General features: G+C 40.0%; 3 protein-coding genes across 3 annotated transcripts; 1 reads left to right on the plus strand and 2 right to left on the minus strand.

Annotated features, from left to right (window-relative positions):
- Window positions 1-146,773: 146,773 nt before the first annotated feature.
- cdh13 (cadherin 13, H-cadherin (heart)) lies at window positions 146,774-725,271 on the minus strand. The gene is made up of 13 exons (XM_052028448.1): window positions 725,198-725,271; window positions 682,923-683,131; window positions 647,944-648,060; window positions 594,298-594,447; window positions 540,441-540,585; window positions 407,763-407,941; window positions 261,338-261,478; window positions 229,603-229,785; window positions 224,158-224,411; window positions 182,004-182,146; window positions 156,801-157,034; window positions 154,189-154,404; window positions 146,774-146,886 (listed from the first exon to the last, which is right to left on the minus strand). Exons 2-13 carry the CDS (start codon window positions 683,028-683,030, stop codon window positions 146,879-146,881), a joined length of 1,878 nt encoding a protein of 625 aa, XP_051884408.1. The 5' UTR covers window positions 683,031-683,131; window positions 725,198-725,271; the 3' UTR covers window positions 146,774-146,878.
- A 278,123-nt stretch (window positions 725,272-1,003,394) lies between these two features.
- On the plus strand, window positions 1,003,395-1,031,215 carry mphosph6 (M-phase phosphoprotein 6). Its single transcript, XM_052028354.1, has 5 exons — window positions 1,003,395-1,003,905; window positions 1,011,383-1,011,495; window positions 1,020,018-1,020,108; window positions 1,021,982-1,022,079; window positions 1,030,228-1,031,215. The coding sequence occupies exons 1-5, from the start codon at window positions 1,003,855-1,003,857 to the stop codon at window positions 1,030,361-1,030,363; spliced, it is 489 nt and encodes a 162-aa protein (XP_051884314.1). The 5' UTR covers window positions 1,003,395-1,003,854; the 3' UTR covers window positions 1,030,364-1,031,215.
- Window positions 1,031,216-1,120,987: 89,772 nt separating this feature from the next.
- Window positions 1,120,988-1,147,963, minus strand: LOC127577462 (estradiol 17-beta-dehydrogenase 2-like). Its single transcript, XM_052028685.1, has 5 exons — window positions 1,147,708-1,147,963; window positions 1,133,205-1,133,415; window positions 1,124,397-1,124,419; window positions 1,124,157-1,124,342; window positions 1,120,988-1,121,130 (listed from the first exon to the last, which is right to left on the minus strand). The coding sequence occupies exons 1-5, from the start codon at window positions 1,147,961-1,147,963 to the stop codon at window positions 1,120,988-1,120,990; spliced, it is 819 nt and encodes a 272-aa protein (XP_051884645.1).
- Window positions 1,147,964-1,153,433: the final 5,470 nt, after the last annotated feature.

Here is a 1,153,433-nt window from a genome sequence, read left to right on the forward strand (position 1 = left end):
TACCCCAGTCCATATCTGGATGGGATTGGATTTTCACCATTATGTCCTTGGACAAATAGACACATATTTTATTTTGGAAGAAATGACCTGCTGAGAAAATACTTCCAATCTTATTTTACCGTCATTATAAGGTTGAAAGTGATTTACAGAAGGACTAAGGAATACCATATTTGAGACAGTGTTATTTATAAGCAGGCTCACACTCGCACACCAGCTGAGTTGATAGATGTCTTCATGATTTTTTGGATATTTGCTGGAGCTGGTGCTGAGATGGATGACTGGATTTTGAATAAAAAAATGAAACTGCTGGGAATTTTCAGCAAGTCCCAAGTGTCCATGGAGAGAAAAAATAAATTCATGTTTCGGATGAAGACACTTTGATAAAATAGAAGCTGGTCATGATTTTGTTAATCTATGTAACTAGTTAACTGTTTGAATTTAATTACACAGTAATAGCTATCAAAGTTGCCCATCTACCTGGCATCATGAATACAACCAAAATTCCTATTGTTAAAAGTGTGTGAATTGTAATGGTCAACCTTACAGAATAATGGCTTACAGAATGATGTGTACATTTACTGTGTACTTGTTCCTGCTGCAAAATAGAGAAAGGTGGAAAATTTAAAACACCTAAAACCTATTCACAAAATCTGATCATCAAACCTTTCTCTGGTTAGATTTGTATTCAGGCTCCAAGCCTGAGAGATAAACTTAAGAAACCATCAGCCACTAATACATGAACATTTTCTAATCTTTTATTGGCTTAGCTCTTCATTATGTGTTGGTCAGTGGGTTTGTTTTCCTGAGCCAACAATTTCTATCACTTAGAACGTCATGAGCAGCAGTGATTTAAGAACAGCATCATCCCCAAGTTTCTCTTAAATCTGCAAAACACTCAGATTTGAAATATATATCCACATTCTTTTGTCACTACTCAGTCTAAATTTTGGAGTTCTCTACCAACACTACTGCAGGCGTACCTTCGGTTCAAGACTGCAACAATTTTAAATAGGTAGCTTACCACCATCCTATCAAGGGCAATGAGGGGGTGGTAATAAATACTGGTCTGCTATTGATACCTTCAACCAAGAAAGAATAAGTTTCAATAAATAATTATGATAACTAACTGTGTTACAGACACACACACACACACACACACGCACACACACACACACACACACGTATTTTATATATTTTATTTATATATATATTTAGAATCCATTTTCATACAAACCAATCTGGAAAACTACCCAATTCCCAAGTAGTTGGCAACTCAAAAGCAATTCAGAATATAAGTATCTTGACATTGCATAATCAAATTTATTAAAACTTCAGCAGTTTTGGTGCTTGTGCTAGCATACAGTGCTGGTAGATCCAATATTTGTATGTAGCTTTTTGCTCTCATTACCAACCATTTGATACTAGATGTTGATTGCCCATAACCACAGATTTTCTATAATATTTAGAACTAAATACAATCTAGAATTTCATGCCATTCTCTGCAAGGGATCCAACACTTGCGCAAACAAAACAAGAAACTGTGCATCTACTAATCAGATTGGGAGCAATCAGGTGCTCTGGTTTTCTCTCACATCTTAAGAACCTGTGGTTTAGTAGGTTAATTGGCCGCTGTAAAATTGTCCCTAATGTATAGTTGAGTGGTAGAATCTGTGGTGGAGTTGATGGGAACGTGGGTGAAATCATTAGTTGTAGAATTAAGTCAGTGCCTGACATTCAGCACAGATTCAGTAAGCCTGTTTCCATGCTGTACGACTCTATATCTCTCCACTAAAACAAACTTTACTTGGTCTAGGGCCAATTCTAGGACTATAACCCATGACTGTGCCACACAAGTTTGCTTGTTTCACAGTTAATAATTAGATAGTTTAATCAGGCACACTACAGAATCCCTGTGACCTGTGAATCGTAAACTGCTTGTTGCACTTCCTGCCTTATTTATATACTCCACCCTCACAGAAACATCAGTATCTGGACTTCAAATAAATGTTGCACCTGAATAAAAAAAATTGCAATCTTTGAATTGTACCGTACAGTTCGACATACAACATATCAGAAAATATGTGAACTGCATAGCTCAATTTCCTCTCCATTCCACATGGTAAATACTGCATGTGGCCTGTAACTAATAGATTTATTTGTAAGTAACATAATTAAAAGCAAAATACTTATTAGTTTGATAGCTCTAAAGATAAAAACAGTTTAAATCCTGTTTACACGTCTTACAATTTTGCAGATTCTGATAATCTGCAAGATTATTGAAGGAAATAATGTTTTGTAGACTCTGCAATCTGGTGGTTGTACATCGCTGCTGTGATGTTTCCATCATGAGGTTAGATACCAATTCCTGAAACTTCATCAGGTCGATTACAAAATCAGCAAAGCTGAAGACTAAGGAATGGGTATAAATCCAAAGAAGCAGTAATAACACTGAGGGAAGGTAGATCTTTTCAGCTATGTTAATCAAATTTGATAGACTTCTAATTGTACAGGTAGACTCAATAAAAATTTAACACAAAGTCACCTATAAACTCTATAAATTTACCAGCTCACTACTCTACTGCCAAGACAGCTGCTTCAACACATGTTATGGAGTGTACCCTCTATAATGGACAATTAAACATTAGATTCTCTTTTGGAATAAGGTAAATTAGGAATGATAAAGAGAAGGAAATACATTCTTAAGGACTACAACCTCAAATTCACACAATTTGTAAATTGTGCTCCCAAAAATTATTGTTTTCCTGGCATGTATACCTGTAGTCTGCTCCATCACAGTTAAATGAAGTCAAGGGATGTGGCTAGAACCTCTGTCCCAAGTTGCTGTTCCTGGTGTCTTCACAGTGCAGCAGTGACAGGTTCCAGAAATGTCCTGCAGTATGTTGCAATACAGATGATGGACTCCTTCCACTATCCATAATCTTCACCATACAAATGGGAATGATCTCCACAGCCCCCACGAGACAGATGTGCCCAGACCATTGGAATCTCAAACCAAGAATGTGGACACACATGTGCCCATTTTGTAATGCACCATTGCTGTTTTGTGCACAATAATGATTGTTTCTGCTGGAAATTCCAACCATCAGGAAATTAGACTGAGCCAGGGTGTAATTCACAATGTTGATGCCATCAACATACATGATGCTCGCCTCATCTTGTTGGTAGACAATGGAATAATATGATATAACCTACAACCTTCATTTATAACTCTTGGTTGAACAAGCAGCAAACCACTCATAAAGTTGCTTAGGAGATGGGCCTGACAGGGACACCAATGCATTGCTGTATGCATGAACCTGCCTAGGTTTTCAAGGATGTATCTACTTGTTAAGTCATTGCTGGATCTCACAGTGCTTAAATGCAGACTTTCAAAAAATCTGTGGCACCCTCTGCCCAAGCCTGTGCCTCACAGTGCTGAGGAGTCACCAGTGGCAAAGGTGCAGGAGCTGCGACCTCTACAGACAGTTGCCATAGGGAACCATGCAGGTTGTACTTTAATGTAGCAATCAACATGACAACCATTCCAACAAATCTTTAAAAATAATGTTATCATAATTTCATGTCTGTTAAGCACGTGTTATATGCAGCACCATTTAGTACACCAAAATAGGTGAAACCTAATTTCTAGGTATAGATACTTGGCTTGGTTTCCCTCCTAAGGGCAGTTATTTCTCTCCCTCTGCAGGGAACAGCACCCTTCCTCTCGTTACTCTCAGATCTCCATTTTGAGAGTTTTTGACTTTTTTCTCTTCCTCCAAGGCATAAACTATTACATGGAAGATAGATACCAGGGTTAGTTGTCCACAGTTGATCTTAAAGAAACATTAACCCAGTGTAAGAACAGTACAACATGAGAGGAAAATACACAAAGTAAACATCAGACATTATTAGATTTTCCCATTCACTAATGGCATTATTTTCATAGCACTATCCCTCTCTGCCCTCTCCTAAGAATGATACCATTCATCTATCCATTGTCTAATGTCCTTATCTAAGGGATTTTTAAAATTTTAGTGTCACCAAACCCCCATCATTCCCTACCCCTTCTTTCCAACACAGTTCCCTTTCTGTGCTCAGGTTGTAAAACATTTTGTTCTTTTAGTAGGAGAGGAAGTCACTTCATAAATCCTCAATGTAATCCTCAAAAACCCACAAAAGTCCTTTTGCCAAATAAAGTAAGTTAAGGAAGTAGTTTTGAGTACAGATGCTTCTAACTGAAGTTTAAATTTATATGACCTGACTGCATAAATGGCCTCTATTAGTATACGTAAAGCTGAAAATGACATACTAGAAAAGCCATTACTTCAATGCATACTTGATATCAACTAAAGTTAATTTACTTGATGGCCTGCCATGCTCAAGCCTTTTACTGTCAAAACACTCCCCAAGTCTGACAGCTAATTGCTGTTCAATAAAATGTTTGCCTTTTACAGTGAAGGACTAGAAAAGCGATATACACTATCAGAACTATTTTCACTGATTTAAAGAGGTTACTGGAGTGCTAACACATGCTTGAAGTATAATTCCCCTAGCCAATACTTTAACTATTCTGTCAATACCAGAGACATTTGGTGTACTGAGTACGCGATAACTGGAAGTGAGATTCATTTGTAGCTGTGACTGAATAACTGATGAAACAAGCACAATTATGACTTGCATTTGTGTTGCGTCCTTAATGTGTTAAGGTGTTTCAAGTTGTTTCACAGGAAAGTTAACAAAAAGAATTTGATACTTGGCCACAAAAGCAAGTATTGGTTGAGGGAGGACTTATAAATGTCTGGAAGTCATGGCTGCTGTAGCCATTCCCATGAACATTCCATGAGCTTTTCGTGATTTTTATTAATGACTTGGATGTGGGGGTAGAAGGGTGGGCTGGCGGGTTCGCAGACGACACAAAGGTTGGTGGTGTTGTGGGTAGTGTGGAGGATCGTCGAGGATTGCAGAGGATCATTGATAGGATGCAGAGCTGGGCTGAGAAGTGGCAGAAGGAGTTCAATCCGGAGAAGTGTGAGGTGGTACACTTTGGAAGGACAAAATCCAGGGCAGAGTACAAAGTTAATGACAGGATTCTGGGTAGTGTGGAGGAGCTGAGGGATCTGGGGGTTCATATCCACAGATCCCTGGAAGTTGCCTCACAGGTGGATAGGGTAGTTAAGAAAGTTTATGGGATGTTAGCATTCATAAATCATGGGATCGAGTTTAAGAGCCGCGAGGTAATGATGCAGCTTTACAAAACTCGGGTTAGACCACACTTAGAGTACGGTTTCCAGTTCTGGTCACCTCATTATAGGAAGGATGTGCAGGTGTTGGAAAGGGTGCAGAAGAGATTTACCAGCTTGCTGCCTGGTTTAGAGAGTATGCATTATGAGGAGAGACTAAGGGAGCTAGGGCTTTACTCTTTGCAGAGAAGGAGGATGAGAGGAGACATGATACAGGTGTATAAAATATTAAGAGGAATAGATAGAGTAGACAGCCAGCGCCTTTTTCCCAGGGCACCAATGCTTAATACAAGAGGGCATAGCTTTGAAGTAATGTGTGGGAAGTTCTAGGGAGATATCAGAGGAAGGTTTTTTACCCAGAGAACGGTTGGGGCATGGAATGTGCTACTTGGGGTGGTGGTGGAGGTAGGTACATTGGTCAAATTCAAGAGATTGCTAGATAAGCATATGGAGGAATTTAAAATAGAGGGATATGTGGGAGGTAGGGGTTCGATAGTCTTAGGTGAGGTTTAAAGGTCAGCACAACATGGTGGGCCGAAGGGCCTGTATTGTGCTGTACTACCATAGAGCATTGGTGCCCTGGGAAAGAGGCGCTGGCTGTCCACTCTATCTCTCCTCATAATCCATAATCTCCAATCCAGGCAGCATCCTGGTAAATCTCCTCTGCACACTTTCCAACGCTTCATATCTTTCCTCCAATGAGGCGACCAGAACTGGACACAGAACTCCAAGTGTGGTCTAACCAGAGTTTTGTAAAGCTGCATCATTACCTCGCGGCTCTTAAACTCGATCCTACGACTTATGAAAGCTAACCTCCCATAAGCTTTCTTAACTACCCTATCCACCTGTGAGGCAACTTTCAGTGATCTGTGGATATGAACCCCCAGATCCCTCTGTTCCTCCACACTGCCCAGAATCCTACCATTTAACCCTGTACTCCGCCTTGGAGTTTGTCCTTCCAAAATGTACCACCTCACACTTCTCCGGATTGAACTCCATTTGCTACTTCTCACCCCAGCTCTGCATCCTATCAATATCCCTCTGTAAGCTTTGACAGCCCTCCACACTATCCACAACACCACCGACCTTTGTGTCATCTGCAAACTTGCTAACCCACCCTTCTACCCCCTCATCCAAGTCATTAATAAATATCACGAAAAGTAGAGGTCCCAAAACCGATCCTTGTGGGACACCACTAGTAACCATAGAACCATAGAACCATAGAACCATACAGCACAAAACAGGCCCTTCGGCCCACCGTGTCGTGCCGTCCATCAGACCACCCTCACACTACCTAACCCCTTTCTCCCGCATATCCCTCTATCTCACGTTCCTCCATATGCCTATCCAACAAGCTCTTCAACCTGTTCAATGTATCTGCCTCCACCACCACCCCAGGCAGTGCATTCCATGCACCAACCACTCTCTGGGTGAAAAACCTCCCTCTGACATCTCCCCTGAACCTCCCACCCATAACCTTAAAGCCATGACCTCTCTTCTTGAGCATTGGTGCCCTGGGAAGGAGGCGCTGACTGTCTACTCTATCTATTCCTCTCAATATTTTATATACCTCTATCATATCTCCTCTCATCCTCCTCCTTTCCATTGAATAAAGCCCTCGCACCTTAAGCCTCTCCTCATATTCAATACCCTCCAATCCAGGCAGCATCCTGGTAAATCTCCTCTGCACCCTCTCCAATGCCTCCACATCTTTCCTATAATGAGGCGACCAGAACTGAACACAGTACTCTAAATGTGGCCTAAATAGAGTTTTGTAAAGCTGCATCATAACCTCGCGGCTCTTAAACTCAATCCCGCGACTTATGAAAGCCAACATCCCATTGGCCTCCTTAACTGCTCTTTCCACCTGTGAGGCAACTTTCAACGAACTGTGAATATGAACCCCCAGATCACTCTGCTCCTCCACACTGCCAAGTACCTTGCCGTTTACCCTGTACTCTGCCCTGGAGTTTGTCCTTCCAAAGTGTACCACCTGATTGAACTCCATCTGCCACTTGTCAGCCCAGCTCTGCATCCTATCAATATCCCTCTGTAAGCTCCGACAGCCCTCCACACTATCCACAACACCGCCTATCTTCGTGTCGTCCGCAAACTTAATAACCAAGCCCTCCACCCCCTCAATCTAAGTCATCTATACATATCAAAAAAAGTAGAGGTCCCAGAACCGATCCCTGCGGGACACCACTAGTCACTGCCTTCCAATCCGAGGGCACTCCTTCCACCACAACCCTCTGCTTTCTACATGCAAGCCAATTCCTAATCCACACAGCCAAGCTTCTTTGGATCCCTCGGCCTCTGACCTTCTGAAGAAGCCTACCATGAGGAACCTTATCAAATGCCTTACTAAAATCCATGTAAACCACATCCACCGCACTGCCCTCATCAATCTTCCTGGTCACCTCCTCAAAGAACTCTATCAGGCTTGTGAGGCAAGATCTTCCCTTCACAAAGCCATGCTGCCTGTCCCTAATCAGTCCATGATTCTCTAGGTGTTCATAAATCCTATCCCTTAGAATCCTTTCGAACAGCTTACCCACCACAGATGTGAGACTCACCAGTCTATAATTCCCTGGCCTATCCCTATTACCTTTTTTGAACAAGGGGACCACATTCGCAATCCTCCAATCCTCCGGCACCACCCCCGTAGACAACGAGGACTCAAAGATCCTTACCAGCGGTTCAGCAATCTCCTCCCTAGCCTCTCGAAGCAGCCTGGGGAAAATCCCGTCAGGCCCCGGAGATTTATCTGTCTTAATATTATTTAACAACTTCAACACATCCTCTCTCTTGATATCAACAACCTCGAGAACATTACCCCTACCAGCACTCCCTTCCGCATCATCAAGACCCCTCTCCCTGGTGAATACCGAAGAGAAGTACTCATTCAGAACTTCTCCCACTTCCGCCGCCTCCAGGCAAATTCTCCCACCTTTGTCCTTAATCGGACCTACCTTCACCCGAGCCATCCTCCTACCCTTCACGTACTTGAAAAAGGCCTTGGGATTTTCCTTAACCCTACTAGCCAAAGCCTTTTCATGTCCCCTTCTAGGCTCTCCTGAGCCCTTTCTTAAGTTCCTTCCTCTCTACCCTATATTCCTCACGGGCCCTGTCTGAACCTTGCTGCTTATACCTCACGTATGTTACCTTCTTCTCCCTAACAAGTCGTTCCACCTATCTTGTCACCCACCGTTCCTTCACCCTGCCATTCCTTCTCTGCCTCACCGGGACATATTTATCCCTAACATCCTGCATAAGATCCCTGAATATCGACCACATCCCCATGGTGCATTTTCCTTCAAAAAGGACATCCCAATTTACACTCCCAAGTTCTCTCCTTATAGCCTCGTAGTTAGCCCTTCCCCAATTGAAAAACCTCTTGTCCTCTCTGCACCTGTCCCTGTCCATGACAATTTTAAAGGTTATGGAGAAATGGTCACTGTCCCCCAAATGCTCACCCACCAATAGATCCTTTCACCTGTCCCGGTTCATTTCCTAAAACTAGATCTAGCATGGCATTCCCTCTGGTCGGCCCGTCAACATACTGCGTCAGGAATCCCTCCTGGACACATTTAACAAATCCTGTCCCATCTAAACCTTTGGCACTAAGCAGGTTCCAGTCTATATTTGGGAAGTTGAAGTCTCCCATTATAACAACCCTGTTATTTTTGCTTCTCTCCAAACACTGCCTGCCAATCTGCTCCTCTATATCTCTACTGCTACCGGGGGGCCTATAGATACTCCTAGTAGAGTAACTGCTCCTTTCTTGTTCCTTAACTCCACCCATTCGGACTCTAGAGATGATCCTTCTACAACATCTATCCTTTCTGCAGGTGTAACAGTGTCCCTGACCAGTATCGCCACCCCTCCTCCTCTTCTCCCCCCTTCCCTATCCCTCTTAAAACATCGAAAACCAGGAATATTCAATATCCACTCCTCTCCTGACGTCAGCCACGTCTCAGTAATAGCCACGATATCATAGTCCCCCATACTTATCCAAGCCCTCAGTTCATCCCCCTTATTCCTGACACTTCTTGCATTTAAGTAAACACACTTCAGTCCATCTACCTTACGACTTTTATAGCCTGTATTCTGCTTCTCCTTCCCCAAAGCCTCTCTGCCTGTTTGATCTAACTTTTCCCCATCCCCTTCTTCCTCTGACCTACTCCTCCGGTTCCCTTCCCCCTCACAAACTAGTTTAAACCCTCCTGTACCACCTTAGCAAATCTCGCCACAAGGATATTGGCTCCCTTCTGGTTCGGGTGTAACCCGTCCTCTCTGTACAGGTCCCACCTTCCCGAGAAGAGATCCCAATGATCCAGAAATCTAAAACCCTCCCTCCTGCACCAACTTCTCAGCCACACATTTATCTGCCACCTCCTTCTATTCCTACCTTCACTATCACGTGGCACTGGCAGCAATCCCGAGATTGCTACCCTTGAGGTCCTGTTCCTCAATTTTCTGCCTAGCTCCCTGAACTCACTCTTCAGGACCTCATCCCCCTTCCTACCTATGTCATTGGTGCCAATATGGACCACAACTTCTGGCTGCTCTCCCTCCCACTCAAGAATTCTGTGGACCCGATCAGTGACATCCCGGACCCTGGCACCTGGGAGGCAACATACCATCCGGGATTCATGCTCACTGCCACAGAACCTCCTGTCTGTTTCCCTGACTATCGAGTCCCCTATCACTACCGCATGTCTCTTTCCCACCCTTCCCTTCTGAGCAGCAGTACCAGTCCCAGTGCCAGAGACCTGGTAACTGCAGCTAGGCCCCTGCAGGTCATCCCCCTCAACAGCTTCCAAGGCAGAAAACTTGTTACTGAGGGGAACAGCCTCCGGGGCTCTCTGTCCTGTCTGCCTGCCTGACTTCTTCTTCCTCTTCCCTCCCCTGACCGTCACCATTCTATCTGCCTCCTCAACCTCAGATGTACCTACCCTAAGGGGGGTGACTGTCACCTGATGCACCGTGTCTACATAACTCTCTCCCTCCCTTATGCTGCGCAGTGTTTGTAGCTGCGACTCCAGCTCATCAACTCTGAGCCGAAGTTCGTCCAGCCTCAAGCACTTACTGCACATGTGGCCATCTTGGACCGCAGCAAGGTCCACGAGTTCCCACATCAAACAGCTGCAGCACACCACCATGTCCTCCATCTGACTACCTTTCTTTTTTCCCTAGTTAGTCCCACCTACAAATCTATAATGACCAAAAGCTAAACCTTGCCTTTACCTACTTACCAGCTACTTACCCTCCTTGCCCCTTCACGCCGAAGCCCCTTGAGTCAAAGCCCAGAACACTCTGCTGCCACTCACTACGCTGCCCACTCTATAGGCTGTTTGCTTTTTAAGCTGCCCGCGCCGCGCCGCGCCTGCGCAGTCCAGCCCCCACTCGACTACTTAAAAAACTTATTAAAAAATCTAAACCTTACACTAAAAACCCTAACAAAAACTAACCCTTACACCCAAAAACCCTAATAAAAGTGATAAACAGAGAAAACACTTCGCTGCTCCGAAGTCCTCCGAACCGAAGCCCGAGTCCTCCGAAGTTTTTTTTCTCTCCTTTTAAGCTGCCCGCACCACGCCTGCGCAGTCCAGCCCCCACTCGACTACTTAAAAAACTTACAAAAAAATCTAAACCTTACACTAAAAACCCTAACAAAAACTAACCCTTACACCCAAAAACCCTAATAAAAGTGATAAACAGAGAAAACACTTAGCTGCTCCGAAGTCCTCCGAACCGAAGCCCGAGTCACAGCCCTCCAGTCTGAATGCACTCTCTCCACCACAACCTGCTGCTTTCTACAGGCAAGCCAATTCTGAATCCACACAGCCAAGCCTCCCTGGATCCCTTGCCCTCTGACCTTCTGAAGAAGCCTACCATGTGGAAACTTGTCAAACACCTTACTAAAATCCATGTAGACCACACCTACTGCACTACCCTCATCAATCTGTAAGGTCATCTCCTCAAAGAACCCTATCAGGCTTGTGAGACAAGATCTTCCCTTCACAAAGCCATGCTGGCTGTCCCTAATCAGTCCATGATTCTCCAAGTGCTCATAGATCTTATCTCTTAGAATCCTTTCCAACAGCTTTCCCACCACAGATGTAAGGCTCACTAGTCTGTAATTCCCTGGACTATCCCTGCCACCTTTTTTGAAGAGTACTGTGTCCAATTCTGGTCACCTCATTATAGGAAGGATGTGGAGGCATTGGAAAGGGTGCAGAGGAGATTTACCAGAATGCTGTCTGGATTAGAAAGTATGGATTATGGGGAGAAACTAAAGGAGCTAGGGCTTTACTCATTGGAGAGGAGGAGGATGAGGGGAGACACGATAGAGGTATACAAAATATTAAGAGGAATAGATAGAGTAGACAGCCAGCACCTCTTTCCCAGGGCATCAATACTCAATACAAGAGGGCATGGCTTTAAGTTAATGGGTGGAAAGTTCAAGGGAGATGTCAGAGGGAGGTTTTTCACCCAGAGAGTGGTTGGTGCATGGAATGCACTGCCTGGGGTGGTGGTGGAGGCAGATACGTTGGGCAAATTCAAGAGATTGTTGGATAAGCATATAGAGGAACTTAAAATAGATGGATATGTGGGAGGAAGGGGTTAGATAGTCTTAGGTGTGGTTTGAAGGTCGGCACAATATGGTGGGCCGAAGGGCCTGTATTGTGTTGTATTGTTCTATGGTTCTAATAGTAAAAAGCTAATATCTAAAAAAAATTATCTGTGTTGGGGATCAGTACACAAATTATATCGGCATATCTTCCCTGAAACTATATTTTTGGATGCAAGGTGAATTATATTGCATGTTTACTGACTTGAGGTGTGGGCTGTGAACTTCAGGCATGATCTTATTGGGATCATTGTGATAGGTGCCAATGTGTTGTTGGGAGGCGACAGCATCAATTTAATATTGTTACTGAGTGACTGAAGAGACAGATAGAAGAATTACATTTGTACAATTAATTTTTGGAGCAGGTGATTCCTTCACACAGAATGTTTGAGGCTGAGATAATTGTATCTTACAGTGAAGATTGGATACATTTCTGTAGCAGAAGATGATACCAGTTTTGAGGAAACTGGAGTGTAACAACATTAGTTTTGTCTGTTGCAGGCAAGGAGTCAGCATAGGCAGCACTCCCTCTGTCTCTATACTACCCCTCCCCACCTGCCTCCATCTGCCCATCATCCTCCCCTCCCCCATCTGGTTCAACCTATTTCCTACTAGTCTCTGTCTCACCTGTCTCTCTCACTTCTATATACTGGGTATCCCCCCTCTACCCTCTCAGTCCTGATGCAGGGTCTCGACCTGAACCATTAACCATCCCTTTGCCTCCACAGATGCTGCTTTTTCCGCTGAGTTCTTCCAGCAGTTTATTTTTTGTCCCAGCTCTTAGCATCTGCAGTTTGTTGTGTCTGCAACCCACTAGTATTCTTCTATCACACGTTATCTAATAAAATATAAATTATAGTGCAGGAAAAAAATAGATTTTGTCATTGTGTTACCCAAGTATTATGAACTCTGCGACTTATTTGTAGTTATTTAATTAGGTGCTTCTCTGTTAAAACACTGACTTTCTCAGAAAATTCTAATCTTTTTTACTGTCTAATCTTGCAAAGCCTTCGGTGAAAACCTTGAACCATAAACTACTAAATATACATTTAGGAGCTAACTACCCATAGTTTATTACAATTTATAAACTCCTTCACAAATTATTTCTTAATAGTCTCTCGTTGACAATTAATCAGTCACACATTGCAATGCTGTCTACAAACCACATTAACTGTCTGCCCCTTTGTATCATCAGTATAATTGTTTCTTTCACACCATGTCATAATATTGGCCCCACAGCTACATCCAGTTACTGTAAAATCGATTGTAAATGTTTGGAATTTAAATGGAACTAAATTAGATTTAAATGTACAAAAAATGCAGTTGTGAATCTTACCATTAAAGAAATACTTTAATTAAGCTACAGTTTATCTCAATATTTGTGCAGGATATGATATTTGAAGATCTGAATCATAACACAGCACTATTAAGGTTAAAAGAAATATCAAAGCAAGATCAACTATTCTGATGTGGGTCATCGAAGTGTCAAACAAACATTTGATAACAGGATCTGTTAAGTCAGGTTGAGATTGACAGTTGACAAGAATCATCTAGTGTGGTGTTTAATTGACAATTAAGCAAAATGTTGAAAATCTACAACAGAATAATGAATAAAATAGGGCTGCTATCAGGTCAATTTCGCACCAAGGACTGTAAAAATGTCCTTATTAGAATGTTTAGTGACCTTATTAAAATTCCACATCAATAGACGGATTTTGTGCTTGTGTCATCCCACAGCTCAATGTGCAATTAAATCACTCAAGGCATGTTAAAAGATCAGTATTTTAAAGAAGTACGTTTAAAATTTCATGGTATGACTGGGGAAAATAGCATGAAAGGCCATATCAATTGGAGGAAGCCTGTGGTTTGAGAGTGTGAATAGCAGTAAGAGGGAAATTTACGTTCCCTCCTGTTGGTACTTTCTCTATATGCGGGGGAGGGGGACGGAGGGGCAGATTGGGTCTCATTGCAATAGTAGTCATCTGTATCCAACAAATATCCCTCGAGGGCCCAAGAGACCAATAAGAGAAAATTAAAAGTGCCCTAGAATAAAGTAAAAGAAATAAAGTGCCTACCCTCTTCCAGAGTGCAGGAATCCTGTACAAGTGAATGGTGTCACCATTCCAACATCAGCTTTCTCTGGCATAAAACTGAGGGGTAGATGTGAAGTTCATTTGGAGCCTCTCTTAAGTGAACCACTGCTCCACCACTCGTCTCAATGACCAGTCCAGTGGCGGTTGCAGATAGTCAGACACACCATCTCTTGCCTCTGGCACATCTCCAATTTCTGTGTTTGATTGCGCTGCACAGAAGTCCGAAAGATACCAAAGCGCCAGTAACTATTAGTTAGTGGTTCTCTTTGAAACCATTATCGGTCAACATAATTCAGCCCATTTTCTAACAAATGAAAGGTAACAGTCACCAAAGGTAGTTAGGCACCTTGTGACACAAATGACAAGTACTTGTACCTTCCTCACTGGTCCTGCAGTAGCCATTCACTCCTGCAGTACATTTACTCAGGTCTATGAATGAGTTGGGGCACACCAATGAACCCCCATTCCCAAGTCTTTTGGAGTCATTGATATGTGGGTGATTTACATGCAACTTAATTTATGTGTCATTGTGATGCATTTTAAATGTCAGTCCTCAGACAATTTTTTTTCCCAAAGTATTTGTTTCCCTTCCAACCCAAAATTTCCAAGGATGCTGCTGTGTGTTATTTTTTTCATTCATTTAATGTGGCTATTATTAGACCAAATTTATTGCCCATCCTTAATTTATTATGAATTGAATGACCTGTTGAAAAGTTTCAGAAAGCAGTTAAGAGTCAACTACATTGCAATGTGTTCAGAATTACATTTGGTCCAGATTGGATAAGGAAGACAGATTTCCTTCACTGTATAAGCAGAGTGTCAAAGGATAAATAGCAGGAAGTTACAATAAATCTATAAAGCATGGGTTTAGTCCCAGTACTCTACTCAATCCTGCACAATAGCTTTAGGAATGATAAGGAGAAGATGTAAGAGATTTACTGTAAAAGTTTTAGGATAAGAGATTCCATTTCCAGGCTTAGGCTGGAGAAGTTTCTAAGGACAGGGACATCCAACATGAGATTAATAGAGTTGTTTAATGTCATGATAGAATAAATTAAAAGAAGTAGTTTCCAATATTTGAAGAATCATCAATTAAAAGCCAAAATTTAAGATGCTTGGCCAATGGAGCAGAGATGACAAGAGGAGTAATTTTTTTAGTGAACAACTGGTTAGGATTTGAAATACATTGGTGGTGACTGCATTCAGCTATAGTTTTCAAAAGGGCTTCAAAAAAATAACATGCCAGCAAATAAAGGATTGATGTGGACTCAATGGGCCAAATGGCCTCTTTATCTTGCTGTACGCTTCAATGATCCCATTGTTCAGTAGCTTTCACAATTGAGCTTTGACGTTCCTGAGTCCTGATAGAATGCTCACTTCTGTCAAACCACCTGCACTGGGATTGCACCCCAGAATAAATGGGCATGAAATATCACTTTTTCCAGTGCTCGGTTCATTCTTGCTGCTGAGCTAGAAAGCTGTGATATTAATCTCCATTATGCATTTAAGAATAATTAAGCACCAGTGAGAACATTGTAGTGTTGGATGCATTCCTTTGGGTTAATGTGTTAAATTTATTGTCCACCAATCAGTTCAGATGGCTGTAAAACATCCCATGGCACTAGCTGGCGCAGCAAGTTTTTTTGATGTTCTGGTTAACAGTCCTCCCTAATAAATCCCAAGGAAAGGTAAACTCTCTGAATGATATTTGATGAAAGGCCATCATGTGAAACATTGACTCAGTTTCTCTCTTCACTGATGCTGCCTGACATGCTGAGTATTTGCAGCATTTTCTGTTTTTATTGCAGATTTCCACTATTTGCAGGTTTTTCTTTGCTTTTAAAAATAAATTCCATTTGTTCTTGTGCTGTTTGTGAGATCTTTCTTTATGTATGAATTGGTGATCATGTTCATCGACATGACTGGAATTCATCATCAATCTTTTGGTTGAAAACACTTCAGGGCATCCTAGAATGTGAGACATGCAAGTTCATTCTTTCGCTTTGATAAGTCATTGAGAGGCAAAATTTAGCATATATTTTTTGTCTACATCAATCAATTAATTCTGTATGTCCTTCACACAGCTAGAGAAAAATATCAAACAAAACTCACCAGAGGAAAATTCTGAATGAGCAAGGAATTATCAACATTGCAGCCTATGGGAAAGACATCTTGGACTAATCACCTGACTCTGTCTGTTATTTAAATCACTACATTTTGCCAAAAACATCATGCTCCTCTACATGCTTTGAATGCCTTTATGACAACAACTTTTACCCACAGAGGTAATATTGGTAACTGAGTTGTTACTGCGCCATTTTAATTCTCCACAGCTTTAGGATCCTGCTGTGGTTTATTCACACAGCTGAAGTCTCATCTGTGCCAGGTAAAGGGTTTAAGTCATGACTAATTCCCACGGACGATATATCAGTCACTGTAGATAATGTTTTGAAGGGCAACGGTAGCTTCTTTCTGTAGTTAGTTTCTGCATTGTGTCGGTTTCCCCACAGTCAAGTCCTTGAACCAGGAAATCCAACTGCAGCACAGATCTCATGCAGTACTATTCAAGAGGTGATATATAGATCTAAAACAACAAAGCTGCAGAGAGTTGTGGACACAGCTCAGCACATCATGAAAACTAGTCCCAGTCATGGTGAGATTATGTAAACCTTAGCTACAGAATACAAGAAGCCACGTAATAATAAGGAGCTGCGTTTCATATTCAGCCACTAATGACAGCATCTGTGCAGGCTGATGTGAGCCAGGTGTTGCTGGAAGCACGCACAACTCCAGAACAAATCAAAACACAAGAATTAGCAGCGGGAGGAGATTATAGGGTGGATCTAGTGGGAGTAATGAGCTTGATGATGGATAACAAGCAGCAACCATCATGAGGTTGCAACAAAAACATGGAAAGGGCTGGAGACAGTAGACAGTGGGGATAAGGTGGATTTGATTTAGAAGGTCCAGGGAAGAGATGATGTAGATCACATGCCTTGAAGAAATCCATACTGTTTTACCACACAGTTAAATCAATACACAGTCTTTTCAGCCTAGCTGATCCATATTGTTTATTCTCAATTCAAGCTGTAATCCTAATCCAAAATGCCCTTCTGTTCCCATATCCCATTATTTTCCCTTTGCTTTGATAGGCTGTCTAACATCTATTAAAAGTTGACATGGTCATTATCTCAATCACTAAGTGTGATAGTGCACTCTGTAACCCTACAATCTGCAAAAGAGAGTTTCTCATGCTATCTTAGCTCTTCAGTCTTCCCTCTGCAATCCTCTCTGGGCCTCCAAAACATTGAAAAAAAGGTAGGCTGCTTAGTCACATTTTATGCTAATCTATTTGATCTGTGTCAGTCCAGACCTTAGAGAACCACAATATGCTTTGGCAGCCCCAAGATGTAGGAGTGAACTTGGTGGAAATTGTTGGGCACAGGAATGGGGTGGGGAAGCAGGTAGCTAATTGGTTAGTGGGGATCAAAGTGTTAAATGGAATCCAGAGAGATTAATTTTTCTGATAGCCATTAGTGATCACTGACTTCAACATGTAGATCGCGGATGAGGACAGAATCTCTGGAACTGTGGTTTGTCTGTATCAATAGTTATTAATTTGATTTATGTAAGGCAGCTGAAAAAAGTAAGAAGTAGTGGAAGAGAAAAAAAAGTTTATAATATAACCTGAAATAGTGGGATGAAAAATGGGTCATAAATTGAAAGCATTGTTCTCAATCAATACAAGATGCAAGCAAATACAAAAATTGCAAAGGCAAAATATTACCAATGCTGGAACAAAGAAAAGAGAAAATGCAGGTCAGGCAGTGTCTGAGGGGAGAGAAGCAAAATTAGCATTTTCCAGACAATGCCCTTTCATTAGACAGTCAGAGATTTAATATTTGGCCTGACTCACTAGAGAATAAAAATTCTAACAATAATGCACTCAATTAATACATTTACATGTTGTCATCTCTCCTCAGTAAAAATCTGTCTGAACAGCCATAACGGATACAGGAATAGGTTAAAGAGGCTGATAAAAAATTTTGAACTCATATTAAGTTGCAATAATGTCATTCACCTTTTGTGGTGTTCCTTGGATAGATCTTGGAAGCCTTTCACCCACCTAGTTCCTTATTCACATCATAATAATGTTTCCATCAGGCTGCCAGGAAACCATTTCATTGGCATAAATTCATTTCTATGGCAACAAATATTTGAAAGGAAGTAAAATTGAAAATGAATGGCTGCGTTACAATAGAATCCAACAATGCATTTTGATTCTATTTAAATATGTTTTAAATGATTAGATAGTAAAACTCAGTGCATAAAGACAGTATGAAAGAATAGTCTGTCCATATCAATGTTGATTCAGTGACTTACTTCAGGCAACTACTAAAGGAATCAAGAGAAAACATAGTGTGATACATACTGAACACTTAAGAAGCAAAAAAGCTTGGAAACCCACAACTCTCCTTCAGACTGCAGTGTTTGAAAGAATTGTTTTGCCTCCCAATGCAAATTTAAAGCATTAGTAACTTGATTCAAAATGGGACCTGATAAACTATGTGGAGCATTTTACTTTCAAATAGGTCAATATTAGAAAGTTATTTCTAATACTACAACTAACCAGAATTTAATGTCCATCCCCAATTTCCCTTGAGAAGGTGTGGGCAGCTGCCCTCTTGAACCATGGTGGTCTTTCTGGTACTGGCACTCTCCCAGTGCTGTTGGGGATGGAGTTCCAAGACTTACACCCAATGATGAATGAATTACAATGTATTTCCAATAAAGGATGATTTGGGAAATTGGAAGGAAAAATGCAGGTACTGGTGTTCCCATTTGTGTGCTGCCCTTGTTTTTTTGTTCTTGGTGATAGGGTTTGTGGGTTTGGGAAAAGTGGTCAAAATAGCCTGGATGAGCAACTACAGGCACAGTGCACAGATGGTAGAGGGATTCAACGATTAGGGTAGTTGATGTGGGCTACTTTGTCCTCGATGCCAAGCTTCTTGACAGTTCTTGGTGCTACACTCATCCAGGCAAGTGGAGAGTTTTTCATCAACCTCCTGACATGCCTCGTGGTAGTGGAAAGACATTGGTGTATCAGGAGGTGAGTTTATTTGCTGCAGGATACCCAGCCCCTGACCTGCTCTTGCAGTGGTATCCTGAGGCTGGGACAATTGGCCTGAAACAATCACCACCATCTTCCTCTGTGTGAGGTGTGATTCCATCCACTGGATTGCTTCCCCTTGATGCCCATTGATGTTATTTTTACCAGTGCTCCTAGATGTCACACTTGATCAAAAGCTGCCTTGGTGTTAGAGGAAGTTACTCTAACCTCATCTTTGATCATAAGGACAACAACAAAAAAGGAACTTGCCTGATGCAGTTGACTGCATTGACCAACTGTATACTCATGGCAGTAGAATGAGTCTGAAAACTGACAGTAACTTCAATGTGCAGACCTGGAACAATGAGATCAAATTCAGAATTGAGGATAGGAGGAATAAAAGAAAGTGCATTCCGATCATTGAGTTGGTCTGTTAAAGCAGGACCAATGCAAGATGAAAACTCACACCCAATCTGCCTACTGGTAACTAAATTTAACTTCCATATGGATAAATCACATGAACCCTTTGTTCTTATGTAGAACAGATGGAGATGTTCTCCAGAGAAAACAAAATTGTTGAAATTAAGCAGGAGGGAGAAAGTGTTCCTGCTCAAAAGCATAAGAAAGTAACCTAACTAATAGCGATAGTCTCTGTCATTTACATGCAAGTCCTGGTGCCATAACAAGTCAAAAGACAGTTCCACTCCATGATTTGATAGATTACAGAATAACTTTAATCCAGCAGCTGAACCAGAAACAAAACAATATCGTGATCACACCGTTGTGCTGAAGAATCTGCGTCAACACTAATTTTGGTGCCTCCTTATTGAGTACCGTAGGACAAATTGTGTGCCATTCAACAGACAAGTAAATTCAATCCAAGTTATTAAAAGCACAAGATTTAACATTTGAGCATGTGCATAAAAACTTCACTCCAATGGAAATGACTTCGAAAACTGCTGAAGAATTTGGCCGATAAATAACTTCAGGGTTAATGCAGCCTATGGCAAACTGAAGTGGCAAAGGCACATTCTTCAATACTAAGACAGTCACATAAACACGTGTGCTGCAAAATACAAGACTGATGGGAAAAGGAGTTACTGAGGTGATAAAGATCACCCATCATATCTGTTAGTTTCGAGCAGCAAAATGCTTCAGCTGCAAAATGAAAGAGCACATAACCTCACAGAGTCTACACCCAAGATTGCAAGCCAGAATAATGTCACTAAGCAGTTTCTTTAATGACAATGCTGTTAACAGAAAGCCACAAAAGAGGCTTGCTCGTTATTGAAGCTGGTGACAGTATGAAGAGCAAAGCTTAAACAGTATCTATGCAATGTTTTGCAATAATGCACGATTTAAAAATTAATGTAAAAGTTAATGATCAGTATGTTGATTTGAATATGAATGCGAGCAGTTGCTGAATGTTTGACTGTGAGTAGATATGTGTATGTTAAGAGGTTCAGCAAAACATCATTTACTATGATTACACCAAAACTGAAGACATATTCTAGTAAGACTCTAAAAACCTCAGTCAGATGAAATGTGTAGCTTCTTGTAATGGTCAACAGTGAAGTTACCAATTGTAGCAGGTGAATACATGAAAGGATGAACATTATTCAGAAAAAGTTAGTTGAAAAAATTTAAAGTGGTTTGGAAGAAAGTCAAAGTCAAAGTCAAGTTTATTGTCATATGCACAGGTGCAATGAAAAACTTACTTGCAGCAGCAGCACAGGCACATTGCACCATATAAGCAGCATTCACAAGAAAAACATAAATTGAACACAATTTTTACAAGAAAACACAATTAGAACAAAACAAAGGTCCATTTTAGTGCAAAGTGGTCATAGTGTTGCAGAACTGTAGTGATTAGGGTTGTGCCGGTTGGTTCAAGAACCAAATGATTGAAGGGAAGTAGCAGTTCTTGAACCTGGTGGTGTGGGCTTCAGGCTTCTGTACCTCCTGCCCAATGGTAGCTGAGAGAAGATGGCAATGACCCGGATGATCGGATCTTTGACGATGGCTATCGCCTTCTTGAGGCAGCACTTCCTGTATGTATTTAGTGTAAGCACTTCATAGCCACATCCAGGTAAGCTTCTAGAACAAACTGCAGAAACTTACAAAGATTTGTATCCTGTATTAATGTGCACAAGGCCCACATACTGATTAAGATGAACACCAAGCCATTTAATAAAACCTAGACTAGTACCTTACATGCAGAAGGCTTAAATAGATGAGATTAAGGCTGAAGAAAGTCAAGAAGTGAGTCCAGAAATGCCTGTTACATCAACAACACATTTGAGTCTCAAGGAACAGCACCAGCAACATGAGCTCAGTTACAAAGATCAAAGAGAATTTGAAATCCAGTGAATTAAGTAAACTGGCTCTTTTAAAATCCCATGACGTGGCCATTGACGGCAACGCCAAAATCTATCTAAAACCGCCCTTGAGAATCTGGTGGTGTGCTGCCTTCTTGAATTGCTGCCGTTCTTCTGGTGAAGATACATCCACAAAGGGATTCCTGGATTTATAGCTGAAGATAAATGCTAACCCCCCACCCCACCCCACCCAACTGCAATTTTGTGATTTGCAGGGGAACCTGCATTTGGTGTTCCCATGCAGCTACTGCCATTGTCCTTCTTGGTGGTAGATGTCAGAGGTTTGAGTGGTCTATGCGAGTAACTGCAGCACATTTTGTAGATGGCTCACACTATGCACTGGCATTGGAACAAACGCATGCTAAGAGTGATTGATTGGGTGCCAGTCAAGTGGCTGCTTTGCCTTGGATGGTGTTGAGCTTCTTGACAATTGTTGGAACTGTACACATGCAGGCAAATGGAGAGTATTCCATAGTGCTCCAATGCTGCCTTCAGGAGATGGAGGGGATTTGCAATGTCAGGAGTTGATCATCTGTGACAAATTGCCAGTCTCTGATCTGCTCTTGTAGCCATGGTACTTTGGTAGTTGGTCCAGTTTGAGTTTCTGATTGCCAGTAATGCACTGCTCAGAACCCGATGATGTCAAGCGTAGGTAGTTAAGGCAGTTGTTGAAATTGTTAAGCTAAACTTCCTTTTAGAAGAGAAAGCAATGTAATATTCACTCACAAGTGTGATGTTAACGTATGACATATTTGATCATGTGCAGTCTGAGAAAACATCAACTAATGAGGCACACTTTCCAGAGATCCCTATGTTCCCTACATATTACTCTGAATGTAATTGCACTTGACTCTAGGGAACTCACAGGGCTGAGCTTGTGGTGTGAAAGAAAACTCTTTCTACCACCTACATCTATTTTAACTCAGAACATAACCAGCTTAGGAGGGCGGAGAGTAATATCACAGGGTTTGAAAATGAAAAGATTGTTTTGTTAGCTGAGAAAAATGTAACAGGAAGTTAAGGGAATTTGTTTTCACTCTACAGGATCTTAAACATTGACTACAAGCGACATTGAGGAAGAATATTCCATTTCCACAATAAATGAATTTCAAAAGGAAGAATATAAGAAGTAAGAAATGAACCATAAAAATTAGAACAGAAAGCACCAATTAAAGATCAAAGAGCAAGCACAGACATCATGTGATAAACAGCTTTCATATATACTTTAAAGGCCCAGTTACAATGAAACTCCAGGCTGCTTATGCTTCATAGGCCATGCCGAGAACTGCACATCCCCAATACCACAGGAACTCTTCCTCAACAGGCGCTACACATTGGGCAGAGGCAAGGAAGAAAATGACATTAATGACCACCAAGATGATTAAAACAAAATGCAGACCTCATCTGTCAACCAAAGATGAAGATAATGATCAGTGAAATGCTAATGTCCATTCCATGAGGCGATTGAGAAGCTCTCCATCCTCAACACCTACCCCAGTATTACTTCCACTCAAAGTATTTACTCAACGGAGGTACTCAAACATTTATCCAGAAGTGGATAACTGAAGATACTAGAGGAGCTGATGGTGGATGGATTCACTGTCCCCAAATTGGAATCACATTCCTTTGGATGAAAAAAAATGTTTTCAAAGATCAGGGAGAGAAATGAATGAACATTACTGTGTTCTCCCCAATATGTGGCAGATAGTAGGGTTTTCAATCAGCCTGCCAGCTTCACAGACAGCAACATCAGGGAAGATTTCTCATTCCAGAGTTCAAAGTTATGTTGTAGTTTATATTCTGTAACTTCTCTTCTCCTACCTCTCAGCAACATCCTTCGAGGTTTGCAGGATCTGTTGGGAGCCATTAGTTCTCCTCCTGAAGATCAGTGATCACACAGAACCTGAGCTCAGTACAAATGATGCAGCCAGGATTGATTGACAGACTGCTGCCAGCACTCAGGATAGTAACACATGACTTTTTTCCCCCACTGACAGTGAGTTGCTGCTTGCACCACCTATACCTATTTAATGAGGCTCCATAGCACACAGATTTCTGAGTCAGGGGAATGTGTTTCCCATGGGAACATTGAATCTTCATCCACACTGACTTTGTCCAGTTACCAGGACGATATGGATGCACATTGTGGTGACCCCATTCATATCATTAACATACAATAATATGAATGCACAGAGACAAATTATGATCCTGTAGGGTTAGCAAAATATGCCATGCATAACCAAAATTGAAAATTCAGTGGGTGAACGAGATTTTTTTTTAAATGCATAATCAGATCATGTTCAAAACAAAGGCATGGCTGCAATTTTGTTTCTTACAAGACAAACGAGATTAATGTTTTTTCTCTCTATCGGTCACAGTCTTTAGAATTATATTTTCAATCAAATTAGGTAGTATATCCACACAGGAAAGCTTTGTAGTTCGCATTTCTCTCAAGATTCATTACTTTATCAAGCAAAAATGACCCAATGAAAGGATACATTACTATGTTACATGTAATTCATTTGAAAGGATCTTAAAAGCATTTATCTTAGTTAGCAGTAAAGTGTGATTGTGTATTTTGGTGGTCAACTGATCTTGTAGTATTCCCAAATTCACTCATTTTGTTTGATATATATAGAAACTTTCAGAAATGACATCTCCAAAGTTGTTACTTTCAAAGCTGTTAGGCTTATCGGTGCTGACTAACCGAACAGCTGACAGCTTTCTTTCCTTGTTTTATAGTCTGAAAATGGTGACATTATTATGCTGCCAAAGCTTCTAGTCCAGATCTTCAACAATCAGTGTGAAATGAACAATTCCAGGGTTTCTATTAAGATGGCCCTTTCAGCTTTTATTCCTGTGTCCAATGCAGTTGAATGTCCAAATGTTGCATGGATCTAAATGGCACAAAAAAACGTCTATTTAATGTCCTCAATAAAACTGCACACGAACCATGTTATAATGTTGCTTTGAGATAATATTGAAAGACCTGGTAATTCTGAACATTGAACTACGAACTGAATGGGGTTTTAAAAGTGTGAGTATTTTTGTATCCTTTCATTTTGAATAACCAACATTATGCTTCCTGGTGTGAATGCTAAAAACTCTGAATGATGCTTTTCATTTCTTTTACTGCTGAAACCTTAACCTTGAAAACATATTGTATTATATCTGATATTACTATACAAGTGCTAAATGCATTTGTCTGAATTTCCTTTGCCTATTATTTTAATGAGAGGTGAGAGCCCATTTTGTTAAACATATTCAACAAAGAACTTGAAAAGGAATGCATTTACATAATAAAATCAGAGAGTGCAATTTCAAAGCATTTGCCTTTTACAAGCATAGGCCAAATATAACTAAAACATTTCCATAATACTCTTGCAATGATATACAAAATTAAGTGTGAATTTTAACCTGGCCATTTTACTGCGGGCATTATATTAGGTGGAATGTGCTGCAATTATGGGTCCTTTTGGCATCTTTTGCAATAAACAACAAAATAAAAGGGTTCACATATGATGAGTAGGTTGTGGAGGTGAAAACTCCCCCACCCTACATTCAACATCTTTCTTCAGCTACTATTGAGCCCCTCCTCTGAGCAAATTGTCACTTGCCAATTTTTTTTCTTGTTAATCTATCAAAAACAATAATTTTTAAATGACATTTATTGCTGCAGAGCAACATATACCTGCTCTCAAGACGAGAAAAAGTCCAGTGGAGTCTGTGTAAATGATAGGATCCATAGGAAACAAATTTTAGTATCTTAAATTATCTTTTAAAACTGCCAGTTGAGGTAAACTATGCTGAGAATAGAAAATGTGCAAAAATGTAAAGTTCATAGGCTTCTCAGTGTATCGGTGTCTTTAATGAACCCTGGAGAGGATTGGATCCTCACTTTGATTGTCGTCATAGAAAAATTAGCCCTCTGTACTCTAATCCAACATCTTTATATTTCACGAACTGACATTCTTCAATGTAAAATGTACAAAAATAGGAGGACCTAGTCCTTTATCTGCTCAAGAATGTTCTGCCTTTCAATGAGATTATGGCTGATCTGTATCTCCTTAATAGCAGTGAGAATTTAGTTACATGAACCCTAGGGACAGAGATTGCGTTAATCAGTATAGTGCAGGCAAGTGCAGGTGCTGCATTCAAAATGATTCCATGGTCTGCCTGTTTAATGTCCCTTGTGTTTAACTGTACAGGATTTAGGTCTGAGAATTACATTTGCTAAGTATTTGATCAAGAGTTCCATTTTCTAGCAAGCCATTGGAGAGAAAGAAAAAGCGAATGTGTGGTCATTTCAGTTGTCTGGGACATGAATCGTTGCTGTAATTGAGCAGATGCTCTTTTTTTTACTGATGTTGTGTTATCAGGGTTGAATTGTGGAGATTGAGGAACGTTTCACTGTTACTATTTTGTCAACAAAAATTGACTTTCCAAATTTACTTTTGCCATTTCTGGGGCTTTATTAAGATAGCTGGTGTTAATTAATTTTGAAGTATGACATATCTCAAAAGGCCTGTGTATTCTGTGCCAAGCCAGCCTGCACATGGCTCGTATCACAAAGTATCCATTTGGCATGTTATAAGTCAGGTGGGCTAGAAAATAAAGTAACAACTGCAGCTCAATTTAATTTAACAAATTTGGAGTGTGTCACCTCCAGAAATTAATACAATTAATTTTCTTTTTTTTTTAATTGAGGCCTTCATTTATCATATATGTAATATGTAGTCAGAATACAATTATATTTGAAATTGACACATTGCTCTGACTGGTTTAACTCATGAAACTTCAGGCACCTCTTGTCAACAGCTGCTATAGTTGTTAAACAACTTAATTGCCTAAAATTCCTGGAATCAAACTCTTGGGCTTGTTTTTATTGTACTAAAATGGACTTTTTTTGTTCTAATTTGTTTTTTTTGTAAAAATCATGTATAATTTATGTTTAACATGTTTTCCTTCTGAATGCCGCTTATATGATGCTATGTGCCTGTGGTGTTGCTGCAAGTAAGTTTTTCAGTGCACCTGTGCAAACATGTACTTGTGCATATTACAATAAACTCAACTTTGACTTTGTCACTCCACCCTTACACACAGAGGCACAGTTTTTCCTAAAGTTCAGGAGAAGAAGTTATTACCATTATCTTTGGTTGTGGTATGTATTCTAAAATAAATTACTTATGCAGAGCAATAAACATATAGTATTCCAGTTCCCTTCTCTCTCTACACCACAAGAAAAAGTAATTGTAAGATATTAGCTCAGATATCTTCATGGAACGATCATAGTGATAATGGCACGGAAGGAGGCTATTTTGCCAAGCAGGTCCATTCCATTGTGAGAATTTCATTACTGTTTACCTGTTGGATTAAACTGGTGTTCAGTGGAATAACCTTTGACAAACAAATAATTCTACCTTTAGACTTGCAGTTACATAAGATTTTTGGCTCATCTATAATCTTTAAACATTCCTTAGCCAGGAAATTGTCTTTTGCATTTCTCAACCTATGGAAATAACCTGGCTCTTACCTGTTGTGGTTTTTTATCCTGCAGCTCTTAGGTCTCAAAGGTGGAGTTGGGCCACCACCTAAATTTGCCAACCTGCTCCTTGACTACCCACACTCACTGAGCTGAACAAGCCAATTGACGAGGACAGGTTAAGCTAACTGGGTCTAAACTCTCTTGAACTTAGAAAAATGGGACATGATCTAATTCTCATTGCAACATATACAGTTCTTGAGGGGTTTTGCAGGGTAGATGCAGAGAGGATATTTTCCTGGTCAGAATGTCTAGAACAAGGGGTTGCTATCTCAAAATAAGGAGTCAGCCTTGCAGCAAGGCTATTCCCCTGAGAGTGGGGAATCTTGGAATTCTCTATGAAAGAGAGCTGTGGAGAACCAGTTGCTGGGTACATTAAAGACATAGAATTTGGAATATTAAGGGAATTAGTGGACTTGGGATTGGCGCAGGAAAGTGTCACTGAGGTAAAGGGTCAGGTATGATCTGATTGAATGGTGGTGCTGGTGTGAGGTGCCAAATGACCTCATCTGCTCCTACTTTCATGTCTTATGTTCCTATCCTTTCTCCCACCAGGCACTCACTGAAGCAGAATGGGCTCCATTCTATGAGTAAACTTCAGGTAGCATATTTTAAGGTCTCGTCCTTAAAGTTCCTGACAGTCTCCGAGAGTTTGCCTGTAGTAAAACCATTTTAAAAGTTTTTCACTGCCTCTAGTAGAGACTTTAACAAACTGCAAAATTGATGTTATATTATTAAATAGAAACAATTTTAAGATTAACATATACGATTTAAACACACCAATAGACTAACAAATTAAGAAGTATTATTAAGATAAAATAAAGTAAAACATTTCCTGCACTTACCTTTTTTGCAGGTTTGGGAACTGAAGTGAATTCCTACACTAGCTCCCATACCTTAAAACTGAGGCTTGGAAGTGAAGTGCTTCTGGACCCACTCCTCTGTCCATCACCCGTTGGTCTTAATTGCAAGTTCAACAACAGAATGGGTTGTCAGATTCGCTGGCATCTGGCCCTCAGGAAGTTTTGGGTTCTGCAATTGATTGTGAGCTTGCAGAAGTCCAAGATTTCCTGATGTGCTAATGGCTGATATCAGGAGGTATCCCTTGGAATCATTGGCTATTGACCAGCATGATTTGGCCCAATATAACCAGAGTCAGCAGTTCTTACAACCCAACTAAGTGTTAACTTTGTATTACTGTGATCTAAGTAGGGGTGGAGGAGTGCTACTATAATATTGAATTTCTTTCCATGCATAACATTTTGCCAAATGGACTTATAACAACTTCATTGTTAGAACCTGTGTCGGGAGAAATGAGTGCACCTTGAAGAAAAAGACAACAGGGACAACACAGACAGTGTACAGAATGCTGGACGATTAACTGTAGTATGTTTCCCCCCACATCATCGCCAGTTTGGCTGCTGGTTACCCAATTGAATTTCCTTTCATAATTCATATATAGTAGTGTTTCTTTACAGATCTCCAAAATCAATCGTTGAGTGGGATATTTGACCAGTTGTCTAGTGCATTGGAGATGAAATATCCAATCTGGAGACAAAAAACTGATAGGCTACAGGAAAAATCAATGACCCCATGCTGAATTGTGAACAAGTAGATTATTTACATGCATGAGCTGCAATGAAAGTGGATGACAGGCAGATGAGAATTGGTGAAATCAGTATCTATTGCACCCAATCTGAAGAAGTAATTTAACAGTGCATAGAGCCATTTCACCACTTACCCACAGGAGACACAACTGAGAGAATTTTCTTTGTCAAGAAAATAGGTGTGTTGAGGACCAATTTACAGTTGGAGCCTTTCATTTCCTACTGCCTCTGATGTGTGCTGGCTGCCATGTAGCCACTAACTTCCAAATGTCCAGAGCAGATGGCAAAAAAAAGTCATCTGAATATGCTAATCAATCAGTTGACTGTGTCTGGAGCCTGATGGTTGCTTATTGTTCCTTTGTGTGAAGTATGACTCTAACCATTGGAGTGATTTCCCCTAAATTTTTTTTTACGAGGGCTCCTTGATGCCATATTCAGTTAAAAGGCTTCATGTCAAAGGGCAGCGATTCAGCCACTCTCACCTCACCTTTGGAATTCAGTTCTTTGGTCCATGTTTGAACAAGGCTATGAAGAGTTCTGAAACTGAGTGGTCTTAACAAACCCTACACTGACCATGGGTGAGCAGATTACTGGTGGGTAAGTGCCATCTAGTAGCATTGTTCAAAACATCTTCAATCAGTTTGTTTTCCATAACTCTTTCATTCAGGTTGGAGAAAATGGTAGAAAGCCAGTCAGCACCAGCCGGAAGGAGAACTTCGAAGATCTCCTCAGCTATAACTCGGTCCTTGACACGAGTCTTCATGACTCCTTCCCACAGCATACTGTTGGCCTGGCCAAGCACACTGACATGTCATCGATAAGACCCATGTTAACTGAAAAATAACAAGCCCTTAGGAACAGACAATACCTTGGTTGAAGTTCTAAAGCTTGGCAGAGAGGAACTTCAGCATCAAATTAACAAACTCTTCTCCCACAATCAGGAAGAGGGGACCCTAGAGATGCTGTAATTGTGACCATTTTCAAGAAAGGAGCAAAATTTGACTACAGTAACCACAGAGAAGACTCCCACTGTCTGACATAGGTAAAGTCATTGCCAGGGTCTTTCTCAGTTGCCTCCTCCCAGTGCCAAAGAGCAGCTCCCCAAATCATATTTAAAGGTACAACAGACATGATCTCCACTGCACAATAACTCCAGGAGAAATGCAGAGAGCAGTTTCAACTAATACACATTTCCTGACAAAGGATTTCATCCTGAAAAGTTAACTCTGTTTCTCTCTCCACAGATGCTGCCTGACCTGATTATCATTACCAGCATTTTCTGTTTTTATGCAAACTTTACAAAAGCCTTTGACTCCATCAAACAAGAAAGACTGCAGAGTATTCTTCTCAAATTGGGCTGGCCTTAGAAATTCACCTCCAGCTTACATCCACTAGATGATGCATAAAAGCCATGATCTTAAAGTGAAGTGTCCACAACAGAACCATTTTTCAATGTAGACTGGTGGCAAGCAATACGTCATTGCTCCGAACCTTTCCTCAGTATTTCTCACCACAATACCATACACCACCTGCATCGTAGTGGAGTTAACGTACAGAACAAACACAAAACTGTGCAACCCATACCTCCTTTACTCCAGAGCCAAGACCACTGTGACTTCAGTCATCAGGCTGCAGTACACAGATGACTCTTGAGTCTGAGCACATTCAGAGTCCAAGTTCCAAGACACAATCAATTTGTTCACTGAAGCGTACAAGAAAATAGTCCTTACATTTAATACCTGCAAAACCAAGGTCCTCTACAAACTGCCCTACTAAACATGTGAGGAAAAGAGGGTGTTTGAAGATCAAGACCTAAAACCTGGCATAAACTTCATGATCTACTGGGCAGTAATGATCCCCACCCTTCTCTGAGCCTCTGAGGCATGGGTTACCTGTGGCAGAAAACTCAAAGCACTGGAGAGGTACCAAAGATGCCACTGCATATTCCTCCAAATCCACTGGCAGGACAAGCAAACCAACGTGGACGTCCTCTCCCAGGCCAAGATTCCCAACATCGAGGATCTAATTACACCCAATCAGTTCCTTTAGGCAGGCCATATCACTTGCATGTCCAACCCCAGAAACCTGAAGCAGAAACTCTACTCTGAACCACATCATGATAAAAAAAACAACAGGAAATGATTCAAGAATCTTCTCAAAATCTCCTTGAAGATGTGTAGTATTCTACTCAATTTGTGGGAATCCCTGGTCCATGTCTGCTCAAAGTAGAGAAGGAACACTCGGGAGAACACTAAGAACCCTGAGTGCCTTTAAACGACAACACAAAGAAACCCAGCATAAGCAGCAGAAAGAGACACTACTTTCTAAGCTGCCCACCTACCCACCCTGCCAAGTACCTCCTGTCCCAACTCTGGCAAGTCTGTAGATCCCACAGTGGCCTCCTCAGCCATATTAGGACCCACAGAACCGTAGCGTAAGCAAGTCATCCTTGTCAATGAGGGACTAAAAGGTCTAATCAGTTAACTGGGATATCAACATAACGACCATGTAAAACTCCATTACCCATGCACAAATCAGTTCCAACTGAAACATTAACTCATCTAGAATTCAAGTGCATTTGCATTATGAACAATGTACTCAAATGTGCATTGGCCTGTGATAAGTCCAATTTCCCAAAGAGTGATGGGATGCAAGTTCTTACTAAACGAGGTTATTCAAAAATCTAAAACTTTACAGACATAACCAACTGGCCAGGAACAGCTTATGCAGACACAATAAATGATCCTGAGCACAATTTATTGGATAGTGTGCATGGTTCTTCCAGGAAAGAACTTAAGGCACCTAAGCACAGTCTCCATCCCCACTGAAATGTCGGCTTCCTGACTGTAGAAGTTCACAGGGAAACAATTGAAGAACCTTAAACTTTACTTGTGTCAGGGTGAGGTGGCAGGACTTAAACCAGTAGGTGTTCTCTTTGTTATCAGTAGTAATAAATCTGAGTAGGTTTAGTCTCTTTCTCAAAGGCTTTAGATGATATGATGAACTTGCATAAAACTGCCCATGAAATCATAAGCCACAGACAAAGGCCATTCAACCCATCATACCTGTGCCAACTCTATCAAAATACTATCCAAATCGACCCATTCAGACACCATTTCTACATAGGCTACACGATTTTCCTTTGCCAATTTATTTCCAATAGTTATTTGATAGTTTTCAAGTATATGGTTTGAGCCCATTTTTAGAATGTTTATTTTGTATCTTCACACACTCAGGTTTCAACTTCAAGTGGGAGAAGAAGTGTGTCCTATATCATTTTAAATCCATGGTTATTTGACAGGATCATATTTTGTCAATGTTCTTCACTGGCTGTCAAATATTTTGAGAAATCCTACGATTGAGGCCGATACAATACAGGAAATAATTCTTTGACATGACCTTTATATAGGTTGCAAACAACATATCACACAAAGATATCTTTAAATACAATACAGAATGTAACCAAAGCATTAAGTTTCTAATACACTGGATGCTTCCAAGTCATTATATAAGACATCTAGAGGATACAAGAATACAACAAAAGGGGCGCAGGGGGAGGCCACTTGGTTTCTCATCTGCCCTACCATTCAATGTGATCATGGTTGATTTGCCTCAGATCTCAACTCCTATTCTGCACCAATTCCCCAGAAGCATCAATTCCCCAATCTTTCAGAGATATATCTACCACCCTTTTAAATACCTCCAGTGGTCTTGCCTCCACAGCCCAGTGATGTAGAGAATTCCAGAGTAAAATACATTAAACCAAATAATGGGTCTGAAATTCTTTTAGATTATGCCTAAGGGGCTAGTCTGTGCTGTGGATCTGGAAGTTTCCCTTCACTTTAAGCTTTCCAAAGGACATAGCCTTCTGTTCCAATTACTGCTGCACAGTTATTCACAGTGTATGTTGGTGTTCTCGGTTGTGAACATAAATAAATTTAATTAACTGTTTTACTCTTGATGATTCTGCTTTACTGCAAGATAATTCCTCCATCTGACAAATAAGATGAAGTGGAAACTCTCTAAATTCCAAAAAGCAATTTGCTGCAATCAAGAATAATTTTCAGGTCTATATAATTTCTGATCATATGAGATATGGTTCACTTATGTCAACTGTTGGCCAGTCATATGATTGAGAAAACGAGCCAAGAAACTGAACTGCACTACTTTTGACACACTGAAGCATGGTGATGTTCAGCCTAAATGCCTGATCAGATGTCAATTAAAGAAAATCATTAAACTGATCAAAATCAAGTCTGAAACAACATTAGGGTGGTTAATACACAAGAATAAGTGCTTCAGCAGGACCTGTGGGATTCTGGATGGGACTTTACCAATGTCAGACATCTCCTGACATTTTGCCATGCCACATTCAGAGAAAGTATTCACCCCTTAAATACATATGTTTCTGTCAGCCAAACAACTGCAGCACTCACTTTAACTGCCAAAGAAGAGAGGCTTTATGGAAGAGGGAGAGAGCTCCCACAATCACTCAAGGGCACATGCAATAATTTACTTGCCAGGAGGAAGGTCTGAAAATCAGGAGATTCATGAGGCTTATAATGTGTAAGGCCTGGCATGAGGTGGCCACGGTAGTCTCCTCCAGGAGTGAGAACCCATGCACAAGGAAACAATGCTGAAAGAAATTTCACAATTGAACAAGATATATCCAGATGATCTGCACACTGCACATTATATCATCAAGGTGGAGATCTTCAAGTTGTATTTTTACACTCCTGATGCATGATGGACTGAAAAAAGGGAGGTTTTTAGTTGATGGAAGTGGCTTTTATTACTTCCAGTAATATGCATAAAGTTGAAGATGGCCATCTTATAAAATTGAACATGGCCATCTTATAGGACAAAATATCACACAAAATCGTGGGCCGAAGGACCTGCACTGTGCTGTAATGTTCTATGCTTTGTAGTGTACTTCCTGTAAGAAATAAATGGGTAGGGAAAAAATGGGTGATAATGGATCAGAATACTGGGGCACTGAAAGCCAACTTTGGTACTGGTACGAAAGGTTGGAAACAGGTCAATGGGCCCATGTATGGTTTTCCAATCCATCAAAGGAAAACAAAAGGAACATCAGATGGAATATACAAGAGGGTAAATACCACCTAGTTGCTACTTTGGAATGAAACTTGAGATACACTGTAGACAATATTCTGTTTTTGTCACTACAAATTTCCATATAGATTCAGAACAGGTGTTGGGAAACTAATCCTAACGTTCCCCAGATGGCAGATGAAGTGAATGCATTGAGGTTGTACCAACTGCAACAGTTTATCTCATGTTCAGCCTTACCTGCTGAAATATAAAGTCAGACATTAAAGCCTTGAATTACAATTTGCTTTTCTGGAGAACTCTGGAAATTTATCGGGGTAGATTTCTCTATCCCTGCTCCTGGATGTTGTGAACCGAGAAAAGTGGGTGGAGGATGATTGCATTTCTATAAGTGAATTATCGAACATCATCCATTTCTCCTCTTCCGTCTTTAGAGCCTATAAATAGAGGACAATGCTCATTAGCTGTCCATAATGATAACTCCTGAGGGGAGCAAAACTAAATAGGGCATCTCTGAGCAGCTTTGGCTGCACCCTGTTTTAGGACAAGAACAAAATGAAGCAAACAGCATGGTGGAAGTAAATAGCAGTCACAGGTAACTAGATTAAAAATGGCAAGTATAAATTCATCTTAAGTGGTTGTGAAGAACAGACAAAAGAGAATGGACAGCCTTTTCAACACCCAGATTGATATCATCTTCTATTGAACACATTGTAAACAAGCTATTGGGTCCCTCTCATCCCATTGCACTATTGACCAGTCAATATACATGCTAGTGGGTGCACTGGAAGTGAAAAGCCAAACATGGAAATTCCATCATAATATTTAACTTCTCTAGAAACTCTATGAAAACCTTATCCCAAACTTCCTCCTTGAAGGACAATAATTGCTAAATTGTTTCCTGCAATATTTGTTCTTAATCTTTTCCAACCTGAATTCATATCAGCAATGCTTCTTAGCCTCTTCTCCATTATTGTCAGGCAGTCCAGCGATTCCGATAATCTGTCACTTGTTTTCTCTGTTATAAATTATTGTATTTTTTTTAAACAAATGTCTTATCTACGTTAACTTTCAGATTGCCAAACTAAGCTGCGAGGTCCAGGGTTGCCAATTTGATGCATTTCACTTTATCCATCTGCAAAACAAGCATTTTATCTGTCGATCACTCCCCACCTTGTCTCAGCAAACAATATAACATTTTTCACTTTCCTAAAGCCTTAGAAAGCATCCAAAGCCTCTTCCTTTTCAATTATTGAAAAAGTATTGCGAGATTTTCAGCAAATAGTTACCTCCGAGTAGACAATTTGCCCTTAGCTTCACCTCCTTTTATTTGGCTGCATTTTGGGTGCACGACAGATAATTTCAAGGAGAGGCACAGAAACTGACAAAGCACTTGAGCTTTTTATACTCTTAAGCAATTTTTAAAAATTATAACAGTTTGACCTTACCACTGAGGCAAGGCTGACACCATCATATTTGCCCATCTTTTGAAGTGTTTCTAAATTTATGCACAGAGAGATATCCAAGAGACCCGCAAAAGCTAAACAAAAGAGAAAAGCACCATACAAGCTCAGTCACTTGAGCTTCCTATTATGAAGATCAGGTTGTTAGTTGCAATTAAAAACGGCTGGTTTGTACTTCTGACTTACACTGTGTAAAGAAATTAAAAATGATTCACTAATGTTTGCTACTATGATGAACACAAGATTCCTGCTGCAGTGCACATCTTTGGATTAATTTACTAACTCTCACTTGGCGTAGATTTGAAGTCTTAAATAATTGATAGGGCCCAGGCACATCTTATTTTGATGACTAACCAATGCAGAGTGCAAATAACTTACAAATGTTATTAACATTCTTTATGGAGGCGTGTTTTTATTTTTCCTAGTTTAGAAATCCCCATAGCAGAAACCAGTTCAGATTAAGAAACAGGATCCATGTCACACAGAGATTAGTTGATCGTTGTGGGCAGTTTCCTTCGACAGTAGCAGTGTACTATTGCTTCACCAACCATCCTAAAACCTAGGTCCTGATTAAAGACTGACAGAAATCTCACTTTATGTGCCACAACTTACATTTTGTAATCTGCTTACTTTGTGTTTTTTAGTAACATAGAAAAACTACAGCACAATTCAGGCCCTTCAGCCCACAAAGCTGTGCTGAACATGTCCCTACCCTAGAAGTTACTAGGCTTACCCATAGCCCTCTATTTTTCTCAGCTCCACGTACCTATCCAACAGTCTCTTAAAAGACCCTATAGTATCCGCCTCCACCACCGTTACCAGCAGCCCATTCCACGCACTCACGACCCTCTGAGTAAAAAACTTACCCCTGACATCTCCACTATACCGACTTCCCAGCACCTTAAACCTATGTCCTCTTGTGGCCACCATTTCAGCCCTGGGGAAAAGCCTCTGACTATCTACCCAATCAATACCTCTCATCATCTTATACACCTCTATCAGGTCCCCCCTCATCCTCCGTCGCTCCAAGGAGAGAAGGCCAAGTTCCCTCAACCTGTTTTCATAAGGCATGCTCCACATTCCAGGCAGCATCCTTGTAAATCTCCTTTACATCCTTTCTATGGCTTCCACATCCTTCCTGTAGTGAGGCAACCAGAACTGAGCACAGTACTCCAAGTGGGGTCTGACCAGGGACCTATATAGCTGCAACAATACCTCTCAGCTCCTAAATTCAATTCCCCGATTGAAGAAGGACAATACACCATATGCCTTCTTAACCACAGAGTCAACCTGCACAGCCGCCTTGAGCGTCCTATGGACTTGGACCCCAAGATCCCTCTGATCCTCCACACTGCCAAGAGTCCTACCATTAATACTATATTCGGCCATCATATTTGACCTACCAAAATGAACCACTTCACACTTATCTGGGTTGAACTGCATCTGCCACTTCTCAGTCCAACTTTGCATCCTATCTATGTCTCTCTCTAACCTCTGACAGCCCTCCAAACTATCCACAACACCCCCAACCTTTGTGTCATCCGCAAACTTACTAACCCATCCCTCCAATTCCTCATCCAAAAATCACAAAGATCAAGGGTCCCAGTACAGATCCCTGAGGTACACCACTGGTCACCGACCTCCACGCAGAATACGACCCTTCAACAACCACTCTTTGCCTTCTGTGGACCAGCCAGTTCTGGATCCACACTGCAATGTCCCCTTGGATCCCATGCCTCCTTACTTTCTCAATAAGCCTTGCATGGGGTACCTTATCAAACGCCTTGCTGAAATCCATATACACTACATCTACTGCTCTCCCTTCATCAATGTGTTTAGTCACATCCTCAAAAAATTCAATCAGGCTCGTAAGGCAGGACCTGCTCTTGACAAAGCCATGCTGACTATTCCTAATCATATTATACCTTTCCAAATGTTCATAAATCCTGCCTCTCAGGATCTTATCCATTAGATTACCAACCACTGAGGTAAGACTCACCCGGTCTATAACTCCCTGGGCTACCCCTGCTCCCCTTCTTGAATAGGGGAACAACATCCGCCACCCTCCAATCTTCCGGAACCTCTCCCGTCTCCATCGACGATGCAAAGGTCATCGTCAGAGTCTCCGCAATCTCTTCCCTCACCTCCCACAGCAGCCTGGGGTACATCTCATCTGGTCCCGGCCACTTATCCAACTTGATGCTTTCCAAAAGTTTCAGCACCTCCTCTTTCCTAATATCTACATGCTCAAGTTTTTCAGCTCTCTGCAAGTCCCCATGACAATCCCCCAGATCTTTTTCCATAGTGAATACTTATGTAAAGTATTCATTAAGTACCTCCACTATTTCTTCCAGATCCATACACACTTTCCCACTGCTGCACTTGATAGGCCCTATTCTTTCGCATCTTATCCTCTTGTTCTTCACATACTTGTAGAATGCCTTGGGGTTTTCCTTAATCCTGCCCACCAAGGCCTTCTCATGCCCCCTTCTGGCTTTCCTAATCTCCTTCTTAAACTCCTTCCTATTAGCCTTATACTCTTCCAGATCTCTAACATCACCTAGCTCTCTGTACTTCTGTAAGCTTTTCTTTTCCTTTTGACTAGATTTATTATAGCCTTTGTACACCACGGTTCCTATATCCTCTCATGACTCCCCTGTCTCAATGGAACATGCCTAGGCAGAACTCCACACAAATATCCCCTGAATATTTGCCACATTTCTTCCGTACTTTTCCCTGAGAACATCTGTTCCCAATTTAATCTGCCAATTTCCTGCCTGAGAGCCTCATAATTCCATTTACTCCAAGTAAATGCCTTTCTGTCTGTTCGTATCTCTCTCCAGTGCTAACGTAAAGGAGATAGAATTATGATCACTATCACCAAAATATTCACCCACTGAGAGATCTGACACCTGACCAGGTTCATTTCCCAATACCAAATCAAGCACAGCCTCCCCTCTTGTAGGCCTATCTACATATTGTGTCAAGAATCCTTCCTGAACACACTTAACAAATTCCACCCCATCTAAACCCCTCACAGTCTGGAGATGCTAATCGATGTTTGGGAAATTAAAATCCCCCATCACAACAACTCTGTTATTCTCACACCTTTCTAGGATCTGCTTCCCTATGTGCTCCTCAATATCCCCGTTACTATTAGGCGGCCTATAAAAAACACCCATTAAAGTTATTGTCCCCTTCCTGTTCCTAACCTCCACCCACAGAAACTCCGTAGACAGTCCCTCCACAGCGTCCACCTTTTCCGCAGCCGTGACAATATCTCTGATCAACGGTGCCACTCCCCCACCTCTTTTGCCTCCCTCCCTGTCCTTTCTGAAACATCTAAAACCCGGCACTTGAAGCAACCATTCCAGTCCCTGAGCCATCCAAGTCTCCGTAATGGCCACCACATCATAGCTCCAAGTATCGATCCAAGTGCTAAGCTCATCCGCCTTGTTCACAATACTCCTTGCATTAAAATAGACACATTTCAAACCTGTCTGAGCACGTCCCTTCTCTATCACCTGCCTATCTTACTTACTACTAGCTTTCTCTATTTGAGAGCCAAACACATCTTCCCCAGTCTCTCCAGTTCGGATCCCACCCCCCAACAATTCTAGTTTAAATTCTCCCCAGTAACCTTAGCAAACCTCCCCGCCAGGATATTGGTCCCCCTGAGATTCAAGTGCAACCCGTTCTCTTTGAACAGGTCATACCTGCCCCAAAAGAGGCCCCAATGATCCAGAAATCTGAATCCCTGCTTCTTACTCCAATCCCTCAGCCACGCATTTAACCTCCTCCTCATTCTGTTCCTATACCCACTGTCACTTAGCACAGGCAGCAATCCGGAAATTACTACCTTTGAGGTCCTGCTTCTCAACTTCCTTCCTAATTCTCTATAGTCTCTTTTCAGGACCTCATTCCTTTCCTTACTTATGTCATTGGTACCAATATGTACCTTGACCTCTGGCTGTTCTCCCTCCCCCTTCAGGATATCCTGGACCCTGGCCCCTGGGAGGCAAACTACCTTCCAAGTTTCTTTCCTGCATCCACAGAATCGCTTGTCTGCCCACCTAACTATAGAGTCCCCTATCACTAGTGCCCTCCTCTCTCCTTCCCTACCCTTCTGAGCCACAGGACCGGACTCTGTGCCAGAGACACTGCCACTGTTGTTTCCCCCAGGTAGGCTGTCTCCCCCAACAGTACTCAAGCAGGAGTACTTATTGTCAAGGGGTGCAGCCACAGGGGTACTCTCTGGTACCTGACTCTTCCCCTTCCCCCTCCTGACTGTGACCCACTTGCCTGACTCCCGTGGTCCTGGTGTGACCACCTGCCTATAACTCCTTTCTATCACCTTTAATCACTCCTTTAATTATAAGAAACTTAAGAAATAGGAGCAGGAGTAGGCCATTTGGCCCATCGAGCCTGCTCATCCATTAAATAAGATCATGGCCGTGGACTCAGCTTTACCTACCTGCCTTTTCCCCATAACCCTTAATTCCCCTACCATGCAAAAATCTATCTAACTCTGTCTTAAATATATTTAATGAGGTAGCCTCTACTGCTTCCCTGGGCAGAGAATTCCACAGATTCACTCTCTGGGAAAAGCAGTTTCTCCTCATCTCCATCCTAAATCTATTTCCCCAAATCTTGAGGTTATCTCCCCTAGTTTTAGTCTCACCTACCAGTGGAAACAACCTTCCTTCCTCTACCTTATCTATCCCTTTAATAATTTTATACATTTCTATAAGATCCCTTCTCATTCTTCTGAATTCCAGCGTGTATAGTCCCAGGCGATTCAATCTCTCCTCATTGGCTAACCCCCTCATCTCCGGAATTAACCTGGTGAACCTCCTCTGCACCGCCTCCAGAGCCAGTATATCTTTCCTCTGGTAAGGAGACCAGAACTGCACACAGTACTCCAGGTGCAGCCTCACCAGTAGCCTGTACAGTTGCAGCATAACCTCCCTGCTCTTAAATTCAATCCCTCCAGTGATGAAGGCCAACATTCCATTTGCTTTCTGCAAACCAACCTTTTGCAATTCATGCACAAGTACTCCCAAGTCCCTCTGCACAACAGCATGCTGCAATCTTTCACTATTTTAATAATAATCTGATAATCATATGTCAACTTTCATGATTTGACATTGCTTCAAAATGGAAGTTTTCATTTGGTAACTCCCATCTGCTCATGTGTGTATCCTAATCAGGTAGCAGTTGTAGAAACAAGTGATAATAAACCTGATTCTGATGCACCTCCTATGGTTGAGGGAAAGTGCCAAGGGTCAGGGAGGGATGAGTGGACCAGGGAGGCATGGAGAGAAGGCAGAAAGGGGTGGGGAGAGAAAGATGTGACTAGATGCGACTCCCTCATCACCAACCAGGGACCGAAGCAACCCTTCCAGGTGAGGCAGAAGTTCACGCGCACGTCCTCCAACAGCATCTACTCCATCCGGTGCTCCTGATGTGGTCTCCTCTACATCGACGAGACCAAGCACAGACTAGGCAACTGGATTGCAGAGCACCTGCGCTGTGTCCGCAATGGTCATCCAGAGCTCCTGGTTGCTTGCCATTTCAACTCCCCTTCCCATTCCAATACTAACCTGACCGAACTTGGCCTTCTCCACAGCCAGGGTGAGGTCAAACGCAAATCAGAAGAACAACACCTCATATTCTGCCTCAGTAATCTACAACCCAATGCTATGAAATTAAATTTTCCAGTTTCAGGTAACCCTTAGCCCCTATGTTCTCCCCTCTTTCTCCTTCCAATCCACCCCTGGTCTTACCATTTTTATTCTCTTCAGTCCATCAAAATTTTGGACAGACAAATGGAATTTCTAGCATTGTAATAAGAATCTAATGCTTTTAAAACAGTTATACTGAATAATTAATGCATTATGATTTCCAGTTTCTGCACCGTTAACAAATTATCTTATTATATCTCTATTAACATATTATATTATCACATTCACCATTGTATCATTATTTACAATTCCCTTTGGGTCCAGACCAGAAAGTTATGCTTTTTCAATCTTTAAGAAACAAATAAATACCCTTTTGAATCCACATTCATCTTGCAGTTGTTTAGTCCAGATAAACAACTGTCGTACCTGGTTCTGTATTTCCAGAGTTGATTTCAAATTCAGGATGTCTCCTGATTTTGAAGCAGGAAGTGTGAAGCTATTCTTCCACCAATTCAAAATTTGGTTTCTTATCCACTCTTTCTAATGGTGGATATGGTGGAGTTTATTTAAATCTATTTGCATGGCTTAAGCTTCAGAACATAACACAGCATGAATTTTTGGAATGTCAAATAAAATCATGAATCCAAAATTTTGACTTAACTGAGTAGGCTCTTTCAAGTTGATTTAAGTATCACTGTAATATACATTTATTCACATCAACAGTTCCATGAGATCTTCTGAGACCTACATTTTTCCCAAATAGTTTTAAATTATGTTTTTTTACTAAATCATGTTATCTTCACTGAAATCCCTAAAGAAAAAGTCTTTCAGGAGTTGACTGATGGAGATATCTTTGATGAGGATCTCTTGCTAATTGGCCAGCTATGTTCAGTTTTGTAATAATGATGTCATGAATAATTTCAAGGAATTTTTATTCTTTGTCTCTTTGTATAGGTTGTAGCCTGTGGAAAAGGAATATGCGGTATGACATTGCAAAAATAAACAACTCACTGTGAACATAATAATCATTTCGCTGTTTGTGGTAATGATCCCTTGGAATTGATGGCCACTTGTAGTTTATGGTTAGATGGTAGTTGATTGTGCATTGGTGCAAGTGATTTTAACTGTATGTGTGGATGAACAGTTTGATTAATTTGACTTCGGCTTCACAATCAGGATAGGAATTGGTGATCCATATCGCCATCTCAATAGTGATGAAGAAACCCTATAATTAAAAGCAGAAATGGGCATATAACTACTTCATCTCCTGGGAGTAACTGCTACCCATTAGGCTGTCAGGCAATCTGTCAGAGCTATTTATTCTCACCAGAATGAAAACTGGCAGAATCACAAATGCCACCCACCTTCACTTGCTAAACTGCTGGAGATAGGATGATCCGGTAAACCTACAATGCGGAGATCAGAATTATCCCTCTCTTCCCTTGGGTATTTTGTAACTTGCAAACTGAGCCAATGTGAGAAAAAAAATAGTTGCAAGACACTGGTGCCATGGAAACAAGAAAATTAACACCCACTTGAATGCAGCTCCATGCAGACATGTAGTGAAGTGAAAAGCCTCTAGAAGCACAGTTAATTCTGTTTTGAAAACATTCTTCCAATAATCTTGCCTGTGAAAGAAGAGGAATATTCATACAACATTTTAAATAAGTATCTTTTTCTTTAATATTTGTACTAAAGATGGTGGGGTTGAACAGGGAAATGGAAGCAGTGTAAAATGAGCTGCCAGCTTGCTGTAACTCATTTTTTATTAATCTCCAAGATCAATTTTATTCCTAGTGACTGTTAACATGCTTCATCCTCACCACAAACATCTTAAATCCAATGCTTGCTACAGTGACATGGTACCAACAGACTCAACTTGTACAGTTGATTATGACCTTGGCTCTGCTCATAAAATACGTGCCAGTACCCTCATTGCATTATTTTTAACAAGGGTTGCTTGCTTTGGGCAAAATAAAGAGGTTGCCTCTATAAGATAGAGATGAAGTAACATTTATTTGCTGTCAGATGGTCATGAGTCTTTGGAAGTCTCTTCCTCAAAGGGTGGTGGCAACATAATCTTTGAAGATTTTTAAGGCAGAATTAGATAAATTCTTGATAAACAAGGGGTGAAAGATTACTGGGAATAGATGGGGGAATATAGAGTTGAGATTACAATCAGATCTGCCTCGAACTTTCCAAATGGCAAAGCAGTCTTGAGAGCCTGAGTGATCTGTTCCAGTCTGTAATTAATGTGCTCATGTGGCTAACATTAAAAAGAATAATGTTATAAATGTCTGCAGGTAGCTCAACAAACTTTTGTCTTGGTTGCTTATAGATTTCAGCTTGGATTATGCATTGCCTTTTACATTGAGAGAAGACTGAATACAATAGACCAATGCTAAGTGTGTGTTATAATTGTCTTATTATAAGAAATTAATGAATTTCATTGTTTTTAGTAATAGGACCCAAGAATCTGCAGCTGCACACCAAGTGATTACACTGGAATACCAAGGTGCAGTGGTTATGGGTGCTAAATCTAAGGAATTTGTGGAGACAATAAGAGGGCATCCCACTTACAAATGCCTTCTCTGACACCAACTCAACTAACATAGCTAGAGTATCTGTCACCTACTTGCTAATCCGAGTCCCAGTTTTGAAATTCTACAGTGGCACTCTCCTCATCCAAGTTCCTCCTCCCAAGTGGAATAATTTGGATTCACGTGGAAACCAGCATATTTTAACTCGCTCTGTGGCAGCTCCAGCAATTATCTGGCTATGAACTCTCCCAATGCTGGAATGTCTTTCCTTCAGCACTGCATCACTGGACTTTAAGGTAGAGAGCTTGTATTTCAGCAATATTAGTGGATTTTGCTAATGACAGTTGATTGCAAGGACCATTGCTCTCCGTTGTTGGAATATTGACAGACCAGATTTTTTTAGCATAATGATTGTTTATAGAATAATAATCTGATTTATTGTGAAATAATATTGCAACATACATGTATAATTCAAGAAATCTATCGACCCCTGGTCCACAATTGGACCCTCTTGTTAGAGAACATTTCAGAATTCCACTGCCCATTATATGAAAAAATATTTTCTTCTTTCACCAAAAAAGGTGTGCTCTAAATTCAAAGTTGTTTCAAACTGTTCTGGATTTCCCCATCAGAGGAAATACTTCCTCTGTATCTATCCAATCAAATCATGTTATCATTTGTAAACTTTAACTAGAACACTCCTTAAACTTCCAAACATAAAGTGAGTTTTTTAAAATCTACATTTATAGTACAATTCTTTAAACCCTGGTACAAGTCTGCTGAATCCTTGTTATGTCATCAACAAATCATATAATTTACTACATTTATGAAATACTTAAAGTTAAATTGTTGTAGTTAATCTAAGTTTAATTCAATGAATGTGTCAATTTTCCTGCTTTCTTTAATACTTAATGGCTTCTCTGACATTTAGCTCATTGGGATGCCTTTGGGTAGTAAGGTGTCACTACATATACATCTGTAATTTATAAAGAGGGCAGTTTCAAACATACTTCAATGACAAAAATATGGTGAATAGTATTACACACTATTGCAAAAGATTGTCCATTAATAGATCTATTTACTGCAGAAATGCTATTCCTCATTAACCTTAACCTTCTATTGCTTTTAATATCATAATCAATGTCCCTGTCGAGCTAAAACAAATGATTGGACCTTTATAATTAATGAAGGGTTACTTGGAATCTTTTCTTTACATTAGGATATTTCTGGCTGATGATATCAAGGTCAAAGGAACTGAGACTTATGCCATTTATCTAATTTCACTAATGTTACAGCAACAGCTTTATCAAACCACATTACTACAAATGCCATTTTTAAACCCTATCTGGAAACGTCTTCCCTGCTAAACAAAGTGCAACTAAACTTGGAAGCAAAGTAGATCAACACTTGATGCATCCTCCTCTGACCTGGACAATTTTTTATGAATGATGAACGTAGAGCATGGCCCATTAAATAAATCACCAAATGCAAAGCTGAAAGCAGAAAAGAAAGGTTCACATCAATTCTGATCTGGTCATTATAATAAATATATATTCAGATTGTTAACCTGTCCCTTCTAATGTATGGGTGCTCACATACTTATTTTTAATAATTTATCTTTAATTTATTTTTAACAGCTTCATACAATACATAATAATAACAACACACAAGTTATATACTTCTGGTCTAATTTCTATAAAGCATTAATGTGGAGCTGTGCTGAAAAGATAAATGTCACTCTTCATTGATCCATATAACTAACATACTCCCTTATAGAACACAGAAAATGCAAGAAGAAATGTTCAACAGTTCAGGCAACATCTGTGGCAAAAGAAACAGACTTAATGATTCAGGCCATTGACCATCTTCTGTAATGTCATTTCTCTTTTTCTCTCCACTGATGTTTCCTGACCTGCCCAGCAGTTTTCCAGGATTTTCAATTTTATTTCAGATTTCCACCATCTGCAATGTTTGCTATTTTATAATTACTATTTTATAATCTTAACTATCAAAATTAAGCATGGTAATACAATTTTACAAAATTATAATAAGTGATCTGGAAATATTTTTACAAGAATATTAATTGTACATTTATATTCCTGTCAACTCTTGTACAATTGCTCTTTTAGGTTACATTGCTTTTCATTGGAAGCTGGGAGTAAACTAAGAATTAAAGTGACAGGTGAAGTTTGGCTCATGCTTACATCTTGAATAGATGGGTCGCTCAGTTCACTGTCGAGGGGATCATTTTGTTTATGTTTGTTTTAGACCAACTTTTTGCAGGTGCTTACTATGAGGCTGGATGCAATATTCCTCCTCACCTGTCAATCACAGCCCAAAAGGAGCCCACTTTCCTTCAGCTTGCAGCTCTAGCCTGGACACGCCACTGAAAATTGTGGGCCAGCCCTCACTGTCCTGTCCAAAAGGATAAAAGAAAAGGAAGGCTTATCATGACCAATAGAATGGGAGATCCATTAATAGTATCCCAGAAATGTGTTTTCTAGAATGCATAACATGATCTTATTGAACGGCAGAGCAGACTCGAGTAGTGAATAGGTTCCTCCTGCTCCTAACTTGTATGTTCTGTTACACTTACTATCCAGTTTATCATACTCGAGAAAAATTTACTATGCAAACTTATTCAAGCACGCTTGATGGAGTGATTTATCAATGTGACTGACTTTCTTCTCTGACTTTCACTTCCTCAAATGCTACAGTAGACCATGGAAGACTAAATTAAAGCCATGTTGAAAGGATTGAACAACCCAAACTGAATGCAAATGTAGGGAAGTTTAACTTCTTGGTCACTGATTCTTGTAATTACTATAATTTCTCTTTTCCAAGCAGTAATTTTCAACATCATTGCCTAGACAGTGATGTGATCAGCTGTCTGTTATAGCAGCCACCTAATTTTCATTTCTAAAGCAACTTGAAAATCAACTTCTCCATCTCCTGTTGGTTGTTTCTCCTGCCTTTACCTTGCATTAATGGGTTAGAAAAGCACAAGAGCATAGGGACAGGAACATGCCTGATTTGTCACCCAAATCCACACCCATTTTACATTAATCCTACATTAAACCCATTTTTTTAATTCTCCCCGCATTCTCAACTTCCCCCAGATTCTACCATTCACCTACCCACTAGCAGCAATTTACAGTGGCCCGTTAACCTACCAGCCCACACCTCTTTGGAGTGTGAGATAAAAACTATAGCACCCAGGGGAAACTCACGTGGTCATAGAGAGAACATGCAAACTCCACACAAACAGCTGAGGTCAGGATTGAACCCAGGTCTCTGGCGATGTGAAGCAGCATGTCGACTAGCTGACCCACTGTGGAGACTGTACTTACCTCTTCCACATACCTTTTGAAATGGAAAATCCAAAATTGCAGTAGCTGAAAAATGGAAAAAAAAACCAGAAAATCTGGAAACAGGTCAGGCATCATCTGTGGAAAGAGAAAAAGTTAACATTTCAGGTCAATGGCCCTTCCTTCCAAGTAGATCAGGCCAAGCCAGCTCTTTATAAATTAATGCAAGAAGCTGGCTACCCAACTCAAGAACAATGGGATCTGACTATATGTATTAAGTTCAGGTCGGGTTGCTTATCAAAAAAAACCTTGTCCTCGGCAAATTCAGATTAGCCATGATCAGGTTGAGTTTCAATCGTATACCCAAGTAAACCTTTACCATTCACCACAAACTGTAAACATTAAACAAAGTATTCATTTTTGTAATTGGCCACTCTTCTATCTTTGTCACATCCACCATCCCACCCTATCTTCATTTGAACATCTATGCCCTTATGTTTTTGTTTAATAAAAATCTAACACTTTCAAATTAAAGGTTATCAATTGACCATTTGTGGAATAGACCACTAAAATTTCAATCACTTTTTGCACATAAGTATGTTTCCAATGAATACTCTTGGCTCCAACTTTGAGATTATTCCATCTATTCTGTGACTCTCTAAGAGTGGAAGTAGTTTCTTTCTTCTCCTGATCTCCTTCATGATGTCAACACTTAATGTTCTACATTCAAGAACATTTGTGAATATTTCCTCTTAATTTAACTCGTCGGTGTTCATTTTGTTAAATATACTCTGGATTTATTCTCATGACATCCAAAAGTGCAGTGGTGAGAATTGTTCATAGTTCTTCATATGTGATCCAAACACAACTTTGCTCAGCCTCAAAATTAAGTTAGTAGGTTTCCCATCATATTAAAGCCAGTTCTAGGGCCAGATCCAATTTAAACACCATATCCAATGTGTCTGCTTAGTTCAGATAACCAGTCCTTTAACGTAGACCCTCTGCTGCATATTCAACCACAGTTGTAATGTTAGTCTCGAACAAGTTAGAGATTTTCGCAGAGCACAATTTGATCTGTTCCACTAGCAAATAAACTAGAGGCCTGCCACAAGTAAGTATTGAATTATTTTATATCAAGTCACATAAAGTTGTGGTATAGAAAAAGGCCAGTCATGCCTTGGTTTAATTTTCCAAAATGTTCTAGATTTGAAGAAGGCTCCATGAAATTGGAAAATTGACAATATAATTAATTTATTGAAAAAGAGGGAGAGACAGAGAGCATGAAACTATAGGCCAGTTAGTTTAACTTCTGTCAGGTTATTATTATAGCAAGGCACTGAGAGAAGAAGAAAGGTAATCAGGCAAAGTCAACATTGCTTTTTGAAATCATGTTTGACCAATTTATTGGAAGTCTTTGAAAAAGTATTCCGTGGGGAAAATGTGAAATTGCCCATTTTGGCAAGAAAAATTTAAAAAAAGAATTTTATTTAAATGGTGAGATAGTGCAGAGCTCAAAGAAGCAGAGAGACCTGGGATATTAGCAAACAATTCGAAAAAGGCTCGTACAGTGAGTAATGAGGAAGGCAGACAGAATGTTACTGTTTGTTACAAGGAGAAATACAAAAGTAGGAAAAAGTTATTTGGGGGCATTGGTGAGACCACATCTGGAGTATCATGCATTGTATTGGTCTCCTTGTTGAATGAAGGATGTAAATGCATTGGAAGTGGTTCAAAGAAGGTTTACTTAACTGATATCTGGAATGAGCAGGTTGTCTTATGAGGAAAGGCCACACAAGTTAGGCTCATATCTGCTGGAGTTTCGGAGAATGAGAGGTGACCAGATCTTGACAGGGTAGATATAAGGAAAATGCTGCTTCTTTAGGGAGAATCTAGAACTGGGAATCACTGTTTAAAAATAAGAGATTGCCCATTTAAAACAGGGGTGAAGTGATTTTTATTTTCTCTTGAAGTGTCTTTGGAACCCTCTTCCTCAAAGGACAGTGAAAACGATCTTTGGAAATTTTTTTATGGCAGATGTAGATAGATTCTGATGAGCAAGGGGATAAGTGCTTCCCTAGGGTGGGTTGGATTGTGAATCTCAGATTACAATCGGATCAGCCGTGGTCTTACTGAATGGCATAGCAGGCCCAAGGGCTGCTATTATTTCAGTGATAGGCATGAAAGTGCATGAAAGTTATTCAGCAAGTTCATTTCCAAATATTTACTTAATGCCCTTGTGAAAATTACTGTTGAATGTGTATTACCTATACTCTTTAGGCTGTATGTTCCAAATCATAACAACCCATCACATATAAAATTCCCCTTGTCTGCCCTAGTTCATTTCTCAATTGTCTGAAATATTCATCCTTTTGTTAACAATATTTTTGTCAACAATATTTTTGTCATTGGCCACAGTTCTCCTAATTTACTTAATCAAAACCCTTCAAAATTTTGAACACCACTATCAAACTATGCCTTACTTAAACCTTCACATGGAGAATAACTCCAATTTAACTTGTCTGTTCCCATAACTCATGCACGGTGGTGTAGTGGTTAGCGTGACACTATTACAGCACCAACGACCCAGATTCAACTCTGGCCACTGCCTGTAAGGAGCTTGTACGTTCTCCCCACGTTTGCGTGGGTTTCCTCTGGATGCTCCAGTTTCCTCCCACATTCTAAAGACGTACAGGTTAGGAAGTTGTGGGCATGCTATGTTGGCACCAGAAGTGTGGTGACACTTGCGGGCTGCCCCCAGAACACTCTACACAAAAGATGCATTTCACTGTGTGTTTTGATGTACATGTGACTAATAAAGATATCTTATCTCTACTCTGTGCCTTCTCTCATGTGTCAACCTTTTGGACTGTGGTCCCTAAATAAATTAGACGTATAGCTTGGGGCACTCATGAAATACCTACTAGGTTGCTATCACCATGGGCAGCCACCGTCTGGATTTGTTGCTCCATCCCAAACCCAGGTCCCACCCTCCCACTGCTGCAACATCCAGCCAGCAAGTGCCTCAGCCCAAACTCGAAGCCGCAATCTGGAAGGCTACATTGGGAGGCCTACTTGGAGCTCTTCACCAACAGAACAAGCAACCAGAAGGCATCTCTCTACTCAACATTCATTGATTGTCAAATGGCTCCAACATCTCTGAATGAACTGAATATCAGAAAAGCAAAAGGTCACCCAACCACAGTAGCATAGCAGTTAGCGTAATGCTATTAAAGCACCAGTGACCCAGGTTCAATTCTGGCCACTGTCTGCAAGGAGTTTGTACGTTCTCCCCATGTCTGCGTGGGTTTCCTCAGGTGCTCCGGTTTCCTCCCACATGCCAAAGGTTAGGAGCTGTGGCCATGCTATGTTGGCGCCAGAGGCGTGGTGACACTTGTGGGCTGCCCCCAGCACACTCTACGCAAAAGATGCATTTCACTGTGTGTTTCAATGTACGTGTGACTAATAAAGAAATCTTATCTTACCTTAACTACTCCCCTTCTCTTTTTATCTTGCCACGTATGAATAAGCCAAGTATTAGCTAAACTTTCCTTTTTTTATGCTCTGAGAAATTAGATTATTTGTAGTCATGGCACGGAAACATTAAATATGCATTCAGAGTGGAATTGAATCCTTTTCAATAACAGTGAACTACAATAGTAAATAATTGTTTTTCTCTTTTGGGTCAGGTTTGGCTTCAACACTCTTAGTTGGATCAGTAGTATTGAAACAATCACAATTCTTTTTCCTTAAATCAAATAAGCAGTATAGATACATTTCAAGTGTGAAAGCAAGGGACTTTGGACACAGCGCTAATGCTGTCCCTGCCCACAGATTGGCTAATTTTGCTCGGGGAGTGCTTTGAGTATATTCTGGAACCATCCTGAGGATAGCTGGCGAGTGCCAGTAATGAAGTGCTCACTGTCCATCATTTGCAAGCTAATTTTACAGCATGCTCCAAGAAACTTGGAGTGGAATTTGAACAGTTTCTTGATACAGCAGCTTGAGGAAAATCCATAACAAAACACAATTATATGATAAAATATGAAACATATCAGAATAATGGACTCTTCAATACATTGTGCATGTCAAAACACCCTCACTAAACAATTTCATTTCATAGCACTGTCTTTATTTCTTGTTATTTGCAAGCTTCCCTGGGGTGATTTACAGCAAGTCAGATGATACACTGTCTTATAATGACAGGAGCATTGTACCATATAACACATAATGTATTAATCCGCTGCTAAGGTTCAGCTGTGTTCAGCTACCCATGCAGTCTAACTGCTGTTAAGTAACTATAACTAGAGGTCAATGAGACATTTTGATAAAGTAAGAGGACAAAGAGAGCAAATGAGAAAGATAAATAGCTAATAGCAACTATTAGCTTTGGGTACAAGAAAGGAGAAAAAGAATTGAAATCTTATAAAGTAATTCAAATAACTTTAAAAAATTCACACCAGATAAAAATGAAAGCAAATGTAGCATTCACCATTGCTTGATTAAATGGTTCACACAATGGTAAAGATAATGAACTAACTGAAGAGGTTTCAGCTTCCTAATTTTCCAGAGCATTCACATCATTTAACAAATGTAGGTGTTTTAAATTACCCCATAGCAGAAATGGTTATTATACAATTACACATTTATTTCTTGAATAATACTATTTCAAACAATTAAAGTTCTTTACAATCTGCATCTCAAATTGATTTGATGTTTTAAAAGGCAACAAGCAAATAAATGCTCATTTGTTATTCATAAAGAAAACTACGGATTTAGTGATTAATGATGGATTTCCCCCCTAGGGCTACCAAAGCTCCCCGTGATAAACTTAGGATCCGAGGCTAGACATTAAAACACCCTTTACTGAACAGAACATGAATGTGCTCTAAGCTCTTGTGTTTCTAATCAAATAAAAGAGCAATGAGAAATCATGTTCCATGATTGTCATGAATAAAACCAATAGATGTTGTACTGTATTTCTTATAGTGGTGAGCTAGGTCAATTTAACTCACAGCTAGTTCTACTTGTTCAAGTTTATTGTCATAGGTATGCATACACAGGATATAAATGTCATGAAAATTAGCTTTTTGCAGCAGTAGTACAGTATATTACAAACATAAGTTAACATAAACTCAAATTAACATAAAATATACACAACTTACACAACAAAAGAAGCATACCAACACTGGTGCAAGCTGAGAGAAAGAAAAAATATAGTCCGAGGTAGTGTTATGGTTTCTCAGGTTGGTTCAAGAACCCGATAGCAGAGGGGAAGAAGCTGTTGTTGAACCTTGAGGTGTGGGTCTTTGGGGTCCTGTACCTCCTGCTTGATGGCAGCAAGGAGAAGAGGGCATGACATGCATGGTGGGGGTCCTTAATAATGGATGTCGCCTTCCTGAGACATCACCTCCTGTCAATGTCCTTGACGGTGGTGAGAGCTGTACCCACGATGGAACCAGCTGAGACCATCACTCCCTGCAGTCTCTTGCGTTCTCATGCATTGGGGTTTCCATACCAGGCCGTGAATGCTTTCCACTGTACCTCTGTAGAAGTTTGTCAGAATCTTCAATGACATGCCAAATGTCCTTAAAATTCTAAGAAAGAAGAGATGCTGGTGCACCTTCTTCGTGGTTGCATCTTTGTGCTGGGCTTAGGATAGGTCCTCCAAGATGTTGACACCCAAGAACTTGAAACTGCTCACTCTTTCCACCACAGACCCTTCAATGAGTTCTGGTGAATGTTCGTCTGACTTCCCCTTCCTGAAGTCCACAAATCAGTTCCTTGGTCATGCTGATGCTGAGTGCAAGTTTGTTCTTACAACACCACTCAACCAGCTGACCCACCTCACTCCTGTATGGAACCTCATCACCATCCGTGATTCTGCCAACAACGGTGGTGTCATCTGCAAATTTGTAGATGGAATTGGAGCTACATGCAATAAGCTGAGTGCTAACTTGCTGTGGTTAAATATTCTTTCACTACTTCTGGATCTGAAAAGCTTGGTTCATTCAAGGAGCTGCAGATCTCATTACTTTGAGCAGGACTTGATTACTTACATATATGTCAGAGATATTTATCCCTCAAGTATTCCATCTCAATTAAAATTTACAGCAAAGATTAGTGATAATGAAAGCAACAATGAGCTCATTTTCTACAGACATGCTAATAGTGGAGAGCTTCATCTTCTGGCTGTGTGCCACAAGATTATGGATACAAAAGTCCATGCTTACAAAATTCCCCTTGCGCCATCTCTGACAATTTATTCTGAACATTACATGAATTTGCAGGACTGTCATTTTATTTGAAGGTGGAGCTCGTACAACATTCTGGTTACATACGAGACAATTAAACTTTTTGTGGGGGGAGAGGTGGTCTGGATGCATCAGTCATTTTGTGGCCTCTCATTTCTGGCTATACATACAGAATGAAAAACTAGATGTCTATGAGAATCTAACAATTCATGATAGGTTTTGGATAGTCTTGAGTGAATTATGAGTAGGCAGGGGTTACAATAGGTCTAACTTACACTTATTGCCAACCAACTCAGGGACTGAGGTACATTGGCCTTGAAATTCCTTTCTCCAACACTCTGAAGTTAAAAATTAGCTTCAATTGGGGTAGAACCATTTTGACCCCATTTCTGGGAGTCTCAGCACCATCATAAAATTTGACTCTTGACTTTTTCCCATGATTTTTGTTTACTCTGGCTCCCTTTACTCTGCAATTAAACTCCTGCAAATGATATCCCCTCTGGTGTAATGCCTAAAATGTGTGTCCTCCATTATTTTCAAGCTCATTGGTCTGATAAACAACTGTTCTTACTTAGTCACAAAATAACTATCTTTTATTATCCCCGATTCTACTGAAACAGTAGATGGCTGACCCTCAAGACATATTCCTTGCCTTTATGGAGATTTATGATCTTCCGCAACCTCAAATGCAGTCTCGTTCATATGCTTAAACTGCTTTATCTGATTAAGTCAAGGTCAAGGTCACAGTCACTTTCAGTTTACTAGCTTCAGGACATTCCAAGCTGATGCCCCGATCTCTGTGACATCTCATGGTTTACTGCTCCCTGCTGCATTAGGGAATTCACCCAAACTCCCTAGTCAGGGTGAAGAGGTTTCATCAACTTTCCCTGGTCCACAGGAGCAGGAAGACTGGGCATGGCAATTTCCCATTACAGACTTCCCAGAGGTGCAGGCATTTGGAGACCTCTCTGGAAGGAGCGGCTGGTTGTACCAATAAGATGCCTGTCATCTCCTTGCATAAAAGCATGCCTTCCCTGTGCAATCTCCTTCACCAGACAGTGCAAGTTCCTCTGACCCCTTATAAGCATTCTCACCTCATCTCCTATCACTGTAGCATCCATTCATTATCTACATCTCCTTTTAGCAGAAAAAGCTACTGCTTCCATTGTAGTAAGTGCTTTTAAGGTCACACCAGTGAGAACTTGCACAAGCTTAATAGATTACATGAGGCTGATACTAACACAGTGTGGCTCCACATAGGGAACCTGCCAACACCCTTACTATAGAAGATCATGGTTTTTAAGGGTGGGGGTGGTGGGGGTCACAAACAGCACTAGAATGGCATATAACCTTGTGTTAGAACTATTTAAAAATAATAATGCAATTTCTGGCTATATTGGGCAGAACAGATGTTTTTAAACTGTGCCTGGTTGTATTATACTTGATGCCAGTGCTAATGAGCTGAAAAGATTTTATCCTCCAGCCTTGATAACCATAACATGAAAAGTAAACAAACAACAGTAAAAGGCAGAACAAGTGTTTTAAATATGAAAAATGTCTTCCAGGCAGCGAGGTAGGCAACATCCAATCATTGCAATCTCCAATGAGATATGAGCAAAGATACTAACTGTGAAACAAGAGATTCAGATTATGTTGTTTGCGAGAAAGAGATAAACACAAATGAGAAAAACTCATTCTAGTTCATCCACCACAAAAGGTCTGCATGGCACCTCATCAATCCAACATATGCATTTAACACAAGTAATTTAGTGGTCTTCATTTCCATTTTAATGGAAGCCCATTACACTGTGAATAAGAATTTCCTAATCCTAGGGCAAAATTTCCCTCTTGGACTGAATGGAGAAAGAGTTGGAGAATAATGTTAATTGAATAGGAAACGTTGGTGTTACATTTTTCTGTGCGCGTCTGGGCAATACGCACTGTGAGCCCCTCTCCATTACTTATACTGTTACTTTCTTCCAGTTTCAACAGCGGCAGGTCAGCAGGTGAACTTGGAAGCTCTCCACTTTTGGAATATATATGAAAGGCATATAAAAAAAGAGCTGAATTGCATTTTCTGTGAATGAATCTGATGAAGAATTACTGTAACGCTGAGCCATGGTATAGTGGTAGTGGATCTACTCCCATTTCATTCATGGAGATAGCAGCTTGCAAATTGGTTACATTTTCTTCTACAATGGCAAGGCAAAGCAGGGAACCGACTCATTGCACTTAGTAGTGCATCACGGTAGGCCATTGTCTGTCAGCACCTTGTTCTTGTGTCATCCTGGTTCATTTAGTAGCATTCTGATCTCTGTCAGATACTTGTCAGTTCATGCCCCATGCACATGCACACAGTTACTCCAATGTCATGTTATGAGATTCTTGCTGTTGCAGCATCTGTCCTTGAACTGGTACTGTTAAATCAAGGCCTTGTTTACCTGCTCAGTCCAACTAGATCTGTCATTAAAAATAAAATGGTACTAATGGAGGATGACTTCTGGCCAATGTATCCCACTTAAACAATACTGTGGGAAGCCCAAAATTACCTATAAGCTTTTGATTATTCCCATGTTTGTCAATATAACAACAAAACAATAATTCTAAAATAATGTACTGTATGTTGTGCTTTTTATTAGAGTTAAAATAAGTGCTACGTAATTGATAAACAGCCTTTTGTATATTATTTTCTTCACATCAGGAAACCTAGTGCAGCTGAAACAGGTAAGTTAGCGAGATCATTTTTCAAATAAATGAGATGGTAGAAGCAGACAAGAAATAAATTGAGTGAATTGGAGGCTAAAACTGAGCCTGGAGGGTATGACGTGGTGGCCATAAGTGAGACAAGATAGTATGACTGGGACTTAAATATTCCACATTATAAGATCTTTAGAACAGATAAGGGAAATAGAAGAGGGACAGAGGTTGCATTATTAATTAAATTACCGCATTATTAAGAGAAGATTCAGATAAGGGAAAACAATTATCAGATATGATTAGAATTAGGAGTGAGGGAGGTCAATGAGAATGGTCTCTGGGCCATCTGATAGCAGCCAAGTGCCAGAATCTATTAATTCAAAGATTAAAGGATTTTGGAGAAAAAGACACAGATCTTTTAATCGGTAAGTTTTCTTTTCATGTGAAGAGCACTGCACTCAAATCAGTAAATATATTCAAGATAACTTTCCAAAGCAATGTGTTTCAGAATGAATAAGTTCATGAGCCAAACATAACAATCAAAAAGCAAGGAAAAAAGTATCTTACAATGATGATAATCAGATCAAAGTACTTGTCAAGTTTAAAAAGAACCTGAACACAGTTATTTGGGATTTCAGTCAGGCTAACTTTAACAGCAAAGTAACCAAACTATCAGATACAAACTAGTCAAAAAATGCTACTGGTTAAAACTGTGGAGAACGGTGGGAGATGTGGGATATTGACTCAGGATTAATATGTGCTTCTAAAGGGAAAGGATATATCTAATAAATTAAGCAGCACTGTTTGAGATTATATATAACTATAGGAAAAGTAATATAAAAGTGCAGTGTTGATTCAGGGATCTGGAAGAGATATAAAGAACAACAAAGGAAGACATGAAAGATGGGAAAGGTGGCATAAAGGGACTAAGGAAAGAAACTTACAAGGGATATTGAGATTAGAATTATAAGTATTTATAATTATATTAGATGAAAAAAGATCAGTTAAGGATGACATAAGCCCTTTAAAAACAAAGGCAGGTAATATTGCAAATGAAAAGAATGAAATGGCAGACTTGTTGAATAACTACCTTGTCAGTCTTCAGACCAGAGAAAGAAGAAGATATGCCTGACATTTTAAGGAAATTAATAAAGAATTAAGGGCTGAAACACACTAGGGTTAAGTGTGAGGAAGACGAACACAAAAACCAAATACGATAGATCCAAGAAATTGAAATAACATTCAAAGATGAAGGATAAACATAAAGGACCATCCTTTTCTGATGACAGGTTAACATTTCTCTCTCCGTAGATGCTGCCTGACATGCCGAGTATGTCCAAGATATCCTGGCTCTTTTTTCAGAAAGGAAATAGCTGGTCTAAAGACAACAAATTCCCAAGGCCTGTTGGTTTCCTCGCTAGGTTTCAAAGGAAGCAGCTGAAGAAATTCTAACCATAGTTTCCCAAGGGTTGTCTATCCATGGCCTCCTCCACTGCCAGATCACGGCCAAACAAAAAGTAGAGGAACAACACCTCATATTCCATCTGGGCAGTCTCCAACCTGGCAGCATCTCAAACTTCCAGTAACCGTTCCCCCTCTGTCCCTCTTCCCTCATCTTTCTCTCTCTCCTCCTGATCCAACTGGCCCACATCACCCTACGTCTTTCATCTCTCCCACCCTCTTCCTATCACCCACACACTCCTCCCACTGGTTCCCCATCCCCATCTCCCTCCCTTTATTTCATGCCCCACTATCCTCTCCTATCACATCCCATGATCTTCAGCTCTTTGTCACTTCCACCCATCACCTCCTGGCTTCTGACACCATTCCTGCCCTCATTGGGCTATCATCCTCCTCACCTGGATCCACCTATCACCTGTCAGCTCTTGCTCTATTCCTTCCCTCCACCTCATTATACTGGCTGGCTCCCCTTTTTCTTTTCACTCCAGATGAAATGTCTTGACTTAAAATGTCGACTGTCCATTTCCTTCCATAGATGCTGCCTGACCGCTGAGTTCCTCCAACACTTTTTGTGTTGATCTACCAAGGGTTCTTTGATTTCATAATTATCCCTTTAGATTGGCAAATTCTAAATTCTGTTTCATTCTGTTGGAAAGGCATGGCAGAGAAATAAAGAAATTATAGACAACCATCATGGGGAATTTTCTAGGATTTGTAATTTAGAGTAGATCAATTTAGCACCTGAAGAACTTTGAGCTGATTAGAAAGAACCAGCATGGAGTCGTAAATAGCAGGACCTGCCTAATGAACTCAAATGATCTCTTAAGTAAGTAGCTAAAGTTTTGTTTAGAATTTGGTTCATAGATGTATGTTATATAGTCTTGCAGAAGGCATTCAATAACATTCCACATAGAGATCATTAGCTAAAATTAAACTGAATTAAAGGCCCAATTGTTGGTGCAGCTGGAAATTGGTTAGTAATTAACAATGGACAGTAAGGGTAATTGATACATAGTCAAACTGGAAGTAAGTGACAAGTGCTGCACTGCAAGTGTATGTGCTGGGATTTCAAGAGTTCACTAAATTAATAAGTTACTTCAAAACATAATATAAATCTCAGTTTGTTAATGACTTGATGTTTGGGTGTGTAGTAAATCGTGAGATTAAGGTTAGCGTAAGGCTTCACAGCGCCAGTGACCCAGGTTCAATTCCAGCCACTGTCTGTAAGGAGTTTGTACATTCTCCCCGTGTCTGCATGGGTTTCCTCCGGGTGCTCCGGTTTCCTCCCACATTCCGAAAGACATACGGGTTAGGAAGTTGTAGGCATGCTACGTTGGCACCAGAAACGTGGCGACACTTTGGACTGCCCCCAGAACACCCTACACAAAAAGATGTATTTCACTGTGTGCTTTGGTGTACATGTGACTAATAAACATATCTTATCTTATCATTACAGAAAGAGACTGATATTTGATTAAATAGTTAAAACTGAGACAAATGGATTTCAATGCAGGGAACTGAGCTCAACTGATCTGGGCCAAAATTGGTAGATCTGTGTATATTTTAGGTGGTGAAAATTAAAAAAAACAGTGAAGTCTCAAAGATATTTAGAAGTCAGTGTACATGTTTGTTAAAATTAGTACAAATGCAAAATACCACAACTGCTGGAAATCCAAATATAAACAAAAGACATTGAAAATATCCAATAAGTTCATAAAGATTTGTGGAAAAAGAAGGTTGATATGAATAGATTGTAATGAATTGAGAAAGTATAAGTATTTGCAACTCTGGACTATGGGAAGCAAGAAGATGAAAACACAGACGTTACTTCTCCTGCATTAAGGGTGCACAGTGACCTGGCTAGTAGAGCTAGGTTCAATCCTGATGTCTGGTGTTATCCATGCGGAACTTGCATATTCTGCCTTTGACTGCTTGGATTTCTTCCAGGTACTCTGGTTTCCTCCCACATCCTAAAGATGTGCAGGTTGGTAGGTTAATTGGCCATTGTAAATTGTCTCCATTATGTAGTGGAATGGTAGAATCTGGAGGAGGGTTGATGGGAATTCAAGGAGTAACATAAATGAGTGCTTGATGGTTGGTGCACACTCAATGGTCCAAAGGGCCTGTTTCTGTGCCCAATGACGCCATGATTCTATGACTAGAATGCCATGAGAAGAGAGAGCATAGCTGTTGGGATGATGAAAGACCTGGGAAAGATTGGTCCCTTTGGAATCCTGAAAATGTAGGATAATTACAGATAAGTTTGACATTGGCATGTCACTAGAGGTTACAGGTAACCCAATGAATTTGTGCTGGAAATAGGGACAAAGAGCATTCTCTCTTAGATCTGGGATGGAGAGGAAGGGGGATGTGAAGATGTATGGGAGGTGGGCCAGAGTCTTCCATCACTCCAACAACTTCTTGCTTTCTAGGGGAACTTCACCTGCAGCTGTAGAACAAGGAATCTACCTTTTCATCTCATTTCATTGAAATCCATCAGGCAAAGTCCTGTCCATTCACTATTGGTGTCCATTAGTCTATTACAGGTGGAGATAAATTCTGACATCAATGAATGACAAAACAGGATTAGGTGATGATGGGGCAACTCCTGTAGCTAGGCTTCTATCTTCCTATTTTATATTAGCATCAATTCTCTATTTATGTAATGTTCCAAGTCAGGGGATATAAACTATGGACATAATTCAAAGCTTGCAATAATGTCTGATTTTGCAGGATCCTTAGTACAAGCATCTCTCTGTTGGGGAGTACTTATTCATTTGATGCTTCCCCTTTCCGTTTGGCAGGGATGAGAACATGAATGGATGGAGGCTTTATGAGCAGGAACAAGCCTCCAGCAGCTATCTTCTTCCTCCTCCTGCTTTTCAGGCTTTGTATCATCAACCTGCTTTTGTTCTGGCACGGGCTGTTGTCTTGTGTCTGTAAGCTCGAGCAGCATACAGGACACATTGATGAAATCACATCTGTGTCTGAACCGTGGAGCACATCTAGCGAAGGAATACCTCTAATGGAGGAAACAAGTTCTCATCTCGAGGAGTTTAAAGATGAGAGGAAACAGAGGGAAGCCTTTGTCCTGCTGGATCTGCCCTCTGGGCACTGCTGCCCAGTGAAATGTCCAGGTTTTCGCCTTCCCATTAGGTAGAAAGGTCATGTGTGCTTCCTGGAAACATTGCATCAATCTTATGGAAATTCCTTCCATGATCCACAACAAACTATGCATTGAATGAATGGAAACCTTTCCTGTTGAGGAAAATACGATATTCCTATTGGGACCCCATATGAATGAAGACAATACCTCCTTTTGTGTAAAGTCAACAATGCCGACAAAACCCATTGCCTGAGATGCCACCATTCCCTCTCTGAAATAAAGTCAATGAAACAACTTCATCATGGATACCATGCCATGGTGATGACTCTGATGCTGTGGCATGCTGGGGATTGTGAACTTTAGATTGTGAATATTTTAGGGAAGGAGAATCTTCACATCACATCTGATTCATAAACATTGAGTAAAATGAACGCAACTGTCACATTTTACTTGAAGTTATTATAGCATAACAAGTTTCAGTCAGAGTGATGGGAATATTTTGGTCATTAACTGTCAGCATCCTCTATGAACCTAACTAATGTTAATGTTACTGTGATAGCAAAGGTCCTAAAATAAGAAACAGTATGTCATGTTTTTGTCAGTTAAGTCTGTTTTATTACATTAATGAAGTGGAACCTTCCCTACAAGTACAAAAAATAAAAATATATTAGGAGTCAGGTAGAGTTAAAAAAATACAAATTTTGCTTCCTCTGCAAATGGAAACAATAATCACTGCAATATTCAGCACCCTCACTCTGGGGAAGGCTAAATTCCTGCAGAAAGCAACTTCAACTTTCAGGGGCAAATTTGGATAAAGTTTATTGAGAGCTTAAAGGAAGGTACTTGCTCTACAGTCCACCTTAACTTGCCCCTTGACTTGAATGAGAAGGTGGCATGGGTAGACAATTCATTCACAGACCTCCTAATCTGAATTTATAGATTGTATTATTGTAGGTATTAAATTGATGAATGTTCTCCCTGGAATTCGGGGATGAGGTAAATAAGCTTTTTCATGTTTTTCTGTGGAATTAAATCTACATTCTTCATTCAGAGAAGAAGAAAGCAATCTAATAATTCGAAGTTAAAGGATGTAGACCTAAAATATTAACCTACCTTTTCTCTTCAAATGCAATGATGATACACTGATTATTGTTGGCACTTCTTATTTTTGAGGAGGAAGCTTTGCTGTGAATTTTTTGGAGCTAATCCATATTTTAATCCTACTTTTGTACACTAGTTTTTATTTGACTCATCCAATTCTAGGCACATTTGTGCCTCGAGGTGTGCTGCTGATAAAACAGGCATTGATTGATCAGATAGGTAAGAAACACTCTCTCTTTGTCACCTGGGGCACATTTGTCCGCCTGAAATCCGATACGCGCTGACCTTGCATCACAAAAGACTTTTAACAAGATATTTCTGCTCACTGGTCAAAGGGCATTAACAGACAAATGCATCAGAGCTGCATAAGTAACATTCAATACACCACATATTGTGTGGAATGAACTGAGGTTTAAACTAATCTAACTAATCTTTTTTTGATTGATTTAATGTCACGGCAACCTTAATCTATAATACCCCAAGAAAATCTTCTGTATAACTTAAACCATTTAGTTTAAATGAACTTGTTTAAATATTCCAATGACTCTGACAAACTTCAGAACAAATAAAAAAAATTCATACTTCATTCTTAATATATACAACATAATTATATTGTAGCACAGATGACATTTCCATTAAGTGTGTAAACATTGCTACCATTTTATATGTTTGGTTTTCTTTTGATTTATAACTACTAAACAACATGTTCTTTGTGACATTTGTTCTGAGCCTCATTTCCTTGAGACCATCAATTCAACAGTATTGCGAGATTCATTACAACTCTTTTACTGACACAGCAACCTCAGGCTAGATCACATTGATATTTCAGTTGTTATTTCTTTACAAAGGCACTTTATTATTATTTTTTGGGATGTAATGCCGTTGCACATCAGAGATTTCTAATAAGGAATGGCAAAGCGGTGGGAGTTACCTAAGTACACACAGAAAGAGAAGCAGAAAGCCTTGTCTGCTGAAATTTCTGAAGCATAAATCATTTGCAGGGCTTGAAGGATCAGCCATCAAAATGCAGGGGTCAAGTGAAAGACATGAAATTTTTTAGGTAAAATTGGCTTAATATTGTACTGTCACTTACCTGAAATGCCAAATAATTGGATTGTGTCAGGAAAAAAAAAATCACATTTCAGAATGAAATACCAATCTTTATGGTAATTAGCTCAGATACAGTTTAAGCCTTTTCCGATGAGGGACAGCCATATCAATCTTTTATCTATTTGCCTGCAATGGAATTAATCATTTTGGATGAAACTAGGATGGATGTGGCTGGGTGATCACATGTGATTGGAGTTGTACATTTTCCCTAGCTTCCAATGTAGCTGAATTCATTCTGTTTCATTTGCTCCATATGGACCACAGATGAAGCTTGCAACATCAGAATACAATTTACAGTTAAATACAAACAAAAGAACCAGCACTGAGTGTTTCATGCATGTGACCAATCTCCCCCCCCCCACCAAATGTCATTTCTTCATTTCATTTATTTAATAAACACTTAGAGATTCTTCAGAATTAAATATTCTGAATTACTTACTCAGAATAATGTATCTTCCATTACATCTACCTCGACTAAACAGTAATGTGCTTGCTCCAGGAATTTCCGAACTGGTTAGCATTGCACAAAACATCTTAGAACTGTTGTTTAATTGTAGACATTTTTGGGAAGGAAAATCTTCACATCGTGTCTAACTCATAAATATTTTTAAGTACATGACATTTTCCTTGAAAGAACTATAACAATTTTCAGCTGGAATGATGGTCATTAATAACAAGTATCTCATGCAAACCTCACTAACATTAATGTTACTGTGATAGCAAAGATCCTAATAAGAAACATGTCATGCCTATGTCAGTTAGATAATATATTCTTATATTCTAATTGTCTTGTAAATACTGCTTTCTTATTTCCCATGCATTTTTATTTTCTTTTGAAACATGGTGTAGTTATGTACCAAGGGTTTAGCCTTGTTTCAAAGGTATTTTAGAAAAGTTATCCTCCTTACTCTTTGATCCAGATGACCAGTCAACTATTTATCATCCTTTGCCCTATGGTAAAGAGATGCTGCTCCATTTTTAGTTGAACTAATTCAGTTAGTATTCAAATTCTTCAGCTGCTTCGATATTTGCCACATTCTGACCATGAAGAATTCTAAGCATGAAGAAATGCCTTCCAAGCTAAATTTAGCCTGCAGCCTCTTGACTTTCTCATTGTCTTTCAACTTTTCCATTCTGGTTTACTTCACTGAATACCCCAATTTTATCTAACTTAGATCTATATTTGTTGTAGTTTAGAAGAATGAGGGGTGATCTTATTGAAACAAAGAAGATCCTAAGGGGGCATGATAGGGGAAATATTGAAGCATTTCTACGAGTGGGGGGAGAATCTCGAAAAAGGGAAAATAGTTACAAGATAAGGGGTACTCATTTAAAACTGAAGTGCATAGAAATTTCTTCTCATGGGTAGTCAATCTCTGGAATTCACTAAGATGGATGATTATGGAGGCTAGACCTTTGGGGGTATTTAAAGGGGATGTAGATACATTTTTGAAAGATCAGGGAGTTGAGGACCATGAGGAACTGGCACAGAATAGAATCCACACAGAATGAGCAGATCAGCCATGATCATATTGAACGGTAGGGTAGGCCCGAGGGTGCCGTGATCTACTATTCTTACTTTCTTGTGAATTTTCAAAACCTGGATCAAAGGGGCATTAAATCAATTTTCTTCTTTATAGGGATATTTCCAGTTACTGCTGATAATCTGGGTCCCTAACGTGTTTGGAATGATCATTCATGGATCATCTTCTACTTAGCTTCCACTCCAGTTCCGAGAAGTGGAAAAGCATCACAGCTGATCAAGAACACGACTACATACTGTTTAAACCTGATGAGGGATTCTGGCACTGCAAATCAGTTTAAGCAGCGAGTTCCAGACCTCTAGCACCCTTGGTATGAAAAAGATTTTCCTCATGAATCCTCTAAAATTTCTACTAACTACTTTAAGTCAACACCACCTGTTTCTTTGACTCCTCTGCCAAGGAAAATAGATCCTTCCTGTTTACATTGTTTGGCCCTTCAAAGTTTTATTCAACTCCATTAAGATAAGATAAGCTACCTTTAGTAGTCACATGTACATCGAAATACACAGTGAAATGCATCTTTTGCGTAAAGTATTCTGGGGGCAGCCCACAAGTGTCGCCACACTTCCGGTGCCAACATAGCATGCCCGCAACTTCCTAACCCATACGCCTTTGGAATGTGGGAGGAAACCGGAGCACCCAGGGGAAACCCACACAGACACAGGGAGAAAGTATAAACTCCTTACAGACAGTAACCGGAATTGAGCCCGGGTTTCTGGCGCTGTAATAGCATTATGCTATCCGCAGTATCCTCTTTCCCAAGAAAACCATCCCGGTTTATTCAATCTTTCCCCATAGCTACAATTATCCAGTCCTGGCAACATCTTTATAAATCTCCTCTCCACCATCATCAATGTAATCACATCTTTCCCATAAGACGATGACCAGAAATGCATGCAGTACTTAAGCTGTGCCTTAAGTAGTGTTGTATGCAGTTTGACTACAACTTACTGGCTTTTACATTCTGCCTATCAGCTAATAAAAGCATCCCTATGCTTTTATAACCACCTATTGACCCATTCCTGATAACAATATGCAGATATATAATCTGTTCCTCTATACCACTCAATAAACTATTGAATATTCTCTTCCATTTAGAAGCACTCTCATTGACCATTGTTAATCAAAGGAGGCCATAGAATCATGAGAAATTTATGGCACTAAAGACAGTCTTTGACCCATTGTGTCCAGTTGAAAATGAGGCCCATCTGATCTCTAGCTCTGTTGTCATTGCAGATCATAGCTCCTCAAGTGTACATCCAAATCCTGTTCAAAAACAGTGAGGATATCCTCCTCTACCATGCTTTCAGGCAGTGAGTTCCAGATCCCTACTACCCACAGGGTGAAAACCTTTTTGGCTCATCTTCTCTCTAATCACTCTACATATTACAAAAAAATTCTATGCTCAGTGATTTTTAATCCATCTGCAGAGGGGAATGGGTCCTTCTTATTTACTATACCTAATACTTACCTAATTTTATACAACTCAGCTCTCTTCCCTCAGTGTCCACTGTTCCAAAGAAAATGACCTCAACTTATCCAATCTTTCCTCATTGCTACAATTTTCCAGTCCTTGGTGGCATTCTTGTGCATCTCCCTTGCACCCTGTCCCGTGTAATCACATCATTTCTGTAACATGCTGACCAGAACAGGTTGTTTCCTGATGGTTCCAGTTAAAACATAACCTCCCTTTTCTTACACTCTGTGCCTCAGCTATTTAAGGAGATAATCCTGTATGCTTTTCTAAAGCAAGGAAGTTGGAGATAATTGGGGACCAGCTCCACTGCACAGATGGAACACATGCTGATGCACCCCAGCAAAATAACCCCATGGACACTGACATATAATCTCACCCACACTCTTCCTTGGCCCTACTCCCTGATCTCTACCTTAAGTCCTTCCTCCCCCATGTCCCCACCTCTTCAGATTCCCTGGCTCTCATTGATCTGTCCTGCTCCCTTTAAGGATCTATGGGTAAATACTCCAAGGCCCCTATGTTCTTCCACACCTCTCATCATTCTTCAAGTCATTATATATTCCCTTCCTTGTTGCACCTCCTCAAATGCATTACTTCATTTTTCTCTGGATCATATTCATTCACTATTTTTCAAGCCAACTGACCAATCTTTATTATTTCACAGTCTTAACCCTCCTCCTCATTGTTAACCATATGACCAATTTTTATGCCAAGTTAAAACTTTTCACCATTCACCTTACATGTAGTTAACGTCGATTATGAAAAGCAAGGAAGCAAGTATTGAGTCTTGAGAAGTCCCCTGGTAACAGTCTTCCAGTTACAAGAACACACAACAATCACTATCTTTTGCTTTATGCCACTGGGCCAATTTTGGATCCAGTTTGTCACTCTCCCTTGAATCCCACAAGCTTTTAACTTTTTGACCAGCCTGCAATTCTGCATTTTGACAAAAGTTTTATTAAAATCTATGTAACCACATAAAATCTATTTCTATCTACGAACTTTCTTGTTCTCTCCTTTGAAAATTCAATCCTTCCCTTAAGAAACCCTTACTAACTATTCTTGATTAATCTGTGCCTTTCAAAATGAAGGATTATACAACTCCTTGGAATGGATTCCAAGAATTTCCCCACCAATGAAGTTGGCACAGCACAGTGGTGTAGCTGGCAGACCTGCTGCCTCACAGTTCCAGTGACCCAGGTTCAATCCTGACCTCTGTTGCGGTCCATTTGGAATTTGCATGTTCTTCCTAAGACCATGTGTGTTTCCCCAGGGTGATTCCACATCCCAGAGATGTAGGGGTTGGTAGGATAATTGGCTGCTGTTAATTGCTCCTAGTGTGTGGATGATTGACAGAATCTGGAGGAAGCATTGATGAAAATGTGCTCCCTGCTCTTATAGTCTATGCCCTGGCTAATGCAGGCACACATCCTGTAAGCCTTCATCACCACCTTATTGATCTGTATTGCCATCTTCACAATTGTACTCTTACCGAAGTCCCTCTGTTCCTTAATACTTCTTAGGAACCCAACATTCATTGTGTACGTCCTAGCCTCATTTGTACTCACAAAATGCATTACCTCGCACTTATCAGGATTAAATTCCATCTGCCAATGCTCTGCCCATCTTACTTACTGATCAATACTATCCTGTAGCTTATGACTGTCCCTCTTTACCTTTTAGATTGACTCTATCTAAGTTAATATCAGGGTAATTGAAATCTGCCACTTTTACAACTCTGGTGTTTTGACACTTGTCAGAAATATACTTACAAATTTGTTTTTCACTCTTCCTTGGACTGTTTGAAGCTCTGCAGTACACTCTTAGCAGAAAGTATGTCCCATATAATTCAACCCATATAATATTGTTAATTGACTACAGCTCTGCTTTCAATACTATAATTCCAAGCAAGCTCACCTTCAAACTCCTAAACAAGGGACTCAACATTCCCTTTGCAAGTGGATCCTTGACTTCTTGACTAACAGACCGCAATCGGTGATGATAGGCAGCAACACCTCCACCATGATTATCCTCAACACTGTTGCGCCACAAGGCTGCGTCCTCAGCCCCCAACTCTACTCCCTACACACTCTACATTGCATAGCCAGATTCTGCTCTAACTCCGTCTACAAGTTTGCAGATGACACCACCATAGTGAGCCAAATCTCAAATAATGATGAGTCAGAGTACAGGAAGCACAGCTGGAAAGATCATTGGAGTACCTCGTCCCTCCATCCTGGACATCTACAACACACGATGCACCTGCAGAAGCATAGATGACCCTTCTCATCCCTCCCACGGCCTATTTGTCCCCCTGCCGTCTGGCAAGCGGTACTGAAGCACCCAGGCCAGAACTACTAGACTGTACAACAGTTTCCTCCCCCAGGCTGTCAGGCTCCTGAATACCCTGGAGGCAGTCTCAGACAAATGCCACGTCAAAAGCCCTGGCTTGCACAACGGCGCATAAGAACTTTGGCTGCTGCTGAACATGTTTATGTACTTAGTGCAATATACTGAGTTCTGTATTTTCTTTGTCCAATTCGGTTTTGCGCTAACCTTGCACTAATTTTGTATCCTGTGTATACCTTTTTTTGCACTATTTGTGCTTGCACAATTTTTCTGTCTGTGTTTATTGTATGCTCTCTGTTCTATATATGTCCTCTGTTGTGAAAGTCTGGAGGAAACAACGTTTCATTTCTCCATGAGTTTTACAGCATATGGGTGAATGACAATGAAGTGTAACTTGAACATGAGATAGAGAGCCTAGTGACATGGTGTCATGACAACAACCTTTCCATCATGTCAGCAAAGCAAAAGAGCTGGTCATTGACTTCAGGAAGTGGGGGGGGGGGGGGGGGTGTGGGGGGCAGTGCACATGTTCCAGTTTCCATCGACGATGCTGAGGTCATGAGGGTTGAGAGCTTCAAGTTCCTAGGAGTGAACATCACCAATAGCCTATCCTGGTCCAACCACGTAGATGTCACGGCCAAGAAAGCTCACCAGTACCTCTACTTCCTCAGGGAGCTAAGGGAATTTGTCGCCATTAACCTTCACCAATTTTTATCGATGCACCATAGAAAGCATCCTATCTGGATGTATCACGACTTGGTAGGGCAATTGCTCTGTCTGTGGACACAAGAAACTGCAGAGAGTTGCGGACACAGAAACCAGCCTCCCTTCCATGGATTCTGTCTATGCTTCTCACTGCCAAGGTAAAGCAGCCAGCATAATCATAGACCCCACTCACTGTGGATATTATCTCTTCTCCCCTCTCCCATCAGGCAGAAGATACAAAAACATGAAAGCATGTACCACCAGGCTCAAGGACAGCTTCTATCCCAATGTTATAAGACTATTGAGCGATCCCCTAGTACAATAAAATGGACTTTTGACCTCATAATCTACCTCATTATGGCTTTGCCCCCTTATTGTTTGCCTGCACTGTAGTTTCTCTGTAACTGTAACACTTTATTCTGCATTCTGTTGTTGTTTTCCCTTGTACTACCTCAATGCACTGTTGTAATGAAATGATCTGTATGGATGGCATGCAAAACGAAGTTTTTTGCTGTACCTCGGTACATGTGAGAACAATAAACCAATTTACCATACTCATTTGCTGAACTTATATATATCACCCTTCTCACAGTCATGATAGTAGCCTTCACCTTTGTTACTAATTCCTCCATCCCTTTCTCGCTCCATCTGCACCTCAGCTGAAAATGCAATCAGGAGTTTTAAGCTGACATTCCTGCAACTCTCTAAACCATTCTGCTGTAACAATTATTGTCTGTGGTGGCTTCTCTCCTTTGTTCTCCACTATTTCAGCCATGGCTGAATATATCGGCATTCTCATCTTTGAATCAGAAGTTTTGCTTTAAATTCTCTTTCAGAATCACAAGCACAAAAACGTCTAAGCTGTTTCACCCAGTGCAGCACTGAGGGAATGCTGCACTCCTGGAATGATCTCTTTCTGATAAGATGACAATCCTGGGCCCCTATCTGCTCGCTCATCTGGACACTAATGATCCTATAGCATCCTTTTGAAGAAGACCAAGGGGAGTTATCCCTGGAGTCCTGCCTCATATTTATTCCTATGCCATTAAAAAAAGAGCTTATATGAGCAATATCACCTTCCTGATTATCAGAAGTTGCTGTCCTTTAAGGGCTTTGAAATGCATTTGTGATCTAGTTTACAAATGTCTTGCATTGCAAGTTTTTCACTTTAGCCTTAACTACTTTCTGAAACGTATTTCAAAGACATTCTCAAGATTTCTCAAAATATATACCATCCATCACTACATTCTTATCCATTATTGCATCCAATGGCCTGGGAATTCAGTTGAATAGCACTACTTTCTTTCAGTATTTTTGAATTAAAAATCAATTTTTTTTCATAAATGAAGCACAACTGTGAGCATTTCCGGGTCATTTTAAGTCACTCGGAATAGTCGACTGCTTATTTCTGTCCTTGGAACCCTGACATAGTTTCCACATCACTGAAAAGTGATGTTGTCATTACCCTTACAATGTGAGTTGCAACTGAAGTATGATGCCAAGGACAATGAGAGTTTTGTTTATTGACTCACTGATGACCAAAGCCGTCATTGTCCTTTGCATCCACACTATTCAGGCACACCCTCTCAGGTGCACTTGAATTTCTGGGTAAGTGCAGAAACATAGACATGCAAGCATGGTCACCAATGACATTAGAGGTGTCTCTGATTTCCCACATGGTGATGAAGGAGCATTCCGTGGATATGTACTCTCCTGCCATGAATTAATTTTAATTTAACCTAAGTTAAACTCTATTATTACACCAGGGCAACAAACAACCTGCTGGAGGAACTCAGTGGGTCGAGCACTCCCTAATTACACTCGGCCTTATTTCATTCTCAACGAACCTCCCACAATCTTTATGGGGAGTGGAGGAAACCGAAAGAGGAGATCATTTCTAAAGTTGTGAGATACGGTCTTAAGGTGACCTGCAGAAATGCTGATGACCCAATGTTTACTGTACCATAATTCATCTAATTTGCGTACCATTGAGATCAGAGTGGCTCACCTTCCACGTAGCATGGGATTTGTGTGCATTGGGGGGTGGGGGGGGGGTGGACGGAAGAGACGGGGAGAAATCTATCAAGACTGCCTTGAAAGCTCATTACTCAGATTAAATTTTCAGCTGGAGACTGGGTGCGAGTACAAATCTTCCTGAAAGATTAAATTCAATCTTCATAGTAGCTTCAAGTGCATCATCAGTAATTTAAGGATTATGTTTTTTTAAAATAGCTTCTACAAGAGGACCAGGCCGAGACACTGAAGGCAGGAGCTGACAGCATGAAGGAATCTGAAACTAAGAGCCCATAATGATCTGCATGGGTGGATAACAGCAGAGGAGGGAAAGTTGATTCCCATATTTAGGATTCTAAAAGAAGTTAATACAGAGACAATTGATGTATTAGTGATGACCTTCCAATGTTCACTAGATTCAGGGACTGTCCCAATAAATGCAAAACAGCAACACCTTTACTTATGAAAAGAGGGAGAGGGGAAGTAGGGAACTGTAGACCATTTGGCCTAGTGTATTGCTGTCAGTAAGATGCTTACATTTATTATCAATGATGAGGTACCAGGGCGCATTGAAAGTCATAATATGATTAGGCAGTCAAGGTAGATTTACGAAAGGAAAATAGTGTTTGACAAACTTAATGAATTTGCTGAGGATGTAATTAGCAGATTAAAATGAGGAAACCAGTGGATGAAGTATATCTGGATCTTCAACGAACATTTGGTAATGTTTAACACAAAAAAAGTTTTTACAGAAAAGAGCGCACAGGGTTGGGAATACCTCTTTCAAAGGACAAGGGCCTAAAATTGGATTTCATGTCACTTCATGTGATCCAAAATCAATTTCTGCTATACTTCATAATTTGCTGCTCACTGTAGTGTTGGATTCTTCACTGAGGGTCTGTATTCAAGGAAGAGCATCTCCATTTTTTTTGTTTCAGTGAGGATAAGGTTGCATTACAGCACTAGGATTTATCAGCAGTGCTGACATTCTAGGAGTGCTGGCAGTCTCAGGCCCATTAGTGCCATTGAATGAGTCAGATTTCTTATCAATAATTTCCTGTCATTCAATGTCCAGCTGCTCATGGATCATGAGGAGAATTTATGACAGTGAACCCCATGTTTCATGACAGCTCTCTCGACTCCTTTATCCCGAGGAAGTCTGTATCGCCTGACATCTTCCCTAGAGTCCATCCACTGAAAAAGGGCAACCTCTATTTCAGTGGCTTTTCACATCTATTTGGATTTCAATCACAGCAGTTAAGTGGAGATAAAATGACCAGACAAATGCCAGGATAGTAATGGAGAGTACCAGTGGTCTCCTGAAGAGGAGGTTTCATTCTTTGTTTCACTCTAGTGACAAAGCAGATTGGGTATATGAGTGTGCTGCATGTGGCACAATCTGATTATCTGCTAACAAATGCCACTGACTGAGGAAGAACAGCAAGAGATCAGAAACTTGATGGGCAAGAAGGGGAAAAAAATCTAACAAGAGCAAGAGGAGCAGGAGGGCAGTGAAGGCTACTGGAACATTTCCTGCTCAACATCCAACAGCTACATCTCCCAGATGAGTAGGTAAGGGATCCATTTTCTGCAATAGGCAACATGGGGTACTTTTATGAAAAGATGATCCTCTGAACCACCCTACATAATCAGAGTCTGCATCTTTACCTTCTTTGTTACCACCATCGCCAGACACAATAAACAGCTGAAAAAGACCAGATGACATAATATTCCCTCACATTCCGCTTTGCACATACATCTGCACTGATTATAATAAATCAATAAACAAATTCCTGATTCAATTACTTAAATGGCTTACTATAACAGTTCTTATACTACCTGATGAATAGCAATTTGCCTGGAGCACCCTAGTGCTCCACGTACAATACACGTTCCTTGGACAAGCTCCATTCTATAAGTGTAAACAATGACTGAGAACTTGCATTCTGATATTCAACATCGATCAACAACATTCAACATTTCAGGCAATGCAGCTGAGCATTTTGCACAAATCCACATATACAGACTCATGTAAGTTCTGCATGACTCTCAGATCGAAAGTCAGCATTACTGCCTCTCTCAGAAGTCTCGTTCAGGATCCTTGCAGGCCACCTCCAGTGAGATGCGTCACACGTGACCTTTTGCTGCCACCACCACCCCACACTCACACTTACGTTATTTCCTTTTTTATTTCATTGCACCAACTCATCTGAAGGGAAATGAAAGGTCTATGGAAGGATGCGAGATGAGGTGAAAAAAATTATTAAAGTACAACAGCTGCAGGCAGACAATAATATGAATTTTGAGGACATGCAGCTATGAGAAGGGATAACATAGGAGTATGCATTTTTTATTTCTGGAAGAATTTAGCTACCTCCAGACATCAGTTAAGTACAGAAGTCCCCTGTTCCGTCTACATGCATGACCCCAAGCTTCCAGTTGTCCATCAGTTCTCAATCGTCCTTCCTCTCTCTGTCTTCCAATGTTGTTAAAATGAAGTCCAACGTAAATTCAAGAGGCAGAACCTCATCTTCCACTTTGGTACATTATAGTCCACAAAGCCACCTTTTGCATTTCACATCTTCATTGTTCAGCTTCTGCTTTATTCTGGTAATTTCAGAACATTATTCATTATTTACATTTTCCTCAGACCTAGAGTTTGTTGTTCACCAATCCCTGTAACACTCTGTCACCTTGTTCCATCACCCTTTCGCCATTCAATTTCTCCACCATCCACCTCATCACAAATATTCCTTTGTGTTCTGTCAGCTCCTTCCCATTTTATGCACGTTAAACTTTGATTTCACTCTAACTTTACCTGTTTCTGGTGAAAGGTCATTGACCTGAGTAATTCTGACATTTTCTGTTTTACTTAATATTCCTGGCATCAGCCATTTTGTTTTGGATCAATGAATGATTAATGATCTACACTACTCTTACAAACTACCTTTCAGACATTTAGAGCCAGGATATACTTAGTTTTCAGAGGTTTCTGTATCTAGAACATAGAACAGTACAGCACAAAACAGGTCCTTCAGCACACAATGTTATGCTGACTGAGCTATTCCCTCCTGCCTACAGAATGCCCATATCCCTCTATTTTCCTCTCATTCATGTGCCCATCCAAGCTCCTCTTAAAAGCCCCCAATGAATTTGCCTCCACCATCCTATCAGGCAACGCATTCCAGGCATTCACCACTCTCTCAGTAAAAAACGTACCCCTCACGTCTGTTCTGAACCTACCCTCTCTCACCTTAAATGCATGCCCTCTGGTATTGGATTGCTCAATAATGGGAAAAAGATACTTCTTGTCCACCCTGTCTATGACCCTCAGCCTCCGCCGCTGCAGAGAAAAGAGTCCAAGCTTGTCCAGCCTCTCCTGATAGCACATGCCCTGTAATCCAAGCAGCATCCTAGTAAACACCCTCTGCACCTTCTCTAAAGCCTCGACATCCTTCCCATAGTGAGGTGACTAGAATTGCACCAATACTCTAAATGCGGCCTAACCAGAGTTCTATACTCCTATACTCAATACCCCGATTAATAAATGCAAGCATTCCATAAGCCTTCTTAACCACCCTGTGTAATTTATTTCAATGAGTCACGGACGCACCCTAAGGTCTCTCTGGTCTTCAACACTGTTAAGGTAGTCCTACCAAGTCGCAACACCTCACATTTATCTGGGTTAAGCTCCATCTGCCATTTCACTGCCCACATCTGCAGCTGATCTACATCACGCTGTATCTGTGGAGAGACAGATCCAAGATCAAGTTGAATAGTGCCAACTGGAGTCAACTTGCATGGTACTTCCACTTCTCAAGGCACAGGTACATGCTAGGCATTCAGCTTAATGCTCAGAACATTTCCCAGTTGGCACTGGAGATCACATTTGACTGCCCAGGCAGCAGCAGGGTTACAATCACCAGGCTCAGGTCTTGTTCACAACCAAACTATAATGAGGAGAGTCATTTCAGCCCCAGAAGCTTTTGGTCCCACAAAAATAGCCACTCATTTCTTCAGGTGCTAGGTTAAATCTGAAAGAAGCACCAAAGTGTGGGAAAGAAAGATTTTGCCAGCTCAGTACTTTGGGCAAAACACCCAGCTTTTAGCATGGCATCATATTGTTATGCCTAGAGTGTTGAGCTATGACTACAGTGATTTTTGTGTTCAAGGCATTGATGCTAATTACATGTTCTGTTCCTGGCTATGTGACCAAATTTTTGACATTATAGCTCTTTGGCACTGAGAGGGCTGGTTTCATCCTCCTGTGCTTTTAATTGTTTTCAATTGTATCAAACCAATAGGCAAAAGCAGAGCTTCTCTGGTGCCTTTTCACCAATACTCAATAGTTTATCAAAATTCTTCACGTCAGGTCTTCTGCATTTCTTCGATACAGCTCAGAGTCAGTTATCAAACTAAACCTTAGTACCAAAGGTTTAGACGGGGCAGAGTTCGTTAAGTGTGTCCAGGACGGATTCCTGTCACAGTATGTTGACAGGCCAACTAGAGGGAACGCCATATTAGATCTAGTATTAGATAATGAACTGGGTCAGGTGACAGATCTCTCAGTGGGTGAGCATTTGGGGGACAGTGACCACTGCTCCCTAATCTTTAGCATTGTCATGGACAGGGATAGGAGCAAAGAGGACAGGAAGATATTTAATTGGGGAAGGGAAAATTATGAGGCTATAAGGCTAGAATTTGTGAGTGTAAATTGGGATGACATTTTTAAAGGGAAATGTACTATGAAGATGTGGTTATTGTTCAGGGATCTCTTGCAGGATGTTAGGGATAAATTTGTCCCGGTGAGACAGAGAAAGAATGGCAGGATGAAGGAGCCATGGGTGGACAAGAGAGGTGGAACATCTAGTTAGGAGGAAGAAGGCAGCATACATAAGACTTAGGCAGCAGGGATCAGATAGGGCTCTTGAGGATTATAAGGTAGCAAGGAAGGAACTTAAAAATGGGCTCAGGAGAGCAAGAAGGAGATATGAAAAGGCCTTGGCGAGTAGGATTAAGGAAAACCCTAAGGCATTTTTCACTTATGTGAAGAGCAGAGGATGACAGGAGTAAATGTAGGACCGATTAGGGATAGAGGTGTGAAGATGTGCTTGGAAGCTGTAGAAGTGGATGAGGTCCTCAATGAATACTTCTCTTCAGTATTCACCAAGAAGAGGGGTCTTGATGACGCTGAGGACAGCATTGGTGAGTTTACTGTTCTAGAGCATGTTGATATCAAGAGAGAGGATGTGTTGGAGCTGTTAGAAAATATTAGGACAGATAAGTCCCCGGTGCCTGACAGAATATTCCCCAGGCTGCTCCACGAGACAAGGGAGGAAATTGCTGAACCATTGGCTAGGATCTTTGAGTCCTCATTGTCCACAGGAATGGTACCGGAGGATTGGAGGTGTGCCAAATGTTGTCCCCTCATTAAAAAAGGTAGTAGGGATAGTCCAGGGAATTATAGACCAGTGAGCCTTACGTCTGTGGTCAGCAAGCTGTTGGAAAGGATTCTTAGAGATAGGATCTATGGGCATTTAGAGAATCATAGTCTGATCAGGGATAACTAGCATGGCTTTGTGAAGGGCAGATCATGTCTCACAAGCCTGATAGTGTTCTTTGAGGAGGTGACCAGACAGATTGATGAGGGTAGTGCGGTAGATGTGGTCTACATGGATTTTAGTAAGGCATTTGACAAGGTTCCTCATGGTTGGCTTCTTCAGAAGGTCAGAGGGCATGGGATCCAGGGAAGCTTGGCCATGTGGATTCAGAAATGGCTGCCTGTAGAAAGCAGAGGGTGTGGTGGAGGGAGTGCATTCAGATTGGAGGGCTGTGACTAGCAGTGTCCCACAAGGGTCGGTTCTGGCACCTCTGTTTCTCTTGATTTTTATTAATGACTTGGATGAGGGAGTAGAGGGTGGGCTGGCTGGCAAGTTTGCAGACGACACAAAGATTGGTGGTGTTGTGGATAGTGTGGAGGACTGTCGAAGATTGCAGAGGGACATTGATAGGATGCAGAGCTGGGCTGAGAAGTGGCAGATGGAGTTCAATCCAGAGAAGTGTGAGGTGGTACACTTTGGAAGGACAAACTCCAAGGCAGAGTACTAAGTTAATGGCAGGATTCTGGGTAGTATGGAGGAGCAGAAGGATCTGGGGGTTCATATCCACAGATCACTGAAAGTTGCCTCACAGGTGGATAGGGTAGTTAAGAAAGCTTATGGGATGTTAGCTTTCATAAGTTGTGGGATCGAGTTTAAGAGCTGCGAGGTAGTGATGCAGCTCTACAAAACTCTGGTTAGACCACACTTAGAGTACTGTGTCCAGTTCTGGATGCCTCATTAAAGGAAGGATGTGGAAGCGTTGGAAAGGGTGCAGAGGTGACTTACCAGGATGCTGCCTGGTTTAGAGAATATGCATTATATTATGAGGAGAGACTAAGGGAGCTAGGGCTTTACTCTTTGGAGAGGAGGAGGATGAGAGGAGCTATGATAGAGGTGTACAAAATATTAGGAGGAATAGATCGAGTGGACAGCCAGCACCTCTTTCCCAGAGCACCAATGCTCAATACAAGAGGGCATAGCTTTGAAGTAATGGGTGGGAAGTTCAAGGGAGATATCAGAGAAGGTTTTTTACCCAGAGAGTGGTTGGGGCATGGAATGCGCTGCCTGGGGCGGTGGTGGAGGCAGGTACATTGGTCAAATTCAAGAGATTGCTAGATAAGTATATGGAGGAATTTAGAATAGAGCGATATGTGGGAGGAAGGGGTTAGATAGTCTTAGGCGAGGTTTAAAGGTCAGCACAACATTGTAGGCCGAAGGACCTGTATTGTGCTGTACTTTTCTCTCTAAAGGGAAGACTGTTTGTAACTGATGGAAACTGGATCCCCTACAGAAGAATAAAGGATGAGCATTTTCTGGTCTGTCTTTCGGAAGCTCAGATAACACAGTATTTTCCAACGCAGTGGCCATGTCTTATTGTATTGTGCGGTGATTCATACATTTGTAAAGGTATGTTTCCTAATTTTGAGTGCAAAATGAAATGTGATCATAAACTGCTTTTTGTTTGCATCTAATTTAATTTCAACATTAAACCAGGAAGAACATGCCCTAAGTATCCAATGTGACCACAGACACTGGCAATTTTATTAAAAAAAAACACTTATCAGTGAAGATAATAAAAGGAGAATGGTACTCAACACATTTCCTTAAATTATTCCTGGCATGTAGTTTACCAAAAATATGCTTATCACAAATAACTTATCACAATATGGAATTTGCTCAAATAAGTTGGAGGTCTAATTTAGCAGCAGCACAAGACACCTGCAAGTACAAGGTGCCATTTCCAGTTGAATACTCTGGAAATGCTGAGACTACTATTCCCACTTCGTACTGAATATCAAAAAAAATCGCTACATTTATGAATCATAAGAGCAAGTTTCCCGAGTTGATTGATTTGCTCTAAACCAAATTGGCACAGGGTAGCAATTTAAAGCAAAACAGCTCCTTAATCACTGTGGTTTCTGGGCATTTTAGCACATACATAAATCAATTTGGAGGTCTGCAAATATTGGGGTCAGTATTTACTCACTTAATCAAAAGTTTGATGACTTCCACTCAGATTTATCCACTGGAGTGTGACAACTAAAGCCTGTTCTTCGTGAAAATGGGATGGACCTGATCTTGTACACAGATGTGACTCTCTTCCACCAATCCTCAGAGCCTGCTTCAGAGTTTCAAGACATCAAACTTAATGCTCTAGGGAGCTGGTGACATGATTATTTTTGCTTTTTGGAACTCATCTAGATAGGCCTTCCATTTCCTTAGATGGCCGAGGTATCCATCTGTCAAAAATTTCTATTTCACTAGCTAAAATCATATTACCCCTTTTACAAATCTAGGGCAGTGAGCTTTGCACTAATACAGAGTTGATTGGATGAGATATGACATTCTGCAGTACAAGATACAATTTCCTTTCCCCACATGAAATTTGGATTTGGTACTAGTGGGACTAGAGATGGCAGGACTATAACGAGATTTGGTTCCTTTAAACATTCCAATGAAATGTTGCAAGTGTAGCATCAAAAGTCTGCCAGATGTTTGAACAAGTGCTTTGTCCACCCTTGCCAAGTAACAGTGGTGGTGAGGAAAAACAGTTGAGAAACAGCTACATTTTGTGCACAACCTGGTACAACATCTATGAAGAACAAAATACAAGATGCTCCTTAAAACCTCTGATTATCTGTTTGACCCTCTTCTCTGACAGAATTGTTGCGGCATGGAAAGGTGGTCATTTGGCTGGCTACTCATAACGTGATACAGTGAGTACCGTTCCTCCACTCTTTCCCTCTAATCCTGAAAGTTATTTGCCCCGAAGTGCCAATATAATACCCTCCTTGAAAGTTACACAAAGTCAAGCTCTTCCAGGGTCCTACAGTGAACTGACAGCTGAAAATAGGGAACCTGGATGTGCACATCGATGCCAATAGTATGGCATTTCCATAACAGTCTTGTAAGTCTGTCATCTGTTGTCCACCAGCCTCTTATCAAAAGGCAGCTTTCATAGCAGCTGCAAGATCTTCACCTTTGCTTAGGGGTCCACCCTGAGTTTGGTATTGGGAAGCTGACTTATGGAGATATCCTTTATGATAAGTACTTACTCAGGCCTACTGTGGGGCTCTAACCAGAGGAACAGCTTTAGACATCAGTTTGTAACTATAAGAGCAATTGTTAGCAGTTTTCTATAATCAGGTGGTTTTTTTTTAAGTAAAGCTTTCTGGCTTAATGTGATTGGAAATTGAAAGCCGGACCTTACATTATAACCACGGCATCATACAAAATGATTCTGATTCACATTGCATCTTCATGAGCTGGTTCTTGATCGAAACTCTCTCCACCTTAGTTTTGTACAACTTGAAAACACCAACACAGTAGAGTTAGTAAGATGGACAATATCTATCTTGCCAATAATGATTTATTGGGGCAGGTTGGGAAGGAAGTTACAAGGGGAATGACCAAGGTCTGGTGGCAGGATTTAAATGAATGGCAGAACAGACAACAGGGGCTGAATGGTCTACTGATCTTATATTTCTATCTGATCGATGTTATGGGAAGTCTGCTGTTTTAAAATACAGTATAGTCTCAAAAGTATGAGTTTTATAATATCGAGCAAGAATATACACTGTCAGGAGTCAGAATTGTATCAACTATGGTGGCAAAGAAACAAAGAAATACTGGAAGTGCTCAGCAGTTTTGGCCGCATCTGTGAAAGAGAACTGGAATTGCCTTTTAGTTGTAAAATGATCTCAATGTCCTTTCAACAGAACTCAAATAACCACTAAAATTAAAGTCTACTTTTGTTGGCAAAGCTTGAACCAGCCAGAGTCGAGATTATTGGGCACCTTACTGTCTCCAGCATCTGGTCTTTCTTTTAATAAAGAGCTCCTTGTAAGTTTTCAACAGTCACGTTCGAAGATTACTTCTGTGCTACCCAAGGTCTGAGGCATGGCCATCTTCCATCTTGTCAACACCCTCTGACCGGGAAATAAATGATGCTTCCAGTTGTATCAGCAAGAAGTGGCAGTGGATGGCACTGTATTTCTTTTATAATTAGGAGTGTTTTAAAATCAACATTCGATACCATAGAGAATCCATACTTCAAATGTTCCAATAAACCTAAATAAGTTTACTTGCACTGGCATTTATGAATTTGAAACAACTTCTTTATATAAACTTCTACTTCCTTAATATAATGTTTCAATACAAATTTATTTTCTGCATAAAATCTGCAAGGTATTTTGGTTTACAACCAGTTCTTCCACATCGCTGGTCATTGAACATTGTGTCTTTGTTGAGCAGCAAGAGTTCTTGCTCCACACCAGAGTTGTGATGCATACTCCATTAGCTTCTCATCAGCTTCAGTCTTCCATACCTCTTCCATAGTTTACTTCAGATGACGTCTTTTCTTGTTATATACTGTATCTCATGTTTCTTGGTCTTCACCTCAGGATCAACACTATAGCAACTGTCCGATGACTGTAGCTTTCTGCCATCTTTCATGTAGATGTCATGGTCGAATTGTTGCCACATAACCTGATTTAAGAAATGACATCTTAACTGTTCTGTTGTAATAGGAAGTTTGCATTTCTTCTGTTTTTTTCCCTCCATCATCCTATTCCAGTTGAATTCTTAGGCTTCAACAATCTTGCAGCTGTTGTCAGTGTTACTCTCCTTTGATAATTCATTGGACCGTGGCTGACCAAGAAGTGAGCCCTGAAGTTGACATATTACTATAGTCTATCTCAATACTGTATTCCCACTCTCTGTCCATGCCTGTGGATGGTTTCTATGTCTAGAAATGTAATTAATTCCTTCTTAAATATGTTTAGGGACTTGGTCTCCACCACCTTTGTGGGAGAGAATTCAACTGGTTCACTACCACGAGTGGAGAAATTTCTTCTCAGCTTAGTCTTAAATCTTTTACCTCATGTCTAGACCCTCAGCCTCCCTTATGACAAGCCCATCGAGAACTGTCAGAATTTTGTGTACTTCGATCTGATCTCCTCTTATTCTTCTAAATGCCCGTGAATACAGGTACAATTGACCCAATTTCTCCTCATACACCAGTCACACTATCTCAGGGACCAGTCTGGTGAACCTGCGATGCACTCACCCAATGGAAAATACATTTTTTTTGGTAAAGAGATGAAAACTGCACACAATACTCCAGGTGCGGTCTCACTAAGACCCTGTATAATTTTAGCAAGATATCATTGGTCTCATACTCAAAACCTTTTTCAATGAAGGGCAACATACCATTTGTTGTACCAACTCGTTTGCTTTCAGTGACCAGTATACAAGGACACAGATTTCTTTGTAAGTCAACATTTCCCAATCTAGTAATATTTATAAAATACTGTGCCTCTCTGTTTCTCCCTGTTGTTGATAACTTCACATTTATCCACACTATCTTGCATCTGCCATGCACTGGTCACACAATCAACTTGTCTAAATTGTCTCAAAATCTTTGCATTCTCTTCACTATTCACAATCCCACTCAGTTTCATGTCAAAGAGACCAAGGTGTGCATTTGTGTGTGCTCACTTTGCCCTTCTCAAAAGCAGCTTGACTATTTGACAACTTGCCCTACCTTTTTCTACTGGACAGTGTATAGTGTGGTGATGTGATATGACTGAGTTCCTACATAGTCACAAGCTTTGAAAATTTATCTGAAGGAAATTATAGGCTGTTGGCTGCCAATCTGAGCCATCAGCTGGCTGAAGATGTGACTGAATTGAGGGAGTCTATTTCCATGAACTTAGAAAAATAATCAACAATGATTAGATGGCTTTTTGGTCTGAACCATGAAGAAGTCTGCTGCTACCTTTACCCAATGTCCACCAGCACCTCTTGTTCAAGCATATCTGCCTTCTGTTGATTTGTCTTCATGGATCTGCACACATCCAATTTTCCTGTGAGATCCTTGGAGGCAAGGCAACAGAAGGTGCCTATGCTTGAATTTCTACATTAATTCCTGGCCAGTATAGTGATTCATGAGCTCTCCACACACAGAAGTACTGAACTCATCTTGAATGTGGAAATACAGCGCAAGACTGTAGAGCAGCTCTTGCTACTTCTCTTGACCATCTACTCATAACAACTGCAAGCAATGCTTGTAGCTTTGCATCAAGTGAAGTGACCTGCTGCAATCTCTTTATCAAGGGCTTCACTACAGGCAGGTCCTTCAGTAAATTCACTAGTTTAAATTCTGCATATATGCAATTGGTCTTTCCTGCAGGAAGATAGTCACAACTCAGTGTATCTGGTCTGTACACCCTACTGGCTGGCTGGCAGACGATCTGTGTATCATATATCTACAAGTGTTTAATTCACTGGAGCTGCATGGAGAGTATGATGCAAGGGATCCTATACATAGATGTGATTCCAGAGTGGTACGTTACCACCCTGATGCTGGGTCAAGGATATCACTGAGCCACTGCAAAGCATTTTGGAAGAACCAGAGCTCATGATCCCTCTCAGTATTAACAACACAAGTAGAAAAAGGGAAAAGGAATTACCTATGGAAAGAGAGGTAGAGTTTCAGAATGAGGAATTGATGAAGGGTGTTCGATTTGAAACATTAACTGTTTCTCCTTCCCCAGATGTTGTCTGTTGTGCTGAAGGTTTCCAGCATTTTCTGTTTTTGCTTCAGGTTTCCAGCATCAGCATTTTGTTTGATTATCACTCAAACAATTGCTGTTCTTCTCTACTTCTGATAAAGTAAATGGACAGAATTTTGCTGTTCATGGTGCAAACCATCAACACTGATCTTGGACAGTTCTCTAGCCCTACAGGATTTGAGATACTTTGCCATATCTAAATCTGTTTCTCTCAACAGACGCTGTCTCAATTCTGCATTTTGCATTCAGAATGCAATCCTGTCAATATGGATCAGATGTCCTTCAGATCACCAAAGCCACATTTTGCAACCAGCTACTTCAGTTCACACAAGTAAATGCTCCATCTGCCTGACATCCCTGAAAAGCTTGAATCTGTCCACCATCTCACTGCATGGAGAGTCACTGTAATTCTCACAAGCTATGAAAACCTTTTCCAGAATCTCATTAATAGCCAAAACTATAGAGCTTTCAGCCTTGCTGACTAATCAGATGTAATAGTAACCATGTTTTTTTTGTTTTCTCTGTTATCCATTGCCAGTTTGGTAACGAGAAAAATTCTGCTCATTACTTGACTCAAGGTCCAGATGTACTTGTACATTTGACAATAAACTTGACTTTGACTCCAGCCTCCAACACAGGCCAATGTCTAATGGAAAGAAAGAAATTCTGGCTTCTCCAGTCAGTCAGCTGTGTGCAACTTCAGTGGGGTTATATCCATGTATTATCTGGCCACAAGGGTACTGGAACTCTCTTCTAGCAGGTGAATCCCAAACCTCTCTCTTTCATGCTTCACCATATATTATCTTTCTCCTACAGTGAACCATATAGCTTTTCCTAAAAGCAAATCCGCATTCCAAGTAAAACCACACTTCAAGTTGCTATAGCGTCCTCAAACCATTTTATCTCAGTGTTACATCATGATATTCCCAGAAACCATTCTTTCTTTAAATAATTTACTACTATTCACTTACTGTGGTTTCTTTGTGAGTTGTAACATAAAGCCATTTCTTTGCTACTCACAAACACACAATATGTCACTCTCCATCTTGACCACACCCTCTGACCTGGAAATGCTTGTTGTCTACACTGACGTGAGCACTGAGACTGATAATGAAGCACATAAATTATATGTAGTTATCTTTAACTAAACACTTTTTTTTTCCAGATTGTTTCCTCTACTCCTTAAAAAGACAATTTACTGAGTAGATTGGATTTGTTTATTCTGCCTCACATGCTCCACCCAACCTTCAGTTCATTGGCTGACATGGTGATGTAGTTAATACTCTGAAAATGAAACAAACTGTGTAAGAAATGATAACAGTTAACCCCAATCAAATAAAAAGCTGTCCTGATGTCATATTTCTGTTCTGATTGCCAAGCATTCTAAATTAGTGATGCTCACAATCTGAAGGCATTTAAAAACAATCTAAACTGATGCAGTCAAAGTGCTATGCTTCCTTTAAATCAGTGAAGTACAAGATAAATGCTACATTTAAAACTAACAGTTTGAAAAGGCACAATGTTTATATTAATTGGTTTCAACTGTAATTAGTTATTAGTGCAATAAAACAAAGCGTTACAAATAATTTCCAGTGAATCCTGCTGCTTGACCATTGCTCATCCATTAAGAGCTATATGAAAATTGCCTGCTCTGAAAATTATCATCACAGTCAAATAATGAGCATTGCAGGCCACACTTCTAAATTTGAATATATTAATCTCAAATCTGAGGTTAACCTTCGGCGGTTTCAAACCTTTTTAAGATCAGTGGGTTTTTTGGTGCTGTTTATTGACCAAAGATGAATGCACATCTTTGTCATGGATGTTGGACAGATTAAATTTTATAGTTGTCACATTCTATATGTCCCTTTTAGCACCATGGGTGATGACCTTTACAAGACTTTTTGCTTTTAATTATGCAAGCCATCTCATTTCAGTTCTTCCCTATCCAACTGTGGTGTACAATAAATGCAACAAACCCAAATTAAAAGCATTCAGTCCAAGTAGTTGTCTAAAAATGGTTTGATGACAGTATCTGTTTAGCATCAACATAATTAAGGATTCTAATTAGATGTACATCAAGCATATTTTGATGTGTAATATTTCATGCATGTATAAAGCGTTCAGAATTTAATACATTCCTTGGCACAACTAACTAAGCATCATCATCAATTTCTAGAGATACTTGACAAAGGTACATATATAGTTCTAATTTGATCAGGCTGGCCGTGGAATACATTCACACTTGAGCCTAAATGTACAAGGGATTGCGCAGGGATGCAGAGGATGGTGGCGTTACGTACATAGAACAGTACAGCAAGGGAACAGGCTCTTCGGCCCATGATGTTGTGCCAAACTAATTAAACCAGTAATTAAATGCCTAACTAAACTAACCCCTTCTGCCTACACAATGTCCTTATCCCTCCATTTTCTACACATTCATGTGCCTACCTAAGAGCCTCTAAAACACCTCTATTGTATTTGCCTCCAGCACCACCCCTGGCAGCACATTGCGGGCACTCACCACTCTCTGTGCAAAAAAAACTTGCCCCACACTTCTCCTTTGAACTCACCCCCCTCACCTTAAATACATGCCCTCTAGCATTAGACATTTCGACCCTGGGAAAAAGATGCCAGCTGTCTACTCTATCTATGCCTCTCATAAGCTTATAAACCTTATCAGGTCTCCTCTCAGCCTCCGCCATTCCAGAGGAAACAACCCAAGGTTGTCCCAACCTCTCCTTATAGCACATGCCCTCCAATCCAGGCAACATCCTGGTAAAACACTTCTCCAAAGCCTTCACATCCTTCCTGTAATAGGGCAACCAGAATCGAATGCAATGCTAGAGTTTTATAAAGCTGGCAACATAACTTCCCGACTCTTGAACTCAATGCCTCAACTAATAAGGTAAGCATGCCGTATGCCTTTTTACCACCCTATCAACCTCTGCAGCCACTTTCAGAGAGCTATGGACCTGGACCCCAAAGATCCCTCAAAAGAATGGGAACACCAAGGGTACCATGGTCTAACTTCTCTGCAATGCTCCAAAGGACCATCACGAGGAAAAACACCTCTGACTCACAACAGGAACAGCCCAGCTGAAAATTCTGAATAGCACAAAATGACCTAGAAATGGTTATTAACATGCTTTCACTTGTGGAAAAAATAATTTTTCAAATGCTAAAACTTTCTGCAATTGTATTTGCAGGCCTTCCTAGACTGACATGCCTGGTGTCCCTCAGTTGGTGTTGCACATCCAGGGGTAGGTTCTGTACCAAGTCAACTCTTGGTTAGACCACACTGGACATGCTGTGGGCATTTTGGGGCACTGGTCAGCATGTCTGACTTCTGAACCTTTGTACTGAAACGAAGAATCAGAGACAAGCTGGACGTCAGATGATCATGCTTGTGACCTCCCATTCTTCTGCTGGACTTACCAAAAGTCAAAGTTGAGTTTATTGTCATATGCACAAGTACATGTTCGCACAGGTGTCATGAAAAACTTACTTGCAGCAGCATCAAGGCACAGAGCATTATATAAGTAGTATTCACAAGAGAAACATAAATTAAACATAAACTAAACACAATTTTTCCAAGAAAGGACGCAATTAGAACAAAAAAGCAAAGTCCATTTTAGTGCAAAGTGAACAAAGTGGTCATAGTGTTGCTAAACTGTAGTGATTAGGATTGTGCCGGTTGGTTCAAGAACTGAATGGTAGCTGTTCTTGAACCTGGTGGTGTGGGGCTTCAGGCTTTTGTACCTCCTGCCCGATGGTAGCTGAGAGAAGATCGCATGGCCTGGATGGTGGGGAATTTTGATGGTGGATGTTACCACTGCATCCAGCAGTCTGCACTGTCACACTGAGCACAGTATCATAGACATCACTTTGCAGCTGACACATCAGTCCAGCCATTGATGGAGTGGGTAGTATGATATGACTCATGTGGACACAGCCCAGCACATCACAGAGACCAGCCTCCCCTCCATGGTCTCCATGTCTATAGTTCTCACTGCCTCAGTAGAGCAGCCAGCATTGTCAAAGACCTCACCCACTCCGGACATTCTCTCTTCTCCCCTCTCCCATGGGACAGAAGATACAAAAGCCTGAAAACATGTACCACCGGACTCAAGGACAGCTTCTATCCTGCTGCTATAAGGCTATTGAATGGTTCCCTAGTACAACAAGATGGATTCTTGACCTCACAACCTACTTCATTATGACCTTGCACCTTATTGTCTACCTGCACTGCATTTTCTCTGTAGCTGTTACACTTTATTCTGTGTTCAGTTATTGTTTTGCCTTGTACTACCTTGATGCACTGTGTAATGAATTGTATGAATGCTATGCAGGACAAATTTTTCACTGTACCTCGGTACACGTGACAATAATAAACCAATTCCAATTCCAATTTGAATCAGAGATAGAGATTGTGATATCTCTGACATTCTCTGGCATGACTTTGTCCTCCCAGATGAAAGAAGCAAGGTCCTGAATTGTCCACAATGTCTTACCACATCTGTTAGGGTTTTGTCTGCTCCAGAGGCCTTACTGTTTATCAACTGTTAGATGACTTTTTCAATCTCTTGCTGGACTGGAGTAACATTGAAGATACAGAGGAGAGTGTGTAGAGAGATCGAGCCAACAGACACTTCTGTCAGAACTCAGTTGAGGAAATCTTCAATGTGCTCCTCCTAATGAATGCTCTCTACCTCTTTGCCCTATCTTTTCTATTCTTGGTTCTCAGCAGCTTGAGACCTTGGGTTAACATTTTATTAATTTTTTTTGAAGCATTGAAGAATTCATGTATAACATTCTTATCAGCTGGTTGATGGGTCTTCTGTGCTCTTTCCATACACCATCTATTTTTTGAGGCTATGGTTTTATTTCAGTACCTTAGCTTCAAATGCCTGTGGAGGTATTTTTTAAACAGACTGAAAGAAGAAAATGTTGAAAAGAACAGTGATCTGAATTCTCATTTAAGGCCTGTAAAGTGATCATAAAATCTTTGGAGAATATGACAGTCAAAAATCGTAACAGTAAAAATAATATCTTTTCCTTGTTATGATAAGAGTGAGGGCAATTAAATCCTTAGGGGACACTATTTGAACTTTTAAGAAGTGGATACTTTACATCAATATCTAATGAAATAAAATATATTCAATTGCCATTCATTCAATGTACACCAAAGTTTAAATGTCAAAATGGTTACAGATGCAGTCCTAAATCTCAAATGAGATCAGGCAGGTCTTGACAGCATTTACCCAAGGACGCTCAAAATGATATGCTTCATGAAACCTTATATAATAGATTTCTGGAATCAAGTATCATTCCCAGGGACTGGATGGAACTTAATGCTTTGTCATTATGGTTGTGGGTATAGTTGCGTACTTGTTGTGTAACTGTGCCAGGAATCCAAAGGCCTGAATATAAAAGGCAGAGAACGAGTTCAAGAAAATAAAAACTCCCACATTAATAGGGAGAATTTGAATTCTGCTCAAATAAATATATCTGGAAAATAAAGGTAGTATTGGTAAAATCACAATGAAATATCATATTGTAGTTGCAACCCTAATTGATTTGTTAATGTAAATCTGTCATGCTTACCTGGTGTAGCCTACGTCTGAATCCTCATGTAGGAAAAGAAAAGGTCATTTGGCACCTTGAACCAGGGATACAATTTCAAATAAGTTCAAAATAATCTAAAAAAAGTTACAAAACCATGTCTAAGAACCTGTAAATTATTCTGAAATATTTTTATCTTTGTTTTCCCTGAAATTACCACTTTTTAACCTTAAGTTCATCCTATTAGGTTAAACAAAATTGTGATGAGAGAGTACCTGCCAATTAAACAACAGATTCACTATATTAAAAATATATGTACATATTTGCCTTTAATAAGACAAAATTAATACTTAGTTATATTTTTAAGATAAATTAGGTTTTACTTTTCCGTTAGTTTTTTTTCTTGAACACCACATTTTCAATTAACTTTAGACAACTTGCCATCTGCTTCAATAAATAGTCAGATTGAAGGACACTGATAGAAAGCTGTGCAATGTGCCAATGGTAATACAGAGAGCAGTCTTCTGTGAAAAAAGTGTGACAATTTTTTTGCAACTTCATATTAATGATGCACTTTACTGCACATTTGGCTCAGATTCATCATTGTCTAATAACATAGACTGTCTTGCTCTGAAAGTATCTCCTCACAGATAAAAGATTTGAATTTAAAAAGGCAATATCAGCATTATGAGGAATTTTAAGGGACTCTTAGACATGCCTCTGCAACTTGCTGAGATGTTGTCAGACGTGCTGGTGACTCTTGTAAGAAATGTGCTTAGAATTTACAACAACCTGTAATAGTTACCCAACACTATTAACAAAGATGCACACGAACTAAACTTCAACTATTTGTGAGAATGATAAAATAGCAAAGAAGAATTCAAAGAGTTTGACAACTTGTATATTTAAACTTGATAACATTACTGATCATCTTCCAATTTAAATAAATATTATCAACCCTGATTTTACTGATTCCTCTTCTGCAGTGCATTGAATTTAAAATTATCATCGGCATTTTTAAATTTCTTTCATGATATCTGTCAACATGTTTGCATTGACCCTGCTTTTAGTCAGTAGTGAGGGGCTTCTTGACCTCACACTCTCCCTGAGCTTCATCCAGAAGGATGTTGAAAGGTGAACTATTTTCACTGAGTTGGTGTGTTGAGGTCAATTCATGAAATACATTTCATGTTGGTGACATGTATTGGATAAAGGATATCCGCAGATTCTCTCAGAAAAAAGTTGCAACAGAATCACAAGCAGAACAGTAATTGTAACTTCTTCCCAAAGGGAAATGGAAAAGTATCTAAAAAAATAAATTAAAGTTGCCTTTGGCAAAAGGTGAGGAAGTGACTAAATGGAAAATTCTCAAGAAAGTTGGTACAGATATAATGAGGTCGTTGGTCAGCTGGAATACATTGTTTCTTCCAGAGTGGTGCCAGGCATTGGTTTCCACAAGTGGTGGCTCCCAGTGTATCGAGACCATCCCCAGGGCAGTACAGGGTCTTTCTGAATGCAAGTAACTGTCTGCACTGACAGAGCAGCTTTGGCAGCTGAAGAAGACAAGTCCCCAAGTTCACCACTTGTTCAAGCTGTCATTTAAAACTAACTGTTAATAAATATAAATGTTTTAAAAAAACTTAAAATTATTGAACAGTTTTCAATAAAGTTAAGTGATTCAACTGGGAGGATAGCAGCCTTGTCCCAGGACAGCCAGGAGAGTATTGGCTGCCCCAGGAAAAATGTTGGCCTACTCCAGGGAGAGTATGGGCCTACCCCAAAGAAAATGTTGGCCTGCCTCAAGAGTTCAGGAGGTGATAGTGGAACTTGCCCCAGGGGTCCATCAGGGACAGTGATGACCTGCTCCAGGAGTCCGTGAGGTAAGAGTGGAGCCTGTCTCAGGGTCCAGATGAGAGAGCACCTTGCAGAGGCAAGGCAATTATTGTTGGGCGTGAGGGGTGAGACAGCAAAGTTGATCTCCAAATTAGATAAACTACTGCCAGATGAACAGTTGACCATAAATGCAATTTGTTGAAATTGTTGTTAATCAAATGATGTCCTGTGTATATGGTGGTTCTATGATTCTCCTGCATCTTCATCCTCCTTGTTTCATAGGGATGCTAACTGAGAAATGTGATTCATGATTAACTGGCATACATTTGCCTGATGATTTTGTGCTTGCTTTTACAGAAATATTATTGTAAAACACAACTGGTTGGTAGTAATCAAATGAGATGAAAAATCAGTGACTAGTTTCTAGCTGTTTTAGATACAGAATTACAATGTCAGATATACCTGGTTCTCATCAATTCTTTTCATATCATGTTTTTACTTTTTACAGGGCTCAGCTACTTGGAGAGACAAATCTGCTATTAGAATCGCATATTGTTGTTGGACTGAATTTCTGCAGATGAAATACCTCAGCAGTATTACAATCATTTTCACTGTAAACTGACTTTTAGTTAAAGTGGCTAAAAACAAATAATTTGAATCTTTTATACAAATGCAAGTACATCCAGAAAAACACAGTGATCACAAGCAATGTTGGCCTATTATAACTCCAGGATCTGTAGAGTTTAAAACAGATAATGATGTTATAAATAAAAACAAGTAAAAAGCACAAACATGTCAGTTTTTACAATATTGGAAGAGAATAGCAATGACGGCACTCTGAGAAAGTTAGTATTGATTCAAGGATAGCAACTCACCAAAATTAATGTTAGCAATATAATAATGACGAAGAAAATAATGGCATCACAGAGTGATACATCTCCAGGACCAAATGGTTTCCATCTTAGTGTTTTAAAGGAAGTAGCTGAGTTATTACAGGTGGGCTAACTGTAAACATTATCCTGATTTGAGATCTTTAAATTGGTTAATTCTGCTCACTGAGAGAAGAAAAGCAGTTATTGAAACTTTGTTAGTATAACATCCATTATTGGGAAATTACCTTTGTGACTGTACACTGAACCTTCTTCAATTAATCAAAAAGAACCAACATGAACACATACAAGATAAGTCATACCTTATAAATATTATCTAAACTTTTGAAATGACGACAAAAAGTGACAGAAAAGGGGCTGCCTGTGGATATCATTTATGTGACAAGGAATGCCACACAAGGGTCAGCCAGCTTACATCAAAGCTGGTGAAGGGGATTTATTGACCAGCTGGGAAATTGGCTGAATGGCAGAAAAAAGTCAGAAAGTAGAACACACACTCAAATTTAAAGCTGATGAAAGGTGTCAACACACTGCTTAGAGCTAGGCCTCAGCTGAGAAGATGAGTGGGGAGAGTCCTCATCCAGGGAGTCAGGAAATGTCAGTCTGGGATTGTGGAGGAGAAGAGGGTTTGGGGACTGGAGGAGTATAGTTCTTTGGGACTTTCTTGGATGGGACCTGCTCTGTGATAAGTAATATTAAGCTACGTTTTTTTTCTGAGGAACCCAATAACAGGTGCATCACAGAACAATGTGACCTAATTTCCCAGCTCACGGTCTAGAAGAGCATTGCACAGGGAATCATGTCTAGATGTGTTGCACAGGGTATTGTGTCTAGATGTAAGCATGACTTAAAACACAACAAAATTTCAGAATAGTACAATTTGACCTAAAAATTGCCATAATCTGTTCCACACCAGAATTTAGCAATTGTAGTACATGTAGCAATGGAGAAAGTGGTACTATTTGTAATAGGTACATTAAATCTCATTAATTGAGAGAAGAAGATTGAAAAGCTGAAGCATCTTCCATTTGATTAAAAACATGAAGTTTTCAATTTTTAACCGAATATAATAATCTTGCTGTATCACTTTAAAACTCTTTTCATCATTTCACATTATGAAGATTGTCATTAAGTTTTTTTCTAATTTTGTGCAGCCTAATCAATCTTTATTGTTTATAAATGTTTGCTGATTGTTGTATTTAACACTATCTAACATTTTATGCCATTTTCCTTATGAAATCCATTAGGGTTAATCACTATATAATACACTGACTCTCTATTAGTTAAGTAATAATTATTGTAAATGAAAAGACAACAAATATAAACAGGGGTCTGATCTAAAGCTATTATAATCTGTAAAGTGGAAAGAAAGATTAATTCTTTAGGAGTAGTTCTTTTATCAGAACAATTGAGTTGAATATAACAATGATGAAAGGCAAAATGAATAGTTGTGCACACTTCAAGAACCAAGGGGATTAATTTGTAGCACACAACAGTTACTAGTTTATTGGGTATTCTGTCATCTCTGGTGGTATAATTCTCACCTCTTACTCATAAAAATTGCAGGTTCAAGGCCCATTAAGTTCATAATTTAAATTGACTTCTGTGCAACATGAAGTTATAGTCAGGCATGTTACCTTGGGGATCGGATCTAAAATTAGGGCCCACTTTGCCTGCATGGATAGATATAAAATATGCTATGAAAGCAATAAGAAATATGAGAAGGGAATTTGGACATAATATTATTCATTTAATCATTACCACTAAAAACAAATTAGATGGTTGTTCATTCCTTTCATGTTTAGAATTTGTTCTGCACACATCAGCTCTTTGTATATTATTGATAACATAGGGCCTCAGGAAATCCTCAGGATATAGAAACAGAGCATTTGGTCCCCCAGTCCTGTTCTGGCATTCAATATGATCATGGTTGACTTGTACCTCAGTTTTATTCATCTTGCCTTGATACACTTGTTCAATGAAGATCCATCAATCTTAGTCATTGTTAGGGATTGATAGACATAGTACATCTTTCAGGAATTATGTGAATAGCAGGCATTATACAAATGAGAACTAGTCATCAAAAGAAAGTCAGTTTAAATGTAAACTACAAGCTTTGAAATTAAAAGAACAGCTTTGTAAACAAACAGTACTGTCTACAGAGCACAGGCTACTGACCCACTGCAGGAGGCTGCTCAAGAGATGTGGTTTGCAAAGTAACATAACCATCAGATGTTATCATGTGCATCAGCCAAACATAAGACAATGAGGGTATGTTAGTTGGCCTACATCAAACCAGGCATAAGACATCTTCAGCTAAATTATTTTGCATCTTTGTGTTAGAAATCAAGGGTGGTTCCAGACCAGACTTGTTTTGTCAAACTTGGTCATAGGCATATTTGGTTTGTATATCAATAATTGGGATATTTGTGTACCCGGAAAGTCAGCCTTCACAACACTAATTTTGGGTGTCTGGGTTCTCTGTCCTCAGAAGCTTTTAGACCACCCTGTTTCCGTGCTGTTTAACTCTATGATCTCTATAAGAATCCATGTGAATTACTTTTTCCCAGCAAAGCTGTTTGAATATTCAGAGGTGCTTTGTCAGTTACAGTGTGCTCCCATTGTAAATATGTAATTCAATGGAACTATTTATCCAACTCAAAATATTGAAATCAAAGTTGACATTGTAACGATCGAAAATGTATTGAATCACCTGCTGTTATCTTTGCTTTTAAGAGTTCGGGGAGATTCTACTGGGAGGGTCTCCAAGAGAACGCCTGCTTATTATGTTGAATATTTTGCATCCGTCAGCTTCTGTCTCCAGTGACTCAGTCACAGTCACAACAGTCATCAATATTTTAAATGAACCTAAGTATATACTTAACAGCCCCATTCAACCCCTTGTGCTTGTTCTGCCTTTCAGTAAAATTATGGTTGAAATTTTATCTTGGTGTCATATTCTTGAACTACCCATAAACATCTTAATGTCCAAAAATCTATCAGTCACTGAAGAGAGAGCACCCCATCAGGGAGTTGAACCCTGGTCTCACAAGTAGGAGACTGAGATATTAATCAGTACACTAACAAGCAAGCTGTGAAGAATGGGTTTTGTCTTGGATTGACACAGCATTTGCAGCTTTTTAAATTTTTAAATTTTTAAAAAAATTTTATTTACAGCATGGTAACAGGCCCTTCCAGCCCAACGAGTCCGCGCCGCCCATTTTAAACCCCCAAGTTAACCTACCCGTGTGAAAACAGGTTCCACGCTTGCAGTAGCTTTTATGTGAAAAGTTAAGATTTCTTTATTAGTCACATGTACATCGAAACACACAGTGAAATGCATCTTTTTTGTGTGGAATATTCTGGGGGCAGCCCGCAAGCGTCACCACGCTTCCAGCACCAACATAGCATGCCCACAACTTCCTCACCCGTACGTCTTTGGAGTGTGGGAGGAAACCGGAGCACCCGGAGGAAACCCACGCAGACACGTGGAGAACATACAAACTCCTTCAGACAGTGGCCAGAATTGAACCCGGGTCAAGGAACTATAAAAATGTAAATTGGTTATTTTTAAATGAACAGGTAACAGGATTGGTTGAAAATCTTTAAAGGGGTGAAACAAAGGATCAGCTAACATTTGGACAGAAGAAGGTCATAAACAAAACTTTAACCAGTCTTTTTCATGTGTTTGGGAACTGGTTGGAAGAGGGTGTACTCTAGCATGGTGGTTTTGTGATATGATGAGTTTCTTGGTCTATTTATCTGGTGACAGGAATTCAAAGACCCACCACAGTGGCTGGGAATTTTGATTAAAATAACTAAAGAAATCTGGAACGAATAAGAAAACCTGCTATCAGTAATGGATGGAGTCCATGAAATCACAAGATTGTCATAAAAATCCATCTGGTTCAACAACATCCTTCAGTGCAGGGAATCTGCCATCCTTAGCTAATCTGGACATCTAGTATCACAGACTCACAGCTTTTAAATGTCCTCTGAAGTCTGAAGTGAACTGACATATCAACTAGGAATGCAGCAATTAGGGATTATTCAACTGACCAAACTACAGAACATAATAATATACAAAAGTAGGGATGATTGCACCTAACTTGTGACATGGAGAATTAGTTCAGATTTACTTATATTTAAAATATACTTCAGAGCCGTACACAACAGGATGGATACCAACATCTTAAGTCATGTCAGTGGCATCTCCAACTGTTCATTGCAGTTGTACCTAAATCTGCCTTGGGCATATAGCTATCAGGATACTATTACTTATTCTGTGTGTGGCTTCTTGAAATGCAAGCAATCATTTTGTTCATTTTCAACCTTTCTTAATCTAGTTATTAGGCCTGTTCTGCCATTTGGATTCTGAATATAATTAGCTCAGGTCTATTTGGAATTGACAATTACATGGTCATTGCTACATATTAATTCAAGTATGTTCACTTTATTCAGATGATCACTGAGGATTGCATATATTGCTCTTTGTTTGGCCTTTGGTGATCGTGACAGTGGAGTGATGTCTGGAGCAAGAATGCAGCCAGGGCAAGAGTGGGTCTCCCGAGGGACCAAAGGGTTAATCTATGTGTGGAGCCAGGGGACATAGGCAATGTCCCAAATAAATACTTCTTATCTGTATTCAGCAAGGGGAAGGACATGGGAGATAGTGAGTTCAGGGAGGTGCATATGGATAATCTGGAGCAGGTCAGTATTAAGAAGGAGAAGGTGTTAGAGGAAGTTTCATGGGATGCATAAAGGTTGATATATCCTTGGGGCCGGATAAGGTCTATCTCAAGTTGCTCAATGAAGCAACGAAGGACACAGTTGGTGCCTTGATAGGGATTTTTTGCATTTTAGTTAGCTACAGGTGAGGTGCTGGAAGACTGGAGGATAGCTAATGATGTTGCTTTATTTAAGAAGGACTGCAGGGATAAGCCAGGTAACTGCAGGCCGGTGAGCCTTATGTCAGTAGTAGGGAAACTACAGGAGAAAAGCTTAAGAGATAGGGTTTATATACATTTGGAAAGGCAGGGGCTGATCAGGGGTGGTCAGTTTGGCTTTGTGTGGAGGGAGTCCTGTGTCACTAAGTTGACTAAGTTCTTTGAGGAGGTAACTAAGAAGACTGATGAAGGCACGGAAGTAGACTTTGTGCATATAAACTTTAGTAAGGCACTTGACAAGGTTCTGTATCGCAGGCTGGTCCATGCTGAGCTGGCTAATTAGATCCAAAATTGGCTTGGTGATAAGAGGCGAAGGGTAATGGTGGCAGGATGCTCTTCTGAATGGAAGTCTGTTACCAGTGGTGTACTGCAGAGATTGGTGCTGAGACTCTTGTTGTTTGTGATGTATAACAACAACTTGGATGTGAATGTAGGAGGTATGATTAGTAAGATTGTGGATGGCACAGAGGTTGGTGGTGTTGTGGAAGATTGTCTAAGGAGAAAGGTAAAATGGGGTAGAGTGTTTGCAGATGGAATTTAATCCTGACAAGTGCAAGGTGATGCATTTTGGGAAGTCAAATTGGGGTAGAATATATACAATAGATGGCAGAGCACCAAGGAATACTGATGAACAGAGGACCTTGGGTTTCAAGTCCATAGTTCCCTGAAATTGGCAACACAGGTAGATGGGGTGGTGAAGATGGGATATGACATGCTTACTTTCATAGACTGGGACATAGCATATAAGAGTTGGGATGTTATGTTGCAAATTTACAAACCATTGGTTAGACCGCACTTTAAGTATTGTGTGCAGTTCCGGTCGCCTCACCATAGAAAGGATATAGTTGCGCTGGAGAGAGTGCAGAGCAGATTCATCAGGATGTTGCCTGGAGTGGAGGACTTTAGCTATGGGGAGAGATTTGAAAGGCTGGGTTGTTTTCCTTGGAGCAAAGGATGCTGAAGGGGAACCGGATAGAGGTATATATCATTATAAGAGGAATAGATAGGTAGACTGTCAGAACCGCTTTCTTATGGTAGGGGCATTAAAAGAAAGATGGCATTGGTTTAAGGACAGAGGATGGAGTTTTAAAGGGGATTTGCAGGGAAAGGTTTTTTTTTACCAGAGAGTGTCTGATATCTGGAACTTGTCAGATACAATCCCTATGTTTAAGAGACAGTTAGATGGTCATGTAAATAAGCATGGCATATGCAGACCTAGAACAGGTACCTGGGAATAGCGTAGATTGGCAAAAAGGTTGGCAAGGATGTAATGGGCCAAAGGGTCTGTTTCTGTGCTGTATGACTCTATGAGTCAGTAATTTCTTCCAGATGATTTCTCTTTTCATAACAAAGAATACACTATATTAATCACAAAATAATGTACTCCAGTCCCTATCCTAAAGAGAAGACAGGGCTAAACTATGAAGGGATATATGGGAAAATAATTTTCTGATTTTCTTTATTGAGTGGAGTATTCCTGATGCCTTTTTCTTCTAAACACATACTCACAGTACATACGCTGACACAATGGGGCACAAGAGGACAGTATTCTTTACAACATTTTAGTCATATTGTCATGAATATGAAGGAATATTTGTGGTTGATTGGTCATTATGTCACACTTATTGCCCATCTGAAGAAGCACTTGGCTTGTAAATATCCTATTAATGGCATTAGCACTACTCTGTAGTTTCTGAGGAAACTCAGCTATAATAGTAATGGGTCACTGCCCATGAATAATTTAAATCAGTTATTAGGGGTGGATTGCATCAGTGCTGGATAGTCTGCCATTTCCTGACATTTGAAATGCTTTACTTCATCAGTTTCCCTCTAGGTCCAATTCCAGCCAGGTTTTATTACTGCTGTGAAAGCAATTGAAGCAGCTCTCTATAAACCCTTCAGAGGTAAGGACTGAGCAGCTGTGGTGCTCTTTGCTCTGCAGAAACCTGCTTCCTCTGTGCTGCTACCTTCCTTGCAATTTCTTTCCTTAAACAGTTGAATGCCACCTCTTTATTGCTTTATTCAAATCTAATTGAACTGATGATTCTTTTGGCTTTAATCGGGAGAAATTACAATGTTGCTCCAAAAATGAAAGCACTGCTAAACATCACTATAAAATCCACTTATCACTCTGCAAAGTTGACCAGTAGGAAATAAAACTTCCTAGTTTAGTAGAGTTTCCAGTTTCCAATGGAAGTGTTGATATCACCAAGTGATGGTAAGTAAATTGGTAAATTAGTTTATTATGGTCACGTGTACCGAGGTACGGTGAAAAACTTTGTTTTACATGCCATCCATACAGATCATTTCATCACATCAGTGCATTGAAGTAGTACAAGGGAAAAGCAATAACAGAATGCAGAATAAAGTGCTACAGATACAGAGAAAGTGCAGGTAGACAATAAAGTGCAATGCCATGGTGAGGGAGATTGTGAGATCAAGAGTCCATCTTATCGTACAAGGGGACCATTCAATAATCTTATAACAGGGGGATAGAAGCTGTCCTTGAGCCCAGTGGTACGTGCTTTCAGGCTTTTGAATCTTCTGCCCGATGGGAGGGGGGAGAAGAGAGAATGTCTGGGGTGGGTCGGGATATCAAACATGAATGACTGATCCTTATGGACTCTGAGTCCAATAGTTATAGGTTCACTCCCTAAGAGGTCTAAGAATATATTCAAAGCTGATATGTCAATGCATTGCCAAAGGAATGCTTCTCTCTTGAAGGTACTGACTCTCAAATGAGACATCCAACCACAGTAGCATTTTTGCTCCCAGATGAATAGAATGGATTCCACAGCAATACTGGAAGAAATGACCAGACCAACATTAATATCTGATCCAACATCGGTAAGACATTATTGACCCTAGAAACATGGAGATCATGCCTGGTCCTCTGGATGTGTCCATTCAGCCCACACTTGTTCGAGCAGCCCTACTCTGATCCCATCTGGCCACTCAAACTGCGGGCTGCCATGCTGAAAACTGTGTCAGAAGATCCGAGGAAGGGCCTAACACTCCCAGCAAACTGCTTATTCCTGAGGGACCAGCAGATGCTGTTCCTGCATCCCTGGATCCCTGGACCCATCCAGCAGCAGCTTGGACACAGTGACATCCCAACGGTTGATCTGGGTCCCAGCCCATAACCTCCAAACACAACCCAATCTATGTCTAGTAACTCCCAAACTGGGCCTACAACCACAGGCCCAGAAACTGGGTTCCAGCTGGGCATAGGACCGGGGAATCATGGGAGAACATTCCCAGAGACCAGAAATGTCAGGCTGACCAACCTTCTGGGCCTAAGTCCAAATCCAGTTGCATATCCAGCTCTAGACCTAGTTATACTGTAATCGGCTGTCATCGTGGGTGGAATACTGATGGGTAAAGGTCTGTTGTTCTTGATCACTGATGAACTGTACTGGTGGCCACAGGTCAGGAGCACAGGTGTTGTTGCCAGTTGATCAGTGAGGAGACCACAAGTGAAGCAAGGAGGGGGCAGTGAGTGGACGAGTGGTTGGAGGGACGAGTGGAGGAGCAAGGGGGACGAGTGAAGGAGTGAAGGAGTGAGCAAGTGGGCAGCAGATAGAGGGGCATGGGGCAGCATAGAGGAGAGAGGGGGAGTGGAGGAGCAAGGGGGGAACTGAGGAGCGAGACAGGCGGGTGGAGGATCAAGGGGGACGAGTGGAGAAGTGGGAGTGTGCTGAGTAGAGGATCAAGGTAGGGGGTGAGTGAGGGAGTGAGGGTGGTGGCAAGTGAGAGAGTGAGGGAAGGGGGCTTGAAGAAGCAAGGGAAGGAGCGAGTAGAGGAGTGAGGGTGGGGGCACGAAGGGGGAAGCAAGTGGAGGAACGAGGGAGGGGGCAATGAGAAGATAAGCAAGGGGGCAGCATGGATAAGCAACGGGGTAGGGGATCAAGTGGAGGAGTGAGGAGGCAGACATTGGAGCAGCAGGAACTTTGGTTTTTGTGTCTTTAAACATGACCAAAAATAACAGTATCTGGTTATGTACAGCTGAGTGGTCGTTGGAAGTGGCTTACGTTGTAAATCTAGCCTTTCCCTCAGAACACCTCTAGCCAAGAAACTTATTCCATGTGAAAGCTTGTGGAAAAATGGCATTACATGGGGGTGCCACAGAAAATTCTTGCATTTCCACAGGGGATCTATTCCTTTTACACATCATATAGGTTACAACAGGACATTGATAGGATGCAGAGCTGGGCTGAGAAATGGCAGATGGAGTTCAACCCGGAGAAGTGTGAAGTGGTACAATTTGGAAGATCGAATTTGAGGCAGATTACAAGGTTAATGGCAGGATTCTTAGCAGTGTAGAGGAACAGAGGGATCTTGGGGTCCACGTCCATAGATCCCTCAAGGTCACCGCACAGGTTGATAGGGTTGTTAAAAAGGCGTATGGTGTGTTGGCCTTCATTAGTCAGGGTATTGAGTTCAAGAACCACGAAGTAATGTTGCAGTTCTATAAAACTCTGGTTAGACCACATTTGGAGTATTGTGTTCAGTTCTGGTCGCCTCATTATAGGAAGGATATGGAAGCTTTAGAGAGGGTGCAGAGGAGATTTACCAGGATGCTGCCTGGATTGGGGAGCATGTCTTATGAGGATAGGTTGAGTGAGCTAGGGCTTTCCTCTTTGGAGAGAAGGAGGATGAGAGGTAACTTGATAGAGGTGTACAAAATGATAAGAGGCATTGATCGAGTGGACAGTCAGAGACTTTTTCCCATGAAGAAAATAGCCAAACCGACGGGGCATAATGTTAAGGTGATTGGAGGAAGGGGGATGTCAGAGGTAATTTTTTTTTTACACAGAGAGTGGTGGGTACGTGGAACACACTGCCTGCAGAGGTTGTGGGGGCAGATGTTTTAGGGACATTTAAGAGACTCTTAGGTAGCCACATGAATGATAGAAAAATGGAGGACTATGTGGGAGGGAAAGGTTAGATAGATCTTAGAGTAGGATAAAATGCCGGCACAACATCGTGGGCCAAAGGGCCTGTACTGTGCTGTAATCTTCTATGTTCTATGTGCAATGTAGGAGTCCTTGAGATTTATGAATGTCAGATATTAAGTGTTTTTATGCATAAGCATAGCACATTATTTCCAAAGTTTCCCAAGGTGCATGAAGATAGAAGCACAATCTGCTGTCAAGGTATGAGCACTTAGAGGGATGGTTTTCAACATCGCTTCACGTACTGTGGTGGACTTGGGGCAGGTTTTTCTTTGAGTAGCAGGTTGGAGATGAGAATTTACACCACGTACTTTAGACAGGCAACGGAACATAAAAACAGCAAATGCAGGAAACACTTGGTTAACATTTTAGGTTTCCCTCCACAGACACTGCCTGACTTGCTGAGTGTTTCCAGCATTTTCTATTTTTATTTCAGATTTCCCAGCATCTGCACCTTTTCAATTTCCTGGCCATGAGATAGTGCAGCCTTAGAAAATGTTGGTACTTGGGCAATGATTAAAATGCTTCCACTTCTCTACACACCCCCCCCCCCCAACTAACCTCCTACTTACCCTCACGGAATTAGGAAGCGGTTTCTTAAACACCAGAGAACACTGTTTAAAATTTGCAGTCTTCTTTGGTGGTGAACTCCCTGAAAGTGGATCAGGCAAGGACAAATCCTTTAAAGTGTTTGAACATCCGTTAAGGAACAAATTGCAAGTGAGGCACATGTGTTTTATACAGCATGTACATGTGGTTAACACTTGTATTAGTGAGGTCTCATGTGCATTGCTTGCCAATTAACAACAGTGCTACACACCCAGTGGCCTTATTACGTAAGTATATCACATGCTTGGAGGCCTACTGTATAAATTCTGCTTCAAGCAGTGACATCATTAGCATTTAGCGACTGACTCCTCAAGTCAATTGCACTGTGCATAAAAAAATGTGCCAAGTTATTGACTTTCCAGCCATCAATTTTTCTCATTGCTTATCATTGGATTTGCCATTTGCAAATTACCTGCTGCATTTTTGTAAAGGTCTACTTAAATGCAAGTTACTTTTTCTTGTATAGGCCAAAGACCTGATTTATGACTTGTCACACTATGGGCAAATGAGTAATGTCTTTGTTTATTTCTCACCTAATTAAATTGCCACAACACCATGCTTGAAAATGTCCTTGCATTAACAAGTCTAAAAATATGGCTATGAATGATTTTTTTATAGTTGTTAGCAAATCTTTTGGAAATGTATTTTAAATAATAATGATAAAAAATATAGACAATGCAATACTGTTCTCCAGCAAAATTATGCTATTCAGAACAATATTAAATAGTATTAAAATGTGATTAATGTAATTTTTGTCAGTGTAACAAAAGAGATCAAATTTTCTTTTAAATAGATAGTTTCCCACTGCTTGAGGTAATGGCAATGACAATTACAATGACCATTAGCAGAGACCGTGAAAATGCAAGTCCCCTCCCTCCTCTACTCTGTTAATTGAATAATAATTTTACTTTAGACTGCTGATAATTGCCATCTGAACGGCATCATTAGTAGGATTGTATTACACAGGAATTACATGGTAGCATCTGATGAAAAGAAAGTGCAGTGACTTTGAGGGATGGCTTCATTAAAGTCAGGCCAGACTGAGGTCTCCCAATATCCAGCTGGCCTCCCTGCTAAATAGGGAAGCAGTGGTGTGAAAATGAGGAGGAAGAGTATGGAGTCACAGAGTCTGGAGGAGAAGGGAGAGAACTTGGAGGCAGATCACGTTTGCTGCATCTGAAGAAGCAGTCCTCAAAAATTACATTAATTTTACCTTGGTCAAATCTCCCTTCCACTGTCCTTGTAAATGATCAGAGCCTGCATGTCCCGCCAACTTACCAGTAACAATTCTTTACATGGACCAAGCAACTTAACGTGCTGGTAACTACTGCCATTAAGCCATTCCAACACATCCTATCACAACCATTCCCTTTGTTCTATACCTCCTTCCCCCACCTTCCCTCTTACTGAAAACTAACTTGCATTTCTCTTTTCCCAGGTCTGACAAAGGGTTTCAGACCTGAAATGTTGACTGCTTCTCTTTCTGCGGACATGCTGAATTTTTCTAGTATTTTCTGTTTTTGTTGCACAGCTTGCTTGGGATGTATTTCCAACCTAAAATGGCAGCTGGGTCTTGGGGCACCATCTTTAAAACTGAAGTGGAGTTACCACATGAAATAGGTAGGCATGGGTCACTCAGGGATATATCCATTTCAAAACGGTGCCAACTGCTTTATTGTCCTTTCGTACCCCATTAGTACCAATTGTTCCACACCAGGTTTACTCCAGTAAGTTTAACTTAAATAGGTGGCAAATTTCTAATGTATTTCATTGAGACAAACTCAGGAGATCTCAGAATGCAATAGGATAGAAGTTATTCTAGTACTTTGAGGTAGAATAGCTCCTTGGTAGTTATTATTAAAAACTAATAATGCTAATTACATGGCAAAGGTTGCATTGAGAAACAAAGGTGGAAACCTGGAGTGAATAGTTCTACCAAGATACCGGAAATCAGGAGGATCCAAGGACAGTAACTAATTAATAGTGGACAGGGACTGTAGTGTAGCTATTACAGCGTCAGCCACCCGGGTTCAATTCAGGCTGCTGTCTGTAAGAAATTTGTGTGTTCTCCCTGTGTCTGCGTGGGTTTCCTCCAGGTGTTCTGGTTTCCTCCCACATTCCAAAGCCATACGGGTTAGGAAGTTGTGGGCATGCTATGTTGACACCAGAAGCCTCAGAACACTCTACGCAAAAAAAGATGCATTTCACTGTGTGTTTTGATGTACATGTGACAAATAAAGATATCTTAGTAAAAATAAAGGTGATACCAAGTCTACAGATTGCAGAGGGAAGAAAGAGAAACATGGCGTAGAATTTTATGTTCATGGGCAAGTGCTAAATTAGTCCAAGGGTATTGGCTGCCAGTTGTACTCACCTCCTGGCATGCAGTTCCACTGAAGTCAACATTAAGGCGGTGCAGTGGTGCAATAGTTAGTGCTGCAGCTTCATAGTTCCAGAGATCCAGGTTCAATCCTGACCTCTGGAGCTGTTTGTGTGGAGATTGCATGTTTTTCCTGTGACTCCCTGTGAGCTGTTTGTGTGGAGATTGCATGTTCTCCCTGCTTTCCCCAGGCCTCCTGGTTACCTCCCATATGCCAAAGGCATGCTGGTTGAGAGGTTAATTGCCCACCATTAATAGCCCCTGGAGATGTGAAAGGAAAAACGTTTTAGTGAAGATGTCTGCTTGATGGTTGCCATGGACTCAATGGGCCAAAGGGCCTGTCTTTGCGCTGTCTGATTCTAGAACTGAACATCATGAAGGCAATACAATCAGTAATCAGTACTCTCATACCTGGTTAACCAGAGCAATCAAAGAGAAATTCCTATAACCAGGATGCTTTGTGGAGCAATTGGTGAAACAATACAACTCCCGAAAGGTGGAGATCAGTCATGGAGAGTCAAAGAGTTGTACAGCATGGACCGAGATGCCGATTTACACTCATCCCATTATCCTGCATTTGATCCGTATCCCTCTATTCCTTTCCTAGTCATGTACCTGTCCAAATGCTTTTTAAATGCTGTGATTGTACTAGCCCCTACCACCTCTCCTGGCAGCTTGTTCCATATATCCACCACCTTCTTTGTGAAAAACTTGCCCCTCAGCTATCCAGAAACACAAAATAGAACCACCTGCAGTCAATTTATGTTTCTTCACAATATTCTTTTTATCTTATGCTGTTATTTCACTAACAAGAATATTTGTTGTTACTCCCACTAAATAAAATTTGGCAGGAAAATCCAGGGGATTTTGTTAATAAAATATACTATTGACTTTAAGTAGCATTAAGCAATGCTTTGTTGAGATGTAACATTGCCACAATTGATTACTGAGAATTAAAAGGGAAGACCATGGTAATGGATCAAGATAACGGGATGACAGGAGTTGATGTAAATCAGGAAGCAAAAAACTAAATGATGCCAATCCTAAATATTTTCCCTTTTGTTATCTTTTATGTTATCTTTTGCTGCTGCATTTATTTTATTCATGTGGAACTCAAACAATGTAAACTACATCCGCTGCAAACCACCAAGGTAACATATTGGTTTTGTCATTACGTTTAATGGTGCGTACACTGTTTGAGAATTGGAAGGACAAGAGCATCTGACTACACTATTTACTACCAGTGCTCATGCAAGAAAACTAATGGACGTAAAAGTTCTTGAAGATAAGGTGGCTATGGAAACAAGTGAAAAATAGAAAACAAAACTTGAAGTTTTCTGCAGATTTGGTGCTGATGGGGGTGGGGTGGGGGGGTTCTTGGAATTTCCAAAACATAAATGATCATCAATTATCCCTTTGCCTTTAGTATAGATACAGAAGAAACAGCAGATTTCAGACCTCTGAGTCCTGAGTTCCAAACATAATCAACTTAGATATTGTATGGTGATACTTAGATAACTACGTCAAACAAGTGTGAGTTTCTCTCTATTGCAATATCATTCTACCGTTGTAATAAACCATATCTCAAGAGTGCCTTTACATTTTTTTGATAGCCTTGCATGCTTTATGGTATTTACTGTTTTTAATATCAGGAGAAAGTCATTGTTTCACATGCCTACTCTTAACATTGGGAATTACCTACTGAAGAAGCAGAGCTCTGCTCATGCATTCGAGGGTAAATCAGTCGAGCTCTTTTATCTCTGACCTCAATGTGACCCACTGTCAGAAGCATAACTTGAGTTTGCCGACTGCACACTGCATTCCAGAGATACTAGTCTGAAATATTGACTGTTCTAACCGGAGATTTACTGCTATAATTGAATTACATTGGCTTCCTCTCATCCTCATTAATGGACTGCTTGGGAGCCAAAAGTCCCTTTGATATGGCAATACATGACTGTAATGCTAAAGAAGAATAATTGCAATATAATTAAACCTGGCAAAAGCATGTAATTAGATATAAATCCCAAGTTCGTGTGTGCTTCCTTTCGTACTGGATCACATGGAACCAGGGATGAATCTTACCTGAGTCTTGAAGCAAGGTTCAGAAATCAGCTGGGAAGCTTCCAATTGGAATTGTCATCTTTCCCTGAAGTCGCTTTCGGCAATCTAAGCTACCAATTGAATAAGCAAAAGTGCAATTTTTAGGACAGGTCGGAAAGTTGTGTGTTCAAGGCATAGTATGGAAGACAATTTATAAAATTTGGCTTGATGTGTGAGTGAAATATTGAGGATGCACCATACTCTTGGAGCATCTTCTTTCAGATAAGATATTAAATTAAGGCTTTGCCTGTTTTCTTGTCACAATAGTTCAAACAGAAGAAGCTTTTGCCCTGGTTTTGTGGGTCTATTTATCCTTCAATTCAGATTCATTAGAAGCAGATTATCCGGAAGCAGATTTTCACGTTGCTATTGCTATAAAAATTGGTTGCTCAAATTTCCTGCATGACAACAGTCATTACACTAAAAAAAACACCATTACTTTAAAATACTTTGAAATGTCTCCAGGTCATGAGGGGAGTTCTATAAATGGATCTTTTCAAATATATATTCAGAAGTCCTCCAGCAACCATATGAAGATCAGATTTCTGGCCTTGGTATGCAAGTGCTTAGAAAGACCCATTTTACTTTTCTTGATTTTAGTATTTCCTGTTCATGTAACTGAGCAATACCATTGCACCAGATTTTTAAATGCCTTTGCTAATGGCATGAAGCCTTCTGTTGCTGATGTGATGTTATAATTACTTCCTGCATGTGTGATGTCATCCGACTCTGCAGATGATTACATCCATAGAGGAAATGCTATTTGTGGTGGGGAAGGGCACATCTAAACTATTCTTTCGAGACACAGCGCATTGCAAAAAAAAAACAATTTTACATTAGCTTGCGTGAAAATCTGCTAATAAACACTTTGGCACATCATTGAAATAATGGCTAAGTTATTTTATACCAATGGAATTAATTGCTGAAAGAAAATGTTACCCACCAATATTACATTTATTGGAAACATTATCTTCTTTTTGCGCTGGTGACCATAGTGCCTTTTGCTGAATTCAGGCCACTGTTGCAAATATAGATCTGTCATAGATATTTTTCATGGTTAAAGGTGTTTTTCTCTTCTGTAAGCATGGCTCTTACGTCCCCAACTTGATGCACGCTATTCAATATCCACTCATGACAGTGTTATCCAAGAGCTGTACAAATGTTGCCACCTTGCCAAACCAACTAGCTCCCTCAGAGGTTTCTTTTATTTTTTGATGGCCACATTTTATGAACACAGGTAATATTATGTTGATGATTGAATGAAAAAGCAGGTTCATTTTGCAGAAGTCTCATCATCGTGAGAATTTCTTTTTCATCTTTACAATTTTTGGCTTTAAGAAACTAAGCCCATGAATTTTGGTCTGTAACATTGGGTAGAACTTGTTCTCCTCTATCTGTTGAATGCTCTTCAATTCGCCTTATTTCAATGTCAACTTTCATTCAAACTAACTGAAATTATGCATGAGATCTTGCACAATATCATGCCTAGTTCATTATTTTCATTTTGTTACAGGAAGTGTTGCATGAGTCTATGAAAGGCTTTTATTCTAGTTCAGTCATGAGTATTCAGTAAAATAGACAGATTATCTTCTCTGCCCAAGAAAAGAATCGATCCATTTAACTTGGCTTTGACCTCTGTTGAGTTTGAGATGAATAGTCTTGTCACAGCAATGAATGTGAATGATCACTAGATTCCTGAAATATCTTTCATATTCTGATGTGTATTAGGTGGACACCACCATCTGGAACTCGTTCTACATTATCCACTGTTGCCATCTTGAAAATTGGACCTCTTGAGTTTATCTCAGCAGTTAAATTCTTAACATAATTCTTTCATCTTTTCCAAAACATGACTGCTGTGTCAGCATTAAAGGTGTTACAAAATTGTCTGATTTGCTTCCCTTTTGTGAAGGGTTTGGTGGAATGTGTGACTCTGCCCCTTCAACATCACCAATTTGCACATATGTTGTGCCCTTAAACCACTAAAAAGGGGAAATCTGCTTTACAGAGATTTATACATTTAACCCAGGCTGCTATGTCTGTGTGGAAATAAGACAGGCTTCAATGCTGGGAGAGCTCTCTTGGGCACCTGATGTGAAACCAAGGCTCCATCTGTCCCCTCAGGTCTCTGGAGACCCTAAGATTCTCTGTCTTATTTCCAAATCCTCCCACTCCCTTGGTTGTCGTTATGCATGCAACCTTCTGCTCTACCATCCTCTGAAATATTGGTGATCTTCTCCTTCTGGTCTACTAGCTCTGGTATTATCTCCCTAATGATCTCCATCTCTCTTGCTTCCTTTAAAATCTACCTCTTTGACAAAGCTTTTGATCATCTGCCCTAATATTTTTTTATATAGCTGAGATAACTCTCCCTGTTCTTCTAATGTAAGTGCTTTGACAGGGCCTTAGGTAAATGTTTCATACCTAAGATGGCACCTCCAACAATATAACACTCACACAGTACATATTTAAGTACTAGCCTAGATTGTCAACAGCCAGCTGACTCAAAGGCAGCATTTCTACTTGTAATTTAACTAATATGTAAAAGATCTCTTCAAAATTATTGTTTCTTTTCTAAAGTACAAGAGCTTCAAAATGTTATTGGTCAAAATGGGAAAATTGAAGCTATCTTTCAAAGCAATCCTATTGCCCTTTAAATTTTGATTAACTACTTACCTATTTCAGTAGAGGATTTTCAGAGAATGAGCACCAATGCCAAATTAAACCAGTAATTTAAGAAATCAGTCAATTGTGAATTTTATCATAGTCATTTTCCACTAAGTAGCCATTGATATGTGAGAAAATTAGGTAGTTATGGTAGAGACAAATGTGCATTAGAGAAGCAGGAATAAAGTTGAAAATTATCTTATAATTACAGTTGTACTTGCAGTCATGAACAAATTTTAATAGGGATAAATTACAAAATAAAAGCATTAAAAATGTTTTGGAGCCTGTCTGTGCTCAATATGCATAATAATGATAGAAGCAGAGTGTAACCTTCCTCTGAAATTTCAAAATAATTCCAAATTCAGAATATAAATCAGTTGAAAGAGGCTCAGGGATTTTGGAAGAAAACATCTTCCCAATAAATTGTAAAATAATGCATTGTTACATTAGGTGAAGTGACTAGTTAAAAAAACTCTCACACCTTATGTTGCCTGTGGGGTTTTTGCAGTTCCACCCATTCAGCTACAAGCAATTATTTATTGAGCACAAATGTAATATAAATATGAATAAAAGAATTACAATGTGCTGCTAAACGAATTACAATTTTGAACCATGCAGTCGGCAGAATAATGTGTCACAAAACACCAGATTAATAGCAAACTACAGATACGATGAAATGGACAGTGATTGAGAAAAATGGAGTATCACAAAGGGTAGTACTATTGCAGCTGATCTTAGGGCATGTGCTGCCAGCAGGAAGTCTAACCCACAGACAGAGCAGGCAGGCAAAATCTGTTGCACCTACTTTCTTTATTTTGTAACCAAGGGAGCAAAATTACAAGAAATGAAAACTGATTATGATCCATGATCATGCCCATGTGGTTATTAGAAATTTGCAATGTTGCTACACTTAGACATCACCAGACCAGCTGCTAAAGAAGTGATAACAACAACACAAGAATTGCAGAGGCTGAGAGGATTTAAATATGATAAAAACAGAAAATACTGGAAAAGTTCAGCAGGTCAGGCAGACCTATATGAAAGAGAAATATGGAGCTGGTTGTCATTTGACTGTTTTATGGTTTGTATGAGAAAAGTTATGTGGATTCTATTGGAACTAACTCTGGAGGCAGAAATAGGTAGTTGAACATGTTACGGACTCAGTGAAAGTCCCTTTAAGATAGAGAGTGTGTGTGTATGTGTGTGTGGGGCGTGCTTACGTCAATAGAAGATAAAGGACGTAATGATGTTGTTGAAGAAGTTAGAAGGAGAGAGAGAGAGAGAAGGGAGAGAGACACCAGCCTGCTAGTTTTCTCTATCGATGGATGAGAAACAATAACTGTGTCTGCCACTGAAATCCATGTATGGAAGTTGGAAGTAATCCGGTGGAGTTCACTTTGTTGCTGACCTGTAGAAGGAAACAGGTATTTGTGTGTGGACGACCACGATTCGGATGCTTTTCGGGGTGAGGAAGTCACTACCGAGTAAACACTGAAGTGTCGTTTGGGTTCCATCGTGGAACATTTGGACTTCGTAATTACTCTCTCTATGTTTCTCTACGTCTACGTCTTATCTTCAGACAACAGTGGTTGTTGAAGAAGCCTTTGCTCATGGTTCACCTTATGGCTTGCGGAACTGAACTTTAAGAACCATTCCTGAACTTGGAGTTTGAGACTTTGCCACACACACACAAAGAGTTTAGTTTTTGGGGTTAATGTTCAAGGTTTAACATTTTTTTTGAATTCTAACATACTAACATTTTTACTTTTATTTTACGTACTATTATAAGTAGTGATTAATAAAATAGTTGTTAACACTGAATCATGACTCAGTGTGTTTCTTTTGTTGCTGGTTTGTAACAAACATAAGTGAAATGCTAATAGCATCTTGATGCAGCTCTATCAGTGCACAGCAGTTTCAAGTTTTGGCTCTCCACTTTGAACCCAACTGTGTCTAAAAAGGGAAATTAAAGCATTGAACATTTCTCTCACAGTCTTCCTCCACGCACTTAAGAAAACTTGAAAGCAATTTAACAAGAATCCACTCAATGTGACAACTGAATGCCTCTTTTAACCTTATCCATTCAAACAGTGGTCCAATTATAAATGCTGATCTTAAATGCAGACCATGATCCTTAAACACAAGAAGCAATATATCCAACGTTACTGCTTCCTGATGCTGTCCTTTGGAAGATTCAAGGATTTCCCTTGATGAGCATGACCTTGATATGACTCTTTCATAAGGAGAAAACTGAGGATGTCTCTTGCTACATCTAGCATTACACAAGATGACCTTGACTGCATAGTGTTATACTGTTACTGCTCAGTATGATATTGTGTACACACCAACGAAATAATCCTGTCTAGTAACTAGACTACAGAAGCATAGTGCACAGAAAGGTTTCAGTTTGTTGTCAGTTTTAAATGCTGTCAAATGCTTAGGGCCATTTTCTTATGTTAAGGATGTGATAGCAAAGCCAGCTATTTTTCTGTTCTTTCCTGCATTAAAGGATGTTCCTTTGTTTCTAACACTGGTGGCCACTTGTTATCCAATCTAACACCTGAGATTTGGAAGTTCTTCCCTTTTCCTCTCTTTATGTTACTCTGCCTTTAAGGGCCATCTTAAAACTTGCCTCTTTGAACAATTTTTTAGACACCCTTCCTCATGATATCATTTTACGTTTGATTGAAGTCTGCAAAGTGCCAAGGGCCATATTCCTATGTTAAGGGTACTATATTAAAGCAAATTGTTGATCAATTTTCTACTCTTTCTTCATTAAAATGGTACTTTTCCAATACTTAACATGCCCTCTGGTTTTTGATTCCTCAAAGCGGAAAGGGATTCTCTTGCTAACATGTTCAATCCATTTACCATTTTAAACTGTGCAATTAGATTAACCCACAATATTTTATGCTGGAGGAACTACAGCTAATCATGGTTGACTTGTGGAGACACTTCTAAATCTATAACAATCCTAGGCATCCCTACAGACAACGCAGTTGTGCCCATGAGATATTTATTGAGTGGGAGATGAGTGATCCACTCACATGTGGCTAAAGCACCATGGCAAATTTTATTTATTGGATATATTATTGCACCAAAAAGCCCATAGTACTTCAACTGCAGACTGTAGTGTTGGGTGTAAAGCACAAAAGACAAGCTGCAACCATAGATAAAAACAAAAGTAGAAAATGCTGGAGAAACTCAGCAGGTCAGGCCACATCTGAGGGAAAAGAAACATGCAATGTTTCTGGGTGGTGATCCTTCATCAGAGCATAAATAGTGATAAGAAATAAAATATAATGAAATAATCTGAAAAAGCAAAGAAAAGGGAATTTAATTAAAACACTTAAACATCTTAAAATAAAATAAATGACTCAAATCTTGGTATTGGTATTGGTTTATTATTTTCACTTGTACCGAGGTACAGTGAAAAGCTTGTCTTACAAACCAATCATACAGTTCAATTCATTACACAGTGCAGTTATATTGAGTCAGTACAGAGTGCATTGAGGTAGTACAGGTAAAAACAATAACAGTACAGAGTAAAGTGTCACAGCTACAGAGAAAGTGCAGTGCAATAAGGTGTGAGGTCACAACAAGGTAGATCGTGAGGTCATAGTCCATCTCATTGTGTAAGGGAACTGTTCAATAGTCTTATCATAGTGGGGTAGAAGCTGTCCTTAGGTCTGGTGGTACATGCCCTCAGGCACCTTTATCTTCTACCCGATGGAAGAGGAGAGAATGACCTGGGTGGGTGGGTGGGGTCTTTGATTATGCTGGCTGCTACATCAAGACAACGAGAGGTAAAGACGGAGTCCAAGGAGGGGAGGCTGGTGTCCGTGATGCGCTGGGCTGTGTCCACAACTCTCTGCAGTTTCTTGTGGTCCTGGGCAGAGCAGTTGCCATACCAAGCCGTGATACATCCGGATAGGATGCTTTCTATGGTGCATCTGTAAAAGTTGCTGAGAGTCAAAGGGGACAGACCAAATTTCTTTAGCCTCCTGAGGAAGTAGAGGCGCTGGTGAGCTTTCTTGGCCATGGCTTCTACACGGGCTGTTGGTGATTTTCACTCCCAGGAACTTGAAGCTCTCAACCCTCTTGATCTCAGTACTATTGATGTAGACAGGTGCATGTACACCTCCTCCTTTCCTGAAGTCAATGACTAGCTCTTTTGTTTTGTTGACATTGAGGGCAAGGTCGTTGGCATGACACCATTCCACTAAGCTCTCTATCTCCTTCCTGTACTCCGACTAATCGCTGTTTGAGATATGGCCTACAACGGTGGTATCATCTGCAAACTAGTAGATGGAGTTAGAGCAGAATCTGGCCACACAGTCATCAGTGTATAGGGAGTAGAATAGAAGGCTAAGGACACAGCCTTGTGGGGCACCAGTGTTGAGAATAATCATGCCGGAGGTATTGCTGCCTGTCCTCACTGATTGCGGTCTGTTTGTTAGAAAGTCAAAGATCCAGTTTCAGAGGGAGGTGTTGAGTCCTAGTCTTACCTGCACTTAATTCCTTTTAAATGTATGAAGTCACAGTTGGTGGACCAGCCAACAATATAACACATGAAGACGAGGAGCCATATGCAAAGGGTATGCAGCCAGTTCCTCAGCACATCGGAGCCTCACTGCTGGACTCAAAGGTGTGTCCGCTGAAGGACTGACAGGTCAGATGAGCTGGCACCTGACCTGCAGTTTGTCTTGCTCTTTTGTGATTGGTAGAAGTCTGATGAAGTGCCTTCAACCTGAAACATCGACTTTATTTCACTTGCCACAGATGCCGCCTGATCTGCTTGAGTATTTCCAGCATTTTCTGGATTTGATTTAGATTTCCAGCATCTGCAGTTTTTTTAAAAATTTGCAGCCATAGATAAGAAGTCTATAACCACTAGTGTTGGGGTCCTCCAAATTCTGACCCTGGGGGAGGGAGTCCAGGCGCTAGTGACATGCTTTTGGAGGCTGTGGGGGTGGGGGGGGGAGTGGAGGAAGATGGTTGGTGTGAACTCTGATGAAATACAGTATTTGCAGGAAGGTGCAGGGATGTTTAATGGAAGTGAGAGCAGAGTCAATCCAAGAGAAGAAGGTAAGATTGAGCGTTGTATAGGTTTTCCCCAAGGTTGTCCTCATCTTCCTTGAGCTGCTTCCAAGGTCTGGGAAATCAAGCTAGCCACAGTTAAATCTACAATCTAAGTTCAGTTTGATGCTGCCAAGCACAATTAAAATGTTTAATGGCAATCTGCCTTTTGTGAGGGTACTGGTTGATCGCCTCTCACCCCACCTTAATTAATCCCAAAAGCAGGAAGGTTGGATCAGGTTTGAGATTTAAAATATCACACCTCACTCTGAGTTAAAATCCAGTGAAAGGGCAGAGAGAGTGAATGTGTGTGAGAGAAAGACATCCATTGAAATGACACTTGCCTACTCTAGTTCATCTCTGAATCAGAAACGCGAAAAGTAAAATGTTCATGGAAAACAAGTGAAGAGGACAGAGAATAGAAATAATCTTCTCTCTGCTTTTTAATCCTCCTTGCTCTTATGTACTGTTAGCCATGGCTTCTCACCTAATTTGTCTAAAAGCACACTGAATACATTGTGCAAATAACTGTATTTTCTCTAGCCCGAGAACATTTTGGCAAGTGTGTTGCATTTTTGGTAGTTATTAAAACCAGTTACAGGAGGATATTTCATCTTTTAGATTACAGAATCGTACTCAAGTTATCCTGTGCAAAATCTTAAACTATACCAAATAGTTGTTTCCCAGATGATCACATAGGCTTCAGAGGAAATTATAACGTGTGTACAAAATCACTTAAGAGTTAAGAATTTGATAAAAGTATGTTCCACTGATCCATCACTCTTCTGAGCAAAGTTGACTCCCATTTAAAGCAATGTCTCAATTTAATAGGTTCCGTCTTTGTTTTCAAATCAATTCATAGATGTGCAACCCCACCACCCACACACAGACACCTCTCTATAGCCTTTTCAGCTTTATACTTTCCTACTAATCTGGCTTTTGACCATTCAGGAATTGTTCACTCTACTATTTGTGGCCATGTCTTCATTTTTCAACGTCCTATGCTTTGGAGTTCCAAACTATCTGTTTCCCCGTCTCTCCCTCTCCTCAATACTTTTCTCTTGGGCTCAGACTTTCGTCTTCTTTCTCAATGGGCAGGATCAAGCTGAATAAACAGCCCACCATCTGTCATTTGTGGCTTAGGTCACTTCGGCCTTCTACAATGCTTGGCCAATCACAGAAGAGCAATACAAACTTAAGGTCACATGCTAGCTCATCTGGCCTGCCACTGGACACCCCACTGAGTCCGGCAGTGAAGCACTGATGTGCTGAGGAAAGCCCTTCACATATTGCTCCTCATCTTTATCTCAGGGTTGGCAGGTGCTCAAAGTGTGACTCCATTCATGCAGGTAAGATTTGAGATTATTTATTTTATTTTAAAATGTTATAGTGCTTTTAATTAAATTTCTTTTTCCTTTGCTTTTTAAAAATTCTTCAGTATTTTTTTCTTAACACTATTTAAACGTACCTGGACAATTTTTAAAGATCTCTGTCGATCAGGGACATTTAAAAATAGATCAAAAGACTTAGAATGAGGCAAGCTGTCAAAGACTGTCAGGATGTTATGAATATAATCTGCATCACAGAAACAGGCTATTTGATCCAACTAGTTCTGAGGACGAGGCCTCAGACAATCGCCTCATGCTTTTTCACTGCCTAGAGGTCTTTCTGCCTCTGGGGTGAGGAAGCTCAGCTTGTCTGTGGGATGGACTGGTTCCAGCATGATCCAGCCCCATACCTCCTTAATGTGTCTCAGTTTGACATCTTTTTATGATGTTCCTGAGAAGCATCTTGGCACGTTTGCTGAACTATTTGTGTTGAAGGAATACAAATCATTATTGTGCAAGACTTAAATATAAGTATCACCTTGCCTCAGAGTTCAAAAAAGGAAGAATTGTATTGTTATATTATTTTTCACAACTGCTGGATTTCTTACAACTGTCAGCTCCTTGTCGAGGCATTGGATCACATCTTAACTCATCCCAACTTCTCATCTCAGTCTTCAGAAATGAATGTAAAAGGCATTTGTTGAAATATCACCCAGACACTAAAGAATCATTCTCAAAGCAGGTTTCATTTTAGGGATATACCAATTACTTCCACTGTTACATGAACTTCAGTGATTGACATTTTTTTGTTGGTAAGCAGGCATGGAATGGATGAGACTTGTCAACTTTGGTGGCAATACACTTGGTTTAAGTAGGAGGTTTGTGGATTATGCTACATAATCACAATATAGTATGTGATTAAGATACCTCTGGGATTTGATTACATTATCTAGACTGACAGTTCAAAGTAACACCATGGATGTGTTGCCTTGTTAGAAACTGTTTTTCAGATGAGATGTTTAACTTTATGCTTTCTCACAGGGATATAAAAAAAACATATGGAAGTTTTGAGATACAGAAATGGATTGATGACCTGGCCAACAACTTTTCCTCAACAAGTATAACTAAAACAGTTTCAAAGGGTGAAAAAAAAAACTGCAGATGCTAGAAATGTGAAATAAAAGTAGAAAAACAGATGATCTGCTGAGTATAGCATTTTCTGTTTTTGTTTCATATTCCCAGCATCTGTATTTCTATTTGATTTTCATTAAAACATATTACCCGGCTATTCAATTCCTGGCTGTTTGCAGGATTTGCTGTTTCTTACTTTGGCCCAACTCATCCATGCTGACCAAAATGCCCAAAAGTCTCATTTGCCCGCATTTGGCCAGTATCCCTCTAAATCTTATCCAGGTACCTGTCTGTTGTGTTGGCCTGCTCCACAATATTACTTTAGTGGCTATATGGTGCTTCAGGATACCAGGAAAGGTGTTACTCCAATGCACATAGCTAGAACCACATCACATAACTGAATTGACAAATAATCACCTTTTATCATTGTAGTCATGCAAATTTTACAACACAGAAAGAGACTAGTTGATCTGACGTACATTCTTGTTGAAAAACAGTTACTGGGTATACTCCCACCTTCTAGCATTAGAATCCACAGACCTGCGGATCACAGATCTTCAAGTACACATCCAAGTACTGTTGAAATGTGATGAGGATTTCTGCCTTTGTCCCATTTTAGTCTGTGAGTTTGAGACCCATAAACACCCAGGTGCAAAACAAATATCTCGTCTCCAGTCTAATTCTTCTACCTATACTTTAAGTCTATGTCCCCAGGTTTTTGACCCCTTAATAAAGGGAAATAGTTTTTTTTATTTACTATTATCCAGGCTGCTATAATTTTATACACCTCAGTTAAATCTCCCCTCAGCCTCCTCTGTACCTAAGTAAACAACACCAACCTTTCCTCACAGCTAAAATTTTCCAGATCTGGTAGCACCGTCATAAATCTCCTCTGCACCTTCTCCAACACAATCACTGTTCCCCTGTAATATTGTGACATGGCTTAAAAGATTCAATATGCTACTTTGGGTCATGGTATGCATGATTGCATATCAGACTTCAGGGTTTAGGAAGGAGCTGGAACGATGCTATCGTTGTGCAGTGCTCTTGTTTGGAGCGATGCCAACTGAAATTGGGTCACATTTTCCTGGTTTAAAAGATCATTAGCTTTTCACAGGGAACCATGTTTTCACAGTATTGCATTCGCTGCAGCTATGCTATTTAGAGGGATACTCACATTTGACATGGACCTCTGCTCTCTGCTTTAGACAGCTTTGGAGGCTCCTTGGACACCGGAAACAACTGGTGGTCAGATGGGTTGAGGTTTATTCCTATTTCCTCACATTAACTCTTTGAGGAATGTGCTGATCTGGTACCTCAGCTGGAGCTACAGGACAGGATTTGGAAGAAGAATAGAGGAGAGGAAGAGCTTATCTTCTCAGGAAGCCACACTTCCATCCTCCCCTCTCTCAAGAACAATTCACCCACAAGCTAATGTTTCCCAAGTCAGTAGTTAAGAAGTTATAACCCTCTGTGAGTAGAGTTATATGCATGCCTGGACAGCCCTAGCCTTTGAGGCCAAGGTGACTGAAACCATAGTATCTAAGTTAATCCAGGCAACAAAAGGTGATTTATTCCATATTTCCCAGGTTATTGAGCAGTGCTGCAATAAAAAGGCTGTTGATGTTCTCCACTCAATGAAAAGGAAATTTGATTTCCTATCCTGGAGCAGAGAGGATTATGCTGAGCAGGCACAAGGAATTGGCAGCACTGCAAGGATCCTGAAGGTTCAGACAGTGATCGACATATCTGACTTGGCATTTGGATTCCCCTGTAGAACAAGGGCTGTTATTCCTCAATGGTAAAACTTGCGATTGACCATGAGATTAAATTTCTCATGGTCAAGGCCCTTTATCTGAGGAGTTTACAAGACCCTTTCATTTTTAGGTACTCAATGTTGCCTGCCACATTTCAGCTGCTGTTGCAGATAGAAGAATGGATTGTGATGGATAAGGATCATTTTCTCCCTCCTTGGCTACTGATTCTGTCCATGTTCCAGCCTGTGTAACAGTGCCTTAATAACAGGTGTCATAAGTTACCCAGAAGCCTATACTAGCATATCTGCATGGGTTTTTGTGTCATGTCTTTGTTAAATGGATGGGTGCCATGTGATGGTGCTCCAGGCTATTCCACATTTGAATGATGGCTCCCCACTTAAAATTATTGCTGACTGCTACCGCCATCTTCATTTTGAGAGTCATATACTCATGGCAATGTTTGCATGTTGTTCTGCCTGTAACTAAACCTGCATCCTGATGCCAGATATTGCACTCTTCCTGAAGTTTCATCCCTTCTTTTCACCTCTCACTCTGGTTATAATAGCCACAGCTGAGACAGAGACTCCTGTCAAGACAGTAAAATATGATGGAGGTTGCTTGCACAGAAGCAAAATCACCTACAATGTGCACCTTCTGTGGTAGGTTGCCATCTTAGAGACAAATTAAATGGACACACTTAAGTGAGGGAGTCAATGTTAAATGATAGGTGTTCAGGGAAGATACACAACATATTGACTTGATAAATTTGCTGAGATCTGAGAAACAGTGCCTCCAACAATTGACAATTTTACCCATTTGCATCCCCCCCTTTCCCACCACCCTCCAGTTCCCACTACCACTAAGAAATTATCCATTTGTTCTATGGATTTAGATTTCCCTCAAATAGAATCACACAAAGTTGTCTAACCTAAGCACCTCCAGAATCTTTCAGTGCCGATCAGATTACATTGCTACCATGTATGTTAGTCTCAGCTGCTGTGGCTACTCTAGTTTTTAACCAGTCATCTATGTTGACCAGCAGTACAAAGGGTTCACATGTTGAAACAATTTGTTTTATACACACAAAAGCAAGGAGAAAGTTCTTTGGTTGTAGAGAGTATTGCTCTGTTCAATGGCTTTCAGTCAATAGGTATCACAGATTCTCCAGTAGGTCATCGCAATGAATGTGTACTGAGCAATGATATGTACTGAACAGCGAATCTGCGGCTGCAAAGAAAGAATTGAGGTGACTTTTTGGCAAAATGTTAGAAAAGTACATTGTTAATGTGGATTGTTTGTGTAGTTGGTCACCTGGTATGGATTTTTGTGTTTGCAGATTGGTTACAAGAACACACCTGACTGCAGGGTTAACAACATAAAATGCTGGGAAAACTCAGCAGGTCAGGCAATATCACTGGAAGTAGAAGCATTAGAACTAAAGGGTGCCTGCCATGAAACATTAACAGTTTCTCCTTTCAAAAATGCTGCCTGGCCTGCTGAGATTTTCAAGCATTTTATTTCAGATTTCCAGAATCAGAAGCCTTGTTTTGATTTTCAGTATTGGGGACCCTTCTTGCCCTTGCAATGGCAACTTCCCTTCTCCCGACTGTTGGTAGATGATGCCATGGGTTTTCATCTGCCCATTCCTACTCCTGTTCCTCTTCCTCCTCCTTTCCCCACAGGCCAGCAGGCTCTGTGACACCTTTCTTTCCTCAGTAGATTTCCTGTGTGAGATCTCAGTGGCAGCAATGAATAGCAAATTGGGGAAAATGGCAAAGAACCACTTGGAATGGCCCTGTGGTGAGGAAGTTCATGGTGTTAACCATGATGGAGAAAGCAATTCTGGTACAAGAGCATGGTGTGAGTTCTTCTCATCAGACATCGGCTTGCAAAAACATTCTTCTTCAGGGAGGTCGATAAAGGAAATGAGATTTCTCTGATGGGCAAAAGTGTATCTCTTGTGGCAAGGTCAATGACACACTTGTATGGCCGATCACCATATTGGTTCCTCCAGTTAGAGAAAGCACCCATTGATGTTGCTAATGAAGCCCTCATTGCATGAATATTTCAGGAGTTAAATACAGCAAATTCACTCACAGTTGGTTTCAGCAGAGTCAATGTGAGTTCAGTAGCCTAACCTGATTTCTGCAGGTGGCCATTCAAATATCCCCATGTCAGTGGTCTACTTTTAAGTCATAGCAGAGTGGCAAAGTGGCCCAATATGCCCTCAATTGAAATGTGAGTGGACCTTGAAAGTGGTACGTTGCACCCACTAGCTAAATTTATGACGTGAAAGCTAGAAAAGGAAATAGTGCAAGTGATAATGGTATTAACTGCACTGGAATTGTTTTCTGTAGAAGGGTAATTAGTGTATGGCTGTGCCCAAGCCAATATTTTGATGGTGTTATGCCTTGAATTCAAACGTTTAACATCTTGAATTAGCTATTTACTAATGAAAACTAGTTCTACTAGTTTCAAACTATATTCTTCCATCAGTTCCATGGTGTTATGGAGAATGCCCTTTAAGGATTGAACTTTGACCCTAATTGATGCAGAATGTATTGGTTAGTTCACGGTACTGACCACTAATCATTATGACCTCCACTCCATATTAACAGTTTAAAAAGGTATCATTGTACATTCAGAACATGCTTAGGCATTTTCATGCAAATCAAGGTCAACTTCTGTGTCCAAACTATACTGGGATGAGTAGGCATGGGTTAACTGTGCAGTAAAGACTAGTGCCCCATTTTAGATTAATCTAATTTTTAGGCAAAGTCCTTATACGTCATAGAAGGAAGAAAGGATGTCCCTTTCAGTGAATATTTAAAGCTGCTTGAAGCTATTAACAATTATTTCCTTTGAGCCTTTATCATTGAGCATAATCCTACTTAGTTTTGAGTGGAATAGTTGTGGCTTTTGCAATATCTGACTATTTGAACAGTTTCATTACCATAATCCAAATGAAACAAAAGTACTGCACTATATATTCTGTAGTTGCTATATTCTATTTTAAGCATGATCTGTCACATTTTAATAATTCAATTTATGTTGATATTTCATTAATCTGTGTTTGAAGTTAGCTTTGAAGGATGGTGGCCAAGAAATTAGATTGTGTGGCATTGGTTACTGTAGCACCACATGACAGAAAATGCAATTCAATGGAGAGAAGTATGTTAATAATCATACTGGGTCATTTCATGTCTCTCCAAAAATTCATCAAAGTACTTCATGGCTGAATCACACATTTGCATTAGGCGTGCAATGGATGACCTAGTTCTCTGTGCCACATTCTTTTTGGAAATTTGTCCATCTTGTCTCAGAGGTGACCAAAACTGGGTAATCTCAGGTCAATTGGGTCTTTACAGTGTAGCGCTGACTAGGAACGTACTAAGGCAAGTCCCAAATATATACAGTATTTTGTCCTTCCAAGCCAACCACATCCCCACCAACTCAAAGCTATCAACCCCTCCAAGACAGCCCCAGTACCCTATCAGTTCAGGGCACAAACACTCAATGCCCCGAGGTGCCTAAGCTTCCACATCCCCCAGTAGAGACCTGATCACTCACCCCAGGCACTGATCCAGATCAGCCCACTCACCTATCCAGGCCCAATCCTGGTCACTGACTGCAGCCTCACCCACAATCACCACTCACATTACCCACTCCCTTATCCCCCAACTCCTTCTGGCCCAATCATGAATGCTTACCTCTTTGCTTGATTGATACCCCGACCTGAACCAGTCCTCCATAGCCCAAATGTGTCTCTGACTACTGGCTCTCTTTCCTCACTGACATCCCAATCAGCTCCAGAGCAAAAAACACAGAGCTGGAGGAACTCAACAAGTCAGTCAGCATCTGTGGAGGGAAATGGACAGTCGATGTTTCGGGTCTGTCTGACCCACAGAGTTCCTCCATCTCTTGTTTTATTGCTCCAGATAATAGCATCTGCAGTCTCTTGTGTCTCCACAATCTGCTCCAGGCCCGGTGTCAGTCCTAGACACCAAAACTGGAATACTGGTTCAGTAGTACCTGAGTCTTTGGGCCTTGGGCAGACCACAAACAAAATAATAATTGTCTTAGCACACAACCACTACAATTTTCAAGGCAAGTGTGTTGTATGTTCCAAGGCCGTCATTCGGTGCCTCTGAGATTAGTTATCCTCCGAGTGCTATATGAACACAGGATCAGAAGAGCATGATGTGTGAAAATATGCTTCCCTTTTTGAAAGACGCACAATGCAAAAATACTGTAAGGTGAAAAGTGCTAAAGGATTCTATGACAATAATCAACAACATAACTATTATTTATCTTCATGACATTTGATCTATATCTTTCGAACTCGGTAAACAGACAACAAACATTGGATCATTCACAATCAATGTATTTTTTTCCATAACCTGAAGGCACTTAACTGAAGACACATATAACTCTTGGCCTCTTGTAAGTAGATGTACTTGTACAATGGCAATGGAGTATCAATTTAAATTAATAAGTTATCAGTAGACTGGGTAGCAAGCTTTACTTCAGTCTTCTACTATCATGGGCTCTATTGACCCTACTTAATATTAATCCAAAATGACTTTACTCTGAGATGAATGAAATACAAACAATATCCTATGAACTATTAATTTTCTAGGCTGAAAACATAAAGGTCATTGGCCCACAAATGGCTGCAAAAATAAAATCTCCCTATCTTTAGACATCTGGAAGTGGTGAGAAAAGCTGGAATAGTTGTACTCTGTCTGTGTGAGATATGCAGTTGGAAAGAAGCACTATCTGATCTATTGATTCGATTTTTAACCTCTAAAATGATGGCTAGTTTAAGAGGTGAAGCCAAAAAAAGATTCCTGACAGGATGACAGATGTGGGACATAATAGTAATGCAGTCTAGTAGAAGACTATTTGACTCAGAAGAGCAATGAGGAAATGCATCCTGGCCAGCTACAAAGGTTGATGGGCTGGAAAATAGGAGCAGATGGACTAATATTATGGTTGGAATTTTCTAGGAGAATTGAACAAAACAACTTTCTAATTAAGTTAATTGAAGAATGAATGAACTTACCAGTTTGATACGTCTGTAGAGATGAGCAAATCCATGGGGTAGAGAGCAATTTTTTTTCTTGTAGGAATGATGCACTTTAAATAGAAGGAACTAATCAGCCAGAAGGTGTGAAGGTTGCACAGCTTTAAGTGGAGCTATTAATTTACTGCAGTCTTCTTAATTTGACTGGACTGAAGTGATAATAAAGAAGCCAGTCACATAACAACCTGGGGGCCTTGAGGAAACCCATGCAGTCACGGCACAGAAGCTCAGGGTAGAACCTGGGTTGCTGGAGCTGTGAGGCAGCAGGTCTACCTAGCTATGCTACTGTGCTGCCCCTAATATCCTCCATATTTAAATAGTCTGCTGACACTTATAGTACAAACATTTGGGCTCAGCTGAGCAACAGTTAGCACATTCACTGGAGCAATGGAGAATATGGGGATGGGAGAAGCAAATGAATTATTTGTATATTATTTAACATAGGTTTTTCTCAGAATTAGTACCATTGAGTATATTTTCTGACAGATGCTGTCTCTGTATTTTTAGTGAATCTGATCTATTTCTTTAACCTGGGGATAATGCTTATACTGGAAGAATTTAGTATGCACATATTAACTGCATTTATGTGAACAACACAGGTTAAATTTATCACATGCAGCATCTGAAATAATTCTGGGAAAACTGATGCTGACATTAACTGGAGGATAGATCTATTCAGATTTGTCTTTTAGTGAGTGAGGAAAGTCAGTTTTACACTTCAGCTTAATGAAGCTGTGACAAGGAAGATTAGCATTTGTAGAACAGGTGACCATATTTCTCAAAGCACTCAGTGCAACCGGCATTAAAGGATTGGTGAACAACATGCAGCACCGTACATCCACCGCAATCCTGGGATGGCTGAACTTAACATGCAATTATTTTTGAATAGGACAGTGTAAGGAGTTAGAGGAAAACAGAACTCCAACACAGTTTGTGAAATTCTACATCCAGATAAATAAAGCACTTAATCCTTTCACAAAGATGATGTTAAGCAAGCCAATTGCTGCACGTGTGGACAAAGCATTTAAAGGCAGCACCTATCTTTCATAAAATGCCAATATTCACAGGATACACATGTGCAAAGAAGTACACTAGTTAATTTGAAAAGGATGCTGTTATAAAAACTCAAATCATGTCAGTTGGCAGTATTTCAAGAACGGCTGCTGCAAGACAACAAATTTCACGACATATGTCAGTGATAATAAACCTGATTCTGAACTAAATGTGAAAATGTAGAAGATACTTGGAATCCACTTTTTTGCCCTTGTGGTGTGCATCTTTAAGAAGTTAAATCCATCGGTCACTGCTTGGCAAACATTATGCCTGGTAGTCCAAACTCCCATGCAGCACCAAGAGTACCACTCAAATTATATCGGTGCTCTTTCAATCTTTTTGGCCTTCTTGTGGCCATGTCAAGGCCTTGCTTCTGGTTGAAGTTATGGAACAATTATTTTAGAAACACTTGGAGGTTTGTACTTCATGGCAGCTCCCAATTCATCCAGAGGTGTAAAATATTGTTTCAAGACCCCAGTGTTTGGTAATAATTGTAGCACCAGCTTCACCATAATTATCATAAGTGTCAACAATCAGTCCAAAGAAATTAAATTGTGTCACATTTATTGTTTTTAAGATGCTACACACTCAATGATGGATCTAAAACTTGTTTTGGTTTCCTGAAATATCTCTGTATTTCCAAATGAATGGCTCCTAGGTTAAGGAAATCGGACTTCTGCACAAAGACACCTTACTCAGATAAGCTCCACTCCTTACATCTAAACTTTCTTGAAAATCTTGAACAGTTTGGGCTGCTGCTTCACATCAATAGTGGCTAGTCACCATGGCAACCATAGCAACCGAAAGCAATGCACCAAGCACCATACTGAGCAGATTAGCATGAAATGAGCAGGGACATGCACTGAAAAATTAAACTTCAAACTAATGAACGTCACATTCTTTCATCAGTGATAAATCTTCCATGTAAGGTTCATTTTAAGCCATTGCACCAATTGTCCACTTCAGGGTAATAATGGGGCAGATAAACTATTGATGGTAGAAGCACTAGGTTTTACTCTGTTCACTACAAGTGGATCTGAACAGAGTAGTGTCAAGCTTTCAACTTTCAAGCCTCGATCTATGCCAGCTCACAGACCCTGAATCACATGTCTGATCCTTGTTGTCTTTATTCTTATGTTCTCTTGTTTGGAGTCAGGTCCCAATTCAATCTGATCAGAACTCTGCTCACAATAAAGAGGGATGTGAGAGGGATGGGGTCATGTCTGTGCTCCTGCAGAAGAGATAGTGCCTGTGTGCCATCTCACTGTTCTTTTACAAGGCTGATCTGCTTAAATGTGGCAACTGTCTACTCATGCAGGGAAGCTTTCTGCTGATGTGCAGCTTCACTCTGTTCATGAAGATAAGTTGCTAATGGCAGCACCCTTTGGTCTAGGACAACAGCACTAGTCCATCTATTGAGAACACCAGGCTGGTCACCAACATCTCACTGCTCAATGAACACATCAAGCTACTCCTTGGTGCCATGTCCTTCCTGGAGGCCTTCAAGCTACTCTCATTTGGTGGAGACCAAACTCCAGCAGGTTGAGACTGCACAGATACAGAAAGATTTCATGTTCCTCCACCGCAGCTGTGACTTGAACCAATAGATACCACGTGATGGGACTACAACTGAGATTCAGCAAAGAATCACACAGCACCTTCAGAGTGAAGTCATCGTCTTCTGGCTTCAGTGACAACATAGCTGTGGATTGCTCCATGCTCCTTGCCAACTTTTGCATACAGCCAGGTAGGCCAGACAACTCATCAACTATCTCACTGTGTATTGGCTTCAATCTTGTCATGAAAGTATTCTTAGTCCTCTCCTGAGACCTTTGGGGAGTGTGGATGCATGGACCTATCCTCTGGTAAATTCCTTCATCAGATTCCCCATGCCTGGTGTCAGAATCGTTCCTAGTTTATCTCTCTGTAACATGCTTTCCTCCAATCTATTCTCCTACAGTTCAAATGAAAGGGGAGGTAATAATCACATTACAATAATAACCAAGTACTTGGCTGATTTTGGATAGTATCTACTCGTAAGGTGGTTTGAGGCTGTGTATCCCCTTTGTCCATGAGGAGAATCATGATTTCCTGAAACCTAAAGAGGTACTGCACTCACAATGCCTCCTCTCAGCTCCTCACCTCTTCCATCACTCTGTGTGTGTGTGTGTGTGTGTGTGTGTGTGTGTGTCTGTGTGTGTCTGTGTGTGTGTGTTTAAGTGAGCAGTCTTTTCAAAGCTGCAGCTCATCGTCACATACCTTTTGAGGACGTGGAATTTCTTACAGCATTTTTTCATGCTCTGGGTTCTCTACATGTCTTCATTTTTTTGGTTTCATCAGCAAATTGATGAAAATACACTCAATAGGAGTAAAGAATTCATTGATTTTCCTGTTTAAAAGATCTTTGACATTGTTGATGCATTTGGTCTTAGTGGTAGAATATTCTTTTTACTCATTTTCAGGACTGGAAGGAATCTACCACTAAAAATGTTGCACCCAGAGTAATTAAATCAGTATATCTTAATTGCAATGCAAAAAAACAGTAAATGATGCTGTAAATCTGAAACAAAAACAGAAAATGCTTATCAGAACTGCTGAAAGGTAAACAGACTAAAATGTTAACTCTCCTCCTTTCTACACATGTGTTCCCTGGCCTGCTGAGTATTTGGAATTGGTTTATTATTGTCACAGGCACTGAAATACAGTGAAAAGAATTTGCATGCCATCCAGACAGATAATTCCATATATAAATACATCAAGGTAGTAAAAAGGAAAACAGAATGCTGAATGTAGTGTTACAGTTACAGACAAAGTGCAGTGCAGGTAGACCAATATAGTGCAAGGGCCACAGTAAGTTAGATTGGGAGATCAAGAGTTCAGCGTATGAGATATCTGTTCAGGAATCTGGTAACAGCAGGATAGAAGCTGTCCTTGAGCCTGGTGTAATTGCTCTCAATCTTTTGAATCTTCTGCCTGACAGGAGAGGAGAAAGTAGAGAATGACCAAGACGGGAAGGGTCCTTGATTATGTTGACTGCTTTCCTGAGGCAGTGGGAAGTGTATACAGAGTCAATGAGTCAACGAAAGGGAGCCTGGTCTGCGTGATGCACTGGGCTGTGTTCACAACTCTCTGCAATTTCTTGGAGTCTTGGGCAGAGCAGTGCCATACCAAGTTATGATGCATCTGGATAGGGTGCTTTCTATGGTGCGTCTGTAAAAATTGGTGAGAGTCATCAGGAAAATGTTGAATTTCCTTAGTCTTCTGAGAAATTGATTGACACCAGAACATCATGTCAGATTAATGACATTGTTAATGGAGAGTGTCACTCCTACCTGTATTGTAAAGCTCTGTATTAAAATATACTTCTATAAAAACTGGAAATACTTGAAATCACCAAGAATTTGTCCTGGATCAACGGCGTGGACACGACAGCCAAGAAACCACATCAATGTCTCTCCTTTCTTTTTATAGAACTTTTATACAGCATATCCACGCTGCTGATTTAGGACAAATTCTTGGTCATTAATCTGACATGATGTTCTGGTGTCAATCAATCTCAGCATATCTTGAAGCTATTGACACAAATGGGCCATGTTGGTGTGGCTTTAATTAAGTTAACAGAGCAGTTAGTAATTGCTCAATGCTACAATCACATTAATGAGAAAAATCTTTGTGCTGCTGTCACCAAGTTGAGAGTGGACATTAAGTAGAATTGGAAATTATGATATAAATGTGAAAGGTAGATACTTTGGAATGTCATTAAAATTAAAAAGGCTATACAGGTGATGTAAATGTGATCCAGTGAATGGTTTCAAATAGCAGGGAGCATAATTTAAACTAAAATAAAGGAAACTAAGCATTAGGAGTAAAAACAGGTCTTAGATTTGTAGAATAAGTTATTAGTGGTAGGCAACGAAGTAAAAAAAGTGTAAATGGGTTCAAATATCAATTAAATACATTTTAGAAGTAAGTTGATAACTGTAGGACAAGGGAATAATATTGATACAGTTAAATGAGGAAGAAAGGAAGGAGGTTCAAGTGGACTGTAAATCCAGCATGGTCTGGTTGGGCAGCAAAGCCTGTTTCTGTGCTATGAGTTCCGAGAAGAATTTTTAGATGAAGAAAGGATTGAAGAATATGGTGAAAAGACAAAGGAGGCTGAACCTAATCAAAAAGAGACTGGCCTGGAGAGGGCAATTCCCTCTTTTTGTTTCAAAATATTCATGCGTTTTTTTGATGGCCCATTGTACAATACACAATTGCTGGTAGAAGACTTGTTTGTTCAGATACAAATCAGGAGCTCAGTTGCATGTTTATGGTATCCTTTGTGTAAATCACCTTTAGATGTGGCATTATATCAGCACTGCAGGCAGTTGTACTTTTCCAGTACTGTGGAATTAAAATGGTTGTGATAGGACGTGAACAAGGCAGAAGCATATGTTAATATAAACTTAAGCAGCATGACTACTGACCTCTTGCTCTGCTAAATGGAATGTTGATTCTGTAAAGTGATGCACATGATTGCTGCTCATGCCAACACTTTTCCTGATTATGATTATAGAATTTGAATTAGTTTTGGAAATGCAAAGGTTGCTATAGAGATGTTTAATATTTGAAAAGCGATCATTACTGAAGTAGGTAACTAGTGAATCACAGAGACCATTAAGGTGTTATATTGACATTTCAAAGCTTCAAGGTATGTGGGGAATTGTCTGCTCACTTAGTTTAGGACAGTGAACATGTTTTAACGAAGTGCCTTCTCCAAAGCATGAGGAATATCTAATAAACAATTCTTTTCTTTTGTTCTGAGCTTATGAAAGTGATAGAAACAAGAAGTTGTATTTTTATACCAACTTATCACTAGTAAAAATCCCAAGTACAGCATATATTTTGATACAGCCTCATTTTTAAGCTGGTAAATACAACACACATTTTATGCAAAGTTAGGTCTCACAAAGAGTAGTGATTGATTATTGTAGTTTTGGTTAAAAACAGAGTTTTGCCCTTGGTTCTCCTTCAACTAAAGTTGAGAAACCTTTAACATTCATCTAACCAAGTGGTCGAGACTTCAGCTAAACATTGCACAGGAGAATGTTACCACTTAACTCCAGAAGCAAATCCTTCAATACTGCATTTACATATCTTAAATGCTGCAGTAATATTTCAAATTGGAGTAATTACCATGGTCCTGATAATTATTTGGAGTTGTTAAAGTAGATGTTGGCTTTCATTTGGATGGAGTGATTTCCGGATTGCAAATGTGGAAGTAAACATAACAAACAGGAAGTAGTCAAAAAGCAGATGCCAGGTATTGGTGGAGCTGGGACGTGGTAGGGGCCAAGGTAGGAGGGAGAAGATTGTAATGAGGATGCCAGTCACAGATCTTGCTGGGTTGAAGATTCTGGTGATTAGTTGTTAAAGATTGATGAAGTGAATATTGGAATTCAAAGTGTGTGTGTGAAAGATTATGGGGACTTTAGTGCTGTAATGTACTGTACTGCTGCAGGAGCTAATTTTCATGGCATTTATACCCTGGGTACATATGCCTATGACAATAAACTTAAACTTGATACTTGAAATTAAGAAAGTTGGGGGTTCAGAGGTCACAGGGATTTAAGGACTGGAGATTTTCGAAGGGGTTGGTTGGTGGGTGTAAGTGGATTCAAATTGTAAGATAAGATCTTTATTAGTCACATGTACATCGAAACACACAGTGAAATGCATCTTTCTGCGTAGTGTTTGGGGGGCAGCCCGCAAGTGTTGCCATATTTTCGGCGCCAACATAGCATGCCCACAACTTCCTAACCTGTATGTTAATTCCCATCAACCCTCCTCCAGATTCTACCATTCCACTACATAATAGAGGCAATTTACAATGGCCAATTAACCTACCAACCTGCGCATCTTTAGGATGTGGGAGGAAACCAGAGTACCTGGAAGAAATCCAAGCAGTCAAAGGCAGAATGTGCAAGTTCTGCATGGATAACACCAGACATCAGGATTGAACCTAGCTCTACTAGCCAGAGCACTGTGCACCCTTAATGCAGGAAAAGTAACGTCTGTGTTTTCATCTTCTTGCTTCCCATAGTCCAGAGTTGCAAATACTTATACTTTCTCAATTCATTACAATCTATTCATATCAACCTTCTTTTTCCACAAGTCTTTATGAATTTATTGAATATTTTCAATGTCTTTTGTTTATATTTGGATTTCCAGCAGTTGTGGTATTTTGCATTTGTACTAATTTTAACAAACATGTACACTGACCTCTAAATATCTTTGAGACTTCACTGTTTTTTCTTAATTTTCACCACTTAAAATATACACAGATCTACCAATTTTGGCCCAGATCAGTTGAGCTCAGTTCCCTGCACTGAAATCCATTTGCCTCAGTTTTAACTATTTAATCAAATATCAGTCTCTTTTTGTGATGATAAGATAAGATATCTTTATTAGTCACATGTACATCGAAACACACAGTGAAATACATCTTTTTGCGTAGGGTGTTCTGGGGGCAGTCCACAAGTGTCGCCACGTTTCTGGTACCAACATAGCATTACTACAACTTCCTAACCCATACATCTTTTGGAATGTGGGAGGAAACCAGAGCACCTGGAGGAAACCCATGCAGACACGGGCAGAACATACAAACTCCTTACAAACAGCGGCCGGATTTGAACCCAAGTCGCTGGCGCTGTAAAGCGTTACGCTAACCGCTACACTACCGTGCCTGCTCACTGTGCATCTGTCTCACCGTGCCACCTTTTAGCTGCTAACTTTCCTGGGACCAACATTAACTAAAAATAAACCTGAACAAATGGACTAACACAACCTTCTTAGAAGAGTGTAGTCACCTGCACACGTCTCATCTCTGCTAAAATCAGCAGTGCAAGAGTTCTCTATTTGACATGAAGTTTTTGGATTTGACATTTTAAAAAGTTTGTGTTCTGACCACTCAAACCATTCTGTGTGTTAAAGTTACTCTCATGATTACCAGATCCTTGCAATAAATACAATATTTTAGGTTTTATTTGTGGCTTACATATGCATATCTCTTCTGGTATCTCTCCATCTTATTGGTCTTTCTCTTCCAAGGAAGTTTCAGCTATGTGTCTTGCATAAAAGGGCAGATCATCACACTATAATAACCTCTAATGAGATCACTTTAACCATTTTTCTATTGAATCGGAAAGGATTGAACTTGTGTCAAACTTCTTGTTTATATCTGACTGCTGTTCTGTGACTTCTCCCATTCCCCCAACCCATCATTGCAGTAAGTTATGCAATTCTCATTGTCAGTTGCTTTAGCTAGGGATTTCCCATTCAGCATCATAGAATCATGGAGTCATACAGCATAGAAACAGGCCTTTTAGCCCACTATGTCCATGCTGACCATCAAGTGTCTCTCTATACTTATCCCACTTGGTATATTTATATTTTACATTTGTTGTTAGTCCAATATATCACTGTTGGGCAATTTTCCCCCTCATCCAGTACTAATAACCAGGAGTTGCCATAAAGTTATAGAGGAATACAAGCCCTTTGGCCCAACGAGTCCATGCCAACCATGGTGCCCCCCCAGCTAGTCCCAATTTCCTGCGTTCGACCCATAGCCCTCAAAGCCCCACCCCTACGTACCTCTCCAAGTGCTTCTATGATACTATTGTACCTGCCTCAACCACTTCTTCTGGCAGCTTGTTCCATATACTCGCCATCCTCTGCGTAAAAAGTTGCCCCTCAGGTCTCTATTAAATCTTTCCTCTCTCACCCTAATTCTATGTCCCCCAGTTTTGGAAAAGACTGTTACTATCCACCTTATCTATGCCTCTCATAATTTTAAACATTTCTATAAAGTCACCCCTCATTCACCTACATTCCAAGGAATAAAGACCTAGCCTAGCCAATCTTTCCCTATAACCCAGGCCATCTAGTCCTGGCAACATCCTTGTAAAATTTTTCTGCAGTTTTTCCATTTTAACTACTTCTTTCTTAAAACAGGGCGACCAAAACTGTACACAGTAATCTAAGTGCGGCCTCACCAATGACTTATACAACTGCAACATAATGTCCCAACTCCTATACTCAATGCCCTGACTGATGAAGGCCAGCATGCTAAACACCATTTTCACCGCCTTGTCTATCCGTGACAACGCTTTCAACAAACTATGCACTTATACTCCTAGGTTCCTCTGTTCCATTACACTCCCTGCTGCCCTACCATTCATATAAGTCCTACACTGGTTTGACTTTCCAAAATGCAACACCTCAGACTTTTCTGTATTGAAATCCATTTGCCACTCCTCGGTCCACTTCCCTAACTGATCAAGATCCCCCTGTAATCTGCAATAACCTTCTTCACTACCAACAACACCTCCTAATTTCGTGTCATCTGCAAACTTACTGATCAAGCCTTCTGCATTCGCATCCAAATCATTTATATAAATAATGAATAACAAGGGTCCCAGCACCGACCCCTGTGACATACCACTAGTCACCAGCCTCCATTCCGAGAAACAACCTTCAACCACCACCCTCTGCTTCCTACCTCCGAACCAATTTGAGGAGATGACCAAAAATGACTGGCATAGATCATGTTGGTCATTGTTGACTTCTTTATTCCTATGATGGCTTTGAATAGATTTTCTTTGGTTTATAAATAATTAATAGCCTGCAAATTGGCAAAGTGTAGCGACTCACCGTCCGGTCAGGCAAACCAGCTTGGCAGTCGGGTCGTGCAGCGTCAGAGCGACGAGGCCTAAGATGGCGGCGGGCCTCGTCTTTCCTGAGCGATGGGGAGAACCCGCGCACGGGAAAGACTTGATGACGTAGTACTTACGTCATTGCCGGTTGCATTGGGCGGGAACAGTCTCCCTTAAAAGGCCCGCTCAAGGAGGGAAAATAAACCAGTTCTTGTTTGACAATCCTTCGACTAGCGTCTTGTTTTATTTTGCAGTAGCAACTGCTACATTGGTGACCCCGACGGTCCAAACGGATTTTGGACCCGCGCAATGGACGACAACGCAGCAGCCAACGCAGTGGCCCTCAAGCTGCCCGCCTTTTGGACACTTTCGGCCCAGCGTCTGGTTTGACCAGGCGGAAGCACAATTCCACCTTCGGCAGATCACCTCCAACTCCACGAAGTACTACCATGTGGTTAGCTCTCTGGACCAAGAGACAGCCGCCCAGGTCGGAGACTTCATCCAGTCGCCTCCAGAGGAAGATAAGTACCCGGCTTTCAAAGACCTTTTGATTTGGACCTTCGGCCTCTCCCGTCGTGAGCGCGCCGGCCGCCTGCTTCATCTGGATGGCCTGGGGGACGGATCCCCATCTGCCCTAATGAATGAGGTGCTGGCATTGGCCGAGGGACACAAGCCATGCCTGATGATTGAACAGGCCTTCCTCGAACAGCTCCCTGATGACATCCACCTGTTGTTAGCTGACGCCGACTTCAGCAACCCCCGTGAGGTAGCCGCCCGGGCAGATGTCCTGTGGAAGGCCAAACGTGAGAGTGGTTTGTCTGTCAGCCAAATCACCAGGCTGCGAGCCCAACGCCCGCCTTGCCCAGTCCCAGCAACCGAGCAGCCACACCCCAGGAACACAGACGACGACACGGGTGACCAGCTGTGTTTCTACCATCAGAGGTGGGGTGCGGAGGCCCGTTGATGCCGCCCACCCTGCAAGTTTCAGGGAAACGCCAGGGCCAGCCGCTGCTGATGGCTACAGTGGCTGGCTGCCGACAGAGCCTCCTCTTCGTTCAGGACAAGAAATCTGGACGGCGTTTCCTCATTGATACCGGAGTGGAGGTCAGTATTTTGCCCCCGACCGGCCGCGACACTCGTAACAGGCCACCAGGTCCTCTAATCAATCCTGCCAACGGTACAACGATATGGTCTTTCGGCTCCCGTACACTTCAATTACAATTCGGCGGCAGCCGTTTTACCTGGACCTTTACCCTTGTCACCGTCGCCTGACCACTCCAAGGAGCCGATTTCCTTCGGGCCCACAACCTGTTAGTCGACCTGCGAGGGAAGCGGTTAGTCCACTCTAGCACTTTCCAGACCTATCCCCTGGGAGAAATCAGCCTACCAGCCCCGCACCTGGACTCCATTTCCCTTTCTGACAACGATTTCACCAAGCTTCTAGCCGAATTCCCATTAATTTTGGCACCTTCATTTAAAAATTCTAGGCCCAAACACGGGGTACGACACCACATCATTACTACAGGGCCACCCCTTCATGCCCGAGCACGACGATTACCTCCAGACAAGCTCTGCCTAACAAAGGAAGAGTTCCGTCACATGGAGGAGCTGGGGATTGTTCGCAGGTCAGACAGCCCCTGGGCCTCCCCCCTGCACATGGTCCCCAAAGCCACCAGAGGGTGGAGGCCCTGCGGCGACTACCGCAGGCTGAATGACGCCACCACCCCGGACCGCTATCCCATCCCTCACATCCAGGACTTCGCAGCGAACTTACACGGGGCCCGCATCTTTTCCAAAGTGGACCTCGTTCGGGGATACCACCAAATCCCGGTCCATCCGGATGACGTCCCCAAAACTGCGATTATCACCCCATTCGGCCTGTTTGAATTCCTTCGAATGCCGTTCGGCCTTAAGAACGCTGCGCAGACTTTCCAGCGGCTGATGGACGTGGTAGGCCAAGACCTGGACTTCGTGTTCATTTACTTAGATGACATACTGATCGCCAGCTGTAACCGCCAAGAACACCTCTCCCACCTCCGCCAGCTGTATTCCCGTCTCCGCGATTTCGGCCTCACGATCAACCCATCCAAGTGCCAATTCGGACTTGACTCTATCAATTTCCTCGGTCACAGAATCACCAGCGACGGGGCAACACCCCTACCGGCCAAGGTAGACGTTATCCGCCATTTTGCCCACCCCGACATGGTCAAAGGCCTACAGGTATTCCTTGGGATGGTCAACTTTTACCATCGGTTCATCCCTGCAGCAGCCTGTATCATGCGCCCTCTGTTCTCGCTGATGGCTGGTAAGGGTAAGGACATTACCTGGACTGACGAGGCTGCGGCTGCCTTCGTTAAGGCCAAAGACGCCCTGGCAGACACCACGATGCTTGTACACCCTAGGACAGACGTCCCAACCGCCCTCATGGTGGACGAGTCCAGCACAGCGGTGGATGGGGTACTGGAACAGCTAATCGAAGGCCGCTGGCAACCCTTGGCATTTTTCAGCAAGCACCTTAGACCACCCGAACTGCAATACAGCGCTTTTGATCAGGAACTTCTAGCACTGTATCTGGCGGTGCGGCATTTCCGATACTTTCTAGAAGGCAGGCCTTTCACCGCTTTCACCGATCATAAGCCTTTGTCCTTTGCCTTCTCCAAAGTCCCCGATCCCTGGTCAGCTCGTCAGCAGAGACATTTATCCTACATTTCCGAATTCACAATAGACATCCAACATGTCTCCGGAAAGGATAATGTCGTTGCTGATGCACTTTCCAGACCGACCATCCACAACCTGTCCTTGGGTGTCGACTACACGGCCCTAGCTGACGCGCAGCAAGCTGACGACGAGCTGCCCAGCTACAGAACCGCAGTCTCGGGCCTGCAGCTCCAAGATTTCTTGGTTGGTCCAGGTCAGCGGACCCTACTTTGCGACATCGCGACAGGTCAGCCCCGCCCTATAGTCCCTGCAGCCTGGCGGAGACACGTTTTCGACTCGGTACATGGGTTGGCGCACCCGTTCATCAGATCAACTGTCCGACTGGTCGCCAGCAAGTTTGTCTGGCATGGCCTGCGCAAACAGTTCAGTGAGTGGGCCAGGACTTGTCCACACTGCCAGACATCGAAAATCCAATGACATACCAAAGTCCCGCCACAGCAGTTTGAGCCTACCCATAGAAGGTTCGACCACATACATGTCGACCTCGTGGGCCCTCTGCCGGTTTCAAGAGGAGCCCGGTACTTCCTTACCATCGTGGACTGGTTCACGAGGTGGCCAGAGGCAACCCCCCTGACTGACATCACGACTGATTCCTGCGCATGGGCGCTGCTCACAACTTGGGTCTCACGTTTTGGTGTTCCGGCCCACATCACTTCAGAGAGAGGCACCCAATTCACTTCCAGTCTCTGGGCTGCATTAGCGAACCTGCTAGGGATGCAGCTGCACACCACCACGGCCTATCATCCTCAATCAAACGGGTTGGTGGAACGTTTTCACCGCCATCTGAAATCAGCCTTGATGGCCCGCCTCAAGGGTCCTAACTGGGTTGACGAGCTGCCTTGGGTCCTGCTCGGCATACGCACTGCCCCCAAAGAAGACCTCCGCGCTTCGTCAGCTGAGTTTGTGTACGGGGCACCCCTAGTTGTCCCAGGGGATTTCATACCTGCCCTTCGAGACCAAGGGGAACAACCCCCAGCAGTCCTACAAAGACTGCGCGAGAAGCTTGGCAACTTGGCCCCGATTCCCACCTCACGGCACGGTCAAGCCCCATCCTGCCAGCCCAAAGAACTATGAGACTGTAAGTTTGTTTTCGTTCGCGGGGCACACCTCGGGTGCCGTTGCAACGACCATATGAGAGACTGTTCCGAGTCATAAGGAATAATGGATCCACCTTTATTTTGGACGTTGGAGGCAGGGAACAGGTTTTCACGACGGACCACCTCAAACCGGCCCACTTAAATCTGCAACAACCGGTCGAGGTTTCAACGCCGCAACGCAGAGGCTGGCCCCCTAAGCGGCGACTAACACAGCCCGCGGACCTTGGGGACTGTATCGCCGGTTCTGGGGGGGGTTGTGTAGCGACTCACCGTCCGGTCAGGCGAACCGGCTCGGCAGTCGGGCCGCGAGGTGTCGGAGCGACGAGGCCTAAGATGGCGGCGGGCCTTGTCTTTCCTGAGTGACGGGGAGAACCCGCGTGCGGGAAAGACTTGATGACGTAGTACTTACATCATTGCCGGTTGCATTGGGTGGGAACAGTCTCCCTTAAAAGGCCCGCGCAAGGCGGGAAAATAAACCAGTTCTTGTTTGACAATCCTTCAACTAGCGTCTTGTTTTATTTCGCGGTAGCAACCGCTACAAAAGTAATAATAAATCTACATTTAGAATTAAATTTGAAAACAAAATTGCTCAAATCCTGGATCTGCCAAAATAAGTTCTAAGAGAATAGTTGAGCATTGTCATATCTTGGTATGTCTTGCAGAGATGGAGAGGGCCCTCAATTGGATCAATGATTTATGAGTGGCTATTCTTTCTGACAAAAGCCCGAAATTGAAGTGCCCTTTCATCTTTCTCCAACGTTTCTGGCAGACTGTTTTTCTTAAAGTGGTTAATGTGTATGGACTGTCAATTGTGAAATCTAAGTTTGAATTCTGCTCTTGACCATTTCTACACCTATAATCTATCACAGAGCAGTCTTGGACATCTTTAGTCAGTTGCCTTGGTGAAGGTGAGAAAGCTGAGAAATGGAGAAGAGTTCATTCACATCTCACACCATTACATGGGATTGGAGTTTACCTTGAGGAACAAAAATAAATTACAACAGCAAAAAAAAAGATGCTTAACTCTGAAAAATCTTCCCAACCTTGAAACACTTGATTTGCAATAAGAAAAAGAACTTTGCAAGGGGAAAATTATAATCATAAGGATTTAGAAACATGAAAAGAAAATCAAGACACCATAAAAACTGTTTAATTAATAGTACTTGTGTTGCTGTTATGAATTCAAATGCCAGACCAGACCTTGAGCACATAATCCTAGCTGACATTCCCTGCAGAACTAAATCTATTGTTAGAAGTATCGTATTTTAGCTGATAATTTAAACCAAAGGCCAATCAGTCTATTTGTCGGGATGTTAAATCCTACTGCATAATTCAAAAACAAGGACTTGTCTCAGCTAACTCGATAATATTGGTTCATCTACTAAAACTACCAAATACAATGACTTGGCCAACCATCTAATTACTCCTTGTAGGATATTGGCTGACATTACTGCAAACCAACAGAAATAATGCATTTAATTAAATCCTTTGAGATGATCATGATTGGATACTATATAAATAGTAGTATTATTCTTAAACATTTGAACTCAGAAAAAAACATTTTGGCCAGCACTGGAAATAGATGGAGTCACACACTGCACTAACATTTCACTTACCAGGATACAAAAGTTACATAGGCAACTTCCTTTAGTGTCACTTCTGTGTCATTTGAACGTTTATGGACTCTGGTGGAAAAGAAGTGTAGCAGAGTTTCTTCCTTAGATACTTCAGAATCTATACAAAATGGACTCCGTTAGTCCATGTAGACGCCATGATACTCTTTAGACTTCTGCCATGCAACTGCAATAATGGATGGACCTATGAGCCCATCTCCAACATGATTATTTGACTTGGAAAGTGAAGAAAATAGTTAAGTCTTTAAACCTTACTAAAGGGAAAAAAAAGCAGAAGAAAATCGCCAATATTACTTATGGATAAGTTAAAATAAAATTAAGGAAGGAGCATTGGAGTAAAGGGGAAAGAGAGATAACACAAGATTATTAGAGTACAGCAACCTGATATCAAATGTTTTATTTTCTTGGGAGGTTTAAACTTTTCTAAAGGCCAAGCAATGAAAATAAAAAAAAACTGCAGATGCTGTAAATCTGAAATAAAAATAGATTCTGATGAAAGGTCTTTGACCTGAGACATTGACTCTATTTCTCTTTCCACAGATGCTGCCTGATGTGATGCGTATTTCCAGTATTTTCTGTTTTTTATTAAAGGCCTAGAAGGTCTCTGAAAAACAATAGAAGTAATGCATTTAATCCTCAGTTGACTTGTTGTGGATAAATTTGCTCTAAAACCTAGGTGAAGCATTGGAGAAATGCTTGGGTTTCTTATCTGCTTCTACATGTTATTCTCATGCATACATATTCACACAGTCTTGCACATGAACACAGATATCCACTTTCTCTTGGTTGGAAGAGAGTATGTGGATGTCACAAGATGAAGAGGGTAGGTCTTGTTTGTACAGTTTCAATCAATGTTCAAAGGTGAATAGTATCCAACTAATCACATAAATCTATGGCACAGAAGGCAGCCATTCATTTAACCCATTATGGTACAGACCAGCAAAAAATAAACTGCTGGAAGAACCCAGTGGGTCCATCAGCATCTGTAGAGGCAAAGGGATAGTTGATGTTTCACGTTGCGACATCTGCCCCAGAGAACATCTGCAGTGGCTTGTGTCTCCATGATACAGACCAGATTCGTTTAGATCAAATATCATGTTGACAGCAATGGATCAAACACCTTCAGGACAGGAACTGATGGGAGAAAATTAGCAAAAGAATAGAGCTGCTTAATTTTTAAAAACATTTTAATATGTTTTTAAACATTAATTGTAATTGTATAGGATTTATATTGTAATAATAAAACTATACAGTGAACTTATAACTGGAATATTAGGCCAGATTTCAGGAAATCCATGCAATAGCTAAAGAATATCACAGTGTGGTCAATACAGAGAGATGACAATTATTTTGAGAGGAATTAACAAATGGAATGAATCGGTACTTAAGCAGTTGCCGCTTCAATTATGAAATCGATTCCAAATCCACACATTAGATAACAAAAGAAACAAAATTGTGGAAATAAGTTCAATGGTTCGCAAAAGAATAAAATCCAGACTTCCTTTATTTCAGCATCGCACAAATAAATACAAGTTTTGTTTTGCAATCACATCATGTTCATGAATGTAACATTTATTACAGCTAAGTAACAGCAAGCAGTTCAGCAAATATGTTTTAATCAGTTAATTAACAGCACCTATATCCGAGTGGATCAATTTGGCAAAAGAACGTTTCTTCATGAAGTTCAAAGCAGTAAAAAATAAAGTGGTTGGAGATGGTATGCAAGGTTAGGGCAGCCACATTTTACCCTTACAACTGAGAGAAAAATATATATATATAATTTTTCATTAACAAAATTTCATTTAATATGTGCATCTGAAACATAATGTGCATCAGTTTGCATTTGTACATTCACTAATAAAGATACTGAGATTCATTTCACAAATAACATTTAATAAGAGGAAATATAATTGATAAGATACTATTTTGAACTCCTAGAGTGCCACATCATGTTATGCCCTGACTGCTTTTATTGTCAAATTTAAATAGTTTGCTTGAGTCTATTTAAAACTACAATTTGTTTAAATGTTCTCAAAGGGATTGTCTCAAATTATTGCTTCCCCCGATGCTCAGAGCTTAGATATACTACAGCTTTAAGTCAGATAACAGCAAGGTTAAGTTGCATTTCATTCTCAACAATAAGCCATATTCTCCATTAACAGCTTATGTAGCAGATCAAACTGTGAAGCACTCATTGTCTTTTTTAATCAGGTTTTTGGTAGCTCTGCTTCCCAATGGAAGCTATTAAACAGTATTACAAATAAACCTGCAAAGCAACAGTATATTATTAAGGGAAGCAGTTTTGTTTTAAATACAGGAAGATTATTTTTAAAAGTATCCTGAAATATGGCCAAGCAGAGGGATATTTATACCATTTTCAGCCCTTTTTTTCTATTTCAAGCAGTCAATATCGGCATTAAACATCAACAATAAGATGTAGTTTGATCGGATACAGTGTAAAGCTTCCCGCAGGCTGGTCGAGTATAGACGTCTGCTTCAACCACAACAGAGTGACATTTTTAATTTCCTGCATCAGTCATCCATGTGGTCTTTCTAAGTGAGATTGCCAATTTATTACTAACCTGTGCCAAATTAGGAAAAGTTTGTGATATGTGCTTTTGCCCACCAGAAACTGGATTAAGACTGTTCAAACTCATTTCATGTAGGACCCTTGGCATTAGAAAGGTGTAAAGGACTTTTATCCTCACAGTCTGTTGGAAAATAACCTTTGGTCCCAGACATGAAAATCCTGTGTCTTTCTGCACAAACTGGCTAAATTCTATCGTTAGAAAGATTCATGCATAGTAATAACATATTATTCGAGGAATTGCTACAGTACTTTTCTATAACAGCCCTCACTAACTTGCTTGTATTAACAATTCTGATCCAGTCATGAATTTGATAATCAGTCTATTACACTCAAAGTTCCTCAAAATACTGTTTTATTTTTGTATTTATTCAGTATTATTCAGTTATTAAATTTATGTTCAGACAGTAAATGATCTAACATAGCAAATGATCAAAGTAAATGAAGAATAAGACAGTTAATATAAAATGAATAAAAATGAAATGTACTTTATTTGATATTAATTGTCTTATTGTACATGAATGTAGTCTTTCAGTGTCTCTTTATCCACCAGGTTTTTTTTCACATTCTCCACAAGCCCGTTTACAAATAAACTGTTTTCCTCAAGCTAGACTTGGGTCAATTGTTCAAGCCACAGTAATGCTGAAATGAAAATAATTCCTTCAAAATGCTCTTTTACTATAATACTGTGGGTTGAATTGAGACATTAGTTGGGTTTGACCTGTGGAATAGGTTTTAGCCCCATTTGTGTTCTGTTACTGATTTGATCCTCAGAACAAGTAGTGCAGCACAAGGGATTTCCAGTGAGAATGATATAATGCAGAGCAGCCAGAGACCAAGACAGCAATCCATGAACCCCTATAGCAAGTTGATAAGATATATTTCAGAAGCAGATTGTTCCTGGAATTTCAGTTGCAGGGCAAAAAGGGAAAGACTAAGATAAAAATAAATGTAGAGCTTAAAATTGGTTACAAGTTACGCATTATTCAAACCTTTCCTTTTTTCCATCTGCCACCAGGAAGCTTCCCCTGACAGTTCAAATCACACAGGGTTGTTCATTCCTAATAGCAGACTTGTCACAACTAAATTGGGCAGTTCTGTTATCAAGAACAAGGAGCTTTTAATGGTTCCTGCCAGCCAGCATACATGATTTATTTTTCAGTCCCATTAACTTGCACATACGACAGCAACTACCAGGAAAGCACAGTCCCACTTCAACCACAAATCAAAAATGAATGAATCCTTAACTACACACTAGTGCCCAAAGTGTTTAGGTGGGAAGACAGTGCTTAGGTAATTGGATGCAAAATTTGAGACAATCCCTTTGAGGGTTTATATATTTGTTTTATGTTTTCCCAGATGCCTGTACTTAGGAATTTATTGTTATCCTTTTGAATCCCCAAATTATACTGTTATTCTATTTTGTGCTAAGTATATTAACATGATTACTTAAAAAATCAATTTTTTGAAGCAGAGTAAGAAATGTAACATTTCCTATTTGCTTTTGGAGAAGCGAATTAACATTAGCAAGGGAGATTCAGTAATGGAGTAAAACAGGTAACAGCAGACGGGGAGCCTGTTTCACATCTCTTGCAATTTTTATTTCCACTGAAATGAATGGAAATAAAATCAGGACAGATGTTAAGCAGCCTGTAGACTTGCTGGATTTTAATTTTCCAGCAATGTCAGGTCACTTGATTGCCAGTGTCTGAGAAATGGCTCGAGCCCTACTGTGTGTTAACAATCAGTGGAGCTTCCTAACATCAACTAAACAAATTGAGGAATTTTGTGCTATACATTTATACCAGTTACATATCATACTATGTTGTTGCACTTCACATGTGATCTTGACAGGAGTATGTGACAAGTGTCTTCCAATGCTGTTCCTTATACCATGTTCAAACTCTGGTCTTAAAAAGCTGATGCTTAATTCATTTTAACATTTTATATTGTCCAATTTATTCACTGCCTCACAACACTATTCTACACAAGAAGTTATTACACAAAATTAGGGTGCTGCAAATGGAAATGTTAGCGGGGATTGAGCACTAGATAAGGAGAGAAAACAGAATAAGAGTACTGGAGTCTTTTTTGAGTTGGTCAGTGTAATTTGTGGGGTCCCAGGATCAATGCTTGGGCCTCAGCTCTTTACAGTCAATGTCAATGAGTCAGGTGAAGGAAAAGACTCTAAAATATTCAGATCTGCCAATAACAGAAAGCTGAGTGGGAAATGAGTGGCAAAATATAATGAAGCTAACAAGAGTTATGGGTTGCCTCAGTTAGTGGATAGGCATGGCAGTCAGAATATTACAGACATAATTTGTACAGCTTGGCAGAAAATGTACCAATACATAGTAATTTTTGAAAAGGAAAAGACCGGGAGATGGCGCTATTAAGAATGACCTATGTATCTTTGACAATGAATCAGAGAAAACCAAACTTGCAGGTACAGCAAAAAAAAATTAGGAAATCAAGTAGCAAATGTGTTAATGCACTGAGGCATCTGGATTTATACAAATTAAGCTATATTACATAGGGATCAGAATATAATAAGGGCGTGAGAAATTTTCAGCATAGGGAAAGGTATATTAAACATATGATATGCAGTGGGCTGGGACATGTTTAGTGTGAGAATCTGCAGGTACATACTTCTAATGTACATGAAGTCCAAGGCACAGCATGCAATAGAGGATTCCTTACATGTTTAATGTGCACACAGGTCATTCCTACACTTGCTCCATCACTGGAAAAAAAGATAGGTCAGAGCATGGGGTGAGGTCACAATGGAGAGGCCCATGGTTGCTATGGGAGCATCAGGGCATCAGTCCAAGGGAGGGGCAAATGGGGTATTGAGAGCTGGGTCACTACACCCAAGGAGGGGTGCTCAGGGATGTGTATAAAAGGATTTATCTGCAATTACAATCTCATGTAATCGTGTGGTGGATAGTGAAGGTTGAGATGTAGATGTCAGTGTAGTTGAGATGTCAGGATCATGGTTGAGTGAGTGGGGGTGGAGTTAAATATAGATCAACAGTGAGATTTTAATCATATAGTACCTTCTTGCAGCTGATTCTTGGTGTCAATCTCCAAGCCATTCAAACTGCAAGTACTCATCGCTAAGGCCTGCTTCTACATGTGTGACCTGCACCATCCATGGGACATGTACAAGTGAATGAATTTTGAGGCTGAGGCTCCCAGATGAATAATTTTAGCCTTGGGCTCGATTGTGCAGATCCAGATGCCTCAGAGTGTTAACATATCAAACACATGAAGAACTTGGAAGCATAATTATGTATGTCATAATGGACACAGTCACCAATCCATTTGGCAATGAAATTCTATGTAGCACACAACCATTGTGCTTTGTGGTAGAAGATCTAGGCCAAGGATTCTTGCTGCAATTATAGGTAGCCTTGATGAGAATATACCCGGAGTAATGTGAAATGACTTTTCTCCTTACCCAAGGAAGGATAGACTTGCCTTAGGTAGATGGTTCACTAGATTGATTCCTGGGATCAGATGTTCAAGAGAGATCTAGATTACCCACAGCTCGTAAGAATGAGAGGTGAAACATGTAAATCTCTTAAGAGGCTTGACACAGCAATAATAAAGTGATTATTCAAAGGTATCTATAACTTTTACTTATTTATTTCCTTTTTCAGGATCTGGGCATCTCTGGCTAGGACAGCATGTATTGTCCATCTCCAATTGCCCTTTGGGTAGGTGGTGGTAACAACTGAGTGGCTTATTAGGCCATTTTAAGAGTCAACGACATGGGATGAGTCACATGTAAAGCCAGGCCAAGTAAGGATGGCATGTTTCCTCCCCTGAAGGATGTTAGTGAACTGGATGGGTTTTGTGGTCTTTATTACTAAAACTCCAGATTATTAACTGAATTTAGATTCCACAGCCATGGCCACAGCTTGAACTCAGATCTCTGGATTGCCAGCTAGGTAGCTTTACTGCAGTGCCACTGCCATACACAGTCTCAAAGTTGGGGATAGTTATAAAGGTTATAGATGAAAAGATAATTCTTCCATCAAAGGGGTGTGAATCATTAGAAATCCCCACCGCTAAAGGCTGCAGATGCTGATCTGTTGAACATTCTCAAGACAGACAAATATAGATTTTTGGATACTAGAAGGATCAAGGGATGTCAGGATAGAGCAGGTTGATTTAGTTGAGGTAGAAGAACAGCCACGATGTTATTAAATGGCAAAGCAAGCCTGAAAATTTAATTGGCCTATTCCTGCTCCTTTCTCTTATACCGTATAACAAAACAGAATTCCTAGTTTATGCCTGTAGACCATTTCAAAATGTGTTCCTAGAAAATATTAAGAATTCAGAATTGTGGAACATTTTGTTCAAAGGGAAGTTCAAAATTATTTTGAAGGGATGAAGGTTATATCTGTCTCGTAGGGGGTACAGAAATAGTAATCAGAATAAAATACCATTAAATGAAGCAAGCACCTATATATGCACCATCAAGTGTAATGATTTTTTTAAAATGTAAAATGGGCTCCTTTTAACCAAAAACTGTGGATAATTTATCTGAAAGTAGTCATAACTAGCTCTTGGAGCTGTAAAATCATTCTGTAAAACGCAGATCAAGAGAGAGATAGAAACAGCTACATACTGGTAAATTTTTTAATCTTTAACTTGCAATGAGTTTAAAATCCATCCGTCTTTGGATTCTGCAGTTTTTAAAAGGAGGCTTACAACAGTTTTTTGGCTGAGGTTTCCCCAGCACCAAACTTTATTTTTGTGTTCACCAGAGAATTGCTTTATAGCTATATCTTCTATTTGAAATATATTGATTATGTAGACTTGTGGTTTTAATAGAGCTGGTGAGCATTGCAGACCTGCAAGCTGAGTTTCACTGGACAACATGCACGAGAATAATGCAAGTGATGCAGGATGTTGGCAATTAGTATCATTAAGACAGTACTAAGGACAAAGAAAGGAGATAGCTGATGGCTGGATTGCCTGGATGGCTGAAGTGTGTTCCAAAATACTGATTGCTAAAAACCTGCCACAATACCAAGACTAATAGGCAATGGAGCTTTAAGGGAGTTCTGCAGTTTCTCTACCAATATTCATGAGATGGTGAATCAAAGAAATCGGCAGAAGATAACAATTTCCCCTCATTGAACATTGAATGTAAGTAAGACACAGACTGGCAAAGCTACAAGATAATTAATAATGTGAGGATTTCTTGCATTGCAATTTCCACTTGGAATATATCATACACCTCACAGTGATGCAGAATCATTAGCATGCAACATTCCGAATGCTGTGACAAGTTTGTGCTCAGTTCTTAACCCATTGGATAGCTAACTGCCAGAGTCTTGACTTATTCTAGAAGAAAGCATATTGCCCTTTACTCTGCCGTCATCTGCTATTCTTAATTTGAAGCCATGCAAACCTTTTGTTTAAACATGGTTCGATATGGCAGAGTTGTGTCATCTTAATGTAATACCAATACAGTCCTGTATGTGGCAGTATAGAGGTTACTGAATTTAATTCTGCCTAAAAATACTGGTTGAAAAAAGAAATTAGGAAATAAAAGGCATGTACAGCAATATTTACCACTTACGCACAATCTATGTTTAACTTCCTTGACACAAAGAACAATTTGTCTTAAAACTTCCTTGACACACAGAACAATTTGCCTTACAAGAACCAACAGCATGTCTTACTTAGCTTCCAAATAGTGTCTCCTGTAAAAAATGTTTTACTTTGACAAAATAGCCTTCTTTTCAATGCTATTACAATTAAAATATTGTAGAGCAGAATATTGGGTTAATTATGTATTCTATCTTCATGTCCTCTGCATGGATGTTCAGTCTAACTTCAAGGAAAAGCAATGCAACACTTGCTTATAGAGGTGGAACCCATTAGTGGAAGCTAGTAAGGTCAGAGGCTGTCATTGACCATAGCACAGTTTGATAGACTAGTGAAGGTACAAATTAAAGCGTGCTTGGAGCAAGGAGGTCTAGAACTTGAGCAACTGTAAATCCTGTAAAATCTTCGGATTTGGCTTTTTTTCCCCTCTTGTTGCCACAGCAACTCCGTGGGCAGCATCAAACATCAGTGCTTGTTACAGGCCTGGGAAATAAAAAGAGTAATTGAGTGCAAAGGTAGAGCAATGTTGTACATTTGAAGATAAATACAATAACTCCGAGTGAACTGTTTGTTTGTGGCTCATGCTTCATGACATCTTACCACAGTTCAGATACTAGACCATACTATTATAATGCAATATTGAATAAGCTACATTACTCCACTCTTCATAAGCACCTTGACATTGAAAGCTCATTTGTCTCAGTCCTAACTCTCACTAAATTCCATTTACCATCTCCCCGGTTCTCCCTGACCAACAGTGACTTCCACTTAAATAACGCTTCGATTTAAACATTACCTGCCTTGTTTTCTATGGCTTTACTCCTTCTTATCCCTTCCAAGCCTATAATCCTCCCAGACTAACTTGCTTCTCTCTTTCTCAGTTCTGATGAAGAGTCCCAGACCTGAAACATTAACAGCTGATCTTTCCACTTTAGGATCCGGTCCTTACATTGCTTGTCTATTTAAGTGTTTATCTAACTGTCTCTTATACGTAGTAATTGTATCTGATTCTAACATCTCTTCTGGCAGTGTGTTCCAGATATCAACCATTCTCTGTGTAAAAAAAAATTATCACTTAGATCCTCTTTAAAACTCCTTCTTCTCACCATAAACCTATGTCCTATGGGTTTACGGTGAGAGGAAGGAGTTTTCGATACTCCTACCATGGGAAAAAGCATTTAACTATCTTACCCTATCTATACCCCTCTCATATACTTCGATCAGGTCACCCTTCAGCCTCCTTCACTCCAGGGAAAACAAGCCCAGCCTATCTAATCTTTCCTAATAGCTAAAGTCCTCCAATCCATCCAATCCAAGTGAATCTCCTCTGTATTCTCTTTGGGAAAGCATATTCTATTATGGAATTCTTTTACTAATAGTAACTGGTAAATGGCTAACTTGTTATTGATGCATCAGTTCTTTAAACCCATGTCATTGGATAAAATACATCCTTGTTGGAGCACAAGGGTAAAAAATACAAAAGAAGTTCAAAGTAGATTGTACTCTAGACAATTTTAAACTTCTTTGCCCAGATTTCCTCTTTTCTCTAATTAAATTTATTATTTTTATACAAGACAGAAAGATTAGAACTACTTCAATTGGCAAATTTTAAAGAGAGAGGTTTAACTCAATACAATGGAAATTTTTTGAGACATATATTCTAATCAATGTTGTTTCAATTTTTTATTAATGCATTCACAGAATGTGGGCATCACTGGCACTGCACTGCCAACATTAATTGTCCATCTCTAATCTCCCCAGAAATGAGTTAAGTGTCCACCACAATGTTGGGTCTGCAGTTACGTCTCAGGCACAACAGGTGAGGACAACAGACTGAAAAGCAAAAAAAATCTGCAGTTGTTGGACATCTGATAAAAGGGCACCAACCTGAATCATTAACCTTGTTTCTCTCTCCGCAGATCATCCCACAGATTTATTTCCCTGCAGGAAATGAGCAAACCAGAGGGGTTCCATAACAATCCAGTCGGTGGATGGTTATCTTCACTGAGACTAGATTTGATTTTAATTTCTGGATTTATAAATTACTTGAGTTTAATTTTCCCAGCTACCATGGTGGAATTCAAACTCATATCTCTGGATCAGTAGTCCAGAGGTCTGGCTTCTAGTCCAGTAACTTAAGCATCATGTTAATTTATCCCAAATAGACATTTAATCTGTATATTTTAATTCCTTTTTGTACAAGTGTTTTCAATTTTATTTTAAAGTTTAAGAAATGCATATGCCAGAATTTAACATGCATGTATTTAGTGTGCATATCAGAACAAGACTCATCGTAACATATCTTCCATTGTCTCCATATATTACATGAGTTTGAGAATGGTCAGATTTATATCACGTTCTATTAGATCTTCAATTAACTCACATTTATTGAGGCAATATATGATGGGATAGAACAAAGGCCTCAACAAAATCCCAGATATGGTGTTAAAGAACTAGTTGTGTCCCTAGCCAAATTGTTCCTGTATAGTTACAACTGACATCATCCCTATAGAGTGAAGAACTTCCCAGTTGCACCCTGTCCACAAAAACACAGCATTCCTGCAATCTAGCCAATGACCATCACATCACCTTGTCCCTACTCATCAGTAATTAAGGGATATATGGCTGGTGAGCTATCTGGGTACACTCAACAGGTGAATGCAGTGTGCAGGTATCTTGTAAACATGGCCCAATATTGGATGGGATTTATAGCCATTCTGGAGTATGGACACTTCCCAAGGCCCATTTGTCCCACCAGCACATTACAAACCACACAAATGAACCAAGATGCTTCCTTAAACTAACAATGGAAAAAAAAAACATAATGTTGAGATGCCAATGGTGTATGCCCTTTAATTCTAGGTAATACATTAACTCAGTAAATGTATAATATTATTTTGCAGTGGGCCTTCACATGCCAGTTATCATGAATTTAATGCCATAATGGACAGGGCCTCTCAACTGCATCACTATGGTAAGATTCCTAACACTTTCCCCAACTCATGAAAATGAGACAGGCATTTCCAAATGTCATTCTGTGTTATCACTGCTCAAGCCCATAGAACAGTACAGATAACTGCAAATGTCAAGGTTCTCTTTCGGGTAAAATTTCTAATGTTTTGTTGCAGTCAATCTATTAAATGCTAGAGAGATAATCACAATAATACAGAGGGAGAGGGCAGTGATTAGTATTTGAAAAGTGTTAACACACTGAAACAAATAGGGACTTGTGAAGTTACCTTTTCCATTCCCAATCAGTTATACCCAACCTTGTCTTTCTCTACTGTTGTTTTTATCAGGAACTTAAGTTACTTTGGTAATCCATGGAGAAAAGCAGGCAGTCAACGTTTCGGGTAAGGACCCTTCTTCAGGACTGAAGATAGGAAAATGGGAAGCCCAACGTATAGAGGGGAAAAGTAGAGCACTGATAGGTGGACAAAAGAGGGGTGTCAGGTTGGGCACAAGGTGGTGATAGGTGGATGCAGGTAGGAGATAGTGATGGGCAGGTGAAGGGGAGGAGGGGAGAGCAGATCCACTGGGGGATGGGTCAAAGGTAAGGAGAGAGAGAAAAAAAGGGTAGAAGAGGCTAGGAAAGGGGAGAAGAGAAGAAGCATGGTGGTGGTGGTGGTGGTGGTGGGGCGGTGGGGGGGGGGGGGTGGTTTCATCTAGATTCCAGCATCTGCAGTCCTTTGTTTCTCTACTTTGGTAATCCTTTGATGTATTATCACGCTGACAAATCCAACACTGTCTGTGCTTCGAATTATCCTTACCCCTGCTTTCATGGGTAAAATTCCTTTGTCCCACACGAAGCATTAACTCCAATAATTAGACTGGATTTTGTGGTCAATGGGCAGTGATCTCTGCGTTACGGGCTTCACCTTTACCTGATCACAGCAGTCGATGGTGTCAGTTGAAGGGGATCCCTGGCAACCCTTCAGAGGAATGGTAGGATAGTGGTTTAGTTCCTGGACCTGCAGCTAGAGATATGGACCAGACACTAAGATTGTTGCCAGCACTGGAGACCAGGACTTCCATTGATATACAGAAGAACGAAAATAATCTCGTAAATAGTAACCATGATGTAAAAGTAACTGGATATGTAAGGGTTAATAATGTATGGCTGTTATTGCTTCAACCATGGAGTGACTATAGTTATGACTGCAAGATGTGCAGGTGCTTGGGAGTACTTAGGGCATATCTTGTTTTGCTAAAAGTTTGCTGTAAGCAACTGCCCAAGTATGTGCAACTCCACAAGTAGGAATCTTTAGATTAAGTATAAAAGGATGGACACAAACATGTAAATCTTTGAGTGGGGAACAGTACAGGACTTGGGTTACACTGTTTACTCTTTCTCTGTGTCCCTCATTCCCGCTAGTGACTCCCGTTAGCGTTAAATAATAAAGCGCTTATTGTACGTTCCTTGGTTCTGTTGTTGTCTACTTTGTTACAGTGCGGGTCAACTTTCACAATGAAGCTGCAGGAGTTTTGTGAAAATCCATCTAATTCACAAATGTTTTTCAGGGAAAGAAATCCACCATTCTTGTGTGCCAGGCCAATATGTGACTACAGATGCACCAATGTGGTTGATTTTTAACTGCCTTTGCAGTTTAGGGGAACTTAAGAATGTACAGTAAATATTTATAAATAAAGGCATTGTCAGTGAAGAAATAAAAATAGAAAATGGTGGTAAAAAATCCAAAATGTTTTTTTTTACTATTAAATAGCTAAATAACACATCCACATGCCAAAATGAATTAAAATCATTGAAACTAACAAATAAATAGTAAAAACATTTTGCCTTACCTTTTACCCAGGAGCTTATATCTCCCACTCATTGGCAGGTGACTGGTATACTTCTGGCAGGTTAAGCCTGGCACAGGCTCACGGCAGATTTGCCACCCTGAAGACCAGTGATCCTGAGGAAAATCACCCTGCCCCATTGGATTCCATGAGGAATCCACCCAAACAGTACGTGAGCAACTGCAGCCGGTTGGGACTGGGCAGAGGGGCTACCATCAACTTGGGCTGTTGCCAGCACTGGAGACTAAAACTTCTACAGATCTACAGATATGCATTACAGCCTGGTATGGAAACTCCAATGCACAGGAATGCAAGGGGCTACAGAGACTGTAGAGAGGCCATCACGAGTACAGCTCTCCCCACCATCGAGGACATCTACAAGAGGCGATGTCTCAGGAAGGTGACAGCCATCATTAAGGACCTCCACTGCCAGGCCATTCCCTCTTCTCTGCTACCATTAGGCAGGAGTTACAGGAGCCTGAAGACCCATATCTCAAGGTCAACAACAGCTTCTTCCCCACTGCCATCAGGTTCTTGAACTGATGTGGTGTAATTCTACCTCGGATTATATTTCCCTCAACTTGCACTAATGTTGTTATGTTTATTTATTCTTTCGTGTAAGTTATGTATAATGTATGTTAATTTAAGTTTATGTAATTTATTTCGTCACGTTTGTAATGGACTGTGCTGTTGCTGCAAAAAAGCTAATTTTCATGACATTTATACCCTGGGTATGTATGCCCATGACAATAAACTTGAAACTTAAAAGTTAATATCCCTGAGTAAGTCCCAGCATTGGCAATGGGCATTAGGACTGAAGATCTGCCCCATGAACATTTTCCACTGCCGTCACCATGCATTAAAGTCCAATCTATATATATATAGCATCAGACTTAAAAGCAGGTTTTCATGCATATAAAGTTTGAGAACTTAGATTTTTGTTTCCCCTTCTAGAATAGTTATACCTTTCAACTTCATGTCAGAACTATGGCTGAGGATCTAACATTAATACAGGGACAAGCAAATGTTTACAAAAATACTTATACTATTGTTAAATAACAGCAGTTCCAAATTAGCCCTCATTCAAACTCAAAGTCAAAGTTGGGTTTGTTGTCATATGCGCAAGTACATGTACGCACAGGTGCAATGAAAATCTTACTTGCAGCAGCATCACAGTCACATGGCATCATATAAGCAGCATTCACAAGAAAAACATAAATTAAACATAAGTAAAATACAATTTTTACAATATCTTCTAGACTACTTCTGTTGAATATGATAAGTATCTCTGTTGAATTTTTGACACAAGAGATTCTGCAGATGCCAGAATCTGGAGCAACACACACACAAAACGCTGGAGGAACTCCAGGCAGCATCCATGGAGAGAAACAAACAGTTGACGTTTCAGCTCGAGACCCCTCATCAGGACTGGGGCAGAAAGGTGTCAGAGATGGACCATGTAAAGCTGATGAAATTATTTGTTTCTCTCCATGGATGCTGCCTGGTCTGCTGAGTTCCTCCAGCATTTTGTGTGTGTTGAATTTTTGTTGTGCTTTCTTCAGTTCATTTTTAATACACAAACTACAAAGAAGCATCTTGTTGGACTTTGTCAACTACACAAACTTTTACTCAGGGAAGTTGCAACAGGATTGTCCAAGCAGGTCAGAAACATTGTATATGCATGGATGGCTCTTGTGACTACAATAGCATTGGCATCCGAGAATAGCAGGAAAAATAGACACTTTGCTGCAATCATTTATGTCGTGGATGGTTTCCTCTATTGATTGACAACTTTGGCTTGACAACAAATTTTGAATTCAACATGACCTTTACACATTGCAGGTTGTTTTGTGCATCACAGAAAATGAAAAGTTGAGAGAAATTAAAATAACCATCAAAACATTATATCAAATTGACCCAGTTTCCAATTTGAATCTGTTGAATCAGGCATAGATTATAGCATGAACTTGGAACATATATTAGAATTTTAGAAGACCAACATTTAATTTTACTGCATTATATTTCTCTGTCCTCATAAGTTTTGGGTAATTTAAACCCCTCCATCAGAAGGAATTCATAATGAATGCAATATACATTCATTTTATATTGCCAACAGTAATTTCAAGCACAGGATTCTCTTACTTGAGATCTGATGAAGATTTTAAAACACGAAATTAAAATTATGCCTTCTTTATTTGCCATGACTGACCTGTGAAATTTCAAATCTACCTGTTCAGATTAAATTAATTGGCAAATGTGAAATTTACCAATACATTTAGGTGACTTATCACAAAAACACATTTTAAGAGGACAGCAGATAAAATATTAAAAAACACATTTTTGAGGAACATTTGGTTGAGGGTAGGCCATTTAGTCCTACGTACCTATTCTGCCATTCAGTAAGAAGAAGGGGAAACTGTATTCAGCTAGTTTAGCTCCTTACCTTTTGTCTAGCAAAAGTCCAGTATTTCTTATATTTCTCAGGATCGAGGAGGTCATAAGACCCAGCATGAGCATACAGTCCATGCTAGGTCTCAGTGCATTCCCAATCAGTCCTATTTCCTGTAACCAATTCTCCCTCAAGTGTCCATCAACTCCCTCTGATTCTTCTGCCGCCCACCCATGCCTGGAATAATTTACAATAGCCACATATCCTACTGGCGCATCTTCGGGATGTTGGAGGAAACCAGAGCACAAAGACAGACCCATGCAGTCACAGGGAGAATGTGCAAGCTCCTCACAGACATCACTTTGTGATCAGGATCAAATTCAGGTCACTGGAGCTATGCGGAAGCAGCACTAATCGCTGTACCACTGTGTCATCTCTCTTGACGTTCGCAGCCTAGGTTACATTAACTATGACTACTACATAAAAGTGACCCATCACAAACCTAAAATGGAACCTAAATAAGTGGAAGGAAAAATGAATGATACCATTTACTAGAAATTGCCATGAGATAAAGAAACTATTGAAATAAAACTCACAGAACAATGTGATGAATGAAATCAGGAGGAGTGTGGTGCTGATGTGGATAGAGTTGGCTGTGCTGCAGTCCATTTTGTTCTTCTTGCAGGAGCAGACTTGGACTAAAACATCTGTGCTGTTGGTCAATGGGGGCTTCCCACTGTCTGTCACTACAATTGGCAAATTGTAGTTTGCTCTTTTCAGCGAATGCAGAAGGCTGAGTTGAGCATGGGTGCCTAAAAGAACAAAACAAAAATGTGAATATTGTTTGTAACATACGTGCAAATTTACTTTACTCGTCAAGGTTAGATATCAATGCTGGGTAATGGAACACTTCCACAGAGTCAGTGTTTAATCAGTGCCTTGCATTCCACTCAACTAATATCCAACGTTCAAAATGACCCCTTTGATTTTCTGGAATTAAAGAAATGTGATTAGTATAGAGACTAAACTTCCAGTGAATCTGACAAATACAGGTAATAACTCAGTTATTTTGTTTACACCTCCCAAAAATCAATCTTATCCCATTACCATCCATCTTTGCTTGCACACCATCCCTTTTGTCAATCGATCTAGTTGTCCTTTCTTCCTTCCCCTGCCTCCATCCCTGCTTATAATTCGCTCACCAATTGAACTAGATACAGAACTGGAGTTCAACATGCATACATAACCAGGAGGACAAACTACTGCTCCATTGTGTCGCTAAAATGTTCCAGTTTGAAAGAAGTTCATTGACCTGTTCACTTTGTTTCTTCCTCCACAAAACTGTCTGCTCCCGCTGTGTATTCTAGTTACTGCTTTTATTTCAGATTTCCCAGCATCTCCCAATACTTTATGCTTGTGTTGTCATTAACGTCCAGCCAAGAATCACAAAGTACATTGGGAGCTAAACTGGATAGTTCCTGAAAACGTGCACAGATCTCAATTCATGATTAATATGTTTCTGATGTGGTAGCACTCTAAATTCATGCTGCAGATGGCTGCATAAAACTAGTGCTGAAGACTGAAACTCTCAATCAGCCCCACATTTAAGGCAGCTAGCCCTAGTTAAAGATTTCCTTCACTATTGTTGCTCTTAAAGGGAAGGAGCTTCCTCCCTGAAGCTGGCCTGGCAGATGCTCATGAAAGGCAAAATATAGGGGATAACAGCCTTCACAGGATTCAGAGCTATATAGGGGGGCTTATTCTAGAAGAGATGGTGGAGTCCCTCGGCAATTGTTCAATATAGCACACTCTCAGCATACACCAGCTAGCAATCTCCATCGATAAGAATCCATACCTATCATTCATATACTCGCCTGCATCCACACATCCACAGAAGCGGAAAGTTCGAAGGAGATGTGTTGGGTAAGGTTTCTTTTACACAGAGTGATGGGTGCCTGGAATGCACTACCAGGGGTGGTAATGGAGGCAAGTACAATAGAAGTGTTTAAGAGGCTCTTAGATAGACCCATGAATATGCAGAGGATAGAGGGATATGGATCTTGTGTTGGTAGAATGGATTAGCTTAGTTAGGCGTTTAGTTACTAGTTTAATCATAGGCTGAAGGGCCAGTTCCTGTGTTATACTGTTCAATATTCCATGTTCTATACACTGCACTGTTGTCAGCCTCACAACCACATATCACACTTTGCATGGACTGCTCGTAATTCCAAAAAGACACACACATCCAAGCAACACTCAGGCACACACCTCCTTTTGTCTTGCAGGACAAGGTGGCACACAATTGCACGTGGACATATGTTACCTCACCCGTCCTTCCCTCATGTGAGAGACATCACTGTTCATTACTGGAGTGCTTCTTACTGAGTAGTAGCACACAGGAAGATGACAATATCTTCACACTTAATTCCCCTTCTCACATTACGTTTTCCCTTCATCTCATACTCTTTTCTAATAATAAAGGTTGCAGGCTTCCCCTACTCTCTGACCACAACCCTACACTTGTGTCTTTCTTTTTTTTGCTACAGTCAGTCATCATAACTTGACCAGTCAGTGGTAAAAGGGGGAGAAGAGAAAGGAGATAAAGCCACTCGATTTAATTCCCATATCCATTAATTTAGATGCTGATATTGTTCATGAATTAGTTTGGAGGTGGGATGCAGAGATTCATTGGGTACAAGTAGTTTGCAGGCAAGGCAGGGGCTTGGGGCAGTCCAGCTGGTCCACAGAGAGGGAGTTAGGGTAGTGCTCTGGAGGCAGGGAATTAGGGTGGTTCAGCTGCCAGCCCTCAAGAAGACAAGGTCACACATATGTTCTGCAGAGGACTTGAGTTGAGGACTTTGATGAGGCAGCCTACAGATGAAAGGCATGCACAATGAAATGCTCAATGCATTGGCAGGACTGTTTGAAAGATACATATATAGCCAAGGAACAAGGGGAAATGTTGATGCTGAAATCCCTCATGACCTTGTGTAACTGATGGCACAGGGTAAGGCAGTTAGTAGAACTGCTGCCTCACAGCTCCAGCAATCCAGGTTAAATGCTGACCTGTAGTGGTGTCTGTGTGGAATTTGCTCTACAGGCAAAATTAGAAAATGCATTGAGTACTCATTAACATCCTATTACAAGGTATGAAATTTCACCGTAAGAGCGTAGCATCACTTTTTCTAAAAATGAAAAGGTCTCTTACTGTTGACTTGAGTGACCTTCCAGGTTTTTTCAATTCCAGGTTGCTTGCCCAATTGAAATTTGAATGGATCAGCATTTGGTTCGAGATCTTTGTCTGTTGCTCCCAGAAGAGCCACACTGAGGTCCTTTGAATCCTCACAGAACTTAGCTACGGTTGGATAAACAGAGGGTGGGTTGTCATTCACATCCAACATGGTGATAATCAAGGTACCAGTGCCAGTGGCAACCGGGTCACCTAAGGAATAGAGCAGAAGAGTTTGTCAGTTATGCCATGTTACAGAAAGTATGTACATGTATACAAACAAAAGCACCAACAGAGGTCATATTAAAATTCAGTGCAAATCATCTGGTAAAATGATTGTGTGATCTTTATTGATGTAACTCCCTTCCCTCCCAAATTTTGTATAAATCAATGTCCCTTGATTTCCATGTATTTAACCTTTCCTAATTAATAAACACCAGGTAGAAATTGCACCTTTTAAATGTAGAACTGAAGGAAGAAGCAGTAATTGCCCCTTGGAAGACAAGGATATCTGAAAAGATCCAATATCACATTAGTTTGGCCGCAGATGTTAATGAAATATACATTTCAAGGTTTCTCCCAAACTATAATGACTAAGCTTGGCCCATAAGGTTTACAGGTCTTCAGACTAACCTCATTGTTGACTGAGGCTTAGCTTTCTGCTGAGTCAGAAGGCTGTACCCACTCCAGAGACCTGAGTACTAAAGTCTACACTGACACTCCAGTGCAGTGCTGAGGAGGTGTTACACCATGGGAAGTGCCGGTTTTTGAGTGAGATGTTAAATTAAGATCTTATCTGTGTTCTCAGTTGGATGCAAAAGAATTGTGGTTCTATTTCACAGAATCACACAGGAGCCATCCCACATTTCCAGCCAACATTCAATCCTCATCAACATTAATTAGGAATAAGTTATTTGGCGATTATCACATTGCTTTTTATGACAGCTCATTATTTCCCACATTACAACAGAAACTACATATAATGTACATCAATAGTTGTAAAGAGCTTTGGAGCACTCTGAGGTCATGAGCAGCACTATACAAATGCAAGCCTGTCTTTCTTACTTTCTAGGAACCACTAGAACTTAAGAGAAACAAAAGGTCTTTTCTTTTAAACAACCCTTTCTCAATTCCTCATCACTACTGCAGCTCATACAGGCTAGATCTTGAGCGTTAATCATGTGCTCCAAGAACAAAGTCTGCATCAGGCTCAAAACCAGCCCAACCTAAGTCTCACCACATATCTGTCATTGCTTACAAATGACCTTATGTGCTTATACCTAAATTGGTTATATGTACAATATCACTAATTTAGAAGTAAGCATGTAATAGTAAGAAGAATATGTATACACTTCCTCAACAGGGTTACAACAGGGTTCCGTTCCTGAGGACTGTTCATAAGCCAAACAATTCATAAGTCGGAAATGTGGCCAGCTGACAATGTATTTAAATAAAAGCATAAGTCAACCAAGGGCAAGGTGTAGTTAAACCAGGGCACTTAACTTGACCATTTAGATTTTGCTGCAAGATGCAATGGTATGCAATGGCACGGTAGTGTAGCGGTTAGCGCGACGCTATTACAGCACCAGCAATCGGGGTTCGATTCCCGTCGCTGTCTGTGAGGAGTTTGTACGTTCTCCCGTGTCTGCGTGGGTTTCCTCCGGGTGCTCCGGTTTCCTCCCACATTGCAAAGACGTCGGGGTAGGTTAATTTGGGTTTAAAATGGGTGGCGCGGATTCATTGGGCCGGAAGGGCCTGTTACCACGCTGTAAATAAAATATTTTAAAAAATTTAAAATTTATTGCTTTGAATCGAGTTCCCACACGGCAGAAGATGCTTGCAGCTCCACAGCAGCCGGCAAGTCCATCCCACCGATCTCCCAAATGATTGTTCACATGTATGGGCTGTCCATAAGTCAGGCGTTCATAACCAGGGAAGGACCCGTAATATTATGATTAAATTATTATATTTTGACTCAATTGACCACAACATATTTGATATATTAATTTCCCTTTTTTGGAATATGAATTTTATTTCTTTTAAAGCTGGATCTAATTAATCAGTTATTGAGTGACAACTGGGAGCTGTCAAGAACAATTTGATTTGGGCCTCTTTTGAGGCTTGAAACATGGTAGGAGGGCATGCTGGATGCCAGAGATCCAAGGCATGTCCAAAATTCCACCTTTACGTTCTACCTCCACATTAAAGTTGTTTTAAGTGTATATCAATATGAAAATGGCAACAGAGCCTGATCTTTTGTTTTCATGCACAAAAAGTGAGCAAAGCTGGAGTCCATTTTAAAAGCCATTTCCCAGTATTTTGAGTTTATATTGTTGGCTATATTAGTCCAGTGAAAGGAATATGGGAACAGGAATAGTACATCTAATTCCTTGTGCCAGCATCAGAGAGGGGGTTCCCCACAGTAACCATCAAACAGAAACAGAAATGTTATTGTTGTGTGCTGGACAATTAATTGTAGGCCCTAGGGAGTATTGAGGAAAATGAGAGACCTGGATGCAGAAATCCAAGGATCCCTGAATGTAGCAGCACAGCCTGATAAGGTGGTGAAGAAGGCATATGGCATAATTGCCTTCATTAGCTGGAGCATTAGACATAAGAACAGTAAGGTTATGTGATATTTTTATCAGTGTAATAGAGTCATATAGCACAGAAGCAGACCCTTCAGACCACATTGTCCATGCTAACCCTTTTGCTCATCTGCACTAATCCCATTTGCCCACTTTAAGACCACATCCTTCTATGCCTTCCCTATTTAAATCTTTATTTAAGTACGCTTCAATGTAGTTATTGTATCTGATTCCACCACCTCCTCTGGCAGTGTGTTCAAGATATCAGCCACTGTGTAAAAAAAAACCCTCAGATCCCCTTTAAAACTCCTTTCTTTCTCTCACATTAAACCTAAGCCCTCTTGTTTTCGATGCCTATACCATGGGAAAAAGGACTTTGACTATCTACCCTATCCATGCCTCTCATAATCTTATAGACTGAGTCTCTCTATGACTCTATGAGGCTGAGGAGGGAACTTGATAGAGGTATATAAATTTATGAAAGGCATAGATGGGATAGACAGTAGGAAAATTTTCCCATAGCAGTATCTAAAGCAAAAGGTCAAAGGTTTAGATTTGGGGTAATAATGTTAGAGGGTAGCTGAGGAGGAATTTTTTCATGAGAGAGTAGTTGGAATCTGGAGCACACTGTGGAGGCAGGTATTCTTGCCACATTTAACATGCATCTGGACAAGCACTTGAATAGCTAATGCATAGAAAGCCACAGAGCAAGTGCAGATAAATGGGATGTAAAGACTAGTTCTTGATGGTCAGCATGGATAAGATGATGAAAAGGGCCTGTTTCAGTGCTGAATGACTCTATGACTCTATAGCACACTGCACGAACATGCAAAAAAAGACCAGGTGATGCTAGAGGAAGAGGAGACCCAGAGATTAAAGGCCATTGGGCCGAGCCTGTAAAGTAGCAGTTTCAAGAGCAGCAGAATCAAGAGGAACACTACATAGGGGACATCCCTGCTCAGCTGTCACAGCCTTATCTCTCAGCTGAGCACAGGTTGGAAACTTTATCAACACAAATTGAAAGGTACTTCTTCCAAAGGAGCTTGTAAATTCATAGACCCCAGTGAAAGACACTCCAATTGCTACCAATATTGTGTACCAATAAGCTGGCAGGAATGCTCAGATACAGCATAAAACACATAAAAATTCTGCACATCCTTTTTACCAAATCCACCTCAAATAATTACAACATAGTTGGCAAATCCTCATCTTGGCGTCCATATTCCTTAGCTCTATTCAATCCAGCCACTGGAAACAGTCTCTCAATATCTACCAGGGCAAATACTTTTAAAATATACTAGGTCTCATTAAGAGTATCTATAATTTTTCTGAACATAAAATGTAGATATGTAATACACTTTTGTTAGAGGATAGACTACTCCTCCTAGAGTCAAACAAGTGAAGTTTTGTTGCAAGATATCCTTCATTAGATAAAATTATATTCAGTATTCCAGATTCAAACCAAAGCCCAAGATAATTCCAGCAAATCTTCCTTAATCTAATGCTGGAACCCTCTTGCAATAAAGGTTAACTTTCCATTTGCCTTTCTAGTTGCCTGTTGTACCTGCATCTTAAAACGTCCTGTGATTTGTCTCCCAGATTCTTCTGAATGCCAATATTTAATGGATTTACATGATCCACTTTTTCATTCTGACAACCAAAGTGGATAATTCTGCACTCCCCCAAAATATACTTTATCTACCACCTTCATGCCCAAGCAATTAACCAGTTTATTAGCTGACTCTTCATGTTCTCCTGGGAGCCCAGATTCTTACCTAGATTTGTATTATGAGAGACTATGACTCTTCAGGGAACATGGATTGTGGATTTGTTTTAATTTAAAGGTGAGTGATATAATGAATATTCAAAATAAACATTTAGTGTTAACAACTGAAAATTTCCATCTTTAAAAGGATAGTTTATTTCTTAACAATAACCAATCCTATGTCTGTAGTTATCCTTCCAAATTTGGTCAGCATTGGACAGAAAAGTTAAATATTGAAATGAAATTTGTAATGTGTTAAAATGCAAAATGTGTAGACAAGTTTTAGAACAATCTTTAATCATCTGATTCCTGTAAGATTTTGCGATTTACATTCTTCCTCAATCAAATACAAGCCGTATCAACTTTAATGGAACCGAATTCCATTTCATTCAATGTGCACACCCTACAATATCAGTGATTACAGACAAATTTCTACCCTTTGTCAATCCGATGTCCAAATGCACCATTTTTACATATTAGAGGATAAATTTCTACATCAGTTTCTCTATTTTACGTGGGAACCAAGTGCATTTGCAAGTTTAAACATAAACTGGAAGTGCTGGAAATTCTGAGCAAGTGAGGCAGCATCTGTGGAAAGAGAAACAATCAACATTTCAAGTCTGTGACCCTTTGTCAGAACTGGGAAAGAGAGAGATGCAAGTTAATAGGAGGGAAGGTGGGGGAGTGTCTGTGATAGGATGAGTTGAAATGGCTTCAAGGTAGTAGCTACCAGCACATAAAGCTCCTTGGTCTGTATAATGAGTGGTTAGTGGCAAGGTGGTGAGACCTGCACAGCAGTCTAGATTTATGTGAGTAAATTAAGAAAGACTGACCCAACATGATACAAAATCAGAAAATGGAAAAAGCTGGGAAAACCAGACAGGTTGGGCAACATCTGTGGAAAGAGAAACGATTAACATTTCAAATGAGGGACCCTACATCAGACCTTATTAGAAGCAGAGAAACAAGTTGTAGCAGTTAGCGTAACGCTTCACAGCACTAGCAACCTGGGTTCAATTCTGGCCACCGTCTGTGAAGAGTTTGTACGTTCTCCCCATGTATGCATTTCACTGTGTGTTTCAATGTACATGTGACTAATAAAGATATCTGATCTTAGTGTGGGTGGGTGAAAACAAGGGATTGCTCTGATAGAGTGAGACATATGGAAGTTGGAATGAGGTACTATGGTTGTGTAATATATCGCTGATGTGGTTCTGGCATACAGGGACATGTCCAACAGACCAGATTAAGCACAGAGAGGAAACAAAAGAGATGGCAGGCAGAATCAGAATCAAGCTAATTATCACTGACATATGTCATGAAATTTGTGGTTTTGTGACAGCAGTACAATGCAAGACATGAAAATTAGTATAAGATACAAAATAACTAAATAATGCAAAAGAGGAATAATGAGGCAGTGTTCATGGGTTCATGGACCATTCAGAAATCTGATGGCAAAGGGGAAGAAGCTGTTGCTAAAACATTGAGTGTGGGTCTTCAGGTTCCTGTACCTCCTCCCTGATGGTAGTAACAAGAAGAGGGCATGTCCTGGATGTATGCCGCCTTCTTAGGCACTACTTCTTGAAGATGTCCTCGATGGCGGGGAGGGTTGTGCCTGTGATGGAGCTGGCTGAGTCTACAACCCTCTGCAGCCTCTTTCAATTCTGCACATTGGAGCCTCCATACCAGGCGGTGATGCAACCAGTCAGAATGCTCTCCACCGTACATCTATAGAAATTTGCAAGAGTCTTTGGTGACATACCAAATCTTCTCAAACTCCTAATGAAGTAGAGCCACTGGTCTGCCTCCTTTGTGATTGCATCAATGTGCTGGGCCCAAGATAGATCCTCTGAGATGCTGACCCCCAGGAACTTGAAGCTACACACCCCTTCCACCACTGACCCCTCAATGAGGACTGGTTATGCGTTTTCCTGACTTCCCCTTCTGAAGTCCACAATCAATTCCTTTGTCTTGCTGACGTTGAGTGTGAAGTTGCTGTTGCGACACCACTCAACCAGCCAATCTATCCCACTCCTGTATGCCTCCTTGTTGCCATCTGTAATTCTGCCAACAACAGTGGTATCATCAGCGAATTTATGGGTGGTGTTTGAGCTGTGCTTAGCCACACAGTCATGAGTGTAGAGAGAGTAGAGCAGTGGGCTAAGCACGCATCCTTGAGGTGCGCCTGCATTGTCAGCAAGGAGGAGATGTTACTACCGATCCACACTGACTGTGGTCTCCCAATAAGGAAGTCAAGGATCCAGTTGCAGGGGGAGGTACAGAGGCCCAGGTTTTCAAGCTTGTTGTTTAGTACTGTGTTCATAGTCAGCGAGATGATTAGCATGGTGTTGATAGTCAGTGATAGTCAGCAGAGATGATCAGCACAGGAACAGGCCCTTTGGCCCATGATGTCTCTGCTGACCATGTTTTCAAATTAAACTAAATCTCTTCTACCTGCACATGGTCCACATCCATCCATTCCCTCCATATTCATGAGCCTATCTAAAAGTCTTTTAAATGCCACTATCATATCTGCTTCCACTACTACCCCTGGCAGCCCGTTCCAGGCTGTAAGAAAAACTTGCCCTATCTCTGCATTTCATTGTTTTATAAACTTCTGTCTGGTTTCCCCTCAGCCTCCAATGCTCCAGAGAAAACAACCCAAGCTTGTCCAACTTCTCTTTATAGCTCATACCTTCTAATCCAGACAGTATCTTCTGTACCCTTTCCAAAGTTTCCATGAACAGAATTGCACACAATGCGGAAATGCACACAATTATATCTATTTTTATATGGACTGGAAAATAGAACATGCTATCTAAAGTTAGAGAATCTGATTCTAAGTCTGTAAGGCTGCAGGTGAGGTGTTGTTCCTTGACCTTGTGTTGGGTCTTGTTGGAACAGAGCAGGACCCACAGACAGGGAGATCAGAATGGGAGTGGGATGGTGAATTAAAGTGGCAGGTAACTGGAAGGTCAGGGTCACTCCTCTGAACTGAGTGCAGGTGCTTCACAAAGCGATCGCCCAATCTGGTGGTCTCCCAAAGTAGAGGAGACCACACAGTGAACACTGAATGTAGTTCACTAGAACCATAGAACAATACAGCACAATACAGGACCTTCGGCCCACCATGTTGTGCCGACCTTCAAACCACTCCTAAGACTATCTAGCCCCTTCCTCCCACATATCCCTCTATCCTAAATTCCTCCATATGCTTATCTAACAATCTCTTGAACTTGACCAACGTATCAGCCTCCACCACCACCCCAGGCAGTGCATTCCATGCACCAACCATTCTCTGGGTGGAAAACCTCCCTCTGACGTCACCCTTGAACTTCCCACCCATTACGTTAAAGCCATGCCCTCTTGTATTGAGCATTGGTGCCCTGGGAAACAGGCGCTGGCTGTCTACTCCTCTTAATATTTTGTATAGCTCTATCATGTCTCCCCTCATCCTCCTTCTCTCCAATGAGTAAAGCCCTAGTTCCTTTAGTCTCTCCTGATAATCCATACTCTCTAATCCAGGCAGCATCCTGGTAAATCTCCACTGCACCCTCTCCAACACCTCCACATCCTTCCTATAAAGAGGCGACCAGAACTGGACACAGTACTGTAAGTGTGGTCTAACCAGAATTTTGTAAAGCTGCATCATTACTTCACGGCTCTTAAACTCGACCCCACGACTTATGAAAGCTAACATCCCATAAGCTTTCTTAACTACCCTATCCACCTGTGTGGCGACTTTCAGTGATCTGTGGATATGAACCCCGAGATCCCTCTGCTCCTCTACACTGCCCAGAATCCTGCCATTTACCTTGTACCCTGCCTTGGAGATTGTCCTTCCAAAGTGTACCACCTCACACTTCTCTGGATTGAACTCCATCTGCCACTTGTCAGCCCAGCTCTGCATCCTATCAATATACCTCTGTAAGCTTCGACAGCCCTCCACACTATCCACAGCACCACTGATCTTTATGTCATCTGCAAACTTGCTAACCCACCCTTCCACCCCCTCATCTAAGTCATTAATAAATATCACAAAAAGTAGAGGTCCCAGAACCGATCCTTGTGGGACACCACTAGTCACAGCCCTCCAATCCGAATGCACTCCCTCCACCACAACCCTCTGCTTTCTACAGGCAAGCCAATTCTGAATCCACACGGCCAAGCCTCCCTGGATCCCTTGGCCTCTGACTTTCAGGAGAAGCCTACCATGCGGAACCTTGTCACTAGATTGGAAGAAGTGTAAGTGAATCACTGTGTCACCTGGGAAGAAGGTTTGGGCCCCTAGATGGTGAGAAGGGAAGAAGTAAAAGAAAAAGTGTCGCACCCCTGTCATTTCAGGGGAAAGTGCCATGTGATGGAGAGTTGGGGACAGGAAACTGTTTTGGAAATATGGCTCATAAAGGAAGTCAATGGACCTGAAGTTCAGAAGCAAAGTTTATCATCACATACAACAGAGTATGAATATTAACTTTCCTGAGTTGTGTATGTCCTCGGGAACTTGGATTCAACCTTGAAGAATAGCAAAGTGTAGATATTTTAGAATGAATTCTAAGAAAAATGTCAATCATTGCAGAATATTCTGTTTATCATATCTGTAGAGATTGCATTGACAGTATTCTGAGAAGCAAGGTTATCCAGGGTCAACTTAGTGTACCAAGTCATAATCAGATTCATTGGCAGTACAATGAGTTAGGACACTGGCAGGATACTGGGAATTGATGATGACACTTTGTTAAAATTATAGACCTGACATGAATCTGCTCTTAACTTCATTTAATTAAATAAAAGAATGTCATGTGATTTCAAATTAGGATTGTCAGTTTGTGCAATTTTAAGCAAGGATTTTGTACAAGTGTGACTTAACTACCCAGCTCATATAAATGTTGAAGCTGATAGTATAAATCTCCATTGTAACAGTGACGTGTCACTTTCAAAGTAATGTATTGTTATCATAAATTCACAACAAAACTACTGCAGGAAATTGAAGTTTACACATACTTTTATTGAAAGAAAATGCAAATATACTTCAATAAAATATATGTTTGTTTTGAGCTGCTTCTTCAATCTCGTTATCTGTTTTAGAATGACAATTAGTTTGAAAACACTGCAAATTGCTATGTACTTGTAAATTATGAATTTAAACTGCTTTGCATTAAGAACAGTTAACTGAGTTTTACACACTATGAGCTTGTCATTAAAGTTTGTCACATTTCTCTTTGTAAATAACATGAACAAAAACATTTGAAAGTGCTGAGTTTCAAATATATATTTCCATTTAAAGATATAACTCTATAAACCTCTTCAAAATTGTTTTCATTTTAAAATCAATAATACTATTCTGTCATTTGATTTCCCAGAGTTAATGCCAATATTGGACTAACAAGGCAAAGTCATCTAATGTTTTCATCATGAAAATGTCCTTGGGAGAAAAGGTCTGTCAAATCACAGAGAGACAATTGATGGTTAAATAAAATAATCAAAACTATGGAAGCAAATAGATTCAGAAATAATTATTCCAATGAGTGAAAGAAACATTTCACCCTGGAAATAATACACCATAGATGCAGTGAGAGACTCTGGATAAATTATATGGTAAGAAAGTTAATTATGTCTTACCATGTAAAGAAGAATAACAATGAAGCTCATCAGATGATTTGTGACTGATTTGAGTTTCTCATGTTTAAAATTCCATCAGTGCAGCCATCTACATCTATTTTAATTGAATATCAGGTTAATGGAGAAGGTTACATATCGATATTGTAATTTATTAAAAGGCAAAATACATGGATACCTTTTTGATTTCTTGGGACATCAGTTCATATTTCTTTTAATCTTCTCTAAGTACAACAATCACTGCACAAATAGATTATGACGTTCCTCAATCATGTCTTACATAGATCAATTTGATTTGGTTCATGCCTCATATTGCTGTTGAGCAATATTAACATATTAAAATGTAACCAGCTGTAGTTAAAAGGAGAATCAGCAATGTTTGAAAATAATCTTCTTGGAGAGTTCCTCAGGATTGAGGATGACTTCTTTTCATTCCCAGTCCAGGGCTTCTGAGATGACCGATGAGGGAGCTGTGGGCTGTCCCACAGGTGAAGAAATTTGTCCTTAATGAGGTGGATGAATGGTAGCTTGGAAGGTAGTCCACTCCTGCTGCTATTCTTGATGAGCTTCTGCGTGCAGCTGACAAATGGATTAGAAGTTCTCAATGCTATCCTGAATGTTCCTTCTGTACTTTGAGCCGCTATCCCCACAAGTCAGTGGGATGTTGCATCTTTTCAGAGGCTTTAAGTAATGCAGCATCTGTTTCAGGAACCTGGTAGCAGGCTTGTGAGTAAGGTAAAGTACCCAACAGAAATGACGGTAAGTAATTAGGGCCTCAAAAGATTTGGAGGATTTTGTGGAGACAGCAGTAGTGGTCTCTCTCTCTCTCCTGTGTCTTTAAGTGCCAGCTGTAGATAGAAGAGTACAGAAGTACAGGGATCATTCTGCCCAGTAAATCACAGGATTTGTTTATGCTGGGCTTGAGAACTTGATTTTCAAACTAAGTTGGCCGAAGGCTATGCTGGTGCAATGCAGAGCTCGATGAATTTCATCACTAATATCTCTCTTCTCTGATACTTGTGTTCCAGGATATGGAAGCAACCCAGTTTTCTAGGGTCCTGTATGGACCTTTATTATTCGAGGTTAGTGTCATACAGTATGAGCAGGTACTAGAGGATCATTGTTGGGACACTAGCAAATAAATGCTTAACAACATGTGCAGCTGAAATTCCCTGCTCTGAACTTTTAATTGTAATTCACAAAGGTTGAAATTTCATAATGCAATATTAATGACATAAAATTACACAGATATGACAACATGGAAACAAAGCATTCAGCTCAGTCTCTTTTTCCCTTCATTGATCCTCACGAGAGTAAATTGCTTTAAACACGCAGATATACCCTGCTGCCATATCCCTTCATTGGCTTCTCCTTAAAACTACGACCCAATGGGAATTGTCACTGCACAGTTTCAATTAGATGATTTGGCACTATCTTGAAATAGGATGCGAGAGTGGAATGAATGACAAATCAAAAAATAATATTAATATAATCAAGAAACTAGCTTCCTGATCAAATTTCTGACCCCAAGAATTGATTCCTGACTCTAAAGTCTCAGTGTCTGCTGTTTTGTTACAATCTGAAGCAATAATGCTTCTTTTCATTGCACGCACACTCACAGCCAGAGCCATTATGTCAATATTTGCTGTGTTATGATGATATTTATGCATTATATTTATTCTTGTCAGAAATCAGCCACTTGTTTATAATGTAAGAGAAAAGGGTTTGAATCATTCGTCTCTATAGTTACCTCACTCATTACTTTCATGGGAATACAACACGATTTTGATTCCATACAGATTTTGGCTATGGTGTATTTAATTTATATTTCCATGGATGCAATACAATCAATAGGTCTGGGTATATTTTGAACATCTCCTCCAGCTAAGATTTAAAAGCAAAAACCAAGATTGCAATGTAATAAATTGAAACCTTCCGATATTATTCACCATTAATGAGTAGCAGGCACTGCTATTAATTGACGTTGACATTCAGAAATCAAAGGCATTGGCTGAATTAGCAATCTTATTGAAAGACACCACAAGGTTAGCTGATATGGAAAGTGAAGTGACGGATGTCACATTGATGGGGTGAAGGCTGAATAGAGTAAATGTTATTGAAGCAGGGTGGAGAAAAACTGCATGAACCCATCTTGTACATGACTTTGATAATGATGTTAACATTGTCAAGATTAATTGTGAGTGTCCTCCTAGAGCTACAACAAGAATTTGTAATCATAGTTCATTTTTAATATAGTAAAACATTCCCAGTCATTTCACAGGAAGCCCATCAAGGAACAATTGACATCAGTTCATGTGAAGAGATTAGGCTGATGACCAAAATTTCATCAAAGATGTAAGTTTTTAAGGAAAAGAAAAGGGGCTAAAACAAAAGAGGAAAATGTGGAGCAGTAGAGAGGATTAGGAAGGGAATTTCAGATGTAGACCACAGATAACTGAAGGCTTGACATCTAAGAGTGAGCTCATCACAACGGGTGTTGCCCAAGATTCCAGAATTGAAAGAGGGCAGAAATCCTGGAATAAAAACAGAAAATGCTGGAAATACTCAGCAAGTCAGACTGGATCTGTGGGAAGAGAAACAGATTTTAAGTTTCGGGTCAAACCCCTTTGTTAGAACTGGAACTCCTAGAAATTTCTTGGAACTTACAGCTTTAATCTTCCATTTTCCCAATTTTACAGGAGAATCAACAACAGAGCAGCCAGCCTATTAGTTTCAGTGAGCCGATTTTAGTTAAATATTTTGTATATCTTCCAATTAATAGTGTTTAACATTGATAATGGGACCAAATCTAGTTGTGATTTAAAAACAAGGATGGAAATTTTAAAGTCAAATTAATTTCAGTGTGACAGTTCACTTTTTGTTCTGCTTTTGCGTTCATTCAAGGTCTGAGGAACTTTACTGAGAGTGATTTTTGTAAAGCCTATTTTTTTGAACTAATATAAATTGGATATCCTAAAATCTGAGCTTGTTTCTCTAGTCTGCATTCATATTTAACAGGACTACTGTGTAGACTCAATAATATTTTCTGTTTACAGGGAGGAATCAAAGTTGGATTCTTTGTAAGTACTATCCAACTCTTGCAGTATGGTAACAAATGAGTTACTGTGGCTCAGTCTTAACTCTAAAGAATAACCTTAGCTCCAATGAATAATGTGTTAATTAATTTGACTTTGGAACATACTGAATAACTTGATGTTACTGCTTTCATTTTGTAGAAATGGAGACATTTTTTTCAATGTCCAGCACAACAGCGGTTGATAATATTTCTGAAGAATCACTACCACAACGCATAGCAAAGCTGGAATCCCATTGTGCATCTTATGATTTGTTGAATTAGATTGTCACATGCTGCAGACATGATGAACAAATATCTCCCTTTATGTTGCAATGCCTACAAGGGAGTATCACTAAAAGAATGTCTAATTCCAGATTCCTTTCTGTCATCATAAGCAAAATTACCATTTATGTCAAAATGTATACAATATAGATCATTAATTAATGAAGCATCTTTTGTCTGAGCCTTTATCTTTCAAGACATATCCAAATTAATGATTTGGTTGTGTAAAATATAAAATTTGCCTCTTTAGTTCGTTTGTATAAGGGTCCATTATTTCATATTCTAATCATTTTCAATGCTGAGGCAGGATTTGAACATTGAATGGAGTTGCATTGATTTTAATTTGTATGGAATTTAGGAGGGAAGCATTGGTACAGAACTTGTTTGCAGACACTATTGAAAGTGACATTCCTTTTGTTAATTTCAGTCATTCACAATATTATAATCTCCCAGCCCTGGAAAAAAAAGTTGCAACTTTGTACACTAAGTGTCAAGAAGATTAGGACAGTGCACCAATCACTGTATGAAAATACCAAGTGAAAACCAAATGGTTTTAGCAACTATCTTCACAGATTGGAAAAAGTAGCAGAAACGCATGATGTTATAGAGTCATTTTGTTGTACAGCATAGAAACAGGCCCTTCGGCCCACCGCATCTGTGCCAACTTTCATGCCTATCTACACTAATCCCACTTACCTGCCTCTCTATGCCCTGCTCATTTAAGTAAGTGTCAAGATGCTTCTTAAGTGTTATTCTTGTTCCTGCCTCCACTACCTCCTTTGGGAACTCATACCAGATACCAACTACTCTTTGAGTGAAAAATTCACCCCTCAGGTCCCCTTCATATCTCCTGCCTTTTAGTTTTAGAGACCTCTACCATGAGAAACAGACAATGACTGTCTACCCGATCTGTGCTTCTTATAATTTTATACAATTCTATCATGCCTCCTTCAATTAAAAAAACTAGCCTATTGAATTTCTCCTGATAAGCCCTCCAATCCAGGCAACATCCTTGTGAATCTTTTCTGCATCCTCTCCAGCTTAATCATGTCCTTGCAGCGATACTCCAAGTGTCCTTGCACACAATACTCCAAGTGTGGGCAATTTGCAAACTTACTTGGTCTTTTATTTCATAATGGGTCACAATAAGCCATCATTTTAAAATGGCTGTTAACAAGTATGAAATAAAAGGCCAAACAATTTGTTTAGTCTGCCACAAGAAGAATTTGGAATTTCCTGGAAAATGCTGGAGGTTTTGCATGGAACTGTAAGCATTTCTTCATGCAAGTGCCATCAAATTTGGAACTTCTGTACAAACATGGAAGTCCTAACAGTGTTGCCTACTCTACACTGGGGCTTCCGTCACAGGAATTCTGCTATTACTGGGTATGGGAGAGGGTTTGGCATGAAAAGCATAATCTGTTTGCTAAACCCACACCAGCATAACCAACCTTTTCATTTGAATGGAGAGGAACAACAAGAGAGAAGGGTTAGGTCAATCAATTTTCTTCTTTTGAATTAATTGAGTATTATTACTTGTACTTTAGTGTCTTCCTAAGTGTTTCTATGACTTTTAAATGTTTAATATTTTAAATAATTTTTCAAGTAATCCACCAATTTTTCAGTGTTTTTGAATACTTCTGAATATCAGTGATATTCAGAAATTGAGGAGCATTCATAATTATTGACAGATCTAACAGCTAGCAAAGCTGCAGGAATGGCTTAGAGAGTTGTCAATGTATTTTTTTTCATTCCCCCTGCAGACAGAACTACTTGGTTTGTCCACATGATGCTATTATGTTGCTCCAGGTCAGGGTAACAACTCAACATTGGCAAATCAAAATTTGTATGCTTGAACGTTTTAACAAATAATCAGTGTCAAGGGCAGGCAGCTTGCCACTGGCAACAAGTTCTGGATCAATACTTCCCTCCCAAATTCCATGTAAGTTAAAATCACTGCTATTCCATGCAATGGTCAAATTCTGCCTGGGCACTGAAAATGATGATTAGAATATTAAATATTGGGACCTTATACAAACAAATTAACCTGAGACAAAATTTAGATCTCACACAACCATATCATTAATCTAGATATGCCTTTATAAATAAAGGCTCAGAGAAAAAAAAACACTTCTTTAATTAATCATTCATATTATATGGGTTTTGGCACAAATGGCAATTGTTCCTATGATGACACTGCTGAGACTTATTTAATTTTTTTGTTCTGAATTGTTATCAAATAAAATCTGTGATATGTCTGATTATTTTTATTTGGATTACTATGGCAATTAATTGATTGCTGCAGTGAAGCAGAATGCTCATGTGGAGCCAGCCACCACTGTAATGAGTGCATAGCTGGGCAGGGAATGTTCCATGTTTAAACTCATTCAAAGCAGGGCAACACACTCTGCAAGAAGGAAGCAAGTTTAAAATTGACTTTTGGTTTATTCTAATCTTTCCAGTCTGGCTCTCTGTGTCTGTTCACAGTTAATTAACTCCATAAAATAAAACTTGTTCGAATCAATCTGAAAGCAGTCTTGTTCCTTTAATGTCCTAATGTTTCTCTTACCTTTAAGGTCAACTTGCTTTTATTTGTGATTTTTGGTTCCTGTCCTTTATCCTTTATATGTAAAGCAATAACACTGTGACACTATTTTAAACAATATTATAATTAGCATATTCCTACAGTGGAGAAAATGATAGTAGGTTAATTGATTACATTTTCTTTGGTTCCTAGCTGCAATGGAAATTTGTAGTCATATCGTAACCAGACATACTGTAATTAAAAGAAACAGGCTTTTGTGTTTCCTGTTGTCTAGATACAGGATTGCTCCTGAACAGGAGTGTTAAGCTTGCACAGTGCAGCTGTTCATCCTCTGCACAAGGGGGACCCAGAATGTCACCCAGGGGAGAAATGAAGATAAGATGTCAGCTAAGTTCTCTGCCTGGAGTCACAGACCACCTGAGGAGGAGGATGAGAAGGAGAAGAATAGACCTCTTTAATGCCCTTCACACTTCAAAGCACCAGCTCAAAACACGGCAATGCAAGGGCTGAAGCATAACCCCTCACCTGGCACTAACAGCCTGAAGACAGGTCAGATGCAAGTGTACCAATTCACCAAGGATGAAATTGCACATTAGGACCATACTGGGGGAGTTGGATGAGGACTCTGGAACAACTTTGGTTCTTATGGTTTGATTACATATCTCCATTAACAACAAATACTTGCATGTACAATCCTTCATCCTTTCCTCTACTTTAAGAAGGTAGCATTTCCAGTCTCTTTCTGGGCTCTCTTGTACTGCTGTCTATGCATTATTGGTTGTGAATCCATAAACAGGACATCATAAATTTCCACTCTACTGTTTTTATTTCAGGAACTTTATAGCTGTGCATTAAATTTATGCATAATTAACAGTATGCTAGGTAAAACCTTTTTCAAACAAAACATGATTATAACTTTTTATATATGATAAGCAAAGTAGGTGTCCTTTGACACAAATGGCCATCAGAAAGTTTGAGCAGAGAGCACTTAAATAAAGATCTGGAATAAATAATTCCCGTATGAGGTACTACTCATCAGCTTTGGTTTGTTGATAGTATTTTAAAGCCCTGCTTCAGGACTTGTACTGGCAGACTGCTAGATTGTCAGAAGTGATGTTCTATGGATGAAACATTAAACTAAAGTCCTGACTGATCACTGCACAATTACAGGGTATTGTAATGATCTAGAGGTATTTCCTGGGAAAACACCAAATAGCTCCTGCAATGCCTTGGCCACCATTTCTTCCCAGAACAATATCTCAAAATAAAAACAAAGGTTCTTCTCATTGCAGCTTGTTGGTTCAAACTGTCTGTGAAATGGTTGCCATACTTGCCTCTTCATTGACTAATGAAGATAGAAACAGGAGTAAATACTTTGTTCACTTGTCTGTTGGACCATTTAATTAGACCATGGCTATACCTTGGCCATATCTATCTGTCTTTTGTTGTTGACAAAATGTGGCAGAGAACCAATGAAATTCAGCTTTTCTGTTTGCTTTCTACCATTCCATGTAAATAACTTCTGATATCAATAATTAGCTCTTGACACATATATCAAATAGCAAATAACAGGAGTTATGCAATATAACGACATAGATGTTTGACTCTATCGTACAATGCTCATAGGCAAGGAATGGTTGTAAACAGGTCACAGCTAATTGAATCAACTTCATCCCCTCAGTATGATTAGGAAAAGATGAAAACATTTGTAGACAAGTAGCTTTCTCAAATCATTGACTTTAAAATATATTCCACAGGACACTTAAGCTATTACAGTTAGGACTCAATACTTACCTTATGTGAAGTTTGGTATCAGAAATGTGATAGCACATTGGAGGAAAGGAAGGGTGAGAAACATGAAGATAATGAAAGATTATGAAGAAAAAGGTTGCAGAACTTACATAAACATTAAGGAATTAAAAGAAAAGACACAAGAGTCGTAGATTTATTAAAAGGATGCTGAGGGAATGTAGAAGACACCAAAAATGGGAAAATAAACTTATAGTTCCAAATTCATTGGATTGCTAACCTGTGGAATTTCTGTGACAAAGTTACAATTCTACCAATTACTGTACCAACACTATTTGAGACATATTTATCAGGCAACAAGGTTCAATAGTTTAGGTTGTGAATGGAAAGGGATCATTTTGAGAACAAGGATAAAGAATAATAGGGTGTGATGCTGAAAGATGATTTTTGTTACAACATTTTTTTCTCTCTAGTCCTTCCAGAGTATTGGCCATATGTAGTGTGACTGGTGTTGAAATTGCAATGCCTTTTTGATTTACCATATAATCGCTCTCTATTTTATTCCACAGACATCACTAATAGGACACTAAATCAAAGCTATTTGCTTGATATTTACTGTAACATGCTGCAAGATGTTGGAGGAATGAAATGTGATCTTTTCAACTCCATTACATGTGGGCTACAATTTTTAAAGTGTTTGTATAGTACTGTTTTATTTCTTTCATAAGCTTTATCAAAGATATTAATGCTGACTGCATAACCAAATCTTAGTTTTTTGGTCAATCAATGTAATTCTGTTTTGCAATTCAAAATTTATCATGTCTAGTACTTCAAGAGACGAAAGTGTTTGTAACCCCACCCCTCCCCTGCTAATATTGAACAGGTTTAATTTATTTTGTGTATCTCCATAGAAACGTTTATTCCATAGTACAGTAACAGAAAATCTTTGGCTCTCCTAGTAGTTCAACGAGAAGGCCCAGAAGGGCTTATGCTTCAGAGGGAATGCAAAGCTCAATGCATGTTCAAGTCTAATATGAGTGGGAAAAAAACATCCTAATTGTCGAAAGCTATATTTTCACAAGTGGCTGAAGTCTGCTGGCACCATGTTAATAATTATTTCTTACATCTGGAATTTATATACAACAAAATGGTTAAGAAAGTTGGTAAGAATGTAATATTATGAAGTTCCAAAATTATAAGTTAGTAACAAAACCTTTTTGTTTTCTTCTTTCTTTTACTGCCTCCCTATGATTATCAGAGATTTGTTACTTATGTTGTCTGAGGAATATTTGATATAGCCAAAATATTTGCTGTGAAAAAGATCCAAATAGCAGGTGACACAAGAGCTGGTCCACTTCTGACCTTTACAGTATTAACAAGGTGCAGCAGTGGAACTCTTTACAGCAGTTGGTCTCTGGCACCATGGCACAAAAGCTAGGGTCCTAAAATGTATTTGGCTTCACATCCTACACTTGACGACTTTGCACTCATTTCACGCATATAGAAAAACTATGTCTAGGTTTTCTATAATGAACAAATCATTTCAGAAAGGCAAGGTTTGTACGCATGCAAAGAGAGCCCAACAAGTTAGTAGTCTATTAACTTCGCAACCATTTCTCACAGGTGTACTTTTGCAGTGATCTTTCCTGCTTTTACATTCCTTTGTTGTTATTACACTACAGACAATACTGTCAATTGTTATTAGCGTGGTGGGCAAAAAGGTCACCATGGATATGAAGCGTTGAATGGCCTGTTTCTGTGCTGTAAAACTTTGTGACTCAAGTTCACAAACGGAGATGTTGACTTCTGCAGGTTTTATTGCAACTCATTTCTTTGCAACACCTGGTAAAGATTCTTTTCATTTTTTTCACAAAATGACTGCTGGGAAAGAAATCTATTGTTCTGAATTTGGTTCCTTTTCTTATTCCACTGAACATTTTCTGCCACTTTGCAAACAGACTTAACTGACTTTTCAATGATTTCATATGTGTGTATAGCTAATAATGTATACGTATGATACATAAGGATTGAATTTTTCATTTTGGTTCAGTTTAGGAATATTTTTTATTATTTATTAGTGTCTGGTACAATCAAATAAATTCAGTTCAAAACAAAACTTCACTCAAGTCCTGTACTAACTTACAATCTCTGTAAAGCGAAACTGAATTGAAATTGATGTTAATAATAAATACTGTCTCGTCAGGGTATAGCTTAATTCAAGAATATATATAAGTTTATCCTTTCATTGCAAGCACATTTTATTCCAAGCTCCATTTAAACCTACATTTTTATCATCCTGACCTTTATCACCACTGTCATGTCACTTCCCACAAACACATGGAATTGGACAGTGGTCTACATGAGCATTTTGAAAGCCATTTTCAAAAAAAAATGAGAGAAAATGTGAATGAGATTTACTTGTGGGACAGTGGTTTACTGATGAGATAAGCTGGAAAAAGGTTTTCCAGGTAGGAATGGGAATGATTTCTAGTTTTTTTTAAGTCAGCTAAAACAAAAAAAACTCAAGCCCTAATGATTCACTTATTGGAACTCTTTTGTGCTCTACTTGTCCTTCCTAACCTCTGCACCATTCAAGGTAGATTGGGTGGGCAATAGAAGGACAAGGGAATAATGAAACTGGAAAATCAAATAAGTAAATGTAAGATGGACTATCTGCTCTCATGGAACACAAATACTAACACTTATGGGTTGGGTTAAGCAGCATGTTTCTGTTAATTTGTAGGATTTGCCCAGTAAAACATTCCCCGGTTGCATGAGAATGGCAAAGCACCCTCCACCAAGTCTATTTCAGTGGTGGGATGTAACTAGCTGAGAGTAACAATTGCCATTCCATTTGACGTAGCAAGTTATCTCTGCTGCAAGAGCTTCTTTTGAAATCTAATTTTGATCCGAAGTACCTCATGCATAGCTGCAAACATAATCCTATTAGAAAACTAATGGAAGCCCTTGTATTTGATGCTATTTTAATACTTAGGGAGAGCTAAGGACTAGAAGAGAAGCCTACATTTCTACCGTAAGCAGTCAGGAATACATTCATTTTGAAGACAATAGTGACATTCACCAACTTCTCTTCACACCCCATGATACCAGATAATAATGGATGCCTCCTTAATGTATTGTTTTAAGTCTAGCAAAGAGAATAGTCACTTACTAATAAAGTACCAGTGACAGGGTGCCTTACCACTTTGCAGTGAACTGTAATGGCTGAAGTGTACACCTTTTGTTATGCCCCATTACTACATCCAATTTGACCTTCAGGGGTCACATTCATTTCAGCAGTACATTGTTGGTATTCCTGTTTAAAAACATAATCTTGCTGTTGCTGTGAACCTATAATCAAATGCTATATAACAACAGAGGTTTGAGAACTTACAACAGAAATGATGGAAATTGTACCAGGGACCTTTACGAGGAGAGGGAGAGGGAGAGAGGGAGAGGAGGGGGAGGGAGAGGAGGGGGAAGGAGAGAGGGAGAGGGAGGGAGAGAGGGAGAGGGAGGGAGGGAGGGAGAGGGAGGGAGGGAGGGAGATTGGTCCACTGTGCAGGTATAAGAAATAGAACTGAATATGAGCAGAGTGACTGTCATTATCTTAAGTAAGTTTCGGATGGAGCAGTGCTTGGATATTATGGTCAATTCTCTTTTCCAGTTTTCAAAATGTATTTTTCCTCCATATCCAGATACTTAGGTATCCAAATTGCAAGATATTAAACCTTTTTTCCATAAAAGTTATATATATTATTCTCACTTAGGGCTACAATAACATAGTAGTTAAATTATTCGACAGATATCCAAATATTTGTGGCCAGAATTTAATCACTGGTCATTAGCACTAAATGCTCCATGTTGATGTGATAGTAAGTTGCACCTTGTCTCGGAAATTCAATGTATTGACTTCAATGGAATAAAGTTTGGAGACAGAGCACATCATACACACTTGGCTACCAACCAAGTGTTTTGTGCTACCAACTATGTCTGAATTTCTATGCTCTAAATGTAAACTGGGTTCATCAGTATGAAGTCCAGCACAGTAGCTGAGGATCTTAAATTCAAGTAACTGGAAATCTAGAATAAATATTAGCACCAATAAAGATGAACATAAAACCACTGGAATGTCATAAAAACCTACTCTAAACCAATAGCAATGTGGTTAACTCTTAACTAACTTTTGAAATGGTCTATCAATCCACTCAGTTTAATGACAGTCAAGGATGGACAATAAATGCTGAGCGTGACAATAATACCTTATCTCATAAACAAGTAAAATATATAGACAAAAATATTTAACATCTGCTATGCCAACAAAGCAGTACTTCAGTGATTGAGGCTGAATTCATTGGGATGTATGCAATTCTATGTGGTAAATTAAATTTGTAGATCCTCCCTTTGAAAACATAAAGATATATAATATATAAAATGAATATCCTAATCACATGCTATGATTAATTAAATTACATTGGACAGGCTTCACAGTGGGCCACCTGTGATCCATTTGTCCTTTAACTGATTCACGCTATAGCCTATATTTTAATCCCTGATATTAAATGCTATGCTTCTTCTCCAGTACTCACTGATTGCTTTCACCAGCCACTTAATTCTAATTTTTTAAGCTAACATTTGTAACAATTATCTCAAATCATCACTGGCTCCAAGAAATGGCCATGTTGAAACACACATATTAAAAATAGCAAACTTACATGGAATTTAATACGTCTCTGTGTTTAGTATTTGCACTTCTTGATAATTAGAGATATACTTGGATTTTTCGTGGGTATAACGAAGTCACAGTTAATGGTAAAGGTGGAATGGCTCAGATAATGGTTAAAAACGCTTATAGAGAGGGAGAGATTTAAACGGAACAAGTTTGCAGCAAATTCAGATGGTGTAAAGCCAAGGTAAACTGAGATGGAGATTGAAATCATGAAGGACGATGAGTTACTGAATGCAGAGGCTGAGGGTGGAACAGAGTGTAGATATCTCACTAAGAAACAATGCTGGCAGATGTATACATGTGGGTTGCAGATAAATAGATTATAAAGGAGGGCCAAAATGGGTGAAATGAGGTAAGGTGCTTGAAGGAGGTTTTCAGAATATCTTGCATCAGAAGGAATTAAAGGGCTAGACTCTGTACCTCAGTGCTACAATATATAATTAACCAACTGTATATCTAGCCAAACTACAAAGCACTCCATAAACCAAGGTTCAGAAATCAACATAAATAGACTTTATTTTAAAAAGTTGCATGCCTTTCCTGATTCTTTAGCAAGTCTCCCCTCTTTGTCCCCTTAGTCTCCAATCCCCTTAATACATCTCTCCATTCCACATAATTTGAGTTGTTTAAATATACCCTGACTCTATGCAATTACAATGCACTTTAAATGATTGTCCTTCTAAGACACACACATACATAAATAAAGTCATTTCATGAGACCCTTAGCAATAAACAAGAGGTTCAACTGATATTTTATTTGAATGAAGATAAAAATAGTGATGAATATCATGTTACAATTTACAACTGTACTGAAGAATATTCTTATACCTTTATTTATTTCCTGATTGAATCACTTATGAGATCATTAAATGAATCCCATAAACTGAAACCGGAATCTCCCTTGTTGTGACTATTAAACTTGCCTCAGGGATTTGGTTCAGTGAATAGAGCAATATATGAATGAGAGTGAATGGAAATGGAAATCTAAAACAAGCTGGACAAATAGAAGCTGAAGCACGATATTCAGGATCAGTGGAAAGGAAGTAAGTATAGATATGGCTAGAACTTTGTCATTCTATAAACGTATGCAACAACGTCTCTGCCACGATTTTCCTCAACACTCATGCCCCACAAGGTTGCACTCTCAGCCCCTACTCTACTCCTCATACACTCACGACTGTGTAGCCAGATTCTGCTCCAACTCTGTCTACAAGTTTACAGATCCCAATCTCTTCTGAACAGGAAGGAGATAGAGAGCTTAGAGGCTTGGTGTCATGACAACAACCTTTCCCTCAATGTCAGCTGGTCATTAACTACAGGAGTGGGGGGGGCAGTGTACATGCTCCTGTTTACATCAACGGTAAGTCGATAGGGTAGCCTGTTTTGGTCCAACCACGTAGATGCCATGGTCAAGAAGCTCATCAGTGCCTCTACTTTCTCAGGAGGCTAAAGAAATCTGGCATGTCCCTGTTGACCTTCACCAATTTTTATCAATGCACCATAGAAAGCATCCTATCGCGATGCATCATGGCTTGGTATGGCAACTGCTCTGCCAGAGACTGAAATAAACTGCAGAGAATTGTGGATAAATCTCAGCACATCACGGAAACCAGCCTCCCCTCCATGGACTCTGTCCATACTTCTCACTGCCTCAGTAAAGCAGCTAGCATAATCAAAGACCCCTCCCACCCCAGACATTCTTTCTTCTCTCCCCTCCCATCAGGCAGAAAATACAAAAGCCTTAAAGCACATACCACCAGGCTCAAGGACAGCTTCTATCCCCCTGTTATAAGACTATTGAACAGTCCCCTAGTACAATAAGGATGGACTCTTGACCTCACAATCTGCCTTGTTATGGCCTCGCCCCTTATTGTCTGCCTGCACTGCACTCTCTCTGTAACTGCAACATTTTATTCGGCATTCTGTTATTGTTTTCCCTTGTACTACCTCAATGCACTGATGTGATGAAACAATCTGTATGGATGGCATGCAAAACAAAGTTTTTCACCATACCTCAGTACATGTGACAATAATAAATAAATTTACCAATGTATAATATTTGTTTAGAATGAAGCTCTAAGAAAATGGCAAATTAGTAGAACTCCTGACTTATAGTTAGTAGAAATAGTTGCTTGTGATTGTAAGGACAATTATATATCGGTTGTCTTTAAAGTTACAAGTGCTTAGCTGCTTTGGCATTGGTTGCTGTTTTCATTTCAATTTAAGGAAGCCTGCACTTGTATTCATGGCTCGGTTCCCGGTACAGTCATTGCTGAAACTTGTTTTCTTATCCAATTAGCGGACTAGTTTTCCATGGAAAACTGATTTAAAAGCCTGCTAACAGAATAAGAAGACACATTTTGCAGCACAAATAACAAAGGTTAGTAATCCCAAGCTTCCAAAATCCAAATTAAACAGCACCAATATAACAGGGGCACAAATAAATTTCTGTAGAAATTGATTAGCCTGGCTCTGAAGCAGAACGAGCTTCAAAATCAAATCAAATCAAAGTTTGACATTAGCCCTTTGTGGAACAGTGATGGTATTTTCTACTTGTTTTCAAAAAGATGAATGAAATGTTGTTTCCTTGTGAGTCATTCATTCCAAGCAATACTTCATTTACATCAAACTACACGTTGGTATTATTAATCCATTTAGTGTAAAGCCTGAGTAAGTTGATGTGACATGGACTAAATCGAAGTATCAAATTTTCTCTATGCTTGACAAAAGTTTATTCAATGGGTCCTTTAGTCATTCATGTTACAATCAAAATTGGCACAGAACCATTTTATAACACAAGTACTCAAAAAAGAAATGACAGATACATACCATTATCAGTTGCAAGAAATAAGGCTGTGTATTGACTGTCATGTGCATAGGGAGATTCCCGATCCAGGGCTGCTCTGGTTGTAACAGTACCGTTTGTAGGATTGATGGTCAGCCAGCCGGCAGGATCCTGAAACTGCGCAAACCTGCAAAAGACAACTTCAATGTCAGTATCTTTCAGTTTCACTTTAAAAAAAGCCAGAGATTACAGTAAATACATAAACCTATTTGATATTTTCCTTACAAGTTGCAAAGAGTCCTCCACCATTATTTTTATCTCTACTTATTTTTGTCCTGTTAAAGGACAGGATTATCTAAACTGTGGAATTCATATTAAATTATACCTGCAATCTGATTAGCTATTTCTGGGATCCAAAGCAATTTTATATTTGAACTTGAAATCTGACAAAACCAAATGAACAAAACCAAGTCTAGTTAACAGTAATACACTTCTACTGATGTCCTGAAAATTAATCCTACTGTAACTGGGGCCTTATAACCACTGGAGTTAGGAGATGAAAATCAACAATGCTTCACCTAAGTTATGACTATGTTATTAGTTTGCACTTTAACAGCCACCGTGCACACTGCAGCAATTTATGATCTTGGTTGTGTCACTGGGCAACTCAGTTTACATTCAAGCTTCTCACTCAGCATGATACAAAGTGTCTGAGAGCAAGTTCAAATATTTATCCTTTCAATTGTAACAAACTTTATCAGCTTTATTTGTCTTTTGAAATTATCCAAATATTTATCATAATACATTAATAAAATAATGTACATCCTCTTATAGCCTGTTTTCATTTATGTTTATCTAAATGATGGCATGTAAGAAATAGGACAGTAATTATGGTCCTATTGCTTTCATACTTTGAATCAAATAACTTTGAATCAATATTTCACATGATTATCAGAGCTACGTATATTGGACTATATATTCTGAACAGAGAATGGCTTCCATTTCTGCAACAAAAATAAAACATTTTGACTATTATGTTATTAGCTTCTAACTTAAATACTGCTTCAGACTTGAATGTACAATCTAACTTCTCATTACCGTGTAGTTCTGAGGGATTGCTGCACAGTCAGAGGTACAGTATTTTAGATGAAACATTAAACTTGCCCTATCCCCCCACGGATAACTCAGAAATCCCTTCGTACTTTTAAAATGGCACAGTGGTGCAGTTAGTAGAATTGTTGCCTTGCAGTGCCAGAGATCTGAGTTTAATCCTCTGATTTAATAGTGTTGTCCATGTTGTCCCTGTGGGTTTCCTCTGGGCACTCTCCCTTCCTCCCACATCTTAAACATGTGCAGATTGGGAGGTTAATTGGTCACTGTAAATTGTGCCGAGTGTGTCGGCGAACGGCGGAATCTAGAGGAAGAATGCGGAGAGAATAAAAAATAGGTTTAATGTAGGATTAGTGTAAATGAGTGGTTGATGGTCAGTGGGACTCCATGGGCTGAAAGGCCTGTTTCCATGTTGTCTATATGATTCTTTCTGAATCTAAAGAAGAGAGCAGGGGGATTTTCTCTAATGTACTTGCCATTTTTTTTGTTATATCATACAGAGGTAATCTATTGCTGCTTGTGGGAGTTTGCTGTGTGCATACTGCAGTCATGTTTCCCACGTGTCAACAATGACCATACTTCAAAAGTACTTAATTATCTGCACAGCCTTTGGGATGTCCTGCAGTCAACACAGGTGTAATTTAAGACTTCCTTTCTTACCATTGAACATAAGGGACTAACAGACAGGCTAAATGAGCCAACTAATTTAAATATACAATAGAACTGGAACAGGCATGGGAGTTGCTGCCTATACTTACACCAGCAGAAATACACTGTTGGGTGATTGTGCAGAGGAAAATGACAAGCATGAACAGAACTTGACCGAATTTAAAATTATTTCTAATTGGATATCAGCATGCTCAGTTTAATATAAAGATTAGTAAAGCAATTCTATGCATAAATTGGTTTGGATACATCTTTAATGGAATTAACATACAATGAGAAAACTTCTTTCCCGTTGCTGGTTTGATGTTACTTTCTCCATACCAGTTCATCCTGCAGTACTCAGTGTATTACTGGAAGGTCAGCATGTGGCAGTTCCAGTCAAGCTATACTTGATAAATTATAGCTGTCACTGGTGTGATTTAAGGCTCCTGTGCATGCCTTAAAGCTATATGCATCATGTGACTAAAAACCCATAATGGGCCAAAAGCCTTTTGGCACTTCTCCTTTCACACAAAAAATTAATATTTTAGCAATCTATATGATAAAGAACATAACAGAAAAATGCCAAATATGCTCCACTAGTAATAGGAATCACTGTCTCTGTTATTTTACAATGTCAAACTTTGAAAGCTCAATGTGTGATAAAACTCTGAAAGTTATAGCTTGTCATATCCATTATTGATAAATGTACAGCAGGCGATGGGCTGCAATAATTTGCTTCAGAATGTATATTTTTAGCTTTATTTTTGTGTTCCTCTGGTTAAAGGATGTCAATATTTGAGAATGAAACATTGCTTTTCATTCTGGGCAGCCTGCAAGCACAGTGTGTAAATTACCTTCAGTCCAACAACTGTCCACTTCCTCATCCTCCAGACACACCGTATACATTTTATCACACAGGGGGATGGGTGACAGTACATTTTACACTAACTTGTCTCAGTATAGATACAATGACACTTGATTTCTCTTCATGCTTTCTCATTCATTCATTCTGTACACAACCATACTCCCCATATTTCATGTGATATCTTAACAATATGCTCACCATATTTTTTTTACCAATGTCTATCATGATAATTTTCCTCTTCTACCAGCAGAAGGGACCTCTCACTTGTCCTTTGTTTGGTAAAATAATCTTCAGCAAACTTCCTGAACGTCAGCTCAAAATGTCTTTAGTTACTTCAGCCTCAAGGTGTCTAATTTTCATATTCATAACATGGCTTTAATTTTCTATCTGTATAAAATGGTTTTAACAATATTCATACCGAAGATTGTTTAGACTATTTAATTATCTTCTGCAATTGCAATTCTTCTTTTAACTTTTCTTGCTTTGGCCATCTGAAGACAAGTAAATATAATAATCCACTTGCAGGCCATGTAATCCAGGCTGTCAGTACCTGGGTGAAAAGGGTGTACGCCCACCTAAGGGATCTAAAATGCAGGACCTACCAAAGAAACTCTCTTTTGAGAAAAGGAGATGGGAACCAGCAGGATATTCTACTCAAATGATGATGCAAAGTAACTAATGGCGTAGTCAAGCCCTATGTCAGCAATGCTAGCCAAGTACAGGATAGCATGGAGGGGTGTCCAGGGTGCCCCAATGGTCACAGAGACCTTGGGACAGGTTGACTTGTAGTTTGGTGTAGAAATTCTGTGCTGCTCTAGAAATGTACAGCTTTCATCATTTCAACAAGAAAAATCACCAGATCTGTCTTCACTTGAAGTTACTTACAAACTTGTCAAAATACAAAGTTAGCTGAAAATCTTAGAATTTGTGATTGAAATACAAATGGGCTTTTAACTGACTACAATGCCAAAATTACTACCTTGTACAACATCTGGGCCTACAAACAAACTCTTATGGAGATGTATTCCAACCTCCTCACTAAATATATCAAAAAAGAAAAGATCCAACATATTTGAAAGAGTGGTTATGTTATTTTAGCCTAGCCCTCTATCTCACACATCTGTTATCTTTACTTAGCACATGGCTTTGTTTGTACAGGCATGCTGTCTTTAAAATGAATAGCTCTTTAACCAGCTTGATGTTATTACTATTGTTGAATGCACATTGAACAGACACTTAATGGCAGCAAGCATTGGTAACAGGAAGATTCACGTTTCAAAGACCACGAGATCATTGTGGGCAGCCTTCTTCAAGGTTAGTAGTAAGTGATGTCGCTTTATCACTAATCACAAATTTTGCCCTCCTTATAATACTTAAAAGTCTTGAGCCCATTCATGTTTCTAGTCAACTTTAACTTTATAAAAGTCCATGTCCACATTGACCTGGAATGTCTTGTGTGAACTTGTCACTATATAATTATTCTCACCATCATTGAAGGTACTACTAGGTGATTGCAGAACAGGGCAATTATACTGTGAAAACTTTACAGGGGCAATGTTTTTGTAAGTGGATGTAGAGACTTGTATAATGGAAATATAAACAAAAGAAAGCAGGATAAATTTAGGAAGGAACTATTGCCTAGAAATCAGATTCTGACATATTTTGTGTGCCAAAATTGTGCTCTATGTAGCACTAACACAAATTAAAAGTCACTGAAACAAAATCACAAGATTAGGACATCCTTGCTGTGAGGAATTGTTATTATGCTTCACTCCCTTTAAGACACCCTGAACGTGTAGCACACAAGCTTGCCTTGAGGCCGCAGGTGATCTAAAGCTTCCACAATCAGTAGCAGTCACTGGGCTGTTATCACTTCAAGGAAACCTTGATCTGTACCACGGGCTGACAACAAAACCCCGTAGAGACATTTTAAATTACATAGGTACGCTTGAAGTACTCCTTAATGAACCATGAGTTAATTATGAAGGCAACAAGTGTCTAGCTTTTGATCCAATTTCTGTTGGTAAGTAATTAATGGGCAGTGGACACATTCACGACATCATCAATGTGTAGAATGTGAGGGGGAAATAATATTGAAGTGTAACAAGATATATTCACTCCAATTTCCTAATGGATGGGACTTTAACATGAAATGGGGCAATTGCTTTAAAAATCAAATCAAAATTGTATTATACCTTATTGAGGTTGATCCTTAAGAATAGGACCAAAAGGAGCAGGAGGAAGAAGGCAGCTACCAGGATGCGTTCTTGCTCTGTATCCATAGCCTCATCTCCCAGCTGGGTACCTCTATATAAAGTACATTCTTTGTGAGGGTCTCCACTTTGCAGGTGTGAAAACTGGTGTGCAGATCCCCTGGTGCAGGGTTTCGACCTGAAATGTTAAGAGTTCCTTTCATCCCCACAGATGCTGCTTGACCCGCTAAGTTCCTCCAGCAGTTTGTTGCTCCAGATTCCAGCATCTGCAGTGTTGTGTCTCCCCTTGATGTATCTTGTGTGAGGTTACTAGCCTTAGAGGAGACTACTGTAGCCACCTCCTGCCAGACTCTTCTTATGCTGCTGCTTGCTTACAATTTGGTTCCTTTTCTGGTAGTCCACAGCAAGTGCTAGGAGATCTAGGCAAGGTGAAGTCCTCACACTGGCATCTCATGGGATACATTTTAGTTCTCGTCTCTGTACATAAACCACCCTAAAGCTACTTCTAACTGGACTTTGGTCAATTCCATGTCTTTTTTGTCAAGGACCCAATTGGGTGTTAACGCTAAATTCTGCCTGTTTCAGTGCACCAATAATAGATGCAATTCTAGTCCTAGGCACTGTTATTTCTCTTTTATCAATATATTAGACAGAGGCCTACCAGTCAGAAATGTGCACCACTTCACATCAACCATATTGGGAGCTCACAGGGCAGTGAGTGCCAGTGCACTCAAATGTACATAACCTCCCATATAAAAACAGACTATTTCAATTGCTAGAATTTTTGTCACGCCCTTCTAAATTCCACTGTCTACATTACAATTTAAATTGTTAGTATAAACTTATGTTGTCATTATCTAGTCCCAAAAGTGGTGGCTCAGTCTGCACCTCCAAGCTCCTTAACCTCTGCAGCAGAGAAATATCTTATTCAGAATCTCACGCCTGCATCCCTGGTCCAATTATCTCTCGAACCTCTAACCTCACATAACATAAAGACTACGCTTATTGTGCTTTCTCTCTTTGCAACACCATGGGACACCAACTCATATTCTTAGTCTATTTATAAGTGATACTGTGAAAGTGGTTGGTATTCCTTCAGCTGTAACATACCCCCTCAATAAACAAAGAAATAAATACTAACCATCCAATATTGATACAGTTCAATTTTCAATGCAGCCCCAAACATCAGTCTTCAAAGAAGACTATTAAATCAAAATATCTATGCATATGCCTTCTCTGCCTTTCAAGTGAAATTTTAATTTATTTATTGTTTGTGGCAAATTGTTGTAATTTTTCTTCTTGCAGTTTTATTATCTGAAAACGTGAACACTGAATTACTTTGTGTGAGAATCGAGGTGGTGAATATAATGTACTGTAGCCAAATGCAAAGTTGTATACATACTGAAGGTAATGAAATAACATTCTAGAGTGTTCTTACTTTGAAAATCTTGAATGAAGATATTAAACAATGGTAGAAATGCATACTTTGAAGAACAGTTGTCATTTGCAGAGTCTGGATTTTCTTCCCAAATAATAAATAGCTGGGAAATGAAAGAAAATGATATGGGGAAGTCTTCTGTTTTAGTTACTTCCATTTGGTGGAATATTTAAACCAGCATTAATACACCCTTCCATTGACCTGACCCAGTCCAACATTTCTCCCAATCCATATATCAAGGTTAATGCCAGTAAGCATTGATTTTAGGAAATTAATTGAGAGAAATGTTGAACATTCAGCTTGTATGGCTGAATGTTCTGAGTCCTCTGCTACTGGATGCCCGGTTGCAATACTATTTACTTGACTTCTTCTCCATTTTCTCCTGCCCTTTTGCTGGTTCTTTATGATTTGAAGCAGGACAATCATTGGGAGAAATGTGTTTTTTTTTCCTGTCTGTCCTTTTAAAGCTCTTGCACCAAAAGGTAACACTGCACTGCATGAGATAATCCATCCAGATGGTGAAACAGACCTCGTGGAAAGCAAACAGAGCACTGATGATAGCCATGTAGTAACATATATAATTTATGTGGCAATATTTTTATGCAGCAGGGGTTATTATGCAATCAGAAGATGACCTTGTGTTATTTGTTCCTTGGCAGACACCATTTTGGTTGAGACTCAAGAGGATGCAGATGCCAGAATCTGGAGCAAAAGACAAAATGCTGGAAGGATTCAGCTGGCCAGGCAATATCTCTGGAGGTAGACAGACAGTCAACATTTTGAGTCGAAACATAGACTGTGCACTTCCCTCCACGGATGCTGCCTGGCCTGTTAAGTCCCTCCAGTATTTTGTTTGTTGCACCATTTTGATTGATCTGTATAATGGCTGTGTTTGCAGGCATGTGCACTCAACTGACTTCAAGGGAATAAATAAAACTTCATAAAAGGTGAAAATTTTGCTTGCCCCTTTTTTGTGTTGAGATATAACAAGCTGGGAATACATAAGTAACACCAGACCATAAAATTGGATAGTAACCGCATACTTAGAGTGCAAACCTCACTAATGAGGGACATTGAGACGGTTCTTCTAATTAATATTACAACTTATATTATGGTCTCTTTACATAATATTGTCAATTTTCATGGAAAGGTGGATATACAGGTTCTGATAGACTATAGTTCCTCATTTAATACTGAATACGCACTTATTATTTAGGCTTAGTTCCCCAGTCTATTGCTTTCCTGTTACTTGCATAAATACATATTGATGTAAACTACCTGGAATTGACTTCAGGTTAAATAATGCATCACAGAAAACAATAATTTGTGTATTTTTGTTATCCAACAGTAACCACAAAATAATTAGAAAATGAGTTCAGCTTTTAGCAGTGAAGGATTATTTTGTCCCAACATATTCTTGCTCATACCTTGTTTAATAGGTTTCAGTGACAATCAAAGGCAAATGGGACTGACTGTGTTCCACTCTAATAAACTGTTATGTTCTCTGTTGCATAAAAACTCACTGCTGTCCTTTGTAAATGCTTTATTGTTTGGCAATTTGAGTGCAGGCTTTTCTCTACCTGTGTCTGGATTCCTAGATAACTCCAAAGGGGAAATATCCTCTCAGTACCCACTCTCTCAATCCACCTCAGAATCTTATATGACCACTTCCCATTCTTCTAAATTCTAATGAGTGTGGGCCCAACGTGCTCAGACATTCTTTGTATGCCAACCCCTTTATCCCAAGAGCACATCCTTCCTTTCATATGGAGAGCAAAGATATATACTGTATTGCAGGTGTCTCTCACCAGTGCCCTGAAAATCTTCCTCAAATCTTTGCCACTTTTATCATCCATAACTCTTGCAATAAAGGCCAATATTCTATCAACCTTCATAACTATTTGTTCTCCTGCATGCTAACTTGTGGTATGTCACATATTAGGTCAAAAGTATGTATTTTGTACTGCAACATGTTGTTCTCTGCTAATCATAATATAATTATTTATATATATAGGATAAAATACAACTTGCCTTGTACAATTCTTTGGCGGGAATTTGGATAATTTATTAAAATATACATCTTATCTACCGGCCAAGAGCTTGCTGTGGCCAAGCAATGAACAGCATCCTGTGTTATCTTGACTTCGGTGTCTATTTAACTTCCATGAAACCTGGTACTGGAAGGTGCTGGAAATGCACAACAAAAACAGAACAGGACTCTATACCAAACATCAACAGCCGTGTGGATAGATAAAAAAAATACATTTGTCTATCTCCTTAAGCAATCAAAAAGAAAGCTGTGAAATGAGCAATACAGAGTTTGAAGTAGAAAGTTTCAGATGGAATATTGAATCAAATATCATGTCAGCTACAGATGGAGAAAAAAAGAGGGAGATTCAAGATAAAAGGAAATGCTTTATTAATATTTTCAGTTATAAAATGTTAAAGGGGTTAGACTCTAAACTTATTTTTAATCATTTGTTCATGGAATGTAGATGTGGCTGTTATGACTGACATTTATTGTCAGTCCCTACTCTTCTCCTGGACCCAGTAGCTTGCTTGAGGGTAATAGTGAGTGGCAAGGAGTGGGTGGGGGTCAGGAGTCACATACGCCAGACTGGGTAAAGAAGAAAATTCACAAGCCATATAAACGTCAATGACACTTCACTAGTTTCTGGTTCATGTTATCCACTTATTACTAGCAGAGACTTTTATTTAAATTTAATTCCCCAGCTGCTGTGGTGGGATTTCCAATATCATCTAGATCATTAGCTCATGAAACACTATATTGCTGTAGCACTTGCCTGTATGAGTGCAGGTCCAACACTCAAGAAGATTAATGTCTCCCAGAATGAAACAGTCCACCATGGTAAACATTAATTGTCTCTGTCATCAGAGCACCATGGTCACAGTGGGCACCATCTACAAAATGCACAATAGGTAATTGCCCAGGCTGCTCTGAGAGAACCCCTCTAGTCCCTGACCGTGACCTCCAAGAAGGACAAGGACAACAGGCACCTGGGATGCCACTGCCTGCAGGTTTTCATCCAGGTCACACACCATCCTGATTTGGAAATCTATCACCATTACTTCATTGTTATTGGGATTCCTAATCCAACAGCAGTACCTACGTCAGAAAGACTACAGTGGCTCAAGGAGCTGGTTTACCATCATGTTCTGAAGGACAGCATAGTGACACAGCTAGTATAGCTGCTTCCTTGCAGTCCCAATGATCAGGTTTGGTCCTAACCTCTGGTGCTATGAGCAGAGTCTGCACATTCTCCCTGTGACCACAAGGGGACATAATTTTAAGGTGATTGGAGGAAGGTATAAGGGGGATGTCAGGGGTAAGCTTTTATAGACAGCGACTGGTGGGTGCGTGGAATGCACTGCCGGCAGAGGTTGTGGGGCAGATACGTTAGGGACATTTAAGAGACTCTTAGATAGACACATGAATGACAGAGAAATGGGGAGCTATGTGGGAGGGAAGGGTTAGATAGATCTTAGAGCAGGATAAAATGTTGGCACAACATTGTGGGCTGAAGGGCCTGTACAGTGTTGTAGTGTTCTATGTTCTGGGTGCTCTGATTTCCTACCACATCCTAAAGACTTCAGGGTTGGGAGGTTAATTGGACACTGTGAATTGCCCCTTACGTTCATGCAGGTGTAAGAATCTGCCGAGAGTTGATAGAAATGAGGGGAGAATGAAATGGGATTAGTGTAGGATTAATGTAAGTGGGTACTTAATTGCCAGTGTAGACTCAGCAGCCTTTTTCTGTGTTGGCCTTAACAGTAACACACAGAACACAAAGAAATGAATAAATAAAAAAGTTAATTTTCAGTGCCAAAAATTAATGCAGTAATTAACTATTATCATATTTTAATAATGTAAATTTAGCCAGAAAAAGGCAAGCCGGATTTCTCTTGTTGTTTAATTTGTATCTATCCTATAAGTACGGTATTTTTGCTAGATTCAATGCATTGTATTGGTGAGCCAGGCTGTGAGGTGCTTTTCTCATGTGGTTAAATGAGGAGCAGAGTGCCTTGGAAAGAAACCTCAGGATTTTTGCATTAAACTGCACATTTGTCTTCATTTGAAGACACTGCATAAATAACAATGCGTCCTTTTAAGCTCAGGGTTATTTTCACAGAAAAGAACCTGGGCTTTGAATAAGAGGATTAATCTTTTTTTGTGTAGAAACATTGTGGCTTAGTTTAAGTAGTGGTTGAAAATAAATTGTGTCTAAGGCGCCTTGCATAATTTAGTTAAAGTTTGCATGGTCAAAATTAGCACCTAGCAAACAATTGGGAATTTGTGAAAAGACAAAAAAACTGCAGATATTGGCAATCTGCAGATGTAGTAAATTATTGGAAGGTCTTCTGAGAGATCAGATATAAAAGTATTTGGACAACAAATGGCTGATTAAGGATAGTCAGCATGGCTTTGTGCGTGGTAGATCGTGTTTAACGAATCTTGTAGAGTTTTTCGAGGAGGTTACCAAGAAAGTAGATGAAGGAAAGGCTGTGGATGTTGTATACAAGGTCTTTGACGAGGTCCCACATGGGAGGTTAGTTCAGAAGGTTCAGACACTAGGTATCCATGGAAAGGTTGTAAACTGGATTCGAAATTGGCTGTGTGGGAGAAGACAGAAAGTGGTAGTGGATGATTGTTTCTCAGACTGGAGGCCTGTGACTAGTGATGTGCCTCGGGGATCTGTGCTGGGACCATTGTTGTTTGTTGTCTATATCAATGATCTAGATGATAATGTGGTAAATTGGATCAGCAAGTTTGCTGATGATACTAAGATTGGAGGCGTAGTGGACAGCGAGGAAGGCTTTCAAAGCTTTCAGAGGGATCTGGACTAACTGGAAAAATGGGCCAGAAAATGGCAGATGGAATTTAATGCAGACAAGTGTGAGGTGTTGCATTTTGGAAGGACAAATCAAGGGAGGACATACACAGTAAATGGTAGGGCACTGAGGAGTGCGGAGGAACAAAGGGATCTAGGAGTTCAGATACATAATTCCTTGAAAGTGGCGTCACAGGTAGACAAGGTTGTAAAAAAAGGCTTTTGGCATCCTGGCATTCATAAATCAAAGTATTGAGTATAGGAGTTGGGATGTTATGGTGAGGTTGTATAAGACATTGGTGAGGCCAAATTTGGAGTATTGTGTGCAGTTCTGGTCACCTAACTATAGGAAGGATATCAGTAAGATTGAAAGTGTGCAGAGGAGATTTACTAGAATGTTGCCGGGTCTTCAGGAGTTGAGTTACAGGAAAAGATTGAACAGGTTCGGACTTTATTCCTTGGAGTTTAGAAGAATGAGGGGAGATTTGATAGAGGTTTACAAAATTATGAGGGGTATAGACAGAGTTAATGCAAGTAGGCTCTTTCCACCTAGATTAGGAGAGATAAGTACCAGAGGACATGGCTTTAGGGTGAAAGGGGAAAGGTTTAGGGGGAACATTAGGGGGAACTTCTTCACTCAAAGAGTGGTGGGAGTGTGGAATGGGCTGCCATCTGATGTAGTAAATGCGGGCTCACTCTTAAGTTTTAAGAATAAATTGGATAGGTACATGCACGGGAGAGGCCTGGAGGGTTATGGACTGAGTGCAGGTAAATGGGACCAGCGGAATAAGGTTTCAGCACAGACTAGAAGGGCTGAATGGCCTGTTTTTTGTGCTGTAGTGTTCTATGGTTCTATGATTCTATGGTTCTAATCTGAAATAAAAACAGAAAATGCTGTAGATAGTCGGTGGGTCAGACAGCATTTGTGGAGAAAGAAACAGAGTTAATACTTCTGGATGATGATTCTTCTTAGAACTGGAAGATATAGGAAACAGGCATGTTTAAACCTGTGGGGGTTGGAGGGGGATGGAGAGAACAAAGGGAATGGCTGTGACAGGGTGAAAACCAAGAGAAAACAAATGCCACAGACTGAGGTAAAAAGCAAATTGCTGAAAGAACTCGGGTCAGACAGCATCTGTGGAGGGAGGTGGACAGTCAAGACTTTAGGTTGAGACCCTTCATCTGAACTGACTGCATCTTTCTCCACAGATGCTGTCTGACCTAGTGACTATTTCCATCATTTTCTTTTTTTTTACTTCAGATTGCCAACTTCTGCAGTCCAGATGCTGGGTCTCGACCCGAAACGCTGACTGGTTATTTTCCTCCACAGATGCTGCCTGACCCTGCTGAGTTCCTCCAGCAGTTTGTTCTTTGCTCTGGATTCCAGCATCTGCAGTCTCCTCTGGTACAGATTGGGATTGATTTGGACAGGGTGCTTGAGATTTGTTAATGGCAACTAATCTGCCTGGAGGAGGTGTAAATAGACAGAGGATAGAAGAGAGAGAAACAAACAAATCAAGCTGGGACTGTGAGACAGGACACAGCAGCTGAAAAGTGAAATAAAGAAGAACCTTGGAGGGCCAGTCAGCACCTGCTAAGAGAGACAAACTGAGCTACGTCAGATTGGCCAGGGACTGAAAAGCAATAAAACAGCAGATGCTTTCAACCTGAAACAAAAAATTGAAATACCTGAAACATTCAGCAGGTCAGGAAGCATTTGTGGGGAAGGAGATGGAGTTAATGCATCATGCCAATGAACTTGCATCAGAAGAGATAGCACAACAAAATTCCAACCTCCCCCCCCCCCAACAAAACCCACCTGATCTGCCAAGTACCTCCAACATTAATTATTTGGAGGTTTCTCCTGAAGGGCAAAACTTCAATTTCACAAGCCCTCAAAGGGAATCGCCATTTGAATCATCAAAAAATGCAGTAGAACTGCTTGCCTTCTGCTGTTCCAACAATAAATAGATTTTGAATAGTTTTATCAAAGTGGGTCTTGAAATGAAAGTCATTGTGTGAAGATTATAGTTTTTTATCTGTCAAAAGAATGAGAATTGTATAATTTACAGTTAGCACTACACCTCTGATAAGTTATTTGAGCAGATTAAGTAGTCACCATGTACAACATCACACTAACCTGCCTCTTCCTTAAAAAGAAATTCGACAATCTACTCTGCTCTTGGCATATAAGACATTATGAGTGTGTGCACAGAGGAAAATGTGGTGGCATTGTTACCGATTCACTGACTTCATATTTTGCAATCTATTGAAACATTGTTTTAATGTGTTTCTGTGCTGGCTGTCTTGCTGAAGTGTGCATTTGGGAGAACCAGAGTTCATTGACCAACTTCGGAACTTCCACGCTTAACTGCGCACGTTCAGTATTCACCAGTTTTGCAGAGTTATGATAGTGAAAGCTGACAGTTTTATTGTCATTACAACTTCAAATTCCCTGCCAGTATTTTTAAATTAGGCTCTTGCTGCTTAATGAAGAACTGAAAAGCCTCCAAAAAAGACGAAGTATCTATTTTAACTTCCAGGAGACCAGTTATCTTCCAAAATGATGAGCTTTTATTCTGTTGCTGAAGAACATATATAAGAAATATTGTGAAATAACATTTGTGCACAGGCTCTTTGTGTGCACCCTAATTCCTGAGCTGTTTGCATAATTAAAGTGAGGCTGAGAAAGCAGTAAGAGCTCATGGCGATTTTGAGGATTAACATAGTCAGCTAGTCAGTTATCACACTTTCTCCTCCCCTGTATTTTTAATCACATGTTTTTAGTTCCTTGAGCATTTCCTGACTTCCTGGGAAGTCATTATTGTTTGATCTACATCATTAAACTAAATAACATGATCATCATGACGTTGTTTATAGCACTGTGTCGTTTGCAGATTGTTCTGCTGCATTTCCCACATGGCAGAATCAGAATCTGAATCAGAATCAGGTTTATTATCACTGACACATGTCATGAAATTTGTTGTTTTGCAGCAGCCGTACAGTGCAAGACAAAAACATAAAAATTACTGTAATTCACAAAAATAAATAAATAGTGCAAAAGAGGAATAACGAGGTAGTGTTTATGGGTTCATGGACCGTTCAGAAATCTGATGGTGGAGGGGAAGCTGTTCCTGAATGTGGGTCTTCAGGCTCCTATACCTCCTCCCCAATGGTGAAGAGGGTACATTCCTGGTGGTGAAGGTCCTTAATGATGGATGCTGCTTTTCTGAGGCACCGCCTCTTGAAGATGTCCTTGATGGTGGGGAGGGTGACCATAACACATAGGAGCAGAATTAGGCCATTTGGCCCTTCGACTCTGCTCCGCCATTCGATCATGGCTGATTTATTTTTCCCTCTCAACCCCATTCTCCTGCGTTCTCGCCGTAACTTTTGATGTCCTGACTAATCAAGAACCTATCAACCTCCGCTTTAAACATACCCAATGACTTGGCCTCTATGGCAATGAATTTCACATATTCACCATCCTCTGGCTAAAGAAACCCTCATCTCTGTTCTAAAGGGACATCCTTCTATTCTGAGGCTGTGCTCTCTGGTTCTAAACTCTCCTACCACTGGAAACATCCTCTTCACGTCCACTCTATTCAGGCCTTTCAATATTCAGTAGGTTTCAATGAGATCCCCCCTCATCCTTCTAAATTTCAGCAAGTACAGGCCCAGAACCATCAAACACTCCTCACACATTAACCCTTTCATTCCTAGGATCATTCCTGTAAACCTCCTCTGGACCCTCTCCAATGCCAGCACATGGGGCGCAAAACTGCTCACAATGCTCCAAATATGGTCTGACCAATGCCTTATAAAGCCTCAGCATTACACCTTTGCTTTTATATTCTAGTTCTCTTGAAATGAATGCTAACCTTTGCTTTCCTTTCAACCGACACAACCTGCAAGTTAACCTTCAGGGAATCCTGCACTAGGACTCCCAAGTCCCTTTGCACCTCAGATTTCTGAATTCACTCCCCATTTAAAAAATAGTCTACACCTTTATTCCTTCTACAAAAGTGCATGACCGTACTGTATTCCACCTGCTGCTTCTTTGCCCATTTTTCCCAATCTGTCCAAGTCCTTCTGCAGACTACCTGCTTCCTCAACACTACCTGCCCCTCCACCTATCTTCATATCATCCACAAACTTGGCTACAAAGCCCTCAATTCCATTATCCAGTTCATTAACGTATAACGTGAAAAGTAGCAGACCCAACACCGACCCTTGTGGAACACCACTAGTCACCAGCAGCCAACCAGAAAAGGCCCCCTTTATTCCCACTCTTTGCCTTCTGCCAGTCAGCCAATCTTTTATCCATGCTAGTACCTTTCCTGTAATGTCATGGGCTCCTGTCTTGTTCAGCAACCTCATGTACGGCACCTCGTCAAATTCCTTCTGAAAATCCAAGTAAACAACATCCACTGACTCTCCTTTGTCTATCCTGCCTGTTAATTCCTCAAAGAATTCCAACAGATTTGTCAGACAGGATCTCCCCTTAAGAAAAATGCTGACTTTGTCCTATTTTATCATGAATTTCCAAGTACCCCGAAACCTCATCCTTAATAATGGTCTCTAACATCTTACCAACCACTGAAGTCAGGCTGACTGTCCTATAATTTCCTGTCTTTTGCCTCCCTCCCTTCTTAAAGAATGGAGTGACATTTGCGATTTTCCAGTCCTCTGGAACCATTCCTGAATCTAGTGATTCTTGAAAGGTCACTCCTAGTGCCTCCACAATCTCTTCAGCTACCTCTTTCAGAACTCTGGGGTGTAGTCCATCTGGTCCAGGTGATTTATCTACCTTCAGACCTTTCAGTTTCCCAAGCACCTTCTCCTTAGTAATAGAGACTACACTCACTTCTGCCCCCTGACTCTCTCGAATTTATGGCATGTTGCTGGTGTCTTCAACAGTGAAGACTGATGCAAAATACTTATTCAGTTCATCTACCATTTTTTTGTTCCTCATTACTATCTCTCCAGCATCATTTTCCAGTGGTTTGATGTCCACTCTTGCCTCTCCTTTACTCTTTATATATCTGAAAAAAACTTTGGTGTCCTCTTTTATATCATTGGCCAGCTTAACTTCATATTTCATCTTTTCTCCCTTTATTAGTTTTTTAGTTGCCTTCTGTTGTTTTTTAAAAGCTTCCCAATCCTCTAGCTTCCCACTAATTTTTGCAATATTTTATGCCCTCTCTTTTGCTTTTATGCTGTCTTTGACTTCCCTTGTCAGCCACGATTGTCTCATCCTCCCTTCAGAATGCTTCTTCTTCTTTGGGATGAATTAATCCTGAATCTTCTGAATTACTTCCAGAAACTCCTGCCATTGCTGCTCTACCACCATCCCTGCTAGGGTCTCTTCCAATCATCTTTGACCAGCTCCTCTCTCATGCCTCTGTAGTTGGCAATGGGTGTGACTGCCTCCTGAAGCACAGCGTCCAGGTAACTCTCTCCCTCTCCGATGTGTCGCAGTGTTTGAAGCTCAGATTCCAGGTCAACTTTGAGCCTGAGTTTCTCGAGCAACCCACACCTTGCTGCAGATGTGGTCACCAGGAACCACAAAGGGGTGCACCAGATCCCACAACATGCAGCTACAACACATCACCTGGTCCTGCATCCCTACTTTATTTAATTAGTTATAATTTGTTGTATTTTTACTTAACTACTATAAAAAACCTTACCTGTTCTTAACTGCTACTCACCTGTGCCTCCTCGCTGAAGCCTCTTGAACCAAAGCCTCAGAATTCCCACTCCTACACTGGCCCACTCTCACTATGGCCACTCCACTTTACCCTACCTTCCTTTTATTGGCTGAGTTGCCACACACTTAGCCAATCACACAACTAGCTCCTCCCCTCTGCTGCAACTCATGTGCCTGTGATGGGAGCTGGCTGAGTCTACAACCCTCTACAGCCTCTTACTATCTTTCACATTGGAGCCTCCATACCAGGCGGTGATGCAACCAGTCAGAATGCCCTTCACTGTACATCTGTAGAAATTTGCAAGAGTCTTTGGTGACATACCAAATCCCCTCAAACTCCTAGTGAAATTGAGCCACTGGCAGCAGTGAATAAACTTCAGAACTACTGGGAGATGTATTGACATGATGAAACACACAAAGTAAATGATAATTTTTACCGTTCTCTGGATGAGGAATCAAGAAATCATGTTTGACTTCATTAGATAATTATAGAATGGGAAGGCTATTTGACCCACTGTTTCATCCATGCAGAAAGTCTGTCTGTCCAGTGCTCAAGAATCATAGGAACTTCAAAAGGCCATTTAGTACATTGCATCCATGAGACGACTTTAGGTTGATCCCCTTCTCAGCTCCTTCCATTGTCTTGCAGGTTATGGCTCTTCAAGACCTCATCCAGGTATATTTCTTTTCAATGTGGAGAGGCTTTCTTCCTCCATCACTCTCTTTGGCATTGAGTTCCAGAACTGCAAGCTCCAGATCCCCCCTGCTCAGGTGAAAAAACTTCCAGAACTCCTCACTAATGCTTCCATCACTTAATTTAAATCTGTTCCACAAACTATAATTTCTCAAAGAATTGCAGGGTTTTAGCTCTGCTGCTCTTCTGGAAGACTCTTCCATTTGATCATTTTTCGTGTGAAGAAGAATTTGCTTATATCTATCCCAAATCTACATTTTACTGGTTTGAACCCACAGTCTGCAAATTTGCTTGGAATACAAATAGGCAAACTGGCCTGGAAGGATCTCATTTTGCATGTTCTTTCATAGATCTCAGGTACAGTTTAGAAACATGCTGAGTGAGGAATTATTCACCTTCCAAGCTTTTGCTGCAATCAGAAACTCAAGTCTACCCAACTGTTTTCATGATGCTTCAAGACATCATGAACAAACTATATCTGTGACCACTGTAGATTTTTTCTCAGTAGCATGATACATGGTCTCTGTCACTTCTTTGTGCAGAGGCAGTTATTTGCAAATGGAGGTAATCTACTGACAGCTTAAGATGTTCAATTGAATATACCCAGTTATCCATAAATTACACATTCATAATGCTCATTATATAGTATCCATAAATATATGATTTAGAACTTGTTGAGTTATTACAAGATGCATAAAAATGACTATAAAGTTTTCTCAGCATGGCTGTTGGATGGATTAATGACTCTCACTACCTGATTAATGGTCCTTGTCTGACACCTTTCTCAAACCTCTCTATGGGCTATAAATCCACACTAACTGCTTAGCTCAATATTTTATATTCACCATATTGGACAGATTAGAACAGTGGGAGTCTTGATTTAAAAACAACGCTGAGAGTTTTACTGTTGTCCTTGAACTGATGTTCTATCAATATATAAGTCTCTTTTATTACAGTTCAAACTTTTGTTTACACTGTTGTTTACACTTTGTTGCACCAAGTTTTCATTAATTAAATTTTCATGCACAAGTTATCTGATGGGACACAATTCCTGAACAACATATCAATGAGGTGATTATTTCTTTCTAAAGTAAAGCATTATTTTAACAACATGAAATTTTGATCAATAATATCTATTTCAAGCTATATGGAATGTCGTGATTCAATATCAAACTTCAATATACCAATGGGTATTTTTTGTCTTTGGTTTATTATGCTTGTGTTGTTTGAAGCTTTCAAATTTCATCCTTTTCTTGATCATTTAAGGAAAAGTTAGGAATCTAATTAAAACTGTTTTATAATTTAGATTTTACTGAGCAAAATTGATATATTATACATGTATATCTATTAATCTATATGATCTATGGCAATATCTAAAAACATAAAAAAACTTAAGTAGGAGTAGGCCATATAAATCCTTGAGCCTGCTTTCCCATTTAATAGGATCATGGCTGTTGGTGTTAGTTAAAGTTCTTAGTGATAATTCAGTAGAGATATAGGCTTTAGAAATGTACTAAATACAAACACCATCTTTAATATTCTTTAATTTTTTTATATATATACTCTGCACTGTTAGAAATGCTATGAATATAACTTAAGGCATGGTGGGATGCTTTACCAAAGAAAGAGATTCAAAAGGCAGAAGAAGAGCATCAATAGTTCAATACTGGCTGTTCAAGATGTAGCAGTCAGCATATGAATGTTCATTGTGTTAATACCTTGAGAACCACAGACATGGATGAGATAAAAGATAAATGAGAGATTGACAGGCAACAAACTGTAAGTTATCAGAAATGTGGAACTTGGAACTTGTTGAGACAGTGTTGGCCTTCTGTCCGTCCTATGTGCAGAGTATTGCAAACAGCATGACGATAACTGGATGGACCAAAACAGTCAGCTGTCCATCAGTCATATCCATTTATGGTCATATTAGTATCTGTTAATTGTCAATCATTATCTCTCTTCTCAACTGTGCATAAAAATCAGTGTATTCCAACAAACTGGGAGACTATCACCAGACACTCTCCCCTGCATGCTTATTTCAGTTGAATAAGCACTTGTTATTTCTGTATCTCTGGATTCTGAGTGGAACTTGTTTCACAACATGACTAATCACTTTTATCAGCTCCACTTTCCATCCTACCTTCATGTTACATGGCATCCAACAAATTACTTATCTCTGCAGATTATTTCCACAGATGAAAATAACCCCCTGAATCGTTCTAGCATTTTTGTTTTTATTTCAGATTTCTGACATCTGCAGAGTTTTTTTCCCAATCTAATTATCTCTTTCTTGAATACATTCATCCACAGCCCGCCACAAAATAGAATTCCAAAACCCTCTGAAAGAAGAAGTTTCTTTTTATCTCAGTGCTAAATGGTCGACTCCAAATCCTGAGGCTATTCAGACAGGCAACAGAACTAATTCTGTCAGCAGCTATTCAGTTAATTTCTTTCAGAATGTTATATGTTTCATGACATCACTTCTCTTCTGAACTCCATGGCATAATGGCACATCCCAATCAATGTCTCTGCACAGGACAGCCCTCTCATCTAAGGAACCAATCTAGTGAATCTTCCTTACATTCCCTTGAAGACAGGTTTTATCCTTCCTTCAGTAGGGACACCAATATTTGGTATTATTGTTAAATTACCAAGAATGGATAACCCCATTTACCATGAGCTTTGGAAGGCTATTATCCATCTCTGAAAGTCTGAGATCCAATCTTGCCCACTAATTTGTGGGCATGTTCAAATATATCCTTCTGTGTTCACTTCCACATTTCCCTTTATCTGCTTTGCTATACTTACAGCATGTACTTTTATACCAAAGCTTAAGTTATGACTAACTGTTCTTAGTTATAGCTTAAGCTATCCCACTCATACCTCTAATAAATGAAACATAAATTTAAGAGAAGTCAGAAAAGTTCGGCTGCTAATAAAAGACATACATTGATTAAGGAAGAAGTCTTTGGTCACTGGGGGAGGTAGTTGAGGAGAGTCCAGGTGATAACTTTTCCCATGGTAGACATCAGAGAGACCCTTCTGCTACTGCCACAGCAAGATTTGTCACCTTTTTTGAAGATGGTCATGATTATAGCATCACTGAGGTCCCTTGGCATCTCCTCCTCTTCTCAGATGTGGACAATGAGATTGTGGATTGGTGACTGGAACACATCACCATTCAGTTTTAGAACTCCGACAGGGATATTATTGGCTCTTGAGACATTGTTGTTTTGTGCTGGGATGTGGATTTTTCAAATTCATGTTAATTGGGTGTGCTAGTAATATGGAGCTATTGTGTGATGTAGTCAATGGTGGTCACATCAGAGACAGAGGAGGTCATCAAAATGCCACCTCCCAGTAGCCGCAGTGTGGATTCCATTCACCCAGAAGCACAATGCACGTGAATTCACTGCATGACAGCTCCAAGAAAATGTGGGGTGCAGTACCAACTGTTATTCATGGACTTATTCAATATTACAAAAGCCATTGACTCCATCAACTGGAAGGGACTGAGAGGCACTTTCCTGAAATCTGCTTGCCCACCAAAATTCATCTCCATTTGACATTTGCTTCATGATGGCACACAAGCCATCATGCTTTATCAGTACTTTACAAAGGAGTCAGTCTCAGTGGTATCGAACAAGGATGTGTCACTACTCTAATGATTTTCTCAATCTTTATCACCCCAATACTATACTTCACTTTCAACAAACTTCTTGCTAATGTTCAGCGTAATGAGAAACTATTCAACTGATGGCAATTACACTCCAGAATTGAGATCATCCAGCCTCAGTAGTAGTAGAATACACACAATGCCAGCATTTGTGCACACTCAGATGCTAAGCTCCAAATTGTTTACTGAAGCATATGAGAGAACGAGCCCTGTAGGCTATATCCAAAAGACAATGGTCCTTTACTTAATTTCCCCCATTGCACGACACTGCCCTATATCTGGGCTCTGTTGTATTTTGCCTGAAAGGATAGTGGAGTTAGAACTCCATCCCATGGAACAAGTGACCAAGAAGATCTGCAAACTGCTGGGAAATGAGATTTATCTGAAGTCTCAAAATGGCTTCCTTATGAGGTAAATTACAAAGATTCTAGCTTTTCCCCCTTATGGAAATGCCTCTCTTTGTACCTTTTGATGTTTGTGTGATTGACCATACAAAATGGGGAGGGAGTTTTTAAGGTGGTATTGAGAACTTCATGTCAATGCATTAAGACTCAACAGAGGCCCAGCATAAATGGCAGAAGGAACAGACCACCTCACAAACTATTCACCTGCCTGGTCCATCAGGGACCTTCTGCTCCATCTGTGGAAGTCTCTTCAATTCCTACATTGGCCTAATCTGTTACCTCAGAACCCATAGAATCGAAGGGGAATCAAGTCATCCTTGATCCTGAGGAACTGCCTAAAAAGGTTATTGATAAATTCAATACTTCATTCACATTTACCTTTTCCTAAATCTCTATTATTGCCTGAAAACCATATAGATGGCAAGTAACATGAATCATTTATCATTATACATACCTCAGGCTCAAATCTGAATCATTGTTAAAATCATTGTTAAAACTCGTCACCAAACTCTGAGACCTGGGACTCAACACTTCCCTCTGTAACTTTCTGACCAACAGACCGCAATCAGTGAGGATAGGTAGCAATACCTCCAGCATGATTATTCTCAACACTGGTGATCCACAAGGCTGCGTCCTCAGCCCTCTACTCTACTTCCTATATACTCATGACTGCATGGCCAGATTCTGCTCTAGCTGCATCTACAAGTTTGCAGATGATACCACTGTAGTAGGCCATATCTCAAATAACGATGAGACAGGGTACAGGAAGGAGATAGAGAGCTTAGTGACATGGTGTCATGATAACAACCTTTCCCTCAATGTCAACAAAACAAAAGAGCTGGTCATTGACTTCAGGAAAGGGGGCGGTGTACATGCACCTGTCTGCATCAATGGTGTTGAGGTCAAGAGGGTTGAGAGCTTCAAGTTCCTAGGAGTGAATATCACCAATAGCCTGTCCTAGTCCAATCATGTAGATGCCATGGCCAAGAAAGCTCACCAGTGCCTCTACTTCCTCAGGAGGCTAAAGAAATTCAGTATGTCCCCTTTGACACTCACCAACTTTTATCAATGCACCATAGAAAGCATCCTATCTGGATGCATCATGGCTTGGTATGGTAACTGGTCTGCCCAGCACTGCAAGAAACTGCAGAGGGTTGTGGACACATCCCAGCACGTCATGGAAACCAGCCTCCCCTCCATGAACTCTGTCTTTACCTCTCGCTGCCTTGGTGAAGCAGCCAGCATAATCAAAGACCCCACCCACTCTGGTCATTCTCTCTTCTCCCCTCTCCTATGAGGCAGAAGATGCAGGAGCCTGAGGGCACATACCACCAGGCTCAAAGACAGCTTCTATCCCACTTTGATAAGACTATTGAACGGTTCACTTATATGATAAGATGGACTCTTGACCTCACAACTACCTTGTTGTGACCTTGCACATTATTGCCTACCTGCACTGCGCTTCCTCTGTAGCTGTGACACTTTACTCTGTGCTGTTATTGTTTTTACCTGTACTACACCAATGCACTCTGTACTAACTCAATATAACTGCACTGTGTAATGAATTGACCTGTACGATCGGTATGCAAGACAAGTTTTTCACTGTACCTCAGTACAAGTGACAATAATAAACCAATACCAATCTATGTCATTCTGTAATTCAATTGTTTAAATCCCATTTATTTCAAAATTCCACAATTACTCTAAAATCAATAAATTCCTCTGAAAAACAAATTGAAGAATTTCTTTCTCTTATGAATAAAGAATTAAGAATTTCTTTCTAATGTGGATATTCCATTCTTTTAAAACTATGGCTTGACAATAGCTTGTGATAACATGGCTCCTTTTCCAATTATTTCACTGGTTCCACTGATGTCTTCTAAAATGGTGTTTTGCAATTTCAATAAACATGCACATTTCGACACCATTTGAAATCTTCTGCATGCTGCAGAACAACGTCTTTTATTTTGCACATCCAAGAATGACAAACAATTTGTTTTTCCTTTCAACTGAATTAGAATCGCTAGTCTGTGCAGATAAAATGTTCCTTCTGCACTGGAAATGGTAATTATTCATGGACAAAAACCTGTTTTAAGTGGGTGCTAGCCCTAAATCACAGTGGACGTTGAATAACAGATTGTTGATGTTAATAGAGATTCTACACCTGTGGTACTCTTCAATACATATGGAAATACCACCCTTTCAGAGAACTTCACAGTCAAGAAATAAGGTACTTCTTTCAAATATTTTGAATCCCACATATCTGAAATTTTGTTCTGTTCCAACCATATCATTTGCAATGACAGACATATTTAATCAGGCAAAATCAAACACATGCTATTCCTTTAAGCCGTTCCTTTCCATCTTCCTTCCAACATTTATATATGGCTCAGCTATCTGCCAGAAACACCAGACACTAGAAGCTTAGTGTTATCCTTAATACCTTTACATTTTGAGGTTGATTTACTCCATCGTTGTCTAGGGTCTTTTGGCTTGACTGCTGTTAATGACTAGCTTTAAAATGGTAAAACCTCATTACCTAAAATTCTTAAAAGCAAGAAAAAAAATCGGAAGATACTGGAAATCTGAAATAAAAATGGAAAATAGTGGAAATACTTAGCAATGCAGCCAGCATCTGTGGAGTGAAAAACAGAGTTATGGATTTAGGTCAATGATCTTTCACCAGCACTAGGAATGACTGGAAATCAAATATGTTTTAAATTGCAGAGCAGGGAACTTGTGTGGAGATCAAAGGAAATCTCTGTGACAGGGTGGAGAATAAAGGGAGCTGAATGACACAAGTGGTGGAACTGCCAGTCATTCCAGTTTGGGATAGAACGAGCCAGTTCTGATGAAATTATGTGTTGTTAACTCAGATGCTGCCTGAACTGCTGAATATTTCCAGCATCTTCTGTTTTAATTGTTCAAGTCTCTTATGGTCCTGAACTTACTCCCAGCCAGGCAAGATATTCTGAAATAACTTGCTTCATTTCATGAATGTACAAAGCCAGGAATTTATAAAAGTGGTTGTTTTTTAATGTATTTAAAACCAAATAAATAATTAAGTACAATGAAATTAAGTTAAAATCTTATGGGGAGTCAGAATCCATGGAATTTAAAGATTGAAAAGCACATGCTATAAATGGGTTAATACTTCCAATATAATAAGAGAAAACTAAATATCATGGAAATCTATGTAACATAAAAGCAGTAACAAAAAGAGTAGTTTCTTGGCTATTTAAGTTATATTGCAGAAAATCAACTGTTCTGTTAACATGATAAAAATGGGTAACATTCATTCGCAATCAGTGTGAAAGGGATCGCATAAAATGTAATAGATTTAGTTTGTGAAAAATCCCACTGAATAGTATTATAAAATGGGAAATCGTTTTGTAGAAAGTGGAGTTGGAAACCTGATGCCAAGTAAAAGAGGCCAGCAATACAGAAAATTGAGTTAGAATTACTTGATCTAAGTCAAGTGCTACTTTAATAAGAAGCCTTATCCTCAATTGCCACCAGCAAAGTTAATTGATGCACTCTTTTATAGATAAGCTGGACAATTCAATGTTTGTTGGCAGACATCCGCTGCTTTCCATTGGCTAATAAAAGTGGCTTCTCCATAGACATAGAAAAATCCTTCAGTACAACTTATGATTAATGCAAAAAGTGGCACATGGGAACATTTCACTTGACAAGTAATTTGCCATATACAAACCTCACCTTTAACTGCAATAGTGTGGAGATTTTTAGATTTAATGCTGCCTTTGGATAAATATTATTTTATTCAAAAAGAGGAAGGGGAGAACACAGGCCAGTTAGCTTAACACCTGTTATAGAACACGGGTCTGTCCATTTAAGTCAGAGGTGGGGTGATATTTTTTTTCTTTCAAAAGGTCACAAGTCTCAAGAAATCTCCTCCTCAAAGTGTGGTGGAAATAGAGTCTTTGAATGTTTTTAAAATGAAGCTAGATACTTGATAAGCAAAGGGTTGAGTGGTCAGTACTGGAGCAGGAATGCAGAGCTGAGATTACAGTCAGTTCAGGGATAATTTTATTAAACAGCAGAGCAGAACTGAGGAGCCAAGTGGCCGACCCATGTGCTCTTGTGTTCACACGTGTTCCTGTGTTCATATTCCAAAAGTGTCCAAACATTCACACTGCAAATAGTTACAATAAACTGCCAATTTAATTGTTAGCCTTTGAATTATTATATGATCACCACCATAAAGCTGCTAGACCTTAGCTTCTGACCTTTTCATTTTACACTCAATTCAATGGCATGAAAGATTTATTACTACATACATTATAACTCAATTTTTACTGTTATGTCTAACTTTGTCAGCAACATTCTTGCCTTTGTCAAAAAATGTGTTTTCCAGTCTCAAACCTGAGACATTAGAACAACAACTTAAGTTGATATTCCAATGTAATACTTAAGTAGTCAGAGGTCAAGTCTTTGGATGAGAAGTTAAACCAATGTTTCATCTGCACTGGAAGGATACAGAAATAATTCTACAGGACCTTGGTAAATATTAATCCCTCAAATAATGTCAGAAAAACAATTATCGTACTTACCTACAGCAGATGGATCCATAGAGAATTGCTGACTATCACCTGATTCCAGTTCAGTTTGTCTTCAATTTCTGTACCTCTGCACTGAAACGCAGAAGTTGGAAACAAGCTGCCTGGAAGATGTGGAACATCTGATTTCCTGTTTCACCATTGGACTCACAAATAAGATCAATGACAGAGCACAAATGTACTGAGCAGAGGGACCAAATGCATTTTGCATCTAGCCCCTCAGCTTTACAGCAAAGACGGTATAAGTAGCACAACCCCTATTAATTTCTATGGAGTTACCAACATAGAATACGAAAGGTATGTGTAGATAAGGTTTTCTTATTCCTATAATTTATTTTATTTACAATTTGTGTGAATTGATTTTAAGTTTTTAACAGTGTTTTAAAATAATTTAAGTTTACTTGAACAGATTACTATTGACTATCAAAAGACTATCAGGGCTATCCAGGGGCATGGCCTCAGTATCCATTGCTTGAGGTCTGGTCACTGCCCCATTTTGCTCATGGCACATGCCTATGGAGAGTGAGCTCAACCTGCCCTCCATGTCTAGCTAAGTTTCGTGTGGACAGACAGGCACCAAGTTTAGGCAATGGGCTGGATCAATGGTGATCCAACCATTATCACACTGTGGGAATTGGCTGTGTACATGCGGGCTTCAGTGTTTCCTACATTACAATGGCCATTGTTCTTCAAAAGTACATATCATTCGAAGTTAATGTTTGGGATGACATGCTGCCCTGAAAGGCAATATAAGAATGAAAATGTTTTGTTTCCTTCTCCTTGATGTCTGCTCAGTTTATAGCAAGCATGCTTTAAAGGGGTTATAATGAATTAATGCTATCATGAAATCATTATTTTAGTAAATGCATACAACATTTAAGTAACTCATGCAGATTTTACTAGTGCTTCAGGAGACAATAAGAATTTTTAAAATATATTTTCTTCCCACTTAAAGGCATCTCCTTTGGAAGGTTCAGAGGAAATGTCAGGGGGAGGTTTTTCACCCAGAGGGTGGTTGGTGCATGGAATGCACTACCTGGGGTGGTGGTGGAGGCAGATACATTGGACAGGTTCAAGAGTTTGTTGGATAGGCACATGGAGGAATGTGAGATAGAGGGATATGCGGGAGGAAAGGTTTAGATAGTGTGAGGGTGGTTTGATGGACGGCACAACATGGTGGGCCGAAGGGTCTGTTTTGTGCTGTATGGTTATGGTTCTATGGATCTCTTTTGAGGGGCTAAAATGCCCTTTGTTAGTCTAGAAAATAAGTAAGACAATCTGGCAGAGTTGAGCTCCATAGATTAGGAAGTAGGAAGGAAGCCAGATAATACAGATATCATGTTTATTATTGTGCCCTGGATAAGGGATAACTGATGTGCAGCAACCAATTCTAAAATCAGGCAGAAAAGATTAGGAGAAACAAACTGTAAGAGACTGTGCAACAACTCACCAGCTTTGACAGCAGCTCACACATCGGTGATCCTGACCCCTGGCAGCAACTGATGGGATTAGTGTCAACTCTCAGTTCTCCTCAAACCATCCTCTCTTAGAAATATATTTTGTTTGGTAAAATTTCTGGAAATATCTGTTAAAGATCTGGAAAAACCCTCAGTCCACTGATTGTAGTGGTTTAAGTGGATGGCTCATGTCCTCAAGGGGAATTAAGAACAGGCACAAGTGCCAGTATTGCCTATTGTACCTACATCCTGTAAAAAAAGACTGAGAAAACTATACTTATTTGCTTTCTGGTTCTCCTGCTGATCTTTATATTAGCCCCAATTTTTCAACTTAACTGCAGTCATTCATAGGAAGCAAGAACCAAGATAAGTTTTCAAAAAAAATCAGGGTGAGAGGTTGGGGAATATTGGAAACAGAGGGTGTAAAAGCCATACATTCTGGTTTTGAATTATTTGCGCCACCTTGAAAAAGAGAGAATTGGTGATTTTGGTACATACAGGTCTTCCACTGTCACGGAGCCTGAGAAACTGGGAATGGAGATTGCACCTCAGCATTCAGAGGCAGTAATTACACAGTGACATGTTTATGCAGGTATTTTTCATTAGAAATGTAAATAAATCAATTTAAAATGGAAAGAAATTGATACCAAAATAGGACAGGAACACGACAGCAGCAAATAGGTTTTGTTGGGAGGAAAATGTTAATGTAATTATATTAAAGATATTGACCTGGAAATTCAATTACATAATGCTGCCTCTTTCTAGGCTGTGCAATTGAAAATCAAACTCATCTGGAGTGAAATGCCATTTCCTGGTTGTTATGTGCCACCCTGGAAATTCAATTGCACACTTCCTCGAGCAATTCACTATTGAATGGATGATGTGATTTCCCTAACAGTTATGCCTGGACTAACACCTGCCCATGCAACATTCTTTTTGGAGCATTGTTGATGCACTTAGACCACATTGTCCCAGAACGAAACATTGTTGCGCACCCTCAGCTCAACCACTTTTACTAATATATGGATTGGGACAACAGTATGCCCCATAATTTGGAGACACAAGAGACTGCAGATGCTGGAATCTGGAGCAGCAAACAATCTGCTGGAGGAACTCAGCGGGTCAAACAGCATCTGTGGGAGGAGAGGAATTGTCGACATTTTGGGTCAAAACATTGCCTCAGGGCATCCTGATGCAGGGTTTCAACCTGAAATATCAACAACTCTTCTCCCCCTCAGATGCTGCTCAACCCGTTGAGTTCCTCTAGCAGATTGTTAGTTGTCCCATACTTTGACTATTCTGATCATCCTGATGAGCTTAACACATTCTATGCATAGAAGGGGATTGGAATGTCACCACCCACCCCGACAGGCTCCAATGCACTTGAACCCATAGTCACCATTGAGGACGTAAGATCAGTCTTCCGGTGAGTGAACCCGCAGAAAGCATCTGGCTTAGATGATGTCCCTGACTGTGTCCTTAGATCCTGTACAGATCAGCTGGCGGGGGTATTTGCAGACATTTTTAACCTCTCCCTGCTTCAGTCTGATGTTCTCACCTGCTTTAAGAAGACCACTATCATCCCAGTCCTCAGACAAACAAGGTAATGTGCTTTAATGACTACCGCCCAGTGGTTCTAACATCCACCATCATGAAGTGCTTCGAGAGGCTGGTCATGACATGCATTAACTCCAGCATCCCAGAAAACCTCAACCCACTGCGATTTGCCTACTGCAGAAATAGACCTACAGTGGACAACATCTGCCTGGCCCTACACTCATCTCTGGAGCATCTGGACAGTGAAGATACCTACGTTAGACTTTTGTTTATTGACTACAGCTCCACCCTCAATACTGTAATTCCAAGCAAACTTATCACTAAACTCTGAGACTTGGGACTCAACACCTACCTTTGCAAATGGATCCTTGACTATAATCAATAAGGATAAGCAGCAAAACCTACGGCAGGATTATTTTCAACATTGGTGCCCCACAAGGCTGAGTCCTCAGCCCTCTCCTCTACTCCCTATACACTCATGACTATGTGGCCAGATTCTACTCTAACTCCATTTACAAGTTTGCACTACAAGTCTGTAGTGGGCTGTATCTCAAGTAACGATGAGCCAGAGTACAGGAAGGAAATAGAGAGCTTAGTGACACGGTGTCATTACAACAATCTTTCCCTCAATGTCAACAAAACAAAAGAGCTGGTCACTGACTTCAGGAAGGAGCGTAGTACACCTGCTCCTGCCTACATCAACAGTGTTGAGACTGAAAGGGTTGAGAGCTTCAAGTTCCTCGGAGAGAACATCACCGATGTTCTGGTCCTGGTCCTGGTCCAACCATGTAGACACTATGGCCAAGAAAGCTCACCAGTGCCTCTACTTCCTCAGGAGGCTAAAGAAATTTGGCATGCCCCCTTTGACACTCACCAACTTTTACTGGTGCACCATTGAAAGCATCCTATCTAGATGTATCACGGCTTGGTATGGCAACTGCTCTGCCCAGGACTGCAAGAAACTGCAGAGAGTTGTGGACACAGCTCAGCACATCACAGAAACCAGCCTCCCCTCCACGGACTCTGTTTATACCTCGCTGCCTCAGTAAAGCAGCCAACATAATCAAAGATCCCACCCACCCCAGACATTCTCTCTTCTCCCCCCTCCCTTGGAGCAGAAGATATAAAAGCCTGAAAGCACGTACCACCAGGCTCAAGTCCAGCTTCCATCCCCCTGTTAATAAGACTCTTGAACGGTTCCCTGGTATGATAAGATGGACTCTTGACCTCACAATTTACCTTGTTATGACCTTGCACCCTCTTGTCTACCTGCACAGCACTTTCTCTGTAACTGTGACACTTTATTCTGCATTCTGTATTGTTTTACCTTCTAACTCAATGCACTGCGTAATGAATTGATCTGTATGAACTGTATGCAAAACAAGTTTTTCACTGTACCTCAGTACATGTGACAATAATAAACCAATTCCAATTACCCCATCCACAGCACAAATGCCCACCACCCCCATTCTCACTCCCTTGACCCCTTTATGCTTAAATTCAGATATTTAATGCTTTTCCAGTTTCTTGATGAGGTACACTGGTATTTTTTGGCAAGGAATGGTGAATTTCCCTCACAGTAGAGGTTTTGGAGCAGAATTCCCCAGAGATCTGCACCATGTATGTGTGTATCTGCAGCAAACGTTTGGTTCCAAACCAGAAAAGGAGGAAATTTCAGTTCTTTTTGGGATTTTCAGGTTAGTCCATCATTTCTCTCAGTGTAATGGTGAATAGTTAATTATTTTTGCTTTGGCTCTTTTAAAATTACTGGTGAGAATAATTGGGAGCTGAATGAAAACTTTGATTACTTCTGCCTGACTCCAGCAGAATGACATCAGTGAGCCCAGTGGAGTTGGTATAATTACAGAAATCTTAATTTACTACTGAAATATGTTTTCACTTCAACACTTAGTTTGTTATTATTGCAAATTTCATTTCTATTTTCCAAGTATATGTATGATCTTGAGTGATGTTATATCTATAACTGTTGACAAAATTAGATTGGCTACAAATAGTTATTGTAGTAGTTAATTATCAATTCAGTTAGCTGAAATAATATGATTCTTTTCATGAGCAGAATTTAAAAAATATATATAAATATACATATATTTAACCATCATGTAATGACACGTCACAACAGAACAGAGTAATAATAATCAAACAATAAAGTGCTTGACTGAAATGGTTCTGTTGGGAATTTGGATTAGAACTTGCAGCCAAATAGCTGGATATTACTGGCATGATAAAATTAACTTCAAATGTGTCTCTCTCTGGATCTTCTTTCTACCTCAGAACATTGTATGTCGCATCATTATCCTATTGTATTCCCCTTTCTCCCTCATTTCGTATTCCCTTTCATTTCTGTTTGAGAAACCGAACTCTCCACTGAATTTGGATCTTTTAATTATTGGTTTCGATCAATGTTATGAGTCTATAACTTAACTATAATTATCCTTGCAAATGAACATAGGGATGCATTTAAAAGAGGCAACATTGCTTCTGAGCATTATAATGCTATTGCCTTAAAGATTCTACAAATTTCTTCTTTATGTATTTTATGCAATGTTTGCTAGATCAAATTGATAAAAGCAGTGTCTGGACTTTTGAAGGTCAGTGAAATGCAAATGTGAATGGTATTTATACCAAGTTATTTCTTTTTCTGCTATATGCTGTAATCATTAAAAAACGAGGACAATCTTTAAGCCACTGTGAAATTGCCTCTGGGGGAGATTATTTTCTACACTTCTTCTGAAATCCTTTTTTTGTTAAAGTGTCAATTAGGGGCAAAGTAAAGAAAAATCAACGACTTCCTGCCACAGCCTCATGATATCATGCTTCTACTCTTTTTCCGGTAATCTTCTTATTTGTCTAATAATGTTTTTAATATGTAGTTCCTTTTTTAGCAATTTTTATCTCAAACAACTGAAGAAATAAATAAATACAATAGGCTAAAATTATTACAGAATTTAACCAAGAGGATGATTTAATTACCCATTCTTCTGATGCTTCTGACCAATTACTAAACTTGCTGTGTGATTTATACCAATTTGATAACAAATGACAAAACTCAAGGATGCTGGCGCATTTAATATTTCTGCAAAATTCCTCGTTTGCATATTTTTTTGAAAAAAAGTTAAGAATATCAGAATTAGAAGTGGAGTAGGTTATAGCACCTATTCCTCGACTACTTGAACAAACTTGGATTGTCTTCTCTGGAGCATCAGAGACTGAGAGAATCAAATTATGAGCAGCAAAGATAGGGTAGTCAGAGTCTTTTCCCAGGGTAAAATGTCAAGTACTAGAGGACATTGCTTTAAGGTGAGAGGGAGAAAGTTTAAAGGAGATGTGCAGGTAAGTTTTCTGTTTACACAGAGAGTGGTAGGTGCCTGGAATGTGCTGCCAGGGGCAGTGGTGGAAGCAGACATGATGGTGGTGTTTAAGAGGCATTTAGACAGCCACATGAACATGAAGGAAAGGAAGGATATATATCATGTGTAGGCAGATAGGTATAACTTAATTTGGCATCATGGTCAGCACAGACATTGTGCGCCAAAGGGCCTGTTCTTGTTCTGTACTGTTCTATATTCTAGATGACAAACACTATGATGCTGAAGGAACTCGGCAGGCAAGGCAGCATCCGTGAAGAAAAACAGGTGTCCATTCAGGGACCCAAACAGTCCTTTCAGGTGAGACAGAGATTTATCTGCACCTCCCTTTATATCATCTACTGCATTCGGTGCACATTGGTGAGACCAAACACAGACTCGGTGATCGTTTCGCAGAACACCTGTGCTCCGTCCATAATTGCGATCTGCATCACCCCGTTGCAGTTACTTAAACTCCCTGTCCCACTCAGTCACAGATATGTCAGTGTTCAGCCCCCTCCACTGCCAGGAGAAGTCCAAGTGCAAACTGGAGGAACAGCACCTCATTTTCCATCTTGGAACCTTGCAGTCTAATGGCATAAACATTGAATTCTCTCACTTTAAGTAATGAGTCTTGTGTGGGTTTGTGCTTCTGATATTTAAATATTTTCTTTCTTACATGGTCAAAGACTGTTCCAGTGCAATGAAGACAATGGTGGCTTTTATCTTTGATGTCTGCCTTTGCTGGAAGATGGCTCCTGAGAAATGGGACATGGTTCATGTTTTCTAGTGTCTCGTTATGGACTTTTAATTGTCGGGGCCTTTGTTGTACAATTGAAGCCTGCAGAGGAGCATTGCTTTGCAGATACTATACGTCAGGACTATTCTCTCATACACTTCAGTGAGTGGATGGCAACTTGAGAGCACACGCAAGTAACATCTCCACACTACGGCTTGATTGACTGAGGGTGGAGTAACTGAGTGGAGGACATAGACTGAACGATTTTCCATTTGCTCCAGTCTGGTAGGAACCTCGTTTTAAGTGAGGTCCAGCATTGCAGTGAAAAATATTGACAGCTATGTTGGGGCAGTGACACATCCTTGCTGGACACAAGTCTGCACTGAGAATGGTTCTGTTGTGTATTCAATGTTAAGGTCATAACTTGTGTGCTATCATGTCACAGACGTGGGATGGAGAAAAAGTTTCACAGGCAGATAACTTTGAGAAGGATGCCTCTCAGTGCAGAGGTGTAGCTTTTATCTTCACATTCTTCCTCTAATTCTAGATACTCCAGCAAAAGGTAACAGCCTCATAGCATCTATACAGTCAGTTCCTTCCAGAATCGTGTATGTCTTAATGAGGTCACTTCTCATTTCTCATTAAGACATACACGAGTCTAGTGAGTATACATCAATCTTACTCCTTCTCTCTCTATATTACAACACCCTTGTTCCACATATCAATCCAGTGAATCTTGACTGCACTGATAATAACGTAAATATATATAAGTAAAACTCTGATAATCGGCACCCTCTGGAGTTAGGTAGTGCTGGACTGGCAGATTTTCCAGACTATTGGATACTCCTCCTACTAAAGCATCAATATTTTTAATTCACCTTTTTTCAGATGTTGCACAGTGATATAATAAATTGATCACTGAATCAGAAGGTCTGTGGAAACAGGCCCCCATTCAATTTAAAAGGAGCCTGGGAATGGGGCTACAGTGAGTTGAAAGGGAGTGTGGAAATGGGATCATGGTGAGTTTAAAGGGTATTTGGGAAGTGGGTTCAGAGAACTTAAAGGGCCACATGCCGAACCACTGAGATTATTGAAAAATAGGATAGTGGATTATCAGAATTTTATTCGCTATATAGACTAAAACTGCACACAGTATTCCAAATGTGCTCTCAGCGAAGTCCAGTGCAATCTCAGCAAGGTATCCTGTTTCTATACTCTAACCCTCTTGCAATTGCCTTATTAATTGCTTGATACATCTGCACACCTATGCTCTGCAAACCAGGTCTTTGTGTAAACTAATATTTATTAATGTCATGGTAGTTTGAAGATATATTTTTAACAAATAACCTACCACCCTGAAAAAGATGCATTTATTGTTACTCTGTCTTCCAACCATGCCAATAGCTTACCACAACCGCATAATCACTTATTTCATCTAGCAGCCATTTGTGAGGTATCTTATCAAATGTCATTTGGAAATCCAGATTTACATCTGCTCATTCCACTTTATCTACCCTGTTAGTTTTATCCTGAAGAAAACTCCAGTTGATTTATTATGCACAGCTTTCCCATCATAAAACCAAGTTGACACCCTCCTAATCATGTCATGGTTTTCACTGTCCCAGTTACTACATTCTTAATGATGGATTCCAGTATATTGCTGGCAATTAATGCCAGCATTAATTGGTCTATAGTTCTTTATTTTCTCTTTCGCTCTTACCTTAAATTTAAAAAAAATAAAGAACATTAATATAATTTCATTATATTTTTTTAATTTTTAAAAAATATTTGTTCTAATAGTGAGTGCTGAAATTTTGTCCTGCTTGAGTGGTAAGCACTGCATCAGGAGTGCTTAATTGCTAGACGCTTGGTTAAAATAGGAAGATTCTATAATTGCACTTATTGATCCAATGTTCTCACATTCAGTAATCCACTACTCTCACTAATTCCACTGCTTTAACTAAGCTATGAACAAGCAGAGAGAAAAATAAACAAAAAATAGATTTCATTACATATTTTAATTTTTGAGGTATTAAAGGCCACACTTTCTGGTAATATAACTGCAATCTAAAGTATTTATGCCATAATATTTCTAAACAAAGACAAATGTCAGAATATTTGTCAAAACCTCATTGTATTTTTATCTATCCTGAGCAGTTGGATTGTCAACTGTTTTGATCCCTGCATAATAAGATTACCTTTGCAAACAAGGAATGGAGAGGAATGTAAATCAGTGGGCTAACCTATTCTAATTAGAAACTAGATGATAATGAATTATTTGCAACTGCCAGCTCAATGCTATTAGTTTGTCATTATTTGTTCCAAAGAAATATGATTTTTAATTGGCTATATCACCAGGCAGTTGCTTGTGGCATTAAATCCCTGTATACTTAATCAAAATCTTATAGTGATAATAGCCTTAAGCAGAGATAGCAGTTACTATAGTAAATTCCCCAGGTAGATTTAAGTTTTTTTTACAGAATGTGTTGCAGAGCTTGTTGCATGAAATATCAAATTTTAGTTTATTTAGCAGAGAAAAAGTTAATTCAAACACAGTTGTGGAGTCCAATTTTATGATATTAAGAGATTCAAGGGACATAGGGCTATTGCAGGAAAATGGTGTTGAGGTAAAGAATCAGCCAAGATGTTATTGAATGGTAGAACAGGCAGGAGGTACAGAATAACCTACTCCTGCTCCTATTTCTTATATTCTCATGTATATTTTGCAGCTAATTTTTATCAGGTAATTAAAGTTCACCGAGTCATACAGAAAATAAATGCAGAGTACTTGATTTCCATAATTTGAAACAAAATCACAAATTAGAAACCTTATTAAAAAGATCTATCAAGAAACAGTAAGTTATAATTAAAAATTGAAACATGAAATTACTGAATATCCTAAACCTGAAATAGTTTTTGGAAATTCATTCAGGATAAATTTAAATGAATGGAGTTATTTGAGTTTATGTTAACATATTTAGTACAGAACAGGCCATTAGGACAAACCGCACGTTGAGTGCCACAGTAGATTTGACTCTGATTTTATTTCATACCTAGATGCTTCTGTGCACTCTAAGTTAATTGCTGATTCAGAACTGGGCACTTCTTTAACAATTGTGTCAATGTAGAGGGTAGTACTTTTGATGGGTGAACATGTCTTGCTCCCTCACCTGCTTTGGTGCCCACCATCACCTTTGGCTCCAAGTATCTGCTTGTGTATAACACAGGCCCCAGCCTGGCACATGGGTTTGAAGTGTAGATTAAAGCAGGTGAGAACAGCCAGTGAGTCACTTACCCTTGGCAAGGTTGGGAAACTACCTCACCTTAAATTCTGTGTAAAGGACGAGAGGAAATCAGCATGATGGCAACGGCCATAGAGGTGATGTAGGGCCAAGTCCCTTGTCTGCTCAACCAATCTGGATAAAACTACTGAGCTGGGCTGGCACAGCATGACTTGACCCTAAATATTTTGGCAGAATGTGTATCTTACTCAACCCAAACCCAACATTTATAGTCAAGTCCCATTGAGATCAGGTTGGGCAACCAGCTTCTAGCATGGAAAACATGAAGAAACACTGAAGATATCATGTACATGCACTGAGGAGAGGGAAATCTTCAGCTGCAATGATTACTTGTGTCACTGAAGCCAGACTTCCATGGCTGAGTGAAAAGGACAGGTCCCATTTTTAAAAAAATCCTCGACAGATTTCTTCTACAAATCTATAGTTTAGTTCTTTTAGAACACAAGTGGTGTTTCTAATTGTGTTCGACTTTACCTTCTCAGTGTCCCACCAGTTCCACTGACATGATAGAGATGTACAAAGTTTTAATGACTTGAATGTTGGTGATAAATCCCAACAGTTCTAAACAGAACTACTGGCATTTACATTTAAATTGAAGCTAGTCCAGGACTCCCTTGCTTTCTTAATCAAAGTGAAAACCCCAAGCTTGCTGACAGACTTGAATACACTGAATTTGTCAGCCTGATCTACCATAAGACTCCACATGATGTCCAGCTTAGTCCAAGTGGCCAGGTTGACTTTTCATGGAACCCACAACCCCAATGGTTTCAGTGGATAAGAAGGCAAATCGTTATTTTAAAATCATTATTTATTTTTAAATGTGTTTGGGTGATTTCAGTCAATTTTAATCATTAAATAATTTCAACATTGTTTATTTTTTTTTGTTAGTTTCTTCTAAATCTTTCTGACTGGGAGATACGGTGAGGAATTTTAAATTGCTCACAGCTACTAATGCTGGGGATAGGAATTGTTGGCTCTCAAAAGGCTTCTTGGGGTGTTTAGGAGGTGAGGTTTCATCAGCATGCACTTTGAGATTCTACTGTTCAAAACATGCTGCCAGTATCACATAATCATAGATATACTGGGGCACAGGAAAAGACCCACAATAAGATTGATCACATTGCAATTTTCCTTTCTCAACTGCCGTTCCAATTCCTTTTCAAAAGTCTGCATTTTTGCCATCCTAACCAGGCATGAATTGCAGATCATAACTACTTTCTGCAGAGATTTTTCCCCTAATCCTCTGTATATTTTTTGACCAAAATTTTAAATGCATTCCTCATGGTTTTGGAACAATCTGCTAGGGAACAACTTCCTCAGCTTAAACTATATAAACCAATCATGATTTTGTACACTTTGACCAAATCTCCTCTCAACATTCTTTGTTTTAAAGAGACCACTTCTCCAGAAAACCCTGTAACTGAAATCATTCATCTCTAGAACCATTCGACTAAATCTCTTCTGTGCACCAGGCACTTCCCCACACCCATCCCAAAGTCTCCACATTCAGGATACTTTGGGCCAGTAGGTATGCCCTCAGAATCCAGACCAGGTAAGCTTGGGTATCAGGTTTCTTCTTTTAACCTTTTAATAAACAGCTACAATTTATTCAATAGAGTTGATTGACATATTGACAACTATTTTTTTGCTGGCAGATTGTTTCATTCATCAAACAACTGTGGGAACAAACAAAATCTTCTAATCTCCTGTCCCACATGAGGTTTGCTAATTTTGAGCCTGAGTTTTCTATTTCTGCACATTCAGTCCAAGTTAAATATCCGATATCATTTCTGCTTCTCAGCATCTTAATGACTTGGATTATGTCCCTCCTAATCTTCTTCAATCAAAGTAGACTCTGTGTTTTGCAGCTCAGTTGTACGATTCAAAGATACCACATGACAGAACAAAGGAAGTCTTCCAGGAGATGAAATAAAACGTGTTCAATTGAATGCAGAAGCTTCAAAGCTGCACTAACTTCAAATGCACATGGGATGTAAGTCTGATTATTTCAAGATATACATAATGCATATGAGGGAATATGCATATAAAAAGCCTTGCCTCAAACGGCAAACCTGTGTAGTGCAAAATATTATAGCACACCAGGAACAAATGTGAAGGCTAACACCCCAGATTTTGCAGAAATAACTGACTTGATGTCGACATGAAAATCATCTTAAAGTTACTTTACACCCTAAGAAATCTCCAATTTTGTCATGCCAGCTCACTCCACAAAATTTTGTTTCCACGATGGAGGAGAGTTGGCAGAGGCATGCGAGTAACTCCCTGAACTGAAACTAAATGAGGAGACCCAGGGCTGTGGTTCTCACACTGACAATCAAATGGAGCAGCATTGGAATCCATTGAACATGTACTTTTCTCTTAATAAAAACGTGTCACTTGATGTAGCATCGCAGGGAATTAGAAAAGACCACGAAAGACAATAATCTCTTCAAAACAAAAAGAGGTATGTGAGGTATAAACTAAGTGCAACACAATTAAATTAAAATGCCTATCTGAGTAAGGATGAAAGCTTTAAATTTAACCTAAGATGCCTAGCAAGAAAGTCAGATTATATCCGTCTACGGAAAATAACTGTTCCTTTTAATGCTCTCAAGGCTTTAAAGATTGTTTCATGTTTCTTACTACTGACTAATTTCACAACAGAATTTGGGAATTGAAAGTTCCAGAAGAAGGGCTGCTTGAAAGATTTAAACTGTGAGGATGCCTCATGATTTTTTATCTCATTGACATCTTAACTACCATTGTTGACAGCTTAAATTACCAAATGTAACCAGTATTTTAGAGAATGAACAAGGGGAATACCGAGTCAAGGTTAAGGTCAGACACCCAATTTACAGCTATCCCACTCTCATTGCCTGTGTTAGATTAAAATAAGGGAAGTAATTACTACCAATTAAAGTAATGTGATCAGTCTGGTGCAGCTGATGTAGATTTAATTTTAGAAATGTATCATCCTGATGTAGACTGCATTGCCACAAAGTCTCTGACACAAATAAGGCTGAAGTTGCCCTACCAACTGTAAAAGAGTCAAAAATAAATAAGAATTTCTGTTCAGTGGCAAGCACAGGCACTTCACTATTGACAAGTGTATCTTAAGATATAAAAAATAAAAACAACAATAAAAACATTCAGCTCCTTGTGCCTACCTAGCTCTCAGTAAGAACATGGCTGATCTTTTAGTTCACTGCCACTTATCTTAACCCTAAATCTGAATCCTTAAATATTCCCAATCATCAGGTTCACTGTGCTTTTTGACGACATTATAAGCCTTTGTCTTTCACCTAACTCTTGTTAGCTGCTACAAGGCCACTTTTCCTGTTCAGTTTTTATGTGTTAAAGGAATATATATTTGTTGTAAATTATCTATTAATTCCTTAATTGTTAGCCAATGGTCATTTACTCTGATTATTAAGTATATAGTTTCTATTAGTATATATTTAGTTTCTCAATCTATCATATACAACTGATGCCTCATATCTTTTCAAATTACTTTGTTTAGATAAGATCCTGATTTAACTTTCAGTCTATATGTAAGTATATATCTTATGATGATTACTCTTCCCCTAAAGACCCACTAACTACCAAGTTATCAATAACCCATCTCATTGCATACTAATATATCTAAAATAGTTATTCTCTCATTGGTTACTCAACATACAAATCTAACAAAAACCCTTTCTTAGATATTTCATGAATGTTGTTCTTCACACTCTCATAGTTAATTTAATTTACCCAATCGATATAGAGATTGAACTCCCTCATGTAGAGGCCTAACTTTTCTGGATCTGCTGGTATGCACTCATTGCCCTAAACTGTCCCAACCCAAAATGGTGATGCCCTGCATAGCACCAGAATCCTGCAAAATGTAATATAGCCATTAAGGTGCAAGCTTAATTAGAGCAAGCTCCACCCACAAAATGATGCAGCAACCTAAACAGCTGAATAGACCATGCCATCTGCCTTTATCAGTTGTTAAATTTATTGCGAACTTTGAATGCTCCTGCATGTGCCTGATATTCAATAATATTCAAAAACTATTAAAATTAATGAAAGAATAAAAAAATCTTAATATGTTTCAAAATCTCTCAAAGGTTAAACCACAAAAAGTTAAAACAGTTCAATCTATTAAAAACATTAAATAATTCCTTGTAGTTATTCCCCTCCTTACAAGTGAAAAGTTTCATTCCATCAGGTCTAACCTGGTACAGGTTCAGTGTACAGATTAGTCAGCATAGCTACTGACGTATTGCACTGAGTTCATGCTTCACTGCTAGGCTCCATGAAGAGTACATTTAGGGAAATCAAAGCTCAGCCAGACCTCAGGACTTTCACATTCACTTGAGACGTCTGAATTTCACAGCTCTTGAGCTGAAAACTGCTGGCATGTCACAGCAAGTTTTGACCCAATGTTTACTTGATGTATTTAGTTAATCCACTTTAAAAGAACTTTGTGGAAGAGGTGGTTCAGCCATCTTAGTTACTTGGAATTGATCTGTTCCTGCTTGGTACTAACTTATCTTCACAAGCTACTTGGCTGGATTTCCAATTAAGGCAAGCGTTGGCTTAATTAACATTCAAATACTGTGACACCATGATGTAATCTTAACAATTTTTTAGTGATTCCCATGCTGCCTGTGCCTCATAGGGAACCAAGGTGGAAGAGACCTTGGGACTGGAGGAGTCAAGGTAAATATAAAAAATAATACTTTTACCAGACTTCCCTGTGAGGTTGTCTTCTGAGTGCTTCAGAGCATTTTGTCCTGAAGACAATTTTGTACTGTAGACAAATGTCTCACAGGGCACCAGAATGAAACAGTCGGTGTGTTTAATGTTGTACAGGTAAGAGGCATTGAAAGGAAGCGAGCCATATCTTTTTATTTGTTTGTTCATCTGGAAACCACAGCTCTGGTATTTTCACACCATAATTCAATGTATCAATTATCTCCTGGTCTTGATATCTTTTTTTTGGTTGAAAAAATATTCCAATTTCTGTATTTCTAATTTTTGAGATAATTTGAACATTTGATTTATCCCCTTAATGACAATTTACCACCTGAAGGACCTTTCCAGCTTGTAAACTTTAAGAATACCGCATCTCATACAGTTATTCAAAGTATGGCTCCATATAAAGAATGATCAGAGCACAAACAGTGTAATTCATCTTAAAATCCAACCTCAGTCTACTTCACCCTTCAATCTGACTGGGAATGGCTTGTAGTTCATCACTTGTATGTATGGCTCTTGATTTTGCCTGCTTTCTGTGCACATCTGGAGAACTATAAAGCAATATTTTGACATCCATGTAGCACATTAACTTTGTTTATCCACGGCCATTAAATTTTGAATTGTGTAAACTCGAGGGGTATAAATTCATTCTGTTGAAGTTGTTAATTTGTGGTGTCATAACATATGCATGCTGAGGTGTGTTTCACAATTCAGCCCTGCTAAAGTTAATGGAACCAAATTTCAGAAACGTGATTTCATAATCTTACATTACTGCACAGCTCTTTTAGCACATGCAACAGAGGATGAGTTTCTTCTGTGAGTTACTTTATTAAACACTTACTTAATTGTCTGTTTCTGTAGAATATCTTGATCAGTTGCATTCAATGTCACAACAACACTGCCTATTGGGATGTTCTCCGGTTTGACTACATTCGTTGGGTCTGGATTGAAAATGGGTGGCTCATTCGCATCAACAACTGTGACTTGTACTGTGGTGGTAGAACTGGGACCATAACTGATCTCTGGCATGATTGGGTCTTCATTCTCCACTTTAATTAGCAGTGTGTGAAATGCAGATCTTTCATAATCCAAAGACTGAAACAGAAACAATTGAAAATATTTCTATTACTCAAATCATTAAACAAATTAAAAATTCAGAGCTTCCTAATTATAGGTACAAGATAAGATTTCTTTATCAGTCACATGTGCATCGAAACACACAGTGAAATGCATCTTTTGCGTAGTGTTCTGGGGGGCAGCCAGCAAGTGTCGTCACGCTTCCGGCGCCAACATAGCATGCCCACAACTTCCTAACCTGAGGAACCCCATGCGGACATGGGGAGAACGTACAAACTCCTTACAAACAGCGGCCAGAATTGAACCCAGGTCGCTGGAGCTGTAAAGCGTTATGCTAACCACTATACTACCGTGCCTGCCCTACAAAACCATTTCTTCAACAAAGGTTATTGACCTTAAATTATTCTTCACTAATAGCAGGCAATATTTAAAATATACTTTCTCCTTTATCATTGTTTGAACAAATTGGTGCATACAAAGTGAAAATTATTCCAGGTGATCTTTATGGGTATTTAAGAATAGAGCAAGTGAAACTCAGTGTTCTCTTTCCAAACTTCACAAGCAACAGACTTCCTAAATTGGACAGTTCCATCATTTTCTTGTTATTATTTATGTTGTTATTCCTGATGGGCAGTGTTGGCAGCCTATTGGAGTTGGCTTCCAACCTTAGCTCAGCACTGACCTCGTTCAACATTCACGTACCTGCATTATCTGTGGGAATCCTTGGATTATGAACAGTTTGAGCCCCGACAATAATCTCAGTGGCACCCCATTAATCTCAGCCTCACAACATAAAAATGACTCATTATACCTACTCTCTTTTTTTAAATTTTATTTGTTTTCTGGGATGTGGTTGTCATTGGCAAGACCAGCATTCATTACTCATCTTTAATAGCCTTTGAGAAAGTGGTAGTGAGCTGCCTTCTTGAACTGCTGCAATCCATCCAGCAAAGGCACTGCCACAGTGCTGTTGAGGAGGAAGCTGCTGAATTTAAATTGCCTGACAATGAAGGACTAGTGATATATTTTTTAGTTCCCCTTCCATGGGAAAAAGACTGTGTGTTCACACTATCTATAACCCTCATAATCTTATGTACTTCTATAAATCACCCCTCAATCTCCTACATTCCAAGGAATAAAGTCCTGACCTGCCCAACGTCTCCCTATAACTCCAGCCCTTGAGTCCTGGCAACATCCTCGTAAACCTTCTCTGCCCTCTTTCCAGTTTGATAATGTCTTTCCTATAACAGGGCGACCAAAACGGGATGTTTATTACTCTCAATCTCATGTTCTTTAATTTTGTTGCTTGCTCCCATAGCCTTTGCTGTATCCACTGCTCTCAGCTCTTTGTAAGGTTTAGTTCAGGTAGGTTTATCCCTTATGTTGGTTTACGCACTGCTTGTCTGGCAGCTATGTCCTTTTGGACTCAGCCACCTCAGTCACTGGTGGTCTTTCAAGCCACTCTTGGTCATGGGCAATGAGTACATTCTGCGCCTTTGCTAATTTTCAGTGCTGCTTCCAAGTGTTCAACAAGAGGACTGATTCACCAGCTGAGGGAGGATGGTATATGGTAATCAGTTGGAGGTTACCTTATCCCTGTTTGACTTGATGCCATGGAGACTCCATGGGCTATTGAGTCAATGTTGAGGACTTTAGGGGTGCTCCCTCCTGCCTGTATAAACCTGTGATGGCACTTGATGCCCATTCCCAACTGATAAGGTCTTGGTGAGTGTTACGAACCAGCAACAAAAGAAACACACAGAGTCATGTATAAGTGTTTAAAACTACTTTATTAATAACTACTTATGATAATAAGAAAAATAAAAGTAAAAATGTTAGAAGTAAAAATGTTAGATCTTAAACATTAACCCCAAAAACTAAACTCAAAATGTGAGTGTGGCAAACTCCCAAACTCCAAGTCCAGGAATAGTTTTCAAAGTTCAGTTCAGCAAGCCGTAAGGTGAAACGAGAGCAAAGGCTTCTTCAACAACCACCGTTGACTGAAGACAAAACGTAGAGAGAAACTAGAGAGTAATTACGAAATCCAAATGTTCCATGATGGAACCCATACCACACCTCAGTGTCTACTCAGCAGTGACCACTCCACCACATCTTCCTCACCCCGAAAGGCTCTCAAATCGTGGCCGTCCACACAAATACCTGTTTCCCTCTACAGGTCAACAACAAAGTGAACTCCACTGCTTTGTTCCGAAGTATCTGCCACCCCGAAAGGCACTCGAATTGTGGCCGTCCACACAAATACCTGTTTCCCTCCACAGGTTAACGACAAAGTGGACTCCACCGGATTATTCCAAAAATCCATACGTGGATTGTAGTGACAGACACAGTTACTGTTTTTCATCCATCGATAGAGACTAGCAGGCTGGTCTCTCTCTCTCTCTTCTTCTCTGACTGACTGCTTCAAAAACGTCATTACGTCCTTTATCTTCTGTTGTCGTAACCACGTCACACACATACCACTATGCTCTATTTCAAAGGGACATTCACCAATAGTAACCTAGTCCCTAACACGAGCCACCTTCTTGAACTGCTGAAGTCTTTCTGGTGAAGGTGCTCCCTTAGTATCGTTGGGGGGCGGGGGGGGGGCGCGGATTTCCAGGATTTAGGCACAGGTACAATAAAAGACCAACAATATATTTCTAAACCAGGACAGTACGTGACTTGGTGGCAGTGTTCCCATACAGCTGTTTCCCTTGTCGTTCTTGATGGTAGAGATTATGCGTTTAAGGGGGAGGGTGGGATGGGGTGAGTGACACTGGGGTAGTCTAGACGAGTGACTGCAGAGCATTTTGTAGATAGCACATACTACAACCACTGTGCGCTTTTGGTGGAGGGAATGAATGCTCAGGGTGAGGGTGGGTTGCCAATTAAGCAGGCTGGTACATGCCGGATGGTGCTGAGCCACTTGAGAATTGTTGGAGCTCCAATTATCGAGGCATTTTATTATACCCCTGATCTGCGATACTCAGATGGTGGAAACACCTTGGGGTATAAGGAAGTGAGTCACTGCAACTTCTGACATGCTCTTGTAGCCACTGTATATGGCTAATCCAGTTGAGTTTCTGATCAATGGTGATCCCCAGGATGTTGATACTAGGGATCTCTGCAATAAGAAAGCCATGAAGTGTAAGGGTAATTGACTGGTGATTCTCTCTTTGTGGCATAGATGTTTCTTGCCACTTATCAGCCTATGCCTGTATACTGCGTGTAGGCATGGACTGCTTCATTTGTTGAGAAGCAGCAAATAAAATAGAACATTTTATAATCATCGGTGAACAATCCCACTTTTGAACTTATGATGGAAGGTCACTGATGAAGCAACTGAAGGTGGATGGGTCCAGGACACTGCCCTGCTGGACTCCTGGGGCAACGTCCTGGGGTGGAGATGACTGATCTCCAACAAGAATTATGATGGAGGAAACCAGAAAGATACCCCAAATCTCATGTTCCATCACATTGTTTGATGACCACTTATGTGGCAACTTATTGAAGGCCTTCTGAAAGCCCAAATATACCACCTCCACTGGAATATATAAGGAGGGTGCTTTGTTGCAATTGTGCAGGATGGTGTTGAGACCAGTCATGGAATATCACATACTGTTTGGACTTCTTATTTAGGGAGGGATATATTTGTAGTTCAGATAGGTTTTCAATGTTGAATCCTAGGATGAATAGGTTACCTTATGAGGAAATGTCACTCAGGCTGTGTCTTCACTCAGAATAACCCAAGGGGGCTTTGCAGGAAAGATACTAAGAGAATGTCTAGAACTAAGGGCAGGGAGGGGCATAGTTTCAGAATAAGGGGTTACCCACTTAAGACATAGATGAGGAAGATTTTGTTTTATACAGAGGGTTGTGATTCTTTTGGAATTAACTACTGCAGGGAGTTGTGGAGAATGATAAATATATTAAAGCCTGAACCACACAGAGATTTTTGAACTACTAAAGGTTAGAGGGAACAGATAGGAAAATGGAGTTAAGACCAAAGATTAGATTAGCTATGATCTTATTGGATAATGTGACAAGTTCAACGGGTCTTGTGGCTATTCCTGTTCCTATTTCGTGTGCTTTCATGCATTTCTGAGATCCTATTGTTCAGTGTGTGAGTTAGGTGACATACACAAGCTTGACTACCATTTTGGCTTTTATTCCTTTCTGATCTATATCAAAATATCGGGAACAGTGGGAAATCAATTTGAAATTCCTTCCAAAATCTCCACAGCTTCAGAGAGTGTCTGTAATTGCTAAACAAAAACTGCACCTTTATAACCATTCCCCACTGTACAAGCTCAGCACCATCACCTCTGCATTGACACTGATCTACACAGACAAAAAATGGGCATAAACGATATGCAAACTTGGGAGATAAATGAAGCAGGACAGACTTCCAGATACGGAATCGGGAAAAGAGCAGAAAAATTGTATCAACTTGTTTAGGAGTCATAGAGTAACACAGCACGGAAACAGGCCCTCTGGCCCAACTGACCACAGCATCCTCCCTGCTAGTCCCAGTTGCCCGTGTTCAGTTCATAACCCTCCAAGCCCCTCCCCTCCATGTACCCATCCAAATGCCTCTTAAACGTTGCAATTGTACCCACATCGACCACTTCCTCTGGCAGCTCATTCCAGGTACTCATCACCCTCTGGATTTGAGTTCTGGAGGAGAAAGTTCTCTGCTGCTTGAACTTGAAGACTCTTTTAAATGGGATTTCTTTTTTTTTAATTCTTTATTTCCCAATGTATGAAACATCTGTGAAATGTAAACTTTATAGCTGGGGAATGATCTAAACCTGAAAATGTCTGTCAATATAATAGGTCCACATTCAAGATTCCTTAAATCAATCAATCATCCTATAATACCTTAGCACTGGATAAGAATGACAATCTATGAATATGCTCAAGAACAACCCTTCCTTGCTGGAACCAAACAAAATGAACATATCAGCATCTCTGATGATTGATGAAGTGAATTACTAAAAATAAGAAAATATTAAAAAATATGATCCCCTGACACATGGACGTACAAATCTCTCCAACAGCAGTGACTTGTGTACCTTGAATAATTTTGGTGCTCAACTTCACACTGATTTTATTGGAAGGAATCTAGTGATCTTTCTTTCCCCAATCTCCAGCACTCCTCCAATACCAGCAGAGTGTGCAATAGGCTGAGCACTAAGAAGATACTTACTTTATCAACGGATAACATTCCCTCATTAGTCTTTGGATTGGTTTCAATCTGGAAATTCTGGTCAGGATTTCCATTGATTATGGTGTAGACAGCTCTCCACGCTCCAGTTGCTGGGTCATCGTTGTCCTCTACTGTAAGATTCACTATGATGCCAGTAAAACCTTCCTTCACTGTAGCTTGAAACTGAAAAAAATGACATTGCTATCACTAAGAAACTGCAAGGCTTCAGTCATAAATCAAAATAAATTACTCCCATTTTCTATGTATTTTATGGTGATGTTATAGTTTCTCGAAATTCACTGGTTTCTTATCAACAAATAACTAAAACATCATGAAAGATTTATCAACTAATATTATAAACTCAAATACTGTTCTATCTTCTGCAGAAAAGAAATTTACATTCGGCAATATCCTATATAGATTAACTGAACTACATTTTATTTACTGTGAAAGGAAAACTAGTAAAAAAAATGCTGGGAATATCTCCGCAGGTCCAGCATCTTCTATAGAGGAACAAGGAGAATTAACATTTTAAGTCAATGGTTCTTCATCAGAAATGGTGCACACATTTTATTAGGAACACAATGTTCCTAGGTCAATAACTCTCACACTCTTATCATTAGATGCAAAATAAACTACCCACACTGCTCCTTTAATTAAGGTTCTTGCCCATTGGTGGTCTGATTAGTAGGCAAAAAACCTTTTGATTGGGAGTCAGCTTAACAAGGTCAAAGCCTACAAAAGCAGGTAGGTGCAGTGAGGGAGTGTGAGAGATTTTAGAACAAGGAGATGGAATGTTCCTGATGGCAGGCTGACAAGAGGTCCAGATGGTAAGGATACTGAATCATAGGACAAGTAGCAAAATGGTGTGCTGGCTACCTTCAAGACAGAGAACAGACTTTAGCAGTAGCAGGTAACTGTTTCCTGTGGAAGGAGGTGGGTAGAGGTATCCTGCAAGGATTTGTGCTGGGAGACCACTGCTGTTCCCAATTTACATTAATTATTTAGACTCTGGAATCAAGAGCATTATTTCCAGATTTGCAGCTGATACCAAACTGGGAGATCACAAGACAAAGGAGCAGAAGTAGGCCATTTGGCCCATTGAGTCTGCTCCATGAAAGAAAAAAAACTATTCCTATCGAGCCCCAATTTCCAGCCTTTATCCCCATGTCCCTTGATACCTTGACTAATTAGATACCTATCTATCTCCTCCTTAAATGTCTCCAGTGATTGGGCCTCCACAGCTGTACATGGCAAAGAATTCCATAATTTCACTACCCTCTGGCTAAAGAAATTTCTCCTCATCTGTTTTAAACCTAATTCTAAGATTGTGCCCTCTGGTCCTGGACTCACCCACCAAGGGAAACAGCTTAGCCACATCTACTCTGTCCAGTCCTTTCAACATTCTAAATGTTTCTAATGAGGTCCCCTCTCATTATTCTGTACCCCAGTGAGTACAATCCAAGAGCTGACAAACGCTCATCATATTGTAAGCCCTTTCATTCTGGGAATCATCCTCGTAAATCTCCTCTGAACCCTCTCCAACATCAGTACATCCTTCCTAAGATATGGGGCCCAAAACTGCACACAGTATTCCAAATGAGGCCTCACCAGTGCCCCATAGAGCCTCATCAACACTTCCCTACTTTTATACACTATATCTCTCGAAATGAATGCCAACATAGCATTTGCTTTCTTTACCTGGTGGTTAACCTTTAGGGTATCCTGCACGAGTACCCCCAAGTCCCTTTGTACTTCTGTACTTTGAATTTTCTCCCCTTCTAGATAATAATCTGCCCATTTATTTCTTTTTCCAAAGTGTACAATGGCACATTTCTCAACATTGAATCTCATCTGCCATTTCTTTGCCCATTCTCCTAAACTACCTAAGTCTCTCTGCAACCTTCCTGTTTCTTCAATACTCCCTACTCCTCCACCTATCGTGGTGTCGTCTGCAAACTTAGCCACAAAACCATTTACTCCATCATCCAAGTCATTAATGTACAAAGTAAAAGGAAGTAGCCCCAACACCGACCCCTGAGGAACACCACTAGTAACCGGTAGCCATCCAGAACAGGATCCTTTTATTCCCACACTTTGCTTTCTGACTACCAGCCAATACTCCAACCATTCTACTATCCTATCCTTGTATTGAGGAAGACTGCAACAAGTAAACTTGTATTTCTAGATCTAATAACAAAATAGCCCTTGTTGGGCTTTTTACACACCGGTTTAGAAGGCTGGCTCGATTCCTGTACTGCAATTTCTTGCACTTTAATCTCTGTTGTGAGCCCCAACTATTATAATGAACAAGCTATGATGGTTCAATGTGTTTACTTGCTATACACATATTAGCAATCAACTTGCCTTGATACATAAGTATTTTATCAATAGCATTGGATGAAATTGGTAATGGGGCTGGTCATCAGTGTTATAGCCATGAGAAATAATATGAATGAAATATTGTGAAGAGAGATTGATTATTTTTGATACTGTCTCAATGGCACTCCACCTTTGAGCACCAGTTTAGTGAAACATATTGGAAATAAAGTATACATTGTTCTTTGGAAGCATAAAAGCTCCGAATAAAACAGACCAAATCAGCAGTGAAGGTTTTTTGTTCCAACTGACTGGATAACGCTGCAAACTGTAGGGGTCAATAATGTTAGGAAAAGCAGGCATTATGAGAATCATTTCAGCTTGACTTTGAAAACAGAAATACATGTATAGTCTGATACTCATTTTTAGTTTTACAGTCACATAGGATTAATAAACATGATGCGATATTGCAGACAGTTCTGAACATGAATGGAAATTGTATGCATAATTATTTAAAACAAATAAATTGCCAGTGCTTTCACTTGTTCAATTCCTAATTCCAGTTAATCCACTTACATCATATTTAATGGTACCTAGATTTTCTCTAGAGCTGTAAGTGAGAGAGAATGGGTTTAGTGCACCCACAGTTTATTCACCTGCCCCTGAAGCTCTGACCTAGAATTACCATATTATGAATATATGCATGAATGTGACCTACACTCAGCACTTGCTTCCACTATTCCATTGTACACAAGATCAACATAAATAGCCGATAACTTGTATGCAAAAATGATGATCTGATTCTCTGCCGTGCCCAGTTTCCTGAGAATATTATACCAGCTAGAATATTTTTGTAAAATATTTCAATGCATGATTTAAAGTAATACTAATATAAAAAGTTAAATAAAATGAGGAAAATAGGTAATGTGCTCTTAAAAAAAAACTTTCTTTCTTATTTAGTGTATAAACAAAATATATTTTCCTTTGTTTTGAATTAATATGAATATTTTGAACATTTATATTTCTCATACCTGTATTTTGCTGTCTCAAACTAGCTGCTCTAAAACACAACTGCCAATTTCAGATAACAATTCAATCTGAACTTGAGTGCTAATAAGTAGTAATCTATGGTGGTTCAAAAAAATCATTCTGGCATTTCTTCAATTTCCACGAGTATTTTACTGTGCTCAAAAGCCCTACCACTTTGCAATGAAACCACAAGCCCATGCTCTGGTGTAAACTGATGTAACTTCGCTAATTCTACCTCAGGCTTTATATTTATCCCTGTCAACTAGAAGCCTACATTGTAATAATGGTTGGATCGAAATGAAAAAACTAGTGAAAAGATAAATGAAAAAAAATTGTGTGCCATTTCATAGCATAAGTAGAAAAAGAAGGCAAAACTGGAAAATGTTTCCACTTTCAGTACAATCAACCACGTGCAAAAAAAGTTCACTTGAAATTGCACTGTTTTTCCAAAGTGAAGTAATGGTTTCAAATTGTGCACAATCAGAAATGTAAATTCTTCAATGACCCACCTCAATCAGGCAACATTTTATAACATTATTATTATTATTATTTGCTTTTCCATTTAGAGCAGAAGTATGTTGCATGGCAATGTAATTTTTTTTATTCAGGTGGTTAAAACTGAGTTTATCAAAAATAATAATAAGTAATATGAATAGCCTGATTTAAATAACAGAAAATGATGTTAAATAGCTACAGTGACTCATTTACAAAATTCATTGGTGTACATTAGCGAGTTGCTGCATAATTTTGCTATATTTTAGGTTGAATAACTTTTAAAAATTGCCAGTTAGTTTCCTTGCCTCTAGTCGAATTTTAGGCCTTCTTGAAGAATTAGTTTAGCATTCGGCTTCTTGAGGAATGGACAGGAAAACAAAGGTTCAAATGAGCCCAGAAAGTATAACCTTAATTTATGCTGCCTGACAAAGAACCATTTTCTAAAATAACCTGTGCTTGGGTTAAGCTATTGTAAGCAAGTAACATTCTTAAAAGAATTTTGTCAAAGTGTTTTATTGGGAAAAGCTGCTTATGTTCAATCATCTTTATTCTAATTGTATTTCTAGACAATGTCCTGTTTAACTAGTTGAGATCCTTCTTGTTCATAACTGATCAGCTTTGCCCCGTCGAGTCCAAATCCATCAAACTGACAATAACCATATCTTCCCTGACTTTTCTTTTATCTTCAGAAATCTATTTCATGTTTCCAGACTTTAGGGATAGGGTTGGACTAAAAGACCAGTGTAAATACAGGTCAATAGTAGAAGAAAAGCAGCATAACAGATAAAAATACATCATACATCTGCTAATGTTTCTGATGGCATGTTTTATTTATTCATGTCTAGGATGTGGGCATCATTGGCAAAGACAACATTCATTTCCCCTCCCCAAATGGTCTTGAAAACTGAAACAAAAAGCATTGTAAAGATATTGGAGTAGGTATTCAACCTTGTTGTACCATTTTCCAGATGGAAATTGGGGGCCTAATATAGGTGCCAAACATACTTAACGGTGTCAGAAACATGCTTTGCATTATTTTGCTTTGGAAGATACAGAGGGAATCCTGGGACAGGGTTGTCGACAGTCTCACTTTACCACAAGTACTCCTTTCACTTATGTACAGTATAAGAAGATTGAAGGTTGCTGTGTGTTGTAAAACATACTAAGAAATACTTCAGGCCAATTTGATTGAGAACCACTAGCTATTTTGTTAACAATGGTTGTGGAGTAAAGTTGGGCCTGTTCCTTCATACAATATTGGCAATCCTATCCTGATGTCAACTTAAAGCAAGCATTATGCTAAAGAAGGGCCTTAAACCTGCTTAAAGAGCCTTTCCTGAAACATGGCTGCCTAGCACTGGATGAGACCCAACAACTGGCTTCCATAAAAAATAATCTATTCTTTTAAAATACATTATGTGAAGTCAGGAGGAGCAGGTGTGTACCACCCAGCTCTGCTGGGTTATTACCAGGCCACAATTATTCCTTTGTTGTACTTGGCTGAAAATGACCTTCATTTCACCAACAAGCTGCCCAGGGACCAATAACTACTGGGCCTTGGGACTGCCTCTTTGTGTTTGCGGCAGCCTAGTAACCGTAATAAATCTCTACCCATAATTTTCTTGCTTGGGCAATGAAAACACCAAACCACAAAATCTGTAACTTATTAATCTGGAAATATGTTTGCCAGCAAACATTATCTACTCTTGATAGTTCTGTTACCTTCCCTGTAATTTCCCTTGCTGACAACTTAATTACCACATTACAATCACAATCCTTATTAATCCTATCAATTGAAATAAACCTACAGTTAGGCCTTTATTAAACTCCTCCCATAACAGTGTTAAATCATATTTCTGATTGCACAGTTATGTCCTTGACTATAATCAATTTAATTGCATCTTACACAGCAGCCTATGTATGCATCAGCTCAATGTAATTCAATTCAATAATAATTGGAGTAAAATTATAACTTAACTGCATAATAGCAAGCAAAAGCAAGTCTAAAAGATGTAGAGTGAAATTGTATTTTTCCATATTACCATTCCTAACACGGCATTGAATGTTGTGTTATTTTGAATGGCATACAAGGTATTTTAATAGACAAAATTACTTAAGGCAGGAATTGTATTAATGTACTTCAGTGCATTAATTCCTTTCTGTCCATGTTTTAAAGCCTCAGAATTGCAGTCATATCCTCTTCAGTGAAAATACAGTTACCTTTTGGCAAATCTTTATCTATTTGAAATAAAAAAAAATGTTTTAATATATTCTTATGGTGTACAGTGTGGGCAGTCAGTTCTTAGCATTGTCAATGCAAGTATGTACTCTAGATAACATTGTGACATCTGGCATGTTACAAAAGCAGTTATGGGTTTTGATGACATTGTCATAACATGTTGTGGTCTATTAAAGGAGGTAGATCTGACTTCTTCACCAGAGCTCACCGAATGTAAATTTTTGGTCTCATTTCTTCAACCAGTGTTGGTGGAAGAGACTAATGGAGCCAGAAAGTGGCTGCAAATACAGCAGGCAGGGGGAACAGAGCAAAACTGCAACTTCCTGTGCTTTGTGGAAGCTGCTTTAATACTGAATGCAAATGACTGACAACATATTGCACACAGGTCCTCACAGTTTTGATTGAAGCATGTATTTCAGGAGACACTTAAGTATGAATGGTAAAAATTCAATAGGTTTTCTAATTTCTGATTCATATTGGGCTTTGAAGGACCTCTTCATGTTCTCTATTCAATTTAGGTCTCACTCCATCTAAGCTACTCAGGGAAATTGAGGGAAAATAAAGTGGAGAATTCCTCATGTTATATTCATTTGTGTCAGAGTTTTAACCTTGAAGTCTTCAGCTGATGTCAAATCAAATCCACGCACCTATGACATAACCTTTACTATGTTCAAAAGAAAACTGAAGTAGTAAGGATTAAATTAGCCCCACAAACTTTGAAGTATTGTTTTTCACTTTTTTCCTGATCTTGAACAGTAATTGTAACCTACAATTATTCTACAACAGTGCACTGATGCAAAATGATACTCCTCACCAATGTCATAATGTTAAATGCAGCTAGCATCTATAAATGAGGTCAAAACTCAATGTCAAAAAGATAACCTTCTGAGGAGGGCACCTCAGTATTTGTCATTCTCAGAATTTATGCCTTTACACATAATCTACATATCAGGTTCATTACTGGTTTTAATTTTGTAACATAGTGTGGACATTACCACATAATGGTGGCAAAGATGTTTTCAAAACATCAACTCCTGGGAATCTCTGGTACATGACTGCTTAAAGTGGAAAAGGAACATTCAGGATAGTACTGAGAACCCTGAAGCCCTGCACTTGGAACATGGAGCCCTGCATTATCAGCAGGAGTGTAGCACTTCACAAACTACCCAACCTTCTGCCCTGTCAAGCACCTTCTGCTCCACCTGGGTCAAAATCCACGAGTCTCATATCGGCCTCATTTGTCACATCACAACCCACAGAACTGGAGAGGAAAAAAGTCATACTTGATCCTGAGACTTAACAAGAGAGTATGAATACATCAAAACTGAACACGTGAACTGAACAACAAATGTTAAACATCTGAAAGACTTGAGATGTTGTGGATTTATGAGACCAGTAGCATGCTGGTTTAGAGCTCAAAACACAATCATACTTTGTGGGTAAGTGGGTAAGAATAAGATAATTATAGAATAATGTGGGAAATGTGGATTAATCCACATAGTGCACAAAAGAGAAAATCAGAGTGAAAATAGGGCCAAGGTAGAAAATCAGCCATAATCTGGATGAATGGTGGAGCAGGTTCAATGGGTCAAATGACCCACTCCTGTTTTCTTTATTCTTATGTTCCTAACTGCTAATGGTCCCAAATGGAACCAGTAGTACCTGCCCATTTTAAGTACCAGCAAGTGTCTCTTATGCATAGTTAAACATGAGAGTCCAAATTCACTGAATGATAGTGGGTGCTGCAAGTTTCATATGGTCTGCAGCTGGAGGCAATATTGGGTGTAGGTCAGTACTACTGAGGTTTCTCCAATGTTTATGATCAAGAATCAGCTCTAGACTCTGCACCAGGTCAGCCTTTGCTCAGGATCCAACGATCCCAATGATTTCAATATAATTGTAGGAGAAAGGGGAGGAAAGGAAAGGGAAAGCCAATTCCTTTTCTAAAATATGTTCAGTTTAATGTCTTTTAAGTGACTTTAGATGATTTTATTGTTTTATCTCATATGTTTATACAGTACTTACTTCATTTTAAATAGTTCTTAAACACGAATACAGCCAGCAAAACTGGAGAGAGGTGTTTGGTAGAGTTCTTGTTTTGGGGATTGAGGCTTCTTCAGTGCATTGTTGAAGGCCTAGCCCACATTGTTGGAGTCCAGTCCACCTCCTTCAAACAAGGAAACCTAGTCAGGTTACGGTGTGGGGTGACTGCTGGCAGCTATTGCAGGCAGTGGGCCTGTCTCAGCATGATCTGGCTCAGTGCAACCTCTGTAACTATAAATTATTTCCAGTATGAAATTTTATAACACTCAGCAGTTCAGGCAACTTCTGTGGGGGGTGAAATGGAAGTACCATTGCTGATTTGACTTTTTCTTTTCTGCAGGGCCTTTGACCTGATATGCTAACACTGTTTCTTTTTCTGCAGAAACTGCCTGATCTGCTGAGTGTGTCTAGCACTTTCTGTTCGTATTTTAGACTTCCAGCACCTGTAGTTTTGTGTTGAATTCACAGTCAGGAATGCCAACCTTGAAGACCCTGCCCCTCCCTCCAAAGAGATTTATGCCTGTGTTTTTGCTGTGGATTCTGATGAAAGGTCTTTGCCTGAAACATTAAATGTGTTTCTCTTTCCACAGATGCTGCCTAACCTGCTGGGTATTTCCAGCATTTTCTACTTTTATTTCAGATTTCCAGAAGCTGCAGTTTTTGTTGACTTTTCAGAAAAACAATTTCTCTATTTTTTCATTGAAATTCAGTGGATTTTTTGAATATATCTTGTCCTGAGCATCAAGTAATCTGCTGGAGAGACTCAAGCAGCATCTGTGGGAGGACAGGAATTGTCAGCATTTTGGGTTGAAACCCTGCATCAGGACTAAAACCCTGCATTTGACCTGAAATGTAAACAATTCCTTTCCTCCCACAGATGCAGCTCGACCTGCTGAGTTCCTCCAGCATATTGTCTGTTGCTCCTGATTCCAGCATCTGTAGTCTCTTGTGTCTCTGTCATGCTGAGCATAACTGGCATTATGCTATCTGCTGCTTTTGTTGCAATTTTATACTTTAAGTATGCAACATTTAAAACTCCTTCAAAGCAGGTTTTGATAGGGGAATGTCTAATGTGTGGCTAACAATTAAAACTTAAATTTTCAAGCAAGAAACGCAACTTTCCTGGGATCTGATCTTGTCTTCCAATGTTGTATGTGGGCAATTACTAATAAAATTCTCATGAAATTCTGATTGTAACTTGCATCTGCACAGAGGAAATTGCCTGTTTACCATACTTAATCTCCCATAGGAAGTTTCCAAGTGCTAAAGACAACACCACGTCTAGCTACGACACATATCCTTTTTACTGAAGATATGTGTAAGTACAAGACAAGTATCTGAATCAGCAAAGCATGGAAAGCTAAGGACCTAATGTGAGTAAATTGGATTAGTGTAGATAGGTACAATGGGTAGCCTTGACATGGTGGGCCGAAGGGCCTGTTTCTATGCTGTATGACATTATGACTTGAAAGTAGCTAATGTTTTAGAGTCATAGATTTTAAACAATCATGTTACCAGCCACATGAACCCATGAGATTCACTTATCTATCCTAAATACAGATTTTGTGGGAAGCAATCTCCATTTTGAACTCTCTTGCATACCTTTGGTTGCAGGGTGGATTAGATGTATTGCTGTACAAAACCCTTTTATAGTCTACATCACAACAAATATATAGTATTGTAGAATTTTCTCTCTGTTCCTCTAGCAGCTTTGCAACAAACAGTTGGCCAGCAACAACGTCCTCATCAAGTTAACAGATGTGTCGGGGTAGTAAGGGAGAAGGACTAAATCCTCAGTTTTGTTGGCTGGTTTCCTATTATGTAGAGGGATAGGTAGTGTCATATTCTGGAATATGGAGTATAATATGGCTTTTAATCCATGGGGAGGCACTCTGAATTAGACTATTAAGTAGCTTGTGTGCTGTGCATGAAGATGGAAACATATGGCATGCATCGTATCGGGAATCACCTGCTACAAATGGTCAGATATTAAAGAATACTAACTCGCCAGCCACTGAGAGTGCCATCATTTGGACATCTGTGTCTTGGCAGGCAAAGTCAAAATAATACAAGTCTGCTGGAAGATGCAATTCTCCAGGTTCTGTTCTCTACAAACTGTTCACAACCAGGGGAACAAATATCCACATCCTTTCACTACTTCAATGTGTAAATGATCACCAACAACAATATAATATACTGGTCCACTTAGACTGAAACATCACAGGACAGGTGGCTGAGTTACCACACTGGCAAGTTTCCAAAGCACACCCCTTCCACACTTTGCACAGAAAATGACCCTGCTGTTGTGCCAGTTAAGGATAGAATTGTTGTGCAATAGAAACACAGCGAAATCGGTAGCAGATACTGGTCTGAATATACTGTACTTAAATGCACGTAGCATTAGAAATAAAGTGGATGACCTCGTAGTACAGCTACAGATTAAAAGATATGACATTGTGGCCAACACCGAGTCATGTCTTAATGACGGATATGATTGGGAGCTGAATGTCCAAGGGTACACAGTGTATAAGAAAAATAGGCGGGTAGGTAGAGGGGGTGGCGTGGCCCTGATGGTAGGCAACAATATTAAATCACTAGAAAGGACATAGGATCAGAAGATGTAGAATCCTTATGGGTTGAGTTAAGAAATAGCAAGGGTTAAAGGACTCTAATAGCAGTTATTATACAGGCCCCCAAAGAGCAGCCGCGATGTGGACTACAAGTTACAGCTGGAAATAGAAAACGCATGTCAGATAGACAATGTCAAGATAATTATGGGGGATTTTAACATGAAAGTGGATTCAGAAAGTCAGGAAGGTACTGGATCTCAGGAGAGAGAGTTTGTGGAATGCCTACGGGATGGCTTTTTGGAGCAGCTTGTTGATGAGCCCACCAGGGGATTGGCTGATTTAGATTGGGTGCTGTGTAATGAACCTGAGATGATTAGGAAACTAAAGGTAAAGGAACGCTTAGAAGTAGTGATCATAATATGATTGAGTTCAGTTTCAAATTTGAAAAGGAGAAGCTGATATCAGGTGTGTCAATATTTCAGTGGAACAAAGGAAATTACAGTGGCATGAGAGAGGAACTGGCCTAAATTGATTGGAAAAGTAAGCTGGATGGAGGGACGGCAGAGTAGAAATGGATGAAATTTCTACAAGAAATGAGGAAAGTGCAGGATAGATATATTCCAAGAAAGAAGAAAGTTATGAATGGAAAAATGGCACAAATGGGGCTAACGGGAAAGGTTAAGGCTAAAATAAAAGCAAAACGGAGGGCATACAAGGAAGCAAAAATTAGTGGGAAAACAGAAGACTGGGAAACTTTTAAAAATTTACAGAAAGAAACGAAGAAAGTCATTAGGAAGGAAAAGATGAATTATGAAAAGAAGTTGGCAAGTAACACACAAAAGGATACTAAGAGTTTTTAAATATATGAAGAGTAAAAGAGAGACACGGGTAGATATAGGACAAATTGAAAACTATGCTGGAGAAATTATAATGGGTAATAAAGAGATGGTAGAGGAACTAAATGAGTTTTTTGCATCAGCCTTCACTGCGGAAGATATCAGCAGTATACCTGATAGTCGGGTCTCAGGGAATAGAACTGAGTACAGTCAAGATTACTAGAGAGAAGGTGCTTGGGAAGCTGAATGAACTAAGGACAGATAAGTCTCCCGGACCGGATGAAGTACACCCTCGGGTTCTGAAGGTGGTGGCTTTAGAGATTGTGATTTTCCAGGAATCACTAGACTCTGGCATGGTTCCGGAGGACTGGAAGGTTGCAAATGTAGTTCTGCTGTTTAAGAAAGGAGGGAGGCAGCAAAGGAAAATTACAGGCCTGTTAGTCTGACATCGCTGGTTGGAAAATTATTGGAGTCGATCCTCAAGGACGAGGTTATGGAATACCTAGAGGTGCATTTCAAGATTGGTCCAAACCAGCACGGTTTCATTAAGGGAGGATCCTGCCTGACCAACCTATTGGAATTTTTTGAGGTAATCTCAAGTAGAATGGACAAGGGAGCGGCTGTGGATGTTGTGTATTTGGATTTTCAAAAGGCCTTCGACAAGGTGCCGCACAAGAGGCTGCTTAAAAAGATGAGAGCCCATGGAATTACAGGAAGGATATTAGAATGGGTGGAGCATTGGCTGATAGGCAAAAAGCAAAGGGTGGAATAAAGGGATCCTGTTCTAGTTGGCCGCCGGTTACTAATGGTATTCCGCATGGTTGGTGTTGGGGCTGCTTCTTTTTACACGGCATATCGATGATTTAGATTATGGAATAAATGGTTTTGTGGCTAAGTTTGCAGATGACACCAAGATAGGTGGAGGAGCAGGAAGTGTTGAAGAAATAGAAAGGTTGCAGAGAGACTTGGACAGTTTAGGAGAGTGGGCAAAGAAATGGCAGATGAGATACAATGTTGAGAAATGTGGGGTTGTACACTTTAGAAGAAGAAATAAATGGGCAGATTATTACCTAGATGGGGAGAAAATTCAAAATTCGGAAGTGCAAAGGGACTTGAGGGTCCTCGTGCAGGATACCCTAAAGGTTAACCTCCAGGTTGGATCGGCGGTAAAGAAAGTGAATGCTATATTGGCATCCATTTCAAGAGGAATAGCATATAAATGTAGGGAAGTGTTGATGAGGCTCTATGGGGCACTGGTGAGACCTCATTTGGAATACTGTGTACAGTTTTGGGCCTCTGATCTTAGAAAGAATGTACTGATGTTAGAGAGGGTTCAGAGAAGTTTTACGAAGCTGATTCCCAGAATGAAAGGGCTTACATACGAGGAGCGTTTGTCGGCTCTTGGACTGTATTCATTGGAGTACAGAAGAATGAGAGGGGACCTCATAGAAACATTTCGAATGTTGAAAGGACTGGACAGAGTAGATGTGGCTAAGTTGTTTCCTTTGGTGGGTGAGTCCAGGACAGGAGGGCACAGTCTTAGAATTAGAGGGTACCCATTTAGAACAGAGATGCAGAGAAATTTCTTTAGCTAGAGGTTTGTGGATTTATGGAATTCGTTGCCACAGACAGCTGTGGAGGCCCAATCATTGGGGGTGTTTAAGGAGGAGATTGATAGGTATCTAATTAGTCAGGGTATCAAGGGATATGGGGATAAGGCTGGAAATTGGGGCTAGATGGGAGAATAGTTTAGCTCATGGTGAAGTGGTGGAGCAGACTCGATGGGCTGAATGGCCTACTTCTGCTCCTTTGTCTTGTGATCTTGTGAAGTCCAGTTATCAGGAAGGGGGAAATCAGTGAGCCGTCCTTAATATTGTAATGGATTTTGAAGAATCTAATCTCAAGACATGGCCTAGAAATTTCATCAAACCTTAAATTGGGTGATGGCCTTAAAAACCTTTTTAAATACTAAGGATTGTTTTTGGCTTTGACTTTGCAGCTGTAATAACCATGAGGGAATCAATGTCTCCAATATTACTGTTTAAAACTAGCAGCAATTTTAACACCTGCTAAAATGCACAATGATAAACCAGAATCCAGAAGCTCCATTAGCTAATCCCTGTTCCTCCATGGAATTCATTGCTGCAATCTTTGCAGATGGAATCCATTAAAAATCAATGATTTGTTAAGAACTTCAAACACTTACACATAATTCCCACTGTACGCACCTTGGAAAATACTCAGTAGTAACAAAAGTTTTAGTAGATTACTAAATTATAATTGGTGCTGACCATCTCCCTGCTCTTGAAGGGCTAATTTTACAAATGTGGAGTCTCAATGCCTCAAGTCATTTCAAAAGTCCTGCTTTGCATCAATCTAATTAGCTAATCAGCCTGCCTGTCATCTGCCCCACTGCTGGTTGCAAGGGGTCCTAATTGATGGCATGAAGTTGAAATTGATAATGGAAATGAGGAAATCAATGCTTTGGTGCCTATTAAGCCTTTGTGGGTAGTTTTCAAGGTCAGCCACAAACAACAATCCTCTCCAGCTGATTGTAAAATCCAGGCCAAAGTGCGAGTGATGTATTATTCATTTCAAATCAACATGCTCACACATTAAGACAAGTTGATGTCAATAACTCAAACCTGTGTAGAAGTGCTGATCACTTCAATCGTCTTGTAGATTTCAGGGTGATTGACAGTAATGGTAATGCATAACCTTTGATATTAACTTGGGACAAGATCTTTGATTAAATCTGAGGTCCCTTCCAATAAATTGAATATCATCCAGCAAACTAATAAATACTTGACAAGAGAGCTGATTCCACTGTAAACATCAAATGACTTGTAAGTGCAAAATCATGGGATGTGTAATGAACAAGATAATTATCAGTTGTGATATTGCACAAGAATGCTGCTGATTGGTTCTACACATTTTATTTGTGTGTGTAAACAGTGAGTGATGCCCTTACAAATAACCAGATAAGTTTGTACCTTAATTATAGCAACTGCCTTAACTCAACCCTAACGTTCCTGTGTGATATTTTGAATGCATCTTCCTGATCAGTGGTGATGATGCTGATGGAATGCTCGTTGTCAAATTAGTTTACATTGTAACCTCGTGGAGCTGAAACAGCCAAAATTTACTTTTTAAGTTACCTCTCCATCCACCTCTTTCCTTGTCTCCTCTTTTACACCACCTCTGCTTCCATTATTATATTGTTCTCTTCAAAAATGCCAAGCTTCATGAAACCTTGAGGTAAGGAGTTAACTGACAGACTGTCACACCTATGACTTCAAGTCCAACTGACACCACACCCAAAGTTGACAAGAATTGTATAAGGTTCACAATAAGATACAGTGCAGTGGTTTCCATAAGTGAGACTAGTTTCACCCTCAGTGGCCAACCAGTACTACTTTAGATGAGTTAAATATTAGCAATTTTTTGGGAATTAAATGGGTACCCACAGAATTATGTACTGGACAGGTTCCTTTAAAGAAAAACTGGTTGCACTTTCTAATTATTAATATTGGGAATGATAACTCCAAGCAATGTGTACCCAATGAAATTGTGCAATAATTCTCAATTCCAGTCCACTAAAAATATGTAAAATTCCTTTACATTTCCCATAAAAATACCATGAAGTCAATAGTTTTAACCACACAATGCTTTCCTGTCCAATATTTCCCAGTTTTTGTAATGTTAAAGGCTACCAAGATATTTTAATTAATGCAGGAAGAAATCAATTAGTTTGCACTGCTGAAAATACTAAATATCATTTGGTATTCTAGTTATCAGGGAGAGAGGGAACCAGAAAGTGAGAGAGTATGTGTACGAGAATGAAAGTCAGTGTGAAAGTGAGAGGGATACCTTTCGGTCATCCTTCTAAATTAGATTGTAACCCCAGACCTGGTATTTAGAATGAATTTAATCAGTGTTCAACCTTCAGCTAATAATTTTTAATCATGTCCTTTGATACCGACACCTTTAAAGCAATGCAATATGCCTATGTGTACTACCGTTATACGGGGCTAATTTTAACCTCTAACATGTCATCACACTGCCATCAATTTCATCTACAGTCATTCTTCAGTCATTATAGAACATATCTGAATAAAGTGAACTGAACAACCAACAACAAAAAAAATATTGTCCTTAATCCAAAATTTCTCTTGCTAGGATGGATAACATGAAGGATGGATGTAAACTTTGGAATTTAACAACAATATCCTAGAATTATATAGCACCTTTAATACCCCAAGGTATATTACAGTGGTATAATTCAAACCAATACTTGTTACTTAGCCTGGGGTAGAACAACAATGATTCTTTGCTTTCATTGTTTACTGAACATGCTGGCAAGTACAGTTCCTAATGTAATTAACTTTACAGGTGAAATTTACATGCAAAATGTTTTCTACCATAACTCATTATTCATTTTCTTTCCTAATCTTGCCCTGTAGGACTACAGTATGTATGTGATGCAGTACAACTGTCCCAATCAATAAGATACAAATGGACACAGAAGAATGTTAATGCCCTTGAATAAAGAGCAATATGTGCTGGATCTTGATGTTGTTCCACTTGCTTCATTTCAAATGACAATCAAGTTTCACAGTAGATTTAAATGAGAATGCTGAATAGTATTATTAAATTAAACACCAAATACATGAATAAAACATGTGAAACAGATTTCTAAAAAAAATGCTGAATATAATTACGACACAATTAAAATGAGGCTCCCCAAATTCAATTAAAGACAAGACATTTAGTGAATGAACATTAAGACTACAGGGTAAAGGCTGCATTCTACTGTGTCGGACAGAGCCCCAACATAGTAGTCCTTCCATTTGCTACTTCTAATCCACCCCTTTCTCATCTACCTTCCCTGGTCAGGGCTATTTACTTGCATATCATTTTCCTGGAAGGATTTCCCTCAGCCAAAGTGCTTACAGGCAACGGAGAAGGGGGAAATCCTGCAAAGGAGATCATGCAGAAGGGATCCTGCTGCAGAAGACAAGGTGACCTTTTGTGGAATAATTAATATTAGGAAAAGGTAAGATTCCAGAATTGGAGGAGTCAGTTGTCTTTGTGCAGCAGCGCTTATGGAACAAGAGGGCAGATCTTTTTTTGCCCTGAAATGAATGCCTCCTACAATTGGGCCTCAATTTTTTGTTTCAGCATGGCATCTAGCACAGTCTCTTGTTGGGAACCTGGCTTCTGGAACCTCAGCATAGCCCACTGCAACTATTGGCCTTCAAGGAACAGATGCTGGCTACATTCACAGAGCAATTTTGACAACCACGGAAGTCCTGGTCCCATACTCCCAAGCTGTCAGAGTATGGTTGGGGCCATTGAATGGTTTGAACATCTTTGACCCTCAAAATTATTCAATAATACACAAGACACATTAAAAAAAATGTTGTTAACATTACAAAACTGTTCTTTAAAAAGCTGTAAAGTACAGCCACACACTAAAATAAAATCTGAGAGGTGGGAAATCTGTGGGAGATCATGCTGCTCTGTTGCTTTTCATAAGGAGAGACAACTGGAATCACATGCAGTGCAGGAAGGTGGGATGTCCCCAGGAATACAGATATAAATCCTGGCATTAGCACTAGTGTCAAGGTGAAAGATCTGCCCATTCATCTTTCCTGGCCCCATATTCCATCTATGCATTCTGGCTCTATCTTATCACAATCACTTGATCAATGCCATTATGTCCCCTACCTAAATTACTCTAAATCTCTCTTTGATGCCTTTCCATTATATACTGACATGGCTGTTTATATTCTGTCCTTTACAAGATCTTGCTCACTCAGCACTCTTGTCCTGTACACTGGCCTCCTGTCATCCATTAAATTTGCAAAATTCTTCTTTAGATTATTTTTGCAATTTCCTTCTGCCCCAAATTTCCAGCAAGTATTTCATTCCTCTGATGCTTGTGTATCCGTTCCTCCCTCTAACCAACCAGACATTCAATTGCTCCATTTCCCAAGAGATTAATGCTGATCACCCAATGAAAATAATGAAACATTGCAACACCAGGACTATAGCCTAAAGAAATATTATTGTCTTGTCACATCATCAGGTTTAAACAAACTGATTCTTCTTTTGTAAATTTCTGATCTAAAGGAATGTTATTTTGTATGTGTCTGACTGTAGCATTTCATGCTGTTATCAATAGTGTCAAAACATTCTTTTATGCAGTTTTTGCAATTTTTATAAGTATAGCCAAATTGAGATTTGTGTCTTTTCATCTTCACTGCACTTCTGACTAAAAATACACAGGCGTACAAGCAATTGAAGGCATTTTGGACATAATGGCCTGGAAGTTCTCACATGTACTAATGAGTGCATTAGTTATGGAAGCATTGACAACTGAATAACCATTAGATCTTGTGCCAGTGTTATAAATTGAATGGGTGTAAACATTTTAAGGAAAAATATGTTTTCTTTGGGATTGAAGCTACGTCTGGGTTCTTAGGGAGGGAAGAGAGCCAGTGATTGTAAATCTCATCAGGCCTGATGATAAAGTAAATCATGAATTAGCTAAATGGCCAGTTAGGGGAGGAGAGGTATCAGGTTGGATCAGTAATCAGTTAAATGACTAGGTGAGTGAAGGGACTGGTGGGAAGGGGGGAAATGCTATCAGTGATCATGAATGGATCTTGAGTAAGATCAGGAACAGGTAAGTAGGCTGAAGTGAGGATGGAAATGAGCTCATGCATCGGAGTCCTTGGCCAATTACTAAGGACCAGGCTGATTAGAAGGTCAGTGGGCGGCTGCAGTCGGGGCCTCAAGGTTAGAAGGGGAGATGGGGGGGGGGGGGGGGATTTGAGGAGTCTGTTTACCACAGTTGTAGTAAGAGGGATGTATACATACTAGGTGAAGAAGCTGGTGATCTCGATGGATTACATGGAGTGTTCATGTCAAGTCAGGATTCAACTGAACATTTCAGTATGTCAGTACACATTAAAAGAGATTGTCAATGGAAGCTAGCACTGCTGCTGCAATGTCGGTGATGTGTGAGCAGGTAAAGCTCTCCTCATCTGTTTTTGCAGGGCAAAGATTCAATTTGATAGGCCAGAAATGGCTATCAAAGAGAAAGCTAAACGAGGAAAATATCAAGAGCATAAAAACATTCTTACTGTATTAGCTGTACTCAACAAGTCAGATGCTGAACTACATCCAATTGAGGATAAGGTTCCATCAATGTTGGGATTCATCAAATCCAATCGACTTGACAGAGCTAAAGGGCTACATAAGACTCCTCAACTACAATGAACAGTTCCTGCTATACTTATGCACCATGTCAAGATCTGTACCTGAGTTGCTGAATTGCAAGGCATAGTGGAAGTGAACAAGGAAACAGAAAACTGCCTTGTGAGAGTTGAAGCAATTGCTGTTGAATTCACATTTTCCCGTTCATTATGATCCAGGGAAGCCAGTGATGAATTGCCTTATTTCATTGTACTTTACTGTAAGGAGATTAGTTTTGCATCAATGACTCTTAGCAAAGCTACTCACAACAAGGCAAGGATAATTTCATAGTTGTGTACATAGTGAGGAAGTACTTATATGGCTGGAGGTTTATGATTTTCATGGATCACAAAGCTCAAATTTCCTTAGCCAGAATACTTTGATAGGCATTAACATTGCCAATGTAAAACTATACTTTGGGGTAGAAGAGTGGGCAGCACAATCAGAATGCAAAGGGACTGTGTTAATTGCCAGTTGGTGCAGTTCCTTCTGAGATACTAATCCCAGATGAGATTCTGTCACCTCTGGAATACATGGACAATTCTCCAGTCACAACCCTACAGCTTTGTACCTTATTGAGACCTGACTGTACCCTTACAGATGTGTATGAACATATCCAGCTTGGATGGGAAGGAAAATGTGAAAATGACATATTATTACCATATTACAGAAAAAGGTCATGAACTTAGAACCCAAAATTGTATGGTTCTTTGGAGATCCAGAGTCATTCTGCCATAAGAAAGAGCAATTATTTTGGATCAGGTTCATGGATTGCATGGAGGATACTCAGGTGTCTTGTATCAATCAAGTTGCCAAAAATTTTGTCTGGGGTCCTGAATGAGGCAAACAGTTGGAGGAATCTGTGCGAAAATGTCAATGTCAAGAATGTTTCAAGAAGCCACTTGTCACTCCTCTCAACTGATGACCCTGATTGAGCAAACCATTGTTCATGACATAAGTGGTAGTTTTTCAGATCCAGGTCCCAAAGAGTTACTTATGGTAGACAACGGAAGCAACTTCAGTGATGCTGAATTTGTTGAATTCCTCAGCGGGAATGAATCAACCATTTGTGCAGAGATACAGTGTATATATCTGCACATGTATCTGTATATATGTGTGTGTGTATATATATATATATACACACACACACACACACACACACACACACACACACACACACACAGATACATGTGCAGTATCTACTTAATTAAGATATTACACAAGGAATTGGGTTACCTGGATGCATCATTGATTGGAGTATACTAGTCTCATTTTTGCTTCACCTGAATAATGGATATATAATGAAGTATCTTCAAGGCCACCTGAGACATTGTACATCATAATCATCAGCTCAACCAAATGAGTATATGCCTCGAGATGCGCTGCTACCAGCTACCACAGATGTTCCGGCACAAACAGAGACATTTCATTCTCAACATGTGAAAACTGCCAAGTAGGTTAAATTTGTGAATTGGAAAGGCACTCTTTATGAAAGGCAGGATAATCCAAGATGGATGTTAATGATGAACAGAAAACTCCACTCTTAGGTCTACAGTATTCAGCTTTAGAGCTTTTCACATCAACTATGATGAAATTCTTTGAGAGGTTGGTCATGGCTAGAATTACAGGTCTACAGCAGATGCAATCTCACTGGCTCTCCACTCAGCTTTGGAGCACCTAGACAACTGCAAAACGAATGTCAGGCTGCCGTTTATTGATTACAGCTCGGTGTTCAACACCATCATCCCCTCAGTACTAATCAACAAGCTTCAAAACCTGGGCTTCTGGACCTCCCTCTGCAACTGGATCCTCGACTTCCTTATTGGGAGACCACAGTCAGTACAGATCAGTAGTAACATCTCCTCCTTGCTGACAATCTACACAGGCACACCTCAAGGATGCGTGCTTAGCCCACTGCTCTACTCTCTCTACACTCACGACTGTGTGGCTAGGCACAGCTCAAATTCCATTCTATAAATTTGCCGATGATACCACTGTTGGGCAGGCATGGTAGTATAGTGGTTAGTATAACGCTATTACAGCAACAGCGACCCGGGTTCAATTCTGGCCACTGTCTGTAAGGAGTTTGTACATTTTTCCCGTGACTGTGTGGGTTTCCTCCGGGTGCTCCAGTTTCCTTCCACATTCCAAAGACGTACGGGTTAGGAAGTTGTGGGCATGCTACGTTGGTACCAGAAGCGTGGCGACACTTGCGAGCTGCCCCCAGAACACTCTACGCAAAAAGATGCATTTCACTGTGTGTTTCGATGCACATGTGACTAATAAAGATATTTTATCTTATCTTGTTGGCAGAATCTCAGATGGCGATGAGGAGGCGTACAGGAGTGAGATAGATCAGCTGGTTGAGTGGTGTCACAACAACAACCTTACACTCAATGTCAGCAAGACCAAGGAATTGATTATGGACTTCAGGAAGGGGAAATCTGGAGAAGACACACCAGTCGTCATTGAGGGGTCAGCAGTCATAAGGGTGAGCAGTTTCAAGTTCCTGGGCATCAACATCTCAGAGGAGCTATCCTGCGCCCAACACATTGATGCAATCACGAAGAAGGCACACCAGTGGCTCTATTTCATTAGGAGTTTGAGGAGATTTGCTATGTCACCAAAGACTCTTGCAAATTTCTACAGATATATGGTGGAGAGCATTCTGACTGGTTGCATCACTGCCTGGTATGGAGGCTCCAGTGTGCAGGATTGAAAGAGGCTGCAGAGGGTCATCGACTTGGCCAGCTCCATCACGGGCACAACCCTCCCTGCCATCGAGGACATCTTCAAGAGGCGGTGCCTCAAGAAGGCGGCATCCATCATTAAGGATCCTCACCACCCGGGACATGCCCCCTTCTCATTACTACCCTCGAGAAGGAGGTACAGAAGCCTGAAGACCCGCACTCAGTGTTTCAGGAACAGCTTCTCCTCCTCCGCCATCAGATTTCTGAATGATCCATGAACCCATGATCACTACCTCGTTACTCCTCTTTTGCACTATTTATTTATTTTGTAACTTATAGTAATTTTTATGTCTTTATGTCCTGCACTATACTGCTGCCACAAAGCAACAAATTTCACGACATATGCCAGTGATAATAAACCTGATCCTGATTCGTTAACATGCTTTTTGATTTTTTTTATAGACTATTGTATGTATTTATCAAATTAAAGAGAGGAAAGAGATGTGGTAACCACAGGGCACTGGGACAGTCGGAATAATATCAAATATGCTATTACATTTGGAATATGACTATCTAGTATGCAGAGGTCCATTCAAATTAAAAACAAGAAGCTACTCACATAGTTTGCACATGTTGGAATGTCTCATGATGAATTGGGACTTTGTATTGTTTTCACGTGTGTTTGGATCAATTGAATAGTGCCATTTTGACAATGCTCTTATAGAAGTTTAATCTGCAATGGTTTGGATGTCCAGCAAGATCAACACAGATCTGGATCATTTCAGACAAGCAAGGAAATCAAATTTGTGTTATCCAAGCCCAGTTCCTTCCAAATCACACATGTCATTCATATTATACTAATGACTTCTTATGAAGTATCTAATATGGAAGATCATAAATTTATATTTATTTTGTGTGTTTGTGTGTGTGTGTGTGTGTGTGTGTGTGTGTGTGAACTTATTTTGACAAAATTGAACAAGTATGCTCAGGTACATAGTGCGAACATTATTATAACATTGTGCTCCTGTGGCTGAAAAATCAATAATGGCAATTGTAATTTATGAAGCTTGTGAATGACATTGGAAGACAGATTTTGGTTCCTTTGGTGTGATATCTTGTGCTCCTCAAGGCAAAGGATATTCCCTTTTTAGCATTCCTTGACAGCACTAAGTAGTTCCAGACCGTGTGGTGAGAATAAAAACAAGGAAAAATAAATCAGTTCCAGTCACAGAAAACCATCTCCTACTTTTTCCCCACAGTAACTGTACCTGTAGTGTCCTAATGAGATTGACACTTCTATGTTGTGGGTCTACACCTGTTAGGAGCTATCTACACCTGTCTACCCTGATGTGCATTTACCACTGACAAAGAGAACACATATGTTTTGATAGTGTGTCTCACGTGGAGGGCTTGGATATCAGTCTGAGTTACAGATATAAAAAGGAATTGACTGTTTTACTCACTGAAAAGGATTATTCTTGTTCATCAAAACACACCAGAAGATAAAATAATGGTACACCTTCTTAATGCACTGCTCTTTAGTATTCTGCATAATATACGTTTTTACAACTTTGTTGACCAGTAACAATGAAAACTAATGGTAAGAATGCAGCAAAGAAATACCTATCTAAAAAAATTACATCTGTTGAGTTGGGAATGGGAAAGCGAGGAAAGAAGTTAGTTTTAAGTTCAGAGAGGATGGGAAGGGATGGCCAGGACAAAGGCAATATCTCAGATAGAGTGAGATCATGGTAGTCATGGTTATAATCTGTTCATAAAGCTTCTTTGCAACTTAAAACTAACTTGTTTCCTCTCTTTTTTGATCTGATTAATCGCCTTAGATATGAAACATTAACTCTGTTTCTCTTTTCACAGATGCTGCCTGTCCTGTTGAGTATTTACAGCAAATTCTATAAATGCCACTCTTTATTTTTACTGATGTTAGAAAATGTTCCAAAGATCTTTCCAGCCAAGAAGGTTTTTCTGAGGCATAGTCTCTATTGTAACATGTGGTAAGAAACAGCTCTTTTATGACAGACATATTCCCACAAATGTTAAGTTGATACTGATTAGGTGCTGTGACTGAAGTATAAATATGACTCGAGACACAGGGGATGACATTTCTGCTGTTCTTCACAATAGTACCAGGAGATCATTCACATACACATAAGACAGCAGATACGACATCGGTTTAAAGTCATTGAAAATTGTAAAGTGATGACAAATCTGTCAGGATGGTTGAGGAAAGGTCAACTAACAAAATACTGGAGGAACTCAGCAGGTCAGGCAGCATCTGTGGAGGGAAGTGGACAGTCAACGTTTCAGGTCAAGACCCTACATCTGGACTGAAAGATAGAGGGGGGAGGAACCCAGTATAAAGAGGTGAAGGGAAGGGGTGGAGTGAGAACTGGCAAGCACTAGGCGGGTCCACATGAGGAGGGGTGATACACAGATGAAGGGTCAACTGCTTCACAAATGCCCTTACCTGATCCAGCCTATATGTGAATCCATTTCTAAATCACAATGGTTCAATCTCATCTCCCCTTTCAAATGATTTAGCAAGCTACTCTTTTCATCAATGCACTACCACCCTTTTAAGGCAAATAGGGCCTGGACAATTAATGGCAACCCTACCAGTGTCACCTTCATCATTAGAATTTTTCATAAAAAGTACTGACAAAACAGAAGTCATTTTTAAAGCATTTGTGATCTCTTGAAGTTAAAACAAAGAGATACCTACATAAAAGGCGATTAATAAATTAAATGAAAGTTAATTCTCTTATAGATGAAAGAAGAAATGATTGACTAGCTTGTCCAGGTATTCAAGAAAGTCACTCCATTCCAATGTGTTGAAAAAGCCTTTGATCGCAGTTGCTATATCAGAGGCAAAACCAGAAGAGAAAGAGGCCAATTGAAACATATCAGGCAAAGAAAGGTTTTAATAAATAGGAAAATGCAAAGATTGTGGTTCTACTCCGAGCTAAACTGTCCCAGTTGTTCTGCAGTTTGAGTCAGGAAAGGTTTTGAGAAAGATTTCCTTTGTTATTAGTATTTTCTTGTAAAACATTTGTATCATTTGAACTACATAATTCTGATTCTAATTGTTGCTGTGCATGTCTCACTGTATTGTGGAATACACCAATGCAAGAATTCAAAGCAATTTTCACCTCATTTAATGTTAACAGTGTGTCTTTGGAGCAATTGAGCAGGTTTACGCAAAAAGTTAAGGATATCTAGTTCAAGTCACATGGGAATTCCCCTGTTATTTCCCTGGATCCCACTGCAGTCCAATTTAGATATTGAGCAATGTGAGTTAATTCTTAGAAACATATGGAAGCAAGCCACTTCACTAAGCCCAACTATCAAGGGAAGTTCTGACTTTGTAACAAGCACCTATCCCAGAGAACAAAAAGAACTTAAATTTACATCATGACTTTTGCCAGCTTAAAGTGACCTAAAGTTCTCTGCAGCCAATGAAGGACTTTCGAAGTGAAGTTACTGTTGTAATGTAGGGGAATGTGGCTGCCAGTGTGCATATAGAAAGAACCCATTGGCAGCAATAAGGTAAATAAGCAGTAGCATCCCAAGCCCATTGTTAACCTGGGGTAAATGCAGATGGAGACTCAATGAGCTCACAAAAACAGAAGGGTGAGAATAGCTCTTCACATCTACAGCTCTCTTAACAGCACCTGACAACTCTCATTCATTCCTTCCTTCAACACGTCAATTATTCTTTCCCTGCCATCACATGGTCCCTCATGTTGTCTTCATGATACCCATACAATTCCTATCATCGTCACTCCTAGTCCACACAGCTTTTAGAGTCATAGAAATAGGCTCTTCGGCCCACCATGTCCATGCTGAACTTTTTGCTCATCTACACTAATCCCATTTGCCCACACTAGGTCCATATCCTTCTATGTGTTGCCTGGTTATGTGCCTGTATAAATGTCTTTTAAACGTAGTGATTGTATCTAATCTCACCACCTCATCTGGCACCAAGTTCCAGATATCCACTACTCTCTGTGTAAAAGTACTTTCCTCTCAAGCCCATTTAAACCTATGTCCCCTTGTTTACCCCTTACATGGGAAAAAGATTCTGACTATCAACCCTATCTATGCCTCTGATAATTTGATATACCTCTATCAAGGTCACCTCTCAGCTCCTTCGCTCCAGGAGAAACAGACCCAGCCTATTCAATGGCTCCCCATAACTTAAGTTCTCCAATCCAGGCAACATCCTGGTGAATCTCCTCTTCACTCTCTCTAGCATAACCACAATCTTCCAGTAGTGTGGTCTGATCTAGCCAGTGTTTTGTAAGGTTCTTTCTCCATGTCACACCAAACAATAATAAAGTTCTCCTCTGGTTTCTTACAGTCTGCACAACAATCTCTCCTCGCAGCACTTACTCTTCATAATCATCCATTTGAAATCTGCACAATACACGTTCATAAATGTCCTTGCCCCATTCTGCCTTCATTTCTCACTTCAATTCATGCTCCATACAGTGTGTAAAAAAATGAAAAGGACTAGATAAGGTAAACATAAAGGTTGTAGTTTTCTTAGCAGAGAGGTTACTAACTAGGGAGCATAGACTTAAGGCAACAGCCAAAGACTGAAGAATTATTTCTCATCTAAAAGGTGGTGGGTGACCCGAATTCATTGCTTGAAAGGATGACGGAGGGAGAAGCCATCACATTTAAGAGTATCAGAGCAAAAACCTGATATGCTACTAGGTGATAAAATGAGGGTGAGAAACTAGGGTGAGGTTGACAAGAATTTTTTGCAATAATGCAATAACCTGCAGAGCAGGTGGAGTCTGGTAACTCACCACAGCGGGCTATTGATATATGGGTTCATTGCAGCAATCTTTAAAAATAGGAAAATTTGCATTTATCTGGGAAGCCTTGTTCCTCCTTGTTTTTCAAGTATCCATGCTGCTTGCTTTTCAAGTATCCATCTTCTTCTGCCTTAAAAATATTCAATGATTCTGTTATCTCTGTGCGTTCAGGAACAGAATTCCAAATATTCATGATCCTCTGAGAAAAGAAAATCCACCACTGTCTTAAATGGGCAATCCTTTAATTTGAAACAGTGACCCAGATTCTACATTGCCCCATGAGGAACTATCTATCCTATCAAGACACCTCAAGATCCAAAATGTTTCAATCAAGTCACCTCACATTCTTCTCAACTCCAGCAAATACAAGCCCAGCCTGTTCAACCTTTTCTCATAAGACAACCTGCCCATTCCAGGTTTCCATCTTGTAAACCTCTGAATTAATGTCAACACATTAATTTATTCCTGAAATAAGGACAATACTTTATCCAATCTCACCAAAAGCCTCTACGACTGAAGCATAACCTCCCGATTTTTGTATTCAATTTCCATTGCATTAAACAATACTTCCTTGTTAATTTTCCTGTCAAAATGGACAACTTAACATTTCTCATGTTATGCTCCATTTGCCAGATCTTTGTCTGCTCACTCAACCAAGCCATATCCCTTTGTAGCCTCCTTAAGCTCGCTTCACTATTTATTTCCCTGTCTACCTTCACGCCATCAACAAAATTCATCCAAGTCATTTATGTAAATTGTAAAACACTGAGGCACCGGCACTGATCCCTGAAGCACACCACTGGTTATATCTTGCCAACTAGAAAAAGGCCCATTTACTTCTTTTCTCTATTTCCTGTTCACCAACTAATTTTCAATCCACATTCATCAGTATCAGAAAACTGCACCAGGTTAACATTCCTAAATGTGTAGAGGAATATCTTTGAATGCAAAGCAATAATTAAACAACAAATTTTTAAATCATTGACTGAACTGGGTCATGGGAGATTTTTACATTTGATAGCTCAGTAAAAACCTAACCAAAAACAATACAATCAGTGCAAATTTGAGCACAATTTAGTTATTGTTCACTGATTACAAGAAGAATGAAAGGTGTTGGCCTTTGTGTACAAATGATGCTGAGGATGTGGATGTAGATAATAGATCATGGTTGGCTTTGAGGAGGCAAGTATTCACATGCTTTGGAGACACAAGAGGCTGCAGATGCTGGAATCTGGAGCAATAAACAATCTGCTGGAGGAACTCAGTGGGTCAAGCAGCATCTGTGGGCGGAGAGGAATTGTCAATATTTTGGATCGAAACCCTCATGAAATATCGACAGTTCCTCTCTCCCCATAGATGTTGCTTGACCCGTTGAGTTCCCCTAGCAGATTGTTTGTTATTCACATGCTTTATTATGTATCTATAGTAAAAGACTGAGTTGCTTATTCTGTATCTCTGTGCTGGTGAAAAGATTAAAATAAAAAGATGTTGGTAATACAAATAAAATGCATGATTTTGGAAGAACGCATACAGTGGTAATATTGGCCGGGACATAAACGCCCTCAATATTTGCATGCTGCTGGTTGGAAGAATTTCATTTATTTTCAGCTGTTGTTTGTAAGAACTGAATGACATACAAATTTAAGGAAGGTATTGCTGATCTAGTAATCCTCATCTTGGAAATGTTTCTGGGCTCAGCAGTGCATATGTTGCTACAGTCAGGGATCACAGGGGATTGGGAGGAGATTTCCAAATCATTAATGATGTAAAATATCTAAAAGCATTAAAATGTTAAGAAATTGAATTCAATACTCATTCAAATGGTTGAAATTAATTAAAAACTTCTGGAATAGCTCACCAGTGCCTTTACTTCCTCAGGATGCTAAAGAAATTTAGCACGTCCCCTTTGACACTCACCAACTTTTATCGACACATCATAGATAGCATCCTATTTGGATGCATCATGGCTTGGTATGACAACTGCTGTGCCTGGGACCACAAGAAACTGCAGAGAGTTGTGAACACAGCTCAGCATGTCACGGAAACCAGCCTCCCCTCCACGGACTCTGTCTATACTTCTCCCCGCCTTGGCAAAGCAGCCAGCATAATCAAAGGCTCCACCCAACCCGGACATTCTCTATTCTCCCCTCTCCTATTGGGCAGAAGATACAAAAGCCTGAAAGCACGTACCACCAGGCTCAAGGACAGCTTCTATCCCACTGAAATAAGACCATTGAATGGATCCCTAGTACGATGAGATGGACTCTTGACCTCACAATCTGCCTTGTTCTGACCTTGCACCTTATTGTGTACTTTCTCTGCACTTTCTCTGTAGCTGTGACACTTTATTCTGCATTCTGTATTGTTTTACCTTGTACTATCTCAATGCACTGTGTAATGAATTAATCTGTACGAACTGTATGCAAGACAAGTTTTTTACTGTACCTCAGAACAAGTGACAATAATAAACAAATACCAATTCCAATTAAGGAGATTAAAGAATCAGTACAAGGTGATGTGTCCCAGTTTTTGGATACAACTTCCTTCCTTTTGGCTGTTTATCTTAAAAGAAAATAACCTTACACTAATTTATATGGTAATGAGCTTTCTGCACAGACTCTAAACTCCATCTGCGAGTTATCCAATCCTGGCCCCTTATCCTGTTTTAACGTTTTCAGCACAGACACAGGCCATTTGGCCCAACTGGTCTGTACTGGTGCTCGTGCTCCATTTGAGCCTCCTCCCACTTCATCTTTTCCCACTTCTACCAGCACAAGAGCAGTTTACGAAGATGCTGGAAAGGCTCAGCAAGTCGGGTAGCCTTTGTGTAGATGAATAAAGTGTATTAATGGGACAGGTTGTGAGCCACTCCACGCTGAGTCAAGTAGCAGACCAAAATGTACTGTGTCGAGCGGTTGGAGACTCTTTGCATTTGGTCCCTCAGCCTCTTGCCAGCATGGTTGGTACATGCAGCATTGCTCCATTGATTTGAATAGGATAATTGACTTGGATCTGTGAAGTGGTTAAAATCGTTTTACTTCATTTAAAGTCACCTTGATGTTTTTAATTAATTTCTATCACTTAAACATGCTTATAAGCTAAATTCTTAAATTTTAATGTTTTAATTATTCTAATAGATTTCACATAACTAAAAAATGAAATTATTTCCACAGTTTTTAAACCTCTATTATCATATGAGACATCGAAAGCAGTTGAACAGTCTTCTGACAGCAGACTATTGAGGGGATATATGGCAAATATAGAGGGGGCTGGTCTTGTGGGGAGGGGCTTCAGGATCCTCTCACAAGATCTGGTTGCTGCTCGTGAAGTGTTCTGGAAGATATTTGAAATTAGGGGGCTGAGAAAAGTACATGTGGGTAAGGGAATTGCAGGGGTTGAGGTTAAGAGTAGATTGGATCAAGCACAATCTGGTTGATTGTTGCAAGTTAATCCTCTTTGGCCATCAAGTACCTGAAATCCTAACTCCATAATTGTTTCCTTATCTGCAGAGTTTCTCAATCATTTTCTGTTTCTTCATTTCAGATATCCAGTATTTCACTATTGTGAGTAATTACTAATGCTATTAAAATCTCATAATTTCTGGAAAATCAAAACCCATTTCTAATTTATAAAAGTGTCCATTATTGGCTTTTTTAAAAACAGAAAGATTATATTAGCTTGAGAAAGCATTGCCCAGTCGCACTGTGCTTTTTATCAAGGTTTCAAAATTAAAAATCAATTTTTATTTGGAGTTGAGTATGATAACAATTGTTTCATTTCACTCAGAAATTCAGGCAGGCACATTTGGCCATGACCCAGCCTTGCATCACAATTCAATTTTCCCATCGTGCACACACATTACATCATTCACTGGGTAACATGTCTTTTTAGATGTTGTAGGTGATCTTAACCGTGTTGTCCTGGGGCACCTGTGTTGGGGGATTTCAAAGACAATGTGGTTTTCGCATCACAGTGCTGAACTGGGTGATCTTTGTGATAAATTATAGTGTATCCCTGTGTTACAGCAGTTCAGGTAACAGAAATTCGCCCTTACAAAACTCACATTTGTTACCAAAAAAATTGAGATACAGAGTAAAAATTTGCTTTTACAGAATTTATGAGAAAAAAATAAACACAGAAGGTATACAGAGAACAGAACTAGTTTACCAAGGACAACAATCGCGGGCTCCTGGTTCATAGCAGGAGTCCACTTAAGAGATTTGCTTTGGGAACTGACAAGGCAATCTCTTCCATTGATACTTGTACTATGATACTTTATCAAACAATGTAACCTCCATTTTTAGTTACTTAAACCTACAACCCTTTCTCTTCTGCCTATAATACAATCAGAATTCATTTACCTAGAGACCGCACGTCTGCAGGGGGATTTCTGTTGAGAGAAAAACTTCCCGTAGGAATGCATCTCCTCTTAAAATATGGGATTCAATGGAAAAAATAGGGATTGCGTTATGGAAAATCCATATATACAATTTTTCTTGGAATGCAACCCCTCTGTACACTGTACTTACATATATCCTTGGGCCAAGCCTACTCAGACCACATTGTCCCCCCCCTCCACTCAAAACACTGGGCTGACTTTCTGAATGACCTGATTTTCAGCCCACACATGAATCCCGTGAATATGTGATGCAGTCCAACCTTAACCCCCTCCTCATATTTGCTGTTGGTCCCCTCTCAATCGTCTACCGGCCTCTCCGTTCTCCTGATCTAACAACATCTGCTGGTCCTTCCTCCTGCAGTCTTCCAATAACTTTCCAACCTTCCCTCATCTCAGTCCAAATCACTGAGCCCCTCCCTCCAGCCCCACCAACCAAATGCTGGTCCCCCACGCACCCCTTCCTATCTCATCCCTGCTCGGACCTGTGCTCAATGAGTTCCATTTTTAACTTCTAAAATGCGCAACCTCCTGTCTGTTGAGCCTGTAGTATGGATACCACTAAAGTTTTATACCGTGGGTCATTGACCAAAATGATCATTTTGCTTTTGTGCCACTGTGCACCCCATTGGGAAAATTTGATTTTCTTGGCATAGTTTGAGGGCATTTTTTGAGCATGTGCACAACAAGGACCTCAGCTGTCGTCAGTGCATATCAGTGGATTAAGCCTGTTCTTTATCATCAACCTTTCAGGTGTTTTAGCAGACAGGTTGTATTTGCTTATTAGTTTATAACCATTTCCAGCAGCATCTGATTAATTGGGAGTAAAAATAATTTACGTGCTCATATACGAAAGGAGACCAGACATTGTTCCCACATAAATATAGAGTCCAGAGTGCAGATGCAATTACCACAATCAACATTTGCACTGAATACTGCTAAAAACTGATGAGTAATTCAATTTCCATCGGATCCATCTGCTGATAGAAAGTAACTATGGAGATAACTGCTTACCATAGATTTGGTGAACACTGGTGCATGGTCATTCTTGTCATCGATGATAATGGTCGCTGTGGCTGTGCCTGTCAATCCCACATCACTGCCGGCCATGTCTTTAGCCTCCACAATCAACTCGTATTTGCATACTTCCAGGGTCTAATAGAAAAAATAACAGACATCAATATTAAAATATTGAAATATAAATAGAAAATGTTGGAAATACATAGCATTGAATAGCATCTGTGGAGAAATAAACAGTTAATGTTTCAGATCAATGACCAGCTGTCAGCATTGAACTTCTTGCGTAAGATTTGAATACTGTTTGTTTATGCCAATGTCAGACGATGCAACTTCACTGGGATCACACGTGGCATAAATTAAAAGAAAAACAATATACTCAGGGGTATGTAGGGAGAAATATATGTGGCTGCTGGAACTCTTGGAGGGATATTTCACTTCATACTCCCAATTTTCACTCAAAATCAGAGTGTATAACAAAATAGCCTTTTTAGTGTGATTGCATTCCAGTTTACAAGAGGACCTCAAGTATATTAGTTACTGTAATTATTGGAAAGGACAGAGGAACTTCATCAAAATGTATGATGGACTAAGTCTGCATAGTGACCACCCCTGATGACAATTGTCTGAGTCCACTTGGAGCTGTGTTCATTGACCCTTAAACTGCAGTCAGAAATCACAGAAAACAGAGCTGGCCCTTGTTGATGACATTTAATCTAATTGCTATAAATATAATCTGATTGCTATAAATTTCTTGACCTCAAACAAATAAGTTACAGTAACAAAATAGTCTCAAAATCCACAGCGTTTCCAGCAAACTCTAGCGCATCTCTCCTGGATTCCTTGCAAAGACTAAACTGTGGAAGAGTAACTCTTTAGCAGTTAACATCATCCTGAAGACATTAACAGTACTTTATATCCCAAGTTATTTTTCATATAAGGCAAAGAACATACAAGGTCATAGAACTAAGGTGGCAACTCTCAGTATTAGATTACCTGGCAGAGTCAATTTTCAAACATTTCCATTATACATGGATTTTTACTTAGTAAGCTGTTTTATAGCTAGAGTTAAATAGAAGCAGCAAATAAATGGGACTGGAACAGCTTCACCGAATAGTTCACAAATCTTAACTAGGCTTTGCTTACTTGTGTTGAAACACAATTTTAAAATCTACTTCATGCGCATTAGTTTCTTTGAGCAATATACAAGCAATTTGCTTGACTCATTTTCTAAAAGTGACACAGATCCATAAGGATAATACAAAACTTAGAAGTGTGGTAAACAAAGAGGAGGATCATAATAGACTCTTGGAACAAACTGAAAGGCTGGCTGAATGGGCGACAAATAGTAGATGAACAGAAGTAATACACTCTGAAAGAAGGAACAAAGAATGACAATATAATCTAAATGGCATAATCTAAAGGTATGCAGGAACACAGCGACCTCAGAGTATATGTGCATAAATCCTTTAAAGTGGCAGACCATGCTGAGAGAGTGGTTACTTATGCAAATAGAATAAATAGAGGAAAGAGCACAAAAGCTAAGAAGTTGCATTCAACCTGTGAAGTTGCATTTAACCTGTACAAAGCATTGGTTAGGCTGCAGCTGGGGTATTGCATCTACTTTTGGAATGATTATTAAGGTCCAAGAGAGGGTGGAGAAAATATTTTATTAAGATGGTCCCAGGAATTACAGATTTTAGCTACAAAGTTAGCTTGGAAAAGCTGGGGTTGTTCTTTCAGTGAACAAATGTGAGAGATTTGATAGTCTTGTACAAGATGGGTTTAGGTCGGGCAGATAGAGGGAAGATGTTTCCAATAAGTAATAGTTCCCCAGGACACAGACTTGAAATGAAGATCAAAAACACATAGACACTGGGAATCTGAAAGAAAAGTAGAGAATACTGGAAACACTGAACAGGTCAGACAGCATGAGTGGAAGAAGAAACAGTGTTAATGTTTCAAGATGAAGGTGTTTCATGTTCTGAGCAAAGAGTCTTTGACCTAAAAAAATACTCTGTTTCTCCTTCCACAGAAAATTAAATGTTTCCAGCATGTTCTATTTCACTGATTTAAAATATTGGGTAAAAGTCAAGTGTACAAGATGATAAGAGGCATAGATGGAGTGGACAGTCAGAGACATTTTCCCAGGGTGACAATGACTAACACGAGAGGACATAGTTTTAAGGTGATTGGAGGAAGATATAAGGGGGATGTCAGGGGTAAGTTGTTTTACACAGAGAGTGGTGGGTGCGTGGAATGCACTGCCAGCGGAGGTTGTGGGGGCAGATACATTAGGGACATTTAAGAAATTCATAGATAGACACATGAATGATAGAGAAATGGGGGGCTTTGAGGAAGGAAAGGGTTAGATAGATCTTAGAGCAGGATAAAGTGTCGGCACAACATCGTGGGCCGAAGGGCCTGTACTGTGCTATAATATTCTATGTTCTATAAGTCATAACTGGGACATGAAAGAGGTTTCTTGTTACTCGGAGAGTAGTTTTGATCTGGATGGACTCCCTGTAGAGATGGAGTAGCAGAATCAATAAGTACCTTCAGGAGGGAATTGGATTTGTTGGACAATGGGAAAGAGTGGGAGAATGGGACTTAGATGGATCTGACATAATCTTAATGGGCCAAACAGTCTGCTCCAGTGCCATTATAATTGCAGAATACTGTAATATGGGAGAAAGATCACAGCTTTGAGGATTTGAACTAAGTTTCAGGATTACAAATTTCACATGCAGCACTTGCTGCATGTCGATTTGTCTTTCAAACCCAGCAGCAACATCTGCAACACCATTACTCTCCCTAAAATGGTTACTGATGCAGTTAATTATGCTATATCTGGCACCTTCTCATAGCACTTCAAAGATAAATCACAGAGAAACATCGTCAATTTTAATTTTCTGTCATTTTATGCAGTGGCTATGAAATGGCCAGGATTGTGACAGTCAGCCCGATGATGAAATTGAAGAGGAGACTCTTCAACTCAGTAGGCCAGGATGATGGATTAATAAGAATGTTCTGTTCACAATTCAAAGAGCAAAGATCGGAATCTCAAAGCTATTTGGTTTGCAAACGTACCTGTCTCAATTGTAATAGCTATCTCTCTTTTAAGACAGACCTTGTGACACAGAGCATTAGGTCATTACAGGTAGATGATGTTGCCTATTATTAGTAGGCCTCCTGTAATATTATGGTCAATTAGCACGGGAGGTATTGACAAGAAGTGTGCAGCCATGTCTAGATGTAACTGAGGGTGAAGAGTAATTTACTGAAAACAATATTCGATTGTCTGTCAGAATAAGCAGTTAACTTTTCAACTTATTAATAAAGCAGACACAATCAAGGGGCCCAGAGCATACTTCTTGCTATTTGCCATTTCAACTGTTTAACTGTTTCAAAGGCTACTGTGAAGCCAACATAACAAGCAAGAACAATTAATATTGGAGCATCGTAGTTCATTTTTAATATTGATGCTTTAGTGTTCTGAACACATGAAAATATGTGGTACCTTTAATCAGTAATCTCATTAGTTCTGCTTCCTACGTTAGATGAGATTATATACTGACAAGTTTCCGAGTTCTGGGATCAGTTATCATTACAAATCAAGTCAAAATCCCTTTAAATTCGGCAGGTTCCTGCCTCAAAAAGATAAGCCAGTGATAAAGACCATCAGGAGAGTTACAATCACAGTCCAATCAGATAATTAAAAAAAAATTGAATTCTTCTTCTTCACCTTGTACAGACCATTTTACCATCTTGGTTTTCAGTAAGTCTTTCCAAAATTCAAGCCGTGAGATTTCCCTGCTTGAAATTCTCCACCTCTCTACTTTTCTTTCCTTCTTTAAGGCAGTCCTTATATCAGCCCATCTTGACTAGCCTTTTGTTCACTTGCTTTAATAAGTTTGTGGGGTGGGTCCTCATGTGTAAGGAGCATTGTAAGTTCAGAGACAGCTAGATTGGGGTGAATGGATGGAATGGAAAATTTGAGATAGTTGATGTTATGCCAGCAGTTGGCAATGAAAAGATTATGAGAAGGTTAGAGGAAGGAGTTGAGGTGGATCAGGAATTCTGAGGGTGGGGAAAGGGTCTGCTCCACAAGGTGAAGGCACCTGGGCAAAGATGTGGGCACAGAGGTGAAAGTGGTGGAAGAAGGGCTCAACATCATATCAAGGTCAAAACTCACTGAGATGGAGTGTAAAGCTGCTAATAAGTACATGGAGGGACAGGTCCTTTGCAATGGAGTGATGATGAAAAGTCATTGACCTGAAATATTAACCTTGTTTCTCTCTTTACAGATCCTGCTTAATCTGCTGAATATTTATCTACTGCTTTATGTCAGATTTTCAGCATCTGTCATACTTTGTTTTGTATTGATATGCTATGTGCAGCTGGGTGCCAATATTTGCTGAGTTTTCATGCCTGTGAATCTCCTTGGGATTTTAAACACTAAACTAATTAAAAGAAGATATAGGTCAAAACAGAACAGGTTAAGATGCTATGTAAATGCAAGCTGCTGTAAGTGACATGACCTTTCATATCATATATCAGTTCGTTGCTTTTCCATTAAGTGGTTTTCAGGTCAATCGCTGTTTCTTGCCCCATCTCTTCCTTTGAACTGAGACTTGCTTATCAGTTTGCTTCCAGCTGCGATGAAGAGTATTCAACCAAAATGTCAACCTGTCCCTGTTCTTTCTGAATGCTGATGGTCTGTTGAATTTACCTAGCAGATTTTGTTTCTAATTTCAGATTTCTAGCTCCTAAACTCCAGCCTCAGTATTCACTCAGAAACAGAGCTTGACATTGGGTGGACTTGTTCTAACTCCCACTTCCACTTCTCCGGCTACCACGCTCCTTTCACTAAATCCACAGTGTCATGTGACACAGTATTATGTTCCATTGTCCTGATCAATTAAGTCATATCACCATCAACATTCATGAGGACTGTCCCTAGCCACATGTCTGCACAACCCCGTTCTGCCTATCTTCCTTTAATGAGTTGAGTGCTTAATTAAGGTGATCTAATAATCCTCCGATGTCACCAGCTTAATTAAGAATTGATTAAAAATGTAAAGGAAATGCATTGTCGTGTATTGTTTTGCTATTGATCTGGTTATTAATGCTTCTCACACAATGGGCTGGATTGTACAGATCCATGGTCTCTGCCAACATCAGGCCTGCAGTTAAGTAGCTCCCAAAGTATTGCCTCTGTGGCTTAATTGCAGGGAGCAAATGGCCACAAGCAGTGACCAGAAAGCAGGCAGTGGACCGACAGACTTCCCTGATGGCCATCTGAGACTTGTGTTGTCAGAGACAATTTTGTGGTTTCAGAAACATTTGGCCAGAGTTGAAAGAAAAAAATGTAAAAACCACATAATGATTAACATTCAAAAACAGGTGGAACTGTTGAATATACATTGAAATAAACAACAAGTAAATAGAATACCTTGCCTAACTCTAACTTTCAGTGGTAGGAAGGTATAGACAGGGTAGTTATCTTCCATTGGATAAAGATAGCCAGTGTCTTTATCCCACAGCAGGGGTGTCCAAAACTAGAGGGCATTGGTTTAAGGTAAGAGGGAGGAGGTTTAAAAGGGATCTGATTTTTTTCACACAAAGAGTAGTTGAAATCTGAAATGAGCTGCCAGAGGAAGCAGTGGAGGTGGGAACAGTTACAACATTTAAGAGGTATCTGGACAGGTATTTGAATGAGCAAGGCATAGGGGGATATATGGAATTAGTGCAGGCAAAAGAATTAGTATAGATGGGCATGATGGTCAGCAGTGGGCCAAAGGACCTATTTCTACACTGTTTAACTCTATGACTCAATCACCCCATTCAGATGAATGGGGCTGCACCATGCAGGCCAGCTGTAGCTGACATAAAGCTGAAGGGCCAGATATATTGTGTATCCTGTTCCTCAGCTCAGAGGCTTACAGAACGCCCCTGAACTCACTGAAAAGTCCACACGCAGAGGCATGTTGAAGTTCAGATGCTCAACCTCTGGAGCATTCCAATATGGATTGAGGTCTAAAAGACACTATCGTGCAAACTTCAGCCAGTTGATGGTTCTTTCTGGACCCACTGGGTCCATCCATGCAATGAGGCCTATCACTTATTTAAAGACCATTCATTCTTTCCAATCATGGTGTGGACAGGATGGTATCACTGTGAATAAGCTAGTTTATGTACATTAGATTAATGAGGGTCAGTAATGTTCTGCTCAGCATTGTTGCATTGGCAGTCAAAAAAAAGGGTGATGTTGTCCATTCTAGCTATTTGTCAGGATGCCTTTCAAGTACCTGTTAAGATGCATTTATTATTAAGTCATACAGAGTGAATTGGTTAGATGATACTGTGTGGGACCCAGAGTCTGAGAGAGTAGGAACAAGAGGTGGGGCCACGTAGAACATAGAACAGTACAGCACAGGAACAGCCCCTTCAGCCCACAATGTCTGTGTTGAGTATGATGCCCAATTAAACTAATCCCTTCTGCCTGCACATGATCCACATCACTCCATTCCCTGCATAATCCTGTGCCTATCTAAAAGCCTCTTGAATGCCACTTTTATATCTGCTTCCACAATCACCCCTGGCAGCGCATTCCAGGCATCTCCCACTCTCTGTGTAAAGAAACCTGCCCTGCACATTCCCTTTAAATTTCCCCCTCTCATTTTAAAGCTATGCCCTCTTTTATTCAACATTTCTACCCTTGGAAAAATATTCTGGCTGTCTACGTGTGGAGGAGGATAGTGCTGCCCCAAGGTCCACCTTATTCTTGCCTTCAATGATAATCCTGAGACTAAATGGCTTGGATGATTTCACTGATCAGGCATGCTTAGACATTGGCCCCTCATCAATGAATTTTGGAAGAGTTTACAGTTCTGGATGATATTTGCTTAGTATGTTCAGCACTTTGCAGATACTTTTGCAGGCAATTTGTTCCTTCTCAAAGAAGTTTATGTGGTGCTGAATGCTTGCAGATGGTGGTATGCCCACTAGCTCTCAGAAAGGTAGTCCACTCTGAAACATCCCCCTGGGTTCACAACCACGAACTTCGGTTACAATTTCTATGTTGAAAACAGTTACATTAAATCCATTTCTGTAATGAGCATACATTAAATCTCATCTTAATGCAGCCTCACAGGAGACCCTATCACTCCGTAAATTTAATAACTGGGTCTGTCGCTCAGTGGAAAGCCTTATGCTTAACATAAGGCAGGACGGGTGATAAAAAAATCTCCTGGATGACATCATACAATTATTCCAAACTCATTTGGTTGACGTGGTCTAAAGTTAATCTAACATTGTGACTGCTGACCTTCAACTCTGGTCATTTCAGAAAACTATGTTTGGGTAACACTGGTAAGGTTAAGAGAGACAGCTCGGTTGCTTACAGAAAGGAGAACACTCAGCAAAAAAAAAGGGGATAAAACACAGGATGTGACTTTAAGTTTGTCAAAGAAAGCACAGTAGGGACTTAAGAGAGGTGAGCTACAGGAAAAGGACCAACATCCGGAAGGATGAAGGGTCTAAGTGAAATGTGCAACTGAAGACATTACAAGCTGTTTCGAGCTGAGCTAGACTACAAAGAAATTTTAAAATGGGGCTTAATTTTCCAGCATTTATTCATGCAAGGGCCACCAAAATATGCATCTCCACATAACATTGAAATCCTGAGCTTGCCACTCGCTTTTTCCTGACAATTTCCCAACCATTCTCTGCAGTTGGACTCCTCAAAGAGCCCACTAGTGTGAAGATGTGGCAATTCCCCATCATTTACAGTGTGAAATCTCCCAGCTACACTGTGCCAGGAATAGCAATGCTGTCAGCAGAAATGGAGCAAAGGGAAGACAAGGTAATTTTCTTGTTTTCTGAAGCTTCATGGGCAGTTTGTCCTGGCTGCCATCACTCAGTGACTTTACATTGCAGAAGGCCCTGCCAGTACCCAGCTTGGGAGTGTAAACTGACATAGGAAATTTAAGTTCAGACTTCTGCAGGAATCAGAGGGGAGCAACAGTAGCTCATCACTTGCAGAAATTTCTGCCCCGTGAAGTTCTTCCTGTCTGCTGACTGGGGTAAATTAGCACAGCTTGGTGATGAATCTGTAATTTGCAATCTTTTTCCCCTCCTACTGATAACATTTTTTTCTCCAAATCTTTGACTCACCTCAAGGTACTGCTTGTTATTGTGTTCACAAGAGTTAGTAAATCTCCGCTAATTTGTTCACATGTTTACTGTTTATGTGTGAACTTGAGTTGCAAATGTTAGCAGTGCTAATGTTTAGGAAACAAAGCTTTAGCTGAGTTTCTGCTTTTTAACCTATGAATACTGAGACAAATTGAATTAATTGTACCAAAAAAGGCCTGCTCCACTCTGTCATAGAACACAATTCCTCACCAAGTTTAACATTAAGTCAATCAAATGATTGGCTTTACATCAGCATTACTCAGTCATGTTTTCAAATGCCTGCTATCAAGAACCCATCATCAGGTTTTTATATCGAGGAGGCCAAGCAGCTCCTTAGAGGCACAGGTACAAAAGAGAAGTTTATACCTAACAGCATAATAAGAGATGCATGTAATAACAAATCAGATCTACATGAGAAAACAGAATCCCTCATCTCTTTGCATCCCTCCAACATAATCTATAATGTCCAGGAAGTCTCTTTTTATTAAAAATATTTGTTCTAATTTCATTGAAACACTTTGTCCAAAAGGGGATTCATATAGCTTTTTATATGTACAAATGCTTGACAATTATGTTCTTATTGGTTTATAGTCAAATTGATGATGTCACAACCATATTATGACACTGATATTTGACATCACCAGACTGATACATGATCATTCAAATTAAAAAATATTTTGTCAGGAAAAAAGATAAACTACAAATCCATTGAGTAACAACCACACTGTTAGCTTTGAACCAAGTTAGATTTTAAAAGTTAATAAAATATTTTCTTGGCTATTTCTCTTTCACCCTCTCACATGATTTCAAGTATATTTACAATTGTTTACTTTTCATAAAAGCTGGTTTCAGAACAATTAAACCCCTAGTCTCATTACGTGGTTCAATGAGGACTTTGCAATGTGCAAGTTCAAGTTTAAGCTATATGTAATGATCTGTGCCACAGATTTCTAAAACTAGAGGGCATAGGTTTAGGGCAAGGATTAAAAGGTTTAGAGGGGATCTGAGGAAGAAGTTTTTCACCCAGATCCCCTTTAAATCTGGTATTTGGAATCTGAAACGCACTGTCTGTAGATAGAGGCAGGCACTCCCACAACATTTAAGAACTATCCAGACGAGCATTTGAATTTTCAAGGCATAGAAGGCTGCAGATAAGGTGCTGGTAAATGGGATTAGTACAGATAGTTATATGATAATTGGCATAGACATAATGGGCTGAAGGCCTATTTCTCTGCTGTCTGATTCTATGCCTCTATAGCTCATATGCAGTATCTTCAGAGCATGAAACACAACTAACATTGAAGTTCTTATAAACTCTTATTGAATAGTATACATCAAATTAGATTATAAGCAAAACATTGTAATGGTTTTTTTTAGTTAACGTGATCATCAAAATAATGTGGGTGAGTGGGGGTAATGATAAGAGGAGGGGGTTGTAGATCTTCATTTGCCAGCTGAAACCTAGCAACCAGCGAGGAAAGTCTGGTGGGGACATTGTACATTAATTTGTCCATCCGGATCGATTTTCAGGCAAGCCTTTGAATGAATGAATGACTAAAACAGCTGGAAACTGTTTACATACGCAGAGCCGGAAGCCATGCTTGTTGTTGGAGCCCACATGTGATGTCCACAAGGGAAAGGTTTAAGCGTGCATGGTGTGGGATGGAGCAACAAACAATCTGCTGGAGGAACTCAGTGGGTCGAACAACATCTATAGGGGGAAAGGAATTGCCGGCGTTTTGGGTCAAAACCCTGCATCGGGACTGAGTATGAAGAAGGGAAATAGCCAGTATAAAGAGGAGAGGTGGACTGGTGAGATAGAGGCCAGAGATGATTGGTGGACTGAGGGGGGGAGGGGATGTTGAAGGATTACGGGCAGATCGAGCTAGATAGGGAAGGTGGAGGGGGAAGGGTGGAGTTGGGAGACATGATAGATGGAGGTAGACAAAAAAGAGAGTAAGATGGAGCCAGTGGGGGTTAGGGGGGGGGAGCAGGTGGGGGAGCAGGTGGGGAGGATGAAGGTGGAGGCAGCTGCTGGAGGGTGATAATTCGGAACACAGAGGCAGGCTGTGCTGGAATCTAGGAATCTGTGGGATGGGTCCTGCTCACTCCAAGTGTTTTTGAGAAGAGCAGGATAGCAGTTCCTTCAGACCCAACAGCCCATCATCCAGCCTGTTCTCCCTCTTTCCCAGCAGTTAAGTCTCTCCACTACCATTACAAGCCCTACCTGCTGCTAGGATACATGCCACAGCTGGCTGAGTTTTCACCACAGGAAACCAGCATGCAACTATTGCCAAACAGAAAATTGTAATGTCCTGAAGCACAAAGCTATTCAGCTTTGCATCTGCCATACTATATGCAATATGCAATAAAATGCTGGAAATACTGCTTCCATTCTCTAATTGCATTTTGTATTTTCAGCAATTCTTTTCCTATTTAGTTATCCTGATTGTTCTAAATCTACAGTGTAATTGAAGCACAGTTGGTTTTGCAATTAACAAATTCATTTAGCAAGTGAAAAATTGATAAAGGGAGCGTGTACAGTTTTAATGTTAATGCATTGAGCTGTTAATATTGTGGCTATAATAGTTTGAACTCAAGTAAACATTTTAAGGAATTATTCAGATAGTAGGAGAGGAGCTGTATTTATGTAATGCCTTGAACATTGCAAAGCACCACTGATTGTAGAACTGGAGAAGATTAAAGGCAGGAGCTGGACCATGGAGGAACTTAAACACTCAGGTAATATTTATGAGAGATTGAGAAAGGGTAAATAGGAAGGAACTACCTCCCTTAATGAAAGGGTCACAAATAAAGGGACATGGTTTTTTAATGTAGAAGGATTAGAAGTGAGGTGAGAAAAATCTGATTCTAACACCAGGCGTTGAATAAATTTTAACAGTCTTGAGCATTAAATCGGATGTACACAGGAACCAGAGTGACTATGCTGCAGTTGACAAACCACAATGAATAAATATTCCAAGTTATTTTTCTGCCAGATGTGCAATACATGTCTTTTTAATGCCTTGAAGCAATTACTTTTGCATTAATTTGTTCTGAAATGACAAATAGATTTGAAAATAGGAATGAACACCAAATCAAGTTTCTGATTTAAAATGAAGTTATGAAACTGAATTTTTGAAGAACATGGTCTAATTGAGATCATAACTTGCTGGTGTGCATATGTGAGAGTTGATCTATCCCTGTAGATGTTTATTAGCAGTTTAAAAGAACTGTACTTCTGCGAAAAGTACAGTAAAGGATTCCCAAATTTCTGTACCACATCTTACAGTAGGCTAAATTTCATTGCCCCACATAACAGCAGCAGTGGCTGGTTTACACAATGAACCCACACTCATTGCTTTTGACAGAGGCAGTATGCCACTACGTGCTGCCTCCTAACTTACATGACCGTGTTATTGATTAGCTGGCTCAGCAGAGTGCCTACTGCCACACGTAACAATGTGCATTACTTCAGGTCAAGCTGTCCCTCCGAAAGGGGAGGTGAACTATGATTGCATCAGGTGCTTTGGAACAGACTCTGACATAGAAGATTGGGAAAGAGGCTTCTGAGATTTTCTAACACTGACTAAAGCTGAAGCATTTGGTAAGAAGGTATGCTCTGTCCACTGGAGAGTGAGGATCCCTTTCCAGGGGAACTCTCAGAAGGTGATGGGAACAAAAGTCCAAGGTAGGCAGTGGGAGGGAACAAGACTGGGGAGCAGATGCGGCACCATACGGACCTCAATAAGCTCACAAGCCAGGTCAGTCAGTGAATGCATCTTTTTGTTATTTCTTCATGGGATCTGGAAATTGATGGCAATGCTGGTCTTTATTATCCATCCCTAAGTGGGTCATATAGACAGATCGGGTAAGTAGAGTAGATTTACTTCTCTGAGCAATCTGATGGATTTTTACATAACCCAATAGTTTCACTCTTATTGTGAATGAGATTACTCTTTAAAAAAAACACATTAGTCTTATATTGAATTTCTTGAATTTAAATTCCCCAACTGCAATGGTGAAATTCGACCTCAAGTCTCTGCATCAATGAGTCAGAACTCTTAGTCCAGTAATTTAACCACCATGTCACCACACTGACCATGTGCATCATGAACCTCAAACGTTGTGTGGTACGCCACAGGACCACCTCTTACCTGATCAAGGCCTCCATCATGTAGGATTCACAATTAACATTTATCTCACCATCATACACTTACATCTGCTACAAATCACACACCTCCAATTCTCAACTCTCACAGACTGCACAACTGTGAGAAAACACAATGTGCATTGCCTACTAATTACAGATACACCTCTTTTACCTTTTGAACCAAAATGATATATAACCAAAGGCAGCAGCAATAGCTAACTGATGGAGATAGGAATACTTCTAGAATTCTACCCCAATAGAGCACATTGTCCAGACCAGTGGAGTGGCCATTGCTGAGTGCAGGGCTAACAATGGTCCTGAAATGATAAGAGGTAACAGTTGTGGAGGGGTGAAAAACCAGGGGGCATAGACTTAAAGAAATTGGCAAAAGGTTGATGGGAGATTGTAGAGTCTTTAACACCAAAGGGAATCGGAAGGGTTTGGAACTCACTGGCTGAAAGGTTGGTGGAGGCAGAAACCCAAGTCACTTTTGCACAGCATCAAGATCTGTACTTGAAAAGCTTTGACCTTCAGGGCTATGAACCTAAAGCTGGAGACTGGAATTAAGTCGGGTAGCTCATTTTCAACTGGCGCAGACAGGAAGGACTGAATGTCTTCCTTCTACCCAATAAATGCTCTGTGATTCTGTGGTACGCACATACCTAATTCACCCTCTCCTCCCACATTTTTTTCTGATCTAGAAGCTGCAAGGTGGTGTAAACAGGCATGTCTTATTTTACATGCTCACTTCTCCCACCAACCTCAAGAACATTTCTCAACACCACTCTATTCCCATTACTCACTTTTTTTTAGACAATCAGAAGCTGTAACCAGTCCAGACAATGGTGGATGTTCAGGAAGACAGGGGAGGTGCAAAAGTAATGTCAATTGGTTTAACAACCACAGCCCCACAGTCACCATCTCAGACAGTGAATATTAGAGAACAAGTTAGAGAAGGGAGCCAATGAGCACCACTGGCTGTCGCCAGGGTAGGGGTGCAGTGCAGGGTCCAAATGTCAGGCTGAAGTTCTGCATGAGATCTGCTTTGAAAAGCTAAGGTGAGGAACTTGATGGGGGCTGGGGAGGTGGCTGATAGATTCACTTGAAGACTTGCATGGAATATCATGAAGCAGCAATCCTGCACAAAGCATCCTGCTTGATTAGCCCCCAGTCACCACCCTTATTATTCAACCTTTCACTGCTAATGCACTATGCCTAGAAACACCTAGAAAATGCATTGAAAAACCCACCAAGTAAGGCCACATGATCCTACAATAATCATCCAAAGATTAGGAATAATGTGAGTTTAAGGACGCATACACACATGTTCACCACATAATATTAAGGATGTACAGTATGTCTTAAAAGCTATCCTGTATAAGCCCTTTATATAAGTCTTTTCTGACTGAGTCTCCTAATCCTGTGATCTCTACAAACTAGGACACAACCCCTCCAAGTCACACAACATCCTTACTTGGAAATACATTGCCATTGCTTCATCATTACCAAAGCAAACACTTGTAACTCCCAACCTAAACAGCACTGTACCTTTACTACATAAACCATGGAAATTCTAAAAAAAATAGCTGCACAAAATGCCCCAAAAGAAGACTAGAACACTGTATGATTATAAAACTGGTGAATATCAGGCAACACTTATATGTTCAAGCTGATCAAGATGGAGGACATCAGTTTTTGACAATCACAAAGGATTTTGCCATTTTTCTTAATAATGTATATGCAAAGCATAATGTGAATGCCACTCACTGGATATGCAGAGAACAATTAAAAGAGATTTTGGTTTAGTTTTGTATGATTTTGGCTAAGATCTTGCTGTTTATGCAATCTGCCACATTGCTAAATATGTCAGAACAATTTGCTGCAGGATAAAAGGTTCTGTGATTGTGCCTTTGGAAGCATCTCTCCTCATCAGCAGGAAGCTTGAGAAATGTACTTGACATAGTTGTGTACCCACCATCAGAGCCAGACAGCAACAATGAGAAGTTCCTCCAGAATACATCACAAGGATATTAGAGATAATATTGGTAACCTTTGCACTTGTTTTTCAGGTTAATATGGGCATGCAGCATACCAATTTAACAACGGAACAACGTGCACTATATCACCACAAGTGCCTGTCCTACAAATAAATTTGTGGGGATAAATCTTATAGTACCCTTAAGCTCATTAATGATATTAAGAAAAGGCTTCGTGGCCATTGAGAAAAAGGTGGTGAACCCTTTAAATATATGAATAAAGAGCTTAATATCTATTAATAAAAACAGAATTAGCTGCTTTAAACATATTAACATATATTAGGGATTTAAAATTTATCAACGAAGGACTTGATCTTCTTTAAGAAGCAAGAGCTAGGGACTTTGATGAGTAACCTAATGACATTTAAAACAAAATAGAGATTAAGCCCTTTAAATATATTAATAATAGGCCTAATGCTCATTAAAAGAGATTCAAACATTTTTTTCCCCAGTGGCCATTTGAGGCACAGGATTTGCTCCACACAAGAATCTTCAGCAACCAACTAGTCATGAGATTTATTAAGTATTTAAAATATTGCTGCACAGCAAGGAAGAACAGAGGTACAGCCCCAGATGCATTATCCTCATTTCCTCACTGTCTTATCCAAATCCCACCCCAGAACAAGTGGCTTAATACATTCATTATGAGATGACAAACAATCTGCTGGAGGAACTCAGCGGATGCAGCAGAATCTGGGGCAGTGGGGTGTGGGGTGAAGGGAGAAGAATTGTCAACATTTCGGGTCCCAGTGAATTTCTGCCTCAGTTTTTATTTACAAAATACAGGTGTAAAGCAGAATCTAGGTGAGGTTACACAAGTCTTGTAGAACAAATTAATGTAATCAGGCTCTTGAATGTTTTCATCCCAGAATACCAAAATCAAACCAATGCTCATTTTTGAATTGTTTTGATCACTGTACAATTCAACAGCATTAAAAGAGCATACATAAAATATATATTTTGAATTTATCTTTTTCTTTCATCTCTTTCCCCACTTTACCTGTGTCTCATCAAAGAATAAACCCATACCATAATTCCCATGCAATATGGTATAGAGGCAGTCTATTTCCCATTTTTCATATACCCATAGAAATACTCCAGAGTTTCCTTTTAAGTAAATGCAAGGAGAATTTATCCTTATGTGGCCCAAATCCCCCAGAGCATAGCTCCTTACTGTTGAACAATACTATTTTCACTGAGCAGTTGTCGTAGTTATTTTTGGTTTGTTTGAATTATTTCAGTAGAGATGGCTGTTTGTAACACTTTGCAATCCTTTGCCGGTCTTCTAATTGGGACTCACTGCAGGGCAAACAAGGAATTATATATGAGCCAGTGTGTTCCTTAGATTAGGAAGAAGAAAGGGAAAAAAAACAGAGGAGAAATGTTCTGCTAGGATCATTCCTTTGAGATTTGCTTCAAAAGGTCTTATAGTAGAGTTTGAACAAGAAGTAGGTGGTTATAACTTCACATGGTGCATAAAGCCACAGGCAACTATCCTTCTGAACACAATATTAAGGCATAGTAATCATTTTCCTTAAAGCACACATGTGTACCATATTGTATATACCAGGGAATTATAGTCAAGAGAAAATATTGGTCATGGGATGCCAACTTAAAATACATTGGATAATAAAGTGAAATCTAAAAAAGTTATTAGACTCAATTTGGACAGTATTTAAAAATGTTGCTGGCAAGTACCGGTGGTCCATATACGAATGTGAGTATTTCTCAGTTTAACTGAATTTAATTTAATAGAACTCTGGTTAGACCACACTTGGAGTATTGTGTTCAGTTCCGGTCGCCTCATTATAGGAAGGATGTGGAAGTTTGAGAGGGGGTGCAGAGGAGATTTACCAGGATGCTGCCTGGATTGGAGAGCATGTCTTATGAGGGAAGGTTGAGCAAGCTTTGGCATTCCTCTTTGAAGAGGAGGAGGATGAGAGGTAACTTGATAGAGGGGTACAAGATGATAAGAGGCATAGATCAAGTGGACAGTCAGAGACTTTTTCCCAAGGTGACAATGGCTAACAAGAGGGTTTTAAGGTGAAGACATTTTAAGGTGAATGGAGGAAGATATAAGGGGGATGTCAGGGGTACGTTTTTTTTACACAGAGAGTGGTTGGTGTATGGAATGCTCTGCCGGCAGAGATTGTGGGGGCAGATGCATTAGGGATATTTAAGAGACTCTTAGATAGACACATGGATGATAGAAAAATGGAGGGCTACGTGGGAGGGAAGGGTTAGATAGATCTTAGAGCAGGATAAAGTGTCGGCACAACATTGTGGGCTGAAGGGCCTGTACTGTGTTGTAATGTTCTATGTTAATTGCTGCTAAGTTTTAGGACTTCTGCATGGGTGTGTGTTTAAATCAAGCTCTACCAGCCATTTTTCCACTGTTCTCTATCACAATGAATTCAGCAGTGGAGGAGGATCTTGCTGAGGTTCCCCTGCTCTTGGATCCTTACCCAGACTGCAGGGAAAATAAAGCAGAACTTATATATTTTTTTAATTATGTGTGTCTTGATTATCATTTTTAATTACATAATATTGTTTTAAAGTTGATTTTTAAAAATTATTTATTTCATTTTCAAATATTTTTGAATGGTAACGAATGTCAGAGACATTCAGAAACTTTGAAGAATCTTGACAGCAAGGAGCTGGTGTGGAGCTTTTCTGACTTTCAAAGGTTTCAAGAGGAGTTTTGAGGGCAAGACTTGTTTGGCTCTCATATCACTCCAAAATATCATAGGAGGCCCTGTCGCCTTGTCAAATGATTTTGGGACCATCTGCATAAGCAAAATCAGCCTTCCAGATTTAGCCAAGTCAATTGGAGAATGCAGGCAGTGAATATGGACCCATGCTATTTACATCCCTGGCCATAATCTAAAATTCAATTGAATAGCTTGGCATTGGAAATAGGGCTTATTCTTTTAAGTAAAAACGATTGCATTGAAATGGGCTTACTCCATATTTTTCGTCAAGCTGTTTGAGGTGTCTATTTTCTATTCTGATGACTTACAGTCATCTAAGAGTCCAAATTCCCTGTTCATTAGAATGGGGAGGCAGTTGACACAGCCTTGGAATAGATGTCCTAACATTCTAAGCTAAGGCTGGTTTGACTTCAATATACTAGCAAGGTTGATGTATATTGCAATCCCTTGTTGCCCTAAGGAGCTACTGGAAGGTTGATTTCTTCAACAGTGGTACAGTGGAGTGACTTGCGATTCAACAGGCAGTTTAGGGTGAACTATACAACCACAATAACTGGAGTTATTTATATTTCAGACCAGGAAAAGGTGTTAGTTTTTCTTCACCTTTGGAGCATTAGTTAGCCAATAATGGGTGGAGAATGTTGGGAGAAATATAGTTCAAGTGCTGATTCTGCTTTAAGAAGGACAGAATAATCTACACTTTACTCTTTGTATGTTAATAGCTCTCTATTTCCTTGTGCAGCATGTATTGCAGCCTGTAAATTTCTTATGTGAGAGGTTATAAATTTTTTAAGCATGCATTACATTCAATAGATAATAAATCAGAATGATGATGTGTAAATTCTATGATTATATTGTGTTTGGAGTAGAGGAGCTTATCATCTGCAATCATTTTCTATCTCATGATAGACAAATGTCTGCCTTTATGAATAGTTGGAGGCTTATTAATCATAGAATCATGATTCTCTTTACTGGAAGTGAACAACGAGAACTTAATAATGCTGTTTTCTTTGTCCATTAGACTAACTCTAGATATTGGAGTGAAAAACAAGCTGCTGAAGGAACTCAACGGGTCAGGCAACATCTGTGCAGAATGATGGGCAGTTGACGTTTGGGTCAACACCTTTCATCTGGATTGAAAGAGTAGAGGAGATAGCCAATATAAAAATGTGAGGGGGAGGGGTGGGGCAAGAGTTGGCAATCGATAGGTGGATCCAAGTGAGGAGGAGTTGATTGGTAAATGGAGTCAGGTGGGAGAGGAAAGGGTGGAGATAGAAACAAAGGGTGGAAGGTGATAAGTGTAGACAAAGAACTGCAGATTGTGGAATCTAATAAGATAGGAAGGTGGAACCAAAGAAGGGAGGGATGGTGGGAGGGGATAGGGGACCCATTAGGAAGAGTTTCATCTATTCCCACACATGAGGAAGAAACTGGGTGATAGGGCACAGAGACGTGGGGTTTGGAAAGAAGTGGGTGTGTGAGAGGACCTGGGTAGGTCAGAAGGAGAGAAAAGGAGACAAGGAGAAGTAGATTACCTGAAATTGGAAATTGCATGATAGAGGCAGTTGAGCAACATCATTTAATCCATGTCCTACCTAGATACAGAGAATGCACAACAATAATATAAAGGCTTTCCGTGTTTTGTATTAAGTGGAGGTTTATAAATTAAAAGTTTACTACAATTTATGTAAAAGGAGGCTTCCTGGTTTCACTGCTAATTGGCCCAGCACTAATTAAATGATTATGCCCTTTATACTGAGGGAATAGCAGGCCAGGTACTTACCTGGATTCAGGAGGAGTGCTGGGAATTTGGGAGATCAGTGAAAGAGAGATGGAGGAGCTGTGGATGGGAAGTCCTAATTGAATGGTTAGGTCTTGCCAAACTTATTGACAGGGCATGTTTACTTTTTTAAATATTTTGCCCACTAGCTAGACAGATGAACAAGCTGATACCTTTTGGGCCCCAAACCAGGTTACTGACAGTGCAGCAAGACAGTGATGGGGGAGATGATGGGGTGATAGTTTGCAGAGTTGTTCACTTCGAGCACATAAACCTGTAAGTACTTAGTGAGGAGTTGGCAAAATGCTCCGGATTGGCCTGACTTTCCAACTGGTTGCAATTACATCACAACATTAAGTGGAGGCCATGCAGATGAATGGTCTTGAGTCTAAAGTAGTTTTAAACATTGATCAAGTTATCCTTGTTTCATTCAATTATGTATTATAAAACATCTTGCCACGTGTTCAAAAAGGAACAGACTGGAGGTAAGAGAAACAGAGTTAATTTTTCATGTTGATAAAGGGTCTTTGACCTGGAGCATTAAATCCGTTCCTCTCTTCCATAGATGGTGCCTGATCTGTTGAGTATCTCCAGCATTTTCTGCTTTTCTTTCGAATTTTGAGTTTTTGCAGTTTTACATTTTTCAATTCTACCCCAATCCTGAAGCTTGACAAATGAGGAAAACATTTCCCACAATTGCCAATTATTTAAGTATAAAAGCAAAACATTAAAGGTGTTGCATTAACAAAAATCTCAAGACCAAAGGAATAGATGGCAGGAGGAAAGGACACAGGAGGTCCAGTAACCAGATAACAATCAAGATTTGTGTGCATTCTTCAGCGATATCAAGACAGTCACACAAGGGCCCATCCCACTGAGAGCCTAGAATGGAGGAGAGCTAATCAAGGCCAAGAGGCAACCAGCCCCCGTGGGAAGGAGCACTTTGAAGATCTAAACCGAGACCCTGTCTTTGACCTGAGTGTCCTTAGATCCACTCCAATCTCACCAGCCCAACAAAAGGCTCGAGGGGCTACACTACAGCTGAAAAACAACAAGATTTCTATAGCAGATGAAATCTCTACTGAAGCCTTAAAAGGCAGCAGAGAAGTACTTTTGGCAAGAACTCACGATCTCATTGTACTCACCTTGAAATGGTCATCAGAGATATTATAATCATTACCACTTTCAGGAAGAGAGATGTCCATTTGAGGTAATTACAGAGGGGCCAACCTACTGCCAGCCATGAAAAATGACATTGTATGGGTTCTCTTCAATAGAATCAACCCGGTGGCTGAGGAGCTCATCCTAGAATCACAATGTGGATTCCAAATACAAGAAGTACAATGGATGTAATGTTTAAAATCCCAAAAAAATTGTACAGGGTCAACAACGTTTGACTCCTTCAGCCAAAAGGGATAGACTCATCACTCTTCCCCACCTGGTTCCACCTGCCCGTCGCCCATACACGTATCTACCTGTGTTTCTTCTCCCTTGGTTCACCTTTCCTATCCCCTCCCCCACCTGCTTCCACCTGCCCATCATCCCTTCCTTATGTGGTCCCCCTAATCACCTACCAGTCTCTGTCTAGATTCTTCCCCTCCTCCTATCCTCTCCCCAGCTGGCTCCATCTCCTATTTTTTTTCTTCTTTTCTTATGTTTCCATCTATCAGCCTCTGACTCGCCCCTCCTTCTCACTTCCATATACTGACCATCTTCCCTCAATTCTCTCAGTCCTGGTACAGAGTCTTGACCCAAAGAGTCGACCATCCCCTTGCCTCCACAGTTTTTTGCTCCCAATTCCAGTATGTCTCTTGTGTCACCATAAACCCAATCTCAGTGCACACTAGGCTCAACCAGGGCTGTGTCATTCCTTCAACCTTATCCGCAATCTTCCTTGCTGCAAACCTCACCTGCCCTCCAACAAACTCCCTGTTGTAATGGAATTTATATAGCAGACAAGTGGGAAACTGGTCAAGCTTCATCCACAACACTCCAACTTCTGGAAGACAAAGGATCTTCACTAACTTGCCACTGCCCGAATATCAAGATCCGTGATGAGACCCTGGACAACATGGATTGCTTCCCATAAATTGGGCGCCACCACTCAGTGAGGCGAGACACTGATTACAAAACATTTACCACCACCTCCAACATACCAGAGCAACCAAAAGAAGAATAAAGTGCTTGACTAAGGCATGAAACCTGGTGCCAAACTCATGGCCTTGTGTAATCCATGCTCTCCTATACATGTTGGAGATGTAAACAATCTACAGCAGGTATTTCAAAGTACTGGAGAATTACCACTAGAACTATCTCCACAACATTTTCCAAGCCCATTAGCAGAGTAGGTGAACCACTGTCACTCCCCTCTCTAAGGCCAACATCCCGGTGTGGAGGTGTGATCATACTCATCCAGTTCTGGAGGTCAAGGCACATTAACCACATATGTGACAACCAACTCCCAAGTCTACTCTGACAGGATATTTTCAGGAGAACAGAGAAAGTGCTCAAAAATGTCCTCAAAACTTCCATGAAAAAAACTGTAATATCTTCACCAGCTGAAGGTTGTTCACAGTGATGGAAAAAAATCCAGGAAGACACCAAGCACTTCAAATCTATCCAACAGGAGCATGTGGAAGTGAAGCACAAGCAGCAGAACCTATTCGACTTCCCCACCCAACCCATCACACATCACCTCTTCCCACCTGTGGATCCTACATGGTCATATCAGGATTCATAGGATTGAAGGGGAACCAAATCATCTTCAAACCAAGGCAATGTCTAAGACAAAACAGTACAACATCTGAGGAAAGGGTATTCAAGTTGAGCCTGCCCTAATTTCTGACACATAACGTGGAGAAACAAGACCCATTAGTAGCTCAATCCATACTTCCAATGGTGTAATTATGAATCACTGGTTTCCATAAATTCTGATCACTGACATAATCTTTCAAAAGTGGCACCAATGAGCAGAATGCTATGTAGTGTCAAATATATCAGGAAGAGTATAACATTAAAAGAAAGCTAAACCAAAGTATTGAACCACTTCAGCCAAACTCCAATCTTTTGTACAAGAAACAACAGATAAAATTCCTCCAGTCAATAATTTTCACATAAAATTGAGTAAAATACAGAGAGAGATCTTGTTTTGTACCCCACTCACTTTTTCAGTACTAAAGATTTCACTCTCTAAAGCATTTTTGGCTGTACAGTCTAATACCCGTGAGTGAAAAATATTGCTTTCTCTCTGAGCTACTCGATTTATCAACTGCCGTTCTTTACAATATATTGTTGAAGAGGTGTAAATAATTGCCAAGGGAAACCCATTCATTTTTTTTCACCGATAAATTAGTACTTTTGTCACTCTACACCCCAGCAACTGACACCAATGCTTTTTACACTGGAAAAGTGGGCAAATCAAGTTTGACATGTTTTCATCATGGGGACTGAAGACTGCAGTTCGTGAACATTAGCATTCATATCGTACTCCTGTCACCTGCCGGCTGGTATTACTGATTTCATGTCTGCAGACATTTAGAGGCCAAAGAGCTCATTTTTTCCAAATTTACAGAAGGCTGACAGCAGCCAGCTGGATCCACTGAGTGGAATAGAAACAAACGATAAATGTGGACGTGCAGTTCATAAGAAAATAAGTGGCACATTGAAATTAGATTGCAAACCCACCACTAACAATTCAAGGCTTTCACATTAACCTGACCCAATAGAGGGTCAGCTTCAATCACAATCTTGCAAAATAATGTGCTAAAATCAGAATATACTGTACATGGGTCTGAAGCTTCCCTGGTGGGCACGAAGCTTGGAAATGCAGTCAATTCCTGGTCGTTCACTGCTGACACCAAATAACGCTTACATTTTCCACAAATCTAATTAAGGCATTGTAAAATGAGCAGGAATCAGCATACATAATCAGGATCCAAAGAAACATCATGTCCACAGTACAATGACCACCCAGAATTGGTATTGGTATTGGTTTATTATTGTTACTTGTACCGAGGTACAGTGAAAAACTTGTCTTACATACCGATCGTACAGGTCAATTCATTACACAGTGCAGTTACAATGAGTTAGTACAGAATCCATTGATGTAGTACAGGTAAAAACAATAACAGTACAGAGTAAAGTGTCACAGCTACAGAGAAAGTGCAGTGGAATAAGGTGCAAGGTCACAACAAGGTAGATCGTGAGGTCATTTAGCTCAGGTCAATAGCTTTAAAAAACATGTTATTGTGTCATTTGTGTATTGTATTCTGATTCCTTATTTGATCTATTGACTTGAAAGTAATTAAACTTGTAGGCAGTGTACAATGCCCTAACACTTCTATACAGCATATTTAGCAATACCAACAAGGAATTAATTTCCAGACATTTTTTAAATATGAAAATTAATATGAAAATCATTTGGATACCATTCATATCAGTTTTAGACACTGGGACTGAGTAAGCTTTTCAATCTTACTCTTATTTATAAAGATTCTATGAGAATGCATTCAAAGCAGCAGAAGGTACACCCTAAGACTTGCTGAGGATTTTGTTTAAAGCTGAAAAAAAATCAAGAAAAAGGCTTTGTTTCCTGTGGTGCCAGGGAATTTCATTGCAATTTGAAAAGAGCCAATGTAATTTCAGGAGCTGCAAAAGAGGTAAGGTAACCCTGGTGGGGAAGGAGGTCTGTCATTTAGGGCAGAGATAGTGTTTGGCATCAGAAAGCACCAGAAATAACTGCAATCAAAGATTTGATGTACAGCCAGGTGGGTTCACAAGAAAAGGAAATGGTGGTTACATGGAGATGTTCATATTTTTTTAGTTCATAGATTGCTATGACTGACCCTTGTTACAAATCCCAAATTGCCCCGAACCAAGTGGTTAGCTCTGCCAGCTGAAAGGCCAGTCAAGAGTCAATTCCACTGATAGGATGAAGAATCCCACCTTCCTGGTGAAAGATAGATGCCTCAGACTCTCTGTCAGGAGTCAAGGTGTGGTCAGAGCTGTCAACTAATATTAAAACAGTTCTTGGCCTTCCAGTTAAAACCTGCTTCATTGTTCTCCTGGGCTTACTGCAGTTGAACTTTTGTGACTTACGTTGTACACCATGGACACCACTGTCCACGTCTAGTGGCTTCTGTGCATTAGCAAGTCAAATGCATTAAGTGGTGGCAATAATTTCAGTCCATCTAGTGCTCTAACCTGAAAATGCTGCTCTAAACCCAAAGCTTTAGACAGCACTGTTATAGAAGCACAGGATGGAGTGCCGAACATGTTACAGTAGTGCCAATATCACCAGAACTGTGTGATTTTACCTATCAGGAAAAATTGAATAAGCTGGGTCTATTTTCTCTGAAAAAAAACTTAAAAGTTGGAACTGTTTCAACAAACTAAACACAGACAGAGTGTTTCTACTTGCTGGGAAGAACAAAACTTAGAGGTTTATTAATATAAGACAGCAGCCAAGAGATCACAGGAATGAGCCACGTAGAATGAGTTGACATTGTGGAAATTGCCAACATGGAATGTAATTAAGGCCAAAATAAAGGGTGAATTTTAGGGGAAGCTGAACAAGAGTGATTGAGAAAAGAAGACATGTTATGATGAAAGGATCCTATGAGGAAAGATGGGGGAGATTTGAATGGAGCATAAACACCAGAATATACTGGTGGGACAAAATGGACTGTTTCTGGTTTCTTTTTAATGTGATTATTTGTAAAAGATTCCAACCCAGGCCACGATTCTCATCTTCTGGCTGCCGGGTCTTTCTCCCACCACCACAATTCAACCCAAACAATCCAGACTTGGTCTTAATCCCAGACAATGCATCCTCCATTGTAGAACTGTGCACCCTTTCTATAGCAACCAAGGCTCAAGGATTGTTGCATAATTAAATCTGACTTTATGACTCTTTGGGATGAAGAAAGAATATGCTTGTAAACCAAATTAGAGGATCTGTTCCATAAGCATTAACATCAGTCAGCAACACAGATGCCCTAGCATTCTGTTTTGAGAACTGAACTGCATGTGATGTCAACCCTTGCAAGGCAAATCAAAAATCCAACACAATTTCAAACAGACGGAGACGTTGAAAAGAGATGTCAATACTTTACAAAATATTATAAATTGTAAACAAAAGTCATGAAAGTACATAGGAGATGTTAAAATTTGTAATATTTTCATATATCATGCTTCTTTATCTTGTAAATACTTCCCATGATACAACAATGTTGTAATGGGCACTGATGGCTTTGACCAGTGATCTGGGCTACACACTCTGGAAATTCCACCCTATACCTCTTTGTCTTTATATGACTCCTTCTCTAAGACCTTCCAAAACCTAACACTGTGAAAAGAGCTTTGGCTACCCCTCCAAGTTCCCCTTTGACACTATATCAACTTTTCTTTGATGCCATTTTTGTGAACCATTTTTGTGAACACAGTACTTAGTATGTATGTAGATAGTATGTATGTAGTATATAAAACAGTATGCCTATATAGAGAATAGTACTTCTTTGGCTGATGCAGACTCAAATTACTTATGATCAAACAAAACAAGATGGGAAATAAAGTCCTTTTAATCCCTTTTTTTGATTGCTTCAGAAAATTCTCAAGTAACAATTAATATTTACCCCCAACAAAAAAAAAGGAATCAATTCACCTTTACTTGAAATTTAATGGATATGAATATCCTGGGGGTTACCATTTACAGAAATAGTGGATCAACCACATAAATACTATGGCTACAAGATCAATGCCTGGTATTCTGTGGTAAGTGACACCACAAGGCCTTGCCACCATCTGTGAAGCATATGTGAGAAGTGTAAAAGTAGTTGCATGGATGAATACAATTCCAGCAAGAGCCAAGAAGCACAACACCATGCAGGAGAAACAATCTATTTCATTGGCAAGCAATACACCACCCCAAATATTAACTCTCTCCTAGACTGATGAAATGTTGTTGCCATGTATTCTTTCTACAGGATGCAGTGTAGCAAGTCATCAAGGCTTTTTGACAGGACCTCCCAACCTTTAGCAAGCGGCATTGGAATACTATCACTTTCAAAATCACACTATTCTGAAAAGGAACTACATTGCCAATCCTTCATCTTCTAAATACCAGAAACCCTGACAGAACAGCACTGTGGGAGTTCCTTCACCATAAGGACAGTAGTTGGTCAAGAAGATACTTCAACACTATTTTCTCTAGGTAAATTAAGGATGGACAATATATGTTTGTTCTACCTCCATCCAATTACCTAATAAAGATAAAGGATAAGAAGGGGACACATAATAAAACACTACCATCTCCAAGTTGTTCTCCAAGTTACATACTACCAAAATTACACCTTTCTGAAGGGCAGATATGGATGGACAATGGCCACAGGTGTTACCAGTGACACTCACGTCCCATGAAGGAATGAAAAAGAAGCTAGACTGGATGTAGCTTGACTGAGATCTGAATTCATGCACTGGCTATGATGACAACACAGTGTATCCATAAACAGCAGATGCTAAGACAAATCATGCACCAACAAAATAACACACAGGGGAGCAAAACAGAATCCACAAGTAATAAATGTTATAATTGATGTAATCATTATTCAAGAAATATGGAGCAAGTGATAAATTTCAAACATATTTTGGTAAACAAAATTCCAATCTGAAATTTATCATTTAAAATTATTTGCTGTTGCTGCAGCACAACACATTATCCCAAGTCTCAAAAGGATGGTGTACAAAGCAGCATGGAGTGAACACATAGCCAGAGGATCAACCAATTATTATCATTTTCAGTTGCTAATTGATTCAACATGTACACATAAATATTATTCCAATAACCGATAGCTGCAGGAGCCTTGCAGAATACGCCTGTGAAAGTAAGAACGATTTCTTTGAAAAACACAGAATTAGTTGGTATAAATACTTATAAACTGGGCCTATTAAAAAGAACACTTCATACACTCTCTATGTTGCTGGAAGGCAGTTGGAATAGCAGGCCTCATTTACAATTGATTTTAATTTTGCAATTGAATTTTAGTCTTGGTCTGCACAATTCTAACCTTGGAGCAGAGCATTGTTTCTGCAGAACTATGTGAAATTAATTTTAAAATGCCAATTATTAATATGTTTTGCTTTTCTCAGCCTGAGGAATATCATACAGTCAATCCTTGATTTCCATATTTACAGACTGACCACATTGTGATCAGTTTTATATTCACAGTAAACTTGAAAACATTTGATCCAAGTGGATATGTACAAATCGATCAGGCACCCTTGAGGCAGGCCGATAAAAATAATGAACTCTGATTTAAAAGCATAATAGAAGTGTGGACAAATATGAGAATAAATGACAATCATGACAGAGATCACAAAGACCTAATAGTTGCTCGGGAAAAAAAAGTAAACATTGATTTTGGACTCCTTTTCAATATGGAGACTATCTACTGGATGTAATTGATGAGTAAATTTATTGCCTTGTGTAAGGCATTGGAGAATCGATTCACTATATAGAATAGAGTATATATTTCAATCAAGCATTCATCTCAACACTTAGCAGAACTGTTGATGAATCCTCCCATATGTTTTCAACAGACACAACTAAGGAAAAAAGGCTTGGAGTATTTCTTTAACAGTTTTGAATATAATTATTTTATTTGTTGTCTTTGTTTGAGCATTTGGCAAAAATCGTATCTGGTTTGCTGAAAATTTAATTTGAACATGAGAGGAGACACTGAGGAAAGCTATTAGTATTATCACTGTTAAAGGGAAGTTATAAAAACAGAATCCCTGCTAATTTTGTACATCTGCTTATCAAGACCACTGTCTGCTTGTAATTATCCAACAGAACTTACTGTGATCAAAAACTGTGGGTAAAGTGTTCCATATTTATCAGCTCAGTAGGTACAATGGCTTTTTGCAAAATGGATCTCAAGGTGAGAAAAAAACATCCCACAGTCAAGCTATTGAAGATCAAATAAAATTGTGGCATTTGTCACAGACCCAGGAGTAGCTAAACCATCCAGAATTCTAAATGCCAAAGAATTTCACAGCCATTTCTCAATGAAACCCAAGCATACCAAGAAGAAGTAATTCATGATTTTTTCAAGATCTCCGCAGGAGCTCTCATTCATCTCTGCAGAGAAAACGGACGATAAGGACGATAACACAAAAACTGTCAAAAGTCCACAGTCACTTAAAGATCTATTAGAATGCACCAGCTACTACTTATCTTACTCATGGTTACCTGGATTTTGAGGTCAGCAGTGAAACAATGTTGCTTATGCAGACCTCAAAGGAAGGAGCCCACAAATGTCTGGCAGTCTGAGGTGTGGGTTTCCCTGTTTCTGTCAGAACTCTGTCAATTTACTACCACTCGTGTTGCAGGGTCTCAGACCTGAAATGGGAACTCTTTTTTTTTCAACACATGCTGCCTGACCTGCTGAGTGTTTCTAGCATTTTCTGATTTTATTTCAGATTTCCAGCATCTGCATTTTTTCTTATTTTCACCCCCTTTCTGTCATCAATTGCTGTCAGACCTCAGTTCCAATGGATCTTTGACATCCAGTTATTGGTTTTTATCAATAAGGCTGAACAGCCAATCACAAACTGTAAACTGGGCAGTAAAAAGCACAATTTTTAACTAACGTTTCAGCATCGGCATTTTCTCAGCCCACTTCAACTCTGACCTATCCTGTGTGGTTAAAACAAGGCCCAACATGAGCTTCACAACACTTCAACTTCTATTTGGGCACATTGCAGCCTTCCCAACTCAATATCAAATTCTCCAACTTTAGGTGACTAGGTTTCTCTGTATGTACTGGGAACTGGCCTTTTCTGCTAGTTATCCATCTGTGATTTAGCTCAATTTTTATCTTCCCATGTATAGTCTGACCTCCTGGGCACGGCCCATGGCCCATAGACAAAGAAGCATAATCTACCACATTAACTCATTTGGTTTCACCCCATCAGAAGTATTGCCTTTGTTCTACCCCTTCCTCCACCACCTTGTCTGCAAGTGAAAACTAATTTGTTTTTCTTTCTTTCCTGGTTCAAATGAAGAGTCATTGATCTGACATATGAATGTTTTTTTTTCCACAGATGCTACTTGGCCTGCTGAGTGTTTCAACATTTTCTGATTTTAGTTCTGGCTTTTTCCTTGCTGATTGCGAAAGGAAGGAGCTTGAGGTTAACCCTTTATGGCTAAGCACCTTATCTGAGGGGTTTAAACTCAGGCTGTTCCTAAGTGAATACTTAAAGGAAGGAGTTGAGAACTTGTCCAGTATGTCAGCACACATTTGTTGTGACATCGAAACTTATTTTTCTTACACTTTTAAAATGGACTGTGGATTCTTGGGTGTGCTAAGCAATAATGGCAATCCAGAAAACTTCAGAAATGAACTATCCTTGCTTTAAGATATCATTATTGTGGTTCTCTCCAGTTTAAGATTCAGGTGTGTCCCTCCTTCCTCGAATTTTCCCTCATCTGAATGTAAGCCTTTTCTATATCTCCTATGGAGACTGTTTCCTGCGGGCTCCAATGCACTTTCTATTCCTCCCAGTGGCAGTGATGTGACCTCTGTAGCCATTAGAAACAGCACAAGTTTGGTTTTAAATGCAGCAAACAAGGTAAAGATAACCTTACTGATTTTTAAGGGTAAATTTTTCTGGTTTGGCATTCCTTAATTGGGCTTCAGCACCCTGTGCAGCGCACATTTAGCACGAGTAACAGGTAGAAACCAATTTCAAGGCATCTTAATGTTATCATATGAACATGTGGGCATCTGCTCATAACCCTCAAGAGATCATTGAGGGCCTCTTGATCCTGTTTGCCTCCTCCTTATGCATGTCCCAGCCCAAACTCCAGCAAGAATGAGGTACACTACACTGCAACCCCAGACTGGTAAAGGGCTGCGTACTGTTAGCGCCAAACAAATTTGCTGTATTAAGAAGCAGGGAGATGCTTTAAAACCATGTTAATCAGGAGGAAAAAATACAGCATTAAATAAGAATATGAAATGTCTCTAACATAAAGGTGTTTGAAGAAAATGTGTTCCAGTAGGCTTTTATTGGTGGTCTACATCAACTTATTTGCTCTGATAAAAATTTTTAACAGCTGAATGTGGTGAACCCGAGGATAATGGAATTTTAATTTTCTGCAGTCAATTTGTTTTCTGTCCACATTCTCTTTTAAATATACTTCAATTTTCTCCTTTATGCCTTATTTAACTCAGAATTTAAACATCCTTTTTCAATTTACCTTTGCTTCCTCAACCATGCAAGCAGACTGTTTCAAAATCATTCACTATAAGTGTAGATGCATTACTTTCTGTTCTCATCAATCCCGAAAAAGGGTTTTTAAAATATAATTTAACAGCTTCACAAAAGCATTCTTAACCCAATTGAGTGGTTGACTGCAATTTTCAATGTTCCACTTTAGTAATCTGATACCCATACAAACTAGAGCAAAGGGGTTATGCTAAACTTTGACTAGGCCTCAGCTGTGTCTAGTTCTAGGTATCATTTTCTTTGGGGAGGTGGGGAAGGACGTTAAGGCCTTGGAAAGGGTGCAAAAGAAAGTTACTAGGCTCATATCAGGGCTAAGAGTCTTCAAGTATCGGCCGAGTTTAATGGCATTGAGGTTGTTTCCTTTTGAGCAGAGATGGTGAAGCAGAAATTCAATAGCAATGCTCAGAATTGGAGTCATGGAATATATAGCATAGAAACAAGCTATTTGACCCACTCCATTGAGGCTGATCAGTGGGGACCCATCTGCAATGAATTCCATTTTCCAGATCTTGGCCCATAACCTTCCAGATGATACGAATGCTGAGGGATTTTGATGCTGACAATGAAGAGGTTTTGGCTGATGGGTCAGCCATCAACCTTGATGGTGTTATGGCTCAAAACAGTTTTGTGGAACTTCAAGGAATCCCAAAGGTGTGAACAACAGCACAAAGGATAGATTGCACTACCCTATGATTGCTAAGGGTTTCGTCATCTTTGTCTGCGAAGTTCAAATGGAAAGTGAAAGAACCTAAAGTATAGTTGCTTTGGTACAATGAAGCATCTCCCAAGTTCGGCTTTATGACTGCTGTCCATGAAGTACAAGGACACTATAACCAGTAATCATATGCTTTCTGATTGTTTTCCTTCCACTCTGCATTTCAAACATTAGAGAACAATGTAAAAAATAAATTCTGTGGTTTCTTTTATTGGTGTCTCTTCCATTAAGTTAAATTATGGGCCATCTTAAGCACTTCCTGGAAAATGAATATTTTTACCTTACAAAACTCTTTGCTGGTGCTCACATATGAACTGAACACCAAGGGAGGAGTAACCCCGTATGTTAAAACAGATAGATACTCTCTACAGGTGAATAAACACCACAGAATTGAAATAAAAACTGACCATCTCACTAGATATTCACACACGGTTGAATAACAAAATAAGGCATCTGTTACATCTGTAACAGAGGTCCCCTTGGGTTTAAAAATTATAAACTGAAACAAACCAGCCCAACTACAGTCTGAAATCTAATCTGAGTTTAAAGATGGTAGAAGTATTAAATCATTATTTCACTTTGGTATTTATCAGGAAGAAATAACAGATGGACATAATTTTGAAGTTAAGAGATAAGTGCATTTAAAATAGGAAAGGGGGATATATTAAGTAAGCTGACTAAACCCGAAGTAGATAAAATGCCGAGTCCAGATTGATTGCATTTATGCATTTTACTAGAGATAGAAGAGGCATTAATATGTATATTTAGTTATTTATTAGAAAGATCAGCAGTGCCAGAGGTCCTGTATCAGAGAATTTTCAGCCCATCAAGTCCAGACCAACCCTCAAACATCCATTTACTCTAGTCTTGTTTTATTCTCCTCACATTCCCATCAACTCTCCTCAGATTTTCTCACTCACCTGTATATTAGGGGCTATTTATAGTGGCCAATTTACTTACCAATCGGCATGTCTTTAGGACTAGTAAGAAACTGGAGGACTGGGGAAATCCATGCAGTTACAGGGAGAATATGCAACCTCCACATAGATAGCAGTGGAGATTAGGATTGAACCCGGGTCGCAGGAGCTGTGAGGCAGCCCAACACCAGAGACCTAGGTCTCTTCCTACATCCCAAAGATGTGTGGATTGGTAGCCTAATTGGCCACTATAAATTGCCCCTTGTATGCAAGAGAGAGTGGTAGAATCTTGGGGAAATTAATGGGAATATGCAGGGAATAAAATGGCTCTAGTGTATGGTTAGGTAAATGTGTCCCTGATGATTGGCATAGACTCAGTGGGCCAAAGGGCCTGTTTCCGTGCAGTACATCTCTCTGACTATATCCCCAGTGGAGAACCAATGTAATATCTGTACTTACTTCTGGGGATATAAGGAGACTTGAGAATTATAGACAAGTTAGCTTAGCACTGATAATTGAAAAAGTAGTGGAATACCTGCTAATGGAGAGAATAGGATAGTACTGCAATGCCTCATGGCTCCAGAGATCTGGGTTTGATCCTGGTCTTGATTTCAGTCTGTCCAGAGTTTGCACATTCTCTCTATTACAGCGTAAATTTCCTCCCACATCCCAGAGATGCTGGTAGGTTAACTGGCTACTGTAAATTACCCCTTGATGCAGATTAATTGCAAAAAGAATTAAAGGGGAGTTGATGGGCATTACAGAGAATAAGTTGCATGAGTACAGGGAAATAATAGGGGGAATGAGATGAATGGAATAGCTCTCCTGAGACCTGGCAATGGTTTGATAGGCTGAATGGCTTTCTTGGCCTCCTTCTGTGTCATTAAAAGTACAAGATGAGATGTAAGAAGAATGCCTAGAAGCAGCAAGTATAATAATGGATAATCAGCATGGATTTCAAAAAGAAAGGTTTTGTTTGACCAACCTCATTGTATTTTTGAAGAATAACTGTGAGTGTAGATAATGGTAATGCAGTGAATACAATTTATCCAGATTTTCAAAAGGTTTTTGTTAGGATACCATATAATAGACTATTAAATATGAGCAGAGAATGTGGAGTCAAGGTTTAAGAAACAGAATGGATTGCAAGCTGCCTTCAAGACAGTGGGAGCAGAGAGGATTTATCCAAAGTGGAAGAGGTTGGGTAGGAATGTTTCACAAAGATCAGCACTATTGGAACACTGTTGTTCACAAAGCACATTAACAATTTAGCCTATGGAATCAAGAATATAATTTCTAAATTGTAGATGAAACATAATTAGGGAGGATAGCTAGCACTAAGGAATTTTGCAATAAATTACAAGAGATAAATAAAATACACATGGGAGATCACTTCACTTGGAAGATGTGAGTCTAGATTGGATAAAGGCATGAAGAAATCTTGAATAGAGCCACAAGAGACTGCAGATGCTAGAGTAAAAAAAAACAACTGCTGGAGGAACTAGACAGGGCAGGCAGCAATTTGGAGGGAAATGGACAGTTGACGTTTCAGATCAAGACCGTTCATCTGGACAGTCATCCAATTGGTGAGTCATTATTGCTGCTTAACAAATTCCTTGGCACAACAAAAACTAATTTTATGAGTTTAGATTTTAATTCATTCAGATAAATGCTTCAAGGCAAAATCCCACGTGCTTATGAAGATGATACAATGCAGTGTTGTGTCACCTTTGTGCACAAATATCCTGCAGCCACATTCTCTCATGCTGTGCCCAACACCTAACCTTAGCAGCAAATGGGATGGGAGTGCAATTCCCTCCAGTCCTGGTGCATAGCAGCTGCAGAGTGCACCACTTACAAAATCCACTGCAGTTTTTTGACAGGGCACTCTGACAGTATCTCCCAAATCATCAGTCCCTGCAACCAAGAAGGTCAATGGCAACAGGTGCATGGTACAAGTTGCACACTACCCTAACTATATCGCTGACTCTTCATCATCACTTTACCTATCTCCTACAGATTCCTCCCAAGTAGCACTGTGAACTGGAAGGACCGCAGCAATTCAAGAAAGTGGCTCTTCACCACCTTCTAAAGGGTAATTAAAGAACAGCAATAAATACAGCCTTACCGGTGATGCCCAGAAGCCGAAAATGAAACAAAATCTTAGTTAGGTTTGTTAAATGGACTCACCGACAAACTTGATAACTATGAAATTCTTCGTCAGAAATGGAAGAAAATAGCATTTAAGGGAACTAAGTTTCTGTTTTTATGAATAATAACTTAGGAATCATTGGTACGCTTCCTGGTCAGATGTAAAGAATAAGTTAAAATAACAAAAAAGTTAGAATAAGTTATGATCACCTTAAAAATTCCAAGAAAGATATAAGTTATGTCAAACATGTTCATCAATAAAAATTCTCAAATTCTTTGAATCTTATTAGAATTTAGAAACTAAAAGTACTGTTGAGGTCTTAAGATGAAAGAAGATGTTTCCTTTTTCTTCAGGGCTTTGTTCAGATATTTGCTAATCAGCTAAAAGGCATTTGTTAGGAATAATGTGGTCTTTTGCATCCTGAATTGGAATGTCAATAATGATAAATCGCTTCCAAAGCACACAAAAGATAACTGAAAATAATACAGGTTCACAATTCGATGTGGTGAAATGGACATAAAGATGATGGAGGACATAGTGGCCTAATCAAAAAGTAAATTTAACCCTCACTCATTTCTAAATATTTCATGACTTTACTGGGGAGAGAGAGATACCAGACATTGCTAGTCTAGCCAGACACAAGATGTCAAGTATCCCATCAGGCTTTGAGAGAACACTCTGACCAGAAAAAGATGCTGGGAATTACAGAACAGAGTACAATGAAGGAAGGTCACAAGATCAACACTTGGTCATTTTCAATGTGAGGAAGTTGATCTGTGTTGACATAGCCTTGTGAACAATGCTATTGTAAATTATTCAACTATGAACCATCTGGAGAGCAGAATGAGTAAATGAAGATGTTTTGGGAACTGTCATTATGTGGACAAAATGCTTTTGATGAATTGTGAAGCACAGGCACCCTCCTTATAATTAAAGAACTCTCTGGCTGATAAGAAAATAAGGATGGAAAAGAGGAAAGGAAACAGATGTGTCTTATTGTTCAGTCCTTGAATGAATATCAGCTTGAATGATTGACTTCAGAATTGTGAGGGTCTTGGGCTGGGGAAAGAACAAAGAAAGCCTTAAGAAGAGTGGAAGAAGAGTCATGTAAAAGAAGGGCTGTCTGATCTATTGGTAGCAACAACTCGGGAACAACCATTGCAAGAAGGATGGCCCTGAGATTAGAATTCAGAGATGACGACCAGCTGGAGTGAATGTGGCCAGTTGTATCTCACACGGGTAGTATTTAAGTCCAAGCTGTGAGTCTTGTGATTTAATATAAGACGTAATTATTTGGAATGGTAATTTAAATGTGAAATTGTTAGAAGACAGTAGTGCGCATTAAGTACTAAACCTTGATTTAGAGTCTTTTGTTCAACACGTTTGTGGATACTCTGTAGAGGTAATAGGGTCAACACTTGGTACACCATCATTTCGACTAAATGAAGCCAAGGTAACTAACCAAAACAGGAAATGTTGGAAATACCTAGCAGGCCAGGCAGCATCTGTGCAGGGAGAAGAGTTAATATTTCAGGTGGATGTCCTTTCATGAGACTGATATATCAGCAGATGACACATAGTGGTCAGTTTTCCCGCACCTTCCTTTGAGGAACTATTATTCTCCAGGCCTAATGGTTACTAAAAGTCTTTATGGATAGCTGGAGAGTCTCCATGGGGCAGTATAATAGTGTAAATGATGCAGAAAGAGAGGAAATTGGCAAAATATAGTGGAGAAAGTAATCAGAAAAACAACAAAGGACTTTTACATGCTGTAAATCATCTGCCAATTAGGAAGTTAGATATGTGCATAATTCCAAGGATGTCAACCGTGCTATTAAATATTTCTGATAGAACATATTCATATGCTGAAATTTCTCCAATAAATCACTCCATATATTTTAAGTCCCTGTGAACTGAAGATAAAAAAGATGATTCAACAATGGAGTTAGCAGGTGGATTCAAATTTTGAAGCTCTCAGTTTTCAAAAGCCTGTCTGTATCACAAAGCAAATAGAGTCAATAGCATCATATGGAAGCAACAACACCTTATTTCAATTTTTATTCTTGTATAATAGGTTCATATAAGGACAATTGATGTTAGTTCAGTTGACTAGATTCTATAGTGCTTATATTTATGTGGCACCTGGGAGGAAAATGGGGAGAAACCCAGAAATCCCACTGAATTTGACATAATTATCAGTCGCGGTTAGCGTAACACTATTACAGCGCCAGCAACCCGGGTTCAATTCCGGCCACTGTCTGTAAGGAGTTTGTTCGTTCTCTCCGTGTCTGCGTGGGTTTTCTCCAGGTGCTCCGGTTTTCTCCCACATTCCAAAGACGTATGGGTTGGGAAGTTGTAGATATGCTATGTTGGTGCCGGTGCAACACTTGCGGGCTGCCCCCAGAACACTCTATGCAAAAGATGTATTTCACTGTGTGTTTTGATGTACATGTGACTAATAAAGATATCTTATCTATTATTTTGTTTCCCACCCAGCAACCAGGCAAGTCGAGAGCTTAGCTGACTGCCAGGAGAGAAAATCAAAGGCAGGAGGTCCACAAACCAGGAATCCTTGAAAAAAATCTCTAGGAATTGGGGATAAGGATGGGAAGACAACATGACAATCAGGTGGGAGAAAGAGCAGAGTCAGAGATCAGAGGAGTGTTAGATAAATAATGCAGCAGCAAGAACAGATCAGAGGCAGGGTATTCTCCACTGTCTGGGTTAAGAATAATGAGTGACGATTCCTGGGGTTTGCTAAGGTAGATGCAGAATTCACGTTTCACCTGACTAGGCTGTCAACAACAAAGGGTCACTGTCTCAAAACAAAGGCTCAACCATGCAGGACAGAGAGGGAGAGAAATTTCTTCACTCAGACAGCAGTAAATCTTTGGAATTCTCCATCAGAATGGCTGTGGAGCCTCAGTCACAGAGTACAACAGGATATATGTTAGTTGGAAATTTGGACAGAGAAATGGCAGATGGACTTTAATCTGGACAAGTGTGAGATGATGCATGTTGAAAGATCAAATGCAAGAGGAAAGTATACAGTAAATGGCAGGACCCTTAGGAGCACTGACGTACAGAGGCATCCTGTGGTGCAAGTCAATAGCTCCCTGAAAGTGGTAACATAAGTGGATAGTGGGGTAACTAAGGCATACAGCCTGCTTGTCTTCATCGGTTGGGGGATTGAAAATAAAAGTTGGTATGTTATGCTGCAGCTGTATAAAACTTTGGTTGGGTCACATTTGGAGTATTGCATGCAGTTCTGGTTGTCACACCTTCGGGAGGATGTGGAAGTTTTGGAGAGGGTACAGAAGAGGTTCATGAGGATGTTGCTTGGATTGGAGTGTATTAGCTACAAGGAGTGGTTGGATAAATGTGGATTGTTTGCTCTGGAGCATCAGAGGCTGAGGGATGACCTGAAAGAAGTATATAAAATAATGAAAGGTATCGATAGGGTAGACAGAGTTTTTTTCCCAAGGAGGAAGTGTCAAATGCTAGGGGCAAAGGTTTAAGGTGAGAGAGGGAAAGTTTAAAGGAGATGTGCAAGGCAAGTTTTTTTTGTACAGGGAGTGGTAGGTGCCTGGAACGTGCTGCCAGGGGAGTTGGTAGAAGCAGATAGAATAGCAACGTTTAAGAGGCATTTAGTAATACACATGAAGGGGATAGAGGGATATGGGAGAAACAAAGGACTGCAGATGCTGGAATCTAGATGAAAAACACGATGATGCGGGACTGCTGAGTTCCTCCAGCATCATAGTGTTTTTCATGGAGGGATACAGATCATGTGTAGGCAGATGGGATTAGTTAGATTGGCATCATGGTCAGCACAGACAGGGTGGGCTGAAGGGCCCATTCCTGTATTGTACTGCTCTATGTTCTATATTGACGATAGAGATCAAGAGAGGAGATTTTTAAATATTAAAAGAATCAAGAGGTATGGGGTTTGTGCAGTGTGGAGCTGAGGGAGAAGATCAGCCATGATTTTATTAAATGGCAGAGCAGGCACAAGGGACTGAATGGCCTATTTCTTCTTCTATTTCTTATGATCCTTTCGCAAATGACTCACGTCCTAACATCCAAACACCTTTCCACCATCAACAAGGCACACTATTCAATATCCTGAATGAGTGCAGGTCCAACACCACTGAAGAAGCTCAGCACCATCTGGGACAAAGCAACTGGTCTGAATGATGCCCCATTCACTACTTCCGCCACCACCAGTGCACAGTGGCAGCCGCGAATATCATCTACGAAATGTACTGTGGTTACTAGCCTAGCTATTCCAACAGCACCTCTTCAATCCACAATCTTTAGCACTCAGAAGGAGAAAGGCAGCATGTTCATAGGGGCACCACAACTTGTAGGCTCCGCTCCATTCTAACTTGGAAATATATTGGTTTTCCTTCAGTGTTGCAGGGTCTAAATTCTGGAACTCCCTCCCCAGCAGCACTGTGGGCATAGCTTCACCAGAAGGGCTGCAGCAATTAAAGAAGATGGCTCACCACCACCTTCTCATGGGGCATGAGGAACACCAATATCTTGCAAATGATTAAAAAGAAAGGAAAATGGATTGACAATTGGAGGAGAGGAACATATTGAAGGAGGAGGGATTTGGTAGTTTGCAGGGCAGTAAACTGGGGGTGTAATGGGTTGGAGGGGACATGAAGATGGACTGCAGTCTGTCTCCTTAAAGTGATACTGCAATCTGTTTTAGGGGCTATAGGTCATCACTTATTCATCAGCCTCACAAACAGTGCTCTTTGAAGTTTATCTTCCAGAGTTAGTTGCTTCCATCCACATTAAGATAGCACATTTATTGAACCCTCAGAAGCCATTAATTTCAGATCATGTGCACACACACACAATGGGTTGGGACATGTTTCGTAATTTTGAATATCTAATACCTTTACTAACATTCTTCTACTCAGTCTGGAGGTAGGTTGGGAAGATTAACATCAACCCCCTGTCACCACACTTGAAAATACAATTATCTGTACAGTGAAGTTCTGTTTTGAGTGCAAATAAAATGAAAATGGAAATAATGATTTAGAAACACTTTCTGTGAATGATTGGAACACTCATTTGACCATTGGGACTGATTGGTAAATTTGGCTAAGTCTGAAGAAAAGTTTCTTTCCATGTTATCTGCAAAATTTCATTCATGAAATGCATAAGAATAAATTGTTCGCTGGCCACTTTAATTCTCAATCCCACTTCTAATCTGATCTGTCCCTTGGTAGCCTCTTCCACTGCCATAGTGAGGCCCAACGTGAACTCAAAGAACTTATCTTCTATCTAGGTGCTTTGCAACCTTCTGGAATGAACATTGAATTTCCCAACTTCAGGTAAACTGCTCTCTCAATCTTATCCCATTATCATCTTGTGTTCCATTCTCACCCCACTTCTTTAAAATACTTTGATAAAGGTCAGTACTCATGCTCCTTATTACCTGATCTGTCCTTGCCATCCTCCCTTATAGTATTTTGTCTCACATCTCACTCCTCCCCCAGCTCTGGTTGAAAACTGACACCCCTCTACTCTTCTTCCAATTCTGGGGAAGGATCCTTGAGCAAAAACATTAACTGGTTTCTCTTTCCACAGATACTGCTTGACTAGCTGACTTCTTGTAGCACTTCAGTTTGTGTTTCAGATTCCAGCATCTGCAGTTTTCCAAGAATAAATTGTTGACTACTTACAACACAAACTATGCAGAAGAAAATGTTATTTAAGCACCCTCCACTCCACCAGACCTTAGAAGCATCATTTCTAAGATGGCAGCATGAGAGTTGTCATAGAATCATAGAGTTATACAGCATAGAAACAGCTAATTCGACCCACCATTATGTCTATCTACACTGTACCAATCCCACTTGCCTGCATTGATTCCATATTCCTCTATGTCTTCCTCATTCAAGTGCCTGTCCAAATGCCTCTCAAATATTACTGCTTTTGCCTCCACTACCTCTTCCGGCAGCTCATTCCAGATACCAACTACTCTTTGTGAGAAAAATTTACCCCTGGGAAACAGACTCTGGCTACCTCCCCTATCTATGCCTCTCATAATATTAAATACCTCTATCATGTCACCCCTCAGCCTTTTCGCTCCAGGGGAAAATAGACCTAACCCGTCCAAACTCTCCTGATAACTGAAACCCTCCAATCCAGGCAACATCCTTGTGAATCTTTTCTGCACCTTCTCTTGCTTAATCACATCTTTCCTGTAGTGTGATGACCAGAACTGCACACAGTAGTCCAAGTCATCAAAGGATGTTGCTAATATGCTGGAGATGAAGCCAGAACTTCTTGCACAGCAGTTTCAAGATAATTAGTTACTGCAGCCAAAAGACTGTGGAGTAAATTAGCTTATGGATCAATTAAAAACACAGGCCTCCCCACTGCTGTCTTCTAATTGTTACTTTCCAACTCCCACATATAATGATAAGGCTTGCAAATAATTGAAGTTCAGTTCAAAAGCATGTGGTGGGTAAATGACAATGACATATTGCCTTGTTGACTTTCTCACTGAAGACCTTGATTGTAAATCCGTTTAAATAATAACATAAAAGCGAACTTGCTCCTCAGTCTTTTGGCTGAGGTAACAAATTATTTCAAAGCTGCTGAGCTTGAAGAATGAAGATGATTAGACCCAATTAGACACAATGTTTTAGTTTCAACTCCAGCCTTACAGGATGTTACCAAGGGGTAAGGGATAGACCGGAATAACCTTAGCCAAATAGCTTAACAGAGGTGGTGGGAAAATCATCATAGAAAATTCTGAGGGACAGCATAAATTAGCATTTAGAAGGAAACAGACAGACAGCACAGAGTTGTTAAGGGAAGGCTGTGTCTGCTTTTGTTATTGAGGAAGCATAAAGGACAGTTGAGGGTAGGGCATAGATATATTCAGGGATTTTAGCAAAGCCTTTAACAAGGTCTTACATGGTAGATTGATCAGGAAAGTAAAGGCCTTCAGTGAGAAAGTAAATGAGGCAATATGTCATTGTCATTTACCCACTCTATTCTTTTGAATTGAACCTGAGTTATTTGCAAGCCCTATCTTATATTTTGAACCAGAGAAAGCAAAAAGTATTGCTCCAAAGGGGTTTTAGTGACCAGAGGCTATATCCAGTGAGGGTCCACTCTCATCTCTGGATCCCTTTCTTTTTGTGATATGTACAGGCAGTTCCCGGGTTATGTAAGGGTTCTGTTCCTGAGAACAGTCCATAAGCTGATTTCTCCGTGAGTCGGAAACATCTATTTTCTATAGTAACCCGTATTGTATCGCTTGACATGGGGGAAGCTGATTTAAGTTAACTGGTAGAAGCATTAGAGGGGAGTTGAGGAAAAGAAATGTTGAATCAATGAATAAGACAGCGATGAGGGGTGAGGAGAGGTATGGAATTCACTACTTGATAAGTGACGGAAGCACAAACCTTCGTCACATCTGAAAGCTATCTGGATGAGCACTTGAAGAACTGTATTACCCAAGGTCGTAGACCGAAAGGTGGGAATAAACTAAATAGCTCCGTTTTTGACTGACCTGGACACATTGGGCTGAATCATCTTATTCCATACCTTAAACTTCAATGATGGGAATGAGGTGCAGAAGGAGGCCATATAGTTTCTTGCATCCACTCCTACATATTCCAAGATTATGATTATTCATTTATCGCAACTCTACTTTCCCACCGGATCCCAAAATCCCTTGATTTCCAAAAATCTATCCATCTCCTCCTTGAATTTACTCATTGGCCAAGCTTTCACAATCCTCTGGGACAGAGAAGTCTAAGGATTCACAGCCCCTTAAGTAATCTTGTCCTCCGAGCACAAAGTTCCCTTGTCCCATGACCATGGTCCCAGTTGAGGAATCTTGACTCTGTAGATCTAGGCTTTCCAACTTAAGGAAATCACTTCTCAGTATTTATCTTCTCAAGACCTTTTAGAATCCTTATAATCTCCAGAAAGATTCACTGGTTTGGTTCACTTAGAATACCAATAATACAAACAGTAATATGATGGTTAAGTTATTGAACTAACAACCAGAAGGTTGATTGGCAGCAGTAATCAATAGCGCTAGGAATTTAAATGCATGTAATTAACTAAATCAGGAATAAGTAGCTAGTACCAGTAACAGTGACTGTGAAATGACTGGATCATCTTAGAACCCATCGAATTCATTAATGTCTTTCATGGAAGAAAATCTTTCATCCTTAACTGGACTATATGTGGTGGCAAACTTACAGTAATATGGTTAACTCTGAACACGCTCACTGAAATGACCCAGTAAGTCATGCAGCTGGAACGATCAGAGATGGGCAACAAATATGACCTTGCCAGTGATACCCACATCTTGTGAACAGATAAATTGAAAGGAAAATTCTTCACTTTGCTGATGATTGGGAATAGATTGATTGGGCAATAATTAGCTGGCTTAGGAATGTGTCACTTCTTTAAACACTTTAAGGTGATGAAAAGTTGATTGTTTTATCGCTTTGTATTTTTCACAGCAGTCAAAAATGAATTTCCAGCAGGATATTTTGTATCAACCACACAGCGAATTGAGCATTTCCATTGACATTGCCAGTGCAGGAAGGTTAGGAAAGTAATATAAAATCCCAGGGCTCATGCTGAAAAACTTGAATTTTAAATGCCTCTGAAAGAAGAATTGAATCCATGTGTTATCAAGAAATGGCTGAGAGCACTGAATACTGCAAAGGCTGTGGGGCTAGGTAACATCCTGGCCATAATACTGAAGACCTATTATTCAAAAGTAGCTGCACTTCTAGCCAAGCTATTCCAGTACAGTTACAACACTAGCATTTACATGACAATTTAAATAAAGGTCTATCCTGTTCACAAAAAAAACAGGAGAAGTCTAATTCAGCTAAATACCACCCAATCAGTCTACTCTTAATTATTAGCAATGTGATGGAAGATGTCCACAGTGTCATCATTTGCAACTTACTCATCAATAATCTGCAGAGTGATGCCCAGTTTGGTTTTGTCAGGACCACTTGGTTCCAGAATACATCACAGTCTTGATTCATACTTGGACCAAAGAGCTGAATTACAGATGTGAAGGGAGAGAAGCTTCCTTTGACGTCAAGGCAGCATTTGCCCATGTGTGGCATTCAGGAGTCCTAGTGAAACTGAAGCTAATGGGCATCAAGGGGAAAACTTCCCAATGGATTGGGGAATATCTCTCATAAAGGAAAATGCTTGCTGTTGTTAGAATAAAATCATCCCAGTCCCAAGATATCACTGTGGGAGTTCCTCAGAGCAGTAGCCTAGGCCCAATCATCTTCAGCCGTTTCGTCAAAGACCTTCCTTCCATCAGTAGGTAGAAATGGGGATGTTTGCTGATAAATACACCTCAGAAAATGAAGCAGTCCATCCCTGCACACAGCAATACCTAGATAATATCCTCAAAGGTGCCATACAATAAACATCTGCTAGAGAGAATCTAACCAACTATCCTTGCTATTCAATGCCTTTGCCATCATCTCCCACCACCCCCACCCCCATCCCACCTCACATCCATGTCCCATTGCTAAATCCCACATTATCAACATCCTGACAGTCACCATTGACCTGAAACTCAAATGGATTTTGTACATTAATGCAGTAGCTACAGTGAGTGACTCATGTTCTGACAGCTTAAGGTCTTCCAAGGCACAAATCTGGATGGAATACATTCCACATTTCACAACAACATCATGAAGCTCAACACCATTCAGAACAAAACAGTGTGCATAATAGGTACCCCAACATTACCCTGAACATTTGTTCGCTCCACCACCACCAATACATCATGGCTACTGTGTGAACTATCTGCAAAATCCACTGCAGTTACTTTCCTAAACCACTCTGACAGCATTTTCCAAATCTGTGCCCTTTATTACCAAGAAGGACAAGAGCAGGAAGTGCATGGGAACACCACCATCTGCATTCCCCTCTAAGCTGCACAGCCTCCTGACTTGGAGGTGTATCTTGGTTCCTTCATTGTTGCTGGGTAGAGATAATGGCATTCTGTACTCAACAGCACTGTGCCAGCGACATCGAGCGAAGGACTGTAACAGTTTACCACCACATTCTCAACTAGGGATGTACAGAAAAATGCCACACATTTTCAGTTTCACCCTGAACCTAAAAAATAAATTTAAAGATAATCTTAAGGCTATGACTTTTTAAAGGATATTGGTCATCCTTAAAGGTGTACAGTACACAAACTGGCAATGCATTGTGTTGCCAAGAGAGATGCTACAAAGAGTGTGGTGCTTTTTAGAGCAGAGTATCAATATCAATACCAAAACAGCTTGGATGGAAGTGTCTGAGACACTGTGATCTGTGTACTAATTACAGAAAAAAAAAGGAGGCAGAATCTTTGCAGGCCTACAGAAGGCTGGCAAATTCTACTTTGCCTGAAATTTAATTTTGTAGTGTTGCCTTACAGGGAATCTTAATAGCATTCCAGTTTATGCTTACAGCAGAATCACAGCAGGGAAATGCACAGCATTCTGGCAGCTGTTCACATACTTTGCAAATGTGGTGTGTTGCTGCTATGGCAATACATTTACTTTACGGCCTAGAGCAAGCCAGTGCACTACACGTTGGCATAAGATGTATTTGAGATCTTGGTGCAACTTAAGTAGAGTCCATACAAAAATCTTTTCGGATGAGTTACATCTAGCCCTTTTTTGATCCCCAGCTCCACCCTGAACTCCTCCACTTCCAGCAATTTTCACCCACAATGATGCCATGCAAGTAGTATTCTTGCTTTTTTGCCAGTGTGCCTAGATACCTCTGCAAGACAACGAAAGCTCAGGGTGAGATGTTCCAATGTAAAATGAAAAACTATATTAAAAGAAAGAAGTATGCCACTTTTATTTGTCTTTTTCATGAAAACAGAAAATTGAAGCAAGAGTAGAGCAGTTGGCCTTTTGAGCTTGCTTCTCTATTCAATATTATGGCTGAGCATTCAAATTCAGTAGCCAGTTCCGGCTTTCTTTCCACATCCCTTGATCCCTTTAGCCATAAGAACTATATCTTTCTTCTTGAATATGTATTGATCTTAATCATTTCATCAATGACTAATCAGTGATTTGATCTCAATTGCTTTCTGTGGTAAAGAATTCCACAGGTTCATCACTCTTTGAGTAAACTTATTTCCTCTCATGGTAAACACATTCCAGAAACCAGCGATATCTTCATTTGTACCTGAATAGTGAGAGCTCAGATATTGGCTCTGAGGCCTCATTATAATGGTATCAACAACACTTAACAAGCTCCAGTAAAGAGCAGCATTATGGCAACATCGGGTGTTTGAGCCCAGAAGTCAGCTCAGGCTGGAGTGGAGAACCGAGAGGGAGTTACCCAATGGAATTTTATTTACACATAACTTGAGTGAACACGACAATCAATAGGGTAACTTCTTAACCAAGAAGGGGAGATGCAACAAGACCTGAGTGTCCTTATGCACCATTCATTTAAAGTAAGCATGCAGGTGCAACAGGTGATTAAGGTGGCAAATTGTAAGCCGGTTTTCATAGCGAGAGGATTCGAGTGTTGGGTCACGGAGGTCTTGCTGCAATTGTACAGGGCCATAGTAAAACCACATCTTGAGCATTATGTTCAGTTTTTGTCTCCTTATGTGAAGATGGATGTTCCTCCTTTAGATTGAGTTTAGCAAAGGTCCATCAGACTGATTCCTGAGATGGCAGGATTAACATATGAAGAGCATTTGTGTCAGTTAGGCTTATATGCACTAGAGTTTAAAAGAATGAGAGGGGATCTCATAAAAGTCTACATAATTCCAAATTAGATGCAGGAGGGATGTTCCACCAGGGTTCATAATTTAAGGATAAGGGATAAGTTGTTTATCATGAGGAGAAATGTCTTCTCCCAGAGATGGTGAATCTATGGAATCCTCTACTACAGAAAGCAGTTGAAGCCAAATCATTAAATATGTTTAAAATGGAGTTAGACATTTTTCCTAGTGCCAGAAGCATCAATGGATATGGGGAGAAAACTGGAACAGGTAAGTGAATTTAGATGATTAACCAAGATTATATTGAATGGTGGAGCAGTTCTGCAAGGTCACTGTCTACTCCTGCTCCTATTTTCTAAGTTTCTATGTTTGCCAAGTAGATTGAAGAGTTAACAATAAACAATGGAAGTACAAAGAAGTGAATGTAAATGAACGACAATATAAAAATAGGTACAGAAAGAGAAACAAAGAGGCATAAGAGAGAGACAGAAAGAAAAAATAAATAATTTTTTTAAAGTTTGATATTTTTAAATAAAGTTACAAGGTGAAGGAATGAGAAGCTGGTTGACAATAATTTACAATTAACATATTGCGCTTATAATGACAGGGCACTACTTTCCATTGTAGATTTGGTTGGTGTCCATCATGGAAACAAAAGAACATTTCACATGCTTCAGTACTTGTTAATGATGAGGCAGACAGCAAAATGCCAGATGAAAAAACTAATAACCAAATGGCACAATTCTGACAGCAGTGGAATTTAATAGTCTATCTGCTCCTTGCCAGAAATTGCTGTACCATTTACTCATAAGCCATATAGTATACTGAAGCTATACCTTTACTTTGACATTTTAAAATCAACTTTGAAAAGCTCCGAGAACGACGATATTCAATTTTAGTCTTTTAGCAAAAGACACATTTCGCTCAATCACTGAGCCATTTTCAATGTATACCCTGAGCAAAAATGGAAACTTCAATGTGTTTTCAACCCAGTTCTTCACAGTGAGATTGTAGAATTCTCCTTCTCCTATCAATATTAATAAGAAGTGTTGCACTTTAAAATTCATGAGCAATGTCAGCACAACATTGTGGGCCAAAGGGCTTGTACTGTTCTATGTTCTAATAGAAAGCTCATATGACTAAGTAATCATATTATTCAGCCTCAAATTATCTCAAAAGTTTCAGAGCTAGACAGTACCAATAGCAAAACATCTCATTCTGTTCTTTTCTAATATAGGAAACTTCAAAGCCTCAAATCCTTTCTCCTAACAAAGGATATAAATATGTCTTCACACAATCAGATTGGTTAACAATCAGCAATATTAACTTTTGCTTTTAATGATCATATTTACCACCCTTTCTTTTCAAAGTATTTTTATAAAATGCATTCTGCAGCAAACTTTAGTTGCGTATCACCCAAGGCATTCAACTGACGGCATTATCAGAAACATAAGAGGTCTCCTAAAGGTGATCACCAAGAGCTCGGTCAAAAGGGAGGATTGAGAAAATGAATGGAGGTGCACTGGGATTTAGGAAGGGGATTACAGAACCTGGGCCAACACTGCTGAAGGCAGTTTTTGATGTTGGGATTAAGAATTTAAGAAAGAAGAGCAGGAGTAAGCCATTTGCTCCTTTGACTCTGTTCCCCCTATCTCAACATCCTTTTCCTGCACCATTGTCATATCCCCGTCACTCAAGAGCAAGAAGTTTAGCAATCTCTGTTTTGAATTAATGGCAGAGCCTCCAAGGCCTTTGGAGTAGAGAAGACCAAAGATTCACTACTCTCTGCCTGAAGAATTGTCTTGTTATCTCTGTTTTAAATAGCCTACCCCTCATTCTGAGACTCTGGTTCCATGGTTTTCAGCCAGGGCAATCATATTTCATGCATCCAGCCTGCCAACCCCTGTAAAAATTTTGTAACTTTCAATGAGGTCACTTTACATCCCTCTAAACTCTAAAGAATACATTTCTAACCTCATACGGCAAGCACACCTTCCCTGGAATCAGTCCAGTGAACCTTTGCTGCTCTAAAGGATATCTTTATAAAAGGATATCTATTTTTAGTTCCTATAAAGGATATTTTTAGCTAAGGAGACCAAAACTGTACACAATTCTCCAGGTGTGATCTCATCAAGGCCCTTTATAGTAGTGATAATCCATCTCGACTGTAATCAAATCTTCTTCAGAATAAAGGCCAAAATAAAGTTTGCCTTCTTAATCACTTGTTGCACTTCTATGTTGGCTTTCAGTGACTTACTTGCAAGGTCAACCACCTCTTTGAACATCAACATTATCCAATCTCTCATCATCTTTCTGTTAGTGCAGTTTTCAGTATTATATTGCACTCGCCATGTTCCCGCCCACTTACTCAGCATGTCAAGATCCTTTAGAAGCCTCTTTACATCCTACCCCACACTCACACCCCCACTTACTTTCATACCATCAGCAGTTTTGGAAACACGATAGCCAAATTGTTGATATGGATTGTGGATAACTGGAGCCCAAGCATTGACCTCTGTGGTATCTCATAGCCTGCCAAACTGAGAAAGGTTTATTTATTCCATCAGAAACACAAGTGACTTCAGATGCTGGAATCTGGAGCAACAAACAATCTTCTGGAGGAACTCAGTGGGTCAAGCAGAATCTGTGGGAGGAAAGGAATTGTCGACATTTTGGGTCGAAACCCTGTATCAGGACCTTATAGAGTGGAGTCAAGGTATTAGATCGGTGGGCAAGAGCAGGCAGAAACAATGGGCCTTCTTGCTTGTGGATCGTGGGGAGGAGGCAGCAGCCTGATCCTGTCCTGATGCAGGGTTTCGACCAGAAATGTCAACAGTTCCTTTCTTCACACAGATGCTGCCCTGAGTTCCTCTTCAGATTGTTTGTTGCTCCATTTAGTTCAACACTTTGCTTTCTATCTAATAAAGAATTCCTTGTCCAAGTCAGTATATTACCCCAATTCCATGTGCTCAAACCTTTTCAACCAACCTCCCATGAGGGGCCTTATCAAATGCCTTTGAAAATACAAATACGCTATATCCAAATATTTTCCCTTCTATAGTCTATTATTTCTTCTTAGGCAGTCCCTCAGGATCGAGGAAGATTTACTTCCGTCCTGTTTTGTGGGGTCTTTGGCAGTCAATGCCAATGTGGGGACTGCAGAATCTTACAAAGATGGGGAAAGTGGCTGCTGTCAGCACAGGCAGATGGATAGTCTGTGAATTGGTCCATTCCTCCTGCTGTTTATACAGAGTTTCTACGTAGTCCCAATGCATGACCTTGTGTTTTTCAGTACCATCCTGAATGCATCCTCCCCATTTTGAGCCATCAAGGGCCTGACTCCTGGCATGAGTCACATCCTCTCTGGATCCTATCCATCCATCCTATCTAGATGTATCAGGGCTTGGTATGGCAACTGCTCTGCCCGTGACCACAAGAAACTAGTTGTGGACACAGCTCAGCACATCACAGAAACCAGCCTCCCCTCCATGGACTCTGTCTACACTTCTCACTACCTTGGTAAAGCAGCCACCATAATCAAAGACCCCACCCACCCCAGACATTCTCTCTTCTCCCCCCTCCCTTGGAGCAGAAGATATAAAAGCCTGAAAGCACGTACCACCAGGCTCAAGGACAACTTCTATCCCACTGTTATAAGACTATTGAATGGTCCCCTAGTACGATAAGGATGGACTCTTGACCTCACAATCTACCTTGTTATGGCCTTGCACCTTATTGTTTGTCTGCACTGCACTTGCTCTGTAACTGTAACACTTTATTCTGCACTCTGTTATTGTTTTACCTTGTACTACCTGAATGCACTGTTGTAATGAATTGATCTGCGTGAATGGTGTGCAAGACAAGTTTTACACTGCACCTTGTACATGTGACAATAATAAACCAATTTACCAAATTTATCCTCAACGAACTCCAGTAGATTACTCAAACATAATTTTCGTTTTCTAAATCTGTGATGATTCTGCTCAGTCAAGGTGTTCTGTTATCACACCCTGTATTCTAGATTCCAGCATTTTCTCAGCTGCAGACATTAGGCTAACAGGTGAGTAATTCTGAGCTTTCTCTCTCCCTGCTTTCTTAAATAATGCAGTCACATTTGCTCTCCTCCAATCCATAGGGACAATTTCCAAGTCTATAGAACTTTGGTGGATAACAACCAGTGCATTCAGTATCTCCATAGTCATCTCCTTCAAAGCTCTGTTGTATTGATCATTGGGTCCTTGGGATTTATTGGCTTTTATTCTCAGTACATTCTTTAATACAATTGTTGACTAATTTATATTTCCTTCTATTTCTCATTCTCACTAAATATTTGATTCTTCTGTGTATGACTTAAGTTTTTGGTATTTTTTAGAGTCATTGAATCATATGGCCTGGAAGCCATTCAGCCCACCACCTCCACACTGACCAGTGGGCACCCCATGTGTTAGTCCCATGTTCCATCACTTGGCCCCTAGCCTTCAATGTCTAGCCAATTCAAGGTCTCATCTAAACACATCTTGAATGCTGTCAGCGACTATGCTTCCCTCACTCTTTCAAGTGCTGTATTCCAGATATTTATCACTCTCGGGGTGAAAAGATCCCCTCTAAATCCTTTACCCTTTATCCTAAATCTATGTCCTCTATTTTTATTTCCATCTTGATATGGGAAGAGTTTCTTATGGTCTACCCTCCCTGTATTCCTCATAATTTTATATATCTGAGTCATGTCCCTCCTTTATCTCCTCCACTCCAGGGAGAACAGACCTAGCATCTCCAGTCTCTCCTCATAACTGAAATTCTCCATCCAAGGCAAAATCCTGGTGAATCTCCTCTGCATTTTCTCCAGCGTTATTACACCGTTCTTATGGTGTGGTGACCAGAACTGTATGCAACACTTCATCTAAGGTGCTGAGCCAATGTTTTAATAAAGTTGGAGTGCAACCACCCTGTTCTTTATTCAATGCCCAACAAATGAAGCCCAGTATCCCATATGCCTTTTCAACCATGTCATTTACCTCTGCTGTCATCTTCAATGATCTTTGGACTTGGACACCAAGGGACCCTCTATTCCTCAATACTCCCAAGGACAATACCATTCATGGTGTATGTCTTGGCCTCATTGTTACTCCCAAAATGCATCACCTCACATTTAACTGAATTAAACTCCATCTGCCATTTCTCACCCCTTTTTACCATCACACTGATATCACCCTGTAGCCTAAGAATACCCTCCACACTGTTAACAACTCCATTAATCTTCATGTCATCCATGAACTTGCTGATCATGCCTCCTACATCCACATCCAAATCATTCACATATACTACAAACAGCAAGGATCCCAGCACCAATCCCTGAGGAACACCAATTGTCTCAGACACGTAATCACAAAAACAACCCTCTCTTATCAACCTCTATCTCCTATTGCCAAGCCAAATTTGGATCCAATTTGCCGACTTGTCCTGGATCCCATGGGCCCTGACCTTTTCGACCAGTCTCGCATGTAGGACCTTGTCAAAGGCCTTCCTAAAATCCATGATAACCATACTTATTGCACTGCCCTCATTCACACACTTTGTTACCTCTTCAAAAAATTTAATCAGATTGGTCAGACAGGATCTGCCCTTGACAAAGCCATGCCGGTTACTTCTGATTAGTCCCTGCCTTTCCAAGTGATCATTAATCTTGTAGATTCTGTTTGTCCTCTTCTGTGAAGACAAACACAAAGTAGTTGCTCACTTCCTTTGTTAGTTCTTTATTCCCAGTTATAAATTCTCCCATCTTTTTCGGTAATGAACCCCTATTTGTCCTCACTATTCTGTTCCTTTTTACATACCTATTGACGATCTGGTCAGTTTTTATTGTTCTTGCTAGTTTACTCTTAATCTATCTTGATTTTCTTTATTCTCCTTGGTCCTTTCTTGGTCCTCCTTTGCTGAGTTCTGAATGCTTCCAATACTCAGATCTACTGCTATTGCTGGCAAATTTATAAGGCTCTTTTGTGGATTTAATGTTTCTTTATTTTCTCCAAATTGAAGAAGGAAGCACAGGAGGCTAGATTTGGAGTTCTACCTTGGTAGGGGAGCAGAGTGTGAGGGGAACAGACTGTGAGGGGGCATGTAGAGAGGGCAGTGGTTTGTGGGATTGAAGAAGACTAGAGATTGGGAGAGATGAGATGAGGTGATGATGTTGATTTCAGTGCAATGAAATAATCTTCTCATTTGAATTCAACCAGCAAACCAGAAGTTAATGTAGGTTACTGAGTACAAACGGAATGGGTATCAAAGGCTTTTTATGGGATATGACGCTAGTTGCAATATTTGGAATGCAATGAGTTTTCCAAAGAGTGAATGATGGAATGCCAACCTCAAGGATTCTTGGACTATGCCGATGCCAAGGGCAAGAATGAGGGTTTCAGAAACATATGCTCTAAAGCTGATACATATGGGTTATTTTGCAGAGATTGTGAAGGAACAGATAAAGGACTGAAAGATCTGCACAAGTTTGAATCAGAAACTGTCTGGTTCAGCCTGACAAAATGAGACAGAGAGAGAAACAAGATTAATTGCAAGACTCTGCGGTATGCAGTACCCACCCAGCCTGGACATTCTCTCTTCTCCCTTCTCCCATTGGGCACAAAATACAAAAGCCTGCAAGCACATACCACCAGGCTCAAGGACAGCTTCTGTCCCAGTGATAGTCCACATGACATGATGGGCTCTAGACTTCACAATCTATCTCGTTATGACCTTGCACCTTATTGTCTGCCTGCACTGCACTTTCTCTGCAACTGTAACACTATATTGTGCATTCTGTTGTTTTCCGTTGTACTACCTCAATCCACTGTTTTAATGAAATGATCTATATGGATAGCATGCAAAACAAAGTTTTTCACTGTACCTTGGTACATGTGATAATAATAAACCAATTTACCAATTTATTTTACCAATTTATGTTGTGGGGGGGGAGTGTGAAAGGCATAGCAAAGTGGGGGTGTACAAATAGTTTTTGATTTTACCACTATGACTCAACAAACTACGGCTCACTTAAGATTGGGTTTTAGACTAGCCTGCTCGTAATGAAAAGGCCAAGGAAGCATCACAAAGGAAGGCAGGGTGGTAAGGCAATGTACTCACAGTCTAGGGGATGAAGCTAAGGCCATGCCTTTGGATTTTGTGACAGCACAAAAATAAAGAGGTGGAGATAAGGATACATGTTTGGAGGATTTCAGTAGTGGATAGACATTGCTGGAGATTCTGTGGCCACAGCTGGAACCTTGTAAGGGGCAGCCCCACTGAGATGGCTACAGTGAACCTTTAGAGGAAGGTGGTGTGAACAAACCTATCAAAGTGGCAGGAAGAATACGATGAAGAGACATAATACCTATGGTCACAGTTACAGGGGATGCCACTTGTGACTGTGGTTAGAGACTTCTCAGTGTGTGGCAGGGTGGAAGCCTGAATGGAGAAGTCAAGTATACAGTTGTGGAAATGATCTACACAAACTTGAAGGGTATAATACATTCAAAGGGACGAATGGAACATCAAAATAGAATGATACTATTTCCAAGGAGAGAAATAACAACCTCTACCTGAGTGAAAGATGGCAGTAATTCTATGGAGAAAATGTGTGATAAATCATTAAAAACGTTGCTGGTTTGAGTTTCTTCCCCTTACATTCTTTTAGCCTAATGGCTTGAATTTTCTCTCCATTGTGTAATTAGCCAGGTAATAAGGACTCTCAATTGATGGTGTAATTCTTCTTGTTTAGTTAAGAAGAATGCAGTCCATTTACCATTTTCAGTACCGTTATGGTTATAAAATGTGTATTGGTGAAAAACTATAAGCTTTACAGGGAAAAGCAATTGATACACACGAGACCCATTTACTGAAGTAGCATCTTTAAGTTCCTCTGGTGAAGATGGCTCCTAATCTTTCAGCATTTTCAGTGTGAAAACTTTAATTAAGCTGTTCTATGTTGGTTAATACAAGTAAACTGAACATAGATAAGGACTTTTAATTATGATCATTGTACATATTTTTCCAGATTACAATACCAGGGACAGTTAGGAAATACCACATTTTGCATCCAAGACCTTCTGTTGTTATTGCCACCAATGCTACGTCATAAACATATTCCAGGAGGGAGGCTGATTCAGTCAGTTCCTGTGCTCTGAGCTGGAATATTTCAATATTGCAAAGTATTTCCACCTGACCACAGATTTAAAGAAGTGTAAATCTGGCACATTGAGATCAGTCGAGTTTAACTGATGGTTCATAGCCAAGGCACCATGTGGATTTTTTCTTATTCATACTTTCTGTTTTTTTTATTGAAGGAACATTTCCAGTAAACTTTGAATTCTAATCTGAACACTTTGTAAAATTTTTATGGCCCATTTTGGAGCTTTTGCAAACGACAAGTGAGGTGTGTGAAGACTTATAGTGATTTGCTACAGAGTGATCTGTGGGATAATTTATTCTTTTTCTATAAATCAAGCTTGAGATTTTTTTTGGTTTAAATGAAAATTCTTTAAGGATGTCTGTGTGGGTTCATTTGTCATTTTGACACCTATTGAAAGTAAATAAATCTTACATCAGATACACAGCCCATTGTACTTGTAGATGCTTTGATAGTATCATTAATGCCTTGTGGCAACTTCAATATTACCAAATCATTCAATGTGATCTCTCAAGCATTTTAAAATAAATTTTCCATTTGTGCTTTTCACAATATTTTCATATTACCTACAAAATAGAGGCCAAATATTTTTTCCATGCAGTGTAGTCTTATGCCTTGGTCTCTCTGCTCTTTTCCAGTGATCTCTGACTGTCCCTTGCAGGAGTTTGATATTGCTATGCTGTCATTCACCTCACATGGCAGCTTCAGCATCACTTTCTACAGCACAAACCGACTTTAGGCAGATTCACAAATAGTAAGGCAAAATGGAGTAAAGAGGGTTGGGAAGGGGTATGTGATGAGGGTTTGTAATAAAATGTACTGTGAAATGTTTGTGTAACAGATGAACTCAGGTGTTTTCTAGATGTCAGGCATACGATAAGGTAAAATAAGTTATCTTTATTAGTCACATGTACATTGAAACACACAGTGAAATGCATCATTTGTGTAGAGTGTCCTGGGGGCAGCCCACAAGTGTCACCATGTTTCTGGCGCCAACATAGCATACCCACAACTTCCTAACCCATACATTTTTTGGAATGTGGGAGGAAACCAGAGCACCCAGAGGAAACCCATGCAGACACGGGGAGAACGTACAAACTCCTTACAGACAGTGGTCGGAATTGAACCCGGGTCGCTGGCACTGTAATAACGTTACGCTAACCGATATGATTTTTGAAGTGGGAGGATGAGGGGTGGAGGGGAAGGTCGTGGGATTAACAGAAGGAGTTCTGTGTAGGTTTACGAAGATCTCAGCATTGTACCATATATTCATCAATGTTCTGCTGCACATTCATCTACTGGAGACAAATTCATGCCAGCCAGGAACTCTTGCAACAGCTGATCCACATCAGCAAAATAGCTAACCTCGTAAAGCTGAAGGAAGCTAAATTTGATAGCTTCCTTAAAAGAGGCACAGGGGAAGCAATGTGTAGGGAGGCCACACCCATTGATTCCAATGCAGACAGCAAACCAACTCCCTGTTCACTTCAAAATGTCTGTCTGCAGTCAGTGCTAACTGCACCATTGATTGACTGGAAACTTCAGCATGGCCCCCATCTTGTGAGTGACTTGCACTGGTTAATGCGGGACCTCAACATGATAATTTGGTTTATGAAACATTGAAGAACAGGAGACAGAAGGCTCCATGATTTATGGATGCTACTCAAGGTTTCGATGAAAGAAGTAGAAAGCAAAAAGTCGGAGAGATATCTGATATCAGCAGAAGGCAACAGGAGCAGATAACCATGGAGGCCAAGGCCAGGAATCAAGCCTTAAAGACATAAATGCAGTATCATTGATGCCACATGAGTTGTCAAAGTTAATGTCTGCACCTTCAAATCCAACATCCCTTTAACTGGACCACTAGCCAGCCCAACTGTCATCTACAAATAATTTCTATCCATTAAGAAATGCATTGAATTTTATACTAGATTGCATCCTCCACACTTAGTGTTGATTGAATGAAACTCACTGACATACTTCCTTTTCTCTTGCAGGAGAAAGCACAAGTGTGCTTGTCTACCTGAACAGTTTGGAAGAAGCACTGCTGACTGTCATAAGAAGAGCTGTTATCAAGATAACAGCCAATGGTGGGCTGAAAGCATCATGAATGGTGGTATCCTCATACCTTAGCTGACCTGATGCTTTTTGTCCTTCTCACATCCCTTGCTCCTCCCTGTATTAGAAGCAGATCCTTGCAACCTTTATCATTTCAGATACCTGAGGACTACAACCTGACCAACCAGTGCAGGAAGCAGCAGAAAGATGATGAAGATATATAGCTGTCACATGTTCACACTCACAGCACTGCCTCAGATGCTGACCCTGTGTGTAATTTATAGATCTGTACAGACAAGGGATATACACCAGGAAAGACTTAAGGGCACACATGGACAACAGCCAGGGCTCTGGCACAGGATAAACAAGGTGCCAGATTGTTGTAGGGCGATGGCTCACATTGGGTGCAGTTGTAGAGGACACAGATGAAGCGATCTACAGAGGAGGCTGATAGATAATTGCAATGAATTTTCAGGTTAATTGGAAAGCCTATCATCAAAGTGACACAAACACAGACTTTGTCCAAGGTTTGCACACAACTCGGAGGCCATGTTTTCCAAGTGGAACACACACCTGTGAAACCAGTCAGTATGCAGCATTTGATGGCTAATGATGCAGCTTCCACTGCAGTATGAGTAGCAGTCTCTAAACTTCAGAGTGCACCACTAAAAACACAGGCCATTTTTCTGCAACCTTGGAAACTGGGGTTGATACAAGCGGCATCACTTTGGAATTAATTCTTTACACACAGTCAGACAGAAAAGGATTAAGAAGATTGTCACCACCTTCCCTCTTCCTCCTGACCACCTCCCCCTCTTATATGTCCTCCAGCTCCACCCCAAACTCCTGCTCCTGAGCTATTCACCTGATGGCTGATCTCAAAGGGTTGCTCCCTCAAGCTGGTGAGCTTGTGTCATGATCAACCTGCTCTACGTATTTCTGGCAGGCATTCATTGCAACTGTGCCAGAAGAACTTAAGTGCAATTTGCCCCACAAGTGTGCACGACCACACAGACAACCATTTGGAAGCTCTAAGGGCAGTTGCAGCACCCGATAAAAAAGAGTGCCATTTACCTTCCAGTAGATTTAGAAACGGTGCTGAGTATAAGTATAAAGGTTGAAATTTTAATCAACAAGGTCACCTACAGAAACTTTAGTGCATACTTTGCATACCAGTGTGTGCTATTTTGATGCAGAGAACAGCCTAATGCCTGGATTAAAATAACACACAAAGGAATGTGGCTTGCATGCGCAGTGGGCTCATACATAAACTTCACTCATCAGGACATCTGCTTTTAGACACACTAAAAGGGCAGTAGGTCATGACCTTGGTACAACTTTGCCCTAGTTGTACTCAGTATGTCACAGTGAGAGACCGTGGTAGACTGCTGTTGGCATGTATTGGTGCTGTTACATTTGTTATAGATTGCCGAGAAGTGATTTATACAGTTGTCACAGTGACAAACAGGCACGTTATTCCATCTCCAGAGTTCACTGTGGCAACCTTCATATTCTTCCTCCCCTCCACTCCCTTCAGTTCACACTTGCACACTTTCCTTGCCACAATTCCATACTGAAGTCCTTATCTCTTAATTCAACCAAGCCCTTTATTTGTTCACCTGTACTGCACTTTCTCTGTAGCTACAATACTATATACTACATTCTGTTTTCTTTTTACGACCTAGATGTACTTATGTATGGCATGATCTGCCTGGATGGCATGCAAAGCAAAGCTTTTCACTGTATCTCGGTACCACGTGACAATAATAACCAATATCATCTGCAGAGCTTTAAGCTTGTTTATCACCCCTCCATACAATTCACAGCTTCTATATCATACTGATAGTCTTACCTCCTCTGCTTCCTTTCACAATGGTCTCTTTCTCTCCATGGAATCTTTCTTCAATCCTCAGTTCATCTTTGCACTTTGCTTAAGTGCCCTGCTTTCCCTCATCCTAACTTTCACAGTGCAAGCTATACTTTCAGAGAGTATCTCTGAAGAAGCTCTGGCCCCCTGAAGTAATTTTTTTGTTTGTTATTACCAGAGGTTTGTGTTGTCGAAGTTTTCTCTCAGGAAGCAAAGTTTCCCATTGGAAATAATCTATTACCAGATCACCCCTGTAGCATCTGTATGTCTGAATTCAACACTCAATTAAAATTGACCAAAAACAGAAATCTTGTTGAAGGCATGATTTGATACTGGTAACTCAACTTGAAGTTAGAAGAAACTGACTGCAACTTTACAGACCCAATCCAATATTGCTGAAATTTAGTCACTACTGTAATGAAAGAAAGTTACTAATCAATTTGCACATAGTAAACTCTCACAACAGCAATGCAATCTGATGTCACCTGAGGGATACAAATTAGCCAGGGCACCAAAGTGAACAGAAAGTAAAGGTGGTATTGTCTTAATGTCTCATCTGGAAGTTAGCACTCTTGACAATGCAGTGTTCATGCAGTTCTCTTCTTAAGTGACAGCCCAGAACAAACGCTTATGCCTGGAGTAGGACTTGAACCCACAACCTCTAGCTGAGAGGCAAATTGTACATACTGAGCCATGGGTGACATCCAAAGAAAGAGGCTTTGCCCATAGATTTAGGTAGCTGCTGTCTGTAGAGGATTACTTACTGCAGTACGTTTCTTTCCACAAATGCAGCATTTCAAGACAGAACCAAAAAGGATTACATTCTTGTGTAAACATTGATGATCTGTTGACAGACCATGACACCAGCATAAATTTGTTAATGAAATAACAGTTTATTTGCAGTTTTTTTTTGTACAAAGTTTGATTTAGAGCTTGGCTAACAAATGAAATAACGTCAATAATAAATTAGGTATCTTAGACTTTACGCTTGAGTGATTTATCCCATCAAGTATACTTTCAAATGGCATTGCAGCTATTCAGGTAAGTATGCTGGTGTTGGCCCATTGCAGATAGGGTAATGTTTCTTTCCCAATGATTAATGAGTACTTTAAAGCCATTATTTTGCATCATTCCCTATCTTTCTATTGAGAGAAACCACATCAAATAGCCCAAGACGAGAAAAGGTTTTAAAGCTTAGTATTTGTCTATTGCTTAATTACAACTTTACAGCAACAAGGGCATGCTTTTAAATGATTCAACTCTGCATAATGCTGAAATTATTTTTGGATGAGCCTGCACAAGATGGATAATAGTAATTTCATTCCTTCACTGACTTGATGCTGTTACACACTGTGGTTTTTAGCTATTTGAATGTAACTTGCATTTGTTAATCATTTAGCAACTTTTTTCTTCATAATTCAACAAAATACATTGGAGAAACAGCTTTTCTTTCATACAGTGGTTTGAAATTGCAAGCATATTAATTCAGTTTCGTAGCCACAGAAAAACTAATTAAAATAAAAAGGGACACTATATTAAAAATATTGACAAGATATAATAGCAATATTCTGAAAAACTGCATCCGTTGAATATCAGAATACAACATTATATTTGCAATTAGAAACATGGAACAATTGAGCAGGAGCAGACCATTTGACCCTTCGAGCCTAGCCCGCTTTGCCATTCAATTAGATCATAGTCGATCATCCAAATATGGTACAGATTTGGTTTTCTCTTCACATCACTTAATCCCTTCAGCCCTAAGAATAACATTTAACTCTGTTTTAAATATATTTAATGATCTGGCTTCAACTGCTTTCTGTGGTAGAAAGTTCGCAAATTCTCCACTTTCTGGTGAAGACATTTTTCATCATCATAGTTTTAAATGGATTCCCACTGGTCCTGGACTTGGCTGCCAATGGGAACATCATTCCTTTTGCAGTGTCTTTGAAGCAGTAAAACATCTCAATTCATTTCAGAGTTACGCCGTCAAACAAATTTTAACACAAAGGCATGTCAGAAGCAACCGCAAGCCTGGTCAAGGAAAAAGATATTAAGAAGCATCTTAAGGAAAGAATGGTTGACAGGCTAAAGAAATTTGGCATGTCCCCTTTGACCCTCATCAATTTTTATTGATGCGCCACAGAAGGCATCCTACTGGGATGGGTCACGGCTTGGTACAGCAACTGCTCTGCCCGTGACTGCAAGAAACTGCAAAGAGTTGTTGACACAGCTCAGCACATCACAGAAACCAGCCTCCTCTCCATGGACTCTGTTTAAACTTCTTGCTGCCTCGGTAAAGCAACCAACATAATCATAGACCCCACCCACCCCAGATATTTTGTCTTCTCCCCCTCCCATCGGGCAGAAGATACAAAAGCCTGAAAGCACGTACCATCAAGCTCAAGGTCAGCTTCTATCTGGCTGTTATAAGACTACTGAACGGCGCCCTAGTACGATAAGGTGGACTCCTGACCTCACAATCTACCTCGTTATGGCCTTGCCCCTTAATGTCTGCCTGCACTGCACACTCTCTGTAACTGTAAAACTTTATTTGGCATTTTGTTATTGTTTTCCTTTGTACTACCTCAATGCACTGTTGTAATGAAATGATCTGTATGGATGGCATGCAAAACAAAATAAAATTTTTCATTATACCTCAGTACATGTAACAATAATAAACCACTTTACCAAATTACCAATTTTAGTGGGTTCACCTGCCTGTGTTTTTCTTCTCCTTTTCTTATGTTTCCACCTATAATCTAACAGCCTCTGTCTCAACATTCCTCACCCACCCCCTCTCCCCCCCCCCCCCCCCAAATCTGGTTCCACCAATCATCTACCAGCCTCTATCTCACCCCTCCCTCTCACTTCTATAATACTGGCCATCTTCCCTGTACACTCTCTGTACTGATGTAGGGTCTCGACTATCCCTTTGCCTCCACATATGCTGCTCCACTCACTAGGTTCTTCCAGTAGCTTAGTTTTTGCTCCAGATTCCAGCATCTACAGATGCTTTTGTCTGCAATAAATAGTAATGACTTAAGTAAGCGCTTGAACAGTTTCTGAAGTTGTCCAAAGAACTGGGACAATGATCTTCTCTCTTTCAAGGGTGCCATGTGATACTTAACATGGAAAGCTATGGAAGAATGAAAGATTTCACCTGGGAAAAGACTGGAGGAGCTGGGATTGTTCTCTTAGACCTGAGGCACTTAACATGATTATATTCAAAATCCTGAATAGTAGTGAGAAAGGAAGCCCTGCTTCAAATGGCATAAGCTCAAGAACCAATAACAACACAACTAATTGTTATCAGCATGTTCTTTCGGAAAAGATTATAGAACTCTAGTTAGGCCACGTCTGGAGTATTGCATTGAACTCTGGTCACCCCACTATAGGAAGGATGTGGAGGCTATGAGAGCGTTCAGAAGAGGTTCAGCAGGATGCTGTCTGGATTAGAGGACATGTGCTATAAGGAGAGGTTGGACAAGCTGGGGTCGTTTTCTCTGGAGCAGCAGAGGTGGAGGAGATACCTGACAGAAGTTTGTAAAATGATGAGAGGCACAGACAGCCAGTACCTATTTCCCAGGGTCAAAATGTCTAATACTAGAGGGCATGCATTTGAGGTGAGAGGGGGAAAATTCAGAGGAGATGTGTGGGACAAAGTTTTTTTTTACCCAGAGTGTGGTGGGTGCCTGGAATGCACTGTCAGGTATGTTGGTGGAGGCAGATATGATAGAGGCTTTTAAGGGCTCTTACATGGGCACATGAATATGCAGAGAATGGACAGACATAGACCCAGAAGGGATTAGGTGTTATTAGTTTAATTAGTTCTGCACAACATCATGGGGCGAAGGGCCTGTTCCTATGCTGTACTATTATATGTTCTATGTTCCAGAAGAAAATTTGGCAATAAGTTTTCAAAAGGGAACCCGATAAATACACGAATGGGAAAAATAACTGAAGTGGTATGTGAAAAAGCAGGGGTCAGGGTCTAACCAGGAACTTTATTCAAACGGGCAACAAATGTGCAATAAGCTGTGACAGCCTTCTCTGCTAAATATTTTATGATTTTGCGCTAATTTTATTGTGATCAAAAGATGAAACATTACTTAACATATATATTGACATATGACTCCAAACATGTGATGCTAAGTCTGTGATGCTAAGATTGTTATATGACGGCATCAGGACAAAGTACTCTGATTCTCCTAGAGTACCATGGAGAATAGGCCCTTCAGCCCACCAAGTCAATAGTCACCATTAAGAAACCATCTACATTAATCATATATGAATCCCCCAGTTTTGCTCCCACATCCCTATCAACACCTCTCACATCTTTATATTCTCTGCCAGGAGTAATTTACAGAAGCTAGTTAACCTACCAACCAGCACATCTTTGGCATTTGGAAGACAACCAGAGCAACCTGGAAAGGGGTGGGGGGGGGGGTGTAGGGGAGGCAAGTGGTCACAAAGAGAATGTGCAAACTCCACACAAACCGCACCCAAGGTCAGGATCAAACTTGGCATTCATGAGCTATAAGGTAGAAGTGCTTACTGCTGAATTTTGGAAGCAGAATACAATGCACTGACATGAGGGCATGGAATGCTTGGTGATATTGACTGGGGATGCATTGCTAAGCAGAGATAGCTTATACCTGAAATGTTTATATTCCAAAGGCAATCTCCTGGCAGTTGTGCTTCAATAATGTAACTCGTTAGATTGCAATGTTCTTTTAATCATTTATTTTTGAAAAGAATTGAATCAATCTTCAAAATTTTTGTTGTGATAGCCTTTTGACTGTATCTCCCATTATTTTATTTTCAATTTTCAGTCAGGGTTTTGTGCTGGGGAAAGCCAACATGGGAACAGTTAAACCACTCACTACTTTGAAAGAATATTGCAATGTTCAATTATGGCCTCTTAAGTCAGTGGTTAATCAGCACTTGAGTCACCCTTACAGACTGGGTCACGCCAACTCACAAGGGATATGATGTGCATGGTGGGCTTTAAAGAAAAAACCTAAGAAAATAAAAGATAAGGCTGCATTTTATTCCATGACATACCTCTTTTTCAGTTTTGTGTGTTAAACCCCAGATATTCGTTTAGGAAATTCTGCTTCCCAGATTATTGGGACATATGGACATCCCTGTAGAAGCCAACTTAAGGTGTTGAGCTTTATGTACAATGTCAAAGATGATTCCAATTTTTATTGTTTCCATGGAAGTGCTCTCAAAAGTTAACTCTATTTGATATATTATGTCTTAAATCAAATGGAGGTACTGCGGCCTAACACTGAACACTAATAGAAGTTAAGGATGTTAGTTTAACTGGCAATGAAACTATAATGTGTGAAAAGCAATCAGCACTCAAAGGGTTTCTCTGTTGGCTCACTGATGCAGCAAAATGAATGAGCAGATGTCCAATTTATTGCTAACAGATTGTTACCTATGTTTGCATGCTTGAAATCTTTGGATGGATCCTTTTTTTTAGAAGCCCAGTCAGAAAGTTATTACGATCACAACTTCACAAGAAATGCAACAGAAACATTATTTCAGCAGGCAACCACCAACTTTTCTATCCCAGATTTAATTTAAATCCCAATTTGCCTGCAGTCTTTTCCAGTTCACCAGTACATTACCAATCTGATCTGAAAGTTCCATTACCCATCCTATGGAAATTGGAGCAAATCTTCTCAGCAACTAAACCCTCAAGAAATCATATTTATATTTATATTTGTGGCAGTTAACTTTTTGAAATTTCAAACTTTTGATCCAGTGTCATCCATGTTTCAGTTGGTAGTCCTTTACACAGCCTGAAGTGGGAGTGGTTGGGGCAGGGGCAAATTGTTCAAGCCCCATTTCATTGACTTAATCACAGAAATCCAGGCCGTGCTGCAGTATCTGACATGTTATCTTTTCGAAGAATCATTAAGTGGAGCGTGGGTGGGAGTCCAGCCAATATTTACCCCTCAATCAATATTTCCAGGACAGATTTATCTACTCATTATCCCATTGCTGTTTGTGTGACCTTGCTGTGCATAAAATGGCTGCTATGTTCTATGTTTCTGAAATAATGACAGGGAGTATTCTTCGAAAGGACTATTGACCATAAGAAATGTTGGGGCATCCCAGGGTCTTAAGATATGCTATACAAATGTGTCTTTCCTTTGTGAAAGTTACTGAGGATTTTGCTGAAAATGGCTTTGTGAAAAATATGCTTAATTGAAATAATAACTTTTAATTGTGTTTCTGAGTGTGGAATATACGTGCATCCAGTCTGTAAGAATATTGATGTAATCAGTCTTGGACACCATAGCCGAGATTTTAGGCAGGAGGCGAGTCCCTTGAGGGAATAATGAGGTTGAGGGTGGAGGGTCTGTTTTAACACTGGGATTCACTTAAGTACACATTTCCCAAGGTCTTGCAGTTATCAATTGTGGGGTTCTTTAATTTTTTTTTGCTAGGTTTCCATTCACAGACAGCTTGACTGACAGATTAAACTTTTTGGGTGAGAAGCCTGCTTCACAAGTCTATGGCTACAAGAATAAGTAAAATAGTGGCCGAGAGGCAGTCTGATGGCGAGTGGGGGTGTAGGTAATAGTTTTGGTGTGGAGAGGTGGGGAATGTGTCTGAGAAAGGCAAACGATGATGAGGGAATATTGGATGGTGGTAATTGATGATGATCAGGGTGGAAAGTTTTCATATTACAAAGACTGGAGGAGGGAAGATGTTGGTGTGGTTTAGCACAATAACTTCTTGTAACTGGAGGAATATCCCTGCTCCCCCTGGCCCACTGCAGTGCAATAAAACCACCCCACAGACTAAGACCTGGGAAGCTCAGTCAGAATGAGCTTAGAACAGAATAAAGGCAAACATGCTCATCATTATCCTCAAAAAAGTCACCCACTTCTTGCCAGCGGATTGGTTGCATGTTCTTCTTCCTGCCATCAGTATAACAGAAGTGGGCAAGTTTGAACAAGGCTAGGTTCCTGTTTAAAAAAATTACATTTTAATATCTGATACAACCCAAAATCCCCACCTCATTTTGGGGGACAAAGATTCTCCCTTACGTGGTCCCATTATAATAAGATCCACGTGTTTTTAAAAATTAGAAATAACCATTTGGTTAATAATTATATTGGAGATGTGACTGCAATAAACAACTCAGGTTGATGGTCCAGCTGAGGAGCAAATAAATTGCAGCGTTAATTAAGAGAAAGCAGCTCATAAAAGTCCAACTTATGGATGAGCTTTTCAAATAACTGTAGATGATATCATAGAAATATGAAAGTCCAGGAATACTTTTGCATCATGTAATAACTTTGTGAATTATACAAAGAAAGTGAACTAACACTGCCTTGGGCAATAAACTGAGTCTGGATCCTCTGGATACATGATGTGTTTATGCAGAGGTGCTCAGAAATTTGTGGATGGCACAGCAGAGCTGCTGCTTCACAGCTCCAGCTGCCTGGGTTCAATCCTGTTCTCAGTGCTGTCTGTGTGGAGTTTTCACATTCTTCCTATTCTCACAAAAGTTTCCTCTAGATGCTCTGGTTTCCCCTCACTTCTCAAAAAGTGCAGGTTGGTAGTTTAATTGGCGACTGTAAGTTGCCCCATTATGTAGGTGATAGGTAGAATCAGAAGGCAGTTGATGGGAATGTGGGGACAACAAAATAGGATTAATGTAGGATTAGTGTAAAAGGGTGCTTACCAGTTGGTGTAGACTTGGTGGGTATCTTAATAATGTAAGTTATTTTACACAAATAGGGCAAATAAATATGGCTATTCTTGACACTTAAAGCCCATTTCCATCTACTGTCCATTTCCCTCCCTAGATCCTCCCTGATCCGCTGAGTTCCTCCAACATTTTGTGTGTTGCTCCAGATTTCCAACATCTGCAGTCTCTCTTGTTTCTCCATTTAAATCCCGAGTTGTTTTCTTTGCATGTGAAACAAGGGGTGAGCAATTTGAGCTTGACTTCAAAACATTGGTGGAAGTTTTATCTTTCTCCATCCTGAAATTACACGCAGATAACCAACCTTGGGGTTGATCATTGTGCAATAGGAGTAAACATACAATGACCAATTTGCAAATTCTTTTACACCTCTTCCAAATTTGACCCTTGGAACTAAAAATCAGAGAGGATGCAAAATAGTTTACCTGCCCACTATTACTTTTATAACATTATCACAGAAATGTACAATTCAGCTCAGTGAATTTAGATGTTAACACCTGGAGTTACTAATACTTTTCAGGCCATCAAGTTTGCTTCTTCTATAGCCCATGCTTGAAGACATTAAATATTCTTGTTCTAACAACCTGCATTTATATAGTGCTGATAAAGCAAAGCAATTTATAGTAAAACTAGGTACAGGAAAAGGGAGAAAAGAATTCTTTACAAAGGCAAAATTCTTTGGTACATTCCTATTGTCCTATTTGTTTGGAGGGTTTATAAGTGACTACACTGAACACCAAACTCCCTGAACAAAACACTTCCATAATATCTCAACTTGCATGTACATTAAACTCTACCTCTACAGTACTCATTGCCATTTACAGCTGGAGAAAGATACATTCCAGATAGGTCTTTACGAGATCTTTATGTCAGAGCAATGACTTTTCACACTTAGGATCAAATCCATTTAAATCCATTATTGAGAGTATTTTATTGACTATTCCTTATAACCTTGGTGATCCTGCATTGGGGAATTGGTTCTTTTCTAGGCTTGCCAACACAAAATAAGATTTAGCTAAACTGAATGGAAAAATAACTGTCCAAACCTTGATGAGTTGGCATAAGACTCACGGTGGGGGGGGGGGGGGGGTGGTGGTGGGGTGAAGGTGGGGTGGAGGAGGAGAAGGCAAGGGGAATTGGTGTATGAAATGAATAAGCCATATTGATATGATTAGAAAGATTATTTGACATTGAGATCAGTCCTGTTGACATCTATTCGGGAAGGCCATTACTTAACCTTGCCCTGGCACATACAGATTTCTAAAATTTTTGAGCAGCAAGTTGCTGAAACTGTGCACAGATAAAGAGAAAGTGAGAGAAAATGGGCATGAGGCACCTACAGAAACAGGGAAAGCAACAGAGCAAAGGTACATTCTTAATCAATCAGTCTGAAGGATCATGAAATTAACAGGGCAAGGACTGAGAAAGAGGTTTTAATTGGAATGAGTCAATTCAATGTCAAATCATGGACAGAAAGAGAAACGATTTGAGAGAAAGGATACTTGGATTAGGAGGGAGAGAAAAAGGAGAAAGAAAGAGGAAGCAAATAGATTTTATTTAGATCTTGATTGGCAGTAATCAACTGCAAAGGATTTAGGTTTCTTAGACTGGAATGGACGAGGCTTAACTTTCTGTGGTGAGTCTAGTTTATATCTACCACTCAAGCACAACACCTTCACCCATCCACTGCCTATCAACAGTGAGCCAGATAGTGAGATACTGTCTTCATGAAGCAAATATTGAAGTACTGCAATTCTAACAGAAAGCTCTGGATTTTATAATGTACATAAATAAAGCCAAGCACCGTTAGCCTTACCATTATTTTGACAGGAAAATCAGTGCCTATTCATTGAACCTTGTAGTCTATATGGAAATTCTGGATTCTATCTGTCACTTTAACATGTAAACACAAAATATCTGCTCTAACAGCAAAAAGCTTACATTTTCCATGGTATTAACAATTTATTTTGAGACATTATTGAAATATTATCTCATCTTACTATCAGCACTGTCACAATTCAATGACTACCAATTTTTACAGTTCAGCTAATTTTAATTGAATAAATCATAAAATACATTTTAATATTTATTACCATTTCTCAACCAGGCCCAGATGCTATTAAAATCTGAATCAAGTGCTTGAAAATTTCTCATGTCATCAAAATCTCATATTAAAGCATTGTGTTGCATTAAAATACTCCTCTTACTCTAAAATATATATCAAGCTTGCAACATCTTGCTAAGTACATGGTTGAGTTCAGAGCCCAGATTCTGCAGTTTATTTCAAAGCAATATGTAACTGATGAACATTTGAGAGACTAGTATACCTTCAGTGCCCTATATCATAGTCTGAGCCTCCACCGGAAACCATAAGTATGTTAGATCGATTCACATTGACAAGTATAAAACTGACCTTGGGGCAATCAGAGTCTTTCTAACTCCTGAGTATAAACATTTGTATGAGCAAGAGTTTACTCCCAGCATATCCTCAGTGATGTCGCCTCTTACTTGGACCTCTCAAATCAACCATGTACTTGCAGGCTTAGGGTTTCAAAGGCTGTCAGCACAAAGATTTGTGATATTCTGTTGGAAGACTTTTGACTTCACTCTCATGCCTGAACTGTTTTCTTTGTGGAAGCATGCTGCTTCTAAGGAGCCTGCAAAATCATCACCCCCAGTGCAACCAAATGGTCTACACTCCAGTGTTACCAAATGACTCAGTACATCAATCATAAGGTAGGTGAGCCAGGATGAGACCTATTAACCTTCTATATACTGCATTGCAAGTCCACTGATCATTAGACATCAACAAATGAATCCCTGAAATAGCACACCAAATCTGTTCTTAGAAGTCTGCATAATTTGTGAATTCATGAAATGTAGTGCATTTTTCCAATGAGTGAGAATTCTCATTCCTGATGGAGACAGTTGGAGACACTCCTGCCAGGCCCTTTTTATGTGGGTTCTGGTAGGTCCCCTGCCCTCTCAGCAAGTGGTCACCCCCCACCCCATGTGCTTCACTAATGAGCATGTTCAGATCTCCTTCACTAAATCTCGGGGCTCCCTCCTTCACCTACCCAGTCTCCATCTGCTCCAATGACAGCCATAATATACACTACTGCTGTCCGGCTACCACAAGGAGTGTGCCTTTAAAGGTTGGCACAATCCTCAGTCTGGTGCACAGCAAATTGTTGGAAGTTGACTTCAATTGAGTATGGGCCTACTGGGAATGGCACCTCTGGGTGTAAAAAACCACAATAATGCTTTCTCAAAAATTTCACAATCTCTTGTGACAAACCTAAAATGGCACCATGAAGCCTAGTTTCTGTACAAAAATAATCCTCTATATCAATTGCAATCTAGAAGCTAATTCAGAAACTAAAATTTGGTGGAGCAAATTTGCAAGTTTGGTGGATGGAATTTAACCCTGAGAAATACGAGGTGATGTCTTTTGGGAAGTCAAATAGGGATAGGACCTAAACAGTAAATGGTAGGTCACGGAGGAATGCTGAAGAACAGAGAAACCTTGGGGTCCAAGTCCGTAGTTCCCTGAAAGGTTGATAGGGTGGTGAAGGAAGTATATGGCATGCCTACCTTCAAAAGTCAGGGCATAGAATATAAGAGTTGGGACATTATGGTGTAACTTTGCAAAACAGTGGTTAGGTCACTTGGAGTATTGTGTGCAGTTCTGGTTTCCTTGGAGTGGAGAAGCCTGAGGGATGACCTGATAGAAGTATGTAACATTATGAGTGACGTTGATAGAGCAGATAGTCAAAATCTTTTTCCCATGGTAGGGACATCAAAAACAATAAGGCATTTGTTTAAGTTGAGAGGAAGAAGTTTTTATAGGGGATCCGAGGGGTAAGTTTTTTTCTTGCACAGAGTGTGGTTGATATCTGGCATGCACTACCAGAAGATATTGTGGAATTAGATACCCTTACTAAGGTTAAGGGGCACTTAGACAGACACTTAAATAGGCAAGAACGATATGGACTGAATCCAGGCAAATCGGATTAGTGTGGATGGGCAAAAGATCAGCATGGACATGGTGGGCCAAAGGACCTGCTTCTGTGCTCTATGATTATGATTTTAAATATATGAATGAACACGTAACTTAAAATAAATATGACTTAAACATGAAAGAGCTGACCTGCATTCCCAGCCCAGAATCAACCTGCTTTACTTAAATAAATAAAACAATGGCCTCAGATATTTGCAGTGTGAACATTTAGTAGCCAGATGTTTAAAGGATTTGCAATTTCTTTCTCTGCTGCTCCATTGGAGATGTCAACTCATTTATTTTAAATGGGCTAATACCTTAAAATAGAGCAGAAATAAACTGCATTTGCACACATTGTGTTTGTACAGCAATAGTCACACAGATTAATTTCAAGGCCAAGTAGAATCACAGAATTTTACAGCATGAAGATAAGTCAGTCATCACATTGCACCTGTACTCACTAAAAAAACTATCGTATTATTCACAGCCCATTTTTCCTAACATGTGTTTTGTATTTGAACTATTTGTCTACTTATTTAAAAATATAGATTTTATTACATGCCACAGTTCTGTTTCTGGGAGAACATCCCAGGTTCACAGAAATACTTTTCCCATTCCTTCTTTTCCTGATGAACTTCTATTGACGCCATTTCGATTCCAGGCCTCATCTGCCAGTAGTAATTGATTTCCTCTTTTATCTTATCAAAACCCTTCTGAATTTGCAACACCTCTTTTAAATGCCTCGTTAACCTTTTTTGTTCTACTAAAAAGAGCCAATGTTTCTTAAGGGTCCCTCAGAATCACCTTTGCTAAGCTTCATCTTGCAAATATTCAGGTGGATGTGAGAAAGATGTTATTTGAAGCATTGTTCACTTTTTTGTTGCCTGCAATTCAACTGCATGATCAGCTGAAGTGTAGTGTTCCCCTGTACTTGCTTCAGAATATTTCAAAGTTAATCTAAACCAGGGAATTCACTTATGATATTTTAAATGAAATTTTGACAAAAAATTACAGCATTTACAAACGCGGTGATAATGAAAAGGGAATAGCTTTTGCATTTCTGCTTCTGCTTCTGCTTTTTAACAATTCCCTCTACAGCTAACCACATGCTTCATAAAATTGGTAGATCAGACATGTTTTATGCATTGCCAATTTAAACTATAATTAAATCTCTCCGTGCTGCCAACCAAATCCCATAATATGCAAGGACAAGAGAAATTTCTAATGTTTTATGGTGGTAGACACATATGCAATGTGTTACCTTTTTGTCTGTGATATTAATTATTATTCTAGAACCCTTTAACCCATAGAGTACAGGTGGATCTTTTTTACAAATGTGTGAATTCTGAGAATTAGAGTTGAGAAGAATAAATTTCAGTAATTTTCTATGACTCAGATCACAAAGCAAAATGTCAAGAAAGTATTGAGCCAAAGCAATCATTAATGCAACTGATTCTGAGACTGATCTAGAAAATTGTAGCAGAACTTTGTGTCATATTGTTAACTGAAGTTAACAGCCAGAATGGCATTTTGAAACCCATGAATCTTCACATTTAATTGGAGGGGATGAAAACAGAACTGTAAGTAAGTCTTGCTGAAATTATATAAGGCTTTGGTTAAAGTTCCAGCCTCCTTACCTCAGAAAGCATATACTTGCAACAGAAGATCTTGGTATAAGGGTATACCTTTGTATCCTTTAATATCCTTAATATCCTTTGAGAACAGATGGGATAGAATGAGCCTGTTTTTTTTTGAAGATAGGATAGAATGAGCCTGTTTTTTCTGAAGTTTCGAAGAGTGAGAGGTGATCTGCCTAAAACATATAACACTCTTGGGAGGCTTTCCTTGCTTGCAAAGCCTAGAGCCAGATGTTATTTTCTTAGGATATGACCAAGATGAGAACACATTTTTTCCATAGTGGGCTGTAGTTCCTTGAAATTCTCTGCATCTACTCTGGATGTTTAGCTGCTGAATATATCTAATAATTTTTTGGCCAGAAGCTATGACATTATTGAATGGCAGAACATGCTCAACAGCTGAATGGTCTGCTCCTCTCATTTTTTTGTCTCTTTCATTATCAATAATCACTTTCCATTAGATAAGTTTATAAGCAGTGCATATGACCTTCTGGTTATGGCTTGTCGTTATTAAAATAAATAAAACTGCCTGCTTCAAATCCAATCAGAACTATTGATTTCAAAATATATTTATCATTTCCAACATCTCACAGACTGGAAGTTTTAACATAGCCCCTTAACAAATTAATCAACGCTCCAACACGAGGGGTCAACTTTTGCTGTAGCAGGGCAGCATCTGACGTAGATGCAATTGTAATCTCCCACCATTCATTGCACTTCAAATGGTGAGCAAGTAGCAACATATCGCTTTCATAAAGCAAAAGCAGTAGAGGTTTAATTCAAATAGCAACACTTGGATTTTTGATATGAACCTGCCATCTGCCTCTTGCCTGAAATTGCTTTACTATTTGCATTTATGTAACATACCAACTACTTATTTTGACAGCAAAATCTGGGCCAATCTATTTAAATGAGTTAGTCCTTGGGGTTGGAGACAATGCCAATATATTAATGAAAAATTATGTAAAATGTACTTCTCATTTCTCATCCAAAAATAAGGCACTACAGATAAATAATTATATCTATGGACCAAACAGGCAACCTGCAACTGGCTGAACATACTAAGAGGTGCATGGAACCTAAAGTCTAGAAATTTGATCATGTTTATCTCAGACTATGCAATTAAAAATACTCATTTCCTGGAGTAAGACACAATAATAACCATTCGCGAGTCATTTGTACGATAAGCTATCTTTATTAGTCACATGTACATCGAAACACACAGTGAAATGCATCTTTGCGTAGAATGTTCTGGGGGCAGCCTGCAAATATTATCACGCTTCCGGCGCCAACATAGCATACCCACAACTTCCTAACCAGTATAGCTTTGGGATGTGGGAGGAAACCGGCACCCAGGGGAAACCCACGCAGTCATGGGTAGAACATACTAACTTCTTACAGACAGCGGCCGGAATTGAACCCATGTCACTGGTGCTGTAACAGCATTATGCTAACTGCTACACTACCATGCCATGCAAATTTGACTGGGTAGTTATCATCATGAGTTATACTTAAACTGTTACGTATAGCATACATCAGATAACAATATTTCCACCACAAAATTCCTTTTGGGGAAATACAAGGGAAATTAAACATTGTTCAGAAGGGTGACAGTCAGTGGACACTCCTGGAACAACCCTATCTTTCACTGTGCTGAACCATACTTTCACTATTCTGGAGACCCAACCCACAAAGATAGGTTCCTCCCCAGCATGGTACCAACTCCCCACCCACTCGTCTCCATCTCTTCTCCTCCCATCCCTATTTAACCCAGGGCCTGACTCTTCAAATGCCCAGGCCATGAAAACTGAGCAGCCAGGCTCTGACACCTGATCATCGCTGGTTGTGACTTCCTGCCAATAGCCTGGCTTCCTTCTCCCCATTGCCTACACTCTGGATGGAGGCCCCAGTATCCATCTATGTTCATTTCACTGCTGAACCCTCCCCTCCAATGACTGTACTACACACACAGGTGAAATTTGCACAATGTAAACATTTATTGACACACTACAAGTCAACTCTACAGTATGCCTTTTATGGTGCACCATGATCCCTAGGTCTAAGTAGTTCCAGAGGCTAAACTAAAGCAATCATGAATATCTAAGAATATTGTTGCCTCTTTAGGGTGTCATCCCCAATGTAGGAGCCCTTGTTTTCAGACCATTAATTTCAGGAGAGAAAAGTTTGCATTAAGAATATTCCAAACTGCTCTACAGACAAGAAATTTTCTTTGGAACACAGGTGCTGTTGTTTAACTGGCAATCATGGCACAGAGTTTATATACTGTTTAACCCCACAGAGAGCAATGAGGGAATAGCTATTTAATCTATTTTCAGCAATGTTCCCCAAGGCACAAGTGTCACCTAGAATATTGAGAGAAGTATTATGTTTCTCTTTCAATAGTGCCACAGGATCTTTTAAAATCACTTTGGTTTAAGGTGAGGGGGGAAGGATTTAAAGGGGACCTGAGAGGCAAGTTTGGACTTTGCTTTTTTTTTCTTTATTTTTCTTCTTTTTGTGCTAATGGGGCACTTTCTTGTATAATTTATGCTTTTCTTGTGAATGCTGTGTCTCTAATGTTATGTGCCTCTGATGCTGCTGCAAGTAAGTTGTTCATTACACCTGTGCATTTGTGTACACATGCATATGAGAATAAATTCAACTTGACTTGAAGTTTTTCATACAGAGAGTGGTGGGTATATGGAACAAGCTGCTAGAGCAAGTGGCAGAGGCTGGCATAAGTACAACATCTAAAAGACATTTGGACAGGTAGATGGACAGGAAAGGTTTAGAGGGATTTGGGTCAAAGCAGGCAAATGGGACTAGCTCAGGAAGACACCTTGGTCAGCATGGACAAATTGGACCAAAGGGCCTCTTTCTATGCTGTATAACTCTATGCCTCTATGGCACTTGGACAGGGATGCAGGTTTAAATTTTTTGGCCAGATGCCTGTTTTTCCAATCATTCAGTTTTCCACTTAAGTATCAGTCCAGAATACATCCTGATCACAATCTAAATGGACTCAGACATCATTTAGGTAAAAATGCAGCCATCGTACCAAGGATGCCGTATATGATTGAAAAAAGTGAATGAGCACCAGCTGAAGATGTTCAGATCTTGGATAAATATTCCAAGCAAATTCAACTCTGTAGCAGTTCACTGGTGCGGAAGATATCCTGTTAGCAAATGACTTTGAGCCAACCGTAGAATTTATTATGATATGCTACCACCTCAACACACATCAATGCCTTGACCTCTATAGGAAACTGCCAAGCAGAAACATTAGAGTCAGAATGGAAAAAGATCAATGGGAAAAGCACATTTCATTGGCAAAATAGTGAGTTTAATTATAAGACAGGTCAGGAATACTGCAAGATTGGAATATGCTACATTATCAAAGCCAACCAAGAACATTTGGAGATCATGATTTTCCTTACTTTATTTTTATGCCCTTACAGTTTAGTAGAAGTGCATCACTGACATGAAACATTTAAAACACGCACCTGCTGTTTCTATTTTCTTTCCACATAAATCTATTGTAAATAAAATTATTATTTTTTTCCAGTGTGGAACTATAGGGTGTCATCAATAGAACAACATCATCCTGGTTGCAATATTGGATCATCTGTGAGGAGTACACAACATTGGTTAGCAGAAATAGAGGCCAAGCATCAGTGGTGGAGAGACAGTACGAATCGGCAGATTAAGAAATCCCTAAGGAAACAGCCCACAGATAACTTTTCTTTTCAAAAATTGAATGAATAAAACAGAAATGTTCCTGTTGGACTCTACGGGTGAATTAATAATCAAACTGAATAATGAACAAAAGTTGTGGTCCAACAGAAAAGACAGAGCCAACTGAACAGAACTTAATACAAAATGCGGGAATGTCAAACCATTTGAGGTGTTGCATTTTGGAAAGTCAAATGCTGGTTGGACTTTCACAGTGAATGACAGGGCCTTGGGGAGTGTTGTAGAACAGAAGGACCATGGAGTACAAGTACATGGTTCACTGAAAGTGGAGTCACAGGTAGACAGAGTGATGAAGAAGGCTTCTGGCACATCGGTCTTTGTAAGTCTGGGCATTGAGTATAAAAGTTGGGAGGTCATGGTGTGGTTGTACAGGAAGCTGCACTTGGAGTACTATATTTAGTTTTGAATGGCCTGCTATAGGAAAGATGTTATGAAGCTGGAAAGAGTGCAGAAAAGATTTACAAGGATGCTGTGAGGACTCAAGGGACTGAGTTATAGGGAGAGATTGGACAGGCTAAGACTTTACTCCTTAGAGAGTAGGAGACAGAGGTGATCTTACCGAGGTGTATAAAATCATGAGGGGCATAGGTAATGTGAATGCACTCAGTATTTTTCCCAGGGTTGGGGAGTCAAGAACTAGAGGGTATAGGTTTAAGGTGAGAGGGGAGAGATTTAATAGGAACTTGAGGGATAATTTTTTTTTACACAAAGTGTAGTGTGTGTGTGGAATGAGCTGTCAGAGGAAATGATTGAGGCAGGTACAATAACAACTTATAAAAGACAGTTGGACAGGTGCATGGATTGGAAAGGTCTTGAAGGTTCCGGGCCAAAATGCTAGCAAATGGGACTAGCTTGGATGGGCATTTTGGTTGGTATGGACCTGTTGGTCTGCAGGGCCTGTTTCCATGCTGTATAACTCTATGACTCTCTCCTGTGTCTTTAGCTTTACGTCAACAAAGGAGCAGCTCTAATTGTTTTGAAATTGCTATATTTTTCTTTCCAACTAGTTTATGGTTTCTTTCCCTAACTTTTGTCGAATAATCCCCATGACATCATGGAGAAGGACAAAGAACTTGATCAAATGGTGGCAGTGGAATTGGAGAGGTAATAAATAGTGCAAGTAGGCTGATCATGTGACTGAACAAGAACACAAAGATTGAGAGGCTGGGAGGAAGATCATTAGCAGAAGCAGAGCTGCAGGCTCCAGTGTCAGGACAGGTACCTTAGAATCAATCTGACAATGGGAATCCTTTGCCCACCGTTACCAAAGAATAAAAACAATCTTTGTTTGCCTCCAGCATATAAAAACTACCAATTGATTGGGCATTATCTCCAAACACGTCATCGATAACTTGCTTAATGTTGAGAACTTCAATGCTCAAGTGGATGAAAATGGAAGTGCTCCACCAGAAAATTAGTGGCCCAGGAATACTTACTTTTTAACACTTTCAGCCTCCTGCTTTCTTTCCAGTGACAGCTATTTTACAGACTTATTGGAGAAGACAGATACACAAGTATTTCCAGATTGTCATTTATGGCCATGGTAGCTTGCAGCAATCCCCCAGTGAGAGGAAATAAACCTTACCATGGTTCACTCATGAATTCTCTGTCAACTCAGTAATCCGATCCCAGAAACACCAATATATTTTTGTAGAAATTACAGATCATAGGATCACAGGGCACAGAAGACCAGCTGGCCCATCAAATCTATGCTGTCTGATTGCAGAGCACCCCAGTCAATCTAATTCCCTTGCACCTTCCCCTTGGCTGTGTAGTTATTTTTCTTTAGTGCCTATCCAATTCCATTTTAAAAGCTCCAACAAACTCTCTTTCTACCACCGTTCCATTCAGGCGTGAGAGCCGGGGTTTCTGATGATGAAATATCTGAACCAAAACTTGAGTTAGGGACCTCTTTAATGAAATGAAACTAAAGTTAATTTCTCATCTGATAAGAAAGAAAAATCATTTAAGCACAAGACAGTGAGCTTGTGTCAAAAAGTTGATGTTCCAATGGATTTGATCACAGAATGCTCATTCAGGATTATCCCAAGTCTTCCTAGCTGATTGCTTCCCAATTTGTTTTGGAAACACAAAACAGAAGCAATGAAAGACATGACAGCCAAATCCATATGACTATTCATGGTGGGGAGCCATTAGCCTGGGGCCTTCATTCTGCTTCTCTCTCTACAGATACTGCAGGACCTACTGAGTGTTTCAGGTTTTGTTTCGGATTTCCAGGATCTGCGGTACCTTGCTTTTCAATCACTGGCCATTTCTGATATAACTCCGTTTTCCTCTTTCCACAGATACTGCCTGACTCTGCTGGGCATTCTCAGCATTCTGGTTTATTTCAGATTTCCAGCAATTGGCACGTTCTGCATCCCAAAGTTCCAGCTTATTTTTTTGTCTTCCTCTACCGTTCTCCCTCTATTTATAGCTTTTCCATTCAAATAGTCTTCTATTAATAAGCCTCCTTTGCTCCCTCTCTTGACTGACACCAATCTCTGTCATCAAGTTTCTCCTGCTGTCTCCTCTATTACAGATATTACCTTTATTAGACCCACTAGAAACTGTAACCTAAAATGGTGGGTTTGTTTTTCTCTCTCTCCACAGATACTGCCTGACTTGATGGGCATCCCCAGCATTTTCAGATTTTATTTCAGAGTTCAAGCATCTGCAGTTTTTTGCTTTTCAGTTTCTGGCCTGTGATCTGCTCAGATGCAGACTTCACAAATACTGTGGAAATCTGGAATGCATGAACAGTTTGGAATTGGTGTGGGCAAGACTTGTGCTATTAAAACTCTTGGAAGTGGTGTCCAGACACACAACTGCACGTTGTTGGACACACAGCATACATCTGGCAATCCCCCACGTGTTAACATATCAAATGCAAAGTAAACCCAGAGCAAACCTTGTGGTAGTGCACATTTTAATTCCCAGATTTTCAATAAACTGGAATGTATTGCACAATAATCCAACACTGCAATCCAATTTCTTAGTACATTTTATTTTTGTCTGGGCACTTTATTTAGCTTTCTGATGTCAATACTGAATTGAATAATTTCAGACAATGATTCTGGGCCATAGCTAGTTACACCTCCACAAACCCATCTTTTCCTTCTTTTGTTGTTCATTTACCACCTCTCATCATCCCTTTTGTATTTACAGTAACTGTTCCTGCGTTGCATTCTTTCATGTGTTTCACATCTTTCCTCCCTTCTTCTGGAATCCTTGCAACACAATTTAATATTTTTCCACTCATATGGAAGGTCATCAATTCTGTACAGATGCTGTCTGATCTGTTGAGAATGTTCAGCATTTCCTCTTTCACTTCAGTATTTTCCTTCACAATGTTGTAAGGTTTGGCTTCAACAGACTCTATTGAAAATGGTAGGATGAGCAAAAGATACTCAAGGAGTTATAAAAAGGAGCCTAATTTTAAAGATGCCAGCTCCTCTGTTGTGTAATATCATCGCTCAGGATGTCATCTCCCAGTGGTGCAGCAAATAATGCTGCTGCCACCGGTGACATAAAACATAGAACAATTACAGCACAATTCAGGCCTTTCGGCCCACAAAGCTGTGCCGAACATGTCCCTACCCTAGAAATTACTAGGCTTACCCATAGCCCTCTATTTTACTCAGCTCCATGCACCGATCTAACAGTCTCTCGAAAGACCTTATCGTATCCGCCTCCACCACCGTTACCGGCAGCCCATTCCACACACTCACCACTCTCTGAGTAAAAAACTTACCCCTGACATCTCCTCTATATCTACTCCCCAGCACCTTAAACCTATGTCCTCTTGTGGCTACCAATTCAGCCCTGGGGAAAAGCCTCTGACTATCTACCCTATCAATACCTCTTATCATCTTATACACTTCAATCAGGTCCCCCCTCATCCTCCATCTCTCCAAAGAGAAAAGGCCGAGTTCCCTCAACCTGCTTTCATAAGGCATGCTCTGCATTTCAGGCAGCATCCTTATAAATCTCCTCTGCACCCTTTCTATGGCTTCCACATCCTTCCTGTAGTGAGGTGACCAGAACTGAGCACAATGCTCCAAGTGGGGTCTGACCAGGGACCTATATAGCTGCAACAATACCTCACGGCTCCTAAATTCAATTCCCTGATTGATGAAGGACAATACACCATATGCCTTCTTAACCACAGAGTCAACCTGCGCAGCCGCTTTGAGCGTCTTATGGACTCGGACCCCAAGATCCCTCTGATCCTCCACACTGCCAAGAGTCCTACCATTAATACTATATTCCGCCAACATATTTGACCTACCAAAATGAACCACTTCACACTTATCTGGGTTGAACTGCATCTGCCACTTCTGAGCCCAACTCTGCATCCTATCTATGTCCCTCTGTAACCTCTGACAGCCCTCCAAACTATCCACAACACTCCCAACTTTCGTGTCATCCGCAAACTTACTAACCCACCCCTCCACTTCCTCATCCAGGTCATTTATAAAAATCACAAATAGTAAGGGTCCCAGTACAGATCCCTGAGGTACAACACTGGTCACCGACCTCCACTCAGAATACGACCCTTCTACAACCACTCTTTGCCTTCTGTGGGCCAGCCAGTTCTGGATCCACACTGCAATGTCCCCTTGGATCCCATGTCTCCTCACCTTCTCCATAAGCCTCCGAGGGTTCAATCCTGCCTTCGGGTGCTGTCTGTGATCACTTGGGTTTCCCAGCCTGCTCCACTTTTCTCCCATGCCCCAAAGATGTGCTAACAGAATGGAGGAGCTAGTATCTTTAAAATAAAAAAAAACAAAGCTACCAAAGGAGATCATTAAAGGAAAAAGAAACCGAGTGAAACTATGGGAGAGAGCTTCCTGATTGTCCCTGTCACTCGCTAGAACAGCGCACAGTGGCGATTCCACAAACTTGATGCACATGATTACACTCCCAACAGAAACCCCTTTGTGCTGCTAACTATATATTTATGGCAAAGTCCAACCAATGTGGCAGGCTGCCTGAGACAGCATACAGGCATAGACAAGAAATTTAAAGCAGCAGATACTGCTGTTCAAAAGGCTACAGCAGTCACTTAAAGAGCTCTTATTTCATCTATGCTGAAGGGGAGTGGAATAAAGATTCACACTAGATTCCAAACAATCCATGAGCACATTTAATGCCAGCAAGGCCTGATGCATGCAGTGAGGCAAAGGAGAACTGCTCTGGTTGGCACACAATAGGGAGCTTTTCCAAGGGCTCAGCTGTAATACTCAGCAGTGTTACCACCCAGTTACATCCAGAGGAAACAGAAATATAGAAAGACAGAAAGGGCATGAAATTGGTTTGAACTGCTTGAACTAAAAGCTGCATAAAGTGGATGGCTAAAAGGTTTCAGGTAATCATTTAAACATTTCTTCAAATGACCTTTCTCTGAAGCAAATGTGGTGAATTACAACAATGAGAAATATTTAGATTATCAGAGATAGTGGTTCGATTTTTAGGAATGCCAGATGAACTTGCCTTGATCAAGGAATGTTAGAACAATCTACAATGCTCGGAAAGGAAAAAGACTTGGAATGGGGTTTGACAAAAGAATAAAATATTTCAATTTGCCCTGGAACATTACTTTTTAATGAAGTTAATTTAATTGATCCCCTCCCGGATTGAACAGCTTTAGAAAATTCTGAGGTATTTCTATGAACCTTTATGGACTTAGCAGAATTCTTCAACTCTCATTGATGGAAGTTCCTGAGGCATTAAAGTGCATAATAGGGGAAATACACATGGAACCATGATATTCCACATTGTGGCTAAGGGTCAGGTTCAGGAGGGAGGGCTTCAGGTACACCGATCACTGGGCACTCTTCCACAGCAGGTGAGACCTGCACAAGAAGGACAGGTTGCACTTAAACTGGAAAGGCACTAATATCCTCACAGGGAGGTTTGCTGTTGCTGCTACGTGGGTGGGTTTAAACTAACGTGGTAGGGAGATGAGAAATAGAGCAGTAGGTCAGCAAGTGGAAGGTCGAGGTTAAGTCAAGTAAGGCTGAAAGGAAGGACAGACAGGGCCAGGTTAATGAACATGGTGGAGCTGATGGGCTGAAGTGTGTTTATTTCAATGCAAGGAGTATTACAGCTAAGGCAGATGAACTTAGGGCCTGGATATGTACAGTACGTTTAACTACAATGTTGTTGTCATTACAGAGACTTAGTTAAGAGAAGGGCAGGACTGGCAGCTCACCATTCCAGGTTTCAGACGATTCGGATACGATAGTAGAGGGATGTAAAAGAGGTGGGGGAGTTGCACTACTGATCAGGGAAAATGTCACAGCAGCGCTTAGAGAGGATATCTTGGAGGGCTCATCCAGTGAGACAAATGGGTCGAGCTCAGGAATAAGAAAGATATAGTCACTTTGATGGAGTTATACTAAAGGCCTCCCAATAGCCAGTGAGAGATAGATATATAGGCACATTATGAAAAAAAAAATAAAAGCAACAGGGTAGCTGTACTGAGTGACTTTAATTTCCCCAATATTGACTGGAACTCCCTTCGTGCCAGAAGCTTAGATGGGGCAGAATTTGCTAGATATATCTAGGAGGGTTTCTTGACACAGTATGTGGATAATTCAACCAGGGAAGGGGCCATACTAGACCTTGTATTGGGAACTGAGCCTGGCCAGGTGATTGGTTTCAGTGGAATAACTCTTTGGGAAAAGTGATCATAAATCTATGTTTTCAGATAGTTACGGATAAGGATAATACTGGACTTTGGAGGAAAGTGCTAAATTAGGGAAAGGCTAATTACAACAGGGTTAGGCAGGAGCTGGGGAGAGTAGATTGGGAGCAGTTGTTATTGGGTAAATCCACATCTGACATGTAGGAGTTGTTTAAAGGCCAACTGGTCAAAATTCAGGTTCAACATGTTTCTATAAGGAAGGATGGCAAGGTTCGGGAACCTTGGATGATGAGAGATGTTGCAAATTTAGTCAAAAAGAAAATGGAAGTATATGTAAGGTTTAGGAAGCTGAAATCAGACAGGGCCTTTCAAAAATATAAAGGAAGAAGAGGAGAACTTAAACAGGGAATCAGAAGGACTAAAAGGGACCACAAAATGTTCTTGGTGAGGAGGATTAAAGAGAATCCCAAAATATTTTATGCATACATTAAAAACAAGAGAGTAACTGGGGAGAGGGCAGGACCACTCAAGGACAATGGAGGGAATTTATGCCTGAAGCCGGAGGATTTGAGCAAGATATCAAATGAGTACTTCACATTGGTATTCATCAAGGAGGAGGACATGGACGATAGCGAGATCAGGGAGAGGTATGCTGATATTCTAGGGCATGCTGATATCAAGAAGATGGAGGTGTTGGGTCTCTTGAAGAACATTAAGATGGATAATTGTTTATTTAATGCTTGGTTCTTTGAACAAATACATGTCTCTACCAATCAAGTAGCTCAGACATTCTTCCATGCCTGATCTGTAGTCGCACATCTTTCCTTGCCAAGAGAGTTCCCACTCAGAAATATTTTCAGGCATTTAACCATGCAAGTTCTTTTACTAAGCGACCCGGTAAGTTATGGAGATGAAATCAACACAGTATAAGTGCAGTTTTGTCAAATATGAATTACATTTACTTGCTGGTGGATTGCGCTTGCTGCCCACCATCTCTAAATTAAATAGACTAAACACAAATGTCTCCTCCCTTCCCACCATCCAATGGATATTTTCAGGTGAAGCAGTGATTTACTTGCATTTGTCCAATCCAGTATCCTGCACTTGGCATCCACCATGTGGTCTCCTCTACACTGGAGAAACCAGTTGCAGATTGGATGATTACTTTGCTGAACACTTGTGTTCAGTCCTCAGGAGTGACTCTGAGCTTCTTGTTGCCTGCCATTTTAATTCTCCATTTAACTCCCACTTGACTGATCTGTCTGTGGTTTCCTGCACTGTCACAACAAGGACCAACACAAGCTTGGGGAACAATAACACACAACACAAACATAGATAATCACCCTCTAACTGCCACCATCAACCCAATTGACTGAACATCCCATCTCCATGGCAACCTCATCCTATCACAGATATTCCCTTTGTCTTTTCCACTCCCACTATCTTCTCTGCAACTTAAAACCATCTTTTTTTTAAAGTCTTTCTTTCCCAGTTCTAGTGAAGAGTCTTGAACCTGACCTCTGTTTCTCTTCCCACAGATGGTGTCTGACCTGCTGAGTGTCTCTAGCATTTTCTGTTCTCATTTTATGTTAAACACAAACATCATGTCTCTTTGCCGAATATCATCTCCTATCAGCTGCAAGGACAACTCAAATGTCCCTGTGATTTGCCATTTAACTCCCCCTTCAGTCTGCACACTCTGTTATTGATTTCTTGCACGACTTCAACCAAGTTCAACCCAATCATCCAATGTAGTATATTAATAACTCCTCATTGCCAATACTACACAATCTTCTGAGGACATGTTGTACACCTGAAATCTTAGCTGTGATGTTTTCTGGATGATTGCAGTCCCTGTACAACTCCAGGTTCTCTTTTGATGAATGGCTAGCAATTTTGCAACCATATTGGCTCATTTACATTCTACATGCATACTTGGAGCTTCAAGTTAATATTCTCCTTTCACATTTTGAAACATTCCTTGTGGATGGAGGAAAGGCTTTGGTGAGTCACTCACTGTAGCATACCTAGCAGCTGACATCTCTTAAAGCCTCAGTATCTATGGGTGACCCTGTCAGACTGGAACATTCAGCATTATCTGTAAAGGAAAAGACATGCAATGGGGTAGATTCTGACATTGTGTGATTATGTAAAAAGGATAAAAGTGAATCAGCCTTTCTCTCCACATCTCAACTAACGTCAATGCAATTAAATGCAGGACGGATGTAAAATTGGTTGATGTTTTGCTATCACCTGTCAATTCTACCCCATTGTTTCATTAATAAATCTTCACATAGAATAGAAAACTGATCAAACTCCTTTCTTAGAGGGGAAAGCAACTGATAAAATTATTCATAGATTTTTTTTTGAACTGGGAATGGATGGAAGTTCCTTAAGATCAAGTTATTCTCCTTGAGCTGTACGAATATGTGGGAGAGTACGAAAAGGAGAAAAATACGATAAGTGCCTCAAGACCAGAAACATCAACTCCGCACTTGCAGAGGTGATTGTAGTTTCAACATCAGTCAAGAAGGTTGACATATTCAATACAATGGAGTCCACTTGATTGGTACCAGAGCAGCCATCTTAAACATTCACTGCCTCCATCACCAACACATTGTTACTGCAATGTAGCCATCTACAAGATACATCACAAACAACTTGGTCAAAGATTCTTCCACAGAGTTCCCTCAACCCAGATCTCCTAATGCTAGGAAGGACAGAACAGTTAGTATGTGGGAGCACAGTCACATGCAGGTTCTCAGATACCATCCTAACTTGAAAACATTTTGCTATTCCTTCATTGTCGCCAGTCAAAAACCTGAAACTCCTTACAAAGTGGCATTCTGGGAACATCCTCATCAAACAACTCCAATGGCTCAAGGTAGTCGTTCACCATTAACATCTCAAAGGCTATTAGGGATGAGCAATCAATATGGTCATGTCAGCAATGCCCTTGTCTCACTGAAGAATAAAAATAAATTCCTGTCTGGCAGTTCAATTTTTATTTGAAGTTCTACTTGTTTATCATTAAGTAAGCAGAATCAAAATATCCTAAATAAAACAGTGATGCACAACATTAGTTCAGGAGCAGCACTGATTTGATGACAATCCAGTATATATTGCTTTGGAAAGCAGTTACTTTAGCAAGTTTTTGCTTCATATTTCCATCTTGCCATGTGTTTCATCACATGCATATTGATTGCTGTTTGTTCTCATCACTATTCCGATATTTTATTTAAAATTTCTTGCATCTTAAACACTTACTTCTGTGCCAATTATTGATTTATTTTCTTCAGTGCTGTTCACACTATGCACAGAATTAATGCTGGTATCTGTTTATTGTTTCTGTGGGCGTATACATTTTAGTTTGGCATGCCAAAGTCAAACTGATATTATTTGATCTTTGATCTGTCTTTTTTTTAAAAAAAGGAAGTTTGATATACTGATTAACTAACTGAAAATAATTGGTGTTTTTCTGCCTATTAGGACTCTTGATAACCGGCTGGGCAGTGTGCTAATTGAGAACCATCACAAGCAGTTGAAAAGATGTAGCACAGATCAAAGAGCTGCAACTTAAATTGACAACTGAGTCTCAAACCTGTGAGAATTCTTTGACTGACAGCTGCATTGTCGGATAGTCTCTGGTGTGAATTATCAAATCTCCTTCTGCCCAGATCACCAGTCAGACAGAAGCAGATAAAGATGCCTTTCTAAGTGAGAGTCTCCATGGTAGTGTTTCACCATGTAAGAAATGAAAGTTCACATTCAAGGTTCAGTGTACGCTAAGAGATTGCTCAGGGAGAAGCAATTTTATTGTTTTTTTTAATGTCAAGAGTATGGTGGCATAGCAGTTATATACTGGATCTAAGAATCCAGAGGTCTGGACTAAAATTCCGATGTAAAAGTATGAATCCCACTACAACAGCTAGGGGATTTAAATTCAGTGAGTTAAGTAAATCTGGAATCAAAAACTAGTATCAGCATGAAAATAATGTATAGCTATGAAAATCAACTAATGTCCTTTAGGGAAGAAAGTCTGCTGTCCTTATGCAGTCTGACCTCAATGGCTCTTTCATAGTTTCCCTATGAAATAGTCTAGCAAACCATTCCATTCTGGGATGTTATACAATTATGATCAGTGGAGAAACTTATCTTTGGTCACTGATGTTAAATAGCAACAAAAATGCTGCCCAGTAATAGACTCAACTCCCAACATTTGGTTTTACTTAGTATTTCTTCCCCATAAAGTTCATTTTAAGACAGTAATATTTAGCCCTCTTGATATTACTTTTAAAACTGCTTACCTAATTTGAGAAGTTGATGGAGTGTTTGGTTTGGCATGAAAATCCCAGCTATCCCAATATTTTGCACCAGTTCAGGAGTCTAGAAAGACATGCCACAGATGCAAGATTAAATAGAAAAGGCTGAGGATAAGAGCAGGAGAAACCTCTACAGACAGAACAGGTATTTTTAGTTTTATAGCTGGCCAAGAAACTGGTGAATAAATGGATGGTTAACAATGGATGGAAAGAATGGATAAAAATATTCAGGTGAGGTGTTCAACAGGCAGTTGATCTGTATCCAAACATTTATACCTGGAAGAAGCAAGTGAAACTACTTACAGAAAGTTGTACAGCTGTATAACATGCTTCCGATCTTTTGTGACTGAGACAAAAATGAGGTTAACGTTTAGAATTAGAAAGGATAAATGGGTGACAGAAAAGGGATTTAACAGATTTGAAAGATGGTGCATAAAAGTGGTTCTAACTGGAAGAGATCTTTAAAATTCTGAAAGGTTTTGACAGATTAGACCCAGAGAAATTGTTTTACTTGCGGGCAAAGCCAGAACTAAGGTCTGTAAGTATTAGATAGTCAGTAATAAATCAAATGGTGAATTGAGGAGAATTCAGCAGGGGTAATGTAAATGTGAACCTTGTTACCATAAGCAACGCACACAAAATACTAGAGGAACTCAGCAGGTCAGGCAGCATCTATGGAGGGAAATAAACAGTTGACGTTTAGGGTCGAGACCCTTCATCAGGACCATCTTCCTACCACAAGAGTGGTTGAGGTGAATGGTGCTGATGCATTTAAGGGGAAACTAGATAAGTACCTGCAAGAGAAGGGAACTGAGGGTAATGCTGATACAGTAAGTTAAGGAAGTATAAGTGGAGACTTGAGAAGAGCGTAACTGCTGCATGGACTATTTGGCTGAATCAGTTTGAGAGCAAGAAAAGCAAGCAGGTAGGGAAAAAAATTAAGCAAACATTTCATTCACATGTTACTTCTCATGAACTCAGACCCCTCCAAAATGCTGCATTGCTAACGAAGATAGTAAGATCCAGATCTTTTGATTGAAAGACAGCAGTTCTGCTTGGAACTGCCAGCTTTTGTCTATTTAACTAGACAGTCCCAAACATCCACACAGCTGGTTGCAAGTCCTGGGAAAACTGTATCATCAAATGCATTGGGGGAACATAAACAGTTGTAGATTTCCCAGTGCTTAGCTGGGGAAATCTGCCTACTGAACACGGACAAAGTTAACATGGTGGAGTCCAGTGGTGAAACTGACTTGAATACGAAGAAACAGTTGTGCAGAAAACAGTAAGTTGAGGGTAACCTCCTTTCTTTCTTGACAGAAATGTGTCATTTCAAATGCATTTCTAAAATTGTGCCCTGTTTTAACTTGATTTCCCCTTTCTAACAATAATAATAATTTTTAAAAATGCAATAATACTTTCAATTTTAAATAGCTTTTGAGCATTTGTGATAGCTTGTGCTGTGTTGTGCTTGGCCTTGCTGACCAGCTAAGAGCTGATTTCCCTGTAGAAGAATGTCAGGAAAGAGACCAGGCAACCGGCTAAATGGACAGCTCTTCTGTCAATGGAAAATCTAGGCCAGCATTGTGGAATTGCAATGGTAACGAAGAGTCATTTATTAGCAATCCTTAGACATGAGTTCATTGCATCTGTGGAATATACAATTCAGTTAATCAAATTTATACACCTGTAAATAAAAAGCTAGTGTCATAATGGTATCACAATCAGTTTATGGCTGGAAATTATTTGGTCCATTGATGCCTTTTAGTGGTGTAAACTTGCTGCCCTTAGCTAGACTAATCTACAGGTGATCATAAATACATAGCAACACGTTTCACTCTCAACAGCCCTCTGAAGTGGCCTAATAAGTCAGATTGCTGTATCAAAATTCGTCATGCACTCTAGCAGTATTGTCACCATGTGGGATGCACAATTCAACAAGGGTAATTAGGGTCAGGCAGTAAATGCTGGGCTTGCCGGCAATGGGTTTATTCCATGAATAAATACAAAAAGAGTGGAACTCTGCTTTGTATTTTGGGGTGGACCTTGGAAGTGCTGTTAATCTATAATCACAACAAAATCTACAGGACACCAGGTGCTTTTAAAACAAGGGTCAGTACATTATTAAAGACTAACAGCAATGCTATTAAACCAGCATCATTCCCCCCAGCCCCCCACCACAAACCTCCCCCCAAACTTCCCATCTATCCTTGTCCTTCTCCAGAATAATGTTAAAACTTACAGAGTTATGTTCACCATCTCCAAAACCTTCTCCCACTGACATACCCTCCACTTGCCCAGCTACATTCCTCAAGATTAGATCTAATATCTCCCCTTCTCCAATAGGACCATCTACGTACCGGCTCAAAAAGGTCTCCTGGACACACTTTAAAAAAGCTCTCCTGGACACCACCTCAAAGTCTTTCACTCTAAAGCAATCCCAGTTAATGTTGGTGAAGTTGAAATCTTCTACAACTAATACCTTATTTTTTCATGCTTCTCTGTGATTTACCTATTCATCTGCTCCTCTATCTCCTGTTGAGGCTTTGGAGGCCTGTCGTGTACCCCCAGCAAAGTGGTTGCCCCTTTTTTGTTTTTAAGCTTCATTCACATGGCTTCATTTGAAGAATCTGCTTGGATATCCCGCCTCTTTACTGCAGCAATGGACTCTCTGATTAACACTGAAATACCACTTTTCTTTACGTCTCCCACCCCATCCCACCTGAAGACTCTATACTGTGGAATGTTGGGTTGCCATTCCTATTCATCTTTCAAACATGTCTCCGTGATAGCAACAATATCATACTCCCATTTATTAATCAGCACCCTCAGATCATCAGTTTTAACTGTCACTCTTTTTGTACTAAAATAAATACAATCCAGGCTTACATTTCTCCCACGTACGTAGCTGGAGACTTAGTTTTCCTTCTATATTTATCTATTCCTCTCCCTATTGTACTCCTACTGTACATCCCCTGCCAAATTAGATTAAACTGTCTCTGACAGATTTACTTAACCCCCCACTGCCCAACAAGGATGTTGGAATCATTCGAGTTCAGATGCAACCTGTCTGGTTTGCATAGGTCATATCTCACTCAGGAAAGGTCCCAGTGATCCAGAAATCTAAAGCCTTCCTTCCTGCATCATCTCTTCAGCCTTGCATCCATCTGAATTATCCTTGTTGCACCAGAACAGATCTAGAAATTTTAATCTTCAATACCTTGCTTTTTAATTGCTACCTGGTTCCCTAAATTCAAGTACTGGCCCTCATCCTTCATTTTACATTTGTTGCTTGAACCAATGTGAACCACAACTTCTGACTCTTTATCCTTCCCCTTGTGAATACCCTGCAAGCATTCCGCGCACCCTCACCCTCAACTCTCGGCACTACACCAGCATCTTGGATTCACCTCTGTGGCTGCAGAAGTGCCATTCCTCTCTCTTCACTAACTAGCCACCTTCAACTGCCTTCTTGTACAGCATAGCACAGCATTCCATATTTCCATGAACTTGGCTCTTGCTGCACTTCCCGGATGAACACAGAAAAATGAGATGCACTCTGAGGCTTTCCTGACGATCTGCCTGCCCCTTCCTATGCCTGATGCTAACCCATTCCTTCTCTTTCTCTGACTGCATTTCCTTAGGTTCCACGATGACCAGCTCTAAAACTGTGCTGGCCATGTAACTCTCAGCCTCACAGGTGCATCTTGGTGCCTCCAGCTGGCGCTCAAGCTCCAAAATGCCGTGCTCAAGCTGGTCAATGCCGTGGCACTTCCTGTGATGTTATCCAGATTGTGAGAAGTGTCTAGGAATTCCCATATGCTGCTGACCATACAACACAGGTCAGCAAGGTTGCACAAATAATAAAACTACAGCAACTGAGTTCAATTCTGACCTTTGGTACTGCTTGTGAGGAGTTTGTACACATCCCAATGACATGTGGGCTGGTCGCCCCATTATAGAAAGGATGTGGAAGCTTTAGAGAGGGTGCAGAGGAGATTTACCAGGATGCTGCCTGGATTGGAGAGCATGTCTTATGAGGATAGGTTGAGTGAGCTAGGGCTTTTCTCTTTGGAGAGAAGGAGGATGAGAGGTGACTTCATAGAGGTGTACAAGATGATAAGAGGCATAGATTGAGTGGACAGTCAGAGACTTTTTCCCAGGGCTACAATGGCTAATACAAGGTGACATTATTTTAAGGTGACTGGAGGAAGATATCAGGGAGATGTCAGGGATAAATTTTTTTACACAGAGAGCGGTGGGTGTGCGGAATGCACTGCCGGCAGAGGTTGTCGGGGTAGATACATTAGGGACATTTAAGAGACTCTTAGATAGACACATGAATGATAGAGAAATGGGGGGGGGCTATGTGGGAGGGAAAGGTTAGATAGATCTTAGAGCAGGATAAAATGTCTGCACAACATCGTGGGCCGAAGGGCCTGTCCTGTGCTGTAATGTTCTATGTTCTAATTGACTTCAGTAAATTGCCCCTAGTTTTAAGGTAAGATGTAGAATCTGTGGGGGGGGGGGGTGGTTTAAAGGAATGTGGGGAGAATAAAAATGGGATTAGTGTGGGATTTGTGTAAATAGGTGCTTGATGGTCACCATGGATTTGGTGGGCTGAAGGGCCTGCTTCCATGCTGTATCACTTTGTCGCTATAAGGCACTGGACTGAGCTTCCCTACCGTACTCATAAACTTAAAGAAAGTTACCCCTTTACTTAAAAAGTAATCAAAGTAGAAAAGGAACGTCTTTAGATTAAGATAAACTCCTACTTAACTCTGTTAATTAAAGAATAATAATCCTGGTATTAATCACCTTGTCTTTATTTTAGCTTAAATTAATAAAACATACAAGTAGTGGAAATACTGAGGTTGTTCTTCTTAGAGTAAATTTTACAGAGGTGTACAAGATGATGATAGTTCCATTTTTTAATTGCACCATAAGGCAATTCTGGATCAAAATTCAAACTGGTTTTCTATGGCCACGTTGATACTCCTTAAAATATATTTTCAATAGACCTTGTTTGAACATGAATGCAATGTTTGTTTTGGGAGATCATTGCCATGGCTGGGGCTTTCTATTCCTTCGTGCTTGTCCTTAACTGCTCAACAAACAAAGTTTGCTCTGTTTATCATGAAAATTAAAAGAACAAGCAGCCCTCTCTTCAGAGAATTGTGTGACATCAGCTGATTTGATACTGGTATTTTCAGATAGTTCTTTTTACTTCAGCAACATCTGTTTTTTCTATCTTCCCGTCAGCTCTGGCATAGGGATAAGAAACTCCCCCTGCCCTTATCTGAGGTATGTTTTCCATCAGAGATCTTCATTCAAGGAATATTCAATATTTGTGCAGTGATTGCACTGATCCTGCCTGCACCCACCCCACAGATTTGTAGCTCCCAATGTATAGCCCATATCATCAGTGCAGCCCTTCAAGAAGGCACGGTGGGCTGCAAATGGTGACTCAGCTGCGTTAACTGGAACCAAGGCCCCAGCCCTAGGCTGTCCTGATGACCTCCTGACAGCTTGGACAATCACAGGCATTTAGAGACCGTTGAAAAAAAGGAAACCTTAAAAAAATTAAATGTTACTTTACAGAAAATAAGAAAAGATAAATGTGCTGAAACACATGAAGTAACTGTTAATTGAAGATAAAGCTATAGATTGAAATAAAAACAATAAACAAAACACTTAGCTAAACCTTCCTTTCAGATGAAGATATGCACTCCTGGGCAGGTTCACCAACTGTAGCTGGCGTAAAGTTGAGTTGTTAGATAAACAGTGTACTTGACCATTGGCTCCAGACATTACAGAACCTCACTGGACTCAATGGCATGTCTGATTGTGAAGGGAGATGTCTGATAGGTATGCTGTATGCCTGGCAGTGAATTCTGGCAAATCATCTTTGAAGTTTTCAATTCTCACTCAGGTTTACTTGACTCCAGCTCTCACTGGTCTTAAACAGTTTTCTTTTTCTGATATTTTCCACACAAGCTAAGAGATCTTAAATTCTCTGTTTCATTGTTACTCTAAACCAGAGTCAGTCAGATCTCCCTTAGTTCTGCAATAGTGTTTCATTTACTTTCTCTACAGAGTAGGAATCTATTAGAGTCGATTATCCCATCACAATAGGCGTCACCAGAATCTCAGCCCATTGATGTGGTACAAGACAATCTGCTCCACTAAAAATTTGTGAGGATGATAACAAAACTGAAAGTATTTTTCGTGATGTGGGCATTGCTTGAAAGGCCAGAATTTATTGCCCATTCCTAAATGCCCTTGAAAAGATGAGGATGAGCCACTTTCTTGAACTGTTGTAGTTAGACCATGAGACCAAAAGATATAGGACATAGGAGCAGAATTAGGCCATTCAGCCCATTGAGTCTGCTCTGCTATTCAATCATGGCTGATTTTTTTTCACCATTCTCCCCACAACCCTTAACCCCCTGACCAAACAAGAACCTATCAATCGCTGCCTTAAACACACTCAGTGACTTGGCCTCCATAGCCCGCCATGGTAATGAATTCCACAGATTCACCACCCTCTGGCTGAAGAAATTCCTCCTCATCTCAGTTCTAAAAGGATGTCCCTTTATCCCGAGGCTGTGCCCTCTAGTTTTAGGCTCTCCCACTACTGGAAACATCCTCTCCACATCTATTCTATCCAGGTCTTTCAATATTCAGTAGGTCATCACATCACAATCACAAATTAAATCACCATCACAAATAGTGGTAGAAATAAAAGACAATGAATGGAGAAGGAGAAAGGAATTGGTGATTATGCTGATAGAATTCATTGAATAGGTTGAGTGAAGATTCATGTGTCACATAAGCACCATTATAGGCCACATAAGTTGAATGGCCCATTATTGTGCTGTAATATCTATATAATTCATTCTCAGCAGTCAGGATGAAATCAACTATCAAAAGAGCAATACAAGTTGACAAAAAAGCAAAGGAAAAGGAATGGAAAGAAGCAGAAAGTGAAAAAGAGCAAGATTGGGCAGGGGAACTGAGTTCAGAAAGAGCTGGCTGCATCAACCCTCCTTGGTTGATTGCAATTCCCAAGGAATACCTAGGCAGGCTATGCTTAAAGGGAAAATATAATAGCTACATGTAAAATAAATCTCACAGCTTCTCTATTCTCCTTGATTTTTTAAAAAAATCAATGTTTGTTATAAATAGCTGGCATTCAAGGATTGACAGCTAAGGGATTCCACTGGTCACCACTGTGTATTAAGAAATAGTTCCATCATAATTACCTTCTGTTTTATATTAGTAGCTAATTAATAATCCAATTTGCAACTCTATAATGCATTCAACGATGTCCATTTTGACCACGTATCTCCAGCAACAGACTTTGTACAATGCTTTTTGTACATCAAATTGCATAAACTCAGTCTCCTACATCACTTTTAAATCAAAAAGATTCCGATTTTGGGGATAATATAGGCTTGGGTGCAAGGGTTTATGTTATTTCCAGATTAGGGATACAGTTAGGAGGAGGTGAAGAAATTCATTCAAAGCTAGAAGTTCACTATATTTGAAGACTGGGTGCAGTTCCATATAACAATGGCCAACTAAATGTAAAAGTTGCATTAATTTATAGACAGGCAAAAAGTTATGGTATTTATTGGCGGCTCAAAGGTCCAGCTTCCTTCTCTCTAGGGAAAACAAGCCCAGCCAATCCAATGTCTCGCCATAACTAAAATCCTTTAATCCAGGCAACATTAAGGTGAATCGCCCTGCATTCTCTCTGGCAAACCCACATTGTTCCTAGTCCTCCTCCCGATCATTTTTCATTATTATTAGAACACATAGGTATGGAAACTAGCTCCATGACACTTCTGCAAAGCATGTACCAAAACATTGCTGAGAAACTGATGGAAATAGCAGAGAAATTGTTTCTCTGGAGTTCTACTGGGAAACCAGTCTATCAGATAGAGGAAATGAAATCTGTCAATGAGAGTAGGTTCACACTCCATTCTAATGCCTTCTGTGACTGAAGAACAGCCCACCACCTAGCTTCAAGCCATTTACTCTTCCTTTAGAAAACTCTTCACCTTTAGAAAATGGAGAGTTAAAATTAGTGAAAAAATATATAAAAGGTGATAAGATTAGTCTTTGGTAATTGAGTTAGATTAGCCACATTGAACTGACAGCACATCCTGCAATTAATCTTGTTTCTTTTCCATTGATGTCGGTGAAAAATAAATTGGCTACTATGTAACATGGACAGTCTTTTCACTATTAACTGCTCTGAATCATTACCAAGGATCAATTTTACTTCAAAGCCTTTCTGGATAGGCACCAGCAACACATCAGATTAGATTTGGGAAGAATTACGTCAGAAACATTTACACCTGTTATTCCCGGCGTAATCATTAATTTACTGACGCAGTCAAAAAACTGCCTTTCTTGCAATGAAAATGCAACATTATTTAGACTGCATTATTTAGAATATGAATCCAGAAATATAGAACATAGCAACACAAGGGTGTATCAACTAACCAGGGAAACCCAGCAATAACTTTGAAGAATACCTAGTTGTTAGAGTAGGCAGGTCATAACAGAATGCCCCAAAGCTGCCTCCTCTAGAATATGAATGTGATGGGAGAATTCAAGGAACTTAATACCTTTCAGTAATCTAAGTGCCAACCCTTGGGGGTTTAATGTTCTTAAGAGGAAGGTTTAAGGTTTGCTGTTAATGGACTGATCTGTTGACATTCAGCAGAAGTTCATCTCCTGCTCTTTAAATCAAGATTATATAGGAATATATTTTCAGAACAAATTGATTAAGAGCAAAAAGGGCCTTTCAACAACTTGTCAAAAAGCCATCGATGATTGTAAAATAATCACAATACAATTACATCATAAATGGGATTCCTTTCACCTCCTATTCACCCTTTCCTTTTCCCTTTTCATGCTAAAAATACCCAGAGTTAAAACAGTTAGTTCTTAGATTCAACAGGAGTAAAAAATTAAAAACATCCTATCGTGCTCATGTGTGTGTGAGAAGAGTGTGTGTGTGTGTGTGTGTGTGTGTGTGTGTGTGTGTGTGTGTGTGTGTGAGAGAGAGAGAGAGAGAGAGAGCATGTGTGAGTGTATGTATTTTTAATGACCTTACTAATTCTATAATTTAAATTCATGTACTTATTGCATTAGGAAAAATACAGTCCCAATTTTTTTTTAAAGATTGATTTTCTATACTCCATTTGTAACATCCATATCCAGCAACTGTAAAATTAGCACTTGCACCAAGACACATATACAACCAGCAGCATAAAAATCAATCTACCAAGGAGTTCTCTGCTTAAATCAAAGAAGTAACTATCCTGCTTTGACTTAATTGGGTATATGCACAGTGTGATTTGTTAATGTAACCTGAAGATCGAAAAAATGCCTGGTTCAATTGCAGGTCTACACCGAGTTAGTAATTCCTAACTTGGTCTGTAATAGGGTTTCTATAAATGGCCTTGGTATTCACTGGCTGGATTTAGAATAAAGAATGCAGTCAGGCTTCACTTTACTCAGAACCCATGCTCTAAGAACCTGGGAAAGAAAACTCTCCTCATATGTTCCACAGATGAATAATAGGACAAGATCCACTGTTGAAAATAACTTGTAAAAAATAGTATATAAAGTATATATATTCACTTAATACACATGTAAAACTACTTCATACTTGTAACGAAACCGAAGAGCACATCTAGCGCGTCAAGTCTTTCCATCTCCAAGGAGATCAACCCCATTAGTCCCCACTTCCACCCTCCTTACTTCCCTGCAACTCTGAAACTTGTTCTGTCTCACACATCCCCGACATCCTCCCTTTAATTCTTTTTGCCATTGATCCACACTATGGGGCGTTTTACAGAAGAAACCAGAGCAATTGGATGAAACCCACAGAGTTAAGGTCCAACCTGGGTCCTTGCTGCTGTGAGACAGCTTCACCAATTGCCACATCATTGTGCTGCATAGCACTGTTCTCCAGCATGGGCAACTGATCTCAGCAGGGGAATGAAGAGAATTAAAACATCAGATAGTTGAACTGAGCGCCTCACTGGAGAGAACATAAAAAGACTTGTGTGGTAATTTTTGTTAATGTGGTGAAGAGAATTGTGCCATTTGAACAAACATGGCTCAACATTACTTTGCAATCCACAGAGCTTAACTGGTTGCATCACTTTTACAGTTACAGCAATTTTTTTAAAACAAGATCCTCCTTAAGAATGGTAGCTTAACATGTCAAAACAAACCCTTTTGTTTTGTTGCAAGCCAACTCATTATTTACTGTCCATCCCTAAACTGGCCTGACAAGATGATGTATAACCAAATGGCTTTCTAGGGCACTTTGGATGGCAATTAGTAATATGTCAATGAAGCGGCTGCAAGATTGAACTCACATATAGGCCAGACAGTGTAAAAATATCCGCTTTCTTTCTGCAAGAACTTTAGAGAACCAGTTAGTCCTTTCTTGGTCACTGTTACCAATGCCAGTTTTAGTTTAAATATCTCAAAATTTAAAAGGAATTCAAGTCTTCAAATGGTTATAGCTTAATCTGAACCCTCTTTTCTGTATTGTTATTCCATGCCCCTGATTTACTGGTTTTGTAATGCTACATCTAGTGTAAAAGACACTAAACATATTCAGTCCAACAAAAGCTCAAAATCATTTGATCTTTTAACATCAATGTTAACATTATATTGGCATTATTAGTGTCACATCTGGATGTAATGTAAACATGGGCCTAGAAATTCCAGTGCCCTTAAATAGTAAACCAGATTGTGTTCATGCTCTTGCCCAAGGCCTTAGCCGAGAATGGAACAGCAATCCATATCTTGACTGTTGAAAATGGGTGCCTGGGGCAAAGGCAGAGGGGAGAGAGAACCAACTGCCATTAGTCAAGGAACAGGGCCTGGGGTTGAGTGGCCAGTGGTGGTCCTGGTCTTCAAAGATAGAACTGAATGGTGATGTGCCTATCAAGAAGCAGGAGTTTTCAAAACAGGTGAGTCTCCGCGCTTGGTGTTCATTTTCAGTGAGTGGGAGCTGGGACTTGGAACGAGAAGCAGGAGTTTTCAAAAGAAGTGAATTTCTGTGCTTGGTGTTCTTTTTCAGTGAGCTGGACCCTTAAAGAGGCACACTTCACACTTGCATATTGTTAGTAATAATTGGCTAATCGGCAGCAGCCAATAAATAGAAGCTAGGGTTAAGCGGAGTGGCCATCGTTGGAGTGGTACAGTGTTAGAGTTGGAGGGGGGGGGGGTGTTGGGTCTTTGGCGAGAAGAGGCTGAGTAAGTGACCTAGGTGAGGGGAGTGCGAGCAGCTCTTTAAAATAAAGGTTGCAGTAAGAAGGTATTGGTAAGAAAAGGTAAGGTCTTTATTTTGTTGTCTGTAAATCCTTAGTCCTTGATTCAGTGTAGGCAGGATGGCAGTTAGGGCAGTGGAATGCTCCTCCTGTAAGACGTGGGATGTCAGGGAACCTCACAGTCTCCCTGATGGCGACATCCGCAGGAAGTGCACCCAGCTGCAGCTCCTGACTGACCAGGTCAAGAAAATGGAGCTGGAGTTGGATGTACTCAGGACCAGCCGGGAAGCTGAAAACCTCATAGATGAGACTTTTACTGAGGTGGTCACACCAAGGGTACAGGCTTCAGGTAGATGGGTAACCACCAGGAGAAGTAAGGGGAGTAAGCAGTCAGGGCAGGGTTCCCCTGTGACCATGCCCTTCAGCAACAAGTATACCCCTTTGGATACTGCTGGGGGGATGACCTATCAGGGCACAGCAGCAGCAGCCAGGTCAGTGGCACTGTGGCCAGCTCTGTGGCTGAGCAGGGAAGGGTAAAGTCAGGCAGAGCTATAGTGATAGGAGACTCGATAGTGAGGGGAACAGACAGGAGATTCTGTGGCTGCAAAAGAGACACCAGGATGGTGTGTTGCCTCCCAGGTGCTAGGGTCGAGGATGTCTCAGAGCAGCTACAGAATATTCTCAATGGGGAGGGTGAGCAGCCAAAGGTTGTGGCGCATGTTGACACCAATGACAAAGGTAGAAAAGGGGAAGAGGTCCTGTGAGGTGAGCTTAGGGAGTTAGGAAAGAGGCTGAAGAGCAGGACCTCCAAGGTAGTAATCTCTGGATTACTCCTGGTGCCACATGCTAGTCAGGGCAGGAATAGTATGATAGAACAGATGAATGAGTGGCTGAGGAAATGATGCCGCGGGCAGGGTTTCAGGTTCTTGGATCATTGGAACGTCTTCTGGGGCAGGGGTGACCAGTACAAGGAAGACAGGTTGCACCTCGACTGGAGGGGTACCAATAGCCTGGCTGGGAGGTTCGCTAGTGCTACTCGGGAGGGTTTAAACTAGTTTGGTAGGGGGATGGGAACCAGAGCACCAGGTCAGAAAGTGCAGGGATTGAGAGGAAGGTAGATGTCAGGGCCAGTATAAACAGGCAGGAGCAAAGTAATAGACATGATGGGATGGACAGTTTGAAGTGCGTGCATTTGAATGCTAGGAATATTATGGGTAAGGATGATGACATTAGAGCATGGATCAGTACCTGGAACTATGATGTTGTGGCCATTACAGAGACTTGGTTGAGAGAGGGACAGGAATGGGTGCTTAATGTTCCAGGGTTTTGATGTTTAAGAAACAATAGAAAGGGATGTCAGGGGGTAGGGGGGAGTTGCACAACTAATCGGGCAATATCACAGCTGCACTCAGAGGGGACATAATGGAGGGCTCATCCACTGATTCTATATGGGTAGAACTCAAAGATAAGAAAGGTGCAATCACTCTGGGATTATACTACAGAACCCCCGGGACACTGAGGAACAGATATACAGGCAGATTAGGGGAAGCTGCAAAACTAATTGGGTTGTTGTTGTGAGGGTCTTCCAAGTTCCTTAATATAAACTGAGGCCTCCTTAGTGTAAGAAGATTAGATGGGGCAAAATTTGTTGGGTGCATCCATGAAGGTTTCTTAAATCAATATGTAGATAGTCCAACGAGAGGAGGGGCCGTACTGGACCTGGTTTTGGGTAACAAGCCTGGCCAGGTGTCTGACCTTTCAGTGGGAGAGCAGTTGGGGAACACTGACCACGAGTCCTTAAGTTTTAACATAGCTATTGATAAGGATAATTCTGGACCTTGCAGGAGAGTATTAAATTGGATCAGGGCAAATTACGAGAGCATTAGGCAGGAACTAGGAAGAATTAATTGTGAATAGCTGTTTTTGGGCAAGTCCACATCTGTTTAAAGACCAACTGCACAGAGTACAAGACAGGTATGGAAGGACAAGGATGGCAAGGTAAGAGAACCTTTGATGTCGAGAGAGGTGGTGAATTTAGTTAAGAAGGAAAAGGAAATGTAAAGCTTGGAAAGCTAGGATCAAACAGAACACTTGAGGATTATAAAGAAGCCAGAAAGGAACTCAAGAAGGGAATTAGAAAAGCCAGGAGGGGCCATGAAAAGTCCTTGGCAAGTAGGATTAAAGAGAATCCCAAGGCATTCTATACATACCTCAAGAGCAAGAGGATAATTAGAGAGAGGGTAGGACCACTCGAGGATAAAGGAGGGAACATGTGCTTGGAAGCAGAAGATGTGGGTGAGGTCCTTAATGAGTACTTTGCTTCAGTATTTACCAAGGAGAAGGACGTGGAAGATAGGGAGGTCAGTGTGCAGCATGCTAATATGCCAGGGCATTTCAAGATTAAGGAGGAGGTAGTGTTGGGTCTCTTAAGGGGCATTAAGGTGGATAAATTCCCAGGGCCTGAATGGATATACCTCAGGTTACTGAGAGAAGCAAGAGATGAGATTACTGGGGTCTTGACCAATATCTCTCTAGCTGCAGGCGAGGTCCTAGAGGACTGGCGAGTAGCTAATGTTGTTCCATTATTCAAGAAGGAAAATCCTGAAAAGTATAGACTGGTGAGTCTCATATCAGTGGTAGGGAAGTTACTGGAGAGAATACTTGGACATAGGATTTATGAGCATTTGGAAAACCACAGCCTAATTAGGAACAGTCAGCGTAGCTTTGTGCAGGGCAAGTCGTGCCTTATTAACTTGATTGAGTTTTTTGACAAGGTTATGAGGGTGATTGATGAAGGTAGAGCCGTGGATGTTGTCTACATGGATTTTAGTAAAGCATTTGACAAGGTCCCTCATGGGAGGCTCATCCAGAAGATTAGGATGCATGGGATCCAAGGTGAATTGGCTGTTTGGATTCAGAACTGGCTTGCCCATAGAAGACAGGGTAGTGGTCGATGGGACTTGTTCTAGCTGGAAGTCGGTGACTAGTGGCATTCCTCGGGGATCTGTACTGGGACCTCCACTGTTTGTGATGTATATAAATGACCTGGATGGAAATGTACATGGGTAGGTTAGTAAATTTGCAGATGTTACGAAGATTGGTGGTGTTGTGGATAGAAGACTGGCAAAGGATACAGAGGAATATAAATCAGTTGCAGATATGGGCAGAGAAATGGCAGATGGAGTTTAACCCGGCCAAATGTGAAGTGTTGCACCTTGGGGGATAAAATGTAAAGAGACAGTGCACTGTTAATGGCAAGACCCTTAACAATGTTAATGAGCAGAGGGATTTTGGGGTCCAAGTTCATAGCTCCCTGAAAGTGGCTACACAGGTTGATAGGGTGTTAAAAAAGGCATATGGCATGCTTGCCTTCAGTTGTCAAGCCATTGAGTTCAAGAGTCAGGAAGTTATGCTGCAGCTTTATAAAATTTTAATTAGGCCACATCTGGAGCATTGTATTCAGTCCTGGTTGCCCCATTATAGGAAGGATGTGGAGGCTTTGGAGAGGGTTACCAAGATGCTGCCAGGATTAGAGGCATGTGCTCTGAGGATAGGTTTGACAAATTTGGGTTGTTTTCTCCGGAGCGGCGGAGGCTGAGGGGAGCTCTGATAGAGGTTTATGAGATTATGAGAAACATAGATAGAGCAGACAGCCAGTATCTTTTCACCAGGATTGGAATGTCTGATACCAGAGGGCATGCATTTAAGGTGATGGGGGTAAGTTCAAAGGAGATGTATGGGGCAAGTATTTTTTTTTAAACAGAGTGGTGGGTGCCTGGAATATGCTGCCTGGGGCAGTGGTGGAGGCAAAAAGAATAGGGGCATTCAAGAGGCTCTTAGATAGGAACATGAAGTTGTGGGCATGCTACGTTGGTGCCGGAAGTGTGGTGACACTTGCAGGCTACCCCCAGAACGCTACGTAAAAGATGCATTTCACTCTGTGTTTCAATGTACATGTGACTAATAAAGATATCTTATCTTATCTATATGGACATTGTGTAGGCAGAAGGGATTAGTTTAGTTGGACATTTTATTACTAATGTAATTGGTTTGGCACAACATTGTGGGCCGAAGGGCCTGTTCCTGTGTTGTACTGTTCTATGTTCTGTGTGGATGTCAGCTGGGGAGATTGCACATCAAATTTCTAGGGATTGATCATGATCAAATTTCCAGGGATTGACTTCTTAACTTCATAGATTCATAGTTATAGAACACAGAAAGAGGCCCTTCGGCTCATTCATACTGATTGAGCTGATCCTATTTGCTTGTGTTTGGCCCATATCCCTCTAAACCATTCCTTTTCATGTCCCTGTCCAAATACCTGTTAAATATTGTAATTATACCTGCCTCTACCACTTTCTCTGGCAGCTCATTCCATATACCTACCACCCTCTGCATGGAAACTTGCCCCTCAGATCCCCTTTAAATCTTTCCCCTCTCAACTTAATCCTATGCCCTCTAACTTGTAGATTCCCCTACCCTGGGAAAAAGAATCTACCCCTATCTATGTCCCTCATTATTTTATAAACTTGCATAAAGTCCCCGAGCCTGCTTATCGCAGAGATCTTTCCCCCCAGCTTTCTTCCATTTTCTTGAAGAACTGGATACTTCAAGGCCTGCTTATCAGGCCATCTACTTCAGTTAACCAGTTTATTTAATTCTCCACACTTACAGTTCTGGAGTTGCAATGAAATATTTCATTTCAAGGTAAAGTATGTTTGCAGATCCATTTAAGACTGCCTGACATTTTGCCTCCATTACAGATATCAGCGCGAGGGGAAGCTTTACTGGTATTACATTTAAATCAGGTGCATCTGTTGAAGCACTGATTGACATGTCTTTGGTTCAATGGTTATTTACATAATCTGTCTTGTTGAATGTGAGATTCTGGAACCAATTTATATTCACATTAAATATAAGGTGAAAGTAATTTATTTTTAGAATGCACCACATCCTATATGCAAATCTTCAATGAGTGTCTCCAGTAATGGTATTAGTGAACTTTCTAGCGTGTTTATGATGAGATTAGAGCACAGGCAGGCACAGCCTCACACTTTAATCAGTTTAAAGGTTCTCTACTCCTTATGAAGCACATTCAAAAGTTCACAAAAATTATTAAGAGATGGACATATTGAGATTTGCATCTTAAATGTGAACCATGATGAGCAGTTAAGTATTGCAGCCATGCACAATTTAGAAACACAAGCTTGCATTAATCCTTGCAGCTTTAACAAATGAGATCTCTTGTTTTAATAATCTTTCTATTAGTATTGAATAGTCCACCTGTCAATTAGTGCCACCAAACACTTAAATTGCAATTATTTGCAATTAAGGTTATAGTTTGAACACTAATATTTGCATATTTCCAGCAACATCTGTTCAATTTAGTAAATTTAGGAATATTTCTTCTAATGTTGTGCACTTTGGATTCTGAACAGGTATCATTACAGTCTAACCTGTATTGCAATTTGAAAAAAATCACTGTGCCCCTGCAGTACGGCAGCTCAGCTGACAGAAATTCACCGTTACAGAATACACATATCACTACCAAAAAATTTTAGGTATGGAATAAAAATTCACTCTTTGGGATTTATGTGAGGGAAAAAAATTAAATAAACACAAAATGTGAAAAAGACAACAAATTTTTTCAATTTTTGTCATGGATTCACCTTACAGAAAATTAGAATATGGACTGTTTTCTGGGAACACATCCCCTCTGGAACATGGGGATGTTTTCCCCACAGGTGAGAAAATTAAGCTGCAAAAACTATCTGTCTCCTTATAATTCATGATGCCTTGTACTGGGTTTTGATGCCTAATTGCATCGTCTGGCTGTCCTGATAGATGCAAATATTGTTCTTCCTGTATTAAAAACAGCCTTCAAAATTGGAAGATTTCTTGAATTCAGATACTGTTTAGAATTCTGAAGCTGCCCTTGCTGCATTGGGAGAAGTGAATTTGGCTAGTCACTTGGTAACCCAGTGTGATTCAAAGTGATCAAGTTAACATTCCTTGTCACAGTTAATAACAGTGTATAATCATGATTATGTACATTCTTTTTGCTTTTATTGTTACTTGTATTATTATCCTAATGTGGCAACTCACCGTCTAGTCGGGCGAACCGGCTCGACAGTCGGGTCGCGCGGCGTCGGAGCGACGAGGCCCAAGATGGCGGCGGACCTCGTCTTTCCGAGCGACGGGGAGAACCCGCGCGCGGGAAAGTCCTGATGACGTAGGACTTACATCATTGCCGGTTGTTTTGGGCGGGAACATTCTCCCTTAAAGGGCCCGCGCAAGGCGGGAAAATAAACCAGTTCTGTTTGGCAATCCTCCGAGTAGAGTCTTGTTTTATTCCGCGGTAGCAACCGCTACATTGGTGACCCCGACGGTCCAAACGGCTTTTGGACCCGCGAAATGGACGACAGAGCAGCAGCCAACGCAGTGGCCCTCAAGCTGCCCACCTTTTGGACACTTCGGCCCAGCGTCTGGTTTGACCAGGCCGAAGCGCAATTCCACCTTCGGCAGATCACCTCCGACTCCACGAAGTACTACCATGTGGTTAGCTCTCTGGACCAGGAGACAGCCGCCCAGGTTGGAGACTTCATCCAGTCGCCTCCGGAGGAAGATAAGTACCCGGCTTTCAAAGACCTTTTGATCCGGACCTTCGGCCTCTCCCGTCGTGAGCGCGCTGCCCGCCTGCTTCATCTGGATGGCCTGGGGGACAGATCCCCTTCGCCCTAATGAATGAGATGCTGGCATTGGCCGAGGGACACAAGCCATGCCTGATGTTCGAACAGGCCTTCCTCGAACAGCTCCCCGATGACATCCACTTGTTGTTAGCTGACGCCGACTTCAGCAACCCCCGTGAGGTGGCCGCCCAGGCAAATGTCCTGTGGAGGGCCAAGCGCGAGAGCGGTTCATCCGTCAGTCAAATCACCAGGCCGGGAACCCAACGCCCGCCTCGCCCGGCCCCAGCAACCGAGCAGCCACGCCCCAGGAACGCAGACAACGACACAGGTGACCAGCTGTGCTTCTACCATCAGAGGTGGGGTGCGGAGGCCCGTCGATGCCGCCCACCCTGCAAGTTTCAGGGAAACGCCAGGGCCAGCCGCCGCTGATGGCTACGGCGGCTGGCCGCCGGCAGAGCCTCCTCTTCGTTCAGGACAAGAAATCTGGACAGCGTTTCCTCGTTGATACTGGAGCGGAGGTCAGTATTTTGCCCCCGACAGGCCGCAACACTCGTGACAGGCCACCAGGTCCTCTACTTAATGCCGCCAATGGTACAACGATATGGTCTTTCGGCACCCGTACGCTTCAATTACACTTTGGCGGCAGCCGTTTTACCTGGACCTTTACCCTTGCCACCGTCGCCCGACCACTCCTAGGAGCCGATTTCCTTCGGGCCCACAACCTGTTAGTCGACCTGCGAAGGAAGCGGTTAGTCCACTCTAGCACTCTCCGGACCTATCCCCTGGGAGAAATCAGCCCACCAGCCCAGCACCTGGACTCCATTTCCCTTTCTGGCGACGATTTTGCCAAGCTCCTAGCCGAATTCCCATCGATTTTGGCACCTTCGTTTACAAATTCTAGGCCCACACACAGGGTACGACACCACATCATTACCACAGGGCCACCCCTTCATGCCCGTGCACGACGATTACCTCCGGACAAGCTCCGCCTGGCAAAGGAAGAGTTCCGTCACATGGAGGAGCTGGGGATTGTTCGCAGGTCAGACAGCCCCTGGGCCTCCCCCCTGCACATGGTCCCCAAAGCCACCGGAGGGTGGAGGCCCTGCGGCGACTACCGCAGGCTGAATGACGCCACCACCCCGGACCGCTATCCCATCCCTCACATCCAGGACTTCGCAGCGAACTTACACGGGGCCCGCATCTTTTCCAAAGTGGACCTCGTTAGGGGATACCACCAAATCCCGGTCCATCCGGATGACGTCCCCAAAACTGCGATTATCACCCCATTCGGCCTGTTCGAATTCCTTCGGATGCCGTTCGGCCTTAAGAACGCCGCACAGACCTTCCAGCGGCTGATGAACGCGGTAGGCCGTGACCTGGACTTCGTGTTCATTTACTTGGACGACATACTGATCGCCAGCCGTAACCGCCAGGAACACCTTTCCCACCTCTGCCAGCTGTATTCCCGCCTCTGCGATTTCGGCCTCACGATCAACCTGTCCAAGTGCCAATTCGGACTTGACTCTATCGATTTTCTCGGCCACAAAATCACCAGCGACAGGGCAACACCCCGACCCGCCAAGGTGGATGCTATCCGCCATTTTGCCCGCCCCGACACAGTCAAAGGCCTACAGGAATTCCTTGGGATGGTCAACTTTTACCATCGTTTCATCTCTGCAGCAGCCCGTATCATGCGCCCTCTGTTCTCGCTGCTGGCTGGTAAGGGCAAGGACATCACCTGGACTGACGAGGCTGCGGCTGCTTTCGTTAAGGCCAAAGATGCCCTGGCAGACGCCACGTTGCTGGTACACCCCAGGACTGACGTCCCGACTGCCCTCACGGTAGACGCGTCCAACACCGCGGTGGGTGGGGTACTGGAACAGCTACTCGAAGGCCGCTGGCAACCCTTGGCATTTTTCAGCAAGCACCTTAGACCACCCGAACTGAAGTACAGCGCTTTTGATCGGGAACTTCTAGCACTGTATCTGGCGGTCCGGCATTTCCGATACTTTCTAGAAGGCAGGCCTTTCACCACTTTCACCGATCATAAGCCTCTGTCCTTTGCCTTCTCCAAAGTCTCCGATCCCTGGTCAGCTCGTCAGCAGAGACATTTATCCTACATTTCCGAGTTCACAACTGACATCCAACATGTCTCCGGAAAGGATAATGTCGTTGCTGATGCACTTTCCAGACCAGCCATCCACAACCTATCCTTGGGTGTCGACTACACGGCCCTAGCTGAAGCACAGCAAGCCGACGACGAACTGCCCAGCTGCAGAACCGCAGTCTCGGGTCTGCAGCTCTGAGATTTCTTGGTTGGTCCAGGTCAGCAGACCCTACTTTGCGACATTGCGACTGGTCAGCCCCGCCCTATAGTCCCTGCAGCCTGGTGGAGACATGTTTTTGACTCGGTACATGGGTTGGCGCACCCGTCCATCAGATCTACTGTCCGACTGGTCGCCAGCAAGTTTGTCTGGCATGGCCTGCGCAAACAGGTCAGTGAGTGGGCCAGGACTTGTCCGCACTGCCAGACGTCAAAAATCCAGCGACACACCAAGGTCCCACCACAGCAGTTCGAGCCTACCCGTTGGAGGTTCGACCACATACACGTCGACCTTGTGGGCCCTCTGCCGGTTTCAAGAGGAGCCCGGTACCTCCTTACCATCGTGGACCGGTTCACGAGGTGGCCTGAGGCAACCCCCCTGACTGACATCACAACTGATTCCTGTGCCCGGGCGCTGCTCACAACTTGCGTCTCACGTTTTGGCGTTCCGGCCCACATCACTTCAGACAGAGGCACCCAATTCACTTCCAGTCTCTGGGCTGCATTAGCGAACCTGCTAGGGATGCAGCTGCATACCACCACGGCCTACCATCCTCAATCAAACGGGTTGGTGGAACGTTTTCTCCGCCATCTGAAATCGGCCTTGATGGCCCACCTGAAGGGTCCTAACTGGGTTGACGAGCTGCCTTGGGTCCTGCTCGGCATACGCACTGCCCCCAAAGAAGACCTCCGCACTTTGTCAGCTGAGCTTGTATACGGGGCGCCACTAGTTGTCCCCGGGGATTTCATACCTGCCCTTCGGGACCAAGGGGAACAACCCCCAGCAGTCCTACAAAGACTGCGCGAGAAGCTTGGCGCCTTGGCCCCAATTCCCACTTCATGGCACGGTCAAGCCCCATCCTGCCAGCCCAAGGAACTACGGGACTGTAAGTTTGTTTTCGTTCACAGGGGCACACCTCAGGCGCCATTGCAACGACTATATGAGGGACCGTTCCGAGTCATACGGAATAATGGATCCACTTTTATTTTGCACATTGGAGGCAGGGAATGGGTTTTCACGGCGGACCGCCTCAAACCGGCCCATTTAGATCTGCAACAGCCTGTCGAGGTTGCCACGCCGCGACGCAGAGGCCGCCCCCCTAAGCGGCAGCTGGCACAGCCCACGGACCTTGGGGACTGTATCGCCAGTTCTGGGGGGGGTTCTGTGGCGACTCACCGTCTAGTCGGGCAAACCGGCTTGGCAGTCGGGTCGCGCGGCGTCGGAGCGACAAGGCCCAAGATGGCGGCGGGCCTCGTCTTTCCGAGCGACGGGGAGAACCTGCGCACGGGAAAGTCCTGATGACGTAGGACTTACGTCATTGCCGGTTGTTTTGGGCGGGAACATTCTCCCTTAAAGGGCCCGCGCAAGGCGGGAAAATAAACCAGTTCTGTTTGGCAATCCTCCGAGTAGAGTCTTGTTTTATTCCGCGGTAGCAACCGCTACACTAAGGTATTAAAAATTGCTGAACACCATCCCACAGAATCAGAAAGCCATACAGCACAGAAACAGGCCTTTCAACCCACCATACTCCTCAAGTACTCATCTGTATGAATCCCATTTACCCACACTTGGTCCATAGCCTTCTCTGCCTTGGCAATTCAAGTGCTTTATAATTGTTGCAAGAGTCCCTGCTCCACCAGCTGCTCAGGCACCTTGAACCCATGTCTTCTGGTTTAAGACATTTCTGTTATGGGGAAATATTTCTTGTAAAAAAAATTATGAAATATAAAATTATTGGGGGCATACCCTGTCTATGCCCCCCATAATTTTCTATCCCACCATTTATTGAAGTGCCATTGTCAATATTTATAGACAAGAGTTACACTGGAAAGAGTTAAAATTACTCATTGCTTTGAGAGTAACAAGGAACTCGGAAAGTGTTATGCAGTAAAAACAAACCAATACTAAACATTTTACTTATTATGTACTATGTGCCATACTCACCTTATTTAATATTGACGTTTTACTGTTCACTGATTAGTATTCACATCAGCATTTATTGCCTTCACATTGTTGCATTTGCTTATAAACCAGACCGTTGCCAAGAATTACATCCCCATTCTGTAGTATTAAATCAACAGCACCATGTACTCTGTCCCCTGAATTGACTTCAATGGAATGAATTTCAGAGGCAGAAGGCAATGCAGTAATGACTGTACAGAGCACATCCAGGCTACAAACCTTGGATGAATTTCTAGGCACAACTGTCTTGATAATGCAAGACCATGATTATTTAATTAATTTTGAACGTCATACTTGGATCAATGATAACACCTCTGACCTTTGGGTTAGAACATTATGAATCAAAACAGGTAACCTGTCAGAGAACTTGCTACTTAATCTAGGCTGACACTTTGGAGTAATATTAAGGAGTTTGTGTCTGTGAGACCTGGTATCTTGAATGAGTGATCTTAAAGCAAAGCTCCGTCAGACGGAATTGAGAAACGTCAGCTGAGAAATTGTTGTGCACTCAAATGGGTATGTGAGGTGTTCGTAACAACATTGTGCCGTGTCTAATTTGGTTGTGGTCACTGCAACAAATTTCAGTTTGGACCCAAGAACCAAGGCTGCTATTGAAAATGTACCAGCAGGATAGCTATCTGCATGAAACAGACAGCTACTCCATAACAATATTGCCAATCTTTTACCTTAATACCACTTCCCTGCACTTACCTCACTTCCCTTGATTCCTTTAATGTTCAAGAAGTCTAAAAATCTCACTCCTGAATATACATGGCAACTGAGGCTCCAGAACCCTTTGGAGCGGGGAGTTCCAAAGATTCGCCTGTGCCTCACCAAAGAAATTTCTTATTATCGATGTCTATGGGGTCAGTGGTGGAAAGGGTCAACATCTCAGAGGATCTATCTTGGGCCCACCACATTGATTAAATCACGTAGAAGGCATGCCAGCAGCTCTACTTCATTAGGGGTTTGAGGATTTTTGGTATGTCACCAAAGACTCTTGCAAATTTCTACAGATATATAGTGGAGAGCATTCTGACTGGTTGCATCATCACCTGGTATGAAGACTCCAATGTGTAGGATCGAAAGAGGCTGCAGAGGGTCATAGACTCAGCCAGCTCCATCTCAGGCACAATCCTCCCCGCCATCAAGGACTTCTTCAAGAGGCGGTGCCTCAAGAAGGCTGCATCCATCATTAAGGACCCTCACCATCTAGGACATGCCCTCTTCATGTTACTATCATTGGGAGGTAGGTTCAAGAGCCTGAAGACCCACACTGAACATTTCAGGAACAGCTTCTTCCCCTTTGCCATCAGATTTCTGAATGGTCCATAAATCCATAAACACTAGCTGGTTATTCCTCTTTTGCACTATTTATTTATTTTTGTAACTTATAGTACTATTTATGTCTTTATGTCTTGTACTCTACTGTTGCCGCAAAACAACAAATTTCACGTGTGTCATTGATAATAAACTTGATTCTGATTTTGTCCTGACTGCCTGATCCTTTATTTCATTACTCTAATCCTTGGTTCTCGACAGCCCTGAGAGAGGAAACATCAATTCTGCATCTATCCGATCAAACCCCACGAGATTTTTGCACGTTTCAATAAGATCACCTTATTCTAAATCCAAGCCAGTAGAGGGCCAGTCTACTTAATCTCTTCACATATGACAAACCTGCCTCCTTGAAATCAATTTAATGAAACTCCATTGCACTCCCTCTGTCACGAGTGTCCTTCTTTTGGTAGGGAGATCAAATCTGCACATAATATTCCAAATGCAGTCTCACCTGGGCCTTTTATAATTAAAGCAAGACAGCTTTATTCTTGTACTTAAATTCCTCTTACAGTAAAGACCAACAATATTGTTTGCCTTCCTAATTGCTCACTGAACCTGCATATTGACTCTGAGTAATTCATGTGTGCAAGGACACCCAAGTCACTCTGAACATCAACACCTTTCAATCTATCTCACCATTTAAAAATGGATGACCTCACATTTGTCCCACATTATATTCATCTGCCATGTCCTTATTGATTCACTTTGGATGTCTATATCACCTAAAGCCTCTCTGCATCTTCCTCACAGATCACACTCCCATCCGGCTTTATACCATCAGCAAACTTGTATTCATTACACATGATGCCCTCATCCATATTATTGATGTAGATTGTGAACTGGGGTTCCAGCACTGATCTCTGCAGTATTCCACTAGTTTATTCCAACACAGTTTTTTTTATCCATGCCAGTATGTGACCCCCATTACACACATTCTAATTTTGTTTTATAACCTCTTCTGTGGCACCTACTGAAAGCCTTGTGAAAGTTCATATATATCACATCAACTGATTCATACAATTTACTCTGCTAGTTGCAACTTCAAAAATTTATGAAACATTGGGTAAGTTATGAGAGTATTGGGTCAGGTGGGGGGAAAGCATGGCAGAATATGGAATTAAGGTTCATTGGGGAAGGATCATGAGTTTCAGCTGACCAAGTGGTTGGGGTGAGATGGAGAATTGTTGGTATCTAATTTTGATTGGAGTTTTGGATACAAGATCGGTCAGGTGGAAGGTCTAGATTGAGAGATTGAGGTGGGTTGGCATTACTTGGAGGGGTGGAAGAGAGTTGGATTCTAAAGTATTAAATGCAATTTCAGGACTTGCCTATGAAGTTTCTGTAGTATATCTGGAGATAGCCTACAAAGTATTTCATATAATACTTGGCAAACCAGGACAACATGCTGAGATGCTGTCGCGGTTTGATGATGATCTGTGAGCATTTCTCAGCAAGTTCCAGCACAGTAAATCATTCCAAGGCACTTAGACTGGAAATCCATCAGAAAACCAAAATTAGGATGTAAATGAATGGACTAAATTATGCTGGCTGGTAGCTGGCAGCTTAAAAACCATTCCCACTTCAGGAAGTCATGAACTTATACGCACACACACTATGAAAGTCTGAAGTCCACGACTTTCTGAAGTGGTGAGATACCAGCACGTTTGACTGTTTGATCTGCCACTGGACTCACCGTTGAGTGGATCTCATTGCATTTCATATGTGATTTCATATTTCAATTCATTAGCAGAACAGTGATCTCATTCAAATGACCCAGTGGAGAAAGATAAGCACTTATTTTGCTTTATTTTAATGTTTTAATTAGTTATTAATGTTTCAATTAGCTGTTAATTAGAAGTATTCATTTATTATTTATTAAATCTACCTTAATTCCTTTTAAATGTCTGATTAACTGAGACATTTAAAACTGTTAAAAAGGCAGCATGATTTCAAAGGCTGGATACATTGCGAAAAGCCTACTTGCAGCATCGAGCCCAGAACATTTCACTAGAAGCCTGTCAGATGCGGAAGATCAGCTTGTTCACCACCTCTGCATCCAGCAAAAATTAAGAATGGACAGCCAGGGACCTTGGGTAATGAGCCCGGGAAAATCTGGCCAATGACATACTTCTGCATGTTATAAAATGGCGTGTTCCGTTACATTTTCTACTCATATTAAATGAAAGGGAGTTAATAGTGACTGTCAGTGTAGTGAACTATTCATGCAGATGTCAGAAGCACTGAAAAGTAAAATTGGGAGGTGAATATAACAGGAAACTAATTCAGTTTTACACCTATGAAGAAATTGAGATCATGTCCTAAGTATTTTCTCCATATCCATACCGAAAGATTTATGATTCATACATATCCCTTTTAAATCTGTTGAAAAACAATATACATTTTTTGTAAAGATTGTTACATATAAATTATAAAATCAACATTCATTGAAAAATATATTAAAAGGTGGAACAATAAGAATATTTCTTCCATAAACATTATGGTGTGTAATAGTTTTTATCCTATCAGTGGTGGGATTAAAGGTTTTACAAAACATCCCATCAAATATAAATTTAAACATACAAGGGAATGAATCTTACACTGCATTCTGCTTCATCTGCCATTTCACATTACCACATCATATGATTCTTAGCTTCTAATGGTAATAATATTTCTCTCCAAAACCCAACAGCTCAGAAACCATCATGTTTCATTCACCATTTAATTATTCCTATCACAGCTATAATTCTTCATCCCATTCATCAATCCTTTGGAGTTACATATGAAGAGTTTCAGCCCTTGCCTGCTAATTCCTAATCTGATTCAAAATCACGGAAAGAAATAAAACAATGGAGGATGTAGACGAGAAATGTAACATCATATTTCCAGAATTGGAGCAAGAATTCTAGGTCCGATGAGCCAAGTCTTTGTCAGCTCAATCCAACTACACTTCCTTTCTCATTATATCCTTGAACCTCTTCCTTGCGGAAAAACCTTCAATTGACTTTTAAATCTATTTTTAACATCTACTTCCCTGTCCTCCCCTTTGAGTGATCCCACAATTATATATCAAATAGAATTCCCACATGACTTGGATTCTATTGTATCATAAAGTTCCCCAAATATGATTTTTTTGTTCTTTTTCTGCTCTCACTGAAAGCAAAATGGTTCCACCTTTTCATAATCTGAAAAGCAATAGGTGTCATTTTCTGCGATCAGCAATCAGAAATGTTTGTACTGGTTGATTAATGTACATCAACACTTAATCCCAACTCCCAAAGTACTAATTGCTACCGCTTTCTATTACACACTAAACAGCTGCAATTAAAAGTTTACATCTTATAAATATCAGCATATTTTTAGTCCCAGAGAGGACTTTAAAATCCCTGTGATTGTTACATTTCATAATACAATTATGGCTAGTCAAATGAAAAAAGAAATAAGAAACCAAAACAGATTCTCTGAAATAATTGCAATCACAATGTACAAACATTTAACCCTATCGATTTATAGAATAGTCCAAAGCCTCTGTGTCTGACCATTCTGGGAGCCCAAGTTTTAATGCTATTATTGCATATTGAGGAAGCTGAGCAATTCAATTTGATGTATGCTATTTCTATGCAGTGTGAATTTTTAAAGAAATGAATTAATTTTTGAAGGGAGAGGAGTGGTTAGAGTTATTATCTGTTTAGAATTCTTTCTTCTAAAGTGACATCAATGTAAAATAGTCATTGGTTGACCTATTTGTATTTCTTTTAATTGTTAACATTGCTGTAATTTCCCCATGGATATAAATTATGCAAAATGCCTTTGAATGTGAGACATACTGATGGCTGATTGAATCTGTCCTCATTGTGATATTTTCTTGTCACTTTTAAGAAGGACATGAATAAAATGTGTGTGTATGTGTAGCATTTTATTGGCAATACGCTTTTGTGTTGAGGAGAAATGACTATGGAGAGGATCTTTTAAAATAAGCAGTCAACTCCTCATGTTTTAGTGGTTAAGAAGTTAATGAGTAAGCAATTTATTGTTGTCCTTAATGGAAACTATTTATTTCCTTGTCTTTTCCTGAAAGAAGCATACAACTATTCCATCCAGTATTGTCATTATCCAAACTAGCTCCCTTGCATAATAACAGGCAAAGTCAAAGTAGAAAATGAGATTTGCAAGAAATGAAGCAATCCACTTTGAATACTGCCCAAATGCAATATCCTCAGAATATTTGAAGAAATAAGTGTACCCCACCATGGAAATTTATTTTAAGATGACGCATGTAATGCCAATAACCACACCTTCTTCTCCAAAGAGAAGCAAATGTAGCTTTGGTCAAATGGCCCATAATTAATTCGTCATATTTGGTGATATGGCCTAATACAAGAGGAAATCTGTATTTTTTCATACTTTTCTTTTCATGTTCTTATATTTTTAGTTAAATCCAAAAGTGAGAGAGAAAAGGAGTCAACTTTTCAGGGTTCAACAGAACCTGGAAAAGTTAAAGTTAAAACAATTTTAGAGATGCAGAGAAAGAGGGGTAGAAAGTACAAAGGGAATGATTGTGATAGGGTTGAGACCAAGAGAGGCCAAATGAAACAAATGGTATTGGTGTCATCTGAGGGAGGGACGTAAAGGATTATCAATAGCAGTTGATCTGTCTGAAGGTGGTGTAAATGGAAAGTTGAATGAAATCGAGAGAGAAACAAAAACATTGCTAGAACAGTGAAACACAACCTCCTCGGATTGTTGGAACATAGAAAATGCTGTATCTGGTGCATACTGGAAAGATTAGTTATCTGAAATATTGAAATCACTGTTGAGTCACAAGGGTGGCCCAGTCTAAAGGTGAGATTCCATTCCCTGAACTTATGCTGGACTTTGTTGGAAGAGTGTAGAGGTCAATGACAGTGGACATTGGTAGTGGAATGGAAAATTAAAGTAAAAGGCATCTGGAAGCATACCCTTGTTCTACGTGGGAAAGAGGGGATGAGAGCGGAAGTGCAGGAAATATACCAGGCATGGTTAAGAACCCAGTCAATGGTGGTAGAAGGGAAACCACAGATGAGGGAAAAGGAAGACATATCAGAATCACTGGTGTGGAAATTTTCTGGGACAAATGCAGCAGAGGTAGTGAAACTGAGGCAATGGAATGAAGGCCTTACAGGAAGTGTGGTGGGAGGAAGTGTACTCAGACAGTCATGGCAATCCACAGATTTGTGGTGGATACCGGTCACTAACCTATCCTTTAAAATTGAGGAAGAGAATTGAGGAATGAAAGGAAAGAGTTGGAGCTGGGCTGGGCGGAAGTGAGTACTGAGTACATTGCCATATCTCAGGAATTTAGTTCTTTGTAGACAATAAAGACAAATGGTTGATTTACAAGCTAAGTTCAAATTTTGAAGCTGCATGCTAATTTCATAATGACACAGAATAAAGACATAATATAGTAGGAATAAATTTAAAACACCAAACAGCTGGTCAAGCTAAAGTTTACCAGAGTGGCCACCTTGGTCCAAGCACTTACATGATAGAATCACTACACTCTTCAGCAAAGGGCTTCTGTCTCAGATATTTTACCCGAGAGCATTTTCAGACTACTGTGTGCAGATTATGAAGTCAAATAATATTAAATTAAACAAGCATCATTATGCAATTAGTTTCATTTTTATTTTAAGAACTGAAATATCTGCTGACAGTAAATAAACTAAGAATTCAAAGTGCAAACTGGAGGAACAGCACCACATTTTCTGCCTTGGAACCTTGCAGCCTCATGGCATGAACATTGAATTCTCCCACTTTAAGTAATCCCCACCCCTCTTCCCCACAACACCCCCCCAGCATGCTTCTTCTCTTCTTTCCTTGCCTCTCTCTTTTTTTTTACCCTTTTTTTCCTTTCTCTCCTTACCTTTGACCCATCCCCCTGTGGATCTCCTCTCCTCCCCCGCACCTGCCTATCACTATCTCTTACCTGCATCTACCTATCACCATCCTGGGCCCATCCCGCCTCCCCTCTTTTGTCCACCTATCACTGCTCTGCTTTTCCCTCCTATATACTGGGCTTCCCCTTTTTCTACCTTCAGTCCTGAAGAAGGGTCCTGACCCAAAACGTTGACCGCCTGCTTTTCTCCATGGATGCAGCCTGGCCTGCTGAGTTCCTCCAGCATCATGGTGTTTTGCATCTAGATTCCAGCATCTGCAGCCTGTTGTTTCTCTTCTCAAATAAATTTCACTGTGGAACTGCTCAGAAGTGTCATTTCCACTTTCAGATATTCATCCACAAAAATATGGCATGGGAAGCATGCTGAATCAAGATGACTGAAAATGATCAAGTCGTAAGCTGGAAGGTCATTTAGGCTATTAGGGGTCTTCAGAACTTTATTGGCATATTTAATTACAATGTGGTTTCCCAACCAGTTTATCAACTTGGTTCTATCTACCTAATTAGGCAAACATGCCTAATTCCATTTCTTGACCTGCAACGGGTTCTATGCATTGCCTAATTCCATTTAGGAGGACAAACGAATAGTGACTTAACAAGGGTACGACTGAGGCAGAAAGAGCCTGCTGTAAAACACTTAATTCTTATTTACTTGCTGTTCAGTCATACAGTAGTAGCTCCAGATACAGATGCCTGAAAATGAGCTTTTCAGTCAAGCATAACTTGAGTCAAATTCATGCCACAAAGACATTTGAGAAAAGACCCATTTATTTTGCTTAAATGTTGTCAGGCAACTAAAGAAAATACCCATACCTTGTCATAAAGGACAGTTCTGCCTAACTACCAGTCAATTAGATACTTATGGTAACAGTAGCTGCACTTTCTCCAAACGACTGAAGGAAATCATCAATGTAATATGATGTATACTCCTGGACATAATTGATTAGAATATCATTTCATTTATAACGCCTGGTAGTAAATATTCTTTTTTTTGTTTTTCCTCCTTTATTAATAATGTATAAAGTGACTCTTGACCAGAAAGACAAATCGTAATTCTGTAAGGCAAGGTGCCAATGAGAAAATAGGACAAAAACAAGTACTAAGTTCTCATTCTGGTTTGTCCCACCTTAGAAGAGAAGCTTTGGAAGTTCCATCTATTTCTTACCTCCCATCCTTCAAGATGATTCAATCTTTAGGAATAAATGATAATGTAAAGGTTTGCAAGGCCATATGAACAGTGTAAATTAATCCCTGTTGGTTTAATTTATCTGAAAATTTTCTCTGGGCTGGCAGATTTTGATTAACAATTCTGACCTCTGTTTCTCTGTATGAGGGTAATCTGGAGCTTAAGTCTATCAAAGCCAGCTAATTACAGGGAATTTATAATATGTCTTGTTTAAGTAGATTGCATTGCTATTAATATTAATCAGCTCCTTTTATTTAATTTTGTGCAGGTAAGTACTCAAACAGGAAGCTGAATGTATTATTTTAAGTTATGTCTCTACTTGTTTCACCAGGTGACTATTTAATGCACATAACTCTATTCAGAATACAATATTAAGTTTGCTCACTAGTTCTTCTGGGACAACATCTCTAAAATCATGATGCATTTGGTAGAGACCAGTACATGCCACATAACTTCAATTAGTAAGTGTTAAATCAGCTACGTGAGGTGTGATGACATGTTCATTGATTTCCAAATATGGCTTCCATCTTCGATAGCTTTCAATGTAACATCCGATATAATTTTTTGGAAAACCAAAACTCTGTGGTGACCATAAACAAAAGCAACAATATAGAATATAAAGTAAATGCTAAGCTAACAAAACCTAACACCCTCTCTACCAACCATTGACCACCTTCCCTCACTTACCACCCCTTCCCACCCACGATCAACTATCAACCCACATATCCAATTGATAACTGCAAAGCCCTCACCCTATCAACTCCTCTCCTGGGCCCATGATCACACTCTCTGATGCATAAAGAAAGTACACACCAGCATTAAGACAACAGTCCCTAACATTAGAACAGACAGTAGCATGTGATGCCCATTTCCAATGTTGAGTAGAGAGCAAGCATTGTGAATTTTCATGACAGTACCGAGGCAGATCTAGCTAGGACTCACCTCTTAACAGACTGAGAAGTGAAAAGAAGGAAGAAAAACTCAGAGAAGAAAGGAAATTTAGCTTTATGCTAGCAAGAAAGAGTGCATTGGCATACTGTGTGATTGATACTGATATCAGTACTGATTAGAGAAGAAGGAATAAAGTTAGGTAAGATGATGTGCTTGAAACTTAGAAATAACAAAGAACCCAAGTTCAGGAAGTACTGATCATATTTCTAAATACGTACTCAAGAAGCAATAATCACAAGATCACAAGACAAGGGAGCAGAAGCAGGCCATTCAGCCCATCGAGTCTGCTCCAAGGAAAAAAAAACTATTCTAATCCCATTTTCCAGCCTTATCCCCATATCCCTTGATACCCTGACTATTTAGATATCTGTCTATCTCCTCCTTGAACACCCCCACTGATTTGGCCTCCACTGCTGTGCGTGGCAAGGAGTTCCACAATTTCACCACCCTCTGGGTAAAGAAATTTCTCCTCATCTCTGTCTTGAAACTGTACCCTCTAATTCTAAGATTGTGCCCTCTGGTCCTGGACTCGCCCACCAAGGGAAACAGCCTAGCCACATCTACTCTATCCTTTCCTGTCAACATTTTAAATGTCGCTACGAGGTCCCCTCTCATCCTTCTGTACTCCAGTGAGTACAGTCCAAGAGCCGACAAACGCTCATCATACGTAAGCCCTTTCATTCCCGGAATCATTCTCGTAAATCTCCTCTGAACCCTCTCCAACGTCAGCACATCCTTCCTAAGATGTGGGGCCCAAAACTGCGCACAGTATTCCAAATGAGGCCTCACTAGTGCCCCATACAGCCTCATCAACACTTCCTTACTTTTATACACTATACCTCTCGAGATGAATGCCAACATAGCATTCGCTTTCTTAACCACCGATCCAACCTGGTGGTTGACTTTTAAGGTATCTTGTACGAGTACCCCCAAGTCCCTTTGTACTACCGTACCTTCAATCTTCTCTCCTTCTAAATAATAATCTACCCGCTTATTTCTGCTTCCAAAGTGTACAACTGCACATTTCTCAACATTGAATCTCATCTGCCATTTCCTTGCCCATTCTCCTAAACTGTCTAGGTCCCTCTGCATCCTTTCTATTTCCTCTATGCTCCCTACTCCTCCACTTATCTTGGTGTCATCCGCAAACTTAGCCACACAACCATTTATTCCATCATCCAAATCATTGATGTACAAGGTAAAAAGGAGCGTCCCCAACACCGACCCCTGCGGCACACCACTAGTAACCGGTAACCAACCAGAACGAGATCCTTTTATTTCCACCCTTTGCTTCCTGCCAACCAGCCAATGCTCCACCCATTCTGCTATCCTACCCATAATTCCATGACCTCTCATCTTATTAATCAGTCTCTTGTGAGGCACCTTATCGAAGGCCTTTTGAAAGTCTAAATACACAATGTCTACCGCCTCTCCCTTATCCACCCTACCTGTGATTTCTTCAAAAAACTCCAATAGGTTGGTCAGACAGGATCTTCCCTTCACAAAACCATGTTGACTAGGTCCAATCTTGCCTTACGCCTCTAGGTATTCGGTAACCTCCTCCTTGAGGATAGATTCCAATAATTTTCACACCACTGACGTCAGACTAATAGGTCTGTAATTGCCTTTGTGCTGCCTCCCACCTTTCTTATACAACGGAACTACATTCGCTACCCTCCAGTCCTCCGGAACCATGCCAGAATCTATCGATTCCTGGAAAATAATCGCCAATGCCTCTGCTATCTCTACAGCCACCTCCTTCAGAACCCAGGGATGCACCTCATCCGGTCCGGGAGACTTATCAGTCTTAAGCCCCTTTAGTTTTCCTAGCACCTTCTCCCTATTAATCTCAACTGAACTCAGTTCCAATTCGTGAGACTCCTGACTAACGGGCACATTGCTCATGTCCTCCACGGTGAAGACCGATGCAAAATATCCATTCAATTCCCTTGCCATCTCACTATCGTCCATTATAATACCTCCTGCACCATTATCAATTGGTCCTATGTCAACCCGTGTCTCTCTTTTATTCCTTATGTATTTAAAAAAGCTCTTAGAATCCTTCCGAATGTTGTCCGCCAGCTTCCTTTCATAACTCATCTTTGCTTTCCTAATGACCTTCTTAGTTTCTCTCTGCAGATTTTTAAAAACTTTCCAATCTTCTGTTTTCCCACTAATTTTTGCTACTTTGTACGCCGCCCCTTTTGCCTTTATTTTATCCTTCACCTCCCTCGTTATCCACATCTGTGCCTTTTTTCCATTCAAAACCTTCTTTTTTCTTGGAATATATCTGTCCTGCATTGTCCTCATTTCCTGTAGAAATTTCTTCCATTTCTCCTCCGCCGTCCCTCCAGCTAACTTACTCCTCTAATCAATTTGGGCCAACTCTTCTCTCATACCCTTGTAATTTCCCTTATTCCACTGAAATATCGATACACCAGTTATCAGCTTCTCTTTCTCAAACTTGGAACTAAACTCAATCATATTGTGATCACTTGTTCCCAGTGGTTCCTTTACCTTTAGTTCCCTAATCACCTCGGGTTCACTACATAGCACCCAATCCAAAACAGCCGATCCCCTGGTGGGCTCCTCAATAAGTTGCTCCAGAAAAACATCCCTTAGACATTCCACAAACTCACTCTCCTGAGTACTACTGCCTTGCTGGATTTCCCAGTCCACCTTCATGTTAAAATCCCCCATAATTATCTTCACATTGTCACTCTGGCACGCTTTTTCTATCTCAATCTGCAACTTATGGTCCACTTCCTGACTGCTGTTAGGGGGCCTATATATGACTGCTACTATTGTCCTTTTACTCTTGCTATTTCTTAGCTCCACCCATAAGGATTCCACCTCCTCTGACCCAATGTCCTTCCTTTCTATTGATTTTATATCACTACTAACCATCATGGCCACACCTCCCCCTCTGCCTACCCGCCTATCCTTCCTATACACTGTATACCCCTTGACATTCAGTTCCCAATCACATCCATCATGAAGCCACGACTCAGTGATTGCAACGATGTCATATTTATTAACCTGTAGTTGTGCCACTAGGTCATCTACTTTATTCCTGATGCTACGTGCATTTAAATATAGTATGTTTAGACTGGTATTGCTATTGATTTTATTGTACTTCTATTGTTCAGCAGATTATCCTGACTTTCTACCTGTCCATCCTTCTTACTATCTTCGCTACCTACTATCTTAGATATGTTCCTGTAGACCTCATCCCCTATCCTAACATTCGGTATCCTAACATCCTCATCCCCGATCCTAACATTCTGTATCCTAACATCCTGATTTGTTGTACTTCTATTATTCAGTAAATTATCCTGACTTATCACCTGCCTGTCATTCTTGCCATCCTCAATGGATTCGTTTCTATACACTTCCTCCCTCACCTTAGCATCTTGTAACCTAGCATCCTGGTTACCATCCCCCTGCCAGATCAGTTTAAACCCTCCCCTACAACTAAATTAAACATTCCCGCCAGGATATTGGACCCTTTGGAGTTTAGGTGCAACCCATCCTTAGCAAATAGGTCTTGCCTCCCCCAAAAAAGGTCCCAGGTATCCAAGAATCTGAAGCCCTGCCCCTTGCACCAGTCACTCAGCCACACATTTAACTGCCAGAGCTTTCTATTCTTCCTGTCATTGACACGTGGCATGGGTAGTAGTCCTGAGATTACTACCCTTGAGGTCCTACTTCTCAACCTTCTCTCTAATTCCTTGTATTCCTCCTTCAGGACCTCTTCTCTTTTTCTACCTACATCATTGGTACCTACATGTACCAAGACTTCTGGCTGCTCACCCTCCCCTCTCAGAATATTCTCGACACGGTCCGTGATATCCCGTACCCTGGCACCAGGGAGGCAACACACCATCCGAGACTCATTGTCGGTATCGCAGAATCTGCTATCCGTACCCCTTACTATTGAATCCCCAATAACCACTGCATTTTGCTTCCTCTGCTGGACCACAGTACCAGACACGGTGCCAAGGTCCTGGCTGCTGAGGTCTTCCTCTATGAAGTCATCCTCTCCAACCGAATCTAAAATGGGATATCGGTTTTTGAGGGGGACCGCCACTGAGGTGCTGTCTACATATTCTTTATAACTCGTGTCTATCTCCTGCTCGCTCTCCCTAACCAACTGAAGGTCATCCAGCTGCTGCTCCAGACTCTCAATCCGTTCCTTGAGGAGCCTCATCTCGATGCACTTTGCGCAGATGTAGTTATCAGGGAGTCTGGTCGTCTCCCAGGGGCCCCACATCTGACACTCCAAACACAACACTAATCCCAGATGCATACTGCTGAATATCACTGAGCTCAACAACTAAACTAAACTTATAACTTACCCCCTCTCTATAATCTCGCCTCTTTCCCGCTCTCGCCGAAGCCCGTTGAGCCAAAGCCGAACCCACTCTGCTCCCTCTCACTCAGCTGCCCACTCCGACGCTGCCTGCTGGATATGCTCGTCTGCTTTTTAAATCGCCCGCGCGCTTCCGAGTGACGTCACGCGCCTGCGCAGTCACTCGCCGCTGTCCCGAACGCTAGAAAGAGAAAAAAAAACCTCGCTCGTTATTTTCCGGCACTCTCCGCTCTCTCGTCGCTGGAAAGAAAACTGAAGGCGAACCTCCGACTTTTAAATCGCCCGCGCGTTTCCGAGTGACGTCACACGCCTGCGCAGTCACTCGCCGCTGTCCCGAACGCTAGAAAGAGAGAAAAAAAAACCTCGCTCGTTATTTTCCGGCACTCTCCGCTCTCTCGTCGCTGGAGATTGAGAGAAGAACATAAAAGACATAAGAAAGCAAAAAACAAGATGCTGGAGGAACTCAGTGGGTCAGGCAGCATCTGTGGAGGGAAATGGACAGTTGACATTTCGGGTTGAGACCCTTCATCTAGACTCTTCTTTGGACTGTCCATTTCCCTCCACAGATGCTGACTGAACTGCTGAGTTGCTCCAGCATCTTGTTTTTTGCTCCAGATTCCAGCATCTGCAGTCTCTTAGGTCTCTATAAGTAATAGAAACATATTAAAGCATCAAGACCCCTCAACCTGCTTCACCACTCAATAGGATCATGGCCATCTCATGTTTTATTCACTTTCCCACACAATCCTCACATTCCATGATTGATCGAGTGCCCAAAAAATTATCTATGTAATTCATAAATGTACTCACCCATTTAGCATCCTATTCACCATCCTAAACGTTCGTTTGTTCATCACCAATGCACAGTGACTATAGTGTTTACCATTTACAACATGCACTCTTCCCTCAAAGCTTTAGTGACTGAATCCCACAGGAACCTGACCATCCCTAGTTTATAAAAATGCATAAAGAGCAGGTGTTAATAATTTAATTCCTTTTGTTAAATTGGAAATGATATACTGGTTCTACATAACCTGATTTAAATATGTCAAAATCTATCAAAGCCAAAATGAAGCAAGACACCACTCTGAAAGTTCCACTATATTAAAAGATAATGGAAAAGTGGGGGTAGGGCATTCAATATCAGTAATTCTGGAATAGGAACATTAAAAGGCAGCAAGTGCTTCCCAATTATACCTGCTGGGAAGTCCATGTGTATGAATGCAGAAAGACAGCAAGATATGACTTGGCTGATGACTGCCTGCTGCTAACAGTCACTCTCTAGGCTGACACGTAAAGAATGGCTATCTGAAGAAACCAGTGAAAAAACTGCTCCAGCCCACATCCCGCCATATGTGAAGGATCCGGAAATGAACAAAAATCAGGAAAAACAATCCAAAAATAGAATTTAAATATACAGAGTAGTCTAATGTTCAGTGCTGTTGTACACCTCATTTCCAATTGCAATAATAATACAAAGTAGCAGTAATTCTTTGACCATTAAAAGAAGTCATAAAAGTACAAAGTAGGACATTTTACTGAGTTAACATGATCCAAGATGTCTAAAAATAGGACTGCTGTCCTTGTTACCCTGGCTGATAACTGATCTACCACCATTTTAAAAGGGGCCTAGGGTTGGGTGGAAGATGGAAACACCGACAATAGATAACCTTCTCCTGACCACTTTCATCACAACCACTGGAACTCACCAGTTTGAGATAAATGAGACCAAAGTCACAAACGTTCCTGAATTTCTGGCATTACAGGGTGAACATGTCACTTCACCACTGAAAAAAAATCATATCATCCCTTTAAACACTAAAATATTGCTCAATTAGATGATATATAATTCACCAAACTGCAAATTTCATAGAAGGCAACAGCATAAAACTCACATTGCACAAAATCTACATTCTTCCCTGTTTTTTTTTTCCAAATTAATGGTTAACTAACAACTTTCTGTAGGTAGAAGCACTTTCTATATAAAATGCTTGCTTTTTCAGGTGTCACATGGGTTACATTTGTTAATTAACTACTCCTTGTTAAGATGAATCACAGAGCAAAAGGATTGCCCCCATGGCACTCAGAAAACCGATGTGCTGCAAACGGAAAAAGCACTCAACAACTTTGGTCAGCCATGGGCAATATAATTTCTTCCACTCCCAGAGGCCAATCTGTGATCATGATTAATTTCCCAAAACAGTTCAGGATGTGCTCGTGGAGTGCCAACAGCAAACCTCAGTCAGTGCCACTGCAGGAAACATATCACAGATTCAGGCTGGTGTCAGAAACTAAAACAGGCGACAAAATATTGGACAGATGTGCATTCTGCTGATGCTGTGACTGTGGTTAGCTCAAACTAGATGTTTCAGAGTATATTGTCTGGGCACAGCTTACTTACTTATCTATTAATTCAATTAAAATCCTATTTACAAACATGTTACTTACATAGAATTACACAGGCTTTACAAAACAGATACGTGGCATTCAGCCAAAGAGATCTGTGCTGCTGTCAAAGCCCCATGCGAGATTTTTCCCATCCGACCTTATCCTTCAGTTCCTTTCTCTCTCATGTACTTATCTGGTTTTCCTGTTACATGTATCCACAGTTTACCTCAGCTACTCCACATGGAGGCAAGTTCCACATTGTAAGATTTTTCATGTAAAGAGATTTCTCCACAATTGTTTGTTGAATCAGTTACTGTCTGTTATTTTTTTAAATTTATGATCTGGCAGAAATATTTTCAATGCACTTATTCTATCAAGCTCTATCATAATTTTAAAGAATGCATTGTCACTCTTCAACCATCTCTTTACTAGAGAAATGTTAGTCTATGTTAGTTATGAATTTAAAGGAATTCAAATTGAGTCCACTTCCATCAATGGTGGCTGAGGTTGCAGAGACTGGGGAGAGGGGCAAATTAGATAAGATAAGATATCTTTAATAGTCACATGTACATCGAAACACACAGTGAAATGAATCTTTTTGCGCAGTGTTCTGGGGTAGCCTGCAAGTGTCACCACGTTTCTGGCACCAACATAGCAAGCTCACAACTTCCTAACCTGTACGTCTTTGGAATGTGGGAGGAAACCGGAGCACCCGGAGGAAACCCACACAGACACGGGGAGAACGTACAAACTCCTTACAGACAGTGGCCGGATTTGAACCCAGGTTGCTGGTGCTGTAAAGTGTTATGCCAACTGCTACATGATGGGTTGGTGGTAAGGTTCCTGAAGGGAGAATCAGCAGTTGGGAGGTCTGTAGTGAGTCGCAGATAGGCTTGAAGTTCAGTGGTTGTGTGGTCACGTTTCAACGACTGAGGTGTGAGAAGTGTGTTTGGGCAAGGATTGACAGGCCCAATGGAGATTACATTCCTTAAGGAATACATTCCTTAAAGGGAACCAATCTGAAGTAGGTTCCAAACACTGGAGTCCACAGGCCAAGCCAAGTTGGAGCAGACTTTGCAAGTGAAGTTTGATGGCATTCCCAGAAGCAGCATCCCGGTATCCATTCCACACCATTGGGTGCCATTGTTCAGCTCACAATGATTATTCTTTCTGAATGATTTTGCATTGTATGATCACCATGTATCAAAAGTTTAAGAAACTCACTTCTATATTTTACCTTTGAAGCTATTTGAGAAATATTACCAATAACAAAGATGCAATGGGCAGATTAATGATTACTATGGACTGATTTTCCCACCTTTAGCTTTGTAGTATGTTATGTTTGTTTTTTTTTAGAAACACATTTGTACAAAATGGTTTGGCCCTTCAGTAAGAAACAAACATCATGTCCTCTCTACAACCATTAGCTCCAAAGCTGCAAGCTGCACATTGACCTTTTTTTGTTCTTAAGGACTCAGTGTAAACCAATTTCTCTGGAGCAAATAGCCTGAATGCACTTTGAGCAATGGTTGTGATTCTTCTTAAGTTCTTACAAGATGCAGCTTGAGGGTCAGTATTCCTATCAATAGTGTGAGGAATAGACAATCGTTTTTCTTCACTTTTTCCAAACTAAATGTTTATTTTGAAGAAAGCTGCAATGACCAGGGTCAATAACCTCCCGTTGCTTTTAATTGATGAATTGGATTGGCGCTGCCATATAACAGTTAAATTCCCATCCTTATGGCATCTCAAATCAAGCTGCACATTATCACTGCACGTGTGGGTAGATTAATGGAGATAATTTTCCTACTTTTCATCAATGGTTTGTATAAAACAGAAAGCCCATATTGCCACTTTGATACATATTGGCCAACATTTAGACAAGATTCTGTTTTCAGAATTTGACAGCCCAATCAATAGCTCAGTTGGCTGCACTTGGGAGCATTAGCACACATTATAGGTTCAAGCATCAATCTGCTGACTTAAGCACAAAAGTCTAGGCAGACATGCCAATGCAGTACTGAAATAATACCATACTCTTTTCTTTGAAGTATTCTTCAAGATCCTGACTGCTATCTCACATGAATGTAAAAAACCGATGGCAATATTTCAAGGAAAAATGAGGAAATTATACAAAGGTACCAGTCAAAATTCATCCCTAGAGCAGATTATCTGGTCATTTACAGATTGCTGTTTGTGAGAGTTTGTCAGGAACAAATTACCATATTACAGCAGTATACTTCAAAGACCTGCTGAGTTCCTCCAGCATTTTTCGTGTGTTGCTGCAGATTTCCAGCATCTGTAGTCTTTCTTATAGAGTCATAGAACACTACAGCACAGAGACAGGCCCTTTAGCCCATCTAGTCCATGCCAACCTGATCTCCTGCCCAGTTCCATCTACCTGCACCCGGATCATATCCCTCCAAACCCCTCCCATCCACACACCTATCCAAACTTCTCTTAAATGTTACAATTGAACCCTCATCCACCACTTCTGCTGGCAGCTCATTTCACACTTACACCACCTTCTGTGAAGAAGTTCCCCCTCAGATTCCCCTTATATATTTCATCTTTCACCCTAAAACTACGTCCCCTAGCTCTAGTTTCACCAAACCTGAGGGGAAAAAGCCTGCATGCATTCACCCTATCTATACACCTCATAATTTTGTATACCTCTACAAGATCTCCCCTCATTCTCCTGCACTCCAAGGAATAAAGTCTTAACCTATTCAACCTTTCCCTACAACTCAGGTTCTCAAGTCCCGTCAACATCCTTGTAAATTTTCTCTGCACTCTTTCAAGCTTGTTGATGTCTTTCCTGTAAGTAGGTGACCAGAACTGCACACAATACTCTAAATTTGGCCTCACCAATGTCTTGTACAACTTCAGCATAACATCCCAACTCCTGTACTCAGTGCCCTGATTTATGAAGGCCAAAGTGCCAAAAGCTCTCCTTATGACCCTATCTATCTGTGACGCCACTTCCAAGGGGTGAATACTTGTGTCTCCAATATACTTCAAATGTAAGGTGGTTTGGGATGCCGCATGATTGCAAGAGACCATAAATAAGTGTGTCTTTCTTTTCTTCTAGATATGTAAAACATATGGCTGGAGGTCCCTGTGATGAACCTATCAACAGACTTGATTAAAATCTCTCTGCTACATGTTTAAAATAGATACTGCCTTTACTGAAAGACTGATAAGATATTGTTATTAGTCAAATGTACATCGAAACACACACTGAAATGCATCTTTGTGCAGAGTGTTCTGGGGGTAGCCCGCAAGTTTCACCATGCTTCCGGCGCCAACAAAGCATGCACACAACTTCCAATCTTCACAACTTTTGACTGAGTCAACAGCTACTATTATGTGTAATCTCACAGTATTAAAATGTGCAGCATTTGTGTAACTTGACAATCAAAGAGCAAGTGGAGGTCTTGAGGTGGTATTTATTTCTTTTCTGAAATAATGTTTCATCATTAAACTTACATTTTCTTAAAGCCCTGCACCTGATTCAGTTCTCCTTCAAGCAACTCGTAAAGCAAATTTTACATTCCTAGCACAAATGTTTATTATAATTTGTAACTGCGTGCTTTTATAGAACAGCAAATTTATTTTTCTTTGAAAAGCCTGTACAGTGGAGGTGGAAGAGGTGGACTCTGCCCTTGCAGTTCCTTAAAGAGCGGTGGTTGCTTTCATGGACTTCAAGAACAGGTTGAACAATAGGATCCAGAATGAAACAAAGGCACAGCATCAGTCCAGTCTTAGCCTGACAACATGTGCAGCTTTTGCAAAGGTTATGTGGTGATCATTAGCAGAGCTATCACATGTTGAGGAGCAGGCACCATGCTACAGTATTTTCTGAGCTTCTTTTGGCAATAACAGTATAGTTCTTACAGGGATGACAAACAAGCTACATTGGTAATTTCTGATGTATTTTATTCTGAACAAAAGACTGATAATGCTGGATATATCCATCTACTCAACCATCTAAGAAGGAGAAAGAGAATGTAACATTTTGCATGGGACTCCTTACCAGAGTCATCCCACTGATGAAGGATCCCTAACTTAAAAATTAACCTGCTTTTTTTCTCTTCAGAATTAAAAAAATCTGACTTATTTTAAAGTTCCAGCCTTCCCATTCTTTTTCCTCTTTATGAAGCATTAATCAAATTTCATTCAGTCAAACTGGTGCTCGGTAGCAAAAAGCTCAGAACAAAAAGGCAAGGTAAAAGACAGGTTATCACTTCATTATGTACGATCTATCTCAAACAAAATATGAATGTGCGGTTTCTAATTTCTTTATAAAGTCAGCCTTTCCTCCTGTGTCTAATAGAACATTGAAAACTACAGCACAGTACAGGCCCTTTGGCCCACAATGTTATGCCGACATTTGATCCTGCTCTAAGATCTATCTAACCCTTTCCTCCCACATAGCCCCCTATTTTCCTATCATTCATTATCTATCTAAGAGTCTCTTAAATGTCCCTAATGTATCTGCCCCCACAACCTCTACCGGCAGTACGTTCCATGCACCCATCACTCTCTGTGTAAAAAACTTACCCCTGACATCCCCTTTATACCTTCCTCCAATCACCTTAAAATTATGCCCCCTCGTGTTAGCCATTGTCGCCCTGGGAAAAAGTCTCTCACTGTTCACCCGATCTATGCCTCTTATCATCTTGTACACCTCTATCAAGTCACCTCTCATCCTCCTTCTCTCCAAAGAGAAAAGCCCTAGCTTCCTCAATCTATCCTCATAAGACATGCTCTCCAATCCAGGCAACATCCTGGTAAATCTCCTCTGCACCCTCTCTACAGCTTCCACATCCTTTCTATAAATGAGGTGACTAGAACTGAACACAATACTCCAAGTGTGGTCTGGCCAGAATTCAATACAACTGCAACATCACCTCGTAGCTCTTGAACTCAATACTCTGACTAATGAAGGCCAACACTCCATATGCCTTCTTAACAATCCTATCGACCTGTGTGGCAACCTTGAGGGATCTATGGACGTGGACCCCAAGATCCCTCTGTTCCTCTACACTGCTAAGAGTCCTGCCATTAACCTTGCATTCTGCCTTCAAATTTGATCTCCCAAAGTGTATCACTTCACATTTATCCGGGTTGAACTCCATCTGCCGCTTCTCAGCCCAGGTCTGCATTCTATCAATATCAGCAACCTTCTACACTATCCACAACACCATCAACCTTTGTACTATCAGCAAACTTACTAACCCACCTTTCCATGTCCTCATCCAAGTCATTTCTAAAAATCATAAAGAGCAGGGGTCCCAGAACAGATCCCTGAGGAACACCACTGCTCACCGACCTCCAGGCAGAATATGCTCCATCTACCACCACCCTCTGTCTTCTATGGGTGAGCCAATTCTGAATCCACACAACCAAGTTTCCCTGGATCCCATGCCTCCTGACTTTCTGAATAAGCCTTCCATGAGGAATCTTATCAATCGCCTTACTAAAATCCATGTACACAACATCCACTGCTCCATCTTCATTAATGCGTTTTGCCACATCCTAAAAGAATTCAATCAGGCTCGTGAGGCACGACCTGCCCCTTACAGTGCCATGCTGACTGTCCCTAAACAGCCTATGCCTCTAAATGCCCATAAATCCCCTCTCTAAGAATCTTCTCCAGTAATTTTCCCACCACTGAAGTAAAACTCACTGGTATGTAATTCCCAGGGTTATCCCTACTCCCTTTCTTAAACAAAGGAACAACATTTGCCACCCTCCAATTATCTGGCACTACCCCTGTGGCCAGTGAGGATGCATAGATCGTCACCAAAGGTGCAGCAATCTCTCCCCTAGCTTCCCATAATAACCTTGGATATATCCCATCTGGCCCCGGTGACTTATCTATCCTAATGTTTTTCAATAGTTCCAGCATATCCTCTTTCCTCACATTGACATTCCCTAGCGTATCAGTCTGTAGTAGTCTATCCTCACAAACGTCCAGGTCTCTCTCTCTGGTGAATACCGAAGCAAAGCATTCATTAAGGACCTCCCCTACCTCTTCCGACTCCAGGCACACGTTTCCTCTTTTATCCCTGATCTATCCTACCCTCACTCTAGTCATCCTCATATTCTTCACATACGTGTAGAAGGCCTTGGGGTTTTCCTTGATCCCACTTGCCAAGGACTTCTCATGCCCCCTTCTAGCTCTCCTCAGTCCATCCTTAAGCTCCCTCCTGGCTACCTCGTAACTCTCCAGAGCCCTGTCTGATCCACGCTTTCTAAACCTTAGGAAGGCTTCTTTCTTCCTCTTGACAAGATATTCAAAATCTCATGTCAACTACGGTTCCTTCACTCTACCATCCTTACCCTGCCTCAATGGGACAAACATCCAGAGCCCAATGCAAGATGTTCCGTAAACAACCTCCACATTTCCACTGTGCAATTCCCCAACGAAACATCTGTTCCCAATTTATGCTCCCAATTTCCTGCCTAATAGCATCATAACTCCACCTCCCCCAGTTAAATACTTTCCCATATTGTCTGCTCGTATCCCTCTCCAAGGCTATGGTAAAGGTCAAGGAGTTATGGTCACTATCACCAAAGTGCTATCCCACTGAGAGATCTGAAACCTGATCAGGCTCATTGCCTAGTATCATGTCCAGAATGGCCTCTCCTCTAGTTGGCCTGTCCACATACTGTGTCAGGAATCCTTCCTGTACACACTGAACAAACTCCGTCCCATCTATCTCCTTTACACTAAGGAGGTGCCAATCAATATTAGGGAAGTTGAAATCACCCATGACAACAACCCGGTTATTTTTGCACCTCTCCAAAATCTGCCTCCCGACCTGCTCCTCAGCATCTCTGCTGCCACTGGGGGGGTCTGCATATACTCCCAATAGAGTGATCGCTCCCTTTCTGTTTCTGACTTCCACCCACACTGACTCAGTGAACGATTCCTCCAGGACATCCTCCCTTTCTACAGCTGTGACACTGTCCCTGATCAGCAAAGCCACTCCCCCACTCTTTTACCTCCGTACCCCTGGTCCCTTTCTGAAACATCTAAACCACTGAATATCCAGCAGCCATTCCTGCCCTTGCGACAGCCAAGTTCCTGATGGCCACCACATCATAGTTCCATGTACTACCCACGCTCTAAGTTCATCACCTTAGTTCCTGATACTTCTCGCATTAAAGTAGACCAAATCAGCCCATCCAACTGACTGCAATTTTGCCCTTTCAACTGCCTATCCTTCCTCACAGTCTTTCTACACTCCGCATCTATTTGTACAGTAAATGAACCAAGTTCTAACCTATCACTTGTGTTCCCATCCCCCTGCCAAACTAGTATAAACCCTCCCCAACAGTTCTAGCAAACCTGCCCGCAAGAATATTGGTCCCACTCCAGTTCAGGTGTAACCCATCCCTTTTGTACAGGTCATACCTTCCCCAGAAGAGATCCCAATGATCGACAAATCTGAAACCCTGTCCCCTGCACCAATTTCTCAGCCACGCATTCATCTGCCAAATCATCCTATTCTTACCCTCACTGGCACGTGACACAGGCAGCAATCCAGAGATTACTACCCTTGAGGTCCTGCTTTTCAGCTTCCTACCTAACTCCTTATATTCCCTATTCAGGACCTTATCTCTTTTCCTACCTATGTCATTGGTACCAATATGTACCACGACCTCTGACTGTTCACCCTCCCCCTTCAGAATGCTGTGGACCCGATCTGAGACGTCCCTGACCCTGGCACCAGGGAGGCAACATACCATCCAGGACTCTCCTTCACGTCCACAGAAACTCTTGTCTGCCCCCCTTACTATGGAATCTCCTATCACTATTGCTCTCCTCTTCTCCCCCCTTCCCTTCTGCACCAAACAACCAGGCTCAGTGCCAGAGAATCAGTGCTGGGCCCTTAACTATTTACGATCAATATTAGAGAATTAAATGAAGGGACCGAGTCCATTGCATCCAAGTTTGATAATGATACTGGGATGGGAAGGAAAGCAAGTTGTGAGAACTACACAGAGGCTGAAAAAGGAAAAGACAAGTTACACGAGTAGGTGAAGGATATGGCAAATTGAGTACAAAGTGGGGAATTGCAAGGCTGTCCACTTTGGTGGGACGAACACAACAGCAGAATATTATTTAAATGGAGAGAAATTACAGACATTTCTGTACCGTGCAATTTGGGTGTCATCTTACATAGAACATAGAAGGTTAGCATGAAGGCAGATGTAGTCATTAGGAAGGTGAATAGAATTACGCCCTTTATTTTAAGGAGGAGAGAAGCTTTATGCAACTGTATGGGCTATCAGTGGGACCACACTGGAATATTTACTGTATTTAGAATGGAGGTTATGATTTAAGGTGGGATATACTTGCATTGGAGGCAGTTCAGAGAAGCAAATACAGAAACTACAAAGAGTTGTACAATCAAAGTAATTGTAATTAAAAGTCAACTTGCAACTACCCATAAATTCTCCTTCCTGCTTCTGGCCAAGTTTTATGTTCTGCATGATCTGGAAAGACAGAGAGAAAAAGGGAAAAGGGAGAGAGAAAAAGGGAAAGAGAGAGAGAAAAGGGGAGACACAAAAAATTCTGCAGATGCTGGAATATGGAGCTATACACAAAAAGTGCTGGAGGAACTCAACAAGTCAGGCAGCATCCATGGAGGGAAATGAACAGTCAACGTTTCAGGCTGAGACCCTTCATCAGGACTGGAAAGGAAGAGGGCAGAAGCCAGAATAAGAAGATGGGGGGAGAGGAAGGAGCACGCACAGGCAGGGGATAGATGAGTTCAGGTGATAGGTGAGTTCAGGTGATAGGGGGAAGGTGAGTGGAGGAGGGGGAGAAGGTGTAAGAAGTTGAGAGATGATAGGGAGAAGAGGCAAAGGGCTGAGGAAGAAGGAATCCAGTAGGAGAGGGCAGTGGACCATGGAATAAAAGATGGGGGAGGAGAGGAGATGGGCAGATCATCAAGGTGGGGGAAGGGAGCCATAGGAATAAGGGAAGACAAAGGAGTGGGGGGGGGGGCGAGGGGAGGAAGAAAAAGAAGGGGTGAGGTTACCGGGAGTTAGAGAAATCAATGTTGAGGCCATCAGGTTGGAGATTCCCAAGGCGGAATATGAGGCATTGTTCCTCCAACATATACCTGGCCTCAACATGGCAGTAGAGAAGGCCGTGGATAGACGTCAGTATGGGAATAGGATGTGGAATTGAAGTGGGTAGCCGCCGGGAGGTCCCGGCTGTTGTGGCGGACAGAGCAAAAGTGCTCAACGAAGCGGTCACCCAATCTGCATCAGGTCTCAGCAATGTACAGGAGGCCGCACTGGGAGGAGGTGGGAGGAGGAAGGAGGAGGAGGAGGGAGAGTCCATGCCGCCCATCAAAGCATCCATCCACACTAATCCTACGAACTTCATTTTATTCTCCCACATTTCCATTTCAGTGGCCACAGACTACGTACCCACAGATTTCCCCAGCTTTCTTCCCTGTGTTCCCAATTCCCTCAAACTTACCTCCTCTAGATCCAGAAGACTATTCTTGCTGATTCAGAAGACAGAAGAACTGCTGGGCAATGCCCTGAAATAGCAGCGGGGCCTTGAGCAATGTGATCAGGTGACAAGGGTGGGTTAGAAGAAACACTGCCCCCGTATGAAACTCCTCTGGAAGCCTTTGACAGATGGTCAGGCCCTGCCTCTCCCCTTCTCACTTTTGCTGCCTAATTTAAGAATATGTGAAGTAGAAGCAGAAGTCAGCCATTTGGTCTCTCACACTTGCTTCACATTTCAATGGCTGATATTTTATCTTGAAAGGAATGGCAAACCGTAAAATGGCAGCACTCTTGACAAATCAGCACTGTACACTGGTAATGCAACTATTTCTGCACTGCAAACCTCCTGTTACCCTCAGCAATATGTTCCCTGGTGTGACTCATCTCACAATCTACACATGTACAACTGGCATATCTTGGAAATGAAATACTGCTTGTCGTACTCAAAAGAAAGTGTCACAAAATCGAACTTGCATCCATCATTTTCAAATCAGTTTTTACTTCTTGACATCCGACTATATTTGATTGTTCCCAAAATAATAAGGATGAATGAAAAGTTGAGCAGGTAATGGAGCTTGTATGCTCCTGGAAGCTAAATTGTAGCTTTTAAAGTTATGTTATATATCAATATAAACTCAACATCCAAAGTAAAATAAAGAGTGGGAAGAATTATAAGGAATATTATCAAATTTAGGAGAGCTAAGATATGAATTGCTTTGGCAAACAGTTTTGAGGCCAGTTCAAACACTTCCAAAAGCAATTAGATCAACACTTGAAGATGTATATAGTTTCCCCAGCTCCTAATAGGCACACTGATCTCAGTGCTCAGTGTTATCTTGCACTTTTGCCATTGAAGCAGGTTTGTACTTTCTGGTTCATTACAATGATACTTATGTAGACTCATCAAAAGGACTTTGATTACAAAATGTTTGCCGTGCATTATTCAAGCGCTTAAACAAAAACAACTTTGTCTCTGGATACACATGAGACTGCAGATGTTGGGATCTGCAGTAAAAAAATAAACTGCTGGAAGAACTCAGCAGGTCAAGCAGCATCTGTGGAGGCAAAGGAATGGTCGATGTTTTGTGTCGAGACCCTGCATCGGTGGAGAGGGAAGATAGCCAGTATAAGGAGGTGAAGGGAGGGGTGAGGCAGAGACTCGGAGATGATAGTTGGAACCAGATGATTCGGGGATGATGGTCAGGTAGAGTCAGGAGGGGGAGGCAGAGGGGGAGATTTAAAATGGAGGCTGGTGGGTGATAGGTGGAAACAAATGAAGGAAAAAAATGGAGAGATGGAACAAGGTGGAGACAAAGGCTGGAAGGTCTTAAGTGAAACCAGATAAGAGAGGAATGATGGGCAGATGGAGCCAGATCGGGGAGGGGACAGGAAAGGTAGGCCAAGGGAGAAGAAACCCAGGTGTCTGGGTGATGGACAGATGGAACCATGTGGGAGAGGGTAACAAATCTAGGTAACGGATACACAGTCTCCACCCAGAACCTCATTTTGATGAGAATCACCCTTTACCAAGCTGCAAACAGATCCCTCAACTGCTAGACACAGTGGGCATGCTTAGTGCGGTTTATGTGGTATATTTCTAGTTGAAGTCAATAGTATCACCAGATTGCCAGTATATTTTTTCCTGGTATAGGCAGTTGTCCTGGATAAACCGGAAAAGTTCAATGAGGATTAAATGAAATGAAGAAACGAGGGATTGCTGTTAGAATACTTTGCACCAGCAGAGTGCAATGGGAATAATAATCTCCAAAGATACTGAAATTTATACGATTCTATGTAATGTTATGTTTACAATTATCAAATGACTGGCAAAAGTGATTATGTTTGTGATAAAATTGGCAAACCTCAATCCAATAACTAATGAGCTACTCAGGAGCCTCACATTAATCCTTAGCATTTCCAAAAGACTTGCATGTTGATTTCATTACTTATATTTAGTATGTACTTCAGAAATACCCAAGGCTTAGAGCCTTCAAATACCAGAGAGGTTGTCTAAAAATTCCCTAACATAATATCACCACTAGTTGTCAGCTTCAGGTTCAACACACATTCAGATCTCAGAAATGAGAAACAATCTCATAACAAAGTATGATCTGATAACAGAAAGGTTATTCCAGTACAGCATTTATAAACTAACAGGAATGCAATAAAGGTTATTGATGCAAAAACAAAATTCTGCAGAGGGTGAATATCTGACATAAAAATAGAACTTGATGAAGAGTCTACATTAACACAAGTTACTTCTATTTTAATTTTCAGAATTACCAAATCAAGTTTTCAAGCTAGTTTATCGAAAGTCCAGTTTACCACCCAGATGTTGTCGAACCTTTGGAATTCTCTACCCAAGATGTCATTGGAGGCCCAATTGCTGAGTACACTCAAGACATTGATTAATAGATTTTTAGATATTAAGGGGAATCAAGGAACATTGATTTACAGCAGGAAAGTGGCAGAAGTAAAAAAAAAATCAGACATGATTTATTGAATGGTGGAGCAGGCACAAGGGGCTGAATGGCCTACTCCTGCTTCTCTTTCTTATGTTTAATGTATTAGTGAGACAGTGTTTATACATACTTTGCAGTTAACCCTTTTGGCCAGCTATCTAAACATGTTCTTTTGATGGCATTACCACTGCTGAGTCTCCACCATCAATTTCCAGAAACTCAACTGGATCAGCCAAGTAAATACCGTGGCTAAAAGATCAGGTCAGCGGTGGGTATAATGTAGCTTCAATAACTCTCAAGATAATTGACACCATCCAAGATAAAGTAGCCCACCTGAATGGCACCCATTCACCATCCTAAGCATTCATTCCCCTCACCACCAGCACACAGTGGCTCAATGTATACTGACTACAATTGCACTGCAGTTACTCACCCAAGCTACTCTGACAGCACCTCCCAAACCCATGACCTCCACTACCAAGAAGGTATCAGGTGCACAGCCACACCACTGCTTGCAGGTTCCCCTCCAAGTCATGTGCCATCCTTGTGTGGAAATATATTGCTGTTCCTTCATCATTACTGGATCTAAATCATTGTACTTCCTCCCCAACATTACTGTGGAACGATCTTCACTGCAGAGGTTGTAGGCGGCTCACCACCACTTTCTTAAGGGACAATAATGATGGCTGTGTCAGTTTGCTCAGATCCTGGGAAAATGAAAGAAAATGTTCATATCTTATTGGTTTCTAGTGATTGGTGATGGATATACTCTTTAATCAACAATCCATTCTAGTTTATATGTTTACATAATAAAATTGTTGATCTAATTTCACAATAATCCAACCACAAATTTCGTATTTTAAATTTCATAACAACAGTGGCCAAAGAACCTAGTACACACAAAAGCAAATAAAGGTAGAAGTGTAAAGGAAACCTGGCTAAAAAAAAATTCAAAATATAATAAATTAAGATATAACGAATTACACCTCAAAAGCATTTGGGTGGAATAAAATTTAAATCAATTTGTGGTAATTACACTCTGAGAAATAATTAAATGATAAATTCGAGTAATGAGGTAGTGCATGAGACATTGCAGTTTTGATACACTGGATCAGTGCCAGGATCCATGGTAACAAATGTATAAAGCAGATAGAGGTTGCATTTCTGCATACGGTATGTCAATGTGAAATATATTGTTGTTATGCCTTTTACTAAAGCAGAAGATATAGGGAGTGAACATGCCACAACTAACTGCAAAGGCCAAAATTCATTTATACTTCCCTGGGTTTCTTATTTCTTTATCTCTGAAATGAATTCTATGCATGCCTATGTCCATTCATTTGCCCCAATATTGAGAGCTGCAGAAATACTAAAATTATGTCTGTCTTGGGACTCTGTCTGATTGTCAGTTATAAATGATTCTAGGAAAATCAGTGGTTATATTCTCCTTGGTGACTGATTACTGGTGGATACTTTTATTTCCTCAAATAAATGCATGGCAGGCTTCCAGCAGGTTGATGGTGAAAATGGGCAATTTAACCTCACAATGTAGTAGAAGATATGATAGCCCATGTTCATTCAATTGAAGCCTATGTTAGTTAAATGCTGCCTTTCTAGTTAAGTATGCTTTATGTTTACCTTACTTTTGTTTTGCAGCTTGGTTGTAAACTATATCTGTAGAAAATAACTAAATCAAAACATGAATTATTTGCTGCTATTTTGCCTCTAACTGCAACAAATGTTCCAAGAAGATTGAAAGCTAATAAACTCAACATGTCAGGCAGTATTTGTGGAGTGAAAGAAAGAGTTAATGCTTCAGGTTAATAAACTTTCCTCAGATGAAAGGTCAGCAATCTATTGCATTAACTCTATTGTTCTTTCCAATGACGGTGTATACTCTATCTATTGCTGACTTTAGTGTTTTATTTCAGAATTCCTGCATCCACAATGTTTTGGTTTTGAAATCAGTGTGGATCCCAGGCCCAGTCACCCATACACCCATAAAATTGTGAACTCATTTTTGCCAATAAAACAGTTCAATAAAAGTTTTGAAAGAAAAAATGACTTCTTGCTGACTTTTTTTCATTTAACAATTCCAGAACTTTGTATTGATAATTCAAAGGCTGTTTATGAAACCTTACTTTAGTACTTGAGGAAATCTATGGCACTGCAAAGTGCTGAGACATATTCTTTGACTGCAATATGGATCTGCTGTACCGCTTGCACAGCAATAGTTCACTTTATAGTCTGGATATTCTATTCAGAATCACAGTATTGTCTGCTGTTGATCAAGCCCAGATATATTTGTTTTGAACTACGAAGTGGATGCACAGATTGATTAAATTTTACAGGAATATCTTTCATCCAATTGCTAACAGAAAACCTCCTAATACAAAAGCCAGCAGTAGAAATAATATACTACACAACATGTTGTGTTTTGTTACGATGTTAAAATGGGACTGGATGTAATCTGGATTATTCCTTGAAAGGTCAGACTGCCGATTACAATAGTTAAGCACAACCTATGTCCACTCACAGTTTAATCAATAGCTAATCATGAAACTTTGCAGATTAGAATATGATTTCAGCAGAGAAACAACCTGAATTTTAATATTGACCTCTAAGAAAGTGTAGTACCCACAATACATTGTCTATTTTGGGCCAACTCTATGCATTATATTTAAATGTTTAGCATATTGTCTTCCAAGGTGCAGCTTTTGATATACCGAGGAGTGTTTTACAATATCAAGACACTTCAAAATGTAAGTGCATATCCCCTATAGACCACAAAACATTATTAATTCCAAAATAAGCTGTAGTTGATATTACTGAGTCATTAAACATCTTGGGACCAGTGTCCAAACTGAGAGAACCATTCCACTGACTGGTCAAGCAGCAGCCTGGCTGATTGTAATCACAGAATCATAACTCACAAAAAAACATGTCAGATTTCTCCCTTGCATTCCCTGGGTATATCCTATCCTTGCAGTGGGACATACCCACCAGAGAGGGCAGCACAGTGATTAGTTGACAACAGATTGGCTCCTGGTGTCCTCAATGTTGTATCCAGATCCTATAAAGTTTCTTTCATCAGGTCAAACATAGACAATAAAATTTCTTCCTGATTACTTATTGTCCTCCCTCAGCTGATGAATCAGTGCTCCTCCACCTTGAACTAGACTTGGAACAAGCAACGAGAGTAGCAATGGTACATAACATGAACATCAAAGTTCATCACCAAGAGTGGCTTTGTAATACCACCACTGACCAAGCTGGCTACATCCTGAAATTCACACCTGCTCAATTGGGTTTGCTTTAAATAGTGAATCAACCAACACAAGGGAATAAAAAAAAACTGCAGATATTGGAAGTTTGAAATAAAAACAGAAATGTTTGCAAATGCACAGCAAGTCAGACAGCATCTGTTAAAAGAGAAGTAAAAGTAATGTTTCAGGTCAAAAACCCCTCATCAAGTGAATGAGAGAGAACTATTTAGTTTCAAGTAGCAGAAAGGGGTGGGGGGATGGGACAAAGGGAACACAGCTGATAGGGTCCTGGTGTCCTCAATGTTGTATCCAGATCCTATAAAGTTTGACGTAGATTGAATTATTTGGTTGATATGTTAATGAGGTCAGGGTTGTGAGGATAAGCGCGAGTCACCTGGTTAATAGGTTGATGAGAGCAGTTACAGAGACAAACAAAGGAACATAAAAGCTGTGAAATGCCCAGTAGGGCAGGTGGTACCAATGAAAAGAAGCACTGAGCCAATATTACACAAGGACAACTTGCACTCCTACTATATGACCTTTTGCACTATTATAATGAGGCCCAGCATAAACTTGAGGAACAGCACCTCAACTTCTGTATGGGCACATTGCAGCCTTCTAGATTCAATATTGAATGTTGCAACTTCAGGTAACTTGCTTCATCTGTTGGCATCAGAGCTGGCTGGTTCAGTTGTAGGTCATCCATCTGTGACATTGGCTCTGTTTTTCTCTTTTCATTAGCAGAGTTTGATCTGATGGACATATTCTACAGCCCTGCATTCCACAGCTGCTCTATTCCTTTATTTCTCTTCTTTCTCTCTCTCTCTCTCTCTCTCTCTCCCTCCCTAACTGCCCTTATTAACTAATCAATCGGTTAATGAGAAGTTAACTGATCCCCAGGGAATCTTTGGCCTCATTCTGTCAGAGATATTCACCTTGTTCTAGCCATCCCTCTTTGCGACTTAAAATTAACTTGTTTTCTCTCTTTTACAATTCTGATTAGAGATCTTTAACCTGAAATATTAACTCTGCTTCTCTTTCCACAGATGCTGCCGGACCTATGAATGTTTGCAGTGCTTTCTGTCTTAAAATAAACCGATTTCATCACATCCCCACCAATCTGTCTATGGCAAATATGTTTGACCATGTCAGCATTGGTAAAAGTGACCAATGCACAATCCTTGCGTAGATATAGTCCCCTCTTCACACCATCACATCTTCAAATGTGTTACAGAACATTACAATTGTGCTAAATGACATTGACTCTTGGGGTACAAGTCCATGGCTCCCTGAAAGTGGCCGCACAAGTCAATAGGCTGGTAAAGAAGGTATATGGCACGCTTGCCTTTATTAGTCGAGGCATCGAGTTCAACAACTAGGACGTTATGTTGCAGCTTTATAAAACTCTGGTTAAGCCGCATCTGGAGTATTGCATTCAATTCTGGTCACCCTGTTATAGGAAGGATGTGGATGTTATGGAGAGGGTTCAGAAGAGGTTTACCAGGATACTGCCTGGATTAGAGTTCATGTGCTATGAGAGGAGGTTGGACGAACTTAGATTGTTTTCGCTGGAGCAGTGGAGGCTGAGGGGAGACCTGATAGAAGTTTATAAGATTATGAGAGACACAGATAGAGTAGGCAGTCGATATCTTTTCTCAGGGCCGAAATGTCCAATACTAGAGGGCATGCATTTAGGGTGAGAGGGGGAAAGTTCAAAAGAGATGTGCAGGGCAAGTTTTTTTTACACAGAAAGTGGTGAGTGCCTGGAATGTGATGCTAGGTGTGGTAGTGGAGGCAGATATGACAGAGGCATTTGAGAGGCTCTTAGATAGGCACACAGATATGCAGAGAATGGAAGGATATGGACCACATGCGCAGGCACAAGGGGTTAGGTGTCATTAGTCATTAGCCTTATTAGTTCGGCACAACATTGTGGGCTGCAGGACCTGTTCCTGTGCAGTACTGATCTATGTTGACTAAGAACAGTTCTGGCACCTCAAAACTGGGCATGCGTGAGGTGTTGCAGAGCACCATCAGCAGCAGAAATGGACACCATCACAATTTGTAACCTCTTGTGCTTGCAGATGCCTCACTATTATACTCAAGCTAGGTGATCAACTGTAGTTTAATGGGTGTGCGGAATGGTTTAATAAGAGCAGCACTAGGCATACCAAGACATTAATACAAACCTGGTGAAGCTGCAAATAGGACTATTATATAGCAAAAAGAGCATGCAATAAGCCAGGGCTAAGCTAGCTCACAACCAAAGGATCAGATTGAAGCTTTGTGGTCCTGCCGCATTTGGCTGTGAATGGGGTTGAATAATTTAACAGAAAGCAGGAAGAGGAAGTCCCAACAACTTCCTCATCCTCAGTGATATTAGGACTCAGCCCGTGAGTGATAAAGACAATGCTGAAGCATTCGCAATCATGTTCATCTTGGCTTCATTCCGATATCCTACCTTCACAGCAGGCAGTCTTTAACCAATTCAATTCACTCCATTAGAAACGGCTGAGATACAGCAAAGATTGTAGCAGCAGTCAACCTCCCAGCTGCAGTACTGTTACTCTAAAGCTTGCCAAGCCTCTAGCCAAATGGTTGTTTTAGGCCTGAACCTGACAATGTGGAAGATTGCCCAGCTGTGTCCTGTTCACAAAAAGGTAAGTCAGATCTAATCCAGCTAATTACCTCACCCGGGTTACTCTCAAACAGCAGCTGTGATGAAAGCTATCATTGACAGTACTATCAAACACATTGATGCTCAACTGGGTTTTTCGAGGAACACACTGCCACACATCATCATAACCTTGGTCCAAACATAGACCTAAAAGCTGAATTCCAGAGGCGGGGAGAGAGTGACTGTTTTTGACATCAAGGCAGCATTGGACCAAATGTGACATCAAAGTGCCCTGGTAAAACTTAAGTCAATGGACATCAAGAGTAAAACTTTTCAATGACTTGAGTCATACTTTGCACAAAGAAAGATGGTTGTGGTTATTGAAGTTCAATCACCTCAGCCACAGACATCACTGCAGGAGTTCCTCATCCTCAACCTTCATCACTTGTCTCATCAATGGCATTACTTGCAGCATCAGGTTAGAAATGGGCATATTTGCCAATGATCGTATGAAGTGCAATTCCATTCACAATTCTTTCACTAACGAAGCAGCTCTTACCTGCATGCAGCAAGGCCTAGACAACATTCAGGCATGGGCTGATAGGTGGGAAGTAACATTGAGAATCTAATCTATCCTTGATATTCAATGCATTACTATCGCCATGTCCCCCATCATCTAAGGATTGGGCATTACCATTGAAGAGGAATTTAACTGGACTAGTCACCTAAATACTGTGGCTACAAGAGCAGGTCAGATCAGAGACTGGGCATCCTGCAATGAGTGATTTCCCTTCCTGACACTACAAAGCATCATTTACAAGGCACAAGCCAGAAGCATGATAGAATACTCTCCACTTGCCTGGATGAATGCAGCTCCAATGGCACTCAGGAAGTTCCAACCCATCCAGGACAAAGCAGTCCACTTGAAGTGCACCCTCTCCATCATCCTAAACATTCATTCTCTCCAATTTTGTTGCAGCTTGGCTTAAGTGTATTTTACTTGCCCACACTACTCAGATACTACTTCCCAAACCCACAACCCTCCCTCCTTTTTGAGAAGGACAAGAACAACAGGTGTATGAGCATACCACTGCCTGTAAGTTGCTTAACATCTTGACTTGGAGATATATTGCTGTTTCTTCACTAACACAGTAGCTAAATCCTAGAACCCCTTACCCAACAGCATTGTGAAAGGCTACAGTGATTCAAGAAGAGCCATCACCACCTTCTCGAGAGCACTTAGGGATGGGTGGGAAATGCTGGCCTAACTACTAATGGTACATCCCAAAACGTGAATTAGAAGGTGATCAAGCTCATGCGATGTTTACTTAACAGAAACAACATTTCAAAGACTTCCAAAGATACGAATATGCGGGACTGATGCTCTGTTCAGAAAGTTGTTGACTTTCACATGAAAGTATAAGAACACAAAAATTAAGACTGAGCCTTGAAGTGTGACAGAGACAAGTGATGCACAGGAAATGTGTGCCAGGTATTCCTTTTTTGAAACCATGATATTATATCTTGTTAGGGCCAGGTATTAAAATATGAACAGCATGAGGGTAAAAACTGCAGAGTTCTGTTCATCTACCAGTGACAAACACAATATTGTCATTAGTAAAGGAAAACCAAATGTTGAGAACCAAAGAGCGCAGACATAAGGTCATAGAGTAATACAGCACGGAAGCAGGCCCTTTGGCCATGCTGACCAAAATGCCCATCTAAGCTGGTCCTTTATGCCCGCCTTTAGCCCATATCACTCTAAGCCTTTCCTATACACATACCTGTCAAAGTGTCTTTTAAATGGTGACTGGCAAAATACCCAGAAGTAAAATAAGGTTTTTTTTTACAAGTTTGGATTTGCATGTCCTGATGGAGATGGAATCAAATTCAATTATAGGTTTCAAACAGAATTGTATAAATGTTTGAAAGAGGAAAACATGCTGGAATATGGGGAAAGAGTAGGGCAGTAGAACTAATTGGATAGTTCACCAAAAAGCCAGTAGTGGCTCAGTGAGTTAAGTGGCCTGCTTTACTGTATTATTCCATGATTCCATGCATGAATACAAAACTGCATTTCTCTGTGTATACAGCACACAGTGACTTGACTCAGTATCAAACCACATGAGCTACATGTTCGCTTCTACGCAAAGGCCCTTCCTGTCCTTAATTCATTTTAAACTGTACAAGTTTGTATTTTTCTCCAGCATATAGACAATGACATTCAGTTAGAATGGTAATTGTTGCATCCCCTACATTAAGGTAAGCAGATATATGGTGGAATAAAGCATAGTCTAATGATGGTAAATTGCAACAATTCATTATAATGCATGGTATGGGTTCTCACTACCAATCAGAATATTTTTTTCCTCAAAGTTTATAAGATGTACCTTGACAACTATATAGATTACTTGCACTGTTTAGAATGGTCTAATGACGTAATTACTATTTTGAAAGTGTGATACATGATTTACCTTGCTGCAAAACTCCTCCAGTAAATCTTATTTGTACCACTTAAATGCTGAAGCATAAATTGCTTTTGCATACAATATGACTGGGATTATGCTGAGTACCATCTTTAAGTCAGTCTTTAAGAGTCATATAAAACATGCACATGGAAAGGATTTTGGCATAATTCATCTGCTAACAAAAGAGCTAAAACCAATCTATCTATTAGGGTCTGTGTTGATTTACATGATATTACAACCAACAGAAAGAGCATTAAGTACATTTCATCTGTTTTAATAAAAGCTATTTCTTAAAAAAGAAAGGACAAGTAGGGTTTCAAATGAGATATTGTAAGAGCAGCTTGCATTTTATAACACACCTAACATACAAAAACAATGCAAGGCATTCACAGAGACGTGGTATTGCAATCGAAGAAAGAATATATTCAGAGGGTGATCAAGTGTTAAATTGAGGAGGATCATTAAGGAAGAAGAGTGGAAGAATTACACAGGGTAGCAAAAGAGGCTGGCAAAAGGAAGAAGCAATAGAAAGTTGCAGTGCGAGGGCTGGAGGGTTGTAGGAAGTTACAGACTGATGGAGCAACAAGGGTACTAATGGGTTTAATCAGAAACTGTGAGACTTTTATATCTGAGATATGAGGAACAAAGAGCCAATGTGGGTTAATGAGGTCAAGATTGGTTTAAAATAAGATGTGGATAACTGAGCTTGTGATGACAGAGGGTGGAGAATGGGAGGTTGGTCAAGATGGTATGAGACAATGATGCCAAAGGCAAGGATGAAGGAAGATAGAGATGAGGGTATACAAAAGTGAAAGAATTCGAGGCATGAAAATCTATTTTAATCACCAAATCTGTACACTTGCATAGGTGTTAGCCATCTATTGAACTCACTCTGCACATTTGGCTCCATTTCTTTCAAAGAACTGAATGTACAGAAAGAGTGTACTGTTGACCAAAGACAAATTTCTCTCTCCATTTCTAGTATCTTTGTGGTGGAGAGATGGGTTCAGGCACTTAGCATTGGATCAAACCGTGGTTGTTTTTTTCTCTGGATCAGCCTGAGGCATTATCTAGGTAGGAGAATGGGATTAAAAACAAAGGTTTAGAGCTGCAGAATCCACAGCCATGTGTGGTATTGGAATTCAGCAAACTTACATTTACACCAATTGTGATGGGTTGCAAAGGTGCCTCTTGCAGCTCAAAGGGAAAAAATGATTAGGCAGCAAGATATATTCTATTCAAATAGTGTATATTAGGGACACTAGCATGCAGAGGTCAACCTCCAGCATCATGTCATCTTCCTGACTGACGACGAGTAGTAATAAAATTAAACAAAATGATCACAGTTACAGGACAAAACAAATGGGAGCTTCTCTAAAGATCCATGTGACTATAATGTTGTATTAATGTTGCAATTAGCCTTTTCTTGAACATTCTTTGTTTTATAACACTGTATTTCAAAAATAGTCGAATGTAAGTAGCTTTACCAGGAATTTAGACTTTATGATTTCAGCTGCATATTGCTGCTTTTATCATAAAGGTTTGTATGCCACAAGAAGCTATTTGAGGATGGTCAAAGAAGTGCTCATCTTTAAGTCACATGGTACCATATAACACAGAGTTCAGCCAAAAGTGAAATAATGAGCAACTAAACACAATAGCCAAAGACAGACCAGGCACTCACCTCTCGGTCTAACATTGATGGTGGTACCACAGTGACAATGTCTCCTTTCTCTGGATCAATGTAGAACATGTTTGGAGATGGCGTCTCTGGTGTCTGTTTTATGATACTGTAGCGCAGAACTGCATTGTTTGTGTTCGGGTCATCTGCATCATGAGCTGTCATTCGCATCACAGTAGTTCCTAGAAAGAGAGCCACACTGATAATTGCTAACAGATATTATTTCTCATTGCAACAGTTAAGATAAATATTGCTTGATATGCTCCTGATATATTCCTATGCAGCCAATCTCAGTGCTGCATTGAAGATAATAGTAAATTTATTGTTACAACTGAAATCTGGGTATTCATATCAGCAAAAACTGGTTTTGAACCAGTTTTCCAAATATCTATTTTTTTTCTTCGTAGTTTTTCCTACAGGTTACATAAAGCTCTTGGGAACGTGGGTACAACTTAGGAACCTATTATTCAATAGTGATAAACTTTCACCAAATCTGGATGACCCAGTCAATGAGTAGGATCTATGATCTGCATCTTCCATCCACTCTAGTCTGGATGTTTTATTCCATAGGAATTACAACAAGCCATAATGAATATTTATGCAAATAAATGTACTTGTATCAACTTTGTGAATGAAGCAATAATGAGATTTTGATATGGAAACAACTGGGTTTTCAAGGGCAGTTCTTGCGGCCTTGTTGGGAGAATGCTCTTCATGCATCCCAACAATTTCTGAGGACACAAGGTCACATCTCCATGTTTGCAGATTATTCCTTAGGCTGCTGACTGGTTCACTCTCAGGCTCTCAACAGAAACATGCTTTTCATTCATTGACATCCAGGGGATTGATACTTAATAACAACAGCAAACATATATAATAAACATTTGGAATATTGTAGATGTGAAGTGTTTTTCTGGATTGAAGATAACCATTTGCTTCATTGTGCTGTACATTTTTGGCATACATTATCCAATATTTACATTTCTTTTCCAGAATAAAACAATCACAATTCCCAGAAACAGCAAGTCCATGTATTTCTATGTTTCAATTTGCAAAGGGCAAGAATGATGCTCCCTCAGTGAGAGAATGCATGGATGCATTTGTTTTGGGAAAAAATAGAATTGAACTCATCCCAGACGCAGTGAATGATTAGATTGCTGACATTCAGTGTATGGTCTAACTCTTAAAGAATGGCCATTGGCTATGACAACATACTACGGCACATTATCATCAGAGGAGAAGGGAGCAAATTAAGAGGTGCAGAAGTTCAATTTATTATTCAATGGGTATTTCAGAAGTGTAACATAGTAAAGATGGATAATATTGCAAAAACAGAAAACAAGTCTCATAGTTATCACAAAATATATTGAACTAATTAAATTAATGTCACATTTCTTAAACTTTAAACTTTATTTATACAGCACAGTAACAGGACCTTCCCAGCCCATGCCACCCAATTCCACCCATGTTAACCTATTAACCGGTACGTCTCTGGAATGTGGGAGGAAACCGGAGCACCCGGAGGAAACTCAAGCAGTCACTGAGAGAATTCACAAGTTCCTTACAGACAGTAACAGGAATTGAACCCAGATCGCTGGTGCTGTAATAGTGTTACACTAACTGCTACACTACCGTGCCGTCGTACCATGCTGGTATAGACAATAGACAATAGGAGCAGAAGTAGACCATTCGGCCCTTCGAGTCTGCACCGCCATTTTGAGATCATGGCTGATCGTCAACAATCAATATCCTGTTCCTGCCTTGTCCCCATATCCCTTGATTCCCCTATCTATAAGAAACCTATCTAGCTCCTTCTTGAAAGTGCCCAGAGAATTGGCCTCCACTGCCCTCTGAGGCAGTGCATTCCACAAATTCACAACCCTCTGGGAGAAGAAGTTTTTCCTTACCTCTGTCCTAAATGGCCTAGCCCTTATTCTTAAATCATGTCCCCTGGTCCTGGACTTCCCCAACATCTGGAACATATTTCCTGTCTCTATCTTGTCCAATCCCTTAATAATCCTGTATGTTTCAATCAGATCCCCTCTCAATCTTCTCAATTCCAGCGTGTACAATCCCAGTCTCTCCAACTTCTCAGCATAAGACAGTCCCGACATCCCCGGAATTAACCTCATAAACCTACGCTGCACACCCTCTATAGCCAGGATATCCTTCCTTAACCCTGGAGACCAAAACTGTACACAATACTCCAGGAGTGGTCTCACCAGGGCCCTGTACAAATGCAAAAGAATCTCTTTGCTTTTGTACTCAATTCCCCTCGTAATACAGGCCAACATTCCATTAGCCTTCATCACTGCCTGCTGCACTTGCTCATTCACTTTCAGTGACTGATGAACAAGGACTCCTAGATCCCTTTGTATTTCCCCCTTACCTAACTCCACACCATTCAGATAATAATCCGCCTTCCTGTTCCTGCTCCCAAAGTGGATAACCTCACACTTATCCACATTAAACTTCATCTGCCAAGTATCTGCCCACTTACCCAACCTATCCAAATCACCCTGAATTCTCCTAACTTCCTCTACACATGTCGCACTGCCACCCAACTTTGTATCATCAGCAAACTTGCTAATGTTATTCACAATGCCTTCATCTAAATCATCAACATAGATCGTAAACAGCTGTGGTCCCAGCACCTAGCCCTGTGGCACCCCACTAGTCACGGCCTGCCATTCTGAGAAACATCCATTCACTCCTACCCTTTGTTTCCTATCCGCCAACCAGTTTTCTATCCATGTTAATACCCGCCCCCCAATTCCATGAGCCCTAATTTTACCCACCAATCTCCTGTGCGGCACTTTATCAAATGCCTTCTGAAAGTCGAGGTATACAACATCCACTGAATCTCCCTCGTCTATTTTCCTGGTTACATCCTCAAAAAACTCCAGTAGATTAGTCAAACATGATTTGCCCTTGGTAAATCCATGTTGACTCAACTCAATCCTATCATTGCTATCCAAATATGCCGCTATTTCATCCTTAATAATGGACTCTAGCATCTTCCCCACCACAGATGTTAGGCTAACTGGATGGTAGTTCCCTGTTTTCTCCCTCCCTCCTTTCTTAAAAAGTGGGATAACATTAGCCATTCTCCAATCCTCAGGAACTGACCCCAAATCTAAGGAACATCGGAAAATGATCACCAATGCATCCACAATTTCTAGAGCCACCTCCTTTAGTACCCTGGGATGCAGACCATCTGGACCTGGGGATTTGTCAGTCTTCAGCCCCATTAGTCTACCCATCACCATTTCTTTCCTAATGTCAATCCACTTCAGTTCCTCTGTCACCCTCTGCCTTTTGTCCATCCTCACTTCTGGGAGATTTCTTACGTCTTCCCCCGTGAAGACAGATCCAAAGTACTTATTAAATTCGACTGCCATCTCCCTGTTTCCTGTAATAATTTCACCCGATTCGGTCTTCAAGGGCCCAACATTATTCCTAACTAACTTCTTTCCCTTCACATACCTAAAAAAGCTTTTGCTATCCTCCTTAATATTCCTGGCTAGCTTGCCTTCGTACCTCATTTTTTCTTCCCGAATTACCTTTTTAGTTAAATTCTGCTGCACCTTAAAAATTTCCCAATCTTCTATCTTCCCACTCAGCTTGGCTCTGCCATACTTCTTCCTTTTTAACACAATGCTATCTCTGACTTCCTTTGTCAGCCACGGAGGCCCCTTCCCCCTCTTTGAGTCTTTCCTTCTATGGGGAATAAACTGATCCTGCACCTTGTGCATTATTCCCAAGAATACCTGCCATTGCTGTTCCACTGACAATTCTGCTAGGATGCCCGCCCAGTCAACTTTAGCCAGCTCCTCCCTCATGGCTCCATAGTCTCCTTTGTTCAACTGCAAAATTGACCCTTCTGATTTGCCCTTTTCCCTCTCCAATTGCAGATAAAAACTTATCATGTTATGGTCACTACCTCCCAATGGCTCCTTTACTTCGAGTTCTCTTATCAAATCCTGCTCATTACACAGCACTAAATCCAGAATAGCCCTCTCCCTGGTCGGCTCTCGTACCAGCTGCTCCAAGAATGCATCCCAGAGGCACTCTATAAACTCCCTTTCCTGGGGTCCAGTACCAGCCTGATTTTCCCAGTCCACTTGCATATTGAAATCCCCCATAACTACTGTGACATTACCCTTGCCACATGCCAACATTAACTCACTATTCAGCTTGCACCCAATTTCCATGCCACCGTTCGGAGGCCTGTAGATAACACCCATTAGGGTCTTTTTGCCCTTACAGTTCCTCAGTTCTATCCACACTGACTCTACTTCTCCTGATTCAATGTCCCCCCTTGCAAGGGACTGAATCTCATTCCTCACCAACAGGGCCACCCCACCCCCTCTGCCCACCTTCCTGTCCTTACGATAGCATGTATACCCTTGAAAATTCATTTCCCAGGTCTGATCTCCCTGCAGCCATGTCTCCGTTATCCCAACAACATCATACTTACCCATTCGTATCTGAGCTTCAAGCTCGTCTACCTTATTCTTGACACTCCGTGCATTCAGATATAGGATTTTTAACCCATTTCTCCTCTCTCCATTCGTATTAATGTTCCGAAATTGTGTAGTTCCTACTTGTCCTCTACCCTCCATCTCGCTATCCTCTCTCTCATTCTGGATCCCCTCCCCCTGCAAATTTAGTTTAAACCCCCCCCGAGCAACATTAGCAAACCTTCCTGCAAGAATGTCAGTACCCCTCCAGTTCAGGTATAAACCGTCCCGTTGGAACAGATCCCATCTTCCCTGGAACAAATCCCAATTATCCATAAACCTGAAGCCCTCCCTCTCGCACCATCCCCTCAGCCACGTATTAATCTGCCTAATCTTCCTATTCCTCTCCTCACTCGCATGTGGCACAGGTAGCAATCCTGAGATTGTTACCCTGGATGTCCTGCCCCTCAATTTAGCACCTAACTCCCTGAACTCCTTACGCAGGACCTCCTCTCTTTTCCTGCCCATGTCATTAGTCCCTACATGGATCACAACATCTGGGTTCACGCCCTCCCTCCTGAGAATAACCTGAACCCGATCGGAGATATCCCGGCCCCTGGCACCTGGCATCAAAGTAAGACAAATCTTACTTTGACCCAATGTTCTGTTATGAGTTGGTAAATTATTTAAGAAGTTCTCCATGCAGATCACATTGTTCAAAACCCACAGAATTCTTGCTCCTTATTGCAATCACATCAGGATTTAACATCCTTGAAATGAGACCCCTTGACAATGGCCTCAAGGCCGCAGCATCTACTCAGTTAAAATAAAATTCTTTAAAGCAAAGCAAATACTTGTTCAACCTGGGATTGGAAACAGTTGAACAGGTTGTGGGAGATGATGGAATACAAACGTCCCATTAAGCTGACCTGGAGCAAACCTCTTTGCTTGAAACGTAACCCAAATAAAACTGCACTCTTGACTGTTCGACTTTCCAGAAACAACTCTTTCTGGGTCTTATTAACCCTCAGTCCATTCTTACCATGTGATGTTTACCCAGTTTCCTAAGGATGCAGATTTATTGAAAATTTCTGGTTTCAAGCCTAGGCTTTGAGAATATGGAGAATGAAGGGAAATGTTGGCCAGCAGATTGGGAACTTTATAGAAGCTAAAGGATAACCAGCAAAAAGAGGAAGAAAATAGCTTATGAAAGTAAAGCTGCAGGAACTATAAAAACAGTGAGACTTCCTATAAGTGTGCAAAAAGGAAAAGAGTAGACAATGTAATTGTTAATCCTTGGAGGAGGACATAGTGAAGGTAACAATGCCCAAAGGTGTAAAAATCAGAGACGTCGAATAAATATCTCGCAGCTACCAACACATTAGAAGACACAGAAACCATTGCAATAACAGTAGAAAATCAGGGTGCGAAAGGATAGGAGAAACTAAAATAGTTATATAAAAGTACAGACTGGCAAGTCCTCTGGTCTGATGGCCTTCATAGGGTCTATAAGAAGTGGCTGCAGAGATAGTGGATCCTTTGGTTGTGATCTTCCAAAGATTTTAAATTCTGGAGAATGAAGCTGTAAGGTTATTCAGGGAGGCAGGAAGACCGAAAGCAGGGCACTATAAACCAGTAAGTCTCACATCTATCACTAGAAACATGCTGGAATCTATTATTCAGGAGGACATTTGGAAAATAATAATGAAATAGAGTCAACATAGTTTTACGAAAGGGAAACTGTGTTCGTCAAATCAGTTCTTTGAGGATGTACCAAGTACTGTGGATTATGGGGAACCAGTAAATGTAGGGTAACCAGATTTCCAAAAGCTATTAGATGAGATGCTGTGTAAAAGGATACCACACTATACAGGATACTAAACTATACTACACAAGGGATGTAATGGGAATAATAAACTAGCATGGATAGAGGACTGGCTAACTAATGGTAAACTGAGTCAAGATGAACAGGTGATTTTCAGACTGGTATCCAGTGGAACCAGAACAATCAATTCTGGAGCCTCAAAATTTGTAATCTATATAAGATGAAGGAAAAAAAAGTATTGCAGCCATATCTGCTGGTGATACAAAGACAGGTGGAAAAGAAAGTTGTAAGAAGAACACCAAGTCTGCAGAAGCATATACACTGGTCAATTGAGTGTTAAACATTTAACAGATGGAGTACCATATGATTATCCACTGTTGTAGGAAGAATAGAAAAACAGAACATTGTTCAAATAGAAAGATTACACAGTGCCGCTGTATTAAAAAAAATCTGGATGTCTTTGCGTGTGAAACACATTCAGTTATACACAGGTAAAAAGGTGGCAAATGAAACATCCTTTATTGCAAGGGGAATGGACTTTAAAAATAAGGATGTCCTGTACAACTCTACAGGGTAATGGTGAAACCACCCCTGGAGTACTGCATATAAGTTTTTGTCTCTTTATTCAAGGATTGACATACTTAAAATGGAGGCAGTTCAGAGAATGTTCATTAAGTTGATTACTGAGGCATGGAAAGGTTGAGCAGATTGGGCCTGTCATTGTTTAGAAGTATGAGTAGGAATCTTATTGAAATATATAAGGTTCTGAACAGATGCGGATGGGGATGTTTCCCTTTGTGGGGGGAATAGGTCAAGTGTAGAGCTTGTGAATCACAGGTTGTCCACCTACAGTTCTTTGTTTGCCCCATTTCACACACACTCAGAGTTTACTGCAAATTTGTCAAGACAGAAATTACTTTTCTCGGCAGGACTTAAACTTTTGGAATCCTCTGTGGCAGACAGGTGTGGAAGCAAATTTGTTGAATACATCAAGGAGAAGTTTTTGCATTGCCTCTGGAGGTATGGCTCAGGAAACTTGTAATTTTCCATGTGGGACTACTGCTGAGGCTTGGTTTACAGCCAGATCGTCTAGGCAATACACACCTACATGATCCTAAGCCATAATTGCAGACTAAAACAGGGTAAGAATCAATTGATATCCCTTACTTTCAGACTAGTGAGCTGTTGCAGAGGATCTGTATGACATCTGCAGCCACTCACCAAAGTCTGATATAGCCCAGATCTCCAAATGGTTCGGGCCTAATGCTGACATGAAGGGGTGAGCAAAGAAGATAGTATTTTAAAAATTGCTCCCTGGTACATCCTCAGGCTGTCATAGTAAATAAAAGAAACTCTATATTCCACTACTGGCTTACACTGCCAAGCAGAATTCATCTGCTGTAAACCACTTATTCTCTCACTACCAATGAAGAAGCAAAGCTACTTCCTTTTACCAGTCACTCCAATGTGCTATTAACATCAGTCCAGCAAGTTATTGCCTTCAAATTCAAAGCATCATTCCTTAAACTCATGGAGGGAGTTATGCAACAAATAGTTCCCTTCATGAGTTCCATGCAGTATTTTCCAAGAAACAAGGGGCTCAAATTGGCTGACAGTACTTTGAATCTTTTCCATATCCAAACATTGGCACAGTTTAAATGGATTAGAATTGGAATCGTGCTTTGATGCATATTCCTGCTATAAACAAAATCAGTTGTTTATTTACAGTTTTAAGTGAGATGGTCACCTTTCACCCCAGTCATAAAATGTTGAAGTGAAACTTCTGTGACCCTTTGCATAATCTGAGCATTAGTGACCTAAGGATCTATTTACACGTTGTGTTTGGTTAAAGATTGCATTCACAAGTATAAACAGTTTCACATTCCCGCACATTATTTTGGGACTGCGAGCTTGATTCTTTTGCTGCTATTGTTCCACTCTATTAAGCTTTATAATTCATCTCCCCAAGAATGAATTGAACTTTCCTCATTCCTTTCCCTCACTTCTTTCCTGCAATCAGCACATACATTTTCAATTTCTTACTATTTGTATTACATTACATTTAACAAGTTGTCCAAATACTTATATCCTTCCTCCTTTAAATCTTTTCATTCAACAAGCTAGAGAAATGAAGAAGCAGGGATTTGTTTCCAAGGTGAGAAATAATGCACCTGTTACGGAAAGTTGATTAATCTGCTGCACATGATGAAATGCCTGGCTTCCATATTCACAGGGACGTAGATGCAGGATTAGTCTTTGTTGGACTTCAAAACGATTCTGCCCTATAATGAAATCAGGGTTGATGTGGGACCCAATATAGAATACCTCCTGCTTCTCCATTTCCCTTAGAAATGGTCAATAGAAATCAAGATTAAAGGCGACAATTAAAGGCGACAGTTCTAAATGAGATAGTCACCTCTTACCCCAATCATCACTTAAAATTAACAACACCACCAAATTCCATTTATAAAAGAGAATTCCAAATGTCAACTTGCGCATGTAGAAGCGTTTTCTAACCACTATTGAAAGACCTGATTCTAATTTTTAAATAAAGGCCTGAAAACTTCATTCTGAGATATCCTGATGTCTCAGGAACACAACATAATTTCTGTCATCTCTTAATTTAACCTTAGGAGTCCAGGCATCTTTCTGGTAAAGCTACAGGCTGTTATCAGTCTTGAGTGGACCTATCATTCACTAAAAGATGAACTCTTGATCTCCCAATCTAGATCATCATGGCCCTTGCACGTTATTTGTCTATCTGCACTACACTTTTTCTGAAATGCTAACACTATATTCTGCATTCTGTTTTCCTTTTTACTTCCTCAATGTATTTGTGTATAGAATGGTCTGTCTGGATGACATGCAAACAAAAGCTTTTCACTGTATCTCAAAGTTAAAGTCAAAGTTAAGTTTATTGTCAGATGCACAAGTACATGTAGGCACAGGTGCAATGAAAAACTTACTTGCAGCAGCATCATAGGCACATAGAATCATATAAGCAGCTTTCACAAGAAAAACAGAATTTTTACAAGAAAAAACACAACTAGAACAAAAAAAAACAAAGTCCATTTTAGTGTGAAGTGATCAAAGTGGTCATAGTGTTGCTAAACTGTAGTGATTTGGGTAGTGCCAGTTCAAGAACCGAATGGTTGAAGAGAAGTAGATGTTCTTGAAACTGGTGGTGTGGGACTTCAGGCTTCTGTACCTCCTGCCCAATGGTAGCTGCAAGAAGATGGCATGGCCCAGATGCTGGGGATCTTTGATGATGGATGTTGCTTTCTTGAGGCAGCATCATGTGACATGTGACAATAATACATGGGACATGTGACATGTGACAATAATAAACCAATGTCAGCTTAACATATTAAATAACAACTTCTTGTGCAGATCCTGGAATCATGGATGGCTTGCTTCCTCTGTAGTTCTATGGGTTCTGAGATAGTTAATGAGACTAATGTGGGATCCATAAGCTCTTCCACAGATGGGGCAAAATGTGCCTGATGTGATGAATGGGTATAATGCTTGTGAGGTGGCACAATCTTTTGTGCTCCTGATGCTTGGACTCGAGGTTTTCAAAATTGTCCCAAATGCTCCTTTGCCATCTTGAACAGTCATGAGTCACAGATTCCCAGCACTCAATGGGGTTGCTGTACTTTTTCCAAGGAGACCTTGAGGTTATCTCAAATCTTTTCCTCTGTCCACCTGCTAAACTATTCCTGTTTAGCTTAGAATAGAGTGGTTGTTTCAAGAATGTGGTGTTGGCATGCAAACAATGCAGCTTGTCCAGTGGCACTGACTGAATATAATTAGGGCTTCATTGCTGGGGTTGTTGCCCTGAGAGAGGACACTAACGTTGGTTTGCTTATCCTTCCAGTGGATTTTGAGTAGCTTGCAGAGACACCATTGTTGGCATCTGTCTAGTGCCTTGAGGTGCCTGATGTACGTAGTCTATGACTGAGTAGCATATAGGAGGGTAGGCATCATTGCTGCTCGGTAAACCAAAAGCTTTGTACCAGGTTTGATGTCTTGACCCTCAAACCCCCTTCTGTAGTCAACCGAAGGTTGTGCTAGCAAACTGAAGTTGATGATAAACTTCATCACCCATATCTGGCTTCACTTCGGAGTGGCCGATGAGATATGGAAAGTGGTTTGTAGCACTGTGGTGTACAAGATCATAAAAAGTATCAGGGCTATAACAAAGCCTTTCTACACATCATGCTTCCTTGATGTTGGCTTGGTTGTATACCCAATGGTTAGAACTATGGATTTTATGCCATCATAATATGCTAAACAACATTCAGTTGAAGAGAGAGAATCTGACAACCCAGCTGGACAGAGAATACAGGGTCTAAGCCTACTTAACTTTTGCCGATGATGTTTAGAGAATCACCAGCAACATCTTCCCTGCCTGTGCATTATAATGCAGAAATTAGAAATGATGCAAGACAGAAGACAAATGTCTTCAGCTGAGGGTCTGGATACAAAGGTTAACCAGCACCTCAGCTTTACACCAGCACAACCCCATTCAAGTGAATGGATTCAGGGTTTGGATTGAAAAGCTAAGTGTAGCTATGTATTGTGTTTACTTTTCTTGTAATATTGTATTTGTAGCTTGTAATGTTGTCTTCCATTTAAGTTAGTTTCTAGTATTTTCATTTGTTTAATGCAAATTTATCATTGATTATCACAGTGAAAATCACCCAGTATAATACAGACTTTATTGACAGATGAAGAGAAAGAGGCCAGTTATCACATTATATGATAAACTTCAAAATCATTTACTTTAATGAGGAATGTCAAACAAAACCCGAGGCAGGGTTATATCCTGTTACATTACTGCTAAGAGCTATTAGTGCCTTGATGAATGTCATTAATGCTACTTAGTAGCCCTGAGTCATGTTTGAATCACCACCTATGAGTAAGTTAAATGCTCTGACAGTTCAAAGAAAAACTGTAAAAATCTGTTTCCCAGAACCTCTGAATTCTCGATTCCAATGTCAGAACCTCTGCCACTCACCAGCTAGCTGTACTGATGTATAGGCACTTTAAATATTGACAGTCTGTGCAGTTATTTCTCTCAGAGCTTCTGAGCCACATTAACAGCAGGACAAATGTGCAGCAAACAATATCAGGCTATGATTTGATGATTCGCCTGGTTGAGCACTGGTCAGCACTGCAATGCTGAATGAAATAATTCTGTAACATAATATTCCTTTCGATACTGATGGATGTAATGATAATTAAATCTTGCTACACAGCCATATTTTCCAGCTACTCCTGGTGTACATGCAGTGCATTCACAGAGGCTCTGTACATAATTGCAATTTTTGCTGCAGGTTGTATACAATTAGATCAATTAGACACACATCTCACTTCTAGTATTCAGTTCAGCAATGTGCATCATTTATCTTTTCACCTTCCTTTTTCCTATCGAAACATTGTCTCCCAAGCTTGGAGCATGGTTCTGTTGCTGGCAAATATAACCACTGAATTGCTCAGCGACATAGAACCATTTTCAAGTGCCCACTACCCTTGGGTTAGCTTTAAAAGTAAAAGGCTTACTCCTCCATCTGATCCTCTTAAGTGGGGGAAACAGAATTACACCTTTCAACAAAACTAGGAAACATCAGAAATCAAACATGTCCTCAGTTGTAGAGAAGCGAGAGGGATGGAGGAACCAACAGACTGATTGTGGTGGTGCCAGCTGAGAGAGGGGGAATGAATCATATGAACATGCATACAAACTAGGAGCAGGAATATGTTACTCATCCCTCAACTTGCTCTGTCTTAGTTGATGGCTGATCTGATTCAAACCTCAATTCAACCAAGCAGCTCAGTCTACCTGCTTAACAAGAATCTTAAATGCCTCTGCCGTAAAAATACTCAAAGATTCTGCTCCCACCACTCTTTGAGGAAGAGAGTTCCAAAGAACCCTTGAGAGGTAAAAAGTAGTCTTTCTGCCTTAAAACACATTTTTTTTAAACTGTGACCTCTACTTCTGGATGCTCCCATATCCACATTCACCCTGTCACGACCTCTCTTGATTTTAGGTTTTAATCAAATCCCCCATCACTCTTTTAAACTCCAACAGATTCAAGCCTAGCTTGTCCAACCTTTCCATACAAGACAACCCATCCATTCCAGCTTGCAGTCTAGTAACGTTTCTCTGAACGGCTTCCAATGCAATTAGCATCCTTCTTCAAATATTGTAAATAGTGCTCTAGATCTGGTCTCAAGAATGCTGCATGTAACTGAAGCACAACCTCCCTAATTTTGTATTTAATTCCCCTATCAATAAATGGTAATATTATGTTAGCTTTCCTAATTACTTTTAAGTATCTTAGTAAGGCATTTGACAAGGTCCCTCAAAGTAGTGTCATCCAGAAGATTAAGATGTATGGGATCATGGTGAATTAGCCGTTTGGATTCAGAATTGGCTTGCCCATTGAAGACAGAGGGTAGTGGTTGATGGAACTTGTTCTGGCTGGACGTCCGCGACTAGTGGTGTTCTGCAGTGATCCGTACTGGAACCTCTGTTGTTGGTGATATGTTATTTAAATGACCTGGATGACAATGTAGATGGGTTGTTTAGTAAGTTCGCAGACAATATAAAGATTGGTGGTGTTGTGGATAGTGTAGAAGATTGCTAAAGGATACAGCAGGATATAGATCAGTTGCAGATATTGGCAGAGAAATGGCAGATGGAGTTTAATCTGGCCACATGTGAGGTGTTGCACTTTGGGAGATCAAATATAAAGTGACAGTATATTGTTAATGGCAAGACCCTTAATAGTACCGATGTTCAGAGGGATCTTGGGGTTCAAATCCATAGCTCTTGAAAGTGGCTGCACAGGTTGACAGGATAGTAAAGAAGACATATGGAATGCTTGCCTTTATTTAGTCAAGGCACTGAATTCAAGAGTCGAAAAGTTACGCTGCAGCTTTATAACACTCTAGTTAGGCCACTCCTGGAGTATTGCATTCAATTCTGGTTGCCCTTTGTGGGAAGGATGTGGAGACTTTGGAGAGGGTGCAGAAGAGGTTTACCAGGATGTTGCCTGGATTAGAGGGCATGTGCTATAAGGAGAGGCTGGACAAACTTGGGTTGTTTTCTCTGGAGTAGCAGAGGCTGAGGGGAGACTTGATAAAAGTTTATAAGATTATGAGAGGCATAGACAGAGTAACAGCCAGTATCTTTTCCCAGGGTCGAAATGTCTAATATCAGAGGGCATGTATTTAAAGTGAGAGGAGTAAGTTCAAAGGAGATGTGTGGGGCAATTTTTTTTTTTACACAGAGAGTTGGTGGGTGCCTGGAATATGCAGCCGGAGGTGGTAGTGGAGGCAAATTCGATAGAGGTGTTTAAGAGACTCTTAGATAGGCACATGAATGTGCAGAGAATGGAGGGATATGGACATTGTGTAGGCAGAAGGGATTAGTTTAGTTAGACATTTAATTACGAGTTTAATTAGTTTGGCACAACATCGGAGGCTAAAGGGCCTGTTCCTGTGCTGTACTGTTCTATGTTCTATGTACTTAATATACCTTCATACTAGCCTCTTGTAAATCAAATACAAAGGCATCCAGATCCCCCTGAACAGAGTTTTCCAATCTCTCACCTTTAGGTAACATGCTTCTTTTTCTTAATATTTTCCTAGCAAAATGGGCAATTCCACATTTTACCACATTATTAAGTTCTTTTCCCATTCACTTGGCCTATTTATATCCATTTGCAGTTTCTCTTATGTCCTCCTGCAAGCTTAATTTCCTATTTGTCATCAGCAAATTTAGCAACCTTACATTTGGTTGCTTCAACCAGGTCATTTAGATAAATTGTAAAATGTTGAGGGTCAGAGCTGATTCCTGACATACCACCTGTTAACCTCTTGCCATCCAGAAAAAAGACACATTCATGCCCACTCTCTGTTTCCTGTTAGTCTGCGAATCTTCAATCCATGCCAACATTTTACCTCCTACACTATGAGCTTTTATTTTTCCCAATAGCCTTTGATGCAGCTCCTGATGAAATGCCTTCTGAAAAACTAAGTATAGTACATCCACTAATTCTTCATCGTCCACAGAAACAAAGATTTCTTTATCACAGCTTATCTGTTAGGAAAAGATACAAATAGTTGATGAAGCAAAGGAGAGAGCAAATAAAAAAGCAGCAGTGATTTGTATCTTACAGTTCCAGAACTATTCTTTTTACATTCTCTCCTCTTCATTTATCTTCTTCTATTTACACCTCCTACAGACAAGCCAGCTGCAATCAACTAGCCTTTGCCACCCTCTCTCAGCCAGCACCACTACCAATGATGTCATTCAGTCTGTCTTGGAATCCACCCTTTCAAAGACTTTCCCTTTGTTCTTTCCATTCCCTCTCCCATTTCTCTGTAACTTAAAATGTGCATGTTTTCTAACTTTGTCTACTTCTGACATGTAATCTCTGTTTTTCTCTCAACAGATGCTGCCTGACCCACTGATTATTTTGAGAATTCTCTGATTTACTCTGTATTTGCAGTTTTATGCTTTTCAGTTTCTGGTTGTTTTCATCCACATAATCAGTAGGCTGACATCCAGCAAGATTCATTGTTTGGCAATCACAGGAAGGTTGGCCATTACTCTCTCTCTCTCTCTCTCTAACCTAAAAGCAATTGTTAGTTCTAGTCTGGTTGAGGTCAGATAACTAAGCATATGCCAAGGATCAAATCTGGATCAATCTGATCTTTGTTATTCAACCAATCAATGAGTAAACTTAATGATAAGTTGGGCCAGCTCAAATTGCCACCATTAAATAAAGGTAAGGTCTGCTACCAACACAGGATTGTGTTTTTGATTTATTTCTATGTGCAATGCACAGGTGGTCTAAAGTCCAAATATTTATCTGCTAACTTAATTTAACCTTCTGAAGCTTCTGCTGAGATCCTCCCAGTTGGGATAAGGTCAATTTATTGGTGCTGATGAAAGTTTCTCTAGATTGCCAGCTGTTTGACTTCTCTTTTTGCTAATTCAACTCTAGACTACTTCAAGGTCAAATTGCAAAGCTTTTCAGAACTTCTCAATTATGATTCATGGGTGTATCAAGGTAAGTACGACAGCTGGAGTGGTTGATGGGCTGCCTGCAGTGAGGGCACAGCTGAGTGAACAAGACTAAAGCATGCCTGAAGCTATGTGATGCATATTATCAGTATGGGTTTCTTTTTTCTGCAGTGAATTTCAAGAAAATGAGCATACACATTTTTACATAAGGTTACGCATAGTATAACAATGTAAAGGTGCATTTCAAAATTCGCGTGATGACAAACAATGCCAATACTCTATCAATGTAATGTCAACTCTGAAGGATGTCATCCTTGAAACACATCTCAGTCTATCCTAACTCAACCTGAAACATACAGATGGAGTTCCTTGAAGCACAATTATTCTACTTTTTATCATGATGTTTCTATTAATTTACCAATGATAGTTTCATGGCAGACAACAATAGATGGCAGGCTTCCAGAATTAATTATAAACACTTGAAATGAAGTATTGCAATAACAAATCATTTAATCTGAAGCACTGTAATAATGCATGGTCAAATTGCAATCCCATCAAGTTTTTATTTCACTGAAATATTACAGGAAATAATATATGTAAGACAAGTAGCCCATCTGTTAATATTTGAACCAAATCATTTCACTTTAGACATCACTTTGGATATATGCGTGAAAGAAATTCTGCACCAGAATGCAGTGCTTCGGTTCATTTATCTTTATTATAGCAAACCTGTGCAGAATGACCCCCCACTGCTTTTTATTGATTAAGTGAATACGTTCAAGCCAATTTATCCTCTGAAGAGGCATCTGTCCTTTTGTGAGAGTGTTCAGCATTGGTCAACAGATTGGAACCAGAATCTGTAAATAAATCGCACCTCAGGAGTGTTGTAGGGGAAGAAATTAAAAATCTATGCAAAGGCCTGGTGCTATATTATGAGTTTTCAAAATATAGGAATTCTCTGTCTTCAGTGTATTTAAATAAACTAGGAGGAATTTTGTACAGTCTTGTTGCCTCTTTATTCAATATCGTATGTATTGCATGCTGTTTTTATGGGGCATTCTATTATTCCACCCTCATGTGATGTATTACTCCACTAGGAAGAACTCTATATCCACAAGGACTGCGATATTACTTCACCAATAAACATACATATAATGAGGTTAATCAAGAAAGGAATATAATTAGTCATATTTATTGGAATAATCTTCAAATAAAATATAAATATAGTTTTGTATTGATTAGTTAATAAAGATGATAAATGTATCTGTTATGTGCAAGTGTCCACTAATGAGCCATTGACTTTACTGTTTTAAAAAGCTGTTGATGTCCCTCCAGGGAAGAAGTGAGTGATTTTATTAACCACTTACAACTCCATACTAAAGCGCTGCATAATGTTTTTATTTTCAGATAGTGTAATATAATATTTTCAGGTCAGAACAAAAGGACTTAAAAAAATGATCCTTGGTTAACGTGTTAAACACATGATACAAATGGCTTCACACTGTAGCTTCTGAGAACTTGTTGCTATTGGTTGATTGAAAGGGGCAGCTGTACTTTGCTGTAGATAGGAATCTGTCTGCCATCAGCTGGACATGCTTTTCCACATTTAACTGTTAACGTTTTTTGCATGCCGAATTGCTGAAAGTACGAGGTGAAAATGTTGCCGCAGTTGTTACAGCTAGAAGTGACCCAAGAGACTGCAGATGCTGGAATCTCAAGCAAAAAAAAAACTGCCAGACGAATTCAGTGGGTCAGCAGCATCTGTGGAGGCAAAGGGACAGAAAACAGTTTGGGTCAAGACCCTGCATCAGGATTGTCCCGTTCAGTCCTGATACAGGCTCTCAATCCGAAATGTCGACTATCTCTTTGCCTCCACAGGTGCTGCCTGGCTTGCTGAGTTCCTTCAGCAGTTTGTTTCATGCTTAGGACAAGCAATGGTGTATGCTAAATGTGAAATAAACAGTTAAAGGATTGATATGGAATTGTAGAACGGATGAATAATATATGTATAGAAAGTGAAATAAGAAGGGAAAGAGAAAGTGGAGAAAAAGTGAGATAAAAAAAAATCAAACTTTTACACGTTAATATCCTGCATAATGATAAATACCACAAGGAGTGAGACTACTTCATTGCTATGGTCCTTTTTCACAACCAGAGTGGATGACTAGTAGCAATTAACACTTAAAATGCTTTAAAAGGATGTTTAAATATGTAATTAAAAGACTTAATATTTGATTGCTGCTGATTTCTACTGCATGAATTTACAAGCATTTGGTGCATGTGAATGTTGAAGCAGACAACAAAATGCCATTATTGCAAAGCTAGCAACAGAACACAGCACATCCCAGCAATGTTTTGGATCTCCATGTTTAATCATGCATCTGCCTTCACCTGAAGTTGCTGTAACACTTGGTATGTGGTGCAGTGATTTGCCTCAGTCATCTTGACAGCAAATTATACCCATTCATTTCTTTCACAAGTAAACAAGAAGACATGCATTGACTTATCTGCTGACTCTTGATGCTTCTTGGTAAGCAACTGCCTGGGTTACAGTTTTTAATCTTACTTCAGGGGTAAAAGTAACCTGGTGCAGTGTACCAGTAAAATAGTGGTTAAAACAATTTTATACAAATGGGTTAAATCAACAGTGTTAGTGATAGAATCGTACCAGTAAGAAATTTACTTATTTGCACCCCTGCCTTGCATCCACTTGTCACCTGATCGCAATGTACTGGGGCTACTCAGACCCAGTGTTCCTCAGTGAAAAGTACCTCTGTTGACCAAGGACAATGAGATTATAAATGTGAAACAATAAATAATCTGCTGGAGGAACTCAGTAGGTTGAGCAGCATCTGTGGGAGGAAAGGAGTTGTTGATGTTTCAGATCAGGACTAAGCCTGTTATTCGTTGGTGGGGTAATGGTCCAGGGGTTGGTATGAGGAGGTATCTGAGATCTGTAGTCTGGCCTCTGCAAGGTAGAGGTCAGTCCGCCAGACTACAATGGCGCTGCCCTTGTCTGCAGGTTTGATGACTAGGTTGTGATTGGTGTGAAGTGAATGGAGGGCTGTGTGTTCAGAGGAGGTGAGGTTGGAGTGGGCCAGGGGAGTGGAGAAGTTGAGGTATCAGTCCTGATGCAGGGTTTCAGCCTGAAATTCTGATAATTCCTTTCCTCCCACAGATGCTGCTCGACCTGTTGAATTCCTCCAGCAGATCGTTTGTCGCTCCAGATTCCAGCATCTGCAGTCTCTTCTGTCTCCTCAGATTATTAATGTTTATCATCACTAAATTTATGGCTTAGGTACAAATATCAGACAAGAAAATCTTGTATTTTACAAACACATTTTTCTCTCCTTGATTTCTATCCTTTGCTCATGGTTCCCACCACAAACACTGTTTCAGAGCCACAGTCCAATCCTTCCCCTCGCAAATGTTGATCTTGTAGTGGTTACTACCGCGAAATAAAACAAGACGCTAGTCGAAGGATTGCCAAACAAGAACTGGTTTATTTTCCCGCCCTCCGTGGGCCTTTTAAGGGAGAGTGTTCCCACCCAATGCAACCGGCAATGATGTATATGCTATGTCATCAAGCCTTTCCCATGCGCGGGTTCTCCCCGTTGCTTGGGGAAGACGAAGGCCCACCGCCATCTTGGGCCTCGCCGCTCCGACGCCGTGCGACCCGACTGCCGAGCCGGTTTGCTCACCTGGACAGTGAGTCGCTACAATCTGCTATTTACAGCCTTGTTGCCATGCTTAACTCCAGAATAAGCTTCTGACCATCTGCCTGTGTTAAGAGTGCCCACTTCCAACTCCACACTGTCCCCAAATCTGGCTTCTTATACGTTGCCTTTTTCAACCATTTCAATGATGGTAGATGTGGCAAACTCCTGAACTCCAAAGATCCATTTGTAAATCCTACCGGATCTCTCTCTCCTGTTTTAAGATGCTCTAAACAATCTCTCTCTTTGAGATTTGATCATCTTGTGTGGCTCACTCTCAAGATTTTGTTTGCTAATACTCTTGTGAAGTGTCTTGAAACATTAAGTGCAGTTTATTGTGGTTGAAATGTTACAGTAAAATTAACCGTATGTAGCCATTGTTCAATTCAATTATACTTGAGACATTTCAACTCTGGCAGTAATTTCTATCCAGAGCACAACAGTTAAACACATCAAAAGTACTAATGCTAATGAGACTGCAGTAGACTCGCTGATTTAATTGGAGGTCCTTCCTGAATGGCTCAAAGAACTGCAAATGAAGTTAGGGTTTTTTTGGCCCAACATATCATTTGCCATATCTCATAATAATTTGTCCAATTTTCTTAAAAAAGCATTCTCAGTGAGGTCATATTGTCACTTTAAAACAACTGGGAACTTCATCTGATGATGGAATTAGAATTTTACATGTGATACATGATAATCATGTTCTACCTAGTCACGCTACAGTTAACTGGGGGATGCATGATGCAATTAACAGATGCAAAGAGAGAAATATTACTTGGCAGTACAGTTAACTCCTTTAGGGAACATTATAAAACATTCACAAACACTATCTTCCTGTATAAAAATTATTCTTTTGTCTGACAATGTGCTGTATGTGCATATTGTTCAACACCAGAGGGCCCCCTGATGGACTAAACACATTGTAACAATGACACTCCTAGGTGTTCTCTTGTCTTCTGTTGTTCTTTTAATAGAACATTGTAGAGGAAATGTTTCATTTAATTTCTGGAAATAAAAAAAACAACTGTTTATTGCCATATAAGACCAAGTACTTACTCAGTCATAAAACTCAAATCCAAACTTGTTCAGTACAAGTAAATAATGTTCAAGTGTCAGGTGTCACCAAAGTCCTTCACAACTGGAATGAACAAATCGGTATCCCAATAGTTACCCTATGTTATACTGCAATTTCAAACATGCTGTTTTACTTATTATCACACAGAAAGCAAAATGCACAAGAAACTTGAACTGCTTTTACATTGGAGAGTTATTGTGGTGGTAAAGATAATCTGCCATTTGATAAGGGGTACACATTGTTCATAGATTGTTGGGGTTGAATTGCAAAGCAATCATTCATCTGAGAATTTCCAACGTGGTCATCAACCACAAGGGGAAAGTGTAAGTGGATTATGAGTACCAGCAGAAAATACACGATAAAAATCACCACTTGAAACACTGACCTGACTGTGCTTTATTCTTTATCTATCTGTTGCTGTTTCTTGTTTCACATAAAAACGTTCAGAAAAGCAAAATCCTTTTTTATCTATTAGGCAGCAGGTGCACTGAGTGTGGTATGGGTAGAATGATTTCAGTGAAAGGATAAGGCATGGGGTGAAAACGAATGACTACACAGGTGGAACTTTATTAGATGCAATTGTAATATGCATTTTCCCAAGCAAAATCTCAGAGATATCTTTTCCTCTGAGTATACAGAAATGCAAGTAACTCAAGTATATTAATCATTACTGAGCTGTTAATACCCCTAGGTTATTAACACAAACAATTATAGTCATGCCACTGTCAATTTTGTGGTTGTTTTGTTTATTTTTAACTAAATTATGGCATTGCTTGGTTTATTAAGGTTAATCCTGTTCACCATCTGGGCATCACTTTAACCTTGATCTGATCATCTGATCCTAAATGTCTCCATTCCAAAGACTGTCTACTTCCACCTTTGTAACACTGTCCATACATTGCCCTGCAGCATCATATATGTTGCTGACTCTCACTTATCACTTCCAGTTTACTATTCCAATGCTTTCTAGGGTGACATCACAACCTTAAACTTCAGTTTATTCAAAGAAATCAAGCTGAAAGTTAACCTGTTTCAAATTTCTGTCATCCCTCAGCAATGTGCTCACTATTGGTTTCCCATCCTCCACCACCTCAAATTTCAAATTCTCATCCTTTCAACGACCTCACCATTCACTATTTCTGCAACTTCCAAAATCTGCTGGGATCTGTGCATTCCCACAATTCTGGTGTCTTGGAATCCCTTACTCTATTTGCTTCATTGTTCATGACTGTGCCTTCTGTAGATCAATGTCTTAACTATTGGAATTCCCATTGCCTCTTTCTCTTATCAGCACTTCCCATTTCTAATATCAGAGTCGAGTTTTGGTTCTGCAAAGCATTTGGCATATTCTTTTATATCACGGGCACCATATAAGCATTCCACAGTTGGTGTTTCTCTCTTAATAACCTACTGGATTTGCTTTAATTATTTGTGCAAGAATCTATTGCAATAACAGAACTATTTTTCTTATCACTTGTAATAATTATCCTGAAATTAATACATTTCATAAAATAGCAGGCATAAATAAATCTTACTGCCATCAATCAGAGCTAAATTTCCAGGTAATATATATTTATGAACTATTCTTGGTGCAAGGAAAACTTGCAAATGTCTCTCCTTGTCACATAGAGTGCAGGTGAGCTTTTAATACAGTGCTAAAATATAATTGCATTTCAAACTTTCTGGTACTGACAAGCAATTTCATCAGTGTGGATTGTAATTCCCTCAGATGAACATTTCAAAACATTAAAAATTGAAAATAATTTTATTTTAAAATGCATGAAGTTTTAATAATTTTTTTCAAATTTGATTTTGGAGTTTCCAAAGGCCAGCTGATGCCAACTTTGGTTATCTTCTCAGTAACTTTTGCAACCGAGACACAGTGAAAAACTTGTCTTGCATACTGTCCACACAGATCAATTCATTACAACAGTGCATTGAGGTAGTACAAGGTAAAAACAATAACAGAATGCAGAATAAAGTGTTACAGTTACAGAGAAAACAGTGCAGGTGGACAATAAGGTGCAAGGCCATAACAAGGTAAATTGTGTGATCAAGAGTCCATCTTATCTTACTCGTTAAGAGCCCATCTTATTGTATAGTTCCTATTCCTATACAACCATCTGGAGAGGATGAGACGGTGGTAGGACCAGTGAAGGAGGGGAGGCGAGATGGAGTAGCACAGAGCAACCATAAATCTTACCCACACTTAAATCCTGGAGATGACATGCCTGTCTGACTTTTAACCAACACAGAGTTTACACTACGGCCCAAACTAGCAACTTAGAGGATGGAAAGCTGCCATTCCATAATCTAATCTTATTTGTTTGCTTTGCAGAGAGTTTAAAATGTTAGTTAAAATTATACATCTTTTCTTCCTTTTTTGCTGCCTGTGAGATATCTTTAACTTGATTGGCTGCTCCACCAGATTGGAAACATCGGAGGTTCCAAGTGTTTGGCATTCCTTTGAACTATCTGCCAGCTCACTTCAGCAAGGAAAAGATTCCTCCACTAGTACAGCTTCCAAGATCCAGCATATCCAGATCCCAACTTACTGCTCTGATCTTTAGCAACTCAACCTCTGGAGTTACAGTCTGATTGTAGTGATAAATATCTTGGCCATTACCATTATCTCCAGATGCACTCCCTGTTTTAAAGAACAAATCCTATAATGGTCCTGCTTCAGATTCTTCAAAGCTGAAAGGACTATAATATAAAAAAAAATGATTTAAGATTCGCCTCATTCACCATTTGTAGTAACTTTTAACCACTTTATGACTAGCTTGTTTATGATTATGTCTGAGGTAGTGAACAGGGAAAATCTTTCCTTAAATACTTAATCACATTAATCACACTTAATGATTAATCACAGCCAACAAAATTCACAAAACTTAGAAAATGTAAAATATGGCAAAAAGAGCAGAGTAGATTAATTTCTCTGGAAGAAAAAGATATTTGACATTTCAGATGGGATATTTTATCGCAATATCTACTGTACTGAATGACTTCATAACATAAAAGCCACCAAATGAAGATACAAGTGTCAACAGCACTGGAGTAATGATTGATTGATCATTCCACTAATGCGATCTGAATACATCCCTGAAATCCTACCAGATTTCATTGTTTGCACAGCAAATCTCTTAAGCCTGTAATTTATGTGCATTAAATAAATAGTGCTAGCGATTTCATCAGTGTTTAAATATCAAGGTTTGAGTTACACTAGCTTCATAAGGCAAGCACTTTGGAAAGGTTATTAAATAACATGTGCTTTAAGATAATAAAATTATTTTTATTATTTTACCTTTTCAACTCCTAAGCCACTAAACTACTCCTGGAGTTTAAATGTTTTCTAACACTTAAAATTACTTAGTTAAATTTCGGAAACATTAAAGGCGACTTGATAGAACTGGCTCCATATAGAGAAGACTTAATGTGTCCCAGTAGACTTCAGAGTAAAAGGTCCAAAATGGACTCTTACTCCTGACATTTATCTCTCTGCAGTGAGTGAGTTTTGGTGGCTCTGAGCCAGACCATATTTTAAAGTGTTCCACAGTATTCAAGTGTTTCAGTGCAATGGGGAATGAAAATGTGGCATCATCAGATCCTCCCCACAGATACATACCATCTGCTCATTGGTTATGGACTAGACTTCACAGTAGTATACCCAACCCACCTGTCTGGTTGAAGTTGTGAACATGACATTGACTGTACTTGAGACCTGAAGGTGCAAAAGTGGAATGGAGGGAGGGGAGTATATTTATTTTTAAATCATCTGAAAACTTCCAGTTCACAAAACATATCAAGTTGGGCAAATTTTGTATCCCATCCGTAATATCTATGGAATATTTCATTTAAGAATTTGACATTTTACAGTGATAAAGCCAGATATAAATCACTAACACTACATTAAGCAACTAAAAGTATGTTAATTTTCTGGAATAAATTACCTGGAATAAATTTTGCACCTATTCAGAAATTCAGTTGGATTCTTCCAATCTTGAGCCACCCTTGCATCTTGACACAATTTCCTTGTCAGAAATGCGCAGGATGTCAACATTCCCAAAGTAATGCTCCTTTTAGTAAATTTAGACTATGTTGCTTGGGGGCTTTTGTAGTTGGATGTTCTTATGATAATTGGATCCTTCCAACTACCCTGGACTGACACCTCTGTCAGTTAAGCCCTAAACTTAACTTTCAATTGATCTGGTACTGCTCCATGTGTACACTGCATCAAATCATTCCCCTCACCACAAGATATTGTCAGTAACCCTCCAATTTCCTGATCATCCCACCCCACCCCCCACTCAACTTCAATGTAGACCTCTATTTCTAACAATCCCATCACCCACATGACTAACTTCATTTGCTGCTCCCAATCCCTAAACATGATCCTGCCTCAGGCTCCATGGTTCTTCACTGGCAATCAGCTTGAATCTTCTTTCACCCCAATCCAACCAGAATATAACCTTGACTGTTGGTTATTCCACCTTATCCAATCCCCTCCCACCCCCACAATTCCAGCCCTGTGTCCAACTCCCAAGTTGTGAGAATCTGGAGCAACTGGTTTGCAGTTAGGGGGCCAAACCTGAAGTGGTCATTGCCACCAGCTGCAACAGCCAACTAGAGCAGCGCCTTGGGTGCATCAGAAGAGTGTGCATTTGGGCAGTGATGTGTCATTGAATAAGCATCATAAAAATAAACATTTCCAATTCTGTGGTGATTTAGAAAAGTCCTCCGAGGTCAGGTTGAGTAGTACATGTGATATGGGAGACTGCTTCACTCCACTTCCTGCAGTTTACAGCAAAATCAAACATTATGTTTTATCAGGACGTTATGTCCACTTTGTTACTCAACCTCAAGAATCCAGGTAATAGACTGATGAATTACCTTCAGAACAACTGAAAGTAATTGTCCTAGACATAAAGATCTAAAATTTAGCTTACTTAAATCCTATAAAGATAGTTTCAACCAGAAATTCACCTGTTTGGCTAAAATCAAATTCAAATGTGTTATTTTAATGTATTTTTAAGGTGTTTACTTCACATGCATTTTCAGATGACATTGTACTTTTTGATTGCAGAGTGAGTTGAAGAAGAATAGAGTCATAGAGTTATAGAATTATAAAGCACAGAAACAGCCTCTTTGGCCAAACTTGTCTATGCCCACCAAGTTGCGTACTTGAGCTAGTCCCATTTGCCTGCATTTTCCTATAAACGTACCTGTCTAAATTTCTTTTAAACATTGCAATTGTACCTGTCTCTACTACTTCCTCAGGCAGCATGTTTCATATTCTCACCACGCTCTGTGTGAAAAACTTGTCCCTCAGGTCATCTTTAAATCTTTCCCCTCTAACTTTAAGCCTATGCCCTCTAATTTTAGACATTGTATATCATTATGTTTGATGAACTTTCTGTGAACTGGTCTGTGATTTTTTTATACAATTAATTATTTAAGATTGCAAAAGGTCCTAATAATCAACAGAAACCTGCACAATCATTAATAAAATTAAATCAGAGAAATTCCTCTTTGCTCGCTGAGGCTAAATGTATCTGGAAGTATTGGCCACTGATGTTAAGACCGGGGTAGAATTCTGCATTATGCTGTAGACACTAAACACACAACGGATGTATGTATGTTGAACTCTGCTTTTGAAATTCAATTCCATTGATTTTAAGTGGGTCTGAATTTCAGAAGAGAGTTCAACAAGTATATAATCCTACATCATGCATTTAGTGCACACAAGCAGGAGGGGATTAATTCCTTCCTCAATGTCTGCTGCATTAGCAGCCAAGAATAAATTTCTCGCTAGTAGGGTCCAATGCACAAAAAATCTACCTGTATTACTGCAAATCTTGAGACTGTAAATAGAAAGTTAGGTGTTTTTTTTTGCTTATCCATCATAAAGTTTCTGTGTCAGAAAGTGGAAATATTTTGTTTCTTCAAGCATAGAGTAAATAAGAAAAAACAAATACTTCTCATCTGGGCACAACATGAATTAGGTTCATGTTGTAGGCTATCAGGACAACACATTCAAAAATTAACTAAAGCCTTTATGTTATTAGGGAAACCTCGATTTTTCCATTCCCCGCACCTTGTGGCCACTGAGTTGTGAGTGACACAACCATTTATGCCACAATTTAAGGTGTTGTTTCCTGGCTACTGGACAATGCATTAAAATTGTCACAACTTATTCCACATGGGAACTTTACAGCATTAGACTGCACTGAATTCATAGATAATTCCATTCCAAAGGCAATAGAACAATATTAGAAATGCAGTCTATTTTACTATTTTAATATTGTCAACACAATATATAAAAACTCAAAGTGAAAGAAACATGTAGGGTTGGATAATTCTGGATGTGGTTGGACAATTTAAGACAGATTAATGTTAACATCAATGTTTTAAGTTGGACAGCTTGGCAGTATTTCACAGTGGTATGCTTGATGTGGGTTTTTACCAATTAACTTGATCCAAGTGAGAGACCACAGATGTACAACACCAACAATCAAATCAAGAGTAAGGGTTAGATGGGAAAGAACTAAGTTTGAGTGTCTCAAACTATTTTCCTTTATCCTATAGATTCCAAGTTTATAAATATCAAGGATGGTAATAATCAGTTTAAACAGATAGTGGGTTAAGTGCATAGTTTATCATTAATGAAAATTAGGGTTCTGCAAATATGTCAATCATTTTAATTGTGGATTCTTAAGATTATTTACATTTGTGGAAAATAATTGAAGCATTGGCCACATCCATTGGATTCAGATGAAGATACTAACCAGACTTCAAAATATCACAAAAAATGCTACATCCGTGAAAAAGAAAATACTTGTGTCCAACATGTCTGAGTGCACTGTAAATTTAACTATAAAAATCTTATCTTTCCACAGGGAGTAAGTGAAGACAGTTTATGGAATAATAGGACTTGGAGGTGATTTATACTTATGGATTAAATGTCACATTTAAAAACTTGCTCATTCAATCATGTGAAAACTTGAGAGAAAAGATGCTCTATCTGTGATTTAAAAGCTGGACAAGGTTTCAAGCATGGTGCAACTATGCTGAAACTCTTCACATAAAAAACTCATAATGTTGAACGGTGACTAAATGTGGAGCTGGTGGAGAATTCTTATTCCTTTTAGTTACCATTTATCTGTTGCCCTAAATCAAAATGGCTTTTCAGGTAACTAAAATAACCTCAGCAGGTATGGTTTGCAAGAAGTAATGTTTTTTTTTCATTCCTACAGTCAGCTCCACTATCTCTCTGGGCAGAGCTACAAGGCAAACATCAGTCACTTTGTGGAGTACTTGAAAAAATATTGACTCTGGAATGATTCAATACTATGCCCAATGATAAATGCCTTGACTTGCAAATTTAGTTCATTTTTAGATTCTCTCTTCGGAATTATATGCAAATTTAAATTGATCATGCTGCTCTTAATGCAACTACCTTTGTGATATTATTTCTCTCAAGAACAATGACCCTTCTGATCACCGGCAAAGCCACTTTGTTGTTGACAGTTCATCACCGATGCAAATCAATCTACGACTTCAACACTTCAATCGCGCAACAGTAATAAGAGCCGAGCAAACAATTTGCCCACACAGTATGAAGAAGCTTTTATAAAAGACAGAAGTGATTAAATCTACAGTTTGTTACTCATAGGTCAACATCATATCACTGACTTGAATTGGTGTATAAATTTATTTTTTTGCAGCTGGTATAAACATGGAAAATACATCTTAATTATGACCAAAGGATGTTTCACAAACTTACTAATGTTGTGTGTTGAATTGATTGGCAATTGAGAACTAATTAAGCCACATGAAGCAAGTTTCATCTAACCAAAAACACCCAGCTGACTAGTTGACAGTCGCCTGAACTTCAGTTAAACTCAGATATTAAAGTGACCAATCAAAAAAAAATCCCTAACCTAATTTCTGAAGATTATTTGAAAGAAAGCAGCACCTTTCCATTCCAAAGTGCATCTTGGGAACTGATATCATCAGCGCAAAAGCAAGGCAGATAATTGAGACATATTATAACATGCTTAAAAAAATGAGAAATGGAGTTTAATTTATGCCAGTGAAATAATTACAAAGGGAATATTGTTCATCTGTTGTTGTTCCCAAATTTCAGACAGCTGTATTGAATGTGTGCAGCTCTTTACCGGAAATACCATATCAAATAAGGAAGTGAAAGATTTTATATTTTTCCATTAACTTCTAAAATATTCTTTAAGAAATTGGAAACTGATACTAAGATCATGAAGCATTAATAGCAACGTCAGTACTTCAGAAATGTCATCATTTATTCAGCACTATTTAGAATATGGCAAATGTAGCATTGCAGTCATAAAACAATGAAAGCAATGCCTTAATCTCTAACCAGATAGCTATTTTCAGTGATTCATCTATCTTATTTAGCATGTGTGATATAGTTAAGGAATATAAATAAACTGCTTCAGGGTTAAAACCATACTGAACATGTAATATTTCATTTTTAGATTTAAAAACAGATAAATCACGAGCCTCTTTCATAAAATGAAGCCGTTTTGCCTTATAGCAGAGGCACATCTCTGAAAGTGAAGGAGAGTTGCAACAATGACATATGTAAATCGATGAACCATTAGTCACTGTTGGTGGTTTCTTCCTTAAGGCTGCCATTTAAGAATAAAATATGCAGTAAAGCATCCAACAACAAATCTCAGAAGTATTTGGTGCCATGTGCTGCCCAAATGCAAGATTATCACATTAAGTCCTGTTTGCAGTTTCTGAGCAGTGTCAAATCACTTGTCACAACAAATCATTGACCCCAACTGTAACAATTAGTCACAGCACCACAACCATTCAACTTAATCTCATGAGATACTGTTCTAGCGCAAACATCACCCAATTAGCCATTTTTTCAATGGTGAGCCAGGAAGGAATAACTGCTTGGTTTCTTCTGAAAAGCAGCACATCTGATGTGACAACTTCACAAACCACTGTCCACGTACGTGCATATCCACTATAATAACAATTATAAGAAAATGCTGGGCTATCTGTTTTGCCTCCTGAGCCCATGTGCTCTAAAACCAACTGCAGCTATCCTAATAAATGACTTGGCAACCCCAGTACAGATTGAAACTGCAACTTTATGTACTGCACATCATAGAATCACAGAATGGTTGTGTCAATAAAGGGGCCATTCAGACTATTGTATCCACTTAGGGCTCCATATAACATTGAGATATGTAAATCTATGTACCATCGGTCATTGCTGGTCTTCCTTAAAACTACAACTAATGGATAAAATATGGAGTAAAGCATCCAACGACAAATCTCAGAAGCATTTAGTGCCATGTGCTGCAATCCAGCTGGTCCCACTGCCCTATCCTAAAGCCCTGCAAATTCTTTCCTTTCAGATACTTATCCAGCTTCCTTCTGAACATTTCAATTGAACCTACCTCTGCTTTTATCCATGGCAGTGCATTTCAGCCATAAGCCCTCATTATGATAGAAAGCTTTTCCTCATATCACTTTTGATTCTTTATCAATCACATTAATTCAGTGTCACTTCATTCTTGGCACCGTCACTAACAGAAACAGTTTCTCTCCACCCATTCTACCTCTGACCTTTAAGATTTTAAATACCTCTATCATATCCCCACACAATCTCCTCAATTCCAAGGAGAAAAAACTAGCTTCCCCTCCATTTACTCAGTCTACACTTCCTGCTGCCTCGGAAAAGCAGCCGACATAATCAAGGACCCCTTCCACCCCGGTCATTCTCTCTTCTCCCTCCCGTCCTCCATCAGGCAGAAGAAGACACAAAAGCTTAAGAGCATGTACCACCAGGCTCAAAGACAGCTTCTATCCCGCTGTTATCAGGTGCTTGAACAGACCTCTTATATGCTAAAAGGTGAACACTTGATCTCCCTTGCACTTTATACGTCTACCTATACTGCACTTCTTCTGCAAATGTAACACTATGATATACACTATAATAAACCAATTCCAGTTCCAATATTCTGCATTTTGTTTTTCTTTTTACTATCTCAATGCACAATATGGAATGATCTGTCTGGATGGCATGGAAACAAAATCTTTTCTGTGTCTCTCGATACATGTGATAATAATAAACCAATTCCAATCTGTGCTATCCTCATATTTCTATACTCACTGGCATAAGGCAAAGGAAGCAATCCAAAGATTTTCACCTTTAAATTCCTGCTTCTTAATGCCTTTCCCTATTTCTTAAAGTTTCCCTGCAGAACTTCAATAATATCCTTAACCCTGACTCCTAGGAGGCAACGTATCATTCTGGAATCACATTTGTAACCACAGAACATCTTTCTGTTTTAAAATCCTACAATTACTTCTCTATGACTTTCTCCCTCCCTCTTAATTGACCAACCTTGGATACTATAATTTTGACTCTGGTTGCATTCCACAGAGGAAACCTCCCTCCTCCTCCACCAATAATGCTTAGATGAGTATTGTTCAAAGAGCAAGATGTTCTCTTGAACTACCTTTTCTGCTCTTTTCTACCTGTCTGGTGGGTATCCATTACCTCTCTACCTTTACACTCTTGAGCAGTGGTGTGGCCCCCTTCTCAAATGTACTATCAATGAAAAACTCATCTTCATGGATGGACTGCTGTGCTGTCAGACATCGTTCAAGTTCAAAACCCAGAGCTAATACACCTCCAGTTCAAAGTCTCCTCAAGTTCTCCCATGGCATAGGATGTGCATTCTAAAATTAAAGTAGTCTCACTTTAGTGTGTGTGGAATAGATGGGGAAGACACTGAGGAGAAATTAGAAGTGGAAGCATAAAAGATTCACTAAACATTCGACCAAAATATCTCCTACTCAGTGCTAGAGTTGCCCATTTCCTAAAACTGCAATCCATGACCACTCACCTTCCCAAAATTAATTATAGCTGCACAGCTTATCAAATTATCTCCTGTGGTCCTGTGTTATTCTAAGCACAATGTATTAACTGATTTAGTCATGTTACTGAATTGTGATTATTTAATTATTAGTGCATTTTCCAATGATGCTAGTGAATTCTGTGCAATGCAAAATGACATAACCTTTTACTTGGAAGTCGACGACCAGCTTAATATTCCCAGAATCCTTTGTGGCATGCATAACAATTGTGTTATTTTGGTGTCGGTGCCTCAATGCGTTAAGAGAAGGCTTCAGAGAAAATTATTCAAAGGGAAAGTTGCTGCATGATTTTGCTTGTGTCACAGCAGTTAGACACCATATTAGGCAATGATGAAGTACTGGAAGCAGAGTAAGTCACAGGATAATGGAATAACATTTTCCAACAAAGAGCAGACTTGATTTGGATCATGTATGTCAACGTAAATGTTTAGGTACAGAAATTCCACAAGGCTTTAATTAGGCTCATACCCATATATTCAACTATCACTTCAGACTAAAAACTGCTAAAAGCCTCACACCCATATACCACAGCTTGTACGCACCGTTCAGCTATTATAGTCAGAGCACCAAATTAGTGACACTCACTGACATTTCCCTCTCTCTTGCATGACAAGGTAGCATACAATCAGCAGCAGCAGAAACTAATCAGTAAGGCACTACTGTAAATGTGTTCTCCAACCCTTTGGAAATGATGTCTCTAACCATTATATCGAAGGCAGTAGACAACAGCTCAGCTTAATACACCAACGATGATGATAACCTCCTTCCACATTCCATGTCCTGCTCATCCCACACTCTCTTGCAATTTCCAACTCCTTGGTGCATCCGTATAGGCTGCCAAAAAGCCTACAGATAGCATCAGGGAGCAAGGACGATTCAAACAATAAATTGTGCAGGGCTTTGAAGAGTTGGAGTCTATGCTTTCCAATATGGCATTGATGTTTAACTCCATTCATTTATTTATAGACCTTACCATGGTGCAGCATCCTCTGGCCAATTTTGCAGCTTCCATGCAGCAGAAGCAGTAGCTTTCCAAGTGAGTGCTTCAGTGGAAGGTCAGACTGCTGCCATGAAAGCTCAAGCTTCTTGATCCTGGATATCATGTGGAAAGGGGTTGCACTGTGTCATTGCAGTCTTGCAATTAGTCTCCAACAGGATACTGCACTGGGGGAAAGACCATGGGTCCTTGGAACACTAGCTTACCGACCTCTTTCAGATTTAAATTTTTGGTCTACCAGACCCTGTAGTTTTAACTGTTAGCTAACAACCCCAGAAATTGCTGCTTATTTTGAGATGACACAGTCCACAGTCCACTTCTTCAGCCCAGAATCACTCAAGGTCATTGCTCATCCACATTCTGCAGTCTCCTCTACTGGAAGGCAGCTGCCTTCCACCAGCCTACACTATAGGCAATAATGTAATACTAGATAGGCTTAGGCCCTCAGAGGCAGGCACTAATGGGTACACAGAAGGTGAATCATTGATTTTTTGTGTATTGCATGACATTAGTTCTTTTGCTTGTAAACTTATTTTGAAGTATTTATTTCATGGTGGTTTTTATTTTTTCATTATGCTGTTGTGGTCAGTGACAGAGGGAAGATAGACATTGTTCATGAATGGGGAAATCAGGGTTGTGATTAATGAGTTCTAAATGGACAGCCAAAGAAGAAAGGGACTGCCAATGTACCCTCCTCCTCTCCATGCTCCTATTCCTTCCTGGTTACCATATGGCTGATGGACAACGTTATTCTCTCATTCTGCTTTTTACTGCAGTGCATGAAATGCAATTGGTACAGCATGCTGCTGCAGAATGAAGGTATCATGACTGCTGCCTTTGTGATACTGGATCTGACTTGCATGACTAGAGTTATTAACCAGTTGGGTATTCATGGATTTGAATCCTTTTCAGTTCCGACATATGCAGAGGTCACATTCAGTTCCTCCAAAGCAATAGGCGAGCTTCATGCACCATAGAAATGTTGAGCTTCAAAATGGCAAGGTTGGCCCAGTGTTGTGATCTCCCTGCTCTGTAGTTTATTGCATGCGCAATAGCACAGCCACAAATGTGATATCTTGCATGATCTGCCTTTCAAATGTGCACATGCTATGGATGCCATTTTTGAATTCTAAGGGTATTTCCAATGCCTTTAAAGTCTGGTTCTATGTTCCCCTGAACTGGATCTGCCTCTGATAATTGTTGAAATTGATGGTTTTGAGTTCACCAGCTGAGATCACACATCAGTGTGTTAAAACACCATTGAGGTTTGTTGAGTGGTGTTAACTCCACTCGATGTTTGGATTGTAATATTTTGTCAGCTGATAATTTACCAGTATAATTAAAAAACATACTGAACATCTCTCCTTGTCCTTTTCAAGATTATGAGATTAAGCCAGCCATCGATTGTAGGGCTCAGTGAACCTCCTTCAGCAAATGATCACTTGCATATTCTCATTTGTTAAAAACACCAATTCCTCCTACAATACCAGAATTCCGGATAGTGCTAATGAGTGAAAAGAATAATTACAGTCAAAATTGCCATAGATACATTTCACTTTGTAACAACTCTAGAGGGAGAAGTGAGTAGCAGGGCTGTTCACTAATTGAGTTGATGAGAAGCAATGTAGATAATCCCTGACATGTTGTAATATAATTAATATTCTGTAAGGTACTGCAAATTTACATACCATTCTACATCACTGCACCTGATTATGTGAAAACTAAGCTAATGATAGACCTACCCTTAAATTTATTATTTGGTTTCACTCTTGAACTATACTGTATATTCAAACTCCTACCATTAGTAGTCTTAATGTGTATATGATGAGACTGTCAAATAGTAAGGAAAGAATTTACATTTACATAGCACCGTATCCTGCATTCAGGATACTGCGATTATGTGATTAACAACCAATGACTTGCTTTGGAAGTGCAGTGATTTATTCTGCTAGTAATTGGAATTTCCTTGAAACCTAGGTGTTATGAACAGTGAACTAGTTCATTGGTCTATTTGTTTTTAATGATGTTGGTTGAGGGAGGGATGCTGACTAGGAAGCTGGGAGAAGTTTCTACATAACACCATGTGAAAGAGAGAAAGCTTTTACCTCACACTGAGCAGAAAAATCATTAACTTGACATTTCATTAAAAAGGAAGCACCTTTGACAATGTAGTGCTCATTTAGTAGTGCACCAGATTCTCAGCCTAGTAGATTCTACCATCAAGTCATAGAATGATCCTTGAATCTTAAAGTATCTTAAAATTTAGTTATGGATGATCTATTCTACAAAACCTGGTCTGATCTATATCATGATGTTATAATAACAAAACCAGCTACTGTGAAAACACTGTGATTTTAGAAATGGTTCAGAGCCATTTCTTTAAATGAAATGCATTAGGTTAAATTGCATGCCTAAAATATTGAAACACATGCTTGGTTAAATAAACTGAAGCCTACAGTTGCAATAATGTGGTACTAGCTGTAGGATTATGAATGTAGGTTGGACCGATGTAAATAATAAGCAACCAAAGAGAAAACTTCAAGAGAAACCCACTACATGAGTTTTAAACAGCAAAGCATTAGCTCAGCTGTAGTCAACTACACATTATTATATTGCTTTACACACAATGATTTATTATAAAATTAACGACAATGCAGTTAAAAGTATGAACAAATGAAAATCTCTCTATGAAATTAATTTCATTAACTATCTGGTGACTATTATACAGTCATACAAAAAAAAGCATTGCCACTTAGTAGAAATAGTGCCATCACTCTGCACTGAAGACATCATGCCTGACCATTTAATTTGCAACAGCTGCTGTAGACTTGGCCAAATCACAATTTACACTGAATGACAGCTCATCCATTACTCGTGAAGGTCCAGCTCTTTGTTGAATTCTATACACATTTCTTGATTTTTAGCTCAGTACTTCTGAAGCCAATCCATTATTCTCATTCTAATCACACAGGCAAACCACTAGTCTGAATATGGCCACAGTATACGAGTCTCACTGCTTCAGGCAGCCAAACTCATCCACTCTCTTTATTGCTGTTAATTAGGTGTCACGACCCGAATTTGTGAATTTCTCAATATCTGTAGTGTTACACCCAGATGATTATAATTTACAATCACAGTTCACCATTTATCTGAGCCATCCCATAGTCTATGTGACAGCTTGTTCTGGTCTAAACCAAATTACCTTCACAATTTCCAATCTGGAAATGCTGTTGCCTTTCACAGTCCTATGCTTGAAGTGCTTAGAGACAGCTCAGTGTTTGGAGATGTGTATACGTGATTTATTAAAGTACATTAACAAATAAAATGGTCTGTAGTGCATGGTGTGAACTTATTCAGCTTAAAATGATAATATTTATCCTTGTTCAATATCTGGGAAGAAGCAATTTCACTGAAAGTGTTAAACATAACTGGGCCGCAGAAACATACAGAAATATGACAGCCCCACTGAGAACAAAACTTAAATGACACAATACCACTTTCATCTCTCACAAAATATTTTGTCAGCTCACTTTTGAACCAATAATTTGTTTGCTTGTACAGAACTCCATACTGTGCATGAGGCGCGAGCTGTGGGTGAACTGGAATAACAACTTGCATTTACATTACATGTCTCTCCTCCAAGAATTAAGTAACAAAGTGAGACAGAAAAGAATAACAGGTAAAGAACGCGATGGAAAACATAGATAAAGAGATAGATTTTTGAAAAAGAGGTAACAAGATGAGGTTGCTTTGGCAGAGAACAGTGAATGCCAGGAGCAGTGTGGCTGAGACAATGGACTGTATTGTCCTGGAGATAGCCTTCTGCCCATACTTGTTGCCCATGGTCCATGCCCACCACAATTTTCTTCCAGATGTGGTCAAACGCGCTGACCCCATAACCCATACTGCACTTGAAAGGCTTTCTGTGCAGCAGAACAGGCTAGTTATTGCAAGGATACCTGAGGCAATTTGCCCTGAGGCCTTGTCTCAGAATGCCTAATAATCCTTTGACAGCTCAAGTGCTCTCAAAGGATGTGAAAGGTCTTTTAACAGTGCTTAAATCTCTCTGCTAAACAGAATTTAAAAGCTATTAGAATTGAATCAAATAATTGTTTAAAAGATAGTTTTAATAGACCAACAGATAATTCAAAACGTTAAGTAAAATGAATAAAGCACTTAACGTTTTCCACAGATCTGGCAAGTCCATTCAATGAATGGTGTCACCAATCCTATGCCAGTCCTTCTGGGGCAAAAGGTGAGGAGCCAGATCTGATATGCATCCAACACTTCTCTTTAGGGATTCATTGCTCTGCCACTAAGCTTAATAGCAAGTCTTAACACTAGAGCAGACAGGCAGATATGCCCCCCTTCAGAATGCCGCAAACTTCCATGTTTGTCTATGCATGTAGGAAGTACAAAAGCAGGAATGGCTGATTGCCAGCAGTTCCCCATCATAGTGTTTTTCATCTAGATTCCAGCATCTGCAGTCCTTTGTTTATCTGGAATCACCAGCCAGCCTGTGCTGTTCCTCATATGCCCCCCTCCCCACCCCCACCACCCTGATCTCCTGATCTTCTTATTCTGGCTTCTGTCCTCCTTCTTTCCACTCTAGATGAAGGGTCTTGACCCAAAAATGTCGACTGTTTATTTGCCTCCATAGATGCTGTCTGACCTGCTGAGTTCCTCCAGTACTGTGTGTGTGTGTAACACCTGAATGGAATGTAGTATTGTATTTTTGACAACAGATGCACTTACCTTGTATAAAGTGTAAGGATTTTTGTCTAGACCAGTTGCTCTATGTTCACCTAAGTATCTAGAGTTGTTTCTGAACTATCATGTATGAACATAATCCTCAGATGCAGGTACCAATACAACATTGAAAATGGAACTAAATTTAAAAAATGGGTAGAAATTTATCTTCAGTCACAGATAAGCATGCTCTGCTTCTGAAATTGGTTCCATTTAGGTTAATGAAACTGATATTCAGGAGCTCAGAGTGATCTACACGTGTACACCACTCTATCACGTATTTAGCATATGCAACCATATTTCTACCCTAAAGGCTCTGAACATTTATTTTGACTGCTTTTTAAGGAGGTGTCAATTTAGTTACAGCAACTACCTAATCACATAGAAGCAAGAACGGTGTTGACAATGTTTGGTATGCAGAGTTGTCTCCCTGTAACTGTTCTAATTCTATTGGTTTTCTATTTTGTTAATGCAATAAAATGTACAATCACCACTTATGTGTTGTATTTTTTAAATTCCTAACTGATCATGTTGCTATAATATACCCTCTGCATTTATAATATAATATACCTTCTCCAATCTTGTTGACTCTGCATGCTTGCCAAGCCTGGTTATTAGCTTGATCTCATCCATTGTAGATTTCAATATGCATGTTAAAATTGACAATGCTATCCTCAGCATAAGAGTTGTTGTTAGGTTTCACAGGGAAGTTGCAATTGAATGGATTTTGCAGCCATTATGCCTAATGTGTTTTAATTTCAGTCAGTAAATTGAATAGTCTTTTTATTCCATATGGAAAACAATCACACTCATCTCCAAATAAATCTTCCCTCCTTGCATTCTCCCCTGTCCTGATATGTCTGGAGTTAATCTGTTGCTCAGTTGTCAGTAATAACATTTTATTCGGTTCTTATTTTAAACTATTTATAATCCAGTATCCAATAGAATGCATTTCCAAGAAAATAATCAGGAAAGCACTTCATTCTTGCTCAATGACTGGTAAATTACTTTCACAGTTCATAGAAATGAGGATTAATGTCTTCCCTACTTGTAGACATGATCACATTTAGCATCTTAAACATCATGTCAAAATATTGCTCCACTGGTACTCTTGTCATGCATCTTCAGTTTACTTTGGTTAATATTAATGACTTACAGGAACAGATCCTTGAGCTAAGTTTTATTTTAAAAACGTACACTTGTAAATACTAGATGCCCCAAAATCTCCAGTAAATGTATATAATAAAAACAATTGACCTTCATTTTCAATATCACATTCCAACAGTTGTAAAGATTCATTCTTGATAAATAGCTCCCTGAAAGTAGATAGGGTGGTAAAGGAGGCAGAATGCCATGTTTGCCTTCATCAGTCGGAGAATTGATTATAAGAGTCCGGAAGCTATGTTGCAGCTGTAGAAACATTGGTTTGGCCAATATTGTGTGCAGTTCAATTACAGGAAGGATGTAGAGGCTTTGGAGAAAGTGCTGAAGAGGTTCACCAAAATGCTGTCTGGAATAGATGGTATTAACGATCAGAAGAGTTTGGACAAACTTGGATTGTTTTCGCTGGAGCATCAGAGGCTGAGGGGAGACCTGACAGAACTATATAAAATTATGAAAAGCATAGACAGAGTAGTTAGTCTTTTTCCCAGGGTAGAAATGTCAAATACTAGAGGGCACAGCTTTAAGGTGAGAGGGGGGAAAAGTTTAAAGGAGATGAGTGGGGCAAGTTTTTTTTTACACAGAGAGCAAGTGCCTGAAATGTGCTGCTGAGGCAGTGGTGGAAACAGACACAATAGTGGAGTTTAAGAGGGATTTAGACAGGCACATGAACATGAAGGGAATGGAGGGATATGGATCATGTCCGGGCACATGGGTTTAGTTTAATTTGACATCATGGTTGGCACAGACTGTGGGCTGAAGGGCCTGTTGCTATGCTGTACTGTTCTATGTTCTATAAATGCCATCAATAAAAGTGAGACAGCATCTGGTGAGTAAAGGTAGGATTTGGCAGATTGGAATTCGGGCAACCTCAGTGTTTGTTGAATTCTAATTCAAATTTAGAGAACTAGTAGGTGAAGATTTTGTACAAGATAGAAGAGTCTAAAACTAGAGGGCCTAGGTTTAAGGTGAGAGGATAAAGATGTAAAGGAGACCTGAGGGGCAACTTTTTTCATACACAGGGTGGTAGGTATACAGAACGAGCTGCCAGAGGAAGTGGCAGAGATGAGTACATTTACAATGTTTAAAAGAATTGGATAGGAAAGGTTTAGAAGGATATGGGCCAAATGCAGGCAAGTGGGACTAGTTCAGGTAGACGACTTGGTCGGCATGGACGAATTGGGCTGAGGGGTCTGTTTCTGTGCTGTATATCTTGATGACTCTATGATCCCCATATGCTGCAGACTCAGAGAGAATTCCCGGGCTACCACAATCTCTACCAAATACAAAAAGTTCTAAAATCTGCAAAAGTAGATGGTGCCATTCTGAGCTTGGCCTCATGAAAACAACTGATTCAACAGAGATTGATGTTTGATTCCCAGCTTAACATAGAAGCAGAACCATTCTAAAGTTCATCTACCCTCCAATGAAAGGTTATGATCAAAACTTGTTTCTTGCTTCACAAATGCTGCCTGACCTGATGAGTATTTCCAGCATTTTCTGTTTTATTTCCAGCATCTGCAATGTTTTTCTTGCTTTTTGAAATCTACGACGTATACATAGGACCTTGGCACAGCATGACCAAAAAGGCACACAAAATAGAGTAGACAACTCAGAGGAGTGAAAGCTCTCAGGAAATGAGAGCAGTGGTACAAAGGAATCTGGATATCACAGAATGCAAATACATAGGTAAAACAAACAATTAAGATGACAAATGATATATTGTCCTTCTTTGAAACAGCTTTTGAGTTCAGGAACAAGTATGTCTGACTACAATTATACATATACAATAATAGTTGAACCTCTATCTCAGTGCTATACTCTTGACCCTTAGTAGACTACACCTTGAGTATTGTATGCAATTTTTGATTTCCTTATCTACAATGATATAATTGCCCCAGAGGGAGTGCAGCAAAGGTTCTCCGGACTAATCTCTGGGACTTAAGGACAATTGTATGTGGAAGGATTGGATCAGCCATGCCTGTGTTCACTAGTTTAGAGAGACGAGAGATCATGTGCAATATTCTAAAAGGTCTCGAGCAGCTGGATGCGGGCAGGTTGTTTCCCTAGGCTGCGGAGGGGGGGGCAGGGGGAGTGCAGCAGGGGATGTGAGATACTGGGAACAGGGGTTGAAGGGCGAGAACCAAGGATCACAGTCTTAGCATACATGGTAAAACAGTTAGGATTGAGAGGAGGAGAAATTGCTTCACCCAGTGGGTGGTGAACCCATGGAATTCTCTTCCACAGAAGGCTGAGGAGGTCAAGCCACTGAATATATTTAAGAAGAAGATAGGTAGATGTCTAGGCACAAAAGGCACCAAGGAATATGTGGAAAAAATGTGAATATAGTATTGAGATGGAGAATGTGTATGAATGATGGAGTAGGCTCGATGGATAGCATCTTTTTAAGCTGTGGAGAGGGAGAGATGAAGAGAAGAGAAAGAATTCTGTGATAAGGTGCAGACCAAAGTTGTCAAGGTAACAATTACTTTAAAAAACAGCACTACTCTATCATTTTATCCCAACTGCTGTTTTTTTTAAAGTAATTGTTACCTTGACAGTTTTGGTCTGCATCCTATCTTAGACATTTATCTGTTCTCTCCACCCCTGTGAAACATGCTTGCCTCTTCACTTTTCCACCTCCAAAAAAGATTCCTTGACCTGAAGCAACGACTGTGCTTTTCTCCCTTCATTGATACTGCTAGATCCACTGAGCACTTTCAGCATTCTCTGTTTTTGCTACCAAGGTCAGTAACATTAGAATTGAGGACGTCCTACTGGTAAGTTTATAATTGAAGTCAGCAATGAGTCTATCAGTAATGTCACTATCGATTGCTAAATCCAGGCCAGAAGATTCCAATTAACGTATCATAAATAAAAATGAAAATTGCTGGAAACACTTAACAGGTCAGACAGCATTTGCAGAAAGGGAAACAGAATTATCATTTCAGGTCATAAACTCTTCATCAGAACTTGGAAAGAGAGAAAACAAGTTAGTTTTATGTTACAGAGAGAGGGTGGAGAGGGATGGCCAAGACACAGACAATACCTCTGTTAGAGTGAGGCCGGGACTGCTGTGGTGATAATCCACTTGATACTTTAATGAAGGAAGTTAGAGAGAGGGAGATTGAGATCACAAACAAAGCACATGTCAAAGCACCAAATGTCGCAAAGTATAAAATGAAACTATGGACCACAATAGCTTTGAGATTAATTTTTCTATTATCCGAATTGCACTCCATTGTAAACATAAGTTTTTGGTTACAATATTGCATTACTATGTTAGTATATGATAAATGCAAATTTTACATGTTTTTCAATTTACATTTCAAGTTTGGTATAACATCCCAAATAATAATTACAGAAAAAAAAATCCTTCATCAAAACCCTATGCACGAGAGGAAATCCAAGATTCCTCCTTGGAGCTTGCTAAATAAATCAGGAAACTTGTCACCTGAATCGAAAAATGTTCATTCAACAGGAATCAGAGATTCAGAATTTCTCCTATGCACAAATATAATACAAGAAAGTCATCCTTGTTCATTCCCTTGTCATTGTATTGGACTTTGATATGTCTTTGATATGTCTTTGATATTCACCGAAAGAAAAATGACTAATTACAATAAAGATATGAAGACTTCATAAAATAATTGGAATTTTCTCCTTTTCTCTGAATGTGAAGAGTTGAAAAGCAGAGATGTTTATAGTGTAAACATTGTGTAATTGCACATTACTCTTGAATGTGAAGGGTTAAACTGAAGGAAAATGATAAAATCCATTATATGGAAAAGTACAGTAACGAGGTCCTGTCCTTAGAATGAAATAAACCTGTCCTTTCTGTGATCCCTTTTTTATATGCAAGTATCAAAATCTATGCTCTGCATGCCTTATATTCAAGCCTGAAGCAAGAATACAGTATGAATCAAACATTCCTGTTCCAAAGTGTGGTTCATTTCTCTAACTCAAGTTCATATGCTGAATTGACAATGTTCTGACAAGGCCTGTGTTTTTTCCCTCCAAGAGCTAATCCTCAATACTGAAATCTAATATTCCCTAGAATAAATTTCATCCAGTCAATGGTGATTATTATATATCTTTAAAAACATTTGTCACATTAACTCCATGGTAAAATGCATCACTAAGCTTCATGGCATGAACTCAACTCTAAGCCCAGACCAATATCCATAATAGGGATAATAAAATTATGAATAAAGGTTGGGTCATTAAGCAAAGTACTGATTAAGACGTAGTACTTAGACAATAAAAGGAAAGTACTACATCTCTGATGTGGTCACAGAGCAACAGCACTGTGAATAATAGAGGCATCAATCATCATCTGGCTGACCAGATCTTTTTTTAACAAAGTTTATGAATATACATCTGTGAGTAGACCCTAACTGCTGTTGATATTTTACATATACTGAGGGAATAATGTCTTTTCAGGGTAATTTTGAAGTATCAAAAGTTTCTGTTCTCCAATTGATTTTCTGCCCACCTCTGCAAAAGATGGTGAATTTACTGAGGTATGAATTTAAAGCAACATGTCACTCAATTGATTATTCTGGATGAGTCTATATAGCAAGTGGTGGCAAAACTAAACCTGTAATTAGACTTGTATATGTTCCATCTGGGTTCTCACTTCCAGAGGCAGAATGCCTGGATGGTGTCATGTTCCTCGAGTAGCAATGAGAAAACTGTAGGGCTAAACCTGGCGCTCAGCACAAATAAGTAATCAAGCACTCGCCATCCTGTTGTCAGGATGTGGGCAATTCATTTTGTGTGAGCAAACTCTGAAAGCACTGGAAAAAAATCATGTTGTCTTTTCATATTTTGAAAACTCCACTTTGATATACAATTGCTCACACAACGTGACCAGATGCTAATCCAAAAGAAAGAGTGCTCACTCCAGCTTTATGACAGTTATTTAGAGCTGCACTACAGGTACATTACACCTGGTGGAGAGCGAGGGAAGGTGATGGGGTGAGTGAGAGAACATGAACATAGAAATGAAAGCTATTTTATATGTTTCTCAGTCGTTTGATTTGGAGACCCTTAAGTATGAAAAGAGAAGTCTGTCAAGGAGTAGATAAGCATAGGAGCAGGTACGGTGTGAAAGCCATCAGTGCAAAAGGTTCAAGTACCTAGTTTGTAATCCTTCATGAAAGCAAAATGTACAAACATGTTCAATTCCCACAATCACTGGGCTCTGGCAAGGACAATGGGAAATTTATTATAAAGGAGTCACTTAATAGCAAACTGTCTAGAAACACATAAAGCAAAAACACAGGGACACATCATTCAGCCCAACCAACATGTGTGCATATTTACAGTGCAAATAACCAAATAGGTTTAATCACATTCTCCCACTCTTTCCTTAATCCACTCATTCAAAGTAACTCTGACTGGATTATTTCTGCTGCAGAAATGAATTCCACAGTCATAGTTCCCTGAGTGAAAGTGCATTAATCTTACATCTTGGCCCTTCATTCTAAGTCTCCTATGACAGTTCCACTGGTAAAACCAGTGCAAAAAGCGGAATTTTAAGTGGAAATTACATCCAGCACAAATTAGACTTTTGCCATCAATTACATTGGTTAAAAACAATACACACACTATAGAAACTAACCCCGACAAGCCCCGAGATCAAATTAAACACCAGGTCAGGTTCTACAAACTGTGCTGGTTTGCAGTTCTCTGAAAACATCAATAAATTTAAGTCTTTCTTGTTGGGCACAAAGACATTAAAGAGGCCTTTTAAACATTTTTAAATATTCAGAAATATTGAATTTAGTGAATTTTGAATGATATTCCAAACTTATAGCTGCCCTGTGTATTTTTTATCCAACTCATTTTATTTAAAATTAATTTCCTGTCAGATCGTGAACCAGACATCCTTATTAAAAATGCTTACTTTTTATGATCTGATGTTTTAACTAAAGTGTACTGGGTTCAAACATATTGAGGAATAATTATATAATGCAAGAGGATGAAAAACTATGGCAGAATAAAACACTGCCTAATTTCACTGGTTCATGGAAGAACTTTGTGTTTCTGGTTACGTACTGGAGTTTCAGCAGGATCAATTTATAAAGCCAACTATTTTAAGCAAATTTTCCGCTTATCTTCCCAATTGTGCAAAGGCCAGTGATTCGCTCCTCGATTAAGGCCTAATACAATCCTAATGCAGGGAGTTGACCCAAAACGTCAACCATCCCTTTGCCTCCACAGATGCTGCTTAATCCACTTTTTTCATCCTCAAAGCCAGTAGTAGGCATTCTACATCTTATCTCAACACTTTACCCAGTTATATACAATTTTATAATCTGTAAGGTTAAACCAATAAAACATGTAACAACACACAAGGCCTGGAAACAAAAGGTTTTCAGATTTTGAAATGTGATTTTAAATTGTTTATTCCAAGGGCATGGAATCTAAGATTTCGCTGTTTATTTTGTAACATTTATTGCAGATGTTCTGGCTTTTCTTGGAATGTAATTATGAGACCTTTTTCATACCTGATAGGCTTTGATTCAAATTATATTGCTACTTTCATAAATTAAGCTTTGAGTTCTGAAAAATTAACTGCGTTTCTCTCTCCGCAGATGGTGCCTGACCTGCTGAATATTTCCAGCATTTTCTGTTTTTACTTCAGGCTTGTGGCACCTTCAATATTTTGCTTTTATCCCCGAAGGCAAATTACAAAGGCTAACTGGGCTCCTGATGCAAAAATAAATCAAATTCTTCCAAACTGTACAAGGCATATTTGAATAAAGTGCAACCATTGGAAGTGTGTTTAGCTAGGTCACCTTGAAGAGTGGCAGCACAGCACTGAGCATTGCTGTCTCACAGCTCCAGGGACCCAGGACTAATCCTGAACACATACGCTGTGTGCACCGAGTTTGCACATTGCACATCAATTTCACTTGGGAGCTCTGATTTTCGCCCACATCCCAAAGACATGCTGGCAGGTTAATTTGGGAACTATAAGTTACCTCTTAACATAGGTAAGTGCCAAAATAAATAACGTGAGAGAGAATGCATTGCGAGTTAAAGGAAAGGGTGAATGCAACTGATAGGAGCCGGCCTTGGCCAAATGGCCTCTTTCTGTGTCATACTAAATAAAGTACTTCCTATTTTCACTTTGTGCCCCATGCGTTTGTACTCAATAATTTTAATTAAGACATTCAACAAGATTGTCCAGATAAGAAAACTTTTCTAAGGTTGACAACAGACTTCTTTTACTTATGAACAAAGGCTTAAGAATATATTTGTGGATGAAAACATGTGGTAAAAAGGGGCTGTGTTGTAGACCCATATCAATTTGTCCCAGTCCCAACAATATATAGTCTTTGTGCCCAGGCCTTGTATTCGGACTTGTGTTAGAACATAGAACAGTACAGTACAGGAACAGGTCCTTTGGCCCACTATGTCGGTGCTGACCATGATGCTAATTTAAACTGCACATCTGGCTGTTAACGATCCATATCCCTCCACTCCCTGCTTGTTCAAGGGCATTCAGGGAAGTCAAACCAGGGTAGGACTTTCACAGTGAATGGTAAGGCCTTGGGGAGTGTTGTAGAACAGAGGGACCTAGGAGTACAAGTACATAGTTCCTTGAACGCAACCTCACAAGTAGACAGGGTGGTGAAGAAGGCTTTTGGCATGCTGGCCTTCATCGGTCAGGGCATTGAGTAGAGGAGTTGGGACGTCATGTTGCAGTTGTACAAGATGTTGGTGAGGCTGCACCTAGAGTATTATGTATAGTTTTGGTTACCCTGTTATAGAAAAGACATTATCAAACTGGAAAGGGGGAAAAGATTTACGAGAACGTTGCCAGGACTTGAGGGCCCGAGTTGAAGAGAGAGGTTGGGCAGGCTGGGACTTCATTCATTGGAGAATAGGAGACTGAAGGGTGACCTTATAGAGGGGTATAAAATCACGAGGGGCATAGATAGGGCAAATGTGCACAGTCTTTTTCCCCAGGGAAAGGGAACTGAAAACTAGAAGGCATAGGTTTAAGGTGAGGGAGGAAAGATTTAAAACAGACCTGAGGGCAACTTCTTCACGCGCCTTAACAACTATAAGGTGCGCATATGGAAAGAGCTGCCAGAGGAAGTGGTTGAGGCGGGTACAATAACTAGACTTAGAAGACATTTGGACAGGTACGTGGATGAGAAAAGTTTAGAGGGATATGGCCAAACGCAGGCAAGTGGAACCAGCTAAGATGGGCATCTTGGTCGGAACGAACGAGTTGGGCTGAAGGGCTTGTTTCCATGCTGTTTTACTCCTTGACTCTATATCCCTGTCTAAATTCTTCTTAAATGTTGCTATCATATCTGCCTCCACCACCTCCACTGGTAGTGCATTCCAGGCACCTACCACTTTCTGTATATAAAAAAAAGCATCATAAACCTCCTTTAAACATTCTCCCTTTCACCCTCTAGTATTTGACATTTCCACCCTCAGGAAAAGATTGTGATTATCTGCAGTATTATGCAAATAAATTTCCAGGTTACGATCATTGATTCAGGGAACTCCTCAATAAATATTCAACCAGGGCTTTAGAAGGCTAACTGTACCACAATCCAAATACAGTTGTGTTCATCCCAGCACACCATGTTAGGAAGTCTAGTGGCAATGACAATACGTTCATTTTATAATTACTCATGTTCACTGGGAATGTCAAGAACTGTCCACTCTCTTTTATTCATTTTGAAGAATTTTATGCTTGTTGCTCAATTGAAACAAATGTGAGTCAGAGATTTATAGCCATTAGCAATTTCATTGTGTTCAACTATAATGTTTGTATTAAATTGCAGGTCTTTTCATAATTTCAGTACCCATGTACTGAGAAGCTTCACAGAACACAATGATCCACCTTTGCTGGGTAAAGCATACACTATTGGGGTTTTTAAAGCACAGAAAATACATTTGTAAGCTGATGTGATTCTGACACTGTGAACTGCAGTGTGATTAAGTAATGGAACCAACATGGAAAACGTATTTAAAGCAAAATTTTCTTGATTTGTGTTAATCTGGTATGCAGGTTCTACCCACAGAAATGAGAAAGGGTCCTATACCATGTCCTCGGCTGAGGCTTACTTAAACCGATCTGCAAGTTGTGATTGGGAGAGTGTGAAATCTGGTAGATGACACCTTAAAGGATTGATGCATTGTACAGTGGTGGAGAATGGATGGTGATATAGTTGATCAGCAGGCTCAATGTTAAATTGCAAATTGGAATTTGACAGCCAAATACCTTGCTATGATAATTAAAGTAACATTGGGAAAGGCCTTTTTTTATTAATTGAAGCTTTATCCAAAACAGTGATAGAGATTATCTTTGCAAGGTTGCATCTACCATCGTGTGTATGAATGTACAGCAGTCTTCATGCCAAATGTCTGACTTACCCTGATTCTCTCATTACAGAACTCACATTAATATATTATGCATCACAATCTATAATACAGTCAGGATCAATGCTACTTTTGTCAAAGAGAAACAGATCCGTCAAGGAAATATGTTGGTTAGCTTTTTTATTGGGATTTGGTAGCCAAGCACCTTGCTATGATAATAAACGTAACCTTGTGAAATCAAAGGGAGTGAATGAGAAACTATTACATTATCTGTTCATGTATTTAAAGACTTAGAACTTGTTCCATTTTCAAGCTTTCCCCTTCAAATCACAGAAACAAATCACCAAGGAGGTCTCATAATTTCTTACATTTAGAGAAGTTAAATTAAATTAAATGTTCATGAAGTATAATAAGCAATACAAATTTCTTGTGTTGCATAAATCAATATACCCCAGAAAACACTTGTAAAGATAAAAATTCAATGTTTCCATTGATCTAATAATGCAAATGCTACTTAAGAGCAGACAAGGCTGTAGAACAAAGAAACTAGCTGTAAATTTGGTAATTTCAGCCAGAATTAATATAGCAACCAAATTTGGCACAGTTAGATTCATTTCTAGTTTTTTTGTCTGGTCCTGTAAAATACTTTAGAATATATTTCATCATGGGCCTAAGGGCCCGTACTGTGATGTACTGTTTTATATTGTAAAAGTAAGGATTTACCGTATCATATTTCCCCCAAAATGATCTTACTTTAGGAGTTGTCATAGTTTCCAATTATTTTCCACTAAAGAGAATTGCAGCAAGTGTTATTTCCAAGGCCATTAAAAACAACAGGTATTCTTCCAAGTTTAATAAAAGAGGCAACAAGGCAGCAAAGGGTAGTTAATACTGCAATTGAAACTTGTTTCTCCCTTAAGACTTAATAAGCCACTTGTTACTTGTCTCTGGGTAATAAAAACACAAAATCATTAGCCTGTTTATCATGAAATGTGCCATTTTGCTGCACATCAAAGATTTAGCTGAGATGAGCAAATTTTCCTTTGGTTCCAACTTGTTTGCTGTTGAAAAGTGTTTATCCTTTCCATACATTTATATTATGAATTACTTAGCTTTTATGAAAGATATAACACATTTTAATCTCAATTTTTGAGTTAAAGCAGACACAAAATAATTGTCATATGTACTGCATTATACAGGTCTAGACTGTGTCATTAGCTAGAAAATAGTTGCTTAGAAAACACTTAGCTAACAGTAGTCCATATGTCAACATATTCATGACTACACCTGAGCAGAAGTTAGAAACTCACTGGAGGTCAATTTCTGATACATTTAACTTCTTGCTGCGTGGTGTCTGGCAGGGAGTTCAGTCATGATGAGTTGAGGGACCAGATGCACTCCACATTTGGTTCTTTAACTTGACATCAGCCTTGACTGATGTATAAAGCAAGAGCCTGTTTCCTGCTGCCTTCAACGAAACAGCCAACCCCTCCCACCCCAATCAATGTCTCCTTTCCACCAGGCAGAAGATACAAAAGCTTGAGAGCACGTACCACCAGACTCAAGGACAGCTTCTATTCCGCTGTTATCAGACTCTTGAATAGACCTCTCATACCTAAAAGATGAACTATTGATCTCTCAATCTACCTCGTCATGGCCCTTGCACTTTATTTGTCTCCTTGCACTGTCATTTCTCTGTAACTGCAACACAATATTCTGCACTCTGTTTTGCTTTTTATTACCTCGATGTACTTATGCGTGGAATGATCTTTCTGGATGGCATGCAAATAAAAGCTTTATACTCTATCTCGGTACATGGGAATACAGATCAGTAACTCCTTGAAAGTGGCATTGCAGGTAGATAGGGTCACAAAGAGAGCATTTGGCACATTGGCTTTCATAAATCAGGGCATTGAGTACAGGAGTTGGGATGTTATGTTGAAGTTGTATAAGATGTTTAGAGTATTTTGTGCAGTTCTGGTCACCTACCTACAGGAAAGATATCAATAAGCTTGAAAGAGTGCAGAAAAAATTTACACGTATGTTGTGGGGACATGAGGATCTGAGTTACAGGGATAGGTTGAATAGGTTTATTCCCTGGAATGCAAGAGAATGAGGAGAGATCTTATAGAGGTATACAAAATTATGAGGTGTATAGATAGGGTGACTGCATGCAGGCTTTTTCCCCTCAGCTTGGGTGAGACTAGAACTAGAAGTCACAGGTTTAGGGTGAAAGGTGAAATATTTAAGGGGAAACTGAGGGGGAACTACTTCACGCAGAAGGTAGTGCAAGTGTGGAACGAGCTGCCAGCTGACATGGTGGATGCTGGTTCAATTATAACATTTAAAAGAAGTTTGGATAGGGACATGGATGAGAGAAGTATGGAGGGCTATGATCCGGGTGCAGGTAGACGGGACTAAGCAGAAAACCAGGCTGGCATGGACTATTTGGGCCAAAGGGTCTGTTTCTGTGGTGTCATGCTCTATGACTCTATGTGACAATAATAAACCAATTCCAGTTCTTTTGAATGGGCCCAGGGACCTGAACTAAAAAAGTAAATGCTAGTGATTATGTTTTTTTCCTTATTTTTTAAATTATTATTTAAACCTATTTTGACAGTGATGTTTAACAACAGTTAAAAAGGCCCTTGACAGCAGCGAGCTGTTGAAAGGTCATCGGAGCAGTTCAGGGGCTGAATCCACCGGCCAACACCTCATTGCCACTTGCGAATCATTCTGCTTCACAGTATGGTCAGGAGCAAAGCCTTGAGCTCAATTTGTGAGATAAAACACATTTTATTCTCAATTTTCTGAGTTAATGAAGCATCACACTCTGACAAAGCAACCACAGATAAAGCTCACATATGTATTTCCCATATTTCCTGCTGACAGCATTGTACAGTACTTGTAAAATTCTGGGTCGGATCAAGTTGATAGCTAATCAGTGTTTCTAAATGATAAGTGCAGCCATGGGAATTGAATGGAGCATGGTGAGGGGGCAGGCATGATTCTGCCCGTTATTTGTAATTAATGGGCTTCTGAAGCTATAAATAGCACACCAAAAATTCTGGTTCCGTGCAGAAACATAGAACAGTGGGCCATTCAGCCCACTGAGTCATTGCTCTTTCAAGGAGCAATCCAGTTCAGTTCCACTCCTCAGTTTTTCCCCACAATCTTCTCTCCTTTGATTGTTCAGCCAACTCCCTTTTGCAGGTCCTATTAAAGTTGAGTCCATCACCCTTTCTGGCAGTGTGTTCTAAATCCTAGACTCTCGCTCTGTTAAAAGATTTTCCTCACATTGCTTCTGCTTCCTTTGCTGTTTGGTAATCAACTTTTAGCTGTTGAAAAGTTTCTTTTTATTCATTCTATCAGAATCTTGATGCAGTGAACAATGACTGCATGCGCTTTGTAATAGAACCTGAAGCTGTTTTACCCATTGTACCAACACTCTGTGTGTATGAATCATTGGGATTGTCAGAAACTCCATTGTAAATGAAGCTCAGCGAAATATTATCATGTTGTAAAAAAGCTTGGCACTGATTGTAAAGATACACTTATGTTGTGTAATTAAATTAAAATAGTCACTGCAGGCTACAAGCAAATGATAAGCATACCCTGTATAGCTAGTCCACATTCATACTCCAACCTCTTTCTGGAATGAGATGGCCATCACAAGGTCAGATAGGCTTCATATTATGTCAGGAATGTTTTAACAAGCTCCATCAGCAACATCTTTATAAAAGCTGTTCATCCTAGGTCTATGCTAGAGAATGAACCACTTTATTTTGATTACAAAACAATTGCAAAAGAAATGATTCTGCATCATCTGTCTCACCTTAATGTACTTTACCATAACCTTGGAATGTGTAAACAGATGCATTTATCCAGATTGCCTGAAGGAAGAAGGCAGGCCAGGTTTGCCTGTGAATATCAAGGGGGCTTAATTCAATAGCCCCCATCAACAAGCACAGGAGTCACGACACACAATTAACCAGAGTCTATTGATTGCAACACAGGTAGCATTCTAAGTTCATGTTGCCCACTAATTTCAATGATTTCAGCATCCAGTCAGCGCTGATGCTGCTGTTTATAGTTTTAGCACCTTAGGCGGGTCTCATTATCCTGAGTGTGTGGCACCAGTAGAGCTAGAGTGTAATGCTGGAAGACCAGCTTGCAAGTCTTAAAGTGGAGATGTGTTGTAGCTGCAGCAGATTCTGGTGGACATATAGGAAGTGGATCTGCCCTGGGAAAGAATATAGAGTGGCAGAAAATGTGAGAGAGGGATCCAAGATTCTTAGACACTGTGCTGGGAAGCTTTGTGAACGAAGTGGGAAGAAGACATGTCCTCTTTCCAGAGAGGTGTCAAGAGGTCCTCCACACACAAGCTCAGCAAGTAGTGTGAGCAGATTGCCAGGAAGATTGATGGCAAAAGTCAAATGCTGAGGACCTAGATGCAGTGTCACAGAAAGTTCAATGACCTCATCCGTGGTCAGGGTCAGCGAATGTACCTCAAGTGGTATAACCCACCAAATACTCCACTAGCATCAGGTACTGCTCAAACTCTATCACACTATAATCTCTGCTAGTCAAGACTAACGCCTGATATTCATAAACTTTTTTCAACCTCACAAAGAACGTTGCTACAAGCCTCATATAAACAGAACTCAGCATGCATTCCGTGCTAAGTGTTCAGCCACACTAGGTCAAACTCATTACGGGATTCTTACTGATGCATAGTGCCTTCTCTTGCAAGGTAAGGTAATGGACAACTGGAAATTGTACAATGTAAAAGGAAAGAGAGTAGCTCCTGCAAGTTCTAATTGGAATTAGTATATTATTGTCACATGTACCAAGGTACAGTGGAAAACTTTGTTTTGTATAGCATCCACACAGATCACTTCAAAACATAAGTACATTAAGGTGGTACAAAGGGAAAATCAATACCAGAATGCTGAAGATAGTGTTACAGTTACAGAGAAAGTGAAGTGCAGGCAGACAGTAAGGTGCAAAGGCCATGACAAAGTAGATTGTGAGGTCAAGATTTCATCTTTAAAGTACAAGAAGTCTGTTCAAGAATCTTACAACAGTGGGATAGAAGCTGTCCTTCAGCCTGGAGTTTCATGTTTTCAAGCTTTTGTGTCTTCTGCCCAATGGAAGCGGGGAAAAGAATGATAATGTTGGCTGCTTTTCCGAGGCAGCGTGAAGTGTAGGCAGAATCTATGGAGAGGAGGCTGGTTTTAGTGACCTACTGAGAAGTGTCCACAACTCTCTGGTGTTGGCTATGATAAGAACCATGGCCATTACCTTGGCAACAGGAATTGTAGCATTTGGAGATGACCAAATCCTCAAACTTGATTTTCTTTCTCGCTTTTCAGCTTGCTCATCCTGCACTCCCTTTTGAATTATGAATTACAGATACAGTCAGGGCAAACATCTCACTTTCCCTTCTATACTCACAACCGCCTTACTCATCATTTCATCTCCTTTCAGATTCACAGGACTGGCAATCTGCCCACATAGTGGTCAATGTGCAGGAAGGTAGCAATGATGAAAATATTCTGTCACTGTCTTCCACTGACAGAAACCATTAACTCCAATCACTCCTAACTGTACAAGTGGTGTGACTCCAGTATTAGTGTGCTGAGAGCAGGACAACGGCCAATCAGGCAAGGAAAACGGAGCCGCCAGTTTGCCACAAAGTAAAGTAACACATGTGTTTTACTGATTCAGATGACAAAGCCTACAGAAGGAGGATAATGGGAATGCACAATGAAACATTTGTTTTTATTTCAAAGCCAGCCATCATCAAAGAGCATGGGCAACCCAATCTGACACAAGGTTTGCGTTGATCTTGTAGTCAATCCTTGCCACTATGCAAGGATTGGCTACACCTGTGGATCCCACTATGATGCAGCATCTGATAGTGAATGCCACAAGTCACAATACAGCATGAACACCATGGTGGAAGCCTGAAGCTCGATACCAAAAAGAATTCCGCTGGTTCGTGGCAGTCCATTGAAGCGTTCCAACCTTTCAGAATGACATAATTTACAAATTTTGATTGGAATTACTGCCTTGTGTTGGCTTCTATTTTTGCATGAGGGCAAGAGGAAAATTTGATGGCAAGTGATACGAGTGTTGGGTAATGTAGATCTAGATGTTGAGGCTCTGAATGTTTCACTTGAATTAATTGTTACAATAAGCTAAGCAAGAGGGGCTGTATATATTTTAGAGCATCTTTCTTTTTCTCCTCTCCTCCCCTCCTCCTCAGTTCTTCTCCTGATAGGTGGTGGCAAGTACTGTCATTCAAGAATGGCATGTCTTGCAGAATTCCCCATACCACCATAAATATTTACATAACCAAGAATTGCAGAGCTCATAGAATCAACAAATCATCATTATGGTACAGGAGGAGGCAACCTGACCCAGTAATTTCTGGTACAGCAATCCCATTTCCCATTTCTTTTCCTGCAGTCCTATAAATTATTTTTCATCAAGTGCCTGTCCATTCCCTCTTGAAAGCCCTGACCCACAGTCTCCACCTTCCTTACAAGCAGTGACCTTCAGGTCATCACCATGCTCTGCATACAACATTTTTTACCTGACATCCACTCATATCTTTAAATATTAAGACTAAATCTCTCCCCACAAACCTTGAACCATCCTTGAATGGGGAACAACTTCTCTCCATTTGCCTTATCTATACCAGCCATGAACTTGGATGCTTCCATCATGTGTACCCTCAAGTTTCTTTATTCCAAGAAGAACAACCCAAGAGGAGGTCAGGCAGTGAAACTGTTGTTCAATGCTGCCAACAGTCAGCATAGATTTCCTGTAGTGGCATGGTTCTTATTATATGCCCACAGTGCACATACAAATCAGTTTGTGAACCATATCATCAGCCTTTGAAAAGCAAAGGTCACACTTTGATTTCCCATGATAGTTGAAACACTGTTGGCACAAGAATCTGCCACAGAACTAATGTATTACAACTAGTGCCAGAATACAGGGTATTGACCTGCATTGCACTGGCCAGGAGGCAGCTGTACTTAATGGGAGGAGGTTTGCTTCTGGTTCAGCTACATGGCAGAGTTAACAAGTATCCTTTGAAGTGTGATTTATGTTCAATCAATAGAATCCTGTGCCATGGGAAGCCAACAGTCCTTGCAAACCCTTATACGCATTTCACCTTCTTCTTTCGGGCAGAGTGAATAAAATAGTTATCCCACTATAAATGGAGAGCCTCAGTGACTTCTCTTTTACTAATATCTCAAAGAAACAACCTGGAAGAAACTTGATTCTTAAGTGCTAATTTACTCACCATGATCTCCTTGACAGCCAGTGGCAATGTGGTTCTTGGCCCGCTCTGTGCTTGCATTTGTATCTCAATTTCAGGGGTGGCAACCATACTGAAACACAGATGTCTTTCTTAGTGTTCCTTGTGAGGTCAGCGGGGTGAATTATTCTCTAAGTATCTGGTTGGTGAGATCCTTCTGCTGAGGAACCCCTCCCTCCTCTTACTCCTTCCTCTTCCACCAATTCATCCTTCCTTGTTTGTCTTTGGTTAGGCCAATGATGACAGAGAGGTTAAGCAACTCAACTAGTAATCCCGAGACAAGTTCAAGTCCTTCCATGGGACTATGAAATTTGAATTGAGTTAATAATCTGGATTTAAAATAAACAGAAGCAATGCTGAGCACAAAGCCACTGGATTATTGTAAAATACCCATCCAGTTCACCAACGTCCTTATTAATGAGGGAATGTGTCATTCTCACCTCGTCTGGTCAATACATGACTCCAGACCTAAATTTGGTCGACTGTTTAAATGCCTTCTGAAAAAGTCCAGCATTCTAGTCAGCTGAAAACCCAGATCTTGAAAAATGAATTAAAAAAAACATTTTGCCAGCCATATTATAATCCAAGTTGATGTCCATAAGCAGCTGGGTTCCTTAGCAGCGTTGGAGCAGAAGCTTTTCATTACTGCTGAACCAGTCCCTACCAGCTTTTACAACCATAGGAAACCAGACAGTTGTAGAATATTAGCAACAACTGTGACGGATGATCTCCTCAAACCTACTACCGAGTGTGCCAAGTTAAAGAAGTGTATTGGCTTGAGTATTAAGCTCCATAATGACAGGTCTAGTATCAACCAAGTGTTGCACTACACACTGATGACCTCATTAAAATGATGCCCCATAAATAAGTACCTGCACCATTCATGTCATTCTGGATCTCTGAACTCACAAAAAAAGAATACCCAAAACCCAACTTGTGCCCACAACTATGGGTCAAAACATGGACAGATCATGTGTAATGCCAAGGGAGATCAGTTGGTGATCTTTAAATATTGTTTGTATGTTAACTTAAGTTATAGAAAATACAACACCATGGAAACATTGCTCATGAAAAGAATTATTCATTTCACTTTCAGCTAAGTCAAAAGAAAGCAATGGAAAATGAGTACAAGACACAGACAAATGGTTTGGGCTGTTCATATGACATTGTTATACATCAGAGTTTTGCTGTTGACGGATCTATCACAATATTTGTAATGTATGTTGAAAAAACTTAGATAAATAATAATTCTATAGCCTACAGGAGACAATGCACTAATACATCAGCACACATGATTAATGCTTTAATCTATATTTTGGCAGAAGGGAAATATTGGTTAGGTTTGCATGAGGTGGATACCTGTCAGAGTATTCTAAACAGAGACTGATTTATTGCGTTTTAAAGTTGATAATATGTGCTCTTTACTTTTGGTTGAAGCCATCAAGTTTATTTTTGGCATTCAGTACTCCCAGGTTACAGAGTCTGGAAGAGTTGTAAAGCTACCCTCAATGGCCTAGAAATTTGATGATGCCAATCAGTGGGTACGCAGTTGGAGGGCTGTTTGTAGAACATGTTTTTTTCTCCTCCTCTCTGTTCTTCAAGCTGCTTCTGCTTCCTTCAGTTTTATTTTTAATTAGAGAGTTCCTTTTCACTACCCAAATCATAGTGAACTGAAGTAAACAAGAGACAAAGAATGCAGAAAATTAATTTCAGAAGTTGAGATTTGTTTGAAGAACATGGGGAATAGTAATAAATACTCCCAGAGGTTAACCAACAACCTTAAAAAGTGAAGGAGCATTGAACTTAGGGAGGACCATACTTTTAAAATGTATTCCTGCAATATCCTTGCAGGCTATGGGTAAGGCTATAGAGTAGACCAAATTTCAGAAGAGTAGTAGGATCATTATTTAAGTAATACAGTTACTCCCCCAGATTTTGAAGGGAAGCCTCTGTCACCTATTTTGCCAGTCATATCTTTGCAAACTTGTCATACCCAATCCACTGAAGGAGGATATATTCTGAATTTCAAGCACGAGAGTGGCTCCAATCATCTACCTTATTTAACAGTAAGGAACAATGGAGGTTTCTGAACAACATCTTGAACAAAGACCTCAGGAGTGTGCAGACCAGTACTTGGATAGACCTTCCATGCACATTGTCAGTCCTGAACAGGATACAAACTGGGCAAGGAAGATCTTCTTCATCTTTTAGGGCAATGGAAATTCAATTCAATTATTTGTTACTGCAGCAATACAGGTCAAACAATGCAACATCATCGAAGACTCCAATTCTCTGTAATCTTTTTCAGGTTGCCTGGCTGGCATTCCCACAGCTGCTCCAAATGCCACAAAGAGACACCAAATTCTAGACTTCAATATATAAGTGGCAGAACCAGAGGAGCCAGCACACTCGATCACCGTTACACCACCATCAAGGACACTTACCGTGCCATCCTACTCCCGAATTTTGGCAAGCTGGCTGCACTTCTACTCCCAGTATATAGGTAGAGAATAAGGACTGCAGCACCACTGGTGAGGACTGCTAAGGTATGATCAAGGGAGGCGGAGGAGTGTTTCCAGGACTACTTTGAATCGGTGGATTGGACCATATTCAGGGATTCATCTTTGGATCTGAATGAATGTGCCATGGCCATCACTGACTTCATCAAGGCCTTTGAGAACATACCAAGTATTCCCAAATCAGAAGCCCTGGATGAACCAGGAGATTTGCAGTCTGCTGAGGGCTAGATATGTGGCGTTCAAGACTGGCGATCCAGAACCCTACCGAAGTCCAGGTACGACCTACAGAAGGCCATTGTGAGAGCAAAAAGGCAATTCCAAGTGAAGCTAGAGACACAATTGGACACACTACAGCTGTGGCAGGGTTTGCATGCCATTACTTCCTATAAGGTGAAAACTAACAGTATAAATGGCAGTGATGCTTCACTCCCCAATAAGCTCAACGCCTTTTATGCACACTCTGAAAGGGAGAATAACACTAAATCTGTGCAAACCCCCATAGCATCTGGCGATCCTGTGCTCTCTGTCTCAGAGACCAATGTCAGAATATCCTTCAAGAGGCTGAGCCAGGCCCCGACAGTGCACCTGGCAGGGTACTGAATATCTGTGCCGACCAACTTTAACCTCTCACTGCTACAGTCAGAGGTTCCCACCTTCTTCAAAAGGGCATCAATCATATCAGTGCCCAAGAAGAGCAGGGTGAGCTGCCTCAATGACTATCACCCGGTAGCACCCACATCTACTGTGATGAAGTGCTTCGAGAGGTTGGTTAAAGCTAAAATTAACTTCTGTCTGAGCAAGGAATTGGACCCACTACAATTCACCTACCACCACAACAGGTCTACAGCGGACACAATCTCACTGGCTCTCCATTCAGCTTTGGAGCACCTAGACAACCACAAGACAAATGTCAGGCTGCTGCTTAGCAATTACAGCTAGGCGTTCAACACCATCATTCTCTCTCTACTAATAACCAAGCTTCAAAACCTGGGCCTCTGTACCTCCCTCTGCAACTGGATCCTCGATGTTCTTATTGGGAGGCCACAGTCAGTGCAGATCAGTAATAGCATCTCCTCCTCACTGACAATCAACACAGGTGCACCTCAAGAATGCATGCTTAGCCCACTGCTCTACTCTCTCTAAACTCATGACTGTGCAGCTAAGCACAGCTCAAACACCATCTATAAATTCGCCAATGACACCACTGTGTTGGCAGAATCTCAGATGGCAATGAGGATGCATACAGGAGTGAGATAGGTTGGCCGGTTAACTGGTGTCACAACAAAAACCTCGCACTCAGCATCAGCAAGACCAAATGATTGTGGACTTCAGGAAGGGGAAGTTGGGAGAACACACACCAGTCCTCACTGAGGGATCAGCAGTGGAAAGAGTGAGCAGGTTCAAGTTCCTGGGTGTCAATATCTCAGAGGATCTATCCTGAGCCCAACACATTGACAGAATCACAAAGGCACATGCCAGCGGCTTTACTTTGTTAGGAGTTTGAGGAGATTTGGTATGTCACCATAGATTCTTACAAATTTTTACAGATGTACGGTGGAGAGCATTCTGTCTGGCTGCACCACAGCCTGGTATGGAGCCTCCAATGCACAGGATCACAAGAGGCTGCAGAGTGTCATAGACTCAGCCAGCTCCATCATGGGCAAAACCCTCCCCGCCATCGAAGACATCTTCAAGAGGTGGTGCCTCAAGAAGACACCATCTCTTATTAAGGACCCTCAGAGGATCTATCCTGGGCCCAACACATTGCTACAATCATGAAGAAGGCACGCCAGTGGCTCTACTTCATTAGGAGTTTGAGGAGATTTGGTATGTCACCAAAGATTCTTACAAACTCCTATGGATGTACGGTGGAGAGCATTCTGTCTGGTTGCATCACAGCCTAGTATGGAGCCTCCAACACACAAGATCACAAGTGGCTGCAGAGGGTTATAGACTCAGCCAGCTCCATCACAGGCATAATGCTCCCCGCCATCGAGGACATTTTCAAGAAACAGTGCCTCAAGAAGGCGGCGTCTCAAAAAGGCGGTGTCCATCATTAAGGACCCTCACCATCTGGTACACGCCCTCCTCTTGTTACTACCATCAGGGAGGAGGTACAGGAGCCTGAAGGCCCAAACTAAACAATTCAGGAACAGTTTCTTCCCCTCCGCCATCAGATTTCTGAACGATCCATGAACACTACCTCATATTCTTTTTTGTTTGCACTATTTATTTATTTTTGTAATTTATAGATTTTTATGTCTTTGCACTGTGCTGCTGGCACAAAACAAAAATTTTTACATCATATGTCAGTGATAATAAATTTGATTCTGATTCACCACCCAGGACATGCCTTCCTCTTGTTACTACCATCGGGGAGGAGGTACAGGAGCCGGAAGACCCACACTCAATGATTCAGAAACAGCCTCTTCCCTTCCGCAGTCAGATTTCTGAATGATCCATAAATCCATGAACATTATTCCTTTTTTTTCTTGTACTATTTGTTTTTGTAATTTATGGATTTTTATGTCTTCATACTGTACTACTGCCACGAAACAACAAACTTCATGTCATATGTCAGTGATAATAAATCTGATTCTGAAGTACTGGCAAACAATAATGATAATTGGCTTCCTGAATTATGGGTGGGTGTCTGTAGGGATTGGATTCAATGAATCCAGGTGCAGGGCCAATTGCACAGTGAGGATACCATTAGGGAGAAGGCCCAGTCAATGGAGGATGATGAGGGGGAGATCTCAGCAGGTAGGGAGGGATGGATTCTGATCAAGGGCAGGAAGCACCTTGAAGGAGGCCCTCTGTTCTTTCTTGTCCACAAATAGCACCAGAAAGGCACTTAACCTTACTGTTCATTCCATTTTCATTTTCCTTCAGCTGCCAGTTTTCCTGAAGCTGAGGTTTTCTAATCAATTAAAATAGAGATAAATTGGAGACATGCACCCTCCTGGCACTGGATTGGTTGTCCTCACCCCATGATGCCGCCATCAAAACCAGAAATAGATAGATTTGAGGCTCAAGTTTTCTTACTGTGTCTTAAATCAAATCCTTCACATATCTGGGGATTAAAATATCCCCCTTGGAGATCAGATTAATAGACTCAAAATAGATAATTATTTCACCGTTACATTTCATACATTGAAGAAAAATACATCTGCAAATCTTGCAAGGATAAAGAAGAAAGGCTTCACTTAGACATCTGGGAATGTGTAAAGATGCATCAAAGGATGATCAGAGGGAGAAAACATGACAGGGGTTAAGTAGCTGGATTTGAAAGAAAGGCTTGGATGTATGCAGCACCTATCAATGCCTCTGAATGTTTTAAAGAATAGGATTTTACAATCAATGAGTAGATTTGAAGTGTAGTCATTGCTGGGTAAGAAATGCAGCAGCCAAATTCCACACAACATGTTCCCACAGATAGCAATAAAATAATAATGACCCAGTCAGTAATTTCAAGGTATTGGTTGAAGAATATACATAGGCCGAGACACAGGAAGAAACTCTCCTTTGAACAGAGGAACCTTTTATATCAGACAGAGATCAGACAAGGTTTCAGTTTAACGTGTCACCTGGAAGAAAGCAAACTTCAACATTGTATCACTCCCTCAGAACTGGTCAGCCTGGATTTTGTGCTCAAATCTGGAATGACAATTGAACACCTAACCATAAGACCATAAGATATAGGAGCAGAATTAGGCCATTCGGCCCATTGAGTCTGATCTGCCATTCAATCATGGCTGACTTCTTTTCAACCCCATTCTTCCACCACCTCCCCATGACCCTTAACCCCTTTACAATCAAGAACTTATCAATTTCTGCCTTAAATACACCCAGTGACTTGGCCACCATTGCCCTCCGTGGAAATGAATTCCATAGATTTGCCAGCCACTGACTGAAGAAATTCCTCCTCATCTCAGGGACGTTCCTGTATTCTGAGGCTGTGCCCTTGGATCCTTGGCTCTCCTACTAATGGAAACACCCTCTCTACATCCACTCTATCCAGGCCTTTCAGTATTCAGTAGTTTCAATAAGATCCCCTCTCATCCTCCTGAACTTCATCGAGTACAGTCCAGAGCCATCAAACACTCCTCATATGTTAAGCCTATCATTCCTGGGATCATTCTTTTGAACTTCCTCTGGACCGTCCCCAGGGCCAGCAGCTCTTTCCTTAGATTCGGGGCCCAAAGTTGCTCTCGATATTTCAAATATGGTCCAACCAATGCCTTATAAAGCCTCAACAGCACATCCTTGTTTTTATATTCCAGTCCTCTCAAAATGAATGCTAACGTTGCACATGCCTTCCTTACTATTGACCCAACCTGAAGTTAACCTGAACTGAGGAATCCTGAACTGAGACTCCCAAGTCCCTTTGCACATCCAATTTCTGAATTCTCTCCCCATTTTGAAAATAGTCTACACCTTTATTCTTCCTACCTAACTTCTAAATCAGAGGTGAAAGTGGTAGCAACTGAGCCACAGCTTACACTTAAATGCAAACTACCTGGGTAACAAACTTTATTATGGAATTACAGAGCATTGTTAGTTTATGAGAAGACATGAGATGCAAATAGTCTTGAAAAGGTTGGTAACCAAATATTTATAACAATTCTCACAAATTTACCAAAGTTATTTACAAAGAAAGGAGACAAAATGTTACTATCCCTGGTTTCCTGCAACCTCCACCTAATATGAAGGAAGGCAAACCAAACTCAAGCCTTCAGTGAAAATAAGATAGAAGTCCTAACAAGCTGATAAGACTTAAACAAATGAATCCCAAAGGCTGTATATATTTAGCCCAGAGAGCTGAAAGAGATTAGGAGAAGACATGCAAGTCAATAGAAATCATTATGAAAGAATCAATGAATACCAGGGAAGTAGCAGTAGACTGAAAGCTGAATAAGGTGTTTCTCATACTAAAAAAGGTGATAAAACAAACACAAACAACTGGAAACTAGCTGTTTACTTCAGTGGTGTGCACAATAATGGAAGCAATTTTCAAAAATACAATAATTGCACAACTAGCAGTGATGAGAAAGAACCTGATTGACTAATGTTTTTCATTTTGTTTGAAGTGAAACAAAAATATTTCACTTGCAAAGGCATCTGATGAAAGCTTCAAGTGAAAGTATATACAAGCTTTGTTTGACGTCACAAAGACTGAAGTTATAACCTGAAATGGATTATAAAATTTGGGCTTTGTTTCCCCATTTTACTGCAAAAAAATGTCATTTTCATCAAAATTAATGGCAGCTTGCCCTAATGTACTTGTAATAACATTGCTATCACATTTTTCAAATCGATAAACAGCCACCTGGTCAGTATAAATGATGAAACGTCAGTAATCCAGCTCTGTGAACATAATTCTAGAGTATTCTGACGCAACAGAAAAAGAATAATTTTGCCTGAAATAAGATTATTTATTTATAAGATTACGTATAAGATTTCTAGTCACTCATCCGAACTTCCTTCTGAAGATTTTTTAGGTGTTCCTTCTGATACTATATATTGTTCTTTTCTTATCCTAACAGCTTGTGAAGTACAAATAGGAGGCACAGAGCAAAGTTCCCATTAATTGTGGAATGATTGAGTATTTTCATTCTGATTTCAAGTTACCAAATTTCAACTTCCTACAAGTTTTGCCGAAGTTTTAGCTGATGGGAGGAAAGGGCAGAAGGAGAGAGAATGAGGGGAAGAACTAAGGAAAGAAAAAAAAGGAAAGAAATGGAAGGACGGAGGATGATTAGATATTAAGAGAAGGGATGAAAATAAGAGAATGAAAAGCACCTTTTGCATCCTTTTCAGGACTCCCCAAATGTACTGACCAATGCGACGTAAGGAATGTGATGTCGACTTGCGAACAGCAAGGTACTCAAACAGCTGTGATAATGCTAAATGATCAGCTGCCTTATCACCCTTTAAGGCTTTACATTGAGCAGTATGGTCAACTTCCTACCAAAAATCAATGACCAGCTCTCTCCAAAGTGCTTCTTCCATTCCAACCATTGTGCTTTACCTTAAACTCTCAGATATGAAGAGGTTCTTTTTGCGCTTGTAGGTAGCCATGGATGAATCAGGCTGAATGGCTTGTTTCTTAATTATTAATTCTATGCTGTTCTATATAGTTCAAATACTCAAACCATCTCACCCATATCAACTTCAGGGCTTTTTCACAGTATCCAACAACAAGACCACCATCATGCCATAGATGAGCCAACATTCAGCTGGTTATGGCCAAAAGCCAATTCATCTCTTACGATGATCAATCTTGCCAAAGACCTACCTCCAATCTCCGTCACAGAACTAACGTATTTGTTTCTGAAGTCACAGACATTCTTCAACAAAACAACATTGATTTAATTTCACTCCTACTGGTCAATCCTCTCATTTTTTAATAATATTCTTTTCTCAAGCAACAATCCTACATCTCTTTAAATGGAATTTATGAAATCTTCTGCTTCTGTGATCAAGATTTCTAAATTCTACACATCTTCCATGAATATATGTCTTTGAATGTCCCCTTTAATTCTGTTTATTAAATTACCACCTAATAAGCAGTGGGAACAATTTGTATGTGGTAGATCTGACTATTGCAGACTGTATGAAGGTGGATTTGCAAGTTCTTTCCTGGTCCTGGAGCCAACAGGATCCCATCAACACCTTTAGCCAGCTGGTCTGAGCAAGCTACAAAGATATTTGCCCAAATCTCTCTTCAGCCTTCCTACTTCAAGCAGGATAAATATCAGACACCGTTCATAATTGCTATTCCTCATCCAAAGTAACACACTAGTTCAATGTTATATCAACTGTGTTTCTCTTGGCACAGCTCTCTCCTATGAGCCACTTAGCTTGTTTCCAACTTCAATGTCAGAGAAGTGAAGAAGAGAAGTGAAGGAGAAAAGCTTACACACCCTTGAGGGAGTGGTGCATTATAGTGATGTTGGCTTTCAAGTTAAATATCAAACAAAGCCCATGTTTGTTCTATCAGTCAGATGTAAAGGTTTTTACGGCAAAGTTTTCAAGAAAGAAGTTTTCCCCAGAATCCTGATCAATATTTATTGCTCAATCAATATCACTTAAAGGACAAACAAAGAAAGTGCTAGGAGCACTCAGCAGGTTAGGCAGCACCTATGGAAACAGAAACAAGGCTAATGTTTTGGGTCAATGAACTACATGAAGAAAGATCACCAACCTGCAGCATTACCTCTTGTTTCTCTCTTCACAGATGCTGCCTGACCTGCTGAGTATCTCCAGCATTCTCTATTTGTATTTCTGCAGGTCTTTTTATGTTTATCAATCATTAAGAAGAGGGATTATCCGGTAATTATTAGGTTGCTGCTGTAGGAGTCTTCTCTGCACAAATTAGCTGCCTCATTTCATACAATATGTCTTTGATTTTACACCCTGTGCTCCTGTCCATGAAGTAAATGCCATTAAGCTAAGTTTTTATCCACCTTTGTTATGTTCCTCTTTTCTCATTTTAAAACTTTCTTTGACCCAGTCAGCCATGCATTTAGTTCCTCTCAGATCCCAAGGTGGTTTCCTTCTCTCCCTTTCCCAAACACTCCAAGGTACACATGACAGAGGATGATATAAAAAGGCAAAGTGCATATATAAGTTAATATTCTGTATAATATGAACAGAAGATGATATATCATTAACTGCTGCTACAGGGGAGTGTATTTTGTTTTCTTGTGTCTTTGTATTGTGTTCTTTCTGGTTTTGCATGCAAATTTAAAAAACTGAGAACAGATAAAATTAGTGTAGTTCTAATATCATTATGGACCATTGTATGCAAGACAGTCAAACAAGGATTTTGATAGGATTGCAATACGCTTTTATTACTTTGCTTCAAGTTTTCTTATTCCTTTAAATTTCAGAAACAGTAACCAGATACACGGAGGTGTCCGAGATAAGTTGCCAGATAGTTTAGGGATAATAATGCCCATAATTTCCCAAATGGGCCTCAACCTCAGCTGATGAGATTACAATCACAGGCCACATTCTGCCTGCCACAGAGTCTTGGACAATGGTGCCACCACCGGAGAACTGTTGGACTACCCTTCTCTGAGTCAACTGCCTTGAAGGCCCATGTTAATCTTCAGGAGAAGGGATAAAGGTCTACTACCTACTTTACCAGTATCCATCAAATTAAGTAAACTTATATGTCTGCTATTTGAAGTTCTGGAAGAGAGAGAGAAAGGCAGATGGAGAAAAGGGGAAAGGGTGAAGAAGAAAGAACGGAGAAACAAAGAGGAGGGAATGTAAAGATGATGAGGAGCTAGGGATAGAGGGCCAGAGGAGAGAGCAAATTATAAGTTCCCCTGCTCTGCTTCTACCTTCACCTCTTGCCTTCTGGGTTTGAGCATGGGGTTTCTCATATTGCTAAAAATTATAATACACAGGCCTGTGCTTGCAGGTTATGGAGTCAAAGAAAACTCCTACAAGTTACCAAATATGCTCTCAATGCGAGCGTTCTCACAACTGAGTCAGAAAGTAATTACTTCAAGCCACATTCCAGTCTTAGTACAAATAAAAACTAGGATAAGTGCCAGTGTAGTTGCTGAGTAAAATGAGGACTATTATCAGTATAATATACTAGCTGGTCATAAACATAGTGTTGTTTGTGGGATCATGCTCTGTGCTTATTACATTGTTTGCTCCTGCTTTGTTTTGGCTGCCTTCTAAGATCAGGTGAAAGTCCAAGTGTTGCAATGTGGTGTTATTGAAAAATAGTTTGGCAAGCTTGAACTAGCCAAACCCAGCAGCTTTTTGTACCACCCTTGGCAAGATCTTTGCAGGGTACCAATTATCTGAAAAAATATAATCAATACTTCTGAAAAAGTGTTGTGCCATTCCATTTCAATCTGCTTCAGTAATTCAGATATGACTCTAATTATGCAGCCTCATTTTCATGGTTATTGGGGAAGAGACACTGTATTCTTTGGTCAACATTTTTTAACCGGCAGATGACATTGTCATCACTCACTTCTCATGAAAAAAGTTAAAGCTACTCCTCTGCAGTCTTAACTAAGTTTACTCCAATTTCCCTTGTCTTCTAAGTGCCCAATCATCAGTTTGTTGACTCCTTCTTTCTTTGCCCTTTGCTTCATGCAATAAGACTTGTCACTTTGAAGGAAAATTGGAAAGTCGTAAGGTTTTTGTCAACTTGTCCTCCCCCACATCTTTTCCTGATGCAGAGACAGGCTGTGTACATTACTCTGCAATACAGACCTCATTATCTCCTTTTGGTTCTATTAACCATGGGCACAGTCACAGTCTGCAAAGCCTACGCATGTCCAACAAAAACTAATAACCTGTCTAAAATCATGACATCCATCATGTTGATTTAAGTAATGATTTTTTACCTTGATAGTCATCAGCTCATTTAGGAATCTGGTGCCACCAATGAGCAAGATCTTCTAACTGCTCAGGTTGGATAAAAGATTGAAAATCCTACAAAATGTCATGGTTTTTTATATATGGGCATTCATGAGCCGAACCTTTGCAATGTTTACTTTGTAAAATTAATTTGAATATAATACCATTAAATTGCATTTTTAAAAACCTTAAATATTTCACCACTATCTATTTGCAATTTAGAGTACAAAATACATTTTTTTTCTTTTGTGGGATGTGGCACAGCTAGCAAACTGCCATCATTAATTGCCTTTAAGACAGTGATGAACCACTACAATTTTCAAAAACTGATCATATAAAGGAAAAGCAAGGCCAGCATTTATTACCCTCACTAATTGCCCTTTAGAAGTTGGTGATGAGATGCCACCTTGAACTGATGCAGTCCTTCTGGTGAAGGTACTCCAACAGTACTGTTGGGGAGGAAGTTCCAAGGTTTAGATCCAAAAGTGTTGAAGGAATAGCAATGTACTTCTAATGACAGGATAGTATGCTAGTTGGAGGGGAACCTGCAAATGGTAGGGTTCCCACATGCTTGGTTCGCTTGTCTTCCTTGCTGGTAAAGGTTGTGGTTTTGAAAAGCAGTGGTGGAGTGCCCTCTGTGAGTAACTGGAATATATATTGTAGATGGTACACAGTGCAGCCACAGTTTGCTTGTGGAGGAAGCTATACTTTATCGTGGTGGATGGGATATCAAACATGTGGGCTGCTTTGTCCTAGCTGGTACTGAGCTTCTCCAGTGTTGTTGGAGCTGAACTCATATAGGCAACTAGAGAATAATTCATTACATTGCTGATATTCTCGATGGCAGAAAGGATTTGAAGTGTCATGGTGTAAATAACTTACTGCAGATTTCCTAACCTCTGACCTGTTTTTGTAGTCGCAGAATTGCAGGGAAGGTCCAGCTGTGGGTCGGATCATGATCCTCATGATGTTGATGGTGGGGGCTCAATGATTATAAGGATATTGAAGGTCACGGGGAGGTGATTAGACTTTCCCTTCTTCTAGGTGGCCATTCCCTAGCAATTGTTTTCTTTGTCATTTTTCAGTCCATGCCTGAATGTTATCTAGTCCTTGCTGCATGCAAACTGCTTCATTTTCTGAAGACTTTCGAATAGAATTGAACATTATGCAGTCATCAACAAACATGCTCACTTCTGACCTTATGATGGAAGGGCAGTCACTGGTGTAGAAGCTGAAGATAGTTGGACTCAGGAAACTACCCTGAGGAATTCCTGCTCTGGAACAATTGACCTCCATCTTCCTGTGTGCCAAATACAACTGAGTCAGTGGGCATTTTTTTCTCTTGCTGCCTGCTGACTTCAGTTTTACCAGGGCTCCTTAATTTCACATTTGACCCAATGCAGCCTTGATATCAAAGACAGCCACTCTCATCTCTCATCCAGCGTTTAACTCTTTATTTGAACTTAGGTTACATTGAAACCTGAAGCCAAGTAGTCCCAGTAAAATCTAAATTAAGCATTGGTGAATAGGGTGTTGGGGAGTAACACCTTCCATCAATTTGGACTGAGTTTACATTGATTCATCAACAACTGGATTAGAGTTATCCTACCCTTTGAAGGCCTGTGCTTCTGTGCAATTTTCCACAATGTCAGGAAAATGCCAGCATTGCAATTGCACTGGAACAGCTTGACCAGTGGTTTGGCTAGTTCTGGAGCACATGCTCAATACTACTCAAGTAAATTGTTTGCTGCATCCATTTCCTACATCATGCAGACTGAATCAAATTCGCAGAAGAATGGCTTCTGTTTCAGTTGAAAATAAAGAATATTCCAATATTTTGATCCAGTGAAGTTGAAGGATTGGTCGACCTGATCTACTTCCAATTCAGGATGATATGTGATGAGGAGAGAAACTTTACAGGAACTGCTTTCTATTCTCAACAGTGTTCACTGCATAATTAGATCAGCTGGGTTGATGGTGGTGTAGGTCTTAATGTTCAGGAATCCAGAATTATTTATAGTAGTAAGGATAATTGATGTAACATATCAAAACAGAAGTAATTCTGGTGCATTTTGTTATTCTTCCAAGATGGTGCAGATAAAGGACACAACAATAATCTTGGTGATAATTTGATTTCACGCTCTCTCATATTAGGCTACATTGAGAGTGGTGCTGAATTAGATGTTGAATTTTGAATATCTTTGTCAAGGATCCTGGGGTCTGTTCAATGCCAACATTATTGTCATTTTATGTGAATCGCAACATCCCAGTACTTAAAAAGACATTTTAATATTTTTCCCTTCATTACTTAAATCAAACTTGGGTGTACAGCAGACAAACCCAATTAGAAAGAAGAATATGAGCTTCACATATTATCTTCTTCTTTATGGCTGTTAGACTGCAGTTAACCTCCAAATGCAAATTTGTACAAAGCATCTAAGTCTAATGAGAAAACCTTGTGTTTATTTTCTGTCTTTTAGAAAAGACTTCAATGTGTATTCATCAGAGCTGATTTAGCATTTGCTCAAATGTTGAAGTTTCCATTTATAATTATAATATTAGAGCTCTTACTGTAAAACTTATATTAATTGCTTCCCTTCATTGGGCTGATTAGAACTGCTAGCTGTGGAGGTTAATTAATCAGAGTGAATCCATTTTTTAATTAAAATTACAAGATGACATGGACTGATTTATTGTTTATTTGTATTGGTAGAATGATATTGGCAGCGACCTGTCACCCTGCATTTCTATCTTGCAGATTGGTTATTCTATGTACAAGCTCACAAAAGCAATCTTAAGATAGATGGGACAATGTTATGTTATTGATGATAGTTTTGAGACATTGCACGAAGACAGCCTAATTGCACGGCAAGTTTCACTTACAGCGAAGAACTGGGAGATGGTAAATAAACAGAAGTAGGAACTCACCCTCAGGCACTGGCACTAAACCTTTGATACAGTAATGGTTGTGAATTGTACTCAGCTTCTGAAAGGCTTCAGTGGAATCAAATTTCAAAAGTGCAGCTTCACAACATTGTGTATTCACAGGAAGCAATCAAGAATGTACTTCTAACCTCCAACGTCTACCTTTGAGCTACGACATTGACCAAAGTGGTTTAAGTCAGATAGCTCTAAAAAAAAAGAGGCACTGGGATTACAACGTACGATTGGCTCACACTTGTTCAGTATAACATAAGCACTACTTAAATCTGGCCTCCACTTCTTAAAGCAGAGTGCTTTATGAGTGGAACAGGAGCTGTGAGTCATTCTGCAACTGAATTCAACCTGGAAACGGCTGACCACATGAGAAACTGGGCACCTTGGTTTTCAAATACAGCACAGGAGATCTTGGGATGAGGTAAAAATGAGATGGCCTGAATCCACGAGAAAGAGGCGCCTTAGAAACATGCTAGGAAGGACATGGAAGATCAAAGTGGAGGACAGTCTCGGGAGTCCAGCCCCAAGGACCTGAATACAGAGGGACAAATATTCATTCATGCCTGCTATCCATACGTCTCTCTCCCTTTCTCTATTTCTTTCACTTTTTAGGACCTGATATCTTTGTCAAGGCCACCACTTATGGTCTCACACAAGTTGACGTGATCTGCATATGTCCTATTCAATAACTGCACTATTAGCACCAGCCACTGGCCACAATGTTCACTCAACAACATTCATGTTGTTCACTACATCCTCCGATACTCAACACAACTGCAAGATTCACACCCAGATATCACTGCTTACACACAGTACCAGCAGTCCAACCATGTCATATACATCACCTAAATGCAATGCATGACAGCCACAAACACATTCCTCTCTCTCTTCCATGACAGGATGGACACACAACTGGAGGCAGCAATCGATTGGAAGGAGGAAAGTACATCTGCAAGTCCAAACCTCCAGGGGGCAATGGATACTGGATATTACAGAGAAGGATTTTTCCAGGGTCATGACCACTGGGAAGGTCAAAGTCTTTAAAGACAAACATATCCTCATCTCCCTTCTGATATGCACTTGCTGCTCATCCAACACTCTTGCTCTGACTGCTAAGCTGTTGATGCTATAAGCATACAATTCCTGCTTTCCTCTCTATGCTGATCAAAACCATTAACTTTTGTCTTTTTTCCCTTTTCTGATTAACAAAGAACTTTAATCTGCCCAGAGACCAGTGGAAGAACAGGAACACAGCAATGAAATCACACAATCACAGCCCTAGCATAGGTGTGGACATGATGCATAATTTAAAGGGTCACATACAGGCAGGATGAGCACATGGCAAGCCACTGGCACAAATGCACTACATCCAGAGCAGTTTTATCCAGATATCAGTTCAAACATGCATTCTGCACAGAAGATTCAGACGAAGAGTTTCAGAGGCCAGATCACAGAAAAACACAGGCAGGTGAACACACTGAAATACCAGAAAGCCTATATTAATTGTTGAGGAATATGGAGGACCAACTTGTCACAGAACTTAGCATCCATTGTTTCCAGCAATAAAGTGGTGGTCAATACCATCAATACACTTTCAGCATCCAAAGGCCAAAGCTTTGCAGCAGGATATCTGCGCACCACAGTGGGAGCTCAGGATTCTAGTATTTTGGCTTTAAGTACCAGCGTTCGTCAAGATATGCAGATCCTGTTACCCTTTCTCCTGAGTAGTGGAGGACTCCTACAAAACACTCCAGCTAGTGGGATCCTTTGAGATGCCAAGAGCTTTGCACTTTCATATTGCTTGTGGCATTATAGCTTGCAATGCATGTGTACTGTTGACAGGCCCATTATTTGTGAACCTGATATATAAGGCTTGTTGTCAGTGATACAGGGTCTACAGTGATACACCTGAGATACAGGGCCTGAGATACAGCAGGCATCCTTAACTCTGCCATGGTGGCTAAAATGTCAGCACAAACAAGGACAAACAAACACAGAACAAAGACATGACTGAAACAAAAAAAAGGCAAATACCCTGAATCAACATTTGGTATCAGTCTTTACCAAGGAGGACATTGTAAATATCCCTAAGATAACTGATAGACTAATTCCAAACAGGGAGGAACTTGTAAAACTCCCAATCACAAGGGGTAAATTATCAGAGAAATCCTCAGGGTTAAAGTTAGTTAAAAGCAAGTTGAGGGAGTGGAATCTTTTTTGGAAAGCTATATCCTTGCATGCTGAAACATGGGGAAACCTGCAATCCTTGCAACCCCTGGTTTACTCTATTTGCTTTTTCCTGGGCAAGAAAGAATGAAATGTAGTTAGCTCCCTTGGAATGGAATGACCTCTCTGATGCAGCAACTTCCTAAAGTCCCCTGCTCTAGCCTGGAAGGAACCAAACCTACAAAACTGCACCTTTGTTCAGACATGAGTAATGCCCTTTCCTGGTATTGGATTATGACTGCTCACCGCATCCTCTGCTCCTTCTTCCAGTCATGTGTCTTCCTGAAGGGAGTTCTAATAGTGCTAAAAGCCACTGATTTGTGTAGAAGCCAAGTACTACAGATGCTGAACTCTGAAATAAAACTGAAAATGCTGGAAATACTCAGCACATTAGGCAGCATCTATTAAGAGAAAAACAGAGTTAGCATTGATGACTTTCCTTCAGAACTAGGAAAAACAGAAAATGGAGAAGGTTTTAAATTGCAGGGAAAAAAGCTAGAAGCTGAGAGAACTAAAGGAAAGATTTATGATTAGGGTGGAAACTTTGAGAAATTCAATAAGTGATGGTGGTGTTAGCTGAAAGAAGGTGAAAAAACAAAAGGTATACCTGAAACAGATGTAACAGGAGGAGATGGATGAAATCTGAAATACCAGAGGAAGGGTTAGAAGGAGAGGTTAAAAGCAAAAGAATGGTGGAATTGTGAAATACAGGCTCTTTAACTTCTTGATTTATAAACAGTGCATGTAGATCTGCAATGTAGCCTTCCAGGGAATATGATGTCTCACATAGGACCACTTGACTGTTTATTGGTGCACTGTGGATGGAAATGGAGTGTCAATTCATATATCATGCACGGAGAGCCAATGGCTGTGCTCGACATTTTGAGAACTTTGTTTCTTTTAGGGAATTCCTTACATATTGCTTCCCTTTTGTGCTGTGTTATGATCCAGTTTGTGTAGTTATAGAGGAGTAGTCAATTCAGAGACATCAGCATCCTTCTGGTCCTTCTGGTCATTAACCTGTGCCTCCTGATCTTGGGATCCTGGTTTCTTGACTAGTCTTCCTTGGATATTGGCTGTACCCTACTGTTGCCATGCTGTGGGGCATGCAAAAGACTACAACAAAGTCTCCACATCAGTAGGGGGTATACTGTAGTACTACAGTGTGCCACTCGACTGGTGCAAATAGTTTTAGCATGCCAATGGCATTCTCCACTACCGTCCTGGTCATGCTGTGGTGGTCACTGTTAGCTGGAATGTTGGGTGTGCAAACTAATGTCAATAACAATGAGAGTAGTGAGGTACCTTTGTCTCCCTAAATCCATTCCTCAGGACAGTGCTGTCCTTTAAAAGTGTCAGGCAAAGAAAGGGGCAGTCTAAGCTCCCAGATCATAGAAAACTCTGGTTATGATCAATGAACTGGACCTTAAGGTAGTAGAATCCACTATCAGTGAAGAGCCTGGCCCAATTTCACAACTGACACCTTTTCACCCAGGAGACACAAGAGACTGCAAATGCTGGAATCTGGAGCAACACACAAAACGCTGGTGGAACTCAGCAGGTCAGGTAACATCTATGGAGGAAAATGAACAGTTGATGTTTCGGGTTGAGACTTTTCATCTGGACTGATCCAGATGAATGGTCTTGACCCGAAACGTTGACTGTCCGTTTCCATCCATAGATGCTGTCTGACCTGCTGAATTTCTGCAGTGTTTTGTGTATTGCACCATTTCACCCAGAAATGATTACTTATGTGACTTACCCTGGGTTAGCTCGATTTTGTATTGCAGAATGCTAAAAAGAGCAGTCTATGCAATTGAATTTCTCAGTAAAGAATGACGTTTTCTTAAAATTGGAGTCCTCAAAAGATGAGAGTGACTGTCAAATTGTACAGTGATTTTTACAGAGGCTAATAATGGGATCTTCATGTTCATCTTATTTTCTATAGTTATAGAAAATCCATATATTGAACTACAAACTGGATTAGTGCCATAACTAGCACAGGGGCTGTAAGATACTGCCAGGTTCTCGCATGCTGTGGGCACAGCTGGAACCAGAAAACCATATGTGCTTTGTCAATATGCACTCTGTAATGACAGTGCTTAAACTTTCATTAATGCAATTCAAAAGGTGCTATTTAAAATCGTCAAATGATTAATGTTGAAGCATTCTGAAATGTAATATTGCTTTTAATATTTATGGTCATCTTCAATTATAGCAACATAAATTTATTATTCTTCCCCACTCTGAACAAACAAACGTAAAATGACCTTTGGAAAGGAAAACATATTGGAATGAATCTTTTCAAGCTTGAAGGAAACCAAATGTATTTTCAAATGTTTGAGACAGTTGGTCTAAAGATTCATTCAGAGTTTTTCAATGTTCTGTGCAAATTGTTTTAAACTTACTAATCTTTCTCTTAATTTGAAAGAGAAAGTGGACTTTGTTTTCCCACAACCATCCTTTCAGGAAGAAATACTTAATTATGATAATTATTATGCCAATGGCCAGAATAAAAGACATGTTGCTAGGGTGCAGGCTCCATGATGAAAACAATAATGTAAACTTTAAGAATATTTGTCCAGAAATAAAATTCCCAGCCCTTTGCAGAATTCAGCTCAATTGCTTGTAGGTAAGTAGCAAGTTATCATAGGAATACACAGAGAGCATTTCAGGGGAAGAGAGAGGAAGATGGTACAGGGTGCAAGCAAGAATTCAGAATCTGTAAGAAAGATGATTTGTACAGGGAAGATTTCTGAAGATGAGAGAATTGCAGCAAGCTAGAGGAGTTTGTGTCCAGAATTTCAAAATGTAACATTTTAACATTCAGGTGAAGGAAAGGTGGAGAGTGGTTCAGCCAAATAAACAAGGCTGGATGTCACATACAGTATACATAGTCGGTAAGCAAGATCAAGTGCTAGTTTGTTAATCACAAGGATTTTGAAACCAAGTGAAGGAATGTGGCAGCCAATGCAAACCAGCAGGAACAATTTAGGCACTGCATTTCTTTAGATATGTTCATTTTCAAACCAAATAGTTGACAGTTAATGAAGTTTCCCAATAATTCCTTGGTGGGCAATGTTGAAAGAATGATGTGTAAACTTTTGAGATTGTAAAGCTATGCTTAAGGACCATACTGTTTGTTAATGATTGTGCTCTTCCATGAGACTGACAATTTAATAGGTACAATTGTAAATTAATAAAGTGTTTGTCTTAAAAATCTGATTCATTGGCAACATAAATAAAATCAGCACTAACAGCAAATTACTTTAAGGTTAGCATTGTAGTATTTTCAATTCATAGAGCAGAAGCTATTGTTTCTCACTTTATCTCACACCATGGCTCCCAATATCACTTAATCCTTCTATCCCATTGTAGACCTTTAGTTTTATTTCTCCCTCACATTTCACCCTTTATTCTCTCCCATCTCTATATTTGCTTAAAAATTACTGCTACATCTCTGACTTGCCTAATTCAAAAAGATTGACTCCGTGAAGTGTTAACTCTGCTCCACAGATGTTTCTCGACCTGCTGAGCACGTCCAACAGTTTTTGTTGTTATTTCAGTTTCTAGCATCCACGGTGTCTAGCTTTAGCTCATGACTCATCTAGCTGTTCTTCCAGATGTTCTTCCCAGATCATAGCACTACTGAGCATTAGAATTTACTCATAATTCAGTAACAGCAAACTGAAAATCTGATAAGGGGAGTTATCAAAGTGAAAGAGTAAATGAAATGGAGATAATAAAAAAACAATGAATTTGTACTTTTTGTTGCTCAGCCATCTAATTTCATACCTTTTAGAACTAATCTGTTGTCCTGGAAATAATACAAGATATGGCAAGTATACAATTTCAGGAGCCGTCTAATTTGAGAATTGTATTTGATATGGTGAAAGATTTTATCTGTGAGATTTACAATTTAATCTCAGCTTTGAATAAAGAGTTCTTGAATTAGTTTAAAAGAACACCTTTAAATCTCAGTCAGCCAAGAATTCAGAGACCAGAGCACAGTGGAAGCAATGATTCTGTTGTTACATCTGTGCCTGTTCATTTTGAAATAATTATATTGCAATCACACGTTTCCTCCTCCAAGAACTAAGGCAACAATTAGTCTGATGCCCTCTGCAAATTGGGGAACAGTTTGAGAGAGACAAAATTAATATCGTTGCCAAACTACATAATTAACACAGAGAATTGCCGAATTACATGCATGAAAAATGGTCTACTGAAAAGAGCAAATATTCCTTCTTCTCCCTTCCTGTCATCCAGCAGAGTTGTAGAAACCTTCAAACTGATAGAGGTGAGGATTGTGGAATAGACAAACAGACATCCACAATTTGCAGTGCTCCAAATAATCTGAGGTAATATTTTCTGGAGATTTTTGAGAGCATGCAATCACTCAATGCAAGATTCATTGACCTAGAAATTGTTTCATACCGTTTACTTTGACTTCATACATCTGTCAGGGAAGGAGACCATTCAGCCCATTGAGTCCATACTAATTCTCAGAGCATTCCTGTCAGTTCCACTCCCCCTCTTATTTCTCTGTAACCTTTCAACTCCCACCTGATTCTTCTGCCATCCACATACACTAAGAGTAGTTTACAGCAGCCAATTAGCCTGCCAGTGTGTTCATACAACCTGGGGGAAATTCACACTGTCATATGGAGAATGCACACACTCCACACAGACAATACCTGAGGTCAGGATCAAACCTGTGTCATTGGAGCAGTGCAGCAGCAGTCCTAACTAATTTAGAGTGTTTGATAAATAAGATCTAAAACCCGACTCATAATCTAGTACATTTGAGTGATCTCCACCTTCCCATAGGCTTCTAAGACATGCACCTCAAATCACTGCAATGATGCCACCAACACTATCGATGCAAAATCCTCCAAATCCACTGACAGTATAAGCATCCCTTCCCAGTCCAACAATCACAGTATCAAGGCTATAATTACATTTAGTTTGGCTCCATTTGGTAGAACAAATTATTTGTATGCCCATCACCAGACTCCCAAAGAGATATTCTGTTCCAAGCTCTGTCATGGCAAGGGATTACTAGGAGGATGGAGAAAATGATTCAAGGATGTTCCCAAAACCTCCATGAAAATCTGTAACATCCCCATTGACTTGGACCATGACACCTCAAAATGAAGAAGGGGCATTTGGAATGGCACTGAGAACATAAAATCCTTTCATAGGAAGCAGAAGGAAGCCCGGCAAAAATAACAGAAGGAACATACCTCATCTCAAATCACCCATTCTCCCACCCTGTTAAGTATCCGTAGCAGATTCTGTAGCTCCCACACTGGCATCATCAGCCGCCTCAGAACCCACAAATCCGGAGGGGAAGAACATCATAATCGACCCCGAGTAACTCACAAGAAGAAAAAAATGCAAAAGTTACAGGATTGTAAGTTTGAGGAAGGAACTACTCATTAGGTGCAAGTCTCCTATGTCGTACTTATGTATTGTTTCACACATTTGTGCGCAATGCCTTGAGTAATGAATACACAGTCAGAAAGCTCTTGGCTTGAAAATGGAAGAATAAACACATCATTGGGCAACATATCTGAGTCTGGAATCTAATTAACAAACTGTTCTGGAAAACAAGCAAGTTGCAACTGTTCCTCGTTGATATGTTGCAAGTTCATGCAGTTGTTGCAATGTAAAACAGTGGATGCAATCTTTGCAGCCAGCTCTTAAACTCTTCCTGCTACAGGATTGCCAAGGAATGATTAGATGCAGTAATAATGAGAGGCTCCCAGAGGAATCTGGACAGGCTGAAGATGAGCAGTGTTAGCCAGCGCCAGGTGCAGGAGAGCCAATGGGGACCCTCCAAGGCTACAGCTAGGTGCCCCCGTCAAAAAGTTGCCAGTGAGGTTTCCGCAAGGGCTTGAGATTACTCTCTGAATACCTGCACCTTGAAGAAACCTGCAGAGGAGACACATGCCTGTGGCCAACCTGCTTCTCCAGTGGGTTGAAGAAAATATGGTCTTCTCTCCCTTGGGTGACCTCCCTAACACAGAAGTGAGCAACAAACCGTGAGCTGTCACAGAGTTCTGAAGCAGCAGCCTGGAATGATCCTAAGAGCGGCTGTGACCTAAGGGCGATGGGGTCAATACACACACATTAGATTATTTTTAAGACAGCAGAAGGTGACGGACCTCAGTCAGGGACAATGAATGCAGTTTGAATGCTGACCTTTTAAATAGCGTGGTTTACATGGCATGGTTTCTGATGAAACAGGGCTAGTAAAACTTCGTTGATCTGTGGGTTAATAAAAAGCACCATTTTTCAGACAAAATGAGATTGAAAATCTCACTGCAGGTGAATTTTACATGTTGAACTGCTATTGACATCAGGTGTGGCAGTTTTACACCAGATAGAAAGAGCTTGGGAAAATAAAAGTCCCACTGATAAATGAGTAGACAAACATCTTGACGGGTGCAAAGAGACCCTGAAATGTGCATAGAATTGCTCTGCTCTGAAGTTAATGCAATTTTTAATTACAGACCAGCTTTTAATGAAGTTGTGAGAACAAATTTCTAGCCCATTGTGTCTGGGAATAAGTACAGGACCATGTTTCCCCATGCTGAATGTTTGGAGAGAAGCCTCTTACAAAATTTTGCTCTGACAAAATAGCCATGTGACTGTTTGGATGGTGAGACCATTTAGAGATGGCCATCTAAATTTTTCAGTGAGAATTTGGAGTATTACTATCTTTGATATATTTGCATTTTCACAGTCAAAGATTCATTGAGTTATGCAGCACAGAAACAGGGCCTTCATCCCACCCCTATCGAGTACCAATCTAGACTAATACCGTTTTTAAAAACATGGTATTCATAATTTTTTTGGTAATTTATTTGCCCCTGTTGTGTAACCACCATCTTTTGCCTCAAAACTTTAATTCAACACTCATTTTTTAATGCAATCTTTCTAAGTTGCCCCAGATAAAATATACTAAAACATTCAGTGGCATTAACCAAAGGGCATTATCAATTTCATTGCAAAAGGGGAGCATCAGGTGGAAAAGATGATGAACATTTCTGACAAAGCTGGCATGTATTGCTGATCCCTTGAATGGGAGCCACTGAACCTTCTACTTAAACCAATAAAGTCCTTTAAGTGAAGAGCGTTCTAAAATGAGGAACAAGTGCCAGGATTTTGGCCAAGCAGCGATGAAGACAAATGTCCAAATCAAAATATTATTGCCACTGGAAAGAAAATTTGGTGGTTCCCATGAATATGATGGCTCCCAGGAACTTATTGCCCTCATCCTTCCAAGAGGTGGAGATTATAGGTTTGGAGCTTGCTGCCAAAGACAACTTGGTGACTTGTATCCTCAAGATACATACTTCAGCCATGATACTCCAGTAATGGAGAGACTCCAAGTGTAAGCTGTTGGATGAGTCACTGACCAACGAGTTGCTTTATCTAATGGTATTATGCTTTCTGAGTGTTATTTTAATCGCACCCATTCAGAAAGATGGACGGTATTCTGGCAGACCCCTGATTTGTATCCTCTTGATATGGAAAAAAGAGTACTGATGTGTCAGATGAGTCACTTGCTACAGAACAACCCAGTTCATATCTCTAATAACCACAGCGTTTATGTGACTGTCCCAAGACAGTGTTCTGTCAGCTATTAGGTGGAACACTAGATGAAAAAATGTTAACACAGCCTGGAATTAAAACTCCAGAGGATTTGTGGAGATCCACACATTTAGTTTTCCCAACCATACTCCTCCCCAGGTTGTGGCTCAGTGAATATGAGAGTATACTTGTACGTCCAAAGAAAAACAAAACTTTCTCAACATATTGGCAGTTAGAAACTCATAATAAATGATGGGCAAGATTGCTTTTCCTTGCATAAATCAGAACCTGACAACAAGCCACTGCTGTTCCATTTTTAACTGTCTACAGTACCAAGACAGGTTAGAATTTCTTGATTGTTAGGGTTCATTCAGACTGAAGGAGAAGTCATCTGGTGACAGCAAAAGAACTTTATACTTCTTTTCCCATCAAACATTCTATGAACTGGGAAATAATTAGGAGCCTGAAGTATGAGTGTTGAGTGTTATGGAGAAAGAGATTCACTCACATAGTCCAACAGAAATGTATTTAGTTGATGGATATTTCATCAGGACGAGGGAGGGAGAGGCATGCTCACCTTAGCAGTGTGTTCTACACACTCTCTCCGCAATTATACAGAGCACATTTATACAAATTTAGTAATAAGGTAAAACATCTTTTCCAATGCATAGGCATACAGCTATCACTTCTTGGCAAACCCAAGCTGAGAAGATCAAATACCTCTGACATCTTCCTTTATGATCTTCATATGCTTTACAGATCTCTTATCTCACAGTCAGTTAAAGCCTTTGTTACCTTGGTGATAGTAATGAAAGCAGGCCCACTATAGAGTCATTGAGTTATACAGCATGGAGTCAGGTTCTTTAGCCCAACTCATATTTGCCAACTAAGATGTCTTTCTGAACTAGTCCCATTTGCCCATGTTTGGTCCATATTCCTCTAAACTTCTTCTGTCCATGTACTTGTCCAAATGTCTTTTAAATATTGTAATTGTACCCACCTCTACAGCTTCCTCTGGTAGATTGTTCTATATACTCACAACCTTCTGTATGAAAATGTTGCCCTCAGTTCCCTTTTAAATCTTTCCTCTCTCCAAGTCTGGTCTCACCAACAATTTGTACAGTTGCAACATGACATCCCAACTCCTGTACTCAGTGCCCTGACCGATGAAGACAAACGTGCCAAACGCCTTCTTCACAACCCTGTCTACCTGTGTTACAACTTTCAGGGAACCGTGTACCTGTACCCCTAGGTAACCCTGTTCTACAACACTCTCCAGGGCCCTACCATTTACTGTGCAAGTCCTGCCCTGGTTTAACTTACCCAAATGCAAACCTCGCACTTGTCCGAGTTAAATTCCATCTGCCATTCCTTTGCCCACTTCCCCATTTCATCTAGATTCTGTTGTAATCTTAGATAACCTTCTTCGCTATTCGCTGCACCACCAATTTTGGTGTCATCCACAAACCATGCTAATAACATTGTAATTCAAACTGTTAATATAGGTGACAAACAACAGTGGACCCAGCACCAATCTCTGTGGCACACCACTGGTCACAGGCCTCCAATCTGAATAACAACCCCCTACTACCACTCATGGTCTCCTTCCACCATGCTAATTTTATCTCCAGTTCTCACTACACAGGGGCCTGCTAGTATCACCTACCTCGTGCTCTGTTGCACAAGCTAACTTATTGGATTTGCTAGAAATACATTTTTTTCTTCACTACGGTTTTATTATACATGTAAGTTAACCCAAAGGCCAGGTCACTGTGCCTGTGCTACCCGCCACTTCAGTGAGCATTGGAAATTTCCACTAACAATGCCCAAGTTATGTAGGGAGTTTGGTAGAGGATATAGATTCTCAAGAACTTGTAAATCAGAAGTTGATGAATAGTGGTGCCAATTGATGCTTAGCTTTATCTACAAACTGTAAAGCTGATATATATCTGATTGTTCCAAAAAGTAGTTAACTCGAAGCATGGGTTCAAGACAGGTATTGTGACTCAGAAAAGTATAAAGAAACTTGACATAATCCAGAATAAAACAACTCGCTTTATTCGCATCTTATCTGCCATCAGCACAAAGCGGCTGCAGTGTGCACCATCTACAAAAAGCACTGCAGTTACCCAACAGTCTACTCCGTTCTCACAACCTCTACTCCGTTCCCGTGAAGGGCCAGGGCAGCAGGTGCATGAGTACACTACGGACTGTAGTTTCTCTTCCAAAAGAAGGGGAATGAAACTGAATAAACTGTGGTTCAGGAAGGCAGCATGGACTCAGTGGATCAAATGGCCTCCTTCTGTGTTATAACAATTCTGCGATTCTATAAATCCAGATTTTAGGACCAAGGCAGGCAGTAAAAAGCAGGACCACCATTGGTGGTTGGGGCAAGGGCCATGGTCAGAATTGGTAATGAAATCAAAGGATAATCTCATCAAAGGACAATAAATAAATATCATTTGTTTGCTCTGCATTAACTGGATAATTTTATTATATGGTGAAGATTGGAATAAAAGGTAAGATTACTAGTATGATAACTGACTGGTCACCATTATCTACTGTGGCAGATATTAATACTTCCATCATATATAGCATATGCACATATATTTTCCACCATTTAAAAATTATGGAAGTAACATTTTGATTGTCACTCAGATTTGAGCTCCAGGTTTTCAATATCCAGTGGAAATGAGTGCATCAAGGCAGGGTATGTAATTATGAACTGAAGAATGGTTTGCTAAGCTGCTCTCATCTGAACGTAGGCCATCCTTTGTTGCAGGATCTCCAATGTCATGTCTTTCAACAGTTGCTTAATAAACCAGGAATTTTCTTTCCAAAAATCACAGAGGAAAGCTAACAGCCTAAAACACCATCTTGATTGTAAACACACCTGCAATTCTGTCACATATTGTGTTCTGCATCCATTGTCAAAAAAATTAAATCCACTGTCTGCATATTTTGATTTGTAGCCCACTAAAGCATTCTGTGCAGTCGTCTCTTTGTCACTACACCTGGACTAGACTCTCAGCTCCATAACATCACTATTTTTTTAAACTTATCTTCTATAACTCAAATGCTGAAAACCAAAGGCAATTATATCATTTTAAACCTTTTGCCCTTTTATTATGAGCTGCATTTAAAATCCCAATCCAAGACATCGAGGGGTAGAAATTCATCCTAAATACGCAATCTAATAATTTGTGTGTGCTGATCCCTGCTTCTAAAACTCATTTCCATTGACTCTAAAGCATACAAGATCGGATAAATATAAATGCTTTGAAACTGCCCCTGGCACATCTCACCTAATTTAAACAGAACAAGTTTCAAGATGAGCTATAGTGAAGTCATTGTATTTACTAAGCTAAGGATGTCAGAATAACCTCTGCCATCACCCCACCCCATGCCATCCTCTCAAATAATACATGGCTAGCCATTGTATATCACTTGGTAAAATATATGCCACATTACAATTTACCAATTGGTCCATGACAGCAATAAGGACAGGATCAAAAAATGCATTTTCACAGATGTACATCAATAGTTCATCTTGGCATTACGTATCACAGAAAATAGGAAACAAATTACCCAGTCAGACCCCAGTAGGAGCATTATACAGGATTACAATATTAGCTTAGTCGTAAAAGTGTCATTTTTGCTTTGTGCAATCTGCAATCGAATTATGCCCAAAATTATATAGATGCTTAATATTTTTCCTTTCTTTTGCATATCACCAAATCCAAAATCTTCAAAATCTCTACTGAAATCAGATAGGACATTATAATTTATTTTAGTCTATTAAAAAAGTATTCCTTGACATATTTAAGTATGGTAAATTGGTGCAGTGACAATAACATGGTTAAAAATAGGTTTGTTACAAAACATAAGCATTTTGATTAGAATGCCCAATGCACTACTTATGAGTAATAAAATGTTAAATAACATTAAAAAATTATTTTAAAATACTTTAAAGAACCAATTACTAGTTTCACAACACAGTTTCGATGCAAGTTTCATTTTTAGAATATGTAGCTTGAAAAGGTGATTATTAATACCAATGAACTTGAAATAGTTTCATTTTAAGAGTCTCCTTAAAGGATTGCATAAAGGCACAAATGATAGAAACTGAGTTTGATTTGAGGTTTGGCTATTTCTTTTGATGGATCTCATTTAATCATAGTAATTGTAAATCTGTACAAAAGATTGAGGAATCTAAGTTATATTTAGATTCTTCAAACTTTTACATTAATTTTGCCAATTTATGCTGAGAAAGTCAACATAGCTGAGCAGAAACTGCAACCCCATCTGTTTAATTAAAATGAAATGTTACAATGAAGCCCCTATCTATAACATACAGGTAGCATTATGTATTTCCAACCATCATGTATTCACGGTCCTGTAAGAAAAAATTAAAGCTAATTTAATCAAACTCTACTCTTTGAATTGAACAGTTATGCTAATTAAAATACTAATTCTAATTTCTCTGGTTTGTCTGGTTGTGTGAAAACACAGAACAAAGGACAAAGTCAGCTTAGACCAAAATTAGTACAAAGATCTTTCACAAGGACACAGTTCAGACATTCAGGCCTGCATGTTGGCATTAAATGTTGATAGAAACTGGAGCATGTCTATTTATGTAATGATTCTGTCCAGGATAATCTTACAAAAGGGCAGCATGTTGGTGCAGCTGCCTCACTGCTCCAGTGACCCAGTGGCTTCAGATGCTGTCTGTGCAGAGTTTGCTCATTGACCCAGTGATCACATGGGTTTCCCCTGAGTTCTTTGGTTTCTTCCATTTCCCAAAGACATGCTGGTAAAATTACTTGGCTGCCATAAATTACCTCTAGCAAAGGTGTGTGGCGAAATAGAATCTAGGGAATTGAGGTGACTATGAGAGAGAATTAGTTGCAAATTTAGAGGTAGATAGGAGAGGAAAAGGATCTAATAGCATTGCACTGCTGGGAGATAGGATGCACTGAATGGGCCAAGTAACCTCATTCTATGTCACAGTCAGTATGCAGTTCATCTTTGCAGCAGCTAAACAAAGGGATGACTAACAAAGAATGAGTGGGAAGCATTCAGAAGTTTGAATGGGGTAGTGGGACTAGCTCAAGTAGACAACTTGGTCGGTATGAATGAGTTGGGCGAAAGGGCTTGTTTCCATGCTGTACAAGTCCAGCACTCTAAGTCCATTTTATCTGCTTTTGTGCCTTTGTATAGCTAAGTGGGAAGATACAATTAAAAATACTGATTGATGTCAGGGTGCCACCTATCCCTTGGAAAGTATATGGTTGAAAGAGGACCTGAGATAAAGGGAGGTAGAGAGGGTGGGAGAGGGGGAGGGTGAGATTAAAATAAAATAAAGAGAGTGCATTTGAACTAAGTGGAGGGCAAGATACCCTGATTAGCAACTGAAAACAACTGAACATAACAGACCATTATGATGCAAGATCTTTGCCCACAAACATTATCTCTGTTCCTCTCTCACAGATGCTGCCTGAACTGCTGAGCACTTACAGCAGTTTGTGTTTTCATTACCAATACCTCTTCCCTGTTGCCTTTTACATTTAACACCAGCTGAGCTTCCTAGGCCATGGGAATGCTATGGCTCAGGTCGATAGAGAATAGATTCATGGAGCAGGTGTGCTGTCCCAGTGTTGTTTGTGGGCCAGGAGGAGGTGAAGTGTATGTCCTAGTCCATGAAGATACCGAGTAATTATCACAACCCATTCAACCCCTCCATATCTTAAAATGTCAACTACATTTTGGGAAGTCAAACCAGGGTAGGACTTTCACAGTGAAATGTAGGGCCCTGGGGAGTGTTGTAGAACAGAGGGACCTAGGAGTACAAGCACAAAGTTTCCTGAAAGTGGCATCACAGGACGGTGAAGAAGGCTTTTGGCACACTGGCCCTCATCAGTCAGGGCACTAAGTATAGAAGTTGGGATGTTATGTTGCAGTCCTACAAAACGTTGTTGAGGCTGCACTTGGAGTATTGTGTTCAGTTTTGTTCACCCTGCTATAGGAAAGATGCTAGTAAGCTGGAAAGAGTGCAGAAAAGGTTTAGGAGGATGTTGCCAGGACTCGAGGGACTGGGATATAGGGAGAGGTTGGGCAGGCTAGGATGTTATTCCTTGGAGTGTAGGAGGCTGAGGGGCAACCTTATTGAAGTGTATAAAATCATAAGGGGGTATAGACAGGGTGAATGCACACAGTCTTTTTCCAAAGATTGGTGAATAAAAACTAGATGGCATAGGTTTAAGGTGAGAAGGGAAAAATTTAATATGAACCTGAGGGGCAATTTTTTCACACAGAGGGTGGTTCATTTATGGAACGAGCTCCCAGAAGAAGTGGTAGAGGCAGGTACAATAACAATATTTAAAAGACATTTGGAGAATTACATGGATAGGAAAGGTTTAGAGGGATATAGGTCAAACACAGGTAAATGGGACCAGCTTAGATTGGCGTCTTGGTTGCCATGGATGAGTTGGGCCAGAGGACCTGTTTCCATGCTGTATGACTCTATGACACCCACCTGTACATCCTCCCATACAGTCCCACCCTACCACCACCCTATACCCATTTCTCTGCTCTCTCCCCTTATGGTAACTTAATAAAACATTGGTTATGTCACAGCTGGAGTTCCATGTGCAGTTCTGGTTGCCACATAATAGGAAGGATGTTATTGCAGAGGAGATTCAGGATGTTTTCAGTTACGTAGACAGATTGGCTGGGCTGGATTTGTTTTCCATGGAGTAGAGGAGGTTGGGGGAAGGGAGGGGGCTGATAGAGGTATCCAAAGTTATGAGGAGCATAGATAAATAATAGGAAACATTTCTCTATAGCAAAGGTGTCTAAAACTAGAGGGCATTGATTTATAGTAAGGGGTAATAGATTTAGAGTGGATCTGAGGAGGATTTTTTCACCCAAAGGTTGGTTGGTAGAATCTGAAATGCATTGCCTGAGAGTGGTGGAGGCAGATACCTTCACAACATTTAAGATGAGCACCAGAGCTGACAAAGCAGAATCATCAGTCAGGGCATTGAGTATAGGAGTTGGCACATTATGTTGCAGTTGTGCAAGTCATAGGTGAGGCCGCAATTGGGATACTGTGTACAGTTTTGGTCACCCTATTATAGGAAATACATGGTTAAACTGGAAAGAGTGCAGAAGAGCTTTAATGAGAATGTTGCCATGGGTCAAGAGGGACTGAGAGGTTGGCCAGGCTAGGTCTTTATTCCTTGGAAAGTAAGAGAATGAGGGATGATCTTATAGAAGTTTATAAAATTATGAGGGTCATAGATAGGGTGGATGGTAACAGATTTTCCCCAGGGTAAGGGAGAACAAAACTAGGGGGCATAGATTTAAAAGGGACTTGAGGGGCAACTTTTTCCACAGAGTATAGTGAGTATATGGAACAACCTGCCAGAGGAAGTGGTTGAGGCAGATACAATAACATCATTTAAGAAGCACTTGGATAGGTACATGCAGGGGCGGGGCTTAGGGGGATATGGATTGAATGCAGGAAATTGGGACTAGATGGGTAGGCACCGTGGTCGGCATGGACTCGTTGGGCCGAAGGTTCTGTATCTGTGCTATATTGCTCTATAACTATGGACCAAGTGCTGGCAAATGGGATTAATATAGATGGCTACTTGATGGCTGGCATGGACATTGTGTGCCAAAGGGCATGTTTCTGTGCTGTATGACTATGACTCTTCAACTGTAATTACAACCACTGAATCCCAGTCCCCCCATTGCCCAATTCCTACCCTTCCTTCTCTTCACTCTGCTGGCTAGCTGCAGACTAACGTTACAGGCCTACTTGCTCACCAGAAAGTCCCTGGATCTGGCTGGCTATGTGCAGCAAACACATTTCAAACTTCAAATAGAGTTCTGCTGTTAGGTTCAACCAGGTAAAGGAAAACCTGCTCTACTAGAACTCATTATGATTAATTGCAAACCCTGCACACCCATTCCACTACTTCCCCTCGTTCCACCATTCCACCCCCTCCCTTTGCCCCCTATAAATAACAGGGCTTCATTCTCTAGATCCACCCTGTCAAATCCTCATAGTTTCATCTTACTAAGAATAAAGTGTAAGAGCCTGTTCAATCTTTACTGACAGCACGTTTACCCTGTGGCTCTCGAGATGTGTCATGCATCAAACACCAAGTGTGTTCCTTACCTTGACATCACATGCTTGTCTCCAGGATTGATTCTCACAACACTATCAAAAACCAAGGCCTGGGTTTCAGACTAAAGAAAAATGCACAGTAACCTAATTTTGTTCCTTTTCTCTTTGAGTCTGCTTTTATAAAATCTCTGTCTATTCTCAACAATATATTTGCGTACTGCCAGTGAACTATCAGAGCCATTCACCTGAGGAATAACAGTGCTGTCTGATACGATAACCTTTGAAAGAAATAGCTTCATTCTAAGAGATGTTTCTTCGCCATGAGATTTGCCTTCACTCTCCTATTCTTTGACCAATTCCCTAGTACGTCCAGGCATGAGATTTCTTGATTGGTAATGCCTGAACTGTAGCTTCAAATTGAAGATGATATTGCTTCCTTCATGTTGGGCCCAGCAGGATGCCAAAGTGGATTTTCAATGTCAAGGTGCTGGTGGTCTGCCTATTTTATATATCCACCTGATTTATTGCCTTTTGATATCAAAGAGACATAGATTCAGCAGATCAATCTACTCTGTCGGCCTCCTGTCCAAGTGCGGGTAACCTCAAAAAAAACCCTAAATCTTTTGTATGTTTTTTTTTTGCATCTTTTGTGTGTATCTTTTGCAAGACACCAAAAGGCACCACCTCATTCCAAATGTAGCCAGTAAAAATGCTAGGCATTGATTGCGAATAAAATATTCAGGATAAATTCTCAAGGCCAGCCTTCACAATGAATGCTTGTCATAGAGTCAAATGGCATAGAAACAGGCCATTTAGTTCACTGAATCTGTGCTAACCATCAAGCATCCATTTACACTAACGCAACCCTAATCCCGTTTCTTTCTCCCCACATTCCAATCAACACTTTGGAGATTCTACCATCCACACGCACAGGAATGGCAAATTACAGTGACCAAAGAACCTACCAACTTGCCTGTCTCTGAGATATGGGAGCATCCAGAATAAACAACATAGTCACAATGAGAACATGCAAAGACTACACAGACAGCACCAGAGATCAGGACTGAACTCAGGTCGCTGGAGCTATGAAGTAGCAACTCCATTAGTTGTAACACTGTGCCTCCACTTGTTTCCTGTTTGTGTGCTACAGATTCTCATGTAACTAGGAACATTTAGCACTGCTTCGTCTGTCTGAACTTAAATATTTGGGAACATTCAATCCCAGTGTAATACCCAGCAGCTTGAGTTATGAAATGCAATGAAATACACTGGTGATTGTAAAATAACCATTAAATGTAGGCACCTGACATGATGACCTTCATTAAATCCAAAATGAAAGTTGAAAATAAAAGTATTTCACGTAATGTTACAATGCTGAGCTTCCTGCAGATTGGACTGATCATATGTTTTGAGTTTATTTGTGACAATTTAACATTTTCTTTAAAGGGTATTTCAAAATCCAGACCAACATAACGTTAAAATTCCAGATATAAAAGAATTCTGTGCTATTCAATCAATTTAATTGGCTGAGAATGCCTGATTTAATTGTATTTGCCAAATAGCTATTAGTCAATCATTACCCATGGAAATCACGTTCAGTCTGGATGAGCAGTCTTTGTGGTCTCTACAACTAACCATGTAGTTATTCATCTCATGAAACAGACAGTATTGAGTTCCAGTTCAATGCATGTCTTCTGCACTTTTACCTCTGTCAAAACAGTAAGAGATTAAAGAAATTAGCATCCAATAATTTGAACTATCTGAATGTAAATTTGAAAAGACACACAGCGGACTTCAAGTCCTTTGGCAGAAGGAAGAGTATTTACGCCTATCCTGGGTATAATAATTCTCTATGCATAAACTTAAATCACTGAGGAAAATCAACTGTGAGTTTACCAAGCAAATTTAGTTGTAGTATAAACAATGTGAGAGAATGAGATTTAGAGATGCAGAACAACATAAAACAGAGGGAGAGGGAGAAGAACAATGATGAATACGAGGAGAAAAACATGGGGGCAGACACCCACTGAGATAACAAAGTACAGGGTAACAGAGGCCCAGTATTTCTTAAAATATACTTATAATGAAATTTAGGCATGCTCTAAGGTGACAATACTCGATATCAATACTTAAAATCATGAGGAAGAAGCAGAAAGCCCAGCCACTTTAAATTCTTCTGCAAATTATCTCCCACCCAGGATCTCTTGCCTTTATCCTTGATATGCAGAATAGGAATACGCCTTTTGGTTGGCCATTTCCATTTTAATTCATCCAAGTTGATGGGAGTGTGCAAGAGGAGGTGGTAGTGGTGGGGGAGGATTGGGAGAGTAGCTCAGAAAACTTTAATAACATGCGACTAACAAAATAAGGTTAAATATAACCCAGGACTCCAAGACCTTTTTTCCCTTAGATTGCAAGAAAGAAATAATGAAGCTTGGCTGTGCCAACACCAAATGATTCAGACCACAATGTTTTTAAATGACTTGAATGGCAGACTGCAATGTAGGACACCAGTCTTCTCCCACCATCTGGTGTTGCTGAGCAGAATGAAATTAGAACCCACAATATTGGAAACAGCCAATATGTGGAGAAAGCTGAGAAGTCGGTGCTTCAAGTGTAGACACGTCAATGAAACACCAATGATATCAACGTCCATTTTCTCCACAGCTGCTGGTGGACACAATGAGTATTTACAGCAATTGCTGAGTTCCGTTATCTTCTGTATAATTTAGATTATATGAAGGTTTGGTTCTGGAATATTGGTTTCAATCAAATAATAGAGAATTGAATAAAAAATGGCTAAATGAAACAGAAATTTTTTTTCATTCTTCATTGTAATTCTGATTTACTCAGTTGATTAATCAGAACTTGCTTCTCAGAACAAATAGCAAAATCCATTTTAATAAAAGGAGTCTAAAGCAGTGATTGAATGTGAGAAAGTGGTTGCCTGCACTCAAATAGAACATGTTTTATTCAGATGCTAAATAATAAAAATCTGGTACAAGACCCCTACACTCCACACCTACATTTCCACAACACCTGTATATGAATTCTCCTCCCACTGAAGAGAATATTATTGTAGAATTATTGTAGAATGACTGTGTTTGATCAAAATAATTAAGGTAAAAGCAGCATATTCACCATTTGCTGAAATGGTAATTTGCTATTCAGTAATCAATGTATTATGCTAAAAGCTAATAGAATATTTAAAAAGTACACATGAAAGATAATTCTTGAATATAGCTCCAAGGGAATTGCTAGACTTTTGATAATGAAGCACTTTATACTATTGTATATAACTACAAGATGTGGTGTGTTATAACAAGGACATTTCTTGGCTGTAGTAAAATGGTGAAATAAAAAGTTAAATGACTTTTAAAATATTACATATACCATTTGTCATGAATGACAAAGTGGGAAATAAGCAGGTAATATGTTGAGTGTTTTAAGGTAAGGACACTGAGGAATTGCTCGCAGGTTCGCAGAACAGTATTGTTGGGTTTCCCAATGTAATGTCATGCTGAAACTAACATCATTGGTGACAGGGTGGCATTCTTTATTAGTGAATTGTAAGTTCTTGCATTTGTCAATATGTAGTGTAAGAGGTGCAATCTTTACAGTCAGATCTTAAAGGGACAGACCACACTCCAAGGAACATCCTCCCTAGAGCATGGGGGTGTTGCTTCATAAAGTGGATGCTGAAATGACAGGGATGGAAGGGAGCTTCTGGAACGTCATGTGAACATACACATTAGGAGCAGGAGGATGAACCTACCCCGCCATTTAATACGGTCATTGCTGATCTTAATGTAACCTCAACTGTTCATTCCTTTCGACCTTTCACACTCTTGTCTTTTAAGAGTCGATCTACCTCTGCTTTAAAAATAGCCACCCTTTTGTAGAAGAGTTCAAAAAGAGTTCCACAACCCTCAGCAAAAAAAATGCTTCATCTCTGCTTTAAATGAACAATCCTTTATTTTTAAACAGTGATTTCTAGTTCTAGACTCCCTCCATATCCTACCCCTCAGGATCGTGTATTTTTCAATCAAGTCCCCTCTTACTCTTCTAAACTCCAATGGATACAAGCCGAACCTATCCATTCTTTCCCCATGAGACAACCTGCCTATTCCAGGCATCAGTCTAGTATATCTTCTCTGAACTATTTTCAATGTATTTGCATCCTTCCTTAAATAAGGAGACCACAACTATACACAGTACTCACCAATGCCCAATGTCATTGAACCATAATCTTTCTTTCTTTGTATTCAATTCCTCTAGCAGTAAAAACAACATTCTGTTCGTTTTCATAATTAGTGTAATTCCTCCAGTGATGAACATTTGATTTATGAATTTTCACTGTAACATGACTTCTGCAAAGCTTGTTTTTTTATTTACAAAGCTGTTTTTTTTGCTTAAAAAAAGCACGCCACTCACATACAGAACCATAGAACAATACAGCACAGAACACAGGCCATTTGACCCCTCTAGTCTGTGCCGAAACGTTATTCCGCTAGTCCCACTTCCCTGCACCCAGTCCATAACCCTCCAGACCTCTCCCGTCCATATATCTATCCAATTTATTCTTAAAGCTTAAGAGTGAGCCCGCATTTACTACATCAGATGGCAGCCCGTTCCACATTCCCACCACTCTCTGAGTGAAGAAGTTCCCCCTAATGTTCCCCCAAACCTTTCCCCTTTCACCCTAAAGCCATGTCCTCTCATACTTATCTCTCCTAATCTAGGTGGAAAGAGCCTACTCGCATTAACTCTGTCTATGCCCCTCATAATTTTGTAAACCTCTATCATATCTCCCCTCATTCTTCTACGCTCCAAGGAATAAAGTCCTAACCTGTTCAATCTTTCCTTGTAACTCAACTCCTGAAGCCCCGGCAACATTCTAGTAAATCTCCTCTGCACTCTTTCAATCTTACTGATACCCTTCCTATAGTTAGGTGACCAGAACTGCACACAATACTCCAAATTTGGCCTCACCAGTGACTTATACAACCTTACCATATCATCCCAACTCCAATACTCAATACTTTGATTTATGAATGCCAGGATGCCAAAAGCCTTCTTTATAACCCTGTCTACCTGTGACACCACTTTCAGGGAATTATGTATCTGAACTCCCAGATCCATTTGTTCCTCCGCACTCCCCAGTGCCCTACCATTTACTGTGTATGTCCTACCTTGACTTATCCTTCCAAAATGCAACAGGAATATGTGCACAGGAATTCACTGAAATGAAATACCATGTAATGTATCTTGCCTAGCCTTCTCAATTTACAAAATTTTGCTCAGCATAACATTTTTCTGGGTATACATCCCTTTTGTAAATCAAGGAATGACTGTACTTGTGGTACCTCCGTACTGGCCTTTTGTAAATGATACACGGAGACCCTCAAATCTTTCTGCATCAGAGGAACCTGGACAGCTTAGTGAAGAATGGTGTCTACTGGTGCCATGTTTTTTCTGTAACAGGGTCATGAGGTCTTGCAAGGTCTCCTGAACAGGAGTCTGGCAGAGAGGCCTCTGTGAGGACATGAAAGCAATCGATGGATGCCTGCACCTTGAGAAAGCTGGCAACAAAAGAAAATGTTCACCCTGCATACTTCCGTGGACCAAAAGAAAAGTAGAGGAAGTCTCCTCACCTTAGAGTATGGAGTTGGGTGATCTCCCTCATGCAGCAGGAAGCAGCAAAGTGTGAGATAAAGCAGAGATCAGCGGCAACAGCCTGGAATGATCCTACTATTTTTGCATAGTAGGGGAATTAAGGGTTATGGGGAAAAGGCAGGCAGGTGGATCTGACAGATCAGGCATGATCTTATTGAATGGCGGAGCAGGCTCAATGGGCCAGATGGCCTACTCCTGCTCCTATTTCTTATGTTTTTACAGTATGTGACGAGAAAGCTGAGGGTGGCTGCAATCCTGACTGTGCTGTGTAAAACAGTCAAGTCACACACGTGAAGCTTTATTTAAGGCTGCAGGAGGTCACTGATCCTAGTGAGGGCAAAGAATGCAGTTCAAGAGTTGTCCCTTGAAAAATTACCATTTCAGGGGAATTGGGGTTAATAAAATTTGTTTTTACTATGAGTAAATAAGAACAGCCATCTTTCAAACCAACAAGGTTAATAAGCTCACCAGTGATAAAATTACATGCTGCTCTACTGATGTCATTATTTTGAAGAGTTTTGCAGCAGAGAAAGGGAGAACAAAAATCTTGCCCAATAATGAAGTGATGAATGTAGCAAATGACACAAAAAGCAGTCAGAAATGTGTGAAAAATTGTTCCATTCCAGGTTAAGCCAATTTGAAAAACTACAGCATCGTTCCTTTTGAAGTTGTGTGAATGAATTTCTAGCCTGTGAAGTATAAATTATCTTGTATTGCATAAGACTCCTTTTATTTGTTTTGCTTAAAATCCTGTTCAATTCTTTAAATAAATGCTTTTTGGATGACAAGGTGATACCAAATGATATACAATGTGTCTATGAGCTTCATTTAGACTGGTATTGTCTGGTGAATCTTTCCTTGTTGAACATTGATCAACACAGAAAAATGTGCTGTTTAATTTGGTCAACTGTTGCTCATTTAAGTTTCTGTGTTATATAATTTATGTTTATGATTTGGGATCATTTCAGAGTGAGCACGTTTGATTTGCAATGCAGAGGTATGTACAATTTTCAAACAGTGGATCATCATTGTTACTCATTAGCTCACCAGCGCCTCTATTTCCTCAGAAGGCTAAAGATTTTGGCATGTCCCTGTCGACCTTCACCAATTTTTATTGATGCACCATAGAAAGTATCCTATCTGGATGCATCATGGCTTGGTATGGCAACTCCTCTACCCGTGACCACAAGAAACTGCAGAGAGTTGTGGACACAGCTCAGCACATCCTGGAAACCAGCCTCCCTTCTATGGTCTCTGTCTATACTTCTTGCTGCCTTGGTAAACCACCTTAGTATGATTAGATGGACTCTTGACCTCACAATCTACCTCATTATGACCTTGCGCCTTATCGTCTACCTGCACTGTTCTTTCTCTGCTACATTTTATTCTGCATTCTGTTAATTTTTTACCTTGTACAACCTCAATGCACTGTGTAATGAATTGATCTGTACAAACAGTATGCAGGACAAGTTTTTCACTGTATCTTGATGCACGTGACAATAAGAAACCAACTCCATTGTATTGGAGCACTGACATTCAGAGCTAAACAACTGATGAAACTGATGATGTTCGGTACCCAATTAAACAATTTTATCAAGTTTGTCTCTAATAATTTACTGTTGAATACATCTATAGAACTAGAATGATTGTACTTTGGTTCAATCTATTAGAGACATGGAGGGGTTAATAACTAGGAGAAAGGAATTTAAGATGAACGATGGAATTAGAGGGGAGTTGAGGAAAAAGGATGTTGTCTGGAACTCACGCCCTGAAAGAGAAGGAGGCAAAACTCTAAAACTTTAATCACTCAGCAAGTACTGGATAAGCATTTGATTGTCTAGAAAGGAGCAAATGTGCATATAAATTAAATGCACCTGTTTTGAAATGTTCGCACCCACTTCTGGTGGAGCGGCCACCTATCAGGAAATTGGATCAAACACTTCCAAGGCATCATTCAACTCAAGGCAGGTTTCATTTCTCCATTGTATTTGACATGTGACAACATCATCTATAATGTTGGCTCATTTTAAATATTCTGTGGCAGAAAATGGATCACGAAGCAGGGTCCTTTTGGAACTGGAATTGGTTTATTAATGTCACTTCTACCGAGCTACAGGGAAAAACTCATCTTACATACCATTCATACAGATCAATTCATTACACAATGCATTGAAGTGGACCAAGCTAAAACAATACAGAATGAAGAGTAAAGTGTCACAGCTACAGAGAGAGTGCAGTGCAGGCAGACAATAAGGTGCAAGGTTATAATGAGGTAGATTGTGGGGTCAAGAGTCCATCTTATCATACTAGGGAACTGTTCAATAGTCTTATCACAGTGGGATAGAAACTGTCCTTGAGCCTGGTGGTACATGCTTTCAGGCTTTTGTATCTTCTACCTAATGGGAGAGGGCTTCATAATTAACTCACAATAAAATAAGAAGCACATCACACAAAGTTGTGAGCTATACATGATTTAAAGTCTTCTCCTCAGGGATTTTGTTTTTATATCAAAAAAATCCCCCCCACCATCCCACCACATGAATATTTTATTGAGGAAAAAATAAGCATTTGGTGTTGACAGAACGTTGTAAAGATTGAGAGATCTGTGAACTGATAAAGTGATGTTCACATACTCCTGAATCCATACTGCTGCTAATTGTGTGGATAGGGGGAGTGGGGGGTCTTGAGGCCTGCTCCCTAAGTGGAGGTGTGGGGTGCAGGGCAATGAGGGGGGGGGATCTCTCCAGGAGACAGTTACCCATCTCCAAAGCACTCCATGGACATTTCTTATGAAAAGTGCCAACTCATATGAATAACATGGCAACTGCCTGCTGACAAACAGCAGCATCTGTGAAACATGCAGAGTAAGTTTTAACACTCTTAAAGGGGAGCAGAACATAATAACCATTCCCTGAGTCCTGAGGAAGGGTCTCGGCCTGAAATGTTGACAATCCATTTCCCTCCATAGATGCTGCCTGACCTGCTGAGTTCCTCCAGCATTTTGTGTGTTGCTCCAGATTTCCAGTATCTGCAGTCTCTCTTGTGTTTCCTTAAAACAAAGGTATCTCCATTTCATGATGTTTTTGTGTGATTTCTGATATTGAATTAGCTTGTTTAGTGATCCAAAAATGCCAACTCCAATTTCTGGGCAGATAAGCCTTAGCCGATAGGCCTACAATCAGAGAGCTAGGAAGTGGGATCAGTCTGAACAGCATGGGTGTGATGGGCTGATTGACCTCCTACTAGCCAAAAGAGTTCTGTGCTTCAACATTAATGCTTTTTTCAAATGCATATTATGTTGATTTCGTATTTCCTCAAAAGCTTTGCCACCATCTTAAAAATCACCTCTGCAGAGATTAAAATCAGAAATGATGCCAAGGACTGCATAATTAATAGAGCTATTTCCAGTGCTTTTAGATTTAAAACATTCATGAGTACTGCAAGAAATGTAAATGAACAGCACTAATGCCAACATTTTGCTTTACACCTAACAATCACCAGTGAAAACACACCCTCCTCTTGAGCCCTTGTTTACATTTTCAGAGTCACAGCGACAGAAATTTGAACTGGCACTGAGACAACTGATTAGAATGCAGGATTTTTTTTGGAACATTAACCAAAGCTGTTTTAGAGGCGAGGTGAAGTAGGAAATTAGTCCTTGTTCTAGCATATGAACAATCGACACAGATGAGAGATCACTAAATGGAAAAATCTTTTCAAACATCTTTGCTCCTATTCAAGTGCTACAAGATGATTTACAATCACTTGCAGGTGTCATTTCTTCCTATCATTCTGCTCATTCTGTTATAGTTCAAGTGGTGATACTATAGTGGGAGCCGTACCAAATACTTTGTATCCCAGGTTGAGAGAAGAATAAAAGGGATCAACCAATAAAAAGACCCAAATTGTAAACTGTGATGAAAGCTTCTGCAGTTTGCTTGCAATTGGCTAAATAGCTCCAAGGAATATTAAATTGCAGGGCCATAAAAAGTAAGCACTGGATAAATCTTCCAATCCTCTTTCAACATGGAAGTGGTGACAGAGATTTGTAAATTTTACACATCTCTATAAAAAGGAGGAATGGGATAACATTACCAATTACCAGCTGAGGTCACTGTTGAAGAGAATTTCGAAATATATGGGTTAATAAATAAATGCCAACATTGATTTTATATGGAAAACTCACTTCTGACTAAGTTGATCAAGTTCCTTTTCTGAAGATGGTGGATGAGGCTAGGAAGGTTGATAAACATAAATGGGATTTTAAAAGGTGTTCAATAAAGAAACTTACAATGAACTGACACAAAATTGACACTTGTAGAAGTAACAAGTCAGTGGATGTATGGTTAAGAGATGTTTTTAAAGGCAGGAAGAAAGTGTTCAGTGGTGATCCCAGAAGTTGATGTGCCTAATTTATTAATAAGATAGGTTTGGCTTTCCAAGGGAAATGTCCATATTTTACATGTTACATGTCCCTTGGCAGTGTGGCAAACAGCAGAAAGGATAGCAACAGATTTCAGTGGGATTCTATGGGAGACTGATAAAATGGGCATATACATGGCAGATGAAACTTAACGTAGAGTAGTGTGATCCACTTTGAGTGATGGATTGAAGAAAAACAATACCATGAGAGCTAAACCTGTCCATATACAAGTTTTTGCAGGTGGCAGTATAAGCTGAAAAGGTTGTTAATAAGGTATATGCAATCTTTGGTTGTAGAATCAGAGTACAAAACCAATGAAGTTACGACACGCCCCTATAAGTCAATGTTTCGGCCTAAGTTGAACTAATGTGACCAAAATAAGACAAAATCTTCAGGAATGAGTTCAGGGCCTTAAAGAGAGTGTGGAGAGCCCTCTAAGTCCTTTATTATTTGATATTGCTTTGGAACCCTTGGAAATTGCCCTTTGAGATTCTTTTAACATATTTGGTATCACTCTTGGACAGGGGATTCATAAGGTGTCTCTATATGCAGATAACTTGTTACTTTATATTTCTAACCCAGAGGAATCCATCCCTGCAGTATTATCACTGCTTGCTCAGTTTAGTGTTTTTTCTGGTAATAGATTAAATCTTAATAAGAGTGAACTCTTTCCATTAAATATGCAAACCCCAATTTATAGGCAATTACCATTTAGATTAGTAACAGACCATTTTATATATTTGGGTGTTAAAATTACCAAGAAGCATAAGGACCTGTTTAAAGTTAACTTGTTACCTTTAATTGATGACATTAAACAATTATTTATGAAATGGTCCCCATTATCGCTATCATTGATAGGCCGAATTAATGTGGTTAAGATGAATATTTTACCAAAATTTCTATATGTATTTCAGGCGATTCCAACTTTCATCCTGAAATCTTTTTTTGACACTATTGATTCTAAAATTCTTTCATATATATGGCAGAATAAAAACCCAAGGTTAAGTAAGAAATATTTACAAATATTAAAAAAGAATGGTGGCATGGCTTTGCCTAACCTTAGATTATATTACTGGGCAATTCATATCAGATATTTAATTTTTTGGGCACAAGATTTAGATGTAATTCAATGTCCCAAATGGGTATACCTTGAGTATGAATCAGTGCAAGGATTTTCATTAGTTTCTATTTTAGGAGCCTCACTCCTTTTTGCACTTACTAAATTGAGTAAACATATGACTAACCCAATAGTTAAACATACAATACAAATATGGTTTCAATTCCATAAATTCTTTGGATTGAATAAATTTAATTTATCAAGCCCCAATCAATCTAATTTTTTCTTTCAACCATCCAGAATCGACTCAGCTTTTTCTTTATGGAAAATGAAGGGAATAACATGTTTCTGTGATTTATTCATTGATAACTGTTTTTTATCTTTTGAACAGTTGACTAATAAATACAGTTTGCCTAGATTACACTTCTATCGATACTTACAGATTAGAAATTTTTTTAAAAGTTACTATGCCTTCTTTTCCAACTCCATATAAAATTGAAATTACAGAAAATATTTTAGGCTTTAATCCCCATCAGAAGGGCTTGATAGCAATAATTTATGATCTAATTATGAAAATACATCCAGAGACGCTTGATAAAATTAAGAATGAATGGGAAAGAGAACTCCAGATACTTTTACTCACAGAAACATGGAAGAAAATTCTTCAATTAGTTAATACATCTTCAATGTGCGCCAGACACTCTCTGATACAATTTAAGGTGGTTCACAGGACCCATATGTCAAAGGACAAGTTAGCCCGTTTATATCACCATATAAATCCTATATGTGATAGATGTAATTCGGAGGTGGCTTCCCTGACATGTATGTTTTGGTCCTGTCCTCTTTTGGAAAAAATATTGGAAAGACATTTTTAACATTACTTCAACTGTATTGAGTATTGATTTACAAACTTAGTGAATCACTGCAATTTTTGGGTTACCAATGATGGAATCTAGCCACTTATCTGCTGCTGCTTGTCGTATGATTACCTTTGTTACATTAATGGCCAAGCAATCCATTTTGTTTAAATGGAAGGATCCAATACCTTCTACTACTTTTCAATGGTTTTCGCAAACTATATCATGTTTAAACTTAGAAAAAATTAGGAGTGGCACTGTTGATTCTTCGCTTAAATTTGAGGAAGTTTGGAGTCTATTCATTCAATATTTTCATATGATTAGATCCTTTTTCAATAATCTTTGAACTTAGAAGAGCGGAGTTGACGACATAATAATGCTTTTTGTTCATCAAGAAATATCAGTCCAGTTTTTTTTCTTTTGAAATTTTTTTTTAGTTTGTTTCGTTTTATTACTTATAATTTTTTTATTTGTTTTTTTAATATATTTTTTGATTTTTTTTGTAATATATTAGTTTACTAAGAAATCGTGGGGCGTAGAATATATTTTTTATTCTTTATGACTATATATGTCATGATTGTCCTCCCAATCTCTTTGTATTACGTGTATAATTACCGATGTTATATGTATTAATCTGTATTAATTTGAAAACTAATAAAAAGATTGAAAAAGAAAAGAAAGTGTGGAGGAACTTTACTTGAATGGTCCCATTTGTGAAATACCAATTTAATGAGGAAACCAGAGGAACAGGAATTGATCTCCTTAAGGCAGAGAAGGTAAAGAGGAGTTTTGATAGAGATGTTCAAAATCATAACTGGTTTTATCGAGTAAATATCAGAATCAGGTTTATTATCTCTGACATATGTCGTGAAATTTGTTGTTTTGCAGCAACAGTACAGTGCAAAGGCGTAAAATTACTAAAAATTACAAAATACGTAAATAGTGCAAAAAAGGAATAACAAGGTAGTATTCATGGGTTCATGGACCATTCAGAAATCTGACGGCAGATGGGAAGAAGCTGTACCTAAATCGTTGAGTGTGGTTCTTCAGGCTTCTGTACCTCCTCCCTGATGGTAGTAACGAGAAGAGGATATGTCCCAGATGTTGAGGGTCCTTAACGATGGATACCGCCTCCTTGAGGCACGGCCTCTTGAAGATGTCCTCGAAGGTGGGGAGAGTTGTGCCCATGATGGAGCTGGCTGAGCCTAGAACCCTTTGTAGCCTCTTGTGATTCTGTGTATTGGAGGCTCCATACCGGGCTGTGATGCAACCAGTCAGAATGGTCTCCACCTTACATCTATAGAAATTTGCAAGAGTCTTTGGTGACATACCAAATCTCCTCAAACTCCTAATAAAGTAGAGTCGCACTGCATGCCTTCTTCACGATTGCATCAATGTGTTGGGCCCAGGATAGATCCTTTGGGATGTCGATGTCCAGGAACTTGAAGCTGCTCACCCTTTCCACCGCTGACCCCTCAATGAGGACTGGTGTGTGTTCTCCAGACTTCCTTTTCCTGAAGTCCACAATCAATTCCCTGGTTTGCTGATGTTGAGTGCGAGGTTGTTATTTCTACGCCACTATCTCACTCCTGTATGCCTCCTCATCGCCATCTGATATTCTACCAACAACAGTAGAGTCACTGGCGAATGCTGTGCCTAGTCACACAGTCATGAGTGTAGAAAGAGTAGAGCAGTGCGCTAAGCACGCATCCTTAAGGTGCGCCTGTGTTGATAAGAAGAAAATGTTTTTCTGGCGGCAGAGTCAGTAACCAAAGGACACAGATTTAATCACCAAAAGAAACAGAATCAATGAAAGGAAAGTAAAATATTCAGTGACTTGTTACGAATGCAACTATACTGTCAGCTCAAATAGACTCAAACTTCCACCTGCACCATACTGTTTCCTTGAATTACCATGCAGTTATTCTTGTGTTGCTGCTTCATAATGTTGGCATTTCATTTTTAGGTACATCCAGTGCTGCTTCTGCATTTACCCTTCACAACTTACTAGCACTTCCATTCTCTGTGATGGCCATTGAAGAGGTTGCTGTAGGGTCTGAGACCTCATTGACCGCAGTGGGGATTGTAGAGCTGCGCTTATTAAGCAAAGGGGAAGCTGGTTCCATAATTTAAATTATTTCCATTTAGTTTAATGTTTTTTAATTACTTAAGTGTTTTAGCTATTTTAGCTGTTCAGTTATTTTCATAAAAAATGATAATTTAAACAAATAATCACTTCATTTTCATGATTTGTCATTCATCTTTTCAAAGCGAACAACCTCACATTTGCCCACATTATACTCCATTTGCCAATTTCTTGCCCACTCACCTAACCGGTAAACTGTTTGTATCCTTCTCACAGCTTGCCTTCCGCCCCGCTCCTAGGCACACACCATCCTGACTTGGAAATGTATGGCCGTTCCTTCACCGTCACTGGGTAAAAATCCTGGAACTCCTTCATTAGCAGCATTGTGGGTACATTCACAACTCAAGGACTGCAGTGATTCAAGAAGGCCGCTGCCCACCACCTTCTTAAGGACAAATAGGGATGGGCAATTAAATGCTGACTCAGCCAGCAAAACACACATCCCTTGAATGAATAAAAAAAACACCCTACTGTTTACAAGTTGCCAGCCTGAAAATAAGCCCATAATCTTTTCTCACCATTTCCAGCTAGTTAGCCAATCCTCTAACTCTGCTGATATATTTACCTTCAACAACATGAGCTCTTATCTTGTGGTGACTTTTTGCGTGGTACAAATAAATAAATTGCAAATACATTTTCAAATATGTTTTGAAAATCTAAATATATATTGTATTTATGGATTTCCTTCAATCCACTTAAACTCAAAGAACTCTAAAAAAAAGTTGCCAGACATGATTTCCTCTTTATGAAAGCATGCTTATTTGCTTGTTTGGCTTAATCAGATTGTGACTTTCCAAATGCTCTGCCTTTACATCCTTAATGATTTATTCCAACAATTTTTCAAGAATAAATGTTAGTCAGCCTAAGAATAGGTGCTGACCAGCCTACAGTTACCTGCTTTTTACCTTCTGTCTTTTTCTAAATAAGGGTATCTCATTGACAGTTTTTTTTGATTTTTTGCTACCTCTGCAGAATTCCCCCCACCCCTCTACCAAAATTAAATCTTTTCCTCTCATTGTGATATAATTTTGTTTGGAGTCAAAAATTTTATCTCCTAAAATGTCTGCCCCTGCTTGCCTATCGACTTATTTGTTAATCTATTTGTCCAGTCCACTCTATCCTCATTCCTTTGTAATTCCCCTTTTTCTAAGTTTGACACATTTATTTCAAACGCAAGGTTTTTCATTCTCAAATGTTAAATTCTATTATGCTATGATCATTACTTCCTGTGGGATCTTTTACTGAGATCATTCATTAAACCTGTCTCATTGCACATTACCATATCCAAATTGGCCCATTCCCTGGCTGGCTCTATAATGTGTTGCTCTAGGAATCTATTTTGAGTGCATTTTAAGAATTCATTCTCACGGCTACTATTTTCAAATTGATTAACCCAATCTACATGAAGATTAAAGTCACCCATGATTAATACTGTTTTTCAACCCCCATTATTTCTTGATTTATACTCTTTCCAACAGTTTGGAAAGATTGGAGACTCAAGATATTTGAATGGATAATTCCAACTTGTGTTGGTTTTAAATGGCAGATACTTTTTTTAGCATTAAGTCAGACTTAACAGTTCAATAGGTTTAAATATACTTCGCATATATAATCAGGTGAGTATATAGTACACTTGTGTCCCATAATGTTAAAATATCCTCTATAATATTAGTTTGATCAGTATTTGTTCTACTTGAGCACGTTACTGTGGGAATATGTAGCATCTCCAATATGTTTAGAGAGCATGCACATAAGTGTTTTCTACAAGACTTTGCTCATTCTTCATCCTTAATCATTTGACAGAATATGATGTAGTGCCTTAAAAATGATCTGTTGAATGACATTTCTGATGTCATGACAATTCAAAATCAACCTTTCTTTAAACTACTTTCACGGTTAAGGTATCTGGTCATGTAGCAGGTGGATATATATCAATAAATGTGTTCCCTTGGTGTTAGGACTGAGCTTGTACTTTGCTTTAATTTTCTGCTATTGAACATTTCTTCAGGCAATTGTACCAGTAATCTTACTATAAATGTACCATTACTTACTTCATTTAAAGGTGCACAACCTAGCAGATTCACTGAACTCTTTATCTAGCTGGACATGTTTACCAATCAAAAGTTCATTTGTCATATTTTGTTGAGACTATAAATCTATAAAAAAAACTCTCTGGACACTTGCACCCACATAACCTCTGGAATTCAACTCATTGTCCTTATTAGGATTAAGGTTGAATTTGGGTCTAGTGGAATTTAAACTAAGCATTGGCAAACAGGTGAGTAAATGACATTCACTGTTGGCAACGCCTTTTGTCACTTAGCTGATGATTAAAAGTGAACTGATGGGATGATAACTGGTTGAAATGGATGTGTCCTTATTTTATGCACAGGATATCCTTGAGCATTTTTTGCTAAACTGAAGGTAAATTTCATTTCCTCCTTGGGCAGATTTAAACAGATTAAAGACTTAGAAATAATTCAGATTGGCAGTAACTGAGTTATATGTCCATATTTATTCTTTCCAATAATTAATAATTAGAGAAACCATCTAGAAAGAGTTATTGTGCCCAACAGTACAAAGAAGCTAACTTAAAAACAACTAATATAGTCATTAACACAGACCCTTCAATATCCTTATTATTATGACAGCTTATCTTAATTCTTCTTTTTGAGAGGCTGAGTAACTCATACAATTATCAAGTGTGATACTGCACTCAATGTAAAAGTACTGGCGCTGTAGCATAAGGTCAATACTATATCATTGGAATGGTCAGAAAGTCAGAGTGTGTTATTGAATGAATCACGCAGTTGGAACTTCAATTCATTGGGGCACAGAGTGGAAAAATTCTTATTCACATTCATACTTCCTCTCTGTTAACTCCTTGATCTTTATCTGTCCTGCTTCCAGAGGTAATAAGTTTTGGGCGATAAAGAGGAAATTCTAGAATAAGGAACAGTCCAGGCTACTTGCACTGAATGTCAATAGCAGACGTCTCTTCAGGTCATCTGATGACACTCTTGGTCAATATTGTCACATAACACGCATGCAGGATCTAAACATTGGTAACAATCTAAATATTGCAAGATGTGCTTTCTTTAATAAGTCAAAAGAAATTGAATTTTCTTGTGGGAATGAGATGATCTTAGAGAAGTACCAATTGCATGAGCCGTCCATAAGGTCTGGAAAAACTTTCATAAACTCTTGAGGTTTTACAATGGTTTGACAAAATGGGAATTGCTGCGTCCTTGTTAGACTGGCTGGTTGTGCACCTTATTTTATCTCAGCACCCTTTCCCTCACCCACCCATCCCCAACCCCAACTTTCTCAGCTCTGTTAGCTAATGCTGGATCAGTAGCCACAGCTCTCTGGTGCTTCCTCAGAGGCCATTGATCATATTATTCCATTCCTATTTAGTGGTTGAAACGTATCGCCCTCAGGTGAAACCAGCAAAGTACACAGGCTATTTCATAGTAATCAACATCAACACAGAAGCTGCTCTCAAACCTTTCAATTTATTTTGTTTTTATTATTAATTTTAAGGTATTTGGGTATCACCAGAAAGGCCAGCATTTAGTACTTCTGAAGGTAATGGTAAGCTGTCTTCTAGAACTGCTGCAATCAATGTGATGAAGGTTATTTGGTGGGATGTTTCAGGATTCAGATCCAGTGACAATGAAGGATTAGAAATTTATTTCCAAATCAAGATAGCGTTTGGGTTGAAAGGAAACTTATAAGTGTCGGTGTTCCGATGCACGACCTTGCCCTCCTTAGTGACAGAATTTGGGAGGTCTATTCAAAGCAACTTATGCCTATAAATGCATACTTTCTAACAAGCCATGAATTGGCTCTCTAACCTAAAGGGCCGAATTGTGGAGCTGGCTGAACTGAGTAGAGATCAGTAAACTTAAGTATGTATTACATGACTTGGTTGTCCTTAGTAGTTCTTTCATGGATGTGAATGAGCACCAAATAGTAAATGCAGTCTGAACAATTACTGAAATGATCATCATGCATGCTGCACTAACTAATTCCTGTTTATTCCATAATTTAGACTTTCTCCAGAGCAAAACTGGGCCATACTGGCTGAAATTCTGCCTACCACAGCAATTCAACCCTGACCACAAATCATTTGGCTTTGGTGTAATGTGCATAATTTTAGTAGTTTTCCCAGACACCACCTGAGAGTCCATTTTGCAATGATTGACTACAGCACATCTCTGTGGAATGTTGCAACTGGTGCATTGGCCTTGATGTGGACCTTGTCCTGATTTTACAGTGAAAATAACAGTGGGGATGCCAGTAGTCAATATTATAAAAGAGTAAATGGGATGGCAACTTCTGGGAGCTTTCTTATAGTGCAGTAAATACAGAAATCAGAAATTCCGCATTCCTCAAGTTTTAGTATTTACTGTCAAATAATGACTAACCTCAGCAGAAAATAATTTAATTGTATCTTAATTACTGTCAAACAATCTCTGACATGATTTTTTGTTTACAAGTATAGATGTTCATTCCTACAGATTTCATTATCTTTGGAACTCAAATTTAGTTGCACTTTTACTTTTTTAAATCTTCTTTCTCTTTTCCTTATTTCACTTTCTGAATGTGAATTAATTATTTTAACTGGTATGTTTCCTGGGTCAGACTCTGCAAATCTAGTATAAATTCTTCCACCTGATTAGTTAAAGAAATAAAACATTGCCTCCCCTGTTCAAGTAGACCCTACATCAGCCATAGGGGACTCTGAACCCAAGCTCCAGTTCAAAATGCTAGAGAAGACCAGCATGCCAGGGTATTTCTAAGGAAAGTCTGATTAGCAGTCATTAATGGAATAATTATTACATTTTTTTTATTTCGAGTTGTTTCAGTGATTGCTTTATATAAACTACTTGCATTGAATTTCTCAGTATTGCAAAAAAGAATCAGGGTTGAAAGATTTTAATTTAATTTACACACAAATAAAGACTAGGAATCTGCAATATAAGTGAGGGGCTAGATTTAGGGCAAGAATGCAAAGTACAAACATGTTAACCCTGTACAAGGAAGTTGAGTTAAAGCAGAAATACACTTTTAAAGAATCAGCAGGATGATGTTGGTAGAATTCAGACCTGGGGTTAATGAGTTTCAGTTCATCAAACAACGAACTGATCATACCGTGTGAGATATTGGAATAAAGACCATTTTGTTTGGGCCTTTGGCTATTTGATTATGGCAGGAGGAATATTGATCAAAGAGTGTATGAGAGTAAATTAAAGGTGAATGAGTAATATTATCATCTTTACACAATGTAACCCAAAGAAAATGTGCATATTAATTTGGTGGGCTGGCATGCAAAATAAATAACATAATGAAAGCAAAATAATGAAATCAGAGGAAGGATGGGAGGAAGATACAACCTGGGTAAAGAAGCAGACAAACAGCAACAGTAGGGGTTGCAACTTTGCCTAGAATTCCAGCAAATATTCTTCTTATCATGTCTGATGCTTCAAGTGGCAAGACTGTTAACACTGTGACTGGCCATGCTTTGTCCTTCACTGTATAAACTCTCAATTACTACAACGATTTTGAAACCGTCTCCTGAATATCTTGCTTTATTAATTGTCAAAAGATTTGTGCATGACGAAGTTCATCAGCAGTGATATAATTCAAAACTACATACAAAGCCATGTTAAAATCAAGGGCCTGTGGATGCAGTTGGAGTATGACCTTCCCTATGCAGTAGATTTACAAAAACATATGACAACCAGGAATTCAGTTCCTTTTCACTTTTAAACAATGATGACCTTTCATTGATTCAACTATGTCATTCTTTTACAAATAAAGCTTTCAGTTTTAGAAGTTACTTGCTATATTGGCTAGAATTCATGACAAATATAAGCTATTAAGTGTTACGCAACATGACCTTTTTTTAAATGTCACCATGCAGACTTTCATTTCAGTGCATGTCATGACAGAACTAATTTTGGTTCTTCAATATTTTCCAACTGCAAATGTGTCGTATATTATCAGAACAGTGATTGAAAAATCAACGCTAAAATGGAAATACAGAATACTGCAAACCCATAACCCTAGGCTAATCACTATCACTTCATATATATTTATATCTTATTCAGTTTGTCACATTCATATAAAGGTTAATATTGGGATTTTGAATTCCACCAGCATCATTCTATCTTAATAGCTGCCAGATGCTGTCAATCAGGCATCTGTCAGCCCAAATATTGATTTAAAGAAATCAAAACCAAAACAAATATGAGAGCAGGATATCAAATGACAAAAAGTAATAAGACAAGCAGAACAGTCGTAACACTAAAGACATTGTGATGTTAAAGGAGTCAGTGTATGGAGTGACGAGGTCGTGAAGGTTATGGTGAACAGTGAACAATAAAACTGTTGTACTATCAAAGCCTTTTCAACAAAAATGGTTTCCAACACCATTATAGTGTGAATGAAAATTTTCTGCCTTTATCCTCAAGTGTGCTTTATTAACCATAAAGGTAGCACCACTGACCTTGATCCAATGCCTATAATGATTTCATTTTCAAATTCTAACTCATATTATTGCAGTCCAACACTCTGCTTTACACACATGCTGGACTTTTGTGGAGATACTTTTTGTTAACCCCAAAGAATGTCAGTGATCAATGGCATGAGAGCTAGATATCATCTCATATTCTGATCAAGGCTTTGCTTGGCTTCAGCTTAAGCAGAAGACAATGGAATGGGCTCTGAAATGTGTGAATAGAAAATGAAAGAATCACCCTGCTTTGGATGTGGTGAATTGCAATCTATTTAAAACAAAAAAAAAACACTACTAACTATATGCTTAAATAGGAGGTACTCCGCTATCCTCCAAGCAACCTCTGATCCCATTGAACGGACACCTAAACCCAACATTGAACTGGATTGTGCTCAACCCATGGGCCCTAAACAGATTCATTTAAGTGTTCTGGATGTGGAACTTAAAATAACCTGGCCCTCTCCACCTGACTGGTGTGCAGTGAGCTCCACAAGATAAGTGCTCCTCAGATGGTACACTACTAAAGTTCCATCCAGAACACCGAGATGGCCTTTGACAGTTTGCTACAGTTTTTACACATAATCATACACATTTTAAAAAAGTCAAACATAAATAATAAAAAGACAAAAAATGAATTTAATAAATTTAATAAGTGCTCAAAATACCAATAAATAATTAAACTCTTTAAAGTACAGTAACATAATTCAAACATTTATTAAGCAAGGTCAGCCAGTTCCTCCACCCCCATTCAAACAAATGCAGCAGCTATCACTATGGCATTCAGCCCCTCTCTACAGCAAGCAAATGACCTGCTACTGGCAATTCCAGTGGCAGAGCGGGAGGTCAGATGCACTAGCATCTGAACTCTGGTACATTTAGGACTTCTCCAGCAGAGTCATGAGTGACTAGATTTGACCTAGTTATAGCATTTCCTTGGTTGCTAGTCAAATGCCATATGAGTAATTAAAATAAATTGCTGCACAGAGTTTGAATTGGCAGATACCAACATTTTAACTGGTGTAACTTATGGTCAATATGACCTAGAATTTGAATCTGCTTAAGAACAGGAAGAATGTATATAATTAGGGAAACAATGACTTCAGAGAAATGTCAGGCTAGTTTCAGCAAATTGCCAAGCTGACAGAGAGAGGTCATTCAACGATATTTGAATGAAAGGGAAGAAGAACTTCTTCAAAGTAGTACTGAACAGACAGTGATAAGTATATACAGTATCTTGAATCAGAAAACATAGACTAAACTATTCCCTTTCCAGGTGTGTAAAGCCAGAGGGCGTAAGTTTCAAGTAAGAGGTAGGAAATTGAGACAAGATCTGTTGAAGAATATTTTTATCCAGTGGATGGTTGGAATCTGGAACACCTGAGGGATTGGTGGAAGCAGAGACTCTCACAACATTTGAGGAGCATCTTGAATCTCCAAGGTATAGGTGGCTATGGATTAAGTGCTGGTGTATAGGATTAGTTTAGAAGGGTCCTTGTTGGTTAGCATGGATATTGTGAGCTGAAGGACTTGTTTCTGCACTGTACGACTCTATTGCTCTAAATCTGATTCTAAATGCATTAACACATGAATCAGATGCAAAAATAGGAGGAAGCAGAAATTTGATAAACTCTTCAAGTTGGAAAAATTGAATCAGAATCAGGTTTATTATCACTAAAATATGTTGTGAAATTTGTTGTTTTGCGGCAGCAGTAGTGCACCTAGATGAATGAAAATTATCTGTGGTAGTATGTTAAAAGAAAGAGGAACAAAGGAAGAAGCTTACAGCAAACATTACTGCAGATAGAAAGTGCAAGAGGATAAAAAACTGTCAGCATGATAACAATAAGTCAGCGCCCAGTAAAGAGGTAATGAGGTAATATAGATAATATACTTCTTCCAAGAATTGGGAGGGAAAGATAAGTGGAACGCACAAACTCTAAATTGTGATAATTCAAGATGAAGAAGAAATAGATGGAAGTTCTAGACAGGCCGACATTGTTCAAATAAATAAATCCCTGAAGCTGAAAAGGTCTTATGCCAGTGCATTGAAACAAGGAAGGACATTTTGTTTCATTCTCTTCTAGGCTACTCCCCCTTACCCTTCAAGCCCAGAAACAGACTTAAGAGAGTAGTTAGGATTGGAATTAAATTGTTTTCAAAGCAAACAAAAGAAAAGACAGTTAGAATTCAATGGCAAGCAGCAGAAGACAGGCAAAACAACTCCTGGAAGTTAGCCAACAATCGAGAAAGGGCAAAATCAGGAACAACTCCAGTTAGAGCAACGACCAATCTGCTGGAGGAACTCAGTGTGTCAACCAGCATCTGTGGGGGAGGGGGGGGGGGAAGGAATTGTTGACATTTCGGGTCAAAACCCTGAATCAGGATTAATTGACACGATCATGATGCGAGGTTTCGACTCAAAACTTCAACAATTCCTCCCCCCCCCTCCCACAACAGATGCTGCTTGCCCCACTGAGTTCCTCCAACAGAATGATTGAATCCAGCATCTGCAGTCTCTTGTGCACCACAATTAAAGCACTGTTTAAGAACCATTTTGCTCACGAAAGCTGAAATTTGTGACTGATATTGGTAAAATTCTAAACAGAACCCTACAGCAAGCACAGGTCCTCTTCAAAATATTTTAACTGTAAAATATCTCCAGCCTCTATTCAGGATGCCTATGTGGAACCCAAAACAACACCACATTCATTCAACTCAAAATGAGTTTGTGCATGGCTCCTGACCACATTGGACCCTTCAGCAACCTTATTTAAACAACTGCATCATGATTGAATTTCCAAGCCATAGATTCAATCTAGTGAATGGGTAATTCTTCATATCAGGGTATTCCCTAGAATTCAGTGTCATCTGGTGATTTAAATGCCATTCTTCTTAGTGTTCCAGAGAGAAAATACTCCTACAGAAGTAATTTCACTCAATGATCAAAAGGAAGCTTCTTTTAAAAACTCACACGAATTCCTTTTATGTTTGACATTCAAAAATAGACGACCACTTGACCTAAAATGCTGAGAATAAATGGTTGGAAACTACCTTGTATGACAGCACTATTACATATATTTTTAGAACTTGATCATTAAACAAAATAAACATGAGAATAGTTAGATGTTTATTTTACAGTATTTTGTGACAAGGATTTGCTGCATCTTCAATATAACTAACATATTAATTCTAATTAATAGTTGAACTGTGAAAACAACTTTTTGTCTGTTGCTGGATTTTTTCTTGTTGGTCACAATAAGCAGTATTAAAGCACATTTGATGTAGAAGAACATCCTAAAGTGCTTCACAGAAGCATTATCAAACAAAATAAAAACAGAAGATGCTGGAAACATTCGGCAGGTCAGGCAGAATTATTGGATGAAGCATCTCAGACCACAGGTGCTGACTGATCTGCTAAGTGCTTCCAGCACTTTTCTTTTCAGATTTCTAGCAATTGCATTTTTTTTTGACTCGCAAACAAAAATTTGACATTGAGATGCACTTAAAAAAATGAGGAAGATGAACAAAGTTTCATCAAAGAAGTAGGCTTCAAGGAGCACCTTGAGGAGAGGAGACAATTGGAGAGGTTTAGACAGAAAATTGCAGAGCTTAGGTTCTTGCCAATTACGATGGACAAAAAGTTAAAATTATTTGCTAAAAATTGTACCTGACTATTCCAGTCAGTATAGATTTTGGTCTGCATTGTCAAATATATTATTGTGCATTTGTACTTTGCTTTTGTCGTACAAAAGGGATTTAATATGTGAGCCAATGTTGAGAGCAGAACTATTGATGTTGTTCTCTTCTGTTATGTTCTTGATAGTTGGCTGGGTCAAAGTGTTAATTTTCAACTATCACACTGCATTTTAAGTGGTTAGGATGTACAATCCATGTAACTGGCAATCTTTGAATTGCTTATTACCTAAGGTAGTAATGATAGGTACAGTTTTTAATTTCTTTTGTTCAGAGGCTTTTTCGCATACATCTGAAGCTGTTTCTCGCTCAGTTGGCAGTCCCTCTGAGGTCACTGGGGTGTGCAACAAATCAAAGTCTTCATTGTTGCAGATTATCACATGGGCATTTCTTTGTTGATGTTAACATTTTGAAGGCAACAGCTTTGAATTATTAAAAATACATGGATCTATAGTATGGGGCATTTGCTTATATAATGCCAAATATGGATCTCGGTCTGACGCATGTTGGAGCGTATACACTTCCATCTCGCCAAATACTTTAGGCATAACCATCTAAAAAGCATGCTCTGTTTACTTGTTCTGTGTTTAATTTGAAATGCATGAAATTATTTTAATTTAAATGACATATGAATAAATATGAACAGAAAGCTAAAATGATCCAGTTCCATCCCAACCCAGACATAGCATCAACCACACCCCACCTCCCCTCACCCGCTTGCCTGCCACCACTTATGCTATCAATGTAATACAATAATTAAGTAAAAAACAAAAACAGGGGGGAAAATAGTATTCAAAATGTTTCAAAGTGTGGCATCATTTCTTTTCCACCTCTAATGAGCTCACAGAGGCCACAGTGACTAATATTAATAGTTCTAGTTAACCCACATACTGTCTATAACACAATGTATTTTCAACTGGAAAGAGCAAACCCTGTTGGCCTTTAAGGGCCTGCGACGAATTCATGCTACATCTCCTGTAAACTATTCCAGAGGTCAGCGATTTTCTGTGAAGAAACTTCCTACATTTCATCTATGATGACCACCCAAACATTTCTACATGCAAATAACACATCCACTTGAATAGAATGTAGCTCTTCATTAAATTAGGCTCAGTCGTATCTCTGTAGATCCATATCTTTCTCAAATCCAGTTTTTAATTTCTCCAAGTTAACCCGATAATTAAGGGCTATTAAGCTAAAGATTAGTTGGGTAACCATTCTTCGGATGCTTCCAAGGGTCAATATTCACTTGACATGTGAATCTTTACAATTGCTGACTTCCACCATATTATAAACTATGGAGACACAGGAGAGTGTAAATGCTGAAAGCTAGAGCAAGAAACCCAGTCCACACGAAGGATCTTGATGCAATTGTCCATTTCCCTCCACAGATGCTGCCTGACCCATTGAGTTCCTCCAGCAGTTTGTTTTTAACACTATAAACTATAGCATTTTGGGAAATTTGATTGCAGATTTTATTCCCCTTTAAGTCAACTCAACATACCATCCTTACTCAGTGAGGGTTGTTTGTCTTGTTCTGCTTTCAAGTGAAGCACTGATTTTAAGTTCCTATGCACTATGAACAAAACATGGATCTTCACAACCACCAGCATAAATGAATGTAGAGGATTATTTGCCAAACATATGAGTGGAATACTAACTACATTTAGATTGTACAATTGTAGGCAGCACTCTTTAAATGCAAAAGCATTTTGAGTGCAATTGTCATGGCAGGGAAGTAAATGGAAATGTTGTGCTTCGACACAGGTTTGTGGACCTGTGAATACATACTGCAAAGTCTGGTTGATCAGTAATAAAGTCAATTATCACTTGCCTGGAAGCATGCAGGCTAAAGAATAAAGGTTGTTGAGAAGGCTTGAAGTTATCATTGCATGGATCCAAATTGTCAATTATCCTGTAAAAGCAGCTTGGTTGTGTTTCTTTTTTAACTTACTCAATGAATAGTCTCACACTCCAATAACTATGCACCTCACTGAAATAATACTAGCAATCAAAAGAACCAGGTGTGTGCAAATGTAATCAGCTTATGACCCTCTAAATTCAGTTGAGCCAGTCTTTGGTGAAGACATCTTAACTAGTGAATCTCACTTCCAATATCTATTCATGGTATTATGTACAAAGAATGATTATTGAGGTAATCCTCCACGATTTTCTGATTAAGTAGGAATCTTACTTTACCTTTTACCTGTGGAACAGGAAAGCTCTCACTGTGCTTAAAGGATCTGAAAGTGGCTTTGTCAAAATGCAGATAGAAATACTATATGTGTTTGTACCAAAATATGTGGGAGTATCAGCAACTACACAAGCCGATCTATCTCGATTTATCCATGCATATTGAAGGTGAGTCTTGCATCACAATCATACTTAGTGACACAATTTGAATAATTTTGGCTAGAGTATGAGTCTAAGTAGGCTATTTTTAAACTCTGTTTAAGTAGTTTACATTATTTCAACAAAGAAAAATCATGATGAAAGTCAAATGGCAATAACACCAAGGCTGTAAAGATTAAAAGGCTATTTCAGGGTGAAATCATTTTGCATACTAATTTCTGATATTGAAATCCTCAAATATAGATAAGGTTCTCAGGTGCAAAGAATAATGAGCTGAACCATGAGACTGTATTCCATTTCCATTCTCACTAGACAATGATTTGCATTGCATTCACTTTAATGCATGGAAAATCACAGCTGGAGAATACAGGGGTGAAAGCTTCAGTCTGGATTAGGTTTTGATTTCATCACAGTTAGATGAAATCACACATGAAAGTATGCAGACGTACAGGACCACTTTTAGTATTGAAAGATATAAATGTTCAAAAGAGGTCATTCTGTATAGATGGAGCACTGCCTTCTGAATTCCATCACATTTCCATAGAGCTGCAGCTCACCCTTTATTTATCCCCATGCTCACTCTTAATTCATACTAGTTGAATTTGGCATAATTAAGCACCAAAGCAGTGAACCTCATTTCTACAGATTACCTCCATACTTAATTTTACGAATTAACACCATCTGAAAATGTTTGTAAAATATACCAGATTATGCCTGGGCAATTAATCAAAACTTCTGAATGGGCTGAAAATGGAGGGGCAAATTGTATAGTCAGCTGTCTTTTACTCTATTAATTAGCAGTTCCTTCAGGACCAACCAAACAAGTGCTGAGAAATCTCACCGCAATCAATGGGGAAAGCTAATTATTTTAATAATCTGAGCGACTCAAGGGCTATTCCAGTAGCCCTGTCTCTGCTAAAATTAGTTAGGGATCAGTAAATTCACCCACCAAATTACAGTTTACTTGTAGGCTGTTCATTAGAAATATATTGTTATCTTTTATTTTTTTTAAACACCAGCCTTTTACTGCGATCACAAACTACCTTTCAGCTGCAGTGACAGGCTAGTTACCCATGTTTAACCAATGGAAGATATGTTTTCTCTTGTTGCAATGTGACTAGCCCAATTGTGAAAGGATCCTCTCATCATGAGATCTCAACTTCACAGGAGGTTTTTGAGAAATAACAATTTCAACTGGGAAATATGTACAAAAAACATTACGATTCATATCCTCAATCAGACATACAAACCTACTATCTAAATCATGCTTCTCGGCCAGCAATAATAGAACTACTGCAGTCTATTTTGTTGTCACTTTCAATTTACCGTATAGAACAGTTGACAGCAAATAAGAAATGACAATAGTCTACACTCAACATTTTATGCTGTTTTAGGGATATGTTTTAAATGAATCATTTTATGATAAAGACCTATATTTCTGCTGAATACACTGCATCACTGAAGACATTTTTCCTCACTTCTTAAGTGGAAGTATGAACATCTGCAATCTGTTGTGCAGTCTGTGTGTGCTGTGGTACAAGTTGTTTCTCAGCCTAACGTAAGCCTTTCTTTTATTAGGTTTTGCTCTCATGTAATTTACAGAAAGGTACCACGTGCTTATGAATGGAGTAGAATAATAAAAATAGGCAATATTTTATTTTTAAACATATATTCTACAACATATTGGAAGATCTTTGGCTTGATAATTTTATTATTGGAAAATCTCTCTCTATACAGAAGTGAACTCCATTCACAAGTCCCTTATGTAATAGGCTTTTACATTAGTGTTTATCCTTATGAATGTATATCTTGGCCTATCAGTAGGAATTGAGAAGAGGTCATTCTTATCCAAACTCTGTTATCAGGAAGCAAATATTGTCCAATTTGGTGGGAACATGTTCGTATTCCTTAACAGTCTAGGCAAGCTTGTATTGGCTGTGTTTAATGCCTTTGATCTGTACATCCAAAAAAACTTAAATGCTTAATAATACGTTAAATAATGTATAGCATTATGAGAGATGACTGAAGAAACTACACAAGTTCCCCAGCAGAGGTCTAAATGCTGCTCAGTTCAAGAAAATGACATTCATGCAAGTTGTTTCTTTGAAATATTTATTGAGCAGAATATTCCCAGCCTTTGGATTTTTCATTTTGTTTTATTTATGGTTCTGTTAAACCATGTAAAGTAAGTCTGGGAAATATATTTATAGATTGGAATGTTAGATGGCATTTTTCTTCAGGTAAGGGAGAATCTGTTGCAGTGGAAATGATAAACCTAGAGAGAGAGGATGCATTAAGAGATCTAGTGTCTTTAAAAGTCAAAGATTTGTTGGCCCAGATAAAATGTACCTTAAGGAAAGGGAAGAATTTTCCCAAGGTTCTTTGGTTGGCATGGTGCTAGCGGACTTGGAAGGTCGGTGATGTGATATCATTGTAACTACAAGCCAAACAGTCAATAGTTTAAGTCAGCTTTTAGAAATGTGCAGATTAATCAATAATATTCAGCATGTGTTTGTTGAGGAAAGGTTATGTCTAATTATCTTAACTCGATTTTTTTGAGAAGATGGCAATGAATGTTGATGAAGATCAAACATATTATATGGTGGTATGCATGGATTTTTAGCAAGGTATTTAACAAAGTTCCACATGATGATTACTCAAAAATGTAAAAACCCCTGGGATCCATAAGGAAGTGGCAGATTGGATTAAAAGCTAAAATATTGCCTCATTGACAGAAACAAAAAGGGAACGATAATATTAATTTTATTTATTCAGTGGGGGTTGGACACTAAGCAGGGAGATCCCATGGGCCTCAGTACAAGGTACCTTGTCTTTTCATTGAAAATATAAATAATTTGGACTTAACCACAGTGGCCACAGTTTACAAGTAGACCAATAATGACCAAAGCCAGAAGCTCATGCTACAACTGTACAAAACAAAGCCATGGGAATTAGACCAATGATGAGCAAAGCCATAAGGACATGCTATAAATGTACAAAACAATAAATGAGGCACAGCTAGAGTATTGCACCAGAAATTTATAAAACAATAAATGAAGCACAGCTAGAGTATTGCACCAGAAATTTGCAAGGATATTGCCAGGTTGGAGAATTAAAAGTGCTGGATTGAGCTCTGCCCACCAACGTTCAACTTCACCGTCTGCACATTTGTACTGCAGCACAGGACTCAGAGATATGCTGAAGATCAAATGCTGGCAAATCTGACATCCCGCTATACTGCTGGACCCATTAGGTCCAGTGGTGGTCCTGATCAAACTGACCTCAAGGGCTGGATGCACTTTGCATCTTGCTCCTGAGCTTTAGACTCGCTAATGCTGGCCTAGAAGTACCAACCCCATTCATATGAATGGGGCTACTAACCTTCACTAAAGGAAAGTTCAAGTTTTTTTTATTAGTTAACTTTATATTTTAATTAGTTTGCATTTGAATACTATATTTTAAACTTTTTTAAGTAGATACATCTAAACTTTTAAATATCCCTCAATGTCACAATGAACACTTGGGACAGGGCCTCCAGATATGTCTGAGGTCTGGACAGCACCCTCAATCCATTCTACATTGTAAAAGACCTTAGAACTCCAACTTAATGGGTTCCATGGGTCCTAAAAGTCATGGGAATCACATGGACGATGATGGGGTATAGATGGTCAATACCAGATGTCAGCTGAGTCAAGCACTGTCCAGCCTTTAGTAATGAGGGTGAACTGACTTAGCTGGTCTTAGGAGACTGATTGGTATTTAAAATTATGAGAGGCCTGGGCAGTATAAACATAGGACCTATCTTCCTTACCAGACTTGTCAGTAACTATTGAGCATTGATTAAAGTTAACTAATGGAAGAGTTAGCCAGAAATTAATTGAATATGACTTTACTCAGCAAGTGCCGGGATTCTGAAAATTCACTGCTTGCTGGGGTGGTGGAGACAGACGCTCGGTCGCACCAGTTTTATAAAGCAAGTGATTGAGCAGTTAAAGAGCTGCAACTTTCAGTGCAATGGACCAGAGTTGGGAAATGTGACTAACCTAAAGTCTATTTTGGCTAGTAAGTGGCCCTCCTCTGAGCAGCAAATTTCTTTGTTACCATGATTAATGTCAGGGTCAGGAAGAAAGTGCAAATGCATTGGAAGTACACATGTAACATTGTCATCGATACATTCAGCAAATATATACATAGGTAATGCTTTCTTTTTAACATATTAGACAGAAGAATGCCCCCCCCCCACCACCAACCAAATAAATGTTTTGTTGCTCAGAATTTTACATGTGATAAGTCATCTTTCTTGGGAGATTAATTACATGGGGGAAAATGTATGACAGTACAGACTGTGCACAATCTGTTGTAATCAGCGTTGACGGCTAATCCCATTTCCTTATTCCATTCTTTCTTATGGTTCAGGGGTTTGACCTCAATACACCAACATAGCAAAAGTCATGGATGTGGTTGAGTTGTTCTTAATCACTGTAACCTGGTTAGTATGAAAGGTAAAAGCATAATTCTATGTAAATGACCTAGTGGTTGCCATGGGAGAAAACAATATTTGTGATATCAACAATCTGACCACAAAATAGTGATAGTCATTTTTAGCTCTTAGGATAACAACAAATGGAAGTATTTAATGAGGAAAAAAACACGTTGGATCTGAAGAAACAAAATAACTAGGCTTTATTTCTATTTTAATGCACAAAGTGGTTCACGTACGTGCTTCATATATTTTTGGAACAAAGATAACTTAAGCATTAAATTTGAAATGCATTGGACATTGGAATGTTTGAATGGCAAAAGTGGTTAATGCTTTATTGTTGGTGGAATAATTTGCAGTAACACCACCTCATTCCATTCTGAGAGCTAACTAGATGTGAAAGAGTATAAAATAGGGGCTTGAGAAGGACGAGACGTTTATTGAGCCCGGTCAGTTCAATGCTGCCTGCTGCCTTTCCATTATATCCCTCTGTTTCTCCCCATTTCAGTGGCATTCTCTGATAAATGACTCTTTATCCCCCTTTATATGTTTCAGCAATTATTAGTAACTAGAATGTTATAAGATTACTAATAGAGGAGAAAACCACAAGGAAAAGTAGAAATATAGCTAAAATTAAATACCTGCATGTCACTAGAACAGCTTATTTGATATTTACAGCCAAGTATCTCAACTTTAGAAATATCAGGATTTAATAGGAAGTTATTAGGAAGTGCTACTAGATTTTTATTCTTCAAAAGAGAAGCAGTGATTTAATTAATTTAAAAGGATTGAAAAAGTATGGGACACCAACTAAAAATATAATTTAGGGGTAACATGAAAACTAGCAAGAATTTATTGTCATCTAAAAGGTAAAAGAACCATGGATTTAGTTGCTCTGGTCAGTTCTACATTGTTCTGATTTGCAAACGGTGAACATGATAAAGGATATCCTCAAATCCCACCTCCTCTCCACCTCAACCCATACCACTACTCTACGTCTTGTAATCTCCCAGGAAAGGCAAGAAACAAAATAAAAACCTAAACTAATCAAGTTTTATAGGGTGAGAATCTGTAAAATTCTGCTGCAGCCTTTTTGAGTGGCCAAAATTCATCAAGGAAATTGCACTGAACCTGGTTATGGTATTCCTGCCAACTTACAAGGTGAACTAGATGCCCTGTACTGTCTTGCTAGAATGCAGTGAGTCAGGATTCACACTTGATGACGACTGGTTAGGAGGCATAAAGTCTGGAATACTGTTTGGATCTTGTGTGTTATAAGCCCTTATCTGTTTGAACCTGAATTCTGAACCAGGGTTCCAAAACCATAATAGAGTCCTGATCTGCATAACAGAGCAGCCCACAAGATAATATTATGGGCAGGCATCTTCGAACATAGAACAGGAACAGGCCTTTCAGCCCACGATGCTTGTGCCGAGCATGATGCCAAATAAATTAATCCCTGCTGCCTGCACATGATCCATATCCCTCCATTTCATGCATATTCATGTGCCTATCTAAAAGCCTCTTGAACGCCACCATCATATCTGCTTCCACTACTACCCCTGGCAGAGTGTTCCAAGCACCCACCACTGTCTGTGTAAAACCTGCCCAGCACATCCCTTTTAAACTTGTCCCCTCTCACCTTAAAGCTATACCCTCTAGTATTTGACTCATTTTCTTGTTTTCAATTCTACTACTCCTGTCCTTTGTTGGTTGGGCTGACTACGGTATCAGGGAGGTCTTGGGGATTAATGGGGTTATCATATGCATCCATAACCACCTCTACCAGCCCAGCTGAGCCCAATCCATATGTTTGTTTATCAGGTGAAATTGGAGCTAAAATTTGACTTTATTCTCAAATGTTGGTTATCCTAGAATTAACCACAAAAATAATAACCTAATTTATTCTTGGTAGCTTATGTTGTAAACAAGTAGTAAGGAAACAGGCTGAATTTAAAACTATTTTTAAGATTTGCAGCATTCCGTAAAATAAATTAAAATTCAAGATATTAGCTGCCACCATATTTCCAAAACAGAAATGCTCTCATAATCCTCAAAATCTTGCTTCCGTACAAATTTCAAGATGCTAAGCAGGAAAAGTCCTAAAAATGCAATCCCTACATCCGTTTATCTCATTCAATACCCAAAAGCTACCTGCAAGGACTAGTTTGTGAGATTCTTAACATGGAAAGAAATTGCATGCTGCTTATTGTTTAGTCATAAGAACAGCGTAAATTGGTTTCATGACTGAAGCTGTTGTCAAAGACTCACGTTTATGTCTCGAATGAGTTTAACAGAGCAAATCCTGTCCAGGATCAGGATAAACATTTCATACAACTTATCGTACCAATTCAAATAAAGCTTGACAGTTCCAATAACAGTGCTGGTCAAAGTTCTGTGTCTCTGGTCAGTCATCTTCACTCATCACTATCCTCGCTGCCAATGTATACCACCAGTTAAGATAAAAATAAATGCCCCAAACTATCTTCTACAGGGCCTTCTGGTGTCACTTGTTACTTAGTGCCTACCCAAACTTCATTGGCCCTAGTTGCTAGCAGGTCCTTGCAAGCATAAAGTTATCACGTGGGTCAAGTCCTGCACAAGAATCAGCTGTAAAAAGTCTTGGCAACCAGCTAAGCCGTGTCTCCAATTTAGTCAGCTATCAAAACTGTTGGAGATTATTAAACTTTACCAATTCTTAGAACTTAAATAAACAAAATCACAATTTTTTTTAAATTAAAAAAACACAACAATAACATTTTATGTGTAATTAAACTTAAAAGTACATAAAATAAGCAGATCCCTTGCCCCCATTCCTCTCCACTCCAACTAATGGTGATCCTGTTCCTGCGCCTGAGCTAACCTGATGCAAGTTCAGCAGGCAGATACCCCAGAGTCAGTATTCGGGATTACCACTACCTCATTCACCTGTATGACTTACACATAAGTGGGAGTGAACTTAAGATATTACCAGTGAAGAGCAGTCAATGAGTTCTGATGTTCTGCATTTGCACAGAAATCCCGAATCTGGTGGCAGGGATGTGCTGTCAGTTCCATGCATGGCTTCTGCCACTTTCTTGCAAAAGCTGGCAACAGCTGTTCAGTTATTTTTACTAGTGCCCCACACTAACTTATTAATTGCTTTGTTTCTTCTGTGGTTAGTAGCATACTGTTTTGGCTCCTCCCAACAATTTTTTCCCCATCTGCTCTCATCTGTTTGATATTCTTGCTATTGAAGCCTTGTACAAAATTGTGAAATGTTTATTTGATGAACAGAGAGAATCACAACTGAGCCCAGTTCTATTTTCATTCACCTTTCAGGTAAATCTTCTTCCAGTAAGGGGTCACTGATGGACAGCTGCATGATTTTATTCACTACTTATTGCAAGAGGTATTGATAACAATTTTGCCAGCTTAATTGTTGGTCTTTAGCCTAGATCCATGAATTAAGGATGGGACAAAAATATAATCTGGATTCCTCTGTGTTACATTGGTGAGTTTCACACCTAGCAGCAGAAAATTATGCACATAACTTACCCACCTCTTATTGGGTAAATAGCAATTAAAGGAATCATAAAATGGAAGTTTTGTTTTCTTTTATGGACGATGCCAGGACCTTGCTGGGAAGTACTTACTTCAGTGGATTGCTAGTTGGTTTCAAAGAGGATCCCGGTTTGAGGGTTTTTTTGTTACTGGTAAAAGAGTGAGTAGGACAGAGGGAGGGGCAGTATGGCAGTGGGAGGGAAATTCAACTCAGTTGTTTAAAATTGGGATGGAAGTGCAGAGGAGGATAGACATAGCTGCCACAACCTGCGAACTTGGTTTCCTTCAACTTTGGTTACAGTCCCCAGAGCCTATCTTGAGGCTTATTCAGCATCACAGCCAATCAGAATTTGGCAGCCACCATTGCATTTAGATGCCATTTACTATCTCCAGGCCCTGATGTCAAATTTAGTTCAGGCACCAGACTATCGATCTCTCCACAGGCTTGTCACATGTTCTCTGTGCATATCAAATATTTCCCCTGTTAACTGGTCAGTCATCATAATGACTTGTTTTGGTGGGTCTTGCTATTCATATGATAGCAGGCACATTATTCGACACAACCATCATTCTTGCATGATGGTAATTTGATGGCCATTATTTTATGCAGAAATAATGTTTGGGCTAGTGCTTGCCCCTGTGAAAATACAACTCAGAAAACAGCTTCCAAGAACCATAAACAAGCAGATAAAAACAAAAATCAGGAATTTACTGCCCTATTGTCCCAAATTCTCCTGTAGCTGCACTTTACGGGCATCTCACTGAATGAATCACCATTGCAATAGAAATACTGATGTAAGGTTTGAGTGCCTCTGTGATATATAAGTACCGAGATTCCCAGGAAAAGTCAGGCTTGTCTATTCCAGTATAACTAAATTTTTAACAGTGTGATATGTCATATTTACTATCAAACAACCTCCACTGTGTTAAAAATTGAGCTTAATGAACATTTTTTCTTTCAAATTTTAATTATTGTTAGAAATCCTATTTTAAAGCCTTTTCTTGGTGTCTCCTTTATCTCTCCATACCACAGAATTCCTTCACTATCTTTATTTTACTTTCTGGAACAGATATGATACTGAATTTGATATTCTGTACTTCTTGATTCAGATCTTGCAGTGTACATGAATAAATTTCCAATATGATTGACTATAGATATATTTATGACTATAATTTCAATTGCTTAACACTTTTTTTTCAGCATTTTGCAATTGAGACAGCAAGTAAAATGCTTTAAAGTAGTACTTGAAGGTGAATTTCATACTTTCATCCTTCAATCCCTCTTCCCCCCCCCCATTGCACTGACACCCTGAACCCTGTGATCATCTATATTCCCAATCAGGCACAGACTCTCATCATAGCCTTGGGAAGGAGAACCAAGCACTGAAAACATACAATACTCGATCAGTTCTACTCGAGTTGCAATGAAGTTTTCAGAGTGTGCCAATGAGCAAACTGATTATTGGTGCACCATTGCAGTGCACAAATTGTACAATCATTAGGGGGCACCAGAATGTATGGACAGTGATTGCCTTACCTGTTCATAAAGGCCCCAGATCCCTCTAACAGGTGGCATCCTGAAATAGCTATTGAACATTGGTAAATTATTTTTTTATTGTCACATGTACAAGGTACAGTGAAAAACTTTATTTTGCATGCCACCCATACCGATCATTGAGATAGTACAAGGGAAAACAATAACAGAGTGCAAAATAAAGTGTTACAGTTACAGAGAAAGTGCAGTGCAGGTTGACAATAAGGTGCAAGGCCATAATGAGGTAGATTGTGAGGTTAAGAGTCCATCTTATCGTACTAGGGGACCGTTCAAGAGCCTTATAACAGTGGGGTAGATGCTGTCCTTGAGCCTGGTGGGACGTGATTTCAGGCTTTTGTATCTTCTGCCCAATGGGAAGGGGGCGAAAAGAGAATGTTCAGGATGGTTGGGGTCGGCGGCTTCACCGAGGCAGCAAGAAGTGTAGACAGGCTCTATGGAGGGGATGCTGGTTTCCATGAGGTGCTGGGCTGTTGTGGACTCTCTGCAGTTTCTTGTGGTCTCGGGCAGAGCAGTTGCCATACCAAGCTGTGATGCATCTGAATAGGATGCTTTCTTTGGTGCATCGATAAAAATTGGTGAGGCCAAAGGGGACATGCCAAATTTCCTCAGCCTCCTGAGGAAGTAGAGGTGCTGGTGCGCTTTGTAAATTCCAGTGCAAACTCTATTGCAAGCCCATAGTATAGCACCATTCCTTCACTGATGGAGACCAAATTCTGTGCCAATTTATTTAAAACATTTCAGGGAAACATAATTACAAACTTTCTTCATTCACATTTTTTATTGAAGTGAAATGAGGTAAAAGAAAACATTTTACTTACAAATTTACAGTGTTGTGAAAGCTGGCAACAAAATTAGGAAATTTTCAACGCTCTTATACCATACTTCTTTATATTAACAAGTATTAATTAACACAACTTCAAGATGAAGATTATGAAACTCAGGGACAAAATGAAAGTTTTATTAATAACAGAGTTCCTGATTTGTGCTAACTGTTCTAAGTGATCATATTGTTTGAAAACGGAGAGTTCATTGAGTGAAGAGATATTTTCTATCCATTCTCACTATAGTATCAGGAATGTAAAATATATTTATTCAAATATAGGAACTTAACATCTTTCTTTATATGATTTGGATCATTAATATTTCTAATTGCTGAACTGAAAAGTGCCACTCTGAATCTTTGCATCTTAGACAGATAATTTTTATTAGCAAATTCAAAGATAAAGAAGTTCCATTTACTGAAATTGTTGTTGTTCCTTTCTGATTCATTGGTGAAAATCCATTTTTGATTAATCAAAAACAATAACCATATATTTCAAACTAAACATTCGCATTTGAACATTTTCATTTCTCATTTCCGGTTTCACATTGGAGATAAAAGCTAGTTTCCTGAATATTTTACAACTTTTATTCTCTTATCTAGCCCCCCAGAGATTATTGCCTATGCAATTAATTACAACAGTAGGGTTTAATCTTATCACATGCAAAGATACATTATGACCTGCATTAATAAGTATTGCCCGTACAATAGCTACACTGATAACATCAGTGTGTCATTCCTTGAACTTCACTGCACATTAATCTTTAATTGACAGTTAACTGACTGGTCAAAAAACAATTTTACGTGACTGGAGTGTTTTCAAAGTGCAAGTACGAACCAATTCTTTGGCCTCATTTTAAAGACTGACCCTGGAAAACTGCAAATTAAGAGTTGCTGGTTAAATATAAAGTAATAGTTTCTCAATTGTGTAACAGAGCAGAAATTAGAATAGGAGTAATCTATATCTTTAATTTAAAGGCCAATTTTCTTCCCTCCTCTTCCGAAGATGCTGATTGTTGCTGAGTAAAGATCCACTGGAGCAGTGTTCCACTTAGTATCTCATCTAAGGAATCATTCCTTATGTGTCAATCCAGATAGTAAGAGTTTATTGATTATTTAACAGCTGTGAGCAGAGGCTAAATTTGGTGTTATCTGAAAGCCAGTCCCGTACTTTACAGTATGAATCACCAGGTAATTATCCTGAAGTATGTAATATACAGAACTCCCATCAGGTGGTCAAGCAGCAACATATTTGATCAGGCACTCACCAATCCAACTGTCACAGGCACTTCTGTGCATGATAGCCTTGATAGAACTGAATAACTTAGATTGGTTCTTGTAAAGAGAAACTTTTTCCTCTACTGTGGCAAGACACCTCCAATGGGGAGTGTTACCACCATGTACAAAAGGAGAGTGAGCTAGGGAAGACTTAGTAGCCCAAAGTTGGACAGTGAGGAGAAATTGCTCAACAGCAGAATTGTATGATTTCAAAATGTTTAGCATCATGGCTTGGCACACCATTCAGTCCCTGATCATCATCAAACCAAGAGCCCAGTCTTGGTCCTGATGCACAACACCAGTAGTCATGCAAGCTAAAGTGAAACTGCAACACATTGCAAGTTGCACATCAGACAGCCCATTTAAAGAACTAAACGGTCCCCTAATAAACAGATCAGATCAACATTATATAGATGTATCACATTCATCCAGGAACTGTGCTGCATTATATGCTAGAAAACAGGGAAGGGAAACTTGCTAGACAGAGCCTACCAGCACCCAACACTTGCATACGAGAGAGAAAACTGAAATGTTTGCAGCTCTAGCCAAAAGCATTGAGCAGTTTCAATTCCTAAGGTACACACATTATAAATGCCAATTTCTTGGCAATTCAATTAGATTGTGTGACAATAAGAATTTAATGATTGCAGGGAATATAGGACAGGCTATGGGCCCTGGAAACTTGCCAGTTACCAATGAACCAGAACCAGACATGCCTGTTATGTAATGGATACTCAAATAGTCACATTTAACCAATAATGTGGAAGACTGTTCTGCTATGTTCTTCTCACACAAACTAGATAAATCTAATTTTACCAATTATATCTTAATAGTCAGAAAACAGATAGAAGACCATAAATAGTCATTAAGTAAAGCCTACTCACAAATAACTTACTCAACAATGCTCAGTTCTATTTGGCTCCAGAATTTATTGTGGCCTTGATCCAGAAATAGACACCAACACTAATTAACAGCGTGATGGGAAGAGATTCTCTTAACAGCAGAGCAATTCTTAAGTATGTATGACACTAAAAGCCCTGGATAAACTGAAGTCAGTGGGAGTTAGTGGAACTCTTGTCATGGTTATAATCATACCTGACATAAAGAATCCATGGTGCTTAGCCTGCCATCATTGTGGGAATGTCCACTGTTGGAGATGTTCCTGGAGAGCACACATTATTCAACCATTTTCATCAACCATCAGTGCTCTTCAGTCATTTAAAAGACAGCAGTGAAGCTAATTCTGATGTTTCTGCACTGTTCAAATTCATTCACAACTTCTCAAATAATGAAACAGTCCTTTGAAACTTTTAACACAACCTGGACAACCTAAAACTGTGCTGATAACTGACAGTTACATTTTCACTATATAAATGGCGAAGCATTGCGGAATCAAACCATCGCTCCTTGACTTTCACCACCAGCAACAATGCTAAGTCAGTCACCATCAACCTCATGAGAATTATTGGATCAACCATATCATCTCCATGGCTACACAAGAAATACAAGAGCCTTGGTGCACTGCAGCAAATGATTCACCTGTAATCTGCATCAAGTGAATCATGTATGATGAAATATTAATTCCCCACATGGGTGCAGTCAAAACATTCATGAAGTTTGACACTACTCAGAACTGAAGTCATCACTTATGATTTCTACTGTCACTATAGAAGAACATAGGACATGGGATCATGGAAAGGTCAGACACTCCAAGAACTTGCTCCACCATTGAATAGGGTTTTGGTTTAATCTTTGGCCTCCACTTCACTTTCCTGCCAGATCACCACAGTCCAAAAATCTGTCTTTAGGCTTAAATAGACTTAATACTTGATCATCTACAGCGCTCTGAGGTAGTTAATTCCAAATGTTTGTTAACAACTGCCTGATAGAAGAAATTTCTTCTCATCTTAGCTTTAAGCACCTAACTCCTTATTCAATGAAAGTGCCTGGCCCAAAGACAAACTTTTATTTTCTTTGACCTATGCGGTTTCTGTTTTTGCTTACAATGTTTTAGTCTTAAGGCCTAGAACTACTCTGGGCACGGTCTTTGCCAACTCAGTGTGGGGAAGTACTACAGTCTCAAAACATGTTCTTTCTTCATAGTTGTTAGCTACCTTTTCAAATTAACATTTTAAATACAAGATATTATGACTAAACCGTATAAAAACCCAACAGCTTCCTAAGTCCTCATGAAATGATGAGTTCTCAGTAAGTTTGGAGGAAATTCTCTAAGTTCCTAATGAAAAAGATATAAACTTAAACTAACAGTTTAAGAACTTTAGAAAGTTCAACATAGAAATCTGTTGGCATACTAATTCACCCACCTTAGGAAACCAATCATAATTTTGTACAAAAGTACATCAGTATGGACAAAATAAACCCATCAATTTTATAAAAGCTCCAGAGAATTGAGTTTTAAATACAACCCTCTTCAACATCAAAGAAAGCTCATTCTAAGCTAAAGAACTTTCAGGGAAACACTGGAAAATTTCTCCTGATCCATCATGGAAATTAAATATTCACTGAAGATGCATCGCTATCACTGTAAATTTAACTACTCCCCTGACCTCCAGTAGACTCCAAACTCTCCCTTAGATAGATCTTTGTCCAAGCTCATTTATTGGGCAATAAATTACCAATGGTTTTCACATTACTGGTAAACTCTCTAGCGAGTGAAAAATCCTCCATATCTAACTTGTTTCAGTCTTTCAGCGCTGCCTTCACTGCCTATTCTCACTACTCCACATCCCATTACTTCATACAACCTTGGCTAAATTCTCTTGGAGCAATATATATTCAAAGTGAACAGATTCTATAAAGTATATTATTTTATTGGAAATGGTTCCGAGAAAGCACACAAGGATGATCCCAAGCATGAAGTGATAAGGTAAGATTAAACAGGTTGGGACTCTCCTCATTGGAGTTTAGAAGAATCCGAGGGAATCAAAAGGAAACTAATGATTTTAGGGGTCTACACAGGGTAAATGCTAAGATGATATTTCCTCTCATGGGATAGTCCAGAACCAGTGGGCATGGTCTCAGAATAAAGAGGTGCCCATTTAAGACTGGGATAAAGAAGAATTTCTTCTCTCAAAGGGCTGTGAGTCTTTCAACCTCCCTGGCACAGAGGGCTGTGGGGCAAAGCCCTTGTGCATATTTAAGGCTGAGATAAATAGATTTCTAATTAATAAAGGAATCAAAGGTAATAGGGATAAGGCAGGAAAGTGGATTTGAGGAGTGTCAGATCTGTCATGATCCACTTGAATGATGGAGCAGGTTAAAAGGGCCAAATAGCCTACTCCTGCTCCTACTTCTTCAGTTCTTATGGTCTTATCTCTGGGTATTCAGATCTAGAAATGTTTCTTTAACCATCTTAGAACCCACAAAACTGAAGTGGAAACAAGTCATTTTTGATGCCAAGGGAACTCCCTGTAAAGAAGAAATCCTCTTTATATAATTTAGGCTTCTCGGCATAACAGCTACACAAATCTCCACTGCAGTCGTGAGTCACTCAGACCAAGAAGGCTTGCTCCACAGTTTGTGTGGCGGGTTATTCAATTTCATCAGGAAGGGTGAAGGGCAGTTTCATTGAACCTCAACGCTTCAGCTTTTGGCAAAACAAAAGATGAGATCCCCACTCTGATGTGAAGTGAAAAACTGTAGATATCAGATGAGGAAATAATAAAGTTTACTTCCCTGGGCAGGCCTAAGCTCGTCATAAATCACAGCAATTTTCACCATGTCCCAATATCCCTTCAATTTGGTTTCAATCTTTATCCAATTGTGCTTCTGTGAGGCACCTTGTCCCATTCCTACATTAAAGGCGCTACATAGATACTGGTTATTATTGTTAACTCCATCAGCAATACTGTCAAATTTACTTGGACTTCAGACTTTCAAGACCAACCCTCTAAACACCATTGTGTTTATGTGGGCAGATAAACAGTCCCAAAAAGAGAAAGCTATAAAACCTTGAATTGAGATAAAGAAAATACAATGGTTCCGTACAGGTAATACATATGAGCTCCTGCGCTCTGTGCTTCAAACTAGCCATGGGCAACAACAGGTGAAATCTACTTGCATACATGAAAATACTTAGGTACCTTCTTGCATCAGTAATTGTCTACAAATTAATCATCATTCTGCTTCAATCATTTTTCATCATAATATGGAATACAAAGCATAAGTAGCTGTTTTTAATGTAATTTATAATTTCATTTGATGCAGTCAAGTGTACAGCAAACAGTATCCTTACTCTTTATCCAACCATGCCTGTTTTTCATTACTATCAAAGATATAGAATGCAACAATACACTGCAAGGTGGAATATGCTACTACTATGACTTTAACAATTAAATAGGCAATGCATCAGACATTAACATTATTCTGTTTCATTTTGATTAAGTACTGACCAGCACTGAAATCAACTGAGCAAATGGCTAGCAAAAGACAAGGCCCTAAAAATTCTGCTGCTGATAATAATAACTTGACACTTACTACATTTTTAATGAAATTACCCCATGTGCATTTTCAGAAAAGATTAAAATAACTGAGTAAACAGCTGTGGTAAAACAGGAGAGTAAATTTTATGAAGGTATTGAGCATTTGATTACAAATTCGTCAAGTGGAGTTTATATGGTTATTATGACCAGCAGCGTCAGTGGGGGAAATCAGCATCAGACTAATAGAGAGAATTCCAGTTACCTCATTCCAGGAGTATCTGGATAGGTTCAATTCACTTAACACCTTAATCAGTACCTCGTGTGCAAACAAATAATGTCCAACACAATAAATTTCAAAATTAAAATGATACAATTTACTGCTATGTGAGTAGTTCATATCTTTAGTTACTTAACCACATTTGCCATGTATTTATTGGTGTCTCTGCTGAAAAGCATGTGATATCACCAGCTCCTGTGCTTTTGTTTTCTCTTTTCTAGGAGCCACAAATGCCAACAGTGCTTGAGCCTCTCAGCAAGATCCCATGCTGCTGAGGTGCTAACTTTGGTACTACTGCCAGAAACTAGTTAATGGTTACTAGACAGTTGTTGCCTGAGGAGGTGGAGGTCAGAAGGATGGCACTTCCTAGATACAAGTAACTGGTTCAGAAATGCATCATGATTGGCCTCATAAGGAATAGCCTCAGGGTCTTGTTCCTGCCATTTCTGAAAGAAATATTGCAGCACTGATTTTAACAGTTGGGGTTGTGCTGCTGGCAAATTTTCCTCAGGGTCTAGTGAAAAGTGGCTAACCAGAAGGTTATGATAATGGGTGCTCCAAAGTATGGTATTACTCAAGAAACCCACAAGGGGTTTCTGTTCTAAATTTTGATTTATATCAATGCCTGGAGATCCTAATAGATAGTGAATGCAACCTAAACAATGTTGCAGGACAGTGCCGAAAAGTACTTGAGCCCTTTTCCACCTTTCCTCAGTGACACCAAAGACTAAATATAAGGTAGAACCATGGCATTTAGGAAATGTGTCCAACCTATTTGCCTTCACAGCTCATTACTTGTTAACTTAAAACTGAAGGAGTTGATGCTGTGCACTAGTGAGAATCGGGAACAATTTATGAAATGGATATGTGATATAAAGACCAGACATTAATAACATTGGGAAGTTCCAGTCCACACTCTCCATCACTGAATCTCTTGCAGGACAGTCCATTCATGGCAGACTAACCATTTTGCAAAGCACATCACACAAACAGTTGGTATTGAAGAAGACGGCAGTGATTTGGACCGGCAGTGTCTACAAGAGCAAGGGCCAGACCTCATGGATGCAAGTTTCTTGTGTAGGTCACACCATCACATTGAGGAAATGGAAGATAATTGCTAAAATGTGTTGTTTAAGGTTTGAGTTGGAACATACAGTCATAGACATGTGAATTATAGTTCTTCAGTTACAGGTGGAAAAGCAGATAAAATTCAAACCGCAGAGCTACCAGTCAAAGAGAAGTGGTATGTGTTCATGTTGTGGTCAAGCAAATGGTACTAATATATGAGCAGTCTTTTGATAGTTCTGCTAACCAATGTACTCCTGACATGTATTGGCCATACAGCAAAGATTTAATCTGCACACTTCAGTTGTTTGGCAATCAAATACCCTTCTTGGAGGAATGTGACACAATAATAGGTTCTCCTTGAGGTCAAGATATTTGAGACAATATAGTTGACAACGAAAGCTTGAAACCAAGTCAACCACAACTTTGGTAAACCAATATCTTAACCAAACAGCCCAGCAGTATACAAGGCTAACACAGATGTTCATTCAATCTGGCTCATTAACAAAATCTGGGCAGATGCACTTGAAATTGTTTTTACTTTTTACTTAGTTCTAGTTAGATCTACAAACAATAATTTGAATGGATTATGGACACAAGGTTTGCAGAACAAACCTTGTCAGTGTTTTGTACTAGTAATCTGTGTGTCTTGAAAGGACAGCTGAATGACCAAAAGAGACCTTGACTAGCTTGGTGATTTGTTCTTGATGGCATGATTCCAGTGATCAGAGGAGATTTAGAAGAAATTAATACAACATCTAACTACGAACAATATGATTACAATTCATTGAAGATGCCAGTATTCATAAAATCATAACAATGATGCCACACAAAATTAACTCATTTTACAGAATGTTCTACCAGGAATAATCCTCCCAGGAAAATAAACATGCAAAATTTATATTAAATAAAATATTCTGCTAAGATGTACAACAACAATAATGATGCTTAATGACTCTGGACATCTCATAAATTCCTTGAGGGAAACAGTTTCTGGCTATAGATTTAACTCACCAGTGGGGGATGCTTCCAGAACATGGCCCACGTACGGTCCTTCCCTGAAGAGGGGTTTGTTATCATTCTGATCGATAATAGTGATATAGAGGGTGGCTGGTCCTTCAAGGAGTTTTCCACTGGGGTCAGTAATTTCGACTTGCAGCTATTTGAAGTAGAGATGGATTGAGTGAGTTAAATTACTACAGTAACAGAAGCATGTGCCAAAAATCTTTCACATCAGCAATTTTCTTTCAACAAGCCCCAGGCTGGGTTAACAAGTTAGTCTCCTGGGAATTCCACCAGAAATAAGGAACAATCTAAATGTTTCTTAGCTCACAACAAATCAATTCACATTTAGATTGCACTTGACCTGTTTGCAATTGGTTGCAAAAATATGCAGAAAAATACTGTGTAGTTATGGTATAGAAATCTACCAACAGATTGTGTTTAACTTTAGATTATTTGCAGCAAAAAGGGGAGGGGACAATTGAATTGGAAGAAAGATAGCTATAGAACATTACAGGAGTGACACAGAGACCATTTCTCATGTTGTGCTTTTTTTTGGTGGGTCTTTGAAACATTTTCGAATTAGTCCCGTTCCCCTCACTCCTTTCCCATGGCCTTACAAAATTTCCTTTCCAAGTTCCCATCCAGTTTCATTATGCAAGTGATGAATGAATTTGCTGCCACCATATTCTTAAGCTAAGTCTGTTGCTAATATGAATGAACACTTAGAGCGCTTACAGACATATTAACACGTATTGTTATCTCTGTTAAAAGACCAAAGAGAAGAATGTAACAGACGTATGAGCCGTGGTCAACAATTTAGCTAAAAAAAATTCCATACTCCATCATGTAGTATTTCTGGATTTATGGAGTGGTCACAGAGACCACTGTTACTTTTTTCCCTCTTGAACTATAAAGATACATGAAATCTGAACTAGAGATGGGTAATAACATTCCAGCTTCTAGTTCAGAAATTTCTGGGTTCCAGCTTCAGTCCGAGGTGTCCTTATTTGAAGGATTGCTAAATTGAAGGAGCCCTTCACATTAGCTGCTAAAGTGGAGCCCCTCAGCATTTTGGTGGTTTGGCACTATGTGAAGAAAAGCAAGGAACTTTCTTAATGAAGTGACTTAGGTTCCTTCCTCAATCAACACTGTCAACAGACAAAAGGAGAGAAGTCAATCTCAGCTGATTAACAAGCAGTGCTGTGCTGGGAATATGTGGCTCATTCAGTTCATTTGTAGTTTGCTATCACCTATTGCACCTCCACAGGCAGCACTACTGATGCCTACTGTCAGCAGTGATCTAAAGGTGATTTCAAGGAGGGTGCTCGGAGAATAAGTTGTAAGTATTTCAGTTTCTAAAACTTACCTTTCATTCATAGCTGCAGGGACTGCTGACAAATTCTGAGAAAATATAGGCCCAGCATCTGCCCTAAACAGTTTAAATCATTTTTTCCAGAGGGCTTCTTCATTGGGAATTGTGTCCTTAATTAACATATGCAATGCATTTAACACCTTTCATGGTGCACACAAGACACTTAATGAAGAAAAAGGCGCTGACAAATTCAACAGTGGCAGAATTCATTCACAGACTGAGCACAGGCTATCCCACTGCTACATTTTGAAATGTTGTACCACATTTAAGCCAAAAAGGAAAAAAAAAATGCTCAATACACAATAATGTCTCCCCTTGAATCATTTTGTTTAATTTCCTGCATGTAAGATCTTGCTGGCCGCAGTTTAAGGCCATATCCACTTATTTTTAGTAGTGATGACACCACATAAATACTGTCAGTTTGAAAATAAGTTAGTAGATAGAGGAAAGTATAATATAAACACTGGCCCTGTATTGGTTAACTATAATGGAAAATGTGCTTTAAGATTGAACTGAATATTTTTAATAGAAAACAGAAGCTTCATTCCATAATGTTATCATAGAACTTTAAAAGTGAAATTGTATATTTTTTTCTACCTCAGAATATTTCTACAGGTGTATTCTATGAAGTTTCTGCTCCTTTATTTTCAAGAACTGTTCATTGTGACCTTAAAGCAAATACTTTATCGGATATGAGGCACAGAATGTGTGAAAGCTGCACAGAATATTGAGTGCCCAAAGGTTAGAATTATGATATGATTTTTAGAACCCTGTATAAACCATTTTTTATTATTTTAAAAATTGGATTAAATCTTCTCTGCGCATAATTTTGTGTCTGGAATATTGGAAGTAATTTGCTTTGGCATTCCCACCATGATAGGTCATACTAATCACTGATAAATATTTGGAGTTAAAAAATTGCTACAATACCATTACTTTCTTCCAATACCTACTTGAGGAACCCTGTTGCAATGTTAATGGAAAAATCAAACGATAATGACCTCAGAAATATGCAATTAGATTGAATCACAGCGGGAAAAGTCACCAATCAAAGATAAACATTATTGAAATGAGTCTGCTTTGCTTATGTTTATGCTCAGACCCATCAACCAAAATGTTTAAGCTTGCTACTGCCTGCTTTCCAGTAAATAGTTCTGGAAGGCTATTGAATGTGTTTTGTTGGGTCCCTGCCAGTCTCATCTTCTCTCCTTCCATCAACACTTGTAAGCAGGCTTAGCAGTATAAAGAATATTGATGCATGTTAAATACATTGAAATGGAGGGAAAATAAAGTATTTGCTATATTTCGCGCCACAAGACCTTTCAGAGCTTCAGTTGCAAGAGACTAGCACCCAATGTTGCTAGTGGATGCTCAAGTGTTTTTTTTTACAAAACATCAGAACTTGTGGAATTCTTCTAAAATAGACAAGTGTAGCAGGCTGCTGGAGATAGCCTCCACCTTCCTCAAGGGTATTCAGAATCAGGTTTATCATCACTGACTCATATGTCATGAAATTTGTTTTGTGGCAGCAGTACAGTACAAGATGTAAAATTACTATAAATTACAAAATAAATAAACTGCAAAAAAAGGAATAACTTAGTAGTGTTCATGGGTTCATAAACCATTCAGAAATCTGATGGTGGAGGTGAAGAAGCTGTTTCTAAATCATTGAGTTTGGGTCTTCAGGTTCCCGTAGCTCCCTCCCCGATGGTAGTAACAAGAAGAGGGCATGTCCAGATAGTGAGAGTCCTTAGTGATGGATGCTGGCTTCTTGAGGCACTCCTCTTGAAGATGTCCTCCATGGTGGGTAGAGTTGTGTCCGTGATGGAGCTGGCTGAGTCTATAAACCTCTGCAACCTCTCGCGATCCTGCGTATTCAAGCCTCCATACCAAGCTGTGAGGCAACCAGTCAGAATGTTCTCCAATGTACATCTATTCTGGAGTGATGTTCAGTGAACAAATGTTTATAGAACCTTATAGAAATGTTTCAAATTATGAGAGGCACAGATAAGGTGGATGGTAACCAAAGCTAGGGGGCATAGGTATACGGTCAGAGGGGAAAGATTTAAAAGGGACCTGAGGGGCAACTTCTTCATGCGGAGGGTGGTGAGTACATGGAATGAGCTGCCAAAGGAAGTGGTTGATGCAGGTACAATAGTATCATTTAAGAAGCACTTGGATAGGTATATGGAGGGGTGGGACAGAGGGATACGGGCTGAATGCAGGAAATTGGGACCAGCTAGGTGGGCACCATTGTCAGCATAGACTCCTTGGGTTGAGGGGCCTGTATCCATGCGGTATTGCTCTATGACTCTATAACAAACAGTAAAACAAAAGACTTGCAATTATCTGGCAGCTTTCACAGGCTCTGGAATTACCAAATCAAAACAATGAAGTATTTAAGTGCATCTTTTTATGATGAGGGTATTCCCTTTTATTAATTCCAAATTACGATAGTTTAATTTTTTTTTATCATGAAGACAGCCCCTCTGATGGTAGAATCTGCCCTCAATTCTCTGCTGAAGTGCCCACCTGGATTTGTTTGCTTATGTATGGGTCTTGAACCCAAAACCTTCAGACTCCGTGGACAGAGCACTAAGCAACAGGCTGACATTGTTGATCACAGGAAAAGCAGCAGGATCTGAGGCAATCCTGAATGATGTGGAAATCTGAGTTCATAAGATTAGAGAATCAACTTTCTATTATGCCACTTAATATTCTCCACCCTTATCCTTATGTCGGTCCATGCTGTTTACTCTGATCCGAAATAGAATCCTCATATCTGTCTTGACTGCCAAAACATTTCTTTTTACCTGGACAACCTTGATCTCTTAATAAAGCAGAAGTATATCAAAAACTTGACATTTCCTCCATACCTGGAAAATCTCTCTCTTACTTCTGCTAATGAAAAAATAAGCATAGGTAATCCTTCTCTGAATGTGGTATTTTGAGTCTTAAATAGATTGCATTCTACTTCAGCATACCTGTATCATGCTATTTAAAACAATAGGGGTCTTGTCTATTATTAAAGTGGCAAATGAATGCTAAACAAGCAAGATTGCCACTAACTCAATGAACTGGAATTATGGGCTTGAGCTGGAAGAGGTAAATATATGGAGAAGGTTCAGACTATAGATTGGCAAACATTTGAATTGATATTTAATAGTGTAGGCAAATCAGGAATATCAGTTTTTAATCAGCAGTGAGATGACTGTATGTTCATTTCCTGTCCTGTGATTTGTTATGTACTAATAAATTAAGTGTCAGATGGCAATTTAGTACACTGTAAATTTGAGGCTAATAACTTTATATTAATAATTGTCTAGAGCAAACATTTTAAAGTACAGGTTCCATTCTCGATCTTATTGTCACAATTTTCACATATCTTCCCTTGCTTTTTCTTGGAGCTTGCAAAAGCATCCATATAGGACGTATCCTTAGTGGGTTTCCATCAGGTAGCAATATACTTCTGGCCAATCATGACCCTACCCCCACTCCTCCTCATCTCACTCTGAACTCCCCGCATCTGATCGTGACCCTGACCACATAATAGTTTTGATCTAATAATCATTTGTTTTAACTCCCTCATCCAATGCCTCCAGCCAAAAGATTCTGATTCCACCCCACAAACCACCACCTCAACAATCCCACCACTTGCAAACATCTCTCTATCTCAACACCTCCTTCTGCCACAACCTGCAAACTTTGAGATTTCCTGAACACACTTCATAATAGTGCTGCAAGTACAGGAGAGGTCAATATGTGCATTAAGTAAGTGGGCAATTATCTGGAAAATGAAGTATAATGCTGGAAAATATGGAAATATGGAAAATGAACAGGCAGATAGTACAGAGGACCCCGGAGGCTGTCCCCCTCAATAACAGGTTTTTCGCTTTGGCAACTGTTGAGGGGAATGACCTGCAGGGGCCTAGCAGCAGTAGCCAGGTCTCTGGCACTGGGACTGGTCCTGCTGCTCAGAAGGGAAGGGAGAAGAAGAGGAAGGCAGTAGTGATAGGGGACTCAACAGTCAGGGAAACAGATAGGAGGTTCTGTGGCAGTGAGCATGAATCCCAGATGGTATGTTGCCTCCTAGGTGCCAGGGTCCGGGATGTCTCTGATCGGGTCCACAGGATTCTTGAGCGGGAGGGAGAACAGCCATAAGTCGCAGTTCATGTTGGTACCAACGACATAGCTAGGAAGAGGGATGAGGTCTTGAAAAGAGAGTTTAGGGAGCTAGGCAGAAGGATGAAGAGTAGGACCTCAAGTGTAGCAATCTCAGGATTGCTGCCAGTGCCACACGATAGTGAAGGTAGGAATAGGAGGAGATGGCAAAGAAATGCGTGGCTGAGAAGTTGGTGCGGGAGGGAAGGTTTTAGATTTTTGGATCATTAAGATCTCTTCAGGGGAAGGTGGGACCTGTACAGAGAGGACGGGTTACACCCGAACCTGAGGGACGCCAATATCCTTGTGACCAGGTTTGCTAGGGTGGTTTGGGAGGGTTTAAACTAGTTTGCAAGGGGGATGGGAACCAGAGGAGTAGGTCAGAGGAAGAAGGGGATGGGGAAAAGTCAGATGTAACAGGTAGAGAGGCTTTGAGGAAGGAGAAGCAGAGTGCAGGCTATAAAAGTAGTAAGGTGGATGGGCTAAAGTGCATTTACTTAAAGCATCAGGAATAAGGTAGATGAACTGAGAGCTTGGATAAGTACATGGGACTACGATATTGTGGCTATTACAGAGACATGGCTGACACCAGGGCAGGAATGGATATTGAATATTCCTGGTTTTCAGTGTTTTAAAAGGGATGGGGGGGGGGGGAGAAGAGGAGGAGGAGTGGCGATACTGGTCATGGACACTAATACAGCTGCAGAAAGGGTGGATAAAATGTAGAAGGATCCTCTCTAGAGTCAATATGGATGGAAGTTAGGAACAAGAAAGGAGCAGTTACTCTACTGGGAGTATTCTATAGGCCCCCCGGTAGCAGTAGGGATACTGAGGAGCATATTGGGAGGCAGATTTTGGAAAGATGCAAAAATAATAGGGTTATTATCGTGGGAGACTTCAACTTCCCAAATATTGATTGGCACCTGCTCAGTGCCAAAGGTTTAGATGGGGCGGAGTTTGTTAAGTGTGTCCAGGACGGAATCCTGTCACAGTATGTTGACAGGCCGACTAAAGGAAATGCCATATTAGATCTAGTTTTTGGTAATGAACTGGGTCAGGTGACAGACCTATTGGTGGGTGAGCATTTGGGGGACAGTGACCACTGCTCCATAACCTTTAGAATTGTCATGGACAGGGATAGGAGCAAAGAAGATGGGAAGATATTTAATTGGGGAAAGGTGAATTATGAGGCTATAAGGCAAGAACTTGAGAGTGTAAATTGGGATGACATTTTTGAAGCAAAATGTACCATAGAGATGTGGTCGATGTTCAGGGATCTCCTGCAGGATGTTAGGGATAAATTTGTCCCGGTGAGGCAGAGAAGGAATGGCAGGGTGAAGGAACCATGGGTGACGAGAGAGGTGGAACAACTAGTTAGGAAGAAGAAGGGAGCATACATAAGGTGTAAGCAGCAAGGATCAGACAGGGCTCGTGAGGAAAATAGAGTAGCAAGGATGGAACTTAAGAAGGGGCTGAGGAGAGCGAAAGGGAACACGAAAAGGCTTTGGCAAGTAGGGTTAAGGAGAATCCCAAGGTTTTTTACTCGTACGTGAAGAGCAGAAGGTTGGCTAGAGTAAAGGTGGGTCCAATTAAAGACAATGGTGGGAAGATGTGCCTGGAAGCTGTGAAAGTGGGTGAGGTTCTCAATGAATACTTCTCTTCAGTATTCACCAAGGAGAGGGGTCTTGATGACGCTGAGGACAGTGTTGGTAAGGGTAATGTTCTAGAGTATGTAGATATCAAGAGAGAGGATGTGTTGGAGCTGTTAGAAAATATTAGGACAGGTAAGTCCCCGGGGCCTGACGGAATATTCCCCAGGCTAATTCGTGAGGCGAGGGAGGAGATTGCTGAACCATTGGCTAGGATCTTTGAGTCCTTGTTGTTCACGGGGATGGTACTGGAGGATTGGAGGGTGGCGAATGTTGTCCCTTATTCAAAAAAGTTAGTAGGGGTAGTCCAGGGAATTACAGACCAGTGAGCCTTACGTCTGTAGTGGGTAAGCTGGTAGAAAGGATTCTAAGATTCAAATGATCATTTAGAGAATCATGGACTGATTAGGGACAGCCAGCATGGCTTTGTGAAGGGAAGATCTTGCCTCACAAGCCTGATAGGGTTCTTTGAGGAGGTGACCAGGAAGATTGATGAGGGTAGTGCAGTAGATGTGGTCTACATGGATTTTAGTAAGGCATTTGACAATGTTCTGCATGGTAGGCTTCTTCAGAAGGTCAGAGGCCAAGGGATCCAGGGTGGCTTGGCCATGTGGATTCAGAATTGGCTTGCCTGTAGAAAGCAGAGGGTTGTGGTGGAGGGAGTGCATTAGGATTGGAGGGCTGTGACTAGTGGTGTCCCACAGGGATCAGTTCTGGGACTTCTACTTTTTGTGATATTTATTAATGACTTAGATGAGGGGGTGGAAGCGTGGGTTAGCAAGTTTGCAGATGACACAAAGATCGGTGGTGTTGTGGATAGTGTGGAGGGCTGTCGAAGCTTACAGAGGGATATTGATAGGATGCAGAGCTGGGCAGACAAGTGGCAGATGGAGTTCAATCCAGAGAAGTGTGGGGTAGTACACTTTGGAAGGACAGACTCCAAGGCGGGATACAAGGTAAATGGCAGGATTCTGGGCAGTGTGGAGGAGCAGAGGGATCTGGGGGTTCATATCCACAGATCACTGAAAGTTGCCTCACAGGTGGATAGGGTAGTTAAGAAAGCTTATGGGACGTTAGCTTTCATAAGTCATGGGATCAAATTTAAGAGCTGCGAAGTAATGATGCAGCTTTAAAAAACTCTGCTTAGACCACACTTAGAGTACTGTGTCCAGTTCTGGTCACCTCATTATAGGAAGGATGTAGAGGCGTTGGAGAGGGTGCAGAGGAGATTTACTAGGATGCTGCCTGGATTAGAGAGTATGGATTATGAGGAGAGACTGAAGGAGCTAGGGCTTTACTCATTGGAGAGAAGGAGGATGAAGGGAGACATGATAGAGGTATACAAAATATTAAGAGGATAGAGTGGACAGCCAGCGCCTCTTTCCCAGGGCACCAATGCTCAATACAAGAGGGCATGGCTTTAAGGTAATGGGGGGGGGAGTTGAAGGGAGATGTCAGAGGGAGGTTTTTCACCCAGAGAGTGGTTGGTGCATGGAACGTGCTGCCTGGGGTGGTGGTGGAGGCTGATACGTTGGTCAAGTTCAAGAGATTGTTAGATAAGCATATGGAGGAATTTAAGATAGAGGGATATGTGGGAGGAAGGGGTTAGATAGTCTTAGGAGTGGTTTGAAGGTCGGCACAACATGGTGGGCCAAAGGGCCTGTATTGTGCTGTATTGTTCTATGGTTCTATGGACACACCTAACAAATTCTGCCTTATTTGAACCTTTTGCACTCAGGAAGTGCCAATCTATATTAGGGAAGTTGAAGTCTCCCATGACAACAACCCTGTTATTTTTTCACTTTTCCAAAATCTGCCTACTTATCTGCTCCTCAGTGTCCCGATGCCTAATGGGGGCCTATAGAATACTCCCAATGGAGTGATTGCACCCTTCCTGTTTCTAACTTCCACTCACACAGACTCAGTAGACGATCCCTCCACAATGTCCTCCCTTTCTGCAGCTGTGATACTATCCCTGATTAGCAATGTCACTACCCCCCCCACACCCCCCTCCCTTCACCTCCTTCCCTATCCTTTTGAAACATCTAAACCCCGGAACATGACACAGCCAATCCTGCCCTTGCAACAGCCAGGTCTCTATCATGGCCACTACATTGTAATTACATGTACTGATCCATGCTCTGAGTTCATCACCCTTATTCTTAATACTTCTCGCATTAAGGTAAAGATATTTCAATGCATCCAACTGACTGAGTTTATCCACTGTCTATCCACTGTCCACTGAATTTATCCACTGTCTATCCTTATTCACAGTCTCTCTGTATAATGCATCTGCCTTTACACCAACTGCTCCACCATCTGACCTAACACTCTCGTTCCCATCCCCCTATCAACCTAGTTTAAACCCTCCCCAACAGCTCTATCAAACCTGCCCACAAGGGCATTGGTCCTTCTCGAGTTCAGGTGTGACCCGTCCCTTTTGCTCAGGTCATACCTTCCCCAGCAGAGATCCCAGTTATCCATAAATCTGAAACCCTGCCTTCTGTACAAACTCTTCAGCATGCATTCATCTGCCATATCTTCCTATTCTTACCCTCACTGGGGCGTGGCACAGGCAGCAATCCAGAGATTACCACCCTTGAGGTCCTGCTTTTTACCTTCCTTCCTAACTCCCTATACTCTCTCTTCAGGACCTCATTCCTTTTCCTATCTATGTCATTGGTACCAATGTGTATCACCACTGCTGGCTGCTCTCCTTCCCCCTTAAGAACCTATATGTTATTTCAACTTCTGTATTTATGTTATTTCAACTTCTGCTTTAACCATTTGTATTTCATGCTCTATAAAATATTTAAATATTAATTAAAAATTGTGGGGGTTTTCTTCCTTGTTTGCTGCCTTCAGCTTGATGACATCATGGCTGCTGGACCCAAGGGCTCCCTTTGATATGATGAATGACACCTACAAGGAGATGTCAATGCTATAAAGCTTTTTGTGTAGTTTTTTTGAGGTCAGTGACATGTTCCATTGATTCACAGATGCTAGCAAAATCCAGATTACTCTCTGCTTCATCACAGAAGTATCTGACTCCAGATACTTTTACTTTCCATTGCAAGCACAAAGCCTATAATCGGGGGTATGAGACACTGCCTTGGAAACATCCAGATATGTTATTATTTCATCAAGCACTGGGTTGTTAAAAGAGCATAAAACCTGTCAATATTGTGAATAATGTTTATAAGAGTTGATGAAGAAAAGTTAATTTCTGGACAGGCAACACTGACAAGTTCTTGAATATTATTTTACGTTTCAATATTTCACAACAAATTTCAATCTGAATTTCCAATGAAAACATTCATCCATTCAATCAATTTCAGTTCTATTTCTAGGTCTACAGTTTTTCAATTTGAAGTGTTTTAATTGGATCTTTAGTCTTAAGCCTTCTCATTGTCCTTAAACTTAATGCTAAATGGATAGGTGGTAATTATTACTAGTATAGTTTACTTGCTTCTTAAAATATGCTTATTTCCACATCAAGAAGCTTTATAATTTTTACATTTTGTATGCAAGAACAAAGTTCAGCATTGTAACTATCAGAAAAAAAATCAAATTCATGTTTCATCCACATTAATCAACCCTTCATTAACTGCTCTTTGACTGCTCTGAAGGCATCCAATGCATAATTTAGATATGATGGTATTCATTAGTCATTGTTAATAACTTTTGTGGGCAGATGAGGTAGATCCATAATTTTATTGAGAGCAGAATAGCTCTAATTCATCATTAATTTTTAATTATCATCTTTTAATACTTGGGGCACTACAGGCAGTTCAAATCATAATCAATTTAAAGTAAATTATTGAACTCAGGTTTATAAAGGAACAATAATAATTTACTAGACTTTTGCCTATGATTTCTGCTTTACACCTTTACTTTATTTCAAATTTCAAGTGCAGAAATGAAAATATCTAATGATTTGCCTTCAAGATAAATTCTTCAGTAAATGATTAAGTGAACACAGAGTTTATGTATCCAATTTTTTGCTTATTCTAAAAATGATGTAGCCAGTGTGGGTTAACTACTCATTCGATAAGACTGTGCTTATATGGGGATTACTCTATTACTTCTAATTACTCTGTCAGTCTCATTGGCTCAGATTTACTCTTCAAAGGTAAAGTAACAACCTTCACAACAGAACTTGAAAGAACCTGCTATAGAGAATGGGCTCTGTGGCATGAGATCTCCTTTTCAAAAAAGGTTTGCAATCAAACACTTTCTGTCAGTAATCTGTAACATCCAGGAAAAGTGAGGTCATCAAACAGACTGAGCAATCAATCAGACAGAAGGATTCCCACTGACGACAAACCAGGAAGTGAAAAAACATAAGCTTTTAAAATAACAAGGATTGATTCAGTCAGCAATCAAAGTATCAAATAAGTTGATCTGTTTTTGAATTGTGAAACCATCGAATTAGCAAATATTGTTCTGAAAGAATGACAATCCATACTTGTATAATTGGTTTTTGTGGGCACTGTGATATTGTTCAGCCGTAATTGGTTTACTTTTAAAAGCTCAGCAGCACCTCATTCAACAAGTCAGTGCATAAGAAGTTGAAGATTTTGTCAAATCACTAATTCTACACTAATTGCATGTGGAGGGGGAGAGTATCACTGAGGGCAACTTGTGAATTTCTACATTTAACTGCACACATGGAGACATCAGAATTTGCAACCTCTTTTGCACAAGTTGCCTGATGGTGAATGATAACATTTTCAGCAATAATTATCACTGCATATCCTGGGCATTAATTCTGGCTTTGTGGCAGGATGAGGTAGAAATTTATTAACTCTTCCAACAGTAACAATTACAATCCCTTGGCATTCATTTTAGTGTCCTGTTAACAGAACCGTTAACATGATGAGCATTTTAACTCTATGAATACCAAGATTTCAGCTTTATCTTTGGTATTTAACACCAATTATTATCACTGGGTCTCTCTGGATGGCCCCTTGCTCTCTTGGCAGAAGATAGCATGGTACAGCTTTTTTCAATCTTATTTTTCTCTGAGTAATCAATTTCATAGTCCAGCTTTCTTTAGGATTTTTCTTATATTGCAACATACTTATCAAGCAGGTCTTGATACCCCTGAACCATGATTTTGATATTCACTGCAATGCATTAAAAATAAGATACTTGTCTCTCCTTGCCTTACTCATATTTACAGTATGACACTTATTTTACAATGATTTGTATTGAATTGAATCCTCTGCTAAGTTTATTAGTGAATAAAAGCTATACATATCTAACTATGTTGAATCATGGATTCAAATAAATTATTTATATTGGCATCTTTTTCAATTTGCAACAGAATGTTCACACTCAAAGGAAACATCAGTTCCAAGCTCTGATTCTCTGAATTTCATTTCATGTTGGAAGTTTTAGTCTTGTATCTTTTTACTGTGCAAATTAACAAATCTGATCACCATTATTTCCACAGGGGTACAGAACAGAGGAACTGGGGTAGGCTGTTCGCATTTCTTGAGCCTATCTTGCTACATTCAATGGGATCAAGGCTGATTTCTATCTTAACTTCAGCCACCTTCCTCAGTTTGATGCCCTTCCATACTCTGTGTACTCTGATGCACCAAAGACTTCAGATTTAAGGTAGGCACAAGAGACTCCAGATTTAAGGTAGGCATAAGAGACTCTAGATACTGTTTTTGTTCAAAACCCTGTATCAGGACCTGATGCAGGTTTTCGACTTGAAACATTGACAGTTTCTTTCCTCCCAGAGGTGCTGCTTGACCCGCTGAGATCCTTCAGCAGATTGTTTACTGCAGTATCCAGCAGATACTTCAGATTTAAAATTATCAAGACAGCAACTATTGTTTTTTTTTGTTTAAGTTCCACACCTCAATCATTTTTTTTGTGGGAGGAAATGTTTTCTAAGTTCCTGAATGGAATGGCTTTGATGTTTTAAATTTAGGTCTGCTTGCCATTGACCATAATAAGGAAAATAAAGTTCTCTGTCTACCTACGAATTCTGTTAAAAATCAAGAAAAATCATCAGAAACCAACACTCAGGGGACCATGCGCTTAGTTCATGTAACCTCTCTTTTCATTTCTGGAGTTTTCATAAGTCTGATGAAACAGTTCTGCATTTCTTCACCAAGAATCCCTTTTTAGTGAAATAGCAGATGTTGGAACCATTGAAGATTAGGTAAAAGGAGAAATAAAGAGAGTTAATGTTTCAGGTTAGTAGTATTCCATTGGTCTGAAAAATTACTTCTGTTTCTCTCTCCATGGGTGCTGCCTAACCTTCTGAGAACTTCTGGCATTTTCTGATTGATTTCAGATTTCCAGCACCTTGCTTTCAAATCACCTTTTGAGGCTTGCACGGTAACATAGATTGAAAAAAGTGCAATGGCTCTAACACTGATCCATGGGGAATGCCACAATTTACCTTCCTTGAGAGTGAAAAACAACCATTTACCACAAGGTTCTGTTATCTATTCATTCATCAATTTCAAAACTGTGCTACCAATGTCCCTTTCATGCCATAAGCTTCATCTTTGCTGATAAGCCTTTTGGGTGGCACCTTATCAAAAGCTTTCTGGAAGTCCATGTACACAAAGTCAACTGCATTTTGCTCATCAGCTCTGGCCTTGACCTCATTAAAAGTGTTAGTATCAAATTGGTTAAATGTGATTTGCCCTTAACAAACCCTTGTTGGCTTGTTTTAATTAATCTATTCTATCCAAGTGACTATTCGTTCTGTTTCCGATTAATGTTTCTAAAAGCTTTCCCATTACCAAGGTTTAACTGAATGGTCTGTAGTTATGGCCTTATTACCTTTTTTTGAACAAGAGCCCCATAGGATTATAGTCAATGTTCCTGTGATTTCTTCCTGTTCTTTTATCAAAATGACCACTGTAAATAGCACTCTCAGGTTATATTTGTCTTATCAGAATTCTGACCTTGCAGCAGAGTTATCACTATGAGCTTTACCGTTCAGTTGCAGGAACAGAAGCAGATTTATACAACAAATCACATGTGCAACTTTTACCATCAAGACCTGTGCAATGCTATATCAATTGCCTTCAGTGAAGGTGTGTGAAGCAGATGTTAAGATGCCAGCTTGTAACACAACTACAGAAGTTTGGCAACCACAGACCCAAGGACAAATGACTAGAAGCTTTGAGACATCAGGGAGTAGAAATTAAGAACAATATCAAATGCTGCATAACAAGCCAAAACTTGTTAGCGCTCTCCCACTACTTGTAAAACTTTTCACAGATAATTGAAATATGGATAATGGGAACAAAGACAATTAAGGTTCTACTGTGCTTAGAGATTTGCAAATTATACCAATTAAAATAGTGGCACAGAGCAAAACAAACTGAAAAAAATCTGCATTGTACTTCTAAATGATTCAACCTGCACTGATCCTCAGGAGTTAATAATTTAATAACTTACACATCTGCAGGCTTTTAAGGTACAAAATTGTCAGTGTATCATCGAAGCATAATCAAACAAAAGTATGTTGAACCAAAGAAGATGATATTTTGAAGAATAACACAATATTAAACAAGGAAAGTGTGGGAAGGAGTGTGGGGAGATTTGGGAGATGAATTTCAAGCCAGGGAGTCAAGATGCCCAAAGGGACAATCACCATTCGGGTGTGGTGAGCCATGAGCATCTGAAACATTATGTTCAGAACCATTGCTTATCAGTCAGCACAACTTGGCCCTATATTGAGATATATCAGTTCTTTTGACAAACAGCTTGAAATGGTTTAACTGATTGGTATTAAACTTCCCCTGTGACATTTTCTTAGCTCAAATCAAAATGATGCACCAAAAATCAAGGAATTATTCAAATACATTGGGATTAAAATCTATTTATACCAGCTGATAAAATTGAAAATAAAAGGGTTCACTTGAACATAATTGTTGATAAAATTGCAAGGATGCTGTTTTATATACAATCATGTTTTTATTTCACTGTCAACGCAGGGCATCAATCATGGGATCAATATTAACATATAATTTAATTTCAGTTTTAAAAATTGAGTATAAGCCACACATTCCAGATTCCTTTCTACAGCTTTTCAATAGTTTGGGAACGTCTGTGAAGAGATAAAATGATACTGCAAACTTCTTTTAGAATTATCTTTTGTAATGTTAAGTTGATTAATAACAGCATTTGAAATAAACTGTTCAATTGTGAAGCAAGGGAAAACAGATTTCACTAAATCCTGTACAATTCCACTTGCTATTCAAAGTTAGAATACATGAATAAAGTACAGACTGAATAGAGCAAGATGAAAAGAACTATTGAATGTGAAGCCATGCAAGGTTTATTGTGGATGATGAACAAGTATTTTACTATTTATATCCTTCACAGAATATTTAGCTTGGGAAGGAAACTGCAGCTGTTCATTTAATTTCCAATATGAAACTACCATTTGCCAGTGACAAGCATTGACCAATATATCAGGGTGAAAACTCATCCTTGTTCACTCTTACTAATCAAAGACCCCACCCACCCAGGAAATTCTCTCTTCCCTCCTCTTCCATCGGGTAGAAGATACAGGTGCCTGAGGTCACGTACCACCAGACTTTTAAGGACAGCTTCTAACCCCACTGTGATAAGACGATTGAACGATTCCTTTATACAATGAGATGGACTATGACCTCACAATCTACCTTGTTGTGACCTCGCACCTTATTGCACTGCACTTTCTCTGTAACTGTGACACTTTAGTCCGTACTGTTACTGTTTTTACCTGTACTACATCAATGCACTTTGTACTAACTCAATGTAACTGCACTGTGTAATGAATTGACCTGTACAATCAGTTTGTAAGACAAGCTTTTCACTGTACCATGGTACAAGTGACAATAATAAACCAATACCAATAAATGTCTAAAATATTCAGCCAAACTCCTCTATAGATTTAGACATCCCCACTATCTAAACAAAAAACTATTAATATAGCATAAACCAAAACACATTCCCACAGAACATTGAACAATTAACCTTGGGAAAAAATATATTATTTCATATTCATTCAAGGGTCGTGGCCTTCTCTGGCTAAGCCAGCATTTACTTGTCCATCCTTAATTGCCCTTGAGAAGGTGGTGGTGAGCTGACTTTTTGGAACTGCTTGTAATCCTTGAGGTTCAAAATGCTGTTAGGGAGAGAGTTCCAGGATTTTGACCCAGCGATAGTGAAGGAATGTCAATATATTTTTGAATATGGATGGTGTGTGGCTTGAAGGGAAAGAAAAACTTTAGTTTGGTCAGGATAATTCAGAACTTTTACACTCCCAATATACAGTCACAATTGAAAAGAGGACACTTCAAAAGGTAAATTGGTAACTTGGATTTTCTGGCCAATGGTCCATTCTAGGGGTGACTCTCAATTTTAGGCAAATTCTGGATGTACAAACTGACAAGCCGTGTTCCCTAGGGATTGTAGGGCATTTCCTTAAAATAAAACAAGTAGATACTTGGAACACTGAAGTGGCACAGAGGAGTCCAATATGGGGTCTCAGCTGCCTATGTTTCCATAATCTATATCTCCTTACAACGGGATATTGAGTTTATGCCAGTTGACAGAGCAATCACATCCCTCCATTAATTTTCACTGAAACCTATCCTCCCTGCATTCCCATCAACTTCCCTCCCAGATTCGACCACTCAACTACACATTAGGAGCAAATTGTACTGTATAATCAACCGAGCAACCCACGTGTCTTTGATATGGAGGAAACCCATACATTCACAGGAAATCCTACATAGAAAGCAAACAAGATGTGCATTGAACCCAGGTCAGAGGGGTGATGCAGCAGTTCTGCCAGCTGTGCCTCTGTGCTGCCCTCTGCTATTTAGTAGAATAGAATGCCTGTAGAAACATGGATGAAGCACTCACTAGTTGAAGCACAGGTTAAAGATTGTCAACTGAGGTGACCCAACATCAGTTAATCTGGATTTTGGGTTTATCAAAAGAGAGGTTTCTTTTACTGAAACAGTCCAGAACTAAAGAGAGGGACGTATTACCTCAAATCACTGACTGTTTCTGCTGCGAATCAGTCAACCACCTCCTTCCAACATAAGAAAAGTAGAAAGCTCAGCACAAAGGGGTTTGAAGGGAATCATAACAGGCTGTAGAACAAAAGTACAAACAGGAATGCAGCACGTAGTTTCTTGAGCCATGGCTGATCTTTGGCTCATTTACTTTTTGCCCAGTTCCGATAACTTCAATCCCCTTAAATATCCTAAAAAAATCTATCAATCGTAGTCTTGGATTTACTTAATAACAATTAACAAGGAAATTTTCAGATCAGTTATCATTGAAGCATTCTGGTCGCTGACAGAGTATGTACACATTGATATGGAGCAAAATAGGGGAATTGCAGAATGATCTCTAAATGGCAGACCTCCATAGTAGAAAGTGACTAGGTCCCACCAATGAACTTGGAGGTTCTTGCAGACACAGCAGTGAGATGGCTACTGTAGGTTAACCAAGTTGAGTACGAAAGGAGGCAAAGACCAATGGTCCTTGTTAAACTATCTCATCTGGGTTTAGGGGCTTGGCCTCCAAACACACCTTCCCCCACAGAGAAAAGAAACTCTCAGAACATCCATTGCCTGTTTTCATTTACTTGCAATCAAGCAAGGCCATGAGAGCCTGAAAAGGTCCTTTCCTTCAAGGCGCAGTGATGGAAACATTTTAAACACTATTTTTGGAGTGGGGATTCAGTAGTAAATTTCCTAGTCCCATGTTTCTCCCAGTATTACTCAGTGTATGTTTATAAATGGATGTTTTTTCTGAAGGAAAATTCAGAAAGTTCAGCGTAGGATAGGTGTGTTTAAATGAGATTCTAGAGCAATATTGTAGGGCATTGCCTTAAAGTAGGACTTTGAGGGGGCACAGAGGAGTCCAATATGTGGTTTCAGCTGCCCATGTCTCCACATTCTATATCTCCATATGGAAAAAACACCAATATGGGCGGGTCAGATTTAACTGCCTGTTTCTTTAATTACATAGTTTAAGTATGTCTTTAGTGAGTATTCTGGAAAAAAGTGATGCTGTAGTCCATATATTTGAAAACTTGGATGAAAACTTTCACCCAAGTGCAAAATTATACGCGACACTTAAACCTGGAATTTGGGTAAAAAACAACAACTAGTCTTAATAATCAATACCTTAATAGATACTGGATCGTCATTAAAAGCTCATCAGATTCGTTCATGCTCTTCAGGGGAGTAACTCCACCATCCTTACCTGGCCTGGCCTTTTTGTGACTCAGACCCACCCCATGTGATTGACTCTTAAATAACCACTGAAATGGCCTAGCAATTTGCTCAGTTCAAGGGCATTTAAGGATAAACAGTAAAGGAGGCCTTGCCAGCAAAGTCCACTATGCAAAAGTGAATAAATAGTAAAAAAAAAATGACTGCAGTCATGTTTGGAATAAGATATTTTAAAAACAATGAAACGCACTATTATTATAAGTTTAAATGATCTGCCACCTCTCTAATGAATATGCTTCTGCTAAACAAACTCAACAGATGCCAGTATTTTTCTACATCTTTATGAATGTAGCAACAATCTTTGTACTGAGATATTCAATAATAAACTGGGTCAAAAATCTTTAAGCATACAAAGATACCAATAATTTATGAAGCAAACCTTATATTCTGAAGCAGCACGCTTCCAACATAATGAAACATATTTAAGACTTTAAGACTTAACTGGAGTATTTTTGAACAAAAATATGCCAATATTTTGACATCAATTCACTGCAAGAAATATCTTGATAAGTGACCAAGGACTTTGGTCAAAGAGGAAGTCTTTAAGGAATGTCTTAACAGTGGAGAAGAAAATATAGGGAGTCAGTCAGAATATGTCTATTATCTTCCATTTTGGTTTGTAAATGAATTTCATGCAAACATGTGAGTTATAAGAATGTTTAAAATGAAAAATAAATAGCTCTTATAAAAATTGGTTTTCAGTGGACTGAAAATTGCAACCTCTTGCATTCTTGAAAACTAGTGCAAATAATGCACAAACTTTAAAGCTATAGGTGGGAAGAGATTGATGGATTCATAGCTTTAACTTTGGTAACTATTCCAGTTATATATCATGTTGCCTTTATTTTAATTGATTTCATAACCCAATTTTTGTATGGGTGCTGACTTCTGCTGCAGTACATTTATATAGATGGCAGCTTTCACAGTACAGCATGAAATAGCAATTCTGGACAAATAAGCTGAAGTGAGGAGTAGTATTCACTATGCTGTTGAGCTGGGAGAAGGAATGGTGAGCAGAGACAGAGATTGCAATAGAATTTGTAGGCACAGAACAAACCATTCAGCCTGTCAGGTCAATATTTGTAATGAATCACCTTAGTTGAGCCCGATTCTGCTCATACCCAGTATCATGTGTACCATTCAGCAGGACTCATTGAACAGCAACAAACTGTAAAAATTGCAGAGTAATTTCTTCTTCTCCAGATAACAGTTGATGCAGCTCAGATTAACCAGCTCATTGCATACAAGAGACTAAACCCTGGTAACTGTACTTGGAGGTGGTCTGTGAGCCAGTTTTTATAGGTGCCATCTGTTATAATTTCTAGAAGACACTAGGAACTTCAGATATGTGTGGTCACTTTATTACAAACTGATAACAACTACCATGTGTGTTAACCTCACTTACATAATGAAATTGTTACCTTACATCTATATACGGCTCATTTACATACAAATTTACCTCATAGTATTCCACTGTGAAAGAATTTTTAACTATACACAGCAGTACAGGTTCAGTTGTTTTTAAACTGGATTTTGCAGACATTTAGACCCTTTTAAATTGTGCGTTGCAGTCATTTCTTGATCTAATGAAACAATGACCTGCTGATTTAAATCACCATTAACTTGCTTCCTGTTAGCAATTGTTTCAATTTTCATTTCTACAATAACTTCATCATCACATATTTCTCCAATATGTTTTGGTATGTTTCTTTCTGGAATCATTTGGTCACCATGGATACTTTTGAACTTTCCTCCAAATCACACAATGTAACTTAGCACAGTAGACTTAAGACCTTCTCACAAATATCCAACTTCTTATTCTGAAACCTTACCCCCTAGTGCTAGATACTCCACAAGGGGAAATGTCCTTTCAGCATCTACCCTGTCAATCTCCCTCAGAATCTAATATGTTTCAATAAGATCACCTCTCATTATTTGAATCTCCAATGGGTTATGGGCTCAACCTGATCAACCCTTTCTTCAAGTGCCAACCCCTTCATCCAATGAATCAACCTCGTGAAACTTTTCAGCATTGCCTCCAATAAAAGTATATCATTCCTTAAACATGGAGACCAAAAACTGTATGCAGTTCTCCTATACTAGAGTCACCAGTGTCCTATAATGTTGCATTGAAATCTCTCTACTTTTACATTCCTTACTTGCAATAAAGACCAAAATCCCATTAGCCTTCTTAATTACTTGCTGAACCTGTGTGCTAACGTTCTGTGTTTCACCACCTTAGTACCAATGCATTTTGTAATCTCACTCCATTCAAATAATACTAATTTGCTTTTCCTTCTTCCAAAGTGGATATCCTCATATTTTTCCACATTATACTCCATCTGCCAATTTCTAGCTCACTCATTTAACCTCCCTACATCCTTTGCAGGCTCTTTGTGTACTCCTCACCACTTGCTGACCAACCACTTTTTATTATCAGCAAATTTGGCATATCTGACCCTTGGTTCCTTTATCCAGTCCATTAATATGGATTGTTAATGGCTGAGACCCTAGCAGTGATCCCTGTGGTACCCCAATAGTCACTGATTGCCAATCTGAAAATGACCCACATATCCTCTTTATGTTATGCTGTTATATAGCATTGTCTCATGTCATTTTCATTTACATCCTTCACTAATTGACAGGACGTGCTCTTTAGTGGCATTGCGAGTCTGATGTGAATATCCTTCACTGAAGCTGAAATCTAGTCCTACCATCTTTAGGTCAGATCATTGGTAGGACTATCAACTCTGCTGAGTTTGACGGTTGGAAGCTCAATATTCTATTGGTTCTGATGAAAGTTCATGAACTTGAAATGTTAATTCCAATTCTCCCTCCACAGATGCTGCTTGACTTTCTGAGTAATCACCCTGTAATTTCCACTTTTACTTCTTATTTGCAACATATTTTGTTTCATTGGTAAACGTGCCAGGCTACTTTTTCCATCATTGTCATTTGCTCAGAATTTTCCTTAGGTTTGAGTTTACAACATTACCAGTGGTGGTATAAAAAGTTAGAGAAATTTAGACAAACATGCAAAAAGCAATTTTTTATTGTATAAATTCTGTTCACTAAATGCTGACATTAGTTTAAATCAATAACCAGGCTTTCAGAACAAAGCACTGATTACCCAATGCAGCACAGTGTCTCCCTCAGTGGTTGGCTATTTGTTGCCATGGTAGTCTATGGCTGTAATGGATAACTTACTGTATCACATTGTGAGTAGGTGATCGGCTGCTGGTTGATAGATACTCTAGGCTGAACCAACAGGTAACATTTCGTGAAGAATAATTATCAGCTAAGGAACCTTTCAGTCATGGGTGTACACACAATCAAAGGTAGTGGGAAGCCAAAGCAACTTTATATTAGATTTGGAAACAATTCTATTGTTGTAACATGTAACTATTCCCTACACAACATATATTTCATTTCACAAATGAATTTAGTGAAGTGAATGGTTAATACATGTTGAGATTCATTGTTTTTCCAAGTAAGTTAGAGTATTTCCTTTATAAGGCCACTGTGAAACCACGATGTGTACTCATTGATGTTTATAGAAGGCTAATTAAATTACTATTACCAAGGGTTATTTAATAATTTAAGCAGAGCATTAGTCAGATTGGCACCCCAAACGAACTAAAAATGTACAAAATAAATTCCTCTCATGAAAAGGTCTTCACGTGAATGTAACTTTGCATGAATTTTCTAATATTTTTCAAACAAAGTACCAAAATACCTTTTTATGGAGTAATATCTGCCTCACGGGTAGTGAACAAACTATACATAGCTTAATTTTAAAGGGATTGCAATAGTATTTGAAAGTCAAAATATAAAAAGTAAGCACAAGACAATTCATCAATTATTAGCAATAGTTCCTTTCCTCTAAATGTTGGTTGCTTTCATTAGGTGTAAATATAATTCATCTTAGTTAACTGTCAAAGAACTGCAAAAATGGGAAAGGTCCTTTCTGTAGCTACAAGGCAGAGTGGTTTATTAAAAAAAAGTCAGATCTCTTTACAAGCAAATTACCCTAAAACATATGTGCCCTCTCCTTTGGTATGATGTAGCTTTGTTTCGCTACAATAGTAGCATGACAAGATGGTAATATGGGATACAGATTACTGCTCACACTGCAGGTAGAATAATGATCTAGTTAAGAAGTCTTTTGTGCTGTATACAATAAATCAAAGAACTCTTATTTTATGTCAAGCATAATGAACTCCTGTCAGGAGCATGTACAGGACCTTAAATTTGTAGGCTTTTGGAAAACTACAGATGTATATTGCAAGAAATTATCAGAACCTGTAAAACTCTGGAATCTCTGAAAGTTTAAGATTTTAATACAATAGATAGCTTACCCCTCTCCTGCCTTTTAAACCCAGATGTGAACAGGTTCAAAGTTAGGCTCAAGATGTTAAAAAAAAGTATTATTATTGTTTATTATTGCCACATGTACCAAGGTACAGTGAAAAGCTTTTGTTTTGCGCGCCATCCAGACAGATCATGCCATACATAATTACATCGAGGCAGTAAAAAGAAAACAGAATGCAGAATATGGTGTTACAGTTACAGAGAAATTGCAGTGCAGGTAGACAGATAAAGTGCAAGCGCCAAGACAAGGTAGACTGGGAGATCAAGAGTTCATCCTTTACTGTATGAGAGGTCCGTTCAAATGACTGGTAACTCAAGCTGTCCTTGAGTCTGATGGTTTGTGCTTTCAGGCTTTGTACCTTCTGCTCAACAGGAGAGGGGAGAAGAGAGAATGACAGGGGTGGAAGGAGTCCGTGATTATGTTAGTGGCTTTCCCCAGGCAACTGGAAGAATAGACCATTAACCATCTCATTCGATCCCAAACTACGAGTTTTCTGTGATAAAATTAATGATCTAGGAGTCCTGCAAATCAGGATATCATCTTTTGAGTTGGTCCTTATTTGTTATGCTGATTTCAACAAGATCAAGGAAAGAAATTTCAATAAGGAAATGTTGCCAATGAAAGACCGTAAGAACCAACAATAAATGCAGGCAGGCACAATACAAGGAGGTGAAATTTCTGAACTGGTTTTAATGGAAACCAAGAATATCTGCTCAATAATATAAACTTGCTCTAGTTTTTTTAATTAGTGCAAGGCATTAATCTGAAGGGCATTTAAAATAAAAGGAAATATAAAAAGGTTATTTCCCTTTCCTTGGAAATTTCTTCTTAACTGTAACTCAATGCCAAGGACGAAGTTGTACTCCTTCATAGAAGGACTATGGGACTATTACGCACCATCAAATCTGTGATTACAGCAATAACACTTTTTGCTGCACTCTAAGAATACCTTACCATGTAGTTATGACCAAAAACAACAAATATGATTACAAATATAATAGAGGAAAGATGTTATTAAATTGGAAAGAGTGCAGAAAAGATTTACAAGGATATTGCCAGGACTCAAGGGACTGAGCTATAGGGAGAGATTGGACAGGCAAGGACTTTTTTCCTTGGAGTGTAGGAGACTGAGTGGTGATCCTACAGAGGTGTACAAAACCATGAGGGGCATAGATTGTGTGAATACATTCAGTGTTTTTCCCAGGGTTGGGAATCAAGAACTAAAGGGCATAGGGTCAAGGTGAGGGGGGGGGTGGGGAAGATTTTATAGGAACTTGAGGGGCAACTTTTTTTTTTACACAGAGGGTGGTATGTATGTGGAATGAGTGGTTGAGGCAGGTACAATAACAACTTTTAAAAAACAGTTGAACATGTACATGGACAGGAAAGGTTTCGAGGGATATGGGCCAAACATGAGCAAATGGGAATAGCTTGGATGGGCATTTGGTCGGCATGGACCAGTAAGGTTGAAGAGCCTGTATCTGTTCTATATAACTCTATGACTCATACAATAGGGTAAACTAAAACTTATGAAGTTACAAATGAAATCAGTGCACTCAAATTAGCATACATTCTTATGTATGCACTTTGCCCTTAGACATGCACCATCCCATATGTATGCAACTACAACAACCAATTTAAATTTAAAACCAAAAAGGGATCCAAAGTTGGGACACTGTCGTTCTTGTCTTTTCAAAATATATAAAGCAAATCAGAAGATACAGCCATCAAATTTGTGTCTGTGGCGTGCTTACAGACTGCTGGACCCTGTTGCTTCCATCCTTTTGTGCTGCTGAATTCAGATCAATTCTCAAGTTCCCTGAGCATTAAGTAGACCACAGCCCACCACACCTATTGCTCCCACTGCTGACATACAACTTGAGTGGTGCGGGGCTCCCCATATCCTGATGTGCCTCACATTTCAGAAGGCTCCAACCACAGCACCTACAAGACTGAAGCTTGCGAGTCTGATTCCCACCACAGAGAAGCAAAAGGTAAGCTGACAATCCAGTGCAGTACTATGGGAGTGACTGACTGAACGAGGTACCAGCCTGTCAGATAAGTCATTAAACTAAATCTCAGTAGGCAGATAGAAAAGATTCCATGACATTAGTTCAAAGAAGAGCATGGGACTTTGCTCAACATCTATCTGCCTAAAATACATCTCTCAACACCAATAAAACAGACAATTTGGTTGTTATCATTTATTGTTTTTGTGACCTTGTACTGAGATGCCATGCTGTTTTTTGTCCCATATTACAAAGTGTCTGTGTTACAAATCCAATTATTTGGCTGCAAAGCACGACAGGACGTCATGATTGGCACCACATCAGTGCAATTATTTTTGCTTACTATCCGTTCTGAATACCCTTTTAAATTAGGCCTGAAATTTCACCCTTACACATAATCATCTAACTTTCCTTCTACTTAAGCTTGAAAATAATTAGAAAAATTGTTCAAAACTCTGGAATAGAGGAAAAAAAAGGAGAAATGGAGCCATGCCAAGTGGCTAGTGTTGGGGCAGAGTGAAAATAGCAGAAGTGGAGTTTCTCAGGAGGAATGATAGATTTGGAGACAATATCAAATGCACTTAAAAGTCTGAGAATTATACTGATTTATTGGGAGTTGACAAAACAAAGCATAGAGGAGATAATCTGTTGATTGGAGAGGTGCAAAGGAGAGCTAAAAAGCAGTTGGGATTGGCCCAAAGTCATGTTGAAATAGCTTAACCATTTAAACACTCAAAAACTAATGAAACCACAGGGGCCCTCAGCACTGATCCACAGCTTTGGTCCTTGCATTTAGGTCTACTTGTACATTCTTTCTTGTCCTGTGATTTCTTGTTACCACATTATTAAATGATTCTATATATCAACTAGATAGCACACACAATGGCTTCTGCATTTTAGGGAAAATCTTTAACTTAATTATAGATGTAATGATGTTCTTCTTCAAACCCAAATGCTCCATCAGGATATCGTGCAGTTATTATTACTTATAGCTTTTGACTGAACCATGAGGTAGGAGTTGTTCCTTTAATCAAAACACAGGCTGTATTATTAGATTAAATGGGATAAATTAAATTGAATTGGAATTTAGAGTTACATGATTTTAGAATAGTTAGACAATGATTACGTTATGATCATATTCAGATTTCATGGTACTTTTTGACATATTTTAGGAGTTTGTAATATTAGAATAAAATCAATTATACTCAAAATAAGTCTGCTGACTGGAAATGCTAGTTGGGAGATTCTCAATTTTGTACACTGACAAGAAAATTATTGGAATGGCACTACTGAGTAGAAAATTTATATTAGAAATGCCAGGAAATTAAATTATTATTTTAATACAACTTCAAAGCTACAAAACCCTCTCCGCAACAACCTACCTCCCAAATTCTAAGTCATTTCATCATTTCTAAGTCAACCAGGCAGTGGCCTACCTGTGATTTAACATTTAGAAATAGCACGGTACTAACCAAAGTATTAGATTTTCTTTTCAATCACTTTCAAAAAATGTAAGGAATTCAAGCACAGAAATAGTTGTGCATTTTTGTTATCAATTTGAACTCTCTAGATTACATGCTCAAGACTCAGGGGTGAAGCTTGAACTCAAGACCTACTGATTTAGATTCAAGAATGCTACCACAGGAACACAGCTGACATTATGAATAGAAGCTCTTTCTCACTTATTTTTCCATTGTGAGTCAGAGAGTCATATGATTATCACTTTTAACCCTGTTCCCATCCTCCACAACTGGCATCCATAGACATCAAGAGAAACGTCTTAGGATTTGAAAAACAAGGGAATTTAATGAGTACTATACATCATTCCACTTGACGTTAACTATGTCAGTACAATCCTACACTAGAAAATAGACCTTTCTACATCTTACACTCAGTGGTATACCAAGGAGGTAGCTCAGAGTCACTGAAAGTAATGCTCCATTGTCTGCTGAGAAGGACATTCCTGCACTATTAAATGACTTGTTCACTTTCAATGCCGTAAAGAGCTTTTTAGACTTTGATCCATCCTATTTTGATTGCCAAGTAGTAAGAGAGCCAAATCTACAGAGAATTTGAAAAACGTGCTGCAAAATTCACAAGTGCTCATAGAATGAAAGGCAAGGGGAATTTCCAAAGTTAATAATTATTTCTATTCTGAGTGTGTCACAGCTAAATATGATGAGTGCTGAGTATGGCTGTGTTAATCTATTTCATGGGATGTCTAACATGTAACTGACTTTCACCCTGAGAAGCTGGCAGCCCTCCTTGCTTTGGGACAATGGAAGCACCAGAAGGCACAAACACTTATCACAATGTCATTAGACATAAGTGGCACAACAGTGAGCCTGATAGTGCTGCAATAGGGCATCAAATGGCATCTGTCATTTGTTGGACTTGCCCCGACACTCACCAGCTCAAAGGATGTCACATGTTCAACAACCTTATTGGCAAACAAAATGTGTGAATAAAACACACCACCTCAGACGAAATCAAGTAATAGAGAAAGTCAACCAATAAGATTTAAGTTTTGAGAAATAAATATGAAAAAGAACTAAATTGCAGAGAGAAATTTAAAAAGTGTTTATTTTAATATCCAAATAGGAAAAGAAAAATGCCCTTCCATGACATTCACAGACTGAAAATCACCATCCATATCTAGTCTGGCCTATAAAGGATTCAAGTCCACAATGTGCCTGTCTCGTACCTGCCTCCACTGTTTAGGGGCGATTAGAAATGAATTATAGATAATGAAATTGCCAGCAACTTACGCAACCCATGAGAAAAGTAAATGAAATTAGATAAAGAGAGTAAGGAAAGATTGGATGATGAGATTGCGATTGAAAGAGGAGAAGTGTGATTTATGTTTAGTTTTCTTTAATACATAAAAATCTTCCTGAAAAATTCAAAGCCTGCTGGGAACAGGTTCAACATTTGTAATAATTAATTTGAAACAAGAATTAACAAACAGGGACGTGATAGTGAAGATGCCATTTTTGCAAAGCTAATGGTGAAGTGGGGTAAATAGAACTACAGACTTTGGATATTTACATTTAACTAGTATCTGTTTCTCACCTCAAGTAGTTGTATCACTCATTCATAGATAGGGCAACTGTTACTCTGCTGTTTTTTTGTCAGGAAATTTCAATCCAATGTCTTTTGATGCAACTTACTTCATTGCATTAGGTGTCTGAAGACTGATAAACATTGAGAATTAATTCAGCACCCATTCAACATCTTTAACAATCAAACTGAAATTTCATGCTAGTTCACATTGCGGATTGCTTGTTGCTCAGGAAAATGCATGGTAACAAGATACAAGAACTGCTGTCTGATAATTGTCACATAGGAAGTGGCAGGTTTGTGATAATAATCCAATTTGCAGACAGTAGGTAACAATAGAAAACCTTTGGTCAATTGCCAGCATTTTTAATAAATCTATTAATGGCTGGGGATGAAAAGAGTCGGCACTTTAACAGTGGAATTACTTGCAAGTGCTCATTTCTGGCACTTCATGTAAAATTTTGTAGTAGTCCCAGGGATGAATATCCTTTTCCAAATCATTATGGATATTAATTTGTCAATGTTAACCTCAACTGCAAAGAAAATAGAGTTAACCTACCACAGAGCTTTGCATTGGGTTTTGTGTTGGCAATCTTGTCAGTAGAAAAATAAAATCTTGTCCTAAAAATATCCGTTATAATGAAAAAGTTTTTTTTTTCCTTTTTACACTAGTTCTATCCAAGTATGCATTGGAGTCAAGGAGGATCATACATATTTCTGCAGCCAGTTTCATTACCAAGTTATTCTATATTATTCCAATAGGATAATTGAAAACAGTGTACTTCTGAAGCTTTCACATGTGACTGATGGAAGTACTGATTGACGTCCTTGTTATTCAGTCTTGGGTGACAGAGCTGCCCAGAAAATTAGCTGCCCAGTCAAATGATACTGTCTCACACAGAGTTACTGATATTGCAGAAGACATTGAATCCATGCTGATTGTGGGAGTGAAACACTCAGCCGGTTTTGCAAATTAAATTCGATGGGTTCGACTGACATTCAAAATGCTGCAGTTTTCACTGTTATGTGCACTCTACCTATAATGGTGTCTTTCATGAAGGTTTACTTTGCTGAAGGTTTCTGAGTCCTGCTAATTACATTATAAGGCATGGACTCCAGTGGGCCACTGCATTGCATTTGCACTGAGTGAGCAGTCACAGTAACAGGCAGACATTCAGGTGCAGTGGCGAGAAATGATAGAAGTTGAAACTTGTGCTGAAGCAACATTTTGCTTCATTCAGAGAGGCATGGGCTGTCAAGAAAATTGTCGCCAGTCATTAACAATGACCCATTACTGCAAGTAAAGCTGTGAATTTGCAAAAGCAAATGTCCTCAATTCTGTTGCTGTGTGTGAAGAAATGGGGACTGACCATCATCATCAACCTTTACATACTGATGTGCAGTGGCTTGTCTCGCGGTAAATCACTAAACTGAGTATATGAACTGTGACGTGAACCTGAAACCTTTCTGTTTCAAAAGAAATGTCCTTTGGTAGAATACTTTCAGGATGTACAATGGCTCACTTAGTCTGCATAACCTGGCAGATATACTTGATCACTTCAATGCCGTAATCTGTTTAAGCAGGGAAGCATATGTTTGAAATGGCAGTCAAGAACACAGCTTCCAAAAAGAAGCTTAAAATCTGGAAAGAAAGAGTAAAGCACAATTCTTTTGACAATGTTTCCCATCCTTTGAACAAAGAACATAGAACAGTACAGCACAGGAACAGGCCCTTATCAACCCACAGATATTGTGCCAAACTAATTAAACTAGTAATTAAATGCGTAACTAAACTAATCCCTTCTGCCGATACATGGTCCATATCCTTTCATTCTCTGCACATTCACTGTGCCTATCTAACAGCCTTTTAAATGCTTCTGTCCGTATCTGCCTCCAGCACCAACCCTGGCAAAGCATTCCAGGCACCCACCACTCTCTGTGTAAAAAGCTTGTCCTGCACATATCCTTTGAACAATGCCCACCACACCTTGAGTGCCTGCCTCTAGTATTAAACATTTCACCCTGGGAAAAAGATACCAGCTGTCTACTTTACAATGCCTCTCATAATCATTATAAAACTTTTATCAGGGTCTCCCATCAGCCTCCGCCGCTCCAGAGAAAACAACCCAAGTTTGTCCACCTCTCCTTATAGCACATGCCCTCTAATCCATGGCAGCATCCTGGTAAACCTCTTCTGCACCCCTCCAAAGCCTCCACATCCTTCCTGTACTGGGGCAACCACAAATGAATGTAATATTCAATACTTGGCATTGATGGCTATTGATGACAAAGCAAAATAACGCATCATCCCATCTAAAATCAACTCTCCAAAATATTGAAGAGCAGTTTCCCTCTGATCTTGATCAATGAAAAGGAAAAGAATGGATTTGTGACCTATTATCATCACAGGAAACATTGTCCTCCAGGTTACAATTTCAGACTTGTCTATAGCTGCTTGCTGGATTACAGTCCATACAGAATATCCAGCACTCACTCAAAAACTTACTGCCATTTCATTCATATATACTTTTGTGGATCAGTAATGACTACACAAAAAAATAGGTACCAAAACAGGCCGAATCTTTGGAAAAGACACTCCACGTAACATCTTTAACATTCATCCCCGGATCAAAAAGTTGTATCGAAAAGGGCAAGCACAGAAATCAAATTAGGATATGGTGACTGAATCATGTTTTAAAAACCATTTTTTTTAAGTGCCTATGTAGAATAATAGCTAAGAGATCCTGATCTTGTTATTATGCCTTTAATAATTTTTTTTGCAAAAAATCATGGACTGGGATCTGCAGGGTTACTTTGGGAATTGAAATGTACAAAAACCCAATTAGCACAGCTTCCCCATCTCCATCAGAGAGTTCAAGCCTACATTTTAAAAGAAAATTATCATTAAGTTAGAAAGATGAGCAAAGGAGATTAAAAGGTGACTTCTGGTTACATGTTAATAAACACTCTGCGTGTGTGTATTTCAATTATTTCAGGCATACATACACAACTCTAGCAGTAAAAAAGTGAAAAAATGACTGGTACAATGTAATTTTAGGAAGGCAGCCAGTTGTTCCCCAACATGGGCTCAACGACATGTTGAGTTACTGAGTGCAGTGCATGGGCCTCTGGAAATTAAGAGAATCATCAAAATGATACCTCCAGATTTGCCTTATGAATCACTGAGGCTCTTCTGCCACAGACAGGCACATGAAACAGACAGGGAGTGGAGAACGTAGACCACATGCAGGCAGATGGCATTTGTTTAATTTGCATCCATGGTCAGCACAGACATCGTGGGCAGAAGGGCTATTCCTATGCGGTACTGATCTAGGGTCTATGTTTTATTTCTTCCTGGCTACAGAAAGGCATGAAACATCGAGAAAGTGCAGAAATAATCAGGCAGAATAATATTAATGCTCAAGCATATGCATCAGAGGTTTAAAAAGAAGTCCATGAGTTATAAATGAGCAGGAAATATGAGCATACTCTTGTTTGGAACTACCAGTGTTTGGCTTCCAAACTGCAATAAGTCCTGAACCACTGTACGTGCTGACTAATGTAGAAATCACAGATAGACTCAGGAATCTGCTGGAGTCACAGTGTCAGGGCCCAGACTAGTTGAATACCCCAACATTTACCTGGCTAGGTCTGGTGCAGCATACAAACTCCCATTGATTTGAATAGGGATTGTAAGGTTTCATATTAGGAAGTAAAGAGTAAAGCATAGCAGTTTATTTTTAAATAAAACTGATATGATGTAATTATTTATAAATGTTTTAATTAACTGTGTAATATTTATAAGCTGTTAATAATTTAAATTATTTTAATTATTTATTTCAATTTTTGCAGTCCATAAAATGTTTCAGAATGACAGAAATTTAAAACCACCCATGGCATTGCTGGTAGTGCAATAGGGTTTTATTATATTTCTCAAACCATACGAATGTCCCTGCAACAAAGACAAAGACAAAACTTCAGCTCATCGAGGTCTATGCTGATTTACAGAAGAATCCCAATTTTCCCTGTAACCCACTCTCCCCAGATTCAATGACTCACCTACAAACTAGGGGCAATTTACAGTGCTAACTAACCTACCAACCATCTTTGGGATGTGGGAGGAAAACCCATGCAGTCACACAGCAAATGTGCAAAACTCCACAGACAGCACTAGCTGTCAGGATTGAACCTGGGGCTGCTGAGCTGGTGAGACAGCAGTTCAACTAGCTGCACCATTGGGCCACCCTATTAATCTAATTCTGCCAGCTGTCAAAGGATTTCGGGGGGGGGGGTGGGGGGGCGCTCCACTAGAGGCCATGCTGCTATTGAAACCTCAGCATAGAGTCCTGAATGCTTCAGGCTAACCCAGTTTCAATTTTGGTTTATTCATTTTTCAGGATCAGGATGTTGCTACCAAGGCCAACCATTTACTGCCCATTCTTAATTGCCCTTCAGCTGAATGGCGTGCTCTGTAGACGCAGACCAGAGATATTCCCCCTTGAAGGAATTAGTGAATTAAGAGGGTTTTTATAGCAATCCGGTAGTGTAGCAGTTAGCGTAACGCAATTACAGTGCGAGCGACCCGGGTTCAATTCCGGCACTGTCTGTAAGGAGTTTGGTATGTTCTCCTTCTCCCCGTGTCAGCATGGTTTTCCTCCGTGGTGCCTCCGGTTTCCATCCCACATTCCAAAAGACATACAGGTTAGGAAGTTATGGGCATGCTACGTTGGCGCCAGAAGTGTGGCAACACTTGCGGGCTGCCCCCAGAACACACTAGCAAAAAGATGTATTTCACTGTGTATTTTGATGTACAATGTGTCTAATAAAGATATTTTGTTTTATTGTGGTCATCACACTGCTGAAGAGTTTTGTTTTAAATCCCACACATGCCATGGTGAGATTTAAACTTAATTCTCCGTATTTCTAATCCATTAGACTATCCATGACACCACCGGCATTTTCCGACCTCCACAACCCAAACCAAGTAAGTGGTGTGAAGAGTCTGCTGGTGTGATACTGGATAGGAGGACTGGGCCATATAAGGTCTAGGTCATTACTTCTCACATCTTTGCATATGGATGGACTAGGAAAAAATCAAACTGTAAGCTGAGATATCAAACAGAAGGTCTTGTGTAAAACTCCCAATATTTACCATTGTTTTTCCTAATAATTAGGTCAGGACAAACCTGAAATACTGCATTTCATTTGTGTTGTTATATTGCAGAGAAAAGCAACAAGATTGATCCAGTTGTAAGGGGTGTGTGAAAAAAGGATCAACAAAAGACCAATTTAACTTCAAAATAGAAAGAAGCCATTGGGGGCTTCAATCGGGGGATATAAAATATTAAGTGGTACAAATGATAAGCTAATCCAGGAACCCACTACACATAAACACTTAAAAAAGTGGAATAACAACAAAAAATTGGATGAATTACTGGTATATAATGGCAAGAAAAATAGCAACAAGAGACGGTAAGAAAGAAATTATTGGTATAATTTGTTTTGGCCAATTATAAATGAGGGATTTGTTGAGTTTTGTTTTGCACCCTATTGTTCTTGGACTGGATTTTTTCCCCACCTGCTTTAAGAAGACCACTATCATCCCGGTACCTAGGAAAAAACAAGGTAATGTGCCTTAATAACCACCAACCGTGGCTCTGCGACATCCACCTACACAAGAATGCTTCAAGAGGCACGCATTAACTTCAGCCTCCATACAACCTTGATTCATTGCATTCGCCTACCACTGAAACAGGTCTATGGCAGATGCCATCTCCCTGGCCCTAACACTCATCTCTGGAGCATCTGGACAGTAAAGACACCTACATTAGACTATTGTTTTATTCATACAATACGAATATGGTTTCAATTTTGTAATTTTTTGGATTGAATAAATTTAAACTTGTCAAGTCCTATTCAATCCATTTTTTCTTTCATCCATCCAGAGCTGACTCAGCTTTTTCCACTTGGAAAAGGAAGGGAATAGTATGTTTTCGCGATCTATTCATTGATAACTGTTTTTCATCTTTTGAACAATCGTCTAACAAATACAATTTGCCTAGATCACACTTTTTTCGATATTTGCAGATTAGAAATTTTTTAAAAAGTTACTATACCCTCTTTTTCGCCACCTTACAAAACTGAAACTACAGAAAAAATTTTAGGTCTTAATCCTTATCAGAAGGGCTTGATAGCAATAATCTATGATTTAATTATGAAAGCACGTCCAGAATCACTGGACAAAATTAAGAATGAATGGGAAAGTGAACTCCAGACATCTATACCTACAGAGACTTGGAAGAAAATTCTTCATTTAGTTAATACATCTTCAATGTGTGCCAGACACTCGTTGATACAGTTTAAGGTAGTTCACAGGACCCATATGTCCAAAGGTAAGCTAGCTCATTTTTATAACCATATAAATCCTATATGTGATAGATGTAAATTGAATGTGGCTTCTTTGACACATGTTTTGGTCCTGTCCTCTTTTGGAAAAATATTGGAAAGACATTTTTAACATTATTTCAAATGTATTGAAGATTGATTTACAACGTTTATTTAATTTAATTTAATTATGAAAGTACATTTAAATTTGAAGATATTTGGAGTCCATTTATTCAATATTTTCACATGATGTAGATCCCCTTTCAATAACTTTCCAACTTAGAGGAATGGAATTGATGACATAATATTGCTCTGCTTCTACTGAGAAATTTTAGTCCAGTCTTTTTTTTTTCTTTTTTTTTTGTTTGTTTTTTTGGAAATTTTTCTGTTTAGTTTAGTTTATATTGTTTATAATTTTTCTTGTTGATTTGGGTTTTTTTTCCTTTTTTTAAATTTATATAATAAATCTTTTTCTTTCCTTTCTTTTATATTATATTCATTTACTAAGAGATCGTTGGATCTACAGATTTTTTTATACCTTATTGTTCTTTATGATTATCTATGCCATGATTGTTATCCAGATCTCTTTGTATTATATGTACAAACATTGATGCTATATATTAATCTGTATTAATTTGAAAACTAATAAAAAGGTTGAAAAAGAAAGACTATTGTTTATTGACTACAGCTCTACCTTCAATCCTATAATTCCAAGCAAACTCATCACCGAACCCCTAGACAAAAGACTCAACACCTCCCTTTGCAACTGGATCCTTGACTACCTCACCAACAGACCACAATAAGATTAGGCAGCATACCTCCGCCACAATTATCCTCAACACTGGTGCCCCACAAGGCTGCGTCCACAGCCCCCTACTCTACACCCTATACACTCACAACGGCGTGGCCAGATTCTGCTCTAACTCCATCCACAAGTTTGCAGATCATACCACTGGAGTGGTTTGTATCTCAAATAATGATAAGTCGGAGTACAGGAAGGAGATACAGAGCTTAGTGCTATGGTATCAAGATAACAACCTTTGCTCAAAGTCAGCCAAACAAAAGAGCTGGTCGTTAACTTCAGGAAGGGGGTAGTGCCCATGCTCCTGTCTACATCAACAGTACTGAGGTCAAAAGGGTTGAGAGCTTCAAGTTCCTAGGAGTGAACATCACTGATAGCTTGTCTTGGTGCAATCATGTTGCCGCCACAGCCAAGAAGGTTCACCTGCGCCTCTATATCCTCAGGAGGCTAAAGAAATTAGGCATGTCCCCTTTGACCCTCACCAATTTTTATTGATGCACCGTGACCACAAGTCCATCAGGCAGTGGTCAGCACGGAACATCCTGCAGGCACTACAGGAGAAGGACTCAATGGATACTGTGGCGTGGTTCCCTGAGCAGACTGTCCAGACCATCTGGCAGAATGTCTCATCGCCAGAACTCACCAACAAGCACCAAGACCTCGCTGGCTGGTGGTGAGAGGGGGCCCTCCCAGTCAGATCCTTCCTGTATGGTTGGAACCTCACTCCCAGCGCGTGCTGCCCCCAGGAGGACTGCACTGGGGATGAGACGATCACCCACCTCTTTGCGGGCTGTAGGCTTGCGAGGAGGGTGTGGCGAAAAATGCAAGGGTCCTTGTCATGGTTCATCCCCAACAGCAGCGTAACAGAGGATTCTCTGATCTATGGGCGGTTCCGGGGACATACACAGAGACGGACATCAACTCCTGCTGGAGGTCATCAACTCGGTGAAAGACGCTCTTTGGTCTGCCCGAAACTTGTTGGTCTTCCAGCACTGCGAGATGGCCGTAGGGAAATGCTGCTGGCTGGCACATTCCAGGCTGCGGGAGTACGTGCTGAGGGACGCACTGAAGTTGGGCGCAGCCAACTCAAAGGCTCGGTGGGGAAGGACTACAGTTTAGGGTTCTTCTGCCACTGGAGAGGGAGGGGCGGGGTCAGGGAGAAAGCCCCTAAATATTGTAAATACGGGACTGGGTAGTTTCCAGGGAGCCACACGTGTGGCTTCGGTGCTGATTTTTTTTCTATATAAAAAGGTAACACTAATGAATGATCTGTACAAGAATAGAAAGGCTTGCACTGTTTTGTAATTGTATATAGTTTGTCCTTTATTATGAATAAAGTTTATTTTGTTAATTTAAAAAAAAGCACCATAGAAAGCATCCTATCTGGATGCATCATGGCTTGGTATGGAAACTGCTCTGCCCGGTTCCGCAATAAACCACAAAGAGTTGCAGACACAGCTCAGCACATCACAGAAACCAGCCTCCCCTCCATGGACTCTCTACACTTCTCGCTGCATTGGTAAAGCATCCAGATTAATCAAAGACCTCACTATCCCAGACATTCTCTCTTCTCCCCACTCCCATCAGGCAGACTATACAAAAGCCTGAAAGCATGTACCACCAAGCTCAAGGGCAGCTTCTATCTTGCTGTTATAAGACTATTGAACAGTTGCCTAGTACATTAAGATGGATTCTTGACCTTGTCGTGGCCTTGCACCTTATTGACTACCTGCACTGCACTTTCTCTGCAACACTTCATTCTACACTGTGTTATCGTTTTAACTTGTACTACCTCAATACATTGTTGCAATGAATTGATCTGTATAAACGAGAAACAAGACAGGATTTTCACTGTACTTCAGTACATGTGACAATAATAAACCAATTTACCAATTTCCTCCAGCATCGTTTGTTGCCCCAAATAAGGATATCCTGGCATGTTCCTTCCAACTTTCCATCAACCAAAAGAAATAGGTATAAGCTCTAAGAATATACCCTTACATTTTATAAATAAGAGTTCCCACTGGTGTGTGATTTTATAAATCTGTACTCAAAAGCTCTGTACATTTTTTCCTGGGTATCCTTTCTGTCTTTATCTATACAAAAGCATTTTTTTTTACTTAGTACATATTCAGAATCAAAAGTAAACTACAAAGCATTGTATTCATCATTTAGTTTTAAAACAGCCAGTTAATTTGTACACATTCCAGGCTAAATTTTAGTCACAAGGACTGATGACCTTTAGAAGTTACCACTCCTCCCTTCTCTCCTGACCAGATCACTCCTGCCAGTGCTCAGCTCCAATTCTATCATATGGCTATCTAATTATCACTTGAGTATAGTGTGTAAAACCTGGGAAGTCCTTCTGAATTCTTTATTTTACTTCCCCTTTCACTTTCTCTCCCATCCATTTCTTTATTCTCCTACGCATTTCTTGTAGCTGCGCACTTCTCAGTGCTCCTCCATCCCAATTATCTCTTCACCGCATTCCAAATTGGGTTTATATATAGATAATTGCTTCCTTGCTCTATATCTATTCCTTCTTTTTCTAAGCAGACTGTTATCGAATGCAAACCAGTTTACAATGACCAGCAGACTGCTGGCAGCATTAGTGGCATGTAAAGTTGTGAAACAAGCTATAGTGTTTGTTCACAGTGTTATGTGAATGACTAGGTATTGATATTCAATACATACACTTAGTGGAGTATAACTGCATGTGGTCTCTTCAATAATTGGAAAGGGATAAGACTAGAGTTTTTTTTATTTGTTGGGGATGGAATTCAAGGATTTAGGCCTAATGATAATGAAGGACCAACGATATAATTTCCAAATAACAAATAGTGCGAGTCCTGGAAGGTGTTCCCATGCACCTGCTTCCCCTGTCCTTTTTAGTAGTGGAGGTAACTGCTTTGGGAAGTGCTTGTCAGAGTAGCATAACTGTGGTGCATTTTTCAGACAGAACACATTGGAGCCGGTAGATGCTAATGGAGAAGGAAATGAATATTTGGTGGATAGTTGGCTAGCTTCCAATCAAGTTGCTATGTCCTGAATAGTGTCAGGAATTATTGGGACAGCACAAATCCAGGACAATGGAGAGAATTCCATCATTCCACTGAATTGCGCCATGCAGTTGGTGGTAAGGCCTTAGGGTGTCAGGAGGTGAGTCACTCGTTGCAAGATACCACCCTCTGACTGGCTCTTGTAGTCATGGTATTTATGTGGCTGGTTTAGTTGAGTTTCTTATCAATGGTGACCCCATTCCTCCCCCCCCCCCCCCCCCCCCAGGATATTGATGATAGGGACTTGTTGAATGTAATAGCACTGAATGTCAAGGGTAGGCAGTTAGACTCTCCCATTACAGATTGTCATTGCTGCCACTTTTGTGGCACAAATTTAACTTCCACATCATTCCATTCCTGAACGTTGTCAACGCCCTGTTGCGTGTATACGTTGGTTGTGTTATTGCCGACGAGTTGCAAATGGAATTGAACATTGTGCAATCATTGGCAAACACCCCACTAATGACCATATGATGAAGTCTGATCATAGACAAAGAAGCTGAAAATGCTTGTATCGAGGAGGCTGCCTTGAGGAACTTCTGCAGAGATACCCTGATACAATTGATGATTGACCTCCAACAACCACAACCATCTTCCTTTGTGTGAGGTGCAGCTCCAGCCAATAGAGTGCTTTCCATTTGATGCTCATTGACTTCAATGCTGTCGCTCATGTTTCACCTCTAGAATTCAGGCCTTTGGTCCATGTTTGGATGGAATTTGAAGCTAAATGGTCCTGGCAAAACCCAAACTGGGCATCAGTGCGTAAGTTATTGGTATGTGTCATTTTATAGAGCTGTCTACGACACCTTCCATCACTTTGAGAGTAGACTGAGTGGTAATGAGCTGGATTGGATTTCTCCTTCCTTTTCTGAACAGGGCATACCTGAGCAATTTTCTGTGTTTATAGGGTATTGTTATTGCTGTAATGTACTGAGAAAAGCTTGACTCGAGGAGTAGCCGGTTCTAGAACACAGGTCTTTAGTACATTGGAAGAACTGCACTACAGTTTAGAATCTGTACTTTGGAAACAGATGAACCATCCAGCATTACAGAAGTAATGTAGAGAAGCATGAAAGTACATTAATTCATTGGCGTACAATAAAAAGGACTTTATTAAATTTTGATACTGCAATAACAGCCTTCTATTCATCAAAAATGGCACCTGGAACAGTCAAACTGCTCCTTTTGTTAAACTGCTTTTCTCCTTCAATGTGCAATATATTCAAATGGTACCCAGAGATTGTACATTTGGTGCTATGCTGAGATTTATGTCCAAACTGACCTTATCCACTTGGAGCAACACCTTCCAGATCTCTGGCAGTACACAATGATTGAAAAAAACATACAGCAGGTATTTATTCTTATAGAATTATAAAAATGTGTGATACCAAAGGAGACCATTCAGCATATCTTGTTGTGATAGCAGAAGAAAAAATTATTCATACCAATCTTACTTCTTATAGAGTAGGTCTATCAGCATTAGGTGCACACCCAAGTACAGTTTATCTGCGTTGAGGATTTCTGTTTCTACCACATTGCTCAGTCTCCTATTACCTTCTGAGCAAAATCAAAATCCTCTTATCCACATTATCAGGCCCTTTACAATGATATTAAATCACCCTTCAGTCTCCTTTGGTCTAAAGAAAATGAGTCCAGTCTATCCAATCTTTTTTCATAGTTAAAATTCTCTAATCCTGACAGTACCCTTTTACCCTCCTGAGTGCTATCACATTATTCCTGTCATCTGGTGACAAGACCTGTATATACCATTCTAGTGATGTAACTAGTAATTTATGTAGTTATAGAATGACCTTCCTGTTCTTATATTCTTTGGTCAATAAAAGGTAATTATTTTATGTCTTTTGACCACCCAATCTACCTGTCCTGCTACATACAGGGATCACATTCCAAAGTTCTTTTGTTCATTCACAATTCTCAACAACCTATCATTTATCATGCCTTCCTCCAACTCATCTTTGTTGGGATAAATTCTCTTTGTCGGGATAAATTCTTTTTGTCATCTTCCACCCCCCTGACCATTCTATTGACAACTTCCCATATTTTACAGTTATCTTCAATATAACTAAATATTTAACTTTTATTACCTGATTTGTTATTGTGAGAACATTAAAAAAAACAGGAAACAGGAGATGGGCCAACGGACAATAAGATCGGCAATGGGCCAATCAGCAATCAGATCATAATTGCTCAAGTCTTGATCTCAACATCACTTTCTCACTCTGTCCTCCGTAGTTCAAATGCCATCAATCTGTACCTTGAATACAGTCAATGACTGCACCTCCACAGCTCTCTTGGGTAGAGCATTCCAAAGACTCATGGCAATCTGAGAGAAGGTTGCCTTGAATCATTGGACTCAGATGTCTGAATGAAATCGTGACTTTTCAATCTGAAGCTATGACTGCTAATCTTGAAAATCACAAGGAGGGGAAATATCCTTGCAGCAACCACACTTTCAATCCTCCTAAAAATCTTATATTTCAATAAGATCACCTCTCATTCTCCTTAACTCCAATTGAGTATAGGTCAATCTTTCTTCACACGTCACTCTCTTTATCCAAGGAATCAACAATGGACCTTCTCTGCATCATCTCCAATGCAAACACATTATTTCTTAAATATGTGCACAATACTCCATCACCAAGTTGCAAAAGTTTCCTGCTTGTATATTCTATGCCTCTTGTAATAAAGGCTAACATTCCATTCTCTTATCTACTTTTCTGTCTAATTTACTGGACAATTACCCAGATCCTTTGGTAAAAGATTGTTTGGTCTGTTTTTTTTCCTTGACCAAGCTGGATGGAGCTTTGTCACATTCACTGAGGCAAGTTCATGCGAATTTATTTCAGACAAAAGATGTAGCCATATCCAAAAAAGGATACCAGAGGACAAAGTGTGTTTCTAATTGTTTTTGCTAATCATATTTTTCAAATCCACTTTATGTTGTGAATGTGAACATATTAATTTGCTGATTTGTCAGTCAATTTATTTCAGCTGGAGTCTTCAGAGCTCTAAATGATGACAAAATTCAACAAAAACTTTGAGCTGGGCTAAAGTACAAATCTTCGTTTGAAAATACTTAATCACTCACTCGTATACTCAAGAAGGATGTGGAAGAATAGGTTATTATGGTCAGATTCAGTAGGGTACACAGGGTAGGTTGTAGGGCGAGATTTGGTGGGTGGGGGGAGGGGTTGCATATTAGGTTGGATTGCAGGTCAGTTAATGGATTAAAAAAAACAGATGGGTGAAATAAACAGGTCAATCTTGGAATGAGCAGGTGTAGACTTCCCCCAAGGATTAGTGGCTGCACCTCAGCTATCACAATCAAATCACTGATTAGGAGGTTACAATGAGATCAGTTTATAGATTTAAGACGAGAGGGAAGAGATTTAAAGGGGATCTGAGCAGAAAGTTTTTCATGCAGGAAGTGGTTGAGTCTGGAAGGTGGTGGAGGTATAAGAGTCATGTAGACAGGCACTTGAGTAGGCAGGCCAGAGATGGATATGGACCTAATGCAGGTAGATGGGAGTAGTATAGATGGACGCAAAGATCAGCATGTACATGGTGGGCTGAAGAACCCATTTCTGTACTGCACAACTCTGATTCTATGAGCTGTGAATCAGCAGCTAGGTCAAGAGAGTGGAACATGGAATATAATGTAGGGAAGTGTGAAATGTTTTACATTAATAACAAGAATATAAAAGCAGAAATATTTCAAGATAAGATTCTTGCACGTGCTTGTGGACAGAAATGACAAATCTTTTAATGAATACATAACTTAGAATTTATTTTCAAGTAGTTTGGATAAATAATTATGAACATAAAGAAACATGAAAAACACAAGGGAACTGTTCATTTGTTAGTTAGCTTTGAAACACTGTGATGCTGCAGGATGACTAAAGTGTGTACCTGCTACATTACGTAACAAAATTAAGAGCTGTGTTGGTGTTAAAGTATAATGATTCAAGACAAAACATGCCAAATTCTGCAGGAGAATTAGATTTGAGAAGGCAGCCCAGAAATTGCCAAATCAGCTGGAGCGTAACAGTGTAAATATGAAGTCCTGCACAAGAAGATAATAATGTGAGTGGTATCACTATTACCCAGGGATATTGCTGGAACAATTACAACGTAACAAATCACATCTCTACAGCAGCAGTCAAAAGAAAAAATTGAACTGCTAAACTATAAATTCAACAACTGAAGAACAGAAATCAGTGAAGGTCTTGCTGAAACTTAATTCACGTAAAATCTGGAGAACAGAAGGCTCTGCCTACAGTATTAAAAATATTATTAGTGCTCACACAGAGTGGGTTGCCCAAAGAAAGGCTGTGGAGAAGGCAACTATGGGGTGAATATAGCGTTGCATACAGGATAGAATGGAATAAATCAGTCAGACTCCACCACATAAAACTGTGGCAGTTCAGATGTGCAAACATGTATCGACAATCTGGTCTCAGGTAGCACAAAGGAAAGTCAATGCAAAGATTGGATCAACAGGCAAAAATCTGGACAGTTGAGGAACAATCACATGCCGTGAAAAAGGAACTCTAGATTCTTTGTGGATTTATGGATTAAAGCAAATCAAGTAGTCTTCCTTGCTAATATTCACCACATAATTGTATCAATCTTTAACACATCCATCAGATTCCATCACCTTCAGCCCTTTGTCACTTCCACCTATCACTTCCCAGCTTCTGACATCATCCCCCTCACCTGGATCTGCCCATTATCTGCCAGCTCTTTCTCCACCCCTTTCCTCCACCTTTTTGAACTGGCTATCTCCCCTCTTCCTTTCCAGTCCAGATGATGGGTCTTGACCAAAAACGTCAACTGTCCATTTCCCTGCAATAGATGCTGCCTGACCCGTTGAGCTCCTCCAGTGTTTTTTGTGTTGCTCCAGATTTCCAGCATCTGCAGTCTCTCGTGTCTCCTTTTAACACATCTGTGGAGTTTTTATAGTTTGAGAAGCAGCCTTTAATTAACACATCTGCTTGTGAAGGGTTTAGTCAGCCTGCATATAACAATGTTATTAGCGATCACAAGTCATTAATTGCTCGATTACAAGACTTCTCACTGAGCGTGCTTAGTGAATACAAAGAATAATGGAAAAATTAGGCTGTGGAGGAGTGGCCAGAGATTGTCATGTACCTTCAGCCAAAAATGATGTGTATCAAAGATGTCAGTGAAAGTACCAGTCATCTCTTACACTGAAATGGTTATTAAAAGTTGTCTAACTCTGACCAGATAATCAGAATGCAAACTGATATAGACCTCAGGACACAGAGGCAGGAGAGCTGGAGACACCAATCTTCCAGCTTCCATAGATTTAAATTTATCCAAAACTCCAAACTTGTGCCTCCATTCAGTGATGGCCTTTGTATTTGCTGGCCCATGTTGGTGTCTAGCTAATTATCACCTTAATTTTTAAAAATCTCTTCTTTATTGGTATTGGTTTATTATTGTCACTTGTACCAGGGTACAGTGAAAAACTTGTCTTGCATACCAATCGTACAGGTCAATTCATTACACAGTGCAGTTACATTGGGAAGTATTTACTTCAAATATATCCAAGGTCTTTCCCTTAGTTTTTTCTACCACTCCTTCCAGTATTACAATCCTCTGAGGTACTCAATTCAATTCTGGTCACTTGTGTATACCTGATTCTTATTGTAATCTAAACTCGGTGGGACCTTAAATTCTGAAATTCCACTCTAAGTCTTCCTACCTCTCGCAAAAATGCCCCTTAAAATGCTTCATCTTTGTTAATATCTCCTTTTATAGTTCAGTGTCAAATTATGTTTGAGAACTCTTCTGAAAATACTTTGCAATATTTTACTATAGAATAAATGCTATATAAATACAAGCTGTTTTTTGTTTGGAAGGTGTTGGGAAGCAGATTCAGTGCAATGCACATTCTCTGAGAAAGTTGCAAGGAAGGACACTCAAAATCGTGAGGTTCAAGAAAACAAGGGAAAGGGTGCAAATAAATTGTTCTTCGAAAAGAATATTGGAAGGCAAGGCCATAGTAAAGCTAAATGAGTTTATGCTGTAACTGAGTATAAAAACAAATTTTTGTTGATTTGAAGTTATTTTCATTGGAATATTCCATGCATATCCAGACAGTCCATTATAGAAGGATAATATGGAAATGGAAGAAATACCACAAAGATTTGTTGGCAGGATACCAGGAATGAGAAGTTATGGTGCTGAAGAAAACAAAGATGGGAGATTGAGCTTTTTCAGTTGGTATAGAGAAGCTTAAGAACATTACATACTTCTAGCATATTTTCAGAAGGAAAATATTAAAAAAGTCTTTCTACCTGTTGGTAAATTGCTAACTTAACATTATCACAAATGAGCAAAATGTCTATCGAATATGTTATACCCAGATATCCATGGGACAGAGTTTAACGTGAATTAAACTTGATTTGAAAAAGAAGAATACAGAATGTTGTATGGGATATTCAAATTGGATGTGGTACAACAGTGAAATAGCAAGTCAGATGTGAACTGGCACAGAGAAATTAAGTTTAAAAGTAAACTATTGACTTGCATCTATGCAGCATCACTCAAATGTTTTACAGCCAATGGAGAAGACTTTGAAGCATACTTAGAGGTGTGGTGAGGAAATTTCCCACAAATCCACAAATAATTATTTTGAAATCTCCACCAAGTACTGTGCAAGAAATTGTTGCAGATTAACAGCTCAAGGAAGTAATGGTTTGATCATTCTGACTACTGCCACTTTTATCCAGAGATAGCCACATCACGCACTGACAAGGCAGTTATAAGATCTAAAGAATGAATTTTGTAGAAGTGGGGAAGGCTAGGTTTTCTGACAAGTCATAATCCCCACTGGAAGTGCAGCAGGGGAGGAACAGCACCTGCTCACCTGCATGAATATTAACCTCTTGCAGTTTTTTAGGACTACCTAATATGAATGATGAAGGCAAGTCTTTCATGTCACGATTCCAAGTTATCCAATTTAACCTACTTCCTGTGTGCTTTGGTATCATTTTTTGTTCGATCACACTCTGATGTTTTACAGCATTAAAGATACTAGATAAGTACAAGTTGTACTGTAAGAAAGAAACTTTTGGACTGCTCTACTATCTCCAGTCTATTCTTCTCAGGAACAAGAGGGAAAAATAGTTAAATGTCCTCTCTAAGCTCATAGAGGATGCATCTGCAAGTATTCCAAAATCCCAGCCATAAAAAAACAAATTGCTATAAAATTTCAGATTTGGTGGATCACCTTGACTTAACACTTGTGGCTATGGTGAAAACTACTGACTCTTACTCCACAATGACAGGCAAGCTTGGAAACAACTAATTTCTTGCACATCCTTGTGTACAGAATTTCAATGGAGAGCTGCCTATTAACTTTAACTTTGCTCTTTCCTTTAGTCTACAAGTATATTCTTCTAGGGAACAAATTCCTCTGTGGTCCAATATCTCAGTCAGGTTTCTTTTTTCAGCCTTGCTCAATTGGCCATCCTACAACTTTTAGAGATTGGTTTTGTATTACAAGACAGATAAGCTGAATTGAAATCCCCTTTCTGTCCTCTGTGAAATATATAAACATATTAACTGATTCTCATGTTGTAGGAGCTTGTCATGTTCAAATTGACAGCTGCATTTCCAACATTAAAAACTCTAATCAAGGACTATTTTATCAGTCGTAAAACTTTTGATGCATCCTTAAAGCAGCAAGAAAGATGCTATATAAATGCAAATGTAACTTCTTTCCTGGCTACATCCTGCCCTTTGCCACCAACATCTGGAAAAACAGTATCTGTTTCCACATACACTGATGACATTCTGCACCACCACCTTCCTTCACCTCTCTTCTGTTTCTCTAATTTGTTTGACAAGCAGAGGAAAGCAGAAATATCTTTCAAAGTATACTGGGAAGACTGAAGCCATCATCTTTGATTCCCATCACAAATTTTGTTTCCTAGTCAATAATTCCATCCTTCTTACTGGGATATGCCTGATTGCTTACAACTTTAGTGTCACACTTGGGCACACATCAAGATCAGAGATTTCCACATATCAGACCACCAACATTGCATAACTCTCCCACTGCCTCAGCTCATCTGCTGCTGACATGAATGATAGAGAAATGGAGGGCTATGTGGGAGGGAGGGGTTAGATAGATCTTAGAGCAGGATAAAATGCCAGCACAACATTGTGGGCCAAAGGGCCTGTGCTGTTCAGTAATGTTCTATGTTTCTATGAAATCTTCATCTTTGATTTATCCAGTCTCTCAATTGCCCAACCAGCCTCACTCGGTTTACCCTCTTAAAATGAAAGTCATCTCAAATTCTGCTGTCTAAACTCACACCAAGATCTTTTCACCCATCTGTCTTCTCTTTGTTCTGGAATTTAATTGTTCCAGTCTTACTGGTCATGTCTTGTATTGTCAAGGCACTGTGGTCCTCACAGAATCTCATCCCTTCTTTCCTCTTTTAATACATGCCTTAAAATATACTTCTTTTGGACATTAATGTTAATATCACCTTCTATGGCCAAGCAACAAATAGTGATTGGAAACACTCCTGCAGTGCACTTTGGAACAATTCACTACATTAAATTTGCCATATAAAATATTAAAATATAATTGTTATTATTCTAGTTGTTATGTAATCAAACAAAGAAAAATACAGATCTTATAATGAAAGCATCTCAACTCGATATCTTTAATTACAGAGCATTAGAAACCTTTCAGAAAATATTTTCTTCTCTATACTGTAATTTCTAATGTTGGTAAATGCAGTAAATAATTGATTAACTTGTTTGATTAAACTTAAGAGGGTTTCTTGCTATAATGAATACTGATTTTGCTGATTGGTATTTTTAGATACATCTCCTGTAGGACATCACTTAGGAATTGAAACTCATTGACTTCAATTAACTTTGATTGTTTATAATTAAATCCAATTAAAACAAAAGATTTTAACCACTTTCAGGAATACTGAAAACATATCCGTCAAAGTAACACTTCAAATTATCACATTCAATTGGCAGGATTCTCTTGTAGTATTGTTTAGAATCATTGACATGACCTTATTCCTTTTACATCCAAGTGATTTGAGATCATCCCTGTGAGAATGAACTTTAGTGGCCAAATTAAACATCGCAGCATGTGGTTCAGAATGAAAGCACATTGTTAGTTTTGCTATTCATGATGGTCGATGAATTGAGAAATGAAATGTTTGTTTTCATTTGGCCTCAGTGCTGTCATTCTCTTCCACCGTAATTTTGAGTCACAAATTCATTCCAGAAAATATGCACATTTTTGCATTATGTTATACGGACCTTGGGCATCACCTCTTTCGGTGGTCATGGGAGAAAATTATCAACACATCAAACCCTGCATCAACATGGGAAAAAGTTAACAACCCATTATTATGATATCCTTTGATAATATCTCCCAAAGAGTCTGCCTAGGAGGATAAGGATGGAAAATGTGCGGGGGAGCTTCTTCAGGTCATACTTCCTCCTGGCTTGAAAATGCTTCATGGTCATCATCTTTAATCTAAAGCCTGGGTCTCTCTGTGTAAAAGTATCGGAAGAGTACTATCACCAGATGGACTGGAATGGCTCAGGAAGGTGGCTCACCATCAGCTTCTCAAAGACATTTAGTGATGAACAATGAATGCTGACCTTCCCAGCAATATTAATATCACTTATTTGGTCATTGACTTCAGGAAAAGGGGCGGTGTACATGCACCTGTCTACATCAATGGTGCTGAGGTCGAGAGGGTTGACAGCTTCAAGTTCCTGGGAGTGAACATCACCAACAGCCTGTCCTGGTCAAATCACATAACTGCCACGGCCAAGAAAGCTCACCAGTGCCTCTACTTCCTCAGGAGGCTAAAGAAATTTGGTTTGTCCCCTTTGACTCTCACCAACTTTTACTGATGTACCATAGAAAGCATCCTATTTGGATGTATCACGGCTTGGTACGGCAACTGCTCTGCCCAAGACCACAAGAAGCTGCAGAGAGTTGTGGATACAGCCCAGTGCACCACGGAAACCAGCCTCCCCTCCTTGGACTCTGTCTTTATCTCTCGTTGTCTTGGTGAAGCAGCCAGCATAATCAAAGACCCCACCCACCCGGGACATTCTCTCTTCTCTCCTCTTCCATCGGGTAGGAGACACAGGAGCCTGAGGGCACGTACCACCAGACTTAAGGACAGCTTCTACCCCACTGTGATAAGACTATTGAAAGGTTCCCTTATACAATGAGATGGACTATGACCTCACAATCTACCTTGTTGTGACCTTGCACCTTATTGCACTGCACTCTCTCTGTAGCTGTGACACTGTACTCTGTACTGTTGTTGTTTTTACCTGTACTACATCAATGCTCTCTGTACTAACTCAATGTAACTGCACTGTGTAATGAATTGACCTGTACGATCGGTTTGTAAGACAAGCTTTTCACTGTACCTCGGTACAAGTGACAATAATAAACCAATACCAATACTAATAGAAGGCCAAAATTTGCTGAACATGCCACCGTGAGATGAACATTTCCTGACCCCTCAGCTTCAATTATTTCTGTGCCATTAAATGCTGGAAGAATGAGGCTATAATGGAATGAATTAAAAGACAGAGAAAAGAATGACTTACATTTATGTAACCCCCTGCCCTGCCCTCCCCTCCGGCATTTTTCTTTCAGGATTCTGCACAGCACTTTGGAGCCAATGAGTTACTTTTCTCTGCTGGAGTATAGCAAATGCAGCAAGCAATATACAGAGAAGAAACTCCTGCAAATAGCAATAATGGAGATACAAGAGATTGTAGATTCTGGAATATGGAGCAAAAAACAAACTACAGGAGAAACTCAGCTGGTCAGGCAGCACCATGTAGAGGGAGATGGACAGTCAACATTTTGGGTCAAGACCCTTCATTTGGACTGAAAGACCAATTAAGTGCAATAAGGTAATGTCCAGATGAAGAACAATAAGATAATTCTCCTTCATTCCCCACTTTCCTCTCCTATCAGATTCCATCATTTTCACCCCTTTGTCACCTCCACCTATCACCTCCCAGCCTCTCTTGCTATTTCCACTCTCCTCTCCTCCACCTGCCTATCATCTTTCCTCACCTGGAACCACCTATTGTTTGTTAGCTCTTGCTCCACCCCTTCCCCTCATCTTTTTATAATGGCTATCTGCCCTCTATCCTTCAGTCCAGATGTAGGGTCTTGACCTGAAATGTCAACTGTCCGTTTCCCTCCACAGATGCTGCCTGACCTGCTGAGTTCCTCTAGCACTTTGATTTCTGTTCCAGATTCCAGCATCTGCAGTGTCTTGTATCAGCAATAAGACAATGTTGTGGTAACGCAAAATGAAGATGAATATTGATGAGGACACCAAGAATGATTCTTTTCCCAAATGATGGCATGTTTTTTTTAAATATATCCAACTGAGGGAGTGGATTGAGCTTCAGTTTAAACTCAAATCGAAAAAAATGTGACCTATTAAAATGCACAGTCTAAATTTTTTATGCACACGTCTCTGGAGCAGGGCTTGAAACCAGAACCATGTGATGTTTCAAATGGGGAACAGCTCAGAAACAAACAAACTGCAAACAATGAGGAACTAAATTAGGTAACTTACTGTCAAAAAGGAAAAAAAATGAGAGAGAAAGGAGATTGAAATGAAGCATAAAATGTAAGATGTATAAAACCTCGAGGATCAATTTACTACCTGGAGGAATAAGACTCCACAGTTTCAATTATTGCCCTTCTGGTTCTACAAGGTTGATTGGTATATCAGGATCATTAATCACCCATGAAAGAGCAACAATAACTTTCTGGAAAGCATAAATTGTATTATCAGTGCAAATCCAAGGATTTCTGGAAACTCACAGGAAGATTAACACTCCCTTTACAGAGCACCTAGCATTTTCTTTTACAATTCACTACTCATGGTCCCTCTTCTTCTGCACAAATTTCATGTTGTTTTTTTGTTTTTACATACAAACAAACACAGTTATTTTTCCAGCAAATTCTGATTCCATTGTCTCTAGTTTTAATTGTTGTGCTCCATGTGTTAAACAGACAAGACTGGGTAAACAATTTCAACAATTTAGTCAAAACAATATTACACGAAGGCATAATGTAAATCTATGCGGTTGCACATGTGACACAATGCCCCACTCCTCGCCAGCTGTGTGCAGGCATCAGCTATCTGCCATTTGCCATTGAAGATTGTCCTTCAATTTTCTGCTTTGAAAGTTAAAGAGGTGGAAAATTTAATCTAATTAGCCGCTCGGCTGCAAGAACACCTCCTGCCTGTCAGTAATGGCACTACAAAACACATGACTCTCGGAGAATCAGCAACCAAATCTAGCAAAAGAAGTGGGGGAATGGATAGCGGATTGTTTCAAAATTCAAATTTATATCCATTTACTTCTCATTATTAAGATCCTCACAAGGTCAGAAGAGCTCAATGCTTTGCTACAGGAGAAGGTAACAGTTTAGAATGAATGTCAGAAACTAGGATGGAAAATTCACTGAATCAAAGTGTCAATATGCCACAGAAAAATACCATCCAGCCGATCGTGCCCATGCTGGATCCTTGTACAACAATCTATTCTGTCCCATCACCATTTTTTTTTGCCCATGGCCCTGTACATTACTTTCTCTCAAGCACTTGTCTAATTTCCTTTTGAAAGACCCCATTTTCATTACCCTTGCAGTGAGTTCCAGATCAGATCACTTGGTAAAAATGGTTCTCTTCACCATCCCCTTGTATCTTTGCATTTCGTTTGAAATTGGTTCCCAATGTCCAAGACCCATCTACTGGTAGATTAGTGAAAGGTACTGCAGGAAGACTGATCAAATCTGCTATGATTTTTCATTAGGCAATGTACCTACCGAACAGCTTTTTTTTTAAAATGGAGAAAGTAAAACAGAATAATGGAATTTTAAGCCACAATGGTGATTGCATCAGCCAGTAAGTTGGAGGTGGGACAGGGGATACAAATCACAGAATCAATTGTACAACAAACAAAATAAAAATCAGAAAACAATGTCTTTTTAGAGTGCAGAAGAAATAGAAATTACACAGACTTCTTCCAATAAAAGCAATGTAGCAACTCCAATGGACAGAGAAAAGCTGCATAAATTACGCACGCTAAATGAATCTCATTCTCTTAGAGTAGAGTGGTCACCGGGCTTGATTACCCAATCATTTCCACTCTAACAGGTTATAGCATCGAGACTTTATGTAGCCTATTTTGAAATAGCATCTGAACAGATGGTCTGATAGTAAAGCGGTGGACAAGAGTAATAATGTTTATGTGAGAGTGTGGTAACATACTGGAGATAATAGAGCTCATGTATACAGGGCTGGGAGAGAGCATAAAGGGAACAAGTTTACAGTTAGAATGACAAAGTGCCCCAATTCCTAGTGGAGTAGCAATCACTGTGTTTGTTTGAGATGGTTCCCCATTGCGAAGTATGTCACTGCACCTCCTAATTACTCTGGTCATTCTGTTGCTTTGCTTTGCTTGGAATCTGTCACAAGTTAAGCAATTTATGCAAAAAGTGTGACAATGTATTTTTGTCCGATGCTACACCCAAGTTATACCAAGAGTATGAAACAATTTGTGTTTATAATAAAGTGCAGAAGGACAAATGGCATTGCAGTATCACAATAATACCACAGCTAAACCTTGGGGTGGGAATCAATGTCATAACCACAGAAATGCGTGTGTTCCTGCTGCTTTGAAGAGAAAAGTCTTGGAAATGGAATTCAAATGTGAATTGTATATTTTAAAGCAGACCTTTGTGCTAATGAGTGTTGGCAGATTTCCTGGACCTTGGTAAGTTCTGCTCACACAAGGAAAGTAAATCCTGTGGTGAATATGCTATAGGATAGACTTTATGAACACATGCTCTTTGGCACCTGTCACAGGCACACATTTGAAATCTGGGCTCACAGGATATTCTACCCATGGATATTAAGAGTATCCAAGATTGTAAAATGTGCCCAAGTACAGGTGTACACAGCTTTCGTTACTGAAGTGTTGATTGAATTCTGCCCTAAATGCTCAAGGATATCATTAGATTCTGTACATTGCAATATTCTTCTTTCTGAAATGTCATGTCATTTTTTTCCATTCCTTAATGCTCAAGGTCACATTATCACCAAAAACTATCAAACATGATCACATCAAGAGGGAATCAGAAGAAGAATAATCAATTAAAAATACTTCTGTTATGATTCTGCCTATTGTGATTCTCTTGGCAATGTTAAAGCAACAACACCTTGCTGTTTTAAATGTGCAACAGCAATGCTTAATAATCAACTCAAAAGAATTTTGCTGGAAACACAAGCTCAAATGTGTTGCTTCTCTATGCTGGAGGAATTGTGAAATTGTATTACTAATGCATTAAGCTCATATTAACAACTCATTAAGGCAAGAGAACTCCATGGCATGACTGTCAAGACTTTGAAGTTGTCTCTGAAACTTGATAGCCAATAGTTCTGATCTAGAGCTGTCAAAACAAAGGCTTCTAGTGGTCACAGTATGTGTCAGATTGACATGTTTAAATACTTAACCTGTAAAACCCCGTTTGTTTTAATAACAACATCTGAAAAGATATGCCTATCAGGCCAGCACTATCTGCCACCCATACAGCCCTGCTCCTGCTTTGACCTTAATTAGGCCTGCAAAGCTCAAGTTGATCAACTTATTATAGGAAGGATATGGAGAGAGTGCAGAAGAGATTCTCCAAGATGTTGCCTCCTTTGGAGTGTATTATGTATAAAGACAGTTTGGACAAACTTAGATGGCTTTCTCTGGAACGTTGGAGACTGAAGGGCAACCTGATAGAAATATATAAAATTATGAGAGGCATAGGGAGGGTCTTTCTCCCCCAGAGTGAAAATGTCAAATATTGGAGAACATAGGCTTAGGAAAGACATGCAAACCTTATAGCAGACTTGTGAGGCAACTACACAGGGAGTGGTAAGTGCCTGGAAAGCACCATCAAGGGAGGTGGTAGAAGCAGATATGATAGCAATGTTTAAGTCGCTTTTAAACAGGCAGGGAATAGAGGGATATGGACCACATGCAGGCAGGTGGGATTAGTTTAATGTGGTCATGGTCAGCATCGACGTGGTGGGCAAAGGGCCTGTTCATGTGCTGTACTCTACATTTCTATAAATTAGCAGTCCATCAGTGAGGTGGGATTTGGCTGGGCAGAGCATAGGAGGAATATGGATGGGATATGGTTATTGAGCAGAATTCTTCAAAATCTTACTTTTTGGGATCTCCATCTCTTACTGTCTGGTTCAAAATTGAACACAGTCAACTTCAATGGCGAGGGATGTAGGGTTGGAGAGCAAATTCCTTTCTCCGCCATCTTAAGCTCACACCCATTCTATTCCTGTCAGAACTGTAGGGTTAAAATTGACCCGAATGTGGAATGTTCGTGCACAACTGTAAAACTGCAGTTGTCTTTCAGAGGTACATTTCTATTACAGCTTATTTGATGAACAGTTCCACTTAGAGATCTTCATAGTTGATAAAAGTAAATAGAGTGGATACAAACTATTTAGTCAATAGTTACTGAATCTTTCCAATGTATGAGCATATTGTATTATGTCTATTAATAAATTCTGGTAGCAGAGGTTTCATTTTTCAAGGAAAATCTAAATACTTACAATATACATGTCTATAGTCTCACGATCCAATGTACGGGTGACAATGATTTGTCCAGACTGATCATTGATTTTGAAAATGCCCTTCGGTTCCTCATCCACACCCTTCCCATGAAGTTGAAATTTGATGTTATCTTTCTTGTCAGTTATTACCTGGAAAATACCAAAATATATATCATTAATTACAATCCAAAAAGACCTAATTTTGTATGAAAAATGATAAATAACAAATGCTAAAATCTCGTTCTGAATGCCAGAGTTAAAACATACCCACATGCAATGTGAGTTTATATAGTTGCCAATGCCAATACTTCCCAGCCAATATTTCACCAACAGTTTCACTTTGAGATCTGAACAAGTGGTGTGACAAACTTCATCTCATTTCCCAAGATGTTTAAAATAGTTTAATCCCAGTATAGCTGATAAATTCAGGGACAGAAGTAACTGTAAATAAAATGCATTAGAGGTGGAGGAGAGGGGCAGAGGTTAGTGAAATTGTTTTAGATTGTAAGTGCGAAATGAATATCTGTGACCAGTGTACTCAACTCCCCCATTGGCTCTAAGAATTTGGATCTAAATAGGCGGAGGTAAGCACAACCAACAACTCATCCTCTCACATAGGTGCAGTGCTAGTTATTTCATCATCATCCTCCCTCAGCCTCCTGAGTGTCGATGAATCTGGAAATACAAGAAGTGGCAGTCCTTTCAGTAAAGCAGGATATCAGGGCAATTGTCAAATTCTTAATTGTTCCACATGACAATAAATCAGTGCTAAAGGCACAAGACAATCTAAATTGTTTTCTTTCTCACAATAGTATTCCAATTGCTGCACTCAGTGACTAAAATCCATTGACCGTGCTTTTGTTTATTGTGGCAGAATAATTATTATAAGTGTACTCAGTACACAATTTTGGCCAGATTAAATTGTGCTCCTAATATCTATTTAGTTTACTGGATTTATTGGCATTGCAAATGAAATCATTTAAAATGAGTTCTAAGTGTATTATTTGCAACTAATTTAAACACTACCAAACATACAAATCAACTTATTTTCTTTGGCATTGTGTTTAAGGGGACTGGGCTTACAAAAAAATGTGTTATCCAATAACTAATTTGCTCTGCACTATAGGTGATTATTTCAAGTTACATTCATTCTGCACTACGAGAAAGGCAGCACTTGATATCTTTCTGAAATCTAGAAATGCACTGAGATTGGTGCCTTGGTAAATATCTTGCCTTCAATTATTACCAGATTCAAACTAAGAATGACAGTATACGATACAGGCAAACCATTGCACAACTTGGCATTTTCTATCACACCGCAGGTGGCATCTCCTTCACAGTTTCATGAATATTTCAAAACGTTTTATTGGCAGACTTTTATAAGCCGTAAAATGCTCTTTCAGCAGATCATTGCACTGTGTTTAGTCATTTAACTTGCAAGATGGGAATCTACAAGGTAATAGTCAAACTAATTTACACTCTCTTGATAAGTTCATATTATTAATGTTAAATCAATCCTATGTACTGTATTGAATCTCAAGCCAAAATTATGATGCCATCAATAAGGTTTAAACATATCTATTTGTTGTTTATATAATACTGGCTGATTGCCCAAGATCATGTGATCTCAAAGGCTTCTTTCACAGTGTTAAAAATGAAACAAGAAACCAAAGAGATCATACAGATGAATGCTCAAACAGCTCTCCCATTCATGAATTTCATGCGTTTGTGAGTGTGTATGGCAATGCTATCGTGTCTAATGTCGAGTTAATAGAATCTGTATGAAGGATTTAAAGAAATTTTCTTGTGGTTCAGGATGTTTGTTTTGACTGGCTTTTTCATGAAACTGGTTGTACAACAAAGAATCATTGATGCAGTCTGAGCAGAATGGAAGGGAGAATTTCAGCCAACAGTTTAATCAGGACAATGATTGATTATAAAAAAATGTATTGGCCCAGATTTTACAATATGCAGCAAAGGGATGTCAGTCACCACTGAACACAAAGAAGGCTGCTTACAAAGGTTTAGTGGGCACACTGGCATGGCTTTCTCCTACTACAGCAAGTGTTCACAGCTCTGATTCTAGGTTGATTGTGCTTATGAAGAACACTGCATCCTGTGGCGAGCATAGATCATCGGCAGCATCTTCTGGATGCCTGTACATACATATGAGGTTACTTTTACTTTCATACAACAATGGCTGACAGTTTTAGTATCATTACCAATGCAATTTCAAGACCATACACTCTTACCCTTTGGTTGACAAGTGCTTAATCTTTAACTAACTGGTAAGCATTGCTTCACCCTGTTCATAATACTACCTTTAGTAATGTGTTCCAAGTCCCACCGATTATTTGTCAATCCAGCACACAAGAGTCCAGTGCACAATGCTTTATTCTACATGAACCTGAATTTATTTGCAATATAATTTTTACTATCAGTTGACCAATGAACATAACTTAATGTTTATTGATTGCATATAGTTCATGGGTACTGGGCTCAGAGTGAGAACATGAATCTGCAAAGAGCTATTGGATCATCATCACAGATCCCAAGTAAACCATTACACACTTCCAGCATGCTGCCCAGCATCACTTTCTTTCTGTTTATGGCTTTGTTGTTCTTCCTTTTCTCTCTCTCTTGCCTTTATATGAGATCCCATTGACATTCTGATGCAAAATTTTATTTCGTCAAGTTGGCTACTGAAACGAAAGATGACTTTCCTGAAATAGTAGTTGCATAGCAACATTAGCCACATCAAACTTATTTAAATTGCAGCACTATATCTGAAGAGTGCACAAGAGGTTTTACTGGTAGGCAATGATAAATAGTGGCTGTCACCATCACTTGTCATCAGTTCACCATTTTACTTGGCAGCCAGAAGTCACTGAGAGGGAGCAAATTTCTTCACAAACATAACAAAAATATCCTGTCCCAGAACAGATTATTTTAGATTGCATTTTAGTGCAAAACATCCTTGAATTATCTGCCTTCCACATTACACATAATTTAATTTCCCAATCTCTACTTTCTTAAGCCAGCTAAGCTATCTCACAAATGTCCAAACCAAACAAATTTAGAATTAGAGGATGAACGATTTAACAGTAGGTGACTTTTCCCAGTTAGCAGTGAATCTTCCAGTGCAGCTCCCGTTGGACAGAGCTGGCACCTAAAACATGAAAAACTACAATTAGCACAGCAATGTACAACTTTCATCAAATGATTAATGTGGTCATAAATTTAAACACATCAGTATATGCATGCTCTTGACTTCTCTCTCCAACAACATTGACTCAGTCTCCCTTAAAGTTATCCTGGTCTGTAGCTCAACTTCATTCTTCATTGCATTTGGTGCTCCAACAAAAGACTTTTTTCAAGCCTTTTGAAAAAACTTGAAAGTCAGAAACTTTTGAACTCTAATACACCTCCAAATATTTCTCCCCTTCAATTTCCTCTGATTGCATATATTCATGTGCAACCCAATACAAATGCTTTTGATGGGTTTACCTGTCTCTAATTTTGCTACAATTTGTCCTGAACTACAGATACAAGTACTGTCAATATTAAGGCATTGCTTAGTCATGATCCAACTGAAAGGTAGAGCAAGGTAGAGCTCCCATTCCAGATCAGGAACATAAAGGATCTAATTTCCAGCCTTTCCAGAGTAACAAAGAATGTAGCTAAAGGACTACACATCTCCATGGTAATTTTTTTTCTCCAGATATCTTGGTCATAGTGCAACTAACATCCTTAAAACTATTAACAATAAAATTGAATGACTGATACCTTGTCTTTAATTCTGTATGACAGGCAAGTAATTAAGGTGTCAGGAGAAGCAACCATCTCTTCGAAGTTGTGTAAAAATATGAAATGAGAGTTGAAGCTTTTAACATCTGTAGTTGAAATCAGAGATAAAAGTGTGGTTCATTTAAATTTACAGATATTAATAGCAAATATAACTGGGAAATTTTATCCAAAATACACCTAAATGCTGGTCAGATAAATGAGCACAAGATTAAGACAGGTATGCGGCTTGGTTTGTCCTGCTATTCCTTTGTTTCCATTGGGAGAGCTGCCATTATTTCCCTTGATGTTCCAGGCAAGAATTGAAATATGGCATGCGAAGAACAATTATTGTACCTTGCACACATTTTGCATGCATAAATTTCAAACATGTCAGCAGAAGTTATTTGTCAGTGAACAGACTTACTTACAGGCAGCCTATGTATGTACCAAATCATAAATGAAATGAGTGCTCACTTATCTTGGTAATTCTACTGCATGACAGATTTCAGTTGTGAAACACATTTTAAACAAAAAAAAACAAAAATCAAACATTGTCAAACCACTCACTGAGAGTGTTTGATACAATTCTGCATTTCAATTCACATCTGAATCAGAGAAGAATATTGAAAGGCATGTATATCCAAACCAAAATGAATTAAATCCATTCTAATAAATGGTTGCATTGGCAGCATAAGATAATGTAACATAATCAAATGATTCTGATGACATAAACCAAGACAGCATTAGGTCTCTACCAGCTTGCAAACATCATTTGAATGCAATAATTGTATTATAGCCCATAACTGACTACAGCACATCTGCTATTTTATAATACCGTTAAGTAGCTGTGGATATTTTGTACATCCCTGTTGATTGGTGTTTAAAAAAAAACCAGGAAGTCTGCCATTGTCCAATTATTTTACCATGCTGGTTCCTTGATAATATGCACAGTTGGTAGATCATGTACCAGCATGATCAAGTAGAGCAGCTAACAAGACGCAACAGGATACAAAAAAAATATAAGACTTAGTGTTTCAAGAACGTTGTGCGGTAGAAACAGGAATTATCATTAGTATATGGTGCCTATGCAAATGCCTAACATGTTTGCACTATAATCCTTGATCCATTCTTTTTAGGTGGTGCACATACTACTTAAAATAAAATATGTTATTACCTACTTATAAGCATCTGGCTCAGAAATAGGTATGAACTTTCCAACTGTGTGTAAGCACTATTTGTTAGAAAGTGTTAGGTTAGTGTATTGAATTCATTTCCATGTATTACTAAAATTATTAAAAATAATAAATTATTTGCTGATCTTTCTTTTTGATGCCCAGAGGGTATTCTTGGATTCAAAGCACAGTTGTGTAATTTGGCTGCTAGGACAAAATTGCTTCTAAGCTGAGTTGTCCCTATAAGGCCCAATGCAGATTTACACCAGCTCAAGAAGTTATCCAAGTCCACACATTCTGGGATAAATCTGAAGATATTTGTGGCTGCTTGTAAGTCCTGGCTGCTGTCAGAGGATTGTATAAGTTGAGCAAAGTGACTGCCTTGTTTAATTTCTTAAAATAATATTTTTTTGCTATCTTATATAAGACTTCTGATATGTCATAGATGCATGTTTGAGGAAAATGAGAATGAGCCCCCTACAAATCAGCCAGGATCAGGAGCTGAGAATGAGGAAAATATGTTGTTTCAGCATCCACCCACAGCCTTGAGTCGATTTCACTCTTTCCCCCACACCCCACCTCCTTTCCTCAGCCCCTCTCACCACCTCCCCATATCAGAGCTGTCATCACCCACCCATGCCTGCTGTAGTAGGAGGTGGTAGGGCAGTGAGGGAGAGCTCAGATTCTTAAATGATTTTCCAAGTTAACTTCCCATAAATTCTTGGGGCTGCCATATTTTGTTACCTTTATCTGAAGTAAGTTTTTGAACAAAGTTCAAATAAAGTGCAACCACTTTATTTCCCTTTCAGCGATGTGCATATGTGCCTTTACTGCATTTTATCACAGTTCTTTCACTGAATCATAGTTTATGGTGTGCACTTTCGAGAACCTATTATTTTCTTTCTCTGAAATGCTTTTATAACAGTTAAAGTAGATGGGATGAATCATTGCTCCTACTAGCGGTAAGCACTTAGGATTAGTTGGACCTGTCCTCACTTTGAAATGGGTCATGACATGCCCCTGTGACTGGTCCTGCTATGAGTGAAACTGCACAGGTTATCTGGCTGGGGAACACTTCTTACTTGCAAAGGAGCTCCGGTCCTAGCCTCCAAATGTATTAACTCTGTTGTTTCCTTTTCTCATCAGGCTCCTTCTGTCTCCAATTTACTTCTCAAATTCACTTCATTGTTTCTGGACTACTTTTTCCCTTTGCCTGTTAACCTCTGACATTTCAAGTGGGTACTTCCCATTAAATATCTGCTGTAGCCCTGATTATTTGCTGTAAAGTTACACCAATATGCAAGCTCTGAGCTCCAGTCAGCTCAGAAATTAGCAATCAATATCTTTTGCTTTTATTCTTTCATGGGATGAGGGCCTCACTAGCAACCGTCATGGAGCAGACTCAAAGGGCCGAATGGCCTACTTCTGCTCCTTTGTCTTGTGATCTTGTGATCTTTACTGACTATCCATACTTATTGAACTGTGTGGCTTGCAGAGGCTATCTGGAAGTCAATTACATCAGCATGAACCAGAGTTCCATTTTGACCAGGACAAAGAAAATTATTTTCCTATAAGACATTAATGAACCACAAGAATTTCCTGGTCACCATAACCAGTACTAGCCTTTTAATTCCAGTTTTAATTACTTATTTGATTGTATTTAAACTCTTTATTTGCAGAGGTGCAATTTGAACTAAGATCACTGGTTTAAACCTCTAGTTTACTGGATACTTTCACCGCTATGTTACCATTCTCTAATTATCTCAAAGGATGAAGGCCAAACTACACTGCACTATGTATCACAGGAGTCTCAGAATACGTGACCCTGGAGTAAAAACACAATTGCACATACACACAATTGAGATTAAAATGCTTTGCACATTTTTAATTACCATGTGTTGAAACGTCTTCATAATATACCAAGCAGGGAAATTTTAATAGAGTGCACTAAATGCACTAACAGCTCTGTTGAAATGGAAATGCAATCAATTCCAAATAAATGTATTAATTATCAATATCACTGAGCTTGGATTTAAGCCAGATGCCAACATCATATTGTAATATATGCAAGGAGACTTTTTTTGAATGAATATTGTGTTTTATGAGGTGTTACCTTGACATTGGCATATCTTTCACTATCGACATCAAATTTCCCAATTGGGGTACAACTCCATGTGGAACAAAGTAAATCTCCTTCTTCACTGATCCAGTAATGTGCTTCAGAATTCCCATTTCTTTCTACAGTTCTATGAATCATCTTATAAAGTCTGTGATTTATTAAGTTTCCTTACCACCTGGTGAAACTATCTGGAAATGGGACAGTAAAGGAAAACAATGGGACAATGGATTAATAATTGTTAACATGGGCGGGTTACGGATATAAAAGATGGAGTCACAAAGGTTTAGATGGAAACTGGGAAGCCCTTAGAACATTATATTGTTGGTTTTTGACAGGTCCTCTGCAGGGACAGCCCAGTTGACAGGCTTAACAAAATGCACTCTTGAGAGGGTCACAAGACCATTAGGCCCGATCCACAACACAGAGGAGCTCCATCCCAAGAGGATGGAGGGATGCAGAGTCTGGTCCCTGGTTCTAGGGTTCTTTGTTTTTGGGTAAAGAGCTTTTATTGGGGAAGGTTACAGTTCAGAAGCCCCTCCTGTCCCATGTCATTCTGTAAAGGCACTTCACCCACCCTTTCCCCTCAGCTGAAACACCCATCAACCACGGTGTTCGGAGTCCAGAAGGCCAGTTAAACACAGCAGGTTAACTCAGGTGCTGTTAACGTCATGATAATGTTTATATTTGCCAGCCTGCTATCTGAGAGAACATTAGGTGATCATTCCCTGTACCAATGAACCCTGATGGGTCAGTTTAAAAGTGGGTTGGGGTCCAATTTGAAATTTTTAAAAACTGATTCTCACTAATCCCAATCCATCCACTTTGAGGTCTTGAACTACAGCCCCCATGAAAAATATAAAATACATGTTGAAAACAGCATGTTCAACTGTGAATGTTCATGAAATTTAGTCTTCTACTTCAATCTTACTTTCCAATCTTCACTTTGCACTTTGTAAAATGGTTAAAATATTAGCTACAGTTTGGAGTTTATCCTTCCTGCTTTCTTGTCTGTGAGAATTATTCAATGCGATTGGCTGCACAGCAAGATTGATGGCAATACAGCTACAGTATACCAGGGATTCCTTTGAACTGATACCTGACAGCAACATCAGAATACAGAACACTATACCTTTCATTACCAGCTTTCTTCAATCTCAGCATCAAGTCCTATCACTTCACTGGCAACAAGAAGATCCAAGATATTTTGGCTTATCGAGATTTTTTCTGTCTAGTCCCATTTATCTAATTGTTTTTTTTAACCTTCTATGATTGATGTAGTTTTTAAAGGGTGGGACAGATTGGGTATTACTTGCTTTCATGGTTTGTTTGTTGGAGGAAATCTTTGTTTGAACAATTGTCAACTAAATATAGCTCACCAAAAACCCATTTTTTTTCGATATTTACAAATCAGAGACTTTCTCCGATCTCAATTACAAATAGTCCCTATGAGTCCTGATAAGAACTTACTAGATGTAATTTTTAATTTGAAGCCTTTTTAATGATGGCTCAATATCTAATATTTATGGTATGTTACTAGGAATGAGTAAGGTTCCTTTAGACATAATTAAAAATGCCTGGGAACAAGATTTACAGATTTCAATCTCTGAAGAAACTTGGAATAAATTTTTTTTAATTGGTCAATACTTCATCATTAAGTGCTCGTCACTCGCTCCTTCAATTTAAGTGGTCCATAGAGCTCATTTGTCTAAAGACAAGCTATCTCGTTTTTATTCGGATATATCTCCCTATTGTGATAAATGCAACAATGGAGAGGCTTCTCTAATTCACATATTTTGGACATGTCCGAGTCTTAAAAAATACTGAATAGAAGTATTTCAAACTTTTTCTGTGCTCTTTAAAATAAATTTTAAGCCAAATCCTTTGACTGAATTATTTGGGATTGTTGGAGAAAAAGGCATAACTTTGGAGACTTCTGATCTACATATATTGGCCTTTATTTCTCTTATAGCCAGGAGGGCTGTGTTGCTTAAAAGGAAGGAAGTTACTCCGCCTACTCATGTTCAATGGTTACGTGATGTTATGTCATACCTAAATTTAGAGAAGATCCGTTGTTCAATTTCTGAATCTAACCTAATTTTCAAACATTGTGGGGACCTTTTTTGAACTATTTTCAAAACCTTTGATTTGGTGGTTAAAGTACAGATATTGGCTAGTATCATTATGTGATAAGGGTTTTTCTGTGTCTTTCTTTTTTTTAAACAAACAGCTTCGGTCTTGGTAGTGGGTTTAGATATTTTTTTATAATAAAATTATTCCAATTTAATCACTATTAATTAATTAACATTTTTGATTACCATTATGGGGTATTGTGATTTTAAATATGATTCAAGACAATATATTTAGTATTATTTTATCGTTTTTATGATTCATGTACTCTGTATTCTTTATGTGGAATCAATAAAAATATCGTAAAAGAAAGAAGATTCAAGCCATTATTACAAAGCACAATTACAAAGCAACAATTTTTTTTAAAGTTTTTCCTCTTTTTGGATAAGGATTTCATTGCAAGTAAACTTCTCTAGGCCAGGAAACCCAGTCTAATTTTCACACAGCATTCTGCAATGATGCTTTAAAAAATAAATATGTAAACTTACCACCAGAAGAAATTAAGCTGGCACTGAAAATCATTAGCCCCACTATCTCTAAACTAGATTCTATGCATTCAACCCATGGAGATAACTATCACACAGACTCTGTTTCCAAGGAAAGAATTGAATTGTAGAATGTTGGTCAAGGCTCCAACTCTTGCCAAGGATTTCTGAAAACAATGCATATTTATGAACTTGCTTAGTTCAAGAGGCTGATCTTGCTACATCAGATTGAAATTTTCTTGGCCAAGACTGATAGATTTTATTTGGTGGTGACATTGAGCAAAAAGCAGTTGATGTAATATAATGATAACATGACCTTGAGGAGCTGAGCAACCTACTCAATATTCTGTGTAAAAGATTACTTTGAATTGTCAATGTCTTTTTCTTTTTCTTAAGTAATTTATTGATACTGAAGATGGTTTACTTCCACTCCAGTTTTGTGGATTTTCGGGTGGGGGAGGTGGTGGATGATGGAGTGGGTAGAGGGTTAGTTTGTAAAGTGGCTCGCTGCTTATGCTCCTGACGCACAGCCTCAAGGTTTTCAGAACCATCTCAAATGCTCCCTCTGCACCATAAGTGTTTATGGACCAGAGATTTCCAAGGCTCACTGGTGATGTTGCATTACTTCAATGAGGCTTTGAGCACATCCTTGAATCCTTCCTCTCTTTGCCCAGTAATTTCCTCCCATGAAAGAGCTTGGAATGGTTTATATCTTAATGTAATTCTATTGCAAAAGGCCATTGGTAACTTCTGTAAAATAAAACACAGCTGTTATGTTTGTATGCAGTAAGTTGAAAACTAGTCACTGCCCAGCAAAAGTGAGACAGTGATCTTATCAGTTGTGAGAAAATTACTCCTGTTTCTGTTTAAAAAGCAATGAAAAGATGCATGTCACTTGTAAGTGCTGTTACAAACTAGGTTACTATTGGGAAATGTCCCTTTAAGACATAGCACAGTAGTGTGTGTGTGTGTCGTGCTTACGTCAACAGAAGATAGGGACGTAATGATGTTTATGGAGCAGTCAGACAGAGGGAGGGGGGGAGAGGGAGGGGAGCCTGCTAGTTTTTCTATCGATGGATGAAAAACAATGACTGTGTATGTCACTTCGATCCACGTATGGATTTTTGGAGTAATCCAGTGGAGTCCACTTTGTCGTTAACCTGTAGAGGAAAACAGGTATTTGTGTGGACGGCCACATCACGGATGCCTTTCGGGGTGGCAGATACTTTGGAACAAAGGAATGAAGATCATCCATGATTGAGGTGCCGTATGAGTTCCAAAGTGTAACATTTGGATTTCGTAATCACTCTCTATTTTCTCTCTCTGTTTTTTCTTCAGTCAACAGTGGTTGTTGAAGAAGGCCTTTGCTCACATTTCACCTTACGGCTTGCTGAACTGAACTTTGAGAACTATTCCTGGACTTGGAGTTTGGGAATTTGCCACACACACACTACGAGTTTAGTTTTGGGGTTAATGTTTAAGATCTAACATTTTTACTTCTAATATTCTAACATTTTTACTTTTATTTTTCTTATTATCATAAGTAGTTATTAATAAAATTAATTTTGCCACATACATGACTCGGAGTGTTTTTGTTGCTGGTATGTGACAGTGTAACTATACACAGGCCCTAGCATGCTTCCACTTCTACTAAAATGAAATTGCAAACAGAACAATTTGTTCTGAAGCAGCTTTGCCCTTCACTCCTTTAGGCCTGAATCTGACCTCAGAGCAAATAGTAAAACCATAAGGGCATGTAAAGGATCATTGCTGAAATGAAACTAGGTAATCTTGAGCTGCTCACTGAAACACTGTAGCACACAACATAACATCAAACCAGTGGATCAGTCTGTAGGTGAAGTTAATGCAGGGCACCCTTAATCTGTAGACACATCGTCATAGCATCACCTTTAATCCAAACAATTGAACAGATGTCTCTTCACTCCAAACTTTATACAAGAATAATAAACCTATTTCAAGAAAATTCTTTACAGCAAATGATTACTGGCTTTTAGATTGGTCATTCAAAATGGAATTTCCCCAAAATGGGGACTGTAACTGAAAAATTTGATAATATCAATCCAGATCAACATATCAGTGAATGTTCAATATATTTCTTTATGATAGTTATTTGGTTTCAAGAGCTGAGTCAAAATGAATAAGAACTAGATTTTTGTCAAGCATCTCCTGTCTATTCCAGTCCATTTACACCCTACATCATGTACAGTTCCACTTCTCAGAGACACAAGAAATTCTGCAGATGCTGGAATCTGGAGCAACACACACAAAGTGCTGGAGGAACTCAGCAGGTCAGGCAGCATCTATGGAGGGAAATATACAGTCGACGTTTCGGGTCAAGACCCTTCATCAGAACTGCTGGAGGGTCTTGACCCAAGATGTCGACTGTTTATTTCCCTCCATCAATGCTGCCTGACCTGCTGAGTTCCTCCAGCATTTTGTGTGTGTGCGATTCCACTTCTCAAAATGTTAAGTGAAAATATTAATAACAAAAGGGTTAACGAAATGTACTTTCTGCAACTTGGATCCATGCCAGGTCCCAGCAGAAAAGTCCCTACTCCCCCACTCCTTATTTTCCCAATAGTCCTGTAACATGTTTTCTATCAAGTTCCCATCGCCTCCCCTTTTAACATTTCGCCACTTACCTACAAATAAGGAGTAATTTACAGCAGCCTATTAAACTACCAGCACCTCTTTAGGATGTGGGAGGGAACCAAAGTACACGATGGAAACCCATGGGGTCACAGGAAAGAATGTGCAAACTCCACACAGATATCACCAGACTTCAGAATTGAACCCACGCCGCTGGAGCTGTGCATTTACTGTTACACCACCACTCCACCCACCAATCCTCTCACCCTCCCTTAACAGAAGCCAAGTGAAGTGTTTTATTTTATTCTTTATAGGCTAAGCGATATACCAACATGGTACAATCAAAAACTGAATACTAAGGCGCTGTTCATCTAAAATAAAAATAGGAAATACTGAAAAAATTTAGATAGGGTAGAGGAAGAAGTAGGATCAATGTTTCAGGTTGCTGACACTTCACCTGAATCAAGAAGAAATAAAAATCAAATAAATTTTAAGTTGGAGAGCAGGTATGAGACGTGGAGAGAACAAAACAGAATGTCTGTGATAGCAATGCAGACCAAGATGACTGAATGTCAGAAGTGGCCTGGTGCCAGGTGAATGAGTGGGCTGAAGGTATGTCTGGACACGGCGTAAATAGGAGGAGACAAATCAAATCTGAAATAGCAGAAGAAGAAAGGAGAAGAAGAAATACTGGAAATGTGAGATACAAGAGTAGAAGGGTTGAATATCTGAAATTGTTGAATTTGACCTGAGTTCCGAAGGCTGTAACATGCTTGGTCAGAAGATGAGGTGATGTTCCTCGAGCTTGTGTTGATCATCATTAGAAAAGTGTAGGAGGTGAAAGATGGAGAGACCAGACTGGGAGGTGGAAGGAAAATTAAAGGGACAGGCAAATGGAAGCTTGGGTCCTCTTCACAGATTGAACTGCGATGTCCAGAAACCACTTGCTAAATCTAGTTTTGGTTTCCTCATTGCAGAAGAAGCCACATCATAAATGATGAATGCAGTATGATACATCCGAAACATATAGGTGAATCAATACTTCATCTTGAAGGAGTGCTTGGTTCCCTAGATGCTGGCGTTGGAGGAGGTTAAAGGGCTCGTTGCTTGGAGAGGTACTGTGAGAAGGGAATCAGGCATTTGCAGAGATGAAAGAGAGAATGAGAGCATCATGTACAAATGGTTCATTTGGAATGTTAAAAGGGGAAGGGAGGGGGAGATGTATCTGGTAAAAATTTAGACAGTGTAGGATCTAACCAAAATTAACTCTCAGGTTGGAAACTCACTTTAATTTGAGCCCGATGATGATTGGGAACACAGAATGGCTTTCTAAAATTGTACTAGACCATCACACTTTATTACAGCATAATCCACATTAAAGCAACCCTACTTTAACAAGTGATAAACAACTTTGCATTTGATTTTTGCATACAAGAATCAAAAGTTTAGGTAAAACAATAACTGAGGGAAAATGTCAAATTTTACTTTGTTTTGTTTTGACTTTTGGAGCAATGCAGGATGATAATCTCCCATTTGCTGCAAGATGACAATATTCTGGCTTGAATACCTGTAACACAGGTTACTAATATAACACTAACATATCCAGTCACACTTCAGCTGCCAATGATAATTCCTCTGATGGTGATAGATCACCATCATCCATTCCAATCATCAGAATGTGCAACATATGTGGTATTTCAGAGCAGCCACATCCACAGAACCAATTGATATGATCTGCACTGCTTCATAACAGAGATTAGAAGGAAGATGTTTTTTTTCTACAGCCCATTAAACAGTGCTGCAATATTTCAGCAGAAGTTTTTATGTCGTAAATTGGTGCTGTCAATAAAATTTAAAAGAGACCACCTACAAATGGAATCATAACCAAAAAAGCCAAGGTTGTGTTTCATGAAAGAGTACATGGACTGTCAAATAGAACAGTTAGGCTGATGAGGTCGACTCTTGACGAGGTTTAGGAAATAATCCAAAACATATTTTAATGAATGCATGGGATGAAATACTTTGAATTTGATCTCTGCTGGATCCTGAATAGTAGTGTTTCTTGTTATCTTTTTTGTTAAGGTTTAGCTAGAGACTTTAAAGAGAAATAATCTTATATCTGTCATTGTAACAATTCAACACAGTTCATTCTATATTATTCTTGTTCTTTTCTTATCATGTGTCTATTGAAACAACAAACAATACCAAGCTTGGCAACTTATGAGTCTGAATTGCCTGATGTCAAATGCAACATTCTAAAGTTCAATTCAATATTGCTGGAATTCAGCTTAATGCTGTGTACAATAATAATTACAAGAGTTTTGAACAAGTGTGTTTATTCTATCTGTGACTGCGTGGGTTTCCTCCAGGTGCTCTGGTTTCCTCCCACATTCCAAAGACGTACGGGTTAGGAAGTTGTGGGCATGCTATGTCGGCGTCGTAAATGTGGCAGCACTTGCGAGCTGCCCCCAGAACACTCTACGCAAAGATGCATTTCACTGTATATTTCAATATACATGTGACTAATAAAGAAATCTTATCTTAATATCAAGAAACTTCCTACATCTGGGATCTACATCACATATTAGACATCACTATGTTCTTGGGCCATATGAGTAGATAGAAAGAAACTCACTGCTTTCCTTCCTTGAGAAAGATGTGTTAACACTTTTGACTGTTATACACATTTATTACAGATTCTGTGTGTTAACTGGCCTTTTTAGTCAATTCGACCTCCTCAATCGTATGCTTATCTCTGAAGTGTTACTTGTACCTGGAACTGAAGTAATTTTAACCTCTCGACTTTAACCCCCGTTGTTCTGTGACTCCTAAACAGTAGTTGACACTGTATCTGTATCAGTGATATACTCATCACCATCACACTTTAGCGCCCACAGGTAGAGCTCTTGCTGTGATCATTTGATTGACACAAGCAGTTCCAACATGATTTTCCAATGCCTCTTTGAACTACAAATTTTGTCTACTTCACTGAGGTTCATTGCTGAGTCCCATTGCAGAGATTGATCTTTTTGGAATATTAGGAGAATCAAGCAATATGGGGTTAATGCAAAAAAGTTGCTCTGAGCTGAAAGATCAACCATGATGTTATTGAAGGGCAGAGCAGGCATGAGGGTCAAAATAGCCTATTTCTTTTCTATTTCTCTTTCTATGCCTTGTATTTGCCCATTGTTCTGATAACTCTAATTCTCTCACTCAGTTGGAATTGCATTTCTCCTGCTCAAAACATTGCTTTGCATCATTTGCTGGCTCTTTGCTTAATACTTTAAGTTAGGCTGTACCAAGCTCAAATATGGCCAAAGGTGACTGTAGTTAACAGCTGTACCAGAATAAAACAATATTAGAGTGTAAAGCCTTATGACATTTAAACAAAATATTTACTACACAATGTGTAATCTTGAAGATTGAACAGCCTCAGAACATTTGTTTCTTCAAGAGTTCTTTTAATTGTGCCTCATTGGAAGTAGACTGATGGGGAGGAACCAATAGATGTTTGATGACATTGTATCACAGAAAAGTCAGATAAATGTGAAGTGAACTGAAGTCAATTGCAGGCAATAATTCTACTGGTATTCTAAGGCTTCATCTCAATTGTTACTTCATTCAGCTACTGTACAACTATGTATGTGACTAACTTCAATCCAATTTAAATAAACATCAGTGAGCAGAAGGAAATAATCATATCGTTTTGACAAAAGTCTTCACAGACTCATTAGAAAGATCAAGTTGGCCATTTCCACAGCTATCATGGTGTCTTAAGTTTCTCTGCATTGCTGGCAAACATGGACACAACTTTATCAATTTTCACCCACATGTCTAGCCATGGTTTTTATATTGATGATTCCAATGTGTTTGGCATGCAGTTTGATTACAGTCCTTGAAATGATTACTCATTGACACCATTTTAAAGATACTTTGTCAGTTGATAATTCAAACCCGTAATTATAGAATGGCTACAAAGCTTCATTTGAACAATTGACCAGGCTAGTCCCTCCTCTTAAAATGTGTTCACAAACCTGCTTTAGTCAGTCAATGTGCACAGTTGTCCAAGGAATCTCAGTGGTTGTTACAACATGTAGACGAAGATTTTCTAGTAACATGAAGAACAACCTTTCACCAATGATATCAGATGACTCATCTGGGCAGGGTATTCTGAGCACTCTTGCTGAATCTTACTAATCTTCTGATCTTATTAACCAATCCTTGTCTATTATTGTTGGTGCCCAGTAAAGTTCACTACATCTATGGCTAAAACCTCCCCTCACCAGTAAAGACAGCTACATTAGACTATTGTTTATTGACTACAGCTCCGCCTTCAATACTATAATTCCAAGCAAACTCATCACCAAACTCTGAGACCTGGGACTCAACACCTCCCTCTGTAACTGGATCCTTGACTTTCTGACCAATAGACCACAATCAGTGAGAACAGGCAGCAATACCTCCAGCATGATTATTCTCAACACTGGTGCCCCACAAGGCTGTGTCCTCAGCCCTCTACTCTATTCCATATATACATGACTGTGTGGCCAGATTCTGCTCTAACTCCATCTACAAGTTTGCATATGATACCACCATAGTGGGCCGTATCTCAAACAACAATGAGTTGGGGTACAGGAAGGAGATAGAGAGCTTAGTGGCACGGTGTCATGACAACAACCTTTCCCTCAATGTCAGCAAAACAAAAGAGCTGGTCATTGACTTCAGGAAAGGGGGCAGTGTACATGCACCTGATTACATCAACGGTGCTGAGATCGAGAGGGTTGAGAGCTTCAAGTTCCTGGGAGTGAACATCACCAATAGCCATGGCCAAGAAAATTCACCAGTGCCTCTACTTCCTCAGGAGGCTAAAGAAATTTGCTATGTCCCCTTTGGCACTCACCAACTTTTATTGATGCACCACAGAAAGGATCCTATCTGGATGCATCACAGCTTGGTACAGCAACTGCTCTGCCCAAGACTGCAAGAAACTGCAGAGAGTAGCGGACACAGCCCAGTGCGTCATGGAAACCAGCCTCCCATCCTTGGACTCTGGCTATACCTCTCGCTGCCTTGGTGAAGCAGCCAGCATAATCAAAGACACCACCCACCTGGGTCATTCTCTTTTCTCCCCTCTCCCATCAGGTAGAAGATACAGGAGCCTGAGGGCACATACCACCAGGCTCAAGGACAGCTTCTATCCCACTGTGATAAGACTATTGAACGGTTCCCTTATACGATGAGATGGACTCTTGACTTCACAATCTACCTTGTTGTGTCCTTGCACCTTATTGTCTACCTGCACTGCACTTCCTCTGTAGCTGTGACACTTTACTCTGTACTGTTATTGTTTTTACCTGTACTACATCAATGCACTCTGTACTAACTCAGTGTAACTCCACTGTGTAATGTACTGTATGCAAGACAAGTTTTTCACTGTACCTCAGTACAAGTTACAATAATAAACCAATACCTAACTAATTCCTAAGACTAACCTTGTTTCACATTAGGGGTGGATGACTAAACTGCTCATCTTATGTTTCCTTCCCAATAAGGGAAGAGTGTCCATCTGCAAATCTAATGACTTACCAGCAACCAAGACTTAAATTCCTACTGTCTCACATATGGTATACCAAGCAACTTGTGTCATCTGCAGCTGTTGTAATTTTGTGCAGCTTCCTTGTTTGTGACTTATGCTTCTCTTTGAGCTGATGTCATATTCAAGACAACACTTCCGTAAGATGTATTGTATTTCATTTTACAAACTACTGCTGGGTGTCCTTCCTTCTGATGCAAGCTCTCATTCTTGTTTAAGAAGCAGATGCTTGTAAACTGAATGCTAGTATATCTATAACACTGACTTGTATGGTCATTTTGTTTCTAGTCAAAGCAGTCAGAGTTTTCCATCTACTGCAGGCTACTATTATATCTATGGCTGGATGGAATTCCCTAGCATGTTTGAGTATTGTCTCCATAGAAATTACAATATTACACATCAAACGCTAGACTTTTTACAGCTATCAGCTTTGACAGGATTCTCTTGTCCCTTAGACCACAAAAGACGCTGTCTCTTTGTGTATGATACAGAAATTCTTCAGAGTTACTACATTTTGATGGATCTTTATGTGTGATGGTGTAATAATCACTCTTGGTCTCTGCAGCTTTTAACTGTATGTTACAGGACACATATGTTCAAACAAGTCTGTTTTTTTCTAACTCTGTCTCAAACTGTTGTTGGTTAACTTATTCTTCCAAACTCCTGAGAATCTTTGCAAATGAGATGTTCTTAACCTTGTGCAGAGCTTCTAACTTAAGTGAGCATCCAATATACTTTGGATCCAATTTCCATAAACACACAGAACATAACAACACAAGAACAGGCCCTTCGGCCCATGACGTCTGTGCCAATCATGATGCCAATTTAATCTAGTCCATATCTCTCTATTCCATGACTGTTCATGTGCTCATCTAAATGCTGTCTTAATGTGCTCTTTTATGCCTCTTAAATATTGCTGTCACATCTGCTTCCACCACATTACCAGGCAGCTCACTGACTCGCATTTCCTCACCGCAGCATTCCATGCCTTCCACCTGAAGAGTATAACTGGACATGAAAAACATCTCCATCCTCTTCATACAAGATGTAAATGATTCATACACCTTATTATACAGCCCAATCTCACACTGAAGTTGTACTTGAGTCATCTTTTTCATCCTTTCTCCTGTCACAATGTGTCATAGTTAATAAATGTGTTTGCAATCATGCTTTCAGTTTGTTCCATTCATTGCAAACTTATACAGTCTTTCCCTTCCTTCATTTTATTTTAAAAATTAGTTAGTGCAGCTTTAATACCTGCTACAGTAAGAAGCAGATGCCTTAAGTTCTCCTGATCTCCCTTTGATCTGACATGTGCAAAAAGAACAGAGCCTACATTCAGAAAATAGAACCTATAGGGCTCATTTTCTGTTATCTTTTCATTGTTTTTGCTGCAGCCAGAGCCTTTACAGAATTCATGAGTTAAAAATGCTGTTCTTGAAGACACAGTGATGAATTATTGTTCTCCAATTTCTTTTAATCTATCTACCCTCAACACCAATTATAATGCATCCTATGGTAGATGTTGGATGCTGCTGGGTAACTTCTTGTTGCTGAAAGTATGAGTGTTTATTCTAATGCTATCAGCAACACTTTCTCACACATGATGTCCACATGACTTACATGACCATAAGCAAATATGCTAAATTTAGTGGAAAGTTTTAAATGTTCTTTACTGCAGGAAGTGTTAAAGCAGAGGGGAACCTTGTAACATTTTAAGCCAGCCAATGCACTGAACAATCAAAACCTGTCTCCAAGCAGCCATCCTGATGGAAGTAATCGTGAGGAAGGTGTTCTTCTTGCAGAATGCCTTGATTAATACAGCAACCTCATCCACATCTCCTGGAGTAATCTGGGGAACTCATTCTAGACCTGGAGAGCCCTCAGCTTTTGTCTTCAGAGAAGGGCAGCCAAATGCTACTGTTTCTCCTCCTCTTCAAGCAACAAAAAAAATCTCTGAACCAAATGCACTTCCAAACAGAAATAAATGATACGAATGCAATGTAAGTCACTGCTCTTTCAAATAGCCTTTGGAAACCAGTCCCAATAGGATTTACTCAGTGGGTTCAGCACTGGGACTGACTTCCAATCTGATTATTTAAAATAAATCAGAATGCTAATGACAACATAGACTTCAGTTTTCAAGTACAGTATTCATAAGGCACCCAACTATATCCATCTCCCATTCCCAAAAGAAACTATGCAGTTAGCAACTAGATAAGTGGAAATTGAATAGGAATGGAGTAATAAATCTTTCAATGTAACAGTAATTCTGCTACCAACCTATTCCCACTCGGTACTAGAACTATGACCTCTTTTACTCAATGTCTATTTAAAAGAAAGAAAAACAGCTGATGGAAGAAGGAATAATATAGTCTACATTTTTAACATTTTCTAAACATTCTTAAATGAAAAATAAGTAAGCTATTTATTATGCCCCAACACAATATTGAATGACTTGTGATTGAGTCACCTGCCCTTAATTCACTTAATATTCCATTTGTACTGCTCTTGTCACATCCAGGTAAATGAATATTCTATTAATTTCATCTTCTTTTCAATTGTATCCTTTTTCCTCTAAATACATTGATTCTTCAGCCTCTGGTTTGCAGCCAAGAATCTATTATTAATGCAGGAGCCTTGCTGTTGACTGTCAGTGAGCCTTTCAAACAGGAAGGGGAATGGGGGTGGTGACATCCCTGTCGACCCATCCTGTCCTTACCTGATGTCCACAGGCACGTGAATCCACAAGAGGCTACTGGATTGCAATCAGAAATGTCAAGTACTATCAAGTTTCAAACTAAAATAAATCTATCATTTTTTAAAATTCAAAATGCATAATTTCTTACAGACTACACACTCTTTATATTTATAGATATTGTATATAGGCATGCAGAATAATTGAAAACATTAATTGAATAGCTGTAAGCACAAGCTGTAGACACAAAGAATTAACCTATTTCTACTTTGTAGAAACAAAATAATTTTTGTGGCTGCCTCGAGATTATCTTTAACATTGAGGACAAATTTCCTATCTTTGATGACATCACTAACTGGTCAAAAACATACCAGATGATTTAATTCATCCTTCCCTCTTATTGTTTTTTTATAGTGACAATTTGTGCAAACTTACAGACTTGCATCCCACATCAAAAATGGGTGCTGTTAGCATTGGGTGTCAAGAAATTAGAACTCAGCTGAAAGCCAAACAATTGACATTCATACTTCATCTACTTGATGATTAATATTCTGATTATCAAATAGCTGGTAAAGACCTTTTCAAATACTCCTCTCTGTACTTGAAAGAACCAACAGAAGTATCACTTGGCTTTGACACCATACTAATCATTTCCTAATCCAATGAAGGAAACCTTAAGAGGACTATAGAATCTTTATCACTAAGCACATTATCAGTTCAAAGGCTTTATTTTATTCATTCAAGGCATGCAGGCAATGCTAGATAGGACAATATATATAATCCATCTCTAATTACGAACAACTGCAATTATGGCCATTTCAGGAGGCAGTTAATTGTTAACAGACTCATATTGTTGTGGATTTGGAATCATATTTAGTAGGCCAGAAGCAATTTGTAGCAATATGGTAGTTCCAGGATCATCTTTACCCATATTAGATTTTTAAATCCAGATTAATTTTATTACTTGTATTTACAATCTCTAGCTACCATGGTGGAATTTAAATCACTAACTCTGGATCATCTGGATGGTAGTCTGACTATGCTATTATTCCTGTTTACAAGTGCTTCTCTAAAATTGTCAGATTCTTTACAAATCTTCCCCAACTTATGAAAGCCTAACCTATGTGCTGCCCATATACACGAATAATATTTCGGAGACTGGCAGGATGGATTTGCCGGCTACTGTGGGTTTGCAGGCATCTTCTGCCATTGGGAATTTGGTTCGCAGTGTCATTTCTAGCTTGTGAACTGTTCAGGTTACAAACAATTCACAGGAACAGAACCTGCTGTAACCTGGGGAGGAACTGTAAGGAGAAATAGTTTACATAGAGTCATAGAGTAATACAGCACGGAAACAGGCCCTTCGGCCCAACCCGTCCATGCCGACCAAGATGCCCACCTAAGCTAGTCCCCATTTGCCCATGTTTAGCCCATAGCCCTCTAAACCTTTCCTATCCATATAAAACCATAGAACCATACAGCACAAAACAGGCCCTTCGGCCCACCATGTCTCCAAATGTCTGGTCATGTTGATCCAGATCTTGCTGGGCTTTGTTAGCAGTTCCCCACAGCTACTTATTGCCTATCCTCTGTCGCTGGATGGTGCTCAGAATCCATTGGCAGAGAGATGTTTGCTAAGACTTCTCAGCACTTACAGTGAAAATCTGACCTCAGATCCTCTGCCAGGTTAGGCTGGTACAGGATCCACAAGTCCATTCATTTGAATAGGGATTGTAAAGCTGCAAGGATGAAAGACAACAAAAAGGTAAATTAATCTTTTAATTATGTGTCTGCTTTAATGTTTTTAAATATTTAGAAGTATTTGATGTGGTTTTAACAGATGGAGACAGGAGAAATTATACTGGGGAATAAGGGATTTGCAGAGAAACAATAGAAAAACATATTGAGTCTACCTTCACAGAAGACACAGAAAATTTCCCAGATACAGTGGAGAACAGGTTGCTAGTGAATAAGGAGCTGAAAGAAATTGGCATTAGTTTTAAAAAAATGGAAAAAAAATTAATGGGATTGAAAGCACCTGATTTCCTGCATACCAAACCTTTGAATTTGTTAGTGAGATTTGAAAGAGATATTAAGATAATGGATGCACTGGATGACATTTTACTTTTTGTTATATGCATGTCCAAAACTACTTACAACCAAAACAGCAGCACTCAAAATATGTTTAACACCATAAGAATGTTTTGTGATTTAAATTGTTATAACAATTCTTAGTGACCATCAATAAGCAATTACAAGATAAGATATCTTTATTAGTCACATATACATCGAAACACAGGGAAATGTACCTTTGCGTGGAATGTTCTGGGGGCAGCCCGCAAGTGTCGCCACACTTCCAGTGCCAACATAGCATGCCCACAACTTCCTAACCTGTACATCTTTGGAATGTGGGAGGAAACCGGAGCACCTGGAGGAAACCCACGCAGACACGGGGAGAACATACAGACTCCTTACAGACAGCGGCGAGAATTGACCCCGGGTCGCTGGCACTGTAATAGCATTACGCTAACTGCGACACTACCATGCCTGCAGGGTGTTTACATTGCTTATGGTATGACTTGTGCAATGGTCTAGTATATACAACTGTGAATCTGAACTACATAGAGCAAAAATGAACAAAGGCACAACATTCTTCCAAAATGTCACATTTCTAGCGGTTGCTACCGCAGAATAAAACAAGACTCTACTCGGAGGATTGCCAAACAGAACTGGTTTATTTTCCCACCTTGCGCGGGCCCTTTAAGGGAGAATGTTCCCGCCCAAAACAACCAGCAATGACGTAAGTCCTACGTCATCAGGACTTTCCCGCGCGCGGGTTCTCCCCGTCGCTCGGAAAGACGAGGCCCACCGCCATCTTGGGCCTCATCGCTCCGACGCCGCGCGACCCGACTGCCGAGCCGGTTCGCCCGACTAGACGGTGAGTCGCCACACATTCTACATTTTAAAGATTTTCCGTTTGAACAATAAATAGGAAAGTAGTTAACTCCATATCACTACAAACAAGTAAAGGTTTGATCCAAATATAATATTCCAAAGAATTGAAGAATTTTCCATTCAATCCTATTCTGGAGAATTCCTGATTCAGAAATTAATGCTCAAAGTAAAACTAGCAATCTATCTTAGTAAGAACCCTACAATTATCTGCTTTGTTAGTAAGGTGAGCAGGATAAAGATTGTTAACCTACAGGTTCCAAAGGGAAGACAGCACATATGTAATTTTGTTATTTTAGTTGGCGATCTCAGATTGCAATTAGCAGCACCTACTTGGAACGCCTAGGCATCATAGTCAGGAGAGCTCTGTGCATATACATTCAGGAGGAGCCCCACTGCCAGCCAATGAACTGTATATGTTCCAAGCAAGCTTGGGTTAGCATTTGTACACTCAAATGTGTTTTACTACCAGGAGCTCAGCCAGATTATTTAATTCAGACACCAATAAAATTCTTAATAAATTCTTTGTAAATAAAAATGGAACCTGAGGTGCTAAAATTTCAGCTATATTCTACAATCGTACTTTGGGTTTTCCTTACATTTTTAAATAGCTTTTAAAATATCTAAAAAATTTTTTTGAAAACTCCTATTCTTTGTGGTTTATACTTTTATAACAATATTTCTATCTGCCTCTTAAACAATAATAGCAATATCACATCACTTTGTTAAAAACAGGCACAGACTTTTGATTCAATAGCATGGATTGTCAAAACTGGAAGATGCATCAATACAAGTATGTTTCAGTAATTAATTGATCCTGTTCTTCCAAGTGGGCAATTTCAATATTGACATCAGACAAAAGCAAAGCTATCACATTTGTAATTGGGCAGGGGGTCCGTGAATTTATTCAGTATATCTATATAAATGAATATCTAAATTAGGCATTTTGACATACTCCTGAACCCTGAGTGCATGCTGGAGAGCACTTCAATAATTGTGTCACTCCAATTTTGAGCCCTTGTTTGAAGATAGCAACGTTTTATCTTCACCTATAACTATTCTTTAGTAGATCTTTGAGGGACAATTTTGAGGAGTGAGGTGGAAGAAACTTACAAATGCATTAGAACTTCAGTGAGGTGCAGACTTTCATTATCAATGACTAAGGAGAAGCCACCTTCTATAGTGAGAATTTTACTCTCAGAGGATTCAAAGAAGTTTAAAAATGATTCTACCCAAATGACTTGTACAATTCAGGAGCTCCACTGATAACCTTTAGCTAGCTAACTTCCATACTGAACTCAAAACTACAGAAGTGATCGTGAAATGATTCAAGATTATTGATAGAACCAAAGACACACGCACGTGCTTACAGAAAGCAATAATAAAATGAGATATTGAAACTGTGAGAATCCATAGTTTTGTTTTGTGAACCTTGAGATCAGTAGCTGTTCTCCTAAGTCCTTCAATCCACAAGTAAATACCAGGCTAGCAAGTTTAAAGTGAAAATCAGAAGCAAGTTATTTGCTTAAAAGTTAGTTGGCACTACATCCAAAGGACATGATTCTTGGTTACCTTGGAAACAAAATGCAATTCTCCTTCAATTGGTTCCACATCCACTTATACTTACAGTTACATAGATGGAGGCCTTTGGCCCAGTTGGTCTATGCCAAGGAGGGCAAAGAGCTGATAGCTCCCAGGAGAGCAATCTAATTAGGCCCATTCCCTCTCTCATTATTTCAATGTACCCTGCAACTTATTCTTTCACAAATATGCCCATCAATACTCCTTTGATTCTTTTTGTCATTAACTTATACTGAAGAGCCTTTAACTGACTAGTATGTCTTGCGATGTGGGAGGAAACTGGGACACCTGGAGAAAACAGGTTATGATCACAGAGTGAATGTACAACTTCCTCACAGACAGCACCCGAGTTCAGGATCAAACCTGGGTCTTTGCAGTTGTCAGGCAACAGCATTTCTTTTTGCACTTAATCAACTGAACTAACATGAACCTGGGAAAGACTATTAATGCCAGAGATTGAGAGTCTGGCAAAGTGCTGTTCAGTTTCCATTTAAATCAAAATGGTCAAGCCTTTTTCTAATTGAAACTAAGATAAATAGGGGAGATGGAATATGGAAATCACGGATCACCATCTAAATGTCCTCCCCAAAACCTATATTAAATGCGACAATACCTGAAGATTATGTATTTGTCCTGAGTAGTTGCAGAAAGCAAATTGGGATGAGTGAATTATTGAGTTAAAATTACCATTCACATTTGAGATTACAGTACATGCTTGACCTATAAGGTACTGAGATCATATGGCACAGAGCCAGGAATGCCAACATTGCAGGCACTTAGCTATATTCAAGATGGAACACAAATACAGTTAGTTGGAGATAGTTTCTGACTGAGATCTACGGATTTGAGAAAATCAATACTGAGAAAAATATGGAATAATATAATTTATAACACAACAACCACTAGCTGTATAGAGTGCTTCTAAACATACAAAATGTCCCTAGTAGTGTAGCAGTTAGCGTAACACTATTACAGCGCCAGTGACCCGGGTTCAAATCCTGCTGCTGTCTGTAAGGAGTTTGTATGTTCTCCCCGTGTCTGCGTGGGTTTCCTCCGAGTGCTCCGGTTTCCTCCCACATTCCAAAGACATACGGGTTAGGAAGTTGTGGGCATGCTATGTTGGTGCTGGAAGCGTGGGGACACTTGTGGGCTGCCCCCAGCAACTCTACGTAAAAAGACGCATTTCACTGTTTTGATGTACATGTGACTAATAAAGATATCTTATCTTAGAGAAACATTTTCAAACAAAATTTGATACCATGCTGGAGAAACCAATACTTCTAGAGATCTAAGAGGTAGATCTTAGGGAATGTTTTAAAACATGACAGGTATGTATCAGACATGCAAGTCACAGTGGGAAGTGCCTGGCCAAATTTCAGGAATGATGCAAAGGAACACTAAAATGATTCTTATTATGTTTCACTCAAGAAAATTGAAATGGAAGAACGTCAAGATCAACTTGAATTTTTTTTTTAAACCTATGGAGAGATTTAACAACCTTAGTTGAAAAGTTTATCACCACACATTTGAATGCACTGCTGCAGTAGGAGTGCTGATAACCCATCTGGCTCATTCTCAGCTCCAACTTTTAAAGAGATACTCCATACATGCAACTTGAGTTTGGAGCTGGCAACCGAAGCAAGCATCAGGATGGATGTCCAGATGGACAAGGACTGTGACTTATTTCAGAAAAGCCTCCCTGGATGTGCTGCTGGTGGCTGAGACCCATAGATGGCTACTGGAGACCAAGATGTCTGCAGTGGAGACTGTGCAGTATGATTAAGAGGCCAGATGGAGAAGGACAGCTACTCCTGGGTTCAGTGCAGTAAGTGCATTGAAGATTCGAAACATTGACATCATTGTTAACCCAGGCAAACAAACCTTCAATCATTTGTTTCATGAACTTGCCTGCAAGTTACAAGAAGAAAATGTGTCTACAAAAGAATGCAGAGGTAAGAAACCTCAGGGCAAAAATGAATGACATTGGTAATACAGGGCTATCAAGTCCAGCATGTGCCTTGCCTTTCTCTAGAAGGTCTCCCATGCCTGAGATCATTTGCTGTGACAGCCTAAGGCTCCTGAAATGCTGTTGCACATACTGATCAAGGAAAGTGACCTTGTTTTGTGCTCAGTGTCCCCAGGGAGCTGGTCATTCCTTTGTAGGTCCTGTTACTGGTGCCATTGTTAGACTCTTTTGAGGTCCAGTCTAAGGCAGCTCCAGCATCACACATCCTGATGAAATAGAACCAAGCTCTAAAGTTAAAAAATAAACTCAGAATTGCACAAAATAACATGCAGCAGAAGTAGTGACAGACCCTTTCCCGCTGGCAGGGAAGTAAGAAGCTGTGAGTGTTGAGCATTTATTGGCACCTTTGGCAGAGATTGGCAAGACCCAAGTTGGCACCACATTGCATCTTTAGCTTCAGTGCTAAGTTTTAGTAACCTTAGGGATCCAAAGACCTGAGGTTTAAGTGAAAACTATTGCCTAGAATTTGTATTGCACCTGTAATGGGTGCATTAAAAAGCCACTGTCATAGAATCATAGAGATACAACATGGAAGGAGGCCTTTCAGCCCATTTTGCACTCATTCTATATTAATCCCATTTTTTATTTTCCCCGTATTCTCTTCAACTCCCCCCACATTCTGCCACTCACCTACAATTTACAGTGGCCAATTAGCCCAACAATCTGCACACCTTTGAAAGGAAACCAGGGCATCCAGAGGAAACCCACGCAGTCTCGGGGAGAATGTGCAAACTCCGTAGACAGCACCAGAGGTCAGAACTGAACCAGAGTCTCTGACATTGAGACAGCAACTTCACTAGCATTAAATATTGTGTTGAACACCTGCACAAGGTCGGTTTCTCTCTAACAAATCACAAATTTTATTTTAAGAGTCATCAAAATCCTGCTGATTCAAACGTGAAAGTAGAAGTAGAAAGTTTCTAAGTAAATGTTGCCTGGTGGGAGTGCTGAGCATCAGAGTGGCTATGGTATTCTGCTGAACTGTACATAGGGAGGATTATTACACCTTAAAAGAACCTATCCCTACTGTCGCCACTGATCAGCTGTGTAACAAAGCCGGGTCAGATGTAGGGGTAAGGTAGATAATATGACTATCAGACCGTGTGGCCATTCCACACACTGACCCACTGCCCAGATGAAGTCCCCCACAGCTGGTGGCCCCATGGCACTGAGCGGTGTGGGATGATCTATGAAGAGTGGGATCACAGCAAGATGGACCAAGGTTGAAAATAATACAGCAAGAAAAAAAGTATTAACATATTTACTATTGGAATATGAACTTATTCTCACCCAAACATCAAAGACAGAATGGAGACCTTTAATTTGCATCTCATTGTGGAATTTCAGCTGGCTTTACTCTTCGGTTTCAACACAATAACTGTGATTGGTCTACATGAAAGAATGGTTGATATTTTTACTGATAAATACTGTTTCACTTAGCTCCAAATTGTGAAAATTAAGCATTTTGTATTAACTTAATATAATTGGAAAAAGAACCTTTTTATAGGAATGGGTAATGTTAACTATTGTTCTTAGCTACAGTTCAGTAAGGACATATGCTTTAGAAACATACTAACCATAAGCACCAGCCTCTAATATTTCTCCATGTTAATTACAGGACAAGTGTGTGAAACTACAAGTTGCAGACTTAAAAGTATACTCTGCACAAGTGAAATGTGGTACACATAACAATTCAATAGAATGCTTAACCAAAGTAAGAGATTCACAACCAGCTGTTCAAGATGTTGCAATCAGCGCAAGGATATCCATTCTGTTAGGACCTTGAGAACCAGGATTGTGGATGAGGGAAAAGATGAAGGGAGACCAGGCAGTTAGGTTACAAACTATAAGCCATCAGACATGTGGAAAGAGGGAACCTGGTACTGACGAGACAGATGGAACCTACTTGGCCTATGTGCAGAGTATTGTGAACACTGTGAAGGACAAGAAAGGTGAACTAAGATCACCCAGCCATGAGCACTATCCACATATGTTCATGTCACTGTTGTCATTTGTCAATCATTCTCTCTTGTTCAACTGTGCATTAAAATCAGTGTATTCTATCAATCTGAGAAACTCTCCTCAGAGATTCTTGGTTACATCAAATAAAGACGTGCTATCAGACTCCAAGTGGTGATTGATCGACAACAGAATTTACAATCCTCACTAAATGAATGAAATTATAAAGCACAAACTAACTTGCTCTGACTCTATGTACTTAATTAACTACATAATGATGCACTTCAGTGATCTTCTTACAACTTTCCATTTGCTATACTGTAAAACAATAAACATTGCCTGAGATGAAGCACTTCATTCATAAGGAGAAACAGGAAGGGCTGCAATTATATACATTAATGTATGGCAGGCACGCTAGTGTAGTGGTTAACATTACGTTATTACAACGCCAGCGACCTGGGTTCAATTCGACCACTGTCTGTAAGGAATTTGTATAGTCTCCCTGTGTCTGCGTGGGTTTCCTCTGGGTGCTCCGGTTTCCTCCCACATTCCAAAGACGAACAGGTTAGGAAGTTGTGGCATGCTGTGTTGGCACTGGAAGCATGGCGACACTTGCGGGCTGCCCCCAGAACACTCTATGCAAAAGATGTTTTTCTTTGTGTGTTTTGATGTACATGTGACTAATAAAGATATCTTATCTTAATTATTTGAATGTGACTCTAGGAGGTATGATTCATAAGTTTGTATGTGACATGAAAATTGGTGGTGTTGTGGATAGTGAGGAATGACACTGATCAGTTAATAGTGTGGGCAGAGAAATGGCAAATGGAACATAATCCTGAAAAATATTAGTTATATTTTGTTCAAGTTTATTGTCATGGGCAAACACATCCAGGGTATAAATGCCATGAAAATTAGCTTTTTGCAGCAGCAGCACAGTACATTACAAACATGACAAACATAAATTATGTAAACTTAAATTAATATAAATAAAGTAATAAGCCTTGGATATACATAATAAATGGTAGGATCATAGGAGGTTCTGAGGAACAGAGGGAACTTGGTAGACGTGTCCAAGGTTCCCTTAAGGCAGCAGCACAGGTAGATAATACAGGATACTTGCCTTCACTTGAAAGAACACAGAATATATGAACAGGGAGGTTATGCTACAACTATAAAAATAACTGGAGTACTATATGCAATTCTGGTTGCTACACCAGAGAAAGAAAGTGCAGGGGAGATTTACAAGGATGTCACCTAGTGTGGAGTGTTTCAGTTATGAAAAGACACTAGATAGGCTGGGTTTAGTGCACAGAAGAATGAGGGGGACTTATTTGAGATATACACTGATATGAAGGGCATGGATAGAGTGGATGGTGTGAAATATTTTCCCTTAACAAGAATGTCTTTGATCAGAGGGCATAGGTTTAAGGCAAGGGATAGGAGATTTAGAGGTGACTTGAGGAAGAATTTTTATATCCAGATGGTGTCTAAAACTGAGAATTCACTGCCAGAGGGAATGGTGGAGACAGGTATTCTCTCAACATTTAAGAAATATTTAGATGAATTAGAAGACTACCATCCAAGTGCTGGGAAATGAGGGTTTGTGTAGATAGGTGTGTGATGACCAGCATGGAAAGAAAGAGCTTATTTCCATGCAGTATAATTCTAGGACACGGTGACATGTGAAGATATATTGCTCTGCATTCCATTTCTCCAGTCTCATTACATCTATATACAGGTCTCTTTCACCAAAAATGGTTGTGCCAAACTTACCATTAGTAGCCACAGTAAAACCAGCCACTTTGGCCATTAGACATTCCTAAGTGACTTATGCAGTCCTGCTTCATGAATAGGGCTGAATTATTACTCTCTGGTTACAAGATGTCTGAAAGGGATCCAAACCAGATTAGTCAAGTAGAGGTGCCACAATTTGCATTAAATTAGATTTCCCAAATTAAATTGTAAACTAAAGTGCATTTGGTCTAATAATCTATAAATATGGGATTCCTGTGTGTGGTATCACATGATGAATCCTTTATCACTCGCCAAAGACTGACAAATTTGCAGTGAACTGTGCAATGTCTTCAGTCACTACTGTGAAAAGAAAGGCTAAAGTATCATTAGTACAAGTAATGGAAGTCAACTGGAACTAACAGCAATTCTCCACCATTCTGCTTTGAACCAAGTTGTTGATTTCCCAACCCACAGAACACTCTATACATGTCACTGCAGTACATGTCAATAAGGTGTTTGAAGTGCCATGCAAACAACATAGCAGCTATTGGATTCTACGAATAGCCCTACCTATTTCAAGCCTGTTAACTTTTAATAGCCTGTGGAAACAGGGAATCCAAATGCTGGGAATAGAGGAAGGAGTGACAGAAGTGATCTGATAGCAGCAGAGGAACCATACGTCAGGGACAAGCCAGGGAACTACAGGCCGGTCAGGCTGACATCAGTGGTGGAGAAGTTACTGGAGGGAATTCTGAGGGACAGGAGCTACCAGCATTTGGATAGACAGAGACTGATTAGGAGGAGTCATCGTGGCTTTGTGTGTGGAAATTCATGTTTGACAAATCTTATGGAGTTCTTTGAAGAGGTATCCAAAAGGGTTTATGAGGGTAGGGCGGTGGTTGTTGTCTATTTGGACTTTAGCAAGGCCTTTGACAAGGTCCTGCATGGCAGGCTGGTCTGGAAGGTTAGGTCCCATGGAATCAAGGGAGAGCTGGTAAAGTGGATTCAAAATCGGCTCGGAGGCAGGAAGCAGAGGGTGGTGGTTGAAGGTTGTTTCTTGGAATGGAGGCCAGTGACTAGTGTGCCGCAGGGGTCGGTGTTAGAACCCTTGTTATTCATTATTTATACAAATGATTTGGATGTGAATAGACTAGGCTTGATCAGTAAGTTTGCAGATGACATAAAATTAGGAGGTGTTGTTGATAATGAAAAAAGGTTATCGTAGATTACAGGGGGATTTTGATCAGTTAGGGAAGTGGGCTGAGGAGTGGCAAAAGGATTTCAATACAAAAAAATGTGAGCTGATGCATTTTGGGAAGTCAAACCAGCATAGGACTTGTACTATGAATGGTAAGGCACTAGGGAGTGTAATGGAACAGAGGGACCGAGCAGTGCAAGTGCATAGTTTGTTGAAAGTGGCATCACAGGTAGACAGGGTAGTGAAAAAGGCATTTTGCACGCTGGCCTTCATCAGTTAGACCATTGTGTATAGGAATTGGGATATTAAATTTCACTTGCACAAGTCGTTGGTGAGACCGCACTTGAGTACTGTGTACAGTTTTGGTCACCCTGTTAGAGAAAAGATGTAGTTAAACTGGAAAGAGTGCAGAAGAGCTTTACCAGAATGTTGCCAGGACTAGCAGGCCTGAGTTATAGAGAGATGTTGGCCAGGCTAGGTCTGTATTCCTTGGAATGTAGGAGAATGAAGGGCGACCTTATAGAGATGTTTAAAATTATGAGAGGCATAGATAAGGTGGATGGTAACAGTCTTTTCGCCAGGGTAGGGGAGTTTAAACTAGGGGCATAGATTTAGGGTGAGTGGGAAAAAATTTCAATACTATAATTCCAAGCAAACTCATCACCAGACTTCGAGACCTGGGACTCAACACCTCGCTCTGCAACTGGATCCTTGACTTTCTGACCAACAGAATGCAATCATTGAGGACAGGCAGCAACATCTCCAGCACGATTATTCTCAACACTGGTGCCCCACAAGTCTGCATCCTCAGCCCTCTACTCTACTCCCTATATGCTCATGACGCGTGGCCAGATTCTGCTCTAACTCCATCTACAAGTTTGCAGATGATACCACTGAAGTGGGCCATATCTCAAATAGTGGAGTACAGGAAGGAGATAGAGAGCTTAGTGACATGGTGTCATGACAACAACCTTTCCCTCAATGTCAGCAAAACAAAAGAGCTGGTCGCATCCCCTCCATGGACTCTGTCTATACCTCTCACTGCCTTGGTGAAGCAGCCAGCATAATCAAAGAACCCACCCACCTGGGTCATTCTCTCTTCTCCCCTCTCCCATCAGGTAGAAGATACAGGAGCCTGAGGGCACATATCACCAGGCTCAAGGACAGCTTCTATCCCATTGTTATAAGACTATTGAATGGTTCCCTTATACAATGAGATGGACTCTTAACCTCACAATCTACCTTGCTATGACCTTGCACCTCATTGCCTTCTCTGTAGCTATGACACTTTACTCTGTACTCTGTTATTGTACTAACTCATGGCACTGTGTAATGAATTGACCTGTACGATCAGTATGCAAGACAAGTTTTTCACTGTACTTCAGTACAAGTGACAATAATAAACCAATACCTAAAGGGACCTGAAGGGCAATTTTTTCACGCAGAGGGCGGTGAGGATACAGAACGAACTGCCAGAGGAAGTGGTTGAGGTGGGTACAATAGTAGCATTTAAGAAGCACTTGGATAGGTACATGGAGGGGAGGGGCCTTGTGGGATATTGGCTGAATGCAGGAAATTGGGATTAGCTTGGTGGACAACGTGGTCAGCATGGACTCGTCTGGGCCAAAGGGCCTATTTCCATGCTGTATTGCTCTATAACGCGATGACTAAGTCACTGCAGAGGTCTGCTTCAAGGTGCAAAGATGATGGAGAAGATGGACTGCCACAGAATGCAAGCGTCATTGTAGCCATATGGGAATCTGGCAAGCGCCTGTATAATGACATCTCTTTGCTTGCATTTCAGTTGCACAAGCGTGGAACCCCTCACAACTGAAAAATGTTTTTAGATTATCTAACCCACTCATTCTGGTGTATGCCATCATATGAAATCATTTGCCTTGGTAATCACCTATTTTGCGGGTGGTTCACTGTGACATGTTCTCATGTTTCCAGCTGGGTCCTGGATTTTTCGAAAGGCAAAGTGTGTTCAGGACGACCATCAGGTCTATTTGGTAGTAAGTATTATCCTTGCATGCTGCAAATGCCTGCCGTCACCTGTCATCAGACACAAACCTCCTGTGTTACCAGTGCAGCACTACGTCGAGGAAGTTTACCCACTGTCTGCAGAGCTAATGTGGTGGGTGTGTTCTCCTGGAAGCTGCAGCTCTTCCTCCACCACTTTGTCTTATGTGGCTCATAGACCAGTACCTACGCAGGAGCTGGCAATGGTGCTCCTGTCGGTACTGGTACAGGTGTTGATGCAATTATGCAGTTAGCACAGCCCCTGCCAGCAAACCTCTTGCTCCTGGTGATGATGCTGCCCCCAAGAGGAATGAAATAGCAAAACACAACTGGCGATCTAATTACTCAGAGCACTATCAAAGATCAGATCACTGGGTCTCCAAAGCAGTCAAACCTCTCAGCTCAGCTACTCTGAACAAAACCTTTCACCAAAGCAGGCTGTAAAGCAGTGAAGTCTCAGTATCTATTGCCATAGTATCCATTGTCATATATACCTCAGCTGAATCCCATAATTACCACTATATTCTTGATTTAACTTCATAACCAAAGACTATGGACCCAATATTAAAATAGAAAAGTCATGTTAATATCACTGAAATCGCAGGATTAATGTTGAAATAAAGAACCTGTCTCTTCCTGTGTCTACATAGGTAGTAAGTTCGATTCAATGCACAAGTTGGTGGGTTGGAAGCTCTTTCCTGATGTGTTGTCAGAATCCCTGATCTTAATCCCCCAATCCTTTCTCAGACTTACACATGTCTGAAAATTGAAATTCAGTTTTAGATGTCCAGCTGCATTTGCTTGTGAGATCTGTCCTCACACACATTACTATTCAAATAGTTCGCATGTGGTACAAAATATCACCTAGACAATTTCCAAATTACTTACACCAAAATAAACAAACTGGAAAGTATAAAACTTCACATTCACAAAGCACATGGCAAGAAAATTAAGTGGTAGAAAACACAATAAAATGTAAGAAAAAAATAAAACCACATGCTTGTATCACCAACAGAAGACAAGGATACTCCCTAAAGAGCCAAACAACTATGAACCATCAGTACTATGGGCAAGCTACTACTGATGGAAATTACTCATGAGAGATGGTTTTGTTTCATTTAAAAAAGTGTTCTTAACTCTTTCTTCACCCCATGTTTTATTGTTGATTTGCTTACTTTTCCTCTTCTCTTTTCCCATTTTGATGTTGTTTGAGACTGAGATATCAAAATACCTTTTCATCACAGTTCTCTTGAAGGGTCTCCAACCTGAAACAGTTACTCTGTTTTCTTTTACACAGGTCCTGCCTGAGCTGCTGAGTATTTTCTTTTTAGCTTAGATTTTTATCGCCTCCAGTTTGTTGATTTTCAATGAAAATATTAATTACTGACTTTATTATTTGTAAATCTAATGTTCCTTATTCTGTAACCTTGCTTCATTTTTCCCTTGTTTAAAGTTATATTGAACTCCAGGTATATTACAGAGCTGGAAAAAATAAATTTATAACTTTGTTATAAATAGTTATTATAGAGAAAGTGATCATTGATAGTGAACAGAATACTTTCACTGTTCCTACCACAAAGTTTGCAAGCCAGCTGAACCACACTAAACGTTCAGCATAACAAAAAGTTATTCAAAATTAATCACACTATTAAATAAATTAATATAACTATTAATGTTTGAAGATTATACATAAAAGTTATTGAAGCCTTTACATTTACCACTTTAAATCAATTAAATACATTTGACATCTTAACAATTCAAAGAAAATATACATTACCTGAAACTTACTTATCTTTCTTGCAGCCACTCCTCTCCACTGAATTGAATGGTCATTGAACCTACGTCAGATGTACCCTGAGATGAATTCAATGGACAGATTTCCCAACGTAGCCACTGGGAAACTCCAGCAGTTTGGTACTCCACAAGTAGCACAGTAGTGAAATCAGTCACAAGTATATTTCAGGAAGTGTGAAGCTTCCATATTTGCGCATGTTTGTGCAACAGTCCTAAGCTTCATTACGTTTGCGGCAATTAAGATCCTAGGCCATTTATTTTCATAAATGGATGGCAGAGATCTTACACATGATACAAAGCATCACTTCCATCAACCTGAACAAGCAATAAAACATCCCAGTGACAGAAATTTAGAAAAAAACTTATATAGATGATCATCTGAGAAGAAACAAAGTAACAAAGTGTGCTATAGATGGGAGAAAGAAATGTGCCGGGAGCTCTATTTTAAAACATTATTTACAATTCCTTATTTAGAAGTCACAGAACAGCAGTACCCAGAAGTCAAAGAACTTCTTCATAATCTGGCTATCAGCTTTGAAAGTTATGATGGGAGGTTGAATCGACAGAGGAAGAATATCTATTTTGAATGGATTTAAGAATACAGTGGTTTGTTGTTGAATTTCCTATTTAAAACCACAATGAGTACAACCTCTGGTCCTCTGCTACTGTCTGAGAATCTCATAGATGGACCACACTACGTGTAGCTTCACATATTTGTTAACCACAAAATTAAACTTGGAATAGCCATTTAGCAATAAGTATAAATTGCTTATGCTATTGAATTAAATAGCCCATGCTAAAGAATTAAAAATAGCACAAAATAAAAACTGACCATGTGTATGCCTAAAATAATTTCATGTCACATAGAATAATTGCACTGCCATCTAGAAAAATGGAACCTAATGTTATAATTAATCCACATTCCCATTTTCTTAACTCTATTGTGAATTCCATGGAATTTCCAATCTCTCAACTCCACAACATTTAGTAAGAATTGTATATCTAAAGTCCATTGACAGGACGGGTTGATATAACACAAGACATCAAATTATCCACCAGAGCACATATTTTATTCCACCATGTAAAATAGTAAGAGGGCATTGATTTCTTTTCAAATCTGCTGTTAGTTCAATTATAATTAGTTAAGTATAAAAGTAAAATTTTACAGACAGTAGAGATCTGAACTAAAAATTTCAAGTGCTGGGAATATTCAGGTGGTCAGACAGCAATTGAAGAAAAATAGTATGTAGTTTGCAGATTGTCCTATTCTGTCCCAGCATTGCCTTTAGCAGAAATAACTTTAATGCATTCCAAGCTGTTTTACTATTATTCCAACTAAATTCCTTTATAATTATTTCTATTTGTAAACTCAGGGGTGACTTTTCTCATGTGGGGAAGCACAAAGCTGAGGCAAATATAACGAAAATAGAGATTATTGATTTTAAGAATACCTTTCCATAATAGGTAGTCAGATACTCATAGACTGTTAGGTTGTGAATAAATGGACAGGTTGGTATGGTACTAAGTTACTACATGAAGAAGTTAAATTTGGCCTCTGCATCTCTAACATCTCAAAATGGATTGTTTATTCTTCAGCATTCACAATAATACTCACCAGAGGAGCAGTGCATTAAACCACAAAGATGAAGATTGATACAAGAATCAAATGTGGTATGGATGCACTTAATCATTGCCCTCACCCTCCTGCTGATCACAACACTTTCTCATTTAGTCAATGAGAGTGATTAATCCTTAAACAGAAGCATTTAGGCTATAAATGCCCCCCTTATAAAAATACGATAACAAACAAAGTCCAAATTTAATAACAACCTTCCATGCAATGCCAAAAGGAAATTGGTTGTGGCCAACAAACATGGCACTTGGCTGCATGAACTTATGGTCAAGAAATAGTGTATAATATTGGACCATGTATTTTTGTACACTAGCATGTTCCTATTTCAAGACCACAGCATGTTCCTATTTCAAGAACTGAGCCTGGCTGCCAAGCAATTGCAGGTTAGGTGCAGAATTAGGAGCAGACCCATCTGGTTTTCTACCAGGCAGATGACAAAACTCCATCATCACAGTAATTGACAATTCAATCAAGTAATTGAAGTGATGCCTTCTGGCCCATACTGGGGCAAAGCAGCAAAGTTTCACTTTATTGTACAAAAGCTTTGTTTTAGAATAGTTACATTTTGTTCACAAAGCAATCACGTACTGCAAAATAAGATCTGACAGTCTGATATATCTTCGTAATTTAAATAGATTGCTCCTGTTTCACACAATATTGGGAATCATTCTAACTCCTCCACAACTGCAGACACTTCCCCTTGCTTAGTGCTGAACCAAGATAAAGGTAGTAGCCTTAAGTCAGCTGCTCTGCACCAGCAATAAGCCTTAGATACAACCCCCTAGCTGCAGCCTCAAATGTAACAGTCTGGGTATTGTTCGTACTAGTATCCCAAAGACTCAAATAGCATTACAATTATCGCCAAAATTGGATAATTTTATGCTGTCAGCACTGACCCTTCTTTAACTCATTTGAAAATCTTGCAAATTAATTTTGAAAAAGTCCTTAATATGCAAAATGATGGGCTTTTCAAACCTTTTGTTGGTCATTAACAAATTCAAACCCAACGCCAAAGGTCACAGTACTAATGCACTGTACCGTCTAGAGCTTTGATTCTCTTTAACTTTACTTTTCTGTGTATAGCAACAAGAAATTACTTTAAGGTGCCTGCAATTTGCAATTGACATACCAAAGGAGGATTGCACTAGTTCTCCCAAGTGGAAGGACAGTAGCACCTTAAGAGATGCAGGAAAAATTAACTGCTTTGATTCCATTCCAAACAATGTCATGTTGAAAAATGCCAAACAAGCGGTATTTGATGCAAAAAGTTCTTTAAATATATAAATTTTGTGTGCACAAAATATCTTAATTACCATGTTGACAGATGCTGAAGTGGAGTCTCGGTCAAACATGTTTTGCCCAGTTTCACTTGGCCATACTTCTAGAGAGAGAACCAAACATGGCAATCTCAGAGTTGTTTCTGAGAAACTGCAGAGTAGGTCTGTTGAAGCTTAAAATCAGAGGGGATCAAGTTCATGCAGAGGACTGTAGAGATCTCATCACAAAGAGCTGTACATATCAGGTTAAGTACATTTCAAAATCTGAATGCAAATCTCTCTCTCTCTCGCTCCACATTTGTCCTCGCTATTTTGAAAAACTGTACAATGTTGTTTCTATCTATTTTGCCTTGATCCTTCCTTTCAAACAACCTTTATCAACAATAAATAAACTGCTGGAGGAAGACAGCAGGTCGAGCAGCATCCGTGGTGTGAAAGGACAGATGCTGCTCAACCCGTTCTTCCAGAAGATTGTTTGTTGCTCCAGATTCCAGCATCTGCAGTCTCTTGTATCTCCAACTCTTATCAACAAACCCTGTTCCAAGCAAAGGAAGTAGACTCAATTTTTGAAGTCTTTCCTGCAACCTAAACCAGACAACATGCTTGTGGATCTGCTGTGGCCTCGACTTCTTCAGCATCCTTCACATGATGTGGAACTGAATGCTTTGGTACTCCAAATGTGGTCTTATTAATATATACATTCTTGTACTTCAAAAACATGAAACTCAAGAAAATTGTGTTAAGTCTTGAAGGAATTATATTACTTAATGATCTAATGAATTAGGCAATTAAGAAGAAATCTGTTCTTGATGGGTAATTAGTTCATCATTGTATCTACCAGCAGGTGTTGGGAAGACTGCTGCCCTCCATTATTCTTGAATCTCATGCCATTCCAAACTCTGCCAGCTACTTTGGTTGGTAATAAGATGTGTAAAAGACATTGTGAGAGCTTAAAGCGTGTTTGGGCAAATGTTTCCCTTTAATGTGATTTCACGTTATCTAGTCTGCACATACAGAAAGTTGTTTCACTCTGCTGATTATAAGGCTTCAAAGCAAATTGAGTGTGCCCAGCAACACTGACAATGAAAAACTGCCTGCAATTTGATATGAATTAGCAATTTTAGGAGGCATGAGAATTGTTATTTGCATCAATAGAAAACATCACATGATATTATAGAAAATGTTCCTTTGATGCTGGCATTGTGGCATATTAGTAGGAAATATCACGTCAACCTGATGAAAGGCCTGCTGGCAAATGAAAAATTATTTAAAATATTAGCAAATCTCCTAAGTGTTCTATACCTCTTAATCTCTCATTTTTCTGTTTTTTCAGATGTGGCTCCAATTACTTGGGGGAATAATTAAATAGATCAAAACTACAAGAAAGACTTCAGCCTTTTGATATGGTCCAGTATATTAGGGACACTTTTCTAAGGAGGCTGCAATACAGTGCAGTGAGTAAATTGTTTGCAGATCAGATACAATGTTTAAAAGACAAGACAGTTATCTAATAACAAATCTACTAGAATTCCATGCTTTACTTTCCCCTTTGACTTAACAATGTATAATATATGAAAGAAACCTGTTTAAGATGTTACAGCAAGTTTGGTTATAGGCAATATATATTTAATATTGTTAATCTTTGAAATATGATGTAGATGACACTCGCTAGTTCTGTAAATGATAATAGAGAGTCATACATTACAATAAAGACCTGTTCATTACCTCCCAAAAAGTTGCCACCCTTTATAATACTGAATATGCAGAAGTTTCCAGGGTCTCCACCCAAAACCTTTACAATAAGTAAAGCATATTTTCAAGCAGATTAAGGCTCACAGCTGACATCATTACAGCACCAACATAATATTTTCTCATTTTTACATTAGCATTTCTTACCATTTCATTGAGTGATACAGCATGGAAATAGGTCAGTCGGCCAATGAGACTGTGCTGAACATCAAGCACCCATTTACACTAATCCTACACTATTTTCATCTTACTTGTCCCAGATTCTACCACTCAGCTACACACTAGGGGCAATTTATTGTGACCATTTAACCCATCAAACAATTTCTGAACATCAGAAGAAATCTATAATAATTATAAACAAACCTGTATTGTGAATACATACCCAATGATAAATGTACTGAGATTATCCAAAATTAGTTTATGTTGACAAGAATTGCACTCTCTATCTGTATGAGGTGAATCTCAAAGGTGCAAAGGACAGTGCTCTAACTCGTCTAGCTATGTAGAAACAAAACTACAAAACTATCACAAAAATCAAAACTTCAACATGTTCAAAATTATTATGTGGATGCGAATAAAGACATGTAAAAGATAAAAATAAAGATGGAAAGAATCCTTTCCATCAAGGTGGCTTCTATCAAGAGCGAAAACGAACCCACTGCCCCACTTTCTCCCCAAGGATCTGATCTATTTTCATGGTTTCAATTATGTATTTAATTTTTTCTCAAGATGGAGTGGTCTCTGTAATCAATTACCCCTAAGTTATTTTTCAACAAAGTATGTACTTCCTTTATCCATAACCTTGAAGAGTACAAGCAATTAAAATGAGGAAGCTGCTGGGTATTACTGGGCAGGAATATTTTGCATGGCAAGTCCAGGGTTCGTGCTACACTATAATGGGCTCTAGCTTTGGAGGAACACCAAGTGATAGAAGATAGGATTATCAACATATTCATTTTTAATTCTGTCACAGGGTTATCAACCTGAAATATTAGTTGTTTCTCTTTCATAGAATTGGCCTGACCTGCAGAGTATTTCCAGCATTTTCTGTTTTTTAATTTAGATTCCTAACATTTGCAGTTTTTTTAAATTTTCATATTCATTTTTCAGTTATTCTTAAATAAGCAGAATTGCTTTTCCTTAAATAAGAAGAATTGCTTTTGAACCCTTAAGATGTTACAACACAGGTAACCCAGTTCTGATTAAAGGTCACAGAATTGAAATGTTTACTGATTCTCTTTCCTTAGATGCTGTCAGACTTGCAGAATTTTTCCAGCATTTTCAGTTTTTGTTTCAGATTTTCAGCATATTTGTTTTTTTTTGATTTTCAAACTCTGAACATTGTTTATTTTTACATGAAAGTCTATTTTTCTACCATCTTAGGTGTTGCGTTATGAAGGCAAAAGTCACTGAGATACTGTAGGTTTTCAATAAAAGATCAAAAAAAAATTCAGGATGCATGTCCATGCTCCCAGTGCAGTTCAAGGGTTCAACAATTTGGCATGATCAAAGAAAGTGAGGTTCAGAGAAAGTTCTTGCAAGGACTGCTGGGGTTAAGTGCTTTGTTACTCAGGATTTTGGACTTGAATGGTTTCCTTCCATGCTTTTAACTTCTGTTTTTCCATCCTGTTCCCTTGAAACTTGCAATCTTAAAAATAGTGAATCTAATGGTTGTGTACAATCTCTGCATCAATATTGTAGTCCATAATTGGTGAACTACTGAAGCATTCAACATCATTTTCTTAGACACAAAATTAAGTATGGCAGACCTGAATAATTATTTTGGCTTGTATTGGACAAACAGTGCTTATATACAACTTCTATACTTCAAAAGCTGAATTTTATAGATACTAAACTCAGTTTTAGTTTGTAACATCTATGCTCAAGGATGACTTTCAAGTTTTTAATGGTTAATCACTGCAGACACCTTATACAGTGGCATGCAAAAGTTTGGGCACCCCTGGTCGAAATTTTTGTTACTGTGAATAGCTAAGCAAATAAAAGATGACCTGATTTCCAAAAGGCATAAAGTTAAAGATAACACATTTCTTTAATATTTTAAGCAAGGTTATTTTTTTATTTCCATCTTTTACAGTTTCAAAATAACAAAAAAGGAAAAGGGCCCGAAGCAAAAGTTTGGGCACCCTGCATGGTCAGTACTTAGTAACACCCACCTTGGCAAGTATCACAGCTTGTAAATGCTTTCTGTAGCCAGCTAAGGGTCTTTCAATTCTTGTTTGGGGGATTTTTGCCCATTCTTCCTTGTAAAATACTTCTAGTTCTTAGAGATTCTTGGGCCATCTTGCATTCACTGCTCTTTTGAGGTCTATCCACAGATTTTCAATGATGTTTAGGTCGGGGGACTGTGAGGGCCATGGCAAAACCTTCAGCTTGTGCCCCTTGAGGTAGTCCATTGTGGATTTTGAGGTGTTTAGGATCGTTATCCTGTTGTAGAAGCCATCCTCTTTTCATCTTCAGCATTTTTTTTATATAGACGGTGTGATGTTTGCTTCCAGAATTTGCTGGTATTTAATTGAATTCATTCTTCCCTCTACCAGTGAAATGTTCCCCGTGCCACTGGCTGCAACACAAGCCCAAAGCATGATCGATCCATCCCCTGTGCTTAATAGTTGGAGAGGTGTTCTCTTCATGAAATTCTGCACCCTTTTTTCTCCAAACTTTCCTGCATCCTCACCAGAAAATTCAGCATCAGATGTTTGCAAAGGAACATCTAAACAAGCCTGATGCATTTTGGAAACAAGTCCTGTGGAATGATGAAGTTAAAAAAGAACTTTATGGCCGCAGGTGAGCAAAGGTATGTTTGGAGAGAAAAGGGTGCAGAATTTCACAAAAAGAACACCTCTCTAACTGTTAAGCACAGGGGTGGATCAGTCATGCTTTGGGCTTGTGTTGCAGCAGTGGCACGGGGAACATTTCACTGGTAGAAGGAAGAATTAATTTGATTAAATACCAGCAAATTCTGGAAGCAAGCATCACACCGTCTGTAAAGAAGCTGAAGATGAAAAGAGGATGGCTTCTACAACAGGATAACAAGCCTAAACACACCTCAAAATCCACAATGAACTACCTCAAGAGTCACAAGCTGAAGGTTTTGCCATGGCCCTCACAGTCCCCCGACCTAAACATGATCGAAAATCTGTGGATAGACCTCAAAAGGGCAGTGCATGCAAGATGGCCCAAGAATCTCACAGAACTAGAAGTCTTTTGCAAGGAAGAATGGGTGAAAATCCCCCAAACAAGAATTGAAAGACTCTTAGCTGGCTGCAGAAAGCGTTTACAAGCTGTGATACTTGCCAATGTGGGTGTTACTAAGTACTGACCATGCAGGGTGCCCAAACTTTTGCTTCAGGCCCTTTTCCTTTTTTGTTATTTTGAAACTGTAAAAGATGGAAATAAAAAAATAACCTTGCTTAAAATATTAAAGAAATGTGTTATCTTTAACTTTATGCCTTTTGGAAATCAGGTCATCTTTTATTCGCTTAGCTATTCACAGTAACAGAAATTTTGACCAGGGGTGCCCAAACTTTTGCATGTCACTGTATATTAATACTGCTTTTTTTAAAAGATGCATATATTCTTTGATGCCATTTTGAGTAGAAATAAGTGTGAGGCTCTTATTGTGTACAACATTAGAGACTAGAGTATTGCTCGAGTCTAGACATTTCTGAGTAATGAGTTGGTGATTAGCCACCCATGAATTTGATAATTTGATCCTGGAATCATTTGATTAAGTGTCCAGAATTGGGATCTGTAACAAGACTAAAAGAACATTGTGCTCATTAAATCATGTGCATTCATTATAACAGGAATGACTGGTTGAATTTCAAATGAAATATTCCAGAAGTTGCGTACTTCAAATGTTCCACTGAAATTTAGTCTCAGTGCCCCAGTCTTAATAATCCTAAAAATGTGGTCAGAACTCCAATTCCCTGGAATATTAGTGAGCAAAGCAACCCTCTCAACTGATCTACCATGGATGCTTATTGACTCGAAACTCAATACTTTCTGCTCTCATCCTCAAACAAACTGGTACAGAGCAAGCCAAATATGATACACTCTGCACCAATCAAGCAGAATCTGAATGAAAAATCAAATCAGTTTCTGTGCATGTGGGAAGGGACTAATTGTCATTAACCCAAAATAATAACCCAAGTTTCCATCGAGGGACATCACCTGATGAAGCTTCTGTTTTTATGTTATTGTGCATTAACCTTGTTTGAAAAATAATTAGAGATACATCTATCACTAGATCTAAGAAAAGTCTAGCTGAGCTATACTTATTATGTCAGTTCCATCAGGAATAATTAGTGATCTTTAATAGCAGATAAATTGGCCGTAGTTAAGATGCAAGATCCCTCTCTTTCTTCTTAGTGAGCAGAAATGCAACCTGGGAACAATGCTTTGGTTTCAATGTAATGAAATATTTCAACATATATAGTGTTTCAGGAACTTTGTAAATAAGTATTATTCATTTATGGGGCAAGGCTATCACTGGCAAGACCAACATTTATTGCCCATCTCCATTTGTCATTGGTGGTGAGCCAAGTCTGCCTGTTGAAAGACATTCAAGGATTTAGACTGAGTGACGATGGAGGTTGCATCTCTAAGCAGGTATGACAATAGGAACAGGAAAGAAATTTGCAAGTGGTAGTTTTCCCACATGCCTGCTTCTTTTGTTCACCTGGAAGGTAAAAGTTATGAGTTTGAGAGCTGCTGTCATAGTGCCCTTTGATAGAACAATGGCAGATGGTACACCCTGCAGCTGCTTGTGAAGGATTGGAAGGAGGTTGCCATTCAAGTGGGCTGCTTTGTCCTGAATGGTGTTCAGCATCTTGAGTGTCATTGAAACTGCACTAATCCAGGCAAGCAGAGTATTGCAACATATTCCTGACTTGTGCCTCGATGATGGTGAAAGGTTTAGGAGTCAGGGGATAAGTCACTCACCAAAGGAGACCCACATTTTACCTCCTATTGTAAGATCATATTTATGTGGCTGGTACAGTAGAGTTTCTAGTCAATGGCACCTTCCAGGATATTGATTTGGGGAATGGTTAGATGCTCTCTCTCATTGGAGATGGTCTTTCTTAGCCAATTTTGTAGTGCAAATGCTACTTGCCACCTAATATCCTATGACTGAATGTTGTCTTAGGTTTTGCTGCCTGTAGAGTGCTTGATTTTCATATCTCCATTTCTGACATTATGATGGATGAAAATTCATTGATGAAGCAGCTGAAGACTCGTCGGTGAAGGACAATACCCTGAAGAACTTCTGCAGTGCTGTCCTGCAGTTGAGATGATTTCCTTTGTAAAGACACAAACATCCTTCTGTGCACAATACATAACTACTATGGCTGAAGAGTTTTTTCCTTGATTTTCATTGACTATGGTTTGGCAGGCCTCCTCGTTGTAACATTGGGTCAAATGTTAACTTTATGTCAACTCACCTCAGGAGTTCAGCTCTTTGGTCTGTGTTTGAACCAATGCTGCAATGAGGTCTGGGGTTGAATGGTCCTGGCAAAACCCAATTGAACAATAGTAAATAAGCCTTGCTTGGCAGTTCTGTCGACATCAACCTGCTGATGATTATCAGCAGACCAAAGGGATGAAAACTAGCTTTATTAGATTTATACTGTTTTAAGTGGATAGGTCATACCTGGGCAATTTTCCACATTGTTGGGTTGTAGCATTACTAGAACAGCTTGACTACAGATTTGTCTGATTCCAGACTGCAGCACTTCAACCAAAAAGTTGCCTGGTCCCATAGTCTCTGCTGTATCCTGTGTTCTCAGCCGATTCTTGATATCACGTGGAGTGAAATTAATTGATTGAAAAATGGTTTCTCTGATGGTGGCAACTTCCACAGAAGCCAAGACAGAGTACACTTCTAACTTAAGGTGAATGCAAATATGTCAGCCTCGACTTGGGACTTGTGTGCTGCCATCATTGAAGATGGGGTGTAATTGGACCCATCTGCACCCATTAGCCATTTAAATAGATCACCCCTATCAAGTCATAGAGTCATAGAGCACTGCAGCACAGAAACAGGCCCTTCTGCCCATCCAGTCCATGCCGGCCTAGTTTTCTGCCTAGTCCCATCTACCTGCACCCAGACCATAGCCCTCCCTACCTTTCTCATACATGTACCTATCCAAATTTCTCTTAAATGTTACAACTGAACCTGCATCCATCACTTCCACTGGCAGCTTCTTCCACACTCGCACCACTCTCTGAGTGAAGTAGTTCCCCCTCAGATTCCCCTTAAATATTTCACCTTTTATCCTAAACCTATGGCTTCTAGTTCTAGTCTCACCCAACCTGAGGGCAAAAAGCCTGAATGCATTCACCCTATCTATACCCCTCATAATTTTGTATACTTCTATAATAGAACCATAGAACAATACAGCACAATATAGGCCCTTCGGCCCACCATGTTGTGCTGACCTTCAAACCACACCTAAGACTATCTAACCCCTTCCTCCCACATATCCCTCTATCTTAAATACCTCCATATACCTATCTAACAATCTCTTGAACTTGTCCAATGTATCAGCCTCCACCACTACCCCAGGCAGCGCATTCCATGCACCAACCACTCTCTGGGTGAAAAACCTCCCTCTGACATCTCCCTTGAACTTCCCACCCCATTACCTTAAAGCCATGCCCTCTTGTATTGAGCATTGGTGCCCTGGGAAAGAGGCGCTGGCTGTCCACTCTCTCCTCTTAATATTTTGTATACCTCTATCATGTCTCCCCTTATCCTCCTCCTCTCCAATGAGTAAAGCCCTAGCTCCTTTAGTCTCTCCTCATAATCCATATTTTCTAATCCAGGCAGCATCCTGGTAAATCTCCTCTGCACCCTCTCCAACGCCTCCACATCCTTCCTATAATGAGGTGACCAGAACTGGACATAGTACTCTATGTGTGGTCTAAACAGAGTTTTTTAAACTGCATCATTACTTCGTGGCTCTTAAACTCGATCCCATAACTTATGAAAGCTAACACCCCATAAGCTTTCTTAACTACCCTATCCACCTGTGAGGCAACCTTCAGGGATCTGTGGATATGAACCCCCAGATCCCTCTGCTCCTCCACACTGCCCAGAATCCTGCCATTTACCTCGTATCCTGCCTTGGAGTTTGTCCTTCCAAAGTGTACCACCTCACACTTCTCCAGATTGACTCAATCTGCCACTTGTCAGCCCAGCTCTGCATCCTATCAATATCCCTCTGTAAGCTTCAACAGCCCTCCACACTATCCACAACACCACCGATCTTTGTGTCATCGGCAAACTTGCTAACCCACCCTTCCACCCCCTCATCTAAGTCATTAATAAATATCACAAAAAGTAGAGGTCCCAGAACTGATCCCTGTGAGACACCACTAGTCACAGCCCTCCAATCTGAATGCACTCCCTCCACCACAACCCTCTGCTTTCTACAGGCAAGCCAACTCTGAATCCACACGGCCAAGCATCCCTGGATCCCTATGGCCTCTGACCTTCTGAAGAAGCCTATCATGCGGAACATTGTCAAACGCCTTACTAAAATCCATGTAGACCACATCTACTGCACTACCCTCATCAATCTTCCTGGTCACCTCCTCAAAGAACCCTACCAGGCTTGTGAGGCAAGATCTTCCCTTCACAAAGCCATGCTGGCTGTCCCTAATCAGTCCATGATTCTCTAAATGCTCATAGATCCTATTTCTTAGAACCCTTTCCAACAGCTTACCCACCACAGATGTAAGGCTCACTGGTCTGTAATTCCCTGGACTATCCCTACTAACTTTTTTGAATAAGGGGACAACATTTGCTACCCTCCAGTCCTCCGGTACCATCCCCGTGGACAACAAGGACTCAAAGATCCTAGCCAACAGTTCAGTAATCTCCTCCCTTGCCTCACGAAGCAGCTTGGGGAATATTCCGTCAGGCCCCAGGGACTTACCTGTCCTAATATTTTCTAACAGCTCCAACACATCCTCTCTCTTGATATCTACATACTCTAGAACATTACCCTCACCAACACTGTCCTCAGCGTCATCAAGACCCCTCTCCTTGGTGAATACTGAAGAGAAGTATTCATTGAGAACCTCACCCACTTCCACAGCTTCCAGGCACATCTTCCCACCATTGTCTTTAATCGGACCTACTTTTACTCTAGCCAACCTTCTGCTCTTCACCTACGAGAGAAAAAAGCCTTGGGATTCTCCTTAACCTGACTCACCAAAGCCTTTTCATGTCCCCTTCTCGCTCTCCTCAGCCCCTTAAGTTCCTTCCTTGCTACTCTATATTCCCCACGAGCCCTGTCTGATCCTTGCTGCTTACACCTTATGTATGCTGCCTTCTTCTTCCTAACTAGTTTTTCCACCTCTCTCGTCACCCATGGTTCCTTCAACCTGCCATTCCTTCTCTGCCTCACCGGGACAAATTTATCCCTAACATCCTGCAAGAGATCCCTGAACATCGACCACATCTCCACAGTACATTTCCCTTCAAAAATGTCATCTCAATTTACACTCTCAAGTTCTCATCTTATAGCCTCATAATTTGCCTTTCCCCAATTAAATATCTTCCCATCCTTTTTGCTCCTATCTCTGTCCATGACAATGCTAAATGTTATTGAGCAGTGGTCACTGTCCCCCAAATGCTTACCCACCGATAGATATGTCACCTGACCCGGTTCATTACCTAAAACTAGATCTAATATGGCATTTCCTTTAGTTGGCCTGTCAACATACTGTGACAGGAATCCATTCTGGACACACTTAACAAACTCAGCGCCATCTAAACCTTTGGCACTAAGCAGGTGCCAATCAATATTTGGGAAGTTGAAGTCTTCCACAATAATAACCCTGTTATTTTCACATCTTTCCAAAATTTGCCTCCCAATCTGCTCCTCAGAATCCCTACTGCTCCTTTCTTTCTAACTTCCACCCATATTGACTCTAGAGAGGATCCTTCTACATTATCTACCCTTTCTGCAGCTGTAATAGTGTCCCTGACCAGTATCGCCACCCCTCCTCCTCTTCTCCCCCCCTCCCTATCCCTTTTAAAACACTGAAAACCAGGAATATTCAATATCCATTCCTGCCCTGGTGTCAGCCATGTCTCTGTAATATCCACAATATCATAGTCCCATGTATTTATCCAAGCTCTCAGTTCATCTCCCTTATTCCTGATGCTTCTTGCACTTAAGTAAATGCACTTTAACCCATCCACCTTACTACTTTTATAGCCTGCACTCTGCTTCTCCTTCCTCAAAGCCTCTCTACCTGTTACATCTGACTTTTCCCCATCCCCTTCTTCCTCTGACCTACTCCTCCGGTTCCCATCCCCCTCGTAAACTAGTTTAAACCCTCCCAAACCACCCTAGCAAACCTGGCCGCAAGGATATTGGCCCCCCTCAGGTTCAGGTGTAACCTGTCCTCTCTGTACAGGTCCCACCTTCCCCAGAAGAGATCCCAATGATCCAAAAATCTAAAACCTTCCCTCCTGCACCAACTTCTCAGCCACGCATTTATTTGCCATCTCCTCCTATTCCTACCTTCACTATCGCGTAGCACTGGCAGCAATCCTGAGATTGCTACCCTTGAGGTCCTGTTCTTCAGCCTTCTGCCTAGCTCCCTAAGCTCACTTTTCAGGACTTCATCCCTCTTCCTACCTATGCCGTTGGTACCAACATGAACCACGACTTCTGGCTGTTCTCCTTCCCGTTCAAGAATTCTGTGGACCTGATCAGTGACATCCCGGACCCTGGCACCTGCAAGGCAACATACCATCTGGGACTCATGCTCACTGCCACAGAACCTCCTATCTGTTTCCCTGACTGTTGAGTCCCCTATCACTACTGCCTTCCTCTTCTTCTCCCTTCCCTTCTGAGCAGCAGGACCAGTCCCAGTGCCAGAGACCTGGCTACTGCTGCTTGATCTCTGCAAGTCATCCCCCTCAACAGCCTCCAAAGTGGAAAACCTGTTATTGAGGGGAACAGCCTCTGGGGTCCTCTGCACTATCTGCCTGTTCGTTTTCTTTTTCCTTTTCTCTCCCTGACAGTCACCCTTCTATCTACCTGCTCTAAGGGGGGTGACTGTCTCCTGATGTACAGCAGCTACATAACTCTCCCCCTCCCTGATGCTCCACAGTGTTTGAAGCTGCAACTCCAGCTCATCAATTTTGAGCCGAAGTTCCTCCAGCCTCAAGCACTTACTGCAGACGTGGTCATCGTGGACCACAGCAAGATCCACGAGCTCCCACATCAAGCAGCTGCAGCACACCACCATGTCCTCCATCTGAACTAATTCTTTTCTCCCCTACCTAGTTTTTTTCCTACTGAAAAATTTATGACAGGTAAAACCTTACCTTTACTTACCAGCTACTCTCCCACCTTGCCCCTTTACGCCGAAGCCCCTTGAGCCAAAGCCCAAAACACTCTGCTCCCACTCACTCCACTGCCTGCTCTGACGCTGCCCGCTGGATATGGCAGTCGTCTTTTTAAACTGTGCTCACGCTTCCGACTGACGTCACACACCTGCGCAGTTACTCCCCGCTATCCCCGAAACCGTTAGAGAAAACAAACACTAATGTCTTGGGAACTCCTTGGCTGCTCACCTCTCGCTCCCGATCGAGATGTGATAGGGATGTTTAGCTCTGCCTGCTAATTTGCTGTTTAGCACGAATGAAGTCCCGTTTTGTATCATTGCCAGGTCAGCAACTCAGTTTGAGGTATGTGTGGCATTGCTCCCAGCATGACTTCCAATATGAACTCGAGCTGGTTCCTTGACTTGGCAATTATACTGAATTATGTGAAACATTGACTGAACATCCATTCAAATTGTCAAATTTAGATTTTATCTTCTGCTCCCATTGTTAACAAAACTGTGCTGCCTCCCATCTTCTAAAATGGAATAAATATGCAAGATGTAGATTATCTACAGGCCAGGATAAAATCTACTGTCACTTTTCACAAAAATAAATGCCTTCAGCCAGTAATTTAATAACACCCACTGGCACTTGAACTGAATCACGAAAGAAAATATAAATACAGAGTTCATTTCATTCCCATCATTGCAAAGCAATGGGAAAGCAATCTTATTTGTGCAAATAAGACTATAAACTACAATTCCAAGATAAAGCAACTACTCAAAAACAGAATCAGCATCACTGTCTTTTGTTGGGTCACTGATTTTCCACTTTTCACCCTAAATGGAATAAACATTAAGTAAATATAAAGCAAATAGTGACATGAGTAACCAGCACAAATTCAACTCACAGTTCAAGCATCAAAACGAAGACACATTCTTTTTGTCCCACTTCATGTTGTTTTAAAAACTGTACAAAACAGAATTTGCAATATTAGCCTCCAGATATTAAAGTAAATTTTAGTATTCTCAGCAGTTTTTTTTTCCAATCGCTATGATTTTTTTGATAGCTGCGTATTTTGTGTCAGAATTGTTTTTAGCCTCAACAGTAAAAAAAAATGCCTAAAAGTGTCATGTTGGCTTTCACGTTGGATGGATTTGTAACTGCAGGACTAGTTTGATCTTCAAGCTGTTGTGCATGATTTGATTAAACAGGAGTTACTATGAGAGGCTGGAGAGAAGATAGAGAAATCCTTAAAGAAAATGAATAACAGTTTCCATGATGAGCAACCAATCAACAGTTTATGAGTGAACGACATTTAAAAATATGCTGGATTATTATAGCAATTTATTGCAGTCAAAAAAATTCAAAATATCATTTACTTCTCAGTGAATTGGTAAGACCTCAGCCTACTGTGAGACAACACAGTATTCAAAGAATCCGCAATTTACAAGCATTTTCCTGTACTTCATCTCTTTCCTCACTGTTGTTCAGTCACATAATTCTCTCACTGAGTTCTTTCATCTTGCCATCTTTCCATCTGAGATGAATCATAATATTTTGTCAATGGTTAGAGATTAGGAAGTGTGGAGGAGCAAATGAAAAGGTTCAATGTACACAAATCTCAAAAGGTATAAAAGGCAATGAAATTGGCTAATGGAATGTTGTCCTTCAACATGAGGGATTGGAATTCTGAAAGAAAAGTCATGATGTTCAAGTCATATTGAACCCATCTGGCATATTGAGTTCACTCAGGCTGCCAAAATTCAAATATTTGTATGGTAATTGGATTACACTGCACTTTTTTTTGGTTCTATGCAATTTTTAAACAGTTTTAACCTGGAGTAAATCATGTCAGCCACTATTTCTGGGTTAAATCTCACCAGTGACCTGCCACTTTCCATCATGGGTCACCTTCGCAATTCCAACGTAATTAAAATTTTGCTAAAATTCATCCTATTATTTCAAACTGGTAATTGTGAAGAATATTTTTGTCAGCATATTTTATCCTAAAATACTCTAATTTGATCATTTTCATTAACAATATTTGTGTTCAAGAGGATGCTTGTTTCTACAGATATAAATATCCTGGCTATGTGATTTGAGAAGCAATCACATTTTTAAATTCCTCGTGGTCTTTGCACCTTCAGGGACATGGGTTATGGAACTAAATAGGACCTTGATTTGATTTTATTTCAACACGAAGAAAGTCTACAGTTTACAACATTTTCTACAGATCACACATGATCAAAATGTACAGGAACAGCACTGTCTTGCCAGATTGTTAGATAACCTGTGAACAAGTCCGAAACAATTTTGGTCCCAGCACCTGAACAAATGACAAAAGAAACTGACCAAAGCTAACCAACCTCTGCTTTCTTCCCCTTACTCCTAATCCTTCTTACTACAAGATCAATAACAACATCCAAAATACCTAGATTACTTCTTTGCACATCTTGGATTGGGCCTGACTCTCTCAGCAGGCCACTTACTTCTCAATGATTCATGTGGCCCACTTATTCATAATTTTCACCCCAACGAGCCTTGCTACTGATCAGTTTCCACTTGAATTTAAATGTAAACCCAGTTTCAACCCAGTGAATCCAAACCAATGGAAGAATGCTAGTTTTAAGGTCATGCTCATGCATGGTGTAAGTGTAAGGCTGCTCTTAAAATCTCTCTAGGGTACTGATCACTGGCTAAATGGGTGATTATAAATACAAAGCAGCAAAGTCAACTGCCATAATTCTTACCCATCCAATAGCTTTTGGGAACGGTCCTCTTTGATTTTCAGGGAACGAAATTGGAGGAGCTATTAAAGATCGTTTACTTCTGTGCAGAATAGAGTTGTTTCCAATCCTCATGGCCTCCTTTAGACAGAAAAGTCAAGCAGAGGAATTTATTAGAAAATGTACATGTATCAAACATTTTAAAAGAGTTATATAATCAGAATTATTGTCACAGTTATTTAATGTTTGGCAGTTTTAATCAGGAGTACAATTTTCAAACCAAACAAAAAGAAACTTGAAGAAAACACAAGAGACTGCAGGTACTGGAATCCGGAGCAACAAACAATCTGCTGGAGGAATTCAACGGGTCGAGCAGCATCTGTGGGGGGGAAAGGAATTGTCGACATTTCAGGTTGAAACCCTGCATCAGGACTGAGAGTGGAGAGGGGAGTTAGCCAGTATAAAGAGGAGCGGGCGAGTGGTGAAACAGGAGTCCAAGGTGATTGATGAACTGAGGAGGCGTGAAGGATGGCAGGCAGGTCAAGCCAGGTGGGGGATGGGAGGGGCGGAGTTGGGAGACAGAGGCAGGTGGATGATGCATGGAGGCAGAGAATAGAAAAAGGAGAGACAGATGAAGTGAGGTTGGGAGAAGGGAGGGTGAAGGTGGAGACAGCTGCTGGAGGGTGATAAGCAAGAATATAAAGGCTACCACTGCTGGAATCTGATAAATAAGGGAGGTGATAATAGGAACCATAAGGGAAGAGATGAATGGCAGATGGAACCAGAACCAGATGGGGGAGGACAGAGAGGTGGGGAAGCCGGATAGAACCAGAAAAGAAGGTGGGGGGGGGGGCAAAACTTGAAGAAAACTGTCCCACAGAATGCAACATGTACTTTTCAATTGAATACCAACATTTTCTTCATACAAGTTGCCATTACACTGATTTTCAATTATTGGAACTTTACATTGTGTCTGTAGATAACAAGATATGCTTCCAAATAGAATATACTGTGGGGTAAGCAATGAAAAATATTTAAGCGTGATAATTCTGTTTTGATAGAGTGTTAAATTAGTTAGGCCTTTCAGATGAGGGTTGAGAGAACTTCAATATACATAAATGTTTATGTGCCAAGAAGTTAATTTAGAACACAAGAAATAGGAGTAGGCCATCTGGCCCATCAAGCCTGTGTCGCCATTCAATAAGATCATGGCTGATCTGGCCGTGGACTCAGATCCACCTATCTGCCTTTTCCCCATAACCCTTAATTCCCGTACAATGCAAAAATCTATTCGACCGTGTCTTAAATATATTGAATGAGGTAGCCTATACTGCTTCCCTGGGCAGAGAATTCCATAGATTCACTACTTTCTGGGAAAAGCAGTTTCTCCTCATTTCCGTCCTAAATCTACTCCCCCAAATCTTGAGGCTATGTCCCCCAGTTCTAGTCTCACCTACCAGTGAAAACAACCTTCCTGCCTCTATCTTATCTATCCCTTTGTAAAATTGAAAGAGTACAGAGGAGATTTACTAGAATGTTGCTGGGTCTTCAGGAGTTGAGTTACAGGGAAAGATTGAACAGGTTAGGACTTTATTCCTTGGAGTTTAGAAGAATGAGGGGAGATTTGATAGAAGTTTACAAAATTATGAGGGGTATAGACAGAGTTAATGCGAGTAGGCTCTTTCCACCTAGATTAGGAGAGATAAGTACGAGAGGACATGGCTTTAGGGTGAAAGGGGAAAAGTTTAGGGGGAACCTCTTCACTCAAAGCGTGGTGGGAGTATGGAACGGGCTGCCATCTGATGTAGTAAATGCAGGCTCACTCTTGAGTTTTAAGAATAAATTGGATAGATACATGGATGGGAGCGATCTGGAGGGTTATGGACAGGGTGCAGTTAAATGGGACTAGTGGAATACCATTTCGGCACAGACTAGAAGGGCCAAATGGCCTGTTTTCTGTGCTGTAGTGTTCTATGGTTCATAATTTTACATGTTTCTATAAGATCCCCTCTCATTTTTCTGAATTCCAGTGAGTATAGACCCAGGCGACTCAACCTCTCCTCTGAGGCTAATCCTCTCACCTCCGGAATCAACTTGGTGAGCCTCCTCTGCACCTCCTCCAAAGCCAGTATATCTTTCCTCAAGTAAGGAGACCAGAACCACATGCATTACTCCAGGTGCAGCCTCACCAGTACCTTGAACAGTTGCAGCATAATCCCCCCGCTCTTAAATTCAATCCCTCCAGCAATGAAGTCCAACATTCCATTTACCTTCTTGAAAACCCGTTGCACCTGCAAACCAACCTTTTGCGATTTATGCACAAGCACTCCCAAGTCCCTCTGCACAACAGCATGCTACAATCTTTCACCATTTAAATAAGAATCTGACCTTCTATTTTTCCTTCCAAAGTGGATGACCTTACATTTACCAACATTGTACTCCATCTGCCAGACCCTTGCCCACTCCACTTAACCTATCTGTATCTCTCTGCAGACTCTCCACATCCTCTGCACAATTTGCTTTTCCATTCAATTTAGTGTCATCAACAAACTTAGATACGCTACACTCGGTCCCTTCTTCCAAATTGTTAACGTATTTCATGAACAGTTGCGGGCCCGGCACCGACCCCTGCGGCACCCTACTCACCAAATGGTTGCCAACCAGAGGAACACCCATTTATCCCAACTCTGCCCTCATCTTCAAGTCTTCTCATTTACCTCATCTTCTTCAAATTACAATGGCCCAGACTGCATTAGACTGACCTGCTGTCCACACTCATCTTCCTCATGCTAGCACTGTGGCTGTGCTGCCTCCCACATTCCAAAGACATACGAGTTAGGAAGTTGTGGGCATGCTATGTTGGTGCCAGAAGTGTGGCGACACTTGCGGGCTGCCCCCAGAACACTCTACGCAAAAGATGTATTTCACTGTGTGTTTCAACGTACATGTGATTAATAAAGATAGCTTATCCTTATCTTATCCTCTTATCCTTTAAGCCCCATGTTCCACACCATTCCCTGAGTGGAGTGGGATGCAAATGGCCATCCAGGCTTTTGGATAATACATCCTGAGATTCCTACCCTATCACTGTAATAATGGCCTTTATAAGTAAGGACATCTAAAAACAGTTGAAATTTATTTAAAAATATAAATATGGTTTGGAGCAGAGTTGGTTCAGTGGTGGAGAGGGTGGGGTGGAAGGAAAATGGGCCCAAGAATGAAGCTAAATTTTTCACTTTTCACTAACCTACAGTCCTCCCAGATCAGAATGGTGACTAGATCCTAATGTCCTAGGAATACCAAATAATGGGCATGCCAAAACAATCTTCTCCAAGTTTCCCTGAAGTGTTGCAAATAATGGATATAGCATGGGGAATGAGGCCCTCCCACTAGCCCTTGATGTAGAAATCACATTGGGGGATCCACAGGAATGTCCCACAACAGGAGGTACCCTATCAAATTGCTCTATTGATGAGGTTTAACACAGAAATACTCATTAATTTGATCTACTCCAGGTTAAATCAATTTTCAATCAACAACAATTTTTTTTAATTCTATGCATTTGAACCTACAATCCGCAGGCTTTTGAGCAGCCACCTTCTAAAACTATCTTTGACATCACCTAAATCATTACTGGTAATAACAACAGAAAATGGGTCATTCAGCAGCTGCACAGGAATAAGCCAAGTTAACACCGCAAAAGCTAACAAAAGAAACATCATCCACAAAATTAAGAAGAGTTTTTCACCTCAGAAGTGAAATTATAGTCTGAGCTGTTTTCTATTACTTGTGCTTTCTGCTTTTGTTTTGGATTCCTTTACTGCATTCACCTCTAGTCATTTATCTGTACCATCATTCTTTCCTCTGTAGATTTTGTTCTCTTGCATCCCTCTGCCCTCATCAGTCATTCTACGCTTCTTTCTTTCTCAGGCTGGCTGTACTCTCATTGTCCTACAAGCCTTTGCTCTATGTGCAACAGAAGCTAGTGTCAGAATTAGATTAGTTTTTGCAAAATTGTTTCATCTGTTTATGAAATCACTTTATTTTAGAATGAAATGTCTTTGGATGGAAAATGAAGATGGCAAATAAAAAGGGATTCCATTATAAAAGAAAAGAGAGAAGAACTTTCACGTGTACACTCCATTTTATGTCTTCAGGACATCCCAAAGCACTTCACAGACAATAAAGTATTTTTGAAGCAAAGCCACTGTTGTATTGCAGGGAGGCGCAGCACACAAATTGTGTGGAACAAGATCTTTCAAATAGCAATGAGAAAAGTGACAAGATAATCTGTTTCAGTGATGTTTGCCAACGGATAAATGTTGGAAAGGAAGCCAGGAGAACTCCCTATGCTTCTTCAAAAAAAAAAGAGGCCTTTTACATCCACCAAAGGCTTTGGCTATATGTCTCATCTGAAATATGGTACCTCTGCAAGTATGGAACTCACTTAATACTACATAGAGATTATGGGCTTAGCTGGAACAATGTTGCAGTCTTTTACTTATTTAACGATAATACTAACTTTGCTAGTATAAAGGTCTTGTTATTATTATTTTGCCACAGTTAAACTCTACCTATAATTACATAAAATAACTAATTAAAATAAACCAATAATTGCCTTGGGTTACTTGTGTTTTGTCAAATCTCAACAACACAGTAAATAATATTAAACACAATAGTAAACATAAATAATATTATTTATGCATCTAATATCACAAGCAGTGTGAATCTCCCACGTAAATAAAATACACCTCTGTACATTAACATATTACACTGACACTTTCAACATTGTATTCATTAAGTCATTATGTTGTTAACCTTGAAACCCTATTTTAAAAAAAAATGAAATAATATGAATTGTTTTTGATGGATGTTGGAAAAGATCCATTCCTGGAGTTTTCACAAGTTGAAATCAGAACCTTTATCTTCAGTGCTAATTAATGCAGTGATAGCATTGCTGTATTAAAAAAGCTTTTGAACTAACGGTTTCATAAAGAACAATAACGAGAAAACATGTTGAGAAAATCTGGTTACCTGTGTTGTTGAGATTTGACAAAACACAAGTAACCCAAGGCAATTATTGGTTTATTTTAATTAGTTATTTCATATAATTATAGATAGAGTTTAACTGTGGCAAAATTGTTGATTTAAAGAATTAAACATTGTTCCCATTGGACTAAAAGTACTGTGATAGATTCTTTAAGATTTAGAAATATAAAATTGGAAGATAATGCCATGTTGTAAAAAAAGGGGAAAGAACTCAGCCATTGTAGAACAAGGAAAGGCCAAAGCACAGGACTAAGATTTTTTTTTCAGACCAATTGCTTGACATTTAATTGCTTAAGCATTCCCATTTCCTCTTGTACCTTTAATTTTAACTTTCTCATTTGAAGATTCAATGCATTTAAACTTGCAATTGTAATACAAATTTCAGGTTCTGGGCATTGCTGCAAAGGCAACGTTTACCACACACGCTAATGGTGAAAGGAATGAAAGTTTATGGTGGTGGATACCCAGCCTCCAACTTGCTCTTTTAGCCACAGTCGTTATGTGATTGGTACTAGATAATGGTAACCTCCAGGATATTGATGGCGGGAGGCTCGCCATGGCAACACCATTGAATGTCAAAAGTAGGTAGTCAGACTCCCCCTTCTTGAATAAAGTCATTACTTGGCACTTCTGTAGTGCAATTGTTACTTGTTGCTTATCAGCCCATATTGCAATTTGCCTAAGTCTTGCTGCATGCAGTCATGGGCTACTGGGGCATCCTGGTAAAACTGAAATCAATGGGCATCAAAGGGAAACACTCCAGTGGTTGGAGTCATACATCACACAAAAGATGTTGTGGATTTCAGAGATTAATCATTCCAGCCCCAGGATATCACTGCAGGAGTTCCTGGGCTGAACTATCTTTAGCTGCTTTGTCAGAGGTCTTCCTTCCATCACAAGGTCAGAAGCGGAGACGTTTGCTAATGTTTGCACAATGTTCCATTCTATTTGCAACTCATCTCCATTTCTGACAATGTGATAGAAAGAAGATAATTGATGCAGCAGCTAAAGATGGTTCAGCTAGGAACTCCCACAGTGATACACTGGTGCCAGGATCATTGGAAACCACACCATCTTCCTTGATGCATGACTCCAGCCACTGCAGTGTTTTCCTTTTGATGTCCATTGACTTCAATTTTACCAGGGTGCCTGGATGTCACACTCAGTTAAATGCTGCCTTAGTGGTAAAGGAAGTCACTCATGCTTCACTTCTAAAATTCAGCTTTTTGGTCCACGTTTAGACCAAGGGTGTAACAGGATCGGAAGCCAAGAGGTTTTGACGAAACCCAACCTGGGCACTTGGAGAGTTGGCTGTTGGCGAGCAAGTGTCACTTGCTGTGTCCACAACTGATTCCATCCACTGTGTTCATGATTGACAGAGGACTGATTGGGAAGTAATTAGCCAGAATGAATTTGTCCTGCTTTTTGTGCACAGGACATGCCTGGGCAATTTTCCACATTGTCAGATAGATGCATTTATGCACACAAACTTGCTTTTTTTCATTTATCACATCTAATGGCTTCACATACTTTTGAGACTTAATAATTTCTTCGTTTCCTAGCCTCATACCTTGATGCCATTAACAAAGTCAGTAACAATGCAAAATATGTTCCACTCTTTATGTTTGACTAAGGAAAAAGAAGAACAAATTCTATTTCCTTAACCCTATTAGTCATTGCCTTCCAGGCAGGATTTTGTGCAATTATCCTGATCTCTTTTGCTAAATCAGTTTTCTATCCATTTACCTGATTTGCCAGCTGGGAAGAGATTGCCTAAAAAATCAATTTCAAGCAATTTAAACTAGATTGGAGAGCTGATTAGACCAGTGGAAATCTTGGCAAGGATAAATACTTTAATAACATCAACAGGAAATTAGAATAATTCTGGATTCCTTTGTACAAAGAGTGCAAGGCCATAGATGGAGAGAGGTGAATCAGCTGACATCTTGATGCAAAATATTGCAGATGCAGATCTGAGGTAACAAAAAGTGCTGGAGATACTCAATAGGCTTGGGATATATGGAGAAAGAAGCATTTTAGGCACAATAGGTAAATAGTATTGGTATAGATTGTTGATTGATGGCCACTGTGAACATGGCGGGCCAAAGGTCCTGTTTCGATGCTGTATAACTGATGAAAAGATCACGAACTTGAAACATTAACTCTGTTTTACTCTTTGCAATTACTGCACGGCCTTCTGAAAGTTTCTAGATTTTATTTTTATTTTGTCTTAAATCATAATGCGCCAATAGGAATCAGACAGCCAACAAACTGTCCTGACATGGCCAATCTGGGGTTTCATTCATTTTAAATTGTCTCTTTAATGAGTGCATTTGGCCAATGCCAACTGGGTGGCAGGTGGGGCGAGATGTTGAGCAGAAAGATTTGCTTGCCAAGAACTAAAGTGATGCATTCGGTAAAGGAGGAAATTACTGCAGAGCATTGTAATCACTTGTTGAGTGGGGGGTGGGGGGGGGGGCGGTGGGGTAGTGAGGACAAAGAAGATCAGGGCTGCAAATTTGAACCAATTTACCCAATGGAAACTAATGATACCAGGTACAACACCAAGTCTTGCATCCCAGGTAATTTAAACCTGTTAGAAGGATTAGGTGTTTTCCTAACCCCACACATAAGCAATAATTAAAATCATGCCTCGTTGTGATCTATGGTTTCAGACACTCTTCTCCATGGGTTCATCTAGTTGGAAAACTCCAACAGCTTTATTCCTTATTCACTCTTAAAATAGACCCAATCGAGACCTGCATTTTTAAGAGGACCACACTGGTTTCTTGCATGCATTCCCCCCTTCTGTTCCAGTTAGCACTAATGGCAGTTAGAAGTGAGCAGAAGGTTGCTTGGTAATCCTCTGGGATGAGTTAATTACATAGCTACCAGATTTCTACTTCCATCATTTGTGGTGAAGCAGAACAAGTTACAGCAGAAATGAAGATTGATATTGTGTTTCATTGCCATTGAATCAGCTGATTCTCTGTTTTCTAGCAATGACTGAGACAGATTAAAACTATTTACAGGCATAGTTTGTTTAAAAAAGATGATTTTAAGACACATCTCGCACCTTCAGTTGTCCTATGGGTATAATAACCAAGGAGATCCATTTTGAACAGTAGCCACTGTTGTACTGTAGGAAATATGGCTTCCAAATTAACCACAGCAAGGTCCTAAAAATTGGAATGATCATGTAATCCGCTCTTTAGTGATGTTGTTTGAGAAATGAATATTGGCCAGAATATGGAGGATAACACTCACTCTTCTTTAGATTTGGGCCATGGGATCTCTTACATCCATCTGAAGGAGCAAATGTTGGCCTCCTTTCTGGTTACGGTCAAGAATGATTTAAACCCATAATCTTCTGACTCAGAGGAGGGAGTGTTGCTAACTGAACCCCAGCTCTACCCAAATCTCAAAAGAGGCAATTAAATGTTAAGCTGTGTTGCTTCATATGAAGCAGATTTTAAAACTGAAATTCACCCAAATTTTCAAGTGTTTCTTGGATTTCTCCACAGTTAGGAAACTAATTAGAGCAGTGCTCTAATTTCCATATAGAGCAGCCATTTTTTGTGTGCTCAAACAAGATTATATGTTAGCTCAGTTGCTCTAATTCTTTGGCGGTGCTGATGTGTGCTAATCCTTCGAGACAGGAGATGCTTAGTGTCAAAAATCATAATTTGTTTTAGGCACTGGTATGAAAGCTGTGCTCTACTCTAATTTGATGTTATTGGCAGAAGAATTGAAAATACTGTCATCTTAAAGCTAACAGGTAAATAAAACAAATTGTGCCGTGACTTTTTTTTTGTTGATTCACCAGGGCACACATCTGAAGCTTTGGTCCAATCACTGCCATCCTCTTGCATTTTAAGTGTGTTTCAGAAGTTATTCCCCGACTTGCTGTGTATGTATGCAGCTTCAATGCACTATTAAATATCTGTAATGGGACGGGGGAGACTTTTAATTTATCTTTTTCCTCTTTGCGATTTTGGATCTGTGGGGTATTTTCAATGAGCTATTTTTATGTTTCCATTCATTACCAGCACAATAGTTCTATAGTTCCCACAGATCCAAAAAGAGGATACAAGGAGGATCTGGCAGGCAAGGTGAAGCAAAATTCCAAGAGATTCTATAGGTATATTAAGAATAAAAGGGTGGCTAGGGAGAGAATAGGTCCCCTTAAAGATTAGTATAGTCATCTATGTGTGGGAACCAAAGGAAATGGGTTAGATTTTAAATGAATATTTCTGTTCAGTTTTTACTGGGGAGAAAACAATGGAAGCTAAGGAAATGGGGGAAACAAGTGCAGTTGTCTTGGACCACATATGAATTAGAAGGGAGGAGGTATTGTAGGCCTTAAAGTGCATTAAGGTTGATAAATCCCCAGGGCCTGACCAAGTGCATTCTTGGACCTTGTGGAAAGCTAGAGGGGAGAGTGTGAAGGCCCTTGCACAGATTTTTACTTCATCTCTGGCTACAGGTGAGATGCTGTAGGACTGGAGAGTGGCTAATGTGGTACCAATATTTAAAAAGGGTATAAAAACAAGCTAGGAAACTACAGGCCAGTGACTCTGACATCAGTGGTGGTAAATTGCTGGAAGGGATTCTGATGGACAGGATCTACCAACATTTGGAGAGACAGGGTCTAATTTGGGACAGTTAGCACAGCTTTGTGTGTGGGAAGTTATGTCTGACAAAACTCTTGGAGTTCTTCCAGGAGGTAACCAAGAGGGTAGATGAGGGTAGGAAAGTGGACGTTGCCAATATAGACTTTATCAAGGTCTTTAACAAGGTCCCTCAAGGCAGGGTTAGATCACATGTGATCCAAGGGGAGACAGTGGATTGGATTCATAATTGGCTCAGTGGTAGGAAGCAGAGGGTGATGGTTGAGGTTTTTTTTCCCCCTCAGAATGGAGTCCTGCGTCCAGTGGTGTACCACAAGGGTTGGTGCTGGGACCTTTGTTGTTTCTAACTTATATAAACGATTTGGATATGAATTTACAAGGCATAGTTAGTAAGTTTGCAGATGATACTAAAACTAGGTGGTGTTGTAGATAGTGTAGAAGGTTATGAAAAATTACAGGGGGATCTTGATCATCTGGATACGTGGGCTGAGGATTGGTAAATGGCTTTTAATCCTGATAAACGTGAGATATTGCATATTGGGAGATCAAACCAGGGTAAGATTTATATAGTGAATAGTAGAGCCCTGGGGAGTGTTAGGGAAGGACCTAGGAGTGCAAGTGCATATAGTTTGCTGAAAGCAGCATCACAAGTAAATAGGGTGTTGAAGGCAGCATTTGGCACACTGGCCTTCAGCAGTTAGGGCACTTGAGTATAGAAATTGGGGAGTTATGTTGCAGTTATATAGGACATTAGTGAGGCTGCACTTGAAGTATTGTGTACAGTTTTGGTCACCTGTTATAGGTAAGATGTTACTAGACTAGAAAGAGTGCAGAAGAGATTTACCAGGATGTTGCCTGGATTTGGGGGCTTAGTTACAAGGAGAGGTTGTGTAGACTAGAACTTTATTCCCTGGAACGTAGGAGATTGAGGGGTGACCTGATACAGGTATATAAGATCATGAGGGGCATAGACAAAGTGAGAATACATCGTCTTTTTCCCAGGGAGGGGGTGCTAAAAACAAACGGGCAAAAGTTTAAGGTCAGGCGAGAGATTTAAAAGGATATCAGGGGCAGCTTCTTCACGCAAAGGGTGGTGCATATTTAGAATGAGCTGCTAGAAATAGTGGTTGAGGTGGGGTCATCTAGATAAGTACATGGATAAGAGAAGTTTAAAGGGCTATGGGCCAAACATAGGCAGATGGGAATAGCTTACTGGACAACACAGTCAGCATGGACGAGTTGGGACAGGGGCCTGTGCATCTCTTCTTATCGTAGACCAGTTACATTCCAAACTTTGACAAAGGAGGACATGGAAAATGTCCATTGACGTCTTTCATGTCCATTAAGTTCTTTTGGACAGTGAGTAAAGTTGGATTTATTTATTTTGTTTTTTAAATTTTAAGTTACAAAGTGATTGCAAAAACCAGCTGCAGCATGCAAAAATCTGCAGTAAAGACCTCCTCTATCTATTATTGTCAAATATGTCTTTCTTGGGAATCTGCACATCCTTAAAAAGATCAACAAGGTGTATACCGTGAATCACATGTGACATAGTGAAATGGCTATGTTGAGTGATGAAATAAATGCTTGCTGGAAGTTTTCATCAGTTATCAAGTACAGAATTATTTAGTATGGGCATAATTAGATGGAAGATTAGATTGGAAACAGATGTTCTCAGGGAAAAGTATGGAAGAAATGTGGCAAATATTCAGGGGATAGTTGTGTGGAGTTCTGTATAGGCATGTTCCAATGAGACGGGAGTCACGAGAGGATACAGGAACCGTGGTGTACAAAGGCTATAATAAATCTAGTCAAAAGGAAAAGAAAAGCTTACAAAAGGTACAGAGAGCTAGGTAATGTTAGAGATCTGGAAGAGTATAAGGCTAATAGGAAGGAGCTTAAGGAGGAGATTAGGAGAGCCAGAAGGAGACATGAGAAGGCCTTGGCGGGCAGGATTAAGGAAAACCCCAAGGCATTCTACAGGTATGCGAAGAGCAAGAGGATAAGATGCGAAAGAATAGGGCCTATCAAGTGCAGTAGTGGGAAAGTGTTTATGGATCCGGAAGAAATGGCAGAGGTATTTAGTGAATACTGACATAAAGTATTCATTACGGAAAAAGATCTGGGGGATTGTAGTGGGGACATGCAGTGGCCTGAAAAGCTTGAGCATGTAGATATTAGGAAAGAGGTGGTGCTGAAACTTTTGGAAAGCATCAAGTTAGATAAGTCACTGGGACCGGATGAGATGTACCCAAGGTTGCTTGGGAGGCAAGGGAAGAGATTGCGGAGCCTCTGACGATGATTTTTGCATCGTTGATGGAGACGGGAAAGGTTCCAGAAGATTGGAGGGTTGCAGATGTTGTTCCCTTATTCAAGAAAGGGAGTAGGGATAGCCCAGGGAATTATAGACCGGTGAGTCTCACCTCAGTGGTTGGTGAGCTAATGGAAAAGAACCTGAGAGGCAGGATTTATGAACATTTGGAAAGGTATAATATGATTAGGAATAGTCAGCATGGCTTTGTCAAGGGCAGGTCCTGCCTTACGAGCCTGATTGAATTTTTTGAGGATGTGATTAAACACATCGATGAAGGGAGAGCAGTAGATGTAGTGTATATGGATTTCAGCAAGGTGTTTGATAAGGTACCCCATGCAAGGCTTATTGAGAAAGTAAGGAGACATGGGATCCAAGGGGACATTGCAGTGTGGATCCAGAACTGGCTGGCCCACAGAAGGCAAAGAGTGGTTGTTGAAGGGTAGTATTCTGCGTGGAGGTCGATGACCAGTGGTGTACCTTAGGGGTCTATACTGGGACCCTTACTCTTTGTGATTTTTATAAACGACCTGGATGAGGAAGTGGAGGGGTGGGTTAGTAAGTTTGTGGATGACACAAAGGTTGGGGGTGTTGTGGATAGTTTGGAGGGCTGTCAGAGGTTACAGAGGGACATAGATAGGATGCAAAGTTGGACTGAGAAGTGGCAGATGCAGTTCAACCCAGATAAGTGTGAAGTGGTTCATTTTAGTAGGTCAAATATGATGGCAAAATATAATATTAATAGTAGGACTCTTGGCAATGTGGAGGATCAGAGGGATCTTGGGGTCCGAGTCCATAGGATGCTCAAAGCGGCTGCGCAGGTTGACTCTGTGGTTAAGAAGGCATATGGTGTATTGTCCTTCATCAGTTGGGGAATTGAATTTAGGAGCTGTGAGGTATTGTTGCAGCTATAGAGGTCCATGGTCAGACCCCACTTGGAGTACTGTGCTCAGTTCTGGTCGCTTCACTACAGGAAGGATGTGGAAGCCATAGAAAGGGTGCAGAGGAGATTTACAAGGATGCTGCCTGGAATGCCGAGCATACCTTATGAAAGCAGGTTGAGAGAACTTGGCCTTTTCTCCTTGGAGTGATGGAGGATGAGGGGGGACCTGATAGAGGTATATAAGATGATGAGAGGTATTGATCAGGTAGATGGTCAGAGGCTTTTCCCCAGGGCTGAAATGGTGGCCTCAATAGGTTTAAGGTGCTGGGGAATAGGTATAGGGGAGATATCAGGTGTAAGTTTTTTTACTCAGAGTGGTGAGTGCATGGAATGGGCTGCTGGCAACGGTGGCGGAGGCGGATACGATAGGGTCTTTTAAGAGACTGTTGGATAGGTACATGGAGCTGAGAAAAATAGAGGGCTATGGGTAAGCCTAGTAATTTCTAGGGTAGGGACATGTTCGGCACAGCTTTATGGGCTGAAGGGCCTGAATTGTGCTGTAGTTTTTCTATGTTTCTAATATTCTTTGTACATAACACAGGTTCAAAAAGGATCCGCAATTGAAATTCTTACAGCAATTTTAATTAAGACAATTCTTTTAAAACTGCTCTCATTCCAACATCCCACCACAAGAACTAATTACTTTTATTAAAAATCCACATCAGATCTACTACATTTCCTCCAGTGAATTCAATCTTTTCAGTTATTATCCCTTACTACTTGCCAGCAATAATACACAACTGAACAGTATGTGTCAATTATAGACTTCACGGAGTTATTCGAAATAAACCAGGTTGAAACAAAAAGCACCAACATGTTAATGGAATTTTCTGAAAACTGTTTAATCTCCAGTTAGTGCCAATTATTTGAGTGATAGATGACAAATACGATTCGAGGATATCGGTGTGGGTCTGGAATCGCAGAGGCCAGACCAGAGAAAGGATGATAGTGAAACAGATGGCTTGCTATTTCACTGTCACTTTTATTTATTTATTAACTGAATTTAAATTCCTTGCCTGTCATGGTGAGCTTTGAATTCATGACTCTGGATGATCAGACCAGATTCTAGATTAATAGTTGATTTTCTTAGCACTGTGCTATCCCAGCTTTGTATGACAAAATCACCTTTGAGTAATTAGTTCTACGTATACATTCATTCCAAACATAACAAAGCATTAAACACATTAAAAATTACAACTTCTCAAGATCAAAAACAGATCTAAACTTGGAATTATTATGAAGGGTAAATTTCTGGTGGTAATGTGACACATTTTGTCTGTAATTTAAAGAGGACAACATATTGAACAGTTAGTGGTTAAGGCACTTTTTAAGGAAGCTTAGAAAACAAAATACAAGTTTATTCTGCAAGTATCAATTCCTTGACGAAGCTTTCTTAGATGAAGGTATAAATCAGAAGTTGATTCTGCAACACCAGAACCTCAGCAACAACTTTCATTTATATACCTTGTTTATCATTATAAAACATATCAGTGTTAGTTGCAAAATCATATTATATAGAGAATTTCCAGTTGAAGGAGCAATTTATTCCCTGAGAAAGTCTGTGGCCAGCTGCCAGAAAAGTGCAGAATGATCGTCATTCCTTTCTCACAACGAACATTTCACTTTTGGTTCTGGCACAATGCAAATCAGTCTTCACAAAGGCAAAGTCATTTCTAAATTTGAACTGATCCAAATTTGGACTATTTAGTGTTGTATCTAAACTCAGCACAAGGGATCTCAGAATAAAGGTCATCAATTTAAGTGTGAGATGAGGAATTCACCTCTAGAAATATTTGGAAATGTCTACCCCAAAGCAGCAGTGGATGCTGAGTTATTAAGCATATTCAAGGGTGAAATAGATTGAGATGATATGGGAATCCAGGGTAATGGGGATCAGGCTGAAAAGCAGGGGGTTCAGGCTAACAATCAAATCAGACATAATCTGCTTGAATGACAGAGCAGGCTTCCTGGGGTGCACAACCCAATCCTGCTCTTATTTTTTTTTTAATGCACTACCTTTTTCATGCACAGTATTTATCAGCAAATATCCTTCATAACATCTGATACTGTGTTTGAAAATGAGTGATCAGAATCAGCATTTGCTTCTAATTCACTGAGCTTTGACTAACAGCCAAGGGAACCAAGTCTACCACCAACATTGTTCCTAGTTTGTTTCAGTTTTCACTTAGATATTCTGAACTGAAAATGTCACCAAAAAACTCAAGAAACACAATAGATTGATCAGAAGAGGAATATCTTGAATTTCTAATCTGAATTTGAACTTGCTACTGATAACAATTAAGCATTAAATACATTATATGCTGCACTTATGTGGGTACTAATGATGGTATTTTTAATAATAAAGTTACCATTGTCACCTGTGACACACAAATGTGCTCTATTCTATTCACTGTGGGGGGGAAAAGTATGACATTCACTGTACACTTCACAGGCAAGGGGCCACAGACCATTCTCAGGCTTGTCAGTGGAGATTTCCTTTAATCCAGCTTCTTTTCCAACTGAGTACTCTCTAAACTGTATCTATGGCATGCTTGCATAGGGCAATTGAGGCTCTTCAACAAATCAAGCCACTTAATCCTCACTGGAACAGATAGGCCACATCTGCTTCAGGAACTATGAACAGGAAATAAAACAGACAAACAATGTATAGAAGTGAATGGAGGATCAGGGAAGATGGCTGTGAGATTAAAAGGTAATGGAAAAATATTTCTAAATCTCCACTCTTTTTGTTATTGAGGAATGGAATCTCCATTTTTGTAAAGCTACAAAATCTTGAGAGACTGTTCAAGAGTTATTATCATTTATTATGCCACTCATTTACTCCTGAATACAGTAGCCCCAATGTTGTCAGCAAAGAGCAAGTGGATAAACGCAGCAAGTTCACTTATACACTGTCATTTCAGTGCTGAGTCTGTCGCCAAGGACTGCAACAACATCCCTTGGGAAGGACCATGGTATCTGGGACAGCATATTCAACTTCCTGCCAATGTGCAGACTCCTGAAGGTAACTGTTAGATTTCCTCTATTATAAAACAGCTTGCATTAAAAGCCTCTCATTTTTTCTCTGTACAAATATGCAGGCCATTAGCTGTTGTTTTATTAAGTATATAATTTGGCATTTGTGTAATCAAACTGAAATTATTAAATCTTCAAAGTGTATTTAAAGTAAAACAACAAAACTCATCTATGTAGCACGACCACCACTGGACAGCAATTTATTTTGCTGACGCTTATACCGAGAATGTGAGTGTGTCCACCATTTGGAAAAGCTTACGCTGAATTCCTTCTACCAATGAGGCAGAGTTTCGTGGGTAACACCATTGAACCAGAACTTGACTATCTTTACTCATTCTAATTTTATTCCTTTAAAATAAAAGGGCAAACTACCATAAGGCAAACAACAGGAATGGGAGGGAATTAGGCTGCAGGTCAGATAGGAGGATAGAGATTTCTCAACTCCTACTCTGGGTGTTGTACAAGGAGGAATAAGGAAGATTTGAGAAGCTACCCAGCAAGATGAAGAGAAGGATGGGGGTTAGAACCATTTGTGCAAGAGGGGAAGATGGAATTTTCATGATTGGGTTTAAGGAGTGGGAGGAAGAAGAAAATGGGTATTGGGAGCGGACTTGATAGAACTGAAGGGTTGGGGTGGTGGAGAGAAGTGAGAGTGACTATGGACAGCTGATAAGAAAGCAGTTGAATAACAGTTCCAGCCCCAGCACTTCACCTCTAATCCATCTTGCACTGACTGGGCTTCCCTCTCCACCACACAAGGCTGACTGCCACTGACCAAATGAAATGGAAGAACAGATACAGGAGGTAACTGAAATTTTGGTAAAGCTGTAAAGCAGATGATTTCTGACCTGACATCCATTGTACAAATGCCCTGACAGTTAAAAGCATCTGAAAACACTACAGAAATGGGGAGTCAGGAGCAAAGGAGGTGAAGCAGAAATGACAACAGTTATACAATAAGCTATATATACTCTGACCTACCAGGTTTAACACTGATTAATTAACAAGATACCTTACTTAAATAAAATCACATTTATTTTGTGTGATACTGGTTAAGAGTTTTAAGATTTAAATTAAATTTACAAAGAATTCTTTTTCAGATATTTAAGTTCTCTCATTAAGATTTAAGTAGCAGGGAGGAAAATGGCTGATTACAAGGTGCTTAAAAGTCAATAGTGACCCAATTTATAATCTTAATAATATTTCTCAAAACATTGGATAGTTCATTAACATCTTGCCTTTTCACCTCTGGGAATTAGATTCAAGATCTAGCCCAAACTAATGGGTGAAAGTCTGACAGGGAGCATTTTAAGGGTGTTTAATTAATTGAAACTAGTTAGTATAACCTCATAACTCATCTTTGCAAAAACTGTATTATAATACGAGCTTCCTACTTTCAACATAACATTAGAAAAAAATACTGTAGAGCAACAGAAAATATCCTGGGACGGAGGATGAGAAATTACTCTACACCAGTTTTTGATGTGAAAGTCTGACTGTGGGTCTCCTTAATGCTAATTGCAAAGGTTAGAGAAATTCCATTGAGAGAGTCATCAATTACGCTGGAGAGCGTGAAGGAAATTAGCCGGAATGTTGCCTGGATTGAAGGACTTCAGTTACGAAGAGAGATTAGATACGGTCCACTCATTTTCCCTAGAGCAAAGAAGGCCAAGGAGTGGTGCAACAGAAGTATACAAGATCATGAGAGGGATACAAGATAGGTAGTCAAACTGTTTACCCATGGTATTGGTATCAAAAAAACAGGAGGACGTAGGTTTAAGGTGAGAGGAAGGAGTTCTGCATGGAAGCTGAAGGTTAATTTTTTGGGTTTTTTGCACAGAATGGTTGATTTCTGGAACACACTGTCAGAGGTGGTAATGAAATCAGATACAGTTACTACCTTTAAGGATACAGTCCTAATGCAGGTAAATGGGGTTAGTGTAGATGGGCAAAATGGTCATCATGGATATGATTGGCCGAAGGGCCCGTTTCTATGCTGTAGGACTCTACGACTCTACAGTGTTGTGGGTTTTCCCTTTGTAAGAGTGCACTCGAATTAATGTCAGATTCAGCCAGACATTCCCTTCTGACGTGTTAAAAGTTTCACTGCTGTCAGTCTTTAGCTTAGCAGAGGCAATCATTGTAGTTAGCTTTTAAAGGTGCTTATGACATTATAAACTACACTCTTCCAGCTACAGGGGAGAATTGCTACTGAATGAACAGATGCTGAAATAACATGAGGATGTGACAGAATCTTCCTAAAGGGAAAGAAAGTCCAGGATAGGCTGGTGAATAATAATTGCATTTATGTCTTAAAGGGTCTTGCCACATTATAAAAAAAATACTCTTCCAGTACAGGCAAGTAGTGCTACTAAATTTGAGGATGCTTAAATAATGGGAGAGTATGGAAGAGTCTTCCCAAGGGGAAAAATAGGATCTGGACATGCTGATGAAGAATAATCCCCATAGGAGGCATGTCCTTTGTGCAAAGGGACTTGAGTCCCAACAAATCAATAGAGTGATCCTGACAGGAGGTAAACAGAGTGATCCCGACAGGAGGTAAACAGAGTGATCTCAATCTCCACGGACAAAGAAATCCAGGTACTCAAGATTAAATTTGATATTTCAAGAGATCAAAGATTGCGGCAACCACAAAGAATGTTGTTTGAATTGTAGCCTTTAAATAACACAATTTTGGGGGAAAACAGTGTTAGTAAAATTTGATTGTTCTGTCGGGATGAAAGAACTGTTATTTTTCCACACCAGTGAGGTAGAAAATTTCATTCTAGTTAAATTTTGCACTGCAGTTGACATCATTTGAGGGAGGTTTATGCCAGAAAAAAAGTGCTGGGGAGAACAAAACAAACAATGAGGAGATGACAAGCACTAAGAAACCCAGAAACTTGTGCAAGATTCGTCTGCAAGGATAACCTTATGGATTCAGCCACTTATCAGTAGCACAATGCCGCTTATTCAGAACTGTTTGACTATCCAGCATTTCTTTCATGGATATCCCCATCAAACAGTAGTGCGGTACACATTCAATGGAAGGACTAGATAACAGCTCGGTATGATGTTCCATCACCATCTTCTCACAAGCAATTAATTCCAGCTTTCCCCACACTGCTCATTCCTCCTAGAATTACAGAAGCAGTGCAAGGCTATTTAGCTGAGCGAGACATCACAGCCATGTCTAATTTCATTTGCTCTGGCACATTTCTGGCACAGAGTTCTTGCATCTGTCACATGCTAGAATCTTGATTGATTGATTTTCTTCCCTTCCTTAATCCGGTGAGGTCAAGATCAATTGCAGCATATTCACCGCTCCCTGAGCTGGGATCATCTGTCTCTCCAGCCTTGTGATGAAACCTGTTTCAGCTGTTCAGTGGATAAACCCCAGAGGGACAACTATTAAAGCTATTGATTAAAATTAATAGTATATTCCTAACCCTTGTAAATATTACCCATTCAGTATCACCATAAAATAATTGCCAGCAAGGCAGTTATACCTCCACACAGACAACGATTTGTGATGCTTCTTTACAATAAACATTAATTCATTTCACCTTTCCTACTTATTCCCCGTAAAAGCACACAGCATGGAGCTTTCACCTCCTCTGCTGATACACAATGGATGGTCATTTTGAACATTGGACCTGAACAATCCAATGCCCATTCCTCCCTAGTGCGCACTTACTCCAAAAAGGAAGTTCTGGATCCATATTCCAATCACAAGCCCCATTCAACCACAGTAAATCCTAGGACTGCTATAAAAAGTCACAAGATTGAAGGAAAGGATCTTGGTAGTCATCTCCTTATCGCCATTTTGCATCAGAGATTTACCTGTCACTGGCCTCCAAATTGACAGAGACAGGCAAAATAATACAATCAATCATTCCACACAAAGCTGTGGAAAAATGACATGAAATTAGCCTGGTTAAGTGACAGTGAGGGCAGCATGGTGGTGCAGCTATTAGAGCTGCTGCCTGACAGTTCCAGTAAATGGGGTTCCTTGGAGTTTAGAAGAATGAAGGTTGACTTTATTGAAATGTACAAGATCCAGTGGAGGTTTGGTAGGGTAAATGATGAGATATTTTCACCAGTGAAAGAATCACAAATACGGGGACATGGTTCCTTATTTTGTAGCCATCATTTAAAACTAAGGTGCGTAGAAATTTCCCCTCTCTAAAACTCCCTGCCCCCAAGGGTGGTGGAGGCCAGATTATTAGATATATTGAGGGTGGATATAGATAAATATTTGAAAGAGTTGAAGAAATGAGAGCTACTGGGGGACTGGCACAGAAGAGCAGTTGAGGTCAGCATAGATTATCCATGATTGAATGGTGGGGTAGGGTTGCAGGCTGGTGGCCTATTCCTGCTCCTATTTTCTTGTGTTCTTGGTGCCAGGATACTGGCAGTGTGTTCAATCCTGGCCTAAGGTGCGGCCTATGTAGAGTTTATACACTTGTCTAGTGGTTCCATGAGTTTCCTCTGGACACTCCAGTTTCCACCCACATCCCAAAGATGTGTGCTTGGTAGGTTAATTTGCCACTATGAATTGCTCCAAGTGTATGACTGGTAGAATTGGGTGGAGTTGATGGAATTATGGAGAGAATGTGTAACAGGAAAGCTCAGTAGGAGAATGGGATTTCTCTGTGAAATGGCATAGACTTGCTGGACTGAATACTCACCTTCTATACTGCAAGGAAATATGGAAATTTCTGAAAGAGTAGACTATTTTTTCAGTAAGTTTCTCTACGTAGATGCTGAAAATACTACAAGCCTAGTAATTTATTCTCGCTCAATTTTAACAGTGCAGACAGTGTGAAACCAAGCTGGATATTGGGTCTGAGTCTAGAATGGGGGAATGGAGTGGTTATTGAAGAGTTGGGGCTGGTGGGGTGGGGACATTGAAAGTGCAGTGAAGGCAGCTACAGCACTCTGGTTCTTCTGCGCTCCTTGAGAATATTTTTAAGCAATTATAATGGTAATCATTATAATTGCTTAAGAATGCAGTTGAAGGAGATTCAAACCTTAAATTTCTCCAGGTACAAAATTGAGCTGACTTATCAAGTTAGATAATTGGTTATTGGTTTATTATTGTCATACGTACTGAGATACAGTGAAAAGCTTGGTTTTGCATGCCATCCAGATCATTCCATACACAAGTACATCGAAGTAGTATGAAAGGAAAAACAACAGAAGGCAGAATATAGTATTACTGTTACAGAGAAAGTACAGGAAGGCAGATAAGGTGCAAGGGCCATGACAAAGTAGACTGAGAGATCAAGAGTTGTCAGCAAAACAAAAGAGCTGGTCATTGACTTCAGGAAAGTGCGTGGTGTACATGCACTTGTCCACATCAACGGTGCCGAGGTTGAGAGCTTCAAGTTCCTAGGAGTGAACATCACCAATAGCCTGTCCTTGTCAACCATGTAGACACCATGGCCAAGAAGGCTCACCAGTGCCTCTACTTCCTCAGGACGCTAAAGAAACTTGGAATGTCCCCCTTGACACTCAACTTTTATCCATGCACTTATCTGAACACTTCACTGTTTGGTTTGGCCACTGCTCTGGCTGGGACCGCAAGAAACTGCAGAGAGTTGTGAACACAGCCCAGCACATCACAGAAATTAGCCTCCCCTCCAAGGACTCTATCTATACCTCTCATTGCCTTGGTGAAGCAGCCGGCATAATCAAAGACCCGACCCGACCCACCCAGGTCATTCTCTCTTCTGCCCTCTCCCATCAGGCAGAAGATGCAGGAGCCTGAGGCCACATACCACCAGGCCCAAGGACAGTTTTTAATCCCACTGTTATAGGACTATTGAATGGTTCCCTTGTGCGATGAGATGGACTCTTGACCTCACAATTTACCTTATGACCTTGCACCTTATTGTCTACCTGCACTGCACTTCCTCTGTAGCTGTGACATTTTACTCTGTATTGTTATTGTTTTTATCCTGTACTACATCAATACACTGTGTAATGAATTAATCTGTATGAACAGGATGCAAGAATTTTTTCCACTATACCTCAGTACAAGTGACAATAATAAACCAATACCAAACTTTATTGTATGAGAGATCAGTTCAAGAACTCTATAACGGCGATAGAATCTGTCCTTGAGCGTAGTGGTACAAGTTTTCAAGCTTTTGTATCTTCTGCCTGATGAAAGGCAGAAGATACAAGAGGGAGACGAGAGAATGACTAGGGTGGGAGAGGTCTTTTATTATGTTGGCTGCTTTCCCAAGGCAGGTCATGGAGACTGTGTCAATGGAGGGAAGGCTGGTTTTCATGATAGATGGGGCTGTGTTCACAACTCTATGCAATCTTTTGTGGTCTTGGGCAGTGCAATTTCCATACCAAGCTGTGATACATCCATATAAGATGCTTTCTATGGCACATCTGTAAAAATTGGTAAGGATCATCAGGGACATGCTGAATTTCTTTAGCTTTCTGAGGAAGTGGAGGTGCTGGTGTGCTTTCTTGATCATGGCATCTACATGATTGGAACAGGACAGATTGTTGGTGATATTTATACCTATAAACTTGAAGTTATTAACCATCTCCACCTCAGCACTGTCAATACAGACAGGGGTGTGCTCAGTTTGCACCAGCAAATTGTTTGCAACAAAAAAAAAGACCCATAACCCCATTCCCCCTCACCTGGTATACCAATACTTCCAAGAGAGCTTTACTGAAAGTTCCACATTCAATGTTATAACACTGCTAAAGAAACTGGAATGTCCCAAATAGCAGTCTGAACACCTTCCCCTTCTGATCTCTGAAAAAGGTTTGGATTCAGAAGTATGAAGTAAATTAGTTTAATTAAATTCATAGAATCTGCCAAAGTAGATATAGAATTACAGCAGCATCCAGGTAATATTTGCATGAATCAGAACTTGTCGGTGACCTTCAATTTGAAAAATATAAGATCTTGCAAATGGAAGAAAAACCAGATGACATGTTAAACAAATGACATTGAACAAACCAAGGGAGATGCTTAAGGGAGAAATGAAAGCACTGCAGAAATTATGATGCATTCTGTATTGACCATGCACTATCACCACAGGATAGCAATTACAAAGCACTTAGAATGTTGAGCCCCTTTGCCAAATAAACGGGTTGTTGACAAGCCAAGTCATATACTTGATTTACTTTCATCTTCAATATTTTCTCATTTCCTAATTCTGCTCTATTGAAATTATTAAAATATCTTTCTCGCAGCTTTTGCTCCACTCCTGTCAAAGACAAATATTGTGCACTAGAACTGTAAGGGATTCCCCTCAGAAAGAACATTCATTGCTGCATGCAACTCAAGCTCCCTAATTATCTTATCTACACATCTCAGTCCTTGGAACAACCTCCTGTGTTTATTATAATTTTTGACAGGCCTAATTGAAGTGGCCGTCTTCCTGCTGAGTTCTTTTCCAGCAGCAGAGTTGGAAGTTTCAATAGGTCCCTCCCATTAATCATAGCAAGAAAAGTATGCTTCTCCTCATGGTCCTAATGCCAGCTGCATTTGGTCACAGTGAAGCAGTTGCAGAAGTCTCATCACCCACTTCTCTTGCATGGCAAATAGATCAATAAATTAAATTTAAAGGACCTTTGGGGAGCTGGTGTGGACTGTGGAATTCAGGGTCATGGGTCTTCTGCCATTGGGGCCAGAGGTCAAGCTCTTGGTCAGACCTATGAAGCACTCTACAATTCAAGAGCCACCTCCAGGTAAAGGAAGACAGTCATCCAAGTTATTTCTCAACCAGTACCACACATCACACTGCAAAATGATCTAGAAACACATTAGCAGCTTCCAATCAGTTATAATTGGTGCAAGGTGTCGAGAAAGGAGAAAGCAAAAGTAGAGAAAAAATAAATTCTAACTATCCCTGTTAATATCATGTAATGTAGACATCTGATGCCATTTAAATGATGAATATCTAAAAATTATAGAGAGAAATGGGGACAGGAGGAGAGCCATTTGATTCCTCGTGCTTGCTCTGCCATTCAACAACATCATGGCTGATCTTCTGCCTCAACGCCATTTTCCTGTCTGATCCCCATATCCTTGATTCCTCTCATTTCCAGAGAACTATTACTATCACTTCTGAATGCAATCAATGACCAAGCTTCTCCAGCCCTTAGGGCAAGATAATTCCAAATATCCACTGCCATTTGAGTGAAGAAATTTTAGCCCTATTTTTGAATGCTTCGCTTTCTCAATACAAATTATAGAAAAATCCTTTGGAGTGACAGAAAAGTACATGACACCCAAGAAAATGGTCCTGATCCTTTATCTTGCCTTTTGGCTTTCATTGCTCAAGGGAAATTGATGAAATTTTGTTACAAATAAATTCAAAAAATAATCATAACATTTTATAAGCAAGCTGTAAAGGCATTGAGTTCAATGTTGACTGCTCTATACTTCTTCACAAACCCATTTATTTTTAATTAAGTTATTTGTGACCCTGGGATACATGGTTGTCACCATGGAAATTGCTGCAAGCCTATTACCATGTAATACAACCATACCCTCTATATCCAAGGTATGCGTGCAAACCCTCAACCATGTGGAAATATATGATAAGAAACATAAATTAACATTTTTAGAAATCTTCAAACTTTTGAGTGTAGCTTGATGAATCACAATCATAAAATCTTGGGAGGTTCAAAATCAAATGATTTTCTTTTGCAAACCAAAATATTTAGCTTCTGTAGTGGAAGATTTTTTTAAGAAATTTGGTTTATTACTTCAGGAGCAGGTGTATTTGAGTCAATGTGATCTAGTGGGACTAATGCAACACTAGCAGTAAATTAAAAATGGTCATTTTAATTCTAGCCAGTCAGATAACATGGAGTTTTAAAAACACAAGATTGTATTCGAGAGCTTCGCCCTGGACAAAAAGCAAATGTGATAGACCGAGCAATCTTTCAAAAGTCTTGAGATAAATTTGTCTAGGCAGTTAACTGGTCCCTAAATTATGCTATAAACACCACACTTACAATCTGGCACAAATAGTACTCATGCTGAGAAGCCACAAGGACATAAAATATATGACTAGATTTTCAAACAACCATCTGGGCATATAACTGGCACTACAAGTGGAATAGCTGACATAAAAATCAGCCCCTTTTCACTTTGGTGCACTGAACTGTCTTCACACGCATCAATAAACCCATACAATTCCAGAGTCGTTGTGAAATCCATAGGTACTGAACTTCTTGGATGTTAATTACACAGTTACAAAGGGAAACAAAGTTTGCACGCAATTTCTTGAGGATAAGTTAATTTAAATGTCCTATGTGCAACTCACAATTTGTACAGCATAGAAAGGGGCCACTTAGAACATAATGCTTTTGTCAGTTCTTTGAAAAACTTGTCCAATTAACACCACTCCCTTTTCTTACCTACAGCTTGACATATTTCTTTTTTAAATATATTTCTAATTTCCTTTCAAATTTTGCTGCAGTATGTGTTAACATTGCTTAAATTTGAACTCAACTCCCAAGGAGTTTGCAGTACATCCATACTGCAACTTTTCACCAATGCTTGTGGCAGAAATGGAACGGTGGTGAACAGCACTGAATGCTGCCTATTAGTGCTTTCAATCGAGTACATGTACTTTCTGACGGGAGGTCATTGACCTGAAACATTAACTCGTTTGCTTTTTCATAGGATTGCCCATGTAGAATGCACAGCATAGGAACAGGAAATTCGGCCCAACCCACCCATGCCCACATTTATAATCCACCTGAGCCTCTTCCCATTTTTCCTCACCCAAATATCAATGTAACCATGAATTCCTTATATGCTTGTCCAATTTGCCATTCAACACATGCAAGCTTTTTTCTTCAACTACCCACTGTGGTTGCAAATTGCACATTGTCACCATTCTTTGGGTGAAAAAGATGCTTCTGAATTTCTGACTGGCTTTCTTGGTGACTGTCTTATACCAATGGTGTCTAGTTATGCTCTTCCCCACAACATTCTCTCTCCATCCACTCTATCAAAAGCTCTATTAGGTCGCTCCTTAGTCTTCATTTTTTCACAGGAAAAGTGACAAGTCTGCCTTTCCTTTCTTGATACGCATTTTTTTTTGTATCATCCTTGTGAATCTCTGCTTTCTTTTCAGTGATTCTGTATTCTTTTATTACATCACAATCAGAACTGTACAGAGTATTCTAAGAGAAGTCTAAGCTTTGATACAGGTTCAGCACATATTCCCTACTTTTTAAACATATCCCCCTAGAAATAAATCCCAATGCTTGGTTTGCATTTTTATGGCCTTGCTGACCCATGGTGCAACTTCTAGTGATTGAGGTGAAGTACTGTGTGATCCCTTTATTCCTCTACCCTACTTAGATTCTTACCTTCGAAATAATATTCATCTTCCCTACTCCTCCTACCAAAAAGTAATGCCTTGCATTTATCTGCGGTGAATTTCACTTTCCAATTATTTGCCCGTGCTATAAGTTTATTCATGTTCCCCTGTATTGTGTCTACAATGTTGATTAATCCCCCAATTTAGCATTACATATTTGCAAATTTAGAAACAGCGTTTTTGATTCCAGACTTTAAATGGTTAACCTTCATTGTGAACAGTAGTGGTTTCTGCACGGATCCATGGGAAATAACGTCAGCCACTTCCTTCCACTGTGAATAGCCATCCTTTACTTCCACTTCACCTTTTCATTCTGAAACCACTTGCAGACCATTCTACAACTCTCAAACCATTACTGCATAACCAGCTGAGTATTTTCAGAATTCTCTCATTTTTAATGTGTTAAATTCCATAGCAAGTTCTACAGAACAACCCAGAGCATTATTCAAGTATCCCAGATTGGTATCATTCTGGCTACTTAGACTTTAACTGTAGCAACTGCAGCATGCAGATACAACAGGCTGATGAATCATGCTGACTTCATTTTAAAGAAAGCAGGAGCCTCACAATTCACACATTGATTATTTTACTAAATCAGACCCCATCATTGGTCACGCCACCTGCAGGGAGCTGTTGCTGGCACTGACTGTCAACTTTCAGGCGAGTATGACAGTTCTGCAACAAGTTTCACTTCTTCAGTTGGCAATGCATGCAATGTCTGTGTGGAGTTGGCACATTCTCCCTGTGACCATGTAGGTTTCCCTGGGGGCTCCACTTTCCTCCCACATCCAAATGTGTGGGAAGGAAGGTTAATTTGCTACTGTAAACTATCCCTCATGTGTGACAGAATTTGGAGGGAGTTGATGGGAATTGGGGAGAATAAAATGTGATTAATGCAAATGGGTTCTTAAAGTTGGCACAGACTGTGTCCTGAAGGTCTGGTCCCGTGCTATATCACTCTGATTTCTTACCCACCATGGATATCACAACCCACCATGCACTCTTAAAGTAATATCCACATAACCAACCCTTCATTCTCCATTCTATCATCTTATCCTGCACAATGGACAAGCAGCTCCCAGAACACAGCCCAACTGCCTGATACAACCCAAAAACACTTCAAACCTAAAAATTCCCTAACTATTTCACCAACAAACCACCGCAAGTGAGAGCAAGGCCAGGCCCCTTGTTGGCATGCCACAGGAAATAATGAGGTTGTTTGGATATTACGAGCAGTAGGTTACTTATTGATCTCTTTACTGCTTTGACATTCTAAAGAACTATGGAAGAAAAATCTCAAGTACCAGAAGCGATGGGCACCCATTTCCATTATTGCCTTCAATTCTCCATTTTGGCAGCTTATACATCAAGAAATATAATATGACCATTATTTCCAAAATCATAAGGATGAGATTCAAAAGCTTTTTTTTAAAAAAAAGTGGAAAACGTACAATTAATGCACTGTGAAAATCTAGGAAGGCTGAGGCCAAAGAAGGATTTAAAACTAATGAGTACATTAAAATCAAGACAGCAAGCAAAGAAGCAAGGAAGAACACAACTTGGTGGAAGCTAGTATATCAAGCAGCAGACTTCTGGAGGAGCTCTAATTGACCAAAGACCTATGATATGAGAACAGCCACACCACCACTGAACTAGTCGATGAAAGGTATGGACAATGGTATCAAGAGAGCAGAGTCAAGGCAGGGGAAGATCATCTTACGGAAGTGGAGGTAAGTTTTGGTAAAGGAAAATAAATGGGATGGAAATTTAAATCTGGAATCAAACAAATGTAAATGATCTGCTTCAGCCCGAGTAGCAGGGAAAAGAGAAAATGGGTGCCTGGGGAATGGAGTTTTATCTGGGAATCAATGACAATGGCTTCAGTCTTCCTAATATTTAGAGACAGAGTAATACATCAATAATACGTGCCCTTCAGCCTAACCAGTCTATGCCAACCACGTTGTCCACCCAGTTAGTCCTAATTTCCTGTGTTCAGCCCATATCCCTCCAAGCACCTATCCAAGTGCTTCCTCAGTGATACTATTGTACCTGCCTCAACCACTTCCTCTGGCAGTTCATTCCATATACTCACCACCCTCTGCATGAAAAAGTTGCCCCTTAGATCCCTTTTAAATATTTCCCCTCTCACCCTAAACCTATGCCCCCGAGTTTTGTATTCCCTTACCCCGGGGAAAAGACTGTTACCATCCACCTTATCTATGCCTCTCGTAATTTTAACCATTTCTATAAGGTCACCCCTTATTCTCCTACGTTCCAAGGAAATAAAGACATAGCTTGGCCAACCTGTCCCTATAACTCAGGCCACCTAGTCCTGGCAACATCCTTGTAAATCTTTCTGCACTCTTTCCAGTTTAACTACATCTTTCCTATAACAGGGTGACCAAAACTGTACACAGTACTCCAAATGCAGCCTCACCAACGACTTATACAACTGAGACATAATGTCCCAACTCCTATATTCAGTGCCCTAACTGATGAAGGCCAGCATGCTAAACACCTTTTTCACTACCTTGTTTACCTGTGACACTGCTTTCAAACTATGCACTTGTACTGCTAGGCCCCTCTGTTCCATTGCACTCCCTAATGCCCTACCATTCATGGTACAAGTCCTACGCTGGTTTGACTTTCCAAAATGCATGACCTCACACCAATCTGTATTAAAATCCATTTGCCATTCCTCAGCCCACTTCCCTAACTGATCAAGATCCCCCTGTAATCCACAAAAACCTTAATTATCAACAACACCTCCTGATTTTGTTCCATCTACAAACACTGACCCCTGTGGCACACCACTAGTCACCAGCCTCCATTCCAAGAAACAACCTTTAACCACCACCCTCTGCTTCCATGTGGGAAACTTAAGTTTATGAAATAATTTCTGTTAGAGCTTGGTGTTCTAGTAGAGATACAGATTACATGTTTAAAATGAATTTAAATTGGATATGACAAGTTTTATGTTATTGTTCTTGGTCTAACGACCTGTTAATTAACAAGAAAGAAAATGCTGACAAGGGAAGTTGTTTCTTTAACAATGACATTGAATAAAATGAAAGGCCTGTTTAATGTTTGCTAGGCAATATCTCTTGCAGATCCCAATAGCTTTAACGTTTCAACCAATAACCTATGATTATTGCAACACTACATTATCCCATAGTTCTTAATCAAATGATTACGAGACTCTAATTTATATTTTCTCCTGAGATATTGTTAATGTTTTCCAGAGCTATCAGATGTTTTCCCTGGAACAAATCCGTACATCGCCAATTAAGTCAGATATCCTTCCTAGAATTCTAGCTCCCATACAATCATTCAACCAAGTCCTGGAAACTAAAAATAAAAACCAAAAGGTAAAAATTCTGTTTATTTTACATTAAATGATAACAATTGATTAATCAACTGAAAGTGTATCACCATTTTACTTCCTCTTTGTTACAATTAAAGACCAAGTATTCTTTAATAGAGAACTATTATAAACTAATTCTCTACCAACAGTTCTGTACCTCAGTTCAGTAAAAATTACAACTGTATTATCGGATTAAATTTGGGTGCTATAGGAGGATTTTAATCTTTGGAAAACTCCTCCAGGCAGTAGAAATGGTATGTTACTTCCACTGTTTAGATGGGAGAGTGACAAGATTAACTGCTACTATAAATGCCCTCATCAAGGCATTTGATGTCCTCTTGTCAGAGATACTCCTTTTGTTTTAGCCATCTCTCCACCACCTTTTCTGCTACTGAAAACATTTTTCTCTTTTGCAGTTCTGACGAAGGGAACCTGATCTGAAACATTAACTGTTTCTCTTTCCACAAATGCTGCTTGACCTGCTGTGTTGTCTGCAGATTCTGTTTTTATTACAAATTTAGTAACTTTCATTTACTAAAGAAATAGTTACCCCCAGCTTCCCCAGGAGCTCCTTCTTCCCCAATGAATAAACTGTGTACAAATGCCCTTTTCTTCTGTGATTATCTTATGCTACCAAACAGACCACTCACATCCATCAACCAGCTGTTGCTTCCACTGTTTAAGATGGGGGAACGACAGGGCTAAGCAGATGGGGTCCTACAGTAAAAGTCTCCTAGCCCTCTCCCTGCAGAGATCCAGATGGTTTGCCTTCTGCTTCAGCTCCTAACTGAACAATTCCCATCCACTCTACCTGCTGTTAAAATTGACCCTAGCTCTCAAAGCACTTCTCATTCCAAAGGTGTAGCCTACTAAATGTGTACAGATAAGACATTGTTCTCTGTGTAAAGAAAAGGTAAATTCAAAGAAAGTGATGAATATGACTGCACAGCAAGGTATGTTTTTAGCAGGAATGATTTCAAAAACTTGTGCCTAATTACACTTTAATGCTGAGTTTTCTCACCACATTAAGCCTGACAAAGCTTGCCAAAGAGCCAGTGTGGAAAATTGCCGACAATTTAAGGCTGCTGGGAAGATTAAAGAAATGTGATTACTTGGCTCTGTCATGAGAGGAGAAATACAACTATTTTAGTCATAAAAATCCTGCATATGTTCTCGCTGTGCATTTTATTCTTTTTTTGAAAGTTTTTTTTGAGGAAAAGCATCACTGGCAAAATACTGTGACACAAAATAAATGTGGAATTGTGAATTAGTCTATGGGCAATCGATGGAGCAGCACCATGGCAACCAAACCCCCTAGTTACAGCTAGAAAAGTGGAGGGGCTGTTACGTGTGATGTAGGAGAAACAATTTAAACTGCAGAATACTCTCAGATGATTTTTAACACAATTGTCTTTGGCTGTTTCATCAATGACCTTCTCTCCTTTGAATCAAGAGCAACATTATTCAATGAAAGTTGCTCATTATCTTTCCAATAAGGATGTAGTCAGTCTCAGAAAACAACTGGACTTGGCATGAGACCCAAGTTGGGGCAGACAAGTACTGAGCAACATTTCATGGTATATTATTTTAAGATATTGGCCATGGCTCAATGGGAATATTTTCATCTGCATTAGGAGATTGGTTCAAGCTCCACTCCTGAGACTTAATGTCTAATCTAAGCTGACACATCAATGCATTACTGAATGAAATCTTAAACTATGGTCTTCTTCAGCCTCCTGTGTGGATGTAAAGGAATGCATTGCATTATTCAAAGAAAAAAGGTACATTCTCTAGTGTCCTAGCCAACATTTCTCTCTCAAGCAGCACTATTAAAAATATAATAACTAGTGACATTTTTATGGTAGCTTGTTGAATCTCCTTCTGCACAAATTGACTTCTGAAGTCCTCTATATTTGTTTCATTCCCAGGATGCGAGCTAGCAACTTGGAGATAGTGTTACACAATTAGATTGTGGGAAATGTTTCTCAAACTTCAGCTTACCCTCAGACAGTTCTTAGCACAACAATTTTCAGTCACTTTGTCAGTGCCATTCCTGCCATCACAAGGTCAGAAATGAGATTGTTTACTGACAGTGATCTCCTTCTTAGGCAGTCCCTCAGGATCGAGGGTGACTTGCTTCCACTCTGGTTTTGTGGTTTCTGAGGTGGCTGATGTAGGAACTAGGTTCTTCCATTGATGGGAAAGGTGGGTGGGTAGTTTGTGAGGTAGTGCACTCTTTCCACCACTAATGCAGGGTAGCTTCTGTGTGCTCCTGATTCATGCTCAAGGTTCTCAATACTATCCTGAATGTTCCTTCTCCACTTTGAGCAATCATAAGACAGAGATACCCAAGAGTCAGCAAGCTTCAGAAGCTTTGAGCACATCTTTAAAGTCTTTTTCTCAAAAGAACCAAGGAGAGGGTCACGCTAATAGGGCTGTATTATAGACCCCCAATAGTCAGCAGGAACTTGAGCAGCAAGTGTGCAGAGAAATTGCTCATAGTTGTAAGAATAATAGGGTTGTATTAGAGGGAGATTTTAATTTGTCCGGTATTGACCAGACTACCCAGAGTGTTAAGGGCCTGGACAAGGTGGAATTTGTGAAGTGTCCAGGAAAGATTCCTGAGTCAATTTCTAGAAGGGCTCTACTCATGAGGGTGCAATTCTGGACCTCCTCTAAGCGAATGAGGCAGGGCAAGTCATGGAAGTGACAGTCAGGGAGCACTTGGGCTCTAGTGACCATAATTCTATTAGTTTTAAGATAGTGATGAAAAAGGACAGGTCCATAAATTAGGGTCCTAAACTGAAGCAGGGATAATTTTAGGGGAATTAGACAGGATCTAGCAGAGGTCGATTGGGTAAGCCTGTTTGAAGGGAAAGGAATGAATAGCAAGTGGGAGGCAAGTTTTGGGAACTCTGGCTGATGAGGGATGTTGAGGCTCTGGTCAAGAAAAAGGAAGCATACATTGGGTTAAGGAGGACGGAGACGTATGAATCCCTTGATGATTATAAAAAGATTAAGAATACTGTTAAGAGGGAAATCAGGAGGGCAAAAAGAAGCCATGAGATGGATCTGGCAGGCAAGGTTAAGGAAATTCCCAAGAGGTTCTATCGCTATATTAACAGTAGGTGGGTGGCCAGGGAGAGTAGGTCCCCTTAGAGATCAGCAGGGCCACCTATGTCTCGAGCTGCAGGAGATGGGTGGGATTTTAACAAAATTCCTCCTTGGCGTTAATGGAGAAGAAAATCATGGTTGCTCAAGAGACAAGGGAAATTAGTGGAGATGTTTTGGAGCAAATTCGTATTACCAGGGAGGAGGTATTTGCAGCCTTTAAATGCATTCAGGTGGATAAATCCCCAGGACCTGACCAAATGCATCCTTGAACTTTGTGGGAGGCTGGAGAAGAAATTGGGGAGGACCTTGTGGAGATATTTGCTTCATTGTTAGCCACTGGTAAAGTTCCAAGCTCATGTTGTTCTGTCGTTTAAGAAGGGTAGCAAGGATAAGACAGGAAACCACAGGCAGGTCAGCCTGACGTCAGTAGTGCAGACGTTGCTGGAGGAATTCAGAGGGACAGGACCTACCAGCATTTGGATAGACCGAATTGGATTAGGAGGAGTCAGCATGGCTTTGTGTATGGAAAGTCATGCTTGACGAACATTTTAGAGTTCTTTGAAGAGGTAACCAAATAAAAGGTAGGTGGGGGAGGGCAGTGGACATTGTCTATTTGGACTTTAGCAAGGACTTCGACAAGGTTCTGCATGGTAGGCTGGTCTGGAAGGTGAGGTCCCATGCAATCCATGCAGAGCTAGTTAGGTTGATCCAAAATTGGCTCAGAGGTAGGAAGCAGAGGGTGGTGGTTGAAGGTTGCTTCTCGGAATGGAGGCTGGTGACTAGTGGTGTGCTGCAGGGGTTGCTGTTGGGACCCTTGTTATTCATTATTTATATAAATGATTTGGATGCAAATGCACACAGCTTGACGAGTACGTTTCCAGATGACACGAAATTAGGCGTTGATAGTGAAGGAGGTTATTGTAGATTACTGGGGGATCTTGATCAGGTAGGGAAGTGGGCCAAGGAATGGCAAATGGATTTTAATACAGATAAGTGTGAAGTGATGCATTTTGGAAAGTCAAACCAGCATAGGACTTGTACGATGAATAGTAGGGCATTACGGAGTGTAATGGAACAGAGTGACCTGGGAGTATAAGTGCTTAGTTCATTGAAAGCAACATCACAGGTCAACAGTGGTGAAAAACACATTTAGCATATTGGCCTTCATCAGTCAGGACTTTGGGTATAGGAGTTGGGACATTATGTTGTTGTTGTACAAGTCATTGGTGAGGTCACACTTAGAGAACATAGGAGTAAGAGGAGCAGCTTTAGAGAAATGTTTAAAATTGCATGTTTAAATGTTTAATTTATTTTAAATGTTTAAAATAAATGCATGTTCCAATTGTAATAAGACACACCATTAACCCATCTGAAATAGAGAATGAACAATCTAAGTTTATAAAAAAATAGAAATTTACAATACAGGAGGCAGCAATTTGACATGTTCATATTGGGTGAGAATGGAGCTACTTACTCTCCATTCTCAATTTGCAAATCTTGCATGTTTTAATTCTTCAAGTGCTCATCCAAGTACATCTTTAATAAAATGTGGGATCTCCTTTGCCATCTTTTCAAGGCTGAGAGTTCCAGCGTCTTAATACTCTTCAGGTGAAAGCATTTTTCATCAACTCTCCTCTAATCCTTACAGTAATGTACATCAATGTTCCCGTGTTCTTGAACTCTCTGCCAAGACCCCCTTCCATTTACCTACTTGTACCTTTTCTACTTTTTAAATCCAAACAGGGAACTGGAAAGCTGACATTACCCTCTCTCAATCCCCTTCACTCAGAGGAAGAAATGTCCATTTGGCATTTTGATGCACTCAGTTCATGGCACTCTCGGCTCTTTCTTGGTGTTGTGAGCTCAAGACCCACTACAGGGAAAGTTCAAGACTATTAGTCCAGTATAGTATGGGGGGAATCCTGATTTTGTTAAGGAGTTGACAGTTCCTTTTTCCTCTCTGTTATTAATTCATCTCTGCTGCAAGACAGACACTGCCACAGTGAATCCCTATATGTAGTAAACTGTTAAGCATGAGCTATACTAATGCCTTTTGGCTTCATTCAAAGGCTTATGTGAGTACGTGCAGACAAGTAGAAGATTTCAGTCACTCAAAAATCAGAAATTTGCAAAGGAGCAAAATGGTACGTCAGTTCTACATGTACACTATTACCTTCAAAGTGCTACTGCGAGCATCTTCTCTTGCAATCTGAACTTTGGCCAAGTCTTGCACATGAACAGATGCTGCTTGGATGTAGAATCCAGGTATAGCGGCCTTCATATCTTTTCCAGCAAATACAGAACCATCTGCTTCAACCCGCAAGTCTGGATTAGAAATTGAAAACTCCAATCCTTCATTCCCATTGCAGTCATCAAAGAGCACTGAAAAACATCGAAAGAAAAGGCAATTATGATGTAGCTTTCACTACCAGATTTTATTATTCTTAAGACAAGCCTTTACAGTTTCTTATTCACCAAGGAACAGGGAACCTCTGGCTCTGACACAGTATACATGGATTGTTTCAGCCGTTAGTCTTGTACAATGATAAGAAAACAGTCATTCCATTAGAAGGATATTGCCTTGTGATTATCAATATCTCACAAAACAAAGCTGGATGACAACATCAATAGAAAATGAATGCAGCAAAATTTAACAGATTTCTCTTTGAACCATTGTCAAACTTATGTGCACAACTATCAAGGGTTTGCAAATTTAGCCACTGAACGCCTTGTATTTGTTACAATATTGACAATTATAGTTATTCCCTTTATTTTTCCCGTTCTATCCACAACCTACAAGAGCTCCACTTACTGTTTATTTTATTAACAAGTGTGATTAATCTTTAATAATTGAACTTGTTTATTATTGATAACCCCAATTTACCCTCAAATGATTCTAGTCAACCAAAAATTAACCATTTGGCATTAACTCTTCCCTAATATTATGTATAATAATAGATGCCAGCACAGCTAATTGGAAGCTTGAATTTTGCAATGCTAGATGCAAGTAAGTGTAGAAAGCATATACCATGTGCCAGCCTTAATTATAACTTTACATTGTCAGCTGTGGCTCAGTTCACAGCTCTCTCATCTCCCTTGAAGTTTAGAGTCAGGGACTCAAGCAAAAGGCTGACAATCCAGTGCAGTGCAGAGGGAATATTGAACAATCACTGGTCTCGTCTTTTGCCTGATATCTCTGGTGGAACCCATAGTACTATTCTGAAGAAAAGCTGGCAAGTTATCCTGGCAAATATTCATCCCTTATTCACCATCATAATTTTACCACATTTTTCTTCATAGGAATTTGAGGTGTGTAAATTGTCAGCCATATTCCCTATATTGCAACAGTGTTTACACCTAAAAATGTCATGTATTGCAATGCACTTTGAGATATCCTGAAAAGGATGAAAAAGTCACTGGAGAAATGCATTTTCTGTAAGGAATGTATTTCATTCATTTACAGTTAACATAACTGCCAATGTTGTTAACTGTAAGCTCGTGCAAGCTCGTGAGAGGTGATGGCAACTCACATCAAAGATGCTGCTACAACAGAAATAAGAACACACGTCTTGTACTGAGCTTGCTGCAGCTGCCTACCACTTGTTCGCACTGCTGATCTGCATGGATAGAACAAATTTACCATTTATCAATCCATCAGTGGTGAGCTGATGGATAGTGCCAATCCAATATGACAAGCTCCCACACAGCAGTCAGGCTTTTTGTGCTGTAATGGCATCACAAATAGGGGATGGTGGGGATCATAGAGAGGAGGTACAGCCCAGATCAAATACCATGTGTGAAATAGCAGGAACAATATTTAACATCTGGTTAGGTCACGCCCCCTGGCTTTGCTAGCTGTCAAATTTGCAAAGACTATAAATATTTCTTAGTATCCTTAATATTCAGAAACCCTTAACCATCAATGAAGCAATTACAATGTCTTCTACATTGTTCATGTTTGTTTAAATTCCAATATGCTTGGAAACACTTCAAAAGCTTCAAAAATAATTAATCTGAATGAATTCAGAGAATTGAATACCTTTTAGCCATTTCTTTCCATGGAAATGAATGTTCCTCAGGTCTAAACTGCCAGAGATTCAGTGATGGAACACACAGGCTGGTTTTCTAAATTGAAGTACCAACCAGGAAGGCAGCTATTTTAGGTCTTGTTTTGTGCAATGAGAAAGAATTAATATGATCTTTCCTTAAGCGACTTTAGATAAGAATTATCAAACTCGAATTCAAACTTCTATGAAAGGGATGCAGTTCAATCCAAAACTAGGGTGTTAAATCTTAACAAGGAAACTATGAAAGTACATGGTTGTGAGTGGTTGATTGGGAAAATATTTTGTAAGTTTTGATAGTGGATAGGCAATGATAGGTCTTTAAAGAATAATGCTTACATTGCAAAAGAAAAATATTCTTTTAAAACACAAAAACCCAAAAGGGAAAGTGATTCATTTGCAGCTGATAAGAGAAATTAAAGGCAGCATTAAATCATTGGAAATGGTTTGTAAATTTGTCAAAAATAGCAGTAGGCCTGAGGATTGGCAGCAGTTTAGGACTCAGCAAATGGAGGACCAAGAGAAGAGACTACAAGAGACATGAAAACAGAGTGCAGGAACGTCTATGTAAAAAGGAAAAGAAAGGGCAATGCAGGCTCCTTAAATAAGAGTCAGGAGAACTTATAATGAGAAACCAAAGAAACAACAGGGGAATTAAATGGCTATGTTGCGTCTGCCTTCACAGAAGATGACACAGACAACTGCCAGAAATATTAGAGAACTGGGTCCAGTGAGAATGAGGAATCAAAGGAAATAAGCATCCACCAAAAAATAGCTTAGAGAAGTTGGTGAATTTGATAGGCAATAAATCCCAAGGACCTGATGATCTCCATACCAGAATTCTGAAGGAGGTGGCTATAGAAATAGTGGATGTTCCACTATTATTCTATTATCTATAGATTTTAGTATTGTTCCTGTGGGATGGAGGGTAGCAAAAGTGACCCCACTATTTAAGAAAGGAAAGTGGAGGAAAACAGGAATTACCAACCTGTTAACCTGATGTCAATAGTAAGGAGAAGAATAGAATTTGTAAGGATGTAATAACAGAACAATAACCAGAATCAGCATGGATTAATGAAAGGAAATCATGCTCGATTAATCTACTAGAGTTCTCTGAGGATGTGACTAGAATAGGAAGGAGGAAACCAGTGGATGTAGTGTATATTGATTTTCCAGAAGGTCCCAGGCAGGACAAAGGTGAACAAGTTTAGAAAACATGGAGTTGTGAATAATGTACAGAGGTGAATTAAGAATCAGTGATCAAACAGAAAGCAGGGAGTGGGAATAAGTACATCCTAATCAGGTTGGCAGGCAGTGATATTTGGGTTACTGCAGGGATTGTTTACACCCCAGCCATTCACGATCTACATAAATGATTTGGCTGAGGGGGCTGAATTGCATGTTTTAAACTTTGCTTTTAATACTAAACTTAGTGGGATTGCGAGTAGGGTGAAGATTGTAAAGAGTCTTCAAGGCAATATGGACAAACCGAGTGAGTGGTAAATGGAATTCAACAAATGTGAGGTCAGACACTTTTGTGCACAAAAGCAAAAAAAAAAGGGTATTCTTTAAATCATGAGGGATTGGGTAGGTATTAATGTTCAAAGGGACACAAGTGACATGTGTACAAACAAACTTATGGTCAATATGCAGATGTAAGAAATGAGTAGGAAGGTAAATAGTCTGAGCGGATTTGAATGGAAAATTGAGAAAGTCTTCAGGACCTTGGTGAGGCTGCTCCTGGACAGTTTTGGACTCCTTACATAAGAATGTACTTGCTGTCAAGGAAGTGCAGCAAAGATTTGCTAGACTGGTTCCAGGGATGGTGGGTTTGTCATATGAGGAGAGACCGAGTAGACTTGGCCTGTATTCTGTAGAATTCAGATGAAAGGAGTTCTCAGTGAAACTTACAGGATTTGACAGGTTGCATACAATGAGAATGTTTTCCTGGCTGAGGAACCTAGAGCCAAGGGTCACCATCTCAAAATAGGACGTAAGCTGTTTAGGGCAGAGATAAGGAGAAATTTCTGCACTCAGGTGGTGGTAAATCTTTGGAATTCTCTACCTCATAGGACTGTGGAGCCTTTCTGGATTATTTCTAAACAGATTAGTAGCTTTCTGAATATTAGAGAATATATAGTACAGGAAAATGGCCCTGAGGTAATAGAAAATCCTTAATCTTGATGAATGGCAGAAAATTGAAGGGCTGAATGTCCATCTCCTGTTCCTCCCACTTACGTTCTTATGAATTGCTGGGATAAAGGGCCCAGCAAGTTCAGAACTTCTGCTTTTTTGTTCAAACTTCAAACATGTTGGCACTCAAGATATCCCAACAGTTTTGCACAGAACTACAGGACTTTCCCCATAAACACAGGTCTTGCATTTCTTCAGATATCACTCCCATTATTTATTTTTCTTGCATTTTTACAAGAGTTGGAATGGAATTTGGTGGAAATCCAACTCAGTTAAGAAAGGCCCATGCTTTGGCTCCATGCTTGTTGCATTTCTCTAATCTAAATGCCATCTATAAATTTGCCAATGACACCACTGTTGTCGGCAGAATCTCAGATGGCGATGAAGATGCTTACAGGAGTGAGGTAGATCGGCTGGGTAAGTGGTGCCGCAACAACAACCTTGCACTCAACATCAGCAAGCCCAAGGAACTGGTTGTGGACATCAGGAAGGGGAAGTCGGGAGAATAAACACCAGTCCTCATTGAGGGGTCTGCGGTGGAAAGGGTGAGCTGCTGCAAGTTCCTGGGTGTCAACATCTCAGAGGATCTATCCTAGGCTCAACACGTTGATGCAATCACAAAGGTGGCACGCTAGTAGCTCTACTCCATTAGAAGTTTGAGGAGGTTTGGTATGTCACCAAAGACTCTTGCAAATTTCTATAGATGTACGGTGGAGAGCATTCTGAGGGGGTGCATCACTGCCTGGTATGAAGACTCCAATGTACAGGATCGAATGAGGCTGCAGAGGGTTGAAAACTCAGCCAACTCCATCATGGGCACAACCCTCCCTGCCATCCAGGACATCTTCAGAGGCTGTGCCTCAGGAAGGTGGCATCTATCATTAAGGACTCTCACCACCCAGGACATGCCCTCTTCATGTTACTACCATCAGGGAGGAGGTACAGGAGCCTGAATACCCACACTCAATATTTCAGGAACAGTTTCTTCCCCTCCACCATCAGATTTTTGAATGGTCCATGAATACTACCTCATTATTCCCCTTTTGCACTATTTATTTTTTTAAACAGTCATTTCTGTCTTCATGTCTTACACTGTACTGCTGCCGCAAAACAGCAAATTTCACAACATACAAGTCAGTGATAATAAACCTGATTCTGATCTCTTCCCACACATTTCATCAATTCTTGATGTGATTCAATGCAAGTTCTGTAAAATCTGCAGAAGATTCTTTTTCTTTTTGTGTGTGCAAATAGCCCGAGACATGATAAATTGATAAGGTAATCAAATGCCAAGAGTTCAGACTAGGGATTTAATTATTCAATACTTTAAGTATACAATAATCATAGTTGGAATAGCTTTGCACTTATAAACCTCACAGAAAATACTTGGATTTTAAATATTCACAATTAAAATGAGAGAAAGGGATGTCAGAGCAAAATATTATTTTAATAGTAAACTTTGAATAGAAACAACTCCAAAAGGTTTAAAATCAATGTTGAAAAGGCTCATGACCCAATGTATCAAGAGTATGATTGGAGTTATCTTGACCTGGTATTAATAGCTTATCCAGATAACACACTCGAAATGGATGTCACAGAACTATGGTGGACACTGACCACACAAAATAAATATCAACATAATGTGAAACAAAAATACCAACGACAGGAGCCCTCCATGTAACACAGAAATGGGCTAAAGTCAATGACAAGGGGATCGCTAAAACAAATGAATTAGCTGAAGTTATTCATCATTTTTAGAAGCAGTGCAACACTTCAAAAGGTACAGCACTAAGTGTCCAATATAAGTAATGCCAAAGTTCAACCAGCTCATATTATACAAGTATAACCCAAAATGGATTATTTGCCAAACTGAGTGATATAAAGGAGAGAAATCCTTGAGAAAATGCAGGAGGGTTACCAGGGTGTGTGTGTGTACAACAAAATACAGCAACAAGTTAAAGGCGAAGAAGGACATTGAAGCCTTGAAATAGGATCACTTAAAGCCCATTTTCTTGGAGGCTACCTGGTCCAAATTTACTTCTCACTATGTAGATCAGGTCAGGTATAGTTTCTGGGTAAAATTGCAGTAGACATGAAATTGGATTGAGTACTTCTGTAGAATTGTCAACACTCCTGACACTTTCCCCACATCATTATGCACAGAATGCATTTTTCTGCCTATACTGACCTAAACAGCAGTAGAAAGCTCCACAGAACAGTCATGGAACAGTCTTAGGAGAACTAAGAGCACATCATACTGTTTGTACTTGAAGGGTCTTGACCAAAAACATCGACTGTTCATTTCCCTCCATAGATGCTGCCTGACCTGCTGAGTTCCTCCAGCATTTGTGTTGCTCCAGATTCCATCATCTACAGAATCTCATATCTTTGCACTGTTGCTCTATTTACTATTTACAGTAAGACCCCATTGAAAATGGGAGATTTCATTGCCACCTTCAGAATTGGATGCAGATAGCAAACAACTCCCAAACTCCACAAAATATACTTAATGTAATGGGAAGTGTTTTCTCCAATATTTAGCTGCTATTTACCTCATCATTGCCTCAGTGGAGACACACCTGGCAACATTCCATTATTGAAGATGTTGCGAGTGGCCCCTCAATGAGAGTTGGGGTCCTTGGGGCAAGAGGCATAGAGGTGCCTTTTAGCCAATGGTCTGTATCCATTGAGCTTTGAGATAACAGATCCTATCTGGACCTCACTGTTGAACAATGTTTCACAGATTTTCCAAGGCTATCATCACTGAAATACTTTAGCTGTGTTCTTATGCCTGGAGGTTGAGGTTGCATTGACTCCTAACTTCTTCACTACTGGATCGTTCCGAGTGGTCAGGATCTGCCATGTTTCTCAGTCTGCAGCTCACTGCCACACTCAAGAGGCCATCCAGGCACTCTCTTCATGAAGAAATTGTTTCATTAACAATGATTTCAGCAACTTCAAGGAGGAGGATTTGCCAGCACTGCTGCATTCTCATATGTGCAGGTGGTCATTGATTGCAGTCCTGTCCCCTTTGTAACCTGAATCTTTTAATGAAGAGAATAGGTTTACACTCCCTCAAAGTGCAGATCATTGTGGATCACAAGTAGAATTTCCTGAATGTGATTGCCATGTTCCTGAGAAACACACATGGACTCCTTCGTTCTGTGGGAGTGCGCACCGCTGGACATCTACAGTGGCTGGTACTGCCCAGACAGCGGAGCCTGGACACCATGGCTACCTTCCTGCTTCCCTGACTCCTCTACACCAGCTGAGTCCAGACACAGTGAGAGACACACCATGTAACAGGATAATTCTGCTGAGAACCTTGAAGTGGAAGCTGAGGAGCTGCAGAAGAAGTGAGAGGAGCAGGAGAAGGAAGGTTACTATCATGGTAATGTCCTTGCTTAGCATGAACAGGAGCAAGCCTTGGCCTCATCGGATATAAAGGAGTTGTGTTCAGAGAGTCATGTTTATAATGAGCCCACAAAATAAAATTCCCCAATGCAAACTGAGAGACCCTCTTCACTCTACATTCCTTTATACCAAAGGAGTGCACCATTAATCCACCAGGATAACCAAAATGACACAAAGTCATTGCACGTTCTGCTCGAATAAAGACAAAACTTGCTGAAGATACTCAGCAGGTCAGGCAACATCTGTGAGAGAGAAAAACAGAGATGCTGTTTCTCTCTCCACAGGTGCTGCCAACCTGTAGTTTTTTTTTGCTTTTCAAACACATGCACTGAACACAGCACATGAATTTCTTAACAGCTTGCTACAAGATCTGTATTTTCTGATGAGTGGCACTTTGCTTAAAGAGCTCAGACTTCTGCAAAAAAAAAAATACATACACTTTATGTGAGGATCTATTCTCTACAGACATGAACTGTGTTGTGTAGATCACCCTGACATATCTTGCATTGACATGAAATTTCTTTCTGCATTGTGTGGGGATTGTCACTCCTGCAGCTTGCTGCAGTCACCTCCTGCCAAGGTCTTCTTTCAGTGCACCTTGGAGATCTGCTGCCATCACACCCCCACCTTTGTGCACAGAACTTTCTGCCTGGCAGGCATCTCATTGACTAGGACTTGCGCATCCCTTTACAATTATTTTCTGGCAGCCTGAGTGTGAGCTGTGTGTCTGATATCTTCACTGTTTGCTGCACAGAAAAGTGCCAAGCAATGCAAGAAGTTGGGTGAGATTTTGTTGGACATTGCCCAAGTCCCATTTTACACTTGATTGAGTCTAAATCAAACAAGATTTTTAACGCAATATTGGCCAATTTTGCAATATTTTGCAGGGGGTCCACTGAAAGTAGCTAAAATTGGTGCAAGACAATTTCTCGGCAAAAGAACTCAAGGCAAAGAACACATCTGTGCAGGGTAAATATAACTAACAGTAGTGGATAATATTATAGTAAGGTGCCTGACAGAAAATGAGAGGGAAAAATGAAAGTGAAAAACAAATCTAAATCATGAGAACAAACACAAGACACATAATATTCTGAATGAATAGTTTGTCAAAGAATTCACTGGAGAAAAAATGAGCATCCTGCATTTCCAAAACAGATAGCTGGAATAAAAATCAGTGACTTTTGTTATATCTGAGATAGATTAGTGGAACTCAAACAAACCATAGAGATAGATGTTATTTATTTTTAGAGAGCTCACTGAAATAAAGGAAGAAATACAAGATGCATGAATGACCAGCATGAGAAGGTTGATAAACCTCCAGAAGGCAAGTAAGTTTTAAAAGTAACAAGTTAGGCTAAACATACTTAAAGTTGATTAAATGCATTAACTTGCAGAGCTTGTAACTCATATTAGCATTATTATATTGCTAAAGGGTGTGGCGCGGTAGAACAGCTAGTAGAGCCACTGGCTCAGAACTCCAGTGACCTGGGTTTGGTCCTGACGTCTGGGTGGAGATTGCACATTTTCCCTGTGTCCACATGGGCATCGTCCAGGTTCTCCAATTTCCTCCTATATTCCAAAGTCATGCAGGTCAGTAGGCCAACTGGCAAGTGTAAATTGTCCCAAGTGTGCAGGTGAATAGTAAAGGCTGGGGAGAGTTGAGGGGAATGCAGTGAGTATGAAATATTTCTGTAATATCTCAATCTATGAACCCAATAAGGCCAATGTTAGTTTAGCTTACATGAGATGATTATGACCACAGGAGGATCATAAACTTGGATGACAATTTGCCAAACATGTTCACAATGGTCAGGGTAGTCATCACAGAACACGCCAAAAAAAAAGACCTGCCAAATCCACATCAAACAATATCTTACAAGCAAATGCTGGAACTTACCTCTGACGTGGTGAATTCATTTAAATTCTAACAAAGAATTTACATTTCTAGAACGCCTCATCTCATCCTGAGAATGCTCAAATATATATATTACATTTCAATGCAATACTTTCTTAAACCTCTTCAAATCCATTGACAGATGCAGTTGGCATTCTTCACAATGCAAGGCATCCAGTAAACAGCAAGAAGTGTAAATGATTCTTTAATTTGCTTTTGGCAGGACTTGGAAGAAACTGGGAAAATTCCCATAATTTGTCCAAATGTGTTATTTATTTATTAAATGCACCTTATTGATAGAAGAGATCCAAGTTTAATATCAGATCCAAAAGATGGAACCTCAGTATCTGACCTGGAGACAAACATTCAGCCAAGTTAACTAAGCCAGGACATCAGTATATTAACAAGGAATACTACATTGTGGGGTACAGGAAGTTTGTGCCTACAATGCGGTTTATGTCATTTTTACAAGTAAAATTGGTGGAGCTGTGGATAGTGAAGAAGATTGTCCAAGAATACAGCAGGATATTAGGTCAATTGCAGATATGGATGGAGAAATGGCAGATGGAGTTTAATCTGGGCTGCTAGCGTATGGTCTTGCACTTTGGGAGGTCAAATGCAAGGGGAGAGTATACAGTAAATGGCAGAGCCCTTAGGAGTATTGATGTACTGATGGATTTTGGGGTACATGTCCATAGCTCCCTGAAACTGGTGACACAAGTAGATAGAGTGGTAAAGGCAGCATATGTCATGATGGCCTTTATCAGTCAGGACATTGAGTCTACACAGCTACAAACATGATAGTCCTGCAGCCTAGGACTACCCGCTTCTATTTCGTCCCCAAAATCCACAAGATGGACTGTCCCAGCAGACCTATTGTCTCCGCATTCTCTTGCCCCATAGAGCTTGTATCCTCATACCTGGACACTATCCTGTCCCCCCCACCCCCTCCCCGGTCCAATCCCTTCCCACCTATGTCCATGACACATCACACACTCTCCAACTCTTCCATAGCTTTAAGTTCTTTGGCACACAACCTTGTCTTCACCATGGACGTTCAGTCCCCATATACTTCCATTGCCCATCATGGAGGGTGACCTCAACACCCTCCACTTCTTTTTTGACCAGAGACAGAACCAGTCCCCTTCAACTAACACTCTCCTCTGCATGGCTGAACTTGTTCTCACCGTAAACAACTACATTTTTGATTCCTCTCACTTTCTACAGACCAAGGGCATAGCTATGGGCACTCACACTGGCCCCAGCTGTGTCTGCCTCTTCATCGGCTATATTGAAGAGTCTCTGTTCCAAGCCTACTCCAGCCCCATTCCTTAACTCTTTCTCCGCTATATTGACGCCATCTCTTGTACCTGTGAGGAACTCAACAGTTTCATAAATTTCACCACAAATTTTCACTCTGCTCTCCAATTCACTTGGACTATCTCTGACACCTCTCTCTCCTTCTTCAATCTTTCCATCTCAGGAGATTCTTTATCTACCGAGATCTTCTACAAACCCACTGACACCCACAGCTACCTCAATTAGAGTGCCTCCCACCCCGTCTCTTGCAAGAATGCAATCACCTTTTCTCAATTTCTTCACCTGTGCCACATCTGCTCCCATGATGAGGCTTTCCACTCCAGGATATCCGAGATGTCCAACTTCTTTTCTAACCGTGGCTTCCCCCCAACTATGGTTGAGAGCACTCGCACCCGTATTTCTGCCATTTCCTGCACCTCTGCTCTTACCCCCATCCCTTCCAGACCCAGTAGGGATAGGGTCTCCCTTCTCCTCACATTTCATCCCACGTATCCAACACATTATTCTCCGCCACTCCAACAGGACTTCATTACCAAGCATATCTTCCCCTCCCCAACCCATTCTGCCTTTCACAGGGACCACTCTCTCCGCGACTCCCTAGTTCACTCCTCACCCATCCCACTCCCACCTGAGTACTTTCCACTGCCCTCACCATAAGTGCAACACCTGTCCCTACATCACCTCCATCCAGGGACCCAAACAGTCTTTTCGGGTGAGAGAGATTTACCTGCACCTCCCTTAGTATCACCTACTGCATTCGATGCTCCAAGTGTGGCCTCCTCGACATTGGTGAAACCAAACGCAGACTAGGTGACCATTTCACAGAACACCTGCACTCTGTCCATAACCGCGAGGTGCATCTCCTCGTTGTCAGTCACTTCAACTCTCCTTCCACCAAAGATATATCAGTCCTTGGCCTCCTCCACTGCCAGGAAAATTCCAAGTGCAAATTGGAGGAACAGCACCTCATTTTCTGTCTTGGAACCTTGCAGCCTAACGGCATGAACATTGAATTCTCCCACTGGGTAATCCCCACAAACCCCCACTATGCCTCTTTTCTTCCCTTTCCTAGCCTATCTTTTATCTACTCCCCTTTGTTCTCTCTTTACCTTTGACCCATCCCCCGGTGGATCTGCTCTCCCCTCCTTCCCCGCACCTGCCTATCACTATCTCTTACCTGCATCTACCCATCACCACCTTGTGCCCACCCCACCTCCCCTCTTTTGCCTACCTATCACTGCTATGCTTTTCCCTCCAATATATTATGCTTCCTCTTTTCCTATCTTCAGTCCTGAAGAAGGGTCCTGACCCAAAACGTTGACCACCTGCTTTTCTCCACGGATGCTGCCTGGCCTGCTGAGTTCCTCCAGCATCATCGTGTTTTTCATCTAGATTCCAGCATCTGCAGTCCTGTTTCTCTCATCGAGTCTAAGAATCAATACAAAGGCAGCTGCAGAAAACTTGGTTAGACCACATTTGGAGTATTGTGTTCAGTTCTGGTCACTCCATTACAGGAAGGGTGTGAAGGCTTTAGAGAGGGTGCAAAGGAGGTTCACCAGGATGATGCCTGCATTTGACAGCAACAAAGAGAGGTTGGATGAACTTTGAATCTTTGCTGTGCAGCGTCAGAGACTGAGGGGAGACCTGATAGAAGTTAATAAAATTATGAGGGACACAGATAAGGTAGATAGAGTCTTTTTCCAAGGGTAGACATGTCAAATCCAAGAGGACACAGCTTTAAGGTGAGAGGGGAAAGGTTTAAAAGGAGATGTGCAGGGCCAGTTTTTTTTTTAAAAAGCACAGAATGGTAGGTGCCTGGAACGTGCTGTCAGTGGTGGTGGTAGAGGCAGATATAAGAGTGGCATTTAAGAGGCATTTAGATAGGCACATGAACTTGGGAATGGAAGGATATGGATCACGCGCAGGCAATCGGGATTAGTTTCATGTCACATCATGGGTGGCATAGACATTGTGGGCTGAAGGGCCTGTTCCTGTGCTGTACTGTTCTACGTTCAATGTTCTACGTACATTGGGGAAAAAAATATTGTTAAACTACAATGTGCCTTTGAACATTATACCATAATTAAGCCCATTAATAAAATGACACTGTGCTGCACTGCTTCACCATCATGATTTCGACTTTTAATTAATAGTAAACATTTGCTCATTGCAAACCGTAATCCTTAGCCCGTTACTGGTTTGAATCACCAGGACTTCAGAGCCTGTTGTTCACTTCTCTCAATGTCAGCCTAGGAACAATATCATTAGAGAGTTTGAAGAGCAAATAACTATATTTGCTGGAAATAGAACATAGAACAGAACAGCACAGGAACAGGCCCTTCAGCCCACAATGTTGTGCCAAACCAATTACATTAATAAAATGTAATAAGATGCCCAACTAAATTAATCCCTTCTGCCTACACAATGTCCATATCCTACCATTTCCATCACACTCATGTGCCTAAGAGCTTCTTGAACGCCCCTATCATAGTTGCCTCCACCACCGCCCCAGCCAACACATTCCAGGCACCTACTACTCTGTATAGAAAAAATTGCCCCGCACATCTCCTTTGAACTTACCCCCTATCAACTTAAATGCATGCCCTCTGGTATTAAGCATTTCAACCCTGGGGAAAAGATACTGGCTGTCGACCTTACCTATGCCTCTCAATCTTATCAACCTCTATCAGATCTCCCCTCAGCCTCCTTCACTCCAGAGAGAACAACCCAAGTTTATCCAACCTCTCCTCATAGAACTGCCCTCTAATCCAGTCAGCATCTTGGTAAACCTCTTCTGCACCCTCTCCAAAGCCTCCACATCCTTCCTATAACGGTGGACCAGAACTGAATGCAATACTCCAGATGCAGCCTAACTACAGTTTTATAAAGCTGCAGCATAACTTCCCAACTCTTGAACTCAGTGCCTTGACTAATGAAGACAAGCATGCCATATGCCTTCTTTACCATCCTATCAACCTGTGTAGCCACTTTCAGGGAGCTATGAACTTGGACCCCAAGATCCCTCTGCTCATCAACATTGTTAGGGGTCCTGCCATTAAATGTAAAGAGACACTACACTGTTAATGTCCTAAGGTGCAACACTTCATTTAGCTGGGTTGAACTCCATCTGCCATTTCTCCGCCCATATCTGCAACTGATCTATAGACTGCTGTATCCTTTCCCAGTCTTCTATCCACAACACCACCAACCTTCATATCATCTGCAAATTTAATAACCCACCCATGTATATTTTCATCCAGGTCATTTATATACATCACAAACAGCAGAGGTCCCAGTGCGGATCCCTGAGGAACACCACTAGTCACAGGTCTCCAGCTAGAATAAGTCCCCTCCACCATTACCCTCTGTCTCCTACAGGCAAACCAGTTCTGAATTTAAACGGCCAAATCACTGTGGATCCCATGCATCTTAATCTTCTGGATGAGCCTCCCATGAGGAACCTTGTCAAACACCTTACTAAAATCCACATAGACAACATCCACAGCTCTACCTTCATCAATCACCCTCATCACGTCATCAAAAAACTCAAGTTAGTAAGGCACAACTTGCCCTGCACAAAGCCATACTAATTAGGCTATGGTTTTCCAAATGCTCATAAATCCTATCCCCAAGAATCCTCTCCAGTATCTTCCCTACCACTGACGTGAGACTCACCGGTCTATAGTTACCAACATTATCCCAGTTTGCCTTCTTGAATGATGAGACAACATTAGCTACTTGCCAGTCCTCCAGAACCTCACCAATGACTAGAGAGGACATGAAGATATTGGTCAATGCCCCAGCAATCTCATCTCTTGCCTCTCTCAATAAACTGGGGTATATCCCAATGGGCCCTAGGGATTTATCCACCTTAATGCTCTTTAAGAGACCCAACACTACCTCCTCCTTTATCTTGAAGTGCCCTGGCATATTATCATGCTCTACACTGTTCTCCCTATCCTCCACATCCTTCTCTTTGGTAAATACTGAAGCAAAGTACTCATTAAGGACCTCACCCATATCTTCTGCTTCCAAGCACATGTTCCCTCCTTTATCCTCGAGGAGTCCTACCCTCTCCCTAGTTATCCTCTTGCTCTTAATGTACGTATGGAAAGTGGGGATTCTCTTTAATCCTACTTGCCAAGGACTTTTCATGGCCCCTCCTGGCTTCCCCAATTCCCTTATGCAGTTCCTTTCTGGCTTCTTTATAATCCTCAAGTGCTCAGTTTGATCCCAGCTTTCCAAGCTTTACATACTTTTCCTTTTTCTTCTTGACTAAATTCACCATCTCTCTCAACATCCAAGGATCTCTTACCCTGCCATTGTGGTCCTTCATTACTGGAAGATACCTGTCCTGTACTCTGTGCAGTTTGTGTTTAAACACCCTCCATATGTCAGATGTGGTCTTGCCTAAAAACAGCTGTTCCCAATTAATTCTCCCTAGTTCCTGCCTCTTGCTCCCATAATTTGCCTGCTCCAATTTAATATTCTCCCACAATGTCCATACTTATCCTTATCTATAGCTATGTTTAAACTTAAAGAGTTGTGGTCAACGTTCCCCAACTGCTCTCCCACTGAAAGGTAGGTCACCTGGCCAGGTCACCAGACCCAACACCAGGTCCAGTGTGGCCCCTTCTCTCATTGGACTATCTATATATTGATTTAAGAAGCCCTCCTGGATGCACCTAACAAATTCTGCCCCATCTAAGCCTTATACACTGAGGAGATCCCAGTTTATATTAGGGAAGTTGAAGTCCCTCACGACAACAACCCTATTAGTTTTACACCTTTCCCTAATCAACCTGCATACCTGTTCCTCAATGTCCTGGTGGCTATTGCCGGGGTTGGGGGGGGTGTGTCTGTAGTATAATCCCAGAGTACTTGTATCTTTCTTATTTTTGAGTTCTACCCATATAGATTCAGTGGATGAACCCTCCATTATGTCCCCTGAGTGCAGCTTTGACGTTGTCCCTGGTTAGTTGTGCAACTCATCCCTCCTCCCCCCCTTTTTACCTTTCTAAAACATCAAAACCCTGGAGCAATAAGCACCCATTCCTATCCCTCTCTCAACCCATTTTGAATCCGAAATTAAAAACAGAAGATGTTGTAAATAGTCAGCAGGTCAAGCAGCATCTATGGAGACAGAAACAGTGTTAACATTTCAAGTTGGTGACTATTTTCTCTCTCTACAGATGCCACCTGTAACACTTGCATTTCATTATAATCACTACAGGCAAGGGGATGAGAGCCTTTGAAGGCATGTGTGAATCACAGTGAGTCTTCACTTCACGCTGCTATTGAAGTTACAATTTAGATCTGGACTCAGGTCACAAACTGGCTCTTAAATTAAAAATCAGAATCGCTTATTTATCTAGAGGACAATAGCTGCCAAGTCCATCACCCTTACCAACTGTACAGATGAGAGCAGCAGGAACATGGGAGCATTATCCCTTCTAAAACCCCCACGATATCAGACAATGTCCTGAATTAGAAAATATCAATTTTCTCTCATTATTGGTGGATCATTATCCTGTAATTTCCTTTCTAACAACACTGCCTAAAGGTACCAATAGTCCAGGAAGACAACTCAGTATCATTTTCTCCCCCCAGGGTGACAGACACAAACAATAAACACTGGCCCTTGCCATATTCCATAAATGCAAAATCTTTACTGTTTTGAAAAAGAAAACTTACTTTTTGAATGAATCACTACATAGTCTATGAAAGCATGTCTGTACATTAAGACCATAAGATATAGGAGCAGAATTAGGCCACTTGGCCCTTCAGGTCTCCTCCACCATTCGATCATGGGTAATTTTCCTTCTCAATCCCATTCTCCTGCCTTCTCTCTGTAACCTTTGACGCCCTTACTAAAGTTAATTTACATAGAAACAGAAAATGCTGGAAGAACTCAACATGCAGCATGGTAGCGTAGCGGTTAGTGTAACTCTACTACAGTGCCAGCAACCAGGGTTCAATTCCCGCTGTCTGTAAGGAGTTTGTATGTTCTCCCCGTGTCTGCGTGGGTTTCCTCCGGGTGTTCTGGTTTTCTCCTGCATTCCAAAGACGTATGGGTTAGGAAGTTGTGGGCATGGTACACTGGCACCGGAAACATGGCGACACTTGCGGGCTGCCCCCAGAACACTACCCAAAAGATGCATTTCACTGTGTTTCGATGTACATGTGACTAATAAAGATATCTCATCTTATCTATGATAGACAGCATCCATGGAGAGAGAATTAGAATTAACATTTCAAGTCATTGAGCTGAAATATTAAAGTTGTCTTTCTCTACAGATGCTGTCTGATCTGTTCAATATTTCCAATAATTTCTATTTCCATTTTAGATTTCCAGCATTTGCAGCTTTTCAATTTTTTATTCACATGTTCCATTGTACTATAAACATTGTACTACTTCAACACCAAAATAATAAGTTTGAGAACTGCTCTAATTTATTTTACAGAGTACCTTTGCACATTTACATTTGCACATACAAATATCTCAGCTATGTCAAAATAACACAATTTTAGATAGTAGAAAAGGGGTACTGACTAGTTAGAATCGTTTGTGATTACATTTGAGACAGTTAGGTGTCCTGAGCTAGTTTATAAAATGATCAAAGAACAAGAAGAATACAACCAAAATGGCAGCAGATAAATGCAAATGAAATTAAACCAATATCTGGGGGGAATAAAACAAGCATTCAATAATAAAAGTGTATGTGGTACATGTAGGTTCTTCTGTAGCACTGTTTATGAAAAGGTACAAAGACTGGGCTCCTAATCAAACACTGTTTTTTGTTGGTAAACAACACTCAGCTAACAGCAGTGACAAAAACAACAATGTATCAGAAGTCATACCACATGGTATGCATTGTCCTTAAAAGTATATACATACACCCAATTAACTACCTCCACATGAAAAAAAATTCTTCCTACCTCAGTCATCACCCTTGTTTCTTCCGAGTCAGGGGATCAGGGGAAACAGTCTCCTCACATGTAGCCTTTTAAGGATTATGTAACTTTCAATGAGATTTCTCATTCTTCTAAGCTCATAAGGATACAATGTCAGTCGACACACTGTCTCCTCATCAAGAAACCTGCCATCCCTGGGAACAGTCTAATGAATCTTCACTGCACTCTTTTGAGGTAGAGTCGAGAAAACTGTACACAAGTGTTTAGATACACCGCAGTGTACATTATCAGAACTGTCATCACTCTCATTCTACACTACATAGAAATCAGCAAATTGTTCTTCAAATTTCATACACCCACCCTTACATCACTAAAAATAGTCTTTCCCTGTTTTCAGAATGTCACAAATATAATCGCTCTTACATTAATTTATGTCTGAAGCATTTCTGTATTATTGAGGATGCAAGTGATTCTTATAGATTCATACTGTGTACTATTATCGGGTGCAACGCTGATTTTTATTTGCTCAAAATGCTTTATTGATGAGCGAGAACAAATGCTGGCCTGTAGCTTGCAGCACCATTGAACAGACAGAAAAACATTACATCAACCTTGTTTATAGATCTACAAACTATAATTAATATCGCACTTATTTAGACTCTCTAAATTAGTAAATTACAAATTATGTCACAAGAATTGCCTTCCTAGAACTAAAAGAATTTACATGAATCTAGAATCTGAATTATATTAGACACTAATCCACAAATATGTCCTCAGTTCCCACTGCTCCCACAGACTTTAAGACAGCCTTTGATTTAGAAGGGCCCAGGGGATAAGAAGTTCATGTCAGTACCATTTATAAGGCTGAAAAACAGTTTGTATGCAACACAAGAGGTTTAACAGAACAACTGTTTTACTTCTTATTGCACCAATGAAATATCAGGGAAGCAGAGAACATGGTATCCTAAATAAAGCATGCAGATAAATAATTTATTTCCAGACTTTGATTGTGGATGTGAATGCATGTTCAAATCTGTGAAATTCACTTGGTTTAAATGGAGCCAGAAAATTAGATGATTTTTTTTGTAGCTGGGTGGAAAAAAAAAGTGGGGTTATTGTAAATAGACTGCCAAGCATACAGGACGTACATAGAGAGTCACAAGGTTTTTTTTTAAATCCAGAAACTACTTCAACACCAGGCAGAAATTAGCTAACCAATTTCAGGTTTAATTTGATTCTCAGACCTTGCCCCAAGTCCAAAAGCTCTTGGAATTTTGTCATCTTTTTTCAGTTAAAGATCCAAGATATTCAAATCATTACAACTTGTCAATATAATAAAATGATGGGCAAAGCAGAGTTGATATTACATTAAAACATCACTGACTAATTTGGTAAGTATCTTTTTTTTTATACTTTATTACTTGGAAACCGTATGAATGCATTGCCAATTACTCTCCAATTCAACTACAGAAATATTGTGTGAGATGTCATGAAATCATGCACTACATATGTCCTTATAAATCCATTTACAATGCTACCACATCCAGCAAACCTTACTCCAGAGTATAATGTATTTCAGAAAATTGAGAAGTGATTTTGAATAAATGCTTGGTTTTATGTTCCTGGATTCAGCTTGAAAATCATACACATTTTCCATACCCAAAATTGCTCATCTCCATTTCCACTTTCTTCCCACAATTATTTCACCCAACCATAATTTTCTGCAATTGGATGAGTCACTAAGGATCATGTGGCAGTGAAAAGGTTATGTTTTAAAAATAATGCTTCAGCAGTTGATTTATTCCAGTGACCTTGCTTAAGTGTCACACCATGCTGCACCTCACAGCACCGCTCCATGTGAAATAAGAGAAGGAAGAACTGACACCATACTTTATAACTCAGCAGATTTCTTTTCAAAAGCAAAATAGGCAGTTCCCTGAATTAGCAGTTACCATAACCATTCTCATCACTTCTTGAATATATCAGCCACAGATATAATGGGTCAACCAAATGCAAGCACCTCAAACAAATGACCACTGCCTATAAAGAAGAAAGGAGAGTGCAAATGGACCTATCAAGCAATGCTGCAAACAAATAAGTCATCAGCCTCTCCTTGAGGTGCTCATTGCCATCTTGCAGTATGAAGCTAAATGGAGAGAACAGATCATGAGAAGAACCAAGATACATTTTTAACATTTTAATAAGCAAATACAGAATGTGAGGCAATGGATGGAAGTTGGATTCAATGAAAGGCACCTTCCTGATTAGTCCTGAATAATGAGGAAAAATGTTAAATGCAGGAAAACCTAAAGAGCTTTGTTCCAAATCAATTTTTGTAAAAAAAACTTTTACACAGCAAAGATGGGAATCATTAAGATTCGTGACAATTACTTTGAAGTAATATTCAAATGAAATGATTCAGAAGATAAAAGTGCATGGAATCCAGAGTAAATTGCAAGTTTGGATTCTGAATTGGCTTGCCTATCGAAGACAGAGAATATGGGTGGAAGGCTGTTATTCTGGCTGGAGGTCCGTGAACAGTGGTGTTCTGCAAGGATCAGTGCTGGGACCTCAGATATTTGTGATACATTTCAATGATTTGGATGAAAGTGTAGATGGGTGGATTAGCAAGTTCGCGGATGGCGCTAAGATTGGTGGACTTGTAGATAGTGTAAAGAACTATCAAAGAATATAGCAGGTTATAGATCAATTACAGATATGGGCAGAGAAGTGGCAGATGGAGTTTAATCCAGGCAAGTGTGAGGTGACCAAGTTGAACTTTGGGAGGTCAAATGAAAGGAGAAAGTATACAGTTAATGGTAGACCACTTAGTAGCATTGAGGTACAGAGGGATCTTGGGGTCCAGGTACATATTTCACTGAAAGTGGCTACGCAAGTGGATAGGCTGGTAAAGGAGGCATGTGGCATGCTTGCCTTCATTGCTAGGGGTGCTGAGTATGAGTGTAAGGAAGTCATGCTGCAGCTATATAAAACATTGGTCAGACTGCACTTGCAGTATTGTGTGCAGTTTTGGTTGCTGCATTATAGAAAGGATGTGGAGACTGAAGGTGGTGCAGAAGAGGTTTACCAGGATGCTGCCTGGATTAGAAGGGTATGAGCTATAAGATTGTACAAACTTGGGTTGTTGTCCCTATAGCATCAGAGACTGAGGGGAGACCTGATAGAGGTGTTTAAAATTATGAGAGGTATAGATAGGATAGATCGTCAAAATCTTTTCCTCCAGGGTAGAAATGTCAAACACCACAGGACATGCTTTTAAGATTGCTGGTGTGTGTGTGTGGGGTGGAGGGAGAGAAAGTTTAAAAGCAAGGAGAGTAGTAGGTGCCTGTAATGGGTTTCCAGGGCTAGTAGTGGAAGCAGGCAGTTTGATGGAATTTAAGAGGTTTTAGATAGACACACAAATGGAGAGATGTGGATGAATCACAGGAGGGCAACATTTGGTATGAATTGGCATCAAGATTGGCACAATATCATAGGCAGAATGGTCTGTCCAGTGCTGTACTATTCTAATGTTCGAAAAGAAGATTGTCACTTTTGTATTGGCATTGAAATTAGGTTAGTGAGATAGGTGAAATGATGAAAAACATGAATTTTTTGAGCAAACAAGCTGTGAATATTTTTGAAAGCAGTTTCATTTCACATTTTCATTAGCTTCAGCTGCCCCTATGTTATAGTTATTCTATACACTTCAGGCTCAGTAGTATGTTAAAAGCACATTTAAATTGATTGAAACCAAAAGAACACGATGAAAATTTCAAATGAATTCTAATTTTCTACTTTCATACCAATAATCTGCAAACACAAAAGCAATAAGAATTTAGAGCTTCTTTAATGTAATGATGTTTCCCATAGTAATTGACATGAGAAGTTTGTCAATGGCAGAGATTCAGGAGAGCGAGTTGAGATAACAAATGCCAAGGACTTCAGGCCTGGAAATATACCTACACTTGCAAAGGTGTGGTAATTTAGTAGAGTCTGGCAGGTCACAGAAGGTTATTTTTCGGAGGACAACCAAATGCAAAATTTCATTACACTCAGTATAAGCAGGCTAGCCAGCCTTCTGCACTTTGTACAGTCCAATGCTTCTCCTTCGCATGCTTTGCCATTGTGAACCACAGAAAGGTGGTCTGGGCTGAGTCATTGGTGAGGAGGTGAGAGATAGCAGCAGTTACATGGTGTGGTCGGGGATAAGGTTACTAGGAAGACCTCTGGATGGCACAAGGAAAGTCAGAGCAACAGAGGGGATTTGGGATGCCAGTGATCAAGTCACTCAAGGTGAGGGTTGTGATCAGTTGCTGATGGTGGCATTTGGGAAGAGGGGAATTGGATTCACAAATTGTGGAGGGGAATGGGGCAGGATCAGGCTGACAATTGGTTAGATTGAGTAGGGGTGGGTGGCGAGAACTAGGCTTTTGACCAGAGTGTGAGCCCCAGGCAAATCAAAATGATATGGTGATTGGGGATAGGAGAGTTGTCATCAGGGTGATGGGTTCAGAAGAACTTGAGGGAGAGGAGTCACAGGATGCAAGTATTTTACTAAGGGGTCCTACCCCAGTGGATTCTCTGTGATGGGTTCCATGGCCTGGGAACTGTTCAGATGGCCCCCATTAATGTAACAATGTAGCAGGCCTCACACGAGTAGAGAAAGTCTGGACTTTCTCTACTTGTGTGAGGCCTGCTACATTGCAAGTATGTGTCACATGTCATTGAACATCACTGCACATCCGTGTTGCCACATTAGCTGCGCAGAGGACCCAAAGGGAAATGCAGTATTTATGTACCTTGCTGTAAAGTCTGATTTTCCTCCATGATAGAATTCTAATTACAAGAAACAAAAATCACCTGATGCATACAATTGTTGAGCTACACAATAGAATTTCTCAGCTCTAGTAACTAATTCTGACTGTAGGAGTAGGAGTAAATTACTTGCATCAATGCTATGAACTTTTACTTTAGCTGTATGATGCTATTCCAAATAGTTATCCAAAATAGTATAAGGTTACGCTAAAACCCAGAAGGAGTTTCACTACTCCTGCAAGGTAAGACAAGATCATGTCTGGTTGTCCTTTTGTACTCTTTTCCTCTCAACAAATTGTCAGAGGCATGTTAAGAGAATTGCAATATTCCAGAGATTACTATTTTGGCAGAGCAGGTTCTTTTCAGCAAGTCCAAGCAGTAGAAATACGTGAACACAAGAGGCTGCAAATGCTGTAATCTGCAGCAAAAAAACTGAAGGAACTCAGGACTGATGCAGGATCTTGACCTGAAACGTCAATCATCTACCTGCCTCCATAGATGCTGCCGAACCCAGAGTTCCTCCAGCAGTTTGTTTTCTGCAGAAGAAATATGTGTAGTGGTCCTGATATATTCCATGCATCCACACCAGAAAGCTTGCTTGTAAAAATTGTGTATAATTTATGTTTAATTTGTTTTTCTTGTGAATGCTGCTTACATGATGCTATGTGCCCATGATGTTGCTGCAGGTTTTCCCACTGCATACATGTATTTGTGCATATGACAATAAACTTGACTTTGACTGAGTTGATGGCTAGCCTTTCTTTTGGATTAAATCTGATAGTTCATCATTATGTTTCAGTCCCACCACTATAAAGTTGCACACAGTTTGATGCCTATATCTAAAATAATGTCTTCTCATCTATACATACATCATGCATCCACCATAAATCTATCACAATTCAGATGTCAGCAACAGAAACCACAAACCTCAGATTACATTATGATACATCTAAAAGAGTCTTGAGAATGGGATAAAGGCTGTCAGTTGCTGAGCTCTGGTGTGAGGCTTCTGAACTGTTTGATGTGTCTATAAATGTGCACCAAGGATTACAATCAGCTAATGTTTGCTGTTGAAAGAGATGAGCTTAGATGGCCAGATTCAGATCCAAAAACATGATGATATTCAAGTTACTCATGACAGTAGTCATTGGTGATGCACTGTTATATAATGACATTGCTAGACGTTGTCAAGGATGTAAAGAGAAGATAAAGAAGCCAGTCATTGACCCAAGTCCCAAAGAGTACAGGTGCTATAATTTTCTGAGTGACCATAGAGGACTTTCTTTTCTTGACAATGTTTGAAACAGTATGCAGAATAGTAGTCTATACATGCAGAATTTTAGTCTATGTAAGTAGAGCAGTAGCTCATCTGACATTTGTCATGAGTAAAGGAATGACCATGTTACGATTTAAAACCCAGAACTTGCTCCCGAGTACAATTACTCCTAAGAATATCATGCAAGAATTTGATAGACATATGGTGAGAAATAATCTGCAGTGCTATGGAGAAGGGGCAGGGTGGAACTCATGAGTTGCTCTGGTAGAAGATTAGAATGGACACAATGGGCCTCCTTCTGTGCTGTAACCACGTTTTGATGTTGTAGCTGACTCCTTAACTGTCACACGGCTTGTACTTATAACTAATAGGTATGACTCTCTTGCCTCCTTCTGTTAGTGGTATCCTAGTTTATGGTTAACCACTAAATATACAAGTGTGTAGGAAAGGAACTGACAACGTTCCTAGTTCTGGTTCCCAGTCTCAACTTACCACCATTACACAACTCTAGTTCCAGATGGGATGCAGATTTTGGAAGGTGATTAACTCCTTAATGCAGCTGGTACACTGGATCAACACATGGTTCCCAAAAGAATGAAAAATCCCTATTTAGTTTAAAAGCCAAACACAGAGCCACTACATGCTCCATCTGAACAGTTTTTGTTTGCCAGTTCCTCTGAAATGACAGATCTCAAGCTTGCATTGATCAGACAGGCACAAAATGAAAATATTGAAGCAAAGACACATGCTTTTCCAAGGTAGATTTTAGGTTGAAAGCACACAGTCCTAGAGTGTGTTATTCCCCTTTCATAATGCCAAAGTGCTGTCATTGGAAAAAAAAACACCAGCAGAGTCACAGTTAATGAGTAGCAAATCTTCCTTCTTTCTCGGTCTGCTGAATATAATGTCTGGTGCCATGGGCATTAGGAACCTCTGTGTCCATTAACTATCGTTCATGTGTAAAAATAGACAGTAAATGTTGGCTAGCAATTCCGTTGAGTGGTACAATTACAACACTCCACCACCGCCTCAGCTCTAATCAACTCAGACAGGATAGATCAAAGATCAAAACCAGGACCATCCTGGTTTCATTGGCTCAATATCGCACCAGATGGTGCATGGGGCCACTGGACCACCGGAGGTGGTTACTGGTGGCAATTTTATATTCATCCACGTCACTTCTTATTCCTCCTGCTAAGCCATTGCAGTTTCTCCACTACTGTTGCCAATAGTATTCTTCATTTACTAACAAGAGCTGGGCTTCGCAAGGCATGGCAATTCTCAGTGAAAAATACTCCTGAATCAAAATGTTTGTCAAACCAAAATGAATAGTTATACGTAAAGCAGGGTCATCAGATTATTGTTTTATTTTGAATAAAAGCTGACAGATTCCTACAATTGTTAGATCAAATGGCAATGAATTCTGAGTTGAAGAAACATGACTAGAGACAAAAATATATTAGATCTGCCAACAACAATGATAACCTGTTGGAGTCTTGTTTAATCCAAATAACAGGAACTTGTTATGATTTAAAAAAAATAGAAACCTGCAAATTATACTCTGATACAATTGATTTTGTACAATATTTGTGCTCTTTTTGTAAGTTGTATTTATTTATGGGGCCTTATCACAGCAGCACTAAAATCATTTAAGAACATTATATTAACATGCTGCTTTGATACGATTCTGCACTTAAATCCCTCACTTCAGACCATTTGATTCGCTAATGTCAAAATATCACACTGGATGATCCATAGTCACTGTATAATTAAGGCTGACCCAAGGTCAGATGCAGAATGAAATGTGATAGCAGGCATTTCATGTTTGATGCAGTGTATGTGGTGTTAAGGAGATGGAGTTAGGCAGCAGGATAGGAATGTGCGCAACAGCTATATACAAGCTCCAATCCCAGTCCTGACGGCAAATGTTAACCTCAGTAAAGGAATCTTCCCTTTCATTCTCAGATTCTTGTTTCTCTCCCCCTCCCCCACAAGAGGAGAAATATTGAGGGAAAAGGTCAACTCAATGTCACCTACCATAAAATGATTAAATGGGGGTTCCTTTAAATAATTACTCTGTCAAATTACTAATGGGAAACTGCTCAGTGAAAGGTTGCCGTCCCACACGATGAGTAATATGAGAATCTATAATAAAATAATCATGCAGGTTGTTACTACATTTAAAGTTTCAAACAGACAATGTAAATTTTATTATTAAAACTATTTCAGAGTAGCCCTACTTTTGATAATTATCAAAAATTGGTGCTCATTTTTTTGATCAAGTCTGCTTCCAAAAACCCCATCAAGAGCAGCTGCCAAGTTGTATGATAAGTGTGGATAATAACACAGCTCTTTGAAATCAGAAATTGTTTCAAATGCTTTAGTGTTACTAATGGGAATCTGTATTTGTAAAGAATAAATGCTACTTTTGCCAATTTCTTTGCTCTATACCCTTGAGCCAATTATGAATTTCTGGTGTATTTCAGCAAAAAAATGATTAGATTTGGAAAGTGAAGCCTGGCAAAATCTAATACAGTGGTGTAATGTGTCTTGCCCTACTATAACTGTACTCCTAACTCATCTCCTACTCATAACTGAGGAGGATGAATCTTTCAACTCTCGTAACCACCACCTGCTGCAATCAATAGTATTCCCTTGTGCACCATTTTCCAGTTAATATGTTATCTCACTAGAAGATCAAAGGCTAAGTACAACCTTATTTAAATTCGTAAATTGAGATTTGATTATCGATGACTGGACCAAACTGAGCTGAAGCTAAAAGTCATTAAAACTTTCCTTTAATTTGAGGAAAAGTGCCTAGCAACAAGATTGCTGACATGTGTCACAGCTTAATGACTATGACAGACAGGGATTTTTATAACTACTTAATGCACCACAGTGCCAATAGATCCTTATAAGGCAGAGCAGGCATGAGAATTACAGATGAGCTATAATGCTTAATGACTGTTTACTCCTGGGATGTTGTTCTTATTTTAGCTCCACAATATCTAACATTTCATGAATTAATATCATAAAGTTATCAAATTGAAATGAATTATGTATTGAACATTGTTAATTTAAAAGTAATCAGAACTAGTCAATTATTTAAAACGCAAGTTATTTCTGTTAGTTCAGAGAAGGTCCTGCTAGGCCAAAATATTGATTACCCTTGGATTTGACTTGTTTGAATACACTCAATCAATATTAGTGTTCAGCAGCATTCTCCTCTTGGCAACATATATGAATTGAGCATTGAAAATATTACCAAAATGCTGCATTTTTGCGCTTGCCATAAAATTCTTCAGCCTGCATTTATCTTGTTAAATGCTGCATTTTGTTGTACAACCTGAACAAAAACATACATTAAAGTTTAAAAGTTAATATTTCATCATTTCTGCATTGGCAGACTCCATATTTTTTTTGATATTTTCTCCAAAAACTTGGAGAAAATATTGTTTTTATCCAACATTTATTTTTTATTTTATTGAAATATATAGGCTTGATGCAATTTCAAATACAGAATCTAAATTTATTAAATTCTCAATCCTATTCTTGTAGATTTTAACACCACAATTAGTTCAGTATTAACATGCAACCAATTTCAAATTAATTATCCAGGCAATTCTATTTCCCATGGTGATAATAATAGATTTATCATTGATTTTGCTAACAAAAGTATATTTTTTTTAAGTAGCTATCTAATACATTGCCAGTTATGCAGCATTTAATGCCATTGAAATAACCTTTCAATCCTGCTCATGTTTTAACAGGGAAAAAGGTTCTCCGCCCAAAGAGATGATTTCAGTAACTTGTATGGGTTTTAAAGTTTACCACAAAAAATGAAATTACAGGTGCTTGGAGAACCTTCTAGCGATTTGTATTTCTCAATGAAAGATTATTTTAAGTCAGAAGGTCAGTAAGGTGTTAATGAATTTCTGATTTAATTCAGCCAAAAAAAATTAGATTTGCTAAGTGAACCCTGGCAAAATCTAATAGTGTTGTAATACTTGTGTTACTACAACCACATCCTCAACTCAACGTTGTTTCCTGTACAGGCCTGGTTAAAGCATATGAAGCTGAAGACACAGCTACTGATGGTGCAGCAATGAAAATCAAGGGTGCCCTAAAGGCAAAAGCTGGAAATACACAGGATGAAGAAATTTACAGGAATACAGAAAGGTAAAACTATGGAGAGACAAAGTGGGCAGAGATTTGCATGAGTTCCAGTGTATAGAGGGTGCAAGGAATGGCCAGAAGGACACTGGGATAGTTGTCTAGAGAAGTACAGAAGGTAGTTTCAGAAACTGATGTGCTGACCCAGAGATGCGTGACATCACAGATACGATTGTAGAAAGCTTTGGTGATGAAGCAGATGTGAGGTTGGAAGTTCATTTTAGGCTCACGTAGGAAGCCAAGATTTCAAACAGTCTTAAGCAGTAGAGTGGGAGAGAAATTCAGTAAACGATTGGTGAATGGTTGATCTGATGGAGACAGAATACTAGAAATTTCTTTCACCATGCTATTGTTTTATATACTATGCAAAGGGGTTTGAGCTAAATATATCCAGATGCATCACAGCTTGGTATAGCAAGAAATTGCAGAGAGTTGTGGACACAGCCCAGTCCATCACAAACACCAGCCTCCCCTCCATTAACACTGTCTACACTTCCGGCTGCCTCAGGAAAGCAGGTAATCAAGGACCCCTCCCACCACGGTCATTCTCTCTTCTCCCTCCTCCCATCGGGCAGAAGATACAAAAGCCTGAGAACACATAACACCAGGCTCAAGGACAGCTTCTATCTTGCTGTTGTAAGACTCTTGAACTGACCTCCTACATGCTAAAGATGAACTCTTGATCTCTCAATCTAACTCCTCATGGCCCTTGCACTTTATTTGTCAACCCGCACTGCCCTGCCTCTGTAACTGTAACACTATATTGTTTTTTTTTCCTTTTGCATTATCTCAATGTACTTGCACATGAAAATGACTGGATAGCATGCAAACAAAAGCTTTTCAGTGTATCTTGGTAGTTAGCTTATTATTGTCATATGTACTAACTAAGTTAAAAAACAGTTGCATACTTCTGGAAATTTGTACCATGTACTCCATGAGTGTGATAAACATATGTTGGGAGACCAATAGGGGTGCTTAGTAAGGGCAAACACCATGAAATGCTCATTTTGCAATCACTTGTGTACAATTCTTTTGTGCATTTGAAGGCTACAAGTGTCTCATGCCTCTCCCACCAGAAGAGAGCTTCTGTTTTTGTTAAAGGTGACCACCCTTCACAAGTCCTATGCCTTGGAGTCCAAGATGTTAACTTTAATGGAAACAGCTCCTCCATTTTCTTTAGTATTCTCTTCCATTTCTCAACATTCACCCTACCATCGCCACTACCCTTGATTCATGTCTGAACATTGTCTTCCTCCCGGATCCTGTCCTATCTGGTCTTCTACTAGTTCCATTCCTGATTACCCCCATCCACCCTTGGGGCACCAATCCAACAGGATAGCTGATACCTTTCCTCTATCTGCCTTTGGATCTCAGGAGAATTTCATGTCTGACGTTCCTACCACCACACGATCATGTTTATGACCCCAATGCTGCATTTTTGCTTGAAGCTGCCACCTTCATTGACATTCCCAACATCCCCATCTCCATGCTCAAGGAACAGCTTCTCATCCCCTTACTAGCCCTCCAGACCCAACAGCGAATTCAACAATTTCAGATAACTAACCTTTCTGGTTTGTATCAGAACTGACCAGAGTCATCGATCTAAACATTTTCTTCTCTTTTCACAGATGCTGCCTGACTTGCTGAATGTTTTCAGCATTCTCTGCTTTTATTCCTGGCTAGCATTCTGGCAGGAAAATATCTGCCCAAACATTGCGATCAGATTTTGCATTTACTAAGTGCTCTTTTGCTCCCCCTCCACTACCTTCTTCCAGTAGCTTATCCTGATAATACACATGTCTGGAAGGAGCTGGTTTGTGAAGAAGCCTTAAATCAGTACAATCCTAAAGCACCCCGCACACCACTCCCTTCAGCTTCCACAACTTAAAATATCATGGAAAGCACCAAATACTTGTAGAATTGTCACAACAGTGAAAATAAATCAATCAGCAGCAAACCCATGAATAGCTATATTCAACTTCAATAGCTGTGATGGTGCTGGAGGCCAAAATATTACCAGTAACATCTATTCAACATTTTATGCTGACTGACATCATGAGCTGTCAGCTCTGTAGAGCTCCAGTAAATGCTAACAGTGTGAATGCTAATGCTTTCAATGATGCAGTATATGATTCACCTCATGAATGTGCATGTGTTCCTTGAATGTCATTTTGGAGCTCTCAAGGCACTCGTACTGCCCAGAAAAAAATAGTCATAGAGACTAACAGTACAGAAAAAGGCCCTTTGACCCACCAAGACCATGAAAACCATCAACTGCCCATTTACACCAAATCTTCATTAATTTCATTTTTTATTTTACTTTTTAAACCAAGCTCCATTATCACACTGAATGTGACTTCAAAAATCGAATAAATTATGAATTTTAATACTCATGGTGATTTTATAAAGCAAAGCAAAAGTAGGAACATATGTTAACTATTTGTAAATGTATATTTAATATGTTTAATTTAGACTGTCATTGTAAAATGCAATCATTAGAAATCACACCAATACAATTATAACACATTTTATTGCTATGTGTTCTGTCTAAATTGATAAAACATCAAATGCTATTCAAAGAATAGTTGGAATACTATCGTTTTATCTTTTGGGAAATGGGCTCAAATACTGATGAGATGAAAGTCGAAGCAAGGGTATTTTGTGAAATTAGTGTTGACAGACTTAATGCAGTCTGTATTAGAAGAGAGTCTACAAATAAAAAAATTTAACCCAAATTCAGCACGAATTACTATTAAATTGCCAATCTCATTCAAAGATCACAATTACAGCTGGTTTAGCAATTGGAAATACCTCACCAGTGCTGCATGGGTGCTCTTCCAAGACTGCAGCTAAAACGTTACCCGAAGGTACAAGGGAGTATTATCTTAAACTAAAATACACCACAAACCATCTAGGACTCATTATTTCCAGTGAATAAGTAGTCAAGAAAGGTTCAAAAAGATAGGACTGACATCTTTTGCCTTAATGAATACAAATCTTCATCTTATTTTGTTAACAAAATACTGAAAATATCAACTTTATTAGGTAAAATACTATGGTGACGGATTACTAAACAAGATAAAATAGCAACTCAGTTTACACAGTCCAAATGGGAAAAGGAAATCAGATAGGCTGTGAAAAAAAGCAGCCTTTTTTTAAACAAGTGATCAGGATATTCTGGAAATATTCAGCATTTGTAGACGAGGGGATACCAACCAGAAAGTTATCGGAGTCAAACAGAAACAGGCTCTTCAGCCTACAGAGTCTGCGTCAATCATCACGCACCCACTTACACTAATCCAATCCCATTTTATTCTTCCCACATTACTGTCAACTCCACGGTGGATTCTACCATGCTCCGACACACCGGGGCAATTTAGAGTGGCCAATTACCCGACCAACCCACATCTTTGGGATTCAAGGAAACTAGAGTACCCAGGGAAAACCCATGCAGTCACAGGGAGAACATGCAAACTCCACATAGACAGAACCAAAGGTCAGCCAAGAACCAGGCTCACTGGATCTTTGAAGCAGCAGCTCTATTTGTTGCTCCATTGTGTTTTCGCTCTCTCTCACACACACACATTCCCTCTTTCTCTCCACTAAAGCTGCACGACCTGCTGAAATGACAAGCATTTTCTGATTTTACTTCAGATTTCCAACCTCTGCAGCATTTCTTTTCATACTAACTGTCACCTGATTTGAGCTGGTATTGAAATCCTATACCATCCAATTCAGTTCTTTTCTATACTGGCAAATTTAATCATTGCTGGACATGGTCCAAGATGATTGGTGCAAAGGAGGCGAGAACTGCTTGTACACAGAATAAAAAGGTTAAATGAAAGCAAAACAATGTGTGTACCACAATCTCTTAACACAAAGTAGCTGAGTGCTCCGGTGTAAGATTTAAGCTACTCACTATTTGTAGGGAAAAGGTTTCTTATTTATATTTTCAGAGATGGTAGAAAAATGATCGCCAACCGCCCCAACACTAACACTAAAACTTCTCGTCAAATGACAGCTTCCTTGCTGTAGTTAGTAAACAGCAGTTACAACTAACAAAATACCAGTGCAGGAGCTGACATGAAACCACAATCTTGATTCCAGGTACACTAATTTATATTGCTTTATTTCTCCATTGTGCATTCTTCTATGTTCAAAAAAATGTGAAACACCCATTTCACATAGTCCCCTAAAGCATAAACTATCTAGTACGTTAGTTCAGTTAGAATCATTTTGAGATTCATTCATCATGAATGTTTCATTACCTAAATTATCACACCAAGACCAGTTCAAAATGTCATTATTTGCCACATTTTATCTCATGACACTGAGTTAAAATCATTGACAGATAATTCTGAAATCTCCTAGCAATCAACTTTTCACTTTGACCAAATAGCAGTGTTTATCATGACAGTGAGAGCCTTCATAATTTGGCCCACCTGCTAGAAAAATTACTAGTTGCGCTTTGGTCGCTGTGCAACCGTCTTCAAATCCATTTGAATATGTAACAGTAGTGTTGTATCGGTCAAAGTGTGCTAAGCTGACTTTGAGAGTGCTTAGCAGGCAAATCAGGTTAGAAGAAAGACAATTTCCATTCCTCGCATCACCACACCTCTTCCCACACCATTTTTTGATCAATAAGGAAGTTTTTTTTTGAAGTCTGGTCAAAGTTTAATGTGAAATCTGTGACAGAAAATGTGTGGGCACACAGTTTCAACAAACAACAATGTAATGATCTGTTTTATTGATGTTAATTGAGAGCCAAGCATTGGCCAGGATACCAGAACACCCTGCCTTTCTTCAGAATAGTGGCAAGGGATCTTTTAAAACCAAATGAGAAAATGGTTCAAATCTGAGGCCTAATACTTCATGAAAGACAGCAGTTCCAACATTGGAGCATGCTCTTAGAACTATTCATCATTTTCACCCTAGATTTTTGTATGAAGTATCTGGAGTGTGATGTGAACTGAAAAGATGGTGGAAGACTTGAATTTGCACTTGTGAAGAGACTCTTTGCTTCTCTACCAAGAACAACCAGGGTTGATTTGATGAGGATGAACAGGATACTGAAGAACTAGTTAACCACAAATGTAAAGTGTTCCTGGATTGGATTCTTCGCCTTTCATCAAGGGAAAACAAACAGCTCCTCCTGCCACCTGAAGGCAGAGATCCAGCAGAAAACCCAGGACGCAAAAGATCAGATAGTGAGGAAAAAGAACACTGGAGGCTCAGCAAGTCACTGACAGCTATAATAAGTGCAGGTTCTTCAACATGGTCAAGATTATCTTTGGCCCAAGCACCTAAGAACCCCACTCCACTGTAAACCAGGAGCACAGTGAACTCATCAAATACAGAGAGAGGCAGTCAACACCCACTGAAAGGAGCACTTGGAAGGGCTCCTCAACCACAGCACTGTCCTTGCTGTGAGCACCTTTGACTCCATCCCACATCCACCTACTCAGTTCAGCCTTGCTGACAAACCCATCCAACAAGAAGCTGAAAGGTTCTGTATCTCAACTAAAACGTAACAGGGCCTCAGGAGCAGATATCAACCCCAATGAAGTTTTAAAACTCAGCACAGAAGAGCTCCAGTTTCAAGTCCATAATCTAACCATCCAATCAGGTAAGAGGAAAGATATTGTAGGTGACTTCATAAATATGACCACCTCTAAGAAAGGAGAAAAATTCAATTGTGCTAGCTATAGAGGGGCCTCCTTAACATACACCATGGGGATCAAGGTCCACCTTGATCATCTCCTCCCAGTGGCCGAGGAGCTGCTCCCCAAATCACAGTCTGGATTCCATCCATCTCGAAGCACCGTGGACATGATCTTCACTGTGCCACAGTCCCAAAAGAAATGCAGGGAGCAAAATCAAGCTCCATACATGGTCTTTTATTTGACCCCACTAAAGCCTTTAACTCCATCAATCAGGAGGAGCTGTGGAGTACTTTCCTCAAATTCAGAAAGTTATTTCATCTTATGTTTGCTTCACAACGGCATAGAAGTCATGATTCTAACCAATGGTTTTGCAATAGGTACAATCACATTGAAGACTGGAGTAAAACAAGGCTGCATTATCATCCTAAGACTTTTTTCCAAACTTTCTCACTGCAATGTTGAACCTCACCTCCAACAGACTTCCAGTGGGAGTGTGCTAATCTTCAGAATAGGTAACTATACAACTGATAGCAACTACATTCCAGAGACATGCTCACCCCAATGTCAATAGTCAAGCTGAAATCTTCAAATAAGACCCAGAAGCCATGCTCCAAGCTATCATTGACTTGTGCAGTAAACCATACGAGAAGATGGGCCTTCCAGTCATTATCCCCAAGGCAAAAGATCTCTACTAACTAGCGCTCTTTGCATAACAGTCCACTCCAACAATAACAATTATGACAAGACCATGGAAAACATGGACTACTTCCCATGCCGAACAAGGTGTCTACCTAAGCTACTCCTATTACCATGTTCGGCCCATATCCCTCTAATCCTTTCATATCCACGTACCTGTCCAAATGTCTTTTAACCACTGCAATTGTACCCACCTCTTCCACCTCCTCTGGCAGCTCGCTCCAACTACCCACCACCTTCTTGCCCCTCAAAGACCAGCATCGATAATGAAATACATCATCATCTTCAACATGCCATCACAGTCTTTGTCTGAGGAAGAGGATATTTGAAGATCCACAATGACTTGGCACAAAACTCATGGTATATCAGGTAAAAGTGATCATCTGATATGATTCTGAGACCTGGACCACCTACAGCTGGCATCTCAAGACACTGGAAAGAAACCACCAACAAAGTCTCCTCAAAATCCACTGGAAGAATATCCCCAGAATAGAGGCCTTACTCACACTCAGTCAGCTCAATTAATCAGGCCCATGCCCCATCATCCAGACTCCCAAAACAGATTCTTAAATTCAAGCTCTGTCATGGGAAAAGATCAGTGCCACACTGAAAAACTGCACCATCGTCTCCAACTCTCAATCCCTAGCTCAACATTGCTCAAAGTGGAAAACGAGCACTCTGAATGGTGTTAAGAACCTTGCGTCCATGCATCAGGAGCACACAGGAACCCTCCATAAAAAGTGTATCGCTTCACTAATACCAACCCACTTGCCCCACCCAGTTCCTCCTGTCCCAACACTGGAAGAGTATGCTTCCTACATTGGTCTCATGAATTACTTCAGAACCCACAGAACTGGAATGGAAGCAAGCCATCCAAGATCACGAGGACGGCTTAAGAGGAAAACACATAGAATAGCATAGACAGCATGAAAATAGACCCTTCAGCCCAACTCATCCATGCCAAACAAGGTGCCTACCTACACCAGTCCTGTTCACTCGCCCATATCCCACTAAACTTTTCCTATCCAGGTACCTGTTCAAGTGTCTTTTAAACACTGCAATTGTACCCACCTCCCCCACATCCTCTGGCAGCTTGTTCCACATACCCACAGCCTCTGAAAAATTTGCCCCTCAGATCCCCTTTAAATCTTACTCCTCTCACCTTAAACCTATACTCTGCATAGGTTATCTGCAGCATCTATAAAGGTAGATACATTTTATTATTGTATCTTTTATCCAGCAATAAAACTAAGTTTATAATAGGATTCCTGATTGCAATGGTAGAATATTGCTTCCAGTATAGTGACTATACCCATGTGCAAATGTGTCAAAGTCTTTAAATTTGCAGCTCTCCTGGAGAGGTACTGTGGAATCCTGTCATTACTGAAAACTTTGAATTCTCTGAGCGGGAGATTACGTCAAGCTTATACATTATTTCTGAAAACTATTGATTAAAAGAAAATGTAATGAAACACAGAGGAACTGACCCTTTCATGTCAGACAGACCGCAGGAAGAAGGACTAAGCTGAAATAGTTCAAAGTGCAGCAAGCAGCTTGGATTTATATTTGTAACAGAAGGAGTCCTTATAATTGATGCTTTTCCTTTATGTTGAAAATGCTCTTTGCACCTTTAATGTTTATGCTAATATGACTATATTTCATTAAATTAGATGTCTTCAGAATTGTACTCATTTGCAACTCATAGCAGATAAAAATATATGACTGAATTCCTCTATAGCAAGTAAAATCACTAAAGGATCCATAACTAGGCTGCAATTACTGTTGACTGAATAGGGATTAAAATGTCTGGACAAGGATAACAGCACATCTCAAAGCTGTGATATGGTGACCATTAAACAGTGACAAAAAGCACTATCGAACTGTTAAAAGTGAACCATTACTACCTTACAGTGACATTGTGAAGCATTTCTGCAGAGTAATGTCAAATGTTTTTTCCCCCAATTCAGTAAAACAGCTGGTTGCAATCTTAACATTCTTGATACTATATTTAGATATACATATCAAGAGAGAGAGCAGCACAATGGCCAGCTATAAATTAATCATAAAATTTCCACTGAATTTTGATTAAAGCACAATAACCTGAAATAAAATAGAATAAATACTGAAAAATTTGAAGGTTTGGCAGCTTCTGAGAGCAGAGTTAATGTTTCAGGTTGATGACATTTCCAGAATTTTTTTTAGTTTTTCTATCAGCTACAAATTATCTAGAACCACATCTGAAGGACTGATCACTATTAGTGATGTACAATAGAGGTAGAAGAGCTTGATAGTTTGGCTGGATTCATTTCTCATCCACAAGCCACTAGGCTTGAATCTGCCTAGTCCATGCCATTACATTTATGCCAGCACTTACATATGCTTCCTGTGTGGAGTCGTGGTTGCCGATAGCGATTTGGGACTTCCAGCAGCAACCAGACTGCCCTTGTGCCTGCGCTGCCGCAGTGGACCTCTCATGGTGTCAAATGGACACTGCAAATTTCCTTAAATAGCCAGACAGAGCCAGGTAAATTCTGTTGCAACCAAAACACTCTACATATGAATATATAAGAGACATCAGCTACTGGAAGAAAAGGGAATTATTTTTTTGTAATTATTTAAATGATTTAATTTATTTTTACTGTCTACATATGCATAAGAAAAATCTGTTATCTTAATTTATGAACTTTTTTTCTACTTTTTTTTTCAAAAACATTTCCCAAGTGTCACTGAATGTGACTGTGAAAGGCCTTCACAAATATTCAATGGCCCCAATAACAGCGACGTCCTTGACAACCCACAAGCTTAAGGGTGGGTCTCATTAACTAGTGAAAGTGAGCAGGTTCTCTACACCGAGGCAGCCCCTGCAGTGCACTCAGTCACACTGCATCTGTGAGAGGTGGGCTCCCAGTGGGAACCTGTACCTGGACCCAGGCTGGAGCCAACAAGTCCACAATGTTAGGGCAATGGAAAAATCTGCCCAGTGATGTTCTGGGATGAACACAAATCCTTTTTTATATTTGGACACATTATGGTTTCTCTCAGACAATTATTCCCTCTCTGACAAAGGCAACATATTATTTAATCAATAAAAAATCATATTGATATTTATTGTTGTGTAATTTTCAAAATCTTTGAATTAGTGTTGGGGCAGTTCCAGTATGATCAATACATTCAGTTCCTTGTTGGTTTAGCTGGGTCCTTAGAAAATTTCAAGGTAATCAAGCAAAGACAGAATGGCTTTTTGAAAATGAAATCTTGTTTGACTTATTTAACAGTGAAGGAGTAGCATGTGCTGTGTTTAGAGGAGAACCAATAGCCATCCTTATTCTTAACCAGTCTCTTGAGTCATGGATGACTGGCTTTCATTCCAGAAGGCAGAAGATTATGCTTCAGTTATTACAAGACATTGTCAAGACCTACATACAGCATTGGTCTTATTTAAGAAAGAATGCATTGGAGGCAATTCAGAGAAGTTTCATTATGCAGGTTGAACAGGCTGGCGCGCCAGGGTTGCATCAACTGGAGTTTAGGAGAGAGGCAACTTGACTGAAACATACAAGACCTAAGGTTGCACGTGGAGGGAATGTTTCCTCTTGTGGAACCATCTAAAACTGGGTTACTGCTTAAAAATAGGGAGCCACCCATTTAAGATAGAGGTGAGGTGAAAGTGCTTCTCTCAGACAGTCGAGTCTTTAGAATTCTCTTCCTCAAAGGACAGAGGAAGCAGAGTCTCGGAATATTATTAAGGCAAAAATACATAGACAATTGATAAACTAGGGGTGGTGAGGGGATAGATGGGAATCAACAGCCAGATCAACAATGGTCTTAAGTGGTGGAACAAGCTTGAGCACTCTTATGTATGTATATATTCTTATTGTCTGCAACTGAATATTTACCAAGTGTTCTGCTCTGAACTACATAGCCAGGGAAAATTAGACTTATCCAACACTGAACAACAAGACAATAATATGCTGATGCCTACCATTCTTGTTGAAGTTCTAACTTCAGACGCTCACTGCACACTCAGTGAACACCAAGGAAATTGAAATACTGATGAGATGTTTGAAATAACTGTATGCAAGCATAAAAAGCAAGCATTGAAAAATTACCAAGCTTAAGGTCTTTAAAGGTTATATTAAAAAAAAATCACATGGGCTAGTTTCCAGTTTTGATCTCAAGTGGTTGCAGTTCAGTCACTAGCAGTCTGCCTCAAGAACTGAAATGCTGTAGATTCCAGTACAAGGGCTTGAGCAGAATCTCAGCTGGAATTCAGTGTAGTTCTGACTGAGATACTATGGAGGCAGTGGACAGAGACCACATCTGCCCTCCAAATAGCCTTAAAGAATCCAATTTTTACTATTTCAAAGCTGAGCAGATATTCATCCTTAAAGCAACACATAACAGTTGCCCTTTGTTGGCGTTTGCTATGTTGCAAAGTTTTCTACTTAACAATAGTGACCACTCCATTGGCTGTGGAGTGCTCTAGGGTTGTGAAACAGGATAGAAGCCTATCTTTTTTCCTGCACAATGATGAAGACTAATGCTTATAAAGAGTACTAAATCACCATTAAATCCCCTGCAGTATCTAACAGAAAAGCTGCAAAACTGGGCAAGGAAGGCTGTACACAAGAATTGTTTTCCAGTTCTTGGTAAACATCAAAGCATTTCTGCATGATGCAAGAGAAGGGGGCAATATCATTCATGGCAGGTTGCCTCCTCTCCTCCAGAACCTCAGAGTTGGTCATTTGAGGAAGTTGCAGAATGGCAATTTTTGCCTCATTGATCCAGCAAATTGAGAAGGATGAGGAGAAAGATTTCAAATTTCTTTTTCAGCTCAGACTAAAGATGTGATTCACAAGGTATAAGCAGGAAAGCCAACCTGAATGAACCTTAAATCCTTGTCTGCTAAACCATTCCAAAAGAACAGCTAATGCTTAGGCTGAACAAGGATACTTTTCATAATTTGCTGCTCAACACCACAATCCGTGGAGATAGCAACAGTTATTAAGGGAGTTGGGGCACAAAAACAAGTCAACCAACAGACTGACATTTGTTCAGTCTGTAGGCAGCAGCATGGCTCTGAAGGTAGGCAGCTAGATGATAGTCTGTCCTTTGTATTCTGTTCCAGTGACAGTATTACACTTCCACCTGCAATTCAAGGTAACCTTTGAATTGGACAGAGCAGTCTCAAGTCACTACATCTAAATCAGTTCAAGAACCTGATGCCAGCAGTAATTGGGGGAATTTTAACTCAACCCACCCAGACAATTAGAGTGGGGAGAGAATGTTAATGTGTTCAGAATAGCACACCAGAAGGGACCTATTTCCAGTTTGGAATTGGTTTGATAAAGCCACTCTGGTGGGAACATTCAGTAATTGTGATGTTTCAGTGATGCTCTCCATTTCAGATTTTGTCAGTGATTTGGAATTAATACTTCCAACCTATGGCTTCCAAGCCCAGACAAACTCCAAAACAGAAGCTAGGTAAGAACTACCAGATCCAACACCCAAGTGCACTTTCAGCACTACTGTGGCTTAGGAGGACCAAGTACTTCCTACCAGCCCCTCATGGAAACTCATACTATCTGCCTCCCTACAACACCACAATCAGCCAACCCTCAGCCACACCTCAGTCTTATTTTATCCCCACTTCCCTGTCCCCAGCTTCAACTCCTTTAATCTCCCCTTAAACGTCAGGACCAATGAACCTAAAGTACATCTTCAAAACAGTACCATGCAAAAAGCAGTTCCTACACAATAGAATTTGGCAGTAAGTAATAAATGGTAAGAATTGTGCAATTGATATTCCCAGTGTACAAACTAAAACTGTGCTGATGTTCTTTGGAACACTGCCATAATTTTCAGACCAATATGCTCCTCTTGAACACAGAGCAGAATAGAACTGAGGGTCAAAGAATGAAATATGACATCATTTAGATTAAAAGGAAATTATTCCTTATACTGCTCTCAGGTAGAAGGAAGCCATTTGATCCATTGAATCATGCCAACCCTGAGCAATTCCATCAGTCCCATTCCCTTAGTCATTTCCCAACAGCTTCTTTTCTCATCAACCTCACTCTGATTCTCTCACCACCCAACGACACGCAAAGTAATTTATACTCCCAAATTAACCAACCAAAACACCTTTGGGATGTTGGAGGAAACTCACACAGTCACAGTGCGATCAAGCAAACTCCACATAGACAGCACTGGAGGGTAGAATAAAACCTGTGTCACTGGAGCCGAGAGGCAGCAACACTACTTGCTGCCCAAGCACAAAGGGAAAACAGAAGTATATGAGAGGAGCTTGAGTTTGTGATTGAAATGGTTTCAGCAAGAGACCTATTACAGATGTCAAGGACCTGACAAATTTACTCAATGAGGTAAATTTATCATTTCCAACCAGATTGAACATTTTCTCAGAGAAAAGAGTATTATATCATGCGATAGATATACTTTCACATTTTTGCATGCAAGGTGAAATTTAAACTTAGACACAATCCTCTGTACCAAAATTCATTGTGGGTCCTCTGTATTTCTGCATGTGCATGAAGTCCCTTTCTCAAATAATGCCACATTCTCCAATCCCAGACTCTAAGACCTGTCCGCCTCACAAATTCAGTTTACTCTTCTTCACATTCACCTGCAATCATGACTTCTTTGAAGGCTGAGGGTTATCCTGATAAAGTATTACTGAAGTGGATTGTGCAGAGGGTTTTCACTTTAAAGATGCATTTTTATACGCTCAAGGATTTCTAAGCCACAACTAATGTTCTATTTGATTACAGCTCCCTGCTGGAAGTACAAGTCAATGAAATTGTTCTAATGTTTTTATGACTTATTCCAATTCTTCCCTTCAAGTATAGTCAAAACAAAAACAATGAAAATATCAACAATCTTTGTACCCTCAGAAAATCTAATCCTATGATTTGTAAATATACATCTAACAATAAGGGAGATGCAACTGTACCTCAAGCTGATTTTTATATGGTAGTAAGTGTAAAAATCTTCAAAGTCACCACTAAAGTCCTTTCATAGTACTGCTCATGGGTCAAAGTTAAAGTGCCTTCCAATAGCCTCTGAGGCTAACCTGTGCAATCTACCTCCCTCAACATTACCCCACTCCACTTCTCCTCACGATCAGCTGAATGTGGCCACCACAAACTCACTGATATGTCAGGAAATTTTGGTCATACTGCTGTTCTTAAGTCTATATTCTTGATATATGTACTTATGGTACCATCTTAATTCTTAAGTAGACACCAATTTATTGTCTACCATATTGAAAAAAAATCAGAATTTTAAAGTGTGATTTGAAAGTGATTATTTCAAAAGCACAGAAGCATTTCCTATTAGTCCTAGATGGAAAATATTGACTAAGATTATGGTGCCTATGAGTATCCATCTGAAGGAATAAAAGATCAGAATAAAAAGCATATTTTAGGTCTATAGTGTCATTACATATCTATTACATGGATTGGCAGAATGCCAGTCTTCACAAACAATGAAAATGTAAATGCACTATATACCTCATTATAAATTCCACATCATTCCCAACCATTTAGAAATAAGCAGAGTACCTTTGGAAGAAAGAATCTAACTGTATGTGAGAAAAAGGTTGTTAATACACTCAAACAGCTGCATGCTGCTCACGGTCTCAATCAATTTCTGTTAGGGACTACCAAATAGATCACTTGACTTACTTTTAATAGATTGAAAGGAATACATTTGAAATATCATAACTGTTGATTTTCAGAAACTAATACCATACCCTAAACCCCCAGCCATACCATTTCCCCCAAGGTTTTATGGAGAAATACTTAATCCAACTCTCGACTTCTCTCCACTCTCCTGTCTTACAAATGAACACAGCCACAAGGCAACTCCGCTTCCCCACTACTTTACAGAAGGGAACTGAGTTTCCATTTGTATTTCCCCTACTAACATTCCCTTCCCAAAGTGCCAATCACAATGTCTTCCTTCCATCTTGGCTACCCTCCCTCTCATTTCTTACTATAGTACCTGATTTCTTCTGGCATGTTGGGACTTACTTTTCTAGCATAAAAAAAAGTGACACAGCTACTACAAAATATACTACAATAGAATGGTCTCCCTCCCCTTTTAAATCAGGCAGACTTGGTTTCTGTAATTGGTCCAAATGAAATGTTTACCAAAACAGAGAGTCCACAGGTGTGTTCTCCTGAGAAATGTGGGGAGAGGAGATAGCTATGGGAAACACTGAGAAATGTGGCTACTAATAACAAGCCTATTGGGTATAAATGACCTTCAAAGGGATGTGACACAAATTGATTAATTGGATCAAAGTTAAGATCAGGATATTTACCAAGTGCAGTAGTCTCATATATGGTTGGTCAAATAGTTAACTGCTTAAATATATAGTTAATGATAGTAATAGGGGGATTTAGTAGTGGGATGGGGTGGCAGTCTTTAGCTTCTATGGATGTGATAAGAGACTCCTAGATAGTATGTTGCCTCCCAGGTACAAGGGTCTGGGATGTCTTGGATCAGGCCCACAGCCAGAAGTTGTGGCACATATTGATACCAATGACATAAGTAGGAAAAGAGGTGAGGCCCTAAAGAAGGAATATAGGGAGCTAGGCAGGAAGCTGAAAAAGCAAGACCTCAAGGGTAGTAATCACTAGATTGTTGCCTGTGCTAATGTGCCAGTGAGGATAAGAATAGGTTGATTTGGCAGATGAATGTGTGGCTGAGGAATTGGTTTAGGGGGTAGGGTTTCAGATTTATGGATCATTGGGATCTCTTCTGGGGAAGGTATGACCTATACGAAAGGGACAGTTTACACCTGAACTAGAGGGGGGGGCCGATATCCTTGCAGGCAGGTTTGCTAGAGTTGTTGCAGAGGGTTTAAATTAGTTTGGCAGGGGGATGGGAACTGGAGTGGTAGGTTAGAGGTTGGTGTATTTTACGTACAAGTAGATGCAGTGTGTAGAAAGGTTGTGAGGAAGGATAGGTAATCAAAAGGGCAAAATTGCAGTCAGTTGGATTGGCTGAAGTGTGTCTACTTTAATGTGAGAAGTATCAGGAAGGGAGTGATTACTCTAACTGGGGGTATTCTACAGAACCCAACCCCCCTCTTCTCTTCCCAACCCCCCTCTTCTCTTCCCAACCCACCCCCCCCCCCCCCCCCCCCCCCCCCAATAGGAGCAGATTGGGAGGCAATTTTGGAAAGGTGCAAAAGTAACATGGTTGTTTCAATGGGTGATTTCAACTAAGGAGGGTGGCAACTCCTTAGTGTGAAAGGGATAGATGGGAGTTTGTTAGGAGTGTCCAGGAAGGATTCCTTTCAGAGAATATGTGGAGAGGCCAACTAGAGGAGAGGTAATTCTGGACTTTGTAATAGGTAATGAGCCTGATCAGGTTTCAGATCTCTCGGTGGGAGAGCATTTTGGAGACAGTGACCATAAACTTCTTGACATTTACCATAGCCTTGGAGAGGGATAGAAGCAGATGATATGGGAAAGTATTTAACTGGGGGAGGGGGAATTATGATGCTATTAGGGAAGAACTTGGGAGTGTAAATTGGGAACAGATGTTCTTGGGGAAGTGCATAACAAATGTGGAGGTTGTTTAGGGAGTACTTGCAATGGGGTTCTGGATAGGTTTGTCCTATTGAGGCAGGGTAAGGATGGTAGAGTGAAGGGACCATGGTTGACAAGAGACATAGAATATCTTGTCAAGAGGAAGAAAGAAGCTTCCCTAAGGTTTAGAAAGCAAGGATCAGATGGCTCTGGGGAGTTACAAGGTAGCCAGGAGGGAGCTTAATTATTGGACTAAGGAGAGCTAAAAGAGGGCATGAGAAGGCCTTGGCAAGTAGGATTAAGGAAAACCCCAAGGTGTTCTACATCTATGTAAAGAATAGGAGGATAACTTGAGTGAGAGTAGGACTGATTAGAGACGGGGAAACATGCCTAGAGTCAGAGGAGGTAGGGGAGGTCCTTAATAAATACTTTGCTTCAGTATTCACCAGTGAGAGAGACCTTGAGAGACGATGGCATACAACAGGCTGATATGCATGTTGACAAGAAGAAAGAGGATGTGCTAGAACTCTTGAAAAAAGATTCTGATAGATAAGTCATCAGGACTGGAGGGGATGTCCCCAAGGTTATTACGGGAGGCAAGGGAAGAGATTGCTGTGCCTTTGGCGATGATCTTTGCAGCCTCACTGGCCATGGAAGTAGTGCTGGATGATTGGAGGGTAGCAAATGTTATTCCCTTGTTCAAGAAGGGAGTAGGGATAACCCTGAGAATTAGACCAGTGAGTCAGGGCCTGTACTGTGCTGTAGTGTTCTTTGACTTAAAAACACAACTCATGTTGGCTAATATCCTAAGCATAATTACATGTGATCTGTATCATGCAGTTCTAAGGTTACACATCAAAACTGAGCATTTTCTTAGCCCAATTTACAAGCATAGAACATTACAGCACAGTACAGGTTCTTCAGCCAATAATGTTGCGCTGAATTTTATCGTCTGCTCTGCGATCTATCTAACCCTTCCCTCCCACATAGTTAGACACATGAATGATAGAGAAATGGGCTAAGAGTCTCTTAAATGTCCCTAATGTATCTGCCCCCACAATCTCTGAAGGTAGTGTGTTCCATGTGCCCACTACTGTGTATAACTTTAAAAAAATTGCCCCGGACATCCCCTGTATACCTTCCTCCAATCACCTTAAAATTATGTCCCCTTCTGTTAGTCATTGTCACCCTGGGAAAAAGTCACTGACTGTCCACATGATCTATGCTATCAAGTCACCTCTCATCCTCCTCTCCAGAGAGAAAAGCCCTAGCTCACTCAACCTATCCTCATAAGACATGCTCTCCAATCCAGGCAACATCCTGGTAAATCTCCTCTACACCCTCTCTAAAGCTTCCACATCGTTCCTATAATGAGGCAACCAGAACGGAACACAATACTCCAAGTATGGTCTAACCAGAGTTCTACGGAGCTGCAACATCACCTCGTGGCTCTTGAACTCAATACTCTGACTAATGAAGGCCAACATTCCATATGCCTTCTTAACAACCCTATCGACCTGCGTGGCAGCCTTGAGGGATCTATGGTCATGGATCCATTGTGGATCTCTATCTGTGAGACTTCCTGGCATATGCTCAAACAATCTGGTCAACGAAGGAACTTGTGTGTTGACTGGTTACTTTGGGGAATGCAGAGATTGAACTCCCACAACAACCATCTCTAAGCCTCCCCAGTTGCATTCTCCACTTGTCATTGATCTTGCCTGGTCACCATCTGATTATATCAACTTGTGTTGTATCTTAACGTACAAAAAAAGTGGAGGCTAAGTTTCATGCTTTGGGAGGTTTACTTACTTTCTCGCCTGCTGAGTGCATATGCCCACAAACATACCCTTGCAGCGAGCAACCAAAATGGTGTCTGCCAAAGAATAAAACCGTTACAGAAGATTAGCCCCAAAAGCACCTTGATCCCTGCTGGCTTGGAGGACAACTATTCAATTCTATATATAACTGCCTAAATCAGATACATTACTATGTCTCCAAACACCCACTAAGCTAATTTTAAGAAAATCTTTCAAATTTTCTGGAGCCCTCCTCTACTTGACCTTCACTTCAAGCAGAAGAGGGTCTTCCATTGTCCACTATCTGGTTTGCATCATGCTAACAGGTCCAGATGATCCAGCACTTAGACCAGAATTCTCTCATCACCAGTTGCCTCTAGCACTGGAAGCAGACTGGGATCATCTCCTTTTCCATGGTATTTCCCTGCTTTGTAAATAATAGTGTATTCATATGCTGTCAAGTTCAAAGCCCATCTTTGGAACTCATTGGAAAAGCATTTGAGTCATTGGCTTCATTGGTGGCCAAATCTTCATTCAGCTTCTTTTCTGCTGCTGTCAATGTTCTGAACATGAAATGTTATCAGTTTTTCAGAATCATCTTCCATCCAGTGGGATAACACAGCACTAAAACTGAACAGTGATGCATCACGCATATAGAATTCATGTGGTTTTCCGTCTATCGAGTAAGGAACTAGCACATCAGCAAACCGCAGCAATTTCTTGTGTAGCACTTTTCTTGAACTTCAATCCACCTCCATTACACATCCTTCTGCAGCGGTGGTTAGTACAATGTTCAAGTTTATTATCACAACAATGAGTCAGTAATAACAATGGAGTCAATAGCATTGCTAGATTTGGCAAGAATTTATTATAATAATTCACTTTATTATAACAATAATCCCAGATATGTCTTCAACTCAGTTACATTAGTTGGGGCAGGAGCATTGGTGATTGCTCTTATTTTCTGTTGAACCGATGTAGCCCTTCGACATCCTCCTGGTATTCGAAGTACTGTTCTACATTCACCAAGGAAACACTTAGTTCTCTTCAAACATAGGCCCAACTTTTCCAGTCTGATCAACACTTCTTTCAGACTCAGCAAATGCTCACTTCTCGAGGCAACTGTAGCCAGGATATATACAGATATACGCAACGACCCTGGGAATGCCATTCAACTGGCCCAGCTCATCTTTGAAAACCTCTTCATCTACTCCCAGCACTTCTTGCAATGTTCCAGCCTTACCCATCTTAATGTGACAAATGTTTCTCCAATCTAGGGGTATTTTTGCCAGCCAGCCTCTTCCCAGTATGTTTAGTCCAAAGCCTGCCATAACTAATCAGTGGCAATGTTTTCATCGGTCTTTGATATTTCACTGTCACATCAGTAGCTTCAACTACTTTAATCTCTCACCTGCAGCAAATGTTGGTCCCATATTCCAGAAGAGCAGTAGCCAGAAAACTGCAGGCTGAGCCTTATGTCAGTAATAGGAAAACTATTGGAAAAAATAGGACTTACAATCACTTGGAAAGGCAGAGACTAATTAGCTGATTAGGAGGAGTCAGCATGGTTTTATGCACAGGAAATCCTGCCTCACAATTGTACTTGAGTTTAGAAACATAGAACAGTACAGCACAGGTACAGGCCTATTAGCTCACCGTGTCTGTATCAACCACGAAGCCAAATTAAGCTCATCCTATCTGCCTGCACATGGTCTATATCCCTCCATTCCCTGCATGTTCATGTGTCTGTCTAAATACCGCTTAAACATTGCTATCATTTCAGCTTTCACCACCACCCCTAGTAGCACATACCAGGCATCTAACTGTAACTCTCCTTTAAATTTTCACCCTCTCAACTTAAAGCTATGTGCTCTAGTATTTGACATTTCCACCCTGGCAAAAAGACTCTGACCAAATACCCTATATGTATGCCTGTTAATTTTTATATACTTCTATCAGCTCCCCTCAGCCTCCAGAGAAAATAATCCAAGTTTGCCCAACCTCTCCTGAAAGCTCAACACTCCAATCCAGGCAATATTTTTTGAGCAGGTTACAAAGAAAATTGATGAAGGCAAAGCAGTAGACATGGATTTTAGCAAGGCTTTTGACAAGGTCCCACACAGTAGGATGGTCCAGAAAGTTAGGGCACAGGGTGCTTTAGCAAACTGGAACCAAAAGTAGCTTGGTGATAGGAGGCAGAGGGTAGTCGTGGAGGGAAAAACATGATGACGCTGGAGGAACTCAGCAGGCCAGGCAGCATCCCTGGAGAAAAGCAGGCGGTCAACATTTCGGGTCAGGACCCTTCTTCAGGACTGAAGATAGGAAAAGGGGAAGACCAATATATAGGAGGGAAAAGCAGAGCAGTGATAGGTGGACAAAAGAGGGGAGGGGGGTGGGCACAAGGTGGTGATAGGTAAGTGCAGGTAAGAGATAGTGATAGGGAGGTGCTGGGGAGGAGGGGAGAGCAGATCCACCGGGGGATGGGTCAAAGGTAAGGAGAGAAAGGAAAAAAAGTAGAAAAAAAAGAGGCTAGGAAAAGGAAGAGAAGCAGCATGGTGAGCGTTGTTTGGGGGGCGGGGGTCGTGGGGAAGGGAGGTAGTGGATTACTTAAAGTGGGAGAATCCGATGTTGACCACCTGCTTTTCTCCACAGATGTTGCCTGGCCTGCTGAGTTCCTCCAGCATCATTGTGTTTTTCATCTAGATTCAAACATCTGCAGTCCTTTGTCTCTCGGGTAGTGGTGGAGGGTTGTTTCTCTAACTGGAAATCTGAAACCAGTGGTGTACTGCAGGGGTCAGTGCTGGAACCTTTGTTGTTTGTCATATATGACTTAGTTGAGAATGTCTGTGGTATGACAAGCAAGTTTGCTGATGACATGGAGATTAGTAGAGTTGTACATAGTGAGGCTGGTTGCCCAAGTATGCAGATCAGCTGGAAAGTTGGGCAGAGTGTGGCAGGTGGAATTTAATCTAGACAAGTGTGACGTAATACACTCTGGGTCATCTCATACTGGTCTGACATATACAGTAAATGGCAGAGACCTTAGAAACATTGATGTACAGAGGGACATTTGGGGTGCAAGTTCATAGCTCCTTGAAAGTAGCAGACAAATGGGCAGGTTAGTGAAGGAGATGAATCAGGAGACTGCAGATGCTTGAATTTAGAGCAAAAACCAAACTGCTAGAGGGATATGGACATTCGATGTTTCGAGTCACCACCCTTCATCTGGGTAGTGAAGAAAGTAGCTCGCATGCCCTCATAGGCAGAAGTATTGTGTATAAGCATTGGAACATCAGGTTGCTGCTGTATAAGAGATTGGCTAGGCCACACTTGGAACATTGTACGCAGTTCTGTTCACCACACTATAGAAAGGATGTGGTAGCACTAGAAAGAGTGCAGAAGAGATTCACCAGAATGTTGCCTGGAATGGAGGGATTGAATAGGCTGGGATTGTTCCCACTGATGTGCAGGAGGCTGAGGGGCAACCATATTGGTGTTTACAGAATCATGAGGGGCATAAATGGGGGAGATAGTCACAGCCTTTTGCCAAGGATACTGAAGTCTAAAACTAGATGGCACAGGTTTAAGGTGAGAGGGGAACTTTTTAAAGGAGTTTGGAGGGGCAAGATTTTCCTCAAAAGGGTGGTGGGTATAAGGAACAAGCTGCCAGAGGAGATGGTAGAGGCAGGTACAATCACAACATTTGAAAAGCATTTGGACAGGTAGATGGGTAGGAAAGGAATAGAGGGATATAGGCCAAATGCAGGGAGATGGGATTATCACAGTTAGGATTCTCAGTCAGCATGGATGAGTTGAGCTGAAGGACCCATTGCCTTGGTGTATTGAGCTGTGCCTTTTTAAATTCAGCCATAGTGTTTTCTGGCCTCCTACCTACATATTAAGCCTGGCTCATCAGTGTAAAGTTGCATTCGGTGTCAAGCTCAAATGTCACAACTCTCATTTTCATGACAACAGTCAGTATTTCTACTTCTGTTATGTTAGCTCTTTTTACGTTAAGTTTGTGAACATTGCCTTTGTATTACAGCATTCACTTGCTCTCTTGATGAGAATGGTGGAACTTTCAGACATTTTGAATGTCTTCCTTTAATTTTTTTCCTTATTCAGTTCTCTATCTATTCCTTCAAGATCTGGTGATGTGGCATTTAAAACCACTTATGAACCCCTTTTCTTGTCTGAACCTGTCAGTAACAGCCTTTATTTGACTTCTTAAAAAGTTTGGTTTGCTTCAGAAAAGTATAATTTGCGGCTTGAATACCATGCACACTATTACATGGAAAACCCACAATGAAGGTTCACCCATAACGCTGCAGGATGGTATAGGCAAGGATGCAGTTAATCATTTGGTTCCAAAGTACCTTCAACCTGTTTCACACAAAAGGACATTTTACAAAATGTTGTGTCATTCAGGTTTTTTTGTTAATCCTATTGTCTGACTCTTAGCTGCATATCTCACCATAAGTCCAAGTTTCAAAAAAATATTCAGGGACAAATTCTCTTGCACAAGCTGGAAATTGTCAATCAAAATGTCAAGAACAAGTGATAGCCAAATCCAATATGTTGAAACACCTCCATTCTTCTGTTTCTCTTCACATGCTGACTTGTAGAGCCAATGTCAATAGCATTCTACGTCTTAATAAAAGATGACCCAGAATGGACCTTAATATCTGGAGTGCCATTTGAAAATAGAAGTGTTACCTTTCAAAGATGTACAAAGCACATCTGTCTCAAGGAAGTGATCTCACTTTTTTCAGAAATATGTGACCACACACTCAAAATACAGGGAAATCCTGAAATACATTTGAAACATACCATATTTCTCTGAAATAGATTGTACAAAGTCCACCCACCATTTTTAATGTTATGATGTTTTAAGTGGGGATATGATAAAGGATTTAAAAGAATAAATCACAGCATCATAGCTTAAGTTAGTTATTTTAGCTGAAAATTGTGCACATTTATACACACACGAGCAATAAAATATTGTGTGCAAGTATGTTTAATTAATCTCTAATATTAATTAAAACATCTCCAATCTAATTAATTGAAAGTTTAGGAGGATGACAAGATGCAATTTGTCACCTCGTTTGTTCTACTGGGTTTTTGTTCTTCTTGACACAATTTTTCAGGTGTAAATCTCACACAAATGACATCAATAATAGTGTCATTCACAAAATTCTTCTGTAGTGAGATTTGCAACCTTGCTGGTATGAAAAGTGACAATTCTAATTTCTAACAGAAGAATGAACTTTTATTAATCCTATTTAAATTAAAAGGGCCAACACACAAATAGTCTTCTTTGTCCCAGATCACTCTAGGCCAAGGCCACTGATGTCCCACACTTTGCTAGGAAATTGATCGGCTAGGTTGAAATGTGTTAAACAGCACATGGAAAGGCAGTAAATCAAATGTTACAGCTTTTGGTGGAAGGTAATTAGGCAAAAGTAACAACATTGACATGACTGCAGCACTTAAGGTCTATAGTTTCGCAGAATTCTTTGTTCGTTCATTAAGAGCCCAGTCTCAATGTCAGAATGCTATTATCATCTAATGGAATGTCAGGAGCTTAACCTGGTTGTGCACACAGCAGCAATGATAGAAGGGCATTTTAGAGATTCGTGAATATTGAGTTTGTTTTCTCAATCCTAATGTGATTTGAAAGTTGAAGTGCTGAGGAATTCAATTGTGAAAGGCTAGTTTTCTGTGTTATGCGACTGAAAACCATTTTTTGATGGAGTGAAACAATAATGGGCACTGCAGTGCTCGTTTTTGTGTCCTTTCAGAAATGCAACTCAGAATCAGTGGGTTTCAGTCATCTTTCTATCCTAACACACATTCCACATTGGGGGCACTCAGGATGATCTCATTCCCTGCAGATTGGGCCTTTTGGAACACTGCAGGAGAACTTGGAGCACATCACTTAGGATAAAAAAAAGGGTGCCTGTTGCTGTACACTCACATAATAACTTGATCTGGCTCACAGAGCATCAATGACAACTAGGTCTTCCAGACCAGTATATCTGTCAGCCTGTTGAATTGCCTGTCTATATCCTTTAGACCCTCTCCCCATGTACATTCTGATCTTGTTCCTGACCATTTCAACACCATGAACTGCCTTGCCTCAACAACAACCACTGATTCTGTCTCCCTCCAAACTACAAAGCTCCAATGATTTCCACCACCCCACCCCGCCCCCCCCCCCCCCCCCCACCCAATTGGACTTGTCTGCTGCTGACACCATTAATCCAGTTTCCAAAAGTACGATCAGGTCAATTTTCCCCAAAACGTTGAGTCGGAGGTGCAACTTCAGTGCGAGGTCAATGACAGGAACCAAAGCTTCTGGACAAAAAGTGGTGAAACGGTTTTAACATCCAACGTCTACTTCTGCAATGTTGGCATCAGCCAGGTTGCTCTTGCTTTTGAGAAAAGACAGTCCCAAATGAATTAAATACTCTACAGAACATTATACTTAATTAGCACTTATTAGTTTTATTTATAAAGGCTATAACGCAGTGAGGGAAATAGAAAATGTACAATTGTAATGGAATCAAGGACCCTCTGTTAAGTTCACACCAACTGGCCAGTCCGTGATGATCCCCATTCTCACCTTGTGGTCATCACATGTTGCAACTCTGCAGCTGGACTTAATTTTTGCAGCCACTCCCAACGTACTGCCAGAACCTCTGCTGCTGTCATTTCATAATGTGCAGAGAGTCCAGAGCAACAACTAGACTGCAGACAGTGGGAAGGAAGGATATGCCCATGGACTGAGCCTGATGGCTTGCTCACAGCTCTGATGATCAAAGACATTTGCAAACAGCTTCTTAGAAAATAATTTAAAGGATTGAAAAATATTAAATGGTAAATATATCTAAAAGCACATGAAACTGCTATTAATTGGAAACAAATAAATATTGAATAAATAAAATACTAATTAAACTCACTGTTTTAAAGAATTTTGACAGCTCCATTCAAATTAATACTAGTGCTCAATATACCAGCTATGGCTGGCGTCGAGCTAATTGGCCATACACACAGTGCAGACAGCCGCTCACCTGAGTAAATTACAGAATGCTCCGAAGGCATTTAAGTCTGGGGCAGAATAGGAAGTCAGATTTGCACACATTTGACCCCCAGCACACTCTCAATTTCCATACTACAGTGAGCAGATGCAGAAACCCAGAGGGTACTGCACCACATGCTGCAGGTTGCTGGTGGTTTTCCATGGGTCTGCCAGGAAGCCGTGAATATGTCCCAGTCCATTGATAGGGGAAGTGTTAAAATGCATTGGAGCGCAATTATGAACATGCCAGAACCATTCCCTACAATATTTTTTAAAAATAATTTATTTTCATTTAATAAGTGAAAATACATAGAGGAGAGCTTAAATGAGCTTTAAATAGGCCATTATCCAAATATGCATAGATAGAGTCTAAAATAATCTACTTCAAATTAAATTTAAAAATCTGTGCCAAGAAATTCTGGTGCATTAATATGTTGTTGCAATTAATGCTAGCAGCAGATTGGGTCCCCCTCAAAAGTAATAGTGCCAGGGTGTTTTATGGGCCCAGCTTAAATTCAGCACCATTCCTGCCATTTCACTGTGCAGAGGTACAGGACAACATTATCTCTTAAAGGCACCCTCCATATTGCATCCAGACTGAAGCAACACCCAGAATGTCTACTATGGAGGAGAGAGATGCTGCCAGAAAGGAGAGAATTACAACTTTTACAAAAGGTACAATGAAATGCTCACCAGCTCTGCCTTGGTGCCAGTCTCACCTTTCCCAATGCCTCTAACAATGAACCATTCCAAGCAGTGTCATCACTGAGGTAGTCACTGGAATTTATCAAGCCAAGTATCAATCGATTATAGTACATTCTGTGGACTTTGGAAGGTACTTGAGGAGCCTGCAGTCAGTCTGAGCCAACCCACTCACAGAGCATCTTTTCCAAATCTTTGGTTAAGCAAGAACATAACACAATACACTTTCACTTCTCCTGAGACTGTTCTCCAGTGGTCAACATGAGGTGCTTTGAGCTCCACTTATGTCTGTGTGAGCTTAGACTTGCATTGGGTGGTGATTCCATCATTAAATGATCAGGCGTATGACAGGAAAAGATCACACATGTTAACATGAAGACTAAAAAGACCGCAGATGTTGGAATCTGGAACAAAAAGCAGAACAAGCCGCATCTGTGGAGGCAAAATATGTAGGTCGATGTTTCCGGTTGAGACCCTACATCAGGACTGTGAGGGAAGGAGTGATTGCCAGTATATAGCAGTGCGCGGGGGTGGTGGAGGGAGGGAGGGAGGCTGGTAGGTGATAGGTGGAACCAGATGGGGAGGGGATGAGGGGCAAATGGAACCAAGTTGGGGAAGGGAATGGGAAAGGTGAACGAAGGGAGAAGAGAGAGCTACTGAAGAAGAATATGAGATATTGTTCTCCCAATTTGCATTTGGCCTCTATGTAGCAATGGAGAAGGCCAAGGACAGACAGGTTAGTGTGGAAGGGAGAAGGAAAGTTGAAATGACATACAACCGGAAGCTCAAGATGGCTATTGTGGACGGAGCTCTGGTGTTCCTCAAAATGGTCATCAAGTCTATGCATGGAATCTGTAATTTAGAGGAGGCCATACTGCAAGCTCTGTATTCAATAGATGAGGTTGGAAGTACAGGTAAACCTCAGCCTCACTTAGAAGGGCTATTTATGACTCTGGCCGGTGATGAGGGAGGAAGTGAAGGGACAGGCATTGCACTTCCTATGGTTGTGGAGGAGTGGAAGGGGAGGGATGAGCAGACCAGGGAGTCAATAAGAGAGTGGTCCCTGTGAAAATCAGAGGGGTGGGGGGGGGGTGGTGAAGATGTGACTGGTAGTGGGATCACTAACATGGTGGCAGAAATGCAGAGGAGGATATGTTAAATCCAGTGGCTGGTTGGGTGATAGGTGAGGACCAAGGGAACTCTGTTGTTTTTCTTCTGGGGGTGGGGGGGGGGGGAGGGAGCAGGGAGCAGGAATGAGAAGAGACGTGCAAGAAAATGGAGGAAATATCTGTGAGGGCTCCATTAACTTTGGCAGAGGGGAAGCCATATTTCCAGAAGGATGACATTTCAGAAGCCCTAGAGCATGTCAACATGCCTGGCAATCACAAATGTCCTGTTCACATTTGCAATGGCCACAATGTTACCAGGAAATTCCAGTTAGCTTGACTTACTCTGGGTAACTTCAATTTTGGATCACGTGGCACTAAAAAACAAACAGCCATGTCATCCAATTTCTGGAATAGAGAAAAGCGACACTTGGACATTTTGAAATAACAATGGTTTTACAATTAATTCCATATGAGAAACTTACTTAAAGCAAGAAGAAAATTCATTTCTCTTTCATTTTTCAGTTTAAATCCAATTACAGAGAAACAAGTATCCTTTAGGAAAGATGAAGGTATCTGTACGATGTGAAATCATTTTACAATAAAGCTGTTCTTTAAGTGGTTCACCCAGAGTCATCCCATGAAATTATAGGGTAGTAACTGCAGGGAAGGCTTGCTTCTATTTGTAACATGCTGAGTTACTGATCTCAGAGAAGCAAACTAAAGGAATGGCACATCTAAGAAGAAAAGCTAAATTGAAATTGCCAGCTTTAGCATTAATTCTTCTCCACAGGAAACATAGGAGGCAACTTCTTTAGCCAGAGCATGATGGGAATATGAAACCTCGCATCACAAGGAGTAGTTTAGGTGACTAATACAGATGCCTCGAAGGAAAGCATGAGTGAGAAAGGATAAGGAGAATATACTGTTAAGATGATATGAAGCAAGGAGCAAAAGGCACATGCAAAACCTCTCAAGGCAGGCATTTACTTGTTAAGTTGAATAACACATTCCCTTGCTGAGAGCAAACGTGTAAAAATGGATGCTTAATGGTCAGCATGGACTCAGTGGACTGAAGAAACTGTCTCAATGAGATCTCTCAATGACTCTATAAATTCTCCAGCTCTGCCAACATCCTCAAAGTTCCACTGCACCCTCTCTAATATCGTGTACTTCTTGTGGCATGATGATCAACACCGTATGCAATAATTTAAAATGTGTTTCTTTTTTGCATCATTCCACCATGACCTCCCTGTTCCTATATTCTCTGCCTTAACCAATGAAGACAAGCATTGCATAAGCCCAATGTATGGCCTAAGTAAAATTTGCAAGTTCTGAAATATCTACGATATAAAAAATATATAATATCTTTAGGATTATTCACCTGCTTGCCAAGTAACCTACATCAATGTTTTATTTTAAAAGTTCAGTGGCAAAGAGCTCCCAAGAGTTCTTGCAAACTGTTCTGCTGGAGGGATATTAGTAGAGTCCCTGGAGGAATAACAGAAATAACCTGCTTCCAACTCCTTGTGCAGTTTCTTCAAGGTGTTCACCACTTCCTGGCTCACAAAAACACAGGAAATCAGAAAATTCAGTGTCAAAAGAACAACTCTCTAGCTCAGGACACAGATGGTGACACACCAGGGACTTTGGGTAGATCAACCGGTGGCTTAGGTCAGATCAACTAGAAGTCGGTTGACAAATTCTTCAGGTTGAAGACCTTGTACAGCACCTTTTCTGCAAGGGTAGACACAAAGAATTCGTTCCAGTAATATGATCACTAATAAATCCACAGGGAATTCAGAAGAAAATTTGTTATGTTGGAAGTGGTTAGAATGTGGAATTTGTGATCACTATAATTCATCAATAAAGAAACTCATAAGGGATAAAAGAATAGAAGAATAGGGTTAAATCATACAAGGGAGAAGGCTTGTTTACTAATATGGATTTATAGGGAATGTTGGCTCGTTTCTGTGCTGTAAAAACTTTGTAATATGTTTGTAAAATATTTGACAGAATGCAGCATTGTTGCTTAAGACACATAGATGACATTCATGCACCGCAGAGTAAAGCGAGCCTAGTGGTCACCTTTCATTAACAAGGGCCACAGAGTCTGTCTGAAAGTGCTATGTGGCAGCTCTATTTCCACCCATCTACATAAAGCAGCAGTATATCAGCTTAGCTCCTTGTGAAATAGCTCTCCACACCACCTGGTACATCTTTCCTACCCCACCCACGCCAGCTTTGGCAAAGGCTGAAAAAATATTTGTCACCATATGTCACACTTCCTTTTAAACTTGATCTCCTGGGAAGGTTTTCCTCATGCCCCATTAGACAAGCTGCTGGCAAGTCTAATTGCCAACACTGTGTTGAAAGCTTATGCTAATTATTCAAGTGACCTGACCCGGCAAAATTTTGCACAGCCACTTTATGTGCTGTGGGGTAGTTTTGTCCTGGATGTCAGTCTTTCCTGACACACACTTTTCCTCCTTTTGTTCCACTGTCTATATGGGTTTTTTTTTAAAAAGAAGAAGACTGAGCAAAATTCTGTCCAACAGTACTCAACTGAAAATTACAGATGCTGGAAATCTGCAAAGAAAGTGTAAAAGCTCAGGAGTGGCAGCCTGTGTGGCAAGAGAAATAGAGTTAACGTTTCTGATCAAAGACTTCCTCTCACCCTGCCTCCTGTAAGGTCTCCAGTTTATTAACCCAGTTCCTGGGCCTCAGTCATAGCTGCTCTGCTGATGAGGCTTTCCACAGAAATGTCTCCAAAATGCGTTCCTTGTTCCTGAACCTCTATGATAGATTAGAGGAGCTCCTCGGTTCACTATTTCCTGCACCTCTGCTCTCATTACTTCTGGTCCTCATCTTCCATCCCACCAGATCTACCTGCAAACAATCATTCTTCAGAATTTTGGCCAGTCCCAATGAAATTCCACCATCAGACACATATTCCCCTCCCCTTTCAGTACTCAAAGGGATTACTCTCTTCTTGAGCCCTGAATCTGTTCTTTGGTCTTACTAACCTCTCCCCTTCTTAAGGCACTTTCCCATGCAACCACATGAGAAGCAACACCTGTTTTTTTTTTGAAAAAGCTCTTCCCTTCCTACCTCCAGAAATCCAAACAGTTCTTCCAGGTGAAGCAGTAATTCACTTGCACTTCTTCTAATCTAGTGAACAGCATTTGGTGCTCACAACAGGATCTCCTCTACATCAGAGAAACCAAACACAGATTGCACGACTGCTTTGCAGAGCACTTGAGGTCAGTCTGCAGGGGAAACTCAATGCTCCCTGTCGCTGCCACTTGAATTTTCCATCCCACTCCAAACTTTTTGTCTACGACCTCCTGAACTGTTATAGAGATGCCCAATGAAAGCTTGAGGAACAGCACCTAATCTTTCATCAGGACAAATTACAATCTTCTGCACTCGGTATCATATTTTACAATTTCAGGTAACTTTCTGTATCAAAACTGAACATTTCTGTTGTAAGTAACCCATCTGTGATATTGGCTTAGTTTTTCTTTCCATTAGCACAGCACGTTCTCCTGGGCATATCCTACAACCCTGCATTTTGTACCCTTCCACATTCACTTGTGATTATTCCCTCTCTCTACCTGCCCTCCTCTCATAGATTTTGTTCCTCTTTCTTTCTTCTAATTGCCTGATAAATCCATCAATCTGACGACTGCCACAACTTATTCCAACAGTAACTCTGCCCTTACCAATCGGGGGTATTCCCTTTGTTCTATTTATCCCTCTCATCACCTTCTCTGCAAGTTTAGACTAGTTTGTTTTCTCTCTTTCCCAGTTATGATAAAGTTCCCTTTCCACATATGCTGAGTGTTCCCAGCATTTTCTGCTTTTATTTGTACCATAATCTGTCCCACTTTTTGCAAAAAAATAAATTACTAGTGGAGAACAGCTTTGAAAGTGCATCTTCTTTTACACTTAACTTGCAGAGAAGAAGAAAGATCAGGGCATTTATGACACACGTTCAAATCGTACACTAGGGAAAGTTTTCAAGCTGGAGTTCAAACGAAGGCAAAATGGCCAGGACATCCAATATGATCCACCAGATATTACAGGAAGCACAAGCTTATTTTTGGGTCATGTTTTGTTTAAAAACAATAGGCTTTGGGAATTGGACAGGCCTAATACCATATCCAGTCACACTGCACCTCAAAGTATAAGATAAGGTAAGATAAGATATTTTTATTTGTCACATATACATCGAAACACACGGTGAAATGTACCTTTTGCATAGTGTTCTGGAGGCAGCCCGCAAGTTTCACCATGCTTCTGGCGCCAACATAGCATGCCCACAACTTCCTAACCTGTACGTCTTTGGAACGTGGGAGGAAACCAGAGCACCCAGAGGAAACCCATGCAGACACGGGTAGAACATACAGAATTGAACCCGGGTCACTGGCGCTGTAAAGCGTTACACTAACCGCTACACTACCATGCCTGCCCTATCACAGAACATGCAGATTACTGCTCTCCAAGCCTAAAACAGAATGAGTAGTCTCAAAAGAAGTTTAATGACTGTATCTGGGTTGATAAGACATCCCTTCATTCAACCAATGTAATATCATGCACATTCATGACGTTTCACAGCACTGGCCAGGTCATTCTACCACTCAGACTCTTCAGCATACCACATGCGCCATGTTGCTCTAGTGCAAGGCAAGTGAGGAGATTCACACTTGAAGGTTACCAGCCTTTTAGGTTCCCATATCTGCAACTCCAGACAAATAGTCCATGGAGCAATAATATATGAAAGGCAACAACCACTAGATGTTTAACTGTTAAATCCTCCTCCTCTCTGTATACAGTACTGTATCACAGTGCAGTTCTATAATGAGCATTTTTAATGAATTATCAATGCTTCTAGCTATAAAACATTCTGTTCCCTCAGGGTGCGAGTCCATAGCTCCCTGAAAGTGGTAACATAACAGCATAGGGTGGTAAAGACAGCGGACAACGTTCTTGCCTTTATCAGTTGGGGCATTGTGCGTAAAAGCTGCAGCTGAATAAAACTTTGCTTAGGCCGCACTTGGACGATAGTGTGCAGTCCTGGTCACTATACGAAGGATGCGGAAGCTTTGGAGAGGATGCAGAAGAGGTTCACCAGGGTGCTGCCTGGAATAGAGAGTATCAGTTCTAAGGGGAGGTTGGACAAACTTGGATTGTTTTTTCTGAAGCATCAGAGGCTGAGGGGCAACCTGATAAAAAGTAATATAAAATCACGAGAGGCATAAATAGGGTAGATATTCAGAAAGTTTTCCCCTTGAGTGGAAAAGTCAAATACTGGAGGGTACAAGTTTAAATTGAGACGAGGAAAGTTTAAAGATTTACGAGGCAAGTTTTTTTTTTACTTACATAGAGAGTGGTAGGTGTCTGGAATGCGTTGCCAGGGTAGGTTGTAGAATTGGATACAATAGCAAACATTAAAGATGCATTGAAATAGTACCCGAACATGCAGGGAATGAAGTAACATAGATATGTGCAGGTAGATGGGATTAGTTTAATTTGGCATCATGGTTGGCATAGTCATTAACCCAAGAGCCTGTTCCGGTGCTGTACTGTTCTATGTTCGTCTCTTACAGGTTGTGTGAAAATTCTGATTCCACTGACCAAATTTAGGAGCAGGGTAGTGACAACTAAAGTGCTCCATCACCCCTTCTTTCCCTTGCAACATCAGATCAAACTGGCACTCTGCAAACTTAGAAAGTGGTTTAGAGTCATTGGTACTGGTTGATGCATTGATCAAGGTGTGTAAGAGAACTAGATAGCTCAAGGCACAGTTCTTTGGAAGGAGAATCCACTTCCTGGATCAGTTACAGAGGACACATTTGGCAATTTTTGTAAAAGACAAATAGCAACAGTGCTTCAGGAAATTTCAGGCTTGCCTGTCAGAGAGGCTAGATACTATAATTGAACTATACAGAGGAATCCATTTCAAACATGTAGGGCTCAAACATAGCACTGAGTCCTTGTAGTTTACACAGAGTGTGTGGTCACTTCTCTGCCAACTGCAGTTAGTTATATTCTCCAGGATTCTCAGGCACCACAGTCTGAGACGTACCTATGGGTTCCACCATTTCCTCCTGCTTGCCAAACCTGAGTAGTTGTTTCCAATTACTCCAGCACTCGGTTCTCCCTCAAATCAATGAAAGTTTAAGGTGTCCATGGTCTTAAGGACAGGACCTCCTTTCAGCAGTTTGCATTAGTTTTTGTTCTCACCACCATCATTCCAAAGTCCCTGATCACATATCAAATCAACATCCAGTCATCCCTGACCCTGGCTCCATATGCCTAGCCCAGCCAACCCTCCAACTTAACCAACTCCTCAGACACCCTTATCACAATACCCATCTCGTCCTCCTCCTCCTCATGCCGCCCCCCACCAACCCCTCAATCCACCATACAGTCTACTTGTCTTCCAATAGCTTTGAACTGGTGGAGTTAGGAGAGAAAAGGTCACTGTCCACAAAAAAGTACAAGGCCAGTTTTACTTCAGTCTTTATGTGCAGCAGAATCTTGTTTCCAGTGAGATTTGAACACTTTAATATACATTTCCTGGTCAAAGCATTGTTAACCAATTTTAAACTAAAGCCAAGGAGACCAGGTCTTTCAAAAGCATCACCACCCAGCAAGAGAACAGAAATTAAGATTTGTTCCTGAGACACCGAGAATGGTGTCAGTCAGTTATTTGGGTTTAAGGTTATCCTGAAGGTTATTCACAATCAAAGTCACCCGAGTCGAGTTTATTTCCATGGCAAGTTTTATTGAATAGCCCAGGTGCTTTATCAAGGTCCTTGGTGTGCAAGACCACTGGAGTTGAAAGAAGGAGAGGGGAAGGTTTAGAAGAAGAAATCATCAAGCTAGGTTTAATTACTGTTTCAACACTTTCATCTGGCCAGATCCACAATTCTAATGGGCTGAGCCAAATCATACTTGTTCATTTTCTATCTTACAATGGAACTTACATCAATAGAATTCTCCAATAAGCATACCAAGACCTGATTAAACACAAGAAATTCGAGTGGAAGGCTATGAACCTGTACTCAATCATTCAGTGCTTGAACTCACAAGATGCAAAATATGACATTTTAATGGAACACGTTATGAGTGAAAGCCATTCAGTTCAAAACATTGCTGAATATTGTCAAATTATGAACGCAATAAACAATACATCAATTCTACCCTAATGGCAAAGACCTCTTAACCTGCAAGTACTTACTACCTTGCAGTGCCCATCAGTAAAATTTGATTGTACTGCAGTTGGTCCAAGTCACTAATATAATTAAGAATGAATATTTGGATGATTGTTCACACTTTGAAATTTATTGATTATCTAAGGCTAAACCCAGTATTTTTTTTATATGGATACTGACACTTACATTTGAAGGCAATGTTAGCCAATCTCCATGTTTTACTTTCCAACTTCCTCAGAAAGGAAAGAAAACATCAACACACATCATGGTCAAATAAGTCCAGCACTCCTTGCATCAGCTGCACTTAAAGGAAGCAAGAGGTCACAGAAGCAATTCTACATCATGTAGCAGCTTTTTCCATTGAAGGTGACATTGTGCTAGTTATGTTAGAATGCTAAATATATCTGTACCCTGCAACTATCATGCCTCATACCCTGCAATCACTCAGAAAATTTCTATCCCAATTCTCATTATAAAAGCATACAATACACTAACTATCATACAGAGAATAAAATGCAGTCCTGCTCATCTCTTGACTGAAATGGAAGCATTAAACAAAAACAAATCTCCTTCACACACTAATTTACTCATGCAGCTGTTCACAAGAACCATCATTAAAGACAATGACCCCCGAGTGCAGCTGAGTAGGATTTAAATATGCCAACATAAAAGGCCCTGATTCAACCAAAATCCTAAGGGTGAGATAATTAGCATGATCAGGTGGCTTGTTCATTAAAGCAGTGCTGGAGGCACCCACCTCACAGCAGTCAGGAAGAACAGAGTCACCCACGTTCCTTCTAGTGGCAAAACAATATGTACTAACCAAAAGAAAAGCTGATGGTTTTTTTTCCCCAATGTCCCAACAGAAAACTCAACACCATTAATGTAATGGCCTGCCTCTTTAATTTTCCATCCCACATGAAACTGTGATAACAAGGTCCAATGTAAGCCTGAGGAACAACATCTCATCTTCTGTCTGGGCATGTTGCAGCTTTCAAGGCTCAATATCAAATTCAACTATTTCAGGTAACCCGTTTTCTCCAAGTTCCATCAAACTACTACCCACACATTTCATCCATCAGTTCGCCCCCTCTCCCATCTGGTTCTGGTTCCATCTGCCCTTCACCTCTCCCCTAATGGTGCAACACAAAAAGCTGGAGGAACTAAACTAAATGCGGACTAGTCCACTTCCCTCCGATAGATGCTGCCTGATCCACTGAGTTTCTCCAGCTTTTTGTGTGCTGCTCCAAATTCCAGTATCTGCAGTCTCGTGTCTCCGCTAATGATTCCCATTATCACCTTCCTTACCTATCAGATTCCAGCACTGAGAGCTTATATGCCCCCACATCACCCTCCAGCAGCTATCTCCACTTTCACCCTCCTCTCCCCACTGACTCCGTCTGCCTCCATCTATCATACAGTAGTCTCCCATCTTCACCCCACCCCCTCCTTTACCCAGCTTGACCTGCCCAACATCTTTCACCACCCCCCAATTTCCTCTGGACCCCATCTCACCACTCCCCTTCCCCTCTTTATACTGGCCATCTCCCCTCCTCATCCTGATGCGGGGCTTTGATCCAAAACATCGACAATTCCTTCCCCTCCTATCTACCCCACAGGTGCGTCTCAACCCCCTGAGTTCCTCCAGCAGATTGTCTGTTGCTCCAGATTCCAGCATCTGCAGTTCTGGTTTTTTTGTTATCTATCTGCAATATCAATTCTGTTCATCTGTCTGCATTAACACTGCCTTATGCACCTGACATGTATTTCACAGCTTTTGGATGTTTGTTTTCTCTAATTGCCCCCATTAACCTATCAGATGGCTTCATCAACAGCCTTTCACTATAGTAACCTTGACCTCATCCTATCAGAGATATTTTCTTTGCTCTATCCATCCCTTCCCTGTCCTCTCAGCAAATTGAAACTAATGTGTTTTTTCCTCTTCCCCAGATCTGATGTAGAGTCTTTGACCTGAAACATGACCACTGCTTCTCTTTCCATAGACACCACTTGACCTGCTGAATATTCCTAGCATTTTCTACTTTTACTATTGTAAAGCTGATGGGTTCACTTTAGCAAACATTTGCAGCCAAGGCATCCAATTCCAAACCAGTCTGTACTTGGCATACGATATTCTTCTCTTCAGAATTGTCTATTTATCTCCCGAAAAAGTTGATTCCCTCCAACCCAACCTCACTCATTGCTAAAATCTTCATTCATGCCTTTGTCAACTCCAGATTAATTATTTTCAATTCCCATAAATGTCAGTTCATCCACTATTCTGCCACTCATATCCCATGATCTGCTGTCTATTATCCATTGCTGGACAGTGGCTCACTGTGCCCCAGTCGCTGAAATCCCCTTCAGCCTTATAGACTGACCTTTTGTGCAATCTTCCCCTCACCCAGTCCCCTCACTCTGGAATTCTAAATCCTGTCACCTTTCCCTCCTTTAAGTAAGGATTGTATCTTAGGCACTACAACCCTTGGGATCTCCCTCTTTGGTTAGGCTTCCTTTGTTTGAATTATGTACAGTGTGTATATTTTGTGTTAAAGGCTATTTACAATCTTTTTTTAAAATACTGCATAATACTGCATATAGAATCAAAGAGCAAATAAGAGAGCCATTTTAGGCCACTTGCTTGTTCTTGGGAAAATCTATCTGATTAATTGTTGATGTAAGATATCACAATATTTTTGTTTAGGTGTGTATATCATGGTATGCTGATCACTGTTATAATCAAGTCTAAAGTGGAAGAGACTATTCCCCAATGTAATTAACAGAAAACATTTTGACAGAGCATAAACTTATGTGCAGATTGTAAGTCACCATTAGTTGCCACCTTACAGTGGTGCAAGATGCCGGTAAAATGAAAGCAATAGTAACACAAAAGTTGATCCTTATTAAGCACATGGAAGTTGCTCAGCAGCAAATTCTACTGATTTTAACAGGTGTAATAATAGGGTTTAATGTCCATGCAATGTGGAATCCAATAGGGAGTTACGTTAATTATTGTAGATTAGCACTAATTAATGCATTGCAAATTCATTTAAACCCAATGGAAAAAAATAACAAGATGAGACTGGGGCACGGCTAACAACACACTGGCTTCGAAAATTCTGCTCACAAAGCCAAAAAAACAAACTGACGCTATGTAATTGAAAATAGGCTTCACACAGATTACAGCAATACTGCAAACACTTCTGGGCTTCTTGGCATCTGGCGGGAAATTTGACCCCAACCTTTCTGGTGTATTTTCTGTCAGCACTAGAAATGTGGTTCCAGTGTAAAGTTCCCCAAATGACATCTGCCTTTGCGCAACACCCAAAACTTGCCTCCTGTGTGATTTTTAACCCTACTGGCCTGAGAAAAGGCTTCTTGTTTACATACAGAACTGTATTAAACAACTGTATAGAAATGTATTAAACTGTATTAACCCCCCCATTATTAAGGTCAACACCCAAACTGCATTCTTTGTCAGGCTTCGCTGAATCATTGTGCAACTTCACTGCTTACTCCACACATTACTCACACTTAGCACAGAGTCTTTCCTGTCTTTTCAATTACTCTTCTACACGCCAAACTTACTGAAAATATTTGTCTATACCAAACACTTCCCTTCCTGGATGGCACAGAGATGAACCAAAGGTGTTGGAGACATCACAGATAACCACAGGGATCGTTTGGGCAAAGGCACAGAAAGGCTTTTTACCCAAGACCTGATCCACTCAGGATTACAGGCGTAAATGCTCATTGCTCCAGTTCCCCGAGGAATACTGAACATAGAGGGTAAAGCTTCACCAAGATGCTCTTCACTGAGATTTGTAACTTTTTGCAACTTCAAATACAGGCCTATACATATGCCTGGACTACTCTACTGTGTAAATCAAGATCACTGTCACTCTTGGCTTCCTGGACTCAGGCTACTGCAATGGTCTCTTCCATGTCTCACCACCTGTTGCTCACTGCTGCACTAAGCAGCTTCATGCCTAGGCAGGGACTTCATTAATTTCTCCTTCACCTCATGGGAGCAGTCAGAGTGAATAAAGGGAATTTGCTGGCTCTGCAGACTTCCCCATAGTGCAAGAACTCATAGACTGCATTTGTAATATTTCTTCTGAAAGAACTTCAAGTAGCCAGCAGGTGTTCCAGGCTTTGGCTCTGGATGGTCTCCATTCTGCGCCCAGCTTTCTAGTTCCCTCTGAACCCCGAAGAAAACTCTCCCTTCCTTTTTCCATCATTGCAGCAAGCATTCATGAGGCAGCAACATTCTCCAGTTGGAAGAATGCAGCGCTTAATGTGTACATCCCTTTAAGGGACTGACCGTCAAAGTCACAGCTACAATACCAAGTTGCAGCAGCTGCAAGATCTTGCAATCGATCAGAAGAATGGCATTCACAAACTGAGGCAAGAAAATGTTACACAGAGAAACCCACAACACTGTTCTTGGAATTTCACAATGGAAGATTGCATAGGAGTAACAAATGGAATTCAGTCTTTAGAATGAGGTGTTGCATTTCCCTGAATGCATGGTCAAGGGAATGCACAATAAATGGAAACACGTTGAGAAGTATGGAGGAGCAGGGAACCTTGGAATATTAATTCAAATATCCTTAATGGTAATAAGACAGGTTTATAAAATGGTTAAAACTCACATGGGGTTCTTTCCTTTATTAGCTGAGATACAAGAGCTGTTAAGTTATGCTGGGACCGTTTGTAACACTAGTTATGCTGCAGCTTCAGTTCTAGTTACAATATTACGGGAAAGATATGTTTGCACTGGTGAGGGTACAGAGGAGATTTATAGTTTATTGCCTGGATGGAAAATTGCAGTTATGAGGGAAGATTAGATAAGATGTGGTTGTTTTCTTCAAAGCAGCTGAGAGGAGATTTGATCGGGATATATAAAATTATAATGGGCCTCAGAAGAATCTACTTCCCTTAGCACAGGAGTAAAAGACAAAGGGTATAGATTTATACTAATTGGTTAAAGAATCAGTGGAAAGATGAGAAAAATGCTTTTTTTTCCCCAGCTGGACAGTAGTAGATGTCTGGAACTCACTGCCTGAAAGGGTAGTGGAGGTAGAAAGCCTCATCACACTTAAACTTTATTTGCACATGTGTTTGAAAAGCCATGGCCCATCAAGCTAGAGACCAACTGCTGAAATTGGGATCAAGCTGGATAGCCATTTCTCAGCTAAACAACCTCCTCTGTCACTACACTTTCATGATGCCATGAAGATCGCAATCATTATGGAACTTTAAAAAAAATCCATGGCTGAGACAAACACGGTTTTAATGTGATTTAAAAGCAGAGGAATTTCAATGCTGTTATGTGTCAAAGCACAAATAGGAAAGCACACACAGCAGAAAGGGGGCAATAGAAGGGCGAGGAAATCAAAACAAATTGTGAATGCTGTCTCTGTATCTATGGGGATATATAAAAAAGACGACCAACATGAAGAGAATGGCTGAACTAAGCAGCACCAAACAAGCATTTGTGACAAGTAATTCAGGTTATGCCAAAAGGGACTAACCTGTGGGGTATGAGCAATATTAACAGTAATAACGGCCCTGACGCTACACTGACAATAGGGAATCAAGCAAAGAAATGCTTTGTCTGAATAGGGACATATAAGATGCATGATTTACTTTCAGCATGAAATGCAATCTGCATACTTATGAACTATTTTATAAGGACTTCAGACAAGGATTATGTAGCTGTGATACATTGTGCCCATCATATCTCTAAAGCTATACACGATATGACACCCACTGATTTCAATATCTGAGTTTTTTCTTGAAATTGCATTTGTCCTCTTTCTATTAAAATCAAGCATGCATATGGATCACAATATTTTTCAAACTCCACCGCCCCCCCCCACCCTGGATCGGTTGGTTGTCTCAGGAGGTGTTATATAAAATGTGTGAATACTTGTATTGACTGCAGTTTTAGTGTCATATGCATAGATACACATCCACATGTATAGACAAACATATATACACCCATGATGATCCAAAAAAAAAAGAATTTCAGTGCAAAGGCCGAGGCAGGTAGCAATTAAGTCTTATTCCATGAATGAATGCCTGCTTCATAATAGTGCAGAGGAATGTACCAACAATACATCAGATGTCCACACATTAACTTTGGCTCTGAAATTATATCCTCATTTTTACTACTTTACCCACAAATCAAGTTGTACAAATTGAATCAACTGACTATTCATTCATTCATTATGCAGAACTATACAACTTTACAGGCCAAAAGAAAACCCTTTGATGGAGTAATTCATAACTAAGTCCCTTGCTTTGCAGGCTACCCATATATATGTATAGGTTTTATGCATGTTCAATTATTTACCCATTTGCCCCATACTATTGTAACAGCCCTCGACTCATACTTTAACAAAATGTTTCATGCTCTCTGCCAAAGAACTCAGTGCCAGATTTAAGATCTTGATCTACAAACACTCTTTCACTCATTTCCTGTCGCAGGCATTTCAAAACACTGGAAAGCTGGTAACAATGCAGACTATACAAAATCCTCCAAATGTACCTGCAGAATGTGAATCAAAGTCATTGTTCTCTCCCCAGCCAACGTCCATAATATTTAGGCTCGACTCAGTCAGCTCTGAAAGGCAAGCCACGTCATTTGCTTGTAGGGCACCAGACTCCTCTGTCCTTATTTCTCTGTCCTTCTGGTAATCTCTTGCCACGTTGGATCTCAGGGTACAGATCTAACGTGGCAAGAGATTACCGGAAGGACAGACAAATAATTCAGGGATATTCTCAAAGCTGCTTGAAAAAGTGCAACATTGCCACCGACTAATGAAAATTCCAGCTGGGGTTCAGGATGGCATAAGATTTGGACAACTTCAAGTCCCTTTGTCAACAGCACACAGAAGCTCAGCATAATTGGTGGAAGGGACATATCACATCTGAAACCACACACTTGCCTCCCCCATCATACATCTTCTCCCCCCATATGGCAGAGTCAATAGGTCCTAAATTAGCCTCATCAAGTAAGTTAGAACCTAGGGAACTGGATTAGAAGCAAGCTATCTCTATTGTAAGGATTTCCCTAAGAAAGTGATAGCTCAGTGGGTAATCCTCACCTGAGTCAGATTGTTGGTTCAAATCCCACTCCAAAGACTGCAGTACAAAACACAGCCCATCACTCCAGTGCTATATTGAGATTATTCCAATGTTATAACACTTCAAGTGCTTAATTAACCACTGACTGTTTTGGGATGACCCAAGTTCATGAAAATCTGAATCTAAATGCAAGACGGTTTTCTTTTGTTGCTCAACCTCTCCAATGCTTGAAGTGTATTAGATGGTGAGACTGAGTACTTGGAGAGAATAAACCTTTTCCAATCTAGCATGGAGAAGCTGAAACATTCCCCATTCAGACATGACGTAAATGCAACGGAACAAGGCATGGAGACACAAGAGACTACAGATGCTGGAATCTGGAGCAACAAACAATCTGCTGGAGGAACTCAGCAGGTCAAGCCCCATCTGTGGGAGGGAAGCGATTGTCGATGTTTCAGGTTGAAACCCTGCATCACGACTGAGAGTGGAGAAGGGAAATAGCTAGTAAAAGAGGAGAGGGAGAGCAGTGAAACAGAGGCCAGAGGTAATTGTTGGACTGAGGGGAGAGGGGGCATTGAAGGATGATGGGCAGATTGAGCTGGGTAAGGGAGGGGGAAGGGGTGGAGTTGGAGTTGGGAGGCTTGTTAGATGGAGGCAGACAAAAAAAAGAGGAAGATGGAAACAGGAGGCACGTGGGGAGGGTGATAAGCAGGAACACAAATGCTACCAGTGCTGGAATCTGATAAGTAAGGAAGGTGATAACATAGAACATTATGGCACAGTACAGGCCCTTCGGCCCATGATGTTGTGCCAACATTTTATCCTGCTCTAAGATCTATCAAACTCTTCCCTCCCACGTAGCCCTCCATTTCTCTATCATTCAAGTGGCTAAGAGTCTCTTAAATATCCCTAATGTATCTTCTCCCACAACCTTTGCCGGCAGGGCGTTCCACGCACCCACCACTTTCTGTGTAAAAAAAAATTACCTCTGACATCTCCCTTATACCTTCCTCCAATCACCTTAAAATTATGCCCCCCTGTGTTAGTCATTTTCACCCTAGGAAAAGTCTCTGACTGTCCACCCGCTCTGTGCCTCTTATCATCTTGTATACCTCTATCAAGTCACCTCTCCTCCTCCTCCTCTCCAAAGATAAAAGCCCTAACTCACTCAACCTACCCTCATAAGACACTCACAAGATGGGAACCATTAGGGGAGAGATGAAAGACAGAAGAAACTAGGACCAACTCGGGAAATGGGGAGGAGAGAGAGCTGATGATTGAAATATTTGGGTAAGAGGTGAACTCTGAGGGGGAAGAGGTGGAAATAGGTGATAGGGGGAAATGGAGGTTAGGGTTACCTGAAATTGGAAAATTCAATGTTTATATCATTGGGTTGTAGACCAGGCATGTTAACATATCCTAAACCAGAATTAGATGAGCTTCATATACTCACAACTTTGAGAGTCATGGGGAAGGCAAATTAAAATGCTCAATCTGCAACATATTTGTTGGTCTACTTTCAATCAATTATAAATGGAGATAGCCTGAATTCAATTTACTTGTAACCTTGAGCACTCATTAGGGAAGAATTTCATCTTCTTTTCTTAGGTTTTATTTAGGTACTAGAGGTTACAGATGGTAACGAGCACTACAGTTTTCACCATCTGTTTCATTTATCTCTGAATGTGCTATTAGTTTGCAATATCACTGTCAAGCTGTTGGTTTGCCATCAATTTCCCCATCTAAGTGCTATGCAATGATTGTATTGTGATGCAACTTACCAACAACACGGAGCACTCACAACGAGGGTTGGGAACATTCATTCATACTCATTGATTTGAATCAAGGATGTTACAATATGCATGAACATTGCTAAAGCTGTGTTATGAAATTATAAACTGGAGCAATACATGAGGAACTAGAAGTTTCATAATACACAATCCACAGGCAATTTTGTCTGCGATTTATGATTCAGACCACCTGTGTTATTTCCTTCAACATTTTTTTTAATAAATAAATTTATATGTCTTTAAGATAGGGCTTCACAATGCTTTCATACATATTTCACTATACTTGGGAATAAGAGTTGTACAGTTCCAAACATAGTGCTGCACAGATCTCAGCGATGGAACCAGAGTCAGGGAAGTGAGAGCAGGGGAGGTGGATGAGGTGCAACTACTGCTCACATTAACAATAGGGTCTTGAAATCATCTTGGGATACATCTCCCAGCAGATCTGCAGTCAGCATGGTCCTAAGAGGCATAGAGTAATACAGCACAGAAACAGGCCCTGCAGCCCAACTGGCCCACGCTGACCAAGTTTCCCATCTAAACTAGTCCCATTTGCCCGTGTTTAGCCATATCCTTCTAAATCTTTCCTATCCATGTACCTGTCCAAGTACCTTTTAAATGTTGTTAATGTACCTGCCTCAACCAATTCCTATGGCAGCTCATTCCATATACTGACCACTATCTGGGTGAAAAAGTTGCCCCTCAGGTTCCTATTAAATCTCTCCCCTCTCACCTTGAACCTGTGTCCTCTAGTTCTTGATTCCCCAACCCTGGGAAAAAGAATATGCACATTAACCCTATGTATGCACCTCATGATTTTATAAACCTCTACAAGATCATCCCTCATTCTCCTATGCTCTAATGATAAAAGTCCCAACCTGCTCAACCTCTCTCCACAACTCAGTACCTCAAGTCCTGGCAACACCCTCTTAAATCTCCTCTGCACTCTTTCCAGTTCAATGGCATCTTTCCAAGAGCAGAGTGACCAAAACTGAACACAACCGAGAGCATAAGTGTTTAAGGTTGGTCTGTAAAGCACTGAATGCAGTCTGTTAATTACCCATTATAACTGGAAGATATCACAGAATATTAATGTCCAACCATAGATGTATCTTCTGTTTTCCCAATGATCTCAGCTTTGTGAGATGGATGGGCTGGAATCCTGCTGGAAAGTGTTTTCAGTGTACATTCTCAATATCGTTTCATATTGACACAAATCACCAAGGAACACAATGAGCATACACTGGAGGCATCGCCAGCTGTGGTAGAGGGATTGATTTATAATAGTGGTGTTGCTTCAACTGTTCTTTCAAGCCCTGATGGACAGATGGAAACAAAAACTAGACAACCTTTCCTTGAAAGATCATGGCACATCTGCTGACACGGAGTTTATTCCATCAGCAATAGTTATTTTTTTTCAAATCTTTGGTCCTTCATAAAACTACCAGGCCTAGGTATTGGGGGGACTCAGATCTAAAACATTAACCTTTTCTCTTTCCACAGATGCTGCACAACCTGCTGAGTATTTGCAGTATGTTCATTTTATCACAGGAAATGAAAGTTTGGAATCTTTCGTGACAAACTCAAAATCAGTTTGGTTCAGACTTGAGAAATATCTTTGATGTTCAACCACCATAGGTTACATGGGCTAGAAGTGTTGTTCATCCAGCTCAAAACAAAAGGATATTGTCCCATTGGTAATTGGTTTAACCCACAGCAGTGCAATTTTGCATACATTTTTGCGTGTCTAGCACCCATTATGAAATCGCAATATCATCACTATTTCACAGAGATCATTAACATTCCAGTTCCCTGGTTGGTTCAACAATATATAGCCTTATGAAACTATCCCAACTACACTCTGTGAATTTGTCCTCAAGAATACCTTTGTCCAACTTTCATGGAGGTAAAGACACTTCAAGACCTCTGTGGCAAACACCTGCCAGCAGCGTGTGGCTGCAATCCTGGAAAGTTTCCCAAGGCCAAAGTCCTTCACCAACTTGTCCAGATCCCTCTGACCCGCCACGAGTAGTACAGCTGGAAGAATGTTATTTGTATTGTTGAAAATCCTTTACAATCTTGCTGCAAAGGTTGCATGTGCCATGGTACTTGCTGAAAAATTGTTACAACAATGTCAGATTTGGTGCATTGTTACACAGGGAAACTCTCAAACCTGTTCTGCAAACCTTACAAATGAAGTTCTCGCTCTTTATGTCATTTTCACAAACAGCTATATGGTGACCCATATAGCTCTTTAAACTCCACAATTTCATGAATTCTCCTTTGATGGTGCGGCTGTGCTCATTGATCCATTCATGCGATGATGGCACACAAGTGCCTTTGAGAAATGCTGCCTGTGTCCCATTTCACACCACTTAATTTTTTTTCCAAGATCTGAGCTAGCAAGGCCTGTCCCTAATTGCCCTTGGATGGTGATGGTGATAATTGAACAAAAATGGAGTAGTGCAATTTCTAGGCCATATTGTTTTGCTAGAGAACATATTTTTCCCAGCAGAAAACCACATGAAGGAAGCAGTGCACATCATACGAATGCAGCAGAAATACAAAATAAATTAGAAAACTGCTTGCTTGCTTTTAGGAATACAGACTGCAACAACTCAAAAGTACATACTGTGCTTTACTCAGTTAAAAGAGCAGGGTAGTTATCAATTCTAGCTACAAGTATATTACTGATAGTCTATACAGAATTCAAGAATTTTCTAGGGATTTGATGTTCTGATGAAAGGTCATTGGCTAGAAACATCAATGTTCAGGTGAAGCCTGACACATTTCCAGTATTTCCTCTTACTTATTTCACACTACAGGTCATTTTAATGTTTCCTTCATCTTCTCTCTTAAATTTCCTGAGACCCAGGATCCTTCAGCAGTTAAGATGACTTGTTCCTAACACACTGTCAGCCTTGTTTCTTTGCTAATGATGAGGTGGGCTACATCAGTAGTTGGAGGAGCTGCTTGTCTCATTTTCTCCACCTTTTGACACAGCTGCTGCTTAAAGCTCCAAGATGGGGAATATCAGCAATGATAAACTGTGCCTCAGCACTCATTGATGCAATTATAATTGGTCTCGTCTACATCGGTAGCTTTATGTTCAGCCAAAGTGTGTTGCAGACAATAATTTGGTCATTTGATGGTCACATACCTAACTTAGGAGCATAGTTTCCGATCAGAACCACCCACTTAACTGGCATAAAATGGGAAAACCAAACTGAGTAACGTTGCCTGAAACCAGGCTCTTGTTATTTAATTCATTTCATTTCCCTGACTATTCCTGAATGTCAGCAGAACCAGTTAATTTTACTGGCTGGGATTTTGTGATAAGGTTAACAATGAGGCTGACAGTGAACATTAGTATTACTGAGTGAACTGCACATTAAGTTCCAGTGTCTGCACATGCTCAGTAACAGAAATAAATCAGGAAGTTACTCTCCAAAATAAAAATAGAAAATACTGGAAATATTCAACACATCCTGGATAGGAATTATGGGGAGAGATTGGAAAGGCTCAGGGGTGAGCTGATAGAAATATATAAGATTGAGAGGCATAGACAGGGTAGATAGAATCTTTTTCTCATGCTAAGGTATTAAAAACAAGAGGGCAAGGTTGTAATATGAGAAGAAAAAATTTTGAAGTGGGGTCTGAGGGATAGTTTTTTTTTGCATAGAGAGTGATCGTTATCTGGAATGTACTGCCAGAGGTAGTGGTGGAATCAGGTAGAAATACCATGTCTAGTGGGCAGTTAATTGGCAAAATAGACAAGACATAGAAAAATACAGTACAAAGACAGAGCTCAGAGTAGGAGTGGGACGGACAATTAAAATGACTGGCAACTGGAAGCTCAAGATCACCCTTGTAAATTGACCAGAAGTGTTCTGCAAAGCAGTCACCCTGAATGCATTTGGTGTCCCTAGAGTAGAGGTGACCATGCCATAAGCATCAAGTGCAATACACATAATTGGAAGAAATACAAGTGAATCACTGCTTCACCAGGAAGGAAGATTCGAGTCCCTGTCTGCTGGGAAAGGAGAAGATAAAAAGGCAGGTTGAATCTCCTGAAATTGCATAGGGCAAGTGCCAATGAGCAGGGGAATGAATCTTTGGAATTCTCTACCCAGTAGGACCACAGAAAGTCAGCCACCAAGTGTATTCAAGACAGAGATCAAAAGATGTTGGATACAAGAGTAATATGGGATAAGAGGGGTAAGTGATCAGCCATGATCTTATGGAATAAAGAACAGGCATGAGGGACTGAATCGCCCATGTCTGCTCTATTTCTAAAGTTCTTATCTACTTGCTTTCAGAGTGAAAAAAAACATTCAACCAGGAAAAGAATGCTGGTAATGGGATTTCACTGGCCTCAGGTCAGGGAAGGTGTAAAGCACCTCAGGACACCATAGTGTGGGATTGAGGCATAAACAAATTACTGTCAGAGGGCTCTTGGGTCTTTGGAATGTTCCTCAAAGGGCAGTGCAAGCAGAGTCCCAGAATAGTTTTAAGGGAGAGGTAGACAGATATATGATAAATAAGGTGATGAAGGTTTACCACAGGTAAATGGAAATGCAGCGTTGAGATGACAATCAGATCAGCTATGATCTCACTAAGTGGCAGAGCAGGCTCAAGGAGCTGAATAGCCTAATCCTAATTCATGTGTTTGTTTGTACAGTCTAAAATACCCTCTTCCTCCAGAGATTTTGCTAGTTCAACTTTTCACTGAAAGATTTGGCACTCTGATACTGTGAAGTTCGATTACTGGCAAACAACCATTTAGGCTCTGAAAATTTCAGATGTACAATCTCATTCTTTCAAATTTTAGTTGTTCTTAATTTTAGTTTTTTTCTTAAAAATACATAGTTTACTTTTTCTTCTCTTATCTCTATTAATTAGATCTTTTTTTCTGGAGACACAAGAGACTGCAGATTCTAGAATCTGGAGCAACAAACAATCTGCTGGAGGAACTCAATGGGTCGAGCAGCATCTGTGAGAGGAAAGAAATTGTTGATGTTTTGGGTCAAAACCCTGCATCAGGACTGATGGTCAATCACACCACTTCGAACCAATCGCAGCTTAGTCATCACACTGGCAGACAAGGGTGGTGGCATTGCAGTCAGACGACAGCTCTCAGATATCCCCTCATATCAACCCCTGGACCATGACCCTATCGATGAACACCAGGCTATCGTCTCCCGCACTGTCACAGATCTCATCACATCAGGAGACCTTCCCTCCACAACCTATTACCTGATAATGCTCCAACTCCACACTTCCCGCTATTGCCCAAGATCCACAAACAGGATTGTCCTGGTAGTCTCATTGCTTCTGCCTGTTCTTGTCCTACCGAACTTATTTCCTTATACATCAACTCTATCCTGTCTCCCCTTGTCCAGTCCTTTCCCACCTACATCCAGGACACCTTGCATACCCTCCACCATTTTGAAAGCTTCCAATTTCCTGGCACCCATCAATCTCTTTTTCCTGTCAATTTGTATTCTGTATAGGATTTGACATTGAATTCACTATTCAAACAACTTAGCCTCTTGCTTTAAACTCTGTAGACTAGAAATTCTGTGGTCAAATGCAAGCGTTATAAATGCATGGCATGACTCATTAATCACTGATTGCAAAATACAGGCTACTAAGATTGAGACCCAGTGATATATTTTGGATATGCATGAAAAATTCTGTAGTTTCCACTGTTCAACCATCTGTTGGAATGCAAGACAGATGTAATTAGGAGGTTAACAATTATGAGGCTGCTTTGAAAGGAACACTAATGCTGAAAGAGCAAATTAAGCAGCAGCATGTTTGAAAAGATATTTTTACTTCAGGGGCAGGCAGGTGCTGAGGTATGAAAGATGCCAATCCCCCAAAATCAGCATGACCAGGAAAGCATGAGAAAAGGTCTGCACAACCAAATAAAGTAAATTTAATGAAAGAATGTTGATTGGTTGGTGGACTGACAACAAATCTCTGAGGGGTTCATTACTTGCAATGATAACATTTGAATCTTTCTTAAATAGGGTTTGTATTCATTTGATGAATAAAGATTACTGATCAAACAACCCTCTGACTCATAAATATATGGCCAACATTAGATTTTGTCTGAATGACATTTACCTACCCACATATAAAAAGGCACCGAGGCACGCTGATGTGGTAATGTAATTAGACACTTCCCTCAGTATTTTTAAGGTTTTATTGCTCTTGAACCTAAAAATCTAACCCTAAAAGTCAAGAAAGAATCAACTGCCTAACACCAGACAAAGAGTACAATTGAAATATCCACCCTTAAATACCAAACTTGAAGAAAGGTTGCTCTGTTTTGAATTACTAAATGACACAACAACACAACAAAAACTTGCATTTATAAAGCATCTGAAACAGCACAAAACTTACCAAGGTGCACATCAAGAGTCATTGATAATGAAAGAAACGAGCCACAGAAGGGGGGTGGGTGGGAAAGGGAGGGAGAGGGAAGGGAAAGGGGGGAAAACATAGAACATAGAACAGTACGGCACAGAACAGGCCCTTTTGCTCACAATGTTGTGCTGACATAGCTAATCCCTCCTACCTGCAGAATGCACATATTCCTCCATTTTCCTCTTATTCATGTGCCCATCCAAGCCACTCTTAAGAGCCCACAATGAACTTGCCTCCACCACCCTATCAGGCAATGCATTCCAGGCATCCAGCACTGAGTAAAAAAAAGCTAACCCCTCACATCTCTTCTGAACCTACCCCCTCTCACCTTAAATGCATGCCCTCTGGTATTGGATCACTCAATAATGGGAAAAAGGTATTGCTTGTCCACCCTATCTATGCCCCTTGTAATTTTATACACTTCCAACAGATCACCCCTCAGCCTCTGCCGCTCCAGAGAAAAGAGCTCAAGTTTGTCGAGCCTCTCCTGATAGCACATGCCCTCTAAAGAGACAACTGGAGCAGTGATGGAGTTTGCCAATACTACAGAGGTGAAAGTCTTGCTGATGTATGTGATCAAAAGCTCATTAGATTGGAAAACCACACCACGGAATATTTTGGCTCAACATCAGGCACTTGCCAGGGAAAAGGAAACAGTGCTCAGGGGATAACAGTTGTGGCAGATAGCTAAACAGTGGTTTCAATCCTACCAGTATTTGCTTGGACAAAGTTCTGCTTCTCCAATGACAGATGACAGAATATGATAAATTAAGGATTGTGCAAGGGACAAGAGGCATAATGGTGTGATATTCCTGGGTGTTGTCAGTTTGCATGTAAGAAGTGATGCTGTGTTTCAAATAATGTCATCCTAGGGCAACAGATAGATGTGAAAGAGAAGTGGGGCAGAACTGATCCATGGGAAATACTAGAGGTACTGGCACAGGAGGAGAAATTGTTGGTGATTCTTTGACTACAGTTCAGCATAAACCCATAATAAGGCAAGGGCATTTCCAGGCACTAGATAGAGTGACGCAGGAGGTGGATGATGTGGTAAAATGTGCTGAAGGTTGAAGATCTTTTGTGAAAATCAGGGAGGAACAGTTTACCACTATATCAATTAATCAAGTGTGCCTTCCATAGAGACACAAGAGACCACAGATACTGGAATCTAAAGCAAAAAAACAAACTACCGGAGGAACTCAGCAGGCCTAGCAAAATCTGTAGAGGGAAAAGGACAGTTGGCAGTTCAGGTCGAGACCCTCATACATCCACAAGAATAACTTCAAATTTTCTGAGTTTCTGTCCATTCACTTAACCTATCTATATCCCTTTGTAGTCTCTCTGTTCTTGCAGCTTGCTTTCCTACCCATTTTGATTGCCAACAAATTTGGCTACAATACACTAAGTCACCTCATCTAAATCATTAATATAGGTTACATTCTCATACAACTAATAAAATCATCATACACAATTTTCCTTTCATTGTTATTGATTATATTATGATTTTCTGAATGGTATTCAGCTTTTCCATTGATATGCATCAGGCTAACAGGCTTATAGTCCCCAGTTTTCTGTCTTCCTCCTCTCTTGACTTGCCTTTAAGGCTTTCAGATCTACCAACATCTTTCCAGAGAAAAAAAATAATTTTCAGAGATCACAAGCAATGCATCAATTATCTCCACAGCCACTTCTTAAGACCCTGAGATGCAGGCTATCAGGGGACCTGCAGCCTTCAGTTCCATTAGTTTGCCTATTACCTATTCCCTAGTGATCATGTTTTGATTTAAGTTCCTCCAACCCTTTTGTTCTTGGATCTAACTCTATTTTTTGGATTCTTTTAACATCTTCTATCATGAAGACAGATAAAAAAAACACTTGCTCAAACCTTCATTTCCTTGTTTACCATTATTAATTCCTCCTTAGTCCCTTAGAGAATGACAGTATTTATTTTAACTACTCTTTTCCTCTTTATATTTCTTCTTAAGTTACTCTAACAATTCATTTTCTCCCTTCCTTTAGTGAGCCTTGGCTGGTTTCTAAAAGTCCCCACCTTCCAGCCTACCATTACTATTTGCAACATAGATTGCTTCGAATTGGAAGAGACGGCATACAATCACTTCCTTGGTTAACCACAGATGAATCAGCCTTCTCATGGAATCTTTATTTCTTAAATCTCCTTATATCTCCTCTATATCTCCTTAAATATCTGACATTGCTTGTTTGCTAAATATTCCCAGGATAACGTGATCTAAGTTCCCCACAAAGGGGAATGTTCCAATTCTCAAGAATTCCATTTGTGAAATAAAGATTCCATAAGAAGGATGGTCCACCTGTGGTTAACCAAGAAAGTTATAGCTCACTTCCAATTGGAAGAAAAGGCATACAATGTTACAAATAGTAGTGGTAGGCCAGAAGGTACGTATACATGTTCCTTTGTGGGGAACTCAGATCAAGTTGCATCCAACTTAGATCACGTAGATCATGTATACTTCCTAACGTTTAATCTCTTTCACTTTGTTTTAGCCAACTCTACTTTCATAGCTTTGTAATGGGCTCTATTTACATTTAAGGTTCTAGTTTCAGATCTAAGTATAGTGTACTTAAACTGAAAATGAAATTCTATCTAATTGTAATCATTTTTCACCATTATAAAAACATCAATTGATTGTGTCTCATTTTACATGATCAGATCTAAAATGGGCTGTTCCCTGGCTGGTTCCACAATGTACTAAGCCAAGAAGCTGTACCGATTACATTCTATGCGTTTATCCTCAAGATTACATGGCCAGTTTGATTTATCAAACCTATGCAGAAATTAGCATTATAGGTAAATTACTTGCAAGACCCCATTACTACCTGATTTATATGCTGTCTTTCAGTGCAATTGCTGTTTGGGAGTTCTTTCGACAACTCCCACCATATCTTGACTCTCTGAATAAGAATGAAGTGGAGTAGGTCAAAGGAATCATGTGGCTTTGACATGTTAACATTAGACAAGTCATTGTGCATGAGAAAAACGTGCACAGAGCAGCAATTTAAGTCAATCTTCCAGTAATCCTTCAATCTACTAGTACCAGTAGTTGCTCAAAATTGTTCTGAATGTTACAAAGCAACATCGAGAATAATACATCAAACCCATGATAAATAAAAAAAAACAAATATTGATCTCTTTTACTTTGGAAAAGCGTATCTTTGAGAAGTTGAGTCATGATTTGACACCAATATCAGAAACACTGCTACAAAGTGTTTTTTTATCAAATTAGTTCATTAAAAAAATCAATCTCATCTGAGAATGATGGACACAAATGACCTTAAAGAACTCAACTTTGAGACAATACAGAATGGAGTTGTGATTGTAGCTTTGCTACTCGTACATCCACCTTTAGCACAAATGCATTTCCCAACACAGACAATCTTGCCACACAGTGCAGTGCAACTCTGTCTTTGGTGCCTACACTTTGAAAACATCACAATGCCAACTCCAGGTGGCAAATCTGAATACATTAGTAACTTAATTTATTAAACATTTTTGCCAGATGCTTCAGCCAAACCACAAGTGACATATACTAAATAATTCAGCCATCCATCACCATACAGATCCAAAACAGAACCTTTCCCCAATGGCAGTGCTCTCAGCAGCAAAGCAATGGCACCCATCTGTTTAGAAAGCTTTTTTCAAGATACCACCACTTCCTCTTCCTTACCTTTGCTTTCTGCTGAAGCTACCTCTTCAAGTTCACTTCCACCAGTTTCTCTGGCAAGTGTGGTATAGATTATTGCTAAAGGATACATCTTGGAGGATCTATCCTGGGCCCAACTGTTGTGAAACAGATTCGAGGTCTCGAAGGACAAGGACTCTGAACACAGTCTTAGAGATGAATGATTTATTTACAAAGACAAACACGGGGAAAAGGTAACGGGAGCAAGACACACATGCACTGGTGATAGCGAGTGCAGGAGAGTTGCAACAAGGGCAAGATACACACACACACACACACACAAACACACACACACACACACACACACACACACACACACACACACGATACCCGCCACACCTTGACTCAGTGCAGGCACAGCTCTATGCTACCAGGGATACTAACTTGGAATGCTGCTAACCCTGTTGAAGTGCACACCTTACCAACGGTCTCTCCAGCGCCATTCCACGGTTCCTCAGAGCAATCAAAGAGAGTGAACCAGGCACATGTGGCACTCTTTATAGTGCTGGAGGGCTCGGGGGGGTCCAACCCAGGTAGTTCAAAAAGGCCAATGGCCCGGGACCAAGTACAAAGGTGCTTAAAGGGACCAATGATCAGGTGTGCACTGATGGGTGGGGTGGAGCCAAACCTTGATTGACGGTGGTGTGTCTTTTGACCAGGTAATGGGCAGTGCTGTCATGTGACAGCCACGGCCCTCCACAATACACCAACACATCAATGCAATCGCAAAGGCGGCACACCAGTGGCTCTACGTCATTCGGAGGTTGAGGAGAATTGGTATGTCACCAAAGACTCTTGCAAATTTCTATAGATGTACAGTGGGGAGCATTCTAACAGGTTGCATCACAGCCTGGTATGGAGGCTCCAATGCACAGAATCACAAGAGGCTGCACAGGGTTGTAGACTCAACAGGGTCCATCATGGGCACAACCCTCCTCAGCATCGAGGACACCTTCAAGAGGTAGTGCCTCAAGAAGGTGGCATCCATCACTAAGGATACTCACCACTTGGGACATGCCCTCTTCTTGTTACTACCATCAGGGAGGAGGTACAGGAGCCTGAAGACCCACACTCAATGATTTAGGAATAGCTTCTTCCCCTCCACCATCAGACTTCTGAACAGTCCATGAATACTACCTCATTATTCCTTTCTTTTGCACTATTTATTTATTTATTTTGTAAATTATAGTAATTTTTGTTTTTGCATTGCACTGCTGCCGCAAAACAACAAATTTCACATCATATAAGTCAGTAATAATAAACCTGATTCTGATACTATACGGTCCAAAGAGAGAGTCACAACATATTATTTCAAGACATTCAGTTTGGAGTGGGGCAGTGCAGGAGGGGGGCAGAGGGGAGGCAATAATTCAAAGATGTAGGTAGACTTAAAACAAAAACTGCAGATACTGGAGACCGGAAATAAAAACAGAAAATGCTGGAAACAGTCAGCAGGTCAGGCAGCATCTGTGGAAAGACAAACAGAGCTAATTTTTCAGATCAATAAAATGTCATCAGAACTAGAAAATTGAGTAAATAAGCATGCTTTAAGTTGCAGAGTGGTGGAAAGATGGAAAATACAAAGGTGGAAACCAAGCTCACCAGGTGACAGAACTGCGATTGCCACCATCTAAGAGAGGGTGATTAATGCTTGTAAATCATAGCTGAGAAAGTGTAAACAAAGGGAGATTAATCAAGGACAATAGACAGCAAAATAAATGCTGGAATTGTGAGAGTAGAATACTGCATTTTCTGGAAGTCTGAAATAAAAGAGAATGCTGGAATCAGTCATCAGTTTGGCTCAGTGTGTAGGAAAGTGGTTGACTTAGCAGGCATCCTAATCCACCGCTGTGCCCAGAAGAACTTACTGTCCTGGGAATGACCAATTACTGATGTTCTCAGGGTATCGTAGTCCAAGTTCCCCACAATACTGCAAAAGGAACACTGCACAGGGAACAAAGATATCACATATGTTCCTGTTGCAGAAATAGTGTCCAGGACGCATGTCTGGTTAAGTTTCCTGAGTGCTGCAAAACAACCTGAAAATGATTGTTCTGGTGTTTCACTTTGGAAAAAAATTGATCTTCAGTTGCATAATGATAGATAAAAATGCGAGGCAATTGAATTTCTAAGTAATTGTATGCATCTGCTATGCTCTGGGCCATCAGCAGTCTTATTAGAAAGGAGGCATAAATCAGACTGTTGGCTCCCTTGACACACTTTCAAAGAGAGCTTACATTGCCAGATAGTGAGCATGATTTTTGCTTGGCTGTCTGCATCTCTATGAAATTGAAAGAGCATGGGGACCAGTTGTAAGAACAGAATGGCACACCATCTGATCTGAGAGAGATCTGGTACTTCAATTTTACTGTACCATCTGTATTTTGATAGGCCAGGGTTTCCCGAATAGCCTCAGCTGAAGGGCTTTATGATTCACCATTTTTAAGACTTGCTATGTTGCATTTCATTTTGACCGTGTGCCATATTGAGTATCATTTTTCTTCAATATATGCAAGTCTGATTGATTCAGTCAAGCACATACCAGACCACAGTTCAATTAGTTTAGTTTGAACTTATTTCATAAAGTGTTTTGAGCAGCCTACAATTACATAACTCAATGGGGAAGATGTTGCTGGAGTGGAACATATCTCATTAAATTATTCCCTGCTTAATTTTTTTTGTGTGCCATAACTTGCTTGAAGCATGAACTAATAATGGCATTACAAGGACAACACGCATCTGGGTCATTTGTGAGTGATGAGCTCAAGTCTCAAGCAACCAAGTACTATAACATGTGGCAATGAGGTTAAACTATTTAGTTATCCCACTTCCGAGCCCAGGAAGTTGATTAGCATTGCATTAACAATTATCATATAAAATGGTAACAACTTCTAGCTCTTACATTCTGCTGTGTTTAAACTTAAGGGACAGCCCATTTAAGACAAAAATGAGACAGAATGCTTTCTCCTTGAAGATCACTAGTCTTAGCTATCTCTTCGTCAGGATGATGGAAGCAGAGTTCTGAAATATCTTTAAGACAGGGGTAGATCAATGTTGGGCAAGGGGTGAAAGGTTACCACTGGTAGACAGGAATGCAGTGCTGAAGATACGATCAGATCATCTATAATCTTACTAAATGTTGGAAGAGGCTCAAGGCATTGAGTTCACTAACTTAATAGGTTAATGATAGGAAATAGGCAACTGATATGCAAAAATCTTAAGAATTAGGCTTGCTCACAAAACAAGCAGTGAAGTGGCAAAAAGTACTCTGCAAATTCTGGTATAGTCCTGGGTGCATACATGCATATGCGTCTACTCTTAATGTTCTTAATAATTATTGGGAGGTGGGAAGGGCCTTGTCCTTGCATGTATCCAATCCCAAATCTAGCACATGCCCCGACTCTGCTTCCAAGGTCTTTCTAATATTACCCATCATTTTGAAGGAAGGCATCCAGAGAGACAAAGCTGAAATGAGCTATAAAAGAAGTCACATTTCTATTTATGAATGGAATCTATATAAATTTATTCCATTTATCCACATTAAAAACCTTGGTATTCTTCAGGCTAATAACTTCAGACTGAATTGACTGTAAACATTGAAACTAGTCCTGGTTCAGTGATTCCCTGGCAGGTACAACTTCCAAGTTAACCACTGCATTTTTTTAAATCTAGCTCATTTATTTCAACTGCACACAGAAACCACCACACATGGACAAATTGGTCTCTTTTAACAATGTAGTATAGATGCCCTAATGGAGTCATAGAGTTGTACAGCAGAGAAACAGGCCCTTTGGCCCACCACTTCTATACCAACCAGCGTGACCATCCATACCAATCTCACTTGCCTACATTAATGTCATATTCCTCCAGGCCTTGCTCATTCAAGCACCTGTTCTGATTCCTGTCTCCACCACCACTGCAACTCAATCCAAATACCAACTACTCTGTGTGAAAAATATACCCCTCAGATCCCCTTAAACTTCCTCCCATTCACCTTACACCTTTGGTCTCTATTATTTTAAGATACCCCTACCATGGAAAATAGACTCTGGACACCTATGCTGCTCATGATTTTATATACCTCTATCATGTCACCTCTCAGCCTCCTTTGCTGAAGGGAAAACAGACCCAGCCTATCCAATCTCTCCTTATAACTCAAGCCCTTCAATCAAGGCAACATTCTTGAGAATCTTTTCTCTCCAGTTTAATCACATCTCCTGTAGTGTAACAACCAGAACTGTACACAATCCTTCACAAGTGCAGCCTAACCAACATTCTGTACAACTGGTAACACAATATTCCAACTCTTATACTCAATGTCTCAGCTGATGAAGACAAGCATGTGAATGAAAGTCTCCAGTCAATGTAACGCTATCATCAGATCTAAATCAAATAACAATATAACTTATCAACATTTGCAAACCCCCAAACACCAGCAGTATGGTCACATAAAAAATACTATTCACCAATTTAGGTACAATTATTACAAACAACATGGATGTACTGCAGAGATCTTTTGTTATGAATTATACAAAGATGCACATAAACACAAGAGAGCTAAATTATATGATGATAAAGAAGTTAAGTTCTTTTTCTTGAAGTGAAAAGATTCAAGCTACTCTGTAATGGGATCTTTCAGATATTAACTGGCACAACTAATGTAGATATAGAACAGAGAACAGTACAGCACAGAACAAGCCCTTTGGCCCACAAAGTTATGCCAATCTAATTAAATTGGTAATCAAATGCCCAACTAAACTAATCCCTTCTGCCTAAATATTCATATCCTTACATTTCCTGCACATTTACGTGTCTATCTAAGAGCCTCTTGAACACCCCTATTGAATTTGCCTCCATCACCACCCCAGACAGCACCACTCTGTGTAAAACAAAACTTGCCCCGCTCACCTCCTTTGTACTTGCCCCCTATCACTTCAAATGCATGTCGCCTGGTATGAGACATTTCAACCCTGGGAAAAAGATACTGACTGTCCACTCTATCTATGCCTCTCATAATCTTAGAAACCTCCATCAGATCTCCCCTCAGCCTCCTTCACTCCAGAGAAAACAACCCAAGTTTGTCTAACCTCTCCTCATTGCACACACTTTCTAATCCAGTCAGCATCTTAGGAAACCTCTTCTGCACCCTCTCCAAAGCCTCCACATCCTTCCTATAATGGGGTGACCAAAACTGAATGCAATACTCCAGATGTGGCCTAACTAAAGTTCTATAATGCTTCCTGACTCTTGAACTCAATGCCTCAGCTAATGAAGACAAGCATGCCATATGCCTTCTTTACCACTTTATCAACCTGTGTAGCCACTTTCAGGGAGCTATGAACTTGGACCCAAAGATCCCTCTGCTCTTCGACACTGTTAAGGGTCTTGCCATTAATACTCTACTGTCCATTTACATTTGATCTCCCAAGGTGCAACACTTCACATTTAGCTGGGTTAAACTCCATCTGCCATTTCTCCGCACATATCAGCAACTGATCTATATCCTGCTGTGTCCTTTGCTATCCACAACAACACCAATCTTTGTATCATCTGCAACCTTACGAACCCACCCATGTACATTTTCATCCAGGTCATTTACACACATCACAAACAGCAGAGGTCCCAGTACAGATCCCTGCGGAACACCACTAGTCACAAACCTCCAGCTAGAATAAGTCCCATCGACCACTACCCTGTCTTCTACAGGCAAGCCTATTCTGAATCCAAACGGCCAACTCACAGTGGATCCCATGCATCTTAATCTTCCAGATGAGCCTCCCATGAGGGACCTTGTCAAACGCCTTACTAAAATCCATGTAGACAACACCCACAGCTCTACCTTCATCAATCACCCTTCTCACCTTCTCAAAAGACTCAATCAAGTTAGTAAGACATGACTTGCCCCGTACAAAGCCATCCTGACTGTCCCTAATTAGGCCATGGTTTTCCAAATGCTCATAAGTCCTATCCCCAAGAATCCTCTCCAGTAACTTCCCTACCACTGACATGAGACTCAGCGGTCTATAGTTTCCAGGATTATCCGTTTCCCTTCTTGAATAATGGGACAACATTAGCTACTCGACTGTCCACCAGAACCTCGCCTGTGGCTAGAGAGGACATGAAGATCTTGGTCAAGACCCCAGCAATCTCATCTCTTGCCTCTCTCAATAACCTAAGGTATATCCCATCAGGCTCTGGGGACCCAACACTACCTCCTCCTTTATCTTGAAGTGCCCTGGCATATTACCATGCTCTGTACTGATCTCCCTATCTTCCACGTCCTTCTCCTTGGTAAGTACTGATGTAATTACATTAAGAGCCTCACCCACATTTTCCACTTCCAAGCATATGTTCCCTCCTTTATCCTTGAGTGGTCCTACCCTCTCCCTAGTTATCCTCTTGCTCTGATGTATGTTTAGAATGCCTTGGGATTCTCTTTAATCCTACTTGCTAAGGACTTTTCATGGCCCCTCATGGCTTTCCTAATTCCCTTCCTGAGTTCCTTTCTGGCTCCTTTTTAATCCTGAAGGGCTCGGTTTGATCCTAGCTTCCTAAGCTTTACATACATTTCCTTTATCTTCTTGACTAATTCACCACCTCTCTTGACATCCAAGGTTCCCTTACCCTGCCAACCTTGTCCTTCCTTCTTACTGGAACAGACTTGCCCTGTATTCTGTGCAGTTGGTCTTTAAACACCCTCCACATGTCAGATGTGGACTTGCCCAAAAACAGCTGTTCCCGATTAACTCTCCCTAGTTCCTGCCTAATGCTCTCATAATTTGCCCTGGTCCAATTTAATACTCTCCCGCAAGGTCCCTATCTCTAGCTATCTTAAAACTTAAGGAGTTGTGATCATTGTTCCCTGACTATTCTCCCACTGAAAGGTCAGTCACCTGGCCAAGCTCATTACCCAGCACCAGATCTAGTACAGCCCCTCCTCTCACTGGACTATCTACATATTGATTTAAGAAATCCTCCTGGATACACCTAACAAATTCTGCCCCGTCTAAACCTCTTGCACCAAGGAGGTCTCAGTTTATATTAGGGAAGTTGAAGTCCCCCACAACAACAACCCTATTGGTTTTACACCTTTCCCTAATCTGCCTGCATACCTGTTCCTCAATGTCCCAGTGGCTATTGGGGGGTTCTGCAGTATAATCCCATCAGAATGATTGCACTTTTATTTTTGAGTTCTACCCATGTAGACTTAGTGGATGAGCTCTCCATTATGTCCCCTCTGAGTGCAGCTGTGATATTGTCCCTGATTAGTAGTGCAACTTCCCCCCACCTCACCCCCAACCCTTTACCTCCTCCTCTATCTTTTTTCAAAGATCGAAACCCTGGAACATTAAGCACCCATTCCTGCTTCAACCAAATCTCTGTAAAGGCCACAACATCATAGTTCCATGTACTGATCCATGCTCCAAGTTCATCACCCTTACCCATAATACTTCTAGCATTAAAATACACACATTTCAACCCATCTGTCCCATTGTGCCTATTACTTTGCTCCTGTTTGTTTATACTGGTCCTGACTTCTAACTTCATCTGAATCCCTCCACTTTCTGACCTGGTGCTCTGGTTCCCATCCCCCTGCCAAACTAGTTAAACAATAGCTAAATTATTCAACCAAGGGTAGAGTCCTAAACATGAAGAAGTATAAAAATTTGAATTAAAGATTGAGGAACTGTTGACGTTTCTGGTTGAGACCCTGCATTAGGTCTGGATTAAATAATTGTAGCAATGGGATTTAAGATTATTTGGATAATCAAATACTGAGTGGAGAGCAATGACTCCTAAGATTTTGGCAACTTTGTTTTTGCAAGCTGGACTGAATGGGAGAAATATGGTGAGGAGAGAAATATTCAGAGTTCTACATAATATTTTGAAGGACCTTAGAAGATTTTAGTAATTTACAAAAAGAAGACGAAATAAATTGGGTAGAAAGCACGATGGATAAAATTACATACATCTTGTAAAAGGGGAGACTTGAGGGTAAAAAGATTTCTTTGTTCCATCTTTATTTTTTATATAAAAGATTTATACACACTGGATAGGCTGTTGTATTGCTTGGCTTACATTAGGCATGGGTTAAAAGGCAGTACAGTACAGGGCCCTTGTGCTTATGCAAGCTTGAGGGTGTGAGCTCAAATCTTGCCATGGCAGGTTATGAAATTGAATTTAGTAGTCAAATATGTAATAATTTATTCATGATTTGTGGGCTGGAAACAGAATAAATTACCATGCTTGGTTGTCGAAAAAAAAATCAAACAAGTGAAGAACCATTGTCATTCAGAAGATATATGCTGCAAATTCATGAAACTCCAGTCCCATAACATGTGACTGACTTTTAAGGCAGGATTGTTAATTAATATCGCTGCATTCATCCTAAAGATAAATTAAATATAATGTTCCAGGTTTGCAAGAAGCCATGATCATCACTCGCACAAGTAAGGAAATTGCAGTTTCATTATCCATCCTCTAAAGTAAGTAACCGAGTCTGAATGTCATCTTTTTCCAACCAAGATAGGCATTGAAGAATTACTAAAACTCACTGAGACCATGTGACTTCATACAACATAAAGCAAGAATCATGTGCTGTGTAATTGTCTTCCTTAATATAAAGAAAGTTTGAACAAAAATTTAAATTAGTAACTAATATTGTTAATAAAAATGTTGGACTTCCTCATCTAAAATGGAAGTGTTCTATACTTGATGATTACTCTCTAATGCAGCTTTCAACAGCTGGTTTTAGCTGCAGCAGTCAGAGCTGCATGCTTTCCATTTCATGTTCAGCTTCAGCTCTTACCATTAATTTCAATGATGGGACCACACTGGAGAGACAATATCTAATTCTTCACAGATGGTGTGGCAGAAATTGCATGTTGCTATGAAACAACGTGACTCAATTCTGAATACAGGTTCTTTGATTACATTGTGCATATTGCAAAATCAACACAATCCTTCAGTTAACTGTATGTTCTGCAACTTGTTCCACTAAATAATACTCTTTAAGGTCTTGCAAGTCTTTCAAGACTGGATATCAATTCCTATATGCAAACTGCATTCCAAAGTTAGAAAAATTACCATTCATGAATTTTAAAAGATTAAGGAGATCAGCAAAATATTCTTCTCAACTTCCTGTCTAGGGTCTGCACTAAAGCTACATATGAAAATTTCATAATCTTGCTCCTTTGCAAAGAACATGCTCAGATCACTCCTGTGAGTTATGTTGAAAGCTAATTGATTCTTCTTCTGATTTTTGTCTCTCTGGATAAATGTTTGCCAGTTACTTTATTTGGGAAGACACAGATCCTGTGAGAAACAACAATCAGTAATGCGGCTGTAGTCTCATATAATATTTCTATTTAACATAAACCTATTCATATATTCAGCTAGCAGTTACAAGGTAGTAGCATGACAACCCCTCTACATGCACAATCGAACACAAACATACAATTCAAGAATGAAAATGAATGCATAAGAGGTCAAATCCATACCCCTTCTTTAGGCCAATGAGTTCATCAATTGGATGTTTGGAAAACAGCTACATCCTGACAATTTACTCTTTGACAAATAAACACGTATCCCACCAGGTTTAATTGCTTCACCAACTTCCTATGGTTTAGAATCTCTTCCATGCACTGAACAAACAGATGATTTAAAATATTATTCTATAGGCCACCAAACTGTGCTTTGCAGCTCCAGAACCAGACGACTGCCGAAACATGCCGTGAAAATAGGATTCAGACAATGTGTCTATGTACGTGCAGTGAGCCAGAACATTGTTCTACATATGCAAGTGGCAGTGATGGAAATTATTAAAGAGTAGGGCACAAGTAGGAAGAGATATGGAGTCATTCTTCATGTGTGTACTGTTAGCTATTTAATACACAATACAAGTTGAAAATCAAAAACAAGCAACTTTGATCAGGTCAGAACTAAAATGCTCCAATTTCATCACTTCCAGTCCAGATGCCAATTCAATATAACTCGTTAACAGTATCCCTTTTCAATTTTAAGACAACCTAATGAATTTTACATTAACTGTGTAAGTGTGTTAGAGGTACAATCATCTCATACAGCTCACTGGCACAGAACTGCTAGTCTACTTAAAAGAAAATTGGCCAGAATGACACAGTCCATTCAACAGAAGACAGCCCACATTCATTTGTAACAGAAATTCAATATAGCGTAAATGACACTAGGAGAGTACAAGTCTCAAAGTCCTGTCTGACATTTGAGTAAGTGAATAAATATGACAAAAGGTTTCTATGATGTTGCTTTTTCGTTTTAATAAAATTTGCTTTATCACGAACATCATAGTAAGGTTTTGACATGCAGAGAAAATATATTTGATGACAGGTTTCTAATCTAACCCAAGTTGGCTATCAACCACATCATAGTTTCTTTAATGGGGATTGTTGAAATGCTACTGAATCAGTCAGAAAATAAAATAGGTGTACTTTGGCTGCTGGCTTCATTTTTTTTCCACCATATTTTGTATGTTAGAGCCCATCTGTCCACAGGAAAAGCCAGTGTCGGTGTGCAATTAATCAAACGAGTCAAGATATAATTATATATTTAGTATCCACTAGCTTTTCCCACCAATTTGGAACATCAGTAATGATGTGACAAACTGTTACAAATAACTTAGTCCAGGTTACACTGAGAATAACACAAGTACCCAAAGGGATTAACCACAGGCATCAAAATCATTATTGAGTAATCCCCTTAACCAAAAATGGAAGGGTAAATTCCATAACCCATAAAAGTGGCCCCGTGCTTTGCAAAGCAAATTAACCCACACTCACTCATTGCAATGCAGGCAGCACAAAAATGTTACACTGCCAGCTCTTTGAATGACTTCTGCTTCCAGCCAACCAAAACTGTCATTCATTAACTAGATACATTAATAAGGAATCAATCTCATCAGCACCAGCTGATCTATCTTATGCCTCTTAGGAGGGGAGGTACGTTGTGACCTCAACACGAGCTGGGAGTCATGAAGAAGTGAATCAGACTTGAGAAACAATGTGGGAGAGACTGAGCTAGAAATCACAATGGAAAAGATTCAAAGTAATACTGATGTCCTGTTTCCACAGGCAGACAAAAGGCAATGTGAGCAAATAGTCATAGAGGCCCAATGCAATGCCAGAGGTAATTAAATTCCCTTACACAACTGGTCAAATGCATAACCTATTAACTGTGTCTGATAAACACAAACATTTCCCTACGTCTTAACATATCACGATCTCTATACCATTCAGGACTCAAATCTTATATTCATATGCTCCAGCACACCCTTGCACATGTTGCATCACTGTAAGCCTCACATTCACATTTCACAGCCTGCACAGCTGTTAACTATTCAACCATAAGTGGAGATTGCACAGCACTCAATGCTAGAACTCTCCCTCTCCTGAGAGGACAAGGTTAATCACTACTGAAGGCAACAGGAGGTGACCAGAGGGACCAGGCACATCTACGTGTCCTACAAACAATGGAGGATACGGTGCAAACCCTCACTGGAATGACAATTTCTCAGCCAGTGAGATGCAGCAGCAGAATCTGCACAACTAATGCATCTCCTCACATTTAACTTTTCTCACCATCCCATAATCTTTTGTGATTTATAACATGCACCTGATGGGAGCTTGCATCTCTCCCCAGTCTTATCTGTGTCCCCCTTCATTCCAAGTACCCAAGAACTGTAACCTGGTAGAAGAGCAGAAACAAAAGTGTGACCCCCATGATTTGGTGATCATGGTCATTCACCACCGGATGTTGAGGAAGTGGTACTGCATTATTTCTGGAAAAAGGAAATCTTGTCATGCAGTGCCTGCAAGACAATTTGTGTGCAGTGAATGAGATGTTGGAGCATGGGGAAGTTTGCATTCCTTGGGAAGCCACATTCCCACTTTGCCTGCTTGTCCTCAGCAAGGGAGAGTGAAACATTTCAAACTTTCTTTGAATAACTCTTTGTAAGAAAGGGTGGTAAACTATGAGATGCTGCAAATAAGTTAGGCTCTAGTCTGGAAAGTTCATGGGTTCTTAGAGCCACGGGCAATGCAGTCCTGATCACACTGAGATTACAGTTGAACCTACATGTAAGAGACAAATTTCACCGAGGATGTCCTATTTGTTCCTCACCAAGAGAAGAATTGCTCCCCAAATACCTGTGTAGGTATGGACTGCAAAGACCTTTTCTTCCCTCACAGTCCTTAGTCCCCGCAACCCTTCTTGCAGAAGGCCACCTGGTTTGTCATGCCCTCTGTTGAATCTTCTAGTCATGCTGCATTGCAAGCATGATACTTTTTATTATACACTTTTTCGTAAGCAACCAGTTTGTGGTAGTGCTGACATTACACATGATTTTCCTCTGCTCACTAGTCGTGAGCTCCACCAAATTTGGTACTATCTCCTTCTAACAAGACCCAATTCAATTGAATGACTCTTTCACTAATGAAAACCATTTTGAATTGTGTTCCATCTTCTCTCCTTTCCTATTTCCCTCCCTCCAACATCTGCTTCCCCCAATTCATCCCCCAAGCTGACCCCTACCCATCTTCTACCTCTTCCCACACCTACCATTTACCTTACTTACCTCCCCTTCTTCCTCCTTATCCTTTTAAACATTGAAAGAGTTGATTTTAACTTTTAAGAGTTGTACTGTGAGCAGTCAGGCTACAGTCATTTTATGGCTAGAACCACATTAAATAAAATTATCACTCAGCACATTAGATACAAGTCAATCACTATCAGGTGGCTCTGAAGCCTTGTAAGCTCCCACAAACACCAATTAAACAAATGACTAGATTTTTCTGTTTTTGATGTTAGTTGAGGAATATATATTGGCCACTAGGGGAACTTCCTTGCCCTTCTTCAGATTTATGCCATGTAGTCTTTTCCCTCTCATCTGAAGTCTATTACTTCTAGAGATAAAGCACCGCACCTCTTCTGTGTTGGAGCCTAGATTGTGTACTCAAATTTCTGGAGAGAGATAAAACTGCAAACAACTGAATGACAGCTGATATTGAGCCCAATATGTTAGTTCTAACAAGCTGAAATAAATGCCAACATCTTTAACAGAAATAAACTCCATTAATATGTTGTTTGCTTCATGCATTTTCCTAATGAGATACAGATTTATATAAAAAGATGGCATTTGGGCAATGCTGCTATGTGAAATCAACTAGCGCTCAACAAAATAAAGCAGATTTTATCCCTAATCAACAAAGTTAATCAAGTGAAACACACTTACATTAAAGGCAATCATACAAATTGTGTTATCCAAGTATAGAAACAGATTATATCCATACTTTCCTACATGAACTTCAAATGGTTTCCATTCCACTGTTGCTTAGTAAACTGGCATGGTATCAAGTAGTAGTAGTAGTGTACTTTGTTCTGTGGGGGAAGAAATCCTAATCCATAGTTTGTATTTTTTCCTTTCCAATATTTTGCTTACTTCCTCTAGTCCTGCAAAACCAATTGAAATTATATAATTTGTTTAGTACATACATAATTGATATGTCATTTGTTGAGTCAACAGGTAGGATTTACTCATGTTATTTTTAATTGAGATCATGTTTCATTCAAATTATCCTTATTTATCTACTACTGTCTCTGCCTTGTTAATTATCTCCTTGCTTTCAAAGGAATGTCATCCCTTACCACATTCATTGAACCATTCTGAATATTTTTCTTGCACTGATTCATCTTCTAGGATCCTTACTAGATCTTGCCTCACAGCAAGCTCTGACAAAAAAAAATATTATTTGACAGAAGCAAAGTTGCATGCAATTATCTATTTACTAATTATAATCTACATTAATCTTAGAAGAGAATATTAAATCTTTAAAAGGAAGCAATGAACATGCTGGCTGTTCTTGTTTGATGGTCTTAGCAACTGGCAAAATAAATTCAAGACTTTTCATCCTGTTTTTTGAAAAACAGAACAGTGTCAGATGATACAAAGATTGTGCACCAGAAAGCAATTCTCTGCATTCTTAATTTTCCATGACAATAAAACTCCCCAGAAAACCAGACAGCAGATGGTTGGAGGAGCAAGCATTTTGCACTATGATGTTTTAACATTTCTTTGGGTAGCTAAAGGCTGAAATAATGCTAATTCATTCTGTCTCAGGGCCCCAAACTGTGATGTTCCTTATCAATCCTAATATTTCTTTTTACAATCTTCAGAGATAACATTTCTCTGCTTCTATTGTTGTTTAAAACCTGTTGCTCCTCAAGTTCTTTTCCCAATTCTCAATTATGAATTCTTTGGTGTTGAAAGTCACCCTTTCTATGCAACCCTTGATAATGACCTCCATTTCTGAGATTGTTCCATTGACTTCAATGAAATTGAAATTCAGAAATGGAGTTCAATCTGCATACATTACTGTATCATATGTTCACTGCCTGCAAGCTGCTCTCAATAATGCCTATACCACCTCAAAATATGTAATTTCAACAATAAAAACCACATTTAATCCCTAATCTAATCCCCGTCTCTCTTTACCTCATAATGGGACAGACCATCTATCCCGAGTCACCTGCATCCTGGACCACAGGTCTGTTCCAGTATGATCCCGGGCACATTTCCCCTTAGGAGCACAGCTCCTGGCTCATCAGTTAGGTTTCGGGCTGTGAAGGGTCTCTCCCTAATTATTTATTATACTCAGGACCTTTTAAAAGTTAAACATGTGGAAAAAAACTTAAATTAAAGGGTAAAAAAAGCATACATGTAAATTTAAACTGACTTAATTAAGTCAAATAAAAAGCTTTACTTGCCTTCCTCCCATTCAGTTCTACAGTACTTCCCTCAGACTAAAAAATCTATGGAAGTTTACCGTGCCTCTTTAAACTCCATCGACACCAATAGGGCAGCACAGCTAACACTTGCTGAGCAGAAGGCTACACTGCAAATTCCATTAGACAATTGCCCAATTCTAATAATTTCCTGTTGTGAACTGCAGTGAATGATTTGCCTCAATATCCCACACAGTCTCATTCCAATCACCCCTCAATTCCTCTGAACACCACCAGGAATCCACCACCATTACCACATCCCTGCTCCAGATGCTGCCATCTCCTGGACCCCACTTCCTCAGCTACTGCTGGGATCTTGACCCTGCTATCCCCTCTACGGTCACCTCTTCCAGCAAATCACTGCAGGAAAGTGCCTGTGCTATGATTCTAGGATTACAAATGTGTTAAAGTTTTATTTTGCATTTGATTGGTTTTTGGTGATAAAGAAATACATCAACTTTTGGACGTTCAATGCTTGGCAATCAAGAGGCCAACAATGAGAAGACTTTTTCATTGAAATCACAGTGGTACAATGCAACTCAGACACCCATGTGGGGATATTTCCATTTGACTGATGTTCCTGTACCAAATGGGCATTAAAAGTGATGAATGATATTACTATTAGTTTTAAATTGCAGCAAATTCCTGCCCAGGAAACAAAAAAAAACACACACACATCCTTCCCCAATTCAATCACAATCATGGATAGAGGCAACGTGGGTTCAGATTGTAGCTATCTGCAAAGAGTGGATGCCACCTATTAAGATGTTTTTCATGAGATAGGGGAGGTAAGGACATGATTAGAAATATGACTACCTTCTGCCTAAGTGGAGGGCCAGGTTGTAAATTCTACTTTCTTTTTTTAATTCTGAAGTAAATTCTATATTTTTTTACTTGCTCAAAGAATGTGGACATCATTGGCAACACCAGTGTTTATAATCCAGCCTTTTTTTGTTCTGAACCAAGGATACAGTTAAAAGTCACTGACATCGGTGTTTGGAGTCACATGTGAGCCAAACTGAGACATTAATAAAACAAATAGATTCTTACAACAATTTGACGTTTAAAGGTTGTTAATACTGAGACTGGTAAAACAAAAATCCAGAATTATTGAATTACTTGAATTTATTTTCCCCAGCTTTTCAGAAGCTTCAAAAGGAGCTCTCCTGATGCTACTGTGCCATTTAAGTCCTCCTTTTCCAAAGCATTGACTGCTGGATTTAAAAAACATACAGCTATGGAAAGAGAGTCTCAAGAGGTTGTTTCAGAGTCCAAGGAAAAGCCTAAAACTTGCTGCTTACAGAGATCAGAGACTTGATCTCCAGAAGAGATCTAGGGGCAAGTAGTAGCATAATCTGCCAGCAGCGTGATAATGTCACTTTGAGGGACCGTGCTGACATCCTCTGACAGTCGTCTCACCATCATTACTGCTACTTTTCCAATTCTCTCCCACCATCTCTGCCGCACTTCCAATGATCTCCTACCATCTTGGTCATCCTTCCGATGCACTCCTTGCCACTCTGGCAGCACTCTCCCCACCACCACTCCCACTTTTGGAGCTCCTGATTAAAAACTCATCACAAACAAATAATCCCAGACAACTTCTAAAGAGGATTTGCTACCAGCAACAGCAGCTGTTGATCCTTCTCAAAAGAGAAAAAAAATGACTAATATAGTAGGCAAAACACAGCACAGAGTGCTGCAAGCAAAAGAACAAGAGTGAGCCCATGTAAATGATAATCATTGTGCTTAGCCAGACCAAAAAAATTGATTAATACTGTTAACGATATTTCTTCTTTCAATATTCTGATAGCTAATCCATCAGGGTGTACTTTGACATTTGTGGCATCTTTTGCAGGGGAATACTACTTAACAAAACTTATATATAGAGAACTTAATAACGAGATCTAGATAACCTCTAATGAGGAGGGGGAGGGGAAGAACCAGGGGATAGTTCATTTTTGGTAAGTGTTTATTCAGTTCTCTGAAAGCAACTACATGAACAATCATTTCGTGACTATCCATGGAAGAAACATCAGAATCTTACCATTTGCATGTGACTAGAATTGGCTTCCTGAATAAGTAGAGGATTTCAAAAGAGAAGTCTCAAGACCATTGCAAATGATCAAGGAAATTCTTGCATAACAGTGTTGAGGTAAAACATCAGCTAAGCATGAATCTCCCAAGCTGAGCTGGGTTTGGGTAACTAAAGACCACAATTTCATTCTCATATCATAGTTACATTGGAAAGCTTCCTCATGTTGGTTCACACACCACCTGCCACAGACTCAGTCTGGCAGCTGTATCCTTCAGGACAAAGCCAGCTCGGTCCGTGGTAATGCTGCCAAGCTACTCCTGGTGATGGCCATTCATATCCCCTATCCAGAGACTATTTGGTGCCCTTGTTACTTTCAGTGCTCCCCCCACCCCCCGAAGTGTTGTTCAACATGAAGAGACACCAATTCATTGGCTGAGGGAGGACAGTAGGTGGTAATCAGGAGGATGCTTCCTTGCTCATATTTGATTGAATATAATTCGTCTGCATGGGATTTGGAATCAATGGTGAGGACTCCCAGAACTTCTCCCTCCTGACTGTACACTATTACACTGCCCTTCTGATGGATCTGTCCTGGCAATGGGAGAAGTCTAGTATCTTGTGTGTAAGATATGATTCTGTGAGAATGACTACATCAGCCTATTTCTCAGCTAGTTTGTGAGGCAGCTCCCCCAGTTTAGATCGCAGTCTCCGGATGTTTGTGAAGATGACTTTACACGTTTCTTTGGACTGGAAGAAAGTTTGGTTTTTCCAAGATCAGTGCCAGGTGATCAATCCGTAACAAACTGAGAGAAGTCAGAAGTGGGAAATATCTGCAAGGCACCCAATAACAAGCTTGGCCTAGTTGGCTCTGTGAACAATCTAACACCAGTTTTATTGAAAAATTGATATTCCCGCATTCCAAATGAATTGTTGAAATCTGTAAGTATATACAAGATTACACAACCAGCCATTAGCAAACATTAAAGTGACGTAAATGCAAACTTTGTGATGCCCCTTACTATGCAAGGTAACATTTGACTAGTAAAAGAAATTTGATGCTATTTTAACAAAAGTTACTAAATTACTCAATACAAGAAGTGATCTGCATTTGCATTTTCAGTGGTTGTGGCCATACCCTCACTTTACCCCAAAAAGGCTTCCACAACTGCAAGGAGCAGAACCCTGAACAGAAGTAAATATCTTGGTAAGGTCACTCAGTATCAAAACATGAGAATACCAAGACCTTGAGAAAGCTAATGCTACACTTCCAGAATGTCAATTGACACTACTGTCTTTTTGCTGATTATCATGCATCAAGAAACATCTGTTGTATGATTACAGTCCAATCATGTAAAGCCATAATTAAACACACTGAAAGCACGTTCCCCTCAACAAATTTAATCCACAGTTCACCCAGGTTAGAATGAGCAAGAAAGTGGCATGCCACCAGTAAACTTCCAGGTTTTGTTTTAACTCTTCAACATTCAAAGTAAATGATGTCAGTGTTCCAGGTTTGTTTTTGCTACCATTTTTATGCTGCCCATCCCAGGTATTTTCAGGGAGAGATGAAGCGCTGATTCGCTGCAGTGTTCAGATTATTCCTCATTCCTGTTTCACTTGATAACCTTTCTCCCTAAAGTGGTGTTGTATTCAGAAATATTCAAGAAATCTTCAATGTCCTTTGGTGGAAAAGATTTCAAAGAAGGCTCCCCACACTTTGAAATCCCTGGTGCTAACAACTCATACAAAGAGAAAACATTAAAAATAAAGATAGTAAAATTAAAGTCTCTTACTAAATAAATGCACAAACTATTACAAAGTTAACAGGTCAAGTTAATATCAGTGATGGGAAGCTTTTGGAAGCAACATCCAAGAAAACAGACACTTAGACATACATGGATGAAAAGAAAACCAGTATGGATTTGAAAAACAAATTTGAAGAAGAGAAAGTGGATGGGTGGATGAGGGCAGTACTTTGATGTGTACCAAATCTACAATACTGTGGGTTAAAAGAGGTAGTAGCAGCATGGATACAAGATTAGTTAAGGGAAAGAGATGGAAAGTCATGGTAACTGGCTCCTTTGTAGACTGGAGGGGGTAGGGAGGGAACAAAATGGAGTTTCACTACTAGGACCATTGGAGGTTTTGTTGAAAATTAATGACTAATGTAGATGGAAATATTTCAACATTTGCAGGTGATGTCGAGGTTGGGAGATGCATTAAAAAGTGAGAAAGATAGTCATGGACTTCAAGAGGACACAGTTAGGCTGGTGAAATGGGCAGGCAGATAGCAGATGAAATTCAATCTGGAAAATTGCATCTTATAGAGTCTGACCTTGCACCTTATTGCACTGCACTTTCTCTGTAGTTGTGACACTTTACTCTGTACTGTTATTGTTTTTACCTGTACTAATCAATGCACTCTGTACTAACTCAGTGTAACTGCACTGTGTAATAAATTGACCTGTACGATCAGTATGCAAGACAAGTTTTTCCACTGTACCTCGGTACAAGTGACAATAATAAACCAATACCAATACTTGGAGTAATACAGCACAGAAAAAGGCCCTTCAGCCCAACTCATCCCTGCCGACCACAGTCCCCACCTAAGCTAGTCTCATTTGCCCACGTTTGGCCCACATCCCTCTAAACCTTTCCTATCCACACTTATCGAAATGGTCTTGTTAGCAAAGTGTTGTTAGCTTGTGGGAAAGTTTTTAATTGGGGAGGGCTAATTATGCCGGTATTAGGCAGGAACTTGGGAGCATAAATTGGGAACAGATGCTCAGGGAAATACACAGCAGAAATGTTGAGGCGGTTTAGGGAACATTTACACGGAGCTCTGGATAGGTTTGTCCCACTGAGTCAGGGAAAGGATGGTAGAGTAAAGGAACCATGGTTGACAAGAGAGGTAAACCATTTAGTCAAGAGGAAGGAGGAAGCATACTCAAGGTTTAGGAAGCAAAACTCAGGCAGGGCTCTTGAGAATTATAATGTAGCCAGGAAGAAGCTTAAGAACAGACTTAGGAGAGCTAGAAGGGTACATGAGAAGACATTGACAAGTAGAAGTAAGGAAGACTCCAAGGTGTTCTACACATACTTAAAGAACAGGAGGATGACTAGAGAGATGATAGGACTGCTCAGGGATCAAGGGGGAAATATGTTCCTGGAGGTAGGGGAGGTACTTAGTAAATACTTTACTTCAGTGTTCACTAGGGAGAGGGACTTAGCTGAATGTGAGGTCAGTGTAGAACAGGCTAATGTGCTGGAGCATGTTGAGGTTAAGAAAGAGGTAGTGCTGGAGCTTCTGAAAAACATTAGGATCGAAAAGTTCCTGGGGCTGGATAGGATATACTCCAGGTTACTACAGGAAGAGAATTCTGGGGCATTGAGGATGATATTTACGTCCTCCCTGACTATGGAAGTAGTGCTGGAGGATTGGAGGATGGCTAATGTTGTTCCCTTGTTCAAGAAAGGTAATAGGGATAATCCTGAGAATTATAGACCAGTGAGTCTTATGTCAGTGGTGGGCAAGCTATTGGAGAGGAACCTTAGGGACAGGATTTACAAGCATTTGGAGAAGCATAGTCTTATTAGAGATAGTCAACATGGCTTTGTGAGGGGCAGGTCGTGCCTCACAAGCCTAATTGAATTTCTTGAGGTGACAAAACAAATTGATGAAGGTAGAGCAGTGGATGTGGTGTATATGGACTTTAGTAAGGTGATTGACAAGATTCCCCATGGTAGGCTTATCCAGAAACTAATGGGGCAAGGGATCCATAGTGTCTTGGCTGTGTGGATTCAGAATTGGCTTGCCCACAGAAGGCAGAGGGTGGTAGTAGATGGAGAATATTCTGCCTGGAGGACAGTGACTAGTGGTGTTCTGCAGGGACTTGTTCTGGGACCCCTGCTCTTTGTGATTTTTATAAATAACTTGGATGAGGGATGAGTTAGTAAGTTTGCAGATGTCACGAAGGTTGGAGGTGTTGTGGATAGTGTCGAAGGTTACAAGGGGATATGGACAGGATGCTAAGCTGGGTGGAGAAGTGGCAGATGGAGCTCAATCTGGAACAGTGTGAAGTGATACATTTTGGAAGAATAAACTTGAAGGTGGAGTACAAGGTTAATGGCAGAATTCTTAGCAGTTTGGAGGAACAGAGGGATCTTGGGGTCCAAATCCATAGATCACTCAAAGTTACCGTGCAGATTGATAGGGTTGTTAAGGCAAATGGTATCTTGACCTTCATTAGTCGAGGGATTGAGTTCAAGAGCAGTGAGGTAATGTTGGAGTTCTATAAAACTCTGGTTAGACCACACTTAGAGTAGAGTATTATGTTCAGGGAGGATGTTGAAGCTTTAGAAGGTGCAGAAGAAATTTACCAGGATGCTGCCTGGTTTAGAGAACATCTCTTATGAGGAAAGGTTGAGTGAGCTAGGGCTTTTCTCTTTAGAGTGACGCAGGATGAGAGGCGACTTGATAGAGGTATATAAGATTATGAGGGGCACAGACAGAGTGGACAGCCAGCACCTTTTCCCCAGGTTGGCAATGGCCAATACCAGAGGACATCAGTTTATTAGAGAAGGAAAATTTAGGGGAAATGTCAGAAGTAGGGTTTTTGTACACACACACACACACACACACACACACACACACACACACACACACACACACACACACACACACACACACACACACACACACAGGTGGGTGCCTGGAATGCACTGCTGGGGTGGCGGTAGAGGCTGACAGAATAGGGAGATTTAAAAGATTCTTAGCTAGGCACATGGATGTAAGAAAAATGGAGGGTTATGTGCTGTGTATGAGGGAAGGGTTAGATTGATCATGGAGTAGGTTTATATAGGTCGGCACAACATTGTGGACTGAAGGGCCCGTACTGTGCTGTACTGTTCTATGTTCAATAATGAGAAGAGGCTATGCTAACTAAATGGTAAATTTTTAAAAGTGGTGGACTGTGCATTTACAAAGACCGAAAAACAAAGTGCATAAATCTTTTGAAGTTAACCAACTAAATAAAGAAAAATGGCTCCTGGATTTTACCGAAACAGCACTCGGTCTACTTAAACTGCATAATGCACAATGTCAGCCCCAACTGTTGCACTGTGTCTAAGTCAGTGCAGCACACTTTTGTTAGGACATGAAGATCCAGAATAGTTCCAAGGCTGAAGAAGATTACAGTTACATGGATATACTTTACAAGGCAGAGTTGTTCTCCTTGGAGTAGGGAAGACTGCATGAAGATTTATATGTACTTAAAATCATGAAAGGTTCAGAACAGAAGAAATTAAGAGAAACTGTCACCAGTAGCCAAAAGGTTCATAACAAGATGGCATTGATTTAAGGTGAGTGGCAAATGAACTAAGGTCAACAATGAAAATCTTTTCTTTATATTGAGTGGTTAAGATTTGGAATGCATTGCAAAAGAGGGTGGTGGATACAGATACAATAGTGGTATTTGAAAGAAAATTGCATAAATACTTGTAGTAAAAATGATTGAATGAAATCATAGGAGTAGCATGTTGTTCTTTGAAAGAGCTGTTATAGGCTTAACAAACTGAATGGCTTCTTGTGGATGGTTCTATGATTCAATGTCAACTGAAAAAATTTTTAAAAATCCAATAAATCACTTCAGTAAGTTTTTTAAAAGAAAAGGTAGGATTTACATCCTATTGCCCATCCTTCTGATAGGCTTTCTGTGCACTTTCTTTGAAGGGGCAGAACCCATGGCACCATACCCCCAGCCAATTCAGTCAGTAAAAAGTAATCAGGACTGGGCTAAATACCTTCACCTTGCATTAATATTTTAACTCTGCAGATAAAGTTTTAATATTTTCCATGAAAATTTCTTTCCTCTCACCTCAAAGCCTCTAACCAAAAATTGACAGTCTTCCCATACACTTGATACAAAAAATTCATCTTGTTAGAATCCTGACTCCATGGAATATGGTAGAAGTGCCAAACCAAGACTAACACCAACCAAGAGTGGGATTCATTAGGACACGTAACATATTACATGTTGTCTTTAGTTAAAATGATTCTTGCAATTTTAAGCAGAACAACATGGTCTTTTAATTAATATAAACTTCAGTCCAACACAGAAAATTATTTGCAGCAAGGGATCATCACTAAATCTTTTTGACAAGGGCCATTTTACACATTTACTTCCCTGAAGAAGTTGTTTACTGAGCAATATAAGAATGTGGGTCAGTACCCACCACAATTATTAACTTCATTAAAAATCTATTAAATGCTGGATAATTTCACAACATTTTCTCACCATCATCCACTTACAGAAGGGAACTCCTGGTACTCAAATATGGAAAAACATAACAACAGTTATTTTGGCAGTAGAGCCAATCTTAAGCAGATTTCAAATTAATGTAAACACACACAGGGCATCGCAGAAAAGATATGATTGAAAGGATCCTACATTTAATTAACATAGATTCAAAGGAAAAGAGTTTTTCTGGAAATATGCAACTCCTTTCCTGATATTCACACCAGAGTTGATTAACTATTCATCACTCTCAGCAAGAGTTGATTCAGTTAGTTTTGATCTAGCTTCTTGCATTTAGATTTATTTTGTTCTCTTGATTTTGGAGCAGCTTCCCTCATCCTTTGTCTTGCAAATGTTTTTTCAACAGCATGGCTGTGGTTATATTTGAGTATCAAATACCAAACATTGGCTTGTCCAAAGTACTTAAAAGGTTTGTCCACAGATCACAAAGGCTGTCTGCCTGTTGGGTATTTTCACTGTTTTCCATTAATAATTCATATTTTTTTATTTCAGAGTTCTAGCATCAGCCTTTTCTTCTTTTATTTGTGCAGGTGAAGGCATCTACCTGAAATTTTAACCCATTTCTTTTTCTTTCAGGTGCTCTGAATTTACATTTTTATGTGCAGCACCCATTTTTTTTAGGGCATCAATTTATTTTAGGGTCCTCAAATTGTATTTGTTTTTACATTTAAAGCAACTTCTCCAATTAATTTTTCATGCTGTGTCACATAACACTTTCAAGTAATTGCATTCATTTTTCATGTAGGTTGTGATTTATGGCCAAATTAAAAATATCCAAACCACAACATACATAAGCAGAATATAAATGATTAATGCAGTCCAATTAATGTGTCACAAGTGGTATCTGACCAAGAAATGTGGTTCCAAAGTTATGATGGAGCATTATCACAATAATAAATTTTAGAAAGCATCACAATAGTATACAGATTGGAAAATGAAGTAGTGAATAATTATTAAGCAAAGCATTGCTGGGTCCCTGAGGAGTTGTAGAAGCTTTTAAATGTGCTGGTTAGAAATTTCATCAGCTGCCCATTGACTCAATGTGCATTTTTATGTTAGATGTGTGACAAAATAAGGTACTTCCATTATACACATTCTTAGCCTATCCCAAAGTTCACTGATACAGAATTATTTCCACTGCTTTTATGTAGGTAAATATGGCAGCCAACCTGTACATAGTAAGATCCCATAAACAGCCATGCAATAAGTGTCCAGGTCATCAGTTTTAGCCTAAATGGTAAATATTGCCCAAGAAACCAGGAGCTGTCCCATGTTTGCTTTGAAGAGAGCAAAAGGAACATTTACATCCACCTAAGCAGCCAGACAAGGTCTTGACTCATTGCCTCATCTGAGGGGTGGCATCTCAGACAACATCTCTTACTTCCTTGGTACTTCACTGAAGTGTCAATTTAGTTTATGTTCTTAACTTCTGGAGTATTTCAAATTCATGATGTCAGGATTTTTTTGGATTAATGGCTTAAACATGATGTCTTAACCCATAGGCTTTCAAAACAAGACTAAGAAATTTACATCAGTCTTTCTATTTGCTTCGATATTAGTGAACTTCTCTGCTTCTGTTACTGCAAATATTTTTTTTTAAATCTGCAATCAAGGAGCAGACAATAATTAGTGAGGCTTACTTTTGCAAATTAAGATGGAAAGTTTCTACCAGAGTCCCAGCAGTTGCAAAGAAGTGCCCACACAAAAAAATGTGAAAATCTTCTATGAGTTATTTAATGACTGGTAGATGAACAGAAGATGGTTTAAACTTTTTTTTTGGTAGATTTCCCAATTATAGAAATGTTCAAGGAGGTGTTTACTAACATAAAGATAGTTTTCAAACTAATGACAAACAATTTCCATGGCTTAATTATGTGAATAGATTCTGGCAGTACGTGTCATTTTTTAAAAAATATTTGAAAATTTAATGGGCTACAATTTCATTAGATTTCATTCATCCACCAGGTGGTTGATGCACTAATGCACTGAGGTACCAGGACATGCACAATGACTTACAAAGCCATGCATTGCATGTATACACACCACTTCTGAGAAACTTCTCTTGCATGCCTGGTCAGCAGACAGCGCAGGTCACTCACACTGAGACAGGCATTCACTGTCAATGTGCACTCTGTTGCTGTGATACTTATAGGAGAACTGTCTGAGCAGATTCTGGCCCTTTAGATCTGACACTAGGATGTACAAACATGTGGGTACCCTTTTAACCTAATAATTCACCGTGAGTTTATCCCAGACCCCAATCCCAGCACATCACAACCACGTATCACCTAATCTGATCATGATCTCAACCTCTCCCTCCAACAGTCAACTGCAACATCACTACCCATTCCACATATCCTCATGTTCTTATGAAACCCAAGGTCCCAGTAGCTGAACTAACCTGACCCTGCCCCACCCAAGCCTCCTTCCACTGCAACCACCCCCTATCTCGTGAGCTGGGTCCACAACCTGGCAGACCTCTTCAGCTCGTTCTGCATTTCACATCGAAGACCTTGGGTTGTTCAGCACAACTAGTTATGCCCTTACAGAAATATAAGTGTCAAACATTTATCCTGCCTTGGAAGATCTTGTAGGTCATGGCTCATTTATAGAAAATGCTGGAAACACTCAGCAGCTCAGGCAGCATCTGTGGAAAGAGAAGCAGTTAGTGTTTCAGGCTGAGCGGTCTTCGACCTGAAACATCAGCTCTGTTTAGCTTTCCACAGATGCTGCCTGACCTGCTGAGTATTTCCAGCATTTTCTGCTTTTATTTCAGATTCTCAGCATTTAATGACTTTGATTTTCATTGGATTTCCAACATGAACATTTGATCATCTTTAAAATGGTTACTATTGCCAATAACTTCCCAACTATATACTGTTCATTATATCAACCAGCCCATAATATCAACAATGAAAGAGCTGGCCAATTAACCAAAAACAATAAATGACAACAGAGTGAACATTTTAGCACCTATTGGATTTATGAGCTGGTGCAACAGATTGATTTTTGAATTCACTGACATTTAGCAGTGAGCTCAAAAGTACTTGTTATAAACAAATAAATTATACTCTGGTGCAATGTTTACTAAAGATTTAATCAGAGGTAATTGGGAAAGAGTCAGTGATGAACAAGAATTACCAGATCTCTCCCTATTATTATTCTATAATTAAAAGCAATCCTGTAGTTTAAATTTGTTATTTAGTTCAAAATACATACAAACAAAGCCAAATGAATGTAATGTATAATCAATGTCAGAGTAACTAAAATGCATAAAGTGGTACAAAGAGAATGAGTGCAATTAACACAGAAGCCGAATATCTCAAGAGCTAGTTCTTAAGCCAAGCAGAATGCAACGCCTGCAGGAAGTTTTCCATACTACTTTTTGGTTATGTTCCATGCAGCATTACTAGATTCCAAATGAAAATCACATTTGAGCATGTTCAAGCGCAGCTTTGAGCTTTAAAATTACATTCATTATTTTGCATTCCAGATTAACAGTCAAAATGTGGCAAGTTGCATAAATGGCAAGATGTAGACATCCATATAAATCCCAATATCTAAGTTTTTCCATTGCTTGGCCAATCTTAACATCCACCATTCATCTGACAAGCCGCCCTCTGTACCACCAGATCCCAATCCATGACCCCTCTCACCTCCAAATCTTGAGCAACCAGTCCAACCCTCCTCCTCACGCTGATCAGACTTCCAACGTCTGACTGTTGGCTGTCTTTTGCTCACACCTCCCCTGTTTTGGCCTCTCTCCTGAGTTTACTTTCTGATTTCCTTTGCCACAGTATTACTTGCAAATGGCCTTTCAGCAGTATTCAATGCCCTGCATCTCAGGCACTGTTGAATTGAGCTACAGTGGACTCACAACATGAATTTGTTCGTACATGGCACAATGACTAGTTACTGCACCTCCTCTGGGGCTGGATGAATTTTTAGTCTGATAATTGTCAATGACTGCCAGTTAATCGCTTGGATATCAAACACAGTCTCAGTACTTCAGATTGAGGACTCGCTTAGGAGATCTTTAAAGTCTTTATTTTGTTTTTACTTTTCCTTCCTCTCTTCTCCATTTCTCTCTTGGACACATGTTTACCCTTTCATTATTTCTCTTTCTGCACCTGATTTGGCAATTGTCCCCATGGTAACCTTACATCAGTGGTAGGGACAGGACTTACTCACATTTGAGAAAGCGTGCCCTGATTAGGGACAGTCAGCATGGCTTAATGAATTTTTTGATGAGGTGACGAAGATGATTGATAAAGATAGGGCAAGGGATGTTGCCTAAATAGACTTTAGTAAAGCATTTGACAAGGACCCTCATGGTCAGCTGGTCCAGAAGATTAAGTCACACGGGATCAATAGTGAGTTGGTATGTTGGAAACAAAATTAGTTTGGCCATAGAAAACCCAAGACAGTGATGGAGGGGTGTATTTCTAACTGGGGGTCTCTGAACAGTGGTGTTCCACAAGGATCAATGCTAGGATTTCCGTTGTTTGTAATATATATATATGTGTGTGTATATATTAAAAATGTAGATGGTCTGATTAGCAAGTTTGCAGATGACACAAGAATTAGTGGGGCTGTAGATAGTGAGGAAAGTTGTCATAGCATACAGCAGGATATAAATCAGTTGGAATTATTTCCATTGTGAAAATTTTATTTCTTACAGATCACCTAGTGTAGATGATTATAGGTAAAATGTATTCAAACCGGGGCTGAGTGCCTTCCTGGCCTCTTGAAATATCACCAGATACCTTGAGCAAGATCAATAGCTCATGAGTTCTTTATGTCCTGGAGATGTTCCCAGAGAACCTCTCATCTTTATTCTGCAGATTATCAATCAATCCAAGAGATGAACATTACATGGCGCTATTAATCTGTTTAGAGGTTGGGTATTCACAGGGTAAGGGATAAGGTAATTCAAGGATTATGAGAATCATATCAGACAACTCAGTGAGTTCCTGCCCACACGTCATGGTTGCCATCCCACCACCCCACCTTTTCCAGTCCTATGCTAGACTGGCTACTGTGTACTTTCCTTGTAAATACACACCCTGCAACATCATCTCTCCCATCCATACTCAGCAGAACAGCAGCATTCAATGTCCCCAGTGATATCAAGCTGCCTTCTGCCTCTGGTACTATCATAATGAGGCTGACTTGCCACCTTGTGAAGGTCCCAAGCCAGCCTCATTAAGCCTCTGCAGAAGGCTCTTATGCTACTCAGTTCAGGTTCTATCAAAGTTCGAGGGCATAACCTTCACTATTCCCTTGAACTGCAATGTCATTTACTATTTATTTCACATTAATTGTTATTCCTGGTCAGATGCAAGAAAAATTTCCTTCTGTATACTTTGTGTTTTAAAAGCATCTTCAAAGGCTGTTCTCATCTCTTAGCTTGGTTCAAATGATCAAGTACATCAAAGGAATCAGAGGAATATAATGTTCAGTCTCATGTCAGCCTAGTAAGACATTAATTGAAGAATACAGTAGGACTCATTGTTAAAAGCATGGCAGAGTACAGCCAACTATAGACAGGTCATTGCTGGTGAAGAGAATTTAGATGAAACTGGAAATGAAAAAGGTCTGGTTATTGCCGATAAAAGGGAAATGGTTCTTGCCCTGTTTTATAACAACATTGATAGGGGAAATGTTACACTGTCAGGAAGTTACACATCAGACAGTTACTTGGTAGCTAACTATTTTATATTACAGCCTTGCATCTGCATGCAGATTCTGTCAACAGCTCCCACAGTTCAAATTCCTATTTCAATTATATACTTAAGAACCAGGGATTGAGGCTTGATCCCATGGGACGACATTGCAGGAGCTAACACTGCCAGTTTTCTTCAGAACCATACATGCCCTCTCAAATGTAGAAGTGCAGGACTGAGATTTAAAACAGCTAATCCATCAGCTTGCCCTGTCACTAGACTCATACTGTCCAGCAGTATAGCTAAGCTTTGCAGAGATTCCCCAGCTTTATGCAGGGTTGGGGTGGGGTGGGGGAAGAAGTGACCTCAGGATCGAAGACCCCACTAATTTCAAAGAAGATTGTACAACAAAGATTAGGAGATAAAAGGGAAGAAGAGTTATTTTTTTTTAATTATTTCAGTTTGTTTAATTGTTGAGAAATATTTTCAGATATTTATTTTTAAAGTTAATCTTACTACAATGAGTTACCTCAGTTTCAATATTTTGAAATGCTTCTGAATGTTTCATGTCAACTGTCAGCTTTTCCCGCTGTTAAATATGACCAAATTCAAGATTCCCACCTGAGCAGAGGAAGTCCCAAATTTACTTGTCACTCTTCACTAGCAAACCCCAGCTAAATTCAGACACTCAACTTCTCACATTTGTCAGTGCCAAAACACAAACTTGCTGCAGTCTTCCAAAAGTTACATCTTGGTACCTGCGCATTGACCCTGCATCAGGTTGTATCAAGTAAGGCAAGTCTACTCATTTCAATGGAGAGGGGTGGCTGAGAAGGTCCTTGATATTTGTTCACTATCAATATCTTGGGGGGTACCAATGACCAGAAACTGAAGGAGTAGTCATATCCACAATCTGGCAACAAGAGCAGATCAGAGGCTAGAAATCTTATAGCAAGTAATTCATCTCCTAATTCCCCAAAGCATGTCCACCATCTATAAGGTGCAAATCAGGAGTACGATCGAATACTCTCCACTCATCTGGATAAATGCAGTTATGTAGTTTCAACACTGAAGACACTCAACATCATAAGGACATAGCAACCCACTTGATAGACACCCCATCCACAACCACTCACTCCACCACAGCAGCACTTTGTAACATCTACAGGATTTACTGCAGCAAGTCATCAAGACAACACCTTCCAAACTCACAACCTCTACCAGCTGGAAGGACAAGGGCAGCAAAAGCACAAGGACACCACCACCTGGAAGTTACCTTCCAAGACACACACCATCCTAACTTGGAGATATATCACCATTCCTTCACTGTCGCTGGGTCAAAGTCCTGGAACTCTCTCCCTAACAGAATTGTGAGTGTACCTACACCTCAAGGACTGTAGTGGTTCAAGAAGGCAGCTCACCACCACCTTCTAAAGGGCAACTAGGGATGGACAATTAAAAGCTGACTCAGCCTGCAGAGCCCACATTCCTTGACTGAATATAATACAAATATAATATTTACATTGGGGCTGATCTGTGGCCTTGAGATTGCTGGCTGCACTAATTCTTCCAGCATAGCTCCAGGTAGAGGTCCCTGCTGGTAGCCTAGATCCCAGAATATTGGTGTTGTTATGGGCCACAGGGAGCCATCTCCGCCCAAGCACCCAGTTATGGTCACAGAAATGCTTTGACAACCGGTGAGACTCCACCCTGGCTCATCCCTATGAAATCTATCACCCCAAGTTACTCACTTGGGCCTGTTAATAAATTAAAAGGTTAAAAATAAATTCCTTTAAAAACACACATGCACCTAGAAACAGCTAAAAACATTTAAATAGAATTGCAGAGACAGAGTAATACAGCATGATAGCAGACCCTTCAGCCCAACTTGTCCATGCCGACCATGGTGCTCATCAAACTAGTCCCATTTGCCCATGTCTGGCCCATATCCTTCTACACCATTCCTATCCATGTACTTATCCAAATGTCTCTTGAATGTGTTACTGTACCTGCCTTAATCAGTTTCTCCAGCAGCTCATTTAATATGCATACTACCCTCTACATGAAGAAGTTACCCCTCAGGTCCCTTTTAAATCTTTCCTCTCGCATCTTAAACATAGGCCTTCTACTTTTTGGTTCCCTTTCCCTGGGGAAAAAAAACTATGTGCATTCACTCTGTCCATGCCCCTCATGATTTTATACACCTCTATAAGGTCACCTCTCAATCTTCTATGTTCCAAGGAATAAAGTTCTAGCCTGCCCAACCTCCTCAATAACTCAGGCCCTCATGTCTTGGCAGCATCCTCGTAAATCTTCTCTGTACTCTTTCCCATTTAATAATGCCTTTCCTATAACAGGAAGGCCAAAACTGTGAACAATACTCCAAGTATGGTCTCACCAATGTCTTGTTCAACTGTAACCATGATATCCCAACTCCTATACTCAATGCCCTAACTGATGATTGGCCATGCACCTTCTTCACCACCTTGTCTACTTGTGATGCAGCTTTCAGCAAACTATGTACCTGTACTCCAAGGTCCTGCTGTTCCATAACACTCCCCAAGGCCCAACCATTCATAGTACAAGTCCTACCCTGCTTTGACTTCACAAAATGCAACACTTTGCACTTATCTGAATTGAAAGCCATTTGCCAATCCTCGGCCCACTTACCTAGCTGATAAAGATTCTCCTGTAATTTTTGATAACAACCAAATCAAATGAAAATTTTTACTTGCCAGCAGCTGATTTCTTCCATTTCATTTTAAGCAATCTCTGTACTTGTACCAGGTTCAAGCAGGGGCAGGCTCAATGAACATCCTGAGAGCTGGAAGGACTGCAGAAGTTTGTGTTGGCCCCCTGGCCTTCAGTGCAGTGCAGGAGCAACCAACAGCACAGGTGGTATGTTGGAAGACTTCTCAGCCCACTCAAAGCCTGTGCTTGTGCAGGACTGTGGGACTGAGGCTAAGAAACGCAGGTAAGCCCGGGCAAAAGAATGGGAAATCTGCCCCATCTTTTTTTTCCTCTTAAAAGCTTTTTAAATATTCAATAAGTCTTTTACCTCTTAATATTTTTAAACATATTTTATCTAATTATCTTGTATTGGTTTTAAAATATTTTTGGAGTGCCAGTAAAGGTAAAGTGTATTCTTACTATGTGAGATGGCTAAAAGTATGGCCACTTTTTCCTGGCAACAAGTGGTCCTAATAATGACTTAGGTGAAACATGACTGCATACTTCCAAAAGCAAAATTCTGCAGGTGATGGAAACCTGTAATAAAACAGAATGCTGGAAGTACTCAGTAACTTCAACTTTATGTCCTGTTGTCAGTTTTAGTTCTGATGAAAGATCATCGACCTAAAACATTACCTCTGTTTCTCTCTACAGATGCTCCAACCATATCTGCCTTTACCGCATACTTTCTTCCTTTTTGAGAAACAAGCATTCACCGCCAATCTTGGTTTTCCTGCAATTTAATTTAATCCATTGCAGTTTTTTTTAAACCCAAAAGCTTTAAGATTGCTAATGTCTATTATATAGTTTGTAAACTTCAAAGTTTATAATAGACAAAAGTGAGGAAATTGAAGTTCTGAAAGATGTTTTCAGTAAATTCGGTTATAGCATATTTTCTTTTGCTTTGCAGCTTCAAATTAACCAGGAGCCAAGCTAAACTTTCCCAGATTTATATCACATCAAATATTTACTGTGGGAAAAAAAATTCAGACCATTTCATTGCATGGATTTGAATTGGCCTCAAATGACATGTTGTTTTAATTAGGTCAGTCTAATTTCTGTGCAAAATAGGACACATTTTATAGCAGCTTCATATCGTAGTGATCATAAATGTCATTACTTAAGGGAGACAGGTGTGCAATGTACATATTCCTTGTCAACATTATTGGGTATTTTAATTCTAGTCAGCTCTCCAGACTTAAATTTATTGACTAGCTTTTAAATTTCAAATTGCACCATGAATGTACCTTGTTGAAAACATTTTCAATGATTAAGTCATTTACCTTTCCCAAAGTTTATAAGATGCTGAATTTTTCCTCTGTTGTCAATTGCTCAAACATGGCAACAAGTTTATTACTTTCTTCCAAAAATCTTTCTTTTAAAAAAAAGTGACTGACAAACCAAGTGAACAATCTGAAAGGAGGCATACAGAGTAGTAATCAGATAGGATTTAAAAATTCTGCCTGAGAATGTGTAAGAATGAAGTAATGAATGGTAAAGATAAGATTGGGCCAATAGAAATTTAGAATTTGGAGGTGGAAATTACTTTTAAATGGTGGCACACAATAGATGGCTTTGGATCTTCACCCCAAAATACAAAGTATCCAATGTCCACCCCTCTACAGTAAGTGAAAGTTAATGCCAGGTGCTATGTATAATGAGTGTCCAATCCAATACCAACCATTTTGAATCACCGCCCAAGATGGATTTCAACCACTTGATCTTTACATTCAGTACTGTCGCATCTGTTTGATCCCAATTTTTTGGATTCTTTTATATTTCTTTGAAGATAAATTGATTTTTCTTTAGTTAATTATCAAATGGGGAGATAGAGATATTGCAAAACAGTATGCTAATAAACTTGTGTCTTTTAAGTGTCCTTAAAGAGAACATGCCATACATGTGATCACTCAGAGTTGAAGCTAAAACAAGTTTCAAGTTTGACTCACGTTTAAGGTCAAATAATTGAATTCAAAAGGGAGCAAAACATGCCTCTGGAACCTAGTATAATGGTGGGAAAAGAGACAAAATTCTCATTTCCAAAGCACTTTCCAGTAACTCTGTGGGAAGTCAGCCTGTGTGGATGCAGGCAGACATCACAGAAGCAGAGTGTTGCACACAGCCATGATGGCCCTAATTCATCTAAATTGTGCCATTCACTCTTGTCTCGTATATGAAGGATAAATCAAGTCCTATCCTAGTTACATTGCAGAAAGCCTATTACATCAGGAGCCTGCACCTTGAGGGCAGAGGGGAAAGGGAAAGCACACTGGAAAAGCACTGAAAATTGAAGATGTGATCTCTGTATAAATTCTATTCCGAATAATTCTTGGTTGGGGAGATTATTTCTGCTCTTCCTGTAATTGAAATCACATCATGAGAGCACGAGATGTGATTTTCAATCATAAAAGATGATTCATTCTTTTCAACCTTCAGTCATGCTACATGATTTAAGCATTGAAAATTATTATAAATCCCCTGCTGTCTCGGATAAATGGTTCAGTGAGCAAGCCTTTTTTAATTAATATAGGAATCACCTAAAATCCTAAATAACAATTCTCATTCAACTATTAAGACAAAGATGTACCCAGCTTGAATAAAGTTTATTCATAAGTTTTACTTATCTTAAAGAAATAAGAATTTAAGCTTTTGGGTGTTGTACTTCTGTAGTTTATTTTCTGAATCATTGCTCCAGTTGTTCTATGATTGTGAAGTAGCTGTTATTTTTTGTACAGCATCACCCTTGGATTCAATTTACTACAGGGCACTGTGGTTTTTCCTCAGTGAACAAGATGTTATGCTTGGAAACTTCAGGCTCAGAGATAAAATTCTTTTGTAGCTCTTGTGAAAGGATAAAATTGGATTTACTAATTTAAAACTTATGTTAAAAGCTAAATATCAATTACAAGCAAGAGCACATAAAATAGGTCCAGGTTCAAGCAGCTTTATGCCTTAAGTAATTATTATTTCTAATGTACCTTGTTTTAGTTTTTCTTTCAGTTTTATGATTTGTAGAGCTTCTGCACTGCAATAAGTGGCCTCTTCCATCAATACACCCCTAAGTGGAAGTGCATTTTACCTAGTCCTATTTGTGTAAAACTAATTCTGCAAACAGATATGAAGCAATAGACAAGATTAGCATGTGTTTTTGTTTATTCTCACTGAGCTATGGTTGTCACTAGCAAGAACAACATCTACTGTGCCTCCCTAATTGCACTCAAATTGTTGTTGTTGGAGATGACAGAGGTGGTGGCTGGACTGAATGATGAGAGGAGGTAGTTGGCTTTGAAGAAAAGCAAGAAAGGAAAGTAGGACCTGCAAAGTGCAAAGCAGGAAGACATGCCCAACACGTCAGGCTATGCATGTCATCCATTTCCAGAAAAAAAAAAGGAAAGAAGCAAGCAAATTGAGCCAATATCACAGTTGGGATGACTGATACAGACAGGGAAATCAAGTTATCTGAGGTTGCAAAATTAAATATTGAGTCCAGAATGCCACAACATGCTCAGACAGAAGATGAGGTGCTGTTCCTCATGCTTGCTCTGGGCCTCACTGTAACAGTGAAGTAGGCTATAGACCAATAGATTAGAGTGGGATGGAGAATTAATGTGGCAGGCAACAGAAAGCTCAGGGTTGGCCTTGTGGACTAATTGCAGGTTCTCTGTAAAGAAGTCATCCAGTACGTGTTTGGTTTCTCCAATGTACATTGAATTGGAAGCACAAATGAATCACTGTTTCACCTGGAAAGACTGTTTGGATCCTTGCATAACAGGAAGAGAAGAGGTGAAAGGACAAGAGTTGCATCACCTACGGTTGCAAGGGAAAGTGCCATAAGAAGGGGGTTTGTTGGTGGGAAAGGAAGAGTGGACCAGGGTGATGCCAAGGTAACGGTCCCTGTGAAATGTGGAATGGGAAGGAGAAGGGAAGTGGTGTCTCGTGGTAGAATCTCTAACGGGAGCAGAAATTGTGGAAAATGATCTCTTGGATGTTGCGGCCGGTAGGTTGGAAGGAAAGGACCAAGGGATCTCTATCCTTGTTCTGTCTCAGAGGAAAGGGAGTGAGAACAGAGGCAAGGGAAATAGATGAGATGTGATCAAGGGCTTTATTGTATTAAATTCTACAACTTCAGGTAACATTTCTGTCTGTATCCATTGTCTATCTGTGACACTGGCTCATCTTGTGTGTTTCTTTTCACCTTTTTTCCTTTGGAAGTGGACAGCATACGCAACCTGACCTGCCGGGCATCTGCATTTTGCAACTCCTACATTCTTTTGTCTACGTTCTGACTCTCTAACCAGTCATTAACCAGATAACCTCGTTCACAGTTATCCCCATTCAGGCATTGACCAGATAACCTTGTTTACAACTTATCCCCATGGTTACCTTTGTTCTACCCTATCTGAGACATGTCCACTTCCCCACCCTCCATGAAGCTTCATCTCCTTTCCAGTTCTGATGAAGGGTTTTCAAATTGAAACAATAACTTTGTTTCTCTTCCCACAGATGCGGCCTGACCTGCTGAGTATTTCCAGGATATTCTGTTTTTATTTCAGATTTGTAGCATCTATAGTTTTTTCAAGTATTGAAGGAACATTGTTTTCTAAATTATAGGCTTCAATTTGTACTGAGGTGGTTGAGGAGGTACAATTACAATGTTTAAAAGACATTTGGACAGGTACATGTATAGGTAAGGTTTAGAGGGATATGGGCCAAAATCAGGCAAATGGAACCTGATCAGGTATGCACCTTGGTCAGCATGGATGAGTTGGGCCGAAGGGCCTGTTTCTGTGCTGTGTCACTCTATGACTCTATTGAGGACACTTACTAAAATTCTGAATCTCCTATAACTGTATGACAACCGATGCATATTAAGAATGTTTTTGAAAATGCTCCAGTAATATAACTTTTTAAAATAATTTACCGCAATTTAATTGAGGCCTTCATTTCCATTCTCTATTAAGTAGATGAAACATTTCTATTTTCAATTAACCAGCATGGAATTTAAATATTAATGTTGATTTTCTAAGACCCAAGACTTGGATCTCACATAGACTGGCAATCCTCTCGATTGGTTTAAGGTAGTTAATCCTCAATTTTACAGGTCTCGTGAAGATAGCTCAGAACTTCCTAAAAAAATTATCCTCTTTTAAGAGCACTACACTGCATGGTAACATAAGGGCTTTGTATTCCACCTTTTAAATTTGTTCCATTGAAGTCAGTGGAATGAATTTCAGAGGCAGATACAATATGCTGATGTTACTATACTGCACATTTAGCACCACCAACCATGGATGAATTTCTAAGCACACAAGCTTAAAGTAAATATTTTGTCATGCATCAACAATGGAGAGAGTAGGATTAATGCAAAATAAAGTGCTCAACGAAAAAAGTTGTAATACAAAATAAAGCTCTCCTCAAGATAGATTAGCTGGGTCTGATGCTTTGATTCACATGCTGTTATAATTACTCCAACAGTGTATGGGACACAGAGTTTCAAATTAAACAGTTTATGGGGGTGGGGGACAGGGTGCAGGGAAAGAGGTAAAGCAATTCCCTGAAGAACAAAATGAAATGATATACATGGGCAGTGATTTCCTTGCCAATATATACGGCAACTTTCGGGAAGCCAGCATACATAGAAAAGCAACTAAATTCACCTGAAATCAAGAAACCAGCAGAAAAGATCAAGAAAATTCAAGTTTAAGTTACATCAAACACACATTCAGTAGTCAGGATTTTATGTGTGCTGGTTTCAAAATCTTGTAACAAAATAGGCACTGACAGCAAAAAAGTAACTGGATTATAATCGTTATATTTTCAAACATTGCTATTTGTATTAATGGGTGGAAACTTGTTACAGTCTTTATAGCTGTAAAAAGAACGGTCACAAAAAATAAGCATTTTCAGTAAGGGTATCCAGAGCACTACCTTCAAGTGCCTTGACTTTACATATTATCTTGTTTTTTTAGATATACAGAGCTATTCACTTACCATTAAACTGTGGTTGGTTAATGTTCAAAAGCTGCTAAAAGATCACCATCAATGCTTTTAAACCCAAAAAAAAAACAAAATGCTTGCCCAAAAATTACACTTTAAATTATAATTACACCATATCATGGGACGTTTTATATCTGTAATTGTTCAAATAGGGTTGAGTGGAATGTTGAACTATAAAATTCATTTGGAAAACTAACCCAACTTCCACTCAAACTGTCACTGTATCCAAAGCAGAAAAACCATCCCTGTTTTTGGCAATCTCTGTTCATGCTGGGTATTTGGATTAAGCAGAAAGGCAGAATTAATGAGACCGGATCAGATCCCATCAGAAATTGATGCATTTCCACATTCAAAAAATAGATTGGTTCATATTGTACTAACCATAAGCTTATTTAGAGTTAGAGAACCAAAGTCTGGTCAGTGTTACTAGAAGTAGCTTCAAGTTGTGATAATGAAATTTAACCAGTTGGAAAAGGCACCAAGTGGAACAACACAATTCTAACAGATCAGAAGAAATAGATTACACCATGCAAGTAGAATAAATTTAAGATAATGGTGATGAAACCAGGACAAAGTCAAATTTGAGGTATTCATCTTCTCCTTTCTGATGCAGTATCACCTAATGACCAACAAGATGAAAAGGTAAAGTCCTACCTTTCAAAATGAACTGGTCCTTTTTATATTCTGAGGACTGTAAGACTCGATAGTTCTTCTGCTGGAATCCAGGTGTGCAGTCAGAACTAACTGTGAATGCTTGTAGCAGCACCTAGGAAGAGGAAGATTTGAAGAAAAAAATGGATTCAACTGACAAAATTAATTATATATTTCAGGCGATGTCTCAGTTAAACAGAGTTGATGTCAAAGTTGTCAAAAATTCTCCAGCCTTGAATTTGACTGATTTTCTGAGTCAAACACCTGAGTTTCTTTGATTTAAACTCATCTATACATTTTTAGAAGCTGTGTTCATTAAACAAGACATGGTTAAAAAAAATTGCGTGATGAGATTACAGAACCTTTGCATTGACAACATCTACATTTTTTTCTTCCCCACAGAATATGAATAAAAACTTAACAACAACAGATATTTCAAGATCAGTATTACAGACTCCTAAATAGGTGCTCTGGTATAACCTGCCAGTCTCAACCAATCAATACACACAGACTTTCTTTGGTGGGAAGGTTTCCAGTTTCAGTCGGGTCTTCAGGATTCAGAGGCGAAGAGCTATCGGTACCAGCTGAAGGAAGGGGTTGATGGTACCCATGGAACCAGTTGGGGGAATGAGCGTCAACCATGTGCTCAATCAAAGGTAGGAATAGGGGATAGTCAGACATGGATAATGATGCAAGACAAAAGAAACCTAGAATCTGGTAAATGTTAACCGAGTTGGTGTTAGATTGTACAACAATAATAGATCTCACTAATTTCTTTGAAGAGAGCCAAGCTCATGGAGGATTACTCTAAATTACTGACAAAAAAACAAAAGGACTCCAGAACAAGGTGAGGTTCTTGATGTATGTCACACAATATCAGTTCCAGTACTTAACACAACTAATGCTTTGCAGAATAAAAATTTGCCTTGAGCTGTAACGCAAAATGGGAGAGAATATTTGAGGCCACACACACAAACACACACTCAGAATATTGACTTCAATGGAATTGAATGTTAAGTATTCTTGCAAATAGACTATGAATTTAAATAATTCATGTCATGACTAGAAAAATATTTCATTTCAAAAACACCTTTCCGAGTGAACTTTTTAACCAAATGCATCTTACATTTATATCACATGAATACATCATCCAGAAATGGTGACAGATATAATGCAACAGGCTTCTGCACTCCTCGTTTGTGGTAGTGAAGAAAATTATTCAAGGATACAGCAATCCTGATTGCTTTCAATTGACCATCCATTGGAATGGCTGTTGGGAATATCTGATGGGAATAGGATCAAACCCCCCCATGTTGTTTGTGTGGCAAGTAGTCCATACACTTATTTCACAATTTACCCCCTTTGTGAAATACCTGTGCGTTCCCAAAATTAGGCTGATCGTCACAATATATTGATCAGCTATTTTATACTATGCCTTAGGTAGTGAAACAAGGTATAGTATTAACCGTATATGAAAAGATCCATGCTTGGAAAAGCGATCATATGACAGAATATTTATTTTGGAAGTCATGGTGTGTTTCATCTGAGGTACAATCAGTTGTATCAGATCATTATTAAGGACATAGTAATAGGTAAAGATTACACAGTCAATATGGTCTTATAAAAAAAACTACTTAACAAACGATGTTTTTTTGAAGGTGCAACTAGATAAGGAGGAACTAACGGAAATAGTATATCTCAAATTGCAAAAGGCATTTGATAAGGCACCATACAAAAGGCTCTTGCAAACAAAAAAGAGCTCGTATGATTTAGTGTAATATATCAGCAAGGATAGCAGATTGGTTTAAGAGTAGAAATAAGTGGGTTGTTTCAGTTTGGCAGGCTATTAGTAGAGAAGTACAACCAGACCTCCAACCATTTATGCTGTATTAATGCTGTAAATGAACATACAAGGTGAATGGTAACCCAAGTTTACTGACAATATAAGATAGGCAGAAGTATAATTTATTAGGAGAATGCAAAGCCTGTGTAAAAGGATACAGACAGATTAGAGGTCCATTTGATTGTATTTTCACTCACTCACTTTGTTTAAGAAACAGTACGGCAATCACTGAGTTAAAAAAAAATAAGTAACCTAGTTTTACAAAAAGCAGGGTATCCTTGCATTGTTGCATTTCCGATACATTCTATGTATCGGAAATGTGTGTGTATATATATATATATATATCATATACGCATTGTTACGGACTCAGTGAAAGTCCCTTTAAGATAGAGAGTGTGTGTGTATGTGTGTGTGGGGCATGCTTACGTCAATAGAAGATAAAGGACGTAATGACGTTGTTGAAGAAGTCAGAAGAAGAAGAAGAAGAAGAAGAGAGAGAGAGAGAAAGGAGAGAGACACCAGCCTGCTTGTTTTCTCTATCGATGGATGAGAAACAATAACTGTGTTTGCCACTGAAATCCATGTATGGAAGTTGGAAGTAATCCGGTGGAGTTCACTTTGTTGCTGACCTGTAGAAGGAAACAGGTATTTGTGTGTGGACGACCATGATTCGGATGCTTTTCGGGGTGAGGGAGTCACTACCGAGTAAACACTGAAGTGTCGTTTGGGTTCCATCGTGGAACATTTGGATTTCGTATTTACTCTCTATGTTTCTCTACGTCTACGTCTTATCTTCTGACAACGGTGGTTGTTGAAGAAGCCCTTGCTCACGTTTCACCTTATGGCTTGCGGAACTGAACTTTAAGAACCATTCCTGAACTGGGAGTTTTGGACTTTGTCACACACACACACGACGAGTTTGGTTTTGGGGTTAACGTTCAAAGTTTAACATTTTTGAATTCTAACATACTAACATTTTTACTTTTATTTTACGTATTATCATAAGTAGTGATTAATAAAATAGTTTTTAACACTGAATTCTGCTCAGTGTGTTTCTTTTGTTGCTGGTTCGTGACAACATACACACACACACACACACACACACACACACACACACACACACACACACACACACACACACACACACACACACATATAAATATATATATATATCAAAATGAAGATTCATTTCAAAGAATTTATTCATAGGATATCACCAACAAGGCCAGCATTTACTGCCCATCCCTATTTGCCTTTTAAAAGGTGGTAGTAAATCATGTTGTGGAACCACTTCAGACCATCTGGTGAGTTCCAGACTGTTGCTGTATAGGGTTTTTCAGGAATTAGACCCAGTGATGAAGGGATGGCAGTATAGTTGCAAGATAAGAGAATGTGCAACTTGGAGGGGAGCCTGCAGGTGCAGGGTGTTCCAGTGCACTTGCTGTCCTTGAGCTTCTAGGCAGTTGACACTTGCAGGTTTGGTAATGTGCTGCCGAAGAAGCCTTGATGAATTGCTGCAATGCATTTGTAAATAAGGGCATAGAAACATGTGAAAAAGGAGGTAAAGGCTACATGGTCCCTTGACCCTTTCCCATCATTCAGTTATTGTGGAAGAACTAATCTTGGACTCAACTCTATTTTCTTAGCTGATCAACATACCTTTACTTATCCATATTGCTGAAAGCTTACTATTCCAGATAGTACACAATGCTACCATGATGCACTGATGGTAGAGGGGGAAGAATGGTGGATGACATGTGGGACAAATGTGCTGCTTTGTTCTGGATGGCGTTGAGCTCCTTAAGTGTTGTTGGAGCTGTACTCATCCAGTCAAGCAGAGAGTGATCTGTTACTTGCATCTTGTAAATGGTGGAAAGGCTTTGGGAAAATCAAAAAGCGAGTCACATCTCAGAACACTTAGCTAAACCAGAAATGTATGTTTCTGCTCAATGGTGAGCCTTCTCACCCCATCCAGAAGTTTTGTTGTTGGACCATTCAACAATAACAATGCCAGTCTACGTCAAAGGGTAGTGATTAGGCATTCAGTTACTGAACAGGATCATTCCCTGGAAAGTATGGCATAAATGTTTCTCATCACTCTTCAACCTCAGCCATGCGTTGCTGAGATTTGGCTGCTTGTGGGCACAAATTATTTCCTCATCCAGGGAGATAAGAATACAAATGGCAATTGAACTAGCATTGGTTCCTTGGCTCGATGGCAATGCTAGGGGGCGGAATATGCTGGGACCAGATATTGGTTTATTGTGGGATACAATTCTACTTCTGATGGCCCAGAACGTTTGATGAATGGCCCATGATTTTCTAGGTAAGTTCTGAATCTATCCCATTTGGCATGGTGGCATTGGGTAACAACATGGAAAGTGTCTTCAGTATTATTCTATGCCTTTACAAATATTTTGTTAACGTTACCATTATTATCATCACTTAGGACTAGCCTCACCTGCATTTGAATAAATCAAGAAAGTTTAATCCTCATGTTTTATTTTCTTTTGCCATGTTGTTCAGGACTTGGCCACTGGGTCAGTGATGGTTCTATCAGGCCATTCTTGATCCTGAACTTTGATATCCCCCCTCAAAATTCTCTGTCCCTTTGATTCTCAGTATTTCTTCCAAGTGCTGTCCAACATTGAAGGATGCTAATTCAGTTGAAGAAGGATAGAAGGTGGCAGTCTGAAGGAGGTTTCTTTGCCCATGATTGAGCAGACATCCTGAAACTTCCTGGGATCTGGAGTCAATGTGGAGAATTCCTCAAGCCATTCCTTCCTGACTATACAATACCATACTCACATCTCTGGGGAAACTATCCTACCAGTAGGGCAGGGCAGAGTCAGGGATTATGATGGTGAAGTCCAGGACATTGGCTGTAAAGTATAATTCTGTGTTTGCTTGACTTATGTCTGATTCAGCTCTCTAATCGTTGGCACAAGTCTCCAAATAGTACATGGAGGGCTGACTAAGTTAAGAAGCCTTTGTTGTGTTTGGTTTTCTAGTTTATTTTAAAAAGCACTTAAGAGACAACCACATTACTGCAAGTCTGAAATCACATATTGGCCAGATGGATGTCCTTCCCTAAAGGACATTAGAGAACCAAGTGGGGTTTTTACAAGTCTGGTAATTTCATTTACTGTTACTATTACTACTTTTTTTTATTTCAGTTTACTTAATTGAATAAATTTGAATTTTCTAGCTGTCACAGAGGGATTTGAACTCATGTTTCCAGATCATTAGTCCAGGCCTCTGAATTACTAGTTATAATCAGATTGATGGTATGGCATCAATAGCCCATTCATGTTCAAATATTTCTACAGCCATAGCAAATTGCCTTAATTTGACAGTTCCTAACTAACGCCTTCACTGTATCATTTATCAAACCTATAGTATAAAATTGCAGGACCATTCCAGTGCAATTTCAGACACATTTATTGGTAAAGCCTTGCTGGCAGAGGTTGCAGCCACTACTTTAAAATTCATTATATTTTATTCTTCGATATTCGAAATAAGGATAAAATAATCTAAACCTAAGTATAGCTTTCAACAAGCTGCATTCTTTAAACTCAGTGGGATTCCCATTCTTTTATATTACTGCAACAAAACATTATTTACTGCTCCGATTAAGATGCAGTCACTTCAAGGTACACGCTAAGCAGCAGGTGACGAGAGGTTCCACGTGTATGTATACGTGTGCATATTTCCGTGCGAGAGAGCAAGACTGTCTACATCTGTGTGAAGTTATATCTGTGTGACTGTGTGGTGTGTACCTGTTCATCCATGCATGTTGTGTGTGCACAGTATACTGTACACTATCAATTATACAGTATACTATCAAGATGCGTTAGCAAGTTGTGAAGAGGACATGAAGAGCCAATAGAGGTATACATTGACAGTTCTAGTATAACATGGGAAAATGTGAGATAATCTACTTTGGGAAGAAGAATGAAAAAGAAAACATTATTTAAATGGAATAAAACTACAAATATTGGAATACAGAAGGATGTGTTGGCCCTAGTATATGAAACACAAAATGTTAACATACAGGTACAAGTAAATCAGGAAGCTTATGGAATTATGGCCTATTTAAAAGGTGTATGGAGTAAAAGAAAGGATAGAAGTTTTGATTCAACTTTTTACAGGGTGTGGTGATGCTGCACTTGGAGTATCACATAACAGTTTTCTTCTCCATATTTAAGGAAAGATGCGCTTTCATTGAAGATAGTGCTGGGACGGTTCACTAGGCTGACTCCTGTGATTAAGGGATTGGCACCAGAAAAAATACTGAGCAGTTCAGGGCAATAACAATCATTGGAATAAACTGACACAAGATCACGAGAACAATGGAAAATAAGGGCAGTAGACCACTTGGCCCCAAAAGCCTTCCACACCATTCAACTGGATCATGGCTGATCTGCCACAGGCCTCATTTCCTTTTCTATGCCAGTTCCCCTCAGCACTGAAATTTTTGAAAGATCAAGGAATTATCTACATAGTCTTTAAATATCCCCAATAATCAACCTCCACAAGCCTCTAAGGTAGAGAATTCCAGAGATTCACTACCTTCTTCAACAAGTTCCTTTGCACCTCACCTTTACGTGACTGCCCCCTAATCTTGTAAAAACATCCCCTCATTCAAGATTCTCCCACTCATGGAAACATCTCAACATCTACTGTCATGCTCACTGCGTTTCAGTAAGATCACTCCTCATTCTTCAAAACTCTGAAGAATACAGATTTAATTTCTTTAGCTGCTCATGAAGGAACAACTCTCTCATCTCAAGAATGAGCCTGGTTAAACTCTTGTGGATTGCCTCTGATGTCAGTCTATTTTTTCTGAGAAAAATGGACCAAACTATACACAGTACTCCAGGTGAGGCCTCACTAGTACTTTGTACAATTATACAATACTTCCCCAGTTTTAAATTCCAACTCTCTTGTAATAAAGAGCAATATGCCATTTCCCTTCCAAACCAATTGTTGCATTTGCCTGCCAACTCTTTGTAATTTGTGCACAAAAATACATGCTCATTTGCAATCTTCCATCTAGATAGTTTACCTTTAGATTACGCTTACAAAAATGCACACTTTCCTACTTTAAACTTCACTTGCCAAGTTTTCACCTACTCACTCAACCTACCTATGCAGAGTCTTAATATGCTCTTTGCAACATTCACTCCCAACTATTTTTATATCCTAGGCAAAATGAGCAGAGATCTTACTGAATTGTATTAGATTCTGAGGAGAATTAACCAGGTGGATGCTGAAAGGATGCTTTCCCTATATAGAACTATAGGGCCATGATTTCCCAGTTTAGAGGCACAAGAGTGGTGAATCTTTGGAATTCTTTACGCCAGAGAATTATGGTGTTAGAATCATTGAATATATACAAACAACAAAGGAATCAAAAGGGTATGGAGTGAGAGCAGGAAAGTGGCGTTGAGGTGAAGCCTGGATTAACCATGATCTTAGTGAATGGCACTGCAATCTTGAGAGGCCAATTTGCTTCTTATATTCTCATGTTGTTATGATTCGAGTTTGCTTGCTCTTGGAGCCTGCCTATTGCACTTGTAGAGCTATTACAGGAACCAAACTAGAATCAGCTTCATAATTACTTACTGGGCACCAGAAGAAACAAAAAGTAGGAAATGCAGCTGGCTTTTCACCTAGACTGTGACTGTTATTCTTTACATTGTTCAATTAAAGCAGTGCTCACTCAGGCAGCAAAGGTGGGAGAAGGCAGGTGTGCACTGAACCAAGTCAGGTTTTGGGAATGTGGGATCAACTCAGACACCCTTGTTATTAACCTTCGATGTCAATAAATCAGATGTACTTATAGGGACAATGTGTCAACTGCTGCCAAACACTGGGAGGGTTACAAACAAGAACAGTTGCTCAGGTGCAGTGGGATCTGCATAGATTGGGAAGCTTATCTGAAAAGTGACAATAAACTCAGTGTTGACAAGGGCAAAGTGATGAACCTAGAGAAGGGGAATTAACTGGAGAAAGTGGTGATCGAAATGCAACTGCAGAAAACAAAAAAAGTTGTCAGTAATGAAATGGCTATTACAGAGACGGCTGACACCAGGGCAGGAATGGATATTGAATATTTCTGGTTTTCAGTGTTTTAAAAGGGATAGGGGAGGGGGGACAAGAGGAGGAGAGGTGGCAATACTGGTCAGGGACACTATTACAGCTGTAGAAAGGGTGGATAATGTAGAAGGATCCTTTCTAGAGTCAATATGGCTGGAAGTTAGGAACAAGAAAGGAGCAGTTACTCTACTGGGAGTATTCTATAGGCCCCCCGGTAGCAGTAGGGATACTGAGGAGCAGATTGGGAGGCAGATTTTGGAAAGATGCAAAAATAACACGGTTATTATCGTGGGAGACTTCAACTTCCCAAATATTGATTGGCACCTGCTTAGTGCCAAAAGTTTAGATGGGGCGGAGTTTGTTAAGTGTGTCCAGGACGGATTCCTGTCACAGTATGTTGACAGGCCGACCAGAGAAAATGCCATATTAGATCTAATTTTAGGTAATGAACCGGGTCAGGTGACAGATCTATTGGTGGGTGAGCATTTGGGGGACAGTGACCACTGCTCCATAACCTTTAGAATTGTCATGGACAGGGATAGGAGCAAAGAGGACGGGAAGATATTTAATTGGGGAAAGGTGAATTATGAGGCTATAAGACGAGAACTTGAGAGTGTGAATTGGGATGACATTTTTGAAGGGAAATGTACTATAGAGATGTGGTCGATGTTCGGGGATCTCTTGTAGGATGTTAGGGATAAATTTGTCCCGGTGAGGCAGAGAAGGAATGGCAGGGTGAAGGAACCATGGGTGACAAGAGAGGTGGAACAACTAGTTAAGAAGAAGGCAGCATACATAAGGTGTAAGCAGCAAGGATCAGACAGGGCTCGTGAGGAATATAGAGTAGCAAGGAGGGAACTTAAGAAGGGGCTGAGGAGACCGAGAAGGGAACATGAAAAGGCTTTGGCAAGTAGGGTTAGGGAGAATCCCAAGGCTTTTTACTCGTATGTGAAGAGCAGAAAGATGGCTAGAGTAAAGGTGGGTCCGATTAAAGACAAAGGTGGGAAGCTGTGCCTGGAAGCTGTGGAAGTGGGTGAGGTTCTCAATGAATACTTCTCTTCAGTATTCACCAAGGACAGGGGTCTTGATGACGCTGAGGACAGTGTTGGTAAGGGTAATGTTCTAGAGTATGTAGATATCAAGAGAGAGGATGTGTTGGAGCTGTTAGAAAATATTAGGACAGATAAATTCCCGGGCCCTGGTGGAATATTCCCCAGGCTGCTTCGTGAGGTGAGGGAGGAGATTGCTGAACCATTGGCTAGGATCTTGGAGTCCTCGTTGTCCACGGGGATGGTACCGGAGGATTGGAGGGTGGCGAATGTTGTCCCATTATTCAAAAAAGGTAGTAGGGATAGTCCAGGGGATTACAGAACAGTGAGCCTTACATCTGTGGTGGGTAAGCTGTTGGAAAGGATTCTAAGAGATAGGATCTATGAGCATTTAGAGAATCATGGACTGATTAGGGACAGCCAGCATGGCTTTGTGAAGGGAAGATCTTGCCTCACAAGCCTGATAGGGTTCTTTGAGGAGGTGACCAGGAAGATTGATGAGGGTAGTGCAGTAGATGTGGTCTACATGGATTTTAGTAAGGTGTTTGACAAGGTTCCACATGGTAGGCTTCTTCAGAAGGTCAGAGGCCAAGGGATCCAGGGATGCTTGGCCATGTGGATTCAGAATTGGCTTGCCTGTAGAAAGCAGAGGTCTGTGGTGGAGAGAGTGCATTTGGATTGGAGGGCTGTGACTAGTGGTGTCCCACAAGGATCGGTTCTGGGACCTCTACTTTTTGTGATATTTATTAATGACTTAGATGAGGGGGTGGAAGCGTGGGTTAGCAAGTTTGCAGATGACACAAAGATCGGTGGTGTTGAGGATAGTGTGGAGGGCTGTCGAAACTTACAGAGGGATATTGATAGGATGCAGAGCTGGGCTGACAAGTGGCAGATGGAGTTCAATCCAGAGAAGTGTGGGGTGGTACACTTTGGAAGGACAGACTCCAAGGTGGGATACAAGGTAAATGGCAGGATTCTGGGCAGTGTGGAGGAGCAGAGGGATCTGGAGGTTCATATCCACAGATCACTGAAAGTTGCCTCACAGGTGGATAGGGTAGTTAAGAAAGCTTATGGGACGTTAGCTTTCATAAGTCGTGGGATCAAGTTTAAGAGCCACGAAGTAATGATGCAGTTTTACAAAACTCTGGTTAGACCACACTTCGAGTACTGTGTCCAGTTCTGGTCATCTCATTCTAAGAAGGATGTGGAGGTGTTGGAAAGGGTCCACAGGAGATTTACCAGGATGCTGCCTGGATTAGAGACTATGGATTATGAGGAGAGACTGAAGGAGCTAGGGCTTTACTCATTGGAGAGCAGGAGGATGAGGGGAGACGTGATAGAGGTATACAAAATATTAAGAGGAATAGATAGAGTGGACAGCCAGCGCCTCTTTCCCAGGGCACCAATGCTCAATACAAGAGGGCATGGCTTTAAGGTAATGGGTGGGGGGGAGTTCAAGGGAGACGTCAGAGGGAGGTTTTTCACCCAGAGAGTGGTTGGTACATGGAATGCGCTGCCTGGGGTAGTTGTGGAGGCTGATAAGTTGGTCAAGTTCAAGAGATTGTTAGATAAGCATATGGAGGAATTTAAGATAGAGGGATATGTTGGAGGAAGGGGATAGATAGTCTTAGGAGTGGTTTGAAGGTCAGTAAAACATGGTGGGCCAAAGGGCCTGTATTGTGCTGTATTGTTCTATGGTTCTGTGAAGTCTGCAAAAGCACTGGATTGTCCTAAAAAGCTATTTGATTCACCAATCTCCTTCAGTGAAGAAGTTTGCCATCCTTTCCAGTCAGGCCTGTATGGGATCTACCATCATGGCTGGCTCTTACATGCTCTCTGAGGTAGCCTAGCAAGTCACTCAGTTGTACCATAACTTCTACATCAAAACAGTGAATGCGTAAAATTGGACAGGTCACTCGGCATCAGCCTAGGTTTGGAAACAGCAAAGGCACTCCCAGACAAGTTGACCTTGCAGAGTCGTCCTCAAAAGCATTAAGGACTGGTGTCTACATTGGGAGAGCTATCCCACAGACTAGTCAAGCAACCGCCTTACATAGTCATCCTCACAGAATCATAAATACAGAATGTGCACTAGACTACTCCATTACATTTCCTCATTATGTCTCACTACCAGGATAGACCCACCAAAGGAGGTGGCACGGTGGTAAATTGGGAGGAGGGTATAGCCCTAGGAGTCCTTAACATTGACTCCGCATGGCATCAGGTCAAATATGGATATTCACCTACCGTCCTTCCTCTACAAAAAGTACTCTGTGTGGAGTTCATGAATGACCATCAGCAAGAGTACATCAAACAAAGGAAGATGTTTGTGATTGATGCAGATCAACCTTCTGAACACCAGGTCATTACTGCAAAAACTTCCTCAGGGCAGTGCCCTGAGACCCAGCATCTGCTGCTTCATCAATAAGCCCTGCCCCCTTCCCTCATAAGAAGTGGGCATGTTTGCAGATGCTTTCACAACATTCAATTTGCAACTTTTCTGTAAAGGAGGCAACTCATGTCTGCATGTCGCATGACCTAAACAATCTTCAAGCACCGAGCAGCAAAGTGAAAAATAACAGTCGCATCATAGAAGTGCCAGGCAATAACTATCTCTAATAAAGAGTCTAACCAACTATACTTGATAATGACATTACCAAGTTCCCTACCATCAATATCCAGGGGTCATCAAAAACTAGAAAATCAACTGGATAAACAACATAAGGGGCAAGTTTTCCCACACAGAGACTGGTGGGTATATGGAATGAGCTGCCAGAGGAGGTGGTAGAGGCAGATATAATTACAATGTTTAAAAGGCATTTGAACAGGTATTCAGATAGGAAAGGAGTAGAGAGATTATAGGCCTGATGCAGACAAATAGCATCAGCACAGATAAGCATAGAGTGAGCATGAATGAGTTGGGCTGAAGGGCCTGCATCTGAGCTGCACAATGCTATAGAGAGCTTTGGAGTAGTCCAGTTTAAAAATGACAAAGAAAGATGAAGGCTAGGGTACCAGATGAACTGAGACAAGGGTGAAGTCAAATGATGTTACAGGGATGGAAAGAAGCAGTTTTAGTATTAGCGAAACAAGATCACACACAAAAAACAATATGCCTTTCACTTGATTCTTCCATTATTGGCATGGACTGTGATCTCTCAAAAGTACAAGGTCAAATAAAAGAAACTTTGCATTACATTAACCTGAATAACCAGCTTTTACAACAAAAGACATCTTTGACAGAAGATACACTAAACCGTTTTTTTATTTCAGAGAACCTCTCACATTAAACATTGTGAAATAATCTGCAAACTTGCCCACTTCTGACCTTGAGGGAAGAAGGGTCATAGGCCATTGATGAAACAGCTGAAGATGCTTGATCCTGGGATACTGGTCTAGTGCATGGGCAACAGGGTACTCTGTTGCATGCCAAATGATCAACAAGCAATTCAGATGGAGAAGGCTTTTGGCCTTGGACAGATTATCAGTTTGTGAGTTGAACATACCCATGCTAAAGTGGTAGCAACTCCCTTATCTACTCTCATGTCACCCAGTAGAAAAATCCTCCAACATTTGGTCATTTGCTCAGAAATATGATAGCAGGTGTATCCAAGGTATTAACATAGTACCTACAACCAAAGAAACTTGGGACCTTAAGATCCTGAGCTGCAAAATGTCATGCAATGTGTACAGTATAGAGTACTGCACTAATTATAGCTGAATTTATATTAAATTTCATCAATGATTTGAGTGAATGTTCTAACACGGTCTGAAAAGGACTCTGAAATGCAAGGATGGCTATTTTGGCAGAGCTCATAATTCCTTTTATAAATGATTTACTTCTGTAGGAATAACTCAAGTCATTTGACAAGAAGATGACTTTCCAGAGCACATCATCAAGTCCCTATACACTTGCACCACTTGCTCAGCAATAGCATTGTTCCAATTAAGATAAAATGAACAAATAAATGTTCAGCTATTAGTCAGCAATAGAAACACTTGGTACAATAATTCCTGTGAAGTGATAATAACAAATGCAAGAATTGCAAATCACTTAACGTACAAAACGCAATTTTGTTCCGACAGGTTGCATGGTGGCACAGCAGTTAGTTCTGCTGCCTCCCATACGCAGACACCTGGGTTCAATCCTGACTCTGGGAGCTGTCTGTGAAGAGTTTGCATCTTGTCTCCTTGACTGCGTGGGTTTCCTCTTGATGGTCTGTTTTTTTCCACACTCCAAAGACCTGCCACTTTAACTTTCCTCTTAATAAGTAGGCTATTGGCAAAAAGAAAATCAAAGGGTAGTTGATAGGCATGTGTGAGAGAGAGCATGTTGCAGGGGTACAGGAACTAAAGAGAAGAGGAATAGGACAAATGGGATTGCACTGCTGTGAGCTGGCATGGATCTGATGGACCAATTCTATCAGATGTCATCCATTGTGACTTGCTTCAGTCATTCTTGTAAGTTAATAAGGAAATAAGTTTTTGTTGCAATGGGAGAAGAGTTGTGTATCATCTGGGGTTATCAAACAAGAGACTTAAATCAGACTATGTAAATTTCCAATGGGTTTACTGGAATTAAAAAGCAATGCCTATGGTAGGCAGATAATTTTATTTAATACCTCTCGGCAGGTGAATTAATTTTGGGCATTCCTTGAAATAAATCTCTACGAACTGCCCAAGATTGATACAAGTGATCTAGAAGTATTGAATTAAATTGTCTTGCAAATATGATGGGTCAATAATTTAGACTTTGAAAGCAACAAAGCAATCCGTACTTGCATCCCTGGACTCCCCGGTATTTACTGCAATGAATGGCAAGTCACTCAGTAAAATGGAGTGTTTACATTGTATTTGAGTGTTGATTGATTTCAGAGGAATAATGAACAAAAGAGTTATATGAAAAAGGGGTTCAGACCAGTGACAGAAAAAAACAAATGTTGTTCTATTGAGAGCAGCAAAATAGATGCATATACACCAGCCTGGTAAGTAAATGGCAGATTTTATTTTGAATCTAGCCTTTCTTTCAGCAATACTGAAAATGAAAATGAGCCTCTGATCAGACATAATATGGCAGAAATGATTACTGCAGAAACAAGATAACACTGAATATTTCTCATCCTGACAGACCACGAGCTTCCATTGTGCCACACTCTCTGCAGAAGTGGCCAGGTTTTCCTTTTGAAATCAAAACCATTAGTAGTAAAATCATGCTAAACATTCAGAATCAATAACCTCAAATCCCTGGGAAAGTGCCGTTACATTGTTAGCGATGTAATAAGTAATCCATCACGGAAACAAATATCACTCAGTTCAGTTTTCTTTCTATCAGAGAAGGAAGAGCAGATCCCACTTCACATTAAAATCGATGATCCACTAATGAAATTGGGCAAAATTGCCATAATGAAACAAACCTTTCCTGAGAGTACTCCAAGTGAAAGTGAAAGTAAAAGTAAAGCAGACAATTCAAATAGAGCTTTAATAATCATCATTTAAATTGTTTCTATTAGTTCAGAAAAAAAACTCAAGTTGTGAAAATGTTAAAAATGTCATTTTGCCATTGTAATGTGTATTATACTTGACTAAAATTACTCAAGAGTATTACATACCCAACCTGTCAGACACCTTTTTGAAAATTAGTAATGTTTATTTTTCCAGCCATACATGGAGACTTATCTCACCAGCTTTCAACTTTCCTACTGATGCACAAAACTTTACATTGAGCCAAACTGAATTCCACCCACAATAATACTATTCAGTTATCTATTCAAACATGAGGTTTTTTTCTTTCTGCCCTTGTCCTTTGCAAATCTAATCTATTTACATCAAATTCCATTGCAACTTTAGTGCTGCACAGCCTAACAAAAATCTTCAATCATAGCTCTTCTTCACACCCAGTGAAAATCCATTAATGAGCAGTTGGTGATTTCATGGAATTTTCATTGCTTTAACTTTATGCAATAATCTTTCATGCCAAGATTTTTCAGAGGCATTGTGGATGTCAAGTATATTACTGTATAGGGTTTTCTACATTTTATACCTTCAAAATAGCAAAGACTTTATTAAGAAAAAAATGTATGTAATATAGCCACATTGTCTTCTATTCATATTCACTCCAAACCACTGACTCTTTTACAACACATGACATTTTAGACTATGCTTGGATTTGTGTTGCTATCTTAGTTGATACTGAGATGGAACATTTTCAGTCCAGCAGCATCTACCACAGTAAAGGTGAAAATTACTGAAGCTTACAAATTATATTCTCCAGTTTATCAACAGCAATATAATAGAACTTGCAATCAAACTGGAGCATAGTTTCTGTTGTTTATCAGGGCCCTGCCTAAATATGACTTTAGTTCATCTGAATCCATCACCCAAAGTACAAAAGCTGTACATCACATGATGGACTAAATTTAAAAATTTTACATGGGTGCTGAATGATTTAAGCCTCTCAGATATATTTGGAATCACTACTTTCCTCCTGTACGGGTACCTGGTGAGTTATTAACTACTAATAAAATTTATTGCAGAGCATACAGGCTGATATTATGTAAGACACAGTACTAAACAAAACGTGTATAGTTTATTCAAGTATTTTTCATCGGCTAGCTGTATGCACAATGATATACACCTGACATAATGCATTAAATGGTGTCACATGTTTATGTATACTACAATTCTTCCAGTTTTCTTAATAAAAAGAAATACATTAAAGCAATTCATGCTTTTAAAGTCTTACAATTTTAACTGAATCATACATTCTCTGTGATTTTTGCACTGATGTTATTTACATTGAACTCAATTTTGCCATGTATTGTTGGAACTGGACTCAACAGTATTGTCTCACTCAATTCTCATCAGGAATATTGGCCTACATGGACATCTGATTCTCCCTCCATATACTTCTATTATTTCCTCAATATCTCGTCTCTTATCCCTGACCTGCCAGTACTGTGGGGAAGAGGGTGGGTGGGTCTCAGTACACAGCCTCTGTCATGCCATCTGAGCCTCTTCTCCTTGTGGCTTGTGTTGGGTTGCTACTCCATTTCAATGATCTTTCTCCCACATCAGGGCCAACAAGGTTTAACCATATCCGAATCTTTTGTTCATCAGTACTTCTGTAAGAGTGTAATATGATGTGGACAGTCATGTGATTCCACGGCTTAGAAGAAATGTTGACATTTCACAATTATGCTTGATGACCCTTCTATAACCAGTTCCTTTAATGCCTCCTTTACTATGTGAATGGAGCTATCCACTTCCTCATTTGATACTGGTGGTGAAAGGAAGTGAAATTGTGCTTCATTGCACTGCTCTTCATGAAAATGTTCAAGCTGAAATGATGGACTTTTATCTGAAATGGCTTCTAATGGGCATTTTGAAGTGGCATGACTTGTGTTTTACTTCTAGCTATTTTGAATGGCACTCAATTAATAAGAAATCTGTCCAAAACATTTGTTTTGTACTAATGCATTTGAATCCACTGGAGTGATCTTGTTCATCATGTTTATACTCTAGGAAGTTGTGTCCTGTAACTGTGACACATTATACATCTGTTGCTAGATCCTGTACATCTGGAATATAATTTTTTCCCTGTTCAATGTAGTTTCTTCATAAGACAATTTTAATAATTTGGGGCGGCATGGTAACATAGCAGTTAGTGCGACACTATTACAGCACCAGCAATCGGGGTTCGATTCCCGTCACTGTCTGTAAGGAGTTTGTACGTTCTCCCATGTCTGCGTGGGTTTCCTCCGGGTGCTCCGGTTTCCTCCCACATTACAAAGACGTACAGGTAGGTTAATTTGGGTTTAAAATGGGCAGCGCGGACTCATTGGGCCAGAAGGGCCTATAAATAAAAATTTTTAAAAAATAAGGCATCCATTTGTGTGGATCTTCAGTGCAATTGTCCTATTGGGACAGTAGACTGCCCTCCACCATGGCCACCCCCCCCCCCCCCACAATATTCTTGAATGGCTCTACTAAAAGGTCTGTGGTCAACAACCAGTCTGAATGGTCTTTCCAGCAATAACCGGCAAAAGCTTACAACCCCAAACATATCACAGAAACATCCTCCCCTGTCAGAACACAGGTTTTTGTTTCCAGTTATAGTCAATGTGCATTACTCATATGCAATGGGCCTCTCATAGCCACAGTCTGACATGACTAATCACTGCCCATATTCCATAGCTGGAACCATTGCAAGCAAGATTTAGCATGCAGGTGGTATTATAAGGAAACATAAAGGACTAGTTGCTGAAGGTGTTCTTGCACAGATGGCACACCTTTTACTGATCTTTTTCTCCCTGTAATGGTTTTTCTTTCTTTACCCATTGTTGAAGGGGAATTAACATTGTGATCAGGTCAGAAAGAAATCTTCCTCTAACTTTCTGCAGCCCACTTTCATCTATTCGCAGACCATTTGCCTCTGCTTTTATTAAATTTTAATGTTATGTTGATGAAATTATCTAAGCATTTCCTTTAGTATCTGAAAATCTTCCTGGAACATTGTTGTGATGCTACTATCCATACAAAAGCTTGGCATACAAGCACAGACCCTGTGGATTCTAATTATCAAATCTATTGGCTTTCCACATCTAAGTATTGCCATGAGCAAAGTCCAACAGTAAAGACCATTGCCCCTGCCATTCCAATGTAAAAATCTTGACAATTAAGCAAAAGGATATTTGTCATCATCCACCACTGTATTAAGAATCACTCTGTAACCTCTATAGATCAGCACCATCATACTTGCCTTAGGTACTGTCACAATGGGCATCACCCAAGCATTCTATGCCACTGTCTCCAACACTTGGTGTCACTCCCGTTTGGTTATATCTTTTACTGGAGCTTTCAGTGCATTTGATACTAGTAGGATTTGTAGCATTTTCTTAAGTAGTACTTTATCATTTTTTTTATTCTTTCCCTCCAAAGTAACCCTTGCCAAATTCTTATGTTACTTAAGAGGTATCTTTGTCCCTTCAATTCCCACAATGGAATTATTTTTCTTCTTAAAATGCTAAGTTATGTGCCCAAACACAGATTTCTTCCCCATCATTAACGATCAACAGTTTAAAGGTGCGTTTGTATGTTACGCATTGGGCTATCCATTTCTCATCACAATGTCTGAGTCAGCTGGATCTCAGTGACAAAAACAAAATAACTCATGTCCCCATTTTCAAGAAAACTGCCTTGGCCTTCATAGAAACTCAGAGTGCTTCTGGATGCTGATGGCAGTACTGAGTGTGCAGAGAGACAGCTAATTAATCTCACTTTTCACTTGCTTCACTATTCTTCTCTTCACTTTTAACAAATTATAGATACTGCTGCTGTAATTAATGGCACAAATTTAGTGTTTTAATCACCCTCTATGTAAAGGTGCTTTTTCAAATTGACCAGCAATTCTTTTATGTCAGCTATCATGAATTTGCAAGGATCTTGCTCTTTTTTGCTGATGGTGGAAACAATGTATCAGTGTTTATCTTTTTAATTTCCTACCAAGCCATTTGTGGCTGTCTATATATAACACTTTCTTCATACCCTCCTAGTGAATTGATATCACACATCTGCTCTAGTTATATATCATCCAAATAATAAAGGACCAGAACTGTACATAATGGAGTAATTTCATGAGGAGACTCTCAGGATAAGCTGATGAATCAGTCAATTCTATGAAACATATATTTGGAACGTATAGTCTCTTTCAGAACCAAGTCAGTCCCAATGCTCTACCTGCAAGTCAATAAAGATCCTTTACAAGTTCAGCATTGCTGTTTTGTAATTATAGTTCAATGATCCAGTGGCATAAGTAAAATTCCTATTGTTCATTTTGTAGCCTTATCTATGAAGGTGCCATATTTTTATTGCCCTACTTATCTGCTTAACTTTGCTCTTCCACTACTTAAAATCTTATCATCCAAGATGCATTTCCTTTTCCTGTTCTCACTTCAAAATTACAATGCTTCATATTTCTCCACATTTAAGTGAAACCAGTACACACCTATCTAGACTTTCACTGCTCCTGGACTTCCACCATTATTAAGATGTTGCTCAAAAACCTACTTCTTTTGCCAAGCTTTTGGTTATCCGCACCAATAAGTGGTTGGGTGACAGTTTTTGTTTGACAATAATCCTGCAGACTGCCTTGGAACATTTTACTATCCTCAAAGGCACTACAGAAATATCAGTGACCAGATGTTGCTGCATTCTTCAATCCTTGTTACAAGTGGCCATACTTAAACGTTGACAGCAATAGATGTTAGATTTGCCTCAAGTTTCCAAGGTCATACCTTTATACACAAGTTACATTTATCACACAGATATTATTTGTGAAATCTCATCCAGGTGACACGTGGCATGGGTTGCCACACTTATTGTTTTACAGAAGCCAGGCAATAACTCCAGCTTTCATAATTTTCTTACATGTTATTACTTTAAACTCCACAATATCCAAGGCTCCCCGAATGAAATTTCCAGAAAGATCTGTGTTGGGGGAAAATTCTGACATGAATTGTGCATATTAATTCATTGATTGAGTTTGCATCTGCATGTTGCCTATGACTGTAATAATATTAATTACAGCCATACCAGATAATTAAAGTAATGAAGTCTGGATGACAGCAGCTTAAAATATATCTGAACAAATGAATCAATTTGCTTTGTGATAGCTGTTGGTTTCATTCAAAGAAATCAAATACAGATTTGAATAGGTGGCTTTCTGACACTTGGATATTACTGATTGGGACCCACATACTGTGTAAAAGGAACTTCTCCTGTTTTTTTTTGCATTCAATAATGATTTGTTAAGTCAATCATAATCTTGCTGTTACACAAATGCAATTTTAGAGATTTACCTTGTGATATTATATCCACCCTTTTCCATTGTAAAACCCTATGGATTACATGCTTTATGCAAAATAATTGTGTTTATATTAGAAGATTTTGTGACATTATTCTAGTATATGCATGTTCGGTCATGTTGAATGATATCAGGGTCATTGCTGCTTGGAAATGCATCTCCAAATATAATATCAAGCACTTGCAAACTTTGAGAATCACAAGTGTATTGTCAAATACTAATAACATGCAACAGGTTAATCAGCTTCTGGTTTATCTGAAGCTCCTTATTTCCAAAGCAGGTTAAAACAAAGAACAAGTCATAATAAACAGGCAGCAGATTACTAATGTGCAAGTGTTCTCACCAACAGAAAATGTAATGAATGAAAAGTTGTCCTGCAATGGCACTACAGGTTGGAACACAAACTTCAATACCAGACTGAAAGGATGTGGATTGGGCTTCCTGCTCCAACCAATTCCACAGCCATCTATAGGTAGAAATTTCCTATGAGACTCAGTAGTATAACTCTTTCAAGTCACAAATAGTGGGTTCCATTTCCACTCCAAACAAAATCTATGCTCATTCTCCAGTGGATTATTGAGAGTGCAGCACAGTTGTAGGGTCCACCTATCAGATGAGACAATAAACTGAGTGGTCTCTTAAGTAGACATACATTAAAAAAAATGCTGGTACTAAGATCTATCACAGAAGATTTCCCACACTGCCCTGGCCAATATTTGTCTCTCATCCATAACTGCTTAAACAGATTGTCCCAAAATTTCCTGGTAGAACTACACTTTCATCTGCAGTTAGCCTGTGCAGATCCCTTATTGAGAAATTACTAGTGGAAGTAATCCCGATCTTCATCTACAAGGCACAAAGTAAAATCCATCACACAGCAAGGACAGAACAAGCTGCTCACAGAGAAAGGCTGAAAAAGTTCCCAGCCCTTTAAACATACACCTCAGCAGGCTATCAGAACCCTATGAAAGGTTCTGAGTACCCTTGGCATTGCAAAACATTCAAGCACATTCAAATGTATGGTAAAAATCATTTTTTTAATTGAAGCATGAAAAACATTTGATAAATACAATTTAAATCAATAAATTATCCATGGTTTACCCTTGTCTGTTTTAGCCATCTCTCTCCTTCCAAATGATGGGAGCCAATCTTTCTGCAGCAGGTCTAATTTGACACAGGTTCAACAGCCAAATTCCCCAACATAGCAGTTGCGATATTGTAGGAAGTTCACACTGTTGTTGAACTCCATGATGAGTTCAGCAGTGGACTATGGCCAAAAAAACCTTGACAAAAAACAATTAAAAGTTTTGGACTTCTACACTTGGGCACACTTGTGTAGAATCCCTGACCTTCTTGACACATAGGAAGAGAAGTGCCAGAAGTTCAATGCAGAACTTCTCATATTTCTTCAGAACCTCAATGTCATTATTTGTACATTATTGATTTGCTGGTGTTGGGACCCTTCCAAGCACAGAGTGTTGAGCTTGCTACAACACAAGAGATATTTTTGCATTTACTTTGATGCAGTTTTGTAGATCTTCCGGCATGTGCAGACATGAACCAGAAAGGCAACCCAGTCAGTCATCTATGCAATGTTCTGTAGATCTGAGAATTGACCTGAATTGATTAGAATCTGAGGGCACAGTCTCAGAATAAAGGGACATCCCTTTAAAACTTAGATGAGGAGGAATTTCTTCAGCCAGAGGGTGATGAACCTGTGGAAATCGTTGCCATGGAGAGCTGTGGGGGCCAAGTCATTAGGTGTATCTAAGGCACAGATTGATAGGTTCTTAATTGGTAAAGGTGTTAAGGGTTACAGGAAGAAGGCAGGAGAATGGTTTTGAAAAAAATCAACCATGTTTGAATGGTACAACGTGATGGGCTGAATGGCTAAATCTGCTCCTATATCTTATGTTTTATGAGCTCATTATGTTTTCAATCATTCAGTTGATCACTACCTTTATATATATGGCTGCCAATCTACCCAAATTATGCACAATCCTCAAGTAGATGAACAGGTTATTCAGCATTTATTCCTGTGAAAGAGTATTGCGGCTGTCTAGAAATTTTGAAAGCAACATATGGAGCATGATCGGAATACTTATTTTAACAGATTTTGAATAGACACATTTATGCACTGCTAAAATTTAATCAAATGGGTCATAATTTGTTTTAGTACTGAGTGTACTTCCCGCTGATGGAGTTTGTCACTCACAGGCTGAAATCTCTTTTTTACTTTTAACCCATGCAACGTGCATGAATTCAGACCTAACAGTTATAATAATTACATTAAATTTTACCAGAAATTCCATCGGAATTCCAGTATCTCTTCAGCCTAGTTGGATTTGTAGAAACACACCCTACTGATCAAAGTTTCAACAAGGTACCACAATCAAATTCATTGAATTTTATTTTTAACAATAGTAGAATTGTGAACAGCAACAAATTGCTAAAACTGAAGGTGACTAAAATGTAAATGAAACCAGTCATGGTTCAATGGTAGCACAAAGGCAGCAAGTTGTGACTTCCCAGACATTTGAATAAACACTTTGTGCTGATGCTTCAGTGCTGTACTGGGGAGATGTTGCCTTGTTGAAGGTTCTGTCATTTAAACGGAGCTTAGATCAAGGCCCCATTAGTCCTCGCTGGCATCCATAAAAGATCACAAGGCTTGAAGCAGCAGTCAGGATTCCTTCTATTTGCATAGCCAAATTCAAACCTCAACCTGAAACAGATTATATGGTCTTTTATTCAAGTGCAGGGAGCCTGCTGTGTGCATATTGATTGTCACATTATAATGGTGACTGCATTTTGAATTCATGGGAGGCATATAAAATGCAATTTTATATGTTTATCAATTAATGAAAGGAATTAATTAATCCTTGCCCAGTCATTAAAACTATTTCTTGGAATTAATCAAATTTTAGAATGTGAAGAACTGACATAATAAATGCTAATAATCAGTCATCAATGTCTCTAGGTAATAGAACGTTGCTCCAAATTATGAGAAAGAAATATTTTTGTGGGGGTGTATACATAAGCCAAAGAGTTACTGAGCTCTTCAGTTCTTGCTGGATTTGGAATGGTATTTAATAAAAGAGTTTGCAGAGGGAAGCCACCAGTAGTTTCCTTACCAAACAGAATAAAATGAATAGAAGACATCCTGCACTTTAATATGGGCCTCAGTCATATTTTCAACATATAGCCACAATATACAACTCTAGTTTTATAGTTCTGAAAGTTACCATTATTTTAATGTTTTTGTTGTAAAGAATTTAGAATGGAAAATAGATAACAAATGCAAAAGAAACATGAGAACAAAATGTAATTATTAGTGCCAATTGTTAGGTGCTGGAAGCGCTCAGACTTCGACAATGGAGTTAATGGCACCAGACACCAAACTGCTAAACTTCATTGCAGCATGCATTATTAGTTATCAATATGCAGATCTCATGACAGTACAGACATCTTGAAGCTCAAAGCTTCAGCCTGTTCCTATCTTAACCTTGCCAAAGATGAACCATCCTCAGCTATAGTAAGGACCTTCCCAATGCACACTATTTGATTGAATCAACTCCGTACATGTTTATTGATGATAGTCTTCTGGCTACTACTAAAATTCTACAAGTAACTCGTGCTTTCCTTTGCAGTTTCCAGTTACAAAATTCTATAGGGAGTGATGTGATGGATGCTTATGAAGGATGTTAGCAAGTCAGATGGGTTTTTATGTTTATCCTGTAATTGCTGATGCAGAGATTAGTTTTTATTTTAATTCCAGATTTATTTAATTATTTGAATTTAAATTCCCTAGTTGCCACTGGAGAATTCAAACTCACACTTCTGAATCAATTGTCCAGGTTCCTAGCACAATATTTAAACCCCTTTGCTGCCTGAACCATTCTGGAGCCATCTTGAGTACTCAACAGTGGGTGTCAAAGCTTGAGGCATCAGCTCAGTGCAGCACGACCTTGACACCACATCTTGATCCACATTCCTTTGCAACAAGGCTTTTATTGCAAGTAACATCAGTTTTATTTACAATTTCAAATTTTGAATTTAAAAGGCTAGGACCAATTTATCAAAATTTTACCCATCAACATATGCAGAAGTCAAAACTTGATGTCTGCACGTAATAGAATGGCTAATTAAGACATCTTCCCAATGAGCAAATGCTGAGTAACTCCTTTAAAATTAAGAAATCTACTCCGCTTTGAAATAATCTCACTGGTGTTTTCATGCGATTAAAATGAAGAAGCAGAGATCTCATAACATGTGACATGTCTTTTATTTCCAAAGAAAGAAAACTATATGCTGAGGAGACTGACGTTCAGGAGTCCTACAAATAATTAAGACAATTATCTGAAAACTATACAGTCACACCGTAAATGATTAAGCTGAAACTCAGGTAATTCTTTGCGTACAATACAAATTCCATAGCCCAGGTTTAACAATTATCCTCTTCTGCAAGTTTGTTGAAGCAAGATTCACTTTCAGTCAACTTGAGCCTGGAAGTATCCATTGCTGGACTGCTTCCTTTAAAATTACTACAGTTATGACAAACTATGTCAAAGGAAGACTAATCCTTGATTAAAAGAATGCTTTTACATTCCCACGAACAGAACTGCTTCTTTTATCCTTCATTTCAAACTTCAGGAAAGAATAATACCAATTCTATCCTGGTTTATTAAAGCAACTACAAAATCAAGATTTCTATCTTCAGTACAACAACCAGTAAGGGTCCTTAGGGTCAGGTTGCAGACTTTAGCAACACCATAAAACAACTATATACCATTCAAGTAAAAATAGAATGTATTGCCTCAATTATGTTGCATTGAGTTTGACCTCTATAATAAATTGGTTTAGGCTGTGACATTTGTGGTCATAGGGTTCCTGCTGGGTTATAAGTCACAGTATCCAAGCAACCATTTTTGATGTGCAAGGATAGCCAGCAAGGGTCGGTAAGTTGTTTAATTGGAAGTTCAGTCATGGTCTGGAAAGTAGATTGTGCAACATCTGTTTTTCCACACACTGATGGGCAACAAGCAAGTGTTAATTTATTATCAGGTAGAAACCACACACTAGAGTGGTTAGAGTACCTGTAGCCCACCACAACACCAAGCTGAAACCCTGCGGGTGCTGCTACTTATACTGAACAGAGGCCTAATTAACATTTCAAACCCATTCCAGAAATTGAGTGACCCTGACTGGAGCATGCAAGATTTCCTCAGGTTCACAATAGATAAGAACCTCCACAAGGTAAATAAATGTTTTAGTCTCCAGGGCAAAAGGGCAGGAGAAGCCATTTCCCCCTCTGACACTCACCACGACCTCTCTGCCCTTCTAGAATCACAGTTCATCTGGTGCTAACCTTCATCTCCTTTGCAAGTGATGACACCAGTCATACCCCATGTTGACCTCCTACTAATGCAAGAGGAGTGATATTGTCTAGGCCACCTGCTCATTAGTTTTGGGGTTGTGGCTCACATCTGCCGGTGCGCTTGTGCCTGGACTTGGACACAAACAGATTTCTAGACCCCAGTCTTTATCCAATGTTCACACTCGGGTACATTCCAGCTATCATGAATCAGGACGGGTTAAGATCAAACATGGCATCCAAAGACTGCTCATTAAACTTGAAACCTACCATGTCTCCATTCTACACAAGGAAATCCATTGGTCTGATATTTTATTGGAGAAGCTCAGGTACTTTCAGTCAAATATTGAGGAACACATTGTTTCATTGTTGTCATATCCTGTATAATGGGTGGTGCACAGACCAGATGTTTAAATCTCTACTGAGTGAACATCTGAGATTTTCCAGTGAAATGTAAAGTAGCTGTCAAGTAAATCAGAAAGCATGGCATTAAAGCCACTTATGCCAGGAATGTAACAAAAACAAAACAAAAGAAAGATAATTGGTCTATAGCAAACTGAAGTTTATGAAGGGCAATCAGTCAAATCAGCTTGGCTGTTGAAGGTGTGCAATACAATCCAATTTATAAATCTTAAAAGATGCCAACCATTTCGGGAAATCACTTGGGTATTTCTGACTGGAGATAAAATGTGTGTGGAAAATGCATTGTGATTAAGCCAAGTTTCACCAATAGTTTCCTTTCATCCCCAGAGTGGCATAAGTAAGCCAACAATCTCAGTGTTCTCTGTTCCCATTCCTAAAGTTTCAAATGAATAATTATTTGTTTCAAATTCTGAAACACTCAAATTCTCCACTGACTGACCAGCTGCTCAACCTCAATCATTGAAGCCTTCTCTCACATGGAGAAAGTTGCCATGGGCAACCTTTCTATGAGAAATCACCTACCAAGCACAGGACCTTTCGCACTGATCAGGACAGGACCCAGCCCCAGAATAGCTTTGACAACTAATTAAGCCCTGTAATCAGGATTACTGACCACCAAAGATACTGAATATCTGTGAAGATCACACATTCAAACCCATCCAAAAGCTATTAAAAAGACCATATACAAAAGAATACTATTATCTTTATAAATTTACAAACGACAAATTTAAAACACTTAAGCGTACCAGAAAACAAATGCATTTACATCAACACAATTATTTTTCTTTATAGAAAGTAATTCATTTAATATTTGTGCTTCTATCATAGCGGTTTCTTCCAATTAAAATCAATAAACCCACTGGACTTGAGTAGCCTGCAGATTCCCCAGTCTAAGTGCTGGGAAATCTATGCATCTGTGCTCCTTCATCACCCAGTAATGTCCAGAAATCAGTTGTGCAGAATTTCAAAATTTCCTTCTTCACTCTGGAGTCCCAAATTTCTGCCCATTTAGTAGATAAAAATGTGTTGTTCTAAGCAGACAATCCAGGAAAATAAATAGCAGCTTTATTTTACTCTTCTGGATATTGATTTAGCATTTTCTAAAATTTATCAAAACAATGTGATATGTAGAGCAGAGTCCTCCACTGCACACTCATCAGATCATGAGGCCTCCTACATCCCAAACTCCCATCATTCATTTTAATGGACAGGGAAAATTGCAGGCTCCGCTAACAAATGCACAGCAGAGATTCTCAGCTGTAGAAATCAACACGACTATGAATCAGTTGTGAAAGATGCAGAGGACAGGGCTGATGATAACCACTAATCATCTTACAAGAAGGATCTGAGCAAGAGCCCAAAGTATTGTACTTAGTGTTAAGTCAATATGCCAGGAGCAACAAAGCAATCTAATGTTTTAAACTTTATGATGGTAATCAATGGATTGAATATACAATGCTTCCAACTAAAAAGTTGGTAATTAGATTATAAACTACAGAAGTTTAAAGATACGTGCAACTTAAAAAGCAGCCGGTTTCCAATTACAGTATAGAACTGATTTCACAAATGGATAATGCCATGAAGGAGTCTTCCCTGCAAAGCATATACATCAGGAAATCAGTCATTTTCACGTCCAATCATTTTAATGAATGCAATATTGTGTGGCATATTCATGGCTGAATGTTTGTAAACATCTATCAAGTCACCATGTGTGAATAATTAAACATAGAACATAGAAAAACTACAGCACAATTCAGGCCCTTTGGCCCACAAAGCTGTGCCGAACATGTCCCTACCCTAGAAATTACTAGGCATACCCATAGCCCTTTATTTTATTCAGCTCCATGTACCTATCTAACAGTTTCTTGAAAGACCCTATCGTATCCGCCTCCACCACCATTACCGGCAGCCCATTCCACGCATTCACCACTCTCTGTGTAAAAAACTTACCCCTGACATCTCCTCTATATCTTCTCCCCAGCACCTTAAACCTATGTCCTCTTGTGGCCACCATTTCAGCCCTGGGGAAAAGCCTCTGACTGTCCACCCGATCAATACCTCTCATCATCTTATACACCTCTATCAGGTTCCCCCTCATCCTCCATCTCTCCAAGGAGAAAAGGCCAAGTTCCCTCAGCCTGCTTTCATAAGGCATGCTCCGCATTCCAGGCAACATCCTTTTAAGTCTCCTCTGCACCCTCTCTATGGCTTCCACATCTTTCCTGTGGTGAGGCGACCAGAACTGAGCACAATACTCCAAGTGGGGTCTGACCAGGGACCTATATAGCTGCAACAATAACTCACGGCTCCTAAATTCAATTCCACAATTGATGAAGGACAATACACTATATGCCTTCTTAACCACAGAGTCAACCTGCGCAGCCGCTTTGAGCGTCCTATGGACTCGGACCCCAAGATCCCTCTGATCCTCCACACTGCCAAGAGTCCTACCATTAATACTATATTCTGCCATCATATTTGACCTACTAAAATGAACCACTTCACACTTATCTGGGTTGAACTGCATCTGCCACTTCTCAGCCCAACTCTACATCCTATCTATGTCCTTCTTTAACCTCTGACAGCCCTCCAAACTATCCACAACATCCCCAACCTTCATGTCATCTGCAAACTTACTAACCCACCCCTCCACTTCCTCATCCAGGTCATTTATAAAAATCACAAAGAGTAAGGGTCCCAGCACAGACCCCTGAGGTACACCACTGGTCACCGACCTCCACGCAGAATACAACCCTTCAACAACAACTCTTTGCCTTCTGTGAACAAGCCAGTTCTGGATCCACACTGCAATGTCCCCTTGGATCCCATGTCTCCTCACCTTCTCCATAAGCCTTGCATGGGGTACCTTATCAAACACCTTGCTGAAATCCATATACACTACATCTACTGCTCTCCCTTCATCGATGTGTTTAGTCACATCCTCAAAAAATTCAATCAGGCTCGTAAGGCAGGACCTGCCCTTGACAAAGCCATGCTGACTATTCCTAATCATATTATACCTCTCCAAATGTTCATAAATCCTGCCTCTCAGGATCTTCTCCATCAGCTTGCCAACCACTGAGGTAAGACTCACTGGTCTATAATTCCCTGGGCGATCCCTACTCCCCTTCTTGAATAAGGGAACAACATCTGCAACCCTCCAATCTTCCGGAACCTCTCCTGTCTCCATGGACGACACAAAGATCATCATCAGAGGCTCCACAATCTCCTCCCTCGCCTCGCACAGCAATCTGGGGTACATCCCATCCGGTCCCAGTGACTTATCTAACTTGATGCTTTCCAAAAGTTTCAGCACCACCTCTTTTCTAATATCTACATGCTCAAGCTTTTCAGGCCGCTGCATGTCCCCACTACAATCCCCTAGATCCTTTTCCGTAGTGAATACTGACGTAAAGTATTCATTAAGTACCTCCGCTATTTCTTCCGGATCCATACACACATTCCCACTGCTGCACTTGATAGGCCCTATCCTTTCACATCTCATCTTCTTACTCTTCACATACTTGTAGAACGCCTTGGGGTTTTCCTTAATCCTGCCTGCCAAGGTCTTCTCATGTCCCCTTCTGGGCTCTCCTAATCTCTTTCTTAAGTTCCTTCCTTTTAGCCTTGTACTCTTCCAGATCTCTAACATTACCTAGCTCTCTGTACCTTTTGTATGCTTTTCTTTTCCTTTTGACTAGATTTATTATAGCCTTCGTACACCATGGTTCCTGTATCCTCTCGTGACTCCCCTGTCTCATCGGTACATGTTTATGCAGAACTCCACACAAATACCCCCTGAATATTTGCCACATATCTTCCATACTTTTCCCTGAGAACATCTGTTCCCAATTTAATCTTCCAATTTCCTGCCCGAGAGCCTCATAATTCCCTTTACTCCAAGTAAACGCCTTTCTAGTCTGTCTGTTCCTATCGCTCTCCAGTGCTAACGTAAAGGAGATAGAATTACGATCACTATCACCAAAATGTTCACCCACTGAGAGATCTGACACCTGATCAGGTTCATTTCCCAATATCAAATCAAGCACAGCCTCTCCTCTTGTAGGTCTATCTACATACTGTGTCAAGAAGCCTTCCTGAACACACCTATCGAACTCCACCCCATCTAAACCCCTCACTGTCTGGAGATGCCAGTCGATGTTTGGGAAATTAAAATCCCCTATCACAACAACTCTGTTATTCTCACACCTTTCTAGGATCTGCTTCCCTATCAGCTCCTCAATAACCCTGACACTATTGGGCGGCCTATAAAAAACACCCAGTAAAGTTATCGACCTCTTCCTGTTCCCAACCTCCACCCACAGAGACTCCGTAGACAATCCCTCCACAACGTCCACCTTTTCCGCAGCCGTGACACTCTCTCTGATCAACGGTGCCATTCCCCCACCTCTTTTGCCTCCCTCCCTGTCCTTCCTGAAGCATCTAAAACCCGGCACTTGAATTAACCATTCCAGCCCTGGAGCCATCCAAATCTCCGTAATGGCCACTACATCATAGCTCCAAGTATCGATCCAAGCTCAAAGCTCATCCGCCTTGTTCACAATACTCGTTGCGTTAAAGTAGACACATCTCAAGCCTGTCTGAACACGTCCCTTCTCTATCACCTGCCTATGGTACTTACTCCTAGCTTCCTCTATTTGAGAGCCAAACACCTCTTCCCCAGTCTCTCCAGTACGGATCCCACCACCCAACAATTCTAGTTTAAACTCTCCCCAGTAGCCTTAGCAAACCTCCCCGCCAGTATGTTGGTCCCCCTGGGATTCAAATGCAACCCGCCCTCTTTGAACAGGTCATACCTGCCCCAAAAGAGACCCCAATGATCCAGAAAACTGAATCCCTGCTCCTTACTCCAATCCCTCAGCCACGCATTTAACCTCCTCATTCTGTTCCTATACCCACTGTCACTTAGCACAGGCAGTAATCCGGAAATTACTACCTTTGAGGTCCTGCTTCTCAACTTCCTTCCTAATCCTCTATAGTCTCTTTTCAGGACCTCATTCCTTTCCCTACCTATATTGTTGGAACCAATATGTACCACAACCTCTGGCTGTTCTCCCTCCCCCTTCAGGATATCTTGGACGTGATCCGAAACATCCCGGACCCTGGCACCTGGGAGGCAAACTACCTTCCAAGTTTCTTTCCTGCGTCCACCAAATTGCTTGTCTGCCCAACTAACTTTAGAGTCCCCTATCACTAGTGCCCTCCTCACTCCTTCCCTACCCATCTGAGCCACAGGGCCGGGCTCTGTGCCAGAGACACTGCCACTGTTGCTTCCCCCAGGTAGGCTGTCTCCCCCAACAGTACTCAAGCAGGAGTACTTATTGTCAAGGGGTACAGCCACAGGGGTACTCTCTAGTACCTGACTCTTCCCCTTCCCCTTCCCCCTCCTGACTGTGACCCAATTGCCTGATTCTGATAGTCCTGGTGTGACCACCTGCCTATAACTCCTCTCTATCACCTCCTCACTCTCCCTGACCAGACGAAGGTCATCGAGCTGCATCTCCAGTTCCCTAACACGGTCCCTCAGGAGCTGCAGCTCAACACACCGGGCGCAGACGTAGCCTTCCCGGAGGCAGGGAGACTCCGGGAACTCCCACACTGACACTGAGTACAGGAAACCACACTCATACTCCTTCCTTAACTCAAGTCACCTACCTTTCCTCGCCCCTTTACGCTGAAGCCCCTTGAGCCAAAGCCCAGAACACTCTGCTCCCTCTCACTCAGCTGCCCGCTCCGACGCTGCCCACTATATAGTCTGTTTGCTTTCTCAAACTGCTTGCGCCATGCCTGCACAGTCCAGCCCCCACTCTACCACTTAAAACTTTTAAAACACTTATAAAAGTACCTTATAAAAAATCTAACCCTAATAATTACAACCCTATTAAAAACTAACCCTTATAATTAAAACCCTAATAAAAATGATAAAAAAGAAAAACTTATCTGCTCCGAAGTCCTCCAAAGCGAAACCCACGAAGCCTCCGAAGTTTTTTTTTCTTTTTTTTTTCTTCTTTTTTTTTTCTTTTTTTGTGCACCTTTCACAACCTTAGGGCATCCAAACACTTTGCAACCTCTTTTGAAATGTGGTAAAACAAGAACATTATAAATCAGGGTCACCCGATATTTAAAAATTCTATATACACATTTTAAACCAAGTGATTAGAACACAAGAAATAGGGGCAGGAGTAGGCCATCTGGCCAGTCAAGCCTGTGCGGCCATTCATTAAGATCACGACTAATCAGGCTGCGGACTCAGAACCACCCAACTGCCTTTTCCACATAACCCTTAATTCCCCATAACCCTTAATTCCCCTACTATGCAAAAATCTATCTAACTGAGTCTTAAATATATTTAGTGAGGTAGCCTCTACTGCTTCCATGGGCAGAGAATTCCACAGATTCACTCTCTGGGAAAAGCAGTTTCTCCTCATCTCCGTCCTAAATCTATTCCCCCGTATCTTGAGGTATGTCCCCTAGTTCTAGTCTCACCTACCAGTGGAAACAACTTTCCTGCCTCTATCTTATCTATCCCTTTCACAATTTTTATATGCTTCTACAAGATCCCCTCTCATTCTTCTGATTTCCAGTAAGTATAGTCTCAGATGACTCAATCTCTCCTCATAGGCTAACCATCTCATCCCCAGAATCAACCTGGTGAACCTCCTCTGCACCACCTCTAAAGACAGTGCGTCTTTCCTCAAGTGAGGAAACCAGAACTGCACACAGTACTCCAGGTGCGGCCTCACCATTACCCTGAACAGTTTCAGCATAACCTCCCTGCTCTTAAATTCAATCCCTCCAGCAATGAAGGCCAATATTCCATTTGCTTTCTTGGTAACCTGTTGCATCTGCAAACTAACCTTTTGCGATTCATGCACAAGCACTCCCAAGTCCCTCTGCAAAGCAGCATGAAGCAATCCTTCACCATTTAAATAATGATCTAATCTTCCATTTTTCCTTCCAAAGTGGATGACCTCACATTTACCAACATTGTACTTCATCTGACAGACCCTTTCCCACTCCCTTAACCTATCCATCTCTCTGCAGACTCTCTACATAATTTGCTTTTCCACTTAATCAACTTAGATACACTACACTCGGTCCCCTCTTCCAAATCGCTAATGTACATCATGAACAGTTGTGGACCCAACACCGACCACTGCAACACCCCACTCACCACTGATTGCCAACTGAAGAAATACCCATTTATCCTATTTCTGCCTTTTATTGGTTAACCAATCCTCTATCCGTACGTTACCCCCAACTCCATGCATTCTTATCATAGGCATAAGTCTCTTATGCAGCACCTTATCGAACACCTTCTAGAAATCCAAGGATACAACATCCACCTGTTCCCTGCTGTCCACTGCGCTCATTACATCTTCAAAGACCTGCAGTAAGTTCGTCATACAGGACCTGCTCTTCCTGAATCCATGCTGCGTCTGCCTGATGGAACTATTTCTATCCAGGTGTCTTGCTGTTTCTTCCTTAATGATAGCTTCAAACTTTTTCCCCAACTACAGACATTAAACTAACCAGCCTATAGTTACCTGCCTTCTGCCTACATTCTTTTTTAAACAGTGGCATCACATTTGCTGTCTTCTAATCTGCCGGGACCTGCCCAGAGTCCAGGGAACTTTAGTAAATTATCACAAATGCCTCTACTATAACTTCCACCATTTCTTTCAGTACCCTGGGATGCATTCCATCAGGACCAGGGGAACTAATCTACCTTTAGGCCCACTAGCACTACCTCTTTAGTGATAGTGAGTGTATCGAGGTCCTCACCTCCCATCGCATCCATAACATCTCTCTTTGGCAATGTTAGACATGTCCTCCGCCATGAAGACTGACACAAAATAGTCATTCAAAGCCTTGGCCATTTCCTGAGTTTACTACCTGTGAGGTCCTACATTTTATCTCGTAGTTCCCTAAATTCGGCTTGTAGGACTTCATCCCACATTTTCCCCCAATAGCGTTGATACCTACATGCACCATGACAGCTTGGCTGTTCACCCTCCCCTTTCAGAATGCCCTTCAGCTGCCCCAAGACATCCCTGACCCTTGCACCCAGGAGGCAACACACCAACTGGGAGTCCCATTTATGACCACGGAAACTCCTATCTATTCCCCTTCCCATGGAATCCCCCACCACTATAGCTCTGTCACTCTTTTTCCTGTCCTCCTGTGCAGTAGAGTCACTCACTGTCCCATGATCTTGACTACTGTTGCCTTCCCCTGATGAGCCATCTCCCCCAACAGGATTCAAAGTGGTGTATCTGTTTTGGATAGAGGTGACTTCAGGGGACTCCTGCATCACCTTCCTGCTACTGCCCTGCCTATTGGTCACCCATTCCCTATCTTTCCTTAGACCCATCACAACCAGAAGGTGGTGAGTCTGTGGAGTTCATTGCCGCAGACGGCTGTGGAGGCCAAGTCATTGGGTATATTTAAAGCAGAGGTTTATAGGTTCTTGATTAGTAAGGGCATCAAAGGTTACAGGGAGAAGGCAGGAGAATGGGGTTGAGAGGGAATAATAGATCAGCCATGATTGGATGGTGGAGCAGACTCAAAGGGCTGAATGGCCTAATTCTGCTCCCATGTATTTTGGTCTCAAACTGCAGTGTGACCACCTCACTAAACATGTTACTCACAATATTGTCAGCATCACAGATACTCCAAAGTGAATCCATGCACAGCACCAATGCCATCATGCGGTCTGTCAGGAGCTGCAGCTGGACACACTTCCTGCACACATAGTCATCAGGCACTCTGGCAGCCTCCCTGAGTTCCCACATTGTGTAGGAGGAACATGACACAGGCCTGAGCTCAGCTGCCATGTCTAAAAGCCTTGATGAAAAAGTTTGACTAGCTTAGGAAGTAGCAGAAAAACCTTACTCTGGTGTTGCTTGCCCTCCTCACTGAAGCCTGGTATTCACCAAAGCCCACACTTAAACAATCAGCAGCACTTTGACTAGACAGCAACCCCACTCAAAATGGCCACTTGAGTGGACCCTGCCTTCCTGATTTACCACACCCTTAGCCAATCAGAAGTGACTTCTAAAAAAGTTGTTTGAAAAAGAAACAAAAGCTGCTGGCTCTTCCCCTCTGCTGTTTTGGCTGCCAGAACTGCAAAGAAAACCAAAGAAGAGAACCAAAGCCCACACTTAAACAACCAGCAGCACTTTGACTAGCTAGCAATCCCTTTCAAAATGGCCACTTCAAAAGCTGGAATTTACTAACTGTTCCAACCAGCATAATCAAGGTCGGAACATAAAATGTAGGACCTGAATTAGACCATGTGGTTCTTCAAGCCTGCTGTGTCTTTCAAAAAACTCATGGCTGATTTGATCTTGGCCTCAGCTCCACCTTCCTATCTGTTCCCTGTAACCCACAATTTCCCTGTAGACTAAAAATCTGTCCTCCTCAGCCCGGTATGTATTCAATAACTCAGCCTCCTTGTTCTTCAAAGAAAATTCCAAAGATTCACAATACTCACAACTAATTCCTCCTCATCTCCATCTTAATTGGCTCTTTCTCCACCTAGTTCTAGATTTCCCCTCAAGAGATAAATCTGTCATTCTTTGTGTATGTCCTACTGTTATAAGTCTCTTAAACTGCAACACGTCATACTTATCAAAATCAAATTCCATCTACCGCTGCTCGACCCATCTTATCAACTGATCCTGTAGCCTGTGATCTTGATTGGTGACAACGTAGGGATAATAGCCATGTATTCAAATTGTCTGAATTTGATTAGAGGCGTCCCTGAAGGATGTCTTGGAGTTATAAATGATTGACATGATAGGATAGAAGCTATGCCTCAACCTTTACTGATGATTCAAGGATAGGTGGCATTCATTGTAAGCAATACAGATAGAAGCATTAGATTGGATAAAGATGTGAATGGATTGGATAAATGGACAAATTTCAGTTCATGGATCTCAAGACAGCTCAAAATCCACTTAACCATACTATCTTTATGATAAAAAGCTAAAGCATTAGCGATCCAAAAGAAACAGAGTTAGGTCACCTATGATCTCACTGGATAGAAGAACAGATTCAAGGAGCTAAAGAGCTCACTCCTAGGTCTCTGTGGTTAGCTAGAGTCTAATGACATTCTTAGGGAAGTTATTGGAAATAAGATGGAAAGGCAGGGATTTAACAAAGATAGTCACCATGGTTTTAGGAGGAAAATCTGTCTGACAAACTTGAATGCATTTTTCAAAGATGTAACAACATGTATTGGTAATTAGAGGTAATTAGTAATTAAGGGCCTTGCAGCTGATGCAGTCTACATGGACTTCAATAAAGCCTTTGACAAGGTCCCACATGGGAGACTGGTCCAAAGGATAAGGCAACCCTGATCCAAAGCTGGCTTGGTAATTGGAGGCAGCAAGGTGATGGCAGAGGGTTAATTTTGTGAGAGGAAGATTGTGACCAGTCGTGTACAACAGAGATCAGTGCTGAAACTCTTACTGTTTGTTGTGGGCATTAACAATTTGAATACGAATGAGAAAGTATTAGTAAGTTTCCAAAGGAGACGAAAATCAGGGGTGTAATTGCTTGTGTGGAGGATAATCATAGACTACAGGATGATTTTGATAAAAATGGGTAGAGCAAAGGCAGATGGAATTTAATCGTGATAAATGCAAGGTAATGCACTTTTAGGAGGACTAACAAGAGTAGGACATGCATGATGAATGATAAGGCCCCAGGGAGCACTGAAGAACATGTGATGAACATTGAGTCACAGCTGGAATACTGTGCATAGCTCTGGTCACCACACTACAAAGAGGACATGATTACACTGGAGAGGGTGCAGAAGCAATTCACCAGTACGTTGTCTGGCTTGGAGTGCTTCAGTTATGAAGAGAGATGGAATGGGCTGTGCTTGTTTTCCTTGGTGCAAAAAGAAGCAGAGGGAGGGACGTGATAAGAGGTATGCAACATTATGAGAGACATTGGGTGAATAATAGGAAACTTTTCCCCACAACAGAGGTGGAGGCAGGTATTCTCACGACATTAAGGTATCAAGACAAGAACTTGAATCACCAAGGCATAGGTGGCTACAGACCACTGGTTGGCATGAACATGTTGGGCTGAAGGGCCTTTTCTGGGATTCCCTGGGACAGTTTGTGGCTCGTGGTGCAGATCGGCACCCAGCATTTATATTCTCCTTAGAGCAAAGTAGGTGAGAAGATTTAATAAAGGTGTTCAAAATCAACAACAGTTTTGATACAAATTTAAGGGGATTGTCAATTAAAACACGTAGAAATATATACATATTTAAAAAGACATAGTGAGTTGTTAAAATTTAGAACCCAATTCCTGAAGAAGCAATGGAAACTGATTCAATAGTATCTTTTAAAAAAATTACACAAGAGGAATTGGAAGTAATTGACAGCTCCACCATGAAGCAAGCACAGGGATGGACTAAATGGACTTCCTGGGTTCTTCATGTAATATTCATACGAATACAAATAGAGACCAAATATTCAAAAATAAACAAATTCTTGATTAAACAGGTTACAGAGGATAGACAGCCACTTTCACCTTTACCTCCAGTGCAATACTCTGGCAGAACACCCACCTATTATAGAACCTACCCAATCTCCATCCCACTAACTTCAAAGGAAGTAAACTGGGTGATTGCTCTGCTAGTTTGCTACTCAAGCAGTGTAGATGAAAATCACTCCCCTCCTCCCCCTCACCCACCTATGGTCTTGGCACCAAGATATAATGAAGCCATGTAGCTCCTAACCATAATCTTAAATAATGGAGCAGTCTTGATCCGTTGAAAGGCCTACTCTAATTTATGCACTATATTAATCTGCCCTTTTCCCTTCGGCTTTCTTCTAGGTTTGCCAGATAATTAATATATTACAAAACTATGAAATATAGTAGAAATATTTTTTGTTCATGTTGCAGCATTATGAAGTATAAGACACAAAGCTATTTCTTTGATAAATATATAGTCCCAAGACTGAAAGGAAAAGTATTCACTGCCTTTCCTAAATTACATTCTTCAGTTTAAATTACTACACAGTACATCACTACTGGCATGGCCTTTGAGGTCCCATATTGCTTCTTGTTCTATCACTAGGCATATGGATTGGAAAAATCAATATGTTCTGAGTGATAGGATCATGGATTCAACACAGTGAAGTCTACAAAGTTTCACTGGTTAGGATTAATTGGTTGGTGATTTTCTTTACAGATAAGCACAAATAAAGATAGACAATTAAATTGAAAATGCATTTCTAAATCTATGCTTTACTGCATGTGAAAAGGCAATTATCAAAATAATCACCTTCAAGCCAGAATCCCCGAGGTCCATCTATGAAGCATAAGAAGGTTTAGTTACACCTAAAAGCTAAACACCTGTAAAATAATCTGGATTTTTGACAAGGTATCCAGCATGAATGATACAGAACATCAGTTTACAATCATAATCAATCTAGTCAAATGATCCTACCTGCCTATACTTAATGTAGTAGACCATTCAGCATCTCAGAGCCTTTCAATTTGAATACAAGTAAGTTGTGTTTCAATCACCTACGTAGAACATAGAACAGTACAGCACAGGAACAGGCTCTTTGGCCTGAAGATGATGCCAAATTAAACTAAATCTCTTCTGCCTGCACAAGATCCATATCCCAGCGTACTCACATGTCTAACAGCCTCTTAAACGCCACTATCGTATTTACTTCCACCAATACCCCTGGCAGCCCATTCCAAGTACCTATCACTTTCTGTGTAAAATAACTTGCCCCACGCATCTTGTTAAACTCCACCCCGCCCCCCCCCCCCCCCCCCCAACCTTTAATGCATGTCCTCTCGTACATGACATTTCTACCCTGGGAAACAGATTCTGACCATCTACCCTATCTGTGCCTCTCATAATTTTATAAACTTCTATCAAGTCTCCCCTCAGCCTCTGACACGCCAGAGAAAACAACTCAAGTTTGTCCAACATCTCCTTATAGCTCATACTCACTAATCTAGGCAGCTTCCTGGTAAACCTTTTCTGTACCCTCTCCAAAGCATCTGCATCCTTCCTATAATGGGGCAACCAGAACTGCACACAGAATTACACACCTTTGCCCTGAAATCCCATTATTTATCAATGCTCCTTTGCATTATAGATTCCTCACAACTCTACACAGATGATGATATGCATTTGGTGAATTTTAAACCAATAGGAAAATAAGGTTAATGTAATCAATAAGGAGAAACGGCAAGTTAGACAGTGGGAGAGCATATGAAGTTTCAACCCTTTGTACTGTTACATGATATAAACTAGCAAAGGAGGTGGGAAGAGAGGCAGGAAAATCCACCCTGATATCTGCAGTGATTTTAAAGATGTACGAGTCTGGACTTTCTCATCACACTTTGAGTTTATTATCATGTTAGTACAAGATGACAGTAAATCAGAATTCAGAGGTTTGCAAATGAGCAAACTAAAAGTAAATAAACTAGTCATGAATCAAGCATGAACCAACATTACCTCTAAAGTAATAATGAATGATTAAATTTACACAAATGACTTTGCTTCCGTGGTTTTTAAGGCCTTTATTTGCCAATCACAGGATGATGCATTGTACCAGCAGTGAGCCACCTGCACTGACCACAGGTCTATATGCCAAGTACAATCTTACTTTTGGCAGATTTCATTGTCAATACATGCTTTGAAGCTGTTGGGATCTTTCGTGACAGGAACCTTCTAGGCTCTAGGACCCTGCATGATGTACTGTCATTACATGGAGGTCCAAAACAAGCCAAGAACAGATGAAAAGACTGACAGCTGGTTAAACCTACCTCCTGGTTTAGGAGCGGGGAGAAATTTAAAGGAGATCTAAGGGATAAGTTTTTCCACAAAGAGAGTGGTGAATATCTGGAATCAGCTGCCAGAGGGAGTGGTAGAGGCAGACACAATTATGTTCAAAAAGCAGTTGGATAAATGTGGAAGCCTTACAGAAGGGAACAGGGAAAATTATAATGGAGGATGAGGAAACGGCAGGGAAATTAAACAAATACTTTGAGTTGTCCTTCATGAAAGACAAAAAAATCTACCAATAACACTAGAGACACAAAGGTCTAGTGATAATGAGAAACTGAGGAAATTAGTGAAAGTAAAAAAAAACGAGAAATTGGTGAAACTAAGTTGATAGTTCCCTAGGATCCAATGGATCCACATCCAAGATATTTCAAAGGGGTGGCGATAGAGATAGTGGATGCTTTGGTCATCATCTTTCAAAATGCTCCCAAAATTCTTGAATAGTTCCTGCAGAATGAAAGCATGCAAAAGTGAAACCGGTATTTAAGAAAGGAGGTAGCGAGAACACAGGTAGCAACAGAACAGTTGACCTAATGTCAATTCTTAGAAGACTTGGACTACCTACAACAGGTATCTCAAGGTACTGGAAAAATGCCACAATGCTGTCTCCGCAAAAGCATCCAAATTCAGTGAACAAATGTCAGTGTCCTCTCCCAGATCCAACAGCACCTTCATTAACCCCTAGTTACTCTCAGTCGGCTATGCTATGCGTTCACATGTCTGACATCAGGCTCACAAAACAAACAGTCTGTTCTGTTATGGGATGAGTTTATCAATTGGACAGAGAAAAAGATTCAAGGGTGTACTCTAATCCTCCTTGAAGGAAGTGCAACATTCTCACTACATCCTTAGAATCTGTCACTCAGGATCCATCAACATGGAGGAGTATTTGGGGTGGTATCAAGAACTTTGAGGCCAAGCATCAGGAGCACACAGAAACCTTTTGTTAGCAGCAAAATGAGCACACCATCTCACAAACTACCCACCTGCCTGACCCATCAGTCACCTCCTTTCCCATCTGGGTGAGAGTTTGTCGTTCTTAGATTTATACCATCGGCCACCTCAGAACCCATAAAACCAGAGGGGAAGCAAATCAGGAGGGATTGCCTAAGAAGAATACCTGTGTAGTGGGGAAAATGCTGTAATCTATGATGATGTAATAACAGAACAGCTTAAGAAAAAGGACTGAGCAGAACTTGTGTGAATTTATAAAAGGAAATTCACATTTAATTAAGCTACTGGAGTTCTTTGAGGTGGTGACAAGTAGAATGGATGAGTTGTAATGAGTGGCTACAGTGTGTTTACATTTTCAGAATGTGTTTGATAAGGCTACACACCACTAATTGGTCAATAAAGTTAGAACACACAAATAGTGGGGTGATAGACCTGGATGAGTAATAAGTTAACAGGCAAAAAGCAAAGAGTGGGAATATACAGGTCTTTCTCAGGTTGGCAAGCTCTGGCTAGTGGAGTACCACAGGGAACAGTGCTTGGGCCCCAGTTATTCACAATCTATTTCAACGATTTGGCTGACAGGAACAAATGTCATTTTTGAATTTGCTGATGGTAAAAAGGTAATTGTGAGTAGGATGGAAGGCATAAAGGGAGTTCAAGGAGAAATGGACAAGGCAGTTGATGGGAACAAGGATGGAATATAATGTTGAATAATACGAGGTCATCCACTTCAATGCACAAAACAGGAATGCAGAGTATTTTTTAAATGGTGACAGATTGAGAAAAGTTGATGTTCAAAGGGACCTTAGTGTCCTTGTCCACAAATCACTGAAAGCTAATGTACAGGTGCAGCAAGCAATTAGGAAGACAAATGGCATGTTAGTTTTTTATTACGGCAGAATTTGAGTACAGGAGTAAAGATGTTTTACTGCAGTTATACAGGGCCATGGTGAGTCTGCAGCTGGAGTGCTGTATACTGTAAGTGCAAGTCAAAAATATGCAAATACAAGAAATCTTAAGTAAAAAAAGTAAATGCTGGCAACATTCAGCAGATCAGGCAGGGACCATGGAAAGAGAAACAGGGTTAATGTTTCAGAATAAAGTTTTGGTCTTACACAAAGAAGGATATATTTGTCCCAGAGGGAATGCCACAGAGATCCCTCCAGACTGGTTCAAGTGATATGAGTTGCAGGATGAGGAGAGACCGAGTAGACTAGGCTTGTATTGTCTAGTGGTTAGAAGAATGAGAAGTAATCACATTGAAACAGACAGAGTTCTTACAGGGTTCGACAGTGTGGATATTTCATCAGGGTAAGAAGTCTAGAAGCAGTAATCGCCATCTCAGAATAAGGAATAGTCTGCTTTGGCCCAAAATCACTGGAAAATTCTACTCACATGGTACCAAACTTTTGGAATTTTCCACCTTGGATGGCTGTGCAGATTCAATGGGAATTTTCCACTGCCTACCTTTTCACACAAAATCCAGGCCACTAAAAAACATGATTTTGGTCTGAATACATTCATCTATGTTTTTGTCACCATTGGATTTATGAGAATGTTGCCAGGACTAAAGAGCCCAAGTAATAGGGAGAGGTTGGCCAGGCCAGGTCTTTATTCCTTGGAACATAGGAGAATGAGGGGCAACCTTATAGAAATGTTTAAAATTATGAGAGGCACAGATAAGGTGGATGGTAACAGTCTTTTTCCCAGGGTAGGGGAGTCCAAACCTAGGGGGCATAGGTTTAGGGTGAGAGAGGAAAGATTCAAAAGGGACCTGAGGGGTAACTTTTACATGCAGAGAGTGGTGAGTATATGATACGGGCTGCCAGACGAAGTGGTTGAGGCAGGTACGATTGTATCATCTAAGAAGCACTTGGAAAGGTACATGGAGGGGTGGGCTTAATGCAGGAAATTGGGACTAGCTGGGTGGGCACTGTTGTCAACATGGACTGGTTGGGCCGAAGGACTCATATCCGTGCTGTATTGCTCTATGACTCTATTAGACATAACTTTTCCAATGTCTTCTTGGCCAGCTTTATTTTAGAGGCAATGTCAATTCATGCTTGATTCATTGCTGGCTGATTTCCTTGCTTACCCTACCCAGGCTCCTCTAAGCTTCTGCTTCCGAAAATCCAAGCCACATTATTCCATTCACCCATCACTCTTGTGCTTGCTCACCTGTATTCCCAATCCACCAATGCCTCAATGTAAAATTCTCATTCCATTTTCAAATGTTGAGTGTCCTCAATCCTCCCCACCTCTATAATCTCCTCCAGCCCTACAAGCCATTAGGAACTCAGCACTCCTGCAGTTCTACTCCATTGTGCGTCACTAGTTTTAATCATTCCGACATTAGCGATGATAACTTCAACTATCTCGACCCCAAGTTCTGGAATTCTGTCACTAGACTTCCCCCTCTCACTCCCCATCTTTATAAAGCATTTAAAATTCTGCCTGTTGTCCAAGCATTCGGACGGGTGCCCTGGATTCTACTTCCATGGATTACAGTCAAAATTTAAGTGAAGCCTCTTGAGTTGTTCTACTTCATTTTCTTGCATGTTTTATTCTATTAAAATGTAATTCAATGCAACAACCTCTTCTTGCTCAGCTCCTCAGGATTTGGGCTTCCAGTTGATACTTAAGGCAGCTATTGCTTGCTCAGTTCAAAAACAGTCACCAATTACACCCATGTCTGTAATCACACAGATGTAGTCTGAGGACATTTTGTGCAAAGAAAGTTCCCTGTGTATAAATACAATTCAGTACAATTGGAAGTCTGCCACTCCTCGATTTAATGGGTTTTCAATATTTTTGTACATAACAAAACAAGCCAGAGAATTAATACCTACCTCAGAAACAAAAAGAGATATTAACAGCCAAATTATATCAGAATTCACAAATAATGATTTGTAGAAAACATTTTGTTTTGGAATTAGTTTAGATTTTGTTCCTTCCTACAAGTATTAGCTGTGCCTTGGTTGGTACCATTCTCACCTCTTGAGTCAAAAGATTCTGGGATCAAACCATATTCCAGAGGTTTGAGCACAAAAGTCATGGCTGATGCTCGAGTGGAGTCCTCACTGTCAGGAGGTGCTGTCTTTCAGGTGACACATTAAACCAAGGCCTAGTCTGTTCAGTCAGGTGAATGCAAATAATCCTTGACAAAAGAGGGAATGGGAATTACTTCTAGTGTCCTGGCCAATATTTATCCTTCAATTAACATAATCTTACAATTATAATGACACAGAAGTAGGGCATTCAGCCCACCAGGTCCATGTCAACTCCCAGGACTCATTTCTCCCTCCTTATTTCCCTGTATCCATATAATTTGTTCTCTCTCACACATGCCATGTCTGTCAACTCTCCTTTGATTCTGTTTGCCATTAACCTACATTAAGGGCACAGCAGACGATTCTACCTTGCAGTAAGTCTTTGAGCTATGGGAGGAAACTGGAACACTTGAGAAAAACTCAAGGTCATGGCGAGACAGTGCAAAATCTCACTGACAGCAGCCTGGGTCAGGATCAAACTTGGGTCCTGAGACTGCAAGACAGCAGCATTAAATGTAGCACTACTTTGTACCCTACTAGTCATTGCCCATTGTTGTTTGTCTGCATTTTGGGGACTGAGATTCCTACATTCCAACTGAATACATTGCATTGGCTCTAAAATGCTTTGGGACATCCTGAAATGCAGTCTTTCCTTACTTTGGCTTTAAAGGAATATCAGCTATGGTTTCCCTCCAAACACCACCCATCTAGCACCCCACAACCAACCAAATAATTTCCAAACATACTTAAAAATTAAAGTATGAACATTCTTTGATGTCTACACTGAAGATCAAAAAAAAACTGCAGATGCTAGAAATGCTGGTCAGGCAGCACCTGTGGAAAGTGAAACAGTTAATGGTTCAGGAACACTCAGCAGCTCTGATGAAGGGTCCTGAGCCCAAAACATTAACTTTCCACAAAGGCCGCCTGCCCTGCTGAGTGATTCCAGCATTTTTGATTTGTATTAACATCTAAATTTGTTTTTCATTTCATGAACAAATCTGTGATGAACCTGTTCATACAGTATGTTATTCTGGCTAAGTTTCCTCACCACCATCAATCCAAAGGGGCCTTGCCCCAGTGCTGCAAACAGTGCATGTCCTCCACTTCAGTGATTGACATTGCTCTATCACCCCCTCTACAACATCAGTGAACCCTGCGCAGCCCCACATGCAATGCCCCATAATGTCAAACACCCTCTCAGCAGCAACTTCCCATTCACAATCAGCATCTCTCCAAAGAACATCTGCTAGAGTACTTCAATCCAAACCTAGAAACTGTGCACTCTTTATATCTATAAAGTCTTATCCCTTGCTGTCAGTTTTAGAATGCCTGTCCACGTGCAAAGAAAAATGACTGAATTTATAGTACACCTTTATATTTCTGTCAAAATATTCCAAAGCCATTTACATATTCTTGTTAAGTGCAGTCACTGTACAAAAATGCTGCAATAACAACGTGATAATGAGCAGATAATCTAACTTATTGATTGAGTGATAAATATGGGCCAGAACACCTGATAATTCCCCTGCTCCTCTGCAAAGATACTGAAGTGGGATTGTTTTGGTCTACCTGAGAGATTGGAGCCTTGTTTTGTCATCTCGTTCGAATAAATCACCTTCTGTAAATGTGTCATATCGTACGTAATTGTAGCCACCTCCCCACCCCATCTCCACTCTTCCTCACCACACCCCCCACACAATAACTGATACCGTAATTGTTCAGTCTGCTGTCTCCCAGCAATTACGCCTGTACTTCACATAAACAGGAATTGGTCATCTATTTGCCTTCCCTGGAAGACTGTACAGCTGCTGATGCACGGGGTAAAACATTTCTTTGTTGATGTATGACCTACCCAGATGGCCTTTATGGGCCTGACTGAATTTTCCCATTTGCCTTTTCCTTTTTTATTAGATTTTTTTCCAATAATTGAGGTGGTAAGAACAATGGTCCAAAGAAGAAAACCCAAAGTAAGAAAGAGCTCTAAAGATGTGCGATTCACTTCCAGGGTTAGCAGGAACATACACGTTCAAGACTTAATTGAAGAGGTGGATGAAGGACTCTGGGAACAAGGTGAATATACACGATTAGCGTTTATTGCTAGCACAGAGAGCAGATAGTAGCAGAGGCTGTTGGAATAAACAGCCCATTCCTGGGTTGGAAATTCTATGCATGTTGAACCATGGAAGATAATTGAAATCAAATGCAAACAATCAACAAAACCAAAGATCGATTCATTTGAAACAATTTGCAAATTTGTTTTGATTTGCTGTCCTGCCTTTAACTACAAACTTACAAATAGAAGAAAAGTTTTTTTTAATGAATAAATCATGAAATATGAAGCATTTCAAAATAAAATTCTTCTTCCTACTCATAGATATAGATATCCCATCCCAAGCTCTACTTGAACTGTGCTTTGGATATCACTTGAGGAGGGGAAATAAGAGAGTCTATACAACATACAAAATGGCTATGGGTAGGTGGTCTTCTAACACAAATGAAGAATAAAGGCTTCTTCCTTTTTGTTTTTACAAACTCACTCTTCTAGATACCAAACAGATCAAATTGCAGAGAGAATTTCCTTTGTGTCGATCACATTACAAAAGAGTAAATTTGGTTGTAAGGAAAATTTTAATGGCTTGACTGACCACAAACTACAGATAAAAAGCTTTGAAACTACTGAATAGCTGGAGTCAAATTTTAACCTACCAAATTAATAAGTGCAACAAAAAAATCCAACTTCAGCCTCGAGAAAATAGTTTGAACCATAGTCATTTTGGAGATGTTATTGATTCACAAGGAATAATAGACATTTATAATGCAAGAAGGGGGCCACTCAACCCCTCATAAACATACCTCCCTTTCTGGACTCACCTCACTTCCCACCTCTTCATGCATGTCCCTGTGAATTATAGCATGTCAATGTTCATTAACTCATCTTTTAAATATGGACTTCTGTCTTCACCTTCCTTTTGGGCTGTGGGTTCCAGTCCCCAATGCACCATTTTTTATCCTCCAACTCCCCTCAAATTAGAACATAGAACAGTACAACACAGGAACAGGCCTTTCGGCCCACAATGTTGTGCCAAACCAATTACATTAGTAATAAAATGCCCAACTAAACTAATTCCTTCTGCCTACACAATGTCCGTATCCTACCATTTCCCTCACATTCATGTGCCTGTCTAAGAGCTTCTTGAACACACCTATCGTATTTGCCTCCACCACCGCCCCAGACAGTGCATTCCAGGCACCCACCACTCTCTGTGTAAAAAAACTTGCCTCGCACATCTACTTTGAACTTACCCCCTATCACCTTAAATGCATGCCCTCTGGTATTAGACATTTCAACCCAGGGGAAAAGATACTGGCTGTCTGCTTTATCTATGCCTCTCATAATCTTATAAACCTCTATCAGATCTTCCCTCAGCCTCAGCTGCTCCAGAGAGAATAACCCAAGTTTGTCAAACCTCACCTCATAGCATATGCCTTCTAATCCAGACAGCATCTTGGTAAACCTATTTTTCACCCTCTCTAAAGCCTCAACATCCTTCCTATAATGGGATGACCAGAACTGAATGCAATACTCCAGATGCAGCCTGACTAAAGTTTTATGAAGCTGCAGCATAACCTCCTGACTCTTGATGCCTTGACTAATGAAGGCAAGCACGCCATATGCCTTCTTTACCACCCTATCAACCTGTGTAGCCACTTTCAGGGAGCTATGAACTTGGACCTCAAGATCAGGAAAGGGGGCGGTGTACATGCACCTGTCTACATCAATGGTGCTGAGGTCGAGAGGGTTGAGAGCTTCAAGTTCCTGGGAGTGAACATCACTAACAGCCTGTCCTGGTCAAATCAGGTAGATGCCATGGCCAAGAAAGCTCAGCAGCGCCTCTACTTCCTCAGGAGGCTAAAGAAATTTGGTTTGTCCCCTTTGACTCTCAGCAACTTTTACCGATGCACCATAGAAATCATCCCATCTGGATATATCATGGCTTGGTATGGCAACTGCTCTGCCCAGGACCGCAAGAAACTGCAGAGAGTTGTGAACACAGCCCAGCGCATCACAGACACCAGCCTCCCCTCCTTGGACTCTGTCCTTATCTCTCATTGTCTTGGTGAAGCAGCCAGCATAATCAAAGACCCCACCCACCCGGGAGAGAAGAGAGAATAACTTGTGTTATTCTCTCTTCTCTCCTCTTCCATCAGGTAGAAGATACAGGAGCCTGAGGGCACGTACCACCAGACTTAAGGACAGCTTCCACCCCACTTTGATAAGACTATTGAATGGTTCCCTTATACAATGAGATGGACTATGACCTCACGATCTACCTTGTTGTGACCTTGTACCTTATTGCACTGCACTTTCTCTGTAGCTGTGACACTTTACTCTGTACTGTTATTGTTTTTACCTGTACTACATCAATGCACTCTGTACTAACTCAATGTAACTGCACTGTGTAATGAATTGACCTGTATGATCGACATGCAAGACAAGTTTTTCACTGTACCTTGGTACAAGTGACAATAATAAACCAATACCAATACCATTGTTAAGGGTCTTGCCATTAACAGTGTACTATCTCTTTGCATTTGATCTCCCAAGATGCAACACTTCACATTTGGCCAGGTTGAACCCCATCTGCCATTTCTCCACCCATATCTGCAACTGATCTATATCCTGCTGTATCCTTTGCCAGTCTACGCCATCCACAACACCACCAATCACATATCATCTACAAACCTACTAACGCACCCATGTACATTTTCATCCAGGTCATTTATATACATCACAAACAGCAGAGGTCCCAGTATGGATCCCTAAGGAACACCACTGGTCATAGACCTCCAGCTAGAATAAGTCCCATCAACCACTACCCTCTGTCTTCTATGGGCAAGCCAGTTCTGAATCCACAAATCCTGCACAAAGCCATGCTGATTGTCCCTAATTAGGCTATGGCTTTCCAAATGCTCATAAATCGTATCCCTAAGAATCCTCTCCAGTAACTTCACTACCACTGATGTGAGAATTATTTCTGATCACTTTAAACCTCTGACCCCCATTATTCGTCTCACCCAAGGGAAATTTGTCCTTGCTGTTGATTTTGACCATACCTCCCAATAGATCATAAGATTAATTAATTTTGTTTTGTTGCTCTCTTGTGAGTTGTGGGTACGGCTGGCAAGATCAGCATTTATTGTGTACCTCTTATTGCCCATGAAAAGGTTACAATGAGCAATCTCCTAGAATCATTATGGTCCATCTGATGAAGACAAGTCCCAAATCGCTGATGGGCAAGGAATCCTGGACTTTGACCCAGCAATAATGTAAGAACAGCTATGAATTTTCCAATCTAGAACAGTGTGTACCTTGAGGGGACATGTGCAGGTACTCTTGTCCTTCTAAGTGACAGAGGTTCAAGAAGTGCCAAAAAGGAAGCCTCAATGAATTATGGCTATGCATTTTGTTCACTGGAAGTTTTAAGAATTTTTTTTTTAAAAACAAGACAACGACAAATGTTGTTAATAACAACATTTAAAAGACACTTGAACAGGTACATGGATAGGAAAGGTTAAGAGGAATGTGGACCAAACACAGGCAAATGGAACTAGCTTAGATGGGCACATTGGCCAGCAGGGATGTGTTAGGCTAAAGGGCCCGTTTCCATGCTGTATGACTCTAGGAGTCAAAGACACAAAAGCAGTTTCCTAATTACAGTGGGTGAGAAAATGGAAAAATTGTGTTCGACATAAAGAAACATAAACCTTATGCTCTGTTAATATTCACGTTTCTGTACATGGGTTTATATAACATAAAATACAAGCTATACTACTGTGTATTTTAGTATTGTTCTTTCATTTGCATGGATTTCAATGTACTCCAGGTTATGATTAGCTATAATGATAGAAAATGAATATATTTTGGGAAGGCTCCGGCAATAGATATGAGAGCACAGCACAAACATGACAAGAACATACCTTCAATTGCCTTTCTCATGCAGTATAGCTTTCCGGTTGTTCATAATTTGGAAAATGAGTAGCAAGTATTGTTTAAAGTGCTAGTGCTAAAGAACTTGGTCTTGAACAATGTAACATGGCCTTAAATGTGCATCCTACCTGTTCCATCCCTGACCTAGGTGCACTTAGTGCTGACACTGTAAACAATAAATAATAAATTGGAAAGTATTTTATTGTCTATCAGGAATGTCACAGCTTACTAGAAACAAAATATGTATCATCTTCTGGCTGTTATGCAATTATTTTGACAAGGCCATCATGCTGCCAGGCCTCACAGTAAACTAGTACTGTATTGACCAGTGACAAGCAGTTCATTGAGAGCTGGGATTATGGATTTTAAACCTCTTCTTAAAATCTACCTTCAATATGTATTTTTATATTGAATCAGCTTGATTTGAAGTGAAATTTACTCAGAAGTTGATTCCAATTTGTTAAAATGAACTTACATCTTCTTTTGGTTCCTGGTACACAAATATACTACCTGCTTCCAGAAAGTACTAGTTAAACAGATTTTATTAGCATTTATATTATCAACCTGCTAAATCAACAAACGCAGATGGAACAAGAACTCAGTTGAGACTCTCCAGATTGAATCCAGTAATTCAGCTGTAGGGATGGTCTACATTCAAAATCCAACAGCAGGGTCTGGTTGAGAATGTGATATGGATTTTTTTTTGTGTACTTCAGCAATCCTTGGGATGTCAAAACATAATAGGGACCTACATTCATGTAAATGCCTCATTAAGTTTTGATCTTTGCAAAGACATTCTGCCGATAATTTATTTATCCTGTGTTCGATTGACTACAGGACACGCATCTTCTCCAGAGCATTGGGTTTAATAAAAATGAGAACATAAATGCATCTGTTAATGGCTTATGTTTCCCAAATCCTGAGAATAAAAGGATATTTCAAAGATAATCTGGAAAGTGGTTCATTCTCATCTATTGAAACATTATTGCCTAGAAAATGGATTTCACATTTTTTGGTGTACTAAACAAGGGCTGTGCGTGGCACTAACCCACAACTGATCCCACTAAAGGTTGTGAAATTGGCCAGAAAGAAATCAATGCTACAATCATTTACACCCAAAATTATACACTAAAGCTGTGCTGTTCCCAATGGGAGCTGTACAAAAGCACCCATCTGCCACATCTTTGCTATTCTGATCACTGGAAGGAGAGTTAGACATCAAAGGAACTCTTCCCAAAGCCTCCTCTGAACAGCTACATAAAAGGCTGCCATGGAGGCAAGGAAAAATGTGGAAAAGGGGGGGAACATGATGATTTTCTGCATCTGATGGAACCTTATATGCTATCGCCTGGTCTGATCGAGTCCCATGCTGAGAGTGGCCCCAGATAACCACCAGGGGCAAGATGATCAGTGAGGCAGAGGTTGTAGCATGGCCTTGACATGCATTGTATAAGAAGCCTGTAATCAGTGATGAGATTTCAAATATCCTGAGCACTGAAAACAGGGGCTGGCAGATGTTGTCTGGAAGACACCAGTGTCACAGTACGGACCCTTTAATTGCTGTCTGATGGCCAATCTCAGCATGATATGCTCATAAGTTTTTGAGAGTGCTTAATTAAGGTTATGGTCTGCTGCAGTTTATACCAGTAAGACAGAATACATGTGGAGTGTGACTTGTGATGTGATTAAGTGTGTGATTGATGCAAGGAAAACATCAAAGTTACACACCAAAGTGTTTGGGTGAATTTCCCAATGGGCATAGCTTCACCAGAAATTTTCACTAGTGTAATCCAACATGAGTTAAATCTTTTTTTATCCTTGATTTGATCAGAAAATAAGGCATTAATAGATTCAATTTCCAGGATTCTGTGAGATTTTGAATGATTATATCTGTTTGTGTAAGAAAGGCAGAGAAATACTGGGTAATACTGGCTTTCAATATTTTCTCTGTGACTGAAAACTATTATATGGCTCGGTAAAGATTGCCATCCCTGATGTAGAGCCGAAGAAGATATTAAAAGGCATGTTGTGAGTGAGCTCCCAGTGATACAAATGTTAGATCAATAGAGTTGATGGGCAAAAAAAAAGATAATTGGCATGGGTTATGTTACATGGTGAACTGGAGTATCTTTCATCCTGTCCCAGAAAACAGATCACCTATTTAATAGCTTAGGGTGAACAAAAGTTCATCTGAATTAGCAGTCTTAGATTTGCAATCACAATGGGTACTGAAGCCCATGGAAGCAATTACGTTAACATGGTGGGTCCTGGCTTTCTATTGCTTCAGAATTTCATAATAAGTGATGTCTACTAGAAGATTGAGGTTACCCAATGTTCCCACTGTGTGCCATATGATAGGGCTCATTTAGTATGCCAACTATGTGTCCAAAAATATACACCTTGTGTCATACATTATGTGTCACACTATGTGCTTACTGGCTGCCCCAAGAAGTTCACCTAGGATGGCATATAATTATATATGAAAATATTTAAATTCAGAAATAAAAAAGTAAGTGGAGAATAACACAGAAAATGATGAAACCCAATAGTTCAGAGTAAGTAATATTGCACAATATTCAATTTCATTCACATTTCCTCAGCAAATGAAGCAGTCCATCCATGCCTGCATCAAGCATGACCTAAACAATATTCAGGCATGAGCTGATAGTCCCATTCACCACAGAAGTCCTAGGCATTGACCATCAAAAACAGGAGTCTAACTAACTACCCTAGCTTAACAACACCGAGTATCACCAACCACAAAAGCTACTAGACCAGTCACTTAAGTACTGGTGCTGCTACAGCAGGTCAAAGACTGGATATCCTGCAGTGAGCAACTCGCCTCCTAACACCCCAGAGCCTTTCCATCACCCATGAGGCACAAATTAGGAGTATAATGGAATACTCCATTTACCTGAATGAATCCAGCTCCATAAACACTCAAGAAGCTCAACATCCAGGACAAAACACCCACATGATTGGTGCCCCATCCACCATCCTAAACATTCATTCCCTTGACCACGAACACAGTAGCTGCAGTGTGTGTGATCTACAAAATGCACTGCAGTTCTCACCCACGCTTTTCTGACATCTGCTTCCAAATCAGCCATTGAGGAGGACTAGGCTTCAAATACACCTCTATGCTTCCCTTCAAGTCATACAACAGCTTAATTTGGAAATATACTGCTGTTCCTTCATGGTTAAAGAATCCGAATTGTAGAACTCTTCTCCCCAACAGCATTGTGGGAGAATCTTTACAAGGAGGACAACAACTGTTCAAGAATGTGGCTCACTACCACTTTCTCAAGGGATGTAAATGCTGGTCAGCAATGCCCAACTCATGAAAAATTAATAAATAAAAGAATCAGATTGTCTTGGGTGAAAATATTCTTTTACGGTATTTGCAGTTAGCAATTTAAAATCCCAGACAATCTATATCAAGGTTCATTGCACCCTTAGATGTGAACTTTATCCTCCAAAGACTGAGTAGAACTCATCTGCTGCACCAGAGCACCTTTGTGCACCACTCACAAAAATGCGACTTTAAATCTGGCATCATTCAGGCAAAAATATGGTCCTCTGGAGGTGAACCTGAAGCAATTAAAAGATTCCAAACAACCTTAGACAAGAACTAAAAATAGAAAATGCTGGAAAATACGCAGCTAATCAGGCAACATCTGTGAAAGAGAAACAGATTTAATGCCTCAGACTGATTCATAAGAAATTCCACAGCTGCTTATACAAGCTGCTGAGTGTTTTTTTTTTGTCTCAGATTTCCAGCATCCACAGTATTTTATTTTTGGTTATGCTCACATAAAGTGGGTGCTGTCCAATATTATATCTTATTGCTGTTATATTAGAATTTCCAACCAGTGATCACCCTTCCCTCTCTTTTAAAAGCCCCCAGGAAAAGATGAGCCAAACTTATTTTACCTAATGCACTAGTAGTTGTAACAAGTCAGCAGAATCATAATTTCCTCAGAAGATAACAGATGACAGCTGTGGATTTTTTTTACTTCAAGTAACTCCACACATGGCATCATAAAAGCAGCCAAAACTAGAAGAGTACGAGCATAATAAACTCAATGAGGAATGTCTCCGTTATTTTGTTCCCAGAACAGAATAAATTCATGGCCTTGCTATGAAGACATCCACTGTTGAAAATTCAACTCCTGTGGCTTGTTGGTAATGTCTCCTTTATGCAAATTAAATAATTCTTGCTTCACACTGAATTTCAATTATCCTCCATATTGCTATTACATACAAATAAACAACTTTCATGTAGTATACTCTGAGTTTGAACTTTGGTGTAAATGATACTCCTGGAACATAGCACGTGTAAAGCTGACTGGAATCTCCCAGCAGGCTCTTCTGTATTTTTCTAGATGAAATTTTGGCTGTAAATAAAAGAATCCATGAATAAAAGAAACGGCCTCATCATCTCAAACCACATCCAATTGACATCAGGAGACCACTTTCAAGGAAACATGTTCCCACAAAATTTCCTGGCAAATGGATAAAGTCAAATTTTGTGGGCAGTTTACACCTTGGCTTCATTCAGATGGATGTAAGCAAAATGTACATGACTTATGCATGCATCATTAAAACGAGTGACAGAAGGAATCAAATACAGCTTGTTCACAATCACTGGAGAAAGAAGAAATGAAAAGCAAAATTCTCCAAAGTTTCCTGCTTATTTTGTGAGAATTCCAGAATGATCTGGTAGCTTATAAAATGGGGCAATGCAGGTATTGTGCAATGTTGCAATACACTGGATAGGAATATGAACAGATGACATTTGATACACAGAAACATGAAATGATACACTTTGGAAAAAAGAATAAGGAGGGACACAGCTCTAAAGGAAATGCAGAAGGAGAGTGACTTGGGTGTATATATTGAAAATGAAGAGCATGTTGAGAGAGTGATTAGTAAACCAAATGGGATCCTATAACTGGTAGATAAAGGCATTAAGTATAATAGAGGAGTAATATTGATCCTGTACAAAACACAGCTTAGACCACAACTGAAAGACAGCACTGAATGCTGATCAGACACTTTCAGGCAGATGTAAACATCCTCCAGAGGGTGCAGAAAAGATTTACCAGAATGGTTTGAAAGATGTCAGACAGGTGAAGTTGGGGTTGTTCTCCGTGGAGTAGGGAGAAATTTAAGGAGATTTGATAGAATTGTTAAGATGAGGTAGATAGAAAAAAGCTGTTCCCTATAGCATATGGTTCAAGACCAGGGGACAAAAATTTAACATTTGGGGCGTAAAATATAAAAGATGAAGATGGCTGGAAGGATTTTTTTAATTCAGTCAGCAATTAAGATTTAGTCCACTGTCTCTCGAGGTGTTGGAAATAGAATCAGTGCCTTCAAAAGGGGATTGGATTGACACTAGGAAATAATAGTTTTCAGGCCTATAGGGAAAAATCAAGACAATGCAACTGATGGGTTTGCTTTTCGAGGAGCCAGCATAGAGTTATTGGGTTAAACTTTGTTTGAACAATTCTATGACTCATTTAACCTGCCTACGTTTTTGGATGCTCCTCACAATCTACTTTCCCATCTATCTTTGTATTCTATCCAAGTTTGCAAGAACAGCTACTTCCTTCAACCTTTTGGTTCTCGAACCAACCAGCAAAACTTTGATCATCACTACAGTTTAGCAACACTATGACCATTATGATCACTTTGCACTAAAATGGCTTTTTTTTGTTCTAAAAATTGTGCGTAATTTGTGCTTAATTTATGTTTTTCTTGTTAATGCTGCTTATATGATGCTATGTGCCTGTGATGCTACTGCAAGTAAGTTTTTCATTGCACCTGAGCATACATGTATTTGTGCATATGACAATAAACCGGACTTTGGACAATTAGTCCCTTCATCCAACTCATTCATATATATTATAGATAGTTGAGGTTTCAGCATTGATCATTGAAGACCACAAAGTCAACTTCCAAGTGTATGTTGATGCCAGCCAGCAACATCTCATCATCATTTCATTTGGCTTTGTCCAGTTCTAAGCAAACCACGTGTTCCTCTAACTGAAGGAGAGTATTTTTAAAGCATCAGTTTTGAACCTCACTACTTACTTCAGACCAATAGTGCCACCATCTCCTTTGCCAACCACTCCTTCAGGCAAGGCCTTCTATCTTACTCTGTGACTCAATCTGGTAATGTGTCACTTGGACCATATTCAGTCCCAAATTAAGCTACCGATCCTATATTCCCTCCAACACAAAGTTTGCAATTCCAACTACATAAAAGAGCCCATCTTATTCATACCTTTGTTAACCCTTCAACACAATGGAATAAGATTTAGATTTTGTGCAATTATGAAAACTTATGAGTAACTAGATGAAAACTTATGAGTAAAACTAGATCGGAATTTTCTTTCTCAATTTATGTTTGCCTTGCAAAAACAAAAAAATCAAGAAAAATGTGAAGAGCTTCAAAATTATTACCATCTGATTTACCCAAATGCACAAGTTTAAATCTGTCTCAAGTATTGTCATAATGAGCTCACATTAGCCACCCTCCATTGAAATTTAATTTAGTGATAACTCTCATTTCCTCTGCCATGATTTTATCCACTTTGCTCATCAACTAGCTTCACTGAACTATTTTGGCTCTCAGTCCTGCACAGCTTTTATTTTGTTTAGATCCGTAATCTTTGATTAGCCTTAGCACTCAACAGCTACAACTGAGTCAACCCTGACAACAGTGATCCTAATAAACATTTTGTATAATTTGTGTCAGTATTTATAAGGTTGTAAGCAATTTCAGTGGCTTTATGAAATGTTCTAATTGGATCGGATTCCAAGAAGTATTTACATGAACCAAAGTGTATTTGAAGCACAGTAAGGTGGTAGAAACCTTTAAATATATACTTTCTCAATTATAAAAATGGTCTGTAATCCACTTAACAGCATTTTCCTTTTCCATTTCAACTGTAACATCAATCTTCCACACTCAGGTCCCTTGATCTGACCAGTGTATTTTTTTTTCTCTCTAGGAGTCAGAAAAAACTGAAGTCTAGAATGAGGACATCAAATGAAGCCTAAAATATCCTTTGGGATTCATGTTATTGAGTCTGTCCTCATATCAAGTGGTGTTAAGGAATTATTGTATCTGTTCCAGATCCCACAGCATCTGTATTCCTCCATTAGGTTTAATTAACTCACATTTATGAGTAACTGGCTCATTGACTCAGGGAAATGGTGGGGGGAATGTTGAAGGAGGGGATAACAAAACACTCCGAATTACCTATGTGCAAAGCATTGCTGTTTTGTGTTGCTGCACTATAACCACTGACAAGCTATAAACAGAGAAAAGTAGTGTTATGTATCAGTACTGTGCTGCTGTACTACCAGCTTGGCACCCAAAACACCCCAGGAGATAATGCAGGTTCAGCTGTTCAAAAGTGTTAAGATAGCATGTGGAACTAGCTGCAAACCTGGCTTGGCAGGTCAGCCAAATGTTGTTGTTCCAATGGCTCTGGAGATCTGCAGGATGCTGTGCTTGTATTGACATTGTAGGAACATTGATATGATTTGTATTACTTTTGTTTTCAATAAACACAAGGTGGGTGTAGTTCAAAATCAAGTTCTTTAAGAACTTATCTTTTCCCCTCAAAAATGCTGATAAATTTTTTAAAATACATGTTTTTCCATCACAGGAAGTGTAGTGCAGGGATATGTAATACAAATGTAACAGGCAGCGTATGACTGCATACATTAAAGGCTTAGTTTACAAAAAGCCACAGCTTGGGAAAAACAATGATAGGGAATAATAGAACATGTGAAAAGGCATGGGGCCACTCATCCGCTCGGCAATCTGTTTGAGCAACTGGATTATCATAAAGCATCCAATGAAAAGATTATAGTCTAAAAAATGCACCACAGTTTAATTAGTCAGATGAAAGGAAAGACAGAGACTCCTTGCTCCTTTGAGATACTCTGAGGCTATTTGGCTTGCTAGCTGCCTCCACAGTCCTCATTACATCCACCCAACATTAAGCTCTGGGCACTGAGCTGATGCATGTTCTTCTCTATGTTGATTAGATTGCTTAGTCAATAATAAATGAACATTATTATCAAACCCAACCATCTCTAGATGGACACATGTGTTTAACAGGTAATGAACTTCACCCAACACCATTTACCTCGGATGCTAATCCCATCAGAGTTTGCGGGAAATGTGGGAAAACTGGAATTCTGTTCAGTCTGTGAGAACAAGAGTCACTAAATAAGCATTCCCAACATCTGATAATTGCCTGACCTGCCTCCCAAAACCCCTTGCATTGTTTCATCTGCCATTACATCAATGGGTGGAGATAGATTTGAATAAAACTGGGTACTCTTCAAGGGCTGTGTTTTTGGCCTGAAGAGGAAGTGGACCACCCACCTTGGCACTTCTCATCTCACAACCTAACATTCACATCCCCACAGCTGAGTCAGATCCAATTTCTGGTAGGGAGAAACTCTGACGTGGAGGTCACAAAATTGGACCACAAAGCATCAGTTTCTCAGACAGCAATCTATTTTTTGAGAATCTCAGGTGAACATTTTTACCATGACTTGCACCACTCAGCAAGTTGAATGAAATGGTAATGAGTGCATCAGAGGCACATGTCAGAAGCGTGCACCTGGCGATGCTGTTCCTCATACCCTGACTTGATACCAACCCAGCCAAATTGGACAATGATGGTATAATTAATCCATTGTGTCAAACAAGCATGATGTTCAGCTACAGAAAGAATTATCCCATGATCCCCAACATGTGGTCTTGAAAGGGACTTTCAAATGCTTGGTGGTTTGTTCGTAATCAAATTTCAGTTGGGTGCATAGTAAGCCATGAGTAAGAAGGTGACATTGTCATCTCAGCAGAGTGCTGAGCAGGGCTGAGATTATAATCTCAAATTTTACCTCTGGCCATACGGGTTTCCTGGAACATCTGCAAGGCCATTCTTCTGGTCACTTGAACATTACAGGGAATAGGAAGAGAGGGCTACAGAACAGAGCAACCTACTTGATGAAGCTGGAACAGGGAGGAGAGAAGAGCTCAGAGCAGGAATGCATAACCTGAAAAAATATTCACCGAGCATCTGTTAAATACCTGCCTGACCAAGGAACAGTCTTGTTATGGGCTTTGCTTCTCCAAGAGGGTGGTGGCCAAGATCCACCAGACACCGGAGACATGACCACAGTTCCAGCACTGTGTGTGGGTTTCTCTGTCATGGTGAGAGTAGCCTTTTCACTTTGAGATCAACCTAGTCTGTCCTTGCTCATACTGTAATGTTCCCAGTAGCTATACAGCTGACTGGGACACATTGCTAATGTTGCAAGGATAAGTCCATTAGGTAGTGCTGCAGCCTCTGTTCTCGGCAGAGCCATAGTTGACTCCATCTCCTTGTTGACATGACAGTAAAGGCTATGTGAAGGGAGTTTGGCAATATGGTGGGCTGCCAGGTGTTGCAATGGGTGAATGACTGCGGCCTAATTGCTCAATTAATATTGAACTCTGCACAGGGATAATCTCTTTATATCTGGCTCCCATCTCCAGTGAGGGTGCCACACATGAAGGAACATTCTATGAGTGTTACAGTGTGTGACATGCAGCAATCAGTCAGGTGAAGTGATACAGATGTGAGACTTGACTATCACTAACTATGTGAGGATATTATGGAGCATATGAATATTAGATACAATATTATAGTAATATTGATTGTTGTTAGGTGAATGATGAGGTTGTATAGCACAGATGAGTACATGAAGCTGGTGACATAGTTCTTGGAAGATGGGAGTTGACAATGTGTGCACTGATAATGATCACGAACGAGAAGTCAATAAATAATTTTTTCTAGAATTGCATCCATGTCCTTGGGGCATCACTCCTGGCATTGAACATGTGTGACCTCCTGGAGGTGCCACTGATATAGAGAACCTCCTGGTCCTGTGGGTAGAGGCTTCTCTCCCACCACTTTCTTCATCAAAGCCATGTCCAAAATAAAATCAGAATTCCCATTCTCTTCTGTGTTCTGCCAGCTTGCATTAACTTTTCAAAACCCGTGAAGTAACTTCTACCTGCAGTTTCTGGCAATGAGGACCTGCCCTCCAAGAGCTATGGTTTCAATCAATGCTAGCTAACTTCAGACACTCACAGAATTAGATTCCATGGACACACACCAAGGCAATAAACAGTGCCAGGACACTAATCTCGCTACCATGAGGTGGAACCACAAATTGTCTGAACATCATACACTGCACATTTTCTACCTCAAATAACTTAATCCCCAGGGGGTTCTATGAGATACCTTCACTCCAAGTCCACACTCCCTAAGCAGAATTGTTTTGGGAATATGTAGCTTCCATCTCCCTTACAAAGGCAGGAGAGGAAAAAAAAATCCTCGAATCGATGGAGATCCAACACGATGGGGACACCACGATTTTCCAGGGAGTGCTGCCGAAGTTATCCCAGATGCCCCGTAGAACCTTCAGATTTTCTGGATCAACACTGCAAATGGATGTATCTCAGTGTCCTACTCTACTAAAGCCCCCATTGCAGCAGCTGAAAATCAAACCCTCAGTAGTGGACCCTCAATTCCCTTATATCTCTGGGAAAAACAGAAATGAGTATGCACAGGTTTTCACACTTAAAGGACACATTTTAAAATGTTTGGTGTCCCCAGTGGTTGAGAGGTCAAATTGACAGATTCCTCAACACCCATAAAATGCTGTGTAATGCACCAAGATGAAATGTTATCCTTTTATTTCCCTCCCCACTGATCCTTACTAAACTGCAGAACATTACCAACATCAAAGTCAAGTTTATTGTCATACGCACAAGTACGTGTATGCACAAGTGCACTGAAAAACCTACCTGCAGCAGCATCACAGGCAAATAGCACCATAAGCAGTATTCACAAGAAAAATATAAATTAAACAGAAAATTAAAACACAATTTTTACAAGAAAGAACACAATTAGAACAAGGGCGGCACGGTAGCATAGCGGTTAGCGCGATGCTATTACAGCGTCAGCGATCGGGGTTCAATTCCCGTCGCTGTCTGTAAGGAGTTTGTATGGTCTCCTGTGTCTGCGTGGGTTTCCTCCGGGTGCTCTGGTTTCCTCCCACATTGCAAAGACGTATGGGTAGGTTAATTGGGTTTAAAATGGGCGGCGCGGACTCACTGGGCCGGAAGGGCCTGTTACCACGCTGTAAATAAAATTTTAAAAAAACAATGAAAAACGCAAGGTCAATTTTAGTGCAAAGTGATCAAAGTGGTCATAGTGTTGCTAAACTGTAGTGATTAGGGTTATGCCGGTTAGTTCAAGAACCGATTAGTTGAAAGGAAGTAGCTGTTCTTGAACCTGGTGGTGTGGGACTTCAGACATTTTCTGATTTTCAGATTTCAAGAAGCTGCATTAATTGCTGCATTTTTTTTCTCGTCAAATTACAGTAGGCTTTGTGCCTCCCAGAATAAACTTTAAAAGGATAGAGAATTTACCGAGGGAACAAGAAAAATCTCATTAGGAAAATGCAGCTACAATATCGGGTGCACAACGCCTCTCCTATTTCATTTTTGTCACGAAAGTGGGATCAACACAACTCCAGGATGGCAATCCAGAGCCTTAATTAGTAATTGGTAATTAGTAATCCACAATTGGTCAACACCCACTTAAGACTCAATACATCTGCATAGGTTTGCTTCATCATTCATCAAATTTTAAATGATTTACAAGGTCAATCTTCCACACACAAGGACTCTTAAAATAGAATTATAGTCTTATACTTTACAGTGTTTGAATTTTCTTTATAGATTATATATATGTGATCTCTCTTCAGAAATGAGAAGTCAGAGGATTTCAAGCTCTGTCCTTGTGTTTACCTTGGCTATTTCTCATCAAAATTGATTAGCAAAAGTGGCTCATGACTCAGACAATTTCTGTCACATGTATTTTAGACATGTCCAAGACAATTTCTTCACATGTATTTTAAAAATGTCTGAATTTTAGATAAATGCTACCAAACATAATGACTCTTTTCAAGTCCACAATAGGGCATATGAGACTGTGGGAGAAAGATAAGACTGTAACTCCTAGTGAGTCAAACATCTAAATTTGAGGAACCATCATTAAGAAATCTTGTCAATTTGGCACCTTAACCATCAAAGGCACCGACATTATAAAGTGTGCATTTTAAGCATGAAAACTCTGCCAATGTATTACTTATTGACTATACCCAAGCATTAGTAGTCAAGAAAGTGAGTAACTGGAGTCCCATATAGACCAGACCAGGTAGTATTAGGTTCACCTTACAAAAAGGCTATTTTTTTTAATGTTTCACAGGTTTCATGATACTTTCTGACATTAGCCCCACAGAAGTACAAACATTTCTAAGAAGAACAGGAAAGAGAAGTCCCAAGCATTATTTTAATTAAATCCTCAACTTCAAGACAGAGGCTGGTACATATAGATGAGGCTAGTTATGTAGTTCTTGGAAGATGACATTCAAAAGACAAAAACTCTGAATCGATATCAGAAAAAGCAGAATGATAACTATCTCAGGGTTCTCTTTCATATTGGACAGAGTGTGACAGGAATTCCAAAATTGATTAAAAAAGCTGTAGCGTAGTGCCAAAACTTTGCTGAGGAATGATACATGACAGATTTGTAATCCCAGTTTATCTGCACCTACAACCATAGGTGCTTCTCGTTTATATTTTTGTTTTTACCTTTTTGGTTTCAAGTGAACATAATAAGTCCCCTAACAGAAGCCCACAGTTGCAAGAGGATCAAATATAGATCTGAGCACATATGGTTTATCTATTTGCTGATAAACTGATTGAGCAAGAGGCTTGACTGTATTGTCTTAAAATCTCAATGGGTAGTGAAGTACATGTGTGAATTGTTGTAACAAATACTTTCTCTCCCGTTTATCTTTTTGACATTTTGTTTGGTCTTTGAGGAAAAATGAATGATTCAGTCAACTACTAATAACAAGTAGAAAATGTATTTGGATATACATGTGGTGTAATTCATTGCATAACTCATCGCTCTTTTATGATATCTTTTCTGCTCCTTCGTCTCAATAATTCAAGTTCAGCCAAGTACCATGAGCAATTCCCCTTCTCTGACCAAATAGAAGGACATCTTTTAAATACAACATTTCACACAAAACCTTTTCATCCAATTCAGAAAATTCCAAAGTGCTTTTTGGACAACAATATACCTATGAGGTTGTAAATACAATTGTAATGTAAGAAACACAGCAGCTAGTTTGTGCACAGCAAGCTCACATGAACAGGAACATGCCTAAGACCAGATAAGTCATTTTGAAAATGACGAATGAGGGACAAATAGGAGCCTGAACATTAGGGATAACTCTCACTTTTCTTCAAAAACAATGCTGTGTTACATCTTTGTCTTCCTGAGAGTCCAGAAGTGAGAGACCCTCAGTTTAACAATTCATCTCAAAGTTGCCTGTCATCTATCACAGCACTTCATGAGAGCATCCTTCTACCTTTTTGTGCTCAAATCACTGGAGTTAGATTCAAACGTGAAACCATCTGACTCAAGATGAAACAGTGCTACCAAATGACTTTTTTTAAAGAAAGCTAGATCAGGATATTATTAGCATAAAGGCTTGACTAAATCCAGTTGAATGACTCATATGAAGTCTTCAATATTAGAATATCTGTATTTATACCTGTACACCATATTACTTTCTTTCTACTAAACTAAAGTTGCTCATTATTCTTTAGCTAAACTTGCCAAATGTTTGTTGTAATTTATCACAAACATCATTTTTGCAAGAGATACTACAACGATCGGAAGTTAGCTAAAATGTTTGTGATATAATTTAATAAATTCAAGTTCTTGCAGCAGAATTCTGCCTGCTACTAATCTCTCTCAGTATTTATTACAAGATGATCCAAAATAAAAATAGAAGACTGGAGACTTAATCATCCACGATTTTTTTCCTCAGGAAAAGACTGCCTTTCTACATCAAAATATAACCCCCTTTAACCACAGATTCCAGGCTACACTCACAAGCAATAAAAATAAAAAGGGTTACCTGGAGTGGACAATACTACTCCCTGCCAGAATGGATGGGATTGAGTCATTCCTAAACTTTTCTTAAATAAAAAGAAATAATTAATGGAGTAGAATTTATTCTTCTGTACTATGCAATAAAACGATGATACAATAAAGTTGATATTGGTATTATTACAACTAAACTTCAGAGTGAAATGCACATATATTGCTATATCACATGATAAGTGCTTGCAACAGAGGGCAAGTTTCTATCCCAAATGTCTGCAGATGCCACTGAGGAAGCCAATGAGTTGGAAAGGATGGGAATTTTTGCAGGATTCACAACAGTCTATTTTACAACAAGTCTTTCTACTCTACAAGCCAACCAAACTTCTAAATGATGAGCACTGATTTTACATCTGTCATTTGTAACTAACTATCCTCCACTTACTCATTTTGCTGTAGAAATCATCTCACTTTTAGTAGGGGATGTTGCTGTAGTTTTAGTCATAAGTCATGTTTGTTGTAGTTTATGGAGACTCTAAATGTTTTGCTGTAGTGCTTTGTTAAATACACTCTTTGCAGAGTAACTAGACTTGATTCATTGTAAAATAGACTGCTGGTTGCAAATCCAGCCTCCATCTCGTTAGCTTGCACAGTTGTGTTAATAGATAGCTGATTATTAAGTGTATACTCCATTTAAAAATAAAATCACTGTCTCCTGTAGAATCAAACCACAATCTCGGAGGACCAATCTCACAGACTACAGCAGCAGGGTATTGCAATTGCCCTCAGTACCTTATGATAACAGGCAGAAAAGGAAACAAATACATCTGCCACAGTTTCTCATTTGCTGTCTTTAACTAAAAGGTCCTTGCGAGATGTTTTCGTTGCCATTTAGTGAGGACACTGTGAAGACTGTGAAGTCCTCTCTCCATAGGTAGATATCCTGGCAACTAACTTGGACTGAATGTGAATGAGAACAATATTCCTCAGAAAAGAACAAAAGCTAAACATGAAGAACACTGATCACCAAAAGTATTAAATGAAAATAATCAAGGAAATCAGGTTTTTCCAGATATCTGGAAAAAATTTGCCAAGTCACAAACAAAACCCATCTGTGGTAAAGATTAATCTGCATATTCAAGCAAATGGACATTCAGACAATCATATAAATTCTCCAGCACGCACTTAGTAAAGGGAGAGATGGCAAGGAAGCCCCACTTGCACAGTACAGAATGACAGGATAAACTGAAAGCATGCAGGAGCAGTCCGAATTACAGACTGAACTGGTTACATCAGCTCCTCAAAAGATAAAGGAATGGAATGGCACACAAAGATCTTCTGATTTAATGCAAGAATAGGCAGCATGAGCTCTATGTTAAAGCAGAGTTGATTAAGAATTACAACTAATGGTTTGATAACCAATCCAGACTGTAACTAGCTGGCTGGAATTCAATAAATCCCAGTAATTGCAAAGCCATGAGGCAAAATTTATGTTTGAAAGGTGAAAACAAAGCTCAGGAAAGAAAGGTGCCACAACAGCATTAAAATTATTGGGGACTAAATGCAGAATTTATTGATGCTTCCTTTACTTATAGAGGGCGAAGGTGCCCTTCAAAGAGAAATCAATACTTGCATTTTAAATACTCTTTAAATTTATTAGCAACTTTTAAATAAACAGCAAGTTTCAATATGCTGTGGTACTTCTTCCTATTAGTATCACATTATCTGGAGGCCAGTAGTGAGAGGGAGAAACAAAAATTAATTTGGAAAATTACAGAGATATGCAAGAACTTATTGAAGGAATTTAATTATCCAAACGTCAATTGTGATACTGTCAGAATAAAGGGAAAGGAAAGCAAGACATTTCTGAAGCCAAATCAGGAGAACTTCCTCAACCAAATACGCCCTTGGTACATCTAGGAAAGAACATTGCCCGGATATGGGTCTATCTAGCAGCAAGAATTCTTGACCATTGACCTAAAGGCACAAGTTCAAATCCCACCATGGAAGATAAGATGGACCAAGTGTCAGAGAAAGAATATTTGGGAAAGAGTGGTCATTGTATCACAGAGATTCAGATTAGAAATGGAGAAAAGGTAAAATCTGAAGTTGAACTTCTAAATTAAGCTAACGTCAATGCGATAAGAGTGGAGCTAACTTAAGTTAAATAGAAACAAAAATCTAATTGGAAAAACTATGAAGGAACAATGGGAGGTCTTCAAGGAGGAGACATTCCAGGTATGTACAAGGTACCAAGAAGAAAGAGTAGGAAAATGCAAAGCTAAGGCTCCGAGGAGAGGGAAATAAAGAACAAAATGAAACAAAAATGATGCATGTCAGGTAAATTTCTCAAGCAAAAAAAAAATCAGACTAAATACAATAAGTGGAAGTAAGAAGGGCAAAAGCTCTTGCAAAGAGAAAGATGAAAATAGAATGTCAGTTAACATAAAAGGGAACCCAAAAATCTCCCACAGGAATACAAATACTATGTGGCTAGTAAGAATCTAAGTTGCATGCATTAAGAGCAAAGGGGTGATAAAATGCCTAAATGATAAATGGTAAAGCTAGAATACTTAATGAGCACTTCAAATCAGTGTTCATTATGAAGTGGGTATTGAAAAATCAGTAGGTAGAGATTATAGAGGTGAATAGATGGGATGAAAGTTGATAGGCAAGATATGCTGGAAAGGCAGGCTATGCAAAGAGTGATTAAATTGCCTGGATCAGATTGCTTGCACTCCTTGTTATTAAGGGAAGTGGAGGTTATACTAAAAGGCTTGCCTTCAACTTCCATGGATGTAGGGAAGGTGCCAGTACATTGGAAAAGAGCAAATATGATACCTTTGATCAAGATAGTGCCAAGGCATTCCTAGTAACAACTGGTTTGTCAGTTTAACATCAGTGGTGGGTAAGCTTCCAGAAACAATAAATACCAAAAATAAACATGCATCAAGAGAAATTTGAATCAGTTCAAGGGAGCCAGCATGGATTTGTCAAGGGCATATTGTGTTTGGCTAATCTAATTGATTTTTTTTAAATAACAAGGAAATTGATGAAGAGAATGTAATGACTGCTGTTTATATGGACTTGAAGAAAATGTTTGTCAAAGTGCCATATAAAAGCAGAAAATAGCGTAAACATTCAGCAGGTCAGGCAGCACCTATGAAAAGAGGAAGTTAATGTTTCTGGTCAAAGACTTTTTGTCAGAACTATATTCTCTTCATCGATCTTCTTTGTTATTTCAAGTAGTTCAATTAGATTAGTCAAATACAATCTGCCTTTGGCAAATCCTTTGTTAAAACTGACAAAGGATTTTTGACCTGAAACATTCATCCCACATGATAGGAGCGCACAAGGCTGTCACGTGACAGTAACAACACTGACCACCCTTGTCGGAGGACAGCATTGCTCCTCGGATCGGAAGTGACACCGCTGTCAATCAAAGTGTGGCTCCACCTCCCCTCCCCCCCCTCAGGTGTGGGCATAGGGATTGGACCTGGAGAGCACCTTTTTACCTGAACCTGCATGACCATTGGCCCGTCTAAATCACCTGGTCAGGCTACACCCAGCACTATAAAAGAGTGTTGCACTGCCCTGGCCCTTCCTCTTTTGACTGCCCCAGGAGTAGTAAAACCATGCTGCAGAGACCAGTGGTAAGAATATGCACCACCATGTGGTTTGGGAGTGTCTTAGTCAGATTCCAGGAAGTGTTAGAGCCAATGCTTGTCAAGGTATTCAGGCATTGAAGTATTTATCCTTTGATAAGCTGTATCTTGTTTATTGTGTGTGTGTGTGTGTGTGTGTATCTCATCCTCGTTGCGATTCCCCCTCACGTTTGCGGTCTCCTGTGTGTGTGAGTGTGTATCTGTTCCCACTCATTCTGTCCCTGTGTTTGCCTTTGTGATTAAATTACCTTTAAAATCCAAAGCCTGTGTCCAGAACCCTCCATCTTTAAGATTCCAGAAGAACCTTTTCACACAACACTCCATTTCTGGTTTAATGACAGAAAGCAGGAAAAAGTGCCACGACAACTTTGTGGGATTTAAAAGAACACGCGCGCGCACACGCACACAAGCTATGCATGTAAATAAGACGTTCATTTACTTTCTCTCCACTTGCTTGATATGCGTTTTCCCATAATCTCAAATGACATTAAAACAGAACATGGAAAACCTAATTTAAAAACATAGTTTACCAAGTAGTTAAGATCCAAGTTCCTCAAAATAAGGGAACAATGAAGAAAAAGCTTGTGACTAAAAATTCACATGAGCCATATACTGGAAACATTTCAAATGATAGTTACTGGAAGAAATAAGGCTAGATTTGATCACTGTCACAAATATTTTGTTCTTTTTACAAATATTGCTGTAATTATAGAAAAATTAATTTACAATGCACCATCTTAAACTCCTTTGTGACACACACATACACAGAGTAGGTGACACTTAGATGTTCTGTATCCTGAGTACTCCGCTTGGCATAATAATGTTCCATAAAAGTAGTTGATGGAATTAGTTATGAGCAAGAACAAAGAGCAAACCAATCTTACAAGACAGTACTAAGACACACATAATAAATTCCTTGGCTTTTACACCTTCCAAATCACTATTAATGTTCCTACAACACCATAAATGAATTTTGATTGAACTTCTAATTCTCAACATTGTAATGCACTGAGTGCTGCCCATTCACTGAGAGTTGTACATAAATTAACTTTGGAAGGAATAGATTAATTAGGAATAGACATCAGCTGCAGTGACTGGAGGAGGTCCACGATGAATCATTTAGCTTTTATCCTAATACACTATTGTCACAGACTTTTGAGTATCTGTTGTATTGTATTTGGAATCAGTTGGGGATACCAGTGCAAAGAAGTGAGGCATAGGGATAGTTTATGGAATCATTACTGGGAGAATAATAAAAGGAACAAGCAAGGTCATAGTCACCACACACTCTACCATATTGCCTGTAATGAATTAAAGAAGGAAACAGTTCAGATCCACATTTGTCGTCAAGGTGACAATAGCTACTACAATCTCCCTTGTGGTTCCAAGTGATCAAGAAGGCAGCTGGCAAGATCCGTAACTCCCAGGCAAAGAATGGCTCGTATTTAGCATAGTATGGAAGATAATGAGGTTGCTGTAAGTAGACCAAACTTTCTTGAATAAGACAAGTGATGAGTGAAGATGCTGTGAAAGTCAGGCCTGGAATACATCAATGGCAATATCTTCCCCAAAAGAGGGAGATTGGAGAACATTTGTAAAGTTTTCCTTTCTGATTTGTATACAAGGCTTTGAACTGTGCTAAATTAAAAAGGTCATTTCTTACTCAATTTTAACTTCACTAAAGGTGGGCAGGCAGCAGCCACTCCCCATGCCAATTCTATTCCTTCCGCTGGTTCATACTTTAATCTGTTGTTTTGATTCGTATCTGGCTTTTATAATAAACAAATCAAGGAAAAGTAAAGTTTCAACCCTGGCCCAAAAGGTATTCAGTAACATTTTACAGCTGGATATTAACCAAATGAAATTATGTCCCAAAGGAAAATGCATCATTAGTACTTACAGGAAAATTTAGTAACAAGCTCCAAAGATCAGAGCAGCAGGAAGACTCTTTTTACCAAGCACTGAATAAGAAAATAACTTGCCTCTGGCTAATTAGTTGACTGTGGAACATTTTTCAGTCACAGTATTGTGTGATTTAGGCTTTTCTATTTGCATTGCCATCTCTATTTTGTGCAGAATTTTCTGTAGATTACACAGAATGATATCAAATAGTTTCCTTCTGCAGAGGTTGAAAATAAACCATTCCTAATTTAAGACTTCTCCCCACAAAGTGGCAAGTTAATGAGCCAACAACTTCGATTCTTCATTAAATTAGCTATTTGGTAATGTGAAGCACTTTGATCTCATTACATGCATCATTTTAATTCCCAAACTCCACTCTATTTTACGTCAAATGTTAGAGCAACCATTAACATAGTAGGATTAGGTAAATGCATTATGAACTATTTTCTTATCCTCACTTAGAATAGTCTTTTTATATTGATTATTTTAGGGGGCATGTCTTTTGCATTTCCAGTTATAATTAGCAACCTGTGTTGATGGCAATGGGTACCTTTTGAAAAATATATACAAATCTTAAAATATTATGGCACAGAGGGAGGCCATTTGATCAATTGTGCTTATGCCAAAATGGATTATTTAGGTTAATCTACTTTCTAGCTCTTCATCCATAACTTTGTAGGTTATGGCTCTTTAAGTACCAAGCCATGTACTCTTCAAATGTAACAAGAGGCTCTGCTTCGACCTTCTTCAACCTCACTATTCAGGGTAGACATTTTCCTCAACTGTCCTCTAATCCTTCTACCAAAAAATGTAATTCTACACCATTATTATAGATTTCTCTGCTGCAGGAAGTAGATCCTCCTGATCACCCTCTATAGGCCTCTATTAAATCTCCCCTCGATTCACTTGTTGTAAAGAAAACAATGCCAGATTAGTAATTCTCCAGTTCTGCCAATATCTTTGTAACTCTCCTCCTTTTCTCTATCTATCACATCGTTCTGGCATGGTAATGGGTCAGGACTGTACAAGCACTGTCCTTACTAATTTTAGCATGGCCTCTCTACTGTTATGCTTCTGTCTTCACTACCTATCCTGCTATTTGTAGGCCTCTCTGCACATATATTCCTCCGTTCCTAACATTTATCAATGTCTTCCCTTGTTAAGCCTCCACCCAGCACATCTCCAGACTGATTTTTCTCTTGCCTTTTCTATGCCAACGTAACAAGCCCACTGATATCTTCCTGCAGTTTGGAACTATTTTCCTATCAATCATAGTGTCAATTTTGGTATCATCAGCAAACTTCTTAATCTTGCCCCCTACTTTCAAGTCTAAATCAATTACATATACTATGAAAAGCATGGTGTCTGAATACTAGAAGTCATTTCCAAATGTTATTGGCACAAACCTTCTTTCATTTGGAAGATATCTTTGCAAAATTGCAATAAAGGACTTAAGTTTGCACAATGTTTAATTCTTTGAACTAATGACAAATTTCCACTGTAAATTATTCTTCCTTCCAAGTGCAGAACGGGCCAGAGTAACCCAAGTACATTGCCATAGATGCGACCAGTTACACATGCCATATTAATGTGCAATTAGTTTTCCCTTTATCTATGAGGTAACATGGATAAGCCTGGACCTGCTTCTCAGCTGTAACCATATCCCTGCACTATTTCCTGAAGAACCATAACAGTGCACCACTTAATTCTCCTCCCCCACACTCAAGTATTCAGTATTTGAAAGCTGGTTTGGAGAAAACTGCAACAAGCTGCAATATTTCCACAAACATGCCAATTGGCCTTTGATGTTGAAGCACACTGGTATCCTGCTGCAAAATATCTGTAAGGTGATGCATACTCGTTCCAGTTAAATCCATTTCCACTTCCATTTTGCACAAGGCAGGAATTTATACTCCCAACAAATTTCACAAGATTAAATGTCACTAGGTAACAGATAAAAATTTGATTTGCAACTGTGCATTTTTGCTTTTGACTGACAAGTGATTTGCAGATTTTGGAGGATGTTCTTCATAAATTTTCCTATAAACCTTGATGGATGCTGACCCTATTGCCTCCAATTATGTTGATTTTCAGATATCAACAGGTTTTTCCTTCAGGCGCTGGAAAAAATTTGCTGAAGAACCAAAAATAAGAAACTAAACGTCACTCCAACTTGTGGCTAGGTGAAAGTAAAGACTTTGTCAAACTTGAGTTTTTTGCTACTAAAGGAATTACCCAACATCCTTCTGCAGAATGAGGTCAGTCCTGGCTTTGATAGGCACATGTCAAAATTGGCATCTGTTTGATAGGCATATGTCCATTCCAGGTTTCTTTATCCTTTCCTACATCAGCCAGGCTGCCTTGATTTGATGTCTTTTCATTGTCTTTGCTTGTATTGAAGATTAAGAAGGTTCCTTTCTATATTTAATTTGATCATACCCCCCCCCCCCCACAGTTTTGTTTAACCATTTCTTAGGCCCTGATCTGAGAGTGGCATCATGGCAATTTTTATTATTCACACCCAGTGAGCAAATATTCTAACAAGTAGCTCTTTGGGGGAAATAAAAGCAATTCTGCAGCATCTCTGATGCCTTGGAATTAGCCGTGGTTTTGCTCATTGAATGTTTTAATTTTGACATTATTTATCAATCAGATTTCAGTCACATTTAATAAGACCACTGTCTATCTCCAACAGAAAGGTGTGGCCCATTACCAGTGCCTGTTCTACCACACTACAGACAAACTATATTATACCACTGTATCAAACAAATCCTGACGGACACACTTGTGGTGTAATCTGCAAATCTGAGTTTAGTTTTACAAATATCGGCTGATGCCTTGAATTAAGAGTGTTTGCAAGCAAGGGGAAATGAATCCGTTCAACAAGTCAAACTTCCACCTTCCTCTCCGAACTTAATACGTGTTCACATAAATTTATCTTTGCTGATATAACTACTCCAATCTTTTGACTTGTTCTCGCAATGCTGTACAAATTTAGGCTCACTTTACTCAGATTCATTCTGATCACACACTGGGTCATTATAACTTTCATAGATCACTGATAAAACCAATAGATAAGAGGATAAAAATGTACCCTCTCTTGGTCTAAACATAAAGTGGTTAATACAAAAGGATGACTCCCCTTATGAAGTCTGGAACCAAATTTCTTAAGTGGAGTTCTGTGCTCAGTCATTATAATCAAACAATGAATTTCTGCACTCCAAGGTATTTCCTGCAACACCATACTCAGCTGTGGTGGTAACATATTTTACTTGTAGCTGGTCAGAGAAATCGGTATGCCATTGTATCTTTAAATAAGCTTACCTCATTCTCAAGCATGGTGATAAGAGTTTGCCTTTTTTAAAATAAAAGTGTTACACAGCATTGAAATAGTCCTTTCAGCCCACCAAGACCACTGTGGCCATCAAGCCTCCCTTTACACTACTCCCACTTTTATTCTCATCAATTCCCTCGCACTCCCCACCACCCCCTGCCCCCACCAAATTCTACCACTTGCCTACACACAAGGAACAATTTACAGTAGAAGTTAACCTACCACCCCGCAAGTCTTTGGGAAACCGGAGCACCTGATGGAAACTTCAATGGCTACAAAGAGAATGCACAAACTCCACACGGACAGCACCAAAGGTCAGGAGTGAACCCAGGTTACTGGAGCTGTGAGGCAGAAGCCCCACTAGCTGTGACACTGCTGCCCAGCATGTGATCAGTTTCAGATTAATCACAATACTATGGTTGAAAGCATAGCCGAAGTAGAAGACCACAAGTGCAGTTGAATAGGAGACTTTTATTCATTACCTGGCTCTCTGCACCCTTAGCCATTAAAACTGGTCTCAAGGGTAATAAAAGCAGGCGAAGGGGTGGGAATAGCAAGTATTGAACTGATAGTAACTCTTTTGGAATATATTTTAAGTCTGCATATAAATGGCAACAACTCTGCTTTGCACAGCACAAATCCAGATTCAGACTAAGGTGAGTAAATTATTCCTTAAATAACCAAGACAGCTGATGATTAAATTATTTCAGAAAGGGAGTAGGTGGGATTATTTTGATTTTTCAGCAAACTGCTACTATTTTGTTTAAGAATCTTGGAGAAAAAAGGGAGCATCTGAGCAATTTATTTTTGTGTTTCATATTGCAATAAGGAAATTAGGTGTCTTGGGAGAAGAATTCTTTCATGCCAGGTACACAGGGATTCTAGATTAAGCAGAATCACTTGCATTAATTTATGTGAAGAGGTATGCAATTTATTGGAGTGAGCAGGGAGCCAGGAGAGAGAACAGCCCAGATTTGGTGGTCAGCAGCAAAATGACATTGCTCAACACTCACCTCAAAAACAACAGCTGCTTACAAAAAAATGATAATCTCTGAGGTATCAGTTACTGTCAGACATCAGTATTGGAGTTCTCAGCCATCCAACTGTAATGTCATCGATGCTTGAGCAGCCAATTACACTGAAGAAACCTCAAAGGCAGGAAACCAGCAAGGAAAAAGTAATAACTTTTAATTTAAAACATTTCAGAGCTCAAAATAACAATCAGAACACAAAAATGAGATTAAAACTGAAACTGAATGATCATAAAAAGTATTTTAAATTCTGTCACATTTTAGTAATATTCAATTGTAGAATTATAATCCACACTATGTAGTATTTTTAGGATTAGTGATGTTGTTAACAAGTAATCACAGCATATTATGCCACTAAAAACTCACTTATACATCATGCAATGGAATAGAAATGTTTAAGAATTCAATTGCATAGCCAATTTCCCCCACCCCCCTGAGTTGTGTAAATAAAAATCAACATTTATCTCCAGAGTAAGATACGGCAAAAACTATTTCAGGATCATTTCATATAAAATTCTGAAATCTGACTGGCACTTGCAGGTATCCAGAATTTACTTTGATGTCAGGGACACAAATACCATGCTCCATTTGGAAGATTGCAGAGGAACTCGGAGCACATTGTGCTGAGAGTGGCCATCATTGGGCACTCCTGAGACAATCTGGTTTTCTCAGTGTTTTGTTAGGCCAAGATTCCCATCAGGTAAATCTTTGTTACCATACAGCCATCTAGCTGCTCCCCAGACTGCATCAACTGCACCCATCTCTCCCACCCCAATCTCCATTCTGACCCCATAATTATCTACAGCTCAAATTCCAATGCTTTTAATTTCATAACCTCCAATGTCTCTTTCCCATCCCAATCAATCATTACCACAGACTCTCTATGCTTCTCCCCATGCCCAACCACCTCAACCATCCAAAAAGCTTTGATGCAAATCCTAGTCCAACTGCCCAAGAACAGGTTGAGCCATGGGATTAATTTTCATATTACACCAACTCAAAAGTTTTATAATATTCTAAATTTTAATATATCTAGGTCTTCAAATGATGAAGAATCCAAAAGCATATCAACTTAAAATATAGAACAGATTTTATTGTTACTTACTCTGGTGCCACTGAGTAAATATCAGCTTTAAGAATCATTTTAATTTGTTTATAAAAAGCTTTCAAACAGTAAGTATTTTATTGTCACTTCCCCACTTTGAAATCTTTCCAATAAATCTAACCTGACTGGGTCTGAGCAGCGAGATCCACGCAAATGCTACCGCATTTTCTGACAAACTATTTGTGTGACAACCTTGCAAAAATCCAGCTATCACTTCATTTAAGTGACTGTCAGATTCTGTCAATAAATTCAAAAACACAATGACAACAGATTGATGCCCGAGATCCTCCTGACAAAATGAAATTGCTATGACTGTTCACAATGGAATGAAGTCATGCAGCTGTATTGCTTCCTTGATGATAGCATTACCAATTGCAAATCTAAGGGACAAGGCTTGCCTGTGTAGTGCAGTTCCTCAACTGAATGATTATCTTGTTTTAGCAGGTGATCTGATTCTTCAGCATTTCTACTATATCTTAACTCTGGAGAAATCGTTCTTGAGATAAAGGAAGGGGAAAAGCCATTTCTCATCTACCATCTTCTTTAAATGGCATGTAATGCAGCCAAATATTAGTCTGAACCTCACCTCTGAAAAAATTTTTAATTGAACAATTGCAAAGAGCCATTGATATGCTGTTAACACAAACCCTATAAGACCTCAAAATGTTCAAGGTGACCAAGTGCAAAACCTTTACTGGATAAAACACCTTTAAAAGCTATGTATCTTTATGACATCTCACCAAAATGCTTTTATGTGGGATAGTCATGGTTTAACATCATTGTAAACATAAAACTTGGATTATTAGCAATATATAACATGACAGTAAATCAGCACAGTGCAAAAAAAATCAGTGATCTGTTCATTACAGAAGGCAGAGTATTCAAAGAAACTTTGCAAGTGCATCATTTATTTATCAAACATTTCAGTTGCAACAATGTCACCTGTTAAAGCTGCCTACTTCCATAAATATCCATACCTGTGAAATTATTCAATGCTGATCCTGTCCTGCCATCGTCATTTTGCCCGAGTGAGTCCGAAAATGCAGCGTCAACCTTAGATGCTAGGTAAAGTTTGAGTCAGAGGCCTGGCAGACTTTAACTGATGAAAAAGTCCTGGTTGGAGCTAGAAGTCTGAGGCAACAGAGGCTCTGATTTTCCTCATGAGGTTGAAAGGGAGAACTCCTTCCCCTCTTGGCTGCATAAAGAGCAGTCCTTTTGTTTATTTCATTGATCTGATCAGTTGTGTGTCAAAATGCCTTCAGAACCCTATCAGTGCCATGTCCAGGCTGGCTTCTTTACTGCCTCATAAGGGCACACACCTGTGTAAAACAAGACAACTACCAAATCTGGTCATGGCCCTTACTGACCACTACCACAGTGCTTACTCGGGTTATTGTGCATGCCATGACATTATGTACAGGCCCCTACTTTAGTTTGATTAGTGGGATAGACAGGATGACACAAGGCAGACAGGTCTCTCATCTGCCACAAGAATATTGGTGTTAAGGTGGTGGAGAGCACTGCAAGAACACTTTAACAGTTCTTGCACTCGGATTCCATCAATCAGGGTGAATTAAAGTTCCCCTGGCATGCACAAATAGGATTTCCAGCATTCTGGAACAAAATAAACATGTCAAAGAAACCAGAATAGGAATGTCTCCAGCAACTTACAGTGCTATTCTATATGCAATGGCTTTTCAATTCTGTACACTTTTTAAATTATACAACTATTGATGCCAACAAAAAAAAACACCAATGTACCTATACAGTTACTTTGGATAGGCTGAAGTATTAGAAAAGGCTTTCAACAACCCATTTCAGCCCCATGTCATGTATGCTTTTCTCATTATCTTCAGGATGCTGGCTCCTTGCCACAATTCCTTTGACATTGGGCAGCATCCAGTATCATGTCCAAATGGCCTCAACTCATGTATGATCCTTGATGGTTAATATCAAAAGCCTGTCGGATGGTGCCTTATCATTTTTAATTACCCCATTGCCTTTTATGTAGTTTCAGCTATATTGATTAGAAGTAGAAACATTAGGAAGAAATTAGTGGATGGAATTTTCTTTTGTTAATTCTGAAAGTATTAATAAGCTGCCACTACTGACCCAGCTGAAAGTAGCGAATGCCACAGCTGAACCTGAGGCCTTTATCACTGCAGGTTATTACTGTGTAAGTTCACAATAATGTCTTTTTGCATGTTAATGTGAAGACGAAACTTTCAACATTGGCAGAGGAATGAAATATCTGAATTTTAGAGTGGCTGGTATCACATTATCATCCTTTTTGTTATATTCAACAGAACTGAACATTGACCGAGAAAGGGGTCAAATCAGCAGCCAAGGCAATGTTATGTGTTTTATATCCTAACAAGATGGATGTACAAGGCCAAGGAATCAACTACCTTTGGAATTTAAAAAAGATATCTGCAAGGGAGTATATCTGTGATTGTCATTATTCACATGTGCCTTTATGAAAGGATATCATTGGCATTCAATACCAATAGATTTCACACAATCCTGCAAGACCCAAGACAATAATTAATGTTGGTGCTATCCTAAAGAGTTTTACAAATTTACAGACAAAGAATTAGGTCAACAACCTTATTTTTGGGATGAAAGTCAGAGCACATTAAAATAAACATGTCAAAGAAACCAGAATAGGAATGTCTCCAGTATCGCTGTTATTGGTTCAGTAATCAAGATTAATCAGTGCCTGGCTAGGTTGTTACTATTATTACAAGTTTAAAGATCAAACAGAGTCAAAATTTGTAAATTTGAAAATATAATTTACATCTTGGGAAGAAAGACTTCTGTACTACAGAATAATTTAAAAGCCATATTAAATCTACAGGAAAAGTAACACTGCAAAATATTTCAAGGTAAGAAAAGGTTAACATCTAAACCTTTACTGATTTCTTTCCCCAGAAAAGATGACGTATGGCCTCCTTGCAGATGAAGAATTGCCACAGAATAGACCATTAAGCAGGGTACTTAGAAAAGTCCAGCAACCCACAGTGAAACTAAAAAGCCAATTAGTCATCCATTACTGGCATAATTGTGATGCTTGAGAGCTGTAGACTAGCTGTTCTTGACCTTCCACCCTCTCCCTGTTGCTATGAGAATAAACTATAAGAGAAGGCTTAATGAGGAGGAAATAGACCGAATATGATTAGCAGGACAGAACAATAATTTATTGGAAGAGAGTTTGTTTCTCTCATTCTTTTCCATCTTGGCACTTCATAATCAGCTCACGTATATACTTACAAGATGACTTTCTATCCCTCTGCTCTTTGGGCACACAAGCATGCTAGTTAAAATAAAATTGTAGTTTTGTATAAGTGAGTAGAAGACCTGATTGGCTAAAGAGAAAGAATGCTCAGCACTGTATAATATACAGCAATGGAATGTGGGTTGCATACTGTACTTGTCCGATGGCGATCTTGCAGAACTTTTAATGCAATGGTAATCCCTCATTTCACTTTATCACCGCCCCCTCCCCCCCCCCCACCCCCCCCCCCCCACCATCTAGTTTAAAAGGCATCAGTTTCTCTCCTTATGCACCAGCATGCGTGGCATGATTTATGTTTGGTTTCGTTTCTTCCCTTCTCTGCTGTTTGACTCAAATCACATGGAAATACAGGACCCACCCATGTGGGAAATTCTCTCTTCTCCCCTCTCCCGTCAGACAGAAGATACAAAAGCCTGAAAGTACGTACCACCAGGCACAAGGACAGCTTCTATTGCACTGTTCTAAAAGACTATTGAACGGTTCCTTTGTGCGATAAGATGGACTCTTGACCTCACAATCTACCTCGTTATGAACTTGCACCTTATTGTCCACCTGCACTGCGCTTCCTCTGTAGCTGTGACACTTTTCTCTGCATTCTGTATTGTTTTACCTTGTACTACCTCAATGCACTGTGTAGTGAATTGATTTTAAAAATGTTTTTATATTTTACTTACAGCATGGTAACAGGCCTTTCTGGCCCAACAAGTCCATGCCGCCCATTTTAAACCCAAATTAACCTACCCGTACGTCTTTGCATTAAATTTGTATTAAAGGTATGTGGGACAAGTTTTTCACTGTACTTCAGTACAAATGACAATAATAAACTAATTCCAATTCCAGTATTCTTTCAGTTAAAGTGTTTCCAGCATGAACATTCAATGAGATTGCACTCAGGTTTACCAATAATGTATTTATCAGTACCGCTCATAATCCAAGGGCAGTTTTTATTAAACATGAAAACCAATGTTTAAATTTACATCTTCACACATTTTTAGAATAGGTTACTTTTCTGTAAGAAAACTTGGAATTCCATTTTCACACAACAAGTTCTCAATAACAAATCAACAACCAATTAATCTTGGTTTGGGTGAGTGAGGAGTGTTGGCCAGGATTCCTCCATGCTGTTCTTTAACTCTCACCAGAGGAATAGACCATAGGTAACACTTCATTAGACAACAGCAGAACCTTGGAATAAGCTGTAAACTCACAATCTATGACTTCCCAACAACAAACTGAGACAATTACTTTTTGAAGGTAGCTGGAGTTCCTTTGAAACCTTAGTGGACAGCATAAGGTCTCGACCCAAAATGCTGACTATCCCTTTGCCTCCACAGATGTTGCTTGACCTGATCAGCTTCTCCAACAATTTATTTTAACATGAGTATAGTGTTGTGTTTGTCGTACAATGTTATCTTCAATTCAACCTGAGATGACAGCTACTGTTGTAGTAACAGCCAAGTCAGTTCTCAATTAAACACCAACAGCAAAATTCAGAGGGTGCATACCAGATGTTCTGCTATTTTGTATTTACTCATTCTTGTGCATTTATTACCCATTCCTATTTTTCCCTGAACTGTGTAGTTTGCAAGGCTTTAAGAGTCAACCACATTCCTGTGTAGTCAGATTGGGCAAGGATGACAGATAACTTTCTTTAAAATTAGTGAACCAGTTAAATCTCTGATGATAATCCAGCAGTGTCATGGTCACCATTCTTGACACTAACTTTTAATTCCAAGTTTATTTAACAAATGGGATTCAATTTCATAAGCAGTCTTGGTGGGTTTTGAACTCGTGTGCCCTGGTTTTTTAAGTTGCTGGTTCTGCAATTTAACCACTATGCTCACTCACCCCTGTATAGGTCAGATTATTTCTACCAAATTGTTAGGTTCACAGATTTGTTTTACATTACAATCTATGCAACACGAAACAAATTTCTGCCAGAGGACATAACTAGTTTTCCTGATCAATACAACTTGAATTAAAATTATTCTGTCATCTATGTTAATGTGGGTTGCTTTTCAAAAAAAAAATCAAACAATATCAATGCATTTAGGATGCTTTGATTTTACTCAGTTCACCCAATTTCAAATTGACATTCCTTCAGTTTTCTGAAAAGAACGTGCCAGTATATGCAAGGCTCACAATCGCTTTTCAAAAAGCATTAAACTACACATCAATCATTTGGTACCCATCAGTAGCTGAGACCACAAAATTAAAATTAGACATCTGTGTGTATTTTACTTATCTTACTGCCTCATCTGCAGATAAGAAGAGGTGATTATTGAAATGTAGCCATTTTGTTGATGGCAATAATGATTAATCAATACAAGAGTAAAGTGGCTTTTATATCTGATTGACTCCCAACAGGTAAGTGTGTGACAATTCTACCAGCACAGGAAGAATGTATTCTTGTCTCATGTCAATCTTGAAGGCTTTTAAACTGTCCACCAACTTTGTGATATGGCCTTCAGTTGGCTTTGCAATACTCAGACTTGAGAACTTCTGCATGTTAAATAAACACAAATTCTAATCCCTATATGGAGAATATAAATCTAGAAAAATCAATTAACTCCCCTTTTGCATTGAAATTGTGCTATTGCCACAATAAATTGATGTTTCAGAACCAATTAAATATAGAAAATCAAACACTGCAGATGCTAGAAATCAGAAATAAAACAGGAAATTCTGGAAACTCTCAAAAGATCAGGCAGCATCTGTGGAAAGAGAAACATAGAGTTGGTTGAAGACCCTTAGTCAGAACATCTGATGAAGGATCTTTGACTTGAAACGTTAACACTGTTTCTCTTTCCACAGATGCTAACCAAGATACTGTTTCCAGCATTTTCTGTTTTTGTTTCAAATTTCCAGCATCTGCAGTTTTTAATTGCACTAGCTAAAGGATAAACTAATATCAGCAAAGAGTGCATGGCTAGTTAGCACCAACAAATTCTTTGCCAAGTGGAGCATGGATATAGAATCTTCCTGATCTGTAGAAAATTCAAGACTTGGAAAGATCGGTTTGATCTTAATGTACAGCACTAACATTAATAAATACCAGTTTTTCTAATCCTTTCCAAGAAATAACATGAAAAACAGCGAGCTTGAGTGCACTCTGCTAATTGTCCCTCACTCCATAGGAAGCAATATTAAGACAAGTTCCTCTATTCAAATTTATTTGGGCTGACAGATGAAGGCATTGCTGATTTTAATACTTCAGGCAACTCCAAAGAATGAATTGTATATTCAAGCTCTGTTCTGTAGCTGCATGACTATAGTGAAGGTAAAGATAGATGGAGATCAACATTTAGATTTTTCATGATGGTGGGACTACAAGATGTTCAGTCATCAGTTGTCCTGGCAGGAAAACCATATTGGAAACTGTCACAGGATAATGCTAAAGGGCATCTTCACCATGCTGTGGATTTTCAAACATCTCAAACATCTAAATATAGCTTGTTCTAAAAATTGTTCAGCTTTTAATGACAATGAGTAAAATTTGTATTGCAGTAACGCACAGCAGAAATAGGGTGGTTATGGGCAGAAAATGTTTGTACCAGATGCTGGAAATACAAAATAAAAATAGGAAATACTGGAAGCACTCAGTAGGTCAGGTAATATCTGTGGCAAAAAGAACTGAGTTCATGTTTGTGTACCTTGTAAAATGAGATGGGGTAACTTGCAGATTTACTGCAGACAGCAGTTTCATTCCTTCTCTGAACTGCAAGTTAAAAATAATAGAATAAATGCTATTGGCTATTCAGTGCTGAGGAGAGTGAGCTGAGGATTCCCTTTTTGCACCACAAAGTTGTCAGGAAGGACTCAGCAAAGCATTTACACAGGTGTACTTGGTCCAACACAACTCCTTCCCAATCCTAATCCAGTCTTTGAGATTCTAAATGAGAAACATTTTTTTTTAATGAGAAAAGGGAGAAATCATGTCTTTCATAAGGGGGCAGTTAGAAACACAAATCCTTAACAGGATGATGTCACCCCTGTACCTCACGCCATTAAAAACGCTGTACCTCCTCCAGGGATTTCACTGTGTACTCAATTCTTGTGTAATTATTATCAGCTCCATGGATTTGCTCTCCCCAGCCACTCAGTTCAGGAGCAATTAGGGATGGGCATTATATGTCACTGTTGACAGCAACACACAAAATCTTCTGATCAATCCAGCCCACTCAGAAGTGTGTTCTGGATGCAGTGGGCTGAGCAAACCAGTTCTCCCCCAATTCAAGGGGCATTCAGCAAGGTGGCTCCAAGGAGTGAGAACTCTTAGAGTGGCCTTCATATTTAAATAACTGAAACTAAAAAAATAAAAGTGATTAAAATCAAGTACAATGGCAGGCAGGCATTTAGTTCCACAAGGTCAGAGACAACATTCATTTCAATCTGATCATTATTTGTACACCAGCCCTCACTGGCATAAAACTGAGGGGCTGCATGCAATTTTCATCTGGCCCTTTCTCTTCAGCATGTCTGTATTCCGGTATTGGGTTCAATTGTTTCCGACCTTCACGATATTTCAAACATCCACATTTGAATGAGCAAACACAGAAGTTAGAGTAGAGCTAGACATAGAACGGTTACCAATGCCCTTTGGAACCACCAGTGCAGGTCAGTATGATTTGGTTCAAATATATGTCCCATGTTGCAACTACATTGATAAGTTAAGTGACTTTATTAGTAAAGTAATGCTGACACAGTGTTTGTGTGATAATGTCTGCTAATGGCTTTCAATATCACTTTAACCAATTACAAAAGGTCTGCCAGTGGATCATATGTACAAGTTCCTGTGGAAGCCTTCAGAATATTGACTTTTCTACTTCGCGTTAAAGTGCTTTTAGCATGTGCGTTGTTATCATTAACTAATTAATTACCTTTTTATCTCACCCTTCTTAATCCTGCTGGTTATCCCCTCCTGTTGTAGACATTTGATTCTGCTTTGGGCTATATTCTGACTTTTAAAGTGATTGATTTCCATTTTGATAGTTGGAATAGCATAATGTTTATTGCCCCCCCCCTCCACTTCCAGTTTTAAAAACTCAGTTTTGCTGTTTTCACATACAAAATATTCCATAGAATATACCACTATCATCTTGTTTTGTACATTATATTGCAGACAGTGGTGGCATTTGTATATTCACAAATCATATGCATTTGAAATATTCCCAATACAATTTTATAGAGATAAGGATAACATGCATAATTGCAGTTATTTCTTTACACTTAAATTATTAACAGCAATTCTACTTTCTCAGATGCTGATTCCTCTAAAACAACTTGGCACATTGTTGAAGAAGATTTTTCCAAAAAACACAAAATCCATACTTCACATGCAATGACAGCAGTTCCTTTAATGATCTACACAACTGAAAGATAAAGAAGTCTCTTTTGTCTTTTAGAATATTTTGTTAATCCAGTGGAACATTGAAACCCTCAAGAACAGCCAAACCACTGAGCAGTTTCTAAAATCTGTTATACACGCCATCACAAATAGAACAACTTAGAACAGCAAACATTCAAGTTGGCAATTTGCAATTCAGAATTGAGATACGCAGGAAAAAAGTTTATGTTGTTTAGAAATAAGAAAGGGAACAACTCTGCACAAATCAGAAACTTGTTCCTTTCAAACAGACCACATTCTCAAACTTATAGGTCATCAGTGAAACAGATGCAGCACTGTGACTCCACTGCATAACCACCTGCCACAATCATGCAACATATGGCTGGGTTACTGAGTAACAACAAATAATCATCTGTGTCTTGATAGTCAGTTCCTTCCCCTTGCAGCCAAAGTGCTGACCTATATGGAATGGTGGGTGGTACAGTGTACACCAGGCGGCAGCTTTTCTAGCAGCTATCACAAGCAATACTGTACTCCCTTCAATAGCACTCAAGCACAAAAAGGTACTTGATCACTTGCCTTTGAATTCATGCCTTCAACTTGGGATTCACATACTTCAAATTTTACAATCTTTCTTATTCCTCTCTCTCCTCAAGCTTTTGCAATAGCTGCTAATAGGCATAAAATTCTTTTTAGGTTTTCCTATCAATGCTCAGCCCCGAATTAATTTATGTACATTTCTTCATTGCTACCAAAAATTTGTCATGTACACAAACCTCAATCTATGCCAGTAACTATCATTCTTCTGAGCTGACATCACAAAATTATATGTAAACACAATAAACATACTGAAATGCAAGTATTGTGAATAGCTAATAATGAGTCTAAACATACTGGAATGAAAGTAAACTCATTATTAGCCATTCTGGAAATCCTAAGCCAAAGGTCCTTGACTGAAAAGACACCTGCAGTGCCTAGAGGGTTAAAAGTGATTATTTGAAGGAAACAACTAGGACTGCTAGGAAATAACTTTTGAATGACTTCACAATTCCATAACCAATAGACCCAAAAGGTAAGTGCTCCAATGTCAATAGTGTCTCATTTTCCAATAAACCACTGCTCCCCATTGTGCTCTAATACAAAGTGTTTCATGGAATTCATAAATGGTACTGGCAGTTGCTCCTTAAAGAAGCAAATCACTGGGAATAAGCTGAATTACAGATGGGATAAATTACTGTGAAGAGACAAGAGCATGGTTTAAGTTATCAAATAAAAATCCCCATGTTTTGTCACTTATGCAGCAAATAAGAAGTCAATTTCTGGAATAGAAATACAAACCTCATACCAAGACAAAGTAATCTTAAAACAGCATGAACTGACATTACTGTTAATTCAAACACAACTTTTGCTTAACAAGTTAGTATTGAAATACCCTATTCTTCCAATGACCCAACCATATTCTACTTTTCATGCAGTTAAAAAAGGGACTGCTGATAATTTTGAATATATTGATATTAAGTAATTTCTATTTGGTTCAAACTTATCATTTGCTCATCAAATACAACCAGTCATGATCACAGAGTTTTGCAGGGAGAGGTACCAGAGGCAGAGCAGTTATAAAGTGTGTTGGAAACTTTGAGTGAATGATGATTTGTCAGTTTGAAGAAGTGGCTTGTTTGTTCTTTGACACAAATCACCTCCATAAATAATTTTTAATATTTTAATTTTTTTTTTAAATGAGAAGGAAATAAAACACTGAATTCCAGTTGCTATTTGGGCAATTGGAAGACTAGGCCTCATGTGTTGACATCACGTCATGACTAAACTAGACTCATCCATTTGGTTCATTGATAAGATAAGTTAATAACTCTCAACATTTAGTCTCACATGAGAAGAATGGTCATTCCGGCAAATTGGCAAATGTTTGGCAAATTGACAAATTGTCGAAATTTAGTGTCTTCAAAAGTACAGTGAGGAAAAATAGATCACAAAAATTGCAATTACAGCAACTTATTTCAACACGTTATATTCCACCTGGGCAGTCTGCAACCCAATGGTATGAACACTGAATCTTCCAATTTCACGTAACCCACACCCACTGTTTTCCTTTTATTCTCCTTCTGATCCACTCAGGTTCCCGCACCCCCCTTTTACCAACCTAACCCCTGGTCACACAATTTTTCTCCCCTCTCTGACCTGCTCCCATCTGCCTATCACCCACACACTTAGTTTTGGGTCTCCCATCACCACTCCCAACTAGTTCTATCTGCCCATCATTCCTCCCTTATCTGGTTCCACTTATCACCTTCTTTACTAATCAGATTCCAGCATCTGCAGCCTCTTGCGTCTCCACTTATCTTCCAACCTGTCTTTAGCTTCACCATCTCCTCCTCCCAACCTGGCTCCATCTGCCCCTTTCTTCCTTATCTGTCTCTACCTATCACCCACCAGCTGCTGTCTCCTAACTCCACCCCTCCTCCACCCCCCCCCCCCCCACCTGGCTCCATCTGCCCATCATCTCCCTCCTCACCAGATGCCACCCTTCACCTGCCAGCCCCTGCCTCACCCCTTTATACAGGCCATCTCCCCTCTACGCACTCAGTCCTGATGCAGGGTCTCAACCTGAAACATCTACCATCCTTCTGCCTCCACAGATGCTGCCTGACCCGCTGAGTTTCTCCAGCAGTTTGCTTTTTGCCGCAGTTACAACAGCTTTAATATCGGACAGTTTGCCATGGGACTTCAGATAGGCGCACGTAGATGACGGTTGTAAACACACACTTCCTCCGGGGAGATGTCAAAGAACCAAAAGCCAATATAAATCAGCAAAGTTTGCAGTGATGGATGTGTGGGACTTGTTCAGGACTGTGATGTTGACAGAATTGTTTTTGCTGCTGAAGTACTAGACAACATTGAAGAAGAGAGTTCAGCAACGAAAGCTTAGGAATAGTCAGATCTGGAGGCAAGTAAAATATGGATGAGGGTCTCAGAATCAAATGGATTAAGGCAAATTGATACTTAAATTCCTATGGATCATCTGTATCCAAGAACAGGAGACACAAGAGACTGCAGATGCTGGAATCTGGAGCAACAAACAAAATGCTGGAGGAACTCAGCGGGTCAGGCAGCATCTGTGGAGGGAAGTGGGCAGTTAACTTTTCGGATTGAGACCCTCCAGCTGGACTGAAAGATAGAGGGGAGATAGCCACTCTAAAAAGGTGAGGGGAAAGGGTAGAGCAAGAGCTGGTGAGCAATATGTGGATCCAGGCGAGGAGGGGTGATGGACAGATGGAGGAGGGAAGAGTGGAAATAACAACAGAGGCTGGGAGGTGAGTGTCTCCACCTATCAGCCTCTTGAGCTCCTCCAGCAGTTTGTTTGCTGTATCCAAGAACATATGAATTGAAGGATCAGTTCATGGTCCTAATTTTGTAGAGTTTACAGACAGTCTACTTTAGCTCATGACAGTGACCAGGAAGGGAAAGAAAAAAGTTTATGGCAAGGCCAGTATTAACAGCGTTAATCTTCCAATTATTTCATTAGAAGGATTTTCAGGATAGAGTTCTGACAAACAAATCAGGTCCACGGCCGAGATGCAGCGGAAGAGCTTGATAGAGGCGATCATTCACACTTCTGCAGTAATCTTACTGCTTGTTGCTGGGAGTCCAGAATTAAGATAGATGTATGTAATATTTGACCAGGTAGCTCATATTATAAAGCAAAGATGTTTAATGCACCGACACCAAAGTCCTACATTTAGATAATCCAACTGAATAATTAACTTTCAAAAGACGTCCGTTATTTGACAGTGAACCCTACCAGAAGTCCAGGCTGCACTTAATAAAGCAACATAGCAGTGACTAATAACTCACATCCTCCTCAACAGAGCCAGAAATCACTACACTTATCAGAAAATTATTCCACTACATGTCTACACGATGTACATGGAATAAGTTAAACAAGTTAGCCACTTGTCATTGAATTCTCTTTAATTGCATCCAACAAGTTAGAAAACAAATGTCACTAGCAGAGCAGCTGAAAAGAAATTAGCAAAGTAATGAGCAAATTCAACATGCAATAAAATTAAAGATCGACAGCAAGTGACATTCTGTGCTGATGTGTCAGTAATAGGCCTCCTCCACATTATACCGTCACAGATAGTTTCCCAACAATGACCCATGCAAAAACCACTGCGGAACAGGCCAAATCCCCAGGGCAAGCCTCATATTTTCTTTCAAATACAAGAACCATTACATGATACAAAAAAAAGGTAGAAACTTCCCCAGCATCAACATTCTAGAGACCCCATTGACGACAACCTCAACTGGATCAGCCACATAAATACAATGGCATCAAGAGCAAGTCAGAGGCTGTGTGTCCTGTCATAAACGAGTCACCTCCTGATATGCTAAAGCCTTTCCTCCAACCACAAGGCACAAGGCAGGAGTATGATGACATACTTTCCAATTGTTTGGATGAGTGTGGCTCAAACAACACAAGAAGTTGAACACAATCCAAGAGGGTGGTGAGTATATGGAATGAGTTGCCAGAGGAGGTGATAGAGTTTATAAGATGGTTAAATGACATTTGGACAGGTATGTGGATAGGAAAGGCTTAGAGGAACAATGGGCCAGATATAGGCAAATGGGATTAGCTTAGATAGTTATCTTGGTCAGTGTGGACATGTTGTGCTGAAGGGTCCATTTCCATGCTGTACAACTCTACCAATCTATGAGCATTTTTGGTGGTGCTGTTCACCAAGCTGACCCAAGCCTGACATTGGAAGCCAGATGATCCTGCCCAACTCCCCTACCCCATATTGGAACTCATGACCAGACACAGTGATTACCCTGTTCAGCAATTCCCACAACTTGTCCATCACAGGCCCAGATCAACCAACTCTGCCCTCAAATGATCAATCGTAGGCCCAGTTACCACCATCATAAGCCTTGATAAAACTCGTCATCCACCAATTTATGATCACAGCCAGCTGACACTCCCGTCAGCCTTCCTACCAATTGCGACACTCCACGTCCCATGTTCCCTTGGCCCTGACCCAGATGTCCTAGACATACTCTCCATTGGCACAATGCATGAAAGGTCTGATTCAGTAACACCAATTACAAGGCTGATTCAGTAACTCGCCTGGCATTAGGCTTCTGGTACTATTGAATGTTCAAGTGACAGGTCTACAATCAAAGAAAATGATTTCTATGCTGAGATTTTCCTTCCCCAAGTAAAGAGAAGCAACAATACAGAACTCATTGCTACAGTTGGGACCAATTATGAACAAAATAAGATTTTAAAAAAATGGAGCAGGAGGAGGCCATCTTGCCCTTCGAGCTTGCTCTGTCATTTATGTGGCTGATTTTGATCTTCCCAAAGTATACTAGATTCTGAAATAGCCTCCATGGATTTGAAGATAGAAAACATAGTCTTGCTATTCAATACAAATAAAAAGAGAAAACAAGGAATTATAGACCTAAGATAAGTAATTGGGAAAATGCTATCATCTATCATTAAGAATATGCCAGCAAGGCACTTGCAAAATCAATTTTATTTTAGGGAAATTGTGTTTGACAAATTTACAAGGTTTTTCAGTGTTCATCTGGTGGGGCAAAAAAGGAACTAGATGAATATTTTCAGCTTGATTCAATAAAAAGGTTGTTGAATAAGTTAGGACTCATTGGCATAGATTAAAGATTAGTATAGGACAAGACATAGGGTGTTGGAATAAATGGATTATTTGCTGGATGGCAGATATAATGAGTGAAGTGCTAGAAAGGTCAGTGCTTGGACTTCAGCTATGTACGATCCATGTAAATGTCTTGGATGAAAGAACCGTGTGTAATATATCCAACCATGCAGGAGACAATGCAAAGCTCAGTGGGAGGCTGAATGGGGAGGAGGATGCAAAATGGCTAGAGGGGAATGAACAGATTCGGTGATTGAATTAAGCAGTTGTATAGAGAGTATATTTTTTTTAGTTCATTTTCGGGACATTGATGTCGTTGGAGAGGCCAGCATTTATTGCCCTTGATAAAAGGTGGCAAGCTGATTTCTTGAACCATGCAGTCTATTTGGTGAAGGTACTCCCACAACACTGTTGAGTACGGAGTTGTAGAATATTGACAGTGTCAAGGGAGGTGGCTAGATTCTTTCTTGTAGGAAATGGTCAATCCTTGACTCTTTTGTGATGTGAAATGTTACTTGCCATTTATGAATTAGTGCTCAGTGTTCTCTTGGTCTTGCTGCATGCAGGGTGGATTGTGTAATGCTATTACAGTGCCAGTGATCCGGGTTCAATTCCCACCGCCACCTGTAAGGAGTTTGTACGTTCTCCCCGTGTCTGCGTGGGATTCCTCCGGGTGCTCCGGTTTCACAAGATCACAAGATCACAAGATAAGGGAGCAGAAGCATGCCATTCGGCCCATCAAGTCTGCTCCAAGGAAAGGGAAATAGAAATGAGAAATGGGGAATGGGGGAAGAAGAAGAAAATAAATAAATAAATAAACAAACAAACAAACAAATAAATAAATAAATAGAGATAAAAATAAAAAAAACTATTCTAATCCCAATTACCGGCCTTATCCCCATATCCCTTGATATCCTGACTATTTAGATATCTATCTACCTCCTCCTTGAACGCCCCCACTGATCTGGCTTCCACTGCTGTACGTGGCAAGGAGTTCCACAAATTCACCACCCTCTGGCTAAAGAAATTTTTCCTCATCTCTGTTTTGAAACTGTACCCTCTAATTCTAAGATTGTGCCCTCTGGTCCTGGACTCACCCACCAAGGGAAACAGCCTAGTCACATTTACTCTGTCCTTTCCTATCAATATTTTAAATGTCGCTATGAGGTCCCCTCTCATTCTTCTGTACGCCAGCGAGTACAGTCCAAGAGCCGACAAACGCTCCTCATACTTAAGCCCTTTCATTCCTGGAATCATCCTTGTAAATCTCCTCTGAACCCTCTCCAACGTCAACACATCCTTCCTAAGATGTGGGGCCCAAAACAGCGCACAATATTCCAAATGAGGCCTCACTAGTGCCCCGTAGAGCCTCATTAACACTTCCTTACTTTTATACACTATACCTCTTGAAATGAATGCCAACATAGCATTCGCTTTCTTTACCACCGATCCGACCTGGTGGTTAACCTTTAAGGTATCCTGCACGAGTACCCCCAAGTCCCTTTGTACTTCCGTGCTTTGGATTTTCTCTCCTCCTAGATAATAATCTGCCCACTTATTTCTGCTTCCAAAGTGTACAACTGCACATTTCCCTACATTGAATCTCATCTGCCATTTCCTTGCCCATTCTCCTAAACTGTCTAGGTCCCTCTGCAACCTTCCTATCTCTTCAATACTCCCTACTCCTCCCCCTATCTTGGTGTCATCCGCAAACTTAGCCACGAAACCATTTATTCCATCATCCAAATCGTTAATGTACAAGGTAAAAAGAAGCGGTCCCAACACCGACCCCTGCGGCACACCACTAGTAACCGGTAACCAGCCAGAACATTCCAAAGATGTACAGGTTAGGAAGTTGTGGGCATGCTACGTTGGCACCGGAAGCGTGGCGACACTTGCGGGCTGCCCCCAGAACACTCTATGCAAAAGATGCATTTCACTGTATGCTTCAATGTACATGTGACTAATAAAGATATCTTATCTTATAAAAGCTGGGAATGGAATCATGTTGAATTTGTACATGTATCAGCAACCATCCCCACATCTGATCTTATGTTGGATGCAAGGTCATTGATGAAGCAGTTGAAAGTGGTTGGTCCTAGGTCATTGCCATGAAGAACTCCTGCTGTGATGTCCTAGGACCTGGATGATTAACCCCTTATAATCACAGCCACCTTTCTTTTGTGTAATGTATAATTCAAACGACTGAAGCATTTTCCATTTGATGTCCACTGACATTAATTTTGCCAGGGCACCTTGATGCTACACTCGGTCAAATATTACCTTGATGTCAAAGGCCATCAGCCTCACCATATTTCTGGAATTAAGCCCCATAGTTCATGCTTGCACCAAGACCGTGATGAGATCTGAAGTCAAGTGATCCCGACAGAACCAAAACTTATCTCTGAAGAGTAGGTTATTGGTGAGTAAGTGTTGGTTAAAATTACTGCTGACAACACCTTTCATCACTTTACTGTTGATCAAGAGTAGGCTGGGCAGTAATTAGGCAGGTTGGATTTGCTCCACTTTTTCTGAAGAAGACATACCTGGGCAGTTGTAAGGGAACATTGTAAAATTATACATGTTGGAAAGACATGTTGGACAGACAGTTTATTGGTGAGGGATTAATATTTTGTTAACCTTCAGAGGTGTCTTGCATGCAAGTTAAAGCAAGGTAACGTGGAAGTACAGCAGGTAAATGGAAAAGCAAATGGTATCGTCTCCTTTATTCCAAAATAAGGAAGTCTTGCTTTAATAACCCTGGGTATTTATGAGATCACGTCTGTGTGTAGTTTTGTTTTCTTCATCTAATGATTAATATAATTGCTTAGAAGAGATGCAAAGATCCAGTAGGTTAACTCCAATGAAAAGAGTGCTGTCCCATGAAGGGTTGCTGACTAGAACAGGCCTGCCAGTGCAGAACTGAGTTTAATAAACTGAATTTCATTAAACTTCTTGGAAGGTAGGCAAGATAGGTCTGGAAAGCCATTTCCCCTCACTGGAGTATCTGAAATCAGGGAGCATAGTTTCACAGTGAAAGAAAAGCTAACCATTTGGGACTGAGAGGAGAAGAAATTACTTCATTTAAATGGCTGCAAATGTTTGGAATCCGAGGACTATGGATCCTCGCCTGATCAGCATTTTCAAGATTAAGTTTGAGACTTCTGTTCATCATGAAGGAGAATCAAGAGTTATGGGTAAATGGTAGAAAAGTGATTTGGAGCAAAAGCTTAGCCTTGATAAGATCGGATAAGATCAGATCAGATCAGATCTTTATTAGTCAGATGTACATCAAAACACACAGTGAAATGCATCGTTTGTGTAGTGTTCTGGGGGCAGTCCACAAGTGTCGCCACGCTTCCGGTGCCAACATAGCATGCCCACAACTTCCTAATCCGTACATTTTTGGAACGTGGGAGGAAACCGGAGCACCCGGAGGAAACCCACACAGACACGGGGAGAACGTACAAACTCCTTACAAACAGTGGCCGGAATTGAACCCAGGTTGCTGGCTCTGTAAAGCTTTACGTTAACCGCTACAGTACCGTGCCTTGACTTTGTTTAGTGATGGATAAAGGTCAAAGGGGCTGTGCCGCCCATTCCTGTTCCTATCCATGTTCTCGTGAATGCAACACTTACACCATGATGTATGTCCCTGGGCTTCATTAAAGCAGCATGAATATCTTTTACCTTAATGAGCATGAATGCAGGTGTAAATATACAAAAAGAAATTACAGTAGAGACAAGAGCATTCCATCCAAATTATTGCACCAAATACTTTATCCCTTTCTCTTTCTTTGGCAGATCCAGGTAACCACAACCTGTACATAGCAATCTTGTTCTACCAGCTTAGTTCTGGAGCTAAGAATTTCAGTTGACATGCCAAATTCTTAAATACAAGTCTGGAACAGAACTAGTATTCAAGGATGAACTGGTCTGATTTTAAGTCAAACAAGTTACTTCAGTAGGTTGGCAGATCAGACCCTCATAGATTGTTATAGTCTGTGATCTTGAAGTTTCCCGGTTGGTTTTATAACTGATTCAGCACACTGCACTCACACAACAACACTGTACACAAAATGAGATAGAAAATGCAAATTGGAAAACATTTCCAGATTATTCAGAGATAACATCGGCTCAGAGAAGCCCTACAGCACCAGATCAAGTTCTTGAGCTATGATTAAGGAGGTTATCCACCAAAACTGCTTACACGGAGGGTAAGGTCATAAAGCCAACCAGTCCCACAGTGTAGACTTATTCCAACTGAGCATCAAATAATTTGCTGGAGACAAAGTAAAATGAAACAAACACATCAATTTTAGATGATAAGACCGATTTTTATTTCAAAGAATTTATTATTCATGCATTCCTGACATTGATTTGGCATGTGCCCTGAAAGGAATTAACTATGGTGGAGCTTTATTTCTTATAGGCAGCTGGTAATGCATTAAATGCTGTATGCATTGTAATTATGGACAACCTGCAATAAATACCTAATAGCACTAAAGTATCCACAAATGCTATTACTGCAAAATCTTCTAAACCTACAGGCCAAAAGGCAAAATGATGTTGGCCTTCTTCCAACAGGAAAACTCTAATCATACTTGGCCAGTTCCAATGAACAAGCCTATTATCTGCATACCCAATGCCAGATTCCCAAAAGAGGATTTCAAAACGATAAGGAAAACACTGAGCATGTCAGGAATAGCTGGCCCAAAACCACTCAAACTGGAGAGGCATTTGGGAAGTGAGAACATCAAGTCTCTAAGATGGGGGCACATAGATCCCATTTACAATTGGCAAAAGAATGCATAACACCACAAACAACTTATCCATTTGCCATATCTGTTGCAGATCCTGTGATTGCTGCTAGGGTTCTTCAGTTACCTCAGAAATGGAAGGGAGAAAGTCATTCTTGACCCTGAGGAACTGCTCAAGAAGAAATACAATAAACATGCATGACTGTGGAACAATTCAAGTTTAAGTGTAATATGAAAAACTGATAATGGATATCCTAGCTTTATAGAGAAGAATATATTTAAATTCCTTGGCTCAAAACTTTGATATTTATAATTTCTAGAAATGAAAGATATAGTTTCAAGGCTCAAGCTTTCTGATACCCACCAAAAATTGTTTAAATAGTAGGCTCGTAACTTTTACCTATTGATACCAATACAGGCCTAAAAATGAATAATCTACAATTGGCTGAATTGCTTTTTTTGCCAGTTGCAAAAGGAAAAACTTCCCATCTGAGGATTTGACAGAACAAACATTGACGCAGTTGTCTGACAAGCATATCCCAGCTAATAGTCCAAAAAAAGTGTTTGAATACAAAAGGTGGGTGTTCTCAGCAAGACCTACTGCATAAACTGATTGCTTCGTTCTCCTCCTCCTCCTCACCCCCACTCACTAAAATGGAGAAGGAGAACATTGTGCACAGTGATATTTTCAGGAGGTCTAGCTAGTTAAGGGAAGTCTGCACCTGTTCCACGTTGTATTGTTATGCCAACATCTCTATTAATGAGTTCCTTAAAACATAGCAGGGGAATCACAGCAGTTGGAATAAATCATGATGTTTTCATGCAGGTTAGGCTATGTAAACAGAATTTACTTGTAAACAGAAGGTGCTAAATCAAGCTTATTTTTTGAAAAAGCTGCATGGAAGGGCATTCCATCTACAGTATTGTTAGTTTACTCATCATCACCTCAAGACGATAGTTCCCTCTCAATATGTTGCAAACACACTTAGAAAGAAAAGCCGCTAAAATGTGATTACATTCTGGCACAAAATATGTTTTTCTCTTCAAATGAATTTATATCCACAGGGAAAACAGAAGTGAAATCCAAACTCCAGATTGCTTTTATATGATATTTAAGTTTGGCTTGGTTATCTTAAAATACTAAATTAGATTGCTTTTGCAGGGAGCTTCCATTGTGTGGGCTCATGTGCACACAGGATTACATTAATGCTGTTGTGTCTCCTCCCAAGTGAGGCCTTTATCACTTCCTGGAGCTGGATTTGATCATGTGTCTCCAGAGATACAATGTAGTTTTCTTTCACAGGCATATCATAGAGCAATTATATTTCGTTAGATAATTCCTGCCCTGTACAATCAAAGGACTCAAAAGCACATGGTATGTACAGTTTCTTTTCATACTGTGCAGGTGAAAAACAATTTTAATTGGAAATGCATGTGACCCACACAGTGAAATCCCAAATGGTGCCATAATTGCACTGTTGACCTCACCAACAAGATTCATTTCTATCTTGTGGAATTTGGCTACCCCATGGTGTTGGAGACTTAGAGAGCTGCACCATCACCAAGCATACTCATAGATCTTGGAGTTTGCATCAACCTTGAAAGAAGATCAACCACAAACTAAGCAGGGATAACCCTAGGGTAATTCCAATAACTAAATGGTCATGGTCCAACCAGCAGCATGTTCAGCCAAGGGTCCTTGACAGTAGAATACATTGTACAAGGACATACCTGCCTATTGTCCTGGACTCCTTGTCATTGGACTTGGGTCCTGCTTCACTAAGAATCAATCAGAAGCTGCCATGCAATGATATCCTCGTGTTAAAAGGAGTCACGGACCAGCACCTTCCTTGGAACAGATTTTGAATCCCAAATCTCAGTGTGGATCAACAGTTGACATGCATATCACCTTTATATTATTGTATGATGCATTAATTTCTTTCCAGAAGAAGTATAACTGTATGTTAATCTAGACAGTCTTCTGATGCAAACAGTATAGTACTAAAAGCCATGCTACTATTCGTTGGATGACTTTGGAGCTTGTCATTGTGTTACTTGATGCAAATATTAATGAAAAAGATGCAATCCCAAACATAAATAGATTCAAATGATAAGTCTGTTAAGAATGTAAAGGTCCAATTCAGAGTTGGATGAATGTGCAGAATAACACATGTACTGAATGTGCTCCATCCATGTGCTGAATGTGCACATGTGCTGAACCAAAGACCAGGTGATGTGACTCATTCCTTGCTTGTCTTTGATTATAGTTAAGTCCCAGGTAAAGAAAGGAGGAGGCTAGGATTTCCAAATTATATGTAAAATCTCTCTAAGTAAAATTGTTTCTCATCTGCTCAATATGTAATTAATCTGTCAATACTGTAGGATTTGCAGTGATTTCCCTGTAAGAGATGGGAAGAAAGATACAAGATGGGTTGAGAGAGTGTGCAAGAGAGATAGCAAAATGGGGGAAAGACAACTTTCCCTCTAATCAATTGACTGATATTATCCTGTGAGGCATATTTCTCTTCCATTTTTTCCCCTTTCATATAACTCCCTTATTCATAAGCATCAAGTGGCTAAAATGCTCAATATCATAGTCTTAGGATAGGATCTCTCTGGGCATGCAAGGGAGACTGGAGAGAGAGCAAGAGAGGAGAAGAGGAGGACTGAAGAGAGAGAAGGCTACAGTGAATTCAGAGGCTTTGCTCCAAGCCCCTTTCCCTGAAGTGATCAAATCATACTTTTCTGATGATTTGGAACATCATATTCTTTAAAAGAAATGCAAGCAACAGATTTAAAAATGTACATCCCTGAATGGCTGGTATTTTCCACAACACAATTAATCAATTATGAGGTTTGGGTGTGTATAATCTTATGAAAAATGGTAATGAATATTGAATACAAATCCAGAATAAGGTGGAAGCAGTCAGGGGCATACGTATATACAAGGCAAGGACAAAATTAACTGTGATGCATACCACAGATGAGTGGATTGTAAAAACTTAAGTTCATACATGAAGAGCAATCACTTAGATGAAGCACTAAAAGACAAACACCAAAAATTCTTCCCCATCTGCAAAATTTCCAAATGTACGTTGCTAATTTTCAGTCCATCTACTTACCTCTGGTTCTCATGTTTTGCTACCCTATTTGTTAATCATTGATAGAAATAAATTATACAAATCCTTGTTTTATAAAATTTTGTTTTATGTGAATATAAATACGTTAAAAGTAGCCACTGAAAGTAGAGTGATTTTGTCATGAATTAAGTCATTTTAAAATCCATTCACAATTTTCAATGTTTTAGTAAAAAGCCAACACTACACGTTTGGAACAATCTGAACTGTCCAAGAGTTTATTCATTTGTTGCCAACATAAATGCTTTTTCTCTCCCAAGCACCAGTGCAAAGCTTTCATCTTTATATAAATAGAACCTCACAGCATTCCCTCCAATCAACTGACTCGAATCATCCTGTGAGCCATATTTCACCATTTCATTTCTTTCCCTTTCATATAACTCCTTTATTCACAAGCGTCACAGTGGCTAAAACACTCAATATCACACTATTAGGCCAGGTTCTCCGAATTGAACTTGGTTGGAAACTATTGTGAAATTGCAAAAGCTTTGTTCTGTTAGCAAGGACCAAATGTGGAAATGTGAATTGACTCAAATTTGTTCTTAATTTGTACACCATTAGGAGTACCTTTGAAAACTGTACGGAGCTTATGTACTTTTGACTTGACAAGCGCTGTTAAAAGTCACACTGTGAAAGGGTGAGGAGGTAGATAGCAAGGGCTGAACAGATAAGTATCAACAAACAAAAAAGCAAGATCTGGCCAATTTTCCCTCATGCTCTCTCCTCTTGAAGACAAATATTCTGTCTGAGCTACAATTTCATGGCCAACTGCAGCCCCTTAAATACCTAATAGGTAATTTTTCATGTTATTACCCAGAGAGTGAAAGTTATTAGCTAATCAATAGGTACCATTACAGCAAAGCCGTGTCTTGTCCTCAGCAAGTGAACGGCAGGGAGAACACGTCTTTCCATCTTCTTCTGCGGATTTGGCTGTTAACAGCAGATATTCTGAACTGTATGCTTCACAGTAGTTTTCTTATCTACATTTTAGTGCACCAGCCATCTTCCCTGAGTGCAACTAAACATGCAAATAAGCCTGGTTATAACCCACTTAAAAAGTGGGTTTATACAATTTGTCCCCATGATAATATTGAATAAACCAATGATCCTTCAAACAGCTCATACTAAAACACAAAACATTTTCTTTTTAATTGTCAAACTTTTATCTTACTTATTTCGACACTTCTGTATTAGCACTTGCTATTTACCAAAAAGAGCCTCCCGCAAAGACTTTGTTCTATTAAGCAAGGACCAAATATGAAAATGTGAGTTGACTCAAATTTGTTCTTAATTTGTACACCATTAGGAGTACCTTTGAAGAGTGCACAGAGCTTATGTACTTTTGACTTGACTAGCACCATTAAAAGTCACACAGTGAAAGGGCAAGTTATCTAAAACTTCCTTCCTTATGTCAAGGGCAGTACAATTCCATTGGGATTTCCTTTTTATAAAAAAATTAATTCTTACTTCCCATCTACTTTTCAGTTATCATTGCTGTAATTTTTTGTTCCACTGTCCCCAGACCACACATTATTTAAGTACTTATTAAAAGGTACAATATTTCCAACGCAAAGCTGAATTTGTCACAACTTCCACACATTTGAACTTGTATCAGCAGCTAAACAAAAAAAGCAGTTAGCATAGGTAATTCCAACCAATTTTCTCATTCCCTTTCCTACGAAGACTTAAATCATCTATAACATTTCAAATGCTGCCAAGACTGAGATTGGTTTAACACAAGCCAGAATACGAATCCTGAAAGTCTTTCTCCTGCTTTTCTTGAATTTATAAATGACAATCCAATCCATGGAGTAAGATCAGTTATTCACCCATTTCCACATGCCCATATAATGCCTTTTTGCACATTCACTGTCACTTCAATTGTTTGTTAATCATTTACTATTATATTAACTGCCAGTGGGTGTTACCAGTTATTAAAGTCACTGCGCCTTTAGTGACCCATGTCCTCATTTTAACCAGATATACTAATTTGATCTTTCTATGGTATGAGGGAAATTCTCCTAATTCATGGTAAGGATCAGACAGAAGAACATTTGTACTCTGTGCAAGTCTGACGTTGAATATGTGTGCCACACCCAAGTGATGCTGATCTGCTACCTGCTCCAACAGTGGTAAACCAGAAGCAAAAGCACACTGAGGAAACACCAGATTTATATGAGCTTAGGGAGTACCTACATTCAGGAAGTTCTTGTGGGTCAAATAGGCTTCAAATAATAGACCAGGAGGACTTGGACTTTACAAGGAGATTGATTTATTTGCATTTTGACTGTCAAACAGATACAAGGATTTGTCCTGGTTGAAATGTGGCATAAAATGATCACAATCTCTATACTCAAATGAGTTCTACTATCAAGCACACAATTGAGATATAAAAGATATCTTAAAAACAGGAAACCAAAAATCTGCAGATAAACTGAAATAAAATCAGAAGGCTGGAAACATGCTGGAATCTGCAGTCTTTGTCTGCCTCCATCTATCATTCACCTGCCACTGTCTCCCCAACTCTACCCCTCCACCCCTCCTCCCCTCCCCTATCTGGCACAACCTGCCTGTCATCTTACACCCTTCCTCAGTCCACCAACCACCTTGGACTCCTTTCTCACCACTCCGCTTTATACTGGCCACCTCGCCTCTCCAGTCTCAGTGCTGATGCAGGGTTTCGACCAGAAACAGCAACAATTCCTTTCCTCCCACAGATGCTGCTCGACCTGCTGATTTCCTCCAGCAGATTGTCTGTTGCTGGAAACATTCAGCAGGTTAGACAGTATCTGTAGAAAGAAAAATGTAAGAGTTAATGTTTCCCGTCAGAGACCCTTCATCAGAACTGGGCAAGAGGGAAAACAAGTTGTTTATCAAGCTGCAAGGATGGTGGAGGAGGAGGAGGGACAGAGGGAAAAAGCAACACCTGTCATTTTACCTCTTTCCTTCTCAGTATCTAGTGACCCAGACAATCCTTGCAGATAAAGGAACAATTCACTTGCCGTTCTAATCTAATGTACTGCATTTGATGTTCACAATGTGGCCCCCTCTACATTGGGGAAACCTAATGTGGACGATGACTTTGCAGAGCTCATTCATTTAGTCCGCAGGACAACTCCAAGCTCCCTGTTACCTGCCACTTCAATTCTCGATCCCAATCAGATCCATCTACCTGTAGCTTCCTGCACTGTTACAATGTGGCCCAATGTAAGCTGGAGGAACAGCACCTTTTCTTCTATCTGGGCATGTTGCAGCATTTGGGACAAGATATCAAATTCTATAACCTTTCAGGAAACAGTTTTTGTTTGTATCAGAATAGGTCAGGTCATCCATGTGATATCGGCTCAATTAGCACAGGCCTAGCTGTTGAGGATGTCCTGTGGCTCTTGGATTCCTTTGTGTTCTCACTCTCTAATTCCACTCAGTTCATACCTTTTATTAACAAGGGACCATGTTCTCCCTTTCTAACTGCCCCCATGAATTCATCATAGCTTCACTTACAGCCAATCCCCATGGAAACCATGGGCCTTGACCTTTCAGAGATATTCCCTTTCTTCTCTCCATCCCTCCAGCATCTTACCTACAACTTAACAGGAACTTGGTTTCCTCTCCTTCCGACTTCGGGATTCTTTGACCCGAATCATTAACTGTGTCCCTTTTGGAGTCTGCTGATGGATAGATCTGTGGCATTCAAGACTGGCGATCCAGAACCCTACAAGAAGTCCAGGTACGACCTACAGAAGGCCATCATGAGAGCAAAAAGGCAATTCTGTGTGAAGTTAGAGACACAATTAGATGCACATCAGTTGTGGCAGGGTTTGCATGCCATTACTTCCTATAAGGTGAAACCTAACAGCATAAATGGCAGTGATGCTTCACTCCCTGATGAGCTCAATTCCTTTTATGCACACTCTGAAAGGGAGAACAACACTACACCTGTGCAAATCTCCACAGCATCTGGCAATCCTGTGATCTCTGTCTCAGAGGCCAACGTCAGAACATCCTTCAAGAGGGTGAACCCTCACAGGGCATCAGGCCCTGACGGTGTAGCTGGCAGCGTACTGAAAATCTGTGCTGACCAACTGGTTGGAGTGTTCAAGGACAACTTTAACCTCTCACTGCTACAGTCAGAGGTTCCCACCTGCTTCAAAAGGGCATCAATCATACCGGTGCCCAAGAAGAGCAGGGTGAGCTGTCTCAATAACTATTGCCCGGTAGCACTCACATCTACTGTGATGGAGTGCTTTGAGAGGTTGGTCATGGCTAGAATCAACTCCTGCCTGAGCAAGAACCTGGACCCACTGCAATTTGCCTGCTGCCACAACGGATCTACAGTGGACACAATCTCACTGGCTCTCCACTCGGCTTTGGAGCACCTAGACAACTGCAAAACATACGCCAGGCTGCTGTTTAATCGATAACAGCTCGACAGTACTAATCAACAAGCTTCAAAACCAGGGCCTCTGTACTTCTCTCTGCAAATGGATCCTCAACTTCCTTACTGGGAGACTACAGTAAGTGCAGATCGGTAGTTACATCTCCTCCTTGCTGACAATCAACACAGGCATACCTCAAGGATGTGTGCTTAGCCCACTGCTCTACTCTCTCTACACTCATGACTGTGTGGTTAGGCACAGCTCAAACGCCATCTATAAATTCGCCGATGGCACCACTGTTATTAGCAGAATCACAGATGGCAACAAGGAGGCACGCAGGAGTGAGATAGATCAGTTGGTTGAGTGGTGTCGCAACAACCACCATGCACTCAACATTAGCAAGGCCAAGGAATTGATTGTGGACTTCAGGAATGGGAAGTCAGGAGAACACATACCAGTCTTCATTGAGGGGTCAGCAGTGGAAAGGGTGAACAGCTTCAAGTTCCTGGGCATCAACATCTCAGAGGAGCTATTTTGTGCCCAACACATTGACACAATCATGAAGAAGGCATGCCAGCGGCTCTACTTCATTTGGAGTTTGAGGAGATTTGGTATGTCACCAAAGACTCTTGCAAATTTATTCAGATGTATGGTGGAGAGCATTCTGACTGGTTGCATCACCACCTGGTATGGAGACTCCAATGCTCAGGATTGAAAGAGGCTGCAGAGGGTTGGAGACTCAGCCAGCTCCATCACAGGCACAACCCTCCCCGCCATTGAGGACATCTTCATGAGGCGGTGCATCAAGAAGGCGGCATCCATCATTAGGGACCCTCACCATCCAGAACATGCCCTCTTCACATTACTACCATTGGGGAGGAGGTACAGGAGCCTGAAGACCCACACTCAACGTTTCAGGAACAGCTTCTTCCCCTCCGCCATCAGATTTCCGAACGGTCCATGAACACTACCTTGTTATTCCTCTTTTGCACGATTTATTTGTTTTTGTTACTTAGTAATTTTTATGTCTTTCTGTCTTGCACTGTACTGCTGCCACAAAACAACAAATTTCATGACATATGTCAGTGATAATAAACCTGATTCTGATTCTTTTCACAGATGCTGCCTTACCTATTGTGTCCTAAAAATTGGTTGTGCTGAATTAATTCAATGCTTCAATAATTTTGGCTTTTAATAAGAGCCATGATAATGCACTCCAGTGCACTCTCTAAAGTTTACAGGTATTAAGAAGGTTTCTACAAAGCAACTGAAGCAGCCAATTTTAAGGTAAACGCATACTTTAAAAGTTAGTCACAGAAATGAAATAATACTACAACAATTCCACATTTCTGTCCTCAACATTCTAAATGGCCCACAAGCTTCAAGAAAAAAGGATCTATTTTCTACTAACATTACAACAAAAAGTCACATTTGACATCCAAATTCAACCAGATTTTGATTACCTTTCCTCTGTTTAAGTCCTTTAAAAGATGGAATTGTAGAGAATAGAGAGTCTGACCTAATGTGCAATTTAAAAATATAGAGAAAAGTTACCAAAACAACACAGCAAGAGGAAAGAATGGTTATCAATTGGACAACATGATAAAGAAAGTAGTTTTGAATGCTTATTTTAAAACAATTAAATCCCACAGTACAGAAAGTACAAGACCATAAGACATAGGAGCAGTGGCTTCAGGTGTTGGCTGGTGATCTTTGGGAAACTGTCAACATAAGTCCATCTTGGGCGGTGTTGTACAATGTGGTTCCCTGTCTGGCTTTTGTATCACTGAACATATGACCATAAGACATAGGAGCAGAATTAGGCCATTTGGCCCTCCGAGTCTGCTCCACCATTCAACCATGTCTGCTTTATTTTTCCCTCTCAACCCCATTCTTCTGCCTTCTCCCCGTAACCTATGACGCCCTTACTAATCAAGAACCTATCAAACTCTGCTTTAAATATTCCCAATGACTTGACCTCCACAGCCGTCGGTGGCAATGAATTCCACAGATTCACCACCCTCTGGCTAAAGAAATTCCTCCTCATCTCTGTTCTAAAGGAATGTCCTTCTATTCTGAGGCTATGCCCTCTGGTCCTAGATTCTCCCACAACTGGAAACATCCTCTCCACGTCCACTGTATCCAAGCTTTTCAATATTCGGTAGGTTTCAATGAGATCACCCCTCATCCTTCTAAACTCCAGCGAGTGCAGGCCCAGAGCCATCAAATGCTCCTCATATGTTAACCCTTTCATTCCCTGGATCCGAATTAACACAAAACAATACTGCAGCTTTTCACTCTGCAGCTGACAGTTGCATATTTTACTGGCTGTTAAAGACCTGTATCTATGCAATTTCTTTCCAAACTTTAGGACATCACAGGAAAATGTTTTTTTTAATCCCCTGGGACCATTTTAAAGTTCATCCAAAAGAACTGATGGAGCTTTACTGTAATGTCTTATCCAAGAAAGGCACTTGTGCAGCATTATGCTCCTTCAGTACTACACTGCTAAACTTGTACCTTCAGAGTGGGGCTTTAACCCAGAACCATACAATCCAAGAATGAAACCCACTGATACAGGTGGCACTTTAAATCTTGAAATCAATGCATTTCAGGACTTCAGTTCCTTTTAGTTTGAAGCTTATTTGGTGTTACATCTTCTGAGAAACAGGTAAGAGTCATGGTAATTGAAAGGTTAAAAGTAAAAATGCACTGAAAAGTTCACAAAACTTCACATGTACCTCAATTGCCCTCACCAGCAACACCTTTGCAGATTCTTGAGTGGACCATTCCTCCACTATCTCAATTGTTTCAGATGCAAGTTGAAGATGAGTCTCTAAATTATCCAAAACAGCTGATCCAATAGGCTGGAAATGATGTCACCCCATAAGTAGTCGGTGAATGAAGAAAGACAGCAACTTTAAGGGTTCAACAGTCGTACCTTTATCATTAGCCTCAGAAATAGACAAGCTCCAGTGCATTTAATTATGGGAATTTTTAATATTTAAAATCTGAAATCCACTTGTAGATTCAATTTTATATCCACTATCTAGTACTTAGGTCATTACAGCAGTAACACAAGGGATAGGAACAGAGTAGGCCATTTGGCCCATCAAGCCTGTTCCACTATTCAATATGATCATTTTTCTTTCCCAAGCCATATTCTTGGATTCCACCATTTTGACTTAATTAAGTAACTAAGTCTCCACAGCTCTCCAGGTAGGAAATGCCAAAGGTTCACCACTTTATTTCAGTCCTAAGTGACCTACCCCTTATTTTGTGAACTCCACCCCCCACCCCTTCTTCAGCCAGGGAAACGTTCTCCCCACGCCTACCCTGTCGAGTCCTCTAAGTTTCAATGGGATCACCTCTCATTCTTATAATCTCTAGCCTGGTCTACTCATATGCTCCTTCTATGACAAACCTGCCATCCCAGGAACTGCAGTCTGGTAAATCTTCATTACACATTCTCCATAGCAAATTATATCCATTTTTAGATAAGCAGACCATAACTGTAAATGATGCCCAGGTCTGGTCTTGCCAAGGCCCTATATATTTGTAGTCAGACACATTTATTCGTGTAATCATATCCTCTTGTGATAAAGACCAACATGCCATTTCTCTTTCTAACTGCCTACAGCACTGCTTGTTAACTTTCAGTGATCTGGACACCCAGATTTGTTTGAATACCGACATTTCTCAAATCTCTCAAATCACAAATATTAAACTTGGAAAAAAATAGATGCTTCAGCAGGAGTTGAAAAGGACCACTTGCAATATTAGGTGAGCCAGCTGATGCAGTGAGAAGTTCTCCAACTTCACCGTACATTGGGTTTAGTGCAACAGGAGCAGCTACTTTAGTAATGACCATATAACAAGGTGCATAAGATCAGATGTGTTTCTTCATTCAGACTCATGCGTCTGTGCACACTGAGGCAGGAGCTTGGAGCTTCCTGATAATTATGTTGGAAAATGCCACATGGAACTGTTGGGATTTTTCGGGAAATTGTTGGGATCTTTCCTGAAAAATATACTTTGTTGCATAGCCAGCAATTTCACTGAATTTTCCACTAACTGATGGCTTAAGAGTAAAAAGGTCAACACAATTTTGCAGGAATAGCAGCCTGCTCCCTACCCCTCCAGCACTTTCTAACAGTTATACAAGTAGCCAAAAATCAAAATTGCAGATGCTGGAAATCTAAAATAAAAACAGATAATGCTGGAAGCACTCAGAAACTCAGGAAACATTAATTTTATTTCTCTTTCCACAGATATTTCAAGTCAAAGACCCTTTCTCAGAGCTGGGAGAATAGGTAAAACAGGCTGCGTGACAGTGGGACTGCTATCTCATAGTGACAGTAGCACTGCTATCTCACAGTGCCAGGAGATCTAGATTAAACTTAACCTTTGTGCAAATTCCATACACGTGTGGGTTGGTAGGTTAATTGACCACTGTGAATTGCCCCTAGTGCATGATGAGTGATAAAATCCAAGAGATGTTGAGAATATAGGGAGAATAAAAAATTGAATTAATGTAAGATTGGTGTACATGGGTCAGTGCAAACTCAGGAGGTGGGGTGGGAGTGAGGGCAAAGAAACCATTTCTGTACATCTTTATGATTCTATGGCAAAGAGAGCCTCTCTCATTGGGTGAAGCCAGTATTGCCATGGGAATAAGTCAGAAGTCATCTAATCAATGGGTACTAGGGGCCATTAAAGGGAAAATGAACAAAAATTATGAAATAAGGGCAGTTCGAGAATGAGAATATATACAAAGGAATGTAAGAAAAAGTTCTGAAGTGCAAAGCTATGGGACGTGCCCAACAGGTCAAACTGTGCTAATAGAAGGAAAAAAATTGAGCCAGTTTAATGGATGAAGAAATGGACGGTTCTGATACAGATAGAGAAGTTACCTGCAGTAGTAGAATTCAATATCTAGTCCAGAAGGCTGCAATATGCTCAGACAGGAGATGAAGTGCTGTTCCTCAAGCATATGTTAGGCCTTGTTATAACAATGCAGACGGCCAGAGACAGAGAGGTCAGAGTGGGAATGGAATGGAAAATTAAAGTGGCAAGCAACAGGGAGCTCAGAGCTGCTCCTGTTCTCAGAATACAAATGCTCTGCAAAGCCATCACTCAATCGGTGTTTGGTTTTTCCGATGTAGCAGAGACCATGTTGTGAACACTGAATGCAGTATACTAGATTGGAAGAAGTGCAAGTGAATGGTGAGGACAGAAGGGATAAAAGGACAGGTTTGGCATCTGCTGCAGTTGCATGGGAAAGTGCTGTAAGAAGGAGAGTGTCTCGTGAGGATGAAAGGGAGAGGACCAGGGAATCCTTTCAAAATACTGAAAGGGGAGGCAAAGATGTGTCTGATGGTGGAACCTTGTTGAGGCTGATGGAAATTGTGAAGGATAATCCATTGAATGTGTTGGCTCATGGGGTGGATTGATGGAACCAAAGGAACTATATCCTTGTACAGAAGGTAGTGATGGGGGTAGGGGAAAGAAGAGCAGATATGCAGGAAATAGGATTATAAAAGTACTTTGGCTTGTACTTGTGTTTCTATTGATGTACAATATGTGCCCTTTATGATCCACAGCGATTCTGTTTGTTTCAGTTTTCATTTCATAGAGCTACCAACATAGATTCAGTCAGATCAATATCTGCTTCACTGAACCTCTCCTGTGGTTTTCATAAGAATGTAAAAAAAAGGGGAGGTCATTTACCTCTTAGCTTCTGTTCGATCAATCAATCAAAGTCACAGCTTATTTTCTTCCAGCATTATACCCATAATTGCTTCAGATCTCTTAAACATTATCACTTTCTCTCTTGAATATACTCAGATCAAATACCTACAACTTGGCCACAGCAAATTTGAAAGATTCCCAATTCTGAATGAAGTTTCTTCACCAAGCTGTATAAAACTTTGTTTCAGCCACATTTGGGGTATTGTGTGCAGTTCTGATATAGGAAGAATGTGGAAGCTTTGGAGACAGTGCAGAAGAGATTCACCAGGATGTTACCTGGATTAGAGAGTATTAGCTACGAGGAGACGTTGGACAAACATGGATTGTTTCCTCTGGAGCGTGGGAGGCAGGGGACAAACTGATAGAAATAAATAAAATTTTGTGAGGCATAGATAGGATAGAGAGTCAGAGTCTGTTTCCCCCAGGGTAGAAATGTTAAATACTAGAGGACGTAGGTTTAAGATGAGAGGGGGAAAGTATAAGAGGTGATTTGCATGGCAGGTTTGTTTTAAACACAGAGAGGGCAGGTACCTGGAACGTGCTGCCAGGGGAGGAGATAGAAACAGATATGACAGCAACATTTCAAGCACATTTAGACAGACACATGAACAGGCAGGTAAGAGAGGGATATGACCAGACTAGATTAGTTTAGATTGGCATCATGGTCGGCGCAGATACAGCAGGCCAAAAGACCTATTCCTGTGCTGTATTGTTCTATGTTTTATGTACTTAAAAAGGAGACAAACTGGAGACAGGTTCCCAGCACCAGACACCATAGGCTGGGACATGCTGAAGCAGGTTCCCCTTGGGAGGTCTGCTTCAGCCCTATCAAAGTCTCTTGAAGGCTTCAGCAAGAGTGACCAACAAACAGTACGGTATGCATGGATCAAAGTTTCAGAAATGGCATCCAGATATGCATGGTATGTCATTGGCACCCTCTGCACTCATGTTGAATTATTGTATGTTAGCGTGTTGGATCAACAGAAGATCTGGGACAAAAATTGTGAACATCATGCTCCAAGTACTATTTATTTTAAAGTGTTATTTTTCATTGGCATTGAATCAGATAGGGCACAAAAGCAGAGTGCTTTAACAATCCAATTCCTTGTCATGTGTTTTAATGAAATACCACTCACATTTCTCAATTCTGAATACAGGCCAATTCAACACAATTCCTCTTCTCAGAATAGGGCTATCATCCCAGAAATCAGTCCAGTACACCCTTGTTGAATTCCTGCTAATCCAAGGCAATTATATAATTTCTTATGCAAGGACACAAAACTGTAACGTACTCCGAGTCTACATCGGAAAGCCCAATAAAGGGTGTAGTATAATGACTTCATTTTTGAACTCTAATCCCTTTGCAATAAAAGGCTATTGTAATCTTCCTTAATTCCTTGCTGGACCACCATAGTAACTTTCCCTAAATACCAACATTTCTCAGTCTTTCACCTCAAAGTAATTTTTACTTTATTATTATTTCCTATCAAAGTAGATAACTTCACATTTTCAACATAATAATATTTAGCAGCCATGTTCTTTCCCACTCACTTCACAGGCCCTTATCACATTGCAGTCGCTGTCCTTCTCAAGGGTTACTTTCTCATTGAAATTTATATCATCAGTAAACTTGAATGCATTGGACTCGGTCTCCTCACCAAAGTCATTGTGATAGCCTGCAAAATATCTACCAACCACAAATTACTCATTTTATGTTTAATTCATTTACGAAATGTGGGAGAGTTGCCAAGACCAGCATTAATTGCCCATCCCCAACACCTGCCGAGAACATGGTGGCAAGCCATCAACCACAAGTATCCTTCTAGTAAAGTTATTCCCTCAATGCTTTTTGATAGGGAATTTCAGGATTGAGACCCAGATGATGATAAAGGGCCAGCAATATATGCCAGGTCAATATAATTTGTGACTGAGAAGAGAACTTGAATTGGTGCATTTCTGTATCCCTTCTCCCTCTGTCCTTTTTGATCGTTCTTGTTTTGGGTTTGGGAGGTAATTGGCAATTACCTGCAAAGCATTTTGTGGATGGTATGCACGATGAAGCCCCTCAAAATGCAAACATTTACTGCTGAGGCAGCTGTCCTAGACTGCCATGTTGTTCACAAACTCTCGCACTCCCATCTTCATCTAACCTTGTATTTAAAAGTTTAATATACCAGATTATATGTACTTAATAAATTAATTCGTGTTTTGTTCTTTTTAAACTTGTTCTGGTTTAAATTCTAGGCAAATGATATCTCCCACTCATTACCCCACCCCTGCTTCTCCCACTGCTGTAATCTCACCTTGGCACCTTTTTTTCTGTAGCTCTCACAGAGCTCTCATTGCTTGAAATGTCCTCAGCCTTGCCTTTCACATAAAGGCAGAAAGTTATTAGAAACAAGAGAAAGTGATTCAGCCCACTGGGTCCATGCAGAACATCATCTGTCCCATTCTCCTTCTTTATTTCCCTGTAGCCCTGCAACTAATTCTCTCACAAATGCCATCAACTCCCCTCTGATTCTTTTGCCACTTAGCTACACTAGGGGCAATTTACAGCAGCCAATTAATAGACTGAAAGGCGGCATTAGGGAGACCAACTCCAATTTGCTTAGCTCTTGCTTTTGACACCCGGGCACCAACCATGTGTAGAAGTAATCCACATGTCCATCTAAGTTTATACTACAGAGGGGATTCTTATCAAGCATAAAAATTAGTATTCTGAAACAGAACTTCACATGCCTAGATCAGAAATGGCCAGTGCGACTAACTCATTGAGATTACTCTGTTGAATTCTCTTTTCAATCAGATTAATGACTAAAACAGGCAAATTAGACAAAGTGAAAATGCCAATAAAGAATTAACCATGGTAGCAAAAGTAACTCAAGGAAGATTGATGCATCACACTCTAACTCGATATATTTTCCCCAAACAGTGTCCCGCTTCACCTATTTCTTAAGGACAAACTATGTATGCCAAGTAACATTATCCAAGTCATTTAATCTTACTCCATTACACAAAGTTATTAAAGAATCATTAATAATTGCAGTTCAGAAATAGGTCATTGTGCACCACAACTGAAGCTATTCATTCCAGCTGTTATTTTATTACCCTTTCCAAATATTTCTTCAATGTCTTCTTTAAAAAGCAACACTGCAGTCTGTCTGATTAAGCACACATGGCTAAAACATTGTACATTAGGTGATAGTCTTTCACCTGTCAGTAGCTTTCTTGCCTCCAAGTGAGAAGGTTGTGGATTCAAGTAAGTAACACCCCAGAGATTTGAGCACAAAAGTCAAAGTTGACATTCCAATGCAGTAGAATCATAGAATTGTTACAGCACAGAAAGAGGCATTTGGGCAGTCATGCCCACCGCTAGTAGAGCAAACCCATTAGTCCCACTCCTCCATTCTTTCCCCATCATCCTGCAAATTATTCTTTCTCAAATAACCATCCAACCAGGGGGGTGCAACACTGTCAAAGGTGCAACTGAGATATTAAAAGGTAGGTGACATCTATTCACTCAGGTGAACGCTAAAGCTCCTATGGTAAGAGCATCAAAAGAGTTACCAGTATGAACTGGCAGTTTTCATTATATAGTTATCATATTGTGCATGAGACGAGGTAACTTGCTGTGTGCAAATTTGCAGGAAAGTCTCTTACATTACACCATTACTTAAAAAAACCTTGTTTGGATATACTGACAACATGAAAGATACAAAATAAATACGTCTCTTCAAATTCCAACAACCTTTTTGCCTTCAGCATCCCCTTCCTATATTTTTTTTAATTAACCAATGGTAATAATCTTCTGGTATTTACTTTCTCAAGGTCCATACTCTCCGAAAATGCAATTAATTCCCATACTAACCTTCTCCTTTGCTGTCAGAGAACGGTCCTAATTTTCTCATTGTTTCTTCATTTCTTAAATCTCCAACTCCTGGTTTTATCGTCACTATTCCTTTTTTCACCCTATCCTGTATTGATGTCCTGAACTCTATTTGATGTCCTAACTATAGCCTAATGCTCTGTGCAAATTCACCATCATTCTCTTCTTTTTGTAGTTAATGCTCACTTCCTCCTCTTAGTATGAAATCCAGATTTTTTCTTGCCTTCTGGACTTCCTATTTGCATTCCTAGATGTCTCACTTCCATGCCAGTTAACACTTAGTATTTAAGATAATGTTTCCTGCAAAAAGTCTATTCTTCAACCTCATTAGACCCACCCATGAAACCAACTATCCAAACATTTATGAGTATGATTAATAAGTCTTGCTGAAGACAAAATAAACCCATGAACATGTACAGATGTTACCTTACTATGTCAGGTGTCACTAGGAGGGGAAAAGGCAAGTTCTCATTTCCACATCCATGAGAACACTTCAGATTAAAAAAAGGTCTAACAAAGAAATTTCTAACTGAACACAGAGCAAGATTTTGCCTCATTTAAAGTCTATAAATAGACACTTCAGAACCGACCTTTAAATGAGCTCAACAGAAGACTTCATTAATGCCCAGTTATACATTTTTTAAAAAAGCATGATGGCATATTGTAGTTTTTCAGAAACAAATCAGTGAGGGGTTTCACAGAGCTTTGCTAAAGTGAAGAACAAACTTTTTTTTACATGGTTCTATTTCACTTAAATAGAACATGGAAACATTTAGCAACAGAACAGTTTGTGCTAAAATAAGAACACTGATATTTCCCTATAACAAGTATTTCATTACAGTTTGTGTAATGAGCCAACTGTTCCTCATTTCCACCAGCCCACACACAAAGTAATTTAAAACCTTAAAACTTGTAAGAAATAACTTCAACTTGTGTTGTCTACGGATGTTTATAAGAAGGGAGTAAAATGACAGTTCCATGATGAATTGGTACATTTATTAAATGCTGAAATCTCTGCTGTTGGATAAATGATAGATTCAATTAATCCCACATTTTCTGCATTCATGCTCTCACTCATTTAAATAATAGTTCAAAAGACAGCATTCAGGGATCAAGATTAAAAAAATCTATACAAGAGTGGGTGCAGAGGAAATTCATTAAGATGTTGCTTAGGATGAATAAACTAGATTTGTTTTCCTTTAAGTCGAAGAGACTCAATAGAGTTATACACAATTATGAATGGCCTAGATGGGGTAGATAGTAGGAAACTTTTCCCCATAGTAGAGTTGTCTAAAACTAAAAAGGGAAAAAGTTTAGAGTGAGGAAGAATAAGGTTTAGAGGGCATCCTAGGAGGAACCCATAAGATAGTTGGCATCTGGGTAGTGGCAACATTTAAGAAGTATCTGGATAAGCTCTTGAATCATCAAGGCAGAGAAGATCGATGGACTCAGTGCTGGTTCATGGAATTAATATAGATGAGTTTTAGGTGTTAGCATGGGCATGGTGGGCTGAAGAGTATGTTGCAGTGCTGTATGCTCCATAACTTACTTTAATATTAAACTTAAACAGTAACATTGGTATTGGTATTGGTTTATTATTGTCACTTGTACCGAGGTACAGTGAAAAATTTGTCTTGCATACCGTTCGTACAGATCAATTCATTACACAGTGCAGTTACATTGGGTTAGTACAGAGTGCATTGAGGTAGTACAGGTAAAAACAATAACAGTACAGAGTAAAGTGACACAGCTACAGAGAAAGTGCAGTGCAATAAGGTGCAAGGTCACAACAAGGTAGATCTTGAGGTCATAGTCCATCTCATCGTATAAGGGAACCGTTCAATAGTCTTATCGCGGTGGGGTAGAAGCTATCCTTAAGTCTGGTGGTATGTGCCCTCAGGCTCCTGTATCTTCTACCTGATGGAAGGGGAGAGAAGAAAGAATGTCCCGGGTGGGTGGGGTCTTTGATTATGCTGGCTGCTTCACCAAGACAGCGATAGGTAAAGACAGAGTCCAAAGAGGGGAGGCTGGTATCTGTGATGCTCTAGGCTGTCTCCACAACTCTCTGCAGTTTCTTGCGGTCCTGAGCAGAGCAGTTGCCATACCAATCCGTGATACATCCAGACAGGATGCTTTCTATGGTGCATCGATAAAAGTTGGTGAGAGTCAAAAGGGACAAACCAAATTCCTTTAGTCTCCTGAGGAAGTAAAGGAACTGGTGAGCTTTCTTGGCTGTGGCATCTACGTGATTTGACCAGGAAAGGCTGTTGGTGATGTTCACTCCTAGGAACTTGAAGCTCTCAACCATCTCGACCTCAGCACCATTGATGTAGACAGGTGCATGTACACCGCCCCCTTTCCTGAAGTCAATGACCAGCTCTTTCATTTGTTGACATTGACGGTAAGGTTGTTATCATGACACCATGCCACTAAGCTCTCTATCTCCTTCCTGTACTCTGACTCACCACCATTTGAGATAAAGCCTACTACGGTGGTATCATCTGCAAACTTGAGGATGGAGTTAGAGCAGAGTCTGGCCACACAGTCATGAGTGTATAAGGAGTAGAGTAGAGGGCTGAGGACGCAGCCTTGTGGGGCACCAGTGTTGAGAATAATCGTGCCGGAGGTATTGCTGTCTATCCGCACTGATTGCGGTCTGTTGGTTAGAAAGTCAAGAATCCAGTTACAGATGGAGGTGTTGAGCCCTAGGTCTCGGAGTTTGGTGACAAGTTTGCTTGGGATTATTGTATTGAAGACAGAGCTGTAGTCAATAAACAATAGTCTAACGTAGGTGTCTTTACTGTCCAGATGCTCCAGAGCTGAGTGTAGGGCCAGGGAGATGGCGTCCGCTGTGGACCTGTTTCGGCGAGAAGTGAATTGCAGTGGGTCAAGATTGTCTGGGAGGCTGGGGTTTAATCTTATCAGCACAGCAACTTATACTGATCCTCAGCATCTTTTTATTAATGTGCGGCTCAAGTGAAGAATAGCATTTCAAGAACCCACTATATACTCAAGAATTTTGTCCTTTTTGGTGTCACGGGTGTGCCAGACCCAAGTGCTTGTAATCAATCTCTGGCGATGTGGATTTCCCATCATTAGAAAAAAAGAGATTTGGTCATATGACTTTATTGTTTTTCCACTGCAGAAGTCTCCAAGCAATGTGACTAATCTAGAATACGTTTTTCCAAAATTGGATGAACGGTTTTGTAGCTCTGGAACTGGGCAAGGCTGGATTAAATTCAAATGAAGTTGAATTTGTGATCTGCCCAAATTAAGTTAAACTAAAATAATTAGGTACAGTCACCAATAAAAGTATTGTTTTACAATCTGTTTAACAACACCACTCTTGTAACATCACAGTTCTGTTCATTACAGGCACCCTGCCAGCTCACAATGACTCCAGCATATTCACATCATCGGAGAGCCCAGAAATCGCCTACATCCCAATTTATTTGGGGTAGTTGTCATTAAGGTCTGCTAGGTTCATTATGGTCCGCACGCCCAGCTGAATCAGAATTTCTGACACTGCCAATGGACAATATCTCCTTATCAACCATCTATCAAAACCATTCACAATTTTGAGCATCACAGCTTCTCTATTCTCACGACATAAATGAAAACCCTCAATTTGATACATCTCCTATGTCTTGGCTTGACTCTGACATTTCAATTATTCCTTAAGCAATTGAAATGTTCAGTTCCATTTGCTACTCTGCAGATAGTGAAGCAGTGTCCACCCAAGTGCACCATGGCCTGATCAACATTAAGCCAAATGCAAAAATGGCAGGAAACATTTGTGCGATACAAATGCCAGCCAATAACCAACTGCACTGGAGTGACACCTTGATCAGAGAAGCTCTACCGACATTGCTTTATCCTGTATAGTATGGAGCTTTTGCGATCTGTTTGGTTGGTACCCTGTTCACCACTGAGAATATTCACTCCTTCTGCCTTCACTAGTGGGAGAGTCATGAAGAAGGGGATATAGATACAAAGCAAGGGACCAGTCATTTCAAATGGAGGTGTATAGAAACTTCTTCTCTCAGGAGACTAGTGATTCCCTGCCCCTAAGGGTGGTGGAGGCCAGTTCATTAAGGTAGAGCTAGATAAATATTTGCAGGTTTGAGGAATAGGATGCTATGGAGAGGGGTTGAGACGAGCTTAGGTCAGCCACCATCATATTTAATGGCAGGGTAGGTTTGAGGGCCTAGAAGCCTTTTCCTGCTCCTATTTTCTTGTGTTCAAGGAATCACTGCTGTAATGTACTTCTACAAAGTGCTTTCACTACAACTTGCTTTTTAAGAGGGCTACCAAACCTCATAAAAGACAAAAGGATGTAAGAAGGCCACTACTTTCCTCTACCAATGATTCCCACTATTCTACCTTGGAACCATGTCATTCTTTTATCATCATGGTCAAAATCCTAGACCTCCTTACTCAATAAAGCAAATGCCTTCACCACTTGAATGGCAGCAGTTCAGGAAGACAGCTCAAAACCATCACCACCATATCAAGGGCAAGTAGAATAGAGCATTAAATACTGACCTTGCAAGGTTCCCACATCCCATGAAAGAATATAAAAAAGACTAAGACTGAAGAATACTACAGTATTTTATTTCTTCTTGAAGACAATGTGCAATTGATATTTCTTTTTGTCTTTCATAGCTAGTACTTAATGCTTTCATAATCTTCTTTGAAAAGCATAATGTAGTTTAATGTGGCCCATTTAATGCTATGTATTTGATGTTTTATGACATTTTACAACTACAACTTTTTCTTCACCATTCAAATGCAAATGATAATTGTTCCAAATGACAACTAAATCTGATCCTATTGGAGATGCCGCATTTTTCTTTTAACGTAGATGCAAATTTAATCTTTATAAAGATTCTCAACTCCCACTGAGCGTGGAGACAGTTTATATTTTGCACTGATGGGGGTGGTGCCTGTAATATTCCTCAAACATTATGACAACAGTTACCTTGAAAAGGTTACAGTTGTGATTACAATAGGAGGAAACACCAAGGATGTCTGCTATCTGATGAGTATTAGACCTCGGTGTGATTTATTGTGGCAGCTTTTCATTGTCCCTGCAAGTAAAAAAGGTTTTTTTCTGCTGTCAACTAAAGTTGTATACAAAACAAAGTGATATCATACATTCCTTTGTAACAATTCACAATTTCAATATGTAACAGGATGGAATTTGATACATGTCATATTATAGATATGGAGAGGCTCCACGTGTCTATCCAGCATAACTGAGCTACACAATCCACAAAGCAGCACAGAACTCAAGGCAATTTAGCCCTCAAGCTTATTCCACTATTCAATGGTCTTTTCCATCAACTGCTGGAAGTGCAATGATGTGTCCTTTTACCCCTTTCCTTCCCACCATCCAGGGACCCAAACTTGCACTTCTTCCAATCTAGTAAATACTCATCCTAGTTATTTGCAAGGGGTATGTTCCCAAGATACTTGCAAATAGTAAATATTGAAAACAACAATTTTAGCCTTAAAATCCTACCATCTAAATGCCCAAATCAAAAATACAACCCAATTAAATAACAAATGATATCATAACATTAAAAAACTAATATAGTATGTAATAGATATGGAAGGTGAAAGTACTGGATGTGTGCAGGTTCAGAAAAAGGAGTCTGTTAATTTCATCTGTGGACAGGCTTTATTAATAGTGGGTGTGACACACATTGCTGACATCGAATAAAGTAAAACAAACTTTTTACCTGATCCCCATCATGGGGCTTGTAGGTATCAAAATAATAAACTAAAATAGGACAGGCAAAACAAAGTAAACCAAAATCCTCCATCGGGTAAACAAATGACTCTCCAGGTACATGCATCATGTTTTTGTGTCACCAATAAGGGAGATGGAGTGAGCAGGTGAGGCACATGATGTGCAAAACTGCAATGCTTTCTGAAGTTTTGGGAATCACATTTTTTTCTAGTTCTCTACTGATACTGGTTGTGAATTGTCAAAGCTGCAAATAATGAAGGATGAATGTATTGCATTCAGTGCTAACAATGCAGTCCCCTCCACGTTGGAGGAGTTGAACAAAGCTTCAGTGACTGGTTATGGAGCACCTGTGTTCAGTCTGCAGAGTGACCCCGAGTTTCCAGTTGCCTGCCACTTTCATCCTCCATTTCACTCTGATGTGTCTGCACCTCATTATAACAAAGCAAAGGGCCATAACACAAGCTTGAAGAACAGCATCTTAACTTCCACCTGGACATGTTGCAGCCTTTCAGCTAAGAATGCTGAATTCTGAAACTTCAGACAACTAGCTTTCTTTGTTTGTATCGGAACTGGCCAGTCCTGCCATAGGTCATCCATCTATTGGCTCCCGTTTTTCTCTCTCCACTCACAGCCTGATCTGCTGGGTACTTCCCCAGCTTTACACTTCACAGATTTCACATTCCTTTGTGATCTTTCTCTCTCTCTCTCTGCCCTCATTAGTCTATCAGATAACTTCGTCAATAGCTTAGTCCAACAGAGAACCTGGCCTCACCCTATAAGAGATATTCCGTTTGTTTTATCCATCTCTCCCCCACCCCCTCTGTAACTATAAATTTATAGGTTTTCTCTCTTTCCCAGTTCTGATGGAATCTTTAACCCAAAATGTCTGTCTCTCTTTCCACAGATACTACCTGACCTGCTGAGTGTTTCCAGCAAGTTTATGTCTGATAATCAATTATCTCTGACCTGACTCCATGCAGTTGCTATTGTCCTATACATCTTAACACTTAGCAGAAATCTTAGATTTAAAATTAATAAGCCACCTTGTATCAACTGCTATTTGCAGTAATGTTTCAAACATCCTTCAGCATTGATACACACTCTTATTTCTGACATGAAAGCTTGTAAGTTAGAATATGTTCTATGTTCCCTTGACATGGAAAACCAATCTGCAAGTTCCCTTCCAAATCACACGTCATTCCAACTTGGAAAGAAATGACTGATCCTTCCTGGTTGTTTGGTAAAGATCTTAGAATTCTTATTCTAATCACACTGATTATGTCTTCACCACATGGACTGCAGCTTTTCAAAATAGCATCGCCAACGTCTGTAGGGATAGGGATAACCAATAAGTGCTGGGCTTGCTGGAGAATTGCATATCCCCACACAAAAATGTCCCGGATTCTGCAACCAACAGAAGTAGTTTCTTTAAGTATCCCATTAGTGGACTTTGTATTTGATCTCCATTTGCTGCTAAAACAATTTAATTTGGAGCTGATGGTAACAGAAACCATTAGCACTCCAGTGTATGGACAAAACACTCATGTGCCCAACTTCCACCATCTTCCCAACTATCTAAAGCATGTTTGCAAACAGCTGTGTGTGTCTATCTGCTTACCTTTTGTTTGTTCTGCAATAATGGAGCATGCATAGGAAAATGTCTTTTACTGCAAAAAGTAGTTCAAGATCTTTACACTTTGCCCACCGTGCACCACCAATTTATAGCACACTTCTAGGCACCAAGAGTGCTCTAGGTCAATGATCCAAATTTTTTTTGGATTAAAACCATTTTTTTTTGTGGATCACTGTGTGATGAAGCAACCCGAGTAATGACTGTATCTTATAAAGGTGATTTGTAGCGTAATTTGCTGTTGTGGAATAATCACTGGAATGTTTAATGAGCTCCTTTGTTTAAAACCGATTTGGTGTTCAAGAAACAACACTCCAGAATCCAATCCACTTTCCTACAATTTCACTGGAGACACAAGAGAATGCAGATGCTGGAATCTGGAGCAACAAACAATCTGCTGGAAGAACTCAACGGGTCAAGCAGCATCTGTGGGAGGAGAGGAATTGTCAACGTTTCGAGTCAAGACCCTGCATCAGGACAATTTCACTGGTGAATTAGATTTGATTTCTTGTGAAGTGAAGTGTATACAACTTTTTTTCCCCCAAGATTTTTAATCTAAAAAAGACAATACAAAAATCTCTCTTTACCTAGGAGTCAAACATCTCAAAATGGTGCAATTGCAAAAGTTATTGCTATAGACAAAAAAGATCATAATGCTAAGAAGGCAGATACTTCAGAATGACTAGGAGGTCTAGTTGTCACTACACAGGGACAGATCCCATAATCAATTTTCTAGTCATTGAATAGCATTTAGCTTAAGAGTAGAAAAAAAATTCCAATTCCAACAGAACCCATTTCTAACTCTTGTGTAACTTTTAAATCTTCTATAAATCGGTCAATGAAAATAATGTGACATTAACAAACTTACAAAACAGCATCCGTAAGCTAATGTTGGGGGGTGAAATGTCATATATTAATTGCCATTTCTCCATTACATGCATTATGCTAAAGTACATGTGAACCAACTAATAGCATCTCTGCTAAAATGTTTTGGTTTTCAAAAAGCAATCAGTCAAAAAATAAAGCAACAAAAAGAGTGGTTAATCTTTTTAATGATGTAATTATAGTTAACACAAAGTGGATTGGCAGCTCAAGTGGCTGAGTGTTTGCACCTTACCAGCAAGTATGAACAAGAAAACTTCACTACCAAGAAAAAAATCACAAGCAAGGGTCAATGCTTATTCTGCAGAATGCCATGAAGGTTGAAAGGGTGCCAGATGAAGTGATAAATCAAGCAGTAGGCAATAAATGATGTCATTAGGCTATAAAACACTCTGTAGGTTGAAGCAGCTTGAAAGGGCTAACACAGAGAAGAGTGCTTTAGCTTTGAAAATAAATGGAATTAAAACAGAGGCTGATAGGCATTAGGTTGAGACAGACAGGGAGGGAGGGATGAGAAATGGAGTGTGTTTTTGTGTGGCCACTCCATAGTAATGGACAAGGCTGAGAACAAGTGGGTTGGTGTGGGAGAGGGAAGGATACATGCAAACATAAGCTCAAGATGGCAGTTATGGACAGAGCACAGAATGGTCACCTAATCTGCACTTGATTTTACCAGTGTAGAGGAGGGCATGTCATGAGCACCGAATGCAGTGGACAAGGTTGGAAGAGATGCAGGTGAACCTCTGGCTCATCTGGAAGGGCTGTTTTGGTCCCTGGGTGGTGGTGGTTCATACTGCTGCAAGCATGTAGTTTCTTTTGTCTACACTAGCCTTAGTGGCTTCTGGCTTCTCCAAAAATCTCTGCTAATTTTCTCTCTCATCCTGCTTTCAAAACATCTTTGGCCATGCTTCCTGCCTCATTGGTCTACTGAGGGTGGAGTTAGGGCAAACTTAGACTGTCAAATGCAAATTAAAACTCTTATCATAAAGAAACCTACAGAATTGGAAATGGCAGCAAGTTAACTCCAATACTGAAGAACTGCCTAAGAAGCAACATCTTGATTTGAATACAAACTAAGTAAGAGTCATGTTTCTACCAACATACTTAACATTGATATCTAAAACAACATGTAGGTTTTGTGTATAGTTCTGTTGTTTAAGGTTTTGAATTATGACCATACAACAAACAATTCCAGAGTCTTCCTATACAGCACCTCAGTCACCAACTCACCAGCTCCACATTTATTTCCAGTTGGGAAAACTAAAGGGTGAGATTTAAGGCCATTAACAGGTTAATACCTTTTCAATGTTTATATGAATGCTCAGATACTAATTTTTTAAGAAATATAATCAAATACAAACCATTTTATAATCACTTGTATTATTTGCACAATTTAATTTAGGTTGCTTTCTATGATTTTATTTTGCCTCTTGATAGAAGCATGTTAATTCCAGCTTCTACCTACAGCTGGCACTTCTTGTCATCAATGTTCAGATGCTGTAAAAACAAGTGTGCATGAAGGTCAAAAGCAGGTAAGGCCTGTGCTTGGAGACAGAACTCACCTTCACTATAATTGGATGTAATTTTTCCACATCTATTCTTTGAGACACATCCTTGCAGTCTGGGTCATTCTTAGCAAATATATTGAAATGTGTGAGGAAGTGGTAGAAGGATAAGGCAACGTTCTCTACCCAGAAAGAAACTAACAGATAATTCTAAATTCTGAACATCTGCTGGTCAAATATGGTAGTTTATTACCTAACATTGGTTTTGTTTAGCTTTTATTGTTATCAAGAGGTCTGAATTCTTAAAGAGTCCAAGGAGGCTTCAGATTTATTACCATCTATTTATTATCAGATCAATTTATTTATTTTGATATATACCATTTAACCTCATCTTCTCTGATATTTGGTGAATTTCATCCAACACTATTTTGGCCACAAGTAATATAGCTCAGTTTAAAGGTTGTTTGGTAATATTTTAGGCTCTGTTAGTGATTGGCTTCAGGAAGGCAGGTGGTGCACATGCTCCTATTTACATCAATGGTGCAGAGGTTGGGAGGGTTGAGAGCTTCAAGTTCCTAGGAGTGAACATCACCAATAGCCTGTTCTGGTCCAACCATGTAGATGCCACAGCCAAGAAAGTGCACCAGCACCTCTACTTCCTCAGGAGGCTAAAGAAATTTGGCATGTGCCCTGACTCTCACTAATTTTTATAGATGCACCATAGAAAGCATCCTATCCAGGTGCATCATGGCTTGGTATGGCACCTGCTCTGCCCGAGACTACAAGAAACTGCCGAGAGCTGTCAACACAGCTCAGCACATCAAGGAAACCAGCCTCCCCTCCACGGGCTCTATCTACACTTCTTGCTGCCTCGGTAAAGCAGTCAGCATAATTAAAGACTCCACCCACACTGGACATTCTCTGTTCTCCCCACTCCCATCAGGCAAAAGATGCAAAAGCCTGAAATCATGTACCACCAGGCTCAAGGGCAGCTTCTATCCCACTGATAAGATTATTTAATGGTTCCTTAGTACGAGATAGACTCTCGACCTCACAATGTACCTCATTATGGCCTTGCCCTTTATTGTCTGTCTGCACTGCACTCTCTCTATAACTGTAATGCTATTCTGCATTCTGTTATTGTTTTCCCTTGTACTACCTCAATGTACTGATGTAATGAAATGATCTGTATGGATGGCATGCAAAACAAAGTTTTTCACTGTACCTTGGTACATGTGACAATAATAAACCAATTTACCACTTCTAGTTTGTTTGTTCGTTCCAAGAAATTTGACAACTTGCACCAGGCTTCAAAATAGGTCACTGATAGAGTGAAAAAGTTTAGATGCAACTGTGATCCCAGAGGTGCTCATCTGAATGAATGCCTCACCAGGAACAAATTTGGAGCATGGACCACCTTAAGTGAAAAATCCCTCATTAGACAACAATCAGAAGGAATTTGCACCTAAATTTAAGCTTCCAAGTTTAGGTGCTCCAAAATCAGACCCAGTTGAAAGTAACTCAGATTTTAAATTTAAAAATAACCCGGGTTCATCGTAGGCATAAACATTTTTTAAAATGTCATTGCTATTCCCCTGAACATTTTAAATATTTATCCCCATTTTAATATGTGAGAAAAAAGATAATTTTGAATTCCTGGAACATGTCAATGAAAATTAGATTAACTAGTGAAGAGTTCCACCCCTGGGTTATGATTTCATAAGGATTAGATTTGATTCACATTTACCAAATCAGCATTCAGAGAGTGGAAATATAATTAACCATCACAAACATTTATGTACGTCAATTTGACAGTATTATCCAGATGTAGGGCAGTGGTGAACTAGAGAAGTATATCCCAGTCACCTGGACATGTGGATTAGAAGTATCAATGATTAGTCATATAGAGCACGGAAACAGGCCCTTCGGCCCAACTTATCCATGTCAACCAAGTTGTCTACCTGAGCTAATCCCATTTGTCTGCATTTGGCCCATATCCCTCTAAACCTTTCCTTTCCATGTACCTTACCTGACTCTACAGCTTCTTCCAACAGCTAGTTCCATATACCAACCACCCACTGCATGAAAAAGTTGCCCCTCAGGTCCCTTTTAAATCTTCCCCCTCTCACCTTAAACCTATACCCTTCTCATTTTAGACTACCCTACCTTGGCAAAAAGACTGTGACATTCACCCTATTTATGCTCCTTCCCCCCCCCCCCCGCCTCTAATTTTATATACCTCTACAAAGTCACCCCTCAACCTCCTAAGCTCCAGGGTAAAAAATGTCCCAGCCTATCCAGCCACTCCTTATAACTCAAGTCATGGCATCATCCTTGTCCATTTGCTCAATAAGTGTATAAGCCTAAATACATGATGAAACAGGAAAAATGTGCAAGTACAAACACTAGCAGTCAAATATCAAAACAGAATAGGTACCACAGATTTAACTCAAAGTTTTAGATATTCTAAATTCAAATTTCAAACCATGTATAGAAAGCAGATTTATTAAGTGTATACTGAGCCTACAAATAACAAAGTAGTGCAACTAAAAGCCTTCAAAGCAAGAAATAGTCGCATCAAAGACAAAATAAAGCCTCAATCCCTTTCCTTCCACAAGTGCTGCCTGACCTCTTGAGAGTTTCCTGCATTTTCTGGTTTTGTTTCAGATTTCCAGCATTTGCAGTTTCCCGATTTTCAAGATATATGAAATAATTAACTCGGTTTAAAATTTAGTGCATTTTGAGCAATATTTACATTCCAACTTGCTAAATATTGGAACCAAAATTAAGGTGTCTGTATGAACTTAAAAATAGATTAAAGGAAGTCAACTCTCTGGTGCAAATGAAGAAACATTTAAAAACATAACAAGCAACATACCTGTGCTCGACATAATGTTCCAAAGAATGTATTATACAGCCACAGAAAATGTGGCATCATTTAATGCGCAACATGATCTCTCACTTATATCAACGGTGCTAAAGACCTAATAATCTCTCAAGGTGACAATCAAAGGAAGAATGTTGGACAGGATTGTAGGAGAACTTCCTATTCAAATAGTCTTACATATTATTTAATGACCACTGGATCAGTTAAAGGTTTGACTTTGGGTTAACATCTCATTCAATAGATGACACTTCTGGCAATGAATCTGCACCACATCACCAGCCTTGATTATGCACCGAAGTCTACAGCTCATCATTGTTTTAGAATTTTTGTGCAACTTAAAAAGAACTCCTTTGGATCTTGGAAACATTCATTCTTTATTTTTAATGGGGGATATAGGCAAATAGTATTTGGGCTCATGTCATCTGAAATCTTGGGAAAACTGCAGATTAACTCTGCAATGTATCATCTAGTAAAGAAGCTCATGGAGAAAACAGCAAAGTGGAATGGAGGCAAGGTTAGGTGTCATTACAAAGCCCGATGTTAAATCTGCATTACTCTCCAAATCTAATTCACTCTCAGGATCGCTGCAAATTTTGAAATCAAAAACCTTTTCATTGGCAAAGTAAGAACCTCCTAGTTATGATAAATATAACTTGCATATTTGGCTATGGCACAAGACTCCCAACAGTGCAGGCACCTATAAAGCCTGCTCATCCCCTTGATGACACCCATCAACTTCCTGTCACAAGTATCACTTCTGCTAGTTGTCTTCTTCAGGTTTTTTTTAAAACTCATTTCAGAGCTGAAGAACATGGAAACAAACACTTCCCTTTGGCAGCATTCCTTTTGGTATTTCTAGGCCACCAAATTTGGAGGTAGAACCTACTGAAACCACCTGGTGGCGGTTGTGTGTGGGATCCAGCTTTGGGTCAGTCCACAAGATTTGTCTGGTAGGGAGTTATACAGGACTCTGCCCAAGACTGCAAGAGATTTTCCCAACCCTTCAAACAATGCTCAGTTCAGGGTCACTCCTGGGGACAGAATGCAGGTGTTCTGTAAAGTGATTGCCCAATCTGCATTTTGTTACTCCAAATGTTGAGGAGACCACATTATGCAAACTGAATACAATATATTACAAGAAATGTTAACTCTGTTGCTCTCTCCACAGATGCTGCCTGACCTGCTCAGTATTTTCAGCATTTTCTAATTTTATTTCAAAATTTCGAACATCTGCAGCTTTCATTTAGAGTGTCTCAAGACGGATTATTTCCTCCAGCTGAGATTATTATTTATACAGGAAGAATTTGCAAAAGCAAATTTGGGCAAAAATCTAAACAAAAACTAGATTATTAATCCTTGCAATTACAAGTTCCACATTTCAAAGACGGCATTACAAAAACAAACCTAAAATTTTGCTTTCAACCAACCTGACAGAAACCAATCATACCAGAATAAATTAAAGCACTGCTACTTTTATTCCTTTGATTTACTTATCGACAAATGCATGTTTAAAAATAAATCAAACCCGAGATGTACAGACTACCAAGAAAGACAAAAGTTAAGAAGGTAATAATAAGCTTAGCCGTTTAAGAAACATAAGTATCGAGGAAAATTCAAGAGGGATGAGTTTCACATTTTGAAATGAAGGAGAGCACAAATATCTGAAACCTTTGGTTAACCATTTTCTGAAAATCACTTGTAATGCTGGAAAGTCATTTAGCATGGCATATATCCACAACAAACTGTTATTTCCCCCCCCCCCCACCCCCCAACAATTCCCATGTACAGCATGGTAAGTTGATGCCTTCACTTTGTAGCTTAAAATGTGGTTAAAACACTGCTTTCTGATTGACAACGAATGCCTCCACAACAACTCAATTTTCCTGCTCAAGACAAGAACCAATTGATCCACATTTAATGAATAAATAACACAAAATTCTGATAAATGCATACCATAAATACCCCCCTTGTCTAAGAAGAAAAATTATGATTTTTCCCCCATTAAAATTCAATCATATAATTATGTAGGTTCAGTTGTCAACCAGTCCATTCAGAGGTGCTCCTACATTCTGTACAATTAATCAAAATAGCACAGCCTTCAATAGAAGTGTCTTGTGTGAACACAGATGTTCATAACAGTTTTGACAAAAGAGTATTAAATATTAACTTGTCTTCTCTTTCCACAGATACTGTCTGAGCTGTTTAGCATTTTCAACATTTTCTGTTTTTATTACTAACCAAACTTGTTTATTTTTAAAATGATATGAAGGCAAATGCTTGTTTCCCAAGCTTCAGAATAGCTGCATGGAGATCAGTGGTACTGCAAAAGGTTGAAGGGGCAAAAAAAAAGGCAAATTAATGAAGGAAACAATGCAAACAATTTTCTCTTAATCTATGTCACATATGATTAAATCTCATGTCATATGCCAATTTAAGAGTAATCATGTGACCAGTCATTAGTCACCTACATCTTTAAATGGATATTCTCCAGGAAATTTAACAGCTACATCCCCATCGTTTTCAAAATTTTAGATTGAAGGGGTTGGTAAATTTAAAACTGCACGTTTCAAGTGAGCTAAAAACAAAAAGTTTAAAGGTACCTTCAAAATGCTGTAATGAATCTCACCAAGTCTAAAGGATTACTTAAATACAGTTGAAAATTTTGAAAAGAATGCTTTTTACTGTGAAGTCTTTTTTCAAATAAGAGGCACCGTGAAATATTTATGAACAAGAAACAGTTACCAGTTCAAACAAATGAATAACAGAAAAATTTATATTTTAATGAACCAACTTGCAATATAAGTCAATATGGACAAAACTACTGAATCTATGCAATAAAATAAACCTAGAAGCATAACATTGAGTTCACACAGTGTTATCATTATTTCCAGGACTTGCCTCAAATCAGGCCCAGACTGAGGAGATTAAAGTATCAAGTTAAAAGGAGTTTATCAAACTCAAGCCCAATGGCTCATTGCATCAAATCCTGATCTGATAACCACCACAAGCTCAAGGCCATCACTATCAGTATAATAAATGACTTCATTTTTAAGTTAACATATAGTACATGTTAGATTGGTGAAACAAAATCCATCATCTAATGGTTGAAGTGCATGATTGGTAACTGTAATCTGAACCCAACCTCAATTCTAATCCTAAATAAATTCTATTTCCAAAACTATTATTATTCAAACTGATAAGCACAATTTGTTACTGCTTAATCCATGAAAATAATTCCGAGTTCATATAAAAACAAATAGAAACAATTTTCAATGTTCAACTATTTGATTAACACAAAAATTAAGATAAGATCTTTACTAGTCACATGTACATCAAAACACACAGTGAAATACATCTTTTGCGTAGTGATTTTGGGGGGCAGCCCACAAGTGTCATCACGCTTCCGGCGCCAACATAGCATGCCCATAACTCCTAACCTGTAGGTCTTTGGAACGTGGGAGGAAACCGGAGCACCCGGAGGAAACCCACACAGACACGGGGAGAATGTACAAACTCCTTACAGACAGTGGCCGGATTTGAACCCGGGTCGTTGGCACCGTAAAGCATTGTGCTAACCACTATGCTACCGTGCCGTCTCATTGATGTGTTCCGTTTGTTAAATGTTGTACTTTCAATTCCAAGCACACAATTGAAAACATTGTTCGGTACAAATCCAGGAAACTAACATATTGAAGCTCTCCAGGACAAGCAATTGTGGTTCATACAATGACAGCACCATCTATCATAACAGGAATTAACTGGTGAACTAAATATTAAAGTAATATTGTCATTTGTATCAGCAAGTTAAAAAGCAAATATACTGCTACCAATCCACAGAGCCCATGTTAAAAATTCAAGAACTAACAAGATTGACTGATGTTAGCCAGATTTGTATTGACTGATAGGAGCACACAAAATGTATTTAATAATAGTTATTACACTAACTCTACTCAAACATTCCTGTTTTCTATACATCTATTTATGGGGAAATGAATCATTGCTTGGTCACTGCATGGTCACAAAAATTGGTAGTCACATGGATCATTTTTTAGAAAATCTATTCTAAATTCCATTCTATTCCCAGGAACCAGCAGTCTGTATTAGAGTACATAATGAATAGGCTGTTGTTTGCAATGCTCCTTTAAATATTCAATTTAATATCCTCCATTACATATTATATCAAGTCAAAAACTCAGTGTGGGGATTGAATATACATTGTTGGTTCAAAATTTCCCTTCTTTTCAATAACAGTTAAATTTACTTATGCAAGTGGTTTGTATTCTCAAACCTCCTTTGTATAAAGATGACTGCATCCAAACAAGTTGCACCAGGTAATATTTTATTTCAAAACTATTCCTTAAGTCCAGTCAGCAAGAATTTGGGTTAATATCAATTCTGATTGATGCAATGAACTTCCTTTATTTTTGCCCTCTGGGACATTCCCAAATGAAGCTGCTGGTGATGGACCTTGCCTACTTTTTAGTTAGCATGAATCTAGAGCTACATATTCTACCTTAATTGATTATAACCTTGAAGTTCAGGTGAGGCAGTCCTTTACAATGTGCTAAACAGTCCTTCCAGATGAGGCAGTCCTTTACATGTGAACCACGCTAAATGTTACACCAGCCCCTACACCTCCTCCCCTACCATCATTCAGTACCCTAAACAGTCCTTTCAGGTGAGGCAGTCCTTTACATGTGAATCTGCCAGTGTCAGTTATTGCATCCAGTGCGGCCTCGTCTGCATCAGTGAGACCCGCCACAGATTGGGGGATCACTTCGTCGAGCACCTTTATTTCCATCCACCATAACAGCCAGGATCTCCCGATGGCCAGCCATTTTAATTCCACTTCCCATTCCCAAGCTGACATGTGTGTCCACAGCCTCCTTTACTGTCAAGTTGAGGCTAGACGCAGATTAGAGGCACACCTCATTATTCTGTCTTGGTAATCTCCAACCTAATGGCATCAGCATCAAATTCTCCTCTCCCCCCCACCCTTTTTTCCCCATATCCCTCTGGCCCCATTACTCCTTCTCTTTCCTCTCCCCTCACGACCTGCCCATCACCCACATCTTCCTTCCTCTGGTTCCCCATCTCCTTCCCTTTATTCCATGGTCCACTGTTCTCTACTATCAGACTCCATCTTCTTCAGCCCTTTGCCTCTCCCACCTATCACCTCCCTGCTTCTCACATCATTCGCACTTCCACACCCCCTCCCCCACCTACCTATCTTCCCCTTTATCTGGATTCATCTATCACCCATCAACTTGGCTCCTCCCTCCCCCCCCCCCACCCTTTTATTCTGGCTTCTGCCCTCTTTCTTCCCAGTCCTGATGAAGGGTCTCACCCTGAAACATTGACTGTTCATTTCCTTCCAATAGATGCTGCCTGACCTGCTGAGTTCCTCCAGCATTTTTTTTATGTGTATGTTGCTCTAGATTTCCAGGATCTGCAGTCTTTCTTGTGTCTCCAACCTTCTGATTCATTTCAATGATGAGCAAGAACCAGGAAAAGGTTAATACCTGTACGGTACAAGGTGCTCTGAGATTAGGATTATATAGTTCAGTTGGTTGGGTAGAGTGAGGGGCAGTGACAGGGAAGAAGAGCATCATCTGTGTAACGTGTATAACTAAAATTGGTAAATTGGTTTATTATTGTTACATGTACTGAGGTACAGTGAAAAATGTGTCTTGCATACCGTTCATACAGATCAATTCATTACAACAGTACATTGAGGTAGTACAAGGGAAAACAATAACAGAATGCAGAATAAAGTGTTACAGTTACAGAGGAAGTACAGTGCAGGTAGACAATAAGGTGCAAGGTCATTACGAGGTAGATTGTGAAGTCAAGAGTTCATTTTATCGTACTAGGAAACCATTCAATAGTCTTATAATAGTGGGATAGAACCTGTCCTTGAGCCTGGTGGTATGCACATTCAGGCAGGGCATCAGCGTTGATAAAACTATCTTAAATGTGTTTCTTTTTAAAGCGATATAAGATCTTAAACAAAAACAAGTAGTTGGAATAAAGGAAAAAACTGGTTGTATTGCATTAGAGTTGATGTGCACAGCACTTGTCTTCTCACAAACACAATCAGGATGTGTTTATTGGGAAGAATGTATAGAGAATAAGAGAGAATTCTTCATCAAACTGGTGTGTCATGGATTATATTCCTAGCCATCAACCTGATGTTTCTCACCCCATTGCTGAGCTTTTAATGGGGTTGTGCCTTTGTCTCACCTTAGTGTACACAAGCATTCAAAATAGTTAAGGAGAGGAAGGTGATCAATATTTCACCACCCACAATATTGGAAAGATTTTTTTTCCTTCAGCTTTCTTCATGCTCTGTTAGTTTCAACTCCTGAAATGCATATTGAGGTTTTCCCATTAACATTCAACAAAAATTGCTTTAGAAATGTGATACCTTGCTCCAACACAACCTAGCATATTTATAAATTTGTCTACAAAGTGTCTCATTGGAATTTTCCGTTTTTATGTCCTTCAGCATTAAAATTCATACAAGCTAGTTCCATCAGCTTGCATCACTTTTTCACACTATAATACTGCAATACAACGGGGGGTGGGAACTAGCTCTGAGCTCACGTACAGTATTCGCTATAGGCTTGTATTGTTTAATTTATTGTTGTGCTTCCAGCTTAGTGCATGCAAGGTTAACATGTCTAGACTAGCCTTCTTTAATGTGTGATAAAGTATTAAAAAACCCACTTTACATTATGCTTGATGTCATAAATGAAATTAACTTTGTCAATGGCTATTTATTTTTGCTACCAGCCAGCGGTCCTTTCGTCTACTCAAAAAAATAAAGGCTGATAAAGACAATTCAGCAGAAATTGAACTATAAAGAGAAATTAATCCAATTCAATGCAAGTGCAAATAAAAAAGTATTTTGTCTGATGTCAGAATTATAGCTTCTCATTTACAATGTAGCACGGGACCAAATATCGGTTTGTTGAAGTAACTGGACCAATGAATCTGTGGAGCTGCATCTGAATGCAAGTTTGTTGGCTGCTGCCAATCTTCTACTTTTTCCCCCTCATATCAAACATAAAAGGCTACTGATGCTTTATCCATGTTGAGGTGATACCACCATCATATTTTTGGTACCAACGCTAGTCCACACCCGTTAAAAGTGTTGCCAATCCTCTGCTTTATGGAGATCCTCAGAGCTCCATTTCCGAAATAGTTCCAAGCATAAAGCAATAGGTTTGGTAGTTTGCAGCCATATTGTAGAGTGGGAGCAATGTTGACCTATTATACTCAAGCATTGTAGTCATAAGCAGCATTCATGCCTGTCCCTGGGATATGAAAACAGTGGGCTATTTCAGATCTAACCAAAGCAACAGTAAAGGAAATTCAAGTATCCAAAAAGGAAAAACGTGTACAGCTATAAGAGAATATGTTCCCAAATGATTACGATTAGCTGCTGTTGCAAATCACCACTCCAGGCATGATGGGCCAAATGGTCCCCTTCTGTACTGTCTGATTATGATACCAACAACATATAGTATAATAAATAATTAGACAATACTTCCTATGAAAAGTAGAAAGAGATAACATTCCACAATGGTTTCTGCTAAGTGAGAATCAAGAGCAGCACTTACCATTTGAGTATTTTTATGAAATCATTAAATATTAGTTGCTATTCCATTTGTGTTTTCAACCTAATTCACTTACAAAGAGTTCAGGAGCAATTACTGCACCCAGAGTTGCTGAAACAAAATCTGCAATGGCCAGCTTGAGCTCCTGGTTGCATGCCACTTCAACTCCCCTTCCCATTCCCACAATAACATGTCTGTCCTCCGCCTTCTCCACTGCCAGGGTGAAGCCAAACACAAACTAGATGAACAACTACTCATTCTGCCTGGGTAGTCTACAACCCTCTGGTCTGAACATTGAATTTTCCAAGTTCAGGTAACCCGCACCACATGTTCCTTTCTCTCTCTTTTTTATCTGCCAGGTTCTCTCATCCAGCCCCACCTTACCCAATTTCTTTACCGTCCTCCACCTGGTTCCATCCATCCACACCACACACTTAACCCCACTGGGTCTTCTATACTCTCCCTCACTGGTCCCATCTACCTATCATCCCTCCCTTATCTGGTTCCACGTCACCTTCTGTTCCCAGATTCCAGAATCTGCAGCCCTCGCTTGTCCCCATTTATCACCTTCCAACTTCCGTCCCCACCTCCACCCTCCCCGGGTCCATCTGCCCATTATCCCTCTCTTTACCTGGCTCCACCTATTGCCTGCCAGCTCCTGTCTCACCCCTCCTCTTCGCTTTTATACACTGGCCATCTCCTCTCTACACTCTCAGATCTGATGCAGAGTCTTGACTTGAAATGTTGAATATCCCTCTGCCTCCACAGATACTGCCTGGCCCTCTAGCAGTTTACTCTTTACTTGGGACATATGGACTAGTTAGAAGCAAATAATAAGACAAGTGCTAAATGAAGGAGAAAGACTAGAATGATAAGCTTGTAGCAGCATTGAAAAAAAATTACTGCCAATATCTCCACAAAGCCCTCCAAATTCACTGGAAGGATAGGCAAACCGATGTCATTGTGCTCTACCAGGCCAACATCCCCAGAACAGAGGCCTTAGTTACTATCAGTCAGGTACATTGGGCAGGCTAGGGTCATTCTCATGCTCAACACCAGATCCCGAAATATGCACTGTGTTTTGAGCTCTGTCGTGGTAAGAGATTAACAGACAGGAAAAAAAGATTCAAGGATCTGCTTAAAGTATCCTTGAAGTTCAACTTGCTCACTGACTCACGTGGAGGCACACGTAACCTCAGAAACTACCCACTTGCCCTGTTAACTACATTCTGCTCCATCTATGGAAGGGAGTTTGTGGTTCCCACATTAGCTTCATTCTCCGCCTTAGAACACACAAAACAGGAGTGAAAACAAGTCATCCTCAATCCTGAGGAACCACCTAGGAAGATTGTCTCAGAGAAGCCAACCTTTTACGTGTTTTTTTCATTTAATTATTAAGCTAAAATCTTATTGAATTAAATACAATTCAACCTCAATATTAACCAAGAATCTATAACTCAATACAGAACCATTAGGGGGAAGAGGAAAGACCATTAAATTTGCATTTAACAAGTCAACTCACAGGTGTGCAAATTTAAAATCTTATCTCATTTTTAACAGACGGTTAATAATTTCCTTAAACTCATACATTCTTAACCAATTCTGACATGTAAACTAAACCATCTGAAATGTTCTACACAGTGTTCTATTGCAGCGCCAACGACCCTGGGTTCAATTCCGGCCACTGAGGAGTTTGTACGTTCTCCCCGTGTCTGCGTGGGTTTCCTCCGGGTGCTCCGGTTTCCTCCCACATTCCAAAGACATGCAGGTTGGGAGTTGTGGACATGCCATGTTGGTGCCGGTAGAGTGGTGACATTTGCAGGCTGTCCCCCAGCATATTCTCAGTAACGCAAAAAGACGCGTTTCAGTGTTTCGATGCACATGTGACTAATAAATAAATATCTATACATCTTATCTTTTTTCTAATTATAAAATGGCACTGGACAACTTGTTGATACACTCATGATCTCAGAATGCAACGAAAATGGATTTATTCTTTAATTACTTTTGCTTCCAGCAATAGCCACCGGCCAATGCAATATTATAATGTGAAAGGGCGAAGGTCCTGTGTATTTCCCTGTTGTGCCTTGTTCGGATCGTGACCCGAAGGTGAACCAAAGTGCGAGTTAGGGAAAAGATTTCCATAATAATCTGCTGCGCCATCTCCTGCCAGCCTGCGGAAGTGTCTTTTTGACCAAGTTTATGGCTTGGGAATGTGTTATTTTCTCAGCTCTTTTTCTAGGAGCATCTTGGCACATTGCATCGGCTCCAGTGGTGGCGGGGATTGCACATTTAACTCCTACAACGGAACAAAAAAAAGTGATGGACACTGAACATTGTGTAAACTTGGAGTTTCCTTCCACCCAAGTCACACGAATAAAAAAGAAGCGAATGTCTGCACTGCTTGACGTCCTCGGCGAATCTGCCTTCCAGCTGGGAGCTGAAAGTCAGGTCCGAGCTGCTCTCGCTTGTTCCGGAGAGTGTGCCGCTTCTGCACGGAGCCTCGCTTCTGAAGGTCTCGGCGTTGGATTGATGGGAGCAGAGCCCCAAATATTGCTGCCTGGGCTCTGACACGCCCAGTTTGAGAGTCACCGTGTTACAGTACAGCGCAAGCCAGGATTGTTTTGAAAGGTTCGAGCAAACTCGGGGGGGGGGGGGGGGGGGGGTCTACAAAATCCGAATGTCAGCGAAGTATTTAGAAATCCTTATCTTCATACTTGGCAGATGAGAAGGGCCAGTTAGGTTTTTGTTGAAGACAGCAGTCGGGTGTTCCATTATACCGCAGTGGGTGTTCTGTTACAGCGGTGACAACGAATTGGCTTGGCTGGAAATTAATAAGTAGTTATAGCGGGTTTTACACAAGCATGTGTTGCTCGTGAGCTACAGCTTGCGAAAACAGATCCCAAGACATCTCGGAAAGTGAGTGGCAATGTGTGGCGGTTGCGTCCGTGGTTGAATTGATGCAATTAGTGATGGAGAGTGGGGATAGAGCATTGATTAAGGAGAACCAACTACTTTGCAAGGCGATAACCAGGAGTGAAGGTGCGTGGTGTATGGATGGAAGTCGTGCTCTTTATTTGGCAGAAGTCACGCATTCATTTAAACGTTGAAACTCATGTCCGTGCTAACCGTACACAATCTGTTACTTCCTCCGTTTTAAACGCCACACCAGACATGCCCCAAATGCTGATTACTAAAGGAATAAACCGGTTTGTTTCCGCTGCTTGGGTTAACTCCTGAATCACCACTTTAACATTTAGCACCGCTTTAATTATCAGAATACAGCAAGGGAAAAGCCAAATTGCAACCGTACATTAAAATATTTCCCCCAGGAGGGTGGGGGATGTTTTCTGCCCCGCTCTCCCTCCCTCCACTTTTAACACTAATCCAAACACATTCCAGGCTTCCTTTCCTTGACTGACAGTAGCAGCAGGTCTTGTCCAAAGGGATTTGTTACTCTTTCCCAGTGATATGATTTCATCCACGAGGAATTGTATATCCATAAGAAACTTTAAACAAAAAAAACAACACACACACTTCTACACACCTTGAAGGACTGCTGGAAAATTGGGATTTGGAAATATTGCAGACTTTTCGGGGGTTGTGGGGAAGAGGAACTAAACTGGAAATCCGAAGTGCAAATCAACTTTTCTCCTTCCTCGCCTCCCGCGGAAAAGCAGCCTCGCCGTGGATATCGAACATCCATGTTAAACATTAGCGGAGCAGAAACCAGCCAGATATCTCACTGACAGAACAAGCACGCTTCAGCCCTTAATGTTAAATTGGTCGTCGAAATCCTGTCTAATTGCGCGGCATTCTTTAGCACTGCGCTTTAATTTTCTATCTATTCCTTTAAGGAGAAGAAAAACGTTTTTTTTTCTTTAATGGTATGAAGCGGAAAGTATTAGAAATGCCCCCTCTTACCTGAACAAGGAGAAAAGCCAGCGTTAGTTGAGTTTTGTGCTCCATGTCCGCCGACTATAAGGTCCTGCAGGTTTCATTCATGCGCTGGATACCACAGTGCATATTTTTATATAGAGCTCAGCTTGAGGCTGGCTTGAAATCAAGCCAACTTCCCAAATAGATCTGCAGCATCATCACTAAAGCACTGGGCGGCTACTTGAGACCACAACCAATGGCTTTTCAGAGAATCCCTACAATAGCACCAGGGTAAGAATTTGGGCTGGGGGATATATTAACACACTTGCCACTAAAGAATTGCGGATCCTGCCTCGGATATGTAATGCCTACCCTTTAAGTAATGCAACTCGAGTCTGCCCTCCCCTGTAATTGGGATGATAGTTTACCTTGCTGGCTACAGGTTTTTTTTATTCTTATTAACGTGTAGCGCCGGTAGTCGACGCCCACAAAAATAACCTTACAAAAACAAACTTCTAATGTGCAATAGCAGCAGGAAACACTGGGAATAATCAGAGGTTAGGCAACATCGGTGAAGGGAGAAAGAACGGTTAACCAACAGATCGATGATCTTTCACTTCAGGATTCCGAAAGAAGACCTAAGAACATGGCAAGGCGGAACTGTTGGTACAATGTGCCTGCCCCATGTCACAATAGGTGGAGTACCACCCCAATGCAAGTGATCTCCCGGGAAAGGTAAAACACAAGCAGTGGGAAACAACAGGGTCAATAAGCGATAACTCCTTACCCACCACCTCCAACACTCAACAGTAGTCCAGAGGAATTTGTACCTATACAGATTTTTACCTCCTATGTAATTCAAATCCAACTGAGAACTAATCCAGCTCCTGCTTGACGGTTTGCAGAGAACCAGCATATCTCTGAAATGTTGGTGGTGTATTCCAAGGGCTTCCCGTACACCTGGAACAGAAAATGTAGTGAATAATTATATTGGAGCAGTCTGGATAGTAAATTTATCCATGGTCAGGGTGATCAGGTTCGTTGTGGGAAAACATGTCAGGGTATTGCACCCTTTTACTTGGTAAAGCTGGAAACGTTATTGGCTCTATACTTGCTTCCTTGGATACAATAAAGCATGCAAATTCTGTTTTGCTGATGTTCAGCTACATCCTTTAAGTGGGTGGCTGGAGGTCAATGGGGAAAATGGCTGGACATCCATAGTACCAACTGGGGCTCATGGATAGCTGAACCCAGATTGTAAATTTGAAAGCAGGAAATTTAAGTACCAGCTGCTATAATCACCATTCATGAACATCAGACACTGCAAATGCAAAAAATGGGATCTGTAGCACCTGCTGTTTGGATACATTGGAGACCAAAATGATAATTGATGCATAGATGTGCATTCCTGTAAGTGTACTGTGAATGTCCACCAGAAGTATGTAGAAGAGGCGTATAATATCAATAAGTGTGCCACACTGATTTGATGCCAGCTCTGCCTTTTTGGAGCTCAGTGCTATGATCAACACTTTTCTTAAGCATACTGTATGTCCAGCAGCTTCAGGAAGGAAATCTTAACAGTGCTAGTTAAAGGGATCATCCAGTATTTACAGACTAGTTGCTGTTTAATGTCTAGCTATTGGTACAATTCCTCAAGTGTTTGTTGTTTTTCATCTTTCCTTCAAATTGCAAAGTGTGGAAGGATTTTTGCTCTTAAGTTTTCGGCACCAAACTGTTCCTACCAGTTGGTGTTTATATGTGAGTGTTCCCTGTGAATACAACACAAGCATTATGTATGCTGGGCAGGACAAGCTACTTGTAGAGGCAGAAGGGATGAGAGAACACTCAGAGCAGGTGCTTGGAGAAAAATCTTCCATCTGAATCACAACAAGGAACTACGTGTGGCATGAGTAACTGCTTACTAAAATGTTCCTCCTTCTTTGGCCATATATGCAATCTCAGATCAGCCCAAGGACCATATTGCTGGTTACTGTCAAGGTGACCAATGCAATGAGCCTAGATATGTGTCTCTTTTCAGGATGGAGAGATTTGCAACAACTTGCAGTTTACTGCCCATTGCTATGTAAGGGAGAGCACTAAGGCTCGATATTGTAAGAAAGATAATTACATTTCTTTCCTTCTTGTCAGAGAAAGCATGTGGACTTCATAGGGCTGCAGTCTTGTCCAGGGTGTGCAGTGCCATTGACTGCATACACATCACTTTGCATGCGCCATATTACAACACTGAAATTAAGAGGGATTTTGCTCCTTCAAAGTCCACCGGCAGTTTGACTAAAGACAGTGAATCAAACAGGTCAATGCCTGGTATCCTAGCAACAGACATACTGCTTTTGTTCTGAGACAGTTTGCAGTGCCATCTGCAGTTGAGCCAAAGGGTAGTTACTGGGTGACAAGGTCTGCTTACTAATAGAATGGCTCGTAATTCAGGTGTACAATCCCCACACACAAGTGTACGACACAGAAAATTTGGTGCAGAGTGTGGAAACAACTCTTTTGCTGCCTAGATTGCTTGATGGCATCCTGGAGTACACAGCACAGAGGTTGGCAAGGTTCATGAATGATGTGCTGCATGCTGCACAATATCATCACCAAGAGAAGAAAGCCCTTGCCACCAGGATTAAAAGAACAAATAGGTTATGCTGGACCATATACAAGGCTGTTTCAGCTTCTGCTTGAGTCTATGTACAGTTCTGATCACTACAAAGCAAGAACAATGGGGTTACACTGGGGAAGTTGCTGAGGAGATTTATGAGGGTGTTGTCAGGAGTGGAAATTTTAATTATGAAAATGATCGGATAAGCTAGGCTTTTCTTTGGAACAGAGAATGCTGAGGTGAGACTTAATTGAGATGTATAAAATTATGCTGAAAAACACTATGATGCTGGAGGAACTCAGCAGGCCAGGCAGCATCCGTGGATAACAGCAGGCAGTCAACATTTCGGACCCTAGATATTCCAGCATCTGCAGTCCTGTGTTTCTCTAGTGTATAAAATTGTGATGGATATAGATAGAGTTTAGCAGGAAGAACAGATCTATTTCCCTTATCAGAGAAGTCAAAAACCAAAGGTCATAGCTTTAAAATAATTGGTAGAAGGAGTAGAGGGTAAATGATTAAACAATTATTTCACTCTGAGGGTGATAGGGGTCTGGAATTAATTGCCTGAAGGGTGTTAGAGGCAGAAATGGTCATCATAGTTAAGAAGTACATGGATATGTACTTGAAGACCTATCACCTGCAGAGTTGTGGACCTGGTGTTGGTTGTGTAGTTCTTTTTTTTACCAGAATTGACACAATGGCAGAATTGCCTTCTTGTTGTAAGATTTTTATGATTCTCTGAGTTCTATGATTCTATATGGCAAGTTGTTAAGGAGTAGGAAGTGCATTTCCTCAGACAATGACCATCATAGTGTCCTCTTTGCCACAGTGCAACAATTAAAATCACCACAAAATAAACATTCATAACCAAACGTATTAAAAGAAAATATTTAAACATAAATTAATTACCCTTGTGCATTCCTTAGTCCCTGGCTTTTGGGTGCCTTTGCATGTCCTGGTAAAACGGGGACACTAACATAATTGTAAAATTGCTAGATTGACATCCATGAGGTGCAGACCATTGATCCAGTGAAGTGAGTTTGAATCGCACCATACCAGGTAGGGAATTTAAATTAAAGCAAGTTTTCTTGAAGAAGTATTATTAAGGATAACCATGAATCTACTAGTTTTCATCTTGTTTGCCATACCTACCTGGTCTGACCTATATATGTGACTCCAGAGCCACGGATGTAGTTGACTCTCATTTGATTCAGTCCAGGGGCAATTAAGGATGAACAATAAATGGCAGCCTTGCTAGTGATGTGAACATCCCATGAATGAATTTTAAAAATAGTTATTGCCCTAAAGGCTAAACATACCTGGTGGTCTGCACTTACCATGCAGAAGATCACAGATTCCCTGGAGTTTGAATATGAACAACTCTGGATCTAGAAGGTTTGCTTTCAAGCTGGAATATCTTGGAATTTACAATAGAAGTCCGGATGACAGGCAGCAAGAATGGATTACAAATATATTGTCTTGAGAAAGCACAATAGATTTATGTGCCATGGATCTACTGACTCATTTGAGGGTGGAACCCAAGCAATCCCAATAATTTGAGGCCCCTTCCATGACTTCAGTAATAGTTACTCAACTAATGGGTAGTACTGCCTCCTCTCCTGGGGACAGGACATGCAAGAGAGCTTCTCTCTCCCTGATGAGCTCCTGCTTCAAAAATATGGGTCACCTTGCATTGCAAGAGACCGGGAAGTGTGTTAGTGAGTGCTGTGATGCTGGAGGAACTCAGCAGGCCAGGCAGCATCTGCAGAGAAAAGCAGGCAGTCAACATTTCGGGTCAGGACCCTTCCAGGTCCTGCCTGGCCTGCTGAGTTCCTCCAGCATCATCGTGTTTTTCATCTAGATTCCAGCATCTGCAGTTCTTTGTTTCTTTAGTGAGCGCTGTGTTCTCGTGAAAATCAAAAATTGCAGATACTGGAAATCTGAAATTAAAATAGAAACTGCTGTTTCAATGGTAAATGAATGATAAGGGTTTAGTGAATAAAGCTGTGTCTATTCTGAAGGAAGTGATAACAGGACATTTAGAAAATATCAATGCGATTAGATAAAATCAACATGGATTAATGAAAGGGAAATCATGTTTCACAAACCTACTGGAACTTCTTGAGGATGTAACTGGAGAACAGTGATGTATTTGGATCTTAAGAAGGCCATGGCAAAAGTCCCATATAAGAGGTTAGTGTACAAAGTTAAAGCACATGAGGTTTGGGGTAGTACAGTGGCATAACTTACAAATCAGTTAACAGACAGGAAGAAGGCAGTAAAAATAAATGGATATTTTTGGAGTTACAGGCAGTAGCTTGTAGGTTACTGCAAGGATCAGTGTTTGTGCATTAGATATCATAATATATTTCAAAAATTTGGATGAGGGAACCAGATATAGTATTTCTAGATTTGCTGATGTACAAAACTGAGTGGGATTGTGAGTTCTGAGGAGAATGCATAGAGGCTTCAATGTGATTTAGGCAATGGAATGAGTGGACAAAAGCATAGCTGATGCAGTAATATGTGGATTAATGTGTAGTTATACATTTTGAACCAGGAAAACAGAAAAGCAGCATATTACTTAAATGGTGATAGATTGGAAAACGTAGATATATGAAGGGATTTGGCTGTCTTTGTACACCAGTCACTGAAATCAAACATGTACCGCAGCAAGCAGTTAAGAAGGTTGTTGATATGTGGCCCTTCATTGCAAGAGGTTTTCAGTACAAGAGTCACAATGTCTTGCAACAATTATACAGGGGCTTGGTGAAATCACACCTGAGGTACTGTGTGCTGTTTTGGTCTCCCTACCCAGTAAAGGATATACTTATCATTGAGCAAGGTCAACAAGGTTCACCAGACTGATCCCTAGGAGAGTGGGATATTGTCTAAGGATAAATTGGATCAACTAGGCCTGTATTCACAAAAGTTTAGAAGAATGAGAAGAGATCTCATTGAAACCTACACAACACTCACATGGCCTGACAGGCTAGTTGCAGGAGGTTGTTTCCTCCAGCTGGGTTTAGAGGATCCAGAACCAGGGCCTGACTCCTACAAATAAACGACACCAGCTTTCCTCTCCATCTCCCCCATTAAGGCCTGCATTGCAGCATCCAAAATTCGTGTAGCCAATTCTTTCCCATGTTATAGTATTCTTGATTGTTTCCTGAGGTGGATTATTTCCTACATGAATATCAGCTCCTGTTCCAGCCACGATACACCTGTTGTTTCAGAGGTGTGAACTCACTGTAGAAGGTGCTGGCAATTTACAGTTTTTGGCTTCCTGCTCATGTGGGAAGCCAATCAATTGTGTTGTTAGCATTGGCTGCATGCAGAAATCATTATATTGAGCAGGCAACATAATGTTGGCTCCTTGCCTGCTTTGCCATTAACTGGTGTGGGTTAATCATGTTTCACAAACCCTGTACCCATTTTTAAGGACTATCCAGTTTGATATTTTTATTTCAAAAATAAACTCTGTTCATAAAAATATCTACAAGAAATACAAAATACAGTTCATGGTTTTCTTTACATTCATTGTATTATCAGATCTATATACTTATAGTGTTTGTACATTCTGTGTACAGAGCACTATTGCGACTCATGGCCTCCTGGAACAATACGAACTTCAAGTGTTTGGGAGGCTCCTACACAGGGCTTAGTCTCTCAATGCCCAGTGACAGAAGGATCTTAGACTGCAGTCCTTCCCCACAAAGCCTTTGCATTGGCTGCACCAAACTTCTGTGCATCCCTTAGCATGAACTCCTGCAGACTTGAATGTGCCAATCAGCAGCATTCCCTTACGGACTGGAAGACCAACAAATCTTGAGCAGACGAAAGTGCGTCTTTCACCGAGTTGATGATCTTCCAGCAGCACTTGATGTCTGTCTCAGTATGTGTGCCAGGGAAGAGGCCATAGATTAGAGAGTCCTGTTATGCAGCTGCTCAGACTGAACCTCGACAAGGACACTTGCATCCTATTCCAGACCTTCTTTGTAAATGTACAGTCCACAAACGGGGACGATCGTCTTATCCTTATAGGAGCCATCATTGCAGATTAGTGTTTAGGAGCATGCAATCGAGAGGAATTTTTTTTTATTTTACTTCGTGGTAATTGAATTCAAGGAAACAAAATGCACATAACATATCTCAGTGAGGATAAGTGTTTGGAAAGTTGAAAGCCAAAAATCATTTGCATCCTTTTGCACCCAAAAATCTCACCAAAATGCTGAAAGCTCTCCAAACTGGAGGAAATCTGCATGAGAGTTGGCAGACGCTCAGTTACTCTGGTGGAGATTCATACAGATGGAAGGTTTCATAAGATGGCTATGAAAGATCAAGATGTGGGTGGTGGGTGCATTGTAGATACACATGTAGGTCTTACCTCAACTGTAGGATGAACTTCAAAGAATTACAGCTGAGTTGTACACAAGGTAGACAAAATTGCAGAAATGTAATACAGTATTGACTTTTATTAATAGAAATAATTTACAATAGTTAGAAGGATATTCATGTTTGGGGGAACAGCTCCAACTTCATAAAAACATACTATATATTTTTCAAACATCTTATACCTGTTAATGTTGTTGCCGTGGCTTAGATTCTGGACCAACTCCTGTCCTTCCTCAGCCATCAGCCATCATTCTTCTCTTTGGCCTGAGATGTAGGGAGCACCACTTGACTCTGATGAACCAGAGCTGAGATGCTGGACTCCCGTTCACAGCAAGGCTGGGTGAACAAGGCCCCAACACAGCCTGATCCAGCCTCAGCAGCTGGTTCCAATAGCCCACAATTGTCCCTCACTGGTAGGGCAGACTGACTCCCCATTATCTCCCCAGGCAGTCCCAACCATATTTTCCACCCTCTGACGGTCACTGACCCCTGACACAGACCCACATGCGTGATCCCTCCACATGCTTCCCCTTTGTGCAGCTGTGGTTGTCTCTCCATTCGTCTTTCTCCTTTCTAGACCAAACATCTGGATCACGGAGATTTGGAGTGGGTGTGAGAGTGAGAGAGAGAGAGAGCGAAAGAGAGAGAGAGAGAGTCAGTATGTCTGGAAATGAATGGGGTGGCACTCAGCAGTATTGGCCTGGGCCAAAAACTGAAACAGAGACTTAAAACTGCAGAGTCTGCAACTTCCAGGAGGTTGCAATTTAGGCAGGACCTTAATGATTTTTTAAAGTTGTGTAATTTAATGCATCTAGTTTATGTGGCTTTAGGTGCAAGTGCAGAGGAAACCCAGGCTTGAAGATCTATATCTTTCTGGTATAGAGGTCAGAGAGGCTCAATCTACAATTATGTACCTCATAGTCTTCGGAAGATATTGCACTGTATTCTAATTAAAACATATTCCGTCTAGGCACACAGTATAAGGTAACTTGCTTTTAGATAGTGGTTTATGAACTCAAATACATTTCGAAGCTTCAGATGTAATTAATTACTGTGAAATGTGCTGTGCCTGTTATATCAAAAAAGCTATCAGCCAATTTTATGGAGCACGTGATCTTAATCTGTTATTGGCAGTATACATTGTAAAAGAAACATTAAGATGCTGGAAAACTAGCTTGTTGTTCTTTCACTCATGAAAACTAACCTGCACTAGTGTCATGGAATCCTTAACAACAACTAAAAGCCAAAGAAACAGGAATAACTTTTCCCAGTTTAATATCTCATTCACTTCTTTAGTACCATACCACAGTGTACATTTAATTATATGTTCAAGTTCTAGAGTAGAACATAAAAACAGATTAAGAATTATTTGAGATTTTGAGAACAGAGGAACTACACACATCCTCTACAAGGCCCTGACCTATTCAAGATGCGTCAACTACCACCCTCTGACACAACTTTTGCCATGGAATCATGAGGTTGTGAGCTCAAGTCCCACTCTACAGATTTGAGAAAATTTAAGCTGACACTTCAGTGTGGTACAGAGGATATATTCCTCGGGCTGTTTTTATTTGGTACAGACATTGAGCAAATTCCTTGATTGCCCTCTTTGGTAGAATTAGGAGGTACTGTGGTAGCATTTTGAAGAAGAGCGGCAACGTTCTGCCCAATTTCCTGGCTATCAATCATCCCTCAAACAACATCACCAAAGAAGATTAGTGTGTGGAAGAGTCACTGAGGTAGACAACCAGTCGTGATCTTACTAAACGATGGAGTATCCCTACTCCTGTTTTTTTAATTCCTTATCTTCTTATTATCTAGCCATTGTAGCATACTTATCTGTGGGCTTTTTTTCATGCACAAATTGTTTTCCATAATTCCTACATTACAATAGTGGCTACATTTCAAAGCTACTGAACTTTCTGAAATCTTTGTTGATGTCTTGAGGATATGAAAGGTGGCATATAAATCTAAGCCAAAAACAAATGTACAGTAAAATCAATGAAGAATCGGCATTGTTAATAAAAACAGAAAATAATGCCACCATGCATCGCACTCAAACCACGCCCAGCAGACTCAAAGGGCCGAATGGCCTAATTCTGCTCCTATGTCTTCTGGTCTCTGGTGGATGCCCTGTTCTTTGCCCCTGACAAAGACCCTCCGGGCTCATGCACTAATCCACCCTTGGTGTACCTGACCTACTATGAATAATCTCAATCGATACACACTGACATGTCCACCAGAAGCATGCAAAACTGCTTACAGACTAACTGACAGTACAGATGGTAACAATCTGCCAAAGGCAGAAAATGTTGGAAGCACAACGTGAGTCAGTCAGCATCTACGAGGACAATATATGTTTGATGTTTTGTGCATAGATTCCTGCTCAAGAACATAAATAAAGAAGAGCAAACATTTTAATAGAATCACTGCAAGGAGTAAAAATACTAGAAGCAACAGAAGAACAAAGATAAAACGTTAAAGGAACAGCACTTTATATTCCGCCCTGGTAGTCTACAACCTGGCGGCATGAACGTTGAATGCTCCAACTTCCGTCTTCTCCTCCTGATCTCCCCAGCCCCTATTGCCCAGTCTCTTCCTACTCCTCCGCCCATCATCCACACACTCCTCCCTCTGGTTCCCTATCCACACTGCTTCCATTTGCCATCTCCACATCCCTCCCTTTATTTCCATGCTCCTCCTCCCTCTTCTATCAGATTCCATTACCTTCAGCCCTTTGTCACTTCCGCCTATCACCTCCAGCTTCTGGCACCATTCCCACTCTCCCCCTCCTCAACTAGATCCAACTATCATCTGGCTAGATCTTGCTCCACTCCTTCCCTCCACCTTGTTATAATGGGTATGTCCCTTCTATCTCTCAGTTCATATGAAGGGTCTTGACCCGAAACATCTGCTGTCCATTTCCCTCCATAGTTGCTGCCTGACCTGCTGACTTCTTCCAGTTTTTTGTGTGTTGCCCCAGATTCCAGCGTCTGCAGTCTCTTGTATCCCTAAGATAAAACATGCTGGAAGCACACTTCTGGTCAGGCAGTAATTTTGGAGAAAAAATGTTAACATTACAGAATGTTAATCCTTCTCTGAAACAGGAAAGCATGAATGTATGAAATGCTCTATAAACCACTCAAAAGCAAAGCAAGGGTTTGTTTAATAACGAAAATAATGAAAATTAATATAAAAAGCATGGAGTAAACACAGCTTGAATGGATATTTAGGATGGCAGGAGACAAATCAAGAAAGAGATATAAATTGTCTTGCCTGCAAACCAGTTAAATCTGGAAAAGATGGCAAATTAGGGCAGGATCTACTGATTATTTCCCAGGCAAAGAAACAAACTGAGTAGAGTACTCAGCCTACTGAGCTGGCTCTGCCAGTTTAATCGCCATAACAGCTATCTCTCTCTAATCTAATTTTCCTAATCTTTCTCCATATTTAAAACCATTACTTTCGATTTAAGTATCAGTCTCCATTGTAAGCACGTCAGTTGATTCTGCATTTACACGCTTTGGGAGAAATCCATCCCAGACTAGTGATGTAGAGGTTTTTTTAATGTATTCACTTTTAAATTAGCTAATTTTATGATTATGTTCTGAATTTCCTTATTGGGGAGGAAATTTTTGCTCATCAATTCTCTTCAATATTTTAAAAATCTACCTTTTCAATTATTTTAGGCATCCCAATCAGATAAAGTTCAGGTTCATCCTGAGATAACCATGTCCAAATTTACTCTCAGTCATCGCTGTGAACTAACTTGTGAGACCTATCTGATTTCTTAACTATCCCTAATAAATCCCAATTTAGATTGCCTAACTATTTGCCTTTCTAAGTCCATGGTAAAGTCAGATGCTCATTTTAAGGTTAACCTGATGCCTAAACAGTAAACAGTCTGATTCAGCATCATGTAATGATGAGACAAGCACAGAGATACGAAGAACAATTATTGCTGAAGTTCCTCTGCCATGCATGATTAAGAAAACAAAGATAAAAGGAAGAGTAATCTTGCCAAGATGAACAAAATGTGAAATTGGAGGAGAGTGGTTGATTGACTATGTCAATCCCTGCTGAGAAATCAAGAAAATGAAGCAGAAATAATGCCTGATGACTAATCTTAGGGAATGAATCTAATCCCCATTCGATAATCCTGCCAGTACTGTGCATTTACCTCATTTTAGAAGAACACTATACAATGATAAAAAAATTAATTAGTAAATAGTTTATTATTGTTACGTGTACTGAGATACAGTGGAAAGCTTTTGTTTGCAGGTCATCCAGACAGATAATTTCATCAAGATAGTATAAAAGGAAGACAACATGGAATACAGAATACAGTGTTAGAATTACAGAGAAAATGCAGTGCAGGTAGACAATTAAAGTGCAAGGGCCATGACGAGGTAAATTGAGAGATCAAGAGGTTATCCTTATCGTATTCAAGAGTCTTATAACAGCGGGATAGAACCTGTTCTTGAGCCTGGTGGTACGTGTTCTCAAGCTTTTGTATCTTCTGCCCGATGGAAGGGGGGAGAAGAAAGAATGACTGGGTGGGAGGTGTCTTTGGCTATGTTGTCTGCTTTCCTGAGGTAGCAGGAAGTGCAGACAGAGTCAGTGGAGGGAAGGCTGGTTTTCATGGTGGACTGGGCTGCATTTACAACCCTCTGCAATTTCTTGTGGTCTTGAGCAGAGCAGTTGCCATCCAAGCTGCAGTGCATCCAGACAGGATACTTTCTAATGGTGCACCTTTAAAAATTGGTGAGGGTCATCAGGGACATGCCGAATTTCCTTAGCCTTCTGAGGAAGTAGAGGCGCTGGTGTGCTTTCTTTGCCATAACATCTAAATGGGACACACATTCTTGTCTCTGGTTTATATTGCCATTAACAATGCTCTGTGTATCTACATAAAGATAAAGATGGGGTATTAATTGCACATACTGGGTATCCACACTAATATCATGCAGGGAGTTGCACCCCAGCAAGGAATACTGTACAACCTGCAGATTACCGCAGAAGGAATGTGAATTAGGAACATTAACTGGAAGAGTGTGCAGCATTTGGAGATCATTGAGTAGTAAAGTTATAACAAAACAACAGGGTCAGGTCTCAGACAAGCGAACGAGAAAAGCAGACAAGAGGAAGAGAGTACCAGGGAATTACTTCCATTGGCATAAAAGTTAAGATGTACAAGTACAATCAAAATCTTTTAAGCGAGGTATGTCAGCATTTTCTTAATATAATTGGAAATCCTTGTGTTATGTGGTGGCCTTGGAACAAAAATAGTAAATCAATATATGAAATATGCAAAAGCACATCTAGCTGCCAGTATCTGCATTACCAAACTGCTTCCATTACCTGGACAAGTGGGAAGTCCAAATCGACTTCCAATTAGTCATCAATGCTGTCTGTGTTATGTGACTTTCACTTCCGTCCACACATCCAATGCATTTCCAAATTTGGATCAGTCTCACGTTGCTATTTTTATTATTGTAACGGTGGTCTTAGTTGGTCTATGGTTAGCCAAATGAAATGTGTAGTTAAAATGAAAATATTCTAGTTTGCAGCACTTACATTTATAATCCATTATCGAATTCAAAATATGATCTTTATTCAAACATGCCCTATAATTGAGCAATTCCTTTTTGAATATGCATTCACATTTTAACATTCTTTTTATTTGCAGTATCATTTCAGACACTTTAATTCATTCTCACCATGCATGATTGCCCAAATCTATTTCAAATGTCGGGAAAGAAAAATCTTTGTAATTAACGGACTGCTTTTTTCTTGACTACCAAGCTTTAGGCATTTTAGACAGTTCTGGGGCAATAAATGCATTCAGTTACTACCCCAGTGAGAACATCGGAATGTCCAACAGCCTGCACATTAAGTTATTGATGTAGTAAGATTAGATATCCAATCAGATATTAGTTGAAATTAATCAAATCCACCAATTCTCTGAGGTGATAAATGTATTCTCATGGATGTGACATTGTATGTCATTGCCAGAAAAGCGCTGAAGTAAGGTGGTACAACACTACAAGGGGATGCTTTAATTTACTGAAGTAATTCTTCAATTCTAAATATGCATTCTCAAGCTATTCTTTTTTTTAAATTTTATTTACAGCGTGGGTAACAGGCCCTTCCGGCCCCAACGAGTCCGCGCCGCCCATTTTAAACCCAAATTAACCTACCCATACGTCTTTGCCATGTGGGAGGAAACCGGAGCACCCGGAGGAAACCCACGCAGACACGGGAGAACGTACAAACTCCCTACGGACAGCGACGGGAATCGAACCCCGATTGCTGGCGCTGTAATAGTGTTGTGCTAACTGCTACGCTACCGTTTAAACAAAGAAAAGGAAATACAGACATGGACAATGATATCTGACATCCCATAACATCCATGCATGAGTGAAAATTCATGATAAATGAATAATTTCAAAAGTATGGCACAGAGGAAATTGGAACCTGTTTTTCATTTTACAAAAATCCGCAGAAAATAATGAAGGTCTAGCATGCCAAAACAAACTGTTGGGCTGAATACATGATAGATAAACGGATTTCCCTTCCTTTAGAAGAATAATATAAAGCCTACTTATTCTAAGTGGTCTAGCAGTAGTTTAAAAAAAAAGCCATCCACAATCTCCCTACATCATACAAGTATTTGAATGTATTGTTCAGAACATCCACCTTAATAAGCCTGTTAATATTAGTTTGCAAAGTCATTAATTCAGCAGAATGAAGTCTTGTGTGAGCACACTTGAACTGCCTATATTATGTGGCTCTCTATTGTGGATATTTTCAATGTCTGTTAAGTCTGAAACCATTAAGAAACCTTTTAGTTTGTTAATGGTAGGCGGGTATTGCTGGCAATGCTACCATTTATTGTCAGTACCCAACTGCCTCAGAACTGAGGATACAGACAAGTGTCAACCATGTCGGTAGGTATGGAGTCACATATAGGCCACACCAGGTAAAGGGGGCAGATTTCCTTCTCTGAAAGGCATTGGCAAACCAGATGCACTTTTAAGATGCATTCCAAAGTTATTTAATTACTTGAATTTAAATTCCCCAGCTATCATGGTAGGATTTGTATTAAGTCTCTGGATTAATGGTCCATGCCTCTGGTTCCAGGTTATTCTTAAACTCATGATTAATTTACCTTCCATGCCCCAGACTACTACCTGCTTGGTAATAGGGAATAAGGGATAAAAGGGAAATAGAGAAATCTCAATTGAGAGGAATCATCAACAGGCACTGAAGTTTCGAAGATATCAGATTCCCCACAGAATTGTTAATCACTGTTGGAAATGAAAAAAAAAACTGCAGATGTTGGAAATCTGAAACAAAAATAGAAAACAGGATCCAAGAGTGAAATATAAACAGAAAATTCTTGAAACACTCAGCAGGTTTAAGTCAGCATTTGTGGAAAGAGAAACAGTTAAGATTTCAGTCAAGCGCTGTTCCAGTTCTGATGAAAGTTATTTGACCTGGAACGTTATCTCCGTTTCTCTATCCACAGATGCTGCCTGACCTGCTAAGTGTTTCAAGCATTTTCTGTGTATGTATCACTGTTAGATCCTTTCAAGAAAGTTTGGACGCATGAGGTCAGTGGAGAATTGGCTGTGTGGATCCAGAACTGGCTTGCCTGTAGAAGACAAAGGGTGGTGGCTGAAGGGACTTATTTGGGCTGGAGGCCTGAGAGTAGTGGTGTTCCGCAGGGATCTGTACTGGGACCTCTGCTGTTTGTGATGTACATAAATGACCTGGATGAGTATGTTGATGGGTGGGTTAGTAAGTTTGCAGATGATACCAAGGTTGGTGGAGTTGTGAATAGTGTAGAAGACTGGAGATGAATACAGTGTGATATAGATCAGTTGCAGATGTGGGCAGAAAAATGGCAGATGGAGTTTAACCCGGATAAATGTGAGGTGTTGCACCTTGGTAGGATTAATGTCAAGAGGCAGTACACTCTTAAGGGCAACAGTGTTGAAGAGCAGAGAGACCTTGGGGTGCAAGTTCATGGCTCACTGAAAGTGGCTACACAGGTAGATAGGGTGGTTAGGAAGGCTTATGGAATGCTTACTTTCATTAATCAAGGTATTGAGTATAGGAGTCAAGAAGTTATGATGCATCTCTATAGAACTCTGGTTAGGTCGCATTTAGAGTATTGCATGCAATTCTGGTCACCTCACTATCGGAAGGATGTTGAGGCTTTAGAGAGGGTGCAGAGGAGATTTACTAGGATGCTGCCTGGATTAGAGGGCATGTGCTATCAGGAGAAGCTGGACAAACTTGGGCTCTTTACCCTGGAGCAGCAGAGGCTTAGGGGTGATCTGTTGGAAGTGTATAAAATTATGAGGGACATAGATTTCCCATTATTGAGCGATCCTATACCAGAGGGCATGCATTTAAGGTGAGAGCGGGTAGGTTCAGAACAGACGTGAGGGGTACGTTTTTTACTGAGAGAGTGGTGAGTGTCTGGAATGCTTTGCTTGATAGGATGGTGAAGGCAAATTCATTGGGGGCTTTTAAGAGGGGCTTTGATGGGCACATGAATGAGAGGAAAATGGAGGAATATGTGCATTCTGCAGGTCGGAGGGATTAGCTATGTCAGCACAACATTGTGGGCTGAAGGGCCTGTTCTGTGCGGTACTGTTCTATGTTCTCTGTTCTAATTGATACTATTTACACTCAAGGAACAGGAGACAAATTTGTGATGGAAGGGGAGTTCCATTATGCCTCAAATAAAATTTTGTATGGCAAGTCCTTAAAAAACAGTCTATTGTGGGTTAAATCCTACCTCTTGTGTAGCATTAATGTTAAAACAATTACCTTATCCTTTCAGAAAGAAAGAAGACACAAAATTCTCTAGAGACAGCCATTAGTTTTGAAGCGAAGCAACTGGCTTTTTGTGCTGTCACTATGTGTACTCAGAACTGAATCGGGTCAGGTTTGTTTGGCCAGTCTCAGATTCTTTCATTGTTAATATATATGGATACACAGTCCTATCTCCAGCATTCATAACCATTTCTACTGTGCCCAAGTGTAACAAACAAGTGACTCACTGCCGGGAAAAGACCATGCATATGGTATTTAATTGAGTTGTGGAAATAATTAATATTCTCATTGCCTATGGCTATTAAGAAAGAAGCTGATTTTTTATTTACAGAAGCCTGCCACCTCAAAAATGATATGACTATAGACAGCAGTTCAGGATCTCCCAAACTCTTTGGTTCAGTTTTTATGTTTAGCAGGTATAAGCTACCGCACAGCATAGATTAGCCACACAGCATTTCACCAAAAATCAGATTTTACATTATCAGAAAGGTTTCTAAAGTTTTAGTACTCTTCATTGTTTTAAACAATTCATATTAATGTCCAGCATTTAATGGTTTCATTCTACATATGTCTGCTTCTGTGTCATGAATATCCCTGTAAATGCATCTTTTGAAATGGTCAGGGATGTACATTAGATAACTACACATTTCTCCATTGTCAAACTTCATTGTAAAAAATATAATTATTATTCCTAAGGTATGACATCCCAGTCATATCACACATAAGTTTGCAAGTTTAAAATCAGAACGTGTAGGTTTATATATAAAATATATCTGCTTCTCCAAAGCAAGGCAAAGTTGTTATCGGAATGCTAAAACAGTGACAATCAGAATAACATCTCACTGTCCAAGGCAAGAGAATGAACACCTACTGAATTAGATTTGAAACAACAGTTTCTATTTAAATAGCACTTCATAAGAGGAGTTATCTTTGACACTAAGTCACTTAAGATATTACAACAGGGACCAAAAGCTCAGTTGATGAGTAAGTTTTAAGGAGAATCTTAAAAGATGTGGGACAGATAGTGAGGCAGAGAGTTTGAAAGGGGGTTTGAGACCCCAGCGCATGGCCACCAGAGTTGGAGCAATGAAAATTGGGGATGAGTAAGAGTCAGAACTGGAAGAGATCAGAGGTTTCAGGAGATCACAGAGCTAGAGGAGGTTACAGAGTGAGAGTGGTATGAAACAATTAAGGGATTTGAAAAGAAAGAGAAGAATTTGAAGTTCAAGGTGTTGTAGGTCGGTGGGCACAGAAGTGATAGTTCAAACAGCTTTATTGGAATATGGGCAAAAGAGTTTTGGGATGTGACAGATTTTGTATGCTTAATTTGTCTGAATTTTTTTGAATATTTTTTTTATCTGCTTTATCTCTCCCATTTGGCCTCAATATTTGGGATAGTAAATTTTGAATTAATGTTAATATATTTCTGATTCTTAAAATAAGCTATTATCTTTCTTAAATATAGTCATCCTTTCTTCCTTCACAGTAATTTTATTTTATTTCAAGTTTAGCCACTTAAGCACTTTGTGTTGACATCCTCCTCCTTGTAACTGTAATTGATTTTGTATGTCACGATGACTTCCTATGTAAAATATAAACATATGGCAGATACATTCAGAAGAAATTATTTTTTTATTAATTTTAGATGCATACCTTATTTCACCATATAATTTCAGAATAACGTTCTAGTAGAATGGCCCAAAAATTCCCGTAAATAATGAACAGTACCATTAGCCCCTTGTGCCCTTTTACACTTAACTCCATATTTTTCATGGCAACTGCTAAATATGCAACATCAAAACAGCGGCCATTACTATGACCATTAAGCATCTCAGATCCTAGTGCACAGGGCAAGGAGCCTGATGTCTTCTTAACCAGCCAGGTTGAAGAAATATTAAGTGAACAATGCAATATCTGATTGAGGTAGTTAAATTAAATGGCGAATTCAATGTTGAACCAAAGCAAGAAGAAAAACTGAATTGAAAGCGCAGAAAAAAAATCAGAAAAGGATTGGAAGTAAAAATACTGTTTTTTTTAATTCACAATAGATTTGTTCCTCCAGAAGGAATGACTCCATACCTCCAGCAGCTAATGTTCAATTCCAGGAAGGTTAATTGGTGATAATATATACAGTACTTACCACATTGTTAAATGGTACTTATGCTCAAAATAAAACCAGAAAATACTGGAAGCGTTAAGCAGCCTAAACACGTGAGAGAGTTGGAAAAGTAAAGGATAAAATACTTAAGATATAAAGAGAGGGTTAGGGAAAAAAAGAACAAAAGGAAGTTTTATAAATTGGTGAAGGGGCAGTGCAAGCAAAAGGGAATGCAGAAGTAAAAAACGATGTGGAAATTGTTATTGCAAAACCATAATTTGGTTAGTACAGAAGGATATAATGTGCCTGGTCAAAAGATGAGATGCTACTCCTGAAGTTGATACAATGGACAGAACAGAGAGCAGAGTGGAAGTGGAACAGTGAACTAAAAGTACAGCTGACTGAAAGTTTTAGGCTACACTTCAAAGACTAAATGAGAGATCCCTGCTGGTGAGGCGCTCAGTCTCCCTTTGATTTGCCTTAGAAAAGACCATATTGTGAACAACAAATATTAAGTAAAGAGGCATCCAGGTTCCCACAGCAATGTCTTTTATTTGCAGAAAGCGAGTGGATCCAAAGGAAAAGTTGTTCAATATGAGGACAACTTCAGCCAGTAGGAGGTGGATAATGCATGGGGATTGGTTTGACTTCCATTCTAAGAAGTGGAGGCAAGTCAGGCCAGCCTGGCAGAGAATAGAGGGGGCTGGAATAGGAAACTTGCCTTTGTAAACATTAAGTAACTTTCTTTGGCAAGTTCATTCAGTGTCAATATTGAAAGGACATGAATTTCATGCTGTTTGATTACAAAGTTTGAAAGAGTGTGAATTTGCTTTTGCAAGGCTTACGTGCACCAGACGACCAGCAAGAGACTTCTTGATCTAGGCTGCCTACCACCATCTGTCCTCAGCTAAAGTTGCTGTATCAATTACACTTAGTTTATGATGAATGTTATTGGCTTCATGGTTAGTTTGATGACAATCTTGAGGCAATGCAGTGCAAATAGAATTCAATGCAATTATTGTACTAGCAACCAGTGTGAAGAAAGTCTATTAGTATGAACACAATGGATATTACCTCAGAGCACTTAATTCGTCTAACACATGCTGCCTTGAAAAAAATAACTATATTGATTTCTGTCTATTCCTATTATTTGAAATTAAATTAAAAATATGTCTTTGGTGTAGGTAGACCATTAGGCATGGCTACCAATATGCAAAATGGTTTACATTAATTGCACTCCAACTCTCATCCCCAAAATTAGCTTAATTAGCACAATTTGTTGATTGAGATCTGTTTTCCTCAGCTCTTCCATGTGGCTGCCATGAGAGCAATGATTGGTGGAAATCCCCTTTTTGCTCCATCCAATGATTGGTACGATAAGGTTACAATGGCCAATCAGGAGAGCTCCTGAGAAGGAACCCAGGAGAAGACGTTGTGCATGTTGATATCTGCCTTGAGAGTTACTATAATTGCTGATAATTTAAAAGTATATTTTTGAAATTAAAGACTTAGAGAAAGTAATAAATCTCGTAGGTATGTCACACCTATTTCATCCTTGCGAGATTAATAACTTCTTACAATTAATAAACTCCTGAATGTTGCTGTTATGTGACAATCAATATGCACCCAATCAATGCAATGCCGGTTAACTGGTTTGGTTATTGGTGTTTGAGGAAACTATATTGGCCGGACAATTGAAGAACTCTTGATGTTGAAGTGATCCAAATGGGGAACGTTGAGGCGTCACCTTTCACAGTCCAGCACCACCCCGTTCTGCACGGAGGCTTCAACGTCGATCAGATGCTTCACGGCAGTTCTGAAGCTATGCACCAATGCCGAAGGCAAATGTGTACATTTGACCACCAACACATCTCTTGCAGTTAAAGTTCAAAATGTTATACCCGTCGTTTGTTTAAACAAGCGATCTCAACACATTCCTTCACATGTCAGTCGGTCCTTGCAACAAACCGTGTCACTTTATACTCGCTTTAACTGGGAACACCAGCAACTAACCCACTCGAGACATGTTTGTGCCGTGAACAGCCAGCGATCCTGTACAATTTCTAGTAACACTGCTGGCTGGGAAGACACCTGTTCCCTCATTTGACAGGCCAAGAAGCGCAAGTGGAGGCAGGATTTCTTCCCACATTTAGAAAATAATCCAGGAAATCAGACAAGGCCGACGTGTTTTCTCTTTAATACACCCACCATGCCGAATCCCTGCATTGAAAACGCACACGTAAACTATTCTCCATAAATCCTGCAGAGCTGTCCATATTTATAGTTTTAATCCTACAGTTCCAGTAAATAAAGTTGGGAAAGGACCATAATGCACAGCCTTTGTGAAGTTTGTTTTCAGCTGTTTTTTTTTTTATCGTGCTGTATTTTGTCAGGATTGTCCCTTTCATCAGCTGGAAGATCAATTTTAAGGTCTTAATTACCGTCCCTAGAGGTGAGCTCTGTGTATAAATATTGCTGCGGTAATGGAGTGTCGGGGTTGTGGAGAGATTTGGGGAATAGTGTAGCCCCGGAGACCTTTTCCAAAACGACTTACCCATAAATAAGACTGTGAATTGGTGCGTGATGTCAAGCGGTTCAAATGCCTTGATTGTTCTCCTTGTCCCTCACATACGGTCAGATTTACTGTCGCTTTTCAGGAAAAAAAATCTACAACATCCTCTAAATCAGACGGGTATTTTTTTTTCTAAAGAGAGCGATACATGATCTAGCCATTCGTTTATTTCCAAAATGGTTAAAATTTAACCTTCCGTTATTTCCCCTTCCACGTATTATGAGCCAAACCCTAACGCAGCCTGCTTGTTGTTTGTGTGGAACTGAACAAGAGCCAGTTCTTGTGTGAGCTTGGTTTGAAGGATATGGAGTGTAGAAGGGCACTCACACGGTTCTCTTCACCTCACCGCTTGGTGTAATCCAGCATCTCCCAAGTGAATAGCGGCTGCTGCGAGCCAGTAAGAGAGCTGGCCAAAGTGTCCGGCCTGTAACGACTGATTCACACTTGCCATATTTATTCATTGCGCTGCATCCTGATAGCCACCCGTCGGCACGCCCTCTCTGTTCGCCCTTTGGTTTGCTGATATATATTTTTAATGTGTACGAGGGCCAAAAATTACCTCATTATTAAGTCGAAACCGTCATTCGTAGCAAGTGGCAGAAATCAGTGAGACGATTTGCTGTTCCTGAATGATTTGAAAGCAACTGTTTTGTAATTCAGGTCTCCAAATATGCAGTGTCTGAAAACTTGGTCTTCCAACAGTTGAGCCAGGATTTCACCCCCACCACTGCCTCTCTCGCCATAGCAGGCTGTGGTGGGAACATGATCCTGCATATGTTGGCTTTATCAAGCAAAGGGAAAGAGACAAGACCCACTTACTATCTTTTTTGTGATGGAGGGTGTCCATTTCATTTTGTGGTGTGGGAAAAGATCTGCCCTCTTTTACAGTAAAGCCGCATTAAAGGAAATAATAATTTAAATAAAAAAATGTTGGAAAATGGTCCGCAGGTTAGGCAGTGTCGGCGGAGAGGGAAACAGTTGAAATACACAATGATGCTGGAGGAACTCAGCGGGCCAGGCAGCATCCGTGGAGAAAAGCAGGCGGTCAACGTTTCGGGTCAGGACCCTTCTTCAGGACTGAAGATAGGAAAAGGGGAAGTCCTTTGTTTCTCCAGGGAAACGGAGTTAACGTTTCAGGTCGATGACCTTCCATCAGAACCAATCGGAGAGGAAATCAGAGTTTCTTCAAGCTGAGAATTCCTGAACTGAACGGTGGTTAAAATGTAGAGGCCGGAAATCTATAATAAAAATAGAAAATGCTGCCAATACTCAGCAGATCATGCAGCATCTGTGGAGAAAGGAGCAAAGTTAACATTTTGAGTTAATGCCATTTTATCAGAATCTTCACCCCATTCATATTTTAATTCTACATTTACAGATGGGGATTTTCAAAGATCTAGCCTCTGGCTTTTCTAATTGAATTCAATGGTGAATCGCACATGTACTTAGAAAACAAGAACTCAGGGAGCGATTTTTGTAGGCCTGCTATTTTGGGTTAGAAACAGCCATCTTCTCACAAACTTTGGTTAGCGACAATGAGTTACTTATCTCTATCAAAACCACTTCAGACTTCGAAAGACACATAACAGGGAAAATTCACCGCCCAGATCCGGTTGCTCCAGATTCCAGCATCTACAGTCTCTTGTGTCTCCAAGTTCACCGCCCTGTTCAAATTGAATCAGCCACATCGTTTACATTTCTTTTGCGCAGACTGAAGATATATGATAGTGTCTGTGGATCCTGTGTGTAGCTCAGTAAGGAAATAACACAGAAATCTGAAATTTTTCATGGAAGTTAGGTTTTGTATAAGGACGTGCACCACCCTCTGACTTGTTTTTCTAACCCCCCCCCCCCCCACAGAAAGTCCCCCATAGCCCAAAACCAACTGAAAATTGATGAGTTTTTTTTTCAGATCTATCTTTGAGGTACTAAATATTTGGGTGGACCTGGCCTAAGTACTTTGGGTCTATCTGAACCACAAAGAGAAACTGAAAATTTGTGCACCGAGTTTCTGCAGGAGACCAGCTACAACTTAAACCAGTCAAATGCATACATCCGTGAGAAAGAACCAAGTTTAATGAGATACCAAAGAAATGCCTTATATACTATTACCGAGGCTGTTTACAATGACTGAGATTTTTTTTTGTTTGCTTCTGGTGAAATGGTAAAAAAATTCCTTATTAATCTGCTTTTGGCTAAAGTTCAAAGAAAAAACATGATTTCCCTGGTGACACAAGAGAGTGCAGATGCTGGAATCTGAAGCAATAGACTACCTGCTGGAAAAACTCAGTGGGTCAAGTATTTCCTGCTGAGTTCTTCCAGCAGATTAATGATTGCCCTGGCTGTGGCACCATCAGACATTGCTTCAACACTTTTGACAGTACACATTTGGCTTTTAAACTCCCTTTAAATTTGACAAATGTGGAGACTCCAAGATGTAACATTGGCCAGGGAACTGCAAAGGAAAAAGAATTCAAAAGGTTGTAAACTTATTGTCTGGGATGAAAGTACAATGACTCACAAACCAGCCACTGAAGCATTAGATTGAACATTGCAAGATCTCAGACACAATAATCAATTAATGGGAGGTGTTACTTTAATGCTAGCTGGAGATTTTTGTCAAATGCTATCAGTAATTCCATGAGGTACTAAAGCAAATGAATTGTATTAAAGCATCAAATATTTGAGAAAATGTTAAAGGATTACAACTGAAAACCAATATGTGAGTGCATATGACAGGCGATTCATCTTCAAGAGAGTTCACTTCAAATTTACTCAGATTAGGAAATGGGGAAATTAAGCACAAAGACTTGACAGGAATAATTTCCATGTAAAACTTGGGCTGAATTGTTACATCACTTCCTGATCTGATGCAAGCTGTTTTCCCAAATGTCACTCAACACTATTTGAATTACCAACAATTGCATGGAAGAGCAATTTTAACACCAAAAAATTATGCAGTGCAGTCCATGAATAAAGATCTTCTTTTGAAGCTTCCCGGACAACCTGTACAATGTAAATCTATTGACAGTGTGACAGGCAGAGACAAAGCTGTACATTTTCCTGTTGAATTTTTAAACTCTCTGCCACCACCCGGTGTGCTATCACATAATATTGAACTAAATGAAGGAACTCCAATCGTGCTCCTCAGGAGTTTGGATCCACCAATACTATGCAATGCACATGATTATCAGTTCAAAAATTACTACCACATGTAATCGAAAGTGCAATAGTAACTTCATCTCTTGGATAATCCCATCTGATCTACCTTTTCAATTCAAGTGACTTCAGTTCCTTGTTCAACTTAAGTTTGTTATGAGCATTATCAAGGCACAAGGACGATCACTAGAAGTTGTTGGTCTTAATCTCAAAACTCAATGCTTTTCCCATGCTTGCTCCAGAGTTGAAGATAAAAAAAATCTATCAATTTTTACACTGGATTCAAAAGAAAGGAATCTAGTGTATTCTGAAGCACTTCAACGTTGAAATTGGGTAAATTTATGCATTGTACAAATGTATACAAATGTATACATTTTAGTATACATTTTTATTTTCAGTGTAAATGTTTTTATTGGTTACTTTAGTTAAAGTATTCAATTTTAACCCTCAAATTATATTATTTGTGGATTAATTATATATTTAAGTTAGATTTTATTTCATTTACATGGAGTGTTATAAAATCTGATTGCATGGAAGTAAATGCAAACATCATGATTGCCAGCATAATGACTAGTAGTCAATCATCCCAAGAACAGACTTCTTTAAAAGAAACAATGCTTTGGATATTTTACAAATGTGAAAGTACTGAAAGGTCAAACATGGAGAAAGATGCTGGAAATATTAGAAATATTAGGTTTTCAGTAATAAAGGAACCTGCATTGTGGATCCTTTCACAACTTTAACCATGCAAATAGTTTTAGAGTAATGAAGCGTTTTTGAAGTGTCCTACCTGTTGTAAAATAAGGCCAACTTGCACACAGCAAGTTTCCACAAACATTGATATGATAATGACCTCATAATATGCCTTAAATGTTTCAGAGGAAAGCTCCTATACTGTATCCTTATGGGTTATTTCATATTTGTTCATCTTTCTTGTGAAGAATTCCCTGATATTTTTAATTTGCCTGTTACTGTTTTGAACCTGCAATGCCTTGTCCTGCTTTTTCAATCTAGGGAATTAATATTCTGGACTTGTAGCTCTTTCTCATTAACCACTTTGTATCTTTTAAAGCTGAAAATTCCTAGAAATCGGTTCGTTTCAGCTTCATGTTTTATTCACAAATTGCACAAAGATATATTCTGAATCAGTTCATTCTAGTTGTTGTTTATGAGGTTTTATGCTCATTAAGAAATTGGCCCAGGCATTTCAATATGCAATTCACCTTAGCGGGTCTGATGCATTTCCAGTTTCAGTCACACACCCAATGACGTCACAACACAGTGCTCCCTCTCTTGCCAACTAAAACTGGTGATTTTGCATGCATGCTATGACCTATGCTATTAAATCATGCTAATTTGTTGAATTTATGCCCATTTAAAAGGACACTGCCAATATCAGGATACCAGACTGTGCAGCATCAGAACTCAATGTATGCTCCTCAAATACCTCCAAAATTCACAAAGTGCACTTAAACTAACAGGATTTTTTTTTTCAATATTTATCTACTGACACATTCATTCAACGGGTACCAGAGTAGTAATACCACTGGCAGCATTCCATTCATAATCTTTTCAGGAAAGGCAGGGTCTGCAGCAATGCCAGCAGCTGCATTCCAGCGTCATTTATCTCTGCTCTATTAATCATGTTGCTGGCACTAAAAGACAATGTTTTTCAACAGTGCTGCTGTCTTGAGAATTCTTTATAACAATGGCATATTAAACAAAACATTATGTAAATTGTAACATATTTCAGTAAAGTAAAACACCCTTGTGCCTCTTCCATTTAGCAATCTTGTACATGAATCTAGATGTCCTTGTGTAATATCCCAGCAGTCCATGGGTGGCTGCAGCTTGTCTATTCAAAGATGACATCCACACAGATATCCCAGATGATCCTTAAGAAGATCCTCTCTGAATGGGCCAACTTTAAACAGCTGCCCATGACCAATTAAAGTAGTAGTCTGGGATAGCTAGCTGTGCAGCATCTCTGAAAAGCTACTGTCGGAGAGGGCTTTGTGCCCTCATGAAGGAATACATCAGATGACCTATCAGGGGACTGTATAGATAATAGTGCAATGATCTGCCAGCACCCAGACTGCTCCACCATTTTCAAACTCCAGACCTGGAACTGTGTCTGCTGACAGATTCTAAATCATCGTCATAGGTCATCAGATTTTAGGTCATTTACTTTAAAAGTTAACTCTGTTTCTCTCTCCACAGATCCTGCCTGACCTACTGAGTATTTCCAGCATTTTCTGTTTTCATTCCTGTATTACAGGTGTCTAGGCTCTGCTGTGTTCACTTCTCACCTTAAAGTCTCAGAATTCTGCTCACAATGAAGAGATGTGTAGGTTTGGGTAGGTAGGGTTTGTGGAGGGGAAGGGGTGTATCAGCTTCTGTAGAGGAGAGGCAAGTTCCTGTGTTCCATTGTCTCTGTTCTGGCAGCAATGTGAAGTGTTTGTTTTCCATCATTTCACTCACGTACAACAGCAATCAGCATTATCAGCAGCATTTCTCTGACTGTGCAGCTGCTGATGTGCAGAATCATCTTGCTCCGAGAGAACAGCGGGTCAACCATGGCTCGAATCTCAGTGTCTATTAAGAGCAACAATCTGTTCACACATAGTAGCTTTTAGCTCCATGAAGGTGTGAAGCTTTTTTCATGGTGGCATTTCCCTGTTCCTTTACCACTTCAAGACAGTCCATGTTACATGGACCAGATATATTGCTTGGATCAATGACAACACACTCACCATTTCAATATTTATCTGCATCAGCTTTCACTTGAAAGCACATCAATGTCATTCTCATTTGAATTTACTGTGGGCAGTATATATGCATGGGCCTCTCCACCAGTCAGCCCCAACACCAGATACTGAGTGTCTACCTGTCTCTGAGGTGGTCAGATACAATGATTCACAGTTTCACAGACAAATGAACTTGGAGCAAGAGAGGACGACTCACCCCCAGGATCTTGCTCTGTCATTCAACAGCTGATCTTATTGTAACTTCAACTCCCCATTTCCATCTGTCTCTGGTAACCTTTGACCCCCTTACTTATCAAGAATCTATCTACCTCAACCTCAAAAATATTCAAGGATTCTCCTTCCACTGCTCTTTGAAGAAGAGAATTACAAACATACAAGGGCGCTCTGAGAGGAAAAAAAAATCTCATCTGTCTTAAATGGGCAATCCCTTATTTTTAAACATTGATTCCCCAGTTCTGGATTCTTCCACAGGTGCAAACATTTTCTCCACATACACCCTGACAAGATTCTTCAGGATTTTCAAAGTTTCATTACAGTCCCCTCCCTCTCTTATAACCTCCAGAAGATAGAAGAACAGCCCACCCAAGTTTTCCTCATAAGAAAACTGCCCTTTCCAGGTACTAGTTTACTAAATCTTCTTTGAACTACTTACAATGCATTAATATTCTTCCCTAATTAAGAAAAACAAAACAGTACATAGTATTCCAGATGTGGTCCTATGAATGTCTTACAATAACTGAAGCATCACAACTTTGTTTTTTTGTTCTAATTGTGTTCTTTCTTGTATACTTTTGTATAATTTATGCTTAGTTTATATTTTTCTTGTGAATGTAGTGTCTCTGATGCTATGTACCTGTGATGCTACTGGAAATAAGTTTTTCATTCCACCTGAGCATACATGGACTTGAGCATATGACAATAAGCTTGACTTTAGACTTTAGACTTTTGTGATCAATTCCCCCACACAATAAAATATAACATCCAATTTGCTATCCTATTTGCGTAGCTGCATCTAACCTTTTGTGAATCATGCACCTGGACACATGGATCCCTCTGCACCTCAGAGCTCTGCAATCTATCACCTTTTATATAATATGCTTCTTTCTATTTTTGCTGAGAAAATGGACTTTTCCAACTTTTTCCACATTATACTCCATTTGCCACATGTTTTCCCACTTACTTAATCTATCCATATCCTTTCCTAGTGTCCTCTTTACAACTCACTTTCCTATTTTTCATTGTGTCAGCAACAAATTTAGCAAGCATTCCTTCAGTGTCATGATAAAGACCTTGCACATTTATCACATTTTGTCCTACAAAGAGGTCAATCATTTTTGTAGAATATCAGAAGAATGTTTGGTAGGCTTGAATAAACAGAAACATAAGCCTGGATTAATCACTAGGATATCATTGCGTTCAGGAAAATTCATGGTAGGGTACCAACCCTTCAGGATTGTTGTAGGGTTTTATAGAATTAAAGGTTAACTCCCCGGAGAATGTGCCAAGAAATTCAGGAAAAAAGTATATTTGTTATTTTTTTTGTTAGTTATAAATATATTGGAGATGGGAACTCAAACACTTCTATTGCAGAAGGAGTGACACTGTAGTTCAGACATGGATAAGTGTCTTGTGGCTGTATAAGAGTCAAGTAGTTGAATATAGAAGCAGAACAGGTGCTTTGATAGGAAACACGTGGAGGAATATGGGTCTAATGCAGGGAAATGGGATTAGCGTATTATAGACACCATGGTTGGCATGAACAAGATGGACTGAAAGGGCCTGTTTCTGTCCTGTACACTTCTATGATTCAATGGAATAGACAAGTTCAATGGAACTTTGAAAGTGGAGCATAGAAGCTTCTCCAGTTCAGGCAGTGTCTATACAGAAATAAAGTTAATGTTTCAACTGGTCCCTGTACAGACACTGCCCGAACAGGAGAATAATTGTTCTTGTTATGAACAATTTTGCGGGTACAACCCAGATACAACCTGCAATTTTGTAGGTACAACCCAAGTACAACCTGTGCAAGAATTTCTCCTTAGAATCACAAATGTAGCACAATGCTGGAGAAGTGAATCATACAGATTTCCAAAAAAGCACTATTTTCCACTTCTGCTGATCAAATTAATTGAAAATATATACTTTATGTCAGTGATGACTTTCACAGAAAGAAGTGGCTGCTACTAGATTTGCATTACAAGTTTGCACCATTTTTGTGGTTAGTTTCTTGGGGGTTCCCACCCAACCAGAGTGGTGCAGGGAGAGAGGGAAGGCTAACACTTTGGATAACATTTCTGATAGATTCCCACTCTCCGTAAGAATGGAAGTGTCTTCTTTGGCAAAGGTGTACCTTACATTGAAAAATATAATCTTTACCACATTAACCAAAAATGACTGTAAATTCATATAGGGTTCAACAAAAGCTGGTACTAGTATATGAATTTAATTTTAGGGAATATTCCATGCTCCTCTTAGCTGATCCCTCACATTCAAAGATGACTTATTTCGACTCCAATTCAATGAGTTCTGGTGTGACTAATAAGGCACATGTGGGACCCACAGACTATGCTACAGCTAAGTCTTGAGGGGTTTCAAAGGGTGAGTGGATGGGTAGTTTGTGACTTGGTGTGGGTATGTGGTTCACAGTTTATGCTGGAGTAAAATAAGACACCAGTCTGATTCAATTAATATTAATTGAATTTAATATTGCCCTGGGCTTACACTGAACTCTCCATGAAGGTCTTCCTCTCATCCTGTAATGTTGAATATCTCCCATCTTGAATTCAACAAATAATATCAGTCTTCATGTAAATAAAAATCCACTTAGTTAAAGGCCAAAGTTGATCTATCTTCCCGGTATCAACTTACATGACAGTGTTGCCCAAAGTATGACAATATTTGGTCCTTGTGGTGATCTGAATTTATAGTCATGTCCTTTGTATGAATTGCTAATCTTTTTGAAGGAAGACCAACAAAATACCTGGTAAGATGAGGTCAAGTACGTTTCATGAAATTAATTTATTTCACAGCATTTGAGAGCATGTGCTGGACTCACTTTATTTAATTAGTATAAATTGTCTTCATATGATAATGCAAAATAATGAAAACATTATGATTCCCCCACATCCATGAGTCATGTTTCATTACAGGAACAAATTAATTTCTAATAGTACTCCTGAAGTCTAATTTCCAAAGTCAAGCAAAAGTTTGCCCTTGAAGCTTGCTTTGTTTTCTCTGCATTTTTTTTCTCATCTCCTTCTGTTCCTGTGCCAGACATCCACTTCCGTGTTCAAGTCTGTTGTGTGAGGTAATTATTAAGGTAGGCTAAACCAGTATATTATGTTTACAGACTTTAGCAAAGCAACTATAATGACTAACAAATAGCATATTAACTACTTTTATCAAAGACTTCTGCACATCTTGATTTAAATTTGAAATATTTAACTATAACTCATTTTCAAATACTTCCCCTTAGAAGATGGTCAAAGGCACAGAGTTCTGATGGTATTCCTGCAGTTCTTTGACCCTTACTCATGGATAGCAGTCCCACAACCGTTCATTGTGAAATGTTTAGCTAAATGTGGGCTTACTGCTGTGAATACATAAATACTTGATGAAATGAATACTTCTGCACTGCTAGTGGCAACCTTTTGCTAACAAAAAAACAGTGGAATAATTTAATAAAGAATTAAATTAGTTTACAGGACTGAAATAGGTAATTGGCTCATCTGTTATGAGCTGGTTCTATAGCTGAACAATCCTAAACTAATACTGCTGCTCTGCTCTTTTCCCATGGTCCTGCATTCTCCTTGGTATCAAATATTTATCCACTTTTCCCTTAGAAAGAAGCAAAGCTTACCTCAACCATTCCCTGTAACTATACATACCCTGTAACTGACATTACTTAATTTTTCATTACCTCTATTGTTACTCTCGTCATGACAATTGATGACTCTTCATCAATGATTTCCCAACCTATGAAAAAAAAGTATTTTATCGTTCATTCTTTCATAGCCCTGAATACATTTGAAAATTTCCATTTAATCCCTTCATAACCTTCTCCTCTCATGGAGATATTCACAATATCTGCACACTCTCTTCTCATAACTGCAACTTCATTCCCAAGCATCATCTTGGTGAATCTGGGTTATATTGTCTCTATGACCTTAATCTCCTTTCTATTATGAGGAGTCCAAAATTGCATAGTGTGGTCTGGTTTAAAATGCACATCCATCATTACTTCTTTACTCTTTTACTCCTTGCCTACATCTGTAAAGCCCAAAATATTACTGGCCTTTTTCGAAGGCTCTATCTACCCATACATACAGGAAAACCTGTACATGCTAAGATTTGCGGCAAATTCATGGCCTCAGACATTGTAATGAAATGAGATTAGGAAACCAAGAAATGAAAACCTCAGTTTGATTGAGTAAAATGAACAGAAATTTGTTGTCATATCAACACAGCAAGAAATAAAACGTTAAACTGTCCATCAAAACTTGACTGTGTTTTGGGAAAGGGGAAAGTGTCATTCCTGATACTGAATGATGCTTCTTTTATTATTAAAACTAGGTCTCAAGGAGCAAGGAAAGAGTTTTAAGCTTTTTTCTGCATTGTTAAATGTTTGGACTTAAATTTTTCATTCTCAGAAAATGACTAATACTGGCAATAGCAGCATTTCATGCCCAACTCTAATTACCCTTGAGAAATGGTGGTAAGGAAGCTTCTTGAACTTCTGCTGATTTTATGGCAGATCATTGCCAGAATTCCTCAGGGACAGTGCCATGGGCCGAAATATCTTCAGCTGCTTTCCCCTTCATCATACAATTGGAATTGATGATGTTCAATACCATTTGCAGCTCCTGCGGAAATAAAACATTCTGCGACTGTATGCTGCAAAATCAGAACAACACTCAGGCTAAGTACTGCTGACTGAAAAGTAGCTTCTAACACATAAAAATGCCAGGGAATGTTCACCTCCAAGAAGAAAGTGTCAAACCACCTCCCTTTGACTTTCAATTGCCTTACCATCACCTGGAAATATCTCACCGTTCATTCACCCTCACTGGTCGACAAATTGAAACTCCCTATCCAGCAGCAAAGTGGGATTACTGTCACCACAGGAATTGCAGCAGATTGATAAGGAGGTTCACCACCACCACCACCCTCTCATAGGCAATTAGGGATAGATGATAAATGCTGGTCTTGTCAGTGGCTCCCATATCCAGCAAAAGAAAATCTGAGCAGCTTGTTAAGCCATGTCAGAGAGCAGTTAATCACAGTACCATGGGTCATGAGTCACAAAAAGGCCAGAATGGACAAGGATGGCAGATTTCCTTCCTTGAACGCCATCAGAGAGTTGGAAGGGGCTTTATGATAGTTCACCAGATTCACTACTGTTGCAAGCATTTTAGTCATTTGTTTTAATACTAATGCTTTATAATTTCCTGTCCAATGCATTTGTGCCTTAATTTGTGATTGTAGGAATGTACTGCAACTTCTCAATGAATAAAATCTGTTCCAGTTGGCTGTCTGAATCATATTGTGCACCAACACATGGGACTGTATTTAACAATTAAATTGAGTGCTGTCCAGATCAACCACTACAACTGAATGCCACTTTAAATATGTTACTGAAGCTCTATTTATACTATAATACCATTCCGAGCGGGGTCTAAAACTATAGATAGATTAAGTAGCCATCAAAGCACCACATTTATGTTGTGGATTACAAATTTGATTGCCCTGTCACTCCTGCACCTGATGACTATCAATCTCACATCTCTGGTGATAACCAACTTATTCAAATGATCTTATAATTTAAGGAACTTCCTCTAAACTTGAGACCATCCAAAACTCACCTTCTTTTAAAAGTATAAGAAATCAGAGTAGTGGCATGCTGTACCTTCCCTCCTGCCAGATCCACCATACAATAAGTCCATGGCTGATCTGATCTTGGCTTAAACTCCACTTTCCTAGTTGTTCCCCGTTATCCTTTACTCATCCAGAGAACAAAGTACGTCTGTCTCAGCCTTGAATATATTCAGTATCTCAACTTCCACACATCTTTGGGGAAGAGAATTCCAAAGATTCACAACCCCTTGAGAGAAGAAATTCCTCTTCATTTCTATGTTAAATGGAAAATCCCTGACTCTGGATCTATACCCCCTTGAGCTAGATTCATCTATGAAAAACATCCTTTCAGCATCTACTCTCTCGGGGCTCCTCAGATTCATATACATTTCAATAATATCACTTCTCATTCTTATAATCTCCAATAATAGGCCCAATCTGCTGCACCTTCCTGAAAAGGTGACCCCTTCATCACTAGAATCGAGCTACCTCCAATACAAATAATTCCATCCAGGTCATAGAATCATAGAGTTGTACAGCACAGAAATAGACACTTTGGGTCACCGTGTCCATGCCAAACTTTTTGCTCATCTACACTAATCCCACTTGCCCATATTAGGACCATAATCCTATGTCTTGCTTATTTAAGTGTCTGTCTAAATGCCTCTTAAACATAGCAAATGTTTCTGATTCCACCGCCCCCTCTGACAGTGCATTTCAGGTATCAACTACTCTCCATGTGAAAAACTTACCCCTAAGTTCCTCTATAAATCTCCTACCTCTCATTTTAAAACTATACCCTCTTGTTTTTGATACCCCGACCCATTGGAAAAAGATTTTGACTATCTACCCTATCTATGCCTCTCATAATCTTACGTATTTCTATCAAGTCACCCACAGCCTCCTTGGCTCCAGGGAAAACAAGCCCAGCCTATCCTACTCCCCTATCGCTGTAAACCTCTCCAGCTCTACAATCGTCCAAGATATTCTGGTCTCTTTGTTCATCCCCTATCCTAATCACTATCATTGTTGTCAAGACACAAACCTCTGGAGGTCCTTTCCTAAACCTCAATCCCCCTCTCTTACCTCCTTTAAGAAGCTCTTTAAAACCGACTTTATTGATCAAGCTTTTAGGTCTATATCCTTGTGCCTCAGCATCATCCTTTTTTTGTTTGATAACACTCTTGTGAAATGTCTTGTGATGCTTTTTCTATTTTACATAGGCACTATATAAATGGAAGCTGTTATTGTAGTTGTTTGGGGAGTGACTGCTTTATCAGAACATTTAAAAAATATAATAAAGTATGTGGGAAATTACAACTATGACTTGGCATGATATTAGAGCGATACTAAAGGTGAGGCAATAGTTTTGATGAGCGATCATTGATCTGAAGTAGTAACTCTGTTTCTCCCTTCACAGATGCTGTCTGAGCTGTGGAGTATTTCCAGCATTTTTAGTTATATTGCAGATTTCCAGAAACTGCAGTACTTTGCTTTGGAGAAGGCAAATATTGGTAAGGTTATTACAAGTATTTCCAATGAAAGATGACTTGCTCTTAATTTTCAAAAAAGGATTACATTTTTTTTCATATAGTTTTAAAAGTACTCAAGTCTGTAATGTCCATTAGTGGCAGCAGCAAAGCACTTATTCCATAAAATCCACTGCAACCTATTTTCTAAGTTTGCAAAGCCTTACAGCACTTTATGTAATGGTGCCTGATCTGAAGAGTAATGTGTCTCTACTTTCTGTCATTGCCAACTCTGTTTTTGCAACAGAGAAGCAGCTTCCAATTCTACACAGGCCAGAGGAGGTATTGAATTATTTTTCAAAAGAAAAAAGGCTGAAAAGAACTTGAAGTGAAAGCTCACCATGTTTCCTTGGTAAAGCATGATAGAAGTGAAATGCTTAAGCTAATCAGCCTTATGGATTCACAGGAAGAAAAAAAATAACAGAACATGTCTTCTTGTAAGGCACTGAGACCAATAATGCACTCCTGTGCCCAAGTGGGCTGCCTTACTATGGTTACTGGCTGACTGCATAATGGGGGAAAAAATAAAATGCACTGCTGTTATTGCACTGAATATATCTGTTGTGCCTAGGCCATATGTGAAAACTTATTTATTTCATCCAAAGATATTTTTAAAAGTGTCCAGCACCATAATGTAATATTTCTTCCAACTTTGCACTATATTCCTCCAGTGCCTTTTTGACATGAGCGCAAATGCATGAGTACAAGGGTTCAAGATTGCGTTAAGGTTTATAACAAATCATTTTAGAAAAATGGTACAATTATCACAATGGTTTAATATTATTTTATGTTTCAATTTATAATGGTAGAGAAAAATTTGGGCTCAATTCTATTTTCTGGTTGTGGTGACACCATAACTCTAGTGTATAAAAATTGGACGACACCTCTAAACTGCCTCCAAACACATGCTAAACACATGTTAATGCCCAATCTAACCTAAAACAATTAGCAAAAATGGGCAAAAATACACGAAAAGTCACACAATGGCATTTAGCACACAGAGTTCAATGCTGAAATGGGCCCTTCCCATGGGACCAAATGCAGCTGCTGCATCATTGCTATGATGACTGTTGGGAAGTTAGTCAGTAATGAAAGAGTTTTTCCCATATCAAACAGTGGCAGAAAAGGCTGCCAAAGAGGTGAGGGAAAATGTTATTGAGGGGAGACACCGTCCTTTTCAATGTGTCTGTGATCTCCCACATGATAATTTGGGCTGACCAATTCTTACTCTGTGAGAGACTCCTACAGAGCTCCAATGAATTATCTAGCAGATTGTCAGCCAGTGAAAAGTGAGACTGGGAGTTGCTGTGTGTGGACGATAATGTGAGAGTTCACACCCTAGGACTGCTGACACATTCCTGAATGTTGTGCATGTACTCGTTTGTTTTTGTGAAAGAACAGTGGAGGGTGTAGGATTCCCCCCAATGTTCTAATTTCTGCCAGCGTGGTGGAACTGACCACTCTATAACCTATAATTCAGGAAAATGTCAGCTACTCTAAGGGGAATTGTGCATGGAAATGCTCAAGCCAAGCTCCTGATAGTTGCCAAATGATTCAGAAATCATCACTAGTATGATCTAATATGTGTAAGGTAGTTATTATGCATTATTTGTGCACAAAATAAAACTAATTGGAGCTAATTTCTAGGCATACATACTTTCCTAGACTTAGCACTCCAGTAACTAGATGCATTCCCTCACAGAACCAAAAGAAAGATTTTACTATCTTTGATAGAGGCACCTTATTGCTGTAGCACAGGCAGAATGGGGGTTGACGCAACATACAAGAATTCTGGAGATGAAAGGGAGATTGATGTGGTGCATTTGTTTGATGAGACATAATGCCTGATTTTTATTATTTTAAGGAGAGGGTGATGCTGCCAATTTTGAAGAAGAAGGTCAATGTACTTGAGAAAATAATTGATATTATTAATTGACGTGGATCCAAGACGACAAATTGGGTGATCAGGAGTTTAGTGTGAATTGCTTAAAATGGGAAGATGAAGAACACACTAAAGGAAATAAGAAAAAAAAACTAAGGAAAGATGGGATTTCAGATCAAGGGTGGAAACATGGAAGGACATCAGATTTTTTGGGAAAGGTAGAAAAGTGCTAAATGTATCTTTGCAGTCATAATAGAAGCCTATGAGCTCCTTGCACATGGTTAGAGTTGTAGATGTAAGAGACAGAACTAAATGCTTTAAGGAAATTGTTTTTATTAATGGAATGAAGATGCAGGCTATCTATGCATTCCCGGTGATTGAAATGCTGGTTCATTTTGACAGAAGAGACAGAGGCCTGATAGTGCTGAATATGGTCAAGCCAGAGCAGGATTGCATAGTCAAATCAGTTGTTAACCAGAAAGACAATTCACATGTCTATCTAAATATCTCTTAAACACTGCTATCGTATCTGCTTCTACCACTTCCTCTGGCTGCATGTTCCAGAAACCTTCCACTCGCTCTTTGTATAAAAAACTTGCCTTGCAAATCTCCTTCAGACTCCACCCCACTACCTCCACCTATACACTCTGATATTTGACATTTCCACTTTGGGAAAAAGGCTCTATCTACCATATCTATGCCACTCATAATTTTTATATACTTCTATCAGGTGGCTCCTGAGCCTTCAATGCTCCAGAGAAAACAACCCAAGTTTGTCCAACCTCTCGTTTTAGCTGATACACTCAAATCCAGGTAAACTCTTCTGCATCCTCTCCAAAGCCTCCATATCCTTCCTATAGTGTGGCAACCAGAACTGTGCACAATACTTCAAATGTGGCTTAACCAAAGTTTTATACAGTTGCAACATGACCTCCCAACTTTTATATTCAATATTCCGAGTGATGAGGGCAAGCATTCAAGTATGTTCCCTTGTATTTGCATCTTGCCTAAAAATCTTGACTGGACAGCCAATCTTTGACAAAGGCAGATTTACATTTGAATGTGCCTAACTCCAGACATTCCAGAACATCATCTAAAACATTTTGGTGTTTGCCTATGTAGCATCTGGTGAACAATGGTGTAAACAACCTGTCTGGTGATTGAGCTGAAAGTATCTTTTCTTGGAAAAGCAATACATGTTCATGGAACCTCACAACACAGAAGGAGGTCATCTGGCCTAATGAGGCAGAAGTATTTGCAGACATGTTCAACCTCTCCCTGCTTCAATCTCAGGTTCCCTCCTGTTTTAAGAAGACCACTATCATCCCGGTACCAAAGAAAAGCAAGGTAACATGCCTCAATGACTACCGACCAGTTGCTCTGACATCCACCATCATGAAGTGCTTTGAGAGGTTGGCCATGGCACGCATCAACTCCAGCCTACCAGACAACCTGGACCCATTGCAATTCACCTATCGCTGAAACAGGTCTATAGCGGATGCCATCTCCCAGGCCCTTCACTCAGCTCTGGAGCATCTGGACAGTAAAGACACTTATGTTAAACTATCGTTTATTGACTACAATACAATAATACCAAGCAAGCTTGTCGCCAAACTCCGAGACTCAACACCTCCCTCTGTAACTGGATCCTTGACTTTCTAACAAACAGACCGCAATCAGTGAGGATAGGCAGCAATTCCTCCGGCACGATTATTCTCAACACTGGTGCCCCACAAGGCTGCATCCTCAGCCCTCTACTCTACTCCCTATACACTCATGACTGTGTGGCCAGATTCTGCTCTAACTCCATCTACAAGTTTGCAGATGATACCACCGTTGTAGGCCGTATCTCAAACAGTGATGAATCGGAGTACAGGAAGGAGATAGAGAGCTTAATGGAATGGTGTCATGACAGCAACCTCTCCCTCAATGTCAACAAAACTAAAGAGCTGGTCATTGACTTCAGGAAAGGGGGCGGTGTACATACACCTGTCTACATCAATGTTGCTGAGGTTGAGAGGGTTGACAGCTTCAAGTTCCTGGGAGTGAACATTACCAACAACCTGTCCTGGACAAACCACATGGATGCCATGGCCAAGAAAGCTCACCAGCGCCTCTACTTCCTCAGGAGGCTAAAGAAATTTGGTTTGTCCCCTTTGATTCTCACCAACTTTTACCGATGCACCATAGAAAGCATCCTATCAGGATGTATCACGGCTTGGTATGGCAACTACTCTGCTCAAGACCGCAAGAAGCTGCAGAGAGTTGTGGACACAGCCCAGCGCATTACGGACACCAGTCTCCCCTCCTTGGACTCTGTCTTTACCTCTCGTTGTCTTGGTGTAGCAGCCAGCATAACCAAAGACCCCACCCACCCGGGACATTCTGTCTTCTCTACTCTTCCATTGGGTAGAAGATACAGGAGCCTAAGGGCACGTACCACCAGACTTAAGGACAGCTTCTACCCCACTGTGATAAGACTATTGAACAGTTCCCTTATACAATGAGATGGACTATGACCTATGACCTCGTGACCTCACAATCTACCTTGTTGTGACCTTGCACCTTATTGCACTGCACTTTCTCTGTAGCTGTGACACTTTACTCTGTACTGTTATTGGTTTTTTTTACCTGTACTACATCAATGCACTCTCTGATGTAACTGCACTGTGTAATGAATTGACCTGTAAGATCAGTTTGTAAGACAAGTTTTTCACTGTACCTCGGTACAAGCAACAATAATAAACCAATACCAGTAATGTGCCTGTGCTGGCTTTTTGAAAGAACTGCCCAATTTATGCTCACGCCTTGGCATAGCCCTCCAAAATATTTCCCTCAAAGCGTATGTACAATTGTATTTTACAAGTTACCACTACATTCATTCTTTCAGGTATCATGTTATCTTATCTTATGTGATTTCTCTTCATTACGCCTCAAATGATTTTGCAAATTATTTTAAATCTACCGTTACCAATCAGCATTGAGAATATACCAACTCTCTGCATGCTCTATTAAAACTATTTATAATCTTAAATGCCTCTACTAGTTTCAGAAGCTTTCTCTGGACTAGGGACAACAATCCTAACTTCTTCAGTCTTTTCACATGAAGTCCCTCATTCCTACTGTCATCCAGGTAATCCTCATCTGAATCCTTTCAAGGCCTTGATATGCTTCCCAAAGTGCACTGATCAGAATTTATGCAAAATTCTAGGTGATATATGACTTCCTTGGCATTGAAATTATTACGTGCTCTTTCTAGTAGTGCATCTATTGTCAAAGTAAATTTGATTTTCAAACAGCTTAAATCCAGTAATTAGGTTTAGGTGGATCAGGATGAAACAAGGATAAGAAAGATGAACAGGATCCATACCCAGTCTTGGCATTTAGCCCTACCAATGAATGAACACAACTGTCTCGGCCTTCAATTGTACCAATAGTGTAGCTTTGTCACTTGAAGCACAGATAGTTGAAAGTCAGCTCCAGTGATGAGCCAACACTGCATTCAACTGTTATACTTGTGGTTCACTGATACTTAGCTATTGCAGCATGTGCTCAGATAAGTCAGCATGCTCTGCACATTCTTTTCCATGCCCACTAAATGTAATAACATAGGTGCCCAACCTACTGCATTGGTAATTGGTGATTAGTTTATTATTGCCACATGTACTGAGGTACAGTGAAAAATCTTTATTTTGCATGCCAGCCATACAGATCATTTCATCGCATCCGTACATCAAGGTAGTACAAGGGAAAAGCAACAACAAAATGCAGAATGTAGTGTTACAGTTACAGAAAAAGTGCAGCACAGGCAAACAATAAGGTGCAAGACCATGATGAGGTAAATTGTGAGGTCAAGAGTCCACCTTATTGTACAAGAGGTCCATTCAATAGTCTTATAACAGCAGGATAGTAGCTGTCCTTGAGCCTGGTGGTACATGCTTTAAGGCTTTTTTTATCTTCTGCCCTATAGGAGGGGTGAGAAGAGAGAACGTCCAGGGTGAGAAGGGTCTTTGATTATATTGGCTGCTTTTCTGAGGCAGTGAGAAGTATAGACAGAGTTTATGGAGGGGAGGCTGGTTTTTGTAATGGGTAGAGCTGTGTCCACAACTCTCTGCAGTTTCTTGCAGTCTTAGGCAGAGCAGTTGCTTTCTACAGTGCATGGATAAAAATTGGTGAGGGTCAACAAGGACATACTGAATTTCCTTAGCCTCCTGAGGAAGTAGAGGTGCTGGTGCACTTTCTTGGCCATGGCATATACGTGATTGGACCAGGGCAACTATTCGTGATGTCTACACCTAGGAACTTGAAGCTCTCGACCATCTCCACCTCCATTGCTGCAACTTCTGAAGTACAAGTAATAAATGACAGCTAACCCATGGTCAATATGACCTGCATTGTGGGTGCTGGTAAGTGAGCATAAAGAGTAAGGTCCTTGGAATGCTACAATGTTTGGGTTCCAAGCTTGCACAGAAGTTTTGTTGTTGTCAGAAGACATTCAGCCCAGACCCAGTACATTACAGCAGGAGTTGCTCAGGACAGGGACCCCGGGTCAACCACCTTCAGTTGGTTCCTTCCATTATAAGATCAAAGATGGTTCATTGATGATTATACAATGTTCAATTTCATCATTCCAATATTCAAGACAAAAATGGGATGTTTATGGATGATTACACAAATTTCAATTCCTCTCACAATTCAACAAATAAATCAGCCCATGCCTGCATGCTGCAAGATCTGTACAAATTACAAACATGAGCTGATGGGGCAAGTAACATTCGTGCCACAAAGTGCCCAACGATGAACAAATCCAACAAGAGAGAGTCTCACCACCTCCCCTTGACACTCACAGGAACATTTGTTGAGTCCTTCTATACCTGGGGACACCACTGACTGTGGCTTTAGAACAGGTCAGGGGCTGGATATCCTATAGTAAATAACTCATCTCATGACACATTAAGGCCTTTCCACCATCTGCACAACATAAGAGAATGGTGTGGCAGTGCAGCAGTTAGTGCAGCTGCCTCATGGCTCAAGAGACCCAAGTTCAATCTTGACCTTGGGTGCTATCTGTGGAGTTTGCACAATCCCTCTGTGACCACATATGTTTCCTCCAGGTTTCCAAGGTTCTTTCCACATCCCAAACACATGCTGGTAGGTTAACTGGCCAATGTAAGTTACTCCTTAGTGTAGATTAATGCTAAATGAATCAAAGAGGAGTTGATGAGTATGTGCAATAAAAAACATGTTGCTGGGGTATGGGGAAAAAAGGAGAGGGGAAATGGGACTTATGGAGCATGGACCCAATCGACTAAACAGCTTCTTTCGGTGTCATTTTAAGTCTAAGAGAAGATAAGTCAGGAATGTGATGGAATACTCACTACTTACTGGGCTGAGTGCAGGTCCAACAACTCTCAAGAAGCTCATCACACATTCAGGTCACAACAGCCAACTTGACTGGCACCCCAATAATCAGCTTAAACATTCATTCCATTCTCCACCAGCACACAATGGCTGCAGTGTATACCATCTACTGAATGCACTCCATTTATTCACCCAGGCAATTCCAACAGCACCTCCCCAATCTGCCTGCTCTGTCACCAAGAAAGACAGATGCAGCAGGTGTGTGAGAACACCCCACCTGAAGGTTTCCCTCTGAAGTCTGAAGTTCTGCTTCATGACTACACTTAAACTTTTGGTGCATCTCTTTAAAGCAAGCTTACATCTCATTATTATGTTCTCAGTGAATATCTGAGGGAGACATTACCTGCAGAGAGAAATGAATGGACTTCCCTCTGCAAGTTAACCAGCCACCCCACCCCTCACCCCCAGCACTATCTCCACCTCTCAGCTTTTTTCAGCCCGTCACTTTCCTAGTAACAGCAATTTCTGAGAGTGGATTGTCAGATGGTTTAAATGTTTTTCAATGCACGATTAAGAATATGGTGAATAATATATAAGGATTTTTATACGGAGGAACTCTGTCTACGATCTGGCCCAGGGTGTACATAGAATGATAAACTTATAGCACAGGAACATACTGTCAGGTCATTGTGTCCTCGCCAGCTGAAAGATAGCTATTCAGGTGAATTTCAACTTCCAACTTTTGATCAACATCCCTGAAGACTACAGCATCCAGTACTCATCCACATTTTAGACTTGATGAGGTTTCCTGGCTCCACCATTCTTTGAGAAAGGAAGTTCATGACTTCAAATATTTGTTTGAGTCAGAATTAGAATTAGGTTTATTATCAGTGACATATGTTGTGAAACTTGTTGTTTTGCAGCAGCAGTACAGTACAAGACAATAAAGACATAAAAATTACTATAAGCTACAAAAATAAATAAATAGTGCAAAAGAGGAATAACGAGGTACTGTTCATGGGTTCATGGACCATTCAGAAATCTGATGCTGGAGGGAAAGAAGCTGTTCCTGAGACATTCAGTGTGGGTCTTCATGTCTTCACCTCCTCCCCCATGGTAGTAACACGAAGAGGGCATGTCCCGGGTGGTGAGGGTCCTTAATGATGGATACCACCTTCTAGAGGCACCGCTTCTTGAAGATGTCCCCAATGGGAGGGAGGGTTGTGCCCATGATGGAGCTGGCTGAGTCTACAACCCTCTGCAGCCTCTTTCGATCCTGCACATTGGAGTCTCCATACCAGACCGTGATGCAACCAATCAGAATGCTCTCCACCATACATTTGTAGAAATTTGCAAGAGTCTTTGGTGACATACGGAATCTCCTCAAACTCCTAATGAAGTAGAGCCACTGGCGTGCCTTCTTCATGATTGCATCAATGTGTTGGGCCCAAGATAGATCCCCTGAGATGCTGATGCTCAGGAACTTGAAGCTGCTCACTCTTTCCGCTGCTGACCCCTCAAAGAAGACTGGTGTGGGTTCTCCTGACTTCCCATTCCTGAAGTCCACAATCAGTTCCTTGGTCTTGCTGACATTGAGTGCGAGGTTGTTGTTGCAACAGCACTCAACCAGCCAATCTATCTCACTCTGTATGTTTCTTCATCGCCATTTGAGATTCTGCAAACAACAGTGGTGTCATTGGCAGATTTATAGATGGTGTTTGAGCTATGCTTAGCCACACAGTCATGAGTGTAGAGAGTAGAGCAGTGGGCTAAGCACGCATCCTTGAGATGTGCCTGTGTAGATTGTCAGCGAGGAGAAGATGTTACTACCAACCCTCACTGACTGTGGTCTCTCGATAAGGAAGTCGAGGATCCAGTTGCAGACAGAGGTACAGAGGTGCAGCTTTTGAAGTTTGTTGATTAGTACTGACAGAATGATGGTGTTGAATGCCAAGCTGTAATCGATAAACAGCAGACTGACGTATGTTTTACTGTTGTCTAGATACTCCAAAGCCGAGTGGTGAGCCAGTGAGATTGCACCCGCTGTAGATCTGTTGCAGCAGTAGGCAAATTGCAGCGGGTCCAGGTCCTTGCTCAGGCAGGAATTAATTCTAGCCATGACCAACCTCTCAAAGCACTTCATTACAGTAGATGTGAGTGCTACCGGGCAATAGTTTTTGAGGCAGCTCGTCCTGCTCTTCTTGGGCACTGGTATGATTGGTGACTTTATGAAACAGGTGGGAACCTCCTCTTTTGTTTCTCCCTCTAATCCTTCCACCTTAAATCTATGGCCACTACTGCGTGACTATTCTGCTAAAGGAAATTGGTCCTTCCTCCTTACCTTATCTAGGTCTTTAATAATTTTCTACATCCATGATTAAATCTCCTCTCAGTCTCTTCTGTTCTGAGGAGAATAAACCTAGCCATTGCCTTGGCAATGTCCTGATAAGTTTCCTCAATATTATCTCTTGTGCTATCACATCCCTCTTCAAATGCTGGAACCTGATTGTACACAGTACTCTGGCTGTGATCTAGCAAGTGTTTTATACAGTTTAAGTCCAACTTCTGTTTGTTCAACCTTGATCCAACACCCACTGCTGAAAGGCATTTTAGTATCTGTCTCTGCCTTGCCTCTTCTTCTCCTAACCCCAGGTCTACCTCGTTCACTGCTCTCCTTCCTCAAATACAGACATCTGATTAATGCAGTGTTGATTGTCATGCAGCTGACCACAGCAATACACAACACATTTACTACAGGGAGTTCTTCACATGGCCTAAACCACTCCATGAGAATTTCCATTGTGTGGGGTACTGTACTCTGTATTTAATTGTTTCTCTTTTCCTTGGCATGATAGAGTTGTACTGGAATGTCATCAGCTACTTCTTCAGAGGTTATCATTTGTCCTTATGAGCACAAAGAGGGACTGAGAGGAGATGCAGCCTACTTATTCTCAATAGACAGACCGAAACCAGGAGTATAGTCTCAGAATAAGCGGTCAACCATTTACAAGTCAGCTGAGGAGAAATTATTTTCTGCAGATGGCTGTATAGCTATGGGATCGTCTACCCCAAGGAGCCATGGAAACGCAATCATTTTATATTCAAAGGTTTTAGGATACCAAGGGGACTCAAGGGGATTTCAGCAGTTCGAGAAGGGAAATCACCACCATTTTCTCAAGAACAATTGGGAATAAGCAGTAAATTCTGGACTTAGCAGCAATGTCCAAACCCTATAAATAAATTTTAAAAGTCATAAGAATACAAGACGTAGGAGCAAAATTAGGCCATTCACCCCATTGAGTCTGCTCCGCCATTCAATCAACCCCATTATCCCACCTTCTCCCCATAACCTTTAACCTCTTTACCAATCAAGAACCTATCAATTTCTGCCTTAAATGCGCCCAGTGTCTTGGCTTCCACCGCCATCTGTGGCAACACATTCCACAGATTCACCACCCTCTGGCTGAAGAAATTCCTCTTCATCTCAGTTTTAAAGAGACGTCCCATGAACCCTGGAACTCTGTTTGACAAACCAGGCAGATCTAGATCACACTTGGTGTTTGGGTCTGCAATATGATTAAATGACAATTTCCCTTTTATCATGCTTCAGGCTCTCCCATACATAACAACTAGAAGCAGGAGTAGGTGATTTGGCTCCAGTATTCAAAACAATCATGTCTGATCTTCTACCTCAGCATCACTCTCCTGAACTAATCCCAATCCCTTGGACTGTTAATATTCAAAAACTTAATTGACCTCTGTCTTGAATATATTGTGACTCAGCCTCCACAGCCCTCTTAGATAGAGAATTCCAAATTTCTTCTCTCAGTCCTGAGTGACCAACTCCTTATTTGATCATGATTTCTGGTATTTGGCAAGCCAGCCAATGAAAACAGCACCCCTGCATCTTGCCTTTAAAGGCCCCTTAAAAATTTTGTATACTTCAATGGGATCACCTCTCATTCTTCTAAAGTCTAGATGGTATAGGCCCAGTCTGCTTAATCTTTTCTCATAGGCCAATCCATCCACCCCCCCATCCCTTAAATTAACCTGGTAAACCTTCTCTGTACTCCCTCTAAAACAAGTATATTCTTCCTTTGGTAGAAAGACCAGATCTGTACACAATATTCCAGATGCAGTCTCATCTACCAGTTCGAATAGGTTTTGCTGGTAGTGCCCTGGATATCCATAGTCTAAAGCTGAAATATAGTAAGGGTAATAATGGTTTTGGAATGCAATTTCAATGGTTTAATGAGGAGCCATTTGCTATTGACACAATCCCAGAAATCAATGAGTTAAAACAGTGTGACACACGAAGGTTGTGGGAAGCCTCTAGACCCAATTTTAACCCCTGTAACCCCATTTCCATCTGACAGCATGAAACTGTATGGAAATTAACCCTTTCGTTTTCTGCTTAAAATTAACCATTGTGAAGGCACATAATTAGTAGGGTTCCTTGTCATAATAAATATCAGAGGCCACAGTTATGACATGTAACTCAACATTATCTGAGTCAATGATTATTAACTGGCAGTAGAAAACAGCATCTGAAATTGAAATAAATTGCTGCTTTAAGATCTCTTTAGATACCTAACAAGTTATCTAAAGTCATAAGTAAAATACCATGGATCTTGGAAAATCTGAAATAAACACTAAAAATGCTGGAAGTATTTGACAAATCAAGCAACATCCATGAAGAAGGAAATAAATTTAATGTTTTAGGTCAATAGCTTAATATCACAACTATGAAAGGTTTAAAATGTAAAATGCTTTAAGCAAGCTCAATGATGGCGAAATGGGGGAGGGAATTTATGAATAAAACAGTAGTCTATGGCAAAAGTAAGGAGAAAGTAACTGACAATTGACATGATGGTGTAAGGTAAAATATCATAACAATGGAACAAATAAAGAAATAAGATAGGGCTTTAAGAAGAAACAAATGGAAATAGCAGAGCCATGAACTGTCGGTCTCTCCTGATATCTTCAAAATTAAAACATTGTTCCCTAATACCAGTATTTAACACTGATCACAACTATCCTAAAGTCTTTATGTACTTCTAAAATAGTGCTCAGAACTGCATTCCCTACTCCAGAATTTGTCTCACTTGTAGAATAATGTGCTGACTTGTAAATCAATGCCCTCAAGCAGTTCTTTTTTGTCTTATTAAGGAGCATCTTAAACTGATCAGATGGTTTCAGAAAAAGTTCACTTTGAAATCCTCATCATTTTAGCCTCCACTATTTCAGACTGAAACTATGGGCCTTTTTTGTCACACCGTTTCATGTTCTTCAAACCTAAATTTTGAATTACATCTCTTCTAAGGAAACCACTGTTAATTCTAGGTTTGGACTTCGCCCAGTTCCATGATCTCCACACACTTATCAAAATACAGAACCTCTTCATGTAACGATAAAAATGCACCTTGCATTTTATTCTACATTTTAGAACTATACTTACAGTGTTTCAATAATGTTTCTCTACTGAGGAAGGAGCTCCAAAATGTTATTTAAAGCATGACTTATTTCCTGTTTTAATTCCTTGAAGATTTTATGACAGATGGGCAAAGTAAGTAGCATTATGTCATACTTCTATTGATGTTGGTTTGGTAGATTTGCCTGTAAAGTCAGTGACTTCGTATCGAGTTTGGTAGCTTTACTTCCACATTAGCAGCAATGATTTGGCCAGTTTCATCCTGAGGGGTGCCTCCCATTGAGTGTCCACAGCACTCAGCCAGTTTCAGACTCATGGCCTCTTTTTGTGTAAAATGGGGACCCATGACATAAAGAGGAATCCGATTACCAGTTTTAGGAAGGCAAGTGGAATTTAGGCCTTTATACTAGAGGGATGCAGTATGAAAGCAGGGAATTCTTGCCAAACGATACAGCTCTTTGTGGAACCACACCTGGAATGTGGTCTCCTGATTTAAAGAAGGATATACTTGTCTTGGAGACAGTACAGAGAGGCTTAACAAATTGATTCCTCAGATGAAGCAGTTGTCTTAGAAGGTTGAATAGATTGGGCTTATACTCTCTAAGAAGAAGAAAAATTACAATATTGAAATACACAAGACTCTGAAGAATAAATACTGTTTGGATGTTATTCCTGATGGATGCTTCTAGAACTGTGAGTAGGAAGGGGCATAGTCCAAGCATAATAGGTGAGCCATTAAAGACAAGGACAGGGAAAAATGTCTACTCTGAGAAGAGTGAGCATCTTTAAAATTCCCTACCCCAGAGAGCTGTGGATGCTAAGTCAGTATGTATATTCAAAGCTGAGACAGGTAGAATTTTGGATGATAGGGAAATCAATTGTAATTGAGAACAGGCAGGTAAAAGGAGTGGAGGCTAATGATCAGATCAGTCATGGTCCTGTTGAATGGCAGAACAGGCTCAAGGGGCCTTATGAACTGCTTCTGCTCCTTTTTTTTGTCTTTATTTTCTTATATTTAGATTGGAACTAGTTGAAGATGATGTTGGCTCACAATGCACTTGGGATATAGAAGAATAATCTGAATACTGTTAAAACAGTGGAAAGATGGATGGCATCTGAATCCATAAAGAGGCAATCCATCGATAACAATAAAAATCATTACTTGTCTTAGGTGAAAACTTATATGGAATTCAGTGCTGAGGAAATCAACAACTGTTACGGAAGCAGTTCAGCTTTAACACAATTCAATAAATTGTGAAGCAAATTGCAGAGTTGAACAGCTGACCTTTAAGTGAGAGGAAAAATGTGATGCTTAAAAAAATACTTGTCATCGCTTTAGGCTGAGAGTTACCTTGAAGACTGTACTTAGACGGTCTGAGTAAGATATTGTACCTCCCTCTAGAGGAATAACAAGTCCCTTAGTTCCCTGTGGGAACTCTCATCACAGTGGAGAAATGTAGGAATACACAATTCTCTGAAACACTTAATGAGATGCCATGGGTCTAACTTGTTAAAGCATCTCACAATTCAAGATACTAAGACACTATATAATTGTTTATGACAAAGCTATTCTTCATATTCAATGCATATCTGTATCATGTGCTGTATACTTTATTGTAATTAAAAACAAATAAACATGTTTAATATGTAGTCTAGATAGTTCTAATTATATATCTTTTGATTCTAAGTACTAATTGAACTTCTATTCCATTAAATTTTACTTTCACATGTTTCCCATCAGGAAGGCATGCAGATTTCTTGGCTAGAAGGATGTCATGAAGTGGTTGGCATGTAATGAGAATCAAATCTCATTCATTCTAACTCCATTTAATATCACTCAAAGAAAACTGAGACTGTGGTAATTTTTAAAAAAAAGTCACAAGTAACCTGTTCATGAGATTGTTACTGGTACAACAACTTGAATGGTTCATTAATGGTTGATTGAGTATAAAATGAAGGAAGGCCCTGCAAATTAAAAATGTAATTTATTTAAATCTGATTCTGAACAAAAAAAAAAGAAACCTTGACTTTGTGACAGTGTATTTCATAAGTAATTTTTCTTTTGTTTAAAAGATCTGAATTACTTTCACGATAATGACATCACATATGAAGTATATGAACAATGTGTGTAAGGAGCCAAGTGCCTGATATCCCTGGTATCTGTATGCTTTAGATGCAGATATTTTTGATTTGTAAATTAGAGTCATAGGAGATGTTCAACAGGGGGTGTAAATAAAACACTGATTTTCAATTTAGGTTGGAACAAGTCAATTGGCTTATGCCAATCAAAAAATGAAAGGAATATAAGTGTTGTATGAATCCAGGATGGAATAATTTGTTGGTAACACGATCAACAATTTCCAGTTTTAAGAGAGATCTTTGTGGCATTTAGAGATGATGTATTGGAACAACTTGCCTTCCATGAAGTTCAGTGTGTAGTGAAACAAACTGCAGATTTTGAAAAACTAACCTTTAAGCGAATATAAAGCTTTCATGTTTTAAAAAGCCACCCACCATTACTTGCAGTTAACAGTTATCTTGAAGCGTTTGATGGTCATAGAGTCATAGAGACGTACAGCACAAACAGGCCCTTCAGACCACCAAGTTCGTGCTGACCATCAATCACCCACTTACACTAATCCTACATTAATCCCATATTTATTCTCCCCACATTCTCATCAACTCCCCTCATATTCTACCACTCACCTACATACTTGGAGCAATTTACAATAGCTAATTAACCTACTAACCTGCGTGCCTTTGAGATGTGGGAGAAAACCAGAGAACCTGGAGGAAACCCACACTGGGAGAACAGGCAAACTCCACACAGGCAGCACCGGAGGCCAGGACTGCATCTAGGTACCTGGTGCTATGAGGCAGCGGCTCTACTAGCTGTGCCACTGCACCGCCCATGGTGTTCATAGACTCCAGAGGAATATGAAGTCCCTGTTGTAACATATGTGAAGACTGGACATGGTGAAGCACTGTGGTATTGCACAATTCTGTAAAATTCTTAATGGGATACAAAGGGTTTGATGGGTATAAATGCATCTACACAATTATGAAGTGCTTTTCAACAATAAATTGTAAAGAAGGGGCTATTCTAGATCCTTGGTTGATGTTCGCATTATGTGCTATGGAACTTTATTTTGCTATTTAGTTGAATAATATCTCTTGAATATAGGTGCCATATAGGAATGTTGAAACAACTTGAACAAGCTTCACCCCAGTAAGTTGTATTTCTATACTACCCCCACAGGTAAAATGTGCATCTTCTTCACTAGAAGTATGTGACCGTGTGGTTGGGTTGTGAATAACATCAAGTCTATTCTTTGGCTGTTTTTGATGGCAACCATAAAAATAAAATCTAGGTCATAAACATCTCTGGATAGAGCACATACATCATATGTTCATGAAACTGTTTTTGGAACAACAACTTTTTTTTTCTATTGAATGAACTAGTGCAAATCTGATTTCTTCCCTCCTATTTTTAGCAAATATAAGATTTTTTTCAGAAACCTTAACTTTGTGTCACTGTTTAGGAATTGTTTTCCTTTGTTTGAAAGGTTTGCATCATTCACATGACAATAATATCACATCTGAATTGTGTTATGCATACCAACTTCACTTGCTTCACTGTTACAGACACAAAAGAGATTCTAATCAGGTATATTTTTCACACTGATGCCACTTCTGAGTAGAACTAATTTACAAAAAAACGATTATTGCAATAAATTGCCATGTCAACTAAAATCAACCAATATAAACAGTTTTGCTTTAGGATGTATAAGCAACGATAAAACCTCAAGAAAATTGTGATACTCCAGAGCTCAAAATGGTCAGTTCAGAGCAAGGTATCATTGTCCTTCATATCCACAGGTTCTAATGACACCACAGATTGTAGATTTCAGTGAACACACCATATGAAGTGGAACAGTCACACAAAATTGTTGCTTTTAGGTTCAAATACAATGCTGCTTCTCACATAACAAACAATTCAATTAATCAAAAACACAGGATGTCAAGCAGGTAAAATTGCCATATTCAACACAATGGAAAACTAAATAAGACTGCAGATCAGCAGGTAAACTTGATTTCTAGATATATAACCTACTCAAAGTGAAGAGAGCTGAAACAAAATTGGTTGGGAAAGCTAAAAGTGGAAATCAATGTGTAATATTAGCAGCAAGTTCAATGCGTAAGGTTAGCAGAAAACGAGATGATAATATGCTCTGGAGAAAGTGAAAGATAAAGAATTTCAAATAATTATTTTCGAATGGACTGAATGCAAAATATTAAAGTAAAGTGGTGTACATAGTGGAAAAGTAAAAGCTCACCTGAAGAAGGCAGAAGAAAATTGTGAGACAGGTAAATAAAACAAATCTTCTATAATGAAGAAAAACAAAATGGATGAAACAGTTGAGAAAATTTGAAAGATAAAAGCAAAGTAATTAACAAATGAAAAGGAAAAATTAAATTATGAACTTGAACTTGCATTTATGTAAACCTTTAATGTAGTAAAACTTGCCAGGATGTTTTATATGCATTATCAAACAAAATTTGACATTCTGCCAAACAAAGTGATATTGGGTCAGGTGACCACAAACTTGGTAAGAGATATTTTCCTAGAAATTGGAGTGCATTTATTTTTTGCACCCTAAAACATTGTCATATTTAGTGCTTAAGCCCAGTTGGGCCCCCTGCAAAAAAAAAATCATAAAATTAATCAAAATCCAGTTTGAAATATTGTCAGGGAAGTTCATAGACAAAAACAAGTGCAGAAATGGGACCTGCCAAATTCCCATTGGGACCTCAGTAAGTTTTGCACACATCTTGACACTCTGCTGTACAGGAATCAAAGAAGGAGATCAGTACACTTATTACAAAGAAATCAGATACATGGATGATTATAACCAGGGTCTCAAAATAAGGGGTTGGCCATTCAGGACAGAGATAAGGTGGCAGTGATTTTCTATTATTCTCTATTTAAGTGGGTAATGGAGGCTCACTCACTAAGAGTATTGAAAACCATGATTGAACGATCTTTTCATCGTCACGGAATCAAAGGATATGGGATTCGTACATGAGACGAAAGATCAATCACAAACTTATTGAATGGTAGAGCAAGTACAAGAGGGTGATTGGCCTACTGCTGATTCTTTTTCTTATGTTCTTAAAGACACAATCCTCATGGTAACCACACAACAGTAACCGACACCAACGCTGTTATGAAGGACTCAGGGCTTCAGGAGATAGAGAGAGCTACCCTGATTCACTGAGACAGCCATCCAAGAGGAAGATCCTATGTGCCAGGGGACCAGAAGACCTGCCAGGCCCCAGCAGGAGGTGGCTACAACACTCTCCTTCTGGAATGAGAAATACACGTGGAATAACATTGACAAAATAAGTTCAAGATCTCACAAGATCTGGACACCACTGTTTATTCCTGCCAAGTGGAGCTTCTCAAAGAAAGTGCACTTTTTGCAGAGCTCTGATTTCTTTAAGTGAAGTACCACTCATGAAGAGATATCAAGTATTAAAGTAATTGGAAGAGGCATTCATTCATTCAAGTGTAATATTCAGTGTAGGTGGCAGACCATTGTGTGAGGAAATTTTATGTGTCACCCATGCTCACCCAACTGATTATTAATGTACCATCTAGGTGTTAAGGTTTGCAGTGTGGGGTGGTGGGTGGGCTGTGGTCACCTGATTTGCATTGGGGTATTTTAGTTTCAAGGCTTCCTTGTGAAGTCTCCAATGGGAAGTCCCTTATGAATCTATGTGGCCAATGCCAGCATCCTCTTCTGAGCTAGGAGATGAGGCTGAGTTGGGACGTGCCCCCACGAGGCCTCCTCCTTCCTCCTGCTCTTGTCTTCAGGCTTTGCTTCATGGCCCTCAGACTTCAGGTCTCCCTGTTGCTCTCCCTCGGCCAGCAGCTGCAGTCTTCAATTGGTACGTTCATGCAGCATGTAGCAGGTAATGTTGAAGTCACTTCAACTCTTTGGCATGTATTAATTGGTGCCCTGGACTGATGCGGGAATCTCATCTTTGGAAAATCTATGGCGTTTCCCACTATGATCCTAAATGTGTATGGCTCTCATGTCTGCACTCAGTTGCTATGGTTAGACAGCACAGTAGTGTGAGTATCCAGAGGTACCTCTTGTTGTCCACAATTCATCCCAACACTGAAAAGGTCACACAGTAGGAACTCCATTTTGGTGAAGGAATCATTTGTTCTTCCTGGAAACATGACATATAATAGGAGGAAATCCTTCTCATAATCCAACATGACCCGCACATAGAGAGAATGGAAATTATTCCCGCAAATGAAAAAGATCCCATATAAGACCACAAGACATAGCAGCAGAATTAGGTCATTCAGCCCATCGAGTCCGCTCTGCCATTCAATCATGGCTGATTTATTTTTCCCCATCAACCTATTCTCTTAATTTTTCCCCGTAACCTTTGATGCCCTTACTAATCAAGAACCTATCAACCATGACTTTAAGTATACCCAATGACTTGGCCTCCACAGCCACCTGTGGCAATGAATTCCACAGATTCACCACCCTCTGGGTAAAGAAATTCCTCATCTCATAAGGGATGTCCTTCTATTCTGAGGCTGTGCCCTCTGGTCCTAGACTCTCCCACTACTGGAAACATCCTCTCCACGTCCACTCTATCCAGGCCTTTCAATATTCAGTAGGTTTCAATAAGAGAAACAAAGTAGTGCAGATGCTGGAATATCTAGATGAAAAACATTATGATGCTGGAGAAACTCAGTAGGCCAGGCAGCAGTGAATGCAGTAGATGATATTATTAAGGGACATGCTCCAAGTGTGGCCTCATCTATATTGGCGAGACCAAACGCAGACTAGGTGACTGTTTCATAAAACATCTGTGCTCCATCCGTAACCGTGATCTGCATCTCCCCAGTGTCAGTCACTTCAATTCCCCCTCCCACTCCATGACAGATATGTCAGTCCTCAGCCCCCTCCACTGCCAGGAGAAGTCCAAGCACAAACTGGAGGAACAGCACCTCATTTTCCATCTTGGAACCTTGCAGCCTAATGGCATGAACATTGAATTCTCCCACTTTAAGTAATCCCCACAACCCCTCCTCACATGCACCCCCAACCATGCCTCTTCTTCTCTTCCCTTTCCTAGCCTATTTCTCTTTTATCTACCCTTTTTTCCTCCTTACCTTTGACCCATCCCCCGGTGGATCTGCTCTCCCCTCCTCCCCCGCACCTGCCGATTACTATCTCTTATCTGCATCAACCTATCACCACCTTGTGCCCACCCCACCTCTCCTCGTTTGTCCACCTACCACTGCTCTGCTTTTCCCTCCTATACATTGGGCCTTCAGTCCTGAAAAAGGGTCCTGACCCGAAACGTTGACCACCTGCTTTTCTCCATAGATGCTGCCTGGCCTGCTGAGTTCCTCCAGCATCATAAGGTTTCAATGAGATCCCCTTTCATCTTTCTAAACTCCAGCAAGTACAGGCCCAGAGCCACCAAATGCTCCTCATATGTTGACCCTTTCATTCCTGGGATCATTCTTGCAAACCTCCTCTGGACCCTTTCTAATCCCAGCACAATCTTCCTTAGATATGGGGCCCAAAACTGCTCACAGTACTCCAAATGAGGTCTGACCAATGCCTTATAAAGCCTCAGCATTATGTCCTTGCTCTTATATTCCAGTCCTCTCGAAATGAATGCTAACATTGCATTTGGCTTCCTTACTACCAATTCAACCTGCAAGTTAACCTTCAGGGAATCCTGCACTAGGACTCCCAAGTCCCTCTGCACCTCCGATTTCTGAATTCACTCCCTGTTTAGAAAACAGTCTAGTCCTTTATTCCTTCTACCAAAGTGCATGACCGTACACTTCCCTACGCTGTATTCCATCTGCCAGTTCTTTGTCCATTCTCTCAACCTGTCCTAGTCCTTCTGCAGACTCCCTGTTTCCTCAGTACTACCTACCCCTCCACCTATCTTTGTATCATCTGCAAACTTGGCCACAAAGCCCTCGATTCCATCATCCAAATCATTAACATATAATGTGAAAAGTAGCGGACCCAACACCGACCCCTGCGGAACACCACTAGTCACCAGCAGCCAACCAGAAAAGGCCTTCTTTATTCCCACTCTTTGCCTTCTGCCAGTCAGCCAATCTTCTATCCATGCTAGTACCTTTCCTGTAACACTATGGGCTCCTTTCTTGTTCAGCAGCTTCATGTGCAGCACCTTCTTAAAGGCCTTCTGAAAATCCAAGTAAACAACATCCACTGACCCTCCCTTATCTATCCTGCCTGTTACTTCCTTAAAGAATTCCACCAGATTTGTCAGGTAAAATCTCCCCTTAAGGAAACCATGATGACTTTGGCCTATTTTATCATGTGATTCCAAGTACCCCGACACCTCATCCTTAATAATGGACTCTAACATCTTACGAACAACTGAAGTCAAGCTAACTGGCCTATAATTTCCTGTCTTTTGCCTCCCTCCCTTCTTAAAGAGTGGAGTGACATTTGTGATTTTCCAGTCCTTTGGCACCATTCCTGAATCTAGTGATTCTTGAAAGATCACTACTAATGCCTCCACAATCTCTTCAGCTACCTCTTTCAGAACCCTAAGGTGTAGTCCATCCGGTCCAGGTGATTTATCTACCTTCAGGCCTTTCAGCTTCCCAAGCACCTTCTCCTTAGTAATAGCAACTACACTCACTTCTGCCCCCTGACCCTGTAGAATTTTTGGCACGTTGCTGGTGTCTTCCACAGTGAAGACTGACGCAAAATACTTATTCAGGTTGTCCATCATTTCTTTGTTCCCCATCACTACCTCTCCAGCATCATTTTCCAGTGGTCTGATGTCCACTCTTGCCTCTCTTTCACTCTTCATATATCTGAAAAAACTTTTGGTATCTTCTTTTATATTATTGGCTAGCTCACTTCATATTTCATCTTTTCTTTCCTTATTGCTTTTTTTTAGTTGCCTTATGTTGGTTTTTAAAAGCTTCCCACTAATTTTTGCAATATTTTATGCCCTCTCTTTTACTTTTATTCTGTCTTTGACTTCCCTTGTCAGCCACTGTTGTCTCATCCTCTCTTTAGAATGCTTCTTCTTCTTTGGGATGAACTGATACTGTGTCTTCCGAATTACTTCCAGAAACTCCTGCCATTGCTGCTCTACCATCATCCCTGCTAGGGTCTCCTTCCAAGCAACTTTGGCCAGCTCCTCTCTCATGCCTCTGTAGTTACCTTTACTCAACTGTAATACCGATACATCTGATCTTAGCTTCTCCCTCTCAAACTGCTGGGTGAATTCTATCATATTATGATCATTGCCTCCTAAGGATTCCTTTACCTTTAGCTCCCTAATCAAATCCAGTTCATTGCACAACACCAAATCCAGAATTGTCTTTTCCCTAGTGGGCTCGACCCCAAGCTGCTCTAAAAAGCCATCTCATAGGCATTCTACAAATTCCTTCTCTTGGGATCCAGTGCCAACCTGATTTTCCCAATCTACCTGCATATTGAAATCCCCCATGACTACCATTACATTGCCCTTGTTACATGCCATTTCTATCTCCTGTTGTAATTTGTACCCCACATCCTGGCCACTATTCGGAGGGCTGTATATAACTCCCAACAGGGTCTTTTTACCCTTGCAGTTTCTTAAATCTAACCACAAGGATTCTACATCCTCTGATCCTATGTCACTTCTTTCTCTGGATTTGATTTCATTTTTTGCCAACAGAGGCACCCACCACCTCTGCCCACCTGCCTGTCTTTTCGATAGGATGTGTATCCTTGGATGTTTAGCTTCCAGCTGTGATCTTCTTTCAGCCACGACTCTGTGATGCCCACATCATACCTGCCAATTTCTAGCTGTGCTGTAAGCTCATCTACCTTATTTCGTATACTGCATGCGTTCAAATATACACCTTCAGTCCTGTATTCACCACATATGCACACATGAATGCAAACAATGGCTGCCTGCAACAATGAAAAACCAGCAATGCTGACAAATATGTCTGCCTGAGATGCCACCTGTACTCCACTGATACCAAAGGAGGTGAAAATACTTCTAGGCTAACAGTGGTTGAGTAGCTTCCATTAAACAGCCATGAGCAGCAGATTAGGAGATACAGCAGAGAACTGCTGTGACAGCTTAGGCAAATCTTGTGGCTCAGAGGCTGGGAGTCACCATGGTCTCCACTGGAAGTGCTGTCCAAGAATAAAAGTTGCCTCAGGTCTTCCTGCAGAATGTTGTGTATCTCAGTGATGAAAACCTCAGCCCTTGAGTATATTGTTCATCCAAGAGTCCGGGTAGGTGTGTTTCTGTGGTATCTGTTCTATTGGAGTTGGCTCTTAGCTTAAGGGCATATTTTTGTCTTTTGTCACAAGATCTCGGACCCATTCTGAGTGATCCAATAATACCTCCAATAACGCAGTATTGCCAGCAGCGTCACCACCAAAGCATCCATTGCGTGTACCTCAATGGTTAATTGGGTGGAGGAAACACTCCCTTATAATTCTGCACATTCTCTGGACTTTGGAAGATGATTGAGCTCACTTCTGAAGGTGCCTAATCAGATCTCCCAATATCAGTAGAATGTCTCTTTCAGTGGCATAAGAAACAATGATGTGCTTCTAATCCGACTGAGACTATTTCACAAGTGTGGAGCTTTTTGCTCCAATTTATGTCCATATGGTTGAAAATGTGCAATATGCAAAGTGTGATGTCAATCGGTGCATGCCTGATCCTGGGAAAATGTGATAACATGGATAATGCCGTCCAATTTTGAATCTAGTGCAATTTTATCTGCAAATGATCCCCAATGCAATCTACTCCAAATAAAATTGAAACTGGATTGTGTTGTAATTTCTAGGCTATAGTATTAAATGGCATATTCAAGGAGGACTGAGTGTGAAAGCTTTAGGTTAGCATTCCAAAAAAATGGTCCTTGTATGCCTTTAGCATGGTAGCCAATGGTGGAACAATTAGAATCAGAAACGTAGAAGATGTTTGAATTGGAAGGCAAAAATTTTGGTGTTTTAGGGCTGGAGAAGATTACAAAATTAGAAAAATACAAAGCCATTGGATGATTTGTAAAGAAGGATGAGAGTTTTAAAACTGATGTATTGAAAAGCCAGTTGCCAACAAAGGTCATTGAGGACAATTATGAGGCAAGAACCAGACTTACTGTGCATTAGGGTACAGTCTGGAAGAAATTTAAATGAACTTAAGTTTACAATTGATTCAAGGTGACTCATCGACCAGGAGTGTACTAGAATAATCAAGTTTAGAGATAATAGAGGCTTGGGTAAGGCAGCAGCAGGTAAACTAAGCCAGAGGTTGATAATTGTTATGAAGCTGGAAGTAACAATTCATGGTAATGGCAGGAAGATGTCAGAAGCTCAGCTCATGGACAAATGAGAAACCAACTGGCTGCTTCAAACTTAGACAATAACAGGGAATGGAGTAAATGCCTAGGAGCTGAAAGACATCAGTGGATCAGAATGGAATTTCTTGCTAGAAACAAACATAATAGCTTTGATTTTCCCAATACTTAATTGGAATAAATATCTTAGACAAGCAGAATGAGAAATCAGAAGCACTGGTGGGTTTGAAAGGGCTGTTAATAAGAAATGATTGAATGTCTATGGTGTATGTGTGGAACTTGATGGTTTGGGGTTTTTTTTGGATAATGTTAATGAGGGACGATATGAAGATGAGAAATAGAAAGGATGCGGTTCATTAAATCTACTGTGAGACCTAGTGATCAAATCAACAGGTGTAACATTGCAGCAGGAGCTACAAATTCTTCAATGACTGTCAAGGACTTCATAACATCCTGTAATATGTCAGAAATGAAAGTCCTTTTTAAATATAACATCCTTATAATCCTTTTTTATCCTGAAGGAAGGTCATGCACATAATTTTTTTCAAATAGTTGAATAAATAGCCAAGTAGCTTACACATTTTCTTAAAAACAGATGGAGCCATGGAAGCACATTGCAAAAAAATGTTCTCCTCATACAGCATTCCTGCAAATTCATTACTTATAAGCTATTTAATCATATTAATTGTTGATTATTTTCCTCATTCAGTAATTCCTTGATGCTTTATTTTAAATTATACAATAAGAGTAACTCTTCAGATCACTGAATAACAGCTATTAAATATGACACATTAGGGGTTATTTGGCACTCAAATATGTGCCATTATTCATCAATTAAATGGAGCATGATTACCAGCATTGTCAATCACAACATCCAAAGTGGAAACAATGAATAAAATACACATATCAACAGTTTTGCAGCTAGAAAATCAGTAAAGCATGTATGGAATATAATCACAGAGCACCAGTTGAATTCCGACCTTAGTTTCACATCACAGAATTGGCTAAAGGTTTGTCATCTACATTCAAGGATTATTAGTTAACTAAAGTATCTTCTTCCCTCCAAACAGTTTTACATTACCTGTTCTGAACTACTCTGACAGTAGCACAAAACAAAGCAACTAGGAGGCTGCCTCACTGAATGAGTCACAATCTCATTTGCCTAATCTCAAGGGAAAGGGATTCATGCGCCAGTCTGTGAACTAATACATTAGATAAGGAAAGGTGGGCAAAACTCAGGTGAAATTTATGTTCTAGCACTGACTGGTTAGAAATTGTTATGGATGTTCCACATGACTTCTTGCTATCCTGTGCAATCCATCCTTCATTAGCTCAAATTTCTAGCTCCCATTTTGTCTAATTGCTATGGTCTCTCTTGCATTCACATTAAATATTTAATTCTCTACTCAAAATTCCGTTAAAACCTAATTGTAACTCCTCCTTAATTTCAGTTTATCATCCAGATGAAAATGAGGCAACTGTCACTATGAAACAACAGCAAACTATCAATTGCTGAATAAATCTCAACTGCAAAGTCTTCATGACTCACATATATTGCAGTGAAATAAATAGATATATGCTGCTACATAACCATATCCTGTTAATAAAATAGTAAAAACATAAGTGTGGTCACAGTATAACACTGAAACTTACATATGGAAATAGCTTAGAAGAGATATCAACAATGGGGGAATCAGAATAAAAAGTAGAGAAACAGCAGGGAAGGATCCCGGAGAGAAGGGCAAGGTCAAAGTAGAAGCAGGCAAAGGGCAAGGCAAATGTAAAGGATGAAAGAGAAAAGAACCACAAGGACACACGAAGGAAACTAAGTGGAAACAAAAGGAGCGAAACATGGTAGAAAGAAATGAAGAGAAAACAACAAATTTTCCAGCTTACCATTTCAGTATCATCCATTCAAATGGTATTTTAAGTACACACAAAAAGAAGCTGGTGTTTGACCCTATTCCACCTTTGGGCAAGATCATCACCAATCTTCTCCCTCAATAGTACTCTTCCACAGTCCCCTTCCCTTTTGATTCCCCTGGATTCCAAAATACTATCATTATAAACCTTTGAACATATGCAACAATACACAGCCCTCTGGGATGGAGAAAGCTGAGGACTCATAACCTTTGAGTGAAGAAATTCCTCCTGACCTCAGTCATAAATAGCTGACACCTTGTCCTAAGACCATTCTCTCTCAGGTTCTAAACTCTCCAGGAAAACAAAACTTTCAACAATCACCCTGTCGAGTCAATTCAGAATCTTTTATGTTTCAACAGGATCATCTCTCATTCTTTTATTCCTGGGAGTTTATTCTAGAGAATACACTGTTCAATATTTCCACATGGGAAGAATCCTTGCACCCCAGGGATCAACTGAGTAAAGCTTAATTGCATTGTTTCTAAGGCAAGCACATTCTTCTCAAGATAAGGAGACTAAAACTGTTCACAGTGCTCCAGATGTGATCCCACCAAGGCTGCATATAATTGCAGTAAGACGTCCCCAATCTTGTACTCCAATGTCTTTGTTAAAAGGCCAACATGCTGGTTGCCTTTCTAATTGCTTGCAATATTTGCATACTAACATTCTGTATTTCATTCGAATTCCTGACTGTAAAAAGTAAAAGCTAATGATAGCTGGCTAAAGGAGAATATGTTAGGTATTTATTGAGTGAAATCTTGCTGGGATTGTAAGGAGTTTCAGTGAAACATCATTTCTGAACAATATCCAAATTTTGATCTCTATGCTTAAAAAAAGATATACTTGCTTTAGAGTCAATACCAGTAGATTCGATAATTTATTTCTTGTATGAGGATATTTTCCTTTGAAGAGAGATTGCGTAAGATCAGCCTACACTCGACTGAGCTTAGAAAATGAGAGTTGATCTGACTGAGGTTCTGAGGCAGATTAACAAGATAGATGTTGAAATGTTTCCACTAAATACTAAGTTCAGAGGAACAAAGTGTCTTGATAAAAGGGTTTATCATTTAGATTTGAAATGAAGAGAATTTTCTTTATGCAGGGATTAGATCAATAGATTTTTTTGGACACCAGTGGAATCAGACAAAATGGGATATGGGAGGAGAAGTGGAAGAAATAGAGAAAACAGGACTATCTGTGATCTTAATGAATGGCAAAGCAGTTTCAGCAGGTTATGTGTTCCTTTCCTACTTTTATTCCCTAAATTCTAATGCTTAGATTACCCAAATGATCCACAAGCAGTAGGTTTAAAAGTGTAAAGATAATTTTCGACTTGAATTCCAATAAATAGTGTCTTTACTCCCGTGGTAAATTCATAATTATCACAACACACTGCAATTTGGGAGCAGCTCTTTAACCACTGGTAGGAGATGTTGACAAGGACCCTACTGATCATTTTCCCTGTGGCAGACAGCAAGGAGACCCCTCTCTTGTTACCAGAGTCAAACTTGCCAACTTTCTTAAAGATGGTCATGATTATGCCATCTCTGAGGAGCCCCAATACATTCTCCACTTCCAGATTGGATGATGAGATTATGAATTCATGACTGAAGCTCTTCACTGTCTTAGTACTTCAGTGGGGATACTGTTTGCTCTTTGGGAAAAAGCTTTTATGACTTCTTGCTGGTCAAGAGTGGCAGCAAGACAGGACCAAATCAGCTACTGTGGAATGAAGTCAAAAGGCACTCACATCAACAACAGAATCATAACTGAGGAGGTCTTCAAAGCTTTCTTTCCAGCAGGCATTGACTGCCTCTCTGTCATTGATGAGTTCACCTCCTTTCTTGGCTCTCAGTGGGGTGTTGCCTTGGCTATTTGAGTTGGAGAAGGTCTGCAACACTGAAGAAACTGTATATATCATAGCGGTCAGGGAGTTGTTGAGCCTCCTCCATCCACCACCTGTTTTTAGGATATGGGTTTTCTGTTGGACCTCTGCCTTTAGTTGCATGTGGAGCTGTTTTTCACCCCTTGATGAAGGATGGGGCTTCCAATCCAGGAATGCCTATGTTTGTATTAATTAGCTCCTCAATCTCCTAGTCATTCTCATCAATGCAATCCTGGATTTTTGGTAAGGAGGTCAAGGGTTTCATTGCAGCTGCAATTATGGCAGACTTCAGACCACCCATAAACTGTGGACCGTCTCCAACTCCTGTAAGCTGGAATTTGACTGTGAGGCACTGTCTGAAAAGAACTACGTTGGGTTCCTGAAAGCATCAACATTAATCTTCTTGCAGCAATGCTTCTGTTAAGTGTGATGTTTTGGGGTAATTTTGATTGGGATAATGGAATGAATTAAGTAGTAGTCAGTCCAGTAATCGGTACCTGCCATGGTATGGGTGATGTGGACATCTTTGTGTCCCTCATTTGGGCAATGATATAATTTTAATGATGCCAGGGTTTGGACTGGAGGGAACTGGCATTCAGTCTTGTGCTTGCTTCTCTGATAAAACTGGGTGTTTATTATGAATCTCACAGATGCAGACTAAAATTTATCAAAATCATTTCTCCAGAGGCATAGTGGACATGATCTTCACTGAACAACAACTCCACAAGAAATGCAGAAACACTGGCCTCTTTCAAACTCACTAAAGCCCTTGACACCATCAAGGATTGTGGAATGCTCTGCTCAAATTTGGCTGCCCGCCGAAATTTGTCTCTTTTCTTATGTTTGCTCATAATGTCATGCGAGCTATGATCCTAACCAACAGACTCACAAGAGAGTTAATCTCAGTAATACTGCTGTCAAATAAGGTTGTGCCATTATTGAAATGGTTTTCTCAATCATTCTCAACAAAATGTTGCATCTCACCTCAAACAAGTTTCCTGCAGTGGTGCAGCTAACTTTAAAGTTCACTGCGTGACTCTGGAAAATGTGGACCACCTCCTGTATCTCAGGAGTCATCTCTCAGCAAAGGAAGACATTAATGATGAAATTACCTTCAATGCAACAGCACAGCTTTGGTTAGACAAAAATGAAATTTGAAGATCAAGACCTCAGGCCAAGCACAAAACTCAAGGTCTATCAGTCAGTAGTGATGCCTGTCCTCGTGTATACCTTTGAGACCTGAACTACCTAAAGCAGACACTTCAAGGCACTGGAAAGATACCACCAATGCATTCTCTGCTCCAAATCCACTGGATAAGAAGACAAACATCAATGTTTTCTCTCAGCCCAACATATCCAGCATCAAGGCCCTGGTAACACTCAGTTGACTACATTGGGCAGGCCTTGTCATGAACTCCTGAAACAGATATTATTCCAAACTCTACCAGGGCAAGAGATTATCAGGTAGACAGAGGAAAACATTTAAAGATGTGCTCAAAGCCTCCTTGAAGTAATGAAACATCCCCAGTGACTCCTTGGAATCTCTATCCCATGATCGCTCAAAGTGGAGAAGGAATATTCAGGATTGGTTAGAGGATAGGTCTCCTGCCATGAGTGACTCCCCTCCTGACACTCCAAAGCTTTTCCACTATCCACAAGGCACAACTCCAAAGCATGATGGAATATACTCCATTAGCCTGGATGAAATTAACTCCAACAACACTCAAGTAGCTTGACACCATCCAGGACAAAACAGGCCACAGTATTTAGGTAGCTGGTCCAAATGGATTTTCAAACCTTGGTGATCCCCAGGATGTTGATGATAAGGGACTTGGCAATGTTAATCCCTTTGAATAACAAGGGTAGATAATTAGATTAACCCTTGCTTATCAATTTTGTGCCCTGAATGTTACTTGCCACTTCTCAGTCCATGCCTGAAAGTTGTCTAGGTCTAGCTGCACACAAGCATAAACTGCTTCATTTGCTGAGGAGCTACCAATGAAATTGAACATTGTGCAATCGTCAGCAAACACCTCCACTTCTGGTTTTATGAATGAAGAAAGGTCATTGAAGTTAACTGCAAGTTGTTGTTGAAATGTGAAACAACAATAATAATGTTTAATCCTAGATGATATGCTGTGAAGAGACCAGGTTTGTTATGAAATTTTCTGAGACAAGGAGTCTATTTCCTAGTTTTTTGTGTATCATTACCTTTATCACTACGAGTCACTAACTTTTGAAACTAACCTCTCTCAGGATAAAGTAAACAGTGTGGTGAAGTATTGCTAACATCTTCTCAAGATATGATTCTAGTTCCATGTTAAAGGTGCTACATTATTGCACAAATCCATTGTGGTGCCTTTGACTGACTGACTCACTGACTGACTGTCTCTGTATTGTTACGGACTCAGTGAATGTCCCTTTAAGATAGAGAGTGTGTGTGTATTTGTGAGGCGTGCTTACGTCAATAGAAGATAAAGGACGTAATGACGTTGTTGAAGAAGAAGGAGAGAGAGAGAGGGAGAGAAGGAGAGAGAGAGAGAGAGAGAAGGGAGAGAGACACCAGCCTGCTAGTTTTCTCTATCGATGGATGAGAAACAATAACTGTGTCTGCCACTGAAATCCATGTATGGAAGTTGGAAGTAATCCGGTGGAGTTCACTTTGTTGCTGACCTGTAGAAGGAAACAGGTATTTGTGTGTGGACGACCACGATTCGGATGCTTTTCGGGGTGAGGAAGTCACTACCGAGTAAACACTGAAGTGTCGTTTGGGTTCCATCGTGGAACATTTGGATTTCGTAATTACTCTCTCTCTGTTTCTCTACATCTACGTCTTATCTTCAGACAACGGTGGTTGTTGAAGAAGCCCTTGCTCATGTTTCACCTTATGGCTTGCGGAACTGAACTTTAAGAACCATTCCTGAACTTGGAGTTTGGGACTTTGTCACACACACACAAAGAGTTTAGTTTTGGGGTTAACATTCAAGGTTTAACATTTTTGAATTCTAACACACTAACATTTTTGCTTTTATTTTTCGTATTATCATAAGTAGTGATTAATAAAATAGTTTTTAACACTGAATCATGCTCGGTGTGTTTCTTTTGTTGCTGGTTCGTGACAGTATCTATGGATGAAGAATAATAGCTGTGATTGTCACTATACAATCCACTATACAATGGAGCAATCTGTGGAGTCCACTTTATCGTTAACCTGTACTGGAAAGCAGGTATTTCTGTGGGCGGCCACGTATTGAATGCCCTCGGTGTGGCAGATACTTCAGAATAAAGCAATGGAGATCATTGGTGATTGAGGTGTCGTATGGGTTCCATCGTGGAACATGTGGATTTTATAAATTCTCTCTACAGTCTACTGTGGTTTTGCAAAAGCCTTTGCTCATCAATCTACCTTATGACTTGCTGAACTGAACTTTGAGAACCACACACACACACTTCAAGTTTATTTTTGGGGTCAATGTTTAATATCTAATATTTTTACTTCTATTATTATTACAAGTAATTATTAATAAATAGATTCTAACACTTATACATAGCTCTTTGTGTTTCTATTGTTGCTGGTACGTAACAACACATCATTCTGACTTGGAAATATCATTGTGTGTAAATTCTGGACCTTCCTTCCCTACAATGGGAGTATCTTCATCAGAAGGACTGCGATTCAAGAAGGTGACTCATCACCATCTTCTCAAGGGCAATAAAGACTGGCCTTTATCCCGCATGTACGTATGTATGTATGTGTGTGTGTATATATATAGTTATGAACCAGCAACAAAAACACACTGAGTCATGATTCAGTGTTAAAAACTACTTTATTAATAGCTCCTTATGATAATAAGAAAAATAAAAGTAAAAGTAAAAATGTTAAATCTTAAACATTAACCCCAAAAACTAAACTCGTAGTGTGTGTGTAACAAACTCCCAAATTCCAAGTCCAGGAATGGTTCTTAAAGTTCAGTTCAGCAAGCCATAAGGTGAAACGTGAGCAAAGGCTTCTTCAACAACCACTGTTGACTGAAGACAAGATGTAGTTGTTGGGAGAAAATAGAGAGTAATTACGAAATCCAAATGTTCCACTTTGGAACCCAAACGACACCTCAGCGTTTACTCAGTAGTGACTTCCTCACCCCGAAAAGCAACCGAATCATGGCCGTCCACACAAATACCTGTTTCCTTCTACAGGTCAACAACAAAGTGAACTCCACTGCGTCATTCTGAAGTATCTGCTATCCCGAAGAGCATCCGAGACGTGGCTGTCCACAAAAATACCTGTTTCCCTCTACAGGTTAACGACAAAGTGGATTCCACCGGATTACTCCAAAAATCCATACGTGGATTGTAGTGACAGGCACAGTTATTGTTTCTCATCCATCGATAGAGAAACTAGCGGCTGGTCTCTCTGTCTGTCTGTCTGTCTGACTCCCTCTCTCTCCGACTGACTCCGACTGATTCTGACTGACTGCTTCAAAAACGTTATTACGTCCTTTATCTTCTGTTGTCCTAACCACGCCAACACACACACACACACCACTATGCTCTATCTTAAAGGGACATTCACCAATAGTAACCCAGTCCTTAACTATATATATACACACACACACCCCTCTTCACTTGGTAAAATGGAAGACAAAGGAAGAAGAGGAGGTCAGCATATCAGGATATCTAGTTTCAAAGATATCACTGGATTGTCTCTGTGGCATCTTTATAGTGTTGGAAAATAGTTGGTCTTGGAGAGAGATAATTCATTGGACCAAGAGTTGACACTAATTCAGTAGTACTTGACAGACTGAACATTCTTCAAGTAAGTAAATCAATCTCCAACGCAACAGATATAATAACATTGCAAAATAGTAAAACAATATACTGTGGATGTTGAAATTATTAAGGCAAGACATCTGTAGGGAGAGGAATCGAGTGTTTCCTCAAGTCCAATACCTTCAGAGATTTTTTTAGTAACTTGATTTTGGAAACACGCTTTGAATTTAGGATATTCTGGTGAGTAGTTTTGCTCCTCTAACCGTGTCCTAAGAGGTATTGTCCACTTCTTCACCAGCACTCTCATCTCCTCCGATTGATTCTTCGGCCTGTGACAGCTCGAGAGTTCGGCGGATCGATAGGTTGCGTCTGTTGCCAGCGTGTTGCTGGGGGAGCGAGGTCCGATTTGGTTTCATTTAACTTCAGCGGAGAATTTTTTTCCATTTTATGAAAAATGGCGAGAGAAAATACAATGAAGCTGTCAAAGAACTTGCTGAGGATGAAGGTACGGCGCTGCTTGGCGGGTCGGGAGGCCGGGCCGGGCCGCAGCCTGGGCGTCTGTAGGCCCGGACCCCGCACATCCCTGGGCCGGGGCACAGTAGGAGAGCCCGGAATCAGAGCTCCAGACCATGCGGGCAACCTCACCAACTCCTTGAGCATTTTAAAGCGAAATAAGCTCCCTGTCTCAGAAAATTGCACAGCAAACCTGGTCTCTTCACACAATAGCGTCTGAGATCAAACATTATTGCAGTTTTACATTTCAACAGCTTTACACTAGCTCTGCTTTCTGTTTCTAAGAAGTAGGAGCAGGACAACTTCCGCCGTGGTTGATCCTATCCTGACTCTTTTATCTCTCTTTCCAAGTTCTGGTGAAGGATCTTTGATCTGAAACATTAAACCTTGATTCTCTCTCCATTGCTACAGCGTGACTTGCTGAGCACTCAGCTTTTACTCCATCTGCAATAGTTTACTCAGAGTTGCACATCTTTACTTTATTCTATGCATATCAGAGTGAAAAAAATAAACAGGACATACTATTGCAACTCCATAGAACGCCTGCATTTTTTTTCTGGTACAATTCCATACTATATGGATGTGTTGATTGTTTTTGGTCAAATATGGACAATGGGACCACTGGATGTGTACCAGCACAGCACCAGTAAATTTGCACCACTTCCTATCAATTTGAGCATTGCTAAGGTTTTTTTTTAAGGTAACCACAAACAATCCTATCTCATTGTAAGAGCTGTATTCATTAATGCAGATTTCCATTAGTGAATTAAGCTGACTGGTTCTTCAATGTTGCAGGCCTGTCTCGATTGAGGAAACTTTGGTGGCAAAATGATAAGTTTAGGGAGCTTTGGTTTACAAAGGAAATTGAAGGTTTGATCTGAAATAAGAAGAAAGCATATGTCAGGTATAAACATGTGGTTTCAAATGAGTCCTTTGATTTTTATAGGGGATGTAGGAGAGAACTTAAGAAAGAGGACATGACATGGCCTTGGCAAGCAGGATGAAGGAGAATCCCAAAACCTTTTATAAGTATCTTAGAAGCAAGAGGGTAGCTTGGAAAGAGTAGGTCCTCTCAGGGACCAAAAATGAAATCTGTGTGTAGAGCCCTGAGATATGAGTGGGATCCCAAATGAAAACTTCTCATTGGTATTCACCAGGGAGAAAGTTGGAGAATTACAGGGGGGCTATGCTGATATTGTGGAACATGTCTGTGTCAAGAAGGAGGAAGTGTTAGAGATTTTGGCACACACTAAGGTGGATAAATCCCCAGGGTCTGATGCTGTGGAAAGCAAGGGAGGTGATCGCTGGGGTTCTGACAAAGATTTCTGCATTTTTGTTAGCAACAGAAGACTGAAGGATGGCTAATGTTATTGCCTTAAAGTGGGATAAGCCATGAAACTACAGGCTGGTTAGCCTTGCATCAATAGTGGGGAAATTATTGGAAAAATTCTAGAGTACAGTATTTATTTTCACTTGGAAAGGCAGGGACTGATTAAGAGGAGGCAACGTGCTTTGTGCAGGAGAAATCCTGTCTCACAAAGCTGATTGAGTTTTTTTTGAGGAGGTAACTAAGAAAAGTGATGAAGGCAGCGTGCTGGATGTGGTTTACATGGACTTCAGCAAGGCTTTTCACAAAGTCTCAAATGGCAGGTTGGTCCAGGGCACCTGGGATCCCAGATATGTTGACAAACTGGATCCAAAATTGCCTTGGCGACAGGAGGCATAGAGTAGTGGTCAAAGGGTGTTTTTCTGACTGGTATACCACAAGAATTGGTGCTGGGACCATTGCTTTTTGTTGTATACAAATTACTTGGAAGAGAATGTAAATGGACTAATAGGTAAGTTTGCTGATAACAAAAAAAAATTGGAGTAGTAAAAATCATGTTTGAGTCCTTGCCTGGTTAACAGCAAATGCCACAAGCTCCTTACCAATCATGTAACAAGCAACGATTAACTGTAGAATTAGTGTGCTTTACCATTGGAACGTTGATCTCTGATGGAGCATGCAGCCTAACTCATCAACTCTTGGTTTTACTATTTAAGTGCAATGCTTTAACAGCTTTTCCCTTCTTCTACCTAATCACAATAAGCACTGAACCTGGTATTAGTGTGTATTCTCATACTCAGTTTCCAGCAGGTATCGGCCAATTGCTTTCAGTGACATCATCTTGACTTCAATGTTTGACCTGATGTTTATTAGTAGGCCACCATTTCCTTGTGTACTGGCATACAAAAAATGCTTTTGAACCACAATCCGTCCCGTTAGTGTAGAGCTTCTTAGTTGCACTAGTTGTTGTGAGGAAGTTGTTTGAACTGTAATTCCCAACTATTGGCTTCTCTGAATGACATCAAAAAGGACAATTCTTAAATAAGGGATCAGTAGAGCCAGACAATAATATTATTGGCACAGTTCATTTTTTTTTCTTTGCAAACTGAAATAGACTGCAGATTCCATTGTGTGGATACTATTTGATAGAATATAAGCAATTGGAAAGGCCTTATATACTTGTGTATGGTTTGGTATTGAGTACAGTTTTGGTCTGCTTACCTAAAAATCTACTTGCCATAGAGGGAGTACAGGAAAAATTCATTAGACTGGTTCCAGGGTTGGTGGATCTGCAATACAAGGAGAGGATGAGTAGAATGGGACTCTAACTTAAAAAAAATTAAAAGACTTGACAGGCTAGATGTAAGGTGGATGTTTCCCTTGACTGAGGAGCCTAGAACTAGGGAGCACAGTTTGGGAATAAGAGTAAGCCACTTAAAACTGAGGAAAATCCTTTACTCAGTGTGGTGAACTTTTACCCACCCCCACCCCCACGCAGACCTGTGGAGGCTCAGTTCTTGTGTTGATTCAAAAGAGATCAATAGCTATCTGGAGATCAAGGATATCAAGAGATATGATAATACTGAAAAATGGTACTGAGGTAGAAGATCAGCCGTGATCTTGATGAATGACGGAGCAGACCTGAAAGGCTGTACAGCTTATCTTTCAGCAGATTAGTTTGAGAAAAATCTGAGATCTCAATGCAGCTTCAGTTTAAAACAAAATGGTTTGGGAACTTGCTGACAGTGGCATACCATTTGCACTTGCTATTAAAGTACAGAAAAACTTTGCACTTAACTTTTGTGGAATCCCTGATGTTAACTTACTCTTGAATGAGCTCTAGATTCTAACTGGCAAGGTCCTGTATGGTGATATAGGCTGTACAATGAAGTGTCATCATATTGATAGGCTGAAATGTGTGTCACCCACCAAATGGCTAAAAAAAAAGAAGCTATTGACAAGGACTTTGAAAGTTTCTGAATGACATTGGTCAGGCCAGACTTGGAGTACTGTTCAGTTCTGGTCGGCACACTACAAGAAGAATGTTGTAGCATTAGAAAGAGTGCAGAAGAGATTCACCAGGATATTGTCTGGATGCATTCAAAGATTATTAAGAATCAACAAAATAAATAAAATTAAAATTATCACAATATTCTTAAAAAGTTACTTTTATAAGTAAATCAAAACAATTAAGCAAACACAATGAATTGAAGAGTGTCACCTTCTACCTGACCTCCCTCTCATCTATTCATCTCAATGCAAATGAATAGTTTAGCTACTTCTGTACCATGCCTAACTTGGTATACTTCAGTGCGCAGATTCCCCAGAATAAATGGTGAGGCAATCATCAAGTTTGGTTTGCCACTGCTCTCATGAAAGTGCAGCATTAGAGCACCATCAGGAAACTGCTGGTAGAGTTCGGTCAGCAAGTTTGCAAAGCCTATGTTTGCACAGAGTCCAGAACCGCTATTGCTCACAGGGGGTAAATACCAACACTTCGCCAGGGAACTGCCAGCATCATATATCAAGTTCTGTACTGATGAAGCAGGTGTTTCCCAGCCTCAGGAAGTGACACAGTTGACTGCATTGATGGTTTAATTAGCACATTAATTGCATGTGGTAATAGGAAAACAAGCGCACCATTATGGTTCGAAAAACAAAGATTTAGACTGCAAGTTAATCAGCTCCTGTGGACTGCTGTGAAGCTCCTCTTTTGGTGATGTGGCCTTTTATCAAAATCCTAATTACATTTCATCTTTCCATAATTTTAATGTATTCTTGTGTTGCTCTGGTGTGTGGAATTTCATTTGGATGATGTAGATCCAGTGTCCTATATAGGTATCCTCAAGTAAGGAGGGGCATTTTTGGAGCTTTTGATTGCAAAAGTTCCTTTATTTTCCACAAAAGTCTGTGAATTATGTTGCAGTTTAAAATCTTGTGCATTGATGAAAAATCATAGTTATTCAGCTTTGAAAACTGAAAAAAAAAACAGCACAATAAAATGATTCAAAGAAAGGTTATCTCCTTTGAAGGTTACATTGAGCAAGTTTCTCTCTAATATAAATGACTGTGGTAACTAGAGCAGCGAATTAATTGGAATCATACTACAAGTCTGAAGTTTAGCTGTCCTGTTTTTAGTGCTGACATATTTCTTTCTGGAATAGCTTATGGGAGTGAAAGTATGCTCTATTTGAATGGAAAGACAGAAAATCTGATCAATGGAAAGGTTGGCATCTTACCTACCTGTTCCTGAACTACTCAAAGCAATATGAATCCAATAGATGTTTGATTATTTCAAGTAATACATTTGTTCATTATGGACTTCTAACCAAGCTAACTCTTTAAAAAGTGACATTTGGTTAATACATGCTCGAACGCTCAGTAATTGCTTTGTCTTAAAGTTTATGTCTTAAACATATGAGGCATTTTCATAACTAACATTGCTTGGCAGAAATTTTAAAGCCATCAGCATTTCATTGTAGTTGAATCATCAGCCCTTGGTATGGATCAGAAAGTCATACTATTTATCAATCAGCTTAGTTTTGATCACGTTGGTGCAGCATGATTAAATAGCAGTTTTCAAAAAAATATGGCTATTTCTTGTTATAGAACGAATCTATTTAATACAATAGCAATAATGTCAATTAGTTTTATAATTTCATGACAATGACTTTTGGCTATAGTTGTTATCTCTGTGTTTTAGAGATGCTTTTCAACCAAGGACAGTATCAATGAATATATCCCACCACTCAAATATCATTTACCTTAGCTATATCACAAGCACTGTTTTAGGAGCTTAGCTGCAAAAGCCCAATCACACTATGTTAAGTTCTCTTTTGTATTCCATATCTGTCACTTCAAGTTCTACTTTTGGAAGTATTATCCTGTTAACCATTAAGATTGTAAATGTGGCCTGGATTTTGCAGATAAAAGTGTCACTGCATTTCACATATTCTGTCATCTTTCTATATTTTAGTGCATTAGTTATAGTCTTTTCACTTTTTTCCTAATCTGCTTGAGCAGAACTACATGATTATGTGTTGTTCAACTAAAGATAAATAAACCAATTCTTAAAAATATGCTTAAAATCATTTTAAGTGTTCATTAATTTAGGGAAATAAATGCAGGTGATGCACTTTTGTGGCCTGACCAAACAATTAGTTTTAAATAAATCTTTATTATAAAATAGCATGCAAAAGAGTTAGATCCCTGTGTTTTACTTGACCTGCTGTTTACTAAGCAAGTTCAGAGCTACTGTATTGTCCATGTGATATAAATTTCCTGGATTTTGTATTTTATGGGTGATTGCAAATTTCTCCAAGATGAAAAGAGATTTCTCCCATTGCTGTCAGATTTCTAGTTGGGTTAAATTATAAGCACAGTTCAGAAAAAGGAAAATTGTATATTTTCTTACACTTTGTCTAGTCGTTGGAAGATATTAGTATAATTGCATTCAAGAAGGATTTTCTTTTTCCCCCACCACTCCTCACCCATTAATATCACTTTAAACAAAATCACCTACCGTTATAGAGATGATATTTTGAGCATAATATAATTAAGTTTTTATGGTGTAATGGCTCATTGATTTGTATTATATATTCTATTTTAAGTAGACTTTTGAAAAGTATGCCGAGTAGGGAACACAAATTTACTTCAGACATTGCAGAATAAAGGAAAAGATAATTTCAATTTTCTCTTAAGTGGTCATCTAAATGTTAGAAATTGAGATTACATTGCTTTTAATCTATAAAAATCAACTGGTAGTTTTTTTTCTTCAATAGGATTGTAATATAATAAACAAGGAGTATTATGGAAGAAAAAATAAGTTTCTTCTTTTAAATAACAATTTTTGTGTTCTCGGGACTCCCAAAAGACTTGACAGGGAATGAATTACTGTAGAAAAGTAATCATTGCTGTTTTATAGGCAAGGACTGTGACCTCTTCTTGTGCATGGCCAAATCTCTCAAATAGTATCAAAATGGGGTGATTGTTGGTTAGGACCTAGAAGGTCTTGGCTACTCTCCTAAGTCATCTGTGAGGTTTTTACTTGGTGTTATCTAGTATATACTATTTTTATTTGTTCCCGGTATCTGTGATTTTGTTGCAAACTTCCCATGATTTTAATTCAAATACCATGCAGGGAAAAGAGAGAGAGGATTGGGGAAAAAAATTATCTTTGAAATGCCAGTTTTAACTTTTATGACATAATTGCATTATTTTACTTAAATCACCAGTAGTAATAAATAATGTTAACATAATTTCCGAAGAATGCTAACTTCTTTCAGAGAAAACAAATGGCTACTTTGTAAATCCCTACACAGGAAAGCTGCAAGAATCTCGTCAGGATCACATGGGAAAAAGCATAAAATAAGCAAGTGTTCATTTATTGATATAGCAAAAAAATGGTGATATTTGTGACCATATCTAAATCGAAGTGTGGATTCTGCAATATCTGGCCTCCACTATCAATGGGCTGGATTGTCTAACCTGCTTCCACTTCTAGGCCAACATCTATCCCACTTCCAGATTTTCCTTCTTTCTTGTGCACCACTCCTGAGCTTTGCCATTTGCCCACCTGTTCCAAGACTCTAGACTAAGAATTTAGAAAGGCTAGCTTCTGAAGCAGAGCCCATTCATCAAACAATCACTTCCCTGTGCTGGTACAGTGAACTGCACTGCACCAGCATTTTGTATTAAAATGATAGTTATTTGGGTAAAACTATTTTGCTGACACAATTTAATCACATGATTCAAATGTCTTAAAATGTGTATATATAAAAAAAAGCATTTAAGTAGTTTAAAGGTGCTTTTCTCCCAGAAATGAATATACTTACTTTTGCAAATTACTGCCAGTAATAAAATTAAATCATACTCTTTTCTGCTTTTATATGTTGTGTGAGCAACTTAGCTGCAAATTTTGGAGTTCATCTGCAATGTTAAGTAATGCTATCAGAAATTAAAACCTTATATTATTTTAATTATGTTTATTTTTCCTTTTGGATCAGATCAAATTCATCGTTGTTCTATTACCACATAATCAGAATATATAAGGGTCTGTGGTTGTTAAGTCAACAATTTAAAACTTTGTTTAAAAGGATTCTTAGAAGAATTTACATTAATACTTGATTTTTTTTTGTTGCAGTTCATGCAGAGGAGTTTGGATACAGAGACCAAGCAGCAATTGGAAGAAGAGGAGAAAAAAATAATTAGTGATGAGCACTGGTATTTGGACTTGCCAGAACTGAAAGAAAAAGAGTAAGTGAACAAATCCTTTTGAAGATTCATTAATCACTCCAGTTAACATTTCCCTTCCTGAAAAATCTCAGGTTAGTTTTTGAGATTTGGAGTTCTTAGTTAAACTTATTTCATTGTTGAGTTCATTAAGTTAATTTAATTAGACTTGATTTAGAAAGCAAAATAAACATACTCAATGTAATGTCCATGGCTTCAGATTTTGTAAACTTGCTGTATCATTAAATAGTCATCTTTCTACTTTACACTTTATTTGCATGTGATCCTTTCTAAGGTCTTGCAGCATCACTATATGCATTTGATGAACAGAGTGTATAGGTTTACCAAATATCTGTATTATTTTTCAAGATTTTAGGCAAGTAAATAGTTAATCGAATCACGTTTAGGTTGTAATTTCTGAATTTAGCACTCAGCAATATTTAAAAATATAGTTTAGTGTTGATGCATACAGTTGAATAATTTTTGTATTAAATTAAAAATTACTTTAAAAACAGTTTAATTTTGTTTTACCATTCTTAACAGTTCTATAGGAGTAACTGTTTAAGATCAACGTGAATTTTATTTTACAATAGTGGTTGAGAGTATGCTTGAAAACTTTAGTGCTATGCACACCCTGCTTGGTCTCTTTATCCAAACTCCTCTGCATGAACTTCAGCAGAACAAAATCAAGTATTAATATAAATTCCTTTTGGATCAAATCAAATTCATCGTTGTTCTATTACCACATTATTACTCAGTGGATAAAGCGGCATCTGGAGGCAAAGGGATGGTTAATGTTTTGGGTCAAGATGCTGCATGTCTTGTGAGGAATGGTTGAAAGGGCTGGTGCTTGCATTTGCTGGAGTTTAGTAGAGTGAGAGGGGATTTGATTGAAACATAAGATCTTGAGCGTTTCTGTTCACTGTTTAAAAGTAAGGGGTCACCCATTTAAAAAAAAGAATGAGTAATTTTTATTCTAACAGCCATGAGTCTTTGGCACTCTCTTCTTCAAAGAACAGTGGAAGTAGACTCTTTGAATACTTAACAGATTCTCGATAAAATAATACGTTGAATGCTTACCACGGGAATGCAGAGTTGAGGTTAGAGTCATAGAGTTATACAGCACAGAAACTGCCCCTTTAGCCCAACTCATCTATGCTAACCAAGATGTCTCTCTGAGCAAATCCCATTTGCCTCCATTTGGCCCATATCCTTCTCAACCTTTTCTATTCACGTACCTGTCCAAATGTCATTTAAACATTGTAATTATACCCGCCTCTACAGCTTCCTCTGACAGCTCATTCCATATGCCAACTACCCTCTGTGTGAAAAAAATTTCCCCTCGGGTTCCTTTTAAATCTTTCCCCTCTCACCTTAAGTTCGTGTCCTCTAGTTTTAGACTCCCCTACCCTGGGAAAAAGATTGTGGCCATCCACCTTATGATTTTATATACCTCTACAAGGTTACCCCTCAGCCTTCTATGCTCCAGGGAAAAAAAGTTCCAGCCTCTCCTTTAACACAAGCCCACTAGTCCCAGTAACATCCTCGTGAATCTTTTCTACATCTTTTCCAGCTTAATGATATCCTTCTTACAGCTGGGTGACCAGAACTGCACACAATACTCCCAAGTGTGGGCTCACCAACGACTTACACAGTTGCAACATGACATCCAACTCCTGTACTCAATGCACTGACCGATGAAGACAAGCATGCCAAGTGTTTTCTTCACTGCACTGTCTACCTGTGTCACCACTTTCAGGGAACTATGTACCTCTACCCCTGGGTCTCTCTGTTCTACAACGCTGCACAGAGCCCTACCATTTACTGTGCAAATCCTGCCCATAAGACAACTGCAGGTAAATAATGGGAACAACATCACCTGCAAGTTTCCTTCCAAGTCAACACTATCCTGACTTGTTCATTCTTGCTGGGTCTAAATCCTGGAATCCCTCTCCCATAATGTTATGGGAGTACTTTCACCAGAAGGATAAGATAATTCATGATAACTCACCACCACCTTTTGAAGGGTATTTAGGGATGGGCTATAAATGCTGCCCTTGCCATTGTGAACTGCAGCCCAAAAAAAGAATTTTAAAATGCCAGATCATTGTGCAGTTTCATAGCAGATGGTTCATTTCACTCTTACTCTGTGAACCTTTCCCAGTGCTCCACTTCTATTTGCATTCATTATTTGCTTTATTCATTGCAGATTTTTCAGAATACCAAGCAATGATTCCCATACAGTAGCTTTTTCCAGAAATTGGTAATGTTCTAGAGAGGATTGTGCAAACATGCTTTAAGCATTGTCAGTACGCCAGGTCTGAATTCCTGCCATGCATAAATTCCCTAATATCTTGTATTTTTTCCACTTATGCACGTTCATGTATTGAGTTTTATTAACTTGCTTTAAAGACATTCTTTTTGTTTACCAGAAAAATGCTGATCTATATTCCATATGTAGTTGTTGCCTGATGATATTTGCATTGAAGCATCAGCAGCTATGACATAATCACAGCACTAATTTTATCAGATGATAATCAGTGGGATGTAACATTCATTCCCAGTTTATTACTGGGAAATAATATTCATTGTATTGTGTTCATTCTGGCATAGAACAAATCATTATCATCTCCCTATGCAGTAAGATGAGCAGAGTGCTTCATCCAGAAAACACAAAATTCAGGCTCGAGATATATGGATGGTCATATTTTAACTATTAGTTTCTCCCTTGTTCTATGTGCATCCTTGGTGTCTGTGTATGCAGCAGTTGTATTTTGTTGCTTCTGGTGATTAAATTGGGCACTAATCATGAACATATTGAGAAATAATGAAATGTTAACTTGTTTTCCTTTTCCACAGATGCTGCTTGATCTGCTGAGTGTTTCTCGCATTTTCTGTTTTTTAAATCATGATATATTGTCTGTTTTTAAAATCTCCACTTGCACAGGCTTCCATCATGTTTAGGATTCATTGTTTCAATCTAACTAGGTGATTCAGTTGCCACAGAAACCAAGGATCCCCTTGATGCATAATATATTGATAATTGATATTGATATATTGTTAAAATTATGAATATACCTGAAAATAAGGTGCCAGTCTGGTGCAGCTATAACAGCCCCATGCTGAACACAATATTGCATACAACTCGAGAGAGCTACGCAATCTCACAACCAGCAGATAAGATCAAAATTCTGCTGTTCTGCCACATCTGGTCATGAGTGATGGTGGACGATTATAGCTGGCAGGAACGGGAGGAGGCTCCAAGAACCTTGCCATAATCATAAAATAGTGAGGCAGACATGCAAGTCCTAACAATGAAGCTGAATCATTAGTAACCACATTCAGACAGAAGTGTCGAATGGATCCTTCTCAGCTTCCTCACAAGATCCCCATCATCCAAAAGCTAGACTTAAACCAATTCAATGTAGTCCACATAATATCAAGAAACCACTGAAATCAATAAATGCAGCAAAGCCAATGGGACCAGACAACATTCCAGCTCTAGTGCTAGAAACCTGAACCATGTCTTTAGCTAAGCTATTCCAGAAGTTACAATATAAATGTCTACCCAATTGTTCTAGTATGTCCTATTCATGAAAATCGGGATAAATCAAATCAGGGTTACTATTGTCCAATCAATTTTCTCAATCATCAACAAAATGATAGAATGTGTCATAGGCAGTGCCATCACGTGGCACTTTCTTGCCAATAACTGCCACCCATATGCTCATTTTGGATATTGCTAAGACCTCTCTGCTCTATCCTATCGGAGTCTTAATTTTAATGTGGACGAGAGAATTGAATTCCAGAGTTGAAGTGACTGTGACTGTCTTTTACGTAGAGGAAACATTTGATTGAGTATGGGATCAGGGAGCCAAAATAAAACTGATGTCACTGGTTGCCAATTCCCCCATCATCAACATCTCTGTGGTCACCTTTGGACAGGAACTCAGCTGGACAAGCCACATAAATGCTGTGGCTACAAGAATAGGTTGAAGTATCTGGGTATTCTGCGGTAAATGACCTATCTCTTGACACCCCAAAGTCTTTTCGCCATCTGTAATGCACAGGTTAGATGGTTAGCAAGCCATCCACCACTCCAAACATTTATTCCCTCCACCACCAGCGCACATTGGCTACAGTGTGTATCATTTGCATTGCACCACAGTTACTTGCTTGGGCTACTCTGACAGCACCTCTGAAACCTGGGACCTCTACCACCAAGAACAAGGGCAGCAAGCGTATGGAACACCACAACTTGGATGTACCCGTCCTAGTCACTAATCAGCCTGAATTAGAAATATTTTGCTGTTCCTTCATCATTGCTGGGTCTGAAACCATCTTCTCATGTTTAAAAGGTATTTGGACAGGTACTTGGAACAGAGTAAAGGGATATGGACCTAATGCAGGCAAATGAGATTAGAGTAGATAGGCATCACTGTCGGCATGGACAAGGTAGGCCAAAAGGGCCCATTTCTGTGCTGTACGTTTCTATGATTCTCAAAGGCAATTAGGGATAGGCAATAACTGCTGGCCTTGCCAGTGATGCACACAGCCTGAAAATTGAATAAAAGGAAAAAATTACATATACTTTCTGCAGTACTTGCAGGACGTTGGCCTCTGCCTTCAATTCAGTTACTCTGATCAACTTCATTTATGCTGAACTAGTAGCATACAGTTTACATAAACTACTTAATTCTCAGCTGATCTTTTTTATACAGAGAGTTACTGCATTGGGCAGGACGTATTGGTCCACATCTTGCAGTTTTTCCTTTTGACTTCATCCTACTGCTCTTAAACATTATCTGTGAATGCATCATTTAGCCCAAAACTTTGCATCCTGAGTCATGTTGTACACAAAATTCCATCCAACAATTCCGCCAACCATCTATGTCGGAGACCTCCATTGGCTCTGTATTTTATGTCGTTCGTTGCTTTTTCATGTCTTTCTAGTCTTTGTCTCAACTAAATAATATTTTCCAATCCACATATTCTACCTTTAGAACCAAAGTATTTTTGGCTCAGATAACCACGATATGTATGGATTCTTAAGTGCTCGGAAGGCAGTCTCTAGCTTAAATACCTATGGACTCGCCCCACTGAGAGTCAAAAATGTAGTAAAAGTTAAGGACAGAGGTAGTTGGTGTCCACTGAAAGGAACATTTTGAAGAACTCATCCATTATTCTGAGTGCTGTGACGGCAACCAATTGCCGTGAGACAGAGGAAACAATTCAAAGATATCCTCTAAGTTTCCTTGAAAAAGTGTAGCATTCTCACCAATTCATGGGAATTCCTAGCCAATGACCATTCAAAATGGAGCTGGAACATTCCAGATGACATTGGGAACTTCTGATACATTTATCAGGACCACATGGTTTCCTCCCCCTCCTAAAGGTTTACAGAATGCTGCGTTAATTGGTCACTGTAGATTGCCCCTAATATATTAATGAGTGTTAGGGTTTGGTGTGTGTGTGGGTTGATGGAAATATGAGGAGAATAAAAACTGGATTAGTAAATGGGTGCTTGATGGTCAGTGTGGACTTGGTGGGCCTGTTTCCAAACTATGACTTTATGACTCTAAATGAAAATGTTAATGCTGAAGTCCCTTTTATTCCTGCTGATATTGAATTCTACACTTGTCTGGTCTCCTGCAGCAGAAATTATGATCCGAACTGTTTATTCTCCAATTTATAGTCATCTCAAGTCATTAAGTCCTGTAATTTTGCTGTTTTCGAAGTCTCTGCCATGATGACTGTCCTCTAACTTCTTTCAAAAGTTTCTTTTAAAAACATCTTTTTGCGCTGCTTTTAACTTCATCTGTGAACTCTCTCTGGGGTAAAAAAGATTGTTAGTTAACACTACTGTCAGTTTCTATAATTGATCATTTGATAGTATATCACTACTTTTGGTGCTGTTAAGCATTTGCAACTTTTCGGGTATCCTGCGACATAATGGACTTTAATTAGTGGGAAATAAAACTTTTTGTCTGCAAAGCCTACATTTTGTTAGTCCTAATAGTCAGCCCATGGACCTGGAAATGACATTTTAAGAAAACTAATAATTGCTAAAGCAATTTCTATACAGTGGTCCTGTCTCTCTTGTTTTGTGTAAGCTACTGATTAGCATGCAAAATAGTGTCACTGAATAATTTTAACTGTCACAAGTAATATCATACCTTTCTTTGCATTGTATATATTTGAAAACATTTCTTAGAGGTCCCTTATGTAACAATTGACGTTATGGGTAATTTATAAATTCTGTAAATCATGAATTCATTTTTAGGACTAATGTCTGAACAAATGTTATTGCAATGTTGTATATTTGGCTTGTCAAAACGAGATGCAAATGCCTTATAAATTTATGTTTTGGAATGTAATTTACAAAGTTATAAATTGTATGGCAGATGATCTATCTCCTTGGCCTTGAACAGTGTATGAGATTGATTAATGAATAACCCAATTACATGAAAACTTAAGAAACAGAAAAGGAGTAGGCCATTCAGCCCTTGTGCCTGCTCAACATAAGTAAGATCATGGCTGATCTTTTAGCTCGGTGTCAAATACCTGCACTAACACTATATACCTTGAGTCCTTAATCTCCTAAAATTTATCAATCTCTGACTTCAATATACCGAGTGAACAGGCCTCTTGGGCAGAGAATTCCAAAAATTCTCCATGGGTGAAGAAATTTCTCCTCTCTCTTCAATGGCTAACCCTTATTTTGAGATTGTGATCCCTAGTTTTAGATACATGTTTCAACCTCTCTATATTTAAAAACTGCTTTGCCTTCTTTCTCTCTACCACAGTGGATGACCTCACAGCTTCTATATTTTATTCCAATCTGTCTTGTCCTCTCCATTCACTTGGTCTGTGTATGCCCCCTAAAAGCCCTCTGAATCCTCCTCACAATGACAGTGCCATCCAGCTTTGGTTCCCTAATCCTTCATTGATATAGATTGTGGACAGCTGGTGCCCCAGCATTAATCCCTTTCGACACTCTCTCGACCCAAAATGCCCCATTTATTCCTAATCTCTATTTGTCTTTCTTTTAGCTTTGTATCAAACTCATCTCACTCCAAATTCGACTCTCTGATCTTGTTGGCCCAATACCAAATTGCATGTGGCTCAAGTGATCCTATTTCCTTAAATGGCTCCCTTCCCTCTCATTCATCTTCAGCAGAACTTCCTCCTTTATTCTGTAGCATTGGTTCCTATGTGGACCCACAAGAACTGGGTCTCTTCCCTTCCATTCTAAGTTCCTCACCAGCCTCGAGATGCCCTTAACCCTAGCACTAGGTTGGCATCACAGCCTTCAACACTCTCACATGCAGTTGCATAGAACAAAATCCGTCCCCCTCAATATACTTCCCCTACACCGCTAAATTCTTTGATTTCCCCAACTTGAAGAGCTCCTTGTACCATCATCCTGCAATCTCCATTTACGTTGAAAAAGGGTCCAGGACTTCCATAGCTTTTGGGAAAGTACAAGGGTTGAGGCTCCTCCAGTACTGCCTTCAGGATCATCATATCTGCCACACTCATTGTCAAAACCACCTGTCTCTCTTGATTAACTAGTTCTCTAGTAATTAATCCATCAGTACTTTGTTATTTCCTTTTTACATTTTTATTATTAATTAGGACAGACCAATAAAAATTGGTTAAATGATTTATGATAAATGTATGTGTTGAAACTGTATTTTGTCAGCTAAAGATTTGTGTTTGAGACCTGGTTTTGGGGGGGGTACAGAAACCTTAAGTAAGATTTTGGTGCAACAGTATTGAGCCAGATGGTTCTTGATCCAGCATATGTCCTCAGTCCTTTCCTGCAGAATCCCAGCAGTCACACTAGTCTTCTGTGGCCACGCAATTCCCAATGTTCTGGACAGATCAGTGGCACGAGTTGGCAACTAAGTCTCAGACAACAGATCCTCAGGTGCTCTCTTGACCTTGTGACAGCTCCTGGTGCCATATTACCGTTTCTAAATGTCTCCAGTGATTGGTGGGAGGCATATTTAAACAGTTGAAACACAATTAAATAGTTAAAACATTTTTTTTTTGATTAAAAGATTTATTTAAAATGTATTTACCTTGGAAATTAATTAAAATATTAAGCAAAAAAAGCAATTAAGCTTCACTTTTTCATGAAGGTCAGTGACTCCATTCAAATACCAGCTACGGGTAACATACTGGGAGGCCTGATACAAAGCATATCCAGCCCCTTAGCTCAGTATGACGTCCAGTGGTAAAGCTGGAGGTTAGATGCAGTATCATATAACCTCCAGCACCTTCTTACTTATGTGCTGCAGTACACAGAAGTCTAGCACACATTTATACACCTACACTGCAGCTAGCTAGCAACTCACTGTGGAACCCTGGTTAAAGATCAGTGGATGCAGAGCCAATGAATAAATTTTAATACATTGGTTACAGTAGAATATGAATGATTGCTTGTGATTTTCCATCACTGAATATTCTGGTTATTGTTCTTTCAAAATGTTTGTATTTTTCTTAATAGCTAATGCTGCCAGTATATTTATTTGTTTTAGAAATCATATTATTGAAGAAAAAAGTTTTGTGCCTTGCGAAGAGTTGCTGTTTGGCCGAATGTCCTTTAAAGGTTTTAACCCGGAGATTGAGGTATGGTGGTGTTTTGAGTTCAGAGTGCTGAATGACTTCATTGTACTTTTATACAGCAATAAATGTTCTGGACATCATATAATTAAACAAATATTATGGGATGTGCTGCTGGATGCCTAGTCTTGAAATATTTTAATTCAACATCACTGATCGGCGAAAATTTGAGTAGATTTCAATTTATACTCTAGGTACTATGCCTGCAAAGAATGGAAAGCTTAGGTTAAAAATTTTTGTTTTCACCAGAATGTTATGATATACAATGTGCCACAGAAGTAATATTGTGAGCTGAATCCATAAAAAATAATATGAAAAAATGGAAGATAAGCATTTGAAAACATTAAATTTGAAAGGGATTTGGTTATGTCAAAGGGAGTGGATTTTATTGAAAATCTCATTCAAAAAGCCAGCACTGACATGATGGATTAAGCCTCCTGTGCTGTGAAATATTGTGATTCCTTGAATGCCATAGGAGAGGAATTGAACAAGTCTTAAAGGTGCTAATGGTGAAGTGCCAGTGGGAAGAGACTGAGTTAAAACAGGTGCTGATAAAACTTGAAGGACCATATCTTCTTAACAGAACCAAGTGACCTTAGTGGAATTGGAGGCAAGAGAGAATATTACATGGTGGGAGGTATTGGATCCAGTCAATAAACAACATCTTGGATGTAACAAGACATGCAGAGTAGTACAAATTGAAGTTCTGTGATTGACAGAGGAGTACACTGGTGACCCCCCACGTTACAGCCAATCGGATAATGAAAATTCGCCCTTGCAGAATTCACAACTAACAACCCAAAAATTTCAGAAACAGAATAAAATCTGCTCTCACAGAATTAATGTGCAAAAAAACCAAAAACACAAAATTTTTCTTTTTTCAACTTGTGTTTCTTCACAAGTGCGCAGATGACATGGCTTTACAGTACTGAAGATTGTGATACAGACCATTTTCTAGCAACGCAAACAATCCCCAGCCTGCACCCACTCCCATAATGCTGGGGGTCCCTGTATAGGTAAAAGTAAGAGTAAGATCAGATGTGATGTATGCAAGTACTTTTGATGCATGTTGAAGTCACAGTGCGAGAGATGAAACGGAACTGAAGGCATTGGAAGAGACTGCAGTATTTGCTGAGAAGGATTTAAACAGAAGTCTTTTTTTTAAGGATTGAAAACATTTGGCATTAGTTTTTGCCCTTAATGTATATTTTTAGAAAATTGGAGTTGTACACAGAGTAACAAAATATTAGGATTGCAGCTGCAATGTATGTGTAGTACCAACTATAAACAGAAGGTATACTACCGATGAGATTAAATCAATTTGTGGGTCTAGCCTGGTCTAAAATTAAGTTCAGATTCAACTGTTGGTACAGTACTCAGATGGAAAATCAGCGGTCATGAATTAAAATTACACCATGGGCACTTCTGGAGTTGAAATTGAAGTCAATATATCTGCTAACATATGAACTAGTTGCTATTTATTGAAATAAAAGACTCACTTGGCTCATTAATATCCTTCAAAGTGCCTAGTCTTCAATCTCACAATTTGGTTTACTATTAATGTCATCTGAAGAAGCCTAGCAAACCACTGAAACGTAAAGCAATCAATACCTGTCGTTGCAGTCTTGATTATTGACAAAGACTTGTCAGTGCTGCACACTCCTAAGAACAAAAAAACGTAAAAACATCCTATTAACTTTAATGTTCTGCAAATACCAGCAAATTGCTTCTGAACAGCTAAGCCTTTCTCTTAGTTTTAAATTCAGAAAGTAAACCACAACAAAAATTTATGAGCTATTTGTTGAAGACAACCAACTATAACTGCATTCTGCAAAATGCTGAATGTCCAAATAATGCAGAAACATTACTTTTATTACAGAAACTAGTGGCACAGATGTATTCCAAGAATGAAAATGAAGAGCCTGAAGATCAGAGCAAGATGGAAGTAGATGTTTCAGATGAAGAAATGGCTAGGAGGTAAGCTACTACATTCTAAGACCTGTGATTCAACATATTAGGTTGAATTCATCAATCAGACCTGGAATACAGAATGTAGTAACTTCAAGTTGAAGATGAAACATGTATTTCAAGACAAATAATGAATGTTAAGATTGCAACTGTTTTTGAGGTGTTCAAGTATATCAGTTACAAATGTTTTTTTTCCCATTACAAAAATCATAAAGCATGAAAATACTGCTGAAGTTTAAACTGCAAATAAATTAGAGAGCCAGTGAACTTTAAATGGAATAAATGATCCCAACTTGTAAGGCAAAAAAGTGGATTAGTAGATTTATTGGTGCCATCATTTTGATATTAAACAATAGCACTGTACAAAATAATTGCATGCTCAGAGATTCATTACTCAAAATTATCTCTATCTCCCATTTCACACTCAAATTCTGTGCAGATTTGTGCAGAAATAGCATTATTGTACTAGGTTTTTTTTCCATTTTCTCCTTTCTGGACACACACATCTCTATTTACTCCAAGTGGCTATTTTTCCTCTAGGAGGCCACCAGTACTTGTTGATTAGTTCTGCAATCATGGAATAAAACAAATTCTGGAGATATAAAGCATTTGGGCAGCATCTGTGGAGAGCTAAGCCGAGTTAACATTTCAAATTGATGACCTTTCCCCAAAATCATAATAAAAGGTCATTGACCTGAACTGTTAACTCCATTTCGCTATCCAATGAGCACATAGAACATAGAACAGTACAGCGCAGGAACAGGCCCTTCAGCCCACTAAGTCTGTGCTGACCATGATGCTGATCTAAACTATTACCATCTACCTGTACGTTATCCATATCCCTCTACAAAACATCAACACTTCCTCTCTACCCATAGATGCTGTTCGACCCACTGAGTTCCTCCAGCAGATTGTTGCTCCAGATTCCAGCATCACTTGTGCCTCCCTCTGTGTATCAATCCTCCTAAGGGTCCCTCCATTTGCTGTATTCTTTCCTCTTGCATTTGATCTTCCAAAATGCATCACCTCACACTTGTCCATATTAAACCCCATCTTCCATTTCTCCACCCAAATTTCCAACTGATCCATATCCAGCTTTATTCTTTGACAACCTTCCTCACTATCCACAACACCACCAATTTTTGTGTGATCTGCAAACTTACTGATCAGACCACTTATGTTTTAATTCAGATCATTAATATATATCACAAACAATAGAGGTCCCAGCACTGATCCTTGGGGAACACCACTAGTCACCCTCTACAACTACCCTCTGAATTCTTTCACCAAGCCAATTTTGGTTACACTTTACAAACTCCCCAAGGATTCCATCTGATTTAATCTTCTGGACTAGCCTGTTATGAGGGATCTTGTCAAATGCTTTACTGGTGTTGGTGTAGACAACCTTCATTGCTCTACCCTTATCAGTCATCTCCATTGCTTCCTCAAAAAGCTCTATCAGATATGTGAGACAAGACCTCCTCCACACAAAGCTATGCTAACTATCCCTAATAGGTCCATGCTTTTCCATAATTCCAGAGTTATTCCCCAATTTTTTTATCTCAGATTTTGAACATCTATATTGTATTGCTTCACTAATCATTGGATGGGATTATGCTACAGATCCCCTCTTAGTCACATTAGCTCCTAGCTTCACCTGAAGATGCAGAAATTGTTTTCGATAAAAAAATCAGAAATGGAAAGCCAGTTATTTTTGGAGACATAAGAGACTGCAGATGCTTTAATCTGGAGCAGCAAACTAAATGCTGGAGGAACTCACCAGGTCAGGCAGCATATGTGGAAGTGCAGTCCCAATGCAGGGTCTCAACCTGAAATGTCAACCACCCTCTGCTCCACAGATGTTGCCTGACCCACTGAGTTCCTCCAGAAGTTTGTTCTTATTCCTTCATAATATAGGATTGCTGAGGCCAGTTATCATGCTCTCACTAGGGTGTAGCCTGGATCATCCAACTGACCACATGACTGGACCTGGCAAATTTAGTTTGTAATAAAGATCAGCTGTTTCTGGAGGAAAATCTCTAATTTGTTGTGTAAACAATAATAATTACTATTGTCCTCTTTCAAAAACTTTCAATTGCCTTGCGATCTCTACCTATCATACCTGCCTTGTTCCTTTCATGATAGGACAGTGTTTTATAATGAATCCTTTTGATGTGTAGTCACTTTTGTAAAGTAGGTAATTTGTAACCAATTTTAGGATAATTAGCTCCCACAACAATAGTGTGACATAACTAGATTATCCTAATTTAGTTAAGTGGCCCTTGCCCCTCTTCAAAATGGTATCATGAGATCACTTATATCCATCTGAAAAAAAAACTTTTTTTTTCATTCAAGATTGTACTTCCCAATGGTAGTGCACTGAAGTATCAGTCTAGAATTTTCTGCTTGAATCCTTGGAGGGGGATTTGACACCCAAATCTTATGACTCAGGGACAAAAGTGCTGCCAGAAGATTCATGGTTGAACATGTGATTTTAATGAGCAGATGGTGCAACATAATGCTTTGGTGGCTTCTTTGTCCACTGGACGAAGGCCATAAATAGAGTGAATCCTCTGCTTTTCTGATACATGATTAGAACTATTGGAATATTTCACCACTTTTTTCAGAAATGGACCACTTCTCATTCCCTTTTGCTGGAAATAGTGTTATTTCAACATCTTTAATTTAACAGGTTTTTAAAAAATTTCCTCTAATCGTCCAGAGCTTTTATAGAAAATAAGAATTCTTTCAAAAAGAAAGCAAGAAAAGCATTCTTTCTCTAATTCCATCTTCATTCTTCCCTGTGGCCTTAGCTCAGAATACAAATATAAATCCTTATTTACAGGATGAGAATCTAGTTCTTTATGGTCCAGATGCCGAATGACATTCCTAATCAGTTTATCTGTATGGTCATGTTAACGACTTAGAGATTAAAAGAAAATTCATGGAGAACAGATTGATTACTTCTGTATCAGTCACAATGATACTAATGGCTCTACACATGATCAGATTTAAAGTAAAAGATTTTTTTTTAAATCAGATCATTGTGGTAGAGAACTGCAAAGTTTCAAATCGTGCTTATTATGGCACACTTGCTGATCTCTAATATCTCTGCTGAAGCATTATTAATATCTCTAATATTGCACTGTACATATTGACAGGTCTAGCTTATGCTGCTAATCATGCTGCAGATCCATGAATAATAATTGAATCTTAAAATGTAGTTATTAATAAATGTCATATTTTTCAGCAGAGAATCCTTGTGGTACTCTTGGGTTTTTGAAACAGCCAAGTACCGCTATGCTGCTTGTTATTGAGAGGTTATTAGCTACCTGTCCATTAATCTTTATTGCTGAAATAGTTGTTTGCTGGTAATTTTATCTCTTGAAAAGGATACCTCAAGTTTCTGTATGGAAAATAGTGTACAGCAAATGTGGTTCAGTGTACATTTTGAAAGTTTCATAATTTACTGCAGTAAATCGTGCTAAGAAAAACCGTGTTGACTGCATTAAAGTGAATTGCTGGCTTCTTAGTTTCTGCTACGATCTAGGGTAAAGCCTATTTCTCAACAATTTTGTATTTCCCTGTGACTTTCATTTTCTTCTGCTGAATGATCTCAGCTACCTGTTTGCTTCTTGTGGCTGCCAAATTCACTCATCCTTCATAAATCTCCAGGGATTCTTCACTAGATTGGATTGGACTCGAACCCTCAAACTCTTGTTGCTTCTGATCTTAAATTTCACTGCAATGCTGGGCTTCGCTGTTGTTGGTCCTTGTATTTCATTCCCAATGCTGCTTGTTAAATTGAATGTATTGATGGATGCTCTTGTAACAGATGCTACAATGCACCTTCACTGGTTCATGATCATCTTTAACCTTTCTCAGTTCTCTTCCCATGACTTCAAACAAAGCATCCACTGATGGTTTGCCTTTTGAGTACCTCAGTGAATCAGTCCCTCTCTATGACCTGTAGACCTGAATATTAGTTTAAAACCTTTACGTCATCCACCTATCAATTTCATCTTGTAACAGATTCTTAGACTCTAACTTTGTACTTTATCACATAATCTCATATCTGAGCTGTATTTATAATTAGAACAGGATGTTTGCCTTGTGATTTGAATTTCCGTTTATTTGCTTGCACATTTTGTCTTCAGGTCTATACCTGAGCCCACCTTACTTATATTTTTCCCTGTTGAGCACTTTTACCCTCTCTCCTTTCTATCATGCAACTTACTCCTTCCCACTCTTGTACTCTTCCGTGACTAGTGGAATTCCGCAGAGATCCATACTGGGACCTCTGCTGTTTGTGATTATATATAGATGACCTGGATGAAAATGTGGATGGGTGGGTTAGTAAGTTCGCTGACAATACAAAAATTGGTGATGTTGTGCATAGTGTAGAAGATTGCCAAAGGATACAGTAGGATATAGATCAGTTGCAGATACAGATAGAGAAATGGTGGATGGAGTTTAATCCAGCCAAAAGTGAGGTGTTGCACGTTGGAAGATCAACTATAAAGGGACAGTACATTGTTAATGGCAAGACCCTTAAAAGTGTTGATGTGCGGAGGGATCTTGGGGTCCAAGTCCATAACTCCCTGAAAGTGGCTACACAGGTTGATAGGGTGGTAAAGAAGGTGTATGGCATGCTTATCTTTATTAGTCGAGGTATTGAGTTCAAGAGTAGGGAAGTTATGTTTCAGCTTTATAAAACTAGTTAGGCCACATCTGGAGTATTGCATTCAATTCTGGTCGCCTCATTATAGGAAAGATGTGGAGGCTTTGGAGGGGGTGCAGAAAAGGTTTACCAGGATGCTGCCTGGATTAGAGGGCACGTGCTGTAAGGAGAGGTTAGACAAACTTGGGTTGTTTTCTCTAGAGTGGCGGAGGCTGAGGGGAGACTTGAAGTTTATAAGATTATGAGAAAGGATAGCCAGTATCTTTTTCCCAGGGTCAAAAATGTCTAAGGGCATGTACAAGATGAGAGGGGGTAAATTCAAAGGAGATGTGTGAGCCAAGTTTTTTTTACACAGAGAGTGGTGGGTGCCTGGAATGTGCTACCAGGGGTGATATTGGAGGCAAATACGATAGAGGTGTTTAAGAGGTTCTTAGATAGACATGTGAATGTGCAGAGAATGGAGGGATATGGAAATTGTGTAAGTAGAAGGGATTAGTTTAGTTAGGTATTTAATTACTAGGTTAATTATTTCAGCACAAGATCATGTGCCGAAGGGCCTGTTCCAGTGCTGTACTGTTCTATGTTCTATCAGATTGTATTCTCTGTGGACAAGTTTATAGCCACACTCGGCCTCACTGGTCATTTTCTGGATGACCCTGAATGGAAGTACTTGTTGCTCTCTGAGCAATTTGCTCTCTCTGCTTTATTGTGGATAATTGTATTGTCACCTAATCTTTAATAAAACATAAATTAAAAGTATTAAACATATGCCTCTTCTGAAGCCTTGCTGCCAGTTAGCCAGGCTACTGATAGCAATAGCACATGAATGGAAACAAAAACTGCAGCTGCTGAAAATAAAAAAAATTATAATAGAAAAATACTGAAAACACTCAGCAGGTCAGGCAGCATCTGTGGAAAGAGAAACAGAATTGTTGTTTTCATCTTAAACACTTTCGAAGGGTTACATGTTTCTCTTTCCACAGATGCCACCTGACCTGATTGTTTCCAGCATTTTCTGTGTTTTTTATACTGATAGAATATGTAGCCCTTATCAGTGAAATACACTTAGACTCCATCCCATGTCTCCTTTCGACAATATCATCTTGATTCATAAGAACATAACAAATGGAAGCAGAAGTGTGCCACTCAGCCCCTCGTGCCTACTCCACCTCAATAAGATCATAGCTGAGGTTTTACCTCAGTGCCAGTTTTCTGCACTAACACCATCTCTCTTGATTATCTTAATATCTAAAAACTATCAATCTCTATCTTGATTATACTAAGCAACTGAGCTCTGCAGACCTCTTGCATAGAGAATTTCAAAGACTTCTGGGTGAAGAAACTTCTTCTCATCTCTGTCTTCAATGGCCAAACCCTACTTTGAGACTGTGACCTCTGGGTCTGGACACCCCAACGTAGGAAATATCAACTCAAGAGACACTAAATTCAAGCAATAGGTCCATTCTACTTAATCTCTCTTCATTGGACAAATCTGCCATCCAATAACTAATTTGGTGAAGCTTTGGCGCATGCTTCCATCACAGATATATCCTTGAATCCTTGCCTTTATTTGGCAATGATTCTCCACTATTCCCTTAGTCTTGCCCAGCATTTCCTACTGAGGTATTCTCCTTTTCTCCTTCAGTCTGGGTAACTTTTCATTATCAATAATTTGTCTCATTTCCAGTTTGCTATGCTGCCTTCTCCCCTGATGTTACTGTTGGTTCACTCCTCACTTTATTTTTACGTGAACAGATAATTTCTCGTCCTTGCCATCTCTGACTTTGTGATTCCATTTTCTCAATCTTGAAAAGGTCACTGATCTCCCTGATCCACTTCCAGTGATGTTGCCCTTTGAGGAAATACTGAAGTGCCAGTGCTTTGCTATTGACAAAGATCCTTTACCATCTTGATAAAATATTTACTCAGGCATCATGATTGTTGCCTGGAATGACCCGGACTTCAGTTCTTCAAATCCGAAGGTTGTTGATTTGTTTGTATCTAGTTCACATCTGGTACAGCTGTTCTTCCCATGTGATATGTACTGTAGCTTTATTCTCTTAAACCAAATCTCTCAACTCTGGCATCATCATAGTGGATAGAAAAATGGCTTCCATGTTTACCTCCAATAGTATGAGGAATTCATGGACTTAGTCAATAAGCAGTAGAGGGAGTTGAACAGCCAGTGTTCAACTGTCTTTGCTGTTTTTCCTTAACTTCCAGATTTTTCTTTCCCCAAAGCTTTTCCAGTGCCCCACAACTGTTTTGCCTATCCCCCCTTATGCTTGCTGTAAGCTCATCTGTTACAACAATCCTTGTATCTGACTTTTTAACTGTAAACTTGACAATTCCAACATTTTTCTAGCTAGTTTCTTGTCTTCTATCCTCTGTAATATGAGGTCAATCAAAACCTATAATCCATATCCTAGCTCGCATCATGTCCCATTCACCAGTCACCTCTGTATTTGGTCTTCAATGCCTCAGTCTTAAAATTCTCAAACTTGCATTCAAATCTTTCTGAGGCCTCATTTCTGAACTTCCTCAGCCTTGCAGTCTTATGAGATCTCTACGTTCCTCCGATTTCTTTTTATCACTGTACCTTTGGCAGCTGTATGTAAAGTTGCCTAGCTGTAAACACTTCGAATTTTCACACTAAAATTGTGTTTCTCTTCCTTGAAGACCTACTACTTCAAACAGGGGTTGGGTTATCTTTCCAATCTTCTTTTATGACTCAGTATCAAATGTTGTTTCAGCACTTTCTAGTGAAGCACTTTGGGAGATTTTACTCTATTAAGAGTGCAAGATCAATGTTATTTGCTGTCTTTTTGACAGTGAATTCCACCTCTCTATCCCCACTAAACTGCTGTCCCCTCCGATTCCTCACTCATCCTCCTTCCCCGTAAACTGTCTCTCTCTGCAATTCAAAACTCCAACATCGTCCCTGTTCTCTGTAATTGCAGACCACTACCACCCTCCATCTCCCACCATCCTCTAAACTCAATTCATTCCCACCACTTTTTATTACTATCTTCAAAAGTGTTTCCTTCCTTACCACGTAGTTGAAATGGTTCTGTTCAAAGGTGCAGATGATGTTCTTTGATCTTGATCCTAATGCACAATCCCTGTTCAACTTCTGATGCCTTTGGTGTGGTTTTCTATGCTCATTCAAAGTCTCTCCTCCATTATCCAGCTCAATAAATTTTCCTCTGTTGTCATATCTCTACAATTCAATTCAGTTCTCTCCACTACTCAGCCAGCTTGTATCCTAGACTAAGCAGCACCAGAACCTTTATGAATTATTGTATCAATATCTCAGGAGTTCCCTGTACCTGTAGGGGTGGTTAACATTTTGGTTAGGTGAATCATTTTCTGGACGTAGATATAAAAGGACTTCATCTTAAAACTGTGGTAATTTGGAACTCATGCTATGTTAATGTTGCATTCAGTGAAGCTTTATCAAATCTTGTCTTTTTCAGATACGAAAGCTTAGTGGGGTCTATAAAAAGGAAGTTTACCAAGAAACGAGATCGATCTACTCTTCAAAGTGAAGAAACAGAAGGTAGCACCAGAGGTGGTAAAGTCAAGAAGACATTCATGAAGCCTCAAGAATAAATTACATAAGTGTAGCTTTGAATATTTTCATAAGCAAGGGGATGAACTTCCTGTGTGAAACTCTGCAGCAGCTGGCTGCTTGTTGTTAATTAAGGAAATGTATGGTTTGTTTGCATCCAAATTTTGGAGTTGGAAAGTTTTGCAGTTTGTTGCATTGAGTATTTTGAGAGAAGAAATGATTTTACTGTTTCCTTGTGTTGAAAGGTTACTGGTTGTTCTCTTCTGCAATCCAGCAGTATGTTATAACATCTCAAGTGATCAGTTCAATTATGCTCAATAATGAGCATATCTTGGGACAGAACAATATCAAAATCCAAACATAATATTTATGGTTTTACAGTTCTGAAAGAAGATGAGGTAGTCTTCCCTGTCGGATTTTCTACTGATAATAACTTAAAATACCAAAAACATAAATATTCTGTGATAAGGATGTTCAGGTTTCTCGTTCTCTTAGATGTATTTATTATATGCGTTAGGAAGCCAAATCAAGATTGTCAGGATTTGAAGTCCTCTATCCTAGCTAGATTCCAAAAAAATCCTGAGATTAAATTCGTACATGATGTTAGCTAGTCTGTCATTCTCTACCAAGGGTTGGTAGTATGATTTTTACTTTTCAGCTCTGAACCACTGAAATCATTCTTTCATGGCAAATTGGAAGGTCAGCTGCAGTGTAACTGTGGAACCATTACATCATTTAATGTGCAATGCATAATACAACATATTTGAACATCATGTTGGAACTTCAGCTTGTTTTGAAAAATTAAAGTACATTTAAAAATCTGAATTTTTGAATGCCTATAAAAAGTAATGGATATTTATTAAAGATTTTACTGATTTTTAAATGTAAATGTATTTATCTGAGTTAAAAGATGTATTATTGATGAGTAAGTTTGAACTTTCACATTTGAATAAACATGCACACAAGTCCCAGATTCTCTGTTTGGAACAGCAGGCATTTACCAGCAAAAATTGGGCTTTTGGGCTTTCAATCAATTCAACTACACGCATTGAGTTAAAGATAGCATGCAACTGAGTACTGACATCATGCATCCACTTAAGGAGCCAAAATCTAAGTGTTGGATGCTGAGAGAATAGGTTTTGGAAAGAAGAAAGGGTGTAACTTGCCAGATGAATTTTGAACACGGGTAATGCATCAGATTTGTTTCGTGAATAGTTTTTTTTAAAACCATAATGTATTTTATTTCACCATGTACCAACATGGCCATAAGAAGAAATCAGAAAACGACAGAGTGAATTAGCTGGTTCTGGTTTTAACAGCTTCTGCTTTTTCAGTGGTGAGGTGGGGAAAGAGCAATTTGACTGAAGGTTGTAAGTTCAAAATTGGATGCTTTGTCTACCTGAATAAATGTAACCAAATCTACATGGATGACTTGACAAATCATGATAACTTTAGATAATCTAGAATATTTTAACTTTTTTTTTGCATGCTTCAGTCACATTTCACGAGACGTTTTATTCTGTGGACAAATGAAATGTTTCCACCAGAGACTTGGTTGAAGTTAAACCCAAGTTTAAAAATTTCCTATGCTGGTATTAAGGCTCCTGTGTACGATTACTTTAGACAGTCTTATGTACAGATCTGCATTTATCAATCTATTGCAAAGAACATAATAGTTATCTTGTATTGGAAATTAAAAATGTCATGTTGTACAGCAAGGAATATCCTTCCATAGATTGGTGTTCAGACATGTTGAGGTACAAAAGAAGTATTTTCTTGTCCTATTCTTGCAATAGCTGGAAATTCATGGAACTGACATTTGTACTTCAAACTCTCCAGCAATAAACCTCACCTTGATCACAAACATCCTAAAAACAGAAGTGTTTATGTTGTACAAAGAATTCAGAATCTCATCTGGAATCCACTTACATCAATATTTCCAAAAAAACATGTCATTTTTCTCTCTGTAGTCTATCCAATAACATTGCATGGCACTCTGAAAACTGTTTTCCTTGTCATTCATTATGTGCCAGTAGTTGGTTTACATGTGGCCCTCTGACTTTGATTGTTTACTTTGGTCAGCATAGATCTTAACTGAAATAATACACCAGCTTAAAAAGAAGTGTCTAAAAAGACAAGCAAATATTTTGCTGTTTAAGTATTATCATGGTTATCAATGGCTACAAGAGCTAATCTGACAACATGAAATTAGTAATCATTTATCAGTTTTAAAATTATTTCGATGAAATGAGGCACTTCTTTGGTATCTATGAAATAACTGCTGGCTCATCTCCAGGTGGGCTGTACGTTCTAGAAGAAACAGGCGGATGTAAGGAAGTAATATTGTGGAGGAAACAAATAACAGCTGCAAGGTCTGTAAATCTTGAATGCAGTATAACACTGTATTGAAGTTGCACTGTAATAAATATCATTAGTATTTTTATATCCAATGATCAACACTTATCTGAAGAGCTATTAAGGATACTGCAGCCCTATCGGGAATTACAAAGCATTTCTGCATTATAAATGCAGCAAGGACTTCATTGATTTTCATTGTCAACATATAGAGCGCTGGGAACTTTGTAAGAAAAACTGCAGAGTTACTTTTTTAAGGGCTGGATCTTAAATACGCAGCTTATAAGGTCTGATGTGAAAAGCATCAGTGATGTACTTTTAAGAGCATTTTCCATAATTGTCAATGTAAATTATACATTTATCACAAAGCTTTCATTCCAAAGTGGCAGAGTAGCACCCCTACCTCAGACTCAATCTTTTTGATTCGAGCCAAAGCTCCTGGACCCTGGTGTCATATATTGCAGTTTCACATTAGAGTGGAGAATGCTAAAGATCCCTGCAATTTCCAGTCTTGCATTATGCCCAATAGTCTATCCCTAAAAATAAATGGGTTATTCTCATTGCTGAGATCTTGCAATGAGCTCCTTGTTTGTCACATTTGTCTACATGACTACAGCATACCACTAGAAAGTGCACACCTTTCAAATAGCATGGAAATTATATAAACATTTTACACTTTTAGATATGTGAGTGTGCATTAAGAAGTGTAAAGCTCCATTTTGGGTTATGTTGTGTCTGTATAACAATATTAGCCACTGATTTAAAGTTCCTCTACCAAACAATGTTCTTCAATCTCAAATTCAGAAGATTTAAAAAAAAACACCACTTCCTCATCTACCGCCTCCTTGACCTCGGTTGCTATAGACTTTTGAGCAATTTGCATTAGTTTCTGTGCATGCTCAACAATACTGAGGATCATTTCTTACAGGCAGCTCAAAACATTTTATTGCTTTGTTCAGAATTCAATTTATGCAGTGTTTCTAGAGGTTAAAGGATGAAGTGCAAATTAGGCACAATGTTGTACAGAAAATTCAGCTAGGATATCTGTATGTTGTGCATTTGGCCTAGTTGGAAAGAGATCCCTGTCTCAGGACTGAATTCCGTGTTAAACATTTGGTTAGATATGTTCAGGTATAATTATAGTAGGTATTATATGGTTTCTTATTACTTAAGTAATCAACTATACAATTTATAAAATCCTTCTGTATTCCAAGAGAATCTTTAGTGAGTCACCTTGTAAGATTGCTTACTCTAAAATCTACCACATTACCATTATGGAATATTGTGAAAGAATTCAGAAAGTCAAGATGAATTTTTTCCTAATGTTATTACAACATTGAAGGAGGCCTTTGCTTAAATCTATGCCAGTTTAACGTAATCCCATTAATTCTATTTCCCCCATTTACTTCCTTGTAACCTATTCTCACTCATGCTCATCAACTCCAAACTGATTCTCTTGCCACCCACTTACACTCGGGCCAATTTACAGTAGCTAATTAACCTCTCAATTAGCAAGTCTTTGGAATGTGGGAAGAAATGAAGTGTCGAGGGAAACCCATGCAGAGAGAACATGCAAACTCCACAAACTAAGCACTCGAGGTAGGAATTGAACTACAATGAAGCCGTGAGACAACAGAACTACTTCTGCACCACTGTGCAGGTGCTAAAGTTACTGACTCCTCTCACTAAGCGCTTTAGAACAGCTAATTCTAGAGGTACATTTAACAATCAGACAATGGAGCTGATGGGAGACCATTGGCACTGTTCAAGAAAAATAAATTCCTCCATGTGTACATTTGTTTAACAAAATTCTAAAAGAACCTGGCTTCATTTTTGTTTGGGTCAGTCCCCTTCTTTCTGTGTCCCTTGACAATTGGTTAGAAATATATTGCTTGCAAATGTCATGTCACTCAGCAAGAAGAATTCTTCATCTGGTCTGGATGAGATTCATGCCTGATTCACAATGAAAATGTGGTGTTCCAGTACACTGTGCTACCAATTTTTGATGTAATCTTTGTCTTCCTCCTCCTTCCATGACCACTCAGGATTGAGAATGGCTCACTTCCTCTCCATATCTGTGGGTGGTGAGGTAACTGATGAGACCAGCGTGGGACATGACCCATAGATTTTGTCACAGAAGTGGCAGAAGGTGATTGGCAACATGGGCAAGTTTGTAGTTTCTGAAGTAGTACATTTCTTCTACTATTAACTGGACTTCTTTCTGATCCCAGTACATTAACTTGAGGTTCTCAGCTTTGTCCTAAATGCTCTTTCTCCATATTCCCTGATGTTAGTGGAGATGTTGCATTTCTTTAAGATATTCCTTCAACTTTTTTCCTTTGTTTTCTTGGTCGATTTTGTGAATCCAGTGTCATGCATGTGAACAATATTGTCTGTCCACTGGAGCTGATTGGGTGTAATTAGGGCCTCGACTCTCTGGATGATGGCCCAGGAGAGGATAGTTCACATATTGCCAGTGGATTTGGAGGATTTTGGGGACAGAGTTGTAGGTATACCTTGAGATGCCTGCTATCAGTAGTTCAGGTTTCAGAAAAGAGGACAGGAATTACTATTGTCCAGTAGACCATGATTTCATGCGGGGGTTGAAGACTTCAAACACCCATTTCTTCAGATCGCCAAAGGCAGAAGATAATGATGAATTTCATTGCTGATGTTTGCTGTCATTGAAAGGTCCTGAGATGTGAAAGCAGTTTATGTATTTCAGAGTTTTCTTGTGGATATTTATTTCAGGAGGGCAGTATTGAAATAAATATCAGTACTGAAGTAAAAGGTATAGAACCTTTGTTTTATTGATGGTGAGTATAAGGCCATAATGACTTGACACTAATTTGGAGCTCAGCCTCCTAGCACGCAAATATGCAAGCACTCAGTAGAGTTTAATTGATTATCCACTCACATACATAGAGCATCTTGCAGAATATCATGCTATTTATTCTAATGAGTGTGAAGTTTTGAATGAGACATGGTCTTCAACAAAAATGAGGTAGCTGATATTTTGCAATTTTTCATAATGCATTTTAAAAAAAGAACTCTTAAAAGATCAAGGAGGCATTTTATTTCTTTAAATATTCATTCTGGTGTGTCTGAAGGCAGCATGCATGTTAGACTGTAGTTTCAAGAAGGAGATTTTAAAATATCGCAGAGATAAAATTGCCAGAGCAATATTTTTTGAAAGTTAAATTTAATAGAAGTATCATGAACAGTATAGATATCTACAAATGTTGGATTTGGTTGTTCTAATCCAGATTGATTGCCAAATTTTAAAAAGATGGTTCCTACAAAACATGCCTCTAATTGTTTTTGATACATGTTATTTATGGAACTGATCCTAAATAGCACAAAATTCACATACCAATATGATTAATATTGTGCCAATATGTTTTTTGTACAATATGCCCTTGATTGCACCTTAAAACCTCACTAGAGACATCCAATCACCCTGGGATTCAAAATGCTTTCCAGAAGCAATGCAAATCCAGGCATGGACATTTGGTATTTGTCCTTTTACAAACCGATATATGATATTGACACAATACAAATTTATCTAAAAGTTCATTCTGTTTTAGTTAATTTATTCTTATAATTTTATACGGATGTCAGGTTAAAGTAAAATGTAAATAAAGCAACTGCTTTTGCAGTTTTTATTAGATAATTTACATTACTCTCAACATAAAGGTAAAATTCAAATTAATTTGAAAGGACTGATGTTATAAATCATGACTGGTAATTTCAATTTTCAAATAAAATTTCATTTTATTAGTTTATTACATTTCTGCTGCAAAGATATTCATAAATCTCACTCTGTTTTGCGTTTCAGTATGTTACTTCGACTGATTTTGGAGAGAGAAAATATTTCTCTGCATGCTGACAAGAATCTAAAATTGGTATTTACAGAATGATTTTATTGCATCTGTGATAAAGTTTACGTTCAGCAGATTTATTTGACAATACCCGGAGTTGGCATGCAGACCTCCTTTTAAAAAAAAACTCACCTTCCATTTATTTTTCCCAGTCCTCAGATTAAATCAATGAGTAGCTGAAGTGCACAAACTAAGAAACTCCTAAAAACAAAGCAAAATGCTGCAGAGGCTGGAAATCAGATTTAAGTGTAGCCACTCTCTACAAGCTTGCTTGTCCAATCCCTTCACACTTACATCCATGACACCCCTGATGCTCTCCTCCACATTGACAGTTTATAAGTTCCTGGTGCCAACCAACTCATCTTCACTATGGATGTCCAATCCCTCTATAAACTCCATCCCACACAAGATTAATCAGAGTCTTTCATATTCTCCTTGAACAGAAGCCCAACCAGTCTCCCTCTCTCACCACTCGCTACCTGACTTAACTTGTTCCCACATTGAACAATTTCTCCTTTAACTCCACTCACTTTCTCTAAGTCAAAGTTGTAGCCACGGGAACTCATTAGCTATGTTTGTCTCTTCATTAGGTACATGGAACAGTACTTGTTTCAGTTCTATTCAGGCCTCCTCACTCAACTCTTTTTCTGTTACCTTGATGACTGTATTGATGCTGCATCCTACACTCACACAGAATTACAATATTTCCTTTGCTGCCAATTTCCATTCTGCTCTTACTTTCTCCACTGCCAGTTATTAATGGTGCAGGCCCTCCCCGCATGTCTTCTCAGACTGAAACAGTGTCCATGTATATTGTATTCTATAACTTTCCACAATATTGTAATAAACTATCAAAGGACTAATGAACTACAAGAAAAAATATGAATATTTTATTGCATTCTTAATAGCCCTGATTCATCCAAAAGAGTTTGTGCTATGCTTATAAAATGTAAATGTTATTATAGTGCAGGAAATAAATATTTCTAATTTACATTAAACAGACTCCAAAAAGGACTGATGTGAACATGACCAGATAATCTATTTTTGTGATATTAATGGTTGAATGTTGGCCAGGACAATGGAAATAACTGCCTTGTTCTTCTAAAACAGTGTCATTTGATTTTTGTCTGCCTACAAGGGCAGAAGAGGCCTCAGTTTAGCAATACATCTAAAGTCAGCACTTCTCATAATGCAGCACTGGTGTGACCACCTAGATCTTTTACTCAGGTCCATGAAGAGAAATTTGTACCCCACAACCTCTGACAGAGGCAAGAGTCTTACAAACTGAACCATGGGAGACAGTTAATAATGACCTACGTATCCAAAGTACCAGAATACAAGAGGGCACAAACCATTACAGTTCTGAACAAAATCTTGGTTGGCCATACCTAGGGTTCTGTCAACATTTCCAAGCAGTGTACCTTATGAAATGTCATTGAGTGATTGCTTTGTGAATTTACCAGAATGATAGTTGCAGTCTGTGAATTATAAAGAAAAATTAAACAGACAAAGGCTGTATTCCCTAAAATTTAGAAGGTTAAGTGGTGATATGATTGAGCGTTTCAATATATTGAGTGTAACTGATAGGTGAGACCAAGGAAAAACTATTTCCATTAGTTATTGGTCTAGAACTAGGGGTCCTTATCCAAAAATTAGAGCAAGGTCTTTCAAAGAGTGAATTTTCAAAACAATTTTAAGGACTGGATGGTATAAATTTAATATCCAGTTCCATGAACAACTGATGCAAGGCTGCTTGTTAATTTCAAATCCAGGGTTGTTGGGAAAGGCACAATTGATATAGAGGAAGGCTAGCTCTGATTTTAAAGGACAGGATAAAGGCATTAGAAAGGAAGAATCTTACCTCAGGAGATCAAGTCAAATCAGTTTGCATGGAGCTGAGAAACGACAAGGGCCAGAAAACATTGATGGAAGTTGTATATAGGTTCCCGATCAATATTGGTTTAGCAGGCCATATATAAATTAGGAAACAGAGGTGCATGTGACAAGGGTAACATAATAATCATGGAGGACTTTAACATATATGTAGACTTAGAAAACCAAAAGAGCAATAATAGCATGGAGGCCAAATTCAGACTGTGGGACATAGTTTTCTAGTTCACTATGTTGAGCAACCAACAAGACAACAGGAAAGTTTAGATCTAGTACTGTGAAACGAGGAAGGATTAATTGATAATCTGGTGGTTAAGGGGCTTTGGGGAACAGTAATCATGACAAAATTTTGTGTAAAAAAGGTGAAAGTAATTTTGTTCATTCTGAGAGAGGGTGGGAAAGGCTGGAGGAGATGTAAGGAAAAGAAGATGAATGAGAACTAAGGAATGAGAAAAAATATGCTGAAATTGTGGGATACAAAACTCTACAGTGGTTAGAAATCTTAAATAATAGCTCTTGGAAATACTCAAGTTGTCAGGCCACATCTGAAGAAAGAAAAACTAAGTTAATGTTACAGGTTGATGACCTATTGTTGCACACCTTTTTTTAGTTGCAGACATGGTGTTTTTAATAGCAACTAATGACAAAGAGATCCATTTGCAAGTAATTATTCTGCAGACAAATACTGTATATGGTGCTCAGGTTTAAAATTAGTTTTTTCAATCCTTCAGTGAAAGACAAGCAATGTTTCAGATTTTCAGTTTGTGACCTGGATATTCTGAGAATTTTCTTTCACTTACCTTCTTTTGACATTGCCAACAAGAACCTACTGAATATAATTGGTACACAAATGTGCCTTGGATTTTTCTCTCTGTTTTTATTCACAATTTTGTTCCAGCTTTGTACACTTTCAAAAGGGCTGTGTCAATGCTGGAAGTAGTAATATTTTGCCAGTGTCGAACAAACACAATCTCACAAACAATTTGCTGTTTAATAACTTGAGTGGCCTTTGTCCATCAGAGGAACATGAAGTCGGCCTTTCGGTCCCTCGAGACAATCTGCCACTTAAATAACAGCTGAAACTCTGCTTGCCCACTGTTGCTCCATATCCTTGATACCCTTCCTAATAAAAGCTTAGCCACAAAACTTGCTGATCCTCCTAACTTAGTGTCACCTCGGCTCATCAAAGCTCACCATAACTTTTCAAGGGCTATTAAATGTTGGCCTTGTCAACAAAGTCAGCATCCATTACAATGAATAAATAAAAATCGACAAACTTTGCTGCCAGATCCTGAGGGAATGAGTCCCCATGTGGATTTCTCATTGACTTAGTTAATGAGAGATAAATGGATTTTAAAACCATTGATAAGTGATCCTGATCTGCTCTCTGCTCCTAAATTCTTTCATGATCTGCATCCTTGAGATATTTTCTCTTATGCTCAAGTTTGTACATGTATGGAACAAACTCACAAGTAAAATGATAGATGATACCTGGCTTAATACAATTCAAAAAGAGTGACTATTTAGTTAGTAATTGGTTTGAATGTCATAATTAAAGATCACGGTTGCTACATGGAAAATGATAGTTCCTGCAAGTTCAAATATAAGTTCCAATTGCAATAACTAGTGAAGAGTTAGTAATGTGGGGCTTGTATGTAAATAGACCAGAGATTCTTTTTATATTTACTTTAAAAAATATTTACTCGTGATACGTGGTTGGTGCTCGCAAGCTCAGCATTTATTCTCTATCCATAATTGCCCTTGAACTGAAAATGTTGTTACAAATCAATCAAATCAGTGCATGTGCAGTCATACATCAACTAAGCTTAGAAAGGATAGCAGATTTCCTTCTGCGACGACTTTAGTGAAAGTATATATGTTTTAATGGCAATCCAGTAGTTTCAGCCTTACAATTACTGATGCCAATCTTTTCTGCAAAATTTATTTAATAAATTGAATTTAAATTACCCTCCTGCCTTAGTGGTTCAATGCTTCAGGCCTCTGATACAAGCACAATAACTTAAACCATTATGCTACCACTTCCATTACTTTAGGGAAGGAAGCAATTATGAGAAACCTACAACTGTTTACAGCACTGAAAAGACACAGTTTGGTCTATTGAGATTTTGCTGGCTCTTAGTAGAGCAATGCCCCAGTAGAGTATTGGTTCCCTTTCCCATTGACTTCCAAACTATTCTTTCTCAAGTAACTTCCAATTCCCTTTCGGAGACAGCAATTGATTTTGTTTCCACCACCCCACAGGCAGTGAATTCCAGATCAGAACACGTATCTGAGTAAAAAGGTTTTTCCTAACCTTCTCCCATATGTTTTCTGCCCAAAATTTCATAACTATGCCCCCTGGTCCTTGAATATCTGCAAATGAGAACAGCTTCCCTCTTGTTTTCTATCTAAACCAGACATGATGTTGTAAACCCCTATGAAATCTCTTCTTAGCTTTCTCTTCTCCAAGTAGAATAGCACCAGCATGTTCCGTCACATTTAATAGTTGAAATCTTTCATCCTAGGAACAATTTCTCAGCTAATGTAATTAGGGACCATGATAATGAGCAATACCAGTTAATATAGCTAATAATTTTGACCTGAAATTAATATACATATTTGCACCTTATTAAGATACCTACTCCAGTTTCTAAGCTCCTTCATTAATACTCTGCAGCCTTTCAATAAAATTGTTTTGTAAAAGTGAATGATTTCACATCTGTTGATTTGTGTCCTAAAATGGTTCTTGACCTAAACCATTTAACAGTAACATAACTGTTAGTCTTTTCCATGATTATAATTATATTAATATTCCTGTATAACCAACTGTATTGTTCATCACAGAATTATATGTTAAAATAGCTAAAACCTGTAGCATTGTTTCTGTATTTTTGGATGTTGCACTTAAAAAGTGCTTTACTTCAAATTATTAACAATGCGGATAAGCAGATATTTGCTTATGCTTTACACTGTGCTAGAATAGAAGAAGGTCACCTTCATTCCTGCGAGATGATTAGTTGCTTCGAAGTTGTGTCCCTGTCCTTGTCACACTAAACCACACTGAAATGTAAATGCACGGATGACAGTTATCTGATTTAAGTTCCTTTCCCTGATGAAACAAGCACTGTATTTGTTTAGTTTTAAGAAGAAGCACTAACCTCAAGGTTCAAGGACAATACTATGAGTTTATTGATTTTAATTTACAACTCATTAAAATAAGTCTGCAGTGCTTGTTTGAGGTGGTCTCAATGTAAAGCCTCATGCAAAATAAAGTTAGTAGCACCTGCTATATAACAGCTGTTACTTCGTTAGCTTTGAAAAATGTTGAACTACAAAGACCTTACTAATTTCAATCATTATCATTCACCTGCCCTACAATTTACTTGTATTTTGCAAGGTGCTCATCATATCTTAAACCACATGCCTTAATGTAACATGCTTCATTACACTGCTGCCTGTTACACTATACACTGTTGTCTCCAAATGTGGATATATTTTATGTTCCTCATACATCACCCATAGGATTGCTCACACATCTGAAGAATAGCTGAGATATGTGGCTGCTGACCTGCTCTGCTTCTGCTCTGAATAAGCAAATTCAGCTACTTAAAACCTGCTGAGCTCAACCAGAGGGCAATTGAAATTGATTCTAAATTCCAGGTCAATAAGCTTTTGGTTATGTGAGAGCTGATGATTGATGCATGTGGGTTAGACTGTTATTTGTGTATTAGCTGAATGCCCCTGGCATTGCGTATGATGGACTTGTTGATGCATTGGTTTATGAGAATAGGGTAATACACAATGTATTTTGATGCCAAGGTGCAGCTGTCTTTTCAAGGCCCAGAAGTCTTGATTGTGATAAAGAAATATAGTATGAGGTTGCAGTTTGGTACCACTGAGATTTTAATATTATTTTGCATCCATATCAAAGCGTGATATCCCTCAGCTCTGCATGCTTTCAGATGACATTTTTAATATTTCAAGATTAAATAAAATCCTATTCTACATGCATTGTACAATCTATGAAAGTGTGTAAGAAGGATATATGTCCCTTCCAATGCTATAGATAAACATAGCCTCGGGTCAATCAAATTTTACCTGCACTTTGGTTATGAAACTACAAATTTAAACTCATTTGGTGTTTAGCTTCAGGTTCACGTTTAGAAGCATGCAGAGGTTAAGATTGCTTGCTGCCTCTGGAAAAACTATGTATGTAGGAACGTAACCATTTAAATATATATTATGTGGAAGATATTGAAATTTATTATTTTACAGCACCTTTCATTTGATATTCAACATTTCCATTACTTAACAATGAGCAGATTCAGATTCCTTATTATCTGAGTGTGGAAAATAGTAAACCTCACTAATGTATGAAGTTTAAAATTGGTCATTTTTTGAAGTCAGTAACATTTAAATTGATGTTGGCACTCTTGGAGATTCCGGGGAAAAAAATTATTCTGAGTATCTTGGGTCCATTTGCAAATCAAATATGATGTGAGACTGGTCAGACATATAGCCAGGGTCAGATGAATTATAGCAAGGGGAGTAGCAAATGTGACTAATGGGCAAAGGAGAATAAATAGCATGCAAAATTGGGTTAAAAAAATTCATGAAGAATGTCAGTAAGAGAAGAAAATGTTGTTACAAAACCATGCCTCCTAGTATCTGAACATTCAGTTATTTCTGCATTATTATATCCTTTTGCTGATATATAACTGAAAACAAAAGCAGAAAGGCAAAAATTTAAAGTGGTTATCTTAAGAGATGACAATTAAAAATAATCTTGTTCTTAAAGATTATAGTGAAGGAGAAGTGTAAGTTATTTTCAAATTAAGGACAGTGGGCTGAGTTTTAACATTCCAGCGCAGCATGTGTGTTGGGGATAGACTTGCAATAGTCTGCAGGAAGCACAGAAGTTTGTGCAGCCTTTGTGTCAGTGCCTTTTTAGCAAAGCCACTATATTAACATAATATCTCTGGGTTTCCCAGTCAATTAGGTTGAGTGGGGTTGATGACAACATTCATCACTCAATTTCAGCTCCAGATTTAAAAGAGCATTGCAAACATTTAATGGATACTGAACTCAACTGCAGAACAAATTGAAAAGAGAAAATGAAATGAATGCGTAAGATTTAATGGCTCCTCAGTGGCCTGTAGAGGGCGTTATCTTCCTGTCAAAGGGACCAAGAAAGCTTGATTGAAGATAGGAGTATGGCTTCACACTCTTGGAATCAGTGCTGAGAAGAGTTTAATAACCTTACCTGGTCAGGAAAGGTGAGCATAGTGCTACACTCACCTACAACTTCAGTCTGGCATATTGAGCCTATTCCGTCAGCTCAACTTGCAGGGCAACCATTCCTTTCTCCCTCTGTATTTTCTCACATTCACAGTTGTACTGCCACCACTGACATTCAACTTTGTCTTTATGAAACATCATCACCACCATCAACAAAATGTTCTGCATCCATCATGTGCCATTATTCTCACTATTAGGTCTTTTCTTCCTTGCAGGACAATAGAATAAATGGCACCAAAGAAAGATAGAAAACCAGAAGCGTCCCTCTGCAAATGCCAGACCTGTAGAGGAAACATCCCTGAAGACAACAGAGATGTCTGAACACATAACCATCAGAGGGAGTGAAATGAGATCCTTACAGCTATTCCATTATACAATTCAATATTATTTAGCCACATTGCATGCAATGTTCACTCACGTTGACCGAAGTTGGAAACAAGTGTAAAATGATCATGGCCATAATGATAACCTCAATTATTGTCATCTTGCTAGTTTCACTTCATTTGTTTAGTCTCCCGTGGAGGCTTCACCCATTACACGGGACAACAATGATGATGACAACTCCTCAGAGGATGTCACACTTTTTGTCACCGGACTCAGGCTGACCATCCACCAGCTGAGATATTCACGCTTAGGTGCATAAAGGATGGAAAACAGCTTGGATTTCATCCAATCATCCTGCCTTATAGCCGATCATAGTAGACACTTGCCTTTCCTCTTTAGCTCCATTTCAAGACATGTTTATCACCAATATTTCCCAACTCTGATTAAAGATCAACAGCCAGAAACTAAATATTGTTTTTCGCCCTCCCTGTGTATTTCCAGCTATTGTTATTCTTATTTTTAGCTTTACAACATCTGTAGTATTTTGCTTTTGGGATTTCACCTGGTGACTCACCTGTCACAGATAAGCAGGAGTAGGTGGTGGAGACAGAGATAGAAGTGGTAACGTTGCAATGGAAGAGGCAGAGCTGTCTAAACTCTGGTCAGCAGGAAAAAGAAACTGCACATCAGGGTACTGTCATGGAACTCTAGCAACAATGAGAATATTGGGTATACAGCCACTGTGTACTTGTACTGAGAAACTGGTGTCCACTTGAAGCGTGAATGGCAAGTTGTCACAAATGTTTGAAATGAAATCTCCACCATCGAGAAAATGCCTTCCTGTTTGGGCCATCAAGCAATTGTTTGCATGAGGGCATCCTCACTACAAATACTACCTTGCTTAAGGTGGCTGTTGAACACTCCACCGTTCTGCTACAAAGTGCACAGCAGCTCAAGGCTATGCAAATGTTGTTCAGGGAACAGTGTTCCACCACCATTCTGGAGACCTTAGCTGGTTTGTAATGGAGGGTTCCTTTGGATCTGTTGAGACATCTGTATTGAATCTTGTTCATTTGCCTGACAGTTGATATTGATGTTACAGCTTTTTGGACTCATAGAGTCATACAGTGCAGGAACCGACCCTTCGGCCCACCATGTCCATGCTGACCATCAAGTACCCATCTATACATCTATATATCTGTGGTTAAGAAGGCATATGGTGTATGGTGTATTGTCCTTCATCAATCGTGGAATTGAATTTAGGAGCCGAGAGGTATTGTTGCAGCTATATAGGACCCTGGTCAGAGCCCACTTGGACGACTGTGCTCAGTTCTGGTCACCTCACTACAGGAAGGATGTGGAAGCCATAGAAAGGGTGCAGAGGAGATTTACAAGGATGCTGCCTGGAATGCAGAGTATGCTTTATGAAAACAGGTTGAGGGAACTCGGCCTTTTCTCCTTGGTGCAACGGAGGATGAGGGGGGACCTGACAGAGGTGTATAAGATGATGAGAGGAATTGATTTGGTATATAGTCAGAGGCTTTTTCCCCGGACTGAAATAGTGGCCACAAGATGACATAGGTTTAAGGGTCTGGGGAGTAGGTATAGAGGAGATGTCAGGGGTAAGTTTTTTACTCAGAGAGTGGTGAGTGCATGGAATGGGCTGCCGGCAACGGTGGTGGAAGCGGATAAGATAGGGTCTTATAAGAGACTTTTAGGTAGGTACATGGAGCTGAGAAAAATAGAGGGCTATGGGTAAGCCTAGTAACTTCTAAGGTAGGGACATGTTCAGCACAGCTTTGTGGGCCGAAGGGCCTGAATTGTGCTGTAGGTTTTCTATGTTTCTATACTAATCCTATTTACCAGCACTTGGTCTGTAGCCTTCTATACCCTGGTGATTTAAGTGCTCTTCCAGATACTTCTTAAATGTTGTGAGAGTATCTGCCTCCACCATCCATTCATACAGTGTGTCCCAGATTCCAACAGTCCTCTAAAGGAAAAGGTTGTTCCTCAGATCCCCTCTAAGCATTATTTGTTATATTCCTTAATAAGTCTTTTTTTATTTAACATTTAAATAACTTAAAAGAACATTTAATTTTTTTAAAATTTAAATTTAAAGAGACGTACCTTGTACCAATAAGTCTGCTGCAAACTGTGGAGATCTGAGAGAACAAGTAACATGGGATCATGGTAGCTCCCTGGGGAATCTTGCACAAACCTGCATGAAGATCCTTTTGTGAGAGGGTACCAGTTGTACCTTGACAGGAATGAAAGTCCATAGAGCCATGCAACATAGAAAACAGGCCCTTTGGCCCAACTCATCCATGCTGACCAAGTTACCTAACTGAGCTAGTCATCCTGTGTTGATGAATGCTCTTGAGTAATCTTGAAGGGTGGTGACTTGATTGTCACATGATTTGTTGATGACACCCATGCATGTGGGAAGCCAGCCAGAACCCATTCATTCTGACATGCCTAATTCAAAAGTAAATTGACATAATTACTAGCCCTAGAAAACAAGCAGGAACCTGCGTATGCACCTATGTTCTCAGCTGCAAGATCTTGAAAATGTCTGGCAGAGCCCCCAGAATGATCACAAGGCTTTGAGAGTCCTTTAGGCAAGTAAGGCACCAGGTTCAGCAGGCAGTATGTCTTGTTTCAATAGACTGCAAATATCTACCACCATCTCACTTGTGAACCCAAACTTCCTGAGATATTTGGGTTCAGGTATGTTGAGGAAGCTTTTCCTTTCTACATGTGGTTTGATTCCTGTTAGCTGTTCCTCTTTACCAGGCCCCTCCCTCGTGTGTGAGGTGGTTTCTGGACCAGTCTGTTGACATTTCTAAAACACATTTCTTAATGATTTTATTTTGTGTTCCAAAGCACAGTGTCATAAGCTCCAAACATGCTAAAGTGCCTGTTCAGTACTCTGAAATACAGTTGATTCAGGTGTTGACTGACCTGTTGATTCCCAACAATTTCTATTTTTATTTCAGAAATCCCAGCATCTGCAAGTATTTGATTTTAATTTACAGGTAACAAGTAAAGTTTTCTAAGTAACCTCTCAGCACATGTCCTATGAACAAAGCCTTTCACAGGCACTCCTGAAAGCAGTGTGAGGTTGTTAAAGTGATGAGGGCCTGGAACTCACTGTTTGAAAGGGCAGTGGAGACACAAACTATCTCCACATTCATCCGAACTTCATTCCAGCCATAACCTGGCAAAGAGCTGGGTTGTGAGATTAACCTAAAGTCAAGAACAAAGCTGCAAATGCTGGAAGTTTGAAATAAAGCAAAAAGTGCTGGTAAGACTCATCAAGGCAGGCAGCATCTGTGGAGAGGGAAACAGGGCTAGTGTTTCAGATTGTTTCATCGGGAATGAAAAGGAAAATAAACAAGAAATCACCACTGGGAGAGAGGAAAAAAATTAACAGATCATTGATCAAGTCTGGGTTATCATAATATATTTATCCACTTAACCCTGCAAAATACTTAGAAGCCAATACCTTTTGCTGAATTCCATTGCACTTTCTTTCTCCTGTGACTGCTGAATCTGTGGATGATCCACAGTGCCGTCTTCATTCAAGTACCTATTATTCTTGAATGTGTTCTCTTCCACTTTGTAGATTGCTTCAATTCAATCAGTTCAGAATGAATTTGATCTATTGACCGGGCCCAAAGATGGAAAATATATTTTGAGTGGAGGTGTAGAATAAAGTGAAGAATGAAGAAACCATTGAGAGTTTATGTCCTCGATGATAAGTTGATACATTCTCATGAGATAAAATACCGAAAATGGAAAAAATTGTGGTGTCTTGAATAGAGTGACTGGCTTTTGTAGAGTGTGCAGATAAGGACAGCAGGGTTGCAAAATCAAGTCTCTGATTTTGTGAAAACCTTTATAGGCAGTTCAGGTTTTATCTGTGCTGCCACTACAAAATCATGGGAATGCAACAGTTATCTCTATGATCATCACATTTCACCCTAGTCTGGAAGTCAGGTGAGAACAGGATTGTATTCTCATATTATTTTCATATTTCCTTACAACAGGGACCAATCAGCCCATCAAATCTGTGCTAGCTCACAGAACAATCCCAGCAGTCCCAATCACCCACTTATTTCCCGGTACCCTATTCTCTCTCAGAGGCCAAATAACATTCCACCCCTCCTGCCACTTCACCTACCACTCTGGGGGTAATATACAGAGCCATCTAAGCTAACAACCATCACATCTTTGGGATGTGGGAGGAAACACGTTACCAAGGGAAGTACAGCGGTCATGAGGAAACTCCAAACAGACAGCACCAGAGATCAGAGTGGGTATGATCTCTGGAGCTGTGACACCTGCAGCACCACTGTGATAATTTTACAGCTGAATGGTCTTATGACAACCCTCTCCCAACCTATGCATGAAGAATGGGCTGAAATAGTAGTGTCACTGCTTAGATAGGGTGCCAGAAGGCAGCCCGGCTGTATGGATTGTATCTCAGCAAGGGGTCAATGCTTTCAGGCGAGGAATAATAAATAAATTAATAGAACAATTAAGAGGCGGCACTGAGTTTCAGTTGTAATGTGATGTACATTTTCAATTGGAAGCCAATCAAATAAGGCCCTAGGGGAGACTCTGCAGGTGCATATAGCTGAATTAAATAGGGCAGATGAAGGTTATATTGCAGTAAAGATAGTATTATTGTGATGACTGGTGTCCCGGTCATGTTGGAACATTGACAGGATTTCTCAGAAATGCACAATCCCTGCAGACTGCTTGGATTTCAGCAGCAAGGAATCGGGATAGTTTTCACCTTTCTTTGGGTGCTATGAATGCCCATCTGCAGTGTTCACACACTTGTGTGACAAATCATGCCAGACATCATTACTGAAGGGAAAATGAGTATGTGCTCAGTGATCATCCACTGGTAGCTTATGATATCAGTCATTGCACAACCCTGATTTGGTGCCAGTATTGCCATCTTGGAAGTGAACCTTCCATCCAATGCCTTCAGGATACAGGAGCCTGAGGGCACATACTACCAGACTTTATGACAGCTTCTACCCCACTGTGATAAGACTATTGAACGGTTCCCTTATACGATGAGATGGACTCTGACCTCACGATCTACCTTGTTGTGACCTTGCACCTTATTGCACTGCACTTTCTCTGTAGCTGTGACACTTTACTCTGTACTGTTATTGTTTTTACATGTACTACATCAATGCACTCTGCACTAACTCAATGGAACTGCACTGTGTAATGAATTGACCTGAACGATCGGTATGCAAGACAAGTTTTTCACTGTACCTCAGTACAAGTGACAGTAATAAACCAATACCAATACCTTAACTCTGGATGGCTGAAAATGAGTTCGGCAACAGGAAGGACACTTTCAGTAATGTTATTCAAAGGGATGATCTATTACTTGCAGATTAGTTTCTAGTTGCTTCTTCTGGCTGTTGCTATGATTCTATAAGTCTTTTCTGATTTCCGTGGTCGACAATTCCTTTCCCCCTACAAATGCTGCTCGACCCATTGAGTTCCTCCAGCAGATTGTTTATTGCTCCAGATTCCAGCCTCTGCAATCTCTTGTGTCTCCCACACTGCCTTATCCATCTGTGGCCTCCCACACTGTTATAACAATGACCACCATGAGCTTGAGGAGCAGCACCTCATTTATCATCTGGCATATTGCAGCCTTGCAGATTCAATAGCAAATTCTACAATTTAAGGTAATTTGCCTTCCGTATCAATATCTGAACTGACCATTTTTGCTGTAAATCCTCCATCTGTGACATCAGCCTAGTTTTTCTCTCTCTATTGGCCTTACCTCTAAAGCCTTACCTGCTGAGCATGTTCTGCAACTCTGCATTTTGCATCTTTTCACATTCTGCCTTATTAACTGCCCTGATTTCATAGCTTTTGTTCATTTTCTCTCTTTCAAACTGCCCCCATTTAACCCATTGGCCAGGCGAACTCTACAATTTTCCTCCTCAGCAACCTTGGCCTCACCCTATCGGAGATATTTCCTTTGGCCTATCCATCCTTCTGCCACATCCTATTCAACTTAAAAATAACTTGTTTTCTCTCCTTTCCAAGGAAGGGTATTTGACCTGAAACATTAACTCTGTGTCTCTTTCCACAGATTCTGCCTGACCTGCTGAGTGTTTCTGAAATGTACTGAGTTTTTTTTTCCATGCACAGTAGAACTGGCAGTTTCAACATTTCTCAGTTTGCTGCCAACTTTTATACAAAGGAGGTATCTGAGGTACCCTATTAAAAGAGACGTGAGAGAGAACACACTGTTTTGCTGCAAAAAAACAGAATGCTGGAAGAACTCAGCAGCCTCTGTGGAGGCAAAGGTAGATGTTGATGTTTTAGAACATAAGAACATAAGAAATAGGAGCAGGAGTAGGCCATTTGGCCCATCAAGCCTGAATAGATCATGGCTGATCTGGCCGTGGACTCAGATTCACCGACCTGCCTTTTCCCCATAACCCTTAATTCCCCATCACACAAAAATCTATCTAACTGTGTCTTAAACATATTTAATGAGGTGGCCTCTGCTGCTTCCCTGGGAAGAGAATTCCACAGATTCATTCTCTGGGAAAGGCAGTTTCTCCCCATCTCCGTCCTAAATCTATTCCTCCAAATCTTGAGGCTATGTCCCGCAGTTCTAGTCTCACCTACCAGTGGAACCAACCCTCCTGCTTCTATCTTATCTATCCCTTTCATAATTTTATATGTTTCTATAAGATCCCCTCTCATTCTTCTGAATTCCAGCGAGTATAGTCCCAGGTGACTCAATCTCTCCTCATAGGCTAACCCCTCATCCCTGGAATCAACCTGGTGAACCTCTTCTGCACTGCCTCCAAAGCCAGTGTATCTATCCTCAAGTAAGGAGACCAGAACTGCACACAGTACTCCAGGTGCAGCCTCACCAGTACCCTGTACAGCTGCAGCATAACCTCTCTGCTCTTAAATTCAATCCCTCCAGCAATAAAAGCCAACATTCCATTTGCCTTCTTGATAACCTGTTGCACTTGCAAACCAACCTTTTGCGATTCACACAGAAGCATTCCCAAGTCCCTCTGCACAACAGCATGCTGCAGTCTTTCACCATTTAAATAAATAATCTGATCTTCTATTTTTCCTTCCAAGGTGGATGACCTCACATTTACCAACATTGTACTGTTTGTGCCAGACCCTTACCCACTCACTTAAACTATCTATATCTTTCTGCAGACTCTCTGCATTCTTTGCACAATTTGCTTTTCCAATCAATTTAGTGTCATCAGCAAACTTAGCTATGCTACAGTCAGTCCTTTCTTCCAAGTCGTTAATGTGTATCGTGAACAGCTGCAGGCCCAGCACCGACCCTGCAGCACCCCGCTCACCACTGATTACCAACCAGAGAAACACCCATTTATCCCAACTCTCTGCCTTCTATTGGTTAACCAATCCTCTATCCATGCAATAAATTACCCCCAACTCCATGCATCCTTATTTTATGGATTATTATGTGCCACATTATCAAATGCCTTCTGGAAATCCAAGTATACAACATCCACCTGTTCCCCACTATCCACTGCGCTCATTATATCCTCAAAGAACACCAGTAAGTTTGTCAAACAGGACCTACCCTTCCTGAATCCATACTGTGTCTGCCAGATGGAACCACTTCTATCCAGATGTCTCGCTATTTCTTCCTTAACGATAGTTTCAAGCATTTTCCCGACTACAGACATTAAGCTAACTGGCCTTTTGCCTACATCCTTTTTTAAACAGTGATATTTGTTGTCTTCCAATCTGCCGGGACCTGTCCAGAGTCCAGAGAATTTTGGTAAATTATCACAAACACCTTTACTATAACTTCTGCCATTTCTTTCAGTGCCCTGGGATGCATCCCATCAGGACCAGAGGACTTGTCTACCTTTAGGCCCACTAGTTTGTTTTGGGTCAAAGCCCTGCATCAGGACTCTCTTTTGTCTTCATAACACTGTTTTTCTCAGTTTGCAGATTACTTCTTGGTGCGGGTCCCATTCAATACATGGATATGTCAATGCTGTCTCATGCAACTCCCTGTGGATGCAGTCAGCACTAAATGTCAGAGAGAGATACCACACAGAAACAGACCCTTTGGCCCACCAAGTCTACACTGAGCATCTACCACCTATTTACAATAATCTAACATTTTTTTTATTCTCCCCGCATTCTCATCAACTTCCTCCAGATTCCACCTCTCTCCTACGCACTAGGTGCAATTACAAGGACTAATTAATCTAGCAACCTGCAAGTCTTCACAATGTGGGAGGAAACCGATCACACAGAGGAAACTCACATGATCACAAGGGGAACATGCAAACTCCACACAGACAGGACTGAAGATCAGGACAGAACTTGGATCTTCGTGAAACAGTGGCTCTACTAACTGTGCCACTGTGGTTCCCTTGAGGGTGTGTGAGGATGTAGCGTGACGTGTGTGTTCGGTGTGAGTCCTGATTAGAGACTGCTGGTAGGGTGAGTGATGGGAGTGTGATAAACATAGCAGCATCTGAGACCAGCAGTGCAGATGGTAAAGTATAGAATTTGAAGATGCATTCACTGGGTTTGATCACTGTTGTGAAGTCATTGAACTTCCTCGTGGCACTGGATTCATGTCCTCAACACTTGACTCTTAGCATGGATGTTCACCACTTTCTGGTGCCATTGTCTTATGAGCTTGTGTCCCCAGTAGATACTGACAAAGTCTCCTGCTTTCCCTCTCCTCCAGTGCAGTTCGCAAAAACCTTGGATCCCACTCTCTCCCATGTTGTGCCCTTCTTCACGCTTCCTAAGTTAGATTCACATCCTGCACAATTCCTGGGACTTGTTGCAGTCATAGTTTCCCTCTCCTTTCAGGAGCAGGTGGGCTATGGGCAGAACAAGCTGAAAAAGAGTAGGTTCCCCTCACAATATTTCCTTCATGCTAATGTATCCAACCAATCAACAACAACATGGTAAGTGCTGACCGGTGAAAGAAACCATTCAAATAAACAGTGGCAAAATGCAATCATCATGAGATATCATTAGCTCTGCACCTGTTTTCAGGGCTGTGGAATTAAGCTGCCAACTTATCCAATTACTGCATTATAATATTTATAAAATAATTCTATTGTTTCTTGAAACATGCGCAATTATTAAAAATCGAACTACTAGTATTAAAATAAAACTATCATAGAAATGTTACAGATACAAAAAGGCAAGTTGAATCCAAACTGCTGATTTCTTTTCATTGGCAAGTATTTGAGAGTTATTGTCACTGTATGATGCACCAGTTCAGAAATGCAGGACATGTTTAAAGTTTTATATTATAATAATGGCTCAGATTTTCTCGTCAAAGTGTAATATGAAGAAAATCTGTGAGTTTGAGAGCAAAATACCAGAAAAAGCAAAATATACAGGAATAAACCTTCGGCCCTCTGTATCCTTCCCCTCTTCTGTATTTTTGAATATTTTAATCACTTCGTGTTTTTATTTGCAAATATTTGACTGACGCATTCTGTGGATGCCAAGTGCAATACAATCTTGTTGGTATATTAATGTCTCCCTTTAATAAACTGCGATTTGGATTTGTCATTATATGTGATCTGCAATAACCAGCTGGTTATACATCTCAAATACTTTCCATATTTTTCATTCATCTTGCTGGAAGATATCACAGGGCATCAAGTTCTCTTTGTTAAATTTAAAAAGTTAGACACTAGCTAATAGATTATTGGAAGGGATACTAAATGTGCCTATTGGATTAGAACATTGTCTGAGTGTTTGCAAAGGTCAAGGAATGGTTAAGCAATGAAAAGGCACAAAGCAGAAGTTTAAGACCAGAATGACAGCAGGAGCTCTGCAATTTGCAACTGAACTGATCAAGCAGCTGGCAAGCTGAACTAATAAAGATGGAGCATCTGCCATAAGTACTGGAAGAAAGTAACTGTATGAAATGAGTCTGAATATATTACCTGGCAGCAAGATGACCTTTTCTTTTATGTTTTGCTGAAAATGAACTATAAAACTGAAGAAAAATATTACCTTTCATGTAAACAATAAAATGAATTAAAATTCTGAGTCATTCCTTTTGACCCTGGCCAGTTTCAGGAAACCAAGTACATCAGTGATGTCCCTGTGCATTTGGTTCTGTGCTCATTTAAACTGTGCATCAATGTAAAAATGTCATGTGTACTGTGAGAAGCATAGGTACCCAGCTGGTTTGCTAAGCCTCTGCATGTTATATTACCTTGGAATAGATGTCAATCACCACCTCAGCGTACTATAACAGGCAGTGATATTTCCATTTATTGCACTTCCCTTGCTGATTATAAGCCAGATTCCACCAAATATCCTTCTTCTTCCAGGCAAATGGCATGTTCTGAAACCATATGCATAAGGAAAGCTAGACTACTTGAAATGCTTAAATACAGGAGGCAGGAGATCAAAGGGAAAGAGACAACTGCTAAGCATGTGTGGTTGATAGCAATCCAAGGAGTTATAATGGAAACAGTTTGTGTTGCAAGCACGAGAGATAATATACTTTTGATGTTCGTTTTATCAACGTGTACCCAAGTGACTTGTTGACTTCAATGATGAAGAACGCTGGTATATCAAGGTCTGGGTTTTAATCCAACGTAAATGGATTATTTAACTATATTTAACATAAACTTCATTCATCTGGAAATGGCCAAAACAATTGGTTGTACTGAGAGGAGCATTGATACACCCGGTTTGTTAAGTCTGCATCATATATTATCTTGGATTAGGCCAATCACCAGCTCAGAATACTATAATGGGCAATGATATTTCTACTTGTTGCACTGTCTTTGCTGACTGAAGGCCATTTTCTGTCAAACTCATGATTGTGGTCATGGTCATACAGGTTAGCTACTTTTGATAGGACAAAACATTGAACTCTTGGACAGCATCACTTCAGTTTTTAATCTATGTGCCTTGACAGCTGCTGAAACAAATGCTCCTGTCTCATGTAAGTATGTTGCGAATGCCTTTTAGACAATTATCATTCTGCCATTCTTTGAGGTTCCATCACAACAGGATTTTGCCATTCTAAAAACAGCTGTCAATAGTCACATCTTCAGCTGGACATCTCTACTAATAGATGGAGTTTTTAGAGACTCTGTATTCCCATATCCAGACTGTATCCCCATATCCCCATGCCATCAGTGATACAGTGAACAAAGTTTGTCTCACTGTGAATTCTGTGTGCAACACCATAAAATATCTGTTTGTTTAAGTAACAAAGTTACTCCAAATGTCAATAACTTTTTTTATTATTGATTCAGTTTGATTTGAAACTTTATAACTCTTACAGGATTGGTCCGGGAGATGTTGGGGCAGCGGGTCCCGAACAAGTGCGGACAGAGTATTTAAAAAGCTTGTGTGTTTCATGTGTTTTCGCAGGCTCTTTTGTTCTTGCAGAATTTAGGGGGGCCAATAAAAAGGAGGTCGAGTCTAGCAGAGCGGCCATTTTGGAGCGCCATTGTCGGAGTGGACAGTGTCAGAGTGAGTGGCTTTGGCACAACAGGCTTTGGCATCAAGAGGCAGAGTCCATCTGCATCAACACTGGTCAGTAGCTGGTAAGTAAGGGTCAGGTTTACCGTTATTGTTATAGTCTTTTAAGTAGACTACAGCTAGGTAAGAAAAAAAATAGTTCAGATGGAGGACAAAGCGATGTGCTGCAGCTGCATGATGTGGGAGCTAGTGGACCCTGCTGTGGTTCACAGTGATCACATCTGCAGTAAGTGCTTGAGGCTGGAGGAACTTCGGCTCAGAATTGATGAGCTGGAGTCACAGCTTCAAACACTGCAAAACATCAGGGAAGGAGAGAGTTATGTAGATGCTGTGCATCGGGAGGCAGTCACCCCCCTTAGAACAGGTACTTCTAGGGTCCAGGAAGCAGATAGATGAGTGACTGTCTGGGGAGGGAAAGAGAAAGGGAACAGGCAGACAGTGCAGAGGACCCTGGAGGCTATTCCCCTCAAAAACAGGTATTCCGCTAAGGATGCAGTTGAGGGGCATGACCTACAGGGATCAAGCAGCAGTGGCCAGATTTCTGGCACTGGAACTGGTCCTGCTGCTCAGGAGGGAAGGGAACAGGACAGCAATAGTGTTAGGAGCCTCGATAGTCAGAGAAACAGACAGGAGGTTCTGTGGACATGAGCGAGAATCCCAGATGGTATGTTGCCTCCCAGGTGCCAGGGTCCAGGATGTCTCTGATTGGGTCTGCAACATTCTTGAGTGGGAGGGAAAGCAGCCAGAAATCATGGTACATGTTGGTACCAACGACATCAGTAGAAAGAGGGATGAGGTCCTGAAAAGTGAGTTTAGGGAGCTAGGCAGAAGGCTGAAGAACAGGACCACAAAGGTCATAATCTCGGGATTACTGCCTGTGCCACGTGACAGTGAGTATAGACATAGAATGAGGTGGAGGATAAATGCGTGGCTGAGGGATTGGAGCAGGGGGCAGGGATTCAGATTTCTGGATCATTGGGACCTCTTTTGGAACAGCTGTGACCTGTACAAAAAGGACGGGTTGCACTTGAATTCCAGGGGGACCTATACCCTGGTGGGGAGGCTTGCTAAGGCTAGTTGGGAGAATTTCAACTAGAATAGTTGGGGGGTGGGAACCAAACTGAAGAGACTGGGGAAGAGGTGGTTGGCTCTCAAATATAGAAAGCTTGTAGACAGTGCGAGAGGGAGGATAGGCAGGCGATTGAGAAGGGATGCGCTCAGACTGACAGTTTGAGATGTGTCTATTTTAACGCAAGGAGTATTGTGAACAAAGCGGATGAGCTTAGAGCATGGATGAGTACTTGGAGCTATGATGCGGTGGCCATTACAGAGACTTGGATGGCTCAGGGACAGGAATGGTTACTTCAAGTGCCGAGTTTTAGATGTTTCAGAAAGGACAGGGAGGGAGGCAAAAGAGGTGGGGGCGTGGCACTGTTGATCAGAGATAGTGTCACGGCTGCAGAAAAGGTAGATGTCATGGAGGGATTGTCTACGGAGTCTCTGTGGGTGGAGGGGGTGGAGGTTAGGAACAGGAAGGGGTCAATAACGTTACTGGTTGTTTTTTATAGGCTGCCCAATAGTAACAGGAATATCACGGAGCAGATAGGGAAACAGATCCTGGAAAGGTGTGATAATAACAGAGTTGTCATGATGGGAGATTTAAATTTTCCAAATATCGATTGGTATCTCCCTATAGCAAGGGGTTTAGATGGGGTGGAGTTTGTTAGATGTGTTCAGGAAGGTTTCTTGACACAATATGTAGACAAGCCTACAAGAGGAGAGACTGTACTTGATTTGGTATTGGGAAATGAACCTGGTCAAGTGTCAGATCTCTCAGTGGGAGAGCATTTTGGAGATAGTGATCATAATTCTATCTCCTTTACAATTGCATTGGAGAGAGAGAGGAACAGACAAGTTAGAAAAGCATTTAATTGGAGTAAGGGGAATTATGAGGCTCTCAGAAGGAAAATTGGAAGCTTAAACTGGGAACAGATGTTCTCAGGGAAAAGTAAGGATGAAATGTGGCAAATGTTCAGGGGATATTTGTGTGGAGGTCTGCATAGGTACGTTCCAATGAGACAGGGAAGTTATGATAGGGTACGGGAACTGTGGTGTACAAAGGCTGTGACAAATCTAGTCAAGAAGAAAAGAAAAGCTTACAAAAGGTTCAGAGAGCTAGGTAATGTTAGAGATCTGGAAGATTATAAGACTAACATGAAGGAGCTTAAGAAGGAAATTAGGAGAGCCAGAAGGGGCCATGAGAAGGCCTTGGTGGGCAGGATTAAGGAAAACCCCAAGGCATTCTACAAGTATGTGAAGAGCAAGAGGATAAGACATGAAAGAATAGGACCTATCAAGTGTAACAGTGGGAAAGTGTGTATGGATCCAGAGGAAATAGCAGAGGTACTTAATGAATACTTTACTTCAGTATTCACTATGGAAAAGGATCTTGGTGATTGTAGCGATGACTTCCAGCAGACTGAGAGGCTTGAGCATGTAGATATTAAGAAAGAGGATGTACTGGAGCTTTTGGAAAGCATCAAGTTGGATAGGTCACCAGGACCGGATGAGATGTACCCCAGGCTACTGTGGGAGGAGATTGCTGAGCCTCTGGCAATAATCTTTGCATCATCAATAGAGACGGGTGAGGTTCCGGAGGATTGGGGATGTTGTTCCTTAATTCAAGAAAGGGAATAGAGGTAGCCCAGGAAATTGTAGACCAGTGAGTCTTACTTCAGTGGTTGGTAAATTGATGGAGAAGATCCTGAGAGGCAGGATTTATGAACATTTGGAGAGGTATAATATGTTTAGAAATAGTCAGCATGGCTTTGTCAAGGGCAGGTCCTGCCTTACGAACCTGATTGAATTTTTTGAGGAGGTGACTAAGCACATCAATGAAGGGAGAGCAGTAGATGTAGTGTATATGGATTTCAGCAAGGCCTTTGATAAGGTACCCCATTCAAGGCTTATTGAGAAAGTAAGGAGGCATGGGATCCAAGGGAACATTGCTTTGTGGATCCAGAACTGGCTTGCCCACAGAAGGCAAAGAGTGGTTGTTGACAGGTCATATTCTGCATGGAGGTCATTGACCAGTGGTGTGCATCAGGGATCTGTTCTGAAACCCTTACTCTTCGTGATTTTTATAAATGACCTGGATGAGGAAGTGGAGGGATGGGTTAGTAAGTTTGTTGATGACACAAAGGTTGGAGGTGTTGTGGATAGTGTGGAGGGCTGTCAGAGGTTACAGCGGGACATAGATAGGATGCAAAACTGGACTGAGAAATGGCAGATGGAGTTCAACCCAGATAAGTGTGAAGTGGTTCATTTTGGTAGGTCAAATATGATGGCAGAATATAGTATTAACGGTAAGACTCTTGGCAGTGTGGAGGATCAGAGGGATCTTGGTGTCCGAGTCCATAGGACACTCAAAGAAGCTGCACAGGTTGACTCAGTGGTTAAGAAGGCATAGGGTGTATTGACCTTCATCAATCGTGGAATTGAATTTAGGAGCCGAGAGGTAATGTTGCAGCTATATAGGACCCTGGTCAGACCCCACTTGGACGACTGTGCTCAGTTCTGGTCACCTCACTACAGGAAGATTGTGGAAGCCATAGAGAGGGTGCAGAAGAGATTTACAAGGATGTTGCCTGGATTGGGGAGCATGCCTTATGAAAACAGACTGAGTGAACTCGGCCTTTTCTCCTTGAAGCAACGGAGGATGAGACGTGACCTGGTGTATAAGATGATAAGATGCATTGATTGTGTGGATAGTCAGAGGCTTTTTTCCAGGGATGAAATGGTTGTCACAAAAGTACACAGGTTTAAGGTGCTGGGGAGTAGGTATAGAGGAGATGTCAGGGGTATGTTTTTTTACTCAGAGAGTGGCGAATGCATGGAATGGGCTGCCAGCAACGGTGGTGGAGGCGGATACAATAGGGTTATTTAAGAGACTTTTGGATAGGTACATGGAGCTCAGAAAAATAGAGGGCTATGGGTAAGCCTAGTAATTTCTAAGGTAGGGACATGTTCGGCACAACTTTGTGGGCCGAAGGGCCTGTATTGTGCTGTAGGTTTTCTATGTTTCTATGTTTCTGAAATCTTCAAAATATCCTCACACCTTTTCATATTCTATCATTTTTCTTTATTTAACATTGTCTTCATTTTTAGATATGCTAAATTTTCAAATATTCTAATTCTTCTAAAAAATAGAAGCAAACTACTCCATTGTTTACCTGCTTTCTGAGTTCTATTGGAATCAAAAGATGGGACAAAGATTCTTATAAAAACATACTGAAAATCAGTTCCAATTTTTCAATTCATTAGATCCAAGATGCCATTTTTACCATAGAGACACAAGAAACTGCAGGTTTTGACCTGAAACGTCAACAATTCCTTTCCTCCCACAGATGCTGCTTGATCCACTGAGTTCCTCCAGCAGATTGTTTGTTGCTATTGTTACCATAACTATCATAATCCAATTAGGTTCAGGGAAAGTAACATGGCTGTTACTCTTTCAGAACTAAAGAATCTTTCATGAAATAGGAAGACTGACACTAAGATGGGACTTTTCATAAACTAAGGACAATTCAAAGCACTTTACAGCTAATTAAAAATTTTATTACATATAATGATGATTACTGTATAGGGAGTGTGGCAAATATTTTGCACACAGCAAGCTTCCGCAAATAATAATATCCTAATCACCAAATAATCAGTTTTCAAGTAATGTTATTTGAGACATAAATATTGGCCAGGACACCAGGAATAATTCCTGAGGTCTTCTTTAAAAAAAATGCAATGGGACCTTTGATCTCCACCTGAGAGAGCAGGCAGGGCACTTGTTAATGTTTTAACCAAAAGTCAGTGCTCCTGACATTGCAATAATTCCTCAGCATTGTATTGGTGTGAGAGCCTAGGTTTTTGTTCTCATGTCTTTGGAGTGTGCTTTGAACTGATTCAGATATAAGAATGTAAGTAATTGAGCCTTGACTAGCTGATATTAAATGTCCAACATAAACATTTGAATGTTGGTGCTGAAATGAAAGCATTCTATAAATGTTTGTGAGTGGATTTGCTCTTTAAGATACTCAAAGTGATAAATAATTAAGGGATAAATTGGAATTCTTTGCAGCTAATCAACAATTACATATCCTGAATGGCAGATGAAGACTGATTAGATTTGATCTCCCAATTTAGGTGAAGCCAGTAAAGGAAAAGTAACTCAGATACTACAGCGAGCTTCATACAATAGTCCATTCAAATACTTATGGCCAGGCAAATTAGGAATGAGACTAAATTTCAAACTTAGTTCATTTTATTGATGTAGCTCTTCAGTACAACAACATTTCAGGAAAGAAACTTGTCTTTCTCACACCCTTGCTCTCATTACTGTTAGTGAATATTTCATGTTAACTCAAAGAGATTTTATATTAGTATAAGGAAGGTATAGGGTTTTTGGATGGGAGCTTCAAAGATAGAAAGACATAGGTTCAGATATATATGGAGCAAAAGGGAGGCAAGAATGGACATCAGACCACTGGAAAATGACGCTGGTGAAATAGTAATGGGGAACAAAGAGATGGTGGATGATCTGAATAAGTATTTTGCATCAGTCTTCACTGTGGAAGACACCAGCAGCATGCCAGAAATTCAAGAGAGTCAGGGGGCAGAAGTGAATGTATTTGCTATTACTAAGGAGAAGGTGCTTGGGAAACTGAAAGGTCTGAAGGCAGATAAGTCACTTGGACCGGATGGACTACACCCCAGGGTTCTGAAAGAGGTAGCTGAAGAGATTGTGGAGGCAGTAGTAGTGATCTTTCAAGAATAACTAGAGTCAGGAATGGTTCGGGAGGACTGGAAAAATTGCAAATGTCACTCCACTCCTTAAGAAGGGACAGAGGCAAAAGACAGGAAATTATAGGCCAGTTAGCCTGACTTCAGCGGTTGCTAACATGTAAGAGTCCATTATTAAGGATGAGGTTTTGGGGTACTTGGAAGCTTATGATAAAATAGGCCGAAGTCAGCATGGTTTCCTTAAGAAGCGATCTTGCCTGAAGAATCTGTTGGAGTTCTTTGAGGGAATAACAGGCAGGATAGACAAAGGAGAGTCAGCGGATGTTGTTTACTTGGATTTTCAGAAGGGACAGATTCGAGAGTCAGCGGATGTTGTTTACTTGGATTTTCAGAAGGCCTTTGACAAGGTGCCGCACATGAGGCTGCTAAACAAGATAGGAGCCCATGGTATTACAGGAAAAGTACTAGCATGGATAGAAGATTGGCTGACTGGCAGAAGGCAAAGAGTGGGAATAAAGGGGGGCCTTTTCTGGTTGGCTGCGGGTGACTAGCGGTGTTCCGCAGGGGTCAGTGTTGGGTCCGCTACTTTTCACATTATATGTTAGTGATCTGGATGATGAAATTGAGGGTTTTGTGGCCAAGTTTGCAGATGATACAAAGATAGGTGGAGGGGGGTAGTGGTGAGGAAGCAGGGAGTGTGCAGAAGGACTAGGACAAGTTGGGAAAATGGACAAAGAAGTGGCAGATGGAATACAGCTTAGGGAAGTGTAGGGTCATGCACTTTCGCAGAAGGAATAAAGGCATAGACTATTTTCTAAACAAGGAGCAAATTCAAAAATTGGAGGTGCAAAGGGACTTGGGAGCCCTAATGCAGGATTCCCTAAAGGTTAACTTGCAGGTTGAGTCAGTAGTAAAGAAGGCAAATGCAATGTTAGCATTCATTTCGAGAGGACTAGAATATAAAAGCAAGGCAGTTACGCTGAGGCTTTATAAGGTGTTGGTCAGACCACATTTGGAGTATTGTGAGCATTTTTGAGCCTCATATCTAAGGAAGGATGTGCTGGGATTGGAGACAGTCCAGAGGAGGTTTTTAAGAATGATCGCAGAAATTAGAGGGTTAAAATATGAGGAGCGTTTAATGGTTCTGGGCCTGTACATGAGTGAATGGCTTAGCAGACACGAAGCGCCAAATGGCCTAATTCTGCTCCTATGTCTTATGGTTATTTATATTTGTGTTGCACCTTACTATTTTTGGTGGTATTGACTGAGAAGGGAATATTAGCTAAGAATAAAACCAGAAAATGCAGGGATCATTCAGCAGGTCAGGCAGCACCTGTGGAAAGAAAAAGCAGTTAATGTTTGAGGTCTGGGGCCACTCATTAACTCTAATTGTTTCCCTTTCCACAGATGTTGCCTGACTTGCTGAGTTTTTCTCAGTATCTTCTGTTCTTATTTCAGATTTCCACCAACTGCAGTGTTTTTGATTTTCATGTTGGTCAAGAAACTGGGTTTGTGTGTGTAAAGTGTCATGGGATATTTTACACACACATGGACCAATCTGAGGCCAGAATTTAATAGTTCATCACCAAACAGTATTTGTGAGAATTCAGCATTCCCTCATGTCATACTGAAGTGTCAGACTAGAATGAATGGTGAAATCCCAGAATGAAGTTTGAACCCAAAATCTTCTAGATGAAAATATGAATGTTTCAAAGTAAGGAAAGTTGCCACATTAAAATCTGATGCTGTGGAACATAAACACTGACAAGCTCAATGCCTTCCTTACGCACATCTTTTGCTTGCATTGTCATATTGTAACATGATCCAACAATAGCATGGAAGTTTTATTTCATGCTTTGTCAACCTTGCAATGAGTTTGCTAATTTATTGTCAAAAACACACCTTGAGATCTATCTCTACTTATTTTCTGGACATTGGGACGTACTTCCTAATGTTAGCTAATTATAGGCTTTTGTTTACAAGTGACTTTTGGGTGCACTGATGCCTGACTTAGTTTAATGGAGCTAATAGTATTGTTAACACTAACTCTTTTAATTAATTGCTGAGTTGCATCACCACAGTTAATATACAAAAACAATAATTTACTAAATTTAATCCTTTTGAATAATTTAAGTCTTTAGTTTTCAACAAATAGCTTACAAAAGCTTTCCACTGCTTAGGGCAAATTGAACACTTGGAACAATATTCATTGTAATTGAAGGTGTTTATACTTTATTGCCAAGCTATTCAGGATCATTAAAAATGTTTCTGGCCATCACAAATTTCAAACTGGTATCAATTAGTTCTCCTTAAGTGGGCACATGTTCTCCTTGAAAGAGGTTCTTACAAAATTTGAGACATCTGGAAATACCTTTGTCAGCATTTTGTTATGTGACTCATTAAGATTCTATAGAACTCTACAGTACAAGGTGAAGGATGGCAAGAATATTAAAATGGAGTGAATAAAGAAATGGATTAGTAGTAATGTGTAATATTTAGTATTTAAGTAGTCTTCCATTTTCAAAGTTGACCTTAACTTAGTGGATACTTCTGTACACATTATTCATTCGTACCAGCATTGATATCATGCGCAAAAAATATTGATCTGGAGACCAATGACAAAATTATTGATTGAGATAGTGTAATCAGATTTCAGAAAATTCATGAATTCAAGCTACTGTAAATGCTAAAGTGAAATAGACTTACAAATAGTTGTTTCTTGAAACAGAACTGTTCACCAGGACATAAGCAATAGCTAAAAGGTGCTATTCAATGGAAAGGTTCCTGTGTATGGAAATTTGTTGGTGATACAGTGGGACTATCCTGGTGAGAAAGAATAAATGGTTTTATAGTTCATTCAGAAGCCGATTTCAACGAGTAAATTTTTGAAAGATATAACAAAAGGGAAAGGATAATTAAATTACTATTTAATCATTTGAGATTACTAAATAGCAATTAAATTAATAACAGCCCAAGATCTGGGAATTTGTCAACACTTAATTTTTGGAAACCAGCCATTAAAATTAAATCAGCACAAACAGTGAACACTGATTATAGAAAAGTTCTCCTATATTACACAGTTTATTAATAAGCCTATACTTTTGGCAGATATATTTCATTTCAAGCTTTATGCATTTTCCCCATGTCTGCATTATGAGAAAAGCATATTAAGAAGATATCAGATGTATGTAAGTGAAATTGAGCATTGATTTTTTTTTAGACATAGGTCAGATAGGCTAGCAAAATGAAGATGAGCAATTTACTTGTAGTGACCACAATATGACAAAGATTTAGGATCGAAATAATAAGGGAAAAAGCAAGTAAAAAGGCTAAAGCACTGGATTGGATTGGAATATCTATTAGAAAGATCTGAATTCACTGAGTTGTGTCATAGAGTCACAGACAGATACAGCATGGAAACAGGCCCGATGGACCACCAAGTCTACTCTGACCATCAACCACCCATTTACACTAATCTTACATTAAACCTATTTTATTCTCCCCACAACCTCTCCTACTCTCCCAGAATCTACCGCTCGCCTACACACGAGGGGCAATTTACAATGGCCAATTAACCTACCAATCCACACATCTTTGGCAAGTGGAGGAAAACGGAGGACCCGGAGCAAACCTATGCAGTCACAGGGAGAATGTGTAAACGCCACGCAGACAGCACTTGTGGTCAGGATCAAACCCAGATGTCTGGTGCTGCGAGGCAGCAGCTCTACCAGCTGTGTCACTGTGCTGCCCAGAATTGTGCTCCACAATATTTTGAAACATTGGACTCTAAACTGTCTTAGTTTAAAAAAAAGGTTTTGAAGGCACGAAATGTGCTCATTCCCTGAAAAAAAGGAAACTATTAATTGATACAGAATGCCATAGATATATAGAGGTTGGAAACTACCTACAGTTGAAAAATAGCACCAATAGTTATGATAATAAACAAACTAATGATAATATAAGGGGTTAACTGTAGCATAAGAGAGCTAATGGGAGAAAAAGGAAAACATCAAATCATATCAAATGGAACAAAAAAATTGTCTTCACACTATGGGAAAATATTGAAATTAGAGTATAAGGACAATTTGATGGTATGCTGTCCCAAATGATGAAATAAAACAGTGAAGAATCTCAATTAATGTAATTGGAATCACCTATACAGTAAAAACAAATCCAAAAACTGCAGATGCTGGAAATTTGAAATAAGAATAGAAAATGCTGGAAACACTCAGTAGGTCAGGAAGCATCACAGTCCCATGCCTTCATTACCTTTGCATCAAACTATACAGTATATTTGAAATGAAAACAGAAAATACTGACTAACCTGCTGAGTATTTCCAGCATTTTCTGTTTTTATTTCAAATATACATTTTAGTTTAATGCAAAGATAACCAAAGTAGGTTGTGGGCAATATTAAAACTAAATGTGTGAAGAATGTAGTGCTTGAAAATATTAATTTTAGCAGCTAGTAAACTTAAATTCCATTCAAATTAAAACAAGAATGTTATTTTCATATAATTTCTTCAATTAGTATGTACTGAGGGAATTGCCTACCCTGTCATTTTACCCATCACACATCACTGCTAAAAGGACCACTAACCCCTGTTGTACCGTTAACCTATACCATTGTATTGGTACAGCTGCAATACTGAAAAATTCTACTTGCATTTCATTTCCTAGTTAGTGCAGTTTACAATAATCTGGTAAGACTGTGCTCTCCTAATGATGAGCCAATTGAGGATGCAACAGATGATAGTGAGTTTTCCAGCTCTCCATGGAGAACTGCAGAGCACCCGTGCACAGGTGCAGACACCAACATTTCATTGTGAAGACCCAGACATCATTTTACACCAGGTTCCTGGTGGACGCATGGATTGAAAGGGTGCTCTGCTGCACTTACCAGAGCATGAACAGGAGACTGAAACCATAACAAGGAGTGTATCTCACTTATCCCCCAGTGTCCATCCATCTGTGTATCCCAGCAACAGATACAAGAAAAGGGTCATATGAAATCCTGGATATAGTACATGAACCGAAAGAGATTCTCACAGAATCATCAAAACAGGCCCTTTGGCCCATTGAGTCTGCATCAACCATATAGCACCCAGTTTTATGCTCATCCTATCCTAACCCATTTTACTTTATCTCTGGTGATGACATACAGGTTGTTTGTTGGAGAGAGAGTGACAACCTTTGCATTTCATGTAGAGCTCCAGGTTTGTAAGGGGAGCTGGAAGTACCACATGACTGAAGTCCGTCACCTCCTATACCCTTGGAAAGCCTGCAGTCCTGGAGCTGAGAACGTTAGTGATCTCCCCCATGATGGGGTATGTAGCACCCTGCAATAAATGGTATACACCACGTTCCACTGCCTGGGCTGATCCAGAAGCTCAGATGTTCAAGCTGTCAGTGACCATGACAACCACAGGCATAGTAGGCCAAGTTCGACCATGCCTAGAGCTCTGGCCACAGAAGGTCACAGATCTCTGACACTATTGAATGAGAAAACCTTGGTCAAGGAGAGTTGATAAATGGGGGATATAAGCTTTACTAGCAGGTGTTTATCTCCCCTCCTCCCTTGGGATCCCAGGACATGTCTGCCCTGCCTCTGCCAACTACCCAATGCTAATGCAGTCTACCCAATCGGACCACCTCAGAAGCACCCATGACAAGTTGGTAATATCTGGAGTAACTCTGATAGTAACCCTTTAGCATTAGGTAAATAACATGCACGCCAGCAATGCTTCTTGAGATGGATTCCATTAAGTATGTTCCCACTGACACCGGCCAGCAGTTGCACCTTTCCCATGTGTTTATTAAGCTCCAGAAAACATAGATCCCTCTGATAAAACTTACTGCTTTTGCTCTCAACTACAAAAAGCTACGTTCCCACTGCTGAGTTACATTAAAATGTTTCATTGAAGTACACTAATCATTGGAAAAATATGTTTTAGTCCCTACCGACTGATTTAATATAATTAATCATGTCTTTTTATTGATAATTTCATTCCCATCCATGTTGTAAACATATGCTCTTCTATTCAGCTGCTTTTCATTGAATGTGAAAAAATATTCCTTTGCTGCCTATGGCTAAGAGATGATACCCTGTCATTGCTTTCAAGTGTTTCGGCATTTTCTGTCAGAGCCCTTTTCCTCTCATACCTTTCAGTTTGTAGCCATAACATTCAACTTTTTATGCATAATTTACATTAAAGATATAGAAAATATGAATTACCAGCACTGAGAAACAGCATTGCATTACCTAGATCCTAATTCCTTTTGCTTCTGCAAGTCATAGTTACAGTGTGACCATTAACAAGTTCCACTACAGTAAGTTATCAAGGATTTTCACAGATGAACACATAGCCTTTACATCTAGGTACGTGCTATCCAGGTCACCCACTATTATGATTTGGACATGTATCATTGTTCTTCCACTGTATTGGGGCAAAATTCTGGAACTTCCTTCTTAATAGTTCTTTGTAGGCAGTCGCTTGGGTTTGAGGATGACTTGCAGGTAATTTGGGAAATGATGCACTCCTTCTTCTGTTCATGCTGGATGCAAGCATTCGAGGGTCTAGGTGCCATCATGAATGCTCCTTCACCACTTAGGGTGGTCATGGGCCAGTAGGGGATGTGGCAATGTGGCAGTTTTTTTCAAGAAGGCTGTTGGAACACCATTGCAATTTTTCCTCTGTTCATCTGGTAAACTCTTCCCATTACAGAGCTCAGATGAGTGCGCCTGTTTGACAAGTTTAATGTCAGGCACGTGAATGTTGTGGCCTGCTCTACAATGCTGATGAGTGTAACTAGGGCCTCAATGCCAGGGACATTGGCCTGGCAAAGGATGCTGGCATTAGTTCACTACAGGACAGCAGGGATCATTGCTGTCCAGTAAACCACATGTTTTGTCCAGGTCTGAGGTCTAGATCTTCAAACACCCTTATATTCAGTTAGCCAAAGGCTGTCCTGGCACGCTGAAGATGATGGAAAATTTCATCGTTGGTGTTGCTTCACTGAGGTCCTTGAGCTATGGGAAGTGGTCCATTATTTCCAGGGTCTCACTGTGCACTTTTATTGTTGGAAAGCAGTGTTATACAGTGGGAGCAGATGGGAGAACAACCTATTTCTTGTGGATGTTAAGGGAATGGTCCACCCTCTCTAATGCTTCAGTGATCAATAACTTGCTTAGCCTCCAAACTGTAGTGATGACAGAGGCTTGATATCTGCCACAGGGAAAGTCCTCCTCAACTGTTTCTTCCCTGCAGCTGAAGATTTGGTGTCCAAATCACCCTGTGGATTCCATCCACCTAGAGGCACAGTTAACACGATCCTCACCCTGACAACTTCAAGAGAAGTGCAGGGTGCAGCGGTAACAACTACACATGGCTGTTAGGTTAATTGACTGCTGTAAATAACCTCTTGTGCAGGGAAATGGTGGGAGAATCAGGAGGTATTAATGGACATGTGTAAGAGAATAGGTTACAGGAAAAAGAAGTGGAGGAATGGGAATTGATAGGATTGGTCTGAGAGCCAGAATAGTTTTGATGGGCTGAATGACCTCCTATATTGGAAGGAAATATGAAATATGGAAATATTGTCATTTTCAATTGACTCCATTAACTAGGAGAGACTGAGGAACAGCCTCCTCAAATTCAGCTGCCCACAGAAAGTTGTCTCGTTTACTTCACAATGGCAGCAGGCTATGATCCTAACTAATGGGTTCACATCAGGGTCAGTTGCAGAGAAGACCAGTGTCAAGCAAAGCTATATCATTGTCCCAACATATTCCAATCTTTCTTGCCTCAGTGCTGCATTTGACCTCCAAAAAGCTTCCTACTGGGTTGGAGTTAATCTACAGGACAAATGAGAAACTGGTTAATCTACAGCAACATAGGGACTGTAGAGCTTCAAAAAGGCAGCTCAATGCAACTTCTCAAGAGCAACTAGGTCCAGGCAGTAAATGTTAAACTCATCGGCAATGCCCAGAGCACATATGTGAATAACATAAATTACACATACTTTCTTCATTTCAGAACAATGCATGCAGAACTCTCAACTTTATCATTGAAAGATGGTCCAGTATGCTTCATAGAGTGTACTCAGTTAAGAATTGAAATGAAGCCAAAACAGTTATTAAGTATTTGTTCAAAAAGTTGGGTTCTAGAAGGGAAAGAAGGAAAGGAGTGTGGAGAGTTTAAAGGTGGAAAGCTCATACTAAGAGGATCTTAGACTGGGCACATGAATACGCAGAGAATGGTGGGATATGAACCATGTGCAGGCAGAAGGAATTAGCTGCAGTTAGCTTCATTAGTTCGGCAAAATATTGTGGGCCAGACAACCTGTTCCTGTGCCGTATTGTTCTATGTACTGTGGAAAACCGGGCTGCTTCTGATGAGGCAAAGAGAATGAGGCAATGCAACAGGAGTCCAGATTTTAGGAGTTCCCTGCAGAGACAGGGGCTTGGATATCAAGCACAATTTCTTTCAGCAGTGCAAGTATGAAAATAAAATCTCTACAATGTAAAAATGGTAACATGCCCATTGCTGGGTTGAATTATTCCAGCCTGGATAGTCAACCAAACATCTCCAGTCATGATTCATCCTTGTGCATTTGATTGCATTACTGTACCTGTCAGGCCTGGGATGATGCCATTTGCCTCCAGCTTGCACGGGAGAGATCAGAGCAAGCTGTCCTGGAAATGACCATTTTTGGGCACTCTCAGAACAACTTTGTCTTTACCACACCAGACTGAATTGGGACCTCTTGTTAAGTTTGATACATATTATTGATCCTTTAATACCCCATCAGCAAGGCAGCCTTCAGCTTCTACACCCCCTTACTTATTCCAAATGCCTGACCACACAATCAGGAGTAAGTGAGTTTATAATGCATACATTATAATTACTATTGAGAAATCTCTTTGGAAGGGTTCAGTGGAAAGGTAACTCAATACATACCAAACCTGATGAATTAAATCAGGCTTTGAATTCTGGGACTTTTACCTTGGAAACATAGACTTCTGGAGTATTTGATTTATTTAAAATAAAGAAGTGAATTGATTCTGTGCAAGTAAAATAAATAGAACTAAGAAGCATCAGTGAAGGGTTACAGAAGCAAAGAGTTAGAGAAAATGCAGGGAAATACTTCTTAATATATAGAGTTTGACACCTGAAATAGATTGCCAGTATATGTCATGTATGTGAATTCATTATAGATCTCCAAGTGAGCTCCTGTGAGAGGAAGACAATCCAATTATGGAAACTATTTGGGATATTAGGACCTAGTAATATATATTACCAGAGTCTCCTGGCACTTATTTCATTACTCTCACAGACTGGAGAAGAGTTTTTTTTCCCAAATATCCTTAGACTCTGTTCTGATGGAGGGGGAGGGGATGGGAGAATGAGCAGTTGTTGGATTTAATCTAGTTTGAGTTAGTGCAGTGTATGTCACATAAAGATCTAGCTGGTGTTTCCAAATTTAACACTTGTATTTCTTAACTTCTTATAGTTTGTTGCAACATTCTTATTTGTCCCAATCCTTTGCCATGACAACTCTATTCAGAGGTTTTTATGACCAATGCGATTGCAGCTGATCATTTAAAAATGAATGGAATGAGATCAATGTACCACTAGATGTCCTCATGTATTCATGTTATACCGCTGCACTAGTATAAATTTGTAGCATGGTGTCACAAACCAGCAACAAAAGAAACACACTGAGCATGATTCAGTGTTAAAAACTATTTTATTAATCACTACTTATGATAATACGTAAAATAAAAGTAAAAATGTATGTTAGAATTCAAAAATGTTAAACCTCGAACGTTAACCCCAAAACTAAATTCTTCGTGTGTGTGTGTGTGACAAAGTCCAAAACTCCCAGTTCCTGAATGGTTCTTAAAGTTCAGTTCCGCAAGCCATAAGGTGAAACATGAGCAAGGGCTTCTTCAACAACCACCGTTGTCTGAAGATAAGATGTAGATGTAGAAAAACATAGAGAGAGAGTACATACGAAATCCAAATGTTCCACGATGGAACCCAAACGACACTTCAGTGTTTACTCGGTAGTGACTTCCTCACCCCGAAAAGCATCCGAACCGTGGTCGTCCACACACAAATACCTGTTTCCTTCTACAGGTCAGCAACAAAGTGAACTCCACCGGATTACTTCCAACTTCCATACATGGATTTCAGTGGCAAACACAGTTATTGTTTCTCATCCATCGATAGAGAAAACAAGCAGGCTGGTGTCTCTCTCCCTTCTCTCTCTCTCCTTCTTCTTCTTCTTCTTCTAACCTCTTCAACAACGTCATTACGTCCTTTATCTTCTATTGACGTAAGCACGCCCCACACACACATACACACACACTCTCTATCTTAAAGGGACTTTCACTGAGTCCATAACACCTCCCACCTAAAAAAAAATTTTCCCAAGAAAAATTCAACCGCGCATACAGTTAGTAATGTTAATAATTATCATGCTACACAACTACAGACTATCAGATTAGTACAGATACATGTTTCCCATTTAACATCGGGAAAGACAATCAGCAATCACATTATCTTTGCCTTTAATGTGAGTTATCATGAGATCAAACTCTTGCAAAATTAAACTCCAGTTTAACAGCCTTCTGTTCTTGTTTTTGACTCGGCTCAGAAACACCAATGGGTTATGATCTGTATACACAGTCAATGGTTTCTGAGCGGTGCAAACATATACACTGAAATGTTGCAAGGCTAAAACAAGCGACAGTAATTCTTTCTCTATGGTGGAATAATTCTTTTGATGCTCATTAAATTTCTTTGAAAAGTAAGCTACAGGATGGTCAATATCATCAAGGTCACCCTTCTGCAACAACACAGCTCCTGCAGCTTCATCACTGGCATCTACTGCTAATGAAAATGGCTTTTCAAAGTCAGGTGTTCTGGGCACAGGATGGTAGCATAAAATGGCTTTCAGCTTCTTAAATGCTTCTTGACAAGAATCTGTCCAAACAAACTTTACTCCCTTCTTCAGAAGATTAGTTAGGGGAAGAGCAACATCAGCAAAATTTTTACAAAATTTTCGATAATATCCAACCATTCCCAAAAATCTTCTAACAGTCCTCGTACCTGTGAGAATAGGGAACTCAGATATTGCTTGAACTTTTGCCTGAACAGGAGCTTGCTTGCCTTGACCTACAACATAACCAAGATACGTCACAGTGGCATGGCCAAATTCACTTTTAGCCAAGTTAACTGTAAGGTTAGCCTTGGAAAGTCTTTCAAACAACCTTTCTAACGCAGAGATGTGATCCTCCCATGTATCATTCCCAGTCACTAAGTCGTCAATGTAGGCATCTGTATGGTTTAACCCATGAATCACTGAATTAATCATTCTTTGAAATGTTGCCGGAGCATTTTTCATTCCAAATGGCAAAACATTGTATTCATACAATCCAGAAGGGGTTACAAAGGCTGAAATCTCCCTTCCTCTATCTGTTAATGGAACACACCAGTACCCTTTTAATAGGTCAATCTTTGTAAGAAATTTTGCCTTTCCCACTCTATCTATGCAATCATCCACTCTAGGAATAGGGTAAGCATCTGACTTTGTTACAGCATTCACTTTCCTGTAATCTGTGCAAAATCTAACAGTTCCATCAGGTTTAGGTACAATAACACAGGGCGAACTCCAATTTGAAGTAGAATGTCTAATAATATCATTTTCCAACATGTATTTTATTTCCTGATCAACAAGTTTACTTTTTTCCACATTCATTCGATATGGGTGTTGTTTGATTGGTTTTGCATCCCCAACATCAACATCATGGGTAATTATCGATGTTCTGTTTGGAACATCTGGGAACAGATTTTTAAATTTTAAAATTAATTCTCTCATCTGTTGTTTTTGTGAAACTTGTAAATGGTCCAACTTCGTTTCAAGGTTCTCCAGGATATTTTGGTTTTTTAGTTTCGATGGAACAATATTTGGTCTAAATTGGCCTTCCTCAACATCAACATCAGGCATTCTAGAAACAACCTTTACACCATCCACCAAGGCCACAACTGAATCCCTCTCATAATAAGGTTTTAGCATGTTTACATGACAGAGTTGTGTTTTCTTGCGTCTATCTGGTGTTTTGATTATATATGTTAGATCAGTCACTCGAGATTCAATAACATAGGGTCCAGAAAAACGAGCTTGCAAGGGATTATTTTGGCTAGGGAAAAATACCAACACCTTTTGCCCCACTGCGAATGTCCTAGGCCGAGCACGTCTATCAAAATATGTCTTCATTCTTATCTGGCTTGTTTTCAGATTCTCTCTCGCTAGCTGGCAGACTCTTTCCAACCGAGTTTTAAATTTTTTGGACATGGGGAGGTCTCCATTTCCTCCTTAACACTCCATTTTTGACATAATATCCACTTGGCACTTTCTCGATCTCCTCACATGAGAGTACTTTTTCTTTCAATTCTGTCAACTCAGGGTCCTTTGTCTGTTCCACCATAAAATCCTTCCTCGACAAAGACAAATCTTTAACTTCAGGCTCACTATAAGGATGTTGATCCTCCAGTGAAGACAGAAAAGTCTCAGATAAGGCATCATAATTTTCTTCCTGTTTAGGACTGTCACAAGGAACCACATCAGACTGCACCGGACTGTCTGTCTTGGCTAATTCTTTAGCTCTAGCTCGAGTCACCGCACATGATGGGTAAACATCTGAATCATCCTCAGACTCATCAATCCTTGGTTTGGTTGTTAACCGTACCACAGGATCACTTTCTCCATTTGCAAGGTCATTTCCCAATAACAAAGAAACTCCTTCCACTGGCAAACTAGGTCTTATCCCTATCTCGACTGGTCCTTCTACGAACTTTGACTTTAAAATCACCCTGTGAAAAGGGACAGACATGGTCTCACCTGTAACGCCTCGTATTAGATTTACCTCACCAGTGTCACTTTCTTCACCAAAATTTAAAACACTGTCCAGCAAGAGAGATTGACTAGCCCCAGTATCTCTAAGAATTTTCACTGGCACCTGGGGTGACTCATCATTCAGTGAAACAAAACCCTCTGATACATACGAACGGAATTCTTTTCTCACCTCCTCCAACTTTTCCGCTTTTCCCTCTTGCAAGGACTGATCTTTAACAGCATCTCCTAAACCTTTTTGATTTTTAATTGCCTGAAAGCAAGCATTGGGCCCAGCTTCCTTCTTTTTCTTCAAAAGGGCACAATTAGATATCACATGGCCAGGTTTCCTACAGTAATAACAAGTACGCTCAACAGGTTTCTCCAGCCCTGGCTTCTTTTCATCTTTTCCTTTTTGATTACCTCCCAATTTAATCTCTGGTTTACCTGGATTGTCTTTGTAACTCTTTTGAAAGGTTTTAGGTTGTCCCCATTTGGATTTATGGGTTAAAGCATAAATGTCTGCCAACCTAGCAGTTTCTTGTAAAATTTCCACTCCCTTTTCATTTAAATATGTTGTTAATTCAGCTGGAACACATCTTTTAAAGTCTTCCACTAGTATCAATTCTGTCAATTTATCATAATCCCCATCTACATTTTTAGCCAGGCACCATCGTTCAAAACATATTCCCTTTCTATTGGCAAATTCCATATAAGTCTGATCTGCAGATTTCCTCAAGTCTCTGAATTTTTGTCTATAAGCCTCAGGGACCAATTCATAGGCCTTCAAAATAGCTTGTTTTACCTTGGTATAATCAGCTGCATCCTCAACAGACAAAGCAGAATAAGCTTTTTGAGCTTTACCTTTAATCACACTCTGTACCATAAGAGCCCATCCTTTCCTTGGCCAGTTTGAACTCACAGCAACCTTTTCAAAATGTTGGAAATACTGATCAACCTGATCTTCTTCAAACGGAGGGACTAATCGAACCTCCCTGCTGGCTGAAAAATCATCATCAGAATCAGATTCCGAACTCCTACGCTTCATTTGTAACTCATGCTGCCTCTGTTTCTCCTCGTTATCCAGCTCCATCTGCTTCATTGCTAGATCAGCCTCTATCTTCATCTGAGTTAGCTTTTGTTCGGCCTCTATCTTTAACTGGGTTTGCTCTCGTTCAGCCTCTAATCTCTTTTGTTCGGCATCTAATTTCTTTTGTTCTCGTTCAGCTTCTAATTTCTTTTGCTCTCGTTCAGCCTCTATCTTTAACTGGGTTTGTTCTCGTTCAGCTTCTATCTTTGCCAGCTGCACCTGTGCCTCAGAAATTGCTATTTCACTGCCAGGAAACTGTTTTAACACTTCCTTCTCAAACACTTTCTTTTCCACATAATGGCCAGCTATCAGTCTCTGAATATCTGCCTTTCTTATAGACTGCTTTACTTCTGTAAGGTTTAACCTTGTAGCAATCTTTATCAAATCATCCTTTGTCGCCACCTCCAATCCTTTTTGGGTTGGTGACTCCAAAAATGCCTTAATATCCATTGCTGCTGGTTTCCACACACACAAGCCAATTACAAAGAATTTATCAGACCTCCCTCAAAAATCTTTGGATTGAATCCCGAACAAATCTCGGCAATCTGGGGAACGATCCCAGACGACACTCGTTAACCTTGGGAACTATCCCAGACGAATCTCGTTAACCTTGGGAACTATCCCGGACGAACCCCCAATTTTGTCACAAACCAGCAACAAAAGAAACACACTGAGCATGATTCAGTGTTAAAAACTATTTTATTAATCACTACTTATGATAATACGTAAAATAAAAGTAAAAATGTATGTTAGAATTCAAAAATGTTAAACCTCGAACGTGAAAGAATTTGTTTTACTTGGATATTCAGCTGTTAGCTCTCTGATTTTGGTACAGAAATCATGTAACTAGTAGTCAGAAATAGTAAAGAAATGTACTTTGCTAGATATACAAATCATATTCCCACCTACATGCACTACTGTGAACTCAGTTGAAGTTAGAGGGGAACTTCAAGGAGAAAAATTCTCACTCATTTCTCAGTCTATTTTGCAGTTAATGCTGCCTGTTTTCCTCCATGCAATGTATTTATCTTCTGAAAATTTCTTTGTTGCTTGTTTAAAAAAATGTTGTGGAGGAGTAATGAAGAGTCTTCCAAATACTGAAATAATATATCATCCACAAACTGGATAATATAGGCCCAAGCCATTCTGCCTGCATTTAACAAAGGAAGCAGTCACTGAGTAATGCACTGAGGTTCTTTCGTCTCCATCCCATTTCTGATGAAGGATCTTTGACCTGACACATTAGCTCTGTTTCTCTTCCTGCAGATGCAGCCTGTCCTGTTGAGTAGTCCCAGCATTTTCTGTTAATATTTTAGATTTGCAGCATCTGCAGTTTGCTTTTTGATTTTCACTGAGTGGAGCAGATTTGGTGGCCATTTTAGCCACGATGAAGGGGCCTGTTACAGTCACAATAACACCCCCCATCTAAGTTAATGTTGCCAGGTGATGTAAGTTACCATCGTCTCTTAGAATTTACTTAATGACCTTCAGAGAAGAGATCTTTTCAAATTATTGTAACAGTGCTTCAATGTTATTCAAGAATGCAACCAAATAGTACTAGAATAATGCTTAATTGCCATGCACAGCTGTATTAATAAAACTGTGGGCAAATTATTTCCTTGAGGTAGAATTTAATTTTTTTTTTAATTTATCAGAATCAGGTTTATTATCACCAACTTATAACATAGAACATAGAAAACCTATAGCACAATTCAGGCCCTTTGGCCCACAAAGCTGTGCCGAACATGTCCTTACCTTAGAAATTACTAGGCTTACCCATAGCCCTCTATTTTCCTCTGCTCCATGTACCTATCCAAAAGTCTCTTAAAAGACCCTATCGTATCCGCCTCCACCACCATTGCCGGCAGCCCATTCCACACACTCACCACTCTCTGAGTAAAAAACTTACCCTGACATCTCCTCTATATCTACTCCCCAGCATCTTAAACCTATGTCCTCTTGTGGCAACCATTTAGCCCAGGGCCTCTCCTCTTGTAGGCTTATCTACATATTGTGTCAAGAATCCTTCCTGAACATAACGTCATGAAATTTGTCGTTTTGCCGCAGCAGTACAGTGCAAAGACACAGAATTACTATAAATTACAAAATAAATGAAATAAATAAAGAAAATACGATGTGAGAACCAGGCAATGCCAGCACTTATTGCCCATCCCAATTGCTCTTGAACTAAATGACCATTTTAAATGGCAGTTCGCTTAGGTCAACTGCCAGACTAGGCAATGACAGCAGAATTCACAGCTAGCAGATTTAATACCAGTCCTGGTCTTGGGAGTTCATGGGAGGAGAGCAACGACTGTCATCTGACAGCAGTACCATCATCCAAGTATAAAGTTAAAGGTGCATTAGAGTCAAAGAGGGATACAGCACAGAACCAGGTCCTTCAGCTCACCGAGTCTGTGCCAACCACCAACTACCAATTTACACCAATCCCATTTTATTCTCTCCACATTCCCACCAACTCCCCCCAGATTCTCCCACTCACCTGAACACTAGGGGGCAATTTACAGAGGCCTACTGACCTATCGACTCCACATCCTTGAGAGACAAGAAACTAATTAGTTAATGTTTATCCTTATAGTCAAATATTGCTTTTCTATTAACTCAACAATGTCATCACAGATATTTCCACAAACTGGGGAATTGTCAAGCCACCAAAATGTTCACACTGCTTCTCTCATTGCAATACTCCCTAATCTTTCTTTTTCAATCTTTTTATTAGTTTTCAAATTAATACAGATTGATATATAGCATCAATATTTATAGATGTAATACAAAGAGATCAGGATAACAATCATAGCATATATAATCATAAAGAACAATAAAATATTTTAAAAATCTGTAGATCCAACGATCTCTTAGTAAATGAATATAATATAAAAGAAAGGAAAGAAAAAGGTTTATTATATAAATTCTTAAAAAAACCCAAATCAATAAAAAAATTATAAACAATATAAACTAACCAAAAAAAAACTTTTTAAAAAAAACAAGCAACAAAAAAAAAAGAAAAAAAAGAACTGGGCTACAATTTCTCAGTAGAAACAGAGCAATATTATGTCGTCAAGTCCGTTCCTCCAAGTTGGAAAGTTATTGAAAGGGGATCTACATCATGTGAAAATATTGAATAAATGGACTCCAAATATCTTCAAATTTAAGCAAAGGATCAACAGTACCACTCCTAATTTTTTCCAGGTTTAAATATGATATAGTTTGAGAAAACCATTGATAAGTAGTTGGGGGTATTGGATCCTTCCATTTAAGCAAAATTGATTGTTTGGCCACTAATGTAACAAAAGCAATCATACGCTTAGCGGAAGGAGATAAATGGCCAGACTCTATCATTGGTAATCCAAAAATTGCAGTGATAGGGTGAGGTTGTAAATCAATCTTCAATACATTTGAAATAATGTTAAAAATGTCTTTCCAATATTTTTCCAGAAGAGGACAGGACCAAAACATATGTGTCAAAGAAGCCACATTCGATTTACATCTATAACATATAGGATTTATATGGTTATAAAAATGAGCTAGCTTATCTTTGGACATATGGGTCCTGTGGACTACCTTAAACTGTATCAACAAGTATCTGGCACACATTGAAGATGTATTAACTAAATGAAGAATTTTCTTCCAAGTCTCTGTAGGTATTCAATACCAGTCTTGAGTATTTACATTTTCGGCTTTTAATACTGTGAACAATTCAATTATAGCCAGTTGCTCAACTATAACTTGTATTTACACATGTTCAATGCAATGAAACATCCCATGCTGCTTCATCCAAGCATTATTAAGGAAAATTTGACACTAAACTACATAATGGACTTTTAGGGCAAAAAACTGGAAAGAATAATCAAAGAGCTTCATTTTAAAGATTACCTGAGAGGAGAAGCGAGAGGTAGAGGGACAGAGGTTTAGGAAGAGACTTCTAGAGTTTAGGATATTACTGACTGAAAACATAGCTGCCAAAAATGGTCAAGTTTGCATTAACAACCTCTATTTACATAGTACCTTTGAAATACTTCCCAAGACAAAATTTGAAACCGAGCCATGAAAAGAAATATGAGGATGGGGGAAATTTTGGTTTAAATGGATGCTCTAAAGGAGGAAAAAGAGCCAAAGAGGTTCAGGGAAGTAAATCCAGAACTTAAGACATGCCAGCTGAAAGCATATCTATTGATGATTTAGCAGATTTAAGTCTGGGATCATCAAAAGGTTAGAACTGAAGGATACAACCAGAGCAACTCTATCACAAGGTATTTGAAAACAAGGATTAAAATTTTAAAGGTAAGGTTTTGTTTAACCAGATGACAATGTTGGTCAGCAGGTACATGAGCACTGGTGAAACAGGACATTGTGAGTTAAAGTGAGGATATTTGTGTTTGGATTACCTTGAACTGATATGGGACTGAAACAAAATGGTTGTCCAAAGGATTCTCAGATCTGGAGGCAACAAAATCATAGATGAGTGTTCAACAGCAAATGAACCAAGGCTGGGTTGAAATTCGAGTTGTTGATCCATTTAATCTGAATTAATGTCAAGAGGAGAAATCTAAATTTGATTTAAGTTAATTGACCTCAGTCTTAAATCACCATAAACTGTGCATAATACATTGAATTTTCAACACAGAAGTGGGCCACTTGGAGGAAGCAATGTGTGTTGATCTTTTTTTTCCACACAGCCAGTAATCCAAGAACCTCTCTTGTTCCTTTTATACATCTATCATTCAATCTATTCTCTCGTCTGTTTTTAAATAACAATTGTCTCTGCTTCAATCACTACCTTGCCCCCCACCCCATTAAGCAAACTAATTGTTTATAAATGTTCAGATTTTAATGTATGAAGCAAACATTTTATACACAGATATTGATTTTTATATGAAATGGTGATTTGCCTCTCACAGGTGCATACACAGTTAGTATTGATGTTAATTCAACTGTGAGAATTTAATGAGCTGATAATTGTAAATGTGGTAGGTTCCATTTGTACAATTGATCCTTTGGTATTGATGATTTTGTTCTTACCTGGTTTGCTCAGAAAAGTGATCTCATCAGAAATTGTAGGTTACAAGATCTTTAGGTCATTTCTATGTTCTGAAATTAAGTGAGATAAATGATGCCTTTGGACACATTACTTCATTTATGGACATTATAATTCAAATCCAATTAACACCAAGACTATAAAAGCTTTGCAGAGCAATTCTGTTCAGTCTGTTCCATCACGGACACAACCCTACTGCTCAAGAAGGCGGCATCCATCATTAAGGATCCTCACCACCTGGCACATACCCTCTTCATGTTACTACCATCGGGGAGGAGGTACAGAAGCATGAAGACCCACACTCAATGTTTCAGAAACAGCTTCTTCCCCTCCAGCACCAGATTTCTGAACAGTCCATAAACCCATGAACAGTAGCTCGTTATTCCTCTTTTGCACTTTTTATTTAGTTTTGTAACTTTCAATAATTTTATGTCTTCATGTCTTGCACTGTACTGCTACTGCAAAACAACAAATTTCACGACACATGTCAGTGATAATAAACCTGATTCTGATTTTGAAACACAGCCCTCGGTTCCTGGTTACTTTAATTGCCCACTTCATTCTCCTCTGACCTTGCAAATCATTGGCCTCCCACCCTTATTCTAATGACAATCCAACAAAACTTCAAGGAACATCACCTCATCACCTATGTAAGTTACAACCTACTGGATTCAAAAATGAATTCAACTTCATCAGATCATAATCATTTCCCATTTTTTTGAGCAGCAGAAGCAGGTACTTATGTTTCTATTTTCATGATTATTTCTTCTATTCTTTTTGTTCTTGTCCCTTTATTTATTTTATTATTTAATTTTTCCCGTTCACCCTGTCCAAGGCATTCACTTTTGTTCTTTCTGCTAGATCCTCCCAACCCCCATCTTACTTTTCCTGCCTCTATCCCTGCATAAAAACTGCTCTACCTCTAACATTTGCCAGTCCTGACAAAAGCTCATTGAAACATTAATTCTCTGTCTGCCTCCACACACTCAGCCTGACCTGCGGAGTGTTTCCAACAATTTGTAATCTTCCTTCAGATTTGCAATCTCTTTACTATTTCGTTCTTGCAAAAGAACCAGTAGCACAAGCCATGAGCACAATCTGGCGGCACTGTAATTAGTTCTGCTGCTTCACAATTTCGGAGACTTGGGTTTGATTCTGACCTCAGGTGCTGTCTGTCTGGAGTATGCACATTCTCTTCCAGATGCTCTGGTTTCCTCCCTCATTCCAAAGATGAGCCCTTAGGAAAATCAATTCAAGTTTATTGTCAGATGCACATGTACAGTGAGGTAGAGGTACAATGAAAAATTTGCTTGCAGCACCATCACAGCCATGTAGGTTCAGACAACACACAGAACATAAATATACATAAATTATACATAAATTTTACCAGACAATGGTGAAAAAAATTGTCTACGGTGAATTACTTCTTTGTGTAGGTAAGTGTTAAATGACAAAGGGGGAAGACATATGAGAAAGAATAAGTTGGCAGATCAAAGGGGAATAGGATGAAGGGAAGTTGGCCTCTTGAGATTGATGTCCTGAGAGCTGGTATGGGCTTGATTGGCCACATACAAAGTACATATATAACCTCATTTCCAAGGACTCTGTCTGTTCTTTTGTCAAATAGTTTCTTCTAATAGCTTTCCTGATAGCTTTTTTTTCTGAATTAGCTTGCGCCCTGACTTGTGCTGACAGACAGTAAAGGGCAGAAATCGAGACATGTCGGAAGTTAGATGCTGGTGCAGCTGAATGTCTGCTCTGTCGCTTGACTCAGCATTCAACCCAGCAGATGAGTTTATGCTGAAGAGAAGTTACATAGAACAGTACAGCACAATACGGGCCCTTAGGCCCACAATGTTGTGCAGACCTTTAAATCTCGCCTGAGACTATCTAACCCCTTCCTCCCACATATCCCTCTATTTTAAATTCCTATCTAGTAATCTCTTGAATTTGACCATGTACTTGCCTCCACCACCGCCTCTGAGAGCGCATTCCATGCCCTAACCACTCTCTGGGTAAAAAACATTCCTCTGATATCTCCCTTGAACCTCCCACCCATTACTTTAAAGCTATGGCCTCTTGTATTGAGCATTGGTGCCCTGGGAAAGAGGCACTGGCTGTCCACTTAATATTTTGTACACCTCTATCATGTCTCCTCTCATCCTCCCTCTCTCCAAAGAGTAAAGCCCTAGCTCCCTTAGTCTCTCCTCATAATGCATACTCTCTAAACCAGGCAGCATCCTGGTAAATCTCCTCTGCACCCTTTCCAACGCTTCCACATCCTTCCTATAATGAGGCGACCAGAACTGGACACAGTACTCTAAGGTTCTAGATACGCTTTGCATCAGACCCTCAACCTTATGCTGAGGAATGAATATCAACCCCTGCTCATTTGAATGGAGTCACTGACTCTGCAAGAAAAGATAAGTGAGGTAAGTACTTGTTTTATTAGTTGTTTTAATTATCTATTTGTGTTTCAATGTGCTTTTAATTAAATTTATTTCCTATTAGTATGCCCTTTAATTTTAAACAATTTACTTTCATAAATCATTTATATCAATTTAAATATTTTTACAGATATTTATAAAAATGTGAGAGCCTTTGATGGCCAGCAAACTTTCAAAGGTTGTTAAGCAGTCTGAGGCCTACTTGGTGCTCTGAGCCTGCTCTGCCTCACCAAACACATGTCACAATGTTCAGTGCTCTGTACCCAGGAGAAGTGCAGGTGGGCAGGAATGGCAGGCAGTGATTCTAGAATATAAAAGGATGGAACAGGCTGGTCTAGACAAAAATTTGAAACTGAATTCGATAAATTGGACTGATAGGATTACTCTTTCGGGAACTGTCATGGGTTTGATGGACCTAATATCTGTTTTCTCTGTTGTGTAAAGTATGTACATAACCTCATTATCAAGGATGCTGCTCGGACTTTGATCGAGCATTGTCTTCTAATATTGTACCTGACTGTTCGTTTTTCCAAAGTAATGTACTTTGGTGTGGAGTTTGGTGCATTAGAAAATGATCATGGAAGTGGCTGTAATATTCTCAGAATATTCAATGGATTCCTGATGCAGGGTTTTGACCGGAAACATCAACAATTCCTTTCCTCCCACAGATGATGCTCAACCTGCTGAGTTCCTTCAGCAGACTGTTTGCTGTTCTAAGAACATAATTAGATCCCAAACTACGGATGCCCAGTTCTGACTGTTTAAAAGTTTGAGATAAGACTTAGTGCAAGTTTCTTTTGGTTGTAAAGTGGTTACATTGGTGTTCTTTATCTATAATTAATAATTAGATACCTAGAACTCAACTTTTCCCAAGATTTTATAAATGTACATCTCCTTAATATTATTTACTTTTCATACAATTTTCAATAAATCGACTGAAGTATCTTGTCTTCTATTCTGTCCGATCTGCAAGAATAGTCCTGCAGCTTTAATATACTGTATGTTATTTGAGCAAATTGATTACTGCCTTTAAGATATTATTGCACTAATCTCACGTCCCTGCATTCACACAGAACTCGTTGTAGAAAACGATGAATGCAAAGCTTCTGGTATTTCATGCCTTCAGTTTAATCAGAGTATAGGCAAGATGTTTATGTAATAAAATATAGCCTGTATGCACTGGAATGCTGCATGGTTTAGGAAATACAAATATTAGAAAATGCATGAAAAATTGAAGCTTTTTTCATTGGAGCAGGGGATTTCATAGGATGCAATAAAATAATACAGATATTGAAGATGATTCAGCACAAGATATAGGTAGGTAATTGAGATGACTGGGGTTCTATCCTGACCTCTGGCACTATCCATGTGGAAATGCATACCTACCCTATAACCATGCAGGCTCCTTCCAGCTACTCTAGTTTCCACACACTTTCAAAGATTTTCTGATAGGTTAATTGGCCACTGTAAATTACCCCTGGTTCAGGTGATTGGCTGGAGAATTGGGAGAATTAATGGGCATTTGAGATGGAATGAAATGGGTGGTAGGGAAAAAGATGGGGGAATAGGATTGCCCTGAGAGCCAACATAGACTCAATGGGTCAAATGGGTTCGTTTTGAAGATATGAATATGGAATGAAACCAGAGTGGGCACAGCAGAATATTACACTACTCATGTAGATGCTGTCCACTACCGCTGCTTGGTTGGGTGCAGTGTAGCTTTTCTGTGGCAACTTTCACTTGAAGCTTAAATCATAAGCTGAGCATCTCCAACGTTCTACAATGTTACCTTTCCAGCACAGCTAACGTACAAGATAGGGAAGTGTGGAATCAGCCTTTGTAACTCTAAGTTAAATCCAGTATCTTTTGTTTGCATGAAAACTGAAGAGAATGTAACAGGTTCTGCTACCAACAACAGGAATAACACTACCAAGAATAGGTAGCAAATGAACTTGGTGAAAGGGTTATATTTACCTCAGAAATTTCAGTCAGATTTTGATTCACGCAAGGATAACATTTTGATTTTCATTACTTCATTTTATAAGGCCTTGTAATTTTAATATTTTTCAATAGCCTAGAACTACCATATGACAGGTTAAAAGTATGGACATCTAGAAATAAAATGCAGTTAAATATTAAACAAAATCTATCATTAGGAATGGCTGTTAAGGTTCATAATTTTACAGCCTGTGTTGGAAAAGAGATGGTGGAATCAGAAACAATTATTACATTAAAGTGGCATTTAGGCAAACACAAACAAGGCATGGAAGGATATGGTCCTATTGCAGGCAAATAGGATTAGAGTAGATGGACAAAAGGGTTGGCATGGACATGGTGGGCTGAAGGGCCTGTTTCTGTGCTGTATGACTCTGTGTTGTACCAGTCCTACACAGAGAAAATTGAGATGAATGTAATTTTACTGGCAACAGATTTCTTTGGAAACCTGCTAAACAGGAATTCTCACATCATGAACCTATTCAATAAAAGGGTTTGGCAATAAATCAAAGATATCAGAAAAAAAACTCAACTATAGAGAGTAGTAGCTTTTTGTATATATCTTTACAGTGTAATTTATGAACCACCTATGAAGTTGTGGAAAACAGGCACATTTTCTGAATGTGATTATGTTGGTAGTAATTAATGATGGATAATCATGATGAAACTTTCATGCTCTCACAAGGCACATAAATAGAATGTGCTAAGGTTCATAAAGCCTCATTAGCATGTGGCAAAGTCTGTATCTTCAACCAGTGCAATGGCAGCCACAATCCCAATATGTTGAAGAGCCAGCTGAAGTGACGGTTTTCAATGAAAACCGTCACTTCAGCTTTCTCTCAAATTGTATGGACTGTTAGCAAAAACCTAAGTGGAGGTTAATTTTCTTTTAGTGCAACATGAAGTAAAGTAACAATTTTCAAACTATAACTTAATAAATAAAACTAAATATCATGCAGCAAACATTCATGTAACACTCGTGTAACAAGAAGTAGGTAAGTTGATAAAGAAAGAACACATCTAAATCAGACTTTATCTGAATTAAGGAAATGTAAAGCAATAATTGGTCCTGTGTTAAATGGACACAAAGTTTTTGCAGCTATTCCAATTCATATTTTGATTTTCCCATTGAAATGTAAAGTGCTTCTAGAGCATTAACACTTTTGAGATGAAATGTCTAAATGTTCAACCAGAAATAAACTACTTTTCACTGAGGCAGTTCCACCAGCTGACATAGAAACAGAATCTTAAGTTCTAGATCCCATTACCACTGAGCCAATATGATAATATGTTGAGACAGGTTGGAAAAACTACATTCCATGTATTGGGTTATTGAAATAGTCCAGTTCAGCTTCAGGTAAAGGCTCAATCATTGACAAGGTTTGGATGTCAATGTGGAAGGTGAAGATGACGGCTTCCCAGTATTTAACAGAAGGAAAGTTCACCTTATCCAAGACTATCCTTTGAGTAGGTAGTCTGACTGTGTAGATTGTGGGGTTGAAGCAGTGTGCATAGTTGCACCATGTCTGGTTGGGACAAGCATCATCAATCAAAGGACACTTTCCTGTCGCATTTGATGCCCGGTACCTGTACAACGAGATGACCATAAGGGAATGCTGCCAACTGCACATTCAGGGCTGCAGAAGAATGTGCTGAAGGGTGCACTGAAGCTCAGTGCAGCCAATGGTATTGGTATTGGTTTATTATTGTCACTTGTACCGAGGTACAGTGAAAAACTTGTCTTGCATACCGATCGTACAGGTCAATTCATTACACAGTGCAGTTACATTGAGTTAGTGCATTGAGGTAGTAGAGGTAAAAACAATAATAGTACAAAGTGTCACAGCTACAGAGAAAGTGCAGTGCAATAAGGTGCAAGGTCACAACAAGGTAGATCGTGAGGTCAGAATCCATCTCATCGTATAAGGGAACCGTTCAATAGTCTTATCACAGTTGTGTAGAAGCTGTCTTTAAGCCTGGTGGTATGTGCCCTCAGGCTCCTGTATCTTCTACCTGATGGAAGAGGAGAAAAGAGAGAATGACCTGGATGGGTGGGGTCTTTAATTATGCTGGCTGCTTCGCCAAGGCAGCGAGAGGTATAAAGACAGAGTCCAAGGAAGGGAGGCTGGTTTCCGTGATGCACTGGGCTGTGTCCACAACTCTCTGCAGTTTCTTGCGGTCCTGGGCAGAGCAGTTGCCGTACCAAGCCGTGATACATCCAGATAGGATGCTTTCTATGATGCATCGATAAAAGTTGGTGAGTGTCAAAGGGGACATACCAAATTTCCTCCTGAGGAAATTGAGGTGCTGGTGAGCTTTCTTGGCCGTGGCATCTACGTGATTTGACCAGGACAGGCTATTGGTGATGTTCACTCCCAGGAACTTGAAGCTGTCAATTTTCTCGACCTCAGCACCGTTGATGTAGACAGGTGCCTGTACACTGCCCCCTTTCCTGAAGTCAAATGCAAAGGTTTTGTGGGGAAGGACTGCAGTCAAGGGTCATTCTGCCACTTGATATGGAGTGGCTTATTCTCATGTAGAAGCTTCTCAAGCACTTGAAGATTTTGTTACCCCAGGAGGCCACATTAGTGACATTACCAATGCATAGAACCAGTAACACTGAATTTATTGATTGAACAACACTACAAATGTAAAGAGAGCCATGCACTGTCTATTTTGTACTTTCATATACTTATGATTAAAGTTTATTTTTGAAATAAAAATGTGCACAAACAGCTCACCAAAGTAGCTAGTAGAAGTGAATTTCGGTAGCAGAATAAATAATGTACCGATTTCTATACCTGTGAGTCCTATGCAAGTGTCTGAGGATGAACTTCTACCTCATTATCATTTGTTAGAAGTAGCAAGAACAAGAAACCTGGGGGGTATGAGAATTCAATCCATGACAATCTGCCTGAAAAGAATGCACACCACACAAATTGATAGACTGTAGTTTAATGAAATGTTTAAGTTGAATGTGATGTTGGAAGAAGTTCTGTTGACTTGTTCTGAAAATACTAATAAATGATTGTTGCAACCTTTTATTAACAATCAAAGGATCATTCAGCATCTGAGGTCTTTGAGGTTATTTAATGATTCTTCATCTATTAAATGGTGTGTTGTCTCAAAACATAGTGGGAAAGGAAAAAAATGTTTATTTTAATTATTAATCCAACAGTTGAACACAGCAGTATAAAATAGTTAGTAAACATCTGCTATAAAGTTATAGTTTCTGCTTGAGAGGATTTCCTCCCTAGAATTTCCATTTTGGGTGAAATAGGGAAATTTTTTCAAATTGTATTGATCAAGTTTCATTTAAAGTTTCTAATAAATGTACTTGCATAATAACAAAATCCTCTATGAACCAGCACCATCAGTCATTATAATAGAATCATTAAATCATTAACCTTATTGACCTATGAAGCAGATAGCTTCATCAACAGCTAATCACCATGACAATCCTGGCCGCACCCTATCAAAGATGTAGAGAGTTTGTCACATCCATTCCTCCCCCACTGTCTCTGCAACTTGAAAGTAACTTGTTTTCTCTCTTCCCCAGTTCCAACAAAGGGTGAAACATTAATTCTTTTTCTCTTTCCACAGGTGCTGTCTGACCTGCTGAGTGTTTCTAGCAGTTTCTGTTTTTATTATTAACATATAAATGTAGTGCCTAGAATTTCGAGTTCATCCTCTTTTACTTTTCAGTGCTACTGCGCACTCAGATCTCCAAGCACTTCACAGAATTAGACCAATATATGTTATAGTGCAATGACGAACTGCATGCAGATTCGTGCACTGAAATGGAACCTGTCCACTTCTCACTGGAGAACCTGTGCACTTCTCATTGGCTGCACTTGGGCCTTGAACTGCTCCATCATTACCAAGCTGACCAATGGGAAGTGAGTCAGCATTTGAAGAACTCTTCCCATGGCAGCCATAGCAGAAAGGCTGGCAGAGAGCTGATGGAAAACACGGGTGAGGGAGGGGACACAATGCATTCTTCTGTGTCTGAGGATCACCCACCCTCGTGTAATGAATTGATACACATGCCATGAGTGTCCCCAAGTCTCTGGGAGATGTGGGTTGATCAATGCACCAATGATGGCAGCATGCAGATCACATCTTTCTTTCTTCAGAAAGGCTACAATCAGTGAAAGGTCTGATTGAATCTTGGTAACACTGACCTTAGGACACTTGAGGTGATGGATGCTCACCCATTGGTTTGTAAATTTGCAGCAGAAAGGTAAAAACTGGGAGGTAGCTGCCCTTGGCCAGGGAAGGGATTAGAATCATCTCATTATCCCTGGACAAGATTGGCTGGGATTCCTGTTTCTGAAAATTCTTTGCTTTCACATATCAGAATGTGAGCAAGCAGGAACATCATGTGAAAGGAGGATTAAACTTGGTTACAATACCCTCTGGTTAACTTACCTCCTGCAATACTCACAAATGAAAAAGATACATTTAGAAAATGTACCAGGAGGTGACAGGTTCCAATGGAATTGTTCCCTGTTGTCAATCATTACCTTCAAGTGAAGAGAAAAACCCACATTTTCACTTGTGCACTTGAATCAACGACTTAAGATCTCACTCAAGGGAACTTAAGTTGTAATACTAGATCGGGATCCCAGATATCCTGGGGGTTTATTTTAACTCCATGTTAGTACAAAATGGATGATAGCAAAATGCCAGCCTGAATGAATGGAATAGCAATAAAAATCTGGAGAGTTGTGAACCAGCTACTGATTCATTTTGTGTTGTAACAGTGTCAAATAACCCTCACGGAGTTTCTATCTTACTGTGGCAAGTGGTGGAATAGAATTCACAAAATCTGCTGAATATTCAAGTAATTCCCCAAAGACCATCAGGGAATGGAATGAATCACCTTCACTTGACTCAGACATAATTCCAACTTCACACTACACACTTGACTCCCAATTCTCTCTGAGTGACCTGCAAAGCTGTTTGGTTGTAAAGAAAAGCATCATTGTAGAGGAATCCCCACCAGTTCCTCAGGTCAGCTAGAGATCTGAATAAATGTGATCAAATTAGTCCAGCAAATATCAAATCTGGCATTAGGGACATGGAAATAAACTATCCTCACTTTGACATTTACCTCAAGGTGAAACAGCAATTTACTTGTACTTCTTTCAATTATCAAATTGTATTTGTTGCTCACAAGGTGATCTCTGACACAGAAGAGACCACTCATAGGTTGGGTGATGGCTTTCTGGGTCATCTCCATTTAGTCTACATACCTGAAACTGAGTTTCTGGGCACCTGCCACTTTATTTCTCTGTCCTATTCCTACTTTGACCATTCTGTCCTCAGCCTCCTACAGCTTTCCACTGAAGCTCAACATTAAGATGTCTTTATTAGTCACACGTACATCAAAACACACAGTGAAATGCATCTTTTGCATTGAGTGTTCTGGGAGCAGCCCGCAAGTGTCACCACACTTCCAGCGCCAACATAGCATGCCCACAATTTCCTAACCCGTACGTCTTTGGAATGTGGGAGGAAACCAGACCACCTGGAGGAAACCCACGCAGACACGGGGAGAACGTACAAACTCCTTACAGACAGTGGCCGGAATTGAACCCAGGTCTCTGGTGCTGTAATAGTGTTACGCTAACCACTACACTACCATGCCTGCCCTATTAGGACTTGATGAAGGGTCTCAGCCCGAAACATTGACTGTTTATTTCCTTCCATGGATGCTACCTGACCTGCTGAGTTCCTCCAGCACTTTTTGTTACTGCTTCTGTATTCAACATTGGGTTCAACAATCACAGCTAATGGTGTTATTTCTACTTACATTGTCTTCCAGACACATCTTTTGTTCCTTTGCTTGTTCCGTGACCTCCCCCTTTTGATGTCATCATCATCATCCATTTTGTCATTTAGACTTGCTTGCCTCTGCTGTAGGTGTTCCTTCCAGCTCACTCCCTACCTCCAGTTCTTATTTATGTTTCTAAGTTATTTTGGTTTTGATTGCTGTCTGACGTGCTGACCATTTCCAGCAGTTTCTGTTATTCAGATTTCCAACATCTGCTGTACCTTCTGACTTTAGTTGACTTCTATCTATCTGACCATTTTTAAAAAGTGTGTTAACCTCTCCAAGCTATTAGTAATGACTTTCTTTAAGTGAGGTAAATTGACAATATCCTAAGAATAAGTAAACAAATCCGCTCTCATGTCTCAGCGGAAAACAGTGGACAGAGCCATTATGTACAATGCAGAGACATAAACCCTTATATGCTGAAACTTTACTCTAGGAGACTGTGTATAATAAACATGAAGTTGTTAGGGAAGGCCTGGGATTTTCCGATAAAGAGCATTAAGAACAGAGAATGTTCTTAGAATTTTGGCAACTGTTACACCAGTAAGCCATTAAGCTTGATAGAAAACAGCAGTCCCTTTTCCATAAGTAATGAAAAGAAACATGGTGGGCCAAAGGGCCTGTTTTGTGCTGTGCTGTATGGTTCTATGGAAAGCTTCCTTTTGGAAGGAATCTATTCCAGCATCACAGGTTTCATCTGTGGTGTGATGTCTCTCTTCCTTATTTTATCCCAAGTCTTTTTAAAGGTTATTTTTTGATAAATGCAACTTTGTCTTTAACCAGGTACTGTAACTCTCAAAACAATGTTTTCACCCTCCCTGTTATAGTTGAAATAGGTGGCTTAGGGACTCTGATCACTCTGTTTCATTAACATTTCTTTTGTGAAGAGGACTCAGTAAAATTGTTCTGCTTAGAAATAAGAATTCTATTGTGCTGTTTCTGTTGAAAGCTAATAGTCGCATTTGCTTAAACTAAAAGCACAGCCCTTTTAACCTTACTTTAGTCCAATGAGAGCTTCAGATGTTTTAAATGTGAGTACCTCCACAAAAGGTCAAACAATTCTGAGTTCTCTCAGCATGGTTAAATCTGCTTAATTTGGAAATGCTCTGCCACATTAAAGTATTCATGGTGCTTAGATGCTACTTTCTTTCCCAAAAGGCAAAACTAAAAAATAAAACACATGATTATACAAAAGCATGATTTTCACAAACTATCAACATAAATCATGTTTTACATGTGCCCCTTTTAATTCCCTCTTATGCATTTGTATCTGTCTTTCTCTTATTCCAGTGTATTTATTACAGTTTAATGTCTTGTGCAATGTTAAATGGATCATTTTTCATACATTTCAATTAGTTATTAATCAACATAAAAATGCAATCAATTTCTGTGCAAGAAGTAAAACAAGCTATCATTTAAGTACACTGTTGAGGATAGTTTTGCTTCAAATACATTGTTATTCTCATTAATAACAAGAATATATATTGTATTATCAATATATATTGTATTCTTTACTTCAATGTATTTGACGTAATAGAAAGGGAGGTGAATCTCATAGCAGTCTGAGGTCACATCATGGAACATCCTTGTGATATAAATACAAGATGGGCATTTCATTGGTTTGGCACCACATAGGCTTTGCGAAATCTGAAGATTGTCATTTGGCAAAAACTAAACTTGAAATATTCATCAGTTACCTATAAATTATTAACTGTAATTCCGCTGTTTCATACATAATCCAGAGGGTGTTTTGTTTAAACTATTTGAATATTTTTCCAATATTACTGAAAGCAGCAGCTCAAAAAAGCAATTCATCCCATTTACAACCTGCTTCTGGATAAAACATTATGAGCCCATTACATCAGTCACGGTACTCTAGATCACTTGGTAAAAAGGGTTACATAATGGATGTGCAGGAGTGAGTGGATGCAATCTGTTCGGTGTTTTCACAAAAAAATCCTATCTGATAAAGGAGTTTCATAATTATAATCAGAGAGAGATTAAATGACACGATTTAAATACTGTGCTCGTTGCCATCCTGTCACTAGATATTGCTCCCATTGTCCAATATCACTTATTACAAGCTGAAAGGTGGCTACTTTGTGTGATATTTAACAGAACCCTCAGCTATTCTGAAGTAAAGCTATGTCAAGATGTTACGGTCATTTTCTTACAGGATCACTCAGTTCACTTTCACCCTAAGGGATATGAAAATGCCTAAACCATTTTGCTGTAAAAATATTTACTCATTTCATCAAAAACAGCTTTGGGTTATGACAATATGGAGGGATAGCAGATATATGGATGGCACAGGAATGTGGTGACTCTTGGGTAGTGGGAAGATTTCTCAGTGCTGAATGAAGCTACAGGCTTTAGTTCAAGGTGAACTACACCATCACTTAGTACTGAGAGGAAGCTCATTATACATTTGTGTCTGGACAATTTAAATATTAGCTGGTATTAAAACCTGAGCAGAGACAGCAATGGTGCAGAGCAATGTTATCTGAACACTAATAGGTAATTTTTTTCTGCTCATTGGTTTGAAAAATGATGGACCTGTATTAGAATGCAGTGCAGAGGTGAGAAATGGGCATGATTGATAGCTATTATACATACAAAATTACCTAAATTCTTATATCATCAATGTAGCTAATGTCTTAGTCCAGAACACACATTGTTATCCCAAGTTACATGCAGTGAGAATTTATAATTACTATCGGATATACCAACCTGCACATAATGTCCACCCACATCTCTGGAATTGTAAGTTTTCCACAAACATTCCTTTTGTTCTCCCCACCACCGTTCCCTTCTCTGCAACTTAAAATATACACATTTTGTAAATTTTCTTGGTTCTGATGGAAGGTCAGAATTATTCCCTGAGTGTACCGGAGGAATGGAGGATGACAAATGTTTTTCCATTGTTGAAAACAGGTAAAGGGCATAATCCTGGGAATTATAGACCAGTTAGTCTTACGTCAGTGGTGGCAAGCTATTGGAGAGGATACTTAGGGACAAGTATTTGGAGACGCACTGTCTTATAAGGGATAGTCAACATGGCTTTGTTACGGGCAGGTGGTGCCTCACGAGCCTAATAGAGTTTTGAGGAAGTGACAAGATATATTGGTGAAGATAGAGAGGTGGATGTGATAGATATGGATTTTAGCAAGGCATTTGACAAGGTTCCCCATGGTAGGGTCATCCAGAAGGTCACGAGGTATGGGATCCATGGAAAATTGGCTGAGTGGATTTGGAATTGGCTTGCCCACAGAAGGCAGAGGGTGGTTGTTGAAGGGGAGTATTTGACCTGGAGGTCAGTGACTGGTGGTGTTCCTCAGGGATCTGTTCTGGGACCCCTGCTCTTTGTGATTTTTGTAAATGACTTGGATGAAGAAGTTGAAGGGTGGGTTGGTAAGTTTTCAGATGACAAGAAGGTTGGTGGTGTAGTAGATAGTGCAGAAGGTTGTCATAGGTTGCAGTGGGATTTTGACAGGATGCAGAGCTGGGCGGAAGTGGCAGATGGAGTTCAATCTGGAGAAGTGTGAAGTGATACACATTGGAAGATCTAACTTGCAGGCAGAGTACATGGTTAATGACAGGACTCTTAGCAGTGTGGAGGAACAGAGAGATCTTGGGGTTCTAGTACATAGATCCCTCAAAGTTGCCGCACAAGTTGATAGGGTGGTTATAAAGGTGTATGGTGTGCTAGCCTTCATTAGCTGGGGGATTGAGTTCAAGAGCAGAGAAGCAATGTTGCAGCTCTATAAGACCCTGGTTAGACCACATCTGGAATATTGTATTCAGTTCTGGTCACCACACTACAGCAAGGATGTCGAAGCTTTGGAGAGGGTGCAGAGGAGATTTACAAGAACGTTGCCTGGATTGGAGAACATGTCTTATGAGGAAAGACTGAGCAAGTTAGGGCTTTTCTCTTTGGAGAGATGGAGGATGAGAGGAGACTTGGAGGTATACAAGATTATGAGAGGCACAGACAGAGTGGACAGCCAGCATCTTTTCCCCAGTGCGGCAATGACCAATACGAGAGGTCACCTGTTTAAGGTGCGTGGAGGAAAGTTCAGCGGGGATGTCAGAGGTAGGTTATTTTAAAAAAAACAGAGTGGTGGGTGCCTGGAATGCACTGCCAGGATTGGGGGGGGGGGGTGTGGTAGGGGCAGTAGGGGCTGATACGATAGGGTCATTTAAGAGACTCTTAGATAGGCACATGGATGAAAGAAAAATAGATGAGAGTCACATGTACATCAAACCACACAGTGAAATGCATCTTTTGCGTGGAGTGTTCTGGGGGCAGCCTGCAAGTGTTGCCATGCTTCTGGTGCCAACGTAGCATGCCCACAACCTCCTAACCCATATGTTTTTGGAACGTGGGAGGAAACCAGAGCACCTGGAGGAAACCCATGCAGACACAGGGAGAACATACAAACTCCTTACAGACAGCGGCTGGAATTGAACCCGGGTTGCTGGCGCTGTAATAACATCACGCTAACTATTACACTACTGTGCCTGCCCTACAGAGGGTTATGGGAGGTGAAGTAGAGAGAGGGATAGATAGAATGTGGATAAGGTTTATATAGGTCGACGCAACGTCATGGGCTGAAGGACCTGTACTGCTCTCTGCTCTATTGGAGCTAAAGACCTGATGGTTTGTATCCAAGAAGTGTCTACAGAGATAGTGGATGTATTGGTTGTAATCTTTCGAAGAATCCTTAGGTTCTGGAGTGGCAGTCAAGGATTTGGAAAACTACAACTACCAATAAAATTACCAAACTTTTATCAAAAGGAGTAGAAAGCAAAAAGTGGGTACCTCTAGGCCAGTTAGCCAAACAAATATTATTGGGAAAACATTAAAATTACTTATTGTGGAGTAATGGCACAACATTTGGAAAGTCATGATCAGGTCAAGCAGTGTCCACACGGATTCAAGAAGGGGAAATGTCGTCTGACAAATTTATAAAGTTCTTGAGGAAGTATCAGCTAGTGGAAGTTACAAAAAACTGCGGATGCTGCAAGTCTGAATTCAAAGCAGCTAAATCTGGAAAAAGATCAGGTAGGATCTGTGGAAAGAGAGATCCTTCATCAGAACCGAGAGAAACAAGTGAGTTTAAGTTGCAGAGAAAGTGGGGGAGGACAGTGGGAGGAACAAAGAGTTTCTCTGATATGATGAAATAATGTGGCAGTTAAAGAGCAGTTAAAATCAGAGCAAGGTTGCTCTATCAGCCAGAGGGGAACCAGCAGATTTAATATTTTTGGATTTTCAAAAGGCATTCAACAAAGTTCCACACAAAAGGTTATTTCACAAAGTGGGAACTCAAGATGTTGAGGTAATAGAGGATGAGGTAACTCACAGGAAACAGTGAGTAGGGATAAGGGGGTGGTTTTCAGGTTGGCAACCTGTAATGAGTGGTGTGGCACAGGGTTCAGTGCTGGGACTATGGCATCCCAGGTGCTTACATATATATCAATGACTGAGAGGAAGGAAAATGTATTGTAGCCTAATCAAATTTACAGATGGTTTTAGTGGGGTATGAGGAGGACAAAATGAGGAGGATGCAGACAGTGTGCAGAAAGATATTGATAGGTTAACTGAATGGACGAAAGGTTGACAAATGTACTACAATGTGAAAATTGTAAAGATGATCACTTTAGAGGGAAGGTTCAGTAAATATATAATTTAAATGTAGCAAGACTGCAGAAACCTGCCGGATAAAAAGATCTAAGGATACTTGTACATAAAACACAAAGCTATCAAACAGGTGCAGAGGGTAATTGGGAAGACTCTATGGAATACTGGCTTCCCCTCTCCTAAGGCCCCCCCACCCCACCCCACAGGGTTTGGGAGTATAATAGTAGGGAGCTCTTACTACAACTGCACAAGACACTGGTGAGACTGTAAACAGGCTGAGAGGCAACCTGATAGAAGTATATAAAGTAATGGGAGGCATAGATATGGAGATATGGTAGATAGCCAGAGTCTTCCATCCCCCCCCACCCCCCCCCCCCCCCCCCCCCCCCCCCCCCAGCGACCCAAGGTGAAAATGTCAAATACTAGAGGACATAGGTTTAAGGTGAGAGGGAGAGAATTTAAACTTAAAGGTGATTTACAAGGCAATTTTTTTTTAAAGCACAGTGAGCAGTAGGTGTGTAGAACATACGGCCAAGGAGGTGGTGCAAGCAGATCCAATAGCAACTTTTAAGAAGCATTTAGACAGGAACATGAACAAGCAGGGAATGGGGGGGATATAGACCATGTGCAGGCAGAGAGGTCATTATCTAATCTATAACAGAATCCAGGGTTACGAGGATAGGGTGAGAAAGTGGACTTGAGGAAAATTGAATCAGCTACAACTCTAATTCTCTCTCGATAGAGGCTGCCTTGCCAGATGAGTATTTCCAGAGGTTTTTGTTTTTATTTCAGATTTCCAGCATCTGCAGTTCTTTGATTTCCAGTTAATCTGGTTCAACTTTCTCAGTTACTCAATGCTAGTTAACGATTCACAAAACAGTGTTCTTTCTTTCTTCCTCGAAGATTCATTGCACAGACTTGTGTTTGCACAAGGCAGTTTAACTTAGTGTTTAAGTCATTTCAGGTCCCCAGAAAAACAAAAGTGGAATTGACCAAAATGAAATCTGGAGCAGTATTAGAATGTTTTACATCCAGAAACATTAAAAAAAACTATCTAATTTCTGTGTGATCACGATTAAATATATGAATCTACAAGTCAATTCCATTGTGTAATAAACTATGAAAGCAAACACTAACTTTAAATGGCAGTGAATGCACAGCCCATTTCAATAACTTTATAATGGAAAAGAGGCCAGAAATTTAAATGAATATAAATTCTGCAAGTTCAGTAACTGGAAACTTTTCTTATTCATAAAGCAGTGCAGGTTATAAATAGGCGCTCTTGGGGAAACCAACAATGTTGGCAGGCCTCTGAGCCTGAAATACCTCTGTCTCTTCACTGAAATTATTGATGAAATCATTCCTTCAACCTCAACAGCCTCTCTAATGCAACAGTAAGCAGTTAATTCAGAGACACGGTAGAGGTCTGCTGTGGCTGTTGGAAAGATCCTGTGGTGAGGACATTCAGAGGCAACGTGACCTTGACCTCCATGGAGAGAGCTGTCCAAGCATGAGAGCCAAGTCTTCCCACAGACCATCATATCTCTGATGCTGGGAATATGTTAGATGCGACACCATGGGTCACAAGGGGAATTGCCAAATCAAATTTCCCAGCTGCTGCAGTTTCACTCAGAAATGACTACTAATGTGATTCAATCAAGGTAAAATCAAAATTTGATGACATAGCTTTGACATTTTTGGTGGTAATTGATTCTATTTCTAGTCGGTAAGTCATGCAATGAATCCTCCAATCACCCTTCAACTGTCCAATCATTATCCATACAATGATTTACCTCAGGCACATTGCATCAAATAGTGGCACTTTATTTCATAGTCTAAGCAGCACACTTAAATTTGTTTCAGGAGGATCCAAATCAGTTTAGCTTTTGCAGGTTGATGTATTCTTCCAAAAGCTAGTATATCATTATACAATCACTGAAGAGAAGGGAGGTCCCTAGTTCATTTTGAGCCAATCCATCCAGAAATAGAACGTAGAACAGTACAGTACAGGCACAGGAATGGGTCCTTTGGCCCACGATGCCTGTGCCGAGCAGGATGCCAAATTAAACTAATCCCTTCTGCCTGCCCATGATCCATATCTCTCCATTCTCTGTATATTCATGAGGCTTTCTAAAAGCCTCTTGAACACCACTATTGGATTTGTTTCCAGTATCACCCCTGGCAACACATTCCAAGCACCTACCACTGTGTAAAAACAAAACTTGCCCCACACATCCCCTTTAAACTTTCCCTCTCTCACCTTAAAGCTATGCCCTGTAGTATTTGACATTTGTACCCTTGGGAAAAGATTCTGGCTGTCTATGCCTCTCATAATTTTATAAACTTCTATCAGGCCTCCCTTCAGCCTCCAATGCTCCAGAGAAAACAATCCAAGTTTGTTCAACCTCTCCTTTTAGACAACTCTCTCTAATCCAAGCAGCATCCTGGCAGACCTCTTCTACACCCTCTCCAAAGCCTCCACATCCTCCCTGTAATGGGGCAACCAGAACTGCATGCAATCCTCCAAGTGCAGCTTATCTAAAGTTTTATACAAATGCATCATGGTTTCCTGACTCTTGTACTCAATGTCCTGACCAATGAAGGAAAACATGCCATACACCTTTACCACCTTATCTACTTGCATGGCCACTTTCGGGGAGCTATGGACTTGGACTCCAAGATCCCTCTGTACATCACTGCTGTTAAGAGTCCTGATATTAACTGTACACTTTCCCCTTACGTTTGACTTCCCAAAGTGCAACCCCTCATACTTGCCTGGACTAAACTCCATCTGCCACTTCTCTGCCCATTACTATAACTGATCTATATACTGCCGTATCATTCGATGACCTTCTTCACTGTCCACAACTCCACCAATCTTTGTCATTTGCAAACTTACTAATCAACCCATCAACATTTTCATCCAAGTCATTTATTGTATATACATCACAAACAACAGAGGTCCCAACACTGATCCCTGCGGAACACCACTAGTCACAGACCTTGAGCCAGAATAATACCCTTCCACCACTACCCTCTATCTACTATGGGTAAGCCAATTCTGAATCCAAACTACCAATTCATCGTGGATCCTGATCTTAATCTTCCTGATCAACCTACCATGAGGGACCTCATTGAATGCCTTACTAAAGTCCACGTAGGCATTGCCCTACCCTCAATCACCTTGGTCTCCTCCTCAAAAACCTGACCTGCCCCACACAAAGCCATGCTATCTGTCCCTAATTAGCCCATGTTCTTCCAAATGTGCATAAATCTTGTCCCTAAGAACACAAGAACATAAGAAATAGCAGCAGGAGTAGCCAAGTAACCTGTCAAGCCTGCTCTGCCATTCATTAAAATCATGGCTGATCTGGCTGTGGACTTAGTTCCGCCTACCTGCCTTTTTCCCATAACCCTTAATTCCCCTACTATGCAAAAATCTATGTCTTAAATATATTTAATGAGGTAGCTTCTACTGCTTGCCTGAGCAGAAAATTCCACAGATTCACTACCCTCTGGGAAAAGCAGTTTCTCCTCATCTCTGTCCTAAATCTTTTCCCCTGAATCTTGAGGCTATGTCCTGCAGTTCTAGTCTCACCTACCAGTGGAAACAACCTTCCTGCCTCTATCTTATCTATCCCTTTCATAATTTTATATGTTTCTATCAGATCCTCTCTCATTCTTCTGAATTCCAGCAAGTATAGTCCCAGGTGACTTAATCTCTCCTCATAGGCTAACCCTTTATCCCTGGAATCAACCTGGTGAACCTCCCCTACACCACCTCTAAAGCCAATATATACTTCCTCAGGTAAGGAGACCAGTACTGCACGCAGTACCCCAGGTGCAGACTCACTAGTACCGTGTACAGTTGCAGCATAACCTCCCTGCTCTTAAATTCAATCCCTCTAGCAATGAAGGCCAACATTCCACTTACCTTCTTGATAACCTGCTGTGAGCCAACCTTTTGCGATTCATGCACAAATACTCCCAAGTCCCTCTGCACAACAGCATGCTGCAGTCTTTCGCTATTTAAATAAATAATCTGATCTTCTATTTTTCCTTCCAAAGTGGATGACCTCGCATTTACCAACATTGTACTCCATCTGCCAGACCCTTGCCCACTCACTTAACCTATCTGCATCTCTCTGCAGACTCTCTGCATCCTCTGCACAATTTGCTTTTCCACTCAATTTAGTGTCATCAGCAAACCTAGATACGCTACACTCAGTCCCCTCTTCCAAATTGTTAATGTATATAGTGAACAGTTGTGGGCCCAGCACCAACCCCTGCAGCACCCTGCTCACCACTGATTGCCAACTAGAGAAACACCCATTTATCCCAAATCTCTGCCTTCTGTTGGTTAACCAATCCTCTATCCATGCCAATATATATTACCTCCAACTCGATGCATCCTTATCTTATGGATAAGTCTTTTATGTGAAATCCTTCTGGAAATCCAAGTATACAACATCCACCTGTTCCCCTCTATCCACGATGCTTATTATATCCTCAAAGAACTCCAGTAAGTTTGTCAAACAGGACCTGCCCTTCCTGAATCCATGCTGTGTCTGCCTGATGGAACTATTTCTATCCAGATATCTTGTATTTTTTCCTTAATGATAGCTTCACGCATTTTCCCAACTACAGATTTTAAGTTAACTGGCCTCTAGTTACCTGCCTTTTGCCTACGTCCTCTTTTAAACAGTGGCGTGACATTTGCTGTCTTCCAATCCACTGGGACCAGCCCAGAGTCCAGACAATTTTGATAAATTATCACAAACGCCTCTGCTGTAACTTCTGCCATTTCTTTCAGTACCCTGGAATGCATCCCATCAGGACCAGGGGACTTGTCTACCTTTAGGCCTACTAGTTTGCTCAGTACCACCTCTTTAATTATCGCAATTGTATTAAGGTCCTCACCTTCCATTGCATCGATAACATCTCTTTGGCATGTTAAATGTGTCCTCCACTGTGAAGAGCAACACAAAATAGTCATTCAAAGCTTCAGCCACTTCCATATTACCCAATATCAATTCCCCTTCTCATCTTCCAAGGGACCCACGTTCACTTTCGCTAACCTTTTCTGGTTTATATAATTATAAAAACATTTACTATATGTTTATATTTTGTGCTAGTTTACTTTCATAATTTTTTTTCCTTTCTTTACTGCTTGGTGGTTCTTTGTTGCTTTTTAAAATTTTCCCAATCTTCCAGTTTCCAACTACTCTTGGCGACTTGTATGCATGAGGTTTCAGTTTGATATCTTCCTTTATTTCCTTTATTATCCAAGGTTGGCTCTCCCCACCCTGACTTTCCTGGCTTTTAACTGGAATATACTTTTGTTGAGCACTGTGAAAAAATCTCTTCAAAAGTCTTCCACTGTTCCTCAACTGTCCCACCATGGAGCCTGTGTTTCCAGTCTACGCTAGCCAACTCCTCTCTTATCCTTTTGTAGCATCCCTTGTTTTGACATAACACACTGGTTTTAGATCAAGCTTTTGCACCATCCATTTATGAGAAATTCAATCATACTATGCTCACTCTTTCCAAGAGGATCCCTAACTACAAGATCGTTAATTTTACCTGCCTCATTGCAGAGGACCAGATCTAAAATAGTATGTTCCCTTGCAGGTTCAGTAACATGGTGTTCAAGAAAGCTTTCGTGGATGCATTCCATGAAGTTCTCAAGACTGCCTTGACCAACTATGTGCAAGTTAATATCCCCATGAAAACTGCCATTCCATTCTTACATGCATCAGATATTTCTTGATTTATTGCCCGTGCCACTGTAATATTATTATTTGGGACCCTATGGACAACTCCCACCAGTGATTTTTTTTCCATTTACTACCCAGATGGACTCAACATTCTGCTCCATAGATTTTATATAGTCTCTCAATATCGCTCTGATCCCATCTTTAATTAAGAACGCTACCCAACCTCCCTGCCTATCCTTCTGTATTACCTGATACCACTGGATATTTAATTCTCAATCATCTCCACCCTGCAACCATGTTTCTGTAATGGCCACTAAATCATACCCCTTTGTACTGATTTGTGCCACAAGTTCACTGACCTTGTTTAGAATACTACAGGCATTTGGATAAAGTGCCCTTACACTCATTGCCCTCTTAAAATCTTGTGATCTTTGTGTCTTTTGCATTTGACTTTTCTGTACTCCGCTCCTCTTTTCTAACTTTTGCTTTAGTCTCTGCATTGCTTCTCTGTCTTTCTGCAAGGATTTCCATCCCTCTGTCATATTAGTTTAAACCCTCCCCAACAGCACTAGCAAACAATCCCCCTGGGACATTGAACACTGTCCTGCCCAGGTGTAGACCATCTGGTTTGTACTGGTATCTCCTCCAAGAACTGGTTCCAGTGCCCTGGGAATCTGAAACCCTCCCTCCTGCACCACTGCTGAAGCCACATATTCATCCTAACTATTCTGCTATTCCTGCTCCAACTAGCACTTGACACAAATAGCAATCCTGAGATTACTACCTTCAAGGTCCTACTTTTTCAAATTTATCTCCTAATTCCCTAAATTCAACTTGTAGGACCTCATCCCACATTTTTCCTATATCGTTGGTACCCACATGCACCACAACAACTGGCTGTTCACCCTCCCCTTTCAGAATGCCCTACAGCTGCTCTGAGACATCTCTGGCCCCTTGCACCCAAGAGGCAATACACCAACCGGGAGTCCCATATGTGGACACAGAAACTCCTGTCTATTCAACTTGTAGGACCTCATCCCACATTTTTCCTATATCGTTGGTACCCGCATGCACCACAACAACTGGCTGTTCACCCTCCCCTTTCAGAATGCCCTACAGCTGCTCTGAGACATCTCTGGCCCCTTGCACCCAAGAGGCAATACACCAACCGGGAGTCCCATATGTGGACACAGAAACTCCTGTCTATTCAACTTGTAGGACCTCATCCCACATTTTTCCTATATCGTTGGTACCCACATGCACCACAACAACTGGCTGTTCACCCTCCCCTTTCAGAATGCCCTACAGCTGCTCTGAGACATCTCTGGCCCCTTGCACCCAAGAGGCAATACACCAACCGGGAGTCCCATATGTGGACACAGAAACTCCTGTCTATTCAACTTGTAGGACCTCATCCCACATTTTTCCTATATCGTTGGTACCCACATGCACCACAACAACTGGCTGTTCACCCTCCCCTTTCAGAATGCCCTACAGCTGCTCTGAGACATCTCTGGCCCCTTGCACCCAAGAGGCAATACACCAACCGGGAGTCCCATATGTGGACACAGAAACTCCTGTCTATTCAACTTGTAGGACCTCATCCCACATTTTTCCTATATCGTTGGTACCCACATGCACCACAACAACTGGCTGTTCACCCTCCCCTTTCAGAATGCCCTACAGCTGCTCTGAGACATCTCTGGCCCCTTGCACCCAAGAGGCAATACACCAACCGGGAGTCCCATATGTGGACACAGAAACTCCTGTCTATTCAACTTGTAGGACCTCATCCCACATTTTTCCTATATCGTTGGTACCCACATGCACCACAACAACTGGCTGTTCACCCTCCCCTTTCAGAATGCCCTACAGCTGCTCTGAGACATCTCTGGCCCCTTGCACCCAAGAGGCAATACACCAACCGGGAGTCCCATATGTGGACACAGAAACTCCTGTCTATTCAACTTGTAGGACCTCATCCCACATTTTTCCTATATCGTTGGTACCCACATGCACCACAACAACTGGCTGTTCACCCTCCCCTTTCAGAATGCCCTACAGCTGCTCTGAGACATCTCTGGCCCCTTGCACCCAAGAGGCAATACACCAACCGGGAGTCCCATATGTGGACACAGAAACTCCTGTCTATTCAACTTGTAGGACCTCATCCCACATTTTTCCTATATCGTTGGTACCCACATGCACCACAACAACTGGCTGTTCACCCTCCCCTTTCAGAATGCCCTACAGCTGCTCTGAGACATCTCTGGCCCCTTGCACCCAAGAGGCAATACACCAACCGGGAGTCCCATATGTGGACACAGAAACTCCTGTCTATTCCCCTTAGCATTAATCCCCTACCACTATAGCTCTGCCACTCTTTTTCCTGCCCTCCTGTGCAGCAGAGCCACTCACAGTGCCATGATCTTGGTTATAGCCCTGATGAGGCATCTTCCCCAACAGTATCCAAAGCAGTATATCTATTTTGGTGGAGATGACCACAGGGGCTCCTGCACTACCTTCCTACTACTGCTCTGCCAGTTGGTCACCCATTCTCTATCTTTCCTTAGATCCTAAACTGCAGTGTGACCAACTCACTAAACATGTTATCCACAATATTGTCAGCATTGTAGATGTTCCAAAGTGAATCCATACACTGCTCTAGTGCCATCATGCAGACTGTCAGGAGCCACAGCTGGCCATACTTCCTGCACACATAGTCATCAGGGGCTCCAGCAGCCTCCCTGAGTTCCCACATTGCACAGGAGGAACATGACATAGGTCTGAGCTCACCTGTCATGTCTAAAAGTTTTGAGGAAAAAGTTTGACTAGCTTAGGAAGTAGTAGAAAAACTTTACCCTTATGTTGTTTGTTCTCTTCACTGAAGCCCAGTATTCACCAAAGCCCACACTTAGACAACCAGCAGCACTTTGACATCAACAACAGCCCCTCTCAAAATGGCAACTCCACTGGACCCTGCCTTCCTTACATTGGCTGAGTTACCAGACCTTTAGGCAAACGAAACAACTTTTTAAAAAGTCGTTTAAAAATGAAACAACTTTTTTTAAAAAAGCTACTGGCTCTTCCCCTCTGGTGTTCTACTGAAACTGCAAAAACTTAGACAATCAGCAGCACTTTGACTAGACAGCAGCCCCTCTCAAAATGGACGTTCCAAAGAATCCTCTCCAACAACTTCCCGAGCATTGATGTGAGGCTCACTGGCCTTTAATTCCCTGAATTATTCCTATTTCCCTTTTTAAGCTGTAAACAAGCTAGTAGGCAGTAAACTAGGAAGGTTAAATCAGTAAATCCACAGAAACCCACAAAGGTAGGGGTACATTTTTAAAAATACTTGGTAGACTGTTAGTGTCAGTCATATATGGCTTGTGATTTTCTTATCGTTGTTTGGTTGGTCTAATGATTTAAAATGCAATACAAGTTTTTTTATAAATTGAACAGTACAACAATAAAACACACAGATGAAGCATACAACTAAAAATGGCTGTTTGTTTTTAACATAAGGCACATGTAAACCGGAAATTCCTGTCTGGTCAGTGTCAGTCTTACAATTGGATACAGGAGTAAATAAATCATTGCCAACAATGTGGTGCAAACAACAATATATGTGGCTAACCAGATTCTCCTCTAACAATAAAGTCACAGTCACCGTGAAAATCAAAAAATTGCAGATGCTGGAAATCTGAAATAATAACAGAAAATGCTGGAGATACTCAGTGGGTCAGCCTGTACCTTTTGGAAGAGAAACAGAGTGAATGTATCAGATTGAAGGCCCTTCATCAGAACTGGGAAAGAGAGAAAAGAACCATGGACGGTAGGGGAGAGGAGTGTCTCTGATAGGGTAAAAGCAGGGTAACCATGGGAATAAACTATAAACAAGGTAATCTGGTCAATGACTGAATGGGAGCAATTAGAGAGGGAGAATATAGATAAAGGAATGTAGGTGTTGCAAAATGCAGAGCAGGAAAACATGCCCAGCAGGACAAGGTGGACATGTCCTCCACTCGCAGAGGAAAAAAGGAAAAATATATTGAACCCCTACCCCCTTTTTTGCTCTCTGGGAGTGGAGGACATACCCAGCCTGACCTGCTGGACATGTCTTCTTGCTCTACATTTCACATCGATTGTTTTTGTCTATGTTCTCACTCTCTAACTGCTCCCATTCACTCACTGACCAGATAACCTTATTTACAGCTCATCCCCATGGTCACCCCGGTTTTACCCTATCAGAGATATACCCCTCCCCACCCTCCCTGCAGCTTCAAAGCTTCTTTTGTCACCTTCCCAGTTCTGATGAAGGGTCTTCCACCTGAAACGTTAACTCAGTTACTCTTCCCTCAGATACAGCCTGGCCTGCTGAGTATTTCCAGCACTTTCTGTTTTAATGCTATGTTGCAGTCACAGTGCATTGCATTGGTACAACTTCATCTCTGCTTGGGCAAGACAGTGGCAGCACAAATCAGGTTGGCAATGTGAGAACAGAGCATTCTAAAACCCAATATTCACAACCTGCAGTGGGTTTACAACAGACTGCTGGTCTAACTGATTTGCACCTTCATAAAATGACTTTTTAAAACCACAGTTAAAAAATTGCATTGTACTATTCCCCTACATTCCTTAGTGTATACACTCCTAAATGTATAAAAAAGGCATCTTGGAGCAGCAGTTCTGTTGAGATGAAGCATAACATGAGGCATTGCTAGTTTTATAACTGTCAGCTGCTAGATTTAAGACCAGTAACTGCAATAATACAGCGACTGTCAATAATGAGGTCGTGTGTGGAATTGTCTCATGCTTATCAATGTCAGATGATGTGTCACATATTGTCATTTTCAACTAAAGCAATACAGGCAGCATTTTGTAATACCTCTTCAGGTAAAAGTATATTTTATTAAGCTTCATTTTGATTGCATACACACATAGCAAGAAGATTTCTCAGTCCGATCCTAATGCACCATGACAGTATAATAAGTTGCAACAATGAGAAAATTATTGTAAAAACAAATTATTTAGTAGCTCACGTAATGGGATCATTGGTCTGCATGCAAATGAAAATTTAAACAGAGACAAACTGACTAATAGAATTGTAAGGAAATAATTCTCTTCAAAGACAAGCCATTAGCGCACTGAGTGTCAACTAAAATCAGACATATTGGGCAATGTTTTCCAGTAGCCACAATAAATGTGCTGTTAAAAAGCCAAAGAAAAACAACAAAAGAGTAACATGATGTTCTGAAACCAGAAACATAATTGGACATTGTCTTTTAGTTCATATCACATGATCCATCCAGTTGGAGCAGTTTTGAAAAACCTAATACATTTTTAAGTAATAGGTATGTTTGCCTGCTTATGGATAACACAGAAAAAAACTAAAGTAACATGATATAGTTAAATCCCACTGAAATAATTGCATCAGTACTGAAATACCAATAAGGAAATCTTCCTGAGTGAACTGTCCTGCAGAAGGTGAGAGGTAATAAATGACCTAGTTCTCAGATCAAATTAAAGTGGTTTGAGCTTCTGTACAGGTTATGCTTTGTTTCATCAGTAGAGAGTATTAACAAACTCCATCGTGGTTGGTACCAATGCGAGATTTAAGTCAGCAGATCCATGTGCTTTTCTCAAAAAATGTGACATCTTTTGAGACCTGAGGTTAATAATGGTTAGAATGCAAACATTTCTCTTATAGAACTTCTGTAAAAATATCCTCTGTTCCTTAATGCTAATTATAAATAATGCAAAGTTCACAGTGTATACAGAATATTAATTCCATAACAGAATCACAGATACATTGCAGCATGGAAGGAGGACATTTAGTCCACTGAGGCCATACCTGCTTCAAATAAGAGGAGTCCAACTATTCCCACTTCCCATCCTCTCCACATCCTCCTGCAAACTTAGTCTACTCATCCAGCTCCTTTGTGAACACTACAATGGAGTGTGCCTCCACTATTACCCTCAGCAGCATGTTCCAGATCCTAACTGCCAGCTGCATAAAAATGTTTCCCCTTATTTCATCATATTTCGTTGTTTTCCCCTGCCCTCATGACCTGCCTATCTATTTCCCACCTCCTTCCCTTTATTCCATGGTCCACTGCCCTCTCCTACCAGATTCCTTCTTTTTCAGGCCTTTGCCTCTTCTACCTACCACCTCTCAGCTTCTTACTTCTCCCTCGTCCCCCACCCTCCTACCTTCCTCCTCTCACCTGGACTTGCCTATCACCTGAACTCACCTATCCCCTGCCCCGAGCTTCTTATTCCAGTTTCTGCCCTCTTCCTTTCCAGTCCTGATGAAGGGACTCGACCCGAAACATCAACTGTTTATTTCTCTCCATGGATGCAGCCTGACCTGCTAAGTTCCTCCAGCATTTTGTGTGTGTTGCTCCAGATTCCAGCATCTGCAGAATCTCCTGTGCCTACAGAACTGGCAGTCCCGGAGTGTGAGGTGTGGTTTCACTCTCAATTTTAAAACCTTCTTTAACAGTCATTCCAGATACTCAGATAGCCAATCTCATAAAATCTCGTGCTATATGCAGTGTTTCATGCAGCTCCAGTATCAGAATTTCTTCTTTGGCTACTGATTTCTATTTCTGTCCTGCCTTTTGAGCTGTAAAATTAATTTTTAAGAAGTGTGAGCCTTAAAATGGCAGATTGATGCTTGGTAGCAAATGATTTTCTTATGTAAATGTGAAAAAATGACTGATTTGACATCAAAGCACATCACCCTAGATAATGAATTACAGTACAAATAGGATTGCTGTAAATACATAGAAGAAAATTCTGAAGCAAAGGATTAAGTATATCAAAATACTTCCCTTAGCCCTAGTATAAAAATCTACCTTAATTACAATGTCCATTTTGTTATAATAGGAAAGATATTACAATGTGTAAAATATGCAATTAACTTGTAAAATGATTTTTCTACTTTATCAATTAACAATATTCATTTCAAATGAACAAAATAAAATTCAGTGAATTGCATAGTAAAGTTTCATGGTTTGTTAACCAGGCTGCAGCTTTTTTTTTAACTTGTGGAGTAGAATTTGGTAAATGTGGCATGTAATTTTTGGGCATAAAGCAGGCATAACCATGATAAATTTGGCAGAGAATTGCTCTATGTCAAATTTGTACAAGAATCTGGGGCTCTGGTAAATTTACAGCAGGTCTTTTTCTCCTGAGACAGCTGTAACATGGGCATTAGAGAAATGTTGTGGGTGGTTTACAGCCATTTAAGAAAGCCCCTGAGAAACTGGCTGTTGACCAGAGCAAATCTAGGGTCTGTTTTGCTCAGGATTTCATGTATATAAAATATATAGGTGTAGAAAAAAGGTTTTAGTAGTAGAAAGTCGTGGTACGTGTTGGTACCAACGACATAGGTAGAAAGATGGATGAGGTCCTGAGAAGTGAGTTTAGGGAGCTAGGCAGAAGGCTGAAGAACGGGACCTCAAGGGTAGCAATCTTAGGATTGCTGCCAGTGCCATGTGATAGTGAAGGTAAGAATAGGAGCAGTTGGCATATGAATGCGTGGCTGAAGAGTTGGTGCAGGGGGCAAGGTTTTAGGTTTTTGGATCATTGGGATCTCTTCTGGGGAAGGTGGGACCTGTACAGACTGGATGGGTTACACCTGAACTTGAGAGGGACCAATATCCTTGCAGGCAGGTTTGCTGGTGTGGTTCGGGAGGGTTTAAACAAGTTTGCGAGGGGGATGGGAACCAGAGGGATAGGTCAGTGGAAGAAGTGCATGGAGTAAAGCCAGATCTAACATATAGAGAGGCTATGAGGAAGGAGAAGCAGAGTATTCGGTATAAAAGTAGTAAGGTGGATGGGCTAAAGTGCATTTACATAAATGCAAGAAGCATCAGGAATAAGGGTGATGAACTCAGAGCTTGGATAAATACATGGAAATGATATTGTGGCTCTTGCAGAGACTTGGCTGTCACCAGGGCAGGAATGGATACTGAATATTCCCAGATTTCAGTGTTTTAAAAGGGATAGGGAGGGGGGGAGAAGAGGAGGAGGGGTGGCGTTACTGGTCAGGGATACTATTACAGCTGCAGAAAGGGTGGATAATGTAGCAGGATCCTCTCTGGAGTCAATATGGGTGGAAGTTAAGAACAAGAAAGGAGCGGTTACTCTACTGGGAGTATTCTATAGGCCCCCTGGTAGCAGCAAGGATACTGAGAAGTAGGTCGGGAGGCAGATTTTAGAAAGGTGCAAAAATAACAGGGTTGTTATCATAGGAGACTTCAACGTCCCAAATATTGATAGACACCTGCTTAGTACCAAAGGTTTAGGCGGGGTAGAGTTTGTTAAGTGTGTCCAGGCCGGGTTCCTGTCACAGTATGTTGACAAGCCGACTAGAGGGAATGCCATATTAGATCTAGTATTAGGTAATGAACCGGGTCAGGTGACAGATCTCTCAGTGTGTGAGCGTTTGGGGGACAGTGACCACCGCTCCCTAATCTTTAGCATTGTCATGGACAAGGATAGGAGCAAAGAGGACAGGAAGATATTTAATTGGGGAAGGGCAAATTATGAGGCTATAAGGCTAGAACTTGCGAGTGTGAATTGGAATAACATTTTTGAAGGGAAATGTACGATGGAGATGTGGTCATTGTTCAGGGATCTCTTGCAGGATGTTAGGGATAAATTTGTCCCAGTGAGGCAGAGAAAGAATGGCAGAGTGAAAGAACCGTGGTTGACGAGAGTTGGAAGATCTAGTTAGGAGGAAGAAGGCAGCATGCATAAGGTTTAGGCAGCAAGGATCAGATAGGTCTCTTGAGGAATATAGGGTAGCAAGGAAGGAACTTAAGAAGGGGCTGAGGAGAGCAAGAAGGGGACATGAAGAGGCCTTGGCGAGTGGGGTTAAGGAAAACCCCAAGATATTTTTCACTTTTGTGAAGAGCAGAAGGATGACGGGAGTAAAGGTAGGACCGATGAGGGATAAAGGTGGGAAGATGTGCCTGGAAGCTGTGGAAGTGGTTGAGGTCCTCAATGAATACTTCTCTTCAGTATTCACCAATTAGAGGCCTTGATGATGCTGAGGACAGCATTGGTAAGGTTAATGTTCTAGAGCATGTTCATATCAAGAGGGAGGATGTGTTGGAGTTGTTAGAAAATATTGGGACAGATAAGTCCCCGGGTCCTGACGGAATATTCCCCAGGCTGCTCCACGAGGCGAGGGAGGAGATTGCTGAGCCTTTGGCTAGGATCTTTGAGTCCTTGTTGTCCACGGGAATGGTACCAGAGGAATGGAGGGTGGCAAATGTTGTCCCCTTATTCAAAAAAGGTAGTAGGGATAGTCCAGGGAATTATAGACCAGTGAGCCTTGCGTCTGTGGTGGGCAAGCTGTTGGAAAGGATTCTAAGAGATAGGATCTATGGGCATTTAGAGAATCATGGTCTGATCAGGGACAGCCAGCATGGCTTTGTGAAGGTCAGATCATGTCTCACAAGCCTGATAGTGTTCTTTGAGGAGGTGACCAGACAGATTGATGAGGGTAGTGCAGTAGATGTGGTCTACATGGATTTTAGTAAGGCATTTGACAAGATTGCACATGGTAGGCTTCTTCAGAAGGTCAGAGGGCATGCGATCCAGGAAAGTTTGGCCCTGTGGATTCAGAATTGGCTTGCCTGTAGAAAGCAGAGGGTTGTGGTGGAGCGAGTACGTTCAGATCGGAGGGCTGTGACTAGCGGTGTCTCACAAGGATTCGTTCTGGGATCTCTGCTTTTCATGATTTTTATTAATGACTTGGATGAGGGGGTAGAAGGGTGGGTTGGGCAAGTTTGCAGATGACACAAAGGTTGGTGGTGTTGTGGATAGTGTGGAGGACATTGATAGGATGCACAGCTGGGCTGAGAAGTGGCAGATATCAGAGGAAGGTTTCTACCCAGAAAGTGGTTGGGGCATGGAATGCGCTGCCTGGGGCGGTGGGGGAGGCAGGTACATTGGTCAAATTCAAAAGATTACTAGATAAGCATATGGAGGAATGTAAAATAGAGGGATATGTGGGAGGAAGGGGTTAGGTATTATTAGGTGAGGTTTAAAGGTTGACACAACACTGTGGGCCATAGGCCTGTATTGTGCTGTACTGTTCTATGTTCTATGTTTTAAAGTACCCAACTGTGCTAACTGGAGAGTGGGTTGGTGTTAGCTACTGATGGTATCATTTTTGTTTAGCTCCATCTGGTTGATTCTGAATCACATCAAAGAGCTGAGATGCAAAAAGATCAAATACGTTGGTGGGAGCATAATGATGGATGAATGGAAGAAAGTATGCAGATGGTCCTGGGGTTCTTTGCCATCAGTGCAATCGAGATATCATTCAGAACAAGTTGCAGGTTATCACATAACTTGACCTGCAATTTAGTGCAAATTCCTTTTAATGAAATTAGATAGTTTTCACCATAATCTTTTATAATATCAGAAGAGAGATGCTGCATGAATGTCTTGTATTGGTTGTTCCATTGGTCAATGGTACCAAAGATACCTAGGGAGATACAAAATGCTGAAGGATTCAGGTAGCACATCATCTGTGCTACTATTTAAAAAAGCATTAGCAAATCAACAGAGCTAGATAAATGGCTCAAAATATTTATTCCTGGATTTTGAAACAAAATCCCCTAAGGATATGGAATGATTTAAATGCTAACATTCATATACTAGTTTGCCATATGTTAGAAATAACTTTTTCTCCATGCCACTTGAACATTGAAGACAACAAAGAACTCACTTTAACAAATTTATAACACACAGGTTAGATGAGCAGACAGTTGAAGGAGGGAAGAAGCAAATTTATTGTCACTGATTCTGGGGAACCAACTTTAAGGAATTGTAAATGGAGGTGGGAAGTTGCTAGAGTGGGATTTAGTAGCAGGGACTGTGGTGGTGTAGCAGAGGGTTGGGAGTGGCGGGGGTTGGTGGCGAGCATGCAATATTGGACACACAGATCAACAATTTGGTTCAAATTCCACGAAAGTAACGCCAGAATCGAAATTAAGTTAATAGTTTGGGTTGTTTTTATATATTAAAATGCCAGCTTTTCATTAGTTGTAAAAACTCCTCTGGCTCACTGCTGTCCATGTCATTCTACTTTCAGGAAATGAAATCTGCCATCATTACCTGGTCTGGCCTACACATAATGCGATGGAGTTAACTCTGAAATGGCAATAATTGTTGGCCTTGAATTGATGCCCACATCCTGTAAAATGTATAAATTGGAAAGAAAAAAACTGTTTTAGTACTGTGGAGGATGTATTTGCCTTGTTGATGATGATGCAACAAAGCTTGTCTATGTTGTTTCTTTGGATGAGAGAGTTGTTGTAAGAGATTAAGTAGAATGGTATCCATATCCTCTGGAGTTTAGAAGGATGAAATGTGATTTTATTGAAAAGTTTAATATTCTTAGAATGCTTGCTTCCACTGACTGAGAATGGGTAAAGTCTCAGGGAAAGAATTTGTCACCCAGGACCAAGATGAGAAACATTTACACTCTCAGGATTGTGAAGCATTGTAACTCCCTATTCCAGAGAGCTGAGTCTGCTCAGTCATTGAGTATGCTCGAGCAGAAAGCTAATACACACAAGGGCATTGATAGCATCAAGGGAGGTGGGAGTTGGATTGGAGTGTATGATATTAAATGGTGGATTTAAATATCCATGCTTCTATTTCTTATGAGACCTTTGGGATAAAGTAAAACCATCGTTGAGCATTTGTAAAGAGCTATATTCAAGCCAGTCAATGCCAACCACATCAGTAAGTGGGTAATACTTCCAATAATTTAAATGGAAGGAAATCAGATAGATTGCTACTCGTATTTGTTCCTCCAATCTTAGGCTATTCATAATACCAACCACCACAGAAAACCTACACTATTTTTCCAATGCATTTGCTATAAATATCTTGTAAACAAGAAACAGAACTGTATAATTTTGGAAAACATGCTACCAGCAAAAATCATAGCAAAGTGTTTAGACTTGGTGCAAAGTTGCAGTTTAAATAAGCGTGCAGTGTGCAAAATGAAGACAAAGCTTTCCAGCATTTACACTGCAATGGGTTATACTCAGTCTGCCTATACATTTGCTCCTCTGCAAAGTTCAAGGGAACCATTAATCAGGCATTCTCGACCCACAACTAAGACAGGAATGAGGCCACTTTAATACATTAAGTAATAAGCATTACTAATTTTCAGTCCCTCTATTTCAGTCCACTCTATTTCCTGCACTTCTGTTCTCATCCCCTCTCCTCCCTCCTAGAACCAAAATAAGATTCCCTTTATCCTCAATTTTCCACCCCCTCCACCTCCACATTCAATGGACCATCCTTCATAACTTCCACTTGGTGATATTTCCATCAGACACTTCTGCTCTCACTCCTCCCCTCCAGCCAGAGCAAGGATAGGATTCCCACTTTCCTCACCTTCTACCCCACAAGCCCACATTCAATGGTTCAACTTCTGTTTCACCGTGGCTATTTCTTCCAGCTAACTCTTGTTGCATGTCCTGGCTCCTCTGAACTAGATTCCCAGGACCATCAGGTAATCAGACCTGACATGAAGGGATCAAAGGATTGGTTGAACCACTTGCCTAAGACTGTGGCTTCACTTTTCCTGCAATCATCTCTGGCCTGCAAGGCCACATCAGACTGATATAGATACCGACGAATCTGCAGATCGTCAATAGATCTGAGCAGGATTGGTGACATTGTTCATGTACAGTTGATTTGACTTGAGTACCCCTGCCGCCTGGGTTTGTCAGCCTTCTTATGCCCATGTTCTTCAATGGATTTAGCAAAAAGGTCAACAAAAAAAAACTTGGTCATGATGATAAGGTTTTAAAGAACTTCATGAAGGAGTCAAAGCTAGAACGATGCAGATATTTGAGGACATTTACGGAAAAGAGCCTAGAACTTGGGTATTTGGTAGCTGAAGGCACGACCACCCATGTTGGAGGTATAAAAACCTGGAATACCGAAGAGCCCAGAATGAGAGGAGTATAACGATGTCTGAGGGTTGTTAGGCTGAATAGTGGTGAGGAATGACAGAAGAGAAAAGGCACTTGGATGGGTGTATGGATAGGAAAGGTTTAGAGGGATATGGGTCTAACACGGGTAAATGGGATTAGCTTAGAAGGGTATCTTGGTCAGCATGGACTGGTTGGGCCGAAGGGCCTGTTTCCATGCTGTATGACTCTATGTGAAAATACACAAACAAGGCAGAAGAAAGAGGGCCCTTCACATTTGATCAGGAAGTTTTCCATTTCTGAATCGTTAATTTAGACGATGCTACTGATGGCTGTGTAGAACAATTGCATCCAAATAAAGCCCAGTTTGACATATTCATCATGTACTTGCATGATATTCTGCCAAAAGCCTTCTCCTGGTCCAAGCTGAATGCACAACTGTCCATCCCCAGTCCTTTGCAGGGATGATCATATCCCTGATCAGTGTCAGACATTTTACTGTCAGATACCCAACAAGTTTAGTCTCGGTGGATCACCTGCCCCAGAGATCCAATGGCCTTGGACAGAATCTTGTAATCCACATTCAACAGTGAGATGGATTGCCAATTTCTGATCTCCTCCCTCTCCCACTCCTGCTTGTAGATGAGGGTGATGATGCCCTTCCTCATGGATCCTGACATGCTGCCAAGCTAGAAGCATAGCACAGGTCTGAACCCTTCAGTTTAAACCTTCTGACGCTTGCTGTAATTCCTAGTACAAAGTGGATTGATTTGTGACTGCTTGGAGCAGTTGCCCTTTTCCTCCCGCATCTCTCTCCTGATGATATTAAGGATGAACATTACCAGGCAAATTGCCATAATCTTTGAACTCACTTTAAGGTCTGACCACACAAGCTATCAGTCAGCTTCATGAAATATATTATTAAGCATTAGACATCATACTCACACACCGTTACAGTCCAGGCAGATACAATTTGGCATTGTTGATGCTTTCAAAGCCAAAAATGTATGCAACTTCACTGTTTTTTTGATAAACAGTAAAATCATTATTACACAAATATGAAGATAAATTGATTTTTGAATTATAGTGCATTATCCACTTCTGTTAATGATATAAATGTGCTGTATTATAGAAGTAAAATAGAGCATTTTTCAAGAAAAGGTCAGAAAGTTAATAAAAGCTGACGTCTACAGCACTTTTGAATGGGTTAGTTTCAACTAGAGGAACTAAATATGAAATGTTCCTTATCCATTAAAATCTATTCTGGAGAAAATCTATTCCTAAATTAATAACAAGGCGTAATTGGGAGTTACTGTCCTGGCCCAATTGTGCCATCAGAAATGTGTTTCATCTATTTAGCTGGATTAATAATGTAAATTGTTAGGGGGTGGGAACCGAACTGAAGAGAGTGGGGAAGAGGCGGTTGGCTCTCAAATAGGGAAAGCTTGTAGACAGTGCGAGAGGGAGGATAGGCAGGTGATAGAGAAGGGATGCGCTCAGACCGACGGTTTGAGATGTATCTACTTTAACGCAAGGAGTATTGTGAACAAAGTGGATGAGCTTAGAGCATGGATGAGTACTTGGAGCTATGATGTGGTGGCCATTACAGAGACTTGGATGGCTCAGGGACAGGAATGGTTACTTCAAGTGCCGGGTTTTAGATGTTTCAGAAAGGACAGGGAAGGAGGCAAAAGAGGTGGGGGCGTGGCACTGTTGATCAGAGATAGTGTCACGGCTGCAGAAAAGGTGGACGTCATGGAGGGATTGTCTACGGAGTCTCTGTGGGTGGAGGGGGTGGAGGTTAGGAACAGGAAGGGGTCAATAACTTTACTGGTTGTTTTTTATAGGCTGCCCAATAGTAACAGGGATATCGAGGAGCAGATAGGGAAACAGATCCTGGAAAGGTGTGATAATAACAGAGTTGTCGTGATGGGAGATTTTAGTTTTCCAAATATCGATTGGTATCTCCCGAGAGCAAGGGGTTTAGATGGGGTGGCGTTTGTTAGGTGTGTTCAGGAAGCTTTCTTGACACAATATGTAGATAAGCCTACAATAGGAGAGACTGTACTTGATTTGGTATTGGGAAACGAACCTGGTCAAGTGTCAGATCTCTCAGTGGGAGAGCATTTTGGAGATAGTGATCATAATTCTATCTCCTTTACAATTGCATTGGAGAGAGAGAGGAACAGACAAGTTAGAAAAGCATTTAACTGGAGTAAGGGGAATTATGAGGCTCTCAGGCAGGAAATTGGAAGCTTAAATTGGGAACAGATGTTCTCAGGGAAATGTACGGAAGAAATGTGGCAAACGTTCAGGGGACATTTGTGTGGAGTTCTGCATAGGCATGTTCCAATGAGACAGGAGAGTCATGAGAGGATACAGGAACCGTGGTGTAAAAAGGCTGTAATAAATCTAGTCAAGAAGAAAAGAAAAGCTTACAAAAGGTTCAGAGAGCTAGGTAATGTTAGAGATCTGGAAGATTATAAGGCTAACAGGATGGAGCTTGAGGAGGAAATTAGGAGAGCCAGGAGGGGCCATGAGAAGGCCTTGGTGGGCAGGATTAAGGAAAACCCCAAGGCATTCTACAAGTATGTGAAGAGCAAGAGGATAAGACATGAAAGAATAGGACCTATCAAGTGTAACAGTGGGAAAGTCTGTATGGATCCGGAGGAAATAACAGAGGTACTTAATGAATACTTTACTTCAGTATTCACTATGGAAAAGGATCTTGGTGATTGTAGTGATGACTTGCAGCAGTCTGAAAAGCTTGAGCAAGAGGATGTGCTGGAGCTTTTGGAAAGCATCAAGTTGGATAGGTCGCCAGGACTGGATGAGATGTACCCCAGGCTACTGTGGGAGGCAAGGGAGGAGATTGCTGAGCCTCTGGCAATGATCTTTGCATCATCAATAGGGACAGGAGGGGTTCCGGAGGATTGGAGCGTTGCGGATGTTGTTCCTTTTTTTAAGAAAGGGAGTAGAGATAGCCCAGGAGATTATAGACCTTTGAGTCTTACTTCAGTGGTTGGTAAGTTGATGGAGAAGATCCTGAGAGGCAGGACCTATGAACATTTGGAGAGGTATAATCTGATTAGAAATAGTCAGCATGGCTTTGTCAAGGGCAGGTCTTGCCTTACAAATCTGATTGAATTTTTTGAGGATGTGACTAAATACATTGATGAAGGAAGAGTAGTAGATGTAGTGTATATGGATTTCAGCAAGGCGTTTGATTAGGTACCCCATGCAAGGCTTATTGAGAAAGTAAGGAGGCATGGGATCCAAGAGGACATTGCTTTGTGGATCCAGAACTGGCTGGCCCACAGAAGCCAAAGAGTGGTTGTTGATGGGTCATATTCTGCATGGAGGTTGGTGACCAGTGGTGTGCCTCAGGGATCTGTTCTGGGACCCTTACTCTTCATGATTTTTATAAATGACCTGGATGAGGAAGTGGAGGGGTGGGTTAGTAAGTTTGCTGATGACACAAAGGTTGGCGGTGTTGTGGATAGTATGGAGGGCTGTCAGAGGTTACAGCGGGACATAGATAGGATGCAAAACTCGGCTGAGAAGTGGCAGATGGAGTTCAACCCAGATAAGTGTGAAGAGGTTCATTTTGGTAGGTCAAATATGATGGCAGAATATAGTATTAACGGTAAGATTCTTGGCAGTGTGGAGGATCAGAGAGATCTTGGTGTCTGAGTCCACAGGACACTCAAAGCAGCTGCACAGGTTGACTTTGTGGTTAAGAAGGCATAGGGTGTATTGTCCTTCATCAATCGTGGAATTGAATTTAGGAACCGAGAGGTAATGTTGCAGCTATATAGGACCCTGGTCAGACCCCACTTGGAGTACTGTGCTCAGTTCTGGTTGCCTCACTACAGGGACGATGTGGAAACCATAGAGAGGGTGCAGAGGAGATTTACAAGGATGTTGCCTGGATTGGGGTGCATGCCTTATGAAACCAGGTTGAGTGAATTTGGCCTTTTCTCCTTGGAGCAACAGAGGATGAGGGGTGACCTGATAGAGGTGTATAAGATGATGAGAGGTATTGATTGTGTGGATAGTCAGAGGCTTTTTCCCAGGGCTGAAATGATTGCCACAAGAGGACCCAGGTTTAAGATGCTGGGGTGTAGGTACATAGGAGATGTCAGGGGTAAGTTTCTTACTCAGAGAGTGGTGAGTGCGTGGACTGGGCCGCTGGCAACGGTGGTGGAGGCGGATATGATAGGGTCTTTTAAGAGACTTTTAGATAGGTACATGGAGCTTAGAAAAATAGAGGGCTATGGGTAAGCCTAGTAATTTCTAAGGTAGGGACACGTTCAGCACAACTTTGTGGGCTGAAGGGTCTGTATGTGCTGTAGGTTTTTTATGTTTCTATGTAAATTCTTCACCTCCTTGAGCTCATTGGGCTGATAACCAGTGGATCAAAGACATGGAACTTTCACACATGCACATTCAAGTTCCAAGATGCCTTGAAGGTCAGATACAACTGACAATCTCTCCGTCACTAGACCTGTCATTGGACCCAGCATGAGAGCAGTGAATTCCTGAGAGAGAGTTTGGATGCACTTCATATCCCTTCCTTCGCTTTATATGAGGGAAGACTGGCTTTAGAAGGATGACTCCCTTCATTTAAATGGGATCCCTGTCCATTCAGAGAAAAGTGGAGTTAACTGCTTTATTTGGTATTGGTATTTGTATTGGTTTATTATTGTCACTTGTACTGAGGTACAATGAAAAACTTGTCTTGCATACTGTTTGTACAGATCAATTCATTACACAGTGCATCGTGGTAGTACAGGGTAAAAACAATAACAGAATATAGAGTAAAGTGTCACAGCTACAGGGAAGTGCATTGCAGATAGGCAGTAAGGTGCAAGGTCATAACAAGGCAGATTTTGAGGTCAAGGGCCCATCTCATTGTATAAGGGAACCGTTCAATAGTCTTATCACATTGGGATAGAAGCTGTCCTTGAGCCTGGTGGTGTGTACCCTCAGGCTCCTGTATTTTCTGCCTGATGAGAGAGGGGAGAAGAGAGAATGACTCAGGTGGGTAGGATCACTGCCTCCTCAGGGTTCCTTTACCTTTAGCTCCCTCATCAAATCCGGTTCATTGCACAACACCAAATCCAGAATTGCCTTTTCCCTAGTGGGCTCGACCACAAGCACTCTACAAATTCCTTCTCTTGGGATCCAGTACCAACCTGATTCTCCCAATCTACCTGCATATTGAAATCCCCCATGAACACCGTAACATTGCCCTTTTTACATGCCTTTTCTATCTCCTGTTGTATTTTGTACCCCAGATCCCGGCTACCATTCGGAGGCCTGTATATAATTCCCATCAGCGTCTTTTTACCCTTGCAGGGTTTCTACCCTTGCTTTTCAGAGGGAAAGATCTTCAAACGCTGGACGGTGTGGGTTTAAGGTGAGAGGGGAAAGATTTAAAAGGGGCCTGAGGGAGGACTCCTTCACACAGAGGGTGGTGCAAATATGGAACAAGCTGCCAGAGGAAGTGATTGAGGCAGGTACAATAACAACATTTAAAAGACATTTGGGCAGGACATGAATAGGAAAGGTTTCAAGGAATATGGGCCAAATGCGGTCAAATGGGACTAGCTTAGATGGGCATCTTGGTTGGCATGGACTCATTGGGCTTAAGGCCCATTTCTGTTCTGTGTTAATCTATGAATTTATAATAGATGCCTCAAAATTAATCCAGTTGAAAGCACTGATATAATATCGCCAGTGTATTATACTTTGCCTTAAAGTCAATGGGATGAATTTCTAAAGCAGATTAGAACATGCAAATCCTGAATCACTAATTTAGACCTGCCAATCTGCAATGAATGCTTTATGTAACAGAAGGCTAATCAGAAACTTCACTGCCTTAAACCCTTTCTATATTAATACTAACCTGTTCTGAAACCACTTGGTTGGATGATGATCACTTTGATCCCCCAGACGGCAAGTTCTCGTCTCAAGATATTGGAAAACATGTTGAAAGCAGCCTTTGAGGCACTATATGCCGCAAACCCCATTAGTGGTGTACTTCCTGTATTAAGACAGATCAGAAAAGCTTCAATCAAAGCCCTGACATTATCAAATGTTGACTGGGATTTCTCAGAAATATATTTTAATCATTATTTTCCCTGCAATGCCAGATTTGGTTAAATTTCATAAAGTAGGCTTTAGATGTTTAGAGTCGCATATTTACTAACGCTAAACATTAGAATAACAGGCCAAAAGTATTTTTAAACATCTACAAAGGTCCCAAAAATCTGAATATTCTAAATTGAGTGCACTATTTGGTTAGCCATTTCTCTGGTTCGCAGGAACTTGGTTTGGAAGGGAAGTAAAAAATTAAAAAATGTAACTACTGTTCTGAAACCACTACAATTTTGCAACAAAAATTAAACTACTGGAGGAATTCAGTGGGTCATGCAGCAGCTGTGGAGGAAGAGAGATGGTCGACGATTCGGGTTGAGACCCTGCGTCAGGCCACTCTCCTACACTTTTACACAGCTTAGGAAAGAAACAGTTAACCAACCCTACCTCAGGAGGTGGCTTGGTCATAACATAGGAGGCAGTGCAGCTGCCTCTGATGAGGGATCCCAGATCTGATAAGTTTCCCTTATCTGAAACATTGATTGTTGCTATTTCCACATTTGTTGCCTGACCAGCTTATTTTTTCTAGAATTTTCCATTTCCTGTTTTCATTTTTTTATCCTCCATACATAAATCTAGTCTGCTGGGCAGATCCTACCACCTTAACATTAACAACTCCTTACACAGGCCTAGGTGTTTAATGTGCTGATAACTATCTCATTAAGCCATTTTGATTCATCCTATCACAGACATTCCCTTTGTATTACACAGCTCTCCCCCTTCTTCCCTCCTACTGAAAACCTACTGAGACCTCTCTCTTTCTCAGTTTGGATGAAGGGTCACAGACTTGAGACATTGACTGTTTCTCTTTTATCAGGTGCTGCTTGACTTGTTGAGATTTTCTAGCATTTCCTGTTTTTGTTCCCAGCTCCTGTATTTTTTTTCTTTTTTTTTCTTTTCATTACACTGTCAAGTATTTCTGTGACCCCCCCCAAACTGCGCTGCAAGTCTAAGGCTGGGAACCACTGGGTTAGATAGTGAATTAGGGGAAGCTTGAAGTGAATCCTCAATACTGGTATAGATTGCATGAACTGTGTAATGTAAATTCCATGTAATTTGAAAGGAATTCACATTTTGAATAATCCTGGTATACAAAGTATATCTTTTCAGGCTTCCTTAAATTCTATTTATGATGGGCATCTTCTTTAGGGAACTATTCCAATGTGAAACTAATTTATTTAACAATCACTGTTTAAAAAGATTTTAAATGGAGACCTACTACAATGGAGATGCCTAAAAATATTGTTGCTGCATTCCCTTAATTCTTCATAGCTAAAACCAATGTAAGGGGTGCATGGGGTCAGAGGAAATAAATGTCTTTTTTTTAAACACTTTCAGGCTCATAATGTTTATGATGCATTTGATAAACTGATGTGTTAATTTCTTCAATACAAAATGTACATGCAGAATATACTGTATACTGAGTATCCTATTGAAGTTATTCAATATTTAAAGTTATTTGATCTTTAAAGAGAGATGTCACGAACCAGCAACAAAAGAAACACACTGAGCATGATTTAGTGTTAAAAACTATTTTATTAATCACTACTTATGATAATACGTAAAATAAAAGTAAAAATGTTAGTATGTTAGAATTCAAAAATGTTAAACCTCGAATGTTAACCCCAAAACTAAACTCGTCGTGTGTGTGTGTGACAAAGTCCAAAACTCCCAGTTCCGGAATGGTTCTTAAAGTTCAGTTCCGCAAGCCATAAGGTGAAACATGAGCAAGGGCTTCTTCAACAACCACCGTTGTCTGAAGATAAGATGTAGATGTAGAAAAACATAGAGAGAGTACATACGAAATCCAAATGTTCCACGATGGACCCCAAACGACACTCCAGTGTTTACTCGGTAGTGATGTCCTCACCCCGAAAAGCATCCGAACCGTGGTCGTCCACACACAAATACCTGTTTCCTTCTACAGGTCAGCAACAAAGTGAACTCCACCGGATTACTTCCAACTTCCATACATGGATTTCAGTGGCAAACACAGTTATTGTTTCTCATCCATCGATAGAGAAAACAAGCAGGCTGGTGTCTCTCTCCCTTCTCTCTCTCTCTCCTTCTTCTTTTTCTAACCTCTTCAACAACGTCATTACGTCCTTTATCTTCTATTGACGTAAGCACGCCCCACACACACATACACACACACTCTCTATCTTAAAGGGACTTTCACTGAGTCCGTAACAGAGACAACTTTTGTGAAAGGCTATTATTTCCATGATATGGAGCAGGAATAGTGATCTACTTGTTGGCTCTCAGATGATATAGGAGTAAATTGAATAGAGTGTAGTTAATCATGCATAATTCATAGATGATGCAACATTGTTCAGAATGGATTGCTACAAACTGGGGTGCAAGGCTTCCTTGACACTGGGATCAGCAAAAGGCCTTAAATGAGCTTTATAAACTACTAGAAGGCACAACAGGAGCAAGCAATCAATAATACTCGTCCACCATTTCATGTAAATAGCCTAACAAGCTACACCAAGTCAATCAATGCATTGTGAACTTTTTCATATGTGATGTCTCAATCTGAAAGCAACATAATATTCAACAGCAGCAGGAGCAACTGGATTTACTAAAATATTCCTTTCCCCATTTAGAAGTACACATTAATTATATAGTTGTATATAATCCTGAATCATGCTTGATGCAATTTCTTACTATTTCATTGTAATTTAGCAAATGAGAAGGTTTTGCCAAACATTATATTTAAAAAATTAGGTTTTAAATATATCCTGCATATTTTCTTAAGAACATGCATTTGACATCATAATAATATTGCTTTACAGTTAACTAGTTCCTATATCAGTATTAGCATAGCTGTGGAGAGAAGAAGGAAAATTGAGTGGATGTTGTGCTTGAGTACATAGTGTGTTACCATAGTTATTGATGAAGGAACCACACCTGCAATGCTTGTGACATTAACGAGTCTGCCTTTGGCTTGGCGAAGTAGTCGAAGGAATATTTTGGTGACTTCGACAGCCCCAATGAAGTTCACCTCCATGCAGTGTTTATAAACATCCGTGGGGAGAAGTTCTCCATTGGCAATGATTTCTAGCACTCTGGCATTGTTCATAATATCCCAAAGTCCTAAAAATAAAGAAGAGTGCTTCAGAGAACAAAATCACATTGCAATAACTTTACCTAGAGGCTGTTCAGCCAAGGAACTGGAGAACAAACTCACAATATAAAGAAGATTCCAATAAAAATCATGATCTAAAAATGTTAGGAAAAATAGGACACACAACCAGTGAAGTTTATAAGATAAAATGATGTAATTCACTTTTCTAACACTGGCTATCTACTCTGTCTATGCCTCTTATAATTTTATATACCTCTATCATGTCACCTCTCACTCTCCTTGCAGGAGGGAAACAGCTTTGCTACCCCTCTTTGAGCCTTTGGTGAAGCAAACCTGGATCAGTGCATATATTTTTGGTCTCCTCATTTGGAAGAATCTACTTGGGGCTTGAATTGTTTCATTTTAATCAATAAAAAAGAAACACCTTTGAAGGTATACTCATTTCTGAGCTGGCAATACAAGTTAATGGTGCAGAATTACATTTTCAGAATGCTGCTTTCAAAAGGTATATATTAACTATTAACCAATCCATTTATGTCTGTAGGATGCTCAGTGATGAGGTGGTGGTGGAAGAAAGCCAGGAGGGAAGACAAAAAACAAAATGTTGTACAATTAGGGGTAAGAAATGATTATCTGAGAACATAGAACACTACAGCACAGTATAGGCCCTTCGGCCCACAATGTTGTGCCGACATTTTATTCTGCTCTAAGATCTATCTAACGCTTCCCTCCCACATAGCCCCCTATTTTTCTATCATTCATGTGTCTATCTAAGAGTCTCTTAAATGTCCCTAATGTATCTGCCCCCACAACCTCTGAAGGCAGTGCATTCCACACACCCACCTGTCTCTGTGTAAAAAACATATGCCTGACATCCCCCTTATACCTTCCTCCAATGACCATTGTCGCCCTGGGAAAAAGTCTCTAACTGTCCATTCGATCTATGCCTCTTATCATCTTGTAGACCTCTATCAAGTTCCCTCTCATTGTCCTTCTCTCCAAAGAGAAAAGCCCTAGCTCACTCAACCTATCCTCATAAGACATTTTCCTTGCTGAGGAAAAAAATTAGAGAGCCTGTGTGAGTCTGTAATCACTAAAAGTCATCACTTCTGGTAATTCCCACACAGTTGGATTTCAGAGCACCTCCACATTGCATCACAGTTAACATTAAAGAAACTAATTCTCAACTTCGATTGCAATAGAGACGTCACTCACAGAAAGTGTAACTAAACTGAAAAGACAGCATGAAGAAGGGCAGGCACGGTAGTGTAGTGGTTAGCGTAACGCTTTACAGCGCTGGCGACCCGAGTTCAATTCCCACAGCTGTCTGTAAGGAGTTTGTACGTTCTCCCCGTGTGTCTGCGTGGGTTTCCTCCAGGTGCTCCTGTTTCCTCCCACATTCCAAAGACGTACAGGTTAGGAAGTTGTGGGCATGCTATGTTGGCGCTGGAAGCGTGGCGGCACTTGTGGGCTGCCCCCAGGACACTCTACGCAAAAGATGCATTTCACTGTGTTTCGATGTACATGTGACTGATAAAGATATCTGAAGAAGAGGAGGGTGTCATTTGTGAATTTCAAAACTAAAGTACTGCAGATGCTGGAAATCTGACATACAGAAAATATTGGAAATAGCAGGTCAGGTAACATCTGTGGAGGGAGAAACAAAGTTAACATTTCAGTCTGATGATATTTCACTAGAATTGGGAAAAGTTAGAAATAAACAAGTTTGCAGAGAAAGGGAAAGGAGCATGGGGAACTAAAGGGAAGGTCCAAGGTCGGGTGGAGACTGAGTGACACAAGCAATGATGTTTTTGGAAGAAGGAAAGTGGCAGAGGAATGTCTGGAGGAGCTGTAGATAGAAGAAAATTAATGGAACAAAAACAGAAAATGCTGGAAACAGTCAGCAAGTCAGGCAGCATCTGTGAAGAAAAAAACATTAATATTTCAGGTCAATGGCTCTTCATCAGAAATATCAACTCTGTTTCTCTTTCCACACTTGCTGCCTGGCCTGCTGAGTTTTTCCAACATTTTCTACTTTTGTTTTGGATTTTCAGTATCTGCAGTTTTCTGATTTCCATTTATTGCAGAAACTAATGAAACCTGAAATAATAGAAGTGAAGGAAGAGAAAAAACTGAATTCTGGAAGGGTGAAATGTGAGACTGCGGAGGGGTAAGAATAAAGAAAGCTTTAAGAAGATTAAGGGTGGCACGGTAGCGTAGCGGTTAGCGCGACGCTATTACAGCGCCAGCGATCGGGTTTCGATTCCCGTCGCTTTCTGTAAGGAGTTTGTACATTCTCCCATGTCTGCGTGGGTTTCCTCCCACATTCTAAAGACGTACAGGTAGGTTAATGTGGGGGTTTAAAATGGGCGGCGCGGACTCATTGGGCCGGAAGGGCTTGTCACCACGCTGTAAATAAAATTTAAAAAAAAGATAAATCATATAAAAGAAGGGCTTCAGAGACAGAGAGAGCGATGACCCAGGAACAACCATCACAAGAAGGAGGGCCCTGAATTCAGAACTTAGAGAAGACTACCAGCCCCATTGGAGTGAGCCTGGCCAGTTCAGATGGATAGCATCTGAGCCCAAGCAGTGAATCTTGAGATTTACAGTATATAAGAAGTGATAAAATGGAAGAGGAAATGTGAGGTTATTAGAAGTCAGTGGTATGCAAGCATGCTTAAGTAATTCAAGTGCTAATAAAGATTAAGTAGGGTCAATAAGATTTAAATCACATTAAGGTTCTGACTAAAAATGCAGATCTGTTTAATGTACAACAGAAGAATGACGCCTAAAGTTAAGGACTTCTCATAATGAACTATTCTACTGAAACTGAATTAACGTAACGAGTTGAATGACTAATGCAGAATGAACTAATGACTCTCATTATTCCCACTTAAGTTTGATACCTTTGCAAATGTGAACTTCATGTAATGTTTAGGAAGTTGTACATTTCTCAGTTACTTGTAATTACTGGCTTTAAGGAACAAATCACTGAAACAGGAAGCAATTTAAATGCATAAGTGGATGCAAATTTCTGCTTCAGTTAAATTTGGGATTGGATTATAAATTTACAGAGTGTTCTTCAACTTCAAATGTAATGCTTCTTATAACATTTCCACAAGTAAATTGGACTGATTTATTCTTTAAAAGAAATTGAGTGGCTTATGATCAGCAAATAATATCATCAAAACACATTAATTTGCACAATGATTTCTGGTCACTGTGCCAAATAGTGTGTAGCTGTAGATCAGAGAGGATGCAATAGCAAACAGGAATGATCTAAAAAGGGAATCAAGCTCTTGTCTGAAAGTTAGGGGATCTTACATATAATTGCAAAGTACAAAATGGCATAGAATACTGCTTCAAAGCACAGCATATAAAACAGGAGAATACTTAGTCGAGCACTTTTGCTCTGTTCGCCATAACAGCCAGAACTTCCCGGTGGACAGCCATTTTAATTCCACTTCCCATTCCCACACTGACATGTCTGTCCACAGCCTCCTCTAATGCCAAATTGAGGCTAGACGCAGATAAGAGGAACAACACCTCATCTTCTGTCTTGGTAATGTCCAACCTGATGGCATCAACATCGATTTCTCTAACTTCCGGTAACCACTCCCCTCTGTTCTCTCCCCTTTTTTTTTTCCCTGGCCCCATTACCCCTTCTCTTTCCCCTCCCCTTCCCCCATCATCCACACTTTCCTCCCACTGGTTCCCCGCCTTCTTCCCTTTATTCCATGGTCCACCATCCTCTCCTATCAGATTCCATTTTCTTCAGCCCTTTGCCTCTTCCAACTATCACCTCCCAGCTTCTCACATCATTCCCACTTCCATCCCCCCCCACCTAGCTATCTTCCCCCTCTCACCTAGATTCACCTATCACCTGCCAGCTCGTGCTCCTCCCCCTCCCCCCACCCTTTTATTCTGGCTTCTGCCCTCATTCTTCCCAGTTCTGATGAAGGGTCTCAGCCCGAAACATCGCCTGTTCATTTCCTTTCATAGACGCTGCCTGACCTGCTGAGTTCCTCCAGTGTTTTGTGTGTGGCTACAGGAGAATATGGTTTTGAATTGCTGAAAATTGAAAAATATATTAGTAGCGATTTGATCAACTAATAGTGACTGATTGGATAAAAAGCATTTGTGTATAGAAATTTGACTTTAATCATTTTTGTAATGCTATGTGGCTGCTGCATGATGCCAAATTTGAAGTCGCCAAAAATTGCGAAGTTGGGACATACTTTCTTTAAGAAATTGTTATTGGTTAACAGGAAGAAGATATTGGGCATAAAAGCAAGATGGCGCCGGAGCGTGGTGACTCGTTGCAAGCTGCTCTCTACAAATCTACTCATTACCCTTACTATAATCATTCTACACTTTTAAATTTAAACTCTATGTCACTAACTACTACTAATAATGTTCTTTTCTCTGTAGTTGTGACACTTTACTCTGTAGTGTTATTGTTTTAACCTGTACTACATCAATGCACTCTGTACTAACCCAAAGTAACTGCACTGTGTAACGAATTGACCTGTACACTCGGTATGCAAGACAAGTTTTTCACTGTACCTCGGTACAAGTGACAATAACAAACCAATATCAGTACCAATTTCCCAAACTTCTGCTTGGCAAGATGTAACAAGTGGTACGCCAAAGGGATCAGTGCTAGGGCTTCAACTTTCTATAAGTCATATAAATTACTAGGATAAAGGCAGTGAAGGTATGGTTGCTGAACTTGCTGATACACAAAGAGGGGTAGTAAAGTAAATTGTGAAGAGGATGTAAGGAGACTACAGAGAGATTTACTGTAGGTGGGATATATGAGTATCATAGAACAGAGAACATAGGACATTACAGCACAGTACAGGCCCTTCGGCCCATGATGTTGGGCCAACATTTTATCCTGCTCTAATATTTATCTAACCCTTCCCTCCCACATAGTCTTCTATTTTTCTATCAAGTAGGGAAACGTAAAGTTGTCCATTTTGAGAAGAAAATTTATAAAATAAAACAGATTATCTAAATGTTGAGATTACAGAGCTTCAAACTTTGTCTCCTCACCTCAGGAAGGATGTTAATCTGTTGGAATCAATTCAGAGAAAGTTTACCAGATTTATATCTGGAATGGGTGGGTTGTTTTATAAAGGTTGGATAGGCTATGTTTGCACTTGCTGGGAAGAGTGAAAGGGGATTTGATATGAGATTCTGAGAGGGTTTTGACAGGGTGGAGGCAGAGAGCCTCTGGAGCTTAAGGTATCTGTTTAAAAATAAAGAATCACCCATTTAAGAAAGAGATAAGGAAGTTTTTTTCTCTCAAGTGGCCATGCATCTTTGGAACTCTCTTCCTCCAAGGGTGATTGAAGCAGAGTCTTTGAAATATTGTTTAAGGCAAAGCTAGATGGATTCTTGATAGGCAACAGTATGAAATGTGCACTGGCATGCAGAAGTAAGATTACAATCAGATCAGCTATGGTCTTATTGAATGCCAAAACAAACTCAAGGGGCTGTTTGGCCTGCTCCCACTCCCCATTTATAGGTTGTCATGGTACACTGTATTATTCCATGATATAAGTATGTTAAATCCAAACTTGCATGCTTCACAGACATCAGCTGCTTGCAAGTCAGGCAGCTTTCGAATCATTGGTGTACTGACCCAAGAGAGAAGTAGGTCATCATATTATTCACTCACTGATTTATGGATGTGGATCTATGCATTTAGCGCGATCTCTCCATGGCAGGCTGCACAGATGGAGATGATTGTGCCCTGTGATGGTGCCCTGTGGCCTCTGTTGATCTCAAGCCCTTGTGATTCATGGCAGCATCATGGTCACAGATCGAGTGGACCGTAAGCTGCAATTACCAATTCACAGACTCCTTGATCTTTATAGATGGCTGCCAGACCTGATTTAAGTTTATGTACAAATTACAGGGGATAATTTTTACATACATAAATGATGTCCCAGGTGTGGGAGGGGCACTGTAATTCAATCAGTTTTCACCACTTTCACTTTCAGGATAGGTACTTCAACACATCTGTACTAGTTCCTTGAAAGTGTAGTCGTGCCCTGTTCATACTTTTGACCATGATCCCATTGAAAGTTATAGTCCCAGTTCAAGAAGTTTCAATTCAGGCTGAGCACTAATCATAGTTAACACAAAGAGAAATTAACCCATTAATTATTTTTTAATACTTTAATCATGCTCATTGATGTAATAAAGAACACACAATTCTTTTTAAAAGAATAAATATTAAAAAATAATTATTCCACACTCCTTACCCAGGGACAGCTGCACCCTGCTGGAGCAGATGGCAACAACGAGCTCCCTTTGGGTTCCAAACAGTTGTTTTAATCAAAGGTTCGATGTGTTCTAACCTCCCTTGTGTTAAAGAGTTTATATTTTAATTTGTCCTCATGAAAATAAATAGGATTTTCTTCTTTTATGTAACCCTTTCCCCAAATACCCAGCTTCTGCAAGCACACCCCACCATTACCACCACCTCCCTTCCCCACCACTGCTACCACCACCAAGTCTCTGCTTTAGCAGTCCTGTGCTAGACAAGGGAATCTGCTGTTATTAAGATGTACCCTTGAATGGAATTAAGACACAAGTGTAACGGACCATTGCAAATATTTAACCACAAGGCTGACATCACAACCCACTCAAAGACTAGATTGGTGCTGGATTATAACCGGACAAATGACTTTTGAAAGAATGGGCAGGAAGACGAAGCGGGGTATGGGGCTGGGAGGGAGAGAGGACGGAGAGTTGGGAGAGTGGGGAGAAGGAGAGGAGGTGAGTAAGAGGGAAAGAGAGGGAAGTGTTCTATTGTTTAACAGTGATTAAAACTGTGGTTGGCTTATTATTGGGGAAGCGCTGGCAAATGGAATTTAACACAGACAAGTGTGAGGCAATGCATTTTGGATTGTCTAATACTGGCCAGACATATACAGTAAACAGCAGGGACTTTAGAAGCACTGATGTACACAGGGGCCTTGCGGTACAAGTTCATAGTTTCCTGAAAATAGCAACATGGGTGGATAGGTTATTGAAGAAGGCATTTAGCTTGCTTGCCTTCAAAGGAAGGGGTATTGGATATGAGAATTAGGACATCATGTTGTAGATGTACAAGACATTGGTTAGGCCACACTTGGGATATTGTGTGCAATTCTGGACACCACACTATAGAAAGGATATGATAGTACTAGAAAGAGTGCGGAAGAGATTTACCAGGACGTTGCCTGGAACGGAAGGCTTTAGTTATAAGGAGAGATCGGATAGATTGGGATTGTTCTCACTGGAGTGAAGGAAGCTGTGGGATGAGCTTATAGAGGCTTATAAAATTATGAGGGGCACAGAGAGGGTAGATGCCACAGTCTTTTTCTAAGAGTAGGAGAGTCTAAAACTGGAAGACATAGGTTTAAAGGGAGAGGGGACATATTTATAGGTGACCTGAAAGGGGAGTTTTTTACACAGAGATGGATATGTGGAATAAGTTGGCAGAGGAAGTGGTGGAGGCAAGTACAATCACAGCATTTAAAAAGCATTCAGACAAGTACATGGATAGGAAAGGAACAGAGGGATATGGGCCAAATGCAGGAAAATGGGATTAGCATAGATAGGCACCTATGTTCTGCATGACTCTCTCAGTAGTGTAGTGGCTAGCATAACGCTATTACAGTGCCAGCGACCCAGGTTCATTTCCGGCCACTGTCTGTAAGGAGTTTGTACGTTCTCTCTGTGTCTGCGTGGGTTTCCTCCGGGTGATCTGGTTTCCTCCCACATTCAAAAAGACGTACGGGTTAGGAAGTTGTGGGCATGCTGTGTTGGCGCCAGAAGCATGGCGACACTTGTGGGCTGCCTCCTGAACACTGTCTGCAAAAAAGATGCATTTCACTGTGTGTTTCAATGTACATGTGACTAATAAGGAAATCTTTTTAAGCACTTGAGAGCCTAGTTACTATTTATATTATATTTTTTATTATTTATTTTTAAATATTTTAGAAAATATTTACTAATATTTTTCAGGTTTCTTTCTTAATAGATATTATTATATAATTTATTTAGAACTCTCAAGATTTCACTTCTTGAAAGAAATCCATATTTAACGATCCTTGCCCATTCAGTTTAGTATGCTACAGGTTGTCTTTCCGTGTATTTCTTTCCAAGCCAATTTTAAAAATGTTTTGAAAGCAAGCAAAGGAAGTAGGAAGCTGAAACAAAGTTTGTGTTAAAACTATGGAAATGTGAGGGAATGTTTAATTGCGGCCACACAGTGTGACCAAACCCAACAATTTGAGTCATAAAGTCATACAGCACGGAAACGGGCCCAACTAGTCTGTGCTGACCAAGATTCCCACCTAAGCTCGTTCCATTTGCCTGTGTTTGGGCCATTTCCCTCTGAACCTTTCCTATGGATGTATCTGTCCAAGAACCGTTTAAATGTTGACTTGATGGAGGTGTACAAGATGATAAGAGGCATAGATCGAGTGGACAGTCAGAGACTTTTTCCCAGGGCGACAAGGGCTAACACGAGGGGACATAATTTTAAGGTGATTGGAGGAAAGTATAAGGGGGATGTCAGGGATAAGTTTTTTTACACAGAGAGTAGTGGGTGCATGGCAGAGGTTGTGGGGGCAGATACATTAGGGACATTTAAGAGACTCTTAGACACATGAATGATAGAGAAATGGAGGGTTATGTGGGAGGGAAGGGTTAAATAGATCTTAGAGCAGGATGAAATGTCGGCACAACATTGTGGGCCAAAGGGCCTGTAGTGTGCTGTAATGTTCTATGTTCTAAGTACCTTTTAAGTGTTGTAGTCAAAAATTGTTGTAGTCAAAAATACATAAAATATATTTATCATTTACCTCTTCTTCAGCTGAGCTTTAACTTGCTCAAAGGCTTGAGCGATCTGCTCTGAGTTTGTGACATCCAGCTGCAGCACTGTGAGCCTGCCTGACCCACACATCTGCAAGTCCTGAGCACCAGGCCCATCGAGGTAGAGAACACCAGCAAACACAGTGAAGCCCAGTTTATTGAGGTGTTTTGCCAATGCATGACCAAATCCAGAATCACATCCTGTTTTATGACAGAAGCAAAAGATAATGTGAATTCTATAAAAAGCAGATCTTGTGTATTGCAGACCCCATCCTATCAGAAAAAGCACACAATATAAAATGATTCATTTAAATGGAAAAGTGTCAGGAAAGATCCCTATGAGATGATTTACCAACAGTAATTATGGCTTCTGAGGTAATGTTCAGAACATAAATACAATACCTGGTATATTTTCAAGGAGGAATTCCTCATGCCAAATGTGCACAAAGGATTTTAATGGAACAAAGGATAAAGACCACATATTCCAGCTCCAGGCATAGCCGATGTCCCAGTTTAACTCTTGGCTTCATTTACCTCCTCCGGATTTTGCCTGTGAGATCTAGTCCTTCATGAGTATTCCACCTATTCCCACAAAGGTTAACTTAAGTCTTACCTTTAAAGCCAGTTCTGAATCTAAAAACAAAACTGCAGATGCTGGAAATCTTAAGTCAAAACAAAACACATTGGAAGCATTCAGCAACTCAGGCTCTGATGAAGGGTCTTCAGGGAAGGTACATATGGAAACAAAATAATGTTCACTCAGCATGTTTGTCTTCTGGATATGAGAGAACTGACGAAATGCTTAAAGGATTGACTGAAAATATTAACTCTGTTTCTCTTTCTACAGACGCAGACTGACCTGCTGATTGTTTCCAGCATTTCTCTGTTTTTATTACTTTAAAGCCCTCTCTTCTTGCCAGACAGGTTTAACCTATTGGAAATAATGTGAGTTTAGAATGTCAAAATGTTTATGTTGTCAGGTAACATCACTGATGCCATATTGCTGATTTAAGGTTCCTCATGTCTTAGAGGTAGAATCAAAATCAGACTTATTATCACTGACAAAGATGAAAAACATCATGATGCTGGAGGAACTCAGCAGGCTGTATTAAAACAGGACTTGGGTTCTTCTGGGTTCCTTTCAAATGACAGAATTGGTAATGAAAGACACCACAATTTCACGAAAAATTTGAGAAACTTTATTTAACAACTAAACACAAAGGAAACTACAGCTCTAACCACAAATCTAATCTAACCCAAATTAAAAGAAACAAGGCCAAAAACCCAAACTCTCTCACTTAACACTTACCCGGTAAAATTGAGCTCATGTTTGCATGCAATTCTCAGTGATACTTATTGGCATCCAGTACTCGGCAACGTTGCATTCTCTGGCACTCAGTCTACCACCAAAGGGAAGCCCCGGGGTGGTTCAGCAAGAAGTGATCTTTCCGATTACTTTTTTTTCAATATTTTCTTGCATATCGGACTCCTGAAATGGACATGCAACCTTTTCAGTAAGAGTTGTTGTTTCATCGCTATTATTAATAAAGGCTCCACAATTTCCAATAGTGATAATAATTGTCCTCTTTTGGGTATGCTGGTTCTGGCGCAATGCATCTATTTTAAGATTCTACAAGTTCAATTGCCTAATTTCCGCTGTGAAATAATCAAGATATCCCTTCCTCTTGAGACAATCCCATCTTAAGCTCCTTAGCAATACACAAAATGTGCTGAAGGAACTCAGCAACTCAGGCAGCAACTATGGAGGGAAATAAACAGTCGACGTTTCGGGCCGGGTCCTTAGCACTGCAGAACATGGTGAGGGGTTGCTCTTCACTTGCATATCTTCTGTACATCCCATTCCAGTTGGAACCATAGAGTGAAAACTGCGTGGAAGGAGATTATTCAGGCTACTGAGTCCACAATGGCTCATTGTTTGAGAAATCCAGTTGGTCCTACGTCCCTGTTCTCCCTCCATAGCTCTGCAAGTTCTTTCCTTTCAGATACTTATCCAGCTCCCTTTTCAATGCCACAAATAAATCTGCCTCCATTATTATTATGAGCAGAGCATTCCAGACACTGACTATTTGCTGTGTCAATAAAAATCACGTCACTTTTGTTTTTTTGCCAATCATCTTCATTCTAGGTTCTCTAGTTCTTGACCCTCTGCCAGTGGTAATAATTTCTCTTTGTCTTTGCCCTTCCTAATTTTAAATACCTCTATCAGATCCTCTACAATCTCCTTTATTCCAAGGAGAACAACCACAGTTCTTCCATTCCATCCACACAACTGAAGTCATTCAGCTCTGGAATTATTTTGAAAAGCCTGCACCCTCTCTAAAGCCTTCATATCTTTTCTAATGTGAGATGCCCAGAACTGGACCCAATGCACCATTTATGGCCAAACCAACATTTCATCGAAGTTCATCATGATTTCCTTACTCTTGTATTCTGAACCCATATTTATAAAGCTAAGAATACTCTATATTTTAATTAATTTTTCGATTTATCCCGTGACTTTCAATGAACTGTGCACATATATCCCCAGTTGCCCACTTCTTGTGTTCTTTCAGCCTTGTTCCCACCAATTCATGTTGCCTATTCTCAATGATACTACCTTAATGTAACATTCCACAATTCTCAGCATTCAATTTCAGATGCCACCTATCCACCCATTCTACCAGCCTCTCTATATCTCCTTGAAGTCATTAATATATACTTAACAAACCAGTGATCCTAATACCAACCCCCAGGGTTCTCACTGTACACTTCCCTCCAATCTGAGAACTCACCGTACACCTCCCTCCAGTCCGAGAAATAATCTTTCACTATTACTCTCTGTTTCCTGTTATCGAGTCAATTTCTCCTCAATGCTGCTACAATCCTCTTATTCAATGGCCTTGTCCTGATGATAGTATATTTGTGGCACCTTATCAAATGCCTTTTGGAAGTCTATTTATACATAAATCACATTTCCCTCATCAATATGTTTGTTAAATCAGTACACACTTATAGAGTCCTGCAGCATGGAGTCCCGCCGAGCCTGCACCAACTATCATTTTAAACAAATCCCATTTCATTCCCCCCTGATTGCCAGATTCTACCACTCACCTACACACTAGGAGCAACTTACAGTGGCCAATTAACCTACCAACCTGCACACCTTTGGGGTGTAGGAAGAAGCCGGAGGACCTGAGGACACCCATGCAGTTGCTGGGGTAACGTACAAGCTCCACACAAACACCACCGGAGGTCAGGATTGAACCTGGGTCACTAAAGCTGCGAGGCAGCAACTCCACTGGCTGCGCCACTGTGTACGAGCGATGACTAATTCTCTTGCTGATTATTGTTTCTAGAATTTTCCCCACCACAAAAGATAAATTGTAGTGACTTACAGATTTATCCCTGCGCACTTTTTTGAACATTGTAAATTATAGTCATCAGCCACTACCACTGAATCCATTGACATTTGGAAGATTATAGCAGAACCTCAGCAATTTCCTCTCTTACTTCCCTCAGCAAACAAGGATGCATCTGAAGGCCAAGGTCCAACAGAAAAACCTTAAGTAAAGAACAAATGGTGGGACCAGCTCAGGAGATTCAGCAACACACTGAAAAGCATGGGATAGATGAATTCTTCAGTGCTGTGAAGGCCAAAGTCTCAAGGGTCCACCTCACTGAGATGCAAGGATGGGGGAATGCTTACCAGGGATGGAAAGGCTGTCATAACCCACTCATAGTTGTAACCATAGAGTCATACAGTGTTGAAACAGGCCATACGTCCCACCACATCCACGCCAACCAGTAGGGACTCATCCATAGTTACCATTGTCAGGTTTGTATCCCTTCTTGAGGATGGTCACAATTGAGGCATCTCTGAAGAACCCTAGCTTGTCCTCCTCATTCCAGATGTGGAGGATGAGGTTGTGAATTTGCGACTAAAGTTCCTCTCTGCCAATTTTGGAAGATAAGAACATAGGACAATAGGAGGAGGCCACTCGGCCCCTCAAGCCTGTCCCAAGAGAAAGAGCAGTGTCAACAGTGGGGCATCCTTCTCATGCAGGGCTGCCAGCACATATTATCTCCCTCTTCTATGTCTGCTACATGATGGCACATGATTAACACCCAGAAAGCAAAGATCCTCTACCAATATACTCCCACTACACAGCACTGCCCCCACAAAAAAGATCCACAATTAGCTCTTGGCAAACGACCTTGGGAACCACCTTTCAATGAAGGTAAACCTTGGTAATGAAATACACCACTGCCTTCAGCAGAACAGCACAGCCTTAAGAAGAAGACCTCAAACTCAGCAATAAAGCTTGTGGTCTAAGAGGTAGCAGAGATCCTTGTCCTTCTAAATGCTTCGGACCCATGGACTATCTACAACTATCTTGAGGTTGCTCAACAAGATAGGAGCCCATGGTATTAAAGGAAAGGTACTAGCATAGATAGAAGATTGGCTGACTGGCAGAAGGCAAAGAGTAGAAATTAAGGGGGCCTTTTCTGGTTGAGGACAGGTGACTAGTGGTGTTCCACAGGGGTCGGTGTTGGGTCCGCTACTTTTCACGTTATATGTTAATGATCTGGATGATGGAATTGATGGCTTTGTGGCTAAGTTTGCAGATGATACAAAGATAGGTGGAGGGACACGTAGTGTTGAGGAAACAGAAGGACTTAGGTTGGGAGAATGGGCAAAGAAGTGGCAGGGAATACAGCGTAGGGAAGAGCAGAGTCACACACTTTGGTAGAAGGAATAAAGGCGTAGGCTATTTTCTAAATGGGGTGAGAATTCAGAAGTCGGAGGTGCAAAGGGACTTAGGAGTCCTAATGCCTAAAGGTTAACTAATCAGTAGTAAGGAAGGCAAATGCAATGTTAGCATTCATTTCCAGAGGACTAGAATATAAAAGCAAGGATGTAATGCTGAGGCTTTATAAGGTGTTGGTCAGACCACTTTTGGAGTATTGTGAGCAGTTTTGGGCCCCATATCTAAGGAAGGATGTGCTGGCATTGGAGAGGGTCCAGAGGAGGTTTACGAGACTGATCCCAGGGGTGAAAGGGTTAACATATGAGGAGCATTTGATGGCTCTGGGTCTGTACTCACTGGAATTTAGAAGGATGAGGGGGGAATCTCATTGAAACCTCTGAATATTGAAATGCCTGGACATGGAGAGGATGTTTCCAGTAGTGGGAGAGTCTAGGACCAGAGGGCACAGCCTCAGAATAAAAGGATGTCCCTTTAGAACAGAGATGAGGAGGAATTTCTTTATCCAGAGAATGGTGAATCTGTGGAATACATTGCCACAGACAGCTGTGGAGGCCAAGTCATTGGGTATACTCCTGACTATGTGGTCAGATTCTGCTCTAACTCCAACTACAAGTTTGCAGATGATACCACCGTAGTGGGTCGTATCTCAAATAACAACGAGTCGGAGTACAGGAAGGAGATAGAGAGCTTAGTGGCATGGTGTCATGACAACAACCTTTCCCTCAATGTCAACAAAACGAAAGAACTGGTCTAACTAGCACCTCAAGGTACTGGAGAAATACCAGCAATGCTGTCACCATAACATTCTCCAAATCAACTGGCAGGATAAGCAAAGCAACAAGAATGCTCACTCCCAGCCAACATCCCAGCATCATGTTCCTGCCAACATTCTGATGAACAGACCACATTGTTTGCATACCTGACAGACACTGTATTCAAAGTTCTATCATGACCAGAAATTACCAGGTAGACATTGGAAACAAATCGAAAATGCCTGGAAAAGTATAATAACCCTCTCAACTCATGGAAGTCTCTGGCCCAAGAATGGATGGGATTGAGGATGAAGCACCAAATAAATAGTGTCAGAGTCTGTGGGTTCCACAGTGACCTCACCATCCACCTCGGAACCCACAGAACTGGAATGGACGCAAGTTATCCTCAATCCCGAGGAATAGCCTAAAAAGAAGGCAAAGGAATAAAAAGAACTCCAACTATGAAATGCTCTTCATTACTGACCTACACAGTCCTTAACCAAGAAGGCAAAAGGCTTATCCCTGACTATTCAGTAACATTTGGAAGTCTGCCTTCAGAAAGGCAGGCCTGACCAAATAGCACAAAACAGTGACATTGTGTGCTTTTTTTTCTTTTACTCCAGCACATTTGATTAAGACTCAGACATTTTCAATAAAATTGAAAAAAACAAAAAAGTTTACCAAATTGTGAGAAATTTCAAAGACAATTCCATTCGTGCAGAACAGAAGAATTTTGAGTTTTAGGTTTAGGCACATGGCCAAGCAGAGAGTTATTGGTCAAAAATGAGGACAAAACAGTCAGAATGTTCTAAGAGCAAACCTCGTTATGTAAACCAAGGGAAATGTTGTTCCTGTCCCTGCCTCACATAAGACACACGAGTCTTACAATTCAGAACAATTCAGAAACAGCTTCTTCCCCTCCTCCATCAGATTTCTGAAGGGTCCATGAACCCATGAACACTACCTCATTATTCCTTTTTTTTGCACCATTTACTTATTTTTGTAATTTGTAGTAATTTTATGCCTTTGCACCATGCTGCTGCCACAAAACAACAAACTTCACATCATCTAAGTCAGTGATGATAAATTTGATTCTGATTCTCTCCAAGGGAAGGAGCCAGTCAACTTAGTCGAACACTTAACAGTTAAAAGAACCCACCACTTCTCAAAGGGACAATGGACTGCAGTAAACGTTTCTTCATTCTAAATGGCAGTGGAAGGGCCCCCTGGCTTTTGGCCTTGAAGGAAATCGGAGGAGGAAATACCTTATCTTTCCAGCCTACAGCAAGCTGATATCCTGCCAGATGTGTAGTAACAGCAGCCAGAGGTGGCAGGCAGGTGGAAGAAAATTCAATGTATATTATTTGCAAAGGGGAATATTGGGAGCTTGGCTTCTGGATACCCTAAGGAGTTGTTTGCTGTCTTCCTTTTTACCTTCTGAAATCTGACCCCCCCCCATGCAACATGCACAGTAAAATGGGACTGATTTGAATAGTTGCACCTTTTCCTTAACTCTTACTGCATGTGTCTACCTCTTTCCTTCAAGTCTAGAAATGCAATGTGAATGGAGGAGGGCAATGGGGAGTCCAGCCTCAATCTGACTACAATCTTCCCATATAGTACCTTGACCTTGGAAAGATATACTTGGCAGAAGCACTGATAGTTCCCTGTCCTACAGCATCAGGTGGTGATGAATCAATCATGTGGGTGCCAGGTGAGAGAATGGAGCAAAGAGGAGATATAAAACTGAGGCAAAATGGACCTTAAGTATCCCGCAGCCTATTTGTGAAGCCAAGAGAATCATGGCTGTGAAAAGGTTTTCTGGCCCTTTGCTGCCCAAGAGTCTAGTTTCACATGGGCAGCCTCAATTCCTTGTGCCCATTGAGGCTAGTGTGCCCATTAAAACTGAAATCAAGATCCTAACTACGCCATAATAATCTGGCATGAGAACTTGGTCCACCACTTATTTCAGTCAAGCACTTTGGCCACTGAGCAGAAGGCCTTTCTGACACCCATTCTCACTATAAGCGGTCTCATTTTTAGCACTGAGCTGCCCCATTAGTTCTGATTTTCCTAAAGTGGAAATCAGCTCCACTACCTTTGGATTTCAGTTTATCAGCAATTATGTAAGGTATTCTGAGGACATCTGTTTGCTCTGTTTAAAGTATGATGCTGTCCAAATTAAATAGCTGAAAATTTTAACGCTGAATCAGGTTGTGAGCTCATTGTGTTTTGCTGTTTAACTGATACCTCTGCTCAGTAGATTGCTCCTTTACAACTTCTATACATGTAACTTAATCAGTAATTTATTGTGACAGTTGGCAGCAGCCCACTGAAAATCAAATAACATGAATTGGGTACTAAATTAAACTGTCTCATTAGTACACTTGCTTTGGTCACCAGCTGTCAAGGAATGGGATTCTGCACAAACTGTAACAGCGCCAACAGCCAACATTTCACCAACACTTCTCTTGTAATCCACCAGCCACCATTCCCCACCTCCTACCTCACTCCTGCCCCGCCACGTTGTAACGGTTTCAAGATTTTGGGAGCCGAATTAAGTTCAAAACTATTGAATTTGACAGTTAATCACAACCTATGCCATTCTCTGGTAGAACTTAAACACACAGCAGGAAGCTGAATGGACTTTTTCAAGAGTGAACTTGTCCACAGTCTCTTTAAAACTGGGGTGACACAAAGCCAAAATTAGACCACAAAACCTGCCTTCAAAGTCCAGGCGGCACAGGCCCTTACACACTTCTTTCTTCAGTGTCTATTTTGTCTGGTTTCACTGGTTCAGAGAGGAATGTTCTTAACGCTGTGAGATAAATGGGTGTTCCTCACCAGTGGATTAACAGCCTGCATTTATATAGTGCCTTTAACCTTGTTAGAAGTGCTAAGGCGTTCATAGTATATTGAATATAATTTGGCATTGAACTACAAGTACCATATAGTCTGACTTTCATACATCACTGTTTGAGCCTCTGCTGTTAGCATAAAACTGGCTAATTGTGTATGTATTTCTCTGTAAATAATTAATTGATGATATAATTTTATGTTAGTAGATAGCTGGAATGGTTTATTTTGGAACTGGATTATTATTGTCACATGTACCAAAGTACAATGAAAAGCTTGTTTTGCACACTGTTCATACCGATCAGTTCATTACAACAGTGCATTGAGGTAGTTCAAGGTAAAACAATAACAGAATGCAGAAGAAAGTGTTACAGTTACAGAGAAAATGCAGTGCAGGCAGACGATAAGGTGCAAGGACATAACAAGGTAGATTGTGAAGTCAAGAGTCCCATCTTATAGTAGTAGGGAACCGTTCAATAGTCTTAAAACAGCAGGAAAGAATCTGTCCTTGAGCCTGGTGGTACATGCTTTCAGGCTTTTGTATCTTCAGCCCAATGGGAGGGAGGAGAAGAGAGAATGTCTTGGGTGGGTGGGGTCTTTGATTATGCTGGCTGCTTTACTGAGACAGCAAGAAGTATAGACAGAGTCTATGGAGGGGAGGCTGGTTACCATGATATGCCTAGCTGTGTCCATAACTTTCTGCAGTTTCTTGCGGTCCTGGGCAGAGCAGTTGCCATACCAAGCCGTGATACATCCAGATAGGATGCTTTCTATGGTGCATCGATAAAAGTTAGTGAGTGTCAAAGGGGACATGCCAAATTTCTTTAGCCTCCTGCGGAAGTAGAGGCACTGTGCATTTTCTTTTCCGTGGCATCTACGTGGTTGGACCAGGACAGGCTATTGGTGTTGTTCACTCCTAAGAACCTGAAGCTTTCAACCCTCTCAACCTCAGTGCCGTTGATATAGACAGGAGCGTGTGCACCCACCCCCGCTGCCCCCACTTCCTGAAGTCAATGACCAGCTCTTTTGTTTTGTTGACATTGAGGGAAAGGTTGTTGTCATGACACCATGTTACTAAACTCTCTATCTTCTTCCTGTACTCTGACTCATCATTAGTTGAGATACGGCCCACTACAGTGGTATCATCTGCAAACTTGTAGATGGAGTTGGAGCAGAATCTGGCCACACAGTCATGGGTCTATAGGGAGTAGAGTAGAGGGCTGAGGACACAGCCTTGTGGGGCACAAGTGCTAAGAATAATCGTGCTGGAGATGTTGCTGCCTATCCTCACTGATTGTGGTGTGTTGGTCAGGAACTCAAGGATCCAGTTCCAAAGGGATGTGTTGAGTCCCAGGTCTCGGAGATTGGTGATGAGTTTGCATGGAATTATAGTATTGAAGGCAGAGCTGTAGTCAATAAACAATAGGTGTCTTTACTGTCCAGATGCTCCAGAGATGAGTGTAGAGCCACGGAGATGGCATCCACCTTAGACCAGTTTTGGAGGTAAGCGAATTGCATTGGGTCAAGGTTGTCTGCGAGGCTGGAGTTAATGCATGCCATGATCAGCCTCTCGAAGTACTTTGTGATGGTGGATGTCAGAGCCACCGGTCAGTAGTCATTAAGGAACGTTACCTTGTTTTTCTTCGGTACTGGGATGATAGTGGTCTTCTTAAAGCAGGTGGAAACCTCAGATTGAAGCAGGGAGTTTATTACTTCTAAGGCAAGCAATGCAATACATAAATGAATGTAAGTGTATCTTTAAGAGCTGAGTGTAGCGTGATTTTTGAAGTATGTTTGTATCAGCACTTTCAGGCATAGAGCCATATAATGAGATATTCAGGCAGATACTGAGGTCTATGTCAAATCCAATCAGTTTTGCTTCAGTTGAATTTTAGGATCAATAGGTTTTTGCATTCATGAACTTTTAAACTCTGACATTCCACTCAATATCTTCAGGCACAAAATCATTCCAAGATGGTAAGGGTATGAAAGATAAAAGCAAATATTAAGTTTCTGATCTTAGTACAAATTCTAGTTTTTCCAGTTGATGTCAGATTTTAAAAAGTCACCATGAAGTCAAAATACTATGTTTCATGAATCAGATACAAATGCCACTCAGTTGGGGCAAAATAATTTTATTTTCAAAGGGTAAACCATATTAAAGTTAAATGGAATTATTTTAATCCCAAGTATGTAAGAAAAAAATCAAGATGGAATGAGAAAAAGTCATTCAATTATGGCATCTTCACTTCCACAAACCACTTGTATAATTGTAGATTTCCTCAACTTGATCTTGGGACTTTTAATTTTGTAGAAGAAGCTCATATTTTAAGTAAATGAAAATCAATTCTGATGAAGTATCTTCAATCTGTTAACTTTGTTTCTCTTTCTACATATGGCTGCCTGAACTGGTGAGTGTTTTAAGCATTTTCTTTTTTTATTTTATTTCTTAGATAATGTCTCTTTAAAAGAGCATACATTACCAGTGAAGTGGAATTTCCTGAAACTTTGCTGCTTCCTATGGATAATGTGCCTGATTTGCAAATCAATTCCATTGTTTTTTACTTGATTTATGTCTAGCTTCATTTTACAGGAACACCTTCCTGGAATTACTCTCCCAAATCTCAAGTTTGCTGTGGAGTTATTTTTGTTTTTTATTGCAATAGGATATCTGGCAATAAACATAGGAATCCCAGGGCTTTGAAGTAATACCATGAAATGTCAGCAACGGAATTCCTATTGTGTTTATCTCTAGTTCCTTATGGACTGTTTTATTAGAGATGCTAGTTTGGATTAAATAAATGATGAAATATTCTGCTACAAGATCAGACTTTCAAATGTAAAGGTTTGGAGCTTTTCCACAAATTAATTTAAGCTTAGATTTATAAAAAATGTTCATCAACAAGATTGTTAAGGAAGATGAGCAGTAGAGAATAGAAGTTATTTGCTGTAAAAATTTAAAACAAACAACTCTACAGCTGCCATACAAGACACAAGCCATGAACATGCCTTGTTGCAAGCTACTTAAGAGTCAAAAGTAGGGTGCTATACACTTCGTACTTGTACAGATGAAGATTTCTAAACCAGTGTCAGCTAGTATTTAATGGTAGTGAAGTGTGTTGATTTATTAATAGTAATAAAAACACTAAAAATAAATTAATCATGAAGAAGATTAAGTCTGGGTGCTTTTAAAATGCAACTTTTCATGAAATTGGACATACTGTGGGTGCTGTAAACTCATAGCAGGTGATATGGTCTCCTGGAATCGGGCTCAGTAATCAGATCAAGACACATCTCCCTAGTTCATCAGTGCAGATGAAGGGTCTCGATCCAAGACGTTTGTGTTATTATGTGTTGTTATGTAGTTATAATAAAGAACTACAGTTCCCAGCACACAATGCAAGGGATCACATGGGGGAACAGGAAGTGGCTGGAAAGGGCGGGAAAAGCCAGCCAGCCTGGTGTTGTAAGTCTGTGCAGTCTGTTGTTTTGTTGTTTTAATAAATGTTCCGATGTTAAACCCACGCCAAGTTTGTCTTGTGATGAAGAACAAACATAACAACGTTGACTATCAATTTCCCTCTACAGATGCTGCTTGATCCACTGAGTTCCTCCATTTTTTGCACCCTGGTTAATGTGTTAGTTTAACAAGGAACCAAAAGCACTTTACAATGAGACAAATAAAAGACCAACTGCACCCAAAGACTTCCTTCCTATACTTATGACAAAGAGCAATCAAGTAGCTAATTCCATGCTCTATATAGTTAAATATAGCCTTTGATTTTTTTTATTAACATAGAACATAAGAGCAGTACAGCACAGGATTAGGCCTTTCAGCCCATGATGTCTGTAATGACCATGCCAATTTAAACTGATCCCATCTGCCTGCACATGGACTATATCCCTCCATTCCCTGCCTGTTCATCTGTCCCTCTCAATGCCTCTTAAACGTTGCTATCATATCTGCTTCCACCACTTCCCCTAGCAGCACATTCCAGGCACCCACCACCCCCTGTGTAAAAAAATTGCCTCATAAATTTCCTTTAAATTTAAATTTTTTCCACTCTTACCTTAAAGCTATGCCCTCTAGTATTTGACAGTTCCAGCCTGAGACAGTAACTCTTGACTATCCACCCTATCAATGCCTCTCATAATTTTATATATTTCTATCAGGTCACCCCTCAGCCTCTGACACTCCAGAGAAAACAATCCAAGTTTGTCCAACCTCTCCTTATAGCTAAAACGCTCTAATCCTGGTGAACCTCTTCTGCATCCTCTCCAAGGCCTCCACATTCTTCCTGTAATGCAGCAACCAGAACTGCACACAATACTCCAAATGTGGCCTAACCAAAGTTTTATACAGCTGCAACGTGACTTCCTGACTTTTATACTTTACATCCTGACTGATGAAGGCAAGTATGCCGTACGCCTTCTTTACCACCCTATCTACTTGTGTTGCCACTTCCAGGGAGCTATGGACTTGCACCCCAAGATCCTTCTGTGTATCAATGCTCCTAAGGGTCCTGCCATATACCACATATTTTCCTCTTACATTTGACCTCCCAAAATGAAACACCTCACACTTTCCCAGATTAAACTCCATCTGCCATTTCTCTGCCCACATTTCAAACTTGTCTATATCCTGCTGAATCTTTTTGACAACCTTCCTCACCATCCACAACTCTGCCAATTTTTGTGTCATCTGCAAACTTAGTAATCAGCCCACCTACATTTTTGTCCAAATCATTTATACATATCGCAAACAACAGCACTGATCCTCAGCACTGATCCTTGGGGAACACCAATGGTCACAGACCTCCAGTCGGAATAACACCCCTCCACCACTACCCTCTATCTTCTACTACCAAGCCAATTTTGAATGCGTTGCAGCCGTTGCACTTTATTTGTTTACCTGCACTGCACTTTCTCTATAGCCACAACACTACATTTTGTTTTCTTTTTACTACCTCAGTGTGCCTAGGTATGGCATGATCTGCGTGGATAGCACACAAGACAAATTTTTTCATAGTACCTCAGTACATGTGATGATAAACCAATTACCTATACCAATACCAATCTACCAAGTTTCCAAAGATAATATATGCCTTAATCTTCTGGATCAGTCGAACATGAAGGACCTTGTCAAAGGCTTTACTAAAATCCATGTCGGCAAAATCACTGACCTACCCTCATCAGTCATTCTTGTCACGTCCTCCACTTTCCTCCCTCTCTGCCTGCTTCTCTCCTTGCCTCTTATTCCTTTGCTCCCTTCTTCCTTCTCCTCCCCCTGCCTCCATTCCTCTCCACCTCCAACCCTGTTCCCCTCCCCCTGTTTTTAAGACATCAATTGAAAATATACATTTCTAACTTTTAAGCCTGTTAAAGCTTTGATCTGTTATTTGTCCATCCTTGTGGGTCGGTCATGTCTGCCTGTGCAGTTCAGAGTAATTGAGGAAGCTGTAAATCTCAGACCATGGACTCTTTGTCAGGGCAGATTACAAAGACAAATGCAAGATTTAAGGGGAATTATACAAATTGTTATGAAATTTCTGAAAAGGCAAAACCAGGCTCTAAGAGAACAAATCGTGACAGATTCAGTTTTCATTCTTTAATTTGAACACTTTGCATAAATTTCACTCAACTGTAAACAAAACCGAGTATTTTGATGTTACACTGTATCTCCTTAGTTCAGTAGCATGTAGTTCAGTACACTGTTTAAAGTGGGAAAAGTACCGTCAGTTTTTGTTGCTGGGAACTGTTAGCATTTACAATGTCTCTTGCTATTCCACAACTGAAGATTTTCCAAAGGAAAGATCAAAAATAGTTGAAAGGAAAGATTTACTTCAGATTGAGATCATGGGTAGGTTGTTTGAGGAGGACAATGGCCTTATCTCAGTTGAGACAGTGAACAAAAACGAAAAAGAGAATGAGTCTGGGAAGAAGAGTCCTCACCGCCTTTCTTTAGTTTTGACCATTGCGGAGAACTTGGACAGGTAAGTAATTTAGGTCACGGAACGTTTCACTGCTGGGATTGCACTCATCGCTCAGTCTCGCTGACTGAAAGCGAAGACACAAAGTCTCAGATTGGTTGTAAGGGAGCAGTCCCGGCTACTCACGTGCGATGAGGATGGTCTTTTCCTGGACAGGTAGCAGCCCGGAGACGTGCAGTTTGCAGTAGGTGAGCAGACAAGCCAGGGAGAAGGGACAGAGGCCGGGATAGCCGGGCATCGCCATGAAGCACAGGGGCTCGCAGAGGAGGAGCAGACCCAGGGCAGCTTCCAGTCCTATCTTCAGCTCCTGCCTCCACAACAGCCGCAGCACCGCGCCGCCCAGCGCTGCTGAGACCAGGGTGCAGAGCAGTGGGAAGAGCATGTCAGCTGATCCTTGTGCTTCGCTCCCTTCCCTGCCTCCCTCGATCTTTCCCTCCCTCCTTCCTTCTCCCTTCCTTCCTACCCTCACTGCCTCCCTTCCTCTAACCTCTCCTTCCCTCCCTCTCACTCCTTCCTTCTCTCCCTTTTATCCCTCCTTCCCTCTCTCCTTCTTCCCCCTCACTCCTTTTCTTCCCTCCCTCTCTTTCACCTTTCCTTCCCTCTCACTCTTCCCTTTCTCCCTCCCCTTCCCTCTCCCCCTTCCTCTCACTTTCCCTTCCCTCTATCTCCCATTCCTTCGCCCCTCTCTCTCTCACCTTCCTTTCCTCCCTCTCTCCCTCCTTCTCTCTTATTCCTTTGCTCCCTGCTTCCTTCTCCTCCCGCCCCCGCCTCCTTTCCTCTCCACCTCCAAACCTGTTTCCCTCCCTCTCTTCGCAGACCCCCAGCAGTCGGAAGTGCCGCGCTCCCACTTCTGAGCACTGCCCTCAGCAGCCACAACCTCCTCTGTCACCTCCTGCCACTCTCACAGCTCTCAATGAACTCAATAACTGGCTGACAACCGTGGGGTGGGAAAAATACCAGAGGGGGAAAAAAAACACGCCCAGACAGGGAGACAATGTAGGTTCCTGTTCAACCCATCCTGATCCGCATACAGCTCCACGTCAGTATTGTGAAGGGACGCATGCGAGAAGGGCAAAACAAGTCAGGCCAGTATACAATTTTGTGAGTCTGGGATGGGATGTGGCCTTCCTGGTGCTAGGCTCAAGTATGTAGGTGAAGGGCTGCACGGCGTCCTGAAAGGAGAGAGTGAAGAGTGAGAGGTACCCCTTGCATTGATAGAAGGAGGAATGACAACCGCAAATCATTGAAGAGCTGCTGAGGCACAACAAGAGGCAGAAAATATTGGTGTTTTTTTTCATTGGCTTCTGAATAGTGGTTGTCATGTAGAGCATGGAATAAGTAAGGAAATTAGAAGGGTATGTAACAGTGGTAATCGAGGGCCACATTTATCTTTGTATAGACCGGACAAACGAAATTAGTACGAACAATACAGAGAATGAACTCTTGGAACGCACATGGGATAAACTTCTAGATCAGTACTAGTTTAGATAGGATATTTGGGAACAGGATAGTTTAGATATTATACTGAGTAACAAATATGGTTAATTAATAATGTAGTTGGTAAAATGACCCATAGGACAGAGTGACAATTTTACATTAAATTCAACATTGATGCAGTTCAGTCTGAAACCAGGATGTTCAATGTGAACAAGGGAAATTATGAATGAATGAGAGCCAGGCTGACTGCCGGATGATGGGAAACTACATCAAAGGTTATGATGGTGGACAGGTAATGATGAGTACTTAAAAAAATAATACAAGATTGACAATAAATGCACATTCACTTAAGCACAAAAACACAATGGGAAATTTGGTCCAACCATTTATTGCAGGAGAAATTAAAGATAGTGTTAAATATATAAAAAGACTTTTAAAGTTGCCAAAAAAGAGTAAACTTGAGGACTGGGCATGTTTTAGAATTCAGCAAAGGATGCCATTGAAATTGATAAAGAATATTGATAAATATTCTTTGAACTCTTTGAACATTGAATTGATAAAGGGGCAGCACGGTAATGCAGTGGTTAGCACGATGATATTACAGCGCCAGCGATTGGGGTTCGATTCCTGTCGTTGTCTGTAAGGAGTTTGTACGTTCTCCCGTGTCTGCGTGGGTTTCCTCCGGGTGCTCCAGTTTCCTCCCACATTGCAAAGACGTACAGGTAGGTTAATTTGGGTTTAAAATGGGCGGCGCGGACTCGTTGGGCCGGAAGGGCCTGTTACCACGCTGTAAATAAAATTTTTAAAAAAGGAGACAGAATAGGAGGGTAAACTAGTGAAAAATATAGAAAAACAGGCTGTAGGATTTTATAGGTGTATAAAATGGAAAAGACTAGAAAGGGGCATATTTGGATCCATCATAAAAGGTTAGGAAAACTTATAATGAAGATTAAGGAAATGGCAAAGGAATCAAACTTAGTGTCTCCATTTGTGGAAGAAGACACAAACATTGTCCCAGAAATACTTGAGAACCAGGGGTCCATCCCAGTCCAGGTGATCCTGCTCCATGTCTTCCAAGCAGTCACTTACCTCCAGTCCAAGGGAATCTGCTTCAGGTCTTCAAAGTCTGGCCAGAAGAAATCACTTACCTTCCAGTCCAGGTGAATCCACACCAGATCTTCCAGGTCTGTCCTTAAGCAATCACTTACCAGGTGGCTCCACTCCAGAACCGACGAGTCGCAGCCGCTTCCCTCGGAAGTGTGGTGAGAGGACTGGGCTGCAGGTGAGGCTGAAGCAGCGTGGATATAAGACCCCCCTCCACAGTGTACTACTAGCTAACGTCCAGGCCATTGAGAACAAAGTTGATGAACTGAGGGCAAGACTGACCTACCAGAGAGAACTGAAGGACTGCTGTGTGCTATGTCTCACCAAAATGTGGCTTACACCTGCTTCACCTGACTGTGCCATTCAACCTGAAGGCTTCTCAATCCACCGAATGGACTGTACAACATCCTCGGGCAAAGTAAGAGGTGGAGGGATCTGCTTCTTAATCAATAACTCGTGGTGCTTGGACATGACGATCCTGGTGAGCTCCTGCTCATCCAGCCTGGAATATCTAATGGTGAAGTGTCGACCATTCTACCTGCCATGGGAGTTCACTTCAGCTATCCTGATGGCAGTCTACATCCCACCCCAGACGGACACGAAGCCTGCACTCAGTGAACTCTGTGGTCAACAACCTTGAGACAGGATGCCCTGAGGCCCTCTTCATAATTGCGGGTGACTTCAACCAGGCCAACATCAAGAGTGTTACCAAAGTACTACCAGCACATCTCCTGTCCCACCAGGGGCCCTAACACCCTTGACCATTGCTATACAACCATCAAAGATGCCTTCCGAGCCACCCCTCACCCTCACTTTGATAAATCGGACAACTAGGCTGTGCTCCTCCTCTCTGCATACAAACAGAAACTGAAACGGGAGGATCCAGTACAGAGAGTCGTGCAGTGCTGGTCTGAGGATACAGATGAGCTTCTAAGTGACTGCTTTGAATCAGTGGACTGGTCCATGTTCAAAGACTCAGCTGCCAGCCTTGATGAGTATGTCACCACCATCACAGACTTTATCAGCAAGTGTGTTGAGGGCTGTGTACCAAAGAGGGCAATACGGGTGTTCCCAAACCAGAAACCATGGATGAACCAGGAGATCCACTCCCTACTGAAGTCGAGGACTGCTGCATTCAAATCTGGTGATCCTGACCTTTACAAGAAATTGAGATATGACCTCAGTAAAGCTAACAGGAATGCCAAGAGACAATATCGGTTCAGAATAGAGTCCCAGCCCAGTCATCAATTATGGCAGGGCTTACATGCTATAACAGACTACAAAACGAAGTCAGGCTGTGTAATTAACAACAGTGCATCCCTTCCTGATGAGCTTAACGCATTCTATGCGTGTGTTGAACAGAAGGGAAGTGGATTGTCACCACCCACCCTGACAGCCTCCAATGCAAATGAACCTGTGGTCACCGTCGAGGACGTAAGATCAGTCTTCCAGAGAGTGAACCAGAAGAAAGCACCTGGCCCGGATGGTGTCCCTGGCTGAGTTCTCAGATCTTGTGCTGATCAGCTGGCGGGGGCATTTGCAGACATATTTAACCTTTCCCTGCTTCAGTCTCAGGTTCCCACCTGTTTTAAGAAGACCACTATCATCCTGGTGCCTAAGAAAAACAAGGTAACATGCCTTAATGACTACCAACCAGTGGCTCTGACATCCACCATCATAAAGTGCTTTGAGAGGCCGGTCATGGCACGCATCAACTCCAGCCTACCAGACAATCTTGACCCACTGCATCTTGCCTATTGCTGCAACAGGTCTACAGCAGACACCATCTCCCTGGCCTTACACTCATCTCTGGAGCATCTGGACAGTAAAGACACCTATGTTAGACTATTGTTTATTGACTACAGCTCTACCTTCAATACTATCATCCCAAGCAAACTTGTCACCAAACTCCGAGACCTAGGACTCAACACCTCCCTCTGTAACTGGATCCTTGACTTTCTAACAAACAGACTGCAATCAGTGAGGATAGGCAGCAATACCTCTGGCACGATTATTCTCATCACTGGTGCCCCACAAGGCTGCATCCTCAGCCCTCTACTCTACTCCCTATACACTTATGACTGTGTGGCCAGATTCTGCTCTAACTCCATCTACAATTTGCAGATGATACCACCGTTGTAGGCCGTATCTCAAATAACGATGATTCAGAGTACAGGAAGGAGATAGAGAGCTTAGTGACGCAGTGTCATGACAACAACCTTTCCCTCAATGTCAACAAAACAAAAGAGCTGGTCATTGACTTCAGGAAAGGGGGCGGTGCACAAGCACTTGTCTACATCAATGGTGCTGAGGTTGAGAAGGTTGAGAGCTTCAAGTTCCTAGGACTGAACATCACCAATAGCTTGTCCTGGTCCAACCATGTAGACACCACAGCCAAGAAAGCTCACCAGCGCCTCTACTTCCTCAGGAGGCTAAAGAAATTTAGCATGTCCCCTTTGACACTCACCAACTTTTATCAATGCACCACAGAAAGCATCCTGTCTGGATGCATCATGGCTTGATATGGCAACTGCTCTGCCCAGGACCGCAAGAAACTGCAGAGAGTTGTGGACACAGTGCAGCACATCACGGAAATCAGCCTCCCCTCCATGGACTCTGTCTATACTCACTGCCTTGGTGAAAGCAGCCAGCATAATCATAGACCCCACCCACCTGGGTCATTCTCTCTTCTCTCCTCTCCCATCAGGCAGAAGATACAGGAGCCTAAGGGCACATACCACCAGGCTCAAGGACAGCTTCTATCTCACTGTGATAAGACTATTGAATGGTTCCCTTATACGATGAGATGGACTCTTGACCTCACAGTCTACCTTGTTTGACCTTGCGCCTTATTGTCTACCTGCACAGCACTTCCCTGTAGCTATGACACTTTACTCTGGATTCTGTTATTGTTTTTACCCTGTACTACCTCAGTGCATTCTGTACTATCTCAATGCACTGTTTAATGAATTGATCTGTACGAACGGTATGCAAGACAAGTTTTTCACTGTACCTCGGTACAAGTGACAATAATAAACCAATATCACTACCAATACCATTGCAAAGCGTCAAGTTGGTTGAAGGGGATTAAACATAATATTTCCAAGTTTATAGGTGCCACAAAACTAAATGGGAATGTGAATGGTGTGGAGCATGCAAAGTAGCTACAAAGGGATAGGGAGACAACATGGCAAATCGTGGAGAGGTAAAGCAGAGAAACAGGCCCTTCAGCCCACTGCATCCATGCTAACCATTAAGCACCCATCTACACAAAAAGAGTCACTGGAGACTGGAAACTTATAGATTCAGAA

Source organism: Pristis pectinata, chromosome 13 (assembly GCF_009764475.1).
Source record: "Pristis pectinata isolate sPriPec2 chromosome 13, sPriPec2.1.pri, whole genome shotgun sequence".
Lineage (NCBI taxonomy): Eukaryota > Metazoa > Chordata > Chondrichthyes > Rhinopristiformes > Pristidae > Pristis > Pristis pectinata.

What these genes read in the sequence shown, in the direction of transcription:
- cdh13 (XM_052028448.1), bottom strand. Translation starts at nt 683,030, where the DNA reads ATGAAGGCCGCTATACCTGGATTCTACATCCAAGCAGCATCTGTTCAT. An exon ending in CTCGCAGTAGCACTTTGAAG is followed by an intron (nt 648,061 to 682,922) that starts GTAATAGTGTAC and finishes TTCTGTCTAAAG; the next exon opens with GAGGCCATGAGGATTGGAAA. An exon ending in CAGTGTTCACCAAATCTATG is followed by an intron (nt 229,786 to 261,337) that starts GTAAGCAGTTAT and finishes CATTTTTTTCAG; the next exon opens with TTTCAAGCTACAGTGAAGGA.
- mphosph6 (XM_052028354.1), top strand. Translation starts at nt 1,003,855, where the DNA reads ATGGCGAGAGAAAATACAATGAAGCTGTCAAAGAACTTGCTGAGGATG. An exon ending in AGAACTTGCTGAGGATGAAG is followed by an intron (nt 1,003,906 to 1,011,382) that starts GTACGGCGCTGC and finishes TTTTTGTTGCAG; the next exon opens with TTCATGCAGAGGAGTTTGGA. An exon ending in CCAGAACTGAAAGAAAAAGA is followed by an intron (nt 1,011,496 to 1,020,017) that starts GTAAGTGAACAA and finishes TATTTGTTTTAG; the next exon opens with AAATCATATTATTGAAGAAA.
- LOC127577462 (XM_052028685.1), bottom strand. Translation starts at nt 1,147,963, where the DNA reads ATGCTCTTCCCACTGCTCTGCACCCTGGTCTCAGCAGCGCTGGGCGGC. An exon ending in AAAGACCATCCTCATCGCAC is followed by an intron (nt 1,133,416 to 1,147,707) that starts GTGAGTAGCCGG and finishes GTCATAAAACAG; the next exon opens with GATGTGATTCTGGATTTGGT. An exon ending in CTTGGCTGAACAGCCTCTAG is followed by an intron (nt 1,124,343 to 1,124,396) that starts GTAAAGTTATTG and finishes CTTTATTTTTAG; the next exon opens with GACTTTGGGATATTATGAAC.